Source organism: Corythoichthys intestinalis, chromosome 17 (genome assembly GCF_030265065.1).
Source record: "Corythoichthys intestinalis isolate RoL2023-P3 chromosome 17, ASM3026506v1, whole genome shotgun sequence".
NCBI lineage: Eukaryota > Metazoa > Chordata > Actinopteri > Syngnathiformes > Syngnathidae > Corythoichthys > Corythoichthys intestinalis.
Window position 1 is genome coordinate 32,777,421 of NC_080411.1, and position 1,135,080 is coordinate 33,912,500.

Consider the following 1,135,080-nt stretch of genomic DNA (forward strand, 5'->3'; position numbering starts at 1 on the left):
TGAGTGCAAGTATAATATTTGTGAGGTAAACAAGTCTCCAAAGCATGTACCCCTTTCACCGTCTGTGTATGTAATGAGCACTTCTCAGCCTCTGTGTATCATTGTGTATGCGACCTCCGTTAGAGTTCAAGTGTCTTTTTGCATTTGCCCACACAACCAAAGAGAAAACAATATTATCTCAATGCATAAATCATGGGCATGTGACCCACTGTGAGGTGAGATAACCCGTGACCCAATTTGCAATCATGATGGTGTGAGGTAAAGGCCTCCAAATTGCTGATTTTCTCCATGAACTGTAATAAACACGGTATCTTTGGAAAGTTTAGTCAATGAAAATTATAACGATGACTATTCTGCATGAAGTTATTGGCTAGCTCATGCACATAGTTGAGTTAAATGTGCGTTCGCCCCGACTACACATCAGGTTTATCGGCGCACCCGAGTAATACAGTTGTAATACATGTTTAAACGGCCCCGAAATTGGCCAAAATGAAGAATGGCGATGAAGGAAAGTTTTATGTTTACAGGACTGTATACGGCAGAAAACGCAGACAAGGCTGAAAAAGCAGTTTCTGCTCTTGCACCCCTCTTTAAAATAAACTGCTGCATTTTAAGCCAAAAGAACTGTTGTGTTTGATAGAACAATGTGTATGTGCTGCTATAGCAGATTCATGGCGCAATAAGCCCCGAACTATTTTAATTTGTCCGTTTTACCCTGGAAACCCCTGTTTACAGACGTCGCGCAACCGCTTTTGTTTCAACCTAGCCATAAAAAGAAGGTAAGTAATCGTATTTATTATTTGAAATGTCTGTCATTTTTAGCTTAGAGTCATTAATTGATGTCTAATATTTAGTTTTAAAAGAAAAATTATTCACTGGCATATTTCTAACTTTTAAACAAATTACGTCACAATGAAAAAATTGGCGTCTGTAAAAAAAAGTCACGGATATCTACCTCATAACTATCGCTTAATTGTTTTTTTTTTTTTTTTTTGTTACTGTTGCATTTTTCCCAATACTTTAGATGATAAATAATTGGTCAAAAAAAAAAAAAAAGAAAAAAAACCTTTAAAAGGGTAAATAAATGAAAATCAAAATCTCGATTACTCCTTGTGTGCGATTTCTGCATCACGACTCTTGTTATATTACCATGTTTCACCCATAAAATCCCCCCAAAATTTAGCTGTGACCATTCACAGCTGTGTATTGACACCCGGTGATACATGCTACATGGAGTTTTTGTATCGAAAAGAGGTAAGTATGCAATAATATCTTGTTAAAATCACGGCATCTTTATTTATGCTCTCGCGTGCTCTCGCCTCCAGTTAGGGTTTTGCTGTTTAATTTAAAAAAAAAAAAAATTTTTTTAATGCCCTTCTGTTCAAAATTTTTTCCCCCCCAGGAAATTGAAATTTTACGCTTCCGATGATTCATCACACATGCATATAGGACAATTTTGAAATTTGGCCAAATTGGGGGTCTCAGAGCGGAACTTCAAGTCACCTGAGTGTTTCCGCCATGCACATTTTTATACATTTTGGAGTTTTGTCAAATGAAAATATCGGTAGAATCTTTCTAGGTGTTCTTGGTGATGTCACCTGACTGTCTTTTTAAGCCCACCCCAAAAAATCGTGGCAGGTGAGCAGACATGAAACACTTTCTTGCTATAACTCAGAGATTTAGCCCTCATTTGTCCTCAGCTTATACACGTTTTCAGCACTTATCTTCAAACATATTTCATGCATTTGGAAATAAATCATCAAGATGACAGGATTGTCCTTTTAAAGAAGCCAATTTGGACAAATTCCAGGGCTCCACCTGAATGAGCCCCAAATCAGAAGCAGTAATCCTTGACAGATGAGCGAGGGTACCTTGACAACATTTTTTGCCTACGCCATCTAATGTAGGCAGAGCATATGACAAAAGTCATCCAGTTTAGTTTTATGCCTGGTTAGCTTCCTATGGATCTTATAGTTCAGTTTAAAATACTTTTATGGAACTAATTCATAGTAATTTACATTATTCCCCATGGGAGGAGTTGTGTTCAACTTACCCTGCTTTGTGTGCTATGTCCCGTTTCATATGGACGTCCTTGACAAGTCCACAAAACAAACGGTTAACCTCTCCGTTAAACTGCTCATCTTTATCAGACCCAAAGGGCCAGGCGGACGTTTCCACTGGTGTTTTACGATGTGCTGCGTTGTGGCAGGTAGAGCTTTTGTGCACTACCTTGCGTGGGAATAATAGATCTGTTTAGCGTTAATCAATGTCTTGTGCGGGCTCATTGAGCAGTGCACTCAGCATCCCGCTTTTGTGTCAGAGAGCCTTTTAATCTAATTGGACATTAAACTCCTGTCATTATTCGTCATGCACCCGAGACTTATTTACAGCACAGCCGCTTGCTTGTCTTTACCTTTTCATTACAGCATGACAGTCTACATCAGCAAAGTCATTAAAGGGAATGAATCAAAGAGGCAAACGCTGACGTGGGGCTGAAATGTGTAATTTAATAAAATGCTCGCCGGGCCCACACATCGTTCATGTTGTTTGTGGCGGCAGCCTTGCAGGTGAGCTAGGCTCACTGATACTAAACTACATTTAGTAGATAGAAAAAGGCTAGACACCTAAGGTCAAATTCCATGTTGTTCTAATACAAACAATTAAAAAGGAAAAGACTACTTAAACAGATATTATAACTGGAAATATGGATGCGTTCAGAATCAACCAACTAATGCGGTGATGTCATATGACATTGTTTGTTTCTCTGTTTGACAATTTGTTATGTTGGAAAGTCAAGTAGAATCTACTGCTCTATGTTACCAGTATACTGTATTTATTTTGATTATAGACTATGCAGCACATACATATATACTTAGGGTGTAACGGTACATGTAATAGTATTGAACCGTTTCGGTACTTTGTAGTCGGTTTGGAACGGACGCGTACCGAACGAGTTTCTGACGTAATATAACCCTTACTTTTCGAGGCTGTGAGTCGATCGGGTTACAGTTTCTTTGTGTTGATTATATTTACTCCGTCTTCTCTACTATAATGAGGACCAACACGGTAGGACAGTCCAGAAACGTCAACGGCGCGACAACGTGGCCGCAGAGAGAACGCAGTGAAACGCGGGCGCTAGAGTCAATCAGCCAATGCACACCAGTCGCAGTGCGGTCGCGTGTTAGATACGTCCCAGAAGCGGCTCAACGCAACGCACGTGAAAAGAACGGCAGAGCTTGTTATTTGACGCGAGACAAGTAATGACATGGCCCTCCTGCGTCAATATTACTAGCTAGCAGACCGAAAGTCACTTGTGTAAAAATACGGTGGATCCAGTCGATTTTCTAACTAATATGCAATCGTAACCTACTTTTTGAGTCCATCAGACCTCTTGAGTGGTAGATCGGGCACAGTTGACTTGTCTTTGTTGATTTACGGCTGTCTTCTCTGCTATAATAATAACCAACACGGCCCCATGTTAAATACAAAACACTCCTACCACAACAAAACAAGTAGAAACTAATATTCACATAGGAACTAAAGTTATACAACATAAAATATACAATATGAATGAATACTACATCACATTTATCAATATAAACACATAATAAGATAAACAATAGCCCATTTAAATAAAATAAATTGAAATGAGCTAAAACACCTGTAATTAAATAATAAGAATAATACACACATCCTGCTTACACAATTAAATTTATTAATTTCTGTGTGGCGCTTTAACTTGAGAAAATCCACCAATAAAGCTTTTGAAAACGGTTCATAAGAAAAAAAAAAAGGTTTCATTGAGGCATTTCATTTGTAAAATACATGTTAAAATCTTTGTCATTGGGATTCCTTTATCTTTAGCACAGAACTTTTTTCTTCTTTCCTTCAGGAAGACCAATACGCGTGGTCTGAAAGGCAAACTGTTGTTGGGTAATCTTTAAATACCTGCTACTTTTTGAGCAGAATTCTAGCTCTTTATAGGCTAATGTTCCTATTGTCAAAAGCACAAAAGTGTGTAATAAACAACTAGCACATTTATATTTTGCATTTTGTTTTTTTACTGTACCGAAAATAAACCGAACCGTGACCTCAAAACCGGGGTACCTACCGAACCGAGATTTTTGTGTACTGTTACACCCCTAAAATATACCGTATTTTTCGGACTATAGACAAGTTTCCGAGGTACCTCCGCTTCACTACCGCATGACTGCTCGCACACACACTAAAATGTACCTCGCAGCATTAGCATAGCATTTGCATTCACGTCAGCATTAGGCTAATGCTAACGGCGAACTTTTTTTACATACAGTTCGTGGTGTCCAGGTGGGTATAGACAAGTTTCTGAGGTACTTCCTTATGTCTGCAAGTAACATCTGTTTCTGAATTTCTCCATCCAAAACAACAGTGGAGCTGGAGTAACAATACTCATCAAAATCCCTTTAAAAGACAACTTGGAAATACCGCATCCTATGAGGGGCCGTACAAGACATTTTTCATTCTGGCCCTCTCACACACATACATTCACCTGTCACATACATATATATTCTCCTCTCACATTCATATATATTCTCCTCTTACATTCATATATTTTCACTCTCACATTCATACATTTTCACTCACACTTTCATACATTTTTACTTTCGCATTCATACATTTTCACTCTCACATTCATACATCTTTACTTTCACATTCATACAATTTTACTTTCAGATTCATACATTTTCGCTCTCACATTCATACATTTTTACTTTCATGTTCATTCATTTTCACTCTCATATTCATATATTTTCACTCTCATATTCATACATTTTTACTCTCACATTCATACATTTTCATTCTGTGTGTGTAGGTATATAGAAAGAAAATATATGTAAATGAGAGAAGAATATATCGGTATAAGAGTTAATATACAGTATATCTGTGTGAGGGGAGAATATATGTATGTGTGAGTGTATAGTGGAAGTATAGTGGAAACGGAAGTCAGCTCTGATTGGCTAGATCTGATTGGCTGAGAAGCTGAAGCAATTCCTGTTGAGGCGGGTCAACATGGAAGAAGAGACGTAAGCACTTCGGCAAGCAGTTGGGCTATTATGAAATATTTTGTCGCCCTCTGAAACAGTCACATCTTTGTCATGCTGTCTCAAGCGGCAGAGGACAGGATCAGCTGCACCAAACTTCACTCATAATACTGCAGTTGAAAATGAGATGAGAGAAATTTTCCGACCTAGCAACTCCCAAATCCCTTTAGCAGTCCAAGCGGGAGCTAACGTGACACGTGCCCAAACTGGAGGATCGTCACGGCAGTTATTGCGATATCAGACGTACCATTTTGACAACTGGAACTCCCGGCAATGGAAACACTGCAGTAAACTGAGGCGAGCTTTGTAATTCGAAAATCAGTGTCCTGACATCACGCGGCAGAATAGTCCAGTGGTGAAATTGGTTCTCTGTGGCTTGGACGACGTGGGTTTGAATCCTGCTGGAGACCTGCGTTTACTTGTATTTTTCTCAATAAAAAAATAATGATGGCTGCCTGACTAATTAAGACAATATTTTATATTCAAGCATGCACTTTCCATAATTGTGTCAAGTATTTTGACGAATCATATTCCATTTGTGCTATGATTTACAGCAACAAATAGAAAATGTGTAGCTGTTTTAATGATGAAAATATGTTCCATAAACAGCAAGGAGAGTTCTACAAATGTGCACTGATAAAAAAAACAAAAAAACACACTAGACCAATTTCCTATTCAAGTGAAAATGTAGTAAAAAAATAAATGAATGAATAGAGCTGAATTGGAAAACTAAGAGGTGTGCTCCAACCTAAAAGAAGAGTACTTCTACCCTGCACTGGTTTTGGGTCAAAAGTCAAATGGTCTAGGAGCTATTGAAGTTTGAAGTTACTAAATAAATTTTTATAAATCATAAAAAAAATTATGAATAGATAAATTGGAAAAGTAAGAGGTATGCCTTGATCTCCAAGTAAAGAACTTCAAACCTGCACTGGTTTGGGGTCAAAAGGTCAAAAGACCTCACAGCTACTGAAGTTTGAAACTAGTCAATATGTCATTTATGTGTGTGAAAATTAAAATATATGTCGTGAGAGGAGAGAATATGTGTGCGTGTGAGTGAAAATATGTGTGAATGTGAGAGGAGGATGTACAGTGGGGAGAACAAGTATTTGATACACTGCCAATCGGAAAACCCATTGACAGTGTATCAAATACTTGTTCTCCCCACTGTATGTATATGTATGAGTGAAATTGATATGTATATGAGAGGAGAATGTATGGATGTGAGAGGAGAATATATGTGTGCGTGAGAGAGTGAATATATATGGCGGAAAACACAGACAAGAATGAGGGACCGTACAAGACATTTTTCATTCTGGCCCTCTCACACACATACATACTCCTCTCACATTCATATATATTCACTCTCACACTCGTACATTTTCAGTCTCACATTCATAGATTTTCCTCTCACATACATACATTATCCTCTCACGTACATATATTCCCTCTCACATCCATACATACTCCTCTCACATACACATATATTCACTCTCTCACACACACATATATTCTCCTCTCACATCCATACATTCTCCTCTCACATACATATATATTCACTCTCACACACACATATATTCTCTCACATCCATACATTCTCACTTACATATGGCGGAAAAATCTCAGGTAACTTGAAGTTCCGCTCTTAGACACCCCAATTTAGCCAACTTTCAAAATTGTTTGTATATGTGTGTGAGAGTGAATATATATGTATGTGAAAGGAGAATGTATGTGTATGTGTATGAGAGGGCCAGAATGAAAAATGTCTTGTTCAGCCCCTCATAGTTTATCGGTATTATTCTTTGCTGCTACCGATCTGCAATACAACCATGCCGTCAGTGACGATAGTACACCAGTGTTCTTGAGATAGGAAAAAGAAGGGAGTTGGGAATAATGTGTGCATGTTTGAAAGAATACGGTGCTCATCTCCTTTATTCACTCTGCCTTATTCGAGTGATACAGTACAGTCTAGAATAGAAAAGTGTGCACTGGTGCGGTATCGCTCTTCTGAGAGGGAACAATGTCTACATCTCTTTTTAGTGGGGGCATTGAGCTCCACAATTTCTCCACTCTTGTTTAATCTAACAATTGGACAGCTTGAGGATGTTCGAGGGGCGTCCTCGTTCATTTCCCAGTGTGCACGCTGCGGCTGAAGATCGCCTTTCATGGCTGTTTAAGCAAGCACTTTAAATGGAAATGTACTTGACATATAAAGAGGTATAATTATTGAATGTTTGAACTCCTTTCAGTGTCTCTGAGAGGACTCAACTCATGAATGACTGACCAGCGCTCTTCCCCCTGTGTACTTAACATCCTTTTCTGGTTCCGTATTTCTAATTTGAGTGTTTTTTGCCTTCCACAATCCTCCGTTGCTGTACAACAATTACAGCCAGTGAACATTTCATTAGGCTAATACGTCTTGGCTGAGTCGGTGTGACATTATTGTGCTGAGCGCACTGTTTTCATCACATTGCATGGCAATAAAAAAAAAAAAAAAAAAAAAAAAGGAGGTGGGGGGGGCACACACACAAGCCCCTCAGAAAGCAACACGATTAATTAAGTGTTTCAGTGGAACGCCTTCTTGGCAAATTAATTTGTTGCAGGCAGCTAGTAGAAAGTTGTTTGCTTTGTCTCATCAACCGTTGCTGTTTGCAATTTTACACTGATCTAACTTCGGATGAAATTCCTCTATAATATGGATATTGAGTCAATGTGTTATTATAGCACATCAGACAAGTATATACTGTAGACTGCAAAGACATAACCATAAACCATAAAGTCATCTCCTTAGTCCATGGTTCTTGTTGACTTCTTTCTTACAAAAAATTACGGTAGCCTATCCACAGTATTACACCAAAAAATCATCTGTTAATCATTGGCATCATTTGAATTTGAACGGTTCCGATTCCGATTCTATGTTTAGATTCCGGTTCCAAACAATTCTCGATTCCGATTCTTTTAAAAGGCAGGGTAAAAGAAAAAATTCTTAACTTCTCGATTATTTTATAAATTATATGAACTTTCAATTAACTTTGCTATGAATTTTTCACAGGGCTATTTTTAACTTGTATATAAATATCAGTCTTTGAACTTGAATATGATGAAGTTTCTTTCCACAGGAGTGCACTTTCACAAAGATGTTTATTTTTCAAAAGATCACAGAGAGAACATTTACGCATATTCTTTTGCCTATGTGTTAGAGCAGCGATCGGCAACCTATGACACGTGTGTCAGCACTGGCACGCAAAAGGTTAACCAGTGACACGCGAGCGCATGGCAAAATTAAAACAAATGCGCCTTTTTACCTGAAATTTATGCATTTTCAATTGCACGTACTGTTATTTAGGGGCTTTACGGGAGCACCCCTCCCACCCTCTCTGCCTATGGCGTTATATGTGAGCAATAATGGATTTTGAGCACTTCCTCTATTTCTAGACTCCTGCGCTTGTCTGATTTTTTTCTCTGCGCGCTTAATTCAGTCCACGCTACTAACATGTCACAAAGCCAAACAATCAGAGAGCTAGCGGAAGTACACTGTGTTATCAATCTACACTTTTTGGTAATAGCGGTGCTTTCAACTCCACACCGTAGTGTGGAGTGGACCGGCGATTTACGTGGCTCGTTGTCGTCGATTCGTCTGGTGCTTACTTCGGAGAAGTGGCGATGTGTATAAAAACACAGTGACGCGTTGGATGGCATTTTGCTGGCATATTAACAAAACACAAATTAGCATGGGACACAGCCACTTTTCACGGCGCTCTCCGCGCAACTCTCTCTTAACACCTTGCTTCGCTGCCTCTCTTTTTCCCGCCTAGACGCCCACTTCTTCTTCTACGCTTAACTAGTAAGCCGGTCATATTGTAGGGGACAGCAGCCCCTTGGGGATGCCGGTAATAACTGGTTGGCTGGGTACTTCCGCTAGCTCTGCTAGTGCGTTATGCCTCGAGAGCGTTGTGTGTCGCACAACAAGTGTCAAACGCCACTACGAGAGAAAACATGAAAGTTCATGGAAAACAGGCAAAGTAGGCAACTTTTATATTTGTAATATAAAATCTAAAATTTTGCATAGAATTCACTGTTTAAGTTGCTAGTGAACAAGACAAAATGTAAAAGTCGTCTGTTCTGACTTTGAAGGTTAAAACAGCCCGTTCTGTATTGTGAGAGACCTGCACTGAGAATCACATCTGTTCCCTCTTTCTTGCTGGAGTGTGTGTGTGATATGTTTAGATAAGATGATGCTGCTGTACAGCTATTAATACTGTTGCACTTATTATCAAGTTTTGATATTTTCTACAATATGCATTTATTTTTTTAGTTAATTAATAAAGAAGAATGGTAGTTATAGGATTTCAATGTATGTCCATGTGGTTTTCTGTGGAGTAAAGTTACAGCTCTGTTGGATATAAAAATTCAGATGTGCGTCATTAATCTTGGTGTGGCACACTGATTGACAAGAAAATTTGAAAGTGGCACTCCACACCAAAAGGTTGCTGACCCCTGTTTTAGAGTGTCTTATGCTGGAGGCATTTATTATATTGCATCGTTTGTTTTAGGTGGTATTTCTACATGTTGGTTAAGGAGTGACATCTTGCAAATGTCAGGCAGGAAGTGTTCTGTCCCTTGATCTTAAATTGCCTTTTTACTTTTTAGGTTTGGTTTCTTTCTAAACTGATATATTGTTCATCCGTTCACAAGATGTCACTATTGTAACTCCGGACTCTACAGTTATTCTTTGGTTTTGCTATGTGCGCCTGGTTTCCCCTAGTGGTGACTTACTGGAAGCAGCAGGCAAAAAGAACATTACTTGAAAAAGAATTCTTGAGGTGTACAGATGCGACACATCTCCTCTGCACTACACGTTGTTGGCAACGCTTGATAAAACAAAATCTGTAAGCTTGCACGTTTTAACAGAGGGTCTGATATCATTTTGGCGTGTTTATTCTGTTACTTTGTTGTAGGGCTGCAGCTATCGAATATTTTAGTCATCGAGTAATCGTCTGAAAATTAATTAATTAATCGAATTTTTTTTTTAGGTAAAGAACAATTATGAAAATACATGAGAAAAAAAGACATTTAATTCAATATTGAACCATTTTCAGTCAATCAAGGTCTTTATTTCCAATGTACATTGTTGAAAACAGCCAACAATTGCATCTCAGAAGTGACTAGAAAAAAAATTCACTGCTTTCACTCAAAAAACTTCTAGATCTTATAAAAAAAAAAAACATTTTTTTTTAACCTAAAAATGTAATTACGCTTGATAACACACATCACTCGAAAGCTATGTGTTTTCCCCACGTGTTTCAATTGAATGCCCATTTGTGTCAAGCTTTTTTTAAGCTCTAGTTAAATTTTAATTTAGTCTAAACTGTAAGTACTGATAGGATTTTGAGTTTTTGCAGTGTTCAAAATAAATGTATGATACCTGCTGTATTGAAGCACATTAGGCACCAGTGCTACTTGTCTTTTTATTCAGCAATGACTACTGAGCTAAAACTGACAGTTAGCTTTATTATGATTTAATTTTACACCCTCATCATAAGACACATTAGCCACGCATCGACAGTGGTCATAATCAATAAAAACCCATCCCTTCGAAGGGCTAACATTACGTGAGCGAGTGACAGTAACGTTATATTTATTAGCGCTGAGAAGTCTACTGCCCAAAGATGGCGGCTGTTTACTAACGCTGCTCAGACGTGGCCGAGTCTGTCACTTCGCAGCTAGTCCTAAATACATGCGGTATCTATGAGACGCATCGGACACTACCTGCTACCACACTAGCATCATGCGGGCGTAGTTTTTAGCAACGTCGGCGGAGTTTGTAGCGGCTATCGGCTGCAGTAAGTTTTTAAAATTTTTATTGCTTCTTCCTCTACGCACGTGACATCAGCGCGTTGTCCCGCATTAAAAGTAGTCCGGCAAAACGTGATGCTTAGAGCTGGCCAAATTAAACGATTCCTCGAGGTGAATAAAATTACTCGGATCAGTTTTTAAACTCGAGTTACTCGAGTTGCTCGAGTATTCGTTTCAGCTCTACTTTGTTGTCATTTATGTGAAGCGAAGCAACACGTTTTTGTGCTCAGCTAAATTAGCCACTTCATATGATTTGCTCATAACGGAGCTAGTCTTCACGTGGCTTCTTCGTGGTGTTCGGCAGCAATTTTTTCTGGTTGGCAGTAAGGGCATCGAAACTTGGAATTGAAATAAAAAAATTCGAACGGTTCCGGGAGAACCGGAGTGTTAGTCAGGGATACCATCAATGCTCGATGCCCAACCTTACTTTGGACCTTAACAATGATTCACGCACGATGCCGGTCCCAAGATGGCGTCTTACTGGATGATTCCCCATTCGAAATCTTTGTCAGGAATCAATGGAAATATTTCATGGACCTGAATGATTCTCACCGTGACATAAACAACACAAAATAAACAACCACAATTGGAGTACACCAAACTCCCATGCGGCACACTAAAAATGCCTGGAAAGACGCTCCCATTCACCGTATCTGGGCAGTTGTACTGGACAGGTTAAAAATAAGAAAGGAAAGAAAAAGAAACAATGATCACTTACTAAACATACATACCATTCATAAATAAACACAGAGAATGCAATATATTATAATGAAATATGACTGATGTTAATTGAGAAACTTTGTTTATTGTCAAAATACGCTTACAAAACTTTTATCTGTAGCGTACAATAATAATGTACGTTCAAACAACTCATTTTAAAAGTGGCCCCCGAATTTGTGGAACAACATCCTCTTATAGATACATTTTCTTTCATGAATAACACCCTTACATTTATATTCATTTCAGTGTATAATGATGATTTGAGATATGAACACTGGTCTTGGGATACATCAAACTTTTAAGTCGAGTCACTATTGTCGTAAAATCTACCGAAAACAATAAACAATACAAATGAATGAACACCTAGTAAGCATATAATGATTTCCGTTGCACTTTTCCCATTGATTTCTCTTCATCTCTCTGCGGAGCTCACATACCGCACAGCATGCTGTGACACTCAATCTGATGCACTTTGCACGGGAAATTAATTCTATTATTAAACACGCTGCACTTCAGAAATTTCAATTAGCGACAGCAGCTTGAGGAGGAGAACGGCAAAACTGACGTTACCCCCCTCCGCACCCCGCACTCTCACGCCTAAATTTTGTATGAGGCCCACATCATCACCTGCCACACCTCACGAGTCAAGCATCCGGAGGTGAGGGGGTTCATTTATGGTCATATTTATGCTTCATGATGGGCAGATGGCTTCCACAGACAACAGGTCCACAGATGAAGACTACTTATGCAGCCACAAGAAGTCAAATGTATTCGATTGGTCAGAAGAGTTGCTATGGAGAGCTCTAATACAAAATGGACACTTTAGCTAATGGGCTGACGAGGTGTAATGAATGGCGGGAGTGCTTCTAAGTGGCCATCTGACACACAACTGAATTAATACCAGTGACCTGCGTGCTTACTACTAAAGTTGCACCGATACCGATACCAGTATCGGCAGGGGGCGCCGATCCGGCCCGAATTGGTGGTATCGGTATCGGCGAGTACCAACATTTAGGGCGCCGATACCATCTACTGGCATCACTTTAGCGCAAATGAACTGTCCTTCCCACGTGAGCCAACTTCCCAAATCCCGATGCATGACATCTGTATGTCTTTGTCTCGAAATTACCAAACTAAAATAACACCTTCATCTTCAATATTAAGGATGTTCACTACAACGAATATCCGCGATGTTACGCTGCTTTTTTAACATGGCATTCACAAACGATTAGCATGCTTAAGCTAACGCTAGCTGTAGTACCGCCGATGGGATCAGAAAGGTTAAGACCGTGAGGGACTAAGCAAACTCATGGTTTCATGATGAGCAATGAGTGGCAAATTAAGAGCGCCGTACCTCAAACTCGTCCTGTTTATGAAAATCGATTGTCGTATTATGTTGGTGTTGTGCAGTAATGAGCAGAAGTGACTTCTGTGGCCAGAAAACACTCAAGCGGCGCAGCGCGCATACTAGATATCATCAGATAGCAACCTAGATGTCCTATGTCCGAGCCCATGCCAACTCTCGCGCACACATACTAGATATCATCAAATAGCAACCTAGATGTGCTACATTAGATCCCATGCCATTAGCTGCGTGAGCCCAGAGCGACGTGGAGTTCATATACTACATTGATGAATTAGAAACCGCCATGACTGAATGGAAGTTAAGCAGGCCAAATCAATCCATACCAGTGACTATAGATAATGCTGCAAATACTGTTAATTCAGCACGTTACAGATGGACTCGGACCACAAATAGGATGTTTTGCTTTTATGGTAAATATAGCTGCTAAGAGAGCTGCAGCAATCAACAGTGTGCCCCACTTTACAAACAGTAAAGATTGTTCTCAGCACTTACAGTATATACAAAATTTCTTCAGATCAGTAAGAAGTAAGCACATAAATATTATGCACTAAAATGCTTGTTTATATGATGGCACTGTTATTTTTGCTTGTTAGCAAATAGTGTAGCAAGTAAAAAAAATAAAAAATAAAAATAATAATAATAACAGTTGTATTTTCTGTTTCATAGCATTAAATGTATTGAATTGTATCGCAAATCGTACCGAACTGTGACTTAACTGTATCGTTGCATCCCTTATAAGTACACACATATTTTTTTTTTTTTGCAAACAGAGTGCTATCGGAATGGTATCGGTATCGGCCGATACGGCACAGCCAGGTATCTGTATCGGTATCGGGCCCAAAAAATGGTATCAGTGCAACACTACTTACTACACTACACGGCAGAATTCGATTCAGAAAAAGCTGTGGCCAATCCCTTGCGCTGATGGCTGTCATATTTAATGTTTAAAAGAGACTAATGGGTTACATTAGATCAGTATGTAAAAATGTTACGACCGTAACGGAATTGTGTGGTGGAATGAGGCAGGTTGGACCCAAGCGCAGGGAGGCAATGTTATTCGTAAAAATAAAAAAAGAAAGTGAGAGGTAACAAACTCACCTCTAGAGTATACGGATCAAGCTCTTGGGTGTCGCCTCGTGTCGGTGGGTGTACCGTTTTAATAAAAAGTCTCTTGACCTACGCCATTACGCCATCGTTTGTCACTGAGGAGTGCATAGATACTGATAGAGAAGTGCGTCTGCCACCTGTTGATGCGTTTATCTCTTACTAAATGCTCGTAATTTTGATTTCTTCCCTTCGAACCACTCTAAAATGGAGCCCGAAAACAAAAAGAAACTTAATAAGGAACACCAGGACAGAACACCAGCAGATTCTTTAACAAAACGGTTGCTGTTGTAAAACTACGGCAATGTTGATGCTAGTTTTGTTTGCCATAGGGTTTCCCATTCTGTTAGCACTGAGCTAGTTAACTTCAAGTCGGGCTCCAGACTGCAACCAAATGCTCGCATTTTCGACTAAAATTAGAGCCAGGACGAGTATTTATTTTATTTACTCGCACATGCACAACCAATAACATTGCTTTTTTATTTATTTATTTACAGTGGGGCAAATAAGTATTTACCAATATTATTATACCAATATTTATCAATACCAAAAGTTCATCTCAATACTTTGTTATGTACCTTTTGTTGGCAATAACGGAGGCCAAACGTTTTCTGTTACTCTTCAAAAGCTTTTCACACACTGTTGCTGGTATTTTGGCCCATTCCTCCATGCAGATCTCCTCTAGAGCAGTGATTTTTTGGGGCTGTCGTTGGGCAACACGGACTTTCAACTCCCTCCACAGATTTTCTATGCTAGGCCACTCCAGGACCTCGAAATGCTTCTTACGAAGCCATTCCTTTGTTGCCCTGGCTGAGTGTTTGGGACCATTATCATGCTGAAAGACCCAGCCAAGTCTCATCTTCAATGCCCTTGCTGATGGAAGGAGATTTTCACTCAAAATCTCTCGATACATGGCCCCATTCATTCTTTCGTTTACACAGATCAGTCGTCCTGTTCCCTTTGCAGAAAAACAGCCCCAAAGCATGATGTTTCCACCCCCATGCTTCACAGTGGGTATGGTGTTTTTCGGATGCAATTCAGTATTCTTTCTCCTCCAAACACGAGAACCTGTGTTTCTACCAAAAATTTCTATTTTGGTTTCATCTGACCATAACACATTCTCCCAGTCCTCTTCTGGATCATCCAAATGCTCTCTTGTAAACAGCAACAGATGGGCCTGGACGTGTACTTTCTTCAACAGGGGGACACGTTTCGCAGTGCAGGATCTGAGTCCCTGGAGGCTCTCCGTAGGTCATTCACTAGGTCCCCCCGTGTGGTTCTGGGATTTTTGCTCACCGTTCTTGTTATCATTTTGATGCCACGGGGTGAGATCTTGCATGGAGCCCCAGATCGAGGGAGATTATCAGTGGTCTTGTCTTGTATGTCTTCCATTTTCTAATAATTGCTCCCACAGTTGATTTCTTTACACCAATCGTTTTACCTATTGCAGATTCAGTCTTCCCAGCCTGGTGCAGGTCTACAATTTTGTCTCTGGTGTCTTTCGACAGCTCTTTGATCTTGGCCATAGTGGAGTTTGGAGTGTGACTGACTGAGATTGTGGACAGGTGTCTTTTATACCGATAATGAGTTAAAACAGGTGCCATTAATACAGGTAACGAGTGGAGCCTTGTTAGACCTCATTAGAAGAAGTTAGACCTCTTTGACAGCCAGAAATCTTGCTTGTTTGTAGGTGACCAAATACTTATTTTCCACACTAATTTGGAAATAAATTATTTAAAAATCAAACAATGTGATTTTCTGTTTTCTTTTTTCCACATTCTGTCTCTCATGGTTGAGGTTTACCCATGTTGACAATTACAGGCCTCTCTAATCTTTTCAAGTAAGGGAACTTGCATAATTGGTGGTTGACTAAATACTTATTTGCCCCACTGTATTTTTTGCTGACGAACTCCTTCACGGTTAAATCCACTAGATGGCGGTATTGTAATGAGATGGTTTGCTTAGGGAAAATACAACAGAAGAAAAAGAAGGTGGAGGTGGGCGATGTGTTGAGCGGATTATAATTGGGGTAGCGGAAAAATTTGACAGCACTTGCGAACAATGTCGAAAAGGACAATAGGTTACTACTTTCTTTCCAACAAACCACTGGCACTGTTTCAAAGGAAGGCAACGAGGGGAATAAGTCAGACTCAGGGGCTTGACCATGGGAGGCGATGAGCAATGGCGAAATGCGTAGGTCATCGCCGTTAAGCTGAAAGCCAACAGATGGGGTGCAATGCGACTGCGGCGGTAAGTGATACACACTGCCTTTTGCCTTTGCGTCGTCACTCGTTTCTCATTAGCTATGAATTTGCAGGGCTTTAATATTTCCGGTCTTTTCGGAGCGCCAACAACATCCCATACTGTGTGGCGTGTGGATGTCAATTTCTGGGTTGGCCGGTGTACTCGCAGGTCATTTTTCGATCAATAAATCCGTTGCTGATTGGTTGTAGTTCCAGGTAAGAGCGACAAAAATGAAACAATGTTAACCTAACTTCTAAGCAGTATACAGTGGTACCTCTCCTTACAAACGTCTCCACATACACAATTTCCAGGTTACGACACGTCTCAACTGCCTCTTCTTGCGAAAGAAATTTCAGGATACGAAAGGCTAAAATACAGTATGGCCTGCTACTCACAGGTCCCAGAGTTTATTGACTTAACATTATTATAGCTGCTCTGCCATTGGCGATTGCCAAGTATCTTCCTGGCATCCAGTTGGCTAAGAAGGAACTCTTCTGTATGTGTATGTGTGTATCCCTGTGTCCTCTTCTTTCGCCCCTGGTGTTCCGACTGGATTACATGAATGTACAGTGCCTTGCAAAAGTATTCGGCCCCCTTGAATCTTGCAACCTTTCGCCACATTTCAGGCTTCAAACATAAAGATATGAAATTTAATTTTTTTGTCAAGAATCAACAACAAGTGGGACACAATCGTGAAGTGGAACAACATTTATTGGATAATTTAAACTTTTTTAACAAATAAAAAACTGACAAGTGGGGCGTGCAATATTATTCGGCCCCTTTACTTTCAGTGCAGCAAACTCACTCCAGAAGTTCAGTGAGGATCTCTGAATGATCCAATGTTGTCCTAAATGACCGATGATGATAAATAGAATCCACCTGTGTGTAATCAAGTCTCCGTATAAATGCACCTGCTCTGTGATAGTCTCAGGGTTCTGTTTAAAGTGCAGAGAGCATTATGAAAACCAAGGAACACACCAGGCAGGTCCGAGATACTGTTGTGGAGAAGTTAAAAGCCGGATTTGGATACAAAAAGATTTCCCAAGCTTTAAACATCTCAAGGAGCACTGTGCAAGCCATCATATTGAAATGGAAGGAGCATCAGACCACTGCAAATCTACCAAGACCCGGCCGTCCTTCCAAACTTTCTTCTCAAACAAGGAGAAAACTGATCAGAGATGCAGCCAAGAGGCCCATGATCACTCTGGATGAACTGCAGAGATCTACAGCTGAGGTGGGAGAGTCTGTCCATAGGACAATAATCAGTCGTACACTGCACAAATCTGGCCTTTATGGAAGAGTGGCAAGAAGAAAGCCATTTCTCAAAGATATCCATAAAGTTTGCCACAAGCCACCTGGGAGACACACCAAACATGTGGAAGAAGGTGCTCTGGTCAGATGAAACCAAAATTGAACTTTTTGGCCACAATGCAAAACGATATGTTTGGCACAAAAGCAACACAGCTCATCACCCTGAACACACCATCCCCACTGTCAAACATGGTGGTGGCAGCATCATGGTTTGGGCCTGCTTTTCTTCAGCAGGGACAGGGAAGATGGTTAAAATTGACGGGAAGATGGATGCAGCCAAATACAGGAACATTTTGGAAGAAACCTGTTGGTATCTGCACAAGACCTGAGACTGGGACGGAGATTTATCTTCCAACAGGACAATGATCCAAAACATAAAGCCAAATCTACAATGGAATGGTTCAAAAATAAACGTATCCAGGTGTTAGAATGGCCAAGTCAAAGTCCAGACCTGAATCCAATCGAGAATCTGTGGAAAGAGCTGAAGACTGCTGTTCACAAACACTCTCCATCCAACCTCACTGAGCTCGAGCTGTTTTGCAAGGAAGAATGGGCAAGAATGTCAGTCTCTCGATGTGCAAAACTGATAGAAACAAACCCCAAGCGACTTGCAGCTGTAATTGGAGCAAAAGGTGGCGCTACAAAGTATTAACGCAAGGGAGCCGAATAATATTGCACGCCCCACTTTTCAGTTTTTTATTTGTTAAAAAAGTTTAAATTATCCAATAAATTTTGTTCCACTTCACGATTGTGTCCCACTTGTTGTTGATTCTTGACAAAAAATTTAAATTTTATATCTTTGTGTTTGAAGCCTGAAATGTGGCGAAAGGTTGCAAGGTTCAAGGGGGCCGAATACTTTTGCAAGGCACTGTATTAACTTTTATTCTTAATTCTTTGTCTTTTACACTCTCATTTCTGGTTTATTGTGCAATAATCTAATTGTAACATGTATTTATTACATGTTTTGATGCATTTTTATGATTGATAAAAGATATATGTCTGAACATGGAAAACTTGTATCTACTTATGGAATTTTCAGTTTATGAAACTACTTCCAGCAACAATTACTTTCGTAAGTAGAGGTACTACTGTACTGGTTGATGTCAAAACTGTTAGAAAATAAAATATAGATTTTTAAGTTCGTAGTTTTATGCATTTATTGTGAAAGTATTTGAACAGTTACAGTAAAAAGTTATTAAACAGTAAAAATTAGAGGAAAACTTTGCACATCGATTTACAGTGTGCGCCCTGAATTTTCTGCTTGCGCCCCTAAAATTTTCATTTAGGGGCCACTGTGCTCCTTGGAAAAAATGTTAGTTTGAAGCTACGTAATGTGGCCAGGTTAAATACAGTGCACACAATACAAACAACAACAAATGACTCCTTTTTCTTTCTCTTTGTATGTGTAGTACAGTAATGTAAAATAAACCACACATCACTTTTCGTGAAAGCGTTACTAAATTGTCAACATATGATCATAGGCTGAGTTTGACTTTTGGGGGGGGGGGGGGGGGGGCAAAACATGCTGATTAGCCCGAAACGCAGTGTCAACAATAAAATTAATTTTCAACAATAAAATTAATTTACAAGATATATGCTTGGATAGTAGCTTAGCCCATACTGTGTGTGTGTGTGTGTGTTTGTCTTTGCTACATTGTGGGGACCAACACCTGACAGCCCAGTCATAGTGTGGGGACCAAAAAACTTGTGGGGACCAAAACCCTGGACCCCACAATTTTTATCATTGATATAGTGATAAAATGACTAGATAGACGTTCTGTCAAAATTTCAGCGCTTTACCCACAATACACGAAAACCAACTTTTTTGTGTGAAGTGTGTGTGCTCAGTGCTGCCCCTGTAGACAGAACATGGTACTGCATCTATACACAGTTACGCACACTTTCACACACTTGTCTTGTTTTTATGCCATTGTGTGGACATACACAGAACAAACTTGTCTTGTTTTTATGTCATTGTGGGCACACACAGATCACCCAGTTTTTGATCTGTTGTGGGGACACATTGCGCAACTACAATAATACAAAAATCCCTCTCAGGTAAAAGCTTTAATATATACAACACTTTGAGTTATATAAATTATGTGTATTAAAACTTATACATTCATTCACAAGACACCTTCGCGTTTTTTAACAAACTTTTGCGGATCTTTCCCAACAGATGAAAGCGTAAAATGATCCAATTTTTCAAGCCATGGGTGAAAGGTGTAGGTGGTTCATTACCATTTTATGCTTATGAATACACGAGATGATATCTCGAAAATGTTTCATGCACATCTCAACGTTTATTCAAATAACTAGTCAGTTTTACCATGTTTGGAGTTTACCTTTAATTCTGAATGAAAACTGATCCTTTTTGGAAACTGAAAGCGTAAACAATCGGAAAAACAATGTTTCCTTTATCCTAAATTTGCTAACCATCTAGGATTTTAGAAGTTTTAGGAAGTTTGAAATTCTCAAATTCTGTTCAGTGACGGACTTTAAGCAGAAGCACTTATTTGGATTTTGTTGTTTTTCAATGTCTTAAATTAAAATGTTCAATCTAAACTCACTGAAGCACTTCATTACGACAAGCAATTTCTACAAAGTATGGCATCAAATGCGATGCAATGAAAAATATGGGTCCTAGATTTTGTGCTGGTGCATCCAAAAAAAAAGTTAGGCACACCAATGCAAGCAATGCAAAACGTGTGGAGCCCTGCCTCACAAAACATTCAGATTTTCCAGACTGGCATCTTTTCCTACCACTGGAGCCAACTCATAATGTGATCAGTTGACAGCTCCACCTCTCTCTTCACCCGAGCGTCCATGACATTCAGCCGCAGGCCTAATGACACGACTACAAAGTCATTAATTGAGCTGCGGCCTAAGGTGTCCAGGTGCCAAATGGACATATGGACTTCTTTATGCTTAGACATTGTATAAATATTGATATGCAATGAGCGCAGATTTCCAGGCATTAAAAACCACTCAGGAGCTGATCTGGGGGTGTTTGGGGTTACTCTCAATCATGCCCCTCCGGGTCTTGCTGTCATTCAGGTGAGGTCAGGTGTGGGGACACGTGCAAGGAAGACGCTTCGCTGCGTTCACCCTCGCGCTCCACTCAGCGGCTGATCTCCTAGCGTAGGTCCGGGCGCCTTCCCGGCCCGGTACCCTTACATTCGCAAGATTCTCTTCCAGCTACTACACAGCACCCTCTGTTCCAGAGTACAGAGCCGGGATGAGAACAAGGTGCAGTGGAATGCTGCGGAGCTCCAAAAGTCTCCACAAAGCGTCTCTACTCACTGACTCCAACGCCTTCCTGAAATCGACATAGGCAGCTAATACTTCCTTCTCATATTCAAGAAGTCGCTCTGAAAAAACGCGAAGTGCTAGGATGCGGTCGACAGTGGACTTCTTTGGTGTGAGCCCAGACTATTCAGGACGCTGGTGATCGAGTAGCTGCTGACGTATCCTGTTCAGAAGTACATGTGTGAAGGCTTTGCCGGGCACTGAGAGGCGGGTGACCCTGTGGTGGTTGCGGCACTCTCGAATGTCACCCGAGCTCCAAACGGAGCAGATGAGTGCCTGCAACTCCCGCAGAGCGGCGTCGGCCCAGCTTTAAGCGTCTATCCGTAGACACCGCAGTTGCCTGGTGCACTCCCATCCCCCAACTGGCCAACAGCCTTTCGGACATCCTCAAGGGTTGGCACAACAATGTTGACCAGTGGGTCAGGCGTCAGGGATGCAATGCCCTTGGCGGGGAGCTCTCAGCTGGGAGGCTCGGCCCCACGCAGCTCCTCAAAGTACTAAACCCAGCGCCACGGGGCGTCCTCTTCCGACAGGACTGTGCCATCAGCAGCTAGAACCACCGTGCAGCTTGGACGGGAGGCAGAGGAACGCAGCTCGTGGATGACTTAGAAAACCAGACGAGCGTCGCCGGAATGTGTGTCCTCCTACTCCCCATGAACTGTGCAGATGGGCTTTCTCCTCAGCTGCCTGTAGGGCTCGGAATTGCGGTCAAGTCTTGCCTTGCGGCTCTCGTCGATGATGTTTAACGTCGCTTCCGAAATCCCACTCCGATGGCCCCGGGCAACTTTGGGATGCTGTCACTAGCTGTCGCCCGGACACAGTCCCTGAAGCCAGTCCACATATCCTGCGCCTCCCCCACAACGCCCAGTCGCCCAAGCCATTCTGTCAGGTTTTTGGAGTGCGCGTCTGCCACCCGGGAGTCCCGCAGGCTTCCGACATCCAGCCGAATTTGGCTGGCCGTCGCGCAATGCGGCATGCCCCTAGCTGTAGCTTCAGTGTCGCTACCAGCAACTGATGGTCAGTGCTGAAGAACTGGCCACTCTGGAAGACACGACAGTTCCGTCCACGAGTACATGATCGAGCTCCTTCGCAGTTCGGCCAGTATTAGAATACCAGGTCCGTAAATTCGGCCTCGTGAACCACGACCCTCCAACCCGAAGACCGCGACTTACTGCAAAGTCGAGCAGCCTCTCGGAGTTGTCGTCACAGATTCCCTTGGGGACACGTTCCAGAGCTGTGAGGACCGAGACATGACTCCTAGCCGTCCCATGACGTACGAGTGACAGTGTTGAAGTCGCCAAGCACGATCCCTGTGTCTCTCTTTGGAACAGCATCCATCGCCGATTCAAGCTCAGTGTAGAAGGCTCCCTTCTTTGGAAGCTCACTTTCCCTGGTTGGAGCGTACACTGCAACAAACGACATAACGCCCACCGAGTGAGCGGGTCGCACCCTCATGGTACGCTCTGAGACCAGCATGACCTCCCTGACCTGCGAAGCCCCCCTGTTGGCCACCACAATGGCCAAACCCTCGGTGCGCCGACCTTCGGCTCGACCCGACCAGTCATAGGTGTAACCACCTACCTTGATCTGGCCACTGCCTGGTCGATGAAGGCGACTACAGCGATGCCCAACCTGGCAAGCTCAAAAGACAAGGCAGACACGCTGGCATCATCTTGGAGTGAGAGCTTGTTCCAGGCGTCCATCCAGCGTCCACCCGTACCGAACGCCTCAGAATCAGCCGAGAGCGTCGAGGTCCAGTGGATGACTCCTCAGCGCCACTGCGACGTGAGGCGTGCCCTCACCAACCTGGTTACTGGCCCCCTCATCAGCCGGCGGGGGTCCGAAAGGCTTTGCGGCGAGAATTTAATAGGGTGGGGGTGCAAACCCCACTCCCCGAGGCTCTGGTGGCAGGGCCCGCCACAGCCCTTCCAGCCCGATTGGACTGCCAGTCTAAAACTAGGTCTCCTTTACTAGTGAGAAAACAAAAGATGTGGGTGCGAATTGCAGGTGGATCTACTGTAGCTGGCCTTGGGATGACCGACAAACTAGCAGAGGAAACAGTATGGTATGGGATGCTGAAGCTGCTGTCCCTGTGACCCGACCTCAAAGAAGACCGATGGATGGCTGATATGATTTGTATTTAACACCATGGTGTTATAATGGTGTTATATATATATACATATATATTTGATTAAGTGAGTTAGCAGCCAATGGTTGCCCTGCCTGTCAAAATTGATTGGACATCTGCTGCTGTTAATGGCACAGAAACATGATCGTTTGCTTCTCACCCTTACAGTTAAAAATAATAATTTATTTTTCTTATCAATGGCAGCCACAGAGTTCAGTCCAATTTCTGGGGCTAATTGCCAAATGAGTTGTTGTATTTATTTGAAATACAGTGAAGATGAATGGGAAAGTGGCTGTTTTCCCCCAAAACATTCAGATAAACACTATATGGTTTTCATACCCTCCACAAAAGTCTGCCTACCTTGCCAAGTCAACCAGAATAACCACGTGGAGAAAGAATAGAACTGCTTTTGAAAAAAAATCTTAAAGTAATCTTAATCGGGCAGTATGTTATGTATGTATACTATGTTGACGGGAAAAAACACATCATCTATCTATCTATCTATCTATCTATCTATCTATCTATCTATCTATCTATCTATCTATCTATCTATCTATCTATCTATCTATCTATCTATCTATCTATCTATCTATCTATCTATCTATCTATCTATCTATCTATCTATCTATCGTAGCGGTAAGACGTTGGATGGAGTCTTATTTCCCGTGCTCGGCGGCTCATGTGTTTCTTGTAACTCGCTAGGAACTCTGCTGCTCTCTGTGAACTCTGAACTCAGCCGGAACGCGCGCGGCTCTAAAGTGTCTGTCACGTGACTGTGACGTGGCCGGTAACGCGCTCGGCCAAATGGACACACAAGTACGATGGGTGAATTATGTCAAACAACAAAGGGTCACCCCACAGGTCCCCCCAGAATTCACCCACACAGGACGCCAGGCGCAACCCGAATCAAAAGAACGGAATGCATGAGTTGCGCTGCCGGGGCGTCAGTGGAAAACGACCGAACAGACGGTCAGGCGGCCGTCCAGGACGCCGGATGCGGGAAGTCTGAGCAGAACAGTCTGGAGGACGCCCAGGATGCCAGGCGGCGGGCGACCAAAAGCGACGACCAGGATGCAAGGCGGTGGACGACCGAGCAGGACGATCGGGCGCCCGTCCAGGACGAGGAGCGCGTCGCGCAGCTCCGCCCAGGCGAGGCCGGAGAAGCGGACGCCAAGAGAGGCGGCACGCGTTGCTCAGCTGCGGTCGAGGAAGAGGTCGAGATGTGCGACGTCTCGGCGGAAAGACTATGAAGTGCTGTGCTCTGACCGCCGTCGAGTACCCGAGCGCGGCTACCACGTGGTAGAAGCGGATGGTGTCGTTGGAAATACCACGGAGGACGAACTGCTCCTCCGCGAACGCGAACAACGCGGCCGCAGAAGACTCATTAAACGTCGCCAGCTCGAAAAAGCTAGCTTCCGCCATTGCTTAAAGTGTTCAAAAATGCCTCTGAGACTTCAGCGAGGCTCGTCGGGGTCACCAGGGTAAGCGGTAAGACGTTGGATGGAGTCTTATTTGCCGTGCTCGGCGGCTCATGTGTCTCTTGTAACTCGCTAGGAACTCTGCTGCTTTCTGTGAACTCTGAACTCAGCCAGAACGCGCGCAGCTCTAAAGTATCTGTCCGTGACTGTGACGTAGCCGGTAACGCGCTCGGCCAAATGGACACACCAGTACGATGGGTGAATTATGTCAAACAACAAAGGGTCACCACACTATCTGTCTGTCTGTCACGACTTATTGCAATTAACTCCTAGCATGCGACTGCTATGAGTGATAACCTTGATTTTTGTGCTTTACCCAACATACCCTTTTTTATTCAGTGTTATTACAGGTTTTACCAGAAATTTGAGTAAAAGCAAACAATTTTTTGAATTTATATATATATATATATATATATATATGTGTGTGTATTTTAAGACGTGCTTTTGGAAATGAACTCTTCTTATGTAAATTGTGTTTCCTGAAAAAGGTCACTCAAATATAATTATTAACAACCACACATTAATTAAAGTTACAGTGAGACCCCTTCAGACCCGCAGTTTTACTGATGGGAAAAAAATAATACAATCTGCCCTGATTTTTACTCAAACACCACAACAAAGTGCAATTTTTTGGTTTGGTTATTTAAAGTTTTTATTGGTCATTTTTTATGTTAATGTGTTTTTGATGACAAACGGGCACTTTACGTTATTCGTTTTGAAAGAGCCAAAAATAGCAAAGAGGGCTTCTCACTACTCATGATTTGATTTCAATGGGTAAAGTTTCATACAATCATCTCCCAGAAGTGACAATTGCAACTGAATTCACTGTATTTATTGGTTTAGAGATGCGCACGCATCATGTCCTCCCGCAGCAAGTCTGAAGGGGTTAAAACATATTGACGTTCACAGCTGGCGCGGGAAGACTGATTAAGCACCGCCCAATGCATTGCAGATGAGAACAATTGAATGAGAGGAGGAAGTGCAACTTTTGGAAAGTCACCCTGATTAAAGTACATATACTACCTGTTTTAACGCAGAGGTAAGTGTTATTTTGACCCAATATACACTCTCCTTGATTGGAGTGATGGTATAGTTAAAAATAAAACGTTTAAAATAAGCAGCTTCGTTGTGATGGTAGCATTTAGCACATAATTGGCCTTGCTCTGAGGCGCACGTAATTTAACCAACTAATTTAGCATTGTAGCGATAACGATTTATATAAGCATATAAGACAACTATGCTATGCAGTTAGTGCAGAAATTCAGTGCCGGTATGTATGTGCTGCAAGGACTTACTTTAGTGAGCTAGCTTAGCATAGTAGCCAAAACGTTTTTATTGAAGCACCTCTATGCAAACTAGCAATATGCTATGTAGGACATTAACGTATACCCTCTTGCGTGGACAAATTTAACAAGATAGTTTTTTTTATTATAGTGTAACTCTTTTATAAAAGCGCTAAGAAAGCTATGTAATGCAGCTACATTGTTTAAAGAAAATTACAAATTGGTGTGGCAGCAGGCAGAAATTTAGCCTATAATACCAATAATGTGTAAAATCATTATATTTTATTTTTTAGAATTGGCAATCCCTTCCCTGAGAAGCAGGAAATCACCAAAACAGGATGCCATTGAACATGCTTTAATGGGTCTGGATAAGACTCTCGAGTTGGAGAAGAAGTACATCAGTTCTTTTAAAGGTACTGTATGGTATTAAAATGTTCACTGAGATATACTGTAAGTTATTGTTTTTGTTTTACTGTATCCGAGTTGACTTCTTAACGTTTTAGTTCAAGTCAGACGTGTCTAAATCTCAAAGAGTACTTATTTAGATTTTTTTCAAATTATTTAAATGTGGCCTTGCATTATTTTTTTCGGTGATATATATATTTTTTAATCGCCTTATGTCAGCGGTCGGCAACCCGCGGCTCTAGAGCTGCATGCGGTTCTTTAGCACTGTCCTAGTGGCTCCGTGGAGCTTCTTGAAAAATGTCTGAAAAAGATGGGGGAGGTAAATATATTTTTTGTTTTAATATGGTTTCTGTAGTAGGAAAATCATGACACAAACATTTATTCAATTCATTAATATTGTGATGAAGTTCAAAGTTGAGGTAGCATCGTACAACAGAGTAGTCACGTGGTGCGTCATTCTCAATAGGATGCACTGCAGGAAAAATAAACATTTCATGATGAAGGCTCATGATCTATTTGTAGCCAACTTAGTCATTTTGGTCATTGGCTAACATATCTAATATAGATTCGTACAGCATGTGTTGCCTTCATTATAAGGCTAATATGTAATTTTTTGCGGCTCCAGACATGTTTTTTTTTTTTTTGGTTCAATATGAGTCTTCATGAGTCAACATTTTGGGTTGCCAACCCCTGCCTTATGTCATTTTATGAGGTGCGCAAGGCAATTTTTGTGGAAATTGCTTAAAATTTACCTTTTCAAGCAACTTTATGTAGTAACTTCATGCTCCTGAAAACAGCCAAATTCTCATCGTGGCTGACTGTATTGCTGGCTAACCCTATGCATGTAACAGTGCCAAAAATTGGAAATCCGTATATGGTTAACTTTAAATGACCATTGGGTACAGGCATGGGCCAAAATCAGTTTCTTACCGTATGATAACCTTGAGTACAAATATTACGGTATCAAAATAGAAATCTAAAATGCATTATTTTGATAATTTGTTTACATTATTCATGTTTTCTCAAACAATATGTAGAATATTTTGTACTGAAAAAAAATGCTCAGACCAAGTTTAAATTGTTGAATCGAGAACTAACAATATTGCATCACTGGTGAGCTATTTTTAAAACTGTCGACTACTTATTTGTTTTTTGGGGGGCAGGGCACCTGATGACGACGGGCACCATATTGGTTACCGCTGTTCTACAAACATAAAACTAAAAACCACTATAACAAACGTAACTCTTATTCCCTGCCCGAAACACTGGGATCCCAAGCTTATGCCATTTTAGCAGTGCATATTTGTTAACAATTGACTGTATGCTCGTGTCGATGTATTCACATTATCAACATTCAACAGTATGTTGTGCTAACCGACCCATTTACAGTACGTCATCAATGTCATCGACTACTTGGGACGGCTCTATACGCAATTACATTGAACAACTGTGTTGTGTGCCCAAGATTCGTATTAACAAAACAGCATGTCCTTCGGCTTTGAGAAGCTGATTTGATTCCTGCGAACTGTCAACACCATAAGCTCAGCGAGAACATTTGTTAGGGTTTAAAAGCAGCCAATAATATTGAAATAGCTCATCTAACAATCGGATAATTAGACATTTTAAAACCTTGGTATCCTTTGAAACTAGTTATCAGCCCATGTCTGAATATATGTTTTTTTTTGTTTTTTTTTAATATAAAGGGTAGTAACAATTTTGTCCACATTTATCTCCTATACTGCGATGTATCGTCAAATGTTCAATCTTAATTCTATTTTTTTTTTTTTTTTTTTTTCCCAAACACCAGGCTATTCAGGTAAACAAATTATTTTTTCACTAATTTTCCTAATTTTCCAAACAACGGTTTGCACTAAACAACTTGATAACAAACCAATCCAGTTGTACACAGATATTACAAAAACAAAAGTATATATTTCAACAAATCCAGAAACAGCAGAAGCATATGTACCACAAATAGAATGTTCTGCTGGCTGTTGCAGGACGTTAATGATAAGATCATCATACAAGAGTGATATCTGGAATATGAAATTTTTTTACATTAACTAGTTCTACCTTTTTTTTTTTTTAAATCTTAATTAGGCCTGAACGATATTGGAAGAAACATTGCTGCGATTTTTGGGGGGATTGCAATATATTGTGATATTAAAAATACTTATTTATACCTATTTTTTTAGCATTGGAAAGAGATATTAGACATGTTTTTCACTTTTTTCCCCCAAAGTATGCTTTAAAAAATGTATCTAAATATTTTTAAAAATGGGTTTTAAGCATTTCAAATGAAATAATGATGATCAGTTTTAAATGTAACTGTCCCACCTAATCATTTTTAAACAAGAATAAAGTACTGTAGTAGACAAATGCTTTGCTTTAGTAAATGCTTCTGTTTATCTACCTTGGCTGCAGAATCACTATTGGCGTTCATTTCCAAGACACAACAGGTGTACAAAGAAAACCCCTTAGAAGACCGGCTACCTCGAACGTTTCCACACACACACATTCATTCCAACGCACGCTTCCTTCTTGCAAGAAGTGCTTAACAAGTTAAACAATGACTGAAACATCTGGTGCATTTGAAGTCCGCTTCAGTGGCAAGATCGAACACAACCATCGTTAACTTTAATAAGCAACTGTGCAGAGGAACATAGAGCTGGGAGAGGGATGGAGGGAGCACGAGTGACACTAAAGCGATCAGCTCGGGACCGAGAAAGCATGAACCAACATAAATTTGTGGATTAAAAAAAAATAAAACTATCGCTCATATGCACTTCGCGATGGAGATGTTTAAATGATATATCGTTCAGGCTTAATCTTAATACATTGCCCTGTTATTGTATCGTGACCAGGAATTGTCAAATCCTCAAAATGGGGTGACTCCGATTTAGGTGCAAAAATGTGATCAGGGCATTGTAGAGTAAATGGTGGTACAAATGATGATCTTGCTACTCTTTTTTTTTTTTTTCTTTTCCATAGTAATTGTGTCAAAATTATGAAGATGAAGCTACAAACCTTTGTTTTTGTTCATACAAGGTCGAGGAGTATTTACCAAAGCCCCTTTCAGGAAAGAAGATTTTGTGGTGGAGTACAGAGGAGAATTAATAGATTGGGATGAATCCCAAAAGAGAAAGATGGACTATGGAACAGGAAGAGTCTTTGTCTTTGATTTCCGCTGGCAAGAAAAAACTTGGTGGTGAGGCTAAGATTGCAGTTATCAGATTTTTATTTTTTCATGCATTCAGTGTTTTAACTGTTCAGGTGAAAATCAATGCCATAAGACATAAATTGTCTTGAGAAAAATCACTTGATCTCTGAGGATATATATGTTATTATATATATATTATAATATGACCCAATTGTGCATTTCCCTTCCCCTTTTAAATGTGTATATACTGTATATTCTATATATTTTATATATATATTTTTTTCATATTGTCTTTTAAGCATTGATGCTGCCAAAGAAGATGGCAGTCTCGGAAGACTGGTCAATGATGACCACAAGCACCCAAATTGTAAAATGAAGATGATTGTGACAGAGGGCAAGCCTCACCTGTGTTTATTTGCACAAAGAGACCTTGACATTGGTGAAGAGATAACTTATGACTACGGACCAGCGGACTGGCCTTGGAGGAAAAAGGTTTGTCAAATAAGTATCAGACATAAAAATAACTTGCAACAGAGCTTTGGTCCCTCAAATGTTGGGGTTTCCAGTTTGTTTTCATTTTATGGTAAACAGGTTGACTGTTTGTAGGCTAACCACAAACTAATTTAAAAGTTGTTTTCCTCCATATCGCATGATCACATCAACAGAAATTGTATGTCTCCATTTGCGGATCAGGACAAAGGACAATCGACTGTGACGAAAACTGCTGAGAGTGAAATTTCCAGGACCAGAGAGCAGCCTCCACAATCTAAAGACTCGGATATGGAGGTATGCATAGCATGTGCTTTAAAGCTGCAGTTTGTCTCATATTGGTTAATGGTTTATATTACTTCTCCACTTGTTGATTAGGTTGGAGGAAGCCATTCCACTGTGACTGAATATTCTGAGGTTGGGGTCTCCAGAACCAGAGAGCAACAGTCTCCGAAATCTACACACGCTGCAATGGAGGTATGCATCGCTTGTGCTTTAAAGCTGCAGTTTATCTGACTTCAGCCAATTGTTCGAGACTTGAAATACAGTCCAGCCCAGCCCAGCTTAGTGTGTGTGTCAGGTTTTACAATGTTTGTGGGGACCCCGTAAAGTTATTTATTTTGTTTTTAAAAATACTATTTAATAACCTGTTTCATCATGAGTTTATTGAAATAATAACAGAAGTTGTATATACCCTTAGTCTTAAATAATCTACAACATTACCAGCCACTGCAGCTGTTAATTTGGGAGACGTTTAGGACATGTCGGGCACTGATGTGGTCCCTAACACGTTATTGTTTTCATTAAACCTCAAATGAATAAAATGCTAGTCAAAAAGAGAACAAATGCATCACGATGAAAGTGATTTTGAATCGGCCATAGTGAGTGGATTCAACTGAGTTATGGATTTTTGTTGTTGTATATGGCTAAATCTTAAAATGCATAGAGATATACATTTGATGTTTGTTAATGAATTATATTCTCAACTTGTTGATCAGGATGGAGGAAGCCATTCCACTGTGACTGAATATTCTGAGGTTGGGATCTCCAGAAACAGAGAGCAACAGTCTCCGAAATCTACACACGCTGCAATGGAGGTATGCATCGCTTGTGCTTTAAAGCTGCAGTTTATCTGACTTCAGCCAATTGTTCGAGACTTGAAATACAGTCCAGCCCAGCCCAGCTTAGTGTGTGTGTGTCAGGTTTTACAATGTTTGTGGGGACCCCGTAAAGTTATTTATTTTGTTTTTAAAAATACTATTTAATAACCTGTTTCATCATGAGTTTATTGAAATAATAACAGAAGTTGTATATACCCTTAGTCTGAAATAATCTACAACATTACCAGCCACTGCAGCTGTTAATTTGGGAGACGTTTAGGACATGTCGGGCACTGATGTGGTCCCTAACACGTTATTGTTTTCATTAAACCTCAAATGAATAAAATGCTAGTCAAAAAAAGAACAAATGCATCACGATAAAAGTGATTTTGAATCGGCCATAGTGAGTGGATTCAACTGAGTTATGGAATTTTGTTGTTGTATATGGCTAAATCTTAAAATGCATAGAGATATACATTTGATGTTTGTTAATGAATTATATTCTCAACTTGTTGATCAGGATGGAGGAAGCCATTCCACTGTGACTGAATATTCTGAGGTTGGGATCTCCAGAAACAGAGAGCAACAGTCTCCGAAATCTACACACGCTGCAATGGAGGTATGCATCGCTTGTGCTTTAAAGCTGCAGTTTATCTGACTTCAGCCAATTGTTCGAGACTTGAAATACAGTCCAGCCCAGCCCAGCTTAGTGTGTGTGTGTCAGGTTTTACAATGTTTGTGGGGACCCCGTAAAGTTATTTATTTTGTTTTTAAAAATACTATTTAATAACCTGTTTCATCATGAGTTTATTGAAATAATAACAGAAGTTGTATATACCCTTAGTCTGAAATAATCTACAACATTACCAGCCACTGCAGCTGTTAATTTGGGAGACGTTTAGGACATGTCGGGCACTGATGTGGTCCCTAACACATTATTGTTTTCATTAAACCTCAAATGAATAAAATGCTAGTCAAAAAGAGAACAAATGCATCACGATAAAAGTGATTTTGAATCGGCCATAGTGAGTGGATTCAACTGAGTTATGGATTTTTGTTGTTGTATATGGCTAAATCTTAAAATGCATAGAGATATACATTTGATGTTTGTTAATGAATTATATTCTCAACTTGTTGATCAGGATGGAGGAAGCCATTCCACTGTGACTGAATATTCTGAGGTTGGGATCTCCAGAACCAGAGAGCAACAGTCTCCGAAATCTACAGACGCTGCAATGGAGGTATGCATCGCTTGTGCTTTAAAGCTACAGTTTGTCTGACTTCAGCCAATTGTTCGAGTCTTGAAATATAGTACACCCAAGCCCAGCTTAGTGTGTGTGTGTCAGGTTTTACAATGATTGTGGGGACCCCGTAAAGTTATTTATTTTGTTTTTAAAAATACTATTTAATAACCTGTTTCATCATGAGTTTATTGAAATAATAACAGAAGTTGTATATACCCTTAGTCTTAAATAATCTACAACATTACCAGCCACTGCAGCTGTTAATTTGGGAGACGTTTAGGACATGTCGGGCACTGATGTGGTCCCTAACACGTTATTGTTTTCATTAAACCTCAAATGAATAAAATGCTAGTCAAAAAGAGAACAAATGCATCACGATGAAAGTGATTTTGAATCGGCCATAGTGAGTGGATTCAACTGAGTTATGGATTTTTGTTGTTGTATATGGCTAAATCTTAAAATGCATAGAGATATACATTTGATGTTTGTTAATGAATTATATTCTCAACTTGTTGATCAGGATGGAGGAAGCCATTCCACTGTGACTGAATATTCTGAGGTTGGGATCTCCAGAAACAGAGAGCAACAGTCTCCGAAATCTACACACGTTGCAATGGAGGTATGCATCGCTTGTGCTTTAAAGCTGCAGTTTATCTGACTTCAGCCAATTGTTCGAGACTTGAAATACAGTCCAGCCCAGCCCAGCTTAGTGTGTGTGTGTCAGGTTTTACAATGTTTGTGGGGACCCCGTAAAGTTATTTATTTTGTTTTTAAAAATACTATTTAATAACCTGTTTCATCATGAGTTTATTGAAATAATAACAGAAGTTGTATATACCCTTAGTCTGAAATAATCTACAACATTACCAGCCACTGCAGCTGTTAATTTGGGAGACGTTTAGGACATGTCGGGCACTGATGTGGTCCCTAACACATTATTGTTTTCATTAAACCTCAAATGAATAAAATGCTAGTCAAAAAAAGAACAAATGCATCACGATAAAAGTGATTTTGAATCGGCCATAGTGAGTGGATTCAACTGAGTTATGGAATTTTGTTGTTGTATATGGCTAAATCTTAAAATGCATAGAGATATACACTTGATGTTTGTTAATGAATTATATTCTCAACTTGTTGATCAGGATGGAGGAAGCCATTCCACTGTGACTGAATATTCTGAGGTTGGGATCTCCAGAACCAGAGAGCAACAGTCTCCGAAATCTACAGACGCTGCAATGGAGGTATGCATCGCTTGTGCTTTAAAGCTAAAGTTTGTCTGACTTCAGCCAATTGTTCGAGTCTTGAAATATAGTACACCCAAGCCCAGCTTAGTGGGTGTGTGTCAGGTTTTACAATGATTGTGGGGACCCCGTGAAGTTATTTATTTTGTTTTTAAAAATACTATTTAATAACCTGTTTCATCATGAGTTTATTGAAATAATAACAGAAGTTGTATATACCCTTAGTCTGAAATAATCTTCAACATTACCAGCCACTGCAGCTGTTAATTTGGGAGACGTTTAGGACATGTCGGGCACTGATGTGGTCCCTAACACATTATTGTTTTCATTAAACCTCAAATGAATAAAATGCTAGTCAAAAAGAGAACAAATGCATCACGATAAAAGTGATTTTGAATCGGCCATAGTGAGTGGATTCAACTGAGTTATGGATTTTTGTTGTTGTATATGGCTAAATCTTAAAATGCATAGAGATATACATTTGATGTTTGTTAATGAATTATATTCTAAACTTGTTGATCAGGATGGAGGAAGCCATTCCACTGTGACTGAATATTCTGAGGTTGGGATCTCCAGAACCAGAGAGCAACAGTCTCCGAAATCTACAGACGCTGCAATGGAGGTATGCATCGCTTGTGCTTTAAAGCTAAAGTTTGTCTGACTTCAGCCAATTGTTCGAGTCTTGAAATATAGTACACCCAAGCCCAGCTTAGTGGGTGTGTGTCAGGTTTTACAATGATTGTGGGGACCCCGTGAAGTTATTTATTTTGTTTTTAAAAATACTATTTAATAACCTGTTTCATCATGAGTTTATTGAAATAATAACAGAAGTTGTATATACCCTTAGTCTGAAATAATCTTCAACATTACCAGCCACTGCAGCTGTTAATTTGGGAGACGTTTAGGACATGTCGGGCACTGATGTGGTCCCTAACACATTATTGTTTTCATTAAACCTCAAATGAATAAAATGCTAGTCAAAAAGAGAACAAATGCATCACGATAAAAGTGATTTTGAATCGGCCATAGTGAGTGGATTCAACTGAGTTATGGATTTTTGTTGTTGTATATGGCTAAATCTTAAAATGCATAGAGATATACATTTGATGTTTGTTAATGAATTATATTCTCAACTTGTTGATCAGGATGGAGGAAGCCATTCCACTGTGACTGAATATTCTGAGGTTGGGATCTCCAGAACCAGAGAGCAACAGTCTCCGAAATCTACAGACGCTGCAATGGAGGTATGCATCGCTTGTGCTTTAAAGCTACAGTTTGTCTGACTTCAGCCAATTGTTCGAGTCTTGAAATATAGTACACCCAAGCCCAGCTTAGTGGGTGTGTGTCAGGTTTTACAATGATTGTGGGGACCCCGTAAAGTTATTTATTTTGTTTTTAAAAATACTATTTAATAACCTGTTTCATCATGAGTTTATTGAAATAATAACAGAAGTTGTATATACCCTTAGTCTTAAATAATCTACAACATTACCAGCCACTGCAGCTGTTAATTTGGGAGACGTTTAGGACATGTCGGGCACTGATGTGGTCCCTAACACGTTATTGTTTTCATTAAACCTCAAATGAATAAAATGCTAGTCAAAAAGAGAACAAATGCATCACGATGAAAGTGATTTTGAATCGGCCATAGTGAGTGGATTCAACTGAGTTATGGATTTTTGTTGTTGTATATGGCTAAATCTTAAAATGCATAGAGATATACATTTGATGTTTGTTAATGAATTATATTCTCAACTTGTTGATCAGGATGGAGGAAGCCATTCCACTGTGACTGAATATTCTGAGGTTGGGATCTCCAGAAACAGAGAGCAACAGTCTCCGAAATCTACACACGCTGCAATGGAGGTATGCATCGCTTGTGCTTTAAAGCTGCAGTTTATCTGACTTCAGCCAATTGTTCGAGACTTGAAATACAGTCCAGCCCAGCCCAGCTTAGTGTGTGTGTGTCAGGTTTTACAATGTTTGTGGGGACCCCGTAAAGTTATTTATTTTGTTTTTAAAAATACTATTTAATAACCTGTTTCATCATGAGTTTATTGAAATAATAACAGAAGTTGTATATACCCTTAGTCTGAAATAATCTACAACATTACCAGCCACTGCAGCTGTTAATTTGGGAGACGTTTAGGACATGTCGGGCACTGATGTGGTCCCTAACACATTATTGTTTTCATTAAACCTCAAATGAATAAAATGCTAGTCAAAAAAAGAACAAATGCATCACGATAAAAGTGATTTTGAATCGGCCATAGTGAGTGGATTCAACTGAGTTATGGAATTTTGTTGTTGTATATGGCTAAATCTTAAAATGCATAGAGATATACACTTGATGTTTGTTAATGAATTATATTCTCAACTTGTTGATCAGGATGGAGGAAGCCATTCCACTGTGACTGAATATTCTGAGGTTGGGATCTCCAGAACCAGAGAGCAACAGTCTCCGAAATCTACAGACGCTGCAATGGAGGTATGCATCGCTTGTGCTTTAAAGCTAAAGTTTGTCTGACTTCAGCCAATTGTTCGAGTCTTGAAATATAGTACACCCAAGCCCAGCTTAGTGGGTGTGTGTCAGGTTTTACAATGATTGTGGGGACCCCGTGAAGTTATTTATTTTGTTTTTAAAAATACTATTTAATAACCTGTTTCATCATGAGTTTATTGAAATAATAACAGAAGTTGTATATACCCTTAGTCTGAAATAATCTTCAACATTACCAGCCACTGCAGCTGTTAATTTGGGAGACGTTTAGGACATGTCGGGCACTGATGTGGTCCCTAACACATTATTGTTTTCATTAAACCTCAAATGAATAAAATGCTAGTCAAAAAGAGAACAAATGCATCACGATAAAAGTGATTTTGAATCGGCCATAGTGAGTGGATTCAACTGAGTTATGGATTTTTGTTGTTGTATATGGCTAAATCTTAAAATGCATAGAGATATACATTTGATGTTTGTTAATGAATTATATTCTCAACTTGTTGATCAGGATGGAGGAAGCCATTCCACTGTGACTGAATATTCTGAGGTTGGGATCTCCAGAACCAGAGAGCAACAGTCTCCGAAATCTACAGACGCTGCAATGGAGGTATGCATCGCTTGTGCTTTAAAGCTAAAGTTTGTCTGACTTCAGCCAATTGTTCGAGTCTTGAAATATAGTACACCCAAGCCCAGCTTAGTGGGTGTGTGTCAGGTTTTACAATGATTGTGGGGACCCCGTGAAGTTATTTATTTTGTTTTTAAAAATACTATTTAATAACCTGTTTCATCATGAGTTTATTGAAATAATAACAGAAGTTGTATATACCCTTAGTCTGAAATAATCTTCAACATTACCAGCCACTGCAGCTGTTAATTTGGGAGACGTTTAGGACATGTCCGGCACTGATGTGGTCCCTAACACATTATTGTTTTCATTAAACCTCAAATGAATAAAATGCTAGTCAAAAAAAGAACAAATGCATCACCATAAAAGTGATTTTGAATCGGCCATAGTGAGTGGATTCAACTGAGTTATGGAATTTTGTTGTTGTATATGGCTAAATCTTAAAATGCATAGAGATATACATTTGATGTTTGTTAATGAATTATATTCTCAACTTGTTGATCAGGACGGAGGAAGCCATTCCACTGTGACTGAATATTCTGAGGTTGGGATCTCCAGAACCAGAGAGCAACAGTCTCCGAAATCTACAGACGCTGCAATGGAGGTATACATCGCTTGTGCTTTAAAGCTACAGTTTGTCTGACTTCAGCCAATTGTTCGAGTCTTGAAATATAGTACACCCAAGCCCAGCTTAGTGGGTGTGTGTCAGGTTTTACAATGATTGTGGGGACCCCGTAAAGTTATTTATTTTGTTTTTAAAAATACTATTTAATAACCTGTTTCATCATGAGTTTATTGAAATAATAACAGAAGTTGTATATACCCTTAGTCTGAAATAATCTTCAACATTACCAGCCACTGCAGCTGTTAATTTGGGAGACGTTTAGGACATGTCGGGCACTGATGTGGTCCCTAACACATTATTGTTTTCATTAAACCTCAAATGAATAAAATGCTAGTCAAAAAGAGAACAAATGCATCACGATAAAAGTGATTTTGAATCTGCCATAGTGAGTGGATTCAACTGAGTTATGGAATTTTGTTGTTGTATATGGCTAAATCTTAAAATGCATAGAGATATACATTTGATGTTTGTTAATGAATTATATTCTCAACTTGTTGATCAGGATGGAGGAAGCCATTCCACTGTGACTGAATATTCTGAGGTTGGGATCTCCAGAAACAGAGAGCAACAGTCTCCGAAATCTACACACGCTGCAATGGAGGTATGCATCGCTTGTGCTTTAAAGCTGCAGTTTATCTGACTTCAGCCAATTGTTCGAGACTTGAAATACAGTCCAGCCCAGCCCAGCTTAGTGTGTGTGTGTCAGGTTTTACAATGTTTGTGGGGACCCCGTAAAGTTATTTATTTTGTTTTTAAAAATACTATTTAATAACCTGTTTCATCATGAGTTTATTGAAATAATAACAGAAGTTGTATATACCCTTAGTCTTAAATAATCTACAACATTACCAGCCACTGCAGCTGTTAATTTGGGAGACGTTTAGGACATGTCGGGCACTGATGTGGTCCCTAACACATTATTGTTTTCATTAAACCTCAAATGAATAAAATGCTAGTCAAAAAAAGAGCAAATGCATCACGATAAAAGTGATTTTGAATCGGCCATAGTGAGTGGATTCAACTGAGTTATGGAATTTTGTTGTTGTATATGGCTAAATCTTAAAATGCATAGAGATATACATTTGATGTTTGTTAATGAATTATATTCTCAACTTGTTGATCAGGATGGAGGAAGCCATTCCACTGTGACTGAATATTCTGAGGTTGGGATCTCCAGAACCAGAGAGCAACAGTCTCCGAAATCTACAGACGCTGCAATGGAGGTATGCATCGCTTGTGCTTTAAAGCTACAGTTTGTCTGACTTCAGCCAATTGTTCGAGTCTTGAAATATAGTACACCCAAGCCCAGCTTAGTGGGTGTGTGTCAGGTTTTACAATGATTGTGGGGACCCCGTAAAGTTATTTATTTTGTTTTTAAAAATACTATTTAATAACCTGTTTCATCATGAGTTTATTGAAATAATAACAGAAGTTGTTTATACCCTTAGTCTTAAATAATCTACAACATTACCAGCCACTGCAGCTGTTCATTTGGGAGACGTTTAGGACATGTCGGGCACTGATGTGGTCCCTAACACATTATTGTTTTCATTAATCCTCAAATGAATAAAATGCTAGTCAAAAAAAGAACAAATGCATCACGATAAAAGTGATTTTGAATCGGCCATAGTGAGTGGATTCAACTGAGTTATGGAATTTTGTTTTTGTATATGGCTAAATCTTAAAATGCATAGAGATATACATTTGATGTTTGTTAATGAATTATATTCTCAACTTGTTGATCAGGATGGAGGAAGCCATTCCACTGTGACTGAATATTCTGAGGTTGGGATCTCCAGAAACAGAGAGCAACAGTCTCCGAAATCTACAGACGCTGCAAAGGAGGTATGCATCGCTTGTGCTTTAAAGCTGCAGTTTATCTAACTTCAGCCAATTGTTCGAGACTTGAAATACAGTACAGCCCAGCCCAGCTTAGTGGGTGTGTGTCAGGTTTTACAATGTTTGTGGGGACCCCGTAAAGTTATTTATTTTGTTTTTAAAAATACTATTTAATAACCTTTTTCATCATGAGTTTATTGAAATAATAACAAGTTGTATATACCCTTAGTCTGAAATAGTCTACAACATTACAAGCCACTGCAGCTGTTAATTTGGGAGACGTTTAGGACATGTCGGGCACTGATGTGGTCCCTAACACATTATTGTTTTCATTAAACCTCAAATGAATAAAATGCTAGTCAAAAAAAGAACAAATGCATCACGATAAAAGTGATTTTGAATCGGCCATAGTGAGTGGATTCAACTGAGTTATGGAATTTTGTTGTTGTATATGGCTAAATCTTAAAATGCATAGAGATATACATTTGATGTTTGTTAATGAATTATATTCTCAACTTGTTGATCAGGATGGAGGAAGCCATTCCACTGTGACTGAATATTCTGAAGTTGGGATCTCCAGAACCAGAGAGCAACAGTCTCCGAAATCTACAGACGCTGCAATGGAGGTATGCATCGCTTGTGCTTTAAAGCTAAAGTTTGTCTGACTTCAGCCAATTGTTCGAGTCTTGAAATATAGTACACCCAAGCCCAGCTTAGTGGGTGTGTGTCAGGTTTTACAATGATTGTGGGGACCCCGTAAAGTTATTTATTTTGTTTTTAAAAATAGTATTTAATAACCTGTTTCATCATGAGTTTATTGAAATAATAACAGAAGTTGTATATACCCTTAGTCTTAAATAATCTACAACATTACCAGCCACTGCAGCTGTTAATTTGGGAGACGTTTAGGACATGTCGGGCACTGATGTGGTCCCTAACACATTATTGTAGTGCTGCAACGATTAATCGATTAACTCGAGTATTCGATTAGAAAAAAATATTCGAATTAAATTTTGTTGCCTCGAGTATTCGTTTAATTGAAGTGGCGTTGTAATGGTTTATTTTGAAAGTGTTTGCATTTAGTTTTATTGATTAGGGTGGATACACTGCCCTCTGGTCTGCCTCTTTTCACTTGGCTGAATCCAACTGCTCCCTGTTAAGACCAACGTAAGTTAAGTTTTTGTTTGAGCTAATGTTTTTTAATGCATTCATAATTTAGTTTATAGGTATATTTCGGCGTTTTTTGTGGGAATATGTGTCTGAACCATTTGTTTAGAGCATTGTAAAAAAAACTTTTGTAGCATTTAAGCTAGCGGACTTTTCTATGTAAGTTAGGTAATTATTCTTTTGTTTTTCAATTTCATATTTCAAAATAAATTTATGCCGTTTGAGGCTTAGCTCAGGTATTTTAATTTTTTATGTTCCTTATCCGATTACTCGATTATTCGAACTAACTAGTCCATCGATTAATCGACTACTAAAATCTTCGATAGCTGCAGCCCTACATTATTGTTTTCATTAATCCTCAAATGAATAAAATGCTAGTCAAAAAAAGAACAAATGCATCACGATAAAAGTGATTTTGAATCGGCCATAGTGAGTGGATTCAACTGAGTTATGGAATTTTGTTGTTGTATATGGCTAAATCTTAAAATGCATAGAGATATACATTTGATGTTTGTTAATGAATTCTCAACTTGTTGATCAGGATGGAGGAAGCCATTCCACTGTGACTGAATATTTTGAGGTTGGGATCTCCAGAACCAGAGAGCAACAGTCTCCGAAATCTACAGACGCTGCAATGGAGGTATGCATCGCTTGTGCTTTAAAGCTGCAGTTTATCTGACTTCAGCCAATTGTTCGAGACTTGAAATACAGTACAGCCCAGCCCAGCTTAGTGGGTGTGTGTCAGGTTTCACAATGTTTGTGGGGACCCCGTAAAGTTTTTTTTTTTTTTTTTTTTTTTTAAATACTATTTGATAACCTGTTTCATCATGAGTTTATTGAAATAATAACAGAAGTTGTATAAACTCTTAGTCTGAAATAATCTACAACATTACCATCCACTGCAGCTTTTTATTTGGGGGACTTTCAGTACTTCCTGGCTCTCCTGGGGTCCATTGCACACTATATTGTTAGCAAACAAAATGGATAAAATACATCAAGATAAAGCGACTTGGCATCAGCTATACTGAGACAGTCAAAGTGATAAAATAAATGTTCTCATGGATTGCTAATGCTTAAAAATTGGTAGAAAATCTGTAGCAAGTACAGTGAGGTGCAGAAGTATTTGCACTCCTTGTGAGTTCACCCCTTAAGTAAATAGAGGATTAAAATGTCATTCATAGATGCATTTCCACTTATGGAGATATAGTTTAAAAAAATAAATTTAAAAAACGCAACTGGCATTGTATGATTTTTCTATAATTCAATTATAATTTACTGGGGTTCATAAGTATTTGCCCCCCCCCCCCTCCCCTGAGAAAATCAGTGCTAATGTATAGTGCAGAAGCAATTACAGAGGCTAGATGCTTTCACATATGGAAACGGGGATTTTGGCCCATTCCTCCACACAAATCTTCTTTAGATCTGTTGGGTTTTCAGGCTGTCGTTGAGAAACAGTTTCAGCTCCATCCAAAAATTTTCTATTGGGTTTAGATATGGAGTCTGGCTTGGCCACTCCAGAACCTTGATGTGGTCTTTCCCCAGCCACTCCTCGGTCAGCTTGGCTGTGGGCTTTGGATCATTGTCATGTTGGAAGGTCAGGTGGCGTGTGGGTGGTTTCTCATGGAGTTAACCTGGACTTTTTTTTTTCAAGGTAGACTGACAACTCTTTGAATGTCATTACTAGGGCTGTCCCAAACGACGAGCTGTCCATTTACCTCCATATTCACTTCAAGCCGGTAGATTTTTGTTTCCAGTACTGCTATCTTCTGGAGCAGTTTGTGGCAATCATCCATTGACAGGGGAGGCATGTTGCTGCTACTTAGCTTCCGTTAGCCGAATTCCTCAGTTCCAGTCGCGATAAGGCAGGCTTGTGTTCCAGTAAAGACAAAAAAGCACTCTAAAAAGGCTCAAAAATGCTCAAAAAGCCTTTGTTTAAATATAAACAAGATTAAAAGAAAATTGCAAGACTTGCTGAGTAATTTAGAGGTGATTAAAAATGATTAAAAAGATGATTGAAGCATGAGAAGCAGGAGCAAAGCAGAGAGATGTCTGCAGGGTAGCGAAGCAGCAGGAAGAAACAAACCCAAAAACATAGTAACCTTTGCTATGTTTGGAGGTCATTTAATGTTGTGAATCAACCGTTAAAGTTGATAAAATTGCTCCCGTTTTTGCATTAGTTCTCTTCTGTCTACTTTTGACATGTGAAAATTTTAAGATTGTTTCATCCTTTAAAGACGGACTCAAGTCAAGATTTTGCAGATTAAGGAGTATTTTAGATAAAAAGTTGCTTAGGTTCGCTCGGAAGGTTTACTTCAACAGAGCCTTTCTGAAAAGTTTACTGCTCTAAAATGGCGGCTGTTTACGAACGCTACTGCGTCTGTCATTTCGCATGTAGTTCTATATGCATGGGTTATCTAGGCGTAGATTGTATGCTGTCGGTTACAGTCAGGAAATATTTAACCCGCCTAGCATCGCATTTGCTACAGCGTCTCAACAAAAACTCTTCCCTCTCCGTGTCTGACTTTTCTCGCGTCATTCAACCAACGTATCAACGAACATTCTCGTTGCAGAAACGGTGACCAAATCCGAACGGATGAAAAAAAAAAAAAACGTAATGCACGAAAAATGTGCAGATTTTGAACGTAACGTACGGCTTACACATTTAAAAATCAGTGCTCACTTGTACAAATTACGACGAGACCGTACAACTTGACAGGTATGAAGAATTAAAGTGCACCGTCACAGTTAGGTTGTAGCACTCTGTAGCACGGGACGTCCAACTATCAGTGGTCAGGGCGAAACTATGTGCTTTAGCAAAATCATCTTCGATGGCTTTGCTTGCCATTTCATAAATGTTGGGGATTAGGTTGTTGGAGAAATATGTCCGCGAGGGAACAATATAACGCGGGTCAAGCGTGGCAAATAAATTAACGAAGCCCGCTGTGTGTTTTCACTGGTGTCATCTTTGGGGTTGTCCTGCCCTGAGAAAGTGATATCTGTGTGAGAAAGTGATATCTGTGGGTGATGCCGGCTGAGGTGCCGGAGTCATGTCATAAAAGTGTTGCCATTAGCATGGGGAACAAGCGCTGAACAAAGCTTGCATTTTTTTTCTCTCAATAGTTTGTCTCCCTCCGCATTGTAGTCCACGGGGAAACCAAAATGTTGCCACACCGAAGATTTGAAAGACGCCGGTGCTTCCTCAAAATTCGGTCTCTCCACTCCTCCGCTCCCCATCGCTATTTGTTTTCTTTCTTGTTTCACTTACACTTCTCTCGTAAGCGCTCTCTGCTTCTATTACACAGGTGCTTGACAGCGATCCGACATTTACTTGCGGGGCGGGAATTTCTCCACAGCGGTGCTTCATGTCACACACAGGCACACAGAGGCCGATCAATTCATTCCACAAGCGTTCAGAATACATTAATTGCAAAACCGAAAAGGCGCGGTTCATAAAGGCGTATTGAACCGTACTGGGCGAACCATACAGTTCGGCTTTGAACCGCAAACCGTTGCACCACTAGTGACTGCGCTTCAAGTGTTCGTTCATAGCCGATGTGCTACCATGGTATGTGAGCCCAGCTTAGCAAAGAGTACACACGGTGGCACCCTCCATATTTTCCTTGAAATAATTCCAGGCTCTGGCTATTCTGGTCCGGTTTTTGGGCTTTTTGCCACTTTCAGGTGTTACCAATTCTGCCCTTTTGGTAATTGGCGGTGTTTTTAACTCCTCGCCGTACTGACAAGTGAACCAGTGATTCACTTGGTTCGTTGTCGTCTGTTCGTCTGATTTCCTCCTCCGGAAGGCGGCGGCGTGCATAAAAACACCGAGAGGCGTCGGATAGCTCTTTAGATACTTTTATTGACCAAAACAAAAATGTGGGGGATGCAGCCACTCAACTCCGCGATACCCACAAACTTTTCCAACTCCCTCTCTCTCGCTCCCTCTCTCTCGCTCGTCCACTTTCTTCCTATTTGCTCAATCTGACATTGGCGGTCACATTGAAATAACAGCGGCCCCCTTGGAGGTGCCAGTAACAACCGCTTGCATCGCGAGCGCCCGCCATTCTAAACTTTATCCGCATTAAAAAAATTTTTAACCCGTCATTACCCGTCGACGCAATTACGTCATCGATGACATCGACTAGTCGGGACGGCTCTAGTTATAACTATTGCTGATTCTCAGGGGTACAAATACTTATGAACCTCAATAAATTACAAACAAATGAAAAAAATTACACAATGTGAGTTCCGGATTTTTTTAGATTGTCTGTATAAGTGGAAATGCATCTATGATTGAAATATCAGACCTCTACCTATTTTGTAAGTGGATGCAAATACTTCTGCTCCTCATTGTAAATATTGTCAACCTAAATCTCAACTTGTTGACAGGACGTACAGTTGAATTTAAGTGAATCTCCGGAATTTGAGATGTCAAGCACCACCGAGCATTCCTCTCTAGGACCTACGAAGTCAGAAGTGAAGGTACTTTTTGTTTTTCAATGTTGGATATATACCGTTTTTGATATTTGTGTGTAGACCTCTTTCCTCTGTGACAGTATTCAGCAATTCATGGTTTCTTTGTTCTTTAGAAATTGGATTCAAACCATTCTTTTCCCATGGACAAAAAAAACCTGCACAATATGGGTTTGGTTAACTACACTGATTCTGATGAATCCCAGGAGCTATCCATAAATCTTTACCAAAGTACTATCCCAAAGCTCAGGAGAACTAAATGTATGCAGGTCAACAGCACACTTAGCCGTTATCAGGTATGTATTAGGTAGAAGTGTGCAAAATTTCCGATTCTTAGATTATTCGCGATTCGGCCGTGGAAGATTCGAGAACGATTCACAAACATCCAAATTCCGATTATTGAAATATGCCAAGTAAAGCAGAAGTACGACACACTCAGCGCGCCGCGCGGTCTTCGGTACGCAATTAGGGACGGAGCGAGAGTAGCTAAACATCATGCTTCTCATTACCCGGCCCCTCGGGTAACGCCAATGCTCAACTCACGGCTCTAGCTCAACTCATGCTACGAGATAAAAAAAAAAACCAACAACATACCTGACTGCTGCCGAAAAGCTGCTACAAGCCACATTATGTTACGGTAGATATCATTTATATAGGACTAGATGCATTATAGCTTCGGTATCGTTACCAGCACATCTAAAAAAAAACTAGATGCGGGCGTTAGTAACGGCCGCCATCTTAAAGCAGTACACTTCCCTGCAAGGCTGTTGTTGCGAACCTTCCAAGCGAACCTAATTAACTTTTTATCTAAAATACTCCTAAATCGGTAAAATATTGACTTGAATCTATCTTTAAAATAGTTTTAAAACTTTTACATGTTGAAAGTAGACAAAAGAGAAATTATGGAATAACAGGAGCAATTTTAACAACTTTAACGGTTGATTCACAACATTAAATTAATTGAAAGTAGTTTAAAGCTGCTGATATAGAATGGGGACTGGAGTTTTTTAATTTACTGTTATTTTTGTATATTTGTTTACTGCTATATGTTAACTTGATATTGAAACAGTAGTTTGGTTTAGCCTGAGAGGATTTTTGAACAATTTTGGAACTAATGTACAAAAGTAATTAAAAAAAAAAAAAAAAAAAAAAAAAAAAAAAAAGAGTGGGGTGCATCAATAATCGTTTTATAATCGAATCTGAGCCTCTGAATCGTAATCGAATCGTTAGGTGCCCAAAGATTCCCAGCTCTAGTATTAGGAATTGTGTTGAGTCTTTTCATTGGTCGTCTGCCTTCTTTCCTTTATAAGTTTTTTTTTCTAGGTGGGAAATGAAATTGACGGTAATGGAGAGCTTCTTTACTCCACCTCAGAGGACAGTGGAGATGAATATATTCCAGGCACAAGTGAGGAATCAGATGAGAGTGAAGGTTTGCAATGTGTCGACTCTCTCGTTAAGAAGGATATCATCAAAGATTTGTTTCACCTTACAAATACCTCAAAAGCCTCCTCGATGCCATCTGTTATGCACGTTGATGGACCATCTCCTCAGCATATACCCAAACGTCAGTCCACCAAACGGAAACAAAAGTCACCCAAAAAAGGAAAAGGTAAGTTTCCTGAGATGTTTTTAATGTTGATTTCAATGTTTATTTCTCTAATTAACTTTTCAGATATACTGTATATATATTTTCATTTATTTTGGAAATGATATTGTGATGTGCTAGTACATTTACAGTGCTTGGGCTAGTTGACTGTGCACTACGCAACAGCCATATTTAGAACAGCGTGTCATGGACTAAATGACTTGACTAATTTGAAACAAATTTAATGATGAATGTTTGTTTTTGTAAAGGTCGACAACCGGTTAAAAAGAAGCCATGGAAGAAAGAGGTCTTGGCTGTTGAGAAGCATATGATGTCATTCATCACTACCTGCCGTGTTCCACGGAAGAGCGACTGCGATGACTGCCTTAAAAAGGAACAAGTAGCACTCAAAAACAGGCATTGGTCAGCAGTAAAATTTTACATTAAAAACAAGATCACAGATCTCAAAAGGAGAGTTTAGGGGGATGTAGGGGTTATATATGGTGACCCTTTTTATATTGCTATATGTGCTTTGTGACCATCTCTACAGACCTCCGTGAAGTTGCCCCATCAGATGAAAATTTATATAAAAATGATGGCAATAGTTTGTGCGTTTTTTTTTTTTTTTTTGTGTCCTGCTATTGTTGCAATATTTCTCTTATAGGTTTGAGGTCAATCAACCTCCCATTTTGATTTAAAAAATGGTGTCAATTGTTTGTGCTGTAAAAAATTGTCGTTTGTGCTGCGATCGTTTTATAGATATTGAGATATTAATTTCGAGTGAAGACGTCATAACTCCCATGGCTGACGGAGCTTATCAACTCTCAATAACAGAGGGCTGTCCAAACAACTAGCACGAACGTATCAGGAACGAATGGCACTTCTGGTCCAATTTGCGGTTAATGAGGAGCTGAGGGTGACGTCATCACTCGTAATTCAAATCTCAAGCCCCCCCATTCACTACAAAATGGACCCGAATTCGTTTCTGCTCGTTATTGACACCCTCATTATTGAGACTTGATACGCTCCGTGAGCCATGGGAGTTATGACATCCTCACTGGAAATTAATATCTAAATATATATAAAATGATACCAGCATAAACAACATTTTTTACAGCACAAATGATTGACATTTTCATATAAATTTGCGACTGATGGGGTGGAGGGACTTCACGGAGGTCTGTACAGATGGTCACAAAGCACATATAGCAATACACGAAGTGTCGTCCTTTTTTTTTTTTTAACTTCTGTGTCATCCTTTTGAAGTTGTGCTGTGGCAATTGGGGTTCTTGCTTTTGCCAGTTTGCAATCGCGCTTTAGAAATTGGGGATCGTGTTGTGGCAGGTTGCATTCGTGCTTTTCTTTTGCAAAGTGTTTGGTCTTTTGCATTTTGCCTCACACCTCTCGGCCATGGTAGATATGCCATTGATAGTTAAGTTTGTGTATAACTGTTTGCACTTGTTTCGTCTGTTTTGAAGCGATACAGCAGTTAAGAGAGAATAAAGACGATGACTTACCTTGTGCATGTTGCACTTCACTGTTACTGGCTAAAACTTTTCGAACTATAACCCCCCCCTTCGACTTGCGGTTTACGGTCAAGTGTTGCCTATCTATGGATTTTTAGAACCTAAAGTGCACTCCTGCGGCTAAAAGTCGAGTGCAGCCTATGTAAACAACCAATTATTTGTAAATATTGCTGATTGTTTGAACCCCAAACTTTTGAACCGTAGTGTACAGTCTGAAATTCCAGTAAATTTTTATCCAACATAAGGTAGAATTTAAACTGTAAATGTATCGTAATTAATGCAGTGATATACAATGATCCCTCGTTTTTCGTGGTTAAAGGGGATCCCCCCATTATAATCGAAATCGGCGAAGTAGATGTGTAGCTTATTTACATTAAAAAAAAAAAAAAATCTTTTTTGTGTGTGTTCAATGCTTTTACTCAGATTTAGCATTGGAAAGAGTATAGTTTACTATAACAGTATAATTCTTTAAATTCTTCATTGACTGAGTCCTCTCAAATCAACTTGCTGTTTAGCAAGCAAATATCAGCGATGGACTGAGGGCGCAATGTAGCGAGGGATCACTGTAGTTCTTATATGGCTATGCAGTGATTTATTTGAGCAATGCTAGAACAACCTGTGCAAAGTTACTACAGAAATTGAATATCAGAAGTCCAAGACAAAGAATAACTTAATGCCAAGAGGAAAAAAAAAAAGTTTTAAGGCACATTCCATTAAAATATTATGTGTCAGTTTTGACACATCAATGGTCACTGAAGAAAATGCACATATAAAAAAAACTTAATACTACCTGGTCAATTAGTAGTTTTACGGCATGTTCTTCGGGTGACATAGAGTGGTTCCACAAAGTCACAATGATCTGACATTTGTGTGGGTGGTGTGCATTATTACCGTCCCCAGAAGTAGGCATGATCTGACGTTTTTCTAACTGGTACCCAGAAAGGGAGAAAAACAGATGGTGTGCATAGTTACTGACCCCAGAAGAAGGTATGATCTGACATTTGTGTAAGCGGTACCAAGAAGAGAGGAAAAAACGGTCAGTGTGTAAAGTTACTGACCCCAGAAGTAAGTATGATCTGAGGTTTGTGTAAGCGGTACCCAGGAAGGGATAAAAAACAGGTATTGTGTATCGTTATTGACCCCATAAGTGACGAAAACGAAAAAATGTCCCCATAAGTCGGTCTGTAGTCAGGTCGATGCCTCTATACTTTGTCTAAATGGAAATTTAAAGTGATTTTTGCATTGTACAATTTTCGAGGATGCTCCCTGATTTTTTTCAGCTCTCTACGACATTCAGAAAGGGTGGTCCCCATAATGCACGGTCTTGTCAGGTGTCCCTACAATGACAGAAAAACAAGGCTGTGTGTGTGTGCGTGTGTAAGCGTGCGCATTTTTCTGTCCTACCTAGTGGAGAAGTAGATGCCACATCCTTTTTGACTGAATATTTACAGTTATATGTTGAAAATTAGCGTTTTTTATTGTTTCCCATCATTTTTGTGGGAAATTCTAAATCAGGCTGCTTAGGACAGCTATGCTTTTGACCGTCTCTAAGGTGCTAGTCACATGATCTGTTCAAAAAATAATTTTAACCCATTATAATTTTTTTTTAATGTTCATTTCATTCATTTCTGTTGTTTTATTGCTTTGCAACTTTTATAGACAACATTTTACGAGCAAAGTCTTAATTTTAAATTCATATATAGGAAAGTCAATTACATGCAATGACATTTTTGGCCCCCCCTTAATCTCGTGTCTATGTGTAGGATATTTTTTTTTGGCCCCATATAGGACAATCAGCAGTGTTAATTTCCACATATGCCATTTGCTCATGGTCTTGCAGACTCGAGCATTCTTTCCAGTCGGCTACAGCGTCCCTCGTCACGCTTGCCCCGAGTCGAGGAAGAAAAAAAAAAAAGGTCAAAGCAATTTATATGTGACACATAGACTTTGATCGCTTTGCTATCGCCGCGGGGCCGAACCTGCTCCTCTCGCCGGTACCGCCGCCTTCACTGGCATGAGCTTATTGACACAGACAGATGACACACACGCGTGCGGAAGCACGTCAACTGCGTTTGACATGAGCATGGAAGTAAGTCGTGACATCCAGCTTTTGCTTTGTCTTTTTGTGTATTTGTGTTGAGCATCAAGGTCAATATAATTCTTTTTTTTTTTTTCTAATGCAGGTAATTTGATCTCGACAGTGATCTCGCCAAGTAAACTGAACTAGTAAACTGAAGTATTGCTGTATTTTTAGTGACTGCATTAAAATGTCAAGCGCAGAAAAATGAAGACATGGCAGATTCACGACCGGCACACAGTAATAGAAGATGTGCCCATATATGGCTTTATTTATTGGACACATCTGTGCAGGTTAGGAGTGACATGAAGAAGGCGGTAGATTTGCGGGAAAGACCAGGAGGCACAAGCTGCCTTCATGAATACCCATCATGCCAATTCCACTGTGATTTACAGTGCGCGCTGCCAAATAGAGTGGAGGTGTGCCAAATGACCTTCACACACACATAGGGGAATTGTGCATCTGAAACATGTTCACTGAAGAGGTTAATTATCATCATATGGAATAATGATGGCAGTGGCAATAAACCTACTGGGCATAAAAATTAAATCATTGATGTAGTTTACTCAATAGTTTAAAGATATAGGACATGTGACAAGATGTAGTTGATGAAGTAAAATTTTCTCAGCTATCTTGAAATGCTAGTGAGCTTTTGCAAGGGCAGTGTATGATGTTTGGGCTCAGTCTTTCTGCTTCTGGCTGTTTGTGGACAGCATGCTGTTTGCCTGATGAGCCCAGATGTTGAGTGTCACCACATTTTCAAATGAATGGAGATCGTTTTGCTTTCTTTTCAGATCAATTGAAGCTCCAAATATGTTTGTGTAGAATTTTTCATTGCATTCATGTACAAAAACAAACAAACAAACAAAAAAAAACATGAAGGGAAGTGTAAATTATATATTTGTGGATGACCAACGTTACACTTTGGAACCCACAGTCGAAAGCTTGCGCCTTTCCATTTGGTTTCACCGCCGCCATCAAAACGCCACAGTTGCCAGCTCCTCAGTGAGGAAAGTAGCTATTGGCTGTCCTAAAACTCGCTAGAAGTCATTAAATGACATCATAACCTAACTTATATAATTGGCAGTTTACATGTAATTGTAATGGAAACTCAACGAGAGAGGAAAAACGTCGCGGGAGAAGCAAAAAGTGAGTAAAAAAACACACCAAAAAAGTAGATTTATCATTAGTCACTTTTGACAATAAAAGTCACCAGATTTAGCGAGAAAGTTGCCAATTTGGCAACACTGGTCCTAGCGTCTGAATCACAGCCAACCACATGACATTCCTGGAAGTGGAGCTACACCAAAAATGCAAAGAATCAAAGTGACATCACCCAATCGAAATAGTTTTATACTTACCACACAAAGAAAATATATTGCAAAAAAACTTGCAAAGTAACGATTCTTGCTTATTTTTTGATCATTTTGACAGTGGCATTTTTCAGTAACACTTGTGTGAAATCTTGCAAAGAATCAATGGGATCGCAGCCAAATGGCTCTGAAAAGTCACAGAAGCTTCAAAGGTAGCGTACAGTATATTACATGGTAAACAATATTTGTGGCTGTAGCTGACACTGTAGAGGAGTAATAAGTTTATTTATGTAGCAAGAATTTTATGCGTTTTGTTGCCGTAAGCGACTGTCAAGTTGCGTAAAAAAATAGACCCAGGTGTTGTGTGTGTACATCTATGTATAGTGTATCACAAAAGTGAGTACACCCCTTGCATTTCTGCATTTCCCCTCCCATTTTATCAGACCATAGGACATGGTTCCAGTAATCTATGTGCTTTGTTGACATGTCTTCGGCAAACTGTTTGCAGGCTGTCTTGTGCACCGTCTTCAGAAGAGGCTTCCTCCTGGGGTGACAGCCATGCAAACCAATTTGATGTAGGCTGCGGCGTGTGGTCTGCGCACTAACAGGCTGACACCCCCCACCTCTTCAATCTCTGCAGCAATGCTGACTGTAACGAGTCACATCACATTTTGGAGGGAAAATGACAAGCAGTACTCAATTCGGACATTTAGGGATGTATGTAGTTTCTAAGGGGTGTACTCAGTTTTTTTGCTAGGGGTTTAGATATTTATGGCTATATTTTAAGTTATTTTGAGGGGAAAATAAATTAACTTTATTATTAGGCCTGTCGACAATAACGCGTTAACGACCATGATTAATCTGGAAATATTAATGCATTAAAAAAATAGAACGCAATTTACCGCTCACACTAAGTTTGCCACAACTCCCTCCCTTAGTCCCACACGGTGATGTTTAAATTCTCCCAGCGGCAATGCAGGACAAAATGCAGCCAGCCACGATGAGTGAGGATGATGACCCAGGACTTCTTCATGGCAAATTCCATTTTAAAAAGCTGCCTAATGGAAATCTGGATAAAACAAAGTTGTTTGCACATACTGCTGTGATGAACTGTCCTTCCATCGAAGCACAACCAGCCTAAAGTACCACCTTCGGGCAAAGCATATCTTCGCTAGTGTTAGCAATGACGCTAACACCGCAAAAACAAGCCGCAGTCATCAAGCTACACTGGCAGAGTGCAGACTCGGACTTGTCAACAAATGACTACTGCTATCACTAGATGGATAGCCAGAGACTGTAGACCCATTAACTTAGTTGAAGATAAGGGCCTTGAAAATCTCTTCCAGATAGCATCGGGCGACCCAACATACAGCACACCTTCACGGGCAACTTTTGCCACAAAAATTCATGAACTTTTTGAAAATGAAAAGGCAACGAAGGTGGAGCAACTAGCCAGAGTTACGTTTGTTACACTGACAGGAGACCACTGGACAAAAAAAAAAAAAAAAAAAAAAAAAAAAATGGGTGTGACTGTCTAACTTAAGCAGTGTTTCTAAACACCTTTACATACATTATAGTGTAATGTTTTTCAGTTAAGTGTGTGAAAATTGACAAATTACTATTATTTTTTAAAAATCTCACACAGCTTTCAGGCCATTTAGTGTAAAACTGCAAATGCTGCATTTATTTGTGTGAAATGTTTAATTTAACAGACAAGTTGTTTACACATTTTTTGAAACACTAGCTAATGTTACTGTATTGTGCTTGTCTGCTCTTTAAGTTGGCAGTTAATTTTGGACAATATGCCAAATGGTACTTGAGCCACATTGTTAGTCTGAGGCACGTTAATCTGTTAATCTCTTTTCTGTATAATACTGACAATTTATTTTATTTTATACGAGCTGAGTTGTTAAATAAAATTTAAAAACTCTATTTGGTGAAGTATTAATTAATTCATACATCATACATTTCAACTGAAAACAAATTTTAAGTCAATTATAGTATTTTCCTACATTTTTTTTCCTGAAGAGCAACTTTATTCATCCTGAGGGAAATTTGATTAATCATGATTAATCACACAGTTGACATATGATTAACTAGATTAAATTTTTTAATCATTTGACAGCACTATTTATTATATAGGCTGCACACAGACTACTTTTCATTGTGTCGAAGTGACATTTTGTCAGTATTGTTCCATGAAAAGATATACTTAAATATTTGCAGAAATGTGAGGGATGTACTCACTGTTGTGTTACACTGTATATATACATTTTTTACTTTGGGGAAAGAAAAAGGGTTGGGTTCTGATTCCCCTTAAATGCGAAAAACCAGGGATCACTGTATATTATTTTCAATTAAACCTACCTCGAAGCCACAAACTGTATGTAAGAAAAAAAAGTTGTCTGGGCGTTTAACATCCTCTAGACCCGCTGATCAGAAAAGCCAATTGGCTCTCCTTTAGACTGGCCAGTGTCTTAAGAGGACACTCACCATTCCGAAGCTAATGCTAATCCTTGCGCGAACGCGAATGCTACACTAATGCTAGGAGTTACATTTAGCGTCTGATGATCACTTAGCACAAACCTTTAAAGGCTAAAGCAACATTGCATATTCTCTGTGGCCAAGGTAAGAAAACAAATCTTACCGTGTTTCCAAACAAGCAAAATAGAGCACAGCCTAGCTTGAAACACATCCTATACTCTGGTGAGGAGAGTGAGGAAGTGACATGACATGAGTGACATGACCCAAACACTGCTACGATGCAAGCTGACGTACTCCACGTACAATATGAAAATGTCACGCAATGTGAACATATGACCGACACTATGTTGCATTTTCTTCTCGTTGTTGTCTCGTCAGACGAAAACTGGCATTTGTCTCGTTGTGTTCTAGTCTCCCAAGCCACATTTTTAGCTGATCATCATCATGAAAAAATTGTTCGTTGACATAATATTTTCGTTATCATTGTTGACAAAATCAACACTGTCAGGTACATCATTTCAGATGAATATAACAATGAAATGTAATGAGCATTTGTAGTGGCATTAATGTGGGGCGCCTGACTAGACCACTTTCCCTCGACATGTCCAATCTTCTCTTCTGCTGATCTTTATAAGTGCATTAAGCAGTGCTGGAAATCAGAACGTCTCATTTGCCAGACCTTTAAACTGGAGGCTCTTAACGCTCAAGTCCACAGATCATGAACCCAATCAAGCCAGGCAATTTGCATTCAATTTATTACGTCCGGGCCGTGCTACTATTGGTCCAACGGGCCCCCCGGTGGTGTGTCCCAGTCCTGTGGAAGCACCTCGCTCCTTTTTGTTATTGGTCTTTTGATTTATACGGCCCATCGCATCGAGAGTGGTCAGGGAGCAGACGGAGTGCCTAGTGCCCGCCGAAGGGAGAATAATGTGCTTGGCCATTATGAGCTCCCTCGTCAGCTCACGGCAATATCATGAAGACAGAAGATAGAGTGACTGCAAGAATGTTCTACAAAGTCACCAAACAGAGGAAAAAGATTAATAAATTGGATTCTCTCACATTTAGGGTCCAAAGAGGTGACACGCCATCATAAATCTTAATTGTACATGCGATATTTCAATTGGCAAGTGTGAAATGATTGCAAAAACATTATGTGTCGGGCATGACCGACGTTGCAGATAGTCGTGATGAGTAAGACACCCTGAATAACGCTTGAATTCTGCTGGAAATGCTGGGGTATTTACAATAATGTTGCACCCCGACAAAAATGGGGGAAAAAATGTATATGGCGGAAAACACTGACTTGAAGTTCCGCTCTGAGACCCCCAATTTGGCCAAACTCAAAATGTCCTATATGAATGTGTGACACATCATTGGAAAGCTTAAAATCTAAATTTTATGGGGCAAGAAAAATTTTGAACAGGAGGGCATTTGAATTTTTTTTTTTTTTTTTTAAACAGCAAAACCCTAACTGGAGGTGAGAACACGCGAGAGCATAATTAAAGACGCAACAATTTTAACAACGTCGCGGACTTACCTCTGTTCGATCCAAAAACTCCATGTAACATGTATCACCGAGTGTCAAGACACAGCTGTGTATGGCCACAGCCGGATTTTTGGGGGAATTTATGGGTGAAACGTGGTAATATAACAAGGATCGCGATGCAGAAATCGCAGACGTCAAGGAGTGGTCTAGATTTTCATTTTCATATACTTACCCTTTTAAATGTTTTTTTTTCTATTTTTCTTTGTTTGGATCGATTATTTATCATCTAAGACAGTGTTTTTCAACCTTTTCTGAGTCACGGCATGTTTTTAGATCGGAAAAAATCTCACGGCACACCACAAACCAAAAATGTTCCAAAATTATTTTCAGAACAGTATATTTAATTTTAGAATAATTTGTCAATATTTATACTTACTCAGTGTGAAACCTGAGCCTGTTTAGATGAACACAAAGCCAATATCCTAGCAGGAATAATCGTCAACAGCTCATAGTCTCTCTCTGTTGTTATTTTTTTATTGCAGTTAGGCTTGAAAAGCTCAGAATTATCAAACAGGGACTTTAGCAATGTCTTTAACCGCGTCAGGGACGAGCATCTGGCTGACAATAGCTTTGCAGGCAGGTAGTATTAACGTCTCTGCCACAGCGTGGGACTTTTTTGATTTAGCACAGGGTTACTGGCTTTGAGGGCTTTCTCATTTACCTGTGTAGTTTTTCTCAAAAAAGTTGCCTGTTTCTCTGTGTTTTCATGAAGGTGAACAAAATAGTCCATCGACTAGTTTTGAAATGACGGATGACGTTTAGGATAGCTGCTCATGTCGCGTTCAAGAACTGCTCGGATTTCCAGCCCTCAGCCATTTTGCTGTCCTCGACACTATGTTGAAATAAAACACGGGGAGGATTGACGGTCGTCACTTATGGATAAAAGGAAACGAAACTTTCGTGTATATTGACTCTTGACGAGTCTAATCAAATGATGTACAGTAGACGTGTTGTGGTCCACACTGTCGCTGACAGCAAGGTTGCTGATGGCTAGAAATCCGAGCAATTATTGAACGCGACACGAGCAATACTTTGCTCATCTGGACACGACAGCAACTTTCTATCTGATCCTTCCTTCCTACTGCAACTCGGCCCGTCGAATAAAAATAAATAAATAAATAAATGAATTAATAAACCGATATAGGATAATTTCTCGCGGCACACCTGACGATCTCTCATGGCACGCTGGTTGAAAAACACTGATCTAAGATATCGGGGAAAATGCGACAGTAACGAAAAATAGAAAATAAAACAATTAAGAGATAGTTATGAGATAGATATCCGTGACCTTTTTACAGACACCATTTTTTCCATTGTGACTTAATTTGTTTAAAAGTTTAAAATATGCGAGTGAATAATATTTTAAATCGTTCTTTTTGTTAAGCTAAATATTAGACATATTTTAATGATTCTAAGCTAAAAATGACAGACATTTCGAATAATAAATATAATTGCTGAGCTTCTTTTAATGGCTGGGTTGAAACAAAAGTGGTTGCGCGACGTCTGTAAACTGGGGCTTCCAGGGTAAAACGGACAAATTAAAAATAGTTCGGGGGCTTAATGCGGCATGAATCTGCTATTGCAGCATATAGACATATTGTTTTATAAAACACAACAGTTCTTTTGGCTTAAAATACAGCAGTTTATTTTAAAGAGGGGTGCAAGAGCAGAAACTGCTTTTTCAGACTAGTCTGTGTTTTCTGCCATATACAGATTTGGAGTTTTATTTCCATTCCAGTTCCCTAAAGCTTTATAATAAAAACTCAATTGTTGCTGCCCAACACCAGTGATGTTTTCGTCAACAGTGACGATAACGAAAATATTTCTTCGAAAAACCTTTTTTTTCATGACTATGACGTGACGATGACGGGCTAAAAATGTGGCTTGGGAGACTAGAACATAAAGACAAATGCTAGTTTTCTTCTGATGAGACGACAACGAGACAAAAATGCAACAGTTTCTGTAATATGTTCAAAATGCGTGAGTCATCGTGACATTTTCATATTGTATGTGGAGTGTGTAACCTTGCATTGTAGCAGTGTTTAGGCCGTGTCACTCTTGTGAGATATGCTGCGCCTCTCCCTCACTCTCCTCACCAGAGTATAGGATGTGTTTCAAGCTAGGCTGTGCTTCATCTTGCTTGTTTGGAAACACACGGTGAGATTTGTTTTGCTATCTTGGCAAGAGCGAATCTGGCTGAATAGGCTGATTTATGCTTCTGCGTAGCGGTGACGACGGACCTACGCTGTCAACGCAGACCCGATTTATGAGCCTACACTGTAGCCTGACCTTCAAAAAAATCCCGATTACGCATCATGGGGTGACGTGAACGTCAATAGACTGTGATTGGTCCGCTCAGAACGTTGTTTCCGGTTCAGCGCGAAATCACCGCCATTTACAAACATTCTTGCTACACGCAAAAACGGACCAAGCCGACAAGTATGTTCGTGTTTTGAAGCGAATGTCCACACAAAGTGGTGACCCAGCCGGCCAAAAACTTCCAGCTTTTTATCACTTAACGTCGTATTTTTGGTTAGTGCACTTTACCATTTATTTTGTACATATGCTTTCTGTGACTTATTGACATTTACACTTCAAGTATATGAAGAATAAAGCACAGGTTTGGTGTTAAAAGAGTTGTTTTGATGTTTAATTTTCAACAACAGACAGTTTACAAACTTGATACATCATCAGTGATTGATGCCATTTAATTTTGCCTAGGCACAGTTCCTTGAGGTGAGTGAAAGCCATTGGTTATTTTAAACAGCCAAGCCAGCTGTGGTGGAATGGGCCTTGGACAACTTTGTAGTTGAAGTAATCGCTTCCTGAATGTGACGGTGCTTTTATGGGAACGTGTTTACCATCAAGGCTTCCAATGCAGTTTGGGAAGTTCCAAAGCCACCAGAAATCTGCTGCGATGGCTTTCTACTGGCTTGTTGTAGGACATGGCAAATCGGGCTGGAAGGCTGTCCACAATGCTTTGCAGACCTTGGATGAAACGCTGGACACAGTGCTCGTAACCAGTTTGAAGCTAGCCGCCACAGCTTGCTGGCTTCCACCCGAGGCTAGAATTCGTAATGTGACTGCCAGTCTTTGTGCGGCATCAACAGGCATGCTGTGCGTTGGCTGGTGCAATAGCAAAGGCTGTATATGGCGAAGTAGGTCATCAAACCGGTCTGATGACACGCGAAATTGCATTTCTGCATCGAGATGCAGAGGGCAAACTAGTGTTGTAAATTTACCGGTTCTCAACATCAACCGCAACTGTCTTATGCGTTGCCTACACCTCAACATTTGTATAATCAACATTTGTTGTTCAATGTTGATGAACTGGAGATCCACATTCAAGTGATACAACTCCGTTGGGATTGTTGTCTAACTGGAAAAAAAACTAAAGGAATTAGACAAGAGTCCCCCAAAACCATACAAACACAATGCCACACCCCTCTAGTGCCTTGGCGGTGAATTACAGATCAACGCGTTCCCTTGACGCAGAACTTCGAAGGCTCATTGACGACATTGAGTCTACACCGTCACCACAACGCAGAAGCATAAACTAGGTTAGCCTTTAAAGCATAAGTGGATTTTAAGGGGGGCGTGGCGGGGCAGGCACCCCCCCGGTGGCCTAAAAGTGTCATTGCATGTAATTGACTTTCCTATACTGGACTGTCTCAGGAAATTAGAATACACAATATTCTAATTTTTTGAGACAGTCCTGTGTATATATACAGGACTGTCTCAGGAAATTAGAATACACAATATTCTAATTTCCTGACTGTCTCAGGAAATTCTAATTTTTTGAGACAGTCCTGTGTATATATACAGGACTGTCTCAGGAAATTAGAATACACAATATTCTAATTTCCTGACTGTCTCAGGAAATTAGAATATTGTGTATTCTAATTTCCTGAGACAGTCCTGTATATATACACAGGACTGTCTCAAAAAATTAGAATATTGTGTATTCTAATTTTCTGAGACAGTCCAGTATATCTAAAAGTTGTACAGCAATAAAACTGCAACAAAATGAATGAAACTAACAAAAAAAACACATTTTTGTGATGGGTCAAAATTATTTTTCCAGCACCTTAGACGGTCATTTGCTTTGCATGTAATTAAAACATATATATATATATATATATATATATATATATATATATATATATATATACTGTATGTTAATATACAGTGCCTTGCAAAAGTATTCGGCCCCCTTGAACCTTGCAACCTTTCGCCACATTTCAGGCTTCAAACATAAAGACATAAAATTTTAATTTTTTGTCAAGAATCAACAACAAGTGGGACACAATCGTGAAGTGGAACAAAATTTATTGGATAATTTAAACTTTTTTAACAAATAAAAAACTGAAAAGTGGGGCGTGCAATATTATTCGGCCCCCTTGCGTTAATACTTTGTAGCGCCACCTTTTGCTCCAATTACAGCTGCAAGTCGCTTTGGGTATGTTTCTATCAGTTTTGCACATCGAGAGACTGACATTCTTGCCCATTCTTCCTTGCAAAACAGCTCGAGCTCAGTGAGGTTGGATGGAGAGTGTTTGTGAACAGCAGTCTTCAGCTCTTTCCACAGATTCTCGATTGCATTCAGGTCTGGACTTTGACTTGGCCATTCTAACACCTGGATACGTTTATTTTTGAACCATTCCATTGTAGATTTGGCTTTATGTTTTGGATCATTGTCCTGTTGAAAGATAAATCTCCGTCCCAGTCTCAGGTCTTGTGCAGATACCAACAGGTTTTCTTCCAGAATGTTCCTGTATTTGGCTGCATCCATCTTCCCGTCAATTTTAACCATCTTCCCTGTCCCTGCTGAAGAAAAGCAGGCCCAAACCATGATGCTGCCACCACCATGTTTGACAGTGGGGATGGTGTGTTTAGGGTGATGAGCTGTGTTGCTTTTACGCCAAACATATCGTTTTGCATTGTGGCCAAAAAGTTCAATTTTGGTTTCATCTGACCAGAGCACCTTCTTCCACATGTTTGGTGTGTCTCCCAGGTGGCTTGTGGCAAACTTTAAATGAGACTTTTTATGGATATCTTTGAGAAATGGCTTTCTTCTTGCCACTCTTCCATAAAGGCCAGATTTGTGCAGTGTACGACTGATTGTTGTCCTATGGACAGACTCTCCCACCTCAGCTGTAGATCTCTGCAGTTCATCCAGAGTGATCATGGGCCTCTTGGCTGTATATATATATATATATATATATATATATATATATATATATATATATATACATTTTTCTTTGATTGAAAATTTATATATTTTTTTGACTGAAGCAACTTTTTTGGGGGGATTGAATGATTGACACAAATGTCCTAATCATAATACGGCCCAAACACAAAAAAGGGTGTATCATATTCAACGGATGACGATCTTGGCGAAAAGTATAGCTGTCCTGAGCAGCCTGATTTAGAATTTTCCTCAAGAATGATGAGTAACAAAAAACACTCTTTGTCAACTATTATTATAAATATTCTTGTAAGTTAATTTTATTGCTGACACTGCGTTTCGGGGTCATCAACATGTTGTGCTCCCCCTGCCCCAAAAATCAAACTCCGCCTATGCTTTAAAGGTCTGTGCTGAGTGATCATCACGCACTAAATGTAACTCGTCACGGTAGCGTAGCATTCGCGTTAGCATTACCATCAACTTTAGCATGGCGAGCATCCTCTTAAACACTCGACAACTTTTTTTTTATACATACAGTTCGTGGCTTCTAGGTGGGTTTAAATGAAAATAATGTTTCCTTTCCTGCCGTGTGTGTATTATACTCACAAAATTGGCGTTGTCCTTGGAGATGCTACAATATGTGCTCGTCTGTCTATACTAATTTGAAATTGTTGTAAATCTTTATTTATTTTTGGACTAACACTTTTGAATTTTACAAACGAAAATATTTTGAGTATCTGTCGACTAAAACTAGACAAAATTTGTTTGAGATTTTGTCGACTAAAACTAGACGAAGGCGAACACTTTTTGAAATGACTAAAATTTGACAAAAACTAATAAGTATTTTAGTCCAAAACACTAAGAATAAGAAAAAATTAAAAGGACATCAAGAGCAACGCTGCCCAACACCCACTTTGCTATGACACGAACCAAGTTGTCTGTGGTTGGTGGAGGTGGGGTGCCAGCATGTGGCTGATGATAACTGGCTGTTAATGTGACCGCCCCAAATGAGAAATGGGCTGCAGCTTTTTAAAAAGCAGACATCAGGTTACTTTGATAAATGCTATCTCTCCTTATCCTCAAAGTGATTTTCCTGTCTCTCGTCGACAAACAGGTTCCCGTTTTCCCCTGACATCATCTTTATAATGCTTCCAACCTGCAGTGGGCCCTATTTGCATGGTATCTTCACATATGCGTGATGTGCTGTGAGGTATTAACCAGCAAGCCGGTGTCAGTCTTGTCTTCCACGTCTTCAAAAAGAGATAAACAGTTTGGTGACATGAAATGACTTGTCTACCACATGCAAGGGCTATATAGACAATTTTCAAGGATGAAAGTGCATGGCTTAAAATCCTTGCACCTGAACCTGTAAATTGAATAAGCTTGACAAATGGATTAGCTGCACACAAAGAAGGTCTACTAATCGTCTTTTGTTGCGTTCCAATTCGTGAGGCCTACCTGAAGCTGGCGCGAGAAAACAGTGAGGATTCCGACGTATGAAACGCATCTGCGTTGTAATTCTTCTCCTTCAAATCATAAATACAAGCAAAGAGAAAGTGAGGAACGATGTGAGGCCCCTAAGTCATCCGTCAGACTGACAGCCTTGAAATGGAACAATAGTGGCGTCTCCTCCCCACCTGGGCCTCATGCTGCTTTACTTAAATAACGCTTGTATTCATGAGATTGCTTCCCAACACTGAAGACGCCGTATGGCAATCGAACGGAACGCCAAGAAAAGGGGTAAATCTGACAGCTACATAAATGTTAGCTTGATTAATGCCTACTTGTTCAACAAGGTTGAGAAATAAGTTCAAAAAGATGCTTTTATCAGTAAAATTTTTAACAGTTCACTGATAGAAGAGAACAGAATTTGACCAGAATTACAGAGTAACAATCGTCATAAAGTTATACTTTAGTTGGAATGCAGTATATTACCACACTTAAGCCTGAGTTATGGTCCTGCGTTGCGGTGACAGCGAAGTGACTACGGCGTCAATGAGCATTTGATAGTTCTGCAGTGAGGGAACGCGTTGCTCTGTAATTAACCTCCAAGCCACTAAAAGGTTGTGGCGTTATGTTTGTACGGTTCTGGGGCATGCGTGTTGACTTCCTCTAATCTAGTTTAACGGAGAAACAAATAAAAAATGCAAGATGGAATGCTTGAATGTGGATCTTCAGCTCATCAACATTGAAATGTTGATCATACAAGTGTTGAGGCACAGACGACGCAGAAGACGGTTCCGAGGTGGTCTGTCCGACTTTTGCTGCCGCACAGAGACTTCTAGCCTCGGGGGGAAACCAGCAACCTGTGGCGGCTAGCTTCAAACTGGCGTCGAGCACTGCGTCCAGCATTTTGTTCGAGGTCTGCAAAGCCCTCCAGCCCGATTTGTTTGCCGTGTCCTACAACCAGCCAATGGGAAGCCATAGCAGATTTCTGGCGGCTATGGAACTTCCCAAACTGCGTTGGAAGCCTTGATGTTTACGTTGTCAAAAAAGCACCGAGGCACTCTCAATGAGAGATGATGTATCGAGTGTGAACTGTCTGTTGTTGAAAATTAAACATCAAAACAACTCTTTTGACACCAAACCTGTGCTTTATTCTTTATATACTTGAAGTGTGACACGTAAATAAGTCACAGACTCACAGCAAACATATGTACACAATAAACGATGAAGTGCACCAACCAAAAATACGACATAAAGTGATAAAAAGCTGGCAGAGTTTGGCCGACTGCGTCACCGCTTCATGTGGCCATTCGATTCCAAACACATACATACTTGTCTCGCTGGTTGTTCCTTTTTTTAAATTTAATCGCTGGCTGACCTCCTGCCCTGTATTTCCAGCAATCTCCTCCCACGAATTGCTTGCCATTAGGCAATCTTCATAATGTCTTGACAAGACATTGTAGAAGTTGTCGTACTTCCTCTTCGTTGATACTCTTGTCGGCTTGGTCCATTGATGCGTGTTGCAAAATCATGTTTGACAATGGCGGTGATTTCGCGCTGAACTGGAAACAACAGTCTGAGCGGACCAATCACAGTCCATTTCCACCACGTCATATGCTTCGACGTGACGCTAGGTTAGAAAATTCAATAGGAGCACGTCAGGCTACGGCGCAGGGTCGTAAATCGGGTCTTCCTTGACGGCGCAGGTCTGACACGGAAGCATAACTCGGCCTCTACTGTTAATCGGGAAAAATGGTTCGCACAGAGCGGGCAGGCAGGTTCTCCTTCCTGATCCGCACTAAAACCGTCAGGGCCGCCACTCGTAAACATCAAACAGGAGACAAACATACATAATACAGAATACGTACATATGAAAAAATGGCCAAATGTGAGCCTTTCCCCCGTCATTAAGATCAAAGTCTGGCTTCTCGACCTGTGAAAGTTGCTGTATCGGTTTTGGGATTATTCCAGTGACATACCGTCCCAAATTTGAGTCAATGACAGAAAATGACAAGGGAGTCTTATATTTTAAAACTTTCCAGGTTTTATTTATTTATTTATGTATTCATTTATTTATTTATTAGGGGGGTGTTCAGTGCCCTAAATTTTGTGAACAAGCTGGTGAAGAAGAAAAAGTTGATTGTCTCTTTTTACAGGTTCTTTTATTCTTTTGATGAACAGGAAATGACAACACACAATTCAGGAACAAAAAGAAACCAATGATCATATTTGATAAACACATTTGTTAATGAAGTAATAAGCAAAAGCTGGCCGGCCAGGACAAAGGTCCCTCGAGAGCCAAATAATATTACTCAAGTAAAAGTAGTCATCCAAAAATGTACTTAAGTACAGGTATAAAAAGTGTTCGTTAAAAAGAATACTCAGGTAATTAGTAACATTGTGAGTTGCTGCTTACAATGTTTGATTATTATTTTATTTATTTTTTAAAATCATGATATATATTTTTTCTCAGCACAACTTCCTTGATATGAGCTGTTATTATAATACTGTATTATATTACGTATTACGTGACCATACTAAGCCAAAATGATGACACAAAATCTTCGAATTCAGACCAGAACAACAATATGAAGCATCACCCGTCCAAAGAGCATGAGTTACCTCTAGTGGAGAAAAAACATTGTTAACTCTGATTGGTATAATTGAGTTATTGTTTCACCGTCTAATTGGTGAAATTGGGACGGCCACTGTCGGCATCTCTGGCAATAATATAGTCATTATTTAGAATAAAGACGAAAAATATAACGACTCTCGTGTAGCCCAAAGTAGTGGAATAAGAGTAATGTTTCTTCACAAAAAGTAAAAAGTATTGCATGGTAAAACTACTCTAAGTAGAACTTTTTTTCTCAAAAAGTTACTCAGGTAAATGTAACTGAGTAAATGTTCTGCATTACTACTCCCCTCTGCCCGAGAGCCCCATGCAGGTGCAGTCGATCTGTCCTGAACCCTCGAGATCATACAGTTGATATTTGTCATTATAAAAACAGTGGAAAAACACTAGAAACACATCAGAAAAGGGGAAGAGAACAGAAACTCGCTGCCCATATCTATCAATAACCTTGAAAAAAGGAAGACTCCTTGTAAGGAAACAGTACTTCTCCACGGTGTCCACAAAGTAGACAAAACACAGTGCTTTGGGACAATAAATATTTATGTGTGACAATGTGAAATGAACAAATACCGTATAGGCCCGAATATAAGACGGTGTTTTTTGCATTGAAATTAGACTGAAAAAGGGGGTCGTCTTATATTTGCGGTCTAGACATACCCATTCACGACGCTAGATGGCGCCAGATATCATTGAAGCGAAGTTCTGTCATGACAAGTCTCGGCTACTCTCAAGTTTAACCAGTTTGCATTATTTTATTGCAATGTTTTTCCTTATTCAGATTTGTTTCAGGACTACAGTTACAGTTAGACTTCACTTTGATGGTTAATGCAGTTATTGCAATTTTGTTGTTTTATCACAATAGATTGGTTTATTTACATTTCAAAAACAAGAAGCAATTCATTTACGAATGTGATTGCGCTTTAGTTTACGTATTTAAATGTTCAGATATTAAAATTTGAATGAGGCAAAATAACATGCTTTTTCTCTCAAATATATTGTTATAATCTAATATAATTAGTTTCGGATGTACTGTAATTATTTTCTGTATAAAAATTAATTTGGCACTCAGAAAGTCTTTTTTCAAACTTCAGTCTTGAAAAAGAGGTGGTCGTCTTATAATCAGGGCTGTCTTATATTCGGGCCAATATGGTATATGATTATATGAATATAAGGAAATATACTAGTATATGTACACTGGTAACTCTACAGTGTCTACTCGTATATCAAATAATCAAATAAAGTTCCCCATTGAAATTAATTGAAATACCTTCAACTCAGTCACTGCCATTGACGGCGATAGATGTCAAATGTATCTTAACTGGCGGGCCTGAAGTGAATGAGTCAATCCATTCTCTGCCATTAATGGAGACATGTGGGCTGTGCAGTGATCATACTCAATAAGTGATTATTCCCTTCCAGTGTTAAACCTTCCCCAATGCAATTTAGAAATACGATTTAAAAATACCAAATGTACTTGATTGTACATTACCGAATGAAAGCAAGAATAAGTTATGAATGTTTAGTCTATTACCAACACTAATCACTGGTCAGTGGTAGGGGCGGAAGTTAAGAGGGTCCTGGGGGCGACCGAGCCTGGGCCTGCAAGGGGCCTGGTTTGCGGGCGCAAAGTAGGCATGATTGAGTGAGAGGAGGTAAGACAATGCACGGAGCTGTAATATAGTGTTTAAGTGTTAAAATATCTCAGAGAGGCCCCACACACGTCGTGTTGAGGGGCCCCGTAAAAATAATTGTCCACTAGAAAGGTCGGACGGTCCACTGGGGGGGTTTGTTCCGCCATTGGTTAGTAGAGTGTAGTCGCTTGCTTCATCCCGTCTAAAGTAATATTGCTCGTACATTACCATGCTTGTTAATTCATCCCCTGACTGCATTAATGGAATGTGACGCTCCATCAGGTTCTTGTCCTTCTAATTGTCACCCCTACGGCTCCATCGTTTGTCAGATCCCACAACCGTCTGTCGTTTCTTTTGTTGAAACAAAAAGGGTCGGGGCTGGTGTGGAGAAGTTCGTTAGAGGCAGGGCGCATAAGAAAGTTTTGGATGAAATTACTCATCCATCGACTTCCTATTATACTTTTCCATTTTACACTCCCAGATGAGATTGATGCTAGTGATTTCATTAGGTTAATATGTGGGTTATAACTAAAGATGATATTAGCTGATATACTGGACTGTCTCAGAAAATTAGAATACACAATATTCTAATTTTCTGAGACAGTCCTGTACATTAATCCACCATTTAAAGCAGGGGTGTCCAAACTTTTTGCAAAGGGGACCAGATTTGGCGTGGTAAAAATGTGGGGGGCCGACCTTGGCTGACGTCCTTTACATAGAACAATATACAGGACTGTCTCAGAAAATTAGAATATTGTGTATTCTAATTTTCTGAGACAGTCCAGTATATGATAATTTCCTGGTGCAAACTCTTTATACATTAGGATCAAAATGAACAGTGAGACATCTTGCCCCGTAAATGCTGTTTTTGTAAGCTACACAAGCTCATCGCTTCTCTCATACAGGATCATTGACGTATTCCTCCCTCAGTGAAAATCAAACTGGTGTCTCAATAACGTGAGAATGGCTCATAAACGCTGAATGTGCTTTCAACTTTGGGAAACATTACTCCTTGGAACCGTTTCACTAAATTGACTATATGCCCACTACTTGTTAAACTGTATGTGTACAATATAAGAAATCTATTCATACTGTGGTGCAGTCTATGTGTGGTGCAAACTGTATGCATACTTAGTGTTAGTTTGAATGACTATACATTATTTGGAAGTGCTAGAGACCTCACCAAGCAAGCGCAACAAGAACAACTGACAATCTAACGTCATATAAACAGAGGTGGGTAGAGTAGCCAAAACTTTTACTCAAGTAAGAGCAGCATTACTTCTAAATGATATTACTTAAGTAAAAGTAAAAGTAGTCATCCAAAAATTGACTCAAGTACAGGTAAAAATGTATTAGTTGAAAAGAATACTCAGGTAATTAATAACATTGTGAGTAACTACTTACAATGTCAGATTGAAAAAGAAAAGATATATTTTTTTTCTCAGCACAACTTCATCGATATGACCTGTTATCATTATACCGTACTAGCCCAGTAATCCCCAACCTTTTTTCCACCACAGACCAGTGTGATATGGGCCTTTTTTCACAGAATGGCAATGTGTTGCAGAAAATTACAGTAAATGTAAAATAATACGATGGGCTAAAAACGAACATTAAGTGCAGGGAAAATGCAATGCATCATACCCTGAATCAACCTTTCTAAACAGCGGCCTCCCCTAAAACTTGACGGCAAATATCCTTGGTCGCAGGCATAGTGAGTTCTTCTTCAATCGTAAAAGGTTTCTTGGGTTAAGCAATACAATTTGCCATGAGGTATGATGCTCTCAGTGTATTAGCTTTTGTTGCCTCTTTAAACCACATATTATGGAGAATGGACTTGGTTGTTGGGTCTTCTTCTGGCTCAGCAGGTGGCCTTTTTCACATAAAAATGCAGTCCAAAGTCGTCGTCGCCAGCAGCACAGAGCCCACAGCAGCTAATGTTACTGTTTACACTGACTAACGCTGGGCTGCTATAGGTGTACAAACACCCCAGTAATGGCAGCCAACCACTAGAGAGTGATGTACGCAAATCTCTGCTTGGATCGGTCAAGAGACACAGACCAGATTGCAGTCTTTAATAAATTATTTATTATTTCTCTGCGGCCCGGTAGCAAATGCGCCACGGATTACCCTGCCCGATGGTTGTGCATCCCTGCTGAGTTTCTGAGCCTATTACATGACCGTACTATGCCCAAGGGATCACAAAAATCATCAAATTTAGACCAGAACATGATGACCCATTACCCGTCCAAAGAGCATGAGTGCCCTCTAGTGGGAAAAAAAAAAAACATTGCTACCTCTGAATGCAAGGGCATATGTTTACATAGGGACGGTAGGGACATAACACTAGCAACTTTTTAGGATGGCCAAATTGTCCCCACTAACAATAAGCAACCTTATTTGCATTTTATATGTATGTATATATATATATATATATATATATATATATATATATATATATATATATATATATATATATATACAGTCATATATGTTAGGGGTGTCAAAATTATCGTGTTAACGCGCGGTAATTAATTTTTAAAATTAATCACGTTAAAATATTTGACGCAATTAATGCACATGTCCCGCTCAGACAGTATTCTGCCTTTTGGTAAGTTTTACAGCAAGGTTTTTTGTGCTGTCTAACAGCGAACTCTTGTGGTTGCTTTGCGACATGGTTTATTGCTTTCTTGCCAGTTCAATATGGCTGCACGACGTCTCGGGCTAACGCCTAAGTTGTAATGTTGTGCTTATATGATCCTTGGACAAGATTTGTCCGTAAGTATGGTTGTTGTAAAGAATGTACATATTATGTTAGTAAGCGAAATGTTATATTTTTTGTATGAGACGCTTTTTGTTTATGTTTAGTGAACCTGTATAGCGTGCTAAGCTAACGTTGTTGCTAATGCAATGCTTGTGTACTTTTTTTTGTAGTTTCACTACGGTCTAAAAAGGACAGTGGTTTGAGGCCATTTTATTAATAAATCAGATGAAAAAGGAAGAAGTCTGATTATTAAGGCGTCGTTCACTAGCTGTCTAGCTTTGGAAAAAGTAGACGCTTCGGAGTGAGGACAGCATAGACAGATTTAAATGACAGTAGAGTGAAATGCCCACATTCCTTATGTACTGTATGTTGAATGTATATATCCATCTTGTGTCTTATCTTTCCATTCCAACAAATTATTCTACAGAATATATATATAATTTACAGAAAAATATGGCATATTTTATAGATGGTTTGAATTGCGATTAATTGCGATTAATTACGATTAATTAATTTTTAAGCTGTAATTAACTCGATTAAAAATTTTAATCATTTGACTCTCCTAATATATATATATAGGTTGCGAAAGGGGGTACATGCAGAAAACGTGGGAAGAATGGTTACTTCGAAATCCCACATCCACACTAACCAAGAAACAACTACTGGCTCAGTGTTCTAATATCCGCATGAAGAACTTGCTATCACAGTTAGAGATGGATGAGGTACAATGTGTCTCATCCAAGGTACAAATATGCTACGGCAAGGGGGAGCCAGGACGCCAGGTCAAGTGGGGGTTGATTTCATCATCACCCCCCAACATCCAGATTGGGTACCAAGCAAGAGCAGCGGAAGAGAATGAGAGAGCAGCAGACCTTAGAGAGAAGACCATGAAGTCCTGGGGGAACTCAACAACCTCCTACCTGCCAAGACTAACAAACAAAGTCCCATCAGAATCTCTGCTGGAGGATGTAAACACAGCACTGCTGAACATCCCCACCGTAAACATCACGGAGACCAATCAGCTGATATATGCAGCAGCATCAGTCATCCTAGAGTCACTTGGCTACAAGATAAGCAGCGCCAGTCGCCAGAAGGAGCCTCCATGGAAACGAAGGCTAGAGGCAAAAATCGGAACAACACGGAGAGAAGTTAGCCTCCTAACAGAGCTGAGCAAAGGGGTGAAACCTAAGAAACGACTGGCCAAGAAATACAGCGAGCTGTCCACAGCTGAGGCACTGGAGACTGCTAAGCAAAGGCTCACAGCCCTAGCTAGCCACCTAAAGAGGTACACAGGAGAAGTAGAGGCCAGGAGAATAAACACTATGTGCTCCAATAATCCAGCTAAGGTCTACTCCCAGTGGCAGGGAACCAAGACCAAAGCAGACCCACCCAGGGCTGAGACTGAACAATACTGGAAGAGTATCTGGGAAAAAGAGGCGTCTAACACTAACGCCCAATGGCTGGCAGACCTGCAGTCAGAACATCGCAACATCCCAGAACAAGACCCAGTACTCATCACAACAGCAGACATCCAGACAAAACTGCCCAAGATGAAGAACTGGACAGCTCCAGGGCCCGACAAGATACATGCCTACTGGCTTAAGAAGCTAACTGCACTCCATGAACGCCTAGCAGCACAAATGAACCAGCTGCTGAGGTCGGGGACCCACCCAGAGTGGCTAACCCAAGGTCGGACAGTCCTCATCATGAAGGACCGCCAGAAGAGGACAGTACCATCCAACTACCGGCCTATCACCTGCCTCAGCACCACATGGAAGCTCCTATCAGGCATCATAGCGGCTAAAATGAGCAGGCACATGGAGCAATACATGCACAGGGCACAGAAAGGGATTGGGAATAACACCAGGGGAGCCAAGCATCAACTACTGGTGGAAAGGGCAGTCACCAGGGACGGCAAAGCTAGGAGCACCAACCTGTGCACTGCCTGGATTGACTACAAGAAAGCCCGTGACTCAATGCCACACACATGGATACTGGAATGCTTGAAGCTGTATAACATCAACAGGACACTAAGGACCTTCCTCCAGAACTCCAAAACATACCAGTGGCTGGAAAAGTCGGGACTGAAAGACAACACGGAGGCACTGATCATGGTAGCACAAGAACAGGCCATTACCACAAGAGCAATAGAGGTTGGGGTCTATCACACCAAACAGGACCGCAGGTGCAGGCTATGCAAAGAGGCCCCTGAGATAGTCCAGCATATCACAGCAAGGTGTAAGATGCTAGCAGGCAAGGCATACATGGAACGACATAACCAGGTAGCAGGCATAGTGTACAGGAACATCTGTGCCGAGTATGGGCTGGAGACCCCGGAGTCAAGGTGGGCGACACCTCCGAAGGTGGTCGAGAACAACCGAGCCAAGATCCTGCGGGACATCCAGATCCAGACAGACAAACTGGTGATGGCCAACCAGCCTGACATAGTGGTGGTGGATAAACATCAGAAGACAGCAGTAGTGATAGATGTAGCAATCCCGAGCGATAGCAACATCAGGAAAAAGGAACATGAAAAGCTGGAGAAATATCAAGGGTTGACGGAAGAGTTGGAGAAAATGTGGCCAGTGAAGGTAAGAGTGCTGCCAGTAGTGATCGGGACACTAGGGGCAGTAATCCCCAAGATGGGTGCATGGCTCCAACAGATAACAGGAACAATGTTTGACGTCTCCATTCAGAAGAGCGCAATCCTAGGGACAGCTAAGATCCTGCGCAGGACCCTCAAGCTCACAGGCCTCTGGTAGAGGACCTGAGCTTGAAAGGAGAGACCATACCGCCCGGGTGGGCGAGACGACGATTTTTAAAGATTTATTTTTTTTTTTATACATATACATATAGTTTTAGTTTTATAGTTATAGATTCTATAGTATAACTTGTAGTTCTTAAAAGATAAATGTTAGTACAAGTCTTTCATGTGGATCCCTTTAACAGAAAGAATGTTAATAATGTTAATGCCATCTTGAGGATTTATTGTTATAATAAACAAATATAGTACTTATGTACAGTATGTTGAATGTATACATACGTCTTATGTCTTATCTTTCCATTCCAACAATAATTTACGGAAAAAAATGGCATATTTTAGACATTGGTTGAATCTGATTAATTACGATTAGTTAATTTTTAAAGGGTATGACAACACTCCGGGAAATGCTAATATTCCATCATTTATCCATAAACGCATGCCTTTTGGATTCATATCATGCCACTTCGTGTAATTACACACATCACAACACCAAGAAAATTATAGAAATTTGGATCGATTGTCAAGCTAAAAGGACCCGCCCCCGAGATCCCGGAAATCCAGCATATTGTGTGCGTGACGTCACGACAAGGAAACAGTGCTTAGTACCGAATGGCGGCGATGATGGCGGACAATTTTGTTTCTAGTTGCAGCGACGAATCCGACGTAGCGAATATTCTTCTAATGGTGACGAGGAGAGTTATGAACCTTTCTTTGGTGTTTTGGGTTATCAATTTGAGCCCAAACGAAAGCCATTGCAGCCTAATGAAAGGATCATTGAGGGGAGCAATCACACTGATGAAACACCGGCCGGCAGCAGATCGTGTGGGAAACACCGAATGGTTTGTTTTGCATTTCTTTTTGTGAAGCTGATACACCGTGACCGCAAAATAATGTAATGTATAGGATTATTATCATTTATTGTGCTATCATAGGTTTTTGCTCTGCCAACAGACACAAATATGAATGGGATTGGAGGATTTGTTCTATATATTTTACGAGCGATAATTTATACATGTGTCCAGTCCTATATCCAATGCGTGATATGTTTTTATTATAAGAGAATACTCACTCTGGCTATTTCGAGCTTGGCTGCTCCGCTCCTTTGGTTAGCCCGGGGTGGTCTCATCAGAACCAGTCATCGTCCTCTTTCTTTCTTGATATCTCGGGACATTTAGATGACTGCGCGTGTATGGTGGGCACCACATCTGCTTTCATCAGCAACTTCTTAGCAAAACCTGATTTCATTTGTCCATAGTTCGAATAGCCTTCAGGTGTAAAATGCGCACCACACAAAACCTTGCCGGAGGCCGGGTCTGCAAAATTAGCCCTCTTAGCACGGACGAATTTTACTCATTGTCTGCGTAGTCCAGCTCTTTTTCTCGCGTTCGGGAACTCATGGGTACTACATTGCGACAAATGGCAATTTGTAGACCACATAGCATGACAGGTTTGAACCATTTTAGCGATTTTTTGATAAAACACGAACGCAACTCTCTCGTTGATAAACAACGATGGCACCTGCCTCGACCTTTCGTTTCCTTGTTATGACGTCTCCGCCCCATTCGGCTGTTTAAGGAATACTTTCGGAAATGTTCGTAATTTTCGATCTATTTTCTTTAATTGCTCATGAATGTGATTTATTTTTTTCGTTAACTTTATTAATATTTGTTATCTTGCCACATAACAGTTCTATTGATATCTCACAGCCCCTTTTAATACCCTTTAATCTGTGATTAACGCGATTAAAAATTTTAATCATTTGACAGCCCTAATACATATGTATATATATACACAGGGGTGCACATAAGTGGTCCGCATGCGTGCATGCATTCTGGACGTATACAAACGCGCTGGCCCTCAACGGCTTCCATATGCTTTTGCGTACCGATGGCTGACCATTGTATTTGCGGCGGACACGAGATAATCACTTCTCAAAATGTCGGAGGCAGGCCCCACTGAGTAATTATTGCCGTGTTCCCCCACCCCCGTCAAAGGACAGACAGACGACAGAGACGTCACCGGAGCTACCGAAAAAAGGACTTTTGCTGAAAAGTGGCTGCAGGAGGTACCATGGCTAGAAGCAAATGAGGCTCGCACTGATATGTGGTACAAAATTTGCCGTGATAATCTCAATGTCGCTGATAAGAGCAGCGCATTTTATGTAGGGTCAAAGAATTTCAGCCATGCAAACTTTGAAAAGCACGAAAAAACAGAGCATGTGGCATTTAAGCAAACTATCGATGTCAGGCAGCACCCCACTCGCCCAATGGACAAGTGGCGGAATAAAGTTAATGAAGAGCAGCGCCATGCACTGACAAACGTGTTTTTGCTCGCATTTCACAAAGCTAAACATGCACGCTCAATGAGCTCTTACGAGGAGGAGGACATCCCACTTTTACAAAGGCTTGGAGTTAATGTGGGAGCCGCATAATGCCCTTTATTTTGAATTAGTACTGCTTTTATGTTATTTTCTTTACATTTCACTTCAAAGTAATGGCAATTTTGTTGTGCCAGTTGTTGTTAATCAGGCATTAATTGTTAATATAATTAATTAAAGGTATTTGGCTCTAACTAAAGCTTGTCATAATTTTATCGCATCAGGCGGGTCGGCTCTCAAGCTCAATGAGGACCAAGTCACATCTCCAGGTCCTCCTCTGAGAACCTGGGCAAAAAAAATATGTGCACCCTTGTATATATATAAAGAGATTATTAACAAATATGTATGTTAATATAATTATTGCTCAAATATTGACGTTTAAAATTGCTCATAAAATCCAGATATTTATCCTGGAACTTTTCCAAAAAAATTTTTTTTCGTACTTTTTCATAACAAAGGTTTGAACCGAATGTTGTTTCATTATTGAACCAATACATACAGTATGAAAGTTAGTACGAGTCTATAAAGATTTATTTTGCATTGATAATTTAGCTATCAATTATCAATTAAGTGGGTTCATATTCGTGAGAAATGTAGCCCTGCACCTAATCTGTTTGGTCTTCTTCATGTCCCATCCCTAGCAAAAAGTGTTCATGCAGGTTGTGCTGTCCCTACCAATGTTGAGACCAAACCTACGCCCTTGTCTGAATTGTATAATGGAGTCAGGTGTTTATTGTTGCGACATCTCATTGGTGAAACAGGTAGAGCTACTGTCGGCATCTCTGGCAAAAACAAAGTCAATATGTTGAATAAATAGGAAAAATGCAACCACTCTAGTGTCGCCCAAAGTACCGGAGTAAGAGTAGTGTTTCTTTTTCAAAAATCTACTCAAGTAAAAGTAAAAAGTATTGAGTGGTAAAACTCCTCTAAGAAGTACATTTTTCTCAAAAAGTTACTCAAGTAAATGTAACGGAGTAAATGTAACGTGTTACTACCCAACTCTGCACATACTGTATATTCAACATGACGATCAATCAAGATAACGTATACCATTTCGGAATGTTGCAGGAACACAGAGAAAGTCCTCTCAAGCACAAAAACACGCATAGTATATACAGGAAGGTACCCTTTTTGCACCCTTGGTTTCACAATTATGAGTGAGACATACAGTACTAAACACTCGTCCAACAAGCGTCCCGCAATTAATCATAAGGGATAATAATTACAAACACATGGATTTGATCACCGAGCAGATTGAAGCACGCAGCATACACACAGTTGTCAAAAGAAAGAGGTCACACCCAAATATTTGTGTTCATTTTGTCATCAGAAAAATAAATGCAGGTTAGGTCAATTTCGACACCCGCACATTTGCATCGAAGCTTGTGTGCAACCAGGCGTAGTAGCACTACATTGCATCGAGAGAAAAAAGCTACAGTAGACCCATCTGGTAACATTGCAAGTATAGCACTCAGCGGACTCTGATTTCATTATTTCAGCGTGTTCTCGGTGACCTGCTGAAAAAAAATGACATCTGATTTACCCCAAGATCAATTTGTATGTAAATCAGCCTGGGTACTGGAGGGTAATAGAGGTGTGGCACAACAAAAGCTGTTATTTATTATATATATATTTATATTTTCAGCAGGTTGAAGACGTTAGCGATCTTGCCCACTGAGAGGCTCTAATGGAGCCCATTTTCAAGTGATGGGACCCTTCGGTGCATTGGACCCATGTGCACCATATGTTCTACTCTGGTTCTACTCGAGCATGTTTTTGAAAATTACACTTACCAAGGAAATTGCTCTTGGATTGAAAATTACTTTAAATGTTTATCAGAGGCCTGTTCAGTTGAATTTTGTATGATTTTTCAGGTTCTATGATTTTGTTTATAGCTTCATATTTCCGCTTCCTTGCACATGAATTCGCAAGGACGCCTTGAGATGGGAGTCCTTTGACTTCAGAATTTTCTTAAGTAAAGTCTGGTTCTGCGCAGGACACGAAAGTAAAACCTTTATTCAACAGTCTTCTCTTGGGATGGAACAAACTTTGGAGGAAAGATGTCGGGAGACTGACCCTATTGTCACAAAAAAATAGTAGTTAAATAGTAATTGTTGTCATAATGCATCTCTCATTAGAGGCATGTTTTGTATGTTAGAGACATTAAAGACAACAAAAATTTTATTCGATTGACATTGCTTCAAAATAATATTACTTAAGTAAAGCAGAAATGTGAAGTAATTTCATAACATGCCAAATAGGGTCACAATTAAAGTAATTAAAGATTGTCAACAAATAAAGCATGACAAAATAATTTCTATGTTGTATATTTGACAAAATAATCGCATTTCCGAAGTTCGAGCCTGAAAGGGGACGAACCCAGAAGTGATACGTCACACCGAGAACAGCGATGGCAGCGTTCCATACATACGGCCGCCATACAAAGCCCTTCAAATGATGATTCAAAAACGATATAAGCGATAGATCGAGCGCAAGAGAGGAGATCCAAGTTTTTGAAGAGTTGGAGGAAGAAGAGGAGGTTGGAATTTCATGTTGGACCTAACATGTATTAGCCAGACGCTAATCAGGATGCAAACAATGTGCTTAGACTATCTGACATAGAATAGAGACAAGACCCATCGAGATTACAAGATTGGTAAGATATAGGCTGTTATTATTTTCATGATTTGCAGATGCAGGCATTTGCACATAATTTTATGTTTTTTGTCTATCTGATGACATTGTTTAAAAAAATAATAATCAGACTTCATGTTCATTTTGGCAGATCCGTCAGCTCTCGTGCATATAAAATAATAATATAAAAACGTTGGGGGGAAAGAAGGAGATGAGTCGTTGATGGCTTTCTCCACTTTATTGTGGCAACGATAAGAAAATAAAATAATAGCGGACTGCCGCCACATTCGACTGCGAAGTTTTGCTTCTCGCTCATCTTCCCCTCGTCTCCTACTACTCACAGCTCTCCAGTCCCAGCGTCTCTTAAACGGATCGTGCATAGTGTCTTGTTATGAGCTTTTTGTTGACAAAAGGTATGGAACACACGACGTGCTGACAACTTTGTTTCTTTATTAACATATGGAGCTAACAGTACGAACACAGCTTGGGGCTCTCGGCAGGAAGTGGTGTCTAATGGCGTGAGGAAATGTAGTTTTTTCACACAAGCGAACAGATTACAAAGCACCACTTCAGAGTTGTTCCAAGACTACATTTCCCATTATTCACTGCCTTACCTGCGCGCTCGCTGATTCGCTGCGAGACATTAAAACCAACACGCTTGTTGTCAACTGTCACCTGTCAGTGCCTCTCGTAAAACACAAACCGGAAGGCTATCAAGCGATCACCGTGAAAGAAACGCCGAACCGTACAAATGCAATGCAATGCTTGAAGCATGAAGGTGGAAATACATAATACAAATACAAATCAATGTGCACAAACTCACCGGCGGTGTGTGTCTCTTACAGCAACGTGACCGTGAATTACCGCGACGCCGACCCGCTTATATGCACATCCACACCCCTTTCCCGATCGACAGTGGATTAACCCTTTCGGACAAGATCGTAGATGACGCACAATTTAAACACGCTTAACCTAGCGAACACAAGAACAACTATGCCACGACTATTGCCACGAGTTGGCTTTCGGCTAACGCCGCTAGCTTCTACTGTACATTCCACAACAGTTGGCAGCTCTGCTTTGACAAGCTATCCAAAAATCACACTTACTTTTTGGCAAATCCTTGATCATAAGCAGACCGGTTAAGGAAGCAGGCATCTTCAAAGTGTTTGTAGCAGAGAACACTACTCGATGATGGCGTGAAATTAATTCACTTCGTGAGAACGAAAGATGTCCATTTCTGCTATCCTTTGGCCACTCAAACAACTTTTCGTTAAAGTGAGAACAAAACATCGCCACACACCGCCGTGGCATCTTACCGAGAAACAATGCAACAAACAATACTGTTCTATGGCAGACTTCCCTCGCACTTCTAGGTGTGACGTCATTTCCGAAAATTTCTGAAGATCGTTGTCAAGGGCATTGCTATGGGTTAAACAAAGAAGGGTTGCGTTAAAAAAAATAATGAAAATATGCTCATAATTGTTTAGCCATTGATATTATATTATTATATATATATATATTATATATAATATATTATTATATATTATTCAAAAACATGGTTGGCCAACCTTACTTCACATTTCCACTTTAAAGACGCCACGTGATTGAACAGGCTGGCGTGATCATAGAATGCAAGCTTGCATCAGATTGGTGTCAGGGAGTCATGTGATTATTGTTGCGACGTCTCATTGGGGAAATTGGTTGAGCTACTCTTGGCATCACTGGCAAAACAATAATAAACCTAATATGTAGAATAAAGAGGAAAAATTTAATGACTCTATAGTAGCCCAAAGTAGCGGAGTAAGAGTAGCGTTTTTTCTTCATAAATCTACTCAAGTAAAAAGTATGGCTTGGTAAAACTACTTTTCGAAGTACATTTTTCTCAAAAAGTTACTCAAGTAAATGTAATGGCGTACATGTAACGTGTTACTACCCACCTCTGGTTAGAGAGTAACCAAGTTTAATGATTTCTAGTGCAAGAGTCAGCAAACTAGTCGAAGATCAGTTTGAATTAAAATAAACAGTTTTGGACGACAGCTTGTGGCTTTAGTCATGTATTTTCACTATGTACAATGTTTTTGGAAAAAAAAGCCTCACATTTTGTCCTTATATTTGATCAAAGAAAATGTGATCAATCAGCTTCCATACTCATTTCAATTAGGGTGCTTTCACACTAGCACTGTTTAGCATTTTAAACGGACCAGAGTTCTTTTTCTCAGATAGCCCGCTTTGTTTGTAAATGTGAACGCACATCCAAACTGTAGTTCAGACCAAACAAACAAACAAATTCTGGTCAGCTCAAAAATCATGGGTCTTGGTCTAATGTGAAAGTGCCCTTAGCTTGTGTTGCTGTAGAGAATAAGGAGCTTTTATTTTATCTTTTAAAGTCTAATATTTGGTTCTTACATTCGCAAATTCCATTTTAGCTGATCATTTATCTTCATTCATTAATGATCACTGTTGGAGTCTTAATGATGGTTATATATGAAAGTGTACAATTTAGTGGCGATCTGCATCAAGATGAGTGGACTGCCTTTGATGTGTTTGTCTTTATTACTCTGACTGGATGGTCGCACATACTTCTGGACAATCTACTTAAAGCCTGCGGTAATGTAAACAAATGTTTGTTGATGTGATTTGTTATGGGTAATGTGTCTTTTTGGGTAGTTGTTAGGCCACTTATTTGCACCGCTAATGGATGGTCCAGCTCAACTCAGAACACTTGAAAAGTCCACAGCTCAAACCAAGTACGATGTACCAACACAAATCAAATGTAAAATTAAACGACCATATTTTTGGACTATAAGGGGCTACTTTTTCTCTCCGTTTGTACTCTGCAGCTTTTATAACAAAGCGGCTTATTCGTGCATTTTTTGGGAGGGGGTAAAGAAATTTCATAACAGGAAGTGACTTGGAATTGACTCAAGTTCAACAGGAAGTGACCCAATATCAACAGAGAGTGACTTACGGGAGTTAAGTGACCAGCATGAAAGCATTCACATAATTATTAATATTACTGTAGGTGCCTAAATAACATTAGGATAATTATTTATGTTGATTGTAAATAATTTATTTGGTTCTATCGAACAAGTTGTTAGTTGCTATTTGGTTATATAAGATATAATTTTTTTTTTTTTTTTTTTTTTAATTCGGATTTAGTGGGATTGGCTTGTGACGTCATGTCGTACTACAGAGGTGTCGCGTCCCATTAGGCAAACCAGGCAATTGCCTGGGGCCCCCAGCCAACAGGGGCCCCCAGAGGGCCAACAGAGTTATGACACGCAGTTTAACTGCCCTGTCGCAGTGGCAAGTGTAGGAAGTGTTTCAATACCATGGAATCACTTGGCAGATTATGTAGTGATTCTTTTATCAATCCCAATCAGCACTGACCATGTCATGTAGACTATACATGTTCAAGAAAGTCCAATCAGCTATTAATACCACATGATTGTTTAAAGAGTGATTCACTAAGTATTCTCTGGAAAGACCTTCCCGAGTTGTTTTACATAGATTTTCACAGGCCACCTCATTATTCATTTGACTACTTAAAGAAATGGTGATTTTTCCCAAAAAGTCTATTAATGGGTCTATCGTATTGCTCGTCGATTACTCTATAACTGTAACACCATTTACCATTTACCATAAGAAAAATATAACATACATGCATCTAAAATAATCTTATACGATTTTATTAGCAATTTTAATACTCCTTTTAGCAAGGTTCCTTGGGTATGCATACGTTCCCATAGCAACCAGTCCTGCTATTGTCCTACATCACAAGCGCTGCGAATTCTGGGATCGAGAATAGGGGTAAAGTGCGCATTTCGAGCAGAGGACGGCCACCTGTTAGAGGATTAATCTGTGCGTCCTTGAACGAATGTAAGTATTCCCTCTTCATGCCATAAAGTTCTTATGACAAGTTAGAGTCGTTATCAGCGCGACCATTTTGTGTTTTTCCTGTTACGTCAGCTGGTTGCTCCCGCTCGTTCTCGCTGCGTCAAGGAGAGCGTTCTTTATATTATATTCGTGTTGCACCTTTGTGTTAAGAGGGAATGTGTTACTTTAGCATCTTAAAATGTTGTTGTACATGCATATGAATGTAAAGTGTTTAGTTTTTGCAACTTTTATGGCCAAGATGACTGACGTGCACGCTGTGCGCACTCGCACCCCCCCACCTTGGTGTTCATTAGACTGCGCGAGTATGTATGTGTGTCACATGACTCAGAGTGAGAGTGGGCCGTGATCTGGCCTTTTTTTAATTGGCAAAATGAAGAGAAGTTATCCTTCTAGCGGCGAAAAAAGAAAGAAAAAAAAAAGCAGAAGAGGAGAAAAGGAAGCAAGACAGCGGTGAGTGTACTATGTTACTGTAGTTTTATGTCCTAATGTAGTAGAAACACTGCGGACTTGTAGTAGAAGTAGTATTTTTATATCCTAAACCAATTAACTGCCTTGACTTGTTGTAACTAGCTTGTTAGCGTTTGCTGCTCTCCCCCAGGGCAGCTGTAGTTACAATAGAAGCTTACAGCCTGGGGCCCCCGTGGAACCTTGCTACGCCTCTGGTACTATATAACGCTGGGCGAGTGCTGATTTGGACGAGTAAGTCGGCGTGACGGCAGGAAGTATTGAGGATAGAGCTCAGATAATTTTTTGACCTACCTATGTTCTCCGCGGTCAGCGGGGAAGAAAAACCCTTATAAGTCTTTATAAGTTAAGGGGACACTGATTATTATTATTATTATTATTATAACATTGCCCCAAAAATCGCCAGCTTCGTCAGGTTTTTAATAATTTATATCAGAACCTGTCCAACACAATATGCCTACTGTCTGCCGAAGCTGAACATGAAAAGTGAAGGTAAAAAGTCTTTTCTCTCTCTGTCACGTCAGCCACGTGGTGTGTTCAGGTACACCACGCAGAACACATCCCCCACATTAGAGCCCAATTCGATACATTATTCTAGGTATTATTATTACCACCGTTGTTAATAACGGCGTTAGACTATAACGGCTTTACTAACGGCGTTATTTTTTTCAGTAGTTAGTAATCTAATTAATTACTTTTCTCATCTTGGCCGTTACTGTTTCTGAAGCGGGAAAGGCGGGCGTTACTATGCGTTAGTATGTTGGTTGAATGACGCGAGAAAAGAGAGACAGACTCACGGAGACGAGAGAGCAGAGCAGGAGTGGGGAGTTGGCAAGGGAGTTGTGACGCCGTTGCAAACGCGATGCTAGGTAGTTCCAATAATACCTGACTTTAGCCGATAGCCTACAAACTACGCCCACATGATGCTACGGTGGATATCACATATAATACGAACTACATGCAAATGACAGACACGGCGGCATTAGCTACATGTGTAAAGAACTAGACGCGTTAGCAAACAGCCGCCATCTTAAAAATTTAGACTTCTCAGGAAGGCTCTGTTGTAGAGAACCTTCCTAGCGTACCTAAGTAACTTTTTATCTATTTTTCTCATCTTGGCCGTTACTGTTTCTGAAGCGGGAAAGGCGGGCGTTACTATGCGTTAATATGTTGGTTGAATGACGCGAGAAAAGAGAGACGGACTCATGGAGATGAGAGAGCAGAGCAGGAGTGGGGGGTAGGCAAGCGAGTTGTGACACCGTTGCAAACGCGATGCTGGTAGCTCCAATAATACCTGACTTCAGCCAATAGCCTGCAAACTACGCCCACATGATGCTCCAGTGGATATCACATATAATACGAACTAGATGCAAATGACAGACACGGTGGCATTAGCAACATGTATAAAGAACTAGACGCGTTAGTAAACAGCCGCCATCTTAAAGCAGTAGACTTCTCAGGAAAGCTCTGTTGTAGAGAACCTTCCTAGCGAACCTCAGTAACTTTGTATCTAAAATGCTCCTAAATCGGCAAAATCTTGACTTAAATCTATCTTTAAATGATGAAGCAGTTTTAAAACTTACACATGTCGAAAGTAGACAGAAGGGAACTAATGCAATACCAGGAGCAATTTTAACAACTTTAATGGCTGATTCACAACATTAAATGACTTCCACACATAGCAAAGGTTATTATCTAGTTATCGCAATATCCGCAATACCCCTGTGTCTAGTTAAGTTTAGGCTAAAGAATTGGTCTAGGGCCAACTGTCCCAAAAACCCTTTAAACTTCACATTGTGTGACTGTTTTGTTTTGTTTTGTTTTTTTTTTCTGAGAAAAAAACATGAAAATTATCACCAGTTACTTTGCCAAGTAACTAATTACTATTACATTCAGGTAACTGAGCTACTAACGCGATTACATTTTGGGAGAAGTAATTTGTAACTCTAATTAATTACTTTTTTAAAGTAAGATTAACAACACTGATTATTACTAATATTATATTTTTATTCCAATTTTATTCATAATTTATTTGTTTTGCTCTGTGTAATTGCTATTTGCAATAGTACCAGCAATATTTATCAAGGATTTAGCATAGGTTTTCGGGCTGTGGAATGAATTGATGGATTTATAATGTATTCTTATGGGAAAATCCTGTTTGACATACGACCGTTTCGACTTACAAACAAGGTACTGGAACGAATTAACTTCACATGTCTAGGTACCACTCTACCCATTATAGTTTACAAAATTTGCTCAGTCATCCAACCAGTCAATCGCAATTTCCCATTCCCAGGGCCGCGTCCATGTAATAAAGGTTGGTTCTATTATTAAATGGTTCCATCATCTCGGGCTGACACTCATGGCTGATGCTGCCTATGTCTCACAAATCAAACAAGGTAGAGGTTCATTCGGTGTAACTTCTTGAGGACAGAATGGCTCCATTTGTGATTTGATGGGATCTAATGTATGTAGAAAAGACTGAATTTGGTTTATGTTCTTTCGGTGTAGTACAACTACATGTTGTTTGTCTGTTTGGAAGATTCAACAGTTCCACGCCAAGCCTCTCGACGTCAGCGCTGAAGTCATAAATGAAGCACGGCAGGGCGTCATGTCCCCCTTAGGCCATTTAACTCCTCACGTAGCGGGTCGACGCCAGGGATAACTGCACACTTTCTAACACACTCCACCATAGAGCTGAGAGCTGATGATGACCTATTTAACTTTATAGCCTCATAAATTACACCATTAAAACCCCCTTAAAGACAGAGAGGATTCAACATCTGCTCCTGAAGGCTGGCAGAGCGCACCTTCTTCGGCCCATCAGACAACAACGACTGCATATACAGTATGCGTACGCGTGTGTGCTCATGTGTGGGAGGTTTTATTATCTGCTTCCTGCACAGGAGAATGGACGCCTTGAGCTGTATGGCGTGTGATGGACTGGTAAAAGTTCCCTGGGAAAAGAAATGAAATAGATGGACACTATTAAAACGAAGCAACTCATTTCAGCCATGAGGGAAGGGAGATCTGCTATGAAACATAAAAGTCCCACAGTGGAACGTTACCTATTGAAAGCCACTCAGACATAAAAAGAAAATATGATATTCGCTACTGAAAAGATATAAAAGAAGGTTGAGAGTTGTTTCTTGTCCATGTGTGGCCACTCACATAAACAAGTTGCAGTGTGTGTTGGCTGTTGTCTTGGTGAATCCACTCAAGTACGATAGGTGCTAGTTTCCTGATTCTATGCATTCCTATTCAATAATTGTTACGAGTGTCTTGCAAATTTACACTATCTCATGTAGATAAATATATGCATACATATTCATTCATTGCTAGTATCTTACTGACTTCTGTGAACTATATGACTGTTTTTCTTGTTGAGAGGCAAGAAGTCTAGGAGCCTTCGTTCCTCACCAGTGTTATCCAGATAAGGGTGACTCTAGTGATCTTCCACTGTTTTTGGCCAGCTAGTGTGCTGGCACAAACTTGCCGATTTGCATAGCCATATTTTAAAGTGTATCATTAGCCCCTTTCACTCACTCTGAAACACCAGGAATATCGCAGGGTTTAACCGTGCAGCGTTGTATGTGAAAAGATGCTCCGGGTTGACTGACACGGAGATTACGCGGACATTTCATGGGTCGCGCCTCAGTATAATGTCCGGGAATCTCCCAGGAAGTGGTGTGCCTGAAAGCAGGCGTTAAATACCTGGGTCACAACACGACAGCTGATGACGTAAAAATCATGTCGGGCCGATCGTCATTTCCTCTCTCATCGCATTAAGACGAAAAGCGGTAAACAAACATTAACATAGCAAGCTTGAAATATCTAAATTAAACTGAAACTATAACGAAATAAATTGCTAGAAGAGAGTCCATCGTCGGAAATGTGTGGTTTATTTTGTTGCCGATGTTAGGGTCTGCTACTACGGAAAAAAGGTCGTACTTCAAATCAGAAAACAAAAGAGGGATGCGTTCAAGGGTTTATTGAATACATATTTGCTACTACCATCAAGAACTGCCTTCCTACTCGGTGGAGCCTGAGGCGGGGGTAAAGAAGGAGCCTCTCCCCGCCGCTGCCCCGCAAACAAAAATACAAGCAATCGCGGAAAAGGGGGAATAACACAATTGGTCCGTGATATCTCGACACCCTTCTACGACGTCGGGAATGCTCACTCTGGATCAAAACACGATTTTACCAACATTGTGACAGCCGATGACGATTAAAAATGACGTAATATCTGGGTTGTAAAATCGTGCCAGTAGCCTTCCCCGCACAGAGAGCACCAGTTGGCAACGCGGGACAAGTCTGTCAAAGTGTCCAACCCGCGTCATTCTTGGGACATCTCTACATGCTTGAAAGCAATGACGCGAGTAAATCCCGTGTCACCTGGCATGGGAATTTCACTGGATATTTGTGTGAAAAGGGCTATTCAGAAGGTTGGAAACGGAATCTTCTCAAAGGCACCTGGGGCAGTCTCTGGCAGGGATCCCCAATCACCGGGTCGGGGACCAGTACCGGTCCGTGGGGGGTTGGTACTCCCGGTCGTTTTGTTCGGATTAGCTGTGTATGTGCGCTTTTCCTCGATAATGACGTAGCTGCATCAGACTTGTTCCCGGGTATAATAAGCCCACATGTTAGTGAAGACAACTGAAAAACAAACGTCTTTGGACAGTTTTTTAACAGGGAAAAGGCTACCTGCTCGCCAGAAGAGGAGCCTACAACCCAGTCCATTCCACATAAGATGCAGCTAAAAGGTAGGAAATGGGTCAACAAAAGCGAATGCACTGAGAACATCATACCTCATGGCGAATGTATTGCTAATGCTAAGAAACCCTTCATGATCAGAAAAGAACTCATTATGCCTCCGACCAAGACTAAGTATTAGCCGTCAAGTTTTAGGAGAGGCTGCTGTTAAAATAAGGTTGATTCAGCATAGGGTGAGTTACAGTTTCCCTGCACTTAACTCATTTGCTCCCAAAAACGTATAATTACGTTCTATTTTTAATTGTTTCAGTGTCCCAAAGACGTATTTATACGTCTTTAACGTTTTTTTTTTTTTCACAAGAGACATCTCTCGGTTCTGATTCAACTTAGCTTCAAAGCACAATGCTGAAAATCCATTTTAAAGCAATAAAACTGGCCACAGGAGGGCAGTCGCGCATTTGGTAAAACCCGCAACCCGATTCAATGGAACGAATGGCCGGTCCTCACGGCCAGGACGCCAGCGGAAGACGACCGAATGGATGTCCAGGATGCCAGGCGGCGGATGACCGAGCAGAACAACTGGGAGGATGCCCGGGATGCCAAGCGTTGGACGACCGAGCAGAACGACCGGGACCACAAGTGCAGCGGACGATGGCATTGAGTCCGTGCTGCTCACCGAGCAGAGCCCGCGCCACCGTGCTCGGCCGCTCACGTACCATGTGCCCTCCAGTGTCCCGCGACTCAGCTGAAAACGCGCACGGCCAAATCAGTTCACCCCCAGGAACACAAGTTCCCCAGGCGAACTCCGCCACGAGGTAGTGGTCTCCACAAATGAAAGACTAAAAAAAATCCATCTTTATGACACAGGCGGCGATGTAGGAAAAGTTTACCCCGGCTGTCGCAGCCACAACAGCGTCATCTCTCAGTAAGTTATGTGTAAATAAATTGTTACTTTGCTATCAAAAACTCTATTTGTCTTGTTGTTTATGTTATTTTGTAAAAGGAAAACATTCAAATGTTTGGGATTTAACTAAAGCAAAAAATAGCTGTGTTAAATTCAAAGTTATGTGTGAAATGTATGCGTTTACAAAAAGCTCAATATCTCAATTTTTTCACCAGAAATTGGAAAATTGCTCAAACTAAGCTATTGTCTAATGCTGATTTCTAAAGAAATGAAAAAGATATGAATTAACTTTTTTTCCTGCTAAAGAAGAGTTTAATCTTTCTTTTGGTGGGTTCCATGCCTATATAGCAATAGAACAGAATTTTCTGTGGGCCTTGCAAAATCAGTCTAAATCCAGTAAAACAGCCGGGAGCGAAGGGGGTTGCACCGGTGAAAATGGCTGGGAGTGAATGAGTTAATGTTCGTTTTTAGTCTCGTCGTGTTATTTTGTATTTACTGCCATTTTCAGCCACGCATTACCGGTCCGTGAAAAAAAGGTTGGGGATCACTGCTCTATGGGATTCAGTCCTGGCTGGCCAGCCAGCTCTTAATCATTCATTTCTTTATAAATGTAGCTTAGGTTATTTTTGGTGTCTTTTTGTTCCTGAATTATGTGTCGTCATCTCCTGTTAATTAAGAGAATTTTATTTTCAATTTTTTGTTCACTCTCATCTCAAGTGTGATCCACTGACGGACAAAACATAACTGTTAATTGTAAATAGTTCATTCGAAATAATTGAACATTTTTCATCTTCCCTGCAATTCTTCTCATTTTGTTTTTATTGAAATGAAAAATCACAAATGGCGTTGTACTGTTTTGAATTTGACGTCACTCCTAAATTTGCTGTATTATCCTCTTAACACCATTTGTGTTAAGTGTTTTCAAAATAAGCCAAACAAATAAGAGCTGTGAGTCAAACCTTTGAAGCTCACACAACTGAAGTTTGGTCTCTGTGTCGGGATATTTCATAACAAGTGTGACAAAGAACCCAAAGAAAAGCCTTAAACATTCATCTCTGACAAGTGCCACCGCGAGTGTGTGTGGCTCTCAAGGCACTTCTCATCTTTTTTTTTTTTGTGTGTGGAGGGGATGTCAAATTATTGCATGTTAAATGAGCATCTGGTAAATGGTGCATATAATGCACTTGCGCTGAATTAAGTGGCCGCCTGTCCTGCTGCTAGTGCTGCTGCTGGGGGGCTAATGCGTAAATTGGGCTCCTTGTGTTCTCCTCTACGTTCATCCCTCATGTATTTTGGGGAGGGCGGCGCGTGCTAACAGAGAGTTACGCCTCAGGTTTTGTCTAGATTCATGGCAGTGGCTGAGTAGAGCTTTAGTTTATAGCCCTTGTCAATGCCGAAGAAGAGGAGGGGTGTTTTAAAAATATTAACATATATATTAATTAGGACTGTCAAATTTATCGCATTATCGGGCTGTAATTAATTTTTTAAATTAATCACGTTAACACATTTGTCGCAATTAACGCATGCACGGTATGACCTGATCATACGTTGCCTCTAACAGTTTACAATGACGCCGTTTTAGCACATTGAGAGCGAAAAGGTAGAGACATGCGAGTGGACACAGGCGTTCATTGGACTGCATCTTTTATTGGTTTAAGCTTTGGCAGCCACTTCTAACAGTTATGGTTGCCCAACTTCCCATCATGCATTTGGGCAGAGCAAGAGATGATGTTTTTCTTAACACGCTTAATTGAACACAACGCAGAACATATTGTATATCATTTGCAGCCATCTTTGACAGTCATGGTTACCCAACTTCCCATCACGCATTTGGGTGGAACAGGAGACGATCTTTCTCTCAACCCGCCTAATTGAACAAAATGCAGAACATATTGTATATCATTTGCAGCCATCTTTGACAGTCATGGTTGCCCAACTTCCTATCATGCATTTAGGCAGAGCAGGAGAAGTTCTTTTCTCAACCCGCCTAATTGAACTCAACGCAGAACGTACTGTATAACATTTGTAGCCATCACTGACAGTCTTGGTTGCCCAATTTCCCATCATGCATTTGGACATTTGGGTTTCCTATCGCTCCAAAAAAATAATGTTCACAAAAAGAAAAGCGCTCCAAGCAAAGAGAACTGGCATTCCAAATCAAAATAGCTATGCAAAATACACATGAAACTTACTCAGACTTTGCCTTGGCTAGATCTCTAATTAATTTAAAACTCGCCATTGACACCTTGTGGTGTATTCCACCTTACGTAGTTAAAAACTGTGGAAGAATGGCAGGGAGCCTGATGTGACGTCACCGCTTGGCGACGTCAACAATGGCGAGCTATTAGTTTATTTTTTTAATTGAAAATTTTACAAATTTTATTAAAACGAAAACATTGAGAGGGGTTTTAATATAAAATTACTATAACTTGTAATCAAATGTATCTTTTAAGAACTACAAGCCTTTCTATCCGTGGATCCCTTTAACAGACAGAATGTTAATAATGTTAATGTCATCTTGTGTATTTATTGTTATTATAAACAAATACAGCACTTATGTACAGTATGTTGAATGTTTATGTCCGTCTTGTGTCTTTCCATTCCAACAATAATTTACAGAAAAATATGGCATATTTTAGAGATGGTTTGAATTGCGATTAATTACGATTATTTTTAAGCTGTGATTAACTCGATTAAAAATTTTAATCGTTGACAGCCCTTATATTATCACATATCATTTTTAGCCATTATTATTAAATTTATCATTTACGTGACTTGACGTCACAGTGTGTAAATATTTCGCACAATTCCTTGCATTTCTCAGATTAAGGAGTTTGCATGTTCTGCCCATGCCTGTGTGGGTTTTTGTACAGGCACTTTGGTTTCCTCCCACACCACATCCCAAAAAACATGCACATACTGTATGTACATACATGTAAGTAGAGCTGAAACGAATACTAGAGCAACTCGAGTAACTCGAGTTTAAAGACTGATCCAAGTAATTTTATTCACCTCGAGGAATTGTTTAATTTTGCCAGCTCTAAGAGTCACGTTTTGCCCGGACTACTTTTAATGCGGGACAACGCGCTGACGTCACGTGCGTAGAGGAAGAAGCAATAAATAAAGAAAAAACCTTATTGCAGCCGACAGCCGCTATAAACTACGCCGACGTTGCTAAAAACTATGCCCGCATGATGCTAGTGTGGTAGCAGGTAGTGTCCGATGCGTCTCATAGATATCGCATTTAGAACTAGATCCAAAAGGACAGACTCAGCCGCGTCTGGGCAGCGTTAGTAAACAGCCGCCATCTTTAAGCAGTAGACTTCTCAGCACCAATAAATATAATGTTACTGTCACTCTCTCACGTAACATTAGCCCTTCGGAGGGCTAGGTTTCTATTGATTATGACCACTGTCAATGCGTGGCTAACGTGTCTTACATACAGGATTTATTTAATCAGAAAAAAAAAACGCTGAAGAGTGATGAGGGTGTAAAATTAAAACATAATAAAGCTAACTGTCAGTTTTAGCTCAGTAGTCATTGCTGAATAAAACACCAAGTAGTACTGGTCCCTAATGTACTCCAATACAGCAGGTATTATACATTTATTTTGAACACTGCAAAAACTCAAAATCCTATCAGTACTTACAGTTTAGACTTAAAACTTAACTAGAACTTAAAAATAGCTTGACACAAATGGAAATTCAATTGAAACACGTGGGAAAAACACATAGCTTTCAAGTGATGTGTGTTATCAAGCGTAATTACATTTTTAGATAAGAAATACGTTTTTTAAAAATAAGATTTTAAGTTTTTTGAGTGAAAGCAGTGAACTTTTTTTTCTTGTCACATCTGAGATGCAATTGTTGGCTGTTTTCAACAATGTACTGTACCTCGGAAATAAAGACATTGACTGAAAAGTGTCTTTTTTTTCTCATGTATATTTATAATTGCTTTTACCGAAAAAAAAAAACCCTAAAAGTTTTATCTGATTACTCGATTAATCGATAGAATTTTCAGTCGATTACTCGATTACTAAAATATTCGATAGCTGCAGCCCTACATGTAAGTAAAAATGGGTACATTTATGGAAAGGTCAGCACTAGAAACATGCTCGTCTATAACTGGTGCTGCCAAGATTAGTAACTACACATTTAATTTTAAGATGTCATTAACTAATTCTTACACTGTCATATTGGTTCGTAGGTGTTGTCCCTCTCCACATAGTCCCCACTGTATAAACTTGCTGTGATAAGTTTGCATGGCTACTCATAGCTAGGTATCTATGGCTGGGTACCAAAACCGAGCATCAATTTAAGTTTTGAGACAAATTCTTAACTTTCCGAAGAGTTAAGTGTCTCAAAACCTTCCACAGCAGGTGTAGGAAAGAAGCCCCGTTGCCAGCTCGACACCACCAAATGCGACATGTTTAATACAGTGGCGATTGCTCTAAAACTGCAAGGGAAGCTCTGCCTCCCCTAAAATGTCAAAAAAATAAGTATACTGTTGTGTGCACATGTCATTAACTAAATATGTTATAAATGGGCTTAACTTTTGCTCAGAATTAGCGTGTTATTATTATTTATGATGCGATCCACCTTTCATTCAGTTGCGCAGCTTCACGGTCCTTTAAATCGTGTGGATGCTGTGCATCTCCAGAGTTGAGAGTCTTTTGTTCCACTACAGCGAAACGAGACGAGTCATTGGCTAAAGCAGGGGTCGGGAACCTACACTCTAAAAAATGATTCATGAGGCTAGTTGGTATGACTTGAAAACATGAGCTTTTTCAACATAAAAATGGCTTTTTTTTACTATTCATTGTTTTATTAAGTTGGTAACTTCTTTTATGGAGTTAATCAAAATTAAATATTAAGAAAGACGTATTAACTTAAAAGTATATTGTTTTTGAATAAGCTTTTCTGCCTTCACGTAACAAAGGGAAAGATTAAGTGAGTGAAATTTAATTTCTATTCCATTATTAAGTTGGTGCAACTTCCTAAATTTCCATCACATGTGCATATTACCACGGGAAAAGAATTGGCCATTTTCTGCCTTACAATATTTGCAGTCAGAAAGAAAATGAAAACAGATTTCATTACCATACATCAAGCAGCATACTCGAAAAAATCACAAAAATGTTTACAACATTTAAATAAATTATCTTAAAACAGGAGTTACTTTTCAATCACCCTATATTGTTTGTACATTTGCAAACATTTTGTTGTACACTTGTTTTGCACTGTGTGTTGTTGTGCCATATCTGTGAATCAAAGTACTGAAAGTACACTTTTCGTTTATACCTGCACCTGAAGTGAACTGTTGACAATGTTTAGGATGTTTATATTGGTTTTGCTCTGCACTTTCATTTTGTCCATTCTTTTGAGTTTTGAAATATTTTTTTTTTCCAAATAAAACTGGAGTTGCCATGTCCAATTTATTTTAGAAAAACAATGTACTCTTAGGCGGCACGGTGGCTGAGTGGTTAGCACGTCCGCCTCACAGTTCAGAGATCAAGGGTTCAATCCCAGGCTTTGGCCTTCCTGTGTGGAGTTTGCATGTTCTCCCCGTGCCTGCGTCGGTTTCATCTCAAAAACATGCACGATAGGCTGATTGAGCACTCTAAATTGTCCGTAGGTATGAGTGTACCTGAATGGTTGTATGTCTCCTTGTGCCCTGCGATTGGCTGGCAACCAGTTCAGGGTGTCCCCTGCCTTACTGCCCATAGTTAGCTGAGATAGTCTCCAGCACCTCCGCAACCCTCGTGAGGAAAAAGCGGCATGGAAAATGAATGAGTTGCTCTTACTCAATAAATTAAAGTACCATTTTGCATCAACTTTTGAGTTGAGAAATTAAAATGAAGGAGTTATAACAACCTAAATGAAGTAGTTTTATTTCTTATTAATGCTATAAAAATTGAGTTGGTTCTACACAATAAAGCTTGTGGAGGACAATATATAATGATGGTTCAACTAGAATAATTGAGTTAGTCCAGTTAGAAAATTTATAAGGGAAGTACTTAATCATTGCTTAGTTGAATTTACTCAAAAAATTAAATGCAAATTGTTACAACAATTTTTTTAAGTAGAGCCAGTGGATTTTTTTTTTTAGAGTGTATGTCTCACGAGCCATATATGGATCTTTTGATGAGCGCATATGACTCTCTGCCAACCCATCATCTTAAATGTGGAACCCGCCGGCTCGCTTGACATGAAGCAGCTATGATGGGCTGATGGCACATTCGCACATGAATCTGTGTGATCGCTTTCATGACTTTTTGGACTGTCAAATTGAGCGAGACTCACGAAACGGCCACCCAGAGAGGCTCCGCCTGTCTCGGCCACTGTTACGCACACGTCCCCCTGATCGTCCCCGATTGTGTTTTCCGCTTCCAGGAAAGATATGCGGCACCACACTATGTTTCTATTTGTTATTTTCCTTGTGGTGAGTGCACAACAATTGTAACAACCCAAGTAACAACGTTAGACTTTCTTTGTTGTTTTCTCAAGATTTGTTTCAATCGCAACTCGGCGACTGCTCGTAAAAGCAGAGCATGACCACCCTCTGCGTCCGGTATATGCATTCAAATGCGTTCACGAAACAGAAACAGTGCTTACAAAACGGACTCAGACAAGCTGGCAAGAGAACTTAGAATATGTAGTGTGTGTTTTTATACATACATACACATAGGCACACACTGTATGGCTCTTGTGGAATCACATTTTAAAATATGTTGAATTTTGGCTGAGTGTCTATGGGGTTAGGCTTAGGTGATGATTGGATGATCCGTCTGAGGCTGAATCTCTTTTAGATTGACAGCAAAATGAACGAATCAGTGACCATGTCGTATTAATTCATTCATTCCGTTGTTCTGAGTTGAACCTGAGACTTTCATAATCATCCTAGCAACACTTGCTTTGTTAAAAAAAAAAAAAAAAAAAAAAAAAAAACGACTAGCAAAAATGGAGCTATTTCTGGTGTTATTTTAACCCTATATTGCCAAATGTATCACATTTGATACACCTAAAATTTCACAATTTTGAGACTAATTCAGAATTTTGACATTTCTTTTCGGAAAAAAAATGATGGATGCAAGTCAACACATGCATCTGCAGGTTCCATGAGAAAACCAAACAGGATTTAGCAAGGGTTATAGATATCTGAGCGCTTATTACACATATTCATTTTGACTTTTCTTTTTACAAATTTGAAAAACAGGTTTCATTAGGACTTTATTTTTCAAACTTCTCTGATAATTGCTTCATATTGCTGGCATTAAAGGGATAAATTGTAGCTGAGTCTATTGTAGGAGACTTCACTTCTGGCACTCTAGTTTCTAGTGGAGTCCCTCCACCATCATAAAGCACTCAAAGGCTGACACACTTTGAGCTGCCCCTGATTGAAAATCCATCATCCAACTGGTTTAATGTGACACTGAGTATACTCGCATGGCCATCGACACGTGGATGTCACTGTGACAATGCCTCTTGGAGTTTGCCTAAGTTAAGGACCCATACTGACCAGCCGATGCAGGGAGCGGCGGTGTGCGAAAGTCTGGTCGAGGCCGACAAGGGCACACCCGGGAACTGGGTGGGGAACCACCAGCAATGACATAACATGGTGTGTGGTGGAGGAGCAAGGGGCAAAGCAGGGGCTCGTGCACGCAGCAGATCTGGTCTGGGCAAAATTCTCAGGAGGACTCAAATAAATATTGATGAATGAAGAAAAGGCTCCAGCAGAACAGGCACTTATCTCATCCAGGGCAAAAGGGCATGCGCTTACTAGCACTAGGGGTTTATCTGTGCATGTGTCTGCCTACCACGTGTCCACACTACTTTACAGTCAGTGATCTTCAGATGACGTCATCAACACAAAATGTAATCCTCTGCGTCCGTCTATCTCCACTCTTGTAGGTCACTTAATCTTTCTACCTCTGCTGGAATGTGTTCACTATAGCCATTACCATCCTTTTTGGAAAGTCTACCAGCATCTGCCCCTTCAGGGTTATTTGCTGGATGTCAGACTTACCTTATGACTTTTTCATTTCCTTGACTTTCTTCCCCAACAGAATTTCTCTACCTATATATCAGTAAGTGTAACCTCTGATCAGTTTATGATCACGTCCTCAAATTCAAGTTTTATCGTTATCCCTCGATCTGACACTCTTTTCACCTCAAACACATTCTTAACTCTTCTTTTAAATACCTCCCACTCAATTTCCTTTGCTAGCAACAAGACTTACTGCCTTTCCATCTGCTTTCCTGAGCACACAGTACATCTCTTTCTCTCCTGATCATCTTTTTGACTAACTCCCTTGGTTTTCCTCACATAGTCCCCACATTCAAAGTCTCAATTTTCAGATTTCGGGCTGACTGTTCCTCTTTTCTTTCCGGCTGACAATAAGCTGTACATCTCTACTTTGTCTTCAACCCACTGCAGCTGAATTTTCATTGATGTCCTGTAAAGGTCGAAGGCGCCGGTAGCAGATGTCCATGTCCGATCCCGTATGGAATTTGTTGGATGCTCGCTCATATTTGTTTGGCAAAGTTTTATGTCAGATGCCCTTCCTGCCACAACCCCCTGAATTTATCTCCATTGATATAAAAAAGTATCTGAACCTTTTGGAATTTCTCACGTTTCTGCATAAAATCACTATCAAATGTGATCAGATCTTTGTCAAAAACACACAGATGAAAAAACAGGTTCTGCTTTAACTAAAACCACCCAAACATTTATAGGTTTTCATATTATAGTGAGAATAGCATGCAAACAATGACAGAAGGGGGAAAAATAAGTAAGTGAACGCTCTGCCCTAGAACAGGGGTCCCCAACCTTTTTTGCACCACGGACCAGTGTTATTTGGGTCTTTTTTTTCACGGACCGGTGTTCTGACAAATTTTGCAACCCATCAAAAATTGCAACGGTGCGGTTCTGCACATGCGCGTAACGTTAAACATAGCCGCAAAATGCGCAAATGCAGCGATTCCAAAGTAAACACTACAAACTTTCTTGAAAGAAAGGAATATTAACTTACGTTTGATCATGGAATGACTTGTAGAAAAGTTCTCCTCAGATACATCCTGCCATGTTAGCTGCACACAACAACTGCACACCGCTCTCACCATTAACGACTTCGCCTCGTCGTTAAACATGAATTAAGAAGCCCGCGTCACAAAGATACGATGTTGGAAATTGTAGCAAGGTTTTCAAAGCTCTTGTAGTGATGTCAGGATATTCCAGAATGACTTTAATCCAGAACCTTGGTAGAGTTTTTGTCTCAAATGTACGTTTAATAAGGTCGCCGTCATTTGCGATCTCTACAAGTTGATCCTTCTGTTGCACAGACATGCTCGAATCACTCGGTTTATTCACAAACGGGTCACGAATCCACTCCTTCGCAGTTCGTGGGTCTTCGAGGTTGTAGGCTTGTCAGGTGCCCTTTTTGCCATAAAAATATCTCCAAAGACGTCTGTTTTCCTGTCATCTTCGCTGGCGTGGGGGCGAATTATTTCCGGGAACAAATGTGCTGCGCCTGTGGCCTGGCAATACGTTATTATCGAGGACAAGCGCACATAGCTATATTATATACACAAACAAGATGTACTGCTAGCAGTCCAATCGATGGATTTCTATGACGACATTGTAATCTATCCTGTAGTATTATATCTAGAGTAGACAGGGATATTGGTGTGTTAAGCAGGGGCACAGGGTTAATTCAGCCAGAATGCGGTCGTTATTAAATTATTATTTATATGCGGCCTGGTAGCAAATGCGCCGCGGACCGGTACCGGCAGATGCCGACCCCTGCCCTAGAAGACTTAAAGAGCAATTAAAACCAATTTTTACCAAACAATTTAAGTCAGGTATATGCGCAATCACTGATGAGTGGTTCAAAGCTGCCCTACCCACTATAAAACACACACCTGGTAAGAATTGTCTTGATGAGAAGCATTGTCTGATGTGCATCATGGCTCGGTCAAAAGAGCTGTCTGAAGACCTGCAATCAAGGATCTTTGATTTGTATAAATCTGGGAAATTATACAAAACCATCTCTAAAAATCTGGATTTTCATCAATCGACAGTCAGAGAAGTTGTCTACAAATGGAGAGAGTTTGGCATTGTTGCTTCTCTCCCAAGAAGTGACCATCCACCAAAGATAATGCCAAGAGTTCAGCGCAGAATACTCAGAGAGGTAAAAAAGAACCCTAGAGAATCTGCTAAAGACTTACAGAAATCACTGGCACAGTCCAGTATCTCTGTGCACACATCAACCATATGTAAAACTATAGTCAAGAATTGTGTACATAAGAGGACTCCGCGGAGGAAGCCACTGCTGTCTAAAAAAATCATTGTTGCTCGTTCAATGTTCACAAAAAGGCACTTGGACACTCCACAGAAGTTTTGGCAAACTATTTTGTGGACTGATGAAGTTGAATTGTTTGGGAGTAACACACAACGTCATGTGTGGAGGAAAAATGGTACAGCTGACCATCATCAACACATCATCCCCAACGTGAAGCATGGTGGAGGGAGCATCATGATTTGGGGCTGGTTTGCTGCCTCAGGCTCTGAACAACTTGCAATCATTAATGGAAGAGGTGCTGTTTTGCTGCCTCATGCCCTGGACAACTTGCAATCATTAATTGAAGAATGAATTCAAAAGTTTATCAGGATGTTTTGCGGGAAACCCTGAGGCCGTCTGTCAGACAGTTGAAGCTAAAAAGAGGATGGATGCTGCAACAAGACAATGATCCAAAACGCAGAAGTAAATCAGCTTGGTTGGAATGGTTTCAGAAGAAAAAAATACACGTTCTGGAATGGCCAAGTCAAAATCCAAACCCCATTGAGATGCTGTGACATCCCAGACATCCCAGGAATCTGACTTAACTACAGCAGTTTTGTAGAGAAGAATAGGCCAATATTAGTCCTGATTGATGTGCCAGACTGATCTACAGCTACAGGAAGCATCTGGTTGAAGTTATTGCTGCCAAAGGGAGGACCAAAAATATTAAATGTGATGGTTCACTTACTTATTCTTCCCCCTTCTGTCATTGTTTGCATACTATCCTCATTAAAATATGAAAACCTACAAATGTCTGGGTGGTTTAAGTTAAAGCAGACAGTTTTTTCATCTGTGTGATTTTGACAAAGATCAGATCACATTTGTTGGTATTTTTATGCTGAAATGTGAGAAATTCCCAAAAGGTTCAGATTCTTTTTCATACAATTTTTGGCTTGGCCCTATCGTTGACTCATATAGTATATCCCTCATCGTGCTGCATTAAATTGAATAGAAAACAATTAAAACAATTTAAAAAATGAACAAACAACACATATATTTATATATTTCTTTAAATAAACATATTTTTTGCAACCTCTTAATCTTTTGCCCAAATAATCCATGTTTGTTTAATAATACAAAAAGTTTGATGTTTAAAGAAAACAACAACATAATTTTCACCCACCCACCCACTCAAAAACAAAACAAAACAAAAAACAATTATAAAACATATATGTATTTTCTGTTTAGGGGGCAAATGAAATGTTGAAAACAAAAAAAAAAACAAAACAAAAACAAACTGCAAACGGGTCGGTAACGACCCCAACACAAGACAAAGGTCAATAGGCATAACTACCTTGCTGAGCTGTGACCAGCCCTTGTACAAAGGAAGAAAGCTTCCACATTCACTTTAAAGGCAACATGCACATTGGCCAAAAACCGATAATGAATAACCAATATTGTTAATATCCGATATCATTTTAAAATGTAAGTTTCTTTTGAATTTGTGTAATATATTTGATGCAAAAGAGAACTTTTGTGTTTAAAAAACACAAATTGCAAATGAATGCTTTGGATCAGAGAGATGTCCTTACAATTCATTTTAATCACAACTTTAAATCTATTTCAGCATTGTGACTATTGTTGACATCAGAAGCAAAGCACATGACCTTGGCTTTTATGATTAATGACTAACACAGACGAGGATATTACATGTGCTTATCGTCTCATTAATGGATGTGTCCATGAATCATAAAACACATGCTTGAATTAGACTCCATTAATTATTCCAAGATTAGAGGAGAAAGTCGTTTTTTTCCCCACTTGTGATTAATAAGATCATCTGCAGCATATTCTTTTTTTGTGCATGAATATGTCAACAACATACATTCATGTCATTTTGTTTTAACGGTTCATATAAATGGAAATTCAATCCATTTTTATCAACTACAAACTCACGTAAAACAATTTCAAGAGTATTAATACACATTGGAAACACATACTGTAAAGAAGGTTGACTATAAAACCCGCCATAAAATATTAAGCATACGATAAACATTTCACAGTCGTGATTCTCAACTGCATAAATGTGATGGAGCAAAAGAATTTGTAGGAATGTGCGCAATGGCAAAACTAATTTCTGTGCAGAGCTTTTTTGAAGAGCAGAGGTTGGAAATTTCACATTTTAAAAAAAAACACAACAGCAACTTTCTCCTAAATCATGTGTTTTTTAAAATCCTGCTTAATATTTGCAGCAGAAGGTTCTACGACAAAATGAAGTAAGCAAATATTTCATGAGAATTTGCTTCTAAGCAAACTAAGACTTATGTCCTTGCGAAACAATCAAGCAAACGTAAAAAGAGGTCCAGCTCTTGAATAAAAACGATCACAGGGTAACTAGCTCATCCACCCCGTCTGGCTTTCTGGCGAGCGTTCCCGGGAGCGACTGGGAAGCCAGAGGCACCATGGAAGCGGCAGACTGGAGCTGCACACTCGAGTGCCTCCGCCTGCTGAGGACAGCTGACACCGACCGCCGCGAAGACGAGACGGACAACGTTTGTACCGTTACGGTGAGATGAGGCCCCCCTCAGAAAAGCCGCCTGTCCTGGCGACGCATCTCACCTGTCCCTCAAACGCATACGCTTTCCTGGTCTCCTGGCAACAGCGACCAGCGAACACGCTCGGTTGCACAAAGACAAAAGGATTGGACCCCTTAAAGAAACTCACAAGTGGGCATCAAAGGCCACAGTGTTAGGAAGTAACAAAGCACTACAAAACTAATACTGCAGCCTGTACTTAAGTAGATTTTCCAGGTGTCTCGACTTGAGTATTCGTTTATTTGACAACAGATTTGTGTACAGTACTGTCCATTCCTTCCAACTACCGGTAGTCAAAATTGCTACAGTAGGGCAAATAAGTATTTAGGCAACCACCAATTGTGCAAGTTCTCCTACTTGAAAAGATTAGAGAGGCCTGTAATTGTCAACATGGGTAAACCTCAACCATGAGAGAGAATGTGGGAAAAAAAACCCCAGAAAATCACATTGTTTGATTTTTAAAGAAATCATTTCCAAATTAGAGTGGAAAATAAGTATTTGGTCACCTACAAACAAGCAAGATTTCTGGCTGTCAAAGAGGTCTAACTTCTTCTAACGAGGCCTAATGAGGCTCCACTCGTTACCTGTATTAATGGCACCTGTTTTAACTCATTATCGGTATAAAAGACACCTGCCCACAACCTCAGTCAGTCACACTCCAAACTCCACTGTAGCCAAGACTAAAGAGCTGTCGAAGGACACCAGAGACAAAATTGTAGACCTGCACCAGGCTGGGAAGACTGAATCTGCAATAGGTAAAACGCTTGGTGTAAAGAAATCAACTGTGGGAACAATTATTAGAAAATAGAAGACATACAAGACCACTGATAATCTCCCTCGATCTGGGGCTCCATGCAAGATCTCACCCGTGGCATCAAAATGATAACAAGAACCAGTGACGTGCGGTGAGGTTCATGGTTGGTGAGGCACTGACTCCTTTAGTGTCAGATTTCCAAATATATAAACCAAAAAGGGTAGCTTATTCAATTGGCTACTGGTTATTTCATATCTCATCAGCATTCTTCACAAAACAGGCACACACGGTACATATTATCGATACGTAAAAGTAAGAAAATAACATGCATTTGCTCTACACCCTCAATGTGTTGGCCGTCACCATTCCATAATTAATGCAACATAAATGAGAGTAAAGAGTGGTGTACAAAACCACAGAATTCAATTCTGACCTTTAGTGAAATATTCAGTTGTTTTTAAAACTTTTAATTCTGAAACTTTAATCAATTTATTACAGATTGCTAAACAAAAAGTGTGAAAAGAAAAAGAATATTTTATTTAAGGCCAAAATTTAGTTTTTAAATATTCTATTGTATTTTTCTTGGTCCAAGCTCTTTTTTTTTTTTTTTTTTTTAATAAGATTGAAATGAAAACTGTTTGTGGTCTTGCGCCTGTCCTTCACCACAAAAATCGGCGTTACTTTGGAAGGGCATAGGTTTTGTCTCAACATTCGTAGGGACGATATAACAGCATAACCTGCATGTAGGTACACTTTTTGCTGGGGACGGGACATTAATTTGACCAAACAGATTGGATGAAGGGGGCAAAGGGCCACATTTCTAATGTATATGAACCTAATTAATTAATTGGCAAAATGATCAATGCAAAATAAATCCTTATCTACTGATAATAACTTTTACGTGCATTGGTTTAGATGATACACTGTTCAATTCAAACCTTTGTTTTCAAAAAATACTAAAGAAACATTTTGAAAACTTCCTGAATAAATGTCTGGTTTTTATTAGCAAACATAAACATAGTGAAAATAATTCACTTAATAATGGTAGGGTCAATTCTATCCTTACAACATATGGAACTATTGAAAGATCTAAATTCTCTATATAACTGAACATTATATCATGCAAAAAAGGTAAGGTTGCTTAAAAGTTGGTGGGGACAATTTTAACATGCTGAAAAGTTGGTAGTGTTATGTCCCTGCCGTCCATATGCAAACCTACGCCCTTTTAGTAAAAGTCCTCCTTATTTTCCTTTACTTTAAAAAAAAAAAAAATCTCTCCGCCTCAATGGAGAGGATTGCTTCAATTAGATCGTTCTGTGTTCTATTTGACAAGCCAGAAAACACAGTGGATGTGTCCAAGATGTCTAGCTAACCTTTCATCTTTCTCAGCAAAACCATGTAATCGTTCTACATATATGCCACTTTTAGAAGAGCTACACGCTCATCGTTACCACGAAATGTTAACTCCTGTTTAGCTAGGATGCAGGTTGCATTAATGAGGTCTTTCAAACTCTTTTCTTTACCTTAGCTTTTGAGGATGCTACCGTTGAGCTTCCGCTGTTCGTCAAAGCCAAATCGATCCTTGAGCTTCCAAAAGTTTTTAAAGCAAACAGGCTTTGGATGTGAGTGGTCGAGCTCTCATGTTTGCTGAGGCTTCGTGGTAGTTTTTTAATGTCACAATATCTCGTGTTAGTCCAGACATTGGCACAAGTTGAGAAGAAAAGGCAGGGAAAGCAGCAAAGGCGATTTTTCGAAGGACAGCAACATAGACAGTCTTTTCGGGTGTACCAGTCCGTTTGAAAAGCGCGAGTTATCCTCTGTCCCGTAGTTTGAAGCAAACCTTTTAGCTCCGGACAACACCGGCGTTGTGTTAACCGCGTCCACTTTTAACGGAAAGTCCAGTTTCACGTACGCCCCCTTGCAGTGCGGCAGAGTACTATCTGCCGCAGCCTGTGTCTTATCACTGCGGTTTTATTTCCCATCAGCAAAACTAAATATGTCGCTAACAAACATTAAACTTTAAGGGTTAAAGACATTAGCCAGACTGAGGAAAATCAGGTCAAATAAACGTATCTGGAAACATTATAATGGCGACATGCAGATGTACGGCAACTAGCACGCTCCAATTCCATGTATCAACCCAGTTTGTTAAGGATTGCGCAATCAGAGGTGAGGCTTTACTCGTTGCTGACGCACCTCTCGTTTCATTTCTTTATTTGAACAGGAAATAGGCAAATTCAGCGATTTTGACTATAAAAAATGTTTGAAATGAGTCATAAATAAAGAGCAATGGACAAATATTAATATAAATTTGATGCTATAATTATTTTTTTGTCATGATGACAGGTGAGGCTCTGCCTCACCTGCCTCCCCTGACCGCACGTCACTGACAAGAACGGTCAGCAAAAATCCCAGAACCACACGGGGGGATCTAGTGAATGACCTACGGAGAGCTGGGACCACAGTAACAAAGGCTACTATCAGTAACACAATGCGCCGCCTGGGACTAAAATCCTGCACTGCCAGTCGTAACCCCCTGCTGAAGAAAGTACACCTCCAGGCCCGTCTGCGGTTCGCTATAGAGCATTTGGATGATCCAGAAGAGGACTGGGAGAATGTGTTATGGTCAGATGAAACCAAAATAGAACTTTTTGGTAGAAACACAGGTTCTCGTGTTTGGAGGAGAAAGAATACTGAATTGCATCCGAAGAACACCATACCAACTGTAAAGCATGGGGGTGAAAACATCATGCTTTGGGGCTGTTTTTCTGCAAAGGGACCAGGACGACTGATCTGTGTAAAGGAAAGAATGAATGGGGCCATGCATCGAGAGATTTTGAGTGAAAATCGCCTTCCATCAGCAAGGGCATTGAAGATGAGACGTGGCTGGGTCTTTCAGCATGACAATGATCCCAAACACACAGCCAGGGCAACAAAGCTTTTCAAGGTCCTGGAGTGACCTAGCCAGTCTCCAGATCTCAACCCCATAGAAAATCTGTGGAGGGAGGTGAAAGTCCGTGTTGCCCAATGACAGCCCTAAAACATAACTGCTCTAGAGGAGATCTGCATGGAGGAATGGGTCAAAATACCAGCAACAGTGTGTGAAAAGCTTGTGAAGAGTTACAGAAAACGTTTGGCCTCCGTTATTGCCAACAAAGGGTACATAACAAAGTATGGAGATGAACTTTTGGTATTGACCAAATACTTATTTTCCACAATGATTTGCAAATAAATTCTTTAAAAATCAGCAATATGATTTTCTGTTTTTTTTTTTTTCCATATTCTGTCTCTCATGGTTGAGGTTTACCCATGTTGACAATTACAGGCCTCTCTAATATTTTCAAGTGGGAGAACTTGGACACTTAGTGGTTGACTAAATACTTATTTGCCACACTCTATGTGTCTTTGTTGTCCATTAATTTTTGGATTTTTATTGACTTTACTTCTGCTATCTACTAGACATGTGCCGATTACTGGTTTCAAGGTATACCGTGGTATGAAAACGTCACGGTTTAAAAACCGCAAATTTTTCAGTCATACCGTCCATAAGGTATTAGCTATTTTTGATGTCCCAAAAATGCAGGGAGAAATCTCTCGCTCGCAGCTGCAAGGCTCAACCCTCCTCGGCCGGTTGTTGCTCAGTGTCAGTGAGTCAGCCGTGTTACACGATGGCTGGAGGAGGTGAAACTCCTGAACTTTTTCCGCCGTCGAAGAAAAAAAAGAATCAGTTAAAAAAGCAAGAATCTAATCTTAAAGAACCGGAACCGTTTAAAAAAGTACAGTGTCATAACTTGTATCCAATGGCATTTCCTATGGATAATTTTACTTCTCACTTCAACCACTATGCACATTTTTATCACAGGGAAAGTGTTTTTATTAGGGATGTACAGAAAGCAAAATTCTAGGCCAAAACCGAATTTCGGAAACACTTGGCCGAAAACTGAAAGGCCAAAAAATAGACATGCATATGATTCCTTATTTCCTGATTAATGCACTCTGCCTTGGCATTGGTTCTACAAGCCCGGACGCTCGAGAAATTTAGTTTGAAAGGTGCCGATTCTGAAACCCCTTGAGAGGGCACGTTCCCGGCGGCAGTGAGCGCTGGCGTCGTTCTGTTCGGTGGATGTCGACACACACGTCACGGCCAATGATACCTCGCCTATAATTGCTATGCTAAATGAGACCTCGATGTACGATTGTGTGGCAATGCAGTTCACAACAACAACAACAACAAAAAAACGTATATTCCGTTCTCGCCGAAACTTCTAAAATTCGTTACAAAGCTATTACAATCTCTCCTACTCTTTAAAATAAGACTCAATGTTTTCTTGTGCAACAAGTGGAATCGATCAACAGCCAGGCAGAAAAAATGTGAGTTTTTTTAGACGGCAAAACCCTATCTGGATGTGAGAGCACGCAAGAGCAGAATTACAGACGCCATGACTTTAACAAGATATTATTGCGTACTTACCTTGTTTCGATCCAAAAACTCCATGTCGCATGTATCACTGAGTTTCAAGACACAGCTGTGAATTGCCACAGCTGGATTTTTGGGGGATTTTATGGCACAGTAATATAACAAGGGTCGCAAAGCAGAAATCGCAGACATGAAGGAGTGGTCGAGATTTTCTTTTCATATACTTACCCTTTTAAACGTTTTTAAAAAATATATTTTTTTCTTTGTCTGGATCGATTATTTATCATCTAACATATTGGAGAAAATGCGACTGCAACAAAAAAAAAAATACAATTAAGCCAGAGTTACGAGGTAGATATCCGTGAGTTTTTTTACAGACACCATTTTTTTCATTGTGACATAATTTGTTTAAAAGTTTAAAATATGTGAGTGAATAATTTTTAAAAGTCGTTTGGTTTTTTTTTTCTTTTAAACGAAATATGAGACATCAATTAATGATTATAAGCTAAAAACGACAGACATTTTGAATAATAAATATAAGTAATTACCTTCGTTTTATGGCTGGGTTGAAACAAAAGCTGTTGCGTGACGTCTCTGTCTGTAAATGGGGATTTTCAGGGTAAAACGGAAAAATTAAAAATAGTTCGAGGGCTTAATGCGCCATGAATCTGCGATGCCAGCATATAGACATATTGTCCTATCAAACACAACAGTTGTTTTGGCTTAAAATACAGCAGTTTCTTTTAAAGAGGAGTGCAAGAGCAGAAACTGCTTTTTCAGTCTTGCCTGTGTTTTCTGCCATATGTCTTTGATACCTCAAAATACTTCCAAACCATGGACATGTTAGCTGTGAGCCAGTAGTGTTGCTTCTTGCCCTGTTTTGATTATGTCATCACAAGAGGACTACGGTTCTTCACACTATTCGGTGTCGGCCAAAAGTTTTCAGCGCCAGATTTTCAGTCACATTTCTATGAAGAATGGATATTGTAGCCCAGACATGTCCAAAGTCCGGCCCGGGGGCCAAATGCGGCCCGTGGTCAAGTTTCATCCGGCCCCCAGCCTCTGTCATAAATTCAGTAACGTCTGGCTCGCACACAGACTTAATTAATTGGTCAGCAGCACTGCTACCAGCATATGAAGTAGCTTATACACTAAATGCTGCTCCTCATTTACCTACTAAAAGGCATTAGTACTCTAAGAAACATTACCTTGTGTGACCCTTTACTTCCAAATTTCTAAAATGGCGATAATCAACAAAAAAAAGAAAGTTAACTGCATCGGCCGACGCTTCAAGCATAGGTGGAAATTGGACTATTTCATCACTAAAATACGCAACAACTGTGTCTGCCTCATTTGCAAAGAGACAGTCGCTGTTTTTAAAGAGTTCAATGTGAGGCGATATTACCAAACAAGACACGCTGACATGTACGACATGATTACAGGGAAATTTAAGCAACTTGAAGCTAGTTTAATTTCACAGCTAGCAGTATTTCACGAGAGCCTGAGAGTCAAAAGAGAACGCCATAAAGGCTAGTTGCAAGATTGTTGAAATTATTAAAACAAAAAAAAAATTAAAGCAAATGTGACACACAGAATGGCTTGCTAAAATTTGCTTAAATATATTGTTTTACGTAAAGGACGTCAGCCGAGGTCGGCCCCCCACATTTTTGCCACACCAAATCTGGCCCCATTTGCAAAAGGTTTGTACACCCCTGTTGTAGCCTGTATGGACTTTAGCTTTTCCACAGAACTACTGTATATTTCACACTCTGGACTTTTTTCATAACAGAGTTAAATGAGTAGTTCTACTTTTAACCCTTTTTAAAGACACCAGTATCAATACTTCCATTTCCACCATGTGTGTACTGTACCTTGCTAGCTCTGCAGAAACCAACTACAATGAAGGCAGGTGGCCAATGCCTGTGACCGAGCACATGTTCCGAGCGCGTGTATTTGTCATATCCTTTGACCCAGCGTGACTTCCGCAGAGCCTTGTAACTGCGCCGCCCCTCTGGAATGGATTACGGGACAGCAGGCCTGACAGCTTGGGCCGGCACTACCCTGCGCGGCTGCCATCCTGCCTTCAGCGCTGCAGATGACACCTCACTGGCGGGTGCTAGGGCTCATACTTCGTCGCTTGGTGCTCACATGGCCTGAGGTCAAAAACAGCGCTGCTTGTTGTTATTGCTACATTGTTGGAAATTTCACGGAAGTCATTCAAGTTTGATCCGTTTAAGTTTGGCAAGACAGAGAAGAGTGTACACGGAATATAGTTAACCCAGTTAACTACTGCTTCTTGTCTGTCTTCCCCTTTTCTTTCATGATTAAGGGCCAAAGGCGTAAACTGCTTAAGCCGCACAAACCGAACCATGGCAAGGTAATGCGAAATGGACTTACTAGGGATAGGAATCGAGAACCGGTTCCAATAGAGAACCGGTTTCATGCGTTTCAGTTCCATTGAATCGTTTGGCAGTTTATCTAACAATTCTCTTATAGATTCCCAAGCAGCACGAATTCCGTCACGTAATTTATGCATGTTACACACGCTCGATTCAGCAAGTAAACTACATGCATATCCAAAGTGTGACCACTCACCAAGTATTATCTGGAGAGCCGTCGCCGAGGGATTGTACATTGATTTTCACAGGCCCAGTCATTATTCATGAGACTACTTAAAGAAATTGTGATTTTTCCAAAAAAGTCTATTAATGGTTCTATCGTATTCTTGGTTGAATACACTATAAGAAATATATAACATATATGCATATAAGATCATCCTAAACAATTTTATAAGCAATTTTAATACTCCTTTTGGTCGGTAGTCCACCAATCAGTGTTTTTCTTCGGAATAATTTCAATTTGGTGGGTCGTAGGGCCAATCTGACTACTGATTTCAGACAAAAGTACAGTATATACTGTACCTCCACATCTGATAGTGGTATTTTTGTGTTGCTACGACTAACAGAAGTAAATGTTCTAAATTACTTCCCGAAATGCACCTGATGACTACAGCTAATCAGTGTATTTTCGCCCGTAATTTGAGAAAGGATGGTCCCAAACCACTTTTATTCTACTCAGTAACAAAAGGCCTTTCCATAGAGTACCCCAACTATGTCTAGGAAGTTACCAAACCCAAGTTAACGAAGGATTATGCTTAAATTCCTCTTATATTGTATGAGATCCAACCGTCCTTATGTAATTACGCCAACTGAATTACAAACTTGTTAATATTTGGGACAACAAAAGAGATACTTTGTCCCTGCTGTCTGGACGAGCTGAACATTTTCTGTGTGTGCAGGCTTTCTCCACCCCATCTGAGAGGGTTTTGTCCACTGCTAGAGACACTATAAGTCCAGAAAGATCACGTATCCTGCCTGAAAAAGCAGACATGCTTATTTTTCTGCAAAAGAACTGTTAATATTGCACATTTGCACTACGCACTGTTCTATTGTATTTGACAGTATTTATCTTTTTTTTTAATTATTATTTTTGAGTGCTATCAGCTCATATGCCCTTTTCTAAAAGAGGATTCTTTATTTCTATTCGAAAAATGTTTCAGTAAAATGTTACACATTCTTGTCTGTTTGCCACAGTTACATATTGCCACGGTTAACATCGAGCCTTTGAGCCTCTTTTGACCTCGTTGTGAGTTTGTAAGGTTGCAACTTCTGATTAAACAAACTAGATGACAATCAAAATGTTTGTTCTGTCCAAATTACAATCGATAAGAGAATCGATAAAGAATCGAATCGTTAAGCAATATCGATAATGGAATCAGAATCGTAAAAATTCTATGAATTCCCATCCCTACAATATGTATCAACTTCTCCTCACGAGATCATCTCAAGGATGAGTTTGTAGCTCAAGGTTGTGTCGGGTAATACACGACAACAAGCAGCATAAAGAAAACAAGTCGGACACCCTACCTCTGATACTTTTCTGCAGGAGTCTGCTAAAGATGCCTGCCTTTGCAGGGAAGGTCACCTTGAGTTTTTTTTTTTTTTTTGTACTTCTTTTACCTGCGCTACTGGAGCCAGCATGAAATCCATCACCTGGCAGCACCATGGTAATGGACTCATTTTTTTCCTCCCTGGTTGTCGGTGAGGCTCACAAGGGACAGTGGTGTGGTTCTGGTACTGTGAATTATTGACCCTGTGCCAGAGGGGAAAGAAGGTCAGGGCCAACAATGACAAAGAGAATACCCCCAAGCCACAAACTGGAGACACCAAGGTCTTGGGGGCACGGAGCAATCAAAGGTTCCTGAGGTGATCATTAAACCATTAACTACCCTGTTCAACCAATCAGTGGAGCACATTTGCCTGGATCAGGTATTTGGTAGAACATGTTTTTAGAGAGATCATTTTTGTTATTGTAGAAGTTGAAATAATTTACTGTAGGTTCCAAGTTGGTGGACAAGATCATCTCAGTGGGTGAGATTAACAGTGATATTTGAAGTGATCCTTAAATTGCCTGTGACAGCATTAAAAAAAAAAAAAATCTTAAATAGCATTATTATGTGAATTAGAATTATATTTTGAGATGATTCGACTATATCCAACGATTTGGCAAAGTGAAGATGATGAGAAATTAGTATTTTAACTCATTTGCTCCCAAAAATGTATAAATAAGTTCTATTTTTATTTGTTTCAGTGTCCCGAAGATGTATTTATAGGTCTTTTACGTTTTTTTTTTTTCATAAAAGACATCTCTTGGTCCTGATTCAACTGAGCTCCAAAGCACAAAGCTGAAAATCCATTTTAAAGCAATAAAACTGGCCACTGGAGGGCGGTAGCGCATTTGGTAAGACCCGCAACCCAACTCAACGGCAACGAACGGCCGGGCTGCACGGTCGGGGCGCCGGCGGAATGATGGCAGGCGGCGGAAGACCGAGCAGAACAACCGAGCGGACGCCCGGGATGCCAAGCCTTGGACGACCAAGCAGAATGACCGGGACCACCAGCGCAGCGGAAGATGCCATTGAGTCCGTGCTGCTCGCCGAGCAGACCCCGCAGAGACTCAAAAAAATCCATCTTTATGAGACAGGCAGCGATGAGGGAAAAGTTTTCCCGGCTGTCACGGCAACAACAGCGTCATCTCGGCGTCAACAGCGTCATCTCTCAGTTAGTTATGTGTAAATACTGTAAATTGTTACTTTGTTATCAAAAGGTCTATTTGTCTTGTTCTTTATATTTTGTAAAAGGAAAACATTATTCAGATGTTTGGGATGTAACTAAAGCAAAAAATAGCTGTGTTAAAGTCAAAGTTATTTTTTAAACCTATGCTTTCACAAAAAGATCAATTTCTCTGTTTTTTCATCAGAAATTGGAAAATTGCTCAAACTAAGCTATTTTCTAATGCTCATTTCTAAAGAACTGAAAAAGATATGAACTGACTTTTTTTCCTGCTGAAAGAAGAGAGTCTAATCGTTCTTTTGGTGGGTTCCATGTTTATTTAGCAATAGAACAGAATTTTCTGTGGGCCTTGCAAAATCAGTCAAAATCCAGAAATGGCCGGGAGTGAAGGACCTTGCTCTGGTAAAAATGGCTCATGGAGTGAATGAGTTAATCTGCTGTATAGCCCCACCTCTCATTATAGCGCTCTAGCATCCCCAGATGGATGATGACGTTGGCAGGGTAACAATTTCATCTGATTTAGAATTCAGCCCATTGAGGGGGAAGATTCAGAACGAGGAAAATGCCACAGAGAGCATCAAAATGTCATGATTGTTTCAATCTCTCTGTTCTCATATTTTTACAGGATATTATTTTTATCTAAGTACTTTTCCCCAATCGCTAAAAATATGGTATGGGCATGACAAATACCCATTTGTGCTAAATGCAATATGAAATAATAAAAATGCATTTATTCAGTGAGACAGGGCAAAAATCCTGCATAATGGTCAAAACTGCCGACACCTTCCTCTCCCGAACGGTATTTGATGCCACCAGAGTTAGTCCGGCTTTTGTCATTTCTCTGCCCCGGCTTCGGAGTAGGAGGAAAGAGCAGTAAACAAAACAGGGGGCGTGACAACTAGCCGACATGCTAACCTGAAACGAGCAGCTTTTCCAAGCCTTATTCGCGCCTTTCAAAAACAAAAATCACACAAAACTACCCCGACTCATGTCACACACAGCGGCGGGATTGATTGACTTTAATGATCAGCCAGCCCCCCGGTGGCGAACAAGTTACAGCTCGTCATTCTGCTGCGGCTCCGCAGGCAAGCAGAGAGGGGAATGAACGCCGAAAATGACGCATTCTCGGTGGACAAACTGGCCGATGTCGGAGCGTGGGGCTGCCCGAGCCCAAGCCAAGGATAGTGGTCTATTGGCAGCAACACGAAGAGGACCGAGGGGATGGAAGTGACCATGGTGTGTGACAAGCCGCCGGTCATTGGCCGAGTGGCTGAAGATGGGTCGTCACTGGGTCTTTCAGCAAGACAATGACCCTAAAAATATGTCCAAATCTACACAGAAATGGTTTACCAGACACAATATCAAGCTCCTCCCATGGCCATCTCAGTCCCCAGACCTTGTTTTGTTGGCAAAAGGGGATTGTACAAAGTATTAACACCAGGGGTGCTAATAATTGTGACACACATTATTTGATGTCAAATAATTTTTTCTTTATGTGGGATTTTTTCCCCACTGAATGAATGCACTTGTATTGAAGGTTGGATTTTTCTCCTTTCTTCCATTAAGGTCCCATATTATTTGAATTAAAAAATATATATATTAGAAGCTAAAAACACATCTTTTTCAGGGGTGCCAATAATTATGGAGGGCACTGTATAGTATTTTCATGGCGTAAAAGGGCACAAATGTTTTTATTCATGTTTTTATTTATTTATTTTATTTTATTTATTTATTCATTTTTTAATTAATAATTAATCTATGCAGTTCACGCAGTCTGTAGGTTTATTATACTTCTTCATACAAGTGCCAGTCAACTTTCCACTGAGCAAACCGATCTCTCCTCCCATTAGATCAGTGGTTCTTAACCTTGTTAAAGGTACGGAACCTCACGACTTTCACAGCTGCATTCACTGAACCTTTCGGAATATAATAATAAAGCCATTTTTAACGAATTCAAAACTTAGCAAAGTATAATCTAAGTGAATTCATGTTCAAATTTCTTCCAGATTTCAAATTTAATACGAATAATTCTGCCTTTTGCTGTTGATTTTTGCATTGGAAAATGAAATGAAACTCATTTAAACTCACACTGTTCCTTTTTTTTGTTTTGTGTTTATGTCAATGATCTCATTTTATTGTTTTATCCTTGCATCATACACTATTTTCATTGCGCAAAATGACGCAAATGCTTTTTTAAAAATTGTATTTATATATTCATTTATTTATTAATTTTTTAAAATTATCTACGCAGTTCACGCTGTCTGTAGGTTTGTTATACTTCCTCATACTAAGTGCCAGCCAACCTTCCACTGAGCAAACCGATCTCTCCTCCCATTAGATAGAGACCTAGCAGTTGAAAGAAAGAAATGGAATAAAGCCTGTAAATTGAGGGGAAACCATTCCAAATCCTGTTGTAAAACGTCACTTTGCCTAGATTTAGTCAGCGTACAAAATAGGGCTCTTTGTGTCTTAAACTTCACCGAACCTCTGAGGCTTACTCACCGAACCCCTAAAGTTCGATTGATGTTCTGAACAGGACAAGTCGCATAGAAGTGGAACATTTCAAATCCGATCGCTGTCTCTTTTGTATGTGGTTTAAAATCCGACTTGGGCCGCATTTTTCAAAATGTGGCGGTGGTCTGAACTCTCAAGTCTCCCAAATCAGAATTCATGCAGCAAATACATCAGCATAGACCGGGAGATGCAGGTGATGGAGCTGTGCATTACCGTTAGTGCTTAGCTTAAACTCGGCTTTTAGGTAGGAGGTGGGCTTGACTAGTCAGTAAAATAAAATGGAAAAAAAAAAAAGCCCGGGAATGCTTTTTTTTTTTTTGTTTTTTTTAATCTGTGAGCCAAATGAGCAATATTTAAATGTTGCTCTCATGGCAAAGGGTCAGGGCAAACTGATCATACAGTATGTGTGTGCGTCATGCACGCACTCTGCATGCATGCGTTCTATCAATACATAAAAACTAACTAAATACTAAATATAAGCGTATACGGTATTATTTATGTCTGGTATTTGTGTCCTCTTTTTGGAAATCAAAATACGGTCGTCCTAGAAAAATGTAAAGCCAGCATGTGTAGTCATTTTTTTGGATACTTTTGCGCATGCGGATGAGTTTGCTCAGCGCATGTTGGATGCGAGTTACTGTGCATGCGTAATACTTACAGGTTCAATAGACATAGGCAGTCGGAAAAAGGCACACTTAAAAAACAGATATGACCAAAAAAAATGGAATTGATTGTCTTTTTTGCTAATCAAGTGAGCTAATCAAAATTTAGTTTAAATATGTCACAAATCTCCTTGAATAGTGTACGTAGGGATTTGTTCTCTGTCATCTCCCACCATTTTTCGCTGCCATTTCCTCTCACCAAACAGCATCGCTTCACTTTTTTTTTTCTAAACAGATTATGCAACATTTTGGCAAACCTGTAAAATAACCTTTTTTCCCCTGCTTTTTTTCTTTTAATGCTGTGCTCTTGTAGCTAATCTGATAAACACTGACGAAACCAAAAAACGAACTTGGCAGCCAATGCAGGGGTTACATTTTCACATCAGATCTGGGAAACATTATTCTGTTGTGTGCACTGTATTATCATGCAGCTGCAATATTCGGTGTGCTGTATTCGCCCAGCGGGTGTATCAAGTCTTGGCATTTGAGCTTCAGGGCAGGAAAAAGCAAGAAATGACAACCCAAAGCCAAATATTTCCAGAGAAACAAGGTTTTCCTCTGGTGGAAGTGCTTTTCGATTTCTAATTTTCTTCTATTTCTCACTTCCCTGCTGAAGACAGGTCTCGAGAAAAGAACACAATGCGTCTTTATTTCACATCTATTCATTACCCCTTATCAAAGTCTGGCATTGCCTCGTGGTCCATTCTCCAATCAGTTTTCCCTGCGCAACTACAGAGCAATCTTTCCAAATGCCCTTCAATGTTTCATTAAAGGTTCTAGCCATCCGTCCACACTTTGGTGCTGTGTGCGAAATATGGGGCATAACTGCATGGGTTTCCATGGCAACAACAGCCTCGAATGCCCACAAGTAAGTGACAAATGCATCCAATATGCTTTGCCATCTCAAAAATGTGAACAGAGTTCACTCTCTGTTTATCTGATGAAATTGATGATCAATATTTATACTTGTATATTTTGTGAGAAAATCAGGATACAGCCTGGACTATCAGCCAAGTTGACATGTATGTTTTTGGACTGTGGGAGGAAGCCTGAGATTCAACCCCCAGAACCTGAAAAGTGTGAAGCAAACTGGCTCACCACTATGTCACAATGCTCATTCAAAAATAACAATCCTCTGTCTACTCTATGATCAGTGACTATATTTCCCAGATGATTTTTTTGTTTGCCCACCAAGCGTTTTCAAATCAGACCACCAGTGTCTTTCTAATCCTGCCGAATAGATATGATTATATTGGAGTTACATTTCAATTGTTTTGGGTGGACAAATCGCCTTATCCCTTTCAAAGCAGCCACCTTCTGACATTTCCTATCGGCGGCTTGAGTGTCAACCCAATAGCTCCTCTTGAGGGAAACGATGAGGCTAATGATTTCACACTTGTGGTGAGTTATTTACGGCTTCTCTCAACACAATCTATGATTCATTCGCTGAATTAAATCCTGTCTGGAGATTGTTTTTTTTGGCAGCCACGCAGGTGTTAATCAGCCCGAGAGCCCAATAATGAGCCGCTCCTCCTCGTTGATCTCTATTCCATGCCTTCTGCTTCAGCTGCTGTGATGCTATGGAGATGCACTCCTCAAAAAAGTCCTACCAGAGAAGTGATTTCTTATAGTAGCAACTATGGGTGTGACAAAATATCGAAACGGTGACGTATCGTGATACTTTGTATCTCAAAAGGTTATCGATATGCTCCTGCCAAGAATCGAGATATCGTTTTAAAAAGGTGTAAATGTTTTGAAAAAAAAAAAAAAAAAAAAAAAAAAAAGGAACCAACAAGTTGCTACCAAAATCTACCACCATAATAGTGTCTCAGGTAACTCTAAGGCTGCCAGGGTTGGTGCTCGAAGCCCAATCCATTTAGACTGGGAACGTTCGTTCATTCAAAATAGGGCTGCAGCAGTGACGTGCAGTGAGGTTCATGGTTGGTGAGGCACTGACTCCTTTAGTGTCAGATTTCCAAATATATAAACCAAAAAGGGTAGCTTATTCAATTGGCGACTGGTTATTTCATTTCTCATCAGCATTCTTCACAAAACACGCACACATGGTACATATTATCAATACGTAAAAGTAAGAAAATAACATGCATTTGCTCTACACACTCAATGTGTTGGCCGTCGCAATTCTATAATTCATGCAACATAAATGAGAGTAAAGAGTGGTGTACAAAACCACAGAATTCACTTCTGACCTTTAGTGAAATATTCTGTTGTTTTTAAAACTTTTAATTCTGATACTTTAATCAATATATTACAGATTGCTAAACAAAAAGTGTGAAAAGAAAAACAAAGAATATTTTATTTAAGGCCAAAATTTAGTTTTTAAATATTCTATTGTATTTTTCTTAGTCTAAGCTCTTTTTTTTTTTTTTTTTTTTTTTTTTAATTTTTTTATAAGATTGAAATTTAAACTGTTTGTGGTCTTGCGCCTGTCCTACACCACAAAAACCGGCGTTACTTTGGAAGGGCATAGGTTTGGTCTCAACATTCGTAGGGACGATATAACAGCATAACCTGCCTATAGGTACACTTTTTGCTGGCGACGGGACATTAATAAGACCAAACAGATTGGATGAAGGGGGCAAAGGGCCACATTTCTCATGTATATGAACCTAATTAATTAATAGGCAAAATGATCAATGCAAAATAAATCCTTATCTACTGATAATAACTTTTACGTGCATTGGTCCAGATGATACACTGTTCGATTCAAACCTTTGTTTTCAAAAAATACTAAAGAAACATTTTGAAAACTTTATGAATAAATGTCTGGTTTTTATTAGGAAACATAAACATAATGAAAATAATTCACTTAATAATGGTAGAGTTAATTCTATCCTTACAACATATGGAACTATTGAAAGATCTAAATTCTCTATATAACTGAACATTATATCATGCAAAAAAAGGTAAGGTTGCTTAAAAGTTGGTGGGGACAATTTTAGCATCCTGAAAAGTTGGTTGTGTTATGTCCCTACCGTCCCTATGCAAACCTACGCCCTTTTTGTAAAAGTCCTCCTTATTTTCCTTTACTTTAAAAAATCTCTCCGCCTCAATGGAGAGGATTGCTTCAATTAGATCGTTCTGTGTTCTATTTGACAAGCCAGAAAACACAGTGGATGTGTCCAAATGTCTAGCTAACCTTTCATCTTTCTCAGCAAAACCATGTAAGCGTTCTAAATATATGCCACGTTTCGAAGAGCTTACACGCTCATCGTTACCACGAAATGTTAACTCCTGTTTAGCTAGGATACAGGTTGCATTAATGAGGTCTTTCAAACTCTTTCGGTTTTCCTTTACCTTAGCTTCGTGGATGCTACCGTTGAGCTTCCGCTGTTCGAGAAGCCAAATCGATCCTTGAGCTTCCAAAAGTTTTTAAAGCAATCAGGCTTTGAATGTGAGTGGTGGAGCTCTCATGTTTGCTGAGGCTTCGTGGTAGTTTTTTAATGTCACAATATCTCGTGTTAGTCCAGACATTGGCACAAGTTGAAAAGAAAAGGCAGGGAAAGCAGCAAAGGCGATTTTTCGAAGGACAGCCACATAGCCAGTCTTTTCGGGTGTACAAGTCCGTTTGAAAAGCGCGAGTTATCTTCTGTCCCGCAGTTTGAAGCAAACCTTTTAGCTCCGGTGTGGTGTTGATCGCGTCCACTTTTGACGGAAAGTCCAGTTTCACGTACGCCCCCTTTCAGTGCGGCAGAGTACTATCTGCCGCAACCTGTGCCTTTTCACTGTGGTTTTATTTCCCATCAGCAAAACTAAATATGTCGCTAACAAACATTAAACTTTAAGGGTTAAAGACATTAGCCAGACTGTGGAAAATCAGGTCAAATAAACGTATCTGGAAACATTATAATGGCGACATGCAGATGTACGGCAACCAGCACGCTCCAATTCCCAGTGGCGGTCCTGGCTACTTTCGCGCCCTGGGTGAACCACCCCATCAGCGCCCCCCCCTCCCCCCGACATCAAACACAAGAATGTGTTACGTTTTTTTACGTTATTTTCTGATTCTGATCCTATTGACACACTACAAAAAAAAGCTATATCACATAAAGCTTACAAAACATCATGTCAATGTATATGACATGAATGTTATTTAAGTTAGCATAGACCCACGCATAGCATTAAAAATTCCACAGTCACGGCGTACTATTGTTTACCAAATTCCCAGACTAATAAGCCTGTGTGAACTTGCACTTGTTGTGTTGTAAACACAAACTAGCCTACAGGAGAAATGGTAGCTGCTAGTTCAGCAAAGCTAACAATACAGTCGTCTTCTGTGGCTAAGTAGCAACATATTAGCAAGAGGATAATAACACAGCGTATACGGTAGGCTACTGTTTCATTACATGCACAATAAACGTCACTCATAGAGACCTGCATACCTTTATCTTTTGAACGTTTCTCCTCTTCTTCTTTCCTTCTCTTCCTGAACTGGGCACCTGAGGGTTTTTTTGGTCGTTTGTCCATGATGCAGCACCCTTGACTCGACTCGACATCATCACCTGTTCCGTCCGTCAACCACCGGAGTCAAGATTGACGTGATGTAAACAAATACACATTGATGCAGGCACAGATTCGTTGTTCTTTTTTTTATTTATTTTTTTAACATTTTACAAAGACATTTATTGGGTTATGTCATAACCCGATACATTTAATAATATCTATGTTAATTTCATGAATTAAATACAATTTATTTGGAAGCAGGAGTTTGTGTTGTGTGGCCTGGGATCATGAGAGGTCAGTCTATCCCCCGCCCCCCTCCTTGCTTTTCCTCTGAGAGTGAGTGAGACTCGTCCTGCTCACTCAGTCTACAGTTGCGAGCAGCTGATCCCCCTCCCGTCTCCCCCTGCCTTTTCTTCTGACACACACGACTCTCAGCAGCAGTTGACATGATAGTAAGGGGCGCCCTAGCGCCCACTCTACGAACTTGACGTGAAAATGAGCGGTATTAGTCTAGAAAACTAGCGGATTTTTTTCCCCTTTTTTTTCCTCGAGGGCGCTTGTACGCCCCCAAATAGATTGCGCCCTGGGCGGTCGCCCACATTGCCCATAGCAAAAACCGCTTGTGCCAATTCCATGTATCAACCCAGTTTGTTATGGATTGCACATTCAGAGGTGAGGCTTTACTCGTTGCTGCCGCACCTCTTGTTTCATTTCTTTATTTGAACAGGAACTTGGCAAATTCAGCGATTTTGACTATATAAAATGTTTGAAATGAGTCATACATAAAGAGCAATGGACAAATATTGATATAAATGTGATGCTATAATTATTTTTTTGTCATGATGACAGGTGAGGCTCTGCCTCACCTGCCTCCCCTGACCGCACGTCACTGGGCTGCACTATCGATTATTTTAGTCGTCGATTAATCGCTGAATTATTTAGTTTGAATAATCGTGTAATCGGATAAGGAACATAAAAAAAATAAAATACCTGAGCTGAGCCTTACACGGTATAGAACAAAAAAAGAGGATCTATGTACAGCAAAAGAACATTTGGCTAACTTACATAGCAAAAGTCCGCTGGCATAAATGCTATAAAATGCTAACGCTTTTTTTCAGACACATACTCCGACAAAAAATGGCTAAATATACCTTTAAACTGAATTAGGAATGCATTCAAAAAGATCATTAGCTCAAACAAACGCTTATGTTGGTCTTAACAGGGAGCAGATGGATTCAGCCAATGTGAAATGAAGTGGACTAGAGGGCTGTGTATCCACCCAAATCAATAAATGCAAACACTTTCAAAACAAACCATTACAACGCCACTTTAATTAAACGAATACTCGAAGCTGCAAAATTTAATTTGAATCTTTTTTTCTCATCAAATACTCGACTTAATCGATTAATTGTTGCAGCACTAATTCGAAACCAGAGCATTTGCAGTCATTCTGTCCGATTTTCGGGGCATTTACAGGTCACTTGCTGTTCATTTACAGGTCATTTCCTGTTGAGTTTGAGTCACTGCCTATTCATTTGGGTGATTCCCAGGTCACTTCCTGTTCTGTAACTCAAAATAAACAGAGAGTGACCCATAAAATACCCCCAAATCAACAGGAAGTAACTGAAAATCAACAGGTAAATGACCTTAAATGGCCCAAAATTAACTCATTGCCTGGCATTGGCTACTACTGACGGCCATAGACGTTCAATCCGTTTGAAGTGGGAGGGATGGCAGCAAGTTCATTCGCTGCCATCCCTCCCACTTCAAACGTATTGAACGTCTACTAGTGATAAACTCATTCCAATTCACAGCAGAAGCTTGTTTTTCTGTTTATTAGTTGTTTGTAGAATATCCTAGAATGATTTTCTGACCAATGTATCGATAAGCGTTGTATCGCCATATTGTCAGATCATCGTTATCGTGAGCTTTGTATCGAAAATCGTATCGTATCATGATGTAACAAGAGGTTCCCACTCCTAGTAGCAACTCTAGGCCCAACAATGTGTCCCAATATTGTGGTCTTCATTATGTAGACAAGTTTCCTGAGCGAAATGTGGGTGGCGCCATCTTTGACATTTTCTGCCACGGACTTCCGGTTTAGACAGAACACCACGAATTGAAGTAGACTAGTTTTAAACTGCCAAATCAAACCAGAGGAACGCACAGATTCTCCAAAAATTGATTCAGCACGACGTAGATGACACTCCAGGACTTTCTGTGCTATGCTTGGTTGTGTGAACTCCTGGAAGCGCCCATATACTGTATATGCTTGGAAGAGTAATGTTTTAAACAGTGTCTAGGTTCAAAGCGCCAGTGTGGATCTATCTCACCATACACTCTAAATCGAAACCAGCAGCAGATTAAGGATTGGGCTCGCAGTTTTCACCCTAAAAGATCCACCTAAAGATTGCATGTTTGTTCTTATCACTTCGTTGATTGTTCGTGGACCAAATTCTAACAATCTGTGCAGCCTGCGTTTACATGGTGTGTAGATTGATACGCAGCCCACTTGAGTGACCAAAATGAGGCAAAATAACGAATTTTGCAGTTGCCGAATGCAGAAGGGCTGACACGGATTTTGTTGTTACAAGGTAATTTTCATCTAGTTAGGAAACAAACAAACAAAAAACGTGTAACACTTGAATTTATGCATTTAGGGTAAAAAGCCCATGTATGACTTGTAGTAGATGAGTGTTTGTTTTCCGTTCTTTGTCGTTGAAGCTAATGCAAAGCTAATGATGTCGCAGCTGTGACATAACTCAGAATTGTATTCAAAGTGAACATAACTGTACCTGTACCACATCTGCCTTCATGAACACAAAATTCCCATATTCATGTATTAGAACACATTCAACTGCATGCTTCGGAGCTTTTTAGGCCCCTGATTGTGTTTCCATCCACTGCCATTAGATCAATAACATACAAAACTATTTTGGTTGTGGCAACTCTTAGCAATTTCTTCATGTGGTCCTCCCATGTCGTGATGATGGCAGATGGATGTGGCATTTCCAAATTGTCTTTTTTTGAGGGATTTGATGAGCAATGCCACTCCAGCTCCACTGTTGTTATGGTTAGAAAAAGTGTCAAATGGCAAGCAAATGCAGAAGTAAAGCGGAAGTTTCTCGGAAACTTGTCTATACAGCTGCACGCAATGAAGCTTGTGAATCCTTTGGAATTACCTGAATTTATGTGATCTTATCTGGATTTATCAAGCTTTTACATCAAGTCTTACCTAATATAAATAAAATAGAAAAAATATGGATATACAAACACAACGATCAGTGGCGGATGCTGGTATTTCAAGGAGGGGGAGCTCAAAGTGTGTCCGCCTGTGAGTGCTTTGTGACGGTGGAGGGGCTCAGCAGCACCTGCTGCTTGGTAGGGAAAGAAACTAGAGTGACAAAAATCAGTCTACAAACACAAGCAGCTACAAAAGAAAAAAACACCAAAAAAGTAGCTTGATTTTTCACTAGTCTTTTTTAACAAGGAAAATATCGCTAGGATTATTAGGAAAGTCTCCGGTTCAACTCAGAACAACGTAAAGAAAATAGAAAGATTCTTCCCACGGATGTAAAACAACAAGATAACTGATTTGCTCATTTCGCTATCAATCAAAAAGGGATTCACCCTTAGACAGATCATCCAATTATCATGCAGAGAAGCAGAGCGTCCGGGCCAACCAAACCCCGCCCACTGTCAATAGACCTCAAGAGACACAAAGCGTCCGATGGGTGGGAATAACCCAGTTTTTAGCCAATGGCTCATCTTGTTTCACAGTAGTGGAACAATGCACTTTCAACTTTCGAGATGCACAACGTCCACACTGTTTAAAGGGCTGTGAAGTCTGTGACATTCATTCATTTTCCAAGACGCAACGATGCGGAATAAGTCATCATCAAGAAAGATAGTTATTTGTGAAAAGAATTTCAAATATTATTGCAACTCTCTGTAATATTATGCACATTAACACTGCAACATATTTATGTCACACTGCTGTTGCCAGTTTTTAAAAATTATTAAACTTCATAATTACAATCATCATCGTAATATCAATAGGAAAGGCAACAAGTCGTTTCGTATTTTTGGAGCACATCCCTTCCAAATTCTCCTTTGTTACCAGCACCCATGCTTTGTGGTATGGAGCACTGAGGCACTGGCTTGGGTCTACATCTGCCTTAATGAAGACAAATTTCCTGAGTTCGTGTATGAGGACACATCCAACTTTGTGGCTGTACAGGTACTGGAATGCCTCGGAGCTTTTCAGGTTCCTGACGGTGTTTCCATCCACTGCCAAAAGTCAATAAAATAAGATAATATTTTATTTGTGGTCACCCTCGACCTTTCTTTAATGTTGTCTTCCCACCTCAAGATTGCAGATGGCGCCATTGAAGTCAATGGTAAAAAAACTAGAAAAAACGGAAGTTGCTTGCAGAAATGCGGAAGTAAAGTGGAAGTACAGTACGTACCTCGGAAACTTGGCTCTAGTACGTGACTTGGTAAGATGCTGCGACGTTAATCATTTTTTGTAAATCATTCGGAATAAGTTTATTTTAAAATATCTGTCGTTTTAAAGAAAACACCTGTCAATGCTAACATTAGCATTTTATAGACCAATTTGTCCGCATCAAGCTAGGAAGCCATTCTTGGGGCAACGTAGTTTGGTTTTAGTTGACAAATTTCGATGAGCGTGACAATTTAACGCCAATATATGGAAGAGTAAAAGTGCAAAGTGAAACACAGTTTTTAGGCTCTGTACACTTATGGGCACACCATGATGATGTGATCTCTATATGCATTTTCATGTTTTTTCTGCAATTATTTTCAGAAAACAAACACAATATACACAGAAGTGCATCGTTTTTGTGTCTGCAATTTCCTGCTAAGTCGCATTAGCGTACTATGGACCGCACACTGAGACATCTCAGAGGTTCACTGCCACATTGGGCCCCTAACGTCCTGATAACGTTGAAGCATGAGACACTGAGCCGTTACAGAAAAAGCTGGCACACTGTAAAATTGGCCTGATCGGGGGATGCGGCTTTATCATTAAATTGGCAGCCTCCCCGACCAAAAATCCGATTAGTGGGATTTTGACCCCACTGCTGTCTTAGTCGAGCACTCAGATGAGGTTTGTGAAGCCATCCAAAGGTCCAAGGCCCAATGAAAGGAATGCGAAGTGTGAGTATGTCAGAGAATGAGAGGACAGAAGACTTCCAAGTGGATGGGAGTGCTTGAAAGTTCAACCAAAAACTAATTTAAAACAACAGAAATGCGACACAACTTGCATTTGAGATTAGTATGAGTCCTTCTGTTTATTTCTAATACACAAAAAATGCCAGCCATCAGGAATAACTGGCAAGTAAAGCTGCCATCTTAATTATCTGGGAGTGAACTTGCGCCTGTTTTCTACACGTTTATGTTTGCACATTTTCAGGTGCCCTGAGATATGAGTGACTGGACTTTCAGAGTGTTCGAGATGGGAGCTGTCTATGGGCCTGTTGTTGTCAATAGTCTGTGTATAGACCCTACTCACCAACGTCACAGAATGACGTGTCGCTGTATCCGGCCGCCATATTGTCCGTCAGAGTTTATCCGTATTCTCAATGGTTTCAATTTGTCGTGCAATTTATAGTGCAATTCATGGTGCTTTCAGACGCTGTAAACTCATTGGATGCGTTGCATAAAAGGCGTTATGTGGAAAAGCTTCAGTCTATCCATTCGCCAGATCCATATTTGATGCCTAAATCGATATTTTTCGATTTTCGAATTGTGGTTGTCAGCCAAAAACCCTCTAAATATATATTAAATGCATCTTACTAGATATAAAATGACTACTACATAATCTGTAGTGATCGTTTGGTGCCCTGTTTTCTCGTCAAATTGCAGCAGTCTATCTCGCTCTCCTCTCCGGGTCTCACGGAATACGATAGAACTTCAAGTCTCTTCGTCTATCTTCTCTGTTATTGCAACCAACCGCCACACACGCCTTCACCATTTTGATTATTAATGTTAACGAGCAGAAAAACACGACATAATAGGAGGAATTTACGTAGCTGTAATGCTTAAACCCGACGAGCTGACGGACAATATGGCGCGGAGGCGTGGTTGTGACGTCATGTGAGTAGGGTGTATTGAGAACAATTCATCATAAAAAACTTTGTTATTTACTGTCAATCTGAACAGAAATCCAACATAATTACAGAGGTACCTCGACATACGATCACATCAACATTCGGTCTTTTCGACATCCGATGTAAAATTTGACTCGTCATTGTCACGTGGGGGCGGCATGGAGGACCCAAATGCAGGGTTAACAAAAGGCGGCAAAAACACCAAGGCAGCAAGGCAGGAAGGTGATCAACTCAAAAATGTTTTAATTTAGGTGACAAAAGAAAGTACAGTGGTACCTCGACAGACGATCGCTTCGACATACGATCCTTTCATCATCCGATGTAAAATTTGACTCGCCATTTGTTTCTACATCCGACGACATACTCGAAATAAGATGATTTATGACGGCGCCGCAGTTTCTTTGTTTTGCCGTACGTAATTTTCTTGTGAGAGAAATTAACACGGTTCTAAGAAGGTAAGAACAGGTGGTGAGAAAAGGGAAAAAGTTACACTTACCATTGAAATGACTATGCAAATGATAGAAAAATGAGAGCGCGGGGTGCACATCCGTGATATGGCGCAACAATACGACCGTAGAGGGTCTATCATGTCGGCGGCCAGTCGTTATAAGTTAAGGTGACATGTGGTAACATCGCCAAGAAATCGCCAGCTTCGTCAGGTTTGTAATCAATTATTCCATCAAATTGTGCAACACAACATGCCTATTGTCCACAACAGCAAATAAACAAAAACAAAGTAAAAAGCTCACTCTGTCAAGTCAGCCATTCGATGCGTTCAGGTACACCATGCAAAAACATTCACCCTCATTAGTACCCGATTTGTTACATTATTACAGGCATTATTATTTCCATTACTATTACTATTATTACTCCAATTTTTATTCATAATTTATTTTTTTGTTTGTGTAATAGCTATTTGCAATAGTACCAGCAGTATTCATTAAGGATTTAGTGTAGGTTTTTGGGCTGTGGAACAAATGAATGGAATTATAATGTATTCTTATGGGAAAATCCTGCTTGACATACGACCATTTCGACTTACAAACAAGGTCCTGGAACGAATGAACTTCATATGTACTGTACAAACGAAACCCCCAAAAAAGCAATGTACCAACCAAATTCAAACAAAAGATTGTGTATGAAACTTACTGTGGGACACAGATATGAATGGAGAACAAATGCTTAGAAAGACACTTGGATAGACAGGGCCACCGTAGACAATGACCGAACAAGACAGACAGCATATGGGGAACTTAAATACAGACATGGGGTAAAGAGACAATGAGACACAGGTGCTTGATATAAGAGGTAGTGGATTGGTCAAGACAGACAGAGCAGGCCACAACAGGTGAAATCAATGAGTAATCACATGGACAAGAAACACAGGGCCAAATCCTAACAAAACCCAATTCAAGGCATGACAATCATTTGTCTCGACATATGAGGACATGCTCAAAATGTGACGATTTATGACAGCGTCGCAAGTTCATCATTTTCCCGCTAGATGGAAGCACGTCTGATTTCTTGTGAGAGAAATCAACATGGGTCGGAAGAAGGTTAGTGCAGGTGGTGAACATAGGAACAAAATTATGCTTACCATTGAAATTAAGAAGGAAATGATAGAAAGATATGTGTGTGGTGTGTGTGTGAGTGAACTGGCTAGACACCACGGCTAAACAGTCTCCCGCCTCCTCCCTCCGACCCTGTTCGCCAGTAAGTTAAGGTGACAATAAAAACACTTTTGTTATGTCTTATTTTTACTAACTTATTTGTTTCACATGCGTCTTATTGAATGCATTTTTTAAGTTAGACAGAACATGGCTCACCGTATCCTCATGTACCTGCCGTCTCCTCTCACCCCTGTTCGCCAGTCTCAATAGACGTTTCCTGAGCGAAAATTGGGCGGCACCATCTTTAACATTTTTTGCTACGGACTTCCTGTTTAGACAGAACACCATGAATGCGGTTGAAGTAGACAAAGTTTTAAACTGCCAAATCAAACCAGACGAACCCACAGAATCTCTAAAAATGGATTTAGTACGACGTAGATTAGACTCCGGGACTTTCTGTGCTGTGCTTGGTTGTGTGAACTCCTGGAAGTCGCTATATCAAGGGTCGCCAACTCCCGTCCTCGAGGGCCCCTATCCAGCTTGTTTTCCATGTCTCCCTCCTTTAAAACACCTGAATCAAATTATCAGCTCATCAGTAAGCTCTGAAAGAGCCTGATAACGATCCTGATTATTTGAGTCAGGTGTTGGAGGAGGGAGACATGGAAAACAAGCTAGACAGGGCCCCCTCGAGGACTGGAGTTGGCTACCCCTGCCCTATATATATGTTTGGAAGTGGAATGTTTTGAACAGCGTCCAGCTTCAAAGCGCCACTGTGGGTCTACCTCGCCATACGCCTTAAATCGAAACCAGCAGCAGACAACAAGTTAGTTATGTGCTCTAACTCTAAAGCAGGGGTCCTCAAATACAAATCTTGAAGGTCCACAATTATTTTTTTTCATACAAGCACGGGTCCATTTATTAATGTCGGTCAAGTGCAAGGCAGGTCGAAGTTGGTAGGGGTGGTTTTCTTTTGACCAAACAAAAATGTACATAAATTAAAAAAATAAAAAATAAAAAATAATTAATAAAACATTTTTTGACTTAAAATAAATATACCAAAAAAACAAAAACAAAAAAAAAAAAAACACATGCAAGTACAATGTTTACACATGTACACTAAATAATTGGCAATATCTGTCATTAAGGTCCAAACAATAACTGTTGACAGTACATTTTGTAACTGTAAAACATTGAGAGTGCCGGGCTAACACGTGGAAATAAATACATCACGTTTGCCCACAATATGACTGACGTTCTTGAATGAAAAAGTACACGACAGCATGTACAAACAGATTGCTCTCTCAGTCAATCAGTGCATCCACGCAGGCTCTCTCAGCCAATCAGCGCATCGTTGTCATAGAGATGACAACGGAAGTGAGAACATGGTTGAGTAGACTTTGTGAGAACATGACACAAGATATTTGACTAAAAATGAAACAGAATTTAGCAAAGGAATAGTAGCGCATAGTGAAAGATGGGCGATTCATACAAATGATATACCGTATTGGCCTGAATATAAGACGGCCCTGATTATAAGACGACCCCCTCTTTTTCAAGACTCAAGTTTGAAAAAAGACTTTTTGAACACCAAATTAATTTTTATACAGAAAATAATTACAGTACATCTGAAACAAATGATTATAACAATATATTTGGGAGAAAAAGCATGTTATTTTGCCTCATTTATATCTTAATATCTGAACATTTTAAATATGTAAACTAAAGTGCAATCACATTCGTAAATGAATGGCTTCTGGTTTTTGAAATGTAAATAATTGTGATAAAACAACAAAATTGCAATAACTGCATTTACCATCAAAGTGAAGTCTAACTGTAACTGTAATCTTGAAACAAATCTGAATAAGGAAAAACATTGCAATAAAATAATGCAAACTGGTTAAACTTGAGAGATCTGAAACTGAGATCTGTCATGACAGAACATCCCTTCAATGATATGTGCTGCCATCTAGCGTAGTGAATGGGTATAACGTCTAGACCGCGAATATAAGACGACCTCCACTTTTTCAGTCTTATTTCAATGCAAAAAACACCGTCTTATATTCGGGCCAATACGGTATGTTGAAAAAAAAAATCTCGTTTTTTCGTTCGTCCATGGGTCTGCATAGAGTTGTGCCGTGGTCCGGTCGTGGACCGCGGTCCGCTAATTGAGGACCCCGGTTCTAAATGATGCATCTAAAACATTGCGTGTTTGTTCTTATCACTTCTTTGATCGTTCGTGGACAAAATTCTAACAATCTTTGCAGCCTGTGTTAACATGAGGTGTGGATTGATACGCCGGACACTTGAGTAACCAAAATGAGGCGAAATTACAAATAATATTACAGCTGCCGAATGCAGAAGGGCTGACATGGATTTTGTTGTTACAATGAAATACTATAAGGTAATTTTCATCTAGTTAGGTTATAGTAATGGTATTATGAGCTCATCGCACATGTACATGTTACACAAATAGCATGTCATTCTTTTTTAAAACAATTGGTGCATGTGCTGTTCAAAACGCGTCAATAAATCACCATTTATAAAATTATTAGAAAAATATTAACGAAGGTGAATCATAAATCGAGCCTTCCATCATCAAAGTAGAATGCACATAGTCTTGATATGTCCATCAATGTAAGTGTTGTTGTGAGGCACATCAAGTTTTCTTCCCTTGCCTAACAGCGTTTTCCACCTGTAAACAAACACACACAAATATGTGACACTTGAATTTATGCATTGAGGGTAAAAAGCCTGTGTATGACTTGTTATAGATGAGTGTTTGTTTTCCATTTCTTTGTCGTTAAAGCTAATGAAAATCTAATGATGTTTCAGCTGTGACACAACACACACAGAATTGTTGTCAAATTGAACATAATTGTACCTGTTATTGCTTTGTGGTGGCACTGTCTTGGTTCCACATCTGCCCTCATGAACACAAAATTCCCATATTCATGTATTAGAACACATTCGGCTGGATGGTTCGGAGCTTTCAGGCCCTGATTGTGTTTCCATCCACTGCCATTAAATCAATAAAATACAAAACTATTATGATTGTGGTGACTTTTAGCCATTTCTTCCTTCCATGTCGCGATGATGGCAGATGGATGTGGCATTTCCAAATTGTCTTATTTGAGGGTGAGTGTTGTTTTGGTTAGAGAAAATATAAAATGGAAGTTTTATACTCATATTTAGTTAAGGTGACGATAAAAGCACTTTTCATAATTTTCATTTATTGTTATCATTATTCCGATTTGTATTTATAATTAATTTGTTTTGCTATGTTTAATTGCTATTAGTAATTGTACTAGCGGTATTTATTAAGGATTTAGCGTAGGTTTTTGGGCTGTGGAACAAAGTAATCAAATTATAATGTATTGTTACATTCTATTCCACTCGACATAACCATTTCGACTTACAAACCAGGTCTTGGAATGAATTAAATTCGTATGTAGAGGTATCACTGTACATGTGAGTTTGAAACAATCGCATAACTTTACCTTAATCTGTTTTTTTTTTTTCTGGCGCATGTTAGGGTTCCTTGAAAACTCTCCGGCCAGTCCCCAAGGCGGAGTGATGCGGAAATGAAAGCGTACACGATAAGGCTGGTTGAACAAGTGAAAGCTTTATTCGCACAGATATTGGGTCTCCTAATAGTACAGCTGTACTTCTCGAGGGAGTAGGAAACCTCTTGGCTTTTACAAGTGTCTAATACACTAATTTGTGTTATAGTTGTACTATGGCAAATCTCCACTCTAAATAATTCCAAGTTCATGCATGCACACTTTTTTTTAGTCAATCAATCACACAGATCGTATTTGCTTTCATGTAGCAACATTAACAGTTGTCCTAGGGGCCGTTTACATGATGACTCTCTGAAAATACAAAAAAATTCAAATTTTGCATTTGCGTCTCCATTTGAACCATGTTGCAATTCCGCATGAAAACGTTGTAGTATTCATGCCAGGCCCTAGGGGGCAGTGCAGATTTACAGGGCGACAGAGAATGATGCACTTTGACCCCACCAAGCTCCCTCAGCCCGGAAAAAAATATGCCTGCCCACTTGAAGCACTGGCATGTTTCAATTGTTCAAAAAGGCACAAAAATTGAAACATTCAACATATTTAAAAAAAAAAAAAAAAAATTAAAACAGTAAATTAAAGCCGACATTTCGCCAAATTTGCTGTTTTTAATGTTTATTATCACCGCTGCGCACGCCCAATGTGACGTGTACGAGTGCTGACGTTAACGGCGCGGTCTCGCGCCGCGGGAGCCTTTGATATGCATGCCGAGGAAGCCCCCCTCAATCCCAGGATTCACAGGATTCAGAATTTTTCGTCTTCGCTGACACCATATGCACGCGAGGCGAGTCCGCTACTCAGTCATTGCGTCTTTGTGTCGCAGAGTCGCCATGTAAACTGCCCCCTAGTTTTTCAATGTAGCCGAGAACAGCCATTGATTAGCGCATACACAGTTTCAGTATTTCTAACAGCATAGTTTACCAGTCATTATGCTTTATAAAGGACAACATAATTTATTAGCTGTAGTACAAGTTCCCAAAATGTGAGAAAAACAGTTTTAAATCCTGACCACATTTTATTTTTACATTTATCTTTCAAAGTTACAAAGTGTTACCAAGCTTTTAAAGCATTTATGTATTATGTTAATGTATATTTGTATCCAAGCATAATTTAAGTGAGCTATGGATGAGGAGTTCCGTGTGTGTGGCTATATGTGTGTATGTGCATGTCACCAATTTGTATTTGTTTTAAGTATTTCCACACCCACTTTTTCATCTATTAAAGAGATTTACAGAGCGGTTAATGATTTTATAGAGCTTTGGTGGGCAGCATGGAGCAATGCATCACCGGACGGCTGTTAAGCACTTTGCATGAAATCATACACTGTACGCCCGGTCCGGGTGAATTATTCTAAATAGTTGTGCGTGGAGAAGTCGTGGCGCTGATGATGGAGTGTCTTAGTACCTGACGTGTCCTTGAGCACGACATGATTTGTAGCGTGCTCTTCCGGCCTTATATCATATTATATCGACTTTTTTTGACAATGGCACAGTTAAACAGTATCACGCTTTACACATCACAGATCAGTCAAGGACTCTCACATGAAAAAGTTTAGTCATAGATTGCTTGCTGTTGTTTGTTTGGGTTTTCATTTGTGAATAACGAGCATGTTACAATACAGTGGCTATAAAAATTCTCCATATCACTGTGTAGGTTGAACATTTTAGCCATAACTCCCCAAACTTAGTTTCTTTAAGATATCAACATCTTTACCTGGCCCTAATAAAAATTCGAGGGAGTCGAAACATCGAGAGACTGAACTCATTTCCTCACCGGCGTTGATGCTTCCTGTAATGTCACCTTCACGAAACCATTTCATCATACCTCCACCCATCTGAATGTGTGTGTGAGTTTGATAAAGTTCCCCACCACTGATGTGAAGAGAGATAAGACTCCATCAAATTGTCATTATTTTTACTTCTCTGTCAATTTTCTTGGGAATATTCCAATATTCTGTCGTCTTGAAAGCCACCCCATCCCTTTAGGCTTGTGAGCCTTAGATTGATGCCGTCCTGTGCTGCGCTTGGGTCAGGACAATGATTGTCATCGCGCTGAGGGGAAGTGGTGCCGCTACTTTGTTGCTGCTTCAGCTGATCTAAAAGATAGCACGAAACATCATAAGTGTCTTCTTCTTAAAGAAATGTTGTCCTAAAGTGACTGAATGTCTCTTTTTTTTTTGTTCAGGGCCTCTTTGAATAGCTAGCTTGCATTTAGATTCAAAGCAAACAAAGCATTCCCATGGGTATTGTTACAACTGATATTTTACCAGATTTAATTGTAACAGTTCCCGTGGCATACAAAAGTTTGGACACCCTGGGGATTCCCAAACTTTTCCAGCCACTATAGAGACTAATCTACTGATATACAGTGGTATGGAAAAGTATCTGAACCTTTTGGAATTTCTCACATTTCTGCATAAAAGCGCCATCAAATGTGAGCTGATCTTTGTCGAAATCACACAGATGAAAAAACAGTGTCTGCTTTAACAACCCACCCAAGCATTTATAGGTTTTCATTAGGGCTGTCAAAATTATCGCGTTAACGGGCGTTAATTAATTTTTTAAATTAATCACGTTAAAATATTTGACGCAATTAACGCACTAGGCCCGCTCAGACAGATTTAAATGTCAGTACAGTGAAAGGCCAACTTGTTAATTGTTTTATGGAGTTTTTCCGCCCTCTGCTGGCGCTTGGGTGTGACTTGCATATGTTATGTGGCGTAATGTCGCCCTCTGCTGGCGATTCAGTGCAGCTGATTATTTGGGTTTCGGCGCGCTTTTCTGACGTGATTATATGTCGACGCGAACTCACACTAATAGACAGTGCTATTCAGACCAGCTAAAGTCCGGATCCAGTATTCATTGGCAGTTCTCATAGCCACATCACACTGTTTGTGTCTAATACATGCATCGCTTGTGAGTTGTATTCCTCCTTTGTTTATATTAATGAGCATTAGATAGTTATTGATGATGTGTATTTGAATTTGTTCACATATATGGTGAAATGCAGTTACATTGTTAGATGCTTGTGAGCTAATTGGCTAGTGCTACTGCTCAAATGGACACGTGTGTGTACATTTTATGTTATTTTATGATTTAAGCAAGTTATTGACACATTGCCTTGTTATTTTCAGTTTTACAAAAATACAAGAAACGTGCTCCTGTCAAAAAGAGATGACTTCAGGAAAGCCCATGCAACTTTGCCACACCGTCTGATTTCTTTTTGGAACTTATGTTCGCTATCTGTCAATTTGTATACTCACACACATTGAGGACAGAATAGGGCTACTAGTTTATTTTTTGATTGAAAATTTTATTAAAACGAAAACATTAAGAGGCGTTTTAATATAACATTTCTATAATTTGTACTAATATTCATCTTTTAAAAACTACAAGTCTTTCTATCCATGGATCACTTTAACAGAATGTTAATAATGTTAATGCCATCTTGTTGATTTATTGTTATAATAAACAAATACAGTCCTTATGTACCGTATGTTGAATGTATATATCCATCTTGTCTTATCTTTCCATTCCAACAATAATTTACAGAAAAATATGGCATATTTTATAGATGGTTTGAATTGCGATTAATTGCGATTAATTACGATTAATTAATTTTTAAGCTGTAATTAACTCGATTAAAATTTTTAATCGTTTGACAACCCTAGTTTTCATATTTTAATGATGATAGTATGCAAACAATGACAGAAAGGTGAAAAATAAGTAAGTGAACCATCACATTTGATATTTAGCCCCCCCTTTGGCAGCAATAACAACCAGACGCTTCCTGTAGCTGCAGATCAGTCTGGCACATCGATCAGGATTAATCTTGGCCCATTCTTCTTAACAAAACTGTAGTTCAGTCTGATTCCTGAGATGTCTGGCATAAATCGCTGTCTTTAGGTCATGCCACAGCATCTCAAAGTCGTAGTCTGGACTTTGACTTGGCCTCTCCAGAACGTGTATTCTGAAGTTGATTTACTTCTGTGTTTTGGATCATTGTCTTGCTGCAGCATCCATCCTCTTTTTAGCTTCAACTGTCTGACAGACGGCCTTGGGTTTTCCTGTAAAATATCCTGATAAACTTTTGAATTCATTCTTCCATTAATGATTGCAAGTTGTCCAGGCCCCGATGCAGCAAAACAGCCCCAAATCATGATGCTCCCTCCACCATGCTTTACAGTGCGGATGAGGTGTTGATGTTGGTGAGCTGTTCCATTTTTTCTCCACACATGACATTGTGTGTTACTCCCAAACAATTCAACTTTGGTTTCATCAATCCAAAAAATATTTTGCTAAAATTTCTGTGGCGTTTCCAAGTGATTTTTCACGAACATTAAACGAACGAGAATGTTTTGTTTTTTTGTTTTTTTACACAGCAGTGCCTTCCTCCGTGGAGTCCTCCCATGAACATATTCTTGGCCATAGTTTTACATATAGCAGATGTGTGCACAGAGATATTTGAACATGGCCGTGATTTCTTAAGTCTTTAGTAGACACTCTAGGGTTCTTTTTCACCCCTCTGAGTATTCTGTGCTGAACTCTTGGCGTCATCTCCTTGTGAGAGAAGCAACAGTGCCAAACTCTCTCCATTTGTAGACAACTTCTCTCACTGTCGAATGATGAACATCCAGACTTTTAGAGATGGTTTTGTATCCTTTCCCAGATTTATACAAATCAATTCTTGATCGCAGGTCTTACAGACAGCTCTTTTGACCGAGTCACGATGCACATCAGACAACGCTTCTCATCAAGACAATTCTTATCGGATGTGTGTTTTATAGTGGACAGGGCAGCTTTAAACCACTCATCAGTGATTGAGCACACACCTGACTTAAATTATTTGGTAAAAAATGGTTTCAATTGCTCTTTAAGTCTCCTTAGGCAGAGGGTTCACTTACTTATTTTTCCCCCTTCTGTCATTGTTTGCATGCTATCATCATTAAAATATGAAAACCTATAAATGTTTGGATTGTTTTAGTTAAAGCAGACACTGTTTTTACATCTGTGTGATTTTGACAAAGATCAGATCACATTTGATGCTGATTTTAGGAAGAAATGTGAGAAATTCCAAAAGGTTCAGATACTTTTTCATACCACTGTAATGTACTAGCAAAAAGATCTGTGGCATACTGATAAATTAAAAAAGTATAAAGGTATATATATCAAATAATGAAGAGAAAATGTGAGTCGTGATCCTTTCATAAGTGATACTCTTGTGCAAGAGTAATTGTGCAAGGAGCTGAAAGAACCTATTTCAAATTAACTTCACGTAAAAATCTGTTGTATTTAAGTATTTTAGAATGCAATTTCCTAGACCTCCGATAATGGGGGAAACAGTAGTTGAACCCAAACAGGATGACCACTGATAAGACCAGCCATTGCTGTGACTTTGACGTTAGTTAGACTCATGCACTTTGTTGTGGAGGTCAATTATTGGCTTGCAGACAAAACAAAATGGCGAAAGGAGTTCCTAAAGCAAATAGTTTGAGCCACTGGGTCTCTCACAAATTATGTGTTAGAAAACCACAGTGGGCTGCAGGCTTATCAGTTCAACGCAAGATGAACATACAGCCAAAATCATTGTGGCATACCTTCTCCCAACCTTCAAATGCATTTTTTTTTTTTTAGCAAAATCAGTATATGAATGACTGTTAAAGTGAACACTCGCCTATAAACAGTGTTATTTCCCTTTATCAGCATTAAAAAAACAAACACACAAACAAAAAAAACAGCACAAAAGTTGTCCATCTACAACTCTTGGTGCCTAGGAAGGGCAAGGAGCATCATAAAGACTATACTCACCCCAGCTTCCTTCCACCTCTTCAACCTGTTACCCTCTGGCAGGCAATAGTGGGGTGAGTAGCCAAAATGTTTACTTAAGTAAGAGTAGCGTTACTTCAAAATAATCAAGTAAAAGTAAAAGTAGTCGTCCAAAAAATGTACTCAAGTACAAGAAAAAAAGTATTTGGTGAAAAGAATGCTCAAGTAATGAGTAACATTGTGAGTAACTCAGTGCAAAGTTATCTAAATGGACTATTGTTATAATGATTCTGTATAAAAACCCATTACATAACCACATTAAGCCAAAGAAATACAAAAAATAAAAAATCATTGAATTCTGACGAGTGAAAAATAAACTAAATAAATGAAGCATTATTCGTCCCAAGAGCATGAGTGCCCTCGAGTGGAGAAAATAGTCCAGAGTTTGAATAGTTAGGTGTTTATTCATAATTGCTATTTTGAAATTAAAAGGATCATATGTCTGGTTTTCCGTGGTCAGTCGGTGCCAAATAAAAACTGTTAGAGAGGTTAAAATCCGCGCTTTCGAGTAAGGTGAGTCCGTAAAAAAATGAAGTATTTGATATAGAGCGTTGCCCTCAACACTCTATAATAATAATAATAATAATAATAATAATAATAATAATAATAATAATACATCAAACTTGTATAGCGCTTTTTTTGGACACTCAAAGACGCTTTACATAACATAACACATAGACAGAATTAAGAGGTGGGAAAAGCTAGTTTGAACAGGCAGGTTTTTAGGAGTGATTTGAAGTTTTGTAATGAGTCCGAGTTCCTGATGGGTTTTGGGAGTGAGTTCCAGAATTAGGGAGCAGCAGCGGCGAAGGCTCGGTCCTCCAAGGTTCGGAGCTTAGTGCGAGTGATGGGTGTGAGGAGATTGTAGTCGGCAGAACGTAGGCGGCGGGAGGGACAGTGCTGTTGTAGAAGGTCATTGAGGTAGGAAGGGGCCAGGTTATGGAGGGACTTGTAGGTGAGGAGGAGGAGGAGTTTGTACTGAATCCGGTATGAGATTGGAAGCCAGTGAAGCTGTTGGAGGATGGGGGTGATGTGCTCTCTGGAGCGGGTGTGGGTGAGGAGGCGGGCGGCAGAGTTCTGGACGCATTGCAGCTTTTGGAGATGGGAAGATGGAAGACCATAGAGGAGGCTATTGCAGTAGTCGAGTCTGGATGTGATGAAGTGAATGAGTATTTCAGCTGTGGCTTGGGAGCGGGAGGGACGGATGCGGGCGATGTTGCGGAGATAAAAGAAGGAGACTTTAGTGAGGTGGCTGATGTGTGATTGGTATGACAGTGTTGAGTCCATTATGATGTCAAGATTGCGTACAGAGGTGGAGGGGGTGACAGGGTGACCATCAATGAGGAGAGTGAGGTTCTGTATAGAGGGTAGGAGAGCTTTGGGTCCGGTGATGAGAAGTTCTGTTTTGTTACTGTTGAGTTTGAGAAAGTTATTGTCCATCCAGGTTTTTATGTCGGACAGGCAGTTTGAGATTTTAGAGAGAATGACAGGGGTGATGGATTTTGCTGAAATGTACAGTTGAGTGTCGTCTGCATAACAGTGGAAATTGAGTCCATGGTGGCGAATGATTTGACCGAGGGGAAGCATATAGATTATGAAGAGGAGGGGGCCGAGGACCGAACCTTGGGGGACACCATGGGTGACTGGAGAGGTGTGGGATTTATGGTTATTGATGGAGACGAAGTGGTGACGATCGGAGAGATAGAAGGTGAACCAGAGGAGTGCAGTGCCAGATATCCCTATTGAGTGAAGACGGTGGAGGAGGATGTTGTGGTCAATGGTGTCAAATGCGGCAGTAAGGTCGAGGAGGAGGAGGATGGAGATGGAACCAGAGTCAGCGGCAAGGAGAAGGTCATTGGTTACTTTGATGAAAGCTGTTTCAGTACTATAGTGTGCATGGAATCCAGATTGAAATGTTTCAAACATATGGGAGGAGTGGAGATGGTGCTGAAGTTGGGTCATGACGGATCGTTCCAGAATTTTTGAGAGAAGTGGGAGATTGGAAATGGGTCTGAAATTGTCCAGGTTGTCGGGGTTAAGGCCAGGTTTTTTCAGGAGGGGTGTGATGGTGGCGAGTTTGAGTGGGGAGGGGACTGAGCCAGTGGTGAGAGAGGTGTTCATTATGCTGATGATAAGAGGAATGAGAGTGGGAATACAGATTTTAAGAAGAGAAAATGGTATGGGGTCGAGATTGCAGCAGGAGAAATTCATGGTTGAGATGAGTTTGAAGATGTCAGAGGGAGTGAGAGGAGAAAAGGAGGGAAATCGGGAGGGAGTGATTTCAGATTACGGAAGATTATTGTTCGTGCGTGTTTGTTAGTGGGGGTAGGGATACAAATGTCCAGGGTTATGGCCAGATGATCTGAAATGGTGAGGACAGTCAATGACAGGTTATGGATGGTGAGGGAGGGTGTGGAGCAAACCAGGTCCAGCATGTGGCCATGTTTATGTGTGGGTGAAGTGATGTGTTGGGTGAGATTGAGGCAGTTTAAAATGTCCAAAAAGTCAGATGCAAATTTGTGTTTATCAAATACTTCATTTTTTACGGTGCTTTTAAGACTCCACATGATTGAACAGGCTGATGTGAAGATAGGACGGCAAGCTTGTGTCTGATCGGTACAATGGAGTCATGTGATTATTGTTGCGACGTCTCATTGGTGAAATCGGTAGATCTACCTCAGTACTCTTAGCATCGCTGGCCCAAAAAAATATAAAATCTAATATGTAGAATAAATAGGGAAAATGTAACGACTCTTGTGTAGCCCAAAGTAGTGGAGTAAGAGTAAGAGTAATCTACTCAAATAAAAGTATATCTTAGTAAAACTACTCTTAGAAGTACATTTTTCTCAAAAAGTTACTCAGCTAAATGTAACAAAGTGCATATAACGCTTTACTACCCACCTCTGCTACCAGGCCATGCCAACTAAAATAAACAGATTGGGAGACAGTTTCTTTCCAAGAGCCGTCACCAGACTCAACTCGTTTGCACTGAAATGTGACTGTCATTGCTCTTCTAATGCCACAACATTGTCACATGCATCATTCAAAGTAATACGTTCTCAGACAACTGTATCAATCTGGGTACTGCATAAAGTAATACGTTCTCAGACAACTGTATCAATCTGGGTACTGCATAATATGGGTCTTGCATATGCAATATATGCAAAGTTATATTAAAGTGTTTATATATTAAAACTTTATATCATTTACATATGGTAGCATCAAGTCAGCCATCTGCCTCCTTGTCTGAGTACTGTAGTACAGGCTCTGTTAAAGTTTGTTTCTGGTTATGCCATCAGAGCCAACCGACGACGGACCGAGCCTGTGCGATCGGTAGTTGATTCCTCCACTGGCGAAGAGGAGATTGAACCATTGCCCTCAGAGGATGAGGCCATGGACTCTGATTAGTAGCCCTCGGTGGGCTCAATCCTTGGGACTTCTGGAGCCGTCCCTTGAGAGGGGGGTTCTGTCACGTATTAATGTTTCAGCCATTAATGTATTAATGTTTCTGCCATTAATGTCTCATCTTCTTGCATGTGTAATATTTCAGCTAGTAATGTTTCATCATATTGTTTCACACTCATATATCACAAGACCCTTTATTATGCTCCATACTCATGCATCACAAAGTCCTTTATTATGTCATAAAGAATAACTGAGAAAACTATAAAAGCCTCGAGCAGACAACATCCAGTGTCAGATCGTTAGCGATTAAACATAGGCCTGCATGTCAACTTGCCATTATCACTTGACCTGATAGTTTTCCCTTGCCTGTCAACATTAATAAAATCCTGTGTCTGCGATACGCAACTGGGTCCTCCGTCTCGTACATGACAATAATATTACGACATCACCATTTGCTGCTAGTCATTCACTTTATTTTCATACTTTTGTTCTATGTGTTGCACTAGCTATACTCTACACAGTGACAATAAAGGCTTTCTATTCTATTCTATTCTATTCTATTCTATTCTATTCTATTCTATTCTATTCTATTCTAAACAATGGGAATTACACATCAAAATATTACATTCTGTGAATTCAATTATTAAACAGATTTCCATCCACTCGTATGCTATACATTGGTGTAAATAAGTATTTGACCCCCTGCTGGTTTGGAAAGTTTTCATACAAAAACAATGAACAATCCTAAATTTTTATGGCAGCTTTTTTTTAAAAAAAAAACAGTAATAGAATTTTTTTTAAATCGAGAAAATAACATGTAATTAAATATATAAATTAATTAACCATTTCATTGAGGGAATTTGAACCCTGAACAAAGCATGATTTAACATTTTGTGGCACGACCATTGCTGGCAAGCACAGCAGTCAGACATTTCTTCTATTCGCTCACTAGATTAGCACACACCAGGGGTAATTCTAGCCCACTTCTCTCTGCAGTTCATCTTAAAATCCTAGAAGGTTTGGAGGTTGTCCTGTGGAAACTCGAAGCTTCAGCTCACTGCATAGATTTTCAATAGGATTAAGGTTATGACCTTGATGTACCACTTCCTTGCTATTTTTTACTATTTGGTGTATTTGGTCTGGAAAGAATTTATATAATTTCCATTTATTTCAATCAGGTAATGAGTAGATTTATTAGATAGTGCTTTGCAAAGGTGTGTCGTAACGCGTTACATGTACTCCGTTACATTTACTCCGTTACATTTACTTAATAATCTTTTTAATTTATTATTATTTTTAAAAATAATAATAATACATTTCATTCATAGAGCACTTTTACCGATGCTTAAAGATGCTTTGCAGTTGAAAACAAAGAAAAAAGCTCACACAACGTGAGCAGTATAAAACTGTAGGGAAAAGAATTATAAATTAAAAGCCAGTTAAAAAAGATGAGTTTTCAACAATTTTTTGAACGTAGGAAGGTCTGAACAGGTGCGGATCGGTTTAGGGAGCGAAAGGGAGGGGGCAGCAACGGATGAGGAGTAACTTTTTCAGAAAAATGTACTTCTAAGAGTAGTTTTACAAAGCAATACTTTTTACTTTTACTTGAGTAGATTTGTGAAGAAAAAACGCTACTCTTACTCTGCTACTTTGGGCTACACAAGAGTCATTACATTTTACCTCTTTATTCTATATATTATATTCATTACTTTTTTTTTTGCCACCGATGCCAAGAGTACAGCGCTGGCCAAAAGTATTGCCACCCCTGCAATTTTGTCAGATAATGCTTAATTTCTCCCAGAAAATGATTGCAATTACAAATGCTTTGGTAGTAATATCTTCATTTATTTTGCTTGCTATGAAAAAACACAAAAGAGAATGAAAAAAAAATTAAATCATTATCATTTTACACAAAACTCTAAAAATGGGCCTGACAAAACGATTGGCAACCTTTTAAAAATCATGTGATGCTTCTGTAATTTGTGTAATTAACGGCACCTGTTACTTACCGGTGGCACATGACAGGTGGTAGCAATAACTAAATCAAACTTGTAGCCACTTAAAATGGATTAAAGTTGACTCAACCTCTCCTGTATCCTCGTGTGTACCACATTTTTGTGGAACAGTTTTGTTTTGTCAGTTTTTGTAAAATGAAAATTATTAATTTTTTTCCATTCTCTTTGGTGTTTTTTCATTGCAAGCAAAATAAATAAAGATATTAATACCAAAGCATTTGTAATTGCAATCATTTTTTGGGAGAAATTGAGCATTATCTGGTAGAATTGCAGGGGTGCCAATACTTTTGGCCAGCACTGTAGCGCTACCAATTTCACAGGTGAGACACAAGCTTGCTGTTCTATGATCACGGCAGCCTGTTCAATCACATGGCTTCTTAAAGCACCGCAAAAAAAATGAAGTATTTGACATAAAGCGCTGCCCTCAAAATGACTCGAAAGCATGGATTTTAACCTTTCTCCCAGTTTTTATTTGGCACCGACTGACCACAGAAAACCAGATCTATCATCCTTTTAATTTCATAATAGTAACTCTGAAGGAACTATTCACTATTCAAACTAGGAACTATTTTCTCCACTAGAGGGCATTCATGCTCTTTGGACGAATAATGCTTCATTTCTGTCTTTTTTTCTCCTCTCGCCGGAATTCAATGATTTATTTTATTTCTTTGGCTTAAAGTGGTTATGTAATGGGTTATTGTACAGTATCATTATTACAAGAATTCATATAGATAGGTTTGTGCTGAGAGAAAAATAAAATCTATTGTTTAAAAAAAAAAAAAAACAGTTACAATGTTACTAATTACTTGAGTATTCTTATTACTGGATACTTTTCTACTTGTACTTGAGTAGAGTTTTTGGTTGACTACTTTTACTTTTACTTGCGTAATACTATTTTGAAGTAACTCTACTCTTACTTGAGTAAAATTTTTGGCTACTCTACCCACCTCTGCTGCTTTATTGTTCTGTTAAATAATCTAAGGCATATGCAGCTGAGCAATGGGCTCAAAATCTGTATTCAGCTAAGGCAACTTGTGTACTATTTTAAGCTTGTTGTGACATTCATTTTCCGAGCATTACCTCCAAACACATCCTCAAACGTTTGTTGCTCGTGAGGTATTTCCCCTCTCATAACGTGTAATGCGCAGCCCTGCCAGCAGTACATAAATTAGCATGGCAAAGCACTGTTCACTTTAGGATATTATGCAGAGGTCTCAGCAACATTTGTGTGATTAATGCCATGTTTGGAAGAAAAGTCCCCAAACTGCTGCTTGTCCTTCCACTAATGCAGAAGACACATTGACCTAAATGCGATTTGCCTAAGTAACTCTCATTCATTTCAGTTTCAGAGCATTTTGTGTTTAATGTGTCTGGATTGACTTTGATACAGGGCAAAATTGTGAAGCCTTGGTAGAGGTCACCAATAACTCATTGGTGGTGATAGCTGACCAATCGATTATATTCCTGTCTGTCACCGTCAGTGTCAGAGTTAATTGTTACATATAGAGTGAATGAAAACAACTTTCTATGTAAAAACATAAGAATATTTAATGAAATGAGAAAAATGTGATTCAGTGACTGCAAACTCCTGTTGACCAATTAGCTGTGCAACATAATCCGTCCCCTCATGTGCTCTAAATACACCAGGCGACAAATACGGGCAACACAAATTTGAAAATAAATAAAACAAGCTGCTCCTCTCTCATCACAATATCCCGTCGGGTCGGACTGCCAAGAAGTGAGAACACACAATGTGCCATCTGCTCCAGTCTACTCGCTTCAAGATGGCCTCACTCATAAAGGAACCTATAATAAGATTAGTAAAAGAAAATGCAGAAAAACTAAGCATTTTGTATGAGAACAATCTAATTAAGGAGTGAGGACACCATTGAACTTTACAAAGGTGAACACACCACAATTTTAAATTTATTATTGTATTTTTCAGACTATAAGGCACACCAGATTATAAAACGCACCAACAATGAATGAGTTTTCATGCATAAGGCACATTGACGTAAATTAGTCATTTATTCTTTATCTATTTACACTGTAATAATTGTTTTATTTAATAGTTTACCTTTTATAAGTTTTATCTAGTTTTATAGTTAAATTTATGGGTTTCATGAATGTCTTGAGCACTTGAGAAGTATAATATAATTATGCTGCAACAAAATAGGTTCCAGATCATTAAATACAACCAGAATTCATACATAAGGTGCACTTTTAATTTGGGGGTGGGGGACTAAATGATTATATGTACGCCTTATAATCCCATAAAATATGGTAGACACCGTGTTATGAAAAAGTTTAAGAATCCTTCACAATAAACTAAAGAATTCTAATTCAGGGTGAAAGTGGCGAGAATTTCTTGCCGGAACTCCATGACATAAAAATGGCTACAGAGCCAGAATATTTTTTTCCAAACTTCCTAAAAGCCACAGAAATTCAAAGAAAACTGCTTTTGGCAGTCAGACCTATAACACAAAATAAAACACAACAGGTTTTATACATGCATTGGGCTGCTGCATTATACTTACTATAACAAGGCATACATGAGAAACTGATTTTCATTATTTTTTTCAATTATGTGCAAAAAAATGTAACATACATTAATAAAAATAAATACATGATGCACAGTGAAATGAATATATTTAGAAGAAAACGCAAACATTGACATTTTTATTAATAAGGAAATAAATAAGTAGCCTAACACAGATACAGTGGGGAAAATAAGTATTTAGTCAACCACCAATTGTAATTGTCAACATGGGTAAACCTCAAGCATGAGAGACAGAATATGGGGAAAAAAAAAAAAAAATCACATTGTTTGATTATTTAAGAATTTATTTCCAAATTAGAGTGGAAAATAAGTATTCGGTCACCTACAAACAAGCAAGATTTCTTGCTGTCAAAGCAATCTAACTTCTTCAAACGAGGTCTAAAGGGCTCCACTCGTTACCTGTATTAATGGCACCTGTTTTAACTCATTATCGGTATAAAAGACACCTGTCCACAATCTCACTCAGTCACACTCCAAACTCCACTATGGCCAAGACAAAAGAGCTGTCGAAGGACACCAGAGACAAAATTGTAGACCTGCACCAGGCTGGGAAGACTGAATCTGCAACAGGTAAAACGCTTGGTGTAAAGAAATTAACTGTGGGAGTAATTATTAGAAAACGGAAGACATACAAGACCACTGATAATCTCCCTCGATCTGGGTCTCCATGCAAGATCTCACCCCGTGGCGTCAAAATGATAACAAGAACGGTGAGCAAAAATCCAAAAACCACACGGGGGGACCTATTGAATGACCTACGGAGAGCTGGGACCACAGTAACAAAGGCTACTATCAGTAACACAATGCGCCGCCAGGGACTCAAATCCTGCACTGCCAGACATGTCCCCCTGGCTGAAGCCAGTACACGTCCAGGCCTGTCTCCGGTTCGCTAGAGAGCATTTGAATGATCCAGAAGAGGACTAGGAGAATGTGTTATGGTCAGATGAAACCAAAATAGAACTTTTTGGTAGAAACACATGTTCTACTGTTTGGAGGAGAAAGAATACTGAATCGCAGCCGAAGAACACCATACCCACTGTGAAGCATGGTGGTGGAAACCTCATGCTTTGGGGCTGTTTTTCTGCAAAGGGACCAGGACGACTGATCTGTAAAGGAAAGAATGAATGGGGCCATGTATCGAGAGATTTTGAGTGAAAATCTCCTTCCATCAGCAAGGGCATTGAAGATGAGACATGGCTGGGTCTTTCAGCATGACAATGATCCCAAACACACAGCCAGGGCAACAAAGGAGCGGCTTCGTAAGAAGCATTTTAAGGTCCTGGAGTGGCCTAGCCAGTCTCCAGATCTCAACCCCATAGAAAATCTCTGGAGGGAGTTGAAAGTCCGTGTTGCCCAACGACAGCCCCAAAACATCACATCTCTAGAGGTGATCTGCATGGAGGAATGGGCCAAAATACCAGCAACAGTGTATGAAAAGCTTGTGAAGAGTTACAGAAAACATTTGGCCTCTGTTATTGCCAATAAAGGGTACATAACAAATTACTGAGATTAACTTAACTTTTGGTATTGACCAAATACTTATTATCCACCATGATTTGCAAATAAATTCTTTAAAAATCAAACGATGTGATTTTCTGGGTTTTTTTCCACATTCTGTCTCTCATGGTTGAGGTTTACCCATGTTGATAAGTACAGACCTCTCTAATCTTTTCAAGTGGGATAACTTGCACAATTAGCGGTTGACTAAATGCTTATTTACCCCACTGTAAATGAATAAAAAATGTCCAAAGTGCACAGTACCAATATTGCCAAATGTGAGGCATTTCTGGACCTCGCTGCAGTAAAAAAAAATGTTTAAAACCTTATTATGTTTAATTTCACTTTAGTTATACTGTATTTGTTTTACCACGAGAACTGCGTGTAATGTTTAATGTATCATTTATGATACAAATTAGAGAACACATATGTGAGAGAATTTTATTCATGCTCAAAACACAACCATTATACATCATATTTCGTATGCTTTTTTTATGCTTGCATGAGAACATTGTAGCATAGAGCATCATTGATATATTAATCTGTTGAGTGTGCCTTCTCATGGCCTTGACTACTGTAGACTGTATCACAATATGCCTAAATATGGACTGTTACGTTCCTGTTTTCCAATATGCCCTGAATGAATGCAATGAGCGACTGTGGCTTATCAGACTAAGTTTATCTTCGTTCTAGCTGTGACCAGTGCTCAAGGTCTCTGCTCAAAGATGTTCTTGTACGGAAAAATACCCATGTTTGTGAGATGATGAGTTTCGTTTCTTAGTAAGTTTCGTTTCACGGTGGGCTTCGGCACCGCCCTTTCAACAATATACAGTAAATGTCCAGCCTCTATTGTACTTCTTTGTACTTCTGGGTTATTACAGCTCCTAGCTGGGTCACACCATTTCGTACCCGAGAGCTCTTGTTCATAAAGCCTTCGAAGCAAAGCAATCCATGGTTGGGGTCGTATTCATTTCTCTAATCGAGCTATCGAGGTAACACTTGTCTTGGAGTTCAAAGTTGAATTTCCCTGACAATATATATACAATTAATATTTTTTTTTTTAATTTCAAAATGTTTTATGTTTAACGACCACATAAAGCTTTCAAATCGAAAAAAAATCTGAATTTTCTGTTCATTATTTCTTGGGTCAGACCATGTCCATGGTCAGGCATTATAGGGTTAACCTGTTCTGATCAGGGAAAATAAGTCTCCTCAACTCTTTCCTTTCTCTTAAAGATATGATCGATTTTCCTTTGAATTGCCCTTTTTTATCGCATGAATTCAACAAGCTTGTTCTTTTTTGTCTTTTTATTGTCCCAGAAAACTATCCATGCTGATCACATGTCACCAATGAACAGACAACTGGAGTACAGACCAGGGAGGGTGGTTAGCTGAGGGCATGCACACATCGAGTCATCGACGCGACTCACACACTGTCAGACACACACTGCTCTCCGTGGAATAAATAAATAATAAATATCGGTAGAAACGGATGACGCCACACAAGCAATAAATTAGGCTTGTTGTTAACACTTGTGTATGTAAATCTGACGTTAGTAAATTGTTTTCCTCTTGGAGATGTGTGTGTGGCATCATTGAAGTTTTTTCTTTTTTTTTTAACATGGAGGTTTGACAGTTGCCATCATATTTTCAGGATCAAAGCACCGTTCCGCCCTCAAATTTTTCACCCCTGCATATTTCATAAAATGTTATGGACTATAGATAGCAGTGATGTGTTATTTTTTTACTTTATTTCATTAATATAACTTGCTCTGCCCTCACTAAATGTGAAGTTGTTCAGCTTTACTCACAGCTAACAAGGCAATTGTGCTTTTGAAGCTTTTTACTTCACTTTTGACAATTTGGCTACGTTCATACTACAGGTCTTAATGCACGAATCCGATTTTTTGTCATATCCGTTTTTTTGGCGTGCCCGTTCAGACTGCCTTTATCCATTGAGACCGTTCAAGTATTACGCATGCGCACTAATTCGCAGTCCGACACGCGCTAAGCAAGAAGACCCGCATGCGCAGAACCATCAAAACAAATGACAGACGTCATCCGTCATTCCAGGGATATCATATTTTGCTTTTCAAAAGGTGGACACAAATAACAGACATAAATAATCCCCGTTTAGGTTTATATTCAAAGTTTATATGGATCGATAGCATGCACGCACTGTCCGTGCACGTCACACACACATACGGGCAGTTTGTCCCGACTCTCGGCCGTGGAGGCAATGTTGAAATATTGCTCACTTGGAACAGAGAGAAAACTGAGCATTCTCAGGCTTATCCTCAACCCATTTTTATTTTTTATGACTTTTGTCAAGCTCAGCCCTTCCTCAAAAGCCGTGTTCACTGCAAGCTAGGCGCTAATAACGCACAGGTGCATCGCTACGGTAACGACTCTCTCGCTATTTGACGACGTAATTGCTGCATTAAATCCAATTTGCGGGACTGGACAGTACAGACCGCCGCAACAGTCTGGAAAAATGTGGCCCAGATCGGATTTAGACCACATACGAAAGTGACCCAGATCGGATTTGAAATGGTCCCGTTCTATGCGACTTGTCACGTTCAGACCGTCAAGTTAATGCCTCACTCGAGTCGGAAAAACACGAAAAAATCGGATTCGTGCATTAAGACCTGTAGTATGAACGTAGCCTTTGTAAAGCTGTAACACGCATGTACACTTATGTTCAAAACGACACGCATTTTAACGATAAAACACTTGACACAAAACAATTGGTGTTCAAACGTCCATATTTTCTGATAAATATGTAAATTTAGTAGATTAAATTAGCCTAATTTGCCTAACAAAAGCCCTCTATCGTAAATGCTACGAAGGCTAATGTATTTGCAATTCTCATTGCAAATCGCTCACACATAACTCCACAAACTGTGGCTCTGAACGTAATTACATATATACACAAACAAATACTACCTGAAACAACTTACACCCATATGTGGGTCAAACCAGAGTGCAGCTGTCCTTTATCCATGTCAGACGAGTCGGCCTTCTCAGTCATACAAGGCGACAGTCCAGCCAGACCCAACGCTGCCATCAGAGGGCAGTGTATCCTCCACCATTGAACAAATTACAATACTTTTGGACTTTTTGGATACTTACTTTGAGATTCAGGGGTACGTAAAGAACAGGGCTTTAGAAAGAGGGTTACGACACTCCCATTATAAGATTTTACTTCCGAGTACTTCCAGGTTATGGAGCCTCAGGTAGTTCCAAACATGGCTTCGACGAGGGCGGACCGCATTCATACGAATCACTGGCTCTAAAGTATATTCGGAGGTAAATTGATGAAAAAAACGATCCCTTTTGAATTTTCAACAGGCTGTATTCTATCAGAGGCGCTTTATGATGTATATGTTGAGCTTCATTTGTAGGTGCGTGGCGCAATTATACATATATATTATCTTGGTTGACCAGCGATTTTCTCCTACTTTTTAAGCAGAGTCTGCTGACCAGGAATGTATCATCGGGGATAAATTCATTGTCCCAACCTCTTTTAAATTGTTAACTCTTTCAGAGGCCCTTGGTGACGTCCACACTCATCTGTATTTGTGAGTATTGGTAGACGACCGGCTTTCACATACCTTATTAGCTCGATTTTGTAAGCTTTGAAGTAAAATACAGTATCCCCCTCATGAAAGAGTACCTAGTCAATGCATGACAACCTATATTCGTTACACCAAAATGTTTGACATTATTATATTTTAGAGATGTGTATAGATTGAAAAGTGATGTCAACAAATAATAGACAGAATTTTATAATAAAAAACTAATTTAATGTATATACATTTATTTAGGTTACATTTTCATGATCCACATCATGCTGCTGTCGATCTACGTTCCTACCATCACCTATGGTCACAAGCTCTGGTTCGTGACCGAAAGAACAAGATCCCGGATACAAGCGGCCAAATGAGTTTCCTCCGCAGGGTTTCTGGGCTCTGCCTTAGAGAGGGTGAGAAGCTCGGTCATCCGGGAGGGACTCAGCGTTGAGCCGCTACTCCTCTGCATTGAGAGGAGCCAGCTGAGGTGGCTCGGGCATCTGGTTCGGCTGCCTCCTGGACACCATGCTGCACAACCAACCATCACAGGCCACTGATCTATAAAATGTTAGGTGTAAACAATGAACCATGACACCAATTTCACCAATTGTTCAATAAATATTGTGATTTTCTTTATCAAAGGTAATAAGTTGTTATTGTTACACATTAAACCATGTTGAGGAAAATCATAATATGTTGTTCCTGTCATGTAATCATTTTGTGTTGCTTGGGTCAAAAATGAAAGAGGTACAGGTTTGCCCTGTGCGTCGTGTCATATCCCTGCTATGTTGTATGATATATGTGTATACTCTAACTTCTGTAACTGCGCTATAATTCCCAGAGAGAGAAGTTGGTGGTGCGGAAAGTCTGCAGCGGACTGATGCTCACTCATCGAACGCAATTTTGTTGTCATCTGTGAAAGCTGGTGTCATTGACTAATAAAGCTATCCTGATCCTAATGGAAACATGATACGTTCACTCCACAACATGGGAAAGTTCCCCTCTGCGTTAGTTTACATAGTTTTCAGTCGTCGCCTGACCACTCCAAATGTAAAACTAGCACTTACATATACGTATTTCATAATGCAATGACATAATCAAACAAATACTTAGATACGTGATTTTATCCATTTTTCCATAAATGTCGCAAATACCGCTGTCAGGTTCATTGCAAACCACAACAGCGCTGCTTGTGCTTGGAACTACTCATGCCCTATATGAACCACGTGACCACCCGGGGTGACAACAAAGAGTGTCGCAACTCTATACGGCTCTGGTAAAGGGTAATTCCGATTCACGTGGAAATTCGGCTAACATCGCTAGCGTAGGAACAGAAATCATTCGTAACCCAGGGACTACCAGTATATGGGTTGTTGTGAAGCAAAGCCAAGTAGAGTCTTTCAAAGTGCGATCAAGGCTACGTCTACACGAGGACGGATAATTTTTTTTGCCTTGTGATTCGGACAACATTTTATACCTGTTTTGTCTGCACAACGTTTAAGGTGTGTTTATAAATGTTGCGCTCCTGCAATGGACGCCTGCATTTGCGCAGACTACGCCTACACAAGGAGCAGCCTCGTGAGTGAAGTCATCGTCGGCGCAGGTCACCTCTGAACCGAAAGCTTATAATTTTTCTGCGTTGTTTGATGTCTTCTCCAGACATATTCAAGCGTAAAATTTACAAGCTCTTTCAGTTGTAAAAAGAGGAGCAGGAAAGCTGCATCTGTACTAGGTGTGTGCCATCTTGGGCCCCCCATTATTGGATTCAATTCGATTACGATTCAGGGTGCAACGATTCAATGATTGAACGATGATCACAGTATTGACAATGATCATGATTATCACGATTATCAATGCATCATGTATTATTAATTAATAAAGTAGCCAAACAAATTTATGTCCATTATTTATTTAAAATGCCCTAATGATTCAACAGGAACGATCGAACATGCCCACACAACAAAAAGCTGCCCTTAAGCTTTTTTTTTTTTTTTTTGCAAGAAAGTGCAAAAACATTAACCATTTCAAAGGCAGTTCTTATTTCTCAGCATGCCTATACAACACAGCTGACCTTAAGCTGCTCTTTTCACAAGAACGTGCGAAAACATTAGCTGTTTGAAAGGCAGTTATTTCTCTCAACAATAAAATAAAATGTACACTGGTGGAATGTATTCCACATTTTCTGGAAACAAACAAAGTGCCTTTAGAAATAAGAATATATTTCACCAATATATTTCGTTTTCACAGATTTCTATACGATTTAGCATGGTTGTAGTGTTACTGCTGTACTTAATCCTGGTTTTACATGTTCTGCATCTGGAGTAACTTTTGTACACCACCAAACAACGCACAAATCCACACGTTACTGAATTCGCTAATTAGCATAGCGCTCGGTGCTAACTAGTCACATCTCATAAACAACAACAATGAAGGCTAAACAGTACAAGAGGGTTTGTGTACTCACTTATTATACGTCACCTTGTCAAGAGACAAGAATCTGCATTTGACAAGGTGTCAAGAATCTGCATTGGGCAAGGTGATGATGCTGGAACTTTGGTTTGGTGCTGTTCCAGTGAGATTTACAAAGATGACTGCCTGAAGAAAACATCAAAATTCCCTAAGTCCTTGATGATATGAGGCTGCATGTCAGGCAAAGGCACTGGTGAGATGGCTGTGATAGGCAGCTTTCTTATCCCTTCAATTGAAAATATGTTTGTCATTTTCCAAGATGACAATGCATCATGTCACAACTGTTAAAGCATTCCATGGAGAAAGACTCATCCAGTCAATGTCATGGCCCGCAAATAGCCCAGATCTCAACCCTATTGAAAACTTGTGGTGGAAATGGTCCACAGCAAGGCTGTGACCTGCAAGTATGATCTGGCAACTGCAATCAAAGAGAGTTGGAACCAAATTGATGAAGAATACTCATCAAGTCCATGCCTCAGAGACTTCAAGCTGTCATAAAAGCCAGAGGTGGTGCTACTAAATACTAGAGATGTGCTTTGATTGTTATTTCTTTGTTTGTTTCTCATGATTCCATATTTTTGTTCCTCTCTGGAGTGATTCCATACTGTACAGTGCCTTGCAAAAGTATTCGGCCCCCTTGAATCTTGCAACCTTTTGCCACATTTCAGGCTTCAAACATAAAGATATGAAATTTAATTTTTTTGTCAATAATCAACAACAAGTGGGACACAATCGTGAAGTGGAACAACATTTATTGGATAGTTTAAACTTTTTTAACAAATAAAAAACTGAAAAGTGGGGCGTGCAATATTATTCGGCCCCTTTACTTTCAGTGCAGCAAACTCACTCCAGAAGTTCAGTGAGGATCTCTGAATGATCCAATGTTGTCCTAAATGACCGATGATGATAAATAGAATCCACCTGTGTGTAATCAAGTCTCCGTATAAATGCACCTGCTCCGTGATAGTCTCAGGGTTCTGTTTAAAGTGCAGAGAGCATTATGAAAACCAAGGAACACACCAGGCAGGTCCGAGATACTGTTGTGGAGAAGTTTAAAGCCGGATTTGGATACAAAAAGATTTCCCAAGCTTTAAACATCTCAAGGAGCACTGTGCAAGCCATCATATTGAAATGGAAGGAGCATCAGACCACTGCAAATCTACCAAGACCCGGCCGTCCTTCCAAACTTTCTTCTCAAACAAGGAGAAAACTGATCAGAGATGCAGCCAAGAGGCCCATGATCACTCTGGATGAACTGCAGAGATCTACAGCTGAGGTGGGAGAGTCTGTCCATAGGACAACAATCAGTCGTACACTGCACAAATCTGGCCTTTATGGAAGAGTGGCAAGAAGAAAGCCATTTCTCAAAGATATCCATAAAAAGTCTCGTTTAAAGTTTGCCACAAGCCACCTGGGAGACACACCAAACATGTGGAAGAAGGTGCTCTGGTCAGATGAAACCAAAATTGAACTTTTTGGCCACAATGCAAAACGATATGTTTGGCGTAAAAGCAACACAGCTCATCACCCTGAACACACCATCCCCACTGTCAAACATGGTGGTGGCAGCATCATGGCTTGGGCCTGCTTTTCTTGAGCAGGGACAGGGAAGATGGTTAAAATTGACGGGAAGATGGATGCAGCCAAATGCAGGAACATTCTGGAAGAAAACCTGTTGGTATCTGCACAAGACCTGAGACTGGGACGGAGATTTATCTTCCAACAGGACAATGACCCAAAACATAAAGCCAAATCTACAATGGAATGGTTCAAAAATAAACGTATCCAGGTGTTAGAATGGCCAAGTCAAAGTCCAGACCTGAATCCAATCGAGAATCTGTGGAAAGAGCTGAAGACTGCTGTTCACAAACACTCTCCATCCAACCTCACTGAGCTCGAGCTGTTTTGCAAGGAAGAATGGGCAAAAATGTCAGTCTCTGGATGTGCAAAACTGATAGAAACATACCCCAAGCAACTTGCAGCTGTAATTGGAGCAAAAGGTGGCGCTACAAAGTATTAACGCAAGGGGGCCAAATAATATTGCACGCCCCACTTTTCAGTTTTTTATTTGTTAAAAAAGTTTAAATTATCCAATCAATTTTGTTCCACTTCACGATTGTGTCCCACTTGTTGTTGATTCTTGACAAAAAATTAAAATTTTATATCTTTATGTTTGAAGCCTGAAATGTGGCGAAAGGTTGCAAGGTTCAAGGGGGCCGAATACTTTTGCAAGGCACTGTATATATTTCCCTGCAATTACCCTATCAAAGTAACATTTACTGACCACCACAACGTTTTTTATACATTTCCTTTTGTGTTTCTGAATGCTAAAGAGTTGCACTTTTGAACAATTTGTTATTTTTTCAAGTTTTTTATCTGTGTTTGTTCTACATGATAAAATGTCTGAGTGAGTGCTCGTCCGAGACTGGTGATTCCATACTTTTTGCTAGGGGTTGTAGATACACACAGGACTTAGCAACACACGAGGGACATTTTCCAATCAACACGACTTAAACGACTGCTAGACAACTTCAAGGCAAAGAGCAACGAACTATCTCTCTTACCCTCTCGCTCTAAAAAATTACTTGCGCACAGAAGAGGACCCAAAGCGAGACCCAGTGCTTTCCTGTCTCATTTACAAATGTATTTTTGAGTCTTTTGAAAAGGAGTAAATTTTTCACTCAGTAACTTCCGCTGCAGCCATCATAACCTTGTGCATCCTTTTAAGTGTACGGGCGGCAGACGTGTCTTGAATTTCGTTCCGCTAGCAGCAGGCTGTCATTAGGTTATTAGGGAAAATCATTGTTTTTGAACATTGATGAATCGTAATCGAATTGTCACGTGTCGAGTCTCGATGAATCTAATAATTGATTTTTTTGGCACACCCTTAATCTGCACCATTTGCCTCCATTGTTTACATTGTTGTAATGCCTAATGGCATGGGGCGCTACGTGAGGTCACTTCCTTTGTATCCAATTATTATACGGATAGCCATGCTATACTTGGAGGTTTAGGCACCGTTCATGAAATTATGTTCCCTTCTAGTCTGTGTAATAACAGGGTATCCGTGGGCAGTGTTGTTAATAACGGTGTTAGAATATATCAGCACTACTAACAGCGTTATTTTTTTCAGTAATGAGTAATCTAATTAATTACTTTTCTCATTTTGGCAATGCCGTTACCGTTACTGAGGCGGGAAAGGCGTGCGTTACTATGCTTTACTATGCTGGTTAAATGACGCGAGAAAAGTCTGAGAGACTGACTCACGGAGACGAGAGAGCAGAGCAGGAGTGGGGAGGAGCCAAGGGAGTTGTGACGCCGTTGCAAACGCGATGCTAAATGGCTCTAATAATACCTGACTGTAGCCGATAGCCTACAAACTACGCCCACATGATGCTACGGTAGATATCACTTATTATAGAACTACAGTAGATGCAAATAACAGACACAACGGCATTAGCAACATGTATAAAGAACTAGATGCGTTAATAAACAGCCGCCATTTTATAGCAGTAGACTTCTCAGGAAGGCTCTGCTGTAGAGAACCTTCCTTAGCGAACGTAAGTAACTTTTTATCTAAAGTGCTCCTAAATTGGCACAATCTTGACTTAAATCTATCTTTAAATGATGAAAACTTACACATGTCAAAAGTAGACAGAAGGGAACTAATGCAATAACGAGAGCAATTTTAACAACTTTAACGGTTGATTCACAACATTAAATGACTTCCACACATAGCAAAGGTTACTATCTAGTTATTGCAATATCCGCAATACCCCTGTGTCAAGTTAAGTTTAAGGTAAAGAATTGGGCTAGGGCCAATCGTCCCCAAAAACATTTAAACTTCACATTGTGTGACCTGTTTTTTGTTGTTGTTTTTTTTTTGTGAAAAAAAAAACATGAAAATTATCACCAGTTACTTTGCCAAGTAACTAATTACTCTTATATTCAAGCAGGGGTCGCGTTAACCGAATATTTTCCGTCGTTGACCAGTTTTTTAAAACGGTGACGGAAAAAACTGAAGTCCGTATGTCATTTTGACAGGTTGCAATCCACACCCCAGACCACAGGGTGGCGAGTGAGCATATTAATTAGCCATTGTCTCTCTTGATGCATGACGTCATTGGCCTAACTCGGAAACATGTCAAGGCAACTGAGTGTCCGAAGTTTCTTCAGAAAGCCCCAAAACGACGATGGTGTTGATAAAACAGGTGAAAAAAGAGGGACTGATGCAGTGGAGGATGAAGGACAGCCTCTGCAGCAATCCCAGACTGCGTTCAGGCCACAGCAGGTAAACTGTTAATTTCATTGTTCCATATGTACAGTGCCTTGCAAAAGTATTCGGCCCCCTTGAACCTTGCAACCTTTCGCCACATTTCAGGCTTCAAACATAAAGATATAAAATTTTAATTTTTTGTCAAGAACCAACAACAAGTGGGACACAATCGTGAAGTGGAACAACATTTATTGGATAATTTAAACTTTTTTAACAAAAAACTGAAAAGTGGGGCGTGCAATATTATTAGGACCCCTTGCGTTAATACTTTGTAGCGCCACCTTTTGCTCCAATTACAGCTGCAAGTCGCTTGGGGTATGTTTCTATCAGTTTTGCACATCAAGAGACTGACATTCTTGCCCATTCTTCCTTGCAAAACAGCTCGAGCTCAGTGAGGTTGGATGGAGAGTGTTTGTGAACAGCAGTCTTCAGCTCTTTCCACAGATTCTCGATTGGATTCAGGTCTGGACTTTGACTTGGCCATTCTAACACTTGGATACGTTTATTTTTGAACCATTCCATTGTAGATTTGGCTTTATGTTTTGGATCATTGTCCTGTTGGAAGATAAATCTCCGTCCCAGTCTCAGGTCTTGTGCAGATACCAACAGGTTTTCTTCCAGAATGTTCCTGTATTTGGCTGCATCCATCTTCCCGTCAATTTCAACCATCTTCCCTGTCCCTGCTGAAGAAAAGCAGGCCCAAACCATGATGCTGCCACCACCATGTTTGACAGTGGGGATGGTGTGTTCAGGGTGATGAGCTGTGTTGCTTTTACGCCAAACATATCGTTTTGCATTGTGGCCAAAAAGTTCAATTTTGGTTTCATCTGACCAGAGCACCTTCTTCCACATGTTTGGTGTGTCTCCCAGGTGGCTTGTGGCAAACTTTAAACGAGACTTTTTATGGATATCTTTGAGAAATGGCTTTCTTCTTGCCACTCTTCCATAAAGGCCAGATTTGTGCAGTGTACGACTGATTGTTGTCCTATGGACAGACTCTCCCACCTCAGCTGTAGATCTCTGCAGTTCATCCAGAGTGATCATGGGCCTCTTGGCTGCATCTCTGATCAGTTTTCTTCTTGTTTGAGAAGAAAGTTTGGAAGGACGGCCGGGTCTTGGTAGATTTGCAGTGGTCTGATGCTCCTTCCATTTCATTATGATGGCTTGCACAGTGCTCCTTGAGATGTTTAAAGCTTGGGAAATCTTTTTGTAAAAAACAGAACCGATTACATGGGTAAGTGCAAATTTAATGATTTTTGGCTTGAGAAAGTACAGTTCAGCACATGGTTGAAGCCGGTGGAGGGAAAATCGTATGAAGCAGACTGCACTTTGTGCAAAAATTTTTTAGAACTTGAAACATTGAGTGTCAAAGCATTAGAATCCCATTGCAAATCTGAAAAACTCAAAGCAGTCATTAAATGCCAACAGCAAACGCCGTTTGTGGTTCAAATATTAGTTCACAAAAGAGAAAGTCCTAGTGTTTTTGGTGAGGTTAAGCATTTTTTTAATCACAGTGTGAAAGAGCTGGGAATAATTTCATATACTTTGCAAGTAATTTTGGGCCTCAAAATTTACTTCAAATCTTTTGTACGTTTTTGGCCGGTGTGAAATGGGTCTTAAATTGTATTCATTATGGTCTCAAAAAAAGTCTTTAAAAGTCTTAAATTTGGTTCGTTGAACCCTGCAGAGACCCTGAATAAAATCTCTGGACAAGAGGTAGATTGTGTAGCCAGTATGCCGTATAGTCTAACTAATTACACTTTTAAGGTTATTATCCTTCCTAGTGTAGACTAGTGGTGCAACGGTTTGCGGTTCAAAGGCGAACCATACGGTTCGCCCTGTACGGTTCAATAAGCCTTTATGAATCGCGCCTTTTCGTTTTTGCAATTACTTTATTCCGTACGCTTGTGGAACGAATTGGTCGAGCTCTGTGTGCCTGTGTGTGACGGGAAGCACCGCTGTGGAGAAATTCCCGCACCGCAAGTAAATGTTGGATCGCTGTCAAGCACCTGTGTAATTGAAGCCGATTAACGCTCTCTCTCGCTTATGAGCGAAGTGAAAGTGAAACAAGAAAGAAAACAAATAGCTATGGCGAGCAGAGGAGTGGAGAGACCGAATTTTGAGGAAGCACTGGCTTCTTTCAAATCTGCGGTGAGGCAACATTTTGGTTTCCCCGTTGACTACAATGCGGAGGGAGAGAAGATATTGAAAAAAAAAAAATTGCAAGCAATGCTCAGCGCTTGTTCCCCATGCTTTTATAACATGACTCCGGCACCTCAGCCGGCATCACCCACAGATATTACTTTCTCAGGGCAGGACAACCCCGAAGATGACACCAGTGAAAACACACGGCGGGCTTCGTTAATTTATTTGCAACGCTTGGCCTGCGTTACATTGTTCCCTCGCGGACATATTTCTCCAACAACGTAATACCCGACATTTATGAAATGGCACGCAAAGCCATCAAAGAGATTTCGCTAAAGCACATAGTTTCGCCCTGACCACTGATAGTTGGACGTCCTGTGCTACAGAGTGCTACTACCTAACTGTGATGGCCCACTATAATTCATACCTGTCAAGTTGTACGGTCTCGTCGTAATTTGTACAAGTGAGCACTGATTTTTAAATGTGTACGTGTACGTTACGTTAAAAATTACTTTTTTTTTTTTCATCCGTTCAGATTTGGTCACCGTTTCTGCAACGAGACAATGTTCGTTAATACATTGGTTGAGTGACGCGAGAAAAATCAGACACGGAGAGGGAAGAGTGTTGAGACGTTGTAGCAAATGCGATGCTAGGCTAGGTGGCTCCAATATTTCCTGATAATATGCCGACAGCATACAATCAGTGTTGTTAATCTTACTGAAAAAAAGTAATTAATGATAGTTACCAATTTCTTCTCCCAAAAAGTAATTGCGTTAGTAACTCAATTACCTGAATGTAAGAGTAATTAGTTACTTGGCAAAGTAATTGGTGATAATTACTTTTTTTTTTTCCCCCTTAAAAAAAATAAAATAAATAAAAAAACATTGGCCACACGATGTGAAGTTTTTTGTGAAGGTTTTTGGTACAATTGGCCCGAGCCCGATTCTTTACCCCAATTTACCCTTTACCCTGAATCAACTGTTAAAAGTTGTTAAAATTGCTCCCATTATTGCATTAGTTCCCTTCTCTCTACTTTCGACATATGAAAGTTTTAAAACTGTTTCATCATTTAAAGATAGATTCAAGTCAAGATTTTGCCGATTTAGAAGTATTTTAGATAAAAAGTTACTTAGGTTCGCTAGGAAGGTTCTCTACAACAGAGCCGTCCTAAAAAGTCTACTGCTTTAAGATGGCGGCTGTATACTAACTCATTTAGTGCCATGTCTGTCATTTTGCATCTAGTTATCTCTATGTACAGTACATGTGATATCTACCATGTCTACCATATCTACCATAACATGCGGGCGTAGTTTGTAGGCTATCGGCAACAACATGTATTATTGGAGCTACCTAGCATCGCGTTTGCTCGGCGTCACAACTTTCTTGCCTCCTCCCTACTCCTGCTCTGCTCTGTCGTCTCGGTGAGTCCGTCTCCCTCAGACTTTTCGACCAATATAGTAACACATAGTAACGCATGCCTTTCCGTCCTCAGTAACGGTAACGGCGTTGCCAAGATGAGAAAAGTAATTAATTAGATTACCCACTACTGAAAAAAATAACGCCGTTAGTAACGCCGTTATATTGTAACGCCGTTATTAACAACACTGCATACAATCTACGCCGAGATATCTCATGCATATAGAACTACATGCGACCTGACAGACTCAGTAGCGTTAGTAAACAGCCGCCATTTTAGAGCAGTAAACTTCTCAGAAAGGCTCAGTTGTAGTAAACCTTCCGAGCGAACCTAAGCAACTTTTTATCTAAAATACTCCTAAATCGGCAAAATCTTGACTCTATCTTTAAAGGATGAAACAGTTTTAAAATTTTCACATGTCGACAGAAGGGAACTAATGAAAAAACGGGAGCAATTTTATCAACTTTAACGGTTGATTCACAACATTAAATGACCTCCAAACATAGCAAAGGTTACCATGTTTTTGGGTTTGTTTGTTATTTTTAATGAAAAAAAAAAAAAAAAAAAAAAAAAAAAAAAACGAACGGTATCACCAGTTACTTTGTCAAGTAACTTTTTTACTACTGTGTGTGTATTTCAGTAGTCAGTCACTACACTAGCCAAAGAGCTGAGAGGCATTTTAACAGTTGAAAATGTTTACATTTTAAGTGTTTATTTCATTTTTTAAAAGAAAATAAAGGCAGTTTTTAAAAAAAAAAATGCAAAACGCAAACCGAAACCGTGATCCCAAAACCGAGGTTCAAACCGAACCGTGGGCTAACTGAACCGTTGCACCCCTAGTGTAGACATAGCCCAAGTCCTGAAATCAGCGACATAAGTCAATAGATGTGGCCCAAGTCCCTCACTTCTGCATGCCATGATGGAATACAGCAGAGGAAGGGAATAATTGACAGTAACGGCTTACACCCTAAGGATTTAACATCAAAGCTACAGGAAACATGGCTAATCTTCCTCGTCTTCCTCTCCAGTGGGCTATTTACAACACAATGAGGGTGAATGTGAGTGCCTAGTGAAGTGATAACCATGTGGTATGCACACAACGCACAAATTTGGATTTTCACACTTGCATTTGCAATAGCTTTGCACCTTTTTGACAACAATGGACTAAAACAAGACAAAAGTACTTTGGGAGAAGGGAAGAGTAAAACTAGCTGAGTTAAGTAGCAGTATGGTTGGTAATGACTGCAACAGAAAAGGATGGGGCCATCGACTGATGCGCCAATACAGTCATAGGTAGGAAGACCACTTCCATAAGGTCAAAATGGAGGACATATTTAAGACAAACAAACAAAAAAAAAAACATCAGACTTTCGGTGTATTTTAATCAACAATAAAGTTTTGCATGGTTTATAGATCATGTTTATGTAACTAAATAGTAAAAAATAAAAAAATTAAAGGTCAAACTTTTTTTCACAATTTATTCAGTTTAGTGTACCGTGTTTTCAAATTGCAATATGCCCAAGAGCAAATCTTATTTTGGCGCAGTGTTCTGGCAAAATATCCTACACGGCGAAACAACAACCAATGCCCAGTGCGCTTGCGAAAATTCGTTTTCCTCTGATAGCTTTTAGGCATTGTGTTTGTTTATCTGTTGACCACATTAGTCACGTAAGGTATTTAAAACATGCTTATTTGATAATATTATGTTTAGGTATTTTTTAAGGCAATTTTTTGTACATTCTTCATGTGTGCGTCTAAACAAAACAAGCTGAAAGCGCACAGTAGTACTTAGGGTGTCAAATTCGCCTCTCGTAGCACGTTTCGCCGGTGTAGCACATTTTGGCTGCACACTGTTTCTTTTTTTTTTTTTTTTTCTACTCTCATCTCATCCCGTCATTCCTGTTCATTTTGCTTTTGCTGGTCGTTTTGTGAAATATCGACAGTGTGCTGTCATGCTCATTAATGTTCCGTTCGGGTTCAAATTGAAGGGGTTGAACATATGATTTTTATGTCATACTCTGGAAGCCCAGCAGCTTAACCATGTGACGTCACCGCCTTCAACGTCAACAAAAATGGTGACCTACCAGTTAACCTAATTTTGCAAATTGTATCAAAACAAAAACATCAAAAGAATCCCTGTAAAAGCCGGGCAAATAGCACCCGGCTAATGGGTTGTACCGGGTGTCGGAAACATCACTGAAAAGTCTGACTGTTTGACCTAAAGCCGGACAGGTGGTTAACCATAGTCACAGGCCCACAGTCCTGAGTTTGACATACAACAGGTAAACTATTGCATAAAAATAATAGTAACAATTATAATAGATGCATCATATACATTTTTGTTGCTCAACCACCTCAATACAATTGCTTAAATTTTCATGATTAAAATAGAGTAAAAATATATGTTGGAAGCTCTTTGTCCAACTTTTTCTTCCCAGGTTTCCAAAAATGCAATGTGGTGTAGCCTGCGGCTAACTTTTGTCACATTGACTATATTGCTGCGCTGACTGTAATAAAAGAAGTTATTTAGTCTTTCCTCTTGCCACACATAAGCACACTAAGGCCTAACAGGGCTTAACAGCCTTCCTCCTCTGACACAAACCTATAATTAAACGTAAGTGGCAGAAGCAAAAAAAAAAAGCATTTTGGGCGATAATGAGTGTTTTGAATTCACCATACCCGCAGGGGTGTATAAGGGAATTTTATCTAAATACGATTGATGAAAAATTAATATAAATATTAACTAAATGACCCTAAGGCACTTTGACAGTACTGCGCTATAATGCTGTAAAATGCCTTCCTTGGTAACGCCTTCCTCCCCTCCCAGCCTGCTGGCAAAGTTTAGAACCCCGTCTGTTTCAGAGGGGCAATGGAGGAGGGAGAGGGGGATTAGGTTACCGCCAAGTGTTGTGCTAATGTCAATGATTTGAAAGGCATGCTGTTTAAGTTGTAGCAACAAGACGGCAACAGGAAGAGGCGTGCGAACTGAAGGCAGCCTTGAAGGATGACTTTGCGGATTTGTCTGGAACAATTTGAAAGGAAAAAAACTGTCACTTGAGAAATTTCACTCACAGGATTTACTTGCGTGACTTGAGGTATGAGTTTGTGCTTTGTGTGATTAAAGTTTGCCATAGGCTAAATACGATTATCGAGTATCCTTTCCTTTTAATTTTAACAATCTCATGCTACCAAATTAACTTAAAAATAATGAGGTTCATCTTAATGTGAGCGTCTTCATCATGGTGGGAAGAAGAAGGGCCTCCTCTCTCTTACTGTAGCTTGTGTAACCTGCAGCAAAATCCAAGCAGGGGTCCGGGGACATCAGCCGCCCCCTTGTCACTCTCTGCTCGGTTTTTGAGCCCAGGGTATTGTCTGTGCCCCCCGACCACAGCCTGTCGCAGCGGGGTCTGGCTGGAAAACTCTTCAGGGCTCCAATCTGCTGCCAAAAAGTGGCCTTAATGCAATCAAACACTGCTTTGTTGTTTTCTTCATCAAGCCACAATTGAATGGATGTCTACTCCAAGCCCTTACACTTGTATGATTAACACATGCAGCGCTCAGAGGTGCCAAACGTTCTTAGACGTCTAGAAAAATATACTCCTGTAAATGTGGGCGTAATGATTCAACTCTTAAGATTAAAAAAGAACTAGCTGAATAACAATGGTGCCTTGAGATAACAAGTTTTTTACTTTATCTCGTATTGTACTCGTATCGTATATCACAACTCTCGTATTTATTACTCGTAATTTATGTAAATATAATCTGATATAACATTGTGGGAACTTTCAGCAAATACAAACTGTAATTAAATAGAATTATACATTTTTTTGTCATATATAACTATGCTCTTCCTTGTGTGCCTATCTTGGCAGGCAGACAAGTGATATGTAGGTATGTATTTACAGTACACATACTCACACCTGCACGCATACCTACGCACCCCCCACACACACACATAGATATATTAAATTTTACAATACAGTTAGTCCCCTGGTTACGAACGAGTTCCGTTCCTATGCTGGCGACATAACCCGAATTTCCGGAAGTTGAAATTAACCCTTTAAGTACCCCTAAATACTCCCTAAATCTCAAAATTACTATTCAAAAAACACCTATTGCACAGGGTGTCCATAAAGTGTCTTTACCATTTCAAAAATGTATTGAAAATGCAATTGATTACCGTAATTTCCCGAATATAACGCACACTTTTTTTCCCCAAAATCAACTTGTAAAATCATGGTGCGCATTATAAACGGGTACATGGATGGAGACAGAAATATATATAATATATATATATGTATATATATACACTAAAGATGCACCGATACCGATACTAGTATTGGCAGGGGCCGCCGATCCGGCCCGAAATGGTGGTATCGGTATCGGCGAGTACCAACAAAGACGCCGCCGATACCATTTACCGGTCAATTATTATAACATTTGACCACAGCTTTTTTTTTCTCCTGGCGCTCACTACACTCTGTCTCTGTGTTGTGTGATGACACGTGAACACCAAGCAGCTATCGCTATTGGCCTGCTCCAGACCAATGAGAACGGGCCAGTAGGCACTCCTGACCAATGACAAGGCCACTTTTTCATATGAAGGAAAAATAAACCAGGAGAAACGGCGGCGGTCGGGAAATATTTCAAAATACAAATCCCGTCGATTAAAATCAATGGCTGCATGCTAGATTTGTGGCCTGAAAGTTTCAAGATGTGGAGTTAAATCGGCCAGTTTCAATACCTCGAACCTGATAAAACATTTGAAGACGAAACGTGAACAAACACAACAAGTTTGAGCCTGCAAGAGCAGGACTGCTATCCAGAGGAAGGGCGCTGGACCGGTGCAACAATCTCTGGTCAGTTCACTACGTCAACTTTACTTTGTCTTTTACTTAAAGAAATGCAGTAATTTGGGAACTGTTTCCAAAGTAGGGTTGCCACCTTTCAGAAATAGAAATAAGGGACTCCCCCCCTCCGGAAAAAAGGAGGCTAATAGAGAGACGGGATGTTGTGGTCAATTATTATTACTTATAATTGTTAGCGTCCGCAAATGCGGAAACAAGGTTGGACCTCGAAGCGGACAGCAAGCGGGGGATACGTACAAGGGTTTAATGATTGCAAACAAAAAAATAACACGCGATCGCGGGATAGTAGAAATAACAAAAGGAGTCCGTGACAGCAGGTCGACGGAGCTCAATACTACAAACTCGAAGGTTAACTAAGACGATAGGCAGCGAGCCAAAAAGCCAAAATAAAAACACTCAAATACCTGCACAGGGTAGAGGTTACAAACGGGTGCAGCACGCTAACAGAAAAAACCCAATGCAGGGGCGTAACAAGCAAATGTAGCGAGACTATAGTGCAAGATGTCAAATAGCGATCATCAAGGCAAATATCTCGGCAGCCTTCTCTCAGATCACCCGTGCTTAAATGCTGCGTTGATGAGCCTGCATTGGATTCAGGTGCGACGTCAGGAACGCCCCCACTAACAGCCCAGCAACAAAACACAATATAACCAGTAGCAGAATGTGACAATAATTTCATGAAAGTTGCACTGTTTGGCCTTTGAGAGGTTTAAAAAAGTTTACTCAGTTCATTCAGAGTTTATTATTATGAATGTATTTTTACTTTCTTACTGTTGGGCTAGTACAGACATGTCCAAAGTCCGGCCCGGGGGACAAATGCGGCCCGTGGTCAAACTTCATCTGGCCCCCAGCCTCTGTCATAAAATCAATAACGTCTGGCCCGCACACAGACTCAATAAATTGGTCAGCAGTACTGCTACAAGCATATGAAGTAGCTTAACTAAAAACTAAGAACTAGCTTAACACTAAATGCTGCTCCTCATTTACCCACTAAAAGGCAGCAGCACTCTAAGCAACATTACCACATGTGACCCTTTACTCCCAATTTTGTAAAATGACGACAATCAACAACAAAAAAAGTTGACTGCAACGGCCGGCGCTTCAAGGATAGGTGGAAATTGGACTATTTCTTCACTAAAATACGCAAAAACTGTGTCTGCTTCATTTGCAAAGAGACAGTTGCTGTTTTTAAAGATTTCGATATGAGGCGATATTACCAAACAAGACAAGATTACAGGGAAGATACATAGCGAGAAATTGAAGCAACTTGAAACAAGTTTAATTTCTCAGCAGCAGTATTTCGCAAGAACCCGAGAGTCTAAAGAGAACCCCACAAAGGCTAGTTGCGAAATTGTTGAAATTATTTATTAAAAACAAAAAATAAAGCAAATGTGACACACAGAATGGCTTGCTAAAATTTGCTTAAATAAATTGGTTTACGTAAAGGACGTCAGCCAAGGTCGGCCCCCCACATTTTTACCACACCAAATCTGGCCCCCTTAGCAAAAAGTTTGGACACCCCTGGGCTAGTATTATACTTTTTACTAGTCTTTTTCCTATTTTGCAAAGGTAAGCAACAGCCTGACAAAGCCTTGATAGCAATGATTTCACATCCAATGATGTAGCTCTTTGGGGGGAAAAAATAAATAAATAAAAAAAAAATATATATATATAAACGGGGTGGTATTGGTATGGTATCAGTATTGACCGATACTGCACAGCCAGGTATCGGTGTATATTATACACTGTATATATGTATATTTATATATATATAAACCGATTATTTTTTATTGACACGGCCACCTTGTGTTGAAGAAACGTATGCGGCGATCTGTTGCCGACCATTACGGTATGTGACGTCACCATTTTGTTTTGGTAATACTTCACTCTGATCGGCCGAATGATTTTGTCTGTGTTAAATTCTGCTATTTTTCACTCTTCATAAAGCACAGAATTTAGTTTCTTGAACTCATTTGAGTCAAAGTTTATTGCAGCTCCGCAACTCGGACCATAACAAATGTGACAACGCAGATTCCCTGTGTGTGTCCGTCAACTATATCTGTCCCTCGGGAAACTCAAACCCAAATAACAATAGTTCCTATTGTTACTGTTGTGTCGACAGCGAGGAGCTCTGTCGGATTTCCGACTTACGTTCTCACTGTCATTTTACCGTATCAAATCCATGGAAGAAACATTTATTCTTCATGATGAAACGAGCAAGTTATACAGCAGCCTTTAAAAGAAAAGTCACATCTGTTTTGTTTTCTCCTAGATTCTGGTAAGTTGGAGAATTTGTCATATCATTTTATTACCGTAAATATTGTCAGTTTATGGTAATGTTTTGAACTACCAATATGCTATGCTTGTGCTGTGTTTCACCATTCAGTAAAATGACATTTCTGTATCTGTACACGAGCTCTGTTTTCTCGTATTCTTCTATTTATTGGTGCTAAAACTAGGGTGCGCGCTATAGACAGGTAAAATAATTTCCCCTAGATTTAACAAGTAAATTTGGGGTGTGCATTATACACGGGTGCGCCTTATATTCGGGAAATTACGGTAGATATTTTATTCAGATTTGTTCTATTGTATTCAGTGTTTATTAAAGTTTTTTATTACACTGCATTTGTGTGTTTTTCTTCCTCGAGACATCAATTTCTGCAAATGTTTACCTTGACCTTTTAATTGAATATGTGGCACCACAACTGAATGACCTTCAACCAACCATCACTTTTCAGCAAGATGGTGCACAACCACATTGGGGACTGCATGTTCGTGGGTTCCTTAATGAAACATTTCCAGACCGATGGATTGAAAGGGATGGTCCAATTCCTTGGCCGCCACGTTCACCAGATATCACTCCCCTGGATTTCTTTCTATGGGGCTATGTTAAAGATATCATGTATTGATAAGATAAGGGACATTACTGACCTTAAGTGAGGGATTACTGATGCCATTGCCACAATTGATGAGGCTATGCTAAAGCAAACATGGCAAGAAATTAAGTACCGTCTAGATGTGCTTCGTGCAACTAATGGTGCCCATGTGGAAGTGTATTAAAAGAGGTAGAAAAACTTCAATAAACGCTGAATACAATAGAACAAATCTGAATAAAATATCTAAACAATTGCATTTTGAATAAATTTTTTAAACTGTAAAGAGACTTTATGGACACCCTGTACATCATTGTACGGTTCTCAACTTCTCACTAAGACATTGGAGCTTATTCCTACCTCGACAGTGTGCTAAGCTCTAATGAGATTTCAGACATCCGTGTGGTTTGCTGACTTTATTCAGCTGCTCATGACATATACCCTTGCAGGATGAAAGTAAAATAAAAATGAAATTAAATCCGTTTCATCTTCAATAACAGCATTTCAAATTTGCGTTTATAACTCGCTGCTGATACAGTAATGACAATTCACACAAACGATTAGCATGAATCAGTTAGCGTCCACACATCATTAAAAACAATCACATAAACTCGCCCCAAGTATTTGACCACAATTGAAAACACACAATAAACAGTACAAAAGGTGTTATATACAGGTGTCGCCTCTGTGGATGCTTCACAAGCAACAAATGTGCGCACAGGCGTGCAGCTGTCATCTTTCCCTCCTCTCTTGCTCTTTCTCTCCCTCTTGGGTGTGAGACTTTTTTGTGGGCGCAAATGCGCTCTTCTTCGTGTGCACAAATATGTTTTTCTTCGTGTGTACATGTGCTCTTACTCACATGTGGAAGTACTACCTGCTCTATGCTTCCTGCGCCAAAATAAAAAAACATGTATCATAAAACAAAAGTCAATATTATCGTTGGAAAGTCAAATCATGTACTGTATGTCAGGTACGTCGTAACAACGAGACTACCTTTACGTACACCTTTACGCAGGGGTGAAAGTGGTTAGAATTTCTTGCCGAACTCTCCAACGTGAAGGTTGCCACGGGGCCAGAAATGTTATTTATTTGTGTTTGGGTTTTTTTAGAGGGGGGGGTGAAAACTACTGAAACGCAAAGAAAACGGTTTTGGTCAGTTATTTCCATAACACATACAAAAACGGATTTTCATTCAAAATTTTATTTTTTTCGATGATTTGCAAGATAAAAGTAAACAAAACAGCTATAACCTCAACCTCCATCTCCTAATTTTTATTTTCCCTCATTTCCTCACATACTAAATCCCAATTTTTAACTACTTAAGAACATAGGATGTATATTAAAAATTGAAGATAATGTAAACATTTACTTGTTGTTGTGTTTTTTAATAATAAAAAATAAAAGTAACATACATTCAGAAAAATAACTACAAATGACTTATATTATGCAGGGTGAAATGGAATATATTTTGAAGATCGCGCAAACATTGACTTTTTTAAATCATGAGGAAATGAATAAGTAGCCTAATATAAATGAACAAATATACAGTAGGTCCAAAGTGTACATTGACAGCTAAGATGTTCTGAACCTCCCCATCAGAGCAAATAAAACTAAATATGATAAATAAGCCACCTGAACTCTTTCCTTGCTCTTAAAGCTTTGATCCATTTTCTGTTGCATTTTTTTTTTTTTTTTTTTTTTTTTTTTTTTTTTGCTGTTTCGGAAAACATGCACATTTGAACCAATCAGAGCTATCTCTGGTGATCACATGTCAGTATGTCAGCCAATTGAACGGATAAATAAGTCCAGGCATTTTGCTTTGTTGCGTGCATTCGCACATTGACGTGACTCGTCGTCGTCACTCAGATAACTGCAGCAGCTGGTGAAACCTCCATGCCGTCCGTGGAAAAAAAGAAATAATAAATATCGGTGGAAACGGATTACGCTACACAAGCACTTTATTATGCTTGTTGTTAACACCTGTGTATGTAAATCTGATGTTGGTAGATTGTTTTCTCCTTGGAGATGAAATGCATGTGTGGCAGCTTTGTATTTTTTTTGTTTTTTACATAGCTTTTTGAAAGTTGCCGTCATATTTTCGGAATCAAAGCACCGTATACCGGAACAACGTTCCGGCACTGAATCTTATACCGGAACTACGTTCCGGTCCTGAATCTTATACCGGAACTGCGTTCCTGACCATTCCCGCCCACTTTCATCCCTGCCTTTTGGCTGTTTGTATTACTCTCCCACACCCAATATAAAATAAATAGCATTTGAATTATAGTTTAAGAAAACAAGCAGCATATATTTGAAGTATGACTAGTTGGAGTTGTAGTGATTGGAAATTTGCAGTGCCAAGGCAACAGGCCGATAACTAAGGGAGGATGCCTGCTGACTATGGGAGCCGACCCTGAATCGTGCTGACTAGGAGACCCATCGTGCGCGTCATACAGCTGACGGAGCAAGATTGACGCTAACGGACCTAGACAAGCAGCGGATGGCCAAGACATCTCAAAAGCCACGTCTGGACCACCAAATCCCATCAGCTCTTCTGGTAACCAGCAATGGACAGTCCAGAACAATGGAAGGCCTTCCTCTCCCGCCACAAGGAACATTTAATAACGGAGGAACCCGTTGGACACTCAGCACTCACGTAGCACTGAGGCTGAAAAATCCTCAACTCTCGTTGCCCTAAGACAGTGCTTCTCAATTATTTTCTGTCACGCCCCCCCAAGGAAGACGTAAATGTTTCGCGCCCCCCCCAAACTCTGCCGCCACTGTAAATAGTATCATTTGTCTATAAAATTACTATTATAAATACGCATCTGCCTAACATTGTGTCCTTTTTTTCCTAATAAAGAAAAAAAGTAACATAGATCAACTTATAATAAAGTATAACTTTATTAACATTGTTTTGTTTGTAACAGAGAAGACTTGACGTGCATCAATTTGCCTGAATTTAAAAAAAAAAAATCACATCCAAACTAAAAAATACACTCAAGGTACATTTTTGACCATTTGATACAGAAAAAATGTAATAAAATCAGTAAATAATAAGATTAATTAATTAATTAATTAATTAATTAGAAACATTCACTCATGAGGACAATATGCCAAAAAATTTGACCGAAAAAACAAATCTGAATAAAAGAAGAAAAAAAAAAAGTGTCCTTGGACAGGACAGTTTTTATTTTTGCTGCTCACAGTATTTACCTCCTTTGCAATGGTGTGGAGTTATTTTGCAATGAGCATGCTAACAATGCTCACTGGTTTACTGATATAACACTGACAAAGCAGGAAGATTGTTGGCAATATTCGGCACGTTTTCACTGAAAAAAACAAGCGGCTTAACAATGAAATTGGGGTCTAATGTCTTTAAGTGGCGTCTTAATTGATTTGGCTTCTGGCTGTCTGCTATAATTATTTTTAGACACAGTAAACAGTGGTCTTTCATCATCACACACTGTATTAAAAGTCAAAGCTAAAAGGCAAACGGCACGAAAAAAGCGCATTCACGGCGGCCGAGGTAGAACCGTAGGTGAGGGCGGTCGTCGTGACGATCCCAAGCCGAAAATGGCACTTCTCGGGTGGCGACGTGAGAACTGGACAAGACAGTGGGTCGCTGCGTGAGTGAGTCCGGTCGGAAAATGGCTTTCGAAAACGGTGGTGGCACACTGCTGTTCATATCTGTTGTCTGTGTGTGCTGAGTGCTCTTCCTTAGTTCAAAAATACTGCGCGCACTCTGAAAATGAGAGCGCCACTGCCACCTACTGAGTGGATGTGCAAGTACACTTTATTCCAGTACGGCAAAAAAAAAAAAAAAAAAAAAACATGTTCCCCGAGGTCACATGCGCCCCCCCTGGCATCGCTCTGCGCCCCCCCAGGGGGGCGCGCCCTACTATTTGAGAAGTACTGCCCTAAGAACAGTAACGCACAAACTCTCTTGCCCAATCCGCAACGCACAAATACCCTAAACAATATGCAAAGACAAGGCGGTTCAGCTGCCGTGATTCCAGCAGTCTTGTCAAAAGGTAAAATTCCAACAACCTGTATACTGTATTAATTTATTACTGTTATATTATCAATCTACATGAGTTGCTGCCGTGTTATTATCTAATCGGCTGCCAATGACGGCGACATTGATTGGTAAATTGACTTTGCTGTCGTTATCTAAATGTTTTACATATTTACTTCGCAACCATAAAGATTCCATAGAAAACATTAAACGATAAATCATGCCTTACAGAAGAGTCGTTAACGTCAACCCTAAACACAGCTGACTTTGTAGAGCAGATTATTCCCTCTTTTGTTGTTATATATACACAACCATATCATATATTACAGAGCAGCCAGAACAAATGCGTTGTGTATTGTTCCATTCCATTTGATGGCCAGCCACACATTTTCTGTCATCGTTGGTATGTGGAGGCTGTTACAGTTATTATTAGTGGTAAAGTCAAAATATGAATTTGTGATGAAATACTGGAGGACCTTTAATGCTTTCTGAGTGATGAATGTGTGCATGTAGTGTCGACATGTGTGTCGACTTTCGTTTTTGCTTTGCTTGGTTTGCATATCGTGTCCTTCCAGCAGCTCCCTTTTTAATGAGACAAGCTGGTCATTCCCAGAAAAGGATGCTTGCCATGTTTCTGGCAGCACATGAGCAGACTTACAGTTCATTGTTTTTTTAGCTCTTTTTGGCACACACACAGTGGCTCTGGACATAAAAAGTTTCTTGATTCTGATTCTTTGAAACGTAACTCAGAAGACGAGTGATTACTGTGTTGGAATTATTTGCGTGTTTTTTTTATTTAGTTTCATGTTATTTGAAAAGCAACCTTTCATGTGATTTGAAATCTGATATCGTAGGGTCACCATATTTTGATTTCCAAAAAACAGGACACTCGGTCAGCCGTGAGATACTTAAATTTTACTTGAAGTTCACTCAAAGATTTTTCAAGTTTGTCTCCTCCGTTGGGTAGAAAAATATGGTTTTATAAAGTAAAATAAAAAAGATATATAACAAAAGACACAAATTCAAATTCGCAGAGGTTATCTAAGAGGCTTTGTTATTCCTAAAATTAAGTAAAAAAAAAAAAAAAAAAACACTGCCTCTTCTGTACTGGCGAATCCTTGACCAAAAAAATAGCTCTCTTTTCAATTCTTATGTAGGTTATCTAAGAGGCTTTGTTATTCCTAAAATAAAGCAAAAAAAACCCAAAACCCTGCCTCTTCTGTATTGGCGAATCCTTGACCAAAAAAATAGCTCTCTTTTCAATTCTTATGTACAAATAAATAATCTGAAACAATGTTCTAAATAATACCTCTTCTGTAGAAAATCCAGTTTTACCAACAATCTCATTCCCCTTTCCAGTGAAAAAATGTAAATTAAACTGTATCCTCTAGACTATCACAATTATCGTTGAAAAATTGTTATTCCCACTCAATTATTATTCTCATTCAGTTTTCTAGATTGAACACAAAGAATAACTGAAATAACCTGACAAACAATTCAACCAGCGTGTTTCCAAACGTAGCAGTTCAAACTACATATCCCATAATGCCTAGAGCAGCTTAGCTCACTGACAGCTAGCACCGGTAGCTGAGGCAAAAATCAAATATTGCCATAAAACTTGACAATCATCGGCAACATAACGATGCGACACCAAAAGGGATTTTACAGATAGCACCAGTACAAAGCTCTGACAGAAGTCAACAGGTGTACATGACCATTTGATTATACACGTATTGAACACAATTCTTAACAACTTGGCAGGCTCTCTGGGAACACGTCACAGGCAGCACAGTCCCGTAGTATTCTGTGCAAATCGTCAGTCAAAAAACAAGCGGACATTTTCATGAATTTATAAAACCCAGCCGGACACCGCGGATAGGATGTAAAAGGTGGACATGTCCTGGCAAAAGAAGACGTTTGGTCATCCTGTGATATCGGCATCAAAACAGAGTTAGGCACTTGGACAGCGTGTAAACCATGCAACTCTCCACACGACACACCTGAGAGAGTAACACGTTTGTGTTGACCCGTGCTGAGTAATGGCAACAGATTGTAAACATGCTGCAACCCCGTCCTAATCAACAGAAAACCCACGGGATGCTCACTAGGAAATGTCTTTACTGCTTATTGGAATTTGTTTGATGAGCTCGGGTTACGCGTTACAGGAGAAGAAGATCCCTTGGCGTCTTCCGCTCAGACGGGATGAGGTGAAGCCGTCTTGTCAGTTGCAGGAAAGGAAGTTTCATTTCTCTTTTCGTAATCCAATAATGCATATTTTAGCCTGGAAGAGAAAAAGGCGTGGGATGTAAAAAAAAAAAAAAAAAATAATAATAATCTTGTACCTTCATTACATTAGGTTTACAGTTGCTTTTTGCCTCGGGTGTTCATAAATCTCTGTTGACTTGGACATTACCGCCAGTCATCCCAAAAACAATCCAGGCTGTCATGTCACACACACCTGGACAAAGAACCGTTGGTTTGATGCTGCCATGCAAAAGATAAAAGGGTTTAAAAGTTGCCGCTTTTTGTCATGCTTTAATCTACAAGGAATTTGCACTTTTTGTCCAAACCTGCCAGAGGATCCCTGAGTGAAAGGCAATTAGAGGAGAACACCTTTATCATGTGCATACCAACGGAAATAATCATTTGTAATGGATTGAAAAAAAAACACGGGTGACATGGGGGTAGAGTGGTTAGCATGTCTGCCAATCCTAAAGCTGAGTTATGCTTCTGGTTTGCGGTGACGGCGTAGCAACGATGTAGACCCTGTGGCGTCAATAAGCATTTGATAGTTCTGCGGCAAGGGAACGCGTTGCTCTGTAATTCACCGCCAAGCCACTAGAGGTGTGTGGCGTTGTGTTTGTACGATTTGGAGGGACTCCTGTCAACCTTCTCTAGATTTCTTCTGGTTACATAACAATGGCAACGGAGGTGGAACGCTTAAATGTGGATTTTCAACTCATCAACATTGAACAACTAATGTTGATCATACAAATGTTGAGGCGCAGACGAAGCAGAAGACGGTTGCGGAGGTGGTCTGTCCTTCTGTTGATGCCGCACAGAGACTGGCAGTTTACGAATTCTAGCATCGGGTGGAAGCCAGCGAGCTGCTTTGTCCAGCGTTTTGTCCGAATTCTTTGCTGTGTCCTACAACCAGCCAGTGGGAAGCCATAGCAGATTTCTGGCAGCTATAGTAGGGTGACCAAACGTCCTCTTTTGCCCGGGCAAGGCCTACTTTCACGTAGTGTCTTCGTGGTCCGGGCGGGTTTTATAAAATCATAAAAATGTCCGGTTTTTATGATTTTTTTAAATGATTTTTCACGGGACCAATTTGAAGAGAATCCCTCCGACCGCTGGGTGGCAGCAGTTGACATGGCTCCTACGAGAATGGAGGGAAGTAGTAGTTCTTCTTGTTGTTTTTGGCAGTTTACCCCTATCATGAGGCATTACCGCCATCTACTGGGTTGACGATTTGGCCACAATGCCTGAAGTTTTTTATTTTATTTTATTTTTTTATGATAAGTACGTATATAATAGCAACTGTTGACTACTGTCGGAGCTTTGACTGTAAAATCCCGTTTGGTGTCGCATCGGCGCGCTGCCGATGATTGTAAACTTTTATAGCAAAGTTTGATTCTTGCCTCAGCTAGCTATCAGTAAGCTAAACCGCGCTAGGCATTATGGGAAACGTAATTTTGAACTGCTACGTTTGGAAACATGCTGATTGAATAGTTTGTCAGTTTATTTCAGTTTTTGTTTGTGTGCAATCTAGAACATTGAATGAGAACATCAATTGAATTGGAATAACAATTTGTCAAGGACAATTGTAGTGATAGTAATTTATAAAAATGTTTAGTTGGCACATAGCCTACTGTGTGTATGTGTATTGACTGGACTACATCTCTATGGGTCTGCATTTTATATATATGTATATATATATATATATATATATATATATATATATATATATATATATATATATATATATATATATATATTTTTTTTTTTTTAAAAGTCATTATTTATTTTTTTTTCAAACTGCATTTTTCCATCCAGAGTGAGGGGGCACACTTTAAATATATTAAAGTGATATAGGCATCTTTGAGTGAACTTCGAGTAAAATTCAAGTATCTTGAGGCCGGCTGAGGCTGGGCTGAGTGTCCTCTTCTTTAGAAATCAAAATATGGTCACCCTAAGCTATAGACCTTCCCAAACTCTGATGGAAGCCTTGATGGTAAACAGGTTATCATAAAAGCACCGAGGCACTCTCAATCAGTGATGATGTATCAAGTGTGTGAAATGTCTTTTGTTGAAAATTAAATATCAATACAACTGTTTTGACACCAAACCTGTGCTTTATTCTTCTTATACTTGAAGTGTAAAATGTAAATAAGTCACAGACTCACAGCAAACATATGTACATAATAAATGATAAAGTGCACCAACCAAAAATACGACGTAAAGTGATAATAAGCTGGCAGTTTTTTGCCGACTGTGTCACCGCTTCGTGTGGCCATTTGCTTCCGAACACACACATATTTGTCTCGGAGTTTCTCCTATTTGTTATGCAATCCCTGACCTCCAGCCACGTATTTTCAGCAACATCTTTCCACGAATTGCTTGCCATTTGCCAAATGGCATTTGGCAATCTTTATAATGTCTTGACGAGATATTGTAGAGCTTGTCATACTTGCGGACCTCTTCGATGATACTCTCGTCGGCTTGATCCATTTTTGCGTGTAGCTAAGGCCTGTGGCACAACGTTTGAAAATGGCAGTGATTTCGCACTGAACCAGAAACAACAGTTTGAGCGGACCAATAACAGTCCATTTGCGTCACGTCACCACGCGTTGACGCGACACCCAGTTAGAATTCTGATGAGGTGCATGTCAGGCTACGGCGGAGGAGCGTAAATCAGGTCTGCCTTGACGCCTTAGCTATGCCACAGAAGCATAATTCGGCCTTAATACAGTATTGGCCCGAATATAAGACGGTGTTTTTTGCATTGAAATAAGATTGAAAAAGAGGGGGTCGTCTTATAGTCGCGGTCTAGACATTATACCCATTCACGACGCTAGACGACGCCAGATATCATTGAAGCGATGTTCTGATATGACAGATCTCAGCTACTCTCCCCATTCACGACGCTAGGTGGCGCCAGATATAATTGAAGAGATGTTCTGTCATGACAGATCTCAGCTACTAGGTTAACCATTTGGATTATTTTATTGCAATGTTTTTCCTTATTCAGATTTGTTTCAAGACTACAGTTACACTTAGACTTCACTTTGATGGTTAATGCAGTTATTGCAATTTTGTTGTTTTATCACAATAGATGGGTTTATTTACATTTAAAAAATTTACGAATGTGATTGCACTTTAGTTTACATATTTAAATGTTCAGATATTAAGATTTGAATGAGGCAAAATAACAAGCTTTTTCTCTCAAATATGTTGTAATAATCATTTGTTTCGGATGTACTGTAATTATTTTCTGTCTAAAAATTAATTTGGTGTTCAAAAAGTCTTTTTTCAAACTTGAGTCTTGAAAAAGGGGGTCGTCTAATAATCAGGGCCATCTTATATTCGGGCCAATACGGTACTTAATACTAGTCTACATTATTTACATCTATTTTAACATCACAACCGCAATAAAATGTAACACTCAACTTGCGGTGGGTGGCCTCTACAGTATCACAGAAATCTTGTGATTGATCTCGCCTCTTAAAAGCATCAATACGTTTGAAAGCACCATTTAAGGCTGAGAGAAGAATACTCATAACGAGCACGGCCTTTAATGGATCCTAGACGTGGCGCGGTATAAAAAGTTCATAAAAGTTAACAAACTGAAACTTAATGATGGTAAATCTGTGAAAGGAAGACATTCTTCCTTTGGTGAATAATTTTGTCAGTTAGTTGAAAAGCAAATTACAAGTTCAGCACAAAGAAGGGCATTGTTTATAAACACACAGATGAGTTTTAATTAAAAAGCACATGTTGGTTATGAACAACAAGACTTTTGTGCTCTGCGCTCATAAAACATGTCATAAGGATACTTTGTGTAATTAGTTTGTGTTTGAAATTCGGCAGACGCTTGACTTGAACGACCCAAACCACATGTTAATTTATGATGATGCAAATCCCAAATTAGGTAATTAAGATTAGGTAATCAATCAAACGATATCCAATACAACATCTTTATTAAATACACTGGAAAAAAAGATACTGTGGACAACTATAGGAAGTGACCTGGATCGTGGGGTTGGAAATGCCTTTAATATTTGTGTTAATTAGGGATGTGCGGGACTAGTCGTTTAATCGTTTCACCGCCTACTCATAATTAAACGTTCCATCTTTTACTAGTCGGTTAAAGGCAGCGTCATGAGCCCCTTTCAGATATACGCTGAACTCAGGTAGCTCTTATATCTGAAAGCAATTTTCCGGGTCGACTGATATGGAGATAACATGGACATTAACCGGGTCGCGTCCTAGTATAATGTCTGGGACTTCACAAGGGACGCGGCATGCATGAAAGCAAACGGTAAATTCCCCGGTCAAGGCTGATGACGTAAATGTCATGGCGGGCCGATCGCCATTTCCTATTTCTTCGCAGTAAGATGAAAAGTGCTAAAAAAACATTGCAATTATCAACATGGCAAACTAAAAACATAGCAAAATTAAACTGGAAACATGACGAAATTAATTTGCCACTGAATCTTACAACTGAGGAAGAGACAGCCCATCGTCCATCTTTGGAAATGTGTGGTTTATTTTGTTGCTGATGCCAACCAAAAATGACATCATGTCTGGGTTATGAAATACCGTCCCTCGCCCTCCACATGTCCACTCCCTGCACAGTCGTCAACACGGGACAAGTCTGAAAAAAAATCCCCCCCCCCCCCCCCCCCCCCCCACACACACACACACAGGATGGGTCAGTGAAACAAAGTTTGGGGAAGTTTTACCGAATGTATCAGGAATGTGTCTTTCAATTGTTTACCTTTAGTCATTTTTCGTTACATCAATAGAATTTAAATAAACAACTTGTCCTGAATGGTTGGGCTATAATAGCTCGTCAATACACAAAAGCTTTGCATTTTCGACTTTTTAATTTAATATGAGTATTAAATTGCAAGTTTTCTTGCTTATAGACTAGTCGACTAGTCGCAAATAAAATCTGAGACTAGTCAGAAGGGGAAATAAGTCGAAATTCCCAACCCTTGTGTTACTTACACCAAAGCCAATGTGCAGATTTTCATAATTAGGCATTCGGGCATAAGGCTATTAGGATGTTATCCACATGGGATGCTAGGAAGTCATGTAATCCGCAATTGACAGAGAATAGGACAGGGAACTCCACAGTTAGTTGTCTTTATAACAGAATCCCAACTGTCACAGGCAACTGGAAAATTATAGGTACCGAAACAGACCACGCAGTCAGAGCACAAGGCTGGGGGAATCAGACGCAACAGGCAAATGTAGTCTTGCTACTGTGGTTGGGGAAGAAAAAAGAGAGGGGGATTCAAAGTAGAGTTGTTTTTTTATTGATATCAAACCGATACCGATATATGTGGTCGTGGACTTAACATATTATGGCTAATTGTATTGTGATGCCCCCTGGATACTTTAATAATAATGCTCACATAGTTTGGAGACATCTAATGGTCAATAAGCATAACTGCTGTGCTGAGCTGTGACCAGCCCTTGTACAAAGGCAGATGGCGTCTACATTCAGTTTGAAGGCAACATATACTATCCGATATCATTTTTAAATGCTTTTATTGTCAACTCTAATTCAAGGCATAGTGTTGTAGCATCTTTCATGCATTAAATCTAACAATCTCATTACATAATTGACAAAGCCTTAAAACAGTGTGGTGTAACTGACTGTGACTAGCAGAATGGTTTGGCTTGAAGCTTGACTGGACATCATGGCAGACTGTGATAGGTTAGTGAGCAGTGAGAAGTTTAAAACAAATGCTCTACATTAGAGGCAGACCCCCCCACCCCCTCCCCGAAGCCAAAGTTGTGTGTCCTCCATTTGTCCGTCCTTGACACACTTAAGCAAGGTGGCCACGCTGACCCCGTCAGCTGGTGCTGTGCACATCCCAGAAGAACCCTCCAAACATCTATCTCCTGCTCCCCCATGCCTCTCCGTGGCCCCATTCAAATGCTTTCAGCCACTCCTTAGGCAATTCCCTCACACAGAGTGATTAATGCCTGTTTACTTCGGAGAGACGGAACCTGGTCATGGGGACTGAAGTGAGGACACTTTCTGAAACATGCATGGATACATTGACCATGCAGTAATTATGTGATAACATTCAATTATATGTGAAACAAAGCATTAGATATTGTATTAAAGACCAAATCATGTGAGAGCACAATAATTTCTCGCTTTTTGAAAGCAACAAGTCAAGTCAAATTTATTTACAGCCTTAAATCATCAAAAAAGATCCCGGAGGCCATTCCAGACAAACAATCAATAAACAGTGAACGTTAAAATATGGAAGAAATAATGAACAGTAAATCAAATATGTAAGTAAAAAAAGCAATTTAAGCAATCAATCATGACATCCCTTGGTTTAAATTCAAAACCCTCCCCTTCCCAATAGGAAAGATAAAATGAAATTAAAAACAGTAAAATAAAATAAAACATATCCTGACATGGTGTAGAGTAAGAGGACTCACCAATAATGCTCTCTCTCTCTCTCTCTCTCTCTCTCTCTCTCTCTCTCTCTCTCTCTCTCTCTCTCTCTCTCTCTCTCTCTCTCTCTCTCTCTCTCACAAATTCCAATAATTCCCCTCACTCACTTGATTAGTCCATGTTTTTTAATGCAAAAACAGGATCAGGATATATGTATATTAATATATATATATATATATGTAATCATATAACCATATATATATATATATATATATATATATATATAACCATATATATAACCATATAAGTACAGAGCAACAAATATACCCACTATAAGGATTGCAATCATGCAGACATTTTCTACGTCCTTGACGGACAAATTGGACAGGCACACAAATCTCCTTTTTCTCCAGGAGTCAATTGTAGACCAGGCTGCAAAAGTACAAAAAACTATGAACGCCCACACCCCTCTACTGTCTAACTCAGAACCTACAGGCAACAATAAGTCAGTAACTTATTAATCAGCCCTGAGACAAACATTTCAAAACAAGGCTCTGAACATTGATGCATATGTACCTTGAATGTGCCTACAAAATTTCATTGTCAGAACTTCCACAAATAATGTAAAAGTACCAATTTTATGTCTGTGATTAATTAATTAAATTAATACGCCCTGAGGATTGATGTCTATACATCTCTAGGCTATAACAGATAAATCTTATTCTGATCTGTCCATGAATAATGGAGGAGCAGCAATTTTAATTGCTCCTTTAATTAATGTAATCAATCAGCCTTGAGACAAAAAAATAAATAATCATACTCCGAGGATCTTTGCGTATACATCTCCAGAATATACCTAGCAAATTTCATTGTGAACTGTCCACGAATAATTGAGGCGTAGCAATTTTAATTCAGCAAATAATTTGTGTAATTAATCAGTTATAAGAAAAACAATCAAATATCTGGCTTAGAGGATCCATGCATATACTGTAGATGCCAATTATGTACCAAACAAATTTTATTCTGATCTGTTCACAAATAACAAAGGACGAGTAATTTTGGTTAGTGTCGTCCTCCTAAATAACAAGAGTGTGCTACAGCTAGTGTTGTTAATAACGGCTTTAGAGTATAACGGTGTTACGAGCGGCGTTATTTTTGTCAGTAGTGAGTAATCTAATTAATTACTTTTCCAGCATTTGCAACGGCATTACTGTTACTGGGGACGTGAAGGCGTGTGTTACTACAATTTGATTGAGTGACGAGAGACGTTTGAGAGACACGGAAAGAGCAGAGCGGGAGAGGGGAGGAAGGAAAGGGGGTTGTGATGCCGTTGCAAACACGATGTTAGGTGGCTCGGAGCGTTAGCAAATCATTCTCACTCTTGCTAGCATTAGCATTTAGTAAAGATGCACCTATACCAATACCAGTATCGGCGGATGGGCCGATCCCGCACTGAAATGGAGGTATCGGTATCGGCAAGTACCAACAAAGATGGCGCTGATAGCGTTTACCGGTCCAGTATTATAACATTTGACCGCAGCCTTTTTTCCTAATGACGCTCACTTAGACTCTGTCTCTGGGTTGTGTGATGACACGTGATCACTTTGCATGGCAAGCAGCTATCGCTTTTGGCCTGATCCAGACCAATGAGAGCGGGCCAATAGCCGCTCTTAACCAATGCCGGGCCAACTTTTTTTAATGGAGGAAAAACAAACCAGGAGAAATTGCACCGGTCTGGAGATATTTCAGCATAGAAATTCCATTAAGCACAATCAATGGCTGCATGCAGGATTTGCGGCCTTTCATACCTATAATATGATAAAACATTTGAAGACGAAACATGTGAACGAACACAAAGAGTTTGACGCTGCAACAGCAGGACTACTGTCCAGAGGAAGGGAGCTGGACCGGAGCAACAATCCCTGGTCAGTTCACTTTGTCCTCTTTACTTTTATTGCCTTTTACTGAAAGAAATGCCGTAGTAATTTGAGACCTGTTTCCAAAGTAGGGTTGCCACCTTTCAGAAATAGAAATAAGGGACGCCCCCTCCCGCCCAAAACCGTACAGGTGACGAAAAAAAGGGACATCTCCAAACTCCTAAAATACATAGAAATGTGATCTACACTCACCGGCCACTTTATTAGGTACACCATGCTAGTAATGGGTTGGACCCCCTTTTGTCTTCAGAACAGCCTCAGTTCTTCGTGGCATAGATTCAACAAGGTGCTGGAAGCATTCCTTAGAGAGTTTGTTCCATATTGACATGATGGCATCACACGGTGCAGAATTGTCACATCCATGATGCGAATCTCCCTTTCCACCACATCCCAAAGATGCTCTATTGGATTGAGATCTGGTGACTGTGGAGGTCATTTGAGTACAGTGAACTCATTGTCTTGTTCAAGAAACCAGTCTGAGATTATTCCAGCTTTATGACATGGCGCATTATCCTGCTCAAAGTAGCCATCAGAAGTTGGGTACATTGTGGTCATAAAGGGATGGACATGATCAGCAACAATACTCAGGTAGGCTGTGGCATTCCAATGATGCTCAATTGGTACCCAGGGGCCCAAAGAGTGCCAAGAAAATATTCCCCACACCATTACACCACCACCACCAGCCTGAACTGTTGATACAAGGCAGGATGGATCCATTCTTTCATGTTGTTGACGCCAAATTCTGACCCTACCATCCGAACGTCGCAGCAGAAATCTAGACTCATCAGACCAGGCAACGTTTTTCCAATCTTCTCTTGTCCAATTTCGATGAGCTTGTGCAAATTGTAGCCTCAGTTTCCTGTTCTTAGCTGAAAGGAGTGGCACCCGGCTTGGTCTTCTGCTGCTGTAGCCCATCTGCCTCAAAGTTTGACGTACTGTGCATTCAGAGATGCTCTTCTGGCTACTTTGGTTGTAACGGTGGTTATTTGAGTCACTGTTGCCTTTCTATCAGCTCGAACCAGTCTCGCCATTCTCCTCTGACCTCTGGCATCAACAAGGCATTTCCGCCCACAGAACTGCCGCTCACTGGGTATTTTGTCTTTTTCGGACCATTCTCTGTAAACCCTACAGATGGTTTTGCGTGAAAATCCCAGTAGATCAGCCGTTTCTGATATACTCAGACCAGCTCTTCTGGTACCAACAACCATGCCACGTTCAAAGTCACTCAAATCACCTTTCTTCCCCATACTGATGCTCGGTTTGAACTGCAGGATATTGTCTTAAACCATGTCTACATGCCTAAATGCACTGAGTAGCCGCCATGTGATTGGCTGATTAGAAATTAAGTGCGAATGAGCAGTTGGACAGGTGTACCTAATAAAGTGGCCAGTGAGTGTATGTATATATATTCCGTATTGGTTCAATACGGAACGCAACTTTTAACTCCCACTTCGGAATTCCTTATTTCAAAGGACGGATGGCAAGCCAATTCAAAAGTGCTGTAGAAGTAAGCTAAGCTAAGTGGCTAAGTGTTTGTTGCTGCTTGTGCACAGAGAGGGAGGCTAATATCGTGACAGGATGCTGTGGTCAATCATTATTACTGATTATTTCATGAAAGTTGCAGTGTTTGGCCTTTGAGAGCAGAAACTCTGGGTTTGCAAATGTTTATTCAGTTCATTCATTGTATTTTTACTTTCCTACTATTGGGCTATTATTATACATTCTTTAATATCACGAATTTAGCACTATTTAGGCCTTTGAGAGTCAAAGTTTTATTTGATCATTGTCAGCCATACCAAGTATGCAATAAAAAAGTTCTACTGGATTCACTTTATATTAGTCTTTTTCCTGTTCCACAATGGTAAGCAGCAGTCTGACAAAGCCATGACAGCAGTGATTTCACATCCAAGTATGTAGGTCTTCATTTATATACAGTTAGGCTCGATAATATTTGGACACAAGTTTTGTTATTTTAGCTGTTTGCGAAAACCCATTATGAAATACAATAATATAATCATTATGGGTTTAAAGTGCACAATCTCAGCTGCAACTTAAGACTTTCCGTATCCAAATCGGAATAATGGTTTAGGAATTATAGCCCTTTACACTCTTTATACCCCTTTTTCAAGGGACCAAAAGTAATTGGACGATTGACTCTGAGGCTGTAATTGACTCAGAAGGCTTCTCCCTCGTTAACCTGTCATCAGTTAAGTATTGAAAAGGTCTGGAGTTGATTCCAGGTGTGTCGTTTTGCATTTGGAAGCTGTTGTTGTGACTACACATCATGCGTTCAAAGGAGCTCACAATGGAAGTGAAGCAGAAGATCCTGAGATGTAAAAAACAGAACAAATCCATAAGAGTGATAGCTGAAATGCTTGGAGAAGCCAAATCAACTGTTTGGTTCATTCTAAGATAAAAGGAATGCACTGGTGAGGTTGACAATTCAAAAAGGCCTGGACGTCCACGGAAGACAACAGTGACGGATGATCACCGAATACTCTCCATGGTAAAGAAATATCCCATTTACAACATCTACAGAAGTGAAGAACACTCTCCAGGGAGTAGGTGTATCTGTCTTTAAGTCTATAATAAAGAGAAGACTGAATGAAAGTAAATACAGAGGGTTTACAACAAGGTGCAAGCCATTCATCAGTCCCAAGAATAGACAGGCCAGACTTGACTTTGCTAAAAAACATCTCACCAAGCCAGCCCACTTCTGGCAAAGTGCTCTATGGACAGATGAAACAAAGATAAACCTGTACCAGAATGATGGGCAGAAGGTTTGGAGAAGGTTTGCCATGCATGGCTTCCAAGGGCACTGGGTCACTTGTGTTCATTGATGAAATTACAACAGATAAAAGCAGCCGGCTGAATTCTTAAGTATACAGGGATATACTTTCTGCTCAGATTCCGCCAAATGCTGCAGATTTAATTGGATGCGCTACACAGTGCAGATGGACAATGACCCAAAGCATACAGCAAAAGCAACCCAGGAATTTATTAGGGCAAAGAAGTGGAAAATTCTGCAATGGCCAATTCAATCTCCAGATCTCAACCCAATGGAGCATGCATTTCACCTGCTCAAGACTACGCTTAAGGCGGAAAGACCCACAAACAAGAAGCAACTCAAGGCGGCTGTTGTAAAGCCCTGGCAAAGCATCAAAGAGGAGGAAACCCAGCGTTTGGTGATGTCCATGGGTTCCAGACTTCAGGCAGCGATTGCCTCCAAAAGATTTGCAACAGTATATTGACAACAAACTTTTTTGTTTGGATTATGCTTTATTGTCCAATTACTTTTAAGCCCCTGAAATGTGATGTTTTTCCAAGAAAATGTATACAATTCCTTAATTTTCAGTCAGATGTTGTTGTTTGACCACTTGAATTAAGCATTACAGTCTGCACTTCAATTCCGGTCTAGACATTTTATTTCAAGTCCAATGTGTTTGAATATAGAGCCCAACTTATGAGAATTGTGTGTCTGTCCAAATATTATCGGGCCTATATATATATATATATATATATATATATATATATATATATTTTAGGGCGGTAATTAATTTTTTAAATTAATAGCGTAAAAATATTTGACGCAATTAACGCACATGCCCCGCTCAAACAGATTAAAATGACAGAACAGGGTCATGTGCATTTGTTACTTGTGTTTTTTTTTGGAGTTTTGTCGCCCTCTGCTGGCGCTTGGGTACGACTGATTATATGACCATGAGAATTGTCCAATTATTGACATCAACAATGGCGACCTTCTACTTTATTTTTTTGATTGAAAATTTTACAAATTTTATTAAAACGAAAACATTAAGAGGGGTTTTAATATAAAATTTCTATAACTTGTACTAACATTTATCTTTTAAGAACTACAAGTCTTTCTATCCATGGATCGCTTTAACAGAATGTTAATGCCATCTTGTTGATTTATTGTTATAATAGACAAATACACTACTTATGTACAGTATGCTGAATGTATATATCCGTCTTGTGTCTTACCGTTCCTGTTAGGTTTTGTGTTGGGTTTTTCCTAGTGTGACTTGTCTCTGTGATTACCCATTGATGTCACCTGTGTGTGTTCTCCCAGCGTATCCTGCAAACTGCATCCACCTGTGTTACCCAGCTGTTCCTCGTCTCGTTACCCCTTGTCTGCGTGTGTATATAATGACCCAGTTCCTTGTCACCCCTTGTTGCGTCATTGTCTATGTCCGTCTTTGCAAACTTCAAGTCCGTTCCAAGCCCTCGTGTACCAGTCCCTCTGATTGAAGTAAGTTTTGTTTGAATCTTGCCCTTTGATCCCCAGTGGTTTTGTTTGTACTTTGTGCTTTTGTTAGTTATAATTAAAACCATTTTTTGAGTTCTCTGCCACCTGCCTTGCGTTTTTGTTTCTCTGCATTTGGGTCCACACCACCTGCCTGCCCGCGCATTCCCTGACAGAATGACGCAACCAATCCTGGACCCAGCGGGAAAGATTCATTTTCGGCCACCACGCCGACACCCTCAATCCACCCACAGACCACAACACATTTTTTTGGATTCTGATTTTTCAGACTTTGAGGAGGATCACAATTTATATGACCTCCTCTATTCTGATTCTGACTCCGACCCAGATTTTTTTCCCATGCCCTTTTCTTCACCCTCTCGGTTTTTTTCAGGCCTCCCTCATTCCATACCACCCAGTCTGTCCAAGAACCCTGTCCAAAAACCTCGGCGATCTCGTCCACGCCGACGTCGTGGGCACGTCTTGACGGCTCGGCTTCCCGAGGCTCCCCGCAGTCAAGTTCCTCCCGCGCCGGCTCCCCGCAGTCAAGTTCCTCCCGCGCCGGCTCCCCGCAGTCAAGTTCCTCCCGCGCCGGCTCCCCGCAGTCAAGTGCCTCCCGCGCCGGCTCCCCGCAGTCAAGTGGCTCCCGCGCCGGCTCCCCGCAGTCAAGTGGCTCCCGCGCCGGCTCCCCGCAGTCAAGTGCCTCCCGCGCCGGCTCCCCGCAGTCAAGTGCCTCCCGCGCCGGCTCCCCGCAGTCAAGTGCCTCCCGCGCCGGCTCCCCGCAGTCAAGTGCCTCCCGCGCCGGCTCCCCGCAGTCAAGTGCCCGCGCCGGCTCCCCGCAGTCAAGTGCCCGCGCCGGCTCCCCGCAGTCAAGTGCCTCCCGCGCCGGCTCCCCGCAGTCAAGTGCCTCCCGCGCCGGCTCCCCGCAGTCTTGTGCCCACGCCGGCTCCCCGCAGTCAAGTGGCTCCCGCGCCGGCTCCCCGCAGTCAAGTGGCTCCCGCGCCGACTCCCCGCAGTCAAGTGGCTCCCGCGCCGACTCCCCGCAGTCAAGTGGCTCCCGCGCCGACTCCCCGCAGTCTTGTTCTCCCGCCAGCAGTCTCCTGCGACTCCGCGGCCGTTCCGCCAGCAGTCTCCTGCGACCCCGCTGCCGTCCCGCCAGCAGTCTCCTGCGACCCCGCTGCCGTCCCGCCAGCAGTCTCCTGCGACCCCGCTGCCGTCCCGCCAGCAGTCTCCTGCGACCCCGCTGCCGTCCCGCCAGCAGTCTCCTGCGACCCCGCTGCCGTCCCGCCAGCAGTCTCCTGCGACCCCGCTGCCGTCCCGCCAGCAGTCTCCTGCGACCCCGCTGCCGTCCCGCCAGCAGTCTCCTGCGACCCCGCTGCCGTCCCGCCAGCTGTCTCCTGCGACCCCGCTGCCGTCCCGCCAGCTGTCTCCTGTGACCCCGCTGCCGTCCCGCCAGCAGTCTCCTGCGACTCCGCTGCCGTCCCGCCAGCAGACTCCTGCGACTACGCTGCCGTCCCGCCAGCAGACTCCTGCGACTACGCTGCCGTCCCGCCAGCAGACTCCTGCGACTCCGCTGCCGTCCCGCCAGCAGACTCCTGCGACTCCGCTGCCGTCCCGCCAGCAGACGACTCCGCTGCCGTCCCGCCAGCAGACGACTCCGCTGCCGTCCCGCCAGCAGACGACTCCGCTGCTGTCCCGCCAGCAGACGACTCCGCTGCTGTCCCCCCAGCAGACTCCTGCGACTCCGCTGCTGTCCCGCCAGCAGACGACTCCGCTGCTGTCCCGCCAGCAGACGACACCGCTGCTGTCCCGCCAGCAGACGACACCGCTGCTGTCCCGCCAGCAGACGACACCGCTGCTGTCCCGCCGGCAGACGCCGAAGTTCCTGGCCCTCGCCCCGACGATGCTGCTCCCCGCTTCTTGCCACGGCTTGGCGGCATGAAAGACCGAGCACTGCCTCGTCTGGGACGCCCACCTGATCGGCCCGTGCGGTCGCCCAACGTCTGGCGCCCTGGACGCCCTCCAGATCGACCCTTGCGGTCAACCCATGTCTGGCGTCCTGGACGCCCGCCTGACTGGCCCTGACGGGCTGGTGTTGCTCCCTCCCCCGAGCAACCTTCTGACTTTTTGTTTCTTCAGGACGTCTGGGATCCGTCCTTTGAGGGGGGGGTACTGTTAGGTTTTGTGTTGGGTTTTTCCTAGTGTGACTTGTCTCTGTGATTACCCATTGATTTCACCTGTGTGTGTTCTCCCAGCGTATCCTGCAATCTGCATCCACCTGTGTTACCCAGTTGTTCCTCGTCTCGTTACCCCTTGTCTGCGTGTGTATATAATGACCCAGTTCCTTGTCACCCCTTGTTGCGTCATTGTCTATGTCCGTCTTTGCAAACTTCAAGTCCGTTCCAAGCCCTCGTGTACCAGTCCCTCTGATTTAAGTAAGTTTTGTTTGAATCTTGCCCTTTGATCCCCAGTGGTTTTGTTTGTACTTTGTGCTTTTGTTAGTTATAATTAAAACCATTTTTTGAGTTCTCTGCCACCTGCCTTGCGTTTTTGTTTCTCTGCATTTGGGTCCACACCACCTGCCTGCCCGCGCATTCCCTGACAGTTCCATTCCAACAATAATTTACAGAAAAATATGGCATATTTTATAGATGGTTTGAATTGCGATTAATGACGATTAATTAATTTTTAAACTGTGATTAACTCGATTAAAAATTTTAATTGTTTGACAGCCATACATATATATGTGTGTGTGTGTGTATATATGTATATATTATCATCGCCAAGTAGGCATTGTCCTTGCTACAATATGATAATGGTTTTTGTTTTTTATTACCAAAAATAGTCACTTATCCCAAACTTTTATTGAATAACGTATCCATAAACCGTGCGTGATTTTTTTTTTCATTTTATTATTATTTTTTTTTTATCAAAACAACTAAAGCAAAGATAGAAGAGGGAAGAGATTCAAGCCTCACCTGCATATTGAAAAACGTATCTATATATATTAGGAGTATGACGGTACACACAAGTGACGGTTCAGTACAACAGCATTTGAAAGTTAAAGTTTATATACCATTACACACTTATATAGGTGAAATTTTAAAAAATGTAAAAAGGGTGACCTATGTTTTTATGGGGAATGAAAAAACAGTTCAATTCAATCGGTTAATATAAACATATTTGATGTGAAAGACGTTATAATGGATCATGTAATAACGTGTGGAACATGAAAAGTAATGTCAGTTACTTTGCCGAGTAAATAATTACTCTTATGTTTTTAAAAAAAAAAATTTTTAATTTCATTTCAGGCAGTTACATTCATCTTCACAAATACAGATCTTTGCTTTCAAGAAACAACAGAGAGACAAAAAAAGACACAAAACAAAACAAAATGCCTGAAAGGGAGTGGGACGAAGAAAACTTATTAAATCCCACCCCGATTTCTCAATTATCATCAAAATAAATAAACTATTTTCCTGCAACCTGTTTCTGTTTAGTTACATAGAATACATCCTTCCCCGAGGTAATTGAGTTCTTAACTCAATTACTTTTTGAGAGAGAGAATTTGTAACTGTAAATAATAACTTTTTTTAGGGTAAGATTAACAACACTACAGCACACTACAGGCTGGAAGCTTTGCACATACAGGACTGTCTCAAAAAATTAGAATATTGTGTATTCTAATTTTCTGAGACAGTCCAGTATATTAACATACTGACTGTCTCAGGAAATTAGAATATTGTGTATTCTAATTTCCTGAGACAGTCCTGTATGTCCTTACTGGTTAACTCGTAACCTAACTGGTACAAAGGCACCAATAAGTCCGCAATCAATGAATCAGCTCTGATACAAAAAAAAAAAAAAAAAACTGAGCTCCAAGAATCATTAGATTCTCGCTCATGCTACATACTGCAGTTACCAAGTTTCAAGACGATCAGTTCACAAATAATGGACGAGCAGGACTACAAAGTTAGTTTCCACAAGAAGGAGAAGAAGAACAACAACTACTTGAGTGGTGACTTGACAGGCCTTCAGCCTGTTACAAAGAAAACAAGAACAAAGTATGTGAGATTTTGAGACCTCCTTCTGAGCTATCTAAAAAAAAAAAAAAAAAACTGACCCAAAAGGGAAAAAAAACAAGTTATGCTGAAAACTGTCTTTGACTCCGAATACGTTAGTGTGCGTGTGCATGTGTGTGTGCCTTGACGGACAAACCAATCGATATTTTGACTTTGGCCACTGTTTTCCCCCCCTTTCTCCTCCTCTTCCTCCTGCAGGCGTAGTGGCGGTAATGGAAGAGGACTGTAAATAAGTGGAAGGTTCTTGACAAATGAATCCATTAACATTTGCCTGTGTCGCCTGGCGAGCAGATTTGCTGTTTTATGGAGCAGTGGGGGGAAGAAAAAAAAAGAGCCAGTAAATCTAAGGGTGCTGTAAGGGCGAAGCGCTGAGAGCACGCCGGGGAACACATCTCCCATGATGCAGCACTTTATCTCCCTGCCAAATGGCATCTTTATCTGCCTAAATTAAGTTTTGATTCCTTGCCACATACGGCGCCGCAAATCACTTTTAATACTGATATCAAGAGCGGCAGTAAAGTGTGCCCACAGCTGACGGTGAGCAGCTTTACTGTGTGAGACAAACACGAGAGTCCGTGGCTTTTTGTGCTTGGATTGACTTCATCTGTCCACCTATAAACTAGCGGTAGTAGTAAGTCACATATTATCGTTGTTGGACGGAATCCTCACCTTGATGGCTGACTGCAGTGATCCATGCTTGACAAAACAGGTTTACTTAAATATATTAAAAAATATATTAAACTTATTTCATCCAGACTTTCAAGGGGACACAATGCTGCACGGCTCCCGCCAAGTGGGAAAGAGGCATTGTTTTACAACTTTAGCGTCCAAGAGTGTTTAATACATATTTTATCAAGCTATTTTTGATGTTTTAAATTGGTGTAGATTGGTTTTGGCATAGAAACAACAATAGTATAATTTGTTAATTTTTTTTTATCTTAACAATATTTGGACGTACATTGTTACTCCGGTGAGGATATGTGTCGGTCATATGTCAGAAGGAGTCAAGTCTTACCTTTCAGATTTCATGTGTTTTATTTTTAGGAGTTTACAATAGAAGCTTCACAACTTGCAGAGGAAAGATACTAGGGGTGTAACGGGACACAAAAATCTCAGTTCGGTACGTACCTTGGTTTTGAGGTCACGGTTCGGTTCATTTTCGGTACAGTAAGAAAACAAAATGCAAAATATAAATGTGCTAGTTGTTTATGACACACTTTTGTGCTTTCAACAATAGGAACATTAGCCTATACAAAGCTAGAATTCTGCTCAAAAAGTAGCGGGTATTCAAAGATAATAATCCAACAACAATTTGTCTTTCAGACCCCACGTATTGGTCAGCTTTTTTTCTGAAAGAAAGTAGAAAAAAGAAGTCTTGTGCTAAAGAGAAAAGCAATCCCAATGACAAAGATTTTAACGTGTATTTTACAAATGAAATGCCTCAATGAATCATTTTCCCCCTTATGAACGGTTTTCAAAAGCTTTATTGGTGGATTTTCTCAAGTTAAGCGCCACACAGAAATTAATAAATTTATTTGTGTAAGCAGGATCTGTGTATTATTGTTATTTAATTACAGGTGTTTTAGCTCATTTCAATTTATTTTATTTAAATGGGCTATTATTTATTTTATTATGTGTTTATATTTTACAAATGCGATGTAGTATTCATTAATATTGTATATTTTATGTTGTATAACTTTAGTTCCTATGTGAATATTAGTTCCTACTTGTTTTGTTGTGATAGGAGGGTTTTGTATTGAACACGGGGCCGTGTTGCTTATCATTATAACAGAGAAGACAGCAGTAAATCAACAAAACAAGTCAACTGTTCCCCGATCTACCACTCAAGAGATCTGATGGACTCAAAAAGTGGGTTACGATTGCAAATTAGTTTGAAAATCGACCGGATCCACCGCATTTTTAGATGAGTGACTTCCGGTCTGCCCGATCCTAGATACCGGTAGCGGTATTGCCACTGGAGGGTCGCGTCTCGTGTCAAATAATAAACTCTGCCGTTCTTTTCGCGTGCGTCGTGTTGAGCCTCAGCCGCTTCTGGGACGCGTCTAACACGCGGCCGCACTGCGACTGGTGTGCATTGGCTGATTGACTTTAATGCCTGCGTTTCACTGCGTTGTTGCGGCGGCCACGTTGTTGCGCCGTTGACGTTTCTGGGTTATAATATCCTACCCTGTTGGTCCTCATTATAGTAGAGAAGATAGAATAAATAAAATCTACACAAAGAAACTGTACCCCAATAAAGTAAGGGTTTCATTACGTCAGAAACTCGTTTGGTACGCCTCCGTTCCGAACCGAGCACCACGTACCGAAACGGTTCAATACAAATACATGTACCGTTACACCCTTAATAGATACTAAACTCTGACATAAATTGTAGAAATCTGCGCAACTGACCCCCCCCCCCCCACACACACAAAGAATGTATTTGAAATTGCATAAAGATGCCACAAGGTGGCGAAACCTTAACCAATTAATAAAAGAGAGAAGCATCACGCATTAACACCACTCCAGGCCTTACATTTTCACAATCATGAATTAACCCTGTATTTACTATAATATCAAACAGACACTCTGACTTCTCCTCCCCACTACCTATATGTATGTATACAGGAAGTCCCCGGTTTACAAACGAGTTCAGTTCCTGCGCTGGCGATCTAACCCGGACTTCCACGTAAGTTGGAATTAACCCTTTAAATACCTCAAACACCCTCTATATAATTATTTTTTAAAACTATCCAAAAACATGGGTTATACGTCATTGTGCTGTCCTCGTCAAGACATTGGAGCTAAGTCCTAGCTAGACAGTGAGCTTCAAAATGACGATGTCAGACATCTGTGTGGTTTGCTGACTTTATTCAGCAGCTCATGACGTCAACCCTTGCAGAATGAAACTAAAATAAAATGAAATTAAATCATTCTCATCTTCAATAACAGCAATTCAAATCTGCGTTTACGAGTAGCTGCTGATACAACAATAACAAACGATTAGCATGTATCAGTTAGCGTCCGCACATCATCAAAAACAATCACAAAAAACTCGTCCCAAGTATTCGGCCATGATTAAAAACGTACAATGAACAGTACAAAAGGGGTCATATACAGCCATTGCCTCTGTATGCTTCACAAGCAGCAAATGTGCACGCAGGCTGTCACCTCTGCCACTCAGCTGCTCTACGTGTGTGTGTGTGGGGTGGGCGGGCGCTTCTCTGCATCACTTCCTATTCTACGCTTGGGTGGGTGAACTTGCAAAATCACAAGGGTTGCAAATACTTACTCTCCTCACTGTATATTCAGTATACACATAGAAATATTATTCAGTATATATTCACATAGAAGTACAGCAGTGGCAGATACTGGTCTTTCAGTGAGGGGAAGCTCAAAGAGTGTCCACCTGTGATTGCTTTGTGACACTGGAGGGTTTCTGTGGCACCCACTGCTCAGGAGGGAAAGAAACTTGAGTGCCAGATGACAAATCTTTAAACACAAGTAGCTACAATAGAAAAAAAACACAATAGAAGCTCGATTTTTCACTAGTTAATTTTAACAAAGCAAGTGTCGTTAGGACAATCATCAAAGTCACCGGTTCAACTCAGAACAACGGCATGAAAATTGAAAAATGCCTCCTGCAGATGTTAATACAACAAGATCACTGAATCGCTCATTTTGCTGTCATTCAAAAATCTATTCAGTCTCAGATTGATCATGTAATCATCGTGCAGAGAAGCAGAGCGTCCGGGCCGGCCGAGCCCCTCCGACAGCTCATAGACACCCAGAGATGCACAGCGTCCAATGGGCAGGATAAACCCAGTCTTTAGCCAATGACTCGTCTCATTTCGCTGTAGTAAAACAATTCACTCTGGAGACGCACAGCGTCCACACTGTATAACGGACTGTGAAGATTCACAAATAAATAAAAAGCAACCCGCATCGTAACCAGTGATAAGAAGCTAATTCTCAACAAAGTTAGTCATTGACATGTACACACAACATTATACATTTCATCACATATTTTTGAGACATATAAGGGAAAGCCAAGCTTCCCTTGGAATCGTAGGGCAATCGCCTCTGATATACAGCTTTTTTATTAGGAGACACAAGATTTCTGTTTGAATACACCAGACCGATCCTGTACTTTTTTCTTTTCTACATCATCACTCCCCTCCAATTGGGACTGGCTGGAGCAGGGGTCGCGTTAACCGAATATTTTCCGTCGTTGATCGGTTTTTTAAAACGGTGACGGAAAAAACTGAAGTCCATCCGTCATTTTGACAGGTTGCAATTCACACCCCAGACCACAGGGTGGCGAGTGAGCATATTAATTAGCTATTGTCTCTCTTGATGCATGATGTCGTTGGCCTTACTCGGAAAAGTGTCAAGGCAACTGAGCGTCCGAACTAAGGCTACGTTCATACTACAGGTCTTAATGCACGAATCCGATTTTTTCGTGTTTTTCCAACTCGAGTGAGGCATTAACTTGACGGTCTGAACGTGACAAATCGCATAGAACGGGACCATTTCAAATCCGATCTGGGTCAGTTTCGTATGTGGTCTATATCCGATCTGGGCCACATTTTTCCAGACTGTCGCGGCGGTCTGTACTGTCCAGTCCCGCAAATCGGATTTAATGCAGCAATTACGTCATCAAAAAGCAAGAGACGGTACGGTAGCTACGGTAGCGATGCAGCAGTGCGTTATTAGCGCCTAGCTTGCCTTGAACACGGCTTTTTAGGAAGGGTCGGACTTGACAACAGTCATAAAAAAATAAAAATAGGTTTGAGGATAAGCCTGAGAATGATCGGTGTTCTCTCTGCTCCATATAAGCAATATTTCAACATTGCTTACACGGCCGAGAGTCGGGGCACACTGCCCGTATGTGTGTGTGACATGCACGAACAGTGCGTGCATGCTATCGATCCATATACTTTGAATATAAACCTAAACAGGGATTATATAGGCCTGTTATTTGTGTCCTCTTTTTAACAGCAACAAGCCTATGGCTACGTTCATACTACAGGTCTTAACGCACGAATCTGATTTTTTGTCATATCTGCGCACTAATTCGCAGTCCGACATGCGTTGAGCAAGACGACCCGCATACGCAGAAGCATCAAAACAAATGACCATACAATCACACATGCTGGCTGTCATCTGTCATTCCAGGGATATCATATTATGCTTATTAAAAAGAGGACACAGATAACAGGCATAAATACTCCCTGTACAGGTTTATATTCAAAGTATATGGATCGATAGCATGCACGCACTGTTCGTGCATGTCACACACACATACGAGCAGTTTGCCCCGACTCTCGGCCGTGTAAGCATGTTGAAATATTGCTCATATGGAGCAGAGAGAAAACCGATCATTCTCAGGCTTATCCTCAAACCTTTTTTTTTTTTTTTTTTTTTTTTAAGGACTTGTCAAGTCGGACCCTTCCTAAAAAGCCATGTTCAAGGCAAGCTAGGTGCTAATAACGCACAGTTGCTTGATGTGTGATGGCGCGGTGTGGATTCTCTGTTAAGCTTGTTCGGACTGAATATTAATTAAAGATGAATGAAAACTAAATACTATTGAATATGTCATTATTAACATTTTTAAAATTTAAGTGACGGGTAAAAGTAGATTATGACCGGATTTTTATGACCCTGTCAGTCAAAATGACAGACAACGAAAAAGTCAAGCGCAACCTCTGGGCTGGAGAGTATCAAATAAACCCCGAATTGCTCCAGAAAAACAACAAGATTTTCACTGTCACATGGGGGCGTTTCATATTTACCTTAATCATTATATCATCCTGCCACATGGTGGAAGAGTAGTTACTGTGTCTGCTTTAGTTTCAAACCTCATCCTCCTTTCTAACACTTCACTAAATTTTATTTTGTGAACCATTTGTTTCTTCTAAGTTCCACAATTTTGTGCTTATGATATCATAATTCCCTAAGAGATGGCAGCCGAGGCACACTCCAATGTTAATGGGCCATATACCATAAAACTTTGAGTACATCTTTCACCACAGTTTCATAATGTGCCACTAATAGGTTTTGGTCATTATATGCTTTTAAGAAAAGGTCGGGACGGCAGAATTTGAGAATGTAAAGAGCTCTGAGTAAGGGTGGTGAATGCAATTGGAATTCCACCTAATAGTTTTTTCTGCTTTCCTGAGTAAAGTGCTAATTTATAAGCCAAATGGTTTCATTAGAAGTCAACCCTTCAGACCTTGAACTACTGTGTTCTGATTACTCATGATTGGCCTTTTCATTAAGGACACATAATGACTTTGTCTTGATATATGTTGTGTTGACCAGACATTGGGATGTGTCATCATAAATATTGAACAGTCCTGCTTCGAAAAATAATCAAATAAATAAATAGAATAGAAATAAAAACACAATATAAATGCACACAGACACTTCAGATATATCACCTAAAATGATTACAGCATTCAACCCACTACTTCAGTTATTTTCTCCGTACATACACTTGTCACCAGGCTCAGACCGTCCAACTACAACAACACACTACACCCCTACTCCTCTCCAATTCCAAGCCATCATGCATTATAGTGTCAAGTTTCCTTTGAGACTAGCGCATCCATCAAGCGGTGCTACCGAACACAACGCTCCTGACAGACGTGGACATGTAACGTGGGGGGTGGAGGTGTTACCAACCCTGGTGCCATTCGCACTTCTCACACCGCTCGCCTTTTCTGTTATATTGTGCTTTTTAACACCGACTGTAAACACCATATTGCTTCAGTTTTCCCACAGTTGAGTGGTTGTCTTCTCAGCGTAGACGATGGCTGCCACCATGGAGGGGCCAAATTGGCTTGCACATCTATAGTAGAACATAATCACTCAATATCAGCCTTCTTAGGTAAAAGGGATTTGATGTCTTAACTGTCAATTACAGTGAATGAGAAAAGGGCTATAAGAAGCGAAATACTCCAGGGGTATGAGGATATTGCAAAAAAATATATAAGTTTACATTACACTTTGCAGAACAAAGAGAAAATGTCCAGCAACAGGTAAAAAAAAGGTCAAGAAAATCCCAATCAAGATAGGTTAATTCATCACATGTGATTGTTTTGCATATAATTTTATATATAAGTAAAACAAAATACAGTGGTAGATCTGCTTATGAAATTAATTGGTTTTGAAAGTAGTTTCTTAACTTGAAAATTCTGTCAGTTGATAAGCGTTTTCCATGTAAATGCCCTAATCTGTTCCAAGCCCCCCCAAATTCAGACATAAATCTTATAATGCATAAAAAATCATAAAAACATTCAACAAATATATGTTACAATTAGATTATTGCACAGTAAACATAAAATCTGAGTTGTGCATAATCTAAAAGAACAAAAAAGAGTAAAGAATCAAAGTTAATACACGTATGTAAAGCTGTCGGAACACCAGGGGCAAATGAAGATGATGTTGGGATACTCTCATACACATACAGTAGAGGTCCCTTTTAGCCAATTGGATGCCAAGAATACTAGGCAATACCCAATGGCAGAGCAGTATGTTATGTTCAGTCAACTCTGGGATCTGCGAGTGCCAGCCATACTGTATTTTTGCCTTATCCTGAAATTTATTTCTTAACGAGAGGCATTTTTTTCCCATTAAGGCATGTCTTAAAGGGAAAAGGGAACCTTGGATTTAAAGACTTGTAAGCTCTTATAAGCCACAATTGTTCAAAAATATGTTATTAGAAACATGTAAAATATTGCCATTGATTAAAAAATCTATAATATTTAGTACAGTGGATATTTTGAGCTACGGAGGGCGCCATGTTTCATGCGCGCAATGGAGGGTCGGGGTGATGACATAGTTGGGCTGGACTGGGAGAATAGCTGTGCTAGCAAGCAAGCGAAGCTAGTATGACGACTGGCATGATTTTGACACATTCTGCTGCTGGTCAGATTGTTTTGTTACATAGCTGTGGGATGAGTTCCCAACGTCGTACCTGCATCAAATTCAAGCTCATCAGCAGTGTCTTTAAACTGATCCTAGGCAGGTTGCCGAAATATTGACTCGCTGCCATTTCACAATTTGCATAGCCCTTAGTTGCTAGTTGCATCCCTGCATCATTGCTTTGTTTTTTTGTTTGTCTCTCGCTGCGTTTTTTTTTTTTTTTTCCCAATCATTGATCCCGACCTACTGTCACGGACCCTTCATTGCTTACCTTGGTTTTTTACGCAGCGAGACGTCCAACACATGTGCACATTGGTTAAAAGCAGTGAGTACTTCATATTTGTGTTTTTATTGAGGCTTTTCTTACCTTTTCATTGCCTCAAAATACTATTTGCATGTGTTTCCCTTTCATACTTTTAAGCATTGTTTTTTTCTTATTGTTAACTTCAAAGCAGATTGTTGATCTGTTGACCACATTAGTCACGTAGCCTATTCAAACCACCCTTATTTGATATCACTACGTTTATGTATTTTCTTAAGGCATCTTTAGTATGTTCTGCCTGTATGCATCTAAACAAAAGAAGCTGAAAGCGCATGGTAGTACCTTAGGTGTATAATTTGCTTCTTGTAGACGTTTCGCCAGTGTAGCACATTTTGGCAGAACAGTTTTCTTTCCTACTCTTTTCTCGTCCCATAACTTCTTTCCTGTTCATTTTGCTTTTGCTGATGGGTTTTTTAACTATTGACAGTGGTGTCCTTCTCATTGTTCCTCTCTGGTTTAAATTGAAAGGGCTGAACAGATGACATGTATATGTCGCTAGTCATACTCTGGAATCCCGGCAGCATTGTCCAGTGACATCACCGCCCTGCAACATCAACAACAATGGCAACCTACTAGTTAAACTAATTTTGCAAATTTTATAACAACGAAAACATTAAGGAGGGTTTTAATATCGAATTATTTAAACTCATATTAACGTTTATCTTTTAAAGTGATCCTCTAACTTAAATACATGTAGGCTCTAATAAACCACAATTGTTCTCTTGTACTAAGATATGTTGTTAGAAACACATAAAATGTTAAATCAATGGCAATATTTTATAATATTTAGTCCATATTTAGACCGTTAGTTGGCGCCATGGTTTGCGGGCTCGCAGTGATGACGTCATTGGCATCTTTCCAAATGTGTAGCATGTTCAACAATTGCTTATTGCTGCCTAAACTCGCGACGTAAAATGCCACGATGCGCTGCTTTTGGATGTAATTTCCAGTCAAATGGAAACAAGGGGTGTGAAGTGAGTGGTCAAGGTGGAATTATTATTTTTAGTGAATAAATGTGCATAAGTGGAAGCTTCTTCCCCTTTTTGGTCTCTGTATGCACGTATCCTACCCACCACGCGTTACAACTGGCGCCTGAACATTTATCCTGCATCCTCAGCCAAGTAAGGGATACGTCTATTTTCTGTATCCGACGGTCCCACCGCGTCTGCAATATTGGTTTCGGATCTGTCCATTTTTTTGATTCGTCAGTCCCACAGCGGTTTTCGGATCAGTCTATTTTGTGGAATCGACGGCCTGATCGCAGCTACGACATTGCCATGGGATCGGTCTAATTCCTGGATCTTCGAGTGAGTAAAAAACCGAGCTTGAGAACGATAAACCGATACGACCGGATATCCGGTTTTACAGGTGAGAGATACAGCTGTTTCGATAGTAAAGTTACCATTCGACAGTAGTTAGCCATTAAATATTCAATGAACCGATAGTAGAGATAGAATTCGGCTATCACGAGCACATGAATCGGCTTCTACTGCCTAGTTCAATGCATTGTTTAATATGATAATAATTTAGCTTTTACCTCACATGCTGCGCTTGAGTCATTCACCACACAGCGCACTTAGATGGTATCCGGCGACCACCGTCGTGGTTGCCTTAACTTCCCATTCATTTAGGCAGAACCGCTGGTAGTCGTCGTCATTACTCGATCGTCACGGGCGTGTCATAACAACGCGAGAGCTAACAAAACCTCTGTTACGCCCACTCTGTAGCGTTTTCTTCACAGCCCAAACGAAACTAGTAGTGGCAACGAAGCAACATGCTAAAACAATGGACAGTTTGCGCACCACGCCAGCGACGTGCAGCGATTGATTTTCAACGCATCCAGGAAAACTAAAGTCGGACTTTGAAGTGACGAAGGCAGCCAGATCTGTTCGAATGGGACAGAGCTAGTGTGAAGTACTAGCTAGTGTGTGTACAGACATCGTGAGTTATTAACCCTGAAAAATAACCCACTACAATGGTGGAAAGGGAGGCATATTGTTTCCACGAAACGCAGTCTACTTAAACATGACCTTGTGGATCAGTTGGAAAAATCTGCCCTTCAAAAAAGATATAGACAGTCATGAGGAATAAAAAAATGTGGAAGCACAGGCATAAGTGAATGACTTTGTTGTGTATAAAGTTAAAGTAATGATTATATACCAGTCCGTCTAAAATGCCATGTTTTTATTCCCCCAGTTATACCAGTGGTAAAGCATAATTTATTATTTATTTATGATAACACTAGCAGGTTTCTTTTTCTTCTAGAGCTGCTGCATATAAGTTACTAATATTCTGGTTCAAATAGGAAGGGTAGAACTGACGACATGTTGGGAAAGCTAACGAGTGACACGCTGGAATTTCGTCAACGGGACCAGTGACGTCACGCACTGTGACGTAACAAGAATGGCGACCTATCACTTCAAATAATTTTATAAACTTTATTCAAACAAAAACATTAAGAGGGGTTTTAATATAAAATTATTATAACTCATACTAACAGTTATCTTTTAAGAATTACTTGTCTTAAAAATAGAGGATCCCTTTAAGAACTACAAGTCTTTCTATCCATGGTTCCCTTTAACCTTAAAATGTTGTATGTAGAGACGTTCCTAAGTAGAGGTATCACTGTATTCTAGTTGCCTTAATTGATTGGAAATAATAGAGAGGGTTCGCTCCATCTAGTGTTAAAAATGAGAAGTTCAACAGAATGTAGGCAAAATTGAAGCTTCTTGTGCAGTCCATATTTAATAATTTTATAATTTGCTGCCGGCCGATAAAAACTGGGCAGAGGGCCGTAGTTTGGACGTTCTTTTTGACCGTTCCCCACCGCCGGTGTCTTCCACACCAGGTTTTGTAAACGCGCCACCACTTCCCAATCCAGGAGCTTGTGGATTGGCTGGAGGAGCAAAGGTAGCCCGCGGAGACCTCTCCCTTCGCTTGCATCCTGTTTCATTCCATACTCAGTGGAGTGAGCGCACTCACAGATTACATACACGGAGCTCACTCACATACCCACAACGTGGAATTCGGGGGAAGCGACGAATCATCAGCGCAGGGGATTTACAAGCGGAGTATGCGTGCGGCACGGGAGCGTCGAACCACGCTCAAGTGCTCAGAAAACGGACACAGATTTGAACACCACCCGGTCCTCTACGGTGGAGTTCCACAAATTTATCTTGGATTGATTAATTAGCCACCACACTTTTCAGGGCGGTGTACTGTTTCTTTTGAACTCATCAGTCTTTCTGCGCTATAAAACACATAACCCCAACACCCAGACCCACGGGAGCGTAGTGTTGGCTCCTCCGACATGGACCGCGACGCTCAGAGAGGCGCCCGGAGAGAAGCGAAGAGGTCCCCGCCAGAGATGCTCACCTTGCCGGGGTTGTTGCCGCTCCTTCTCGTGACAATGGTCCGCACCGGGCTGGCTCAAGGTAAAGTCAGCATGATATCCTCCATACCTCTTGTTGGGCTTGCACTTTTGGGAGAAAAGTTAGACAAAAAGTCTTCCTTGGGGTTCGCGAAATAATAAATAAACGCACGTTTACACATCTCAGATAATTAGAAATATGAGGAAAGTGTTTTTTAGGGGCTTGATTTCGATAAATCAAATGTGACAGTTGTGCATCCCTTTCTATACTTCAATTATTATTTGGTGTTTACTATACATGAAAATTCTGTCAAAAAGTACTGTACAGTAAGAAAAATCGGTAATTTGCGGGAAATTGGTGACCAAAAAAAAACTTAAATTACATAACAGCAAAAATATGATTTTTCAAAGCTGAACATTCCAAAAATCAACAGCAGCTTTTTAAAAGTTATATGCCAAATGCACAAAGCACAGGACAATTATGTATAATTGAATGGATAAACATGAATTATTCTTGTCTACACTGTGTGGCCAAACTGGAGCCATTTCAATATTGTTACACAGAAGATGAATTATAAAGTTAAATCAGAAAAACGTGTCACTGACAAACAAAACAAAATAATGAGCCATTTAAATTGTGCTCAATTTAACTGAATTATTATGTTCATCTCAAGAAGGGAAAACAGATGGAAAACAAATGTCATTACTATAGTACAAGAGTGACGTTACTATTGGCAGACCATTTCCAGGCGAGTCTTTAATCTCTCTTTTTTTTTAACCCCCCCATAGCTGTCTGCTCAGTGTTAAGATAACGTCGTGCGCCACCCTGAGCCATTTACTTTAATGCTGCCTTCTTAAGTCAGATAGGGTGTCAAACAAAGGGGGACAAGGCGGCGCGCTTATTTTATGCGGGTGCTCGGTATGCATATCAGAAGTTTCTCTCTTGAAATGCCTTAGGTGGTCGGATCCTTTTGGAAAAGGCAGTAAAAAAAAAAGAAGGTATGTGGACTTGGTGTTTGGTGAGTCTTGAGAAGGTTTAGTGAAACCTGCAACACAATCAGTGGTGTATTTTTCCATTATAAGAATTTAAAAAAATATATATTTTTATTTTTAATTGCAATTTTATACACACACACACACACACACACACACACACACACACACACACATATATATATATATATATATATATATATATATATATATATATAAATCACAATTATTAAAAAAAAAACTATCACAAACTGTTAATAAAATATTCACCTTTGTAGTTTTGAGGTGAGGGTTTTGGCTTTGGTTTTAGGGCTAAACATTGAAGTTGAGCTAATGGGGGTTAAGGGTTATAAAAGCAACAGCAGCAGCTTAATTCAAAACTGTGTTCACCATGTCTGGTTTTAAACATTCCCTGCCTGCTATGGCATTGAAATAAGGCACTGGCCAGTTTGCTTAATTGATGCACATCAATCAGACAAAGCAAAGCAAACAGGCCCAATTTTAGATTAGAGATCAGCCTAAACTAGCACACATTCTCCCATTGATTATTGATGAAGGGTTAAATGTGGAATATCTCTTCTTGTTCATTCAAAAAGGAAGTCAATTCTGTAATTTGGTCTATTTATTTTTATTTTATTTTATTTTTATTTTTTTTTATAAAGTTTAATCACTAGTTCTCTTCTCTGCTCGGGTGAATTAATGGAAGACAGTTGTAGAAATGATTGAACTATCGATACTGGAACGTATATACGTATATGATTTGATTGCAAAAGTATATCGATACTCAGCCTATCTGGTCTCTGCTGTGCATAAACTCTAACCTCTCCTCACCCTTCATTACTTATTTTTAGGGCCCGAGCAGTAAGGTGCGAGAGCCCTATTGTAATGCAAAGGATTCTTCTTCCTTTTTCAGGGCAAATGAAAATGGCCAATTTGGAGGCCTGATCATGCTCGAAAACTCACCAAAACTTGACCATACATGCGGGTTTGCGTAAATTTAGCAAATTTTGCAATGTTGCGGAAATATGTAACAAATTGGCTCAGTGGCTCCCCCTTAAAATTTTCAAAAAGGCCTCTCCTATTAGGTTTTTTCAACGTAGAGCGATGAAATTTGGAGAGTCGATACCTCATGCAAAAGTGCTCTTGTACCCATATTCCAAATCCAACAGGAAATCGGGTATTTTGGATTCAATGTAAATTTTTTACAGGGTGCACATTTCAGACTGTGTTGCCTAGGGAGTTAATTGGATCATCTTCAAAATTGGTGAGACTGTTCAGGAGCCTTATGAGATCTTAAGTTATAAAAATGGTGAGTTTTCATTCATAGGCCTGACCTGGCCCAGGTGCCAAAGTCGGCCATTTTTTCGAAAAACACCAAATTGAATTGAAAATGACTAACAACTCCCTGATACAACGTTCAATCTTTTTCATATCTTGTGTGTATGGGAGGTATACCAGTCTGAACACGACTGCATTGAAATATTACCAATTAGGCCTTGCGCCCCCTAGTGGGAGAAGGAAATGCCCTTTTTTATGAGACGGGCTCCTTCTCCAAGGGAAAAAAAATAAATTGAGCTCAAACCTACATCAGAGGAGCCTTGAGACATGTGTTCAGGTGCCTGATGAAAAATATAGAGGTTTGGTTCAAGCAGAGGGGTCCAAACAGGAAATTGAAAAGACTTGTCATTTTGTCTCAACACAAATTTTGAACAGTAATAACATGGCAGATATACAACATACCTGCGTCAAACTTAGCGTGCTTGGTGAGTGAAATTCGTACCCTAAAGGGTCCTGTAGGGGTCCTTTGCTTCAACCCTGCAGCGCCAACTAATGGCAACATTAAGTCACTTCTTTTACTTATACATGTCCAGTTCTTTTCATGTTGGTCACTGTAGTTATCAGACCTTTTGTAAAACTACATTTTAAGGCCCATGTCCACATGTCTCTGTCTGTGCCATTGCAACCCATTGTTCGACATTAAAAGAAAGATTTTTTTCCTTGGACTTAGATACTTTACAGTGTCACGAAATTTGGCACACTTGGTCGAACTGGCCCAATTAGAAGATTAGTTTTGAATACGGGCGTGGCTGCACAGCTCAGTAGCGCCTCCTGTTTGTAGGACCCTCTTCAATAGTGTTTTTTCTCCTAGGTGTGTGAATGCATTTTTGATTCCCCCCCAAAACATGCGAGTTTCCAGGAAGTTAGGTGGTCATGAGATGATGAGAGGGGACCATCTGCCACCACCCTGACCTGCGTGCAGGCCTAGTTTTTGTTAGTTTTTGCAATACCACAAGACATTTGTTGTCATAAGGAAAAATTTGCACTACTCTTGATAGTCATGGTAATGGAGGATGTCTTTGCTTATTCCTTTAATTTTTTTTTTTTTTCAATGTATGCAATATGGAAGATTGTATCTAGTATTATGTATTTTTTGAGTCAATAATGAGTCGAACATTTTGGAATTGTGACAACAGTAATGTTAGAGCAGAAACAAACTAATGTTAGCCATGCTAGTTATCAGGCACTCTATAGTATTAAACTGGCGACATATTACAGACACTAGTAAAGTGTTAATGTATTTTTAAATTGTAACTTCTAAAAACTGTAGTACTTCTTGAAACCAGTAACAGACCCATACCAATTGAAATAATGAAAATACTGACTTACTTTGCTAGTCTCCCTCACGTACTGTAACAGCTGCAGTTATTGGAAAGTGTAATTCGTCAACTTTGTCTTGCCTCAATAAATAGATGTATACAGTAGTCCCTACCAGCACAAACATCAGTAATCGGCATATCGGCCTAATTTTTTTTTTGGCATATTATAGAAGTTGATGGTTTGCAAAGGCAGAGTGAGCTTAAATTTGGTAACCAACAATCTTATCTTGGTGCTCCAGACTGCGATCTTGCTCCTGCATAATTAATGAGCTAAAAAAAAAAGGAAAGCAGTTATGGATAACAGGTCCGGTTTCTTTGACGGGCATAGCGGAATGACATAATACCCACCCAAGAGCCCCAGAGAGTCCCTCAACCCTTTGCCATTGACATGATGGGAATAAAGCCCTTCTTCTGGCCATTAAGAGGTCGATATAGCAGGAGGACAATGTCTTGCACCAGTGTAATTAACAGGCTAATTTAGGCGCATTGATGAGATGGACTCGTTTTTCAAATCGCTGGAGATTTACATCTTTAGTGTAAAACAACTGCACAGTCAAGTGACTCATTGGGGCATCTCTGCTGCTGAAGTGGGGTACACACATGGTGTACCGATAATTGCGTCAAATTGTTGTCCACTTTCTTCTAGTCATAGTTAGGAAGGGCGAAATTTTTAGGTTTACTTGATTATATTGTCATTAAAGGTGTGTTAAGAGTGATTTTTCACCATTTACAATGGCCTAGTCATATATTTGGTTGAGCACCATGTTAGGTTGTGGTAGGAGACTGTAAAACATGATAACATGTTCTGTTTTTGAAATGATATGTTTCCTATACATGAAAAGATCCCTTGGCACACAGTTGGTGTTTTAAGGAATAAGAACCCACAATTTTAGTACAGATCAGGATGAAGGCCTTGTCACACTAACGTTAGCCCAGAGTGAAGAGTAGTCCACGGCAAGTGCAAAATGGGAGGAGCCACGTAGTCTGACGTGGACGCTGTCAGGAAGTAAAAGCAGCAAGCATATTTACTTTAGTCCTAAGCACCAATGAGTTTGTTCTCCTTTTTTGCACAAGAAAACAGTGGCTTTTCCTATTTCAAGGAGTAGGAGGCATTATAATAGCCGTGTAAAGAGTTTTACTAATTTCGGTGAGAAGGGAAATAGTTTATGTTGTTGTTCGTGAATTAACATTTCCAGACAAACGTTGCCTGGTATACCAGACTCACCGCTGTTCCAGCGATTGAGTCTGGCGACCGTCCGGCGGATCAAATTCCAAGGGCGGAGCAAGCCACAGCAAACAGACAGCAGAGTGAACCAATCAGCGATGGGCAGACGTGACGTTGTTAAAGCGACAAGTGAGTAGCTCGAGCAAAGAATGGAGAAGTTTATTCAACATGGCTTGCGCGAGCCTTGTTGACTGTTGTCAATGACCTGTTTCGATGTGTTTTTGGTAATTTAAAACTGGTTTTACTGCGGATTGGAACATATTCTCGGCTCTCCCGTTCGCCATCTGTGTTGTTGTAGACACGACTTTCGGCGCGCAAAAGTGACGTTACTCGTTAAGAACACCTCACACAAATAAACGAATCTGAGTGGACGATTGATTTTCTACCTTGCTCGAGAGGCCGTTAATGGGCTGGGTCCCAGACTATTTCTCACAGTGTTTGAAAAACACAGGGAGAATAGTCTGGCTGTGCCAGGCAAACACAAACGCACACTGAGATACCATTTAGCTTAGCAAGGAGAGGTATGAGAGTAATTTTTCGAGTGTCCCAGAGCACGCGAAACTTTTAAAAAGTACATTTATCAAGGTTTCGTCGGCCATGGTCTGCCGAAAGAGCCTGATAGCACCAATATAATTACGCCTGCCCCTCTGCTATCAAATGCTCTGTTGACGTCAGCGCGGCGACGCTCTGAAAATAGAGCAAGGTTATATTTTGGGCCCCGCCTCTCGGCGCAATTTCATTCAAACTGGCTGCCCACTACTCACTTTCGCCGAGAAGTCCCCTCCCGCATCCACAATGAATGAGTTGCCGCAGAACCCCTCACATCGCTAGTTTGAAACTGCCTTGAGAGTTTTTTTCTTAATTTGTTGGAAATAATGTTAATGACAACATCCTAGTGTATGCAGGGATGCGCCACAATCTAAATCAGGAATGTTGGGCCTTCGAGATGGTCTACTGGGAGAGCCATTCAAGTTGTTCAGTTTGTCCAGAGGTACGTTTAATTTCATTTTAACTTGTATGGACCAGCTCACCCCTCCAATACCTCCCACGCTTCCTCCACCCCCTCAACTCCTTTAGTTGAGAGTGAGTTCTGGGAAATAAGCGTTCTCATTAACCTTCTGAACCAGTGACAAAGAAGACAGGTTGAGGCAGATAGAAGCTGCCTGAGCAGTTGCTGGGCGCTCCGTGACAGCATCTTGATTGGAAAGCCTTTGTGCAAGAACAGATGTACTTCAGGTGTCTTCAGCGAGGCCCCTCGACAGGCAGAGTGTGTACATGTGAGGTTTAGCGTAATAATCCACTTGGACACTGAGTGAATACTGAATAAATACAGTACCTTAAAACATTTGCGGGGGTTGAGATTTAATTAGCCATGACGCACATAGAGAGCTATAGTTACATCTCAAATTTTATGCACAATGTTTCATATTGTATTGAAAGAGCATTTGCAGCCAAAGCAACAGGTGGCACCATAACCTCCCCAGGTCTGAGCGATTTAAAGATTGTAGTTGAAAAAAAGATTGCAGTCATATTCAATGTGACACATTTAACTGATCTAACGTGGTGAAATTATAATCTACTATAGTTTGACAAATAGTTAACAGTCCAATGTTAACACTTCTCAAACATTTGATTACACTATTGTTGAGGGAAACTCTAAAACTAGACAAATATGACGAGAGAAATACACATACCGTGCATTAAAATTTGCGTCCTTTTGTTCCCTAAATCCCATCAGCTCAACAGCAAGATAAAATTTAAGATGTCATGATTCATGCACTAATGAAATTTATGACACTCAAAACAATAAATAGTCACTAACAAACACATTTGGAACATTCATAGAAAAAAATATATAACAACACTCGCAGGCATATGCTCTCTGTATGCTCCAATAAAACAGTTAGCATTAGCAATTCGGCATAGCGGCGCACAAGTGGCAGTGGAGGTTTTAAGCTACCAGTTATCCATGTGATCGATTTTTGAAATAAAATAAAGCCATTACTTTGGACTTCTTCACATGATATTGTTCTTCTCAGTCAATGTGGATGACGAAAAAATGATTTTGGACATTCAAAGGGGGGTTGGGGGGGTTATAAACACTGCTTAAATAGCTGTTCGGCCAGGTATACTGCAGGGTTATTTTTGGCAGCCCTTTTCATTTTCGTCTTAGTCTTTGGACGATAATACTTATTAATTTTAGTCATATTTTAGTTATCTCAAAATGTGTTTGTGATTGTCTAGTTTTTTGATGATGAAAACTCAAAACTAATTTTGTCTGTTAAAAAAAAAAAAAAAAAAAAAAAAAACCTCCCAAAATAAATAAACAATAAGATTTCCAACTATTTCGAATAAACATTGACAAAGGAGCACATGTTGTAGCGTCTATAAGGGCAACACCAACTTGGTGATAATACACACTCATCAGGAAAACAGTACATTATTTTCAATTAATTATACCCATGTGGATGCCACGAACTGTATGTAAAAAAACATTGTCTGAGAATATAAGAGGATGTTCGCCGTTAGCATTAGCCTAATGCTAACGTGAACACAACTGCTATTCTAACGTTACGAGTTATATTTAGTGTGTGATGATCACTCAGCACATACCTTTAAAGGTTGAAACAAGGTTGTATATTCTCTCTGGCAAAGAAAACAAATCTTACCGTGTGTGCAAGCCTGCATGAGGACTGGCGACGACACACTGGTGAGTCGGGAAGTGGGTGGGGCACAGCAGGTCACAAGTGGTCACATTTTCGTCTCGATCTCGTCTCGTCAGGCGAAAACTGGTATTGGACTTGTTATGTTTTAGTCTCCCAAAACACAATATTAGTTCGTTAACGTCTCGTCATCGCCATAAAAAGTGTTTGTTGACGAAATAGTTTCGTTATCGTCATCGTTGACGAAAACAACACTATAATGTTAGGTGTGAGGTACCCTGTGTAACTTCATCCATCCCAGTGTAGATGTACATTAGCTTTAGAATTAAATAATCCAAATACAATGTTATTTATTAATTTATTCATCTTTCATACTTTTTCAAGGGTCGCAAGGTTGACTGAAGCCGTCCAAGTGAACAATGGCCAATATATTGGCACAATATATTTTAAGTAATACATGGTTAAATATTTTTCCCTTTCATAAGGGATTGCTCTTGTGTGGAATCGGAATGACCCCATAGCAAAAAAGTATTAAGGTAAGCAATCATATAATTGTATTCTTTGTGTAAAAAACAACAACAACGTGTCGATATAGACTTATTGTACGAGTTGAGTTGAGATGATGTGCGCCTGTAGGGCAATGATGACTAGCTCAGCCAGGCATTAAATCTAGCTCAGGGTGCTGGTGCGCCTCTCCGGGATAAGTCTTTTTTTTTTTTTTCTCTCACAACAATGGCGTTCTTATGCTTCACTCTTGTAATGTGTCCTCTGGGAGGGTTTTATGGGCAGTAAAGTTAAAGAATCCTTAATATACAGTCTATAGTGTCTACAACGCTGTGACTCAGTGCACTTGGAGACTATGATCAGTGGAGCAGTGCTCGTGGTTTGACTGAACTGGGAGCTGCAAAGAACAACAATGTTAAAAGCGACTGTTATTTCTATCATTATTATTCTTGCAAGCTTCCCTCAGTTTGACAACTTGCTCCTTGGGGGGGTGCTAACGTTACAACCGTAGCGGTCACTCTCCAAGCTAGGCCCAACGTGCACAATGAGCACATTGTGCATAGGGAGCAGCACTAAAGAATTACCTCACACGATAGCCCTTGGCCGACCTCGGAGGGCTTCAAGCATGACGGAATTAAAGCAGGCAACAGGATGTAATTGAGGGGATATTAAGACGTTGCATCGTACGGCTCAGGTGAAGTCAGAGGGCACTGAGTAAACATTTAAACTAAATTTACAGCGCCACTGAAGGTGGACTTCCTTTTCAACTCATGATTACTACAGTCATTCTATCGTTTCCATAACTCGTCCTGAGCTTTGTCATATGGAAAGAGTGAGTACCAAATGTAGCTTGTCTGAATGCGATTCGCTGCGACTGGAATGAATGAGCCCCTCTCTTATAGGGTGACTTTCATTTGAAACCTCCCTTGGCTCCTCCACGCTCAAATCATGATGTCATGTCACTCTAAATGCCTGTTATATTTTCCAGCCAAAATCTGTCAAATTTCAAGCTTTGGAAAACCACATTGCATTTAATTTGCAAACATGATGATGCAAGGGCAAGCCTCAATTTAGGTTTTGATGAGGTGCTAAATTAAATATGACTGCACCCAGTGGTGGGAACTTGCCTACCCATGCCATTCCCCCCATTTGTTGCTCTATGTTTCGTTGTTATGCAGCCACACAAGGGTCTGAATTTGATGTTCTCTATTAGTTGCACTTCTTAAGAAATGCCCAAGGATTATGGCGCGACAACGCCATGGTGCAGCACTATGTTAATGATTACGAGGACACAAAGGAGCAAATGTAATGGACACGAAGAGGAAGGAAAGAAGGAGGAGTTCGACGGAAAAAGGTATGGCACGATGGACAAGTGTGGGGCAGGAGTGGGAGGTTGCGTGTGTCATTAATCACGCCGGTGTGACACGTTCCACTACAGGGGAGCCACATTCACTTCTATTAGCAGTCCATTAGCACAGATTGCCACAAGTACTTGACAGCCCGAGTGGAGTAGCTGACCTATGTCCCCTGTATAATATACACTTTCAGCTGGTACTGCACGGGAAGCATTAATTCGATTAGATATGGAAACTTTTTAAAATTAACATTATCATAAAACATGAGTTGCTTTTGTGGAACAATTTTCGACTTGTTAAAAAAATGCATTTGATCTGTTCAAGGGTCACATTGTCACTCTCCTTGGTAAACCATTGACACAATAAGATATTCCATTTGATTTAAAAATGAATAATTAAGTTAGGGTTCTACGTTAATGTGCTGTTGTTTAATTTAAAACGTTGTAAAAAAAGAAAGAAATAGAACAGAACCAGACTGAATCCTGTGCTAAGGGTGTCGATGTTCCACAGTTACGTGTGTGAGTCAGTAAGTATGACACTTCATGGCACATTTAGCTTATTTTCTGAAATGGAAATAATTGTATAATATGCCCCGGTCGCAATCAGCCTTTGGGAAATGGGGAGTAACGACCGTGGGGCAGAGGGACAATGACCTCATTTCGTACCTGCGACCACAAAATGGCCCTTCAATGTGGAAAAGGCCAACACATTTACCATAGTCATCCCTCATTGAAAGGCCTGCTTGGCCTCTTTACTCACCAAAGAGCTCAATCATTACGGGATGCTTGCCAAGGGGGGAATGTGCGTGTATGGACCACTGTCCCTGCTCTTGATCTACACTTCATTTATGATTGGAGATCAGAGGAGGAATCTGAAGGGAGGAGTAGAATGGGTAGAGTGGAGGACACAGCCAGGGGGGGAGATGATTACTCGTTAAGTGGCCCTCCTCGTGCCATTATAAACAGTGGGGGATGACAGAGCACGTCGTGAGCCAGTATAAGTGCACACTCAACTCTTCCCCTGTAATTTGGCATCCTGACGTGCAACCCCCCCACCATCGGCAACCCCTGGCGCTCAACCACTAATGTCCTCCTGACAGGAAGTCGCTGGCCAGTATGTCGTTTGAAATGGAAGTGACTAACTTTGAATAGTGTGAGTCCGGAAGAATAATAGAATTAACTTTTGTTGGATGATGTAAGTGAAAATTGTTTTTGTAATGATTGTGTTATTGTAAACGCCTTGTTGCATTTTTGTGTAGTCATGTGGTTAGCAGGGTTAATGCGAGTCATTACAAAGCATTCAAAGTCTTTAAATGGGTTTTGTTCAAAATTCAGGCGTTAAACTAAATGTTCGAGGCATTAAAGATTATGTAAAATACATGTTTTTTATTTTTTTTTATTTTTTTTACATAATTCATTAATATCGGCTGATAAAAGCATTTTAAAATTATATGGAATAAAATCGACATCGGTTTTTCATTATCGGTTTTGGGCCAATATGCATGTTGCCTTCAAAGAAAATGTAGAAGCCTCCTGCCTTTGTACAAGGGCTGGTCACAGCTTATCACAGCAGTTATGCAGAGTGACCATTAGATGTCTCCAAACTAAAGCCCCTTTCACAAATACCTGAACACCGTTAAAATTCCGGGATTTTAACGGGTAGCCCTTGTGTGTGAAACTAATTTCCCGGGTTGACTGACACGGAGATTACGTGGACATTTAACAGGTCGCGTCTTCGTATTATGTCCGGGAGTTTCCCGGGATGAGGCATGCGTGAAAGCACACATTTGATTCCCGGATCACAGCACGATGGCCGATGACGTAAATATCATGGCCAGCCGATCGTCATTTCCTATTTCTTCGCTGTAAGACGAAAAGCAGTAAACAAACATCACAATTATCAACAATGCAAACTGGAAATGGCAAAATTAAAATGAAAACATAACGAAATTAAATTGCTACTGGATCGTAGAGCCGAGGAAGACAGTCCATCGTCTTTGGAAATGAGTGGTTTATTTGCTTGCCAAAGTAGGGTCCACAACTGTGGGAACAAGGTTGTACCTCAAAGCGGAAAACAAGGAAGGGATGCGTTCAAGGCTTTATGAAATACAAACAAAATTACACGCGATTGCGGAATAGGGGAATAACACAAAAGATCCGTGACAGTAAGTCGACGGGATTAATAATACTAACCTAAGCAGTAGGCAGAGAGCCAGTAAGACAACAAAACAAATACACTCAAATACCAGCACAACGTAGGGGATTTCAAAACAAGGGCGGCAGACAAACAAGCTAGCAAATGCTCGAAATTTGAGAGTACAAGGTGTCGAATGGCGCCTAGCACGTAATGTCCGGGTTATAAAATCGTGCCAACAGCCCTCACCGCACAGAGAGCGGCGTGTCGCAACATGGGACAAGCCTGTGAAAGTGTCCAACCTGCGTCATTCCCGAGATATCGCTTCATGTGTGAAAGCAATATGCAAGTAAATCCCACGTCACATTAAACTGGAATTTACCGGGATATGTGTTTGAAAGGGGCTTAAGATGCTTGGGATTTGTTATGTGAGCAGACCATTTGCATTCATGGTGCAAAAATTAATTGAAAAATAAATGATTGGAAAATAATGAATTATACATTTTGAGCCAGAAACACTGTGTGAGGCATGTGTGATATGGCAGTGCCTTATTTTGATTTCAACAATAAATATAGAGGTGCAAAATAGGTACTTTTTCCCATAACTTCAGTTGAAGTTGTTTTCTTATTCCTTACAGAATGTTTAATAGGAAACCTTAAAGTTGTTACATTTATCATTGTTAAAGTATCCAGTGGGGCATCACAATACAATGAGCAATAATATGTTAAATTCACAACTGCTGTTCAGTTTGATAACATTCGCGGATTTTTGGAGTTGGACAGTATCGGGATATCGGTTATTGGACAACTCTACTGACAATTTGTGTGTGTTATACTATCTGCAATTGGGCATGGGCATGAGATTAGTTTAAAATGGCATTAAAAAGCATTAAATGAGATTTGCTGGTACGTGCAGAAACCCGGGTTAAGTTAACTGTCCATTCATGCCATGGTTCAATCTGACTCAAGTGTCTAAAACAATTTTCAAAATGCTTACTATTATTGTTGAGTAAAACAAATGAGAGTGAATGAAATGAAATTGCTTTTGCAACATTTTTGCTATATTTTTGTGTAGGCACAAACCCACTCAATGTTCTTTTAGCCTGTGTAATGGCAAGGACAGAGAAAATGAATGTGTTGTACCACTGCCATACATGCTATTCTACCTAGCAAAGAGGATTAGGGATTTGCAATGCTGTTGCAATGCTGGTACTTTTAAATATGAACATGGATATTAAAAAAAAAATCGCTTAAACTACAGATGAACACAAAAACCTTTGGTCTTCTGGTTTGTTGTTGTATAAGGTGAGCACCTACTTTAGAACATGAATATAAGAGCAACAGGATGTACGTAGATGTACACCATGTGCTAAATGTTGTCTTGTCTTTGATGATTGCTTCTAATTTGGCAGCATTTCCATAGTAGTTCACCCAAAATGGCAGTTTCCAACTGAAATGGCAAGCCTGCTGTTTAATTCCGAGGCATGGTAATATTCGTGCGTGTTAAATTTTCTGCGGATGGAAAGTGCTATATTCTATAATTAAAGGTTTTTAACAACAATAATATGCTGTGTTTGGCACGAAACCAGTTCAGGGTATACTTTGCCTACTGCCTATAGTTAGCTGGGATAGGGTCCTCCCACTTGACCCTTGTGAGGATAAGCAGTACAGAAAAAAATTGTTATTACAAAACAAATTTGGCAAAGTGAACAAAAAAGATTACTTTGTCACTCACATCATTAGCTGTTTTTTCATTAGCAGTGAGACTCTCACACTCCATTTCAAATACTACTACTAACCTAAATGATAACATTTAGTGTTCTAATTTCAAGCATTTCCTGAGAAAAAACTGGCCCTTCTATCATTACACAAACACAGAAACTTTTCTTTTGCAGGGGGTTCCTGTTTCTAGTGAGAGCAATTCCAGGTTCAACTGGTTCTTGAAGAATATTCCTTGTGAAGTCGCAACAATTTCTCACTGTTCAAAAGACACGCTTATAAAAACACACCTCCTTTCATATTCAGTAAAGGACAGATTTCTGAAGAGAACCATTCTAGTTTCAACAGTCTTCTTCATTTATCCTCTTTCTTCAAGACATCCAATATTTGCATTTTCAAATCCGGCATGCTCCTGTTTTTCTTAGCTTTCCTCTTTGAGGACGCAGTCTTGTTTGTTTGCATATGGTGGCACTGTGCCTGTGTGTGTGTATGGGGGGGGGGGGGGGGGGGGCAACCTCGAGTGTTTATTCACTAAAATCAGAGTCTGAGAAAGTCTGTTTCAGATAAATCTTTGTGAACACCAGACCATTCATCTTCAGGAAATCAATCTCTCATAATTTCCCTCATTTTTCTTCCATCTGTTATCTACGTAGTTGCCAAAAGGCCTTTTTTTTTTTTTTTTTTTTTAAGAAGAGAAGACTATTAAGGAGGAGGAGAACAGTGTTAAGGAAGGAAGGGAGGGTAGAAATAGACCTATGTCCGAATGCTAGCATGTACATTTATTATTCTTATTATTTTTTTTACCAAGTGAAATAAGGTGTTAAATTAAAAGTTGTATCATTTGTATGCACTGTGTCTGTGATTAATCTGCTCCCACAGACCTTCATGTATTCTAGGCCACAGTAATGTGTGTTAAGGGGTGAGGCAGGGCATTCGATAAATGTGATGAATGGACAGTTTTGTTTATTTGCACGACCCCATTTGCGTGTGTAATTACGCTGTACGGACAAGTCTCGACAATCCATCAGTGGCTCCTAAAAAGTTCCCCCTCCGGATATGGCACTGTGCAAAATAACATATTTCAAATGTAACAATAGAAGTGGTAGTAAAAACACTGTTCCTAAATATGAAATTTAATCTGCTCAAGTCTAAATCAGGCTAGATTTACTCTCTGTTTCGTGGTCCTCTAAAGCGTTTGGACTCTGCTGTAAATCTACAAATGCACAAAGGAAGTTAGCGAAAAACCCCTGTGCTTGCCAACACAATACAAATAAGCATGTTAGAAAACATCCACTCAACCCCGGACATTTATGTACATAAAATAATGTGATGACCCAGAAGTAATTGCGGACTTATTGTTACTTGTAGGTTCCAACTTAGCCCGTAGAAGGCAGGCCTGTTGCGATAACAAATTTTAGTGGGCAATAAATTGTCTCATAAATTATTGCGATATGCGTTATTATTGCCCCCCACCCCCATTTTTATATATAGTAGTATATATTAATAGATCAAGTACACCCATTTAACTAAGATTACGCTTAAATTGAAAAATATTCTTTAAGAAATTCCAACTAGTGTTGCACCGATACCATTTTTTGGCCCCGATACCGATACCTGGCTGTGCAGTATCGGCCGATACCATACCGATACCACCCCGTTTATATATATATATATATATATTTTTTTTTTCTTAATTCTTTTTTTTTTTTTTTTTTTTTTCCAAAGAGCTACATAATTGGATGTGAAATCATTGCTATCAAGGCTTTGTCAGGCTGTTGCTTACCTTTGCAAAATAGGAAAAAGTACATAAACCCTAGTAGACAATAGTTGAATAAACCTTTGGCTCTCAAAGGCCAAAATAGTGCTAAATTTGTGAAATTAATAAAACATGTATAATACTATCCCAACAGTAAGAAAGTAAAAATAAATTCATAATAATAAACTCTGAATGAACTGAATAAACTTTTTTAAACCTCTCAAAGTCCAAACAGTGCAACTTTCATGAAATTATTGTCACATTCTGCTGCTGGTTAGATTGTGTTTTGTTGCTGGGCGTGGGGGCGTGGCACTTGAATCCAATGCAGGCTCATCAATGAAGCATTTAAGCACGGGTGATCTCAGAGAAGGCTGCCGAGATATTTGCCTTGCTGATCGCTATTTGACGTCTGGCACAATAATGTCGCTACATTTGCTTTTTATGCCCCTGCATTGGGTTTTTCTGTTAGTGTGCTGCTCTCGTTTGTAACCGCTGCCTGTCGTCCTATTTGTCCGTCGACCTGCTGTCACGGACTCCTTTTGTTATTTCTACTATCCCGCGATCGCGTGTTATTTTCTGTTTGCAGTCATTAAACCCTTTTATGTATCCCCCGCTTGTTGTCTGCTTCGAGGTTCACCCTTGTTTCCGCATTTGCGGACGCTAACAATTATAAGTAATAATAATTGACCACAGCATCCCGTCTCTCCTTTTTTTCGGGAGGTGGGAGTCCCTTATTTCTATTTCTGAAAGGTGGCAACAATACTTTGGAAACACTTCCCAAATTACTGCGGCATTTCTTTCAGTAAAAGACAATAAAAGTAAAGTAGACGAAGTGAACTGACCAGAGATTGTTGCTCCGGTCCAGCGGCCTTCTTCCTCTGGATAGCAGTCCTGCTCTTGCAGGCTCAAACTCATTGTGTTCGTTCACGTTTCGTCTTCAAATGTTTTATCAAGTTCGAGGTATTGAAACTGGCCGATTTAACCCCACATCTCCAAACTTTCAGGCCGCAAATCTTGCATGCAGCCATTGATTTTAATCGACGGGATTTCTATTTGGAAATATTTCCCGACCGCCGCCATATTTCCTGGTTTGTTTTTCGTCCATATGAAAAAGCCCCCTTTTGATTGGTCAGGAGTGGCTATTGGCCCGCTCTCATTGGTCTGGAGCAGGCCAATAGCGATAGCTGCTTGGTGTTCACGTGTCATCACACAACACAGAGACAGCGTGTCGTGAGCGCCAGGAGGAGAAAAAGGCTGCGGTCAAATGTTATAATAATGGACCGGTAAATGGTATCAGCGCCGTCTTTGTTGGTACTCGCCGATACCGATACCACCATTTCGGGCCGGATCGGTGCCCCCTGCCGATACTAGTATCGGTATCGGTGCATCTTTAATTACAACCAAAAACAATAGACTACAAGAGACCACAAATTTTGCAGACTCGTTCATTAGAGATGGGCGATACCAGTGATTTTGGATTCGATCCGATGCCAAGTAATACCAAGGCCAAATATTGCGATCCCGATCCGATATCGATACCGGAAGTTCATATTCTATACATATATATATATATAACAACCCTGCAGTGTTCTCAGCCATTCTGATGATATCTAATGTACAACTACATCAAGCACTCAAAAACTATTAAGTCTCTTTGTGTCAAATATGCTTTGCAATGGAAAACTGCTGCTTTTAATAACGAGCAAAGCAGTCTCCCTCAAACTCACAGACCAATCCATCAACAACAAACTCTGATTAGTCAGTCTCACTCTTTAACCATGACCCTTAAATTCATATGCACAGAACATTTCCCTGCTACACGTTGTATTTAATCAAATTTTAATCGACCTAAATTAAATATTTTTGATCTAATTAAAGAACGAATTAATAGTAGCATGTTACCACCCTCAAATGGTAGATCAGTAAAAACAAATCCAATAATCAATAGTCACTTGCCGTTTTTGAATTTTATTTTACTAAAACAATATTCAAAAAGATTTTTAAAAATAAATAAATAAAATAAATTAATTAATTATAAATAAATTAATTAATTTAAAAAAAACAGATCTTGAAATAATTGAAACATACCTTTAACAAAATAAAAATAAGTAGCAACAGAACATGAGAAATCAAGCATTTAATTGTTTGTAACAAAAAATATGGAAAAACATTTCATGAAAAAATAAAAATATGAAACAAATTCACAAGAAATAATAATAAATGAGTAAGAAATAATAATAAGGTTAAGTAAGAAATTACGCGTGAGAGGGGCGGAGGAAAATCATGCTGTTCGACTCAGGATAGGGACGTGAATGGGGGCGGGAGCACACGCCGGTGCACTGCTTATGTGTGTGCACTGCTTACTGTACGTGCGTGTAGAATGCGAAAGGGAAAAGTAGTACAAAAAGTGAGCACAAAAATATACCCAAAAATTGACAAAGAAAATATAATATACTAATTCCAGCTATCGATACTTTTGCTTGGGGATCAATACCTAAAATTTAACACGCTGGATCGAAATATCGATATTTTGGTATCGATCCGCCCATCCCTATCGTTCATCCCTTTTGGTTGCCTCGCCATTTTCATTTGGTTTAAAATCAAAATATTCTCACACCGCAGCTGTGGTGTTTGGCTTGGAAATCAGGGTTTTCCATCCCTTTTCGTCTTCACTACTCTAGTCGCTCATTGCTGTGCGCCGACTGTGCACTCAGCCCCGCCTCCCTCCGTTGAATGATGGTCACCCAAATGTATAAAACGAAAATACTCAGAAGTCAATAAAACAGAGTGAGTCGTCATCACAGCATATTGCATAGCTGGTAACAAGGAAGCCATACTTTTAACACGCACGCACGATAAATCGCATTGAGGAAAATTACCACCTTCATTTTTATTTACCGTACGATAAATGGATTTATTGGATATCGCGACAGGCTTAGTAGAGGGACTTTGCTCGCCGTTGAAGCAAAAAAATTGAATTACAAGTAAGCTTCGTTACTTGAGTGAAGTAAAAATAAAATGGCACTATAATGCCTCTCAGGGATGTTTTCAACGTATGCATAGTCAGCCATTTAGTGAATGGAAGAAACAGTCACTGCTACTGAATCTTAGAACCGAGGAAGAGACAGTCTATTGTCCGTCTTTGGAAATGTGAGGTTTATTTTGTTGCCAATGTTGACGATATATAACATAATGTTCGGGTTATAAAATCCCATCCGTCACCCTCCACACACAGAGAGTGCTGAGTCACCAACATGGGACATCTGAAAGCCCCCAAACCCTGGTGATTCCCGGTACATCTCCCCATGACTGAAAAGGCATGACACGGGTAAATCCTGTGTCACATTACATGGGAATTCAGCAGGATATAAGTCTGAAAGAGGCTTCTTCATGCCTCTGCCTATTTGTAAACGGGCTGAGCAGCCAGGGATATAAATGCCCCCTCCACACACACACACATAGAAGTTTTCTCTTTTAATTGTTTACCTTTATTCAGTCTGTTTTTGTTTATTTATTTATTTATTGTTTATTGTCATCATCATCGGTGTCATTGGCTGTTACAAGATAGCATTGTGATAAGATTAATTAACCTGAATAAAAAACAAGGGCTGACGGGAGAAGCCTGGGCACACTAACATCAATAGAATTTAAATAAACAACTTGTCGTTTTGGTCTAGGTTTTTGGTCTAAAATAGCTCGTAAATACACAAAACCTTTGCATTTTAAACTTTTTATATGATATGTGTATCAAATTGCGAGTTTTCTTGCTTATAGACTAGTCCAGTGTTTTTCAATCGGTGTGGCGCGGGATACTAGTGTGCCATGACCGATCAAAAGGTGTGCCGTGAGAAATTATCCAATATCGCATTTTTTTACGTCGTCGGGCAGGTTTGCAGTAAGAAGAAAGGAGTAGGTAGAAGATTGCGGTCGTGTGCAGATGAGCGAGGTATTGCTAGTGTGGCGTTCAAGAACTGCTTGGATTTCTAGCCATCAGCCACCTTGCTGTCAGCGACAATGTGAACCCCAGTACGTCTACTGTACATCATTTCATTAGACTCGTCAAGTGTCGATATATATAAAAGTGTCTTTTCTATTTTATCCATATGTGAAGACCGTCAATACTCTCCCTGTGCTTTATTCCAACACATTGTTGACGACAGCACGGTGGCTGATGGCTAGAAATCCAAGCAGTTCTTGAACGCGACACGAACGAGCTTAAACATCATCTACAAATAAAACATCCATCGCTTCAAAACAAGTCAATGGACTATTTTGTTAGCCTTCGTGAAAACACAGAGAAACAGGCAACTTCTTTGAGGAAAAACTACAAAGGTCAATGAGAAAGCCCTCAAAGCTAGTTACCTTGTTGCTGAACTTATTGTTATATCCAAAAAGTTACATACAATGGCAGAGACTGCTACCTGCCTGCAAAACCATTGTCAGCGAGATGTCCGGCCCTGATGCGGTTAAAGACATTGCTCAAGTCCCGCTGTCTGATCATTCTGAGCTTTTTCAAGCCTAACTGCTACAAAGTATAAAAATAGAGAGTGACTGAAAGCTGTTGAAAAACATTCCTGCCAGGATATCGGCTTTGTGTTCATCTAAACAGGCTCAAGTTTCACACTGAGTAAGTATAAATCTTGCGAAATTATTTGATAATTAAATATACTGTACAGAAAGTAATTTTGGGACATTTTTTATTTATAGTGTGCCGCGAGAATTTTTCCCATGTAAAAACTGGACTAGTCAACTAGTCGCAAATAAAATCTGAGACTAGTCGGCAGGGAAATTAGCCGACATTCCCATCCCTAGCATTCACATAAAAATTACACATGGTATACAACAAAAAAAATCAAGTATTCATAATTAAAAAATCTAATGTGTAACAAGAAATATTGCCTTCTGACGGGTCCTGAAGCATGCTAATGGAAGTTTCAGTCGACAAAATTGATTTGAAATACATGTAAACTGATTTACAAGCTCAGTCACAGTACAAATTAAATTGAGTGGCAAGTCATACTATCACTGTGCATATACAGTACATGAAATAGGATAATATACAGGTGTTAAATCAAAACATAGCACTTGAACCTGACGTTTAAATCCAACCACACACAAATTTCATTCATTGATTCGTTCTTCGGTTCATGAGGTTCGCTTAAGATTAAATAATATTGGGAATGGTTAGTAGTAATGTCATTGATTTGATGTAAAAAAGAAGATCACAGGAGAGTTAAAAGGGCGACCTTCTTAACTGATAACCGAACCCCCCTCCCAGCACTTCCTGACCTCTTTCTCTTTTAGTATGAGTTTTTGTTTCTTCCAGTAACGGCTCGCAGCTCGAGATTGCCGTTGGGTGTCAGCGCTTTTATTTCTGTGTTTGAAGATCGCGTTTGCGTGCTCATGTGGGTGTGTGAGAATCATATCTCCACAATCAGTCCCCAGTGGGCCGAGCACTGGCAGACACTGTTTAACTGGGCCAAGCTCAGTGGCTCTCATTTAAATGCGGTGCCCAAGAAGAAGCCCTATGGTGAAGAGAGTTGTTTTATGACTTCTTACATGTAGAAAGTACACCAACTACACTGTATGGCTGCACAATCCCCTCTGGGAGGAGGTCAGGATCGGAATCAAGGGAATTGTGCTTTTTACACTAGTATAGTTAAGTATTGTCATTCAAAGTAACCTACCTATTTATTGTACCTAATGATTTTTATTTATTTATTTATTTATTTTACACAGGGTGGCTAGCCGTCTAAATTTAGAATCTGCATACCCTCCGTCTGGTGTGGAAAAGTTTGCCACATACAAAGCTCTTATGGAAAAGAAATGACGTAAAAAACGCTCCGCACAGTGATACAGTGTAAACAAGGAAATGGGTCCAATGGTGCATGTGCAGACGCTTTTACAAGATTACATACAGGGTAATGTAATAATCAGTGATTGTGTTTTGCCAAAGGACTGGCGAGAAAACTGTTGAATGACCAAGTCAGGAAAAATATTTGTGGAAGGAGACCTGATAACATGAGGTACTGTGAATGTTCCATCAAAATGCCCAATTAAAATATTATTTGAAAAATGTGGCTGTCTAAAGACTTCTATGTGGAAACTAAGGGCACTTTCACATTAGACCAAGAGGACCAGGGTCATCTTGGAAACCTACCTCGCAACAACACTTGCAAATCACATGTTGACAAGGTTCAGTATTCACATTGAGCCAACCGAACTTTCCGAGTAGCATCACATGGACAAAAGGCGCAATCATTGATCGGACAAATTTAGAAGAGAAAATACCTCCCTCCTGGGAGAGGAGGGCACGTGGAGCGTCAGCATGGTGCTGTGATGGTGCACGTTATGTACAGTGATGTCACTAACGCGTTACTAGGTAACGCGTTACTGTAATCTGATTATTTTCTTTCAGTAATGAGCAATGTAACGCGTTCATTTTTCCAAACCAGTGATCTGATTAAAGTTAATTTCCTTAGTGTCTGTGCGTTACTATTTTGTTGTTGCCTCATAATGTACTGTATGTAGAATGAAGAATGTTGTAGTCATGTACGAAGAGCAGTTTGAAGAGAAAATGTTCGTTTCCATGGTAACCGCTCATAGTCACTTCCTGTTTTGGCCTTGAGTCACACACGTTTTGGGACTGAGAAAGGCATGAGGAAGTTGGAACGGGGGTGCACATTCGAGCCGAGTGCAGCCACCTGTTGAAGGGAAAGATGATTTGTGTGCATCCATGAATGAATGTGAGTATTTTTCCTTCATTCTGGAGGGTTTCAGCGATAGATTGGAGCTGCCATATGCACGGTCGTTTCGTAGCTTTGCCGTTGCAACGGCTGGTAGTCATCGCTCCAAGTCAGCAGCATTGTTTACATCCGATTCATGTTGCACTTTAATGCTGTGAGGTGATGTGTTCGTTTAGCATCTTTGGGATGTGTTGTAAGTCAGAGTGTAAAGTGCTTTGTTGCCACCACCTTTGTGGCCAAATTCGCACCTGCCCCCACTTTTGTGTTTATTGCACTGTTTATTGCTTAATTCATTTGTGTGTTGTTGATTATTGTGCAGTCAATTTGCATTGTTTTACATTGGCACTGATATGCTGTTAACCTTAACCCGAAGTTCAGAATTTTTTACATTAGGCTTAATCTTCGCATTAGCGGGGGTTTAATTAGTCGGTGGAGTTGATTTTAACAAATTTCATGCAGTTTGTCAGTTATTTGTTAGTTTCAGGGCTCCGGAGTGGCTAAGCTAGTGCGAGTCAACGGTGGTTGAAATCAATTCCATCGACTACTGAAACCCGAAGATTAAACCGTATGTGAAAAATTCAGATCTTCCCCTTTAAATTCAATAATCGGAAAGTCAATTACATGCGATGACATTTTTCTGTTGTCATTCTTATGTTGAGGCAGCAAATGGAGAAAAAAATGGGAAAAAGTGACCAATAAATTAGTTTTAAAGTAACTGAGTTATTTTGATAATAAAGTAATCAGTAAAGTAACTAGATTACTTTTGTGAGGCATAATCAGTAATCAGTAATGAAATTACTTTTTCAAGTAATGTGTGACAACACTGGTTGTGTAGCATAACACACCCTGCTCTGCTTGCATTCACAAGCAAAGCAGGGCGCGCTTAAAGCAGACCGAGACCCACGATTTTTGAGCGGACCGGAGTTCGTTTGTTTGGTCCGAACTAGAGTTCGGATGCGCGTTCACATTTACAAAACGAAGCGGACTATCTGGGAAAAAGAAGTCTGGTCTGTTTAAAAATGACCAAACAGTTCTTGTGTGAAAGCGCCATAATAGACATTGGTGCCTTGTAATTTGTATGTATTGTTGCAGTAATGAACGACATTCAAATGAATTTGTAAATGACAGGAAGGCTTCTTAGATCACCTCATTAAATGTCAGTGTTATTACTCAGCTGTCCTCGTCACTCCTTCCCTGTACAACATGATGACACAACACCAAAGGCAACGTCTGCCTGGCATGCAGAATTCTACCGGAAGAAAATGCTGGCTCCCGTCGATAAATTAAGGATGATCAATGCAAATTTGCCTTGGAAAAACACAAAAAGGATGGCCTCTTTTGTTAGGAGAAAAGCAAACAGTTGGCGACGGGTGAATAATGGATGTTGTTTCTCTAGAATACAACAAGCAAGGCAACACTGATGTTCAACTCACACACACACACACACACGCACAGTAAACCAGGTCACACATTTGAAATTAACTGTATAGTTGGGTTATTTTATATACAAATTAGCAATCTTGCTTGAAGTTTCAACAGTAAATACAACTCTTGTTTGCTATTTAACCTCCATGGGCTCCCAATCTGCTCAGGCGTGGAAGGCAAAATATTGGTACATCTGTGTGTGTTTACCCATGTGTTAGAAAAAAAGTTATACTCAACAAGATGAGCGACTGTCGTGAAGAATCTTTGACCATCTTTAGTTAAAGGTCACATTTTGCACATTTTCTCACAATTTAAAACAGTTTCTAGATGTCTTAAACTCTTCCTGTGTAGTACCCTGGCAACATAGCAATATCTTAATAATGCCACAAGACATGAATTTTGCTTGAGCAAATTTGTGAATAATGGAGAATAAGCCCGAACTCCCCAAAACCAGCGACTGGGCAAGTTGCAAATCCCAAAGCGCAAATGTTTGGGGGATTCACATTACAGCATTTTAACTCATAGAGGCATTAGTTCATACAATCGTATGAATATTATACTCAGCTCATCTGATTGCCACTGCGCAGGAACTGTTGTCAGTGTTGTTTTCGTTAACAATGATGATAACGAAAATAATTCGTCAGGAACATTTTTTTTCATAATGATGATGTCACGATGACGAGCTAAAAACGTGTCTTGGGAGCTTAAAACATAACTGGATGGATGCCATTAGTCGTCTGACAAGACGAGAACGAGATGAAAATTCGTCATAGTTTCCGTCATAAGTTCACAATGTGTGATATTTTCTTATCGTATGTGTAGTTAGCTCGCATTTGATCTGTTTGGAAGTGTCAATCATGTGACGTTCCGGCTTCTCACCGGCCGGTGAGTAAGTGTGTGCCCATTCCAGGCTCCTTATGTGAACATGTGTCAGGTGCTGCTTGGTAAGTTTTGTTTTCTCATTTTGGCAATGCCATGTTGCTTTAGCCTTTCTAGGTCTGTGCTGAGTGGTCATCACACACCAAACTAACTTGTAGCGCTAGCATAGCGTTCACGTTAGCATAGTGTTCGCGTGAGCATGATCATTTAGCGTGGTAACCCTTCTTAAACGCTTGGAAAACTTTTACATACAGTTCGTGGCGTCCAGGGGAGTTTCATTAACTGCAAATAATGTGCTGTTTTCCTCCTGAGTGGGTATTATCATCGTGAGGTGTTGATGTCCTTGTAGACAGTTATGTGCTCTTCTGTCAATGTTCATTTGAAATTGTTGGAAAAACGTTTATTTATTTATTTATTTATTCATAGACCACAACTTTTGTTTATGGACGAAAACATTTTGAGAATTGTCGACTAAAACTAGATGAGGACGAACACATTTTGAAATAACTGAAATATGACTAATAAGTATTTTTGTCCAAAAGACTAAGACGAAAATTAAAAGGGCTGCCAAAAACAACACAGGACTGTTGTGTTATTTTGATTTTTCATTTCCCTTCATTGTTAATTTAAAAAAAACATTTTTTTTTGTTTATGTAGTATCAAAATTGGTATCGAGTATTTTTGTGTGTATCGATATTGAGTTGAAAATTTCAGTATTGTGGCAAGCAATGTTCCCTCTAAGCTGCGCGCGTGCGCAATCGCGCACTGCTTGCACATGCTCACCACATAAATTCTATGCAGCGTACAAAATCAACAGAAACTTACTAATTAATATTTCATTTTAGAACTGATATAATCTAGTTCATTATAGGGCTGGGCGATATGGCCTTAAACATGTATCACGATAAATTGAGCAGATTTATCTCGATAACGATAAATGACGATAAATTCGCCCAAGCGGACTGTTATATAATTTGAAAATCTGAATCAATGCATGAAATACAGATTAACTATTTCTTGTTGATTTATTTACCAGCATTCAATTTGATATACTGTATTTAACAATTGTACATGCAGTCTAAACATTAAGTTTATAAAAATGTATTGTAAGCAATAAGAATTCAAGTATGAACATTTATAACAGCGTGTATGACTTGAACAATGTACATTGTCAAAATCAATATGCCTGTGCAAACATGTAATTGTAACACAAATGACTTGCAGCTTGAACAGTACACTTCAAAAAGACAACTTATTGTTAATGGCTGCTGTGACATAATTATTAAATACAAGTGTTTACTTTCTGGTTTAAGGGTTTTTTTCCCCCCAGTGCATTTTTTAATAAATGCACGCGCAATAAAAATAGCTGGGGCCATTTCTCGGTCATTATAAGTTTTGCCGTTGGATTGTACTTTATGCTGAATGCTTTACCATCACAAAAGCTATCAGAGGAATCACACACAGACAGAGATACAAAATAACGCCACATAGTAATTGCTAGATGCAGTCCGTGCCCAATCCACTCATTAAGTTCAGCCGTTTCGACAAGGTTAGAGCCGCTATCCGACTCCATAACGTTCATTTGTAGCGTTAGCCGCTAGCTAGCGTTAGCCTGGCTACCAGTAGAAAGCACTGAAAGCACCATCTCCGGAAATCGTGAGAACAAAGGAGGACAGCGGGTGAAAGCACGTCTGGATGCCACCAAGAGTCTACTAAATGTCGGTTGAAAGTTTGGTGAACCTCCCTTAAGCCACACTCCATCACGTTTTGCTTGTAGCGTTAGCTGCTAGCGTTAGCTTACCGGGCTTTTGTTTGATTGGCTTCCTGATGATCACGTGACTCCCTACGTAAGCACATTCACTGCTTTCTTAAAGGGGAATGAACATAGACGAACAACACAGAATCAAAGCGGGATGAAAAGACTATATTTTCTTGTTTTATTAATTTACCGAATTTACCGACATGGTCAAAATTACGTCGGTCATCGTTAAGAATTTCGGTGACGGTAAATTTTCGGTTTACCGCCCTGCTCTAGTTCATTAGATCAATAATATTGTTTTCTGTACCATTTTGCAACGTATCTCAATGAGTGACATGTGTCTAGCCAATAATACGATACAGTTTACTTACGCCACGCAGCCAATCATATCATTGACAGTGTTTGCATTTGTGCTCTGCCCATACACGCCAATCAGGTTAGCTAGCTAACAACAGTGCAGCGGGGTTAAGAGACGCAAATCTTAATCCCTTATTATGGCGGTGGGGGGGGCTTTAATTATTGTTGCTCAGTGGCATGTACAAGCAGCAGTGTTGTTCATCTTACTTTAAAAAAGTAATTAATTACAGTTACAAATTACTTCTCCGAAAAAGTAATTGCGTTAGTAACTCAGTTACCTAGATGTAAGAGTAATTAGTTACTTGGCAAAGTAACTAGTGATAATTTTCATGTTTTTTTTTTTTTTTTCCCTCAAAAAACAAACAAACAAACAAATAAAACAGGTCACACAATGTGAAGTTTAAATGTTTTTTTGGGGGGGACAATTGGCCCTAGCCCAATACCTCTAAATTTAACTAGACACAGGGGTATTGCGGATATTGTTGGATATAGTTATTGCGATAACTAGATAGTAACCTTTGCTATGTGTGGAAGTCATGTAATGTTGTGAATCAACCGTTAAAGTTGTTAAAATTGCTCATTTCATCATTTAAAGATAGATTTAAGTCAAGATTTTGCCGGTTTAGGAGCATTTCAGATAAACAGTTACTTCGGTTCGCTAGGAAGTTTCTCTACAACATATCCTTCCTGAGAGGTCTACTGCTTTAAGATGGCGGCTGTTTACTAACGCATCTTGTTCTTTGTTATACATTTTGCTAATGCAACCGTGTCTGTTATCTGCATCTAGTTCTGTATATATGTGATATCTACCGACGCATCATGTGGGCGTAGTTTGTAGGCTATCGGCTACAGTCAGGTATTACTGGAGCCACCTTGCATAGTAGCATCGCGTTTGCAACGGCGTCTCCCTCCCTTGCCTCCTCCCCACTCCTGCTCTGCTCTCTCGTCTCCGTGAGTCCGTCTTTCTCAGACTTTTCTCGCGTCAGAAAAACATAATAACGCACGCCTTTCCCGCCTCAGTAACGGTGACGAAACGATGAGAAAAGTAATTAATTAGATTACTCACTACTGAAGAAAATAACGCCGTTATATTCTAACGCCGTTATTAACAACACTGACAAGCAGTTACATCTATGTCCAATAATTAACCCCACAGAGTACATTATTATGGATTGTACCATTGCGGACAGAAATGGACTCTTTAACTGTGCATCCATTTTTGCCACATAAAGAGATATGCGAGATGACAATATGTCTAGCTATTTTCCAATATCTGTTCTCGAAATGAAAATGCACATGATGGAAACAGAAATATGATAGTAATGGAGGTCATGATGATGAAGCATGCTGTTTACCCTTATGGGAGTACTGTAGCCTCACAGTTGTTGCATTTCTTTTTCTTAAAAACTAAATTGTTAAGATTCAATTCTGTATGAAATGAAGATAAAGATGCAAATTATTTGGCTGCTTAAATATGTATGAAGCTGGAATGGCATGATGTTATTGCACTATAAATCGCAAGGAAAACTTTTGATGTAGAGTAACTGTAAAGACTCTAAGGATGTTAAACCAAAACACTGGTTTTTCAGCCACCACCGCAGATGGCTTCGAAGTGCACTGAGAACTTTAGAGAGGACATATTATGAATAACAATTGACTTGTGTTTACAGATAGTTGGGTCATTCCAATGCCTTCACATTCAACACTCAAGTTAATCCGTTATCTGCACTTCCGTGGTTGTACTTAAGTCCCCAGAAATCTGTTTTATTTCTCCTTAATACATTGACGAGGTATCGGATTGGGATTCGATATTGGCAGATACCTCAAAATCAGGTGACTCATACTCTTGTCCAAAAATATATGATCGGGAAGTCCCTAGAAACAAATGTCCTAGATACTAGTCTGACTATTGCCAAGTTATTTAGACGCAGGAAGTAAAAAGTGCAACATTCCACTCTGATTATGCAAAATTTCAAGGTAAACAAGTTTCAAATGTTTGTTATGGGAAGTTAAGAAATATCTCAAATATTATTCCCACATGTGCGTGCAGAAATGTTTTTCAGTTTACAGTTAGGCCTGCACAATATATCGTTTCAACATCGGTATTGCAATATGCGCATGCGCAATAGTCCCATCGCAGGATAAGCAATTTTTTTTATTTTAAATATAAACTTTTGTTTTTCTTCATGAAAGACATGGCTTCCTGGATCCCTATTATATACACCAATCTTCATCATTCATAGATAAACCCTCTTAGCCTGGATTAAATGGTATTATATCAATACTAGGGATGTCCCGATCGCATTTTTTTGCATCCAAGTCCGATGACCTGATTTTGAGAATCTGCCGATACCGAGTCCCGTTTAGATACCGAAACTTTTTTTTTTTTTTTTGCTTTGATGCTCATGCTGCCGAGAACAGCCTCTCCCTTACACAATGTATGAGTTACCACAGCACACTCCAGACTGTGTACCATGCACAACCATAGATTTCACAATAATTGACATGACACGGGGCGCAGGGCTGATCCGTAGGGAGCCTATTTTCCACAACTTCAAATTCAAATATTTTCAAAACCAAAGCTGTTACCGACTTAAAACCAAAACAGGCAACTACCTTAGCCATATGTGAGTCTCCATGAGCAGCGGCATAAAAAAATTCAAAGTCGTTCCCTTATAAAATCCAGATTAATTATCTCATATATATTTATAACAAAACTTAAAATGGCTATAAAATTCTCAGATTTTAACACTGGATGCACAAAAATCACCAAAATCAGAGATAATCGCCTATATTTTCAGTATCAATAACAATATTTAACATATCATGTACCAAAAACCTTTTTCCCAACATAGCAACTTAGATTTTTGTTTTTGTTTTCAGCAGCTAATAAATCACTTAATTTTCACATCAGAAACTTAATACTTGCGGAAAACATGGGGAATCAATTATAAATAATATATAAATATATTATTAAGAAATTCTATATAGAATCACAACTTATTATAGAAGAGAATAGCCCTTTATTGTCATTATATGGTTGTACAATGAAATTGTGGAGCATCTCCCTTTACAGTGCAGGATAAGATAAAATCTCAAAAGTGACTTGCAAGAAGTTAAAATCTCAAAAGTGACTTGCAAGTATAAAGTATGAAATATAAATAAACATAAATATAAAATGCGTATGAGATATTCCTATAATTCAGGCAGTGCAAGTAGTTGATGTGGTGTTATCAGTATGTGAGCCTCGTCTTTCAACGATCACATAGCCTCTTTCTATGCCTGGCGTTTTCTGGTCATCTTCCTCGACTTGTACAAGTTCTTGTTCCTCGCCGTCTCCTTTCTGCCCTCCTCAACTCTGCTCCTTTTCCTGCCGATCGGCCACTCCAAGGCCTTGTTCTTCCTCGCTTCTGAAGTTACATCCTTGGAGAAGTTTGCACCAAAACAGCTGAAGAGCTGGAGCTCTTGTGCTTCCTGCACATCAGGGAGTCCCATAGCGACATTCCGAAGGACGCCATGTGGGCCATGGCGAGAGATGGCCGCTTGAGAACCGCCCGGCCCTTCTCCAGCTTTTCCTTGTCCTCTGGAATATCTCCAGGATGTTGGCCGTGTCCCTGTGTTCCTCCTTTCCCATGGTCGTGGTGAGGAGCCTCAGCTCGGCGACCATGTTGGCGTTGACGACCGCCATGATGAGCCCGACGCTCTGCTTCTCGATCAAAGAGCGCGCCAGCACCTTCTGGGTCACCTTGTAGCTGGCCTTGACAGACTTGTAGTTCTTCCACCTAGCCAGCACCTTCAGGCTCGAGAATCAGGCCGTCCTCATCCTCTCAGGCTCCTAAAAAACATGTTTGTTTTAGAAAGATAGGTGTTTTGATTCTTTATAATTTTTTATGAAGTGAATAATGCTGGTGACCCACTTCAGTCCCAGGACACATGGACAGCACCATACAGCCGATGTTGTGGAAGCTGCTATAGATGTTCTCCCAAAGGTGCACGGGGTCAAAGTAGACGAAGCTCTGCTTGTTGCCGTCGTCGTATGGGTTGTTGTAGGATCAGGTGCCCACGGGGAGCTCAAGGCTGGCGTAGTAGCCAGCATTATTGACGTGGCCGTTAAAGCTGACCGAGTGGAAACACAGACAAAGAGTTTTTTCCACTGAAAATTCTTGTGAATAAATACTTAATTTATACTTAAATTTATACTTAAATTCTTTGTAGATATGGAAGTAAAACAGTCTCAATTCTTGGTTAAAAGCACAAAAACAAAAAGAGGCAGTTAGTATTTATTTTACATAAATATTGCAAATATGAGGCCGGTCAGTTACGAAAATTAGCCCCCGCCATGTGCAAACAAAGAGCTTTTTTCGTATAAAATTCTGTGACTAAATGCTTAAATCACTGAATTCTTTATAAACATGAACGTAAAACAGTCTGTATTCATGGTTAAAAGCAAAAAATCGTGCTGGTAGCATTTATTTTGCGTAAATATTGTGAACTATGCGGCTCATCAGTTATGAAAATTAGCTCCCGCCATGTGTAAACAAAGCGCTTTTTCCGTTGAAAATTCTTGTGAATAAATGCTTAAATCACTGAATTCTTTTTAGATAGGGATGTAAAACCGTCTCGATTCCTGGTTTAAGGCAAAAACCGGGCAGTTGGCAGTTATTTTACGTGAATAATGCGAGGTGTAATGCCAATGCTGTGGCGGCTAAATTCTCCCATTGATTATTTTCACAACGTTTCAAAATGCACGCATATTGCAATGTCAGTTTTTTTCCAATATCGTTCAGCCCTATTTACAATTTCTTGCTTTATCAATAGGGTTGGAACCACCACTTGAGTTGCGTTGAACAAGGTGTGTCTAAACCTTTGGCTTGTATTGTATACTGTATGTATTTTATGTACATATACTACATGCTGTATTTTAGATTCTGGAATTATCACTGTACCAGTGTTGTTTTTGGCAGCCCTTTTAATTTTTTTCTTAGGCTTAGTCTTTTGGACGAAAATACTTATTAGTCTAAGTAATTTACAAAATGTGTTTATCTTTGTCTAGTTTTAGTCAATGAAATCTCATACAAATTTCGTCTAGTTTTAGTCAACAGTTACTCAGAATGTTTTCGTCTGTAAAATTCAAAAGTTTTAGTCCAAAAATAAATGAAGACATAGACAAGCACATATTGTAGTGTCTGCAAGGACAGCACAAATTGGCAAATTGATAATAATACACACTCACTAGGAAAAGCAGGACATTATTTTCAAATGAACCCACCTACAAGCCACGAACTGTCTGTAAAAAAAAAAGTCCCAGCGTTTAAGTTGATGTTAATGCTAATGTGAATGCTATGCTAACGGAAAGAGTTACATTTAGTGTGTGATGATCACTCAGTAAACCTTTAATGGCTAAAGCAATATTGCTTATTCTCTCTTGCCAAGATAAGCAAACAAATCTTACCATGCGTTTCCAAACAGGCAAGATGGCGTGCAGCCTAGCTTGTTTATATGAAAATGTCACGTGGTGTGAACATATGACAGAAACTGTTGCATTTTAGTCTTGTTGTCGTCTTTTCAAATGAAAACTGACTTTGGTCTCGTTATGTTCTAGTCTCCCAAACCACGTTGTTAACTCGTCATCGTCACGTCATCGTCATGTAGGGTTGCCGCCTTTCAGAAATAGAAATAAGGGACGCCCCCCTCGCGCCCAAAGCCTTACGAGCGAAAAAAAGGGGCATCCCCAAAACTCCTAAAATGCATAGAAATGTATCTATTTTTAGATGAGAAAACTGTATTGTGCACTATGTGGGCATGGCAGTTTCCTTGCAGCAGATTGTTTTGTTTTTTTCTGCAAGTTAGTGAAAACGAAGTTGTGAATATCGTGATTAACATTTGTGTTGTCGACACTGAATCCGGTCACGTGCTCCATTGACAAGCCAAATTTCTTAAGGGAATGTTCCAGGAGAGCTACAATTCCAGCAGCTGACTCGTCTGCATTATCTGCATTATCAGTCCAGAGCCCAGACTCTGGACTGAAGTACTGGACAGCAAGGGGAAGCATCTTCCTGCTCAATTTATTCGAGGCATCGGTCTGTATGGAGAATGGGATGGGTGACGTTAAGATCTTGAGCACATCACCCACTGCCTTTGGACCCAGGACTTCTTTCAACAGTGCCTCTTGCTTTGTTCTCCCCAAAGTCATTTTCTTCACCATTTTGGAGTCACATAAAAATCTTCTGATTGAGCCTGTGTCCACAGTCAGCACTATTGTAGCTCTGGCTGGCTACGTTTTATTGTGTGGTGTACCTGTGTCACCTCACCTGTGCAATTTAGAGGGTAGGAGTGGGATGATGTCAAATTCACTATCAACCAATCAATAGATACAGTAGTATATATCCGCAGTAGGACTATTTATTCAGTGTTTATTTGCTGTTAATCTGTTAGGAATGATTCCAAATGAGGAGCATTAGTTAGCGTAACAAAATATGATGTTCTTTATGGGTATATAAATTCATTCCATATTGATTGATAATAAATCCATCTTTCAAAAAAAAAAAAAAAAAATCAACACTCCTGAAAATAATCAACCATAGTAGCAACTGAAATAGCCTAGCTATGCTCCTATCAATGCAAGATGTATGAAGGTAAATATGTTATCCATATACAAGAGCATAATAACATACCAAATGAAGCTCAGGGGATGTTTCAGGTACAAATAATTGTGATGAAGGCTCTTCTGGGATCTTATATTCTGTTTGTGGAGGTCCCCTGCAGCATGCTGTTTTACACTTCCGTGAGACGCTGCAAAAACTTTCCAGCCTGCCTTGCAGTTCGCTTTATAATCATCATCAGTGACTCTATCGAGCCACGGGTTCCCCTTTTCCCACTCCACTGTATTTTTTGGAGACGTTTCCCCTTTGGAGGATGAGGTGGGGTGTCCTGAGCTTCTGCTGCTGAAGAAGACATTTTTGTTTTGAAAACGCGCAGGGCGGTGCGCTGAACAGAGCGAGCAAGGTAACTAGGCAATGAACCCGGAAGTGGAGCGCAGTGCAGGGCAGACAGCAGCGGGCAGGCAGATAACTATCTTGCTGTCTTTAATATCACCTGCCCTTTTTGTTCATTATTGTTGGCTCAGCGCAGGAGGTGTTTGTTTGTGTGTGACAGACGTGCATGGGCTGGGCGCACCGCCGCAGCCACTCCCCGCCGCCGGAACCGCGGGTCGCGTGGGGTCGCCCCATGGGTCAATTGTGAAATACGGAATAAACTGCGTTCCATATTGGTTCAATATGGAACACAACTTTTAATTCCCAATTACGGAACGATTCCAAATTTCAAGGGACGGGTGGCAAGCAAAAAAAATGTTAGACGACGAAATATTTTTGATATCGTCATTGCTGATTGAAACTTCACTGCACTGTACTATTGGCATCTGGAATTGTTATTTTCTCCAACCTAGTTTTTTTCCCATATTTTCTCACTGTTTAGGATCAGTTTTTGGGAAAAACTCTCAATTATCCTTCTTTGAATTACGTCTTTCCCTCATTCGAGGCATGTATGTATTGCATACTGTAACTTCATGGAGAGTCCAGCAGCTGCGCTGGAATACATCTCTATAAAGTAATATGCAATAATGGTTTGTTGCAGATGTTCTAAAACATTTGCAAAGAAACCAATAATTCATTAGTGTTAGGGGCCCCTGTGTTTTTCCTTTTTACAGAGGGGCTAATGTAGGTTAAGCCAATCTTTCAGGTTCGTCTGCTGTGTGAAGGAAGGAGCCTTGCAGGGGTAAACCATACTTCCTGATAGACGTCTTTCAGTGGCCACTTATTATGGCACAAGTCCCTCTGAGCCGTCACATTTACGCTGCACGTTTGTTTTTATAACACGGCTAAAATGAGGCACCAGTTTATTGTTGTAGCCACACTCTCTCGCACTATCGCCCGGCTTTTTCCACAGCAAATGTTTTATTTAGCGGGCGCGTGCTCTACGCAATGAGAACCCGCCAACAAAAGCAACAATGTTGTCCAGGGGAAGAGCAAAAACAATCGGGGAAAAAATGGAGGTTGAAGGGTGTGGAATAAAAGGAGATGGGAATTGCAGAGCCGCTCCCAAAGCATGTGGCTTTAACCCACGGGTTATACAGTCTGAGAGAATGCAGGATTAAGGTGCATTGATGGAAAGCTATCTATGTTTGCTTTGTATGTTTTTTGTTTGTGGAAAAGAGGGAAAAAAGGTGAACACAAGCAGTGTTTCAGTAGAATAGGAAGTCATGCATATTTATACCTTCCTGAAACTCCTTTAAATCTGGTGCAGTAATCCTAGCCCTATTGTGCGTTGTCTCGCTGCGCAACAGCAGATATGCATGCAACCTGGTTTTGGTTTTGCCTGCCATTTATCCTTTTGGCAGTTGTTTCCGCCATGAATTTATTTGAGCACCAAGGCACGGGAAACCCGAGATGGAGCATTTACAGCTGCAGTCTTTATTTTCTTTCCTTACGCGAGTTTGGTTTGGTAAGAATAGGCTTCGTTGAAATAGAACAGCAGGTGTGTCACCCAGGTGTGGCGACGCAAAAGCCAGGTACACAAAAATGGATTCCTAACAGATTTAAGAGAGACTTCACACATGACCAGGAACAAATCTGATACTGAAACTGATACAAATCTGATACTGCTCTTGTAGTAGATAGTTAATGTAGTGAGACTGTACTGTAATGTATGATAATCGAACCTTTTTTAGACTTTATCAAAAGAAAGGGAATATGATGAAATCATAGGCGGAGTTTGACTTTTGAGGCAGGGGGGCACAACCTGTTGATGATCCCGAAACGCAGTTTTAGCAATAAAAATAACTTACAAGAATATTTCTAATAATAAGTTGACAATGAGCGTTTTTTGTTTCCCCATCATTCTTGAGGGGAATTCTAAATCAGGCTGCTTAGGCAATACTTTTCGCCAAGATGGTCATCCATTGAATATGGTACGCCCGCCGGTGTCGTGCCAATGTAGTTACTCCAGTCAAAAATTGTTTCCCCTGGGTGGAGCCATATGGAGGCATATTTGTGTCTTTATTATTCAATCAAGAAAAAGTTGCTTCAATAAAAAAAAAAGTTGCTTCAATCAAAATATATATTTTCAATCAAAAACAGTAATTTCAAATTAAAAAATGTATTTGAATGCAAAAATAAATTTGAAACTCAAAAAAAGATACATGTGAAACTTTTTTTTTTTTTTTTTCCTTACTGAAGCAACTTTATAGATTGAAGTAATGTTGATATGTGTTTGGACCACATTTGGCTAGGACGATTTTGTCTTTATTATTCAATCAAAAAATAAGTTGCTACAAAAAAATATATATTTTCAAAACAAAAAATCAATCAAAAAAATTGAAACATTTGCATTTGAACACTTAATTTTTCTTTGAAAAAGTTTGATTGAAGCAATCCTTTTTGTGTTTGGGCAATATTATTCAATATAATTCAATCCCCAAAAAAAGTTGCTTCAATCAAAATAAATATTTTCAACCAAAGAAAAAAATCATTTGAAAAATAAAATTGCCCTCTCCTAATTTTTTTTTCTTTGAAAATTATATGCAAAGCAAATGACCATCTAAGGTACTAGTCACATGATCTGTTCGGAAAAATATTTTTGACACATTATAAAAATATATTTTTTTGTTCATGTAATTAATTTTGTTGCAGTTTTATTGCTTTGCAACTTTTATATATATATATATATATATATATATAGGAAAGTCAGTTTCATGAAATGACACTTTTCGGCCACCAGGGAGGGCTGGCCCCCCTTAAACTCCGCTTATGGATGAAATTCACCCAATCATCAATGTGTCTGTTACCCACACACCAGTTTTAATGAGCAGCGTCACTAATGCGTTACTAAGTAACGCAGTACTGTAATCTGATGACTTTTTTCTGTAACGCGTAATCTAACGCGTTAATTTTCCAAACCAGTAATCTGATTAGTTTCCTTCGTATCTGTGCGTTACTATTTTCCACTACGTGTTCGTTTTCATGGTAACTGCCCACAGTGACTTCCCGTTTTGGGAAATGTTTTGCAACTGAGAAAGGCATCTGCCAACGCGGGTGCGCATTGGAGCCGAGTGCAGCCACCTATTGAGATGTGCAAGAGAATGTTGATGTATGTACGTCCATGAATAAACGTGAGCATTTTTACTTCATTCCGGAGGGTTCCAGCGATTGGTTGGACTCCCTACATGCGTGGCCATTTCATCGTCAAAGTTGGCAAGCATTGTTTACAACAATTTCTTGTTGCACCTTTAAGCCGTGAGGTGACGTGTTTGTTTAGCATCTTTGGGATGTGTTGTAAGTCTGATTAAGTGTAAAGTGCTTAGTTGCCGCCTCGTTTTGTTGCCAAATTGATCGTGTTGGTGTACGGCATACTTCCGGGTTGTGCGCGCCCGGCCCCACCTTTGTGTTTATTGCACTGTGCAATTCATTTGTGTGTTGTTGATTATCGTGCAGTCAATTTGCATTGTTTTACATAGGCACTGATATGATGTTAACCCCTAAACCCTAACCCGAAGTTCAGGATTTTTTACATTAGGCTTAATCTTCGATTTAGCGGGGGTTTAATTAGTCGGTGGAGTTGATTTCAACAAATTCCATGAAGTTTGTCAGTTATTTGTTAGTTTCAGGGTTCCGGAGTGGCTCAGCTAGCGCAAATGAACTTCATCCACTAAATAAACCTCCGCTAACTCAAAGATTAAGCCTTATATGAAAAATTCTGATCTTCCCCTTTAAATTTAGTTATCGGAAAGTCAGTTACATGCGATGACATTTTCCTGTTGTCATTCTTATGTTGAGGTGGCAAAGGGAGAAAAAGTGGTAAAAAGTAACTGATAAATTACATTGAAAGTAGCTTAGTTCCTTTGATAATAAAGAAATCAGTAAAGTAACTACATTTCCTTTTTGAGGCGTAATCAGTAAATAAATTACTTTTTCAAGTAATCCGTAACAACACAGGTTAAAGACACATTATTTTTTTCTAATGAACAGTTTTAAAATTTACCATTGTATGTCCTAACAGATTTCCAAGCAGACTGGGGAGGCAACATCAATAATAAGGCACCACACAAGAAAGGATAATCCCTCAAAAGAATATTCCCAACTATCATGCCTTTCATAACTATCATCACAACAGAAGAAAAATGCTCAGATTTGGCCGATTTGTCAGTCAGGATGTAGCGATCATACATTGATGGATGTGTCACATGGCTACGGCACAGCAGTCTAGTAATATCCATCAGCGGTTACAGCGTTAAAAGTTTTCGTAACATCACTCTTCATTCTTTTCTTCCTTCGGTAGGCTGTGGGGGGAGCAGGGTGTCAGTCCCACAATCCATGCCGGCTGTCTCTAGAGAGTCAACACAGCGCATGCAGTAAAATCAGCGACAATGTTCTCAGTCCCTGCTAAAACTCACTTGTCTCATTTTACTGCTTGGCTTAATATAATTACGAGCTGCACGTCGGTTCCCATCTTGTTGTGATTAGACGAGTTTACTGTTTACTGTGGAAAGTACATCCATAGCTAACCACCCATCACCCCCATTTTACCTGCAACTCTTTTAGAAAGGCAAGGGAATAGCCGTTGCCGTTGACTTATTTCTCATTTAAAATAAATAGATAAATAAATAAAAAGGAGTTATGTTGATGATCATAATGATGATGAGGGTTCTCCTGCTCCCATTACTACTGGGAGTCACTATGCCCTAGGACAGTGCTTCTCAATTATTTTCTGTTACACCCCCCCCAACCCCCCCGGAAGACGTACATTTTTCATACATACCATACTCTTTTCCGCCACTGTAAATAGTATCATTTCAATTTGTCTATAAAATTATTGTTATTATGAGTACACCAATGCACAACATTGTGTCCTTTTTATGTCAAAGGAAAAAAAACTAATATAGATTCATTTACAATAAAGAATTACTTAATTAACATTGTTTTGTTTGTAACAGAAAAGACTTAGAGCTCATCAATTTGCCTGAATTAAAAAAAAGTCACATCCAAACCGTAATATATTATATAATATAATATATAATACACTTAAGGTACATTTTTGACTATTTGATAATGAAAAATATTTTTTTTTAAAAATCAATAAATAATTATACATTCAAATTGATTAGCAACATTAACTCATGAGGACAATATGCCAAACAATTTGACCGAAAAAGCAAAAAGCAATAGAACAAAAACAACAGTGTCATTGGACAGAGGGACAGTTTTTATTTTGGCTGGATTATTTTGCACTGATCAACTTGGTATGTCAGTTTATATGATACTAACAGTGCTCACTGGTTTACTAATATAAATCTGCGGAACAAAGCGGGACGATTGTTGGCAATATTCGGCACGTTTTCGCTGAGAAAAAAATTAAGTGTCGTATCAATGTGATTGGGGTCTCATGTCTTAAAGTGACGACTGGCCGTTTATCAGCATCGATATTTGCAAATTTGACGTATATCAGCATCGATCATTTTTAGAATCCGACCGGCCGATAGGAAAAAATCCATTTAAAAGAAGCGCCTCTATCACCTGCCTGCTGTCAACCCGTCCTCTGATTGGTTAAATAATAATAGTAGATGGAGTTACACTTGTATTGTGCCTTTCCACCTTTTAAGGGGTCTTATTGTTTGTCTTTTTTCTTTATATTTCCAATGCTCTTCGCTTTGTGCTCTTATTTGGCTCAAAAATACTGCGCACGCTGAGCACCACTGCCACCCAGTGAGTGCATGTTGAATTACACTGTATTCTCATACGGCAATAATGTTTGTACCCCGATGTCACATGCTCCATCGCTCTGCGCCCCCATGGGGGGGGGGGGGGGGGGGGCACTGTTTCAGAAGTACTGCTCTAGGGGATGCAGAGCTCCAGTTTTTTTACTTTCAAATACTAATAAGTAAGTGAACCCTCTTCCTAAGGAGACTTGAAGAGCAATTGAAACCAATTTTTACCAAACAATTTAAGTCGGTGTGTGCCCAATCATTGATGAGTGGTTTAAAGCTGCCCTGCCACTATGAAAAACACATCTGGTAAGAAATGTCTTGATGAGAAGCATTCTGATGTGCATAATGACTCGGTCAAAAGAGCTGTCTGAAGACCTGCGATAAAGGATTGTTGATTTGTATAAAGCTGGGGGAAAAGCGCTATATAAGTATAACACCATTTACCATTTACCATAGGATTAAAAAAAAAAAAAAACATCTCTAAAAGTCTGGATGTTCATCAATAGACAGTCAGAGAAGTTGTATAAAAATGGAGAGGGTTTGGCACTGTTGCTTCTTTCCCAAGGAGTGGCCGTCCACCAAAGATGATGCCAAGAGTTCAGCGCAGAATAATCTGAGACTTAAAAAAAGAACCCCAGAGTGTCTACCGAAGACTTACAGAAATCACTGGCACAGTCCAATATCTCTGTGCACACATCAACTATATGTAATACTACGGCCAAGAATTGTGTTCATAAGAGGACTCAACGGAGGAAGCCACTGTTGTCTAAAAAAACATTGTTGCATGTTCAATGTTCACAAAAAGGCACTTGGACACTCCACAGAAGTTGTGGCAAAATATTTTGTGGACTGATGAAACCAAAGTTTAATTATTTGGGAGAAACGCACAACGTCATGTGTGGAGGAAAAATGGAACAGCTCACCAACATCAGCACCTCATCCCCACAGTGAAGCATGGCAGAGGGAGCATCATTATTTGGGGCTGTTTTGCTGCCTCAGGGCCTGGAAAACTTGCAATCATTGATGGATGAATGAATTCAAAAGTATCAGGATGTTTTGCAGGAAAACCTGAGGCCGTCTGTCAGACAGTTGAAGCTAAAAAAAGAATGGATGCTGCAACGATCCAAAACACAGAAGTAAATCTACTTGTTTCAGGAGATCAAAATACACGTTCTGGAGTGGGCAAGTCAAAGCCCAGACTTGAACCCCATTGAGATACTGTGGCTTGACCTAAAGGCAGCAATTCATGCCAGACATCCCAGGAATCTGACTGAACTACAGCAGTTTTGTAGAGAAGAATGGGCGACGAAATCCTGATTGATGTGCCAGACTGATCTGCAGCTACAGGAAGCATCTTGCTGAAGTTTTTGCTGCCAAAGGGGAGGCCACAAAATATTAAATGTGATGGTTCACTTACTTATTTTTCCCCCTTCCATCATTATTTGCGTACTATCCTCAATAATACATGAAAACCTATAAATTTTTGGGTGGTTTTAGTTAAAGCAGAGACTGTTTTGTCATCTGTGTTATTTTGACAAAGATCAGCTCACATTTGATGGTGGTTTTATGCAGAAATGTGGGAAATTCCAAAATGTTCAGATACTTCTTCATACCACTGTAGCTTCGTTTGAGTATTGCGAAAAGAAGTCAAAAAAGGATCCCACGTCCCATGAAACCTCCTCCTTGACCCAATCATAGAGATGCGCAGCATCTCTAGTTTGAGACAAGGTATTATATCCAGGCGCCACTTGTCAAGCGTGGGCAGGCCAGCACCCTTCCATCGTAGCAAAATTGTGTGTCTAGCCAAGAGCAAGGCAAAAGTGACCTTACACATAAAATGACCTTAAATAAATTGCAAAATAAGTCAGTACAACAGTAGTAGTACTAGTACAACAGTAAAAGTAAAGTTGGCTGCTTCTTTTTGTTTTCGGAAAAACATGGAATGGACGGTTCAACTGCCTGAGGTGTCCAACATGGCATACTGTACATACTGTATCATCGTATGCATCTTTGTTTGGACCTAGCCAATGAACGTATTCATGTCTCCTCTTTAGTGTCCCACTTGTTCTACTTTTTTCCTGAAATTTCCACCAGCAAATCTCCTCCCATTTCCTACTAGAATAAATTCAGCCCAAACCACAGAAGTCCAGACTAACTTCCCATGTGCAGTGGGGCAAATAAGTGTTTAATCAACAACTAATTGTGCAAGTTCTCCCACTTGAAAATATTAGAGAGGTCTGTAATTGTCAACAAGGGTAAATCTCAACCATGAGAGACAGAATGTGGAAAAATAACCAGAAAATCACATAGTTTGAATTTTAAAGAAGTTATTTGCAAATCATGGTGGAAAAAAAGTATTTGATCAATACCAAAAGTTCATCTCAATATTTTGTTATGTACCCTCTGTTGGCAACAACAGAGGCCAAACGTTTTCTATAACTCTGCACAAGCTTTTCACACACTGTTGCTGGTATTTTGGCCCATTCCTGCATGCAGATCTCCTCAAGAGCAGTGATGTTTTGGGGCTGTCGTTGGGCAACACAGACTTTCAACTCCCTCCACAGATTTTCTATAGAGTTGAGATCTGGAGACTGGCTTGGCCACTCCAGGACCTTGAAATGCTTCTTACGAAGCCACTCCTTTGTTGCCCTGGCTGTTTGTTTGGGATCATTGTCATGCTGAAAGACCCAGTCACGTCTCATCTTCAATGCCCTTGCTGATGGAAGGAGATTTTCACTCAAAATCTCTCAATACATGGCCCCATTCATTTTTTCCTTTACACAGATCAGTCGTCCTGGTCCCTTTGCAGGATAACAGCCCCAAAGCACGATGTTTCCACACCCATGCTTCACAGTGGGTATGGTGTTCTTCGGATGCAATTCAGTATTCTTTCTCCTTTAAACACGAGAACCTGTGTTTCTACCAAAAAGTTCTATTTTGCTTTCATCTGACCATAACACATTCTCCCAGTCCTTTTCTGGATCATCCTAATGCTCTCTAGCAAACCGCAGACGGTCCTGGATGTGTACTTTCTTCAGCAGGGGGACACGTCTGGCAGTGCAGGATTTGAGTCCCTGGCGGCGCATTGTGTTACTGATAGTAGCCTTTGTTACTGTGGTCCCAGCTTTCTGTAGGTCATTCACTAGGTCCCCCCGTGTGGTTCTGGGATTTTTGCTCACCGTTCTTATTATCATTTTGACGCCATGGGGTGAGATCTTGCATGGAGCCCCAGATCGAGGGAGATTATCAGTGGTCTTGCATGTCTTCCATTTTCTAATAATTGCTCCCACAGTTGATTTCTTTACACCAAGCGTTTTACCTATTGCAGATTCAGTCTTTACAGCCTGGTGCAGGTCTACAATTTTGTCTCTGGTGTCCTTCGACAGCTGTTTGGTCTTGACCATAGTGGAGTTTGACTGAGGTTGTGGACAGTTGTCTTTTATACCGATAATAAGTTAAAACAGGTGCCATTAATACAGGTAACGAGTGGAGCTTCGCTAGACTTCGTTAGAAGATGTTAGACCTCTTTGACAGCCAGAAATCTTGCTTGTTTGTAGGTGACCAAATACTTATTTTCCACTCTAATATGGAAATAAATTCTTTAAAAATCAAACAATCTGATTCTCATCCCCCCCCCCCCCCACATTCTGTCTGTCATGGTTGAGGTTTACCCATGTTGACAATTACAGGCCTCTCTAATCTTTTCAAGTGGGAGAAGTTGCACAATTGGTGGTTGACTAAATACTTATTTGCCCCACTGTATCTTGTTCTTGATGAAAGCTTGCCAGGCTGCTGGAGAAGGGGTTACCCTCAGTAGCAGATGAAACATTTGAGGAGATACATATGTTGAGAAATCTAATCTGAAGGCATCTCGAACTGCAATTTTACACAAATATATCTAGCAAAAGTTTTATTTTTCTCCAGAACAACAATATCTTGCTTTATTGGCCATAGATTCTCATTGTAGTGAAATATTGTCCTGTTGCTTTTTAAGATACTAATTTCTTTTATGCTCTGTGAAGTAGTGTCGGCATGCCTGTTGAGTTGGCTACGGCTATGTCGCTCAATGCGCCACGGCCTTAAGCATGGTGGCCATCCTTAAAATTGATCTGCAAGTCTTACGGAAAAACTGAGATAAGGCTAGTATTTTTCAGGATTATTGGATTATTACCTCTCAAACAAAACCCTCATTTAAAAACCATTACAATATGTCTGTGTTTCACAATGGGTGTTCTTCAGAAATTGCGCCCACAATCAGTCTCTTGAATTGCATGTGACTGCTGCACACAGCAAATCAAATCACTCGTTTTCCATTTCATATTTGTAAGGAGCCGCCCACCGCAGGTCTAACCTTGTCCGAGTGATAACGTTGGCCCACTAATCTCCCCCGATGCCCACGTTGGCTTTTCAAACCGCAGCACTCTGCCTTATTGGTGCGACGGCGTCCGCATGTTTTGAGCCATTGTTTACTCGGCGGCATTGACAAAGACTGTGTCTTTACCAATCTTGTCCTGCTTTTGTCTCCTTTTTCTCTCCTATGCCTTCTTCCTCGGGAGGAAAAGCCATTTAGTGCCAGGGTCTGGGTTAAAATTGACAGCCACCACTAAACAAATCTGTCTGTCCTGGCGATGTATTGGTTCCCCCGCCCCTGTGCTTCTCTAATCTAACTAATGCACCCGCGAGTGTACTGGAAAGTGAATTAAGCATTGAAAAGTCAATACCTGATCCATCTGACGGAGCTGCCTGCGTGCACATTAGCAGTTTTTCTGCAGCCTCTGTAATTGTATTACACAAGTTGGCCGCTCTAACGATCAGGCCTTACACACACTTATACACACTCTTCGCCGCCGTCATTAACTGCTTCCTCCGGAGGCGTGCCGAGCGCGGGGTTGACGAGGCGAGGAGTTCAGCACAGCCTGCGAGGCCAACGTGAAGTGAAATCAGAGGTTTTTCGAGCGGCCTTGTCTTTCCATCTGCTGCCTCGCCGACAAATAAGCGCCTTTCTGGCGTCTCCCGCTGTGTGGCCGGGGCTCTGGGTTTCTGCTTCTATATCTCCCACTGCCTGTTTTATGTGTGCTGTCAGCAGGCCTGGCTCTCTTCTGGAACAAGGCTGCATGATAAGATGAGCTCACACTCCTCCTCTTCTTCCAGCTAATCTCAATTGACTCATGCAACCATAGATGAGGCTTGAAATCTTTTGCTAAGCATACTTGAGTACTATACACTTATTTTCACTGAGACAAGTTAGTAGTCTACCAGGTACAGTTTGGAGTGATGTATTGTGTTTGTCCTCCTGTTAAAAAAATTAATTGAGAGGAAACTAGAGATAAAAATGAGTGGTTCGATTAAAATTCATCTCATCAACTTTGGAGAAAATGCATTGATTTTAGCTAACTTTTTGCCATCTGGAACCTGCATACGCATAATTAATGGTTTAACATGAATTTTTTGAATTAATAGAGAGTAAAAGTCAAGAATTAATGCATTAACTATTGATCGATGTGCTTCGTGATGGTGTTCACCATAAAGTATAATTCATGTTTATTGGATTTGTCTTCAGTTCTTGACATTTCTGTTAAACGCCGTTAGGAAAATATCTATCTTGTTGAAACCATGCCAGAAAAATTGTGGAGAAAAAAATGTTGTGCTTAGAGGGCAAAAAAAAAGAAACAACTGTTGGTTTCATTCTGAATAACAATAGTTTGTGGCGGAAAACACTAGGGTGGCTTGACGTTTCGATCTGAGACCCCCAATTTGGCCAAATTTCAAAATTGTCCCTATATGCATGTGATGCTCAGAAGCTTAAAATCGCTATAACACGAGGGAAGAACAATTTTGAACAGGAGGGCATATTTTGTCACCTTAGAACAGACATATCCAAAGTCCGGCCCGGGGGCCAAACGCGGCCGGTGGTCAAATTTCATCCGGCCCCCAGCCTCTGTCATGAAATCAATAACATCTGGCCCCCACACAGACTTAATCAATTGGTCAGCAGTACTGCAACCAGCATATGAAGTAGCTTACACACGAAATGCTGCTCCTCATTTACCCACTAAAAGGCAGCAGCACTTTAACCCTTTATTGCCAAATGTATCACATTTGATACACCTAAAATTTCATGATTTTCAGATTAATTTAGAATTTTGACATTTCTTTTTGGAAAAAAAAAAATGCTGGATGCAAGTTGACACATGCATTTGCAGGTTCCATGAGAAAAAAACATGATTTAGCATGGGTTATAGATATTAGAGCGCTTAGTACACGTATTCATTTTGACTTTTCTTTTCACAAATTTGAAAAAAAAGTTTCATTAGGACCTTATTTTTCAAATTTTGGAATTCTCTGATAATTGCTTCATGTTGCAGGTATTTAAGGGCTAAGCTACATTACTCCGTGTGACCCTCAACTTCCAATTTTCTAAAATGGCGACAATCAACAAAAAAAAGTTGACTGTGACGGCCGATGCTTCAAGGATAGGTGGAAATTGGACTATTTCTTCGCTAAAATATGCAACAACTGTGTCTTGCCTCATTTGCAAAGAGACAGCTGCTGTTTTTAAAGATTTCAATGACAAGACACGCTGACATGTACGACAAGATTACAGGGAAGATACGCAGCGAGAAATTGAAACAAGTTGAAGCTAGTTTAATTTCACAGCAGTAGTATTTCGCAAGAGCCCGAAAGTCGAAAGAGAACGCCGCAAAGGCTAGTTGCGAGATTGTTGAAATTATTCATTAAAAAAATAATAAAGCAAATGTGACACACTGAATGGCTTGCTAGATTTTGCTTAAATATATTGTTCTACGTAAAGGACGTCAGCCAAGGTCGGCCCCCCACATTTATACCACGCCAAATCTGGCCCCCTTTGCAAAAAGTTTGGACACCCGTGCCTTAGAAGTAGGTCTAATCAGAGTTAAAAATAGACATTTTTGAGACTTTTAAAAATTTCTTTAAGTTTAAGTCAGTTGCACAAGCAGAAACTACTTTTCCAGCCTTGTGTTTTCTGCCATATGCATAGTTGATGGTTAAAGATGCATTTTTTAATTCATGTTGAGTGAAAGTCAGAGTTAATGAATTATTTATTGATTGATGTGCTTAGTGGTGGGGTTAATCATAAAGTATAATTCATGTTTATTGGATTTGTTTTCAGTACTTGACACTTCTGTTAAACACAGTCGGAAAAATATATATCTTATTGAAAGCACACAGTGGTACCTCGACACACGATTGCTTCGACACACAATATTTTCGATATCCGACGTTAAATTTGACTCGCCATTTATTTCTAAATCTGATGACATGCTCAGAATACGACGGTTTATGACATCGCCACAGTTTCTTTGCTTTGCCGGAAGACGACCGCACGGCGGATTTTCTTGGGAGAGAAAACACAGGTAACAAGGTTGGTGCAGTTGGTGAAAAAAGGGAAAAGGTGATTCTTATCATTGAAATGAAATTGGAAATGATAAAAAAATATGAGCGTGTTTTGTGCATCCGTGAAATGGCTCGACAATACGGCCAGAGAATGTCTACGATATCAACGGTCCTCCTCCGACCTCCGTTCGCCAGTGACAATTAAGGTGACAATTCTTATTGTGGTAACATCGCCAAAGAAATCGCCAGTTTTGTCAGTTCTCTAATCATTTATTCCATTAACTTGTGCAGCACAAGACACCTACTGTCCACCCCAGTTGACGCCAGCAAGTAAGCATTAAAAGAGAAAGTAATATCTCTACCGCACTCTCTATCCACTGGCACGTCAGGCACGTGGTGCGTTCAGGTACAGCACGCAGAAAACGGCCGCCTGATTAGAACCCGATTCATTACATTATTACAGGAATTATTATTATTATTACATTATTCCGATTTTTATTTATAATTTATTTTTTTTGCTATGTGTAATTGCCATTTGTAATAGTACCAGTTAAGCCTGTCGCAATATGCAATAATTCCATTTATCGCACGGTAAATAAAAATGAAGGCTGTAATTTTTCCGCTGCGAATTATCGCGCACACGTGCTTGCCCTCGTGCGTCAGACGTGCTGTTAAAAGTTCGGCTTCCTGGTTACCAACTACGCAAAATGCATCTTCGGAGCAAAAAATAGCGCCTGAGCCAATCCGTTCCCATTATATCCCATTGTTCAACGTATACCGGCCGCGTCAGGGGGCCAGATTTGGTATGGTAAAAATGTGGGGGGCCGACCTTGGCTGAGGTTCTTTACGTAAAACAACTATGTATTTAAACAAATTTTAGCAAGCCATTCTGCTTCACATTTGCTTTTTTATTATAATTTCAACAGTCTTAAGCATGTTCATTTGAAACATGCATATCACATGCAGTTGAATATTCACCTAACTTTTTTTGTTAAACAAACTAGCTTCAAGTTGCTTCAATTTCTCATAGCGTTCCTTCTCTGCAATCTTGTCGTACATGTCAGCGTGTCTCGTTTGGTAATGTCGCTTGACATTGAACTCTTTAAAAACAGCCACTGTCTCCTGGCAAATGAGGCAGACATGCGTATTTTAGTGAAGAAATAGTCCAATTTATACCTACCCTTGAAGCAACGGCCCTCACAGTCAACTTTCCTTTTTTTGTTTATTGTCGCCATTTTAGAAAATTGGAGGTAAAGCGTCACACGCAGTGATGTCACTCAGAGTGCTGCTGCTAAATGAGGAACAGCAATTAGTGTAAGATACTTAATATGCTGCTCAATTTATTAAGTCTATGTGCAGGCCAGACGTTATGGGTTTTATGACAGAGGCTGCGGGCCTGATGAAATTTGACCACGGGCCGCGTTTGGCCCCCGGGCCGGACTTTGTACATGTCTAGTTTAGGCTATTTTCTATTTTTGCCGGAGACGCATCCATCAAAATGGGCGGAGCCGTGCCTGGAGTCAACAGCCCAGTTGCTTATTCACGGTTTAACCAGCGAAAATGGCAAAGAGCGCTCCATCATGGAGGTGGAAAGTGACAAAGTGATTTATGATACAGCACATCATCATTATAAGTACAACATTAAAAAGGAAGCTTTAAGGTGTCCTATTATGTGTGTTTTTCTGGCAATGATATCAAACACACGACGTGCTGACAACTTTGTTTTTTATTAACACACGGCGCTAACAACACTTCCTCAACCTGAGGCTCTCGGTAGGCTGTGTCTCTCTCTCCACTGCTGCGTCACATGAACAAAACAACGTCATTGTCGCGTGCGCTTCAGGGTGCCTCGGAAACATCCAATCAGAATATTACACATGGAGCGCCATTGCAGAAGCAATGATTAAGTGCAATTTTTTTTTTTCTTGAAAAATACATTTTATTTATTCTGTGTTTCTGTGGGGTATTAATATTGTTGTCTTTTATTTAAAAGAGGCATGGTGTATTGTTTTTAGTTGGGATTTCTTAAAAAGTATTTTTGAATTTAAGAGTAAACATTTATCGAGTTAAAATGGGTGTACTTGATCTATTAATATATACTGTACTGTATTCTCACTGTTATTGTAAATTAGTTTTTAAAAAATTGGGGGGGGCGCAATAATAATAATATATAATAATTATATATATATATATATATATATATATATATATATATATATATATATATATATATATATATATATATATATATATATATATAATATAATGGGTTTTCGGGCTGTGGAACAAATTAATGGAATTATAATGTATTCTTAAGGGAAAATCCTGCTCGACATACGACCATTTCGTCTTACAAACAAGGTCCTGGAATTAATTAACTTCGTATGTAGAGGTAACCACTGTACTATAGAAAAATTGTGAAAAAAATCTGTTTTGCTAAAAGGGCAATAAACAAAAACAAAAACAGTATGTTGTATCAATTGGGGACGCATATGCCAATAATCACAATTTAAGCTGAACAGGCCCAGATCTGATTTGGACACTTGCTAAAAAAAATGTGAACATTCAGCCTTAAAAATCTGATTTGAGGAGTAATCTGATTGGAATCAGAAACGCCTGTAGTCTGAACGCAGCCTTAGAAAAAATTTGAAAACTAAACTGTGTTCTATTGCTGCTTACTAAAGAAAGGAAAAAATGAAATTAAAACTGTTTTTGATTGGTGAAATAAGACTCAATTATTTTATTTAGTACGTTTACTGTATATACAGAATAATAATACAACTACATTATTTGGGCCGTGTAAGATCAAACTCATCTAAAAAAGCTGGTAATGATGGGTTTATCCTTGAAAATGTCTCGTATTGAATTAGTTCATTTTGATTAGTTCTGACCTTAAACCCATCAAACGCCGTTGGGGTGAATGACACTATCATCACTCACATCAGACACATTATATTTACAAATGTTCTTTTGGCCCCGTCAAAGTCACCCTCCAAAATCTTGAAGGAAGTTTTCCCGGAAGACTTGACACTTTTATGACTATTTAATTGACATTTTTATCACAGGCAGATGAGAGCAATGGACTTGGGAGATGCAGATGTAATGAAGAAATACTTTAGGTTGCATGGACATTACAGGACCTCGGCCTGTGTAAAACTTTACTAGAGCGACGTGTGTTCGCTTTATCGCCGGGAGCTCTGCACGGAAGGGTATGGGAACAAAAGGAGCTAGTGGGTGATTAAAAGCGTTGTTGTGTTGATTTGCTGTGTGTGTTGCCATGCAAGCAACCATTTGGCTTGGCCTCGCTAATGGAGACCTCGGCTCTGGGAAAACTGAGGCGAAGCTATTTAAAATTTTATTCCCTCCTAACAGGCTGATTTATAATGATGAGTCGCCGACTACTCATGGCCCCAGAACGGGATAGTGACAAAGAATCCCAGAAGGGGGAACGATGGTGAGGTGAAACTAAATATAGCAAAGACCGTGAGCGGAAGCGGCCAAAGGCATGGGAGAGACCAGGAGATAGATGCTGAAAGATGACCTCTGTGCTTTGGCCTGCTCGAGGCTAACAACGTATAGATGCACTGAGCTGTCCATCGGATCCTCCCTGACCTCCACGTAATCATTGACCACCCCGCACCCCCACCGCCTCTGTATCTGCAACTCCCATTCTGGGCACCGTGACACCTGAGATGACACTCCTTGATCGTCCAATGAGAAGATCAGTCTGTGTGCGTGTATTAAATAATTCCCTCAGGGTAAACTTGTCATAGAGTGGGTCATCTGATAGCCCTTGTGTGCCAATGCACATTGGTGTGTATGTATTCGTGTGTGTTTGAGGGAGAAGTGAGAGCGACAGTAAAGAGATGGAATGGGCCGCTTTATCATGATGACCTGAGAGGTGGATCTGGATTGTTTGACGCCTCTTCACGACGTGTGTTATTAGTTGGCCGGAGTTTTTCTAGTTTGAGGGGACTTCTCAACCACATGAATGTCTATTTCTCCTCACCTCTTATGTTTTTTGTTTTAGAGACAGTGGAACCACGAAATACAAAGGGACCATTTAGACTATTTTATGCTTTGACTTTGAAAATCAAATATTTCCATCCCTCTTCACAGCAATTCATTCATTCATTGTATCCCACGCATGAGGAATAGTCTGTTTACAGATTTGTCTATGCTTCGACTTGGCTACGCCCTCACAACAGTTAATGTATGATCAGAGTGGTTAGAGTACCAAAAAATGTTACTCAAGCAAGAGTAGCGTTACTTCAAAATTGTATTACTAAAGTACAAGTAAAAGTACCGTATTTTTCGGACTATAAGTCGCAGTTTTTTTCATAGTTTCGCTGGGGGTGCAACTTATACTCTGGAGCGACTTATATGTGAAATTATTTACACATTATGATATAATTTCACATGTTATTTTGGTGTTTTGGAGTGACACTGATGGTTTGGTAAACTTGTTAGCATGTTCTTTATGCTATAGTTATCGGAATAACTCTAAATAGCTATGTTACATTAACATTCTGCCCACATTCGCATTTTGTTGTTCACGCATCATGTAAGATTATCATACTGTACACTTATTCAGAATGTTGTTCTCTAATGTATTTTTATTTTAAATTGCCTTTCAAGATGACATACCTGTACCATGTGTTGGATTTCATCAAGTAAATTTCCCTAAAAAATGCGACTTATACTCCGCTGTGACTTATATATGTTTTTTTCCCCTCTTCGTTGGGCATTTTATGGCTGGTGCGACTTATACTCAGGTGCGACTTATAGTCCGAAAAATACGGTAGTCATCCAAAAAATTGTACTCAAGTACAAATGAAAAAGGTATTTGGTGAAAAGAATACTCAAGTAATGAGTAACATTGTGAGTAATTGCTTACATTTACAACAATAATATTATTTTTCCAAGCAGAAAGTTATCTTGATGGACTGTTGTTATAATACTACTGTACAATAACCCATAGCATAACCACATTAAGCCAAAGAAATACCCCAAAAATCATTGAATTTCGCCAAGGGAGAAAAAGAGGAAAGTAATGAAGCATTATTCATCCATTCTGAAGTTAAAAGGATCATATATCCGGTTTTCGGTGGTCAATCGGCACCCCAAAAACCTGGGAGGGAGGTTTAAATCTGCGGTTTCGAGTCATGTTGAGGGCAGTGCTCTATGTCAAATGCTTCATTTTTTTACGGTGCTTTAAAGATGCCACTTGATTGAACAGGTTCGCGTCAGTGGCGTGATTATAGAACGGCAAGCTTGCATTTGATTTGTATAATGGAATCATGTGATTATTGTTGCGACGTCATCTTCCAAAAAAATAAATCTAACATGTAGAACAAAGAGGAAAAATGTAACAACTCTTGTGTAGCCCAAGGTAGCGGAGTAAGAGTAGCATTTTTTTTCTTCACAAATCTACTCCAGTAAAAGTGAAAAGTATGGCTTAGCAAAACTACTCTGAGAAGTAGAGATGTCCCGATCGGGTCCGATCACGTCATTTTCAAAGTATCGGAATCGGCAAAAAAATATCGGACATGCCTTTTTTTAATATATATATATTTTAATTAAATCGTTTTCTATTTACAAAATTTAACGCAATTAACACATGCGCTGCACGACCCAATCACGCATTGTCGCGTTCAATCTATAATGGCGCTGTTTTACCCATACAGTATATAGAGCTAAAAGGCAGCGTAAAATGAGTAGAGTGAATTTTGGCAGCCTTTGGAGCCTTTTTTTAAATGGCTAAAGCCTTATAATCCCTCTCCCAACGATTAGAAGCAATATGGGGAAGAAAGGTAGTAGTAGACCTTTTTCTTAACATCCTATGTAATTTCCCAACGCAGAGAAGATATATCAATTGGTACCACGACGCACAGTCATGGTTGCACTTCCCATCATGCATTTGGGCATAAGTTAATTGGCTACAGTATCATTTACTGAAAGTTCAACAAATACACTAGATGGCAATATTTAGTCACAACATACAAAGTCACATTTATCCTTTAAGAATTACAAGTCTTTCTATCCGTGGATCCCTCTCACAGAAAGAATGTTAACAATGTAAATGCCATCTTGAGGGTTTATTGTCATAATAAACAAACACAGTACTTATGTACTGTATGTTGAATATATATATTTGTCCGAGTTTTATTAATTTTTTTTTTAAATGCATTGCGAAAATGTATATGATCGGGAAGAACTATCGGGAATGATTGGAATTGAATCGGGAGCAAAAAAAAAAAAAAAGCAATCGGATCGGGAAATATCGGGATCGGCAGACACTCAAACTAAAACGATCGGGATCGGATCGGGAGCAAAAAAACATGATCGGAACAACCCTACTTAGAAGTACATTTTTATCAAAACGCTACTCAAGTAAATGTAACAGAGTACATGTAACGCGTTACTACCCACATCTGTGCCTGATGTAGATTACCGTAATTTTCGGACTATCAGCCGCTACTTTATTGTGTCATTTTGAATCCTGTGGTTTATAGTCCAGTGCGGTTTATTTGTTGATTTATTTGGGTTAACAGGTAACACTTTATTTGACAGCGGCGCCATAAGACAGTCATAATTATGACATGACATTATCATGGGCATTAATGAATGCTGCAGCTGTCATTAAGTGTCATCCAGAAAATTGTTTCTAACACCATTTATGTCTACCTTGGATGTTTTACATCCATTCAAAAGTGAGATTACTTGTCAAATGACACAAAATGACATCTGTCATAAGCATTCATTAACGCTCATGGCAGTATCATGTCATAATTATGATGGCCTTATGACAGTCATATGGTGCCACTGTAAAAAAAAGTGTTACCGAGTACTATAACTAGCAATTAATGAAACAACTAAAACAGTAACTGAAGATAATATTAGCACAGAACATGAATTTTGATTGTTATTTACATATGTAGCGCTGCAATGCATGCCAGGAGGCATGTTGGACGACAACAGTTTTGACAGCAGTGGCATAGGAGGTTGACTGTCTCTCCCAAGAGAACAGTGATGGCCAAATGAAGCTTTTGAAGCAATGAAGCTATGCAGCTAATTGTATCAAAGCTTCATGGTGGTATATTTGGTCTTATGACAGTCTTATGATGCCGCTGTTGAATAAAGTGTTACCGGTTAATATCTTTTGGTGTAAATATCCCATAATACAGTAAGGACATCTGCGGCTTATTGCTTACTCCGGGTGAAGTCCGGGTTGTCTAACAACAAATGCCGTTTTCATGCTAAATTTGTTGGGTGGCGGCTTATAGTCAGGTGCGCCTTATAGTGTGAAAATTATGGTAATTGCCATTCACGTGCTTTTGTACAAACAACATGGATGCAACATGTCCAACGTGTGGAAGTATTCTAGAACAAAATGAGACTGTTAGTGCATTAATTTGCAAATTATGCAATAAACACTTATTCATCAACACTCTTTCATCTATCCTGTAATTACAATAGAATCATCAACACTTTGTGTTAAAGAATCTGAGTTGGTTGGCTTGTGTACTTTCAAGAGGTTTGAGAGTAGTTAAACTAAGCTTCCAAACTGGAGTCGAGTCAGATGACCTGGTGGAATCCGGCTCTACTGTGGACTGTATTGTTTGTTTCCTGTATAAACATTTTTTAGCTGAGCTCGTTAAGTAAAAGAGGCCGCACAGAGTCATCAGAGTGCTTCTATTCTATTCTATTCTATTCTATTCTATTCTATTCTATTCTATTCTATTCCTCTAAACAACAGGCCAAAGAATGGGGTTTAACTGAGCTACAGTTTGGACACATTTTCATTACCTTTCAAACACATTTTTGATAATGGGTTTTAAAATTGCTCTGTTGCTTGCTAAAGGTTTGTCTCTGGCATCCATACCATGCTTGGCTATTCCAACTACTTTTTCTTTCTTTTCCAAGAGCTAGCGTCTATTGGCACATCCGTGGGGATCAACAGGATTCCTAATTAAGCATTAAATATTGTTATTGGAGCTTGTTAAATCTCACTTTGACACTGGCATGGCTTTTAGTGTAACTTAACTAATTCATACGCACACACATATGTGCACGCACTTTAACAAACATGCACAAGTCACCCGCATTAAGTACTTTCCTGGGTGTAATTAAAGTGCTCAATAAAGCCCGCGGTTCTCTTTTCAGAGGTAAAAATGGAGAGCATGGCTTTTTCAAACAACACAAAGCAATATTTTTTTCTCATGCAGATTTGTTAGAATGGAGGGGTTGTTTAAAAGACATTCGTAATTTGGTGTCTTTCATACTTTATGCCCCCTAACCACATTCCCAAAGGACACATCTGTTCCAAAATCCAAATATTGTTTTTTGGCTGTCAACAGGAACAGTACTATACCATCATGATCCCGTCATGATTTGAGGATTTCCAGGGGCTCTGCTCCCAATCTAAATCAGTATTTTGACGCCAAGTGAACCATTCAATAAAGATAACATTAGTGCTGCAACGATTGATCGATTAACTCGAGTAATTGGATGAGAAAAAAAAGTTCAAATTTTGCTGCTTCGAGGATTAGTTTAATTAGAGTGCTGTTTTAAATATTTGTTTTGAAAGTGTTGCATTTAGTTTTATTGATTTGGGTGGATACACTGCCTTCTAGTGGCAATAGCGAATATGCAATAACTCGTCTAACATGGCGGAATCTAGCTGCTCCCTGTTAAGACCAATATAAGGTAAGTTTTTTTTTTTTTTGAGCTGATATGTTTGTTCATGCATTCGTTATTTAGTTTAGAAGTATATTTAGCAATTTCTTGTGGGAATATATGCTTGAACCAATTGTTAAGAGCTTTGTCGAAAAAGAAAAAAAAACTTAAGCATTTTATAGCATTTAGGCTAGTGGACTTTTGCTATTAAATTTAGCCATTTGTTCTTTTGTTGTACTTAGATCTTCATTTATTAGTTTTTTTTTTAATACTGTTTGAGGCTAAAGCTTTAATTTAGTTTAAATAATTTTAATAATTATAATACATTTTATTTCTAGAGCGCTTTACAAGCCACACAAAGACGCTTCACAAGAGATATGGAATCACAGAACCAACAAAACAATCATAAAATAAAGATTAAAAGCACGATAAAGAGATGTAGAGATATAGCAGAGCTAGGGATCATGGTGGGTAAGAAAGAGTGACAGGTTTGTTGTTGGTCTGGATTTGAAAAGTGAAAGGGTAGATCTACTGCGAAGATCAGGGCGTGGGGAGTTCCAGAGCTTGGGGGCACACTAACCTGACTAAAAGCTCTGGAACCAAATATAGAGAGACGGAGACGGGGGACGGAAAGATGGAGGACAGTGAAAGAGATAGTGGACGGGGTGGATTGTTTAAACAGAGTAGATTGCAAAGGTAGGGAGGGGCCAAGCCATGGAGTGCTTTGAAGGTAATTATGAGGATCTTGTAATTGATTCTTTGTTTGACTGGAAGCCAGTGAAGTTGACGGAGGTTGGGGGTGATGTGGTGTGCATTTATTGCTCTTTTGAATCGAAAGTGCAATTCTGCATAGTTTCAAGAAATACTCAGGAATTTTATTTCTTATTCGCAATTAATGCTCTCTTGAAAGTCTAAGCAAGCCGAATTAAATGTTATTGCAGGCATAAACACTTGTTTCTTTGTTTTACATCTCCTAAAATTTATTTTCCAACGCATTAAATATTTGTAATCCCATGACTCGATTAATTGATTACTTAAATAATCGATAGTTGCAGCCCTACATACTAGAGGCGTGTGAAATTTCCGATTCTTAGATTATTCGCGATTCGGCCGCGGAAGATTCGAGAACGATCTACAAACATCCAAATTCCGATTATTGAATCATACCAGGTAAAGCGGAACTAAAACATAGTTAGAGCGGACTTTGGGACGCAATAAGGAACGAACAGAGAGAAAATATCATGTTCAACTTATGCCGCTAGATAGAAAATCAAAAATACCTGATTGCGGCCGATAGCCGCTACAAGCAACTCCCAGTTGCTAGTTGCTACAAACGTACGGCCACGTAACGCTACGGTAGATATCACATATATTTAGAACTAGATGCGAAATGACAGATAATGGTGGCGTTAGAACATGTATAGAGAACTAGATGCGAAATGACAGACTTGCCGGCGTTAGTAAAAAGCCACCTTCTTAAAGCAGCAGACTTACCTGGAATGCTTTGTTGTAGCAAGCCTAATTAACTTTTTATCTAAAATACTCTTAAATCGGCAACATCTTGACTTCAATCTATCTTTTAATGATGAATCACTTTTAAAACTTTCACATGTCGAAAGTAGACAGAAGGGAAATTATGGAAGAACAGGAGCAATTTTAACAACTTTAACGGTTAAATTAATTGAATGTAGTTTAAAGCTGCTGATACACAATGGGGACTTGAGTATTTTATTTACTGTTTTTAATTGTTAACTTGATACTGAAATAGTATTTTGGTTTAGCCTGAGAGGATTTTTGAGCAATTTTGGAACAAATGTGCGAATCGTTAAAAGGAGGGGGGGTGCATCATTAATCAATTTATAATCGAATCATAGCCTCTGAAACGTAGTCCTAATCGAATCATTAGATGCCCAAAGATTCCCACTTCTACTACATACCATGACAGTCAACAGTGTACAAATAGGTATAGATTTCTCAATTTTTAACCGATTTTCAAATAAGAGCAGTAATTTAACGCCAAATTTAAGAATACTTATTACATTTTTCAAAAATCGAATTGTATGGGCATTTATACATTAATATATACAGTGATACCTCAGCTCACGAACATAATTGGTTCCCAGAAAGTGTGTGTAAGGCGAAAAGTTTGTCTTCCGAACATTTATTTCCCATAACAAACCATTAAAATGAGAATAATCCGTTCCCAGGTCCCCATAAAACATAATTTTCTACTAAATAAGCCTTAAAACTACACAAAAATATACCTTATTTTCTTTAATGTCTTCTTAGGCTTAACACTAGCCTGTGGTGGGGTCTTTTTCGGTCCCATAATAGCAAAAGTACACTCAATATGGTCCAAAATGTCTATCAAACACAAACCACGTCCGCACTCAACGAAAGGGAGGGGACGAACTGGGACGCCGTGAGCGTGTGTCAGCTTCTCGTGGCGCTGTTCGACCGCGTGGTTTGGTTCGTCCGCCGAAAACTAGTTCGTCAGCAGAGACTATATGCTCGCGAATTTAATGTTCTTGAGGCGAAAAGTTCGTGAGCTTAAGCGTTCGTGAGCTGAGGTATCACTGTATATATATTTTTTTAAATAAACCAATATGCCTACAAATATAAAACGGCAAACACGCGTTAATCAAAATGTGAGCATAGTGGTGACTTTCAGAGTGCTTCAGGAAAAATGTTTTAAAACCGGGGGTACATCGAATCTAGACAGATAATTATAATAATTACAGGCATTTATTCTTTATTCCTTGCATTGAATGACTAGCATTATTTGATATTATTCAAATTATGGCTCTACACATTTTACGTATGTCTGAATGTGAAAAAAAATGATGAATTGATACCAAGAACATTTAATCAAAGCATTATTTGTGGTCAAAAAACAGACTTTTCACCACCGGCCATCTGGTGACATAAACTATAGTTGTATAACGGAACCACAGAATACATGCAACCATCCCGTCAATGACTATCATAAATCTGCTGTTTTAATGGGATGTCATCATCATGTAATGCTATCTTCCAACTTGGCAGCTTACATACAAATAACAGCTTTAAGTCTGGCTATAGTGAAGTATCAATGCCATCGTTGCTGTCTGTCATCTTTTCACTGCACTTTTTAAAGTGCTACAGTCAGTTTGAAAAGCGGACTGTAGAATGCATCTACGCGAGGCCTCCTCATTTGTCAGCGCATTTGACAGATAATCATTGGCAGCATATATGTTCAATGCGTCATTCTGATGAAATCACAATCAGTCAAAGTTGTGATTAAAAAGCAAAAAGTTGCCATTTAAGGGCTTTTGAATCCTTTGAATCTTTTTTTCTCTCCACTGAAGCGCCTCAGTCTGCATTGGGAAGTGAATTTCTCAAGTGTCGTGTTTTTCCCCTGTTACATAGTTCCTCCTTTGCCTCCTCCACACTTTTCATCATTTCTCTGCCATGAAGTTTATTTCATCCCAGTCAGTCAGAACACTCGGTACTTCATCAAAAATAAAAAAAATGCCATCATGCTGTAATTACCAAAAACTACATTTCATAGGTTGGAATGCTCATGCTGACACCGAGACCAGACAATATATGACCATATAATAAAAATGACCATGTTTGGACATCCAAGCTTTCCACCGACTGTTTAAAAGTATCCTGTGGGGATAAAAACTGTGGCTAAATACAAAGCCAGCCTCAAACAGAGTCCCTTGCAGACTAATGTTTAGACCCCCCACCACTGAGTTCTTGCTTGCCTCTGGGCATCCATCACTTACATCACAGCCAATGTGAGTGACACACTAGTCAAAACAGGCTCAGCTGTATCTCTGTGTGTGTGTGTGAAAGAAATAAGAACTCATTGCTTCCACGTTTTGCTACGAGTTGTGTGAACCTGGCCGCCATCACGAGCTCCAGATGTGTTTGGAATATCAGTGAGCTTAATTTCTATTTACTCTGGCTGGCCTGCGACAGTTCTATTAGCCTTAATTAGCATTAGGCCCACCGTGATTCCGGCCGCAGCATTTTACTGAGGCTGACGAAGCTCAACAGAGGTGAAGCTTTGCCCCAGGGATTGTGACCTTTCTGCTATAATGAGATCACATGAGACTGCAATGGTCCTCCACTGTGCACGGCCAACTAAAAATGAGATATCAAGATGTAGATGCGTGTTGAAAATCCAAACGTCTGAGCTTTTCACAGTCAGGCTAAAGAACACACAGTCCTGATCTTAGGAGCATTTGTCACCATTTACATTAGGAGGTATTGATCAGGCACTGGAAAATAATACGGCACCTGTTAAACCAAAACCACAAAAGGCCAAAATAAAGGCTCTTATTTGCTAAAAGGAGCTAAATCCAGCACAACCGGAATCAAAAACAGGCGCCCTTGAGGTTTGCTGATAGGCTAAAGAGGCTCCGATGCTGGTTCCTCCGTCAAAGCTCGATATCATTTGAAGTTTTAGACAACTCGGCTGTAAGAGCTTCTTGGACCCCAAACAGTTTTAGAACCTCAGCTCAAGGTTCCACTCAATTGACTTTCACATAAAAACTGACAATTAACCAGGGATGTATCGAGAGCAAAATTCTAGGCCCAACACTAAATATTGGAAACATTTGGCCGAAAAACCGAAAGACTGAAAAGTACACATGCATATAATTCATTTTTTTATTTCATTATTTTCCGATAAGTACCCTTTGCCTTGGCATTGGATTTACAACTCCGGAGGCTCGAGACATTTAGTTTGAAAGGTCCCGATTCTGAAACCCAAAAAGGTTCGTTCCAGGTGTTCTGTCAGATCTTGCAGCCCATCAGAAATTGCAACTCACGATAAGTTAGGGACACTATAAAAAAGGGTCTCACGCCTCCAATTGCTAAGCTAAATGAGATCTCAGCATACGTTTATGTGGCAATGTAGTTCACAACAACAAGAAGAAAAAGCTATTCCGTTTTCTCTGAAACCAGTAAAGCCTTTCACAAGGCAATTACAATCTCTCCTACGCCTTAAAATAAAACTCAGCGTTTTCTTGTTCAACAAGTGGAATCGATCGAGAGCCAGGCGATGAAACTGAGTGAAGTCGCGGAAAAAAGTGACGAAAAGAGGAAGTGGTTGTGCTATAAATGTATTGTACTAAACATGAAGATTAAAAGGATCAGTGATAGCAGTGGAAATGACCTGGCGCTTGCGGGGTTACCATTTCCACGCGTGTACAACTGTTATCACACTAGACTGGATGGGAAGTGACTTGAAGGAATGCCGTTGACTACTCTGATGGTGTGCACACCTTAATCACAGAGGCCATATGGTGTAAAAATAAATAGGTTACGGCTAAGGATGTCCCCGATCCGATCATGTGATCAGAAATCAACAGCAAATGCACTTGTATTCATTTAAATACTACTTTAATACTACTTTAATCAAGTGAACAGTATACAAATACAGTGTATCACAAAAGTGAGTACACCCCTCGCATTTTTGCAGATATTTAAGTATATATTTTCATGGGACAAAATGACACTTTGACACAATGAAAAGTAGTCTGTGTGCAGCTTATATACAGTAATAGATTTAATTTATTTTCCACTCAAAATAACTCAAAATGTAGCCATTAATAGCTAAACCCCTGGCAACAAAAGTGAGTACACCCCTTAAAAACTATGTACATCCCTAAATGTCCAAAATGAGTACTGCTTGTCATTTTCCCTCCAAAATGTCATGTGACTCGACAGGAGCGCTGTCAGCATTGCTGCAGAGATTGAAGAGGTAGGGGGGTCAGCCTGTGAGTGCCCAGACCATACGCCACACTCTACATCAAATTGGTGTGCATGGCTCTCACCCCAGGAGATCTCTTCAGAAGACGGTGCACAAGAAAGCCCGCAAATAGTTTGCTGAAGACATGTCAACAAACCACATGGATTACTGTAACCATGTCCTATGCCCCCCCCCCCCCCCCCCCCCCCCACCTCTTCAATCTCTGCAGCAATGCTGCCAGCACTCCTGCAACATGTAACATGACATTTTGGAGGAAAAATGACAAGCAGTACTCAATTTGGACATTTAGGGATGTACGTAGTTTCTAACGGGGTGTACTCACTTTTGTTGCCAGGGGTTTAGATATTAATGGTTATATTTTGAGTTATTTCGAGGGGAAAATAAATTAACTCTGTTATATAAGCTGCACACAGACTACTTTTCATTGTGTCAAGGTGTCATTTTTTTTCAGTGTTGTCCCATGAAAAGATACACTTAAATATCTGCAGAACTGCGAGAGGTGTACTCACTTTTGTGATACACTGTAAACTCCAAACTACTCACTTATGGGTTCAAATGCACTGTAACTTCAGAATGAGCGTGTAGCAGCGATGAAGCAAATTTATGTTATTTTCCTTTATTCAATAATTGATATATTTCTTTGATAGCTAAAAATATTTCCAAAATGCGGAGATGCTGGTTGTGCGCCAGGAGTGTTAGCCCGCCCTGTTTTGATTATGTCATCACAAGAGGACTAATGTTCTTCACACTTTTTGGTGGTAAACTTTCGGGCTTTTAACCGAAAAACGAAAATGCAATATATTTTCGGCCGAAGGTTTTCGGTCACATCTCTACGATTAACTGTCCAGTCATTTTGATTATTGTTTCCTTGGCGGATATAAGTCAACAACTTTGGCTGGTGGCACAGAAACAGCGCTGGGGCCTCCTGTGACACATTGCCTTGTGGTCGGTCAGCTATTACAAATGATTGTTGTTGTTGACCTCATTAGGGGTATTTTCTTATAATTGCTGCTTCTCAGCTCCTTAGACACCCAGCTGCTCAGTGGCCCTGTTGCAACACCTTATCTCGATAGTCAAGATCAATCGACTGCCAAGAGTCCTTTTTATTCTCATTTTGGGGGGGAAGAACTGCTGGAAAAGACTGACACAACCTATATTTTCCATCTCGTTCTTTTGATATATTGCAAGACACTTCACAGAGAGGTCACTGCTGAGTCAACTCTTTTTGTGTGAGAGGGGGAAGGATAATAAAGAGTAATAGTAATGTTCTAGACAGACTGGCTCATCAAATGTTCATTTGTAGAATGCTAAATGTCAAGTTCTTGTGCAGAAAACAGATGGCTGCCAATGGCCTACGGCAGTGACTCTGCAACAATTTGACTCCGAAAAAGGGCTCAGCGTTCCTGCTTGGAGTTTACATGTTCTCCCCTTACCTACGTGAGTGGTCTCCAGGTACTCTGGTGTCCTCCCACATCCCAGAAACATGCATGGTAGGCTGGTTGACTTGTCCAAATCATCCATAGGTATAAGTGTGTGCGTGAATGGTTCTTCGAGCCTTGCGATTGGCTGGAAACCAAATCAGGGTGCACCATGCTTACTGCCCATAGTTAGCTAGGATAGTTCATAGCATCCTTGCTTTTTAGGCTAAGCAGCATGGAAGATGAATGAATGAATATATACATCCAAGATGGTTCTTGATTAGTGACGGTAACAACAGAACACAATGACCATAATGACAGATCCGCAATGAGCATAGTTATGAAGCAGCAAATCATCTGTACCACTCTGCTAGACTTTTAAAGCTGTTGACTTGTTGTTAGTCATGTGTTTTAGCATTTTGTCTTCCAACAGAAATTTTGTGATTTTAAGATTGGGATAATAGAAACATTTTAGGTTGATGTCGGTGATCAGCCATACCTAGGGATGTCCAGCTTGCATATTTTAACACCCGAAACCGAGTCTGTGTCACCTGATTTTGAGAATCTGCAGATACTGAGTACCGATCTGATTCCGAGAAAAAAAAACAAAAAAAACGTACATTAATTTTTTAAAATTAAAAACACGATCCTTTAATCCCCATGCCAATCCTCTGAAAAATGGCCTAATTGGCTTGATTTCTGATCACATGATCGGATCGGGGACATCCTTAGCCGTAACCTATTTATTTTTACACCATATGGCCTCTGTGGTTAAGGTGTGCACACAATTAGAGTAGTCAACGGCATTCCTTCAAGTCACTTTCCATCCGGTCTAGTGTGATAACAGTTGTACATGCGTGGAAATGGTAACCCTGCAAGCACCAGGTCATTTCCACTGCTATCACTGATCCTTTGAATCTTCGCAGTGCATACTGAGCTCCAACGGTCCGAAGCTCATATTGCAGTCCCTCTGACTGCTCTTTTGCCTTTGATAGCCAGGCCTGTTTCCATCTTACAGTCCTAGGGGCTCAGCTATGCTGTGCTCAGCCCCCCAACTGCACCACCACCACTGGAAACAAGTGAGGGAAGATTCTCAACATGCGAGATAAATGCCTCAAACACTTTACATGGTGTCGGTCTCCTTCAGAGAGCTTCTTCACATTCATAAAAAATGTTTTCTTGGATACTAAAATAAGGGCAGAAGCCAAGCCCCTTCTGACAACATGGCTGGCTGGAGATAAAAAGATTAGTTTTGAACAGGTAGCAAGGCAGCTAACCCAGATGGTGGAAAGGCGTGTAGCAAATAAATCAAAGCTCTAGTGGTCACACCATTCTTGGGTGAATCCACCCTGCTTCTCACTGATAGCTCAGATCAAGAAAAATTGAGTTGTGGATGTTATTCATGTGCGCAAACACACTCACACTCACCCCCACTACCATATGTCTTGATGTGTAATCCCAGCCGAATACCTTTTTGCTCTTCTGCCGTCTGTGTGATGTGTTTCCCTCGCTGTGTTGACACCCCTCGCTTTGACTATAGCGACTCTGGCAGCCGCTGGTCGAGTGGTGCGGAGAGACTGCTGTGTAATGAATAGGCCACGGCTCACTATTTGGCAGCGTAGGGGTGAAGGGAGGCGCGTTTGTTGTCAACATTGGAAAGAAGCGAGAATGATGACACACTAGTGCAGCAGAGGCTTTGACCAGCCCATAATCAACACTCATTCAGGAATGAAAATCTCTCACCTTTCGGCGAAATTCGCCGTTTTGAAGTCAAAAAGGGCGACCTACGTGAATTGCGTAGATCCGAGGAGAAATTCTTTTTGGGAGGAGGGGGGAGGGTGTCGGGAGGTTTTATTTAATTATTATAATTATTATCATCATGTGATTAACTTAGTACGTAAACTGAGCACTTAAGAACACAGTCAGCAAATCCTTCTAGATGCTTCGCTGACGAGAACCAATCATCGGCCCAAGCTGCGTTCCATTATTCCAAACGCGCGCACTCCTTACTGTACATGGAGTGCTCGGAGAGCCTTTGGTTGCATTGCAAAGCTGCGAAAACAAAAAGCAGGCCTTATCCACACCGGGGCAGACCAGAGCGCAGCATACACACTTGCCTGTATTTGCCAGCAGATTGAATTTGGTGAGTAATGGTTTCAATCGTTTTCACATTTTGCGATATAAAAAAGTTACTGCCATTCGTTGCAGCTTGCGTTGAACACTGCCAGAGCTAGCCAAATCTCCCAGGAAAAAAAATAGCTCCCGTTAAATTGGCGTCAAGCTTGTGTATTTAGCGGTAATATAAACGAAGAAACACACTGTTGAGTCAGATTAAGCGGCATGCTCTTGGATGGAGGGGGCGCCTCACATCGCTCCCACCGTCCGCCGGAGACGCGTTATTTTCGGCTTAGATTTGAGCTGATGGCCGGTGTCGGCACAACACCGGCCCGACGAGTGGTGGGAATGAGTCCTGCTTCTTAAAGCTTTTCAGAAATACAGGGATCCCTCGTTTTTCGCGGTTAATGGGGACCAGAACCCGCCGCAATAACTGAAAACCGCAAAGTAGCCCCCCCCCCCCCCATTTTTTTGTGCGTGTTCAATGCATTTATTCAGATTTTACATTGGAAAAAAGATACATATATATAAGACATGTTTTTTCACTTTTTTCACCAAAGTATCATTTATAAATGGTTTTCAAGCACTTCAAAATGTAAGAATTATGATAAGTTTTAAACATGTTACTGCCCCACCGAATTATTTTTAAACAAGAATAAAGTAGTAAGAAAATGCTTGGCTTTATTAAATGCTTCATAGTGAGTCTACTCAAACCCTCTCAGGCTTTGGTAAACGGTGAAGTGACTTTTTTGGGATTAAAAGTATATACTGTATTTTGATTGAAGCAACTTTGTTTTTGATAGAAGTAACTTAGTTTTTTGATTGAATAATAAAAACACAAATCTACCTCCATCGTTATTGAGAGAGAGAGAAATTAAGAAAGCTTTAAACTAAAAGCCACCGGGGAGTCTGTTTTTTTTTATTTTATTTTTTTAATATTTATATTTCATTACATAGACATGCCTCGTAGGGAAAGGAGATTGAGGGATAAAAAAAGGAGTTGGATGAGGCTGCTAAAGGCAGTGGATACCTCATCAGCTGGGTGAATAGCAGACCTGGTAAGAACAAGTTTGCAAGGATAGTCGGGTATTAAATACAATTATAAACACAATTACAATGCTATTTTTCTATAAGATTTTATGTCATTGCTTTATTAATCATTAGGTGTTAGAGTTGTTAAGTATGGATCATAATGAAATAATACTTTTGAGAAAACTGTGCTGTTGGTGGCTCAGTGACCATCTGATGTGGTTTGTTCTCAGATGAACAAGTTGAGGAAGGAAGTTTTGATGCAGAGGTTGAAAGAAGAAAAGAGGCAGACTGACTGAGTCACAGCCAGAAAGTGTTGATGACAGTTTTGATTTCTATTCACTGTTGCCCCCTCCCAATTAAAGTATGTCACAGTCGCAGCCAATTATTATCTAAAGCTGGTTAAAATTGAAGTTATGTTGTTTTAAGGTGCATTAAATACTTGTTCATGTGCCCCTTTTGATCTACGAGCACCCGCCCCTCCACCGGTCTCTGCACGGCCCTGCTGAAACACAGTGTGGGTCGACAGAGCTCAATATTTTGTTGGGGTGTACAGTGTACTGGAACATATTTCCTCCACACCCTTCTCACCTTTTTAACCCCTGACCCATTTTCATGCCTGCTCATTATATTTATGGAATAGTCCTGTAAAGGCAGCGACTTACATTGATGTGTAGGTGTGTGTGTGCGTATGCACACTGTATGACCATCACGCTGTAATTATCAGTGATATTCGTAATTAATGAGCGTGGCCATATGCACCCAGTGTTTGTCTAATTATAGCTTCACTAGGACTTTGCTAACAAGCTCTTGCCACATACACTCTTATACTGCATCTGAAGTAGGAGTACAAAAACACTGTTTATTACTTCTGTTGGTTTCAAATCGGCAAAATTATGAGTATCGGGTGTCTCTAAAAGTTGGTCCCAAGCAATTAATCTGGATCTGACTGGAAAAAAGTGAGGTTCAGCAATAAACAAGTCAAATATTCATGATGGCTCAACTGTAACTTTGACGAGAGTAGGAAAGGGAGAATGGAGAATGACAATATGCTCTTCCTCATAATTAGCTAATAATTCTAAATGTAAACTGTTCATTATTTGCCATGAGAAAACATTGAGTTTGGTTGTTGGATGGATTTGGAGAACTAGACTTACTGAGAATGGAAAATTTTGCCCAATTTTTACATTTTCCCGCCTGATTATTGCCTGTCCCAAATGGTTTAGTTTGATGCATTTCGTCGATTCCAACCAACTCTCTCTTTGATCTGTTTTGGAAAAAGATTGACAAGATAAATGTTTAACCTGTTCAATATACACTATGTGAGTGCCCGATACCAAGTTTAGCCCAACGACTGGCTTCGTGAAGAAAGGCAAATAGTTAATTCGCTCAAGATGGTGATATTGGCGGACAAAAACCGGTTGTGTTGAGTGTGCGTATGATATATCTCACATACTGTGCTATTCACCACATTACACTTTTTTTTTTTTAAACGTGTGATGCTAATAATAAATCTATGGCTACGTTCATACTTCAGGTCTTAATGCATGAATCCGATTTTTTCGTGTTTTTCCGACTCGAATGAGGCATTAACTTGACAGTCTGCACTTGACAAGTCGCATAGAACTGGACCATTTCAAATCCGATCTGGGTCACTTTCGTATGTGGTTCAAATCCGATCTGGGCCACATTTTCCCAGAATGTCGCGGCGGTCTGTACTGTCAAGTCTCCCAAATCGGAATTCATGCAGCAATTACGTCATCAAAGAGCGAGAGAGACGCTACGGTAGCGGTGCAGCTGTGCGTTATTAGCGCTTAGCTTGCATTGGGGAAGGGCTGGGCTTGACAACAGTCATTAAAAAAATTAAAATGGGTTGAGGATAAGCCTGAGAATGATTGGTTTTCTCTCTGCTCTATATGAGCAATATTTTAACATTGCTTACACGGCAGAGAGTCGGGGCAAACTGCCCTTATGTGTGTGCGACATGCACGGACAGTGTGTGCATGCTATCGATCCATATGAACTTTGAATATAAGCCTAAAGGGGATTATTTATGTCTGTTATTTGTGTCCTCGTTTTGAAAAGCAAAATATGATATCCCTGGAATGACGGACGACAGCCAGCATGTGTTTCATTTGTTTTGATGCTTCTGTGTATGCGGGTCTTCTTGCTCAGCGCCTGTCGGATTGCGAATTAGTGCGCATGCGTAATACTTGAATGGTCTCAATGGAAAAAGGCAGTGTGAACGGGCACGCAAAAAAAAAACAGATATGACAAAAAATCGGACTTGTGCATTAAGACCTATGAACCTAGCCGAAGAGTCTCTAATGTGACATTTTCTTAAAACATAATAGCCATTGATATCAGTGTCACCAGTCAGCATGCACTTCTGTCGATGTGTACATTTGAACAGGAAGCAAAAAGTCTCTCAAGGACCCAACCCTGAAAACAAACACCCAAATGAGCCCTAATTAGCAGAAGGTATCCTAGACAGATGGATCACTCTAAATTGCTTAGCTTGTTTGCGTACACCATATAAAGTTGATGGAGCATTGCGTCAAAGTATGATGAATATTGTAATTCAAGGAATCACCATGGGAAGATTGAGTAGCAGGGCCAGTACATCGCTGCATGCAAGTTTGTAATTTGCTATGGTGTACAACTGAAGTGCATCATAGTGTTAAATACTAAACTAAAACTATAAATATAGAACCTATATGATGTGTTACACTTCTCCAACACTGAAATCAAAGCCCACGTAATTATCCTCATTAAAATATTAGCATGATTTTCCTTTGAGCAGAGCTATCATTTGCAAACAGCAGAGGGAATGAAAAAAAAAATGTTTCTGCGGTGCCCACTGTGTTGTTGGCACCCTGTATACATCCTGCCCCCTCATGCCATGCCATATTTTTACTTTGCCACGGCGTGAATCCCCGGCATGACAGGGCGGCCCTGCCACGACACTACGCTCCACTTCCTCCTCCCTCTAGCTCCATGGCCTGGCTGCATGGCGAGAGCAGCCTGCTCACCCCCATTGGCAGCTGGCATGCCCAATGGCTCAATTCATCAGACCTGAAGGCTAAGGGTTGCCTGATGGAGTGTTTGGGAGTCTTGCATTGCGGGGTGTTGTTGTTGACTACATTGGGATAGTTATTAAATAAGCCATTATGACAGGCGGAGCAGCTCTTTCAACGAGTCCCCTTTGCAGCAGACAGAATGGATGTTGGCAAGTGTGGGAGCGAGACAAATAAAGGCCGTCCTCGGTTAATGGTAGCCTTGACATATGAGGTCACAAACCGCAATCGTTTGCACAGAGGTGTCACAATATTTCATGATGTGACACATAAAGTCGTCAAGTCACTGCTTACAGGTTTTTCAAAATGAAGAAACAACACACACTTTTAGAAGCCCAGATTGACGGCTTCAAACACGATTTTAGATAGAAACCTAGATCCCATTTTGTCTCACACTGAAGACAGGTGACTTGCCTTGGGCAAAGGCCCACAAGGGTGATAATGATTGAGTGACAGATTTACCTCCGAGGTCGGCCTTGAACACAAACACAACCTCACCAAAAGCCATTTAGGGATACAGTATGTTCGCATGGCAGTCTGAAGAGACCTAATTTTGATGTTTTTGCCTTTACACGACTCGGGTGAGACACTTTCTAGACGGTCTGAACTGGACAAATCGCAGGGAAGTGAGATATTTCATATCTGATCCATGACACTTTTATGTGTGGTTGTATATCAAATCTGGGCCAAATTATTTTTAAAAATGTGGCTGTTGTCTGATCTATAAAGTCTCCCACATCAGAATTTATGCAGCAATTACGTCAGCAATAGAGTGAGCGATTAACTCATTTGCTCCCAAAAACATAAATAAATTCTATTTTCAACTGTTTCAGTGTCCCAAAAACATACAATGGGGAGAACAAGTATTTGATACACTGCCAATGGGTTTTCCCATTGACTGTGTATCAGATACTTGTTCTACCCACTGTATTTATACGTATTTGAGCTTTTTTTCTTTTTTCTTTTTTACATGAGGCATCTCTAGGTTCTGTTGCACCTAAATTGCAATGCACAATGCTCAAAACTCATTTTAAAGCAATAAAAATGGCCACTGGAGGGCAGTAGCGCATTTTGTTAGAACTCATCTCGGGCCAGGAAAGGAAGTGAAGAAAAATATTCAGGAAACGGAAGTTGGAGGGATCTTGTGAAGACGCGTGAGAATTTGAGAAAAATGCGGAGAACGATCGGGGGAAAAAAGGCAAACGGCACTGGAGGAGTGCTTTGAAAAGAAAACGAAACCATCGTCAAAGAAGGATTAAAAAATTTTTTATCTTGATGAGACAGACGGTGACGGCCCCAACAGCGTCAGGTTGCACACGTGTTCTGAGGAGCTCACGTTGTGTTACTCCTGTTGTGTTGTGTTACCAACGATGAAGATGATGAAAAAAGTGAGACCAATCTTGATCCAGACTCATCAGATTACTGGGAGCCACCTCATTCAACCGGGAGCAGCTGAGAGCCTTCCCCGTTGTTATGTGCGCAAATAGTTCAACAGTTCAATAGTTTAGTTATGTGTAAATAAATTGTTACTTTGCGATCAAAAGCTCTATTTGTCTTGTTGTTTATGTTATTTTGTAGAACAATAACATTATTCAGATGTTTGGAATGTCACAAAAGTGAAAAAATAGCTATGTTAAAGTCAAAGTTATGTTTGAAATGTATGCTTTTTCGAAAAGCTCAATTTCTCAGTTTTTTTTCATCAGAAATTGAAAAATTGCTCAAACTAAGCTATTTTCTAATGCTAATTTCTAAAAAATGGGAAAAGATATTAATTTAAAAAATTTTCTGCTGAAAGAAGAGGGTCTAATCTTTTTTCTTGGTGGTTTCCATGTTTAAATAGCAATGGAACAGAATTTTCTGTGGGCCTTGCAAAATCAGTCAAAATGCAATAAAACGGCCGGGAGTGAAGGGCCTTGCTCTGGTGAAAATGGCTGGGAGTGAATTAGTTAAATGACAGAAGGACAGCAGATATGTAGGCGTGCAATGGAGGGACAGCCAATAGTGGCTAATTATCTTTAGCGGATGGCTGGACATCGTCGTTCAGGCTGGAGGCTGGCTAGACCACAGTTGTAAAAAATAATCATCATAATACAAAATAAGAAAAGAGCTTTAAATGAGCTTGAGACTGGCTGGTTTTCCTTCTGTTTGTCCTATCTGAACTGTCACACAAAAAGACCAGCTATTACAAATAAATCACAATAGTGCATTAGGACTTGTGGTCTGAAACTAGCCTTAGTTTCCCAGCAGGGGGTGAAGACAGGGGACTGTGTGATGGGGCAGGTGTCCACAGGCCGCCAAAACTACAAAGAAGGTTGAGAAGGCAAGATTCTGGTTTACACCTTTGCATGCCGTGCTGCATTTAAGTCTTACAGTTGCCTATGTGTGTGACTCTTTGTGTCTGCATTTCTGTGGGATAGAGAGATTCTCTTGACCTTCATCCTGTTCCGCAGCGGTTGAACTGTGAACTGTGAACAAAGCAGTAGGCGAAAGAAGGAGAATGCAATGAAAAATTGTTGAATGCAGTCCCCTGGAGCGCAGCCAACGACTCTCTGACATCTTCTTACTGAAAGCACTGAGAACAATTCTGAAACAATTTAAGGCCCCAATTTCAATTTGGTTGATTTCAGTGAAATCTTTATGCTAAATTCTCTGATGAGGTTTTATTATGTAGCATTGGTTTTACAGTAGGTTTGCCAACAGTCCCGGATCACACGGGACATTTTGGAATTTAGGAAGATCTGATTGGTATCACCGGCCGGCGGCGGTACCAGTCAGAACTTCCTAAATTCCGGGTCGTCCCGCCCAACCCGGGACTGTTGGCAACTCTACAGAACTCTCACTCTGCCTGATTCTCTATTAGCTATTCATGGAACGAAACCATTAGACCGCGAACTACGGATGTGGGAAGGGCCATAATTAATCGGGTCAAGGAAATTTGCATTCTTTGATTTTTCTGATAGCGACCCTAAGGGAAAGGTTTGGACACTTCTGCTTTAAAATAACAAAAACAAGACTGAGAACGTTAAAGTAAATGACCGAATTCCAGTCGGCGAATATACATTTCCACAGCATTACTTAAGCAACAACTTAAGCATTGCCATTTAAGCTCAATTTTCTTTATAATCTTGATTTTCTTTCTCATTCTGGTTCACATTTGCAGAGGCTCAGCACTGATGGCCAGGTAAATGATTGAGGCTGTTGTGTGTATTGTGGGAAGGCCACCGTGCTCATCTGTGCATAGTTTTGCTAGGATTCAAATGATTTTTCTTGGCTTCTTTTGAATGACAAGGTTCATATTGGAATGCTAAAAATAGTTCACAAGAAATGAAAAAGTGAGCTAGCGTATTCATTTTTAACATGATGGTAAATTGGAATGGTAAACCATGGGGAGAAGGAAAAAAAATGAACAAAAGCAGGAATGGAATTTTGAATGATGAATGCCTCAATATATCTACCTGTGTTCAGCACGGTCATGAAAATGGCACTGCTGGATATCTTTTACGGGCACCCTCAAGACCTCCTGTACACAGTAGACCACAAACTTGGTTGCATCTATTATTGTGCTTCACAACGCATGCTTGGAGATGCGGCCGACTGTCTCTTAGAGACTCCTTCAAATAGAAATGAACAAAGATGCACTGAGGCAGAGTGGAGGCACATAGTCGATCGGCGAGGATACACTTGGCAGTTTGCTGTTTTCTCAGAATAACAGACTCATTAGTGTATGGTTTCGCATCAGGTATGTGCCGTCACATCCTGCTTGCCAAGATATCTTGTACAGGTAGTCCCTGGGTTACAATGTACCAGACTTACTTGGTTTCGACCTTACGACGCCAGAGTCTCGTCCACCATTTTAGCCAAGGTCAACTGACAGAGAGATACATATACATTATTTATAGAGTGCTTTTACAGATGCTCAACGACGCTTTACAATTAAAAACCACAGCAAACAACATGAGCAAAACAATAGACACAAATGAATTATCATTTAGGTACAGTGGCCGAGTGGTTACCACGTCAGCTTCACAGTTCTGAGATCAGGGGTTCAATCTGTGCGGAGTTCGCATATCACCCCCCCGCCTGCGTGGGATTTCTCCGACTACTCAGATTTCCTCTCACATCCCAAAAACATCCATGGTAGGCTGATTGAACACTCTAAAATTGTCCCTAGATATAAGTGTGGGCGTGAATGGTTGTTTGTCTCCTTGTGTCCTGCGATTGGCTGGTAACCGATTCAGGGTGTACTACTGCCCACAGTTAGCTGGGTTGGCTCCAGCACCCCCTGCAACCCTCGTGAGGATAAACGGCTTGGAAAATAAATGAATGAATTAAAATCTAAAAGCCAGGTCAAAAAAGTGAGTTTTTAGCAATTTTTTGAAGGAATGGTGTGGGTGTTAAACTTATATAGCGCTTTTCCACCTTTCAAGGCGCTCAAAGCACTTTACACTATCCCGCCATCTACCTACTGGTGACGCAGCACCAGGAGCAACATGGGGTTCAGTATCTTGCTCAAGGACACTTAGACGAGTTCATCAGGGCGGAGAATCGAACCCACAACCTCTGGTTTTGGGGGAAGGAAGGAAGGTCTGAAGAGGTGCGGCAGTGAGTTCCAAAGAGAGGGGGCAGCAACAGAGAAGGCTCTGTCCCCACTAAGTTATGATTGCTTTGTATGTGAGAGGGATGACATGGGAATTAACAGGGTCACCTCCTAATATAATATCCCGGACTTAACCGGGATTTTTGAAATCCGGCATGTTTGAAAGCAGTCGTTTAATACCGGGTCACAGCGCGAAGGCTGATAACCTAAATATTAGAGTTGTCCGATGCTATCTGGTAGCCAATAATTTCAGCTGATTTAAGTGATAATGATATCGGATAATATTGACATCAGTTTTTCATGATCAGTTTTATGGTACAATTTACAACATACAATTTAATAAGGACAATTAAGGGTGTAACGGTACATGTATTTGTATTGAACCGTTTTGTACGTGATGCTCGGTTCGGAACAAAGGCGTACGACGAGTTTCTGACATAATGTAACCTTTACTTTTCGAGGCTGTGAGTCGATCGGGTTACAGTTTCTTTGTGTAGATTATATTTACTCCGTCTTCTCTACTATAATGAGGACCAACACGTTAGGACAGTATAACCCAGAAACGTCAACGGCGCGACAACGTGGCTGCCGCGAGAACGCAGTGAAACACGGACGTTAAAGTCAATCAGCCAATGCACACCAGTCGCAGTGCGGCTGCGTGTTAGACGCGTCCCAGAAGCGGATCAACACGACGCACGCAAAAAGAACAGCAGAGTTTATTATTTGATGCGAGACGCGACCCTCCTGCCTCAATACTACTACCGGTAGCTAGGATCGGGCAGACCCGAAGTCACTCGTGTAAAAATACGGTGGATCCGGTCGATTTTCAAACTAATATGCAATCGTAACCCACTTTTTGAGTCCGTCAGATCTCTTGAGTGGTAGATTAGGGCAAAGTTGACTTGTCTTTGTTGATTTACTGCTGTCTTCTCTACTATAATAATAACCAACACGGCCCCGTGTTCAATACAAAACCCTCCTACCACAACAAAAGAAGTAGGAACTAATATTCACATAGGAACTAAAGTTATACAACATAAAATATACAATATTACTGAATACTACATCACATTTGTAAAATAAATACACATAATAAAATAAATAATAGCCCATTTAAATAAAATAAATTGAAATGAGCTAAAACACCTGTAATTAAATAATAATTATACACAGATCCTGCTTACACAATTAAATTGATTAATTTCTGTGTGGCTCTTTAACTTGAGAAAATCCACCAATAAAGCTTTTGAAAACCGTTCATAAGAAAAAAAAATGATTCATTGAGGCATTTCATTTGTAAAATACATGTTAATTGCTTTTCTCTTTGGCACAGGACTTCTTTTTTCTTCTTTCTTTCAGAAAGAAAGCTGACCAATACGTGGGGTCTGAAAGGCAAATTGTTGTTGGATTATCTTTAAAAACCCGCTACTTTTTGAGCAGAGTTCTAGCTTTGTATAGGCTAATGTTCCGATTGTTGAAAGCACAAAGGTGTGTTATAAACAACTCGCACATTTTTATTTTGCATTTTGTTTTCTTACTGTAGCGAAAATGAACCGAACCGTGACCTCAAAACTGAGGTACGTACCAAACCGAGATTTTTGTGTACCGTTACACCCCTACATACAATACATGACAATACAATTATCCATAATATGTTAAGTCCACAACCGCAAATGTCGGTATTGGTTTGATATCAGTATCGGATTTTTGGAGTTGGACAATATCGGTTTTCGGTTAAAAAGTCATTATCAGGCAACTGTAGTAAAAATCATGGCGGGCCAATCGTCATTTCCTCTTTCTTGGCAGTAAGATGAAAAGCAGTACACAAACATCGCAATTGTTAACATGGAAAACTAGGAAGATAGCAAAATTAAACTGAAAACACAATGAAATTTAATTGCTTCTGGATCTTAGAGACGAGGGAGAGACAATCCATTATCCATCTTTGGAAATGGGTGGTTTATTTTGTTGCCGATGCTGGCCAAAAATGACGTAATGTCCAGGTTATAATATCTCATCCCCTGCCCTCCCTGCACAGAGAGCACCGAGTTGCCAACACGGGACAAGTCTGAAAGTGTCCAACCTGGGTAATTCCCGGCACATCTCCCCATGTCTGAAAGTCATGACACGGGTAAATCCTGTGTCACATCACATGGGAATTTAGCGGGATATAAGTCTGAAAGGGGCTTTAGTCTCCAGTCATTTTTTGTTTTCTTTTGTCACTTAACTGTAACACCTCTCAGCATTGATGGTAAGTACGGTATCTTATTTCTTTTTAGATTAATTTTAATAATATGATGTACATAATAGTACATGTTTTTGGATAGTTATTTTGAGATTTGGGGGGGGGGCTTAAAGGGTTAATTCCGATTTATGCGGAAATTCAGTTTATGTCGCTAGTGTAGGAACGGAACTCGTTATAAGAAATTAACAACAATTAGGAGTGGGAAACTCTTGGTACCATACGACACGGTTTGCGATACAAAGTTCACGATAACGATGATCTGGCGATACAACGGTTATCGATACACTGATCAGGAAATCATTGTAGGATATTCTAAAAACAACTAATAAAGAGAAAAACAAGCTTCTGCTGTGAATTGGAATGAGTTTATCACTAGTAGACGGCCAATCCATTTGAACTCCCACTTCAAACGGAACGTCTATGGCCGTCAGTATCAGCCAATGCCAGGCAATGAGGTAGTTTTGGGACATTAAGGTCATTTACCTGTTGATTTTCAGTTACTTCCTGTTGATTTTGGGGTATTTTATGGGTCCCTTCCTGTTCATTTTTTGTTACTGACCTGGGAATCACCCAAATTAATAGGCAGTGAATCAAACTCAACAGGAATTGACCCTGGAAATTCTCTAAAATGAACAGGAAGTGATCTATAAATGCTCTGAAAATCTGACAGAATGACTGTGAATGCTCTGGTTTCGAATGAACAAACATTCCCAGTTTAAATGGATTGGGTGTCGAGCACCGTCAAGGCAGCCTTAGAGTTAACTGAGACACTATTATGGTGGAAGATTATGGTAGCAACTTGTTGGTTGCTACCAAATACTATCTCGAGTCTTGCAGGAGCATATCGATAAGGCGGAAAACACAGACAAGACTGAAAAAGCAGTTTCTTCTCTAGCACCCGTCTGTAAAAGAAACTCCTGTATTTTAAGCCAAAACAACTGTTGCTTTTGATAAAACAATATGTCTATAGGCTGCAATAGCAGATTCATGGCGCATTAAGCCCGCGAACTATTTTTAATTTGTCCGTTTTACCCTGAAAACCCCCGTTTACAGACGTCACACAACCGCGTTTGTTTCAACCCAGCCATAAAACCAAGGTAATTAATTATATTTATTATTCAAAATGTCTGTCATTTTTAGCTTAGAATCATTAATTGCTTTCTTTTATTTCGTTTAAAAAAAAAAAAAAAAACACAAAAATTATTTACTCGCGTATTTTAAACTTTTAAACAAATTACGTCACAATGAATAAAATGGCGTCTGTAAAAAAGTCACGGATATCTACCTCATAACGATCGCTTAATTGTATTTTTTTGTTACTGTCACATTTTCTCCGATATGTGATATAATAAATAGGGCTGTCAAAATTATCGCATTAACGGGCGGTAATTAATTTTTTTAATTAATCACGTTAAAATATTTGACACAATTAACGCACATGCCCTGCTCAAAGATTAAAATGACAGTACAGCGTCATGTGCACTTGTTACTTGTGTTTTTGGAGTTATGTCGCCCTCTGCTGGCGCTTGGGTGCGACTGATTTTATGGTTTTCAGCACCATGAGAATTGGTGGTGCTGAACAATGGCGAGCTACTCGTTTATTTTTTGTTTGAAAATTTTACAAATTTTATTAAAACGAAAACATTTAGGGGTTTTAATATAAAATTTCTATAACTAACATTTATCTTTTAAGAACTACAAGTCTTTCTATCCATGGATCGCTTTAACAGAATGTTAATAATGTTAATGCCATCTGGTTGACTTATTGTTATAATAAACAAATGTAGTACTTATGTACAGTACGTTGAATATATATGTCCGTCTTGTGTCTTATCTTTCCATTCCAACAATAATTTAGAGAAAAATATATGGCATATTTTATAGGTGGTCTGAATTGCGATTAATTGCGATTAATTACGATTAATTAATTTTTAAGCTGTGATTAACTCGATTAAAAATGTTAATTGTTTGACAGCCCTAATAATAATCGATCCAAACACAGAAAGAAAAAAAAAAATTTTTTTTTAAACGTTTAAAAGGTTAAATATATGAAAAAGAAAATCTCGACTAATCCTTGATGTCTGCGATTTCTGCGTCGCGACCCTTGTTATATTCCCATGTTTCACCCATAAAATCCCCCAAAAATCCAGCTGTGGCCATTCACAGCTGTGTCTTGACACTCGGTGATACATGCGAGTTTTTGTATCAAAACAAGGTAAGTACGCCATAATATCTCGTTAAAGGCATGGCGTCTGTAATTCTGCTCTCGCGTGCTCACCTCCAGATAGGGTTTTGCTGTTTAATTTTTTTTTTTTTTTTTTTTTTAATGCCCTCCTGTTCAAAAATTTTCTTCCCCAGATAAGTGAGATTTTTAATTTTCCAATGATGTATCACACATGCATATTGGACAATTTTTAAATTTGGCCAAATTGGTGGTCTCAGAGTGGAACCTCAAGTCACCTGAGTGTTTTCCACCATAACCTTTTGAGATACAAAGTATCACGATAAATCACCATTTCGATATTTTGTCACACCCCTAAACACAATGCTTAAAGCTTTGGCTGTACCACTTTAAAAATACTTAAACACCGTTTCCACCGAGTCGTCCAGGTCAGTTTGGTAGTGGGGGTCGGATATAACCTTTTGCAAATTTCCTGAATCAACATCACTGCCTTTGGTTGATCGGCAATTTACCTTCACCCAGTCTTATTAATGTTAATTTTGTTACACATGGAATTGTTCCTTTAGAATGAAGTGTTAAGAAGAAATCCACAATGAATAGAGCACCAACTCCAAGGTCTATGCACGTCTGACCCAAAGTAAACTGGTTTAGACTCTAGCTCAACTGTGCTATATTGGATGTGTTAGTTTTGTATTTATTTTCTGTTCCTTGTAGTCTTTTTCAAAGCTTTCCATCTTGTGGGCTGATGCACACGATTGCACCTTCTAATTGACATCCCAACACCTTTGTAATTGCCATACTGACACATTATGAGTGGAAATATCAACACCTGGGACCTTGGCAACAGCGCACACGGTAAACTGCAGCCGTGCAGATGCGCCACATGCCGACGGCGTGAAAAACAAAGACTTAAGACGGTTGTAGCGGGGTTGCGTCTGTCCGTTCTCACTGAGCTTTCAATCCGTATTTTTTTGTCAGTGTGTCAAGGTGCGTGTCTTAATGTGTGTTGCAGAGTTATCCATGTAGAATAACACCAGCTCTCATTCTCTGCGTCTACATTGAACTCTCCTCTACCACCCTTTGAGGTCTTGCCACTTGGTGCTCCGAGTGCAGCTTCCGTGAGCTGTGGCCTTTAATTTTTCAGCAGCTTGTATGCATGTTAACTTAACCTCAGTGTGACCTCGATGATGTCAGTCTCACTGGGCCCTCCCGAGTTTTGCTGTTTTATTCTCCGTCTGCTTTTTTTTGCTATGTCTTCTCGAACAGTAGTACAAATTTCTTCGTTGGTGATTGGTGATCCAGTGATGGAGAATTAATTGCAAAAGCAGCCATGAAATGCTGCTGTCTGTGAATTACTCCATTCCAGCAGAGGAGATTAATGGAATAAAGCTCTTCTGGTTGGAAGGATAGGTTGGAAGGGTTCCATCTCCAGACTGCATTTTAAATAGAATTTATAAATCAGAGCTCTTCAGAATAGTTAATCGTTTGTTCTTCGGTGTATTTAGTTGTGTGTTTTGGATTTATTACTCGGTTGATGGCTCATGATCTGCAGCTGAGACCAAGCTTTTTGACACTCTGCAGCATATTTCACTTCCAATTGCCTTGATAGTCTTAAGGCATCATTCTATCTTGAACAGATTTCAGACGTATGTCTAATATGGAACAGCATACCTGGAACATGGCCGAGTCTTCACCATATTTCGAAGTAGGTATAGTGGGGCAAATAAGTATTTAGTTAACCACTAATTGTGCAAGTTCTCCCACTTGAAAATATTAGAGAGGCCTGTAATTGTCAACATGGGTAAACCTCAACCATAAGAGAATGTGGAAAAAAAGACACAAAATCACATTGTTTGATTTTTAAATAATTTATTTGCAAATCATGGTGGAAAATACGCATTTGGTCAATACCAAAAGTTCATCTCAATACTTTGTAATGTACCCTTTGTTGGCAATAACTGAGGCCAAACGTTTTCTGTAACTCTTCACAAGCTTTTCACACAATGTTGCTGGTATTTTGGCCCATTCCTCCATGCAGATCTCCTCTAGAGCAGTGAGGTTCTGGAGCTGTCGTTGGGCAAAACGGACTTTCAATTCCTTCCACAGATTTTCTATGGGGTTGAGATCTGGAGACTGGCTAGGCCAATCCAGAACCTTAAAATTCTTCTTACGAAGCCACTCCTTTGTTGCCCTGGCTGTGTGTTTGGGATCAATGTCATGCTGAAAGACCCAGCCACGTCTCATCTTCAATGCCCTTGCTGATGGAATGAGATTTTCACTAAAAATCTCTTGATACATGGCCCCATTTATTCTTTCCTTTACACAGATCAGTCGTCCTGGTCCCTTTGCAGAAAAACAGCCCCAAAGCACGATGTTTCCATGGTGTTCAGTATTCTTTCTCCTCCAAACACGAGAACCTGTGTTTCTACCAAAAGTTCTATTTTGGTTTCATCTGACCATAACATTCTCCCAGTCCTCTTCTGGATCATCCAAATGCTGTCTCGCGAACCGCAGACGGGCCGGACGTGTACTTTCTTCAGCAGCGGGACACGTCTGGCAGTGCAGGATTTGAGTCCCTGGGAGCGCATTGTGTTACTGATAGTAGCCTTTGCTACTGTGGTCCCAGCTCTCTAGGTCATTCACTAGGTCCCCCGTGTGGTTCTGGAATTTTTGCTCACCGTTCTTGTTATCATTTTGACGCCACGGGGTGAGATCTTGCATGGAGCCCCAGATTGAGGGAGATTATCAGTGGTCTTGTATGTCATCCATTTTCTAATAATTGCTCCCACAGTTGATTTCTTTACACCAAGCGTTTTACCTATTGCAGATTCAGTCTTCCCAGCTTGGTGCAGGTCTATGATTTTTGTCTCTGGTGTCCTTCGACAGCTCTTTGGTCTTGGCCATAGTGGAGTTTGGAGTGTGACTGACTGAGATTGTGGACAGGTGTCTTACATACCAATAATGAGTTAAAACAGATGCCATTAATACAGGTAACGAGGGGAGCCTCGTTAGACCTCGTTAGAAGAAGTTAGACCTCTTTGACAGCCAGAAATCTTGCTTGTTTGTAGGTGACCCAATACTTATTTTTCACCATGATTTGCAAATACATTCTTTAAAATCAAACAATGTGGTTTTCTGGGCATTATGTCTCTCCTGGTTGAGGTTTACCCATGTTGACAATTACAGCCCTCTGTAATCTTTTCAAGTATGAGAACTTGCACAATCAGTGGTTGACTAAATACTTATTTGCCTCACTGTATGTTATACCTTTGATTACAATCCAAAGATCTACAGCCCAACTATGGGCCACAAGTGCCATTTAATTAGCCAGAAAATAATTTAAAGTTCTGTAAATGTGGTTCACGACCGGTTATGGCTTTTTGCCGACTGAACTTGGGGGTTTGACAGCTGTTTTTGTAAATACACAAATGCTTTGCAATTGGTTTGGCTTTCATTCAAAATTTGAGCCACATGTACAGCGAATGTGCAGGTATATTGTTTTATACGTGTTACCAAAAAACCCTAAATACATTTATAATTTCATATGTACCTGTGAATTAAATACCCAAGGATATGACAAAATTGGACACGAGTCCAACGCACCATGGCACCATCTACTTTTCAGCTAAGGGCACCCAAACGGGTTGCAGTTGCCTGCTTAGCAATAATCACAGTTTGATTCCGCTGATCAGTTCATCAGTCCCATTTAAAGCAACACTAGGTAACTTTTGAGTTTGTGGTCGATTTTACTGACGCGGTGGACAAAAGCGGTAGTGTTTTGCCTTAAGGAAGATTGCGTTTCCCATGAGGACCAACGCACAGTGTGGTAAAATCCTGATCTACCGGTCGGCTGCAGATCGATTAAACGACATATCTTTTTCCAGCGGCTGTGTGAAGGATGATTAGTAATAAGGTAATGAATCCAGTTGTGGCTAAACAATAGGGTATGACAATGTTGAAAATAGAAACGTTTGATTTTGTACCCTATTCCCCTAACGTCCCTCCGAACCCCAACCCGAACTCAGGGCTGACAAGTTCGGTTGGGGGGTGGGGCGTCACGCCAGGGTGTGAAAGACGGGTCAATGTTTATTCTTGAGTATCATTTTATCCTGGTAGCCTTCCTTTTTGTCTGTTTTGTTGCTTGCCATCTTTAAGTATGGGGGTGGGTCAGTTATGCTCTGGGGCTCTTTCGCTTCCAAAGGCCCTGGGAACCTTGTTGGGGTGCATGGCATCATGAATGCTTTGAAATACCGGACATTTTCAATCAAAATCTGTTGCCCTCTGCCCGATAGCTGAAGATGGCTCGTCACTGGGTCTTTCAACAAGACAATGACCCTAAACATATGGCCAAATCTACACAGAAATGGTTCACCAGACACAAAATCAAGCTCCTCCCATGGCCATCTCAGTCCCCAGGCCTTGTTTTGTTGGCAAAAGGGGGTTGTACAAAGTATTAACACCAGGGGTGCTAATAATTGTGACACACATTATTTGATGTCAATTTTTTTTTTTCTTTATGTGGGATTTTCCCCACTGAATGAATGCACTTGTATTGAAGGTTGGATTTTTCTCTTTTTTACCATTAAGGTCCCATATTATTTGAATATAAAAAAAATATTAGAAGCTAAAAAACACATCTTTTTCAGGGGTGCCAATAATTATGGAGGGCACTGTAAATAAATAAATAGATACAAATGAGCTGTCCCGAGCTGCCGTAGTCTCACCCTCCCTACCTCCCTCCCTCTCCCTGCTCTTTGTTGGTCAGACAGTGCACTGGAGTTGCTTATTAAAGTAAACGATGATTGACAGATGTTTGGGTGTGATCTTGCCAGAGATGTGAACTTCAAAGCGCTGCATACGTCAATCATCGTTTAAATTGTTAAACAGTTGCTGTGGCAAATCACTGAGTGCAAGTGAGCAGCTTGAGCAGATTTGAGTGGACTCACTTAATGAAGCATTTAATAAAGCCAAAAATATTTCTATTTTATTCTTGTTTAAAAATAATTTGGTGGGACAGTAACTAAAACTTATCATAATTATAACATTTGAAGTTATTAAAAAACATTTATTAAAAATATATGTAAGTTTTTTTTTGTTTTTTTTTTAATTACACTTTGGGAAAAAAGTGAAAAACTTGTCTAATATGTATCTCTTTCCAATGCTAAATCTGAATAAATACATTGAGCACTTTTTTTTTTTTTTGATGGCGGGGTGCTACTTAAACGAGGGATAACTGTAGCTATTGAATGTAAATAAAATAAAATAAGACAACACCAAACATTATATGGACGCCATATTAACATTATGGCTAAGAGATTTTTAAACATCTTTCAAAAAACAGAGAAAAATGAACCAAACGTTGAATATATGATATTTAATTCTTACTGTAGCTGACTGGTTAGCACGACGCCTCACAGTGCTGAGATCAAGGGTTCGATTCAAGATCCGATTTTCCTGTTTGCATGTTCACCTTGTGCCTGCGTGGGTTTTCTCCAGGTATTTCGGTTTCCTCCCACATACCAAACAATAAGTATGCACACTAAAAAATGTCTGTAGATATGAGAGTGTCTCGTTTTTCTTGTGTTGCCTTCCGAATGGCTGGCAACCAATTCAGGGTATACCCTGCCAACTGTCCACTTATAGCTGCGATAGGTTGCAGGTTGCAGCTCCCCTGTGATCCTTAATGATTAATTATTATGACCTTGTAAAAGGATCATGTGTTCACCCTGAACAGAAAACACATGCTAGTACAGTACTGTGGTCCTGTTGTTCTCGTCCCCTCCTCACCCCCACCAAAAATGTCTCTTGTCGTAGATGATCAGTGTGAGACGGCAAGAAAGCAGAGCGAGCGCAAATGAAGGTATGAAGGAATTGAATTTGACATTCAGACCCCGCTACCATGCCTTGCCCCCCCTTTCTCCTCCTTCATCCTCCCCCTTCACCCTTTCATGCCCCCAGTCATCCATTTAACCCCGCCATGGCAGCTGGTGCAATATTAATGCCCTTAAACGCAGATGAGGTGAAAATGTCTGAAGGAGCAGGTCCCTGTAGGGAGGGCACAGGCTCAGATATTCTAACACATGCACAAGTCATACTGATTTTTTACAGTGCGTTTCAACTCAGACTTTATACGTGATGTTTAACAGCCACCCAGCCAGACAGACAGCCGGCGAGTGTTTGTTCAGTCCCGCTGTTTGAAACTGAAACAGACTTAGGGGAGATTTAAGGCTCAAGGTGTGTTTACATGAAACCCGAAACCCACCCCAACTAGAGGACTCCTGATATTCCCCTTGAAAATGAGGGCCAGGGCGTTGCTCGCTCGGTGTGGAATGTTGATCTGAGAGGAATAAGAAGGGAGGCAGGTGAGAGGTGAGGTGAGCGGACAAGTAGGGTCGGGTAGGAAGGCTCCGGGGCAGGAAATCGATTCAGCCCCCATGTTACCTGAATAATGAATAAGGCGCTGTGTCCAGAGATTGCCAGCCGTAGCTGTAAGGCGCAATTTTGGATGGCTGTAGTGTGAAGCAAAAAGTACCCTAGCTTGATCTCGGCATTCCATTTTTAATTTATATATTGATTCCAAACACCAGGAAATGAAAACTCTTCACCGTGTCAGTGGGTTTCCAGCACCACACCAATGTTACAAATAAAACAAAATGAACCCACTTTTGAATTTTGTTGTTTTGGTAGAATATAAAAGACAACTGTTTAATACCAGAAGTTATCGGCCCTGTGCCAATATGCAAAAAAATGTTAAATGGGATAGAGGACCTTAACACTTTAAGATCTGACGTTGCGGGACTGTTTGTGGTTTAAAACTTAAGAAAATAAGAAAAACATCTTTTAAACATACAATTACTCAACCTTAGTTACAGCAGGGTTCAATCTTTGCAGTCTCACTGCCTCGCATATTTAAAAAATGATCAATTTAAAACAATAGCACCAAGCTCGAGCCAAAACTTAGGCTCTTTTAAAGATAGATAATGGCCAAACTTTCAGACCATTTCACTCTTAAAGACTGAATCCAAAAATCCCTCTACAGGTGGTCAAGAATAGACAAAGACAGTAGTGCTGCAATGATTAATAGATTAACCCGATTATTCGATTAGAAAAAAAGATTCGAGTTAAATTTTGCTGCCTCAAGTATTCGTTAATTTAAAGTGGCGTTGTAATGATTTGTTTTGAAAGTGTTTGCATTTAGTTTTATTAATTTGGGTGGATACACGGCCCTCTAGTTTACCTACTTTCACATGGCTGGCAGTATGCAGAACCACTGCGGATTCCATTGATTTTGTGGATTAATTCTTTTATTTTTCGTATCACGCTAGCCGAATGTGCTGGAGAAAAATTTTGCTGCACCAGGAAGAGGCGTATGAGCCTTTTTGGGTTTCATTAAGTTCAAGTTCACCCCGAGATTGGCGTAAACAATGCTGACAGCTGTGGGACTATTGGACTACTATTTTGTAATCTGTCAAATACTGGGATCATGGCACACGTTTTTAATTAGGAAGTGGCTTGCATTTTGTTGCCGGAGATCCGTGGCTTGTCGACCCCACCCCCCGGGCCTCTTTGCGTGCCCACCGAGAATGCGCTTTCCTCGGCTTGGCCACGAGCAGCTCCGTGCTCCGATGTCGGCCGAGAATGGGCTATTTTCGGCATTCATTACCGGCGACGAGCACTGTCAGCCCGCCGTGGCCCCAGTAGAATGGCGAGCATTATTTTACTGGCCCGGTCCTCTTCGCGTGCCTGCCTAGAATGCGCTTTCCTCAACTTGATGACGAGCCCTGGCAGCCCGCCGTGGCCCTAGTACAACGACGGCTTGGCTGACCCAGGCTGATCGGTTCTCCTCGCTTGCCCGCCGAGAATGCGCTTTCCTCGGCTTGGCCACGCACAGCTCTGTGCTCCAATGTCAGCCGTTTTTTTCCCACCGAGATTGGGCTATTTTCAGCGTTTATTCCCGGCGACGAGCACTGCCAGTTCGCCGTTGTTTACGCTCTTTCCTCCATCTTGGAAGCTGGGGTGGGCAGCGACATGACAAAAGCCGGTGGCATAAAATATAGTTCAGGATGTGCAAGAAATGGACAGTATTGACCATTATGGAGTAATTTTGCCATGTCATACTAAATAAATGTATTTTTTAATATTTCATATTCCATCTAGAACAAGACTCTTATTTGTCATGACCATACACTTTATTTAGCAATTGGGGAAAAACACTTCAATAAAGAATATACTGTAAATATATTGGAGTAGAGACATTGAAGAATAACATTTTGCTGCTCTCTTCGTCGCATTTTCCTCATTATGAATAATTCTCCCTCAATGGGCTGAAGTCTAAATCGTCATCGTCCTGTTGGGGACGCTAGTGCCCTTTAATGGTAGGCGTGGCTAAACCGCAGATTAAAAAACTAATTTCTCGTCATCTGCGTTTTGCCAATTTGTTGTATATAGTCGAATCGTCTCAAAATATGATTCTAATTCACATGATAATGCTATTTAAGACTTTTTTATCCTGTCATACACACTTTAAAGACTTTATTTTGTAGATAGCCTTTTTACACAAAAAATCTTTAGCAATTGATCGTGCTGGCTTTCACTGTCCTGGAAGAAAATGGATTGAGATGATTTGCTGTATTGTTAATTAATTTTGGGGCACATTTTTGCATGATCGCATTGATTCATCAATATTTTTACCCACCCCTATTTGTTTCTGCTTGTTACGTCACAAAGCAGATAAGTAGCTACTCATTTTCTGAGGGGCAAATACTTTTAACTGTTGTACAAAATATTGATTTTAATTGGGAAAAAAATATATGTTTTATTTTACCGAAACTGTAAAGCGCACCACATTATAAAGCACACCGTCAATAAACAAGTTTATTTTTATAAATTAAACCCTCTGGATTATAAAGCCCTTTTAGTGCATCAATGTACTGCATTTGTCATTTGTTCTTTGGCTTTTAACAGTGTAATTATTTTATATACAATATATGAATTTATTAATCATTTGTTTTACCTAATAGTTTGACAAATGATGAATGTGTTTTGAGTGCTTGGAGTTGTAATAAAACAGTTATGCTCCAACAAAAGCGATTCGAGGTCATTAAGCACAACTAGTCTGAAAAATGAAATGTTTACCCAGCACAGTCAATGAAAAAAATGTTTTGTTTTTTTTTAACCTAAACAACATTTTTTATCAGAAATTTCAATACCGTGATTTAGGTAAACAGCAGTATTATTGCCTACTATTAAAGGGATCCACAGACAGAAAGACTTGTAGTTCTTAAAAGATAACCGTTACTATGAGTTAAAATAATTTGGTATTGAAACTCCTCTTGATGTTTTCATTTTTATACAATTTGTAAAATTAATTTCTCTAGTAGGTCGCCATTGTTGTTGACGTCGCAGGGCGGTTACGCTGCCAGGCTTCCAGAATATGACTAGCGACATAAACATGTCATCTGTTCAACCCTTTCAGTTTGAACCCGAGAGGAACATTAATGAGCATGACAGCACCATCGCTATATCACAAACGAGGAGCAAAAGCAAAATGAACAGCAAATACGAGATGAAACGAGACGAGAGTAGGGGAAAAAATGTTCTGCCAAAATATGCTACACTGGCGAAACGTACTACAGGATGCGAATTTGACACCCAAAGTACTACTGTGCGCTTTCAGCTTGTTTTGTTTAGATGCATACAGACAGAACATACTAAAGATGCCTTAGGAAAATACTTAAATGTAGTTATATCAAATAAGGGTGGTTTATATATGAAAAGTATCAGAGGGAGACACATGCAAAAAGTATTTTGAGGCAATGAAAAGGGAAAAAGACTCAATAAAAGCACAAATAGTAAGTACTCGCCGCTTTTAACCGATAAGCACATGTGTTAGGCGTCTCGCCGCTTAGAAGGAATTGCAGTAACCCGGTAGTATTTGTCGAGTAGCAGTGACAATCTATGTCATCACCCCGAGCGTCCATAACACATGGCCTCCTCCGTAGGTCAAAACATGTACAAAATACTGTATTATAGATTTTTAAATCAATGGCAATATTTTATGGTTCTAATAACATATTTTAGTAAAGGCGAACAATTGTGGCTTATTGGTGCCTACAAGTCTTTAAGTCAGATTCTTTTTAAGAATTTGTGGCTAGCTCATGCCTAGTATACAGTATATTGTGAGGTGATCATGCATTAGGATTTTCTTAATTATAGCAATCCGCCAAAAGACATATTAACTAAGAAGTGGCGGTAACACTTTATAATAACTGTCCGTTTTACTAGTTAATAGATCATTAGTAAACTGTTGATAAATAATTCATTATTGATTTGTGAAGTATTTGTTAACAGTTTGTTAAGCATTTACAGGGTGTTCCAATATGGTTGACCCCATTCTAAATGCCCATGCTAGTTGTGGGATTTTAATAAAACTATCCCGATCGATGGGGTCCGATCACGTCATTTTCAAAGTATCGGAATCGGCAAAAAAATATCGGCCTTTTTTTCTATATATATATATATATATATATATATATATATATATATATATATATATTAGGGCTGTCAAACGATTAAAATTTTTAATCGAGTTAATTACAGCTTAAAAATTAATTAATCGTAATTAATCGCAATTAATCGCAATTCAAACCATCTATAAAATATGCCATATTTTTCTGTAAATTATATATATATATTCTGTAAAATAAATTGTTGGAATGGAAAGATAAGACACAAGATGGATATATATATTCAACATACGGTACACAAGGACTGTAGTGGGCATTTCACTCTACAGTCGTTTAAATCTGTCTATGCTGTCCTCACTCCGAAGCGTCTGTTTTTTCCAAAGCTAGACAGCTAGTGAACGACGCCTTAATAATCAGACTTCTTCCTTTTTCATCTGATTTATTAATAAAATGGCCTCAAACCATTGTCCTCTTTAGACTGTCGTAAAACTACAAAAAAAAGTACACAAGCATTGCATTAGCAACAACTTAGCTTAGCATGCTATACAGGTTCACTAAACATAAATAAAAAGCGTCTCATACAAAAATATAACAATTCGCTTACTAACATAATATGTACATTCTTTACAACAACCATACTTACGGATAAATCTTGTCCAAGGATCATATAAGCACAACATTACAACGTAGGCGTCAGCCCGAGATGTCGTGCAGCCATATTGAACTGGCAAGAAAACAATAAACCATGTCGCAAAGCGACCACAAGAGTTCGCTGTTAGACAGCACAAAAAGCCTTGCTGTAAAACTTACCAAAAGGCAGAATACTGTCTGAGCGGGACATGTGCATTAATTGCGTCAAATATTTTAACGTGATTAATTTAAAACATTAATTACCGCCCATTAACGCGATAATTTTGACAGCCCTATATTTTTTTTAATAAATCGTTTTCTAATTGTATTTAACGTTACAGACATAATATGTTACACTCATCCAGAGTCTTTAGTTTAGGCTTAAGGTAGGGTTATCAAATTTATCCCGATAACAGCGGTAATTTTTTTTTTTTTTTTTAATATATCACGTTAAAATATTTAACGCAATTAATGCATGCACTGCACAACCCACTCACGCATTGTGGCGCTCAATCTGTAATGGCGCCGTTTTACCTATATAGACAGATAAAAGGCAGCGTAAAATGAGTAGAGTGAATTTTGGCTGCCTTTGGAGCCTTTTTTTAATTGGATAAAGCCTTACAATCCCTCTCTCTACGATTAGAAATATCATGGGAAGCAATGTGGGGAAGCAAGGTAGCAATTGATCTTTTTCTTAACACCTTATGTTATTTCCCAACGCAGAGAAGATATATCAATTGGTAGCACTACGCACAGTCATGGTTCCACTTCCCATCATGCATTTGGGCAAGGCTACGGTATCATTTACTGAAAGCTCAACAAATACACTAGATGGCAATATTTAGTCACAATATACAAAGTCACAAGTTTTTCTATCCGTGGATCCCTCTCACAGAAAGAATGTTAATAATGTAAATGCCATCTTGAGGATTTATTGTCATAATAAACAAATACAGTACTTATTTACTGTATGTTGAATGTATATATTATTCCGAGTTTTATTCATTTTTTTCTTAATGCATTGCCAAAATGTATATGATCGGGAAAAATTAACGGGAATGATTGGAATTGAATCGGGAGCAAAAAAAAAAGCAATCGGATCGGGAAATATCGGGATCGGCAGATACTCAAACTAAAACGATCGGATCGGGAGCAAAAAACATGATCGGAACAACCCTACTATATACACTTTATGTTGAAGGTCATAAGTTTTAGTGGTTAAATATACAAGGAAAAGTACAAATATTTTTTGGTTCTATGGCAGATTTTCATAAATGTGCAAAATGAGCGCTGCCTGCAAAATGCCTTATCAAAATGCCTTTTCTTTTGAAGTGAACAGCATTTCTTAACCTGAAAAGATAGAAATGCCAAACGTTAAACACAAAAACTTTAAACGTTTCTACACAAACTGTTTCCGGTTAAGAACACCCTGTAAATGCTTAACAAACTGTTAAAAATTCTTCACAAATCAACAATAAATCATTTATCAACAGTTTACTAATGATCTATTAACTAGTAAAACGGATAGTTATTATAAAGTGTTACCGAAGTGGCTTGCAATAAAAATGTAACAGACACCCCTACCTGAAATAATTTGTTCTGGCCTAAACTGTGTACTTTAGTTATCTTTATCAAGGCTGAATAGTCCCCCTGGTATTTTAGTTTACTATTTGATCATAATCATCCTGTTATCAAGATGCAGGATCAGGATTCTGTCCCTGTCTCTTTCTTTCTCTCTGTGTGTCTCTCCCTCTGTGTTGATCGTGTTGGTGAAAATAAAGAGGTAATTTCAAAGAAATAGACGCTGCCGTGTAATCTACTTATGCCATTGATTTATATCTTTATCCAATTGTGCCGCTTCGTGTACCCTGGCTCCAGGCTGTATTGCATCATGATGGAAGCCCTCTCTCTGAGTATTCAATTGACAGTCAGGAGGTGTTTTATGGTATTTTTACAAGCTGAAGGCCCGTCAAGTCGCCACTCAGGTTGTTAGAGGCCGAAGTCCTATCAAGTTACCACTCAGGTTGTTGTTGTTCTTGTTGACAGTAGCTTTGAAGTCCGGCTTCTCTGTCATTCGTGAACTGATAGTCTTGAAACTTGGTAGTAGTGTAGCAAAGCCAGTGTCTATTAATCCTTGGAGCCCTTTTTCCCCGTTGTTTTCTTTAAATATCACGGCTGATTAATTAATTGTGAAATTATAGTTAGGGATTAACCCGTAGAGCAGTGTTTTTCTACCTTTTCTGAGTTTTTACATTGGAAAAAATGTTGCGGCACACCACAAACAAAAATGTTCCAAAATTGCTTTCTGTGCAGTATGTGTAATTATAGAAAAAAAAAAAAAAATCCATATTTATACTTAGTGTGAAACTTGAGCCTCTTTAGATGAACCCAAACCTGATATCCTGACAGGAATCTTTGTCAACAACTCTGTCTCTGTTTTTATTTTTTTTATAGCAGTTAGGCTTGAAAAGCTATGAATTATCAGACAGGGGGACTTTAAAAATGTCTTGAACCGCATCAGGGCCAAGCATCTCACTGACAATGCAGGCAGGAAGGTAGTATTAATGTCCCTACCACAATGTGGGACTTTTTACATTTAGCAACAAGTTCAGCAACAAGGTAACTGCCTTTAAGGGCTTTCTCATTTACCTTTGTAGTTTTTCCCAAAAATGGTACCTGTTTCTCTATGTTTTCATGAAGGCGAACAAAATAGTCCATCGTCTTGTTTTGAAGCGATCGGTGTTTCGTTTGGAGATACCGTTTAGGCTCACTTAGCACCATGGCACTGTTGGATAGCTGCTCGTGCCGTGTTCAAGAACTACTCGGATTTCTAGACATCAGCAACCTTGCTTTCCTTGTCAATGTGTTGGAATAAAACACGGGGGAGTTTGACGGTCGTCACATATGGATGAAATGGAAAGGGCACTTTCATGTATATCGACACTTGACGAGTCTAATCAAATGATGTACAATAGACATGGATCCACCTTGTCGCGGACAGCAAGGTGGCTAATGGCTAGAAATCTGAGCAGTTCTTGAACGCGACACGAGCAATACCTCGCTCATTTGCACACAAACGAAAACTTCTACCTACTCCGTCCTTCCTCCTGGAACGCCCGACGACGTGAAAAAAAAAGCAATATTGGATCATTTCTCGTGGCACCTAGTGTGCCGTGGCACACTGGTTGAAAAACACTGCCGTAGAGGATAGCCATTTGTAGATGAAGAATTTGCCATCAGAGGCCATTGTAGAATTATTGTTGCCTAGTTTATGAGTTGCCTGTAGGTGGTGAGTGAGCCAGTAGAGGGCAGCTTTCAGCCTGAAAAAGCACATCTGTGCTTGTTTATTCATGTAATCTGACTTTTCTTTCTACTGCAGAATGTTGTCAGGGATCCAGACATGTTTCTCTTTGTTCTTTCCCAATAGACGAGGTATTTGGTGTCTCTGTTTTCTTGAGGTGAGGAGGAGAAAGAAGTCTGTACTCAAAATAATTGGTGCAGGATTCCCACCAGGGGAAGGTAAAGTGAAAGTGACACCAAGGCAGACAGCGTGGCGGGACTTTTTCCTTCTCTCGCTACCCGGGTAAAAAAATAGGACCCTTGTGGCAGTTTCCTCGGAAGAACTAAGAGGAAGTAAGGACCCTAATGGTGACCCACCCCCTGCCTCAATTACCACAGCCATCTTTTTCTGGCATTCATTATTTATATTCCAGGCTCCGTAGCAGCTGATTTGATGTGATGCCACGTTGAGGGCAGACTGAGTAAGAGGAGGCCTTGTTGAGGTTAAGTGCTCTGATGTCTGAGACTCTTGGGACGTGAAGGTAAGAAGTTAAAGAAAGGGAGAGAAATGGAGGGAGACTGAGGGCGGGACAGGGACTATGGTATATTACCAGAAGAAAAGATCTCAGTGTATCGTCATAGATTTTGTTTCATAAGCTTAGCCACAAGTTTACCAAGACTTTATTTATGATTTAGTCTTTAATAATCCACAAGAGCCCCTCAATGGTAACCAGGAATAATATCAGTGGGGAATCCTCTAGTCCTCCTAAGTCTATAGAGAAGGAAAAATATAGGATCAGGACCTATGAAAAAGGTGTGATACATTAAGTGAATACGGTAATTTTTGCACTATAAGGCACACCTGACTATAAGCCGCCACCCAACAAATTTGACACGAAAACAGCATTTGTTCATAGATATGCCGTAGCTGTCCTCACTGTATTATGGGATATTTACACTAAAAGATATTAACTGGTAACACTTTATTTGACAGTGGCATTATACGACTGTCATAAGAACAAATTAACCACCATGATTGCTTCAAGAAGCTTCGTTTGGCCATCACTGCTGCTTAGTGGGGATACAGTCAACCTCTGCTGCCACCTGCTGTCAACACTGTTTTTGTCCAACATGCCTCCTAGCATGCATTGTAGCGCTACAGTTGTAAATAACAATCAAAATTCACGTTCTGTGCTAATTATTTCTACAGTTACTGTTTCATTTGTTTCATTAATTGCTAGCCATGGTATTTGATAACACGTGATTTGACAGTGGCGCCATAAGATAATCGTAATTATGACATGACGCTGTCATGAGCATTAATGAATGCTTATAACAGATTTAGTGTTATCCAACAAATTAAGAGTTAGAGCATGACATAATTTGTCAGGTGACACTTTATGACATCTTTCATAAGCATTCTATAATGCCCATGATGGTGTAAATGGTAATGGTAAATGGTGTTATACTTATATAGCGCTTTTCCACCTTATCAAGGCGCTCAAAGCGCTTTACACTATCTCGCCATTCACCTACTGGTGACACAGCACCAGGAGCAACGTGGGGTTCAGTATCTTGCTCAAGGATACTTAGGTGAGTTCATCAGGGTGAAGAATCGAACCCACAACCTCTGGGTTGGGGGACAACTACTCTACCACTGAGCCACGCCACCCCCATGTCATGTCATTATTATGACGGTCTTATTACGCCGCTGTAAAATAAAGTGTTACCTATTAACACAAATAAATCAACAAATAAGCCGCGCTGGACAATAAGCCGCAGGATTCGAAATGGAGAAAAAAAGTGGGGGCTTATAGTCCATAAAGTACGGTAATATATTTAAAATGTTATTAATTAAAATTTTACATTTCATTTACTTAAACAAGTGAATTAACACATTTCCTCTTATATGCGATCAATGCATGTTTATTTCCAAGTTTGCATCAGCAACGAAAGGGTTACTATGCTGAAGGTATATTATGCAATCAGAATTGTCAACCTCTATGACAAGCTGGCTTATTTATTGGTTAGGACTTCACGAATCTAAGGGAATATTTTTGTATTCTCTCAATTTCGTTTGCATTTCCACATTGTATTTGGAGTAGACATGTGCTGATTACCGGTTTCAAGGTATACCGTGGTATGTCACGGTTTCAAAACCGCAAAAATTTTCCGTCATACCATCCCTAAAGTATTAGCTACAGTATGTTTTATGTCCCAAAAATGCAGGCAGAAATCCCTCACTTGCAGCTGCAAGGCTCAACATTCTCCCACCGGTTGTTGATCAGTGTCAGTGAGTCAGCTGTGCTACACGACGGCTGGAGGAGGTGAAACTCTTCAACTTTTTCCCCCATTGAAGAAAACAAAATTACTGGTATGGGAATACTTCAGAAAAGTTACAGACGGCCGCGGCTTAGATGAGGAGGGCCAACCAACATGTAAAACTTGTTTGCGGAGGGTGGCTGCCGAAGAGGCATACGTGCAATATGATTTCGCATTTATACAAAATTAAATGTCAGTCAACACTGTCATGAAGGTTTCCCACCAGCTACGAAACTTAACTCCAGAGTGTTTAGTGTGTCTAGTGGTGGTAAAACGTTCATGACATTATACTTATGTTCCAATTTGCTAATATGTTTTGAAAAATAAACATCCTGTTCAATAGAAAAAAGTTTTTTTTCAACCCAGATATCTCATAATAACACATTTTAGAGCTGTAAATGCAGTACAGTGATACCATGAAACCATGATATTTTGGCTTGAGGATATCATACCGTCAGAATCTTATACCAGCACATGCCTAATTTTGAGTGATGTTTTGCAAAACTGTTGTTGAGATGACAAAAAAAAAGTTTAATTCAGAGTTAATGTTTGCATGTTTTAAAAAAGTATTTAAAAAATAAAAAACACCTCTCCCCCACACACAAAAAAGGCTCAGGACCTTTTAATGGTTAAATTATTCGTTTTAAATCTAGCATGACAGATGTTAATTTTATTCTTGTGTTTTTTTGTATTAAAAATACATTGCTGATCATTATTGTTGTTAATCTTCTTACATCACTCAATTATGTACCAAATTAATTCAGCTTTAAGTAATTATGATTATTATATGATATAATTATTCATAAAAATACTATATATATGTGTATATGATAAAAAAATCACTTTCACAAAATCACATATCACAAAAAAAAAAAATAAATAAAGAGTGACTTTTATCGGGCTGGCTGGCTCTGCCAATGAGGAGTTGGCAACCCTAGCTCTTGCCTCACCTTACTTTTTCTGTCGTTGTGTGTGCACTTCGGCACGCACAGAAAATTAAAAACCCCTGCTGCGATACCAAATACATTGTTAGATTCAATTTTGTGCCTGAGTATGCTCATATGTATGTCTGTGTGAAATATAACCCTGATCATCATATTGTAGGGGGAAAAAAACAACGTCATTCCCCGCCAAGCTCCATTAACAATATTCATAATTAGGTTCATTTTCCAGCAGCTTTATTAAATAACACAGAAAATGCCTGGTGCCCCCATTAGCATAATGCTACTTAACATCAATCTCAGTCATTAAAGAAGACTGTTACGCAGTCTCTCACCACTCGGGTCTGTGTGATGTACTGTATCCAGAGAAGTGCTTATAGCGTTATTGCAGCCTACATAAGATGCCACAAGATGACTCCAAAACTCTGGCTAATGATAAAGTAGTAATTGGTTTCAAAGAAGTACTTGATTGACAAGTTTAATTCATTCCATGAATGAAGTCCCAACTGAAGTACTAATTGAAAAACTAAGAGTTGACTTGGTAAAAAAATATATATAATGTTGACCTTTGTTTCTACGCAATTGTAATCTTAGTAATTTAAAGTGCCTGTAACAGCATGGGAAAAAAATCTTAAATAGCATTATTATGTGAATTAGAATCATATTTTAAGACGATTCGACTATAATATACAACAACTTGGCAAAGCGCAGATAACAAGAAATTAGTCTTTTAATCTGCTGTTTAGCCCCTGCCTGTCATTATAGCGCTCTAGCGTCCCCACCTGGGGAATAAAGTCGGCAGGGTCACGATTTCATCTGATTTAGAACTCAGCCCACTGAGGGGGAACTATTTAGAACGAGGAAAATGCGATGAAGAGAGCAGCAAAATGTCATTGTTTCAATCTCTCTACGCCAATATTTTTACAGGATATTCTTTTTATCAAAATTTTTTCCGAAATTGATAAATAAATGGTATGGTCATGACAAACAACAATCTTGTGCTAAATGGAATATGAAATATTAAAAAGGCATTTATTCAGTAGGACATGGCAAAATTACTCCATAACTGTCAAAACTGTTGACTCCTTGCACCTCCCGAACGATATTGTATGCCAACGGAGTTAGTCCAGCTTTTGTCATTTCCCTGCCCCGGCTTCGGAGACCATAAACAAAGTAGGAGGCGTGACAGCAGTCGACATGCCAACCCGAACTGAGCAGCGTTTCCAAGTCCTATTCTCGCCTTTCGAAGCGAAAAATCACACAAATCTACTCGGGACCATGTCATACGGCGGCGTAGTTGTGGATTGTCGAGCAAGTTACAGTTCATTATTCCCCTGCTGCGGAAGGAGAGCTCATTTGCCGGGAAGGCGGCTGGAGAATGACCGCCGGACAAACCGGCCGACGTCGGAGGCGCGCGTAGCTGCCCTAGCCCAACCCTAATATAGTTGTCTATTGCCAGGCTTTCGAAGAGGGCAGAGGGGGCTGGTAGTCTGGACGATATGGAGAACCGCACGAGCATAAGCCGAGTATAGCGCTCTCCCGGCGGGCACGCGAAGAGGACCGAGGGGGCTGTGTGACAAGCCGCAGGTCGTCAGCCGAGTGGCATTCTCGTTGTACAAGGAGCACTGTCAGCCACAAAACGCAAGCCACCTCCGTATTAAAATGTGTGCCATGATACCAGTATCTGACATAATACAAAACACGATGTTTACTCACTTCCTCGAAAGTCCAATGGTCCAACAGTTGTCAGACTTGTTTAGGCCAATATCGGGTGAACGGGAACATTTTGAAACCCAAAAAGGCTCACATAGGCTCCCTGGTGCAGCAACAAAGCCCTGCATCAAATTTGGCTGGCATGATGCGAAAAATAAACAAATTAATCCGCAAAATCAGCTGAATCCGAAGTCCATCTGCATACTATAAACTAATGCTGTATTGTGAGATGCTGACCCAGGTGACGTCACATTTGCATTCTTCCTCATCCCGAGACTGGAGCCAGAAGTCTCTCATTTCAATGGCGCGGGATTCAAAAAACTGAATAAATAAAACGATCGCTTCCACACACATCCATGCAGTCCATTTCATTCAGGAGCATAAAATACCGCGCGAAATATGAAATAAACATGCTTTTTGCTGTTATAGGCACTTTAGGTCTATTATCGTTATCACAATAATAATATCACGGTAGGGTCATTTTTCCAGGAAAATAACTGAGTTTTATCTGAGTGGCTTTCCAAACATATTCCATGGCATTTGAAAATCTTGACACGAGCCATTTTGGTGTGACGTAAACAGTTCATTAGTAGGGGAGTTGTGGTGTGCCTCTCTACATGCCAGTATTTTCCATGGGGGGCTCTGGTATGACACTGCTGCTTCTCAAGATACCCGGGGTGCACAGTTATAATGGTAAATGGTAAATTGAGTTATACTTATATAGTACCTTTCCACCATTAAGGCTCTCAAGTGCTTCACACTACATCCCCACCCACCAGGAGCAACACAGGATTCAGTATCTTGCTCAAGAATACTGAGACGAGTTAATCAAGGCTGAGAATCAAACCCACAACCTCTGGATTGGGGAACGACTACTCTACCACTCAGCCACGCCACCCCAATATGTCAAATAAGCCTTGCACATCCTTTGTACTCAAGAGTGAACCCCTCTCTCCTCTCCTAGTAGCACTTCCCTGGCCTCTGTTGTTTCATACCAACCTTCTTGCCTATACCTTTTGCCTACTACCCCTCGCCAGGCTGTCTCCCAACACCCCTGCCTCCTCCTTACTCTCTTAATCAATAACCCCCCCGTCCCCATCAACACTCACACTTGACATCTCCTTCCCGGCAAACCGCATTGCAATTGCACTCGCTTTGAAGAAGGATGTCAAATGCTCTCATTTCATGCAGCTCTATCACTCCAGAGACACAACCTCAAGTCACACCTCTTTTTCCAAATCTCCTTTATCTCTTCATTGCTTCCGATTCTCCATTCGAGACGGATCCACATCTCCCATCCGCTACGTTAAAACAAATACCTTGCACGCTTGAAAAGCGTAAAAAATTGCTGAAGAAATGTTTTCTATAAAACTGCTGACAAAAAGTAAGCTTTTCCTCACCTTGTGCAAGACATGTTGCTTGAAACCTAGCCCAGTAATAGTGCATTATTTATTGTACACTTTCCTACTTATACTCTAAAAAATTTTTCCATAACATACTGGATAGTCAGTACAGTAATATTGTGTCTAAATACGGTTATGCAAAATCTTTATTGTGTCGCTAATTGTTGGTTGTGAAGTCTGAGGCATCATCCCTTTAGCAGACAAATTGCCGGATACTTTAATGGCACAGTATTAGTAACCAATCATCATTGCGATGACTAGAGCTCTAAAAATTGACTTCAAACTCACTGCTCCTTTTGTCAACATGTTTAGTCAATCTGTTCCACGCTGGTCTGTTGAGATGAGTTTAGTGTGTCTTTTTGTCTCTCGTGAGTGGGAATGTGATCTGCGACATACTCTGGAGAGTCACCGGCCTCCCATCAGATGAAGCACCACTAATTTACTTCTTTAAACAAACTGGGGAGCAAGAGTCAAGAGAAAAGCTTTCAGTCTGGTTTGAAAAACCCATTAAAAGCCAGTTGAATTTGATGACACAAGCCGGGGCTCTGTTTGGTTTTGTCGACGACCTCAAAATTTTGTGTATCGTGCGCGTTTATGTGGCAGGGGTGGGAAGAATATGGCACTCTGTGTTTACTCTGCATGCCAGTCAGGAATGAGAGGCTTTTCTGAAGCCAACCAGATGTAAGAGTTTAGTTTAATCTTAGAAAACGTCTCTCTAAGCACAGCGATGTGATCAAACCCCACCTGAAGGAAACGTTCTGCCCACAGAAATCTACATTCCTGAGAGGACTTTATTACTTTATAAACTTAGACAAATAGGTAAAACAACTACCAGTACTAAAAAAAGCGGGCTCAAGTTTTTTCTTGCTCTACACATCCCATCTTTTTAACGTAACTCAGACGAAACAACTATGATTAAGCTTTAAATGAAATAACAGTTCAATAATCCTGAGCAAAAAGGGTGAAACAGTTAGAAAACTGTGAATTTGACAAAAAAATGAGACCCATATGAAAAAGAAATAGAAAAAAAACATAAAAATTTACATCAACTCCAGAAGTAAATCTTTACGTCTCATACTATCATTTACTCTTGAAAGTGGCCACTTTTGCATTCTAGTCATACAAAATAGTTAAAGGATTTGAGTAGTGCTGCAACGATTAATTGATTAACTCGAATATTTGATTAGAAAAAAAATATTCGAATTAAATTGTATTGCTTCGGGTATTCGTTTAATTAAAGTGGTGTAATGGTTTATTTTGAAAGTGTTTGCATTTAGTTTTAATTGATCAGGGTGGATACTAGAGGTGGGAATCTTTGGGCACCTAACGATTCGATTATGATTACGATTCAGAGACTCCGATTCGATTATAAATCGATTATTGATGCCCCCCTCTCCCCATTTTTTTTTTTTGTATGTTTTGTATATTTGTTCCAAAATTGTTAAAAAATCCTCTCAGGCTAAATAAACCAAACTACTATTTTAGTATCAAGTTACCAGTTAAAAACAGTAAATAAAATACTCAAGTCCCCATTCTGTATCAGCAGCTTTAAACTACATTCAATTAATTTAATGTTTTGAATCAACCGTTAAAGTTGTTAAAATTGCGACCGTTATTCCATAATTTCCCTCATGTCTACTTTCGACATGTGAAAGTTTTAAAACTGTTTCATTATTTAAAGATGATTCAAGTCAAGATTTTGCCAATTTAGGGGTATTTTAGATAAAAAGTAATTAGGTTCTCTACAACAGAGCCTTCTAGAAAAGTCTACTGCTTTAATATGGCACCTGTTTACAAGTGCGGGAAAGTCTGTCATTTCACATCTAGTCTAGATATATGTGATATCTACCATAGCCGTATGTTGCCGTATGTTTGTAGCAACTAGCAATTGGATGCTGTTTGTAGCGGCTGACGGCCGCAGTCAGGTATTATTGTTTTTTTTTTACCTAGCGGCATTAGCTGCACATGATATTTACTCTCGGTCCGTTCCTCATTGCGTCCTGAAGACTGCGCTGACTGCGTTTTATTTCCGCTTTACCTGGTATAATTCAATAATCGGAATTTGGATGTTTGTGAATCGTTCTCGAATCTTCCACGGCCGAATCGCGAATAATCTATAAATCGGAAATTTTGCACGCCTCTAGTGGATACACTGCCCTCTGGTCTGCCTCATTTCACATGGATGAATCCAACTGCTCCCTGTTAAGACCAATGTAAGCTAAGTTTTTGATAGAGCTGATGTTTTTTATGCATTCATAATTTAGTTTATTGGCATATTTAGCCGTTTTTTTGTGTGAATAAGTCTCTGAACCATTTGTTAAGAGCATTTAAAAAAAAAAAGCATTTTTGGATTTTGCTATGTAAGTTAGCCAATTGTTCTTTTGTTGTACATAGACCCTCATTTTTTTAAATCTTGCTTGAGGCTCAGCTCAGGTATTTTAATTTTTCATGTTAGTTATCCGATTATTCAAACTAACTAGTTCATCGATAATTCGACTACTAAAATAATCGATAGCTGCAGCTCTAGATTTCAGTATGAAACAAGTAAAAATTAAGTATGTGGTATAAAAGGAAAATATATGGCAAATTATATTTTCCATTGACGTTTCATATATGTTTGAATGTAAAGTGGATATATTTTGCAGGGAGATGATGCTTTCTGTGTACGCTTCATATAGGTTCAATATATGCCATGTGATTAAAATGAGGTAGATAGGTAGTGGCGCTGAGATGGATTCGAACCCGGGCCCACCGGGTGATATGTATGTGTATATATAAAGGACATATAAAAGGAGAGAGAGAATAAAGATAAGAACAAACAACAACAATAAATACATTCAACGCCTACGCTAACTATGAATATAGTAGTGCTATTGTAAGCTTATTTTATTTCCCGTTGACACCATGTGGATGGCCTGATTACCAAGGAGAAAAAGGAGAAGGAGAGAGTTAGAAAGTGATGTGATTAGGTGGGGTGGAGAGTACACAGATCAGCAATGTGAGGTGTAGAACACAGTATTATGTGAATCACTTTTAAGTGTGGATATGATGACATCCAATTCGATGCTGCCTTATCGCTAATCCTAGCACCGACAGTTTCTCTACTTGATCATGTCCAATTGCACCCAGTCATACGTGAATCCCATCAGATTTGATAGTCCTGCAACAAGTGGAAATGCTGCGCAGGGGCCGCCCCAGGGCCCCGTCCCCTTCCCAGCCAATTGGGGGAGTGCGCAAGCGTAGCCCATCCCTCCTCCCGCAGCTTCAGCAAGGGGGCCGCCGTCATCCCACCGGGTCCCAGGGTGGTCCCCATGACCATCCGCGTCCACATTAACCGGCCTTCAGGGAAGGTATTTGGGGACGTGCCGCCGCCCCCTTCGCCCGCTTCTGCCACCTACCGCTCACCCAGCCCACCAGCCACCGCCACAACCCCACAACCGACACTGCACACCACTAGAACGCCATGGCCCACTAGGCGCAGGGCAGAACAAGGTCTCCACCCGGAGTGGGCGACACTCCACAGACCCACCGGCACTCTGTCATATATTGTTCTTTAAGTTCCCAAAATATATATATGTTTCATTTTGTAAAAATTTACGAAGGATCATATATGTGGTTTAGTGTCACATGCTTTACATACGATTTCCTTATAAAACATAAGTATATGAAGTTTATAAATTTTATATATATCTTTTCCATATGGGGATCAAAAACAAAAAAAATCAAGGCAAATTGCTGAACAAAAACTAGGATACATTACTAACGACACAATTTCTATGATCTTCAGGTCTAAAACCATTGGGTCTTGGGATTATCACCATTCAGGAGCTGACTATGAATTTGACCAAAATTCTGAGTGATCAAAAAAGTCCCACAGTCAAAAGAAAACTTTTTTTTCTTTTCATGACCCTAATTCTGCGCTACTGTTCTTTTTTTCATGTTTAAATTATTTTTTTTAACCTGTCATTCTCAGGTGCTTGGACACAGAATGGTAAATCTGTGTATAGATACACAGATACAACTTTACAGATCTGTTAAGACTGAAACTGTTTTAATATGCCGTTATCTAAGTTTGGTATACTTCTATTGCGTTCCTTTATATTGTGTTGTTTAGTTAGAAAATGCAGCTGGACGTATGGTCTTACCTCAAGAATATTTTGGTGGCCGTTTAAAGACGGAAGCATTCAAGTTGAATCAAAGCGCCACTGATGCTAATATGCAGTGCACACACAATATACACTGAATATCCACCAGCATAATAGCATTGGAAGTTCTGCTGAAATCTTCATGTGAAATCATTCTTCCTAAATGTTATTCTAATGCCATAGTCTATATTCTTCAAGTAAGCCTTTAAGTAAGCGTGTCTACATGTACCTGAGCAGAGCAGAAGCTGTGTCAGACTCACTGGGGTGCCTCAGCGTGATGTATGGTCTTCATTTCCCCCCTGCGGCACGTCTCCCTCTCCCCGCTTCCACCTTCGAGACAGACGGCGGAAATTAATGGTGTGGAACCAGTCTCCCATTTTAGCATTGTCTCTGCCCACCGCGGTCAGAATTAACACATTTATTAAAGTGCCTGGTTGCGACCTCTACTTACTGCGCTGCCAAGCATCACGGGTCAGGGGTTGTACGTCATGGGACAATTGATTTAAAAACTTTGGATTAATTGGTTGTTTGATTGAAATTGGGAAAAACTAGCATCACCCTGGGAGTTAAATGTTTTCCATTATAATTCTTGTATTTTAAAACACTTATTTGACTAGTGAAATTAATGAGAATGACAACCTGTTCTTAACCCCCCTAAAACAAAAATGTGCTTGTCCTTAATGGGGAAAATGTAATTAATCAATTTTTAGCAGTGTGGTGACTCAAATAGCAGTTTCACATTCAACAACACATTCCTTAATCCGTCAGTAAACTACGAATCTTTGATATGATGGAATTTTTCAATGATGCCATTTTCATTTGTGTTGTTTTGGGGTTTTACTGCCAACCTTTTCCCTGTTAAAAAGGATGGTCCACTCTATAGGGTTCAAGTCTGGAAAACCCTAACCAAACAAAACACCGCATCCTGTTTTAGCTGTTTTTATTGGGGTCAGTTACATCTTTCAGTCTTTTCTTTAGAAGTTAAAGGTCTTTGTCCGTAACCTCAACATCATTGTGGACTCCCTTATAATTTTGCAAAGTGACCCAGAAAAACCCACGACGTGAATTTGGAGGATACCAAACGCAACAGCAAAGGCTGTTTTGAGTTACCGAGATATTAAGTTTGACGGTCTGGAATCAACTCCTGACAGGTCCATTAGCACAGCTATGCATTAAAATCTGCTCCCTGGCACATTTAAGCCTTCCACCAATATGGCCAGTCACAGCCAGCTGTCAGGAATTTTTTTTTTTTTTTTTTTTTTTTTGCTCAGGGATGTCGTACTTGGACATGAATGCTAAAAAACCTTGATTCGTAATTGGATCAGCTAGTGAGTCCAACAGCATTTCCTGTGTTTTATGATAAGTCCCAGCAGACTGTGTAGCCACTGTGAATCGGAGCCTTCGTGCACTCTTATTTCCTGCCACATGTCCCCGGGCTGGGAGTTAATAGCAAGCGCTCTCATTCTGAGGCAGAGCCGCTCTAGTCACATCGCCCTTTGGCTTCATTTTCGCCGACACCACCCTGGTGTCATGTCTCAGGGGCACCTCATCTCCTGTCCTTTTTGCACTTTACCTTCATCAGCCTCCTCAAAGCCCTTGGGCTGTAAGTTTCTAAGGGTGAGCACTTAAATCTTGTTTTAAATCTTAACACTGCTGTTTAATCCCTTATTGAAGAGTCAAGACGCACCCCTCTTGAACAGTGGCTCGCTTGATCATTTGTTCGTGTAGAGACCCAAGTAAAGGCAGATCCATTCTGTGGACATAAGAAAAATAATTACATACAATATATCGATCAAAAACTAAACAGTGGCACTTTGTTTCTCTTTCAATGCCTGTCATAGGTCACCTGGCTGGCCATTTATTTGTGTTGCTGCTTTAAATGCTTAACGCGACCATGTAGGATCCGAGTAAAACGTTTGCTTTTCAGTTTTAGGGTTATGGTTTGTAAATCAAGGAACATTTTGGGTTTCTTGCTGGAAACCCCTGACATGAAGGTCACCACGGAGTCAGAATTCTTATTTATTATTATGTATTCATTTAGTTTTTCATACCTGTCAACCAGAGGCCGTTGGCAATCTTACAAATAGTGACGTATGCCCTTACAAATTGGTGAGTAATCTTACGTTTTATATAGCGTGCAATATGAAACAAAAATAAAACTCAATTTTTAAAATAATATGAATTCATTGGTAATATTGTCACATATAACCTGGTGCAATCAAAGAACAATCGATATCTTCAGCACCATCATGATTACTAAAATTTAACAGTGACTTTTGTTATAATTGTATGTAGCACTTTTGGCCATTTCTATCAAGTCTTTTGATGACTGCACTTCATGGCACTTCAGCTCGCAATTCAGCTTGATTTGAAGGTAGTTTGTTAGTGTGTCCAATTATAAATTAAAAAGGTCAGTTGATAAAATTAACTTAGCGATGCAATCTTTGAGTCAGGGAATATTTCTTTTGCTAATTCGTCACAGCATAGCTTTTCATTCTGCAGACTGCATCTTTATGACCAGTGTAGTTAATCTTACTTTACAAAAAGTAATTGATTACAGTTACAAATTACTTCTCCAAAAAAATCTATAACAAAGTTTTAAAACTGTTTCATCAATTAAAGATAGATTCAAGTCAAGATTTGCCGATTTAGGAGTATTTTAGATAAAAAGTTACTTAGGTTCGCTAGGAAGGATACTACAACAGAGCCTTTTTGAGAAGTCTACTGCTTTAAGATGGTGTCTGTTTACCAACGCCGGCAAGTGTATCATTTCGCATCTAGTTCATATACAGTACATGTGATATATAGCGTGGCATCATGTGGGCGTAGTTTGTAGGCTGTCGGCTCCGGTCAGGTATTATTGGAGTCACCTAGCCTAGCATCGCGTTTGCAACGGCGTCACAACTCCCTCTTTCCCACTCCCGCTCTTCTCTCTCCGTCTCTGACTTTTCTCATGTCATTCAACCAACATAGTAACGCATAATAATGCGCATTGTCTCGTTGCCGAAAAGGTGACAAAATCCGAATGGAGAAAAAAAACGTAATGCACGAAAAACGATTTTGAATGTACGGCATACACATTTAAAAATCAGTGCTCACTTGTACAAATTACGCCGAAACCGTACAACTTGACCGGTATGAGTTTTTTTCCCTCCTAAATCCACTGAAATATTAAGAAAACTGCTTCAATGATTTGCAAAAAAAAAAACAATAACCCCGACCTCCATCTCGTATTTTTTATTTTCCCTCATTCCCTCACATCTAAATGCAAAATCTCAATTTCAACTACTTAAGAACATAGGATGTCCAATAAAATTGAAGTTTATGTAAACATTTACTTTTTGTTATAAGTAACATACATTCACAAAAATAAGTAAAAATGACATATTGTGCACAGTGAAATGGAATACTGTATATTTTGAAGATCGCGCAAACATTTACTTTTTTTAATTATAAGGAAATGAATAAGAAGCCTAACATGAATGAACAAAAATAAGTCCAAAGTGCACATTGAAAGGTAAGATGTTCTGAACCTCCCCATCAGAGCAAATAAAATACAATATCATAGATAAGCCTCCTCAACTCTTTCCTTGCTCTTTAAGATTTGGTCCATTTTCTGTTGCATTGGCCTTTTTTATGGCATCAATTCAACAAACTTGTTCTTTTTTTTTTTTTTTTTTTTTTGGCTGTTCCATAAAACATGTACATTTAAACCAATCAGAGCTTACTATGTTTGCTGATCACATGCCAGTATGTCAGCCAACCGAACGGACAACTGAGTCCAGGGCGGCTAGATTGTTTTCTTCTTGGAGATGAGATGCGTGTGTGGCAACCTTGCAGTTTTTTTTTTTTTTTTACATAGCGTTCTGACAGTTGCCGTCATATTTTCAGGATCAAAGCACTATATACCGGAAGGGCATTCCAGCCCCGAATCTTATACCGGAACGGCTTTCCGGACCCTTCCGGCCAACTTTCACCCAAGCTCTTATCATATTTCTTGCACTGTCATTGAATATGGCGTGCACCTTTTATCCGACGATACCACAAATGTCCAACATTTTTTTCAAATGCGTCAGAAATTGTTACTACTTTATGTAACCCTTTGAACCACTGTGAATTTAGCAAAATATGTTGCAAATTGAAATCTGTGCCGATCCACTGTGGCATTAGATTAAGCATACTGGTGTGGCTTTTAGGCATGTGCCAGTATAATTTTCTGACGGTATGATAACCTTAAGCCAAAAATATCACGGTTTCACGGTATGACGGTATTGCAATTACAGCTTTAAAATGTGTTACTTTGAGATATCCAGGTTAAAAATTAAAAAAAATAAAATAAAAAACTTTTTTCCAATTTAACAGGATTTTTATTTTTCAAAATACATATTGTATTAGCAAATTGGAACATAAGTATAATGTTAAGTAAAAATAATTTTTAAAAAATAACAATATATTCTAAATAAAATTAAAATAAATGATGTCCTTTATGTGAGCCACAGCCACAGCTAAACATTATTACCATCAGAAGAAAAATAATTGAATTATTTTCCATAAAAAGCACGTGTGTATGACTCGTATCATGTTTACATGATATGCACTCTTTCTCAACATAGACAGTTGCCAGAGAGAAAAAAACACCACATGTTTTACCACCGCTAGACACACTAAACACACAGGAGTTAACTCTCGTGCTGGTGGGAATCGTTCATGACAGTGTTGACTAACCTTTAATTTTGTATAAATGCGAAATCATTTTGGAGGTATTTCCTCCTCGGCAGCCACCCTCCACAAACATGTACACGTCTGTAACTTTTCTGTAGCCGAAGTATTCCCATACCAGGGATTTCGTTTTCTTCGATGGGGGTAAAAATTAAGGCTCCTCCAGCCAATCGTGTAGCACAGCTGACTCTCACTGACACTGAAAAACAACCGGTTGGGGAGGATTGGGCCTTACAGCTGCAAGCGAGGGATTTTTCAATGCATTTTTGGGACGTAATACCTTAGGGATGGTATGATGTAAAATATTTTGTGGTTTTGAAACCTTGATGCTTTCATACCACGGTATACCTTGAAACCGGTAATCAACACATGTCTAGTATGAGGTCCGAATGAGGGTCGTGAATGATGGCTGAAATATATGCCGTTAAAAGTCAATTGAACGTGATTTGCAACAATATTAAACAGCTCTGGTAAACACACGTCTGTTAAACTGGGTCTGCTTGGGTGGAGGGGGGCTATGTGCTCGACTAGCTGACGAAATCCCACGTCCTCCACGATTAAGAACATTCGGTCACCCAAAGCAATAAATTCCAGAATTTTTCATGTAATGCCTTTTGTCTTGGGAAATGTTTTTGCCTTTTCAAAAACATCCTGCAGAGACAGCGCAGACGTGCTTGTGGAGAATTTCCTTGTCTGAGCCATGTTGCTTTCATATTCTGAATGGAGACCTGGGTGCTTCGATTTCAGATGTTGGATTAAACCTGATGTGGAAAAGTTCTTTGTAAATACACACCCTCTTGAAATTTGCACTTGATACATTTAGCAAATTGCCATCCTGGGTTCTTTCTCAGACATTGAAATGCAGCCAGACAGGGGACATATTGCCTTAAAAGAAGTGCACATTCCAGCTTATTTTGCCTGCATTACCACAAATTCAGGTCTTTATGGCGTAATTCAAAAAAACATACGACATATTAATGCATCTTTAGTTCTGAGTGAGTTTAGGACCAAATCGATGGCCTATATTTGTTTTAATACATTAGTATATCGCCACACACTTTTTTTTAAATGATACAATATATTTTAGGCTCCTAAAATGTGGTTCATGGACTGTCTACTCCCCAGTTTAAGAATCAGATTATCCAAATGATTGATTTTTCTTCATCAGACGTGATGCTGGCCATACAAACATTTGTATTACAGAACCTGAAAACCATCTAGCCACTCTCTCCCCCTCAGGCAAAGACAGCTTTATGTAGTCCAAAAACGCTTGTCCAAATATCTAATAAGCCATCTTTAGGTCTTAAGGCCACATCCTACTTTCATCTCCCCCATACCTCTCACTCCCCCGAGGCTTTTGCATCAAAGGAAATGTGTTTACACAAAGGATCATACGCCAGGGCGCACGCAATATTCCTACTCAAGCGTATCCGTTGGTATTCCTGGTGAATATCCACTCGCCAGGTGGCCTCCACTCCGCTCCAATAAGACTCACGAGCTCACTTCGGTCCTTTCAAGGGCTGGACGTACGTATCCATTTACCCCAAGCAACGTTGGTCTCCCTGGTCTGGGACATGTTAGCAAGCTGCCAAATGAAAGGGGATAAATCACGCAAATGAAAACAAATAGAGCCATGGCTAATTAAAAACGTTTGGCCCGCTCTGAAAACATATTTGATGGTGCTCCCGGAAACATATGTTCCTCCCAAGGTACTCTGAAAGGAAGCAGGGTTTGTCCCCTGTTTTTCCTAGACTTGTTTGAAAAGAGTGTGCAAAAAAAATACTGTTATGCTTTCCTGTTTGTGCAATGTGAATGATTTCTACCTACTTGCTAATGTGTGTTTTCTTCTTTTGCCTCTCTCCCACACGCTTCTAATTTTCCTGTTGATTCTTCGCAAACAAAGGTAAGCGTATTTAATCACAGCATTTTTTTTTTTTTTTAAATCCACAATCTGCACAGTAAGAACATTGTTCAACACGATGAATTATACATGCATGGATTAAAAGCCATTGTGGTGAAGGGTAAGCCAGTGCTTCTATGTGGGCACTCCCTTCCTCGCATCATTGTTTTTTTGTTAACGCATTCACTGCCATTAACATTTTATTAAATTCTTTTTTTAAAAAGTAAAATAAAAACCCCACAAAAAACAGCTAGAATCATAGCCATGTTAATATGTTTATAAACTATGTTATAAACCAATCTCTTTCCAAATCTGTCAATAATTTGGTTAGTTAAATGTATTTTAGTGGAGAAAATCACCCACTTTACGTTTGCTACATTCGAGCCTGCCAGAGAAGTCCCCTGACGCAAGATGGCCAACAGTTACTTACTCTGTCGACCAGTGTTGTTTTTGGCAACCATTTTCCTTTGTGTCTTAGTCTTAATGTTTTGGACGAAAATATTTACTTAGTCATATTTTAGTCATTTCAAAATGTATTCACCTTCGTCTAGTTTTACTCAACGAAAACTAATTTCGTGTAGTTTTAGTCGATAATTCTCAAAATGTTTTCATCTATAAACTTCAAAGGTTTTAGTCCTTGAATAAATAATTAAAGGTTCCCAACAATTTCGAATGAACGAGACAGACGAGCACATAACTGTAGTCTACAACGACATCACTATTTTCATGAAGGTAATACACACTTAGCAGGAAAACAGCACATTATTTGCAATTAATTACCATAATTTCCCGAAAATAAGGCGCACCCGTGTATAACGCGCACCCCAAATTTACTCGTAAAATCTAAGAAAAATTATTGTACCCTTGTATAACGCGCACCCTAATTTTAGCACCAAAAAATAGAAGAATACAAGAAAACAGAGCTCGTGTACAGATACAGAAATGTCATTTTACTGACTGGTGAAACACGGCACAAGCATAGCACATTGGTAGTTCAAAACATTACCGTAAACTGACAATATGTACGGTAATAATATGATTTGACAACTTCTCCAACTTAACAGAATCCAGGAGAAAACAAAACAGATATGACTTCTCTTTAAAAGGCTGCTGTACAACTTGCTCATTTCATCATGATGAATAAATGTTTCTTCCATGGATTGATACGGTAAAATAAAAGTGTGTACTGAAGTCGGAAATCGGAAAGAGCGCATCGCTGTAGACTGTAACAATAGGTACTATTGTTATTTGGGTTTGAGTTTCCGGGGGACAGATATAGTTGACGGACACAGGAAGTCTGTGTTGTGTTACGCTTGTTATGGTCCGAGTGGCCAAGTTGCAATAAACGTTGACTCATATCAGTTCAAGAAATTAAATTCTGTGCTTTATGAAGAGTGAAAAAAGCACACTTTAACACAGACGAAATCATTCAACCAATCAGAGTGAAGTATTACCGAAACAAAATGGTGACATCATGTACCATAATAGTCGGCAACGGATCGCCGCATACATTTTCTTCATCACAACATGGCCGTGTCAAAAAAAAAAAAATCTGTCTTTATATACAGTATATATGTGTATATATATATATATATATATATATATATATATATATATATATATATATATATATATATATATATATTAGGGCTGTCAAACGATTAAAATTTTTAATCGAGTTAATTACAGCTTAAAAATTAATTAATCGTAATTAATCGCAATTAATCGCAATTCAAACCATCTATAAAATATGCCATATTTTTCTGTAAATTTTATATATATTCTGTAAAATAAATTGTTGGAATGGAAAGATAAGACACAAGATGGATATACACATTCAACATACGATAGATAAAGACTGTAGTGGGCATTTCACTCTACTGTCATTTAAATCTGTCTATGCTGTCCTCACTCCGAAGCGTCTACTTTTTCCAAAGCTAGACAGCTAGTGAACGACGCCTTATTAGACTTCTTCCTTTTTCATCTGATTTATTAATAAAATGGCCTCAAACCATTGTCCTCTTTAGACCGTCGTAAAACTACAAAAAGTACACAAGCATTGCATTAGCAACAACGTTAGCTTAGCACACTATACAGGTTCACTAAACATAAACAAAAAGCGTCTCATACAAAAAATATAACATTTCGCTTACTAACATAATATGTACATTCCTTACAACAACCATACTAACGGACAAATCTTGTCCAAGGATCATATAAGCACAACATTATCAGCCCGAGACGTCGTGCAGCCATAATGAACTTGCAAGAAAACAATAAACAATGTCGCAAAGCGACCACAAGAGTTCGCTGTTGGACAGCACAAAAAGCCTTGCTGTAAAACTTACCAAAAGGCAGAATACTTTCTGAGCGGGACATGTGCGTTAATTGCGTCAAATATTTTAACGTGATTAATCTAAAAAATTAATTACCGCGCGTTAACGCGATAATTATGACAGCCCTAGTATATATACTGGACTGTCTCAGGAAATTAGAATACACAATATTCTAATTTTTTGAGACAGTCCTGTGTATATATACAGGACTGTCTCAGGAAATTAGAATACACAATATTCTAATTTCCTGACTGTCTCAGGAAATTAGAATATTGTGTATTCTAATTTCCTGAGACAGTCCTGTATATATACACAGGACTGTCTCAAAAAATTAGAATATTGTGTATTCTAATTTTCTGAGACAGTCCAGTATATATATATATTTTTTTTTTTTTTTTTGTTTTTTTGTTTGCTTTCTCCATCCCTGTACCTCTGTATAATGTGCACCCATGATTTTACAAGTTGATTTTGTTGAAAAAAGTGCACGTTATATTCGGGAAATTACGGTACGGTAAACTCACCTGGACGCCACAAACTGTATGTAAAATTCTTTCCGAGAGTTTAAGAAGACACCGAGTCACCGCGCTAAATGCTAACGCGACGGCTATGCTAACACTACAAGTTAGTTTAGTGTGTGATGATCATTCAGCACAGACCTTTAAAGGCTCCAAGCAGCACCTGACACGTTTCACAAAAGAAGCCTGAAATGGGCAAACGCTTAATCCTGTGTGTGTGACAAGGGGTGGGTGCAGCACGTCACATGACTGACACGACCAAACACTGCTAAATGCGTTCCAACTCCACATACAATAAGAAAATATGTGAATTTATGACGGAAGCTAAGGCGAATTTTCATCTCGTTCTCGTGTCGTCAGACGACAACTGGCATCCATCTCGTTATGTTTTAGACTTCAAAGACACGTCTTCAGCGCATCATCGTGACATCATCGTCATGAAAAAACTGTTCGTTGACGAAATATTTTCGCTATCGTCATCGTTGATCGTTATCGTCATCGTTGCTGCCGACTCTGTCTTTTGACAGTTAGCTTTATACATGTTCACATATATGAGGCAGACCACTAATGCTGCAACAACTAGTTGATTTATTCGATTAAAATTGATTAATAAATTAGTTGCCAACGAATTTGATAATTGTTTTTTGCCGGTAGCTATGATCAGTACCTGTTTGCGTCCTTGTTTGTGTGTAATGTGAGGCTGGACGTGCACGCCACTGATTAGAACAAGAGGGAGAGAGAGTTCACTGCTACGCTCAGGTTGGGTTGCTGAATCAATAATATTTTAAAGTGTCAAGAGTTAGATTGTCTTTTGTGTTGTTAGACCCAGTGTGCCTCCCTCAGAGGTGAGTAAGTGAACCCAATTGTATTGTTTGTATTCTTCTTCTTGCTTGAGACGTTACTACTTAGCATGGAGCGCTAAGCTACTTAACGTTTATGCTAATCAGTGTCTTAATTGTCCGTTTGAATTGTGTTTAAAGAAGCATATTGGCACTTGAGTTATTATTAGATAGTAACGTTGTCTCATTTCTTTTCATAAAGAAACCACACACATAAATAAACCCAGTCATATAACATCTTAAAGTCTCGGAAGTCTTGTTAATATTTTGTGTTTGTTCAAGCCAGATCCTTTTATTTTGGTAGTGGTTTGCCTCCTTGAGCAAACTTTACTTCCTGCTCTTGCCAATCAGGCTGATCATGTCCACCTGTGACCTTCTGTATATATAGCCTGCAGTTAACCATGCCCAGTGTCGGTTTGTCTTGTATCCTGCCATGTTCCATGTCACCAGCTCATGTAAGCCTTTTCTTGACTAAGATTTATGTTGAGTTCAAATGCCCACTTTTGTTACTTTGTTGACTTCGCTCAGAATATTGGTATCCAGCAAGTGCTGTGACTTTTTGTTGACTTTGCTCAGAATTTTGGTATCCGGCAAGTGCTGTGAATTTTTGTTCTCTTTTTGAACTCCTATGAACTGAAAATAAATATTTTTGTTCAAACGGAACATTCGTGCATTTGGGTCCTTAGTGAATCCTTGTCACTCCCCTTCAAACTGTAAATTGTCAAACAATAGAGTGTGCTTTGAAATTCGATTTGGATTGTATTTAAGAACAACTGTTTGATAAAGAAAACTGTTTCATTACATCCTGACTTGTCCTTATTCGATTTTGTTGTTTAGTTTATTTAAAGAAAATAAATGAGTCATTGACACAATTTATATCAGCGCTTATCCCACAAGAAAAAATGTCAATCAGCAGCTTTTTTTTTTAATTTGAATGAACAAAACTTTTGTCTGATTTGTGGACTGAGAAATTCTTTTAATGTTTTATATTCAGAACCTGCATTAAAAACTTAAAGTTTATGTACTTAAAACAGTATAGTTGCAGACAGCAGTTAGTTCAGGAAGCTGTAATAAAATATTTTTTTGAAGGAAAGAGTCATCCATTTTGTCTTCTTTGTTAATTATAACATGCCTAAATCAACATTAAGTTCAATTGTAAAGGTAATCGTTTGTTTAATTAATTAATTAATCGATTATAAAAATAGCCATTAGTTGCAGCCTTACAGACCACATTGTACTGACAGCGCATAGTATGACGATTGCACATCAATTTATGTACATGGAATGGTTTTAAAATGCAGGGACTTAATTTTATTTCTAAAATATGACAGTGGTCAAGTTATACTTTCTTTTGCGAAAGAAATGTAACGTGTGACGTGGGGTGTGGGAGTTGAGAACCCTGGATGAATCACAACAACATGATAATGCCATGGTTAACAAAGCTTGTTGCAAAACTATTTATGTTTGGTGAAAAACAACTATCGATACAAACCAGTTTTATTTTCATGGTCTTTGTGGAATTTTAGCTGATTTTGAGACCGATTATATGTTACATATTATGATTTTTGCTTCAAGCTTAAGTGATCAAGGTCACTTTGTTGTCATGCTTTCAACTAATCAGTGACAAATAGGAAGCGACGTTAAACGCCACCGGTAGCACTTTGTTTCTTCTCACTGTCATGCAGATACCTTTCATGTTATGGGATTATTGGTGACCTAATTTAATGATCCAGGGCACATGTTTCAAAGGTGATTAAAATGACATATCCAAAACACATGTACCCACTCCCTCAGTAAAATAAAAATAAATTCAGATAAACAGAAGTGCACTGTATAAATATGTACCATATCCATAAGAACAATATTACAACAATAATAAGAAACTTTAAAAACAAAAATTCCCCAAAAAGAACAATGAACCATTATGTAAACATAACATTAACAACTGTAATAGTAATAAAGATACAGTAACTTTAATTCAAATGAACAAAATACTCGTGAACTAACCAATAAAAAAATAAAATAAAAAATTGCCATTTTATTCTTGGAGGGAAATTCTGGGGAAAACTCCGTAATGTACAATAGGTGGCCCTACAGAGCCATTTTTGTGAAATTATGTGTGGCAACTTAAAATATAAAAGTTTCCGGTTTTGGAGCATGTCCTTCAATTGCATAGTTTACGGCAGATATAATTATAATTATTATTATTATATTTATTATATTTACATATAAGAATTTCTAGAGATGCAATAGGGACCTCAGCGTGATCACTGCTTCAACCCTGATAATAGTGCCTTTCCACCAAATGAACTCTAAAGGAATTCTTGTTCATAGCTAGTGCTGTTTTTTAATAACGCTCTTCCCTAGAATCAGTTTGGATTTCCACCAGGAAGGAGCCACACCATGAGTCAATGAAACACATCACTACGTCATTGTATAAGCAATGAATAGCGGTGTTGTATGTTTCGCTCGTCATAGTTGGTTCAGCTTGAGAAGTGTAGTATATGTGTGTACGGGATAGGCTCCAGCACCTCCGCGACCCTCGTGAGGAATAAGCGGCATGGAAAATGCCTGAGACACGACAATAAAGGTTATTGCTGAGCCCAGTCTTTTTATTAAGTGTACCTGACCCAACGTTAGAAGACACGACATGGGGGAAAAAGGGCAAATGTTTTCCTCTCCAGCTCAAAAACTAATCCAAATGCTCAGCATGGCCATGGGGGTCTCTTTGTTTGCTCAGGCCCGAATAATACTTCTTAGAAATACAGTAGGGACCTCACAGCTGTCACTGCTCTGTCCCTAATAACGGCAACACAAAAGAATAGCCAGAACAAAAACAACAATAAAAAAATGACAGTAATAATAAGGCAAAGAAAAAAAAAACAACACTACATTCATTCAAAAATTGACTATGATAACACGTGCTACTAAAGAACATTTATTCATTTTTGTTTTACATGCCTTTACTTTTTGTTTAAAAATTGATGGAAAAAATTGCAAAATATGGCATTTAAATAAAAAAGAATCATTCCATTTATCATAGAAATACAGGGAAAAAAACTTAATCAAATAGACAAGTTTCCTGAGCAAAACATAGGCGGCGCCATCTTGGAACATTTTTGCTTCGAACTTACAGTTTAGACAGAACAACATAAAGTGTGACTGAAGTAAGCAGTATGTTGACAAAGTTAAAACTGCAAAATCAAACTAGAGGAACCCACGCCCTCTCCAAAAATGGATTTAATGCCACGTAGCTGAGACTCCGAGACTTTCTGTTCTGTGTGTGAACTCCTGGAAGCGCCTATATATATAGGTGGAAGAGGAACGTTTTGTACAGCGTCCAGCTCCAAACCGCCAGTGTTGATCTACCTCGCCGTACGCCTTAAATCGAAACCAGCTGGAGATAATAAGTTAAGGATGTGATTTAAACCTAAGGATCTACCTAAACGATTGTATGTTTGTCATTATCACTTCGTTGATCATTCGAGGACAAAATTATAACCTGTGCAGGCTGTTTTGACGTGAGGTGTAGAATGATCCTTCGGCCACTTAAGTGACCAAAATGAGGTCAAAGGCCGAATGCAGAAGTGCTGACATGGATTTTGTTGTTACAAGGAAATACTACAAGGCATTTACTGTACATATAAACACAAATAGTGTGTCATTCTTTTTTATTGCAGATATTGATCGCAATAAAACTTTAGGACAACATGATTCCATTTCTTGTTTTAATTAAAACAATTGGTGCTTGTGCAAAACAGGTCAAACACAAATTATAAAATTATTAGAAAAATATTAACGGAGAATGTGATATCAGACAGCAGTGCTCCGGAGCGGCTTAAGGGAGTCTCGCCTAATTTTCATCTGACATCACGGAGAACCCTGGCAGCCTCCAGACGGGCTCTCTCCCGCCGTCCTCTGTATTTCCAGCTCCAATAGCGTATCTTGACCGTCAGTCGACCGTCGATCGAGCTGACGGTCCACCGCAAGGCGAGCCACTGTCTGTTCCAGCCCCTGCCACTCGGCCGCCCCCAGTAGTCGAGCCTTCCATCATCAAAGTAGAACGCATGAAGTCTCGATATATGTCCATCAACGTTAGAGGCGTGCAAAATTTCCGATTCTTAGACTATTCGCGATTCGGCCCGTGGAAGATTCGAGAATGATTCACAAACATCCAAATTTAGATTGTTGAATTATACCAAGTAAAGCAGTCAAAACACAGCGCGGTCTTCGGGATGCAATGAGGAACAGACCGAGAGTAAATATCATGTTCAACTCATGCAGCTAGATCAAAAAACAATAACACCTGACTGCGCTCGACAGCCGCTACAAACAACTCCCAGTTGCTAGTTGCTACAAACGTACAGCCACGTAACGCTATGGTAGATATCGCATATATGTAGAACTAGATGTGAAATGACAGACTTGCCGGCGTTAGTAAATAGCCGCCATCTTAAAGCAGTAGACTTCACTGGAAGGCTCTGTTGTAGCGAGCCCAATTAACTCTTCCTAAATCAGCAAAATCTTGACTTGAATCTAAAACTTTGACGTGTTGAAAGTAGACAGAAGGAAAATTATGGAATAACGGGAGCAATTTTAACAACTTTAATGGTTGATTCTAGAGCTGAAACGAATACTCAAGCAACTCGAGTAACTGAAGTTTAAAAACTGATCCGAGTAATTTTATTCACCTTGAGGAATTGTTTACTTTTGCCAGCTCTAAGCATCTCGTTTTGCCCGGACTACTTTTAATGCGGGACAACACGCTGACGTCACGTGTGTAGCGGAAGAAGCAATAAAAAAAAAAAAAAAAACCTTACTGCAGCCGACAGCCGCTACAAACTATGCCGACATTGCTAAAAACTACGCCCGCATGATGCTAGGGTGGTAGCAGGTAGTGTCCGATGCATCTCATAGATATCGCATGCATTTAGGACTAGATGCGAAATGACAGACTCGGCCGTGTCTGGGCAGTGTTAGTAAACAGCCGCCATCTTTAAGCAGTAGACTTCTCGGCGCTAATAAATATAACGTTACTCTCAGTCGCTCACATAATGTTAGCCCTTCTGAGGGCTAGGTTTCTACTGATTATGAGCACTGTCGATGTGTGGCTAACGTGTCTTACATACAGGCTTTATTTAATCTGTAAAAACACAGCGGTGTAGAGTGATGAGGGTGTAAAATTAAAACATTATAAAGCTAACTGTCAGTTATAGCTCAGTAGTCATTGCTGAATAAAACACCAAGTAGCACTGGTCCCTAATGTGCTCCAATACAGCAGGTATCATACACTTATTTTGAACACTGCAAAAACTCAAAATCCTATCAGTATTTACAGTTTAGACTAACTTAAAACTTAACTCAAACTTAAAAATAGCTTGACACAAATGGAAATTCAACTGAAACACGTGGGAAAAACACGTAGCTTTCAAGTGATGTGTGTTATCAAGCGTAATTACATTTTTAGGTAAGAAATATGTTTTTTTAATAAGATCTAGAAGTTTTTTGAGTGAAAGCAGTGAAAAAAAATTTCTAGTCACATCTGAGATGCAATTGTTGGCTGTTTTCAACAATGTACATCGAAAATAAAGACATTGATTGACTGAAAATGGTTCAATATTGGATTAAATGTCATTTTTTCCTCATTTATAGTTATAATTTCTCTTTACCTAAAATAAATGTTTTATCCGATTACTCGATTAATCAATAGAATTTTCAGTCGATTACTAAAATATTCGATAGCTGCAGCCCTAGTTGATTCACAACAATAAATTAATTAAATGTAGTTTAAAGCTGCTGATACAGAATGGAGACTTGAGTATTTTATTTACTGTTTTTAACTATTAAATTGATACTGAAATATTAGTTTGGTTTAGCCTGAGAGGATTTTGAAACAATTTTGGAACTAATGTACAAAACATTAAAAGCGCGCGGGGGAGGGGGCAAATTGGAGTCTCTGAATCGTAATCGTAATTTAACCGTTAAGTGCCCGAAGATTCCCACCTCTAATCAATCTGCAGTAAGTGTTGTTGTGAGGCACTTCCCTTGCCTAACAGCGTTTACCACCTTAAACGAAAAAAAAAACTTGCAACACTTGCATTTCTGCGTTGACATAATTGTGTCATCCTACACATGCTGATTAGCAGCAGATAGCATGTGTTGTAGGCACAACAGTACAGTAATTGTAGTAAATTATAGCTCATCATAATTAAAATCATCATCTTAATAACAATATCAAAGACAAGTCGTTTCACGCGCAAGATTTCAGCTTTAGTATTTTTTGAGCACGGGACACAGAAAATATAGGGATAGGAAGAACATACTTTCCATAACACCAGCGGCAACACCATAAACACCTGGTCTTTGTGGTGGCACGGTCTTAGTTCCACATCTGCCCTCATGAGCATGTTGTCCTCCCATGTCGTGATGATGGCAGATAGATGCGCTATTTCCAAATTGTCTTTTTTGAGGGATTTTAATGAGTATTGTTACTCCAGCTCTACAGTTGTTTTGGATTGAGAAAGTGTAAAATGGAAGTCGCGAGCAGAAATGTGGAAGTAAAGCGGACGTACCTCGGAAACTTGTCTATACCAATTTTTAATATCCCCAATATATTTAATAATTTTAGGAACAGCTCTCATTTTTTACAAGTTTTCCTTTTTTTGAAAAGTAGTTTTCATGCACATCTTCAACAACCCTTTAATTAAATTATCTCCCATCCTGTTTGTTGGTCATTTAGTTGTAGAGATAATTGGGTAATAGGAAATGATCCTTTAAACATTCTTAGCTGTGCTTGCGAGTCTTTGATCTGTCATCCCAATTTGCCGTGACTTTTCCATTGTTAGGAAAAACACATCTAAGACTCGCTATCACCCTGAAGCGCAATGAAGTCGTATCAGCATTATTTGATGTATTGTAAATGTCACAATAACGTAATCCTCCAGCTGCATAATGTTGTCGTGGCTCGGTTCTGAAGAGGTGGTTTGTTTTTAGTCTTAAGAATTCAAACAAGTGAGCCTGTCCCTCTATTTGATTTTGTCTTTGGATTACTCGCCGGCTCGTTTTGTTTTCAGCACCTGGTTTTGAAACAGAGTTCAGTAGTGCGGAAAAGCCCTACAGAAGCCTTCGAAGGTGGCAGATCACAGGCAAAGTCAGATGCTTGGGAATGGAGCGACTGACAGGCGCAGAGGTCTTATCATCCCCCTAAGACAGGAATTTATGTGTATGTCAGAATGGAAGGTTTTGAAGGAATAAGACGATAAACAAAAGAACAACAAAACTAAAGCTGCACCAGAAAGCAATATTTTCATAAAGGTACAATATTGATTCTTTGAAAAATGATTCAATATTTTCCGATCTCACAAAGTCTGTCACGATTCAATACAAGAGACTTTGATTTAATAGAATATTATTTACACATTAAACAAGATCAGTTCCATATCATGTAATATCAAGTAATAATCAAGTAGTAATCAAGTAATAAAAAATACAAACCAATTTTTTTTTGTGTGTGACAATTTTGTTGCTGAAATATTTCAGACATTTTAATGAAAACCATTCTTTTTCAACAAAATGGCTTATCTAAAAATGTCGATATTAATCAATGTTTTGCATTTGGAACCATTTTTATTAATTGTGTTTAAGCTTAAAAAACCGATATATTGATCCAGATTAATTAAATGTTACAGCCCTACTGGCATGTAGTGGTATTGTCACATTTTGGGCGTTACACTTTATTTTAATGCTTCTTACGACTACAGTCATAATAATGATTTGACAACTTTCTTAAACATAAATGTTAATGAATGCTTATGAGAGATGTCATCAATTTTCATTAAGTAAATTCTGTTGCTTTTTTTGGTAAACTTTCACTTAACAGAAAAAAAGTGGGTCGAATGACAACTTGCGTATTGAGTCACTCGTATCCAATAATTAAACAAAGATACAAAGAAAACATTTCTTGACTGGTCTTGATCTTGCTCCACTCCAGGGAACCTACTCTGTACAAGCTGGCCTATCATACTCCGCTCAAGCATGGCTCTGAAAATGATTGTTGTGGCTGCGAGGTGGACATGTTGTGGCTGCTTCCACTGCATTCACCGTGGGGAGGAGTGAGGGAGGGAGTATAGTAGAGGTGGTGGTGGAGGGGGTGCCATACTTGCTTGTCATTGCCCCGCCATTATATGTGGTTGACCTATTTCACTGACTTGGAGGGACCCGGGCGAAATCACAGGCTGACAGTGGTCCCCTGGTGAGTGAAGTTGAGTGTGTGATTCCCTAATGCAGTCACGCCCTTGCACACGCAGCCTACGCACACACACAGACACAGTTCCAAACTACTCAAGTGGCTCTAACACATGCATTAACAGGTGTGATGTATTTTCACTCCTATATCAAGGATATACAGTGTTATGAGAACAGTCACTCTAGCGATACTGTGGCACTGTTATGGTTCACCTTTGGCCAACATTGCGACCTGAAATACTGATGAAGTACAGTTCAGATTATTTTAATTTAATTTATTACATGTATTGCATTTGATATTTAATAACTGTTAGTTTATAAGAATATATGTAAAGTATTTGTCTGTGTTTAGCGTGTATAGGTAGTCCCCGGGTTACGATGTACTCGACCTACGCGATTTCGACTTTACAACGCCGGAGTCTCATCCTCCATTTTGTCTCCAGTCATTTTTTGTTTTTTAGTCGCATAAACAGTACCTTATTGTACCTAACAGTATCTTATTTTTTACTTTACTCTATTAATATGAGGTGTTCTGTCCACACTAAACGTGAAGCTGTTCAGCTTTACAAACAGCTAACAAGGCAATTGTGCTGTTTGAAGTGTTTTACTTCCTTCACTTTTGACAATTTGTAAAACTGTAACACACATATGTACACTTATTTTCAAAACAGCACACATTTTAACAATAAAACACTTGACACAAAACAATTGGTGTTCACACGTCCATCTAGTCTGATCAATATGTAAATTTAGTAGATTAAATTTGTCAAGACATGGCATAAACATAGAGGACCCAAATGCAGGGAAAACAACTGGGAGGCAAAGCAGGGTGGTGATCAACTCAAAAAATGTTTTAATCTCAGTGACAAAACTCAAAAGTACAAACAAAAGCCCCAAAAAGCAAAGTACAAACCAAATTAAAAAAAGAAAAAGACTGGGTATGAAACTTGCTGGGATACAGGCACGATGGGAGCATAGACACGTTGCCTGGTATACCAGATTCACCGCTGTTCGAGAGATTGAGTCTGGCGACCGTCCGGCAGATCAAATTCCGAGGGCGGAGCAAGCCACAGCAAACAGAGAGCGGAGTGGACCAATCAGCGACGGGCAGACGTGATGTTGTTAAAGCGACAAGTAATTAGCGTGAGCGGAGAATGGAAAAGATTATTCAACATGGCTATGGCGAGCCATGTTGACTATTGTCACTGACTTGTTTCGATGTGTTTTTGGTCATTTAAAACTGGTTATACCATGGATTGGAACATATTCTCGGCTCTCCCGTTTGCCATCTGTGTTGTTGTAGACACGTATTTCGGCGCGCAAGAGTAACGTTACTCGTTAAGAACACATCACGCGAATAAACGAATCTGATTGGACGATTGATTTTGTACCTTGCTCGAGAGGCCGTTAATGGGTTGGGTCCCAGACTATTTCTCACAGTGTTTGAAAAATACAGGGAGAATAGTCGGAGAAGCATGAAAGCGACAATGACGCAACAAAGACTGACAGCACATGGGGTAACAAGACAATGAGACACAGATGGTTGATACAAAAGGCAGCAGATTGGTCAAGACACAAGGAAGAGGCCACAACAGGTAAAATCAATGGGAAATCACATGACAAGGCACACTAGGGCACAAACCCAACAACTAAAGGCATGACAAAAGTAGCTTAATTTGCCTAACAAAAGTCCGCAATCTTGAATGCTACGAATGCTAATGTATTTAAAATTCTCATAGCACATCGCTCACATATAACTCCACAAACTGTAGCTGTCAACTTAACCAGAGGACAGTGTATCCTCCATCATTAAACAAAATACAATAATTTTGGACTTCTTGGATAGTTATTTTGTAGGGGTACCAAAAGGGTTAAATCCGATTCACGCGAAAATTCAGGGTACTTCGCCAATGTAGGAACAGAACTCATTCTTAACCCAGGGACTACCCTAATCTGCAACAGGCTCATAATGCTACTTTTGTGTTGTTGTTTTTTTTAACCTGTCCTTTTTCAGTTGCTTTGACATGAAGAATGGTAAATCTGAGGGTCTTTAAAAGCTAAAACAGCTTTGCCACATGATCATTTGGTGTACTCCTCTTGTGGTGTTGTGGTGTTGTGGTGTTTATTTGGAAATATACCTGAACAGAAGAGCGTTGAGTGGAACAGACAAAGAACAAAAAAACGAGGAAATAGCTACAAAGAAATATGAATTTGAATATTTATGCTACCTAATTCTAAGTAACCTTGCAAGTTCAATAGTACTATTCTTACCAATCGGACACGCAATCTTAGAAATGATGTGTCGTGGAGAACCCAGTATTTGGATTGCTTACCTGTGAGCATTGATAAATTGACATACTAGTCGTACCTCTTTAATCTCTATTTTTGGCACCAGTACCAGTATGTGTCTAGTGATAACCTAATCATGCGTTTAGCCACTCTAACGTATGTGGTAGTCATGCGTAAAATAGAACAGCTGCATAGGAGCCGTCAGGCAAAACCAGGCTGGCACGCACTTTCAACGGCAGCCATATACAGACGAGGGGATGCCGTCAATGCCCTGTGACCCAGGGCAGTCCATCCAAGAGATGAGGGAGTGCACGACCCCCCCCCCCCCCCCCCCACCCAGCCTACAAACACCACCACTCGCGACAGTAGACATGTGCCGATTACTGGTTTCAAGGTATACCGTGGTATGAAAACGTCAAGGTTTCAAAACTGCAAAAATTTTCCGTCATACCGTCCCTTAGGTATGCTAGAGAAAACAAATGGGCGGATGTATTTTCTTTACACGACTGGACATGACAGTCGTTTGCATCAGTGGTGGATGTTATTGAATAATGTCTTGATGTGAATTTAAGTGTGAATGTGCCATGAGTGTACAATAAAGTAAAATCAATAGCCAATGGCTGGAGGCTTCTTCATTTGGTTGTCCTCAGCTAGTCTCTTTGGTAAAAGGACAGTACTTATATAGCGCATTTATCTACATGGTTACCATGCCCAAAGCGCTTTACATTAGCACACATTCACACACACCAATGGTGCGGCTGCCATGCAAGGTGCTGCCAACCCAGTGGGGGCAAATTAGGGTTCAGTGCCAAGGGCACTTCGACAGTGGGCAGTTGTAGCCGGGAATCGAACCGTTGACCCTTCAGTCCAAGGACAACTCCAGCTACCAACTGCGCCTCCATCTGCTTTCTGTCATTCAGAATTGCATCGACATGTTTTTGTAATTAAGATTTTTATGTGCATAATCACAGGCATACTGTTTGTGCATTTTGTGTGTGAAGAATGACGGTACAGTATTTGTGATTCTATGATAGCTCTTAATAGGGTCACAATGAGATCTGGTGGCTATTGTACTGAGAAGAATTGCCGCGTATTTGTCAGTAAAAGTGCCAACTTTATGCTGCCTTCCAATGATGCGTGTTGGTATCAGCCCACAGCTGCTTAATAGAAAAGACTTGGCTTTGCAGGAAGTGCCATCGATCTGACAGTTTGCTGTATGAAAGCACCAATGAGAACATGATAGCCTGTTTAATGTGATTCAGGTGCTCTATGCTCCTCTGGAAGCAGATTTTTGTAATTTGGTCTCAAAACAAAACAAAACAAAAAACATGTACAGTATCGGGAATATAGACCCTACTCACATGACATCACAACCACGCCCCCGTGCCATATTGTCCGTCAACTCGTCGTTGTTGATGCATTACCGCTACGTAAATTCATCCTATTATGGCGTGTTTTTCTGCTCATTAACATTAATAATCAAAATGGTGAAGGCGTGTGTGGCGGTCGGTTGCAATAACAGAGAAGATAGACGGAGAGACTTGAGGTTCTACCGTTTTCCGAGAGACCCGGAGAGGAGAGCGAGATGGACTGCTGCAATTCGACGAGAAAACTGGGCTCCAAACGATTACCACAGATTATGTAGTAGTCATTTTATATCTGGTAAGATGCATTTAATATATATTTAGATGGTTTTGGGCTGACAACCACAATTAAGATCATTGCTAGGCTAATCACCGACAACATACCGTTTCAAATTCAAGATGCTTATTTCTTCCACCATCTTTATTTTTTGAATAATATTTAGCTGGTAACAAGTGAAAGAAGCTGGCCTCGTCTACGGATCATCGGTTAAACAGGGGTGTCCAAACTTTTTGCAAAGGGGGCCAGATTTGGTGTGGTAAAAATGTGGGGGGCTACCTGGGCTGATTTACGTAGAACAATACATTTAAAGAAATTTTAGCAAGCCCTTCTGTGTGTCACATTTGCTTTTTTTTTTTTTTTTTTTTAATTCCTAATTTCAACAATCTCGCCTTTGTGGCGTTCTCTTTCGACCCTCGGGCTCTAGCGAAATACTGCTGCTGTGAAATTAAATTAGCTTCAAGTTGCTATAATTTCTCGCTGCGTATATTCCCTGTAATGTTGTCGTACATGTTAGCGTGTCTTGTTCGGTAATATTATCGCGTCACATCGAACTCTTTAAAAACAGCGACTGTCTCGTTGCAAATGAGGCAGACACAGTCGTTGCGTGTTTTATTGAAGAAATAGTCCAATATCCACTTATCCTTGAAGCGTCGGCCATCGCAGTCAACTTTTTTTTTTTTATTGATTGTCGCCATTTAAAAAAATTGGGTCACACGGGGTAATGTTGCTTAGAGTGCTGCTCTTAAAGTTTTTCAAACTTTCGTGAGAATAGGCTGATTTTGTGTGGACAAGTTAGTTGTAGATATCAGGGTAACAGATGTCAGGCAGAGAGGGCGAAGACAGTGGGTCGAAAAATATCGATTTAGGCATCAAATATGGATCTGGCGAATGGATAGACTGAAGCTTTTCCACATAACGCCTTTTATGCAACGCATCCAATGAGTTTACAGCGTCTGAAAGCACCGGGGCTTCCATGAACGGCTCTATAAACTGAACGACTAATTGAAACCATTGAGAATAGGGCTAAACAGAGATGGACAATATGGCGGCCGGATACAGCGACACGTCATTCTGTGACGTTGGTGAGTAGGGTCTATAGGCTAGAATCAAAATAATTCAAGCACAATACTGCAGACTACTACCGTACCTTTGTATTTCCATTCATTTTTATGGTAATGATGATTTGGATTACTAGTGTTTTGCGTGATGAGCATAATCCCCTAAATACAATTCATAAGCAAAGGCATCACTGTGCTCCTTTATATTTAAACCGCCATAAGGGAGGGCTCTAAAACCCGCTCCCATTGTTCATCGTCATCTTATTATTATTTGTAAAGACACTAACTGAAATTTCTAGTCCTCCGTTAACTGTTGACTGATCAGAATGAAATTTTGTAGGAATAATCTAGGGATTTCTACAGAGCCAGATTTTAATTTTTTTTTTCACAGGGCTGATTAATTATCTACGGACATATTGTTGCCTTTTACGGATATATTGGTGCCTTTTACATACCAGTAAAGGGCATGCAAGATCTTCGGTTGTTTTTGCGTGTGCATAAGTGGGGGTGCGTTAGGGCTGAAAGACTTATATTGCGACTTTTTGGGGGTTTGCGATATATATTGCAGTATCAAAACTAGAAGAATTTACACCAGATGACTTGAAAAGCTCTGTTTGGGAAGAATTGTTGACTCACCATGTTTTTGTATTAGTGTATTACATTCAGTATTTTATTAGATTGTTTTTCCTGAGTCCCCTCTTGTTTTTCTCATTTATCCTTGCATTGTTAATTTTTTCTTTATTTTATATTCTTGAACAGTTTATCATATTCTTCATTCTAAAAATCTTATCTTAGTTTTTTTTTATTGTTGAATTATGGGAATGTTGAAGATTGCTGTATATACAGTAAATACAGGAAGCAATGTCTCGGCAAACTTCCTGCTTTTATGAAGCAAACCAAAAGTTTACGTGTTCAAAAATAATAATCACACATCCTGCGATAGGAATATTGCGCATGCGCACATCGCGATGGCGATATTCAAACGATATATTGTGCAGGCCTAGTGTGCGTGGGGGTGTTTATGTGTGTGTAACAGCACCATATGCGTGTATGTGTACAGTATGTGTGAAGCCTAAAGGGCCGGATATACAGTCATGCTTATTAGGCACTATTGTGGCTGCAGTCTTGTTTTTATTATCAGTGCCATTAGGGCTCTATATATGTGTGCGGGTGCGTGTGTGCGCCTTTTCATATATCACCTCTTGCTTCCCATCTACTGATCCCGAGGCTAAGATTCATGAATCTGCATTACATCTGCCTTGTCACATGAATTCAGCCATCACACAGGCCCAGCTATATGCACAGTAATGTACACGCAAACACACGCATCCATGCACTTGTGCCACATGATTTTCACACCTAGGGTAATGTTAAATGTCCCTAAAACAATACTGAATGATATAACAATTTCTTAGTTATGTATTTTAGTATATATTTTAGTTATGTAATGTACTAGAGGTCCATTTCAGATTTTCTATTTTGAAGCCTTGAGATGTACATAACTTTAATTATGTCATTGGGTGAGTCGAGTTCACTGCAACAGCTAAAGAATTCAGCCCGATGACCGACCATATCTTGAAAAACCTGAAAGTGTCTAGTCTATTGATGCATTTGAAGTCTGCATTATGTGCTGATTTGGCAGTATCAGATTGGTACATTTTCAAAAGGTCCCACTCTAATCTAAGGGTATCCATGGCATGTATCTCGATGGTGCTACTTGGGATAAAAGAAAATGTAAAACCAACCCTAGGAGCATGCCTGCTGCAACCTTTTTGGGTGCCCTGTGCTGAAAATCAGCTCATGCTCGTTAGGTAAAACATGCAATGTTACTTATTTGAACAAAAAATTGTTTACAGCAACAACAAAGGTATTTTGTACATTTCCCAGTAGCAGTGACAAATATTGACAGATTAAATCCTCTTCCATTGTTGTTTTAAGTGGCTAGTGCTTTCCCATTTTAGTGGTAGGGGTTATGTTGTGTGTTTACCAATTCATAACGTATTAATTTTCACTATTACTCACGATAACTAGGGATGTCCTGATCAGATCACATGATCGGATATCAGGCCGATCGCGCTTTTTCAGAAAATCAGGTGAAAAGGATTGGGTTTTTAAATTAAGAAATATGTTTATATTTTTTTGCTTAATGCTCGCACAGTCACTCACTCTCCCTCCTGCTGCTTTTCTTGGTCAGCAGGCAGCTAGAGTTTGCTACTTGAAGTTAACGATGATTTACAGGTATGCAACTTTGATCCGGCAAGTGAAGGCTTTGTAGCGCTACAATCAAAGGCATAGATTAATAAATCTTCGTTGTACAGAGGCTGTTCTCGGCTGCGAGAGTGTCAAAGCGTGAGTGAATTTGAGTGGACTCACTCATATGAATTATATGATTGCAATGGAGAGTGATTAAAAGTATGGCGGTCAAGGTGATGCAATGAAAAATGCAGGCGCACCTACATTTTGTGCTGGCGCCCCAAGTGGAGCCTTGGCAATATATTACAATGGTATTTTTTTCCAATATCATTCACGCCAATTTTTTTTTTTTTTTTTTTACTTTTTAAGGGCTCTTTAGGGCTAAAAAGTCGAATTACACTCCTTGAAAAAAAGCGGAAGATGAAGTACTGTAAAAAGTACAGTACTGTAACATGTTTGGAACTTTTGTTTGATAAAAAAAAAAAAAAAAACTCTAAAAAATCAGGTGACTTGCAAAAATATGCGATTAGGACATCCCTATCGATAACTGTATTGTTGGGACATGCAGTGGCATGTGTTGCCAGATTGGGTGGGTTTCTACGTATGAGGGGATCCATACCTCTGGAACGACCACATCATAGTTAGGCCTGTCGTGATAACAAAGTTTAGTGTGCGATAATTTATCTCATAAATTATTGCGATATGCGATATTATTACCCCCCCCCCCCCCCCATTTTTTAAAAACCAATTTACAATAACACAGTGAGAATACAGTATATATTAATAGATCAAGTACACCCATTTAAACGCGATAAATATTTACTCTTAAATTCATAACTACTTTTTAAGAAATCACAACTAAAAACAATAGACCATGCCTCTTAAGTAAAAGACAACAATATTGATATCGCACAGAAACACAGAAAAATTTAAATGTGTTTGTCAAGAAAAAAAAATTAAATTGCACTCAATAACTTAAGCATTCAGGCAAATGAAAACTTTCCCCGTCATAGCTTCTAAAAGGTGTTCCATAGGGATGCAACGATACAGTTAAGTCACGGTTCAGTACGATTTTCGATACGGGGGACACCATTTTCGATGAAAAACATTTAATGCTCTGAAAAAAAAAAAAAAAACAATTATATAATTTTTTTTCCGTTTTTTTTTTTTTTTTTTTTTTTGCTAACGAGCAAAAATTAAATTGCCATTATATAAACATGCATTTTAGTACATAATATTTATGTGCTTACGTCTTACTGATCTAAAAAAAAATTGTTTAAAAGTGCTGAGAACAATCTTTACTGTTTGTAAAGTGAGGCGGGGCACACTGTTGATTGCTACAGCTCTCTTAGCAGCTAGGTTTACTACATGAGCAAGACATCCTATTTGTGGTCCGAATCCATCTGTGTCACGTACTGAATTAACAATATTTGCCACATTATCTATAGTCACTGGTATGGATTGGTTTGGCCTTCATAACTTCCATTCAGTCATGATAGTTTAGAATTCATCGATGTACAGTAGTATATGGACTACGTGTCCCATAATCACTCTGGGCTCACGTAGCCAATGGCATGGGACGTAGCACATCTAGTTTGCTATTTCATTATATCCAGCGTGAGCGCACATTAAAAAAAAGTTGGCAAACGCCGCTGAAGTCACGTCTGCTCATTACTACACAACACCAGCATATGAGAATCAACTTTAATAAACAGGACGAGTTTGAAGCACAGCGCTCTTAATTTGCCACTCAATGTTCAATGTCAAAGCGAGGTTGTAAGTAGCAGCCAAGTCGGTAACAATGTTTTGGCGGACTGCGTTGTAAATATCCGGTGTTGCACCGCCCCGCGTGAAATGTCACCCCTGACGGGAGCGCCCACACGTCAACAACACCAGCACGCCGGAGATGGTCCGCAGTCAATCCAGAACACTGACGCTGGTATACGTTGAACAATAGGATATAATGGGAACGATTGGCTCCGGCGCTATTTTTTGCCAGACCTGGAACGAAGATGCATTTTGCGCAGTTGGTAACAAGGAATCCGAACTTTTAACAGCACGTCTGCCGCACGCTCGCACACATGTGCACGCGAGGCGATAAATCGCAGCGGAAAAATTACAGCCTTCATTTTTATTTATCGTGCGATAAATGGAATTATTGAATATTGCGACAGGTTTAATCATAGTGTTTGCCAAGTGGGCAACATTTATTAAATTGACTAATGCTCGAAATCAGGAGTCTGCAAACCTGGTCCTCAAGAGCCGCTCTCAAGCTTGTTTTCTATTTCTCCCTCTTTTAACACACCTGAATCAAATGATCAGCTCATCAGCAAGCTCTGCAGGAGCCTGATAACGATCCTGATTATTTGATTCAGGTGTGTTAAAGGAGTGAGATATGGAAAACAAGCCGGATAGCGGCTCTCGAAGACTGGGGTTGCAGACCCCTGCTCTAAATCATTTCAAAACATGGGATCCCATACGGTGAAGAAGCGCTACAGTTCTAAAGAGTGCAGCCTTTCAGATGACCTAATGCTGAACTCCCCTAGCATTGCCTCAGGGGAAGACGCCCACTTCCGAACCAGGCTTGGTCGGTTGATGCAGAGCAGCTTTGGTCGTTGCCACCTAGGCACCACCATTAGATCCATGTTCACCTTGCTAGTGACAGAGCTGTTATTCTCCTTAGTAGCAGAAAGTTTATCAAAATATTGGTGCTTTAAATTTGGGTGTTTTTTTAGTCGCCCACCTCCTAGCCAGATAACAAAAGTGCAGTCATTGCCTCAAAGTACAAGCTGGATTAGAGAGTGTGACTCCCTCCTATCACCCCCAAAATCTCTCTTCTCCGTGGTCCACCAGTCAGCGTCAGGTTAAGGTTTATGTGTGACATAGAAGGGCACAGTAATGACACCGAGTAAACTCAACAGGCTTCTCATTGGAGATTTTGGGGGCTCTGTGGTGACACGTATCACATATTTGTATCGACACATGCCACGGAGGCCCTGGAGCTTAAAGGTAGTACACACCAAAACCCTGCATGGATTTAATTGGAAATTCTATTGTGTTTGAGTGCCTTCTGTGAAAGGTGTGATAAAACCCCCGCCCCTTTACCTACATCTTTTCCCCTGCTCTCCTAAAGACTCCACCCGGAAAGTACCGTAAATTAGTCCCGGGTGGTGACATGGTGCTTGCTAGGTAATTTGGACAATGGGCCGTTTGACAGCTCACCCATCACAGCTATGCCTCAGGGAGTAGCTACTCCTCCCGAGCTTTTTCCTCTTCTTCCCGTATGATTTCCTCTGAATCTTTTTCATACTGGCCTCCATTCACTATTCACTCTGAAAGAGCAGCTCGCTAAGTACCAGAATCATTCTCCAATAACCTACTGAAACAGCTTTTCATCCGGGAGGGAACAAGGGGAGTTTTAGAAGACGTCAGGATGAAAGCTCCAAATTGCTGGAGAGTGAGCAGAAAATATGATGGAAAGAAATGGATTTAAAAAAAAAAAAAAAAAGTGGGAGTTCAGATTTAGAACTACAGTACATTCATTTAAAAGGACCAGTACAATAGAGTCACTCTATTTTATACAAAAAACATTATGCGACATTGATGAAAAACTAAAGTGTTATTTACGTTTACATAAATACAGTCTTGTTTAACATTTACAACCATAGAAATTGTCAGTTCTGATAGGATAAGTCTCTTTGTTTATTATTGAAAACATATTCAGGTCGATAACCAAATTGCCGTTGATACTATAGATAACGGGTTAAATAAAGAATTTTCACTTTCATGAAAACATTTTCAAGAAAGCTTAAGCTTTTTAGAAAATGCGCATTACCTTCAATTAGGCCTGAAAGATATTAGAAAAAAACTATTATTGAGATTTTTTGGGGGGTTTGTGATATATTGCGCTATTAAAACTATAAGAATTTTCACCAGATAACTTGAATATCTCTGTTTTGGATAGGCCTGAACGTAATTACAGAAAATTAACATTGCGATATACCGTAATTCCCCGAATATAACGCACTTTTTTTCCCCAAAATCAAGTTGTAAAATCCTGGTGCGCATTATAAACGGATACATGGATGGAGACAGAAATATATATATATTATATATATAAACCGATTTTTTTTTTTTTTAATTGCCACGGCCACGTTGTGTTGAAGAAACGTATGCGGTGATCCGTTGCCGACCATTATGGTACGTGACATCACCATTTTGTTTCGGTAGTACTTCACTCTGATCGGCCGAATGATTTCGTCTGTGTTCAGTTCTGCTTTTTTTCACTCTTCATAAAGCACAAAATTTAGTTTCTTGAACTCATTTGAGTCAACGTTTATTGCTGTTCCGCAACTCGGACCATAACAAACGTAACAATAGACTTCCTGTGTGTGTCCGTCAACTATATCTGTCCCTCGGGAAACTCAAACTGAAATAATAATAGTTCCTATTGTTACTGTCGTGTCGACAGCGATTAGCACTCTCGGATTTCCGACTTACGTTCTCACTTTCATTTTACCGTATCAATCAATGGAAGAAACGTTTATTCATCATGATGAAACGAGCAAGTTATACACCAGCCTTTACAAGAAAAGTCACATCTGTTTTGTTTTTGCCTAGATTCTGGTAAGTTGGAGAAGTTGTCAAATCATATTATTACCGTAAATATTGTCAGTTTATGGTAATGTTTTGAACTACCAATATGCTATGCTTGCGCTGTGTTTCACCATTCAGTAAAATGACATTTCTGTATCTGTACACTAGCTCTGTTTTCTTGTATTCTTATTTATTTTTGCTAAGATTAGGGTGCGCGTTATAAACGGGTACAACAATTTCCCCTAGATTTTACAAGTAAATTTGGGGTGCGCATTATACACGGGTGCGCCTTATATATTACGGTATATTGCCAAGGCTCCGCGCTTACTTTTTGCATTGGTTGCACTGGTTGCACCTTTTTTCTTAAGGTGCACCAGCACAAAATGTAGGCGCACCCACATTTTTCATTGCATCACCTTAAACCAGGGGTCCCCAAACTATGGCCCGCGGGCCGGCTACAGCCTGCCTCCACATTTAGTCCGGCCCCCTTAACAAATTTTTGGGGGAAAAAAAAATATATATATATTTTTTTTTTCTTCAATAGTGTTATTTATTTCCTGGCTTTTTTCCTGTGAAGAACCAGGAGAGGGTTATTTGGTTATTATGTATTTAATTAATTAGGGCTGCAGCTATCGAATATTTTAGTAATCGAGTAATCGACTGAAAATTCTATCGATTAATCGAGTAATTGGATAAAACAAATATATTTTTAGGTGAAGAGCAATTATAAATATACATGAGAAAACAAGACTTTTCATCTAATCTTGAACCATTTTCAGTCAAGCAATGTCTTTATTTTTTATGTATATTGTTGAAAACAGCCAACAATTGCATCTCAGATGTAACTAGAATTAAAAAAAAAAAAGACTAATTCACTGCTTTCACTTAAAAAACTTTAAGATCTTATTAAAAAAAAAAGTATATATATATATATATATATATATATTACCTAAAAATGCCATTACGCTTGATAACACACATCACTTAAAAGTTAGGATTTTTTCCCACGTGTTTCAATTGAATTTCTCTTTGTGTCAAGCCATTTTTAAGTTCTAGTTAAGTTTTAAGTTAGTCTAAACTGTAAGTCCTGATAGGATTTTGAGTTTTTGCAGTGTTCAAAATAAATGTATGATACAAGCTGTATTGGAGCACATTAGGGACCAGTGCTACTTGGTGTTTTATCCAGCAATGGCTACTGAGCTAAAATTGATAGTTAGCATGATTAAGTTTTTATTTTAAACCCTCATCACTCCACAATGCTATGTTATGTTAAAGCCTGTATGTAAGATACGTTAGCCACACATCGACAGTGGTCATAATTAATTGAAACCTAGCCCTCCGCAGGGCTAACGTTACATGAGCTAGTAGCGACAGTAACGTTAATCTTATTTATTAGCGCTTAGCGCTCTTTATTAGCGCTTAGCGCTCTACTGCTTTAAGATGGCGGCTGTTTACTAACGCTGCCCAGAGTCTGTCATTTTGCATCTAGTTCAACATACATGTGATCTCTATGAGACGCATCAGACGGTACCTGTTACCAATGTAGCATCGTGCGGGCTAGTATTTAGCAACGTCGGCGTCGTTTGTGGCGGCTGTCGGCTGCAGTAAGTTTTTTTTTCCTTCTTTCTCACCGCACGTGACAGCGCGTTGTCCCGCATTGAAAGTAGTCCGAGCAAAACGTGATGCTTAGAACTGTCAAAATAAACGATTACTCGAGGTGAATAAAATTACTCGGATCAGTTTTTAAACTCGAGTCACTCGAGTTGCTCGAGTACTCGTTTCAGCTGTATAATTAATACTAGAGATGTCCCGATCGATCGGGTCTGATCACGTCATTTTCAAAGTATCGGAATCGGCAAAAAAATATCGGACATACCTTTTTTTAATATATATATATTTTTCAATTAAATCGTTTTCTAATTGTAATCAACGTTACAGACATAATATGTTACACTCATCCAGAGTCTTTAGTTTTGGCTTAAGGTAGGGTTATCAAATTTATCCCGATAATTGCGGTAATTAATTTTTTAAAAAATGTATCACATTAAAATATTTAACACAATTAATGCATGCGCTGCACGACCCACTCACGCATTGTCGCCCTCAATCTGTAATGGCGCCGTTTTACCCATATAGAGAGCTAAAAGGCAGCGTAAAATAAGTAGAGTGAATTTAGGAAGCCTTTGGAGCCTTTTTTTAATTGGCTAAAGCCTTACAATCCCTCTCCCTACGATTAGAAATATCGTGGGCAGCAATGTGGGGAAGCAAGGTAGTAATTGATCTTTTTCTTAACACCCGATGTTATTTCCCAATGCAGAGAAGATATATCATTTGGTAGCACTACGCATAGTCATGGTTGCACTTCCCATCGTGCATTTGGGCATGGCAACAGTATCATTTACTGAAAGCTCAACAAATACAGTAGATGGCAATATTTAGTCACAATATACAAAGTCACATTTGTCCTTTAAGAATTACAAGTCTTTCTATCCGTGGATCCCTCTCACAGAAAGAATGTTAATAATGTAAATGCCATCTTGAGGGTACTTATGCACTGTATGTTGAATGTATATATTTGTCCGAGTTTTATTCATTTTTTTCTTAATGCATTGCCAAAATGTATATGATCGGGAAAAATGATCAGGAATGATTAGAATTGAATCGGGAGCAAAAAAAAAAGCAGTGGGATCGGGAAATATCGGGATCGGCAGATACTCAAACTAAAATGATCGAGATCGGATCGGGAGCAAAAAAAACATGATCAGAACAACCCTAATTAATACTGTTATTATTATTTTATTTTATTTTTTTTTTACTTTTGTTTCGTGAAGAATCCAGAAAGGGTTATTTGATTGTGGCTTTCTGAAAAACAATAAATCTTTACATTTTGGCACTCCTGCAATTGTCACACCTTTTCTGTTACAAACTGACCCCGGCCCCTCATCAGAGAAGGGAAAAGTTATGTGGCCCTCACAGGAAAAAGTTTGGGGACCCCTGCGGCTTAAACATTTATTCACTTTCTAAAATATTCATGTAATTTTTTCATTCATTCATCTTCTGAACCACTTATCCTCACGAGGGTCGCAGGGGTTCTGTAGCTTATCACAGCTAATGGCAAGCAGAAGGCGGGGTACTCCCTAAAGAGGTTGCCAGCTAGTCGCGGGGCACAACTATTCACGCACACACTCACACCTACGGCCAATTTGGAGTGTTCAATCAGCATACCATGCACAGTTTTCTGGGATGTTACAGGAACCCGGCGAAAACCCAGGCAGGCATGGGAAGAACATGCAAAACTCCACACAGGAACGCCGGAGCCGGAATTGCACCCACGATCCCAGAACTGTAAGGTGGACGTGCTAACCACTGTCCCACCTTCATAATGTGGATTATTTTTAAACGTGAATAAAGTAAAAAAAGGCTTGTCTGTATTAAGTGAGTCTACTCAAATTCACTCACACTTTGATGCTCACGATGCCGGAAACAGCCTCTCACTTACACAATGTATGAGTTGGCACAGCACACTTCAGACTGGGCTACAAGTTTAACAATTATTAACTTATCTATGCCTTTTGTCGTAGTGCTACTGAGGCTTCGCTTACCAGATCAAAGCTACAAACCTATCAATCATAGTTAACGTTAGGTACCAAACGCCAGATGCACTGGTGACCAAGAAAAACAGTTTGGTTGCACTGCTTCGCAGGAGGGAGGGTGAGAGGCTGTGGCGCTGTATGAGCATGAAGCAGAAAAACATTAATATATTTTTTAAATCAAAAATCCAATCTTCTGAAAAATGGTGCAATCGGATTGGGGACATCCCTAATTCATATAATGCCATGTACAGTGGTACCTCTACATATGAAGTTAATTCGTTCCAGGACCTTGTTTGTAAGTCGAAATGGTCGTATGTCGAGCAGGATTTCTCCATAAGAATACATTATAATTCCATTAATTTGTTCCACAGCCCAAAAACCTCCACGAAATCCTTAATAAATACTGCTGGTACTATTACAAATGGCAGTTACACATAGCAACACAAATAAATTATAAATAAAAATCTGAATAATAACATAATAATAATTCCTGTAATAATGTAACGAATCGGGTTCTAATGTGGCAGAGGTTTTTTGCTGTACCTGAACGCACCGCACAGCTGACGTGACTAACTTTCGATGTTTTCTTGAGAACACCGTAAACTCCGTAGGTGTTGCACAAGTTGATTGAATAAATGATTAGAAACCTGATGAAGCTGGCAATTTCTTTGGTGATGTTACCTCAATAAAAATCACCTTAACTTATAAAGACTGGCGAACGGTGGTCGGAGGAGGACCGTGGAAATGTATTGTTGAGCCTGTTCACGGATGCGCACTCCACGCTCTTATATTTCTATAATTTGCGTCATCATTTTAATGGTAAGTGTCACCTTTTTCCTTGTTTCACCACCTGTACCAACCTTTTTTGAAACCTGTGTTGATTTATCTCACAAGAAAATCCGACACGGTGGTGTCATGTCGTCGTATTTCGAGCATGTCGTCGGATGTAGAAACAAATGGCGAGTCAAATTTTACGTCGGATGTCGAAAAGATCGTGGGTCGAAGCGATCGTATGTCGAGGTACCACTGTACAGTATATAAAAAGGATCCAGGATCTGCACAATTGCTGCTTTATGAAGTAAAACAAAAGTTTAAATGTTAAAAAAAAAAAAAAAACAATTGCACGTCCTGCGATGTGACTATTGCGCATTCACACATTGTGATGGTGATGTTCAAACGAGAAACAGTGGTAGCTCTACATACAAAGTTAATTTGTTCCAGGACCATTTTCGTAAGTCGAAATGGTCATTTGTCAAGCAAGATTTTCCCATAAGAATACATGGTTATCTAATTAATTTGTTCCACAGCCTGAAAACCTACACTAAATCCTTAATAAATGCTGCTGGTACTATTGCAAATAGCAATTACACAAAGCAAAACAAGTAAAGTATAAATAAAAATCAGAATAATAATATAATAATAGTAATAATAATAATACCTGTAATAATGTAACGAATGGGGTTTTAAATGTTGCAGATGTGGTTTGCGTGGTGTACCTGAATGCACCATGTGGTTGACTTGACAGAGTGAGGGAGAGAGGACAAAAGACATGTTGTGTTGTTCTGAATTAAATGATTAAAAACCTGACGAAGCTGGCGAATTTTTGGAGATGTTACCACAATAATAATTGTCACCTTAACTTATAAAGACTGGCGAACGGAGGTCAGAAGAGGACCGTTGAGATTCCAGACATTCTACGGCCATATTTTCAAGTCAGTTCATTGACGCGCCCACCATGTTCATATTTTTGTATCATTTCCATCACCATTTCAATGGTATGCCTTTTTTTGTCACCTGCACTAACATTCTTGGAACCAGTGTTGATTCTCTCACAAGAAAATGCATCAGCCTTGCGGGAAAACAAAGTAACTGGGGTGCTGTCATAAATCGTCATATTTGGAGCATGTCGTTGGATGTAGAAACAAATGGCGAGTCAAATTTTACATCGGATGTCGAAAAGATCGTGGGTCGAAGCGATTGTATGTCGAGGTACCACTGTATTGTGCAGACCTACTTTCAAAGTAAATTCAATTAATTAATGAATTAATCCTCTTTTGTTTACCTAATACTTTTCTTTGTTCAATATAAAGAAAACATCTTTGATTTTTACCATTGCGCACGCTCGTCAGAGGAGATTAAATAATTCAGTATCTTAATATTTAGAAATACAATTACTAAAAAGAGAAAAAGGTGATGTTTGCTTCAGGATAGATTAAACGGCATGTGTTGTGAATATTCATTCATCTTCAGAACCGCTTATCCTCACGAGGGTCGCGGGGGTGCTGGAGCCTATCCCAGCTAACAACTGCTAGGAGGCAGGGAACACCCTGAACTGGCTGCCAGTCATTCGCAGGTGTTGTTCATAAGACATGCATATTTGTTCTATGAAGATTGGATGACCTTCGATGTTTCCAAAAGCAAGTTTAGTTCAATGAATACTTGAAGACATTTCAAGACAAAATGTTGTTTTGTTTTGTTTTTTTCTTGCAGTTTAAAGATAAAATAAGATATGCCTTCTCACAAGAAAGAGTTTATGGAATGCTAACAAAAAGCTCAGGATGTATTTGCGTTGAAGCACACGAGAACTGAAGTTTCTAGTGAAACTTTAGCAAAATTTGGCTCCTTTTTGGGTCATCGCTTCTTGACCCCTTGTGCCACATCTGTGAAAGAACTGGCATGTTCATGCCACAAGCATCTGACAGCTACTCCAAAGAGCGTCCTGTTGTTTGGTCCCCCCCGGAGAGGAAATATGGGCAAGTGAAAAGATGACAGGCGGGGTGGTTCTGATGCGGTCACCGCCCCCTAACAGAAACCGATAAATTGCCCCACTGCAGCCAATCGTTAGCCGCGGTCCAGCAAATATTGTGCGTACACGTTGGTGGAGATGAAGCACTCAACCGCAGAAAGACAGAATGGAAATAAACCGCTGCTTATTTACCTTCTTCCTGTGGAGCTCGGCGTTAAAGACAATTGCGGCGCTTATTGATCGGTGCTCGTAGAGGATGAACAGGTCTTTACTTAATCCAATACTAACAAGCATCGACCCACAGGAAGTCGTTAGCATTGATTTATGTTCACTCAATATAATGGGGAGGTGTGCTCCTGGCCAATTTATTGTCAGAGTTGATTGGCAGTCTTATTTATGCTAGACATGACAGGTGAGTGGTTTATTATTCTGCTTGACCACTCAGCTGTAAAGCACCTCGCACTCTTTTATATCGCAATCGATCAAAACATTGCCAAGTAAAGCCCCCCTTGTTGTTGGTTTAACCGCTTAGCCGGACACTCTGTTGGGGTTTTCAATTTATGAAAATTATTTACAGTAGGACTGTGTGTGTGGATGCTTCTTGATGTGTGTACAGTGTTTAAATAAATAAATAAATAAATTTTTTGAATGTATTCCTGCTGAAGCTGCCGTGACTCATGACGCGCCCTCGTATAAACTGTAGAAAATGAATGGGTGGATTTTTAAATGTATTAATTTCATGAATACACATACAAATATAAATATGATAAATATAAATATTACTATAAAAGAATATACTGTATATCATTTTATTATAATGTCTTTCAATTAATTTAATAATTTATTCACGATTTGTGAGAGACATGCTCAAGACATAAGAGTTGAGAACCCTGTTCTGTTATCTTTTTCAGTAAACCACCAGTACTCATGACCCTGCTGCGCCGAATTGTCAATAAATGACACCATCCCTGAAACAATTGAAACATGAAACCTCGAGATATGAAATTAATCTGTTCCAGCCCAGTTAAAACACATATTTCAGTACAGTGGTACCTCTAATTACGAACGGCTCTCAAAACAGAATTTTCAGGTTCAGACTCACCTCAGCGGGAAAATATTGCCTCTTGTTGTGAAAGAAATTTCAGGATATCAAAGGCAAAAGTACAGTACTGCTGGTACTCGCAGCTCCCAGAGTTTACTGAAGGTAACATACTTATAGCTGCTCTGCCATTGGCTATTCCCTGGCATTCCTGGCATCTAATTGGCTAAGAGGGACCTCTTCTGTATGTTTATGTGTGTATCCCAATGTCCTCTTCATTTGCCCCTCATGTTCCGACAGCTCTACGTGAGTGTATTCACTTTTATTCTTTATTCTTGGTTTTTTTACATTATGTGCAACTCTGATTTTGTTTATTTTGCAATAATAATTGTAACTAGACATGTGCCGATTACCAGTTTCAAAGTATACCATGGTACGAAAATCTCAAATGTTTCAAAACCGCAACAAAATTTCCGTCATACAGTCTCTAAGGCAGGGGTTTTCAACCCAGTCCTCAAGGCACACTGTGGGTCCTGGTTTTTGTTCCAGCCGATCCAGCAGAGACAGTTGAACCAATGAGGCTTCTGCTAAAACAAGCCACACCTGACTGCAATCAACTGATTGCACTTGTAAAACACCAGATTGGGGAAAAAGTGTTGTCATCTTGTTTGGTAAGAATGAAATCCTGCACCCACAGTGTGCCTTAGTGGAATAGGTTGGGAACCCCTGCTCTAAGGTATTAGCTTTTTTTTTTTTTATGTCCCAAAAATGCATGGAGAAATCCCTCGCTTGCTGCTGCAACCCTCCCCCACCGGTTGTTGCTCAGTGTCAGTGAGTAGACTGTGCTACAAGATGACTAGGGGAGGTAAAACTCCTGAACTTTTTTTTCTCCCATCAAAGAAAACGAAATCGCTTGTATGGGAATACTCCGGCTACAGAAAAGTTACAGACAGCCGCGGCTTAGAGGAGGAGGGACTACTGACATGTAAAACATGTTTGCGGAGGGTGGCTGCCAAGGAGGCGATACCTCCAATAGGATTTCGCATTTATACAAAATTAAAGGTTAGTGACACTGTCATGAATGTTTCCCACCAGCTACGAGTGCTAACTCCAGTGTGTTTAGTGTGTCTAGCGGTGATAGAATGTGTTTTTTTTTTTTTTAATCTCTCTGACAACTGTCTGTGTTGAGAAAGAGAGTGTGTATATAATGTAAACAAGATACGAGTCATACACACATGCTTTTTATGGAAAATAATTACTATAATGAATAAATTATAAATAATTATTTTTGTTCTGATGGTAATAATGTTGTTTAAAGGATTAATGTTGTTCAAAGGATTTTTTTTTTTTGTTATTTTTTAAACCCAGATATCTCAAATTAACACATTTTGAGCTGTAATTGCAATACTGTGATACCGTGGTATTTTGGCTTAAGGTTATCATACTGTCAGAATATCATACCTGCACATGCCTATTTGTAACATGTATTTGGTACATGTTTTGATGCATTTTTATGCATTATAAACGATTTATGCCTGAATTTGGGGGGGCTTGGAACATATTCTGGCATTTACATGGAAAACGCATCCGTACTTACAGAATTTTAAAGTAACGAAGTAAGTAGAGGTACAACTGTATTTTGTGTGTTTGTAATAATGAAAATTCATACTCAATTGTATAAATGTCAAATTGCAGTTTCACATGTCACTTTAACAATAATTACTAACAACAAATATTCATTTTCATATATTTGGGCTAGACTAGTAGAGCACTGGGTTGATATCGTTTCATAGTTGTCTTCCAATTTTTTAAAATACCGGTAATATTATTATTATTATGAACCTGTCTTTAACCTTTTTTCATGTGACACTCATTCTTACATTTAGCACCCTTTTAGCACAATTTTTTATGAATTTTTTACATCATGACATTTAAATCTATCACAGTTACAACTTAGATTGCCCCTTTAAACAAATATTCCACTTTCCTCCTAAATTATTCCCTAATTTGACTTCCAGTGGGAATTAGCAAAACTCTCCCTAATTACGCAACATAATACAATTGGAATTAAAAAAAAAGCGCTGCAAGGGCATGTTTCATTAAAATTTCAAAGCCTCAATATAAAGACAATTTAGCAGCGCAGAGAATAAAATCAAGACACACAATACTTAATTCAAGAATCCATATTGCATTTTAATCAGACAGAACAAGGCAAATAGGAGGAAATGACTTTGAAATGCCTTATTGATTTCTGCTGTAGAGGAAATTTCCGCAAGAACAAAATGAATTGTTAACTTTAATTAAGACACAACAGCAGTATATGTTTTACACTTTGATGAGATTCACAAAGTAATGAAATTTGGACCAAGTTGAACAACCCAAAGTTTGCATTTCCAAGTAAACTCTGGCACAGTTGGGTTGTGATGAGAAAGCATTCCAAACACTTCCCAGTCTCTATTGCAAATGTAACAATCAGGTACTCAAACAGTGTCATGGTTCATCTGTGGTAAGTAAAGTGTACTTTATAGCACATCTTTTAATTAGTATGTACAGGGCACTTGCTTTATGCCAGATATCTGTAGCACTTTAATTGTGACTGTCTCTATATACATTTGTATATGTCATATTTTGCCTCACTTGCCCAAGGTATGTAAACCAGAAAAAACAGCACAATGTCCACTGAACTGTACAAAATACGTGGCAAAAAGTGTTGTATTATTTACATTCTGTTAGTTAGGATGTTAGTGTACATTTTTCCAAATTAAAATGTTACGAAGAATCGATTTTGTTGATGCTGGTACATACTAATGGCATTTCTTTTATTTTATATCGTATAGGAGTGTTTTGAGTTAAGGCTGTGATAATGAGACAAATTCAACTTGTATCTCAAGTCACCACTGTATGCGCATTAGCTTTCGTTCAACACTGCCGCACACAGTTCTGCTATGGAGAAACGTAACGATTTCTGATAGCGGTTGAAAAAGATCCGTTTTTTTTTTTTCTTTTCATATTTTCAAGTGCCCATTCCATTCATTGTCCAATATAAAAATGTTGCCAGTGTGAAGATTGATTAATTGGAATTAGGGCTGTTGGATTTTGCCTAACAGGAAAAATCTTGTTTCTTTTCTCTCAAACTCAAACTCAAACTCATACAACAGACTCCAGCTCTGTTCTTAATTAAAGCGATAATGAAAGAAAAAAGTGCATATACCATTTGAAACAAAATAAAACATGAGAAAAGGTAGTCAGTCAGTCTGTAAACCAAATAGTCTGTCAGCAAGTCAGTCTGCCAACCAGCTAGCCAGGCAGTCAATTAAGTCAGCCAAATTAAGTAGATAGGCAGCCAGACACGTGATGTGCTGTCACATTTCTCACTGTTTTTACTCACATAAATTAATTATTAGAGCAAAACTGTCACTCAATAACAATATGCAAAGTGGCAATCACCTTGTCTAAACGAAACACAAATAAATGAATGAATGAAATTTATTGTCATTGTCATCATCATCGGTATCATTGACAGTTACAGAAAGTGGGATAGTTTGGCCAAGAAAGAGAATCATTGACAGTCACAGAATATGGAATAATTTGCCCGAAAAGACGATGACAGACAAACGAAGACGGGAAAAAGCATATGCTTATCAATACCCGTCCCTCAGCAGCCCGGGACGCACAGTCTAGCATGTTAGAGTTGCATAGTCCTTTTTTTTACTCATATGTCTTCCCAAAAGTCATTGATTGCCATGGCATTACGCAATATTGTCAATTTGAGTAGGTTCATTGGATAGGTTGATTTTCAAGTTGGTGTAGAGGGGGATGGCCGGGGGTGTCATGGATGCCCACGTCTGCTGTATCCGACCCGGAAGATTAGTCATCATCCGCCCTTGCTTGGTTTCCGCGAGCGAGCCTTTCATGATTCCGGATCTCCATGATGATTTTCGTGACCATTTGAGCCGTGGCTTCACTTAACGTTGCTTGCTCCTTCCTCACCTGGGACAGTTCGCCGCCGTTGTTATTAGCAATCTCCATTGCCTCGTTGAGTTGACGTTTCATTCTCATCGAGAATCGGTGTACCCACCAAGAAGCAGCGGGAGGGCGAGCGCCATCAGTGAGACGAAGATAGAGGTCTTCGACGTCCTCAATCTGGAGAGACATTAAGCATATGGGCCTCCATTTTCCCCAGGCATCCTCCGCATATCCAGACGTGAAGGTGTTGGCCGGACATGGCCGTTGGTTTGGTGTAGGTCGCATTGTAGAAAATATTTTGTCTAATGAGCTAAGTGTTTAGTCAAGCAACTCCATTTCACAGAATATGCACAACAGTGAACAATAAGGATATAGATTAAATTTTCAAATGTAGACCTATGCATTTTGCCAAAATATGTTATTGTATTAAAAAAACAACAACAACAAAAAAACATGACATGCTTTTAGTTACTGTAATCTAGTAGCAGCAATCTTAAGAGGTAAACAAGTATGGGGGATGGACAGACACACACACACAACAAGACAGACAGACAGACACAAACATACGCACAAACTTTCATACTTGTGCGCATATACTTTCATACTTGTGCAATATACACTTAGCCAGAAGTGGCGCTATATTACTGTCTGTCGTTGTGTTGTACAGGAACGTGTGCTGTGCAGACGAAGTAAATGAGGAAGTGTGGAATGTTTCAAGGCTGCATGTTTTATTTGACTATCCACTGCAATCTTTCTACATATACAACAATACTTTAAGTACATCCTGAGATAAAACACTCACTCATGGCGTTATGCAATTTGTGTCCAAAGTTGGCTGGGCAAACGTTGCTGTTCTTGTTGTTTAAAGCAATACAAGGTAACTTTTCAACCTTTATAAAGTATTTTCATAATTTTTGTGATAATATGTCAACTGACAACTAGTTGGATGACACCTTTTTTATATCTTGAAGGGGTCTGTATCGCTTTCACCGTCACTAATTAACTTTGAGGAGGGTGGCAGGAACCTTGTCACACAAAAAATCTACAAATGTCCTGACTGCTTTACGGCATACGTCACTTCCCCTTTTTCCCATACATTATAAAGACGGAAGGCAATGCGAACGCTTTCGTGCGAAATCTGCAAGGATGGACAAAAGAGACAAAAAGTTTTGTCTGAGGAGGAAAAAAAAAATAAAAGGACACTCAAGAATAAACATTGGCCCGGCTTTCATTCGCAGGCATGACGCCCGTCCCCCTCGGGTGGGGAGGGAGTTAGCCACATGAAGTCACACGATTGCTAGCCATCATATGGTATTGTTTAGCCACGACTGGATTCTTTACCTAATTACTATTCATTCTTCACACAGCCGTGGGAAACACAAATGTTGTTTAATCCATCTGCAGGCGACCAGTAGCTCAGGATTTTACGACACTATGCGCTTATGCATTAATCCTCATTGAAAACGCGGTCTTCCTTAAGGCAAAACAGTACTGCTTAGTCAGTAGTCAGACAGTACGTCGCTAAAATTGACCAAAACTGAAGTTACATAGTGTTGCTTTAAGAGGGCGCGCTCTCGTGGGAAAAAGCGGAAATGCAGAGGAAACTACAGCGGCTTCGAAAAACCAAAATGGTGAGGTTTTTAAAATCGAACGTACCGATTTGAACGTTTTGAACATCTTTTTAAACAGAAGGGTCTGTTTTGGTGCAAACCTGATTAATCAAACCACCTTAATTAGAATATATGTGGGCAAGGTTGGCACATTCCTATTTGCAAGCATTTTGGGCCATTTGTTTAATTTTTTAAAGAGAAAAAAAAAAGTTCACCCTAAAAAAGTTTTTGGGGGGGAGGGGGGGATTGTAATTGTAGTTCCCTTCAATGGGGAACATTTTTGGGTTTTAAGGGGTCAGAGTAAATTGAGTAATTGTCTTATTCAGAATATGGAGTGCTGAATAATTTCACCATGATAAAGTTCTGCCTTCACAAATGAAAATACAGTCCATGATTTTCTTGTCTTCTATCCATGGAAAGGATGAAATAAGCAGAGTCTCATTTGCATCAGAAGTGGCTGCCCCCTTAAAACACAGAGCAGTGCTTGAAAGAACAACAAATATGATGCTATGTTCATAGGTCACTTGGGGGGTGGGGGTCGTGGAAAGTATGGAGGCAGAGATAACATTAGAAAGACATCACAGGGCGATATCTATCTGAGAGAGAGATTATTCTGTGCCGCAAAGGCAACCAGGAGGCAACCTCTGTCAGACATCAAGGCTCCAGCGTGTCCGCACAGGACAGGGGAGGTGGGGGACACAAGGGCACAGATGAATTACTGATGCATTGATAAACTGTTTTTTTTTTCTTTGTTTTTGTCCTCTTCAACACCCTTTTGAATCCTTTGGCGGTTGATAAAACAAGCAAGAAAAAATGGAAAATTATTAGCGTTCAGTAACCATTGGAACTATCCAAGCTCATGTAGACATGCAAAGTGCCACACACCGATTTGAGAGAATGGTTAAATAAAATAAAGATTTTAGGCATAGTACAGTATTAACAGAAGTGTGTAGTTTGAGCTGTGCTCTAAAGGCACAATTCCATTGGTATCAGGCAGCTATTCTTCAGGTCACAAGAGCTGCCCTGTATGGAATGTTTTATGATCTGATGAAAACAAAACTACCGTGTCAACCTAGTTCGTGGAAACCTTTTGTTCTATCCCAACTACCAGCCAGTCTCCTACCTGGTGAATTATTGATGCCTTACCGGATCAACGGTAAGAATAGAACCGTTCTGGAGGTGGCAAACGGAGGGGGGGCGGGGTGACAAATAGGCCTCCTCCTTCTCCTCTTCTTCAAAGCAAAAGTTCCCATGCACGCCTGCTCGCAGATTTTGGTGTTTGCTGCTGCTGTGAGCGTTCATTCTTGTTTGTAGCGGCGTCTGCGCAATTCATGACATGGAGATGAAAGGAAGTTGTAATTACAAGGAAGCGTATCTATCGACTGCAGAAGTATTGGAGGAATGGCACAAAGTGGGCCAAGAGCCTCAGGTCATTAGATCTTCTGTGTGTGTGCAAGTGCATGTGTATGTGGGTGGGAGTCAGCGAGACAAAAAGCATAGCAAGGGAGAGCGAAACCAAAACTGGGCGACATACTCAGATCGGTTTGTAACTCCAGTTCGTTAGACTTCATCTGTAAACCCAGAATCCACTCAACTTTGCTCACTTTTCTGCCTGTTCAAAATTAGGCATACATGCACAAACGGGGTGAGTGTATCTCCACTTGTCGTTTTCAGTGTTGTCGGACGACTTAGGTCAGCTGCAGGGCACATGTTGTGACAGACAACCATTCAGAATCTCAATCAGTCCATGACCGAGTGGAGACTGATCGATGTCAAAATGTGAACAGTAAGATAAATAGGATTGTTTGCAGACCAGTGTTGTTTTTGGCAGCCCCTTTTTTAGTCAACAGTTACCCAAAAAGGTTTCATCTTTAAAATTCAAAAGTTGTAGTCCGAAAATGAATAAAGGTTTCCAACAATTTTGAATGAACATAGACAAACGAGCACATGTTGGAACGTCTATAAAGACTACGCCAACTTCGTAATGATATACACACTCAGCAGGAAAAGCAGTATATTGTTTTCAATACCCACCTATAAGCTCGAACTGTACGTAAAAAAAAAAAAAAAAAAGTTGTCCAAGAGTTACAGCGGATGCTCGCTATGCTACAGCTGATGCCAACTCGAGGAGTTACATTTAGTGTGTGATGTTCACTCGGCACAAACCTTTAATGGCTAAAGTAACATTGCGTATTCTCTCTTGTCAAGATAAGAAAACAAATCTTACCATCAGTTTCCAAATGAGCAAGCTGGGGGGCAGCCTAGCCTGACACACATCCTAAAATCCTAAAAACACAGATCTTCTCTAGATCAGTCAGATTTCTAGGCTGTCGCTGAGAAACACAGAGCTTGAGCTCCCTCCAAAGGTTTTCTATTGGGTTTAGGTCTGGAGACTGGCTAGGCCATGCTAGAACAATGATATGCTTCTTACGGAGCTACCTCTTGGTTTTCCTGATGGTGCGCTTCAGGTCATTGTCATGTTGGAAGACCCAGGCGCGACCCATCTTCAATGCTCTGACTGAAGGAGGGAGGTTGTTCCCCAAATCTTGCAATACAAGGCCCCAGTCATCCTATCTTTAATACAGTGGACTCGTCCTGTCCCATGCCCAAAACAACACCCCCAAAGCATAATGCTACCATGCTTCACAGTAGGGATGGTGTTCTTGGGATTACAGCCATCATTTGTCTTCCTCCAAACACGGTTAGAGGAATTATGACCAAAAAATTTTGTTTTACTCTCATCTGACCACAAAACTTGCTCCCATGACTCCTCTGCATCATCCAAATGGCCATAGGAAAACTTAAGATGGGCCATGTGCTGATTTAAGCAGAAGCTTGAACAAACCATGACGTTTGAGTGTATTACCAACAGTAACCTTGGAAACGGTGGTCGCAGCTCTTTTAAGGTCATTGACCAACTCCTGTCGTGTAGTTCTGGGCTGATTCCTCACATTTCTTAGGATCATTAAGACCCCACAAGGTGATATCTTACATGGGTCTCCACTCCGATTGAGATTGACTATCATGTTCATCTTCTTCCATTTTTTATTGATTGCTCCAACAGTGGACTTTTTGTCACCAAGCTGCTTGGCAATTGCACCGTAGCCATTAGCCTTTTTTTATAGCATTTTTCTCACAGTGGACATGCACCTACGATGAAAATTTCAGACTCCTCCATGATTTCTAAATGGGAGAACTTGCAAAATAGCAGGGTGTTCAAATACTTATTTTCATCACTGTAAGTCGCATTTTCATCTTGTCAGACAAAAACTGGCGTTCGTCTTGTTATATTCTAGTCTTCCAAGCCACGTTTTTAGCTTGTCATCGTCATGAAAAAATTGTTCGTCGATTAAATATTTTTGGTATCGTCATTGTTGACAAAAATAACTACAGTTAGTCCCCGGTTTATGAACGAGTTCCTTTCCTGCGCTGGCGATGTAACTCGGATTCCCGCGTAAATCAGAATTGTGGCTTTAAATACCTCAAAACACCCTCTAAATTAACACACACAAAAAATCTATCCAAAAACATGTATTATAGGTCATTGTACTGTCCTCCCCAAGACATTGGAGCTAAGCTGCTAATGACATTAACACTTGCAGAATGAAACTAATAATAAAAGGAAATCAGTCTCATCTTCAATAACGGCAATTCAAATCTGTGTTTACAAGTAGCTGCTGATACAGCAATACAAACGATTAGCATGTATAAGTTAGCATCCGCGTATCATCAAAAACAATCACATAAACTCGACCGCAGTAGAAGACACACAATAAACAGCACAAAAGGGATTATATACTGCCGTTGCCTCTGGATGCTTACAAGCAACAAATGTACGCGCAGGCTGTCACCTCTTCACTCGGCTGTTTCCTTATGTGTGGGTGTGCCGTCACTGCCGTTTGTGGGGTGGGCGGGTTTGTAAATGCTCTCGCGTGCAATAGTACAACCTGCCCTATGCTTCCTTTGTGCCTGCTCCTTGTGTATCCACCTATCAGCCTCCTCTTGTGTCACCCACCTGTGCCCCATTGTCTCATTACCCCATTTCTGTATTTAAGTTCCCCATGTGCTGTCTGTTCATGTTGCGTCATTTTTATGTCATGTCTATTGTGTTGAGTTCATGTCTTTCCGTAGCCATCGTGTTGATATTCTTGAGTTCCAAAGTAAGTTTTTGATTCCTGTTTTTTTCTCTGTTCCCTGCTGGTTTTGTTTACACTTTGATTGGCCTTTGATTATTAAAGCATTTTTGAGTTCCCATACACCTTTTGTTTGTCCTTCATTTTGGTCCTCCTTGCCGCCATAGGCCCTGACACAGGCGTCATGAAGTCGAAACCGCGTAAATTGGGTCCATCGTAACCCGGGTACTACCTGTATGTTCAAGACACTGTATAGCAAAATCAGGAATTTGTTGTCTACATTCATTATGTGTTTGCCAAAAACACATCTAACGACATAGTAATGCTCAGTTTGTCTAAATTGTGTGGCGCGTCAATCCGCTACACTACAACTACACTGTCAATAAAATGCATTTGCGCAGCCAATCAGCTCTTTAATCTCACCCTCTTGTAACATTTTTCCCTTAGTGGATGACGACTTCATAGGTCTCAGCGAGCTGCCCGAAACATTCCCGTCTGACCCGCCTGAGCCACTGCCCGTGTTCCTGATGGAACCAGAGGAGGCCTACATTGTCAAGAACAAGCCCGTTAACCTGTACTGCAAGGCCACGCCTGCCACGCAGATCTACTTCAAGTGCAACAGCGAGTGGGTGCACCAGAAGGAGCACACGGTGGAGGAGCGTGTGGACGAGAACTCTGGTGAGAAAACGCAAACAAAGACTCCGACATCTCCTCTCACAAAGAGTCAATCGAATCTGAATGCTGTTAGAATATTTGAGTCACTGCTTGTATTGAGTACAAAAATCTCCAGCTGTTTGCGGGGAACTAAGGTTTGCTTCATTGAAGACTTAAGCTTCTTAGTCGCAACACCTGTCTATCACATCTCGTATTAGAAGCAGCAGGGAATCTTCAGCTGTCTAATATTTTTTCCCACTGAATTCAATGCAATTACAGCTAACATTGCAGTTACCATGATGATTTCCATTCAGCCTCTCAATTGGAAATTGAGTTGTTTTTCTTTTCCCCACAGGTACAAATCTTTTCACGTTTAGATCATTTTTATCAGTCTGTTTACTCCTACTGCATTGTGGATGTATGATTTACAGTTTGAATCTGTAACACACACCTGGGACATCAGATTTCAAATATATTGCAGTCAGCACGAAAAGAAGGGGTGTATTTGAGACTTGCCCTTTTGGCTCGATATCTTACTTTCACTTTTTGGTTCTTACTGTTATTGCAAAGAGGGGGTTTGAATGATTTCTTGTTTTTTTGGCCTTTTTGTTCCAAAGTGTTCTGCTATAAAAACAAAAACATAGAAATAAAGCCCGCATCTCACCAGAAAGACATCCCACTACACAGCAGCCTAGGCCCATGTGCTACTTTCTGTCAAGAAATTCATCTTTTTTTCTTTATTTTTTCTTTTATCCACTCCTCCCTCCCCCAAGAAAACACATAAAAACACGCCCAAATACAGTATCACCACTTGCCTCACTTTATAAAGTAGGCAGAGACATTACAAAGATGAGTAAGTATGACTTACGGGTGAAATTGCCTCTGGTTTTACTACAAAGTGGACATTTTTCCCAACAAATGAGTATGGTACCTCTCATTTAAGCAAAGTAAGATGAGGAAGGTAGAGCAGTAGTTGTTTGCGTTCCACTGCACTTCTTTAGTAAACAATATTTGGTCCATTCCAATAAATCAGGGCCATTTGCGCCTCAATGAAATAAAAAAAAGTATAAATGCACAATTTAAATGAACTTCAATCAATTTTCTTTGTTCATTTAATTTATAAAAAAAAAAATGTACAGTATATATGGTGGAAAACATTCAGGTTGGCCAACTTTCAAAATTGTCCGATATGCATGTGTGATACATCATTGGAAAGCTAAAATCTAAATTTTCTTGGGGAAGAAAAATTTAAATTTCAATTTTCTGGGGGAAGGAAAATTTTGAGCTAGAGGGCATTTAAAAAAAAAAAAAAATTAAACAGCGAAACCCTATCTGGATGTGGGAGCACGCGAGAGCAGAATTAAAGACGCCATGACTTTAACGAGATATTATCATGTACTTACCTTGTTTCGATCCAAAAACTCTATGTAGCATATATCACTGAGTGTCAAGACGCAGCTTTGAATGGCCACAGTTAGATTTTTGGGGGGATTTTATGGGTGAAACATGATAATATAACAAGGGTCGCGATTCAGAAATCGCAGACATCAAGGAGTGGTCGAGATGTTCTTTTTCATATATTTACCCTTTTAAACATTCTTTTTCTATTTTTCTTAATTTGGATCGAATATTTATCATCTGACATATCGGAGAAAATGCGGCAGTAACAAAAAAAATACAATTAAGCGATTGTTATGAGGTAGATATCCGTGACTTTTTTTATAGACACAATTTTTTTCATTGTGACGTAATTTGTTTAAGTTTAAAATATGCGAGTCAGCAATTTTGTAATGTCGTTTATTTATTTTTTTAAATGAAATATTAGACATCAATTAAGGATTGTAAGCTAAAAATTACAGACATTTTGAATAATAAATATAATTAATTACCTTCGTTTTATGGCTGGGTTGAAACAAAAGTGGTTGCGCGACATTTGTAAAAGGGGGTTTCCAGAGTAAAACGGACAAATTAAAAATAGTTCGGGGGCTAAATGCGCCATTAATCTGCTATGGCAGCATATAAACATATTGTTCTATCAAGCAGAACAGTTGTTTTGGCTTAATATACAGCAGTTTCTTTTAAAGAGGAGTGCAAGAGCAGAAACTGCTTTTTCAGTCTTGTCTGTGTTTTCCGCCATATACTTTCTACTGATTTGCGTACATTACTTTCAATCCTACTGAATCTCTAAAGTAAAGTAATAAGTATCCAGCAAAGTCATCCAACACGTCTGTGTTGTTATACACCCCGCCACCTTCCTGAAGGAAGCACCGGACGAACCGACGACGAACGAGCCAAGTAAATCGCCGGTCCACTCCCGACCACGGTCTGGAGTTGAAAGCACCGCAACTTACCAAAACTGCAGATTGGCAACAATTTATACAAAATTTATCGCCTTATACGTTCTCTTTAAGAGAACATGGCATGTCAATAAGCTTGCATGTTGCGATAACAAGATAAGAAAAATAAATAGTAAATAATAGACGAACAGTACAACAAAAGCATTTTAATTTTACTGGATATGAAAAATATAATCATGAAAACAATTATTTACAACATGAAAGTTGATTGTTACAGTATATCACTGTCGTTCGGATCAGGTAATATTGTGCTGGTCCATGCTGACACTGGAACATGAATCATGATGAATCTTTCTCCATCCCTGTACCTGTGTATAACGCGCACCAATGATTTTACAAGTCCAATTTGGGAGGAAAAGTGCGCATTTTATTTGGGGAATTACTGTAATTTAATTACTGATTAATGATTACAGCTCAAAAAAGTAACTTTAAAAGTCATTTATCAGTTACCCTTTACCAGTTTTTCTCCCTTTGCCGCCTCAACATAAGGATGACAACAGAAACATTCCGATAATTGAATTTAAAGGTGAAGATCAGAATTTTTACATAAGGCTTAATCTTTGAGTTAGCTGAGGTTTAATTAGTCGATGGAGTTGATTTCAACCACCATTGACTCCCGCTAGCTTAGCCACTCCTGAGCCCTGAAACTAACAAATAACTGACAAACTGCATGGAATTTGTTGAAATCAACTCCACCAACTAATTAATCCCCGCTAACCCGAAGATTAAGCGTACTGTCAAAAAATTCGGGTTAAGGTTAACAGCATATAAGTGCGAATGTAAAACAATGCAAATTGACGGCACAATAATCAACAACACACAAATGAATTGCACAGTGCAATAAACACGAAGGTAGGGGCGGGCGCGGATGCGCGCACAACCGGAAGTACACCATACACACACGCGGTCAATTTGGCCATAAGCACTTTACACTCCAATTGGACTTACAACACATCCCAAAGATGCTAACAAACACGTCACCTCACGGCATAAATGTGCAACACAATATGATGTAAACGATGCTTGCCAACTTGGAGCGATGACTGCCCGTCGTTGCAACGAAAGCTACGAAACGGCTGCGCATGTAGGGGTCCAAACTATCACTGATACATTCCAGAATGAAGGAAAAATACTCACGTTCATTCATGGATGTACACAGGTAAACATTCCCTCGCACATCTCTACACTCGGCTCAAATGTGCACCCGTGCTGGCTGCCTGGCATACGCCTTTCTCAGTCCCAAAACACTAAGCGCGTGTGACTCGAGACCAAAACAGGAAGTAGCTGTGAGCAGTTACTATGGAAACACGTACTGTGAACCTTTTTCTAGCATTTTATAATTAAAAATGCTCTTCGTACATGACTACAATCATCTTGATTCTACATACATTATGATGCAATAACAAAATAGTAACGAACAGACACTAAGGAAACTAACTTTAATCAGATTACTTGTTTAATAAATGAACGCATTAGATTACTCGTCACTGAAATAAAGTAATCAGATTACAGTAAAGCGTTACTGACAACACTGGCAGTACGCGTTACATTTACTCCGTTACATTTACTTGAGTAACTTTTGGAGAAAAATGTACTTGTAAGAGTAGTTTCATTAAGCCATACTTTTTACTTTTAATTGGGTAGAATTGTGAAGAAGTAACACTACTCATACTCAGCTACTATGGGGTTCACTATTCGTTACATTTTTCCTTTTTATTCTGCATAGTAATGTTCACTTTTTTTTTTTTTTCATTTCAATTCAATTCCAGTTTTATTTGTATAGCCCTATATCACAACAAGGTTGACTCAGAGGGCTTTAAAGAGTCAATTTGATACACACTCAGATACAGTAGATGATTGAGATGAGTTCATGTCCTGGTCATCCCCCATCCTTAGACCCTCCATGGTGGCAAGGAAAATCTCCAAAAACCCAGTGGGAAAAGAGAAACCTTGGGGATAACCACAGTTAGTAGAGATCCACTCCCAGGACGGACAGACTATAGATGCACCAGGACTGATGATGGATATTAGCAGAAGGAGTTCCAGTTTGTAGAGAGGCTATGGAGTGAGGGAACATGAGGGTGTCCATCTAGCCAGATGAGACGGGGGGCAATGAGGACGTCCATCCAGCCAGGGGTCAGGATAGTCAACAGTGGTTATACCAGTTTCACCAATGAGATGTCGCAACAATAATCACATGACTCCATTACACCAATTAGACTCAAGCTTGCCGTTCCATGATCATGTCGGCCTTCTCAATCACGTGGCGTCTTTAAAGCATTTGACAGAGCGATTGCCTTCACCGTGACTCAAAAGGACAGAAATTAGGCGCTCTCCCAGTATTTATTTGGTACCGATTGACCACGGGAAACCGGAGAAATGATCGTTTTAATTTCATAATAGCAAATATGTTTTCTCACCAAAATGGCAAAAAAAAAATCCAAGCAGTTACTCACAATGTTACTCATTACTTGAGTATTCTTTTCAACAAATACTTTTTTACCTGAACCTGAGTACATTTTTTGGATGCTTACTTTTACTTAATATTATTTTGAAGTATCGCTACTCTTACTTGAGTAAAATTTTTGGCTATTCTACCCACCTCGGCTAAAATGTTCAACTCGACATCAATTCTAAAAAAAAATTTCAATGCTCGAAACCATTTCCGATGCTACATATAGTATATAAATAAAAAACACAAAATAACTTATTTTTTATGTGGCAAAGCATAACTAAGAGTGCTTTCAAACAGGCCTATTTCGAGCATTTTTGCCAGCATAAAGGGTCAGGAATTTTGGACATGTGCAAACACAGAAACCACATTCGAATGTGTAACAAACTTAACTGCCTGAATGAGGTGGTCTCAGCTTGCTTCCATTCCTGCAGCGGTTGGTTTATAGTGAGAATAAAACCAAAGCAACAACTGACACAACTCATTCGGTTCAACCTCAAAGAGAGTTTAACTCTTGCGCGCTTCACAGGTACTTAAACACCTGAAAAATACCATCACAATTGTAGTATGTGGAGCACAAATATGGGAACTGTTCATCAAAACACTGCGGCTGTATTTCGTTATCGCCACAAATTTATATGTATATCAGTCCCTAACACCAATTTCAAAAGAAACAGCATCTACTGCTTTTTTTTTTTTTTTGTATATGGCGGAAAACACTCGGGTGACTTGAAGTTACGCTCTGAGACCCTCAATTTGGCCGAATTTCAAAATTGTCCGATATGCACGTGTAATACATAATTGGGAAGCTTAAAATCTCAATTTTCTGGGTGAAGAAAAATTTTGAACAGGAGGGCATTTAAAAAATTTTTTTTAAATTAAACAGCAAAACCCTAACTGGAGGTGAGAGCAAGCGAGAGCATAATTAAAGACGCCATGATTTTATCGAGATATTATCGCGTACTTCCTCTTTTCGATCCAAAAACTCCATGTAGCACCGAGTGTCAAGACATAGCTGTGAATGGCCACAGCTGGATTTTTGGGGGGATTTTATGGGTGAAACATGGTAATATAACAAGGGTCACGATGCAGAATTCGCAGACATCAAGAAGTAATTGAGATTTTCATTTTCATATAGTTACCATTTTAAATGTTTTTTTTTTTTTCAAATTTTCTTTGTTTGGATCGATTATTTGTCATCTAAAATATTGGGGAAAATGCGACAGTAACGAAAAAAATACAATTAAGTGATAGTTATGAGGTAGATATTCTTGACTTTTTTACAGATTCCAATTTTTTCATTGTGACATAATTATTTTTTAAAAGTTTAAAATATGCGAGTGAATAATTTTTTTTTAAGTCGTCTTTTTTTTAAAACTAAATATTAGACATCAGTTAATGATTCTAAGCCAAAAATGACAGACATTTCGAATAATAAATACGATTACTTACCTTCTTTTTATGGCTAGGTTGAAACAAAAGCGGTTGTGCGATGTCTGTAAACAGGGGTTTCCAGGGTAAAACGGACAAATTAAAAATAGTTCCGGGGTTTATTGCGCCATGAATCTGCTATGGCAGCATATAGACGTATTGTTCTATCAAACACAACAGTTGTTTTGGCTTAAAATACAGCAGTTTATTTTAAAGAGGGGTGCAAGAGCAGAAACTGCTTTTTCAGCCTTGTCTGTGTTTTCCGCCATGTACATTCATAGAGAGGGACAACAAATGGCATTTTCGGAGGTACTCCAGGACTGACCTAGTATTTAGAATATGTATGTATATATATTTTCAAGCATTGTTTTTTTCTCAATTTTAATGTTTTGTATATGTATTATTGAAGGCTGTGAGATAAAATGGCCTTCAATTCCGGAATGACCCAATTAGCACAGCATCATGACAGAGAGTGGATTTTTTTTTTTTTTGTAACAGTGAGACAAATGTGTCTTGAAATGAACTAGCGTTCTTGGCACAGCCTCATGGGGCACTGCCCTACATCAAAGATGCCCAAAAAAATACAGCCGCCGCCAAACGTATCTTTGGAGACCAAATGACCAAACAGAATGTGCTGAACTTGGTGGACACCACTGGGAAAAGTCACCATACATCATGTCTTCTAGCTAGCAATTTGTTTTTTTTTTCTGCCTGTCAACGGCTCTCAACAGTACAGTAATAACTTTGCCTGTGATTTAAAATGCAATTACACAGCAGAGAGTGTACAAGTAACCCCCGTTTGAGAGGGTTACCATGGTGTCGAGTGACTTTTTTTTTTTTTTTTTTTTTAAGAGTCCAGGGATTTGGTGTGTCATGACTTGCCTGTTGTTGGTGAAGTAATTAGTGTCGAGACTGTCGTCCTTATTTTTTATTTGTATTTTTTTATCTTTACGAGTGAATAAAGAGGCCGAGGGGAGCCTTTGAAAACACTATGAGCATGCCAGGATTGCACTGTTGACAAATGTGAGGAGGTTAATTACGGTGGTGCCTTGAGATCATCGTCACCATCTTCAAATGAAATGGAATTACAGTAATCCCTCACTATCTTGGACTTCAGTTTCTGTGGTTTCAATGCATTGCAGATTCTTCAAAAATACAGTGCCTTGAAAAAGTATTCGGCCCCCTTGAACCTTGCAACCTTTCGCCACATTTCAGGCTTCAAACATAAAGATATAAAATTTTAATTTTTTTGTCAAGAATCAACAACAAGTGGGACACAATCGTGAAGTGGATCAAAATTTATTGGATAATTTAAACTTTTTTAACAAATAAAAAACTGAAAAGTGGGGCGTGCAATATTATTCGGCCCCCTTGCGTTAATACTTTGTAGCGCCACCTTTTGCTCCAATTACACAATTACAGCTGCAAGTCGCTTGGGGTATGTTTCTATCAGTTTTGCACATCGAGAGACTGACATTCTTGCCCATTCTTCCTTGCAAAACAGCTCAAGCTCAGTGAGGTTGGATGGAGAGTGTTTGTGAACAGCAGTCTTCAGCTCTTTCCACAGATTCTCGATTGGATTCAGGTCTGGACTTTGACTTGGCCATTCTAACATCTGGATAAGTTTATTTTTGAACCATTCCATTGTAGATTTGGCTTTATGTTTTGGATCATTGTCCTGTTGGAAGATAAATCTCCGTCCCAGTCTCAGGTCTTGTGCAGATACCAACAGGTTTTCTTCCAGAATGTTCCTGTATTTGGCTGCATCCATCTTCCCGTCAATTTTAACCATCTTCCCTGTCCCTGCTGAAGAAAAGCAGGCCCAAACCATGATGCTGCCACCACCATGTTTGACAGTGGGGATGGTGTGTTCAGGGTGATGAGCTGTGTTGCTTTTACGCCAAACATATCGTTTTGCATTGTGGCCGAAAAGTTCAATTTTGGTTTCATCTGACCAGAGCACCTTCTTCCACATGTTTGGTGTGTCTCCCAGGTGGCTTGTGGCAAACTTTAAACAAGACTTTTTATGGATATCTTTGAGAAATGACTTTCTTCTTGCCACTCTTCCATAAAGGCCAGATTTGTGCAGTGTACGACTGATTGTTGTCCTATGGACAGACTCTCCCACCTCAGCTGTAGATCTCTGCAGTTCATCCAGAGTATTAATGGGCCTCTTGGCTGCATCTCTGATCAGTTTTCTCCTTGTTTGAGAAGAAAGTTTGGAAGGACGGCCGGGTCTTGGTAGATTTGCAGTTGTCTGATGCTCCTTCCATTTCAATATGATGGCTTGCACAGTGCTCCTTGAGATGTTTAAAGCTTGGGAAATCTTTTTGTATCCAAATCCAGCTTTAAACTTCTCCACAACAGTATCTCGGACCTGCCTGGTGTGTTCCTCGGTTTTCATAATGCTCTCTGCACTTTAAACAGAACCCTGAGACTATCACAGAGCAGGTGCATTTATACGGAGACTTGATTACACACAGGTGGATTCTATTTATCATCATCGGTCATTTAGGACAACTTTGGATCATTCAGAGATCCTCACTGAACTTCTGGAGTGAGTTTCCTGCACTGAAAGTAAAGGGGCCGAATAATATTGCACGCCCCACTTTTTAGTTTTTTATTTGTTAAAAAAGTTTAAATTATCCAATAAATGTTGTTCCACTTCACCATTGTGTCCCACTTGTTGTTGATTCTTGACAAAAAAATTAAACTTCATATCTTTATGTTTGAAGCCTGAAATGTGGCGAAAGGTTGCAAGATTCAAGGGGGCCGAATACTTTTGCAAGGCACTGTATATATGGCCAATACAAAAGCTGAGCTGCCAAGTACCTACCTCCATAAGATTTTATATATACAGTACAGAGCAAAAGTTTAGAGACACCATTTGCATTTTCGGTATTTTCATGACTATGCATTGACATTATAAATTCTCACTGAAGGTTATAAAACTATGAATGAACACGTGTGGAATTTTGTACTTAGCAAAAAAAAAAGGTGAAATAACTAAAAGTATAAAATTCTAGTACCTTCAAAGTAGCCACCCTTTGCGCTGATTATTTTTTTTGCACATTCTTGACATTCTCTCGATGAGCTTCAAGAGGGAGTCACCTATAATGATTCATGACTTCACAGGTATGCCTTTTCAGGGTTGTTAACTTTTGACCTATACTGTACTATATTAGCAGAGGGAACCTCTGGGTAGCTCACGATATGATAGTTGATACTCGGCTCACGATAACGATGATCTCAAGATATGGTAATTTGTAGTGGGACCTCTTGGTACCTCACGATACGATATGGTTTGTGCCATATCAATTTGGGCCATTTCAGGTTCATTTCATTGCCTGTTGATTTTCAGTCACTTCCTGTTGATTTTGAGGCATTTTATGGGTCACTACCTATTGACTTTGGGTTACAGAACAAACACACAGACTCAAAATCAACAGTAGGTGACCTGTAAATGTCCAGAAAAATCGGAAAGAGTGAGTGTAAATGCTCTCGTTTCAAACAAACGAAAGTTCATTCGTTCATTCTTACCGGTCTTAAGGATTGGCAGCCATAGAGTTAACTGAGACACTATTATGGTGGAAGTTGTTGGGGTTTTTTTTGTTTTGTTTTTTAAAAAAAACATTGACACCTTTTTAAAACGGTATCTCCATTCTTGGCATGAGCATATCGATAACTTTTTGGAATGCAAAATATCACGATATATCACCATTTTGATTTTTTGTCACACCCCTGGTGTATATATACTAGTACATAATATATTAAAAATACATATGGAAACACAGCACTTTTATTGTGTATATAATATAGTAGTATACTATAAAATTAATACTATGTATTTAATTTTTGGTACTTTGACTATGTGTGCCTTTCATTCAAAATAATTGTGGTAATATTTCAGTGTGCCCTCTGCTTTATCTATTTTCAAGTTAAAACAAACAAAAGTTGAACAGAAAAAGCATTGGAACTCACACAAAGTATTCTGAAAATGATTGTCCGGGACATTGCAATTCATTTTAACATTTAGAACAATATAGACTTACCACAAAAAGAGTAAGAATTGTTTTGACTCCTGTTAAAAAGGTGAAGTCACAGTTTTTCCCGTTTAAATTTTTTGCACTAGTTAATGCCAGCAGCATTTGACTTCATTGTTTGTGATTTATTATTGATATTTATGTTTTTTTTTTTTTTTGTATGTTAATAAAGAATTTAGGTGTTCCGAAAGTTTTTTAGTGAATTAATGAGCTTCAACAAAAATGTCATTATTAAATTAGTAAAAAAAGAAAAAACAACCTACAAGCAAGACACAAACGAAAACGTCCGTGGTCGGGGATCGCGGCAACGCCGTGGAATGCCTCTCTATTCCTTACCCTCCTCGGGGTAGCTCGCGACTCGTCTCATGATCTCTCTCTTTTTTTATTTTTGGGAAAGCACGATGATTGGTGACGAGTCACCAGGTGTTTCCTAGTGATGCAATTGGCGGCAGGTGTGGTGGTCACCGTCCATGGTGCTGAACCCCTGTGCTGAGCCTGTGGAACTGGGGCGCCACAATATACTAGCAAACGTACATATTATATAATTTGTGAAACTACCGTGAAGAACTTATGTCCCAAGTCTATGCACGCGAGCCAACATGAAAAATAAGATTCAGATGGACAATGGCTCGTAAAGAAAACAATTACAACTCATTAAGGTCTGTCATTCTTATCTAATGGCATTACTGTATTCAGTTAGGTACCAGCCAATATTCAATCAATTACAACAGTTTATATTTGTAAACTGTAAAGTGAATATATTCACATATATTCAATGGGTTTGTTCAGTTTTACGTGGCGAGACTTTTACAGTGGCACCTCGACATATGATCGCTTCGACACATGATCTTTTCGCCATCCAACGTAAAATTTATCTTGCCATTTGTTTCTACATCCGACGACATGCTCGAAATACGACGATTTATGACAGCGCCGCAATTTCTTTGCTTTCCTGCAAAAAGGAGGCACGGCGGATTTTCTTGTGAGACAAATCAACATGGGTTCCAACAGCGTTAGTGCAGGCGGTGGAAAGAGGAAAAAGCTGAGGCTTACTATTGAAATGAAAATGGAAAGTATGAGCGTGGTGTCCGCATCCGTGAACTGGCTAGTAGAATGTCTACAATCTCGGCGGTGCTCCACCGTTCGCCAGTCTTTATAAGTTAAGGTGACAATTATTATTATTTGTAACATCACCAAAGAAATAGCCAGCTTCGTCAGGTTTTTAATCATTTATTTTAGAACTTGTGCAACACAACATGCCTACTGTCCCCCGCAGTTGATGCCAAAGAACAGAACACGAAAAGTGAAAGTAAAAACTCTAATGCACTCTCCGTCACTCTGTCGTGAGCCACGCGGTGAGTTCATATACACCAAGCAAAATACACACGCCACATTAGAACCCGATTCATTACATTATTACGGGTGTTATTATTATTATTATTTAAAAAAAAAAAAAAGGATTAATTATTATCAAAAAAGTTCACAGACACTCGAAGACGAAGGACGCATTTAATGGACTATTGGGAAAATGAACAATCAGAGGGGATGGTTAAAAAAAAAAAAAAAAACTTGTGATCACTACGAAATCTGAGTGTCAAAAATTGTTATTCGATATTTTCTGCGTCCTATATGGTATACTGGGGGCGGGTTTCAATAAGCTTCGGCTTCTCCCATCTGCCCTTTTCTTTTCGGGTTGAATTAATTGTAAACACATATAAATGCTGTATGTCAGATTTGTCATGCCGGAAGGGAAAATAAATAAATAAATAAATTACAATTATTATCTTATTATTCCGATTTTATTCATAATTGATTTGTTTTGCTCTTTGTAATTGATATATGCAACAATAACAGCAGTATTTATTCAAGATTGAGTGTACGTTTTCTGGTTGTGGAACGAATTAATGAAATTACAATGTTTTCTTATGGGAAAATCCTGCTCGAAATACGACCATTTAGACCATGGGTGTCCAAACCTGTCCGCAAGGGCCACTGTGGGTCCTGGTTTTTGTTCCTACCAATCGAGCACAGACAGTTTAACCAATGAAGTTTGTGGTAAAACAAGCAGCATCTGACTGCAATCAACTGATTACACTTGTGAGACACCAGATTGGTGAAAAGATGTCATCTTGTGTTGTAGGAATGAAATCCAGCACCCACTGCGGCCCAATGTGGAATAGTTTGGACACCACTGATTTAGACTTACAAAGAAGGTCCTGGAACGAATTAACTTTGTATGTAGAGGTCCCACTGTACGTGCTTTTATTTTTCAGAACATTGAACACTTAGGATGACGCTCCTGTATCGCTCAGTAATACAAAAATATTTTTTTTCTACATTTAGTGGCAGAAAATGGGTCAGTTTAAGGCAATACATTCAAACACATATCCACAATTCTGTGACTGCATTCTAGGAGAAGGAATGTTTGTGCATGTTGATTAGCAGGCAGGTAACACAAGAAAACAGAGCACAACATACATTAGCATTTTTGACAGAATGAATACATTCACGGATGGTAAAGTGCTGTTTTGTTGTGTAACTTGGGAATAACAAGAGAGGCCTTTTTTTTAAACATCGAGCATACGTCACTCAAAAGTGAAGCATGATGTCTGTCATGGGGGCACTAAAAGGAATCTAGAAGCGCTGTATGTTGCTCTTGAAGTCACTTTAATTGCCACATGATAGACAATTGACTTTATCATTGTTTGTATAGTGGTATCTTGACTTACTTGTGTAATTTGTTTGGCGACTACACTCAAATTACTGATATAATAATTTTAAAAAAGTATTCATAGGTCTGCTCTTTAAAAACACTTTTTTATTTAATACAAACAAAATTTTGAAATAATATATTGAGAGACGGGTGGCACAGTGGAAGAGTGGTTAGAACATCCAGCTCAAGGTTCTCAGATCAAGTGTTCAATCTTTGGGTTCAGGCTTTCCTGTGTGGAGTTTGCATGTTCTCCCTGTGCCTGCATAGGTATTCTCCAGGTGCTCCACTTTCCCCGACATCCAAAAAACATGCATTGTACGCTATTTGAACACTCTAAATTATCCCATGGTATGACTGTGTCCGTGAATGGTTGTTCGTCTCCTTGTGTCCTGCAATTTGTTGGCAACCGATTCCAGGTGTACCCCGCCTACTGCCCATCGTTGGCTGGTATGGGCTCCAGCATCCCCATGACCCTCAGAGGATTTGCGGCTCGGAATATGAATGAACTAAGAGACACCAAGAAAAATAATATATTTGGGGGGGGGGGGGGGGGGGGCAGTTCTGCTTATGGAAACAAAATTAGGTAGATGCTTCTATCATAATTGACTATGAGAAAAAGTCTTAATGCCCCTGCACAAATTTGAATAATCGACCATTTTTATTAAGAGCAACCATTTCGGTCTAATTAAATGGTCAAGTATTCATTTTTTAAAAATTACCCAAATGAACCCATATTGGTTAGAAAAGCTATCTAATTTGGATGCGAAATGATGTCAAAGTAGGCTTGTTTCAGACTTCATTTTACCATTTATGCCAGGCACTTTGCTCAGCTTGCTCACTGCCCAAATTCAGCCTTCTTGCATGGTTCTCAAATGACTTTTTCCCCCCTTCTATTATGGGTGCACGATATCCATTTTTTGAAACTGATACCGATATTGATAGCTTCCTGCTCCTCAAGGCCGATACCGATACGATAACCGATAATATATGTAGAATTTTTAATTACCCTGAGTTTTTGAACACCTGTAGGTCAAAAATACTACTATAATACTACAAATTTATGCTGGTGGGTTAAGCATAGATTTGCCTTTGACCTCACTAGAATTTTCATGTTGACATGAACATTATTGTAATGAGCAAAACAAAGACGAGTTTTGACTTCAAATAAAGTGCCCATACTTATTTTTTCGAATAAATATAATTTGAGTCAATCACAAACAATCAGTCAATATCATTGACAATGCGTTCCCCTGAAAAATGAGCACTGAACTAAAACATAAACCCAACAGGTATTGTTATTTGTGAGGAGATAAAACATTTGGTGTAACAGGAGAGAAGGCTTTTGCGGTCTTGGTCAATGAAACAACTTTCTTAATTTTGCAATTAACCAAAAGGCCTATCAAGAACTTGTAAACATAACATTGTAAAATGCAAACATTTGCTAATTGCCATAGTAAGGTTTTTCACTCAGTGATGGAAAAATACGGCCTTTAGAACTGTAACAAAACTTTGCATACTGGCAAAACAGGAGTGGACACAAACGCACACATCCCAATCCACTGACACTGTCCCAAAAAAAGGCCTCTCAAGAACTTGTAAACATAACACTGTAAAATGCAAACATTTCTTAATTGCCATAGTAAGGTTTTTCACTCAGTAATGGAAAAATACGGCCTTTAAAATTGTAAAAAAAACTTTACATACTGGCAAAACAGGAGTGGACACATCCCAATCCACCGACACCGTCCCAAAAATTATTATATATTATCGGGCCGATAAATAATGTTATTAGACTTATTGGGATGACGTCATAATTCCTTTTATCGGACTCACAATTATCGGAGCGATAATTATGGTACACATCTACCTTCTATACCCCTTGTCTTGTGTTAGAAATCAGCCCTATATTTTTGCCAGTGAAAAAAATTTTATCACTAAATTAACTTGAAAACCTGAAAATACTAAACCATTGCAGTATCTTGTTTTTGTGTCAAAATGGACCCGTTTTTAGGTTTGGGTATGTCAAAAGTACCACTGATTTTTGCATACAAAATTTTGAAAACGGGTCCATTCTGACCCCAACACAATGTGGGGGTTAACCTGTGCTTCGTGCCTGGACATCTGCAATACGACCTTCAGTCTTGACGCACTGTGTGAGTTTGCTAGTGTAAAGTGAATAAATGTTTTGTTTGAATAGAAATAAGGAATATCTAAGCATTTTAGAACCAGGTCGTCTGAGCAAAAGCTTGCCTCTTGACATAAATACACCCCTCTGCAGGCACGCGTGCACAGAACCCCGCTGAAGCGGGACTGTCAAGTGAGTGAATATTTTATTTTTGTATAATTGTGAAATAGCTAAGCTTCGTCTCATTGAAGAACGATTGTAGTCCATGTCTCCCTGATGTGTCAAAGTCACCACATGCATTGCCAACATCCATGAGCATCCCATGGACACACCTACTTCATCGTTGGCCAGTCAGAACAAAAAGGTGAAATTCAAATATTGAATATTCAAATTTATCCAGTCAGTCAGTTACATTAGTGAAATATCATATAGTATTTAACAAAAATAGCGTTAAAAAGTATAAGGCCTTTAAGTAGTTTCAGATTTTTTTTTCCCAGCTCTGGTATTCTCCCAGGCTGGCTTACAGATCCAAAACACTGTGAGCACTCACGTCTGCTCCTCTGTAATACCACGTCCTTGTCGTAAATTTTACATGAGCACTAAGCTGCCTGGGATGTGACTGCAAGAACAAGTCATATGTGTGAAAGCGCTGAACCTGAACTAAAATGGCATGTTCATTTTGAAAAGTGGCCTCTTTATTTTTTTACTTTCAGCCAGAAACGTGACACACCAGAAATGCAAGTGTAGAGATGGGATATAAAATAGTCTCTCAAATGGTCGTAATTATTCTTAAACCCACTGCACCACACTTGGCATCTCGCAGTTCCCACAGATTTCTTTGTCCCTGATGATGTGTTCGGAATGAGATTTACAGCACAGATTAGTGTTCTTATTGAGTTAACCGTGAGTCACAACTGCACAATGTGATGTCATGCTGACACAGGGTCCCTTAAGTGTGCTAAACATGATGGAGACGGGGAACAAGTATCTTACTTGCATCCAATCTTATTTATGGAAATTGAAATGAGCGCAATCAATTTAGCTGAACTCCTTCAGGATTTCCTGTTGTTGTTCTTCAAATTCGGTCACCATCATGTTGCATATGATTCCAAAGATGAGTGCAAATACAGCTGTTGTAAAAGAGACTTACTGCCATGTGACGCACAAAGGACCGTTTTGTGTGGCATGTACGTTCGCTTAAACACAGTATTATTGCTCTGCATGTCATCTTTCCTGATTATTAGCAATACACTGGCCCACTCGGGCCCCCTAGAGATACAGCCGCACCGCCAGCACCCCCCAAGGTCTGCCCCTGTATCAAAGGTGTTATTCATGTAAAATTATTCATGAAATTTGACAGATTACCGTAATTTCCCAAATATAAGGCGCACCCGTGTATAATGCGCACCCCAAATTTACTTGTAAAACCTAGGGGAAATTATTGTACCCGTTTATAACGCGCACCCTAATTTTAGAAGAAAACTGAGCTTGTGTACAGATACAGAGATGTTATTTTACTGACTGGTGAAACACCGCACAAGCATAGCACATTGGTAGTTCAAAACATTACCGTAAACTGACAATATTTACGGTAATAATATGATTTGACAACTTCTCCAATTTACCAGAATCTAGGAGAAAACAAAACAGATGTGACTTTTCTTTTAAAGGCTGCTGTATAACTTGCTCGTTTCCTCATGATGAATAAATGTTTCTTCCATGGATTGATACGGTAAAATGAAAGTGAGAACGTAAGTCGGAAATCCGTGAGAGCTCATAGCTGTCAACACGACAGTAACAAAAGGAACTATTGTTATTTGGGTTTGAGTTTCCCGAGGGACCGATATAGTTGACGGACACAGGAAGTGTGTGTCCTTAGATTTGTTATGGTCCGAATTGCGGAGCTGCAATAAACGTCGACTCAAATGAGTTCAAGAAATTAAATTCTGTGCTTTATGAAGAGTGAAAAAAGCAGAATTTAACACAGACGAAATCATTCGGCCGATTAGAGTGAAGTATTACCGAAACAAAACGGTGACGTCACGTATCGTAATGGTTGGCAACGGGTCGCCGCATACGTTTCTTCAACACAACGTGGCCGTGTCAATGAAAAAAAATCGGTTTGTATATATATGTAATACATAAATATTTCTGTCTCCATCCATGTACCCGTTTGTAATGCGCACCATGAGTTTACAAGTTGATTTTGGGGGGGAAAAGTGCGCGTTATATTCGGGAAATTACGGTATGTTTAAAATATTTAATAAAACTATGCAGGTCAACTCAGGAAACTGGCTGGCTCTATTAAGAGTCAGCCATGGGATCAGACGGGGAAATTCTTTCCCCAGTTTTATTTAGTCTGTACCTTGTACCTCTGTACCTAAACTGGTGGTGCCAGTGTAAATATTGTTTTCAATCATTTAATGTACACAATGACTTGGTGGTTTTTAGTCCTAGCATACAGTAGCTGGTTTACAACGATTACTTAAAGGGATCCACAGACGGAAAGACTTGTAGTTCTTAAAAGATAAATGTGAGTATGAGTTATGATAATTTTATATTCATACCCCTTTTTATGTTTTCGTTTTTATAAAATTTGACAAATTTGTTAACTAGTAGGTCGCCATTGTTGTTGACGATGAATGCACTCTGGGCGGTGACGTCACTTGGCCATACTCCCACAGTGTCACTCGTTAGCTACATAAACATGTCGTCGGGTCTGCCCTTCCAATTTGAACACGTGCGGGACTGGACTACCCTTCCACGTGCGTTTGAGTCATGAATTTCCTTATAAAGCAATCGCAACCCACATGTGTTGTCTGTCTCTGCGGCAAAACCTGAAAGGGAAACACAACTGAAAAGATAGTGTGGCTGGCTTGACCACGGCATTAAAAACGTGGCTCACTTCAGACAGCAAGCAGACAACAATAACAAAGGGATTGTGTAAAAGAGTTAATTGAACACACACACAAAAAAAGCACTCGATCGCAAAAAAGGAAACACAAAAAGGGGCCGTTACAGTAGGTCAGTATCATTTAACTTATTCACTCCCAGCCATTTTCACCGGAGCAACCTCCTTCGCTCCCGGCCGTTTTAGTGGATTTTGACTGATTTTGCAAGGCCCCCAGAAAATTCTGTTCTATTGCTATATAAACATGGAACCCACCAAAAGTAAGATTAGACTCCCTTCTTTCAGCAGGAAAAAAAGTAAGTTCATATCGTTTCCATTCTTTAGATATCAGCATTAGAAAATAGCTTAGTTTGAGCAATTTTCTGATGAAAAAACAGAGAAATCGAGCTTTTTGCTAAAGCATACATTTCAAACCTAACTTTTGACTTTAACACAGCTATTTTTTACTTTTGTGACATCCCAAACATCTGAATAATGTTTTCCTTCTACAAAATAACATAAACAAGACAACTAGCGCTTTTGATAGCAAAGTAACAATTTATTTCCACATAATTAAATTATTGAACTGAGAGATGACGCTGTTGTGGCCGCGGCTGTTTCGGCAGACTGGGTAAATTTTTCCCTCATCACCGCCTGTCTGTCTCATCAAGATAGATTTTTTTATCTTTCTTTTGTAGTGACCATTACCTCATAACAGAATACACCTAGGGAACTTGTGTGGGGAATGTGCCTTGTGTTTACATCGTTCTCCACATTTTTCTCACGCTTCTTACTTCTTCCAACTTCCGTTTCCTGACTATTTCTCTTCATTTATTTCATTCCATGGTCCGATATGAGTTCTTACCAAATGCGCTATGCTAAGCGTTGCGCCTTGGAGCAAACTTCATCAGAGGTTCTGCATCAGAACGCAGAGATGTCTCTTGTGAAAAAAAAAGTAAAAGACGTGTAAATATGTTTTTGGGACACTGAAACAATTAAAAATAGGATGTATTTATACGTTTTTGGGAGCAAATGAGTTAAAAAAAAAAAGAAACGAGGGAAACCGCGTTGAGAGGCAGACAAATGAAAAAAACAGGGCAACGAAGGGAAATACAAACTGTTACATGGCAGCAAATCAATATCTTGGCAAACCGCCTAGGATCGGTTTAAAGACACTGCTGATGAGCTGGAGTTGGATGCAGGTACGACAGTGGAAACTCATCCCACATCTCTGTAACAAAACAACGTGACCAGCAGCAAAATGTGAAAAAATCATGCCAGTCGTCATACTAGCTTCACTTGTGGCGTAAAGCATGGCACCCTCCATAGGTCAAAACATGTACTAAATATTATAGATTTTTAAATCAATTGCAGTAATATATGTGTTTCTAATAAAATATTTTAGCAAAAGAGAGCAATTGTGGCTTATTAGAGCCTACAAGTCTTTAAGTGCGAGGTTCCCTTTAACGTACTCTATGTTCAGTTTACGGTTTGACAATGACAAGGATAATGCACCTTAGATTGATGGTGATCTGTCCGTCAGGAGAGGACAGAAACATGAGATATCCTGAATATTGTCTGTCAAATGTTGCGCTGTATGTGACATGTAAATTGAATATTTAAGCAGACAGATCATGCAAAATGTTGTTTTCAGGCAAATACACTCATGCGAAAGGTTAAAAGCACCAGCTCACACTTGTTAAGTCTTGTTTGCGAGCAGCTGATCGTATTGCAGGCTGCAATATGTATTCCAAAAATAGCTCATTACCTTTATTTGATACCTTGATTTTTTTTAAAAACATGGTAGACCTTCAAACCTGTAATTGTAAAACTGTAACATGCCTAGATTGAGTCCTGGTACCAAGATGAGCTCTATACAGATGGTTAGCAAACAGGATTTTCTTCGGCGTATTGCTCCCAATCTGGCCTCATGGGCCCCTCAAGCTAAACTTCGCTGTTTCAGGGCCAGATGCAGGTACACATACCCATGCACACAAATAAGAAGTCCGTTTTGAAAACAAGAAATCTAGGTAGGCTATTACATTAGCGTCCCATACAGAAAGACATTTGTTGATTTTCTCCAGTATTTGTTTAGACAGTGGGCTTCCTTCCTTTTTCGCAGGCCTGGTGGTGAGAGAAGCCAGCATCGAGATTACTCGGCAGCAAGTGGAGGAACTCTTTGGGCCTGAGGACTTCTGGTGCCAGTGTGTGGCCTGGAGCTCAGCGGGGACTACCAAAAGTCGCAAAGCCCATGTCCGCATCGCCTGTGAGTACTTTCACAGCCTACTATTTAGCGTCTCCTATTTAAACCTTACCTCCGGGGGGGAATCCACTGCACCCAAATTTGTAGATTGACATCAACAATGTCGAACTCAAATACCCTTTTGAAAATATGTATTTAGTTTCCACGTAAACAGTACAGCAGAAACAGGAATCTGCAATTGCGCATAAACAGAAAAGAGGCCAAGATGTGTCTTTGCACTCGTATTTTTCCCATTGTTGATCTTGATTTGTTCTCTCCACCCACTCTGAAGAATCGTAGAAGAGTTTATAAATGACGAGCCATTCTGCCGCCTCCAAAGTTTGCACCTTTATGGGCATTTTCTTTTTTATTCTTTCAAAAACAACATGTCAATCAAAGGCTGACGAAAGCCCACAAGAGTTGACAGTTTTAGTTCTAGTTGCAGCATCAAGGCAATCTTCTTGCACCATAAAGTATGATACGTAACGCGACAGCAAGCGTGTTTTTGTCAAAATTGCACTTGAAGGGACGTGATGGTGTACTTTCCGCCTTTACTCTTTATGCTGCATAACTGACCTGAATGCCGTCATTTTCACCCACATAGTAGCATGATTTCATATTTCAGAAAGTAAATAATCCCAAAATACGAATGCATTTATTTATTTTCGTTATTTTAGTTGACATAATTTTTGACCGCTTGATGCAGAATTTTTAGAAGATTCACACACTTTTTTTCTTCCGGTGTACTTGCACTGAACGTAAAGGCTAGATTTATACTCGGTCGCTGACGTGTGAACGTCACTGCAACAATGCGGTGTGCAGTTTGCCGATCATACTTTTTAACAGGGAAGCCAAAAAGTGTTCCACCACGCTGACAGCGGCCCGTGACCACTGATGAGGGGTTGCGGGGCCACAAGCAGGTGTACAGGACACTATATGAAGTAGGGATGTCCCGATCCAGGTTTTTGCACTTCCGATCCGATACCAATATTGTTTTGCACTTCCAATCCGATACCGATACTGGCCGATACCGATACCGGCCTATCCGAGCATGTGTTAAAGTTTAAAGTTATTTAGCCTCCTTACTTAGTTGTCAGACTCATATTGAAAAGGGTTTTAGTACTGTTGATAACAACTAGCCAGCTGAATTAGGTGAGTTTCAATAACACACAACGGTTGGTAACAAGAAACTGACCTGTTTATTCAGTGACAAACACAAAACATTATAAATAACAAACAGAAATGGCATAGTCAGTCAGTAAAACATGCAAATAATATTGTGAACTGTCTTAAAAAAGCAAAACACACAAACAACCTCAGTGGAAAATCCCACAAACCCCCCAAGCTATTAGATGCTTTTAATATTTCATGCATTAGTTACAATGATTGTATAAAAAGCCTCTCAGGTTTAAATAAACGACTATTTCAGTATCAAGTTAACATTTTAAAACAGTAAATAAAATACTCAAGTCCCCATTCTGTATCAGCAACTTTAAACTACATTCAATTCATTTAATTTTGCGAATCAACTGTTAAAGTAGTTAAAATTGCTCCCGTTATTCCATAATTTCCCGTCTGTCTACTTTCGACATGTGAAAGTTTTAAAACTGTTTTGAAGATAGATTCAAGTCAAGATTTTGCCAATTTAGGAGTATTTTAGATAAAAAGTTAATTAGGTTCGCTTGGAAGGTTCACAACAGCCTACTAGGAAAGTCTCCTGCTTTAAGATGGCGGCTGTTTACTAACACATCTAGTTGTCCATACTTCAATGTTGCGAACGCCGTCGAGTCTGTCATTTGGCATCTAGTTCTATATACATATGATATCTATTATCTACAGTAAAACGATGTTGACGTAGTTTATAGCGGCTGTCAGCAGCAGTCAGGTATTCTTGTGTTTTTTTATCCAACGGCATGAGTTGAGCTAAAGCCGTGAGTCGAGCATTGGCATTACCCAGGTCTATGACAAGCATGCTCTCATCATACTCTCGGGACGCAATGCGGTCCGTTTCTCATTGCGTCCCGAAGACCGCGCTGTGTATTAGTTCCGCTTTACTTGACTTATTTCAATAATTGGAATTTGGATGTTTGTGAATCGTTCTCGAATCTTCCATGGCCGAATCGCTCAAGGATGTAATGACGGCTGGGCATGTTGCACCGTGGTTCTAAGTGTTGGATGGTGCGTCTTTACTCACGAGAGAGAATGGCTCGTCATCCAGAATGAATTCTTCGGTAATGACTCTTGTTATTCCCTGGGCTTTGGGACTGTCGAGTGCCAGTTTGTTACGCATAGCAAAAGTTTCTGCCAGTGTTAGTTGCGTAGGCCCTTTCTTTTTGTCTTCGGTTTTCTTAACATCCTCCTCATATTGTTTGTGGTGGTATTTCACTAAATGCTTGATTAGGTTGGTTGTATTAAAACTTCTTTCAGCTTTACCACCACGCTTGACTTTATTGTGGCATATGTTGCACTCTGCCTCTTCGTCTTTGTCGTCCTTTAAGGTGAAATGATCCCACACAGCTGACATTTTTTCCGATAAAGTCTCTCGGTAAATTGGGAGACGGTAATGTAGTGTGTTGGAAGGTGTGCCGTAAAATGCGGACTGGATTTTAAAGAAACCGAAGCAAAAACTGGAATGGATTGTGTAAATTGGTGCGCTGGAAAACCGGACCGGACTTTCAAAAAAACTGGATCGGAATTTTTCCGTGTCGGCTGATCCGATACCGATGCGCATTTTTTTGCCCATATTGGCGTCCGATCCAATCCAAATATTGGATCGGGACATCTCTAATATGAAGTAAGAGGGTCTTCTAGCTCATGTTTCTGACTTGCATTTGTCATGATGCCACTTGTGACCTATACTCGCTACTTGCGCACAATTGTGTCCGACACTTAAGGTGCCCGTGCAGAATCTCTCCCAGGACTTTTGTTCCGCACAGAGCTCATGCTAGTAATACCTTTTTATGAGGAAAAATATTGTAAAACATACCAAAAATCATTTTTTCCAGCACGACCTGGCACCTGCTCACAGTGCCAAAACCACTGGTAAATGGTTTACTGACCATGGCATTACTGTGCTCAACTGGCCTGCCAACTCTCCTGACCTGAACCCAATAGAGAATATGTGTCACCTGACACTGTGGATGAACTTAAGGCCACTATCGAAGCATCCTGGGCCTCCATAACACCTCAGCAGTGCCACAGGCTGATTGCCTCCATGCCACGCCGCAGTGCAGCAGTCATTTCTGCAAAAGGATCCCCAACCAAGTATTGAGTGCATAGCTGATATAATGAATTGAAGGTTGACTTTTTTTGTATTAAAAAACACTTTTTTGTATTGGTCGGATGAAATATGAAAATTTTTTGAGAGAGGGATTTTTTTTTTTTTTTTTTTTTTACTTTTTTGCCAAAATCATCAATATTAAAAAAGATAAAAGGCTTGAACTACTTCAGTTGTGTTTAATGAATCTAAAATATATGAAAGTCTAATGTTTATCAGTACATTACAGAAAATAATTAACTTCATCACAATATGCAAATTTTTTGAGGAGAAGGACTAGTACACGTATATACAGCGCTGTCACAGAACCGACGAATTGACGCTGGTTCTACACATGCGCAGTTGCAGTTGGGTAGCCCGTCGCAATCAGGTTGTGACAGGGTTTATAAAGACCATCTCTGCACTCAAGTTTTCCATCTTAACTTGTGTCACTACTAAAGGAGGTCACATGGGCTCATTTGTCTGGAATATGGCTATCAGTTGGACCTAGCACAGATTGGCTGCAGTTCTGCCACTCTTTCCCTCTGTTTTGTCCGCTGTTATTCCAACACAGCGAGTCAGATCCATGCCTGCCGGTCCCCCACTGAGCCGTCATCCGCTGCTCCGCCTCCTATTATCAGCAATGATGAGCAGCCTGCCAGCACTAACCTATCCCCCAAATCACAATGGACTCCCTCTTCCCCTCCCATTAGCTCCCTCTGAATGGATTAGCGCCTTGACTGGGCTCACTCCCCATATGTGGATCTTTTTACAGCCAGCCAACGTTAGTATAATGGGAAAAATTAGCTTGTTTTCCTCTCCTTCTCCCATCATCTGAACGTATAAAGTACACTTATATCAGATTGTAAGTCACAGACTTACAGTCTTTGCTGGCGAGTTCGAGCTTGTTGTGTTGCTTTCCAGACACACAATGGAGGAAGGGGTTTTTAAAGTGGTTGTTTCTGCTGGACGACAAACAAATGCATGAATTCCTTCTGATATCCTGCCCACCCATTCAGTAGATAATTTGCAAGGGAGTTGCAAAAAGTGTGTTTTCATATGAGCAGATTCAAAAAATGATCAAATCAATGCCTTTCAAAGGATGAAAAGAAAGAAAATTGATTGGATTGAGTTGTTTTGTATTTTATGAACAAAACACTTAAACAGAAACCGTTCCCAATTCTATTGCCAAATGGCTTAAAGAGGATGAAAAGCATTACAAACATAAAAAAAAAAAAAAAAATGCTCCCTAAGGAATTATATAGTGTATTGACTTGAGCGTGTCTAACAGCTTTTTTGCAGCATACAGTCAATTCGAGTGCTATCAGAACAAATAAAGAAACATTTAAATCCAACTTTTCTCTTTCGCATAATCAAGACTATGGTAAAACTCTCCCAGCATCTTTTTGATGGTGTCTTGTGGAAATTATCGTTTCCAATTGGGGCTCTTTTAGGCAAATTCTCGAGAACAACTTTGTTTGAGCCCTGGAGTCCAGCAAACAAAAAGATCACTCCAACTTGGAGTGAAACAACAGCACATTTACAAAACAACGCAGGACGTAGACTCCAGTGTTGTCTGGTCTGGAAAGTTCCACTCAAAAAGAACAAATATTTTGGTGGAACGAGAGCTAACGTATCACCATATGCAGTGATTCGTTCTTAAGGAAGTTGGGACTTGGGTGGGAGGGCGTTGACTAGAACTGAAACTATTACTCAAATAATTCGAATAACTCGATTCTAAAAATTGACTGAGGACTTTTCTCTGCCTCGAGGAATCATTTAATTTTGCTCTTAATGCGGCACAACATGCTGATGTGTACAGAAAGAAGACATAGGTGGTGGATATGTTTGATTTCAACCATGCATGAATATAGAGGTAACGACAAAGATGCCGATGAAAACGAAGAGAAAGGCTGAAGAAAACCAGAAAATATCAAAAGTGTGGGAGAATTTCAAGCTGGAGACCAAGGCGAACACTGTTTCATGTACAGTGGGACCAGAGGTTGCGCTAGACATTTTCATTGTCTGTCATTTTGACTGACAGGGTCATAAAAATCCGGTCATAATCTATTTTTACCCGTCACTTAAATTTTTAAAATGATAATGATGACATATTCAATAGTATTTAGTTTTCATTCATTTTTAATTAATATTGTAACGCTTGCTTGGCGGCGAAAAATTAGACACGGAAGTTGTGGTATTTTTCTCCCTTTTTACTCTGCTTACCGCCAACAACACCAACAAAACAACAACTCCACCCCCAAAGAAAAAGAGGCAACTATATAGACCCCAATCACCAACGTCACACAATGATCTTAATTGTGGTTGTCAGCCCAAAATCTTCTAACTATATATTAAATGCATCTTACCAGATATAAAATGACTACTACATAGTCTGTGGTGATCGTTTGGTGCCCAGATTTCTTGTCGAATTACAGCAGTCCTTCTCGCTCTCCACTTCGGGTCTCTCAGAATACGGTAGAACTTCAAGTCTCTCAGTCTATCTTCTCTGTTACTGCAAACCAACCGCCACACACGCCTTCACCATTTTGATTTTTAATGTTAACAAGCAGAAAAACACGCCGTAATAGGAGGCATGTACGTAGCGGTAATGTGTAAACACGACGAGCTGACGGATAATATGGCAGCTCCAGTCAGGGGGGCGGAGTTTTGACGTCATGTGATTGGGGTCTATACACAGGCGGCAATCTAGTCCACCAACTGGATGACGCGCTGGCACACCGGGTGCACCAATAAGAACCTCGCGTTGATGTGTCAATAACGGGGCCGCCGCCAGACCCCGGTGACGCTACAATATTCTGACAGAATAGCCAACGACGTCATGCATTAAGAGAGACAATAGCTAATTAATATGCTCACTTGCCACCCTGTGGTCTGGGGTGTGAATTGCAACCTGTCAAAATGATGGACAGACTTCAGTTTTTTTCCGTCACCGTTTTAAAAAACCGGTCAACGACGGAAAATATTCGGTTAATGCGACCCCTGAGTGGGACAAATAGTAAGTATTTAGTCAACCACTAATTGTGCAAGTTCTCCCACTTGAAAATCTTAGAGAGGCCTGTAATTGTCAACATCCTCAACCATGAAGGACAGAATGTGGGGAAAAAAACCAGAAAATCACATTGTTTGATTTTTAAAGAATTTATTTGTAAATCATGGTGGGAAATAAGTATTTGGTCAATACCAAAAGTTTATCTCAATACTTTATTATGTACCCTTTGTTGGCAATATTGGAGGCCAAACGTTTTCTGGAACTCTTCACAAGCTTTTGACACACCGTTGGGATTTTGGCCCATTCCTCCATGCAGATCTCCTCTAGAGCAGTGATGTTTTGGGGCTGTCGTTGGGTAACACAGACTTTCAACTCCCTCCACAGATTTTCTATTGGGTTGAGATCTGGAGACTGGCTAGGCCACTCCAGGAACTTAAAGTGATCCTCTAACTTAAATACATGTAGGCTCTAATAAACCACAGTTGTTCTCTTGTACTAAAATATGTTGTTAAAAACACATAAAATGTAAAATCAATGGCAATATTTTATAATATTTAGTCCATATTTTGACCGTTAGTTGGCGCCATGGTTTGCGGGCTCGCAGTGATGACGTCACTGGTATCTTTCGTGTTCAACAATTGCTTATTGCTGCCTAAACTCGCGAAGTAAAATGCCACGATGTGCTGCTTTTGGATGCAATTTCCAGTCAAATGGAAACAAGGGGAGTGAAGTGAGTGGTCAAGGTGGAATTATTATTTTTAATGAATAAATGTGCATAAGTGGAAGCTTCTCCCCCTTTTTGGTCCCTGTATGCACGTATCCTACCCACCACGCGTTACAACAAGCACCCGAACATTTTTCCTTCATACTCAATCAAATAAGGGATCCGTCTATTTTCTGGATCCGACGGTCCCACCGCGTCTGCAATATTGGTTTCGGATCTGTCCATTTTTTTGATTCGTCGGTCCCACAGCGGCTTTTAGGATCAGTCTATTTTTTGGAATCGACGGCTGCGACATTGCCATGGGATCGGTCTAATTCCTGGATCTTCGAGTCAGTAAAAAAACGCAGATTTTTATTACTATTGCGGTCTTTTTTCTTGACTATTCTTCGTGGGAGTTTTCCCCAAATCATACTAACTAATTAAAGCACTATGGCACGCTACAGTGACGACAGTGACTCTGACGTGGACCTTAAAACAATGTTGGGAGTTCGTCAGGGAACGCGTGTTTGCGTACTGCTGAGCTCCTGAGTGAAGAGTGGTCAAGGTGGAAATATTATTTTTTCTGAATAAATGTGCATAAGTGGAAGCTTCTCCCCTTTTTGGTACTTTTATACACGTATCCTAGCTACCACGCGTTACAATGTACAAGACATGGATTACACAAGGTGTGCTCTTTGGCCTGTACTGTAAGCACACGACAGCTCTGGATGCTAACAATCTACATAATTATATTGGGATAAGTTTGAAAACGCAATATGCTTACCTTGAATACCTGCTAATAAAAAAGACAGCATACACTCTCGCTCCCAACCGGACTTCCCAACAGGACTCTCTCGCATTACCAGTTTTGCCCAACTTTTGTCTTATCAGGTATTTGCTGCACGCATTTTTCCCTGAAGCTCGTCTTGTGAACAACCGACAGTGCTGTCCTGCTCTTCACTTTTCAGATCTGGTTCAAATAGGAAGGGGAGAACTGACGACATTTTGGGAAAGCTAACGAGTGACACGCTGGAATTTCGGAAACGGGGCCAGTGACGTCACGCACTGCGACGTAACAAGAATGGCGACCTATCACTTAAAATAATTTTACAAACTTTATTAAAACAAAAACATTAAGAGGGCTTTTAATATCAAATTATTATAACTCATACTAACATGTATCTTTTAAGAATTACTTGTCTTAAAAACAGAGGATCCCTTTAAAATGCTTCTTACGAAGCCACTCCTTTGTTGCCCTGGTTGTGTGTTTGGGATTACTGTCATGCTGAAAGACCAATCCACGTCTCATCTTCAATGCCCTTGCTGATGGAAGGAGATTTTCACTCAAAATCTCTTGATACATGGCCCCATTCATTCTTTCCTTTACACAGATCAGTCGTCCTGGTCCCTTTGCAGAAAAACAGCCCCAAAGCATGATGTTTCCATCCCCATGTTTCACAGTGGGTATGTGTTCTTCGGATGCAATTCAGTATTCTTTCTCCTCCAAACACGAGAACCTGTGTTTCTACCAAAAAGTTCTATTTTGGTTTCATCTGACCATAACACATTCTCCCAGTCCTCTTCTGGTTCATCCAAATGCTCTCTAGCAAACCGCAGACGGGCCTGGACGTGTACTTTCTTCAGCAGGGGGACACGTCTGGCAGTGCAGGATTTGAGTCCCTGGTGGCGCATTGTGTTACTGTGGTCCCAGCTCTCTGTAGGTCATTCACTAGGTCCCCTCGTGTGGTTCTGGGATTTTTGCTCACCATTCTTGTTATCATTTTGATGCCACGGGGTGAGATCTTGCATGGAGCCCCAGCTCAAGGAAGATTATCAGTGGTCTTGTATGTCTTCCATTTAATTGCTCCCACAGTTGATTTCTTTACACCAAGCGTTTTACCTATTGCAGATTCAGTCTTCCCAGCCTGGTGCAGGTCTACTGTTTTGTGTCTGGTGTCCTGCGACAGCTCTCTGGTCTTGACCATAGTGGAGTATGGAGTGTGACTGACTGAGGTTGTGGACAGGTGTCTTTTATACCGATAATGAGTTAAAACAGGTGCCATTAATACAGGTAACGATTGGAGCCTCGTTAGACCTCGTTAGAAGAAGTTAGACCTCTTTGACAGCCAGAAATCTTGCCTATTTGTTGGTGACCAGATACTTATTTTCCACTCTAATTTGGAAATAAATTCTTTAAAAATCATACAATAGGATTTTCTGGGGGGGGATTGTCCACATTCTGTCTCTCATGGTTGAGGTTTACCCATGTTGACAACACACAGGGCTCTCTAATCTTTTCAAGTCGGAGAACTTGCACAATTGGTGGTTGACTAAATACTTATTTGCCCCACTGTATTCACTGTTAGAAAGCGCTTGCATAACACTACAGCACGTCTTCAGTCTTGCAGCTCCACCGAAGGCACCCCGTTTACGCCAAGAGCGGGGGAGCAATACTCGGGACAAGGTAAAATTAAGTTAAGGTAGCGCTAATAAATAAGATAATTTCTGTACCTTGCTAACATAGTGTTAGCCCTGCGGAGCGATAGGTTTCTATTAATTATGAATACTGTCGATGCGTGGCTAACGTGTCTTTCATGCAGGTTATAATTAATCTGTAAAAACACAGCGCTGTAGAGTGATGAGGATGTAAAACTAAAACATTAAAGCTAACTGTCCATTTTAGCTCAGAAGTCATTGATGGATAGAACACCAAGCAGCGCTGGTGGCTAATGTGCTCCAATACAGCAGGTATCATACATTTATTTTGAACTAGGGCTTTCAAACGACTAAAATTTATAATCGAGTTAACAACTGCTTCAAAATTAATTAATCATAATTATTTGCTATTCAAACCATCTCTAAAATATGCCATATTTTTCTGTAAATTATTGTTAGAATGGAAAGATAAGACACAAGACTAGTGATGCACGATAATACATTTTTCAACCGATACCGATAACCGATAATTTCCTCCTCATTCCTACCGATAACCGATAATGTCAAGCCAATAATTCTATTAAAAGATTTATGTAAAATTTTAAACAAAAGAAAATATTACTGTGCAAAAATAATTTATTGCTCTTTTTTTTTCAACATAAAATATGAACAAGTCGTCAATTCCAACATCTAAATAATGACATTGTCTGACATTGTGTAATGGTAAACTTTTGGCAACAATTACTTACAGAGTAAATACCTAAGTTGCACAAAAATGCCTTTAAAAGTAACCCATTCCTAACATAACATTAATACACTGCAAAACACACTTCCTTAAAACTAGTCAGTTTTAAGTGTAAATCTATTGGAAATAAGTTAAATTATCTGCCAGCGCTTCAGGTGTATTTCTCTCAGATTTCTTGGAAGAAAAATAGCTATCTGAAAATAATCTTAACAGCCTTATTTTAAGCAATACATTATTATACTTAATCCTAAAAAAAACTTGGATGAAGAAAAGATTTTGAATATTTGTGGCTACAGATTATTATTGTTATTTCATTACAACAGGAATGTGCATATTTAAATTAATAAGTGTTAATAAGTGCCAATAAGTTTAGATTATCTACTGTGACTGTAATTGAGAAGACAAATAAGTTAAATTAATTTGAAAAGTGATTGCTAATGTTATATGCTTTGTTGCACACTGTGAAAATGATTAACTCAAAACAGCGAGATGTCGTGTACCCATTCTGCAGCGCTTTGTTTACATTTGCGGCACTCACGAGTCGTGACATTCGCTTTACAGCAGCTAAACTGATAAACGGCAGTACTATTTGGATGCAGTTGGAGCTCGCATCTCCGTGCGTGTTGTTTTGTGCCTGAGTTTTGTTAAGCCGAAAATAAAGGCAGCATTACAAAGTCATCTGACCGCTCGTCATTTTACATACTGAATGCATTATTGACGGGCTGACTTCGTTTTCTCCATGTTTAAATTATCATCTAACCACTGTGCCGTCATGATAAGCTTGCTTACTGGACATCACTTTTCCAAATGTAGTGGTGAAAATGTGATTGGCATGTTTTTCATGAAGAATGGTGGTCGTATAAACTGCATTATTTTTTTATCCAGGGCTTTGGCTCTCGGGTCATTTTGGTAAAAAAAAAAAAATCGTTTCTCGTCTCGGCGGCGGCTACGTTCGTACCGGAAAATCCGTCCGGTTTGCCGCGGCGTATTCGGGGCCTGGCTCTGCTCACACGCCATGAGGGAACGCTCGAGAAACCGGGGTGTTCGCCGGAGGTCCTGAAGCCGGGGAACCGGGCTCTGCCCGCCCCGCCGACGGCGAGGCGGCGGCGACCTGCCGCACTGACCAGAGCGGCGGGCTCCGTCGGAAGACGGCTACTTGCCGACTATCGGTCTCCAGTCGTGCCGGTGTTTAGCCTTAGATGCGAGTTTACCACCCGCCTTGGGCTGCTTTCCCAAACAACCCGACTCTGTATCGTCACAAGCCCCTAGTTTAACTTAGTGTTTACAATAGCTTTAGCATTCCCGCTAGCAGCAGCGGCCTGGTATTCGTTCCAAAAATCTTTGTGATGCAGTTTTAAATGGATGCTGGGTTAGTGGTTTTGAATGAGGACGCTTTCTTTCGGCCTCCTGGAAGTTCTGCGGTATATGTTTCGCAAATGGCGAGAGCGTCGTTTTTTTTAGTAACAGCCGCCATAATATTCAACAATTTCTTGTCGTGTAACTCCGCCTCCTCAACCGCTCCTCCCTCAGGGGTTGAGGAGGCGGCGTGCTGAATTCTTCGGTTGTGCACATTTGGAGGCTAAATCAAGTATATAATTATCGGATTGCATTATCGGTTGAATTTTTTATTATCTGGATTATCTGTGTGACGTCATAATTGCCATTATCGGCCGATAATTATCGGCGACCGATATTATCGTGTATCTTTACACAAGACGGATATATACATTCAACATACTGTACATAAGTACTATATTTGTTTATTATAACAATAAATTGGTTGCTTCTTGGTGCCCTCTGGGTTTGCCAATGCTCGATGAGGATGAAGAATCAACTCAACGAGATATTGGAGGTTGCACGTCACAACGGCGACAAATTGTCACAGGTGACGAAGGAACAAGCAGCGCTAAGTGATGCCGCCGCTCAAATGGTCACAAAAATCAACACGGAGCTCCGTGATCACGAGAGGCTCGCTCGAGCAAACCGGGCAAGGGAGGATGATGACTAATCTTCTGAAGCGGATACAACAGACACGAGCCTCCATAGCACTCCCGACCTTCCCTCCCTACACCTACTTGGACATCAACTGATAAAATGAACCCACTCGAATTGACAATATGTGAAAATCCATGGCAATCAATGACTTTTGAACGAAATGTGAAGATTATGACTGGACTGATACACAATATGCCGTTTGTGCGTCCCGGGCTGATGGGGGACGGGTTTCGATAAGCATCTGCTTTTCCTGTCTTTCCTTGTCTGTCTTCGACTTTCCTTCGGGTAAAATTCCACACTCTGAAACTGTCAATGATTTTTTGATGATGATGACAATGACAATAAATTCATTCATTCATTCATTCAAATTCACAAGATGGCATTAACATTATTAACATTTTTTCTGTTAAAGGGATCCACGGTTAGAAAGACTTGTAGTTCTTAAAAGATAAATGTTAGGACAAGTTATAGAAATTTCATATTAAAACCGCTCTTAATGTTTTAATTTTAATAAAATTTGTTAGATTTTCAATCAAAAAATAAACTTGTAGCCGATCCATTGTTGACGTCGCCGAGCGGTGACGTCCAGCTTATGCCAATAAACGGCGTGGCCCAATGAATGCCTGTGTCTACCCGTCTTTCTCTGCCTCTTAGCTCTCTATGTGCAAAAAAACGCGTGATTGTAATCGGTGTGAGGCAACGTACGAGCGGGTCATTCCGCACATGCGTTAAATGCGTCAAATGTTTTAACGTGATTAATTTAAAAAATTAATTACCGCCCGTTAATGCAATAAATTTGACAGCTCTATTTTGAACACTGCAAAAAGTCAAAATCCTATCAGGACTAGACTAATTTAAAACTTAACTAGAACTTAAAAATAGCTTGACACAAATGGAAATTCAAATGAAATGTGTGAGGGGAAAATAACTTTTGAGTGATGTGTGCTGTCAAGCGTAATTACATTTTTAGGTAAGAAATAAGATTTTATTTTTTTGAGTGAAAGCAGTGCATTTGTTGTTTTTTTTCTAGTCGCATCTGAAATGCAATTGTTGGCTGTTTTCAACAATGTACATAAAAAATAAAGGCATTGATTGTATAAAAATGGTTCAATAATAGGTGAAATGTCTTGTTGTCTTATGCGTATTTATAAATGCTCTTTATCTAGAAAAAATATGTTTTATCCGATTACTCGACTAATAAAATGGAATTTTTGGTAGAATACTCAATTACTAAAATATTCGATAGCTAAAGCCATAGCGTTGACTTTTGGCAGATTTTTTTTTGATTGGTATGTTTTGTATTTGCAAAACAAAATGTATTTGTTTTTACATTGCAAACCCTTTTTTTTTCATTTTTGAATGATGCGCTTCATTTTTTAAAATTTTTTTATTTCATTTTATTTTTTAGTTTTGGCATGATTCTGCTGCCATACGCTTCTCTATGACTTAAGTTACGAATCAGTCTGTGGTGATTCGTTCAGCAAGGTCACTTGCCATTCAAAAGGCATATAAACTATATTGTACTAAAACATACAAATGAACTGAAAAATGAGAGTAGTTATTTCACATACTACATGAACGAGTGTACCAGTAATGGTCTTGTGGTAAACGCAACGGACAAAAACTCCACAATTTATACCCAATGCTTAAAAACAGAATGGTGTAGTCCCAATATTAATTTGAAATGACTTTTTTTCTGTATTGCAGACTTGAGGAAGACTTTTGACCAAGAACCGCTCGGGAAGGAAGTGTTACTTGAACAGGAAGTGTTACTTCAGTGCCGGCCACCAGAAGGCATCCCAATGGCTGAGGTGAGTTTTGAGCGAAAAAGTTGAAAAGAAAATAAGAATCCAGGGGTGCCAGTAAGGGAAATCAGAAGTAGTAGAAGAAATTATTATAAGACGAAATTGAAGTTCACTGGCCCCACGATTAAAACCAATGGCCCAAGTCAACGTGTTAGTTATTTATCCCAATAATCACGAAAAAGAACAATTTGCTTGAATAACATGAATAATATTAATTTTTTTAGGTAGATTTAATAAAAAGTGCAGCACAACGGTGCAAAAACATGAATCTAGTGCAAATAATTATTTTGCAATTCCATAATCACATCCATAATAACTCCAGTATAGCCATCATTTTTTTCCTGGGAGCTCAAGGGGGAGGCAAGTCCACAGGAGAGCCCCATGCTTGGGCAAAGCTTTCCTGTCTTCCCTTTACCGCTCTCTGAAAGTCTCCCTGGTTGTGATGGCAACAATTTAGAAGTCAAAGAGATGACTAAGGCAATTATGGCTAACGATTTTCAAGCTAGAGTGTCGTTATGACGACATTATTTTCTCCTTAGTCACGGGGATGAATTATTATGTTTCTTCATACCATAGGTTTCATACTCTTTAACCTTTCTCTAACTTACTTGTCTGCATATGTGGGCATTGATCTGCACACCTCACAGTAAACCTCATTTCTTGTCTCAGCGTAGCCGAGCCAATTCCAGCGGTCTCGCCGTTGGGGCCGAAACGGTCTCTCCCTTTCTTTTCATATTGGATTTCGCTTTCCCTCAACTCCTCCTGTGGCTTTCTCTTTTTTGAATGGTCTTTTTCCCCCGGTGCTTGGCTTGGCTGGGTGCTTAGAGGTTCAGAAACATGTCGTCTTGTAGTATAACATTAGGTAGGTACTGAGATACTGACAATCAATCAGCAGAAGTAATCTGATTGTGTGCGTTCATGCAGGAGTGAGTGAGTGAACAAGGTGTGTTTACTGGCTGCATAGACTGTAAGGTTGTCTTTGATCGGGATAGCGTAATGTGATCAAAACACGGAACCACTTGGAATTGATGTGAAAGCAGGTTTTTTTTTTTTTTTTTTTTTTGATCGACGCATTATTTTTATGTTGGAGCATTTCAGTGGCCCTGAGAGTTTTAAAAGTATGTCCGGGCCATTCATATTGTCGAACCCTGGAATCCAACCAGCTGCATCCTTGTGTCACTTCCACCCAATTTACAGTAGAACATTATAGAAGTGCATTTGAAAAGGATCACTTGAGGTTGCAGAAAGATAAAGGATGGAAGACTAGATTAATGTAGGACGGTTGAAGGGCCAGCCTGACGTGCATGTACTGTATGTGTGTTTTTGTTGTTTGAGTGTGTGGGAGGTAGGTATTGTTAAGAACCCTGTCAAGGCTTGTGATTGACCTGGAAACAGTGAGTTAACCAAGCGAAACTGCACAACATTTATCTGTGGTCAAAGTGTTGACAGGCTAAATGGCCTAAAGTTTAAGATCCTGCTTGTGTGTCCTTAACCCTTTAATGTTCACACCAAGGAAAAAAACAATGGGAAAAATATTTTGTTTTTTTTTTTAAGTTATTGGAGCACAAATAACATTAATTAAATGATTTAGAAAATGTATATAAACGACCTTGGTTGTCCCCAGCAGCAAGTAAACAAAGAGAAAGTGAAATTAAAAAGGCTCACTCAAGTCAGCCACGCGATGCGTTCAGGTACACCACGCAAACACATTCGAAACATTGGATCCCGGTTTGTTACATTATTGCAGGTATTATTATTATCTTTATTGCTATTATTATATCATTATTCCGATGTATATAATATAGTTATTTTATATATAGAATATAATTGTTTTCCTCTTTGTAATAGATGTTTGCTACAGTAACATAAATATTTATCGAGAATTTAGTGTAGGTTTTTGGGCTGTGGAACAAATTAGTGGAATTATAATTAATTCTTATGGGAAAATCCTACTCAAAGTAGGACCATTTCGACTTATAAACAAGGTCCTGGAACGAATTAACTTCGCATGTAGAGGTACTACTGTATATTATAATTGTACTGCCAAAAATAGGTGGAGTCTTTTTGTATTTCCAAAAATTACCACACACCAAAGCATACAAACAATTCAATCCAGTGTGAGGCCATGTGCAGTATATTACTGCTGAGGACAAATCATCAATCTGGAACCTGAAGGTAAAGGTTCTGGCATATTTCAAAATAGAGGTTCATCATGCATAAAATGTATTTTTGGAGCCCCTGACATGAAGGTAGATGTGTGTCTTTATTATTCAATCAATTCTTCAATCAATGAAATGTATTTTATTTTGGGGGGAGGGAGCTATATTTGCATATGAGTTCTTTCTTTGAAAATTATGTTTTTGGATTGAAGCAACTTTTGGGGGGGATTGAATAATTTAGAGACAAATGTCCTACCCAAACACCAAAAAATATTGCTTCAATCAAAGAAAACATTTTCAATTAAAAATGAAGTGTTGAAATGTAAATTTTTGAGTCTCTCTCTATATATATTGCATTCAATAACCTTTTTTCTATGAATGAAAAAAATTTGGGATTGAATTGATTTCAGTTTTTTTTTTTTCAACTTTTTTGTTTGTTTGTTTGTTTGTTTGTTTGTTTGAAGCACCTTATTCATTCATTTATTTATTTATTGAAATGTAAAGACACAAATGTCCTGCCCCAAATATTGCCCAAACACCACACAAAATTAGTTGTAATGAGTTCATTTTTTCTACACTTATAGATTAGTTGATTTTTTTCTTTTATCTATTATCTTTTTACAATTGTCTGGGATAAAAGAAAAATTCAACTAACCAAGCAATATGACTTCAATCCAAAAAAAAAAAAATCAATTAAAAAAAAAAAAAGTTCAATTTAAAAATAAAAAATCAATGAAAGCAACTTTTTGGAGATTGAATGATTTAGACACAAAATATCCTACCCATAATATGACCCAAACATTTTTTTTTTTTTTTGATTGATGTGAGTTTTTTTGCTTGAAAATACATATTTTGATTGAATCAACATTTTTTGGGATTGAATAATAAAGACACATATCTACCTCTATAGACAAGTTTCTTGAGCAAAAATCGCCATCTTTGACATTTTCTGCTACGGACTTCCGGTTTAGACAGAACACCATGAATTGAAATTCTCACATTCATGTATTAGCAGACTTTCAACTTTGTTGCTGTGCCTCAGAGATTTTCAGGTTCTTGATTGCGTTTCATTCCACTGACATTAAATCAATAAAATACAAATATATTTTGCCTGTGGTGACTCTTAGCCATTTCTTCATGTTGTTCTCCCATGTCGTGATAATGGTAGATGGATGCGGTATTTCAAAATTGTCTTTTTTGATTGATTTTGATGGGTGTTTCTTTGTTGTTTTGGTTAGAGAACGTGTAAAGCGAAGTGGCGAGCAGAAATGCGGAAGCATAACGGAAATACCTCGGAAACTTGTCTATACCCTGAATGTATACTGGATCTTTTCTAAATATACACAAATCAAAAGAGTTTTTATCCAAGGTGTGTAAGAGCACGCGGTCGGAGATTTCCATGCAAAAGTTATCAGTTGCCTTTTTAACAGTGTAATGAAAGCAATTGTATCCGGATTCATCTTGGAAAAAATTAAGCACTGATGAGTGATGAAACAATGCTGAGGAAGTAACTGTTAAATGCAGACATAACCTTCACTGTGGCTTTAATGCTTGACAGAGGGCCGGGGTTGCACACATGTCCAACCATTTTGTGCCTCACAGCCTTCTGGATTGCAGAGATTGGTCACCTTGCTGGGACTAAGTGACAACTTCACCTCAAAGAATCAAAACACACAGCCATATGATATATGCGGCTTCAGGAGTTTGTACAAGTGACGTGTGTTCATTAAAGTGACCCCCGGTGTCAGGAGGCCTCTGCGGCAGCCGAGTAAAAATTGGCCTCCAGGCGCTCACTTGTCACTCACATCAAGCCTCCTTGGCAAAATGCTTTAGTTGACGCTCATTACCTTGAGGAACTTGTTTGGAACAGAAGGAGGCATCGATGCTACTAAAACCAAGTGTTCCTTTGTTTACTTTTTCAAATAAATGGAGAAAAAAAAAGCCTCTCTTTCTACCGGCAATCTGGAGCTGTGGGGAAGGTGAATTGCTTTGTGCCAGGTGGTTCTTTTTTTCCCTCTCTCAATTTAACATGGAAATGAAGTTTTAATGAGCGACTTTTCGTTTTATAAGCCAAACACTTTCCTAATCACCCCAAAATGTGTTGGAGAGTGTTTGCGCTTTTGAACTTGTGAGTCAATTTGCTTATTTATATCCTTTCTGCTAATCCAATGACATCCACTCTTTTTACAGTGGTATGAAAAAGTATCTGAACCTTTTGGAATTTCTCACATTTCTGCATAAAATCACCATCAAATGTGATCTGATCTTTGTCAAAATCACACAGAAGTAAAAACAGCTTCTGCTTTAACCAAAATCAGCCAAATATTTATAGGTTTTTATATTTTGAATGAGGATAGTATGCAAACAATGACTAAAGGGGGAAAATAAGGAAGTGAACCATTACATTTAATATTTTGTGCCCCCCTCTTTGGCAGCAATAACTTCAACCAGACGCTTCCTGTAGCTGCAGATCAGTCTGGCACATCGATCAGGACTAATCTTGGCCTATTGTTCTGTACAAAACTGCTGTAGTTCAGTCAGATTCCTGGGATGTCTGGCATGAATTGCTGTCTTTAGCATCTCAATGGGGTTCAACTCTTGACTTTGCAACTCCAGAAAGTGTATTTTGTTCTTCCGTATCCATTCTGAAGTTGGTTTACTTCTGCGTTTCAAATTATTGTCTTGTTTCAGCATCCATCCTCTTTTTAGCTTCAACTGTCTGACAGACGGCCTAAGGTTTTCCTGCAAAACATCCTGATAAACTTTTGAATTCATTCTTCCATCAATGATTGCAAGTTGTCCAGGCCCTGAGGCAGCAAACAGCCCCAAATCATGATGCTCCCTCCACCATGCTTCACGGTGGGGATGAGGTGTTGATGTTGGTGAGCTGTTCCCTTTTTCCTTCACACATGATGTTGTGTGTTACTCCCAAACAATTCAACTTTGGTTTCATCAGCCCACAAAATATTTTGCCAAAACCTCTGTGGAGGGTCGAAGTGCAACAATATTTTTTTAGACAGCAGTGGCTTTCTCTGTGGAGTCCTCCTATGAACACCATTCTTGGCCATAGTTTTACATATAGTTGATGTGTGCTCAGAGATATTGGACTGTGCCAGTGATTTCTGTAACTCTTTAGCAGACACTCTAGTGTTCTTTTTTACCTTTATGAGTATTCTGCGCTGAACTCTTGGCGTCAGCTTTGGTGGACGACCCCTCCTTTGGAGAGAAGAAACAGCCTCGAATCTCTCCATTTGTAGACAATTTCTCTGACTGTTGATTGATGAACAGACTTTTAGAGGTGGTTTTGTATCCTTTCCCAGCTTTATACAAATCAACAATCGATCACAGGTCTTAAGACAGCTCTTTTGACTGAGCCATGATGCACATCAGACAATGCTTCTCATCAAGACAATTCTTACCAGGTGTTTGTTTTATAGTGGGCAGGGCAGCTTTAAACCACTCATCAGTGATTGGGCACACGCCTGACTTAAATTGTTTGGTTTCAATTACTCTTTACGTCTCAATAAGCAGAGGGTTCACTTAATTATTTTTTTCCCTCTACTGTCATTTTTTGCATGCTATCCTCGTTAAAATAATGAACACCTTATAAATGTTTGGGTGGTTTTATTTAAAGCAGATACTGTTTTTAACATCTGTGTGATTTTGACAAAGATCAGATCACATTTGATGGTGATTTTATGCAGAAATGTGAGAAATTCTAAAAGGTTCAGATACTTTTTCATACCACTGTATGGCTCCACAGAAAAATAACAACTGCATTTGTTATGCACATTAGCATGGATTGCATACTTCTCACAAAGAGTTAACACAAAGTAATACCAGATTTAATGTTCTTCATGCCAAACGTGTCTAGAATTTTTTTTTTTAAATTCCATATTTGTTGGGCGCAACTTAAAATTCCCACTAACAGTATACTATATGTCAAGTTTTTTACGAAATACTTTGCTATTGAACATTGGCTCAACGTTATTGCTGTACAGCAAGCTTCAGTCTGTGACAAACAGCCTTGATCTCAGTCATAACCACTGACCTTCTACTAGATGTATTTTCTCGAGGACTTGGTACATTTCTTTGTGCTTGCTATATAGCACGCAATCAACACATAATTCTTGTCACCTTCTTCCTCCTCCACATTGCTTTTTAACATTCCCTTAAACTCGACATTTTATGATACATTTTTTTTTCTAGTCTCGCTGTCTTTGTGACTTGCAATAGCCGATGTGCGGCAGTTTTCTCCAGTTTAATGATGAGAAATGTGCCAATTACATCTTATGGAAGTTCCATTTCCCAATCAGAAGCTAATGAGAGTGTTTGTGGGGCGTGGGGGAAAGTTGCATGATTTGCAAAGAAATGTGATATGGAGGTGAGCATACCTGCTCAACTCTGCTTTTATTAATGAGTCCTAATTTTAGTCGGGTATGGAAGAAATGTGAGGACAGCACCATTGCTCACGTTCTCTTGCTCTACCACTGCCTGTGCCTCTCCCCCCTGCACAAACAGCATATCTATGTACAATAAAAACCTTTTGTTCAATTTTTAATTGCCCGCCCCATATCAAAGTGCTCTTGACATCGGAATGTGTCGTTTCTGCAGAGCCCGTTAATATGAATGGCGCAGAAGAAAAATGGACTAAACACTATTTTTTCTTCCTTTTTTTCCATGTGCTGTCAGCCTCATTTCTGAAAACATGTCTTCACATCGTCCTGTCTTTGTTCCATTGGTTGCACCAGTAGCAATCCTCACATTTTTGTTAGTAATCTAACTTGCATGAGGGACTCAAATGAGTAATGACTGAACATTACTGTGCAGTGGGGCCTTGACATACAAGTGACTTGTGTTGTACTTGAAAGAGTTCAATGAAGTTCATAAACTAGTTCATATTTTGAGTGAGAGATGAACTGAAATTTTGGCTTAATGGACATTTTTGTACATGAGTTCATTCTGGTGCTAATGAGCTCTTTTTGAATGGCAGTTCATTTTCATTCCACAGGGTCAGGTTTCGTTAAAAAAGTCAATTCTCCATTCAACAGCAGAAAACAGCAATTTGCTGATGACAAACGTTTAGGTTTTTAGGCCTTGACGGCAGTGGTTTTTTCTTCAGCGATAACAAGTATTTCGTCGAAGAACACTTTTTTCGTAATGATGATGAGGCAATAACAAGCTAAAAACGTGTCTTGGGAAATTAAAACATTACGAGACGAATGCCAGTTTTTGTCTTACGAGACAAATAGATGAAAATGTGCGATAGCTTCCACAGTGTTCACAATGTGTGACATTATTATGTGTGGTTAGCCTGCATCATAGCTGTGTCTGTTTGTGTCACTCATGTGATGTGCTGCACCCTGCCCCAATCACTTGTATCCTCTCCAGGCTTGCTTGATATCCCATAGCAAAGCAAAATTGAAGATGATTTTCTCATTTACACCTCTGAGAAGTGAATCAGCAATAATTGAGACCAGAGTGGTTTTCTCAGCTTTCTCAAATTTGTCTCATGAGAAGTAAGTCTCATAGTGAGCATTACATGAGAAGGGCACCATTTTTCAATAAAGTCTCACAGTTGTCTCCTTTCAAGATCTCATCAAGAGACAACTATGAGTACTTGTGTCGATCTCAAATGCGTCTCAATTTTATCTCCTTACTTGGAGTCACGATCTCAGTAATGTCTCAGTAAAACATATGGATGAGCAAAGTATTTCACTTCTTAAAATTGCCTCAAAGTTGCCTCTTTTACTGATCTCACCAAGCAACCCTATATTGTGCCAGTCACAAATATTTCTCAATTTGATCTCCTTCCAGTCTGTAATTACTCATTTTGTGTTTTCAAGAATCTTTCATTGTAAGAGTAGTGTCTGCTCTGACATGTCCAGTCACATCTGAATTCATCTCATGCCAAAATCCAAGAAAATATTATAATTGATCAAATAATTAAAGAACATCTGGTTCATTTGGTTCATCTTGTTCAATGTAAAAATTAGAGATGTGACCGAAAATTCCGCGCCGAAAACTATATGCCGCTACAAATGCATTATCGGTTTGGGTTTCGAAGACCAAAAGATTACCACAAAATAGTGTGAAGAACCTTAGTCCTCTTGTTTGATGACGTAATCAAAACAGGCAACACACTGCCTTACGATGTCTCGCTAAAACTACTGGTTCACAGGCAACATGTCTGCTATTTGGAATTTTTTTGTCAAAGTATCAAAGAAATATACACATTGTTAAATGAACCAAAATAAAATTAATTTGCTTCAACGCTGCTACTCGCTTTCTGAAGTTGATTTCCATTAATGTTCCGCGTCACATCGAGTACAGTGCGTGGTTCAGTGGTAGAAGTCGTTCCCCAACCCAGAGGTTGTGAGTTCAACTCTCTGTCCTGATGAATTAATCTAAGTAACTTTCAGCAAGACACTGAACCCCACAGTGCTGCAGCAGGTGGATGAGGATATAGTGTCAAGGTGCTTTACAAGTATAACTCCATTTTTAATTAAGAGAATTTCTCTTCTCAAATATTGCTCAAATCTGGTTTTCTCAAATCAATCTCCTTTGTCTCAATGATGTCTTTGCTCATTTTGACTCATCACTTGCTCCTAAGGGTACCATTAGGGCAGTACTTCTCAAATAGTGTGGCGCGCCCCCCTCGGGGGGCGCAGAGCAATGCCAGGGGGGGCGCATGTGACCTCGGAGAACATGTTTTATGTGTTTTTTTTGTTTTTGTTTTTTTTTTTGCCGTACTGGAATAAAGTGTACTTGCACATCCACTCAGTAGGTGGCAGTGGCGCTCTCATTTTCAGAGTGCGCGCAGTATTTTTGAACTAAGGAAGAGCACTCAGCACACACAGACAACAGATATGAAGAGCAGTGTGCCACCGCCGTTTTCGAAAGCCGTTTTCCGACCGGACTCACTCACGCAGCGACCCACTGTCTTGTCCGGTTCTCACGTCGCCGCCCGAGAAGTGCCATTTTCGGCTTGGGATCGTCACGACGACTGCCCTCACCTACGGTTCTACCTCGGCCGCCGTGAATGCGCTTTTTTCGTGCCGTTTGCCTTTTAGTTTTGACTTTTAATACAGTGGGTGATGATGAAAGACCACTGTTTACTGTGTCTAAAAATAATTATAGCAGACAGCAAGAAGCCAAATCAATTAAGACGCCACTTAAAGACATTAGACCCCAATCTCATTGTTAAGCCGCTTGATTTTTTCAGTGAAAACGTGCCAAATATTGCCAACAATCGTCCTGCTTTGTCAGTGTTATATCAGTAAGCCAGTGAGCATTGTTAGCATGCTAATTGAAAAATAACTCCACATCATTGCAAAGGAGGTAAATACTGTGAGCAGCAAAAATAAAAACTGTCCTGTCCAAGGACACCCCCCCCCCCCCTTTTTTTTATTCAGATTTGTTTTTTCGGTCAAATTTTTTGGCACATTGTCCTCATGAGTGAATGTTTCTAATCAATTTTAATTTGGTATTATTTACTGATTTTATTACATTTTATTTTCTTGTATCAAATGGTCAAAAATGTACCTTGAGTGTATTTTTTAGTTTGGATGTGATTTTTTTTTTTTTAATTCAGGCAAATTGATGCACATCAAGTCTTCTCTGTTACAAACAAAACAATGTTTATAATAAAGGTATACTTTATTATAAGTTGATCTATGTTACTTTTTTTCTTTATTAGAAAAAAGGACACAATGTTAGGCAGATGCGTATTTATAATAGTAATTTTATAGACAAATGATACTATTTACAGTGGCGGCAGAGAGTTTGGGGGGGCGTGAAACATTTAAGTCTTCCTTGGGGGGGGCGTGACAGAAAATAATTGAGAAGCACTGCATTAGGGGCACAAACTCAGAAACAAATAAGCAGAGAATGAGATAAATTTGAGATGATAAAATTCATCTCATGAGACGAGATTAAGCAACAGATGAGTAGAAAATTTTTGCTATGGGATGAAACAGTGATCTGTTTTCTTAGCTTGACAATAGAGAATATGCAAAGTTGCGTTAGCCTTTAAAAGTCTGTGCTGAGTAATCATCACACACTCACTGGTAGCGTTAGCATAGCATTCGCGATAGCATTAGGCTAGTGCTAGCGGCAAGCATCCTCTTAAACTCTTGGACAACTGACAACTTACACACCAGTGTTCTTTTTGGCAGCCATTTTAATTTCCGTCTTAGTCTTTTGGACGAAAATGCTTATTAGTCTTATTTTATTCATTTCAAAGTCTTCGTCTAGTTTTAGTCGACAATTCTCAAAATGTTTTCGTCTATAAACTTGAAAAGTTTCAGTCCATGAATAAATAAATAAATGGTTTCCAACAGTTTCAAATGAACATGACAGACGAGCACAAAACTGTAGAGTCTCCAAGGACATCACCATTTTCATGATGATAATATACACTCAGCAGGGAAACAGCACATTATTTGCAATTAATAAACTCACCTGGACGCCACAAACTGTATGTAAACTGTTTTCCAAGAGTTTAGGACGACACCGAGTTACCGCGCTAAATGCTAATGCTAACGTGAACGCTATGCTAGCGCTACAGGATAGTTTAGTGTGTGATGATCATCATTCAGCACAGACCTTTAAAGGCTAAAGCAACAAGGCATATCAAGTCAAGATCAAGCAGCACCTGACACATATGTTTCACAAAATGAGCCTGGAATGGGTACAGGTTTATTCACCGGCCGGTTTCTTGACGAAATATTTTCATTATTGTCATCATTGACGAAAACAACACTGTACGTGGCGTGCAGGTAGGTATAATTAATTGAAAATAATGCAGGCTACTGTTTTGCTGCTGAGAGTGTATTATCATCATGAAGCTGGTGTTTTCCTTGTAGACGCTGCAATATGTGCTCATCTGTCAATGTTCATTTGAAATTGTTGAAAACCTTTATTTTTGGACAATTTTTTTTAAATTTACAGACGAAAATGCCGACTAAAACTAGACTAACACAAACACATTTTGAAATGACTACAATATGACTAAGACTAATAATTATTTTTGTCCAAAAGACTAAGATGAGAATTAAAATGGTTGCCAAAAACAACACGGAAGGTCTGCGCTCCATTAAGCAAACATTATTCTTTTTCGGACTTAGGTGGAGTGGCTGAAGAATGAGGAGGTGATAGACCCTGCAGATGACAGGAACTTCTACATCACCATCGATCATAATCTGATCATTAAGCAAGCACGCCTCTCGGACACAGCCAACTACACATGCGTGGCCAAGAACATTGTGGCTAAGCGGCGCAGCACAACTGCCACTGTCATCGTCTACGGTAAGCCACTCTTATCTGTACACTCCCTGTAATGTTCTCCTTGCGAGTAGTATAATATTTTCTTAGCAAAATGATTGTGCGTTCAAGTTGTAGTAAGCCACAGACTTGAATACTATAATGTCCAGGGGTGAAAGTCGATAGAATTTCTTGCCGGAATTCCCCAACGTAAAGGTTGCCACGGAGCCAAACCTCTTCAACTACTGAAATGCAAAGGAAACTGTTTTAGCACAGTTATTTCTATAACACATACAAAAACTGATTTTCATTAAAAATGATATTTTTTTAATGATTTGTAAAAGAAAAGTTAACAAAAACAATAACCCCAACCTCCATCACCTATTTTTTATTTTCTCTCATTTCTAGGGATGGGAATTGATAGGATTTTTACGATTCCGATTCCATTATCGATATTGCTTAACGATTCGATTCTTTATCGATTCTCTTATCGATTCTAATTTGGGGGAAAAGAACAAACGTTTTGATTGGCATCGAGTTTGTTTAATCAGAAGTCACAACCTTACAAACTCACAACGAGATCAAAAGAGGCCCAAAGCCTCAATGTTAACTATGGCAATAAGTGGCAAATACACAAGAATGTGTAACATTTTACTGAAACATTTATCTAATAGAAATAAAAAATATTGGTATATATTGGCAGATAGGTCTTTGTTCTGCCTTTGGCAATATGTGTTAAAGCAGGGGTCCCCAAACTTTTTCCTGTGAGGGCCACATAACTTTTCCCTTCTCTGATGAGGGGCCGGGGTCAGTTTGTTACAGAAAAAGTGTGACGATTGCAGAAGTGCATAAATGTAAAAAAATATTGTTTTTCAGAAAGCCACAATCAAATAACCCTTTCTGGATTCTTTATAATAATAATAATAATTAATAATAAAAACACTATTAATTAAATAGATAATAACCAAATAACCCTCTCTGAATTCTTCAAGGAAAAGGCCAGAAAATAAATAACATGATTGAGAAAGAAAAAAAAAAATTCAAAATGGCCGGACCAAATGTGGAGGCGGGCCGTATTTGGGCCGCGGGCCACAGTTTGAGGACTCCTGGAGCGCGCATACACCCAAAGAAGAAATGCCGCATCCAAGTGAGTGAGAGAGGGAAACACTTCTACGAGCCTACGTTCTTTGTTAATGTTAATATCTACAGAGGCAACGCCTGTATGTATCATCTTTTGTGTTGTTGTTGTTGTTGTGTTTCCACTCGCGATCGGACACTTAAATCCAGTTGTGTAGTGGTTTGAACGATGTGCTAATGCTAGCGAACGAATGCTAACCATACTGTTATTAGCAGCTAATCATCGCTGATTTACGTTGATGCAAACCTGTTTGTTATTGGGGACGAAATTGATTTGTTTCATTTCTATTCTTAGTTTCACTCTTCAAGTGATGGTTGAATAAAGTCAGCAAATTATACCAACGTCTTCTGCATCGTCATTTGGGAGTTTAGCTAGCTGTATATCCGGGACTTTTATTTTATTTTTTATAGCCAGGACTGACCCTTAGCTTCTCTGTGAGGACAGCGCAATCGTATTCCCTCCCGATGCAGTTATCTCCACCTTGCAATGACTGCAAGTCGCTTTGTTGTAATTTTTCCTCGTGAAGTGAAGACACACTTTCGAGCGTTTGAACCTACATGCTGTCATTGTTATGTTTATGGCTGCAATGCTCGTGCTTACCCGTCGTAACCTTTCATTTTCACACTCTTTCCTGGTGAAGTTGAGTCAAACTTTGGAGCGAGTGGTTCTTGGCGCCGTGCGAGTTTGATGCGTCTGGACAACAACACACGTCACGACGCAATACGCGTCTTTAGGAATCGTTAAAGGCTTTTTCATTGTGATGTCGAGGCCTCGAAACACTCGGAACCGGTTCCGAATTGGAATCGGATTTCGATTCCCATCCCTACTCATTTCCTAACTTAATAAATGCCAAATCTCAATTTTAACTAATAAAGAACATAGGATGTATATTAAAATTGAAGTTAATGTAAAAATGTCCTTTTTTTTATTATTATTATTATTATTATTTTTTTAAATAACACAGATATAAGCAATAAACATTCAGAAAAATAAGTACAAATGACTTATATTATGCAGAGTGAAATGGAATATATTTTGATGATCGTGCAAACATTGAATTTTTTTTTTTTTTTTTTTTTTTAAATCATAAGGAAATGAATAAGTAACCTAACATAAATGAACAAATATAAGTCCAATTGACAGCTAAGATGTTCTGAACCTCCCCATCAGAGTAAATAAATCTAAATATGATAAATAAGCCTCCTCAACTCTTTCGTTGCTTTTAAAGATTTGATCCATTTTGTGTTGCATTGCCCATTTTTCGTCGCATCTGTCGCATTTTTTGCTGTTATAGAGAACATGCACATTTGAACCAATCAGAGCTAACTATCTCTGCTGATCACATGTCAGTATGTCAGCCAATTGAACGGATAAATGAGTCCACGCGTTTTGCTTTGCGGCATGCATTCGCACATTGACGTAACTCATCATCATCAGACTCAGATAACTGCAGCAGCTGGGGAAACCTCCATGCCGTCCGTGGAATAAAATAAAAAATAAATATTGGTGGAAATGAATTACGCTTGTGCGATTATGTTAACAATTGTATATGTAAATCTGATGTTGGTAGATGAAATGCATGTGTGGTAGCTCAGCATTTTTTTTTTTTTTTTACATAGTTTTGACAGTTGCCGTCAAATTTTCAGAATCAAAGCACTGTGTACCGAAACAGCATTCCGGCCCTGAATATTATACCGGAACAGCATTCCGGCCCTGAATCTTATACCGGAACTGCGTTCTGGCCCTGAATCTTATACCGGAACTGCGTTCCTGACCGTTCTGGCCCACTTTCACCCCTGGTAATGTCACTTTATAAAAATGCTTTTTAGTTTTACTGTTTTTGTTCAAAATGCCAAGACTGACTTAATTTTTTTTTCGATGTAATATTAAGAGCAACTATGAGAGTGAGCTGTCCACGTTCGTAATTTTAAAATTACATGTCAGAATATCTGAAACTTTTCCAAATATATTCCATGATGACAACAGATTTTTGTTCTTGAGTAACTGAATTGCAATTTTGCAAACTACTTCAGCGCACAACCTTAAAACATCATAGGTCAGCAGTGTCATAAACTATAGAGAAGTATTCGCCCATTTGGCTGATTGTTACATTGGCATAGGATGACATTAAATACCTTATTTTTCGGACTATAAGTCACAGTTTTTTTCATAGTTTGGCTGGGGGTGTGACTTATACTCAGGAGCGACTTATGTGTGAAATTATTAACACATTATGTTGTCATTTCACATGTTATTTTGGTGTTTTGGAGTGACACTGATGGTTTGGTAAAATTGTTAGCATGTTCTTTATGCTATAGTTATCTGAATAACTCTTAATATTTACAGTATGGCCACATTCGCGTTCTGCCTTTGGCAATTTGTGTTCAATTGTATTATTGACTTTTTTATATAGAAATGCATGTTTTAAGTGGTGGCGCTTTCACGCCCACATGGGGGCGCACTCGCACTTGTTTACGCGAAAAAGAGCGCTCACACGCCAGAAGAAGAGGGACAGCTACGCAGCATCTCTGAGCGAGTGGGCGAGAGGGAGAGAGACACGGCTGCGAACCTACGTTCATTGTTTATGCTTGTAAAATATCTCTACAGAAGCAACGCCTTTGTGTATCATCTTTTCTGTTGTTAGTATAGTATTTACAATTACAATAGTAATAATTGTCACCTTAACTTATAAAGACTGGCGAACGGAGGTCGGAGGAGGACCGTCAAGATCATCGACATATTACAGCCGTATTGTCGAGCCAGTTCACTGACGCGCACACCACAATCAGATTTTTCTATCATTTCCTTCTTTATTTCAATAATAAGCGTCACCTTTTTCCTTTTTTTCCAATGAAATTGCGATGCTGTTGTAAATCGTCGTATTTTGAGCCTGTCATATGTCGAGACAAATGAAGAGTCAAATTTTACGTCGGATGTCGAAAGGATCGTATGTCGATGCGTTTGTATGTTGAGGTAACAATGTATTTTATAAATGCCATATTAATATTTTGAACAATACCATCAACCAGAAACCAAATTACTTCACTTGAAATTAATATAATTTCAAACTTATGTCAATATATTATGCGTAGAAATAAATTAATTGATAATTGTGCTTTTTACTGGCAACTCATAATTTTAAAAAAATATATACACTTGACGGAGAATCTGTAACAACACAGACTAAATTAAAAAAAAGATGTCAATTGCAACGTATCACTTCAACTTACATTCTTGACAGGTATTTCAAACTTATTTTAAATAATTCTGGACACATTCAGCTGGAGAGATTGTCACGCCCAACCTGGTTTTTGACGTTGCGGACCTCCTTTGTGACGTTAAACTCCAATGGCTGCTCGGAGCTAACAGAGACGACACAAGTGACATACAAAGCGTCTGCTTTTGACAGCAGGAAATATTTTTTCATCAAGTGCTTTCATCCTGTGTCTGATCAGATGACACACATTATTTCTTGATGGAGCGCTCATGTTTAGCATTTAGAGGGAAATACATTCTTTTTTTTTTGTTTTTGTTTTTTTTCTTAGCAAACACAAAAAAATCACAATAATGTGATCGCAAGGCACTAATGGTGTAAAAACAATGCGTGGACCCATACTGTGAATTAGAGCAAGCACGTTTCATGTGCTTGACATTTTGGCAAGGATCCTCTTTCACCAACGCGGGGAAAATGTCTTTAATGTCAGCTTATCTGTGATAGGTGAAGTACTCTGGTGTCAGCACAGCTCCTTGTTTACAAAATTTCAGGCAGTACACATGTATTCCTAATTCTGAAAGCAACGCAAAGAGAGAAGAAGCTGAAGAAAGCTGTGTATGCTGTACAGTAAAATGCAAATATGTCAAAACAAAAGATAATTCACAACATTTTGGGGATACAAGGATTCCAATAGTCACTACAAAGGAGTATGCAAGTAATGCAAGAACAAAAAACACAAGAATTACTTTCTACTATAGCAAAAAGAAGAAAGAGGTAAAGATGATGCTGAAGTAAAGAAAAAACAAAGTGAGTACAGAGATTTTTTTTGGTTTTTTGTTTCTTTACTAAAAAAAATATTTTCTACTTCTTATTTAAGCCTACTTTAATTCAATGAGCATTTATTCATATCAATGGAAAAATGTCCCACAATTGTATTAAACATAGAACATAGTTGCAAAATGCTGTATGTACAGTATGTACCTGGAAAAAAAGGTAATCGTAAATCATAGTATAGGTTGTCCCCGGATTACGAACGAGTTCCGTTCCTACACTGGCGACGTAACCTGAATTTCCCCGTAAATCAGAATTAACCCTTTTAGTACCCTTAGATACCCCATCAATTGCAAAATAACTGTCCACAAACATGCATTGTATTTCATATTAATAAAATAACGTAAAAATAAGATACTGTACTTTCCATCAATACTGGTGGATGGTGAAAAAGGTACACTGAGTATGCAGGCTTGTACACAAGTGGGGACACCAGAGTTCTTGTTTCATTGATTTTTGCTGTAGTTTTACTTTTAAACCACAGACACACCGTAGAACCCTTTGGCCTGCTAGTGAACAAACAGGTAGGTCGATGTGACTTCTGAAGCTTATTTAGAGCCTTATTTCAGCAACTTAGACGATGTCAAGCTTCTTATGCTACACTGTTGCTTGCTGCATCGGACACTACTTCCTTAGTAGAAAACAGGAAGCGACCTCATTGGTTGCGCGCCCACTGTAATTAAACTTATACATTTCACAATTTTAATTTAACTTGTATACAATTATTATTAACTATATAGTCCTAAGAATTGTACAATGACGACAGGACAACAAAACTTGCACGCAAAAAACAAACGTTGTACATCATGTAAATCAGTGTTTTTCCTTGGAAAAAATCTCGCGCACACCACAAACCAAAAATGTTCCAAATATACTTTATTTACAGTATATTTATTTATATATATAGTATCTCAATATTTATACTTACTCAGTGTGAAACTTGAGCCTGTTAAGATGAACCCAAAGCTGATATCCTGGCAGGAATCTTCATTAACAGCTCTGTCTGATTTTGTTTTGTTTTGTTGTTGTTATAGCAGTTAGGCTTGAAAAGCTCAGAATTATCAGACAGGGGGACTTTAGCAATGTCTTTAACCGCATCAGAGCTGAGCAGCTCGCTGACAATAGCTTTGCAGGCAGGTAGTATTAAGGTCTCTGCCACAGTGTGGGACTTTGGATTTAGCAACAAGTTCAGCAACAAGTTAAATGGCTTTGGGGGCTTTCTCATTTACCTTTGTAGCTTTTCTCAAAAAAAGTTGCCTGTTTCTCTATGTTTTCACAAAGGCAAACAAAATAGTCCATCAACTTGTTTTGAAGCGACGGGTGTTTCGTTTGGGAATGACGTTTAGGATAGCTGCTCGTGTCACGTTCAAGAACTGCTCAGATTTCTAGCCACCCCACTGCCCTTGACAATGTGTTGGAATAGAATATATGTGAGGATTGACTCTCGTCACATATGGATAAAATGGAAAGGACACTTTCGTGAATATTGACTTTTGACGAGTCTAATCAAATGACATACAGTAGACGTGCTAGGGTCCACATTGTCTCAGACAGTAAGGTTGCTGATGGCTAAAAATCCGAGCAGTTATTGAACGCGACAAGAGCAATACCTCGCTTTTCTGCACATGACCGCAACTTTCTACCTCCTCCTTCCTTTCTACTGCAACTCCACCGACTTTAAGAAAATAAATAAATAAAAATGCGATATTGGATCATTTCTCGCGGCACACCTGACGATCTTTAACGGCACACTAATGTGGCGCAGCTCACCTGTTGAAAAACGCTGATGTAAATTTTCAATTAACCTTCGTGAGAGAACAGCTCCCCTTTATGAAGAAACAAATATTTGCAGAGAAACTTGACAGCTGTTATACTGAGAAAATACAGAGCTCAAACACACTCTTACGTGACTTAAAAAAAACAACAACAACTGGAGCCAAAATGTCGGACGAGACTCCGGCGTCGTAAAGTCAAAATCGTACAAATCAGGTACGTCGTAACCCAGGGACTACCTGTATAACTACAAAAAAAGGATAAATCCATCCATCCACCCACTTTGGGTTGCAGAGGCAGCGCCTTGAGCTGAGAAACCAGAAATTCTCTCACCCTGCGACTTCACCCAGCTCCTCCAGTGCCTCCCAAGGCATTCCCAGGTCAGCCCGGAGACATACTGTATTCTCCTCAGCGTGTCCTAGGTCGACCCCGGGGCTTCCTCCCAGGGAATGTGCTCGAAGCCACCCACCAGGGAGGCATCCTTGGGGCATCCTAATCAGATGCCCAGCCACCTCATCTGGCTCCTCTCGATAGAGCGGAATCACAGCTCAACTCTGATATAATATTCTCGAATACTTAAAAAAATCTTCAAGGAAAAAGTGTGATTTTTTTATTATTTCCGAGTGTGTTAGAAAATTTCAGGTTTGGATGTTAAGGTCTCAAAGCTTTGTGAAAATGTCAGCGGGTGCTTGGGAGCACCGGTCGCATGGTGTTTTGTTGCTGTGCACTGGATTTTCATGGCTGACAAAGACGGATGAGAGAGGAAAGAGATGCATTAAGGGGAATCAGCGACTGGAAAGCGGCTGCTCTCTGACCGCTGTACACTGTCCGGCAGCATGAAAAAGTCAAAGCATGAAAGTCGAGATGGTCAGGAAAAAAAAGTTTAACACCATGTTAAGACGTAAATATCTATGTAAAGTACACCTTAAGATAAGCCGTTTGCCTACCGTGATACTTCCAGTCTCTCTTTGCCAACTTGTTTGAAGTCTAACAATGTTTTATATTGCTACATATATATGTGCTACCACCAGTGTTGTCAGTAATGCGTTACTAATTAACGTGTTACTGTAATCTGATTACTTTCTTTCAGTAACGACTAATCTTACGCTTTCATTTTTCCAAGCCTGTAATCTGATTAAAGTAGTTTGCTTAGTGTCAGTGCATTACTAATTCGTTATTGCCTCATAATGTATGTAGAATGGAGAATATTGTAGTCATGTAAGAAGAGCATTTTGAATAGAAAATGCTAGAAAGGTTCCCGCTGCGTGTTCGTTTCCATGGTAACCGCTAGAGGTGGGAATCTTGAGGCACCTAACGATTCGATTATGCTTATTCAGAGGCTCTGATACGATTATAAATTGATTATTGATGTACCGCCCCCCCCCCATCCGCTTTTAATGTTTTGTAAAAGCGCTATATAAGTATAACACCATTTAACACCATTTAAATTTGTTCTAGAATTTCCCTTCTATCTACTTTTGACATGTCAAAGTATTAAAACTGTTTCATCATTTAAAAATAGATTAAATTCAACATTTTGCCGATTTAGGAGTATTTTAGATAAAAATTTAATTAGGTTCGCTACAACAGAGCCTTTTAGAGAAGTCTACTGCTTTAAGATGGCGGCTTTTTACTAACACCGGCAAGTCTGTCATTTCGCATCTAGTTCTGTATACATGTTCTGACACTGCCGTCATCTGTCATTTCGCATCTAGTTCTACATATATGTGATATCTACTGTACCCGTATGTGGCTGTATGTTTGTAGGAACTAGCAACTTGGTGTTGTTTGTAGCTGTCAGGTGTTATTGTTTTTTTTATCTAGCGGCATGAATTGAACATGATATTTACTCTAGGTCTGTTCCTCATTGTGTCCCGAAAACCGCGCTAACTGTGTTTTAGCTCCGCTTACCTGGTATAATTTAATAATCGGAATTTGGATGTTTGTGATCGTTCTCCAATTTTCCACAGCCGAATCGCAAATAATGTAAGCATCGGAAAACAGTTACTTCTTGTTTTGGCCTCGAGTCACACGCGCTAAGTGTTTTGGGACAGAGAAAGGAATGTGCCAGGCTGCCAGCGTGGGGGTACATTCTAACCGACTGCAGCCACATGTTGAGATGTGCAAGCGAATGTTGGTCTGTGTACATCCATGAAAGAACGTGGGTATCTTTCCTTCATTCTGGAAGGTTCCGGTGATAGGTTGGACCCCCTACATGCGCGGCCGTTTCGTAGCTTTACCGTTGCAACGACGGGTAGTCATCGCTCCAGGTTGGCAAGCATTGTTTATATCATATTCGTGTTGCACATTTATGCTGTAATGTGACGTGTTCGTTTAGTATCTTTGGGATGTGTTTTAAGTCCGACTGAGTAAAAAGTGCTTTTTTTGTGGCCAGATGTGGCGTTTTGTGGCCAAATTGACCGCGTGTGTGTACGGCGTACTTCCGGGTTATGCGCTTTGCAGTAATGTGCAGTCCGCGCCCGCCCCCGCTTTTGTGTTTATAGCACTGTGCAATTCATTTTTCTGTTGTTGATTATTGTGTAGTCAATTTGCATTGGCACTGATATGCTGGTAACAAGGTCCCTAACCCCTAAACGCTAACCGAAAATTCAGAATTTTTGACATTAGCCTTAATCTACGATTTAGCAGGGTTTAATTAGTCGGGGTGTTTTTTAGGGTTTAATTTCAACAAATTCCATGCAGTTTGTCAGTTATTTGTTAGTTTCAGGGCTGCGGAGTGGCTAAGCTAGCGCAAGTTATTAGTGCTTAAAATTTCATCGACTAATTAAACCTCCGCTAACTCGAACTGAAGCCTTATGTGAAAAATTCTGATCTTCCCCTTTAAATTAAATTATAGGAAAGTCAATTACATGCGATTACAATTTTCTGTAGTCATTCTTATATTGAGGCGGCAAAGTGAGAAAAAATTGTAAAATGTAAATGATTAATTAGTTTTAAAGTAACTTAGTAACTTTGATGAAAAATGTAATCAGTAAAGTAACTAGATTACTTTTTTGAGGCGTAATCAGTAATCAGCAATTGAATTACTTTTTCAAGTAACCTGTGACAACTTCGGGTACCACTAGGGGCCTAATGGTACATCGATCTAGATCAATATACCGATTGGTTAAGAACAATTGAATCAATAAAAACGCAAAACGTCAATCAACATCTTCATCTTTAACATTTGTCATATTGTTAAAAAAGTGTCTGAAATGTTTTAGCAACAAAATTGTCAATTGTTGTCTTTTATTGCTTTACATGAAATGTAACTGATTGTTTTAGATGTGTACATACTGTAAAATTGTAATGAGTTGATTGAAGACCTTTGATTTCACTTGAATCGAAGTTTGGCAGACTTTGTAATAGTTTAAAATATTGTTATTGTCCAAAGACTAGAAATGACATTGCCATGAAGTCGGTCATATACACTCCTACCACTAGCTACCACTATTTTAATTGTGTGTCTTTTCCTAAACCCCAGTAAATGGCGGCTGGTCTACGTGGACGGAGTGGTCGGTGTGCAACAGCCGCTGTGGCAGAGGCTACCAGAAACGCACACGCAGCTGCACCAACCCAACACCCCTCAATGGCGGCGCCATCTGCGACGGACAAGGCATCCAGAAGTTGCCGTGCAATCCCCTCTGTCCAGGTAAGGCTTATATGAAATGACGACATGTGATATACAGTGGATGTAGTTAGGTTGCCAAGGGGTTGAATATTGTCGATTGTCGATTTCTGGACAAATTCAGGGTATATTTCAATGTGAAGAAAAGCACAGAGAGTCTGGACTACAATCATAGTAGTCAAGAATACACTTGTGTTCAAAATTACTCCAACCCCACTGCAGTATAATGTTTTAGTATGACATTTACAGGATTAAAAAAAAAAAAAAAAAAAAAAAACTTTTTTATATTCATACATTCATTCATCTTCATACCGCTACGACACAAAAGCTGCACGGTATTCCTGCTACACTGTATATCATAATATTGTGATACGACGTTACACAATATGTATATCATAATACGATTTTCAGTTTCCAACATATTGCATACGTAAATATTTTTGAGAAAAACATGCATCATTTTCTTTTCAGGCAAGCTGCAACCATACAAAATGGATAGTCGAGGTCTAATTGAATTAGTATACATATTTGAGTCAATGTCCAAGACGGAACCATCTTTCATAGGTCTCCCATGCATACTGTATTTTTCGGACTATAAGTTGCAGTTTTTTTCATAGTTTGGCCGAGGGTGCAAGTTATACTCTAGAGTTACTTATATGTGAAATAATTGCCACATTATTATATCATTTCATGTCATTTTCAGTGACACTGATGGTTTAGTAAACTTGTTAACATGTTCTTTATGCTATAGTTATTTGAATAACTGTTAATAGCTATGTTATTTGAGCATACCGGGCATGTTTGTTGTTTGTACTTCGTACTTATTCAGTTTGTTGTTCTCTATTCTATTTTTATTTTAAATTGCCTTTCGAGATGACATGTGTGTTCTTGGTGTTGGATTTTATCAAATAAATTTCCCCAAAAATGCGACATATACTCAAGTGCGACTTATAGTCAGAAAAATAAGGTACATTTGATGCACTGTAGACACAACAACAGTTGTCATAAGCTCACGTTTTTTTGATATATGCTGTAAGTATATATGTATATATGCTGTATATATGATTAATTTCTTTAAAATGAGGCCAATTGTAATAGATTCATGGAGTATAAGGCCAAATATATATAATTTGAGGTGAATTGATTTAAGAAAATAACTTTACTTGGTATAACTTTACTTATGTTCTCAAATAGAGAAATTCCAAATTTTTCTTTATTCACATAAATTCCCATTAAAATGGGATTAGTCCTAGATTTACTGTACAGTGTATCACAAAAGTGAGTACACCCCTCACATTTCTGCAGATATATAAGTATATCTTTTCATGGGACAACACTGACAAAATGGCACTTTGACAAAATGAAAAGTAGTCTGTGTGCAGCTTGTATAATAGAGTTCATTATATTCTTCTCAAAATAACTCAAAATATAGCCATTAATATCTAAACCCCTTGCAACAAAAGTGAGTACACCGCATGGGAACTACCTACATCCTGAAATGTCCAAATTGAATACTGCTTGTCATTTTCCCTCCAAAATGTCATGTGACTTTAAAGTGGCGTTGTAATGGTTTATTTTGAAAGTGTTTGCATTTAGTTTTATTGATTTGAGTAGATACACTGCCTTCTAGTCTGCCTCATTTCCCATGGCTGAATCCAGGTGCTCCCTGTGAAGACTAACATAAGCTACGTTTTTGTTTGAGCTAATGTTTATTTGCATTTGTATTGCATTTGTAATTTAGTTTATAGATATATTTAGCCTGGGAATATGTGTCTGAACCATTTGTTAAGATCATTGTTAAAAAGTTTGCATTTTATAGCATTTGAACTATTGGACTTTTGCTATCGAAGTTAGCCAATTGTTCTTTTGTTGTACATAGATCCTCCTTTATTTATCTTTTTATACCGTTTGAGGCTCAGCTCAGGTAATTTATTTTTTTCATGTTCCTCGATTATTCGAACTAATGGTTCATCGATTAATCGACTATTAAAAAGATTGATAGCTACAGCCCTAATGCACACCAATTTGATTTAGAGTACGGCGTATGGTCTGAGCACAAACAGGCTGACCCCCCACCTTCTTCAATCTCTGCAGCAACGCTGACAGCACTCCTGTAATGAGTCACATGACATTTTGGAGGGAAAATGACAAGCAGTACTCAATTTGGACATTTAGGGATGTATGTTGTTTCTAAGGGGTGTACTCACTTTTGTTGCCAGGAGTTTAGACATTAATGGCTATATTTTTAGTTATTTTGAGGGGAAAATAGATAACTTATATAAGTTGCACACAGACTACTTTTCATTTTGTCAGTGTTGTCCCATGAAAAGATATACTTAAATATCTGCAGAAATGTGAGGGGTGTACTCACTTTTGTGATACACTGTACACTACTACTTATATACTTAAATAATACTTATATATATATATATATATATATATATATATATATATATATATATATATATATATATATATATATATATATATATATATATATATATATATATATATATATATATATATATATATATATATATAGAAATGTAAGGGGTGTACTCACGTTTGTGATCAGTGGCGCCTCCAGAAATTTTTCATAGGGTGGCCAGATGGGGCCATTTAAAATCTTGGGGTGGCACACCAAAACTAAAAGCCATCATTTCAGGTTTTCATTATATTATTGCAGTAAAAAGGTCAGGGGAAAACTATCAGAAAGATTTAAGGACACGGTTACTGATATACTTTGGTGTGTTGTGTAATATTTGATGTTACTAATGATTTAATGTGCATAGTCCATAATCCATAGTCCATAGTTGTTCAGTTTATTCCGTTTTTCACAGCCGTCTGAATAGGGTTCGTCACTCAGCACAAAATGGATTACTCGCTATGCACACTTTTCGTACTTTATTGGGCACAGCAGCACACAGCAGGTAACAACCCAAAGTAAAACTTGAGTACAATAAACAAAATGTATCTGTATATAAGGTACAAAATAAATTAAATGGAACAAATAAGCATAACTTCACTTATTCTTACTAAATAACTGATATAAACTACAATATATTAATAACTTAGTATGATTTTAAAACTACAACACATTGATTTTAGGATTACTTATTACTATTGTCACCAGTAACCATTACCAGTTATTTCTCATGTTAAATATATGATATGTAAACATGGATGTATAGTATAAATACATGATGATAACCATGTTAAATAGATCATATAACATCATCAAACATATTTACATATATAATTTACGTTTTACGATTTACGATTTATGTAGTTCGCTTGTCACAAGAAAATTCATCTACCATTCATAATGAACTCCGTAGTCAAAATAATGGGAAATACAAGCAAACACCGTCCAATAGCACAGACTGGTGGCTGTCAGCGGAACAACACATACTATAGTGAAATAGCGTGAATGGAAGAGAACGCCCACAACCAAAGCAGGGAGTTGAGAGCCAGTGTTGAACAAGCATTAATGCATTTCTCCAGCATAATCAGACACACACACACAACGTGACAATTGGAAATAGAGCCCCCCTTCTGACACCCGAGTTAAATCCAACAATAGTCCTGGCTGTGCATTTGGGATGAAATGCATAACTGATGCTACAACAATCTAATGATATACTGGCAAGCGGGGTGGCCACTGGGGTGGCCAACAAATTTATAGGGGTGGCCGTGGCCACCCCTGGCCACCCCCTGGTGGCGCCACTGTTTGTGATACACTGTATTTCCATGTGGGCATAATTCACTTCATTCCCATCATCACCCACGTGTGTGCTGTTTGTTGTGTGGTAGTGGATGGCCTATGGACAGAGTGGAGTAAGTGGTCCACTTGTGGGACAGAGTGCACCCATTGGAGAAGGAGGGAATGCGGCGCACCAGCACCCAAATATGGAGGCAAGGACTGTGAGGGCATGGTGCTACTATCCAAGAACTGCACAGATGGCCTGTGCATGCAGGGTGAGTATCCCAATCCACAGTGTCAGTGTCCGCTCATTCATTCGTCGCCATCCTTCACTTAAACCACTTTATTTTATTTCTTTAAATCCGAAACACTAACTGAAATGTTTGTCCAGCTTCTGCTTTTGATCTCACTTTGTGTGGCACATGACTGTTTTGTTTGGCCAATTTCCAAACATGCCAATTATTTCAAAGACCAAAAATATAGCTTCCTTCTTTCATCACTGGTAATCAGTTCCTTTGTGGCACGTTATTTTACCAGAAGTGTAACTGTATTGTATGTTTAAAAATGGCACATAAAGATAACATGTTATTTAATGATTGAGTCATTATCTTGGAATTGATGTATTTTTTAACAGAAGCAATTATAGTGCAATCACACAAAAACCAGTCTGCTCTGAGTGCTACCTTTTATTTTTAAAACATCTGCTCGCATGCAGTCCAACAGGAGAAAACCCATGGCCACAAAGTGACATGAGTTTGGTCTGACAGTTTCACAGCTCTGAAAGGGAGCAATTATTGCTAGTAATGACTCTCTCTTGCGCTCACAATCATTTCAAAGTTCACAAACAGCTTCAGGAGTTGAAAGCCTTTTCATAAATGGCATTTTCTCTATTGGTTTTGCAGTTGTTGGAATGGTGGGTGTAAAAAAGGAAGAAAAAGACAGTTTGTTTTGATGCACTTGGAACGCTGTTTCCTGAGGCGATGACCTGTTTGTTGTTTTTCTGTCTTTTATTTGAACAAAAGCCAAGCGGTTAAAACAGTTGCCAAGCATGCTGCCATCTCTTCTATGAAATGCAATGCTTTACACTTGTTTGCATTCATATATCAAAACATACATCTCATGTCTCCTAATGCGTATGCAGACTTTATAACCTTGCAAAGGAATTTCCATAGTTCCTCAGATAGTGGCCTCCCCTTGAACTCATTCAATATGCGTGACGAGAAAACTCGTCGACTACGATCCAAACGTAGAGGGCAAATCACGGGATTTCTAGTCAAGTATTTATTTATTTATTTATTTTAATTTAATTTAATGAATGGGGCATGAGGCTAGTTGTGCTGTTGATTTGAAGCTCGGGGAGCACCTAATTTAACGGCTCTGGAGAGACCAATGGAGGGGCAGCTGCTGATAGATCAAAAGGGGTACATGAACAACAATTTAACACATCTTACAACAACATAACTTACAATTTAACCAGCTTTACAGTGTAATCATATTAGGGGCCCTCCCAATTAAGGTCTGTCACAGTCATCATTTTTGCTCAACCTCATCTCCTTACTCGGCATGTCTACATAACGAAATAAAAACCTTGGATTAAAAAAATCTGATTACGAGGTGGCTTTTATTTTGAAAGCTTTAATTTCTTTCTCTCGCAATAGAATTGTGAAGAGAAAGAGAAGACAGAACACTTGCGGGAACAATACAAAAATTGTAATTTTACCACGAAATACATAAAAACAGAATTTCCAAATGATCACATTAAGATTCGTACTACCATCGGAATAACAGAATATGAAATAAAGGGATGGATTGCAAATATTACATTTAGATTAAAATGAGAACTTAAAGATGTGGACCTTTCTAGATAATGTGGTAAAGAGAACAGACAAATATGGTTGCCTATAGAGAGTAGAGACACACGGATCGAAGTAACCACGGGGGGGGGGGGGGGGGGCGTGATTAATTATAACAGAAATTACGTTTTTGTTTTTGTTTTTTTTAAATCCCCACATTAAACCTGATGTAAGAATTTTCACTATTTGCTCAAACATGGTTTATAAGGGTAACACCATTTGTTTCCAGCCACTAGATATCCTCGGACTCTTCACCACACAACCAGGTCAAAGAGGAAGAACATGTGGGGGCAGATAATGCAGGGGTTTAGAGGCACACAAACGGCTTTTTTATTTTTATTTTTTTTAAGGTGTTTTCGATATCCAAGTAAAGTACTCGGTGGCGTGCCTGCACAGTCGGCCAGTACACACATACGCACCAAAAAAAAAAAAAGCCCAGTCAAAAGGGCACTTTGGGTATGTAGAGGCAAAGGGGCAGGTCCCCCACCCCCCCGCCTCTGACAAGATACAGTGAAACATTCACAATGGTTTATCAGAGTTCCCCTAATCATTTTTGTACTTTGAATCATTTCTTTGTAATTTTTTTTTTTTAAACGAGTCAAATAATGGAGATTTTCCCTAACATTTGTGGACATGCAGTACCTTCCTGGTTAGCGAATGCCACCGCCTTCGCTCGTGCCAATCAGTGTTGTTTTTGGCAGCTGTTTTCAGCTTTCGTTTTAGTCTTATTCTTTTGGACGAAAATACTTATTAGTCGTAGTCATATTTTAGTCAATTCAAAATGTTTTCGTCTTTGTCTGGTTTTAGTCAACAAAAACCCAGACAAATTTCATCAAGTTTTAGTCGAAAATTCTCAAAATGTTAAACTTCAAAAGTTTTAGTCCATAAATAAATATATAAATAAAAGGTTTTCAACAATTTCAAATGAACAAGACAGACGAGCATATAACTGTGGAGTCCACAAGGACATCACCATTTTCATTATGATAATACACACTCAGCAGGAAAACAGTAGCAGGGTAACGAGCTGTAACTTGCTCTCCACCGGGCGGGTTGCCGATCGGTGAAGACAATCAACCACCCCGCCGCAGTGTGACATTATCCGGGCTAGTTTTGTGTGATTTTTCGTTTAGAAAAGCGGAAATAAGACTTTGAGACGTCACTCGTTTCGGCTGGCTGTCACGACTCTTGGTTTGTTTACATTCTCCGAAGCTGGGGGGCAGGGAAATGACAAAAGCCTGACTAACTATGGTGGCATAAAATATCGTTCGGGAGGTGCAACAGTAAAGGTGAAGTCGACAGTTTTGACCATTATGGAGTAATTTTGCCATGTCGTACTGAATAAATGCATTTTTATTATTTCATATTCCATTTAGCACAAGAATGTTATTTGTCATGACCCTACCATTTATTTAGCAATTGGGAAAAATAGTTCGATAAAAAAAATATACTTAAAAAATATTGCAGTAGAGAGACTGAAACAATGACATTTTGCGGCTCTCTTCGTCGCATTTTCCTCGTTCTGAATAATTCCCCCTCATTGGGCTGCATACTAAATCAGATTAAACCATTCTCCTGCCGACGTCATACACCTATTGGGGACGCTAGAGCCCTATAATGGTAGGTGTGGCTAAACGGCAGATTAAAACACTAATTTCTCATCATCTGCATTTTGCCAAATTGTTGTATATAGTCGAATCGTCTAAAAATATGATTGTAATTCACATTATAATGCTATTTAAGACTTTTTTTTAATCCTGTCGTACGCACTTTAAAGGCTAAAGCAACATTGCATATCTAGCCAAGATAGAGCAAAATTTACCAAGCAGCACCTGACACATTTGTATCACAAACGGAGTCTGGAATGGGCACAGGCTTACTCACTGCCCGTTGAGTAAGCGTGTGGGTGAGGCAGGGGTGTCGGGGGAGGCGCAGAAAGTCACATGAGTGACACGACCAAACACTGCTAAATTCATGTTAATTACACGTACAATAAGACAATATTACACATTGTGAATTTATATGACGGAAACTATGGCAAATTTTCCTCTCGTTCTTGTGTCGTCATACGACAACTGGCATCCGTCTCGTTATGTTTTAGTCTCCCAAGACAAGTTTTTAGCGCGTTATCGTGATGTCATCGTCATGAAAAAATTGTTCATTGACGAGATATTTTCGTTCTCGTCATCGTTGACACAACACTGCTGCCAATGCATGGAAATATACATATATTTAGATAATGGAAGTTTGAATTGATAAACCAATATAATTACAGTACCTCTACTTTTGAACGTCTCTACATACAGAATTTTCAGGTTAAGACACGCCTCAACGGAAGATATTACCTCTTGTTAGGAAAGAAATTTTAGATAAGAAAGGCAAAAATACAGTATGGCTGGTACTCACAGCTCCCACAATTAACTAAACGTAACTTACTTACAGCTGATCTGCCAATGGCTATTGCCTAGGATTCCTGGCATCCAATTGGGTAAGAGGGACCTCTACTGTATGTGTATGTGTGTATCACAGCGTTATCTTCATTCGCCCCTCATGTTTCGACAGCTTTACATGAGTGTATTAAATTTTATTTGTTACTCTATTCTTGTTTTTTACATGATGCCCAACTCTCATTTTATGTTTATTGTGCAATAATCTAATTTTAACATGTACTGTATTTGTTACATGTTTCGATGCATTTTTATTAGGGCTGTCAAAAGATTAAAAATTTTAATTGAGTTAATCACACCTAAAAAGTCATTAATCGTAATTAATCGCAATTCAAACCATCTATAAAATATGCCATATTTTTCTGTAAATTATTGTTGAAATGGAAAGATAAGACACAAGACGGATATATGCATTCAACATACTGTACATACAGTAAGTACTGTATTTGTTTATTATAACAATAAAGCGATCCATGGAAAGAAAGACTTGTAGTTCATAAAAGATAAATTTTAGTACAAGTTCTAGAAATTTTGTATTAAAACCCTTCTTAATGTTTTCGTTTTAATAAAATTTGTAAAATTTTCAATCAAAAAATAAACTAGTAGCTCGCCATTGTTGATGTCAATAATTACACAATGCTCATGGTGCTGAAACCCATAAAATTAGTCGCACCCAAGCACCAGCAGAAAAAACACCAAAAAACACAAGTAACAAGTGGACATGACACTGTGCTGTCATTTTAATCTGTTTAGCGGGGCATGTGCATTAAATGCGTCAATTATTTTAACGTGATTAATTTAAAAAAATAATTACCACTCGTTAATGTGATAATTTTGACAGCCCTAATTTGTATGCATTATAAAAGATTTATGTCTGAATTTTGGGCTTTTACGTGAAAAACGTGTTGCTACGTACAGAATTTTCAGGTTACGAAACTACTTTCAGAACCAGTTTCATAAGTAGTATTAACTTTTATTCTTTGTTTTTTTTACATTATGCCCAACTCTCATTTTATGGTTATTGTGCAATAATCTAATAGTAACATACATTTGTTACATGTTTTGATGCATTTTTATGCTTTATAAAAGATTTATGTGTGAATTTTGGAGGCGTTGGAACTGATTAGGGAATTTATATGGAAAATGTGTCTCTACTCATGGACTTTTCAGTTTACGAAACTACTTCCAGAACCAATTGATTTTGTAAGTAGAGGTACCACTGTAATTGCTTTTAGCTAGGAGTAATAAAGTAATCAACGGTATTACCAGCATTCATGACATTGAATGAAAACGTCAATATAAAGTAAAAACTAAAATAGAAAGTATTATTAATGTAGTAATAAAGTAGCAAGTGGTGCATTCGTCGCATGACCCGTTTTACGTCACTACCTCATTTAATAAAAGAGGGTTGAAGAGGGCAACGGACATGAAAATGATGGTATGGGACGAAAAAAACATTTTTTTCAACATATTCAATGCTGGACTATGCACAATGACTTTCAAAACAATGTCCCTTTCTTTTCTCTTTTAAAATTCTTTAACATAAATTAATGATAGACCATTTGTTGAGACTGGCTAACTCAGCTCCAATTAACATATACATTCCTTTTTGTTTCAATGGCTTGCCTGGAGATATGGAATTGTTTACAAGTGTCCGGCAGTCGAGGGGTTAATACTTAATGCTACTACTCATCTTTAAGCATGAGTGCACAATGGCAAGGATGGATTGACAGAAAGATATAATACTATATATTGCAGATAATTTCAAGGAACTTTTTTTACGGGAAGCTAAGAGGGTAGAAGCCACTTATATCAATGCTAATGTCCATTTCCACTCACATTAAGAGGCCATTACGTGAAAGTTGACATTTAGGCAATGGAAGTCGTTGGACGAAATCTAAACTCACCCAGGAGTGCTTATTCACTCCCTACATTGATGCATGCCGGGAGGTTTTGGACACCACTAAATGCTTCTGATCCTATTTTCTGTTGTTCAATCTCCTGCCAATGCTTTTATGGGAATCTAGAGCTGAAACACGGTAAATAATTTGATCGGGAATGGGCAATGTCTGTTAGGATGTGTGAGGCTAAGAGTCAAAAATGTTAACACATTCATTGGATTTTTTTTTTCATAGTCATGTAAAAAAAATAGGGCACCCCATTAAATATTCAGTTCTTTAATAAGAAATGTTCACATATACAGGACTGTCTCAAAAAATTAGAATATTGTGTATTCTAATTTTCTGAGACAGTCCTGTATATATACACAGGACTGTCTCAAAAAATTAGAATATTGTGTATTCTAATTTTCTGAGACAGTCCAGTATGTATGCCTGATCTTGTTTTTCTTTATCTCTGGAATAGAAAGTGATTTTATTGCAGGTAAACAACAAGAATTAATTATTTAACTCATTAAACCAAATATCTCAACAAAAATGCATATTCTAACTAACTGAGGAAAAAGTTAGGACACCCTACCACGTAATAACTAGTGTTACCCTCTTTGGCTGAAATAACTTCAGTGAGACACTTTTTGTAGCCATCTACCAGTCTTTGACATCGGTCTGAAGAATGTTTGCCCCATTCCTCAATGCAGAATACTTTCAATAGTGACTGACTGTTGAAGTGAGAAAAAACACCACGGTGAGCTCAAAAGAGCTGTCTGAGGCCTTCAGAAAGAAGATTGGAGATGCTTATGTGTTTGGTAAGGGATTTAAAAAAAATTTCAAAAGAATGTAAAATCAGCCATTCCACTGTCCGGAAAATAGTCTACAAGTGGAGGACATTCAAAACAACTGCCAACATGCCCAGGTCTGGTCGTCTAAGCAAGTTCACCCCTAGAACAGTCCGCAAGATGCTAAAAAAAAGTCTCCAAAAACCCTAAAATGTCATCACGGGACCTACAGCAGGCTCTCACTACTGTTGATGTGAAAGTGCATGTCTCTACAATCAGAAAGAGACCTCAGTTTAACCTTCATGGGAGGTGTGCAAGGAGGAAACATTTGCTCTCCAAGAAGAACATGAAGGCCAGACTGAAGTTTGCCAGAGTGAATGTAGACAAAGACCAGGACTTCTGGAATAATGTTCTTTGGACAGATGAATCCAAAATTGAATTATTTGGACACCAGAATATAGGACATGTTTGGCTTAAACCCAATACGGCATTCCAGGAAAAGAACCTCATACCAACTATGAAGCATTTTGGGGATCCTTCGCTACTGCAGGACCTGGCCAGCTCACCATCATAGAATCCGCCATGAATTCTATCGTGTATCAGAGAGTGCTTGAGGAACATGTGAGATCATCTGTGAAAAAATTAAAGCTGAAGGGAAACTGGAGCCAGCAAAATGACAATGACCCAAAACATACCAGTAAATCCACCAAGGACTGGCTGAAAAGGAGGAAAGTCCTGGAATGGCGAGTCAAAGCCCAGATCTTCATCCCAATGAGATGGTGTGGGGTAACTTGAAACGGGGTGTACATGCAAGAAACTAGGTGTGTGACAAAATATCGAAATGGTGATAAATCGTTAAAGTTACCCATAACATACCCCAAAATAAACAGGAAGTAACTGAAAATCAAGAGGTAAATCACCTTAAATGGCCCAAAATTACCGTAATTTCCCGAATATAACGCGCACTGTTTTCCCCCAAAATCAACTTGTAAAATCCTGGTGCGCATTATAAACGGGTACATGGATTGAGACAGAAATACGCGATAATTTTGACAGCCCCAATATATTAATATGTATATATATGTATATATATATATATGATTTTATAGGCTTCAGCACCCATGAGCATTGTGTAAGTAATTATTGACATCAACAATGGCGGGCTACTAGTTTATTTTTTGATTGAAAATTTTACAAATTTTATTAAAACGAAAACATTAAGAGGGGTTTTAGTATAAAATGTCTATAACTTGTACTAACATTTTTCTTTTAAGAACTACAAGTCTTTCTATCCATGGATTGCTTTAACAGAATGTTAATAATGTTAATGCCATCTTGTTGATTTATTGTTATAATAAACAAATACAGTCCTTATGTACCGTATGTTGAATGTATATATCCATCTTGTGTCTTATCTTTCCATTCCAACAATAATTTACAGAAAAATATGGCATATTTTATAGATGGTTTGAATTGTGATTAATTGCGATTAATGACGATTAATTAATTTTTAAGCTGTAATTAACTCGATTAAAAATTTTAATAGTTTGACAGCCCATATATATATATATATATATATATATATATATATATATATATTAACCATTTTTTTTTTTTTTTTTATTGCCACGGCCACATTGTGTTGAAGAAACGTATGCGGCGATCCGTTGCCGACCATTACGGTACGTGACGTCACCATTTTGTTTCGGTAATACTTCACTCTGATCGGCCGAATGATTTCGTCTGTGTTAAATTCTGCTTTTTTCACTCTTCATAAAGCACAGAATTTAGTTTCTTGAACTCATTTGAGGCAACGTTTATTACAGCTCCGCAACTCGGACCATAACAAAAGTAACAACACAGACTTCCTGTGTGTGTCCGTCAACTATATCTGTCCCTCGGGAAACTCAAACCCAAATAACAATAGTTCCTATTACTGTCGTGTCGACAGCAATGAGCTCTCTCGGATTTCCGACTTACGTTCTCACTTTCATTTTACCGTATCAATCCATGGAAGAAACATTAATTCATCATGATGAAACGAGCAAGTTATACAGCAGCCTTTAAAAGAAAAGTCACATCTGTTTTGTTTTCTCCTAGATCATGGTAAGTTAGCGAGTTGTCAAATCATATTATTACCGTAAATATTGTCAGTTTATGGTAACGTTTTGAACTACCAATATGCTATGCTTGTGCTGTGTTTCACCATTCAGCAAAGTGACATTTCTGTATCTGTACACGAGCTCTGTTTTCTTGTATTCTTCTATTTATTGGACTTTTTATTTTATTTAACTTTTTCCCGCAGTTAGAATATGTATTTTTGTTGATATACTTGGTTTAATGAGTAAAACAATTAATTTTTGTTGTTTACCTGCAATTAAATCACTTTCTTTTCCAGATATAAAGGAAAACCAGATCAGACATTGACATGTGAACAATTCTTTATAAAGAACTGAGTATTTAACGGGATGTCCTAATTTTTTCTTATGACTGTATATATATTGGATAATTTAAAACCTTTGTAGCTTTTGTACAACCATCCCATTTGATGATGTTTGTATATAAAGTACTAATCTAGCATATTTACATCCAATTTAGTTTTCAATAATTGCTGTAGGTTGAATTAACAGTGGGTCTTAATGAAGTTGTGTGCTCTAATAGGACAATATGTAACAAACACCACAGTGGAAATAAGACTGCCACCTTTATTGTGTATTCTCGTTGATGTCACTTTATATCAGGTTGTGCTAATAAACTCTTTTCTATACTGTCGTCAAATGAATTCAATTAAAAATTAATTTAAAAAAGAAACATTTTCTACGATATTCTCATTTATTGCAATGCATCAATCAGCGTATCAAATATAAAATTGTGCCACTTGAACCATGCAATGTAATCCAGCCTGAGACGCAATTTTCGACACCTAACTTTCACAGATCAACGAGTCAGACCGTCTCACATATCTTGCACTTCTTGTGTTCTCCGCCCTGGCTTGTTCCAATGTTGTTTTCCCTTGCGCGCTCATTTTTAGACATGACATTTTCCTGACATTGACTTGGAGAGCGAACGCAGGCAAGGTCGACCATGACCGCTATCAAATATCAGAGAGCAGGCAGTCTTTGAAAACTGCTCTCTGTGACATTATTACTCATAATTTATAATATCTTCAGATTTCTTTATTAGCTACACAAAAATAAGTACCACATTCAACACCATTTGGATAGCGTATCACTGTGAAAATAATTTCGTTTCCTCTCCTATGCGTCGTGAAAATTGAGTAGTTTGAACATCTTGTTATATTTGCGTGTCAGTTCAAATGTTTTTTTTCCTCTTTTTGTTCCCCACGATTGGTTAGCGACCAGTTCAGGTTGTGTCCTGCTTCTCATGCCAAATGTCATTTTAGATAGGCTCCGGCTCTCCCTTTGGGCTGGACTCCACATTTGGTGATTATGCCAACAAGTGGTTCTCATCTATCACATCATTGATTTTTCCGCTAGCCACTTGTCTGCCTGTGGCTCTTTGTCTCCCCGATAGAGAGGGCATTGTTTGTGTAGTTGTTTATGGAAGGTCCCTGAGAGACTGAATAATATGTATGTCTCATGGTCCAATATGATTGGCGAGAGGACCTACTTTTACATCTTCAAACTATTCTGTGAATCTTAAAAGCAGACAAGGATCTCTATTTTGCAAGATTTACCTCCTTTGTTCTACCTTCCTCATCGTGACTTCTTTCTCAAGTTGACTAAAATCATTGCTTATCAGACTCACTCAGCTTGGATTTAAACTGCAGGTCTGGGGTGACACAATTCCAATAACTGACTGTCAAGTGGCACAATGGGGATTATCCCTCATGGTATTGTCAAGAGAAGAAAAAAAAAACAATTCATGAAACCTGATATCTTTAGATTGGAATCGGTATTAAATATCCATTTTAATTATCTTCAGATGTGGTTTCGTTTACTTTATTTTTCCTGACTTTTCCTGCCATTCTACCAGGTTTGGGTGACAATTTAATTTTAAAAAAGCTCTGAATATCCTTTCTTTAAGTTGGTACTTTAGTTGACGTTTTTTCTGTTTTCCTCTTCAAAACAGTCAGATTCTTATTCATACAGTATGTGGCTGACTGCTTCCAATTTAAATGCCCATCAGTTTTCTCCCGCTTATCCGAGGTCAGATGTCTGTGGCAGCAGCTTCAGCAGGGAAGCCCACACTTCCCTCTCCCCAGCCACTTCATCCAGCTTTTTTTTTTGGGGAGGGGGGGGGGGGGGGGCATAGGCTAGGTTCATACTGCACGTCTTAATGCACAGTTCCGATTTTTCTCTTATCTGTTTTTTTCTGGGGGGGCGTGCCCATTCAGACTGCCTTTGTCCATTGAGCCAGATAAAGTATTACGCATGCGCACTAAAGGCCGAGTTATACTTCCGCATCAGACCTGCGCCGTCAAGGAAGACCCGAGTTACGACCCTGTGCCGTAGCCTGACTCTCAAATTTTCTAACCTTCGCGTCGCGTAAACGCGTATGACGTGGCAGAAACGGACTGTGATTGGTCCGCTCAGACTGTTGTTTCCAGTTTAGCGCGAAATCACCGCCATTGTAGAATAGAATCAAACATTATTTTCTACACGCAAAAATGGACCAAGCCGACGGGAGTATCATCGAAGAGCAAGTCTCGTCAAGACATTATTGTGATTGCCAAATGGCAAAGTCAGCGATTGGGAAAAAAAAAAAAAAAAAATGGAAGAACCACCATGACGTGTGTGTTCGGAATCGAGTGGCCACACGAAGCGGTGACCCAGTCGGCCAAAACCTGCCAACTTTTTATCACTTTATGTCGTATTTTTGGTTGGTGCACTTTTTACTGTTTACTGTGAGTCTGTGACTTATTTACGTGTCACACTTCAAGTATATGAAGAATAAAGCACCGATTTGGTGTCAAAAGAGTTGTTTTGATCTTTAATTTTCAATAACAGACAGTTCACACACGATACATCATCACTGATTGAGAGTGCCTCAGTGCTTTTTATGATAACGTTAAAATCAAGGCTCCCAACGCAGTTTGGGAAGTTCCACAGACGCCAGAAATCTGCTATGGCTTCCCACTGGCTGGTTGTAGGACACGGCAAACAAATCGGGCTGAAGGGCTTTGCAGACCTTGAACGCAGTGCTCGACGCCGCCACAGCTAGCTCTCTCCACCCGAGTCTAAAACTCTCTGTGCGGGATCAAAAGTAGGCCAGACCGCCGCGAAACCGTCTTCTGCGTCGCCTGCCCCTCAACATTTGTATGTTCAATATTTATTCAGTGTTTATGAGCAGATTATTTACTTTCAAGAGTTCCATCTTGCATTGTTTATTTTTTTCTCCGACTAGCAGAAGTCAACAAGCATGCCAAAACCGTACAAACATAACGCCACACCCCTCTCGTGGCTTGGCGGTGAATTACAGAGCAACGCGTTCCCTCACCACAGAACTATCGAAAGTCGAATGACGCCATAGTCGCTGCGCCGTCACCGCAACACGGGAGTATAACTCAGGCTTAATTCGCAGTCCGTCACACGCTAAGCAAACTGACCCGCATGCGCAGAAGCATCAAAACAAATAACTACTCGCTGTGCGGGCAGTTTGCCCTGACTCGGTAATGTACACAATACTGAAATATTGCTTTTTTAGCGCACAGTAAGACACTGAGCGTTATCAGGCTTATCGTTTTCATCATTTTATTTTTTTATGACTGGGGTCAAGCCTGCCTCTTACGTAGTAAAAGTCGAGTCCAAGCTAGGCGCTAACACTAATGAATTGCTACATCGCTGCCATCTTGCGTGCTGCTCTCGCTCTTTCCTGACGTAATTGCTGCATGAATTTCGATTTGGGAGACACGACAGTTCACACCGCCACCACCTTCTGGAAAAATGTGGCCCAGATCTGATTTAAGCCACATACGAAAGTGACCCAGATCGGATTTGAAATGGTCCACTTCTATGCGACTTGTCCCATTTAAACTGTCAAGTTAATGCCTCACTCGAGTCCGAAGTGTCCTCGGTCGGCCCCTCTGCCTCTTCCCAGTGTGACGTGCCCGGAACACCTCACCAGGGAGGCGGCGCAGAGACATCCTAATCGAATGCCCGAGCCACCTCATCTGGCTCCTCTCGATGCGGAGGAACAGCGGCTCTACTGCGAGCCCCTCCCGGATGACCGAGCTTCTCACCTTATCTCTAAGGGAAAGCCCGGGCACCATACAGAGGAAACTAATTTCGGCCGCTTGTATCCAGGATCTTGTTCAGCCACGACCCACAGCTCGTGAGCATAGATGAGGGTAGGAACTTAGATTGACCTATAAATAGAGAGCTTTGCCTTTCGGCTCAGCTCCCTCCTCACCACAACGGACCGATGCAGAGTCCGCATCACTGAAGACGCTGCACAAATCTGCCTGTCGATCTCCCATTCTATTTTTCCGTCACTCGTGAACAAGACCCCGAGATACTTTAACTCCTCCGCTTGGGGAAGGACCTGATCCCTGAGCCGAAAAGGGCATTCCACCTTTTCCCAACTGAGGACCATGGTCTCAGATTTGAAGGAGCTGATTCTCATCCCGATCGCTTCACACTCAGCTACGAACCGTTCCAGTGAGAGTTGAGGGTCACGGCTTGATGAAGCCAACAACACTACTTCATCTGCAAAAAGCAGAGAGGCAATACTGAGGCCGCCAAACCAGACCCCCTCAAGGCCTTGGCTGCGCCTAGATATTCTGTCCATCAAAGATATGAACAGAACCGGTGACATAGGGCGGCCTTGGCGGAGTTTAATATATAAATTTCAATTCCTCGCTCTGATTGGCCATAGGTGGAATGGGTGTGTCGATGCGCAAGTGTCGTCAAGGCACACCCGATTTATGACCCTACACCGTAGCCTGATATGCACCTCCACAAAATCCTGACCACGCGTCACGTCAACGCGTGGTAACATAACTTCAATGGACTGTGATAGCCATTTACAAACATTCTTGCGCTACACTCAAAAATGGACTAAGCCAACGAGAGGATCATCCAAGAGGTCCGCATGTACGACCACCTGTACAATGTTTCGTCAAGGCGTTATAAAGATTGCCAAATGGCAAGCAATTCGTGGAAGGAGAATGCTGAAACTACGGTGCTGGAGGTCAGCGAATGCATTAAAAAATGGAAGAACCTCTGAGAGAAGTACTGTGTATATATACAGGACTGTCTCAGGAAATTAGAATATTGTGTATTCTAATTTCCTGAGACAGTCCTGTATATATACACAGGACTGTCTCAGGAAATTAGAATATTGTGTATTCTAATTTCCTGAGACAGTCCAGTATGTGGGTGTTCGGAAGCGAATGGCCACACGAAGCGGTGACCCAGCCGGCCAAAAACTTCCAGCTTTTTATCACTATATGTCGTACTGTACTTTTGGTTGGTGCACTTAACCTTTTATTTTGTACATGGTTTCTGTGAGTCTGTGACTTATTTATATTTACATCTACATTTAAAGTAAATGAATAATTATAAATTAAAAAATAATAAATAATAAAAAAAATAAAAAATATAAATAATAAAAAACAGACAGTTTGCACACTTGATACATCATCACTGATTGAGAGTGCCTTAGTGCTTTTATTATACTGGTTTACCATCAAGACTTCCAACGCCGTTTGGGAAGTTCCATATTCGCCAGAAATCTGTTATGGCTTCCCGCTGGCTGGTTGTAGGATACGCCAAAAAAAAACGCTGGACACAGTGTTTGATGCCAGTTTGAAGCTAGCCGCCAAAGCTTTCTTGCTTCCACCCGAGGGTAGAATTCGTAATGTGACTGCCAGTTTCTATGCGGCATCAACAGAAGTGCTGTTATAGCAAAGGCTGTTTAAGGCGCAGTAGGTCATCAAACCGGTCCTTTGACATGCGAAAGTTCATTTCCGAATCGAGACGCAGTGGGCAAGCCAGTGCTGTAAATTCGCCGGTTCTCAACCTCGACTGGTTTAGTGGTCAGACAGACCATCTCCGCAACCGTCTTCTGCGTCGCCTATGCCTCAACATATTTATGATCAACATTTTTTGTTCAATGTTGATAACCTGAAGATCCACATTCAAGCGGTCCATATCCATTGCCATTGTTGTGTAACCGGAAGAAAACTAATGAAATTCGACAAACGTCCCCCCAAACCGTACAAACACAACGCCACACCTCTCTAGTGGCTTGGCAGTGAATTACAGAGAAACGCTTTCCCTTGACGCAGAACTTCGAATGCTCATGACGACGAAGGGTCTACGACGTTGCTACGTCGTCACCGCAACGCAGAAGCATAAATTAGGCTTAAGTCTGGCGTTTTCAATGACCACAAGCTTTGCCATGCATCGTATATATATAAAATGTATTTTTCAGACTTTAAGTTGCAGTGCGATTTATACTCTGGAGCGACTTAATGTGTGAAATATTAACTCATTATAATATCATTTCACATGTTATTTTCACACTAAACTGCAAGAGTGTTGTTTATAAGTGACAGCGAGGATGAAGATTTCATTGGATTTAGTGATTCGAGGTGACACTGATGTTTTGGTAAGCTCGTTAGGATGTTCTTTATGCTATAGTTATCTGAATAATTCTTACATTAACATACCGGGCACGTCATCATCAGTGCGTTGTTTATGCGTCATGGAAAGGTAGATACCTTGCACTTATTCAGGATGTTTTCTATTCTATTTTTATATTTTAAATTGCCTTTCAAGATGACGTCTGTTCTTGGTGTTGGATTTTATCAAATAAATTTCCCCAAAAATGAGATTTATACATGAACATGGTAAATAAGAACTAACAAGCTGTATCTGATTTTATATTTTTTGATGAACGTTTGTTCCTCAGACTGCAAATAATTTACGATAGAAGTATTTTTTTTAAGGCATCGTCATTTTGCAACACGTTCATCTCCACTCCCCTTTAGATTACCTGAAATCGTGTAAGTTTTCTGCCTTGGAGGACTTGTTTTGAGATTGATGGTGGAGCAGAATCTTTTGCATGTTGTTCTGTCTTGAGCTTATCAGAGCAAACCACACACAGTACAACCAAGACTCTGACATGCCTGTTTTTTTTTGTTTATTTGTTTTCATGTGTGGGTTTTGTAACAGATAAACAGTCTTTTAAGATTTGAAAAATGTGTGCTCGTGCAAGTGTGTGTACACGCACGCGTGTGCGTCAGTATGAAATCTAAGCCTGTTAAGTTGAACACAAAGCAAATACAATGTGTGTGTGATAGGGAAAAAGCCCTGCCAGAAATGGTGAAAATGTAAGAGAAGTGACACCTCCCTGAAAATGTTTTGGTCTGGCTAAAAGAATGTCCTCCCCACAGTTCAGCCTACACACTCGGTCTTTTGAGACATTTCACCATTTAGTAGTATTAAAAATTTAGTAGTTTTAGAAATTATCTCAAAACCTTTAACCGGAGGTGTAGACGCTTAGCAAAAATATCTAATCAGTCACCAGTGTAGGTGGTGTATTGTATACGGTGGTAGACCATAGAAACTTACGAATTGGTAAATTGTATGGCTTTCCCATCACCTAGCTGTCCAGTCTGCTGCTTCAGTACTAACGTGGCCGCTCTCGTTGAGCTTCTTAGATGGATGATAGATGGCGTCACTACCTCGCCGTATTCCCTTAGCTTCTCTTCATCTGTTTCCATGGAGGAGCCAAATTAAGAAGGATGGCTTTTACTGCGTCATTACTTCTACTCACGACTTTGTTGCTGTCTCATTTGTTGCGTTTGTTTTTCTGTTGGCTTAAATTAGATTTTCATCATCCCTCTCTCCTGCCATGTTCCACCTCCCCCCAACCCATCCCTTAACTCCCCCGCCCAATTCCTTCCCTTTCTTCCTCAAGGTTCCTTATATCAGAAGTCCACTGAGGCTAAAGGCACGCTTGAATTGGGAAGTACATGTGAGTTATTTAATTCCTTTTTTTATTTATCATTTTCTTTGCCATGTCTTGTCTTTTCATATACTTTCACACCATACTCCTCAGAAACACAAGCCATTTACTCTGTTGTCTATTGAACGGGGATGCCTTGAGTTGTGTCTGTTTGAGAGAGGTGTTTACCAGCATCTATTAGGAGCAAAACTTTCCACCAGCGGCGGATGCTGGTATTTAAAGGAGGGGAAGCTCAAAGTGTGTCCGCCTGTAAGTTATGACGGTGGGGAGTTCAGCGACACCCGCTGCTCGGTAGAGAAAGAAACTAGAGTGACAGAAGTCTGTCTCCAAGCACAAGCAGCTACCAAAAAAAAAAAAAAAAAAAACAGTAGTAGAAGTTTGATAGTTGTTTTTAACTCATTTGCTCCCAAAAACGTATAAATACGTTCTGTTTTTAATTGTTTCAGTGTCCCAAAGACGTATATAATATAATATAATATAATATAATATAATATAATATAATATAATATAATATAATATAATTAGGGGTGTCAAACGATTACAATTTTTAATCGAGTTAATTACAGCTTAAATTAATTAATCGTAATTAATCACAATTAATCGCAATTCAAACCATCTATAAAATATGCCATATTTTTCTGTAAATTATTGCTGGAATGAAAAGATAAGACACAAGGCTTAGGCATCTTAGGCAGGTGTCCTGCCTAAAACTTTTGCACAGTACTGTATATATATATATGTGTGTATATATATATATATATATATATATATATATATATATATACACTATATACAGGTGTCCTGCCTAAAACTTTTGCACAGTACTGTATACATTCAACATACGGTACATAAGTACTGTATTTCTTTATTATAACAATAAATCAACAAGATGGCATTACCATTATTAACATTCTGTTAAAGTGATCCATGGATAGAAAGACTTTTAGTTCTTAAAAGATAAACGTTAGTACAAGTTATAGAAATTTTATATTAAAACCCCTCTTCATGTTTTTGTTTTAATAAAATGTGTAAAATTTTCAATCAAAAAATAAACTAGTAGCCCGCCATTGTTGATGCCAATAATTGCTTACACAATGCTCATGGGTGCTGAAGCCTATAAAATCAGTCGCACCCAAGCGCCAGCAGAGGGCGGCAAAACAAGTACACCTTTCACTGTGCTGTCATTTTAATCTGTTTCAGCGGGGCATTTGTGCGTTAATTGCGTCAAATATTTTAACGGGATTAATTTAAAAAATTAATTACCGCTCGTTAACGCGATAATTTTGACAGCCCTAAATATAATATTAATATAATATAATATAATATAATATAATATAATATAATATAATATAATATAATATAATATAATATAAAAGACGGCCCTGATTATAAGACGACCCCCTCTTTTTCAAGATTCCCGTTTGAAAAGACTTTTTGAACACCAAATTAATTTTTATACAGAAAATAATTACAATACATCCGAAACGAATGATTATAACAATATATTTGAGAGAAAAAGCATCTTATTTTGCCTCATTCAAATCTTAACATCTGAACATTTAAATATGTAAACTAAAGTGCAATCACATTTGTAAATGAATGGCTTCTGGTTTTTGAAATGTAAATAAACCAATCTATTGTGATAAAACAACAAAATTGCAAGAACTGAATTAACCATCAAAGTGAAGTCTAACTGTAACTGTAGTCTTGAAACAAATCTGAATCAGGAAAAACGTGCAATAAAATAATGCAAACTGGTTAAACCTGAAAAAGTAGCTGAGATCTGTCATGACAAAACATCGCTTCAATGATATCTGGCGCCATCTAGCGTCGTGAATGGAGAGAGTAGCTGAGATGTGTCGTGACAGAAAATCGCTTCAATTATATCTGGCGCGATCTAGCGTCGTGAATGGGTATAATGTTTAGACAGCAAATATAAGACGACCCCTCTTTTTCAGTGTTATTTCAATGCAAAAAACATCATTTTATATTCGGGCCAATACGATATTTATATCTTTTACGTTTTTTTTTTTTTTTTTTAAACAAATTTTTTTCAATTCAAAAGAGACATCTCTGAGTTCTGAGTAAATTTAGCTCCAAAGCACAAAGCTAAAAAAAAATTATTTTTTATTTTATTTAATCTTTATTTTATTAGGCAGTCTCATTGAGGTTAACATGTCTTTTACAAGAGAGGCCTGAGCACAAAGAAACATTCACAAATATCGGATTGCACAAAATACACTAATGGAAACAGTTACAATGATCAGTAAAAACATCAGACAAAAGAGATTTAAAATCACCAAGATGAATGGTTGACTGTAGTCTAAGAGTAGATTGCAATTCGTTCCACTTAAGAGGAACATAATAGCTAAAGCAAGTTCTGCCAACATTTGTTTGCGTGAGTGGAATGTTTAGGGTTAAGTAGTTAGTTGATCGTGTTTTGTAGTTACTGGATTTGAATGACAGAAGAGGTATGAGGTAGCCAGGAAGTTTGCCCAGTAAAGCCTTATAGATGAATAATATGAGGTGGATATTTCTTCTTGACTGTAGTGCAGACCATCCAACGTTTTGATAAGGGGTACAATGATGAGTGCAGAAATTGTCATTGGTGATAGTGATAGACCGGGTTTATCTGATGAAGAGTTGATGGAGCTGCATGACAATACAGGATGTCCCCATAATCAAGAACAGAAACAAAAGAAGATAACACAATGGTTTTTCGGTTAGAAGTTGACAGACAGCCTTTGATTCTATACATGAAGCTAAATTTTCATTTAAATTTACGGATTAGTTGATGAATATGGGTTTTGAATGATAAATTACTGTCAATCCAAATTCCTAAGTACCGGTATTTGTATGAGTCAGTGAGAGTAATTTGGTTACCAGTTAGGGATTTGATTCCGGATAAGTTATTTTCAGTAATGGTGGAAGTGGAGAAAACCATGTACTTCGTTTTTTCAGCATTTAAAACTAACCTGTGGTTATAAAGAGATATTTGTAAAGAATCGAAAGCAGTCTGTAAATGAGTCAGAGCTAGAGCTGGGGAAGAATCGGGAGCATATAGAATACAATCATCAGCAAAAAAGTGGACAATAAAATATTGATTAGGAAGAATAATATTGTTAATGTATGTATAAAATGCATTTTAAAGCAATACAACTTGCCACTGGAGGGCAGTAGCACATTTGATAAGACCCGCAACCCTATTCAACGGCAACGAATGGCCAAGCCGCAAAGCCAGTGGGCCGGCGGAAGAGCGGAAGACGACCGAATGGATGCCAGGCGGTGGACGACGGAGCAAAACAACCGGTAAGACGCCCGGGATGCCAGACGCTGGACGATCGAGCAGAACGATCAGGACCACTAGATGCTGTTGAGTTCGTGCTGCTCACGAGCGAAGCCCGCAGAGACTCAAAAAATTCATTTTTTTGAGACAGGCAACGATGAGGGAAAAGTTTAACCGGCGTTCGCGGCCACAATAGCATCATCCTTCAGTTAGTTATGTGTAAATAAATTGTTACTTTGCTATCAAAAGCTCTATTTGTCTTATTGTTTCTGTTATTTTGTAAAAGGAAAACATTATTCAGTTGTTTGGGATGTAACTAAAGGAAAAAAATAGGGTTATGTTTGAAATGTATGCTTTCACAAAAAGCTCAATTTCTCTATTTTTTTCATCAGAAATTGGAAAATTGCTCAAACTAAGCTATTTTCTAATGCTGATTTCTAAAGAATGGAAAAAGATATGAACTTACTTTATTTCTGTTGAAAGAAGAGAGTCTAATCTTTCTTTTGTTGGGTTCCATGTTTATATAGCAATAGAACAGAATTTTCTGTGGGCTTTGCAAAATCACTCAAAATCCAGTAAAATGGCCGGGAGCAAAGGGCCTTGCTCCGGTGAAAATGGCTGGGAGTGAATAAGTTAACAAAGAAAGTGTCGCTAGGATGATAGGTAACGTCTCCGGTTCAACTCAGAACAACAGAATGAAAATTGGAAAATACTTCCAGCGGATGTTAAACAACAAGATTGCTGATTTTCCTCATTTCGCTGTCAATCAAAAAGGGATTCAGCTTCAGATATTCATGCAGAGAAACAGAGTGTCCAGGCCAGCAATGCTCCGCCCACTACCCATGGACCTCCTGAGACGCACAGCGTCCGATGAGCGGTACAATCCCAGCCTTCAGCCAATGACTTGTCTCGTTTCGCAGTGGAACAATGCATTCTCAACTCCGGAGATGCACAGCGTCCACATTTTTTAAAGGACTGTGACTGAGTGATAAGAAGCTGATGCTGAACCAAAGTTGAGTGTGTTGCGTATTTCGTCAATGACATGTACATACAACAGAATGCATTTGATCACTTTTTTCCATTTGACATTTTAGGAGAAGCTGAGCTTCCCTTACAGTCTTACAGCAATCACCCCTGCTTTCCAACCGTTCCTGTTTTATTTGAGTAGTGTGGCACCACTGCAGCAATTACAATATGAATTAAATCGCCAAAATGATGTTCCCGTGCGTTGATCAATAAAAACGATTACAGCCTTTTTACGCTGACAATCGGCGATGCAATAAAATCCCACCCGGGTGTCAACCCTACATATGGCGATGTCTGCAGTTTTATTATGTTCTTTCAAATCTTGTTGTTTATGTAGAGAAAAGTCAATATAGGAAAGCACTTAACAGAACATTCATGCTCACATTCATCCAGCTATGATTTGTTTAAATGAGGCTTACTATGGGGAATAATCTTAAACAGCAATCATACAAATAGTTTGTTCAATGCAATGCTTGCACACCCATAAAGTGAAATTAAATCTTTTGTGATCTGTCTTGTTCTAAAAACTATGGCTTGACAGCTCGGCTGGACAAAAGGGACGACACCAAAAAGAAAAAATGTTTGAGCCAAAAGCTATTAGCATACATCTTTACATACAAGATGACTGTGTAGCAATCTTAACTTCTAAACAGAATGGTAACCCATACCCTACTTGAAGAAGAGGATCAAGAAACTTTTTCATAGTCCAAAAAGATAGGCTTGCTTATTTGACCTAAAATATAAAAGCGTCAGTGAGTCACTAAAACATAACACTAAATTAGTGCACAACAAAGTAATCAGTGACGTGCAGTGAGGTTCAGGGTTGGTGAGGAACTGACTCATTTAGTGTCAGATTTCCAAATATATAAACCAAAAAAGGTAGCTTATTCAATTGGCTACTGGTTATTTGACATCTCATCAGCATTCTTCACAAAACACGCACACACGGTACATATTATCGAAACGTAAAAGTAAGAAAATAACATGCATTTGCTCTACACCCTCAATGTGTTGGCCGTCGCAATTCCATAATTCATGCAACTTAAATGAGAGTAAAGAGTGGTGTACAAAACCACAGAATTCAATTCTGACCTTTAGTGAAATATTCAGTTGTTTTTAAAACTTTTAATTCTGATACTTTAATCAATTTATTACAGATTGCTAAACAAAAAGTGTGAAAAGAAAAACAAAGAATATTTTATTTAAGGCCAAAATGTAGTTTTTAAATATTCTGTTGTATTTTTCTTAGTCTAAGCTCTTCTTTTTTTTTTTTTTTTATAAGATTGAAATGAAAACTGTTTGTGGTCTTGCGCCTGTCCTTCACCACGAAAACTGGCGTTACTTTGGAAGGGCATAGGTTTGGTCTCCCCGGTAAAGTCTATTCAGGGGTGCTGGAGAGGAGGGTCCGTCGGGAAGTCGAATCTCGGATTCAGGAGGAGCAGTATGGTTTTCGTCCCGGCCGTGGAACAGTGGACCAGCTCTACACCCTCGGCAGGGTCCTTGAGGGTGCATGGGAGTTTGCCCAACCAGTCTACATGTGTTTTGTGGATTTGGAGAAGGCGTTCGACCATGTGCCTAGGGGAGTCCTGTGGAGGGTGCTCCGGGAGTACGGGGTACCGAGCCCCTTGGTAAGGGCTGTTCGGTCGCTGTACGACCGGTGTCAGAGTCTGGTCCGCATTGCCGGCAGTAAGTCGAATTCGTTCCCAGTGAGGATTGGACTCCGCCAAGGCTGCCCTTTGTCACCGATTCTGTTCATAATTTTTATGGACAGAAATTCTAGGCGCAGCCGAAGCGTTGAGGGTGTCCGGTTTGGTGGCCTCAGCATTTCATCTCTGCTTTTTGCAGATGATGTGGTGCTGTTGGCTTCATCAAGCCGTGACCTCCAACTCTCATTGGGGCGGTTCGCAGCCGAGTGTGAAGCGGTTGGGATGAAGATCAGCACCTCCAAATCCGAGACCATGGTCCTCAGCCGGAAAAGGGTGGCATGCCCTCTCCGGGTCGGGGAGGAGATCCTGCCCCAAGTGGAGGAGTTCAAGTATCTTGGGGTCTTGTTCACGAGTGAGGGTAGGAGGGAGCGGGAGATTGACAGGCGGATCGGTGCAGCCTCTGCAGTGATGCGGACTCTGCACCGGTCCGTTGTGGTGAAGAAGGAGCTGAGCCAAAAGGCAAAGCTCTCGATTTACCGGTCGATCTACGTTCCTACCCTCACCTATGGTCACGAGCTGTGGGTCGTGACCGAAAGAACAAGATCCCGGATACAAGCGGCCGAAATGAGTTTCCTCCGCAGGGTGTCCGGGCTCTCCCTTAGAGATAGGGTGAGAAGCTCGGTCATCCGGGAGGGGCTTGGCGTCGAGCCGCTACTCCTCCGCGTTGAGAGGAGCCAGTTGAGGTGGCTCGGGCATCTGGTTCGAATGCCTCCTGGACGCCTCCCTGGAGAGGTGTTCCGGGCATGTCCCACCGGCGGGAGGCCCAGGACACGCTGGAGAGACTATGCCGCTCGGCTGGCCTGGGAACGCCTTGGAATCCCGCCGGAGGAGCTGGCTGAAGTGGCTGGGGAGAGGGAAGTCTGGGCTTCCCTGCTAAAGCTGCTGCCCCCGCGACCCGACCCCGGAATAAGCGGAAGATAATGGATGGATGGATGGATGGATGGATGGATGGAGGTTTGGTCTCAACATTCGTAGGGACGATATAGCAGCATAACCTGCATGTAGGTACACTTTATGCTGGGGACGGGACATTAATAAGACCAAACAGATTGGATGAAGGGGGCAAAGGGCCACATTTCTCATGTATATGAACCTAATTAATTAATAGGCAAAATGATCAATGCAAAATAAATCCTTATCTACTGATAATAACTTTTACCAAATCGATCCTTGAGCTTCCAAAAGTTTTTAAAGCAATCAGGCTTTGAATGTGAGTGGTCGAGCTCTCATGTTTGCTGAGGCTTCGTGGTAGTTTTTTAATGTCACAATCGGAGGTTGCGCTAGACATTTTCGTTGTCTGTCATTTTGACTGACAGGGTGATAAAAATCCGGTCATAGTCTATTTTTACCCGTCACCTAAATTTTTAAAATGATAATGATGACATATTCAATAGTATTTAGTATTCATTCATTTTTAATTAATATTGTAACGCTTGCTTGGCGGCGAAAAATTAGACATGGAAGTCGTGGTATTTTTCTCCCTTTTTACTCTGCTTACCGCCAACAACTCCGCCCCCAAAGAAAAAGAGGCAACGATATAGACCCCAATCACCAACGTCACACAATGATCTTAATTGTGGTTGTCAGCCCAAAATCTTCTAAATATATATTAAATGCATCTTACCAGATATAAAAAGACGACTACATAGTCTGTGGTGATCGTTTGGTGCCCAGATTTCTTGTCGAATTACAGCAGTCCATCTCGCTCTCATCTTCGGGTCTCTCAGAATACGGTAGAACTTCAAGTCTCTCCGTCCATCTTCTCTGTTACAGCAACCAACCGCCACACACGCCTTCACCATTTTGATTATTAATATTAACGAGCAGAAAAACACGCCGTAATAGGAGGCATGTACGTAGCGGTAATTTGTAAACATGACGAGCTGACACACAATATGGCGGCTCCGGTCAGGGGGGCGGAGTTGTGACGTCATGTGATTGGGGTCTATACACAGGCGGCAATCTTGTCCATCAATTGGATGACGCGCTGGCACACCGGGTGCACCAATAAGAACCTCGCGTTGATGTGTCAATCACGGTGCCGCCGCCAGACCCCGGTGACGCTACAATATTCTGACAGAAGAGCCAACGACATCATGCATTCAGAGAGACAATAGCAAATAATATGCTAACTGTGGTCTGGGGTGTGAATTGCAACCTGTCAAAATGACGGACGGACTTCAGTTTTTTCCGTCACCGTTTTAAAAAAACGGTCAACGACGGAAAATATCCGGTTAACGCGACCCCTGGTCACAATATCTCGTGTTAGTCCAGACACTGGCACAAGTTGAGAAGAAAAGGCAGGGAAAGCAGCAAAGGCGATTTTTCGAAGGACAGCCACATAGCCAGTCTTTTCGGGTGTACCAGTCCGTTTGAAAAAGCGCGAGTTTTCTTCTGTCCAGTAGTTTGAAGCAAACCTTTTAGCTCCGGTGTTGTGTTAATCGCGTCCACTTTTAACGGAAAGTCCAGATTCACGTACGCCCCCTTTCAGTGCGGCAGATAGTACTCTGCCGCACTGAAAGGGGGCGTACCTGTGCCTTTTCACTGCGGTTTTATTTCCCATCAGCAAAACTAAATATGTCGCTAACAAACATTAAACTTTAAGGGTTAAAGACATTAGCCAGACTGTGGAAAATCAGGTCAAATAAACGTATCTGGAAGCATTATAATGGCGACATGCAGATGTACGGCAACCAGCACGCTCCAATTCCATGTATCAACGCAGTTTGTTATGGATTGCGCATTCAGAGGCGAGGCTTTACTCGTTGCTGCCGCACCTCTCGTTTCATTTCTTTATTTGAACAGGAAATAGGCAAATTCAGCGATTTTGACTATAAAAAAATGTTTGAAATGAGTCATACATAAAGAGCAATGGACAAATATTAATATAAATTTGATGCTATAATTATTTTATTGTCATGATGACAGGTGAGGCTCTGCCTCCCCTGACCGCACGTCACTGAAAGTAATACACGAGTGGAACTCGCATACAACTAATACAACTACAGAGATACACTAACAACAATTAACATTAAGAGTAAAACACATACTGTAAATAGATGTGTTTTTAATTGCTGCCAGAAGTGCTAGGATGCCCAACGCCAACTTCCTCTAGGGCAGTCCTTCTGAAATTGTGGGGCGACCCCCCACCAGGATGGCGCAAAGCGATGCCGGGGGGCGGCATTTGACCTTGGGGAACATACTTTTTTGACGTACTGGAATAAAGTGAAATTGCACATCCACTCAGTGGATGGCAGTGGCACTTTAATTTTCAGAGTGTGCGCAGTATTTCTGAACCAGACAAGAGCACACAGCAAATAGCAGGAGCTAATATGAAGAGCTAAGACGAGAAAATATGATGAAGCGTATGTGGCGTTTGGCTTCACTTTTAATACAGTGGGAGTTGAGTAAAGAGCAATATGTTGTTGACCAACAGAGTCTTAAAAATGTTGGCAGCGGACAGCATGAAGCCAAATCTGTTAAGACCTCACTTAATTAAAAGACATTAGACCCTAATCACATTGATATATCGCTTGATTTTTTCAGCAAAAATGTGCCTAATATTGCTAACAGTCGCTTTGTGAGTGTTGCATCAGTAAACCAGCGAGCACTGTTAGCATCATATAAGGTGGCATAGCAAGCTGCTCAGTGCAAAATAACCCCACACCATCGCAAAGCAGCTGATACCGCCTGCAGCCAAAATAATTCCCTCTGTTGTTTTTGTTCTATTTATTTTTGGGTTTTTTTTTTTTTTTTTTTTTTTTGGTCAAATTGTTTGGCACGTTGTACTCTTGAGTTATTGTTGCCAATCAATGTGACTTAATTATTATTTATTGATTTTATTGGGATTTGTTTTTCAGTATCAAATGGTCAAAAATGTACCTTGAGTGTGAATAGTTTGTGACTTTTTTTTTTTTTTAATTCAGGTAAAGATGCACTATATTTTCTGTTACAAACGAAAATGTTAAAGTATAAATTTACTGTAAGTCAGACATGTCCAAAGTGCGGCCCGGGGGCCAAATGCGGCCCGTGGTCAAATTTCATCCGGCCCCCAGCTTCTGTCATAAGATCAATAACGTCTGGCCTGCACACAGACTTAATAAATTGGTAAGCAGTGCTGCTACCAGCATATGAAGTAGCTTACACACCAAATGCTGCTCCTCATTTACCCACTAAAAGGCAGCAGCACGCTAAGCCAACATTACCCCGTGTGATCCTTGACTTCCAATTCTCTAAAATGGCGACAATCAACAACAAAAAAGTTGACTGCGACTGCTGACTCTTCAAGGATAGGTGGAAATTGGACTATTTCTTCAATAAAATACGCAACAACTGTGTCTGCCTCATTTGCAAAGAGACAGTCGCTGTTTTTAAAGAATTCAATGTGAGGCGATATTACCAAAAAAGACACGCTGACATGTACGACAAGATTATGGGGAAGATACGCAGCAAGAAATTGAAGCAACTTTTACAGCTAGTTTAATTTCACAGCAGCAGTATTTCGCAAGAGCCCAAGAGTCTAGTTGTGAGATTGTTGAAATTATTAATTTGAAAAAAATAATAAAGCAAATGTGACCCACAGAATGGCTTGCTAAAATTTGCTTAACTATATTGTTCTGCGTAAAGGACGTCAGCCAAGGTTGGCCCCCCACATTTTTACCACACCAAATCTAGCCCCCTTTGCAAAAAGTCTGGACACCCCTGCTGTAAGTTGATCGATATTTTCTAACGTGAACAAGGACAATGCTATGCAGAGGTGAACTTACAATGTTATTATTATGATTATTATTATTTTACTTTTAATATTTTTTGGGGACAAATACACACTGCTGGTCAAAAGTATTGGCACCCCTGAAATTCTGTCAGATAATGCTCAATTTCTCCCAGAAAATGAATGCATAACAAATGTTTTGGTAGTAATATCTTCATTTATTTTGCTTGCAATGAAAGAACACAAAAGAGAATGGGGAAAATGGGCTGGACAAAAATATTGGCACCCTCAGCTGAACACTTGGTAGCACAACCTTTAGACAAAATAACTGCGAACAACCGCTTCCGGTATCCATCAATGAGTTTTTTACAATGTTCTGCTGGAATTTTAGACCATTCTTCTTTGGCCAACTGCTCCAGGTCTCTGAGATTTGATGGATGCCTTCTCCAAACTGCCATTTTCAGATCTCTCCACAGGTGTTCTATGGGATTCAATTCTGGACTCATTGCTGGCAACTTTAGAAGTCACCAGTGCTTTCTCTCAAACCATTTTCTAGTGCTTTTTGAAGTGTGTTTTGGGTCATTGTCCTGTTGGAAGACCCATGACCTCTGAGGGAGACCCAGCTTTCTCACACTCACTGGGCCCTACATGATCCTGCAAAATTTGTTGGTAGTCTTCAGACTTCATAATGCCATAATGCCATGCACACGGTCAAGCAGTCCAGTGCCAGAGGCAGTAAAGCAACCCCAAAACATCAGGGAACCTCCACCATGTTAGACTGTGGGGACCGTGTTTTTTCTTTTCTTTGAAAGCCTCATTTTTTTCCCTGAAAACTCTATGTTGATCCCTTTTCCCAAAAAGCTCTACATTTGTCTCATCTGACCAGAGAACATTCTTCCAAAACGTTTTTGGCTTTCTCAGGTAAGTTTTGGCAAACTCCAGCCTGGCTTTTTTATGTCTCTGGGTCAGAAGTAGGTCTTCTTGGGTAGCCTACCACAGAGTCCCTTTTCATTCAGACGCTGACGGATAGTACGGGTTGACACTGTTGTAGCCTCGGACTGCAGGACAGCTTGAACTTGTTTGGATGTTAGTCGAGGTTCTTTATCCACCATCCGCACAATCTTTTGTTGAAATCTCTTGTCTTTTCCATCCACATGTTAGCACAGGTTAGCCACAGTGCCATGGGCTTTACACTTATTGATGACACTGCGCATGGAAGACATAGGAACATTCAGGTCTTTGGAGATGGACTTGTAGCCTTGAGATTGCCCGTGCTTCCTCACAATTTTGCTTCTCAAGTTATCAGGCAGTTCTTTGGTCTTCTTTCTTTTTTCCATGCTCAATGTGGTACACACAAGGACACAGGGCAGAGGTTGAGTCAACTTTAATCCATTTTAACTGGCCGCAAGTGTGATTTAGTTATTGCCACCACCTGTTATGTGCCATGGATAACTAACAGGTGCTGTTAATTACACGTATTAAAGAATTTCACATGATTTTTCAAAGGGTGCCAATACTTTTGTCTGGTCAATTTTTGAAGTTTTGTGTAAAATGATAATGATTTAATTTCTTTTTCGTTGTCTTTTGTGTTTTTTCATTGCAAGCAAAACAAATGAAGATATTATTACCAAAGCATTTGTAATTGCAATCATTTTCTGGGAGAAATTGAGCGTTATCTGACAGAATTGCAGGGCTGCCGGTGTGTGTATATATATATATGTAGCCTTTTTACAGTGGCGGCAGACAGTTGGGGGGGTGAAACGTTTGTGTCTTCCTGAGGGGAGCGTAACAGAAAGTAATTGAGAAGCACTGCTCTAGTGAGTTAAGCTGCGTAATGTTTTTCTCTAAAATGGTGGTAGTATTTATGTGAGTGGTTGCTCACTGGTATAAAACTCCTTGTAGAAAGCTAATATCATCTACACTTAGAAAAAATTAATTGGAGCTGGTTTAAAAAGTGTAAATTCATCCTTCTGAATGTCTTCTTTTAAGGTGTGGAAAGCAAGTAGAAGCAAAGTCACCATTCTGTCATTTTATTTTTCCCATCGCGGGATAATTGCTTTTTTAAAAACTTGTATTTCAGCGTTTTATCCCTCATTGTGTCACAGGCCTGTCTAGCTCTGCAGTCTGGTAGTTCATCCGGAAGTTAATTCTCATGTCTTTGGTCGTAATAATAATAATAATAATCCCCTTTCATTTCCACTTCTTATTTTTTTTTGCGCACAGACATTGGTTCATGTTCAAAGGGATGTATTCATCTAAGTGATACATTTTAATGCGTATACTTAGCAGGTTTCTAAGTTATCATCAATGCATGGGTTGCACGTTAAATCACCACAGGGAAGCTCGGGAAGTCAAATTACATTTCTAGCTTTCATCACTCGGCTCCCTGCTTGGCTGTCGGTTCCATCTGTCGAGGCGGAAGAATTATAGAGACCCAACGTGGAGGAGGAGGATGATGTTGTTATACTGACACTTCAGAGTTCCTGGTCTATCATGTAAAGAAAAAAAAGGGGGTGGGCAGAGGAAATCCTATACTTTCCCACCTGCCTTCTGGATTTTAGTCATTATTGTGTTGGTTCTGCTATGGTCATGCTGGATTTCCAAATCACTGACTTGGTGTACTAGAATTATACTGCTGTTTTACACCAATACTCTCTTATAAAGCCATACAAAGTGTCGTTCCATTTGCAGGTCCTAGTTAGGCACACTTACTGAGCTTTTAGGTCTATGGTATTTGCTGCCATCTAACGGCCAAGTTGTGTGCACCATAACCGACATTACAGTATATTCTATGGAGCTGTACAATAGTATTGGGATATGCTTTTAGAACAGATGTTTTTTCTTCGTTTCTTTCTTTCTTTCTTTATTTTTTTCTTTATTTCATTCATTATTTCTTTCTTTCTGTTTGTCTGTCTGACAGTCAGCAACGTCAAAGTGCATGAAACCAACAAAATTTGTTGGACCTTCTTACTTTCTTGGCACGAGTTGGACATTTCAGTCCACCTTAAATCAAGTCGTGTCACATTATTATGACATTTAGCAGGTACCCACCGATCAAACTTCACATGAAGTAGTTAATAGAATTTAGCATTTTAAAGTCCACAGGACCGCAGTAGAGGGCCATGAAGACTATATTATTATTTACCTGTTTTGCATGTTGATTAATTCCCTTCAATAGAAAGTACTTAAATTAATCAATAAAAGATTCAAGAAACGACTCACACATTTGATGCCATAATTTTCTCCGAGTATATTGATTCCAGAGATATTGCAAATACAGATACAGAATTCTGGCAGATAGTACCTTTACCCTGACCGATTACACGATAGCAGAAGTATCAGTACTGTCACTCAGCCAGTGCACAACCTACAGTGGTATAAAAAAGTATCTGAACCTATTGGAATTCCTCACATTTCTGCATGAAATCAACATCAAATATGATCTGAACTTTCAAAATCACACAGATGAAAATACAGTGTCTGCTTTAACTAATACCACCCAAACATTTATAGATTTTCATATTTTAATGAGGATAGCATGCAAACAATGACAGAAGGGGGAAAAATAAGTAAGTGAGCCCTCTGCCTAAGGAGACTTAAAGAGCAATCGAAACCACTTTTTACCAAACAATTTAAGTCAGGTGTTTTCCCAATGACTGATGAATGGTTTAAAGGTGCCTTGCCCAATATAAAGCACACACCTGGTAAGAAATGTCTTGATGAGAAGCATTGTCTGATGTGCATCATGGCTCGGTCAAAAGAGCTGTCTGAAGACTCGGATCGTTGATTTGTATAAAGCTGGGAAAGGATACAAAACCATCTCTAAAAGTCTGGATGTTCATCAATCAACAGTCAGAGAAGTTGTCTACAAATGGAAAAAGTTTGCCAATGTTGCTTCTCTCCCAAGGAGTGGCTGTCCACCAAAGATGACTACAAGAGTTCAGAGCAGAATATTCAAAGAAAAAGAACCCTAGACTGTCTGCTAAAGACTTATAAAAATCACTAGCACAGTCCAATATCTCTGTGCTCACATCAACCATATGTAAAACTATGACCAAGGATGGTGTTCATGGGAGGACTCCACGGAGGAAGCCACTGCTGTATTAAAAAAAAAAAAAAACTTTGTTGCTCATTTAATGTTCGCGAAAATGCACTTGGACACTCCAAAGACGTTTTGGTAAAATATCTTGTGGACTAATGAAACCAAAGTTGAATTGTTTTGGAGTAACACACGTCATGTGTGGAGGAAAAATGGAACAGCTTACCAAAATCCACACCTCATCCCCGCCGTGAAGCATGGTGGAGGGAGCATCATGATTTGGGGTTGTTTTGCTACCTCAGTGCCTGGACAACTTGCAATCATTAATGGAAGAATGAATTCAAAAGTTTATCAGGATGTTTTGCTGGAACAAGACAATGATCCAAAACACAAAGTAAATCAACTTCAGAATGGTTTCAGAAGAACAAAATACACGTTCTGGAGTGGCCAAGTCAAAGTCCAGACTCGAACCCCATTGAGATCCTGTGGCATGACCTAAAGACAGCAATTCATGCCAGACATCCCAGGAATCAGACTGAACTACAGCAATTTTGTAGAGAAGAATGGGAAGATTAGTCCTGATCGATGTGCCAGACTAATCTGCAGCTACAGGAAGTGTCTGGTTGAAGTTATTGCTGCCGGGGGGGTAGAGAAGGTTGGAGGTGTGCACAAATTATTGAATGTGATGCTTCACTTACTTATTTTTCCCCCTTCTGTCATTGTTTTCATACTTTCCTCATTAAAATATGAAAACCTATAAATGTTTGGATGGTTTTAGTTCGACACTGTTTTTTCATCTGCGTGATTTTGACAAAGTTCAGATCACATTTGATGGTGATTTTATGCAAAAATGTGAGGAAATTCCAAAAGGTTCAGCTACTTTTTCATACCACTGTACTGTATATACTCCAAGGGCATGGTTATTTAACATCTAATCACATGATAACAGTAAGGTGATGTCTGCGGCTGGTGCCGTTGACATCAGTTCTTTCTTTATTCTTCTGCCTCAGGAGTCATGGCCGTTGACCATTTTGTGCTGCTGTCATTAGCAATTTAGAGGTATTAGGGATTTAGTTGACATTTGTATACAGAAACCCAGACATTATTTTAACTGACGAGGGTTATTTACATATTTTACGCAAGAATTGTGAAGAGAAAGGAAGCAGGTCTACATTCACTTCCCCAAGATGTTCAGACTTTAGGCCTGTGACTAACTGTCGACTTATATGAATAGATTTAAAATCAAATGTGATCAAACTATTAATAATAATTATTAGATTATCAAGTAATGTAAAGTCAAAGTGTTAACATAGTACGTTTAGAGTTACATATATGCATATAGCGTAAGGTTAAACACTTAATTTTATTTTTTGTGTGACAATTAAACAATCCAAAGCTGGAGTGTAAAATATAAGAAGCTAATTTTGTGGGGAAAAAAATTACTGCTGATGCCAGTTTTACCGATCCTCATAAAATTACCGTAGGTCCTACTGACCCATGCCCAAAATTGAAAGGTAGTCAGACATTTGGATTTGGTGAAGCACTTTCTGGCAAATTATACTGCTCATACTTTTCAAATTCCAAAGAAGGAATTTGGATAAATGAGACCCCTTTAGTGTAAGATATCCAAGACCAACGTCTATTCGTGAAGCTTTTTAAAATCTTATTTCCATAGTGATGTAATATGGGAAAGTAAAAGACATCAATAGTTGATATTTTGCTACTCACAGTATAATGACACTTTTTGTTTTTTTCTTGTTGTCTCCAGTTGCCCCCAGCACAGACGACGTGGCCCTCTACGTGGGCATCGTCATTGCCGTGATAATGTGCCTGGTCATCTCTGTGGTGGTGGCGCTCTTCATATATCGGAAGAACCACCGTGACTTTGACTCAGGCATCATGGACTCATCCGCCCTCAACGGAGGCTTTCAGCCCGTCAGCATCAAGACAGCACGTAAAGGTGCTTCCTTAAATTTTTCATTTGCATTTTCATTCCAGTGTGTCTGGCAATGCCTGCACCAGCCCAATGGTGTACGAATACTTTGCATGGGTGTGAAAACATATGTAAATTACTTTGTGACACTTGACTCTGAGAGGCACTATATACCGTATTTTTCGGACTAGCAAAGGGTGCGTTTCATACTCTAGAGCAACTTATGTGGGATTATTTACGGTCGGGTCGGGCCGACTTCTCTCTCGCTAACTTTTTTTTTTTTTAATTAAAACGATGTAAGAAGGTTAAATAAAATAACTAATTTGGATAAAACAGAGAAGGCGCTGTGCATGCCTGCACACGTGAAGGCAGTGGCCCGCTCTCTTTTCAATCTTCCCATCCGCGAGCATCCTGGTATTTCCTTTTCGATATGGAGCAGCTATAGGAGTGAAAAACAAACTAAAGACGGGGAATTGAAAAGCAAACAATTGCGGTTGGAGTCAGATATGGAAAGGATTCAAATTGATTGTTGAAAATGCTATACGGAAACCTGTGTCGGCTTCGCTGAATGTAAACGAATGTGGCGCTTTGGTCTCATACGAGTAATATAGTTAATAAACTTTTCCCGCATTATTTCATTGTGTAAATGCATTTATAAAGATCATAAAAATATGAAGACTATACATTGAGAAAGCATTTTTTTTCTGCCAACTCGAGATTAAAATAAATGTCAAATCCACTATCCGCCTGTTAGAACAGACACGCAAATATAAAAGATAGAAATGTTTATTGAATATTCCTCCTACAGTCTTGTTTAACTGGGAGAATTCGTTACAAAAGACGGGCTTCATTTTGTTATCATTATGCACATATGCACCTGCATAGTCACAAACATAATCACACAAAACGCAACCACGCATCACATCCCCGCATTTCCTCCTTCTCCTGAGTCCTCACAAATAAAACATTTTTTTTTTTTTTTTCGGGCTCGTGCCTACAAATAAAACATAAAATTTTGGGGGGGGGGTTCGGGTTCGGGCAAGCAAATCAAGTTAATTGATCGGGCTTGGGCCGCGTCAGGCTTTAATACCCGCGGGGTCGAGCTGGAGTTTTTAGGCCCAATCTAACTTCTAGTGTCATGTAATGTTAGCATACTGTACACCTATTCAGCCCGTTGTTCTCTATTGTATTTTAAATTGCCTTTCCAGATGACATGTCTGTTCTTGGGGCTGGATTCTATCAAATAAATTTCCCCCAAAAAATGCAACTTATACTCCGGTGCGACTTATACATGTTTTTTTCCTTTTCATTGCACATTTTTTGGCTGGTGCGACTTATATTCAGGTGCGACGTATAGTCCGATAAATACGGTAAGTAAAGTTGCTTTGCTTGGCAGGTGTACCCCTCTTGGTCAATAGTCTCCAACTTAAGGCTTCCATGCAGAAACTGCCCCAAGAATTTGGTTCTGCATAGAGCATTTAGCTTGCGCTGGTAATAAATATGAGGACAAAAAAGAATAAAACATAACCGTAATGGAACACAAGTTAACTGAACCAAACATGCAAAACCCAAACTGTTCAATACATTCATGTAAACGTTAAACCCCTACTATACACACATACATTTGCATGACTAAATACTCTAAATCCTACCCAATTTTATATCCAGACATCCATTCATACATGCATCTGCCCCGTGCACCTATCAATATATCCAACCACTCATATGTGTAACCAACCATACACCTGCCAATTTATTCAACATACTGGTGCAGCCTGTCATTCATACATTACAAACATGTGAATGCAAAATGTAACTGTTAAAATGTAGCATTAGCTAAAAGGATATCATCGGCGAGTCATCTGTTCATTTGCACACATTTCAAAGAAAACAAGGCCGAGTGACAGAGCTGCATCTCTTCAGCCCATACGGGGAACATTCATCCCTGTACCTGGTGGCTAAACGGAGCCTTAGCGCTGCCATCTGGTGCTCATGAATCCCAGCTGGCCTTTAGTGCCTCAGACTGAGTAATGTTGTGTTGTGGCAAAATTGATTTCCCTAATGAGTAAAAAGCGAGCGAGCAAAAGCAGGTGGGTGGCAGTCCTGCCGACTGAGGCCACCATTTCATATTCTCCAGGTCGTTTTAATTTTTGTCACCGGAACAAATTTTCTCTTTCCTTCTCTCTTCCATTCTCATTATAGCCGATCTCCTCACTGCACCGCCTGACCTGACCTCGGCGGCCGCTATGTACCGAGGCCCTGTATACGCCTTGCATGACACGGCCGACAAAATCCCCATGACCAATTCCCCCCTGCTGGACCCTCTGCCCAACCTCAAGATCAAGGTGTACAACTCCTCTGGCCTGATAACGCCACAGGACGACCTGGGAGGCGAATTCTCTTCAAAGCTCTCCCCCAAATTGCAGCACTGCCTTTCGGAAAACTGTGACAGCACAATTGGTCGCCGTACGCAGACATTGCTGCGCTCCAGGGACCCTTCATGCACTGCTGTCGGCTCCTTCAACTCGCAAGGTGGTCACCTCATTGTCCCCAACTCAGGTATAGTAAACAGTAAGAAGGAGTTCACACTTTCAGTTGTTTTGATCTTTAATTACTGTGAGTACATCAGATCTATACTTAGAGGAAAAGACAGAGATGTACATCCAACATTTAACACACCCATTTTGGATCCAACCATATGCTAAATACTGGTACAGCCATCTATAGGCCTTCCAACTTTGCCCAACATGCAGCCATTTCAGTCACCTAACCAGCCATCCACTAACCAAGGGGTCCCCAACCTTTTTTGCACCATGGACCGGTGTGATTTGGGTCTTTTTTTTCTGTCAAATTTTGCACCCGTATCAAATTTTGCTCCCCAAGCTTTTGTGGCGGTGAAAAAAGCCCTGTTTTATATTCTGTTGGACTCTCAATGTTATCCAACAGTGCTAAAAAATGATTTACGACATAAACATACATGTGCAACACGAAAATGGCGTAAATTATTGCTTAACGACGCGGCGAAGTCGTTAAGTGAGAGAGCAGCGTGCAGTTGTTGGGTGCAGCTATCATGGCAAACGTAAGTTAATACTTCTTTCTTTAAAGAAAGTTTCTAGTGTGTACTTTGGAATCGCTGCATTCGCTGTCATTTTTAACGTTACGCACATGCCAGATTTGTCAGAACACCGGCAATGTGCGGCAAAAAAATACAGCAAATATAAAATAACATTTGTTTTTAGCCCCGTCGTGTTAAGTGCAGGGAAAATACAGCTCACCCGCTGAATCAGTGGGAGGCCTGAGCTTGTTTCTTGCGACGAGATGGTCCCGAAGTGGGAGAGTGAGAGAAGCCCGCTTCACAAAGATACGATGTTTGAAATTGTAGCACAGTTTACATTTACATTAATACATTATTCCGAAATGACTTTAATCCAGAACCTCGGTAGATTTGTTGTCTAAAATGTACGTTTAAGGTCGCCATAATTTGGGATCTCTACAAGCTGATATTCCTGTTGCACAGACATGCTCGAATCACTAGGTTTATTCACATACGGGTCACGAATCCACTCCTTCGCAGTTCGTGGGTCTTTAGTCATTGGGAAGTAGCATAGATTTTGTGTTCTTCTGGCTCGTCAGGTTCCCTTTTCCCCGTAAAAAACCTGTCCAAAGACATCTGTTTTTCAGTCATTCTAGTGTGGGGGCTAATTATTTCCAGGAACAAATGTGATGGGCGACGACCTACGTCATACGTTAATATCGAGGCCAAGCGCACATAGATATACAAAACAAGATGTACTGCTAACAGTCCAATCAAAGCATTTCTATGACCACCTCCTATTCTGCAGTTGGATATCTAGAGTAGACAGGGATATTGGTGTGTTAAGCGGCACAGGCCAAAGTCAATCAGCCAGAATGCAGTCGTTAATAAATTATTTATTATTTCCGCACGGCCCGGTACCAAATGCGCCACGGACCGGTACCGGTCCGCGGCACGGTCGTGGGGACCTCTGCTCACCCACACCTACCGACCACCAACCTGTATGTTTCAACACCCAACTACATTCATCAACAGTTGGATCCAACCATCTTCCACAAAAAAATGCATCCATTGGCAGTCCCTTTGTGTTCAACCAGGCCAGCTACTCACTTGTGAATTTAATTTTACCCACCAGTTTGTTCAAACTATCATCCATCAATCCAGGCCACTAACCATCTGCCCACCATCCAACCAACAGAGGTGGGTAGGAAGTGGGTAGAGTAGCCATAAATTTTACTCAAGTAAGAGAAGCATCCCAAAATAATGTTATTCAAGCAAGAGTAAAAGTAGGCAAGACATTTAAAAGCAGGAAGTACATATTAGAGCTGTCCCGACTAGTCGACGTTATTGGTGACGATGTCTACGAGCACAATGTCCCGTCAACGGTTAATGAAGGGTTAAAAAAATATGTGCGTGGAAAGTTGAGAATGACGCTCAGTATGCAAGCGGGAAAAGTGGCACAGAGCCAAAAAAGCGCACCAGAGTGGGCAATATATTGACTTATTTTAACGAAATAAAGGAGGGTACACTGGTTTGTCCTGTCTCTTCAATACCAAGCTTGCATACCAGGCTGTATGTGGGTTCTGAATGAACACGTAAAGCGCCGTCACCCAGTTGTAATTTTAGAAGACGACAGGAGACAACAAGCTGGCAGATCGTAAGTCCATGTAACTAACTAACGACATGTTTTATTGAAGTTGCTAAGCCTGATATGCAACGAGTCCATTTATCGCACCGTAAATAAAAATGAGGGTGGTAATTTTGTACGGCTGCGTTTTATCACTGCGTGCGTGCATGCATGCCTGCGTGCATACATTTTTGCATTCGTGTTGATGGCATATCAGACTCCAGTTCCTTTCACAGATGTTTATTGGTCATCAACATGCCGTAGAATTAAAGTTTAGACCTACAAAATAAGGAAACACATCTATATTAAACTCTGTAACGTTAGCATTGCTACATTGAGGCTAATGAGAAAAAAGACAACCTACTTTAGTCTACAATAAAACATTGGCAGTCTTCTCCAAAACGCAAACTTGCGGTTAAAAAGTTTTTTCCCGGAGTGTAAAGACCAGGAAATACTGTATGTAGTAAGTATGTAGAGTTGGCTGGCTCTTCATGTTGGCGAATTTTGTACAATTATGTATGTATCTTTTTTACAACATTTTATTCCAGCAAGTCCTGGTTTTGGTGTAGATTATGATTTATCTTGCACTATATTGACATTATTTTCAAACAATGTTTTTCTCTAGAACAAATACACTGAATTTTGTTCACATCACATTTAAACATTTGTTTCTTCAAAAAATGCTACAAAGATTGAAGAGGTGGGTGGGTCAGCCTGTTAGTGCTCAGACCATACGTCGCACTCTAGATCAAATTGGTGTGCATGGCTATCACCCCAGATGGAAGCCTCTTCTGAAGACAGAACACAGGAAAGCTCACAAACAGTTTGCTGAAGACATGTCAACAAAGCACATTACTGGAAGCATGTCCTTTTGTAGATGAGACGGGCGGGCTTTCTTGTGTACCGTCTTCAGAAGAGGCTTCCACTTGGGGTGACAGCCATGCACACCAATTTGATGTAAAGTGCGGCGTATGGTCTAAGCACTAACAGGCTGACCCCCCACCGCTTCAATCTCTGCAGCAATGCTGACAGCACTCCTGTAACGAGTCAAATGACATTTTGGAGGGAAAATGACAAGCAGTACTCAGTTTGGACATTTAGGGATGTACGTAGTTTCTATGGGGTGTACTCACTTTTGTTGCCAGGGGTTTAGATATCAATGGCGCTATTATGACTTATTTTGAGGGGAAAATAAATTAACTCTATTGTATAAGCTGCACACAGACTACTTTTCATTGTGTCATTCATTCAAAGTGTCATTTTGACAGTGTTGTCCCATGAAAATATATACAGTACTTAAATATCTGCAGAAATGCGAGGGGTGTACTCACTTTTGTGGTACACTGTATGTATACAGTGGGGAGAACAAGTATTTGATACACTGCCAATGGGTTTTTGGCAGTGTATCAAATACTTGTTCTCCCCACTGTACATAGAGAGACAGAGAGAGTGAGAGAGAGAGAGAGAGAGACAGAGACAGAGACAGAGAGAAAGAGAGAGGGTAGAAATATTATTAAAGAAGTCGAAGGACAATAACAATAAGCAAAAAAAATAGTTTGGTTCAATGAGGTAGCCGAGTTATGATTAGTATGCGAGCTGGAGTAAGAAGTTGTTTTGTCACTTTTCTCCTATTTATTTACTTGTTGTTGAAAAGTTCACTTCAAAGACATGGTGGAATCAATGTTGTATCCAACAAACGCAGTGTGTGTTTGTACGCACGAGAAAATCTTTCAAAGACCCTTTTTGACAAGACATCATATGAAATCAATATGGGATGGAAAAATGTAAATCACTTTGCGCCCAGCAATATGAGAATCCTACGACATGGGGAGAGAGTATTGATTTTCGAATAAAATGTCACATTCCTACCACAAGAATATATGGCAAAAGCAGCTGTACGTTATATCTACATTTGCATCAAAAACTGAGTTTTCATTTCTTTTTACTTGATTATTTTTAGTTTGTTCCTGCATCATTTTTTACATTTGGTAATGAACAATATTTTGTTGGATGTGTATTTTAGGTGTGAGTCTGCTTATCCCGGCAGGAGCGATCCCACAGGGCCGTGTCTATGAAATGTACGTGACCGTGCAGAGGAAGGAAAGCTTGAGGTAGGTAACCTGAGCCTCAGAAGTCAAACACATCCACCAACCAGAGGTTTTGGGTGTGAAGTTTTTATGAGAATATCATTCTCTTGCCTAAGGCTCCCCAAATGAATTTCCCAACTTTAGGTTGTCGAGCTTCGTAATCTTCCGCTTGACGTAATCTTCCGCTTGAAGCCTTTGAACAACCCGAATCCCATACATATAAAGCTGCATCATCACTCACCAAAGCATCCACACAACTGCACTTTTAAATTGATGCTGAGTTGCAGGGCAGCCATCAGAACAGACGTTCCCTGGCTTTGCGTGACAGGCTGCTTTAAAGTTGTTTTTATTAGTCATGGTATTAGCAGGCTTACAGTTCTACGGTTTGTGTTGTGTTCAGCTACTTACACTCATGGTCAAAGGTTTTGATTCTTTTTCTTGTTGATCTGAATCGTGATAAGTCTCAAAACTCGGAACTCGGAAATCAGTAAATCTTAGTGTTTTTAAAGGTTTTAATGTGCCACATGGGAGTTTGGTGTATTCCGGTTGTGGTTGCTTATATTGTGTCGCTTATTTAGTGAATGCATCTGCACAGAATACATCAGTACCATATTATCAATATATTTATCTTAGAGCAAGTACTTTACCTATCTATTGTTTACATTTCACAATTTCCCATGAAAATTTGTAAAGATAAGATCCTACTGCAATTAAGGAACTTGCTATGCTTACTATAAAGACGGTTATTGTTTAACATGATTTTTTAATCACTTTGTGCCCACCACCTGACCTCCAGGCCTTCAGTGGAAGACGGACAAGCAGTTTTGAGCCCCGTGGTGACCTGCGGCCCCCCGGGCGCCCTGCTTACACGGCCCCTGGTCCTTACCATGCACCACTGTGCCGTTTCTGACGGCCAACAGGATTGGCTGATCCAGCTCAAGAGCCAGTCACCACAAAATGTCTGGGAGGTAAGAGAGAAATACGCAGTATGAAGTACAGCAAACTTGAAATGAGTTGTAAGGTGGTGGCGAGCACTTTTCTGAGATCACAGCTCTTCTGAGAATACAAAAACATAAGTAAAGATAGTATCAGCCTGATGAGATTCTGAAAACTGCATTACAACATAGCTTTAGTCTTGTGTATGTAACCCAATTTATAACACAATTTGGCAAAAAGTGTTGCAGTTATTTCTGATGTACATTATTTTTCAAATTATCTGATTGGACAAGTGCGGACAAGCGTGATCTGTAGGTGTGGACTAGGCATGTGCCGGTATGAGATTATCACGGATATATCAGAAATTTTCACGGTATTACGGTATTGCAATTACAGCTCAGTGTTACTTTGAGATATCTGGGTTAAAAAAAAGTTTTTTACATTGAACAGGATTTTAAATTTCCAAAACATATTAGCAAATTGTAACATAAGTACAATGTTAAAATTTAAAAAATATTTAAAATAACTGAAATATTTTAATCATTTTCCATAAAAAGCACATGTGTATGACTCGTATCATGTTGACATTATACATGCACTCTCTTTCTCAACACAGACAGTTGCCAGAGAGAAAAAAAACATGTTTTACCACTGCTAGACACACTAAACACGCTGGAGTTAACTCTCGTAGCTGGTGAAAACGTTAATGATAGTATAAATGTGAAATCATATTGGCGGTATTGCCTTCTCAGCAGCCAAACTCATGGTTGGTCAAACATGTTTTACATGTCGGCTGGCCCTCCTCCTCTAAGCCGCAACCGTGTGTAACTTTTCTGTAGTCTTCTCTTCTGAAGACGGTACACAAGAAAGCCCGCCCATCTCATCAAACCGTCGGACATGGTTCCAGTAATCCATGTGCTTTGTTGACATGTCATCAGCAAAATGTTTGCGAGCTTTCTTGTGTACCGTCTTCAGAAGAGGCTTTCTCCTGGGGTGACAGCCATGCACACCAATTTGATGTAGAGTGCGGCGTATGAGCACTAACAGGCTGACCACCCACCTCTTCAATCTCTGCAGAAATGCTGGCAGCACTCCTGTAACGAGTCACATGACATTTTGGAGGGAAAATGACAAGCAGTAATCAATTTGGACATTTAGGGATGTACGTAGTTCCCATGCGCTGTACTCACTTTTGTTGCCAGGGGTTTAGATATTAATGGCTATATTTTGAGTTATTTTGAGGGGAAAATAAATTAACTCTATTATATAAACTGCACACAGACTACTTTTCATTGTGTCAAAGTGTCATTTTGTCAGTGTTGTCCCATGAAAAGATATACTTAAATATCTACAGAAATGTGAAGGGTGTACTCACTTTTATGATACACTGTACCTTGAAACCGGTAATCAGCACATGTCTAGTGTGGACCTACGAGACGGCAAAATAGGTGATAACCAAGACAACTACAAGTACAGTATCTTGGTATCTCACAGGATAATGGAAAATCTAAGCTCACAAGGAAGTCAGCCAAAAAAACCTCAAGAGAGTAGGGTAAGTCCTGAAGAGTCAGCTGAATAACTTTTCATTCAGCTTAAGAGTCTGTGTGGCTGATACAGTATATATATATTTTTTTGTTGTTGTTTTTTTTGTTTGTTTGTTTGCGTGGTCCCATTTAAAGTTCGTTCTGCCCCTAACGCAGAAATCACAGCATTTTGAAATCACTTCTAGCATGAATTAATGATAAAAATGGTGTTGTCATCATCCAACCATCCTATTTCTATAAACCTGCCCTTAATTTACTATTCTTCTGTAGGACATGGTAGTGGTGGGTGAGGAGAATTTCACCACGCCATGCTACATCCAGATGGACGACGAGGCATGCCACATCCTGACTGAGACTCTGGGCACATACTGCCTGGTGGGCCAGTCGCTCAGCGCCGCCACCACCAAGCGCCTCAAGCTGGCCATCTTTGGCCCACTCACGTGCCCCGCCACTGAGTATCACATCCGGGTCTACTGCCTGGACGACACGCAAGATGCACTCAAGGTGTGTTCGCCCACACTCCTGTGTGTTGCGTGGTCCTTATAATATCTGTGGAAATTGTCTTTCCTTTCACTAGAATGAATCACATTTTCGAGGGCCTAAAAATGTGATATTTTAAAGTGTGTATGACAACAAAAAGCATCTGTATTTCATATTTCACACAGTGTTTTATGCTCCTGAATGAAATTGACCGCTTGGATGTGTGTGCAAGCAATCGTTTTATATATTCAATTTTTTAATCCCGCACCATGAAAATGAGTCACTTCCGGCTTCAGTTTCGGGTTTAGGACGAATGCGAATGTGAAGTCATCCGGGTCAGCATCTCACAATACAGTACAATGCTTTATAGCATGCAGATGGACTGCAAATTCAGCTGATTTTTCGGATTAATTCGTTTATTTTTCGCATCACGCCAGCCAAACGGCAGCAGAAAATTGTTGCTGCACCAGGGAGAGGCGTGTGAGCCTTTTTGGGGTTGCAAAAGGTTCCCATTCACCGGCGGATATTGGCCAAAACAAGCCCAACTACTGTGGGACCATTGGGTTTACGAGGAAGTGATTTTGTATTATGTCAAATACTGGGATCATGGCAGAATTTTAATACTGGTGGGTGGCTTGCATTTTGGTGTCGACATGCTCCTTGTCTACCGAGAATGCTACTCTGCCGACGACCGGCAGCTTGTCGCACATCCCCCCGCCGGGCGAGCTATACTCGGTTTATTGCCCTGTTTTGTCAAATTTTCCACCCGATCAGAAATTGCAACTTTGTGTTAAAAATGGCCGCGAATACATCGATTACAAAGTAAACACGACAAACTTTCATCAAATAAAGGACTATTTACTTTTGTTTGATCATGGACGAACATGTAGAAAAGTTCTCATCAGGCACATTCTGCCATGTTAGCTGCACAACAACTGCACGCCTTGTTTTAGCCTTGTAGTTAAGCATTAGTTTACGGAATATTCGTGTTGACCATGTGGCAGCTACACGCTCCTCTGACTTCGGCCAGATTCTCAGGCGGTAATTCTCCAGCTGCTTCCCTGGAAAACATGCTCTCCTGCTGCATAGAAGGAGCTGTAACTTGCTCGCCGCCGGGTGGGTTGCCGATCGGCGAAGACAATCGACAACCCCGCCGTCGTGTGACATGATCTCAGGTAGTTTTGAGTGATTTTTCGCTTGGAAAGCCGAGAACAGACTTTGAAACACCACTCTGTTCGGGTTAGCATGTCGGCTAGCTGTCACGCCTCCTGGTTTGTTTACGCTTTCCAACGCCGGGGGCAGGGAAATGACCAAAGCCAGACTAACTACTGTGGCATAAAATATAGTTTGGGAGGTGCAAGAAGTGGACCGGTTTGACCATTATGGAGTAATTTTGCCATGTCTTACTGAATAAATGATTTTTTAATATTTCATATTACCAACAAGCACAGGACTGTTATTTGTCATGACTATATAATTTATTTAGCAATTGGGGGAAAATACTTCGATAAAAAGAATATCCTGTAGAAATATTGGAGTAGACAGACTGAAACAATGACATTTAGCGGCTCTCTTTGTCGCATTTTCCTCATGTATAATTCCCCCTCAATGAGCTGAATACTAAATCAGATGAAACCATGACGCCGACGTCATCCTCCTGTTGGGGACGCTAGAGCCCTATAATGGTAGGCGTGGCTAAACGACGTATTAAAAGACTAATTTCTCTTCATCTCAATTGTTGTATATAGTCGAATCGGCGCAAAATATTATTCTAATTCACATAATTATGCTATTTAAGACTTTTTTTATCCTGTCATACGCACTTTAAAGTCACCATACAACATGAAGCACCCCAAGGCTTACAAATACAGTAATCAGAAATGATTTCACATAATGGAGGAGCCAAGAGAATTATAAAACGCCAAAACAGTCCATCTATCATTTACGCAATCATAAAGCAGCAGTACATAAAGTGATTCGGTAGCTGTATTACATAACAAGAACAAACCTAAAATTGACACATTGTACATTTGCCAACGTTTTATATACTGTATCATATATGTGTATATGAAATGTTGTTGTTTTTTTCTTTTTCTTTAAGTGTTGTAGGATGACGAAGGCCAATTGTCATTTCTGATTGTGCATGTGTTAAAATGTAGGAAGTCCTCCAAATGGAGAAGCAGATGGGAGGCAAGTTGTTGGATGAACCAAAGATGCTCCTCTTCAGTGACAGCACCCACAATCTGAGACTTTCCATTCATGACGTTCCCCAAACGCTGTGGAAGAGCAAACTTCTGGCTAAATATCAGGTAAAAAAAAAAAATATATATATATATATATATATATATATATATATATATATATATGTGTATATATATATGTATATATATATGTATACATTAGAGATGTCCCGATCGATCGGGTCCGATCACGTCATTTTCAAAGTATCGGAATTGGCAAAAAAATATCGGACATGCCTTTTTTTAATATACATATATATATATATATATATATTTTTTTTTTTAATCAAATCGTTTTCTAATTGTATTTAACGTTACAGACATAATATGTTACACTTATCCAGAGTCTTTAGTTTAGGCTTAAGGTAGGGTTATCAAATTTATCCCGATACCGGCGGTAATTCATTTTTTTAAAAATGTATCTCGTTAAAATATTTAACGCAATTAATGCATGCGCTGCACGACCTACTCACGCATTGTCGCGCTCAACCCGTAATGGCGCCGTTTTACCTATATAGAGAGCTAAAAGGCAGTGTGAAATGAGTAAAGTGAATTTTGGCAGCCTTTGGAGCCTTTTTTTAATTGGCTAAAGCCTTACAATCCCTCTCCCTACGTTTAGAAGCGGGGAAGCAAGGTAGCAATTGATCTTTTTCTTAACACCCTATATTATTTCCCAACGCAGAGAAGATATATCAATTGGTAGCACTAGGCACAGTCATGGTTCCACTTCCCATCATGCATTTGGGCATGGCTACAGTATCATTTACTGAAAGCTCAACAAATACACTAGATGGCAATATTTGGTCACAATATACAAAGTCACAAGTCTTTCTATCTGTGGATCCCTCTCACAGAAAGAATGTTAATAATGTAAATGCCATCTTGAGGATTTATTGTTATAATAAACAAATACAGTACTTATGTACTATGTTGAATGTATATATTAGTCCGAGTTTTATTCATTTTTTTCTTAATGCTTTGCCAAAATGTATATGATCGGGAAGAATTATCGGGAAATGATTGGAATTGAATCGGGAGCAAAAAAAAGCAATCGGATCGGGAAATATCGGGATCGGCAGATACTCAAACTAAAACGATCGGGATCGGATCGGGAGCAAAAAAACATGATCGGAACAATCATATATATATATATATATATATATATATATATATGTGTGTGTGTGTGTATTTACACTGTATAATAAGTATATTTTTTGTTAGGGCTTGAGCACAATTACTCTCAAACTCATTCATTATTATTTTTGCTTAAATTCTACGCATTTTGGGGGCCACAACACATTGATGGGTGGTGTTTTGATGAGCCATTCCAGCAATTTTTAAATCCTGTATTATTGCAAACTCCTTCCAGGGAATTTGTCCAAATGAGTGATTTAACTTGCTGTTACATAAATTAATTTGGAACAAAAACAGTTGCATATAAATTCTGAAGCCGTCAGTATTGCTTTTTTTGCAGGAGCTGTGTTTTCAACAAGTGTGGGACGGCTCCCAGAGGAACCTCCACTGCTGCTTCACACTAGAGCGCTTCTCTACCGCCACCGTAGACCTGACATGCAAGATTTGCGTGCGCCAAGTGGAGGGGGAGGGTCAAATCTTTCAGCTTGACACTACGCTTTCAGAGGTACAGAGTGTCAATTGGGGAAAATATTCTACATTGGAGATCTAACTCAACTACTCAACTATTGGCCCGAATATACAGTAAGACGGCCCTGATTATAAGACGACCCCATTTTTTTCAAGACTCAAGTTTGAAAAAAGACTTTTTGAACACCAAATTAATTTTTATACAGAAAATAATCACAGTACACATGAAACATGATTATAACAATATATTTGAGCAAAAAAGCATGTTATTTTGCCTCATTCAAATCTTAATATCTGAACATTTAAATATGTAAACTAAAGTGCAATCACATTCGTAAATGAATGGCTTCTGGTTTTTGAAATGTAAATAAACCAATCTATTGTGATAAACAAAATTGCAATAACTGCATTAACCATCAAAGTGAAGTCTAACTGTAACTGTAGTATTGAAACAAACCTGAATAAGGAAAAACATTGCAATAAAATAATGCAAAGTGGTTAAACCTGAGTGTAGCTGAGATCTGTCATGACAGAACATCGCTTCAATGATATCTGGCGCCATCTAGCATCGTGAATGGATATAATGTCTAGACCGCGAATATATGACGACCCCCACTTTTTCTGTCTTATTTCAATGCAAAAAACACTGTCTTATGTTCGGGCCAATACGGTATTTCAATGGTTCAATCAATGCAAACACAGTCAATTCCAAAATAATACAAAAGAACATGCATATAAATACTACAGTATATGGGGACTAAGAGCTGCAGGATAAAATCCATTCTATGTTGTGACCGGCAGAATTCCCAGAGCATCGACACCTCCTTGCTGGACCCGGCCAGTAACATCACCACGCTGGTGGGGCCCAACGCCTTCCGCATCCCCGTCTCGGTCCGTCAGAAACTATGCGGCAGCCTGGATGCACCGCAGACTCGCGGCAACGACTGGAGAATGTTGGCCCACAAGCTCAACCTTGACAGGTGACATTCAGTGTACTGAGCAGATTGTTTAGTTCGTTTACAGTTCTGTGGTTATCTTGGCTGTATTCCGGTTGCCATTTAATTTTTTTTTTTTTTTTTAGTGTGCAGTGAACTCCCAATATTTGTGAGCAATACAAATAACGCCCAACACTGTGATTAATTCCCGGTATATATTATGAATATTACCAGTATTTTTAGAACCCCCAAAACTCTTCAACACTTCAGGGCTCCAGACTATCATTTGTTACTAGGAGCACAGTGGCCACAATTTAAAATAAAAAAAAAAAACACAAGACTCAGGGGCGCACACTGTAAATCAACATGCAATATTTTCCTCTAATTTTCACTATTCAACTGATAAATACCTTCACAATAAATGCATCTACAGTGGGGCAGATAAGTATTTAGTCAACCACTATTGTGCAAGTTCTCCCACTTGAAAATATTAGAAAGGCTTGTAATTGTCAACATGGGTAAACCTCAACCATGAGAGACAGAATGTGGAGAAAAAAAACAAAATCACATTGTTTGATTTTTAAAGAATTAATTTGCAAATCATGGTGGAAAACAAGTATTTGGTCAATAACAAAAGTTCATCTCAATACTTTGTTGTGTACCCTTTGTTGTCAATAACGGAGACCAAACGTTTTTTGTAACTCTTCACAAGCTTTTCACACACTGTTGCTGGTATTTTGGTCCATTCCTCCATGCAGATCTCCTCTAGAACAACAATGTTTTGGGGCTGTCGTTGGGCAACACGGACTTTCAATTCCCTCCACAGATATTCTATGGGTTTGTGATCTGGAGACTGGCTAGGCCACTCCAGAACCTTGAAATACTTCTTTGTTGCCCTGGCTGTGTGTTTGAGATCATTGTCATGCTGAAAGACCCAGCCACGTCTCATCTTCAATGCCCTTGCTGATGGAAAGAGATATTCACCCAAAATCTCTCGATACATGGCCCCATTCATTCTTTCCTTTACACAGATCAGTCGTCCTGGTCCCTTTACAGAAAAACAACCCTAAACCATGATGTTTCCACCTCCATGCTTCACAGTGGGTATGGTTTTCTTCAGATGCAATTCAGTGTTCTTTCTCCAAATACGAGAACCTGTGTTTCTACCAAAAAGTTCTATTTTGGTTTCATCTGACCATAACGCATTCTCCCAGTCCTCCTCTGGATCATCCAAATGCTCTCTAGTGAACCGCAGACGGGACTGGACGTGTGCTGGCTTCAGCAGGGGGACACGTCTCGCAGTGCAGGATCTGAGTCCCTGGCGGCGCATTGTGTTACTGATAGTAGCCTTTGTTACTGTGGTCCCAGCTCTCTGTAGGTCATTCACTAGGTCCCCCCGTGTGGTTCTAGGATTTTTGCTCACTGTTCTTGTTATCATTTTGACGCCACAGGGTGAGATCTTGCATAGAGTCCCAGATCGAGGGAGATTATCAGTGGTTTTATATGTCTTCCATTTTCTAATAATTGCTCCCACAGTTGATTTCTTTACACCAAGCGTTTTACCTATTGCAGATTCAGTCTTCCCGGCCTGGTGCAGATCTACAATTTTGTCTCTGGTGTCCTTCAACCACTCTTTGGTCTTGGCCAAAGTCTTGAGTGTGACTGACTGAGGTTGTTGACAGGTGTCTTTTATACCGATAATGAGTTAAAACAGTTGCCATTAATACAGGTAACGAGTGGAGCCTCGTTGGACCTCATTAGAACTCGTTAGAAGAAGTTAGACCTCTTTGACAGCCAGAAATCTTGCTTGTTTGTAGGTGACCAAATACTTATTTTCCACTCTATTTGGAAATAAATTCTTTAAAAATCAAACAATGTGATTTTCTGTTTTTTTTCCACATTCTGTCTCTCATGGTTGAGGTTTACCCATGTTGACAATTACAGGCCTCTCTAATTTTTGCAAGTAGGAGAACTTGCACAATTGGTGGTTGACTAAATATTTATTTTCCCCACTGTATATTTTATATCAATTTTGACATCAACCAGAATACTGCTTAAAATTTGCAACCATGGGAATTTTGTTCCATTTCTTTCATTGTCACCTGGCACTACAACAAATCAGCAACGGATTTATTGATCGACAAATGACCTGCGGGGACACTGGCCAACCCAGGAATTTACATCCACACAGTATGGGTAGTTCTCGGCACTCCAACAAGACGGGAAATTTTAAAATGCCCTCCAAATTCATAGCTAATTAGAGACGAATGACAGGCAGACAGCGGTGCGTGTCGCTGTCGCTTGCCGCTGCAGTATTATCACACCCCGTATGTTGGTTTTCAGCTTAATGGCGATGACGTTCACGTTTCGCCATCGCTTATGCCTCCTGTGTGTCGAGCCCCTGAGTTGGACTTACTCCCCCCGTGGGCCTCCGTTGAAACATTGCCAGCGGGGTTGTTGGAAAGAAAGTAGTCACTTAGGCTAGGTTCATACCGCAGGTCTTAATGCACAATTCCTATTTTTTGTCATATCTGTTTGTTTGTTTTTTTGCGTACCCGTTCAGACTGCCTTTTTCTATTCAGCCTGTTCAAGTATCACGCATGCACACTAATTCGCGAACCGAGTTGACGCACACACACACACATCATAATAAGAGTTTGCCCTGACTCCCAGCCGTGTAAGCAATCTTGAAATATTGCTCATTTGGAGCAGAGAGAAAACCGAGCATTGTCAGGCTTATACTCAATCCATTTTATTTTATTTTTTTATACTGTTGTCAAGCCCGCTCCTTCCCCAAAAGCCTCGTTCAAGCTAGCGCTAGCACTAATGCACAGCTGCACCACTACCGTAGCGCCCTGTGTCTCTTGCTCTTTGCTGACGTAAATGCTGCATGAATTACTATTTGGGGGACTTGACAGGTCAGGCCGCAGCCACATTCTGGAAAAATGTGGCCCAGATCCGATTTTAACCACGTACGAAAGTGACCTAGATGGGATTTGAAATGGTCCACTTTTATGCGACTTATCCCGTTTAGACCGTCACATTAATGCCTCACTGAAGTCGGGAAAAAAACGAAAAAATTGGATTCGTGCATTAAGATCTGCAGCATTAACCTAGCCTTATTGTCCTTTTTGTCATTGTTCGCAGGGGCTGTCAAGTTTTCCCGCTACCCTAATTATAACTCGCTCCACATATCGCCCACATTCACTTTGTTTGTCTTCGGTTATATTTTCCCTTGGCAAACGAGCTTGTTACATTACAGCCAAATTGTGAATATAACCATGAAGGAGTTACAATGTTACTGGCCGTGCATGTTCGTACTGTACTGTACCAGTACGCATACATACAATACTCTTACTGGCTCTAATTTTAGTTCCGTAAAATGTGACCATTTGGTCAGTTTGTAGCCCTACAACTTATGACGCAACTACCCACCTAATTTGTGCCCCATCGTTACATAGTGTATCACAAAAGTGAGTACACCCCTCGCATTTCTGCAGATATTTAAGTATATCTTTTCATGGGACAACACTGACTAAATGACACTTTGACACAATGAAAAGTAGTCTGTGTGCAGCTTATATAATAGAGTTGATATATTTTCCCCTCAAAATAACTCAAAATATAGCCATTAATATCTAAACCCCGTTAACAAAAGTACACCCCTTAGAAACTACATCCCTAAATGTCCAAATTGAGTACTGCTTGTCATTTTCCCTCCAAAATGTCATGTGACTTGTTAGTGTTACTAGGTCCAGGTGTGCATAAGGAGCAGGTGTGTTCAAATTTGTAGTGCAGCTCTCACACTCTCATACTGGTCTCTGAAACTTCCAACATGGCACCACATGGCAAACAACTCTCTGAGGATCTTAAAAGACGTATTATTCCGCTACATGAAGATGGCCAAGGCTACAAGAAGATTGCCAACACCCTGAAACTGAGCTGCAGCACAGTGGCTAAGATCATCCAGCGTTTTAAAAGAGCAAGAGCCACTCAGAACAGGCCTCGGGTTGGACGTCCAAAGAAGTTGAGCGCACGTGCTGAGCGTCACATCCAAATGCTTTCCTTGAAAAATCGTTGCAGGAGTGCTGTCAGCATTGCTGCAGAGATTGAAGAGGTGGGGGGTCAGCTTGTTAGTGCTCAGACCATACGCCGCACTCTACATCAAATTGGTGTGCATGGCTGTCACCCCAGGAGGAAGCCTCTTCTGAAGACAGTACACAAGAAAGCCCGCAAACAGTTTGCTGAAGACATGTCAATAAAGCACATGGATTACTGGAACCATCCTATTGTCTGATGAGACGAAGATTAATTTGTGTGTTTCCGATGGTCTCAAGCAGGGGTCGCGTTAACCGAATATTTTCCGTCGTTGACCGTTTTTTTAAAACGATGACGGAAAAAATTGAAGTCCATCTGTCATTTTGACAGGTTGCAATTCACACCCCAGACCACAGGGTGGTGAGTGAGCATATTAATTAGCTATTGTCTCTCTTGATGCATGACGTCGTTGGCCTTACTCGGAAAAATGTCAAGGCAACTGAGTGTTTGCCTGGCACGGCCAGACTGTTCTCCCTGTATTTTTCAAACACTGAGAGAAAAGTCTGGGACCCAGCACATTAACGGCCTCTCGAGTAGGTACAAAATATATCGACAAATCAGATTTGTTTATTTGCTTGACGTGTTCTTCACGAGCAACGTCACTCCTGCGCACCAAAAGTCGTCTCTACAAGAACACGGATGGCGAACGGGAGAGCCGAGAATATGTTCCAATCCGCAGTAAATTCAGTTTTAAATGAGCTAAAACACATCGACACGAGTCATTGACAACAGTCTGTCTCGCGCTAGCCATGTTGAATAAACTCCGCTCTCCTCGTATGTTTACTTCCGCGCGCAAGTCCCACGTCCTGCCGTCGTCGCTTTGCTAACGGCACGTCTGCCCGTCGTTGATTGGTGCACTCCGCTGTCTGTTTGCCTCTTGTTAAGCTTGTTCGGACAGAATATTAATTAAAAATTAATGAAAACTAAATACTATTGAATATGTCATTATTATCATTTTAAAAATGTAAGTGACGGGTAAAAGTAGATTATGACCGGATTTTTATGACACTGTCAGTCAAAATGACGGACAACGAAAAAGTCTAGCACAACCTCTGGTCTCAAGCATGTGTGGCGGCGACCAGGTGAGGAGTACAAAGATAAGTGTGTCATGCCTACAGTCAAGAATGGTGGTGGGAATGTCATGGTCTGGGGCTGCATGAGTGCTGCAGGTGTTGGAGAGTTACATTCTATTGAGGGAAACATGAACTCCAACATGTACTGTGAAATACTGCAGTAGAGCATGATCCCCTCCCTCCAGAAACTGGGTCGCAGGGCAGTGTTCCAGCATGACAATGACTCCAAACACACCTCCAAAATGACCACTGCTTTACTGAAGAGGCTGAGGGCAAAGGTGATGGACTGGCCAAGCATGTCTCCAGACTTGACCCCAATAGAACATCTTTGGGGGATCCTAAAGCGGAAGGTAGAAGTGTGCAAAGTTTCAAATATCTGGCAGCTCCGCAACGTCGTCATGGAGGAGTGGAAAAGCATTCCAGTGGCAACCTGTGAAGCTCTGGTCAACTCCATGCCCAGGAGAGTAAAGGCAGTTCTGGATAATAGTAGCGGCCACACAAAATATTGACAGTTGACATGTTGTATGTTAATATTTACAACTTTCACGGCAGGGTGTACTCACTTTTGTTGCCAGGGGTTTAGACATTAATGGCTAATTTTTGAGTTGTTTTGAGGGGAAAATAAATTAACTACTACTTTTCATTGTGTCAAAGTGTTATTTTGTCAGTGTTGTCCCATGAACAGATATACTTAAATATCTGCAGAAATGCGAGGGGTGAACTCACTTTTTTGATACACCGTAAACAAAGCCAATCAAACTGTAGGACCTGACCTAATTTTTGAATCGTCAGTTGAAGTGTGTTTCAACTCAAGACAGATATGCCTTCTTTTCAATCAAAAATTGTCTTTGATGGATGTGTATGTATATTGAAGGCTTCCCAGCAGAGGTGGTGGGGGGGGGGGGGGGGGTTTATCACTAGCAGCACAGAAATCATAAAGCACAAAGATGAGACCCCTGACTGAATGGACGGCAAACAGCCAGCTTTTTTTCATCTTTTCTTCAACAATTTACCTCAGTTACTCGAGTAATGCATAAAAACAAATGGCACTAAGGTCCACCTGACACAATTTTGAATGACTCTTCCATCAGAAATGTTGTCTAAATTCCATATTTTTTTTTCGGGTTTTTGCTCCATTTTCAGGTATTTGAACTACTTCGCCACCAAGTCCAGCCCAACGGGGGTCATCTTAGACCTGTGGGAGGCGCAGCACTTCCCTGACGGCAACCTGAGTCACCTGGCCCAAGTCCTGGAGGAAATGGGACGCCACGACGGTCTCCTGCCCGCTACCAAAGACCACTGATAACCATATCGAAAGAGCGGCAGGGGTCGACAACAACACCGTCACTGTGGAAACAGGCCTCAGCTCATTCGCCAGAATTAATCCCCTAGCGGAAGAATCTCTGCGTTTGATCTCCATGGCAACCCTGCAAATGGACTCATCCTGTGATAACATAGTATTTAATACGCAGAATAATAATCCCTTTTATGCTTTACTCCTTTGTTTGTTTTGTATGATTATTGCTCATTGGTTGCAGACTTTCATATAAGCATTTGGCTTAAATGAAGGTTTATGGTGTAGATTTTTCTTAAGATTATTCGTACGTTGTGATAAAGGAGACTTGAAGGGAAAGGTGGATGTATTCGTACATAAAATATATCTATTTTTCTAGGACCAAATGTAAAGAGTACAGTTGCTTTTTGCCAAATATTTGAAATGGAACATGAGGTTCAGTTGAGAAGGTGGGATGAAAACTAAAAGGAACGATAATGATATCATTATTAGTAATATTTGCAAGTGATTTTTAAAAAGTATTTTTGGGTCCGAAGCTGTCTATGCAAAAGTGGCATTTTTTTTTTTTTTTTTATGTACTATATGCCCTTATTGGAATGGCCTGTTTTGGTTACTTTGACACACGGCTTCATGATGCCAACTTGTACAAACGAAACCCCTCACCGGGTGCTCCAATTTCATCCGGCAACGCAATTGTATAAAGTGTAAGAAAATATGATTTATAAAACTAATAATAAATTATATTTATATGCAACACTGACAAAAAGTTTGTTTTTTGCTAATTCACAACTTGACATGAAATAGTATTATGGATAGGTTTATAATGGAAATGCTTTTCCATATTCTATTTTTTAGAAATTATTTATTTGGAAATGGTCTGTTTTTTTGCAAAAGTACATGCATGCAGTGTTCTTTGGCTGATTGCTGGCTGTACAAACATCTGTATTACAGGTATATTTTTGGCCTGTTTTCCTGGTACAATTCACTCGTACTTATTATGTATAGATAAATACACTGACCAAAAATAATTCAATTTTTTTTTTAGGTACAAATGCAGCACTCACAAAAAAGCGAGCAATTGTTTTAATTAATTTAATTCAACTAATAATAATCCATGAACAAATGATCAAAACTCAATGGCTGCCACTGAGAGAGCGACACGTCCAATTTATTTTAACTGGGAGTGGGTGACAGCGAATAATTATAATAACACTGAATAATTGCTGTCAACTTTTCCCAGTCAAAATGGGTTGGACGTGTCGCGCTGTCAATGGCACTGAAATATGAGCATTTACAGCCAGTCCTCCCAGTTTAAATTAAATTTGACATCTATCATTGTCAATGGCAGGCAATGAGTTAATGAGGTCACTGAGGATTGTGTTCTCTGGCCAGACAAAATCAACAGTACAAAAGACTGCACATACAAATACTGCTCTACACATTTAGAGGATGTGGTTAGTGCACCTCCCAGCTCCACTCGAGAGCCACTCAGCTTTCACAGAAAGCACAGTCGGACCGACCCAAAGGTAAGGTCGACTCCTGCCTTTTTCCAGTGTGTTTTAGTAGTGTGGTTCTTTCTTATGCAAGTCACGGCTTGATGTCCTGAGACTCCAACATCCTGGCGAGGGTCTTCTTCACCCTCAAGGCGGTGAGGCGGGCAGCGGGTTTGTGCACCCAACATTCCGACATCAGTTTTGCTACCTGATGTAAACACTGAAGAAGTAAAAATTATGTTCATGAGTTGAAAACACACAACAATCTTTATCCCTGTCATGTTGGTTTTTTACATAACATATGCTTTGTATTTAGCATGACTGTATTGCTAACATTTGCTGCCATTGACAGCGTAGACGTCCGATCCATAACACTAAGCATTTAAAAAAAAAAGCTGAAAACAAACAAACCTGTTCTAATAGCTTAATTCCAGCTAGGCATGTACCGGTATAATATTCTGACGGTATAATAACCTCAAGCCAAAATATGAAGGTTTCACGGTGTCACGGTATTGCTATTACTTCGAGATAGCTGGGTTAAAAAAATAAATAAAAGCACATGTGTATGACTCTTATCATGTTTACATTATACACACACTATTTCTCAACACAGACAGTTGCCAGAGAGAAAAAAAAACATGTTTTACCACCGCTAGACACACTAAACACACTGGAGTTCACTCTCATAGCTGGTGGGAAACTTTCATGACAGTGTTTACTAACCTTTGATTTTGTATAAATGTGAAATTATATTGGAGCTATTGCCTCCTTGGCAGCCACCTTCAGCAAACATGTTTTACATGACAGTTGCCCCCCCCCCCCCATCTAAGCCATGGCCGTCTAACTTTTCTGTAGCTGAAGTATTCACATAAAAGCGATTTTCTTCGATGGGGGGCAAAGTTCAGGAGTTTCACCTCTTCCAGCCATCGTATAGCAAAGCTGACTCACTGCCACTAACCAACAACATGTGGGTAAGGGTTGAGCCTTGCAGCTGCAAGCGAGGGATTTATCCATGCATTTTTGGGACATTAAAACGAGCTAATACCTTTGGGACGATATGACGGAAAATGTTTGTGGTTTTGAAACCTTGACGTTTTCATACCACTATATACAGTGGGGCAAATAAGTATTTAGTCAACCACCAATTGTGCAAGTTCTCCTACTTGAAAAGATTAGAGAGGCCTGTAATTGTCAACATGGGTAAAACTCAACCATGAGAGACAGAATGTGGGAAAAAAAACAGAATATCACATTGTTTGAAGAATTTATTTCCAAATTAGAGTGGAAAATAAGTATTTGGTCACCTACAAACAAGCAAGATTTCTGGCTGTCAAAGAGGTCTAACTTCTTCTAACGAGGTCTAACGAGGCTCCACTCGTTACCTGTATTAATGGCACCTGTTTTAACTCATTATCGGTATAAAAGACACCTGTCCACAACCTCAGTCAGTCACACTCCAAACTCCACGACAGCCAAGACCAAAGAGCGGTCGAAGGACACCAGAGACAAAATTGTAGACCTGCACCAGTCTGTGGAGACTGAATCTGCAATAGGTAAAACACTTGGTGTAAAGAAATCAACTCACCCCTTGGCGTCAAAATGATAACAAGAACGGTGAGCAAAAATCCCAGAACCACACGGGGGGATCTAGTGAATGACCTACACAGAGCTGGGACCACAGTAAGGCTACTATCAGTAGCACAATGCGCCACCAGGGACTCAAATCCTGCACTGCCAGACGTGTCCCGCTGCTGAAGAAAGTACACGTCCAGCCCCGTCTGCGGTTCGCTAGAGAGCATTTGGATGATCCAGAAGAGGACTGGGAGAATGTGTTATGGTCAGATGAAACCAAAATAGAACTTTTTGGTAGAAACACAGGTTCTCGTGTTTGGAGGAGAAAGAATACTAAATTGCATCCGAAGAACACCATATCCACTGTGAAGCATGGGGGTGGAAACATCATGCTTTGGGGCTGTTTTTCTGCAAAGGGACCAAGACGACTGATCTGTGTAAAGGAAAGAATGAATGGGGCCATGTATCAAGAGATTTTGAGTGAAAATCTCCTTCCATCAGCAAGGGCATTGAAGATAAGACGTGGCTGGGTCTTTCAGCATGACAATGATCCCAAACACACAGCCAGGGCAACAAAAGAGTGGCTTTGTAAGAAGCATTTCAAGGTCCTGGAGTGGCCTAGCCAGTCTCCAGATCTCAACCCCATAGAAAATCATCTGTGGAGGGAGTTGAAATTCCGTGTTGCCCAATGACAGCCCCAAAACATCACTGCTCTAGAGGAGATCTGCATTGAGGAATGGGCCAAAATACCAGCAACTGTGTGTGAAAAGCTTGTGAAGAGTAACAGAAAACGTTTGGCCTCCGTTATTGCCAACAAAGGGTACTTAACAAAGTATTGAGATGAACTTTTGGTATTGACCAAGTACTTATTTTCCACCATGATTTGCAAATATAAAATCAAACAATATGATTTTCTGAGTTTTTTTTTTTTTCCACATTCTGTCTCTCATGGTTGAGGTTCACCCATGTTGACAATTACAAGCCTCTCTAATCTTTTCAAGTAGGAGAACTTGCACAATTGGTGGTTGACTAAATACTTATTTGCCCCACTGTACCTTGAAACTGGTAATCGGCACATCTCTAATTCCAACTAACTAAATTTGAAAAGCAAAAGTCAAAATCAAATAAAAATTAACTGGAGTAGAAACCAAATGAAAGGAAAACAGAGACCGTCCAAACACCTAAGATGAAAACAAGGAAATTTTAATGACTCCCAGTAGATAACAATATTTTTGGTGGTTTTACTCTATCATGAGCAAAGGTGGGTAGTAACACGTAATATTTACTCCGTTACATTTACTTGAGTAACTTTTTGAGAAAAATGTACTTCTTAGAGTAGTTTTACTAAGCCATACTTTTTACTTAAGTAGATTTGTGGAGAAGAAACTTAGTTACTATAAATACATAGTTACTTTATTTTTGCCAGAGATGGCGACATTGGTCTCAGTTTGACCAATGGGATGTCGCAACAACAACCATATGACTATTATAATTATTAGAGGTAACAATGTTTTTTCTCCACTAGAGTGCACTCATGCTCTTTGAACTGGGGAATTTTTCATAGTTTTGTTCTAGTCAGAATTTTATTATTTTTGTGTCATAGTTTTGGCTTAAAATGGTCATGTAATAGGTTATAGTACAGTATAATAATAACAGTTCTTATAGATGAAGTTGTACTGAGAAAAAAAATGCCATTATTCTAAAAAATCAGACATTGTAAGTAGTTACGATTTCAGTCATTACTTGAGTATTCTTTTCAACAAATACTTCTTTATTTGTACTTGAGTACATTTTTGGATAGCTACTTTCATATTTATTGGAGTAATATTATTTAGAAGCAACGCTACTCTTACTTGAGTCATATTTTTGGCTACTCTACGCACATCTGATGATGGGTCATCATAGTGTGCAAGTACCTCATCACTGGCCCAACGGTTGGCGAATGCCGGCCTTTGCTGCTGGACACAGACCACCTTTCTCATGTCATCATAGGTGGGGTCCGAGACTACCAGGTCATAATATGGGAGCTGGTGCTCCTCCACAATGCCTTCACACATGGAGCACACAGAAATTCACTACGATGCAAACCGAGATCTTTAAGGCGATTAATACTAGTTTGTACCTCCGGTGATGCAGCGTAGTGCCATCTCCCACATAATGAGGCCAAAGCTGTACATGTCAGCCATCATGAAGGAGTGGAAGTAAGACCTGTTCAAAGTCTCATCCAGGACCTCAGGGGGCATGTAGCGCTTGGTGCCCACTCGCAGATTGGGCGGCACATCCACCTCATTGGTGTCACTGGCAGTTATTGATGGAAACGTATTTGATAGCAGCAGAAGCATTTCACGTTCAAAAGTGAAACGAGGCGGCAAACCTGTTCATCTTGACAGCCAGGCCGAGATCTGCAATGCAGCACGTGCCATTCCTCTTGACCAAGACATTCTTGCTCTTGAGGTCTCGGTGGGCAATGGCTGGCTTGCCCTGCGTGCCGTAGATCTCGGTGTGAAGGTGGCACAGGCCCGATACAGAAGTGTATGCCAGCTTGATCAGAGCGCCAGCATCCAGCGTATTGCATCTGAGGTAGTCGTAAAGCGAGCCGTTCTCATGGTAGTCTGTGATGAGGTACAACTGCGTCCACGAGCCCGTGCCCTTAATGTCAGCTGCTATGAAGCCTGATGGGAAGAAGGTTAAAAGAAAAAAAATCAGCTTTACACTCACATATTTTAATTGAATTTTGAGGGTTTTGTTTAATATACAGTATATAATGTTTAAAGTTCACATAAGTCAAAATTCTACATTTACAACATTGTGAAATTTGAATACTTTGATACGTTGTGTCACTAGTAGGTGTCGCAATAACCAACAAAGTAGAAGTGGCATCAATGCATCTGACATCGTCTCACCCAGAATGTTGTCATGTCGCATGAGGAAGGTCTGGTAGATTTCAGTCTCTCTAAACCAGCTGTCTTCTTCGGTGGTGAAGAACACTTTGACGGCCACTCGCTCGCCTCGCCATTTGCCCATCCACACTTCCCCGTAGCGCCCTTTACCAATCTGCTTCACCATCTGAATTTGCTTGGCGATTGTGCGCTGAACCTGATCACACCACACATACAAAAAATACATAAATACTGTGTCAACCAGCAAAAAAAAGCAGATATGTTTATTACTGTATATTTCCATACAGAAGATGCAGTGATTTCATCCTACCAGTAGGGGGAGCCCTGAGCCCGAGCCAGAGCCAATGCTGTGTGAATGTTCGATGAGGTCCTTGAGTGACTCCCCAGGAGGAATGTAGGAGTAGTCCTGGTCTAGGTTGATGCTATAACGCGGCTCAGAATCCTGACGCCTGTATCTAAACACATTGAAGAAGTCAAAGTACACATACATAAGCGTTCAAAAGCATGGGGTAGGTCACCCGACAATTTTGTGTTTTCTGTGAAAAGCACACTTTTATTTATCAAATGAGTTGCAAAATGAATCGAAAATAAAGTCAAGACCTTGACAAGGTTAGGAATAATGATTTTTGTTTGAAATGTTGGTGAAAACCAAATCGTGCGTAGCTTGGTTTGCAAAGTGGAAAGCCATTTAAATGCTCAAACATATCAATGCTAAATTTGATATACTCGCAAGGCCATTTTCAAGAAGGACATTTCAAAAGAATCTCACTCCTGTTAGCTCCTGCGGAGCTAGCTAGCTAGCTTGTAGAAGAAAGGAGAGGGTTTATCTGCCATTTCCAGGCAAATAACAATGGAAGTTCACAAACTCTGCTCCACTCACCTAGCAGCCAGAGACAGAATACAGTGGGGCAACTAAGTATTTAGTCAACCATTAATTGTGTAAGTTCTCCCACTTGAAAATATTGGAGAGGCTTGTAATTGTCAACATGGGTAAACCTCAACCATGAGAGACAGAATGTGGGGGGAAAAAAACAGAAAATCATATTGTTTGATTTTTAAAGAATTTATTTGCAAATCATGGTGGAGAATAAGTATTTGGTCAATACCAAAAGTTCATCTCAATACTTTGTTAAGCACCCTTTGTTGGCAATAACAGAGGCCAAAAGTTTTCTGTAACGCTTCACAAGCTTTTCACACACTGTTGCTGGTATTTTGGCCCATTCCTCCATGCAGATTTCCTCTAGAGCAGTGATGTTTTGGGGCTGTTGTTGGGCAACACGGACTTTTAACTCCCACCACAGATTTTCTATGAGGTTGAGATCTGGAGACTGGCGAGGCCACTCCAGGACCTTGAAATGCTTCTTAGGAAGCCACTCCTTTGTTGCCCTGGCTGTGTGTTTGGGATCATTGTCATGCTGAAAGACACACCCACGTCTCATCTTCAATGCCCTTGCTGATGGAAGGAACATGGCCCCATTCATTCTTTCCTTTACACAGATCAGTCGTCCTTGTCCCTTTGCAGAAAACCAGCCCCAAAGCATGATGTTTCAACCCCCATGCTTCACAGTGGGTATGATGTTCTTCGGATGCAATTCAGTATTCTTTCTCCTCCAAACACGAGAACCTGTGTTTCTACCAAAAAGTTCTATTTTGGTTTCATCTGACCATAACACACTCTCCCAGTCCTCTTCTGGATCATCCAAATGCTCTCTAGTGAACCGCAGACGGGCCTGGACGTGTACTGGCTTGCGAACCGCAGACAGGCCTGAACATGTACTGGCTTCAGCAGGGGGACACATCTGGCAGTGCAGGATTTGAGTCCCTGGCGGCGCATTGTGTTACTGATAGTAGCCTTTGTTACTGTGATCCCAGCTCTCCGTAGGTCATTCACTAGGTCCCCCCGTGTGGTTCTGGGATTTTTGCTCACCATTCTTGTTATCATTTTGACGCCAAGGGGTGAGTTGATTTCTACACACCAAGTGTTTTACCTATTGCAGATTCAGTCTTCCCAGCCTGGTGCAGGTCTACAATTTTGTCTCTAGTGTCCTTCGACAGCTCTTTGGTCTTGGCCGTCGTGGAGTTTGGAGTGTGACTGACTGAGCTTGTGGACAGGTGTCTTTTATACCGATAATGAGTTAAATCAGGTGCCATTAATACAGGTAACGAGTGGAGCCTCGTTAGACCTTGTTAAAAGTTAGACCTCTTTGACAGCCAGAAATCTTGCTTGTTTGTAGGTGACCAAATACTTATTTTCCACTCTTATTTGGAAATAAATTCTTTAAAAATCAAACAGTGTGATTTTCTGTTTTTTTCCACATTCTGTCTCTCATGGTTGAGGTTTACCCATGTTGACAATTACAGGCCTCTCTAATCTTTTCAAGTAGAAGAACTTGCACAATTGGTGGTTGACTAAATACTTACTTGCCCCACTGTATTTTTGGCTAATTTCAGGTGGCGAGTCGGTGTTTAATCCTGGTTGTCAGGCGAATCTTCATTTTGGGCCTGGCCATTTTTTGATAGAAATACACCTCCGGACGTCAAGGCACCAAGATGTACTGTCTCAGCCCTGTTCATGAGGAGGATGAGTGTCCCGGTTCTCTAGTGAACTAACTTTGGGCTTTTAGCCCAAAATGGGACACATTGAGTGAGGGAAACAAACAAGAACCCACCTGGCCGCAGTGAGCTACCCATTATGGTCATTTTGGGCATCTCTTTATTGAAAACACTACACCAGACATTCAGGCACTGTGCGTTTCTCTCGTGGCCCCCCGAGATGCACCATCTTGGCAAGACTTACGTAAAGGATTGGTGTCAAATCCTAGTTCTCCAGCGAAACACAACTTTGGGCTTTTAGCTCGAAATGGGCCACTTTGAAGCGGATTAGTTCATGTGGATTAGCTCATCACAGCTAAAAACTGCATCACTACATAGCTCTGGTGTCATTCTTTTTGCTCTTCTAGCTCTGGTCTATATCGTAGCTGTTACAATGTTTTTTGTTTTTTAACTTTTTTTTTTTTTTACACTTATCCCTAAGGTGAAAGCCCAGTTGTAGTGTTCACGGTTCACCACTAATGAAGTAGTTACCGTAATTTTCGCACTATAAGGCGCACCTGACTATAAGCCGCCACCCACCAAATTAGGCACGAAAATGGCATTTGTTCATAGATAAGCCGCAATGGAATATAAGCCGCAGCTGTCCTTACTGTATTATTGGATATTTACACCAAAAGATATTAACCGGCAGCGGCATCATACTACTGTAATAAGTCCAAATGGACCACCCTGAAGCTTTGAACCAATTGGCTGCAAAGAAGCTTCATTTGGCCATCACTGCTCCCTTGGGAGAGACAGTCAACCTCTGCTGCCACCTGCTGTCAACACTGTTGTTGTCCAACATGCCTCTTAGCATGCATTGCAGCTGAACAGATGTAAATAAAAATCAAAATTCATGTTCTGTGCTAATTATTTCTTCATTTACTGTTCCAGTTGTTTCATTCATTGCAAGTTATGGTATTTGGTAACACTTTATTTGACAGTGGCACCATAAGTCTGTCATTAGACAATCATAATTATGATACGACACTGTCATGAGCATAAATGAATGCTTATAACAGATGTCATTTAGTGTTATCCAGCTAATTATCTCACTTTTGAATTAATGTAAAAGATCCAAGCTGGACATGAATGGAGTTAGTGACATAATTTCCCAGATGACACTTAATGACATAAGCATTCAGTAATGCCCATGATAGTGGCATGTCATAACTATGAAGGTCTTATGAGAGTCTTATGACAGTCTTATGACAGTCTTATGACCCCTCTGTCAAATAAAGTGTTACCTATTAACCCAAATAAATCAACAAATAAGCTGCTCTGGACTATATGCCACAGGATTCAAAATGAATTTTTAAAAAAGTAGCAGTTTATAGTCCGACAATTACAATACATACCTGAATGTGTGACAAAATGGAGTTGAGGATTACCTGATGCAGCAGATGATGAGAACAATGATGAGAAATATGGTGCAAACTGTGATAGAGATCAGGAGGACCAAGTAATGGACACTGCTGTTCGTGTAATCTACAAAAAAACATCACATGATTTTTTTTTTTAAGTGATGGTGATTGATAACTCTGTAATCTGTTGGTGATGATTGTAGTGATGGGAGAATTAAGCCTTCTGAAGCACTGAGGCATCTTTCTTTTTGTATCAAAAACTATTCGAAACGTTGACAAAGGCACTCGCACAAAACATTGTTTCAAACCAGAACATATGCAATTAAACTATTTCTATTCTCTTTAGAGCCGAAAATATGCTAGATGAGAAGGCTCTCCAAACTCTCTACAGTGCACTTATCTTGCCGCTTCTTAGTTATTGTTCAGAAATTTGGGGACACACACATAAGGTTTACCTCCATCCTCTTCTGATCCTTCAAAAGAAAGCGATTCGGATCATTCACAATGCACCGTTCATAGCACACACAAATGAGCTCTAGATCAAATCCAAGCTATTAAAATTTTATGACTTGATAAACTTCAAAACTGTTCAAATGATGTACAAGGCCCACTCAAACTGTCTCCCGTCTAACCTGCAAATTCGATTCCAACTGAGGGAATCAAATTACGACCTGAGAGGAACCAGATTGTTTTCTTATCGGAAAGTCAGAACAACATTAAAATCATTTTCGGTTACAAACATTGGCGCACGCCTATTGAATACCTGTGACCCAGCACTTACGAGCATAGAATTATTTGGATCCTTCAAAAGTACCTATAAAGAAGCCATTTTGAGTCACTACTTGAACACCAGTTATAATAACACATAACACTACTGCCACACACACAGCCACAACATAATGCTCCCACAACAAATGGATGAGGAACGTCAGGGACAGAGACAAAGTTATGGGAGTGTGAGAGGAGTGTCAATAAGCGAGCGAATTGTTCGTAAATAGCCATAACATTGCACGCCCTGAAAATATGCCCTGTAGCAAACACATATCATTAACTGCTCGTGTATGTGCCTGCTGCCTGAACTGTAACAACCATACACGATGGAGCTGCTTGACTTGACGCTGAGTTCACTGGACAGAATTTTCTCAACAATGCGACCTACACCAAACCAACTCCCATGTCCGGCCAACACCTTCACATCCGGAAAATCTGACAATCACCTTAATCAATGAATTCTTGTGTGGCAGGATTCCTGCCACCCTTCTCAGAGTTAATTAGTGCCGGTGAAAGCATTACAGACCCCCACAAGATATAAAAGAGGTGTCATTCAACTAGTTGTCATTCGACATATCATCGCAAATGTTATAATAGTATTTTATAAAGGTTGTAAAGTAGTGCTGCAACGATTAATCTATCAACTCGAGTATTCGATTAGAAAAAAAGATTCGGATTAAATGTTGCTGCTTTGAGTATTCGTTTAATTAAAGATGGGTTGTAATGGTTTGTTTTGAAAGTGTTTGCATTTAGTTTTATTGATTTGGGTGGATACACTGCCCTCTAGTCTGCCTCATTTCATGTGGTTGAATCGAGCTGCTCCCTGTTAAGACCAAAATAAGCTAAGTCTTTTTGATTTTTTTTAATGCATTCATAATTTAGTTTATAGGTATATCCAGCCATTTTTTGTGGGAATATGTGTCCGAACCATTTGTTAAGAGCATTGTAAAAAAGAAAAAAGAAAAAAAAAGTTAGCATTTTATAGCATTTTAGCTAGCGAACTTTTGCTATGTAAGATGGCCAGTTGTTGTACATAGATCCTCAATTATTTATTTTTTATACCATTTGAGGCTCAGCTCAGGTATTTACATTTTTTATGTTTTTTATCCGATTACTCGATTATTCGAACTAACTAGTTCATCGATTAATCGACTACTAAAATAATCGATAGCTGCAGCCCTATTGTAAAGTTACTTAGTGTTGCTTTAATGTTAGTTTTGAAGCACTGTCGTGTTATTTTATTTTTAATGTAATTTTCTGCCACACATTGCCGGTCCGTTTGTTCATTTGGTAGCTTTAGTAAACACATGCTCACCCTTTTGTTTGAGTTTGTCAATGTACAGATGACAAAATGACATCTTTGCGCCATCCAAGGGTTGCGTCATCTGTTCACTCTGTTAATATGATTAACTATTGTACACATTTCTTTTGGTTTAGAAGTGTATTATTCTAAAAGTTATATTCTCAGAAAAACTTGGGTTGAGGTCAGAGAATATCATATAAAAAAGATGTTTTTGTTGTAATTGATGTCAAAATACTATAAACATTCAATACAAAGGAGTGAAGATGAAACATGTGAGCCTTCTCGCATGTCTTTATACTCCTTTTTATAGGTATATCTCTAGAATATTGGAATAATTTTCTCTCCTTCCTTTCTCTGGGAGAAAGTTTGACCCTCTGCACAGGCAAGCAAGGATCGATTGCAAGCCCTTCCTGAATCGCAAAGATCACATGTTAGATTGACATGCCTCCAGAAGCTGCTCGGGGGCTCTAAATTTTCAGTTGGTAGTGATCCTGTCACTCACCCCTCCACCCACACCTACCACTGCCAACCACACCCCCCCACACACACACCAACTTGCACAATAAGAGAGGATCACTACATTAGGCTAAAAAAATTGCCATCAACCATAACCAATTTACCACACAGAAAACCTCTACCCACACACATGAAAATTTAGCCTGAAAAGGGATCATTTTGAAGTTTCATTTCAAGTTATTTCATTTCCATAGTCCTAAATCATGAAAGTACACCTCCAGGCTAAGTGGTCAAGTCCAGTGTACTAGTCGAAACTTCAACTCTTTTATTACCTGAAACATACTAGCAACCAATGGTCCCAGGCCATTCAGTATTTTTGTTGTCAGTAGTCCCCATCAAAAGCATGCCTGCCTCACTGAGCAACAAGACACTTTGGGCCCGGAGTGTAACATCAAACGAGGTGTTGACACTTCCACAACACTGGTACTGGTCTTGCTAATGTAGAAACCAGCATTTGCTGAATTGCTTAGTAGCTGAAGTTCAACCAGTTGATGAAGCTGTTCGTGGAGTTTATGTTGTCTTTTTGGATGCTTCTGGTGATCGGTGAGGTCCTATTCACAGTATTTCAAACCTCAATATTGTCTATTTACTACAGCCTATTGTCCAAGAATGTTTTTTTTTTTTTCTCTTATCGTATTTCTCTTCTCTTATCCTTATGGGTTTTTTTTTTTTTTTTTTTGTAATCAGTTTCAGTATCTTCCGCTAATGCCAATCCTGGTGGCTGCCCATGTTATTCATGTCTTAAATTGATCCAACCCTAATTTTTACATTTACCTAATTGTGTATCTAAACACCTGACCAACAAATGTAAACCACTGCATCTCTACCCTGCCTTTAACCTTTATTCCTACCCAACCATAACACTAACTGCCCATCCAAGACACCACTAACATAAAAAATACTGATGTGAAAAAGTTTCCCTTTGTTTTTTGCCATTATATAACATACGTATATACGTACAGTACAACATTAAATAACATAAAACCAACCAAACATTTATAGGTTTTCATATTTTAATGAGGATGCCATGCAAACCATGACAAAAGAGGGAGAAATAAGTAAGAAATCGAAACCAACTTCTACCAAACAATTTAAGTCAGGTGTGTGCTCAATTTCTGATGAGTAGTTTAAAGCTGCCCTACCCACTATAAAACACACACCTGGTAAGAATTGTCTTGATGAGAAGCATTGTCTGATGTGCATCATGGCTCAGTCATAAGAGCTGTTTGAAGACCTGCGATCAAGGATTGTTCATTTGTATAAAGCTGGGAAAAGATACAAAACCCTACAAAACCAAGAGTCTAGATGTTCATCAATCGACAGTCAGAGAAGTTGTCTACAAATAGAGAGTTTGGCAATGTTGCTTCTTTCCCAAGGAGTGGCCGTCCAGCAAAGAGCCGAGCCAAGTTCAGCGCAGAATACTGAGAGAGGTAAAAAAGAACCCTAAAGTGTCTGCTAAAGACTTACAGAAATCACTGGCACAGTCCAATATCTCTGTGCACACATCAACTATATGTAAAACTATGGCCAAGATGGCACGGAGGAAGCCACTGCTGTCTAAAAAACATTACTACTTGTTTAATGTTCGCAAAAAGGCACTTAGACACTCCACAGAAGTTTGGCAAAATATTTTGTGGACTGATGAAACCAAAGTTGAATTGTTTGGAAGTAACACACAACATCATGTGTGGAGGAAAAATGGAACAGCTCACCAACATCAACACCTCATCCCCACCGTGGAACATGTTGGAGGGAGCATCATGATTTGGGGCTGTTTTGCTGCCTCGGGGCCTGGACAACTTGCAATCTTTAATGGAAGAATGAATTCAACAGTTTATCAGGATGTTTTGCAGGAAAACCTGAGGCCGTCTGTTAGACAGTTAAAGCTGAAAAGAGGATGGATGCTGCAAGAAGACAATGATCCAAAGCACAGAAGTAAATCAACTTCAGAATGATTTCAGAAGAACAAAATACACATTCTGGAGTGGCCAAGTCAAAGCCCAGACTTGAACCCCATTGAGATGCTGTGGCATGACCTAAAGACAGAGGTTCATGCCAGACATCTCAGGAATCTGACTGAACTACAGCAGTTTTGTAGAGAGGAATGGGCCACGATTAATCCTGATCGATGTGCCAGACTGATCTTGTTAGGTTTTGTGTTTGGTTTCTCCTAGTGTGACTTGTCCATGTGATTGTCCATTGATTTAACCTGTTGTGCCTGCTCCTAGTGTATCCTCCAGCCTGCATCCTCCTGTGCTCACCTGTTCCTCGTTGTCTCGTTACCCCTTGTCTGCGTGTGTGTATATCAAGCTCCCATTTTCTTTTCACTCCTTGTTGCATCACCGTCAAAGTCTGTCAATGTCAATGTGCACGTCCGAACCAGTTCTCGCCAGTTTTCTCCAAGCCCTCGTGTTCCCCTCAGTAAGTTTTTGATGCCCAGACTTTTGTTAGTAACCTGAGGTTTTTTTTTTTTTTTTTTTGCTGCAGTGTTTTTTGGGATTTCCACATTATTTGTTGGTACTTTGTTTTTTGCTTGCTTTAATTAAATCATTTTTGCACCGTCAATCTGCCTCACCTCTTTTCCCCCAAATGGGTCCACACAACACCTGCCCGCCCACGTTGCCTGACAGATCTACAGCTACAGGAAGCGTCTGGTTGTTATTGCTGCCATAGTGGGGGCCACAAAATGTTAAATGTGATGGTTCACTTACTTATTTTTCCCCCTCCGGTCATTGTTTGCATACCATCCTCATTAAAATATGAAAACCTATAAATGAAATGTATGGGTGGTTTTAGTTAAAGCAGACACTTTTTTTTCATCTGTGTGATTTTTTTCAAAGATCAGATCACATTTGATGGTGATTTCATGCAGAAATGTAAGAGATTCCAAAAGGTTCAGATACTTTTTCATTCCACTGTAACTCGGTTAAATCTGCCACCAGAAACAGGAGCAAAGAGAAAAAAAACAATCCACATTCCTGCAAAACAACTTAAGAAATCTGTTGTCCCTTCCTTCTATTACCTTAGGTCAGAACAAAACGTTTGTTGTAGAAAAAAAGGGAAACAAAAGTTGCATCGCAAGAAACAAGTGTCTGTGAGCATGTGCATGCGTAGGTGGGTGAGAGCAGGCACAAAACTGATGAACTGACAGACATCTCACATCCGCCTGGAGTCAGAAATTCAAGCAGGCCCTGGGGAGAAGCTGTCCTTTTCATGAGAGGGTGAGAGAACAAGCCTGGTCAGAAGATTATATTTCACCTGCAAAGCCCCCCAACCCCACCCTTCTAACCACACCAACGTTCCATTTCTTGCAGTTCCTCAAACAGTGGGGGGCGTTTATTTGCTGAACTGCAGACCGTTACAGAAGTTCGTTTGAGAGAGGCGTCAATTTGAGAAAAGTCATGTTACATCAAATGTGGTATTGAGTATCGTGTCGGAAATGTGCGAAAACAAGCCTGGGTATCGGGGTTGATATTGATGAAAATTGAACCAATTCCATCAATTATCAATACTGCTCATCAATCTGATTCCTTATCAATTCTTATTTGTTGATTAATTTAAACAATACAGGGGAAAAGTCGGTTACTTCTTAAAGAGAGCCTGTTTTATTTTTTTGCGTCCAAGATAGAATGCCTTTGGACTCCCTATTTCACTGGTCCAGCGAAAATGATTTTTTTTTTTTTTTTTAAAGAGAAACTGCAAAAACTTTAAACTTTCAGAATGAAAAATATAAAAGGGGAGATTTTAACGTTCATTATTACTGCCAGGATATTTTAACATTATTTATTACTGCCAGGATATAAGCTTTCTTTCAATCCACCAGATACAGATACATGATGATACTTTGGTGACTAATATTTGGGAAATTTTACATTATTTCTTTTGCTTATACTAAAAATAAAACAGACACAAAAACTAGTCTTGAGAAAAGAACATTAAGTTGACCATCATCACCTGAGAAATATATCTAGACATCAACTTTTAAAACAAGTTCCAAAGAGAACTGTTAGGTTAGGCCTCCTTTAGACATAAGACTGAATCTACAGCCTCCTTAATGATTCATATTAGCATAACAAGAATAAGGCAACGGGTCCGATTCTCTCAGAATCAACCGGTTTTGGATTGCCTGTTAGCTCTTTTCTGTCAATCATTTATTCAGTATGCACTTTCTGCACAGCGGGAAAAAGATTGAGCCTCACCTGTAGTACGCAAGGGAGGAAGAGTAGGGTGAAGGTTGCGGTTGCAGTAGTCATGATCTGTGCAGCACTCCAGAGATCTCCTGAAGCGATTTTTCCACATGTCCTATAAGCAATAACACACGAGACAGTAAAACCTGAGTGTTGCAACCATAGCAGTAACAACAGATGAAGAAGCCAGATGCATTACGGGGGCCTGAGATAATGCCGGGCTCCCTCCTAAAGACTTTGTTACACTTAAAGACAGGAAATCAGAGGGAAAATTTAGAAACTTAAGACAGTCCTAGTCTTAGCCTTAAGACAATATCAAATGTGTGGGATATTATCGCAAGTCTTTAAGTCGTTGCATGACGTTACACAATATATAACCATAGATGAGCGGTATCAAAGCCGGAAACAGCTTACCGTATATGCCTCAAGTTTTGTGCAAGATGGCCGTACCCACTGCTCAGCACCCAAATGTAAATAGTTAAAACGTGATTTTAATCAAATCACTCGGATAGGACACACCGTGTAATTTATGGTAACGTGAACTTCGAATATAGTGATGTCACATCAGAGTCCTACAGGGATTGGTTTTTGACCCTCTAATATTTAGTATTTATATGCCGCCACTTGGCAGGTCCCTACAGGACATCCTGAGCGACATGGTCGAACACGTTCTTCACCTCCAAAAAAGAAATACTTATGATATTTAATACTATATTTAAAATGTGTAAGCAAATGTGTAAAATCTTTTTACATTATATTTTACATTATTATATATGTCATAATTTGCATACTATAAAATGCTACTTTTTCCTCCACTTTGCTCCCTGTTAGATGTAGTCCAGCGCACCTTAAATATGTATTTTTACAAGGTAATGTATGTCTTTTTTTGCAAATATAACAATACAATGTGGACACCTGTGACTTATACAGTAGTCCAGTGCATCTTATTTGTACTTATCTATATTTATTCATATGAACAAATACAGATTTCATTTGATATTATGGTAGATACATCTTATAATTAGATGCCCCTCATAGTACAAAAACGACAGCGTATATCAATTAATGAAATATGTGACCCGTCACAGCAAAATGAATTACATTGACCCATTTTTCAAAATCAATGTTTTGACAGAATGGAAGTACAATCTCCGCTTTCCAAAGACAAGCCAAAAATTTTGCTATGACATTTGATCGCATAAAATTGTGATTTGAATTGGGGTGCAAATCTTGGATTCACAAAATCATGAGAAAACAGACTCAGAATATTTCACTCTTCATGTGTCCTTAACAACCAGCAAGTAAATTGGGCTGCGCCCTGGCACCTTCTATTTACGAGTCACCATTGGACAGTAGAATGTATGCATGTGTGTGTGTGTAATTAGTGACCCTACACAGTTCACAGTTTTTGTAAATCTTGCGTCGGAGACTAGAGTGAGACTTCAGACGCTTAAAATTAGTCTTTAGATGTGAGCTGTGTATTATGTCAGTCTTTCGGTGTATGCACAGCATATAACGTAACCATGGTAAGACTTTAAATTAGCTACACAAGAAAACATGGAGATAACACAACTGACTCTGCACTGGAACTCCGATCCGTCCAGGCCCAAGCAGCCCAATGTGAATATGAGCAGACCTCCCTCCTCTTCCTCCTCCACCATTGTGAAGCAGTAACCATTCGTCCTGAACATAAGTTCACCATCAACAAATGTTAAAGCCTAAAAATAACCATGTGTAATGCAGTTACTGTGTCGTACATGCAACTGTTGTTAGCAGAGTCTTCAGGGCAGTGCTGGTTGCAGTGACACCACAGCATGTTTTGGACCTTGACAGTGACTGCGTTACCGCTGTCGTTGTTCTTGTCGGCCCTTCGCTGCGACTCCCTCTTCCAGGCATTCCTCAACAGCATGCTGTCCAACAAGTTGCCTGCACACAAAGAGAAAGAGAAAGAAAAGGTTCAAAGCAAAGGTATACAAATATGTGGATCGAGGATCTATTTTATGAATGATACATAAATTAAGCCATTTTACCATACTGCCCAAGCTGTTGTTAATTTTTATTAAAGACTTTGAATGGTTTATATAAGTAAGTGACAATTGTATAGATATGGGAAACAATATGTATAAATGGTCAAACAAACCAGGGGGTCCAATCCGGCTCGTATGGTTGTTCTCCCTGATAGGCATGTTTTACTTCATTCATACAAAACATACAGAATCACATGCTTTTATTTTGACACAGGATCTTGTTTTAAGTTGTCTGTGGTGCACTAAATAAAATGATTCATAAAGTCGATCTCTTCAGAAGGCGTAGTTTGACAGCCCAAAATGCGTAGTTGTTATGGTTACAGACTCTATTCCACTGTGTTTCGCACAGTTTTTGCATCTGCGTGACGAAAACGGTTCAGGTTAGGCCTCTGTATATTTCTAAGTCCGGTTAGCTGATCTACTGCATGAGCCCGCTGTGTAATGCTTTTGGGTGTCTGAATGCGCTACGCTGATTGGCTGAGAGGAGTTGATGGCTTTTTCATAGAAACATCTGTGGCGTCTGTCGGTGTCTGTCACAAAACAAAAACGAGAGGAGTTGACTGCTTTTTCCTAGAAACACCTGTGGCCCATACACAGAGATTAAGGGGGCATACCCCCACCCCCCGGTGGCCGAAAATGTCATTGCATGTCATTGCACTTTCCAATATATGAATTTTAATTTAAGACTTTGCCGGTAAAATGTTGTCTATAAAAGTTGTAAAGCAATAAAACAAAACACAAAAATGAATGAAACGAACAAAAAAAATATTTTTATAATGGGCCAAAATTATTTTTCAAAAAGATCATGTGACTAGCACCTTAGAGACGGTCATTTGCTGTGCTTAGGGGGAAAAAAACACCTGAGGACGGAAGATGGGGGAAAAAAATTAATGCTCAGTTTCAATGTATTATTATAAATGTTCCTGGATGGAATAATCAGACAAAAAGGATGCGGCGTCCACTTCTCCACTAGGTAAGACAGAAAAATGTGCGCGCGCACACACACGCACGCACACCCCGATACACACAGCTGAGATACCTGTGTGTACGATCATGGGCTAAGCAACTATCCGAGCGTATATCTTGTTAATTTTATTGCTGACACTGCGTTTCAGGGTCATCAACATTTTTGGTCCCCCTGACACAAACGTCAACCTCTGCTGGCTTCTGTCACAAAAGAAGAACTTTGACATGGATTTTATTCAGGGTATCGAGAGTAGAACAAGAGTAGATTTTGGCACTTAAAACAGTCTAAAGCAAAGAGTAAATTGCAATTAAAAAAACACATATGTAAGTATTTATAGGATTTTATTCACATCTCAGTTATTACAAGAAATGTTTTACAATTTCAACCTTTGGTTTTATACAATGCTTGCTGGACTCATGCCATGAAACTGAGGGGCCATTTACATGGTGAAGCTCCAAGAATACAACAAATTTCATGTTTGCATTTACATGGTTCCGTAATTTTAGTCTTGGTTCTGTCTCCATTCGAACGATGTCACAATTCCACGTGAAAACGATTCATGCCAGGCTCTCAGGGGCAGTGCAGTTTTACAAGGCCAATGATGAACTTCCATGACAACAAGAGCCTCAGCCTGGAAGACAACATACCTGCCCATTCGAAGCAATGGAATACACACAATTTTTTTCTTTTGCTTCAAAAGGCACAAAAATCCCAACATAAAATATATTTGAAAAAGTATTATGAAAACAGTAAATTAAAGACGACTTTCCAGCATGTTTGCTGTTTTGAATGTTTACTAGCAGCGACTAAGCATGCCTGATATATGGCATATGTGTGAGTGCTGACGTTATCGGAGTGAGAGCGATCCATTCATATAGTTGTGGAGCAATCCCCGCAATCGAGTGGTTCCGCTTTGGAGGCCGGAATCACAACTTGGCATCGTTGCCTCCCGTTTTAGCCATCACAATGTAAGGGCGAGGCCATTCCGCAACACAATCGTTGAGTTTTGGTGTCAAAGCATCACCATGTAAATGACCCATTATGTTGATCTGTTTTCACTGTTCCAGCAGCTACCCATTTGCCAGCCGTGACCGTGCAACCTTGAGGAAGAAAAAGTGACTGCCTGATAAGATGATTCCGGATCGCCCACCCTCTGACCCTGTGCATCCTTTGAATAAACTCCTGTCAAATTTGTACTTGCTGGCATTGTGACAAGCAGGTGGCAGTTTTGCAAAGAGGTGCTATATTCACTAAGACAACACACAAACACAGACAGGCACACAAACTGAGACGCCGATTATGGACTGGCTCAATCACCAACAAAAATCTCCACATCTTCAAATACATAAGAAACCTTGTAAATTAAACTAAATGCTAGAAGAAAAAAAGTCAATGAATTCCCCCACTGGCAGTGACAGTGACACACTTATTCTGTTGCTAAAACTGCAGACGGATCTCACTTTTGAAAGGCTACAGTCCAGCTAATGTATTGGTCTGTAGAGAAAGCACTAATTGTTCTCAAAATATGACTTAACACAAACCAGACAAAACGGATGGTACCCTGTTCCTTACATTGTAGTACCTCTTCAGTAGATGGCACTTATATTGAGAAAGTTTCTGATTATAAATATCAGGTAAATATCAAGTAAGACTTCTGAACATAACCATTAAAGGGAGCATGCTGCTCCCTCTAATTGAAGCTCCTTGACACACTTGATCATTCGGCATTTAGATTTTATGAGATGTGTTTCCAACCCATTATTGTGTTCTTTACAATAAGGTTTATTGCCCATCCTTAAAGAGCATACGACAGGAGAAAAAAAGTCTTAAATAGCATTATTATTTGAATTAGAATCATATTTTGAGACGATTTGACTATATACAACAATTTAGCAAAGCGCAGATGACGAGAAATTAGTCTATTAATCTGCCGGTTAGCCACGCCTACCATTACAGGGCTCAAGCATCCCAAACAGATGGATGACGTCAGCAGGAGACTGGGCTCATCGGTTTTACTATTCAGCCCATTGAGGGGGAATTATTGAGAACGAGGAAAACGCGACGAAGAGAGCCGCAAAATGTCATTGTTTGAGTCTCTCTACTCCTATATTTTTAAAGGATATTCTTTTTATCCAAGTATTTTTCTCCAATAGCTAAATAAATGGCTTGAGAAGGACCAGTCAGCCCGTCGAGGGGGAACTATTCACAACGAGGAAAACGCGACGAAGAGATCTGCAAAATGTCCTTGTTTCTGTCTCTTTACTTCAATATTTTTACAGGATATTCTTTTTATCCAAGTATTTTCCCCAACTGCTAAATAAATGGCATGGTCATGACAAATAACAGTCTTGTGCTAAATGGAATATGAAATAATAAAAATGCACTTATTCAGGACAACATGGCAAAATTACTCCATAATGGTCAAAACTGTCGACTTCACCTTTACTGTCGCACCTCCCGAACGATATTTTATGACACCTAAATCGGACATATGTCATTTCCCTTCCCTGGCTTCGGAGAATATAGAAATACCAAGAGGCGTGACAGCTAGCCGACATGTTAACCCGAACCGAGTGATGTTTCAAAGTCTTCGAAGCGGAAAATCACACATAACAAGCCAGGATTATTTGACATGACGACTGGTTTGTCGATTGTCTTCGCGGATCGGCAAACCGCCCGGCGGAGAGCAATTTACAGCTCGTTCCCCGGAGGAGGGCGGCTGCAGTTGTTGTGCAGCTAATGTGCATGAGGAGAGCTTTTTACATGCCTATCAATGATCAAACGTAAGTAGTCCTTTATTTAAAGAAAGTTTGTAGTGTTTACTTTGTAATCGCTGTATTCGTATTTGACATAATACAAAACAAGATGTTTACTCACTTCCTCGTAAGTCCAATGGTTCCACAGTAGTAGGGCTTGTTTTGGCCAATATCCACGGTGAATGGGAACCTTTTGAAACTCCAAAAAGGTGCACACGCCTCTCCCTCATACAGCAAGATTTTTCTGCAGCCGTTTGGCTGGCGTGATGCGGAAAAATAAACATATTAATCCGAAAAATCAGCTGAATCCTTAGTCGTCATACACAACAGTACGGCTGTATAGTGAAGGGGACGCCTTCATCCGTACACGTCACAGCGCCCTCCTCCTCAATGCAAGACCGAAGCCGGGAGTCACTCATTTTCATGGCGCGGGATTAAAAAAAACTAAATAAATATAGCAATCGCTTCCACACACATCCAAGCTGTCCATATCATTCAGGAGCATAAAATACAGCTTGTATTATGAAATAAACATGCTTTTTCGTGTCACATGCACTTTTTTAAGTGTAATGGATGACTGTATTTATAGGGTTTTGTCTCTGGTGTCCTTCAACAGCTCTTTGGTCTTGGCCATAGTGGAGATTGGAGTGTGATTGACTGAGCTTGTGGACAGGTGTCTTTTATACCGATAACGAGTTAAAACAGGTGCCATTAATACAGGTAACGAATGGAGCCTCATTAGACCTCATTAGAAGAAGTTAGACCTCTTTGACAGTCAGAAATCTTGCTTGTTTGTAGGTGAACAAATACTTATTTTCCACTCTAATTTGGAAATAAATTCTTTAAAAATCAAACAATATGAGTTTCAGGTTTTTTTCCACATTCTGTCTCTCATGGTTGAGGTTTACCCATGTTGACAATTACAGGCCTCTCTAATCTTTTCAAGTAGGAGAACTTGCACAATTGGTGGTTGACTAAATACTTATTTGCCCCACTGTAAATTCAAAATGCAGATTATTGTTCGAAAATACCCATACAGCCAAAAAATTGTCACACCGAACTTCCGTAATTCAATGGCTAAGCTAGCGCGAGTCAATGGTACAATCTTAGCATGCCAATATAAAGCGATGTTAACAGATCTAAAATAGTCAAATAAATTCAAAATGCAGATTATTGTTCGAAAATGCCCATACAGCCAAAAAATAGTTACACCAAACTTCCGTAATTCATTTCATTCTGCAGGACTATTTTATTAATGTGTAACGGGACCACAATAGAAAGAAGTGCTTCGGCCACTCATGCTCATGCTGCATTTGAGGAAGGTGGGAAGTTGGACTTATCCCGCTTGGATGGTATCAGTTGCAACCTCATGGAGTTCCAAGTGAATGTAAACAGGAAAGATTACTGATCGTTTTTTATTTTGGCCATCAAAAGACATTTTGACCTGCAACAAACCAGCCTTCTCGTAATAGCGGAGGACAAACAACAGCTAAGGTAAATTGCATACACTGTAAACTGCCTTCTTGAGTCTTACTATTGACGGCCCACTTTTCGACGGGCAGTGCCATTTTGTTGAGCGATGTCAGATTGAAGAAACTCCTGATGTGTGGGTACTTTTTTTGACTTCACAACTAGGACTTTCCAGGTCAGAGGTTGGAAAACTCCGACTTCCCACATTCCTCGAATGCAGCATCAATCTACTGAGTCATGACTGAAGAACGGCAACATGGTGAAATGTGCATTTAGAGGCTGTGGAAACAGACAGAAGAAATGGGCAAAGGAAAGTTTCCACAAATTCCCTATGAAAAACGAAGAACAATAAAAACTGTGATTACTTACTGCTGGCAACGACATTAAAAAATCAGCGGTGAAAAAAAACTTTGTGATATCACTTCGCCCTGCTCCACGCAGAGCTACTTGATTACAAATGCTGCTGTTCATACTACAATAATTGACATGCAATGGAAAGTTTTTAATATTTTCATCCTGAACACATAGCTAACACTATTGATTGCATGAGTCATCTGTGATTTTCATGCATGTATATGTTGTTTTATATTTGCATGCTAGGATTGTACCATTGACTCGCGCTAGCGTAGTCAGTCCGGAGCCCTGAAACTAACAAACTGCACGGACTTTGTTAAAATCAACTCCACCGACTAATTAAACCCCCGCTAACTTGAAAATTAAGCCTCATGTTAAAAATTCTGAACTTCCTCTTTATGGGCAGCAGTAATCATTGATGCACAGAAATAAAAAATTCTTGGCCAAAGCCTAAAAGCCGAACTCAATTACATAAAATATAATTTTTAAACATTTATAATAAAAATAAAAATAATAAATAAATAAAACTACCTACTATTCAATTCTTTTTTGGGTTATTTATTTGTGTATTGTTTATTTTTTTTAAATACCGTAAGAATTTTCAATGCTTAGATTTACAAAAATATTTAGTTGATAACATTTATTAGGTACAGACATTACTGGGCGTCGTCAAACATATTTCACTGGGGGACGTGCCTCAGTATTGATCTGCAGTGCCCCAGTATAAATGTCACAAGCATTTTATTTGTTACTGTACTCCCTGTAATCTGTAACAAGATGTAATATTTTTTTATTTTTTTGACTCAATCAGCATTACTCTTGCAAATAATGTTATAAAGTTGCTTGCATCAATTATAAATCAGCAAGGAGGAATGAGAGAGGTAAGCTAGGTAACCCACCTAGGCAACATAAACCACTTTTAGGTCACAACCTACCAGTTGATAAACACTGATTAATTGCATAACACTTACAGTGATGTATCCCCATTTCTGTCCAGACAAAGTAGAGCAACATAGTGTAGGATGAAGGAGAAATGGAAGTTGATGAGCATGAGCAGAGGTGAATTGACTATCAATAAGGGATGTCCCAATTTTGACTTTGAATACTGATGGCTGAAAAACAAAACTTTTTTTTACAGAAAGTTGTATCTTGGTTTGATTAAATATAGTTTAAAGTGCTATTTCTGACTTTTTATGATAGATAAGTGCTAAAAAAAAATTTGCTCGCTCGCCAGTGCCCCACTATTGTATTACGGTCTAGCGGCGCCCCTGCCGACATTTCAACAACACAGTTTAACATCCGAGTGGCTCACAGGTCTAATCTCTTGAGCAAATAAAAAGAAACATGCACTCAAATGCCTTCTAAAATGAGTATTTAAAAATTTACTTTTTATGGTGTGCTGTATTGTACATTGTAAAGCATATGCAATGACTTTAATTTTCAATCATTTTCAAATTTCATTGAAAAAAAATATGCACTGTAATCAGTAAAACAAATAAATAAATTAACAAACATGCTTAAAACACATTCGTAATGGTGTTGCACTTTTGTATAATTTCTATCATAAATCCCACAGGAACACACAAGTAGGGTCTAATGTGCCAATCAATTGTTTTCAATACAAATCTTCCCGGCTGTCAATCATTCTTGACAAGAAAGAGAACAAATGCTGAGGTGCCCCACTTGAGAGGCTAGAGGGGGGCTTGGAATGGTAAAGGGGAGTTTGGGTAACAGACCCTCCCTCCTGTCACAACCTTACAGGCCAGCAGGAGACTGTTCACAATGATATCAAGAAAAAAAAAAAGAAAGAAATGCTGTCCATTCAAGCTATTCAAAACATGAGCATGCAGTGGTCCTTCTTTTTTAATGTTAGCATAATTTCCTTAATTTAGTTTGAGTTTAATCTGTGACCATGTTCCAAATTGCAATCGCTTGTTTTTCAAATCATCCTATATGTAATAAAAAATAAAATGCAATTAGTCTGTTATTTCTCCTGTTTGTCTTTATTTTTTTATTTTTTTTTTTATTAATCTGGCATTTTCCGGGAAAACCAGCCCAAGGCTGATGACTGAAGCATTGAAAAAGCTAGAAACAAACTGATGAAACAAGAGTTTCATCCGTCCTGTCATAGTTTTGGCGATTATATTGTCACAGAATACAATAGTCTGTGAGCCGTGAAAGATCACAGCAAATGCTTTGAAACAGCTGGCAAAATTCAGAGCCCTACATTGAAAACAGTTGGCAAAGAATGAGTTAGGTAACAGGTGTTACTGCCAAAGCTGAGATCTTGAGGTTGATGAGACCCAACTACCCATAGCTTGAGTGTGAAGCATCAAAGTCCCCCTGATTCAAGTCGTGAATTAAATCTTAGCGGTCATGGATCTTGTTCGCTGAAACTAAACTTATCATTTTGTGCAGCGTAGTTAGGCATATACCATATTCCATTATGCTAGCTCTTGTTGGGAGTCGTAGATAAATCATACCTTGACGAATGAGTTTCACAGAAAAACTTCTTAATTTAGTTTACTTATACAGCGAATAAAAATCCCTCTTTGAGAGGAATAGGAATACCATTTATCCATTTCAGCCCCGCTGAAACTCATTTCTGTGAGAAACTCACATTTTCTGTAACATATTTTTAATGAAGACAAATAGCACTGTTTGGTATACAAATATACTGTAAATACATGTTATGGATTTACCTAGTTTGCTCTCTGAAATAGTATAAAGAAGAATGAGTAAATTATTGTACAATAAAAGTCATAATACTATGTAAATTACATGTCTTTATTAGAAGACAAAATTGTAATTAAATTTTTAAAGATTTTAGTCATAATCTAAATAGAATAAATATTAATAAAGAAAAAGTCAAGATGGTGTTACAGTCTTTTAAAAATTAAAAACTCGATTTAGTAATTGCATTCTCATTAACTATTCCAGCACCCTACGGACACTACAAGTAAAATTAAATCTAAAAACTACATGTAGAAAAATTGTAATCCAAATAGAACAATTTTGCTGATTTTTTTTTTTTTTTTTTCATCATGAAGTCATAAACCAGCATATTATGAGATCGAATCAAATTGGAGTAGTTGTATTTTTTAAAATATCTCATAATCTTAAAAAATGAATGTTGTGAATTTGCAAGAATAAAAAACAAAAATATTTTTTTTATTTAAAGAAAAAACATCTTAAATCACTTAGTAATGACCAGCAGATGTTTTGCAAATGGAGAAAAAGCTAAAGAAACACAACAAAAAATAGACTGGCTGAGAAAGCTAATACTAATAATAAATAAGCACATTTGTCATACGGAAGACGACATTCATAGCAATTCATTACTCGATGTTAGGACACTCATCTATAAAGGCAGCATTGTAACTCCTTCGGAGAAAGAACGGCCATTGAAATTAGTATTAAGAAGCATTCTCTTGTCTCGACTCACCTTGCGCTCCTGGCCTCAGAAACTCTATCAGCAGCAAAGCAAGCCAGGCCAGCATTGCGTCACAACTGCTGCCACCGCCGCCACCTTCACCAGCACTTCCCAAATGGTCCCGCTGAAAGTCCAATACGGCCTCCAGTTCCTTAACGGTACTCAACCTCACGCGCCACTTCAACACTGACAGCCTAGGAGTGAAAGACAAAAGGGGCAGGGGGTTATGAAGGAGGGGGTGTTACTTTTCTTTCAGTGTCCGGCCCTTTGGGCAACAGCTGAGGGCATGTGGACCTTACAACTAGCAGCCAAGAGTGGGGCAACATGGATCAGCAGGTTGAAATGCAATTAACACAAAGGAAGATAAGATCTATTTACATACATACACTTTTTAATTCTACAAATTCTACAAAACTGCAAATCAAAGATAATGGTTAGAAGATGCGACTCTCTACACAACTTTTACACAAGTGAGAACACATCACATAAACTATTTTCAGTCTTACAGAAAATGACAACTGGGCCATTTATATTTGGATTAAGTGTTTCTTTTGGGGTATTTTGTCTTCTTTCCAGTTCAAGGTTGATAAGAGATCCCATTTTTGATTCTGCAGGAGGGGGAATTTGTTTACTATGGCTAAATAGCAAACATGACAAGTACACAAAAAAATTTAAATCTCACAAAAGTGAAAATTTTAATTGTTTTATATTTCCTCTGGAATGGAATTAATTGTCATTTACATAGTGATGAAAACAGCGAACTGAGCCGGAGCATACAACAGACACACGCAAATAGGGCTGCAACTGACCATTATTTTCGTACTCGATTAATTGGACGATTAATAAAACGATTAATCGGATAAATGTCAATGTTTTCAATTACCTTCACATTTTACCTTGAAGTTGTTTTTGGCATGTTGTAAGTAACAATGAAGACAAAATGGATGACTATTTCCTTAAAAAATAATATTTTATTACAGTTTCCTGACTTAAATGGAGTCTACAACTTTATCGTTTAGCAAATTCGTTGGCAACTAATTTAATAATCAATTTAAATCAATTTAATTGAGTAGTTGTTGCAGCCTTATTAAGAAGCTAGTTTAGACAGTAAGATTGGCAAAAACGTAAATTGTTGTTTTCCAAAGTAAAAGCAGATTTTTGTCATGTCCTACTTTGACTTAAAAAAAATATAATGAAGAAATCTGATAATATTTACAAGTGGAAGTTATATGTATGTTAAAATTTCATGAAATTAGACAAGTTTAAGGTGAAAAACGTCCTAAACGATTAATTGGTTATCAAAATAGTTGTCGATTAATCGGTTAATTGTTTTACCTCTACACGCAAAGCTTCTTTGCATTTTTGGTCTCAGAAAATCAATTCCTATGCTCCACCAACACGCGTACTTCTTCAGAACCAGCGAGTCTGTGAGCCCTGCTTAAAGCCTATTACTGCTCAGCTTCGTCATGTTACCAGCGCTTGCTCATGGGACAATTTATTTTCCAGTTTCTGTTTAATTAACACGTTATGTAATGCAGAACTCAGATAGTCTACGAAAGTAAGAACCTAAGATGATTTTGGCCAAGAGAACCAGGGTTCACCCAGCACTGATTACCAGCGGTTTTGTTTTCGTCAACGATGATAATGAAAGTTTTTCGTCGGCAAAGCAAAGTTAATGAGGAATTAGTCTGCCGTTTAGACCCGCCTGTCATTATAGCACTGTAGCGTCCCCAGCTAAATGATGACGTTCGGAAGGGTCACGATTTCATCTGATTTAGAATTCAGCTCATTGAGGGGGGAGGATTAAGAAAGAGGAAAATTCGAAAGAAAGAAGCAAAATGTCATGAATGTTTCAATCTCCCTACTCCAATATTTTTACAGGACATTCTTTTATCTTAAGTATTTTTGCCCAATTGCTAAAAAAATGGTATGGTCATGACAAATAAAAGTCTTGTAGTAAATGGAATATGAAATATTAAAAATGCATTTATTCAGAACAATAGGGCAAAATTACTGCATAATGGTCAAAACTGGCAACTTCTTCCCCTCCTGAACGGTATTTTATGCCACCAGAGTTAGTCCGACTTTTGTCTTCGGAAACGGAGCAAAGAGCATCGTTCTGCTGCGGCCTAGGCAGTGCTCGTCGCCAGGAATGAACGCCGAAAATAGCCCATTCTCGGTTGGAGCGGGGTGCTGCTCGTGGCCAAGCAAAGGAACGCACATTCTCGGCGGGCACGCAAATATGACCGAGCAGGCTGGATAGGCCAGCCAAAACGGCTGACGTCGAAGGGGGTTGCTGCTCGTGGCCAAGCCGAGAAAAGTACATTCTCGGTGGGCACGCCTTTGCCGGCCGGCAACCCCAGTGTGGGACAAGCTGCCGGTCGTCGGCCGTGTGGCCTTCTCGGTGGACAGGGAGTATTTTCAGTTCACCCAAAACGCAAGCCACCTCCTTATCAAAACATTTGCCATGAATTTGACATAATAAGAAACGGGTAGCTTACTCACCTCAAAATGGTCCCACAGTTGTCGGACTCATTTTGGCCTTTATCCGCGGTCAAGGGAACTTTTTGAAACTCAAAAAGGCTCACATGCCTCTCCCTGGTGCAGCAGCAAAAGCCTGCAGCACACTGGGCTAGTGTGATGCGAAAAATAAACGAAATAGTCCGCAAAATCAGTTATCAGTTATTATCAATCCGCAGTCGTTCTGCATACTGTAGTATTGGCTGTATACTGAAGATGTTTATCCCACTGACGTCACATTCGCATTCTCCGTAAATCCAGAAGGTCACTCATTTTTATGGCGTGGGATTAAAAAATTTGAATAAATATATCGATCGCTTCCACACACACCCAGGCAGTCTATTTCATTCAGGAGCATAAAATACCGCATGAAATATGAAATAAACGTGCTTTTTGCTGTCATATGCACTTTTAAGTCATATGTTCACAATGCATGACATTTTCATTTTGAACATAGAGTACGTCAGCTTGCATCTTAGCAGTGTTTGGGTAGTGTCACTCATGTGAGATGTACTGCGCCTCTCCCTCCTCACCGGAGTCCATCTTGCTTGTTTGGAGACAAGATTAAGTTTGTTTTCTTATCTTGGCAAGAGAGAATATGCTGCTTTATCCTTTAAAGGTCTGTGCTGAGTGAGTATCAGATGCTAAATGTAACTCCTAGCGTTCGCGTAGCATTCAGGTTAGTATTAGTTTAAGAATGGCAAGCGTCCTCTTAACACTGGCAGTCTGAAGCAGAGCCGTTTGACTTTTCTGGTGTGTAAATCTAGAGGAGGGACAAAATGGTATTTAGCTACAAGCACAATTCAGTTGTTTTGTTTGGTAAATGAGCAATTACTGGGAAAAACTGGTTGCTTGCAACCAAGGGCGTAGGTTTTGTCTTTATATTGGTGGGGACGATATAACAGCAAAACCTCCATGTACACTTTTTGCTGGGGACGGGACATTAATAAGACCAAACATATTTGGTGAATGAGGGTCAGGGCTACATTTCTCACCAACATGAACCTAATTAATTGATAGGCTAAATGATGAATGCAAAATACATTCGTATTTACCTATACTTGCTTTCACACTGCAAATTTATAACGTCTTAATCTGATCATTTTTAAAAAATCAAGTCAAATAATTTTCTCCATCTTTTTTTGAGTGTTAAAAGCTAGTTCACAGATTAATGTGTCAGATTCTTCCACTTACTTAAAGTAAATATCACTATTTGTTCGGATTGAGACCATACATCTAAAAGTTGGTGATTTTTCACATAAGTCAAGAAAAAAAATCTTTCAAATAATGTTTTGAACATTATTCTTGGATTAAGAACATTTCTGACAAACAAGTTTTTCTTTTAAGATTAAATATACAAACTTTTTGCTTATAATAAATCTGTTAAGCATATTTTCAAATAGCTGTTCTTCTTATTTCAAGAAATCTCAGTAAAATCGACTTGAAGCACTGTAGCAAATTAGTGGAGTGTTCCCCACCTCCACAACATTGACGTCTTTTTACATTACTTACAGTGGCTGCTGCTGGTGGGAAAAAAACTTCTAATATCCCTCCCCTTTGAAGGGGGCAGGGGAGGCGGCATGCTGTATTTCTGTCGGGCTATGAATGGGTGTGTGTGTGTGGGGGGGGGGGGGGGGGGTTCAAGTAATCAGCCAATCAAACGTGCGTTTGAGGGGAAAAATGGATTGGCACGTTCAGCGAGTGAAAAGGGTTCAGTGTAAGTGTGAAGATAATGAAAGCACTGTAATTCACTTAATAATGGGGAGTCATTTACAACATATGGATAGACAATCTAAATGACCTATATAACTGAAGTCATTATATAATGTAAATAAGGTTGGTTAAAAGTTGGTGGGGATAATTTGAGCATCCTGAAAAGTTGGTAGTGTTATGTCGCTACCGTCCCTATGCAAACCTACGCCCTTGCTTGCAACTTCTGGCTAGAATCTACAAATAGCAAATGAAATCCCGGACTTCCGAGTGTTAAACGCTCAAGACATTTGTTTACATACAGTTCGTTGTTTCCAGGTGGATTTAATTGAAAACAATGTGCTGCTTTTCATGCAGAGTGTGTACTGTATTAGCAAGTTGGCTTTTGTGTCCTTGTAGACGCTATAATATGCGCTCGTCTGTTTTTGTTCAAAATGATTTACCTTTATAAGTTTTTGGACTAAAACTTTTGAATTTTACAGACGAAAACATTATGAGTAACGGCTAAAACTAGACAAAATTTGGATGACATTTGATCGACTAAAACTAGACGAAGACATTTTGAAATGACTAAAATATGACTAAGAGTTATAAGTATTTTCGTCCAAAAGACTAAAACTGCCAATAACAACATTGATCACCCGTCAACCCCAAATCTCAAATTGAGACAGAGAACCTTTCACACCCGATTTGATACCATATGGACATTTTACAATCTGTAGCGAACAGGAAATGAAAGTTTTTGCTGGAGTAACTAGGTAAAATCACAACCCTCTTAAGGATCAGAGCACAGATTTGTCTCTTGAAATGTGAGGCAGACTACAACCCCAGAGAGCTGCTGCATCATCAGTCATTTCGTTGAATGTGTCCGTCCCTAGAGACAGAGTGGCATTAGATACAAAGCAATCTGCACCATTGTTTTGTCCTCCTTAAATGAAAACAGGAAGTAGCACATGGAACAACAAGGCCCCAGATCGATGCCTCGCTCTGAGACAGCCATGTGTTTTAACATCTTGCCGTCCGCACTTTGGAAGACACTCTTTTCTTCGGGAAGATTGTCAAGTTTCCTTCCACCATCGGCTAATGTATCTCGACACTGTACCAAGCCCGGCCGCTGCCGACCAGTCGATATGTGCTGGAAATGCTATCCATCTATGAAACATCACTCCTTCACTTAACGGGAAACAAGCAGGAGTGTCTGCGTGGTTAGAGTGTGGAAAACTGAAAGTGGGCCCGCTCGAGCAGCAGAGAGAAGTCACTTAACTATGCTTCAAAAATAGCAAAGAAGGCAAGCAGCATCTTAATGGCTCATCAGATTCAAAACCTATAAAAGCACTCTGATAAATGCCTTCGCAAGCTCTGGTATTACAAGGCATCGCCTAGACTATGATTTACTAGACATGTCATATTATTGTATATTACCTGATACATTATTTAGCATTACAATCATAGCACTTACAATCTGAAGTACCACTTCTAAAATGATTTCATAAAGGGACCGGACGCCAGATTTGCCCAAACAGTAGGCTATTTTGTTGTTTCTCCCAGAAACCTCTCGAAGTGGACTAATGTTATACTGTATATGAAATGGTGCCTCACACTACCACGTGTTAAACTGCGGTGAGTTGTGCCAGAGTGGAGGTAGATGTAGTGCCTGCCTTGTTATTCAGAAAACTATAGGAAAACTGAAATTGATTTTGCAAGGAAGGGAGAGACATGGATTTAGAGGTAAACACGTTTAAAAAAATTTCAAAATAACATATTTATGACAATGGTTTTTTGATGCTATGTTTGAGCGATTAATGCCAAGTTTTACAGTTTTATTTTTTTCCCTCATTTATATATTGACACAAATGACTCAATGAATCAAACTGGCCATCCCAAATATTTCTGATACATTGTGCAAATGTAACGAAGGAGTAAGTGGTTGTGTGTGAACATTTGCTGGTTATACTAGTCAAAATATTATGAAAACTAAAATATTTTACTATAAACCCCTTTTTGACTAAATATATAGAGTACATACATGATTGTATTGTCGCTACAGTATTTACCATATCATCACCATCCACCAACTCACCTGTCCACTGTCTCCTACGAACAAGATGCGCGTCCAGTTACATTATAATAACAAACATTCCAAACGGGTCTTCTTACCTTCTTATTTTTGCTTCCAAAAGGTGGAGTGTGGTCCTGTCAACATACACGAGTCGCTTCTGAGGAGAGTTGAGGAGAGGAATCAAGGTGCTGCGTTCGTCCCCTACAGCCTGTTAACTGGTTTAGTTTTCCTGCTGCAACAGCGACAACCTATGACGACTTGGAGAAGTGCAAGTCATTTGGACAGTGGCCTCATTTGGTACAGAGCTGTAATAATAAATAAATAATAAATGAACCGCTATGCCTGACCGCAGATAATGCTTCGCACCTTTAAGAAGTAAACATGAACAAACAAACATAAAAAACGCATCTGATCAAATGAAACTTTTGTTTGATAGCATCAAAATCAGAAGTGGCTAGTAACGTGTTACATTTACTCCTTTACATTTACTTGAACAGTGGCGCCTGCAGAAAGTTTTCATAGGGGTGGCCAGATGGGGCCACTTAAAATCTTGGGGTGGCACACCAAAACTAAAAGCCATAATTTCAGGTTTTAATTATATTATTGCAGTAAAAAGGTCAGGGCAGGGCCGGCCCAGCCTATACGCAGACCATGCAGCTGCTTAGGGCCCCTGACAACTAGGGGCCCCCCAATCTGGCAATTGTTTAATTTATATTCTATTTTGTTTACTGTAGTTTTATTTGACTTTTGTGAGTTTTGATACTTGATTACAAGCTTTAAAAAATAAAAGTTCTTCCTTAACTTCTTTCTTTCTTTCCTCTTTTAAAAAAAGGTTTGGCGCTATCTACTGTAAGTACTGACAATCATTTGGGGTGAGAAGTTTAAAGTATGCAGTGCAATAATCTGATTAATATACAAAATATGGACGTATGGGTTGGATTGCATGTATGTGTTTCACAGTACACTGTGACGAAATGGTGGGCCAAAAATATGGGCACCTTTGCATTATTTTGCTTAGGGCCCCCAATTGGCCTGGGCCGGCCCTAGGTCAGGGGGAAACTATCAGAAAGACTTATGGACAAGGCTACTGATATACTTTGGTGTATTGTGTAATATTTGATGTTACTATTGATTTAATGTGCATAGTCCATAACTGTCCAGTCAACATTTTGAGTTCCACAACAATTCTGTTTTATTGTGTTATGTATATATTAGGCATAAGGTGTACATTTAACAAAACAAAAATAATTACTGGGGAAAAGCAAGTGCTGGCAGATAGAAATAAAAGCAAGTACAGAGGCAATCATATCTTAACTGGATATTTCCCAAAACAATGTTAATGTGACACAAAAATAATTATTACTGTATGAACAAAACATAAAAAGTACTTCCCAACAGGGATCAACGGATTACCAGGCTATAACAATCTAACGATATAATGGCAGGCGGGGTGACCAGTGGGGTGGCCAACAAATCTATAGGGGTGGCCGCGGCCACCCCTGGCCACCCCCGGCCACCCCCTGGTGGCGCCACTGCTTGAGTAACTTTTTGAGAAAAATGTACTTTTAAGAGTAGTTTTACTAAGACACACTTTTTACTTTTACTTGGGTAGATTTGTGAAGAAGAAACGCTACTTTGGGCTAAACTAGTCGTAACAATTTTCATCTTTATTTTACATATTAGATATTGACTTTTTTTGCCAGTTTCACCAATGAGACATCACAACTGGGCATGTGCCGGTATGAGATTCTGACTGTATGATAAACTTAAGCCAAAATATCACGGTTTCACGGTATTGCAATGGCGTACCGTAAGCATGCTATTTTTAGACTGTGACGTCGCATCGTAAAGCGGAAGTGAAGCAGCAGTGGGACATTATAGACCACCTCTAGCATACAAACAATGTTAATTCTGCTACTTTTCTCCAGTAATCTTTCAAAAGCGAACATGCCGATCGCACATTGCTTTTTTGGAACTTGTAGAAACGACTCTAGACATTACGACATATGAAGGATGTTTTCTTCATACATTTCCCGAAAATGTGAAGATTGAATCAACTTGCGCGGACTTTTAACGACAGCTCGGTGAATCCATTCACATTTCATATGCAGTAAACATTTTGTTGGGTTGGCGTGGTCTTTCAGAGTACAAAGAGGTAAGCCATTTGATATTTTTAACTTATTTTTTAGAGTGACGTGTGCCGTGCTGCTTCTGTCTGACAATGAATGACCTGAAAAGAATTAAAATGGTATCTGACTGCCACTGTTGTTATCTTTTCTGTTATAAAAATGATAATAATAAATAAATAAACTTTAGGAAGGGGGAAGTGTATATAAATTGTAGAATTAATATTTGTTATCAATGAAAAAATTAAAAGTGTTTGTTGGCTGTCACTGAGTAGCATTTGCGATCGGTACACAAAACTAACAATATGAATTACCCCCAAGAACGGTCAGAGACGTAGGACAACTAAAGGATATAATATATGAAAAAGACAGGGCTGATGGTAAAGGATAGCTTGTTAAAACATGAGAATGTCAATTTCAGTCGCGTAAGAAACAGGTGTCGATAAAAAAGCTAAGGCTATGCTAAGGTCGGCTCCTTTTTTTCGTCTTTTTTAGCCCTCGACACTCAAGCCATCTCTTTAACTGAACATTTTTATGTTCTTCCACATCTTTGCAAGTGAATTTGGCAGCAAAGACATCATCTTGGGAGAGAATTGGTAGGTTTAGCTCTGTAAACACCTCCTTCGTACAGGATTTCCATTCATTTCCTATTGGGGACAAACGGTCGCATGTCCTCCCTTAGCAACAGTAGCTAACATCATGAATATTAATGAGCAGGAGTGACGTGTTGCTTGCGGTACGCCATTACAGCTCTAAAATGTGTTACTTTGAGATATCTGGGTTTTAAAAAAAATCATTGAACAGGATTTTTATTTTTCGGAACATTAGAAAGTTGGAACATAAGTATAATGTTAAAATAAATTTTAAAGAAAAATAACTGAAATATTCTAAGTAAAATTCAAATAAAAGCAGTCCTTTAGGTGAGCCTGAACCCATAGCCACAGCTTAACATTATTACCAACAGAACAAAAATAATTATTTTCCATTAAAAGCCTGAGCGTATGATTCACATCATGTTTACATTATAAACACACTCTCTTTCTCAACAAATACAGTTGCTAGAGAGAAAAAAAACACGTTTTACTACTGATACACACACTAAATACGCTGGAGTTAACTCGTAGGAGTTGGGAAACGTTCATGACAGTGTTTACTAACCTTTAATTATGTATAATTGTGAAATCATACTGGAGGGATTGCCTCCTCGGCAGCCACACTCCACAAATATATGTCTATATGTATATATATGTCGGTTGGCCCTTCTCCTCCAAGCCGCGGCCGTCCGTAACTTTTCTGTATCCGAAGTAGTACTGGCGATTTCGTTTTCTTCGATGGGGGAAAAAGTTCAGGAGTTTCACTTCCTCCAGCCATCGTGTAGCACAGCTGGGTCACTAACACTGAGCAACAACCGGTGGCGGAGGGTGGAGCCTTGGAGCTGCAAGCGAGGGATTTCTCCCTGCATTTTTTTGACATAAAAAATAGCTAATAACGTAGGGTCGTTTCTTTGCGATTTTGAAAGTGACGTTTTCATACCACGGTATACTGTACCTTCAAACTGGTAATCGGTACATGTCTAGTCGTAACAATAATCACGACTTCATTATATCAGTCAGACTCAAACTTGCCATTCTATGATCTCGTTGCCCTGTTCAATTACGTGGCGTCTTTACAACAGTGTAAAATATTAAGTATTTGACTTGCGGTTATTTAGCTGCGGTCAACATGACTTGAAAGCGGGGATTTTAACCTCTCTCCTAGTTTTTATTTGGCACCGATTGACCACGCAAAACCAGATATGATCCTTTTAATTACATTTTGGAAATGTTTTCTCCACTCGAGGGCACTCATGGTCTTTGGACGAATGAAGGTGCATTTCTGTAGATGTTTTTCTCTCAGCAGAATTTAATGTTTTGGGGGGGTTTTGGGGGGGTTTTTTGTATTTCTTTGGCTTAATGTGGTTGTGTAAAAGGCAAGGCAAGGCAAATTTATTTATATAGAACAATTCAACACAAGGCAATTCAAAGTGCTTTACATCACATGAAGATCATAAAAATCACATTTAAGACAATCAAAATTGGAAATTATACATAAAAATCGCATTTAATAACAAATAAAATAAAAATAAATGAATAAAAATAAAACAAAAACTACTAATAATAATAATAATTGAAATCAGCAATGGAGATAAGCACAAGAGGAATAGAAAACAAGTAGATTGAGATATATAGACAGTTATGGATATGCAGTGCTAAACAAAAGCGTTTTTAGCCCTGATTTAAAAGAGCTAACAGTTTGAGCATACTTCAGACGTTCAGGTAACTTGTTCCAAAGGTGAGGAGCATAATAACTAAATGCTGCCTCACCCTGCTTGGTTCTTGTTCTTGGAACATGCAGAAGACCGGTTCCAGACGACCTTAGGGGTCTAGATGTCTCATAGGAATCTAACAAATCAAGCATGTATTTTGGTCCAAGGCCATTAAGTGTTTTGTAGATGAGCAGTAGTATTTTATAGTCTATCCTTTGACTCACTGGAAGCCAGTGTAGCGATTTCAAAACCGGTGTAATGTGGTCCAGCTTCCTTGTATTTGTGAGGACTCTGGCTGTAGCATTCTGTACTAGCTGCAGCTTCCTGACTGATTTTTTATCAAGACCTGTAAATATACCGTTGCAATAGTCCAATCTGCTGAAAATGAATGCATGCATAAGTTTTTCCATGTCTTGTTGAGTCAGAAGCCCCTTAATTCAGGTTATATTTTTTAGGTGGTAATAAGCGGATTTAGTGACGGACTTTAGATGGCTATCAAATTTTAGGTCTGAGTCAATAATTACGCCAAGGTTTCTGACTTGATTTGTAGCTGTAAGTGACATTGAGCTAAGTTGCCTGCTTATCTTTGACCTTTCCTTTTTTGGCCCAAAAATGATTACCTCTGTGTTCTCCACATTTAACTGGAGAAAATGCTGGCACATCCATTCATTGATTTGATGAATGCATTTAGTCAGGGAGACTAAGAGACTATAATCATGTGGGGACACAGAAATGTACAGTTGTGTGTCATCTGCATAGGCGTGATAGGAGATGTCATTCTGTTCCATTATCTGAGCTAAGGGAAGCATATAGATGTTAAATAAGAGTGGTCCAAGAATTGACCCTTGCGGGACTCCACACGTGAATTTGGTTCGTTCTGACTGATGGTTTCCGATTGACACAAAGAAATCCCTATCATGTAAATAGGATGTGAACCACTGAAGTATAGTGTCAGTAAACCCTACCCACTGTTCCAATCTGCTGAGTAGTATGCTGTGATCAGGGGTCGCGTTAACCGAATATTTTCCGTCGTCGACCGATTTTTTAAAACGGTGACGGAAAAAACTTAAGTCCATCCGTCATTTTGACCGGTTGCAATTCACACCCCAGACCACAGGGTGGCGAGTGAGCATATTAATTAGCTATTGTCTCTCTTGATGCATGACGTCGTTGGCCTTACTCTGAAAAATGTCAAGGCAACTGAGTGTCCGAAGTTTCTTCAAAAAGCCCCAAAACGACGATGGTGTTGATAAAAGAGGTGAAAAAACAGGGACTGCACAAGCGGGCACGCAATTCAAGTCCATGCGCACCAGGAGGAAAGTGTGAGACTACGTTCAGGCCACAGCAGGTGAACTGTTAATTTCATTGTTCCATATGCTACATATGGTAGGCTACCTAACTACTGGGGCCACAGTCAGCTGTTTTTGTCACTGCGGAGAAAAAGTTACATATTCATCTGCTTGATGTGTGATGGCACGGTGTGGATTCTCTGTTAAGCTTGTTCGGACAGAATATTAATTTAAAATGAATGAAAACTAAATACTACTGAATATGTTGAAGCGGTATGCAATGTTGAGAGTCTTGTTAGCTGTAGGCGCACTATCCTAGACCCCTCACTATCCACTCGCGGGGGCCTGCGCTTGTCAGTGACGTTCCTTATTCTCGCTATATGATTATACAACTTTAACATTTGTTAATAATACGCTCTGTGTGTAGTATCATCCATCACTTTTCCTTTTTAAATGGGCACTTATAAGCGAACGCAAGAAGTAACAACGGGAACATTTTTAAACAGGCATTTCACGGGAGAGCATTTCGACTCTTCGGCCAATCATATAGCGAGAGCGAGTGGATAGTGAGGGGACCGCGCGTGGCTCTTAAGTGTCTCTGTCACGTGACTGTCGTAGCCGGTAACGCGCTCGGCCAAATGGACACACAAGTACGGAAGGTGAATTATGCCAAACAAAGGGTCACCACAATGTCATTATCATCATTTTAAAAATTTAAGTGACGGGTAAAAATAGATTATGACCGGATTTTTATGACCCTGTCAGTCAAAATGACAGACAACGAATAAGTCTAGCGCAACCTCTGGTTGTGATCAACCGTGTCGAATGTGGCGCTGAGATCCAATAGTAACAGAACTGACGATTTGCCTGCATCGGTATTCCGACGAATATCATTTAGGACTTTGATAAGCACGGTCTCGGTGCTGTGATGTGGCCGAAATCCAGACTGAAATGAGTTTAAAAGATTGTTTTGCATCATAAAAGTCTGGATCTGTTCGAACACAACCCTTTCGATAATTTTCTCCAGGAATGTCAGATTTGATATTGGCCTGTAATTACTAATGGTTGAGGCATCCAGATTAGATTTTTTTAGGAGAGGTTTTATTACTGCAGTTTTTAAAGTCTGTGGAAACTCTCCTTTTTGGAGAGAAGTATTTATAATCTGAAGTATGTCTGGGGCTATGCAATGAAAAACAGTTTTGAAAAAGTTTGAAGGAAGGATTTCAAGGCAGCATGTTGTGGGCTTTAATTTTGACACAATTTCTGTTAAAGTGGCATAGTCCAAGAGGCTAAACTGTCTAAGATTGACGTGGGGGACATTTTGGGAGGCATTTAGTGTAACAGTTGTTAATCTGGAGGTGCACACAGTCTGTCTAATCTTTAGTACTTTGTGTGTAAAGAATGCTGCGAAATCATTACAGGACACCTCAGATGCCAATTCCTGAGGTATTGATGCTAGTGGGTTTGTCAGTTTGTCAACAGCAGAAAATAGTGTGCGAATATTGTTGGTGTTTCTACTAATGATCTCTGAAAAATATGACTGTCTAGCTAATTTTTCAGTTCCTGGTTGTATTTGCGAAGACTCTCTTTGTAGATATCATAAAAAACTAGGAGTTTGTTTTTTCGCCATCTGCGTTCTGCTCGTCTACAATCTTGCTTTTGTTTTAAAGCTAGTGTGGCATTTCTCCAAGGGGGTTATAGTACAGGTAAAGGTTATAGGTTTGTAAAAGGTTATAGTACAGTATATTAATAAAAAATCGTATAGATAACTGGAAAAAAAAATAAAAAATCTTTACATTGTAAGTGGTTTCACACAATGTTACTCATTACTTGAGTATTCTTTTCACCAAATACTTTTTTAGTTGTACTTGTCTATATTTTTTGGATGACTACTTTTACTTGAGCAATATTATTATTTTTTTAAGTAAAGCTACTCTTACTTGAGTAAAATATTTGACTACTTTACCCTCCTCTAGTCAAAATATGTTTCAACAGTGCTGAGACATGCTTCTAATATCTTGTAAACAAAATGTTAGAAACTGCTCGAGAGTTTCCCCATTGATTTTCCCCATTACTGCATAACGATTTTGGAACTTGACTTCTTTTCATTCAATGACCGAGCTTGTAATTTGGTGAATGTGTCACAATGTTGAATGGGGCATTCGCAGACAGGACAAGAAACCACACCACAATCATACTAGACAAAACACAGACCATGACAGTTTATGTGTTTGGCCATGATTTCAGTCATCACCGCAATAGCTGCACTCATAAGAAATGTTTTGTGTGTGTTTTAAGGTTATATTATCCATTTTAAGAGGTATAAGACATTTGTGACTATTTCTTTGATCAACTTTCACATTGTTATTTTCATATACAGTAAGTACTTGGTGTTGTCCTTTTAAACCAGGGGTCCCCATCTGCCGGGCCGCGGACCGGTACCGGTCCGTGGCGTATTTGCTACCGGGCCGCACAGAAATAATAATTTAATAACGACCGCATTCTGGCCGAATCAACCCTGTGCCCCTGCTTAACACACCAATATCCCTGTCTACTCTAGATATAATACTACGGGATAGATTAGAATGTCATCATAGAAATCCATTGGTTGGACTGCTAGCAGTACATCTTGTTTGTGTATATATCTATGTGCGCTTGTCCTCGATAATAACATATTGCTAGGCCGCGGGCGCAGCACATTTATTCCCAGAAATAATAAGCCCCCACACGAGCGAAGATGACAGGCGTGTTTGGAGATATTTTTAGGGCGAAAAGGGCACCTGACGAGCCTACAACCTCGAAGACCCACGAACTGCGAAGGAGTGGGTTTGTGACCCATTTGTGAATAAACCGAGTGATTCGAGCATGTCTGTGCAACAGGAAGATCAACTTGTAGAGATCGCAAATGACGGCGACCTTATTAAACGTACATTTGAGACAACAACTCTACCGAGGTTCTGTATTAAAGTCATTCTGGAATATCCTGACATCGCTACAAGAGCATTGAAAACCTTGCTACAATTTCCAACATAGATTCTTTGTGAAGCGGGCTTCTGTATAACGACAAGGCAAAGTCGTTAATGGTGAGAGCGGTGTGCAGTTGTGTGCAGCTTACATGGCAGGATGTATCTGAGAAGAACTTTTCTAAAAGTCCTTCCATGATCAAACGTAAGTTAATATTCCTTTCTTTCAAGAAAAGTTTGTAGTGTTTTCTTTGGAATCGCTGCGTTTGCGCATTTTGCGGCTGTTTAACGTTACGCGCGTGCGCAGAACCGCATCATTGCAATTTTTGATAGGTTGCAAAATTTGTCCGAACACCGGTCCGTGAAAAAAAGACCCAAATAACACTGGTCTGTGGTGCAAAAAAGGTTGGGGACCCCTGTTTTAAACTCTTCATTTTGACTACAGCTCAACCCCTCTTCAAGCTGTTCCCCGTGTACAGATGATAGAAAATATTAACATAATGACAGTTTTCTTCCTTTGGTTGCACAGTGCCAGATGTGCGGAAAAAATCAAAAGCATACACACAGTATTACATAAAAATGATTTTATTCCGCACTTAAGAATGTGCCGGGCAAATGAATAAAGGCAGCATTGGGTAATAATATATTAGAATTTCTTTTAAGTTAATACAACAAAATGCAGCAGCACAAATTGGTCATCATTTAGGGCATATTCTTATGTGGATATGTTATATTGTTCTAATAGTGAAATTAGCAATGGGGCAGGTAAAAAAAAAGGGGTGTGGGAACTCGTTTATTGATAAAATAATATCTAAAATGAATATTATAAAATTGTATTACAACATTTTCAAATAAATGAGGCTTGTATGCTTCGTCTTTTGCCAGTTGTGCTGACAGTTATACTTAATACGTCATATACTGCATAAAAGCAAATTAGTCCCATTTTTGCGACTCCTGAGGAGGTGGACCCATAATCACAGTCATATACTTCCTGCTCTATGGGAACCCAAAATGTTATTGATAACTAGAGAACCATGAACGAAAATGAACAGACTCCTGAAACACATTTAAATCGGGAAGAAATAGGAAAACAATGAACCCGTAATCCAATTCAAACAGTATACAAGCATGTAAAGTAACTTTAAATACGTATCATTTGACGGTCAGCTGAATAAAGATATTGCTGGAAAATGTCACAGGAGAGAGTCAGATATTGACACTGTGGGCATGTTTCTTGCACAAAGGCTTGTCCTTCTTGGAGAAGAAGGGTTGACCTTCCAAATTGGCAGTGCACACCTGAGGAAAGAGTAGGGTAAAGGTTAAGGGTTGTTGGTTATTTAAGACAATGAATGGGACTTGTTTAGATACGTTTCCACCAAGCAATGCACATCCTGTATAATGCAGTCAACTTTTCTGCTGCTTGTATAGAATTACTAGTTTATATACAAATACAGTTAATATAGAAAGTTTGCACATCCCTGTTCAAATGACACTTGTCTTTCCATGAAACATAAAACCAATATAAACTTTCATGGATAGCTGTTGTGACCCTTGTGAGGATAAGTGGTCCCAAACAGAAGATGAATACTGCATATCACATAGCAGACAAACACAGTAATATTTCAGAAGAGAAAAAAAGTTTATATGAGCTAAAGAGAGTGTGCAATATATGCATATTTTAAAGAAGTGCATACATTTTTAAGTATAGTGCTAAAAGTATTCAAATCAATAAATAACAAGTGTACCCAAATTAATGCACCTAGCCTATTATGTTTGAATAATTATTGCACACAACTCCTATAAACCTTTTTTCACTTCTCAAATATAACTATTTGTCTGCTTTATGATATACAGTGGTACCTCTACATACAAATTTTATTTGTTCCAGGACCTGGTTTGTAAGTTGAAATGGTCATATGTAGAGCAGGTTTTTCCCATAGGAATACATTATAACTTGAACCGGAACCGGGAACCGGTAAGCTGCATTGTCTAGCCAGTTCACTCACACCACGCTCTTATTTTTCTATCATTTCCTTCTTAATTTCAATGCTGAGCGTCACATTTTTCCTCTTTTCACCACCTGCACTAAACGTCTTGGGACCCATGTTGATTTCTCCAACAAGAAAATACGCCTTGCGTAAAAACAATGATCTTGCGACCATGTCATAAACGGTTGTTTTTCGAGCATTTCGTCATATGTCAAGACAAATAACAAGACCAAATTTATGTCGGGTGTCGATGAAATCGTATGTTGAGCTACCACTGTACTAACAGAATGGCCTGGCGTTGCCCGATAAAAAAATGGAAAATTGGCATTTTTTTTGCTAATTTTTTGAGTTTCAAATTCATTTTCCGCACTAAATGGAGGCCTACAAGATCAAACCCATCCAAGAATACTCCCGAAAACAAAGTACAACTGTGTAACATTTCATTAAAATCCACCTTGCCATTTCAGAGTCCATAGGGAACGAACCCACACAAAGTTCCATTTACAGTATATATATATATGTATAGATTTAACTGAAATTGCTGTCCTTACAAATGATGATTTAGAAAGGAAAATCTTGAAAATTATTAGGGGTGGCCTAACCTTTTCATACCACTGTATGAGTGCGCAGTCATAATGGCCCTCTGAAGGAAACCAAAACTGTAATATGGCCAGGGACAAAGAGTTTGACACACCTGGTTTATGCAAAATAGAAAATATGGAGTCATAAAATTGAGATGACAAACAGAGCGCATACATTACGTATCACAAAAAATTGTGCTTTTGCTTGGTGGAAATGGGGACATGTGCGTGAAGGTGTGTCTGAAGGGACTAATTCCGAAGTGTGTGGAACCTACGGCGCACACAAAGCAAGTATCATGCCAGGTGAATCCTAAAGCCTCCAAAAACTTGTCTCCTGCCTCGATGGGGAAGTCACAGCCATGGCAGTTTGTGCCAAACAGTTTGTAGTAGTCTGTAAATAGTAAAACACATTAAAAAACAACAGTTATAAGAGCACACACACTATGTCAGTGTTTTTCAACCGGTGTGCCACGAGAGATCGTCAGGTGTGCCGCGAGAAATTATCTAATATCGCAATTTTTTTTACGTCGTCGGGCGGAGTTACAGTAGTAAGTAAGGTAGAAGGTTTCAGTTTCTGTCGTGTGCAGATGAGCAAGGTATTGCACACGTTCAAGAACTGCTCGGATTTCCAGGCATCAGCCACCTTGCTGTCCGCGACAATGTGGACCCCAGCACGTCTACTGTACATCATTTGATTTGACTGGTCAAGTGTCGATATACACGAAAGTGTCCTTTCCATTTTATCCATATGTGACGACCGTCAATCCTCCCTGTGTTTTATTCCAAGACATTGTCGAGGACCGCAAGGTGGCTGATTGCTAGAAATCCGAGCAGTTCCCGAACCCAACATGAGAAGCTATCCAACAGCACCATGTTGCCAAGCAAGCTTAAACGTCATCTCCAACGAAACACCCGTTGCTTCATAAGTCGATGGAGTATTTTGTTCGCCTTCATGAAAATACAAAGAAACAGGCAACTTTTTGTAGAAAAACTACAAAGGTCAATGAGAAAGCCCTTCAAAGCCAGTTACTTTGTTGCTGAACTTGTTGCTAAATCCATGAAGTCCCACACTGTGGCAGAGACATTAATACTACCTGCCTGCAAAGTCATTGTCAGCGAGATGCTCGGCCCTGTTGCAGTTAAAGACATTGCTTAAGTCCCACTTGTCTGATAATTCTGAACTTTTCAAGCCTAACTGCTATAAAAAAAATTAATAAAAACAGACTGAGAGATGTTGAAGAGCTTCATGTGTCTTTCTTCAATTCCTGCCAGGATATCAGCTTTGTGTTCATCTAAACAGGTTCAAGTTTCACACTGAGTAAGTATAAATATTGATAAAGTGTTTTATAATTAAATATACTGTACAGAAAGTAATTTTGGAACATTTTTGGTTTTTGGTGTGCCGCGAGATTTTTTTTCCAATGTAGAAATGTGCCATGACTCAGAAAAGGTTGAAAAACACTGCACTATGTCATATGTGGCGGTGGCCTTTATGCACCCATTTCACAGTATGGCTGTCCATCCTCCATGTGGAACATGTTGCCTCGGATTGGCTGCTGACAGGCTGAGCAGACAAAACAGGAAACGTGCCAGGTTTGCTTCAAGGCGTTCATGATCTCCTACAAACAAAGACAGAGGGAATTACAAATTGATCAAAACGCAAAGTAATGATCAACATCATCAACTTTTAAAATTATTATTATTTAATTTAAAAACATTATTCTTATACATACGTAGCTGGCATATTACAGTGAACCTGAAGGGTAAAACTGCATTGTCTGCAATGAATATGAAGTCACCTTCAGAAGCTCAACACACTACTAAGGTCAGTCTTTGTAAAAAGCTTCCCGCATATAAAAAGGCACTAATGAAAACATTCTAAATCTGAAACAGACATGGCTTTACTCCCTAATTTATTTCACACACCTTGAAGACAAGTTCTCGCTCCCTGGTATTTTTTGTATTTTGTTAGTTAAAATGTTATTTCAAGACTACTATCTTTTTGAAAGACTGCATTTATTCTAATAATTTACTTATAATAACACATATCAGTGAAATTCCTGTCAAATTAACATTTTTTATTTACAGTTGTGTTCAAAATGATTTAGGGCTGTCAAACGATTGAATTTTTTAATTAATCACAGCTTAAAAATTAATTAATTGTTATTAATTGCAATTCAAACCATCTCTAAAACAGGCCATATTTTTCTGTAAATTATTTGTTGTTGGAATGGAAAGATAAGACACAAGACGGATATATACGTTCAACATACTCTACATAAGTACTGTATTTGTTTGTTATAACAATAAATCCACAAGATGGCATTAACATTATTAACATTCTTTCTGTTGAAGGGATCCACGGATAGAACGACTTGGAGTTCTTAAAAGATAAATGTTAGTACAATTTATACTAATTTTATATCAAAACCTCTCTTAATGTTTTCGTTTTAATCAAATTTGTTAAATCTCTGGTGGTACTTGAAGGCAGTTGGAGCACGCAAGCCAAAAAATGTTAATGAACTGGAGGCCTTAGCCCATGAGGAAATATACCTGTGGATCACTGCAAGAAACAAGCTATGCTTCCCATCTAAAGGATGTTATTGTTGCAAAGGATGTTGTACAAAGTACTAAAGTTATACATACCTAAGGGGTTGAATAATTTTATCAATAAAGTAATCACAGAAAGAACATAAATTGGAAAATTCCCCTCAAAAATCTGTTATTTCAGTTGTATTTGTCTATTTGATATGTCATTATTTAATGTGATTATAAATAAAATGAAAAATAAATGTCAAACTTGCAAAAACACTTATCAACTGTGGGGGTTGAATAATTTTGAAAACAACTGTGTGTATGTATTTTTTAAATGGTGGGCAGCCAGTGGGCCACCCAACCAAAAGGCTTTGCAGGTTTTCTGTTAACCTGAAACCACACATTTTCCTTAATCTATCCGTGAGATTACAAACATTCCTGATGTTATGTTGGTCCATCTCATACATTATCTTAGCCACTCACCCCTAGAATCTTCTGCTGACAACGGGCACAGGTGGGAGCGAAGAACTGCTCGTAGCAGTGCTCGCAATACACCTGTCCATTCTCCTCCACAAACCCTCCGTCTGCCAGGGAGGAGTGGCAGTGGGCACAGTTGAATTCCTCAGGGTGCCAGGACATGCCCATGGCCACGAGAAAGGGTCCCCTGTTGAGGAAACCGAGGAAAGTTAGCTCCAGATATGTTACGATACGTGTCAGAAAAACTAAAGATGAATTTCAAATTCAAACTATACGGGTTTTCTCCTTTAATGTCACTACTGCGGATCATGGTAGAATCTTTCGAAGCGTGCATCAAGTCACAAGGCTGCACCCTATGATTATTTTATTGACTGGCCTATCAGTCAACTCTTTTTTTTTTTTTTTTATTAATACATTAATCTGATTTCTAAATAATTATTTGCTTCCTCTTTTCAAAAACAGGACCTTACTGTAAATTGACAATGCAGAAAATACACAATTATACATTGATTACGGGTTAAAATGACTTTTCGTTACATGTTAGAAAATATGAAAAATACTTAATTGACTAAACATCAAACTAATCTGCTTTCATCACTACGCTGCGGTGTTGTTTTCGTCAACAATGACAATAATGAACATATTTCGTCGAAGAACAATTTTTTCATGACGATGACAAGACAAGCTAAAAATGTGGCTTGGGAGACTAGAACATAACGAGACAAATGCCAGTTCTCGTCTGAAGAGACGACAAGAGACGCAAAATGCGACAGTTTCTGTCATATGTTCATAATGCGTGACATTTTCATATTGTACATGGAGTATGTCAGCTTGCTAGCAGTGTTTGGGTCGTGTCACTCATGTGAGATGGGCTATGCCTCTCCCCCACTCTCTTTACTGGAGTTTAGGATGTGTCTAAAGCTAAGTTGCGCTCCATCTTGCTTGTTTGGAAACACAGTAAGATTTGGTTTCTTATCTTTGCAAGAAAGAACATGCAATGCTGCTTTAGCCTTTAAAGTCTGTGCTGAGGGATCATCAGACGCTTAATGTACAGAGGTATGAAAAAGCATCTGAACCTTTTGAAATTTCTTACATTTCTGCATAAAATCACCATCAAATGTGATCTGATCTTTGTCAAAACCACACAGATGAAAAAACAGTGTTTGCTTTCACTAAAACCACCCAAACATTTATAGGTTTTCATATTTTAATGAGGATAGTATGGATAGTATGCAAACAATGACAGGGGGGGGGGGGGGGGGGGTAAGTGAACCATCACATTTAATCTCTTTATTTATCTCTTAATTTAAGCTCTTTTGACCGAGCCATAATGCACACCAGACAATGCTTCTCATCAAGACATTTCTTACCAGGTGTGTGTTTTATAGTGGGTAGGGCAGCTTTAAACCACTCATCAATGATTGGGCACATACCTACTTAAATTGTTTGGTAAAAATTAGTTTCAATTGCTCTTTAAGTCTCCTTAGGCAGAAGGTTCACTTACTTATCGTTCACCTTTATGTCATAGTTTGCATGTTATCCTCATTAAAATATGAAAACCTATAAATGTTTGGTTGGTTTTCATTAAAGCAGACATTGTATTTTCATCTGCGTGATTTTGATAAAGCTAGATCACATTTGATGGTGATTTTATGCAGAAATGTGAGAAATTCCAAAAGGTTCAGATACTTTTTCATACCCCAGCGTCAGTGTAGCATTCGTGTTATCATTATCTTCAGAATGGCGATCGTTCTCTTAAAACAATGGCCAGTCTAAAACAGAACTACTTGACTTTTCTGATCAGTAGGTCTAGAGGAGAACCAGTTGGCGAAATGGATTTAGCTAGTAGCCCACTTCAGCTGTTTTGTTTGGGAAGTCAGAAATTAAGGCTAGGAAAATGCTTACTTTGAAGAATAAAATTTAGAGTGGGGATATGAAATGATCATTTTCAAAGGCAGTCCAATAACTTTTCCAAAGCGCTGTCTACATACCTGATAACATTATTGCACTTGCTGCACATTGGGGTGCGGGTTCCAGCAGGTATGTGCTCGGCTCTCTGTACCACTGAGTTGAGGTCCTGGGGGTGCGGCTGTGGCATGGGCCGCTCAGGGGCTTTGGGAGTGGGGGTGGTAACCTTGCCGAACGAAGGGGCTGCGCCAACCTTGGGGAAACCTAAAATAAGGAGTAGGATGGATGGATGAATATAAATAAATAGCTGGGAAAGTAATCCTTTGTGGAGGTATGGGTATTGTTGAAGTGGCTACTGGTATTAGGTTTGTGATGTGAGAAATTAAATGGGTTTATCATAGACAGATTAACCAATTGAATAACATCAAACAAATGTGTCAAATGATACAGCAACCTAATGGCACAATCTTAAGACACTTCTTACTATGAAAGAAAGTACAGCATGTGTTAAAATGGCAAAATGGCCTGTCTCAAGTACCTTTCATCAGTCACTGTTCAAAAAGCCACTCTGTACTAAGCATGTTGCTCACTTCATGTTGCTGACTAATGTTTGCTGAGAAGGTTCTGCCAAAATGACAGCATTCTCATTTTCACAATGTATTTAAATAAAGGCAATCTGGAGAAAATCTAATTATCTAAGCGCATTAACGGAACACCACAAAATTTTTATAGAAGCCAATAGTTCGCTAATAGTTAATAGTTTATTGCAAGAAATTAAACCTGCTGGAAAATTTCCAGTTGAGCTGTTTGGAAGAACTCCAGTGCTCTCTGTGGGAGGGAAAAGTACTAACTACAATTGCTAACTACACACTGCTAGAGCATTAGTTCTCAAAGTTTTTTCTCCTTAAAATAATATTTGTACTTGCAAACAAGGATAACATGATCATTTTGCTTTCATAAAAAGTAAAAACTGTAATTATTGATTAAAGTGAACCTCTGTTGATCAGCTGGAAATATACTGGACTGTCTCAGAAAATTAGAATACACAATATTCTAATTTTTTGAGACAGTCCTGTGTATATATACAGGACTGTCTCAGGAAATTAGAATACACAATATTGTGCATTCCTGACTGTCTCAGGAAATTAGAATATTGTGTATTCTAATTTCCTGAGACAGTCCTGTATATATACACAGGACTGTCTCAAAAAATTAGAATATTGTGTATTCTAATTTCCTGAGACAGTCCAGTATATTCAGTATATGGAGCAATATTGTACAGTTTGACAAACATCTGGTGTTCCCATCTTTGTGTCTAGTTTTGTATTTTCAAAAGAGAACCCCTAGGTTAATAGTACTATATGGGCCTTAAGGCCCATATAATTAAGGCAAGGCGCCATATTATGAAAGGATGTGAAGTCACGTTGTTGACTGGGCCATCAACCTGTAAAAATACAATACTCCGTTTAGCAAGTACCAGCATCATGGCCAACAATAAACAGTAGCGTAAAAGGTTGAAATATCTAATGTAAAAAAAAAAAATATATATATATATATATATATATATTATATATATATATATATATATATATAACTATCCATCTTTCTCCGCCATATCCGAGGTCGGGTCGCGTGGGAAAAAATATGGCAGTTTGAAGATTTAATTCAATAATTCTTTAATGTAGCACTAGAGGGAGCCAACGTACCATACTTCAAGAATCAGTGTTCCAATGTAAATGACATGTGTCTTGAACAAATAAAGGTTAGTAAAAAATGGTAGAAAGTACCTGACGAACCACCGGGCTGGTAGGAGGGTTTGTTTTGTGCTGCAGGGCTCTCAAACTTGGAGGGAGCTCCCATGACGTTGCTGTTTCTAGGAGGTGTAGCTTTGGAGTATGTTTTGGAGGCAGGCAAGGTGTGCACAACTTGACTGCTTTTGTCCGTGACATCACTAAGAAATAAACACATACTTTTGAATTAATCATGCTCACGCAACATGCAAGGCGACCTGAGCTTTGATGAGAACTAATTTCTCTACAAGAAAAATCATTTAAAAACCCTTTTTAACATCACTACTCAACAAAACAACACACACACACAAATGAAATGAGGTTGCGCAAATGTACACACCCTCCTGAAACTGGGATGTGGTTGTGTTCAGATCCAGCCAATCACAGTCAAACATACATATTATGAATTATGGCCAAAAATTCAACCTCAACTTTATGGGGGACCATAATACACTTTATTCCACATGATTGACTTGAGACATTACTCCACCCCAACAAGAACCCTTCCACCAATTTGGATCTCCAACAGCGTGTTTGTCAATCCAACTTGAATTGACAGGAAACCAAATGGAAATAAACGTGTTATCAGAAACAACTATTACAGTAAAAGGCTCCATCAGGAGCAGTACGATGGTTGGACGGATCCATATTTTTTGTCTTAAAATATTTCTTAAGGACATGCCAAATTCGGATTAGCTCTACATTTCAATTACATTTTAAATACAAATTGTCAAAACAAAGTCACATCATGTTAAAAACATTTATCCGATCGTGGCCAGATTCGAATTTAGACAATCACACACGCACGCACACACCCACATCCAGTATATTTAGGTAAGCATGTCTGCCTCACAGTTCTGAGATCAAGTGCTAAATCCCAGAAATTGAAAAATGGTTGGAACAGCAACCATTTAGGGCCAACAACATGCAAGTCCAACCATCAATAGCCTTAATTTTTGTGAAGGAATGAGTAAAGACACCTAAGCCTGGCACAACGATCAGGATTTCTTTCTGTACCCTGAATGGCGCCTCTGAGAGAGTTGAGCTTGGACCTGAAAAGAAAACCTGTCTTCTCATAATTAATTTCAAGGACCAAAAACAAAAACATCATGCTTTTGGAACTCTACCGTGGAAAGATTGGCCACATCCCACCAACTAAAAAAAAAACGAGATCTGCTCGATGAAGCTGTGTCAAAGGGATGTATTGTGGCTAGCTATCCCATCAAAGATGGCTGTCGTAGGTTCCTAGCAAAATCAGTGAGCTACTTCCTGCAGAGGGTGGGGCTAGATCCCAGAGAGCAAAAGACAACTACTAGGAACAGTGCACGTGCTCAGTTTGAACCCTTCCGCAGGTGAAGGCTAGTTAGGTTTTGCTGCCCCACTCAGGCGAAGTGTTCAGGCCAAGGGGCGAAACACCTGAGACCCTGAGATAACTGTTAATGCAGAAGAGTTTCGACAAAGTGGAGCGTAAGGAATTCCATCTTAGAAGATCTCAATTTTAGATAGAGTAGGTCCTAGTTGTATAGCAGTTGCTTGTCACTAGTATCATCTGATTTTTATTTCGCCATGTCTATCGTACAGTAGTAAAGAAGGAATAAAGGATGAAACAAAGGCAACAAGAATGAATAAGGGTGTTTATTGACATGTGTTCAATAGTTGCTAGATGGTGGTTATTGCAAACCAGAGTAGAATAAAAATCAAACAAGAGATTGTAGAAAGTGTGAAAGGGAGAACAGGGCCTTACAGCCTTTACTTAATCGGCTGTATATTGTCACAAAAAGGGAGCATGTTGCACTGTGAAAGCTTCTGAAGGTTGCCACGTAATAGTAACTTGGCCTTTCTGTGGGTCGTTAGGATGCTTCTGTGAACTCCAACACCGCTTCCTATGCCTATGTTCATTTTTCTTTTCAACACATTTCTCATGCAAAATAACACACCTAACATTCTTCCCGCCAGAAAATGCTCTATGCCAAAATGTAAACACTTTGACCCCCAGAAGGCTGCACAATGCAAAATGCTCTTTCTATGAAGTCATTATATTACCTGTCAATTGCCTAACAAGCTGCCAAAATGTGCAGATATACCTAGACTAAAATACATTGGAGAAGCATTTCTCATGCATAAAAATAAATTGGGTCTTTCGGGAAATTTTGTGAAAGGTTGAGAATAAATCATATCAATTGTATGGTGTCTATATGCAAAAATATATAAATGAAAATAAAGAAACATTCCAAATGTGGATGGCTACACATTTAGCACCTTTGCAGAGACGCCGTGATGCCAATCCCTCAGCTTGTTGTACTTATGCTCAGCAACTTCTGGGTCCAATTTGTTGGCCCTGATTCACACCATTACACAGAAAGAAAAGACAAGAAAAGACGAGAGAAGCCTATGATTGGGAAGTGAAGCAAGTGAAATCAAAACAGAGGCAAGACATGGACAGGAAAGTGATTATGTCATCAGAGTCACTATTTCTTGTATTGTTGGTGTTGGATATGTAGAAAAATGACCTTTGCTGATTTTTTTCAGTTCCACTTCCTATAGTTACTGACATTTTCAGTGAGTGACACGTTTATTGGGTTTGGCAGTCAGCTACAATAAACATTCTAAATCCTCACATTTTTTAAATTAATTTCAAAACTAGAAAAGCATGTAAACAATCGCACCTCTCTTTCAAAAAAAATTAAAATGTGTGTAATGTTCTTGTAAGAGCTTCTTCAACATTCTAAACTCTACACTAACCAACATTACTTGCCTTTTGTGGATTTAGCAGAGTAGACTTTAAATTGAGTCTAAGGGTGCTTTTGCACCTGTCCCGTTTGGAGTGTTAGATGCGGAACAAAACAAGTGCACCGAGAACGATTAAGCACTACACGACTGGAGCACAGCTGCCAAGCAGCAGACTGGGAGCAGCCGATAGCCACACTAAATGAAAGTATAAGTAGGACAAATCCACAACATTCTCCTTTTCATATACCAATTTTGTTAAAGCAAAGTCAGTGTATATGCATCTATAGAAGTATATAATGACTTAAATGTAAACAACATTGCTATTGCAATATGTGTATCTGATATCACGAGCGACGGCGGACTATCTGACGCATTCAATTTACAGTAATTGGCTAGAACACTTCTGGCATTTAAAATGGCGGCTCACAGCAATTTTGCCGACTTCCTGGAAATATTGGCCTGATATTAGCCGTTTTCTCCACCCCAGCAGAAAAAATAAAATTATGCTACCTTTCAAATTAGAAAAATAAGATTCTCTCTGCTAGGATGCATCTGATAAAAAAAGATTACAATTCATTTACGCTACACAACATCCCCCATCCAGAGGGATTTGTCCATAGCCAAGTTAATTTCAGCAAAATGCACTTGTATTGATCATTAATTTGTGAAAAAACAAATAATGATATACTTACTTTTTCCCATTGTTCTCTGGAGATTCCTCTGCAAAGAAAATAAATGACGTTATTTTATCATGCAGTATAACACACACTATAACAGATTATTTATAATTAAATTGATAGTTTTTTAAACAAATATTGTATGGAGTGTAATCATTCTTTGATTAATGCACACAATAGTTTAGGTTAGTGACAGAATGGAACACATTCCAATATATGTACAAATTTATACACGCAACATGCCATTGTAAATTGATAAAAATAAAAAAATTCAACCAGTTAATTTTTAAAAATAACAAGCATGGAGTAGAAATGTAATGGTACATTTAACATATGTAATGGACTTTGCAAAAAAGAAATATTAAACACATACAATATGTATAAGAAAAGTTGTGTGACCATATTCTATGTAATTGTGATAGTTAATTTAATAACAAATGCTGAGAACCGCTGCCATAGAGCACATTTCTAAACTCCAGTCAAAAATGCTTCATCCACTAACCATTTTCAGTGCCTGTCAATTGGGCCAGGATCCGGAAGGAACGGGATTGGGAGGTTCCGGTTTTCGGGTGCCAGTCGTCCGTGCCCTCAATAAGTCGCTTCTTGCTAGCTTCACTCAGTGCAGTTGCGTGATTCAAGTCTGGCTGATTCCTGTGAATTTATTACAATTTATTATCAGGTCAGTGGCTGATTTTAGTTTTTTTTTTTTTTTTTTTTTTTTACTGTTTATTTGACGTGGTAAACATGCTGCAATAAGTGCTCACGCTACGAAATGCACCGTCATTACACACAGTGCTATCTATTAACAACAGTGATGTGGCATTCCATTTACAGCCTATCTACAGGTTATAAAAAGCCAAAAGTTAAGTTTCTGGTCCATTTAAGTGTCTGTAAATGCCATGCATTTAAAATAGTGCCAGTGGCAGTAAGTCAACTCACAAAAACACACACACACACACAAGATGGGGAAAATGTGTTTTCGCACGCAACACCCCACTTCAATTCTTTAGCAAATTGTACATTGCACAATGTCATGAGATGTAAGACAAGAATAGAGTCATAACAGTAAATCTATAATGCTCATTTTTAAAATGCATTTTCAACATGTCTTTCTTCTCCTAAAACATGCATGGTAGCCTATTGCGTTTTACACGCACACACATTTATTAAAAGATCTCATCGTCAGGTCTGGGTCTGATTCCCCAAAACAATGTCTGGCTGCTTTTCCGTCAATAAACATGACTATAAACAAAGAATGAAACAGACTCATTAGTGTTTTTGCTGTTGTTTGCTTCACTGTAATGACTAGGGTTGTTCCGATCATGTTTTTTTGCTCCCGACCCGATCTCGATCGTTTTAGTTTGAGTATCTGCCGATCCCGATATTTCCCGATCAGATTGCTTTTTTTCCAATTTTTCCCCGATAATTCTTCCCGATCATATACATTTTGGCAATGAATTAAGAAAAAAAATGAATAAAACTCGGACTAATATATACATTCAACATACAGTACATAAGTACTGTATTTGTTTATTATGACAATAAATCCTCAAGATTACATTCTTTCTGTGAGAGGGATCCACGGATAAAAAGACTTGTGACTTTGTATATTGTGACTAAATATTGCCATCTAGTGTATTTGTTGAGCTTTCTATAAATGATACTGTAGCCAGGCCCAAATGCATGATGGGAAGTGGAACCATGACTGTGCGTCGTGCTACCAATTGATATATCTTCTCTGCGTTGGGAAATAACATAAGGGGTTAAGAAAATTATCAATTGCTACCTTGCTTCCCCATATTGCTTCCCATGATATCTAATCGTAGGGAGAGGGACTGTATGGCTTTAGCCAATTAAAACAAGGCTCCAAAGGCTGCCAAAATTCACTCTACTCATTTAACGCTGCCTTTTATCTCTCTATATAGGTAAAACGGCGCCATTACAGATTGACCACGACAGTGCGTGAGTGGGTCGTGCAGCGCATGCATTTATTGCGTTAAATATTTTAACGTGATACATTTTTTTTTAAATTAATTACTGTCGTTATCGGGATAAATTTGATAACCGTACTTTAAGCCTAAACTAAAGACTCTGGATGAGTGTAACATATTATGTCTGTAACGTTAAATACAATTAGAAAACGATTTAATTAAAAAATATATATATATTTTAAAAAAGCATGGCCGATATTTTTTTGCCGATTCCGATACTTTGAAAATGACATGATCGGACCCGATCGATTGGGATGCCGATCGATCGGGACATCTCTAGTAATGACAATTAATTATTACTTATTTTCTCAAGTCTAATGTGCTCCCATGGAGCATATGGCCACCAAAAACAACTCTTTAGAAAAATATTTTCCCCTGTACCTATGTGTTATTTAATTTAATTTAATTTAATTTAACTTAATTGTATCCATGTTAAGAAAATGATTTAGCACATTAATTTCTTCATAATAACTTGTATTTTACCAAGTCTGATATTAAATTAGCTGGGTAATATTTCATGTGTGTGCTGCGATTTCGGAGCGAATGGACATGATGCTCAGGATATGGGAAAGTCTTACACATTCCTAAAATCCCATCGTCGTGATATTTTCAGAGGTTTAAGTAGGTATGAGTAAAAATGTGCGCATAAATCTGGGGTCGAAATGACAATTTCAGCAGAGAATCAACAGAGAATAATAGCGTACGAGTAACACAATCGAACGCTGCTACCCTCTGATGAGTGAATATTCAATTATCACAAAACAGATATTAGACTTTGACTTCAGGATGTGCAGTCTGACCATATGGGCAACGTTTTAAGTGAGAGCACACAAAATAGTGCAGACATGCTGGTGTTAATCATTAATCATTGCAATATAAAGTTACTGTTGGCGATAATAGACCATTCACTGGACTAACTTTTCTGAATCTCCTCCCACCTGTGGGCAAAGAAAGGACAGATTTGGGAAGGACTGAAAGCAGTTTGAGATACAAATTTGGGAATAGAAAAAGACCCTTCTGAGAAAATGTGTGTACAAAACAAATTCCAAAACAAGCATGCACACATGCATCAACAAATGGTATTGATCTTAAAAATAAATGATACTGTTGTGTGAGTGTTAAGTGAAGGGGAGCAACCCGTTTCTTTAATTTGGATATATACTGTATAAACATGTGTTAGTCTTTGTGCATATGCTTATGAGTGTGATGTAAAAATTGTGGCTCCAAGTGCTTTCTTTTCATTGGGAGGTGTTCCCAAACGGCCCCTTGACTACAAAAGTTTCTCGACCTCTGAGGAATGGAACGTCTCAATTTCTCCAGTATCTTAATATGCAGCCTCTGTAAACCACAGGTTTCTGATACCCCTGGCTCAGGTAAATTTAAGCAGCACCATTAACCATTTTTAAGCTCTTATCCCAATTTCGAGAGCCATTTCCTGCCAGGTCTCATTGCTTTTTAAGTTTATCATGCACTGGACATGACCATATCACACCAGAGAGCATCCAGAACTTTGGAAAATGAACTATTGTAGTTAATAACTTGTTAAACTGAATTTGTTTTGAGTAGTTTTTGAGTAGGGTTGGTCATCGATCATCGATGGGATGGGATGGAATAGTACGAGAGTAAGTCGTATTATTACGTCGGGCTACAGTAGATATCACATATATATATAGAGCTGGATGCGAAATGACAGACTCGGCGTCGTTAGCACATGTATAGAGAACTAGATGCGAAATGACAAATTCGTTGGCGTTAGTAAACAGCCGCCATCTTAAAGCAGTAGACTTCACAGTCTACAAAGCCTATATAAGAAGCTACATACTTTACGTAGCACATTGCCGCCTCCGTTAAAATAAACAGTATTAAAAGATCATCGAATTATAATCAATAAAATAATTTATACTAATGCTTCGTCGTAGCTCCCAGCTAAGGTACATGTATAGCAAAAGAATATGTGTAAATGTTTTCTCCGTGACCTTTTGAAATTATCTTTGTGACAGTGCACTCCTATGGAAAGAAACTTCATTACATTCAAAGTTTAAAGACTGATATTTATATACAAGTTAAAATAGCTCTGTGAGAAGTTCATATAATTCTAAAAATCATTGAGAAGTTAAGACATTAATATAAACTATGCAATTTTTTTGACTCTTCCTTTTTTTTGGACCCTCTCCTCTTAAAAGAATCCGAATCTAGAATCGTTCGGCACTGGAATCGAAACCGGAATCATTCCATTTCAAACGATGCCCAACCCGAGTTTTGAGACTTGTCAACATTCAGTTGAATGAGAAATTCTCAAAACCTTTGACCAAGAGCTTATACAGGTAGTGCTTTACACTAGTACAGCGGTAGATTTGATTTTTTTTTTTTTTTTTTTTTTAAACCACAAACAGGATCACACTGACGACAGTTTGTCTGAAAATACTTACCCGTTGAACTGTTCCAATAACCCCTGGCTCTCCATGAGGCCACGCCTTTGTCCGATTGCCACCTCGCAGGCATTGTTGTTAGAGTACAGATTGATGGGGGAGTTATAGACTGATGGCTGCGGCACCGACGGTTGGGAGGAGGGGGCCGTCACTCTAGCTGGAGAGGATGAGTTGGACGAGGAGGAGGAGGGGGAGCTAATGGTAGAGCTAGACAGACTAGCTTGGGGAGCCCGAGACTCTGGGGAGGTGAGGTCTGACTTGAGTGGGAACGGAGGGTGCGATGGTTGACACAAAGGTTGAGCTGGCGTGAAAGCCGATGATTCAGAGGGGATGAAGACCATTTTGGGAGCCGCCGGAGCGGAGGAAAGTGCTGGTAAACCTCTGTCACCTCCAAATGGCCGGGCTGTTTTGTTGTAGGCAAGGCCGGGCTGGCTTGTCGGTTTAGTGTATGTGCTGCTCGGAGGTGTATGGGTGATTGGGACGGGCTTAATGATTTCTTGAGGTTCAACCTGCATGGAGGTGGAAGGAGAAAGCATGCAGCATACTCAAACCCACACAACAAAAATGCTGTAATGCATGTAAGGCAGCATTCAAAGGGTTCCATCATTTTAAACAATGTATGACCATAATTCAAGGGGACATATTATGATAATGTAACTTTCGTTATAGTAAAGAAATAGTTTGGTTTCTGCCCTTCCTGGTGTCTGAAATTAACCAAATATTTTATCTGTCTGGTTCTGTAAATGTGGCTGTGAGTTCCTCTGCCGAAGACATAATCAGTATCCAGAACCACTTTTAAGTAATTACTAGGGCTGTCAAACGATTAAATTTTTTTATCGAGTTAATTACAGCTTAAAAATTAATTAATCATAATTAATCATAATTAATCGCAATTCAAACCATCTATAAAATATGCCATATTTTTCTGTAAATTATTGTTGGAATGGAAAGATAAGACACAAGATGGATATATACATTCAACATACGGTACATAAGTACTGATTTTGTTTATTATAACAATAAACCAACAAGATGGCATTAACATTATTAACATTCTGTTAGAGCGATCCATGGATAGAAAGACTTGTAGTTCTTAAAAGATAAATGTCAGTAGAAGTTATAGAAATTTTATATTACAACCCCTCTTAATGTTTTCGTTTTAATAAAATTTGTGAATTGTAATTGTAATTGATTGAAAATTGTAAATTTCAATTAAAAAATAAAATAGTAGCCCGCCATTGTTGATGTCAGTAATTACACATAAGCACATATACCCACATAAACCCATAAAATCAGTCGCACCCAAACGCCAGCAGAGGGCGACAAAACTCCAAAAAACACAAGTAACAAGTTGGCATTGCACTGTGCTGTCATTTTAATCTGTTTGAGCGGGGCATGTGAGTTAATTACGTCAAATATTTTAACGTTATTAATTTTAAAAATTAATTACCGCCCATTAATGCGATAATTTTGACAGCCCTAGTAATTACTAAACTGGGAAAAAAAAAATTGTCCCATTTGAGGGGAAAAAAGATATCCTTGTGGCATAACGTAATATGGCCCCTCGGGGTCAGTTGAGCATGCGAAGAACACAAACATTTACTCAGAAGAGCCCGTTTACATGCCAAGAAGTTCAAGTCAAGCTAATATTTGACTCCATACCTTAGGACCTCCTTTGCCATCACCCGAAGCTCTGAGAAGACAGAAACAAAAAACACATGAAAACAGGCTCCTTCCTCTCAGTTTCAAAATCTAAAGGACAAAATACACCAGTTGGAACAATTGTTACAGTGCTGTTTATTTGTTGAAGAAAAAAAACAAAACAAAGTATTGGTGTTTTTTTGGGGGGGGGTTGGTTTTGTTGTTGTTTTGGGGGCAGCTATGACATAATGCAAGTTCTGAGTCACAAGCATGGTCACAAAATGAATTAAACATGTATCTGAAGAGGTCATTGGAGTGATTTTAATTGCAGGTCAGTCACTAATGAAATGTTATTTGTCTTTGTGTTGATGTTACATTGTTAAGTTTGACACATACAAAAGACTAGCAAATTCCATATAACGAATTTAAAAAAGTGTGTTTCTTTTTAGGGATGCCCCGATCGCATATTTTTGCATCAGTCACCTGATTTTGAGAATCTGCCGATACAGACTCCCGATCAAAGACTGAAAAACCTTTTTTAACCTTTTTTTATTTTAAACAAAAGTTCTGAACTTTTCCAAAATTTCAAAAACTGCGTGGTAGCGCCTCCCATCCCCATTTTTTTTTGTGTAATCAATGTATTTATTAAGATTTCACTGAGTGAGTCCACTCAAATCCGCTCACGCTGCTCACTTACGCACAATAAGTTTACTCAGAAAGTGTTTAACAAGCTAAAGTATGATTGACACATGCGGCACTTTACAGTTTCGACTTCAAAGCATCTCTGGCAAGATCAAACCTTAAGGTCTCTCAATCATCGTTAACTTTAATAAGCAACTCCAGGTCCTGCCCCAAGAAAAGCAGCAGGAGGAGGAGTGAGACTACGTGATCCGATTGGGACAGCTCATCTGTAATACTTAATCTATTTATTTATTTATTTTTTGTTGGAAAAAAAGTCCGCGATAGACTGAGGGCACAAGTTTAAAGCGCGAAGTAGCGAGGGATCACTGTAGTTAGAGGGGCCGATAACCAATTTTTGGACCTGATATTCATTTGCAAGAAAAGTGTAAAAATTGGCGTAAAAATTTTGAAAAATGCAAACACTGAACTTCATTGAAATGCCTAATGCATGCTTATTGAATCACACGAAGAGAAAATAATAGTTCCAGAAGTGCCTGAATTTCCTATACTCACAACCCAGAGGTTGTAGGTTTGCTTCTCCATCCTGATGGCATTGTCCAAGTATCCTTGAGCAAGATACTAAACCCCACATTGCTCCTGGTGCTGCCTGACCAGTAGGTGTATGAGAATGTAGTGTAAAGTGCATTGAGGGCCTTAAAAAGGTGGAAAGGCGCAATACAAATGTAACTCCATTTACCATTACCATTTCACTGATCAGAAGACAAAGTGAATACTAGTGCAGGAAACAGCAGGTATGAGAGAGAGGCGTGGCTACATCTGAGCTGAAATACCCCGGTTTTAAATGGATTTTTTCATATTGGCCAGTCTGATTTTAAAAAAGGATGATACCAATATACGTCAAATTTCCAGATATTGGCGCCAATAATCGGTCTATCTCTAAAACATACTTATGTTTCTTCTGGCAAAGCCATCATATTTCTGGATTAGTTTGTTACTCTTTAGCCCTTAAAAAAATCAAACATAAAAACACCTTTTTTTAATTAAAAAGCCAATTTCACCGGATTCCGATCCTCTGAAAAATGGCCCAATCGGCCCGTTTTCCGATTACGTAATCGGATCGGGGACATCCCTTCTTAGTTGTGTGTCAATTATACCATAAAGCCAAATAAGAAATGTTTTGGATAACGAAAGTCACAACATACTGAATAAGCAAGACAAATTCATTAGACCTACAGTAAGATCCACCTCCCATGCTACTATACTGAAGAAACAATCAGCAATCTCACGCCTTTCCAATGCAAAGCTGGCTTATCAAAAAGATACCAGATGTTCATATCTTTTTGTGTGCGCACCTACACTTACTGTTTCCACTTAGCAATTGATATTGACAAAGCTCAGTTTCCATTGTGTCTACGGAGTAACACCACTCTGGGCCCAAGAAAACAGCAAAGGCCGTCAAGATCGAATAGCACATTCCACTAAGAAGATGATGTGTATGTGACATTAGCAGCTCAGTGTGATACGTCCACATGCATTCACTCTAGACATTGACCTTGACATGCCTCAATGTAAGTGTATCAGTGTAAGTGATTGCAAAGTAAACTGCCAGGTTGACGAGCAGGGCACGTTGAGACGTGGGAGTGTTCCATTATTGGACATGCTCCCATCCGCTCATTCTTGTCTTCCGACCGCTACGCCACATGTAGCAGAGGCAGCCAGGAGTCAGTAGGGGCTTCAGGCATCATTAGACTGTCATCTTCTCCCCCGGTCGTAATTGTGGCCAAGCCATTGCAGTCATGCTGTATGAATATGTCTGCATGTTGAACCCGCAGCTGCATGCCTTGATTAAAGTTTAAATAAGTGGCCCATAGCCTCAAGCAAATCAACCAGTGTTTAGATACAGCACTACTTGCAGGACAGCATATTATAGATCAAAGTTCAAGCACAGAGAGGCAGTTCATATCAATTTCAAGCGAGAAGTGGTTGTGTCACCACATCAAAAGTTTGAGTTCTAGGTCAAATGTCGGTGGCGCCTTATTCTATGTCTGAAATCAGTCATTTTTTTAACTGAATGTACTGGTAAATGATTATGAAACCCTTGAAGGGCTTTGACTTACAGTGGTATGAAATGGTATGTGAACCTTTTGGTAGTCCTCATTTTTGCATAAAATCACCATCAAATGTGATCTGATATTTGTCAAAATCACACAGATGAGAGTACAGTGTTTGCTTTAACTAAAACCACCCAAACATTTATCGGTTTTCATATTTTAATGAGGATAGCATGCATACAATGACAGAAGGGGGAAAAATAAGTGAACCATCTGCCTGAGGAGACTTAAAGAGCAATTGAAACCAATATTTACCAAACATTTTAAGTCAGGTGTGTGCCCAATCACTGATGAGTAGTTTAAAGCTGCCCTGCCCACTATAAAACACACACCTGGTAACAATTGTCTTGATGAGAAGCCTTGTCTGATGAGGATAGCATGCAAACAATGACACAAGGGGGAAAAATAAGTAAGTGAACCCTCTGCCTGAGAAGACTTAAAGAGCAATTGAAACCAATATTTACCAAACATTTCAAGTCAGCTGTGTGCCCAATCACTGATGAGTAGTTTAAAGCTGTCCTGCCCACTACAAAACACACACCTGGTAACAATTATCTCGATGAGAAGCATTGTCTGATGTGCATCATGGCTCGGTCAAAAGAGCTGTCTGAAGACCTGCGATCAAGGATTGTTGATTTGTACAAAGCTGGGAAAGGATACAAAACCATCTATCTCTAAAAGTCTGGATGTTCATCAATCGACAGTCAGAGAAGTTGTCTACAAATGGAGAGTTTGGCACTGTTGCGTCTCTCCCAAGGAGTGGCCGTCCACCAACGATGACGACAGGAGTTCAGTGCAGAATACTCAAAGCGGTAAAAAAGAACCCTAGTGTGTCTGCTAAAGACTTACAGTCCACACATCATCTATATCTAAAACTATGGCCAAGAATGTGTTCATTGGAGGACACCACGGAGGAAGCCACTGCTGTCTAAAAAAAAAAAAAAAAAAAAAAAAACATAGTTGCTTGTTTAATGTTCGCAAAAAAGGCACTTGGACACTGCACAGAAGTTTTGGCAAAATATCTTGTGGACTGATGAAACCAAAGTTGAATTTTTTGGGATTAACACACAATGTCATGTGTGGACGAAAAATGGAACAGCTCACCAACATCAACAACTCATCCCCACTGTGAAGCATGGTGAAGGAAGCATCATGATTTGGGGCTGTTTGCTGCCTCAGGGCCTGGACAACTTGCAATTATTTATGGAAGAATGAATTCAAAAGTTTATCAGGATGTTTTGCAGGAAAACCTGAGCCCGTCTGTCAGACAGTTGAAGCTAAAAAGAGGATGGATGCTGCAACAAGACAATGATCCTAAACACAGAAGTAAATCATCTTCAGAATGGCTTCAGAAGAACAAAATACACGTTCTGGAGTGGCCAAGACAAAGTCCAGACTTGAACCCCATTGAGATGCTGTGGCATGACCTAGTTCATGCCAGACATCCCTGGAATCTGACTGAACTACAGAAGTTTTGTTGAGAAGAATGCGCCAAGATTAGTCCTGATCGATGTGCCAGACTGATCTGCAGCTATAGGAAGCGTCTGGTTGAAGTTATTGCTGCCAAAGGGGGGGGGGGGGGGGCACAAAATATTAAATGTGATGATTCACTTACCTATTTTTCCCCCTTGTCATTGTTTGCATACTATCCTCATTAAAATATCGGTGTGATTTTGATAAAGATCAGGTCACATATGATGGTGATTTTATGCAGAAATGTGAGAAATTCCAACAGGTTCACTTACTTTTTCCATATCACTGTAGCATCTGCCGCACAGGTTTTTATTCAATCAGGTTATGTGTGCTTTAGCAATCCCCATTTTTTAACTCGAGATAATATGGTAAAATGTATACTCCGGGTCCTCAGTTTATGACTAAGTTCCACTGGTAAGGTATTAAAGTAAAGTTGAACCTGGGAAAAATGGTGTAATTGTAATCCCCCATGTGGGTAGTGTCGCTTCGTGTATTGTTTATATGCACTGAGCGATTTGATTCGTGTTAAGACCCTTGACCTACAATTCCATACAAAAAAAACGATTTATTTAAATAGCTAAGCTAACATTTAACTCAATATAATAAATCACCAGAATGTTGAACCCTAATAAAACTGATTTCAAATAGAATTCTTTTTCACCTTTTTAACAACATTAATGAACAAAAGTCACTGCTTTCTAAGAAAATGAAACAAAAAGCTTAAAGGTCATTGTTGACATATTTGCCTGTCTCGTTGTGGGTTACCAGCAGATGCTAATTTATTTAGTTTTAACTCTGCTTGAATGTGTGCCATGATACTCTTGTCTCACACCACGAGAGAGAATCATGACTGAGTTTTACGCTTTCGGTACGCTGTCGTTACGGGTTTACTGAGCATGCATGCTGCAAATGAAACAGAGCGGGAGATAACAAGTGCAGTGAACAAACCGTCAAGGGACTAGAAAAAGTGATCAATTTGCTTGCGTAATCAAGATTGTGATGTTTTTGAGCACTCACATCTTTCGTACTTTAAATTTGGCCCATACTGTTTCAAATTTGATCGTACACGGCCATTGAGGATTCTAAACATCTTGATTATAGCATTTTTTGGTTCTTTCTTTTGGATCATAGGCTTGTCTTGATATACTGGGACTCAACCCATCTGTTTCTTTCACACATTTTGTAAAGGTCTGATAGCCAGAGAGAGGCTGAATAACAGTTCTTCCAAATTCCAAGTCTTTCCTTTCAAGTCGGTTGTTATTTTAGAGAAAGGGGTATTTTAGGTTTAAAAATGAACCCTAAAAGGTGGTTACTTGATACGTGTGGAAAGGAAAAGAAGGTAAACACCTCGAGGCAAAAATGAGAGTTATGGCCTCAGACTAAACTTTACTCACATAAATCATCTTTTGGCACTAGAATATTTTTTTACAAACCCCAAGTTTTTTCTTTGATCCTAAAGATGGTAAATCACATCTGACAACAGTTGGAGAAATATGAGCATGACAAAATCGGATTTTTTTTTTTTAGAAGAACTTAAAGACATTCAATTTCGATGCTAGAAACCATGCAAAAAATTTCAAAAGAGTGTGCATATATTTTGTGATCTTCGGCAACATAATGTGTACATGTTACATTGTGTAGTGGGTGCTAATGATTACCCACAGTTGCAGCCCTGGGCTAACCACAAGCAACAAGACTCCTTTCCATTTCCATGTGCTGATGTAACAAAAAGCCTTTCAAACCTACCTCTTCTTTTTATTTTTTATTTCCACCACCTTTTACAGTGTACTCCCATTGTTGGAATGTGTAATTTTAAGGGATGGTGGAAAACCAATTAATCAACTACTGCATCCTCGGAGGCTAACAAAATTAATGTTAGTGAGGTTGGAAAATATATATATATGACGGAAAACACAGACAAGGCTGAAAAAGCAGTTTTTGCTCTTGCACACCTCTTTAAAATAAACTGCTGTATTTTAAGCCAAAAGAACTGTTGTGTTTGATAGAACAATATTTCTATATTTTGCCATAGCAATTTTATGGCGCATTACGCCCCCCGAACTATTTTTCATTTGTCTGTTTTACCCTGGAGACACAGTGCAACCACTTTTGTTTCAACCCAGCCATAAAAAGAAGATAAGGAATTATATTTATTATTCGAAATGTCTGTCATTTTTAGCTTAGAATCATTAATTGATGTCTAATATTTAGTTCAATTTTTTTTTTTTTTTAAATTATTCATTCGCATATTTTAAACTTTTAAACAAATTAGCTCAACTCATGCCACGAGATAAAAAAAAAAAAAAAACATACCTGACTGCTGCCGAAAAGCTGCTACAAAGTACATCCACATAATGTTACGGTAGATATCATTTATAGACCCTACTCACTTACGTCACAAAATGGGCGTGTCGCTGTTTCCGGCCGCCATATTGTACCTATTTTTTAGACCTATTCTCACTGTTTTCAATTAGTCGAGCAAGTTATAGAGCAATTCATGGAAGCCCCGGTGTTATCTGACGCTGTAAACTCATTGGATGCGTTGCATAAACGGCGTTACGTGGAAAAGCTTCAGTTTATCCATTCGCCAGATCCGTATTTGATGCCTAAATCGATGTTTTTTGACCGGCTGCCTTCGCCGTCTCTGCCTGACCCTGATATTTACAACTATCTTGTCCACACAAAATCAGCCTATTCTCACGAAAGTTTGAAAAACTTTAAGAGCTTGGAGGCTTATAAATGCTACGTTGCTGGTTGGGTGAAACAGGTCCTCGTACACGAAAATCCGGCAGGAATCTTGTGCTCGGAAGGTGAGTTACGAAATTTTCAATTCAAAATCTTTTGTTCTTGCTAACATCCACTGTCAAGTCTAATGTATTTCATGTTATTTGTCAATGGAGCTAGGGCTTTTAATGTTTATATGGTTTAGCGATAGCACTCTCACTACATACAAATATAATATGTAATAAATATGAAGTGCGATAGCACTACTCCAGATTGTCCCTAGTTGAATTTATTTTTTGGCTTTTGACCTCAATAGTGAAATTGTAAATTAATTGTATATTATTATTATATATAACTGTCTGATTATCCCCTTATAATTATATATTTTCAGGTAGTTCATTCACAACGTCTGAGTGTATGTTGTCGGCGATTAGCCTAGCAATGATCTTAATTGTGGTTGTCAGCCCAAAACCCTCTAAATATATATTAAATGCATCTTACCAGATATAAAATGACTACTACATAATCTGTGGTAGTCGTTTGGAGCCTAGTTTTCTCGTCGAATTGCAGCAGTCAATCTCGGTCTCCTCTTCGGGTCTCTCGGAATACGGTAAAACTTCCAAGTCTCTCCGTCTATCTTCTCTGTTTTTGCAACCGACCGCCACACACGACTTCACCATTTTTATTATTAATGTTAACGAGCAGAAAAACACGCCATAATAGGAGGAATTTACGAAGCGCTAATGCATTAACATGAAGAGTATATGGACAACGTTGCGCGGGGGCGTGGCTGTGACGTCACATGAGTAGGGTCTATATAAGACTAGATGCATATACAGTAGATTCGGTAGCGTTAGCAGCACATCTACAAAAAACTAGATGCGGGCGTTAGTAAACGGCCGCCATCTTAAAGCAGTACACTTCCCTGCAAGGCTGTTGCAGCGAACCTTCCAAGCAAACCTAATCAACTTTTTATCTAAAATATTGGTAAATTGGTATATAATTATATACCATAATATATAATATATAATTGGTAAAATATTGACTTGGATCTATCTTTAAAATAGTTTTAAAACTTTCACATGTCGAAAGTAGACAAAAGGGAAATTATGGATAACGGGAGCAATTTTAACAACTTTAACGGTTGATTCACAACATTATATTAATTGAATGAAGATTCGGCCGTGGTAGATTCGAGAACGATTCACAAACATCCAAATTCCGATTATTGAAATATGCCAAGTAAAGCGGAAGTACAACACACTCAGCGCGCCGCGCGGTCTTCGGGACGGAACGGAGCGGGAGTAGCTAAACATTATGCTTCTCATTAACCGGCCCCTCGGGTAATGCCAACGCTCAACTCACGGCTCTAGTTCAACTCATGCCACGAGATAAAAAAAACAACATACCTGACTGCTGCCGAAAAGCTGCTACAAGTACAGCTAAGCTACATAATGTTACGGTAGATATCATTTATATACGACTAGATGGATTATAGACTCGGTAGCGGTAGCAGTACATCTGCAAAAAGCGAGATGCGGGCGTTAGTAAACGGCCGCCATCTTAAAGCAGTAAACTTCCCTGCAATGCTGTTGTAGCGAACCTTCCAAACAAGCCTAATTAACTTTTTATCTAAAATACTCCTAAATCGGTAAAATATTGACTTGAATCTATCTTTAAAATAGTTTTAAAACTTTCATATGTCAAAAGTAGACAAAAGGGAAATTATGGAATAACGGGAGCAATTTTAACAACTTTAACGGTTGATTCACAACATTAAATTAATTGAATGTAGTTTAAAGCTGCTGATACAGAATGGGGACTGGAGTTTTTTATTTACTGTTATTTTTGTATATTTGTTTACTGCTATATGTTAACTTGATACTGAAATAGTAGTTTGGTTTAGCCTGAGAGTATTTTTGAACAATTTTGGAACTAATGTACAAAACATAGAAAAAAAAAAAGGGAGGGGGGTGCATCAATAATCGTTTTATAATCGAATCGGAGCCTCTGAATCGTAATCGAATCGTTAGGTGCCCAAAGATTCCCAGCTCTCTCTCATATAATATATATATATATATATATATATATATATATACATATATAGTGGGGAGAACAAGTATTTGATACGCTGCCAATGGTCAAATTCTTGTTCTCTCCAAAGTATATAATAAAGTGGCCGGTGAGTGTATATATATATATATATATATATATATATATATATATATATATATATATATATATATATATATATATATATATATTATTGTATTCAATTACTCCAATGGACCTATCACAAAAGGCCTGCCCCCTGTAAAACTCAAGGCTCTGTCACATTCTGTCAGTGACAATGAGTGAACAAACGATTTATGGATGATGGCAGGAGTTCAAATTTCTGAATTTGCACTACTATAGTAGGCAATAGACCGTTTTTTTTTTTGTTTGTTTGTTTTTTTAAGAATTCTGTCTAAAGCAGACAAAGAGGGTTGCTGTATGCCGTGGATCGGTCGGTCCATGGTCATAAACTTTACAGAGAAGACACCATTATTATAATCGAGGCAAAATGCTACCATTCGCAACTTAAAAACGAGAAGAAACCCCACAGGCCTAGCTACTTAGTACTACTTAGTAACGTTATGTCATGTGTTCTGTCTAATTTTTCTCCCTAAGCTTTTGTGGCGATGAATAAACAATATTTTACATTCAGTCGGAATATCGATAGTGTGCAGAGTTGCTAAATAAACAACTTAAATCATAAACATACGACGTAAACAAATCCTCAACGTTGGGAAAGCGTTGACCGCAGCAAAATGCTAGGTGTGTGCGTGAGAACATTCCTTCATGTGCGTCCGTGACCAAACGTAAGTTCTTTTTTATCGAAAGTTTGTTGTGTTTACTTTGGAGTTTCAGTGCTTTGTTAGTTAGCTTAATTTTATTTAATTCGATTTGTGTGGTGACAGGCTAGTAAACAAGTAGACTAACGTTAATAACGTTAAAGTGTTCGGTCGGAGCGCCGCCTGGCATCATGCTGCCAGCGCTCTGACCGTGCTGCCCGGTCGTTCATTGCTGTTGAAACTGGTTGCGGGTCTTACAAAATGAGCTACTGCCCTCCAGTGGCCAGTTTTATTGCTTTAAAATGGGTTTGGAGCCTTGTTTTTTGTTTCTCAGATAGATCGTAAGCTTCTTCTTGTAAAAAAAATAATAAATAAATAAAAAACGCAAAAGACGTATAAATACATTTTTGGGAGCAAATGAGTTAAGGAAAAGAACATCTGGCATCAATGACCTTCATGTGAAAAATGATATCTTAAAGAATCTAGTCACAAATCACAAATTTCTAAAAATTATAATAATGGACAGAATAATGTTGAGGCGGCATGGTGGTCGAGTGGTTAGCATCAAGGGTCAAGGGTATGAAGTAGCTAAGAAAATAACCAAACGTAATTTATAGTTTCTATACCTGTGCAATCTATCTCTGGCTTTCTCCTTTTTATGAGAGATTGCACTTCCTGGCCCCTTGTTTTCAATATTCGTGCATACAACAGTGGGTAGCCAATGCATGACGAATAGATAAGACAATCTGAAATACTCACGCTTGATCGGCTAAAATAGTACCCGTATTAAAAATTGTGTGACAATTGCTATTTTACCTAATTCCTGGAAATATTAGCTTTTATTTTCATTTTTCTACAGTATTACACATCATAAAAAGTCTTTAGGTGGCGTAGGTTAAATTGAAAGTGGTTGTTTCTGTCGTGCATCACAGTGAGTAATGTTTTAGTAAAGGCCAAGGTAAAGGTGAAAGGTTCATTTTTTTTCTAATGGACAGAGCAGATGAATGCTCGATGTGCTGAGCATATTTTGACAAACCTAAACTGAAGTCCGATCTGATGACTTCAACAGATTTGCAGCCATACATAAAGTGCAGCTAAGAGCCTGTCTACATTGCAAATTACGAGTTTTACAGTTTTTCCCCAATCGCTAAAACATAAAAGCCAACTCACTAAAACAAAGGAATAGTTGTCTAAACACATTTAATAAAACTAGCTCCCATTTGCCACAAATACATTTCACATTAACTCACAAATCACAATCCTTGTCTCATGAAACCCAAGTAGCAAAGGAATTTTGCTCAAATTCTCAAATTAAAGCTCATGGGATGTCACGTTACCAACACTTGAACACAATGAAAACACCTGGCTTTATTCAATAAACACAACCACTCAAAATTGAAAATGATGTCATCACACCTATAAAGCCAGTTCAGAGTGCAGTTCGCTGAAGTTTCCAAATGAACACAATGGATGGTGACAGAGTCAGAGTTGGATTTTATAGCACTGTATGTGTGTGCGTGCACATGTACGTGTTTATAGTCGTGTGCATGTTTGTGCAACCACATGGGACATTGGGTTTTCAGTTGTTTTGTTGTAGTGTGTGATGATGTATATTGTTTAAACACTTATAGATTTATAGAGTGCCTGTAAGTGGTTTTGTTCATACAGTATAGCAGGGTTCACTAAATCCAGACCTCGGTGCCACTTTTCCTGTTGTGTTTTCCACGTCCATCTCCCCTAACACACCTGAATCAAATGATTATGTCATCAGCAACCTCTACAGAACCCTGATAATGATCCTGATTATTTTGATTCAGGTGTGTTGGAGTAGGGAGACATGACACGACAGGAAAAGTGGCACCGGGGTCCGGATTTAGTGAACCCTGCAGTATAGTATAACTTTAAGTATGTTGTGTTTGGAGTTTGGGGAAACTGAAGGGAGGTTTTGTGAAAGGAGTTTAAGCAAATGAGAAGAAAAATATTTTAAAAAACAGGCTTTTTTCCAGTGCTGTACAGCAAAACATAAGTCTCTTTCTTTTGACATAACTTAATACTATAAACGGCAGGCCTGTCTCAAGTAGAGCATAAGAATTCCAATACATGTAACCACAAAAAGTTCACATCCGCTATACTAAAACTGTGTTGATTACCTCAGTAGAGTCAAGCTGAGATTGTTCATACAGGTTTTAATCTTGTTCTGGGCTTCGAGGTGGTTCATGCTCTCAGAGGAGATGCCATTTATGGAGAGGATGATGTCTCCAACACTCATCTTGGCTTTGGCTGCTTTGCCTCCATCTGCCAGCTGTGAGGATACATGCAGAAATATGAGAGAACAGCTCTTATTTGCGTTATCATATAACATATACAGTATACGTGCAAATGCAAGTGTGAATAGATATTTTTCTGGTCCCAGGGAATGACAGTGTGTTGTCCAGGGTGTTGTCTACCTTTTGCCCAATTCACCAGGCAATGTATGTGGTAGAAGAAGCAAGGGCAACAACTTGTGTCTGCAGTTGTGAAAACAAGGCATGTTAGGGTTCCTGATTTTCCAGAGTAAGGAAAAAAAAAAAACTCCTGGGAAAATGGCTCTTACGTAACACATGCCCAGTCGGGCAAGCGAATTAAAAAATGTATATTCCGAGCTGCGCACGAATCAGCAGTGGTTGGGGTCAAGCTTTGCACAAATTGGCTGTGACTCAATTTGTCATTTGAAAGGGTGTGGAGAGGCGATTGGTTCAAAAATGAGATTATTGTACATCTATTTTGGCACTGTGTAAACCAGAATACATAGCACAAGACAACTATAGAAGTACAAACTATTTAAAATATTGATCTAGTATACATTTCATTTCTCGCCCTGGCAATGTGTAAAGAGTAAACTTTTAGAACTCCTTCAAAATTCACTGAAAACTCTCACAAGAATAGTCTGCTCATAAATACTTTTTTGTTTGACTCATGAATGAACTTGTAATCAAAATAAATCATTTTATTTGTGGCATTTTTAAGACTGATTTAATAATTAAGGGTAATTTGTAAGAATAATTAGGAAATCCTTTTTGGGAGAAGTTTTTCTTAGGCTTGGGCTGTTGTTCTTTCCTAAATTATCGTGAATTGTGTTATTCATTTCTTCACCAACAAATTCAGACCTTTTCTCTCTCTCGGCATTCATCTTGGCGTACCTGTTATTTCTAGTGTAAAATTAGAAAACAATTGGGGGGGGGGGGGGGCATTCATCTAAGCTAGCGTAATTGTTACCAGCAGTGTAAAGTAAGACAATTACGTGTGTGTGTTTGAGTGAAGGGGGCTGGGGGGCAACGTGCCTTTGGGTTGTAATTCACAATAGCCTAAAATAGCCCAAGTAGGGGAAAACAAAATGGAAGGAATGAGGAAGTCACAAAGGTGGAGGCCAAAACTCAGTGACTCACTTCATTGGAGTCATACTTCCTGAGATCACTTGGTTGCCTGAAACGGGTAACATAGGGTTATGCAACTCTTGAAAACCTTCAATGCAGCAACCATAAGTGCTTGTAGGAAGGTGGTGTGTAATCATGTCACTAGCAACAAGAATGCTTAAGATGACTCAGGTCAGCCTCTCTTACCAGCGTTTACACTAACTGTACTGACTCACTTGACGTGCAATAATACAGCTCTTTGCGCTATGGTGCACTGTGAAAAATCACCTCCAAAAAACTGGCAGCAGCTCCCTCTTACTAAAACAGGAAATTTAATGGTATGAAGGCTGAGAAAAGCTGCTGAAAGATTGCTGAATGCTTAGATGTTTGTAGGACTGGATTCTTTGTCTGAACTCCCAGCATTAGTTTGTGGGTTGCTAACCTAATGGGAGTGACAAAGAATTCTCCCCTAGTAGGGGCCCAAGAAGAAAAAAAATAATATGAAGAGCCATATATGGTAAATCCACAAACGAACTATTTGCAGGCACATGTTAAGAAAATGACTGTAATGAACCATGAATGTGAAGTGCCTTATATGTGGTTATCTTTAATAGTCTACCCAGGCTGTGATGAACTGGGTCTATCCAGCATCTTACAGTCAGTCTTCGCCACAAATATACAGTCCAAAACAAATGAATGTTACTGGCAGCTGAAAACTGTCATAACTTTAAACAAAAAGGAGAACATAAATAAACTGGAAATGTGGTTGTAATGAACCCACTCTAGAGGGTGAAAGATGTTTAAACAATCTTGGTTTGATTGATATTAATTGATTTAAACTGTTCCAGTTTGAAGAGGAATATGAGTAATGAAAGTGACCTCACATTTCAGTAAACAACCCCCCCCACCCACCCAACCCCCCCCCCCAAAAAAAAAAAAAAAAAAAAAAAAAACGGCAAAATTTTTTGGGAGGATTTGGTTAAGGAAATACATTAGCATTGCCATTACTTTGAAGTGAAATGTAAAGAAATAAAAAGCACCAATTCAAAATAAAGGGCATTATGCGGCTCCCACATGAACTCCAAGCCTTTTTAAAAGTGGGATGTCCTCCTCATAAGACCTCATTGAACGTGCATGTTTAGCTTTGTAAAATGCGACCAAAAACACGTTTGTCAGTGCATGTCGCTGTTCATTACCTTTATTCCGCCACTTGTCCATAGGGCGAGTGGGGTCCTGTTTGACATCGATAGTTTGCTTAATTGCCACATGCGCTGTTTTTTTCGTGCTTTTCAAAGTTTGGATGGCTGAAATTCTTTGACCCTACATAAAATGCGCTGCTCTTATCGGCGACATTGGGATTCTAACGGCACATTTTGTACCGCATTTCCGTGCGAGCCTCATTTGCTTCTAGCCATGGTACCACCTGTAGCCACTTTTCAGCAAAAGTCCTTTTTTTCGGCAGCTCAGGTGACGTTTCTGTCGTCTGTCTGTCTTTTGACGGGGGTGGGGGAACACGGAAGTAATTACTCAGTGTGGCCTGCCTCTTCGACATTTCGAGAAGTTATTTTCTCGTGTCCGCCGCAGCCATCGGTACGCAAAAGCGTATGGAAGCCGTTGAGGGCCAGCGCGTTTGTCTACGTCCAGTACGCATGCGCGCATGCGGACCACTTATGTGCACCCCTGCTTATAAGGGTTGGGGCTTGTTATTCACTTACCATTCAACCACAATGTGTGTATGTAACTGCATATTTTCAAATTCCAACAGAAACAGGTATGTGGCTTATCTCTGCTGGACAATCTCAATTTACTGGCATAGCACCCATTATTTGGTACTCCTAGACCATTACTTTCCTGCACAGACTGTTAATTACATTAATGAAGAGGATGAAAACAACAATAGTGGTGGCGCCAAATACTCCAGCATTCAAACATCCCAATTAAGAGCTTAAAAAGAGGGTTAACACACGGTTGTCATGGTTCGACGACAGCCTCTTATTACTTCAATAGGGCCCTTGGGAAGCTTTGGTGCCTACCAGGCCTTAACAGGAGCGCTTAGTCAAATTGCCATGACAACACAAACAAAACAACACAAAGGCAGTGTCATCACTTAACGCTTGAACACTGAACGCTCTGTAATTCTGTCAGAAGCAACCCAGAGGATATAAAGGGCTTAAGTGGAGTTCCATTGCAAGACAAACCAATTTGGATCTTTTTTTGGTACGTGTTGCAGCCATAAAAGTTGAACTTCAAGGTGTCCTCAACTTAAATCTTTAACATTATTTTTCATAACCTCAATTGCCATTTTAAAAGGTTCACATGTCAACTGCTCAGAATGTCATTTTTAAAGCCATTTTAGTTGGTCTTTATTTGGGCCTTCAACAGAATTGCCATACCACAAGATAGTAAAATTCCTCCACTTGGGGAAGGACTTCACCCCTGACCTGGAGAGCACGTTTCACATCGCGAGTGACATGACCAAACATGGCTAGGATGCAGGCTGACCAACTACTTGTAAAATATGCAAATGTTACCCAATGTGAACATACGACAGAAATTATGTAGCATTTTCATCTCGTCTCCCCAGACGAAAACTGGCAATCATCTTGTTACGTTACAGTGAGTCATCCATGTAATTAACAGTCTGTGCAGGAAAGTAATGTTAAAAAGCTAGTCGTCGTTGCGTCATCGTAATGAAAAAATGTTCATCAATGAACTTTTTGTTACTGTTATCTTTAAAGAAAACAACAGTGGTTATATGATTAGCTTACTTGCAATGATATAACTACGTGCAGAAAAAAGTTGGAAGTGGTATAGCACAGTAGCTTTATTCAGGCTCCAATTTCCCTGGTTATACCCAGTGCCCATGTTTGCTACTTTGAAAATTGGCCAGTAATGGATTGTTACAAGACTCACTTGGACTTTAAGGTTAAGTGAAAACAATTTATACTACCATAGCATATCATCTTCTACAGCTTTATCTGAGCTTCGGGAGCTGTTTGGCTTTTTATTAGGGCTGTCAAACGATTAAAATTTTTAATCGAGTTAATATACAGCTTAAAAATTAATTAATCGCAATTAATCGCAATTCAAACCATCTATAAAATATGCCTTATTTTTCTGTAAATTATATATATATTCTGTAAAATAATTTGTTGGAATGGAAAGATAAGACACAAGATGGATATATACATTCAACATACGGTACATAAGGACTGTAGTGGGCATTTCACTCTACTGTCATTTAAATCTGTCTATGCTGTCCTCACTCCGAAGCGTCTACTTTTTCCAAAGCTAGACAGCTAGTGAACGACGCCTTAATAATCAGACTTCTTCCTTTTTCATCTGATTTATTAATAAAATGGCCTCAAACCATTGTCCTCTTTAGACCGTAGTGAAACTACAAAAAAAAAGTACACAAGCATTGCATTAGCAACAACGTTAGCTTAGCACACTATACAGGTTCACTAAACATAAACAAAAAGCGTCTCATACAAAAAATATAACATTTCGCTTACTAACATAATATGTACATTCTTTACAACAACCATACTTACGGACAAATCTTGTCCAAGGATCATATAAGCACAACATTACAACGTAGGCGTCAGCCCGAGACGTCGTGCAGCCATATTGAACTGGCAAGAAAGCAATAAACCATGTCGCAAAGCGACCACAAGAGTTCGCTGTTAGACAGCACAAAAAACCTTGCTGTAAAACTTACCAAAAGGCAGAATACTGTATGAGCGGGACATGTGCGTTAATTGCGTCAAATATTTTAACTTGATTAATTTAAAAAATTAATTACCGCGCGTTACCGTGATAATTTTGACAGCCCTACTTTTTATCTAATGCTTACCTGAAATGAAGTGAATCTGCACTTCATATCAGGTCAGCTTTATTGCATTCTTTATCATTTTCATGTTCCAGTTCTTTTTATAGCTTGCAACCACATACGTCTTATCTTAGCCCCAAAATGTCAATTGTATGTGGTAAAATTTCAGTTTTACTGTTGTTTTTGTCGTAACAGCTCATCCTACTGCTACACCACATGTGCAGTAGAGGAAGTAGTGCTGTAGGCTGACAATCCCTCTATAGCAAGCTAGCAACATGAATCGATTTTCAGATGACATATAAAACAAATCTTGTGTTTTCATCCTTTGTGCAATGGAAACAATATTTCATTTGGTGAAAGACGTAATGGCATTGTTGAATTGCTCACTTCCTTGAATATTCTGTCCATTCCACTCAAACATTCATTATTTGTATGTTACAGCTGTATGTCCTTTGTAGTTGTATAAACACAGCAATAGGAATAACAGCAGCAGCAATTGGACTAAGCAGAAGGTTTTGTACAAAGAAACCTAGCTCAACGTGCCAAGCATGCGTACTCACTGCACAGAGCAGTAAACAAACTCTCAAGAGGCTACATGACAAAATATTTAACAGTAAGAGAGGAAGGAAGAGGGAGGAAAAAAAGATAGACAGACGGAGCGAGGCGGAGATAATGACACAAAGGTAAAATTCCCCCGAAAAGAAAAACAAAGGAATACCAAGGAATATGACAAAGCATATGTAGTGTGTGGCTTCCTGGGACTATGATGGGAGATGAGGAAAGCAGCAGCAGACAACATGAAGCCTGATTAATTAAAGCATCGCTTTCCAGACATTAGAAGTAGAGGTGGCAATCTTGGGGCACCTCACGCTTCGATTACGATTCAGAGGCTACGATTACAAACACCCCCCAGCTATTAGCTGTTTTTAATGTTTCCTACATTAGTTACAAAAATAGTACAAAAATCATCTCAGGCTTAAATAAACTACTATTTCAGTATTACGTTAACAGTTCAAAACAGTAAATAAAATACTCAAGTTCCCCGACACATTAAATATTGTGGCGCACCGCCACACCAAAACAAAAGCCGCCACACCGTGCAAAAGAGTTTTTTTTTTTTTTTTTTTTTTCATTTTATTTATTTTTTAAAGGCCGTTTCAAACTAGCGCCAGCCTAGTGTGAAGGGTTCAGCGGCAACCTATTCATTGTGTATTATAATGTCTGCAAGTATACGAGGCCCCCTTAAGAGACGATCGGATGGGGAGCTGTGACATATAGGGAAGCGAGAAGGAGATAACGGTCGCATGTAGCAGAAGCCCGCTCTCACCAATATGAACCTAATAATTAATAGGCTAAGTGATCCATGTAAAATAAATCTGTATTGACTTGTACTTAACTTTCACACTGCAAATTTATAACGTTTTAATCTAATGATTTTTCTTATATCTATTCGAATAATTTTTTCCATCTGGTTTTGACCAACAGATTAATGGGTCAGATTATTCAATTTACTTTAGGTAAATATTACCATTTGTTCTTATTAAGCCCATACAGTTAAAGGTTGGTCATTTTTCACCAAAACCTAGGGGGGAAATGATTTCAAATAATGTTTTCAACAATATCACTTCTTGAACTAAGAACATTTCTGACGAAAAAACTTTTTTTTAAGATTAAATATACTCACTTTTTGCTTAAAATAAGAGTGTTAAGATTATTTTCAGATAGCTATTTTTCTTATTTCAAGAAATCTGAGTAAAATTTACTTGAAGTACTGGCAGATCATTTCACTTATTTCTAGTAGATTTACACTGAAAACAAGGGAATTTAACTAGTCATCAGCAAACCAAACGTGCGTTTGAGGGGGAAAATGGTGTCATTGTAAATCTGAACATAATGAAAGTAATTCACTTAATAATGGTAGGGTCAGTTATATCCTTACAAAATATGTGAAGAAAATCTAAATGACCTCTATAACTGAACTCATTATATAATGCAAATAAGGTTGCCTAAAAGTTGGTGGGGACAATTTGAGCATCATGAAAAGTTCCAAGTGTTATAGCCCTAACGTCCAAATGCAAACCTACGCCATTGGTCCATTAACAGAAGGACTAGTATTGTTGTATTAATGTAGTACATATTAGGGCCAAATAAAAGGAAAAAGAAGGACTACGAGATGTACAGTGGGGAGAACAAGTATTTGATTACTGCAGTGTATCAAATACTTGTTCTCCCCACTGTAAGTAGTACTATTGCTACAAGGGGAAAAAAGTTGTAGCATTACGTAGGGTAATAAAGCTGTAATCAGCTACGCACTTTACGTACATGTACCGTGGCTGAGAGCTACGAAATTAGCCTGGCTAATGAAATATTTCAAATTTGATGCCAAAATTAATGCTCTTCTGCCTACCTTGGTTGTAACGGGTGGTTATTTGAGTCACTGCTGCCTTTCTATCAGCTCGAACCAGTCTGGCCATTCTCCTCTGACCTCTGACATCAACAAGGCAATTCCGCCCACAGAACTGCCGCTCACTGCATATTTTTTCTTTTTCGGACTATTCTCTGTAAACCCTAGAGATGGTTGTGCGTGAAAATCCCAGTAGATCAGCAGTTTCTGAAATACTCAGACCAGCCCTTCTGGCACCAACAACCACGCCACGTTCAAAGTCACTCAAATCACCTTTCTTCCCCATACTGATGCTCGGTTTTAACTGCAGGAGATTGTCTTAAACCATGTCTACATGCCTAAATGAACTAAGTTGCCGCCATGTGATGGGCTAGTTAGAAATTAAGTATTAACGAGCAGTTGGACAGGTGTACCTAATAAAGTGGCCACTGAGTGTAGACCCTAGGGGAAACCCTGATCTACCATAGCATTATGTAGGTGTAGTTTGTAGCAACGTGGGCAAAGTTTGTAGCAACTGGTCTTTGTTTGTAGCGGATGTCGGTGGTTTTTTAATCTAGCCTAGCGGCATGAGTTGTGGATGTTTACTCTTAGTCCGTTCCTCATTGCGTCCCGAAGACCATGCTGACTGTGTTTTAGTTCCGCTTTACTTAGCATATTTAAATAATCGGTATATGGAACTTTGTGAATCGCTCTCGAATCTTCAGCGGCCGAATCACGAATAATCTAAGACTTTCACACACCTTTAATTAGAAGTGAGGTTTTTTTTTTCCTGCAGAAACAATGTTACTGCATGTAAAAAAAATATATAGACTGAAGATCATTAGTCACAAAGGAGACTGGCGAGTGTGAAATATTTTCCTCTACGTTTGGGTGACGTAATGGAAAATAATTGATAAGCTCTGCACGACACCATCAAAGACACGCCTTCAATGTAAAGCCTAAAATTAAAATGCCCCTTGGAAACAACAGACGTCAGGATCAAAAAATCCTCCTTTCCTTTAGAAAAATGGCTCTTAAAATTGGGTTGCATTCTTTTCTTAATGTCTCATGTCTATTTCAGATCAGAAAAACAAACAAGAGGAGGTGTCTTTCCTGGAAAAATGATGACTGAAAATCCTAACTATTGACATTAACCAGAATCGGGTAAAATGACTGAGTATAAATAGTGAAAATGTTCAACATTTAACAACTTAATTACAAAAAAAGTGAAATGTTCAGCATAATAGACACCAGCTTCATGCCCTTGCCAACTCAGCTGACTGATACTACTTTCAGCCTCCTGGTCAAACATGACGTCGCAATTCCCAGTAAATATCACAGTCCGGTGTCGAACTCTTGACAAGTCATAAAACTTTTATGAGTCCTGTACGTGCCATTTATATATACTGCACAGTACCTCACAATTAGAAACTCATGGTCAAACCAATACTCCAATAAGCAACATGTCTTCATGTGTTTATTTATAGTCATGTATTGATGACAACAATCCTAGTACACAGACATGCATACCAGCATGACAACCTAATGTCACGCATTCCAACTTCATCATAGTGGAAGCAGTGTATAAAGCGGCTAAGCTGAGGAGCCAGCATGCACTACTCATGTCAGCAACTTTGCACTTGAGCAGATGGCATGAATTTCTCAAAAGAAGAACCATCTTGAACTTGTAACCAATCCTACCAGTGACAAATAAACAGTCAGTCGCTGATATCAAATAATGTGACCGGGGTGCATATTATTTTCCCGGCTGCATAGGCGCATCCACTCGAAAAAAGAACATAGAAGGAGAGTAAAACAAAAACAGTACAAAATATCGTCATTTCAAACGCTGTCAATATTTTCACCACTACTTTAGTTATGAATAGAGATATTTGTTTGGAAATTTGACGTAAATTGGTATCGGCCTTTTTTTTTTCTTTTTAAATCTGACCCGCCCGATATAAAAAAAAAAAACTCAATTTAAAACTAGGGATAGGGACTAGGTATCGCGTCATTTTCAGAGGATCGGAATCGGGTGTGAAAGATCAGGTTTTTAATTTAAAAAATTAGAGGTGCACGATAATTATCGGTCCGATAATTATCGGTCCGATAATAGGAATTATGATGTCATCCCAATAAATCCAATAACAATATATGTTTTCGGGCCTATTAATAATATTTTTGGTGTCGGATTGGGATTTGGATGTGCATTTGTTTCCACTCCTGTTTTGCCAGTATGCAAAGGCTTGTTACTGTTCTAGAGGCCGTATTTTTCCTTCACTGAGTTATAAACCTTGCTAGGCAATTAGTAATTGTTTGTATTTTACAGAGTTACGTTTAGTTTAGCTGAAGTTATTAAGAGGCCTTTTGGTTATTGATAGGCTTGCTGTTCTGTAATTGCCAGGTTAAGAAAGTTGTTTCATAGACCAAGACGACAAAAGTCTCCTCTCCTGTTGCACCAAATGTTTTATCTGCTAACAAAGCACAATACCTGCTGGGTTGCTGTTTGTTTTAGATCAGTGCTCATTGTTCAGGGGAGGCATCGTCAATGATATTGACTGATTGATATACATTAAAAAATTATATATATTAGGCCTGAACGATATATCGTTTAAACATCGCCATCGCGATGTACGCATGCGCAATAGTCCCATCGCAAGGACGTGCGATAGTTTTTTCATTTCATTTTTTTAAATCCACAAACGTTTGTTTTGAGGAAGGAGCGCGAAGGAGAGCGCACAGCCTTTCATCTCATTCCCTCCAACTCGCAGTCATCGGCTCCTCCCCCTCCCCTGCTACAGCGGAGTGGAGGGAGGAGGGGCCGAACAGCAGAGCGGAGGGAGGAGGGGCCGTTTTCAAAGTGAAAGCAAGCAACACGTTGAATAGGGAAGACTGTCTCCAAAAGGAGTTTTGGAAGTATTTTGGCTATCGACAAGAATATAAGGAACAAAAAACAGCCCTGTTGACAGTGCCTCGCCATGGTTGCCTCAACAAGAAGTAATCCGTCGAACATGTGGGACCATTTAAAACGCAGGTATCTATGCATTCCTGCTACGAGCTTCCCATCAGAGGCTTTTTAGTACAGGTGGGAACATTGTTACGTGCCAACGTTGTTGTCTCAAGCCTGCAATGGTGGATAAACTAGTAGTCTTGGCCAAAAACCTATGAGACCCAGTTGAGAATTGCTGAGCAAGGAAGGTGGACGATATGCAGACAAATACATAACACAGCTGCAGGAATGTCTTTTCTTCTTTTTATTCATGTGACAGCTAACAGGAAGGCAGGAAATTTGGGAGTTAAAATGGTTCTGTTATTCATCAGTTATTTGTTGTTATTCAGTTCAATTATTTACAAGTTCAATTGAGTTTCTGTTTCTTTTATATTTAAATTAATTGTAAATCGTATTTTTCAAATAACTATAGTACAGCTGCACATAAAGTTTTGATACTTAATATTTTTTAAATATTTTCACAACTTTGTTGCAGTTTTGCAGTTTTATATTGTTATATTTTGTGTAAACAACTCAGGGGACTAATGCACTTGCACTTTTATTTGACAGATTTAATATTTAAGTTCAAATATGTTGACAACTTTATTGTTTTACTGAGGTTTTTATTTATTGTTATAGTTTGTGAACAACTCTTATTTGTCATATTTAATATTTTTGTTCAACTATGTTTACAACTTTGTTGTTATTTTACAGAAGTTTTTATTTATTGTTATATTTTGTCAAAAACTTAGGGGACGAATGCACCTGCTCTTTTATTTGTCATTTAATGTATTTGCTGCTGTTGAAGTGTCAAATATTGTGTTCAATAAATTATCTATTTTGTGCAGACATTGCTTCCTGGATCCCTTCATAATAATACAGCAATCTTAATCATTCACAAATGAAACGGTATTATATGAATACACTGTGGTCACGGTGTGTCATGCAAAGTATTTCCAAACAGCTATTCAAGTCATCTAGTGAAAATTTCTTTAAAAAAAAAAAAAAAATTATATATATATATATATATATATTTTTTTTTTTTTTTTTTTTTTTTTACTATCGCAATATAATATCGCAATATATTGCACACCTCAAAAAAATCGCAACAATAGTTTTTTCCAATATCGTTCAGGCCTAATATATATATTATCGGTTATCGTATCGGTATCGGCCTTGAGGAGCAGGAAGTTATTGATATCGGTATCAAAAAATGGATATCGTGCACCCCTAAAAAAATATATATGTTTTTTTACTTCATGCTCATACAGCCTCACTCTCCCTCCCGCTGCTTTTCTTGGTCAGCAGTGCACTGAGTTTTTTGTTGTTAAATTTAACGATGATTGACAAGCGTTGAAGCTTTCATCTTGCCAGAGAAGCTTGGCAGCGCGAACTTCAAAGACGCCGAATGTGTCAATCATCGTTTAGCTTGTTTAACACTATAGTGCTGTGGCAACTCATTGTGTGTGTGCGCGCGGCTGTAATGCAGTAATATGTTTAAAACTTATATAATATTTTTTCGGAGAGCTATTTATTTAACCTTTTATTCAACTTTATGAGACATATTTCTGAGTCTAGGAAATTCAGGCACTACTGGAGCTGTTATTTTTTATTTGTGTGAATCAATAAACATGCTTTAGGCCCCTCTAACTAATAATAATCAGTATCATTACTGAAAAACTCATATCGGTCGATCTCTAGTTATGAAACTCATAACCTCACAGACATGCTCACAATCATAGAGCACAAATAGGCAGGATCACATCTACATTTGTTATGAGCAGCTCTTTTGCCATTGATGTGGATCCAAAAGCAAACCTGAAGACCAATAATGATATTTGCAAGCTTTAATAATAGATAATGGAGAACAAAAATCCACTTTTAAAAACTGTGAGAATAATGAACAACAAAAGTTGACAAGTCAGTGTTAAGTCAACAAAAAGTTCAATTTAGCACTAAATAGTGCAACTGTCACTTATACTTTGCCACCAACAAAGAGCTGCAGTCCCTTCAGCACTCTACTAGATAGTTTATAGTCACTGATGAATCAAGGTACAACTTTAAGTGTTGATTAATTTAGGACTAATTTTCGGGGTAGCATGGTTGCCAAGGAGGTTATAGAGGAGGCTTACTCGCCACTCACCCGCGAAATAGTGAGTGGAACACCAAAGTCCTTCCCTCCTTGTAGCCTGAAGCCCCATGGAGCCGAACCAGCCAGGGTGACACTGTAGCTGCTGCTCATGATTCACCTAAAAGAATCAGAAGACAAAATAAATAAAAATCAACCTGTTACATTAGGTAGTGAAGTCAATTGTGTTGCAAGTAAGTGGAACATTTGTTTCTTGTAGTTTAATGCAATGGGTTATGTCTTACACAAACTAAAGTTAAGTTTAGAACATCTCAGTTCACAAATCCATCCAATTCATGAACCTGCTTTCTGATTAACAGACCACAGGCTTTTCATATTTGATACCATCATCACCGACACAGGAACCCCTGTATCCACACTCCCTTCCTCTACACCCTCTACACTAATGACTGTACAAGCCTCACACATACACTGAACAAAAACATAAAAACAACACTTGATATATTGCATATGGCTGAAAGCACAGGCAAGGCTGAAAAAGCAGTTTCTGCTATTGCACCTCTCTTTAAAATACACTGCTCTATTTTAAACCAAAAGAACTGTTGTGTTTGATAGAACAATATGTCTATATGCTGCCATAGCAGTTTCATGGCGCATTAAGCCCCTGAAATATTTTTAATTTGTCCGTTTTACCCTGGAGACCCCCATTTACAGACACCGCGCCACCGCTTTTGTTTCAACCCAGCAATAAAAAGAAAGTAAGTAATTATATTTATCAAATGTCTATCATTTTTAGCTTATAATCATTAATGGATGTATAGTATTTAGTTGGGGAAAAAAAAAAAAACTTTACAAAATTATTCACTCGCATAGTTTGTACTTTTCGAAAAATTACATCACAACGGAAAAAATAGTGTCTGTAAATACGTCACGGATATCTACCTCATAACTAGAGGTGTGCAAAATTTCCAATTCTTAGATTATTCGCGATTCGGCCGTGGAAGATTTGAGAACGATTCACAAACATCCAAATTCCGATTATTGAAATATGCCAAGTAAAGCGGAAGTACAACACACTCAGCGCGCCGCGCGGTCTTCGGGACGGAACGGAGCGGGAGTAGCTAAACATCATGCTTCTCATTAACCGGCCCCTCGGGTAATGCCAACGCTCAACTCACGGCTCTAGCTCAACTCATGCCACGAGATAAAAAAACACAACAACATACCTGACTGCTGCCGAAAAGCTGCTACAAGTACAGCTAAGCTACATAATGTTACGGTAGATATCATTTATATAGGACTAGATGGATTATAGACTCGGTAGCGGTAGCAGCACATCTGCAAAAAGCTAGATGTGGGCGTTAGTAAACGGCCGCCATCTTAAAGCAGTAAACTTCCCTGCAATGCTGTTGTAGCAAACCTTCCAAGCAAACCTAATTAACTTTTTATCTAAAATACTCCTAAATCGGTAAAATATTGACTTGAATCTATCTTTAAAATAGTTTTAAAACTTTCACATGTCAAAAGCAGACAAAAGGGAAATTATGGAATAACGGGAGCAATTTTAACAACTTTAACGGTTGATTCACAACATTAAATTAATTGAATGTAGTTTAAAGCTGCTGATACAGAATGGGGACTGGAGTTTTTTTATTTAATGTTATTTTTGTATATTTGTTTACTGCTATATGTTAACTTGATACTGAAATAGTAGTTTGGTTTAGCCTGAGAGTATTTTTGAACAATTTTGGAACTAATGTACAAAACTTTAAAAAAAAAAAAAAAAAAAAAATTTTTTTTAAAAAGGAGGGGGGTGCATCAATAATCGTTTTATAATCGAATCGGAGCCTCTGAATCGTAATCGTAATTGAATTGTTAGGTGCCCAAAGATTCCCAGCTCTACTCATAACTATCACTTAATCGTATTTTTTTGCTACTGTCGCATTTTCCCCGATATTTTAGATGATAAATAACCGATCCAAACAACAACAAATTGAAAAAAAATGTTTAAAAGGGTAAAATTTGAAAAAGAAAATCTCGACCACTCCTTAATGTCTGCAATTTCTGCATTGGAACCCTTGTTATATGTCTGGACACTCGGCGAAATATGCTACATGGAGTTTTTGGATTTAAACAAGGTAAGTACGCGATAAAATCGCATTAAAATCATGGTGTCTTTAATTATGCTCACTCATGCTCTCACCTTAAGTTAGGGTTTAAGGATTTTTAAAATCCTCCTGTTCAAAATTTTTCTTTCCCCAGAGAATTGAGATTTTAAGCTTTCCATTGATGTATCACACATGCATATAGGACAATTTTGAAATTTGGCCAAATTTGGGGTCTTAGAGCGGAACTTGTCACCTGAGTGTTTTCCGCCATATGTAGAGTATTGTATCTTATGCGTGACTCAATTCAAAATATTGGGGGGAAAAATGCTTTAAGGGCCTCTTTAAATATGCAAAAACAAACAGAAATCCCTGTATATGTTATATATGATGTTCAAAACACAACAGACAAATGACCACAATGTTGATGTTGACAAGAACGACTAGCATGAAAAAGGATGGTCACAAACGACTGTGAGTTATTTGCCAATAGAATCCAGCAGTATCACATTTCATAGCCCAATGGGACAAGCGGCACTTCAAATCTTGATAAGAAGTAAATTGCAGAATATCAGAGGAGATTTTAGATTGCACCAAGCCCATGTCTCATTCCACATACTCCCTAATATGGAGAATATAAAAAATACACTGACGTCACTACTTGTTGTGCAACCAACGACAATATCATGCGTAGACATGAGCAGACACACCTTTTTATTGTTGATGAAAGAGTACAGCGTTAAGTGTGACGGGTATATTCAACAAACTTCTGTGCCGGGAGAGTTTCAGTTCATTTTCTTGGCTGCGCTCCACTTCAACCTTATCTTGTAAAATGACACTGTACTGCACTTTGTATTTCAACTCTTTCACACACCAAAAAAACAGATTAAAACAATTCCTTCTATTTATCATAGAAAAATGCCACACATCGTACAACACTACAGGTTCTTTTCTAGAAAGACTCTGCGTTCCTCTGGCTGTACTACTCTGAACATTCCAAAGTCCAAATACAAGTCGTTCAGTTACCGCTCAATTGCCGTTCTAAATCCCTGGTTGTGGAACTCCTCTCCTTCTCACTCAAAAGTCCATCACTGAGCTAACTATTATTACGTCACAGCTTAAATATTATTTTTCAAACAAGCACACTTTGTGCTTTCTGTTATATTTATGGTCTTTTTATTGTTTTTTTGTCTCTGTGAAACTCCCCGTCTACCATTAGGCTGTTGAAATGTGCTATATAAAAGGGTCTTAATTTGCCTACCGTAATTTCCCGAATATAAGGCGCACCCGTGTATAATGCGCACCCCAAATTTACTTGTAAAATCTAGGGGAAATTATTGTACGCGTTTATAACGCGCACCCTAATATTAGCACCAATAAATAGAAGAATACAAGAAAACAGAGCTCGTGTACGTATACAGAAATGTCATTTTACTGACTGGTGAAACACAGCACAAGCATAGCACATTGGTAGTTCAAAACATCATCATAAACTGACAATATTTACGGTAATAATATGATTTGATAACCTCTCCAACTTACCAGAATCTAGGAGAAAACAAAACAGATGTGACTTTTCTTTTAAAGGCTGCTGTATAACTTGCTCGTTTCATCATGATGAATAAATGTTTCTTCCATTGAATGATACAGTAAAATGAAAGTGAGAACGTAAGTCGGAAACCCGAGAGAGCTCATCGCTGTCGACACGACAGTAACAATAGGAACTATTGTTATTTGGGTTTGAGTTTCCCGAGGGACAGATATAGTTGACGGACACAGGAAGTCTGTGTTGTCACGTTTGTTATGGTCCGAGTTGCGGAGCTGCAATAAACGTTGAGTCAAATGAGTTCAAGAAACTAAATTCTGTGCTTTATGAAAAGTGAAAAAGCAGAATTTAACACAGACAAAATCATTCGGCCGATCAGAGTGAAGTATTACCGAAACAAAATGGTGACGTCAAGTACCGTAATGGTCGGCAACGGATCGCCGCATACGTTTCTTCAACACAACGTGGCCGTGTCAATAAAAAAAAAAAAAATCGGTTCATATATACATATATTAGGGCTGTCAAACGATTAAAATTTTTAATCGAGTTAATTACAGCTTAAAAATTAATTAATCGTAATTAATCGCAATTAATCGCAATTCAAACCGTCTATAAAATATGCCATATTTTTCTGTAAATTATATATATATTCTGTAAAATAAATTGTTGGAATGGAAAGATAAGACACAAGATGGATAAATACATTCAACATATGGTACATAAGGACTGTAGTGGGCATTTCACTCTACTGTCATTTAAATCTGTCTATGCTGTCCTCACTCCGAAGCGTCTACTTTTTCCAAAGCTAGACAGCTAGTGAACGACGCCTTAATAATTCTTCTTCCTTTTTCATCTGATTTATTAATAAAATGGCCTCAAACCATTGTCCTCTTTAGACCGTCGTAAAACTACAAAATAACAGTACACAAGCATTGCATGAGCAACAACGTTAGCTTAGCACGCTATACAGGTTCACTAAACATAAACAAAAAGCGTCTCATACAAAAAATATAACATTTCGCTTACTAACATAATATGTACTACATTCTTTGCAACAACCATACTTACGGACAAATCTTGTCCAAGGATCATATAAGCATAACATTATCAGCCCGAGACGTCGTGCAGCCATAATGAACTGGTAAGAAAACAATAAACCATGTCGCAAAGCGACCACAAGAGTTCGCTGTTGGACAGCATAAAAAGCCTTGCTGTAAAACTTACCAAAAGGCAGAATACTTTCTGAGCGGGACATGTGCGTTAATTGCGTCAAATATTTTAACGTGATTAATTAAAAAAATTAATTACCGCGCGTTAACGCGATAATTTTGACAGCCCTAATATATATATATATATATATATATATATATACACATACATACATACATATATTTCTGTCTCCATCCATGTACCTGTTTATAATGAGCACCATGATATTACAAGTTGATTTTGGGGGGGAAAAAGTACGCGTTATATTCGGGAAATTACGGTATATTGAAATATAATGAGAAAACTGGACATTTTGTGGTAATATTTTTGTTAAATTATTGAACATTTTGGGTTATAGTAATAATTTCACCATGCAGACAATTGATTTGTGACCATCTTGTGGAACGGTTTGATTATGTCACCATTAGTCCTTATTATGTCACATGTCCTCGTAGAGGAAGCACTGTCCCATTTCTAAAAGCATATGAACCCCCTCCCGCATAACTCCTCTGTCGATATCCTCTTCTCCTCAATGGAGTTTGTGGTGTGAGGGGCTATCATGTAAACAGAGGAGCGAGGACCCCGGAAACTGCAATTGGAGACATGAGATGAACTCAGTCTCTCTCGAGCATGTTCTGGGTCATCCATGGGGCCTCCTCCTAGTGGGACATGCCTGGAACACATTTCACCATGGAGGTCTCCATGAAGCCATCCTAATCAAAACCCCAAGTCCGTTTATCTGGTTCTTCTCGATTTAGAGGACCAGGCTCCAAGCAGCAGGCCTCCTTTGAGCCATAGGTGTCTAATTTTTTCTTGTACTTTGCTTGAAACTCAGAAGAACTGAACTGCATGTCAAATCATCTTTTCCTATTGAAATGGATGGAAATGCATTTTTTGCTACCTTTGATGTTATTTTTCACGTTTAGCACCTATGATGATATTTAATAAACCCAGAGTTCCACAATACCCAAAGATGGCTAGAGTAACAAAAACTTTTAATCATATAAGAGTAGTCTTACTTCTAAATATTATTCCTCAAGTAGTCATTTAAAATTTTACTCAAGTAAAAAAGTATTTGTTGTGAGTAACGGCTTACAATGTCTGATTTTTAAAAATTTATATTTTTTTTCTCAGCCCAAATCCATATGACCCCTTGTTATCATACTGTACTATAGCCTCCAACCTTTTTTGCATCACAGACTGGCAATGTGTGGCAGAAAATTGCAGTAAATATAAAATAACACATCGGGGCTAAAAACGAACATTAAGTGCAGGGAAAATGCAGGGAAAATTTAAGTCCTCATATGCTCAATCAACTTTTTTAACAGCAGCCTCTCCTAAAATTTATCCGCAAATATCCTTGTTCGCCGGCATAGTGAGTTCTTCTCCAATCGTGAAAGGTTTCTTGGCTTTAGCAATGTGGTTTGGCAAGAGAGATTATGCACACAGTGCATTCGCTTTTGTTGCCTCTTTTGATAGCTTTTAGCCACATACTATGCAGAATGGTCTTGGTTGGAGGCTCCTCTTCTGGCTTAGCAGGTGGTTTTCGCCTTAAAAACGCTGTCCAAAGACGTCGCCACCCACAGCACACAGCCAACAGTAGCTAACATTACTGTTTATATTGACTGCTGTTGGGCTGCTATAGGTGTGCAAACACCCCATTCATGGCGGCCAAAAACTAGAGGGCGACATATGCAAATCTGTACTCTGATTAGTCAAGAGGCACAGGCCAGACTACGGTTGTAAACGACTTATTATTTCTAAAAATGTAACCATAAGAGTAGTGTTTGTTCTTCACAAATCTACTCAAGTAAAAGTATTGTGCGGTAAAACTACATTTTTCTCAAAATGTAACGGAGTAAATGTAACGAGTTACTTCGCACCTCTGACAATACCTGTCAATTTACCAACGACAAGAATCTCGCACGCAGCTCAAACAGACCGACCGATGTGCTATTGCATTAAAAAAGTTTTATCAAATAGTTAATGTGCGCTAGCTGTTCAGATTATGCATTACAGTGTTGAATGTATATACCATTCACAGCTCTGACCTCAAAGCCCAACTCCAACAATGTGTCAAATTCACAGCTGTGTTTAAACATCTACCGTTCCTAAGTATTGACATCTTTGTGAGTTTCATTGGCTCATGGCACACCTCATGCGCATTCCACAACATGTCTGATGCCAATGCAGCTTTGTTAATCATGTCCTTAGGAGCAGAGTTCTGCTCACATTCCATTTACACACTGTGAATGAATAAGTATTACATTACGTTTCATTTCACTGATCAACACCCCAAACTGAGCTTGATAGACTACACACAGACCACTGAACGTTTTTGGCAGTAATACATGTTGCCTAATAACCCCAGGTTGCCCGTTGTTGGTAGGACAATGTGTCTTAACCGGAAATTTATGAGACAGCTTTGTCAGATATTTATTCAAGACAGATTTTCAAATTCAAGATAAAACAAAACTGAGTCCAATTTTAGCTTTATCATTATGTATTAAAGAGAAGAGTTGAGTGACTCCCTTCAAATCTCAGAGAACTGGAGCAGTTGGCCAAAGAACAATGGTCTAACATTCCAGCAGAGCATTGTAAGAAACTCATTGATAGATACCGGAAGCGGTTGTTCGCAGTTATTTTGTCTAAAGGTTGTGCTACCAAGTATGAGGCTGAGGGTGCCAATACTTTTGTCCGGCCCATTTTTGGAGTTTTGTGTAAAATGATCATGTTTTTTTTTTTCATTCTCTTTTGTGTTTTTTCATTTGCAAGCAAAATAAATGAAGATATTACTACCAAAGCATTTGTAATTGCAATCATTTTCTGGGAGAAATTGAGCATTATCTGACAGAATTGCAGGGACTGCTAATACTTTTGGCCAGTAGTGTACATATAGTGGATACAGGATGAGAATAAAATGTTACTTTTTAATCATACACTGTAGTGACCACTACCTTTTCACAGAATTCACCTATGGAACTTATGAGAGCATGTTGTGTTCCGGGGGAAAAACTTTGTTGTCGCGCACGTTTCCGGCAGAGACATTCGAGAGTCAACAGACACTCCAGAGTTACAAGAAAGTGACGAGCGGCCGAACACGGCAACACGTCTACTCAACAAGCTATCGAGACTCAGTGACATCATCTGCTACAACACCAGTTTTTGTAATGGGAATTTACAGATTTGTAACAGAAACATCAAATTAACATTTGATACCAAAGGTGTCCCACTTTATCTTGTTTTCTACACAGTTCACTACTTAACGACAGGCTGTTGTCTCCTTGTGCCCCGTCATTGGCTAGCAACCGATTCAAGGTGTACTGCCCATAGTTCGCTTGGATATGCTCCAGCACCCCGCGACCCTCGTGAGGTTAAGTGGCTCGGGAGATGAATGAATGAATCTTCAATCAACACTCCTCTTCTGTGGATTACAGCTGCAACACGCTCAATCAACTTTGTGATGAAATTGTCACACAATTCATGCGGGACTGTCCAAATTTCCTGACAGAGAGTCAAGGTTTTTTTTGTAGTAATGTCTCCTTCATGTATCTTCACAGGAAGTAGTCTGCAGGAGAAAGATCAGCAGAGTGGGCAGGCCTATGCGTGTGACGTAAAATGAGCCTATCTTCAGGAAAGTACCCGTTGAGGAAATCCAGTGAAACATTTGAGGAATGTAGATGCACCATCCTCCTTGTAAATGATGGTATTCATGTTGACTCCCTGCTTTCTCCAAAGAGCTAGAATGAATTTCCTCATCACAATTTCCACATAGCACTCAGACCCATGACCTCCCCACTCTCCTAATCATGCTTCCGCAGACTACTTCCTGTGGGGATACCTGAAAGAGTGTACTGCAACAACCCACAGACCATTGAGGCCTTGAAGACCAACATCCATCAGGAAATTCGGAGAATCTCTCGAGATGTGTGGTGATTTCATCACAAACTTTAATGTGTGTGTTGCAGCTGCAATCCCCAGAAGAGACGCATGGATTGAATTTCTCATTAATTGTTAAACTGAACATTTCAAGCAACACTAACTTTTCAACCTTAATAAGATATTTTCACATTTCACATTCATGATGATATGTCGACTGACCACTACTGCATGACATGTCTTTTATACCATGAGGGGGTCTGTATCTGTGTCTGTATTTTACCGGCACTAATTAACTTTGAGGAGGGTGGCAAGAACCCTGCCACACATAAAAACTACAAATGTGCTGACTGCTTTACGGCATACTTCACTTCTCCCTTTCCCCATTCATTATAAAGACGGAAGTCAATGTGGACGCTTTCACGCGAATACTGCAAAGATGGCAGAGCAACAAAAGAGACAAAAAGTTTTGTCTGAGTAGGAAAAAACTGAGGCTGCCAGGATACTCAAGAATAAATATTGGCCCCGGCTTTCACTCGCTGGCGTGACAACTCCCCCTCCTCCAACCGAACTCGTCAAACTAAGCCGCACGGTTGCTAACAGTCATATGCTATTGTTTAGACAGAACTGGATTCATTACTTTATTACTGTCCATCCTTCACACAACTGCTGGAAACAGAAATGTTGTTTAATCCATCTGCAGGCGACCAGGATATTGATTTGATATTGATTTTTAATTGACTGAGGATTTTACGACACTATGCGGGTCTGCGCTGGTCCTCATGGGAAGCGCAGACTTCCTTGAGGCAAAACACTACCGCTTTTGTCCAATGGCGTCGCTAAAATAAACTAAAACCGAAAAGTTACATAGTGTTGCTTTAATTGAATTGAACCTTTAGTATCAAATGAATAATATACTACTTGTTATAATAACATTTTTAAATAAGTTCTCATTTCAATAGCTTTTGTATGATTAAAAAGTGGTAAAAATTTATCTGTCAACCCTGTGTGTGTACATACAGACACACTGTATGGGTCTTGCGGAATTACATTTTAAAATATATGGGGGTTTTCTCTCCCGTTCAAAAAGTTTCCTGATCCCTAATTTAAATCAATGAAGGAGGCCAACAACGCTAAGTAAACTAACTACACATACATAGACAGACAGATAACTTGAATATTTACATACTTTGGTCCTGTGTGCAAGTGTCTGTTCAGATGTACTGTACATAAAAGACCCAAAAAAAATTTTTTTTTAAATACTGGCTTCAAATTAGATTAGAGCACCTGGACCTGCAGTCTAAATACAGCCAAATTATGATCCAGGGGTCCCCCAGACGTCCTAAACTCGCACATTTGCATTCAATTATAACTAAGCTATATTCTTCTAAACATAATAAAATTAAAAACTCAATACTCAGAGGCCCAGGCAAATGTAGCCACACCCCACTTAAAAAAGTCATGAGACAAAAGTTTTCTGTTTGTTTGGACAATAATTTTGTATCATTTAACAAGCCTTTGAAAGTACACACATAACAGAACAAACACCTTGACTCTCCTTGATCTTCCCTTGCGAGTTGAACAGTCGCTTAAAACTCCATTAACGAGATTAATGTGTCGTATTCTTGTCCATAAAAGTCATTCAAAGTCATCGCGATGAAATTTAAAGCGTCTGGAACGAAGTGCCACACAATCAAGGAATTCTCACCGATTATGATGCGCTGTGCCGGGATTGTTTTCCCTCGCGAAGCCGCTCTCGGTGCTCGACAGTGGAAGCGAGATTCGTTGTGTCGGTTGGTTCTCAATTTGGAGGACAACTGAGTGGAAATGGAACTTCCGCATGTACGCCTACTGGTAGGAGGTCGGAGTGGCAGCGAGTGAGGGGAGTCTGGCTGCAGGCAGTTGGTGAGGGAGGGAAAAAGATCAAAGATATAATTTATATTACGTCACCTTAAAATATAGTTTTTTACAACGTTTAGTTTTACAACTAACTAAAACTGTAAGCGAATATTAAAAATCCACAAATGGTTTTGTTTTTGTGTGTCCTTTAAATTTTGCAAAATAGGCGATTAAGAGAGAAGATTATGACGGCGTCTGTACCTCTCCCCCTTCTCGCTATCTCTCGCTCTGTCTGTCTCTTTTTCGCGTCGTCACTTGTCGGCCATTTTGCGTCAGAGTACAGTGATCCCTCGTTTTTTGCAGCTAATGGGGGCCAGAACCTGCCGCGATAAGTAAAAAACCCTGATTTATATAAGACGTTTTTCACATTGTTAATTTAAAAAAATGTATGTATGTGTGTATACATATATATGTATACACACATACTTACATTTTTTTAAATTAACAATGTGAAAAATGTGTGTGTATATATATATATATATATATATATACACACATACTTACATTTTTTTACTTTTTTAAATTAACAATGTGAAAAATGTATGTGTATATATATATATATTTATATATATATATATATATATATATATATATATATACACTTACAGGGGTGCACATATGTGGTCCGCATGCGCGCATGCGTACTGGACGTAGACAAACGCGCTGGCCCTCAACGGCTTCCATACGCTTTTGCGTACCGATGGCTGACCACTGTATTTGCGGCGGACACGAGAAAATCACTTCTCAAAATGTCAAAGAGGCAGGCCCCACAGAGTAATTATTTCCGTGTTCCCCCACCCCCGTCAAAAGACAGACAGACGACACAGACGTCACCGGAGCTACCGGAAGAAAGGACTTTTGCTGAAAAGTGGCTGCTGGAGGTACCATGGCTAGAAGCAAATGATGCTCGCACGAAAATGTGGTGCAACATTTGCCGTGAGAATCCCAATGTCGTTAATAAGAGCAGCGCATTTTATGTAGGGTCAAAGAATTTTAGCCATCCAAACTTTGAAAAGCACGAAAAAAGCAGAGCATGTGGCAATTAAGCAAACTATCGATGCCAGACAGGACCCCACTCGCCCTATGGATAAGTGGCGGAAAAAAGTTATTGAGGAACAGCGCCATGCACTGACAAACGTGTTTTTGCCCGCATTTCACAAAGCTAAACATGCACGTTCAATGAGCTCTTATGAGGAGAACATCCCACTTTTACAAAGGCTTGGAGTTAATGTGGGAGCCGCATATGAATGCCCTTTATTTTGAATTAGTGCTTTTATGTTTATTTCTTTACATTTCACTTCAAAGTAATGGCAATTTTGTTGTGCCACTTGATAATCAAGCATTAATTGTTAATATAATTAATTAAAGGTAAGTGGCTCTAAGTAAAGCTTGTCATAATTTTATCGCATCAGGCGGGTCGGCTCTGAAGCTAAATGAGGACCAAGTCACATCTCCAGGTCCTCCTCTGAGAACCTGGGCAAAAAAAAATATGTGCACCCCTAGATATATATGCGGGCGGTATGATTTCTCCTTTCAAGCTCGGGTCCTCTACCAGAGGCCTGGGAGCTTAAGGGTGCTGCGCAGGATCTTAGCTGTCCCTAGGATTGCGCTCCTCTGAATGGAGACGTCGGACGTTGTTCCTGGTATCTGTTGGAGCCATGCACTCAGCTTGGTTACTGCCCCTAGTGTCCCGATCACAACTGGCACCACTCTTGCCTTCACTCCCCACATTTTCTCCAACTCTTCCTTCAATCCTCGATATTTCTCCAGCTTTTTGTGTTCTTTTTTTCTGATGTTGCTATCGCTCGGGATTGCTACATCTATCACCATTGCTGTCTTCTGATGTTTATCCACCACCACTATGTCAGGCTGGTTGGCCATCACCAGTTTGTCTGTCTGGATCTGGAAGTCCCACAGGATCTTGGCTCGGTTGTTCTCGACCACCTTCGGAGGTGTCGCCCACCTTGACTCCGGGGTCTCCAGTCCGTACTCGGCACAGATGTTCCTGTCCACTATGCCTGCTATCTGGTTATGTCGTTCCATGTATGCCTTGCCTGCCAGCATCTTACACCCTGCTGTGATGTGCTGGACTGTCTCAGGGCCCTCTTTGCATAGCTTACACCTGGGGTCCTGTCTGTTGTGATAGACCCCAGCCTCTATCGATCTTGTGTTTAGGGCCTGTTCTTGTGCTGCCATGATCAGTGCCTCCGTGCTGTCTTTCAGTCCGGCCCTTTCCAGCCACTGGTATGTTTTTCCCATGTCAGCTACTTCCTCAATTTGTCGGTGGTACATACCATGCTGGGGCTTGTCATTCCATGATAGCTCCTCAGGGTCCTTCTCCTTACTGGGCTTCTGTTGCCTGAGGCATTCACCAAGCAGGTCATCACTGGGGGCCATTTTCATGATGTACTCTTGGAAGGATGTATTTTCCTCCTGAATAGTGGCTCTGATACTCACTAGTCCTCGGCCTCCCTCTATCCGCTTTGTGTAGAGCCTCAGGATGCTGGACTTAGGGTGAAACCCTCCGTGCATTGTAAGGCGCTTCCTTGTCTTGATGTCAGTAGCCTGCATCTCTTCCAGTGGCCAGGATACGATGCCAGCAGGGTATCTGATTACTGGTGGGGCATAGCTGTTAATGGCCTGGATCTTATTCATCCCATTCAGCTGACTCTTGAGGACCTGCCTCACCCTCTGTAAGTATTTGGTTGTGCCAAACCCTTCTAGTTGCTTCCTCATGGTTTCCATTCGCCTGTGGGATCCCCAGGTATTTGTAGCTGTCCTGCACATCTGTTATGTTGCCTTCAGGTAGTTAAGCCCCTTCAGTTGAGATCACCTTCCCTCTTCTGGATACCATTTGCCCACACTTACCTAGTCGGAATGACACCCCAATGTCATTGGTGTATACAGTATTCTCGTGAGGTGAATCAGGGAATCGATGTCACGCTCATTTTTGGCATACAGCTTGATATCATCCATGTAGAGGAGGTGACTGATGGCCATTCCACTTCGGAACTGGTACCCGAAACCACTCTTGGTGATGATCTGGCTGAGGGGGTTTAGGCCTATGCAGAACAGCAGGGGTGACAGAGCATCTCCTTGGTAGATACCGCATTTGATGATCACATGTGCAACTGGCTTTGAGTTGGCTTTTAGAGTTGTCTTCCACAGCTCCATTGAGTTCTGCAGGAAGTTCCTTAGTGTCCTGTTGATGTTACACAGCTTCAACCATTCCAGTATCCATGTGTGTGGCATTGAGTCATAGGCTTTCTTGTAGTCAATCCAGGCAGTGCACAGGTTGGTGCTCCTAGCCTTGCAGTCTCTGGCTACTGCCCTGTCCACCAGTAGTTGATGCTTGGCTCCCCTGGTGTTATTGCCAATCCCTTTCTGTGCCCTGTGCATGTATTGCTCCATGTGCCTGCTCATTTTAGCCGCCATGATGCCTGATAGGAGCTTCCATGTGATACTGAAGTAGGTGATAGGCCAGTAGTTGGATGGTACTGTTCCTTTCTGGGGGTCCTTCATGATGAGGACTGTCCGACCTTGGGTTAGCCACTCTGGGAGGGCCCCCGACTTCAGCAGCTGGTTCATTTGTGCTGCTAGGCATTCATGGAGTGCAGTTAGCTTCTTAAGCCAGTAGACACGAATCTTGTCGGGCCCTGGAGCTGTCCAGTTCTTCATTTTGGACAGTCTTTTCTGGATGTCTGTAGTTGTGATGACTACTGGGTCCTGATGATTGACGCATGTGGCACTTTGAAGTTCGCGTCTCTGGCCAGATCAAACCCAAACGTCTGTCAATTGTCGTTAACTTTAATAAGCAACACCAGTGCACTGCCTGACCAAAAAAGAGCAGGGAGGGAGAGGGAGACTACGGCCGCTCGGGACAGCTCATCTGTATTTATTAATTTATTTTAAAATTGAAAAAAATCTGCGATGGACTGAGGGTGCGAAGTTTGAAGCACGAATTAGTGAGGGATTAATGTAATTCGTCAAAAATTCGATTATGGTCAAAGGCGCCTGTACTTTAAAATAGTTATGAATTGCTCCATTTTCGAAACAGCTTGGTCTTTCATAAATGTGGGAGATGCAGTAACTATACTCAACACTTAAGCTAATTTTAATATTCTCCCCCCATTATTCATTCTTAATAATTGCCATGGTAATGTGGTTTGTTATAAACCAAACCGTTGGTAAATCTGTCAAGAATTCAGCAAGTTATGAGCATTTCAATGGGGAAAATATCTCACATTAGGTTCTTTCCAATAGCAGCTCTCTCTCACTGTCTCACTCGCTCTCATTATATATAGTATACATACACATGGATGAGTGAGGCATACCTCTTATTTTTTCAAATGTATCCCTTCATATATTGCTCGTGAATTTATTGCAATATTTACCATCTTCCCGTTTTAATAGCTTCTAGGTCATTCGACCTTTTGACCCCAAGTCACTGCAGGGTCGAAGCACTCTTCTTGGTGATTGAGTCACACCTGTTACTTTTCATCATTATTTACCTGCTTACCAAGTAAATACGTCAAGGTTATTTGATCTGTTGACCCCAAAACAGTTCAAGGTCATAGAACTACCCTTGGCCTACTATTTTTGTTGTTGTCTTGGTTCATTATTCTTCATGTTTGGGTTTATAATTGAGGGCCAGGTAGCGTATGCTGTTTTTGTTGTTCTCTGGGTTTATTATCTTTCATGTCCACATGTCAATATGATGGACTTCAAAATTACATACTTGCTTTCGGTGGTGCTGCAGCTTGTAAGCCCAGCTGTTGCAAGCATGTGTATATTGTGAAAAGATGTGATGATAATCTTTATTATTTGGATTTACAGTTTAGTCATATCCCTCGCTCCGGGCCTAGCTCTGATTTGTTCCACTGCTGCCAACAGGTATGTTTTTTTTTTTTTCTTAAAAATTCATTGTTTTTATGTTACTTGTCTAAAGACTGTGTAAAATTGAATGCAATTGGGCACACACATCGTTTTTGAGGGAGTGACAGCGGGTTTGGTGAAACAATTTGCTTTAGTTCGACCACTAGAGTGCGGTGTTGCGCAATAGGTTTTAAGTGACAGTGTTGCAATTAATATGAATGAGGACAAAGCTGCAGTTTTGATGAACGTTCTCTAGCAAGACAGTTCAAGTCTACATGCTAGGTTTGTTAATTTAACCAATTTATCCCTCCCAACGCCAGGCATCATTTCTTGATTTTTTTTCCGAATAAATGGAGACTGGAGCTAAAACTAGCTTATTTTTAAAATGATGTATGATGATACTAAATTTTAGTGATATTTTTTTCTTCTTTTGAATAAGTTATGGAAAAACAAGAGACAAAAACACCGCAAATCAACAAACTTTTAAATTCCTTAGCTGCCTTATTTTTCAATGGAATCGAATGATCTCGTTATCATTTTGAAGATTCGGATCAGCTCTTTCAACCTGTTGAAATATTTCTCTCAGAAGAAAAAGACAAGATAAAACTAGTCAAGTATGACAAGCTGTTTACTGAATCATAGCTCAACCACAAAGATAATGAACACTTTCTAACCTTTTTTTCCCCGTTCATATTTTTTGTATTACATTATACATGATTTAAATATTTCTGTTCACTGAATGTTTTAACAAATAATTTAAAATATTTAAAAAAAAAAATCATATTAAAAATAAATATAAAGGTTGTATTATATTTATATACATAACATTAATATATTTTACATTGTTTCAATTTTTTACTTCTCCCCCTGCCGCTGAAAAAAATTATAGAAGAAACACTACATACAACTCATACACAAATCACACAAGCAAACACAGTCTCACTCTCAACAATTTTCATGAGTTGAGAACCCTGCAGTATTACAAGAGCAATGTGAAGCCTCAAACAATCAATTCCTAGCCTCGCAATACCAATGCACAGCTCGACAATTAATGTATCCCTGGATTACTGGCTGACTCGGTATCGGTTGAGTAGTTTGCTATTGATATCCTGGCATTTCTTGTCATAACAAACACCTATCGGTCGAATCATACACAATACATCTCTAATGTAGCGTATTTTACATCATATTTCATGTTCTAGGTGTCTCACATACAGGCCCGGATCTAGGATTACCCACCAGAGTGGGCACTAAGAAATCTTGAGGGGGCACCCCAATGCAGGCTTTTTTTTACCCTCTGTATTTCTCCGGGCTTGGGACTGGCACAAGTAGGACACTGGCTTGTGTCACATTGAGGCTGCATTAATTTTGGGGGGTTTATTTGTTTTTTTTCATTCATCTATCTACTTATTCTCGCGGTCAGCTTAATGTCACGATGACGTCATCTCGCATAGCAAAGTGTCGCCGTTTTGAGATGGGGGCACGCACAGGTAAACATCCGTAGACAAACGTCTGAAATTCATATATTTCAACTGTGTTTTGCGTCTTTTTTTCATAAAGACGTCTTAAACATGACTTATTATTATCACGAGTCACTGCCGACAGACGCGAGGAGGCGATGCAACTTAAAATAAGCGTGTATTGGCCTGCAAATCTGCCCGTACAAAGTCGCAGCTGATAGCTGGATAAACAATCCAAAGGAATTGCCTGTAGTGGAGTTCGGAAACATCTACAACTACCTCATAAAGTCACCCAGTAAGTTGACCTTCATCAATTACGTGGAATATGTACTGTGTGGAACTAAGAAAACTGGTAGTATATACGGAGTGATTATTTCTGCCGTAACCGGTAATTCGCCTCCAAGCATTACTGTATTTATGCAAAATAACCAATTCCCACCAGGCCAATAATATACCGATTGACCGATCAGAGCAGCAGTCGGCTGCAAATGTAATTGTGCCTGGATTTAGGTTCCCACTAGCGAGAATGGTCCACGGAACAGTCTTCTTTTACTGTTCCTCGATTAATTGCTTTCATCCATTTGCTTGTCCTTTTTTTCTCACGAGGAAGAATGAAGAATTTCAAATGCGGCTCCAAACTCTTCCTTGTGTTACAACCCGCAACACGGCAACTTTTAGTCATTCCGACGGGAAAAAAAAGACCGCAAATAAGACAAAAGTTCAACGCGTTTGTACTACAATGCACGACAGAGCAACTGCTTGTGACTCGTGTTTTTGCCCCCATATCAATATGGCGACGCTTTGTTGTGGCTGGTGACGTCATTAATGCCCGGATGTCCGACTGCGAGAATGTGTCTGGAGGAGTGAGAGGAAGCGCGCGGATAACAAACGAGGTTGGAAAAACAGCTTGTTTTGGTGAATGCTTGTTCGATGTGTGTGAGGATTTGGGGGTCGGTGAAAACATTGCCGGCTGAATATAATTGACCTAATCCTCCGGTCAGAGAAGATGCAGCAACTTCAGTTGGTTTGATGAAATTAAATTACAGTTTTTTCATTCCTTTGAGCCGTTTAAATGCATTTGGACATTAATTTGAAAGTGTGTGGTTTGTGTATCAAAAAGAAATAAAGAAAAACATCAATAAACATATTATAGTGAAATAACATGTACAATTCACAATAAAATGAATTGAATGAATTCCAGCCTAAACCGAACTAGGCGTTATCCAAAAAATGACCACTAGATGTCCACATTGGACAAGCAATTAACCATCAATAATAAATGGCAATTCCCACAAGCAAGAGGGCTGCTATAGCTGCAAGCTAAGCACTAGGTAGCTAAATGAATCAGAAAACTACCATCACAATGGACAGCGATCTCAAATCTGAACACTGAATGGGATTAATTTCGGGATGTACCCTTAGCGATCCAATACAGTGCAACTTGTACATATATTATCACGCTCTAGGCGCTACATTAGCAATAGAATGCTACGAGCGGAGCTAACGTGCTACGAACTACAAACAATAATAAAGAGTACTGATATAAGCACAAGCATCACATATATGATTGCAGTATATATGGAGAACATTATAACTTACTTATCGGCCGAGGACGAACTTTTTTTCCTCAACCGCAGTCTTTTTAGAATACTCTGCGCATGTGCAACAACGCAGTTGTCCCAAAGCGAGGAAGTTCGCTGTCCAGCCCTCACAGCAGGGAATTCACAACAGCATGGTTGTGGCCAACAGTAACCGTTAACTGTGCAATATAAAAGTAGGTGAGACCAACTCTCCGTGCGTTCTCTATATCCAATGTGACGCTACAATAGATATTCCCGACATTTTTATTGGGTGGGCACGACTCACGTCTAGGTGGGCCGTGCCCACCCTGGCACACCCATACATCCGGCCCCGCTCACATATGGCATAATTGTCTACACTTTCAATGTAGTTTTGAGTTACAGCAGGTATTTTTATTTCAAGTGTTTTAACAAATGAATTCAGAACATCACTAGTTGGTTTGTTTTTACGCCATCAAACTGGATATTTACAGGAATATTCCATCTGTAATTACATTTGCAGATATCCAATATGCATCTGGATTCTTTATTTTGGATGAGAATTGTTTGTTCATTGCAAAAAAAAAACAAAAAAAACTGAATTGTATTTCTTTAACCATGCTGTGAAAATCAATTACAAAGAGTGTTACCTCTACTTATGAATTTAAATAGTTCTGGAAGTAGTTTCTTAACTTGAAAATTCTGTAAGTAGAGAAACATTTTCCATGTATATGCCCTAATCCGTTCGAAGCCCCGCAAAATTCAGACATACAGTAGATCTTTTATAATGTATAAAATGCATCAAAACATGTAACAAATATACGTTACAATTATATTATTGCACAATAAACATAAAATCTGAGTTGTGCATAATGTAAAAAACAAAAATAAGAGTAAAGAATCAAAGTTAATACACTCATGTAAAGCTGTCAGAACATGAGATCCACACATACACATACAGTAGAGGTCCCTCTTAGCCAATTGGATGCCAGGACTGCTGGGCAATAGCCAATTGCAAAGCGGCTATAAGTATGTTACGTTCAGTAAACTCTGGGATTTGCGGGTACCAGCCGTACTGTATTTTTGCCTTTGTTATCCTTTAATTTCTTTCGTAACAAGAGGCAATATTTTCCCATAGAGGCAAAAATTCTTTATGTAGAGACGTTCTTAAGTAGAGGAACCACTATAGCTTAATAACATGACCTAAAACTAAAGTTATTTCAAATGGCAACTTATTGGTTTTAGGAAACACTAAAAGAAATCAAGAAAAATACAATTGTGGTAGTCATCATCCAACATTTACTTTTTCCAGCCAAGCAGGGGGGAGGAATGATGGAATCATTCAATTCTGAAGAAAAAAAAATTGCCAGGGTTGTAGTATTCAACATTTACTTGATGAGGAAAAGAAACTTGCTCCCGACTCCAAGAGTTTACTTTAGCAACCCAGACACTATAAATCAAGTACGGATCCAGTCTTTGTTTTTTCACATCGTCCAGCGGGGGAGTGGATGTTGATTGTTGTCCAGAAAGTCTGGCTGGAGCCCGTGTGACTTTTTCATCACCTTCCTTCTGGGTTTGCCACGGCTGTGTTCTTCATGTATACCCACTTTCTTCGAGAAGACCTAGTCTTCAGGCTCCTTCTCGTCCCCTTTCCTTCAATGACCCTATAGCGCGACCGCGACTCAGGTCACATGTTCGGAGTGCACTTCTCTCTGGGATTGGTGTCTAAAATGTTCGTGATATTTTCATTTAAAATCTGATGTTTGACATGACAGTTGTTTTAACAGTTAAAGAAGTGCTTTACCTGCACGGTCATTGTGGTCTTTTGTCTTGGCTTTGATCCTTTTTCTTTAGTGCTCCAAGGGAATAGCTGGATCTCAGACATGGGCTATGGTCCATTGGATCCAGTTCCACATCACTCCAAACCTGCTGCATTGGCATGGCGATAGACATTTTTTTAAACATGTAAGTTAGACACTCTGTCATATCGTGCTGAGAATAAATAGAATATGTAATACCATGAATAAATAAAATGCTAAAATATTTTTTCTGCAACATGATTTGGTGGAGTCAATATGCTGAGAAACGTGTCTCTTAATCAAGATGTATCACGAGTATATAGTAGAATGAAAAAGTATCTGAACCTTTTGGAATTACACATTTCTGCATAAAAACACCATCAAATGTGAACTGATCAAAATCACACGGATGAAAAAAGTGTCTGCTTTAACTAAAACCACCCCAAAATTTAAAGGTTTTTATATCTTAATGAGTATAGTATGCAAACAATGACAAAAGAGGGAAAAATGAGTAAGTGAACCATCGCTTTTAAAATTTTGTGCTCCCTCTTTGGCAGCAATAACTTCAACCAGACGCTTCCTGTAGCTGCAGATCAGTGTGGCACATCGATCAGGACTAATCTTGGCCCAGGATCCAGGGATGTCTGGCATGAATCCCTGTCTTTAGGTCATGCCACAGTCTAAATGGGGTTCAAGCCAGGACTTTGACTTGGCCACTCCAGAGCGTGTATTTTGTTCTTCTGAAACCATTCCGATGTAGATGTACTTCTGTGTTTTGGATCATTGTCTTGTTGCAGCATCCATCCTCTTTTTTAGCTTCAATTGTCTGACAGACGGGCTCAGGTTTTCCTGCAAAACATCCTGATAAACTTTTGAATTCATTGTTCCATTAATGATTGCAAGTTGTCCAGGCGCTGAGGCAGTGGATGAGGTGTTGATGTTGGTGAGCTGTTCCATTTTTCCTCCACACATGACGTTGTGTGTTACTCCCAAACAATTCAACTTTGGTTTCATCAGTCCACAAAATATTTTGCCAAAACTTATGTGGAGTGTCCAAGTGCCTTTTTTCGAACATTAAACGAGTAACAATGTTTTTTTTAGACAGCTGTGGCTTCCTTTGTAGAGTCCTCCCATGAACACCATTCTTGGCCATAGTTTTACATATAGCTGATGTGTGCACAGAGATATTGGACTGTGTCAGTGATTTCTGTGAGTCTTTAGCAGACACTCTAGGCTTCTTTTTTACCTCTCTGAGTATTCTGCGCTGAACTGTTGGTGTGTCATCTTTGGTTGACGGCCAGAGAAGCAACAGTGCCAAACTCTCTCCATTTGTAGACAACTTCTCTGACTTTCGATTAATGAACATCCAGACTTTTAAAGATGGTTTTGTATTCTTTCCCAGCTTTATACAAATCAACAATCCTCCATCGCAGGTCTTCAGACAGCTCTTTTGACCGAGCCATGATGGACATCAGACAGTGCTTCTCATCAAGACATTTCTTACCAGCTGTGTTTTATAGTGGGCAAGGCAGCTTTAAACTACTCATCAGTGACTGGGCACACATCTGACTTAAAATGTTTGGTAAAAATTGGTTTTAGTTGCTCTTTAAGTCTCCTTAGGTAGAGGGTTCACTTACTTATTTTTTCCCCCTTCTGTCATTGTTGTCATGCTATCTTCATTAAAATATGAAAACCTATAAATGTTTTGGTGGTTTTAGTTAAAGCAGACACTGTATTTTCATCTGTGTGATTTTGACAAAGATCAGATCACATTTGATGGGGATTTTATGCAGAAATATGAGAAATTCCAAAAGGTTCAAAAACTTTTTCATACCACTGTACTTTCTCGATCACTGTGCTACTTTCCTGTTCAGGCAGGACTTTGGCAGCATCATGTGGCGTAAAATGTTTAAGGAAGTCCACAAAACCTATGACTAGTGAACCATGAATAGACTACTGTACTTAGAACAGAGCCAAACTCACAGTGTTCATTGTGGAAACAAATGACTGTCTGCTCATCAGTGAATCCCTGAAGGATGACTGGCAATGCGACACTGACATGGCCTCCCTCCGGGGAACCTTGGCTAGGAAGTGTAGACAGGGTACGTTTTCAGCTAGAGTGTCCCTGTTGAAGCACAATTATAATTCAGACAAAGGTCTTGTATCAGTTTCAAGCTCACATTACTCGATTTGCTGAATATGGCGGTCTCACCTGTATTTAGAGTGAATGATAGCATAGATGAAAGGGTTGTAGATGGCCGAAGCTTTGGCAATAACTGCAGGAACAGCTTTGGAGTAGGGGTTAAGGATGCTTGCATATCTGAAATGTGTTTTTTTGTCAGTCAGAACCCCTACATCACAGGCAGGGATGGGCAGTATTTCCAGTATATATATACTGTTCAAAAATTTGGGGTCACCCAGACAATTTTGTGTTTTCCATGAAAAGTCACACTTTTATCCATCAAGTAGATAGAAAATATAAAATGACTGGGCTAGACATCATGATTTTTATGAGTTCATCAGTTCCAGTAGAGCGGTTATTTGCATTTGATGCACTTGTAGTCCCCATAAATGTTGATGAAATAGCAGCCTGTTTGAAAAAATAGTTGTCCTGAAAGGTATAAACTAAATGCACAGCAGATCATTTCATAGGCAGCATCGTCTTTAGGTATCATTGAATTTTAATCTCGTGTTTATTAATACTTCTGGTATAGATTGTTGAAATATGACTTCCAAGGTTTATTTTTTGTTAGAAAAAATTGTTTGCCTTTTATCTAAGTTTTTGTCCGCTGTTACACATCAGAAAAAGGTTCTTTGACCCCCCCCCCCCCCATTAAACGTGATTCCCACCGAAGAGATGCACACGTTAAAGGTGTTGCCTTTCTCTTTAACTGTGTGTAAAACACAGACAGAAAATAGCAATAGCCAATTAGTCCCAAAGGCAGATTGACGATTTATTTTATTTGGGAAATACAAAATAAAGCAAATTGTATATTGATACAGATACATGCTGTTTATTTACTTTGCTTTGACACACGTACAAACTAAGTGTTTTTTATTGTATTTAGAAAAACATGTAATGCACTTTTTTTTTTGTTGTTGTTGTTGTTTTTTTTGGTTTTTTGCCCATCCCTGATCACAGGATATTATAGTTGTTCTTTCATATTTACCCTGCCCAGGCGATGAGAGTGACACAAGCGTAGGGTGACCAGGAGAGCACAAAGACGATGATCACTACAAAGGCGATCTTGGCTAATTTCCACTCAGTCTTGATGGTCTGCTGCTGAATCAGCATCGTCTTCCTCACCTGAGAGCCCAACTTCTCCACTTCCCTGGCAGAAGAAAGTTATTGTTTACAGTGACGCCTTGAGATAAAAGTGATCGATGTGATTCACAAAGCTTTCAAGATGCAAGCTTTCGTTCAGATGACGTTTTTCAATTTTTCCTTTGACTTGCAAACAAAAATTAAAGATATGAGCATTATTGACCACTTCCGTGTCAACTCACCTAACTTCACCTCAAGTAACTGTTTCTTCTTCAAAAAAAGATGCTTCAAGCTTTTTCTTGCCACTATCAGTTTAAGTCAGTACTTCTCAAATAGTGGGGCGCGCCCCCCCCAGGGGGGTGCATAGCGTTGCCAGGGGTGGCGCATGTGACCTCGGGAACATTCTGCCAGGGGTGACGCATGTGACCTCGGGAACATTCTTTTTTTTTTTTTTTTCCCCGTACTAGAATAAAGTGTACTTGCAGATCCACTCAGTGGGTGGCAGTGGCGCCCTCATTTTCAGAGTGCGCGCAGTATTTTTGACTGCCACCCACATTTTCAGAGTGCGCGCAGTATTTTTGAACTAAGAAAGAGCACACAGAAAAGAGATATGAAGAGCTGTGCGCCATTTTCGAAAGCCGTTTTCCAGCCGGACTCACGCAGTGACTCACTGTCTTCTCAGGTTCTCACGTGTCTGCCCGAGAAGTGACATTTTCGGCTTGGAATCGTCACGACGACCGCCCTCACCTACGGTTCTCACTTGGCCCCTGAGAATGCGATTTTTTTCGGGCCGTTTGCCTTTTGGTTTTGACTTTTAATACAGTGGGAGATGAGCAAAGACCACTGTTTACTGTGTCTAAAAATGATTATAGAGGACAGCTGGAAGCCAAATCAATTAAGACGACATTTAAAACGTTAGACCCCAATCTCATTAAAAAGCCGCTAGACTGTTTTTCAGCGAAAACGTGCTGAATATTGCCAACAATCGTCCCACTTTGTCAGTGTTATATCAGTAAACCAGCACTGTTAGCATGCTCAGTGCAAAATAAACCCACACCATTGCAAAGGAGGTGATGATGTGAGCAACGAAAATAAAAACTCTCCTTCTGTCCAAAGACACTTTTTTTTTTTCCTTCTATTTGTTTTTTCGGTCAAATTTTTGGGCATATTGTCCTCATGAGTTAATGTTTCTAATAAATTTGAATTTGTTAGTATTTACTGAGTTTATTCCATTTTATTTTTCAGTATCAAATGGTCAAAAATGTACCTTGAGTGTATTTTTACAGTTTGGATGAGACTATTTTTTAATTTAGGCAAACTGATGCTCGTTAAGTCTTTTGTGTTACAAACAAAACAATGTTAATAAAGTTATGCTTTATTATAAGTTGATCTATGTTACTTTTTTTCTTTAATAGAAAAAAAAGGACACAATGTTAGGCAGAGGCGTATTTATAATAGTAATATTATAGACAAATGATACTATTTACAGTGGCGGCAGAGAGTTTGGGGGGGCGCGAAACATTTACGTCTTCCTTGGGGGGGGGGGCGTAACAGAAAGTAATTGAGAAGCACTGGTTTAAGTTAACTGTAAAGCGAAATATACACCTAAGAGAATATCAACAGTGTTGTCACAGATTACTTGAAAAAGTAATTTAATAACTGATTACTCCTCCAAAAAGTAATTTAGTTACTTTACTGATTACTTTATTATCAAAGTAACTAAGTTACTTTAAAAGTAATTTATTGGTTACTTTTCACCAATTTTTCTCCCCTTGCCGCCTCAACATAAAAATAACAACAGAAAAATGTCATCTCATGTTACTGACTTTCCGATAATTGAATTCAAAGAGGAAAATCTGAATTTTTCATATACAGTAAGGCTCAATCTTCAAGTTAGCGCAGGTTTGATTAGTCGATGGCGTTGATTTCAACCACTATTGACTCGTGCTAGCTTAGCCACTCCGTAGCACTTAAACTAACAAAGAACTGACAAACAGCACAGAATTTGTTGAAATCAACCCCACCGACTAATTAAGCCCCGCTAACTCGATTAATCCTAATGTCAAAAATTCTGAATTTCAGGTTAGGGTCTAGGGGTCAGGGTTAACAGCGTATCAGTGCCAATATAAAACAATGCAAATTGACTGCACGATAATCAACAACACACAAATGAATTGCACAGTGCAATAAACACTATCGTGCGGTTGCGTGTGCACAACCTGGATGTACGACGTACACACACACGGTCAATTTCGCCATAAAACATGGAGGCAACTAAGCACTTCACACTCAATCGGACTTGCAACACATCCCAAAGATGCCAAACGAACACGTCACCTCACGGCATAAATGTGCAACACGAATATGATGTAAACAATGGTCGCCGACTACCAGCCGTTGCAACAGCAAAGCTACGAAACGGCCACGTATGTAGTGGCTCCAACCTATCGCTGGAACCCTCCAGAATGAAGGAAAAACACTCACGTTCATTTATGGACGCGCACAGATCAACATTCTCTCGCACATCTCAACAGGTGGCTGATCTCGGCTCGAATGTGCACCCACACTGGCACAAAACAGTCCAAAAACACTTAGCGTGTGCGACTCGAGACCAAAACAGGAGGAACTATGAGCGGTTACCATGGAAACGAACACGTAGCGGGAACCTTTCTAACATTTTCTATTCAAAATGCTCTTCGGACATGACTACGATATTCTTCATCGTACGTACAGTATATTATGAGGCAATAACAAAATAGTAACGCACAGACACTATGAAAACTAACTTTAATCAGATTACTGGTTTGGAAAAATGAACACGTCAGATTACTCGTTACTGAAAGAAAGTAATCAAATTACAGTAGGGTTAGTGACAACACTAAATATCAATAACAAAACATACAAAATAAAGAGAATTAAATAACATCATAACTCGCCTTAAACGGAAATAAAACACCTAGCAAAAATGACCCTCATGTGGAAGACGGATGCGCAACGTGTTTAAGCCACTTTTGAATACAGCTATGGCTTGGATGTCTGTTACAACCACATTATAGCTATAAAAATATACATAGATACAAACTTGTTAGTGTACCTGTTAAATCTGGCACTGCTTTCTTTTACTTTTGTGGTTTTTCTAGCTAATTCAGTGTATTAAAAAACTATTTATGTAATAATTTGCATGTAAAAAGTGTTAAGATTGCCACTATAGGAATTTCACATTCTCTTGAATTACAAAACGCACAATTTCACTATTAAAAAAAAACGGATTAAAACCTGGTATAAACTTTGATTTTGGACTGTGTGGCCACACCATTGCTTCATGACAATTGCAGATGGTGTGCATTTGTTTTGTAACGCAATCGTCAAAATGTCACTTTCAGGGCCACAACCTCCACTATCATGTTTTTTTTTTTGTGTTTGTTTTGTTTTGGTTTTTTTTTAACGCAAGCTTTGACTCACTTTGTGCATCATCTTGAGAACATCAACTAAAATGGGCACTCCTCTGTTGTTCGTGAACGGATCCGAATGAAATTTGGTATGCACGTTCTAGGAATGTATACGCATAGATCCTGATGGCTGATTAATTAATTGCAGACTTATTTTTGCCAGTATGTTTCGTATTTGCCAGGGCATGTGTGCTCTTTGGGTGTGCTCATCATCTGTCTAAGGTGACGATTTGTTTAGGGTGCCTTGATGTTGAATTCATTATATATTTAATAACGTTTTTAATTTCTTGGAGACAATAGGAAATGCCAAACACTATGGGCGACGTGACCAACAGATTGCTAAGTTTTTTTTCCTGAACAGTCAATCAGAACAACTCATATTTACCTGCTGGTATGGCGAGTAGTCAGGAACATGCACAGATAGCAGTAGGATATGATGCCCAGTGGGATGAAGAAGACAAAGCAACATAACATCAAGGTATAGCTTTTATTGGCCGGGGTCGATGTCACGTAGTCCCATGTGCATGAGGTCATCAGTCCCTCTGGTATGTAAGAACCTCAAAGACAAATGTGGAAAAGAAATAAAATTTATAGTCAAGTCTTTCACAGGACAACGTGAGTAAATCAGTTACGTACTCCACCCCAGAAGCGGTGCGAGGCTCCAGAATAGAGAGTACAGCCAAACCAGACAAATAATGAAGCAAGTGCGTCGCTTGGAGGTCCACTGTAAGGCCTGTAGTGGCTTAGTGATGACGATGTAGCGATCAATAGAGATGGCCAGAAGGTTGATCATTGATGTGATTCCGAATAAGGCACCGCAGAAGGCATAGATTTTACAACCTGGGAAGACAGCAGTCTAAGATTAATGAACAGTGATTCTTTGCACCCTGAGTCCATCCTGGATTTTTTTTCAGTTTAAAAAAATTAATAAATACATATTTTATTTAAAAGATGTAGGATACATGCATGTATACATGTACAAATCTTTTTTTTATATGTATATACACATTTATTTGCAGTGCTTAAGAACAATTTATTAAGATATACATAGAAGGTTTTTTTTTTTTTTTTTTTTTTTTTTTATTGTTCTTTAGGTGGGGCATGTCTTATATGTATCTCTTTCTAATGCTGTTAAATCTGAATAAATACATTGAACACACGTAATGTAAATAAGAGCTGCCTTTACTTTACGGATTTTCGATTTTCGCGCTTTGGGGGCGGGTACTGTGAAACACGAGGGTTTGCTGTAATTAATGTTTAGAATAATATATTGCAACTCTCCAATTCTTAAAACGAAAGACAACACCTGGCAGACGGCTGCTCAAAGCATTAAAAATATGCAAATCAGGCATTTCTTAGACCACTGACAAAGGAGAAAATGTTTAAAGGCAAAAAAAGGACACCAATTGCAACCGCAGCCATTGTATGACTAACGTGACGTCAGTCACGCAACGCTCTTACAGCACATGAATACTTAAAACAGATCAAAATTGTACAAAGGAATCCTAGCCATACATATTATCATTTTCCTCCACAGGTGACCTAATCAATTTGCCAGTGAGTGTATGAGTTGACATACTTAACACATATTACGAGTTTTAAGTATATACGGTACATTTATATCAGTCAAGCTGCTTGCCTGGAGAGAGCTTTACTGGGACTCCAATCTGTTCAATATTTCATATGGAGGAAAACACTCAGGTGACTTCAAGTTCCGCTCTGAGACCCCAATTTGGCCAAATTTCAAAATTGTCCGATATGCATGTGTGATACATCATTGAAAAGCTTAAAATCTCAATTTTCTGGGGGAAGAAAAATTTTGGACAGGGGGGCTTTTTTTTTTTTTAAATGTTTTTTAAACAGCAAAACCCTATATGGAGGTGAGAGCACGCGAGAGCAGAATTACAGATGCCATGACTTTAACGAGATATTATGGCGTACTTAACTTGTTTCGATGCAAAAACTCCATGTCGCATTTATCACTGAGTGTCAAGACACAGCTGTGAATGGCCACAGCTGGATTTTTGGGGGATTTTATGGGTGAAACATGGTAATATAACAAGGGTCGCGATGCAGAAATCGCAGACATCAAGGAGTGGTCGAAAAAATTTTTTTTTTTTTGGATCGATTATTTATCATTTAACATATCGGGGAAAATGCGACAGTAACAAAAAAATACAATTTAGCGATAGTTATGAGGTAGATATCCGTGACTTTTTTTACAGACGCCATTTTTTTCATTGTGACGTAATTTGTTTAAAAGTTTAAAATATGCGAGTGAATAATTTTTCAAAGTCGTTTTTTTTTTTTTTTTTTCTTAAACAAAATATTAGACATCAATTAATGATTCTAAGCTATAAATGACCGACATTTTGAATAATAAATATAATTACTTCCCTTGTTTTCATGGCTGGGTTGAAACAAAAACGGTTGTGGGACGTCTGTAAACGGGGGTTTCCAGGGTAAAACGGACACATTCAAAATAGTTTGGGGGCTTAATGCGCCATGAATCTGCTATGGCAGCATATAGACATATTGTTCTATCAAACACAACAGTTTTTTTGGGCTCAAAATAAAGCAGTTTCTTTTAAAGAGGAGAGCAAGAGCAAAAACTGCTTTTTCAGCCTTGTTTGTGTTTTCTGCCAAATACAAGTTTCAGTATTGTGTGTGGGAGCATTCCACATGCCCGTGAAAGTGTTTCAGTAATGTGTGAATGACCGTTTGATTAATACTTGTGAGCAACATTTCAGTATTGTGTGTGCAAGCGATGACTAGTATTTAAAAGCAACAAACATCTCAGTACTGTATGCGAACGTTTTACGAGTATGTTTAACAGTATTTGACATCATTTAGGCACAACAAACATTTCAGTACTGATTGTGTGAGATTGTATTAGATTTGTGTATGGTATGTGAAAGCATTTCAGTCAAGTGTGTGGGAGTGTTTGACGAGTATGATCAAGAGCATTGAACCAGTATTTATAGCACAGTATACACTAAGCCTGAACGATATATCGTTTAAACATCGCCATCGCGATGTGCGTGTGCGCGATAGTCCCATCGCAAGCACGTGCGATAGTTTTTCTTTTTTTTGATCCACATACGCCTCACTTTCTGGTCTGCGCACAGCCTCCTACCCTCCCTCTCCCAGCCTTTTGATCCTCTCAGTCACTGCGCACAACGATGGCTTTGATCTGGCCAAAAAAGCAGACTTCAGACAGGCATCTGTCAATCATCGTTTAACTTGTTAAACAGTTGCAAGGAAGCCGCGCTGGAATAAATGTGTGTACTGTGGGGACGTTGGAGACATTTAAATGCCAGAAGTGATCATGAGGAGTTTGAAATTTCTACATGTCACTTCAACGGTCACAGCTAAAGTAGATCAACAGAAGCATTTAATAAAGCCAAGCATTTATCTGCTACAGTACTTTATTCTTGTTCAAAAATGATTTGGTTGGACAGTTATGTTTAAAACTTATCATAATTATGACATTTGAAGTGCTTAAAAACCATTTATTTATATACATTTTTAAAATCACTTTGGGGGGGAAAAGTGAGAAAAAAACATGTCTTATATGTATCTCTTTCCAATGCTAAATCTGAATAAATACATTGGGCACAAAAAACACACATACACACACACACAAAAAATGGGGGGGTGCGCTACTTCACGGTTTTTCACTTATCGCGGCGGGTTCTGGTCCCCATTAACCGCGAAAAACAAGGGATGACTGTACACTGTGGTGATGGTGAGTCATCTAAAGTCTTTCCAAACAGCTATTTAAGTCATCTTGTGAAAATTTCTTGAAAAAACATTAGATATACATTTTTTTTAAACATCGCAATATAATATCGCAATATATCGCAAACCCAAAAAAATCGCAACAATAGTTTTTTCCAATATCGTTCAGGCCTAGTATACACACAAAAAAATTGAGTATTGTGTGTGTGTGAGAATAGAACTTAGTGCGTATGAGCGCATGAGCGTATGACGTGTGTGTGTGTGTAAAGGGTAATGTTGAATTATGTCTTGAATGGACACAGGTTTTACTGCAGAGGATAAATTTGAACTAAGAGCAAAGTACTTTTTAGTTTTTAGTTAAAAAGAAATACTGTAATAATTAGGGCTGTCAAAATTAACGCGTTAACGCGCGGTAATTAATTTTTTAAATTAATCACGTTAAAATATTTGACGCAATTAACGCACATGTCCCGCTCAGACAGTATTCTGCCTTTTGGTAAGTTTTACAGCAAGGCTTTTTTTGCTGTCTAACAGCGAACTCTTGTGGTCGCTTTGCAAAATGGTTTATTGTTTTCTGGCCAGTTCAATATGGCTGCACGACGTCTCTGTTGTGCTTATATGATCCTTGGACAAGATTTGTCCGTAAGTACGGTTGTTGTAAAGAATGTACATATTATGTTAATAAGCGAAATGTTATATTTTTTGTATGAGACGCTTTTTGTTTATGTTTAGTTAACCTGTATAGCGTGCTAAGCTAACGTTGTTGCTAATGCAATGCTTTTGTACTTTTTTTTTTTGTAGTTTTACGACGGTCTAAAGAGGACAATGGTTTGAGGCCATTTTATTAATAAATCAGATGAAAAAGGAAGAAGTCTGATTATTAAGGCGTCGTTCACTAACTGTCTAGCTTTGGAAAAAGTAGACGTTTCGGAGTGAGGACAGCATAGACAGATTTAAATGACAGTAGAGTGAAATGCCCACTACAGTCCTTATGTACCGTATGTTGAATGTATATATCCATCTTGTGTCTTATCTTTCCATTCCAACAATTTATTTTACAGAATACATATATAATTCACAGAAAAATATGGCATATTTTATAGATGGTTTGAATTGTGATTAATTGCGATTAATTGCGATTAATTAATTTTTAAGCTGTAATTAACTCGATTAAAATTTTTAATCGTTTGACAGCCCTAGTAATAATAAATAGCTAATGAGTAATGATGGAATGTGAGGCTTGTTAGAATAAACAGTAGACAAGTAATTTTGTTGAACACATACATACCTGTTTCACCAAAAATCCAGCCTTTGTAGAGGGAGTTGACAAAGAAAATGGGCGACTGTGTGATGGCCATAAGAAAGTCGCTGACTGCCAGGTTCATGATAAAGAAGTTTGGAGGAGTGCGTAGCTTCTTGTTACTGTAACACAATATCATCCAGTTTTTAAAGGTATCCATGGATAGAATGACTTGTGGTTCTTAAAAGATAAACGTTATTATGAGTTAAAATAATTTGATATTGAAACCCCTCTTGATGTTTTCATTTTTATACAATTTGTAAAATCAGTTTAACCAGTAGGTCGCCGTTGTTGTTGACGTCGCACAGTGGTGACGGCACATGGTTACGCTGCAGGGCTTCCAGAGTATGACTCTAGTGACATAAACATGTCGTCTGTTCAACCCTTTCAACTTGAACCCGAGAGGAACATTAATGAGCATGACAGCACTGACGAAGGCGGAAGTATTCGCCGAAACGTTTCAGGTAATTAAATCACCTATTGTTGTCTGGGATAAAAGAAAATTTTGACTAATCTCTAAATGTAAGCAAAATGAACTCAATACAACTAGCACTGTCGATATTTCACAAAACGAGCAGCAAAAGCAAAATGAACAGGAAAGACGAGATGAGACGAGACCAGATTAAGGGAAAAAAACGGTGTTCTGCCAAAATGTGCTACACCGGCAAAACGTCGTACAAGAGGCGAATTTGACACCCAAACTACTACCGTGCGCTTTCTGCTTGTTTTGTTAAGATGCATACAGACAGCGCATACTAAAGATGCCTTAAGAAGAAACTTAAGTCAGTAAAATTAAATAAGGGTTGTTTAAATATGCTGTGTGGCTAATGTCGTCAGCAGATCAACTTTCAGCTTTAAAGCTGCCACAAGAAAACACAATTCTTTAAAGTATGAGAGGGAAACATATGCAAAAAGTATTTTCAGGCAATGAAAAGGTAATAAAAGACTCAATAAAAACACAAATAGTAAGTAATCGTCGCTTTTGACCGATGAGCACATGCGCTGGACGTCTCGCCGCGTAGAAGGAATTGCAGTAACCCGGTAGTATTCGTCGAGTGACAGTGACAATCTATGCCAACACCTGAAGCGTCCATTGCAGGTATAAAAACATGGCGCCCTCCGTAGGTCAAAACATGTACTAAATATGATATTTTTTTAAAATTTTAAGTGTTTCTAATAACATATTTCAGTAAAAGAGAACAATTGTGGCTAATTAGAGCCTACAAGCCTTCAAGTCCAAGGTTCCCTTTAAGATGACAGGCAGTAAACTCCCATGTGATACATTAAAACTGTTCAGGCAGACTATAAGGACACTCAGATTCCTATTCTCCGCATCGAAGCAGTTGAACAGGACAGGTTAAAAAAAAAAAAAAAAAAAAAAAAAATTAAATAAGAAAAAATAAGATGACAGGCAATACATTATTAAAAAAATAATAACAATAATCCCCTTCTTGGTTGCTTTCAAAAGCAGAATGTGCACTGACTCAATTTTCCACCGAGCTGGTGCTCATGCTAGTTCCGGGTAAGCTGTCCTCGGACCTAAGCTGTATTCTAAACGAATGTTCTGAACACGTGCATGTAGACCTTGTTGGACCCCTCGCTTCTTCGCGAGGTTTTACGTACATGGATCAGACCATCAGGTACGACCTTGTTGGATGAAGCACGTACATTGCTGTCATCCTGGGTCGCACATTTTGGCATGCCATCATATATAACCTCTGACAGTGGACCCCAGATCGTTTTGGAGCTCTGGTCTAGCTTAGGGGAGAGGTACACCGCAAGACTGCCTACCACCCCAAGACCAACAGTTTTTGCGAACAGTTTCACTAGTCGCTCAAAGTTGATATTGCTCGGGTTACGTGCAGCTCCAAAAGAGAGACTTTAATGCTGCTCCAGCAGCATTGGTGCTTGCTCAATCGCTCTGCGTTAAGGATGAATTTCTACCCAAGAGTTGCGCTTTTCCCTCGTTTTCCCTTATCGTTAGTGGGCCATGGAAAAATGTGAATGTGTCTTTTCCATAGTGAAAAGAGATTTGTGTGTACTTGTATGTATAGATGTATTTTTGGGTGAAATTGTATTAAATTTGGGCAGTGCGATTTATAGTTGGGGAAATTACACTTCATTTTTTTTCTTGATGGTTTTTCCTCACACAAAGTCCTTGCCTTAATACAGCAATATTCATATAAATTTTTAAGCATAATAGCTTTGACTATTTACAACACAGAACGTTGGTGATGGACAACAAGTAAAGCATAAAATTCTTACCAAAAAAATGCATACATGACCAAGGCATTTCCAGTTATGCCCACTGTTCCGATCACCAAGACAAAAAAGGCAACAATGTAGTGAACGTGGTCCTGGACATCCACATGACGATAGAAGCTATGCTGCCGGTCCATTTCTGTAGCAAGCACACATTAGGTTGATCACAAACTGAGTTTAAATGGGCTCAAACATTTTGAAGACTTGGCCTTAGAACATTCATATGTCTTCCGTCATCTTGAAATGAATCTCATTTGGGAGTAGTATAGTACAAATATATACAGTGAGGAAATTAAGTATTTGGACACCCTGCGATTTTGCAAGCTCTCCCAATTAGAAATGATGGGGGGAGGTGGACTTTCTGAGTCTGACTTTTTGACCTGTTTGAGGCAGTTAGCTATATATAAACCCCTGTCCACCCCATACAATTAGGAAGACTCCAATTCCTGAGATGGTAAAGACGAGAGAGCTGTCCAAAGACACTAGCGACAGAATTGTAGACCTCTGCAAGGCTGGACAGGGTTACGGGGCAATTGCCAAGCAGCTTGGTTCTATAAGATCTGCCGTTGGACCAATTATTAAAAAATAGAAGAAGCTAAACATGACTGTCAATCTCACTCGGACTGGGGCTCCATGCAAGAACTACCTCGTAGGGTCTCAATGATGCTAAGAATGGTGAGGAATCAGCCAAGAACTACACAGGTGGAACTGGCCAATGACCTGAAAGGAGCTGGGACCACGATTTCTAAGGTTACTGTTGGTAATACACTAAGACGTCATGGTTTAAATCATGCGTAGCACGGAAGGTTCCCCTGCTTAAACCAGCACATGTCCAGGCCCGTTTTAAATTTGCCAATGACCATTTTGATGATCCAGAGGAGTCATGGGAGAAGGTCATGTGGTCATATGAGATCAAAATGGAATTTTTTAGTCTTAATTCCACTCATAGTGTTTGGAGAAGGAACAATGATGATTACCATCCCAAGTTAGTAGCATCGTGCTTTGGGTGTGTTTTTCTGCATATGGGAATATAAGACTGCACTGTATTAACGAGAGGATGACCAGGGCCATGAATTGTAAGATTTTGGGGAATAACCTTCCCTCAGTTAGAGCATTGAAAATGGGTCCCGACTGGTTCTTCGAACATTACAATGACCACGCAGACAGCCAGAATAACCAAGGAATGGCTTCGTAAAAAGCATATCAAGATTCTGGAGGGGCCTAGCCAGTCTCCAGACCTAAACCCAATAGAAAATCTTTGAAGTGAGCTCAAACTCCTTTGTTATCAGTGACAGTCCAGACACCTGATGGATTTAGAGAAAATCTGTGTGGAGCAGTGTTATAAAATCCCTGCTACAGTCTGTGCAAACCTGGTGAAAAACTACAGAAAACGTTTGACCTCTGTAACTGTAATCAAAGGCTACTGTATCAAATACTTATTTGCAGCAGTATAATATAAATTGTTTTTAAAAAATCATATACTGTGATTTCTGGATTTTTTTTAGCTTGTGTCTCACAGTGGACACGCAGCAAGTAGGAGAACTTGCGAAATCGCAGGGTGTTCAAATGCTTATTTTCCTCACTGTAGATACTTTATCACATTTTTTAGTCTTTCATGAATTTTTTCTCATCAATACATCTGAGAATAATCATTGATGTATAACAGGGAAGCTCAATTCCTTGACTTGGATGCCAGTCATTTTACGTCTTTATAGTGATGTATCATCATCCAAAGACAGGCTGACACTTTGTGACAACCATAGGGATGGTTAGTTGTCACTTTTAATTGAAATGGGATATTCTTTAAAAATTATGACAACTTCCAAATGAAATTTAAGTGTGTTTTATTTTTGTTGCACACATTTATGAAAGATATTTTTCCGTTACTCTGGCCCCTAGGTGATTTACTGTGACAAGTAAAGTAAGTCATAGTACACTCGCTTACTTCCACCAAATTTTATAATGATATCCTGTTATTTTAAGGTCATGTTCATTTCGTACAAGGAACTTCGGCAATGTTTTATGTTAAACTACACTGATGACAACATATGTGTGACTGCCTTCTCTTCACACATTCCTATTCAGTCACGCTGCCTCCCACACATACTGTATACCAAAGAGGTGATTAAGAGGAGACTTTTGTGATTATTAAAACAGCAGTCACTTTTCCGTGTGGACAATCCGCAGCTGGAGGTCTGATTATAAAAGGATTTCCATGTTTTGTTAATGTGATGTACTGCGGCTTGCACACGCCGGTTTGCACAATATTATCAGCACTCTAAACATGCTTCCCGTTACGTTATTGGACAACATCAAACAAAATCTGGTCAAATGCTTCCTCCTCCATGTTTCTCAAAATTCTTTCAGTTTCCAGTCTACATTCATGCAGAGTTAGTAAAAGTACTCACACTGTCGTAAAGTATAAATGTTTCTGTGGAAAAACTATTCTGGTAACAGTATAAGTACTGATTAAACAAATTTCCTTCAATTAAAATCAGAAATAGACATTCTGAAATGCACTTTCTGGAGGTATATAAGAGTATAAATGTAATTTTTACCATCAACTATATTGTTAATTTAGCACGTTTGAAAAGTTTTCACATGCATCAATTCATCTACATGAATTTAAATACCGTAAGTAACAATCCTGTTTTGACATTCATAGTTATCAGTTTCCAAATGTAGGGCAAAATGTCCTCAGAAAAATAAATGCAGTGGTGCCTTCACTTCACTCACCCCACTCATACTGTACATACATCAAAATTCATCTCATCATCTCATCAAAAAGAGAATTATATAATTAATCTTATCCCCATACACAAAAACCCAATCTGAACTGCATACATTTTAATCTTTTTTTTTCTAAATGAATTCATCATAATTTACATTACTTAACCAGAATCGCTCCAGTTTTATGAGGAAACTATTAATTGCATGGTCATCAAACTTGTTGGGAGGGTGCTTCGTAGGCAGAGGAAGAAAAACCTATAATTTTTGAAGCGATTGGTCAAAAAGTGTCCTCAATTTAAAAAAAAAAAAAAAAAAACTATGTTCCGATATACAGTGCCTTGCAAAAGTATTCGGCCCCCTTGAACCTTGCAACCTTTCGCCACATTTCAGGCTTCAAACATAAAGATATAAAATTTTAATTTTTTGTCAAGAATCAACAACAAGTGGGACACAATCGTGAAGTGGAACAAAATTTATTGGATAATTTAAACTTTTTTTAACAAATAAAAAACTGAAAAGTGGGGCGTGCAATATTATTCGGCCCCTTGCGTTAATACTTTGTAGCGCCACCTTTTGCTCCAATTACAGCTGCAAGTCGCTTGGGGTATGTTTCTATCAGTTTTGCACATCGAGAGACTGACATTCTTGCCCATTCTTCCTTGCAAAACAGCTCGAGCTCAGTGAGGTTGGATGGAGAGTGTTTGTGAACAGCAGTCTTCAGCTCTTTCCACAGATTCTCGATTGGATTCAGGTCTGGACTTTGACTTGGCCATTCTAACACCTGGATACTTTTATTTTTGAACCATTCCATTGTAGATTTGGCTTTATGTTTTGGATCATTGTCCTGTTGGAAGATAAATCTCCGTCCCAGTCTCAGGTCTTGTGCAGATACCAACAGGTTTTCTTCCAGAATGTTCCTGTATTTGGCTGCATCCATCTTCCCGTCAATTTTAACCATCTTCCCTGTCCCTGCTGAAGAAAAGCAGGCCCAAACCATGATGCTGCCACCACCATGTTTGACAGTGGGGATGGTGTGTTCAGGGTGATGAGCTGTGTTGCTTTTACGCCAAACATATCGTTTTGCATTGTGGCCAAAAAGTTCAATTTTGGTTTCATCTGATCAGAGCACCTTCTTCCACATGTTTGGTGTGTCTCCCAGGTGGCTTGTGGCAAACTTTAAACGAGACTTTTTATGGATATCTTTGAGAAATGGCTTTCTTCTTGCCACTCTTCCATAAAGGCCAGATTTGTGCAGTGTACGACTGATTGTTGTCCTATGGACAGACTCTCCCACCTCAGTTGTAGATCTCTGCAGTTCATCCAGAGTGATCATGGGCCTCTTGGCTGCATCTCTGATCAGTTTTCTCCTTGTTTGAGAAGAAAGTTTGGAAGGACGGCCGGGTCTTGGTAGATTTGCAGTGGTCTGATGCTCCTTCCATTTCAATATGATGGCTTGCACAGTGCTCCTTGAGATGTTTAAAGCTTGGGAAATCTTTTTGTATCCAAATCCGGCTTTAAACTTCTCCACAACAGTATCTCGGACCGGCCTGGTGTGTTCCTTGGTTTTCATAATGCTCTCTGCACTTTAAACAGAACCCTGAGACTATCACAGAGCAGGTGCATTTATACGGAGACTTGATTACACACAGGTGGATTCTATTTATCATCATCGGTCATTTAGGACAACACTGGATCATTCAGAGATCCTCACTGAACTTCTGGAGTGAGTTTGCTGCACTGAAAGTAAAGGGGCCGAATAATATTGCACGCCCCACTTTTCAGTTTTTTATTTGTTAAAAAACTTCAAATTATCCAATAAATGTTGTTCCACTTCATGATTGTGTCCCACTTGTTGTTGATTCTTGACAAAAAAATTAAATTTCATATCTTTATGTTTGAAGCCTGAAATGTGGCGAAAGGTTGCAAGATTCAAGGGGGCCGAATACTTTTGCAAGGCACTGTAATTGTTTTCACCACCAGGATCCTAAAAGACTTTTGGCCATAATACCTAATCTTAAAACTCTAAACTGGCTTCGAAAGAACTGTCACCATTAATGTCAAAGTCAAGAGTGTCATTCCTAACTACAGTGGTATGAAAAACTATCTGAACATTTTGGAATTTCTCACATTTCTGCCTAAAATTACCATCAAATGTGATCTGATCTTCAAAATCAAAAGTCAAAATCACACACATGAAAAAACAGTGTCTGCTTTAACTAAGACCACCCAAACAGTTACAGGTTTTCATATTGTAATGAGGATAGTATGCAAACAATGACAGAAGGGGGAAAAAAGTGAACCATCGCAATTAATATTTTGTGGCCCCTCCTTTGGTAGCAATAACTTCAACCAGACACTTCCTGTAGCTGCAGATCAGTCTGACACACCGATCAGGACGAATATTGGCCCATTGTTCTCTACAAAACTGCTATAGTTCAGTTAGATTCCTGGGATGTCTGGCATGAATCACTGTCTTTGGGTCATGCCACAGCATGTCAGTGGGGTTCAAGACTGACTTGGCCACTCCAGAATGTGTATTTTGTTCTTCTGAAACCATTCTGAAGTTGATTTACTTCTGTGTTTTGGATCATTGTCTTGTTGCAGCATCCATCCTCTTTTTAGCTTCAACTGTCTGACAGACGGCCTCTGGTTTTCCTGCAAAACATCCTGATAGACTTTTAAATTCATTCTTCGATTATTGATTGCAAGTTGTCCAGGCCATGGGGCAGCAAAAACAGCCCCAAATCATGATGCTCCCTCCACCATGCTTCACAGTGGGAATGAGGTGTTGATGTTGGGGAGATGTTCCATTTTTCTTCCACACATGACATTGTGCGGTACTCCCAAACAATTCAACTTTGGTTTCATTAGTCCACAAAATATTTTGCTAAAACTTCTTTGGAGTGTCCAAGTGCCTTTTTTACGAGCAACAATGTTTTTTTAGACAGCAGTGGCTTTCTCTATGGAGCCCTCCCATAAACACCATTCTTGGCCATAGTTTCACATATAGTTGATGTGTGCACAGAGATATTGCACTGTGCCAGTGATTTATGTAAGTCTTTAGCAGACACTCTAGGTTTTTTTTTTTTTTTTTTACCTCTCTGAGTATTCTGCTCTGAAATTTCTGTGTCATCTTTGGTGGACGGCCACTCCTTGGGAGAGAAGCAACAGTGCCAAACTCTCTCCATTTGTCGACAACTTCTCTGACTGTCGATTGATGAACATCCAGACTTTTAGAGATGGTTTTGTATACTTTCCCAGGTTCATACAAATCAACAATCCTTGATCGCAGGTCTTCAGACAGCTCTTTTGACTGAGCCATGATGCACATCAGACAGTGCTTCTCATCAAGACATTTCTTACCAGGTGTGTTTTATAGTGGGCAGGGCAGCTTTAAACCACTCGTCAGGGATTGGGCACACACCTGACTTAAATTGTTTGGGAAATTTTGGTTTCAATTGCCCTTTAAGTCTCCTTAGGCAGAGGGTTCACTTACTTATTTTTCCCCTTTCTGCCATTGTTTGCATGCTATGCACATTAAAATCTTAAAAAATACTTATAAATGTTTGGGTGATTTTAGTCAAAGCAGACACTGATTTTTCATCTGTGTGATTTTGACAAAGATCAGATCACATTGATGGTGATTTTATGCAGGAATGTGACAAATTCCAAAAGGTTAACATACTTTTTCATATCACTGTATTACATAATATCAATGTGTTGCATTTGGGTCCATCAACTTTTGGGTACCATCTGTCCATTTAACCTTCCCACGAATAGTATCTCGCGGACCTTCCAGCTCAGCTCTATGCAGCATATCCAGACACTTGTGGTTATTTTCTGACAAATTTCAATTGATTGTTCGATCTGCACCATCACACAATTGTCTCACAGGAAGCTATGATAACAAGTAAGACCTGCCACGTATGGAATACCAAACCCTAAAAGATATACACTCAATTCCTCAATCTTCAGACTCTCACACTTTCTGCACTTTATACTGGGTTTTATAGCAATTTAAAGACATTTTTAATGCTGGAACGTTTAATTGATTAACTCGAGTAATTCGATTAGAAAAAAGCTTAGAATCAAATTTTGCTGCTTCGAGGTTCATTTAATTAGAGTGACGTTGTAATGGTTGTAATGGTTTGTCTTGAAAGTGTTACATTTAGTTTTATTATTTTTGGGTGGATACACTGCCCTCTAGTGGCAACAGTGAATATGCCATAACTCATCTGACATAGGCGAATCTAGCTGCTCCTTGTTCAGACCAACATAAGGTATGTTTTTGTTTGAGCTAATATGTTTGTTTATGCCTTCATAGTTTAGTTTAGTATATTTAGCAGTTTTTTGTGGCAATATGTGTTTGAACGATTTGTTAAAAAAAAAAAAAAAAAAAGCATTTTATAGCATTGAAGCTAGCGTACTTCATATATACATTTAATATGGCCAATTGCTCTTTTTTTGTACTTAGATCCTTGTTTATTTATTTTTCCATATCGTTTGAGGCTAAGATCAGGTATTTTGATTTAGTTTTAAATGAATTTATTGCTTTTCTGAAATGAAAGTACAATTCTGCATAGTTTGAAAAAACACTAAGGAATTTTATTTTGTATTCGCATTTAATGCGCTTTAGAAAATGTAATCTTAGCGAGCCAAAATGAATGTTATCGGAGGCATAAAAACCTGTTTCTTTGTTTTACATCTCATAAAATTCATCCTGCAACGCATTAAATGTTCATGATCTGATTACTCGATTATTTGAAATAAGTAATCGATAGATTAATCGATTACCTAATAAATCGATAGCTGCAGCAACATTTTTAACTGTTACACAAGATCAGTGTGTTGCCTTTGAGTCCATCAACACCCACACTTCGTATTACGGCTGAGGATGCAGGACTGAGCACACAACCGAGGGTAAATGCACAAGTCATGATAATTCAATGTAAATTGCACTGCTCCTTCTAGTGCACTAACCTGAAGCAGTAAAATATGAAAAACTTTTTAGTCCAGTTGCAACCGAACTCAAAAACAAATACCCGAAAAAGCCACTTAATTTCCAAGAATTTATTCTTGAAAAACAGCTGTTCTTTGTTACTTCTCACCACTGCGTGCATGTGTACGTACAGCATCCCGTGGTCACACATAGTCTCCTGCTGTGCTAAGTGAAGGCTTGTGCGTCAGACAGAACCCCAGTAACATATTACTTCCACTTATTAGACATCAAGTCTTTGTCTTTCATGAGAGATACATAAAACAAGCATATGTCTGACTCGGACATATTCACTGTGACAATCCAAAGAAGCATTAGGCAAGGGTAAATATATTATACCAACATATGGAATAGGAGCACCACCTACTTGAGTTATCTAATTTTGTTCTATACCAGATAAAGTGTTACAGTCTGCAATAACTTGCACGCTCTGGCCAGCAAAGCAATACTGTATATTTGCCCCGAATACTTAAAACAAAATCATATTTAATGTTGGTAGGCTTGCTCGACTAATATTGACAAAGAGCCTAGGACAAATACAGTATTTCATGAAGACATGCTTTGATGAAAAAAGTGATATTACCTTTTCTCGAGTGGACAAAGATCCTTTCTTTTCTATTAACTGTACGTGTGTCTCCCTAATCCTCAAGTTGGAGATTCAAGTCATACACTGAGGCATCAGTAGTCTCCTGCACACTGAAAGAATATGAAAATACACTGTCAGAAAACAAGCAGCAGGACTTTGACCATCCCCCTGCTGGCAACCCATCACACACAGCTCGCATTTGTCACAATGCATTGATCAGCAGTGTGCGTTTTCTTGCCCGTGCATGACCACACACACATCCTTTGGCTTGTAAAGGTGGAAGAAGACTGCTATGGGAGCAAGTGGAGGTTATTATATCTCAAAGCTAAATAAAGAAGTGCAAAAACGTCATTAATTAGTCGGTCCATAAAATATCAACAGAGTTCAAAAAGTGACAAAAAGTCTGCTGAGTGACTTGTGGGGCCATTATGTCCTATTACAAACAACCATAACATTTTGTGTCTAAATGGAACGAGTGGTCAGCGGTTGTTAAATGCTCACCTTGCAGCAACTACCAAAACAAGCAAAGAGCACTTCTTCATCAATAAATAAATAAACGGTTCACATTTAGTTGTAACTGGAGAAAACCTGTCATGGTTTCAAAAAGTGCCAAATTCTTGCCTTTGAAGAAGTTAACCAGGAAATGCAATTTGATTCCATCATGATGGTGTCACGGTCGTGCGCTGTGGACCCTAAAGCAGGTGAGGATTTGGCGTCAAATCATGTTATTTAAGCCACAAGACAGGTAGCCAGGTGTGGGGGCTTCGGAGGCCTTAGAATCCGTAGCATGGAGGACCAGGGCGTGAGAGACAAAACCAAAGTCCTGAAACGAAGCGAGAGGTCGCTGATCAGGTAAGCAAAAGGCAGTTATAAAAGAGTGCGAGAAGGCACTAACAGTGAACTAACTGAGAGGGACAATCCAGTGACGTAGCAGTGCTCCGGCTGGCCTAAGTAGTTAGGTGACGATTATTGATGAAACCTGCCATCACTCCACCCGTCTGGTGCTGGCCCTGTGACAGGGAGACACACACACAAGCACGCACGCCTGGATGGATTCAATTAAATGTTAGTGTGTATTATGTCTACCTACATATGTTCTTCCGCCATTTGTATCCAAATATGTATTGCATGGAGAGTATATAAACTATGCTAATAGTATATACAGTGTATATTCTAAATGCTGCGTATATAGGTTTTAAACTCTTAAACAGACCTGTTTTGTTTGTTTTACATTTATTTTTACACTAAACTTAAGCTGAGAGTTGAATTTAAAAGCCTTTTTGGGAGAAGTTTTTTTTTGTTAGTTTTATCCTCACATTATTAAAGTAAACAATACATGGTGTAGACAGGTTTCCGAGGTACTTCCGCTTTACTTCCGCATTTCTGCTCGCGACTTCCGTTTTACACTTTCTCTAACCAAAACAACAGCGGCATCACTTGTCAAAATCCCTCAAAAAAGACAATTTGGAAATGTCGCATCAATCTGCCATCTTCACGACACGAGAGGACAACATGAAGAAATGGCTAAGAGTCGCCACAACCAAAATAGTTTTGTATTTTATTGATTTAATGGCAGTGGATGGAAACCCAATCAGGGACCTGAAAAGCTCCGAAGCATTCAGTTGAATGTGTCCTAATACATGAATATGGGAATTTCCTGGTTATGAAGACAGATGTGGACGAAGACAGCGCCACCACAAAGCAATAAAAGGTACAATTATGTTCAATTTGACTACAATTCTGTGTGTTGCGTCATTTTGAATCTTGTGGCTTATAGTCCAGTGCGGCTTATTTGTTGATTTATTTGGGTTTATAGGTGGCACTTTAATTGACAGTGGTGTCAGAAAACTGCCTTAGGACCGTCATAACTATGACATAACATTGTCATGGCATTAATAAATGCTCATGACAGATGTCATTAAGTGTCATTCGGCACATTATGTCACTAACTCCATTTATGTACAGCTTGGATCATTTACATCCATTCAAAAGAAGGATAATTTTCTGGATGACGCAAAATGACATCTGCCATAAGCATTCATTAATGCTCATGGTAGTGTCATGTCATAATTATGATAGTCTTTTGACAGCCTTATGGTGCCACTGTCAAATAAAGAGTTACCAAATTCCATAACTAACAATTAATGAAACAACTAGAACAGTAACTGAAGAAATGATTAGCACTAAAAATGAATTTTAATTTGTTATTTACATCTGTAGCGCTTCAATTCCCGCTAGGATTCATGTTGGACGACAACAGTGTTGACAGGAGGTGGCAGCAAAGGTTGACAATCTCCCCCAAATTGAAGTTTCTTGAAGCAATGAAGCTTTACAACCATTTGGTTCAAAGCTTCACGGTGGTTCATTTGATCATATTACAGTCTTATGATGCCGCTGTAAATAAAGTGTTACCGGTTGATATCTTTTGGTGTAAATATCTCATAATACAGTGAGGACAGCTGCGGCTTATATTCCAGTGTGGCTTATCTATGAACAAATGCCGTTCTCGTGTCAAGTTTGGTGGATGGCGGCTTACAATCAGTTGCACCTTATAGTTCGAAAATTACGGTACGTGAATTCTACCTTGATAATGGAAGGCTCGATTCAGACTCCACCTTCGTTAATATTTTCTAATAATTTCATAAATTGTGATTTATTGGCCTGTTTTGCACATGCACCAATTGTTTTAAATAAAACAAAAAATGGAATCATGTTGTCTAAAAGTTTTATTGTGATCAATATCTGCAATAAAAAGAATGACATACTATTTGTGTTTATGTGTACATGTGCGATGAGCTCAAAATACCATAACTATAACCTAACTAGATGGAAATTACCTTATAGTATTTCCTTGTAACGACAAAATCCGTGTCAGCCCTTCTGCATTCAGCAACTGTAATATTTGTAATTTCGCCTCATTTTGGTCACTCAAGTGGCCGGCCTACCTTAGAGTATTTCCTTGTAACAACAAAATCCGTGTGAGCCCTTCTGCATTCGGCAACTGTAATATTTGTAATTGCGCCTCATTTTGGTCACTCAAGCGGTCATTGTATCAATCCACACCCCATGTTAACACAGGCTGCACTGACTGTTTTTTGTCCACGAACGATCAACGAAGTGATAAGAACAAACATGCAATCTTTTGGTTGGATCCCTGAGGGTTGAAGCACATCCTTAATTTATTGTCTGCTGCTGGTTTCGATTTAAGGCGCATGGCGTGGAAGATCAACAGTGGGGCTTTGAAGATGGACGCTGTTCAAAACATTCCACTTCCAAGCATATATATAGGCGCTTCCAGGAGTTCACACAACCAAGCACAGCACAGAAAGTCCCAGAGTCTTATCTACGTCGTGCTGAATCCATTTTTTGGAGATTCAGTGGGTTCCTCTGGTTTAATTTGGCAGTTTAAAACTTTTTCTACTTCAACAGCAATTCATGGTGTTGTGTCTAAACTGGAAATCCGTAGCAGAAAATGTCAAAGATGGCGCTATTTTGCCAATTTTCACTCAGGAAACGTGTCTATACATAAATTTATACAATATATGTATTAAATGTGCAAAAAGGACACTCCAAGGAAGCTATTTAAAAGCGAAAAATTATCATTTTCAAAATCTACTGCTTTATGTAGACAATGGAATTAAGTGTACTGCTTCCATAAAACATTCATATCTCAAGTTTAAATTCGCAAGTCAAAGCAAAAACCAGTAAATTTGACACCATTTGATTTTATATGAGTGACAATACCATTCTAAAAATAAAGTGCGTCTCATTATTTGATCATGTAAATCTTAAATTAAATGTGAGTTTTGTCATTAAACAGATATATATCTATTGGTGATCTTTTTTTGTGGAGAAAGACGTTGCGTCACCTAGTTGGGTGCTTTGAGAATTGCTGAATCTCTGGTGGGAAGGGGTAAAACCTGTCTATAGCATTAGATTTGTTCACTCGTTCATCCATGTGTGAGAAGAATCCTGAGAAAAGCACTCAGATAAAAGCACCCCAATCCTAATCGGTTCACGCACAACTGAACAGACAGCTGATGAAAAACCTCATGGTCTTACACGTTTCATTTTTTTATGTCTACTCTGCCAATATAGTACTTTATTATTAAACAATCTTGAAATTGTTTGACTGGAATTTCGTCAGTCTCCAGTGGGGTACAATCATTAAACAGTCATTATAATCCACACTGGATTTCAGCATTTTCCCTCCCCTTCCATCTAATAAAATCCAATTAAAAATACACATCACCAGATGTCTCTAAAAAATGATTATTAAACTGTTATTCTGAATAGTGGTGTCTGTTAACTCATTTGCTGCCATTGACAGTGACAGATCTTGTTTTTGGCTTTTCCCTTCAGGGGTCGTCACAGTAAATCAGTTGTCTCCATCGAACCCTGTCCTCTGTATCCTCTGTTCTCATACCAACTGCCAGTGTTGTTTTGGTCAACGATGACGATAACGAAAATATTTCCTCAACAAACACTTTTTTCATGATGAGTGAGAGATGATAACACGCTAAAAACGTGTTTTGGGAGACTAAAGCATAACAAGACGAATGCCAGTTTTGTCTGACGAGACGAGAATGAGAGTTTTCGTCACATGTTTACAATGTGTGACATTCTGTGTGTGGTTAGCCGGCATCGTAGCAGTGACTGCTTGTGTCACTTGTGACATGCTGCGCCCCCCCCCCTTGCCAACTCTGTCTCCAGCCTCCATGTAGGCTTGCACACACGGTAATATTTGTTTTCTTGGTCAGAAAGAATATACAATGATGCTTTAGCCTTCAAGGTCTGTGCTGAGCAGAGATTGCGCTAGACTTTTTCGTTGTCTGTCATTTTGACTGAGAGGGTCATAAAAATCCGGTCATAATCTATTTTTACCCATCACTTAAATTTTTAAAATGATGATAATGACATTGTGGTGACTCTTTGTTTGGCATAATTCACCTTCCATACTTGTGTGTCCATTTGGCCGAGCGCATTACCGGTGAAGGTTCAAGCGCCTACACCGGCTACGACAGTCACGTGACAGAGACACTTAAGAGCCGCGCGCGATCCCCTCACTATCCACTCGCTCTCGCTATATGATTGGCCGAAGAGTCGAAATGCTCTCCCGTGAAATGCCTGTTTAAAAATGTTCCCGTTGTTACTTCTTGCATTCGCGTATAAGTGCCCATTTAAAAAGGAAAAGCAATGGATGATACTACACACAGAGCGTATTATTAACAAATGTTAAAGTTGTATAATCATATAGCGAGAATAAGAAACGTCACTGAGGCCCCAGTAGGTAGGTAGCCTACCATATGTAGCATATGGAACAATGAAATTAACAGTCCACCTGCTGTGGCCTGAACGTAGTCTCACACTTTCCTCCTGGTGCGCATGGACTTGAATTGCGTGCCCGCTTGTGCAGTCCCTGTTTTTTCACCTCTTTTATCAACACCATCGTCGTTTTGGGGCTTTTTGAAGAAACTTTGGACACTCAGTTGCCTTGACATTTTTTCAGAGTAAGGCCAACGACGTCGTGCATCAAGAGAGACAATGGTAAATGGTAAATGGTATTATAATTAATATGCTCACTCGCCATTGCAACCGGTCAAAATGACGGATGGACTTCAGTTTTTTCCGTCACCGTTTTAAAAAATCGGTCAACGACGGAAAATATTCGGTTAACGCGACCCCTGGTGCTGAGTGATCATCACACATTAAATGTAACTCGTAGTGATAGCATAGCATTCGTGTGCGTGTTTTGTATATTTTTAAGCTTCCTTTTTAACTTATTACCTTTGCTCTGTAAAGGAGTAGCTCCCTCCAATCTCGTTTAACATTTGTATGATGACAATAAAGCTATTCTGAATTCTGAATAACATTAGGCTAATGCTAACGGCAAGCGTCCTCTGTACTCTCAGAAAACTTTTTTTTACATATACAGTCCCTGACAAAAGTCTTGTCGCTTATCCATTTTATAGAAACAATTGCTAATAACCTGACTTTTAATTATTCAATTGGTTTCAGAAATGCCTCATATGAAAGCTAAGACCCTCACAAATGATGTTGAATGATCAAAAATATATTTGTTTCACTGAAAAAAGATTTATCATTTAATGAAGACATAAAGGTCAAATTTTGGCAAGACAAAAATTTTGTCGCCTACAGAAAGTAGTGTGAAAATTGAACAAAATGTACTTCAAACACAAAAATATGTTACATAACATAAGCGAATTAAGTAGTGGTGCTGTGAGACCCAAATTTGATATTTTGTATGACTTCCATGGGCTTCGGCAAGGATTCATACAATTTATTGATGAAGTCATCAGGAACATCAAAGAAAGCAGTCTTGCATGCCTCCCAGAGTTCATCAATATTATTGGGTTTCGTCTTCCATGCTTCCTCTTTCATCCTACCCCATCCTAGGAACTTTGAGGTAGAGATTGAAGTATGCGATGGAGCACCATCCTGCTGCAGAATTTGTCTCTTTTTATGGTTAGGAATGTAAGAGGCAGCTAAGATTTGTTGATTTTTCAGACTATTTATCTCTCAGGGTGCAGAACCGTTAAAAAAACCGTGTGGCATTTGCCAAGGCTCACAGCCTGTCAAAAGGATGGACGCTGGAAAAGTGGCAAAGGTGGATTTTTCAGATAAATCTTCCACTGAATTACACCAGAGTCGCCACAAATATTGAAGGAGACCTACTGGAGCCCGCATGGATCCGAGATTCACTCAGAAAACAGTGAAGTTTGGTAGTTATATCATTACCAAAATCATGGTCTGGGGTTACATCCAGTATGAGTGTGTGTGAGAGATCTGCAGGGTGGAAGGCAACATAAATAGTCTGAAAACTTCTGTCTTTCCAAAATTTGACCTTTATGTATTCATTAAATGATAAATCTTTTTTCAGTGAAACAAATTTATTTTTGTACATTCAACATCATTTGAGAAGGTCTTAGCTTTCATATGAGCCATTTCTGAAACCAATTGAATAATTAAAAGTCAGGTTATTAACAATTGTTTCTACAAAATGGATAAGCGACAAGACTTTTGTCAGGGACTGTAGTTCGTGGCGTCCAGGTGGCTATAATTAATTGAAAATAATGTACTGTTTTCTTGCTGAGTGTGTATAAGCTCCTGTTGTCCTTGTACATGCAACAATATGTGCTGTCAATGTTCATTTGAAATAGTCGGAAATCTTAATTCATCTAGTTATATTTACAGTCAATTATTTTAATTTTACAGATGAAAACATTTTAGGTAAACAACTAAAACTAGATGAAATTAGTCTTGAGTTTTTGTCAACAAAAACTAAACGAAGACATACACATTTTGAAATGACTAAAATATGACTAAGACTAATAAGTATTATCATCCAAAAGAATAAAACTAAGACGAAAATTAAAGCAGCTGCCAAAAACAACGCTACCAAATACCTTTATGTCCTCATTAACTACATCTATAAACATCCTCTTTGGTCGTCCTCTAGACCAGGGGTTTTCAACCCAGTCCTCAAGGCACACTGTGGGTCCTGGTTTTTGTTCCAGCCGATCCAGCAGAGACAGTTGAACCAATGAGGCTTCTGCTAAAACAAGCCACACCTGACTGCAATCAACTGATTGCACTTGTAAAACACCAGATTGGGGAAAAAGTGTTGTCATCTTGTTTGGTAAGAATGAAATCCTGCACCCACAGTGTGCCTTAGTGGAATAGGTTGGGAACCCCTGCTCTAGACCTTCTCAAATCCATTTTGGCTTTCGTGGGTTAGCAGTGACCTTTCACTTCAGGTAAGCAGTACAGTCATGGCCAGCAACTGTAAGTGTAAATTCCGTGCGATATTCTCTCTTGAAAATCCTGATCCGTGCAGGCGGCGCTATGTTTGGTTGTGCCAAGTACTGCGCGATAGTTATGTGAAAACCAAAAGTTACCAATCAGCAAGAAAATTGAAGTAAATGCTGGTAACTGGGAATTGCAATGATTTTGTTGAGTGCCTTACTAAAGCACAGAATATACTTAATCATAGACTTCACCAACAGATGATGATAGCGAAGTCTATGACTTAATCCCAACTGAATTCTAAACAATTAAAATCCTTCACATCCATTTAAAGCATTTTTGTATTTGCCTTCCATTACCAGAATCGACACACACAACTGGGTCAATCATCAACATAATGTTGACCGATTTAAACCTATTCTTACGCACACAATAATAACACTCAGTTGTTGATGAACACAATGAGAACAGCAACTAGTTGTGTGGAGGGTTTATACAAAAGGTGTCACAATGGGAATGCAGCAGAGAGATATTTGCAGTTGCAATGTCATTGCCATATAAGCTTTACTTCTATTTCTTCTTTTATTGGGTTGGGTTTATTGGGTAGGGATACGGTTTTGTATAGCTATAAGGTGTCACAATGGGAATGCAGAAGAGAGATGTTTGCAGTTGGAATGCCATTGCCGTACAAGCTTAATTTCTCTTTTTGTTGTGGGTAGGGATATGGTTTTGTATAGCTAAAGCCCGGTGCACACCAGGCGTCATCGGCAGAAACACTCTTCATACTCTGGGGTCACCATCTTGAATGGTTAGGCGATTCCAAACACTTGATCAAGGCTCGTTTGTTTACACAACAGTGACAACGGCGCTTGATGAGCAGGGAACAGCGCCATCGGCTCTCGAGAGCCATCAACACACTGCGTAGATGATGCAGCGCAAATGGCGCCTCGTGTGCACTGGGCTTATAGCTGTAATGATACAGTATCGAAATTGAAAATAACAATACTTTGTGTTGCCCATTTAAGTCAGCAGTTTGGAAGCATTTCGACAAGCCTGTTGGGCTCAGAGATTGAAATTGCATGGTCGACTATTTTCTGTGATTTCTTTAAAAAAAAAAAAAAAAAAAAAAAACAGTTAGTACATCATGCTCAATAAATTCAAAAGGAAGACGTTTTCTGATTTTTCCTCCATCACGTGTGAGCTTCCTTGTGTTTTAAATTCAGTTAGACATGATAAAAATCTCTATTTGTATACTAAGTTCAGTTGAGAAATATCAAGATTTCTTTGTTGGAAATCAAGCTTTTAGTATCATCTTTGAACATATAAACCAGAAGATGAAATTGATAATTTCCTAATCATTGATTAGGTACGGTTCTTAGAATGCCCAGCTCCACTTCCAAGAAGGCCTAAGAGATGCAATGAATTAGAAAATGGGCTTTCTTTTCACATGGGTCGATACACTTGCACACGTTAAAACCACATGACTACACTATATTATGTCACACCAAATTATGAGCTTTTTCATCAATGAGCTTTTTGTTTAGATTTTTTGACTGCCTTTCATTGGTTTCGGTGTCAAGAGATACAGTTGTGATGATCACCTGATATTTGTGTGCACAAAGCCAATCTGTAGTTTGGAAGAAATGTTGACAAAGAATGCTTCATCAGCTTTGAGGACATTTTAAAAAGGGAATTTTGTGTCTGGCATTAAGGTACTACGCTAGATCAATCGGGAAAATGTAATCTCAACCCAAGGATTCTTTTAATGTACTAAAAAACTAAAGAAAATCAACTAAAACAAATAATTAAAAAAAAAAATAAACGCAGAACATAAAAACCACTAAGCGGTTTTGTTTAGTAAACATAGACCAATGTGTGTGTGGGGAGGGCTATTGCTCAAATCCATTGGTCTATTAGGATTTCTCAATCTTTGTAAAAATAAACAAATCTAAGGCTCAACAAATTTCACTGATGCTTTATTATTATTATTTATTTTATTACTTATTTTAATAAACTTTTTCAACTTGATTTAGCATCTACTTGAAAGCAAAGGCAGAAATAAATGATTCTTAAATCTTTTTTTTTTTTTTATCAATATACATATATACAGTCCCTGACAAAAGTCTTGTCGCTTATCCATTTTGTAGAAACAATTGCTAATAACCGGACTTTTAATTTTTCAATTGGTTTCAAAAATAGCTCATATAAAAGCTAAGACCCTCCCAAATTATGTTGAATGTACAAAAATAAAGATTTATCATTTGATGAATATATAAAGGTCCAATTTTGGCAAGACAAAAGTTTTGTCGCCTACAGAAAGTAGTGTGAAAATTGAACAAAAAATGTACTTCAAATACAAAAATATGTTACATAACATAAGCGAATTAAGTAGTGATGCTGTGAGATCTAAATTTAATATTTTGTACGACTTCCATGGACTTGAAGGACTGCATCCATGGGGTTCGGCAAGGATTCATACAATTTATTGATTAGGTCATCAGGAACATCAAAGAAAGCAGTCTTGCATGCCTCCCAGAGTTCATCAACATTCTTGGGTTTCGTCTTCCATGCTTCCTCTTTCATCCTACCCCAGACATGCTCAATGATGTTCATGTCTGATGACTGGGCTGGCCAGTCCTGGAGGATCTTGATCTTCTTTGACTTGAGGAACTTTGAGGTAGAGATTGAAGTATGCGATGGAGAACCATCCTGCTGCAGAATTTGTCCGTTTTTATGGTTAGGAATGCAAGAGGCAGCTAAGATTTGTTGATATTTCAGACTATTTATGTTGCCTTCCACCCTGCAGATCTCTCAGGGAGCAGACAATTAAAAACCGTCTGGCATTTGCCAGGACCCACAGCCTGTCAAAAGGATGGACGCTGGAATTTTTTTTCAGATGAATCTTTCATTGAATTACAACACAGTCGCCACAAATATTACAGGAGACCTACTGGAGCCCGCATGGATCCGAGATTCACTCAGAAAACAGTGAAGTTTGGTGGTGGCAAAATCATGGTCTGGGGTTACATCCAGTATGGGGGTGTGCGAGAGATCTGCAGGGCCGAAGACTCGGACTTCTGGAATAATGTTCATTGGACAGATGAATCTAAAATTCAATTATTTGGAAACCAGAACAGAGGACATGTTTGGCATACACCCAGTACAGCATTACAGGAAAAGAACCTCATACCAACTGTGAAGTATGGTTTGGGGATGCTTCGCTGCAGCAGGACCTGGCCAGCTCACCATCATAGAATCCACCATGAATTCTATTGTGTATCAGATGGTGCTTGAGGAACATGTGGGATCATCTGTGAAAAAATTAAAGCTGAAGCGAAACTGGAACATGCAACCTGAAAATGACCCAAAACATACCAGCAAATCCACCAAGGACTGGCTGAAAATGAAGAAATGGAGAGTCCTGGAATGGCCAAGTCAAAGCCCAGACCTTAATCCCAGTGAGATGCTGTGGGGTAACTTGAAATGCGCTGTACATGCAAGAAACACCTCAAACATCTAACAGCTGAAAGTATTCTGCGTTGAGGAGTGGGGAAAACTTTCTTCAGACCGGTGTCAAAGACTTTTAGATGGCTCCACAAAGCATTTCACCTTGCAGTACAGATTGTTAGAAATGAGGCAAAGTAAAGCAAAACCACAAGTTTAGGCTGCTTAGGTAACACAATAATTCATTTACCGGAATTCACTCCTACCATGATAAGTGCCCAGCATTATGGAAACACATTACATTTCAAAATCAGAGAATGTTTGTTTGTTTAAAAGACCCGTCTGTTTTTTCCTTGGTCACACTTCCTCCACCTTGCAAGTCGACGTCGTTAAGCACGTTTGATATACTGATCGGCTACAAGTTGCGGCCCAAGGTGGTAAGCGTGGAACCACTGAATCGGTGGCGAAAATTTATGTGGAAGCCCTGATTTCGATGTTTCTTGCGTGTCAATTTAACAAACCTTGGACCCCACAACCCAGGACAAATAGTATGCTCGGTAATGCTTGTGCTAATATAGAGAACTTAAAATGGAGAATGCATTTATCTACACGCTTTCACCATGCCCAAAGCCCTTGACATTAAGTCACATTCACCCCTTCACGAACACACCCCTACACCAATGGTGCTGCTGCCATGCAATGCGCTGCCAACCCGCTAGATCAGTCCAGCTCCTGTGCCAAAATCATCCAATTTTTTTCTCATCCATTAAATACATTGGGTATTTGTATGGACCCTACCTGACCCTGATTGCACCAGGATAATTGGGTTGGTTGACAAGTTCTCCGGAAATCAAGAACACTGTGTTCACTTCAGTAAATTACTCGTGTGTGCAACTCATGACAAATCCAGTTTATCTGGCTTACGTTTCCATAGTGGGATTGGAAGTGTGTGAAACTCTCATACAGTATCATCAAGTACTTTCACAGATCAAGCAAGCGGGATGGTGATGCAAGCAGCGGAGGAAGTTGGTGAACAGGAATCTATGCAAGCTTGCATTTGGTTTGTCTGCCCGAGGTTACCTCAACACACGGCTGGCAACCGACCAGTTAATGCCAAAGTATTCTGTCACCTTTGTCATCTCCTCGGGGGTGTGAAAAAAGGAAAAATTAAATAATTATGGGATTTCTTTAGAGGCACGTTAAAAATATGGATACTGCATACAGTGGGGCAAATAAGTATTTAGTCAACCACTAATTGTGCAAGTTCTCCCACTTGAAAATACAGTATTAGAGAGGCCTGTAATTGTCAACATGGGTAAACCTCAACCATGAGAGACAGAATATGGGAAAAAAACAGAAAATCACATTGTTTGATTTTTAAAGAATTTATTTGCAAATCATGGTGGAAAATAAGTATTTGGTCAATATCAAAAGTTCATGTCAATACTTTGTTATGTACCCTTCATTGGCAATAACAGAGGCCAAACGTTTTCTGTAACTCTTCACAAGCTTTTCATACACTGTTGCTGGTATTTTGGCCCATTCCTCCATGCATATCTCCTCTAGAGCAGTGATGTTTGGAGGTTGTCGTTGGGCAACACGGATTTTCAACTCCCTCCTCACCCCGTGGAGTCAAAATGATAACAAAAACAGTGAGTAAAAATCCCAGAACCACATGAGGGGACCTAGTGAATCACCTACAGAGAGCTGGGACCACAGTAACAAAGGCTACTCTCAGTAACACAATGCGCCGCCAGGGACTCAAATCCTGCACTGCCGGGAAAAGCTTGTGAAGAGTTACAGAAAACGTTTGGCCTCCGTTATTGCTAACAAAGGCTACATAACAAAGTATTGAGATGAACTTTTGGTCTTGACCAAATACAGATTTTCCACCATGATTTGCAAATAAATTCTTTAAAAATCAAACAATGTGATATTCTGGGCTTTTTTTCCACATTCTGTCTCTCATGGTTGAGGTTTACCCATGTTGACAATTACAGGCCTCTCTAATATTTTCAAGTGGGAGAACTTGCACAATTAGTGGTTGACTAAATACTTATTTGCCCCACTGTATGTATTTTTACAAGCACCTATGACTTCGCAGCATCATTCTGCATACAATCACCTGATATCAAAAGAAAGCTATCAAATGAGCTGCAAGAAATAAATACCTAAGTTTGAATGTTGCAGACAGCACAAAAAAATGAATGATAATAGATTAATTCCCATGTTATGTCTCCTCAGCTCAATTGTGGTGATTGTTGCCATAGCGCTTTCCTAACATTGTTGCATTGATTACTTTTAATAGAATTAATGTGTACAGTAATTACATTAGTCTCGGCATGGACCAAGGTGCAATGTGGAATTGCCGTCTGCCATTAGGAGAAGTGTATCATCTAATGGCATGGACGATCAGCTATCCTGTTATTAAATCAAGCCAGCTGCCTCGTGTGCATACAATATAGAGCTGGCATAAGTTTAGTTAAACTCAAATCATGCGTGTTAGTTCAACTCAGTGGTAAAATGAACATTTTTTTTCATAGTTTATTTTATTCGCATTCATTCATTCATCTTCTGATTTAGAAGATGAATTTGACTGGAAGTCAGTGCCTCACTCATCACTGCTTCTGAGAATTGGTGAACCTCACGAGGGTCACCAATTCTAAATTAAAGTTACACCTAGGAAAATTCTAATAATTCTTGGTGTTAGTTATTTAATAGCACTAAATATCTGACACTGTTAGTATTGTTTAATAATACATGACAGTGTCCTATCAACACTCCTTTTTACTATGAGCGTTATTTTTGTTTTTTTCCAATTATTTATTAATTTTCACTTACTTTCACTACGCCAGCACTTGGTTTCAGGCTATTTTTATTATGTTTCCTGCTCTGAAATAGAACAAGATGGACAACAAGATAGTCGGTGATGACATTACAGAATGCAGCAACTTCATTTCATTGATATTTATTTGCAGCTGTTCCCAAAAACTGCACTTCAAAGTATGCTTCTATATGATAGTGTGGTTTGTGTTATCTAGAGCAGATAAATAACAATAAAATATTAATTGTAAATGAACTAGAGTGAAATTAACAATGCAATGACACGAATTACCGCTATATGTGAATTTGGTAAAATACCAAAAATGGCCAGTAGACGTCAGCATATAACAGGCAATAAATGAACAGCTCTGTGAACAGTCAGGCAGATATGCCCAAATGGACTGATGATAGACAGCTCTGTCGGCTGGATTTCTTAGCTGGGCTAACATGTCAGATCATATTTCCCATAATAGAACGTTGTTGGATTTGTTGTGTTTTGTCTTGCCAAGAAACCAAGACACAAAAAAATCCAGCATGGTTCTGCTGGGATGGTTGTGTTTGGGTGCATGACTGGTACAGGAAACCTGGTTAGAGACAATGCCGCTAAAAGCTGCAGATCATGATCTGGTTTTCTGTATGAGTGACAAGGTCAGATAGGATTAAACTATGTTGGAAGATATGAGGGCAGTTGATGGTAGAGAGCAGGGGCGCTGGAAGTCACTCACAAAAGGGGGTGCTGAGGATCTTTTGTAGTTTTCCCATCCAAAAACAGCCTTTTCGGTCCAAATTTGTCATGCTCGCGCGGTTTCTCCATCCAAGCCGTGCACAATGGCAGTACACACACATGCTGGATAGTTTACGTACTACTTTTATGCTACCACATAGACAGCGTTCTATTTCACCCACAGTGTGTGTTGGAGTTTTTGTATTGGAAATAAAAGTGTCCGTGCAGGGGCGCTGCCAGGGATTTTGGGCCCCACCACCAGTGCCGGTGGACACACACAGTTTTAGAGTATCAACTATGCAATTTCCTGCATTCTGGTGAAGGTTTAAACTAGGGGTGCACGATATCCATTTTTTGAAACCGATAACGATATCGATAACTTCCTGCTCCTCATGACCGATACCGATACGATAACCGATAATATATATATAATTTTTCAATGTATATTCACCTGAGTTTTTGAACACCTGTAGGTCAAAAGTACTAGTGGTTGATTCAGCATAGATTTGCCTTTGACTGAACCAGAATTTTCATGATGACATGAACATTGTTATAATGTACAGAACAAAGACAAGAACAGTTTTGACTTCAAATAAAGTGGCCATATTAATTTTTTCAAATAAATATAATTTGAGTCAATCACAATCAGTCAATATCATTGACGAGGTGTTCCCCTGAACAATGAGCACTGATCTAAAGCAAACATAAACCAAACAGGTTTTGTGCTTTGTCAGCAGATAAAACTTGATTGATTTGAAGAAGTGAGGAGAGGAGAGGAGACTTTTGTCATGTTGGTCTATGAAACAACTTTCTTAACCTGGCAATTATAGAACAGCTAGCCTATCAATAACCAAAACGTAACACTCTAAAATGCAAACATTTGCTAATTGCCATACTAAGGTTTATAACTCCCTGAAGGAAAAATATGTCCTCTAGAACAGTAACAAATCTTTGCATACTGGCAAAAAAGGAGTGGAAACAAATGCACACACATCCCAATCCGACACTGTGCCAAAAATATTATTAATATGCCCCGTTAACATATATTGTTATCGGATTTATTGGGATGACGTCATAATTCCTATTATCGGACCAATAATTATCGGTCGCACCTCTACTTTAAACACTAATTTGTGCATTTCCTGCATTAATTTAAGATGAAAATATATTTATGTAAACTTTCAGCATATAGAGCGATAATGAATAGACTAATATCATCTATAAGAAATGTACAAAAGCCATCTTTTACAATCTAAATATATTTTTATTAGAAACATTCTCAAAGCAAATACCATAATGAATGACTTAGAATAAATGTTTTGTTTTAACTTAACTATACTACAGCATACATTACAGTATACAGTATACAACTGTTTTAGTATGAAGAGCTTGGTAAGGGTTTGCCTGCTGTACTGATTAAATGGAAGCTAAAAGTGGAGCAAACACTAGCTAGCAAACAATTACAGTATTTCATTATGGAGCAGGCTTAGCCTCATCTGGAAACTCGCGATCTCCACTCTGGCTACAGCTCCGAAGTGAGGTCCCTTGTTAACAAACTAAATTCAACTGATGACAAACTAAATTCAATAAATTCTTGACAAACTGGATTCAAGCAGGTTTTTCTTTCCTCTTTTGATAACCCTATTTTTGTTTTGAAAACATTTCTGCAGTACCGCGCACTCCGAGTCATTGACTGGTGTAAGTGCACACCGCTGCTTCTGGTCTGATCGAAGGAATGGCGGACCAAACCATTTAACGAAAATACAGGGTTTGGGGGGGGGGGGGGGGGGTTGGCTGGCAATACATATGCTCTCTGGGTGTTTACTTTTTGCCAAAAACAAAACAACAAAAAGAAACCCTTCGTTTTATTCCTATTAAAATTATAATTATTGATATTTAAATTTGCAAACGATTACCTAATGTTCTAATTTTCTTTGTGGGCCCCATCAGGGCATGGGCCCTTAGAATCAATATCACTTTTCACCCCTATACAGCACCCCTGCGTCCGTGTATTATTATGCAAAACCCCGCAGTGACACATGAACACATTTGAAAATAAAAAGGGGTAATAAGCCCCGGTTTAACACCCTCTTTTCACAACACTAAAAAAAATTGTACATAAATATCCAACAGCGCTCTGCAAGGCGACAGTTTAACAGCAAAATGCAACAATGCAAGCATGTCTTACCTATCTAAAGATAGTAAAGGACAATTTTCTTTATTTTTTATCTAGAATTGAATTTTAGAAATTTTGCTGTTTTTGAAAAGAAAAAGTCGCTAATTCATTATTGTGCCATGTTGTTAACGCATCCTCTTTCAAAAGTTTACTTTTGCGTTCCAATAGCATCTTATTCAACGTGACCTGGTTGCATGCAAGGTGTCAGGGGGTGTTATTCACAACAACATCAAAAAACGTTTTCAACATATACAGTATATTTAATCCTCAAAGTTAAATACGCTATTGTTTCAATATGTTTTATGTATTTATTTATTTGTAACACCCTCACCCCCCTCAAAAAAAAAAAAGAAATCTACCAAAACACTTTTTTCCCCCCCAATACTATCCAGGGGCTGCTGTAGCACCCAAGCAACCCACTTCCCTGGCTACTGGTAGAGAGAAAGATGCAGGAGATTGAAGGAAAATGATTAACTTTATTCATCTTGCATATTGCTTGTCCTCACAAGAGGTGCTGGGTGCTTGAGCCTATCCTGGTTGACACCCTGAACTGGTTGTCAGACAATCCCCGGGCAGAGAGAGATAACCAACGATTAATAATCACATTCACACCGACGGACAATTTGGACTTGACCTACCAATCATCTTTTGGAGTGTGGCAGGAAACCGGAGTAGCCGGAGAAAACGTACGCTGGTACGGGTTACCATGCCAACTCCACCCAGTAAGGCAATTTCTTGATCTCAGAAATATAAGGCAATTGGTAACTAGTCAGCCGTCATGTTGCCCAAGTATTTCAATACATATAAATGAAATAGAGTTGTAATAAATCATTATTAATAGTATTAAATAATTAGAATAATTATATTAATTCTACAAGTATTGTGAATAACAATTTGATAAACCACTTTCACAAGCATGAAATCCATGTTGAATTTAATAATCGGAACCGGATAATGAACTAACATGAGGCCATTTAATGATGTGTTTCTTTGACTCACACAGTGACTGTATGTTATCAGTGATCATTCACTGTCAGCCCTCTTAGTTCAAATAGGTTTAATGTCTGTGGCCATGAATGGCAGCAAATAAACTAAAAGTTTTGAAGGAGAAAAAACATTTCTATTAAAAAAAATTTAAAAAGGCCATCTACCAAGCTATTTTTTGCCATTCCCAACTGAAGTTTAGCAATAAAAAATAACATTTGGAAAATAAGCTTAATCGAACATGCAAGGCTAAAAATACCAACATCAATGTTATTGTTTTAATCATTTAATCAAATTTATTTGGTGCCAAATGAAGACTGACAATACAATTCTCATGTTGCATGAGACCAAACACTATTGAAGCAATTTACTTGGTAAAACTTGTGTGCACCGCCCTCTGACGGCCAAGTAATGTAGTGCTAGAATGCCACTTTTCATTTCAGTGCAGAAAAATATGGGGCTAGGACAGTCATGATGAACACACACACATGCTCGATGCACAGACACATCTATCATGAAACACACACATGTTCGATGCACATATACATCTACAGTGCTGGCCAAAAGTATTGGCACCCCTGCAATTCTGTCAGATAATGCTCAATTCCTCCCAGAAAATGATTGCAATTCCAAATGCAATTCCAAAAAACACAAAAGAGAATGAAAAAATAAATTAAATCATTATTATTTTTACTCAAAACTCCAAAAATGGGCCGGACAAAAGTATTGGCACCCTCAGCCTAATACTTGGTAGCACAATCTTTAGACAAAATAACTGCAAACAACCGCTTCCGGTACCCATCAATGAGTTTCTTACAATGCACTGCTGGAATTTTAGACCATTCGTCTTTGGCCAACTGTTCCAGGTGTCTGAGATTTGAAGATTGTCTTCTCCAAACTGCCACAGGTGTTGTGTGTGATTCAGGTCTGGACTCATTGCTGGCAACTTTAGAAGTCTCCAGGGCCTCTTCTCAAACCATTTTGTAGTGCTTTTATTTATGTTATATGTTTATGTTATATTTATATAGCACTTTTCAACCCTTTCAAGGCGCTCAAAGCGCTTTACACTATCTCGCCATGACGCAGCACCAGGAGCAACGTGGGGTTAAGTATCTTGCTCAAGGACACTTAGACGAGTTCATCAGGGTGGAGAATCGAACCCACAACCTCTGGGTTGGGGGACAACTACTCTACCACTGAGCCACGCCACCGCGCTTTTTGAAGTGTGTTTTGGGTTATTATCCTGCTGGAAGCCTGCTCATGACCTCTGAGGGAGACGCAGCTTTCTCACGTTGGGCCCTACATTATGCTGCAAAATTTGTCGTTAGTCTTCAGACTTCATAATGCCATGCACACAGTCAAGCAGTCCAGTGCCAGAGGTAGCAAAGCAACCCCAAAACATCAGGGAACCTCCTCCATGTTTGACTGTGGGGACCGTGTTCTTTTCTTTGAAGGCCTCGTTTTTTTTCCCCTGTAAACTCTATGTTGATGCCGTTTCCCAAAAAGCTCTACTTTTGTCTCATCTGAACAGAGAACATTCTTCCAAAACATTTTTGGCTTTCTCAGGTAAGTTTTGGCAAACTACAGCTTGGCTTTTTTAAGTCTCTGGGACAGAAGTGGGGGTTTTCTGGGTATTCTACCATAGAGTCCCTTTTCATTCAGACGCCGACGGATAGTACGGGTTGACACTGTTGTATCGGACTGCAGGACAGCTTGAACTTGTTTGGATGTTAGTCGAGGTTCTTTATCCACCATCCGCACAATCTTTCGTTGAAATCTCTTGTCAATTTTTCTTTTCCGTCCACATCTACAGGGTGACCCAAAAAAGTTTACACTGCCATAATACAACTTAAATGCCATGTTTATTCATCTTAGAATTAGAATTTAATCACAAATTATACATTATTGTAAAGAACATGTACAGTACACTCTATTTTTCAATGTGTCCTCCCTTATGTGTCACAACAGCCTCCAGGCGCCTGCGGAACGCTTGACAGGTCTTCTTTATGTAGGATGCTGTCATCTTTTCCCAAGATCTAACAATGGACCTCTCCAAGGCTGCCACAGAAGTTTGTGGCTTCTTACAGGCACTGTCCTCCACAGTTGCCCATATGCTATAATCCAGGGGATTGAGATCTGGACTCTGGGTTGACCACATATCACCTTGTCAATCAACTTTTTGGTCCGCACAGATCGGGTTTTCCAGACCCAGGTTTTCGTGAGGCTGTTCCAGTATCTTTCAGCTTCTTTTTAACTTTGTAGACTGCACATCTGGATATTCTCAGATTTGCTGCAATCTCAGTAGGTGTCAGACCGGCACGCAGCAATTCAGCTACAGCTAAAGTTTTCTTCATTTTCAGCAGAAGCACAGGAATTGTAGAGACGAGAGATTACCAGCTGCATTGAGTGACCTTAATGAATCACTTAAAGGGCAACTGAAGAGCTTTTCAGATTTCGCTCTTAAGTGTTTTACTCAGTTGAATTGTATTAAATGCGTCATTCGCTCTCTCAAAAAGTCACATAAAAAAAAAATAATAATAACTGACCGCGTAGTTTTTGAGTTATGGCCATAGCAACACCATAGCAACGAGGGACGTGCCGTCCTGCCGACCCCTACCTCATGACGTAACTTCCAGGAAGCCTCGCCACCACTCTGAACGCGGAAATATAGCACCACGCTATCCTCGCCATATATTGCATACATTTTCTGGGTTTTACTCGCGGGATTCGTCATGCCATCTCGATGTGTAGCAATGAATTACTCACAGGAAGATTCGAGACTCTAGGAGTGGTCCCAAAAAAACTTCTCCTGCAAAGGTTTGGACCGTTTTTGTTAGCATGCTTACAGGTCCCCAATCGGCTCATTGTTTTCATCATTTCAGCCACGACAGCTTTGAAAACCTACAACAATGCAACCTTGGTTTTGCAAAGACGTAAGTAGAACATTAATGGCTTTTTTTTTATAAACGAGGGGGACTCCTACTGCCAGTTTGTTGAAGTGCGACTTTTTTTTTGCTGTTGGCCTGTCATAAGTAGATAGGTTGGCTGACATGTCGTCTACTCATGTGATTTTATTACTATATCAATAGGTGTTATGTAAATTCAAATGTCCCCAGCACCAAATAGGTCCTTGGCTCGTTTTTTATACTTTAACATCAAGGTCTGCCTATTTGAAGAGGGAACAATAGCATCAAATAGATGCTGCTATGACTGGGGCATTATTATTTGATCACCAAGAAATTATTATTAAATTAAAATTAGGATTCATCCAATATTTTCATGCTGCTGTGATTTTTTTTTCCTCCAGGAAGCCAAACATAAAAAATTAAGTGGCGGAAACCCTCAACACGATGAAAAAAGCGTTGCAAGTCAGTTGCCACCCAGTTTCCCAAAATCAAGAGAGAGTGGGTCGAGTCATATGATGACCGAAGTGATGCGGTGTCCAGCGATGACGACTGAAGAGATCCTATGAGGCCTGCCAGATGCTGAATTTCTTCCGTCTGCGACATCAGATGACGATGATTTAGGAGAAATAAATGTAGCAAATTTTGATGACATGAAATCATAAACTAGTCATATATACAGTACACACTTTTTAAAAGAAAAATCAAGTTACCTTCATATTTTAATGATAATGCATTATCTTTGTATAGAGAACACTTCATGCTACAGAAAAGAGTAAATACATATACATAAATCTGGTATCATTTATTATTGTGGCCTATTAAATATTTTTTCAGAATGTAATATAATTACAATATATTATATACCAATAGAATACATTAAACAGTCAACAAAATGTGTCAGTGTTGTTAACAATTTATGGTTTTATTTTTTTAATGTAATTCATGCCCCTGTCAGTGCTTCAGCCTCCTCAAGTTTGGCTCTCACGTCTGGGATCTCCTGATGACACAGGCATACTCTTGGAAGGGTAATTACTTGACGGTTTACAGCAACACCTGGAAAATAAAATGGTTTTGTCATTTATTTTGAAATATCAATAACATATCATTCATTTAGCCACATTTGGGCTAGCTTTATCATATTTAGATCGGTAGGAGCTGTCCCATTACCTAATATCCAGTTTTAGCTATGTGTAGAGCATTCATTTAGCCACATTTGGGCTAGCTTTATCATATTTAGATCGGTAGGAGCTGTCCCATTACCTAATATCCAGTTTTAGCTATGTGTAGCGCATTCATTTAGCCACATTTGGGCTAGCTTTATCATATTTAGATCGGTAGGAGCTGTCCCATTACCTAATATCCAGTTTTAGCTATGTGTAGAGCATGGAAAAAATATACAACCATGTAATCGCATTCTGATAAAAAAAATCACGATGCTGGATTTACCACTCACTCTTCCGTTCGTGAAGTGTCGAGCTTTCAATTGGCGTCATGACGCCATCTGCTGTGTCAAGTAAATCGCCGTCATCTGACGCCTCAGGTTCAAACATGTAGGGATTAATTGTAGTTCATCTTTCCTGGGAGCCTTTGCCATCGGTAGCGTCACGAAAGAGCGATCCTGAATGGTTACCTTTGGTGGAAATATCACTGACATCGTTGTTGCTGCTATACTAGCTGTGGGTAGTCTTCTGTTGCCTACGTCACACTTCCGGGTTTGCGAAGGGACCATTAACGGAGTGCAAAAAAACTAAAAAAACGCAAATTATCCTTACAATTACGTGTTGATAATGTCATGGTTGTTTTGATGAACTTGTCCCAAGTTTATATTCATAAAATTACACCAAAATCCGGAAAGGTCTTCAGTTGCCCTTTAAGCATGACAACCTATTTAGATATGTTTCAATGGCTTTTAAACAAGCAGTCAACTGAGTGTAAACTTTTTTTTAGGTCACCCTGTAGGGAGGTTAGCCGCAGTGCCGCGGGCTTTACACTTATTGATAACACTGCGCACAGTAGACACAGCAACATTCAGGTCTTTAGAGATGGACTTGTAGCCTTGAGATTGCCTATGCTCCCGCACAATTTTGGTTCTCAAGTCCTCGGACAGTTCTTTGGTGTTCTTTCTTTTCTCAATGCTCAATGTGGTACACACAAGGACACAGGACAGAGTTTGAGTCAACTTTAATACATTTTAACAGGCTGCAAGTGTGATTTAGTTATTGCCGCCGCCTATTATGTGCCACAGGTAAGTAATAGGTGCAGTTAATTACACAAATTAGAGAAGCATGACATGAAATCACATGATTTTTCAAAGGGTGCCAATATCTTTGTCCAGCCCATTTTTTGGAGTTTTATGTAAAATGATCATGTTTTTTTTCCATTCTCTTAGATATTAATACCTACAGTAAGCATTTGTAATTGCAATTATTTTCTGGGAGAAATTGAGCATTATCTGACAGAAATGCAGGGCTGCCAGTACTTTTGGCCACCACTGTAACACGAAACACACACACATTGTGGGATTTATAAACACATCTGACACGAAGCACACACGCATTTTCAATACAACACATACTTGACACGAAACACAAGCACCCATTTTGGGATTTATAAATTTTGGACTTCATGAAAGTGGGAGGGATATCCTTTTTTTTTCTCAGATCAGGGTTGCACTTTTCAAATTGTTGAAAGTGTACTGTATGTCACGTTGCCTCGATTAATGTCCTAGTTTGAGCCAAATTGATCTGATGGCGTAACCATATGGTCACAGTTCCAAATGAAGTATTATGCTTGGGTCTATGTGGTCAGGGACGCAAACCCTTTTCAGCGCTTGCACACTTACAGTACATGTAAACCCTCCATCCCAATCCTTCCCTTTCTCTCACTGTGAAAAACCCAACAAAAGTTTTCTAACTAAAACCAGGCAAAGTGTAGCTAGGCCTTTAAAGCAGGCGATCTGAATAAGACAGATGGTGACAGACCCCGGATGCAATTCTTGAACACAGCAGCACAGGTGCGGCATTCAGGTAGAGGTCTTTAGTTGCGTCTTTTCAAAGTCAACATGATGTAGTGCGCATCTGTGGTTTCGGCACCCTTTGTTACGTACTGTCATCACTCAATTTAACCGCCTTGATAAAAAGACTGCCATCAATAGGCCTCGAATTGTGGCGGACTACCATCACCTGGTACCCTACTCTCATGATCTTTGTCTGCACACGTGGGTGTCGCTGAAGTAGTAATTTTCTACTACACATAACCCCATATATCCAAGTTGGGACAAAAATGTTTTAGGGAACTTACTTACACATTTCTGCATATTAAAGCTAAGGCAATAAATCGGATATTTTGCATTGAATGTTGAAAAACATGCCATTTTTCTCAAAAAAAAGCGTCCATGTTTGAGACCATTGCGCCAAGGCAGTTAGTTGGATCCTCTTCAAAATTGGTGATACTTTTCATGAGACATATGAGATGTTAAGTTATAAAAATGGTGAGTTTTCATTCACGGGCCAACCTTGGCGGGGTACCAAAGTCGGGCGTTATTTGGGGTTTAGGGTTAGGGTTTAGGGTTAGCGTTTCTTCAGGGCAAATGAAAATGGTCCTCCTCAAAATTGGTGAGTGTCTTCCAGAGACATATCAGATGTTATGTTATCAAAATGGTGAGTTTTCATTCACGGTCCTGACCTGTGCGGGGTACCAAAGTCGGGCGTTATTTTGTGTTTAGGGTTAGGGCTTAGGGTTCACACTCTGCTACTTCTTCTGTAGGAGAAAAAAACTCTTTGTACTTTTCAATGAAATATATTAGGGATAAATTGGTTCATCTGATGACAGCAGTGAAGAACTGCTTTGACTCATTAGGGCTGTTGCTTCACACTCTGCTACTTCATCTGTAGGAGAAAAAACACTGTATTTTAACACGAGGTATTTTTCATGCAAAACAAAATTTTAAAAATAACGATAAGATACATAGATCTTCAAACATCCAAATGTAAAGATAGACAAAATACTACAAATACAAATACTACATATTTAACAGACATTTAGCATATACATCTAATGTATTATTTTCTTGCTTTTTTGATATTACATCGAAGAGTACGCAAAATGTATGTAGCATAAAAAAAAAAAAAAAAATCACCGAAAAGAAATTGGAGGAATTGACACGTTGCTCGAGGGCCCCTTCAGTCCTGCTTGCAGAACTAGTTTTAATTTTTGTCTTAAAGACCAGGTGCATTTGGGAACACTTTTGTTCTCCTCTTATTTGGCCATTAACTGTTTTCATACCACATGATCTTCTACAGGACTTGAGAAGTCCCGAGTGAGACAAATCCTGAGCGAAACAAGTTGTTAGACAAAAGTTGCCACAATTGGGCTTTTAAAGCAGCACTGGCTAAGAAATGGTAGGCACGCTTCGTGGGCTTTACTGGATGTCATGCTGTTGCATTTGTCTGTACAAACCCTGCAGAGTAACCCATTAAACATCTTTTATTGTTCAGTCGTTCCTTGTTCCTGGAGTCTGGTTTCTATCCAGTGGATTAATCAATCAAGAAATAATTCCACGACTGCAGGCCCGGAACAATGGTGTGCAGAGAGACTGGGCGGTGGCCACTGCAAGCTGGTAACATGAGGATACTCCAAAGGCCAGGTGAGTGAAAGCCTCCACTGCCTCGTGGGACGTGTTTCACGGTCCGACCGCGTCTGCTGGCTTTTTTGTGGTCGCGTTCTACGGCTTTCAGTCTCCACGCGTCCCCGCGGTCAAAATCAAAAAGCTCCCATCTGTTGTGAGGGGTAAGGGGTGTCAGCGCTGGGGGCTTTACAGACCTTTTCTCTGCCCGAACCAATGGCTCAGAGCGGTTTTGTCACACAGGCCGATCTTGTTTCAATTTTGACACCTCTTTGTTGTACACTTGCAGCATTTACAAAGATTATGAAATGTGTTGGAAATACGATCCAACAATCTTTCTCTAAAGCTTTGCCCTCGGCAACCCTGGATATTTTTTTTAACAGCAAAAAATACATCTCGGCAAAGAATCAAGTTGACATGTCGCTCACTTATCAAACAGGGTACACACCTGCTTGAACAGGGGGCCAAATTTGAGTATTTTGCCTGCATTCACACCAAAGTCAACTCATGATCAACAGTTATATTGATCTGTGGGGTGTGGTAAGAGTGACTTTGCACCTGTCATTTAATCAGAAATCTGTCTGGGCCAACATTCACAAATTTTAAAGCTACCGGTATTCAATATTTCTGACGGAAAATCCTTGAGTGTGGGCAACACTGAATTGGAGGGGAGATTATAAGATTATATGACCAGAGGTGGGTAATAACGGGTTACATTTACTCCGTTACAGCTACTTAAGTAACCTTTTGAGAAAAATGTACTTCTTAGAGTAGTTTTACCATGCAATACTTGTTACTTTTACTTGAGTAGATTTGTGAAGAAGACACAATACTCTTATTCCGCTACTTTGGGGTACACTAGAGTCGTTACATTTTTCCCTTTTTCTACATAGTGACTTTTTGCCAGCGATACCGACAATTTCCGTTTCAATGAGACGTTGCAACCATAACCACATGACTCAACTATAACAATCAGAGGTAACAATGTTTTTTCTCTACTAGAAGAAACTAATGCTCTTTCGACAGGTGATTTTTCATAATTTTGTTCTGGTCTGAATTCGATGATTTTTATGTCAACTTTTTGTCCTAATATGGTCATGTAATAGGTTATAGTACAGTACAATAATAACAATTCATACAGATGAAGTGCTAAGAGAAAAATATATACTTTTATTTCTGAAAAAAAAAATTGACATAGTAAGCAGTTACAATTTTACTCATCACTTGAGTATTCTTTTTAACAAATACTTTTTTAGTTGTACTTGAGTTCATTTTCGAACGACTACTTTTACTTTTACATGAGTAATATTATTTAGAAGTAACGCTACTCTTACTTGAGTAAATTTTTTGGCTACTCTACCCACCTCTGTATTTGACTACACCAGATATTACACGGCTCGACGGCGCCACAGGAACTGCTAAAAAAAAAAAAGAAGCACAAATTAGTCTGAAAACGCACGAGACCCCTGAGCCACTCATGAAATTTGAGCGATTACAATTGTGATACAACTACTGTAAAAAGGCCTTTAAATAGCATCCCTGATATGCTCAGGGTTAGTGCTGCAACGATTAATCGATTAACTCGAGTAATTCGATGAGAAAAGAGCTTCAAATCAATTTTTCCTGCTTTGAGGATTTGTTTAATTAGAGTGGTGTAATGGCTTGTTTTGAAAGTGTTTGCGTTTTGTTTTATTGATTTTGGGTGGATATACTGCCCACTACTGGCAACAGTGAATATGACATACTGTAACTCATCTAACATGGCTGAATCCAGCTGCTCCCTGTTAAAACCAACATAAGGTCAATTTTTGTTTGAGCTAATATATTTGTTCATGCATTGGTTATTTAGTTTAGAAGTATATTTAGCGGCTTCTTGTGGAAATATGTATGTGTTTGAACGATTTGTTAAGAAGAAAAATAACGTTAGCATTTTAGAGTATTTAAGCTAGCGTACTTTTGCAATGCAAGTTCGCCAATTATTCTTTTGTTGTACTTATATCTGCATTTGTTTTGTTTTTTTATATCGTTTGAGGCTAAGCTCAGATATATTAATTTATTTTAAATGCCTTTATTGCTTGTCAAATGAAAGTGAAATTGAAAGTGCAATTCTACATTGTTTGATGAAGTATTTTATTTTTTATTCGCATTTAATGCTGTTTTGACAGTGCCATCTTGGCAAGTCAAAATAAATGAGAGCATAAGCACTTTTTCCTTTTCTCCTCAAATGTATTCTGCAACTCATTAAATGTTTGATTACACGGCTATCCAATTGATAGATTAATCAATTACCTAAATAATTGATAGAGCAGCCCAAGTCAGGGTCACCACTTTGTGAATAGTTGCATGAGCAAAAGAAATCAAATGGTCCAAAATATTTCTTATAATACAATTGCAAGGAATTTAGTGATTTCATCATTTACACATATTTAAAATAGGGCTGTCAAAATTAACGCGTTAACGGGCGGTAATTAATTTTTTAAATTAATCACGTTAAAATATTTAACGCAATTAACGCATGCGCGAAAACGACTCACTCAAGCATTGCCACGAACAGACTACAATGGCACCTTTTGAAGTATATTGAGAGCTAAGGGCAGAGACAAGCAAGTGGAGTGGACGCAGGTGTTACCGGCACCCGCCAAGGGGGCCACTGTTATTTTCAATGTGACCGGCATTGTCAGATTGAGCAGTGAGGAAGAAAGTGGTCGAGCGAGAGAGTAGAGAAAGTGCGCAGTTAGCACAGGCTCAAATGCTGCGTCCCCCACATGCTTTTGTTTTGATAATAAAAGTACCTATAAAAAGCCATCCAATGCCTCTCGGTGTTTATATGTACGCCGCCGTCTTCCTCAGGAGGAAATCGTACGAACCGGGCCAACCGACGACAATGTCCGACATGAATCGCCGCCAGTTATCAAGAAGGGCAAATTGTTAACGCAGGCATTTATTAGAGCCGCGCTATTTAGTGGTTTCGGCGGTGGCATCTGTTCCACAACTGTTATAACTATTGTGGCAAGCGACATGGGGAAGAATAACTGGAGATAATCTTTTTCTTACCACCATGTCTTGTACTCAACGCAGAGAAGGTATACCATTTGCAGCAACCACTGTGACTCATGGTTGCTCAAATTCCCATAATGCATTTGGGCAGTTAAGAACATTTAGGTCGCTACAGTATCATTTAGTGAAAGCACAACAAAAATAATATTCCTATCTCTCAAAAATAAAATAATGTTCACAAAAAGAAAAGCGCTTAATGCAAAGAGATCTGGCATTCCCAATCAAAATAGCTATGCAAAATAATACTCTATTCAAACAATCAGTTTAGCTCAACAAATACACTAGATGGCAATATTTAGTCACAATATACAAACTATCAAAATTACTATAACTTGTACTCACATTTAAAAGAATTACATGTCTTTCTATCCGTGGATCCCTTTCACAGAAAGAATGTTAATGTTAATGCCGTCTTGTGGATTTATTGTTAGAATAAACAAATACAGTACTTATGTTCAGTATGTTGAATGTATATATCCGTCTTATCTTTCCATTCCAACAATAATTTACAGAAAAATATGGCATATTTTAGAGATGGTTTGAATTGCGATTAATTACGATTAATTAATTTTTAAGCTGTGATTAACTCGATTAAAAATTTTAATCGTTTGACAGCCCTAATTTAAAACAACCAAGCTGATACTCTTTTAGCCCCTTATCGTCATTTCAAATGAGAGTTGGCTCAAAATTACCTTCTCTGGGTTTAAACAAATAAATAAAAAGATATTTTCTGGCAGCTACATATTGTATCTACTGTCTGCTCTAACCATCCACAAGGCGGGGTGTTGTTTGTCGACAGCTGTTTCAGCATGTCAAAAAGGCCGCTCCACACACAAACCGGCGCATGTCAACGGTCAGTAACCTGAATCTGCAGCATCCTAACCTGCAGCCAACTCACAAAGACAGCTGTACTTCAGGTTTGAAAACTTCAAAAGCCGACAAAACGTCTTGGATCTTGTTACAATGGAGAAAAATTGTACTTTTGCTCAAACAGTCGACCTTTCAAATTTGTTTCAGCAACATTTTCCAAAGACAGAGCGGGATGACAATCCGCCTGCAGCCATTCAACATCTGACACCCTTAAGCAGGACCTACGACCTCAATGCATGTATCCAGGTTCTTCAATTATCATGTGGACACATAACAGCTAGTGAAAGGCACAAACTGTATCCCCGCCTCGAGTGACTCATGACAATGTCAGCCTAACCCGTAGGGCCCAACGCCTTGGTGATACACAAACACCAACCACGTCTATGTTCTCATTTGACGATAACGCGCGATTAGGAAAACACCCTTTTACACAGGACGGTATTGCCCTCGCTTTTATTCTCACGCCCACATTTTCTAATTTTAGCACCTGCTAGGAAGTTATTTGTATTAACACAGAACATCACACAAAGGTTATGATGTTTAATTGGCTCCTATCTGATCAACAACAGTGCAGCTGTTTAAGGATTAACACTTAATCCCTGGATGCATTTATACAACCGGTAGCTATAATTGATTTCTCTGACCTTGGAAGTGGTATTTCCCATGACCTCTGATCTTGAGCCAACTGATTAGATTATTTTAACATTAAGTCCAATCATCTTGGCTCTTTCTGTTCATGGAAGTGGTACTTGTTGTAAAACAGTGCTCAGGTAGCAAAGTTCAAGGCTGCCACTGAGGATATTTGTCTCACCTTTATTTTCATTCGGAGAGACTCCGCACTGTTTTTTCTTTGTTTGTTTGTTTTGCGCCTCCATCCATTATTTCAACACAAGTGTGTCATATGAAATTTTAATTGCGATGATTAATTCATGTCATCATAGTAAGTGCATTAATTTTTTTTTTAGATGGCATTATTCATTTTTATTCTCCAAACTACTTAATGACACCATTAGTGTTTGCTTTGCTGGAAAATAGCGCCTGTAAGAAAAATGACAAAGAAAATAAATTGATAATTATGTAGTATTTTTCAAAAAGATATTTACCGTAATTTTCGGACTATAAACTGCGACTAATTTCCCTCATTTGAATCCTGCGGTTTATAGTCCAGCGTGGCTTATTTGTTGATTTATTTGGGTTAATATGTAAATGTTTATTTGACAGTGGCGTCATAAGACTGCTATAAGACCATCATAATTATGACATGACATATGGATAATCGGGCTAAATTTAATCTTTTTCTCCCTTTCTAATCAAACGTTATTGGATGTCTAAAGAATATCGGGAATAATTATCCAATGGTGTGGTATGTGTACTGCTTAAATAATTTTTTTCCACCTGATTTTGACTTGTTCAGCATTTGCGATCGATCATAAATCCTTAGTGTTGTCAAAATTGAGCTGAGCATCACCCTCTGAGATTGTGACGTGATACAGAGTGATAAGTTTTTGTTGTGGTTTTCACCTTCCTAAAAAATTTGATTTTTTTTTTCAGAGAACTACCCCCACATATTTTAAGTCTCGTTTTCTTCAGCTACCACTACTATTCCTTCCTCTTTGCATTTTGGCAGCAGTCTAGATCAGGGGTCCCCAACCTTTTTTGCACGATGGACCGGTTTGATTTGGGTCTTGGGTCTCATGGACCGGTGTTCAGTCAAATTTTGCACCCTTACACAATTTTGCTCCCAAAGCTTTTGTAGCAGTGAAAAACCCCTATTTCATATTCAGTTGGACTCTCAATGTTATCCAACGGTGCTAAAAAACTATTTACATCATAAACATACATGTGCAACACGAAAATGGCGTAAATTAATGCTTAACGACACACCGAAGTCGTTAAGTGAGAGAGTTGCGTGCAGTTGCTGTGTGCAGCTAACATGGCAAACGTAAGTTGGAATCGTTGCATTCGCGGCCATTTTTAACGTTAAGCGCATGGAAAATATGTCAGAACACCAGCAATGTGTGGCAGAAAAATACAGCAAATACAAAATAACATTTGTTTTTAGCACCGTTGTGTTAAGTGCAGGGAAAAAATAACTCACTCGCTGAATCAGTGGGAGGCCTGAGCTTGTTTTGTTGAGACAAGATGGTCCCATCAAAGTGTGATGGGAGTGAGAGAAGCCCGCTCCAATGTTGGAAATTGTAGCACGGTTTTCAATGCTCTCCTAGCGATGTCAGGATATTCCGGAATGACTTGAATCCAGAACCTCGATAGAGTTGTTGTCTCAAATGTACGTTTAAGGTCCCCGTCATTTGTGATCTCTACAAATTGATCCTCCTGTTGCACAGACATGCTCGAATCACTCGGTTTATTCACAAACCGGTCACGAATCCACTCCTCTGTAGTTCGTGGGTCTTTAGTGATTGGGAAGTAGCATAGATTTTGTTTTCTTCGAGGTTGTAGGCTCATCTTCTTGTCCCACATTTTTTCCATACAAGGCGTGCACAATGGCAGTACACACGCATGCTGGATCGTTTACATACTTCTACTAAGCTACTTCAAAGACAGCGTTCTATTTCACCTACATTGTGTGCTGGACTTTTTGTATTGAAAATAAAAGCGCCCGTGTATTCTATTGCAAATCCCCGCAGCTAGACGGCGCAATGACACACGAACACAATTGAAAACTAAAAGAGCCAATAAGCCTCGGTTTTACCACCCCTTTTCACAACACTAAAATATATTACACATAAATATCCAACAGCACTCTGCATGGCGGCAGCTCAACAGCAACAACAAACAATAATATGGCTACAATGCAAGCACGTCTTACATATTTGAAGACGCCAAAGGACAATCATCTTAATTTTCAACCTCGAATTGAATTTAACAAAATGTCATTGGCACTGCTTTTGTAAAGAACAAAAATTGTTTTTGCACCATTTTAATGTCTCCCCTGTCAAGTTTCCAATAGCGCCTTATTCAAAGTGACCCTGTAGAAAGCACGGTGTCAGGTGGTGAAAACACTTTTTTCAACCTATATATTAATCTCCAAAATCAAATCAATATTGTTTCAATATTTTATTGATTGATTGATTTATTGATTTTTAACCGAAAAAAAGAATCTATACGAAAATAAAAACATTTCCCCAAAACCAGGAGGTGCTGCAGCACCCTCAGCATCTCACTTCGTGCCACTGATCGTTCTGTCCATCAATCCTTGAGTCCACCTTTTGAGTTGATCTAATAATATTGTGAAATTATCAACCATGAACCCTGTCAAATAACCCATGAAACAAAGGGTGACCAAAGCGTCCCATCTCATACACACACACACACATACAGGGTGCTCCAAAATGTTTGCCCCCATTTCGTAGGCCAATAATTTTGACAATTTTCGTTGCAGTGACCTCAAATTTTCACAGCTTGTGTAGCCGTTCTCTTCAAAAGAAAAAGCATTTTGCGTGTTAGAGTATGTGCGGACTTAGTCACAGAAAACAGTGCAGCGTGCCTTCATCACAAGTTTTGCAAAGAAGTCACCAACTACAAAACAAATTAGGACTTGGCACCAATAATTTCAAGAAATTTCAGCAAGTTTAGCACGAGCTCGAATACCGACTCGTCGTGTGCAGAGTAACAGGCGGCGCTCATATTGAACATTTATGAAAATCCGTCATAGAACCAACAAATATTTGTACTTTTCTTTGTAAATTTAACCAATAAAATTTATGACGTTCAACATAAAGTGTATTTAGTTTCATTAGGATCCATCAAGTAGTTTCCGAGATATGGTCATTTAGAATGGGGTCAACCATTTTGGAACACCCTGTATAATACACACATATATACGGTATATAGTATGTGAATGTTGAAAATCACTCAAGAGTTTAAAGATCAGGATGTATGCACCCAGCTTAAAAGTGCAATGCACAGTGGAGCTACTTGTGAACGGGCACACAGGTTCTACACTCTTTTAAATCCTCCCCTCAACGCTTTTAGTATCGGCGTGTGAACATTACTTCCTCTCTACTATTTTTAACCATGCCATAGTCCTGCCTGAACTTTGATAGCACCAAGTGATCTCATTTACACACTCACACACACACATGCAAGTGTGTATTTTTGCGAGCGTGAGAGGCTGTGGCTGAAAGGTCTGAGCTATGATTGAAACAGATGGAAGCGCGGCGCCGACCGAAGTTCCACAATGGCTCAGGCATCTGGCGCAGTGCCATGTCTCAACTATGACATGTCCTAATACTGGAACAGCTGACTGGACTTCCTGCGCGTCTTCTGTGCACGCCTGGTGACACAACTTGCCATGCAAAGCCACACTTCCTGCATCCAGTTAAGACTAAACAAAAAACTAGGGATGAGCCAATCGCATATTTTTGCACCCGAGTACGAGTCACCTGATTTTGAGAATGTGCCGATACAGAGTTTTGGTCCGATACTGGAAAAAAAGTGTTGTACCAAAAAAAAGTTTTAAACATTTTACTGTCCCACCGTGCCGAGAACAGCCTCTCACTTACACAATCAGTTGCCACAGCACACTACCGCTAGTGTTTAACAAGCTAAACGATGATTGACACATTTGCCCCTTTGATGGTAGCACTGCCAAGCTTCTCTGGCAAGATCTAACCTACATCCCTGTCAATCATCGTTAACTTTAAATTAAGCTTGAGAACGATAAACTGATACGACTGGATATCCGGTTTTACAGGTGAGAGATACAGCTGTATCGATAGGAAACATTCAACCATTCAACTAACATATAATAACACATAATACACATAATACACATAATAACAACTAACCATTCAACAGTAATTATCCATTAAATATTCAATGAACCGATAGTAGATATAGAATTCGGCTATCGCGAGCACAAAAATCAGCTTCTAATGCCTAGTTCAGTGCATTGCTTAATATGATAATAATTTAGCTTTTACTTCACATGCTACGCTTGTGTCATTCACCACACAGCGCACTTAGATTGAGACCGCACGCATATAATATGGACAAGCACCACTCACAGTCGTGGTTGCCTCAACTTCCCATGCATTTCGGCAGAACCGCTACTAGTCGCCGTCATTACCGATCGTCACGGGCTTGTCATAACAACGCGAGAGCCAACAAAACCACTGTAACGCACGCCCGTAGCGTTTTCTTCACGCCCAAAACGCAACTAGTAGTGGCAGCGAAGCAATATGCTAAAACAATGGACAGTTTGAGCAACGACTCCAGCGACGTGCAGCGATTGATTTTCAACGCACCTAGGAAAACAAAAGTGGGACTTTGAAGTGATGAAGGGAGCCAGATCTGTTCGCATGGGACAGAGCTAGTGTGAAGTGTGGAGTGGTACAGAGATCGTGAGTTTTTAACCCTGAAAAATAACCCACTACAATGGTGGAAAGGGCGGCACATTGTTTCCACAAAACGCAGTCTACTTAAACATGAACATGTGGATTAGTTGATCTTCCTCAAGAAAAATCTGCACTTCAATAAAGATTTGGACAGTGATGAGGAATAAAATATCTGGAAGCACAGGCATAAGTGAATGACTTTGCTGTGTATAAGGTTAAAGCAGTACTTCTCAAATAGTGGGGCGCGCCCCCCTGGGGAGGCGCAGAGCGATGCCAGGGGGGGCGCATGTGACCTCGGGGAACATGCTTTTTTTTTTTTTGGCCGTACTGGAATAAAGTGTACTTGCACATCCACTCAGTGGGTGGCAGTGGCGCTCTCATTTTCAGAATGCGCGCAGTATTTTTGAACTAAGGAAGAGCACTCAGCACACACAGAAAACAGATATGAAGAGCAGTGTGCCGCCGCTGTTTTTGAAAGCCGTTTTCCGACCGGACTCACTCACGCAGCGACCCACTGTCTTGTCCGGTTCTCACGTCGCCGCCCGAGAAGTGCCATTTTCGGCTTGGGATCGTCACGACGACCGCCCTCATCTACGGTTCTACCTCGGCCGCCGGGAATGCGCTTTTTTCGTGCCGTTTGCCTTTTAGATTTGACTTTTAATACAGTGGGTGATGAGGAAAGACCACTGCTTACTCTGTCTAAAAATAACTATAGCGGACAGCCAGAAGCCAAATCAATTAAGACGCCACTTAAAGACATTAGACCCCAATCTCATTGATAAGCCACTTGATTGTTTTTCAGTGAAAACCTGCCAAATATTGCCAACAGTCGTCCAGCTTTGTCAGTGTTATATCAGTAAACCAGTGAGCATTGTTAGCATGCTCATTGCAAAATAACTCCACACCATTGCAAAGGAGGTAAATACTGTGAGCAGCAAAAATAAAAACTGTCCTTCTGTCCAAGGACACTCTTTTTTTCTTTTATTCAGTTTTGTTTTTTTGGTCAAATTTTTTGGCATATTGTCCTCATGAGTGAATGTTTCTAATAAATTTTAATTTGTTATTATTTACTGATTTTATTACATTTTATTTTTCTGTATCAAATGGTCAAAAATGTACCTTGAGTGTATTTTTTACAGTTTGGATGTGACTTTTTTTTAAATTCAGGCAAATTGATGCGCGTCAAGTCTTGTCTGTTACAAACAAAACAATGTTAATAAAGTTATACTTTATTATAAGTTGATCTATGTTACTTTTTTTCTTTATTAGAAAAAAAAGGACACAATGTTAGGCAGATGCGTATTTATAATAGTAATTTTCTAGACAAATGATACTATTTACAGTGGCGGCAGAGAGTTTGGGGGGGCGTGAAACATTTACGTCTACCTTGGGGGGGCGTAACAGAAAATAATTGAGAAGCACTGGGTTAAAGTAATGATTATTGACCTGTCTGTCTAAAATGCCATGTTTTTATTCCCCCAATTATACCAGTGGTAAAGCATAATTTATTATTTATTTGTGATAACACTAGCAGGTTTAATTCTTTTTTTACAAGAGCTCCTGCATATAATTAATATGTTTTGTTTGTAAGACGTTTACGTTGAAAGTTTGCACTTAAATTACTTATCTCTTTTGTTCAAAACATCAGGAAATACAATAATTGAATTACTGCACTTTATTGTTGTCTGTCACTGGAGTTTTATTTTATTATAAATCCCATCCAACAATATGACGGTCATATAGTAAGCCTTTTTTTTTTTTTCAGGAAAAATAAAACATAACATTGGTATGAAATTTTGTTGTTTAATTTTGCTATTAGAAATGTGTTTTTTTTTTAATATGTTTAAAATACTGTACGAACACACACAACAAATCTTTACTATCGTATCGTTTTCACTCTGTATCGAACCGTATCGTTCTTAAACTGTATCAAATCGTATCGAATCGCTCGGCCTTGAAAATTTATCGTTTTTTAATCGAATCGTAACCTGTGTATCTAGATACATATCGAATCGGCTTCATGCCATACATTCCCAACCGTACTTTAAATAGCTACCTCCAGGGCACGGCTGACCAAGAAAAGCAGCAGCAGGGAGAGTGAGAGGCTGTACGAGCCTGAAGCAGAAAAACATAAATACATTTTTTAAATTAAAAACACAATCCTTTTCACCGGATTCCGATCCTCTGAAAAATGGCTCGATCGGCCCGATTTCCGATCATGTGATGGGATCGGGGCATCCCTTTAAAAAAAACTCATACTTTCAATAGGACCCTGTTAGAAGAGGCATCTTTAGATCATTTTGACTTGAGTGTATTCATTCATTCATTCATCTTCTGAACCGCTTATACTCACAAGGGTCGCAGGGGAGCTGGAGTGACACTTTATTAGGTACACCTTGCTAGTGCCTGGTTGGACCCCCTTTTGCCTTCGGAACTGCTTTAATCCTCCGTGACATCGATTCAACAAGGAACTGGCATAGACTTCACTATCAGTTGACGGGACACGGGGCTCGGGGCAGATCCGTAGGGGGCCTTTTTTCAAAAACTTAAAATTCAAGTATTTTCAAAACCAAAGCAGCTAGCGACCTAAAACCAAAACAGGCATCTCTTTTATGCATATATGAGTCTCCATGAGCAGCGACATAAAAAAATTCAAAGTCGTCCCCTAATACAATTTCAAATAACTATTTTATATACTGTACAAGCATAACAAAACTTGGCTATAAATTTCTCAAATTTTACACTAGATGCACAAAAATCACCAGATGCAGAGATAATCATCTATATTTTCAGGATCAATATCAATATTTAACATTATCATATACATTTTTGCCCAAAATAGCAACTTAATTTTTTTATTTATTTATTTTTCAACAGCTAATAAATTACTTAATGTTCATATCAGAAACTTAAAACTTGAGGAAAGCATGCAGTATAATCTTAGTTTTACTCAACAAAAGTAAAATTTGCATTTTTCTATATACAATCACAATTTATTTAGGTTGAATTCCAATGGATACAAAATCCAACCTAGCGGCCATCACAAAACAAAGCGCTTGTGAAGTTGAAAATTCTTGTAAATAAATGTTTAAACTGTAGAATTTCTATAGATATGAACGTAAAAGTCTAGATTCACTGTTAAAAGTAAAAAACGGGCAGTTATTGCGCATTTTACGTAAATATTTCAAGCAAAAATTATGGTATTATGTAATCCAACATGGCAGCCATCACGAAACAAAGAGCTTTTTAAGTTGAAATATCTTGTAAATAAATGCTTCAATTACATCATTTCTATGGATATGAACGTAAAACAGTCTAAATTCTTGGTTAAAAGCAAAAAACTGGCAGTTATCGTTCATTTTACTTAAATATTTCCAGCCAAAGTTACACTAATTTTATTCATGAATTTTTTTAACGTTTCAAAGTGCATGCATGGTGCTATTTAATACATTACCATGAATCTTCGCTCAAATCACTTGGGACACGGCTGCCTGTTTGTATGCAGTAAAACCTTCGTCTTATTTCCACCTAAATCTGCTGTTAGAACGCAGCGTGTGTTTGAGTTTATCACAGTGAAAGCCAACTCAGCGTTCTGCCTGGGTTGGCCCCCAATGGGAAGGCGTGGCGCAATGTCTGTGGGAGCTGTCTTGTCAACTAATGGTGGAGTCTATGGTACTGGAAACATTCCTCAGAGTTTGGTCCATATTGAAACAATCGCATCAACCAGTTGCTGCGGATTTGTCGGCCGCACATCCGTGATGCGAATCTCCCGTTCCGCCACATCCCAAATGAGCTTGATTAGATTGAGAGCTGGTGACTGTGGAGGCCATTTGAAGACAGTGAACTCATTGTCATGTTCAAGAAACCAGTCTGAGATGAATCGAGCTTTATGACATGGCGTATTATCCTGCTGGAATATGATGGTCAGAAAGGGATGGGCATGGTCAGCAATAATACTGAGTACTGTGATTGACAAGGTCGGAGTCCGCTCCAAAGAAAATGAATGGGTGAAAAAATGTAGTCTGTGGCAGTTGAACACGAAAAAGCATTTCGGATAACATTCATGGACGCGATGATGCCTCTGACTTCGGCTACTTTTATGAGGTACACAAAGAGGCTCTCTTTATAGTAGAGTCATCAAGAAGTTCCCCTTGGTTTGTGACTCACCCATTTGTCATACAAGACCCTCTGGTGCACATAAGAGCCACAGAAAACTAGACCCTTTTGACACATTCATCTGAGAGGCAGTCGTTGTGTGACTAAAACCAAAAGCATGACTGACTCTGTGACATAATCTGCAAAAAAAAGGTCCGTCTACGTATTCTCGTTAGCATAGGGAGGAAAATAGAAGAAGCCCTGCAAGGTGAATCACATGCACATAAGACAAAAAAATTGAGCACAGTTATCCAGCTAAAAGCGGCCATGTGAGAACTTGACATTGAGGAATTCATACAATGAGCACTTGGCACGGCACCTGCAGACCTTTATGAAGAGGGCATGGCATGTCAGGATCCCGTAAGTAAAAACATGTATTGACAGGAAGGCTCAACCCGGCGGCAGGGTAGCTATTTTAGCTAGTGAACCTTTTGTTGATTTGTGGTGTCGACATTGGATTCACACAATCAGCAAAGCAAGATGACTTTGGTGCAATTCAGTGGAATCAGAGGACTTGCTGGAAAGGAACACGCATGATGGGCTTATTTGTGCAGTGTGATGATTCAAGTGACTTCACAACCCCCCCACCCAAAAAAAAACATATTTATCCTTTAATTTTATTTTTATTTTCATTTAGCCTCATGAGTGAGAAACTGGCACGTCTTCTTTTGTGAGTGTGAACGTTTTTTTTTGTCAATGTGTGCCCTGTGATTAACTGGCAACAAGTTCAGAGTGTACCCCATCTTCTGCCCCATAATTAGCTGGGTTAGGCTACCATGCCTTTTGACCAGTGTTGTTAATCTTACTTTGAAAAAGTAATTAGTTACAGTTAAAAATTCAAATCCAAAAAGTAATTGAGTTAGTAACTCAGTTACCTCAACGTTAGAGTAATTAGTTACTCGGCAAAGTAACTGACGTTGCTTTTCATGTTCTACACGTTATTACATGATCCATGCTATCATGTCTTTCACATCAAATATGTTTAGTATATTCGTTCGTTCGTTCGTTCGTCGTCTCCCGCTTATCCGAATCCGGGTCGCGGGGGCAGCAGCCTCAGCAAAGAGGCCCAGACAGCCCTCTCCCCAGCCACTTCCACCAGCTCATCTGGGAGAATCCCAAGGCGTTCCCAGGCAAGCCGAGCGATATAATCCTTCCAGCGTGTCCTGGGTCGGCCCCGGGGTCTCCTCCCAGTTGGACATGCCTGAAACACCTCCCGAGGGAGGCGTCCAGGGGGCATCCTAACCAGATGTCCAAACCACCTCAACTGGCTCCTCTCGACATGAAGGAGCAGCGGCTCTACTCCGAGTCCCTCCCGGATGACCGAGCTCCTAACCCTATCTCGAAGGCTGAGCCCGGCCACTCTCCGAAGGAAACTCATTTCAGCTGCTTGTATCCGCAATCTTGTTCTTTCGGTCATTACCCAAATTTCATGGCCATAGGTGAGGGTAGGAATGTAGATTGACCGGTAAATCGAGAGCTTCGCCTTCCGGCTCAGCTCCCTCTTCACCACGAGAGACTGGTTAAGCGCCCGCAACACTGCTGATGCTGCCCCAATTCGCCTGTCAATCTCACGTTCCGACCTACCCTCACTCGTGAACAAGATCCCGAGATACTTAAACTCCTCCACCTGGGGCAGGAACTCACCCCCGACCTGGAGCGAGCAATCCACCCTTCTCCGGCTGAGAACCATGGCCTCAGACTTGGAGGTTCTGATTCTCATCCCAGCCGCTTCACACTCGGCTGCGAACTGTTCCAGCGAGAGCTGGAGGTCGCTGTTTGATGGAGCCAGAAGGACCACATCATCCGCAAAAAGCAGAGATGAGATCCTCCCACCATCGAACTCGACCCCCTCCACCACCCGGCTGCGCCTAGAAATTCTGTCCATGAAAGTCACGAACAGAACCGGTGACAAAGGGCAGCCCTGGCGGAGTCCAACTCTCACCGGGAACTGGTCCGATTTATTGCCGGCCACACGGACCAGACTCATACTCCTGTGGTAGAGGGACTGGATGGCCCCTAGCAGAGGGCCATCCACCCCATACTCCCGGAGTACCCCTCACAGGGTGCCCCTGGGGACACGGTCATAAGCCTTCTCCAAATCCACAAAACACATGTGGACTGAATTGGCGAACTCCCATGCCCCCTCAAGCACCCTCGCGAGGGTAAAGAGCTGGTCCGTGGTTCCACGGCCAGGACGAAAACCACATTGTTCCTCCTCGATCTGAGGTTCAACTATCGACCGGACCCTCCTTTCCAGTACCCTGGCGTAGACTTTCCCGGGGAGGCTGAGGAGTGTGATCCCCCGATAGTTGGAACACACCCTCTGGTCGCCTTTCTTAAAGATAGGGACCACCACCCCGGTTTGCCATTCCAAAGGCACTGCCCCCGATGACCACGCAATGTTGCACAGGCGCGTCAACCAAGACAGCCCTGCAACATCCAAAGCCTTGAGATACCCAGGGCGGACTTCATCAATCCCTGGAGCTCCGCCGCCGTGTAGTAATTGCACTACCTTGGCAACTTCTGCCCCAGTGATTGACCCGACCAACCCTAGGTCCCTCGGCTCCGTTTCCTCCATGGAATGCGTGTTAGTGGGATTAAGGAGGTCCTCAAAGTATTCCTTCCACCGCCCGACTATGTCCTCAGTTGAAGTTAGTAAGTCCCCGCCCCCACTGTAAACAGTGTGGGCAAGATGCCGCCTTCCCCCCCTGAGGCGTCGGACGGTTTGCCAGAACCTTTTTGGAGCCGATCGATAGTCTTCCTCCATAGCCTCACCGAACTCCTCCCACGTCCGAGTTTTTGCCTCGGCGACTGCCAAAGCTGCACTCCGCTTGGCCCGCCGGTACCAGTCAGCTGTCTCAGGAGACCCACAGGCCAACCATGCCCTGTATGCCTCCTTCTTCAGCTTAATGGCCCCCCTCACCTCCGGTGTCCACCATCTGGTTCGAGGGTTACCACCACGACTGGTCCCAGCTACCTTGCGGCCACAGCTCTCAGCAGTCGCCTTGACAATGGCAGAGCGAAACAAAGCCCATTCAGACTCAATGTCCCCCACTGCCCCCGAAACGTGGTCAAAGCTCTGCCGGAGGTGCGAGTTGAAAATCAGTCTGACAGGTTCCTCCGCCAAGCGTTCCCAGCAGACCCTCACTATTCGTTTAGGCCTACCAGGTCTGCGTGGCTTCTTCCCCTGCCATCTGATCCAACTCACCACCAGGTGGTGGTCAGTTGACAGCTCTGCTCCTCTCTTCACCCGAGTGTCCAGAACATAAGGCCGCAGGTCTGATGATACGACTACAAAATCGATCATCGACCGGCGGCCTAAGGTGTCCTGGTGCCATGTGCACCGATGAACATCCTTATGTTCGAACATGGTGTTCGTTATGGCCAAACTGTGGGTAGCACAGAAGTCCAACAACTGAACACCACTCGGGTTCAGATCAGGCAGGCCGTTCCTCCCAACCACTCCTCTCCAGGTCACACTGTCATTGCCCACGTGGGCGTTGAAGTCCCCTAGTAGGACAATGGAGTCCCCTCTCGGGGCACTTTCCAGTACCCTTCCAAGAGACTCCAAAAAGGCGGGTAATCTGCACTACCATTCGGTGCATATGCACTGATAATAGTGAGAACCCGTTCCCCAACCCTAAGGCGCAGGGAAGCGACCCTTTCGTCCACTGGGGTAAACTCCAATACAGAGGCAGAGAGCCATGGGGCTATCAAAAGGCCCACCCCAGCCTTCCGCCTCCCCCCCGGAGCAACTCCAGAAAAGGAGAGTGTCCAACCCCTCTCAAGGACCTGGGTTCCAGAGCCAGAGCTATGTGTTGAGGTGAGGCCGACTATATCTAGCCGGAATCGCTCAACCTCTTCAATAAGCTCCCGCTCCTTCCCCGCCAGAGAGGTGACGTTCCATGTTCCAAATGCCAGTTTCCACAACCGGGGATCAGACCGCCAAGGTCCCTGCCTTGGTCTGCTACCCGATCCACATAGCACCGGACCCTGTGGATTCAACCTGTGGGTGGTGGGTCCACGGGACGACGAGCCCATGTATCCGGTTCGGGCTGTGCCCGGCCGGGCCCCATGGGCGAAGGCCCGACCACCAGGCGCTCGCACACGGGCCCCAACCCCAGGCCTGGCTCCAGGGCGGAGCCCCGGTACTCCCCCGGGCCGGGTACACGTACTCCTGTTTTTACCGTCCATCAGGGTCTTTTGAACCGTTCTTTGTCTGACCCTTCGCCTAGGACCAATCTGTCATGTGAAACACTAGCAGGGGCAAAAGCCCCCGACAGCATAGCTCCTAGGGTCATTAGGGCACTCAAACTTCCCCACCACGATAAGGTGACGGCTCACGGAGAAGTGTTTAGTATATTAACTGATTGAATTGAACTGTTTTCATTCCCAAAAAACATAAGTCACACTTTTTACATTTTTAAAAAAAAAATATTCACCTATATAAAACTGTAATGGTATACAAATTTTAACTTTCAAATGCTGTGAGAAAAAAGCCTTTTCGTTTTTCCTGTTGTACTAAACCCGCACCAAACCGTGACCCCAGTACCGAGGTGCGCACTGAACCGTGACTTGTGTGTACCGTCACACCCTTAATATATATATATATATATATATATATATATATATATTAAGGGTGTGACGGTACAAAATATATATATATATATATATATATATATTTTTTTTTTTTTCTTTTCAATATATGTACAGGTGAGGCTCTGAATCTCTTCCTGCCTCTGTCTGTACTGTAGTTGTTTTGACTTTTAATTAAAAAAAAAAAAAGTTTAGGGCAAGCGACTATTTTTGGTAATAAAAAACAAATCAAATAGCGTACCGCACAAATGCTATTTTTAGACCGTGACGTCGCCATCATAACGCAATAGTGGGACATTATACACCCACCCTCGCACACAATCCATTATATTTCTGCTTGTTTTCTCCAGTAATCGTTCAAAAATAAACATACTGATCAAACACTGCTGCTATGGAACTTGTAGAAACGACTCTAGACATTACGACATATGAAGGATGTTTTCTTCATACGTTTCTCGAAACCAAAAACTCAGAGGAAAAAAATGAAGAATGGATCAACTTGTGTGAAAGTCCAAAAGACCAGTTTAACGACAGCAAGGTGAAGCCATTCATATTTCATGTGCAGTAAATCATATGGTCCTTCAAAGCATGAAGAGGTAAGCCATTTTGTTATTTTTTACTTATTTTTTTAGTGTGGTGTTTTGCCGTGCTGCTTCTGTCTGACATTTTATTACCTGGGAAAAAAATTAAAATGGTATACAACTGCCACTGTTACTTTTTCTGTTGCAAAAAAAACAACTTTAGGAAGGGGGAAGTGTAAATAAATTATAGCATGAAGATTTTTCATTAATAGGGCTGTCAAAATTATCGCGTTAACGGGCGGTAATTAATTTTTTTAATGAATCACGTTAAAATATTTGACGCAATTAACGCACATGCCCTGCTCAAACAGAATAAAATGACAGCAGTGTAATGTCCGCTTGCTACTTGTTTTTTTGTGTTTGACGCCCTCTGCTGGCGTTTGGGTCCAAATGATTTTATGGGTTTGGGGAGTGAGCATGGTGTAATTATTGACATCAACAATGGCGAGCTACTAGTTTATTTTTTGATTGAAAATTTTACAAATTTAAATAAAACGAAACATTAAGAGGGGTTTTAGTATAAAATGTCTATAACTTGTCTTTCTATCCATGGATCGCTTTAACAGAATGTTAATAATGTTAATGCTATCTTGTTGATTTATTGTTATAATAAACAAATACAGTACTTATGTACCGTATGTTGAATGTATATATCAGTCTTGTGTCTTATCTTTCCATTCCAACAATAATTTACAGAAAAATATGGCATATTTTATAGATGGTTTGAATTACGATTAATTACGATTAATTAATTTTTAAGCTGTAATTAACTTGATTAAACATTTTAATCGTTTGACAGCCCTAGTTATTAATGTAAAAATCAAAAGCGTTCGTTGGCTGTCACCAAGTAGCCTTTGCGACCGCTACACAAAAAGAGCAATGTAAATTGACCCCAAGAACAGTCAGAGACGTAAGACCACCAGAGGATATAACAGATAAGAAAGACAGGGCATATGGTGGTAAAGGATAGATTGTTGAAACAGGAGAATGTCATTGTCATTGGCGTAAGAAAAAGGTGCCGATAAAAAAGCTAAGGCTAAGCTTAGGTCAGCTCGGCTCTTTTTCCTGTCTTTTTCAGCCCTCGACGCTCTTTAACTGAACATTTGTATGTTCTTCCACATCTTTACCAGTGAATTTGGCACCAGGGACGTCATTTTCGGACAGATTGGTAGGTTTAGCTCAGTAAAAATGTTGTTCGTACACTATTTACATGCATTTACCATTAGGGACAAACGGGAGCTTGACCCATCTAGCCACAACTGTGAGCGTCATGAATATTAATGGGCAAAAGTGACGTGTTGCTTGTGGTATGCCATTATTATTATTATATTGTAGCATCTACAAGGACAACGCCCATTAGGTGATAAAAATGCATACTGAACAGGAAAACAGTCCATCATTTTTAATTAATTGTACGTAATTTGTATCCACTTGAACGCCACAAACTGTATGTAAAAAAAAAAAAAAAAGTTGCCATGCTAAATGCTAATGCTAGCGAGAAGGCGAATGCTATGCTAACACTCCGAGCCACCTAGCATCGCATTTTCAATGGCGTCACAACCCTCCTCCCTTCTGCTGCTCTGTTCTCTCCATGCCTCCCGCGTCATTCACCTAAATTGTAGTAACGCGCGGCTTCACATCCTTAGTAACTGTAACGGCGTTGCAAAGATGGGAAAAGTAATTAATTAGATTACTCACTACACACACAAAAAAAAAAAAACGCTGTTAGTAATCCCGTTGTACTCAAACGCCGTTATGAACAACACTGCTCCTGACCCTTATCAGGAAAAGCGGTACAGCAAATAAATGAATGAATGACTCACTAGACCTCACAGGTGCTTAGTTTGGACAATATGCACTGATGGCAAACTCACCATATTTTATTCAGTTCCATTCCTTTACCCTTCCTATACCCCCCTCCTCAAGTCCTGTAGGGTTGTATTTATGTTTATTATTTTTAAATGTACTAATTTAAGTATATGGGCAAGGGGGAAGTGATGAAAAACAGGGGCTCCAGGGCTGACCCCTGTGGTAGACCTGTAGTGAACAGTAAAGGTTCTGACGTTAATGGTTGAAGCTTATTGATGAGAAGGACACATAATATTTATTGGGATTTTTCTTTCCAGGTTCTGACACTTTTGAGTAATTGACTTTACCATGTCAAAAAACAAAACGGGAGCGAAACAAGATTGAAAAAAAAATATCAATGTTTAATGTCTCAATAGAAGCCATCAGATTGTTGTATTTTTTTTTTTTTTTTCTTCAATTTTATTGGCATCGTCTCCCCCTGAAAAAATTTTAGATGTGATGTAACAATTATATTAAACCTTTTAATTAGGCAAAAGCTAAGGTAGGGTAGCTAAGTTGAAGCTAAGTTAAGTAGCTTTATTGGTGTGCTTGTCAGACCCCAAGCTACAACTCCCTGAAATTTGAGAACCGCTGCCCTGACGTTTTGGTGTCCAGTTGGCAAGCATATTATTTTTGAAGCTGCATATTTACATAACCTTAAACATTACATTTAGTCAACAGTGAGAAGCTAAGCAGAACGGGAACTTGATGCCAATGATGAGGTTCCAATCATGCCCAGATCACATTCCACATGCTGACATCCAAATCCAAGGACATAGGGATGTGTGCCATAATCTCCCACATATCCCACAACTCCAAAAGGGGGGCTCCGGTGGGGCTGGGGGGGCCAGGGGCATAGCCATTATTCATCAATTTGTGTGTGTGTGTGTGTGGGGGGGGGGGGGGTGCATGCGTGCGTGTGTGAGGCAGGGGTTGATTTTTTAATGGGAAATAAACACATTCTTAAGGCGTAGGTATTCATTTTTCTACATTCAACTGCCACCACTGGAGAATAATACAGAAATAGAGACACAAATACAAAGAAGAGTTTCACAACTGAATCACTAAACTTACTTAAACCAGACGCTTGGATCAAAAATTGAAAAATGAGATTCTGACTATCTGTCTGCAAAGATATTTAAAAACTTGAAAACTAGTAATCGTTTCGTTTCTCTCTACTTCAAATTTTGGGAAATTCAAGACTGAAAAACCTCTGTGCACACAAACAAAATTTTAGGATGGATAACTTGAAGTGAAAGTTCCTAAAGTAAAGTTGGAGTAAATTTACCAGTCACTTACAAAGTATTAAACACTGTGAGAAGAATCAACTCATATTTGTTACAAAGGATGAAGAATATTATGCTTGTGAGTATAGTTATACTGTCTGTTTAAATGTATTGCCTAGCTGTTTTTGTTCAAGTAGCTGTTCTGAAAGTGTAATATATTTGTAATCCGTCCATTATGTTTTACTTGTTTTTAAACCGAATAGACTTGTTAGCCTACGTAAGTTAGAGTGGTACGAAAAAGTATCTGAACCTTTTGGAATTTCTCACATTTCTGCATAAAATCACCATCAAATGTGATCTGATCAAAATCACACAGATGAAAAATCAGTGTCTGCTTTAACTAAAACCACCCAAACATTGATAGGTTTTCATATTTTAATGAGGATAGCATGCAAACGATGACAGGAGTAAGTGAACCCTCTGCCTACGCAGACTTAAAGAGCAATTGAAACCAATTTTTACCAAACATTTTAAGTCAGGTGTGTGCCCAATCACTGATGGGTAGTTTGAAGTTGTCCTGCCCACTATAAAACACACACCTGGTAAGAAATGTCTTGATTAGACGCATTGACTGATGTGCATCATGGCTCGGTCAAAAGAGCTGTCTGAAGACCTGCAATCAAGGATTGTTGATTTGTATAAAGCTGGGAAAGGATACAAAACCATCTCCAAAAGTCTGGATGTTCATCAACTGACAGTCAGAGAAGTTGTCTACAAATGGAGAGAGTTTGGCACTGTAGCTTCTCTTCCAAGGAGTGGCCATCCACCAAAGATGACACAAAGAGTTCAGCGCAGAATACTCAGAGAGGTAACAAAAAAAAACAAAAACAAAAAACAGCATGAAGCATGGTGGAGGGAGCATCATGATTTGGGGCTGTTTTGCTACCTCAGGGCCTGGACAACTTGCAATCATTAATGGCAGAATGAATTTAAAAGTTTAACAGGATGTTTGCAGGAAAACCTGAGGCCGTCTGTCAGACAGCTGAAGCTAAAAAGAGGATAGATGCTGCAACAAGACAATGATCCAAAACACTGAAGTAAATCAACTTCAGAATGGTTTCAGAAGAACAAAATACACGTTCTGGAGTGGCCATGTCATAGTCCAGACTTGAACCCCATTGAGATGCTGTGGCATGACCTAAAGACAGCGATTCATGCCAGACATCCCAGGAATCTCACTTAACTACAGCAGTTATGTAGAGAAGAATGGGCCAAGATTAGTCCTGATCGATGTGTCAGACTGATCTGAAGCTACAGGAAGCGTCTGGTTGAAGTTATTGCTGCCAAAGGGGGGGCCACAAAATATTATATGTGATGGTTCACTTACTTATTTTCCCCCTTCTGTCATTGTTTGCATACCATCCTCATTAAAATATGAAAACCCAAAAATGTTTGGGTGGTTTTAGGGAAAGCAGACAGTTTTTTCATCTGTGTGATTTGGACAAAGATCAGATCACATTTGATGGTGATTTTATGCAGACATGTGAGAAATTCCAAAAAGGTTCAGATACTTTTTCATACCACTGTATATGTTTGTTTTGGATACACAATTTTTCATAGTTTTTATTTTTTTTATCTTTCCTTTGAAATGCATGGATGTAACTTGGACCTTGAGTCTGTAAAATAAAATCTATCTATTTATAGTGAACAAAAAAAAAGTTTGGGTCACTTGCACGAGCAAATGAGGGCCTGTTATTTGATTATGTTATTACTAAGGGTGGGACCATAAAATAATTACAATGTTACATTATAACATTAACGAGTTTAAAAAGAAAACAATTTAATTGCAGTTTACACCTAATGGAGACCTAATGTTTTGACTTGTTTGCTAGCTAAAGTAGGAATGAAAGGATGGCAAGTACATCAAATGTGCATAGACACGCCACTAGAATAATACAGGGGTACCTCTACTTACGAAATTAATTGGTCCTGGAAGTAGTTTCTTAACTTGAACATTCTGTAAGTAGAGATGTGCTTTCCATGTAAATTCCGTAGTCCGTTCCAAGCCCCCCAAAATTCAGATATAAATATTTTATAATGCATAAAAATGCATGAAAATATCTAAAAATTAAATGTTACAATTAGATTATTGCACAATAAACATTAAATCTGGGTTGTGCATAATGTAAAAAACCAAGAATATGGGAGCTGCGAGTGTCAGCCATACTGTATTTTTGCCTTTTGTATCCTGAAATTTCTTTCTTAACAAGAGGCAATATTTTCCCATTGAGGCGTGTCTTAACCTGAAAATTCTGTATGTAGAGACATTCTCAAGTAGAGGTACCACTGTACTAAGAAAAGAACAAGATTGATTAATTATTATTCATGGATACAAATGAAAAACATTTTGACACTTTTTTGTTTTAATGTGTTGGTCAAAACATGTTTAGTCATTTGGTCTGTCAGCATTCAAACTGACAACACAGATGAATTATTGAGGTGACGTCCGTTTCCACTTCATTGCTATGTTATAGCCCCTTTCACAAACATATCCCGGTAAATTCCCATGTAAGGTGGCGCGGGGTTTACTCGCGTCATTGCTTTCACACGTGTAGAGATCTCTCGGGATATCCTGAGAATGATGCGGGTTGGACACTTTCACACTTGTCCCGTGTTGTCCACTGGCGTTTCTTCTATGTTTCTTTTTGCTGTTGTAGGCCTAGATGGTTGAGCTACTTTTGCTATTTTATATATTATTGGCTAGTTTAATCTTTTCATTGCTCTGGGCCAATAGTACTTTTTTTTGTAAAATTGTGCTTAAATGTGTCAAACTTGTGTCAAACAAAAATGTGTAATTATCTCACTAATTAATCATATTACTTGTAATTTAGTCAACTGGTTATTATTGTCATCACCTAAAATCAGACATTGGAAACTTTAAACCATTTTATGTCAATACAATATGTACATGTATATTTACCGAACCGCTCGCAATCGAATGTTAGGTTCAATACAGTGCTGTATCGAACGCTGGCCTGCAGTCAGTTTACATAGGCCATGATTGCATACTGCCACTACATTTGGTAAATGGTGTTATACTTACAGTATATAGCGCTTTTCCACCTTTCAAGGTGCTCAAAGCGCTTTACACTATCTTGCCATCCACCTACTGGTGAAGCAGCACCAGGAGCAACGTGGGGTACAGTGTCTTGCTCAAGGACACTTAGACAAGTTCATCAGGGCGGAGAATTGAAACCACAACCTCTGGGTTGGGGGACAACTACTCTACCACTGAGCAACGCCAATGGCTCTTTCATATTCAAAAGATTCATTCATGATCGGGGTAATTCGGAAAGGATTTTAATTATTCATGAGGAAACTTGTCCATGATTTGTGCTACTGTGATCATGTGTTTTGGTTTAATAAACAATGTGCTGAGCAAGCAAATGATTTAACATGTTTTTCCTATACTGTACCGAAACGAATTGTGACCCCAAAACCGAGGTAATCGTGATTTTTGTGTATCGTTACACCCAGGGGCGCTGCCAGGGATTTTGGGCCCCATGAAAAGATATCACTTTGGGCCCCACCACCAGTGCCGGTGGACATACACACATTTAGAGTACTATGTAATTTCCTGCATTCTGGTGAATCTTTACACACTAATTTGTGCTTTTTCTGCATTAATTTAAAATGAAAATATATTTATGTAAACATTCAGCGTATAGAGCAATAATGACTAAACTGATATCATCTATAAGAAATGTACTGAAGGCCATCTTTTAACAATCTAAATATATTTTTATTTGAAATATTCTCAAAGCAAATACCATAATGAATGACTTACAATAAATGTTTTGTTTGACTACAGTCAAGGGCGTAGGTTTGCATAGGGACGGCTAGGACAAAATACTACCAACTTTTCAGGATGCTTAAATTGTCCCCACCAACTTTTAAGCAACCTTATTTGCGTTATGTAATGACTTCAGTTATAAAGGTTATTTATATTGTCTTCCCATATGTGTTAATTGTTGTAATTGACCCCACCATTATTAAGTGAATTATTTTTATTATGTTTAGATTTACATGTACATCTTTTCACTTGCTGAATGTGCAGGTCAATTTTTTCCTCTTAAACGCACTTTTGATTGACTGATGATTTAACCCTCACACACACCCACATTAGATACTAGAAATACTATATGAGAAGTTTTTTTTCAGCCAGCAGCAGCCACTGTTAGAAATGTAAAAAGACATTGCTTTGGAAGTGGGGAACACACCATTCATTTTGCTACTGTAGGTCCAACTTGCATCAGTGTTAGCATAACATTAAACTGTGTGAACTTGCCAACCAGCAAAACTCAAGTAGAAAGCTGCTTCGAGAGTAGTGTCCTTCTGTTTGTGTTTTCTACTGTTAACATTAAATAAACTGTGAGAAATGTAGTAACCTCTGCTGGTAACTATGGAACTAGAAAAACTTTAGCAACAAGCTGCTTAGAGAGAGAGGGGTGCTGCATAACCTCGTACGTAGCTCACACAACATAACATACACACAACAATCATAGTTAATTATGTCCTTTTTTTTTTTTTTTTTTTTTTTTTGGGGAGGGTTGCCGCGAGCTACCCACACTAGCTTTGTGATTGACTGGTCGATTGTGATCAACGTCATGAGCACCCCTGTTTTAGTATATCAATTAATTAGGTTCATATTCGTGAGAAATGTAGCCCTGACCCCCGTTCACCCAATCTGTTTGGTATTATTAATGTCCCATCCTGAGCAAAAAGTGTACATGCAGGTTATGCTGTAATATCATCCCTACCAATGTTGAGACCAAACCTACCCCCTTGACTACAGTATACATTACAGTATACAGTATACAACCGTTTTAGTATGAAGCGATTGCTAAGGATTTGCCAGCTGTACTGATTAAAGGTAATCTAAAAGTGAAGCAAACACTAGCTAGCAAACAATTACAGTATTTCATTATGGAGTAGGCTTAGCCTCATCTGGAAACTAGTGATCTCCACTATAGAGTCTACCCACGCACCACGTGTTCGCTGTAGGGTTCCGCCCACTTGTCCGTCATTTTGACTCTGTATTTGCATTGCTTTCAATTGATGGCGCAATTTAAAATGCATTTCATGGAAGACCCGGTGCTTTCTGATGCCGCAAACTCACTGGATCTGTTGCATAAAAGGCGTTATGAGGAAAAGCTTCGTTCTATACAGTCGCCAGATCCATATTTGATGCCCAAATCGATGTTTTTCGACCCACTGTCTTCGCCCTGTCTGCCTGACATCTGCTACGCTGATATTTAAAATGATCTTGTCCACACAAAATCGGCCTATTCTCACGAAAAACTTCAAGAGCTTGGACGCTTATAAATACTTCGTTGCTGGTTGGGTGAAACAGGTCCTCGTTTGGCAGGAATCTATCTTGTGCTTGGAAAGGTGAGTTACGAAATTTTCAATTCGAATTCTTTTGTTATTGCTAACATCCACTGTCAAGTCTAATGTATTTCATGTCGTTTGTCAATGGAGTTAAGGCTTTTAATGTTTATATGGTTTAGCGATAGCACGCACTACATAAAGGCTTTTAATGTTTATATGGTTTAGCGATAGCACGCACTACATACATACGTGTATGTTGTCGGCGATTAGCCTAGCAATGATCTTAATTGTGGTTATTTGTCAGCCCCGTAGACGAGGCCAGTTTCCCTCACTTGGTACCAGCTAAATATTATTCGAAAAATAACGATGGTGGAAGAAAGGGAAGTCACAAACATCTTGAATTTGAAACTATGTCGTACTACGTCGTATGTTGTCGGCGATTAGCCTAGCAATGATCTTAATTGTGGTTATTTGTCAGCCCCGTAGACGAGGCCAGTTTCTTTTACTTGGTACCAGCTAAATATTATTCAAAAAATAATGATGGTGGAAGATAGGGAAGTCACAAACATCTTGAATTTGAAACTATGTCGTACTACGTCGTATGTTGTCGGCGATTAGCCTAGCAATGATCTTAATTGTGGTTGTCAGGCCAAAACCCTCTAAATATATATTAAATGCATCTTACCGGATATAAAATGACTACTACATAGTCTCTGGTGATTTTTTGGTGTCCAATTTTCACGTCGAATTGCAGCCGTCCATTTCGCTCTTCTATTTGGATCCCTCGGAATACGGTAAAATTTCAAGTCTCTCCTTCCATCTTCTCTGTTAGTGCAACCAACAGCCACACACGCCTTCACCATTTTGATTATTAATGTTAAGGAGCAGAAAAACACGCCGTAAATAGGAGGAATGTATGTAGCCTCAATGGGGAAAAACGATGTGTTGCCGGCCAACATGGTGCGGGGGCGTGGTTTAGGGCTGTGTGTGACGTCACGTGGGTAGGGTCTATAGGCTACAGCTCCGAAGCGAGGTCCCTGGTTAACAAACTAAATTCAATTGATGACAAACTACATTCAATTAATTCTTGACAAACTCAATTCAAGCCGATTTTAAAAAAGACAATTTCCACACCAACTTTCAACATCTGTAGGATACCAAAAAATGCCGTCATGATTTGGAATTCATGTTTTTGAATAGGTGCATGTCGCTCATTGAGGCTGGGAAAATCCCGTAATTCTTACAGAGTGAGCTGGGATCTCGCTTCGGAGCTAAGATAACAGGTTATTTTTCAGCACTACGCTGACACAAGGCACCAACCTTCCTTTGTGAAGTACTTTGTCACATCCTGTTGGCCTTTTCTACCCATCTCCTGTTTTGCTTTCTTTTCTCTTTTGAAAACCCGATTTTTGTTTTGAAAACATTTCTGCATTACCGCGCTCTGCGCGCTTCGAGTCATTGACTGGTGTAAGTGCGCATCGCTGCTCCCGTTCTGATCCAAGGAAGGGCGGACCAAGCCATTTAATGAAAATACGGGGGTTTGAGGGGTGTGGCTGGCAATACATATGCTCTCTAGGTGTTTACTTTTTGCCAAAAACAAAACATGAAAACAAAACCCTTCGTTTTATTCCTAATAACATTATAATGATTCATATTTAAATTTACAAACAATTACCTAATGTTCTAATTTTCTTTGTGGGCCCCCATCAGGGCATGGGCCCTTAGAATCATTCTCACTTATACTGGCGCCCCTGGACACCCTTACAGTAAAATATGCCACCCCTCTACAGATTGTGACCCTATCTGCCTCCCCCCAAGAAAAAAAATCCTAGACACGCCCCTGGGTACAGATTACCTATGAAAAGTATTTTCCCTACCCTGGCAACAGGGGGCCACGTCCTTTTGAACGCGATCACAAAATGAATTGATTTCCGCAATTTGCAAAGGGTGTTTACAGCCATGTCAGCAGCACGTGTTATGTGTGTTTGTGCGCGAGCGTGTCGTGTACTTGTAGCACCGTACACGCACAATCTACATCACTGCAGGCCTCCCCCATGAAAGAGGGGCGGTCACCTCGCGCGCGCCGGCCTATAAAACCCTCTGGAGTGCCCGCGGAGGTCGGCTCGGCGCTCGGCTGCGCAATGAGGACGAGAACCCCACGCGTGGGAAGCAATTAGCAGGGGGGCATGGAGAGCGCTCGAGCCTCGCGGCTCTTCTCCATACGCGGGAAGTGACGGCGTGCCGAGGCAGACGTTTCCGACGCGGGGGAGAAAGCAACTATTTGCGCGTCTTTTTCATCAAGGAGGAGGGGATTGTCTTTTGGATTCGCAACGGAGAGCAGGTTGTGCTTCGTTGATCCGCGCCGAAGTCCAAAGTGCGCACGGGTTCTGGATGTGCGGGACTTGATTTCGGCTTGTTTTCCACCAATCTGACAAACTGTTGCGCGTTCCAAGTGGGAAATGTTCCTTTTTCTGTGTGACTTCACTTGAGGACGACACATGACGTTTGGATTTTAACCGCAGCGAGTTGCAGGTCTTCATGGGCCATCTTTTAGGTGAGAACACACGTCACTTAACCAGGAGTGTCAAAAACAGCGTATTTGGATGTTTAGGGGGCAGTTCAATCTTAACATCATTACATGATCGCTCTCTCTATCTAACAGGGGTGGCACTTGAAGTTTGCGATTAATATCGATTGATCATACAATAGATTTGTCCTAGAAATATATGATTAAAAAAAAAAAAGATCTTAGTGAATGACTGAAACAAGTATACGCATGGTTAAATATTGTTGACATTTAACAAATAGATTTTAAAAAAATATATATAACCAGGTAATACCCCTCACCAAATTTTAAAAGACAGTTACAGGACATAAAGTGCCATTGAAGGACCTATATATATATATATATATATATATATATATATATATATATATATATATATATATATATATATATATATGTATGTATATATATATATTTGAGTATATTTGAAAATGACATTATTACAGTATTTTCAAGGCCATTAATTGTTGAGCATTGTTTCAATATGACACTCTAAGAAAAAAAAATCTCACCTTTTAGTATATTGACAACAAAAAGACTTGCAGCTGGGTTAAAATACATATGGCGGAAAACACTCAGGTGACTTGAAGTTCCGCTCTGAGACCCCCAATTTCGCCAAATTTCAAAATTGTCCCATATGCATGTGTGATACATTATTGGAAAGCTTAAAATCTAAATTTTCTGGGGGAAGAAAATTTTTGAACAGGAGGGCATTTAAAAAAAAATTTTCTTTAAACAGTAAAACCCTAACTGGAGGCGAGAGTACGCGAGAGCAGAATTAAAGACGCCACGATTTTAACGAGATTATTGTGTACCTATCATGTTTCGATCCAAAAACTCCATGTAGCATGTATCACCGAGTGTCAAGACATCGCTGTGATAGGCCACAACCAGATTTTTGGGGGATTTTATGGGTGAAACATGGTGATATAACAAGGGTCGCGATGCAGAAAACGCAGACAACAAGGAGTGGTTGAGATTTTCTTTTTCATATAGTTACCATTTTAAACGTAATTTTTCAATTTATCTTTGTTTGGATCGATTATTTATTATCTAATATATCGGGGAAAATGCGACAGTAACAAAAAAAAAAAACAATTAAGCAATAGTTATGAGGTAGATATCCGTGACTTTTTTACAGACGCCAAATTTTTCATTGTGATGTAATTTGTTTAAAAGTTTAAAATATGCGAGTGAATAATTTTTTAAAGTCGTTTTGTTTTTTTAAACTAAATATTAGACATCAATTAATGATTCTAAGCTAAAAATGACAGACATTTTGAATAAAAAATATTATTACTTACCTTCTTTTTATGGCTAGGTTGAAAAAAAAAGCGGTAGCGCGACATCTGTAAACGGGGGTTTTCAGGGTAAAAAGGACAAATTAAAAATAGTTCGGGAGCTTAATACGCCATGAATCTGCTATGACAGCATACAGACACATTATTCTATCAAACACAACAGTTGTTTTGGCTTAAAATCCTGCAGTTTCTTTTAAAGAGGGGTGCAAGAGCAGAAACTGTTTTTTCAGCCTTTTCTGTGTTTTCCGCCATATGTAAAATATACCTATTAAACTTAAAGTAAAACTGTCTAGTCACACGACAGGTAAGCCTTTGCTTATTATATCAATTACAAACGTGCAACATTTCAGCCAAGTGCTTTGAATACAAAAGTCAGGGGAAAAGTGCAACATTTCTCACTAAGTACAAAATTACTTAGGCAGAAAAAAAGCTCCGACTTGCAATGTTAGGGCCAGGCAATAAGCTTATCGAGCAGCGCAGTTGTCACAGGCAACGTTTTGCACCAAGGAACGCTTTTAGGGGAGTGCAGGGTTCATTGTCTCGTGTTGGTTGTCACACTTACTATAATTGACCACCGGAGGGGGATGTTGCATAATATCAGCATTAAAATAATCATAATTTTGCCAAGAAAAAAATCCACATAGTTTTTACTGTAAAATCACACGTCTAATCACACTAAAGGCAGTACTTCTCAAATTGTGGGGCGTACATGTGACCTCAGGGAACATACTTTTTTTTTTGCCGTACTAGAATAAAGTGTACTTGCACATCCACTCAGTGGGTGGCAGTGGCGCTCTCATTTTCAGAGTGCGCGCAGTATTTTTGAAGTATTTTGAGCACACAGCAAAGCGATATGGAGAGCTGTGCACCCTTTTCCGGCCGGGCACACGCAGCGACTCACTGTCTTCTCTGGTTCGCACGTATCAACCCGAGAAGTGCCATTTTCGGCTTGGGAACGTCACGGCAACAGCCCTCACCTCCGGTTCTCGCCCGGCCGCTGAGAATGCGCTGTTTTCGGGCCGTCTGGCTTTTGGCTTTGACTTTTAATACAGTGGGAGACGAGGAAAGACCACTCTGTTTACTGTGTCTAAAAATGATTGTAGCGGACAGCAGGAAGCCAAATCAATTAGGACGTCACTTAAAGACATTAGATCCCAATCTCATTGATAAGCCGCTTGATTGTTGTTCAGCGAAAACGTGCCAAATATTGCCAACAGACATCCTGCTTTGTCAGTGTTACATCAGTAAACCAGTGAGCACTGTTAGCATGCTCAGTGCAAAATAACCCCACACCATTGCAAACATTGCAAAGGAGGTGATATTGCGGGCAGCAAAAATAAAAACTGTCCCCCTGTCCAATGACTGTCATTTTTCTTCTATTCAGCTTTGGTTTTTCGGTCAAATTTTTTGGCATAATGTCCTCATGAGTTAATGTTGCTAATCAATTTGAATTTATTAATCTGTATTAATTTTATTACACTTTATTTTTCAGTATCAAATGGTCAAAAATGTACCTTGAGTATTTATACAGTTTGAGACTTTTTTTTAATACAGGCAAATTGGTGCTTTGTCTTTTCTGTTACAAAACAATGTTAATAAAGTTATTCTTGATTGTAAGTTGATCTATGTTACTTTTTTTTCATTCACTTATAGTAATTTCATAAACAAATGATACTATTTACAGTGGCGGGAGAGTTTGGGGGGGCACAACAAAAAAATAATTGAGAGGCACTGCTTTAAGGTAAGAGGCAATGACTTCTAAGGATCAATTTTTAAAAAATCAGGTCTATACTTGCCAACTTCAGCATGTGACATGCATCTATTCGTACAAATACTTTGTAAAAGTTTAAAGTGGTGATTTTATCTTACCCAAGTAGAACTCAAGTTGGTCTTTGAGCTCTTCATGAATGAGGTTCTTTGCAGTTGATTGTGCCAAATTACTTCTCACTCTAGTCTTTGCCCTCTTTTCCGGTGCCTTGGCATTCATTATTTCTCGCTCCAATATTTGAATTATTTCTAAAACTCCGGTGAGTCTGGCTTTTAAAGTATTTGAGGAGGAAGGCAATTCATAGCTCTGGTCCTAGGATAAGGGGATATGAACATTGTTTAAATTACCGTATGCATTACTAGCTGTATCAATTCACACATGACATCACTCGGCTCACATTATTTCTAAAAGCTGTTAACTGTCAAATAGGCAAGCAAGAAGGCATAGATACTGTGATACACCAACACTGTGGAGGTTACCTGGGAATTTAAAAACGAAGGGAATAACTGCACCTTTCAGGCGGACATCCTGTCCTGTCACAGTCCGCCTGCTTTTTGTTTTAACTTTACTTCTGCCTGTCACAATATTTCACTACCATTGATAGATTAACAAGATTTTCTGTATTTGTACTGGCGTTGTCATGATAACAAAATTCTCACTTGGGTTCGGTACCTGTATTAAATACCTTGATACCAGCACTATGAAAATACAAAGGCAAAATATAGCTATAATAATTCAAAATATAGACAAAGACAAAATATTTTAAATACATTTTTCTCTATATTAATTCCAAATATTAGGATACTCTTGATAAGAAATTAGTCTGGTTTTTAAAAACATTTGTACACATTAAATTCAACTTAACCCACACTAATATTTATATACACAGTAGAAGTATTTGCATATTACGCATGGACTGAACTGTTGTCTTGTAATTACAATAATTTCTTCCATTGTAAAGAATGCATTTGAGATGTTATGTCCAGCAAATGTCCTCACATAATTGCTAGTGCCTAAGTGTTGTAATGGGCTGTGTGTTGTGCTCAAACTTCACTATAAATAGCAAATACCTTCTCATATATTATCAGTTCGGAACAAAAATTACTAAATGATTCATATCCGACTTCCGTTTGAAGGGAGGTCTTTAAATTGTGTCACCGGTCTACATGTGGCAGGTGTCCTGTAACAGGTGTTGTTGAACCCAGTCGCAGCAGTCGAGAGACAGAGCACAGTTTTTTCCAAGATCTTTATTGCAGACAGTTCAGCCAAGGTATGGAGAAGAGGGGGAGTCAGATGCAGGCGTGGCGCTTGAAGCCAGATGCACAGTCTGCAGGACAGATGCACAGAAGAGGAGCGTGCAGGAGGATAGTCAAAGCCAGTCAAAAAGGTTGTTACTAGCAGAGCAATCGATCATCAGAAACGTAGGGCAACGAGCATGATCAAGGACGGTAGGCAGGCGAGTTTTTCCAAGAGAATGGTGAGGAAGACAGGTCAAAAACGAGCAGAGTCGATAACCGGGTGATCAGGCTGATAAAGAACTGAACCTTCATGCAAGTAGCAAAGGAATGATCTGACAAGGAATGTGAGTGCTGGAGAGACATTGCCGAATAAAATTAGTTGCAGGTGCCTCGTCAGGTGCGCTGAGTTGGGCTGATGAGGTGGGCGTGCCTGGATGGCAGAGTGAAGCAGAGAGTGTAAAAATATTGGCTGTGTCATGAGATGAGGATGTGAGACTGATCTGTAACACTATGAAATTTTTCGCTTGTATGAAGCGAATGATCCAGGTGGTTTAAACATTTATGTACCTTGGGGTCCATCTCGACAGAAAGTTGGATTGGTCTGTAAAGACCAGAGCTCTGAGGAGGCTTTTGATGTGAGCAGGGACCTGTTGTACATGAATTTTTTCTGTCAGTAGTAGCCAGCGCAGTGACTTATGGTGTAGTCTGTTGGGGAGGGGGCAGTAGGACCCACAGAGACACCAACCGGCTGAAAAGGCTAATCAGGAGGTGTGTTTCTTTGATGGGGAAGAGGTTGTACTTTGTGGTAGTGGTTCTGGAGGGAAGGATGAGGAATCTCATGTGAACAACCCCAAGCACCCCCTCAACAGAGGAGCAATCGCAGTGACAGGTTCCTCTCTCTGCAGTGCAGCACAGACCTATTCCGGAAACTGTTCATTCCTGCTGCTATAAGACTGTACAACAGCTCAGTCTTAACATGTTTATCTTGAATTTATTAACTTTCCTTACGATTGTTAGTTGCTTTTCCTTAACCCGGACATAATGTGTATTTGTGTAATTGTATGACTATGGAATTTCTCCTATAGGGGATTATTTATTACCTGTGACATTATTTTGATCCAATATGGTAGCGATCGGCAGACAAGATCAGTTATATTTTTAAGGATCGGTCAATCACCGATCCCCAAAATGTATGAAATCAGCCTGATCGATCAGTGCATGTTTAATTGATGCCACAATATAGATACAGCACACAAATTGAATGTTAATTGAAAGTTTTGAACACAAAAGTCTGCTGCTACTATCTATTACTAACTATAACCCTGTGGTTTATAGTCCTGTCTGGTATATTTGCTATATATGGGTTTTTGCAAGCTAATGATCTGAATGTCTTTTGGTACAAATTTCCCATACTACAATGTGGACACCTGCGCTTTATAGTTAAGTATGGCTTATGTATCAACAAATCCAGTTTTTTGTTTTGTGTAAATTTGCGCTATATAGTCCAGAAATTACAGTTACACATTATATATAATGTGCACTGAATACAAGTTTTATATCACGCAAATTATTGAACAATTAAGTTAAAATATATCTTAACCTAGTCCTAGTTGCTAATCGGATGAATAATAAACCCACAATTTAGAATTTCTTTCTGATGTTAGACCTATTAAATGGCCACATTTTAGTATTTCGTTTGCAAGTTATATCAACAGCACTTGATAGGCACAAATACGTATTTGGCGACCTCAAATTAAGTACTTTGAGTACCCATCATATCTGTTTTGTGATCATAAATTAGTATTTAGTCCACACTTTACACCTTCTTCCTGGGCACAGTTTTCCAAGTCCTGACACTGTATTACTAGTATGTGCAGGGCTCTCTCGGTTGTTGAGTCATTTTACATATGTTCTATCGCTTTCCTATATTCCAGCTCTCTTAGGAACTGAGTCTAAGATGAAGTTATGGGATGTCGTGGCCATGTGTTTGTTGCTCCTGAGCTCCGTCGCCACCCGGCCTCTCTACCAAAGTATGCAGCCAGCCAAGAGGAGCTTCTCCTCTTCCAGATACTCTGATTCTGCACACCAGTCCACACAGGGCCAGGAGGCCAATTTGTTGATGCAAAGTGCCGAGACCAACCTACAGGGAATCGCCGCGGAGAATCAATGTAAGCTTTTCACCAGAATTCGTACCACTCTACTGGCACAAACGTCTGTGAACCACAAAGCAGCGTGCTGACTAACAAATCGAGAACCTTTAGCAGAGATCCTGTTGCATAATCCTACTACATACAAAGCCACCAAACTTGAGGGGACTGCCAACACCTAGTATAAATGACATTCATGTGAAAGATTGTAGCTCAAAGTATTTAGGTATGACAGGGGTGAAAGTGAGCCAGAACGAGGCGGAACGAGGCGGAACGGCGTACCGGGATGAACTTTTCAGGCGGAACGACATACCGGCATTCGTTGCTTTGATCCCGAAAATATGACGGCAACTGTCAAAACCCCATGTTTAAAAAAAGAAAAAAAACTGCCACGCTGCCACACAGGCATCTCCAATAAGAACACTCTATTAACGTCAGATTGACATTCACAAGTATTAACAAGAAGTATAATAACGTCCTCGTGTAGCGTCATCCATTTCCACCGATATAATTTATTCATTTATTTAGTCTCCATAGTTCTTCCCAGCGTCCCTCTGTATCTGACAAGTAGGGGTTAGATCGGGCCTAAAAAATCCAGCCTGACCTGACCCAGTCCAGCCTGCGAGTGTTAAAGCCCAACCCAGCCGGCTCAATTAACTTGATTTGCAGGCTCGAACCCAAAAAAAAAAAAAAAAAACGTTATTTTGTGTATTATTTGTGATGACTCAGGAGAAGGAGCAAATGCGGGGATGCGATGCGTGGTTGCGTTTTGTATGATAACATTTGTGACGATGCCTGTCCATAAAGATAACAAATTAAAGCCTGTCTTTGTAACGAATTCTCCTAGTTAAACAATTAACATTTACCGTATTGGCCCGAATATAAGACTGTGTTTTTTGCATTGAAATAAGTTTGAAAAAGAGGGGATCGTCTAATATTCGCGGTCTAGACATTATACCCATTCACGACGCTAGATGACGCCAGATATCATTGAAGAGATGTTCTGTTATGACACATCTCAGCTACTCTCCCCATTCACGACACTAGATGGCACCAGATATCATTGAAGCGATGTTCTGTCATGACAGATCTCAGCTACTAGTTTAACCAGTTTGCATTATTTTATTGCAATGTTTTTCCTTATTCAGATTTGTTTCAAAACTACAGTTACAGTTAGACTTCACTTTGATGGTTCAAGCAGTTATTTCAATGTTGTTGTTTTATCACAATAGATTGGTTTATTTACATTTCAAAAAACAGAAGCCATTCATTTACGAATGTAATTGCACTTTAATTCACATATTTAAATGTTCAGATATTAAGATTTGAATGAGGCAAAATAACAGGCTTTTTCTCTCAAATGTATTGTTATAATCATTTGTTTCAGATGTACTGTAATTATTTTCTGTATAAAATTAATTTGGTGCTCAAAAAGTCTTTTTTTCAATCTTGAGTCTTGAAAAAGAGGGGGTCGTCTTATAATCAGGGCCGTCTTATATTCGGGTAGATACGGTATATCTATTTGTGTGTCTATTCTATCAGGCGGATAGTGGATTTGACATTTATTTTAATCTATTCGAGTTTTGTCAATGTTTAAATAGTCTAGATATTTTTATGATCATTACACATGCATTTACACAACAAAATAACGCTGGAAAAGTTTAAAAAATATATTTCTCGTATGAGAGCAGAGCGTCACATTCGTTTACGTTCAGCGAAGCCGACACAGGTTTCTGCATCTTCATCAATCAATTTGAAGCCTTTCCATGCCCCACTCTCCTTTTTTATATTTCTTAGTTCCATACATCGTTTTAGTATACATATATAAATAAATATTTATTTAAACAAAAAAAAAAAGTTAGCGAGAGAGAAGTCCGACCCGACCCGAACGAAAATAATTGACATTTTGGGCCTGACCAGGCCCGAAATTCGGGTCGGATCGGGTTGGGTTCGGGCTTAAGATTTATCCTCTACAAAAAAAAAAACAAAAAAACAAACAAACAAACAAAAAAGCTTGTTGAATTATAGCAATGCAACGGAAAATTGATCAGATATTTAAGAGAAAGGAAATAGTTGATTAAGTTTGTTATGTATTTTATTTTATATGGGTGGTTCAGAACACCTTCCATGTTAATTTCATTTCATTTATGTAAGGCTACTTATTCATTTCCTTATGATTAAAAAAAAAAAGTCTGTTTGCTTTGTATTCAAAATATATTCCATTTCACTGTGCATAATATAAGTCATTTGCACTTTAAAAAAAAAAAAGTGTTGTACTTATATCTATATTATTAAAAAAAAAAAAAAGCCAGTGTTTACAGTATATTTTCTTCAATTTTCAAGAATATCCTATGTTCTTGAATAGTTAAAATTGTGGTTTTGCTTTTAAATTTGAGAAAATATTAAAATTAGATGGCGTTTTAGATGGATATTTGTAAATCAGTGGAAAAATAATATTTTGAATGGAAATCAGTTTCTCATTTATGCCTTGTTCCTGTGTAATGTAGCAGCCTAATGCATGTATGAAACCTATTAATTCATTCATTCATCTTCTGAGCCGCGTAAGGTCACGAAGGTCAAGGGGGCGCTGGAGCCAAGAGAGTTCCGTCAAGAAATTCTAGCCACGTTCACCCCTGGGTATGCAAAATGCGTAGGTTGAATTGAAGTTTGCAGAAACGTTTCATTAAACATACAACTTCACATACAGTACTCACTTCTAACTGCACATGAAATTGCCTAACAAACATGATGATGATAGATGATGATAGGGTTCTGCAGGAGCACATTCACTTTGTTAATACTCAACACGTCCATGACTTTGTCAACCACGCCTCCTCACTCTACATTTGCATGAGCCAAACTTTCTGTACAGAGTACTCGCTGAAATTTTTAAAACACGCAGACATTTCTGCACAGAGAAACATGCTGGATGGGTTCATTTGAAGTTGATCAGAATAAGAGATGGTTTGGCCCTGTGTTGCTCCTTGTTTAACTTGTTGATGTAATAAAATCCCAGAATTTCAAAAGGATCTGTTTTGGGTAGGCAACATATACAGACTGCAGTTAGTCCCAAGGCCAAGGGGTTAGGATTTCCCTCCATTATCAGTGTGCTAGTGAGCAGTACACGGATAAGGCTGTCAGACGGGAAGCTTATCGGGCGGCAGGTATGTCATTTTGTGTTTATTACACGTTACATCACCTTCATGTCAAAACAGGCTCGTCTCATGAACCAAACCAGGAGCATGGAGGGAGCCTGCCAAACACTCAGTCGCTCTTCCGCTGTTTACATTTGCCACTGCCTCTGCCTCTGCAGAGTCCGGCTGGGAGTGGAAAGTTTGAAGCGTTTTGATTACATGTGTGTTTAACAGCCACTGTGGGCAGGAATTGTCATTTGTTTGTAACAGCGTGACACTGGATCCTCTCCACCAAGGAGGCGGGATAGGGTCCAGAAAGTGCACATGGAATGGAACATTTGGAACTGGGCTTTAACCTGGCACTTCATCTTCTGTTTTTGTCGGGCTTACTTCACTCAAGCGAAGTGGAAGACGTCATTAATGCTGCTCTCGTTGCGTAAACCCGTGTGCAATCGTTACTGAGCCACTGAATAAAAATTGCTGCGATACATCGACTTGAGTTTTTGGAGCAGACGCTACGTTATATTTTTCTTGTAAAATCCAGTAAAGAGTATGCGAGCTCCAGATGTGCACTCTTGCATGTGGGCAAGGAGCGCTAGTCGCTAATATTGAACGGGGAAGAACTGTCAATAGCACGCATACACAATGAGAACATTCGCAATAAGCTGCTGTAAAGCACAACTGCCAAGCAATAACACACGTACTACTAACAAAGCAACCTTTTCACAGTGGTCAATCTCAATTTGTGTCCATAGCATAGCGTGCTGTATGACTATTTATGAGTGTTACTATTGTATTTAGGGATACAGATGTACTGTATCGTGTTAATATTCCTTAGACGTGTAGTCTTTAATCTAGGACTGCAGCTATCGATTATTTTAGTAGTCGATTAATCGATGAACTACTTAGTTCGAATAATCGAGTAATCGGATAAGGAACATGAAAAATTAAAACACCTGAGCTGAGCCTCAAACGGTATAAAAAAAATAGAAAAAAAAAAAAAATCTATGTACAACAATAGAACAATTGGTTAACTTACGTAGCAAAAGTCCGCTAGCTTAAATGCTACAAAACGCTAACTTTTTTTTGTTTTTACAATGTTCTTAACAAATGGTTCAGACACATATTCCCACAATAAATTGCTAAATATACCTATAAACTAAATTACGAAATGCATTAAAACAAACATTACCTCAAACAAAAACTTAGCTTATGTTGGTCTTAACATGGAGCAGCTGGATTCAGCCATGTGAAATGAGGCAGACTAGAGGGCAGTGTACCCACCCAAATCAATAAAAATAAATGCAAACACTTTCAAAATAAACCAATGCAACTCCACTTTAATTAAACGAATACTCGAAGCAGCATAATTTAATTTGATCCTTTTTTTCTAATCGAATACTCAAGTTAATCGATTAATCGTTGCAGTAATCGTTACTTTACTCCCTAGCAAAAATTATGGAATCTGTGTGTTGATTAACCTACTCTACCCTTTTTTCAATTTGTCATTACATTTCTTCACAATCAACAGCAAGTTTTGTCCCAATGGCTAAGTTAACATGTTAGTGGAAATTCTACAATGAAAGGAGCAAATGGAAGAAATCAGTTTTACAAGAATATGTCATTCAGCATCCGATTTTTGTTCACAATTTGCTTGAGAGTGTTTTTAACAGTATATTTCAAATCTGAAGTCGGTGGGTCGCAAAGACTAAGGACTTTTCATTGTCCTTTTCAGCTGCTTAGAGATAGACAATGATAAATCCGAGTGTCTTTAAAGGCTGGAGCAGTTTGTGCTGTGTTTGGTTATATTGTGTTGTTCATTCAGAGAATGCATCCGGACAGAAAAGGGTTAGAGGTGACAGAGAGAAGGAAAGAACAGAGGAAAGAGTGATACATAAACATGATTGAATAAATATCCTACCTAAAGTACACTGTTGGCCAAAAGTATTGGCATGTCTGCAATTCTGTCAGATAATGCTCGATTTCTCCCAGAAAATGATATCAATTACAAATGCTTTGGTAATAATGTCTTCATTTATTTTGCTTGCAATGAAAAAACAAAAGCAAATTATTATTATTTTTTTAATCAATATCATTTTACACAAAACTAAAAGTTGGCCGTACAAAAGTATTGGCACCCTCAGCCTTATACTTGGTAGCATAACCTTTAGACAAAATAACTGCAAACAACTGCTTCTGGTATTCATCAATGAGTTTCTTACAATGCTCTGCTGGAATTTTAGACCATTCTTCTTTGGCCAACTGCTCCAGGTCTCTGAGATTTGAAGGGTGCCTTCTCCAAACTGCCATTTTCAGATCTCTCCATAGATGTTCTATGGGATTCAGGTCTGGACTCATTGCTGGCCACTTTAGAAGTCTCTAGTGCTCTCTCAAACCATTTTCTAGTGCTTTTTGAAGTGTGTTTTGGGTCAGTGTCCTGCTGGAAGACCCATGACCTCTGAAGGAGACCCAGCTTTCTCACACTGGGCCCTACATTATGCTGCAAAATTTGTTTGTAGTCTTCAGACTTCATAATGCAATGCACATGGTCAAGCAGTCCAGTACCAGAGGAAGCAAAGCAATCCCAAAACATCAGGGAACCTCTGCCATGTTTGACTGTGGGGACCTTGTTCTTTTCTTTGAAGGCCTCGTTTCTTTTCCTGTAATCTCTATGTGGTTGTTTTCCCAAAAGGCTCTACTTTTGTCTCATCTGACCAGAGAAAATTATTGCAAAAGGTTTTGGCTTTCTCAGGTAAGTTTTGGCAAACTCCAACCTGGATTTTTTATGTCTCTGGGTCAGAAGCGGGGTCTTCATGGGTATCCTACCATCGAGTCCCTTTTCATTAAGATGCCGACGGATAGTACACTGTTGTACACTTGAACTGCAGGACAGCTTGAACTTGTTTGGATGTTAGTCGAGGTTCTTTATCCACCATCTGCACAATCTTTCGTTGAAATCTCTCGTCAACTTTTCTTTTCCGTCCACATCTAGGGAGGTTAGCCACAGTGTCGTGGAACATTCAGGTCTTTGGAGATAGACTTGTAGCCTTGAGATTGCACATGCCTCCTAACAATTTTGCTTCTCAAGTCCTCAGACTTTTCTTTGGTCTTTTTTCTTTTCTCCATGCTCAATGTGGTACACACAAGGACACAGGACAGAGGTTGAGTCAACTTTAATCCATTTTAACTGGCTGCACGTGTGATTTAGTTATTGCCGCCACCTGTTACGCGCCACAGGTGCTGTTAATTACACAAATTAGAGAAGCATCACATGGTTTTTCAAAGGGTGCAAATACTTTTGTCCAGCCCATTTTTGGAGTTTTGTGTAAAATGATAATGATTGAATTCTCTCTCTCTCTCTTTTTTTTTTTTTTTTCATTGCAAGCAAAATAAATGAAGATATTACTAGGGTTAAAGCATTTGTGATTGCTATCATTTTCTGGGAGAAATTGAGCATTATCTGACAGAATTGCAGGGGTGCCTATACTTTTGGCCAACAGTGTAAGTATCGTTGTTGTCTCGATATCACTACTCTTACCAAGAGAACACCATTGGGGGAGGGCACATCAAAGGATAAAGGGAAGATAGATTTGTTAGGTGTGTGACAGGGTAAGGTCAGTGTCCAAGCATTGTTAGTTATGACATCCTTCTTTTAGGTATGTGATCGCTAATCCTGGCACCAACAGTTGTATATACCGGTATGTGTCTAGTGGCACTTAGTGATACGTGTACCCACTCTAACGTGTGTGTCAGTCATGCGCAGAATGAAACTGCTGCGAGGGAGCTGTCTGACCTGGCACCACCTCCACCATCCCCACCCCCTCTGCCCGTGGCCATAGCCGATGGAACACCATCCCAGGGTGGTCCCCCAGCCCATCCGAGTCTCCCCCATCCAGCCTACGGGAATAGGACGAGGGAGCGAATGATTCAAGACTGAAGACTTGACTTCTTTTGCAGCCAGCATCCGGTTGTGTTGAACTGCTGCTCCCTAAAGGTTCAGCACCACACTACAAATTTTCTCCAGCGTCACAGACGTTGAAATGCGATAGACTTCTAGACGTCATCTAAAGTTATCCCTAAAATGATTATAAAGACATTAAAATAGTTTTAGTCGAACATGTAGTGATCAGTCATACAGCGTTCAATCAAAATTCAAATGAATAACTTAAATATTTGGGTTAAATTCTATTGTCAGATTCAGTATATCTATACATTGAAATTAAGGAGAACTTTAGATGTCTACATCAATACTACCCCGTATATTGCTCAACGACTATCATCATTGTTTTGGTTAAAGTACTTGGAGATCAGTTATGAACCTCACAGTTGTTTTATCATAATAAATAAACGGTTACCAATAATGTATTATAGTGCAATGTCTAAACCTTGTCTGAAAGTATACCAAATCTAGACGGTTGAAATTGGGTATAAAAATAGGCGTCATTTAAATATCTATTGCTCAGTGGAATATCTTGCAAGTGACCGTGCGACCAGTCTAATTTTTTCTCCAAATTTCCGCATGAGTAGCAATTAGCACAAAGTTGTACACACAAACTATTTTGGAAGTAAGGAGACAACTGGACTTTTGTCGTTGCCACTGGTATAATTTAAAAGTAAATTTTGCTGAGTGGCCAAAGAAGATGCAAAATTAAACAGGAAACTGAAAAACGCTCCACAACAACTTTTTCTGAACACCCTTGTAACTCATACCCCAGGATTCCACGTCGTGCCTATCCTTTCCTCTGCGGAATGGCAGGCAGATAAAAAATGCAACCGTACAGTGCCCAATGGATATTTCTGAGGTTTCTCCTGAAACTTGATGAGATTTCATGAGTTCTTGGCACCTCCCATTATCACATGAAGAGCAGATCAACATATTGACTTTGTTTTATTTTGAAAATCACTTACTGGAGCCCCATATATTTTCCGCTGCTGCTCATGTAGTTCTGCACTGAACTGCTGTGGCCTTGTCAAAAATGGAAGCCTTGAGTATATGGTCCGAATGCTGGACCAGATTTCCAGTGATGCTGTATGGTGAATGCATTGTGTGGAATTCCACAAATTGATTATAATGCTTGTGTATTTGATACAGTTGCCGTTCCAGAGCGGGGCGCAGCTGTTCTGGATCCTGCAGAATTTAGCCTTTACTTTCATGGGCAAATTATGTCAAGCCAAGCAAATCTAGTGGTAAAGCATTTAATTTTCGACAGGTGGGTACAGTACCGGTATATGTCACTGGTAAAGAAAGCACAAATGTACATTAAAAAGGTGAAAACGGGAAGTGGTTGGGATTCACTGTTGGAAAACACTAGCTGGAAGCAGCAGTGTTACAAAAGCAATGTCCAAAGGAAGCACAACTTGCGCAATTGGCTGCAGTGTGCTGGCTGTGGCAGGTGCACGCTGCCTGTCAGTATATTGGCTGCATTAACACCACAAGTGACCCACTTCAGTTTTCACTCCAGTAAGTCCCACTTGGTGTATGTGTCAGGGTAGTTCGAGCAGAAAGACAGATCCCTGTCAGACTTTCAAAATAGGCAGATAAATGCGGGATGAGTTTTTGAAGGGCATTTGTGCCTTAACTTACAAGTGTAATTTGTTCCATTATCAAGTTAGTGACTATATACTCAAATATCATTTTGGAATGAATTAAAAATGCCAATCCGCTCCGTTGGGATGAGTCAAAGTCCTAGCAACAACTCGTTTGTGTGCATTGAAGGACCAAGTAGAGTTGGGCAGGCTGGTTGGTGTCAGCGTCTGGTTGGTGAGTTGAGGATGACAGCAGCTTCTTGCAAGGGTTCTTATTTTATTAATATTTTATTTGTGTGTGAGGTTTGTCCTGTTCAATGAAATTGCATCAGCAACTGTGGCACTGCTTAGCAGCTTAACTCTACAGTATCGGTATTACAGTATCCTACAGTATTTGTTTTTCCCCCCTTCTCATTGGATTCGAGGTAGGCATGTGCCGGTTACCGGTTTCACGGTTTACCGTGGTGTGAAAACGTCGCGGTTTCAAAACCACTAAAATTTTCCGTCAGACGGTAGTTCGGTATTCGCTATTTTTCTTGTGTCAAAAATGCAGCCAGAAGCGGCTTGGCGCAGCAGCGCTCACCCCCTCCCGTTTGTTGCTGAGTGTGAAAGTGACGCTATCGGCTAGCCAGCCAGCTAACCCAAAAACAATTACTCCAAACATAAGGCGTACTGTTCTTCAATTTATTGAGCTCTCAAATCGTGGTAAGTGTAATATACAAAATGAATACATTTAAAATGTTGGACAATTAGATTTTTCCATGTGAGTAGCTTCAACAGATTAGCACCATGGAAAAAGTTCGCCAAAAACAAAACACACATTTTCCTTTTATATTCAATATAAAAACTAACTAAAAGCTTACAAAGATGATTGTTAGCCTAGGCTTACCTGGGAGAGCAACTTTGTTGAGTGTGACAGCCGCAGAGTGAGAAAACAAGCTTGATTCGATTGAATGAAGGGGAAAAAGTGAAAGCATCAAAGATCGCTAATTGCGAAAGATGATCTTGCCCTAAGCACAAATCCACGTTCGCTGGATCAAGAGGTGGTCTCACTCCCAATGTTTATTTTATTTTATTTTTTAGATGAAACCTTTCCACAACAATATTGACATTTTAACTAACTTATACATTTTTAATTAACTTATGAATTCTTTATGTTCTTTTTAACACAAAGGCATGACAGCATGTAGACTAGAGTTGACACAGTGGCTGAAAATGGCAAAACTTCACTTAAGGTTTTCCACATTAAAAAAAAAAAAAAAGTCATGCAGTATAAATAAAAATTTTTAAAAAATATTCAGAAGTGTTTTTACTTTTTTATAGAAATTATTTTGTTCTTGCTCTAATCTTGAGCAACTTCAGCTGTGGCTGTGAGTATAGTCTATAAGTCATATTTAGTTTAGTTTTATTAAAATATATATATATATATTGATAATTTATTTATTTTAACAATATATTCATGTTCCAATTTGCAACTATGGTCTGAAAAAAAAATCCTGTTAAATGGAAAAAAAAAAAAATTTAACCCATGCATCTCAAAATTTTTTGGAGCTATAATCGCAATACCGTGATACCGTGAAACCGCGGTATTTTTGCTCACGGTTATTGTACCGTCAAAATATCATACCGGCATATGCCTAATTCGAGGCGCCACTGCGTTTCATGTAAACAACAGTTGACCAGAGGTCTTCAATCAGGGTAGCAAAAAGATCTCCATTTCAAAGCAACTCTTGGTAACTTTTCAACCTTTATAAAATATTTTCATAACACATTTGTGATGATACAGTATGTCGACTGACAACTAGTTGAATGACACCTCTAATATATTTTGAGGGGGGCTGTATTGCTTTCACCTGCACTAATTAACTTTGAGGAGTGTGGCAGAAACCCTGCCACACAAAATAAATACTACAAATGTGCTGACTGCTTTACGGCATACGTCAATTCCCCCTATCCCCATTCATTATAATGTCGATGCGAACGCTTTCGCACGAACTCTGCAAAGATGGCAGAGCAACAAAAGAGACAAAAAAAATTGTCTGAGGAAGAAAATAAGGAAGGCTACCAGTATATACAGAATAAACATTGGCCCGGCTTTCACTCGCTTGTGCCAGCGCTGATGAATTCGGGTGGGTTGGAGGGGTTAGCCACACTAAGCCACACGGTTGCTAACAGTCATATGCTATTGTTTAGCCACAACAGGAGTCATTACCTTGTTACTATTCATACTTCACACAGCAGAAATAACAGAAATGTTGTTTAATCCATCTGCTGGTGACCGGGAGATTAATTTTTGATGGATTGATGATTTTATGACACTGTGCAGGTGTGCGCTGGTCTTTAGGGAAACACAGTCTTCCTCAATTAACCCTTTAACACCTAGGCCTATTTTCGCCGAAATTGCATGCCTTTGATGTTGCCTTTATATTTCAAAGAAAAAAATTGTTCACATTGGCCAGGTTGGGTCCCTTTTATCAGGACACCACAACCTTCATGTCCAAACTGTTGTTTTCTTCACTGACGAATTATAATCAACATTTTGGACCCAAAAAGACAAAAAATTCCCCAAATCCAATTGACAACGAAACATGCTTGATGAACTGTTTTGAAGCTTGATAACATTTAACTTGTAAACATTCAAAAGAAAAAAATAAGACTGAATAGTTTTATATTTGACAATTCAACACAAATAGTAGGTATGATAATAGGCTTTTTTTTTTTTGCCTTTACACATACTACGGTCAAAACAGGTTATATACAGTAGACTTTCAGTGCTAAATACTGAATATGTATATAAATTAGGGCTGCCAAACGATTAAAATTTTTAATCGAGTTAATTACAGCTTAAAAAATAATTAATCGTAATTAATCACAATTCAAACCATCTATAAAATATGCCATATTTTTCTGTAAATTATTGTTGGAATGGAAAGATAAGACAAGATGGATATATACTTTCAACATACGGTACATAAGGACTGTATTTGTTTATTATAACAATAAATCAACAAGATGGCATTAACATTATTAACATTCTGTTAAAGTGATCCATGGATAGAAAGACTTGTAGTTCTTAAAAGATGAATATTAGTACAAGTTATAGAAATGTTATATTAAAACGCCTCTTAATGTTTTCGTTTTAATAAAATTTGTAAAATTTTCAATCAAAAAATAAACTAGTAGCCCTATTCTGTCCTCAATGTGTGTGAGTACACAAATTGACATAGCGAACATAAGTTCCAAAAAGAAATCAAACGGTGTGGCAAAGTTGCATGGGCTTTACTGAAGTCATCTCTTTTTGACAGGAGCACGTTTCTTGTATTTTTGTAAAACTGAAAATAACAAGGCAATGTGTCAATAACTTGCATAAATCACAAAATAACATAAAATGTACACACACGTGTCCATTTGAGCAGCAGCACTAGCCAATTAGCTCACAAGCATCTAACAATGTAACTGCATTTCAGCATATATGTGAACAAATTCAAATACACATCATCAATAACTATCTAATGCTCATGACTATAAACAAAGGAGGAATATAACTCACAAGCGATGCATGTATTAGACACAAACAGTGTAATGGGGCTATGAGAACTGCCACTGAATACTGGATGCGGACGTTAGCTGGTCTGAATAGCACTGTCTATTAGTGTGAGTTCGCGTCGACATATAATCACGTCAGAAAAGCGCGCCGAAACCCAAATAATCAGCTGCACTGAATCGCCAGCAGAGGGCGACATAACACCACATAACATATGCAAGTCACACCCAAGCGCCAGCAGAGGGTGGAAAAACTCCATAAAACAAAATTAACAAGTTGGCCTTTCACTGTACTGACATTTAAATCTGTCTGAGCGTGCCTAGTGCGTTAATTGCGTCAAATATTTTAACGTGATTAATTTAAAAAATTAATTAACGCCCGTTAACGCGATAATTTTGACAGCCCTAATATAAATACATATCATCTAACACAAAAAAGGGTGTAGGATATCTCTTAGTAAGGTTAGGTATTGTACCCATCACCTTATCAAACGTCTATGCATGCAATCAAGCTTCTCAAACACACACATCTATATACAAATTGAAAAGATAGTGAAAAAATAAATAAATAAATAAATAAATGTATTTTCAAAAATATTGACAACAAACTAGTTAAGTTCTTTTTTTTTTTCAGGCATGCCACTCAGTTTCTCCTTGAACAGGACACAGAGCTTACATCACACACTAGTCACGCAGCCAACTCTTCCGCCGTTTGCGCACCGACTCATCCGAAGAAAACGACAAATCTGGGTCATCCTCTTCGAGTTGATGAAATAATGCATTAGCTTGCGCCAAATTTAGTTTTCGATTCATTCCGCACGTTTGAAAGTCGCTCGCTCAATCCAAACGGCCGTCGCTCACTACCTTGCCTCCTTCTCCTTAGATGGCGCCTCGCTTGGCAATTTATTAAAAATGTTCACATTACTTCCATCCTTCTTGACCTCACAATGGCTCCTGGAATATGTAGTCTTTCATGGTACTTTCAGTTTTGAAAAAGGACAAATGATGGAAATATGAAGATTAACACATGATCCATGCAGCATTTTAATGCTTATTTGTGAGGGCAATAATACTGTAAAACTCAAATGACATCATCTCCCATTTTACTTGGTGGATTGACTTCAATTAAAAACGGGCTTGAACCTCAACTCCGCACTTTCAAATGAGCTCAACCAGCAGCTCGTGGGTGACGTAATTACAGCGTGGCGAGGTTTCAAAGATAACATGCGTAATTTTGTCACCGTCGACACGTTCGGTGTTAAAGGGTTAAGGCAAATCACTGCCGCTTTTGGCCACCGGCGTCGCTAAAATCGACGAAAACTGAAAAGTTACCTGGTGTTCCTTTAACACAGCTATTTCCAGGTGGTAGTCCTTAGTTTAGCACAGGGGTGGCCAACCCTGGTCCTCGAGAACCGCAATCCAGCTTGTTTTCCATGTCTCCCTCTTTTAACACACCTGAATCAAATGATCAGCTCATCAGCAAGCTCAGCAGTTGCCTGATAACAATCCTGATAATTTGATTCAGGTGTGTTGGAGGAGTGAGACATGGAAAACAAGCTGGATTGCAGCTCTCGAGGACCAGGGTTTGCCACCCCTGGTTTAGCAGTATAATTTCAATTGAAAAAAAAAACATCCCTCTCCACTTAGGTCCATCCAAACAGCTGTGGAACACAGGGATATCAGATGGCGCATAACATGTCGCAGGTAGAGTCTATGACGCCTCCTAACCACAACGCCACCTGCCCGACACCTACACCTGTCATCATAGGATTACCGTTGTTGATATGGTTGGTGTTGTGTCCATTGTTCTGTTGTCCTTCTACCATTTCACCCTCGAGGCAGACGATCATGCAGAAGAGCTTTGTGCTGTTATTGGGATTTTTATCCTTCCCTCTATTGCCAAGTTTGTGCACATGTGGGTGAAACTGGTTTTCTTTCATGTATGACGAATATGGTTCTTGACCTGATCCATGTGCCTTGACATGGTTGTGAATTCGCGCTATATAAATAAAACTGACTTGATGAGACACGGCAGGAATGTAACAAGAGTTGGACTATACGTTTTGATGGAGAATGCCTCTATATACTGTACAATCGAGAGGAGTAAGTGCAGATGCTCCTGGTATTGGAGTGTAATGGAATCTTGTGGTGTGGAAGGCGCCAAAAAGCTGTTTGGATCCACTCCACGTCAACAGATGGTTGATCGTCATCTTTCCTCTAAATAATTCAAGTAAAAATACATCAGTTCTTGGTGTCGGGGCCTTTGAAGAGGGCAGCAAATAAAACAACGGCAGCTGTCCTGCGGTGGTGTTACGGCGCGAGCTAATACGCGTGCTCAGTTTCACGTTGTGTTAGGAGATAGGAAGCAGCTGGAGCACAAATGAACATTCACTCTTCTTCAGAGTAGGAGTTATTCAAATTTTTAATCCAGCGACCTGAGATCTTTTTCCATGAAACGCCCACTCCATATCCTAACACCATTAACACTCCTTCACTCATCCCATCGTCTTCATCTTTACTGGCGTATGAGCCGGACTAACAAAAAACATTTTTCGCATCGACATGCTCCAAACATCCTGACAGATTTTTGGACAGGGGCCGGCTGAGTGAGAACATTTTCAGTCAACACATTCGTTCATCAGATTTCTCGCTGATGATGCTGTTTGGTACGACATAGTATGAAAGTTACACAAGATCCTTGGTTTTCTCAGGTGGATTTCGAATGCAGTTTTTCTGTTATACAAATATTGGTAGGAAAATACCATTGTTGTGTATGGGAACAAGCAAAAAGGCCCAATTTTAGTTGGAAATGATACCACTTTAAAGTGACTGGTTTATTTACAGTAAGGAACAAGTAGTATTGAAGTATTTGCACCCCTTGTGATTGAGTTCACTCACTTAGAAAATAGGTAGAGGTCTTAAATTTCAATAATTGATGCATTAACACTGATAGACATATTAAAAAAATAAATAAATCCAGAAATCACATTCTGCCTTCATCAGATCGGAAGTGTTCGCCAAAACACGTCAGGTAATTAAACCACCCACAACTATTGTCTGGGATAAAAGAAAAAAAATCGACTAATCTACAAGTGTAGACAAAATGAACTCAATACATCAGAAATCACATTGTATGATTTTTAAAATATTTTATTGGTGATTTACTCGGCTTCATAAGTATTTGTACCCCTGAGAATAAGCAATAATTATGACACTCAAAGAGCTGTCAGTCTACCTTAAAAAAAAGTCTACCTTTACCCCATGAGTAACCACCCACCCACCACCCGTTTGAGCTTATTATTGTCACCTGTGCACCCCACAGTCAGTCATAATGCAACTACTGCCATGGGCAAGGCCAGAGAGCTTTCGAAGGACACCAGAGAGAAAAAAAAAGTTGAGCTCCACAAAGCTGGAAAAAGCTATGGGACAATTGGAAAGCAGCTTGGTGAGAACAAATCAACAGTTGCAGCAATTGTTAGAAAATGGAAAACTAAACATGCTAAACATAACTGATACTCTACCTCGGACTGCGGCTCCATGTAAAATGTCCCCTAGCGGGGCATCACTCATGATGAGAAAAGTGAGAGCTCAGCCTAGTACTACACAACAGGAGCTGGTCAATGACCTAAAGAGAGCTGGATGCACAGTTTCAAAGGTTGCTGTCAGTAGAACACTACAGCGCAATGGTTTAAAATCATGCATTGCTCAGAAGGTTCCCCTGTTGCAGCCAGTACATGTGAAGGCCTGTCTGAAGTTTGCCAGGGACCATCTGAATGACGCAGAGGGGTCATGGGAGAAAGTCATGGGGTCAAATGAAATCAAAGTAGAACTTTTTGGTGCCAACTTTACTCATCGTGTGTTGTGGAAAAAAGAACACCATCCCCGCTGTTAAGTATGGGGGTGGAAACCTCATGGGGACAGGACGACTGTATGAATGGTGAAATATATCGTCAGATTTTGAGCCACAACCTCCTTCCTTCAGTCAAAGACCTAAAGATGAGTCGTGGCTGGATCTTCCAACATGACAGTGATACGAAGCACACAGCCAAACTGTCCAAGGAGTGTCTGTGTAAAAAACATCAAGGTTCTGAAATAGCCTAACTAATTTCCAGACCTCAATCCAATAGAAAAATCTTTGGATGGAGCTGAAACTTCGTGTTTCTGAACGACAGCCCTGAAACCTGACAGATCTAGAGAAGATTTGTGTGGAGGAATGGGCCAAAATCCCTGTTTCCATACGTGAAAACCTAAAGAACCTAAAGAAAGCGTCTGACTCTGAAATTGCAAACAAAGGCTTCTCAGGAGTACAAATATTTATGAACCCCAGTAAATTACAAGTTATTGAAAAACCATACAATAAGAGATCCTGATTCTTATATTTTGTTAGATTATGTCTCTAAGTGGAAATACATCTATGATTGAAATTTCAGACCTCTACTTATTTTCTAAGTGGGTGAACTTGAAAAATCACAAGGGGTACAAATACTTCTGCGCCTCACTGTATATGTGTTTGAATTCTTGACACCAACCATTTTTAAAGTACAGCTACAGTCCAAATTACTATATGAGCCTATCACTAACCTACACAAATTTAATGTGAATGGAACTTTTCAATCTTTTTAGAACCATCTTTATAAACAACAAGTACAATTTCAATTTATTGTTTAAGTGCAATTCACAAACGTCAGTATTTTTTTTTCTATTATTTTAGAGTACTGTGCATATTGTTACTGAGGCTTACACAAGCATAATGTAAATGAAAATCTAAGGACCATTTGCTGTATCTACTGTATGCTGTTGAAAGTCAGCGTACGCGTTCTTTGCTTTTTGCAGATGACGTGACGGGTACGCGTTCTTTGCTTTTTGCAGATGACATGACGGGTCAATATTCAGACCAGTTTGACGACATCATGGACTTCATCGAGGCAACCATCAGCAGACTGCGACGGTCCTCGGAATCACACGGCCCGAGGGAGCAACGACAGAGGGGTGTGGCAAATGCACGAGACGAGGGCAGGCCGCATGGGAGTGACAGGACACGAGGCCGTAGAAGAGGTGGCGGGAATCGAGGAGGCAGGAAAGCGGGACGGGGCGAACGGAGCCGGGGGAGGACATCGGCCCGCCCTAGTCGAGGCTGCCTCCTGAAGGAGGTCCACCTAAACGTGACGGACTTGGGTCTGGGCTACCAGACCAAGGAGGAGCTAATCTTCCGCTACTGTAGCGGTCCGTGTGCTGAGGCCGAGACCAACTATGACAAGATCCTAAGCAACCTCAGCCACGGTAATAAGCTAGACAGAGACGTGCCCTCTCGCACCTGTTGCCGACCGGTTGCTTTTGACGACGACCTGTCCTTCTTGGACGACAACGTGGTTTACCACACGCTTAAGAAACACTCTGCCAAGAAGTGCGCGTGCGTGTGAAGTGTTGAAAAAAAAAACTCCAAAACAACAGTGCTGAAAATATATCGTTGCGTTTCCTCATTTTTCTTAGTACGTTTTGTACAAAAAAAAAGGAAAGAGAAGACCAAAAAAAAAACTTTCTTCTGGAAACCTCCAAGGAATTTTTTCTCCTATTATTTGGTGACGACTCACCAGGATTCAGTAGGTTTGACATATTTAGACATTCTGCATATAAATATTCGTCATTCATATTATATATATATACATGTGTGTGTGTGTGTGTATATATATATATATATATATATATATATATACATATAGCTATGTGTGCGTGAATGTATGTATGTATACGCTGTGTAAGAGGTATATTTATTAAGATGGAATTAACTTATTGTTATTTATTTCATTTATGAGACAAGTTGTTGTTCTTTCTTATTTATTGAGAGGCTTGGTTTATCCTGGACACTGTCAACATGTATAGAGGCATTCCGGAAGCTTCCACAGTCCAAACTCCCCTTAAGAAAACAAGTTACATGTTGATCAGTGTAGACAAGAGGCTCCTTTCACTACAAAGGCAGGAATTTACCACCTTTTGATCTAGCATGTCACTGTTTCTGGTCAAAATCGACCTGTAAATTTAGCAGCTTTTAGAGCGGGCAGTATCCGTGACGAATCGGAGGATGTGTGAAAGTTGAGTGAGGCTTAACACCTGAATGTCTTGCTAGCTGGGTAGTGTGGAAAAATTGAGGTGGCTTAACCGTTGCTATCTGTGTATCATTCGTTCATTCCATATCGGTTTTAGAATCCAAAACCGGATAATGACTTATTTCATTTCTCGTTTTACAATCCAAAATCGTAAAACGGATAATGACCCATTTAATTTCTCGTCAAATAAAAAATATCAGTGTGTATGTTCATTACATACGTATCTGTTGACGTTTTCGATGTGGTTGTTGATGCACTGATACGAGTTCGCTGTGCGAAAACATTGTTTCCCCCTCTTTAAAAAGCATGTACACGTCCGCCATCCTTGACAAAAACGTTACGTAGCAATTAATTTTAAAATGCTAGCGATCATGCTGTTCGATTGACCCATCAGTGGAATTACCTGACTGACTGACATTCCAGAAAAAAAAAATAGTAAACTCCTGGGACAAATCAAAAATCATACAAACCAAAATGAATAGAACAAAAATACCATGATATTTCCAGTCCCTCATATTCTGTTTTTTTATTTCAAAACAAAATTAAAATAGCGAAAAAAAGCTGTGATTTGTTTTCTGAGTTTTGATTTGAAAACAGGAAATGAAATAAGTCGTTTTCCGATTTTGGATTCTAAAACAGATATGGAATGAACGAATGATACACGAATACGTTACATCTCTGATGTGCACATTTTGTGAATCTGTAGAGACTCAGGACCAAAAGACAAGCTTGCCATTTTTGCAGGACTGTATGAAAGGGGCTTAAGACTCAAGAGGCCTATTTTTTATCTTAATTTTGAACATTAGTCTGACGGTCTGTCACGTGACCAGGCAAAAACATCAAGAACTTAAGAGTTAAAAGCCTTATTCACACTTCAAAATACTTTTCCCCTCATGTCTTTGTTCTACCTATATGAACGGCAATTGACAGTGAGTGCAAGGTGAATATTAATTTGTGTTTTCGGGGCATTATTCAATTTTCTCCTATGTGTCGGATGCACAGATTTTGTGAAAGGGGCTAGAAGACTCAGGAATAAAATAAGTTAAAAACGAAAGTAAAAGTGGGGGGTGGGGGGGGGGGGGAACGGTGCAGTTTTGTCCATCTCTACTTTGGAGGTTTTCCTAACAGTGGCTTTTGACTCCACAGTTCCAGATGTTTCCGTCTGTCACGTGCCAGACTATCACAGAAAGTCTGTCGTTCCACGCTGTCTCTGTTCTGTTTATACGGTAGTTGAAGATGGGTAGAAGTTAATGGCTAATTTCCCGTTTTATCTGGCCGTTATTCCATCCCTCTCACATCTCTCTCTGACAACAATTTTGAGGGGACTATGATAAAGAGGCTACAAACATAAGACAGAGGTCAGAAACAGTCATTCAGTTGCTTGGTGGCTTTTTGTGTTGATATCACTTGAACAGACAGACACAACTGGGAATTGCACTCTGTCTACCACTGGCATGTTTACAAGGAGAGGGGAGAAAAAAACATATTAAAATGTAGTGGCTGTCTTTGGTGTTCAAGGAGCTACCCGCCAATTAGTGACTCAGATGCTAGGGCTTTGTCTCGTGCCCAAAGGGGTCTTACCCCCATTCCTCCACCCCGAAAAAGGATTTGAAAGTGATCCCCCAGGAGACTTAAGCAAATATCCCTCGCTGACTAAGGCAGTTTAAGGAAGACGCTTGCTACTGTATGGCTGTCAATGTCAAAGTAATGCTCCTACAAAAGCTAAACCCTTTGAATACGTTGGAATGAGGGGAGGGGTCCCTGCATGCTTTCTACACGCGACAACAAGTTTCGATTGAGGGAATATCAACATCCCAGATCAGAGTGAAGAGGTAAGCACTTCAAGTAGAACAAAGAGTATTCTGGGAAGGCCTTGACGTCTCCAGAGATTAGGGACCAAGGTATCTGGGTGTACCCAACAAAAACCAAGGCAGCTTTACAACATGTAATCCTCCCCTCAACACACACAAAGCTACAGCATGGATGACTTTAGGCCAAACACAAGAAGAGGGGGAAAAGCTCACTTTTATCACAGTATACCTCATCAACTGGATCATCTTGCTTGTTTTGTCCTCAAGTTTTTTCCAGATGACAACTTGGGAGACTTTCCAGACCCCCCTCCCCATATGCATCCCACTTCCTAAAACCAGGGGTTCTCAAACTATTTGGGTCTATGGTAAATTTTTGCCGCTAAATCATAATCTTAATGCCGATGAAACCTACCGTAACAATCATGTGTACCACTGAATCATACAAGTATGTATTAGTAATAGTATTATAGTAGTAGTAATATTACATTGTCATAGTATATTACCCATGACAAAGTTTAGCAGTAAGTAACACTATTCTATTGAAGTCAGTTTTAACAAGAAAGTCACACTGTAAAAAGTGAATTTAAAAAATACAACTTTAACCTAGTAATTTAACAAGTTTTATTTTGGAAAAAACGACTGCTTAGTTTAAAAACTATGAGTATAAATTCTTGAAAAAATTGTGCCACTGTTTAAAAAGCAAAAAAAGGAAGAAAATGGTACATTATCGCAGCATGTTCAAGACCAGACTATCTGAGACAGACTTGCCTGAGACCAGATCTATCTGAGAACACAACTAATAGGAGTTGCGACTGAGTCAAAGTTTCACTCGCATTCATTAGTCCGTATGACAAACTGCCATTAGACACATACTGGTATATAAAACTGTTTGTGCCAGGATTAGTGATTGCATTGCTAAAAATAAGATGTCGACTCATTAAAACTCAAAGGTGATTGGTCCTAATACTGTACTGGGTTCCCCACTACACATCCCTAATATTTCTTGAACAGTCACCATCACACTCCTTTCTGACCCATCTTCCCTCTTCGTATCCTTCCGATTCCTATACATCCCCTCCCGCATGGTGTCACCTTGGTACAAGTACTCATATCGAGCTACCACAGGTATATATTTAATTTGGTTAGCAATCAAAATTAAAATGATCAATTTGATACTGGTTCAAAAACAATCAATGGTAACCGGACTCAATGACAACAAATATTTCGGTTCCTCATTCTTCTGTATTAATTTATTTCATTTATCCCGCCTGCTTGTTCCGTAAACAGGCATGACATACAGTATATGTATCTACACACACAGACACACAGACACACATATATTATATATATATGATTTAAATATCATTCTTTATTGATTTCTTTATGAAAACCATGGTACTTGTATTTATGACAATTCTCGCCTTGCTACTTCCACACTGTAGCGAGATAGACAAATCCTCCAATGATGTCACCAATTGATGATTCTTGTCACTTTAATCACTCAAAAGTAGTGTAAAACTAACAATAAACATGTGAAACCACTTAGCATGTAGTTTTCAAATAAAATACCCAAAATGCTGGGAAAATTTGGTGATTGATTTAACATTAAGAGTCAGCATGCTAAATGTTAGCAAGCTAACGCTTTGATCGCTACTGAAACGCTGACTGTAAGCTGGTAATGCTAGTCACACTTGCTAGCGCGAATACTAAGCGAAAATAAGTCTGACCAGAGCCAGAACAATATTTGGAAAGAATTACCCGAATATGTATTCGATTTGGCAGAGTAAATAAGTTTTGTGCAAAAGTTAAATTAAAAAAAAAAAAAAAAAAGTCCCAGACAAATTGTTTGAAATACTTTCGGACATGGCTTATGAAAGATGAACGAACATTTCAATTCAACTTTGGTGGACATTCCTGCAGTCAGTGTGCCAATTGCACACTCCCTCAAAACCTGCGACAATGGCAAACACGTTTCAGAGTGGACTTTTAGTGTGGCCAGCCTGAGCACACCCGAACAATAATCATGATTTCTCATCAATATCTAGATGGGATGCAATTTCTCCACAAAGGATAAATACTCACTAAAGCAGATTTGGAAACAATATATGAGGAAAATGGCCTAAGTTTTAGATCTTTGAGTCCAGCAACTAAAAATGAAAGCAATACCAAAATGTTATGTTTATGTTTGTTCTGTGTAAATTCTTGCAAAAAATCCTTTTTGTACATAAAAAAAGAATGAAAGATGCACTTAGTTTAATATAATAGACATGAGACTGCAGCTATGTGAAGTAAACATGCTCGGTGTAGTCTCAAAATAATGCCTGCATTACAAAACATCCTCTGTCACAACACTGAGAAGGTTGCAGTCATTACAGAGTGTTTATAACAAATGAATAGAAGGAGTTTCCTGTTCTATTAAGTACTTATCTTCTTTGTGAAATTAATGAAATCAGCAGATCACTGCTGGTCTGGCCAATCCGAGACAGGAACGAGACCAACACTTTTGAGAGTCGACACCGAGACAAGGCCTAGATCTTCAAAATCTGGTCTCAAGGTGTTCAGTGTTACAACACTGAAGATATAACACGTTGAAATATCACTGCAACTGAATGGCCCAGAGCTAAGGAAGGGTGGCATAATAATAGTTCGTTATATAATGAAATTATAGTTCATCATGTAGATGTAGCATTATGTTTAGACATGCTATTTCTTTAAAAAAAAAAAAAAAAAAAAAAAAAAAAAACGACAATTGATTGCAAATTATTGTTTGGGTCCCGCATAGTTTGAGAACCCGTGCTTTAGCTAAAACAAGCTCAAGTGTGACATACGTTTCCTTGCTGAATAGTCGTAGTGAAGGCTTTGTAATCCTAGTTGGATTGTCACTTGTCAGAGTTGATGTAAATTATTATGTCTGTGTTGTGGAAAACATCGTATTTTGTATGTATTTTAAGGCTCTGGAGAAGTACTGAATTTGGAAATCCAATGCAAATGGGGGAGAAAATCAGCAGAAAAGAGGCCAGCAAAGAGAAACTTATCATGTGAAGAAGTCCTCAACGTTAAGGATTCGCTTTCTGTCATTTTGTGTACCAGAACCAAAGCTCTCTGCAAACTTTATTTTTGTACAACATTCATTTTATAAAACTTTTTTTTTTACATAATAAAAAAAGTCTTTCTAGTTGTATGTCTCTGCCTTCCAGCCCTGATGTGACACATGGTGCTAATTTGCCTCGCCGTGTGTTTATAGGATCCCAAACATGCTCAATAGTTGACATTTCCGATGAATATGCTGGCCATGCAAAAACTGTGATGTTTTCAGCTTCTGGGGATTGTGTACAGATCCTTGCAACATGAAGCTGTACGTTATCATACTGCAACATGAGGTGATGGTTGTGGATGACTGGCACAACATTGGGCCTCAGCATCTTGTCATGGTATATTTCACAGTTACACGAAATAAAATAATCCCACTCCTGTTTCAGTGGGGTAAAGTGTGTGAATAAGTGGAGAGAAGCTTATTTTAGCCAGCAGGCATGTTTTGACTAGGAATTCCTGGTTTCAAAATGCTTGAATATTCCTTATTTCTACTGAAATTAAACATTAACTCACGTGACTCCAACACACTCACAAAGCACATGTCAGGGCTGGAAGTCATCCTCAAGAAGCAGTCATCCAGAAGTGGCCGACAACCAGGTGAGAAGTTCGGTTCCTGCCAGCAAACAGTGGCGCGAGTGGAGGTCGCGTGAAGAAAAAAAAAAAAGACAAGAACTGGTCGTGCGACAGAAGTAATTCACAACAAAGACACATGTATACATTTGAATAATGCTTTATTTATGTACTGTACATTTAATGTGGGACAGTTTAGAACCAGGAAGTGGCAACGTCCAGACAGCTTTTCTCAGTGTTACTATTAGGAAGAACGAAAAGGGCAGGTACTTGTATAGACCCTACTCACATGATGTCACAACCCCGTCTCCGCGCCATATTGTCCGTCAGCTCATCGTGTTTACGCATTACCGCTACGTAAATTCCTCCTATTATGCGTGTTTTTCTGCTCGTTAACATTAATAATCAAAATGGTGAAGGCGTGTGTGGCGGTTGGTTGCAGTAACAGAGAGGATAGACGAAGAGACTTGAAGTTCTACCGTATTCCGAGAGACCCGGAGAGGAGAGCGAGATGGACTGCTGCAATTCGACGAGAAAACTGAGCACCAAACGATCACCACATACTATGTAGTGGTCATTTTATACCTGGTAAGATGCATTTAATATATATTTAGAAGGTTTTGGGCTGACAACCACAATTAAGATCATTGCGAGGCTAATCGCCGGTAAAAATGTGGGGGGCTACCTTGGCTGATTTACGTAGAACAATATATTTAAACAATTTTTAGCAAGCCCTTCTGTGTGTCACATTTGCTTTATTATTATTTTTTTAAATTCATAATTTCAACAATCTCGCCTTTGTGGCGTTCTCTTTTGACACTCGGGCTCTTGCGAAATACTGCTGCTGTGAAATTAAACTAGCTTCAAGTTGCTATAATTTCTCGCTGCGTATCTTCCTTGTAATGTTGTCGTACATGTCAGCGTTTCTTTTTTGGTAAAATTGCGTCACATCGAACTCTTTGAAAACAGCCACTGTCTCTTTGCAAATGAGGCAGACACAGTTGTTGCGTATTGTCATGAAGAAATAGTCCAATATCCACCTATGCTTGAAGCGTCGGCCATCGCAGTCAACTTTTTTTTTTTATTAATTGTCGCCATTTTAGAAAATTGAAAGTAAAGGGTCACACGGGGTAATGTTGCTGAGAGTGCTGCTCTTAAAGTTTTTCAAAGTTTCGTGAGAATAGGCTGAGTTTCTGTGGACAAGATAGCTGTAGATATCAGGGTAGCAGATGTCAGGCAGAGACGGCGAAGACAGCGGGTCAAAAATATCGATTTAGGCATCAAATATGGATCTGGCGAATGGATAGACTGAAGCTTTTCCACATAATGCCTTTTATGCAACGCATCCAATGAGTTTACAGCGTCTGAAAGCACCATGAATTGCACTATAAATTGCACGACAAATTGAAACCATTGAGAATACGGATAAACAATGACGGACAATATGGTGGTATATGGTATATAATATGGTAATATACGGCGACACGTCATTGTGTGACGTTGGTGAGTGGGATCTATAATAAGACGGCGTCCGGTGTTGTTATCAGGATGCCAGGTGTGGGTGGGCATTAATCTTACCTGGGGGGGCAAAAAAAAAAAAAAAAATCTACAATGCTCAAGTAGGTCGAAATCCAGCGTAGGGCTACTGCACCTTAAAACATGTTTTGTTTTCTCCTTCAGATAACTTGTTGTGATTTGGTAAAAAAAAATTAAAAGTTGGATTTTATTTGACTTAGAACACATCCATAACTGAACAGTATGGACATGCAGGTGACTGTTTTTTTAGGTAACCTATCGTGGTTCCTCGGTTTTATTATTATTATAGTTATTCTTTGTTCCGCAGCCCCTTTAAGCTGAATTTGACCCCCTTAGAATGCTTCAAAATGCACAAAAATTGGCAGGCAGGTCAAGACAGGTGCAATCTTTGATACCGTGTAAAGAAAAATTCCGAATACACTATGTAGCGCCCCCTAGCAGTCATTCTTTGTCCCGCCGACACTTTGAGCCCTACTTTGACCCCCTCAGGATGCTTCAAAACTCACCAAACCAGTGTTCACCTGGCTGTTGAGCCAGGTGAACACTGGTGAAAACTTTGATAAAATGTAACAAAAAAATATACATATTTATATATATATATATATATATAAATATGCGTAAATGTGTGTAGCGCCCCCTAGGAACAAAACCAACATTTTTTTTTTTTTTTTGGTGAAAGAGGAGGTAACAACAACGCAAAGGTTAAAACTTAGAACACATCAGTACTATATGAATGGGATACCTTACACGGTGCCCAGACTGCCGTTAGTACTACATCCAGTTTTCTTTACGTGGGCAGAGCGTGTCTGTGGGTGGGCACTGCCCACCCCTGCCCCCTCCTGGTAATGCCCCTGATGGCATCACATGGTGACCAGTTTCAAATCTGGTAGTTTGTTGATACACTTTAACCTGGGCAACCTCCCATTTTGACCGATGTTATCTATGAACCAGTGACAAATATTGAAAAATGACTGGTGTGTCTCTTTAACTTAACTTAAGATACAGTGGATGAACGGAATTCAATTATTGGCCCTGCATTACAAAACTAATTCAAAATAAAGTAATATGTACCTACTGACTACTTAGCGTAGGTACTTACAGAACGAGGTTTAACTTTTCTCACATGACCAAATAGCAGTAGATTAAGTCAATAAAAAGTGACCAATCTTGCATGCATTGCACAACATACGCAAGCCTGGTACATATTTTGATACATGGTGGGGAAAAAACAGCTCGTAAATAAATGATTTACTGACGCCAGCTTTAACTCGAATTGCATGTGGTGGAATCACGAGACTCCAACTTGCAAGTCTACTTTGATTTATATAGTACAGTAAAACTCCATTCTTATTTGACCAAGCTTTCTCATTTGTTTATTGAAAATCTAAAGGATGAAAGTCATAATGGATAAATGATGGCAAAAACAACAAAAGTGAGAGGTTTTTTTCCATCCCTGAAAGTATTTTGCTTTGATAGGACAAATTAAAAATGACAACAGCGGACAGTACCTCTTTTCTGGGTCTGTCAGCTATTGAAAAGGAGTGACCGGGAGTCCAAAAAAGGATAGAAGAAACTGACGTCCCAGGTGTCAGATCTTACGCTTCTTCCACTCTGGCTCCTTATTGGTCTCCTCATCCTCTTCGGAGTCCTCAGCAAAGACAGGATTGGGTTGCGTCCTATTCGATAACACCATGAAAAAAGGCAATCAAACGCTCAGAATTAAGCAATTTAGAACTCACAGCTGAACTTCTTCACATTTAAATATAGAAAATACTGTTAATTCCAGCCTAAATATTCTTCATTGGAAATACAAGCTTTGCAAGTTTGAAGGCAAATTTGCTGTGCTGACTTTTCTAGGCTCGGGAGCCTCCAATTACTTCTACTGTATCTCTCATATTTGTTTATACAGTAAATTCAAATATTAAAAAAAGCATGAAAGGGCCAGCATCACCTGAAGCTACAAGCTTAAAATTTGACATTTAAATCCATCAGATGCCTTAAAGGCTATGTTATGCCGAATGCATCACAACTCCAATCCGACAATGAACGGCAGCCGGACCGAATTCACAACCAGTATAATCAATGTGTCAAGATTCGCTAGGCTTCTATTTTTGCTAGATGCTGTAAGCCGACACACCAATCTGGTGTGGCATAGAACGAGCAGCAGTAGGAGCTCTACTGGCTACAGAATAAAATATCCAGTTGATTTTCTACATAAACTCAATACAGTGGTACCTCTACATACGAAGTTAATTCGTTCCAGGACCTTGCTTGTAAGTCGAAATGTTCGTATGTCAAGCAGGATTTTCCCATTAGAATACATTATAATTCCATTAATTCATTCCACAGCCTGAAAACCTACACAAAATTCTTAAAAAATAGTGCTGGTACTATCACAAATGGCAATTACACATAACAAAACAAATAAATTATAAATACAAATCGGAATATTATAATAATAATAATTCCTGTAATAATGTAACGAATGGGGTTCTAACGTGGCGGACGTCTTTTGCATGCTGTACCTGAACGCACCGCGTAGCTGACATGTCAGCGAGATAGGGAGTGCGGTAGAGATTTTACTTTCTCTTTTAATGTTTTGTTGCTGGCGTCAACTGTGGCGGACAGTAGGCGTGTTGTGTTGCACAAGTTGGTGAAATAAATGATTAGAACCCTGACGAAGCGGGCGATTTCTTTGGCGATGATACCACAATAATAATTGTCACCTTAACTTATAAAGACTGGCGAACTGAGATCGGAGGAGGACCGTCGAGATCGTAGATATTCTATGGCCCACGACTCACGGATGCCTACACGACGCTCATATTTTCCTATCATTTCCATCTTCATTTCAACGGTAAGTGTCACCTTTTTCCTCTTTACGACCTGCACATACCTTGGAACCCACGTTTTCTCTCACAAGAAAATCCGACATGCATCAGTCTTGGGGCAAAACAAAGAAACTGCGGCGCTATCATAAATTGTCAAATTTTGAGCATGTCATCAGATGTATAAAAAAACATGTTGAGTCAAATTTTACTTCGGATGTCGAAAAGATGTGTCGAGGCGATCGTATGTCGATGTACCACTGTACATTGAACTGTTCTTCACCTAATAATGAGGCCATGGTTCAACTCCAGATATACACTCACCGGCCACTTTATTAGGTACACCAAGCTAGTAATGGGTTGGACCCCCTTTTGCCTTCAGAACTGCCTCAATTCTTCGTGGCATAGATTCAACAAGGTGCTGGAAGCATTCCTCAAAGAGTTTGGTCCATATTGACATGATGGCATCACACAGTTGGTGATTCGAGTGACTTTGAACGTGGCATGGTTGTTGGTGCCAGAAGGGCTGGTCATGTGGTCTGAGTATTTCAGAAACTGCTGATCTACTGGGATTTTCACGCACAATCATCTCTAGGGTTTACAGAGAATAGCCCGAAAAAGAAAAAATATCCAGTGAGCGGAATATCTGTGGGCGGAAATGCCTTGTTGATGCCAGAGGTCAGAGGAGAATGGCCAGACTGGTTTGAGCTGATAGAAAGGCAACAGTGACTCAAATAACCACCCGTTACAACCAAGGTAGGCAGAAGAGCATCTCTGAACGCACAGTACGTCGAACTTTGAGGCAGATGGGCTACAGCAGCAGAACACCACGCCAGGTGCCACTCCTTTCAGCTAAGAACGGGAAACTGAGGCTACAATTTGCACAAGCTCCTCAAAATTGGACAATAAAAGATTGGAAAAACATTGCCTGGTCTGATGAGTCTCGATTTCTGCTTCAGCATTCGGATGGTAGGGTCAGAATTTGGCGTCAACAACATGAAACCATGGATCCATCCTGCCTTGTATCAACGGTTCAGGCTGGTGGTGGTGGTGTAATGGTGTGGGGAATATTTTCTTGGCACTCTTTGGGCCCCTTGGTACCAATTGAGCATCGTTGGAATGCCGCAGCCTACCTGAGTCTTGTTGCTGACCATGCCCATCCCTGTATGACCACAATGTACCCAACTTCTGATGGCTACTTTCAGCAGGATAATGCGCCATGTCATAAAGCTGGAATCATCTCAGACTGGTTTCTTGAACATGACAATGAGTTCACTGTACTCAAATGGCCTCCACAGTCACCAGATCTCAATCCAATAGAGCATCTTTGGGATGTGGTGGAACGGGATATTAGCATCATGGATGTGGAGCCGACAAATCTGCACCAACTGTGTGATGCCATCATGTCAATATGGACCAAACTCTCTGAGGAATGCTTCCAGCACCTTGTTGAATCTATGCCACAAAGAATTGAGGCAGTTCTGAAGGCAAAAGGGGATCAAACCCGTTACTAGCATGGTGTACCTAATAAAGTGGCCGGTGAGTGTAAAAGGTAACAGTCACAAGTAGGTCAGTATGGATGATGAAAAAGTGATTTTGGATGTCCAAAGCCATATCATTATTTCTGACTACACACATATTTTTTTTATATGAATTATAAGAATAACGTAAGAAAAGAGAGCCACTGTAGCTGTAACACTGGGAGTGGGTGGCATAATGACTCTTTAAGTGTTCATTATTGAATTAAATCCGCCTAAATGGTTGTGCTGTTTGGATGTATGCCTGCAAGAAAGTATGCCTTGAAAGAGAAAGAGTGTGTGAGAGAAGGAGGAGAACATGCAAACTCCACAGGGGAAGGCTGGAGCATGGGATTGTACCCTGGATCTTGAAACTGTGAGGCATCGTTCTAACCAGTCATCCACCACCTCGCCTCCTCACATTTAAATACTGCTAAAATAATTAAGTCATTGCACTGGTAGCAAAGTGACAGATATACTGCTGTGCAAACTATGTCTTGTCTCTAGATTTTGATGGATATACCGTATCTTTAACAATAAATTGTTAATCAACAACTATATTAAACCGAAAAACAATGGCAGCACTACTTGAGGTTCAGGGCTAGGCAACTTCAAGTTCAGACAAAAGTCCAGTCAACTGTTTGCTGATGAGCAATCCGAGCAATGTCATCGCAAAGCAGCACACGTTTTTGCTGTACGAACTTCGCTGGGTTTGGGATTAAAGCGCTTCACCCATTTCAACTTCATAAAAAAAAAATAAAAAAGAATTTTTTTTTTTTTAAAAAAAAGCAGCTTAGGCCTTACATTTATTGACGAAATATATGAAAATTAAATGTAGCAAAGCAACAGATATATTGCTGCTTTAACTTTGCTGGGGAACTTTATCGAATTCCTATTGAATTGATATAGGTAAATTTAAGAGCAATATTTGAAATAAAAAGCAAATCAAAATTTAAAATCGAAAGCTTGCCATAAAAAAATAATTTGCAGTAGTGATAACGAAGCTGTGTATAGTGAAGAGCCACATTTTCTGATAGGGAACCTAATTTCATTCTACATTCATTCTACTTGGAAGGGAATGATCCAAATGGTTCTACTCTGAGCTCACCTGCTTCTGTTGGGCCATGCAAACAAGAGGACGTGCAAGCTGGCAGCTTTATTCCACCCCCGGCACGCGATAGCCATCTACCGCCGTGCTTCCTGCTCTAACCATTTAAAGCTGTCCATCACGTTTGAATGTGTATCCGCACACCCATCGTGACTCTTTAAACATTTACACGACACGCAGATGCAAAGGCAACCCGAGCCTGCGTGTTGACATGGCACGCCTTTTGTTGGTCTTACTTCTTGTAGGCCGGGGCCACCCAGTACGGGTTCTCCGATGCTTCTTTGGCGTGCCGCAAGATGGCCTCCCGAGCATTGCTGTCGTCCGTTTTATCCAAGGCAATGTTCTTCACGATAAACGAAGACAGGGTGCCGCCGTGAGCTGCCACTCTGCCGCCTCGACCTATGATCAAACATTCGTGGAGTAACCAATCAGCAGAGGTTTAACACTATGAACATTTCAGTACAGTAACACAAATATTAATATTAGTGCTGCAGCGATTAATCGATTAACTGGAGTAAGTCGATAAGAAAGAAAGCTTTGAATCAAATTTCGATGCTCCGTTTAATTAGAGTGCCGTTGTAATGGTTTGTTTTGAAAGTGTTTGTATTTCGTTTTATTGGTTTGGGTGGGTACACTGCCTTCTAGAGGCAACAGTGAATGTGACATAACTCATTCAACATGGCCTGAATCCAGCTGCTCATGTTAAGAACAACATAAGTTTTTGTTTGAGCCAATATGTTTTTTAATGCATTCGTAATTTAGTTAATAGGTATATTTAGCTGTTTTTTGTGGGAATATGTTTTTGAACAATTTGTTAAGAGCATTGTTAAAAAAAACACGTTAGCATTTTATAGCAATAAAGAAAGCTGACTTTTGCTATACAAGTTAGCCAATTTTTGTTAGATCTTTATTGATGGTTTTTTTTTTTTTTTAATATCTTTTGGCGCTAAATTCAGGGATTATAATTTATTTTAAATGAAAGTGCAATTCTGCATAGTTTGAAAAAACGCTCGGGAATTTTATTTTGTATTCACATTTAATGCTCTTTTGAAAGTGCAATCTTAGCAAGTCTTTGTTTTACATCTCCTAAAATTTATTCTACAATGCACTGAATGTTCCTAATCCCTTTACTTAATTATTCAAACCAACTAATTGATAGATTAATCGAGTACTAAAAACATCGATAGCTGCAGCCCTGATTAATATTGTGTGCAAAGTAGTATATATATAATATAATTTCTTGTGACTGAGCAAGATGATTTGACACACACACTTACCATATTTTTCGGACAATAAGGTGCACTTAAAATCCTTTATTTTTACCAAAAGCGGACTCATAAAAAAATTGATAAATAAAACAAAAATTTCAAAGCCGTATCAGTTAGCACACCGTACACCTTTTTCATGGCCAAATTCAAGCAGTTTTATTGACTTTCGAGACCAATTTTCAAGTTGTTCCTGTATCATTACATGTTATCCCAACAGTTTTTTGTTTTTTAGATGAGGCAGAAGTCAATATGCATACAGACATATATGTAAATGTGTTCCGAAATGTTCGACAACCTGAAATCCTTTGCTAACTTGTGACATTACTACAGAAAGGAGGCAAATTAAAAATGGCAAAATGGCAATAACAAAGCATACGCGTCAAGCTAGCCAGGAACAGCAATAACCCCCCACCACCACCACCACCACCACCACCACCAATGCAATCAATCCATAGCCCTGTTGTTCGAGGTCAAAATAAGCTTTCTGTAAGACAAAGAACCGTAATATTGAACCAGCAAATATCATTAACTGAAAGGGGCATATTAAGTGAAAATGAGTTTCCGTGCCTCTTTTCAGTGGTGTTCGCTATTTATTCATAAATTTGTTCGATATTAACAGAATGATAACGAAAAAAGATTTTTTCACAATCAGCAAATCAAATTGAGCATAAACTTGGCTGTTAACTATGGCTAATGATAATGACAATGTTGCCATTTTAATGCAATTAAACAAAAACACAAAATGGTTTAGATTTTGGCAAGACTCTTGGCATCTTGGTGTAATGCTCTCCCTCATTGACTGGAGTTGGTCTGCATGGAACCTAGCGTGTTCCAAGCTAACTATCTACAACTTGGCAGTGGATAAATCCAAAATGGTATACTATCCTGCTTAACCTGCACCGGACCGCTTGGGGAAAACACGGCTAAAGTGAGCTCACCTGGTCCTGACACGGGAGGTTCGGGTTTGTGGGACTTCTTGGGGTCCAGTCGGTCCTTCTCCAGTTGCTTGCGAGTGCTTCTCTGCCGGGCCTCTCTGAACATGGGCAAGGCATGAGCTGCCGTGGACAAAAAGGCGGGACAAGTGACTTTAACAAAGCTGCACATTAAAGGGACAGACAAATGGTCAAAGTATGTCAATTCCTTGTTGCAAGTTCCTTAGAACCCTGTAAATGGAGAAAATAATGTTTAAACAACAATTTAGACCGCTTATTAGTACAGCTATTGCTGTGACAACTGCCGTCAATTAGATCTACCAACACACAGAAACACTAATAGACACAATAGATATTACTGACGTCACGAGGTAGGGCACACAATATGAAATATTTCTATTTGATTGGCTAAAATAATACTTACATTGATAAAATGTCAGCCCGTACTAAGTTCTTTGAAGTACTGAAATTTATTTACATTCTTCTCCACTAGTAACAACAGAAAAATGAAATTGTCCATTTTCTGTTCATTAAACAAGGTTCTTTCTGTTGGGATGGACATGACAAAGGTGTTCTGTCCTTTTAACCTTAAACTCCATCAAACTGCAGCAGTTGAATAAACACCTAGCCCTGTGTTTTTATTGGGAGTTACCTATATTATATCATTGAACCACAAACAATTTGGTGCCATTGCCAATGTAGATGGTGAATGAGTTTAATTCTGTTACCAAGCTCAACACTTAATTTACTCATACAGTACATCATATACTAGTACAATTTCCCCATTTAGTGTTATTAATTCAATGCCTCATGTTTTAAACACAGAACTTGAGATCATTTTAGAGCAGAGGCGGCTAATGCATTGATCGTGAGTGAGTGGTAGATCTCCAAGATAGTGCCAGTTGTTCGCATCCATGTTTGAAAAAGAGACCAATTACATTATATATTATAAAATGATTAACATTCATTTTCTTCTGAATTCTGCTTAGTTCCTATGTTTGGGTTCTGAGGGGCACCATAACACCATGGTTAGGTTCTTTTTTCACACCTTAGTGAGCGTTATCACAATAAAAGCTTGGACAGCACTTAACGCCAAGAGTGTGCGAGTGTGCGTGAGTAACGGAACGACTTGTGTGTTTGTAGTCGGAGGCTCAGATGAAGTGATTTTCCATGGGCGTTAATTCATCGCCACGCCACATTTAGCAAAAAGGTTAGCGTTAACAGATTACCCTGCTTTTCTCCTCAATGGGCCGTCTAATTTTCCAGCAGCGGGCATCGAGTGCGTCAGTAAGGGCTCCACCACACTTCACATCATGATCACACGACCCATCAAAATAGATAATTCTTCACAAATTGCCCTGACAGCTTGGTGTGAGAGAGACATGGCAGGTGAGCGATACATTGATGAAGGGGGTTTTGTGCAAGGACTAGCGGCCGATCACGCCAGAGGAGGTAGGGGATGCATTTGCTCTTGGTGTGATCGGAGTGCTAGAGGGCCACGTGGCTGTAGTGTGGCGAGCTACTCAAGCGCAAGTGGACGCTCAATCAGCTAATGCAAGGATGTGGATGGCGCGTGATTTTCTCCTGGTCGCAGACTCAGGCTTTTAAGGACAACTCCAAAGTTGATAGCGGAGCCATATTAGGGTATTTATTCAACATTTTAGGGACACCATTTGTAGAACTTGTTACCTAAAGCAGGAATCGAATAGCAATCTTACTAGATCACTTTGAGAACATCTTACAAGTGATGAAAAATGACCACGAATCAAACAGATTAGGGATTTTGGAGACAACTGAGATATACAACACCGAGAATAGAGCTAATTACTACTAGAAACTAATTACAACTAAGAGCAGTTGCGACTACTCCTCTACTATTTCAACGCTACTCTGCTTCTGCAGTAATGAAATGATATAAAGCAACAACAACAAAAAATGATATCCCATCCAAAACGATATTTTCTCAGAATTATTAATGGCCTCATTTCCATATGAAAACTGCGAGTCACAAAATGGATTAAAAGATGTCACACTTGCTTTTTCATGAAGATTTTGAAATAATTTTTTCAACAGGCAAAGGCATAAGTGATTCGATACAACAGTTGTGCTTAAGGGTGTAGTGGAAATTGTGACATTAAATACCTTTAATACGCTCATGAAATCGCTCGAACAAAGGTGTGAAAATGTCAGAAAAAGCCTATTAGAATAGTGTGACATTGTTGGGGTTAATCAGAGGTACTTCAAATAGTAGCAGGTGTGTGATGACTTCTACGAGTTTGAATATGATACTGTAGGTTAACTTCTGAACAGTTTATCACATGCATAGAAGAGTGTGTCCACATTTCTGAAACCACATTACTTTAATCTTCATAAAAATGGAGTTGTAATGTAGTAGTACTGTAAATCACATCAGTAGTAAAAATATAATGTAAATGATTATCGTTATTTTTGGAGCCGCACCTCACAAATTTTACAAGAGAACTATTTGTATTTAGGTACAGTGCCTTGCGAAAGTATTCGGCCCCCTTGAATCTTGCAACCTTTCACCACATTTCAGGCTTCAAACATAAAGATATGAAATTTAATTTTTTTGTCAAGAATCAACAACAAGTGGGACACAATGGTGAAGTGGAACAACATTTATTGGATAATTTAAACTTTTTTAACAAATAAAAAACTGAAAAGTGTGGCGTGCAATATTATTCGGCCCCTTTACTTTCAGTGCAGCAAACTCACTCCAGAAGTTCAGTGAGGATCTCTGAATGATCCAATGTTGTCCTAAATGACCGATGATGATCAATAGAATCCACCTGTGTGTAATCAAGTCTCCGTATAAATGCACCTGCTCTGTGATAGTCTCAGGGTTCTGTTTAAAGTGCAGAGAGCATTATGAAAACCAAGGAACACACCAGGCAGGTCCGAGATATTGTTCTGGAGAAGTTTAAAGCCGGATTTGGATACAAAAAGATTTCCCAAGCTTCAAACATCTCAAGGAGCACTGTGCAAGCCATCATATTGAAATGGAAGGAGCATCAGACCACTGCAAATCTACCAAGACCCGGCCGTCCTTCCAAACTTTCTTCTCAAACAAGGAGAAAACTGATCAGAGATGCAGCCAAGAGGCCCATGATCACTCTGGATGAACTGCAGAGATCTACAGCTGAGGTGGGAGAGTCTGTCCATAGGACAACAATCAGTCGTACACTGCACAAATCTGGACTTTATGGAAGAGTGGCAAGAAGAAAGCCATTTCTCAAAGATATCCATAAAAAGTCTCGTTTAAAGTTTGCCACAAGCCACCTGGGAGACACACCAAACATGTGGAAGAAGGTGCTCTGGTCAGATGAAACCAAAATTGAACTTTTTGGCCACAATGCAAAACGATATGTTTGGCGTAAAAGCAACACAGCTCATCACCCTGAACACACCATCCCCACTGTCAAACATGGTGGTGGCAGCATCATGGTTTGGGCCTGCTTTTCTTCAGCAGGGACAGGGAAGATGGTTAAAATTGACGGGAAGATGGATGCAGCCAAATACAGGAACATTCTGGAAGAAAACCTGTTGGTATCTGCACAAGACCTGAGACTGGGACGGAGATTTATCTTCCAACAGGACAATGATCCAAAACATAAAGTCAAATCTACAATGGAATGGTTCAAAAATAAACGTATCCAGGTGATACAATGGCCAAGTCAAAGTCCAGACCTGAATCCAATCGAGAATCTGTGGAAAGAGCTGAAGACTGCTGTTCACAAGCACTCTCCATCCAACCTCACTGAGCTCGAGCTGTTTTGCAAGGAAGAATGGGCAAGAATGTCAGTCTCTCGATGTGCAAAACTGATAGAAACGTACCCCAAGCGACTTGCAGCTGTAATTGGAGCAAAAGGTGGCGCTACAAAGTATTAACGCAAGGGGGCCGAATAATATTGCACGCCCCACTTTTCAGTTTTTTATTTGTTAAAAAAGTTTAAATTATCCAATAAATTTTGTTCCACTTCACGATTGTGTCCCACTTGTTGTTGATTCTTGACAAAGAATTAAAATGTTATATCTTTATGTTTGAAGCCTGAAATGTGGCGAAAGGTTGCAAGGTTCAAGGGGGCCGAATACTTTTGCAAGGCACTGTATATAGATACATAAACCTGGCATTTCATCAGGGGTTTGTGAACTTTCTGTATCCACTCTGTTGTCAAATGTGCACCTTTTTTGAAAGATCTTAAAATAAAAGTAGCTTTGTTTGAACTTACGTGTAATAACATACTCCTGGGTTAGCGCTTCAGCGTGCTTCTCTTTGATTTTGCTCTTCACCACGCACAGCTTTGCCCCCCTGGATGGCCAAAACATATTTATCATATAGTACATGCAGAAAAAGATGAAGTCATTAGCTCATTGGGTGGCATTGACGGTGATAGTTGCCCAATCAATTTCAACTGGGAGGGTCAGCAGCAAATGAACAAACCCCTCCCTGTTCAAATTGATTGCACATCTACTAGAGACAAAATAATTCAACATTCACAGCAGAAGTATGAAAACAACCACATGATTGAACGACTATCATCATCAATGGCACAGAAAGAGTTAAAAGGTATTGTTTGTGTGGGTGTGGGTGTGGGGGGGGGGGGGGGGGTATGTGAAAATACCTGTGGCTCTTAATGGGGTCGTAGTAGACCTTGGCTAGCCCGTTACCGGTTCCCACCATGATCTGGTTGAGCTTGGGGTGCCACAGACAGCGCACCACACTCTGCCATGACAAAACACACACACGCCCAGAGAATAAACGCTTCCTCGTCTGCTGCATGGTGCACATACTTTCTCCACTTCTGCGGTGAATGCTGTCATCATACCTTTCCCGTGTGTCATTGTGTGTAAGAGCAGTTGGTTGTTATTGGTGGTACAAGTGAGGATGAGCCCCAGAGTGCTTGCTTCTCCACTTGACTATATTTGGCGGTCGAGAATGAAGATCCCTCGGCCTGTGTGCGTGTGTGTGTGTGTGTGTGTGTGTGTGTGTGTGTGTGTGTGTGTGTGTGTGTGTGTGCGTGCGCACGCGCCCACGACATGTGGCCCAGGGCCAAAAGGCAAATGTGACCACATTCATTCAGGGAGGTGTGTGTAATTTGCATGAAAGGCTATAGTATCATGCACATTACACACTGTACACTTTAGCCCCTGTGTGTATAGCTGCAACACACAGGGGCTAAAGTGTACAGTACCCCCACAGACCGCAAGTGAACAGTACTGCGAACCAGCAAAGAATGGCAACGTGGGGGCCTCAAAATAGCTCTCATGTGACCTGAATGATTGTTCAACATCATGATTCAAGTAAAGCCTACAAGAATCTCTGACATTTCAGATGTCTGTTTCCACTGTGAGGAACATAAGAAATTTCTGGGGATGTCCCGATCTCATATTTTTGCACCCGAGTCCGAGTCAACTGATTTTGAGAATCTGCCGAAACAGAGCCCTGGTCCGATATAGTTTTTTTTTTTTTTTTTTTTTTCCCTCTTCTCCAATTTGAACAGAAGTTCTAAACATATTAAAGTACTGTACTTTTTACAGTACTTCCACTTCTGCTTTTTCCGGGAGTTTTGTGGGGAATAAAACGTATGTAGTGGATGATGTTAGTGAGTCTCGTAGCTCGTGAGTTGAGTTTGCGTTGCCGTGTTCGGCCGCTCGTGTCTCTTTTATCTCTCGTGTCCTTGCCGAAAACGCGCGCGACAAAGAGTTCCCGCCCAGAACACAACATGCTTCACATAAGTTTCATAAGTGAATTCTGTTATAAGGTAGTGGTCACTACACAGGTCGCCCCAGAATTCATCAGAATTCAGAATCACGTGTAGAGGAAAATGTTAGTGAGTCTCATAGTGAGGCTCGTGAGTTGAGTTTGCGTTGTCGTGTTTGGCTATTCGTTTCTCTTGTAACTTTCTCGTGTCTCTGCCGAAAACACACGCGACAAAGAGGCCCCCCCCCTTTCCCCGGAACACAACATACCCCTTATTAGTTCCACAGGTGAATTATGAACATATAATGAAGGGTCACCACACGTATGTTTTTGTCTTTTGGCAAACCCATTGTATTTCTGGATTATTTTATTATTTTTTTAGCCCTTAAAAAGTAAAAAATATATAAATTGGGCTTGAACAATAGTGACAATTTAAGATTGTGATATACAGTATATTGACAAGGCTCCACACTTACTTTTTGCTTTGGTTGCATTGGTGCGCCTAACTTTTTGCACAAAATAGGCACACACATTTTTCATTGAATCACCTTTAACGCCATCCTATTCATCACTCTCCATGCTGTAGCATTCATGTAATTCATTCATTCATTTATCTTCTGAAAAGCTTATCCTCACGAGGGTTGCAAGGGTGCTGGAGCTTATCACAGATAACTTCAGGCAGAAGGCGCGTTACACCCTAATATGGTTGCTAGCCAGTCACAGGACACATATACTAGTCCTTCTCAAAAAAATAGCATATTGTGATAAAGTTCATTTATTTTCTGTAATGTACAGATAAACATTAGACTTTCATATATTTTAGATTGATTGCACACAACTGAAGTAGTTCAAGCCTTTTTTTGTTTTAATATTGATGATTTTGGCAAAAAAGTCAAGAAAAAAAAATCCCTATCTAAAAAAATTAGCATATCATGAAAAGGTACTCTAAAGAAGCTACTAACCTAATCATCAGAATCAACGAATTAACTCAAAACCCCTGCGAAAGATTCCTGAGGCTTTTAAAAACTCCCAGCCTGGTTCATTACTCAAAACCGCAATCATGGGCAAGACTGCCGACTTGACTGCTGTCCAGAAGGCCATCATTGACACACTCAACAAGAGGCTAAGACACAGGAAAACATTTCTGAGCGAATAGGCTGTTCCCAGAGTGCTGTATCAAGGGACCTCAGTGGGAAGTCTGCGAGAAGGAAAAAATGTGGCAGGAAACGCTGCACAATCATAAGAGGGGACCGCACCCTGAGAAAGACTGTGGAGAAGGGCCGATTCCAGACCTTGGGGGACCTGCAGAAACAGTCGACTGAGTCTGGAGTAGAAACATCCAGAGCCACCGTGCACAAGGGTGTGCTGGAAATGGCAGAAGTGCCTGACCTGGGCTACAGAGAAGCAGCACTGGACTGTTGATCAGTGGTCCAAAGTACTTTTTTTCAGATAAAAGCAAATTTTGCATGTCATTCGGAAATCAAGGTGCCAGAGTTTGGAGGAAGACTGGGGAGAAGGAAATGCCAACATGCCTGAAGTCCAGTGTCAAGTACCCACAGTCAGTGATGGTCTGGGGTGCCATGTCAGCTGCTGGTGTTGGTCTACTGTGTTTTATCAAGGGCAGGATCAATGCAGATAGCTATCAGGAGATTTTGGAGCACTTCATGCTTCCATCTGCTGAAAAGCTTTATGGAGATAAAGATTTCATTTTTCAGCACGACCTGGCACCTGCTCACAGTGCCAAAACCACTGGTAAATGGTTTACTGACCATGGCATTACTCTGCTCAATTGCCCTGCCAACTCTCCTGACCTGAACCCCGTAGAGAATCTGTAGGATATTGTGAAGAGGAAGTTGAGAGACACCAGACCCAACACTGTAGATGAGCTTAAGGCCGCTATCGAAGCATCCTTGGCCTCCATAACATCTCAGCAGTGCCACAGGCTGATTGCTCATTTCTCAAAAGGATTCCCGACCAAGTATTGAGTGCATAGCTGATATAAGTAATTGAAGGTTGACTTTTTTTGTTTTAAAAAACACTTTTTGGTATTTGTCGGATGAAATATGCTTTTTTTTTTTTAGATAGGGATTTTATGTTTTTCTTGACTTTTTGCCAAAATCATCAATATTAAAATAATAAAAGGCTTGAACTACTTCAGTTGTGTGTAATGAATCTAAAATATATGAAAGTCTAATGTTTATCAGTAGATTACAGAAAATAATGAACTTTATCACAATATGCTAATTTTTTGAGAAGGACTAGTAGAAATACAACCATTCACGCACCCACTCACACCTACGGACAATTTGGAGTGTTCAATCAGCATACCATGCAGTTTTTTGGAATGTGGAAGGAACCTGGAGAAAAAAAACCCTGCTTATGTTAAGACAAGAATAACGTAGAAAAGTTTTTGTCTTCATTGAGTGAGTCCACTCAAATTCACTCACGCTTTGACGCTCAGGCTGCCGAGAACTTGCCTGGTACACCAGACTCACCGCTGTTCCAGCTATTGAGTTTGGCTACCATTCAGCGGATACAATTTCCAGGGCGGAGCAAGCCACAGCAAACAGACAGCGGAGTGGACCAATCAGCGACGGGCAGACGTGACGTTAGTAGAACGACGAGGGCAGGACGAGGGACTTGCGCGCGGAAGTAAACATACGAGGAGAGCGGAGTTTATTCAACATGGCTAGCGCGAGACGGACTGTTGTCAACGACTCGTGTCGATGTGTTTTTGGTCATTTAAAACTGATTTTACCGTGGATTGGAACATATTCTCGGCTCTCCTGTTCACCATCTGTGTTGTTGAGGAGACGACTTCCGGCGTGCAAGAGTGACGTTGCTCGTTAAGAACACGTCACGCAAATAAACAAATCTGATTTGTTGATTGATTTTGTATCTGCTCGAGAGGCCGTTAATGGGATGGTTCCCAGACTATTTCTCCCAGTGTTTGAAAAATACAGGGAGAACAGTCTGGCCGTGCCGGGCAAGCCGAGAACAGCCTTTTGACAACAAAGATTGACTAAACGATGACTAAAACATTTGTGCCTATGACCGTAGAGCTACCGAGCCTTTTTCTCGCCAGAGCAAAGCTACAAATCTGTCAGTCATTGTTAACTTTAAAGAGCATACGACACCAGAAAAAAAGTCTTAAATGGCATTATTATGTGAATTAGAATCATATTTTGAGACGATTCGACCTTATACAACAATTTAGCAAAGCGCAGATGACGAGAAATTAGTCTTTTAATCTGCCGGTTAGCCACGCCTACAATTATAGGGCTTTAGCGTCCCCAACAGGTGGATGACGTCAGCGGTAGACTAGGCTCATCGGTTTTACTATTCAGCCCATTGAGGGGGAATTGTTCAGAACGAGGAAAACGAGACGAAGAGAGCTGCAAAATGTCATTGTTTCAGTCTCTCTACTCCCAATATTTTTACAGGATATTCTTTTTATCCAAGTATTTTCCCCAATAGCTATATAAATGGCTTGAGAAGGACCAGTCAGCCCGTCGAGGGGGAACTATTCACAATGAGGAAAACGCGACGAAGAGAGCGGCAAAATGTCATTGTTTCTGTCTCTTTACTTCAATATTTTTACAGGATATTCTTTTTATCCAAGTATTTTTCCCCAATAGCTATATAAATGGCTTGAGAAGGACCAGTCAGCCCGTCGAGGGGGAACTATTCACAATGAGGAAAACGCGACGAAGAGAGCGGCAAAATGTCATTGTTTCTGTCTCTTTACTTCAATATTTTTACAGGATATTCTTTTTACCCAAGTACTTTCCCCAATTGCTAAATAAATGGCATGGTCATGACAAATAACTTGTGCTAAATGGAATATAAAATAATAAAAATCCATTTATTCAAGACGACATGGCAAAATTACTCCATAATGGTCAAAACAGTCGACTTTACCTTTACTGTCACACCTGCCGAACGATATTTTATGACACCTAAATCGGACATATGTCATTTCCCTTCCCCGGCTTCGGAGAATGTAAACAGACCAGAAGGAGTGACAGCTAGCCGACATGCTAACCCGAACCGAGGGATGTTTCAAAGTCTTCGAAGTGGAAAATCACACATAACTAGCCTGGATTATTTGACATGACGACCCGGTTGTCGAGTTTCTTTGCGGATCGGCAAACCGCCCGGCGGAGAGCAATTTACAGTTCGTTCCCTGGAGGAGGGTGGCTGGAATTGTTGTGTAGCTAACGTGCTAACAGCTAACTGCTAATGAGCGTGAGGATAGCTTTTTACATGCCTATCAATGATCAAACGTAAGTAGTCCTGTATTTAAAGGAATTTTATAGTGTTTACTTTGTAATCACTGTATTCGTATTTGACATAATACAAAACAAGATGTTTACTCACTTCCTTGTAAGTCCAATGGTCCCACAGTAAATATCCATGGTGAATGGGAACCTTTTGAAACTCCAAAAAGGCGCATACGCCTCTCCCGCATACAGAATGATTTTTCTGCAGCCGTTTGGCTGGCGTGATGCAAAAAATAAAAGTATTAATCCGCAAAATCAGCTGAATCCTTCGTCCTCATACACAACAGTACACTGTAGCGTGAAGAGGACGTCTTCTACCGTACACGTCACAGCGCCCTCCTCCTCAATGCGAGACCGAAGCCGGAAGTCACTCATTTTCCTGGCGCGGGATTAAAAAAACTAAATAAATATAGCGATCGCTTCCACACACATCCAAGCGGTCCATATCATTCAGGAGCATAAAATACCGCGTGTATTATGAAATAAACATGCTTTTTCGTGTCACAAGCACTTTAAGTACCAAGCCAGCTGCACTGGTGAGCAAGAAAAGCAGCAGGAGGGAGGATGAGAGGCTGTACAAGCGTGAAGCAGAAAAACATTTTTTAAAATTAAAAACCTGATCGTTTTCACCCAATACTGATCCTCTGAAAAATGGCTTGATCGGCCCGATTTCCGATCACGTGACCTAGAAATTTCTATTGTTTGTTTAATTTGAGGCCAAGAAATTAGAAAATACCAGTGATGCCAAGGCAACGGATGGTGTGAATGCTCAAAGACAACCCATAGACCACCACCATAGAACTACAACGTAATTTTGCTGCAGATGATGTGACTGTAAATCGTTCAACAAATCAGCACACTTTGCACAAGGAGAAGCTGGACAAGAGAGTGACACGTAAGAATCATTTTCTGCACACATGCCACAAAGTCGCCTGAGGTATGCAAAAGCACATTTAGATAAGCCGGCTTCGTTTTGAAATGAGGTACTGTGGGGTTTGCACAAACTGTAAATAAAGTCAGATCCTAGTACATTTGACTCTTAGCCTGTACTAGTACGTCTGAATTGTTTATAAATGATGCATTTTAAATTCAAGGTGATACTCCGGCTCGACATTCTCGTTGAGATTTGAAGGTGCTCAGGACTAAGTGCGTTTATACGTACAAGCAGAGGCAAGGGTGGGGGGTGGTCTAGGACAGTCATGTGCAGGATGGGGGTGGTTATTCCAGATACTGTGAGGGTTGAAAGCTGCTTAGCGTCCAGCTGTTCAGCTTCCCACCAGAACACAAGCTGAAGGAGTGTCAATCTTACACGCACACTCATTCATACTAACTCATCCATTTCAGATCGCCACAATGGAGAATCTGAATGTCAAGAACTGATGTAACACTTTTAATGTTACCAGAAGTGTTTCGATGTACGCTTGTAGTTGTTTATAATAAAGTGTGTATTTCAACTCCCCCACCCCTGCTCGGCCAATTAGTCTCGACAAGCAAAATAAAAATGTGACTTTTCATGGAAAATACCAACTTATCAAACTTTTGAACAGTAACTTGCAACCAGCTAGAAATGACGACAAGAGCAGCTCTTACCGCATTAGTAACTTCAATCTCGTAAACCTGCTCAAAGGTCTTTCGGTCAAAGAAGACCAACTTCCCACTGCCCTCATCTTTTTTCACAGAGGTCCCCGTTACAACAAGCTGATCGTCTGGGCTAAAACAGCAGTCGGTCCTGCCCGGGTTCAAACGAAACAAATTAAGTTGTTGCATTCAATGGCACTTTTAAAAGTTTACATCGGAACCGATTTAGGATGACTCACATAGCAAAGTAGTTTGTCAGTCCACCAGCCATGTGTAATGGCTTCCTGAAGTTGCGTATATCCCAAATCTTCAACGTGTCATCACCTAGAATTAAAAACACAACAGGTTAACTAAAAAACAAACAAACAAGCATTTTACAAAAGGTTGGTGTTCCAATTAATTCAAGCTGAACATTTTAAATCTGAAAAACTAAAGGCTCTGGTGACAAACTTATCCCCTCACCTCCACGTGAAGCGAGTACAGTGCCATCATAGGAAAAGGAAAGGCGAGAGACATCGGATCCTGGAGTGTGGGCTTGCCGACAGTGGAACTTTGTGTGCACCTACAATAAGAAAAAAAACATTCAATTAACCCATAGAGCAGAACATTTCTGTCTGTGCTATAGTTAATGTTTCAAGAACAATTAGTAGCTCTTTGGTTTTTGTGTTGTTTACAACAGTAACAATATTTGTTGTCTCATGTTTATTGTTTGTTGTTTTATTAAAAAAGAAAAACAGGGCATCGTTTCAAACTGACAGTGCAGATAATGTACACAAAAACAATATGATAAAATTTATTGGTTTGATGTCTAACATGGCAGAAAATTAGGGAAAAAATGTTTTGTAAAATAAAAGCATTCTCTCATCATTTTTAAAACTTATTTTATGCTTTCATCAAAATATTCATTCGTCAGAGCAGTTTAGAGAAATATACGATAATCTGGTGAAAACCCTCTTATACTCCAGAAACAGATTCGAAACTCTAATCTCAGGACAATTTCGCAGAGGTGCTGACCACTAGATCACGATGGCTGCTAATGTTTTAAGGTATGAAAAAAAAAAAAAACGAAATGGGAGTAATTGTTCATCCATCCATCCATCCATCCATCCTCTTCCGCTAGCTCCGGGGTCAGCAGCTTTAACAGGCAAGCCCAGACTTCCTTCTCCCCAGCCACTTCAACCAGCTCCTCCGGTGGGATCCCAAGGCATTCCCAGGCCAGCAGAGAGACAGTCTCTCCAGTGTGTCCTGGGTCGTCCCCGGGCCTCCCGCTGGTGGGACATGACCAGAACTCCTCTCCGGGGAGGCGTCCAGGCGGCATCCGAACCAGATGCCCGAACCACTTCAACTGGCTCATCTCAACGCGGAAGAGTAGCGACTCGACGCCGAGTCCCTCCCTGATGACTGAGCTTCTCACCCCATCTCTAAAGGAGAACCCGGACACCCTGCGAAGGAAATTCATTTAGGCCGCTTGTATCCGGGATTTTGTTCTTTCGGTCACGACCCACATCTCATGACCATAAGTGAGGGTAGGAACGTAGATCGACTGGTAGATCGAGAGCTTTGCCTTTCGGCTCAGCTCCTTCTTCACCACCACAGACTGGTGCAGAGTCCGCATTACTGCAGACGTTGTACCGATCCGCCTGTCGATCTCCCACTCCGTCCTACCCTCACTCGTGAACAAGACCCAAGATACTTGAACTCCTCCACTTGGGGCAGGATCTCATCCCCGACCCGGAAAGGGCACGCCACCCTTTTCCGACTGAGGACCATGGTCTCGGATTTGGAGGTGCTGATCTTCATCCCAACCACTTCACACTCTGCTACGAACCGCTCCAGTGAGAGTTGCAGGTCACGGCTTAATGAAGCCAACAGCACCACAACATATGCAAAAAGCAGAGATTCAATGCTGAGGTCACCATACCGGACCCCCGAATGCTTCGTCTGCGCCTAGAAATTCTGTCCATAAAAATTATGAACAGAATCGGTGACAAAGGGCAGCCTTGGCAGAGTCCAACCCTCACTGGGAACAAATTCGACTTACTATCGGCAATGCGGACCAAACTCTTGACACCGGTCGTACAGGGACCGAACAGCCCTTACCAAGGAGATCGGTACCCCGTATTCCCAGAGCACCCCCCACAGGCCTCCCCGAGGCACACGGCCGAACGCCTTCTCAGGAACCAGAAAATACATGTAGACTGGTTGGGCGAACTCCGATGCACCCTCGAGGACGCTGCCGAGGGTGTAGAGCTGGTCCACTGTTCCATGGCCAGGACGAAAACCACACTGCTCTTTCGGAATCTGAGATTCGACTTCCTGACGGACCCTCCTCTCCAGCAACCCTGAATAGACTTCACCGGGGAGGCTCAGGAGTGTGATCCCTCTATAATTGGAACACACTCCTAATGTTGTAGAGGCGTGTCAGCCACGACAGCCCCAAAACATCCAGAGCCTTTAGGAACTCCGGACGGATCTCATTGACCCCTGGCGCCTTGCCACCGAGGAGCTTTCCAACCACCTCAGTGACTTCAACCCCAGAGATCAGAGAGCCCACCTCAGAGTCCCTAGACTCTGCTTCCTCAAAGGAAGGCCTGTCGGTGGAATTAAGGAGAGCTTCGAAGTATTCTCCCCACCGACTTACGACGTCCCGAGTTGAGGTCAGCAGTACTCCACCTTCACTATACATAGTGTTAATGGTGCACTGCTTTCCTCTCCTCAGACGCCGGATGGTGGACCAGAATTTCCTCGAAGACGTCCGGAAGTCGTTTTCCATGGCCTCGCTGAACTCCTCCTTTTTCAATCATATCAATCAATTAATCACATAATTGGCGAAGTTTCTCTAAATTAAGAAATTCAATAATTACTTTGATCATTTTAATAATTCTGGATCCTTGGGAATCTTTAAAATTTATTGTTGAATACCTTTTAACCAGATTAAATTGTTTAATTATTGTGGAGGAAAAAAATTATGACAGTGGTTAAAGTACATGTTCCATCAGAATTCCCAAGTAATCCTATTGGGACAGTGGCACGACACATGGAATTTAAAGCCAATGGATGAACTGTACTGTACTCAGCGCAAACATTACTCAGGGCATGTTCGCACCCTCCCTTGCGTGGGCAGCAAAGCTTGGATGCCTTGTTAAAATACTTTACAACAAAACTGTGGATTCAAGCAGCATAAAAGCCAAAAATTTGAACTGGAGAAGGGTTTTGATACTTCCGGCATCTGACAGTAATACTTATTTAATAAAAATGTATGCTTGGTTGCCACTCCATGGATGCCGTGCTAATCTTCACAGACTAAGTGAGATTTTTAAGAAAACAAGTGGAAAATACCCTACAAGCACACTATTTGATGAGTCATCCTGATTAATACGAATACATACTATCTGCAACACTTACCTTTGCAGACACATGCATGTCAAACAACACCCGCCTCTGTAGCTCAGTGTGCCAATATCTGCAGTTGCAGACTGAAAGTAACCAAAAACAGTCACTAATCTGCCCCTTTTCACCACATACAGTAGACATAATGCGAGAGTAAAATTAACTTAAGTCCTTAGCTGTGCCTCCTCTGGCAGAGGATGCTGTCTGTGACTTATTTGAATCTGAGGCAGATAACCACAATCGATCATTACAAGACATCGGTGAAGCAACGGCCTAGAGAAGTTGGCTCGCTAATACTCAGACAAACATAACCTCAGTTTATACCGATACAATTTCAATAATTCTAAACGCAAAGCAAATAAATGAGTGAAAAGAGAATGGGGCAACATGGCCTTTTTTGTTTCAAAAATACGGATAAGGAATTTTAAGTGCGCCAAGTGCCCACAACAGATAAGATAGAGCAGCATAAAGAAACGCTAGTGTGGAAAGTGTGAGGTGAAAGAGTGATGTGCCCTCATGATACTAAAGGGAATTGAGGTCATAGCTGACTTGCAAAGTAAATGGAGAGAGGTTAATAAGTGAGACAAAATAGATAACCGTGTCACCTTGAACTGTAGATAACAAGGATTCCACTTTTTAGAAGCTTGGCCTTGGACACTTTGTCTCGACTCTCCAGGCATAATTTTATTCTCCCAGTCATCATTTTCCTGTTATTACTGCAAATTCAAACTCATTTGACTTTCATTTTTTTAATCATTCATTATCGACTGCCTTTTTGTATAGCACAGTTTAAAAGATAGGGGGTCAGTTTAATATAATGAAACACCATTTTCTCCTATTATGACAGGTGCTTGGGCAGCAAAAGTAAACTTGTTTTAAATTTCATGCATAAGATAGGACGAAATGGGAGTATGCCTTGATTGAAGTCTGTTATCTGTAGAGTTTTTTTTTATTTGATTGAAACCATGTTTGCAAGTTAAATCATTCTGCAGACGATATGTTTTGAATTTGGCACTTTGTGATGTCACACCGTGCCTTACTATGTAAGTACTTGCGGTCCTTGTTCTTCCTCCAAACCCACTAATATCGGGAGCGCTGAGCAATGAAAAAAGCCGTCATGGTTTTGCCGGTTCCTGGTTCTAAAAAGTGCTGCATTTCAGCTGAAATTGTGTCTCTTTTTAGTAGTCTAATACCCCTTTCCCACTGGCCAAAAAACCAGTGTCAACCCACTAACAATCGGCTTTTGGTGGCAGTGGGAAAGGTGCAGCGCCCCGCCTCGACCCGTGTCAATCAGCCCGCCAAGCAACCCGCGTTAAAATCACCTCGGCTCTGATCGTCATGCAGTGTGAAAGCAAAACCCCGGATCAACAGTAAACACCCTAATGTACGTGGTGACGTAGGCTCTTACGTGTTGCGTCATAACAACGTGCCAGTCGCCTCCCATTTAACACGCCCCACAACCGTAGTTACGTCGATGCTCATAACAAAGCTAGTAGAAGAAGAAGAATTCATGTCGCCTACGTTGCCTCAGCACAAGCAGAGTGTTGATCCTTTGCTGCATTTCGATCATTTTGAGGGCAGTAGAGAGCATGAAAATGGAGAACACTAAAGGAAAAGAAGCTTCCATGTTGCTCTGCATTGTTTACTTCCTTGATCTGAATGAATTGTCGACGCGCATTTTAGCGTGGTGACATCACGTAACCTTACGGACGGCTGAGGAGGGGTGGGGGGTTAGACGGGTGAAAAAAAAAAAAAAAAAGACACGTTTTTTTTTTTTTTTGGTCAATGGGAAAGGTGCCAAATGCCAATTGCTAGTGGGTTGCATCGGCTTGGAAAAAAAGTGCGATGACCCACTAGTTTCAGTGGGAAAGGGGCATAACAAAGGGATCCCTGATCCCCAAGCACCGGGCCGGGGACCGGTACTGGTCCGTGGCGCATTTGCTACCGGATGGCAGAGAAACAATAAATCATTTGTTAACGACCGCAATCTGACCTGCGCCTCTTGACTAATCAGAGTAAAAATTTGCATACGTCACCCTCTAGTGGTTGGCCGCTATTACTGCGGTGTTTGCTAACCTATAGGGTCAGTCAATGTAAACAGTAATGTGAGCTGCTGTTGGCGTGTGCGCTGCAGGCGGCAACATCTTTGGACACCTTTTTTCGGGGAAAAGCCAACAAACTAGTGCATTCTGCCTAATATGTGGCTATAAGCTAGCAAACCTGGCCACAAAAGCGAATGCACTGAGAGCATCATTCCTCGTGGTGAACCGTATTGATAAAGTCAAGAAATCTTTCACAACTGGAGAAGAACTCATTATGCCTGCGACTAAAGATATTTGCCGTCAAGTTTTAGGATAGGCCGCTGTTAAAAAAGGTTGATTCAGCATATGTGGAGTTATATTTTCCCTGCACTTATTGTTCATTTTTAGCCCCGTCGTGTTATTTAATATTTACTGTAACTTTCTGACACGCATTGAAACAGGTTAGTTTTACCCTACTGATGATGTGTCGTCGCCATAGTAGTTTTGCTTAGTACGAGCGGAACCACAAGTACAGACATTTGGTGAATGTGCTTGGCTGAGGAGCCAATGGTGCGAGTCTAACATCAGACCAAGCCGAGGGAGCTGGGCCGAGGAGTCTGGAAAAAAAGACCCAGATCACACCGGTCCGTGGTGCAAAAAAAGTTGGATACCACTGGTTATAAGCAAGGCTAAAGCATAATGTGGATTTTGCATGTGTGGCAGAAAAATTCAAAATCTTGTCTTTAAATTGCAGCAATCTGAACAATTACAACTGCAATGGCTCACAGCAGAAATATTCCTTGTTTTGATTCCGATGATTGAAAAGTTATTCTGGGTCGCAGTAAGGGTGATTAAAGCAAGGTAAAGTGTGTGTCAATTTCAATGCTATTTTAATATGAAGAAAATATCATCATGAACGTTAGTGTGAACGCTTATCTAGTTATACATGCCATGTAACTGACTGGTGACCAGTCTATGATGTACGCTGCTTGCTCGCTAAAATTCCGCTTGGGCAAAACTATAAATCTCCCATTGATGTGAACATGAGTGTGAATGGTTGTTTGCAATAGTCTGGTGATCATTCCAGGGTGTACACTACCTCTCAGTAAATTGGGATAGATCCATCTCACCCATCCCTCATGGGGACAAGCGTAAGAGGTGGTGCCAGTAACCGGCAGTTAGATACAACCTATTTTTCGACTACTGTTAGTCTTTCGAATACTTGAACACTCTTGTTGTGAAAAGGCTGAGCGTTAATTTACGATCATGATGGTCGCCGGCATAGCTGGATGCCAGGGAGTTTGCTTCCTGTGATAAGCAATATAGTCGCCTCATGAAACCGGACCCTCGTGTAAGCCGTTTGGCACTGTGTGACAACCTCCGAGAACCGCGTCCTTCTCTCACTAGCCCGACTTAGCTGAGGAGGAACCAATGTGTCATTGACATGCTGCAACTAGAAACTTTTGCACGGCTGGTGGTTGAAAGTAGTAAAGTACAAACACTGTGACTGTACTTAAGATTGTTTTTTTCTCAATTTTCTATGGATTATTTTGTCAAAATAGGCCTATTACTTCTTGCAATTGTGATGATGTGACATAAAAGACCAGTACACTGATATGTGACCATGTGGGCATGAGTTGGGGCTACTGGAGTATGGAGGTAGATTTGTGTCTTCATTATTCAATTTAAAAAAAGTTGCTTCAATCAAATAAAAAGTTGCTTCAATCAAAATATATATTTTCAATCGAAGAAAATGTCACTTCAATCAAAAAAAATGTGTTTAAATCCAAAAATAAATTTGAAACTCAAAAAAATGTATTTGAAAACTATTTTTCTTTGATTGAAAATTGTTTTTTTGATTTAGGTCAAGTTTTTTTTTGATTGAAACACCATTTTTGATTGAAGTCATGTAATTTTGCGTTTGGACCACATTTTGGCTAGGACATTTGTGTCTTTATTATTCAATCAAAAATTACGTTGCTTCAAACAAAAAAATATATATATTTTCAAAAGAAAAATCACTTCAATCAAAAATTTTTTAAATATTCAATCGTAGAAAAAAAGGTTTGAATGTGAAAAAATATTTGAGACTCAGAAATTCGCATTTGAACACTTTATTTTTCATTCAAACTGTTTTCTTTGATTGAAGCAGTCCTTTTTGTGTTTGGGCCATATTAGGGGTAGGACATTTGTGTCAAAATCATTCAATCGCAATAAAAGTTGCTTTAATCAAAACATTATTTTTAAAGAAAAAAAATATTTGCAAATATATTTTTTTAATTGAAAATATATATTTTTTATTTGAAATATATTTTTTATTGAAGTGTCACTTTTTTTTTTTCAAAGTGGAAAATGTTTTGAACACACTTTTTTTTTTTTGAAGTGGAAAAAGTTTTGAAGGCACTGTTTTTTCAATTGAATCATTTTGACACAAAGATTCAACTTCAACGCTAGTTCCGGTGTGTTTGAGTGGCAGGTGGCTACGCCAATGACATAAGAGTATGAAGCAAGCATAATTGCCACCAGGGCTCCATCCAGCCATCGGAGTCTGCTGGAGTCTAAGCTGAATATAGGGCACCGGTACGGGAGTGGTCGGCGAGTGGCCCGACACTAGCCTGCCCAGTAAGCGAGTGGACTACCGGCGAGTCGCCGGCGTCCACGCCAGCAGCCCCATGGCTTCAGCTTTGAATGAGTGCCGTGTCATTCGCGGGCCGTCCACTCGACAGCCGGCCTCCGCGCCTGGGGGGTGATATCGGGGTCCGACCAGTGTGCCGCGACAGGGCAACTTACCGTTGCGGGTACTCCGGTGAAATGCCGATGTCACACCCCCGTACCGGTGCCCTATATTCGGCTTAGACTCCAGCAGACTCCGATGGCTGGATGGAGCCCTGGTGGCCATTATGCTTGCTTCATACTTTTATATCATTGGCGTAGCCAGCTGCCACTCAAACACACCGGAACTAGCGTTGAAGTTGAATCTTTGTGTCAAAATGATTCAATCGAAAAAAACTGCCTTCAAAACTTTTTCCACTTCAAAAAAAAAAGTGTGTTCAAAACTTTTTCCACTTTGAAAAAAAAATTTTAAACTTTTGGATTTTCAAAAAAAGTGACACTTCAATAAAAAATACAGTGGTACCTCTACATACGAATTTAATTCGTTCCAGGACCTTGTTTGTAAGTCGAAATGGTCGTATGTCGAGCAGGATTTTCCCATAGGAATACATTATAATTCCATTAATTCGTTCCAAAGCCTAAAAACATACACTAAATTCTTAATAAATACTGCTGGCACTGTTACAAATGGCAATTAAACATAGAAAAACAAATAAGTTATAAATAAATAATTCAGAATAATATAATAATAAGAAGAATAATTAATAATTATTCCTGTAAATAATGTAACGAATCGGATTCTAATATGGCGGACACTTTTTACTGTCCCTGAACGCACCGCGAAGGTGACGTCTCAGTGAGATAGGTCGGTGCGGTAGAGATAATACTTTCGTTTTCTTGAGAGCGGTCAACTGCTTAAGACAATGGGCGTTTTGTGTTGGATAAGTTCTTAAATAAATGATAAAAACGTGACGAAGCTGGCGATTTCCTTGGCAATGTTACCACAATAATAATTGTCACCTTAACTTATAAATAGTGGCGAACGGTGGTCGGAAGAGGACCATGGAGCTGTATTGTTGAGCCAGTTCAGGGACGCGCACCCCAAGCTCATATTTTTCTATAACTTGCATCTTCATTTCAAAGGTAAGCATCACTTTTTTCCTTGTTTCTCCAACTGTATCAACTTTTTTTGAAAACTGTGTTGATTTCTCACACAAGAAAATCCACCGTGCGTTCGTTTGCAGTGCTGTCATGTCGTCGTATTTCGAGCAACTCGTCGGATGTAGAAACAAATGGCGGCTCAAATTTTACGTCGGATGTCGAAAAGATCGTGTGTCGAAGTGATCGTATGTAGAGGTACCACTGTATATATATTTCAAATTAAAAAAAAATATTTTCAAAAAATATATATTTGTGCAAATGATTTTTTTCTTTGATTAAAAATAGTTTTTTGATTAAATCAACTTTTATTGCGATTGAATGATTTAGACACAAATGTCCTACCACTAATATGGCTCAAACACAAAAAGGATTGCTTCAATCAAAGAAAACAGTTTGAATGAAAAATAAAGCGTTCAAATGCGAATTTCTGAGTCTCAAATATTTTTTCACATTCAAACCTTTTTTTCTACGATTGATTTTTTTTAAAAATTTGATTGAAGTGATTTTTCTTTTGAAAACATATATTTTTTTGTTTGAAGCAATTTATTTTTTGATTGAATAATAAAGACACAAATGCCCTAGCCAAAATGTGGTCCAAACGCAAAATTACATGACTTCAATCAAAAATGGTGTTTCAATAAAAAAAAACTTGACTTTAATCAAAAAAATAATAAAATTCAATCAAAGAAAAATAGTTTTCAAATATATTTTTTGAGTTTCAAATTTATTTTTGCATTCAAACATTTTTTTTGATTGAAGTGACGTTTTCTTCAATTGAAAATATATATTTTGATTGAAGCAACTTTTTATTTGATTGAAGCAACTTTTTTTTGGATTGAATAATAAAGACACAAATCTACCTCCATACTGGAGCAGCTTTTGAGTGCTTTTATCTTATAGAGTGTTACCTCACATACGAAGTTAATTCGTTCCAGGATCTTGTTTATAAGTCGAAATGGTTGTATGTCGAGCAGGATTTTCCCATAAGAATATATTATAATTCCATTAATTTGCTCCAAAGCCCAAAAACCTACACTTAATCTTTAATAAATACTGGTCGTAATATTGCAAATAGTAATTACACAGAGCAAAACAATTTTTGAATAAAAATTGGAATAATAATAGTAATAATAATAATAATACCTGTAATAATGTAATGAATCGGGTTGTAATGTGGCGGATGTGTTTTGCGTGGTGTACCTGAACGTACCGCCTGGCTGACATGACAGAGTGAGGGAGGACTTTTAACTTTCACTTTTCATGTTCAGCTGTGGCAGACAGTAAACTTGTTGTGTTGTACAGGTTATGAAATAAATGATTAAAAACCTGACGAAGCTGGCGATCTTTTGGCGATGTAACAATCATAATTATTGTCACCTTAATAATTGTCACCTTAACTTATAAAGACTGGCGAACGGAGGTAGGAGGAAGACCGTCGAGATCTACGGCCGTATTGTCAAGCAGTTCGCGGATGCGCATGCCATGCTTATATTTTTCGATCATTTCCATCTTCATTTCAATAGTAAGTCTCACCTTTTTCCTTTTTCACCACCTGCTTTAACATATTTGGAACCCATGTTGATTTCTCTCACAAGGAAATCCGCCGTGCGTCCGTCTTGCAGGAAAACAATGAAATTGCGGCGCTGTCATAAATTGTCGTATTTCGAGTATTTCGTCGGATGTAGAAACAAATGGCGAGTCGAATTTATGTCGGATGTCAAAAAGATAGTTGTGTTTTATTTGTCCCATTCAATAAACAATAGAACGTGTACTGGTGACCGACATGCAACGGCTTTACGGTGTTACCTTGTGAAACAAGTGACCCGAATTGAGTTTTTTTTTCAAGATATGAGTTGTTCCTTGACCAGGCTTAACAGCCATTATCAAATCACATGAGTTTCCTTCCAGTTGACGGACAATATCAGATGGTGACAATTAAAGTTGCACCGATACCGATACCAGTATCGGCAGAGGGCGCCGATCCAGCCCGAATTGGTGGTATCGGTATCGACGAGTACCAACATTTAGGGCGCCGATACCATCTACTGGCATCACTTGAACGCAAATGTACTGTCCTCCCCACGTGAGCTAACTTCCTAATTCCCGATGCATAACATCTGTATGTCTTTGTCTCGAACTTACCAAACGAAATTAACACCTTCGTCATCAATATTAATGATGTTCACTACAACGTATATGCGCTGCTTTTCTAACATGACATTCACAAACGATTAGCATGCGTAAGCTAACGCCTGCTGTGGTAGCACCGATTGGATCAGAAAGGTTAAGACCGTGGGAGACTACGCAAACTCATGGTTTCATGATGAACAATGAGTGGCAAATTAAGAGCGCCATACTTCAAACTTGTCCTATTTATGAAAGTCGATTGTCATATGCTGGTATTGTGCAGTAATGAGCAGAAGTGACTTCTGTGGCCAGAAAACACTCAAGCGGCGCAGCACGCACACTAGATATCATCAAATAGCAGCCTAGATGTCCTATGTTAGATCCCATGTTAACTCTCGCGCGCACACATTAGATATCATCAAATAGCAACCTAGATGTGCTACATTAGATCCCATGCCATTAGCTGCGTGAGCCCAGAGTGACGCGTAGTCCATATACTACATTGATGAATTAGAAACCGCCATGACTGAATGGAAGTTAAGCAGACCAAATCAATCCATACCAGTGATTATAGATAATGCTGCAAATACTGTTAATTAAGCACATGTTACAGATGGACTCGGACCACAAATAGGATGTTTTGCTTATATGGTAAATATAGCTGCTAAGAGAGCTGCAGCAATCAACAGTGTGCCCCACTTTACAAACAGTAAAGATTGTTCTCAGCACTTATATACAAAATCTCTTCAGATCAGTAAGAAGCAAGCACATAAATATTATGCACTAAAATGCTTGTTTATATGATAGCACTGTTATTTTTCCTTGTTAGCAAAAAATAAATAAATAAATAAATAAAAAATAATAATAACTGTTGTATTTTCTGTTTCAGAGCATTAAATGTATTGAATTGTATCGAAAATCGTACCGAATCGTGACTTAACTGTATCGTTGCATCCCTTATACCAGGGGTTCCCAACCTATTCCACTAAGGCACACTGTGGGTGCAGGATTTCATTCTTACCAAACAAGATGACAACACTTTTTCCCCAATCTGGTGTTTTACAAGTGCAATCAGTTGATTGCAGTCAGGTGTGGCTTGTTTTAGCAGAAGCCTCATTGGTTCAACTGTCTCTGCTGGATCGGCTGGAACAAAAACCAGGACCCACAGTGTGCCTTGAGGACTGGGTTGAAAACCCCTGCCTTATACGTACATATATGTTTTTGTTTTGTTTTTCCAAACAGAGTGGTATCGGAATGGTATCAGTATCGGCCGATACTGCACAGCCAGGTATCTGTATCAGTATCGGGCCCAAAAAATGGTATCTGTGCAACACTAGTGACAATAATGCGCCATTAAATTGGTTTGTCAACTGATAATAAATCCCACACATGAATAAAAAGGTATACATAATACAAAAGGTCAAATTTGTTTAATAGAGAACTAAACTTGAATCTCAAGTCAAGAGTACACATACATTGCTCCATTTTTTTTACTTCACTATCTGAAATTCACTTATAACTGAAAATTTACCTTGAAATAAGCACAAAAACTTTTTTTTTAAATCAATCAAGCAACTATTTATAACTCTTAAAGTAAGAAGTGGAAGTGTGCAAGTACTTTTGCCACGTCTTAACACCTTTAAGTAGAACGTTGATAAATCAAGGAGGGAGCACCGAGTCGGGTTTCATCAGTGATACCAGTCAATCGCAGGGACCAGCTGTTCTCGCCAAGTTATTAGGGTATCATTATATGAATACCTCACCCGACCCCATCAGTACCACCCTCTCACCACCCACAACAAAACTTTTACAAGCCCACACCTAAGAGGCATTCAAAGATGACCACTGTGCAGCCCATAATGACATCTCACGCTGACCTTTGTTACTTTGTGGGGATCAAGTGGCCAAACCATGGCTTGGAACAGCTGCTCAGATCTTTCATGCAAGTCAACAAGTGGTGATAGTGAGGCAGTATACAGTGTTTAAGTATCACACTGCCCACATAATCTGACAGTGTGTCTGTCACTCTTACTGCAACAGTGACACGCCTACCCCAAAAAAATTCCTAATAAATTTTCTGCACTGGAAAACATGAGGTGCCTTCCAAGCGCAGCAATTTGGTTGCTACTAGGGTTCGGGTACTTTCCAAGTTAAAAGTTCAATGGTAGGTGCCAAGTGTTAATGTATCTGCTGCAAGCCAGACGACTTTTTTTACTTGCTTCCCCTCCAAAAATTAATAAAACCAAGACGATTGAAGTACGTTAAAGCTTACAACACACATGTTCATGATCAAGCGGTCTTAAGTTAATGGTTTTATTGAGTGTTTTTACACATTTTTGTTCGTGTTTAGTGTGTGCTTTTCCTTAGATGTTATAGGAAGGGGGGGGGGGCTATATGGATCCAATGTCATTTTTCACACCCCACTGTGGTCTTCTTACCAATCATTGGTAAGAAAACATTTAAAAACACCCCCATTCCTGCATGGCTAAAACTGAATGAGTTTTCTTTAATGCTGAAATCGTTGGATAAGATGTAAATATCTGTTATTTTGTGGAATACAAATATGACATACACACAAACATGTTAAAAGCCTAAACATCAGATATTGTCATCTTGGGTAGCGCTTTCAGCAGGTTGAATTAATTACACTGTAGATGGTTAATGTTCCTGGACAGCTTTCTTTTTCTGGAGGGTTTAGCCATTTAATCGAGCCAGAAAGATGCACATTCACCTTTTTGCCCAATGTGGGGGTTAGTTGTATAGATACTGTTTTTTGCTAATCTGTGGCATCCAAAAGTTGTCCTCTGGTGAGATGTATCACTACATAGAGCTTCTTCGACACCAATGAACCAGTTTCCTACTAGCCACACCAGAAATGATACGCCCTCTTGTAAGAGCAAAAACACTCTTGAAATACAGGTTTTCCAGCAAACAGAGGGGGGAAAATGTAAAGATATGATGTTGTAAAGAGAAACTGCAATTTCAAAGTTGATTTTTCTGTGAAAACATAGATTGCACCATTATGTCATCCAAACGAGCTCTTTCGGTGTGCTTCTCAGGCCAACAATGACCTCATAACATTCCACCGATCTCCGGGGTAATGTTTCGGACACAAGGCCTACTTGTACCCTCCATGCACCAAACATCATAACGGCTTTCTCTCTGATTCTGGCTGACCGGATCAGGGGCGAGCAATCACTTGTTGTAAGAGTTCACCAGGAGGACTGACTAGACTGGCTGATGTAGGATTAATCAAATGCATGTCATTCCCAATATCGCAGGTCCAGATCAAGATGGTTTACATGATAATCGTGATTGATCTGCCCCACATAGTCTGAACATGAGTAATACAGGAGACAGACAGATGGGGGAGTGCAGCAGTAGTAAAAATACAAGGTCTCCTCCTTTTTAGGCTTGTAACGGAATTTAAGTCAGGTTGCTGATTAGGGCAGAGGGCACAGGCAAAAATTCTTAAGCCATTCAGACAGGGGCAGGCTCCATTGGTCATGGAACAGACATGACTATTGTGAGCTGCTATGGGACGGACGTTAAATATTTATTTTAGACAAGGAGCAGTCGTAAATTTTGAGTGGCTTTAATCCAATCTCTCAGGAGTGTGCAGCTACAAGCAGTACGGGAGAGGAAGAGGAGTCACCACAATGGTGACTAAAGAAAGCACAGCCACTACTGACAAAAAAATAGTACAAATTGCCTATGTTGTTATCGGATTATAAATTTAACTATTGAATAATTAGTTATGCAACCTACTTCCCATTTGACTAATCTGTATAAGACCGTCACGCGAACCAAGCCGTTATGACTCGCTAGTTGCAGTTTAACAGTCATCGTTCTAGAAATAACAGAATGGGGCCCACTTCATCCATTCAGGGGCCAAGAGGCATAAAGGAAGGCATAGCAAATGTTCTCTATCTCAAGGAACTGAATGCAAATGCACTTTGTTTAGTACATTTTTTTTACTACAAATGGCAACCTCTAGGACAGACATGCCCAAAGTGCGGCCCGGGGGCCAAATGCGGCCCATGGTCAAATTTCATCCGGCCCCCAGCCTCTGTCATGAGATCAATAACGTCTGGCCCGCACACAGACTTAATAAATCTGTCAGCAGTACTGCTACCAGAAAATGAAGTAGCTTACACACTAAATGCTGCTCCTCATTTACCCACTAAAAGGCAGCAGTACTCTAAGCAACATTACCCCGTGTGAGCCTTGACTTCCAATTTTCTAAAATGGCGACAATCAACAACAAAAAAAAGAAAGTTGACTGCAACGGCCAACACTTCAAGGATAGGTGGAAATTGGACTATTTTTTCACTAAAATACGTCTGCCTCATTTGCAAAGAGACAGTTGCTGTTTTTAGAGAGTTCAATGTGAGGCGATATTACCAAAAAAGACACACTGACATGTATGACAAGATTACAGGGAAGATACGCAGCGAGAAATTGAAGCAACTTGAAGCTAGTTTAATTTCACAGCAGCAGTATTTTGCAAGAGCCCCGAGAGTCGAAAGAGAACGGCACAAAGGCTAGTTGCGAGATTGTTGAAATTATTAGTTTAAAAAAATTATAAAGCAAATGTGACACACAGAATGGCTTGCTAAAATTTGCTTAAATATATTGGTCTAGGTAAGGACGTCAGCCAAGGTCGGCCCCCCACATTTTTACAACACCAAATCTGGCCCCCTTTGCAAAAAGTTTGGACATCCCTGCTTAAATATATTGGTCTAGGTAAAAGACGTCAGCCAAGGTCGGCCCCCCACATTTTTACAACACCAAATCTGGCCCCCTTTGCAAAATGTTTGGACACCCCTGCTCTAGGATATGAAAATAATCCCCAGATTTTTTTTTAGAAATCCTGTAGTACCAGACATTGCCACTGGAGGCTACCTTCAGAACAGAGCAATCTCCCATAGACTATCATTAGTCCCAGGAGTGTGAACAAGATTCGGCGTCGCTCCCTCTATGACGTCACACAAATTTCCACCTGCGTGCTTTGATTTGTTCATTGATACTGGACCGGAGTGGAAATCCGATTGAAACCACATAAGAACAGACTGACGTGCCATGTATCTTGTAGATGGCCAAAGTCAGGCTCTTTCCAGGCTACCTGATAGATAAGATTGACCTACCGTAATTTCCCGAATATAACGCGCTTTTTTTCCCCCCAAAATCAACTTGTAAAATCATGGTGCGCATTATAAACGGGTACATGGATGGAGACAGAAATATATATATATACACACACACACCGATTTTTTTTTATTGACACAGCCACGTTGTGTTGAAGAAACGTATGCGGCGACCCGTTGCCGACCATTACAGTACGTAACGTCACCATTTTGTTTCGGTAATACTTCACTCTGATCAGGGGTCGCGTTAACCGAATATTTTCCGCCGTTGACCGTTTTTTTACAACGGTGACGGAAAAAACTGAAGTCCGTCATTTTGACAGGTTGCAATTAACACCCCAGACCACAGGGGTGGCGAGTGAGCATATTAATTAGCTATTGTCTCTCTTGATGCATGACGTCGTTGGCCTTACTCAGAAAAATGTCAAGGCAACTGAGTGTCCGAAGTTTCTTCAAAAAGCCCCAAAACGACGATGGTGTTGATAAAAGAGGTGAAAAAAGAGGGACTGATGCAGTGAAGGATGACAACGAATCAAGTGAATCGCCGGTTCACTCCTCACTGCAGCGAGCAGTTGAAAACGCCGCCAATTACCAAGAAGGGCAGAATTGGTAACACGGTGAAAGCGGCATAAAGCCAAAAAAGCGGACCAGACTAGCCAGAGCCTGAAATTATTTCAAGGAAAATATGGAGGGTGCCACCACTGTGTGTACTCTTTTTGCTAAGCTGAGCTCGCATGCCACGGTAGCACGTCGGCTATGAACGAACACTTGACGCGCCGTCACCCAGGTGTATTTCGGAAGACAACAGGAAACAACAAGCTAGCGGATTGTAAGTCCATACAACTTTCTAACGATTTAAAAAAAAATTGGAAGTTGCCTTTATGTGCGTCGTATCAACGTGCATTTTTATTTAAAAATAATAAGAAATTAAAAAAAAATATATATATATATATATATATATATATATATATAATGGAATTATATAATATTTTATTATTATTAAATGTATTAGGATCATGGGAGGTCCCACTTGTGGGGAAAAAAAAAAATATATATATATACAGTGCCTTGCAAAAGTATTCGGCCCCCTTGAATCTTGCAACCTTTCGCCACATTTCAGGCTTCAAACATAAAGATATGAAATTTAATTTTTTTGTCAAGAATCAACAACAAGTGGGACACAATCGTGAAGTGGAACAACATTTATTGGATAATTTAAACTTTTTTAACAAATAAAAAACTGAAAAGTGGGGTGTGCAATATTATTCGGCCCCTTTACTTTCAGTGCAGCAAACTCACTCCAGAAGTTCAGTGAGGATCTCTGAATGATCCAATGTTGTCCTAAATGACTGATGATGATAAATAGAATCCACCTGTGTGTAATCAAGTCTCCGTATAAATGCACCTGCTCTGTGATAGTCTCAGGGTTCTGTTTAAAGTGCAGAGAGCATTATGAAAACCAAGGAACACACCAGGCCGGTCCGAGATACTGTTGTGGAGAAGTTTAAAGCCGGATTTGGATGCAAAAAGATTTCCCAAGCTTTAAACATCTCAAGGAGCACTGTGCAAGCCATCATATTGAAATGGAAGGAGCATCAGACCACTGCAAATCTACCAAGACCCGGCCGTCCTTCCAAACTTTCTTCTCAAACAAGGAGAAAACTGATCAGAGATGCAGCCAAGAGGCCCATGATCACTCTGGATGAACTGCAGAGATCTACAGCTGAGGTGGGAGAGTCTGTCCATAGGACAACAATCAGTCGTACACTCCACAAATCTGGCCTTTATGGAAGAGTGGCAAGAAGAAAGCCATTTCTCAAAGATACCCATAAAAAGTCTCGTTTAAAGTTTGCCACAAGCCACCTGGGAGAAACACCAAACATGTGGAAGAAGGTGCTCTGGTCAGATGAAACCAAAATTGAACTTTTTGGCCACAATGCAAAACGATATGTTTGGCGTAAAAGCAACACAGCTCATCACCCTGAACACACCATCCCCACTGTCAAACATGGTGGTGGCAGCATCATGGTTTGGGCCTGCTTTTCTTCAGCAGAGACAGGGAAGATGGTTAAAATTGACGGGAAGATGGATGCAGCCAATACAGGAACATTCTGGAAGAAAACCTGTTGGTATCTGCACAAGACCTGAGACTGGGACGGAGATTTATCTTCCAACAGGACAATGATCCAAAACATAAAGCCAAATCTACAATGGAATGGTTCAAAAATAAACATATCCAGGTGTTAGAATGGCCAAGTCAAAGTCCAGACCTGAATCCAATCGAGAATCTGTGGAAAGAGCTGAAGACTGCTGTTCACAAACACTCTCCATCCACCCTCACTGAGCTCGAGCCGTTTTGCAAGGAAGAATGGGCAAGAATGTCAGTCTCTCGATGTTCAAAATTGATAGAAACATACCCCAAGCGACTTGCAGCTGTAATTGGAGCAAAAGGTGGCGCTACAAAGTATTAACGCAAGGGGGCCGAATAATATTGCACGCCCCACTTTTCAGTTTTTTATTTGTTAAAAAAGTTTAAATGATCCAATAAATTTTGTTCCACTTCATGATTGTGTCCCACTTGTTGTTGATTCTTGACAAAAAATTAAAATTTTATATCTTTATGTTTGAAGCCTGAAATGTGGCGAAAGGTTGCAAGGTTCAAGGGGGCCGATTACTTTTGCAAGGCACTGTATATCCTGTATATACATAGTATAATAAAAATATATATGGAAACACAGTACTGGCCTGCTTAATGTAATCCATGACTGCACTAATGTTAGTTATTTTATTTTATAAAGTATTATTGTATTATTGTGTATATACATATAGTGACTACATAAAGATATAGGCATTTTAAAAATTTAAGTGACGGGTAAAAATAGATTATGACCGGATTTTTATGACCCTGTCAGTCAAAATGACAGACAACGAAAATGTCTAGCGCAACCTCTGACTCTGATCGGCCGAATGATTTCGTCTGTGTTAAATTCTGCTTTTTTCACTCTTCATAAAGCACAGAATTTAGTTTCTTGAACTCATTTGCGTCAACGTTTATTGCAGCTCTGCAACTCGGACCATAACAAACGTAAGCACACAGACTTCCTGTGTCCGTCAACTATATCTGTCCCTCGGGAAACTCAAACCCAAATAACAATAGTTCCTATTGTTACTGTCGTGTTGACAGCGATGAGCTCTCACGGATTTCCGACTTACGTTCTCACTTTCATTTTACTGTATCGATCCATGGAAGAAACATTTATTCATCATGATGAAACGAGCAAGTTATACAGCAGCCTTTAAAAGAAAAGTCACATCTGTTTTGTTTTCTCCTAGATTCTGGTAAGTTGGAGAAGTTGTCAAATCATATTATTACCGTAAATATTGTCAGTTTATGGTAATGTTTTGAAGTACCAATGTGCTATGCTTGTGCTGTGTTTCACCAGTCAGTAAAAACACATTTCTGTATCTGTACACGAGCTCTGTTTTCTTGTGTTCTTCTATTTATTGGTGCTAAAATTAGGCTGCGCGTTACAAACGGGTACAATAATTTCCCCTAGATTTTACAAGTAAATTTGGGGTGCGCATTATACATGGGTGCGCCTTATATTCGGGAAATTACGGTAAATCTAATTTCAATCTTTGATCTCCATCTTAAAATCAATTGCCCAACCATAGTGAAAATTATAAATAAATTTGACTTGACTCTTGTCTTGAAATCTGAGCTACTTTCAACTCATTTTGCAATGCCAGGTCATAATACTGTATGTTTACAAGCCGATGCATAGGAGTTAACTGATATGTTATAAGACTTACACTCAGGTTTCTGTCCCAGATTTGGATAGTCCCGTCCTGACAGCCAGCCGCTATGAGCTTCCCGTCACGACTGTAAGTACAGCATGTGGGTGTGACCTTCTTTCCTTGGACAGAACGAGGCTTGAAGACAGACTTGTGATTCTTTTCTGACTTTACGTCCCACGTCCGCACAGTTCTGCAGAAAGGTAACAGGAATTTCAATGACCTTCAAGATACTTTAATCAAGTCGTAATGATGTCAATTTTGGGGAAATACGAAGGATTTTAAGTGCACATCATAGTCCCAAAAATACGGTACTGCGGCACTATGCTAATTACTGTGGAGTGTAAATGCAGTCTTTTTATTTTATTTTTTAACTAGAGGATAAATTAATAAATTGAAAAACCACTTGAAGTATAGGAACTATATTCAGGATGCATTTCTACCATGTTTGATCGATTTAGTATATCACGGATGATTAAATTGATTCCTTCTCGATCTACGATCGCAAATATTTCTAAGGAAATTTAAAAAGTAGAGGACCGCATATCCTCATGCCTTGAATATTTTTAACGGCCAACTAAGAGTAATTTAATGGTAACTTAATAAATAGCACAGGTCTACATTTTGACTTTACAAATACTGAACAAGGAGCGGGACTCCAAATGTGTTTGCAACCTCCTGCATGCTCTAGTGAACACAGAGATGTTTTGGGTCATGGGGTCGGGCCAAGGTGTGTAAATAACAGAATTCCTCCTCTACTGCTGCCTACAACATCGCAGATGCGCACTCTCAAAGCTGTGTTTGGACTAAGTCTAACAATGTGACACAAATGCCAAGCTCAAGACTTATTGCGTGAGTAAGATCTGGCAAGGGTCAAAGAAAACTGTTTGATCTGTTGTCGTGTTTGAATCAATCCAAAGTAAAAGGAATTAACAAGGCAACTAGAACAGCACTCAGACTTCCACCAAGGTGGAACAATCCTAAACATGACTCTCTTGAGTTCAATAAAAAAATTCAGACATTGGCCATAATGTTCCACTCCAGCCGTGTGTGGCACTAATGAATAATATAAGGAACACAATGTATACCTGCAAGACATTCAGTGCATTTTCTTGGGTTGCCTGTGTGTGATAATAAAATTGGTTTGATGAACTGTGTTATAAAAAAAAAAAAAAAAAAAAAAAAAAAAAAAAAAAACACAGAAATCAAGAAGGTCCAAATAATTTTTCACAGCATTGCGCACACAATATGTGATTCCAACTTTTTGCCGGCTGTGAGTCCATGTACAGTATCTTTTTTGTGGATTCACATCGTAATGGATATGAAGAGCGCTATTCATACACTCATTCACCGATTTGAGGGCTTTCAAAATTTCCGAAGATCACACCTCAAAGGTCTATACGTTTATGCATCTACTATAAAAGCACTCAGTGACAGAACTGGACAAAATGACAAGACTGCCTTTGGTTTTATATTGACTACAGAAATTATATTTACTAGACTTGATATGATTGTCAGTATAAAGATTTACATTCACATTATACAATTTACATTCCGAAGGACAATTTCCTCTATGTACACTTGCTTTCATATGGTGAGAAGTCATTAACAAGATCAGTGTCTTCATATTCTTCAGTCTCTAGATGCATGGAGCTTTGGGGATTTTGCACAATATGCTTTTCTACAGCAGGGCTCTACATGACAAAATTCAAAACAAGTGTTTGGATTGGAAAAAGGACAGCCACTACTATGCCTCTAGGTGACTCTTTCAGTCTTTCTGTATCTCTATTGCAATCTGCTCAGTAGCCTATTTTCTCTAAGCATATGTCAAAAGTGAGGCCTCTTTTCACTCCAAGAATGTGGCTTGTTATGGAAAAGTAACACCAACTCATATGTAGTACAGAAGCCAGCAAAAACATTTTGGTCCCGCTCTTCATCCTTACACCCATGTTTTCCGTTCAGTCAGCACTCCCCTTTTCCCTTAACACAAAGGCTTTAGTGAAAGTAATAAAATGAGGACTATACATCTCCAGTCATGCATAGCCACTTAATGAGGTAGCCAGCAGTTCACACGTCAGACAACATCCCCATTGGTCTCGCAGCTTTTATCTGTCCATCAGGTTACAGGCATCAGCTGAAAAATAAAAACTGGAAAAAAACCCTGGTGATGGTACTCATTGCGTTCGCTGGCTCCCATTTGCTCCTCGCTTCACTGTTGAGCGTGCTACCATGACAGCCACCATGTTTTTCTCAGTGTTCGTGAAACTCATTTATGGGGAATTTGAGCGGTACATGTTCTCGACAGTCCTTTGGAAGAACCCATATTAAGAAACTTGGAGCGGATTCATTATGGCTCATGCGATGATGAAATGTTAGAGTTCCAGCAATGCCCATGGCCTGAAATAAATATTTTGGATCTTATTTTCCGACTATCATGTATAGATTTTTGGGGGACAACGACCTAATATTTGACAATATTATATATAATATAATCGATTCAAGGGTCTTTGTTCGATTTAATAAAATAGGTACTCCTCATTCAATAAAAGTTATATTTCACCTAAATCAAAAGCAAAGCCTTTCTGACAATTTTGTTGCGGAACATTTCACACATTTGAATGAAAAACAATTTTATTAAAATGGAGGACAATGTTTAATGCTGCGTTGCGTTTTGATAGGATCCTTGCTTAACTAATTGCAGGCATGAAAATGGGTCAGGGGTTAAAAAGGTGAGAAGGGTGTGGAGGAAATATGTTCCGGTGTTCTGCCAAAATGTCCTCCGTCGGCGAAACATGAGACGAATTTGACAATTTTAATTTTTCACATAAGGCTTAATATTCAAATTAGCAGGGGTTTAATTAGTTGAAGGAGTTGATTTCAACCACCATTGACTCGCGCTCTCACTCCGAAGCCCTGAAACTATCAAATAACTGGCGAACTGCACAGAATTTGTTCAAATCAACTCCAGCGACTAATTGAACCCAGGCTAACTCAAAGATTAAGCCTAATGTAAAAAATTCTGAACTTCCCCTTTAAAGTATAGACCATTGAAAATGACCATTAAAATGTTGTCTATAAAAGTTTTAGAGCAATAAAACAACAAAAATGAATGAAATGAATAAGAATCCTTCAAAGTATTTCATAATGGGTCCAAATTATTTTTCGAACAGATCCTGTGACTATAGCACCTGAGAGACAGCCGTTTGCTTTGCTTAGCCAAAACTACAGCTGAGGAGGCAAGATGGATATTTAGAATTTCTTTAAACCTAAGCTTTCAAAACCCTCAACAACAACTGAGCTTGAACAGAGGATTGAGCACGAGCAGTATCAAAAAGTCCTGGCTGTCTTGTTACCTGTTGTGCTGTAATTCCAGGTGGTGCTTGAATTGGATGCTTTAGCGGTCAACAGTCTTTTAGAGCCAGCGCAAGGAGATATTTTTGTCATCTTTACTGGACAAAAATGTGAAGTAATGGCTGTGTTTCCAGTGTGCAAATGCAGCCGTTTGTAGTATATCTCCTGCCTATTTAATTGCATCCTGGCGAGATAGCAAGGCTATGTTGTTTTGACCGCAAATTCCCAGCGCTCACGGCTCACGCATCATGGTAAAACACGTCACCTGTTTTTTTTCCATCCCCGATTAGAAAATGTGACACGTGATGTCACTCCCATGACTACAGTATTCCTCATTATACATACATTATGGGGCAATAACAAAATAGTAACGCACAGGCATCAAGGAAAGTAACTTTAATCAGATTAAGGATTTAGAAACATGAACGCGTTAGATTGCTCTTTACTGAAAGAAAGTAATCAGATTACTGTTACGCATTACTCACATAACGCGTTACTGACAACACTGCTTTTATATTACCATTAAATACACAAGCTTGATGCTAACTTAACGGGAGCTATTTTTTTCACCAGAGATTTGGCTAGCTCTGGCAGTGTTCAATGCAAGCTGGAACGAACGGCAGTAACTTGTCATAACGCAAAATATGAAAACGATTGAAACCATTACTCACCAAATTCAATATGCTGGCAAATGCATCCCTCTAAAAAAAAATTGGGAGTGAGACCTCTCCTCTTCCAGCGAACGTGAATTTGTGCTTTGAACAAGATCATCTGTCGTAATTAACGATCTTTGACGCTCTTTTCTCCCCCTGCATTCAAACTTGTTTCTCTCTCAGCGGCTGTGATTGACCTCAATGAAGTTGCTCTCCTTGCTAAGCCTTGCCTATCATTCTGCTTTGTAAGTTTTTAGTAACTTTGTGTATTGAATTTGAAAGGAAAATGTGTGGGGGTTTTTTTTGGCGAACTTTTTCATGAAGCTAAACTGTTGAAGCTACTCACACTTGGAAAAATACGATTGTACAACGTTTTAAATGTATTCATTTGGTATATTTCAGTTGCCACGATGTGAGAGATCAATAAATTGCAGAAAAGTACGCCTTGCGTTTGGAGTGCTTGTTTTTCGGTTTGCTGGAATAGCGTCAATGGCACACGCAGCATCAAACAGGGGAAAGGGTAAGCGCTGCCGCGCCAAGCCACTTCTGGCTGCATTTTTGACACATGAAAAATAACGATTACGTACTACTGTATGACGGAAAATTTTAGTGGTTTTGTAACCGCGACGTTTTAATAGCATGGTAAACCATGAAGGTAACCGGCACATGCCTACACCCGACCCCCGCCCCCTTTAAAAAATTTCTCCTCGGATCTACACGATTCACGTAGGTCATCCTTTTTTACTTCAAAACGGCGAATTTCGCCGAAAGGTGAGAGATTTTCATGCCTGTAATTGAGATATCGTATTAGATTTATATATTTATATACCCTAAAAGCGACCCATAATTCAGCAGCCTACGTACACTTTGAGCTTTTTCATGCTGATTCTAAAAATTGAAGAAAGCCTGGACAGCAGCCACCTTTGTTCATCTACTTAAATACCACACACATTCAAAAACTACCATGTAAGCCTGTCGCAATATGCAATAATTCCATTTATCACACGGTAAATAAAAACGAAGGCGGTAAATTTTCCGCTGCGATTTATCGCCTCGCGTGCATGTTCGTGCGGCTGACGCACTGTTAAAAGTTCGGCTTCCTTGTTACCAACTACGCAACATGCCTTTTCGTTCTGGGTCCGGCAAAAAATAGCGCCGGAGCCAATTTGTTCCCACTATGTCCTTATTGTTCAACGTATACCGCCCGCATCAGTGCTCCTGATTGACTGCGGACCATCTCCGGCGTGCCGGAGCCTGCCTGATGGTTTAGGCTATTTTTTATTTTTGCCGGAGACGAATCCGTCAAAATGGGCAGAGCCGGGCCTGGAGTCAACAGCCCAGCTGCTTATTCATGGTTTAACCAGCGACATGGACGAAGAACGCATCATCATGGAGGTGGAAAGTCACAAAGTGATTTATGATGTAGCAGATCATCATTATAAGGACAACATTAAAAAGGAAGCTGTATGGTGTCCTATTACAGTGGGGCAAATAAGTATTTAGTCAACCACTAATTGTGCAAGTTCTCCCACTTGAAAATATTAGAGAGGCCTGTAGTTGTCAACAAGGGTAAACCTCAACCATGAGAGACTGAATGTGGAAAAAAAACAGAAAATCATATTGTTTGATTTTTAAAGAATTTATTTGCAAATCATGGTGGAAAATAAGTATTTGGTTAATACCAAAAGTTTATATCAATATTTTGTTATGTACCCTTTGCTGGCAATAACAGAGGCCAAACGTTTTCTGTAACTCTTCGCAAGCACACTGTTGCTGGCATTTTGGTCCACTCCTCCATGCAGATCTCCTCTAGAGAAGTGATGTTTTGGGGCTGTCGTTGGGCAACACGGACTTTCAACTCCCTCCAAAGATTTTCTATGGGGTTGAGATCTGGAGACTGGCTAGGCCACTCCAGGACCTTGAAATGCCACTCCTTTGTTGCCCTGGCTGTGTGTTTGGGATCATTGTCATGCTGACAAAACCCAGCCACGTCTCATCTTCAATGCCCTTGCTGATGGAAGGAGATTTTCACTCAAAATCTCTCGATACATGGCCCCATTCATTCTTTCCTTTACACAGATCAGTCGTCCTGGTCCCTTTGCAGAAAAACAGCCCCAAAGCATGATGTTTCCACCCCCATGCTTCACAGTGGGTATGGTGTTCTTCGGATGCAAGTCAGTATTCTTTCTTCTCCAAACACGAGAACCTGTGATTCTACCAAAAAGTTCTATTTTGGTTTCATCTGACCATAACACATTCTCCCAGTCCTCTTCTGGATCATCAAATGCTCTCTAGCGAACCGCAGACGGGCCTGGACGTTGTACTGGCTTCAGCAGGGGGACACATCTGGCAGTGCAGGATTTGAGTCCCTGGCGGGGCATTGTGTTACTGATAGTAGCCTTTGTTACTGTGGTCCCAGCTCTCTGTGGGTCATTCACTCAGTCCCCCCGTGTGGTTGTGGGATTTTTGCTCACCGTTCTTGTTATCATTTTGACGCCACAGGGTGAGATCTTGCATGGAACCCCAGCTCGAGGGAGATTATCAGTGGTCTTGTATGTCTTCCATTTTCTAATAATTGCTCCCACAGTTGATTTCTTTACACCAAGCATTTTACCTATTGCAGATTCGGTCTTCCCAGCCTGGTGCAGGTGTACAATTTTGTTTCTGGTGTCCTTCGACAGCTCTTTGGTCTTGGCCATAGTGGAGTTTGGAGTGTGACTGAGATTTTGGACAGGTGTCTTTTATACCGATAATGAGTTAAAACAGGTGCCATTAATACAGGTAACGAGTGGAACCTCGTTAGACCTCATTAGAAGAAGTTAGACCTCTTTGACACCCAGAAGTCTAACTTGTTTGTAGGTGACCAAATACTTATTTTCCACTCTAATTTGGAAATAAATTCTTTAAAAATCAAACAATGTGATTTTCTGTTTTTTTTTTCCCACATTCTGTCTCTAATGGTTGAGCTTTACCCATGTTGACAATTAAAGGCCTCGCTAATATTTTCAAGTAGGAGAACTTACACAATTGGTGGTTGACTAAATACTTATTTGCCCCACACGACATGCTGCCAACTTTGTTTTTTATTAACTCAAAGGGTTTACAACACTTCAACCTGTGGCTTTCGGCAGGCTGTGTAGTGACACTGCCTCTCTCACTGCCATGTCACATGAACAAAACAACAACACCGTTGCGTGCGCTTCATGTTGCCTCGGAAAACATCCAATCACAATATTACACATGGAACGCCATAGCAGAAGCTATGAGGGGGAAAGTTTTCATTTGCCAAGATGCTTAAGTTATTAAAAGCAATTTAATTTTTTTCTTGAAAAAGACATTTTATTTATTCTGTGTTTCTGTGCGGTATTAATATTGTTGTCTTTTACTTAAAAGAGACATGCTCTATTTATTGTTTTTAGTTGTGATTTCTTAAAAAATATTTTTGAATGTAAGAGTAAACATTTATTGCGTTTAAATGGGTGTACTTCAACTATTAACTCATTCACTCCCAGCCATTTTCACCGGAGCAAGGCCCTTCACTCCCGGCCATTTTACTCAATTTTGACTGATTTTGCAAGGCCAACAGAAAATTCTGGTCTATTGCTATATAAACATGGAACCAAACAAAAGAAAGATTAGACTCTCTTCTTTCAGCAGGAAAAAAATTGTTCATATCTTTTTTCATTCTTTAGAAATCAGCATTAGAAAATAGCTTAGTTTGAGCAATTTTCCAATTTCTGATGAAAAAACAAAGAAATTGAGCTTTTTGTGAAAGCATACATTTCAAACATAACTTTGACTTTAACACAGCTATATTTCGCTTTTGTGACATACCAAACATCTGAATAATGTTTTCTTTCTACAAAATAACATAAACAACAAGACAAATAGAACTTTTGATTGCAAAGCAACAATTTATTTACACAAAGCTAAAATATTGAACTGTTGAACTGTTTGCGCACATAACAACAGGGAAGGCTCTCTGCTGCTCACAGTTGAATGAGGTGGCTCCCAGTAATCTGACGAGTCCAGATCAAGATCGGTCTCACTTTTTTCATCATCTTCATCGTTGGTTTTAACCTCGGGCTCAGGAGTAACGCAACGAGAGCTCCGCAGAACGTGTGTGGAACCTGACGCTGTAGTGGCCGTCACCGTCTGTCTCATCAAGATAAGATTTTTTTTTAATCCTTCTTTGACGATGGTTTCGTTTTCTTTTCAAAACACTCCTCCAGTGTCGTTTGCCTTTTTTTCCCGATTGTTCTCCACATTTTTCTCACGCATTTTTACAAGATCCCTCCAACTTCCGTTTTCTGACTTTTTCTTCACTTCCTTTCTTGGCCCGAGATGAGTTCTTACAAAATGCGCTACTGCCCTCCAGTGGCCAGTTTTATTGCTTTAGAATGAGTTTTGAGCATTGTGCATTGCAGTTTAGGTGCAACAGAACCTAGAGATGCCTCTTGTCAAAAAAAAAAAAACGTAAAAGACATATAAATACGTTTTTGGGACACTGAAACAATTAAAAAGTTTTGGGGAGCAAATGAGTTAATATTAGAGCTGGGAATCTTTGGGCACCTAACGATTCGATTACGATTACGATTCAGAGGCTCCGATTCGATTATAAAACGATTATTGATGCACCCCCCTCCTTTTTAAATTTTTTTTTTTTTTTTTTTTTAATAAAGTTTTGTACATTAGTTCCAAAATTGTTCAAAAATACTCTCAGGCTAAACCAAACTACTATTTCAGTATCAAGTTAACATATAGCAGTAAACAAATATACAAAAATAACATTAAATAAAAAAACTCCAGTCCCCATTCTGTATCAGCAGCTTTAAACTACATTCAATTAATTTAATGGTGTGAATCAACCGTTAAAGTTGTTAAAATTGCTCCCGTTATTCCATAATTTTCCTTTTGTCTACTTTTGACATGTGAAAGTTTTAAAACTATTTTAAAGATAGATTCAAGTCAATATTTTACCGATTTAGGAGTATTTTAGATGAAAAGTTAATTAGGTTTGCCTGGAAGGTTCGCTACAACAGCATTGCAGGGAAGTTTACTGCTTTAAGATGGCGGCCGTTTACTAACGCCCGCATCTAGCTTTTTGCAGATGTGCTGCTACCGCTACCGAGTCTATAATCCATCTAGTCCTATATAAATGATATCTACTGTAACATTATGTAGCTTAGCTGTACTTGTAGCAGCTTTTCGGCAGCAGTCAGGTATGTTGTTGTGTTTTTTTATCTCGTGGCATGAGTTGAGCTAGAGCCGTGAGTTGAGCATTGGCATTACCCGAGGGGCCGGTTAATGAGAAGCATAATGTTTAGCTACTCCCGCTCCGTTCCGTCCCGAAGACCGCGCGGCGCGCTGAGTGTGTTGTACTTCCGCTTTACTTGGCATATTTCAATAATCGGAATTTGGATGTTTGTGAATCGTTCTCGAATCTTCCACGGCCGAATCGCAAATAATCTAAGAATAAGAAATTTTGCACACCTCTAGTTAATATATACTGTATTCTCACAGTGTTATTGTAAATTTGTTTTTTTTGTTGTTGTTTTAAATGGGGGCACAATAATATCGCATATCGCAATAATTTATTAAATATATTATCGCACACAAAAATTTGTTATCGTGACTACCATGTAAATTTTTTACATACAGCTGTCATAAATCGTCGTATTTCGAGCATGTCGTCATATGTCAAGACAAATAACGAGTCAAATTTTATGTCGGATGTCGAAAGGATCGTATGTCGATCCGATAGTATGTCAAGGTAACCTTGTACAGGTACATTGTACGTTCCACAGCCCAAAAACCTACACTAAATCCTTATTAAATACTGCTGGCACAATTACAAATCGCAATTACACATAGCAAAACAAACAAATTATAAATCAAAGTCTGAATAATATAATAATAATTTATAGTAATTATAATTGTTATTATGTAACGAATCAGGTTCTAATGAGAAAATTAAAAATACTGTGTACCTGTACAGTGGTACCTTGATCTACAATCGCATAGACATACAATCCTTTCGACATCCGACGTAAAATTTGACTCGTCATTTGTCTCGACATATGACGACATGCTCGAAATCCGACGATTTATGACAGCGTCGCGACTTCATTGTTCATAATTTATTTGTTTTGCTCTGTGTAATTGCTATTAGTAATTGTACATGCAGTATTTGTGAAAGATTTAGCGTAGGTTTTTGGGCTGTGGAACAAATTAATCGAATTATAATGTATTCTTGTGGGAAAATCCCACTCAACATACGACCATTTCAACTTACAAACCAGATCTGGAACAAATTAAATTTGTATGTAGATGTACCACTGTAATACCAAAACCAGACAGTCAAAAATCAATCCATGGTTTAGGACAAATCCTCGCATTGATGGTGCGACATGTGTCTCTTGTTGGGCGGGACATGGAAGACTAGTAGCGGATAAAGGGCCATCATCTGAGACAATCTGGACTGTTGATGTAAAAGACGTGTTGAACTGAATCACCCCGACATATTGTTATGCATTTTTGCTGTCTAACCTCAAATCTGAAAACCTTGGTCACAAAAATAAATTTAAAAGAACAAAAGAAAGTAAAAACTCAACCACTAATTGAATAATACATTATTTCAAAAATGTTTTTTAGAAAAGGAACTTTACATGTCACTGTGAATCCCAGCCATTTGTTCAAATCCAGCTGTGTCCTCGTAAGCGGGCCAGAATGACGGGAATCCTAGGGAACATTCTTCAAATTGTATGTGTTTGTGGTTGTGAATGTGTGTGCGTGGCATGTGGATTCAATTAGCCGAGGTGCTGGTCATTTGTCCTCACTTACTCCCGACAGGGAGTAAGTGTGTGTATGTTTAACTAGGGACCAAGAAATAACACACTAAAGCCCTATTCGCACGGGATTACCCGAGTTACAGTACATAGCATCCGTCACACATCAGATCTGCCTGTTTGCCGTCAGACACATGCAAGCATCGCCCAAAGTCTATCGCTAATGGTTTAATCATTTAAATATCAATATTTCACGTGAGATCACCGCGAGATGTTGAATAAGAGACTGCAGTGTATAGAAACGTTCACATTGCATACAAACCATCGGCGGTGTATCAATTTGCATGCAAACTATTGGTCCCTAAATGCCATTCCTGGTGCAAAAATAAAGGTTGTCGGCAATGCTCTTTCTTTTTTTTTAATGACTTTCAATAATCAAACAAACACATTTATAAAAGTTCCTGTCTGCCTCCATCTCACCAGCTCTGTTATTTGTGTTTTTGTGTGTCTTTGCGTTTGTTAATGTGTATTAAGAGGCTTTGTGTGTGTCTTTGTGTGTGTGTCTCTCCCTCTTGAATGTGTGCATCCATATTTACAGGCTTGCATTCAAACAATCGTTTAGGCTGATTTAATTCAATAATGAACAATGAAATCAATCAATATGCCACTTCAGTTATGGTGGCTCTCTTTTCTTGTTTTATTCTTATAATTCACATAAAAAGGATGTGTGCAGTCATAAATAATTGTATGGTTTTGGACATCCAAAAATCACTTTTTCAACATCCATATTGACCGACTCATGAATGTAAAAGGCCTTTTCAATCTTGAGTTGAAACCTGGCCCCACGTGAAAGACAGTTCAACATATTGACTTGAAAGACAATCACTGCCACCCGCGATCACAAATCCGTTCCAGAGGAAAATGGTACATGCTGGTGAATTTGGAGTGCAGCTGCTATGAATGAGAGTCGGCACAACTTGAAGTTTAATTAAAAGCATTTGGGCAGTCCAGTGATCAGGCTAAAAAAGCTGTTCACATAATCAACAAAAGAGGCTCCAACACAGGGAAGAAAGACAGAATAGCATCAGGAGAAATGTTTAAAGTGTATAGAAGGGTTTTGCAAACACCCACTGTTACAGTTGGCCAACTGGGGTGCATTGAAAAAGGCCTATTGATGATGACCATTGGCAAGATCTTCATGCATTCTTTTGTCATTGTACTTTGTCATAAAAGGAATAATTTACCATGGAATTGCAGCATCACATGTGTATTCCAGGCAGATATAAAGCAAGCTTCAATTTTACTTTGTTTAAAGGACACCCGCCCACACACACACACAAAGTCTTCAGGTGTCTTTGACACTCCACTCATGGAGGCAGTATATCACTATATATAAATACTCTCTGTCGGACTTCTCCCTGGAACTACAGGGATCAAATTACAGCAGCACCTTGACTTACAAGTTAGAAGAACTAGTTATAGTTGCAGCTCGTGAATTTCAGTGCGAAGAGCACTTTGGGTGATAGTAGAATATTCTTTTCATTTTATAACAAAAAATATAATAGACAATTCCCCATCGTGTGTAGACATGTGCCGATTACCGGTTTCAAGGTATACCGTGGTATGAAAGCAAAAATATTCCGCCATACAGTCCGAAAGGTATTAGCTAAGGGTGTAACGGTACATGTATTTGTATTGAACCGTTTCGGTACGTGGTGCTCGGTTTGGAACTGAGGCGTACCGAACGAGTTTCTGACGTAATGTAACCCTTACTTTTCGAGGCTGTGAGTCGATCGGGTTACAGTTTCTTTGTGTAGATTATATTTACTCCGTCTTCTCTACTATAATGAGGACCAACACGGTAGGACAGTATAACCCAGGAACGTCAACGCCGCGACAACGTGGCCGCCGCGAGAACGCAGTGAAAAGCGGGCATTAAAGTCAATCATCCAATGCACACCAGTCGCAGTGCAGCCGCGTCCAACACGACGCATGTGAGAAGAACGGCAGAGTTTATTTGACGCGAGACGCGACCCTCCTGCGTCAATACTACTACCGGTAGCTAGGATCGGGCAGACCGGAAGTCACTCGTGTAAAAATACGGTGGATCCGGTCGATTTTCAAACTGGTATGCAATCAAACTTTTTGAGTCCATCAGATCTCTTGAGTGGTAGATCGGGGCACAGTTTACTTGTCTTTGTTGATTTACTGCCGTCTTCTCTGCTATAATAATAACCAACACGGCCCCGTGTTCAATACAAAACCCTCCTACCACAACAAAACAAGTAGGAACTAATATTCACATAGGAACTAAAGTTATACAACAAAATATACAATATAAATGAATACTACATCACATTTGTAAAATATAAACACATAATAAAATAAATAATAGCCCATTTAAATAAAATACCGTATATTTCGGACTATAAGTCGCGTTTTCTTTTCATATTTTGGCCGGGGGTGCGACTTATACTCAGGAGCGACTTATGTGAGAAATTATTAACACATTATATCATTTCACATATTATTTGGTGTTTTGGAGTGACACTGATGGTTTGGTAAACTTGTTAGCATGTTCTTTATGCTATAGTTATCTGAATAACTCTTAATAGCTATGGCCACGTTTGCGTTCTGCCTTTGGCAATGTGTGTTCAAATGTATTATTGACTTTATTTTATATTGAAATGCATGCTTTTAGTTTGTGGCGCTTTCACGCCCACGTGGGGGCGCACTCGCACTTGTTTACGTGAAGAGTGCTCACACGCCTGAAGAAGATGGACAGCTACGTAGCTCTGAGTGAGTGGGTGAGTTAGCAAGAGAGAAACCCGGCTGAGAACCTACGTTCATTGTTTATGCTTTTAAAATATCTGTACAGAGGCAACGCCTGTGTGTATCATCTTTTCTGTTATTATTGTGTGTTTTCCACCCATGATCGGACACTTAGAGCCAGTTGTGTGGGTGTTTGAACGATTGCTAATGCTAGCGAACGCATGCTAACCGTTTATGTCATTGCTGTAAATCATCCTAATCATCATTTATTTACGTTGATGCGAACCTGTTTGGTATCGAGGACCACATTGATTCAGCAAATTATACGGACGTCCAGCATCGTCATTTGGGAGTTCGCTGTATAGCCAGGACCGAGCCGGAGCGTCCTGGTGAGGACAGTATTTTCACATTTCGTTGTTCATGCACTGTACACTGTACATTTATTCAACATGTTGTTCTCTATTGTATTTTTATATTAAATTGCCTTTCAAGATGACATATCTGTTCTATGTGTTGGATTTTATCCCCCAAAAATGCGACTTATGTATAAGTCGCACCGGAGTATGTTTTTTTTTTCTCTTCGTTGGGCATTTTATGGCTGGTGCGACTTATTCTCAGGTGCGACTTGTAGTCCGTAAAATACCGTCAATTGAAATGAGCTAAAACACCTGTAATTAAATAATAAGAATAATACATAGATCCTGCTTACACAATCATATTTCTTAATTTCTGTGTGGCGCTTTAACTTGAGAAAATCCACCAATAAAGCTTTTGAAAACCGTTCATAAGAAAAAAAAATCATTCATTGAGGCCTTTCATTTGTAAAATACATGTTAAAATTTTTGTCATTGGGATTGCTTTTCTCTTTAGCACAGTAGTTCTCAAATAGTGGGGCGCGCCCCCCTGGGGGGGCGCAGAGCGATGCCAGGGGGGGCGCATGTGTCCTCGGGGAACATGCTTTTTTCTTTTTTTTTTTTGCCGGACTGGAATAAAGTGTACTTGTACATCCACTCAGTGGGTGGCAGTGGCGCTCTCATTTTCAGAGTGCGTGCAGTATTTTTGAACTAAGGAAGAGCACTCAGCACACAGAAAACAGATATGAAGAGCAGTGCGCCGCCGCCGTTTTCGAAAGCCGTTTTCCGACCGGACTCACTCACGCAGCAACCCACTGTCTTGTCCGATTCTCACGTCGCCGCCCGAGAAGTGCCATTTTACGGTTCTACCTCAGCCGCCGAGAATGCGCTTTTTTCGTGCCGTTTGCCTTTTAGCTTTGACTTTTAATACTGTGGGGTGATAAGGAAAGACTACTGTTTACTGTGTCTGAAAATAATTATAGCGGACTGCCAGAAGCCAAATCAATTAAGACACCACTTAAAGACATTCGACCCCAATCTCATTGATAAGCCGCTTGATTGTTTTTCAGCGAAAACGTGCCGAATATTGCCAACAATAGTCCTGCTTTGTCAGTGTTATATCAGTAAACCAGTGAGCATTGTTAGCATGCTCATTGCAAAATGACTCCACACCATTGCAAAGGAGGTAATACTGAGTGTGAGCAGCAAAAATAAAAACTGTCCTTCTGTCCAAGGACACTCTTTTTTTTCCCTTTATTCATTGTTTTTTCGGTTAAATTTTTTGGCATATTGTCCTCATGAGTAAATGTTTCTAATCAATTTGAATTTGTATTTATTTACGGATTTTATTACATTTTATTTTTCTGTATCAAATGGTCAAAAATGTACCTTGAGTGTATTTTTACAGTTTGAATGTGACTTTTTTTTTTTTTTTTTAATTCAGGCAAATTGATGCACGTCAAGTCTACTCTGTTACAAACAAAACAATGTTAATAAAGTTATACTTTATTATAAGTTGATCTGTTACTTTTTTTCTTTATTAGAAAAAAAAGGACACAATGTTAGGCAGATGCGTATTTATAATAGTAATTTTATAGACAAATAATACTATTTACAGTGGCGGCAGAGAGTTTGGGGGGGCGCGAAACATTTACGTCTTGCTTGGGGGGGGGCGTAACAGAAAATAATTGAGAAGCTCTGCTTTAGCACAAGACTTCTTTTTTCTTCTTTCTTTCTGAAAGAAAGCTGACCAATACGCGGGGTCTGAGAGGCAAATTGTTGTTGGATTATCTTTAAATACCCGTTACTTTTTGAGCAGAATTCTAGCTTTGTATAGGCTAATGTTCCTATTGTTGAAAGCACAAAGGTGTGTAATAAACAACTAGCACATTTATATTATGCATTTTGTTTTCTTACTGTACCGAAAATGAACCGAACAGTGACCTCAGAACCGAGGTCCGTACCGAACCGAGATTTTTGTGTACCGTTACACCCCTAGTATTATCTATTTTTTTATGTCCCAAAAATGCGAGGAGAAATCCTTCGCTTGCAGCTGCAAGGCTCAACCCTCCCCCCACCGGCTTTTGTTCAGTGTCAGTCAGCTGTGCTACATGATGGCTGGAGGAAGTGAAACTCTTGAACTTTTTCCCCCCATCAAAGAAAACGAAATCGCTGGTATGGCAATGCTTGCGCTACAGAAAAGTTACAGATGGCCGCGGCTTGGAGGAGGAGGGCCAACCAACATGTAAAACATGTTTGCGGAGGGTGGCTGGCGAGGAGGCAATACCTCCAATATGATTTCACATTTATACCGAATTTAGGGGTGCTTAGTGTGTCTAGCGGTGGTAAAACATGTTTTTTTTTCTCTCTCTGGAAACTGTCTGTGTTGAGAGAGAGTATGTGTGTATAATGTAAACATGATACAAGTCATACACACGCGCATTTTATGTAAAATAATTCAATTATTGTTTATAATAAATAATTATAAATTTAAATTTAATTTAAAAATTAAATAAAAATATAAATAATTCAATTATTATTGTTCTGATGGTAATTATGTTGAGCTGTGGCTTAAGGCTTACCTAAAGGACTGAATTTATTTTAATTTTATTTAGAATATTTTGTTATTATGTATTTTAACTTAACATTACACAATGTTCCAACTAGCTAATTTGTTTTGAAAAGTTCAATGGGAAAAAAAGTTGTTTTTTTTAATCCAGATATATCAAAGTAACACATTTTTGAGCTGTAACAGCAATACCGTGATATCGTGAAACCGATACATATTTTGGCTTAAGGTTATCATGCCGTCGCAATCTCATACCGGCATATGCCTAATTGTGTGTTTAACTAAATTTGAACAAAAACAATAGCGCTAGCATAGTATCGTCATCGTATTAACGCTGAATCTAGTGTTGGCAGATTTTGATACTATGCACCTGCAGTTGTTCCTCTGCATGGAAGCTCCTGTTATGTTGGACCGGTGCTAATGTGCCAGGGGAGGATTTCCATTGCCTCTGCTAGAACTAAACAAGCGAAGGCACATCTGGGACGGTTCTCCCGCTGCTAAAACATTGGGCTGCGGTTGCCTGTCCTGTTTCTAATTAATAACCACCGCGGTGGGATTCTACACTGCTGGTCACTCTCACTCATTGCTGTGCCTTTGCAAAAAGTCACATGGGAAACTTTATGGAAGATTGAGTTTTTTTCTTTCTTATGCTTACATACAAATACCATGAACTCCTGCACATTCACATTTTGGCCTTCACAAATTTGAGGAAGCTGTCCACAGTTTGCATGGCACTGAAATATTATAGAAACACCTGGAAATTGCTCTAATATGTCAAAAAAAGATATTTTGCCGGAGCTGGAGAAGTGTTCACTTTCTATATGCACCGCATGAGTCTTTCTTTCAAGAGACATATTCTGGATAAGAGGACTCCCTGCTGGTGGCAAAGAAAAGTGTCCCTCATGCTTGCACTGTGCAAAGGGCCAGTTAAACTTGCCTTGAAAAAAACTGGGACCAAAGGAGCACTTTAAATGAAAATACAGCACCAAGTACAAAGGGCTTTCATCTGAAAAACGGCTGCTCAAAGCATCAAAGTATTCAAACCACAAAATTCTTAGAGCTCTGATAACAGAAAACGAGAGTTACTTCTGTAACTAGGGTTCTATGAATTCCGGATGACCGCCAGAGTGCGGTGCTTAGCACCTGGATATCTATGTGTGCGCAGCACAAAGGTCGAGAATAAAATGACAACAAAGTCACGCCAGTGGGCGTGACCTGGGTGACGTCACAGACCAGTATAAGGCACACGCTCACCCAGCAATAGTTCCTTTTCGGAATGTACTCGCAGGGAGTCTGAGTGACAGGAAACTCTGGCGGTCATCCGGAATTCATAGAACCCTAGTTACAGAAGTAACTCTCGTTCTATTGCTGCGCACACGTAGATATCCAGGTGCTAAGCATCGCCCTCTGGCGGTCAGGAGGAATGAAATAGAAAGATAATGTTTAAACACAGAAAATAAATAAATAAACAAACACAGAAAATGGCAGCACTTACAAGTGCAGCCATTTTGAGCGGTGGCGTCAGTTATACCCAAGTTACGATACCTGTTCAATCTGTCGCCATCTTTTTTCTTTCTCCCTCAGCGACACAGAAAAAGCCAGTTTCATGTTTTAGGTTTGAAGATGAACAAACTCTGTTTGCACGTGATCATTATTCAACAACAGTCTTTTTTCCTGTTGCCAGATTTTTCGTACACATCCATTATGAAACCATTAGGCTGAATTGTCTTTTGGAATACTGCAATTACAGTTCATAGTTTTCATACAGCCGAACACTATGGAAGACTGAATTTGTCTTCTATTTTTCTTTATGTTGTTTTATTTCAAGCAAAATGACTATTACATTAATGATTTGCCTGTAAATGGTATCTCCGCATGGAACACACACAAGACCGTTCTATGTTCCATCCATACATCTTCAACCACTTATTGTCCGGCAATAATATGTCAACAGTGCTGTGTCGGATGTACCAATACAAGTAGGACAAAACACACATTATTCTTTTCATTTTGAGTAAAACCAGTGCATAAAACAGCTATTCAAGGGATGACTCGTGTAAACAATAGCTTCGTGTAACCTGCAGATGGGTATAACCGACGTCAGGAGCAATGGCAGACTAGCTAAGAAACTCACATTTGATTGGCTAACACATTTCTGGCATGTTAAAAATGGCGGAAATTTCACCCACTTCATGGGAAATATTGGCTATCATTTACCTTTTTTCTCCATTATTAAACATCAGAAAAATGCAATTATTATGTTATTTCAATTCGTTAAACAAGATTCTTTCCGCTGGGATGCACATAATAAAGATGTTGTCTTTCCCTTTAATGGGTTACATAGATGGAAAAGTGGGCATTGGGTCGAGGTCACTCACCCGTCATTAGAGCATGTCATGAACTCCTCTTTCAGTTTAGGATGCCAGCACCCGTCGTTGAGCATCGCAGTGTGGCCCTGAAAAGAAGAGGGCAATTAGAAGGGACTAAACGAAACATGCTGCACAGGACTACAGATGCTCATGTGCGGTAATGTTTCAGTATATACAATCCCTAGCAAAAAGTATGGATTCACCAGTCTCGGAGAGAGCACTCACTCAGACATTTTATTATGTAGAACAACCTCAGATAAAAAAGTGCAACTCCTTGGCATTCAGAAACACTAAAAGAAATGAATAAAAACCATTGTGGTGGTCAGTAAATGTTACTTTTATAGATCAAGCGCAGGGAGATAATACAGAATCCCTCCATTCTGAGGAAAAATATATGGAATCGTGAGAAACAAACAAAGAAATAACAATCAAAACACATCTCGTTGTTCGTATTTCGTTGCATCACCTCTGGCTTTTATGACAGCTTGCAGTCTCTGAGGCATGGACTTAATGAGTATTCTTCATCAATTTGGTGCCAACTCTCTTTGATTGCAGTTGCCAGATCATCCTTGCAGCATCCTTGCTGTGGACCATTTTTTCCCCAATTTCCACCACAGGTTTTCAATAGGGTTGAGATCTGGGCTATTTGCAGGCCATGACATTGACTGGATGAGTCTTTCTCCAAGGAATTCTTTAACGGTTTTAGCTCTGTGGCATGGAGCATTGTCATCTTGGAAAATGACATATTTTCAATTGTGGGGATAAGAAATCTGTCTAAAATTTCAATGTAAACGTGTGCATTTATTGAAGCTTTAACCACAGCCATCTCCCCAGTGCCTTTGCCTGACATGCAGCCCTATATCATCAAGGACTGGGGGAATTTTGATGTTTTCTTCAGGCAGTCATCTTTGTAAATCTCACTGGAACGGCACCAAACAAAACTTCCACCATCATCACGTTGTCCAATGCAGATTCTTGACTCATCACTAAAAATAACCTTCATCCAATCATCATTCACAGTCCATGATTGATTCTCCTTAGCCCATTGCAGTCTTGTTCATTTCTGTTTAAGTGTCAATTTAGGTTTGCTTTTAGCTTTCCTGTATGAAAATAGATTTCCTTTAGGCGATTTTGCACAGTTCTGTCACATACCTTGACTCCAGCTTCCTCCCATTTCTTCTTCATTTGTTTTGTTGTACATCTTCTGTTTTCAAGACATATGGCCTTTAGTTGTTTGTCATGACGTTTAGATGTCTTCCTCGGTCTACCAGTATGCTTAACTTTACCAACCTTGCCATGCTGTTTGTACTTGGTCCAGATTTTTGATACAGCTGACTGTGAACAGCCCACATCTTTGGCAGCGATACATGTAGCCTTACCTTCTTCAAGAAGTTTGATAATCCTCTCCTTGGTCTCAAGAGACATCAATCTTGTTGGAGCTATGATTCTTGTGAATCCACTTGGTCCAGCAGCCCTCCAAGGTGTGATAACTGCACTGTTTTTAACTGCTGACTAACGAGCAGATCTAATCTAAGGCAGGGGCCCAATTAAGGAAAGGAAATTGACTGGGTGTGTCTGTATTCACTACTCAAAATGGAGTGATTCCATATTTTTTTCTTCAGAATGGAGTGATTCTATAGTTCCCTGCACCAGCTCTATAAAAGTAATATTTATTGAACACCACAATGTTTTTTATTCATTTCTTTAGGTGTTTCTGAATGCCAAGGAGTTGCACTTTTGAACTAATTCATTATTTTTACAAAGTTTTTAACTGAGTTTGTTCTACATAATAAAATATCTGACTAGTGCTCATCTGAGACTGGTGATTCCATACTTTTTGCTAGGGCTTGTATCCGTGTCGCACTCATGCTGAAAGGAATTACCCTTGTCGGCTGACACAGACATTACCAGGAAATTTACCATCTCACAACACAGTGAAATGTGCATAACTTTCCTGAGGCGCATTATGTCTTGGGATGCAGCAGGTTCTGTTCCGCGTCAGATCTCAGAGGCTGATGATGAAGCCATCACGTTTATACTGCATTTCCTTATTTTTCTTCACTTTAGGATTACATTTGACAAGCAATAAACAAATAATTTATTTACAACCTAGATCTGACAACTGTTCACCAATCATAGGGCTAAGGAAAGTACTGTTAAGTGTTGAATGGGACGGCACAAGACTCTGTGGCTGAGCGAAGGCAGTACGACTGTTCATCGCATATTTTCTTCGTATTATTATTATTTTTTAATAATCATTGTTATTGAGGACGTGTTGCTGTTCAGTGTGGTCTCTTACAAATGCATGTGTCAGATCAGTACAGTAAAAAATTAACTATTTTTTCGGGAGGAATCTAAAAAAAAAAAAACCTAGTGTTGCACAGATACCATGTTTTGGCCCTGATACCACTCTGTTTGAAATATATATAATACCGTTTATATGAATTGCGACATACTTGGATGTGAAATCATTGCTATCATGGCCTTGTCAGGCTCCTGCTTACCTTTGTGAAACAGGAAAACGACTAATACAAAGTGAATCCACTAGAACTTTTTATTGCATACCTGGTATGGGTTACAAATAATAATGATTTAATAATAATTAATCACAGCATCCTGTCTCTCTATCAGCCTCCCTCTATATGCACCAGCAGATACATAACAACTCCATCTTTATAGCAACACACACAACTTAGCCACTTAGCTTATTTTAGGAGTTTTGGGGATGTCCCTTTATTTCGTTGCCTGTCGGGCGTCCCTTATTTCTATTTCTGAAAGGTGGCAACCCTACTTTTGAAACAGGTCTCAAATTTCTGCAGCATTTCTTTCAGTAAAGGAAAATAAAAGTAAAGTAGACGAAGTGAACTGACCAGGGTTTGTTGCTCCAGTCCAGCCCCCTTTCTTTTGGTAGCAGTTGCTGCTGTTGCAGCCTCAAAGTCTGTGTTCGTTCACATGTTTCGTCTTCAAATGTTTCATCAGGTTCGAGGTATTGAAACGATTAATGATTTAAATCCATCTCACAAAACCTTCATGCTGCTAATCTTGCATGCAGCCATTGTACTCGACACAGTTTCCTATGCTGAAATATTCCAAGACAGCCCATTTTCTTCTTCTAGTTTTTTTTCCCTCCATATGAAAAAGTTGCCTTGGTTAAGAGCGGCTATTGGCCCGCTCTCATTGGTCTGGAGCAGCCCAATAGCGATAGCTTATTGGCATGCAAAGTGATCACATGTCATCACTGTTATCCGCGCCCTATTTGTTGGTACTCGCCGATGCCGATACCACCATTTTAATGCCGTATCGGCCCACCAGCCAATACTGGTATCGGTGCAACGTTTAAAAAAACTAAACAAGAATGATGAGCTTACAAACAGCTATACTTCGGTAGGAGGCTGTGGAAGTTTAGAATGTCTCCAAATGTCCTCAGTAATTTCGATAGAGGTACAATTATAGTTTGGTAAAGTCAAGTCATTCCAGCTCGTTTTAAAACTGAAAAAAAAAAAAAAAATCTTTAGTTGCTTTCTTGTTGCTGCGGGACAAGATCAGGGTCAAGAGGTGGGCTCATAACACCATAAAAGATAAAACACATCCACAGCACACTCTTCCAGCTCCTGCCTTCTGAGAAAAGCTTCACTAGTGTGATATCACATAACACCCCTGACAGTTTCTTTCCTCAGGCTATTCGTCTCATAGCCTCCATAACAAGTGTTGAGTTTTTATACGACTGTTTTTACATGTGAGCTTTTAATGACTTGTCACTTTTACCCAGGCACTGTGCACTTTCATTATTCATTATCTGACTTACTACTTCCCGCTTACCACTGTTTCATTATGCATAGTCATGTTGAAGCTGTCACGCATACAATAACTGACAGATTATTGTTGTATGGAAAAATTAAATTAAAGCAATACTGAAAAGAATCTTACTTGGACAAAATTGGGGTGGGTGGAATTGTGAAGCTCTGTCACACTATGTCGTGCATGGTGTGTATTAAGAAAAAAAATGACACACCCACCTAAAAATATGGGTTTACCATACAGGTTTAGTTCAATATGACTGTCGTTCGTTAGATGACGTAAAAAAAAAAATGCGTACGCCAAAATTCCGCCACTACACTGTAGTACTCTAAGCAATGATAGAATCTACAATTTTTTTTTTGCTTGGTTAATATAAAGTCGTACCTTGGTGTTGACCATATCAACGATGTACTGATCTCCCTTGATGCACTCCATTACGTTAAAGCCGTCGCGGTCCAAAACTTTGGCCTGGGCATTTCCCGACACGACCAAGATGCGGTCCCCAGTGATACTGTACTGCAACGCTCGGATCTGATGGCTTCAAGGGACAATAGAAGCTGATCAGCACCTCATTAGACATCCTGTAGTTTCAGCCAGCATCAAATGGTTAGCATACCTTGGGTAGGCAGCTAAAAAAAATAGATATGGTTCCCGGCGCAACGTTGTACAGTTTGATAAATAAACAATATATAAACAGTATATGTTATTGTCATTAGTTTTTATAAGAATGTAAAAAATTATTAATTGTGAAAAAAAAATCTGAGCTTTTATTTCAAAGCCTTTATCGCCAGTCCCTAAATTGCACGGATGAGCGCAGCAGTGCATGCGAGCTGAGTGCGCACCACTTAACCCGGGTGAGATTAGCAATTTAGGTCACTATGAAATAGCATTAACACAGCAGGACGTGAAGGGAGCATCAACATAGTGGCCATACAGCGTCAAAAAAGTTCAAAGTGGAAATTAAATTGAGGCTCAGAATACTAAATCTTTCAGTCTGAAACATCTGCGGAGTAGCAAGCACGGAAGCTCCCGGAGAGAGATGTAATCAACCTAAATGCTGCGTAGGGGTAAAAATGAGGAGGTCTGCTCCGGCTCTGGAAGAAACAAATACCATTGGACCTTTGATTTTTTTTTTTTTTTCCAGTGAATCACGGCGTAAACACGCAAACAAATAGCCACAACCATCTGCTTGTAGGATAAACAAATGTGTGCGCGTGGACCTTGGGGATGGGCAATGGCAGATGCATTTAGTCAGGGCTTCTCAGCGGTGGCGAGAATTAGCAAAGTCCAAGTTAGATAGTACCATGAATCATTTTATCACTCAATTTAATTTGTAATGTGATCTAGCTCATATCTTAACTCACTGGCTGACATTTACTATGATAGACTTTCAATCCATTTGAACTGAGAGGTGCTGGTTGTGATCATTTTAGATCTCTAAAGATTTTCCAAAATTGTATAGAAGTACAGAGCCGCGAAAAAGTATTTGCCCGCTTTTTGATTTATGTGTGTTTGTTGTCTTATGAAAGGAAAAGTATCATAAAACCTAAATAAAATGAAATTCCTGCTGTTTGGGAACTGTAAAAGGAACACTCAACCACTAATGCAGGTAGATGGCATTTACAATGTCAGGGTTCATGAAAAGAATTTATGGGTGTAATTGTGGATGAAAAGAATAACAGAAATCTCATACATAAAGGTAAGTAATAAGCCAGGGAAAGCACTTTCTGGACCACAAATCACTTCACATTTTTTACAGTTCAATGATACAACAATACTTAAATTAATGTGCAGGTATCTGAGGCAATACTTATGAATGTATATTACAACCACTTTCAATAATGCAAAAAACAGCCATAAGGATAATTCATAACACTGGTTGCAGATAACAGAAATTCCCGTACAGAGTAAGTAATAACCCATTCCCAGGAAATATTTAAAAACTGTTTCATCAAAGAGAGTGGCAATTGAGAAGGGAAATGAATTTGAGGCTTCGTTATGCTCGCACAACTTTTAATATATTTCGTGTTTCTGTATGTGAATCGATACTGTGGAACAGGGGAGCAATGTTCAAGTATAGGCATGCTTCAACAGCGGTATAAACGTATGGTATTCATGTGGTACAGGGAAGAAGGGTATGGTGAACACTAGGGTTCTCGTATATTTACGTGTATTCATTTCATGTATTTTCTACTGCTGGTACATTTATGTGGACTGGTGTTTTATTTTGTTAAAGGTTAAATAGGAAGTAAATCATGTAGTTCTTAGGTGGAGATGGTGTAGGATTAAATAAGCAAATGCTTCTTCCTACTCCTTTTCGAACATGTTCCAATTTTTTTTATTGATTTAAGTGTTTTCATTTGTTCTTATGGTTTTTTAACTTTTCCTCTTATTCTAACATCTTGAAATAAATAATCATTCATGCAAATAATATTATCAAATAGATCTTGTTATTTATTTAAAAAAATAAATAATAATATAAAATGAATAACTTTTAACTTTGACCCCCGTATTATTTTTTGGGGCCACAGCAGTAACGTGGACTCACCAGTCGCACGGCTGGAGGGAGCGGAAAGCCTGGAGAGCTCTGTCCATCCCGGCAAAATCCCAGAAGCGTACGTCAAAGTCATAGCCGCCCGTCACCAGACGGGCACCTGATGGATCCAAGGCCATAGCAGACACCTGAGCATAGGGAGTTCAAATTTAGTTTCAAAAAATGAGGCCATGGGAAGAAAGTGGCTTGAAGAAGGCAGCAGATACCGTTTTGGTGCCGTGTTGCAGGGTGATCTCGTGAGTGTCTGGAATCCTCTTGACAGGAGTCTAAGGTGGGAGAACATAAACATGGATTACCTATTTTCCCACACTATATGACACACTTAAAAGCCTTGAAATTTCACAAGCTGACAAAGCGCCTTATTTTCTGATGTGCCTTATACAGTGCCCTCCATAATTATTGGCACCCCTGAAAAAGATGTGTTTTTTAGCTTCTAATTTTTTTTTTTAATTCAAATAATATGGGACCTTAATGGGAAAAAAAAGAGAAAAATCCAACCTTCAAAACAAGTGGATTCATTCAGTGGGGGAAAAATCCCACATAAAGAAAAAATTATTTGACATCAAATAATGTGTGTCACAATTATTAGCACCCCTGGTGTTAATACTTTGTACAACGCCCTTTTGCCAACAAAACAAGGTCTGGGGACTGAGATGGCCATGGGAGGAGCTTGATTTTGTGTCTGGTGAACCATTTCTGTGTAGATTTGGCCATATGTTTAGGGTCAATGTCTTGCTGAAAGACCCAATGACGACCCATCTTCGGCTTTCGGGCAGAGGGCAACAGAGTTTGATTTAAAATGTCCTGGTATTTCAAAGCATTTATTATGCCATGCACCCTAACAAGGTTCCCAGGGCCTTTGGAAGGGAAACAGCCCACAGCATCACTGACCCACCCCCATACCTCACAGTGGGTATGAGGTGCTTTTCAGCATGCACATCTTTCGTGGCACGCCAGACCCACTTAGAGTGTTTGTTGCCAAAAAGCTCAATCTTGGTCTCATTTGACCAAAGCACACTGTCCCAGTTGAAGCCTGGAACCGTGTGTATTTTTGTGTGAGATTCCATTAAGGTCCCATATTATATGAATTTTTAAAAAGTATTAAAAGCTAAAAAACACATCTTTTTCAGGGGTGCCAATAATTTTGGAGGGCACTGTATATGGATCACTGTCGGTTAATCATGGCATGACACTGCCTTTAGCATAGCCTCGTCTAGTGGATGCATAGTTCAACCCCAACCACTACTACTACTGCGCTCTATATATGAAAAGTTTTAAAATAGGCTGTTCATTGACGGTGCGTCTAATACGACGATGTGCCTTATAGTGCGGAAAATACAGTATTTACTTACAATTACTTTTTTTTTTTTTTTTTTGCAGGTTCAAGAACTTTTGATGGAATTAAAAAAAAAAAGTACTTCGGTACTAACATATTGGCTGCCATTGACAGCGTTAGACACCCAATCCATGTTGACTGGGAGGTCTAGTAGCGATCAGTGTTATCGCTGTCGATCGGAGCGATTGAAATGGATTTGACGTCCATAACTGTCAATGGCAGTGAATGAGTAAAGGGTACAAGCAACAAAATCATCTAGTTGTATAAGGTTAGACTGAAACAAACTTTGCAGAACAAAGAGAAAATGTTTTTAGCTCGTCATCACCATTGCAAAATTGCTCATCGACAAAATATTTTCGTTATCATCATCGTTGATGAAAACAACAGTGGATCCATCCTTACATTTCGACATAGGCCCACGTGAAGGTGTGTGCATTTTAGTCATATGCAGATAGGATATTTTGACGGTATGATAACCTTTAGCCAAAATATCACGGTTTCATGATATTGCAATTACAGCTCTAAAATGTGCTACTTTGAGATATCCAGGTTTTTTAAAAAAATAAAATAGAAAAAATAAACTTTTTCCCATTGAAGAGGATCATTATTTTTCAAAATCTGTGTGTATGACTCGTATGATGTTTACATTACACACATACTCTCTTTCTCAACACAGACAGCTGCCAGAGAGAAAAAAAACACATGTTTTGCCACCGCTAGAGACACTTAACACACTGGAGTTAACTCTCGTAGCTGATGGGAAACGTTTATGACAGTGTTTACGAACCTTTAATTTTGTGTATTGCCTCATAGGAAGCCACCCTACGCAAACATGTTTTACATGTCGGTTGGCCCTCCTCCTCAAAGCTGCGGCAGTCTAATTTTTCTGTAGCCGGTTTTGAAACCCTGACGTTTTCATACTACGGTATACCTTGAAACAGGTAATCGGCACATGTCTAGTGCATATATGACATACATCTTCGTCAATTTCCTCCTCTTCATCATCTTCGCTGTCACTCTGCGTTGTGCCGCCTTCGTCACCAAAAGGAAACGGGGGGCCGACCAGATCATCCTCCTCCACTTGGTTTGAGTCTCTTTGTTGCGGTAGAGGGCCAACAAGTTTGAAATCTGAACTGCTGCTGTTTATGTCCTCTTTTCTGAAAAGGAATTGTCACAATTAAACCCCAGGATTTTCCCCACTGCTTTATCGGTATGAAGGCTCAGAGTGACATCCTACTTTTTTTAGCGATGTGATTGGTCACTAATCATGGCACCAACATACACCGTTAGGTGTCTCATGGCACATAGTCATGCGTATACACACTTTAAATTGTCTGTTAGTTGTGCGGAGAAGGACACTGTTGCACAAGATTCGTCAGAAAAGAATGGCACTGCTCCCACCAGCTCCTCTGCTCGCAGCCACAGCCGATGAAACACCGTCCACGCCCTAGGACAGTCCCCCACCCCATCCGAGTCACCCCAATCAGAGTTCAGAAATAGACCCCAATCACGTGACGTCACAACTCCGCCCCCGACTGGTGCCGCCATAGTAGCCACGTTTACATGGAGCCAAATATTCCAATTGCGATCGGTTTAGATGTTCAAACCGAATAAATGTGTTCCATATTAACACCTCATTCGGAATGAACAGGCCCAAACCGAATGGAATTTCATTCCGTTTCAAAGGGGTGGAATATTCCTTTTCCCAAACCGATTAGAAGTAAAATTATATCATGTAAACAGGGAAGCGGAATGGTGTCTGGTTGCGTTCTTTCTGCACATGCTCCGTACTGACATGGTGACGTCACTTGGTGACGTAAGTAACGTCACTTGCAACATGGCTTCCAAGCACACGCACAGCGCACCTAATTGGAGTCCGGCGGAAAGTTTATATCCATGAATCCCTCCACCAGCCCACACAACTTTTTAAATGAACGGCGTGTCATTCTGAAGTTTTGTTTCCACTCGAAAAGTTAAAACAGCAGCTGATCTGACGATCGATCTCCATGTTTTGCAATGTGACGCTTTGTTTTGATTAATCTGCGCATGTCAGACGGCAGTTGTCAAACGGCCTTTCGGAATAAAGGCAGACACATGTAAACGCTGGATCGGAATAGATGAAGTGACATGTAAACATGAAATTTCCATTCGGAATTATTTGAATCGGTATGAATAAAAGTCAGCATGTAAACGTGGCTAATGTCCGTCAGCTCATCGTGTTTACATATTAACGCTACGCACATTCCTCCTATTAATGCGTGTTTTTCTGCTTGTCTAAGGAATCACCGCCTAGTAAACGAACCCAAAAACCTTCCTGACAATCGTTAACATTGATTAATCACAATGGTGAAGGCATGTGTGGCGGTTGGTTGCAGTAACAGACAAGATAAACTGTCATTTTAGTAGTTGCTGTGTGCCCATTGTTAAAAGGGCATATCTCTAAAGCAGCACGGTTTGTTTATCTCGGTCCATGATGAGTTTGTGTCGACAGCCGTCAGACAGCGGCGAAAACATCAATATGATGCCAACACGATCACAGACATCATCAGGCAGAGACTACGAAGCTCGTCGCCACGGTCGCACAGCAAGAAGGTGAGCGCAACAACAGGTGTTGTGCCGAAAAATAGCCGCCCTGCGTGAAATGTCCCCCCTGATGGGAGCGCCCACACGGAAACAACTTTCTTATATCGTGAAAATGTATTATTTTACTCTGCTTGAATTCATAAATGTCATACCTGTGTGATTGTCATTGGGATATAGTCGTGAAAACCTATGACTAATACATTTCTGTTCAAAGATGGTTATGTGGCCCAGTCCACGATTTGTTACTAAAATACAGTACTAATATTTTGTGTAATTTAATTATTTAAAACTGATCTTACAGTCGTAAATCCATTACTGTAATGCGTCCCTGAAAACATTTAATGTTTTCACGTCAATAAAGCGTTATAAATAAGCGCTCCCGTCTGGGGGGACATTTCACACGGAGCAGCTATTTTTCGGCACACACCGTCCCGTTGTCGATCAAGTTTCATTGTACAATCGTGACAACGGTGACGCTCAGCTGACCAAATGTCGGTTTATATTCGGGCCGGTGCCGATTTTGGGTACCCGACTCCTCATCGTGACAACTGGAGTACGATTGGAAATTTTGTGGTCTCAGGACGAGCTCTGATGCACGGGACGGGCCCGGACGGGAGGAAACATCGGTTTGGGCATCAAATATGGATCTAGCGACTGGATCAACCGAAGCTTTTCCAAATAACGGCTTTTATGCAACTCATCCAATGAGTTTACAGCGTCTGAAAGCACCGGGGTTTCCATAATTTGCAAGGGAATCCACCTTTAGAAACTACGATCATTGACAATACGGACACACAATGACGGAAAATATGTCAGCACAATACAGCGATCACGTGATTGTGTGACGTTGGTGATTGGGGTCTATAGGATGAAGACACGAACAAGCCCCCCCGAATTCGCAGCAACAGTTCGTATTTTGAAAAACTCCTAAGTTCAGTCTCTTTAAAAACAAAGTACAATATTATGAAAATTTCATTTTGTTTCTTGTCTACATGTAAACTTGCAGGAATGTCTGTGAAACAATAGAAAATAGTTACCTGGAGGCTTTTTCTGTGTCTTTTTGTATGGGGACATATGTTGAGCATTCCCCTGGCGCCTCCATTTCTTTCTGTCTGTCATCTGAGCAAAAACAATGTTAACAACAGACAAACAAGAGAAAAAGTGTGTTCGGGTTCATTATTCACCTAACACTTGTCGACTCCTTTCGATGGCTGTACGCCGGGTCTGTTCAAAAATGGCGTCCAGGTCGAACGTGCGGGCTTTCTTTCCTGGTGGCGACAAATTTAAAAGTTTCAAGGGAACGCAAATGATTATTATGCACTTTTTGTTAAGCTGTTATACATACCAAAGCCAGAGAATCCCATAACTGAAGTGATGTCTCCATCATTATCCAGTCTGCCTGAAAATGACCAAAGCACAAATGCATTTATTTTTCATTGTTTATCAAGGAAGTCGGTCTTGTACTATTTGGGGTTGGGGTGCGGTCAAAGAGCAACACGACAGCAAACGAAACGAAGTCACAAGCACAAAGGTTTGTGAGGCACTTTTCGAGCGTCCCAAACCTCAGGAAACCTCAAGAAAGTGGTTTTATGGAACGGTCCAACCAACATACGGAATGAATGGGTCTCTGTGCGCAAAACTTTGCATGCTATCAATGGCTCCTGATCTCCATGCTTGTCCGTTAATGGCGCCTGATGTTCTTTGGGTTTCAAACTGAAACATTATTTATATCTCTCGCGGATCGGTATCAAGTGGCTCGCAGACCGGTGGTTTGGGACTACTGGTGTAGTACTGTAGTTGCTGCAATAGGCAATTAAAGGGTTGCACATGCACCGGATAGGTAGTGCGGGCACGCCAGGTACCATACTGACGATACCTGTATGAAAACCACCAATATGAACAATACACCCTGCGTGTTTTCTTGACTGTGATTGGCTCTCAACCAATTCAGGGTTTACCCCGTCTCCTACCCATAAAATTAGCTCGGAGATGCTCCAGCACCCCCGCAACCCACGTGAGGATAAGCAGTACAGAAGATGAATGTCTTCTTAAATGCATGTAACAAGGCTTGCGGCAAAGCCAACTTTAGCGTCATTATACAGTCTATACTTTTAAACTTTCAGTGTTGCTTCGCTTTGGTTTTTACTTAGTTGGTTTGACCACGACTAGACGCAGCTCTTTCCATATTACAGTATTCCATCAATGTTCAAGTTATGGATCAAACATAAACAAAACAAGGGCTAAGATATCACAACACGAGCTGCAATCTAACAAAAGCGCAATTTTCCTCGCAGATATTAGCGAAGCCGGAGGAAGTCATACACGAACTTACAATTACAATTTATATTCAACTATGTGCCCAAACAAACAATAAAATTCAGATTCGAGTACCTCCAGTGCTGCTTGTATCCATGTTGGACAACGGATTGACGGAAGTAATTCTTCTTCTTCTTCTTCTACGGAGTTCTTCTTCTTTGGGGTTATGGCAAATAGATATTATATATATAGGGCTAGATGTCTACTGCGTGCTCTGATACAACAGGGTCTGACGTCGTTGTGTTGTATGTGCATGTTTTTGGGATGTTGGAGGAATGGAACACGAAAATATGGCATACACGGAAAATGACATAAAATTATACTGCACAACGGAATAAGTGCCGAAATAAAAGGAAAATATGTAGAAATAAACTAATGAAATATACAGGGTGATACAAAAAGAATGTGCCAAAACCATTGTGGTATATTATCAAAAAATATAATAAAATCATAACTAGCTGGATACAAGTATTGTATATAACTCCAAGTTCTTATTTCATGCTTTACAAGTGCTCAGTGTGACCACCACCAGCTGCACGGACAACATCAAGCCGATATGACTTTTAATTTGTTAAAATTACTTACTTGTCAAAAAGACATATTTGAATTCTTATAAAATTATTAATTAATAATTCATTCTATTTCAATGATTTTGAAATTAATTAATGCGTGATGATTTTGGCACATTCTTTTTGAATCACCCTGTATAATGAAAACATGTTTAAAAAACAAAATAAAAATAATTGCAGAAGGGTCACTCAATCGCAGGTCCAATTTTAGAAATAGGCAGATAACAAAAAAATACACTGTTGCATGAGGTATTAATTGTTTATTGTCAAAATAAATTGTACAATATGCCCTCTCAGAACAGAAGACATCTTGTTGAAGATTAAAGTGACATTTCTGACACTCAATACCCAAGTGAAAACGTATAAAATTCAAGCAGAAAAGTGGCAAAAAAATAAAAATCCAAAACAGTGGACATACAGTGCATTTGGAGTATTCACTGCACTTCTTTTCCCAGGTTTCATAATACAGTATTGCCATACTCACACATAATGGTACACATGCTTTTATTTTTGAGGGGAGTGGGGTGCAAAATAACTTTTGAACAGTACTCTATAAATGTGTAAATCTGTAAATGTGATGAAAACCAGACGGGTCTGGTGTCTGAAAAGACATTTTACAGGACTAATAAAGGTTTTCCAGGTTTGACCTTTGGGGTTAGGCTTTTGTTTTTGCATTGAAACCCTTTAATTATTGTATTGAAAAGTGCAACAATGTGCTGACTTTGTCAGATGCAAAATAATAATAATAATAAAAATAATAAAAGTCATGGCTTGTAACTCGAAGACTCCAGTTACAGAACAACTGTGTTGAAATGTGAGGTAAGTATGTGAACTGCTGTGGGCTGAAGTTCATTGACCATATCTTATGGTAACAAGTCTGAAGCTCACGTATTAGTCAATTTTTCAAGTCTTTCCTGTCTACAGCTTGCAAGACGGGGTGTCACTGGCCAGACGGGGGCGAGGCTGAGGTTAGTGCAGAAGGGTAATACTGTTGATATGATGTTTGGTCTTCAAGCATCTGAAAATTGCACCGAAAGCTGAGCCAGACTTCTGGGGCGCCACGATTTCCCTCTGATTTTCTGGCCAACTTATTTTAATTTTCCCATGATTTCAAACAATGAAGCAGTGTTTCAGGTGTGGTCTTAATACATTGCCGTCAATTAACTCACCGGTTGTCATTTCACCTATCAGGCACTTCTAGAGCCAGGACCTCATCATCTGGACTTCATCATCCATGTTCTTTAAAGACATAGTACTTTTTGTGTATGTAAACTTTTGACATTGGAGAAAATATGATATTATATAAGAAATGCTCTCATTATTGTGACATTTAAAAAATAATTTCAGTAATTTTGACTGACCTGAAATGGGAGAGGTTTAGTCCGATTTGACTTCAGACAGCAAAAAAAAAACATCTGTTTTTGCATACATACATACATACACACCCCCCCCACACACACAACACAAAGACCTGACTGTATGGCTCTTATGGAATCACATTTTAAAGTGTTTTTTTAGAGGGGGGTTAGGGTAACGAATAGGATTAGCTATAGACCACACTATGCCCCCAATTCCAGTCTCTTTTACTCTGCAGACAGACCCTTCTCCCCAGTTTTTGCTCACAGCACAAAGACCCAAAAAATTAAATAAATAAAAACAACCACCAAGTGATGGCTCGTAACTCAAAAACTTCAGGTACTCATAAGGAGGGGGACCACAGTGACAGATAGAAAAGCTACGAAAAAAATGTCCCTTTACGATGTCTCCTCCGCGGTTGCCATCCTCTCGATGGCCGCCCAGTCGACCTCGCTGAGGTTGCCTCCGCTCTCCGACAGTCTGTCCAGCCAGTCCATAGCTGCCACAGATCCTCTGGTGCCGCTGTCCCGCTGGTCAATTAGTTCTCCTGGGTGTGTTAAAAGCTGGTCTTCACGGGCCCTGGCGGAGGTGATTGGATGCACTCTTGAAAGAGAGGTCCCTGAAGAGAGCGAGAGAGCACCTAATTGATGTAATATGTCTGTAAATCATTTGCATAGCTTGACCTTTTCCACAACCGGTCAACTGTGACATAGGCAGGTGTGTGCAACCCTCCAAGATAATGTCCAAATGACTGAAATCACAAGATTGATTAACTAATTATTTTGTACTGTTTTTAAAAGCTGCTGTAACAATTTTGTTGCTCTGTAACTCAATTTCAAATTCAGAGTTAAGACTACAAAAATAAATCAGTTTTAATAGGATGTGCCTGAATTCAGTTTTGAGCTCGATGAATACATAGGTTTTGTTAATGTGAATTCTTAGTTTTTGATTTTAATATTATAGATTACATTATACGAGGGTCATTCAATAAATAATGTGAATTTTGGGGTATAAGGACTTCTAATCTAATACAGATAGAGGTTTTCCAACCAAGAAGAATTCTCCAAGATTGAAGAGTGTTCAGTTAGTTTCTGGTTTCTGAAGGGTGCAAACTAGTTGAAATTTATAGGAGAATGTTTCAGCTGAAAAAATGGCTAGAAGTTTGAAAGTAAGGATAAAGTCATAAGTGTTGTGAGCGAATGGCTGAGACATCAGTCCAAGAATTTTTACGCTGAGGTGAGACAATGTGGACGCCTGTGCACAGTTGAGAAAAGTGTATGTAAGTGCTGGGAGACTACGTTGGGAAAAAAAAGTGAGTATCTACTGTATCTTTATTAGAAGTCCTTATGCCGAATAATTCACACTATTTACTGAATGACCTTCGTATAAATACAGCGTTACCTCAACATACGGTCACATTGACATACAATCCTTTCGACATCCGACCTAAAATTTGACTCATCATTTGTCTCGACATATGACGACATGCTCGGAATACGACGATTTAAGACACCTGCATCCATTTTTATCAGCTTGTTACATCTGCGGTTGCGGTTCCAACACGAGACATGTCAATTGAAACAAAGGAGGACATTATCAAGTTTCTTAAAGGCGCCCTGAACCTTAGTTTTTGACATTATTTTTCATAATTTTGGATGCCATTTTACCAGGTTTGCATGACAATTTGCTGTGAAAGTGCCCAGAATGAAATTTTTAAACAAATTTAGTTGAACATCATCATCAACAACAACCAAACTGTTGATTCCACAATTTTTGCTGGGAGTTGTATGATACTGTTAATGACCTGTTTGTGAATCCTACCTGGTCTTTGCTGTAGCTCTGTACTCCCGCTGTCCTCAGACGGTCTTCTAGGTGCTTCGGCAGTCCAAGGACGCCGCTGGGCTTGCGTTTGGCCCGAGTGACGCTTCAGACTTTCGTCTCTGCTGTAAAATCCACAGAGAATATTTGTAATCCACCAAATTTACGGAATTCAAAATAGCATGAAAAAAATACATTAAAGGGGAAATAGTATCTTTCTTAAATTTTAATTTATTCAGAATTTAAACAGTGAAAGCATTTTAACGCTATAGACAGTACTTGATCAAAACTGTGTGATGCTTGATAAACATTAAAGGTAGCGTTTGTTGCCATGGAAGGGTTAGGGTAGGCACCTGTGATTTCCAGCAGCAGGGGGAGCAGACGTGGACCTTGGAATGGGAACATCAAGGACTAAAATATTAGAGCTGGTAAAGGGCTTGGTTTGAAGTTTCTCTGCCAATGAGGTAGCGTCGCGGAGCCTCTGGTTGAATTGTTTCAAAATAATTGCCCTGACAAGCCAAACAAAAACAGAGCCATGTTTTAAAAGTACATATAAACATAAGCATCCTTAGAGCCCATCCCTGCTGACCTTGGGTGACTCGTCACCAGCCAAAGAAAAAGAAGCATTCAGACTTACAACAGTGGGCAATTTGAAGTACTCATTTACCTAACATACATGTTTTTGGAATGTAAGCTTAAGAACCTAGAATGAAATGAAGAACCTGAGAATTATAAGGTGGCTATGATAACCGTTAGTGCACCATTCTCTGTTGAGATTAAATGAATCTCGTCTTTTCTACACCGTTCATGTCCAGATTATATTAAATATACTACTCCAGTCTGGCGATAAATATCGGTAATATCGCAAGCGGCTCTCCTCTGAATGCTGCAGCAGAACGGATCTTTTTTTTTTTAATACGCTTGCCATTCCACATTTGAGTGCATCTGCATGCGGTAGAATCCACGGAAAACTTTTAAAAAGTTCTTCTTACTTTTGCTTTTCCTGTGTGATTTTCTTGCCGGTCACTTGGCTGGTGGATTTCTATAAAAAAAAGAATATACATGAGTAACTACATGGATGTAACGTGGTGGAATATTCTTGATAGCAAGTAAAGATCTGACTGATGTCCTGGAGAAAGGTTTGAGCTCCCTCTCACGCAGGCTGGCTCTCTGTTTTTGATACACAGAATGTCTCTCCCTCTGCTTGCATTTCATCCACATTCTCAGTTCCCGTCTTTCATCATCCTCGTTTGGATCCACGCGCCTCGGAGAAATCTGCCGACTGGGATCCTGTTGCTCATTCCTGCTTTGTGTGTCAAATTGTCTGTCAGTTCTCTGATCCTCACAAGTCACTCATGAATGAGTGGGAACTGTACCTGCTGTCAAGTGAGTATAAAGACGCTTCCAGATCAGACTGGGATATATAACCTTCTCGAACCAATCCTTCCAGGATCTCTGCTGTATCGGACAATCCCGTTTGGTCCAGACTGTCATTACCTGTCCTGAAAACGTAACACACGGAAGACAGAGCAGTTAAAATATCGATTAACTAAAAGTTGTTTAAAAAACAACAACAGAGGCTCAAAAACACGTGGGAAAAATGTGGTTTTGTTTTTTAAGGACACCTCAAATGTCCAAATGTTTAAAACCACAACAATTATTTATACATAAATTAATGCAAAATAATAGGGATGTCCCAATCCGATCAAGTGATCAGAAATCGGGTGGATCGCGCCATTTTTCAGAGGATCGGAATCGGGTGAAAAGGATTGGGTTTATAATTAAAAAGATATATTTATGTTTTTCTGCTTCATGCTCTTCCAGTGCCACAGCCTTTCACCCTTCCTCCTGCTAAGCAGTGCAGCCAAACTGTCCAGCTTGCGTTTGGTACTTAGTAAACGATGATTGACAAGTTTGTAGCTTTAATCTTGCCAGAGTAGCTTGGTAGCTCTACGATGAAACGTACACATGTGTCAATCATCGTTAAACTTGCTAAGTGTGCTGTGGCAACTCAATGTGTAAGTGAGAGGCTGTTCTCTGCAGCGGGTGTGTCAAAGCATGAGTGGACTCACTCAATGCAGCATTGAGTAAAAACAATCATTTTTCTACATTTTTCTTGTTTGGAAATAATTCACATTATGAAGGCGGGATGGTGGGACAGCTACATATTTGGAACTTTTGTGAAAGAAAAAAACAACAACTTGTTTTCAGTATCAGATCGGGACTTGGTATCAGCAGATTCTCAAAATCAGGTGACTGACTCGGGTGCAAAAATATGCAATCGGGACATCCCTACAAAAAGACACTAACGAGACTTTGAAGCCACATACTCATCAAATGTGTCTACTGTTCCAGTTGGCGTTTGATCTGTAAGAAGAGAAAAATATTACAACACGACAACAAGAATTGTAATGAATGGTAAATAATGGACAAAACATTTAATGACACATTAACCATACTTAACTCATTAGCTGGCATTGAGAGAGAGCTACTGTATGTCTACAATATTTGAAATGGGAGAGCTTGTCCATTCTGACTGGGAGATTCAAAATGGATTAGACATTTAACATAGTCAATGGCAGCTAATGAGTGACACATTAAATGACTACAAGAACAGCTGCCAGCAGCCACACATTGGTGAGAAAGGGTTATAATAAAGAGTGTTTTTACTCAAAAGGTTCTGCATGTGACGAAGCTGAGAGGAAGATGGATGTGAAGCTTGGGGCTTTCTTTCAAGGTTGTGGTAGACATTGCGGAACACATCATCTTCCTTGTCCTCCTCTTCCTCCTTGCAGATGTCGGGTTCTGATGCAGCGTGAGGTTGAGGCTGTGGGGCTCCTTTGTAGCAATCAAAATGCAAATATTGAATCAACATCACACGCATATGTAATCTGTTAAAAACACGTCACATGCCATCTTGTGACACCTCTGACAAAGACAGGGGACTCGGATGAACCATTTCAGGTAAAGAATTAAAAAATAGAATATTGTGTAAATTTATCTAAAAGACAAACAATACACTTCAATGGATTATAGACGTCCAATCTATTTTAACTGGCTGGTGTGGCAGTGATAACACCATGCAACACATATTTTGTTCCCAGGTTCTAAGAAGTATTTCCTAGTTTGTCCCGTCGCATTGACATATAAAAACACTTTTGTTTCCCAAAAAGTCTGGGTTTGTGGTCACGACTTTGAAATTCTATTTTGCACTTTTTTTTTTTTTTACTGTTGCGCTTTGGAATGGTAACATAAAGTATATATTTACATATATGAAGGACAGGCCAAACGTTTGGACACACCTCATTTAATGCAACACCAATAAAGGTCCCAACCCCATTGATAAAGCAATAAATTCCACTAATTAACCTTGAAAAGGCATACCTGTGAAAAAAACATTCTAGTTGTCTCCCTCTTAAAGCTCATCGAGAGAATGGCAAGAGTGCAAAAAAAGTAATCAGAGCAAAGGGTGGCTACTTTGAAGACTACAAGATTATACACTTTTAGTTATATCACCTTTTTGTTGCTAAGTACATAATTCCATACATGTTCATTCATAGTATTATTACCTTCAGTGAGAATTTACGATGTAAATAGTATTGAAAGTAAAGAAAATGCACAAACTTTTGGCCTCTATTTGATTTGAGATATCTCAAATCAAATTTATTTCTATAGCATTTAACAAAAACCTGAGAGGTCCTCAAAGTGCTTTACAACAACGATATAGTTCATGATGAATAAAAGGCAGGGAAGTATTATACAATGACATTAAGAAGAAAAAAAAATGCGATAAAAGTCAAAACAGCAAATAAAAAAATAAAACAGATAAAATCTTAAAACATTACAACCCTTAAGAAATAAAGCCACTAGTCCTACCCTAGTCAGGGAAAAAAAAAAAAAAGTCTAAAAAAGTGGGTCTTTAACCGTGATTTAAAAAGGCCTAGATTCGTAATGACGTGGATTTCAGGGGACAGGCTATTCCACAACATGGGGGCAGCAACTGTAAAATTTCGGTCACCCCACTGTTTAAGTCTCGACCTTGGAAATTGCAGAAGAAGCTGGCCTGTAGAATGAAGAGCCCTGCCAGAGTTACGGAGGGTTAAAATCTCTGACAAATAAAAGTGAGCCTGGCCATTAATAGAATTAAAAACAAACAGTGAAAGTTTTAAATCAATTCAGGGTGTCCAAAAAGTCTCTTTATCATTTCAAAAATTAATTAAAAATGCAATTGATTAGATAATTTTATTTAGATTTCTTCTATTGTATTCAGCGTTTATTGAAGTTTTTTTTTTTTTTTTTTTAACCTCTTTTAATACACTTCTACATGGGCACCATTGGTTGCACGAAGCACATCGAGACGGTACTCGATTTCTTGCCATGTTCGCTGTAGCATAGCCTCATCAATGGTGGCAATGGCATCAGTAATCCTTCGCTTAAGGTCAGTAATGTCCCTTATCTTTGTTGGATACACGATATCTTTAACATAGCCCCATAGAAAGAAGTCATTTCCAGTCCGATGGATTGGAAGGGATGGGCCAATTCCTTGGCCGCCACGTTCACCAGATATCAACCCCCTGGACTTCTTCAATAAACGCTGAATACAAAAGAACAAATCTGAATAAAATATCTAATCAATTGCATTTTTAATACATTTTTGAAATGGTAAAGAGACTTTATGGACACCCTGTAAAATGAACTGGAAGCCAGTGGAGCAATGATAGCACGGGGGTAAAATGTTCACGTCTTGGTGTACTGGTTAAAAATCGACCAACAGTATTTTGAACAAGTTGCAGACGAGAAATAGAAGAGTTGAGAAGAGAAGACCAACATAAAGTGCATTGCAGTAGTCCAGCCTTGAGCTTATAAAGACATACATATGTGTACATGTACATTTTCCTACTTTCCTACTTACTTTGACCTGAAACACAAAGAAATAACTTTTATCAAATATGTTCAGCATAATTAGGACATTAAATCGGAAATTTTGAATACAGCCTCTAATTTTAGCAAAACCAAACTTTTACCTTTTTAGTGGCACTCGTTTGGACCGAAGCAGCACAAATAAAATGATTAAAAGAAAGAAACAAAATTTTATTTTTTTTCTGTTACATGGTGTAATTCATTCCCAGCCACGCAATTCAAATGTTTATCGCCATCAATGGCCCTGAAAGATTACTGCAATCCCTCAAGAGTTCAAAATGATTGGATGTTTATTACCATAACATTGGTAGCCAATGAGTTAAAAGAAAATGTTTAAAATGAAACACAAAAAGCTTACTGATTTCAAGAGGGTTCTTTCTCACACTGATGTGAGTGTATTTTGGCTGTGATTTGGGCTTTTCTGCTGGAAGAGACAGTCTCACTGTTTTTCTTATTGCAGGCTTCACATTCGGCGGTGAGACTGGGGAGTCTTTTTTTGGCTTGTGGTACTACACGAAAACAAAAACATGCTTTAGTTATTTAATTCAATTGCATAAATAAGCAGAACAAACAAACTGTACCTCCTTTGCCATTTTGGACATGGGCAAGTCCTTTTCCAAACAGTCGGCAATGTTCTGCAGCAGAGCCAGCTGTGAATCCAGCTTGGACAAGTGGGATGAGAACCAGACTGCGGAACTTTCAGATGGAAGATTGTGAGGCACGTCTATTCTCGAGGTCTTGGTGCTTTTAGAAAGCTCAGAGTCTGTTGAATCTTCACTGTCATGCAGACAGATTTGTTCCAGTTCTCTATTGTGATGTTTATCGCTCCTTGGCATCTTCGTACATGTACTGAGCTCAAACTCTGGTAGTTCCTCGTATGAGTCTCTCTCTGGTTCCCTGTTGAGCTCAGTGATACCCATTTGAATTTCTACAACCAAATAACAAAAGTCCAGTAGTGCCTTCAGTTACATTTTCATGACCAAACTGATATAGTATTTCACAACTAGGGATGTCCCGATCACATATTTTTGCGCCCGAGTCAGAGTCACCTGATTTTGAGAATCTGTCAATACAGAGTCCCAATTTGATACAGAAAGTTTTTGTAAAAAAAAAAAAAAAAAAAAAAAGAAAGTTACTGTCCCACCATGCCGCCTTCATAATGTGAATTATTTTTTAACAAGAATGACATAGAAAATGTTTGTCTTTATTAAATGCTTCACTGAGTGAGTTCACTCAAATCCACTCGCACTTTGACGCTCACGATGCTGAGAAGAGCCTCTCACTTACACAATGAGATGCCACTGCACCCCTATGCAAGTTTAATGATGATTGACATGTGTGCCTTTGATCATAGTGCTACCAAGCTTCTCTGGCAAGATCAAAGCTACAAACCTGTCGATCATCATTAACTTTAAGTATCAAACGCAAGCTGGACAGTTTGGCTGCACTGCTTAGCAAGAGGGAGGGTGAGAGGCTGTGGCACTGTACAAGAATGAAGCCGAAAAACATAAAAATACTTTTTAAATTAAAAACCCGATCCTCTTCACCAGATTCAGATCTTCTGAAAAATCGGGACATCCCTATTCACAAAACTTTTATTTCAAATCATTTTTTCCTCAAATGAAAAGAGATGCGAATAATCAGTTTAGTCTTTTTTTATATAATTTATTTGAATAATAGCTGATTGAAAATCTACCTCTTCATGTATTTCTGGCAGAAACAGAGGGACCTCTACTTACGAACGTTTCTACCTACAGAATTTTCAGGTTAAGGGACGCCTCAAAGGGAAAATATTGCCTCTTGTTAGGAAAGAAATTTCAGGATACGAGGCAAAAATACAGTATGGCTGGTACTCGCCGCTCCCAGAGTTTACTGAGGGTAACATACTGGACTGTCTCAGAAAATTAGAATACACAATATTCTAATTTTTTGAGACAGTCCTGTGTATATATACAGGACTGTCTCAGGAAATTAGAATACACAATATTCTAATTTCCTGAGACAGTCAGTATTGTGTATTCTAATTTTCTGAGACAGTCCAGTACATATAGTTGCTGCCATTGGCTACTGCCTAGCATTCCTGGCATCCAATTGGCTTAGCGGGACCTCGACTGTATATGTATGTGTATCTGATTGTCCTCTTCATTCGCTCCTCGTGTTCCGACAGCTTTACATGAGTTTATTAACTTTATTCTTTATTCTTCTTTTTTATATTATGCACAACTCAGTGATTTTATGTTTTGTGTGCAGTTATCTTTAATTGTAACATGTATTTGTTACATGTTTTTATGCATTTTTATGCATTATAAAAGATTTTTGTCTGAATTTTGGGAGGCTTGGAACTGATTAGGTAATTTAGGTTATCTTTACTTTCAAGTTGCAAACTACTTCCAAAACTAATCAATTTTTTAAGTAGGGGCACCACTGTATGTACCGTTTTCCACTAAAACAACCCAATAACAGCAGTTTTAATGAGAGAGTATTACTTTTGTCACTTTGACATTGAGTAAAAGAAATAAAAATTGGTCAAGTATGTTATACCATTGAATTAATGCATTTCTAACTTGCGCCCTTACAAGGCTGGGAAAAATTGTTGGGTTGTTCCACTGAATTGGTATAGACAGATTAACTAAGATTATGTTATTCATAATAAACACATTGCCAGAAAAGTACGGTAAATAAAATTGGATTATTGCACATTCATGCATGCAATGATGACATGCAAAATCCAGACCTGTTTGATAGACGGTTTTAGGATTTTTGTCATTGGCAGGGTGAGCACTCTTTATGAGGGAGGTGGCAAGCACGTGAAGCTGAGCAGGTGTGAGTACAGGAGGGATTGGGGAAGCTTCTTTGTTTCCAGAACTGGCAGGAGGCGAATCCCAATGCGACATCCCTTCCTCGATGTCCAGGACACTCAAGAAGTTGCGGCCACGCTTATCCTGGCACAAATGATAAGATTAGTATTAGTAGATTAGTAAACCTGCTTGCTTACAAATGCACATTTTGTTTATTTTAATGTGATTAAGAAAGTGAAATTTTCCTTCTCTTTTCCAGGACTCAAACTTAAAAAATATAACATTGCCATTGCCAGAGTTGATGTGGTTGTGGATTGTGTTCCCCCTCCAAAAATTAGAGTGTGTGTACAGTATATTCTGTGTTTTTTTACTAATATACTGCATATATTTTGTTCAAATTTTGTTTCTGGTCTAGTATCTTACCAAATTCATTTTTTCTTGTGATGGAGTGATATCTGCATATGGAGAAGGACTGTACATTTTCTCAGTTGGGCGTTCTTCCATTTTGTCTGGAGAAGTAGTGGGTGACTCTGACTGTGTGGCAGTCATTGCTTTGTCCACAAGAATGGGAGAACATTCTGAAAGAAAAAAAACAATGATTGTTTCTCATGCACCATCTGAGAATCTATTTACTGTAATTTGGGGAATTTACGACACACTTGGCGATGAGCCGCATCCACCATATTTTACAAGAAAATTATAAGACACACCGGAATATACAGGTATGTGCCCTGTTACTGACTGGCTATCTGTTGAGGGTGCAGTCTGCCTTTCAACCCAAGTCAGCTGGTATATGCTCCAGCACGCCTCAAACATGAACAGGGTAACCGGTGTTATAAACGAATGAATAACTAATTGTGAATTGTGTGAGGAAACCAACATGCAACATACAGTATGGGGACAAGAAGGACTGAGCAGAGATTCAGACGCAAAACTCAGAATTGTGAGTCGACCATTAGCTCACCAAACTGCCAACGTATCAATGTTTGCCTTAAATCCAAGAAAAGGCTTACCTTGCTCCGTGTTGGTGAAAGCATCGTAGCACTCCGGAGGTCTTTTAAACGTGGCAGCGAAGGCATGGAGCTCAGCTGAAGTCGTTCTCACCTTGTCTAGTAACGCGTGACCAGTCAACACAGGGGGACTAGATCCAGAGGATCTTGGAATGGTTTCTGAAAACAGCAGAGGCACAATGACAACATTATAGTAAATTTTATCATAGAGGGATATTCTACAGTTTTTATTACAAACCACGTTGAATGTCAGATTCTTTTGTGGGGATGATTTCCTCGGAGTCCTCTTGTGGCTAATCAAATACATGAATATTATTAAGAATGTTGTTGGTAAAACAAATAAAATAAACACTACCTTTTTTATTGTGTCGATGGACTCATTTGGCAGCTTTGCACTCAGTTTCCCTTCTCTCCTCTTCTGCCTGTAATCAGACAGTCAGTCAAACTGCTATCCTGTGGAAAGTATTCATCAATATTGCACTTCAGGTTACTGTGCCTCTTGCTGGAGGAAAACGTAGTGCCTCGGTGTGTTTCTGCAGAGTCGTTGACTCTGAGCAGTTGTAGCCGAGCTTCCTCGTTGTTACGCCTCACTGCCACCAAACCTGCCAACTCCTCAAGGGAGATGAGGCGAGCCTTTTGGGATGCTTGATGTGCTGGGATGGACATCTAGGGAAAACAGATTTGAATAGCAGTGGGAAATAACTGTTATTGGACTTAAAGGAGGAGTTTCCAATTAAAAACAAAATCACATCAACTTTTTCAAAAAACATCAGTATACACTAACAACAGCAAATTAGTAAAGTGATCTATTAAAAAAAAAAGAAAGAAAGAAAAAAAAAATCACGATTTCCACGATACATTTCATAATTTTATTGCTGACACTGCGCTCCGTGGTCATCAACATGTTTTGAACCCCCCTGCCACAAATGTCAAATTCTGCCTATGGTTTTGAGAGTGGATACAAAGATTTGATTTTTTTGTAATTTTGAAGCTTCATTTTACATATTTGCTCATATTTTAATGCTTAATCTCCGTGGATCATCTAATTCAGAAGACAATTATTTTATCCAGCGGTAATGTCAAGTTTAAGTACATTTCATAGTACTTGAAGCCAGTGTTGTCAGTAACGCGTTAGTAAATTACTGTAATCTGATTACTTTTTTCAGTAACGAGTAATCTAACGCGTTTATTTTTCTACACCAGTAATCTGATTAAAAGTTAGTTTCCTTAGTGTCTCTGCGTTACTATTTTTTCATTGCCTCATAACGTATGTAAAATGAAGATTGTAGTCATGTACGAAGAGCATTTTGAATAGAAAATGCTAAAGTAAAAGGTTCCCGGTACGTGTTTCCATGACAGCCTCTTAGCGATTTCCTGTTTTGGTCTCGTGTCACATGTGTTGTGGAACTGAAGGCGTGGGCCAGGCGGGTGGACATTGGAGCCGAGTGTTGACACGTTGCGAGGGAATGTTGATCTGTGGATATCCATGAATGAAGGTGAGTATTTTTCCTTCATTCTGGAGGGTATCAGCAAAAGGTTGGACTTCCTACATGCGCGGCCGTTTCGTAGCTTTGCTGTAGCAACGATGGGCAGTCATCACTCTAAGTTGGCAAGCTTTGTTTACATCATATGCGTGTTGCACATTTATGCCGTGAGGTGATGTGTTCATTTAGCATCTGTGGAATGTGTTGTAAGTCCGATTGTGTGTAAAGTGCTTAGTTGCCGCCACGTTTTGTGGCCAAATTGACCGCGTGTGTGTTGAGAGGAGTACTTCCGGGTTGTGGACGCGCATCCGCGCCCGCCACCACCTTTGCAATTTTGTGCAGTCAGTTTGCATTGTTTTACATTGGCACTGATATGCTGTTAACCATAAGCCGAAATTCAGAAGTTTTGACATTAGGTTAAATCTTAGAGTTAGCTGGGTTTAACTGGTCGGTGGAGTTGATTTCAACAAATTCCAAGCAGTTTGTCAGATATTTGTTAGTTTCAGGGCTCCGGAGTGGCTAAACTAGCGCAAAATTCTGATATTCCCCTTTAAATTCAATCATCGGAAAGTCAATTACATGTGATGACATTTTTCTGTTGTCATTCTTATGTTGAGGCAGCAAAATGAAAAAAAAATGCGTAAAAAGTAACTGGCAGATTACTTTTAAAGTAACTTACTTTGATAATGAAGTAATCAGTAAAGTAACTAGATTACTTTTTTTTAGGCGTAATCAGTAATTAAATTACTTTTTCAATTAATCTGTGACAACACTGCTTGAACCACAACGTACTATTATCGGGAAGGGGGGGGGTTATCTTCACCTTTTGCGATAATTGCCCACTAGGAATACATAATCCTCACCTTTTTCAGTTTGGAGTTTAAACATAAAAGCTGGAGTTTAGGTTGTTCGTTCGGTGGCACTGAGGGGACAAGGAAAGGCTTGGAAGGAGGAATTGGTGAAGGTAGTTTGGGGAGGTTGATATATTGTTGTATGCCAGGATGAACATGTAGCAGACGAAGGTCACGTGTCGCCCCGGAAGTGGGATTATTGTGACGAGAACTCCTTGTAGAGGACTCAGTGGGAGTTCCGTGGCCAAACCTAAGGTGTCTTTTCTGTGCCAAAGGCACGCCTCTCGTCCTTTGCTTGTTTCTCTTTCTAATGCTATCCAGCTGGAGTAACTTGAGGCCCGAGGCTTGAGAGGATGTGTTTATATTAATATTACCATGAGAGGGCGCTGTCCTATTAGTATTGGCGGTGATCAGAAGCCCTTCACCGGATGGCGTTAAACTCGTATGCTCCGGCAAATAAACGTCTGATGGTCCCGCTTGAACAGAGAGGGGTCGAAATTGCTGAAAAGGAGAAAGAAAAAGCGTGATTAGCATGAGTGTGTATTCAGGAATGAAAGGAAGATGATAAGATATAATTGGGAATAAACGAATGGGTGTTTTTACAGGTTAAATTAATCGTGCAAATATGAAATTAAACAGATCGTCACCTCGCGTCATCTTTTAACAAACTGCGGCATTGAAAGACGTCGTCATCGCACAATGCAAACAAGCCTTTTCTGACATTTTACCAAAAAACGTTACACCGCATAGTTTTTAACTGAACTAATTGGGATAAATCTCGCTATGGGTAAATGCGCACGTAGCCAACAATCTCATACTTTCAAGATCGATTTTTCAAACTCAACCAACGCGTTGCTTGTTTGATCACACAAAGCACACGGAACGTTTTAGTGAGTGGACCAACAGCCTCGTTGGGAACAACACCAGGGTTCTCCATTTATGAAAATTCAGTATATGTGTGTTCAGTGTTTTTTTTTTTTTTTTTTTCTTTTCAAAAGTCAACTATTTAAATTGTAATGATTTAAAGATAATCAACGCAAATAAAAAGTAAGTTATAAATAAATCCGTGTAAATTTTAAAAAAGAAAAACATTTTTAAAAATACTTAAAATAATTCGTAATAAATTGGGAAAATAAAGAATGAAGACAAATTTTAATCTGTGAATGTGTGTATTTTTCTATAGGAATTTTATTGATTTATTTATTTTGGTTTTGTTGTATCAAACTTTTGTGACCTGCACATAGCTTAACCAGGGGTGAAAGTGGGCGGGAACGGTCAGGAACGCAGTTCCGGTATAAGATTTACGGCTGGAACGCAGTTCCGGTAAAAGATTCAGTGCCGGAACGCTGGACGCTGCTTTGATTCCGAAAATATGACGGCAACTGTCAAAACGCTATGTAAAAAAAATAAATAAATACAAAGCTGCCACACATGCATTTCATTGCAAGGAGAAAACAATCTACCAACATCAGATTTACTTACACAAGTGTTAACAACAAGCATAATTCCACCGATATTTATTATTTCTTTTATTCCACAGACGGCATGGAGGTTTCACCAGCTGCTGCAGTTATCTGAGTCTGACGATGATGAGTCACGTCAATGTGCAAATGAACACAGCAAAGCAAAATGCCTGGACACATTTATCTGTTCAATTGGCTGACATACTGACTTGTGATCACCAGCGATACCTCTGATTGGTTCAAATGTGCATGTTTTCTGAAACAGCAAAAAAAAAAAAAAAAAAAAAAAAAAAAAAAAAAAAAAAAGGGGCAATGCAATAGAAATTGGATCAATGCTTCAAGAACAAGGAAAGAGTTAAGGTGGCTTATTTATCATATTTAGTTTTATTTTCTCTGATGGGGAGGTTCAGAACATCTTAGCTGTCAATGTACACTTTGGACCTATATTTGTTCATTTATGTTAGGCTACTTATTCATTTCCTTATGATTTAAAAAGTCAATGTTTGCACGATCTTAAAAATATATTCCATTTCACTCTGCATAAGATAAGTCATTTGTACTTATTTTTCTAAATGTATGTTTAAAAAATGTATGTATGTTAAAAAAAAAAAAAAAAAAAGTATGTAAGGAAAATGAGGGGAAAATAAAAATTAGGAGATGGAGGTTGGGGTTATAGATGTTTTTGTTAACTTTTATTTTGCAAATCATTGAAAAAAATACAATTTTGAATATAAATAAGTTTTTGTATGTGTTATAGAAATAACTGACCAAAACAGTTTTCTTTGCATTTCAGTAGTTTTGTGTGTGTGTACTTTTTGAAACCAAAGGTTTGAATCGAACGGTGTATCACCTGACCAATACACATGTAGTATAAGTCAATACAGATTTATTTTCCATTGATCATTTAGCCTAGGTTAATTAAGGTAGGTTAATTAATTAGGTTCATGTTACTGAGAAATTTAGCTTTGACCCCTCTTCACCCAATCTGTTTGATCTTGTTAATGTCCCGCCCAAAGCAAAAACTACATGCAGGCTATGCTGTTATACCATCCCTACCAATGTTGAGACCAAACCTACACCCTTGAATATACTGTAAATATTATAAATATGATTTGGGGTGGCATTGTAGTATTGTTGACTTTGATCACTTGTGAGAATTTCTTCATAAAGTTTCAGGCTTCTTGGAGTGATGAATTAGGTTCTTATAAATATAGAAGTATATCATCAGCATATAAATTGATTTTATGTTCTGATGTTGATGAGCTGATGCCTTTAATCCTATCATTTTATTTTATACATTGTACTGCAATGGCGTACCGCAAGCAACTTCCGCTCATTAATATTCATGACATTAGCTACTGTTGCTAAGTAGGGACAAGCCACCGTTCGTCTCTAATAGGAAATGAATGGAAATCGTGTACGAAAGAGATGTTTACAGAACTAAATATACCAATTCTCTCTGAAAATGATGTGCCTGGTGCCAAATTCACTGGCAAATATGTGGAAGAACATAAAAATGTTCAGTTAAAGAGATGGCTTGAGTGTCGAAGGCTGAAAAAGACAAAAAAAAACGAGCCGACTTAAGCATAGCCTTAGCTTTTTTATCGACGCGACTGACAATGACATTCTCCTGTTTCAACAAGCTATCCTTTACCATCAGCCCTGTCTTTCTCAAGTATGTGTATTTGAAGTGTAGTATGAAGAGTATGTGTAAATACAAGTATTTGATACACTGCCAATGGGAAAACCCATTGGCAGTGTATCAAATACTTGTTCTCCCCACTGTATTTCCTCTGGTTGTCCTACGTCTCTGACCGTTCTTGGGGGTAATTTAGTTAGCTTTGAGTAGCGGTCGCAAATGCTACTCAGTGACAGCCAACGAACACTTTAATTTTTTCATTGATAACAAATCTTAATTCTATAATTTATGTACACTTCCCCCTTACCGAAGTAGTTTATTTATATATATATATATATATATATATATATATATATATATATATATATATATATATATATATATATATATATATATATATATATATATATATATAAACAGAAACGGTAACGGTGGCAGTCAGATACCATTGTAATTCTTTTCAGGTCATTCATTGTCAGACAGAAGCAGTACAGCACAACGTTATGCTAAAAGAACAAGTTAAAAATATAAAAATGGCTCACAGCTTAGTCCTCTGAAAGACCATGCCAACCCAACAAAATGTTTACTGCATATGAAGTGTGAATGGATTCACCGAGCTGGTGTTAAAGTCCGCGCAAGTTGATTCGGTCTTCACATTTTTTCCTCCATAGTTTCTGGTTTCCGGAAACGTATGAAGAAAACATCTTTCATGTGTCGTAATGTCTTGAGTCGTTTCTACAAGTTCCAAAAAAGCATGCGTGATCGGCATGTTCGTTTTTGAAATATTACCGGCGAAACGTAGCAGAAATTACGTTTCTATGCGAGGGCGGGTCTATAATGTCCCACTTCCGCTTTACTTCCGCTTTACGATGCGACGTCACGGTCTAAAAATAGCATGCGTGCGGTACGCCATTGCCAGTGGTTCAAAATAATCTGGTGAGAGTGGGCAACCTAGTACCTCTTGGAGATAAAAACTTAGTGACATGATCCCATTATTAATGACTGTTGCCTTTGGTACAACGTTGTAATCCAGTGAACAAACGGTTCCCCCCCCAAAAATTTCTTCTACATAATAAAATATCCCATTGATTTAAAAAAAAAAAAAAAAAAAAAATGAATTCAATATGTTGAACTGTTCTTCACTTGAGTAATGGGGCTAAGTCAACACAAGATTCAAAAGGTCTGGTCATTACCAAATGAGGACTGGTTTATAATATCTCAATCGCTAAGAGTGTCAAGGTGACATATCGCAACCAGACCCGGTGGGTAATGTATGCATGCATTGTTGATGCATCAAGAGAAACTGCCAAAGTGCCACTACACCCAAGCCATCCAGACTTGGTGTAACCTTGAGTAACAATTTACAAAGCTCAAACAGAAAGGTCAATTCAACACAAACTTCCAAAATACATGTGTTAACCACTAGTGCATGGTGCCTGTTGGTGAAAACATACCTGATATATTCCTTCTGCGTCATGAGTAACAAAGGGAAAATTGCTGACATGATCTTGTTCGTGCGGGCTGTGTCTGGGATTCTGGCAGGCATACGCGGGTGCAGATGCTGGTATAGATTGCGTGTTGTTCGGTTGTGGGTCTGGCACATGTATTTGTAATTGAGATACTGCAGGGCCGTGTACAGGTTGAGGATTATGTGGAGGTGGCACGCTTGACATATAAGATGGTGGCACAGGAGGATGTGAGGGGTTCACATTGGCTTGAGATAAATACGAATTCTGCTGGGCAAGTTGCAGGTTGGAAAATGAAACTCCCAAAACATCCATCAGGCTCATGTAGTTTATGTTCTGCAACACAAGACCAATATTTAAATCCGCAGGTAAGCGTCAATGGATGTATGGAAGAAAATCGCGAGCGTTTTTACCTGGACCAGTCTGTATAAATCTTCACCCAGACGCTGTCTCATTGGCGGAGCCTGAAGGGAGGATGATTGGCCTAGGCCAAAGGGGTCTGGGGCAGGTGCGCTTGCTGTAGATGTTTGAGGCTGAAAACCTGTATGGTCTAATGATGTGTTGGAGTACGGCCATGCTCTAGTATGGGGCCCCGCTGTGTTAACCGACTCCTCAGGCTGGACAGAAGGTGCAGTTTGAGGGATTGAACCACTCTGTGCCACGGTCACTGGATGGCTTCTGGCGCGACTGAAACAAGAAGAAAGGTGAAAGAAACAATGATTGTCGTGTTATTCGAATGTTACAGCACCATTGGCAATTTTAAAATTTCAGCTGGAAAATTCAGACAGTGGATGCTCGGCTACGGTAATCTGTTGATTACTTTTCCTTAAATATAGTAATACAGTGGTACCTCTACATACGAAGTTAATCCGTTCCAGGACCTTGTTTGTAAGTCGAAATGGTCGTATGTCGAGCAGGATTTTCCCATAGGAATACATTATAATTCCATTAATTCGTTCCACAGCCCAAAAACCTGCACTAAATCCTTAAAAAATACTGCTGGTGCTATTACAAATGGCAATTACACGTAGCAAAACAAATAAATTATAAATCAAAATTGGAATAATGTAATAAAAAGAATAATAATAATTCCTGTAATAGTGTAACGAATCGGGTTCTAATAAGGCGGACGTTTTTTTGTGTACCTGAACGCACCGCGGGGCTCACGTGCCAGAGACAGACCGGTGAGCTTAAGTTTCACTTTCACTTTGAATGTTCTCTTGAGAACACCATCAATTGCGGCAGACAGCAGGCGTTTTGTGTTGAATAAGTTGTAAAAGAAATGATGAAAACGTGGCGAAGCTGGCGATTTCTTTGGAGACAATAAGAATTGTCAGCTTAATTTATAAAGACTGGCGAACGATGGTCGGAGGAGGACCGTGGAGATGTATTGTTGGGCCATTTCACGGATGCCCACCCCACGCTCATATTTTTCTGTCATTTGCATCTTCATTTCGAAGGTAAGCATCAACTTTTTCCTTGTTTCACCACCTGCACCAACCTTTTCTGAAACCTGTGTTGATTTGTCACACAAGAAAATCCGCCGTGCATTCGTCTGCGGTGCTGCCATTGTCGTCGTATTTCGATCATGTCGTCGGATGTAGAAACAAATGGCGAGTCAAATTTTACGTCGGATGTCGAAAAGTTCGTGTGTCGAAGCGATCGTATGTAGAGGTACCACTGTATATTAATTTTCAAGATTTTCCTTTATATATCATTGGTTGTATTTATCAGCAATTTAAGTTAAATATATCATATAGCAGACAAATAGTAATATTCGAGAAGTGAAAAAAAGCCTGGCGGCTATAGAGGCATTATTTTTTAAAAAGGAGAATCCATTCAATATTGATGTAATTTTTGGGCCACCCAAATTTATGCACTTGCCTTCTTTTGTTTAAAATAGAAATCCTACACTTTCAATAACGCAGCAAATGCCTACAAAAAAAAAAATGTTTTCCTCCCACTCCTCAAATATTACTTTTTGTCTGCTATACGGTATGTTTAACTGAAATTGCTAATCAATACAAAACGAAAATTATCAGAGGTGCCCAAACTTTTTCAAACCACTGTACTTTTTAACTACAGTAAATGCCCAAATAACTTACAGGGATGTGGAGCTGGACATGTCTATCAGCTCTTCAAGCTTTAAACTCTGGGTGGGGGGAGAAGACAAGACAATTGATTACATGGGGAAATTCCATGCCAAATCACCAAAAGGCTCCAGACTCAGATTCGGTTCAAATTTTTTTTTATGCTCTTGTAACTAATACTTACTGTGCAAAATATTATGCCGATGTGTTATCTAGTTATAGAAATAGGAGAGCCTAATCGGCGTACTATCTCTCGAGTTAAAGTCACTGAGGTGGTTGAAATCCTGAGGAGTGTGGATGAGATCTGCCTGGAGTTCTTAATCTAGGTGTCTAAGTTAATGAATATTGGCGAAAAACAACAACGCTTATTAGTTTGAACATTAAATATCATGACTTTATAGCATATTTAATTAAAAATAGGTTGAACATGATTTGCAAATCATTGCATTCTGTTTTTATTCATGCTTAACACAACGTCCCAACTTCGTTGGAAAAGGGGTTGTAAAAGTAATATGACGGAAATCTAAGATGGTGAGTCGTGAACTTTCTCTCAAATTTGGTGATTTGGCACAGAATTACCCATACTGTACATAAAAACTGTACTGATTGAGAATAGCCACAATGAAGGCTTGATATTGACCGCTTGAGGGGAGCAAAGGTTTTCTGACAGAATCCCGTTGGAAAGAGAGGACAACTGCTCTGTGTGCTCATCGCTGCTTTTGCCTATGAAAAAAAAAAACATTGATAACACTGGTCTACAAGAAAAAATGGTTCCTGGATAAAAGTAGCGATACTTTACTCAATATGGGTCACTGAAAAGGTCACTATTAAAATAGGCACATTTCATAAGCTGTGGACACACTGATCTATGGCGGAAAACACAGACAAGACTGAAAAAGCAGTTTCTGCTCTTGCACTCCTCTTTAATAGAAACTGCAGTATTTCAAGCCAAAACTGTTGTGTTTGATAAAACAATATGTCTATATGCTGCCATAGCAGATTCATGGCACATTAAGCCCCCAAACTATTTTTAGTTTGTCTGTTTTAGCCTGGAAACACCCTTTAACAGATGTCCCGCAACCGCTTTTGTTTCAACCAAGCCATAAAAAGAAGTCATTATATTTATTATTCAAAATGTCTGTCTTTTTAGCTTAGAATCATTAATTGATGTCTAATATTTAGTTTAAAAAGGAAAACGACTTTAAAAAATTATTCACTCACATATTTTAAACTTTTAAACAAATGACGTCACAATGAAAAATGTGGCGTCTGTAAAAAAGTCACGGATATCTACCTCATAACTATCGCTTAATTGTATTTTTTTTTGTATATTTTTATGTTAGATGATAAATAATTGATCCAAACAAAGAAAAATTGAAAAACAACGTTTAAAAAGGTAACTATATGAAAAAGAAAATCTCAACCACTCCTTGTTGTCTGCGATTTCTGCATCGCGACCTTTGTTATATCACCGTGTTTCACCCATAAAATAAAATAAAAAAATCTGGCTATGGCCATTCACAGCTGCGTCTTGACACTCGGTAATACATGCTACATGGAGTTTTTGGATCGGAAAGAGGTAAGTACACGATAATGTGTCATTATCATCGTGGCGTCTTTAATTAATTCTGCTCTCGCGTGCTTTCGCCTCCAGTTAGGGTTTTGCTGTTTAATTTTTTATTTTATTTTTTTTTTAATGCCCTCCTGTTCAAAATTTTCTTCCCCCAGAAAATTGAGATTTTAAGCTTTCCAATGATGTATCAAACATGCATGTCGGACAATTTTGAATTTTGGCCAAATTGGGGGTCTCAGAGCGGAACTTCAAGTCACCTGAGTGTTTTCCGCCATATCCATCTCATGTCAAACGTAGCAACTTGTAAAACTGATATTACATAATTACACCAATCTATGTCACCACAGCAAGTATGATTTAGCAATTTACAGTTGTGGTCAAAAGTTTACATACACTTGTGAAGAACATAATGTCATGGCTCTCTTGAGTTTCCAGTTATTTCTACAACTCTGATTTTTCTCCGATAGAGTGATTGGAACAGATACTTCTTTGTTACAAAAAACATTCATGAAGTTTTGTTCTTTTATGACTTTATTATGGTTTAACAGAAAAAGTGATCAAATCTGCTGGGTCAAAAATATACAGGACTGTCTCAGATAATTAGAATATTGTGATAAAGTTCTTTACTTTCTGTAATGCAATTAAAAAAACAAAAATGTCATACATTCTGGATTCATTACACATCAACTGAACTATTTCAAGCCTTTTATTATTTTAATATTGCTGAATTTGGCTTACAGCTTAAGAAAACTCAAAAATCCTATCTCAAAATATTAGAATATCATGAAAAAGTATACAAGTAGGCTATTCAACTAATCACCTGAATCATCTAATTAACTCGAAACACCTGCGAGGGTTTCCTGAGCCTTAAAAACACTCAGCTTGGTTCAGTAAACTAAATCACAAGTATGGGGAAGACTGCTGATCTGATTGCTGTCCAGAGGACCATCATTGATACCCTCCATCAGGAGGGTAAGACACAAAAAGAAATTTCTCAAAGAGCAGGCTGTTCACAGAGTGCAGTTTCAAAGCATATCCACAAAAAGTCTGTTGGAAGGGAAAAATGTGGCCGGAAACGCTGCACAACCAAGAGAGATGACCGCAGCCTTAACAAAATTGTGAAGAAGAGCCGCTTCATGAATTTGGGGGAGGTTCAAAGACAGTGGGCTGAAGCTAGAGTCCAGGTATCAAAAGCCACAGTTCACAGACGTGTCCGGGAAATGGGCTACAATAGCCGTATTCCCATGGTCAAGCCACTTCTGAACTCAAGACAACGGAAGAAGCGTCTGACTTGGGCTATGGAGAAGAAGCACTGGACAGTTGCAGAGTGGTCCAAAGTCCTCTTTTCAGACGAAAGCAAGTTTTGCATTTCATTTGGAAGTCAAGGCGTCAGAGTCTGGAGAAAGGCTGGAGAGGAGCAAAATCCAAGTTGCTTGAAATCCAGTGTGAAGTTCCCACAGTCAGCAATGGTTTGGGGAGCCATGTCAGCTGCTGGTGTTGGTCCACTGTGTTTCATCAAGTCCAGAGTAAATGCAACTGTGTACCAAGAGATTTTAGAGCACTACATGCTTCCATCTGCTGAAAAGCTCTATGGAGATGAGGATTTCATTTTCCAGCATGATCTGGCACCTGCCCACAGTGCCAAAACCACCAGTAACTGGTGCACTGACCATGGCATTACTGTCCTTGATTGGCCTGCTAATTCCCCTGACCTGAACCCCATCGAGAATTTGTGGGGTATAGTTAAGAAGAAGATGAAAGACACCAGACCTACAAATGCAAATGAGCTGAAGGCCGCTATCGAAGCATCCTGGGCATCAATAACACCTCAGCAATGCCACAGGCTGATTGCCTCCATGCCACGCCGGATTGATGCAGTAATCCGTGCAAAAGTATTCCCAACCAAGTACTGAGTGCATCAATGGACATTTTCAAATGTTTGATTTAGTTTTGCTGTTATAAAATTATTTTTTTACTTGGTCTGAGGAAGTATTCTAATTTTTTGATATAGGATTTTTGAGGTTTCTTAAGCTGTAAGCCAAAATCAGCAATATTAAAATAATAAAAGGCTTGAAATAGTTCAGTTGATGTGTAATGAATCCAGAATGTATGACATTTTTGTTTTTTTAATTGCATTACAGAGAGTAAAGAACTTTATCACAATATTCTAATTATCTGAGACAGTCCTGTACATACAGCAACACGAATTAGCAATTTCTTGTGAGTGATTATTGACTTGAACAATCATTGACTTGAACAAGTCAGGAAAGTCACTTGGAGCCATTTCAAAGCAGCTGCAGGTCCCAAGAGCAACAGTGCAAACAATTGTTTGTAAGTATAAAGTGCATGGCACTGTTTTGTCACTGCCACGATCAGGAAGAAAACGCAAGCTATCACCTGCTGCTGAAAGAAAATTGGTCAGGAGGGTGAAGATTCAACCGAGAATCACCAAAAAGCAGATCTGCCAAGAATTAGAAGCTGCTGGAACACAGGTGTCAGTATCCACAGTCAAGCGTGTTTTGCATCTCCATGGACTGAGAGGCTGCCGTGCAAGAATGAAGCCCTTGCTCCAAAAGCGGCACCTTAAGGCTCGACTGAAGTTTGCTGCTGATCACATGGACAAAGATAAGACCTTCTGGAGGAAAGTTCTGTGGTCAGACGAAACAAAAATCGAGCTGTTTGGCCACAATGCCCAGCAATATGTTTGGAGGAGAAAAGGTGAGGCCTTTAACCCCAAGTACACCATGCCTACCGTCAAGCACGGTGGTGGTAGTATTATGCTGTGGGGCTGTTTTGCTGCCAATGGAACTGGTGCTTTACAGAGAGTAAATGGGATAATGAAGAAGGAGAATTACCTTCAAATTCTTCAAGATAACCTAATGTCATCAGCCCGAAGATTGGGTCTTGGGCGCAGTTGGGTGTTCCAACAGGACAATGACCCCAAACACACATCAAAAGTGGTAATGGAAAGGCTAAATCAGGCTAGAATTAAGGTTTTCGAATGGCCTTCCCAAAACCCCATTGAGAACTTGCGGACAATGCTGAAGAAACAAGTCCATGTCAGAAAGCCATCAAATTTAACTGAACTGCACCAATTCTGTCAAGAGGAGTGGTCAAAGATTCAACCAGAAGCTTGCCAAAAGCTTGTGGATGGCTACCAAAAGCGCCTAACTGAAGTGAAAATGGCCAAGGGACATGTTACCAAATATTAGCGCTGCTGTATGTATATTTTTGACCCAGCAGATTTGATCACTTTTTTCTGTTCACCCATAATAAAGTCATAAAAGAACCAAACTTCATGAATTTTTTTTGTGACAAAGACGTATCTGTTCCAATCACTCTATCAGAGAAAAATCAGAGTTGTAGAAATAACTGGAAACTCAAGAGAGCCATGACATTATGTTCTTCACAAGTGTATGTAAACTTTAGACCACAACTGTATATCTCTGATGTAGATATTTTCAAAGAAAATTGTAGACTAGTGTAATTATTTAGCATGTTTTAATACAGCTTACAATCAACTTGAACTTGTGCTGTACCTTCTTTTTCTGGAGTGATATCCAAATCATCAAAACATGGTCGCTGTGAAGTAGCACTTGGTATCGAAGCGCTTAAAGGGAGTTCTTTTTGGTTGTCAGGGAGAGGAGTCCTTTGAGACTTAAGTTCCTCTGGTTCATCTGTGTGAGGACAACTAAAAGAAAATACACATAAAAACATACAAAACAGTACATCTGTGCGTATTCTCAGTCATCTAACATCTTATCATGAGCTGGTCGCCAGAAAATCACATAACACATACAAAAAACCCATGCACACCAAAAGATACTTTAAAGCAGAGGTCAGGAACATTTTTAGTAGAGAGCCCCCCCCCCAAAAAAACACATTTTATATCTCTATCTACTTATAGTGTGCGAGTCTTCTGTTCTAAATCTGTTTTGGGAGCACTGTTTTAAAACAGTGTCATAGCAAATAGAAATATCGTGTGGCATTGCACAAATGTACTGAAAGTGGAAATCACAACCAGGGGACATGTGTGTGTAACTGTTGCCGAGAAATGCAAAGTTTCCGAGTAGCCAGAGGTGTAGCGTCCCATTAGGCAAACCACGCAATTGCCTAGGGCCCCCAGCCAGCAGGGGCCCCCAGAGGGCCAACAGATTTAGCACACACAGCTATACTGCACTGTCGCAGCGACAAGTGCAGAGGGTGTTTCATACCATAGAATCATTTGTCAGATTTTTCTAACAAATCTGTTATCAATCCCAATCAGCGCTAACCTTGTCACATAGATTATACATGTTTAAGAAAGTCCAATCAGCTATTAATACCACATGATTGATTAAAGAGTGATTCACTAAGTACTCTCTGGAAAGTCTTTGCAGAGTTGTTCTGCGTTGAATTTCACAGGCCACCTCATTATTCATGTGACTACTTAAAGAAATTGTGATTTTTCCAAAAAAGTCTATTAATGGGTCTATCGTATTCCTCGCCGAATACTCAATAAGAAAAATATAAAATATGCATCTAAAATAATCCTAAACAATTTTATTAACAAATTCTATACTCATTTCGGTCGGTAGTCCACCAATCAGTCGTTTTTACGGAATAATTTGAATTTGGTGGGTCGTAGGGCCAATCTGACTACTGATTTCACACAAAGGTATATACCTCCGCATCCGATGGTGGCATTTTTGTGTTGCTACTCTTTCTTCTCCGTGAGTCATCACCTTATCGTGGTGGAGGGGTTTGCGTGTCCCAATGATCCTAGGAGCTATGTTGTCTGGGGCTTTAAGCCCCTGGCAGGGTCACCCATGGCAAACAGGTCCTAGGTGAGGGGCCAGACTAAGCATGGCTCAAACTGACCCCTTATGATGAGAAAAAGAAATGAACTCCAGTTTCCCTTGCCCGGACGCGGGTTACCGGGGCCCCCCTCTGGAGCCAGGCCTGGAGGTGGGGCTCGAAGGCAAGCGTCTGGTGGCCGGGCCTGTCCCCATGGGGCCCGGCCAGGCACAGCCCGAAAAGGCAACATGGGTTCCCCTTCCCATGGGCTCACCACCTGTGGGAGGGGCCAAAGGGGTCGGGTGCGTAGAGAGTTGGGCGGCAGCCAAAGGCGGGGGCCTTGGCGGTCCAACCCCCAGCTGCAGAAGCTAACTCTTGGGACATGGAATGTCACCTCTCTGGCAGGGAAGGAGCCTGAGCTGGTGGGTGAGGCAGAGAAGTTCCGACTAGATATAGTCGGACTCTCCTCCACACACAGCTTGGGTTCTGTACCAATCCTCTCGAGAGGGGTTGGACTCTCTTCCATTCTGGAGTTGCCCACGGTGAGAGGCGCCGAGCAGGTGTGGGCATACTTATTGCCCCCCGGCTTGGTGCCTGTACGTTGGGGTTTACCCCCGTAGACGAGAGGGTAGCCTCCCTCCGCCTTCGGGTGGGGGGACGGGTTCTGACTGTTGTTTGCGCTTATGCACCGAACAGCAGCTCAGAATACCCACCCTTTTTGGAGTCCTTGGAGGGTGTGCTGGAGAGCGCCCCCTATAGGGACTCCCTCGTTCTACTGGGGGACTTCAACGCTCACGTGGGCAATGACAGTGAGACCTGGAGGGGCGTGATTGGGAGGTACGGCCCCCCCGATCAGAGCCCGAGTGGTGTTCTATTATTGGACTTCTGTGCTTGTCACGGTTTGTCCATAACGAACACCATGTTCAAACATAGGGGTGTCCACATGTGCACTTGGCACCAGGACACCCTAGGCCGCAGTTCAATGATCGACTTTGTAATCGTGTCATCGGACTTGCGGCCACATGTTTTGGACACTCGGGTGAAGAGAGGGGCGGAGCTGTCAACTGATCACCACCTGGTGGTGTGTTGGCTCCGATGGCGGGGGAAGTTGCTGGCCAGACCTGGCAGGCCCAAACGTATTGTGAGGGTCTGCTGGGAACGTCTGGCAGAATCCCCTGTCAGAAAGAGTTTCAACACCCACCTCCGGCAGAACTTCTCCCTTGTCCCGGGGGAGGTGAGGGACATTGAGTAAGGGATGCCGTCAAGCTGAAGAAGGAGGCCTATCAGGCCTTTTTGGCCTGTGGGACTCCGGAGGCAGCTGACAGGTACCGGCTGGCCAAGCGGACTGCGGCTTCGGCGGTCGCCGAGGCAAACACTCTGACATGGGAGGAGTTCGGCGAGGCCATGGAAAACGACTTCCGGACAGCTTCAAGGAAATTCTGGTCCACCAGCCGGCGTCTGAGGAGAGGAAAGCAGTGCACCATTAACACTGTGTATAGTGAAGATGGTGTACTGCTGACCTCGACTCGGGACGTCGTGAGTAGGTGGGGAGAATACTTCGAAGCCCTCCTCAATTCCACCGACACGCCTTCCTTTGAGGGAGCAGAGTCTGGGGACTCTGAGGTGGGCTCTTCGATCTCTGGGGTTGAAGTCACTGAGGCGGTTGGTAAGCTCCTCGGTGGCAAGGCCCCAGGGGTAGATGAGATCCGCCCGGAGTTCCTAAAGGCTCTGGATGTTGTGGGGCTGTCATGGCTGACACTTCTCTACAACATTGCGTGGACATCGGGGACAGTGCCTCTGGATTGGCAGACCGGGGTGGTGGTCCCCCTTTTTAAAAAGGGGGACAGGAGGGTGTGTTCCAATTATAGAGGGATCACACTCCTCAGCCTCCCCGGTAAAGTCTATTCAGGGGTGCTGGAGAGGAGGGTCCGTCGGGAAGTCGAATCTCGGATTCAGGAGGAGCAGTGTGGTTTTCGTCCCGGCCGTGGAACAGTGGACCAGCTCTACACCCTCGGCAGGGTCCTCGAGGGTGCATGGGAGTTCGCCCAACCAGTCCACATGTGTTTTGCGGATTTGGAGAAGGCGTTCGACCGTGTGCCTAGGGGAGTCCTGTGGAGGGTGCTCCAGGAGTACGGGGTACCGAGCCCCCTGGTAAGGGCTGTTCGGTCCCTGTACGACCGGTGTCAGAGTCTGGTCCGCATTGCCGGCAGTAAGTCGAATTTGTTCCCAGTGAGGATTGGACTCCGCCAAGGCTGCCCTTTGTCACCGATTCTGTTCATAATTTTTATGGACAGAATTTCTAGGCGCAGCCGAAGCGTTGAGGGTGTCCGGTTTGGTGGCCTCAGCATTGCATCTCTGCTTTTTGCAGATGATGTGGTGCTGTTGGCTTCATCAAGCCGTGACCTCCAACTCTCACTGGGGCGGTTCGCGGCCGAGTGTGAAGCGGTTGGGATGAAGATCAGCACCTCCAAATCCGAGACCATGGTCCTCAGCCGGAAAAGGGTGGCGTGCCCTCTCCGGGTCGGGGATGAGATCCTGCCCCAAGTGGAGGAGTTCAAGTATCTTGGGGTCTTGTTCACGAGTGAGGGTAGGAGGGAGCGGGAGATTGACAGGCGGATCGGTGCAGCGTCTGCAGTGATGCGGACTCTGCACCGGTCCGTTGTGGTGAAGAAGGAGCTGAGCCAAAAGGCGAAGCTCTCGATTTACCGGTCGATCTACGTTCCTACCCTCACCTATGGTCACGAGCTGTGGGTCGTGACCGAAAGAACAAGATCCCGGATACAAGCGGCCGAAATGAGTTTCCTCCGCAGGGTGTCCGGGCTCTCCCTTAGAGATAGGGTGAGAAGCTCGGTCATCCGGGAGGGGCTTGGCGTCGAGCCGCTACTCCTCCGCGTTGAGAGGAGCCAGTTGAGGTGGCTCGGGCATTTGGTTCGGATGTCTCCTGGACGCCTCCCTGGAGAAGTGTTCCGGGCATGTCCCACCTTCAGGAGGCCCCGGGGTCGACCCAGGACACGCTGGAGAGACTATGTCGCTCGGCTGGCCTGGGAACGCCTTGGAATCCCGCCGGAGGAGCTGGCTGAAGTGGCTGGGGAGAGGGAAGTCTGGGCTTCCCTGCTAAAGCTGCTGCCCACGCGACCCGACCCCGGACAAAGCGGAAGATAATGGATGGATGGATACTCTTTCTTCTATTGCTCAAAGTCCAACTGTCCCCCTTACTTGCACACGCTCGAAGGGCCCCATGTTGCTTGTTGCCTGGGGCCCCCGGGGACACTTGCTACGCCTCTGCGAGTAGCCATTTCGTGAGTGTCGCTCTTTTAGAAGTGGCGCCAATTTGACAGCCCAAAAAATCATGACCGATGAAAGTTAAACTGATCCTGCACATTCTGGGTAATATAACTTGGTGTAACACCCAGTTCATAGCTTAGCCGAGCCAGCGGGCTCCACATTAAAGATGTCAGTGATGTCACTAGACAGCCGGACGCGCTCATCAAAATAGCCATGTATGGCTCACCAGCCATACATTCCTGACCCCAGCTTTATAGGAAATGAGGAAGAAAAGATGTAGATTGGCACTTAGTACCAATCTGACACCACAAAAAACACTCACATGGACTCTTTTCCTTGCTGTATTACATCATCATAACTAGCCATGAGATTGTTAGTTGATACAGGGTAGCCGGTATCAACACTGCTCTCTTTTTCCAGCTTCTTCTCCGCCTCATATTGCAGCATTGGGGCATCAGTCTGTTGTGCTTTCAAGGAGCCTGGCTGAAGATGCATAAACCTGCTCTCCAGCAGGCTCAGCGAAGTGAGCAGCGCTGGCGCAGAGGTTTTGACGCGAATGACAATCCCGTCCTGGCATGATTCTTCCATCTTTGGCTTTTTCTTCTTGCCAGTATGTCCAAAGAGCACCCTCTTGTCGGCCCAGCGCAACATCCACTCCAGCAGCCGGCCGAGCACTGGGAAGTGCGCCTCTAATTTAGGATCCAGGACCTGTTGAAGTTCTACAATGCCTTCCGTGATGGTCGATGAGCCAAACGCCAAGGCACTTTGATTACTGTATGAACCAGAGCCTGCTTTTTTATGTCGGAGGCTAAATAAACCCGTTTCCCTCCCTGTCATAATGTCCGTCAGACCGAACCCAGAAAGGTTGCTTCTAGACTCACAAGCATCATTCCAGACCGCTGAAGTTTGCGACTCGGGGGTCATACCGCGCTTCACGAGCCGGCGGCAGCATCCGGCTCGAAAAACGGGGAGCTCGTCGGTGCAGTGTTTCCTTGCTGGTTGGTGACCATCTTTTTGGCGACGGTGCATCGTGGTGAGCACGTCGAAAGTGAGTGAGTGCAGCTCCCTCTCGCGCAGAGTAGAGCAAAAGGACTTTAGCAGGGGAGGCTCGCTCACTTCACTGATATCCTTTTCCAGCATGTAGCTTAGGAATAACTCGAGGAAGGCGAGATACTCGTCATCCTCCAGCTCAAACTCCCAGGTGCCAATGATTGGAAGGGAGGGAAGCGTTACATTGTCAGTTGCCTTCTTATTCAGAATTGCAGTTCTTGTTGCATTAGTGTTCACTTCTCTGTAGAAGACAACAAAGGCACACCATTTAAAACTATTGCCCAATATTACTTTTAGAAATACCAAATTTTCTTTGAGGGAACCCATACCCACAATGAGTTAGATATCCCTACAATAATTGCATACAGTCTACCTGGGTATGGATGGGATGTGAGGGTCAGGTGAGACGGACACAGATGTCAGATTCTCTGTACTTTTTCCATCAGAGCAGTCAGTTAAATTGAAGGCGCTCACACTCGCATCCGCCCCGTGTTTGTCATCCTCATCATCATGTTTCTCCCAAATACGGAGCTCCGTGGGGGCCAAGTGCCTTAACAATCGTCCCAGGTGCTTTCTCCTGTGCCTAAGTTTCTCCTGGATCAGACACTTCATGGTCTTCCCGACTGGCTCTTTGTCATCCTCCTCTAGAAGACACAAATAAAAAAGTGCCTTTTTGTGATAAATACTGTTATGCGAATAAACTGGATTAATCAATATTAATTAAAAAAGTTCTAACTGATTAGATTTTTTTTTAATTTATTAGACACATAACAATCATAATACAGAGGTATGAAAAACTATCTGAACCTTTTGGAATTTCTCACATTCCTGCATAAAATCATCAAATGTGATCTGATCTTTGTCAAAATCACACAGATGAAAAAGCAGTGTCTGCTTTAACTACAACCACCCAAACATTTATAGGTTTTCATATTTAAATGAGGATAGTATGCAAACAATGACAGAAGGTGGAAAAATAAGTATGTGAACCATCACATTTAATATTTTGCCCCCCCCCCCCCCCCCCCCCCCCCCCGGCAGCAATTACTTCAACCAGACGCTTCCTGTAGCAGCAGATCAGACTGGCACATCGATTAGGACTAAACTTGGCCCATTCTTCTCTACAAAACTGCTGTAGTTCAGTCAGATTCCTTGCATATCTGGCATGAATCGCTGTCTTTATGTCATGCCAGAGCATCTCAATGGGGTTCAAGACTGGACTTTGACTTGGCCACTCCAGAACGTGTATTTTGTTCTTCTGAAACCATTCTGAAGTTTTGGATCATTCTCTTGTTACATCAACCATCCTCTTTTTAGCTTCAACTGTCTACAGACAGCCTCAGATTTTCCTGCAAAATATCCTGATAAACTTCTGAATTCATTCTTCCATTAATAATTGCAAATTGTCCTGGCTCTGAGGCCCCAAAACAGCCCCAAATCATGATGCTCCCTCCGCCATGCTGCACTATGTGGATGAGGTGTTGATGTTGGTGAGCTCTTCCTTTTTTCTTCCTCACATGACGTTGTGTGTTACTCTCAAACAATTCAACTTTGGTTTCATCAGTCCACAAAATATTTTGCCAAAACTTCTGTGTAGTGTCTAAGTGCCTTTTTGTGAACACTAAACGAGCCACGATGTGCTTTTTTAGACAGCAGTGGCTTCCTCCGTGGAGTTGTCCCATGAACACCATTCTTGGCCATAGTTTGACATATCATTGATGTGTGCACAGAGATATTGGACTGTGCCAGTGATTTCAATAGGTCTTTAGCAGACACTTTTACCTCTCTGGGTATTCTGCACCGAACTCTTGGCATCATCTTTGGTGGACGGCCACTCCTTGAGAGAGAAGCAACAGTCCCAAACTCTTTCCATTTGTAGATAACTTCTCTGATTGTCAATTGATGAACATCCAGACCTTTAAAGATGTTTTGTATCCTTTCCCAGCTTTATACAAACCAACAATCCTTGATCTCAGGTCTGTTGACAGCAATTTCTACCGAGCCATAATGCACATCAGTAAATGCTTCTCATCAAGACAATTCTTACCAGGTGTGTGTTTTATAGTGGGCAGGGCAGCTTTAAACCACTCATCAGTGATTGGGCACACACCTGACTTAAACTGTTTGTTAAAAATTGGTTTAAATTGCTCTTTAAGTCTCCTTAGGCAGAGGGTTCACTTACTTATTTTTCCCTCTTCTGTCATTGTTTGCATGCTATCCTCATTAAAATATGAAAACCTATAAATGTTTGGGGTGTTTTAGTTAAAACAGGCACTGTTTTTACATCTGTGTGATTTTGACAAAGATCAGATCACATTTGATGGTGATTTTATGCAGAAATGTGAGAAATTGTAAAAGGTTCAGATACTTTTTCCTACCACTGTAATAATATAAGCAGAATTTTACACTGCTCATGTTCAACCCAGTGCCCTCCATTTTAACTTGGAGAGTTGGCAGTTCATGAATGTCTTTTGGTGCCACTGATGGTGATAGATGTCCAATCCATTTGAGCTGGGAAGGATTAGCCAACTCTTCCCGGCAATCAAATAATATACCTAAAAAACTACAGAGATGTAATTTGCCAATAGACTAGTACAATGTCAAATAATATGAATAAATCTGTACCGACAACGCTCAATTGCCTCAGGTTCTGCAGTAGTGAGTTATATTTCTCCCTGAGGGAGACTCTGACAGACTTCTCCTCCTCAGGGAAGGCAAGTACTAGCGTGTCTGCCACCTAGGAGCAAGAGCAATTATTGTTTTTTTTACAAATAGTGAGGGAAAGAAAATCATTTTAAAAATTCACCAAAGCAGACGGTGGCATTTCGGCCAACAGGCTGAGTAGGAGGTCCTGCACAATTTCCTCGGCATTCAGGAAGTGAGAGAAAGGCAAATAGCGGCGCGCCCAGAGAAGAGCATCAATGCAAGTTGAATGTACTTGTGAATTATCACGAACCTTTAAGGACAAAAATATGAACATGCGTGTTCAGGCCATGCACAGTTAAATGATAAAAAAATGTCACGCTCAGTCCAGCATGGATGTGATACCTTTTGAATTCTGGCAGCCTGATATTTCCTGCAGGCAATAGAAAACTGATCCCTGACATGAAGCATCCAGCATAAACCACACAGCTCTCTAAAACAGACTTGAGGATGAAAATAATGTGAGGAACAGAAATTAGACGAAGTGTTCTCAAACTCTTTCAGTTGACTCCTTACAAATGAAGAAATGTTTCCAGAAAGTGACTTTTGAAAATATAGCGTTGCCACGCTTCTACATCAAAACACATGTATTTTATATATTTCACTATTATTATTAATAAAATACATGAATTAATAACTTCCAGCATGCTAAAACAACATGTAATACTAATACAGTGAAGAAAATAAGTATTTGAACACCCTGCTATTTTGCAAGTTCTTCCACCTAGAAATCATGGAAGGGTCTGAAATTTTCCTCGAAGGTGCATGTCCATTGCGAGAGAGATCATCTAAAAAAAAATCCAGAAATCACAATATATGATTTATTAACAAGTTATTTGTGTGATACAGCTGCAAATTAATATTTGAACACCTGTCTATCAGCTAGAATTCTGACCCTGACAGACTCATTAGTCCGCCTATTAAAAGTTCACCTCTACTACTTGTTTTATCCTGAATCAGATGTACTTGTTTGAGGTCGATAGCTGCATAAAGACACCTGTCCACCCCATACAATCAGTAACACTCAAACTTGTAACATGGCCAAGACCAAAAAACTGTCTAAAGACACCACATGCAAAATTGTACACCTCCACAAGGCTGGAAAGGGCTACGGAGGAATTACCAAGCAGCTTGGTGAAAAAAAGTCCATTGTTGGAGCAATCATTAGAAATTGGAAGAAGCTAAACATGACGGTCGATCTAAATTGGAGCGGAGCCTCATGTAAGATATCACCTCGTGGGGTCTCAATGATCCTAAAAAAGGTAAAGAATCAGCCCAGAATTACACGACAGGAGTTTGTCAATGACCTGAAAAATCTGGGTCCAATACACAAAGACATCATGGTTTGAAATAATGCATGGCACGGAAGGTTCCCCTGCTTAAACCAGCACATGTCAAGGCCTGTCTTAAGTTTGCCTATGACGATTTGGATGATGCAGAGGTGTAGAGTCATGGGAGCAAGTTTTTTGGTCAAATGAGAGCAAAATATAACTTTTTGGTCCTAATTCCACTAACAGTGCTTGGAGGAAGAAGAATGATAAGTACTATCCCAAAAACACCATCCCTACTGGGAAGAATGGGGTGGTAGCATCATGCTTTCGGGGTGTTTTTATGTGCATATATTGAAGAGAGGATGACTGGGAGCCTGTATTATGAGATTTTGGGGAACAACCTCCTTCCCTCAGTTAGAGCATTGAAGATGGGTTGTGGCTGGTTCTTCTAACATGACAATGACCCAAAGCACACAGCCAGGAAAACCAAGGAATGGCGCCGTAAGAAGCATATCAAGGTCCTAGCAATGCCTAGCCAGTATCAAGACCTAAACCCAATAGAGAATCTTTGGAGAAAGCTCAGACTCTGTGTTTCTCAGTGACAGCCCAGAAACCTGACTGATCCAGAGCACATCTGTGTGGCGGAGTGGACCAAGATCCTTCCTGCGGTGTGTGCAAACCTGTTGAAAAACTGCGGGGAAGTCTTAAACTCTGTAATTGCAAACAAAAGCTACTGTACCAAATATTAACATTCATTTTCCCAGGTATTCAAATACTTATTTGCAACTGCTTCACACAGATAAATCGTTAAAAAACATACATTATGATTTCTGGATGTTTCTCTTTAGGTCATCTCTCTCACAGTGGACATGCACCTACGATGAAAATTTCTGACCCCTCCATGATTTCTAAGTGGGAGAACTTCCCAAATAGCAGGGTATTCAAATACTTATTTTCTTCACTGTATTAAAGTTAGGTCATACAGATACACATGGATCTGTTACAATGGCTTTGCAAAGAAAAAAATAGTCTTTCTTGACAGATAAGTATTTTATATGGGGGAAAAAAAGATTTAAAAATTCCTGTCATCCTGCAAAAAGAATCCTCAAAATTCCAAAACCATCAAAATTTAGGGTGCCAAAAGATTTTTTTTTAGCTTTTAACATTGCTAATTACAATGAAATAAAGCTATTTTCATCACTTCAGCTTGGTCAATAACGTGTAAAAGGTTATGCCTCTGAGTTTTGTGATTTTACTTAATACCTACAAGTGTTGCTCCATCAAGGCTAAAACAGTGATACTAACTATATCCAAGAGCCTGTCATCAGCATTTTTCATTGTCCGTATTCAGTTGAGTTGGACTGAACTGTATTAAACACACGACGAACAACTTTTTGCCCAATGTTAATAATGTAAACTTCAAGTAGGATTGGCATTAAGCAGCTTGAAGCCTCTTTTTAAAAGTATCCATATTTAAGAACTACACTTCAATTATTCATTAAATGGCCCTAATATTTCAATTGACATTAAATAAACTTTCTTTTTTGAAATACTGCACGCTGATTTTGATGCATTCTGTTTGGATCACAGTGTACATCATTATTTCATGTTGTCAGATTTAAGTGGTGATCATTGGTGTCTTACTAATTGTTTGAATGCAATCAGTCTCCAGATTTTTGTTATGGCCTTGTCTGAAGAATCCACCACGGCTGACAAACTTCATCAGGTTCTCTGGGAGACCCTTTTCCTTTTTGTGGAATGATGGGTAGGGGTATCTTGTCTTGATCTAAAAAAAAAAAAAAAAAACAAGAATGATAATAAAAATACAACAACAACAAAAAACAATTTAAGATGTCACAAAATTATACAACAGGACTTTTAACCAAAGCTTTGTCTAACGCAAAAGAGAAAAGACTCTACCTTGTGTAGTAGGTGGCGGGCCCGCCGCAGGTTGCTGACGTACCACTGAGCAGAAGAGTAGCAACAACGAGCAGACTTGAGTAGGAGAAGAATCCTCTGGAGTACCCTTGACACTTTGCTGCGTATTGTCACTTCTGCAAGCTGTCCTTCTGTGCCCACAGGATCCTGAAAGACAAACCGCATATTCTCTTCAGATGAATGAACAGATATATGTTGTACATTGGATATAAAAAGTCAATAGACTATACTTTGAATGACGGGTTTTAAAAAGATTTTTAAATGTTTTCCACCAATGATGCTACGTAAACAAAAAAATGTGTAGATTTACTGGAAAGAAAATTGTGCTTATTAGAAACATGGTGTGTGGATACTACGTATATACAGTATATCATGTTGTGTTGAGTACCTGCGTGTTAGGGGAGGGTTGAGGACAATACAGAGGCGGGGATGGCAAATAAAGTCCACTGTGCACCAAAGCAGAGAGTCCAGAGCACAGGTCTTTGGCTGAATCCAATAAGGAAGTCAAAGGTGAAGTTAAAATGTCCACACCTGCTATTACAGATGCTTTTAGGATCTCTTGAGCAGAACCATGCCATGTATCCAAGTCTTGGCCTTCCACAGGGTCTAATCAAACAATTAGACAGGAGCATTAAGGGATTAAAGCAGGAATGACTGAAGAATGGTTTGAAAAATTAAATTGTGGCCCTTAAAAACTAAACTTTTCCCATCATTAGATATAGGGCTGCTCTATTTTACTGTGTGTAGGTGTCTTATAATGTTCATAAACCTGTAAATCTTTTATCATTGGCATCTTTGTACTCGTCCTTGTCATTATCCAGAAGACTCTGCAACTCCGCCTGAAAAATGCTTTTTGGGAATAAAGCCCTCGGAAGGTGAAACTCTTTTCTTTTGATCCTATTTTTTTAAAGAGGTAAAAATGCATCTCAATGATAGTGATGAGAAAGTTAAAAGAACTAAAAAAACATTGCACACTGACTGAGTGAAGTCCAAGTGGTCGTCGCAGTAGTACAAGTAAGCGAGGCTGACGGATGCTGCAGTCTTCCAGTCCCCAAGTTTGGACGCCAGGTATACTGTCTCAGGGAGCAGACCTCCGAGCAGGAGCAGGTCCACGGTGTAATTCACGGTCCACTTCTCCGACATGTTCTGCTGTCGAATCGCCCGAGCTGCTGCCTTCTGGCACAATGGGACCAGGCGTCCCACATTTGAGGCTGTACAAAAGAGGAAAATCGTTTTAGATTAAGCTACTGGAAATCATTCCTCTTTTCCATCCAACAACCCATCAAAGTTTTATGTCAGATGCCCTGCCTGACACAACCTAATAGCAGAAATGAAACCCGGGCCACCACAAATGGTAGCAGGGCATTCAGACCACTGAGCTAAAACCTGGGTGAATCATCATTTTCTTTAATTCTGGAAAATATCCCTCTAAAACATTGCACTTTATAAAAGACCTGAAGTATACATACAGTATGGTTACTGAAAGGTACGATACCTTTATATAGAGTACCTTTAACTTTAAAGATTAAAGACACGTGTTATCCAATTGGTTTTATATTTAGTTTGACAGTAAACTTTAACTTAGGGGTGGCATTAAACACCTTGAAGTCTTTAATCACCCGTATTGTTTACTATTTGCCTAAGTGCTGATTATTGTAAGAACAGTTGAGTTAGTTCACTGCAAATATACAGCGCTCATATCTCAAGTTTGTGTTTACAAGTCAAAGAAAAGATGCAAGTGTGTGTCATTGTCAACACAGACCGTGAGGTAGATGTAATGGAGGTAGGACGGCCACGTGGTGTGCAGGCAGGATGTTGAGAGGTTGATTGGTGAAATAGGAAGCCATGAACCTCGCCAGAGTCTGAATGACAGCGATAACTGCGTCGCTGTGAAGGTTTGTCGGCAGAAGAGGGTCAGCTGCAGGGAACAAAGTTCGATCTTCAGCACATTAGACCAACTGCTGCATTTTTACTGGTTGAAGGCCTGTCAAGCCATCACCCAGGTTGCTTTGTTCTTGTGGACACTAACTTTGAAGTAGTGCTGCAACGATTAATCGATTAACTTGAGTATTCGATTAGAAAAAAAGATTCGAATTAAATTTAGCAGCTTCGAGTATTCGTTTAATGAAAGTGGCATTGTTATGGTGTGTTTTTGAAAGTGTTTGCATTTAGTTTCATTGATTTAGGTGGATACACACCCCTCTAGTCTGCCTCATTTTACGTGGCCAAATCCGGCTGCTCCCTGTTAAGACAACATAAGCTAGGTTTTTCTTTGAGCTAATGTTTTTTAATGCATTTGTAATTTAGTTTAAAGTTATATTTAGCCAATTTTTGTGGGAATATGTGTCTGAACCATTTGTTGAGAGCATTGTTAAAAAAATTTTTTTTAAAAACTTATTATTTTATAGCATTTAAGCTAGTGGACTTTTGCTATGTAAGTTAGCCAATTGTTCTTATGTTGTACATATGTAGATCCTTATTTTTATTATTGTTTTTTTTTTTAATACCATTTGAGGCCCAGCTCAGGTATTCTATTTTCTTCATGTTTATCTGATTACTCGATTATTCGAACTAGTTCATCGAATAATCGACTACCAAAATAATCGATAGCTGCAGCCCTAGTGTGTTATCAAGCGTAATGAAAATTTTAGGTAAGAAATATATATATTTTTTTTTTATAAGATCTAGAAGTTTTTGAGTGAAAGCAGTAAATTATTTTTTTTTTCTAGTCACTTCTGAGATGCAATTGTTGGCTGTTTTCAATAATGTACATCGAGAATAAAGACATTGATTGACTGAAAATGGTTCAATATTAGATTAAATGTCTTGTTTTCTCGTGTATATTTATAATTGCTCCTTACCTAAAAAAATGTTTTATCCGATTACTCGATTAATCGATAGAATTTTCAGTCGAATACTCGATTGCTAAGATATTCGTTAGTTGCAGCCCTACTTTGAAGTCCAACTCCTCGGTCATTCGTGAACTGATCGTCTTGAAACTTAGCTTAATAGCAAGGGCCAGTATCTATCGATCCGTGCAACCGGATTTTTAAAAAAAAAAAATTTGTATCAGGGCGGATTAATTAATTGCGGAATTATTAGCCAGTAGAATGCAGCCCGTCGTAGATTAAAAATTTGCCAGTAGAGGACACTGCAGGATTATTTTTCATAACTCGTGCTCACTTAATTTAATGGCAGAACAAGGCATAGGTTTACAATTAACAATTTACATAATAAACATAATTTTAAAGAATGTATTTAGTCGGGAAAAAAATTTCCTGTGTAAAACTGGACAGCATAGTGAGAGGTGGTTTACTTGTCTTATTCATAGTTTTGAAGTTGAAGCTTCAAATCTCTTCCTGCGTGGTTTTCCCTGCTCGGAGCCCAATTTTTGTACTGTGTTTCAGGGCTCATTGATTGATTGTGCACTTATTGTGCCTGTAGGTTCCGAGTTAGCCAGTTGAGAGTAGCGCACATAGACGGCTGGCCAAAAGTATTGGCACCCCTGCAGTTCAGTCAGATAATGCTCAATTTCTCCCAGAAAATGATTGCAATTACAAATGCTTTGGTAGTAATATCTTCATTTATTTTGCTTGCAATGAAAAAAACGCAAAAGAGAATGGGAAAAAAAATAAATCATGATCATTTTACACAAAACTTTGGAGATGGACTTGTAGCCTTGAGATTGCCCATGCTTCCTCACAATTTTGCTTCTCAAGTCCTCAGACAGTTCTTTGGTCTTCTTTCTTTTCTCAATGCTCAATGAGGTTCACACAAGGACAAAGGACAGAATTTGAGTCAACTTTAATCCAATTTAACTGACTGCAAGTATGATATAGTTATTGCCACCACCTGTTATGTGCCACAGGTAAGTAACAGTTGCTGTTAATTACACAAATTAAAGAAGCATTGCATGATTTTTCAAAGGGTACCAATACTTTTTTCTGGCCAATTTTTGGAGTTTTGCGTAAAATTATAGTGATTTACATTTTCATTCTGTTTTGTGTTTTTTCATTGCAAGGAAAATAAATGAAGATATTACTACCAAAGCATTTGTAATTGCAATCGTTTTCTGGGAGAAATTGAGTATTATCTGACAGAATTGCAGGGGTGCCAATACTTTTGGCCAGCATTGTAGCCTTTACCTTGTTAGTGTGCCAGGGCACACTTGTGATTATTCCAGTCGTATTTACTCACCTAGCGTGCAAATCATGGGATTATTATGATGTTCAGCATTGTGTAGAACCAAGTGGGTCATGTGTTCTCCTAGTTCCACTGCTTCTCTCAGATGGTACTGGGACAAAAGGCCGTAAAGGAGAGCCAGACAAAGTCTCGTCTCCTGGAAGACATTACGATGACAACCTAAACGGGATACACACATTTGTACTATTTTAGGGTACTGTATGTCGATTCATTAATAAAAATAAACATACTTTTTTTACACTCTTCCCAAATTTGGGTTCGCCATGTCTCAGTGCTGTCTTGGTACATGCCGCAAAGGAAACGTTCTTCACCTGAGAAGACCAAGCATATTAGAATGGATTAAGGCTTCATGGTTCAAGTAAAACAATTACATTTTTACTTCTATCAATTGGCACAACGCGGATAATCTGGAATCCGGCCTCTTCCAAATGTGGCAAAAGTGAATCCTTAAATGAATCGAATATCAGTCAGCACAAATGCAATGTAAACGCTTAGATGAGATGTACACAATCAGTGTCAGCAACATGAAGTCGTTTGCGCTCAACTTACCTTCTGATTTTAAGGTCATTTAGTTCAACCTTTCAAGAGAACATAAAATCTCCATAACACATGTGAATAAATGTGTTATGTTCTGCTTAAATTGGATCTAACTTGAAATATACAAGTAGAACTACAACCATTATACTGAAATTGGGCTTTGGAACCTCCAGTGTTAACACAGCCTTAGTTACAAAAAAGTGGCACCTAGGACAGCTTTGGGTTCTTTCTTACCCTTGTGACTAAGTAGTGTCGGACCATCCCCGAGTTTCTCTCCTGACGCCTGTAGAGCTGATTGAATGTCTGAGATTCTGACTGACAAACGCTCCTCATCTCCTTCCTTCAAGTCATCGTTCTCCTTTAAGCCTTTATTATTTTCCTTGTATTGCAGGCTGACCTTATAGACCCACTGCCACACTCCAAATAGTCTGGAACCAAAATAAAAGTGAAATTTGAAATATAAAATGTTTCACATGCAAGAAAAGAGTACGCATTACTTCCGCCAAACAGATGGATTTAATTATCTGCATTGAGCAAAACAATTAAAGCATTTCAAGTTATCAATTAATTACAGCAATTGAGCAATTAAGTCTCACAAGTGATACCAACTGACTTGAGTGAAAGAAGTTGTGCATACCCGGGAACTGTTGAAGTTGGCCAAAAGTCACATACAGGCAAACAAGCATTTATATTCAAACCAATGGATACAGTGGGGCAAAAAGGTATTTAGTCAACCACTAATTGTGCAAGTTCTCCCACTTGAAAATATTAGAGAGGCCTGTAATTGTCAACCTGGATAAACCTCAACCATGAGAGACAGATTGTGGGGGAAAAAAAAAAACAGAAAATCATATTGTTTGATTTTTAAAGAATTTATTTGCCAATCATGGTGGAAAATAAGTATTTGGTCAATACCAAAAGTTCAAAGGAGTGGCTTCTTTGTTGCCCTGGTTGTGTGTTTGGGATCATTGTCATGCTGAAAGACCCAGCCACGTCTCATCTTCAATGCCCTTGCTGATGGAAGGAGATTTTCACTCAAAATCTCTCGATAAATGGCCCCATTCATTCTTTCCTTTACACAGATCAGTCGTCCTGGTCCCTTTGCTGAAAAACAGCCCCAAAGCATGATGTTTCCACCCCCATGCTTCACAGTGGGTGTGGTGTTCTTCGGATGCAATTCAGTATTCTTTCTCCTCCAAATAAGAGAACCTGTGTTTCTACCAAAAAGTTCTATTTTGGTTTCATCTGACCATAACACATTCTCCCAGTCCTCTTCTGGACCATCCAAATGCTCTCTAGCGAACCGCAGACAGGCCTGGGCGTGTACTGCCTTCAGCAGGGGGACACGTCTGGCAGTGCAGGATTTGAGTCCCTGGCGGGGCATTGTGTTACTGATAGTAGCCTTTGTTACTGTGGTCCCAGCTCTCTGTAGGTCATTCACTAGGTCCCCCCATGTGGTTGTGGGATTTTTGCTCACCGTTCTTGTAATCATTTTGACGCCGCGGGGTGAGATCTTGTATGGAGCCCCAGATCGAGGGAGATTATCAGTCGTGTTGTATGTCTTCCATTTTCTAATAATTGCTCCCACAGTTGATTTCTTTACACCAAGCGTTTTACCTATTGCAGATTCAGTCTTAGCCTGGTGCAAGTTTACAATTTTGTCTCTGGTGTCCTTCGACAGCTCTTTGGTCTTGGCAATAGTGGAATTTGGAGTGTGACTGACTGAATTTGTGGACAGGTCTCGTTTATACCGATGAGTTAAAACAGGTGCCATTAATACGAGTGGAGCCTCGTTAGACCTCATTAGACCTCGTTAGAAGAAGTTAGACCTCTTTGACAGCCAGAAATCATGCTTGTTTGTAGGTGACCAAATATGTATTTTCCACTCTAATTTAGAAATAAATTCTTTAAAAATCAAACAATGTGATTTTCTGTTTTTTTTTCCACATTCTGTCTCTCATGGTTGAGGTTTACCCATGTTGACAATTACAGGCCTCTCTAATCTTTTCAATTAGGAGAACTTGCACAATTGGTGGTGGACTAAATACTTATTTGCCCCACTGCAATTTTGAGTCGTCAGTAAACCTAAGCGGTAGGCCTGCATAATATATCGTTTGAACATCGCCTTCACAATGTGCTCATGTGCAATAGTCACGTCACTGGACTTGCATTTTTTTTATTTTTTATCTTTTTAAACATGTAAACTTTTGTTTTACTTCATAAAAGCAACAAGTGTGCAGATCCTGGATCCTTTTATGTTCAGCAAGCCTGAATTAAACAGCATTATATAAATTAGGGATGTCCCAATCCGATCACGTGATCGGAAATTGGGCCAATCGTGCCATTTTTTAGATGATCGGAATCAGTTGAAAAGGATCAGGTTTTTAATCTAAAAAAATATATTCATGCTTTTCTGCTTAATGCTCGTACAGCCTCTCACCCTCTCTTCTGCTAAGCAGTGCGACCCAACTGTTTTTCTTGGTCACCAGTGCAGCTGGCAATTGGTACTTAACGTTAATGATGATTGACAGGTTTGTAGCTTTGATCTGGTCACTTTTCTCCGTGTTCCTGCCAAAATCCCAAGAAACGTGCATGGTATGCTGATTGAGTATCATCATTGAGTGATTATCTGCATGAATGGCTGTGTGTCTATATGTGCCCTGCGACTGGCTGGCAATCTGTTCAGGGTGTACCAGTGCAACCAAAAAGTAAGTGTATATATTGTATATATATAAAAGTATATATTGCCTTGGCAATATATATATGGTATAGTTAATTTTTTCTAATATTGTTGAGGCCTATCCTAAACAGAGCTATTAGTTATCTGGTGAAAAATCTTCTACAGTGGGGAGAACAAGTATTTAATACACTGCAGATTTTGCTGGTTTTCCCACTTGCAAAGCAAGTAGAAGTCTGTAATTTGTATCATAAGTTCTCTTCAACTGTGAGGGACGGAATCTAATACAAAAAAACTGAAAATCACGTTGAATGATTTTTAAATAATAAATTTGCACTTAATTGCATGAAATAAGTATTTGATACATCACAAAAATCTAACTTAATATTTGGTACTTTGTTTGCTATTACAGATACCAAACGTTTCCTATAGTCCTTCTTACGGAGCCACTCTTTAGTTGCCTTGGCTGTGTGCTTTGGGTCGTTGTCATGCTGGAAGACCCAGCCACGACCCATCTTCAGGGCTCTCACTGAAGGAAGGAGGTTGTCAGCCAAGATCTAGCGATACATAGCTCCATCCATCCTCCCCTCAATACGGTGCAGTCGTCCTGTACCCTTGGCAGAGAAGCAGCCCCAAAAAGTGATGTTTCCTCCTCCATGTTTCCCGGTTGGGATGGTGTTCTTGGGGTTGTACTCATCCTTCTTTTTCCTCCAAACATGACGAGCCGAGTTTAGACCAAAATGTTCAATTTTGGTCTCATCCGACCACATGACCTTCTCCTATTGCTCCTCTGGATTATCCAGATGGTCAGTGGCAAACTTTAGACGTGTCTGGACATGTACTGGCTTCAGCAGCGGGACCTTGCGTGCGATGTAGAATTTTAATCCACGACGGCGTAATGTGTTTCCGATGGTTTTCTTCGAGACTGTGGTTCCATCTCTCCTCAGGTCATTGACCAGGTCCTGCCGTGTAGTTCTGGGCTGATCCCTCACCTTCCTCATGATCAGTGATGCCCCACGAGGTGATATCTTGCATGGAGCCCCAGAACGAGGCAGATTGACCGTCAACTTGAACTTCTTCCATTTTCTAATTATCGCTCCAACAGTTCTTACCTTCTCACCAAGCTGCTTGCTTAGTTTCCTGTAGCCCATCCCAGACTTGAGCAGGTCTATTATTTTATCCCTGAGGTCCTTACACAGCTCTTTGGTCTTGGCCATTGTGGAGAGGTTGGAGTTTGTTTGTTTGAGCATGTTAACAGGTGTCTTTTATACAGGTAACAAGTTCAAACAGGTGCAGTTACTTCCGGTAATGAGTGGAGAACAGGAGGGGTTCTTAAAAAAGAACTGAGAGCCGAAATATTTACTAGTTGGTAATGTATCAAATACTTATTGCAGTTGCAGTATTGCAGTTAAATACAAATTTATTATTTAAAAATTATACAATGTGATTTTCTGGATTTTTGTATTAGATTCCGTCCCTCACAGTTGAAGAGAACTTATGATACAAATTACAGACCTCTACATGGCTTGCAAGTGGGAAAACCAGCAAAATCGGCAGTGTATCAAATACTTGTTCTCCCCACTGTAGTTTTAATATCGCAATATATCGCACACCCACCAAAAATCGCAATGTTAGTTTTTTCCACAATATTGTTCAGCCCTACTAAGCGCAGAGCCTTCTGGACTCATCCCTAATCAGTCATGGCACACAGAGACAAACAAGCATTTCCACAGACATCTATGAACAATTTGTTGTATTCAGTGAACCTAACATAACATGCTTGTTTTTTGAAATGGACTGTATGAATAAAACACAGCACCCGGAGAAAACCAACTCTAAAATAAAGAAAATTAAATTTTCTTTAATTATTGCTGTAGCTTTTATCCGTATTCACACAGTTAGTTATAAATGATCTCTTTTTGCCTAATTTTCATCTACATCATTTGACTCATTCACTGCCATTGACTAATAGATTTACAATCCTTCACTGCCATCCCTCCCAGTTCAATGCGTTAGCATGACTATCCCCATCAATGGCACTGAAACAAGATAATTCACTGTCAGCCCTCCCAGTTAAAATGGAATGTTTTTCTATTGCTGCCTATGGCAGTCAATGAGACTGATGTTGTTTCCAAATTGAGTTTTTGTTTGAAGCAAGGGCGTCGGTTCGGTCTCAATATTGGTAGGGACGATATAACAGCATAACCTGCATGTGACATATTGACTTATACAAACTTTCATATGTATTGGTTCAGATAATACACAGTTCCATTCAAACCTATTGTTTTCAAAAACTACGAAAGAAACATTTTGAAAATTAAGAATACGAATAAATGTCTGGATTTCATTAGCAAACTTAAATTGCAATATTTGAACATAAGTTAATATACACAATAAATACAAACTTGGTATCCCTCCACTGTCCAGGACTGCAAAAATTAAACATTTGTCTCAAGACTAAACATTGTCTAAATAAAGAAATTAAATATAACTGATAAAAATTCTTGGTCATGGAAAACAAAAAGGGGAAAAAAATGGAGCCTTCCTTCAGGTAAAAACACTACTGCTTTTGTCCACAAGCTCAGCCAAAATCAGCAAAAAAAAAAAAAAGAAAGCTCCTTTGGGCTGCTTTAAAACCACATATATAAAAAAAAAATGAACATTGGGGAGTAGGGGGTAAACCTCGGTTCACTACATTTTTCACAGTTTAATTAACGTTAACCGTAGAAAACACATACAGGAGGACACTTCTCTCTAAGCAGCTTCGTACTTGAGTTTTGCAGTTAGCAAATTCACACAGTTTAATGTTATGCTAACTCTTATGCATGTCGGACTTTCAGTAGCAAAATAAGTGGTGTGTTCCTCACCTCTACAACATTGATTTCTTTTTACATTACTTACAGTGGCTGCTGCTGGCCCAAAAATAATGTCCCTACTCTTCGAAGGGGGCAGAGGAGGCATCATGTTGTGGACATGTATTTCTGTCGGAGCTGTGAGTGCGTGTGTGTGTGTGTGCGTGCGGGAGGGTGGGGGTTCAAGTCATCAGCCAATCAAACAAGCGTTTGAGAAAAAAAACTGGACTGGCACAGAGGTAAATGTCAGTAGTCTGAAGATCATAAAAATTTTTCATTTAATTATGGTTGGGTCAATTCTATCCTTACAACATATGGGAAGGCAATCTAAAATACCTATATAACAGTATATATCATATATATCATATCATATCATTATATCATACGAGTACAGTTGCTTAAAAGTTGGTGGGGACAATTTGAGCATCCTAAAAAGTTGGTAGGGTTATGTCGCTAACGTCCCTATGCAAGCCTACGCCCTTGGTTTGAAGAGGCATGATTTTCACTTGACAGGAAGTTTTGACATACAAAAAGTGAGTATCAACAATGGTGTGCAATGTCGCCTTGGTAGAGGTCTATTATCAATTATAAAAGGTCAAACCTGGTAGATGGTCGCTGGGGTAGGAGAGGACCCTGATGAAACAAAACTGATTGGTTTTCCCCATAATCCTGGAGTAGTGGCACATGGTATTCATCTGAGGTCAAAAGCTGAGGGTCCTTCTCTGCTGAGGACCAGACGGTTTTCCGTTGTAGGCTGTAGGTGCAATCAAGGATTTCGGAGGCCAGCTGAAGGATGAGCACAGCTCCGGATAGTCTGTCCAGACAAGCTGATGGATAGGACTCTGGTGAAGGAGCTAGCAGCTGGTGGACCAGACGCTTACTGAGGTCCATTGCCAGCCCTAGGCCAGTAGGACCACCCGAGTGAGCGTTGACCCATGGGAGGAATGAAAATAGTCTTTTGAGAAACTCCATAATGCAATGAGAATTGGCGGAGATGCTTTTTCCAGACTGGGCAGCACGGCTTGACATCATGTGGAACAAAGCAGCCAGCTGCACCACACGGAAAACGGTGTTCTGGAGCAGGTGAGCTCGGTTTTCCACTGCGGCTCCCAGGGACATGCAAAGAGCCCATACGGTCAAAAGCCTGTTCTGGATCTTCCCAAGTTCCTGACGAAAACGATGCTCGGCCCTCTCAAATTCATATTCGTAGTCTCGGTTGAAGTTGGTCTCTGTGTCCAAAGTATGGAGAGTGTCGAACAAAGAGGCAAACTCCAAGCGTTCACTGTCTGACAGCTGTGAACCAGGATGTGGGCAGTCTATATTGGACTCATCTTCAAGAAAGGACTGCAAAAATTATATATCGCGTCAGAACATGCATAAGATAAGTACAGTGGTATGAAAAAGTATCTGAACCTTTTCGAATTTCTCGCACTTGTGCATAAAATCATTAAATGTGATCTGATTTTTGTCAAAATCACACAGATGAAAAACATTGTCTGCTTTAACTAAAACCACCCAAACATTTAAGGTTTTCATATTTTCATGAGGATAGTATACAAACAATGACAGAAGGGGGGGAAATAAGTAAGTGAACCGTCACATTTGATATTTTGTGGCCCCCTCTTTGGCAGCAATAACTTCAACCAGACATTTCCTGTAGATCAGTCTGGCACATCGATCAGGACTAATCTTGGCCCATTCTTCTCTACAAAACTGCTGTAGTTCAGTCAGATTCCTGGGATGTCTGGCATGAATCGCTGTCTTTAGGTCTTGCCACAGCATCTCAATGGGGTTTAAGTCTGGACTTTAACTTGGCCACTCCAGAATGTGTATTTTGTTCTTCTGAAACCATTCTGAAGTTGATTTACTTCTGTCTTTTGTATCATTGAGCCATGATGCACATCAGACAATGCTTCTTATCAAGACATTTTTACCTGGTGTGTGTTTTATAGAACAGCTTTAAACCACTCATCAGAGATTGGGCACACACCTGACTTAAAATATTTAGTAAAAAATGGTTTCAATTGCTCATTATGTTTTAGGGTTCACTAACTTATTTTCCCCCCTTCTGTCATTGTTTGCATGCGATCCTCATTGAAATATGAAAACAGGCAGAGGGTTCACGTACTTATTTTTCCCCCTTCTGTCATTATTTCCGTGCTATCCTCATTAAAATGTGAAAACCTATAAATGTTTGGGTGGTTTTAGTTAAAGCAGACACTATTTTCATCTGTGTGATTTTGACAAAGATCAGATCACATTTGATGGTGATTTTATGCAGAAATGTGAGAAATTCCAAAAGGTTGAGATACTTTTTATACCACTGTATATGAACCCTTCCTCTGGGGGGTATAAAAATAACTTCTGAAATTAGGTGGGATAGTTCGTAATGCTAAAACGTTTCAAAGTTGTGCTGAATGAGATGAACACTTTGAAATTGAAACGGATTTGAAATGATTGAATTTGAAAGTAAAAATTGCTGTGTTATCATTATAATGCAACTACTTATATTACTAAAATTAAAATAGCGCCATGTGTAAAGTTGCTTCACTACCTGTGACGTATCTAGAAGCTGGCAGGCCTTCTGAAGGTCTTTGCCGGTTTTATTCAGAAGAGCTTTCACCAGCATGGCAGGAGAAGGCCTGTTGAGGACCCTCAGTACAGTGGCCATGTAGCCGTCAGATACAATGCAGTGCAACAGACGCGGGTGCCACGTGACCGAATAGCGCTGTCTCATCTCATCCCTTGCTGACAGGCTGGAGCTGGACAACTGACTCTCTGTTGTCCCTGTTGGAGGTCTGCATGAGAAAAATACCAAGCAAGACACACGAACATAAATACTATAGCAAGATGTTCCGACCTCATCAACACTGTCCACAAACCTATCGAATACCGGGTTTTATTGAGGTACATAATCTGCATAAGAGTGATAATTGATCTCATGCAGGTATGACAGTACTTCTCAAATAGTGGGGCGCGCCCCAGAGCGATGCCAGGGGGGGCGCATGTGACCTCGGGGAACATGCTTTTTTTTTTTTTGCAGTATTTTTGAACTAAGGAAGAGCACTCAGCACAGAAAACAGATATGAAGAGCAGTGTGCCGCCGCCGTTTTCGAAAGCCGTTTTCCGACCGGACTCACTCACGCAGCGACCCACTGTCTTGTCCGGTTCTCATGTCGCCGCCCGTGAAGTGCCATTTTCGGCTTGGGATCGTCACGACGACCGCCCTCACCTACGCTTCTACCTCGGCCGCCGAGAATGCGCTTTTTTCGTGCCGTTTGCCTTTTAGCTTTGACTTTTAATACAGTGGGTGATGAGGAAAGAACACTGTTTACTGTGTCTAAAAATAATTATAGCGGACAGCCAGAAGCCAAATCAATTAAGACGCCACTTAAAGACATTAGACCCCAATCTCATTGATAAACCGCTTATTTTTCAGCAAAAACGAGCCGAATATTGCCAACAAACATCCTGCTTTGTCAGTGTTAGATCAGTAAACCAGTGAGCATTGTTAGCATGCTCATTGCAAAATAACTCCACACCATACTGTGAGCAGCAAAAATAAAAACTGTCCTTCTGTCCAAGGACACTCTTTTTTTCTTTTATTCAGTTTAGTTTTTCCGATCAAATTTTTTGGCATATTGTCCTCATGAGTGAATGTTTCTAATCAATTTTAATTTGTTATTATTTACTGATTTTATTACATTTTATTTTTCTGTATCAAATGGTCAAAAACGTAGAGTGAGTGTATTTTTTACAGTTTGGATGTAACTTTTTTTGAAATTCAGGCAAATTGATGCGCGTCATGTCTTCTCTGTTACAAACAAAACAATGTTAATAAAGTTATACTTTATTATAAGTTGATCTATGTTACATTTTTCTTTATTAGAAAAAAAAGGACACAATGTTAGACAGATGCGTATTTATAATAGTAATTTTATAGACAAATGATACTATTTACTGTGGCGGCAGAGAGTTTGGGGGGGCGCGAAACATTTACGTCTTCCTTGGGGCGGCGTAACAGAAAATAACTGAGAAGCACTGAGGTATGATGATTTCTTCAATGAAATCGTCACGGAGGATTCAAACCCTTTGTTTTCTGGATTTAAATATTTTTGGAGCGTGGAAAGTCTTTACCATCATTACTGATACAAACTATAAAAAACTACGCAGTTTTTTCGTATGCATCACTCTATGCCACATGCCAATAAATAAATCTTATAGAGCGAAAAATTTCAGTCCATGACATCCATTTTCCCAGATTTTCTCATTAATAGTGTCATTCGCATATGAAAACTGTTAGTCATGAACTGGAATCATACATTCTCAGTAACAAAAGGTATCCTAGATCAAGATTTTTTGCCAATACTGCAAAGTGCCACTGTAATAAAGACTAACCGGTAAGTGACAAGTGGGTGAAGGGGGAGGAAGTTTGTGGGTCCAAAGTCGGTTTGGCAACCAGAGCTGGTCAGCGTGAGGAGCCCTCCGACACGAGCCAGGATAAGAAGAGCGCCTCTCTTCAGAACACAGGCTAGGAAAAGCCCATCGTGTGACCAGCTTATGCTGCCTACCCAAAATGACCTGAAGAAAAAAAAATTAAAGAACCTTTTAAGATACGTGTCAATTACTCAAAATCCATTATAGTTAGTCCACCTTGTGTGTTTAGAAGGAATGTCTTTCGTTTTACACCCGCATCTTTCAAGACCAGTCGGTACAGTGACAAAATTCTGTGTGCTCACATAGAGAACCTGTGTAGCCTGTGTTCAAAACAAACATTTTACATTACAGAGCCATTTCACATAAGAGGCTGAGAATACATACAGTGGGGCAAATAACTATTTAGTCAACCACCAATTGTGCAAGTTCTCCTACTTGAAAAGATTAGTGAGGCCTGTAATTGTCAACATGTGTAAACCTCAACCATGAGAGACAGCATGTGGAAAAAAAAAAAAAAAAAAAAAACAGAAAATCACATTGTTTGATTTTTAAAGCATTTATTTCCAAATTAGAGTGGAAAATAAGTATTTGGTCATCTACAAACAAGCAAGATTTGTGGCTGTCAAAGAGGTCTAACTTCTTCTAACGAGGTCTAACGAGGCTAAACTCGTTACCTGTATTAATGAGAGACAGAATGTGGAAAAAAAACAGAAAATCACATTGTTTGATTTTTAAAGAATTTATTTCCAAATTAGAGTGGTAAATAAGTATAAACGACAATAAACGACACCTGTCCACAACCTCAGTCAGTCACACTCCAAAATTGTAGACTTGCACCAGGCTGGGAAGACTGAATCTGCAATAGGTAAAACGCTTGGTGTAAAGAAATCAACTGTGGGAGCAATTATTAGAAAATGGAAGACATACAAGACCACTGATAATCTCCCTCGATCTGGGGCTCCATGCAAGATCTCACCCCGTGGCGTCAAAATGATAACAAGAACGGTGAGCAAAAATCCCAGAACCACACGGGTGGGACGTAGTGAATGACCTACAGGGAGCTGGGACCACAGTAACAAAGGCTACTATCAGTAACACAATGCGCCGCAAGGGACTTAAATCCTGCACTGCCAGACGTGTCCCCACGGTGAAGCCAGAACACGTCCAGGCTCGTCTACGGTTCGCTAGAGAGCATTTGGATGATCCAGAAGAGGACTGGGAGAATGTGTTATGGTCAGATGAAACCAAAATAGAACTTTTTGGTAGAAACACAGGTTCTCGTGTTTGGAGGAGAAAGAATACTGAATTGTATCCGAAGAACACCATACCCACTGTGAAGCATGGGGGTGGAGACATCATGCTTTGGGGCTGTTTTTCTGCAAAGGGACCAGGACGACTGATCTGTGTAAAGGAAAGAGTGAATGGGGCCATGTATCAAGACATTTTGAGTGAAAATCTCCTTCCATCAGTAAGGGCATTGAAGATGAGACGTGGCTGGGTCTTTCAGCATGACAATGATCCCAAACACACAGCCAGGGCTACAAAGGCGTGGCTTCGTACGAAGCATTTCAAGGTCATGGAGTGGCCTAGCCAGTCTCCAGATCTCAACCTCATAGAAAATCTGTGGAGGGAGTTGAAAGTCTGTGTTACCCAACGACAGCCCCAAAACATTACTGCTCTAGAGGAGATCTGCATGGAGGAATGGGCCAAAATACCAGCAACAGTGTGTGAAAAGCTTGTGAAGAGTTACAGAAAACGTTTGGCCTCCGTTATTGCCAACGAAGGGTACATAACAAAATATTGAGATGAACTTTTGGTATTGACCAAATACTTATTTTCCACCATGATTTGCAAATTCTTTAAAAATCAAGCAATGTGATTTTCTGGGTTTATTTTCCACATTCTGTCTCTCATGGATGAGGTTTACCCATGTTGACAATTACAGGCCTCTCCAATATTTTCAAGTACACAATTAGTGGTTGACTAAATACTTATTTGCCCCACTGTATATGCTAACCTTGGGCTGCCGCTGGTTCAGGACGACAGCTAGCAGTTGTCCGTCAGGAGAGAAGTCGACTACCAGCGCCCCTCTGGACTTGACCGCTTGGCAGGGTGGAGTGAGACGTGATAAGGGGTACGTTTTGGTGGCCCATTGTATGCTGTATCCCAAAGAGCTGACCCAAGAAATGTAGGCACATTTCATTTTGATATTTATGTGAAGCTGAACATGCTATCTATCATGAACAACGCACGACTTTTAACGCACAATTCAATTTAACCGTTAGATTAGATCCTTGCCAGATTTTTCTCCTGTTGCTTTGTTTCTGATGGACACGTCTAACAATTTTTGCCTTAAGGAATCGTAATATTTTTGATCAAGTGCATCCCAGCAGAAAGAGTCTTATTTAAGAATTTGAAAAAAATAATATTCTAATCTCTTATTCATATACAGTGGTATGAAAAAGTATCTGAACCTTTTGGAATTTCTCACATTTCTGCATAAAGTCACCATCAAATGTGATCTGATCTTTGTGCAGTTTTAGTTAAAGCAGACAGTTCTTTCATCTGTGTGGTTTTGACAAACATTTATAGGTTTTCTATTTTAATGAGGATAGTATGCAAACAATGAAAGAAGGGGGGGGGAATAAGTAAGTGAACCATCACATTTAATATTTTGTGCCCCCCCCCCCCCCCCCTTCGGCAGCAATAGCTTCAACCAGACGCTTCCTGTAGCTGCACATCAGTCTGGCACATCGTCCATCCATCCATCCATTATCTTCCGCTTAGCCCGGGGTCGGGTCGCAGGGGCAGCAGCTTTAGCAGGGAAGCCCAGACTTCCCTCTCCCCAGCCACTTCAGCCAGCTCCTCCGGCGTGATTCCAAGGCGTTCCCAGGCCAGCTGAGCGACATAGTCTCTCCAGCGTGTCCTGGGTCGACCCCGGGGCCTCCTGCCGGTGGGACATGCCCGGAACACCTCCCCAGGGAGGCGTCCAGGAGGCATCCGAACCAGATGCCCAAGCCACCTCAACTGGCTCCTCTCAACGCGGAGGAGTAGCGGCTCGACACCAAGCCCCTCCCGGATGACCGTGCTTCTCACCCTATCTCTAAGGGAGAGCCCGGACACCCTGCGGAGGAAACTCATTTCGGCCGCTTGTATCCGGGATCTTGTTCTTTCGGTCACGACCCACAGCTCGTGACCATAGGTAAGGGGAAGGAACGTAGATCGACCGGTAAATCGAGAGCTTCGCCTTTTGGCTCAGCTCCTTCTTCACCACAAGTAGAGTGTAGTGTAGTAGTGTAGAGTCCGCATCACTGCAGACGCTGCACCGATCCGCCTGTCAATCTCCCGCTCCCTCCTACCCTCACTCGTGAACAAGACCCCCAAGATACTTGAACTCCTCCACTTGGGGCAGGATCTCATCCCCGACCCGGAGAGGGCACTCCATCCTTTTCCGGCTGAGGACCATGGTCTCGGATTTGGAGGTGCTGATCCCAACCGCTTCACACTCGGCCGTGAACCGCCCCAGTGAGAGTTGGAGGTCACGGCTTGATGAAGCCAACAGCACCACATCATCTGCAAAAAGCAGAGATGCAATGCTGAGGCCACCAAACCGGACACCCTCAACGCTTCGGCTGCGCCTAGAAATTCTGTCCATAAAAATTATGAACAGAATCGGTGACAAAGGGCAGCCTTGGCGGAGTCCAATCCTCACTGGGAACAAATTCGACTTACTGCCGGCAATGCGGACCAGACTCTGACACCGGTCGTACAGGGACCGAACAGCCCTTACCAGGGGGCTCGGTACCCCGTACTCCTGGAGCACCCTCCACAGGACTCCCCTAGGCACACGGTCGAACGCCTTCTCCAAATCCGCAAAACACATGTGGACTGGTTGGGCGAACTCCCATGCACCCTCGAGGACCCTGCCGAGGGTGTAGAGCTGGTCCACTGCTCCACGGCCGGGACGAAAACCGCACTGCTCCTCCTGAATCCGAGATTCGACTTCCCGACGGACCCTCCTCTCCAGCACCCCTGAATAGACTTTATCGGGGAGGCTGAGGAGTGTTATTGGAACACACCCTCCGGTCCCCCTTTTTAAAAAGGGGGACCACCACCCCGGTCTGCCAATCCAGAGGCACTGTCCCTGATGTCCACGCTATGTCTTAGAGGCGTGTCAGCTATGACAGCCCTACAACATCCAGAGCCTTTAGGAACTCCGGGCGGATCTCATCTACCCCTGGGGCCTTGCCACCGAGGAGCTTACCAACCGCCTCAGTGACTTCAACCCCAGAGATCGAAGAGCCCACCTCAGAGTCCCCAGACTCTGCTCCCTCAAAGGAAGGCGTGTCGGTGGAATTGAGGAGGGCTTCGAAGTATTCTCCCCACCTATTCACGACGTCCCGAGTCGAGGTCAGCAGTACACCATCTTCACTATACAGAGTGTTAATGGTGCACTGCTTTCCTCTCATCAGACGCCGGATGGTGGACCAGAATTTCCTCGAAGCCGTCCGGAAGTCGTTTTCCATGGCCTCGCCGAACTCCTCCCATGTCCGAGTTTTTGCCTCGGCGACCGCCGAAGCCGCAGTCCGCTTGGCCAGCCGGTACCTGTCAGCTGCCTCCGGAGTCCCACAGGCCAAAAAGGCCTGACCGGCCTCCTTCTTCAGCTTGACGGCATCCCTTACCGCACCAGCGGGTTCGGGGATTGCTGCCACGACAGGCACCAACCACCTTACGGCCACAGCTCCGATCGGCCGCCTCAACAATGGAGGTGCGGAACATGGCCCACTCGGACTCAATGTCCCTCACCTCCCCCGGGACAAGGGAGAAGTTCTGCCGGAGGTGGGTGTTGAAACACTTTCTGACAGGGGATTCTGCCAGACGTTCCCAGCAGACCCTTACAATACGTTTGGGCCTGCCAGGTCTGGCCAGCAACTTCCCCCGCCATCGGAGCCAACACACCACCAGGTGGTGATCAGTTGACAGCTCCGCCCCTCTCTTCCAAAACATGTGGCCGCAAGTCCGATGACACGATTACTAAGTCGATCATTGAACTGCGGCCTAGGGTGTCCTGGTGCCAAGTGCACATGTGGACACCCCTATGTTTGAACATGGTGTTCGTTATGGACAAACGGTGACGAGCACAGAAGTCCAATAACAGAACACCACTCGGGTTCTGATCGGGGGGGCCGTTCCTCCCAATCACGCCCCTCCAGGTCTCACTGTCATTGCCCACGTGAGCGTTGAAGTCCCCCAGTAGAACAAGGGAGTCCCCAGAGGGGGCGCTCTCCAGCACACCCTCCAAGGACTCCAAAAAGGGTGGGTATTCTGAGCTGCTGTTCGGTGCATAAGCACAAACAACAGTCAGAACCCGTCCCCCCACCCGAAGGCGGAGGGAGGCTACCCTCTCGTCTACGGGGGCAATAAGTATGCCCACACCTGCTCGGCGCCTCTCACCGTGGGCAACTCCAGAATGGAAGAGAGTCCAACCCCTCTCGAGAGGATTGGTACCAGAACCCAAGCTGTGTGTGGAGGAGAGTCCGACTATATCTAGTCGGAACTTCTCTGCCTCACCCACCAGCTCAGGCTCCTTCCCTGCCAGAGAGGTGACATTCCATGTCCCAAGAGTTAGCTTCTGCAGCTGGGGTTTGGACCGCCAAGGCCCCCGCCTTTGGCTGCCGCCCAACTCTCTACACACCCGACCCCTTTGGCCCCTCCCACAGGTGGTGAGCCCATGGGAAGGGGAACCCATGTTGCCTTTTCGGGCTGTGCCCGGCCGGGCCCCATGGGGACAGGCCCGGCCACCAGACGCTTGCCTTCGAGCCCCACCTCCAGGCCTGGCTCCAGAGGGGGGCCCCGGTAACCCGCGTCCGGGCAAGGGAAACTGGAGTTCATTTCTTTTTCTTATCATAAGGGGTCAGTTTGAGCCATGCTTAGTCTGGCCCCTCACCTCTGGCACATCGATCAGGACTAATCTGGGCCCATACTTCTCTACAAAACTGCTGTAGTTAAGTCAGGTTTCTGGGATGTCTGGCATGAATCGCTGTCTTTAGGTGATGCCACAGCATCTCAATGGGGTTTAAGTCTGGACTTTGACTTGGCCACTCCAGAATGTGTATTTTGCTCTTCTGAAACCATTCTGAAATTGATTTACTGCTGTGTTTTGGATTATTGTCTTGCTGCAACATCCATCCTCTTTTTTGCTTCAACTGTCTGACAGACGGCCTAAGGTTTTCCTGCAAAACATCATGATAAACTTTTGAATTCATTCTTCCATTAATGATTGCAAGTTGTCCAGGCCCTGACAGCAAAAACAGCGCCAAATCATGATGCTCCCTCCACCATGCTTCACGTTCACGGTGGGGATCAGATGTTGATGTTGGTGAGCTGTTCCATTTTTCCTCCACACATGACGTTGCGTGTTAGTCCCAAGCAATTCAACTTTGGTTTCATCAGTCCACAAAATATTTTGCCAAAACTTCTGTGGAGTGTCCAAGTGCCTTTTTGCGAACATTAAATGAGCAACAATGTTGTTTTTTGGACAGCAGTGGTTTCCTCCGTAGAGTCCTCCCATGAACACCATTCTTGGCCATTGTTTTACATGTAGTTGATGTGTACACAGAGATATTGGACTGTGCCAGTGTTTTCTGTAAGTCTTTAGCAGACACTCGAGGGTTCTTTTTTTACCTCTCTGAGTATTCTGCCCTGAACTTTTGGCTTCATCTTTGGTGGACGGCCACTCTTTGGGAGAGAAGCAACAATGCCAAACTCTCTTCATTTTTAGACAACTTCTCTGATTGTCGATTGATGAACATCCAGACTTTTAGAGATGGTTTTGTATCCTTTCCCAGCTTTATACAAATTAACAATCCTTGATCGCAGGTCTTCAGACAGCTCTTTTGCCCGAGCAATGATGCACATCTGGCAATGCTTCTCATCAAGACAATTCTTACCAGGTGTGTGTTTTATAGTGAGCAGGGCAGCTTTAAACCACTCATTAGTGATTGGGCACAGACCTGACTTAAATTGTTTGGTAAAAATTGTTTTCAATTGCTCTTTAAGTCTCCTTAGGCAGAAGGTTGACGTTCTTACTTTTCCCCCTTCTGTCATTGTTTGCATGCTATTCTCATTAAAATATAAAAACCTATAAATGTTAGAGTAGTTTTAGTTAAAACAGACAGTTTTTACATCTGTGTGGTTTTGACAAAGATCAGATCACATTTGATGGTGTTTTTCTGCAGAAATGTGAGAAATTCAAAAAGGTTCGGATACTGTACTTTTTCATACCACTGTAGCTTGAGAAAACTAGATTACTTTAATGTGATTTCTTTGTGGGAAAAATCTTGGTGGAATACTTGATGTAGCCCACACTCACCCAAACTATCTTCAGCAGCCTGCGGATAAATTGAGTTTGAGGCCACTGCCTTAAGTGAAGCTAACATCGATGTTTTTAGAATGTGGGAAAACCATGGAAGCGAACCCCATCGAAATCCAAAGTAAAGACCTCTCAACTGTCAAGCAGAAGCGCTACCCGCTCCTCCATCATGCACCCATAAGAGTGCATGTTGGAAATAGGTTGCCGACCCCTTGTTGATAAGATTCATGCACACTCACCCAAACCTAACATGGTCATCGAGCCACTGAATTTTGAGGCAGGTGATGATTAGCTTCTTCCCAGATGTGAATACAAATGCCGATAAGCAGATATCACCTGTAACCTGTGATTAAAGCACAGCATTTACAACATTAGCTACACAATCAAACACTCAACCTCAGGGAACCAAGGGTGTAGGTTTGGTCTCAACATTGGTAGGGACGATATAACAGCATAACCTGCATGTTAACTTTTTGCTGGGGAAGGGACATTAATAAGACCAAACAGATTATTGAACAGGGGTCACCGCCACATTTCTCATGAATATAAACATAGATAGCTCATGAATATTAATTGATAGGCGAAATGATCAAACCAAAATAAATCTGTATTGACTTCTCCTTTTATGTGAATTGGTTCACGTGATCCAACGTTCGATTCAAACCATTGTTTTAAAAAATTATTAAAGAAACATTTTGAAGTGCAAGTCCCCTTATTAAAAAACTGGAGCGCTATCCAAGAATGGGTCCACCTCTGGAGGACACTGGAGCACTCCCAGACGCAAACTAAATTATTGAAATATAAAAGTTATTTGGAAAAAAAAAATCATGAAAAAAAAAATCAGATATCACAGGACTGATCTTAATCTGAGCGATCCTAAACTACCCCAAGAGTCAAACCAAAGTACTCTCATGAAATTCTGATGTGTGATTTCATTTAACAGATTTTTTTTTCATGTCAGTTCAATTTTATGTCAGTGTCCCTCTGAAGCAGACCCATTCTCAGGAGTTGCACTCTGAAGCCACCGCGTTGCATTACGGTAATACACATTATGCAAACAGTGATGCAAATGAGGGACGGCTAGCTTGACTTTGTTGTTCCTTGTGGAAGCTGGCCTGACCGCAGTAGTTTTGCAAGTCAGCAAGTTCACACAGATTAATGCTATGCTAACTCTGATGCAAGTCGGACTTTTAGTAGCAAAATTAGTGGTGTTTGCCCCACCTCCACAACATTGACGTCTTTTTACATTACTTACAGTGGCTAGTGCTGACCGAAAAAAAAATTCTAATATCCCTCCTCTTCGAAGGTGGCGGAGGAGGCGGCATGTTATATTTCTGTCGGGGACTGGGCTGTGTGTGTGCGTCTGTGTCTGTGTGACGGGAGGAGGTTGAGGGGGGTCAAGTCATAAGCCAATAAAACGTGTTTGAGGGGGAAAAAGTGGACTGGAAAATTCAGCAGGTGAAAAGGGGTAAATGTAAGACTGAACACAATGAAAATAATTCACTTAATTATGGTAGGGTCTATTCCAGGGGTCAGCAACCCGCGGCTCTAGAGCTGCATGTGGCTCTTTAGCGGTGCCCTAGTGGCTCCCTGGAGCTTTTTCAAAAATGTTTGAAAATGGAAAAAGATGGGGGAGGAAAATATATTTTTTGTTTTAAATGATTTCTGTAGGAGTAAAACATTCTTCTTATTCATTAATATTGTAATGAAGTTAAACTTGAGGCAGCATCGTACAACAAAGTAGTCATGTGGTGCGTCATCACTATAGGATGCACTGCAGGGAAAATAAACATTTAATAATGAAGGCTCATTACGTATTTGTAGCCAACTTAGTCAATTGTTAGTAGGCTAATATAGCTAATATAGATGCAAAGAGCATGTGTTGCCCTCACTATAAGGCTTTTAATTTTTTGCGGCTCCAGACATATATGTTTTTTTGGTCCAATATTTTTCAACATTTTGGGATGCCGACCCCCTTTTGTCTATTCTATCCTTACAACGTATGGGAAGACAATCTAAATTACCCAAATAACTGAACTCATTATACAATGCAAATAAGGCAATTTGAGCATCCTGAAAAGTTGGTAGCGTTATGTCCCTACCGTCCCTATGCAAACCTACGCCCTTGCAGGGAACACAAATCTCACTGATAAACACAAACCTGGCTCTCCACAAAGACATTGCACTGGGTTGCTTCTTTGTCCTTCAAAGTGGGCAGAGGATTGTCTTGTGGCGGCTGTATTTGCGACCATCGTCCATTTACTATGCCGTCACGTGCTAAAATCAAATCCTCGATGTCTATACATTCCCACAGGAACGCTTGCCCGAATGTGTTGACCAAAAGGATGCGCGTCCCTTCACCTGACACGTGGACGGACAGCCGTGCAGCTTTTCCTGAATAAAAAAAATATATATAAATTGCTGTAGGAAATTCTACAGAATAAATTTAGAAGGCTATTATGTTTAATACCAAACAACAAAAAACATCACACAATTAGGAATACCCACACAGTACAGTGGTACTTCTACTTACGAACATCTCTATGTAAGGAAGATATGCCTTAACGGGAAAATATTGCCTCGTTTGGAAAGAAATTTCAGGAGACGACAGGCAAAAATACAGTATGGGCTGCTATTCGCAGCTCCCAGGATTTATTGAACATAACATACTTATAGCTGCTCTGCCATTGGCTATTGCCTAGCATCTTCCTGGCATCCAATTGGCTGAGAGGGACTTCTACTGTATGTGTGTATCCCAGTGTCTTCTTCATTCACCCCTCATGTTCCAACAGCTTCACGTGAGTGTATTAACTTTTATTATCTATTCTTTGTTTGTTTGTTTACATGATGCACAGCTCTCATTTTATTGTTATTGTGTAATAGTCTAATAGCAGCATGTATTTGTAACATGTTTTGATGCATTTTTGTGCTAAAACATTTGTCTGAATTTTGGGGGGCATGGAACGAATTAGGGCATCTACATGGAAAACGTGTCTCTACTAATGGATTTTTCAGTTTACGAAACTACTTCCCGAACCAATTAATTTCGTAAGTAGAGGTAACACTGTGCAAGATTATTAGTCTTCCCTAAAATGACTTTTTCAAAATACAAACTTTGGAATTTGCAAAGAAGGCTTCTTCAAATCAAAATGGCTGAGGAACTGGTCATTTTCAGGCATGGCTCTTTGAGACATTTTTGTGTGTCCGTTTATGACTTATACTGCAAATTTATAACGTCTTATTCAGATAATTTTTCTTAAATCCAGTCAAATCATTTTCTCCATCGTGTTTTGAGTGTTAAAGACTAGTTAACAGATTAATGCGTCAGATTATTCCACTTACTTTAAGTAAATATTACTATTGGTTCTTATCAAACCATAAATCTAAAAATTGGTAATTTTTTCACCTAAATCAAGAAAAATTTGCATTCAAATAATGTTTTGAACGATATCTATTCTTGAATTAAGAGCATTTCCGACAAACAAGCTTTTTTTTAAATTAAATATACTAGTTTATTGATTAAAATAAGTGGTAAGCTTATTTTCAGCTAGCTATTTTTCCTCATTATTTCACTTATTTCTTGTAGATTTACACTGAAAACAAGCGAATTTAACTAGTTTTAAGGAGGTATGTTTTTGCAGTGTACATATCCATCTGATTTTGGTGAGTGAAACTGGTGAAGGTTTTTTTTTTTTTTAATTCTTCTAGCCTTCATCGGAGCCAGAAGTTTCCTCCTGAGGTCTCCCACCCCTCACTTTCCCCGTTCCTATCCCGCTATCTATCTGAGGGTCTTACTGCTTTCTGTTCAATAAGGTAATCATGGATTTGTTCAACTGGTCCATCAATGCATTTGATCAAACTGCACTACTAATAAGTACCGACCTACCTTTAGTACTAGTAATCATCTGAATGACTTCAGGGACTGCTGCAGCGGTCCGCAACAAGTCTTTGTCCGTGTTCCATAAAAATAGCTCACCCGAGGTTAGAAGTCCACAGAACCACATACCTTAAAATCACACAAACAGCCAAGATATTGATTTTTATTTTCCCACATAATAAAGTAGAAACTTTTGACTCCTGAGATTTAAACTTACCGTTGCGGGACGGAGCCATCGTCACCACTTTATTGAGCAAAGGATGGAGTTCAGGGGTCTTTTTCTTGGTGCGACCCGACACAATGTTGATCTTGCTAATCCGTTTGTCATCGAAGAGGAATACAGACTCCTTCTCCTGTAGCATAGGAGAGAATTTAGACTTCGTCTTTGGGTTACAAAATCCCAGGAATTATCTAAATTGGAAACGCCATGAAAGCTTACACGTCACTAAGTAGATTTTTTTTTTTTTTTTACTTTCTGCTACAAACAAAATTTGATGTATAAGCAAGATAAAAATAATTGAGCTACTAAGGTCCTGTACAGTCCTCACATGCTGTCAAAGAAAGCTATCTTTTTTTACATAATGCATTCATACATAATATTGAAGATTTAATGCTCTGGACGCAATGGTGATTTTGTACCTGTCCAAGCCAGCAGAATCGTGGCCATGGCTTCTTTCGTTTGATGCTGGACGACAAGACAACGTCTAGCTTTAGCTCCATGTTTGTGGTCACACACACCATTAGTGTTTAACGATTCTATCGGGAAACCATTCTTTAAATATTCACCAGAAAGCCGCTGCAAAGAAAGAAATTAAGATTTTCTCAAAATAATAGAATGACAGGACATATAATTCAAATGGTTATGTGTGAAGAACTGCAGATAATACAACCCAAATTCCAATGCAGTTGGGACATTGCATTAAACATAAATAAAAACAGAGCACATTGAGTTGCAAACCATATTCAAGTTATATTAAGTTTAATACACCAAAAAGACAAGATATTTAATATTTAAATGGATAAACCTTTTTATTTTTAGCAGATAATTAGAGCATTTTAAAATGATATCGGATAATATTGACATCGGTTTTTCATAATCGGTTTTATGCAAAACATACATCCAATTTCCAACATACAACTTAATTCATACATACATTTAGCCATAATATGTTAAAACAACACCAGGTAACTTTTCAACCTTCATAAAATATTTTCATAACATATGTGATAATATGTCGACTGACAACCAATTAATGGCACCTCTTTTATATCTTGCGGGAGTCTGTTGAAAAAAAAAAAACAAAAACAAATGTGCTAACTGCTTTATGGTATAGACCCTACCCACCGACGTCACAAAATCACGTGATCGCTGTATTGTTCCGCCCCCTTGTCCGTCATTTTGTGTCCATATTATCAATGGTCTCAATTGATCGAGCAATTTATAATGCATTTCATGGAAGACCCGCTGCTTTCGGATGCCGTAAACTCACTTGATGCGTTGCATAAAAGGCGTTATGTGGAAAAGCTTCAGTTTATCCATTCGCCAGATCCATTTTTGATGCCTAAATCGATGTTTTTCGACCCGCTGTGTTCACCGTATTTGCCTGACATCTGCTAGCTACCCTGATATGTACAACTATCTTGTCCACACAAAATCAGCCTATTCTCACGAAAGTTTGAAAAACTTTAAGAGCTTGGAGGCTTATAAATACTTCGTTGCTGGTTGGGTGAAACAGGTCCTCGCCCACGAAAATTCGGCAGGAATCTATCTTGTGCTTGGAAAGGTGAGTTACGAAATTTTCGATTCAAAATCTTTTGTTCTTGCTAACATCCACTGTCAAGTCTAATGTATTTCATGTCATTTGTCAATGGAGCTAGGGCTTTTTATGTTTATATGATTTAGCGATAGCACTCTCACTACATACATACGTGTATGTTGGCGGCGATTAGCCTAGCAATGATCTTAATTGTGGTTGTCAGCCCAAAACCCTCTAAATATATATTAAATGCATCTTACCAGATATAAAATGACTACTACATAATCTGTGGTAATCGTTTGGAGCCCAGTTTTCTCGTCGAATTGCAGCAGCCCATCTCGCTCCCTCCTCTCCGGGTCTCTCGGAATCCGGTAGAACTTCAAGTCTCTCCGTATATCTTCTCTGTTATTGCAACCGACCGCCACACACGCCGTCACCATTTTGATTATTAATGTTAACGAGCAGAAAAACACGCCGTAAATAGGAGGAATGTACGTAGCCGTAACAGGTAAACACGATGTGTTGACGGACAATTGGGCGGCACCAGTCAGGAGGGCGGAGTTGTGACGTCACGTGGGTAGGGTCTATATGTCACTTCCCTTTTCCCCATTCATTATAAAGACAGAAGTTGAGGTGAACGTTTTCGCGCGAATGCAGCAAAAAGCAACAAAAGAGACAGTTTTGTCTGAGGAGGAAAAAAAGAGGCTACCAGGATATACAGAATAAACATTGGCCCGCTTTTCACTCGTTTGCGTGACACCCCCTCCGCCCTTCAATTGAAGTCGTCAGCGCTGACGAGTTCGGTTGGGATGGGGGGGTTGCCACACGGTTGCTAATCGTCATATGCTATTGTTTAGCCACAACTGGAATCATTACCCCGTTACTATTCGTCCTTCATACATATATATCATATATTATATATATAGGAAAGTCAATTACATGCAATGACACTTTTCGGCCACCGGGGGGGGCTGGCCCCCCTGAAAATCCGCTTATGCCAAAAACCAACAATGAATGCTCGTGACCTTTGATCCCTGAAGCAGCACTGCATCACTGACATCAATGTGTAAATAATATCATCACATGGGCTCAGGAACACTTCAGAAAATCAATGTCAGGCACTATATCCATAAGTGCTAATAAAAACTCTATTACGCAAGGAAAAAGCTATTTATCAACAACCCACAGAAACACAGTCGGCTTCCCTGGGCCCCAAACAATTCAACAGCTGAAGTTGTAAATCAAACAAGAATGGGAAAGAATTCCACCGACAAATTTTGCCAATCGGATTTTCGCGAATGGGTGTCATTTTACAGATAGTGTACAGTGTGAAATAAAAGAGAAACTCAACACCATTTTATTCTGGTGACAGTTTGTTGATTTGTCCCATAGTGACTACAGTGAGCCAGTTCACTGCAAACCACTGCCACTCGTAGGCATTTTATCCCATTTACAGGCTTTAAAAGTGGAATGGAGAGATAAATACAGTACACAGGAACGCGATGGAGCTACGTGGGGCTAACTTCAGCGTCGTGGATAAAACGCTCTTTTTTTCTTCTTCGTGGTCACCGACCTAGTCTCTGCGTCATTCTGGAAGCGTTGGTCCAATTTACACCTCTTTCACCCCCAAAACGCTCGTCTAAGGTCTTTTTTCTCTCATTTTGTCGCCCCTTACGAATCCACGGTTCGGCTGATAACATTAGCCACCGAGCTAATTCTACGGAGAATAGAAAGCCTGTTTCGTTGATATTTGCGGTACTTACACGTTTTTGCTGAAACGGCGCGTTGCTTGAATGGCATCTTTTTTTAACCTAATCGAGAATGATTCTGTTTTACGAGAGTTAATGTAACAAATGATTCGAAACTCCCTCCGTTTCACAAGCAACACATTTCCCATGATCCACTCGGGGAAAGCCGTTGCCGTAGCAACGCGTGATGGTGCGACGTCAATGTTGACGCAACGTGTGAGCCTTATTTAAATATTTTACATAAGATATCGTACATCAAAACAACTTTTCTCTTGCTAGATTTCTTGATATTAATGATGTGTGCTATTTATGCGGAAACCAAATGGAAACAATTATGCATTTATTTTTTGAACGTGTGAAAATAAAAATAAAAATTGGTCTGTTTTTTCATGAATGGTCCCTATTACTTGAATTTAAAAGACATTATTTGTTACTACACTTACTCCATAACTAATAGTTTTTAATATTTAATACATTTTATAATTCCTTATGCTAGGTTTTTTTATTCACAAACAAAAGTTCTCACCATCTATATTTGCATCATTTTAATCAGAAATGGATTTTACACTGAAATCAATCAGACTAATTAGCCATTTAAAAAAAAAAAAAGTAGTTAACTGATGATAACATGATGTTTTGTTCCAATTATTTACATATTTACATGTTCAACTGTGTATATTTTCTTTTTGATCACTGTCTATTATTTTGTAATGATGATGTAACTAGTATTGTATACATCTGTTTACAGCTGTCAATTTTTGTCAATTTTTTTTAAGCAGATGGTTGTAAATATGTAAGTTTGAATTTAAAATAACAATAATAATGATAATTCTATTCGTTAATACATAAGTACTAAAATGTGTTAAAATGAAGACACCTGATTCAATAGTTCATTAATTCCTCTGTAGTAGATCATAAAACGGTAAAGGCTAATATTATATTTTTATTTATACGTAGGGTATTAATTTTCTATATTTGCTCATTGTGTCCAACATCAATATCATCATTTTGGGGGGGATTAATCAATAAATGTCGTTAATGGCACTGAAGCACGATCAGAGGCTGTGAATTATTTAATGATTGTAGCATGATTTCCTAACTGTCCAATCCATTTAAACTGTCCGTGCAACTGACCATCGCTGTCAGCCCCTAAATTCAAATGGGTTGGACGTCTCTCGCCGTCATTGGCAATTGGTTGCAATCCCACTTGACGTCACGTCACATGTATGAATACAGTATTTTCATTTTTCATATGTTGAACAAGTTCACGTGTTGTTTATTGCTAGTAAAAAAAAAAAGTGTTTTTCAGCTGACTTTGGGCTTAAAGTCCACTTCGAACACTGTGTTCTTACCGCCCACAAGTGACCACGTGACCCAATTCATTTCCTCAACTGCAGCCTGAAGGACTTCTTCTTTCTCCGCTTCAGGCTACTTAAGTTCGTGTCGTGGCTGTGGTGTCGGTTGGGGTTAGTTCTGTCGTGTTAAGGTTGATCACTCTTTTGGGCCATGATGCTCGTGCGCGTACTCGCGCTGGCCGCACTGTTCACCTGTAGCGTCCGGCGCGTGCGCGGCGGCGGTGGTGGCGGGGAGGTGACCAGCAACATCCTCCTCATCGTCACTGACGACCAGGACCAAAATCTGGGGGGCATGGTGAGTAACGGACACGCTAACTGGATCTTTGGACCCCTCAGATTTACCACGCCCCCTTCCCTACTCTGTGTATTTTTTGCTCATTTTGCAAATTCATCCAAAACTGTTGCTTGGTTGGGTCCAGAGGTTCCCTTCTTTTCTGTCTCTGCTACGGTTTTATGTCAAATTAGTCATGTGACTTTTGTGAACGTGTTTCTGATTGTTGTTGTTGTTGTTGTTGATGATCCCTTAAAATTTGTTCTTACCTGCATGTAGTTCACATCATTTTCTAAAATTTCGAATGTCCTGTGTATTCTGGATTAAATGATGCATTCTGATGGATTAATCCAATAATTGTTTGTAATCGTGTTTACTAAATCTAAGTAACTACTAAAATCCTAAATCCATACCAAATTGTAGAAGTTTCATTTATTGTAGTAGCTTTTTTCTAGTGCTTTCAGTGGCTCTGAAACGGGGCTGTCAAATCAGGGGCCTGGGGACAAGAGACCATTATAGGCCCCCCCTACCCCACCTCTGCCACCAGCTTGTCACGACAACATACGCAGTACTTTTAACGCTTTGCAAGCAATGACAGTGAAAATTTTCAAATTATTTAATTTGAGATGGACGGTTAAATTTAACAGACCAAAATGTGATGTGACACAATATAAAGAAGCAATTTCCATATATTGTCCCATGTAGACTACAATACAATACAACTGAGAGTGCCATGCCTGCCTGCTAAGCAACAAAACAGTATAACTAAACATCCTGTGCCTGCCCCCTACACATCCCTTGGGCTATCAAGCCCTCAAACAGTGATGTGCCTAGATTTTTTGAAAGCAAAGTCATTTATAATATCAGTGAAATCCAGTTTTTGAACAAGCTCACGCTCAATGAAGAGCATGCCGAGGATGTTAAGCCTGCCCTGTGATATATTGGAGCGTAGGTAGGTTTTTATTATTTTCATTTTACTGAAGGCTCGCTCTCCTCCAGCTCCAGTCACTGGCAAAGACAAGAAAATACGTAGCACTGCTACGCATTTTCTTGTCTGTTCAGCCTCGCGCACCTGCTCCCCACAGACTAACATATATCCCTGATCTCCCATCACCTTCTCTCTCCTCGTCTCAACGCGAGCGTCTTGTCATACCGCAGCTCAATAGGCTGCAAGCGGCCGGTGACAGACTCGAATCAGGCTTTGGTCACGGTGATCGCGAATGTAAACGTTCAGTGTTAGCGACTATTGTTCACTTACCGACATCAGCGTCCACAGCCAACTGTAGCCCTAATTCTCCGGCTTCTTGTCCCCCTTTTAAAAACTTCATCCTTTTTTCTCGTTCACCTCTAGGATCTTCATCTCTTTTTCTTTTTTGTTTTCTTCTCTGCACCCGATTTATGACGACTTGCCATGTTTAGAGTTTATAACAGTGACAGGTTTCCCGCTTCAGGGCACGTATGTAGTGTAGCCTTGAGTGCGCCAGAGCAGGGTCAAACCATTCTTTGCTAAGACAGAGGGGGTGGGGGGGGCGTTGTGTGAAAAAAGTAAAAAATATATATTTGAAATATTTAATATGTTAAAGTGTTTAAGTATATATCGAGTTGAACATAATATTTAATCAAGCAATGCTTTAAATAAAAAAGAAATATGTGAATGTAAAGTCAAATAAATTAAGGGTCATTCAGGGGCCCCTATGGTCCTGAGGCCCAGGACAACATACCCGGTTGCCCCCCCTTGTCGACGGGCTTGCTCTAAAACATTAACATCGGTAGTGAGTGAGTTTGCGTTTAAGTAATTTTGTAATTAATTTGATGAATCTGTCAACTAATTTTGTGATTATTTTATTCTTCTGATTAGATTGACAATTAATCTAGTTTATTTATTCCCTAGCCATTTATGCCAATGAATCATAACCATCCACTCTTCGCCCCTCCCATTTCTTGACTTTGAATTCTTGTCGTTCAGACGCCAATGAAGAAGACCAAATCTTTAATCGGGGACGCAGGAGTGACCTTCGTCAATTCGGTGAGTCTTTTCCGCTTCGCCGATCATTAGCGCTCCTTGACGGTGGGCTGCATGTACTTCCCGTCAGTTCACAGTGACGCCACTTTGCTGCCCGAGCCGCTGTAGCATCCTGACAGGTCGCTACCCACACAATCACATGGTTCGAAACAACTCTGTCGCCGGCAACTGCTCCAGCGCAGCATGGCAGAGCACCGGCGAGTCAGAAGCCTTCCCTGTCTATCTCAGCAAGCGCGGCTACCAAACATTCTTCGCCGGGAAGTACCTCAACCAGGTCAAGATCTCACCCACTCATTTCGTATAATCAGTGCTGGGCGAAATGAAATGAAATACATCGCCAAAACAAAAGTAAATTATGTATCGGTGTAAGTTCATTCGATCGTCAGTTTTAATCATATGTGAAGAATAGCTATTAGATGTCCCGATTAGGGGTGGGAACCTGTAGGTACCTCCCAAAACGATTGGAGACACAACTCACGATAATGATTATCTCACAATACGTCGATACAGCTATTATCTACACATGGGTCAACAAATCAATCTACGATATTCTACGATACAACTATTCCGGACTGTTGAAACCTGAGTCCTTAGTTCCTAAAGCTATAGGCCTCTCCAGTAGTTCTAGCCCAGGAACTATCCTTCGCCAGGCAGTCGTGTTCTCAGATGGGTACTGTGCCTAATGCCAACTGCTGTGACATTGTAGTCTCTGTCCACGCCACAACTACCTCTGGCAAAATAAAACCACGAAAACTAACTGAAAAAAAACTAAATGGAGACAGTCGAGGACACTGCAGCAATTCTCGCATGTTTGAAGGGAATAGTTTCGATTGGCGAGCAAATCAGCATCTAAAGACGAGACTGAAAGAGCATACAGATTTAACACAGGGTAGTTTTTTAAAATATGGCGGCTCCTTGAGACACACAAGTATGGAAGTGGCGTAGCTACGATTTCAGCGAAACACCAAACACCTACGTAATCAAGTTCTTATGGCCCCACTGAAAGTCCCTACGTCAGAGTAGGAACTAAAATACTCAGAGCTCAAGTTCCTGGTCCCTTGTTCCTACATGTGTGAACATGCAAAATTATGTTATCGTCCCCCAAAAGGTCTAGGAACTGCAGATAGTTCCTACATTCCGAAAGCGGCTTATTAGCGAGATAAACAAGCTATTTGGAAATGGAAAAAAATAAACATTGCAACATTCTCGTAAACAGATGAGTGTCTCAACTCATTGCCTGCCATTAACAACGATAGACATCCAATTCATTTAAGGCCTGGCTTCGAATAATCAGTGCTAGAATGCTAGATTTCCAATTCATTTTTACTGGGAGAGGCAAATGAATGAATGTTGAATGTCCTCTTCAAATGGAATGGACGTCTATCCCCGTCAATGGCGACCAATGAGATAAACTCTTGGTCTTGACTCCCTGTCTGACAGTACGGCAAGAAAGAAGTTGGTGGTGTGTCACATGTTCCGCCAGGTTGGGACCAGTGGCATGTGCTAGTGGGCAACTCTCGCTACTACAACTACACTCTGTCTCGAAACGGCGTGGAGGAGAAGCACGGCGACAGCTACGCCGACGACTACCTGACCGACCTCATCGTAAGTTTCTTACGGCCTTTTACGACATCCTCAGAGACCCACACCACGGCTGGCTTCCCGCCCACAGGCCAACCGCTCACTTCAATTCCTGGAAAACCGCAGTCCACAGCGCCCGTTCTTTTTGATGCTGGCGCCACCCGCGCCCCACTCGCCCTGGACTGCCGCCCCGCAGTATAGTAAAAGCTTCAGCGATGTCAAAGCACCTCGGGACGGTAGCTTTGACAAAGCGGCCAAGGTGAGGCACACGCGGGCCAGAGGGACCGCTGCCGCCATAGAAGCGCACCGGTATGTATTGACACTCCCTCTTTTTGTCTTTTCAGGACAAACATTGGCTGCTGCGCCAAGCAGTTAACCCCATGACCAACGGTACACTGGCGTTTTTGGACGATGCCTACCGTAAGAGGTGATGAAGTTTATTGTTATGTGTTGTAGTAGTTGGTAAAAAATGAAAAATCTAAATGAAAACCACACATTGGACGTCCAATTTATTTTGACGGTCCCAGTCAAAATTGGACGTCTATCCCCGTCAGTCGCAGCCAAAGAGCCAATTGGCTACCATTGACGGCCCTCCTATTTAAATGGATTGGAAATCTAACGCCGTCAGTGGCACTGACAGTTTAAATGGATTGGATTTGTAGAAAATCTAACAACAGAATAATCATTATATTGAACGAATTCATGAGAAATCATAGATTAATTGCTGAAAATGGATTAATCACAAAATGAGTCAACCGATTTATTAAGATAATTGCATAGTTATTTGACATATTAATCTATCATGAACTCATTCACAGCCGATGATCATGTTTCATTGACCACAATAGCGGCTATTGACAGTGTTTGAATTCATACAGTAGATTAAGTGAACAAAACAGATTCATCAATCAAATTTATAGACAGAGTTAATAACTGATCATGTTTCTATGCCATTGTCTGCATTGGAATGCATTAATTAATTCATTTTCCGAGCTGCTTATCTTCACGAGGTTTGCTGGCAGAGGTGTGCAGTAAGGCTTTACATGTACTCCGTTACATATACTTGAGTAACTTTTTGAGAAAAATGTACTTCTAAGAGTAGTTTTACTAAGCCATACTTTTTACTTTTACTTGATTAAATTTGTGAAGAAAAAACACTACTCTTACTCCGCTACTTTGGTCTACACAAGAGTCGTTACATGTCTTATTCTTCATACTAGATTTATTTTTTTTGTCAGCAATGCCAAGAGTAGTTCTATCAATTTCACCAATGAGACGTTTCAACAACTCACATGACTCCATTATACCAATCAGACGCAAGCTTGCCATTCTATTATCACGCCAGCCTGTTCAATCACGTAGCGTCTTTACAGCACCGTCGCAAATGAAGTGTTTAACATAGAGCGCTGCCCTCAAAATGACTCAAAAGCGCAGATTTTAACCTTTCTCTCCCAGTCGATAATTGGCAACGATTGACCACGGAAAACTGGAAAACTGATTCTTTTAATTTCATTATAGTAACTATCAAGGAACTATTCACTATCAAACTAGGAACTATTTTCTTACAAGGGGGCACTCATGCTTTTTTTGACAAATAATACTTAATTTCTGCCATTTTTTCCACTAAAAAAAATTAGATGATTTTTTTTTTCTTTAGCTTAATGTGGTTATGTAAGGGGTTATTGTACAGTGTTATTGGAAGAACAGTTCATATAGATAACTTTGTGGTGCGAAAAAAAAAATCTAACATTTGTAAGCAGTTACTCACAATATTAGTCATTACTTCAGGATTCTTTCACCAAATACTTTTTTACTTGTACTTTAGTGCATTTTTTGGATGAGTACTTTTACTTGAGTCGTACTATTTTGAAGTAACGCTACTCTTACTTGAGTACAATCTTTGGCTACTCTACCCACCTCTGGTTGCGGGGGTGCTGGAGCCTATCCCAGCAAACTATGGGAAGTAGCCAGGGTACACCTTGAATCAGTTGGAGACAAACAACCGTTCCTGCACAACCTCAGACATAGGGACAATTTTAGATTGTCCAATCACTAGAGGTGTGCATCGTCACTGCCCTCACGATTCAATTTGATTACAATTCGGAGGGCCATGATTCGATTCGATTCGATTCAGAGGGTCACGATCCGATTCGGTTTGATTCGGCACTGCATTGCGATGCATTAAAGCCTGGGATGCATTAAAATTCTAAAGCAAAGCATATTTTTCGTGAATCATGAGGCAACACAAGCGGTCAGACATTAAACAACTTTTTATTGGCTCTTGTGTCACTCCTGGTTGAAGTCAAATGAAAATACTTTCAGATATATATATATTATATAAAAAAAAACAGATCACAGCATTTCATTAGTGCTTTGACTGAGACCAGGGCTTTCTCTTTTTTTTTTACACACAGTAGCAGCCTTTCACACAGTCCAACATCTGAACTCCTGTGCAAAATCAGTAATAACAGTCACTGTATTTTAGTCACAACGATCCATCAATAAAAATATTCAAGTAAATATTATAAAGAAAACGACAAAGAAAATATTGTAGTGCAGCAGCATCTTTATCGCAGTATCAATCCTGGGATCAGTTCAGTTGCAAACAAAACATCAACTAAATTGCAATGTAGAACAAAAGCAAAATGTAGGCCTCGCCCACTATATATGTGCAATCAACTTAGAAATGCAATCAGTTACTACCACATAACAATAAAAAAATAATGATTTAAAATGAAGTGCAGCCGCATTTTAGCAGCCATACCAATCTGTTTCAACATGAGGAAATATCATTTTTTTGCAATCGAGAGAGCAGAGAGATAGTAGAGGTTAGATCGGGCCTAAAACATCCAGCCCGACACTACACGGCCCGCTGGTATTGAAGCCCGACCCGGCCCAGCCCGAAAAACCCGATTTAAAAAAAAAATGTATTTGTTGGAGTGACGCGGGGAAAAAAAACGCAGCAGCAGCAATTTATTTTCATTTCTTCGAGTTGGCAGAAAAAAACGCAAGTTTTCTTAATGTTTAAATAGTCTACCATTATAAAAGCATTTACACAATGAAATAACGCTGCGAAAGTTTAATATAAAAAAAAAAAAACATGCGATTTTGCAGACACATAGAGGAGAAGATTCAAAAGGATCACATTTGTGTTGCCTTTGTGTGCATAAATAAAAGTGTCTTTCGTAACGAATCGCAAGCGCCACAGCGGGAGGAGAAGAAGAAAAAGCGGGCGGCGCCACTGCTGTTCATGTGCTTGCACAAGCAAATGCACAATACAGAGAGCCTGCTCTCGGTTTTATCCCTTTTTTTTTTTTTTTTTTTTTACTTTATTTGTCCGGCGTGGCGGCCAGACCCGACCCGACCCGAACGTGAATGCTTAACATTTTGGGCCCGACCCGTTCGGGTTCGGGTACAAGATCTAACCTCTAAGAGATAGGACATAACATAACAATGGCTGAAGCGGAGAAAGAGGGAGCGAGAAAGATTATTGATGCACCTAAGACATTGAAAGCAGACATCTGGAGACATTTTGGCTTCTATGAGGTTGGTGGGAAAGTTGACCAGAGTTATACAGTGTGTAAAAAATGAAACATGAGAATAATAATACAAATGGGGACACCAAATCCGTTGCATCACCAGAATTGTGCAGGGAAGATTTTTTAACGTACTTATATATTTTAAAATGCGCTGAATCGATTCGGCTTGTTGCCCGCATCGAATCGAATCGTCCATGCCCCGCATCGGGATGCATTGCTGCATCGATTATTGTTGACACCACTACCAATCACCCTACCATGCATGTTTTTGGGATGTGGAAGGTAATCGGAGTACCTGGAAAAAGCTACGCAGGCATGGGGAGAACATGCAAACTCCACACAGGAAAGCCGGAGCCCGAAAATGAACCCTTGATCTCAGAACCATTAGGGGGACATGCTAACCACTCGTCCACCTCCCCGCTACATTACAATTCATTTATGGTATAATATCGGCCTGAACGATATTGGAAAAAATATCATCACGATTTTTCGGGGGGTTTGCGATATATTGCGATATTATATTGCGATATTAAAACTAGAAGAATTTTCACCAGATAACTTGAATAGCTGTTTGGGATAGGCCTGAACGAAATTAGAAAAAATTAACATTGTGATTTATGTTGCCAAGGCTCCCCACTTACTTTTTGCATTGGTTGCACCCAACTTTTTTTCTTAAAATGCACCAAAACAGCTCACAGTGCAGAGAACAGCCTCTCACTTACACAATGAGTGACTGGCACAGCGCACTTCAGACTGGGCTGCAAGTTTAACGATGATTAACACATTAATGCCTTTGATCACAGAGTTACCGAGGCTTTTCAGGCAAAATCAAAGTTACAAACCTGTTAATCTCGTTAACCTTAAGTAGCAAACGCCAGCTGCACTGGTGACCAAGAAAATAAAAAAACAATTGCACGTCCTGCGATGTGACTAATGCGCATGCCCACATTGCGATGGCGATGTTCAAACTTCAAACGCTATACAGTACTGTCCAGGCCTAAATATGCTGAAAAAAAATACAACGTCGGTGTATTTATTTTTTCTCAACACTTCCAAAGCTTCAAGTTTCTGTCTGAGGTCAGTTTATTTCGAAAAATGTACCCTAAAAAATAGATCAAACTTTGCATGTCGAGGACTTGACGTGAAATGACGAGGCCCAGCCTGCACAAGAGGCATCACCTCGACAGTTCTGACACTAGTCATGTGACTAATGCCTCCAGGTGGCAGACACTGCTTTCCGTGGACGACATGGTGGAGAAGCTGGTGAGAAAGCTGGACGACCTACAAGAGCTCAACCACACATACGTCTTCTTCACGTCAGACAATGGCTACCACACAGGTGGGTCCATTTCCGGAAGCGGCTCCCCATCCGCTTGCGTGTGGGTCTGAACGCTGCCTGTGTCGTTTCTCCAACAGGTCAATTTTCTCTCCCCATTGACAAGCGTCAGCTGTATGAGTTTGATATCAGGACACCGTTGCTGGTCCGCGGTCCCGGTGTCAAACCCAACATCACGTTGAAGGTCTGGAAAGGCGCGTGAGCCTTGTCGCTTGTCCGTGCTTCTTTCCATTTCCATTATGTTGTCATCCTTCAGGCTCCCGTGCTGAACATCGACTTGGCACCGACCATTCTGGACATCGCTGGAGTGGACGCTGCCGATGTGGACGGACAGTCCTTCCTGCCTCTGATGGTGGGAAGACCTCTACAATTCTTTGGCTTCCAATACAGATTATGACATTCAATTATGTGTGGTACTGGCTGATACTGTACTGATACAGTTTTTGTTATATATACTGTATGTATATATTGCGCAGCATCAGTTCGTTATTTTGCAGTTCATTTTCAGTTCTGTCCAACACAAGCAATGACGCAGACTTTCCCAAGATCCGAGCAGCTAACACTTTTCTTCCCGCAATCAGGCGCCGTCCTTGCGCAACGGCTCGGCGCGGCCCTTCTTCCTGGTTGAGCACATGGGCGAGGGGCTTTCCAGCGGGGACCCTGCCTGCCCCGAGATGGGCCCCGGCTTGTCGGTGAGTAGACGGCCGCGCGTGTTACGACGAATACGCTTTGGACCGTGCCCGCTTGTCGTCGCCAGCAATGTTTCCCCGACTGCGTGTGCGAGGACTCTTTCAACAACACCTACGCTTGCGTCAGGACGCTGGACGGACGCGACGACATGCAGTACTGTGAATTCGCCGACAACGAGGTAAGAAAACGGCTCCAGTCTCATGACGCACTGGGAGCTGTCACTTCTTGTAGATGCCACGAGATGGGGGCAAGGAACTTGCTTTTGTGGTAAATAAGCTCCTCACTCATTTTACATTTAAGAATGTATGGGGATAAATGTTAAAATGCTTTCAAGGGGTAACTTGTAATTTTTTGTTGTTGTTGTTGTAGAAAACATTTTCATTTTGCCCCCCCCCCCAAAAAAAAACAATAAGAGAAAAAAGCTAAAAATTGATTTAAAAAAATGTTTTTTTCATTTTCAAACTACGAGCTAAAAATTCAAATTTTTCAGAAAAAGTCTGTAATTCTCGTATTGTCATTTCCTGTAGATGCCACAATATAGTGGCAGGAAGCTGCTTTTGTCTACATAAAGATTTAAATTTACATTGAATTGATGAAAAAAAAATGTTGTTAGGCAAAAAGATTAAAAAATTTTTGTTTTTGTTTTTATTTTGCCGAAAAAAAGTAACCATGTTCAAAACAAACAAAAAAAAGCTAAAAGTTTGCTTTTTAAAAAATGGTTAAATTGACTTCTCAGAGAGGCATGTTTTTGTTTCTTGTATTTTTGGGTCGTAACACAGTCACTTCTTGTAGATGCCACGAGATGAGGGCAAGGAACTTGCTTTTGTGGTAAAGAAGCTCCTCGTGTCACTCATTTTACATTTAAGAATGTATGGGGATAAATGTTAAAATGCTTTCAAAGGGATAACTTGTAATTTTTTTGTTGTTGTTGTTGTAGAAAACGTTTTCATTTTGCCCCCACCCTCCGAAAAAAACAATAAGAGAAAAAAGCTAAAAAATGATTAAAAAATTTTTTTTTTTTTAATTTCAAAGTTTAAAACTACGAGCTAAAAATTCAAACTTTTCAGAAAAAGTCTAATTCTCGGATTGTCATTTCCTGTAGATGCCACAATATAGTGGCAGGGAGCTGCTTTTGTCTACATTAAGATTTAAATTTACATTGAATTGATGAAAAAAAAATGTTGAAAGGCAAAAAGATTTAAAATGTTTTGTTTTTATTTTGCCGAAGAAAAGTAACCATGTTCAAACAAACAAACAAACAAACAAAAAAAAGTTAAATTGACTTCTCAGAGAGGCATGTTTTTTTTCTTGTATTTTTGGGTCGTAGCACATGTTAATATTAAAATTTCCAGAAGAGAGGTAATGTCATATTTCAACAGTACATTTGAACAAAATGCTCCCATACGGCAGCGCTTAGACTTCATAATATATTGACGGGACACGATGCGCGGGGCCGATTTATAAGGGGCCTAGCTCCATCAAAGCTGACCAAATGGAAACACAAAGAGCTTTTTACGTTGAAAATTCTTGTGAATAAATGCTTAAATCCCTGAATTCTTAACCGATATGGACCTAAAACAGTCTCGATTCTTGGTTAAAAGCTAAAAAAAAAAAAAAAAAAAAAGAAAAAAGGGGCAGTTAGCATTTCTTTTACGTAAATATGTCGAATGTGCTGCTAGTCTTTAAGCCACTGTGGCACCGCCTTATCACCACAAAGAGCTTTTTACGTTGAAATTTCTTGTGAATAAATGCTTAAATCCCTAATTCTTTATAGATATGAATGTAAAATAGTCTCGATTCTTGGTTAAAAGCAAAAGAAATGGGCAATTAGCATTTATTTTACGTAAATATTGCGAATTATGATGCCAATGCCGTAGCGGTTAATTTCTCCCATTGATTTTTTTCCACAATGTTTCAAAATACATGCATGGTACAAAAAATATAATAATTACCTTGAATCCTGGAACAAATCACTCCTGAGACAATCCTTGCTGTTTATATGCGGGATAGCTTTTTCAGACTAAATCCTGCGTTGGATTGCTGCATGTGTTTGAGAATAACTGCAACTAACTTCGACCAATTGAAGCAGAGTGTGGGACGGCCTCCTACTTAAAGGCGTGGCGCACTGTCTGGGGAATGTGTCCCGTCACTATCATTATAAAGTCTATGGGCTAGGCAAGTTAACTCCCAAATTATTTAAGAGTTAATTATTTGCATCTGTAAATTCTACTTGACTGGCATTAGAGTGGCCCAAATTGGCTGCAAAGTACAACTTTTTGCATGAACAAAGCTCCTCAAATGACTTTAACGCCGTTCCTTGGTGTACCCTCCACCCAATTAGTCCTTCGTGGAGGTGTATAACTTGACCTCAGACCCCCACCAGCTGGAAAACATTGTGAAGAAGGTGGACCCGACCATACTGCAGACCATGAACCAGCGCCTTATCAAGCTGCAGTCATGCCAGGGCGCCGGATGCCGCACCATCTCCACGTGAGCGTCGGAGAACGGGCCGTCGAGACGGTGACGAGTGTTGTTTTCTGCCTGGAAAAAAAAAACTGGACCAAAGCCACCATTTTGATTAGCACCTGCGTTGACTCCATTTTGAGGAACAGACCTTGTGTGCATTCCCCTTAATCACTCCTTTTGTATTGAATAAAATTAAGCCATGTTGTTAAACCATTGGCTGCCATCGACGGTGATAGAAGTCTAATCTGTTTTGACTGGGAGGGTTGGCAGTGATCACCGTCCAATGGCAGTGAAACATGATTGATGGTGATCCCTTTTATGATTAATGTTGAATAATTTTGCGATCGATCGCTTAACTCATTTGGCTGCCATTGACGGCGCTAGGTGTCCAATCCATTTAGACTGGAAGGGGCGAACGAACTAGCTTAGCCTGTTGACAGTCATCTGTAGGAAATTGAGTTTTTCTTATCGCTGTGCCTTTTGTCACTTTTTAAAAATCGGACTTACGTCATTTACAAAGCCATGAAATTGAATCATTTTTAATTGTTTTGTTATTTGTTGTGATTGTTTGCACTGCTGAGGCCTTCAATGTCAATGTTTGCACTGTACCAATGAAATTAAATTGAAAGATGCTTTCTTATGTTACTCATGTTTTTATTGCATGTCAATACTGTGAATCAATCAGGAATGTCCCAAAAATTGGAGGTTGTTTGAGAATGTCCGTCACAGATACTTGTAAACTTGCTTCTCCCGCAGCGTCTGCACCTCCAGCTTGACGGGGCATTTGTAAAAGTGTGCCAGGAGCGACTCTGTGTACCCGATGAGGAAGTAGAACCTGTTCGGAGGCAGCTTTTGCAGCAGCAGGACACACACCGTCAACACGTTGCCGCGCCGCTTGATCACCACTTCGTTGGCCAGGCAGCCGTGGAAAGTCCCGAATATCAGGCGCCGGATGAACGTGTCCTCCACAGCGCGCTCCGCCGCGCCCTCTTCGCCTTTTAGGTTACCTGCAAGAAAATTCAACTTTAAGTCCACATTTTACAGGGGAATTTTATTCAAAACCAAGTCTAAAATTTTCCCTTGAAAGTGATACCTAAGGAGAGAACGCTTGAGACTACAAATTCCCACTGATCTTCATCACAGTCAATGACCGCAATGGATGTCAAAGAAACAAAGATGACCCAAGGAATTATAAAATTGTTGACTGCACAATGAAAATATGAATATATAAAATATTTTTTAAATTAAAAAGATTAAAGAATAAAAATAATTATTTTCCCTTTTTGAAAAAAAGCAATATTTAACCAAACATTATTTACAAGGAGAATATTTGCCATGTTTTCCCCTTCCAGTTGTTAAAGAGAGAAAAACAAAAAAGTACTAGTATTATAAATTTCTTTGGCTACCATTGACGGTGATGGAGAGTTGATTTTAAGGCGTATATGACACCAAAAAGCAGGTTTATTTCATATTAAACACGATATTTTATGCTCCTGAATGAATTGGACTGCTAGGATGTGTGTGGAAGCAATTGATAATATATATATTCAAATTTTTGAAATCCCACGCCATGAAAATGAGTGACTTCCGGCCAAAGTCTCGAATTGAGTAAGAAGACGGATGTGACGTCAGTGGATGAGATCATCTTCACTATACAGTAAGGGTGTAACGGTACATGTATTTGTATTGAACCGTTTCGGTACGGGGTGCTCGTTTCGGAACGGAGGCGTACCGAACTAGTTTCTGACGTAATGTAAACCTTACTTTTCGAGGCTGTGAGTCGATCAGTTTACAGTTTCTTTGTGTACATTATATCTACTCAGTCTCCTCTACTATAATGAGGACCAACACGGTAGGACAGTTAAGAAACGTCAACCGCGCGACAACATGGCCGCTGCGAGAACGCAATGAAAAGCGGGCGTTAAAGTCAATCAGCCAATGCACACCAGTCGCAGTGCGGCCACGTGTTAGACCTGTCCCAGAAGTGGCTCAACGCGACGCACGCGAAAAGAACGGCAGAGTTGATTATTTGACGCGAGACGCGGCCCTCCTGCGTCAATACTACTAGCTAGGATCGGGCAGACCTGAGGTCACTCGTGTAAAAATACGGTAGATCCGGTCGATTTTCAAACTAATATGCAATCGTAACCCACTTTTTGAGTCGATCAGATCTCTTGAGTGGTAGATCGGGGCACAGTTGACTTGTCTTTGTTGATTTACTGCGGTCTTCGCTGCTATAATAATAACCAACACGGCCCCGTGTTCGATACAAAACCATCCTACCACAACAAAACAAGTAGGAACTAATATTCACATAGGAACGAAAGTTATACAACATAAAATATACAATATAAATGAATACTGCATCACATTTGTAAAATATAAACACATATCAAAATAAATAATAGCCCATTTCAATAAAACAAATTGAAATGAGCTAAAACACCTGTAATTAAATAATAAGAATAATGCACAGATCTTGCTTACACAATTAAATTTATTAATTTTTGTGTGGCGCTTTTACTTGAGAAAATCCACCAATAAAGCTTTTGAGAACCGTTCATGAGAAAAAAATGATTCATTGAGGCATTTCATTTGTAAAATACATGTTAAAATCTTTGTCATTGGGATTGCTTTTCTCTTTAGCACAGGACTTCTTTTAAGAAAGCTGACCAATACGCGGAGTCTGAAAGGCAAATTGTTGTTGGATTATTATCTTTAAATACCCGCTACTTTTTGAGCAGAATTCTAGCTTTGTATAGGCTAATGTTCCTATTGTTGAAAGCACAAAAGTGTGTAATAAACAACTAGTACATTTATATTTTGCATTTTGTTTTCTTACTGTACTGAAAATGAACTGACCCGTGACCTCAAAACCGAGGTACGTACCGAACCGAGATTTTTGTGTACCGTTACACCCCTACTATACAGCCATACTATTGTATGCAGAAGGACTGCTGATTATCATATGCACTTTAAAGGGAACCTCAGACATAAACTATGTTCATACGACAGGTCTTAATGCACGAATCCAATTTTTTTTCGTTTTTCCGACTCAAGTAAGGCATTAACTTGACGGTCTGAACGTGACAAGTCGTATAGAACTGGACCATTTCAAATCCGATCTGGGTCACTTTCGTATGTGGTTCAAATCCGATCTGGGCCACATTTTTCCAGAATGTCGCGGCGGTCTGTACTGTCAAGTCTCCCAAATCGGAATTCATGCAGCAATTACGTCATCAAAGAGCGAGGGAGACGCTACGGTAGTAGTGCAGCTGTGCGTTATTAGCTCCTAGCTTGCATAGAACAAAAAAATGACAATATGATATGACAAAAAAAATCGGATTTGTGCATTAAGACCAGTAGTATGAACCTAGCCTTAAAGACTTGTCCAATAAACCGCAATTGTTCTTACTAAAATATGTTATTAGAAACACAAAATATTGACTTTGATTAAAAAACTATATTTAGTACATCTTTTAACCTACGGAGGGCGCTATGTTTTAAGCGTGCAATGGACACTCGGGGTGATGACGTAGATTGTCACTGTCACTCGACGAATACTATCGGCTTCTGCAATTCCTTCTATGCAGCGAGACATCCAACACATGCGCACATCGGTTAAAACCGACGAGAAATTACTATTTTTGTTTTTATTACCTTTTCATTATCTCAGAATACTTTCTGCATGTGCTTCACTCTCATGCTTTTAAGCATTGTGTTTTCTTGTAGTAGCTTTAAAAAAGATTGTTGATCTGTTGACCACAATAATCACGCAGCATATTAAAACCATTTGATATCACTACCTTTAAGTATTTTCTTAAGGCATCTTTGGTATGTTCTGTATGTATGCATCTAAACAAAACATGCTGAAAGCGCACGGTAGATCTTTGGGTGTCAAATTCGCCTGTGTAGCACATTTTGGCAGAAAAGTTTTTTTCCCCTACTCTCGTCTCATCCCGTCTTTCCCGTTCATTTTGCTTTTGCTGCTCGTTTTTACCTTGATTGAAATAAAATAAGAATCCTAAAACTCACTAGTATGCTGCGAGAGCCATCCTTTTTGATGGCCGATGTGGTGAGGTTTCAGGGCCTGCTCGTAGGTAACAGGACGGTCGCCTTTGCCCACTCGGATGCGAGCGGCTCGGTTCTGTCAAGGGAAAGGCCATCAAAATACGCCTTGTCTGAGGCTGTTGGTTGTCTTACTTTGCAGCACAATGAAGTGACGTGAAGAGCTCTGTTTAGGGGAGGTCGTGACCTGCTCAGCGGAGCCTGCACACAAGACGCCATTTAGTCAAGAAAAAAAAAACATTTAATACCTTATTCTTAAACACATCTGTACTAAGACTATTATCCTATGCGTCACCAGTGACAGCCAGTGGTTAACACGACTAAGAGCTTCGAGATATGAATTAGCACAACCTTGTTAAATAAAGTTCCAGTCTTGACTTGAGTTCGAAAAATGTAATTTACATACTATAAAGAGAAGTAAAAGCTCCACAAAAAATGTTTAAATCGCCTTAATTACCAGGAAGCTCCGGCAAACCGTACTGGTCAAGGACGCCGCCATCTTCCTTTACACAGATATAATATTACTTGAGAGCTAAATGTGAAAAGTCAGCGTCTGCGACGTTGTTAACTGGCGGCCATCTTAGAACAGTATTTGTCACTGGCGAACTGACGCCATTTTCTCCTCTGAAATGCTTGGCAAAATATGGACGGATTTCCAAATGGTTTGGTTTGAACGTCACTGTGATTCAGTGTGAAAGTAGCGGAAAGAATAAATTTATTTTCCACAAATTATGATACAAAATGGCCGATAAGTGATTACCTCCACCCCTAATTGGCTGAAAGAGTGCGTTACGCGTCTAGCTCTTTATTATATGACATTTAAAAGAGATGCTTACATGGGTTACGTTTATGTTCCATTGTCTTTTTTTATTTGATCAATTTTAATTTTGTTAATGTATTTTTTAGGCATCAAGAAACGAGGAGATTAAACTACTGTACATTTAAAACCTGATGCAGAACTATTTATTGGCCCTCGGTTCCTTACGGATGACTACAGCTGTAGGAACCAAATGTTAAAAGAATAAAACCTTTTAGATTACTTAAAGATACGTTAACAAACTAGCTACATATATAAGTGTCGTTAAAGTATTTTAAAATAATGAATTGCTATTTAAAGTGCATAATCGTGTACCTGCGAGTCTTTTGGTGTTACATGTAACGGGAGGTCAAATAATTTTGAAAGTGCCAAACCGGACGCGTGAAATTGTTCTGGAAGGAGCCGCAGCAGACGTGAAGAAATGCGCCGCTGCTGCTGTAAACATTGACTGTTGTCTTTAAAAAAGTGTAGTTTTTCGCTTTCTCCGCGTTTACGCGTACGGGCGGCTGTCTTGGACAGAGCAACGAGTCAAACATAGCACTGCACTGCCATGTCGTCGCCTCCCGAGATGACAGAAATGTACGACAACGCGCTGCTGGGCATTCTTCAGCATGTAGGAAACATTCAGGACTTTCTTCAAATCTACTTTGGCTTCTTGTACCGCAAAACCGATTTTTACCGACTCCTTTCCGGTCCCGGTGACAAAATGGGATTCCCGCCAGGTGTTGCCGAGAAGATGGTCCTCAAGGTGCACTCGCCTAAGTTGATTCTTTCAAAGCCTTCAAATACATTCGAATTGTTGGAGAGGTGTGCAATTAATTCAGCATCGAAGTCCGTTCGACCAAGGAGACTCTGTTTCCCATCTTCTTATAAAGGTTTGAACTCATTGGCTGCCCTTGACGGCGATAAATGAATCTGAGTTGGGTTAAGAATGAGTTGTTTTTACAATAATCACACAATAACAACAAATAACAAGTACACAATCTTCCTACTGTTGTCACGACTTTATCGTTTCTTATCAATGGACTCACTGGCGGCGATAGACGTCCGATCCATTTGAACTTGGATCGATCTAACTATTGAGAGGGATTTGTATGTGGTATTAATACGGCAGAGTACAGTATCAGTCATGGAATCTCGGCAATGAAGTCAGTGCAAGTTGGGCGCCATCTGATTGCAAATAGGCTTTGCAGGAACGGGTCTAAGGTAAAAATGATGGCTATGTAAAATTTTAATCGTTCTATATCGTTTTGGTGATGTACAGGCCAAAAGTTTGGACACACCTCATTCAATGCAATACAAATGAAGGTCCCAGACCGATTGATAAAGCAATAAATTCCACTAATTAACCCTAAAAAAAGCATACCTGTGAAGTCAAAAACCATTTTAGGTGACTCCCTCTTGAATGTCAACAAGAGAATGGCAAGAGAGTGCAAAAAAGTAATCACAGTAAAGGAGGGCTACTTTGAAGATACTAGAATATTATACGTTTTTAGTTTTTTCACCTATTTTTGCAAAGTACATAATCCCACACGTGTTAATTCAGTTTTATTACCTTCAGTGAGACTTTACATTGTAAATAGTCATGAAAATAAAACACACGCATTATAAGGTGTCCAAACTTTTAGCCTGTACTGTATGTCATATCGTACAGCACTACATTTGATAATTGATCAAATGTTGACTAGTCCATTGATCGCGGCAGCCCTAATAGAGACTAACCTTGTAGACACTTCAGCTACACAAGTTCAAATATATTGGACTTTTGTATATCACCATCAATGGCAGCAAATGAGTTAAATGAAAAATACATACCATACCGATGAGTATTATGAAGTAAATACCTAAAGAATTCAGTCGGGAATTTTACTACATTTTCGTACCATAAACATGTCAATTATTGAATCCTTATAAATCCAGGCTGATTTCTGAAAAAAAAAAAAAAAAAAAACTCAAATATGTTAATGTCTCCCGCTCCGCAGACGTTCAAGATGTTTGAGAAGTTTTCTGAGCAGAACCGCGAGCTGCAGAAGCGACGGGCTGAGTCTGTGCCGGTTCCCGTGGCTGTCCAGGAGCTGGAAATCTCTTCAGAATCAATGAGCGCCTCTTCCTCCGATCCCATCCCAGAGTCCCAACCCACTCCCAACACCGCTGGCGGCGACCAGGCAGCCACGTCGTCCAGCTCGGAAAAGTCAGTGTTCGACTGTACTGCATTGCTTAAGATACATTTACCCTACTGTAGGGCATTCACTGTCATCGATGTCGCTGGACCGCAAATCCATTTTGACTGGAGCATAGACTTTACTATCAGTTGACGGGGTTCGGGGCCAATCCGTAGGGCAGTGGCTGTCTTGGCAATTTTGGGGCCTAAGGCGAACATATCCAGGGGCCCTCTTCATGGGTCAGGGGTTAAAAAGGTGAGAAGGGTGTGGAGGAAATATGTTCCGGTACACTAGGACTGTCCTAAACGACAAATTTTCTCCTGATTAGTCAGCCGACTAGTTTTACGATTAGTCGACTAATCTAATTCTTTATTAGAGTACAAATAATCATGTAAATAAAAATAATTAATCACAAATAAACAATGAGGTTAAATACTGATAGCATTTACTAGTGCAAAAGAATGGAAAGTAAACAGATTCAGAACACTGACTTTGCCTTTCCCACATTATTCAAAGCAAGTCTTAGGAAAAAAAATGCTAGCATTATTATTATAGTATACTACTATATATAATAGTAGTATAATAATTATAATAATTATTCCATGCCAATCATTCGTCATAACGAGTGTCATTTGAAAGCTATTCTTGTGTAAAATATGTATTTTGTAGTATTTACTCTTCATATTATAATATTAATTCTGAAGTATGTGGGATTAACTCCAGAAATCGTTATTTATATGACGAACATGACGTGCTTTTATTTTGAAATGTTCACCGGAGGTACGTTCGCTAAACCGCTAACCGAAAGCTTTACACTCCGTTAAACAAAACATTCTTCGTCATTGCTTGTGGTGTCACTAATAGATTTTTTTTTTTTCCTTAGCAAATGCTGTTAACCAGCCGTTGAGTGTTATTGTAGGACTGATTGGAACTGTACTGCATTGTTTCGCCACAGGATGTGCTGTCTTGTATTTTATGTTCGGTGTGAAGAAGAAAAAAGTTAAACGAGGCATTAGCGGCCTGTTCTCAACTTCTCCCTCACTGCACTTTGGCTCTCATGGAGAGCACATTCGCGCATGTGTTCGAAATAAACGATAGCCTACGTGCAAAGTAACAAGTGAGCTGTAAAAATAGTGAGCTTAGTGGCGTAAAAAACGCGGGAGAGCTAAGTGAAGCTAACGAACAGCTAAGCACAGCTAAGTGATGCTGAACGGAGCTAAACGAAGCTAAACGGCGCTAAATGAAGCTAAGCGACAGATACTCAGTCCGTCGTCGTGGAACAGTCCATTATATTGTGTGGGGAAGAGATAATATAAATGCAGCATTCAAATGGCTTTCTTTTTTGTTTTGTTATTTGTTTGTTTGGGATGCTGACATAATTATACATGACGAATTGTTGGGGATGCTGCTGGCTCCGGTGGCCCAAACCCTTGCTCGCAGGGGCAGCTGGTTGGGGGCCTAAGGCGATCACCTACTTCGCCTGAATTGTAGATCCGCCTATGCCGTTGGGGGCCTATTTTCAAAAGATTAAAATTCAAATATTTTCAAAACCCAACCCGCTAGCGACCTAAAACATAAACAGACGCCTCCATTAGGCATATATGAGTCTCTATGACCAGCGACATAAAAAAATTAAAATTCGTTCCCTAATAAAAATCCAATCAATAACATTTTTTATTCAAGTATAACAAAACAAAATGGCTATAAAATTCTGAAATTTTACGCTAGATGCACATAAATCACCAAATGCAGAGATAATCACCTATATTTTCAGGATCAATAGCAATATTTAACATATCATATAAGTCTCTGCCCAAAATAGCTTATAGTTTAAACTTTTTTTTTTTTTTTTTAATTCAGTGTTTTTAATTTAAGTTTTCAGCAGCTAATAAATCACTTAATTTTCACATCAGAAACTTAATACTTGAGGAAAGCATGCAGAAACATCTTAATTTTACCTTTTCTATATACAATCACAACTTATTTAGGTTGAATTCTGCTATTGTGTAGATATACAAAATCCAACAAGGCGGCCGTCACAAAACAAAGAGCTTTTTAAGTTGAAAATTATTGTAAATAAATGCTCAAATCGCCTAATTTCTATAGATATGAACGTAAAACGGTCTACATTATTAGTTAAAAGTAAAAAAACGGGCAGTTGTCGTTCATTTTACGTAAATATTTCAAGCAAAAGTTACTTTTATTGTGTAATCCAACATGGCGGCCGTCACGAAACAAAGAGCTTTTTAAGTTGAAAATTCTTATAAATAAATGCTTAAATCGTGAAATTTCTATAGATCTGAACGTAAAACAGTCTAGATTCTTGGTTAAAAGCAAAAAATGAGCAGTTTTCATTCATTTTACGCAAATATTTCAAGCAAAAGTTATGGTATTGTGTAATCCAACGTGGTGGCTGTCACAAAACCAAGAGCTTTTTAAGTTGAATTTTTTTGTAAATAAATGCATAAATTGCGAAATTTATAGATCTGAATGTAAAACAATCTAGATCCTTGGTTAAAAGCAAAAACGGGCAGTTATCATTCATTTTACATCAATATTTCAAGCCAAAGTTACACAAATTTTATCCATAGATTTTTTTCACGTTTAAACTTCAAAGTTTATGCATGGTGCTATTTAATATCATAATTACCTTGAATCCTCAACCATATCACTCTCCAGACACTCCTGCCTGCTTGTATGCAGTAACACCTTCGTCCTATTTCCACCTAAATCCGGCGTTAGAACGCTGCGTATGTTTCAGTTTATCACAGTGAAAGCCAACTCAACGTTCTGCCTGGGTCGGGGCTGTCTTGTCAACTGATGGTGGAGTCTATGACTGGGGGGAGGGCAAATGTGTAAATGTTCATTTACTCGTCCTGGTCAAAAAGGATTGGAAAGTCTAGCACCATTCATGGCACTGAAATATGATAATTGAATGCCAGACATCCCTTTTAAAATGAATATGATTTCTATTGCCATTAGAGATGTGCGAAATTTCTCATTCTTAGATTATTCGCGATTCGGCCGTGGAAGATTTGAGAACGATTCACAAACATCCAAATTCCTATTATTGAAATATGCCAAGTAAAGTGGAACTAAAAAACAGTCAGTGCTGTCTTCGGGACGCAATGAGGAACGGACCGAGAGTAAACAACATGCTCAACTTATGCCACTAAATAAAAAAAAAAACAATAATACCTGACTGCGGCCGACAACCGCTACAAACTACGCCCACATAATGCTACGGTAGAGATCACATTTATATTGCACTAGATGCGAAATGACAGACTCAGCGGCGTACATGTATAGAAAACTAGATGTGAAATGACAGACTTGCTGGCGTTAGTAAACAGCCGCCATCTTAAAGCAGAAGACTTTTCTGGAAGGCTGTTGTAGCGAACCCAATTAACTTTTCATCTAAAATCCTCCTAAATTAGCAAAATCTTGACTTGAATCTATCTTTAAATGATGAAACAGTTTTAAAACTTTCGCATGTCGAAAGTAGGCAGAAGGGAAATTATAGAATAACAGGCGCAATTTTAACAACTTTAATGGTTGATTCAAAACATTAAATTAACTGAATAATTTAAAGCTGCTGATACAGAATGGGGACTTGAGTATTTTATCTACTGTTTTGAACTGGTTACTTGATACTGAAATAGTAGTTTATTTATGCCTGAGAGGATTTTTGTAATATTTTTGTAACTAATGTACGAAACATTAAAAGCAGCTAATAGCTAGGGGGGGTTTGTCAATAATCGATTTATAATCGAATTGTAGCCTCTGAATCCTAATCCTAAACGAATCGTTAGGTGTCCCAAGATTCCCACCTCTAATTGCCATCAGTAGGAGTGAATGAATTAATTTTAATATCTCTGCTTAACCATTAAAAGCAAGGTCACCTCTACCAACATGGTCGCCACAGCATGCTTGGGTGTCTTGCATCTCCTCGTGCACTTTGAGGACTTAGGACTTAGTGGACTTTGAGGATTGCGGTGCGAACGCAGCGCGTTTGACGCTGGGGCTTATGTCTGCAGGCCCAGCATGAAGACATCCGCGTCCGACTCGGAGAGCTACAATGGAGCCGTGCGTGACAAGTACAAGTGGTCCCAAGACTACAATGACGTGGAGGTGCGCGTCTTCGTGCCCGAGGAGGTGGTCAAAGGCAAACAGGTAAGCTAACGAAGCCGGCGCCAAGGCTGCTGGCGTCGCACTAAATCGTACGCTGCGCTTTTTCAGGTGAGCGTGAACCTGAGCAATGGCAGCGTGCGTGTCTGCGTGCGCGTGGGCGCCGAAGAGCGCACTCTGCTGGACGGGAACTTTGCACACAAGATCAACACGGAAAATTCTCTGTGGAGCCTGGACCCTGGAAAATGCGTAGTGGTAAAGGACGTTTCTCACACGCTTGAAAGTAGTGTTGCACCGTTACCATTTTTTGTCTCCCGATACCGATTATTACACCTGGCTTTGTTGGATCAACCAATGCAGATCCTGTACTTAAACTATGCATTTTGGAAAAGTTTTTTCTTTTAATAGTAAATTACCAAATACTGAGTTGAATGTAAAGTAATTGCTATCATTGCTTAACTTATTGTCTGCCATTGACTGCTCGAGACATCCAGTCTATTTGACGTGGGAGGGCTAGCAGCAAAGGAACAAACGTTCATGATCTGGGCCATTTAATGTCACGATATCAGTATGCCAGAAAATATTTTTTATTTATTTGGTGAAAATTGATACAACAATTATGACAGCTTCTCCCCCACTCACTTTTATTTGTGAAATGATATTAAACTGACTTGCCACAAATTGATTTATAAGTAGAAGAACTTAAAAGAAATTGGGACGGTGCAAATCTGGGAGATGTTTAAGAAAATGTAACAACCTACAGGTATGTGCATTATCATTGCCGCTTTGTTTTGATGTGTTATAGGAGCATCGTTAGCGCTTTGTTGTGACTAATTGCCAGACGCGCCCCCGTCTTGCAAGCCACAGACAGATACAATTACAAAATGTAGCAAGTCAATGTGTAATGGTTGCCACCTGCTGGCCAAAATGTGCATTGCAGGAACAGGTCTATTTATGGGAATATTGATGGTGGGCACATAAAATGTGAAGAGAAACTTTTATACATATCGTCATATCGTACAGCACTATGATTGCCCCGACATTTGTATTTTTCTTTTTGATTCCCTCTTATCTGCTTTCTTTCCTGAATCCTTTAATGCTCTCTATCGCGTTCACACACTAATCTTTTCTGCTCGCCTCCTTTATTTCTCCCCGTTTTCCATTTTCTTGCACTTACCCGTGTTCTCCTTTTACTTGTCTGTAAGTTTTTCGTCTACCTCCTTTCTCCCCTCGCTCCCATTTATCTCGCGGGTCGTCGCACGTAGCTGTCGCTGAACAAGTCGTCAGAGGTGTGGTGGAAGTGCGTGCTGGAGGGCGAGGAGGAGATCGACGTGGATAAACTGAACCGTGAGCGCTCCATGGCCACCGTGGACGAGGAGGAGCACGCCGTCCTCGACCGCCTGACCTTTGACTACCACCAGAAGCTGCAAGGAAAGCCGCAGAGCCATGAAATGGTCAGGGTGCTTTCGCACACAACTCCGACACCAGGGGGTGCTAGACTACAACAAGTGTTTTTTGCGTGTGCGCAGAAAGTGCACGAAATGCTGAAAAAGGGCTGGGATGCAGAGGGCTCGCCTTTCAAGGGTCAGCAGTTCGAGCCATCCATGTTCGACATCCCGCCCGGCGCCGTACAGTTCTGAGGCCCCATCCATCTAAACAAGCGAGTAGACAAAATGGAGGACGTCAACATTGTCTGTCGGCCCAGCAACAAATTGCACCGTGTCTAGCTCCGCGCCTTCTTTTTAGGTAACCTGACACTGCACCCAGATGCTGATGAACTGAGCTTTCGTAAATAAAAAAAATTCAACTGCACAAATATGTTGTCCTTTTTTGTATTTACTGCATTTAAACTGAGCAAACTAATGCTTCTAGACCAAGGGTGCTCACTATTTTTTTTTTGTTGCTGCATGATTTACTTTTCAGGAGACGACAACCTGCGATCTACCTTAATGGGCAATGATAGCGGGGGCATGGGGTGCAGGCTAGAAAGCTCAGCAGCAATGTATGTTGCGAGCTACCAATGAAGTGACCAAGTCAAAATGATCTGGATCCTTACAACTTATTTTTTTTAGTTAATTTTTTTCTTTTAAATAGATTATTTAAGGTTTTTTTTTGCCTCCCAGTTGTTGGCAACAGAGTGCATGATGCAAGCTCATATATACATTTTTGCCTCTTTTTATAGTTTGAAAATACAGGAAAAAAATCTATACGATTTCCTTATCTAGAAAATAAATACAATATTTGTCTTAAATTAGAGAATATTTTCAATTTTCCCCTGATTTTTGTTTTTCATACTCAGTTCCATTGACCATGATAGATGTACAGTGGCAAAACAAATCTGAACAGTGCGATGATCATAAGCTGGAAGCGGGGATGCTAGTTGACTAACCCTTCAGGACAACCTGCCATGCAGCAAGCAGAGATATTTTAACACTTAAACAGTATTATAGCTCTGCGTATCCTTTTACCTTTCTATTTGACCTTCCCTTCGCCCAACCACCTCCACTTTACACTTGCAAACCGGGCCCCTTATAGTAGGCCTGGGTGCGGTTGCACCAGTGGCGTCATTCGGCCACATTAAGGGGGCTTCAGCTTCTTAAACCCCTCCTTAAATAATTTGTTGTTTTATAAAAAAATAAAAAATGAAAATACAAACAATGCTGACATATTCACTATGAAGTTGCCAAAATATTAGTTTAAATCAATAATCATGTAACCTGTCATTATTAACAAATTATCACAAATCTGTCAGTTTCCCCTTAATTTATAGAGTAAGGTTGGTCAGTGTGTCGCTATCCAATCCATTCCACTTATTCATATAAAGAACGCTCACATCTCTGAAAATCCAGTCCGCGTTTTCCCTGTGACATTGTTAGGAGTTGGTACTACCTTTTTTTTTTTTTCCGCAGTCGGCCTCTGACCACGTCTTACCTTTGTTGTTTTGTGGTGAAAAGTTACATCCCAGCTCTAAAATAACGCTGCTACTTAACTGCTGCTAGCTAGTTAGTCTGAAATGCATTGTAAAGGTCCTAGTAGAGTTACGGGTACACTCTTGTTGCCACTATCTTTGGGGTTACTTCGTTCTGGAGCATCAGCTGCATTTGTCACTTTACGCATAGATGAGTACAGGAGCTGAGCTCATTCACTTATGATTATCATTGGATGGATTGTCATAATAATACACTAATAATAATAACCCCACCACCTTTATTGACCTGTATGAGTCAGAGCAGAGGAGCAAAGAGGGTGACAGGGGACAGACCTCTCCTTAAAAGGGTAGTAGGAGATTAATGATTAGAAAGTGGAACAAGCCAAGAAGATGATTATATATACCATATCGATACATAAATTATCAGTCTTTGTAGCTGTTTGTGAAGTTTCACAAACGTTCACTTACATCATGTGTAACTCCTGGGGGCTAAGACCCCCCTGTTCTTAAAACCTAATGACACCCGTGGGTCGCAGCTCCATTAAGTTCCGCCCCTATAGACGTCCAATTATCCTTCTGCGAATTGAAATGTGTTTGTCATCTGTAGACTTCCAATCCATTTGAAGTGTGTTGGGCTGCTCCCACTTCAAAGGGATGTCTGGTGCCATCAATAGCAGCCAATGAGGTCAATAGGTGCCCTATAGAAGGTCAAACTTGTTTTGAGCTTTTTGTCTTTTATTATTGTTTCCTTAAAAAAGAAGGGGGCGGGGTACAATTTTTCGAAGGATCGCTGCCAGTCCCTTCCAATCCAAACTGACTGGCATCCAACGCCGTCAGTTGGCAGCAAATTCTAAAGATATTAAGGTTGTTGGTTTTTAAATTACAGTAATTCACTTTTATTAACAGGTATAGACATTAACTTCATTCTAATTGGGGTGGCTGGCGTTGAATGATCATGTTTCAGTGCCATTGAAGGCAGGGCCGGCCCAGGCCATTTGGGGGCCCTAAGCAGAAAAAATGCAAAGGGGCCCATATTTTTGGCCCATCATTTCATCACCGTGTACCGTGAAACCCATATATGCAATCCAACCCATACGTCCATATTTTGTATATTAATCAGATTTTGTTGCACTGCATACTTCAAACTTCTCACCCCAAATGATTGTCAGTACTTCCAGTAGATAGCGCCAAACCTTTTTCTAAAAGAGGAAAGAAAGAAGTTAAGGAAGAACTTTTATTTTTTTTAAGCTTGTAATCAAGTATCAAAACTCACAAAATTCAAATAAAGCAAACTGCAGTAAACAAAATAGAATATAAATTAAACAATTGCCAGATTGGTGGCCCCCTAGTGGTCAGGGGGCCGTAAGCAGCTGCATAGTCTGCGTATAGGCTGGGCCGGCCCTGATTGACGGTGATAGACGTCCAATCCGTTGTGAGTCACGTCCTTGGACGTGTATCAACGTCAGTAACAGCCAATGTTCCTTTATGATTAAAGCCGATCTGACAGGAGGAAGGTTTTTGGCGTGTTAGTTTGAGTGTAGTAAGTAGTAAAATGCCAGTTAGTGGGTCGCCAATGTAAAAACTGATTTTTTTTTCTCATGCAACTCTGGTTTGTCTATGACCGTCAATGGCAGCAAATGTAAATTACCAAAAAAAAATATTCACTTGCCTTATAAAGGGTTAAAAAAAAAACATGACGTGTGTGGTCTTCCCTCATCAGCAGGGGGAAAGCCCGCAAGCCCCCTCGCGTGTTCGTGCGCGTTCCGGGGCTCGCTCGCTCGCTCGGTGGGCGGAGTTTGGGCGTCCTCAAGTCTCGGGTTCGCTCCACCGCACACCGGACTTGGAACTAAGCAAAGCCGCGAGCCTTCATCTGCGCCATGGCCGCCGCCACGTGCACGCGCTTCACCGACGAGTATCAGCTGTACGAGGAACTCGGCAAGTACGTGCACGCGCGTTTGCTTGAGAGTGGCCATGTCTCTGCGCGTGGGTGTTTGTGTGCGTGTATTTATAGGGTTTTGCCTGTTGTGTGTCTTTGTCGATGCAAATATGAATGTCTTCGTTGATCAATGAGCACTTCAATATCTAAGGGTTGTCAAACTGGTGGTCTGGAGGGGCCAGATCCGGCCCGCATCATCATTTTGTGTGGCCCGTGAAAGTAAATCATGTGCATGGCCCGCATGCTTCAAGCTCAAATAAAATTAATGTAAAATTTCAGTAGTCAGTCCTGAAATTGGAGAATATTTTCCAGGTACTTACTGTTAGTTCATCTTCTGTCCCCCCTCCCACTTCAAATGGATTGGACGGCTATCTGCGTCAATAGCAGCCAACGAGTTAAAAAGCTGAAAAAGATTGACACGCATTTTTGATCACCAACGTCTCTCTCCACAATTCATCGATGCTTGAGATGGATGTCAATTCATCTGTTTATCGATTATCGTTGAATAATCTGGCACGTCCAAGTCCCATTGGATTGGATGTTCTTATTAATATACTTCATTTTGTTAGTGTTTCTATCAACCCTTCCCAATTGATATGGATTGGACGTCCAAAGCCGTCAATGGCACTGAAACCTGATCATCTGTCCATCCATCCATTCATCCAACCCACATTTTCTTTTTTTCCCTATTTGTTGAGGTCCTTAACTGAACCCAGAGGGAGTGCTACCTCCTCGCTGCGTCTCATGTGACGTGTTTGAGGACCGTCGAGAGGTTTTGGTTGCGTAACGTCGCTTTGAGGACACCGATTCAGCATTATTGCTTTTAACTTGGTGTATTTCAATAATCGGCCACACCCTAACGATATATCGATATAGCTGTCACCCGCAATTGCATCTGTCTGCGCCGCGGGACGCGTTTGGAATTGGGGGCATGTCTGGCCATATGTCACAACAAGTATGGGCAGCCATTTTGTACAGCCGAACGAGCTGACCTTGCTGTGGGGTGGAACGGCTCAGCGCTAGAGTATAGTCGTTCCCCAACACAGAGGTTGTGGGTTTGAATCCTGCAACCTGGCAACCACAACGAAGTATCCTTGAGCAAGATACTGAACCCCACGTTGCTCCTTATGCCACGCCATCAGTAAGAGAACAATGAAATTCTGTCAAAGCACTGAGTACCTTGAAGGTAGAAAAGTGCTTAAAGCGCTAACGATTACACTCCATAAATGTCGTATCAACACACACATAGGTTTTACATAAATGTTTCCTTTTCTGCTAATTTCTTTTGCTTAGAAATCATTAGCTAAGGACCACATACCAGTGACGCATTACCAGTGAAGCCCTCAGTTCCAGATGTTTCAACGGGCCGCCATTTTGAAAGGCCGAACGAACTGACCTTTCTTTTTGTCTGGCCCGCAGGGGAGCCTTTTCAGTGGTCCACTAAGTTCTTGTGCTTAAAGATCATTGGCCAACTATCTTAGATCTGCTAGCTTTCGCTACCTGCCGCTAGTTGCCATTAGCTGCCGCGAGGGGCCTCGCTGACAGGGCATAGTTGAGGTTAGGGTTACAAATAGGGTTAGGTATAGACCACGTTCCAGTGAAGCCCTCATTTCCAGACATGCCTCCGTCTTGCATGCCGCAGACAGATCTTTCTTGACTTCCGGGCGGCCCTGTTGATGGGTGCCACACCGAGCAGCCGTGGTGATGGGCGCCACCCGTTTTAAATGGGACCTGACCTTTCTATTTGTTTGGCCCACAGGGGAGCCTTTTCAGTGGTGCGTCGCTGCGTCAAAGTGTGCTCGGGCCAAGAGTACGCCGCCAAGATCATCAACACCAAGAAACTCTCGGCCAGAGGTAAGAGAAGAACTCCTGCTGAGAATTACGGGCGCTAGCCTTTCAGGTTGAAGTATATAAAGTTTGTATTTCAAGCAAGGGAATTAAACTAGACTGTCAAAATTAGCATTGGGGTTTGAACCAAGCATTGAGGCCTCTAAACATTAACAATTTGTCTTTTTGAAATTTTTATATTTCTCTTGAAAAGAAATAAGTCATGGAAGTAAATGTCTGTGAAACAGTAAATATTTTAAATTTATTCCCCCCCCCCCCAATTTTTTTTTTAAATTAAAAAAGGGAAGAACATGGATATTCTCTTTTTATTTTAGTTATGCATGTATGTTATGTCATTAGTTATTCATTTACTGTTCCTTTAGATATTTTAACTTAAAATTGTGAATAAACAAAACATGTTAAAAATCAGCTTTCCGTTTTTTTCAGTTTTGGATAGGGAAAGGGAAAAACTGTCAATGTTTTTCTTCTTTATTAAAAAAAATCGTTAAAGGAAAACAACATAAATACACTCCAAATTTTGGACTTTTTGAATTTTACATGAATTCTATTTTAATAAAACCATGAAGTCGATGCACATGATTGACTTTTGCAGGCTACACAAAATGATATGGAGCGCTGGTTCTGGACCCCAGGCCACCAGTTTGACGCCACTGGGTAAATAGATACCCAACAGTTTGATTAAGGGTTTTGAAGTAGGAGGATTTAGTTATCAAAAAAGGGTTAGGGTTTTTTAAGTAGTATTTGAATTTCAAGCACGGGTTAGTTTCTCAGGTTTCCTCATCGATTGCCATTGACGGCGGTAGACGTCCAATCCATTTGAAGTGGGAAGGTGGCAGCTGATGAAAGCTTGTTCATTTGCTGCTAAACCTCCCACTTGAAATGGTTTGGACTTCTATTTGTGATAAACTCATTGAAAGAGTTTGAATTTACTTTTTAAGAGCTGCATGATTGGATGTTTATTACTGTGAATGGCGCTGAAAGAGTTAACATCAACACGGTCATCAATCAAAAATATTTGTGCGCAGATCACCAGAAGCTGGAACGAGAGGCTCGCATCTGCCGCCTGCTCAAACACTCCAACATTGGTCAGGAGTCGCCGGTGCCGACTGATTGGACGTCCACGGCTGACAATGGCAGATGACGATTTAATTGCATTGTGTGTGTTTGTGGCGCAGTCCGTCTCCATGACAGCATCTCGGAGGAGGGCTTCCACTACCTCCTTTTTGATCTGTGAGTTGCCCCCCCCCCTTTCCGCAGTTATATAAGGACCCCCCCCCCCCCCCCCCCCCCTTGCCGCTTTAGCGCGGACTCCCCCGCAGCGCTGGAGTCGGTCACCATAGCAACACGGCCCCAGTCAGCGCTGCGCTCGCTCGGGGTTTCCCCCGAAACAGGACATCCCTCTTCAAATTGTGTTTGTGTGTGTGTGCTTTTGCGATTTGCAGATGATGTATGTTTTGGTTCATGTGCACATTTGAATTTTTGGGTTTGTATATAGGTTTTTTTTTCTGTTTGCATATGTGTGTGTGAGTCTATGTGTCTGTGCTGTGGTTTGTGAGGTTTTATTTGCAAATGATGTGTGTTTTTTGTGTCTGTGTGTATGTGTTTTTATATTGTTAGATGGAGTTGTGTGTCTGATCTGTGTCCGTGTTTGTGTGTTTGCATTTTTTGTGTGAGTGTTTGTGTTTTTTTTTTTTTTTTTTTTTTTTGAATATGTGTGCATATGCGTGTGTCTGTTTTTCGAGTTGTGTGTTTTTGTTTGCTTGCCATGTTTGTGTGTGTTTACATTTGTGTGTGTTCCGGCATTTGCTTCTGTCCGTGACATTTTTTGGTTGATCTTTCTTTGTCCATTTGTTTTTATATGTGTTTTTATATATATATTGCTACATGGATTTGTGTGCTTGTTTGTGTGTTTGCATTATTTTGTGTTTTAATGAATTTTTTGTTTTCTTGTGTGTGCGTGTTTGTCAGGCTTTTTGTGCAGTTTTGTGTCTGTTTTATGTTAATGCTATGTTTAGTCTTTGTTGTGTGCAAGTGTTGTTTTTTTTTTTTTATCTGTGTATAGGTTTTACCTTGTGTGTGTTGTGTTTTTCACGTTTTTTTTTTGTTTTTTTTTAAATATTTTTGTTTTTTTAAAGCTCTAATTTTAAGTATTTCAGTCTGTGCGTTTGTGTGTTCGTGTATATGTCTGCCTGTGCTTTGGTCAGGGTCTTTTTTGTGTGCTGTGTTTTTTTTTTTTTTTGTGCCTATTTTCTGTTTGTGTGTTTTTTCTCTGTGAATTTTCCTCTGTGTGGAAGGATGATTGGACGTCTACCATTGTCAATGACAGCCAATGAAGTAATGATATGTTTGTGTTGTCAGTGTGACAGGAGGCGAGCTCTTTGAGGACATCGTGGCAAGGGAGTACTACAGCGAGGCAGACGCCAGGTAACGCTGCTACACGTGTAGACACGCTCACGCGCGCGCCCGGTTGCGCCTCTGCAGTCGTCCAGACGGACGGCCCACACTGTCCGCCGCCTCCGCAAGAGGGGCACTTCAATCAATTGGACCGCCTTTGCGGAGGCCAGGCAGCCTGCCAGCAACGGAAAAAAAGGATGCAGAAAACAAATCGACAGCTGCCGGAGTGCATTTAACTCATTGGCCGCCAATGACGAAGATAGATGTCCAATCTGTTTGAAGTGGGAGGGGTGACAGTGATTGAGTGATCGTTCATTTGCTGACACCTTCCCACTTCAAATGCATAGGACTTCTAATAGTGATAAACTAATTAAAAGAGTTCTAATTTAATTTTTAAGAGACACATGATTGGACGTGTATCATCGTCAATGGCCGTGAAAGAGTTAACCAATTGTAGGGCTTCCACAATGAATCGACAACAATCGATGATCCAATTAGTCGAGTTATTTTATTGTTAATGAATTTAGAGACATTTTTGACCTCAGAATTAAAAAACATTTTTCTACTTATTTTTTTTTCTAAATATTTTTTATTGAAAAATTAAAAAAACAAGAATATAATATTTTCTTGCTCGTTTTTCATTTAATTTTTTTTCTTTTTTCTTTAAAAAAAAAGATTTCAAACATACAAATAAAAAGGGGGAAAATGGTCAATGTTTTTTTTTAAACTTATTTTTTTAAATGTAATAAAAAAGTAAAATGAGAAAAACATGTAAAAAGTGTTTGCAAATTTTCAAATTAAAAAAGGAAAAACAGTAAATTTTTATTTCTTATTTTAAAGTGTTATTGAAAATATATAGTTTTGATAAAAAGTAGGGAAACGGTTGTTATTCTCTTTAACTATAAAGAGCACAACAAAAACAATGTATACTGTATATTCCCTGATTTACATATAAACTGATTAATCAGCTAATCTAAAAAAATAATCGGTGATTAGTTGACTATCACATATTCACTGCATCCCCTCCCAGTCCAAATTGATTGGACGTCTATTGCCGTGAATGGCAGGGGCGCGGGATCATTCACTGCCAGTCGAAATGTCCCAAATGTCGGGAGCATTTTCTCCCTCTCTCCTTTGCGTCTGCGCATAAATTAGACGTGCGTATGTGCGCGTTTGTCACTTGCGCGCCTCTCTCGTGAGGCCATCTGTACCCTCGAGTTGCACTGCATTTTTCACACTCAAAAAACACGTTGGCACATTAGCGTGAACTCACTCGGTAGCGCCTCCTGGAATATTTGGAACAACCCAACACTTTTAGCCACCACCATCAAATTGGGTCTGTGTGTCTTTTATAACCGGATGTGGCAAAATGTATCCGTGATCCGTACCTGAAATTGAATAGAACATTGGACATTTTGTTTTGAAGCAGCCTTGTCTAAGGCCACCACAAACCATGATTTTGATCGTTGATTAACCACCAAATGTTTTTGCTGCAGTCGACTCATTGGCTTACAGTGTAAACAGTAGAAACTTTGTGTTATTCATTTCAACGGAGGGGGAACTTTGCTGTGCTTGTCGGTAATTCTTTGCCAATTCCCATTGAAATTGTAGAATATATTTGTAGTATAACTGCTAGCAAGCTTACATACTTGGAGTACAAGTAGTAAGTAGTAGTACACACATTTATATTCGGGTACTAATACTACCCTCTCGTACACGTACTTGTAGTCAAAGTACATGCAATTACACGTACTGTACCTGTAGCACAAGTGTGCGTACATGTAATACAAGTACACGTATACTTGTAGTGCAAGTACACTCATTTTCTGTACAAGTATACGCAAGTTCATGTTCTTATAGTGCAAGTATATGCATTTGTAGTAAAATTACATGCAAATAAGTGTAATTTTAGTGCAAGTACACGCAAGAAAACGTACTTGCAGGTCCAAGCAAATATATGTGCATATGGTAAAAGTACACGTGTACTTGTATTGCAAATACACACAAGTACTTATTTTCAGGACAAGTAACCCCTTAAATACCTCCATAATTATCCCAAAACATGTATTATAAATCATATTGATAAAATAAATTAAGAAAATAATAAGAAAAGGTGGACAAGACACTGCTACGCGACAAAAACAAAAATTGACTGGAGACAAAATGGAGGATGAGAGCCAGCATCGTGTAGTCGAAATCAAGTAAGTCGGGTACGTCCTAACCCAGGGACTACCTGTATGCACAAGTTCATGTTCTTATAGAGCAGTGCTTCTCAATTATTTTCTGTTACGCCCCCCCAAGGTAGACGTAAATGTTTCACGCCCCCCCAAACTCTGCCGCCACTGTAAATAGTATCATTTATCTATAAAATTACTATTATGAATGCGCATCTGCCTAACATTGTGTCCTTTTTTTTCTAATAAAGAAAAAAAGTAACATAGGTCAACTTATGATAAAGTATAACTTTATTAACATTGTTTTGTTTGTAACAGACAAGACTTGACGCGCATCAATTTGCCTGAATTTCAAAAAAAGTCACATCCAAACTGTAAAAAATACACTCAAGGTACATTTTTGACCATTTGATACAGAAAAATCAGTAAATTAAATAAAATCAGTAAATAATAACAAATTAAAATTTATTAGAAACATTCACTCATGAGGACAATATGCCAAAAAATTTGACCAAAAAAACTAAACTGAATAAAAGAAAAAAAGAGTGTCCTTGGACAGAAGGACAGTTTTTATTTTTGCTGCTCACAGTATTTACCTCCTTTGCAATGGTGTGGAGTTATTTTGCAATGAGCATGCTAGCAATGCTCACTGGTTTACTGATATAACACTGACAAAGCTGGACGATTGTTGGCAATATTCGGCACGTTTTCACTGAAAAACAATCAAGCGGCTTATCAATGAGATTGAGGTCTAATGTCTTTAAGTGGCGTCTTAATTGATTTGGCTTCTGGCTGTCCGCTATAATTATTTTTAGACACAGTAAACAGTGGTTTTTCCTCATCACCCACTTTATTAAAAGTCAAATCTAAAAGGCAAACGGCACGAAAAAAGCGCATTCCCGGCGGCCGAGGTAGAACCGTAGATGAGGGCGGTCGTCGTGACGATCCCAAGCCGAAAATGGCACTTCTCGGGCGGCGACGTGAGAACCGGGACAAGAAAGTGGGTCGCTGCGTGAGTGAGTCCGGTCGAAAAACGGCTTTCAAAAACAGCGGCGGCACACTGCTCTTCATATCTGTTTTCTGTGTGTGCTGAGTGCTCTTCCTTAGTTCAAAAATACTGCGCGCATTCTGAAAATGAGAGCGCCACTGCCACCCACTGAGTGGATGTGCAAGTACACTTTATTCCAGTACGGCAAAAAAAAAAAAAAAAAACATGTTCCCCGAGGTCACATGCCCCCTCTGGCATCGCTCTGCGCCCCCCCCCCAGGGGGGCGCGCCCCACTATTTGAGAAGTACTGTTATAGAGCAAGTGTAACCACTTGCAGTAAAATTACACACAAATACATATCTTTTTAGTATAAGTACATGCAAGAAAACGTGCTTGCAGGTCCATGCAAATACATGTTCAAGCATGTACAAGTCCACATAAGTACAATCACTTTTGTTGCAAGTACACGCTAGTCCGTGTTCTTATAGCATAAATATGTGAAAGTTTACCTACTTGAAGTACAAGGACACGTGCTTGTAGCCCACACTAAGGTATCGACAGCCTTTAACTCACTCAGAACAAACAAACAAACAAAAATAGAAAAAGAATTTGAATTTTATGTAAATTCGAATCATATTTACACTAGAAACTGAAATTTCTGGAGAAATTACTAGGGGGCTTTGCTGTGGGGAGATACAGATCTTAGCCATCCCCAGGTTGATTTGGGAACAATATCAGGTCGCTTCCTGTTGATTTGGGGGACATGTCCTGGTCATATCAGGTCATTTGGGGGATGAGTCTTGGTCATATCAGGTCATTTGGGGACGTGTCTTGGTCATATCAGGTCATCTGGGGACATTTGGGAGGCGTGTCTTGGTCATATCAGGTCATTTGGGGACTTTTGGGGGGCGTGTCCTGGTCATAGCCGGTCATTTGGGGACATTTGGTGTGCATGTCCTGGTCATATCAGGTCATCTGGGGACATGCCCTAGTCATATTTGCTCATTTGGGGACATTTGGGGGACGTGTTCTGATCATATTAGGTCATTTGGGGGACGTGTCCTGGTCATATCAGGTCATTTGGGGACATTTGAGGAGCGTGTCCTAGTCATATCAGGTCGTTTTGGGACATTTGCGGAGCGTGTCCTGGTCATATCAGGTCATTTGGAGACATTTGGGGGGCGTGTCCTGGTCATGTCAGGTCATTTGGGGGGCGTGTCCTAGTCATTGCAGGTCATTTGGGGACATTTGGGGGACGTGTCTCCTGGTCATATCAGGCTATTTGGGGTGCGTGTCATGGTCATGTCAGGTCATTTGAGGAGCGTGTCCAAGTCATATCAGGTCATTTTGGGACATTTGGGGGGCGTGTCCTGGTCATATCAGGTTATTTGGAGACATTTGGGGGGCGTGTCCTGGTCATGTCAGGTCATTTGGGGGGCGTGTCCTAGTCATTGCAGGTCATTTGGGGACATTTGGGGGACGTGTCTCCTGGTCATATCAGGCTATTTGGGGTGCGTGTCATGGTCATGTCAGGTCATTTGGGGGGGTGTTCTGGTCATATCAGGTCATTTTACATGATACATCAAGGGAAAAGAATACATTACTCAAAATTTATTTATATAAAATAATATGTATGTCCACACAGGGTTAAAAGACCATTTTGAGTTCAACCGTCTCTAAATAATGACAACGCAATTAAAATAGTTGATTAATTTGATCATCAATAAGTAGTTGATTAATCAACTAGTTGTTGATTAACTCATCGGCTGCCACTGACAGCGCTAGACGTCCGATCCATTTGAAGTGGGAAGGTTGGAAGCGAATGAAAGAACGCTCATTCGCTGCCACCTTCCCAGTTCAAATCTATTGGACGTCTGCCAGTGATATTTGCAGAGGGATGATTGGACGTCACAAGATTGGACGCCTATCATTGTCAATGGCGCCGAAAGAGTTAAGATGCTTCTCGTCTTGACTTGAGGCGAACTACAGTATGTCTGGCTTTTTGTTGCGGAGTGTGTGAATGTGTACGTGGTAGCCCTTACTGTGCGGTCTTGTCTCCTTCCTTTCCTCCCTCCTGTCTTCCTTCCCTCCCTCCAGCCATTGTATCCATCAGATCCTAGACAGCGTGTCACACACTCACCAACACGACATAGTGCACAGGGACCTCAAGGTGTGTTGGCGTCATTCATCTCCATCTTCATCATATGTATGTATATGTACTGTGTGCGTCAGCGTACGTTTGGAGGTCCTCCATCACGCTCCTTCATGTTTGTGCCTGCTCTTGGCTGTCTGTTTCTTTCTTTGGAATCTCCATGCACTTAAAACAAGAGAAGGAGAAGATGGTGCATGACATGTAAATGATAAGTGGACAGTTAATGGGGATAACATACTTTAAACACAAGTACACTCTTGGTTAAACGTTTTGAGACACTTCACCATTCAGTCGGATGAGAAAGTGTCTCAAGACTTGACCACAAGTGTAGACACAAAGAAAAAAAAAACAGTGAAAATGTGTATTCCCACTTCTCTAATTCTCACCTTTTTACATGACTTTATAACTTTTAAAAAAATACAAAATAAAGAAAATTTTAATAATTAAAAAAAGGAAATATAGAAAATTAAAAAATAATTTTGCAGTTATTTTTTTCTATTTTATCTTTTTGATTGAAAATTTATAAAATATAATGGTGGAATGTATTGATAAATACCTTTTTAATTTTTACGTTTATTTACTTGAATTTATTTTTAATTTTTTAACTAAATTTCCCAAATTTTTATTCTATTTTTATTCATTTTTTTAAATATTACTATCTTTCCACTTCAGTAGTATTTTTCAATTGAATTTATATATTCAGTAAAAAAAAAACTATTTTGTAATTGTGTAGTCACCTAATACTTCTGGATGTATGGAGATTAAAAGTAAATTCAAGCATTAAGGGGTTCATGTTGAAATACATCCAACAAATGTGCATTTTAATAAAAAATAACTCATGAATATGTAAAATGCCGTTTTAAAAACGGTCGTATTTAAGTGCTAATGAATCTTTCATATCACCAAGACCACCAAAATTTAATTTAATTAATCAGTAAATGGGTCAATAACTCTTTCAGTGCCATTGACGATCAAAGACCTCCAATTACATGGCGTCCACTCATCAGCATTAGGATGCTTGGGTCCCATGTAATTGGACGTCTCATCGTCAATGGCACTAAAAGAGTTAATGCAAAGATAAACCCCGCACGTGCATGACTAACCCGCTGCTCCCCCTGCTGTGTGCATGCAGCCATTGCATCCAGCAGATCCTGGAGGCGGTGCTTCACTGCCATCAGATGGGTGTGGTCCACCGAGACCTCAAGGTGAGCCTTCACTCAGCACTTTACGCACTCATGCAGACCGCACGCAGGTGAGTGATGGATTGGTCTTCCGCTGCGTGCTGCGCATGGCCTTGCATTTTACACCGCTCGGGTTTGGTGTTTTTTTCAAATGATTTGAACGGAGGTCACCGTCAACGGCAGCCAATTGGTTGATGGAGAGTTTAATTCAACGGTGCTTCTTGTTTCCGGGTGACGCTAATTACCATCTAGCATAGTGTAGTATTTACGTACCCGTTTGTACTTACAGTATAGCAGATTCCAATAGCATGTGTTTGTGCGCTTCAGCCAGAGAACCTGCTCTTGGCCAGCAAGTGCAAGAACGCAGCGGTGAAGCTGGCAGACTTCGGACTGGCAATCGAGGTCCAAGGAGACCAGCAGGCCTGGTTCGGTATGTGGTGTCCCTCCTCTTCTGGCCGTTGGGCGTAGTGGCATATAGTTTGTGTCCTTAGGCTTTGCGGGAACCCCCGGGTATTTGTCTCCTGAGGTCCTGAGGAAGGAAGCCTACGGGAAGCCAGTGGACATCTGGGCTTGCGGTGAGAGCGGTGATGCCAGCGTGGGCGTAGACTCTGGAGCCTTGACTTGACTTGCGTGCGCAGGTGTGATCCTGTACATCCTCCTGGTGGGCTACCCTCCCTTCTGGGATGAAGACCAGCACAAACTCTACCAACAGATCAAAGCGGGAGCCTATGACGTGAGCCTCAGCCGCAGTCTTCGTTGTCTAGCCGTTTTCGCCCCTTCTTCACCTTTAATGTTTGCGCGAGCAGTTCCCGTCTCCAGAGTGGGACACAGTGACACCTGAAGCCAAAAACCTCATCAACCAGATGCTGACCATCCACCCGGCCAAGAGGATCACGGCCCAGGAGGCCCTCAAGCACCCGTGGGTCTGCGTACGTATGCCGCTCTCCCAGGACGAATCGTTCGTTCAGTGCATTAGGAGTTAACATGTGACGCCGGTATTGACGCCTCACGTGTGTGCGGACAGCAACGTTCCACAGTGGCGTCCATGATGCACAGGCAGGAGACGGTGGAGTGCTTGAAGAAGTTCAACGCCCGCAGGAAGCTAAAGGTGACCCATCGACAAAGACGACCAGAAAAGGCCTCTCACGCACATATGACAAACGCTAACCGCTTCCATGTCCGCAGGGCGCCATCTTGACCACCATGCTGGTGTCCAGGAACTTCTCTGGTGAGAAAACATTGTACTGTACTTCCTTCACGATTTTTTCATTTCTTTTCTTAACTTTCAAATCACTGGTCAACAATTTGAAAAAAAAAATCTGTTGTTCAAGGTCTGACAGCTGTTTTTAACTTATTTTTGGGTACGGAATCAACATAAGTTAGTTCATTAACAGCGATACACGTCAAATCCATTTAAACTGGGATAGCAGACATTTAGACTGATTGCTGCCGAACCCTCCCGCTACAAATTAACTGGACATCAATGGCAGCCAATGAGTTATTTTATGGAAACATATTCAAAGCGCTAGAACAGTAGGAATGTTGTTGATGTTTTTCGAGTTTCAAAGTTTGTTCATTTGCCCTTCACAGTCAAAATGTATTGGACGTTTAGAGCCGTCATTGGCAGCCAATGAGTTCAATGTGTACCCTATAAAGGGTTAATATGACAACACTACTGCACGGTCAATATATTGTTATGTATTTGTGTTGGAAACATTGCAAACTATCCTGCCATGATTAGTTTTGGAAGGCAGTGTTAGTTGTACTTGCTCATATTTCCAGCAGAGGGAGACAGAAGACATTGAATCATGGAAGTTGATTTTTATCACTATACCTGCACATGTTCATGACAACACGGCATATTTTGTGATGCTTAGTCATCTCATTGAAAAGTTTAGCAGGTAAAAGACTACACAAGCATATCCCAGAAAAACATTGGCAAGTTGAATTGTTCCAAAAGTAAGCAATGAGAGCTTCTTTTTCTTCTGTGGTTTTCTTCCTTCAGGCCCAGCAAGTAGAACACCAGATTCTATTTTCAGAGCACGTTCTAGATACTTAGTTAGCATGGAGAAGCATTTTAATGAGGGCGCCCTGCCCTCCTTCCGTGAGCGCCTTTTTAGCATAGCTAGCATGTAAGCATTTGATAATGTGTTTTAAACTTTGAGGTGGATGGAAAGTATAAAAACAAGCACTTTTTTTATTGTAAAGCAGGGGTGTAAAACTAATTTTCTTGTGGACTGTTATGTTGGCCAACCCATACAATTATTTAACTTATTTGGCTACCGTTGACGTGCTAGATGTCCAATCAACTTTGACTGGCCCATTCATTCCATGTTTTTAATAAGGGAAATCGAATCAACATTTTTAATTTCAGTGGGTCGTCAGACGACGGCACCGGCGTCTGTCAGCGGTGTGACGGGAAGCGGAGGTGGCATCGCAGAACAAGGTGTGTGCATGACTCAAAAGTGGTAAATGATCGCATTTCTGTGCCATTGACGGCGATGGACGTCAAATCACTTGGCTCTTAGAAACTAAATTAAAACTCTTTAAATAGTCCACAAGAGATGTCTACAAGTTTATCACTTGTAGACATCCACCGTCAATGGCAGCCTGTTACTTATTAAGAGTCGCCGTATGGAGCGATAGTCAGTTGAGCAAGTATTAGGATGTGTGTGGTGATGCCAGGCGGATTATGTGTGCTGTGGCACGCACTTTGATGTGTTTGAAAAGTTTAGAGGATTAACGGCTCCTTTTTACAGCTTTCGTGGCACTGAAAAAATTCTGTTGACAAAGTGTCTTTCCGTTTAAACAAACAACAGAATCCCTTTCCTTGTAACAAACTCACACAAACTAAGAGAGCAAAATTAAACAAATGCATACCTGAATAGTAATAAAAATGGCAATAACTGTATATAAAAATGTGAGTAAATACAGATTGAAAAATATTTAGTAGTTGAAATATAAACATATTAAAAAAGGTTGAAATATACACATGAAAAATTAAATAAAGGTTAAAATGAATAAATATTATTGCAATGACTATAATTACTTGCAGAAACAGTGAAATAAATATATAAATTTAATTTTCTTTATAGTATTTTTTTTTTTCTATTAACACTTTTTTGCTCTGCTTCGTCTGTGTTCCTCCAATGTTTTATGTAAATTTGTAAAATGTAAATTCAGGCATCAAGGGGTTAATGCTGGCAGCCGTGGCCCTCCCTAGATTTTGGCGGCGTCTGTTTGGAAAGGCCCATGATATAATCTGAATGTGCGGCCGGCGCCACTTTTGGGGATTACGCTGCAAATGACTTGCCTCTGATCCTGGCGCTGATCTGACATGTGATGCCACCATCTTTCCTGTGCGTGCTTAATGGGAGGGACAATATCTGGGGGGAGGGAGGTTTTCCTTTTTTATTTTTTTTATCATACAAAAGGGCGGGCTGACGTTTTGTGCTTAAGAGTGCCGCCGATGTGGCGGGACTGACACTTGAGGTGTGACTAGGGTGCGCCATGTGCACACTCCCTGCTGAGGGCGTGTCCTTCTGCCTCTCCACAGCGGCCAAGAGCCTCCTCAGCAAGAAGGTCGACGTCAAGGTAGGACACTTTCTGTGCTTCTGTCTGCCTGCGTGGGCGGGAATTTGAATGAGTTTACCAAGAGTAGACGTTCGATCCATTTGAACTGGGAAGGTGGCAGCAGATGAATGTTCAGTCATTCACTGCCAACCCTCCCACTTCAAATTGATTGGACATTAAGTCTCGTCAATGGCAGTCAAGTGCTGTGTGAAAAAATCTGTTACGATATGGGCTATTTTATGACACGATAATATCCATTTTTAAATATTTAGCTGAAAATTATACAACAATTAAGACAGCTTTGCCATCAGTCATTTTATTTTTGAACTGACATCAAAGTGACCTGCCACAAATGTTAAACGTATAAAGCAGTGCTGCAACCTAAATCTTTGTAGTTTAAACAGGAGCAGCACAGTAGCATAAATATTTTTGTTCAAATGTAAAGATTATCTACTAATACTTGTGACTAGTGGTTTAGGCTTTTAAGATTGTTGTTTATTAAGTTAGCATAACTGCATTAAAAATGAATTAATATTGATATTGGAACAAACTGTTTTTTCTGTGTTATGTGTGATTGCGTGTTGCTATTTTCATTTGTCTTGCATGCAATATTCACGTACGGTTGGCAGGGGGAGCTAATTTTCTAACTGGCGATTAGTGGTTTGACTGGCATATGGAAATCCATCAATGTAGCAAGTCGGTGTAAATTGGGCGCCTTCTTCCGGCCACAATATGCATTGCAGGAACAGGTCTATTTGTGGCGATACAGACATGTCAATAGAAAGTTTGATATCGTTTTGGTTTTCTTCCAGGAAGCAAATGAGGTGAAATAATATGTTAAATAAACAGACACAAATCTAAATCTCTGTCCCGTAACGAACTTCAAAGGACACTCATCTTACTCATTGGCTGCCATAGACATAATGGCACTGAAATATGAGCCTTCACAGCCAGTCCTCCCTGTTTAACTCATTGGCTGCCATTGAGGGCACTAGATGTCCATTTAGTTTGGACTGGGAGGGTCAAATGAACAAATGTTTATTATTTGCTAGTGGGAATTTATCTCTGAAGCCTTCATTTTATGTTTTACAACGCGCATTCGCTCCTACCAGTCTAAATGGAATGGTTTGATAGGGCCATCAATGGCACCCAATGAGTTAAACGAGTGCACTATAAAGGGTTAAACTTGTTTTGTGCTTATTGTCTCATTAAAAAGTAGGGGGGAGGGGTTGAAAAAACAATAATGAATCAAATTTTTGGTCTAAAAAGTCGTCAATTTTATTTTTAGGCCATATCTCTTAGTCCTAAATGATGTGATTCCATGTTGAATTTGGTTTCCGTTTCGCGTGACACACTTTTCTCACCCCACTTGGGAATTACAATTCCCCTCCTTTCATTAATAACCTTCTTCAGCTCCTTTTTTTGTCATGATTCCTCCTTTCATGTCCTTCTCCCAAAAAATATAACCTCCCACCCTGCCTCGCCCACCAGCCATCCTTGGGAGAGTGGTGCTAATCTCAGATTATTTGCGTCCAGATGATTAATCTAATGTTACGTCACCAGTGCGCGCATACACAAACGCACACACACACGCAGGAATGCCATGCTTTAATGGATTCTATGCAAGTCACATGACTTAAACGCAGTGTGTGGATTCTTTACTTGTGAAGACATGTCGCCAGTCTTTGGCTATTTTGACTTCCATGTATGTCACATGATGCTATAATGGATGGTAAATGGTGTTATACAGCGCTTTTCCATGATCATTTTCGGTAAATCTTTTCAGAAAATTATTATTTTCCACAATAGTTATAATTAGGAGTCCCCCGGTCCCCACAAATTAGAAATGTCCCGTAACTGTTAAGTCATTGCCTGCTATTGACGGCGATAGATGTCCAATCCATTTGGACAAATGGAAACGAAAATGACGGTTAGAACGAGAAGTTTGTTTACTGAATGAAGGAGGGGTGTCTAACTGGTGGCCTTTGGGTCAGAGCTGGCCTGCTGAAGTAAATCATCCAGTCGAAATGGATTGGACGTCTCGCATCATCAGTGGCAGCTAACTTATTGAAACTATTTACTGTATATGGAATGGTCACCATAACGCCTTGTTCAGCATGAGTTGTGATTTCGGTGTGTGTGTGGCACGTTGGTGGTGTGATTGCCAATGGGCATGTCTACACAAAGGGCGGCGCCATTATGGACCGTAGAAGCACTGTCCCGATCTTTTGTGTTTCCTGCAGAGCAACAGCAGCAGCAGGAACAACAACAACACAAACACCAAAGTCAACAACTCGGTGACGTCTGCTGCACTGGTATGACCAAAAAGCCATTGACAGCGATAGACGTCCAAATTGATTGGACGTCTCTTGCCGTCAATGGGTGTTTTCAGTAGAAATTTTATTCTTCTTTTACAAACTACCACAACACATAGTCTCTGAGTACTACACATTTACCAGGAGTTATTACTGTATGCGTTTTGGGGAAATTCGCCGCATTTCCAAGATGCCGTCTTGAAATTTTTTTTTGACATCTTTTCCGATTTTATCAGACGTTGCCATTTCTTCCTGACTCATTCCGACATGCCGCGTTCCTCCTCATCTTCATTTTCTTCTCCCTCTTCCACGTCATTGTTCCCCCAGGAGCCTCAGACTACCGTAATCCATAATCCGGTAGACGGGATCAAGGTACCACTTCGTCCCGCCGCGCCGTTTGTTTTAAAACTTATTTCCGGATTTTGTGGCATCGCTCGCTCGTCGTGTGGTGTTCCGGAGAAACGTCTTTCCCATTGTTGTTGTACGTCATCGTGCGTGTGAAGTTGGCGTTGCGTAAGTGCCGGTAACATGCGTGTCACTTGCAGGAATCGTCAGACAGCAGCAACGCGACCATCGAGGATGAAGATGTAAAAGGTGAGAGGTCAAATAAACCAAAAGCCAAAAACGAATAATATGTAGGTGTCCTTTGAGTCAATAGAGGGGTGCTGTGCTCCTTTTTGCTATTTGACCTTGTCAGCAAATTTCTACTCAAGCTTGAAAAAATGTTTCTATTATTATCTGCAGTGGGCTGATGTTGCCTTCACGTAGTGTCTTAATTATGGTAAATAACATTTGTCAAGTTGAAAAAGTTTTTTTATTTATCATCAAGCTAGTTGTTTTGACGCCTGCATAATATTGTGACGTAGATAGTCATAAACATTTCTTGACCAATTAATTGCGATAATTTTTTGTTTTACTAAGCGAAATTGACACAGGTTTGCACTTGTTTGCCAGTCTGAGTAGAATACTCATGTAAATGTACTTGTCTGCAGTACAGTATATGGCATTGACAGCATGGTTTACGGAGTCTGTATCTGCCATATTTTTTACCACGACAACAAAAGCACATGAACGGAACGCGCTCATAATACCTAAATAGCAAGTGGTAAGGATCATCCTTCCTAGAGCATGTGAAGATGGCATGAGTCCATTTCTGCCATTTGAAGTGAAAAAGATATATAAATATATATATAGAAGAGCAAGAGTGCTAAAATTAAATTAAACGCCATTTCTAGAGAAATTGCTTGGGGATGCTTTGCTTTCCAATGGGTCACCTCCGGTAGATTTTCAGTCACTTTCTCTTATTTTGGGGCATTTTACGGGTCACTTCCTTGTTAACTCATTGGCTCCATTTCAAATTTCACAAAACTGACAGTTTTTGGCTAATTCACATAAGTCATAGGTCAAAAAATTACAAAATCAAGGCACAAATAGGTTACTAGCTAATTTTTGGCAAAAATTTACAATATCGGCCAAATGAGACAACTTCCCCATATGATTTCAATGGCCCCATTCATTTTCAATGGCACATTCAACTCCCACGAATGTTCATTTGCCCCTCCCAGTCAAAAGGGATTGGATGTCTCGGCACTCAATGGCAGCCAATGACTTCACAAGGAAGTGACCTGAAAATGCCCCAAATTAAAGAGATTAGAAATCTAAAAATAGTGACCCAAAATTCATTGTTTCATTTGATAAATGGTCAGGTGTTAAGTCATCATGACATCGTGAATGTACAGTGAGTTGTATTTCACTTTTAACTCATTGGCTGCAATTGACAGCAATGGGCTCGCTGCCAGCCCCTCTCAGTTAAAATGGATTGGACATCTATTGCTGTAAACAGCACCCGATGATCTGAGTATAACACTGAGTATGACACTTGCAAAAAATATTTTCTTGTGGTTTTGTAGCTCGCAAGCAGGAGATCATCAAGATCACGGAGCAGCTGATTGAAGCCGTCAATAATGGCGACTTTGAGGCCTACGCGTAAGTTGTCGGGGAGGGGTCAAGCTCCGAGGGATTGGAGCGCCATTAGCGCATTAATGTGATGGACGTGCAAATGTATTTGTCCTCACAAGATTAAAGAGGAAATGCAGACTGGCTTTTGGAAAGTTTTTTTTTTTTTTTTTTACTTTTTTTGGTGTTGTATTTGCAGCCGATTCAATCCCATTCTTTGTGTGCTCACAGGAAGATTTGTGACCCGGGCCTGACATCCTTCGAACCCGAGGGTTTGGGGAATCTGGTGGAGGGGATGGACTTTCATCGCTTCTACTTTGACAACTGTAAGAATTGAACGTCGCTTCTGCAGCAATCATGCATAAACGAAAAAACCCTTTTTTATTACTTGAACACCCTATTGACAAATGATATGTTGATATGATAGATTAATCTGTTGAATGCTTTTACGATCAGTCGATGAATTTGAAACTTTAATCTGTTGAATGATTTTGAGATTAATGTGATTTTGTGATTAATCTAATTTTGCAAATCTATACTTTCTACCGCTGTCGTGGTTAAAGTTTTATATAAAGGATTAGATGTCTATTGCCGTAAATGGCACTGAAACATGATCATTGGCAGCAAAGTGGGTCATGACAATCCGTCAAATGATTTTGTGCTCAATCTCATTTTGCGATTAATTTTTTCGATGAATCTATGCAGCAAGGGTGTAGTTTTGCATAGGGATGATAGGGACATAACACTACCAACTTTTCAGGATGCTTAAATTGTCCCCACCAACTTTTACGCAACCTTATTTGCATTATATAATGACTTCAATTACTGTATATTGGTAGTTTAAATTGTCTTCCCATGTTGTAAGGACAGAATTAACTCTACCATTATTAAGTGAATTACTATACTTTCAATATGTTCAGATTTACACTGACCCCTCTTCACTTGTTGAATGTGTTAGTGACTAGTCCATTTTTCCCCCCTCTAACGCAAATTTGATTGGCTGACGACTTGACCCCCACCCCTACATTCGCACACGTGTTCACAGCCGGTGTTCTGTAAAAATGTTCACCCTGGTACTATTTTGCTCCCGAAGCTTTTGTGGTGGTGAATAAGCACTCTTTTACATTCAGTTGGACCCTCAAAGTTATCCAAAGGTGCTAAATAAACAAGAGATTATTAGATTAATAAGATTTTTGGTTTTGCCAGCGATTCCGAGAAGCTGTAACAGCTGTAGTAGTAGCAAGTTGCTCTACCCATTTCACCAATGAGACGTCGCAAAAACAATCACATGACTTCGTTATACTAATCAGACGCAAGCTTGCCGTTCTAGCTTCACGCCAGCCTGCTCAATCATGTGGTATTTAGCACTTTTGATATTGAGCGTTGCTCTCAACATTACTCGAAAGTGCGGATTTCAACCTCTATCTCAGTTTTTATTTGGCACTGATTGACCAAGGAAAACCAGATATATGCTCGTTTCGATTTACAAATAGTAATAATGAAGGAACGCTTCACTATTAAAACTAGGAACTGTTTTCTCCACCAGAGCGCACTCGTGCTCTTTGGACGAATAATGCCTCATTTATGTTTTTTCTCTCTCATTGGAATTCAATGATTTTTTTTTTTTTCTCTCTCTCTTTGGCTTAATGTGGTTATGTAATGTGTTATTGTCCAGTATCATTATAACAACAATTCATATACCATTGTTTAAAAAAAATCTAACAAAAATAAGCAGTTACTCAAAACGTTACTCTTACTTGAGTATTCTTTTCACTGTATACTTTTTTACTTGAACTTCAGTACATTTTTTGGATGATTACTTTTACTCGAGTAATACTATTTTGAAGTAACGGTACTCTTACTTGAGTAAAGGTTTTGGCTACTCTACCCACCTCTGCGTTTAAATATTGCAATTTAAATTTGCTTATAAAATCCAGACACTTATTCTGGAAGTTTTCAAAATGTTTCTTTAGAAGTTTAGAATTTTTTTTTTTTTTTTTTTTTATGAAACGGTGTACCACCAAAACCAATACATATGCACTGCAAACCCCCCCCCCCCCCCCCCCCCGAAAAAAAATTCCCTTGTTTTCAGTGTAAATCTACTAGAAATAAGTGGAATTATCTGCTAGTGCTTCAAGTAAGTTTTACTCAGATTTCTTGAAATGAGAAAAATACCTAGCTGAAAAAAAGCTTTAAAATACTTGTAGGAAATGTTATTTCAAGAATAGATATTGTTCAAAACATTATTTGAAAGCATTTTTTTCTTGATTTAGGTGAAAAATGACTAACTTGTAGTTGTATGGCCTTGATAAGAACAAATACTGTAGTAATAGTAATATTTATTTTAAGTGGAAGAATCTGATACATTAATCTGTTAACCAGCCTTTAACACTCAGAACATGATGGAGAAAATTATTCGACTAGATTTAAGAAAAATGATCAGATTAAGACGTTATAAATTTGAAGTGTCGAAGTTAAATAAATTTGTATTGCTTTATTTTGCATTAATAATTTAGCCTATCAATTAATTTGGTTCGCACTGGTGAGAAGTGTAGCCCTGACCACTGTTCACCCAATCTGCTTGGTCTTATCAATGTCCCTTCTCAAGCAAAAAGTGTACATGGAGGTTATGCTGTTATATCTTCCCTACCAATATTGTGACCAAACCTACGCCTTTGCTATGCAGTGTAAATACCTGTCAACCCGAGGCCGTTGGCAATCTTACAAATAGTGACATATGACCTTACAAATTGGTGACTAATCTTATAACTTTGTATATGGCGTGCAATATGGAACAAAAATAAAACTCAATTTTTAAAATAATATGAATTTATTGGTGATATTGTAATATATAACCTGGTGCAATCAAAAAACAATCAATATCTGCAGCTACATCATGATTACTAAAATTTAACAGTGACTTTTGTTATAATTGTATGTAGCACTTTTGGCAATTTCTATCATGTCTTTTGATGGCTGCACTTCATGGCACTTCGGCTCGCAATTCAGTTTGACTTGAAGGTAGTTTGTTAGTGTTTCCAGTTATAAATTAAAAAGGTCAATTTATAAAATTAACTTACCGATGCAATCTTTGCGTCAGGGAACATTTCTTTTGCTAATTCTGAGAAGTGATCAGCAATAGTTGCAGGCAAATTGTGTTCGGCAACAAATTAGCAGAATAAAATATCCGCTTTTGTCGCTTTTCATTCTGCAGACTTCATCTTTATGATCAATGTTGTTAATCATACTTTAAAAAATTACTTATCCCAAAAGTAATTGAGTCAGTAACTCAGTTACCTGAATGTAAGAGTAATTAGTTACTTGGCAAAGTAACTGGTGTTACCTTTCATGTTTTGTTTTTTTTTCTGTTTACTTTCAACATGTGAAAGTTTTAAACTGTTTCATCATTTAAAGATAGATTCAGGTCAATATTTTGCCGATTTAGGAGTGTTTTAGATAAAAAGTTACTTAAGTTCGCTTGGAAGGTTCACTACAACAGAGCCTTTCTGAGAAGTCTACTGCTTTAAAATAGTGGCTGTTTACTAAAGCCGCAGAGTCTGTCGTTTTGCATGTAGTTCTATATGCATGTGATTAGAGCTGAAACGAATACTCGATCAACTCGAGTAACTCGAGTTTAAAAACTGATCCGAGTAATTTTATTCACCTCGAGTAATCGTTTATTTTGACAGCTCTAAGCATCATGTTTTTCTTGGATTACTTTTAATGCAGGACAACGCGCTGATGTCACGTGAGTAGAGGAAGAAGCAAAAAAAAAAAAAAAAAAACTTACTGCAGCCGACAGCCGCTACAAACGACGCCGACGTTGCTAAATACTAGCCCGCACGATGCTACGTTGGTAGCAGGTAGTGTCTGATGAGTCTCATAGAGATCACATGTATGTTGAACTAGATGCGAAATGACAGACTCAGGCCGTGTCTGGGCAGCGTTAGTAAACAGCTGCTGTCTTAAAGGAGTAGAGCGCTAAGCGCTAATAAAGAGCGCTAAGCGCTAATAAATAAGATTAACGTTACTGTCACTAGCTCACGTAACGTTAGCCCTGCGGAGGGCTAGGTTTCTATTAATTATGACCACTTTCGATGCGTGGCTAACGTGTCTTACATCCAGGCTTTAACATAACATAGCGTTGTGGAGTGATGAGGGTGTAAAATTAAAACTCAATAACTATCAATTTTAGCTCAGTAGTCATTGCTGGATAAAACACCAAGTAGCACTGGTCCCTAATGTGCTCCAATACAGCCTGTATCATACATTTATTTTGAACACTGCAAAAACTCAAAGTCCTATCAGGACTTACAGTTTAGACTAACTTAAAACTTAACTAGAACTTTAAAATGGCTTGAAAGTTGACACAAATAGAAATTAAATTGAAACACCTGGGAAAAAATCTTAACTTTTAAGTGATGTGTGTTATCAAACGTAACGGCTTTATATATATATATATATATATATATTTAATAAGATCTAAAGGTTTTTTGAGTGAAAGCAGTGAATTAGTCTTTTTTTTAATTCTAGTTACATCTGAGATGCAATTGTTGGCTGTTTTCAACAATATACATCGAAAATAAAGACATTGATTGACTGACAATGGTTCAAGATTAGATGAAATGTCTTGTTTTCTCATGTATATTTATAATTGCTCTTCACCTAAAAATATATTTGTTTTATCCGATTACTCAATTAATCGATAGAATTTTCAGTCGATTACTCGATTACTAAAATATTCGATAGCTGCAGCCCTCCATGTGATATCTAGGTGTAGATTGCAAGCTGTCGGCTACAGTCAGGAAATATTGGAGCCACCTAGCCCAGCATCACGTTTGCTACAGCGTCACAACACTTTTCCCTCCTTCCCTTTCCGTGTCTCTGACTTTTTTCGCGTCATTTACCAACGTAGTAACTCATACTAACGCACATTTGCCACGTTTACATGGAGCCAAATATTCCAATTACAATCGGAATATTTGTTCAAACCGAATATATGTGTTCCATATAAACACCTCATTCGGAATGAACAGGCCCAAACCGAATGGAATTTCATTCCGATTCACAGGGGTGGAATATTCCTTTTCCCAAACCGATTAGAAGTAAAATTATATCATGTAAACAGGGAAGCGGAATGGTGTCTGGTTGCGTTCTTTCTGCACATGCTCCGTACTGACGTTGTGACGTCACTTTGTGACGTAAGTAACGTCACTTGCAACATGGCTTCCAAGCACAGCGCACCTAATTGGAGTCCGGCGGAAAGATTGTATTTAATTCAACCTTTAAAAGAATTGAATATAATTGCTCGCTTAGACGGGCGTAAAACGAGGAACAGTGAACTATTTTAAAAAGTTCACGAGAGGTTACACGAAGCCGTAATAGACCGGAGCGTTGACCAGATTAGAAACCGGTGGAAAACCGGCTACTACAAGGCAAAAGAGCAAAACAGCAGAAGCGGATACGACCCCTACAAACACAACAAGTGGGTTAAAGTTAAAACAGCAGCACTCCGACGATCGATCTCCATGTTTTGCAACGTGACGCTTTGTTTTGATTAATCTGCGCATGTCAGACGGCAGTTGTCAAACGTCCTTTCGGAATAAAGGCAGTCACATGTAAACGCTGGATCGGAATAGATGAAGTGACATGTAAACAGCTGATCTGAAATTTCCATTCGGAATGATTTGAATCGGTATGAATAAAAGTCAGCATGTAAACGTGGCTAATGTCTCATTGCCGAAACGGTGACAAAAGAGGAAAAAAAGGGAGGGAAAAAAAAACTTATTCCACGAAAAACGTACAGATTTTGAACGTACGCCGTACACATTTAAAAATCAGTGCTCACTTGTACAAATTACGCCCAAACCGTACAACTTGACAGGTATGAGGGTATTACTGTCAAAAGTCAGAATAGTTCTGGAGGTCAATGGCAGCCAATAAGTTAATTCATGAAATAATATAAAAGCAGTTAGAACTGATAACAATCAGTAGATGTTATTGTAATAACGCGCCGGTGTTTTGCGTTCAGTGTTGTCGAAGAACACCAAGCCCATCCACACCACCATCCTCAACCCACACGTCCACATGATGGGTGATGATGCGGCGTGCATGGCCTACATCCGCCTGACGCAGTTCGTGGACGCCGGCGGTCGTCCACGCTCAAGCCAATCGGAGGAGACCAGGGTGTGGCAGCGTCGCGATGGACGCTGGCAGAATATTCACTTTCACTGCTCAGGAGCTCAAGCCGCACCGCTGCGGGCCTGAGGTACGATACCAACATTGGGGTGACTGGCTGCTAAAGTGCCCGACATTAAGTCCCTTCTGTTTTTTGCGCTTCTCTAGCCACACGTTTGGACAGCTGGGCAGGATGCTACAGAGCAGAGTTTGACGTCCCGCTTTGTCCCACCTCTCCCGCTTATGTGTGGTGCCCCCACCGTTCCCTAGCGGACTTGATGTTGACGCTTCTTGGTGGTGCTCTTGTGCTTTAACCAGACATACCTTACATATGTAAATGCCGTATTGGATGTGGCAAAGTGAAGTCAGGGGTGTCAAACTGGAGGCCCTGGGGGGCAGATCCAGCCCAATGCATCATTTTGTGTGGGCCCGCTTATGTTTTCGCACACACAAAAAAAAAAAAAAAAAAGGATTTAAAATTTCTGTAGTATAAAAATCGGACAATATTTCAATTTTTTCCCCGGTCTTTAGCAAAATTAGAAAAACTAAAACCCAAAGAAAAAAAATATTTAGATCTTTATTCCTTTATTTTTAAATTAAATCAAAAAATAAAAGGTCACCGATTTCTCCAATTTTGTTCTTTGCAATTAAAATAAAAATGTATATGAAAATGTATGAATAAATGTATAAAATAAATTAAAAATATAAAAAGAGAATATTTAATTGTGTTCCCTTGTTTCAGATTAAAATAAAATAAAATAAATCACCCTCCACCCAGTCAATGGCAGCCAGTGAGTTAACCGCAACGTTGCCACATTCAATATGACTGCAACTCTGGATAGTATGTACTGTATGTCTCTGGTGTTTCCGACCGACCTCTCCTACTTCCTGCTCGTCGCATGACTCTTCGTCCTCCTCCTGCACGGCATCATTCGCCCCTTTGCGCATGTCGCGCGGCGTCGTTACGACGATGGCGAGACACACGTGCGAGAGTTTCAAGTGCATGAAGTTGTCATGTTCGTCATCTTTTCAGACAGTTACTGAACTTTTTGCTTCTCGGTGGACTTTGTAGCCGTTTGTGTGCATGAAGAACATGAAAAAGTCAAGAACCGCTTAAAAGTACTACGTTGGCAACAATACTTTGTTTTTTTTTAAGAACTCTTTGACTGTCATTGATAGTGATGGACAACAATGGCGGCCAAAGAGTTAATGTATGTTTTAATATATGTTTCTTTTACCAACTACCACAACGCATATTCTCTGTGAATACTATATTCATACTGGCAGAGTATGAGTTACCCATACATTTGTCTCGTTGTTGTCATTTTTACAATTTGAAGCTGTAACATCAAATTACTACAAATTTTAAACAATCTCAAAATTTAAAATTTCAGTTTTACATACGTGAGGTTTTGTTGGTAATGATCTTTAATGAAGTGTTTTGTTGCCCTAAATGAATAAGATAATATTGTGAAAACTTGCATATTGTAAAATAAATTAATATACAGAGTGATTCAAAAAGAACGTGCCAAGATCATCATTTATTCATTTTAAAATCATTGAAATAGACTGAATTATTACTTATAAATTAATTAAATTAGTTTAAATTAATCAACTATTTGATAATTTAATTTTTAAAAATTTGCCAAGTAATTTTAACAAATTAAAAGTCATATCGACTTGATGTTGTCCATGCCATTGGTGGTGGTCACATTGAACACTTGAGCATGAAATAAAAACTTGAAGGTATATACAATACTTGTATCCAGGTAGTTGTTGGTTTTTTTTGGTTTGTTTGTTTTTTTAAATATACCCCAATGGTTTTGGCACATTCTTTTTGAATCACCCTGTATAGTAATTGTGCCTTGACAAGGATAGTGATAACCTCTCGGTTTTTTTTAGACAAATTGTTAGGTGAATCAGTAAAACAAATGGCATGTGTTATTTACCTAGTACTGTATTAGGGCAGGGGCGTCAAGATTTATGCAAAAGAGAAAAATAGGGCATGCTGGGGGTCGTAATGTTGCTGCAACTTTGCTCTTATCCTAAAGAGGACGCCCAAGTACCAATTGTCAGTCACATTCTTCTGCTCTGCTCATTTAGGTTGACAAAATTCTTTTAGCTAAGCGTTCTATACTGGCAGCGAATGAGTTAACCATACATTTTTTTCAATTTTGGATCAAAATTTTTTTGAAATATAATTGGGGGGGGGGGGGTCCCAAATATCCCAGTTTAAAAAATATTTATTTGAAAGATTATCTCTACCTATGAGTGTTTTTTGTGTAACGATCGTGAATCGATCGTTTTTTCGTCTGATAAAGGGCGTCTAAATTAATAAGAGGGGGTGGGGGGGTTTCGGGGCTCATAATGTTGATGCAATTTTGCTCTTATCCTAAAGAGAGCGCTAATGTAAGGTGCCGATTGAATTAGAAGTACAACGTCCACTTTTTTTCCTTTTTTACTGTCAGACTCAAAATTTCCCTTTTTTTGCTCCATTACGATGAACAAAATTGTTTCTGTTTGCTAAATTCTCTTATGATTATTCCCTGACACAATTTTTCATAGCTTTTATGAGTGTTTAGTAGCTTTTTCTAAATAGTGTATTTGGTTTCAACTGTGTATGCATACATGGTACTATGTACGTTTATATACATATAAATGAACTAAAGCAGCTATTATGTTTGCCACGCGTTTTGTAACTGATGATGAAAATGAGTGACATGTAAAATAATATGACATATATATATCTGTGCAATGATTCAATCAATAAAGTGTCAATGCAGTTACGTCACGACTGGGGAGTTTGAAGAGGGACGGACATGACGTCTGGTTTTGCAAAAAAGACCAAGAGCTTGAAGCTCAATGGCATGGTCAACTTTTCAATGAAAACTTTGAGCCGCTAAACAGCTGAACAGACTTGGATGAACTCATCAGCTGCTATTGATGGTGATAGACGTCCAATTATATGTGGCGTATCACTAATAGACGTCCAATCTATTTGAAGTGAGAGGAGGATGGCAGCGTGCCAACCCGCCCGCTACAGAAAAAATGTAATTTTCAATGATTTGTTTAGCCGACTTTTTAATTTAATTAGCTATATAATTGTTATTTATTTTATTTTTTTCAATTAATACTATGCTTACCTTGCCACCAGTGCTTTGTGTATCTTTGTTGAATTTAAATTCAGGAAACATCTGGTTAACCAAAAAGTGAAGCGTGCAAAAGTCATATAGATGTTCGAATTAATGTAATGGATTGACGACATAATGCGTGACTATCGACTGCTAAAAAAAAAGCTCGTATCTTGACCCGTGACGTCACAGCCAATGTGACGTGAGGCGAGCGCCCGCCCGCACTCACACACGCACAGGACGCCGCGGGACTCGTACAAACACTCACAGGTAAGTAAGTACACGAACGTCTTTTCGTGCTCGTAATTCAAAGTTAGCTTCAGGCTACACTGCCAAAATGAATCATGACGTCATTGCCCGCTTTGCTCCAACTTTGGAACGCGTTTCTACTTCAAGCACATTTCAGGACGTCCGCTTGATTTTTACGGCGTGTGCGCGCGTTTAATTATGTATTTATTTATTTTGAATGGGTGTTTTGTCAGCGACTGAAAACAAAAATTGAAAGGTTGATTTTTACGCCTCCAGTCGTCGGGAGCCGTTTTGCAGGCGTTGTGTCCGTTTATTAACTGTATGTATGCAGTTTTGACATTAATATGGGAACGAGTTGGCCGACATTACGTCACGGATTGGGCGGAGTCACGAAGAAGCAAAACCTTACATACTGTACTGTATATGTATTTTTTTTTATTTTTTTTTATTTTTTAACATTTGCTAATTTACTCACTGAGTTAATTCGTTCCATTATGTTGGCCAACCCATATGAGGTTTTAACTCATTTGGCTACCATTGATGGCTAATTTTATTTTAGCAAAAAAACATGAAGTCGAAGCACGTAATTTACTTTCGCGGGCCACACAAAATGATACGGCGGGCTGGTTCTGGCCCCAGGTCACCAGTTTAACACCCCTGCATTAACTCATGCACTACCATTGATGTCAAACCCGTTTTAACTGGTATGGCAAGCATTGAATGATCATGCTTTACTGCCATTGGCGGCTATAGACTATGATAGTAGACTGCTGGATCGCTGCCAGGCCTCCTAGTCAAAATGGATCAGACATCTATCGCTGCCAATGGCAACCAATGTACAAACCTCTCAAACCATTAGCTGCCATTGAGTTAAGATGAAAATAAAAAACTTCAAGGGGGCGTGGCATATTGAGTGGCATCAGCAGATGCTGGAGAATTGCCACATTGAAATTGCTCCTTTTTCCCCCCACCTACCCCAAATTTTAGGTATGAGCAAAATTCACATACACTGATAAGGTCGCCCATAACTCTCAACCTTTGCTCGGAAGGAACACAAACCAAGTGTTGGTTCGCAACTCCAAAAATACGCACTCGTAACAGTAGTCAAGCTCCCACTATACTTAACTGATAGGCATTGATGCCGATCTTTCTGGATACAAACTCATTTAAGGAGGAGAAAAAGTACAAAAAAAGTAGCTCTTGAGCCGCAGGTTGAAAGTCTCTGATTGGGCGTCTGTTGTTGTCAAAGGCACTGAACACGTGAATGTACTATGTTTATTACTACTAAAACGTATTATTATTAATAATTTTAAATATTATTTTATTTCTAAATTAAGTTTGATCATTTTCAAATGATCACATTCAAAATGCCACCTTTTTACAATTATTGGGGGAAACTTTGAGTGTTCTGTGTGTTTTGCTTTGGCTTGCAGCATGGCGAATACGAGCCCTGAGTAGTCGCCTGAAAGACGCCTGTTTTTTCCGATGCATCGCCTCATGAGCTCGGCTGTGGCTGGGCTGCGACCCCTGACGTCGGTTCCCTGGACGTCCACTCACAGGCCGGTCCGGAGAGCCTTTCTCAACGGCGCCAACAGAACCTACGTGGAGGAGATGTACCTGGCTTGGCTGGAGGAGCCCGCCAGCGTACACCAGGTACAAACTTCTCCAAAGGCACTCTTTTAACTTATTGTTTGCAATTGATGGCTCTAGACATCCAGTTTATTTTGACTGAGGCTCCCAATCGAAATGGATGGGTCATCTAGGGTTAGGGCCAGTGAAAATGTATGGGGAAGTTTTTGTCAAATTTTGACGGAACCGTATGCCCAAAATTGCCTGATAACTTGTACACCTTGATTTTGTGAATTTTTGGATGTGTGAATCATGTGACAAAAAGTGTAGGACAAGTAGCATTTTGAAATTTTTAAATGTTTTGGAAATGGATGAGGCTGTTTTTTTGTCAAACAAAACAAAACAAAAAGATATGTTTTTGGCACAACTGTGAACATTAAGGGCAAAATCCGAAAACAGCCTGTGTCGCATGAATTTTTGGAATGTTTCAAGGTTGGAACTGTGTGAATCCATTAAAGAGTGTGGGTCCAAGGTTGTCTTTTCTCTGGTGCAGTCATGGGACATGGTATTCCGTAAGACCCACGCGGCCCACCGTAGCCCGATGCCTCTTCGGGGGCCGAGCACCGAGACTGACATGGAGAAGTTGGTGGGAGACCATCTGGCGGTCCACACGCTTATACGCACTTACCAGGTACGATGCATCATAGTATTGACGACAAGATTTATGGGAGTCATCGTTAGCTTTGCTAGCTCTTGGTACAACGTAAAGTGTCGTTACAGGTGCGAGGTCATCACATCGCCAAGTTGGACCCTCTGGAAATCAGCTGCGTGGACTTGGATGACGCTCCGTGTAGCATCGGGTCGCAAAAAGTTGGTGAGGGATCTTTTTTTTGTTTTTGGATTACAGTTCACCACTTAGGGCGGGGCAATGATTACAAATGTAAATCGCCTGGCGATAAATCGTGTCGTTATATGCAAAATTAAATCGTAGTTATTATTACTATGGGTATTGATACAGAACTAATATTACGTCATTGTTTTCATGGAGTACCTGATACCTAAATAATGTGCCAATGCTGTGCAATATTTACTTTTTAAGACCTAGTTTCCAAACTATGGTTGCCCTACCCAGGATGCCCGCCAGCTAGTGCTGTCAATGGCAGCCAATCAAGTTAAACAATTCAATTTGTTCATCCTCTAGCCAATATGGCTAGTTAATCACTAGTAGACATCCAATCCACCTGAAGCTGGCCGGTGTTTGCGCTATTAGCCCTCTCACTTCAAATGGATGGAACCATCTAGCGTTGTCAATGGCAGACAAGTTAAGCAGTGTCTTACCAAGCCTTGATAGCAATTACTTTACAGTCAAGTGAGTATGCAGGAATTTAGTATTTAAAGATGAAAAAAAAAAAAGTATATTTAAAAAATGGTATCAGTACAGTATCAGAATTTGTCGATACCACACAGCTGTTATCAGAATCTGCATCGGGAACCAAAAAAAAATGGTCTCGGTGCAACAGTAATTATCATATGTTTCCTATTACTGTTCTTACATCCTATCTTATGAAATTCTTATTAAATTGAATGGTATAATTGACTAGCACGATAATCAAAAGTCAATGTGCGGTATATGCGGAAGTTGGCATGACCGAACCCGTAAAACTGGTTGGCGAACTTCAGGTATGTGCTATATGGATAACACGATGTTGTAAAAATCGTGCTCCAAAGGTTTAATGCAACAAATTATCAAGTCATATCAAATACCACCGGAAAAAAATGCTTTAGACTGTATATGTATATTTTTTAAACGGCATGGTATTGGACACTGCGCAGCAGGGTATGCGAATCTTTATTGGGTGCCAAAAAGTAGCAAAGCAGTAAAATGTTTCTAATCTCCTTTCAGAACTTTGTGGTATCGGTACAGTATTGGCATCGGCATATATTGGTTGCCCAAAGAAATGATCGCGGAAAAACACTGGTTAAAGCAAAAAAAAAAAAAAAAAAACAGTTTAGATAGTGGCAAATTCGGTAGCTTCGAAAGACGTATTTGTTCCGAGTTAGTCACGGCTTTGATCTGTTTTGCTCAATCCAGAGATTGGTGGGGCAACACACCAACAACCTCATTAACTAGTTAGCTTTTAAACATTTTTTACTAATCAGAATCATTCATAACCCTTTCACAGCAGGTAAATACTGTATTAGCTAAACGTTAGTGTAATGAGCTCATTTACTGTGACATAGTAATCATTTTTGTGCGTGTATGTGCTACGTTTACATTTGTGCGTCGCCGTAGACACAAAGAACTTAGGCCCCCCGTTTTCCACGTTAACAATAACAACAACACAATTAGACGATTAGCACGGAATGTTTCTATGGTGTCTCTTGGTTTCATTAACAATTGAGATTCAACACCAGGTTTAAAAAGTAGTACAGGCTTACTGTGTCTTTTAGCATTACCGTGGTAGCCAGTCTTTAGTTTATTGGGGAGATAGGAACAAGGGTTAAGACTTGAAATATACAGTACTCAGGCCTTGCATGTGCATGAGGTCCCACCTTGATTTTAATCATGAGCCAGTCCTAACTTTTCACGCATGTATAACTGTATGTGTAAGGGGACTGTAGTCCATGTTGCTTAGTCAGCATCGGGTTCAAAGGTTTCTTATCAGCACCTCCTTGGATGAAGTACATTTGCGTTGCTTGTGTGATGACAGGGATGGGTGGAGCGTAAGGAACAGGGGTGAAAGTCTAACGACGTTTTAAATAACACGAGTTGACTGACATATCACTCAGCCTCGCCTCCTCCTCCCCTGGACTCTCTTCCTGCTGGCAGTGCAAGTTTCTTATCTCAGTGCACATGCACCGTTGTGTTAAACACAAGCTGGCCTCCAGCCAGCAGACAGACAAACAGAAGCATTCCTGCTTCATACTAGTGTTGCACCGATACCGATACGACACTAAAGTGACGTAATCGGTAGTAGGGAACGATGCTGTGCAATATGTTACCTTAAGATCTAGTTTCCAACTGTTGGTCACCCTACCCAAGATGGCCGCCAGTTACGCACGCCGCTGTAAAAAAAAAATTACGAATTAAAAAAATAAAATAAAAAAAATAAAAAAGGAAGTGCCTGTCGTCCTTCCCAAGATGATGCTAGACGTCCAATCGTGTGGCGTCCAGTCATTCTTCTGCTGTGATTTTCAATTCGTTCATCACAAGTAGATGTCCAATCCATTTGAAATAGAGGGTGGCAGCGAATAAACGTTCCTCAATGGCAGCTACTGAGTAAGCTCTTCTATATTGATGTCTAGGTAAGGTATATATAGTCAGATGTTTCAGAGAGAAAAGAGACATTTGCTATCCTGGAATCACCTGGTGAACAGGAAATTGTGAGCTTCCCTACCTTACGTAATATCTTCTGAGATCCGTACATTAATGGATGCCATCTTCATTGGTCTCAGTGGACAATTCTATATTGTGATGACCCTGGGCATGGCCTACAGGTTCTCATGGTCTAGATCATTCGGACTTGGACAAGATTTTCCGCCTTCCGAAAACCACATTCATTGGTGGCAACGAGGACGCTTTGACACTCAGGGAGATCATTCGACGTCTGGAGGTAAAAACACCAGCCGAAGGCTCCTCTACTGTAATGCCGCGTTACTGACCTTCCTCTTGTGTAGGAGGCATACTGCCAACACATCGGAGTGGAGTATATGTTCATCAACGACGTACAGCAGTGTCAGTGGATCCGACAGAAGTTCGAAACCCCAGGAATCCTGCAGTTTAGCGCGGAGGAGAAGCGAATCATGCTGGCCAGGATGATCCAATCCACAAGGTATATTAAGATGCTCGCAGGCACAAGAAGAGCTTGATGCAAGGCTGTTTGTGGGGGTCCTTTATATCAACAATCGTGAAGCGCTTTGAGACTGTTGTGATTAAGGGCTATGTGACTTCTGCACCTCTCGACAGGTTTGAAGAGTTTCTTCAGAGAAAGTGGTCATCAGAGAAACGTTTTGGCTTGGAAGGATGCGAATCACTCATCCCAGCCCTCAAGGCCATCATTGACAAATCGAGCGCGATTGGAGTGGAGAGCATCATTATGGGAATGCCGCACAGGTTCTGAAAGAAGTCAAAGTTCTTCATCAGTTTTTCATGTGCTGTTTGACACACGTCTGTGTCCAGAGGGAGGCTAAACGTTCTTGCCAACGTCATCCGCAAGGAATTGGACCAGATCTTCTGCCAGTTTGATCCAAAACTAGAGGCTACAGATGAGGTCCGAGACCAAAGTGTTGTCAAGTGTGCCCGCAAGGACAGTGTCGCCAAACTAGCAAAATTTGCTTTGTGCGCACAGGGTTCCGGAGACGTCAAGTACCACCTGGGAATGTTCCACAAGAGGTTAAACCGAATCAGCGACAAGATGGTCACATTGTCGCTCATGGCCAACCCGTCTCACCTAGAGGCCGTGGACCCTGTGGTCCAGGGTAAGACCAAAGCTGAACAGTTTTACAGCGGTGACACGGAGGGAAAGAAGGTAGGTTTGGTCTTGCATGTGATAGCCGCCATCCAGTCAGACGTGTATGCTATGTTTTTATGTTTTCTCAGGTGATGTCCATCCTTATTCACGGCGACGCCGCATTCGCCGGTCAGGGTATTGTTTACGAAACCTTCCACCTGTCAGACCTGCCATCCTACACCACGCACGGTACCGTGCATGTGGTGGTCAACAACCAGGTGCTAGATTCCCGCCTGGCTGCCGAAGGTTCACGTTTATTGAAAGCCCAGGGAAGCCCATAGCTGATTAGTGTGTTTGAGTACAGATCGGCTTTACCACGGATCCCAGGATGGCTCGCTCGTCTGCATATCCCACAGACGTGGCTCGTGTGGTCAACGCGCCCATCTTCCATGTCAATGCTGATGATCCCGAGGCAGTCATGTATGTGTGCAACGTGGCGGCGGAATGGAGGAACACATTCCACAAAGACGTGGTGGTGGACCTGGTAGGTGATAGGTTTGTCTGCGTATTGTTTACCTTCGCATGGGTTTCAAAATGGAAGCGTTCCTTCAGGTATGCTACCGGCGGAACGGTCATAACGAGATGGACGAACCCATGTTTACCCAGCCGCTGATGTACAAGCAGATCAAAAAGCAAAAGAGCGTCCTGCAGAAGTTTGCGCAAAGGCTTATCGGAGAGAAAGTGGTCACCACTCAGGAGTACCAGGTAAACGTCTGACTTCCATGTGGATGTTTCAGCTTACAGGTTTAACCATTCATGAACAGCAGCCATTGACGGCATTAGAATGCTTGGATAACTGTAATCGCAAATTTAGATTAATAGAAAAATCATCATGTCTGATACACTGATTGATCGCAAAATCTCTCAACCGATTAATCTATTTTGAACTAATTTTCTGCCATGATCATGTTTCACTGCCATTGATGTTGATAGACATCTAATCCCTACTGCGTCGGCAGCCATTGATGACATTAGACAGCATAGATTGAAAAATTAAATTTGTACTTAGTAAAAGAGGAATTGACTCTTAAAAACAGTTATTTAAAAAAAACACCCACTGACGGTGATAGATGAATTTCTGGTGACCTGTAGTAGTGCAAAATAATCAATTGAGCATTGATTAAATTTGCAATCAAATATCATGTCCGGATACAACATTCAGTATGCATCCCTGGATACGTTTTTATTCTTTGTTGTTTGTACTTTTATTCTCTGTTGTCACTTTAACACAACCCAGAGGGCTTATTTCTGTCTCTCAGGAGGAAGTGGCCAAGTACGACAACATGTGCGAAAAAGCCTATGCTCGCTCAAAAGATGAGAAGATCTTGCACATCAAACACTGGCTGGACTCTCCCTGGCCTGGTAGAAGACCAACTTTCCACTTACACATGCAACATCCAAGAGACGATTATGTTTTTCATTTTTAAAGGTATTCAATATGTCGCTAGATTTCTTCACAGCGGATGGACGTCCCAAAACTATGAGCTGTCCATCCACCGGCCTCTCGGAGGATGAGCTTTGCCATATTGGAAAGGTGGCCGCCTCCGTCCCCATGAAAGACTTTACCATCCACTCAGGTAACGCTTCCGCTCTTGATTTTTCATGTTTCATTAAAGTGATCCTCTAACTTAAATACATGTAGGCTCTAATAAACCACATTTGTTCTCTTGTACTAAAATATGTTGTTAGAAACACATAAAATGTTAAATCAGTGGCAATATTTTATAATATTTAGTCCATATTTTGACCGTTAGTTGGCGCCATGGTTTGCGGGCTCGCAGTGATGACATAATTGGTATCTTTCCAAATGTGTAGCGTGTTAAACAATTGCTTATTGCTGCCTAAACTCGCGAAGTAAAATGCCACGATGTGCTGCTTTTGAATGCAATTTCCAGTCAAATGGAAACAAGGGGAGTGAAGTGAGTGGTCAAGGTGGAATTATTATTTTTAGTGAATAAATGTGCATTGGTGGAAGCTTCTCCCCCTTTTTGGTCCCTGTATGCATGTACCCTACCCACCACGCATTACAACTGGCGTCCGAACATTTTTCCTGGATCCTCAGTCAAGTAAGGGATCAGTCTATTTTCTGGATCCGACGGTCCCACCACGTCTGCAATATCGGTTTCGGATCTGTCCATTTTTTTGATTCGTCGGTCCCACAGCGGCTTTTCGGATCAGTCTATTTTGTGGAATCGACGGCTGCGACATTGCCATGGGATCGGTCTAATTCCTGGATCTTTGATTGAGTAAAAAACACTGATTTGGATTACTATTGCTATCTTTTATGTTGACTATTCTTCGTGGGAGTTTTCCCCAAATCATACTAAATAATTAAAGCACTATGGCACGCTACAGTGACGACAGAGACTCTGACATGGACCTCACAACAATGTTGGAGTTCGTCAGGGAAAGCGTGTTTGCTTACTGCTGAGCTCCCGAGTGAAGAGTGGTCAAGGTGGAAATATTATTTTTTTGAGAATAAATGTGCATAGTGGAAGCTTCTCCCCTTTTCGCTACTTTTATACACGTATCCTAGCTACCACGCGTTACAATGTACAAGACATGGATTACACAAGGTGTGCTCTTTGGCCTATACTGTATGTAAAGCACACGACAGCTCTGGATGCTAACAATCTACATAATTATATTGGGATAAGTTTGAAAACGCAATATGCTTACCTTGAATATCTGCTAATAAAACCGGAGTTCCAAACAGTATACACTCTCGCTCCCAACCGGAGTTCCAAACAGCATACACTCTTGCATCACCAATTTTGCCCAACTTTTGTCTTATCAGGTATTTGCTAACACGCATTTTTCCCTGAAGCTCGTCTTGTGAACGACCGACAGTGCTGTCCTGCTCTTCACTTTTCAGATTTGGTTCAAATAGGAAGGGTAGAACCGACGACATGTTGGGAAAGCTAACGAGTGACACGCTGGAATTTCGGCAACGGGACCAGTGACGTCACGCACTGCGACGTAACAAGAATGGCGACTTATCACTTAAAATAATTTTAAAAACTTTCTTAAAACAAAAACATTAAGAGGGGTTTTAATATCAAATTATTATAACTCATACTAACATTTGTCTTAAAAATAGAGGATCCCTTTAAAAAAAAATTTTTTAAACCTGACCCCATTAAGACTTCAAGGCACCCAAATACATTCTTGTCAGTACTGAGTCATGCTCCAGATTTGGTTTGTTTAGCCAGTCATGTGGCGTTTTAGGTCTGAGTCGCATTCTGAAGGGTCGTGCAGACATGGTCAACCAGCGAGTGTGCGACTGGTCGCTGGGCGAATACATGGCTTTGGGCTCTCTACTCAATCAAGGCATCCACGTTCGTCTGAGTGGTCAGGATGTAGAGAGGGGGACTTTCAGGTCAATGCACACACAAGCAGCGAGAAAATTCTTCCAAATTTTCCTGCCGTCAACTTATCATTGCTTTGTTTCTTTGACGTGACAGCCATCGCCATCACGTCCTTCACGACCAAAACGTGGACAAAAAGACTTGCATCCCTATGAACCACATCTCCAGCGAACAGGCAACATACACCGTCTGCAACAGCTCGCTGTCGGAATATGGAGTCCTCGGTGAGTGAGAGGGTGCGCAAGCATTGCCGTAAACCCCTTCGTTCCAACCTCCAATTCCAAACCCTGATCTGCTAAATTCTCTAGAGTTGGGTATCGTTTAGGTTTTATCCGATAGCCTTGACTATGTCGGTACTATTTAAAATGGTTCCGGTGCTTAAATGGTTGTTGAACCGAGGACTAGTAGCGAATGCAGCCCTCCTAGTTCAAATGTATTGGATGTCTATCGCTGTCGATTGTAGCCAATGAGTTAATGTGAAGAGCAGAGCAGAACTTGCAATGTAAAAATGTAGTTAAGTTTGACTGCAATCTTACTGCAACTTAACTGCAAATGTAAACAAACAAAATATTATTTCACAATAGTGCTACATCACTTATGTTATTGTAAATGTAAAGAAACGAAATATCATGCCTCAAATGTGCATCACACATATGTTATTGAAAACAAAGTCAGAATATACTATAACTCACAAATTATGTTTTTCCGGGGCAGAAACGGGCAATGAAAGAAACTGCAGTTATACAACACATGTTGAAGCTAGCTCATCTTATTAGCAATAGCTGAGTACACTGAACTCAAGACATCATGTGACTACATCTACAGAACTGGTATTAGCTCCTACAAAGCATTATGAATACAAGCAAGCAATCAGAGGATACGTATGGTCAGGCAGCCAAATGTTCACTATTATTCGGTCTGGTTGCCACCGGTTGCTTTGGAACCGGTACCAATTTGATACCTCGTTTCAGTACCCAACCCTACTCGTAAACCTCAACCCCCGATATTGTTTTCCATCCTGTGTGCGCTCAGGTTTCGAATTAGGCTTCGCCATGGCCAGCCCCGACGCGCTGGTTCTGTGGGAGGCTCAGTTCGGAGACTTTCATAACACGGCTCAGTGCATCATCGACCAGTTCGTCAGCTCAGGTCAGGCCAAGTGGGTACGACAAAACGGCATCGTGTTGCTGCTCCCTCATGGCATGGAAGGAATGGTACGTTGGAATTCAACGCTTTGAGTGGATCGTCAAAAAAAAAATATATATATTTTTAAACTATATAAAAGATTTTTAAAATCCTTTACGTTTCAAAAATGTAAACCTATTAAACTTATTAAGTATTTTTAACAATTTTTAAAATCTTTTATTTCTTATTTCTTCTTTACTTTTTATTTCTTCTTAATTTATTTTTATCTTTTTAGGATTTTTTTCAATTTTAATTTCTCATTTTTAAGTATATTTTCCAGTTTAAATTTCTATGTTTAGTGCTTTTGTGTTATTACAATTTTTCTGTAGTTATGTATTCCTCCAATGCTTTATGTATATTTTTTAACTGTAAATTCAGGCTTTAAGGGGTTAAATAATCTATCCACCACATTTGCGTTGTGTGGTGATTTATCACACCCCTAGTTTGCTAGTACAGGCACATCTAGGGACCATTCTGCATTACTGATTTAACCCATTCCCTGCCATTGACAGTGAAAGACGTCAATGGCAGCTTCTGGAGTTTTTCATTTTTAAAATTTATTATTTTTTAATTTATTATTATTTTAATTTATTTCAGACAAGAAATAGCTACAAGCTAATTAGGTACAAGTTGAGTACATATTATTAAAACCACCCACATTAAATGTAGTCCCAAATACGTTTCGTAACAATGATAAGTAACGGTGGTCCTCAGGGTCCCGAGCACTCGTCGGCCCGACCCGAAAGATTTCTCCAGATGTGCAACGACGACCCCGATGTGCTCCCGGTGAGTTTGTATTCATTTTTGGCATCGCCTTGCCAGCTTCGCTGAGTCTCAACTATCACTTCACTTCCGCAGAGGCAGCACGACGACTTTGCTGTTCGGCAGTTGTATGAGTGTAACTGGATTGTTGTCAACTGCTCCACCCCTGCCAACTATTTCCACGTTCTCCGCCGACAGATCCTATTACCCTTCAGAAAACCGGTCAGTGGCTGCAAATGTGTTCGATTGACCTCACTCATTCTTGAAATCCAAATATCCTTCGAATCTTAACAACAAATGACTATTATGGTAATATAAAAAAATACATATATAATATTATCAACTCATTGGTTCCCAATGAAGGCGATAGACGTCCAACCCATTTGAACATTTTCATTTGCTGACAACCCTCCTAGTAACATAACATAAACACTATGTTGCAGCTATGCACATCATCTTACATTGGTTTTAGCCCCTCCCCTTGCCCAAACAAGCCCCCTTTACACACGCATCCTGGCCATACACCCCCAAGCTCCGCCCCTGGGTGTGATATCTATGTAAATATCACGCTAAAACTCATCTTCTTTCACAACAGCTGATTGTGTTCACGCCAAAATCCCTTCTGCGCCACCCGGAGGCTCGATCCAATTTTGACCTCATGTTGACAGGTAAGTACAAGTGGCAGAATACAGTGATCCCTCGCTACTTGGCACTTCAAACTTTGCGCCCTCAGTCCATCGCGGATTTTTTTTTCAGTTAAAAAAAAAAATACAGATGAGCTGTCCCGATCGCATAGTCTCACGCTCGCTCCCTCCTTATTACAGTAAATGATGATTGACAGACGGTTAACCTTTGCCCTTGCCAGAGACTTGATCTTCAAAGGGCCGCATGCGTCAGTTGTCGTTTAACTTGTTGAACAGGTACTGTGGCAACTCATTGTGTGTAGGTGAGCAGCTGGAGCGGATTTGAGTGGACACTCAATGAAGCATTTAATAAAAAGCTTTTTTTTTTTTCTTTTTCTTTTTTTCTTTACTTTTTTTAAATGGATTGGGTGTCTGCTTTTTTTCTTGTTTAAAAATAATTCTATGGGACAGTAACATGTTTAAAACTTATAATTATTACATTTAAAGTGCTTAAACACTAGAGGTGTGCATCGGTACTGCCCTCACGATTCGATTCGATTACGATTCGGAGGGCCACGATTCGATTCGATTCGATTCGATTAAGAGGGTCACGATTCGATTCGGTTCGATTCGGCAATGCATTGCGATGCCTTAAAGCCTGGGATGCATTAAAATTCTAAAGCAAAGCATATTTTTCATGAATCATGAGGCAACACAAGCGGTCAGACATTAAACAACTTTTTATTGGCTCTTGTGTCACTCCTGGTTGAAGTCAAATGAAAATACTTTTAGATATATATTTCTTTTAAAAAAAAACAAACAACAGATCAGAGCATTTAATTGGTGATTTGAATGAGACCAGGGCTTTCTCTTTTTTTTTACACACAGTAGCAGCCTTTCACACAATGCAACATCTGAACTCCTGTGCAAAATCAGTAATAGCAGTCACTGTATTTTAGTCACAACAACCCATCGATAAAAATATTCAAGTAAATATTAAAGAAAGCGACAAAGAAGATATTATAGTGCAGCAGCATCTTTATTGCAATATCAATCCAGGGATCAGTTCAGTTGCAAACAAAACATCCAACTAAATTGCAATGTACAACAAAAGTAAAATGTAGGCCTAGCCCACTATATATGTGCAATCAACTTAGAAATGCAATTAGTAAGTACCACATAACAATATAAAATAATGAATTAAAATGAAGTGCAGCAGCATTTTAGCAGCCATAACAATCTGTTTCAACATGAGGAAATATCATTTTTTTGCAATTGAGAGAGCAGAGAGATAGTAGAGGTTAGATGGGGCCTAAAAAATCCAGCCCGACCCGACACGGCCCGCTGGTATTGAAGCCCGACCCGGCTTGGAGTGACGCGAAAAAAAAACAAAAACGCAGCAGCAGCAATTTATTTTCATTTCTTCGAGATGGCAGAAAAAACGCATGTTTCTTATTGTTTAAATAGTCTACATATTTTTGTGATCGTTATAGAAGCAACGCGTTAACGAAATAACGCTGGGAAAGAGTAATATTTAAAAAAAAAACATCCGATTTTGCAAACACACAGAGGAGAGGATTCAAAAGGATCACATTTGTGTTGCCTTTGTGTGCATAAAAAAGTGTCTTTCGTAACGAATTCTCAGTTGGCAGAAAAAAAACGCAAGTTTTCTTAATGTTTAAATAGTCTACATATTTTTGTGATAATTATAAAATCATTTACACAACGAAATAACGTTGGGAAAGTTTAATATTAAAAAAAAAAAAAAAAAACGAGTTTGCAGACACACAGAGGAGAGGATTCAAAAGGATCACATTTGTGATGCCTTTGTGTGCATAAATAAAAGTCTTTCGTAACGAATTCTCAGTTGGCAGAAAAAAAACGCAAGTTTTCTTAATGTTTAAATAGTCTACATATTTTTGTGATAATTATACAATCATTTTCACAACGAAATAACGTTGGGAAAGTTTAATAAAAAAAAATTTTAAAAAAAGAGTTTGCAGACACACAGAGGAGAGGATTTAAAAGGGTAACATTTGTGTTGCCTTTGTGTGCATAAATAAAAGTGTCTTTCGTACCGAATCACAAGCACCACAGCGGAGGAGAAGAAGAAAAAGCGGGCGGCGCCACTGCTTCATGTGAGTGCACAAGCAAATGAACAATACAGAGAGCCTGCTCTCGGTTTTATCCCATTTAAAAAAAATTTTTTTTATAATTAGTCCAGCGCGGGGCGGGCCGACCCGACCCGAACGTGAATGCTTGACATTTTGGGCCCGACCCATTCGGGTTCGGGCACAAGATCTAACCTCTAAGAGATAGGACATAACATAACAATGGCTGAAGCGGAGAAAGAGGGAGCAAGAAAGATTCTTGATGCACCTAAGACATTGAAAGCTGACATCTGGAGACATTTTGGCTTCTATGAGGTTGGTGGGAAACTTGACCAGAGTTATGCAGTGTGTAAAAAATGAAACATGACAATAATAATACAAATGGGGAAACCAAATCCATTGCATCACCGGAATTGCGCAGGGAAGATTTTTGAACGTACTTATATATTTTAAAATGCGCTGAATCGATTCGGCTTGTTGCCCACATCGAATCGAATCGTCCATGCCCCGCATTGGGATGCATCGCCACATCGATTATTGTTGACACCACTATTAAACACCATTTATTAATATATACAGTATATACACATAAAGGTTTTTTTAAATTATACTTTGGGGAAAAAGGTAAAAAACATGTCTTATATGTATCTCTTTCCAATGATAGATCTGAATAAGTATATTGAACTTTTTTTTTGGGGTGGGGGGGGCGCTACTTTGCAGTTTTTCCACTTATCGCGGTGGGTTCTGGTCCCCATTAACCGCTAGAAACGAGGGATCGCTATACTTCCTATGTGATGTTTATCTACGATACACTACGATGAGTTCAAAAATGTTAATGGGTGTCAAAGTCCTCTTTTTCACGGACCACATCGCAACTCCGGTTTCCTCCAGAGAGCCACTACGTCAGTCAGCCCATATAAATATTTAACTCGTCGACTTCCATTGACAGCAATAGACGTCCAACCCTTTTGAAGTGAGAGGACTGAAGGAGCAGTGAATGAACAAACGTTCATTTGCCGTCAGACCTTCCAGTTCAAATGGATTGGATGTCTACTAGGGACAAACTCATTTAAATTCACAGCAGAAGGATGAAAACCAACGTGATTGGATGTCTACCATACTGTAGTCAATGGCACTGAAACAGCTTGGAGCAAATATTTCATTTTTTAATGTAAAAAAAAAAATCCTCCTACAGGAACCCAATTTCAGCGCGTGATCCTTGACGAGGGTCCAGCATCCGCCGAGCCCAGCAGCGTGAAGCGTCTCGTATTCTGCACTGGAAAGATTTACTACGACCTGCGCCGTGAGCGCGCCAAGCGGGAACTGGACGCTGCGGTGGCGATAGTCCGTGTGGAGCAGGTACATATTTCTACGTTTGAACTAGTACGTCAGCTTAGGCCAGAGAGATATATCAATTTCATGAATTTGAGTTTTTTATTGGGAATGATTACAAAAAAATATTTTTTTTTTTTCTCCAAAGAGGAACTTTATTTACGTTACTTTTGTTCCACATTTATTCCTTTAATCTCAAACATGATTATTTTTTAAAAATAAATCATTATTTATTGTCTTTTTTATATAAATAAAATAAATATATACATTTTAATATGAATAAAATAAATAAATAAAATTATATATTAGCAAAAATGTTAATTTAAAAAATAACTACATTAAAATGAATACAAACAGAAATATGCAATACTCTGTTCAATAACATACAACACACAAGTTAATTTTTTGGGTTAAATTTCATAGTATTCACCTCATAGCCTGCCGTTGACAGTCAGTCAATTAATTTAAACTGAAAGGATTGTCATGTTTCAGCACCACTGATAGTGCAACACATCCAATCCATTCATTCACCCTCCACAATCAAAATGGATTGGAAATCTAGCGCCATCAATGGCAGTCAATGGATTGAATGAGTGCCCTAAAAAGACTTAAACTTGTTTTGAGGCTTATCCGTCCCTTGTCGTGGTTGCGTTCTAAACATATGACTGGTCCCCGCAGCTGTCACCCTTCCCGTTTGATCTGGTACGAACTGAAATGGAACGCTACGCCCAGGCGACCGTGGTCTGGTGTCAGGAAGAGCACAAGAATCAGGGATACTACGAATACATCAAGCCCCGAATGCAGACCACAGTTGGCCACGCACGACCGATTTGGTAAGGCATCAACATCATCTAACACTTTACTCAAGTACCTAATCCTAGTCTTGACCCAAACCCTTAGTCTATTCTTTGACTCACTGGACGCCATTGCAATGATTTCTTGACCAGTGTAATATGGTTTGTATTTACAGTGGTGTTACCAGGATGCCAGGTGTGGGTGGGCATTAGTCTTACCCGGGGGAGGGGGGAGGGGCAAACATAAATAAATAAATAAAAAAGCTACAATACTCAAGTAGGTCGAAATCCAGCGTAGGGCTACTGCACTGTAAAACATGTTTTGTTTTCTCCTTGAGATAATTGTTTTTGTGATTTGGTCTAAATAAATAAAAGTTGGTTTGATTATATTTGACTTAGAACACATCCATAACTGAACAGTATGGACATTAGTGACGGGATCTGTCGTTCACTTGAGTAAACGAATCCATTCCGGCTCGTTCAGTAAAAAGATTCGTTCAAACGAATCGTTCAACGAATCGTTCGCCCCCCTCATCTCCCTCCCCGCCCAAATGAATCGTTCGGTTACTGAACGGGAAGTGACGTTGCCGAACGAATCACCAAAGACCGCTTCGCAGTATAACTGAACGGGAAGTGACATTCTTGGTCCCTCCCTCTCTCTTGCAGACAGGCTCCTCATTGACCGCTCGTCGTAGTTTCAGTAATGAGTGACAGGCAATATCATTCTGCTTTCACAGACAGCCTCGTCTCCCTCCCTCCCGCTGCTGCAAAAGCGAGGGAGAACTTCCGCGTTGTCTGTCCTAGTTCTATGGGTTCAAAGTCATGGCTCGTGCTTGCATTTCGATTTAGGACACGGTTAAACATTTTCCTTTTGTGGGAGGAGTGGGGGTTTGGGGTCGGGGGCGCACGGACTTTCTTTAGCATGTTCTTGATCACATATACAATGCTGCTGCTAGCCTGCTACCAGCCAACGCAGCATGCTTGCTGTCACGAAAATAAAAATAAATCGAAAGTTTAATTTCTAAATATGGAACGACCAACACATCATATTTACCTCTCGCTCTGTTGTATTTTTGTTTTTATGCTCATCACTATTATTTTTAGTCACTATTGTTAAAACTATAAGTGTAAATAGCTAGTTGTCGAATGTGCTGCTCTGAAATAAAGACAATACTGCATTTTGATATTTGACAGTTTAATTGCAAATCAGTATCAAGATGATCGTATTGGATTTTTGCACTGGCATTAATAAATAAAATAATCCGGTCAGCTCCCCTGTCGTCCCCGCATCTCAGATCGTCAAATGTTGACGAGAAATGATTGTTTGCTCTTTACGATGTCACCTTTCTACCCTCATTAGTCTGTTAAGAAAAATGTAGACATATTGCGACATCTCCCGTGTCCGCGTGCCTTGTTTTGGGGCGCTTGAGTAGCGCATGATGGACGGATTGACATAATTTGTCAAACCAACCAACACCTGACACAGAAAAAAAAATAAAACACTCGGAAAAAATTGACATGTATATACAGTTTCATTGCAAATCAGTATTATGGTGATCGTACTGAATTTTTGCACTGGTATTAATAAATAAAATAATCCGGTCAGCTCCCCTGTCGTCCCCGCATCTCAGATCGTCAAATGCTGACGAGAAATAATTGTTTGCTCTTTACGATATCGCCTTTCTACTCTCATTAGTCTGTTAAGAAAAATGTAAACATATTGCGACATCTCCCGTGTCCATGTGCGTTGTTGTGGGGCGCTTGAGTAGCACATGATGGACGGATTGACATAATTTGTCAAACCAACCAACACCTGACACGGAAAAAAAATAATAAAACACTTGGAAAAAATGGACATGTATATACCGTTTCATTGCAAATCAGTATTATGGTGATCATACTAAATATTCTTTTTTTCTGTGCATATATGAGGTAAATATCGCTGCCATGAAGCCTCCATATAGTGACAGTTCTTTGCCCCCTTCATTGCCGTCACGCGACCGCAGCTCAGCTTTTGCTTGCCTCGTAGCTACCCGTGTTTTAAATTACTGTAAATTTGATAGTATGTCGTAATAGGTAGTCCCGAGTCTGTTGAGAAAAGTAGTACACTAAACCATGCTCGCTAGATTTGTGTGGTGTTTTGGTCTTTTTGAGCTGCATTTGATAGGCTCCACGTTAACAAATATGTGACAAAGTCCTTTCCTTTCATTTTTTGATTCGTTCACCGCAGTCATTACTGGAAAGTCACGTTAGCAGCAAGCTAGGTCAGGAACCGGAGGACCGAGTCACTGAACGGGAAGTGACAAAACTCAGTCTTGCCCCCTTGCCTGCACGCTAGCTGCTTATTGGCCACACGTGGAAGTGAGTGACATACGCCCTGATTCTGTTTCCGGTCCCTCCCCTGCCCGCGATGAGGCTGGCGTCTGATTGGTCGTGTGCGATGTCAGAAGACGCTGCCGCTTGCTCAACGCCCTCCCACGCAGTGAACAAGCACCAACTTCATAGAACGAATCAGTGCAGATGGTGATTAGTTCGGTCTCGTTCACCCAAACAATTCGTTCAAAAAGAACGAATCGTTCGCGACCGATACAACACTAATGGACATGCAGGTGACAATGTTTTTTTAGGTAACCTATTGTGGTTCCTCGGTTTTATTATTATCATTATAGTTATTATTTGTTCCGCAGCCCCTTTGAGCTCAATTTGACCCCTTTAGAATGCTTCAAAATGCACCAAAATCGGCAGGCAGGTCAAGACAGATGCAATCTTTGATACGTGTAAAGACAAATTCCAAATACACTATGTAGCGCCAAGCAACCCCTAGCAGTCATTCTTTGTCCCGCCGACGCTTTGAACCCTACTTTGATCCCCTCAGAATGCTTCAAAACTCACCAAACTCAACAGCCAGGTGAACACTGGTGAAAACTTTGATTAAAATGTAAAAAAAAAAAAAATTTAAAAAATAAAAATATGCGTAAATGTGTGTAGCGCCCCCTATGAACGAAACCAACATTTCATTTTTTTTTTTTTTTTTTTTTTTTTATGGTGAAAGAGGAGGTAACAATGCAAAGGTAACACATCAGTACTATATGAATGGGATACCATACGCGGTGCCCAGACCGCCGTTAGTACTACATCCAGTTTTCTTTGGGCGGGCAGAGCGTGTCTGTGGGTGCCCCCCCGGTAATGCCCCTGGTTTGTAAGGACTCTGGCTGCAGCGTTCTGTAAAGATTTAAATATTTCAATAATCCAGCCCATTAATAAATTCAGGTTATGGCTCCCCAACTAGTCTTTTTTTTCATAGTATTTAACTCATTGCCTCTCATTGACAACAATAGATCTATAAATTTGAACCCCCACCCCTGTGCAATGTTTTAGGTACGCTGGGCGCGATCCCGCAGCTGCCCCGGCAACGGGAAACAAACACACTCACCTGACGGAGCTGCAACGCCTCCTCAACACCACCTTTGACCTAGACGGCTTCTCAGAAAATCAATGTTGACCTCTTCCATGGACGTTCAAGCACTCAGGGGATGCCGTTGCATTGCTGTAAATGTGAAAAAGTGTAAAAACACAGGTGTCTCATAAAGGGCAAGCTTTGTGCGAACATACATTATAATGTGATCTGCTATGGGAAAGCCAAAAGAAATTAGCATATATTTGCCAATGTTTTGTTTCCGAGATAAAAAGTAAATTAATTTTGACCGTTTTAACTGAATTTCTCAGGGATTTTATTGCTTCCTTTACTAGGGATGTCCCGATCTGATCACGTGATCGGAAATCGGGCCGATCGCACCATTTTTCATAGGATCGAAATAAGGTGAAAACAATCAGCTTTTTAATTTAAAAAATATATTTCTTTTTCTGAAAATCGGGTTGATCGCGCCATTTTTCAGAGGATCAGAATCAAGTCAAAACAATCAGGTTTTCAATTAAAAAATATGTTTTTCTGCTTCATGCTCGTACAGCGCCACGCCTTCTCTCCTGCTAAGCAGTGCAGCCAAATTGTCCAGTGCAGCTTGCGTTTGGTACTTAAAGTTAATGATAATTGACAGGTTTGTAGCTCTTATCTTGCCAGAGAAGCTTGGTAGCTCTACCATTAAAGGCACAAATGTATCAATCATCGTTAAATTTGCAGCCCAGTCATAAGTGTGCTGTGGCAACTCATTGTGTAAGTGAGGGGCTGTTCTGAGCAGCCTGAGTGGGTTTGAGTGGACTCACTCAATGAAGCATTTAATAAAGACAAACATTTTTCTACCTTATTCTTGTGAAATACAGCATCAAGGCGGCACAGTGGGATAGTAACATGTTTGGAACTTGTGTTTAAAAATAAAGAAATAAAATGTCGGCTTCGGATCGGGACTCTGTATTGTTAGATTCTCAAAATCAGGTGATTTGGACTCGGGTGCAAAAGTATACGATCGGGACATCCCTATTCTTTACCAACTATATTACCTCATGGATAGGACATTTTGCTCTGTCAGCTAAACAACGAAAAAATATTTTTTGATGTGAAGACAAGTGAATGTCAGCTACAGTGCCTTGCAAAAGTATTAGGCCCCCTTGAACCTTGCAACCTTTCGCCACATTTCAGGCTTCAAACATAAAGATATAAAATTGTAATTTTTTGTCAAGAATCAACAACAAGTGGGACACAATCGTGAAGTGGAACAAAATTTATTGGATAATTTAAACTTTTTTAACAAATAAAAAACTGAAAAGTGGGGCGTGCAATATTATTCGGCCCCCTTGCGTTAATACTTTGTAGCGCCACCTTTTGCTCCAATTACAGCTGCAAGTCGCTTGGGGTATGTTTCTATCAGTTTTGCACATCGAGAGACTGACATTCTTGCCCGTTCTTCCTTGCAAAACAGCTCGAGCTCAGTGAGGTTGGATGGAGAGTGTTTGTGAACAGCAGTGTTCAGCTCTTTCCACAGATTCTCGATTGGATTCCGGTCTGGACTTTGACTTGGCCATTCTAACACCTGGATACGTTTATTTTTGAACCATTCCATTGTAGATTTGGCTTTATGTTTTGGATCATTGTCCTGTTGGAAGATAAATCTCCGTCCCAGTCTCAGGTCTTGTGCAGATACCAACAGGTTTTCTTCCAGAATGTTCCTGTATTTGGCTGCATCCATCTTCCCGTCAATTTTAACCATCTTCCCTGTCCCTGCTGAAGAAAAGCAGGCCCAAACCATGATGCTGCCACCACCATGTTTGACAGTGGGGATGGTGTGTTCAGGGTGATGAGCTGTGTTGCTTTTACGCCAAACATATCGTTTTGCATTGTGGCCAAAAAGTTCAATTTTGGTTTCATCTGACCAGAGCACCTTCTTCCACATGTTTGGTGTGTGTCCCAGGTGGCTTGTGGCAAACTTTCAACGAGACTTTTTATGGATATCTTTGAGAAATGGCTTTCTTCTTGCCACTCTTCCATAAAGGCCAGATTTGTGCAGTGTACGACTGATTGTTGTCCTATGGACAGACTCTCCCACCTCAGCTGTAGATCTCTGCAGTTCATCCAGAGTGATCATGGGCCTCTTGGCTGCATCTCTGATCAGTTTTCTCCTTGTTTGAGAAGAAAGTTTGGAAGGACGGCCAGGTCTTGCTAGATTTGCAGTGGTCTGATGCTCCTTCCATTTCAATATGATGGCTTGCACAGTGCTCCTTGAGATGTTTAAAGCTTGGGAAATCTTTTTGTATCCAAATCCGGCTTTAAACTTCTCCACAACAGTATCTCGGACCTGCCTGGTGTGTTCCTTGGTTTTCATCATGCTCTCTGCACTTTAAACAGAACCCTGAGACTATCACAGAGCAGGTGCATTTATACGGAGACTTGATTACACACAGGTGGATTCTATTTATCATCATCGGTCATTTAGGACAACATTGGATCATTCAGAGATCCTCACTGAACTTCTAGAGTGAGTTTGCTGCACTGAAAGTAAAGGGGCCGAATAATATTGCACGCCCCACTTTTCAGTTTTTTATTTGTTAAAAAAGTTTAAATTATCCAATAAATGTTGTTCCACTTCACGATTGTGTCCCACTTGTTGTTGATTCTTGACAAAAAAATTACATTTCATATCTTTATGTTTGAAGCCTGAAATGTGGCGAAAGGTTGCAAGATTCAAGGGGGCCGAATACTTTTGCAAGGCACTGTATTTATTTTGTATGTTGTACTATTGGCTTCACCCAATTAAAGATTGTTATTGATGAATGTCACGTGACCAGACTTTTGTCAGCGTGATGCTATTTGTTTTGTAGGCACCAGAGGGCAGCATACGGCAAGTTGAGGCTCTTTGAGCAAGAACTGTACTGTAGCAGCAAAACGACAAGACAAAAAGAAAAAAAGGTTACAATGCATAACTCATTGGCTGCCACTGATTGGCTTTCCAATGATTTCTGCATTGTAGAAAATAATATAATATCAAATATGGGGGAAAATACAAATAGAGAAATAATGTGAGAAAATCATGAAGAAAATAAGAATGAAAATATTGAACATGATCAAAGATGATTATTTTTTTATAATCCTCCCCTAAATTGTAAAAAAATGATTAAAAAAAAAAAAAAAAAAAAAGACAATGCTGTAAAATAAATACTGGAAAAAAAAAGGTGAAAATATTGAACACGATCAAAGATGATTATTTTTTAAAATCCTCCCCTAAATTGTAAAAAATGATTTAAAAAAAACAAACAAAAAAAGACAATGCTGTAAAATAAATACTGGAAAAAAAACAACAAAAAAACAGGGACGGCCAATTAATTACAGAGGGCACAATTTAAATTTTGAATGTATTTTGGTAAACTTGATCACTGCCACTGACGATGATAGACGTCCAATCAAAATATTAAAAAAGAAAATGTAAAAATAAATAATAAAATAGAAAAAAATAGAGTAAAATAATGAGGTAAAATGCAAAACGGTGGCAGCCAATGAATTACACAGCATACTATTTAGATCTTTTAATTCATTTTGATTAACTCTTTCAGCGCCATTGACAGACATCCAATCATGTGGTGTCCAAAAATTCTTCTGCTGTGAATTTCAATTAGTTTAACACTAGAAGACAGCCAATCCATTTGAACATGGGTTAGCAGCGAATGAAACCCCTCCAGTAAAGCAACGGATTTGCAACAAAGCCCTTTGATAGTAATGTGACAGAACGGATGAAATTTGAAAGGTCTGATTGTCTTTCTCATGTCCGCTCATCGTCGTTGTGACTTCACTGGAGGTCATTTGAGGTCATTGTTGTGTTGACTCCCCACATGCTCACTTTTTGCTTCCCTACCATCTTCCCTGGCCTCCTTGTAACCTTTCCTCCTATTCTGTGGCTCACTTCCTCCCCTCCCCCCTCGCAGTCAGTCATGTTGTGTGTTATTCTAGGTCACGAGCAGAAGCCATTTCCCTGGAATGTGCCGCCGCTTGCCAAAACCTCCCCGGTGGAATGCAGGCACGCACACCAACACAAAGAAAAGCAGGAAGCAGGCGTGTGCAGCGGTCGCCTTGGCAACCGGCTGCTTCAAGCGTGTGCGCAGATGTCAAGCGTGCGGTTCCACGGCAAGAATTTGCAACAATCCTCCCCGAATCGTCCTCCCTTTCCCTGGTGGAGGTTTAGTCCAATAAGTGGACCCTCCCGACTCCCCCCTCCTCACGCCGTGTTGAAAGTGACATTGTGTAATGACTGCAGTAGGTCGCCACTATGCGGCAGGTCGTAAGGGGGGAGGGGGCTGATATGATAGCGTGGAGAAGAAAATGAAGAAATGGGAAATCTCTGCACCTGTTTCCACGGCAACCCAGCTCTGAAAAACACCAATGGGTTGCGACATCGGACACGCACTGACACTCACACATCCCTCCAAAAACACGTTTTGGGAGGACAAATGCAGAAAAATCCTCAACTCATTGGTGGCGATAGATATCAAATCCATTTGAACTGGGACAGCTGGCATTGAATAATCAAGTTTCGTTGCCACGGACGGCAATAGAAGTCCAATACGTTTGGAGAGACTGACTCCCAGTCCAAATAGATTACACATCTATCGCTGACAATGGCAGGCAGTCTTAATTTATTAAATAAAACTAAAGCTGTTACAGCATTAGAAAGGTTTCTGATCAATGTCCTGGCAAAGTTACCAATACTGAGTACTCAATATAAAACCAAATCTTTAACACAAACCACACACAAACGACAATGACAGACATCCAATTATGTGGCCTCCAATTATCCTTCTGCTGTGAATTTAATTGAGTTTATCACTAGTTCATTCACTGCTAACCCTCCTACTTCCAATGGATTGAACGTCTAGCACCGTCAAAGGCAGCCAGTGAGTAAATGCAGGTGCTTTGACATTGATAAAATAATCTTTTAAGAATCAGTCGTGAAATTAGCTAATTATGGCTCAATTTTTTCATGTCAATGCCTTATGTTTGATGTGAACATTGCCTCTACCAACATGACTGTTTTGATGCCATGTTGGTAGGGGCGATGAAAGGTCTTTTCATGCTTCTGCCATTGAATGAAATAATTTTATCACTAGTAGACATCTGTTCAATTTGAACTAGCAGGGTGGCAGCGAATTAACATTTTTTAATTTGCTGCCAGCCACTCCCACTTCAAGAGGATTGGACATCTAGTGCAGTCAATGAGTTCAGCAGTGTCGGACTAAGCCATGAAAGCAATGACTTTACATTCAAGTGAGTGTGAAATAACTTAGTATTAAAAGTTTTTTTAAAACATGGTATCGGTACAGTATCGGTGACAGCCGAACTCACACAGCCAGGTATCGGGTTTGGCAATGTGAGAAAAAATGGTATTAGCTTAACACTAGCATCGGGAATTTTCATTTTCTGCTAACCCTCCCGATACAAATGGATTAGATGTCTATCACCGTCAATGGCAGCCAATGAGTTTAAAAGGGACTTGTAAGGACTGCAGCACACAAATGTGCAATTCTACATGAAGCACACTTGTAACCTGTTGTATACACAATACAAGTACTGTACAACGCATTTGTATGGACAACGAACAAACAGTTTTGGTGGAATAGCTGGTGCGAATCCTTTTTTTTTTTTTTATGTGTTTGAACGTGAGCAGTACCTTTCCAAGATGGCGGAGGGAGAAACGCACGGCGAGAGGCTAAACATTTCCCGGTGACGTCATTCTCCCCAAGAGGAGGAGGAGCGGGCTGTGAGGCTCTCGGAAGGGCGGTGACGTCACGGACCTTTCCAGCTTGTCATTGTGCAACGCTCTGTTTTTTACCAAGCGAGCTCAGTGTCCTCGAGAAGCTAGCTGTAATTGATTCGCCGAGTTAGCGTAATTAAACGTGACGCCGACCGGAAGTGTTAAGCTGCCCTGATTTAAAACACTGGGACGGCGCCGCCTCGTTGTTCCTCGTGGACACAATGAGCGTCGAAAAGAGGGATTTGGCGAACAAACTTGACGGCTAGTCCACTAGCCTCCTGCGACGCCACACGAGCTAGCTAGCCTCCTGCGCTAAGCTAGGCAAAGCTAAGCTAGCTCGCCGAGGCGTCTGGATTCGGGACGTGGACGCGCACGTACAGACAGGTAAGCTTCGTGGGAATATCACGGCGCGAGTACGCTATCTTTGCTCCTCCGCTCTGTTACGCGAACACGCGCTCTGAAGTACGCGCCGCTACCGGGGTCGCGAGCACGAACGAACGCACGCTCACACCAGGCAGGTAGGCGGAACCGAACCGAACGGAAGGCGCCGCGTGCACGCCGCTTTGTTCCGTTGTGCCGCTGTGTTCGCCCGTGGCGGGAAAGCCAGAAGAAGCGGTGCGCGTGCATGTTGGGCACCTAGACGGTGAGCGCCGGCGTCACGCGCACGCGCAGGTAATAGGTTCCCTAGCGTGCGCGTGCACAGGAGTTCATTGTGTGGCGGATCCTTGTTGTCTGGCCTGGACGTGCGCGTGCACAGCAAGCGTAAGGTTGTGTTTATACGTGTCTGTCGTTTGAATTCTTTGTTGTAGTGCGGTTGGCCATGCGGCACCTGTAGCGACATTTTATTACGCTCCTACATTCCCGAATGCTCTTTTGTGGCCTTTACTTTTGTGTGTTTGTCATTTTCTCATTTGTTTCCCATTGACAGTGACAGACGTCCAATCCATTTGAACTGGGAGGGCTGCCAGACCCTCCCAGTCTAAAACTGACAGTGAAATGCTGACATTGGAACTCCATTTTTTTGTGTTTGGCACTAAAATGGTATAACGCACATTTAAACCACATACAATATTATAAAAGTTTCTACCTCTTCTTCTTGAATTGCTTGCTTCTTCGATGGAGGTCAGTGCTGCCGAGGATGTAGTGGCTCGACATGGTACTACACCGCTACCCTCATAAAAATCGCGCGGGGTTCTGTTTAGTCATGTGACCCAGGGACCTTACTATCATGACTTGGTCAGAGTCTGCTTAATTGATTGACTGCCATTGCTGGCACTAGACATCCAATGCATTTGTCGTAGGAGGGCTGGTGGCGAATGAACGAAAGCTCATTCACTGCCAACCTCCCATGGATTGGATGTCTACAAGTGGTAAGCTAATTGGTGGGAGGGTGCATTTTGGTCTTAGGTAGAAGAAAAGTTGTTATCGGATGTATGCTTGTGGAAAACTCATTGACATTTACAGCCGAAGCATGATTGGAGGCGACACAATTGGACGCCTGTCATCATTTAGGATGGGCGGCATGCACTTCTTTTATTACAGCAGCGTGCGTAGGGAGACATCTTTGGTAGGTTGACCGGTGTAGGTGCATTGTCCGCTCGGGATGCAAAATCTGCTCGGGGGGCCTGAACCTGGTGATGAAGTCACATTTCCAACCTCCGACCAGAAAAAATATAATTGGAACGCCACTCGAACTGGGAGATCCTAGTCGCAAAGTACCACTTCACGAGTCGCTTTAATCTGACGTCACTCGACAAAATGGCGCTCAAGACAACGTATTGATGACAGAATCATGAAATTAAATTAAGTTTGTTTGAGGCGCCATGTATTTTTTCTCATACAGTAAATTAGCGTAATGAATTGATATTTTTATATTGCCTTTCAGCAAGGATGTAACTAAAGAAGGCGGTTACAGTGTGTGCAGTTTATCTCAACTGAAAATTTTCCCTCCACTTTTCGATTACTTATGAAAAGGCAGGTTTGCTGTCGGTCAAAATGTCTTTAAATTGCCAAAATAAAAAACAACTAATTGTCGCTATCAACCATCTTTGTTGTTTACATTCGCTTGGAACGCTTTGCGGTCACAACTGGGACGACCCGAGTGTAATGCGACTTTCCACCTTCCTCAAATGCAGCAAAAGTGTTCGGGTTGGTTTTTCTATTGTGTCAATATTAAATGATTTATATGAAAAAAATGTTATTAAAGAAAGAAACATACAACATCAGTACTAATGTCAAAAGCAAGCATAAAAAAAAGACAAAATAAATGGCCATTAAAAGGGTTGAGTGTGATGCAGGTTTAATAGCCAGTGAATAAAACTGTTTGTTTGTTTATTTATTTATTTTTTAAACTAGTTTTAGTGATGGACAGTGATGGGCCCTGATATTTAATGTCTGAGAGACAGGTGTGCACACACGTTTGCTCTTTTTTTAACTTTCCCAGTTAAATGTTAATAATCATCTCTATGTGTGATATCATCAATCGCTTTACATTAATGCTGCAACGATTAATCGATTAACGCAAGTAATTCGATTAGAAAAAAGATTCAAATTTTGCTGCTTCGAGTATTTGTTTAATTAAAGTGACGTTGTAATGGTTTGTTTTGAAAGTGTTTGCATTTAGTTTTATTGATTTGTGTGGATGCACTGCCCTATAGTGGCAACAGTGAATATGACATAACTCATTTCACATGGCTGAATCCAACTGCTCCCTGTTAAGACCTACATAAGTTGAGTTTTTGTTTGAGCTAATGTTTTTTAATGCATTCGTAGTTTAGTTCATAGGTATATTTAGCCATTTTTTGTTGGAATGTGTGTTTGAACCATTTGTAAAGGGGATTGTACAAAAAAAACGTTAGCATTTTATAGCATTTAAGCTAGCTGAATTTTGGGGCCGTTTACATGACGACTCTGCGACACAAAGACGCAATGACTGAGTAGTGGACTTGCCTGGCGTGTATATGGTGTCGGCGAAGACGAAAAATTCTAAATCCTGCCTCCAAAGTGGAAGAATCTGATTGCGGGGGGTTGAGGGGGGCTTCCTCGATATGCATATCAAAGGCTCCTGCGGCGCGAGACCGCGCCGTTAAAGTCAGCACTCGTACACGTCACAATGGCCGTGCACAGCGGTGCTACTAAACATTAAAAACAGCAAATATGGCGGAATGTCAGCTTTAATTTACTGTTTTAATAATATTTCTTAATTCAAATATGTTGAACGTTTCAATTTTTGTGCCTTTTTGAACAAAAGAAAAATGACATTGCTTCGAGTGGGCGGGCATATTTTTTTCCGGGCTGAGGGAGCTTGGTGGGGTCAAAGTGCATCATTCTCTGTCGCCCTGTAAATCTGCACTGCCCCCTAGGGCCTGGCATGAATACTACATCATTTTCATGGGGAATTGCGACATTGTTCAAATGGAGACGCAAATGCAAATTTGAAATTTTTCGTTTTCTCGGAGAGTCACCATGTAAACTGCCCCTAAGTCAGCCAATTTTTCTTTTGTTGTACTTAGATCCACATTTATTTTATTTTATTATAGCGTTTGAGGTTCAGTTAAGGTATTTTAATTTTTCATGTTCCTTATCCGACTACTGAATTATTCGGACTAACTGGTTCATCGATTAATCGACTACTAAAATAACCGATAGCTGCAGCCCTACTTTACATACCCAAGTTTAAACTGGCGCTTTTGATCTAACGCATTACAACGACTCTCAAAAACAACTGTCAAACCTTTAAACAGGCATTTTACAGGAGATCACAGCTCTGGAAGTGCATTTCGACTCTTCGGCCAATCATATCACGAGAATAACCGAATGTCACTGTCAAGCGCAGGCCCCCCGTGCAGATTTTGCACCCCGTGCGGATCGTGCTCCTACACCGGCAGTTGGAATCTAGATCTCAAAGTGTACATATTGCGCATCATCGGCACGTTATTTCTTTGTACTTAGGTACTTAGCCCAGCAACCTAACTACCACAACAACGCACACTGTACAAATACTATACACAATGTTCAGCAGCATAATAGATATCGATGCACCTGAACTCACTTCACAGGAAGTGATCTGGTGGTTCAATCGGAAAGTAAAACCTCTTGTTGAGTGAGCGCCTCCTCATCTCATCTCACTTGTGTTCCACTCCTTTTGAAATCAACAATCTAAATATAGCTAAAAGCCCCCCCCCGGTACTCGCCGTGAGGCTTTGAGCACTTGTGGTGTCGACGTACAACGGAATATGAAATGCTGCGCCAGGGCGCCAAACGTTCCATGCTGCCGTTTGTACTGACCGTGATGCTTCTTCCTCTTTTGTGTTTGGCTCCTTTTAGGCGGGCTCCCCAGTCAGCCCTATGTTTCTCCGATGAAACACCTCAACTCCATGAAACGAGCCCCGCATCCCACTCCTCAAAGGTACACGTGTACACGCATGCTCTACGCTAGATTAGAACTGTCACGCCTAATGCATAATGACGTTTATGGGCGGCTATTTCGATAGCTGATTCATGGTTTTGACATTTTATAACTTTGTCAAACTATAATGTATAACTCTCTAAGGCTAGGTTCATACCGCAGGTTTTAATGCACAAATTCGATTTTTTGTCATATCTGTTTTTTTGGCGTGCCCGTTAGACGGCCTTTTTCCATTGAGCCCGTTCAAGTATTATGCATGCGCACTAATTTGCAGTCCGACACGCGCTGGGCAAGAAGACCCGCATGCGCAGAAGCATCAAAACAAATGACTACTCATGCTGGCTGTCATCCATCATTCCGGGGAGATCATATTTTGATTTCCAAAAAAAGGACACAAATAACAGACATAAATAATCGCCGTTTAGGCTAGGGGTGCACGATATCCATTTTTTTGAAACCGATATCGTTAACTTCTTGTTCCTTAAGGCCGATGCCGATACGATAACCGATAATATATATATATAATTTTTAAATGTATGTTAACCTGAATTTTTGAACACCTGTAGGTCAAAAATACGAGTGGTGGATTCAGCACAGATTTGCCTTTGACCTAACCAGAATTTTCATGATGACATGAACATTATTATAATGAACAAAACAAAGACAAGAACAATTTTGACTTCAAATAAAGTGCCCATATTAAATTTTTCAAATAAATATAGTTTGAGTCAATCACAATCAATCAGTCAATATCATTGACGATGTGTTCCCCTGAACAATAAGAACAGAACTAAAACAAACATAAACCCTTGTGCTTTGTCGGCAGATAAAACATTTGGTGCAACAGGAGAGGAGACTTTTGTCGTCTTGGTCCATGAAACAACTTGACCTGGCATTTATAGGACAGCAAGCCTATCAATAACAAAAAGGCCTCTCAATAACTTGTAAACATAACACTGTAAAATGCAAACATTTGCTAATTGCCATAGTAAGGTTCATCACTCAGTGATGGAAAAATAAGGCCTCTAGAACAGTAACAGAACTTTGCATACTGGCAAAACAGGAATGGAAACAAACACACACATCCCAATCTACCGACTCCATGCCAAAATTAATATTAATAGGCCAGATAATATATATTGTTATTGGATTTATTGGGACGACGTCATAATTCCTATTATCGGACCGGTAATTATTGGACCGATAATTATCGTGCACCTCTAGTTTAGGCTTATATTAAAAGTTTATATGGATCGATAGCATGCACGCACTGTCCGTGCATGTCACACACACATACTGACAGTTTGCCCCGACTGTCGGCCGTGTAAGCAATCTAGAAATATTGCTAATATAGAGCAGTGAGAAAACCGACCATTCTCAAGGCTTATCTTCAACCTCATTTTTATTTTTTATGACTGTTGTCAACCCGACCCTTCCCCAAAAGTCATGTTCAAGCCAAGCTAGGCGCTAACAGCTGCACCGCTACGGTAGGACCCTGACTCTCTCGCTTTTTGATGACATAATTGCTGCATGAATTTCGAGTTAAGAGACTTGGCAGTTCAGACCGCCGTGACATTCTGGAAAGGTTTGGCCCAGATCGGATTTAAACCACATACGAAAGTGACAGATCGGATTTGAAATGGTCCACGTCTGTGTGATTTTTCCCATTCAGACAGTCAAGTTAATGCCTCACTCGAGTCGGGGGGAAAAACACGACATTAAGACCTGTAGTATGAACTTAGCCCAACTGATCAACAACATTACTAATGTCAGATCAACTTTAATGTTATTCCATAAATCAACATTGGCAGCCATTGTCGGCAATGGATGTCCATTTGGACATCTGTTGCCGTCAATGGCGCTGAAACAAGATTATTCAATATTAAATAAGTAAATGTTCTGTGGTAAATATTCTGTTTTAACACTTTTATTTAAGGGTTATTTTTTAAAATTTTCTTTATTTCAATTTGAAAAAAGTAAACCCCTTGACGCCCAAATTCTTTTTTGAAAAGTATTAAGATTTAGAACTTTTTCACTGAGTGATTTAAAAAAATATATATATATATATATATATATATATATATATATATATATAGTGTAATCAGTTAGAAATTAATCATCCTAATTTACATATATATATATAGAGAGGTTTTTTTTTAATTTATTTTTTTTTTACGAAAATTAGTGGCATTTGGCTTCTATATCAAACAAGGATTTGGAATGTCACTAATTGACTAACATAGACATCAAGGGGTTTAAAATACCTGTAAAAAATTCCCATTTTTATCTTTTTTTTCTTTTTAACTTAAAAAAAATTGTAATAAAAAACAATCATATAGTTCCATAATCAGTCAAAACTGTTACAATTTTATAAGGAGAAACATTACATGTTATTTCTATACGAGTCGACTCGTTGAAAAAAAATACTCAACGATCCAAATAAATTGTTTGTGGCAGCCCTGATTTTCAAATGGGTTGTAACTGGCGTTTGATTAATAATGTGGTCATTTGTAATTGAACTTTAGCGGTACTAGCAGGGTGATTGTGAGGTGGCAGTGTGAATAAGCGCTAACGCCCGGTGTCGCTGCCATCCTGGCCTTTATTCCATTTTTTCCTCTCCCTCCGCAGCGGTGACGGCGCCTTCTTCCATGAGCCAGTCTCCTGGCAACCAGCAGCCAATCAGCACCCGGGCTCTCTCTCTGTTGTAACCACTGTGTGGGGCGTGACCAATCCCACGCATAGCCAGGTAACATGTGACGAAGCCTGCTTCATCAGAAAGGAAGGATGTTAGGAACTCAATTGGCTGCCATTGACGGCAAGATTTTCTTTTCTTTATTTTTTTTACTTTTTATTTTTTGGGGAAATAAAATTAAAACATTTAAAAAATAACATGGTCTATTTAAAACATTTTGTTATTTTTATTCCTTGTATTTATTTAAAGTTTTTTGACATTTTATATCATTATTAATCATATTACTTTTAATGAAATATAGCCTGCCAAATGTGGTTTCATATTATATATTTTTTATTCATAGGTGATCGGCGCGCCGCCCATGGGTCCTGGCGACAGCGCGGGTGGCCACATGATGCCCGGTGGGGGTGGAGGCGGCGGGCCTGGCATGACTGGGGGCATGGGCCCGCAGTTCATGGGCCAGCAGGCCTACGGCGACGCAGTGTCCAAAGGTTACGGCCAACCGCTCATGTATGGACGCCCCAACGCGACGTACAACCCCGCGGCGGCCTATGGCGGCAGGTCAGGCTCCTTTTTGACGCGGGTTCGCTATATCGCAAACCCACTATTGACTATTACTCCATGTCCCCAGTTACCCCGGTAATAGCGGCGGCATGGGTGCGCGCCCCCCCTCGGACTTCACCACGGCCACGGCCGCTGCCGTGGCCGCAGCCACCGCTACGGCCACAGCCACTGCCACCGTGGCGGCGATCCAGGAGAAGCAGAACCAGGACATCAACTACGCTCAGGTAACAGAGCAACCCTCATTTTGAACTTTTATTCTTATAAATAACACTGAGTGAAGACTTATCTACTTTGAAGCCCTAATTTCAAGCCCTTATGAACAAGTGCAAATCCATGTTTACAATCCTATAGCATTCACACACTACACTACATGCGGTGGTAGTTGTTATAATTGATGTTAAAAACACCCATTGACGCCAATAGACGTCCATTCCATTTTTACCGAGTATGATCCTTGCTTACCCCTCCCAGTCAAAATGGTTTGAACATCTAACATCGTCAATGACAGCCACAGAGCATTAAAAAAATATACTGTCGGTTTGACTATTTATTTTTTCACCAAACAAAACAAAAAATGTTTTTTCTTTATATTGAAACAATATATTTTATTTTGTTTATACTTATACCGTATTTAAAATAGAATTACTGAAAATAAAATCTGAATAATAAAGAGCTAAATTGTCCTTTTTATAACTATTTATTGAACCTTTTATTACTTTTTAAGCATATAAAAAAATATTAGGCAAAGCAAATTTATTGGTATAGCACAATTCAACACAGTAGTTCACGGTGCTAAATATCACATGAAAATCAAGACATAATTAAGAAATAAAAATACAAATTAAATGATACATAAAAGTCCCATTAAATCCATAAGACAGTTAAAAATTTCCATTATTTTTCTTGGCAGCCAAAAGAGTTGTGCTCCAATTCAAAATTTTCACGCTAGTCACTAGCCACGTTTACATGCTGACTTTTATTCATACCGATTCAAATCATTCTGAATGGAAATTTCACATCAGCTGTTTACATGTCACTTCATCTATTCCGATCCAGCGTTTACATGTGACTGCCTTTATTCCGAAAGGACGTTTGACAACTGCCGTCTGACATGCGCAGATTAATCAAAACAAAGCGTCACGTTGCAAAACATGGAGATCGATCATCAGATCAGCTGCTGTTTTAACTTTTCGAGTGGAAACAAAACTTCAGAATGATACGCCGTTCATTTAAAAAGTTGTGTGGGTGCGCTGTGCGTGTGCTTGGAAGCCATGTTGCAAGTGACGTTACTTACGTCACCAAGTGACGTCACCACGTCAGTACGGAGCATGTGCAGAAAGAACGCAACCAGACACCATTCCGCTTCCCTGTTTACATGATATAATTTTACTTCTAATCGGTTTGGGAAAAGGAATATTCCACCCCTGTGAATCGGAATGAAATTCCATTCGGTTTGGGCCTGTTCATTCCAAATGAGGTGTTTATATGGAACACATTCATTCGGTTTGAACAAATATTCCGATTGTAATTGGAATATTTGGCTCCATGTAAACGTGGCAACTGTTTCCAATCGCTAAAGCACAGATGATGGAACGTCCAGCAGGGGATGTTGTAGCCTGACGGCTAACTAACTTGCTCTTTTTACATAGATGGGCGGAGCCTCCTCATACAGCCCCCAGTTTATGTCTCACGTGGGAGCTCGCGGTCCCACGGCCATGAACCAAGGAGCGATGGTGTCCGGCAGGCCCGGGGCCGCACCGCCTTCCGGCGGGGGCTTGTACCCACCACACCCCGGAGCCTCGCAGAAGATGCACGGGGGTGGAAGTGCGGGATACCCCGCCGCAACACAGGGACTCAAACGCACCTTCCACTCAGAGGTAAAAACTCATTTCAAACCTAATCATTTCTATTGAATTCCTTTTTATGGGAAGGACGAATGAAGCCAATGAGTTAAGAGCTTGAGTTCATAGCCGACACGGATTTAAATGTGAAATTCTCATTTTGAAGCTAAATCCAGTTTTTGCAAGCCCAACTCCCGTTTCTGTGTAAATTCAAGTTTGTGTTGCTTTGTGCCGGGCAGTTCGGGGGCGGTGGCGGGATGTCGTCCATGTCTGGATACCCTCAGCAACCACTGCAGTATCCCCCCGGAGCGCAGCAACGGTGCGCCCCCTCCCCTTCGTACCCGGGTGGCCGTATGCCCCCCATGAGCCAGTACGCTTCTGGATCGCACAACAACCCGCTGTCATTCCCACCGGGCGGCGGACAGCCCAACCCGCCCCAATACTATAAGGTAGTTCCTCTATTCGCCGTCAAAAATCCCTGACGTGTTATCATACATGAGTTTGTGTTAATGAAGAAAGTTGGTCATGTATTTACTGTTTTGTGGTATCTAAGTTTGGGGGAAATTTGACCTCTGAGGTGCTTCGTTCAGTATAGGTGCACGATAATTATCGGTCCGATAATTATCGGTCCGATAATGGGAATTATGACATCATCCCAATAAATCCGATAACAATATGTTATCGGCCCTATTAATCATATTTTTGGCATGGTGTCGGATTGGGATGTGTGCATTTGTTTCCACTCCTGTTTTGCCAGTGTTCAAAGTTTTGTTTTGTTCTAGAGGCCATATTTTACCTTCACTGAGTTACAAACCTTACTATGACAATAAGCAAATATTTGCATTTTACAGTGTTATGTTTACAAGCTCTTGAGAGGCCTTTTGATTATTGACAGGCTTGCTGTTCTACAGTATAATTGCCAGGTTAAGAAAGTTGTTTCATGGCCCAACGACAAAAGTCTCCTTTCTTGTTGCACCGAATGTTTTATCTGCTGAGGAAGCACAATACCTGTTTGGTTTATGTTTGTTTTAGATCAGTGCTCATTGTTCAGGGGAACACATCGTCAATGATACTGACTGATTGATTGTGATTGACTCAAATTATATTTATTTGAAAAAAATAATATGGGCACTTTATTTGAAGTCAAAACTTTTCTTGTCTTTGTTTTGTTCATTATAATAATGTTCATGACATCATGAAAATTCTGGTTCGGTCAAAGGCAAATGTATGCTGAATCAACCACTAGTATTTTTGACCTACAGGTGTTCAAAAACTAAGGCGAATATACATTGAAAAATTATATATATATATTGTCGGTTATCGTATTGGTATCGGCCTTAAGGAGCAGGAAGTTATCGATATCGGTTTGAAAAAATGGATATCGTGCACCCCTGTCGTTAAGATAATGTTGTTGGAATGTCATGGGACACGTTTGCAATCTCATTGTCAAGATTACACACAGATTAATCGATAACAATCTCAATGACTGGCGATTTTTTTCGGTGAGAGACATTGCTGGATAAATTGGATAAATCCTTAATTTAAAAAAAAAAGTGAATATTGGGGGGGTCTGACCATATTCTCTTGTATTTATTTAGAGTTCATTTAAATATTGTTGTTCAAAAAAATATTTAAATAGAAAAAAAACACTATTCTCCCCCAGTAAATATGATCTGAGTAAATATTCTAAATTATTGAAAGATATTGTTGACAAAAAAATGTGTCCAAATTATCTTTTTCAACTTCTTAACAGTAACTTCTCTTATACAGCATATTGCCCATTTTTCCAATTATTTTTATACATCTATTAATTCAAAATTGAACGGAAAACACTAGTCTTATTTTTAAACAATTTAAAACAAAATTCATTTTTTAATGTTTTATTTTTTATTTATCTAAAAAAAAAAAAAGGATAGAAAATATTCTTTCTGTAGTCCTGGACGAAAGCTGATGATTATTTTTGTAAGGAATCTAAATGAAATATTTGAAATTTGGCTTTTATTTTGGGAAAACAAAACAAAATTACATAATTCGAATGGTGCTACTTTGTTCAGCACATAGTTTTTGATTCTAATGCACATTTTCAGCTAAAATGTCAAGCCCCGAGTAATTTTACAGTAAATTACATGTGACAAAGATAAAAATAATAGGTCATTAAACCTCCATCAAAAATAATCCTTTGTGACAACCCTAACGCCATTACAATGTGACCAATATTCTACATTTTGCATGATATCTGATAAGCACCCTTGATATTTTTAGTGCTTAAAATTGTTTTGTAAATGTTTTTATTTGAAATTCATCATATAAAATTCATTAACTTCAAACATTTTTCGTCTGTTCTATAGTCTGACGTGTTTAACGGGCAGAGTAGTCTGCCCCCTGCAGGCCCAGGAGGATATAATGCCTTCACGCAGGCAGCAGCCAGCGGGGTAAGTCATGCTAAAACTAATCATAACTCATTCAGTACCATTGACATGATAGAACATTTGCTGCACTGGAAGTTTAACGCCATCAGTGGCAGCCAATGAGTTAAAAAAAAAAATTGTTCTTCCTCCGGCCAAGATCCACCCTCCTACCGTTGATTTTATGACTAGTAGACATCCAATCCATTTGAAGTGGGGGAATGGCAGTGGTTCGTTTATGCGAACCCTCCCCCTTCAAATGAATTGGACATCTACTGCTGCCAATGGCAGACAATGACATCTGACTAAGACATGATAGCAATTAATTTAAATGTAAGTGAGTATGCTGTAGTTTACTATTAAAAGAAAAAATATATATTTAAAAACCTAGCGATACAGCATCGGCATCAGTCAATATCACACAACCGAGTATCAGAATCGGTTTTTGGAGCCAAAAAATGTAATACAACACTACTGTACAGGGGTTGGACAATATAATAGTTTTAATATAATAATAAATATTTTTTTTAAAAAAACTAATATTTTGGCATCGTAATAATGTTAAAGACTGGCAAGAGGAACATTGTAATGAAGTTGAGCATCTCGTATGGCCGGCCACAATCCCCAGACCTCAACATTATTGAGCATTTGTTGTCAGTTTTAGAGATTCAATTAAGACGTCGATTTCCACTGCCATCGTCTCTAAAAGCGTTGGAGGGTATTCTAACTGAAGAATGGCTTAAAATTCCTTTGGAAACAATTCGCAAGTTGTATGAATCAATACCTCTGGGAATCGAGGCTGTTATTGGCGCAAAAGGCAGAGCTTCACCATATTAAATTAGTTTTTGTCCATTTTTTTAAGGTGTTTCCATTGTTTTGTCCAACCCCTGTATATGCTACGTTTGAATTTATTATGGCTTTGTGTGTAATAAACGCAGTTAATTGCAAGTATTTCATGCTATTAGTCCTGATTACATTTTTGAATCGTTGCCTGGCTTGAATATTTATTTTAATTTCAATTTTTTTACAACACGTTTCGTTTTTTATTGAATTTATTTTGGAACTGCTGGTCCTCCCTAAAATATGCCCCTTGAATCCAAACAAATGTTGATGAAAACTGCAAATGTTACTTACTCCTCTTTTGTGTTGCAGCCGGGCCGAGGAGGCGGCGGCGGCGGGGGGATGCCTGGATACCCCGGCTCCCCCATGGGCGGGAACCCGACCCCTCCCATGACTCCCGGCACCTCTGTGCCACCTTACCTCTCGCCGAGCCAGGACACCAAACCCCCTTACATGCCCCCCGATGTAAAAAACAACATGGGTGGCCCGCAGCCCGGCGCAGGTGAGACACGCTAATGGCTACGCGCTTTAATGCTGGGATTTGACCTTTTATGTAAAACTCAAGGTAACCCTAGCGATGACCTTCGCCTTACCTTCCCGGTGCGGGATGGAGTGGTGTTGGAGCCTTTCAGGCTGGAGCACAACTTGGCTGTCAGTAACCACGCCTTCCAGCTTCGAGACTCTGTCTACAAAACGCTGATGATGAGGTGAGTTTGTTTAGGCTTGTTAACTACTAGAGAGCAATGAACATCCAGTCTATTCTAACTCTGTGGCTGCTATTGACGTCGATAGATGTCCAATCCATTTGAAGCGGGAGGGTTTGCAACAAAAAACAGATGTGGTCATTCGATCGCTGCCAACTCCTCCCAGTGCAAATGGATTGGACAGCCATCAAGTGAGAGGCTCAAAGAAGAAAATTTGGACAACTTGGCAGCAACTTCGCAAAAACGGGAATAACCGCATGGGCTATTTTGTGCGCGGATAGGCCCGATCTGGAACTGCAGTTCAAATGCTACCACCACGAGGACCGTCAGATGAACACCAACTGGCCCGCCTCGGTGCAGGTGAGCGTCAACGCCACGCCTTTGTCCATCGAGCGCGGCGACAACAAGACCTCGCACAAGGCCTTGTACCTCAAGCAAGTGTGCCAGCCCGGACGCAATACGGTCCAGATCACCGTCACTGCCTGCTGCTGCGTGAGTGAATGCAAGTTTTGCTTTGGTGACCGGATGAGTTTTCTTTGTTATTTTTGCCAACTAATCAGTTAATATACAAATCACGTTATTTACTGTTTGTATGACAGAAATCAGGGAATATTTACTGTACTCTTTAGAAATTTTAAATTATGAATACTTACTGGTTTGTTTTTTATACAGAATATATATTTAAGAAAAATAGATTTAGTAAAAAAGAACATATTTGCAATTCTTTTTATCCAATTAATAAAAAAAAAATTAAATAACAAATTTACTGTTTTTCCTTTTTACTCTTTATGAATATAATATTAAACATTTGAATAAGAATATTGACTGGTTTCCTTTGTTTCGTAATCCATTAAAAAAAAAATTCAAAAATTCTAAAACAGAAAATTGACTTTTTTTCCTTTATCAATTAAAAAACATTTAAAAAAATATAAAATAAGAATATTAACCTTTTTTTATTTTGTTCATTGCATAAATAAAAAGCATTATAAAAATTAACTGAATAAAATGTTTTTTTTCTTAACGAGATCATTTGCTGTTTTTCTCCATTGTGAAAATTAAAAAAAGAAGAAAAAAAAAGACAATAGGTTAAGAAGCTGTATTTGGACAACTGAGGTTTCCAAACGATGAATCGACTTTCCAGATAGTTAATTAATTTGATGATGGATTAGTGGATTCCTCATGGCAACCCGAGTCTGTAGTAGTGTGTCCCATTTGCGTATTTATTTAACGCCGGCTGCCTCCGTTTTTCTCCTCAGTCCCACCTGTTCGTGCTTCAGTTGGTCCATCGGCCGTCTGTCAGGTCCGTGTTACAAGGACTGATGAAGAAACGGCTCCTGCCCGCGGAGCACTGCATCACCAAAAGTGAGAGTCATTTTCACACTCGTGTATTTTCTCAAGCGAGGCGGCCGGCGTTGACGGCGGTCCGGTCTTTCAGTTAAGAGAAACTTCAGCAGCGGCACCATCCCCGGGACCCCTGGGCTGAACGGAGAGGACGGCGTGGAGCAAACGGCCATCAAAGTGTCGCTCAAATGTCCCATCACCTTCCGACGCATCCAGCTGCCGGCGCGAGGACACGACTGCCGCCACATACAGGTGAATACGACTCATGTCTATTTTGCTGGACTCAGAATTTCAGAGTCAGTCATAATTTTGCTAAACTGAGATAATGTTACCCTCTGACCAACTCCGCGTCAGCCTGCCTTACTACCTCTAGACGTCCAATGAATGAATGAGCGTTCATTCATTCACCCCTCCCAGTCAAAATAAATTGGACGTCTAGCGCCGTCAATAGCAGCCAATGACTGTAAAAAACACTTTTCATTACAGTGCTTTGACCTGGAGTCGTACCTGCAGCTCAACTGCGAGAGAGGAACATGGAGGTGTCCCGTCTGCAAGTAGGTCTCATTGGCTGCCATTGACGGAGATAGACAACCCTTCCATTTGACCAAGGAGGTCTATCGCCGTCTTCAATATTGTTTGAAAAATACGTTGTTTCTTGGAAAATAATATGAAAATACATGACTTTGATCACATTTAAAAAAAGGTCTGGTTAATCTAGAAATAGAAATGAAGATTGAGTAATTTTAAAATTCCAAATTATCTCAAACTTTCAGTAGAAATACACTTTTTTTTTTAATAGTTTCATTAACTGCTTCACTGCCAATGATGAGGAGCTGTCCAATCCAAACGTACAGTGCTACAGATGAGTTTTCTCGTCAGCTGCCTTTTTTTTTTTTTTTTTAATATATATGAATGGGTGGGTGAGACTCTTGGCCATTGTTGCTGCTGATTTTAAGCCTGTCATAGCACTTAAATTGATAACTGTGGCCACTTAATGGCGGCAATTCAAATAAGACAAAAGGATTAAAAAAAAAAAAGGAAATATCGAAATGATGAATTACTAATGAAATGGTTTTAAATAAAACACTGAAGACAAATACAAATAATTTTGGGGAAAAAATACAATTAAAGGACTTTTCGGAAAAATTTTAAATCTAATTAAAAAAAAAAAACTTAGTCCAGTGTTTATCCTCAATGAGTTAAAATCTGTTTTCTTGAAACAGTGTTTCAAGTTTTCTGAGAAGCAGATTGGATAGATTGAAAAATTAAAATGTTATGCAGGACAAATTTAATCTACTGATGTTTTGTTTTTTATTTTGGACAAAAAATGCTGTTAAAAGTGTTTGGGAGCTTTTAGCATGAGCATGTGCTACCTTAGCTCTCAAGCAAAAGTTGGGAGACATAGGCGTCTTACGCTCTGACCACCGATACACCTGTGGTTACAGTAAGACTGCTCTACTGGAGGGTCTGGAGGTGGACCAGTACATGTTGGGGATCCTGGTGTACATCCAGAAGTAAGTTCCCTTCCCTGTCCACTTGGCTGGCCAACTTTTGTTGATTTTTTTACGGCTAGTTTATTTGCTACATGTTTGGCTCCTGCAGCTCTGACTACGAGGAGATCACCATTGATCCACTATGCGGCTGGCGGCCGGTGCCCGTCAAGCCCGACCTGCACGTGAAGGAGGAGCCCGATGGGCCAGCACTCAAGCGCTGTCGCACTGTCAGTCCCAGTCACATGGTTCTGCCCAACGTCATGGAGATGATAGCCTCGCTGGGACCCGCCTCCTCCCCCTACACCGGGGGCGGCAGCAGGGGCAGCCCTGACTTCAATAGGCCAGGTGGGTGACGCACAGAACAGAACAGCGAGTTAGGGTTGGGTGATAAAATTTTAAAAAAGGTGTTCGTGAAGAAGTGATTTACTATAAGCTAGTTAAATATTGTTTGAAAAAAATCACTTCCATGTGGAAAATAAAAACAACTAACATGCTCCTACAGGGTGTCAAGCTGACGGCTCTGCAGTCAAGCACGGCCTGCCACATCATTTTGTGTGGTTCGCGAAAGTAAATCACTTGCGTCACTAAAATGAAATTAATGTAAAATTTCCATAGTCCGAAAATCTGACAATAGTGTATTTTTCCTTTTAAGAATATCAAATAAAATGTTTACTGTTTTTTCCTTTGTTTGTTTTTTTGTATTAAAAATGTTTTCCCCTTTTTTAGTTATTAAAAATTTTAAACAAATAGGAAAAAATGAAACGTAAATGAATAAATATATAGAAAGGTTTTCGCTTTTCCTTTTTACATAAATAAATCCCAAACTTTAAAAAGGGAATAATAATGTTTTCCCACACTTCTTTTGGAGAAAAAAAATAGAAATAAAAATTGGGGGTAGGGTATGGACAATTGTCAGGCAAACAATGTCTCTAAACGGCTTGCTGACAATCAAAATTTAGTCAATTGATCATGGCATCTCTAGTATATCTGCAAACAGAAATGGATCGGACGTCTAGTGCCGTCAATGGCAGCCAAATGCTCATAAAGTATATTATATTCTTTCCAGCATTTTTTGAAAAAACTAGAGTAATCCTATTAGGGTTTTTATCATTTTCCATCTATTCACGCCATTGAAAAATCAGGGCTGAAAAAATGTGTGCAAGTATTAAGAATGTAGATAAGTGAGTTGACGTATAAAAGAAGCTTTCAAGTTGGGTTGAGCCTCTTTTGATGGGATGTGACCTGGAAATCTTGTGTTAATACTGTTGCCCCCCCCCCCCCCCCACGCCCCGCCCCCCTACCAGGGAGTCGAGGCTTCGCTGGTCAATCGGCTTTCCCAGAGTTCCCCAACACTCCTGGCACGCCAACCCTGGGAGAGTACCCTTCCTCCGGACCGCCGCTCTCATACCCGCCCGAGCAGGTGAGATGCAACAGGCCATCTTGCGTCCAAGAGCGGATGCCGCTTTCCGTGAAATCGCCAAAGTTCGCAACCGCCGAGTTCTTGCATGCTGCTACGCTGGCGTGTGGCGACCAGGCTTACCGAAATTCAAATAAGTTTGTTTTTAAAACTTTCTGAATATATTTACATTTTTCAAAATATTTTCAATCTTTTTCCTCATTCATTAAAAAAATAGTATATTTTGATTTATTTAAACATTTTAAGTTATAATATTTTTCTCAATTTTTATTTTAAAATGTAATGTTTTCAATATTTAGATAAATTTTCATCTTTTGATTAAAGGTTATTCAATGTATTTGAAATTCATTTTCAACACTTATTGATATTCATTGTTATTTTGAGGTTGAAATTCTTTTTTTATGCATTTTTTTAATTTAAGGTTATTTTATTCATTTTTGGGTGATGATGAATTTGAGTGTCATCAATGATGGTGATGATTAGTGCTTTAAGACATGGCGATATAAATGGTGCAAAACAATGTAAAACTTGAATTGACATTTTATTTATCATTATCGCCATGGACCTGTTCTTGCAATGCATAATTTGGCCAGCAGATATGCAGATGTTCTGATATCCATTCAATAGTTAGCCCATTAGCTCCTCCCGCCAACCCCCGTGAGTAATGCATGCAGGATAATTGAAAATAGCAACACATAGAATGCACTCAGAAAAGAGAAAACACAATTTGTTCCAAATCCAATAGACCCTACTCACCTACGTCACAAAATGACGTGTCGCTGTATCCGGCCGCCATATTGTCCGTATTTTTTAGACCTATTCTCATTGTTTTCAATTAGTCGTGCAAGTTATAGAGCAATTCATGGAAGCCCCCGGTGTTATCTGACGCTGTAAACTCATTGGATGCGTTGTATAAAAGGCGTTATGTGGAAAAGCTTCAGTTTATCCATTCGCCAGATCCATATTTGATGCCTAAATCAATGTTTTTTGACCCGCTGTCTTCGCCGTCTTTGCCTGACATCTGCTACCCTGATATTTACAACTATCTTGTCAACACAAAATCAGCCTATTCTCACGAAAGTTTGAAAAACTTTAAGAGCTTGAAGGCTTATAAATACTTTGTTGCTGGTTGGGTGAAACAGGTCCTCGTCCACGAAAATTCGGCAGGAATCTATCTTGTGCTCGGGAAGGTGAGTTACGAAATTTTCAATTCAAAATCTTTTGTTCTTGCTAACATCCACTGTCAAGTCTAATGTATTTCATGTCATTTGTCAATGGAGCTAGGGCTTTTAATGTTTATATGGTTTAGCGATAGCACTCTCACTACATACATATATAATATGTAATAAATATGAAGTGCGATAGCACTACTCCAGATTGTCCCTAGTTGAATTTATTTTTTGGCTTTTGACCTCAATAGTGAAATTGTAAATTAATTGTATGACAACTGTCTGATTATCCCCTTATAATTATATATTTTCAGGTAGTTCATTCACAACGTCTGAGTGTATGTTATCGGCGATTAGCCTAGCAATGATCTTAATTGTGGTTGTCAGCCCAAAACCCTCTAAATATATATCAAATGCATTTTACCAGATATAAAATGACTACTAAATAATCTGTGGTAATCGTTTGGAGCCCAGTTTTCTCGTCGAATTGCAGCAGCCCATCTCGCTCTCCTCTCCGGGTCTCTCGGAATCCGGTAGAACTTCAAGTCTCTCCGTCTATCTTCTCTGTTATTGCAACCGACCGCCACACACGCCTTCACCATTTTGATTATTAATGTTAACGAGCAGAAAAACACGCCATAATAGGAGGAATTTACGTAGCGGTAATGCATCAACAGTGACGAGTTGACGGACAATATGGCGTGGGGGCGTGGTTGTGACGTCATGTGAGTAGGGTCTATACTAAATAATTTGTTAATGATATTATGCTAACTTAACATATAGCAGTCTTAAATGTCAAAACCGCTAGTCACAAGTATTGTTAGGTAATCAGATATCTTTGCATTTGAGCCAAAAAATCCAGTTCCTTCCTGTTCAAACTGGACAGTTTGAGGTTGCAGCACTATTCGATGCATTTAAAATTTGTAGCAGGTCAGTTTAATGTCAATTCATAAATAAAGTGAGTGAGGCAAAAGCTGTCATGATTGTTGTTAATTCACCAAATAATGAAATATGTATTATATTGATATCGGGAAATAGCTCATATGGAGACAGTTTTTTTTTTTCCATTTCACACAGCACTAATGATGATACTTTGAGTATTTGACTGTCTCTTCCCGCTGGCAGGCCTGGAGTGCAATCAATTAAGATGGAGTGGAGCGGGGTTGTCACACGCAGCTGCCGGCCGAACGTTATTGACGGCCGCGTGCATTTGTCTCCTTGCAGGCGCCGCACCCGTCCCATAATGCGTCGCTTCAGCAGCAGCACGGCAACCAGAGCCTGAGTGAGGACAGGAGCGCCGCCGCTGCTTCCCACAATGCTCGGCTGCACGCCGAGGGCTCCTTTGGCCTTGGAGGACCCCCAGCAGGAGAAGCGCCCGATCACTCGCTAGATGTGAGCCCTTGGATTATCTTTCATTCCATCAAAGGCTTCTTTCCATTTAGGGTTGGCCCAACCCTTCTGTCCTGCCCTCAAACGTGGACAAGGAGAACCAAACACTTAAAGGGAAAGACAACACATAGAACAAATCACCCATTCACCCTCATGTGAAAGACTGTTGCTCAAAGTGATTGAATATGTAAACTGCAAATTTCTGATAATGGATAAAATAATGCTGAACCCCGAGATGCCTGAATTTACATTGATCAGATATATGTCAAAAAGCATCGAAGGAATGCATAAGTACATGAAAATAATAGTCGTTCTGCTGGTATTAACATGATAAAAGTGTTGTCCTTCCTTTTAGCCTTTTATATGGCACTCATTATATGCCATTGACAGCACAAGTTGTCCATTCCATTTTCATTGGGAGGGGCTTGATTGAGATTTTTTTTTTCTTTCTGCTAGCTTTTACCGGAGCTGACCAACCCGGATGAGCTGCTGTCCTACTTGGGTCCCCCCGACTTGCCCAGCAACAGCAGCGACGACCTTCTCTCGCTCTTTGAGAACAACTGAGCGCCTCTTTTTCCAACTCCTCCTCAATACGTCACTCCATTTTATGGAACACAAGAAGACTGCGGCGCTCGCTGGCAAACGGCGTCCAAATAGCTGTCATTCGTCCTTACTAGCATGGCAATTTAGGGCAATGGTAGAATGACTGTTTGTCTTATAAGTTTGATCCGCTTCTAGTGCCACTATTGGCTTTCGAGGATGCAATTCAACCTACCTTTGCATCACTAGTACTTTCTCGTTTTCTTTCATCGTTTCCTCACTTGAATATTCAAATTCGCCAAACCTAAAATGCACTTTTTAAATAGTCATTTTACTTATGAACTAATTGGCTGCCTTTGACAGGGATGAATTGGATGCGTATCGTTGTCAATGGCAGCGAATAAAGCCTAAAATAATGCTATGAACCAAAAAAACAACAAAAAAACAATCCCATAAAGACCTGGTGTCCACATACGTGGAAATCACATTTGGGTGCTATTAACTGCGCTAGACGTCCAATCCAATCCATTTTTAATAGATTGGATTATTGCCATGGTGAATTTGGAAGTTTTAAGAAAAATAAAAATCAATCTGGAAGTTTCAGCTAATCCAGAATGCTGCTGTCAGATAATTTACAAATACAAGGAAACGGGACCATATTATATTGGTCATGAAGTATAAATGTTTTGAGTATTTTTCTTAAAATTGGAATCTATCTCTACTTGGGTTATCTTTGTGCAATTTTTCCAATTGTTTGCCAATCTTTAAATTCGAAAGGACAACAGTTGTTCTACCAGTTACCTGAATTGTGGAAAGGCCTCACTTGCATTCAAAAATTTGAAGTGAACGTTTTCAACCACTGTGACCACGCCCACATTCCATTATTCCGCTTTTGGGGGGGGGGGGGGATCACCCTGATGTTGATGTGAATATTTCGTTGTACAATTCTTCATCTTCCTCGCTTCATTTTTCATCTGTGTCGGATCTGAGGTCCCCCCAAAAAAATTACAAAATCTTGGTAAATGTTGGCATTTATGATGAGGTGGGGCGAAAAAGTGACTATCGAACTGCAAATTTACTAGAAAACACGTTTTTAAGATGTAAACTATTGCACATATTTTATAACACGCATTTTAATTGCCATTGTTTTCTATTTATTTTGTAATCATTGTTCTTGTCGATTGTAGCCTCGGTTGCTTGTTCATTTGCTGGAGCTCCAAAATGAGGAATAAAACCACTATTATTTCAACAAGCGTTTTATTTTGAGTAGGTTTCCAACCACCGATCGGTTATGGAGGACCACAAGTTTCAAAATGTTATCAATAATTCAATGTGTGATTAGAAAGGCATTTATTTGAATATATTTCTATATATGATTTGAATATGGTGGAAAACGCTCAGGTGACTTGGAAGTTCCGGCCAAATTTCAAAATTGTCCTATCTGCATGTGTGATACATCATTGGAAAGCTTAAAATCTCAATTTTCTGGGGAAAGAAAATGTTTGAACAGGATGGCATGATAAAAATGTAAACCCCTAAACCCTAACTCGAGGTGAGAGCATGAGCGAGCATTATTAAAGACACCATGATTTTGTCGAGATATTGCGTACTTGTTTCGATCCAAAAATTCCCTGTAGCATGTCTCACCGAGTGTCAAGACACAGTTGTGAATGGCCACAGCCGGACTTTTTGGGGATTTTATGGGTGAAACGCGATAATATAACAAGGGTCGCAATGCAGAAATCGCAGACATCAAGGAGTGGTCGAGATTTTCTATTTCAAATATTTACCATTTTAGACTTTTTTTTTCAAATTTTCTTTGGATCGATTGTCATCTAAAATATCGGAGGAAATGCGACACTAACAAAAAAAAATAATAATAATCGATAGTTATGAGGTAGATATCTGTGACCTATTTACAGACACAATATTTTTCATTGTGATGTAATTTGTTTAAAAGTTTAAAATATGCGCGTGAATAATTTTATAAAGGCATTTTTTGAAATATTAAATATATTCATAATATTAATATTTTTAAAATATTAAAAACTAAATATTAGACATCAATTAATGATTCTAGGCTAAAAATAGACATTTCAAAAAATATAACTACCTTTTTATGGCTGGGTTAAAACAAGCGGTTGCACGGTGTCTGTAAACGGGGGTCTCCAGGCTAAAGCGGACAAATCAAAAATGCTTCGGGGGCTTTATGCGCTATGAAACTGCTATGGCAGCACATAGACATATTGTTCTATCAAACACATGAGTTCTTTTGGTTTAAAATACAACGGTTTATTTTAAAGAGTGCAAAAGCAGAAAGTGCTTTTTCAGCATTGTCTTTGTTTTCCGCCATATATATATATATATATGTGTATATATATATATATATATATATTTTTTTTTTTTTTTTATTATTCCACCATTATTTCAGTTTTGAGCTAATAAATACATATACAGTACATATATACATATATATTTTTTAGTTCAGCATTCTAATTTTAATCTATTTTCTACATTTCGACTTATATACACTCTGACCATTGGTATTTAATTTTTATATAGCCATTTCATTTCAATCGTTTCAACATAATTTAGATTTGTATGTTTTGATCTCAAAATTTTTTGGGGCATATAGCTCGGCACTTGTTTATTTAAATTATTATCAACTTTGATTTTTTTTTTAATTGAAGTGTTTCTGTTTTTATTGATTCATTTCATTCTGGCGCAGCCAACACGCATAGTCATTCACCCATCCAGGCAAGTCCTTGACCCCGCCCACCTTTGACTGTTATTGGCTCATGATTTCCAGGGACCCGCCTGAGATTGGCTCCTACAAGCGATGACGTCATGTCAGAGCAGTTAAAAATAGTCTGGAGCAGCATCCGTTGTCAAAAGCTCGTCGACATCACTTTACCATAGGGTTATCGCGAAAAAAGAACAAGAAATATGGCAAGGCCCGTCGTTTTCTTTGACATCACCATTGACGGCGTAAGCGCGGGCAGGATCACCATGGAGGTAAGTGAAATTCTTCCATGGACTCGAGCTTTGCCTTTCATCACAGCAAGAAGAGAATTGACGTCATGTCTCGTCAAATAAAGAGTCGTTCCTTCTCCCAATAAATGTATTTTGTGGGTTCCAGCTTCGAGCGGACGTCGTGCCAAAGACTGCCGGTAGGTAATGGCGACTAGCTGCTATGCTTATTGCAGCTAAAGAAATGTGTTGCTAAATTGATTCCACTTCCGCTTGGATTGACAGAGAATTTCCGAGCCCTGTGCACTGGCGAGAAGGGGTTCGGCTTCAAGAATTCCACTTTTCACCGCATCATTCCGAAGTTCATGTGCCAGGTAAGGTGAAAACCTGGCCGTTATGGCAATAGACGTTCAATCCATTTGAAGTGGAAGGGTTGGCACCGAACGAACGTTCATTCGCTCCTTCTTCCAATGGATTGGACATCTACTAGTGCTACTCATTGTTGGGCGGGTGCATCTTGGCCAGAGAAAGAACAAATATACTAGTATATGGCGGAAAACACTCAGGTGACTTGGAAGTTCTGCTCTGAGACCCCCAATTTGGCTAGATTTCAAAATTGTCCCATATGCATGTGTGATACATCATTAGAAAGCTTAAAATTTCAATTTTCTGGGGGAAGAAAAAATTTGAACTGGAGAGCATTTAATTTTTATACAATTTTTTTAAAACAGCAAAACCCTAACTGAAGGTGAGAGCACGCGAGACCAAATTAGAGACGCCATGATTTTAACGAGATATTATCGCGTACTTACCTCTTTTAGATCCAAAAACTCCATGTAGCATGTATCAGCATGTCTCAAGAGACAGCTGTGAATGGCCACAGCTGGATTTTAGGGGGATTTTATGAGTGAAACATGGTACTATAACAAGGGTCGCGATGCAGAAATCGCAGACATCAAGGAGTGGTCGAGATTTTCATTTTCATATATTTACCCTTTTTGACTTTTTTTGTTTTTGTTTGTTTGGATCAATTATTTACCATCTAAAATATTGGGGAAAATGCGACAGTAAAGAAAAAAATACAATTAAGCGATAGTTATGAGGTAGATATATGTGACTTTTTTTAGACGCTAATTTTTTCATTGTGATGTAATTTGTTTAAATAAAATATGCAAGTGAATAATTTTAACTTTTTTAAAAACTAAATATTAGACATCAATTAATGATTCTAAGCTAAAAAATAGACATTTCGAATTGTATAATTACCTTTTTATGGCTGGGTTGAAACAAAAGCGGTTGTGTGGTGTCTGTAAACGGGGGTCTCCAGGGTCAAACGGGCAAATTAAAAATAGTTCGGGGGCTTAATGCACCATGAATCTGCAATGGCAGCATATGGAAATATTGTTCTATCAAACACAACAGTTCTTTTGACTTAAAGTACAGCAGTTTATTTTAAAGAGGGGTGCAAGAGCAGAAACTGCTTTTTCAGGCTTGTCTGTGTTTTCCGCCATATATACAGTGGGGAGAACAAGTATTTGATACACTGCCAATGGGTTTTCCCATTGACTGTGTATCAAATACTTGTTCTCCCCACTGTATATATTTTAAACTCCTTGGCTGCCTTTAACAGCAATAGACTTCCATTCCATTTGGATCAAAATCAATATGTGTAATAAGCCCTGTAATATCAATATCCCTTGCTAAATCCTGTTTTTTTTTCTCATGGAACCTGCAGATGCATGAGTTGACTTGCACCTATTATTATTATTATTTTTTTTTTTTTTTGAGGAAAGATATTTCAAAATTCTGAATAAGTCTCAAAATCATGAAATTCTAAGCGTATAAAATGTGATACATTTGGCAAGAAGGGGTTAATGCGACATGAATCTGCTCTGGCAGCATATAGACATATTGTTCTATCAAACACAACAGTTCTTTTGGCTTAAAGTACAGCAGTTTATTTTAAAGAGGGGTGCAAGAGCAGAAACTGCTTTTTCAGCCTTGTCTGTGTTTTCAACCATATATATATTTTTTAAACTCCTTGTCTGCCATTAACAGCAATCGACTTCCATTCCCATCTGTAGCGGGAGGGTAGCAGAGAATAAACGTTTGACCCTCCCACTTCAAATGGATTGGACGTCTTCTAGTGATAATCATTGGTGGAAGGGTGCATCTTGGTCAGAGGAAGAACAAATTTTATTTTTAACTCATTGGCTGACATTAATAGCAATAGACGTTCTATTAATTTAAAGTGGGAGCTTGTCGCTAGCCAGCTAACGTTTTTACCCGACACAGGGTGGCGACTTCACCAATGGCGACGGGACTGGAGGAAAGTCCATCTACGGCGAGACCTTCAATGACGAGAACTTCCAGCTCAAGCACGAAGGCTTTGGAACACTTTCCATGGCCAATGCCGGACCCAACACCAACGGCTCGCAGTTTTTCCTCTGCACCGATAAAACAGACTGGTGAGACATTGGCTGAAAATTGTATCCAAAAATCTCATCCAATAAAATACTTTCCATTGTTTTTGCACAGCGATCGACATCCAATCCCTATGGATAAATCAACCTGTCGTATAATTTTGTAGTTGATCGTTGAAATTGATAGAATAAAATGTCTAATCCAATTTCGTGATGGCATATATTGCTGTCAATGGTAGCTAATGAGTTAAAATTTTCTGGGCTACACTTGTAATGCGAATTTTTGCAGGCACCATTAACTCATTGGCTGGCACTGACTGTAATAGACGACCAGTCCATTTTGCCTGGGAGGGCTGAAAGCGAATGGATTACTAGCTCTCCCAGTCAAAATGGATTAAACATCTATCGCTGTCAATGTGATTTTTCAAGAAAACTAACACATTTTCTTCTACTTTTACAAACTTCCACAACACATAGTCTGTGAATACTATACATATACCTGGTCTGGCAGTGAATGAGTCTAGAAAAAAAATAAAGGCAGATCATTTTTTTTTTTTTTTTTTTTTTTAACCCTCATGACTTTTTTAAGGAAAGTTTTATTCTGCCTATTTTTAGGGTGGGCTGAGTGAAATTTTGGACCAATGATTTAAATACTTAAAAAATTGGGCAGATGTAAGAAAATAAAATATTGATGCATTGTTATAATAGAAAAGCATTTTTTTTGTAAACTAAGACCACCTCACTCTTCATGATCATTTTTTGTTGAAAATGCCTTGCTGGTGCCAATACTAACACAGGCAGTATTGCGTGCAGGCTTGACGGGAAGCACGTGGTGTTCGGCAAAGTTTTAGAGGGGACGGCTGTGCTGAAGAGCATGGAAAAGCAAGGTTCCTCCAGTGGGAAAACCAAAGCCAAAGTGGTCATCGCTGACTGCGGCGAGCTCAAGTAGACACACCTACCGTGATGGTAGTAGACACACCTACCCTTTTCAGAGGCTTTTCACTGTCAACTAAAAATGTGGTCCCTTTCTTCTGCAAACAAATAAATGGGACTTTGCTTGCTTTTGAAATAAAATACTTTTATTTTCATATTGATCTTTTTTTGTGTGTGGATGGAAATTAATTGGACGTTTTGTGCTGGAACTTGCACCCAAAATGGCCACTATGACTCATAGGAAGCTGGTGCAATTATTTCATGATCTGTGTAATATGGTCCAGTTTCAATGTAGCAGCATTTTGCATTAGCTGCAGCTAACCTGCAAATAAACTATTGCAAAAATTCATAATACACTCTGGTAATGGCCCCCCAGTCAAATTGGATTTGATGGCTATATCACTGGCAATGACAGTGAATAAGTTCAAATGCAGATAACAAGAGTATTTTCAAGTGAAAAGGTAAACTTTTCCCATTAACACTGAATGAGCCTTGCTATACATGCATGGTCACTAGTATGTCAACACAGAATGAAGGTTGTCCTCTCCTGGCCAACTCTGAACTGGCAGGCAAAAATAAATCAGCAATGAATCAGCCCTGGCACATACACAGACAAATCAGAAATTGGGCTCCTTGGTCTTTTTTCGGGTGGGTGGGTATAAAAATAAATGCCTTACCATAGATGGCCTTTGGGGGGGCTGGATGCAAAATCAAGAAAATAGTTTGTGACTAACAAGAAAAGTTTATTGAAAGCGGGCAGTTTGAAATAGAAATTTTTCCACCATAAAAACATACAAAGAAAAGTGTAAAAATCAAATATTAAGGCATTAAAAATGATTTCCCAAACAACTGTGTGCTTCTTCAAAAAAAGACTTGAGTGACAACAAATCACAACACAGAACCACAAATATATTGACCTTGGCACATTTTGTTACTGAACAAAATTTGAGGAAAGTGTGACAAAGGGAAGCTTTTCTTTTGTTACTTGACAAATATGACAATTATGTTGGTCCCCAAAAGGCCAGCTGACATAAACATGATTTGACACCAAACGCCATCTCGGAACAGATCATTGGCTACCGTTGGAGCCGACTCGTGCGGCGGCGGCACGCCGGCTCTCGCGCAGGACGCCGTCCAACCCATTGAGCTGGCGCAGGAATCCTCGGTTGGGCGTGACCCCGCGGTGGTCCTTCACTGTCTTGATGGCCTCCACCAGAGTTAAATTCTGCCGGATCATCAGGTAGGCCAGGACCAGCGTGGCGGAGCGGCTCAGGCCCACGGCGCAGTGGACCAGAACCTTGCCTGTACAAGTGTCGCTATATTAGCTCGGAAAATGCGTTCACACATTCTCTGCTTCATCAGTTCACTAACCGACAACTATTTTAAAACAATCACGTGCATTGCCGATGATAGATGTCCAATCACGTCGCTGTTAACAACTAAATTAAAACTGTAAATTAGTTTATCACTAGTAGATGTTCAATCCATTTGAACTTTAAGGATGGCAGTGAATGCCAACATGGCCGCCCTAGGGGTGAAGTTCCCATCACAATCAATGCATTGATAATAAAATTAAGTCATAAGTAGCTTATTTGTCAACCGATTTTTAAAATATTTTATCAAGTGGGAAGGCTAGTAGTGAATGAACAGCATTTTTTTAATCTGTCCTATTCAGCTGCTTCTCACAGAATGGAAATCTGAGTGTCTGATTGGTCTGAACAGTTTAAATGTATCACATGGGAGTATGACATACTCCCATTGTGATCATTCAACGTGCCTCGTTTATTAGTAGAAAGCAGCTAACAGGAAGGGGTTATGGGGGGACAGAAAAAACAGAAGAGAGAGAAGAAGCACAAACAACAAGAAATACATTGAACGCCTACACTATGAATATGTTGGTGCTATCGTTAGCTAGTTGTTTTTCCGGTTGACACCATGTGGGGGGCCTGATGACCAAGGAGAAAGGGGGTGGGGGGAGTCAGATAAGTGATTGGGAAAGGTGAAGTGTACACAAATCAGCCATGTGAAAAGTTGAACCAAGTATTTGTGTGAAACGCTTGTGAGTGTGGATATGTTGGCATCCTATTCTATGCTGCCTGACTGCTAATCATAACACCGAGTTTCTCCAATTGAGTGTGTCTAATTGTACCTTATCATGCATGAATCCCATCAGAATGAACATCATTTTCAACGGATTATCATGGTTTTGCGACAGCACTAACACAGACGGACAGCCACGCGCACATATATGTACAAAAAATACACACCTCCTTTAGTGAGCGCTTTGTGTATGAAGTCAGCAGCAGGATAAAAGTTTTTGCTCATATCGAAGGCAGGAGAGTCATGCGCCTCGATGCCCAAGTACGTCACGTTCATGCCTGCGTACGAGTCGGCAGCGCCGCTGCGCCACCTGCTCTGCGCGCAGTTGACGATGTGAGTGATGCCCACGCGTGCCAACTCGCGCCGGTCCGACGCCATGTTTCTAAATGATGAAAAAGACATTTTACAGCAAAGAAGAACAGAATCATGTTTCACAGAAGGGACAGTGTACTTTTCTCTCGTTTGATGTGACGAAAAAAATCTGTGCCGTTTACGATAACAGACGTCCAATCGTGTGCGCTGTTTATTTTTGTAGTGTGAATTTATTAAACAAGTTTGTCACTAGTAGACGTCAAATCCATTTGAAGTGGGAAGAGCGAATGAACAAATGTGATTTATTCATACTGTTGATTTTAGTCACTTCCTGTTTCTGAATTTACGGGTCAGTTTCTGTTGATTTTGGATTATTGTCTAATAATTTGGAGCATTTCTCTCCCTCTCTTAACACACTCCCGTAACCTAGGTATCATTTTCAACAATAAACTAAGATTCGACCAGCACATCAACCACATCACCAGAACTGCCTTCTTCCACCTCAAGAACATAGGCCGCCTCCGCCCCTCCCTCACCTACTCTGCTGCAGAAACCCTCATACATGCATTCGTCACCCCCAGACTCGATTATTGTAACAGCATTCTTTTCGGATCTCCAGCCAAACTCCTCAATAAACTACAATATATCCAGAACTTCGCTGCACGCCTTCTCATCCGTACCCCCTATATTACTACATTACCCCCGTCCTTCACAAACTGCACTGGCTTCCCATCTCACACAGGATACATTTCAAAATCATCCTTCTCACATACAAAGCACTCAGTAACTTGGCTCCTTCTTACCTCACGGACCTTCTCTGTCCCCACATCCCCTCCCGTCACCTCCGCTCATCTAATGGAAACGTTCTCGCACTGCCCCCACAAATAACACACCGTTCTTGGGGGGACAGAGCCTCTTCCGTTGCTGCCCCCTCACTTTGGAACGCACTCCCTAAAACCATCCGCACCTGTTCCGATCTTCCCACATTCAAAAAATTGTTAAAAACTCACCTTTTTAAACTGGGTTTTAATTTCTAATTCTTTTCGCTATTGTTTTGTACTTCCCACGTTGTGTGAGCTTTATTTATTAATTTTTTTCCTCAACTGTAAAGCGCCTTTGAGCACCGGTAAAAGCGCTCTATAAATAAAATGTATTATTATTATTATTATTATGTTTATTGTTATTATTTTTGGGTCACTTCCTTTCCACTGGACACTAGCTATTATTAATTTTGTGGCATTTCCAGGTAGTACTGCATGTTGATTTTGCAGAACTTAAAGTTCACTTTCTGTTTATTTTGGGTGAACCTTCTGATCATTTTGAGTCATTTCATGTTCATTGGTCAATTCCTATCGATTTTAGGGCATTTCCAGTTCACTTCCCACACATTTTGAGTCACTTGCTGTCAATTTTAATATTGATTTTAATTTGGTTATATTACTGTAATTAATTCAGTTCGGTTTTTGTTGCACTATTAACTCACTGGCTGCCATTGACGGAGATCGACGTCCAATTAATTTCGACTGGAAGAAGCTATTAACTGTTCGTTCATTTCCCCCTCCCAGTCAAAATGGATTGGAAATTTTTAGTCAGTGGCACTGAAACAGATTAGTGGCAGCTAATGCAAATTAATGTAGATTAATCGCCCGTAAGGGCGTATTTGCATAGGGACGGTAGGGATATAACTTTTTCCAACTTTTCGGCATGCTCAAATTGTCGCCAGCAACTTTTAAGCAACCTTATTTGCATTATTTAATAAGTTCCGTGATATAGGCCATTTAGATTGTCTTCCTATTTGATGTAAGGATAGAATTGACCCTTAATTATAAAGTGAATTATTTTCATTTTATTCTGATTTACAGTATATTATTTACCTTACTTTTCACTTGCTGAATGTGACAGTCCACTTCCACCCCCCCAAACGCACGTTTGATTGACTGATGACTTGCATTTATTTGAAATGTATTAATTCATTTTTGACATTATTTATTTTAAAATATCTTTATTTGCATCCTACACAGACATTTCTGCAGATATTGATATACATGAATCATAATCAAGGTAAAAAAAAAAAAAAAAAACATTTTTTGTTGGATTTGGCTGGGCTTGTGGACAAAAGCATGTGTTTTACCTGAAGGAAGGCTCCATTTTTGTTTATTTTTGTTTATGTTTGTTGTTTATTTTTTAAACTCCGACTAAGAAGTTTTTTCAGTTATATTTAATTTATTTAGACAGACAATGTTGAGTGGTCTTAAGACAAATGTTTATTTTTTGCATTCCGGGACAGTTAAGATAATTTTTTTTACAAGTGTGTATTTTGTTGTGTATGTTAATATAATTTAGGTTACTGTATGTTAAAATCTTGCGATTTAAAGTTGCTGATCAAATCCTGACATTTATTCTGGAAGTTCTCAAAATCTTTTTTAGTAGTTTTCTGAAAACAAAGTTTATAATCAAACGGTGTATCACCTGAAACAATACACGTGAAAGTATGAATCAATACAGATTTATCTTGCATTGATCATTTAGCCCAGGGGTCCCCAAACTACGGCCCGCGGGCTGGATACGGCCCGTTTCCACAATTGGTCCGGTCCCCTGAACAATTTTTTTCTTCTTCTTTTTTTTCAATAGTGTTATTTATTTCCTCGCTTTTTTCTGTGAAGAACCCAGTGAGGGTTATTTGGTTATTATCTATTTAATTAATATTATATTATATTATATTATATTATATTATATTATATTATATTATATTATATTATATTATAATTAATATTTTTATTTTATTTACTTTTGTTCCGTGAAGAATCCAGAAAGGGTTATTTGATTGTGGCTTTCTGAAAAACAATACATTTTTACATTTAGGCACTCCTGCAATCGTCACACTTTTTCTGTTACAAACTGACCCGGCCCCTCATCAGAGAAGGGAAAAGTTATGTGGCCCTCACAGGAAAAAGTTTGGGGACCCCTGATTTAGCCTATCAATTAATTAGGTTGATATTCATTATAAATGTAGCCCTGACCCTCATTCATTCAATTTCTTTGGTCTTATTGATGTCCCATGCATTCCCAGCAAAAAGTGTACATGTATGTTACGCTGTTATATCGTCCCTACCAATGTTGAGACCAAACCTCCGCCCGAATAACTCAATAACTCTACGATTAATCCAAGCCTTGAAAATAATCACTTCTTGCAAAATTTTGCGATTGATATACACAGAAACATGTAGAGTTAATTGTTGGAAATTTATGAATTTATATCCAAATTGATCGGACGTCTATGGCCGTCACTAATTCCATCATGGTGTATACTGTTTTTCCTCTTTTGTGTGCATGTGACTGAATACTGACTGGTCACCGATGTAGAGTCCGGGCCAGACTTGATCGGCGTGGTTGCAGGCTGTTTTGCCGCTGCTCAAAAGTCTTTGGAGCTCCGACACGCTGACAGGTGGCGGTGGTGGCGAATCGTGGCGGGCAGGCGAGCGGGAAGTGCTGCGCGAGCGTGAGAAGCGAGACGCCAACGCCATCCGGCCTGAAACACACAAACGTCACGATGACGTTGTCGCACCAGTACAGCTCCTTGTGTGTGTGTCAACTTACCTGCGTGTGTTGGTTGGGCTTCACTCATAAAAGCGAGAGGATCAAATCTTCATCGCCTCCATCTTATCTTCATCGTCATCATCATCATCATCATCGGCTTGTGGTCAACGAGTCCTCCGACATCCCAACATGGCTTCTGGTCGTGGAGCTTCAGCATCAGGAGCCTGGAATGACGCCGAGTGACGACAACGGCTGCTGCGCTCTGCTGCTACCTGCTGGACAGTCAGGGGATAATCTATGCAATTGCAAAATGCACAAAAACCAAAGGGGGAAAAAACACACGACCAACTCAACAATATTTAACTCATTAGCTGCCATTGACGGCGTAGGACTGGGAAGAGAGAATGAACAACGTTCAACTTTTGAGTGATACTTCGGGGCTGTAACCAAAGTGTATTTTAGTTTTTTTCATTTTATTTTTATTAAATTAGCCGTTCTTAACATTTACCAATTTACAAATGTATTTGTAATTATATCAAAAATACAGCAATGATTAATAAATAATAACAAATGTAAATATATATATATATTTTTTAAGTCTTAAGTGCCGCTCCCCATTTTTTAAAATGACAATAAAGAGTCACTTGTGAAAACAGGTGAAAAAAATAGGCACTTTATCTATAAAGTGTTAAAATGTAAAACTTAACTGTACTGGCCACTGACTAAAAGGGTTACATTAAACAACTGAAAAATACAAATTACAGAACAAAAAATACAAACATAACACAACGATGTCAGATATGATAAAATCTATGCAAAATTAAAGATTAAATACAGAAAAACTAAAAGGGAGAAAAACAGACATTTAACTGCCATCGAGAACAATACTGCGTCATCGTCAAATTGTGTAAAAGTAAGCGTCAGAATTCAATTTTAATCAAGTTCGTCACTATGTGGTCGTGACTTTTCCGATCACTAGATGGCGTTATGGCACCGTCATCGTCACTTATAATGTGTGAGTTGTCTGTCTGAACAGCGCTTTATGGCTTGCCTGGCACCGCCAGACTGTTCTCCCTGTATTTTTCAAAGACTAAGAAGAACAGCGGTGAGTCTGGTGTACCAGGCAACTTTATGTCAGCTGAAGTTGTTCTTTAGGTATAATGTATAACAACGCGTTTATCATGTTGTTAATAAAAAAAAAAAGGATAACAATGTTTTGAGATTTTACTAGAAAGGATGGTGAGAAGACTGTCCAAAAACAATATGTACCTTAGCTGCTGTAGTTTGCATTTCATGACGGCCGAAGGGTCGCGCATGCGCAAGACATGTAATGCGCGGAGTCAGGGTTCTAACATATATCCACAAATTCCGATACTAGATTTAGAATCAATATTGTATTGTTGTTTTCTGACTGTGTTCTTTGTGTTTTCATTAAAAGAAAAAGGCACTCCGGGAGAATCGGACACGACGGCGAGTAATGATGACGTAGGGTGTTGTGTGCCGTAAAGGATCGTGCCATCGTTGGTTGTTTGCTCACGTCTACCGTGTCTTGTGGCTGCAAGATGGTGTTGCGGCTCCTTTGCCAAGCGTTTTGACCATTTCAAAGTACTTGTTGTTCATCTGGCTCGAGCGAGGGACGTTCCCGAGACGGAAGGTCAATCCCAACTGGGTTTGCTTGAAAGTTTGGCGTTCTACTTAGCTTAACCCAGTTTGCAAACAAAGACAACACCGAGTGCGGAAAATGAGCACAAAGACGACTGCGGCGGCCAATTTCCATCTTTTGCAGGCTCCACTTGGAGGTTTGCTCACGTCTTTCTCTCAGATATATTTGGACTTGAACCCTTCCATGTTTTCTAGGGTGGATGAGAGACTTTCTTGTTCGGCACTTGACCAAGAAAGTCTTTTCCCACTAATTTTGTTGTCATTGATGTGCCTTTTTATGTCTTTCAAAAATTCCAAAGAGAAATTAAGTTGTGGAAAGTGTGATATATTATTCGGCTCATCATATGGCAAAATCATAGAAACTTAATGTCTACTATTAATTCACGTTAATTGTATTTTAGAATTTGGGATATCTGTTAACTCATTTGCTGTTGGTGACGATAGACATCCAGTTCATTTAAACTGGGAGTGCTGGGTGTGAATCAGGCCCGGAGTGACTAATCGGGAGCTTCTGGACGATTCCAGAAGGGCCGGCCGGCCAGATGGGCCGGTCCGCGTTTTATTTAAAAAAAAAAAAAAAAAATTACACTGTTATCATTTTTTGTTTGGTATTTATTTATGACAGTGTCACTGAGTATAACTTACATTCTGTTACCGCTGTCCCTGTGGGCCGTCTTAAAAAAAAAAAAAAACAGTATTTTTTTTTTTTCCAGACTCATCCTCACGTGTGCAGACGAAAAATACAGCATGCAGCTCCGCCCCCTAATTGTAGTCTGTATTGAGCCAAATTAGCTGCTATCTCGGTGCTCGGATGGATAAAAAGAGCAAGGGTGGCGCTGAAAAATAAGAATTAAAAAGAGAAAAGCACTCGTGAAAGAATCGGCAAAATGCGCGAAAATAGCTAATTTTTTTCATGCAACGACCTTGCTGCCTCAAACTACAGAGGATTACAACGAAAGTGGTAAGGCCAGATGGCTAATAAAATGCAACTTGCACCGTGTGATACGACAATATGTAATTGTGGAAACTTTGGCTTCTTGTAGCACCTCACAAGGGATATGTAGCAGCAAGCATTAGCCATAATGAACACACCACAGGTGCAGAGCTGGAAGGTAGGATTGCCATGTCGTTCAGCGAGTGAACATTAGAATTAATATAATCAATTACGTGGCGTTTTTAAAGTGGAAATGGAAAATGGATAATAGTATCATTAGAAGTTGTTACAATGTGCAATACGTATTCTTTATTTTTCATATTGTTATGTTGCTATGTTTTATCTGTAAGCACTCATTTTGTTAATATTTGATGTTGCAGAAAAGGTCTTATTTATTCATTTATTTTGGGGCTGCCAAAATTATCGCGTTAACGGGCGGTAATTAATTTTTTTAATGAATCACGTTAAAATATTTGACGCAATTAACGCACATGCCCTGCTCAGACAGATTTAAATGACAGTACAATGACATGCCCACTTGTTAATTGTGCTTTATGGAGTTTTGCCGCCCTCCGCTGGCGTTTGGGTGCGACTGATTTTATAGGCTTCAGCACCCATGAGCATTGTGTAAGTAATTATTGACATCAACAATGGCGGGCTACTAGTTTATTTTTTGATTGAAAATTTTACAAATTTTATTAAAACGAAAACATTAAGAGGGGTTTTAATATAAAATTTCTATAACTTGTACTAACATTTATCTTTTAAGAACTACAAGTCTTTCTATCCATGGATCGCTTTAACAGAATGTTAATAATGTTAATGCCATCTTGTTGATTTATTGTTATAATAAACAAATACAGTCCTTATGTACCTTATGTTGAATGTATATATCCATCTTGTGTCTCATCTTTCCATTCCAACAATAATTTACAGAAAAATATGGCATATTTTATAGATGGTTTGAATTGCGATTAATTACAATTAATTTTTAAGCTGTAATTAACTCGATCAAAAATTTTAATCATTTGACAGGCCTAATTTATTTTTCAAATGTATCATTTAATATAGTTTTTTTAAAAATCCATTTTTAAATTTGTTCAAAATATGTTGTGTTGCACTTGTTAAAATAAAGCCACCTTGTTAAACAACCATGACCTGCACTGAATTGGAATACACAGAATTACAGTACACGGCTTTAGAGAACACTGAACTTAACACGTGTATGCATAATGACATAATTTTAAATGAGTGGGCCGGTCTGAGGCATGAAATTCCAGGGCCGAAAATGAGTCCCACTCCGGCCCTGGTGTGAATGCTCATGTTTCAATGTCGTTGAGAGCGGTAGACGTCCAATCCATTTTGACTGGGAGGAACCAAATGGACATTTACTCATTCGCTCCTCCCAATCAAAATGGATTGGACGTCAAATGGACATTTATTCATTCGCTCCTCCCAATCAAAATGGATTGGACGTCTATCACCGTCAATGGCAATCAATGAGTTATACAATTGAACACGGGTGATTGTCTTGTGTCTTCCAGAAATCAGTGAGCGGCAGGAATACCCGCTAATTGAAGAGGAAGCAGATGATGAACAAATCAAGGAGAGCGAGGAAAATCTCTCGGCTTATGTCAAACAAGAGGATGCTGACCAGCCCGTGTATATCAAAGAGGAAGAAGAAGATATCAACAAGTTCTTCATAACCGATGGCGAGGATGAAGGTCCGAGCGAGGCCGGCGGAGGGTCGGCGCCTCCCGACGGCAGTGACGACTCCATGGAGGGATCCCAGGAGAACGGCCTCATCGCCCCGCTATCAGATAGCGATGAAGACTTTGAAGGTCACACAACAGGTGAAAGCAACAAAACGCATTTTATTCAAATATCATCAATCAAGTGATGGTTTTTGTTTGATACCAATAGTTCTGCGACCCTGACAAGAATGAGCGGGGTTGAAAATGAGTGAATGAACTAATGCATTTTCTTCGTCTCTAGAACTATATATAGCTATATATAACTAACCTCTAAATATGCGCACAATATCATTGAAGCGAGTCTTTAAAAACATTCTGGATGGCAGGATTTTTTTCAACGTTCAAAAGCTGTTTTTATAGTGCCTTGAACTACATTTTAGGAATGCAAATACAGGGTGGGGCAGAGAAACTTGCTTATTTAAATTTGGCGCCCTGAAGCGATGATTGCTCTGAGGATGGTTAGGGTGGACTTATTTGAGAGGGTGGGGCTTAAAGTTTGATTCTTAACATGCATTATTTATTTTGTGTTTATTTTTCAGGAACCCCAGGAAGCATCATGGAGTGGCCGAAATTGCAACGTGCTTTCGCTGTTGAGGCATTTTTTTCAAGCGGTCGCTCAATCGTCGCAACGCAACGTGCATTCCGTAGACATTTCAACATTGCCCCCCGTGGTCGTGTTCCTGGCCGGCAGTCGATTGTTTCATGGGTAAACAACTTCAGGGAAACGGGTGATGTAAAGAAAAAGAAACCTGGCCTCCCACGAACAGCAAGGACACCCCAAAACATTGACGCGGTGAGACAATCTGTTTTGAGATCTCCCCAACGGTCTGCCCGCAAACACGCATCTGCTCTTGGGTTGTCTGCTCGTTCTGTGAGACGAATCCTCCATGAAGATTTGAAATTTCATCCCTACAAATTAGCTATGGTGCAGGAACTTAATCCACGTGATTTTATTGCTCGTGAAAATGCATGTGAGGTGCTTTTGGGCTTGCCTGACGACACACTTATTTTCTTCAGTGGTGAGGCTCACTTCCATCTCTCGGGATCTGTAAATAAGCCAAACATGCGCTATTGGTGTCCTGAAAACCCAAGAGAACTTCATCAACGTCCTCTACATGCACTACATGTAACTGTTTGGTGTGCACTATCGCGAGTTGGCATAATTGGCCCATGGTTTTTTGAAGAAAACGAAGAGGTAGTATCGGTGACACCTGACCGTTATGTCAACATGATCAATGAGTGTTTCCTGCCAACACTGAACTCAATGGGTGTGGAAAATGTGTGGTTCCAGCAGGACTGTGCCATGGCACACACAGCGCGCGCATCAATGATTGTTTTGCGGCAGAACTTCCCAGGACACCTCATCTCCTTGAGGGGAGATCTGCATTGGCCAGCACGATCCCCTGATTTATCACCATGTGACTATTTTTTATGGGGATATCTGAAATCAATTGTTTACAACGATCGTCCTAGCACCCTGAGTCATCTCAAAAACAACATTCGCCGAGCTGTCGCCAACATACCCATTGATATGCTGGAAAGGGTTGACCAAGACTTCAGAGTTCGATTAACTCAGTGTATAGAGAAGAATGGACGTCATCTTACTGATATCATCTTTAAAACTGGTAAAAAATAAAATGTAAATGTTGTACTAGTTGCAGTACAAATAACTAATGTTTATCTGCATTACTTGTGTTTTAATTGATATTCCAAATAAGCAAGTTGCTCTGCCCCACCCTGTATTTTTCGTCTCTAGAACTATATATATGGTTATCTATAACAAACCTCTAAATATACGCACGAAATCACTGAAGCGAGTCTCCAAAAACATTCTAGATGGCAGGATTTTTTACAAGGTTGAAAAGCCGTTTTCTTGGCGCCTTGAACTACATTTTACGAATACAGAGAGAAATGCTAAATATGTAAGTGCTATAACAAAATACATGCTCAATCACTTTGCCACATTTTTCCTCTCTAGGTGAGATTTGGTGATGGTGACAACGGGTGTGTGTTTTCTAAATGTTTGTGAGGTCAGAAGATACATGTATGATAGGGCAGGTATATTTATATTACTGCGGGAGTGTAATGTGGGCAAGTAGTTAAAAGTGAGGAATAACTCCTCTAATGCATAGCACCATAATGCGGGGAAGTTCATTATGAATAGAACTGGGAAGTCAGCTCAGCACTCATTCTTTCGCTCGGTTGCCAACCCCCTCGATTAAAAAGCTGTAAATATGCACAGAATCAGGAACTAGGAGCAGTGGAGCAATTTGTTGAACAGAGCACATACATTGAAACCAGCAGCCATCCACTAATTCCTTAGGCCATGTTTACACGTAGCAGTTTTTTTAAACTGATGACCCTGCCCTAATAAGTCTGGAAAAAATAATTATGTCCACACCAGCATGTTTGTAGGGGGAAAAAAAGCTTCCACAGCAAACCGCATTCATTAAGTACATTCATAACAATGGGCGAAAAATAAGTCCGTAATTCCCCCATCCTTCGCATGTGTTCTTCAGTATGAAACACTGCAAGAGTTTGTAAATTAATGGAAGCAAAAAAGCACCTGTCTAATTTACTCCCATTATAAACATTGGTCTCGTGTGACATAGGGACAAAGTTTGTTGCAGTCAGTGACGTTTCCACAGTTAAACCTTAGGGTATCAGTGTCCATGAGATGGCCCCACAAACGCAGAATTCACAAATTTCACTTCTGAAGGAGTTTTTAAGAACCCTCGTTTAAACGTGCGTGTGGATGATGGGCCAAATCGTAGAAAAAGTGTTTTTTTGCCAAATACCCTCCTACGTGCAGACACAGCCTTAGATTGGACAATTCATTAAACAAAGGAGGCCAGTTGTCACCAGCAGTCGTCACCTTTGAATCCTATTGACAAAAGGCTCCAGCTGGCCATGAAAATACCTGCGTACTACCATTGACATATAAAATGTTTGCTGTGGGTGGAGGGTGTGTAGACCTGATTGTTAGAATCATTGAGGATAAATATGACGTCTCCTTTTCAAAAGATCACATTGTTCCAGACTATTCCAAGATGAAACCTCAAGAGAGATGTTACACGGTAGAAGAGGAGCTGGAGCTCATCACAAACATTGACGAACATGAATCGGGAGATGAGGACTGCGATGAGGATGAATATGAAGATGATGAACCTTGTGTAATCTTGGATGACTGTCCAGGTGAACTATTTTTCTCTTTGGGGCTATATGAAACAGGGGTCAATTGTAATGTCATGTTTTTATACTGAGGCAATTTTATTTGTAGTGATGCAGTGTTTGGATCAAAGACAAATTTCCTGTGAAAGACGATAAGTAGATTGTATCATATCTCGTATCATAGATTCTGATGATGATCAACCTGAGGAAGACACTGAATACGTCCCAACATCATTGAATGAGGATCAGTTCCGGAGCTCAAGCTTACCCTCAGAAGAGCATGCTAAGGATGGAACAGTATGGAGACACGTTCCACACAATGGCACCAAAAGAGGCAGAGTCCATGCAGGAAATTTGATGCATAGTTCTGAAGGACCTACTGCTCAAGCAAAAAAAGCTATCACATCTCCTCTCACAGCATTCCTGTGTCTACTAGACCCAACGATACTGCAGAAGATTCTTGAATACACGGAGGCAGAGGCTCTGAGATCAAGCAGTAGCCCTATGAACTTCACTATGGACGAACTGAAAGCTTTCATTGGACTACTTTTCATGCGAGGCATCACAGGCGGCAATTCTATGGTCCTAGATGACTACTGGACCGAAGATTTTGGCTATACAATATTCAGAAAGACAATGAGCCGAGAAAGATTCAGAGCTCTCATGAGGTATCTACGTTTTGATGACAGAACGACAAGAAAGGCGAGACAGGAAGAGGACAAATTTGCCTTGATCTCTGAAATATTTGGACAGTTTGTGAAGAATTGCACCAACTTCTACATACCAGGAGCCAACATCACAGTAGACAAACAGCTTTTCCTAACGAAGGCTCGTTGTCCTTTTACCCAGCACATTGCCACGAAGTCTAATAAGTTTGGAATAAAATTTTGGGTGGCAGTGGATGTTGATTCACATTACATGATCAATATGTTCCCTTACTTGGGAAAAGATGAATCTCCCCCTGCAGGCCATAGACTGCCAGACAATGTGGTGCTCCAACTCATGGAACCATTTCTGGATAAAGGAAGGAATGTAACAACTGATAACTTTTTTACATCAATGCAACTTGCAAAAAGTCTACTGCAGCGTAAAACCACAATTGTTGGCACAATGAAAAAAACAAGACGCGAAATACCCCCTTCGGCAAAGCAACAGTGGGCTTCCACCAGGGTGATGCACTCTAACAATGCTACACTTACAGTCTATCAAACAAAGGCAAAGAAAAATATGTGCGTTCTTAGCACGATGCACCGGGAGGTTGAGTTTGATGAAGTCACAAAAAAGCCCAGCACCATCAACCACTTCAACATAACAAAATGTGGTGTGGACATCATGGATCGATTATGTGTAGGCTGTACTCAGTGAAGGTAGGCACAAGAAGATGGCCTGTTGCTTGTTTCTATAATATGCTGGACATTTGTGGACTAAATGCACACGTACTGTACAAACAATGTAAGAACACACACATCCCCAGAAAACGTTTTCTCCTTCAGCTTGTGAAGGAGCTCTGTGCGCCCCAGATAGTAGCAAGGCAAATAGTAGCCTGCCAATCAAAAGTGATACCACAAACACTTTTTTCTGCAACACCAAGTCCACCAGCGAAAAGGAGGCGTTGCCAAATAAAGAGGTGTGGAGGAAACAAAACATCAGATGTCTGTCAGAACTGTAGCCGGCTGACTTGCGGCTCATGCTGTACTCCTGTATTAGTGATCTGCCAGGATTGCAGTTAGTGATTAACCAATGTACAGAGTTTGTGTTTTGTCCAAATCTTTCAGATGTTGAATTGTTTTTTGTTTTGTTTTTGTTATTCTCTTAGGTCTTACAGCAGGGGTGCCCAAATCGGTCCTCAAGGGCCGCTGTAGGTCCAGCGTTTTGTTCCTACCGATCGAGCAAAGACTGTTAAACCAATGAGAATTTTGGTAAAACAGGCAGCACCTGACAACAACAAACTGATTACATTCGTAAGACACCAGATTGGTTCAAAGGTGTCGTACCACTACGGCCCAAAGTGGAATAATTTGGGGACCCCTGCCTTAGAGTCAATATTATCTGCCAACAGAAAATGGTTTTAGGACGGTTGAAATGAAATGTACTGGTCAGAATTTGCCTCACGTCGGTTTCAGCCATTTTACTCTGGACTATGGGCAAGAGCTCTACTTAGTGCGGCTATTGACAAATACCAATAAAAAATATAAAGTTATGGGTGTAGTCTGCCTTTCGCCCGAAGTCAATTGGGATCGGTTCCAGCACCCTGCGACCCTGACAAGGATGAGAAGTGTTGAAAATGAAGTCTGGGAATAATATACAATAGCAAAATACAGAAAAACCAAAAGGGGGAAAAAAAATCTCACACACACAATTTCACCACATTTAACTCATTGGCTGCCATTGAAGGCGCAAGATGTCCAATCCATTTTGACTGGATGGTGAGAATGAAGGTTTTTTAGTGTTACTCGGGATTAACCAGAATTTATTTCTAGTTTTATTCATTTTAATTTTGATTGAATGATCTTTTATTAACATTGTATCAACTTACAAATGTATAATTATTTAAAAATAAAAAAAATACAAGAATGATTAATAAATAATATTAGCAAATATATATATATTTTTTTATGTCTTAAGTGTCTCCCCCCTACATTCTATAGTAGGTGACTCCCTCTTGAAGCTCATCAAGATAATGGCAAGAGTGTGCAAAAAAAGTAATCCGAGCAAATGGTGGCTACTTTGAGGATACTAAAATTATATACATGGTTTTAGTTATTTCACCTTTTTTTGCTAAGTACATAATTCCACACATGTTCATTCAGTTTTATTACTTTCAGTGAGCACTTACAATGTAACAGTCATGAAAATAAAACGCACGAATGAGAAGGTGTGTCCAAACTTTTGCCCTGTATTGTAAATGGTCACCCTCTTTGCTCCTCTGCTCTGACTCCAGCAGTTCAATAAAGGTGGTGGAGTGATTATTAAGTGTGTATTATATTATGACAATCCACTGGTGATAATCATACGTGAATGAGCTCAGCTCCTCTACTCATCTATGCATAAAGTGAGAAACACAGCTGATGCTCCAGAAGGAAGTCACCCCGAAGATAGTGGTAACAGGAGTACGCACTTAACTGTACTAAGATCTTCACAATGCATTTCAGACTAACTAGCTAGCAACAGCTATGTAGCAGTGTTATTTTAGAGCTGGAAACTTTAGAGCAAGGAAAACTTACGCTGAGACCGACTGTGAAAAAAAAAGGTAGTACCAACTGCTAGCAATGTCACAACGCAGACTGGATTGTCAGAGATGTGGGTGTTGTCTATATGAACAAGTGGAATGGATTGTATAGCGACACACTGAAGGGGCGCTCTACATTACTTTATGACACAGGTGTCAAACCGATTCCAGAAAGGTCCAAGTGGGTGCTGGATTTTGTTCCAAGCGATAACGCGCAGAGAGTTTAACCAATGAACTTCCTGCTGAAACAAGCAGCACCTGACAAAGTTTAACTGATTACACATGTAAAAGATCTAACTGGTGAAAAGGTGTCCTCTTCATTGGTTGGAAAGCAAACCTGCACCCAGTTGGCCCTTTCTGGAATCGGTTTGACACCTGTGCTCTATGAAGTAAGGGGAAACTGACAGATTTGTGGTCATATTTCAGGTATTAATGACAGGTTATATGATTATTGATTTAAACTAATATTCTGGGAACTTTCTAGTGAATAAGTCAGCAGTTTTTGTAATGATTTAAAAAAAATAATAAACCCGCCAAATTATTTTGGGGGGTTTAAGAATATTTTATAAAATAGGCCTAACGACGCCACTGCGATAGAACGTATATTGCCGTTAATGGAAGCCAAAGCGGTAAAGAAAATTCAAATAATGCTTTTGTATGACTAGAAACATAGGTTTGACCTAGAAAATAGTATGATTTGTCACATCGTGTAAAAGTAAGCTTCAAAATTCTATTTGAATGTTCGTCACTATATGTAGTGACTTTTCTGATCACTAGATGGCGTTATTACACCGCTATCGTCACTTATGTGGGAGTTGGCTGTATGAACGGCGCTTTATATCAGCTGCAGTTGCTATTAAGGTAAAAATTAATGTATAACAATGTTTTGAAATTATATTAGAAAGGATGGTGAGAAGACTCTTAAAACAATACGTACTGTAACTGCTGTAGTTTGCATTTCAAGACGGCCGACGGCTTGCATGGAGTCAGGGTTCTGACATATATATACACACAAATTCCGATACTAGATTTAGAATCAATATTGTATTATTGTTTGTGTTTTCAATTTTTTTAAAAAAGCCGCTCCGGAAGAATCGGATGCGACGGCGAGTAGTGATGACGTAGTGTCCAGTAGGCAGTAAAGGATTGTGGGTTGTTTCCTCTAGTGTACCTTGTCTTGTGGCTGCAAGGTTGTGTTGTGGCTCCTTTGCTAAGCATTTTTAACCATTTCAAAGTACTTGTGGTTCATCTGTCTTGAGCAACGGACATTCCTGAGACAAAAGGTCAATCTCAAGAAGATTCGCTTTAAAGTTGACGTTTTGCCTTCCATTTAGTTTAGCCGCGCTTGCTAACAAAGAGTGCGGAAATGTGCACAAGGAGGACTGCGGCGGCCAATTTCCATCTTCTGCAGGCTCCACTTGGAGGTTTGCTCACGTCTTCCTCTCACAGATATATTTGGACTTGAACCCTTCCATTTTTGCTAAGGTGGATGAGAAACTTTCCAGTTCGGCACTTGGCCAAGAAAGTCTTTTCCTACCAATTTTGTTTGACTTCTACAAGGCTAACAGAGCAATTGATGGGACTTTTTGTTTATTTAAACAATTCCAAAGAGAGGTTATAGTGGTGTAGTGTGAGTTATTATTTGATCCATCATATGACATAATCATAGCAACTTCAAGTGTTCTATTATTTCACATTAAGTGGGATTAAGAGGGAATTTGGGATACCCGTTAACTCATTGTGTGACAGTGACAATAGACATCAAATTCATTTATACTGGGTTTGCTGGCTGTGAGTGCTTATGTTTCAATGTCTTTGACAGCGGTAGACGGTCAATCTATTTTGACCGGTGTTCTGCCAAAATCTCCTACGTTGGCGAAACGTCTACAGTAGTCGAATTTGACACCCAAAGAACTACCGTACTACGATGCATACAGGACTAACGTACTAAAAAAATGCCTGCAGAAAATACCTAAATATAGTTATATCAAATAAGGATGGTTTGAATACGCTTCGTGACTAATGTGGTCAACTGCTTCAAAGCTAACACAAAAAAACACAATGGTTAAAAGTATGAGAGGGTAATACATGCAAAAAGTATCTTTGAGGCAGTGAAAAGGTTCTAAATAACTAAATAAAAACAAAAATAGTGAGTACTGGCCGCTTCTAACCGATGTGCGCATGCATGTGGATGCATGCGCAAGCGGGCTGAGCATTGTGTAGCACGTTTCGCCGCGTAGTAAGGAATGGCCGAACACAGGGAGGGATCAAATGGACATTCGTTCATTCGCTCCTCTCAATCATAATACATTGGAAGTTTCTCACGGTCAGTGGCAATCAGTGAATTATAAAATTTAACACAGGTGATTGTCTTCTTGTGTTTTGCAGGAATCCGTGAGCGGCAGGAGTACTCACTAATCAAAGAAGAAGCAGATGATGAACAAATCGAAGAGAAAGAGGACTTGCTCTCAGCTTATGTCAAACAAGAGGATGACGACCAGCCCACGTACATCAAAGAGGAAGAGGAGGAACAAGATATCAACAAATTATTCATGACGGACGGCGAGGATGATGGTCCGAGCGAGGCCGGTGGAGGGTCTGAGCCTCCCGACGGCAGTGACGGCTCCACAGAGGGATCCCAAGAGAACGGCCTAATCGCCCCGCTAACAGATAGTGACGATGCCATAGACGACGACGAAGACTTTGAAGGTCACTTGGCAGGTCAAAGCAAAAAAAAACTCTGGAAATGTTCTCAGTGTGAGAAAACTTTTGCTTTCGAGTGGAGTTTGAAACGACACGTGAGATTGCACAAGAGACAGAAACTTTTTGTGTGCACAATTTGCGATAAAACCTTTATAATAAGTAGTTTGAAAGATCTTGCGAGGATGCACTCTGGAGAAAAACCTTTTGTCTGCTCGGTTTGTATCCGACGTTTCTCTTTAAACAGCAGCTTAAGTCAGCACACATTAACTTACAGTACCAAGAAACCTTATTCCTGCGCTCTTTGTGATGAAAAATTCACTCATACAAGTAATTTGATAGCTCACACAAGAACGCACAATGGTGACAAACCTCTTCCCTCCTCCGTTTCAGGTCAGTGTTTCTCTCTAAATAGTTGTTCAAGTCAACAAACGCTCACGCAGAGTGTTGAGAAACCTTATTCCTGCTCTTTTTGCGGTCAAAAATTCACGCAAAAAAGTAATTTGAAAGCACACACGAGAACGCACACTGGCGACAAACCTTTCGCCTGCTCAGTTTGCGGTCAAAAATTCACTCAAAAGAGTAACTTGGTGACGCACACGAGAACGCACACTGGCGACAAACCTTTCGCCTGCTCCGTTTGCAGTCAAAAATTTAGCCAAAAAAGTCATTTGAAAGCACACACAAGAACACACACCGGCGACAAACCTTTCGCCTGCTCATTTTGTGGTTTGCGTTTCTCTCTCAGTAGTAATTTGTCAGCCCACACGAGGACGCACACCGGCGAGAAACCTTATGCCTGCTTAGTTTGCGGCCAACGATTCACAGATGGTAGAAACTTAAAAACTCATGAGAGACGACACACTGGCGAGAAACCTTATTTATGTTCGGTTTGCGGCCAGCGATTTGCTCAAAAGGGAAGTTTAAATACTCACGCCAGAAAGCACACAGGTGAGAAACCATTCGCCTGCTCAGAGTGCGATCAAAGATTCTCTTGGAGGGGGAGTTTAAAAATACACGCGAGGACCCACATTCGGGGGCGTAGAACCAAATTCACAGCTAATGAGATGGGTGAGCAGAAAAAAAAGAAGAAGAAAAAAGGTAAACGTAGAAATTACATACTTAACCTCCGGAAAGGAAAACTCAACAGCCCGCCAGCTGTACAATTGCAAAACTGCACATCCAGTACAGGTCAAAAAAAGCTGCGAACAGTAGCAATAAATGGTAGCAATAAATGATAATAATTAAAAGTTGAACTTAGTTACTTGTTGTAGTATTATAGAAGCAGGAGCAACAGATTTCCAGAATTGCTCCATTCTGCAGCACACAGAGCGCTTAAATGTCGGCAGTATTGTTATTATTAATATTATATTTTTATACGGTCACTTCCTTTTCATTGTCCACTTCTTAGTGATTTTGGAGCATTCCCTGTACATTTTGGGGCATTTCCTTGCCCCAGTTACCAAATGCCCCAATTTTGGGACAATTTGAGGAAGTTTTTGGGTCAAAAGTATTGACCACCAATTATTTATTTTTTTGCACCATTAACTCATTGCCTGCCATTGATTTTGCTTGACGTCGTCCAAACTATGTGTTCATTTACCCCTCCAAGTCTAAATGGATTGGACATTTAATGCCGTCAATGGCAGCCAATTAGTCAAGGAACACGAATGTGATGGTCATGATTGACATGATCATGGACCTAAGCACAAAATCAGTTAGCACTAAGGTGAACTACAGTTCCTCAATGAAATAAATAATTCTTGAAATAAATAAAAAATGAAATCAATAGAATGTTAAATAAGCATTGATTTAAATAAATACATAAGTATATATTTATAAATATCGAAACATAAGCATTTAATTACACATTTCATTATATATATGCAATAAAGTTTTAATGTGTGAGTGATGATTGGTAAAGTAAACAAGTTAATAAAATGACAACTTTTCAGCGAATCACTTCATTGACTGTGAAGCAAATGCATACATATACACATATTAAAACAGTATTTGACGCAAACCGATCAATCAGGCAAACTAATGTTTTTGTTTTCTCCTATTTCGTCTGCCATACAATATAAGTTAACCAAAATGGCCGAAACGTAGCACACGCGCAGAACGGATAGAGCAAAAACTACTACTTGCTCATGGATATCCGATATATAATGCTAGATGTCTAAACGTGGTGTCGGTGGCGTAAGTCATTGGCGGCCATTTTGCGTCAAGGGGCTGCGTTGTAGGCTGATTGTAAAAAAAAAAAAAAAAAAACGTCGTTAAATCATTGCATTTTTACATGTATGACAAACCATGCCGATTGAAAAGAATTCAAAATTGAGTGATATATAATTATTGTGAAGTACACGCTTCTTTGACAATAATGTACAGTAGTTATCAAATGACAAGTGACAACGCTCGTCATGTGCTGACAGCGTGCATTGTTACATCTAGTTTCATACAGCTATGATATCTGTAGTCCTTACTTAGCTTAGCATGGCATAGCTCGCTACAGAGAATAAACAACACGTCGCCAATCAAGGTGCAAAATGTCCGCCGGATGGAATACAGCAGCTGTGAAGATTGAAAAGGAACTTGGTGGAGCCAAAGACGAGTCACGACGTCAAATACTTCGGACACCTTGCGAAAAGAGGCTTCTGCTTGCAGGTTTGCTCGCTTCTGTCTTGCTTGGAAAAACACACCAGATTCGGTTCTTTGAATTCAAATTTATATCTCATTACTTTTATCCTTAAAAAGTCGGGCGAATAAACTTATTCGCTGCCAATGACAGCGATAGACGTCAAACCAGTGTGATTCAATTAGGGGTGTGACGATATGGTGATACATAACAATACTTTGTATCACAAGAGATAGTCGAAATGCCCTGGCCAAGAATCGATAAAATACCGTCTAATTTAACCCACTGGCTGCCATTGATGGTGCTGGAGGTTGTATGCATATGGCGGAAAACAGACAAGGCTGAAAAAGCAGTTTCTGCTCTTGCACCCCTCTTTGAAATAAACTGTATTTTAAGCCAAAAGAACTGTAGTTTTTGGTAGAACAATATGTCTATATGCTGCCATAGCAGATTCATGGCGCATTAAGTTCCCGAACTATTTTTAATTTGTCCGTTTTACACTGGAAATCCCTGTTTACAGACGTCGCGCAACCGCTTTTTTCAACCTAGCCATAAAAAGAAGGTAAATAATTGTATTTATTATTTGAAATGTCAGTCATTTTTAGCTTAGAATCATTAATTGATGTCTAGTATTTTAAAAAAATGGCTTTAAGAAACTATTCACTAGCATATTTTAAAATTTTAAACAAATTATGTCACAATGAAAAAATTAGCGTCTGTAAAAAAAAGTCACGGATGTGTACCTCATAACTATCGCTTAATTTTATTTTTTTCATTATTGTCGCATTTTCCCCAATATTTTAGATGATAAATAACCGATCCAAACAAAGAAAAATTGAAAAAAAGTTTAAAAGGGTAAATATATGAAAAAGAACATCTTGACCACTCCTTGTTGTCTGCGATTTCTGCATCGCGACCCTTTTTATATTACCATGTTACACCCATAAAATCCCCCAAAAATCCTGCTGTGGCCATTCACAGCTGTGTCTTGACACTCGGTGATACATGCTACATGGAGTTTTTAGATCAAAATAAGGTAAGTATACGATAATATCTCGTTAAAGTCGTGGCGTCTTCAATTCTGCTCTCGCGTGATCTCACCTCCAGTTAGGGTTTTGCTGTTTAATTATATTTTTTAAAATGCCCACCTGTTCAAAATTTTTCTTCCCCCAGAAAATTGAGATTTTAAGCTTTCCAATGATGTATCGCACGTGCATGTCGGACAATTTTGAAATTTGGCCAAATTGGGGGTCTCAGAGCGGAACTTCAAGTCACCTGAGTGTTTTCCGCCATATATTTTCATTTGTTCATTTCATATAATCATACATATTCATTAATTGCCAGTATACTACTGCATTGGGCTTATATGCAGGACATATGTGACCTATGACTTTTTTTTTCTTATTTAGAGGCAAGAAGTGGGAGCCTTTCTCCCAACCAACATCATTGCAACAGATAAAAGTTGTTTTTCAGTTGTGTAGTGTCTCACAGATGTCCTAGGAATTTCTACGCTAATGATTTTCCACTGTTTTTCATGCCATCACTATCTTATGGGCTGCCACCAACCTGCCGATTTGCATAACCGTAATATTAAGTGTAACATTGTCTGAGGTCCAGACCGAATCTTTACAAAGGCACCTTGGAGCACTCGAGAACTTGGGTCCTAGCTGGCCTGCATTTGATTTTTCTTTTCTTATTAAATGTATTTAGCTTAGGCGTTTATCATTTTCCTCATTACTCCGGAATGGTGTATTGTCATCTTTTTTCAATTTCAGAGAATAAAAGAACCTGTCAAGAAAAAGTTGTCCCTGGCTGTTTTTGCCATGACCTTTTCTCTTCAACGTCTAAAACCATTTTGACTGGGACGTTCATTAATTCGCACTTGCTAGTCCAAGTAATTGGACTTATAGCCCAATGAGTTAAGAAATACACTTATTTGTTTACAAGAATGTTGTAATAATATAGTTTCACTGTATTTATTTCCAGAAATGTTGCATTGAAATATTCTCACAGCGTATTGAACACAAAAGTAGCTATAAGCACATGAAATTCCACAATTTTTTTTTCGTATTTCTAATAAATCTTTTAATTTATATTTTCTTGTAGACGTCAGTGAACCTCTTCTACTGTTCTCTTCTGTTAAAGAAGAACATGGCCCCCAAATGGAAGCGATAAAGGCAGAGGAGTGCACTTATTTAAAAAAAGAAGAGCATTCGGACCCTCCTGTGGACATTAAACTGGACATTAAAACGGAAGACGAGCCGACACGCATCAAAGAGGACGAAGAGGAGGAGGAAATCAACAAGTTGACTTCTAAGAGGAATGATGAATGTCCTATTAAAGCCAGCAGAGGGACACAGCCTCCGAGCGGCGACAGCCTACTGGCTCCGCTATCAGATAGCAATGACGCCGCCGCACGCTCGTCTCGCGTTGCTGATGATGAACAATCTGAAGGCTATAAGACAGCTCAGAGTGCCAACATACTTTGTAAAAATTCTTGCAACGGGCCTAATTTTGCTTTGAAGTGGGATTTGACGCAACGCATGACAATCTACACTGGCGAGAAATCGTTTGCATGCTCCGTTTGCGGTCAAATATTTGTTCTGAAGCAGAGTTTGAAAAGACACACAAGAACACACACCGGTGACAAACCTTTCTCCTGTTCAGTTTGCGGTCAAACATTTGGTCAAAAGTCCTCTTTGGTGTGTCACACAAGAATACACACAGGTGAGAAACCTTTTTCCTGCTCAGTTTGTGTTTTAAGCTTCTCCAGAAAGTCAAGTTTAACAACTCACACAAGAAAGCACACAGGTGAGAAACCCTTTGTCTGCTCAGTTTGTGGTCAAAGCTTCTCTGAAAACGGAAGCCTGAGAAAACACGCAAGGAGACACTCGGGGGAGAAACATTTTGCCTGCTCACTTTGTGATAAGAGATTTTCCGATCAGGGACATTTGAGAAGACATGCAAGAACGCACACTGGCGACAAACCATATGCCTGTTCAATTTGTGATCAAAAATTCACCGAAAATGCATCTTTGACAAAGCACGCGACAACCCACACCGGCGAGAAACCTTTTGCTTGCTTAATTTGTGGCCAAAGATTTTCTCAGAAAGGAAACTTGATAAGACACACAAGAACACACACTGGTGAGAAACCTTTCAACTGCTTAGTTTGTGCTCAGAGTTTCTCCGACAAGGGAAATTTACGAATTCATGCAAGAACACATACTGGTGAGAAACCTTTTACCTGCTCAGGTTGTGGACAAAAATTCTCTTGGAAACATCAGGTGAAGCGACACAAATGTGCTGGCAATACAAGAGTGATCATTGAAGCTTTAAGTGAACAGAACGCACCTTTTTTGTCCGCGACAAGCAAATCATTAGATATTAGATGACAGTGATGAACTGAAAAAGTGTATATGTGAATAAAATACGAACAGCAGTGAGTTATATCATTGATTGTCCAAAAGCCACCATTGCGGATTGGAGTCAGTATTCGATCGACAATGTACGTTGACCAATTTACATGTTCACATTTACAGTATAAGAAAAAAACAGTTGAAGACTGTAATTTACTTATTTACACCTCATATGTACCATGATTCATGACAGCATAAATGTTCCATAAATCTGCTTTTTAATACAGAAAAAGATGATGGACACAACTTTATCAAATGCAGTCCAGTGTCCACTGCATGTGGTGAGTTCACTATTATAACAAGAATTATAAAGTGTTTAAGCAACATTTGTCAAGACTTATACCTCCTACCTCTTAGTATTCTTTGTTTCTTCAACAACAGTTTTCCAAGAATTCTACTTGGTTATTTGGCTTTCTTCCATTTGTATTTGTCACTTTTCCTGACCTGCCAGGGACTGCAGATGAAAAGAAGCATTTGGTCAATTCTGGCATATTTACATCTGGATGTTCATTAATATTCACTGTCCCTTTTAAAAAAAATTTAATCTATTTAATGTTTGTAAAAGCGGTATTTTAGCATTCAGATGTGCTCATTTATAGAGAGCTAGAAACGAGAAGTCGGCGGTGTTAGCGTCCGATAGTCATCTTAATTCTTAACCCCTTCAGACCGGCATTTTTTCTGCTGGGCAAAAAAAAAACCAAAAAAAAAACTGCTGATTTTTACTCTACTCAAACACCAGAACAAATTGCAGTTTTTTGGTAGGGGATATTTCCTGCTTTTATTGGTTATTTTCAATATTAATGTGTTTTTGATAAGAAATGAGCATTTAGGTTTGCCTTTTTGATATTGTGTTTTGTCTCAGCCATTTTAAAGAGCCAAAAATAGCAAAGAGGGCGTGCTAAACATCATGATTTCATGTCGATGGAGAAAAGTTCATCTCCCAGAAGTGTCATAGCAACTAAATTCAGTTTATTTATTGGTTTAGAAACGCAAACGCGTCATGTCCTTCAGCAGCATGCTCAGATCTGAAAGGGTTAAAGCAGTTGACTTGACAGGTGGGTTCTGTTTTAGAGAACCTAAGGAGAGTGACTTTCTCCACTAAAATACTTGGTGAAATCTTGAGGGACGTTCAAATGGTTTGGTTTATAGTAAACCATAGTAACGTGGCTACGATTCAAATTGGATGTTGAAAAAAAATTATAAAATAATTGCTAAGTATGTAGTTAATTTACTGCATCTCTGACGTTTGTGATAAAACAAGCTGGTTGAAAATTGAGCAATTTATGGCGATTTAGGCTATAACGTTATGTTCATGGAATGTCACTGACACCAGACGGCCAAAATTAAATAACTGCCGCCCTTTTTTGAATGGCATATAGCTCTCTCTCTCTACATAGATAGATATCTATAAGTATGTGACTTTTTTTTCACACAATATAATACGTTCAGGACAAAAATGTGGACAAAATTTTTTCAAACGCCACACTTAAAAAGTCACACAAGGAGGCACACTGGCGAAAAAACCTTTATCTTGCGCAGTTTGCGGTCAAAGATTCAGTCAAGAAATGAATTTCATATTGCGTATCAGAACGCACACTGGTGAGAAACCCTTCCTCTGCTCAAATTGTGGTCAAAGAACTTGAAATGATACATGAGAAGTCACACTGGAGAGAAACTTTTCTCCTGCTTCCTTTGTGTTAAAAGGTTCTCTCACAAGAACTTCATTAAAGAAACACACTGCAAGCCACATTGGTGAGAAACCTTTCCCTGTCCAGTTTGTGGTGAAAAGTTCTTTCGAGTGTATCAGGTAAAGAGACACGTTTTTAATCTTCACAGGCACTTGTGGACAAATGTTGGGAACCAGGACTATTGATAAAAGTTGGCTAAACGTAAAAATGGTGTCCACCGAGTTTGTGTACTAATGAGGAAATTACTCAATTTTTTATATATATATGTATACATAATTGTGTAAGGAGGACCCTGAGGAGATATCATGGAAGAAACAAGCCCTTGTATGGTGTGTACCACCGACAAATTGATGGGGTAGCTGACATGGGGAAAACATACCAATGGCTGGAAAAGGCCGGACTGAAAGACTGCACGGAGGCACTGATCATGGCAGCACAAGAGCAGGCCCTAAACACAAGATCAATAGGGGTCTATCACACCAGACAGGACCCTGGTGCAGGCTATTCAAAGACAGTCAGCCTGAGACAGTCCAGCACATCACAGCAGGGTGTAAGATGCAAGGCAAGGCATACAGTACATGGAACGACATAACCAGGTAGCATTGTACAACATAGTGCACAGGAACATCTGTGCTAAGTACGGACTGGAGACCCCGGAGTCAAAGTGGGCGACACCTCCAAAGGTGGTCGAGAACAACCGAGCCAAGATGGCCAACCAGCCTGACATAGTGGTGGTGGATAAACATCAGAAGACAGCAGTAGTGAAAGATGTAGCAATCCCGAGCGATAGCAACATCAGCAAAAAGGAACACGAAATGCTGGAGAAATATCAAGGGTTGAAGGAAGAGTTGGAGAAAATGTGGGGAGTGAAGGCAACAGTGGTGCCAGTAGTGATCGGGACACTATAGGGGCAGTAACCCCCAAGCTGGGTGCATGGCTCCAACAGATACCAGGAACGACGACCGACATCTCCGTTCAAAAGAGCGCAATCCTAGGGACAGCGAAGATCCTGTGCAGAACCCTCAAGCTTCCAGGCCTCTGGTAGAGGACCCGAGCTTGAGAGGAGAGACCATACAGCCCGGGTGGGTGAGACAACGATTTTTTTTTTTTAATGAGAGTGCAATCCTAGGGACAGCTAAGATCCTGCGCAGAACCCTCAAGCTCCCAGGCCTCTGGTAGAGAACCCGAGCTTGAGAGGAGAGACCATACCGCCCGGGTGGACGAGACAACGATTTTTATAATTTGTCCGATATGCATGTGTGATACATCATTGGAAAGCTTAAAATCTCTATTTTCTGGGGGAAGAAAAATTTTGAACAGGATGGCATTTTTGAAAAAAAAAACATTTGTTTTTAAACAGCAAAAACCTATCTAGAGGTGAGAGCATGCGAAAGCAGAATTACAGACGCCATGACTTTAACGAGATACTATCGCAGACTTACCTTGTTTCGATACAAAAACTCCATGAAGCATGTACGTATCACCGAGTGTGATACATAAAAGGCTAAAAGTCTCCCGACATCCCAATCAAAGTCATTGAGGCATCCGTCACATGTCGTCGTCTTCGTCTGCGTCCTAAGAGGAACCGGCCTGTTGAGCGGCGGCGGAGCTGGCCGCCGCCATCTGTGTGAATGGCCACAGCCGGATTTTTGGGGGATTTTATGGGTGAAACATGGTAATATAATAAGGGTCACGATGCAGAAATCGCAGACATCAAGGACTGGTCGAGATTTTCTTTTTCATATATTTACCCTTATAAACGTTTTTTTCCCCAATTTTCCTTTGTTGGATCGATTATTTATCATCTAACATATCGGAGAAAATGCGACAGTAACAAAAAAAAAAAAAAAAAAAAACATTTAAGCGATCGTTATGAGGTAGATATCCGTGACTTTTTTACAGACTTTTACAGGCACCATTTTTTTCATTGTGACGTAATTTTGTTTAAAAGTTTAAAACATGCGAGTGAATAATTTTTTAAAGTCATTTTGGTTTTTTTTATAAGAAATATTAGACATCATTTAATGATTCTAAGCTAAAATTGACATACATTTTAATTAATAATATCAATTAATTCCTTCATTTTATGGCTGGGTTGAAACAAAAGCGGTTGCGCGACGTCTGTAAGTGGGTGTTTCCAGGGTAAAACAGACAAATTAAAAATAGTTCAGGGGCTTAATGTGCCATGAATCTGCTTTGGCAGCATATAGACATATTGTTCTGTAAAACACAACAGTTGGTTTGGCCTAAAATACAGCATTTTATTTTAAAGAGGGGTGCAAGAGCAGAAACTGCTTTTTCAGGCTTGTTTGTGTTTTCCGCCATATGTATATGTTATGTTTGATAATGTATCATTTTTTTGTGTGTCAATAAAAGTTTTGCTTGTGATATATTTTTGAGGGGGGGTTGTTGACTGTATCTTTGGATCACAATATTTTTGCCTTTGTTTAGTTTTTACCACTTGTTTGCTGTTTTTAATGCACTTGTAAATGATAGGGTTATCAATAGTATAAGAAGTATGCATTCTGAAATGTTGTATCCGAATACAATATTTGATTGAAAAAGTGTCGATAATCAGTTTTTTTTTGGGGGGGGGGGGGTCCCCGAAATTTATTGTCTTGGGGTTCATTTGATTTTGCACTACTGTTGATAGTATTGAGGGATATTTTTGCATTTTCTTTGTTAACTACCTGGCTGCGATTGACACTGCTAAATGTCCAATCCATTTGAAGTGGGAATGTTCAAATGGACTGGACGGCTACTAGAGATTAACTAATCGGTGCGAGGGTGTATCTTGTCTAGAGAAAGAACAAATTTTATTTTTTTAACTCATTGGCAGCTTTTGATAGCGCTATGTTTCCAATCGATTTGAAGTGGGAGGGCTTGCAGCGAATGAACGTTTGTTAATGTAGTGTTATTTGGGGCCGTAACTAGTCTTTATTTCTGTTTCTATTTTACTTTAATTTAATTTAATACTAATATTGTAGTAATTTATTAATATTCATTCATTCGTTTTCCATGCTGCTTTTTCCTCACGAGGGTCGCGGAGGTGCCGGAGCCTATCCCAGCTGACTACGGGCAGTAGGCAGGGGACACCCTGAACTGGTTACCAGCCAATCGCAGGGCACAAGGAGACATACAACATTCACGCACACACTCATACCTACGGACAATTTAGAGTGTTCAATCAGCCTACCATGCATGTTTTTGGGATGTGGGAGGAAACCGGAGTTCCCGGAGGAAACCCAAGCAGGCACGGGGAGAACATGCAAACTCCACACAGGAAGGCCGAAGCCCGGGATTGAACCCTTGATCTTAGAACTCTGAGGCAGATGTGCTAACCACTCAGCCACCGTGCCGCCATTTATTAACATTCATAATTATAAACAAAACGACAAAGTAATTATTAGTAATTAAAAATATAATAACTGCGAACATTTAGGTTTTTTCTTTAAACTGCCAATAATAGTCACTTACTCTCTCAAGGGTTAATGGTCTAGTGTCAACTTTTGAACAGCTGTCCACTGCAGTGACTGCTGTCCTTGAAAGGGTTAAAAAAAAAAACAAAAAAAAAACATACCCATAACCATCATGAGGACAGCCTTTCACCAATCTGGTTTCTTACAAGTGCAATCAGTTGATTGCAGTCAGGTGCTTCTTGTTTCCACTGAAACCTCATTGGTTAAACTGTCTGTGCTGAATCAGTTGGAACAAAGACCAGGACCCACTGCGGCCCTCGAGGACCGATTTGCCCACTCCTGGTATAGCATAATTTTGCAAAGGCATAAGGCACAATGAGTCACGATCCCATTTATAAAACTAGAAACTGCAATTTCTGGAGAAATTACTTCTGGTCTTTGCCGTTTGGATATACAGATCTTACCCCCGCCCAGGGCTATCAATAGAATGGACAAACATGCCCGTCAATGGCATTAAACAAAGTAAAATCCATTAGAAATGAATGGGAAATTTGGACGTCTATGGCCGTCAATGGCAGCACCCTTCAAAAGCGTCATTGGAATCGGGGAAGTTTGGGAGACACGTCCTATTGATATCTGGTCATTTCCTGTTTATTTGGGGAATTTTTTTGTTTTACCAATTGAAAATGAATGGGAAAAAATTTGGACGTCCATGGGCGTCAATGGCATTGAGTTACATAGGCGTCGATAGAATTCAAGTCCATTAGCATCAATAGATTTGACATACATGGCCGTCAATGGCAACAGTGCAATGTAGATTCTATTGGAAATCCCATTGAAAGTGAACGGGACATTACCCATTAAAAATGAATGGGAAAGTTTTTGGCAAATTCCTTGGGAACCGTAATTTTTTTTCCAAATTCTGTACATAATCTTTATGCCCCTCACCATCCCGGAATTTTTGATGTCCAAATTAAGTGATTTGGTCAAAAATTGTAGGACAAGTAGCGTTTTAATTTTTTTTTTAAAAATCGGAAAATCGGCGTTTACGTGAAAACGGAAAAAAATTCTGGGCCGTTTGACAAAAAGCCACAGTCACACGAAAATTCCGGACGTGTCGATACCTGAACGGTGCCGATCGATGCAGCGGTACGGGCTGTGCGGCGCGCCGAAAAAACGCGGAGAATAAGTTGATTAATAAATGATAATAAAGTCGCAGAATAACATGCCAAAAAGGCAAAGACCAGATAAAAACAAAAAAAAACAGGGACAAAACAGGATCAGAAAATGGAGCAAGAAGCCACGAAGGACGTCGCGTTCTTGATGGCGTCATCATTTACCGTCACTTCAGTTTGTCTATTTTTTTAAACAGCGCATGTGTCCGTTCCTTTCGTAACCCACTCGGGACTTTTTTTCTCTTTCGTGAAGTCATCTACCAAAAGGTGGTCAACACTTAGGACGTCACAAAAGATGATCCAATTTCGGCCCCGCTTTGAATCATTTTGGTGCATTATGAAGCTTCGCGGCTTACCTAGCTTAGCCTAGCCTAGCTTAGCCGTTAACAAAGTAAACAAACAAGGTGTTTTTGGATCAACACGTCGCCGAGCAAGCAACGTGCCAAAATGTCAGGTGGGTTAACTTTTTAGTTACTTGTTGAGCAAATACATCCCTATTTTATTTTTCACAGATTCTTTTTTAACTTTATCACTGTGGATGACGACGCAACGTTCAAAATGTATAGACTAGTCTGTATTATCATTATGTCAAGAAACACAACTCAACCGGTGTTGTCAAAATTTGCTCCCTTATAAAATTTTGCTCCCAAAGCTTTTGTGGCGCTGAAAAAGCTCTCTTTTACATTCAGTTGGACTGTCAATGTTATCCAAAGGTGCTAACTAAACTAGATACATCATAAACATACATGTGCAACACGAAAATGGCGTAAATTAATACTTAACGACACGGCGAAGTCATTAACAGTGAGAGCGCGGGGTGCAGTTGCTGTGTGCAGCTAACATGGTAGGATGTGTCTGAGAACTTTTGTACACGTCTTTACATGATCAAAGTTAAATATTCCTTTCTTTAAAGAAAGTTTGTAGTGTTTACTTTGGAATCGTGGCATTCGCGGCCATTTTTAACGTTACGCGCATGCGCAAAACCGCAAGGTAGCAATTTTTGATGGGTTGCAAAATTTGTTAGAAAACCTGTTAAACCGGCTCAAATACGACAGCTGCAACATTAAAATAGTTGCAGGAGGTGTTTAAAAACACGCTTTAAAGTAGCGGTGTGACAATATCTCAACGTGGTGACAGATTGCGATACATTGCATTAAAAGTACGGCTCTCCTCTATCTGATCATGTGATTGCAAATCTGACCTGGTCATGTTTTTCCAGAGGATTGGAATCGGGTAGACAATATTGGGTTTTTAAAATGTATTCATTTAATTTTAAGTATTAACTCATTGGCTGCCATCGGCGGCGGTAGATGTCCAATCAAATTTGACTGGGCATTCCATAAATGCCTCCCAGTCAAAATGTTTTGGATGTCTATCGCCATCAATAGCATTAATGCCATCTGTCATAGGCATTCATTCATATTCAAAACAGCTGTCGTTTCATGATTATGACACTATGACACTCTCATAAGAGGCATTAAAAAAAAAAGTTTAACCCACATGTGTTTGTCTTCTTGTGTTTTGCAGATGTCAGCGAAGCGTATCATCCTGAATGGCAAGAAGTCAAACAGGAGGAGGGGGAAGAGTTCTTGCATATCAAAAAGGAGGAGCAGGAAGAGGCCATCACCCGGTCAACTGGTGTCCCCTTAAAGAGCGAAGATGTCAGCCAAGTGCACTGTCCTGAGCAGCAGCAACCCCCTCTCATCAAAGAGGAACATGAGGAGGATCTCATCAATGTTGGGAGCTCTCACATCGATGCACAGAAGCAACCTTCTTTCCTCAAAAAGGAGAAAGAAGAGCTTTCGTACATTACAAAGAAGAAAGACATCAACGAGTCGAGCGGTGAGCCCTTGAAGAGAGAATATGAAGCTCTTAGTGAGGCTAGCAGACGTGCGGAGCCTCCCAGCGGCATCTCAACCGAAGGCTCGCATGCCAACGGCCTCAGAGCGCCATTGTCAGATTGCGACAACGCCGAATCCCATCTGTTTTACACTGATGATGATGATGATGAACAGTTTGTAGGTCATGAGACAGATCACAGTGGCATCAAACGCTGGAGATGCTCCCAGTGTGGGAAAACCTATGGTAGCAAATCTGGTTTGAAAAGGCATCTGAGGAGCCACACTGGTGAGAAACCTTTTGCCTGCACGGTTTGTGATAAACATTTCTCTCAGAGCGGAGGCTTAATACGTCACATGAGAACACACACTGGTGAGAAACCTTACCCTTGCTCAGTTTGTGGTCAAAGGTTCACTCAGAAGGGAAGCTTAAAAAGTCACGGGAGAACACACACTGGAGAGAAACCTTTTTCCTGTTCGGTTTGCGGCGAAAGATTCACTCATCAACACACCTTGAAGAGTCATTCGAGAACACACACTGGTGAGAAACCTTTCTCTTGTTCAGTTTGCGGCCAAAGATTCACTTGGAGGCAAAACTTAAAAAATCACACAAGAACTCACGCCGGTGAGAAACCGTTTGTCTGCTCATATTGCGGTCAAACATTCACTCGCAAGGAATTCTTAAAATGTCACACACGAATTCACACTGGAGAGAAGCCTTTCTCCTGCATAGATTGTGGTGCAACATTCACTCAGAAGTCAAACTTAAAAAAACACAGGCGAATGCACACTGGCGAAAAACCTCTTTCTTGCTCAATTTGTCATCAAAGATTCACTCTGAAGTGGCAATTAAGAAGACACACCAAAACACATACCGGTGAGAAACCCTTTTCCTGCTCAGTTTGTGGTCGAACATTCTCTGAAAAGGTCAATTTAGCAACACACATGAGAAGACACAGTGGCGAGCAACCTTTCTTTTGCTCAGTTTGTGATCAAAGCTTTTCCTGGAAGTATCAGGTTGAGAGACACGAGTGCGCTGCTGTGAAAAACGCTGACCAGTGATGCTTTTTTCCAGTCCTCCTTCATCAGTTTGTGCTTGCAGGACCATTTTGTGGACTTTCTTCAATTCCTACTAGGGGTGTGACAATATATCAATTATTGGTAAAGAATTAAAATGACATCATCTGGGAGTAAATAACGTGCCGATGCTACGCAATATGTACTTTTCAACATCTAGTTTTCAACCACTGGTGACCCTGGCCAAGATGCCTGCTAGCTAGGCACACAGCCGTTAGAAAAGAAGCACTTGTCGGCCATTCTAAGAGGATGATGGATGTCCACTTGTTTGTTCATTCGCCCCTCCCAGTCGAAATTGATTGGACGTCACTGTCATTGGCCGCCATCGAGTTAATGTAAAATTTAGACTTTTTTTTCTTATATTGGGAATTTTTGGGTGGAATTTTATGACTTTATCGCCATTTTTCCCGATTTCCTTGTCAAAATATATACAAAATTTTCAGGTTAAATTGAAAAAAAAAAGTAAATCAACTTTTAGCATTTAAAAAAATAAAAATAACTTAATAATTAAACATTTTTCTTCCAAAACATCTAGCTTTTTTAATGTTAAATTGAAGGTTTTTTTCCCTAATCATGAAAATATTTTGGTGGACTCTTATGACATTAGTGAGTTTTCTTTTTTGTAAAGATGGCCAAAATTTTCAAGTTAGAATAAATATATAAAAGAAGATATATATAATAGAATATACAGTGGGGAGAACAAGCCACGTGATTGGCACCGAAATAGTTCATCAAAAATAAAAAATGTTTTAAATTTATTTTGTATTGATAATGGTATCAAGTATTTTTTAGGGTATTGATATCGAGATGAAAAAGTTAGTATTGTGACAACAGTAGTAAATTAACAAATTGTTATAAAAAAATTCATGTGAACATGAAAACAGCAAGATTATCAGTACTACACAGTGATGTGAAAAAATTAGGACACCCCATTGAATATTCAGTTCATTATTAAGAAATGTCCACACATCAATGTCTGATCTTGTTTTTCTTTATTTCTTGAAAAGAAAGTGATTTAATTGCAGGTGAACAACAAAAAATAACATAATGTGAGTCATCAAACCAAATATATCAACAAAAATGCATTTTCTAACTGGGCAAAAAGTTAGGACACCTTAAAACCCAATAGCTAGTGTTACCTGCTTTGGCTAAAATAACTTCAGTGAGACGCTTTTTGTAGCCATCTACCAGTCTTTGACATCGGTCTGAAGAAAGTTTGCCCCACTCCTCAACACAGAATATTTTCAGCTGTGAGATGTTTGAGGGGTTTCTTGCATGTACAGCCCGTTTCAAGTACCTCCACAGCATCTCAATTGGATTAAGATCTGGGCTTTGACTCGGCCATTCCGGGACTCTCCATTTATTCCTTTTCAGCCAGTCCTTGGTGGACTTACTGGTATGTTTTGGGTCATTGTCATGTTGCAGGGTCCAGTTTTGCTTCAGCTTGAATTTTTTCACAGATGATCTCACGTTCCTCAAGCACCCTCTGATACATGATAGAATTCTTGGTGGATTCTATGATGGTGAGCTGGCCAGGTCCTGCTGCAATGAAGCATCCCCAAACCATAACACTTCCACCTCCATGCTTCACAGTTTATATGAGGTTCTTTTCCTGGAATGCTGTATTGAGTTTACGCCAAACATGTCCTCTGTTCTGGTATCCAAATAATTCAATTTTAGATTCATCTGTCCAAGGAACATTATTCCACAAGTCCTGGTCTTTGTCTACATTCACTCTGGCAAACTTCAGTCTGGCCTTCATGTTCTTGCAGAGCAAAGGTTACCTCCTTGCACACCTCCCATGAAGGTTAAACTTGTAAAGTCTCTTTCTGATTGTAGAAGCATGTCTTTCAAATCAACAGTAGCAAGAGCCTGCTGTAGGTCCCGTGATGACATTTTAGGGTTTTTGGACACTTCTTTTAGGATCTTGCAGTCTGCTCTTGGGGTGAACTTGCTTGGACGGCCAGACCTAAGCATGTTGGCAGTTGTTTTGAATGTCCTCCACTTGTAGACTATTTTTCGGACAGTGGAATGGCGGATTTTATATTTATTTTGAGATCTTTTGAAATCCAGACTCATAAGCGTCTACAATCTTCTTTCTGAAGGCCTCAGGCAGCTCCTTTGATCTCACCATGGTGTTTTCTCTCACTTCAATAGTCAGGGGCCCATCAAACCAAATGTGAAGTTTAACTAAGGCAAGCCTCTTTCAAAACACTGGGTAATGATGTTCTAATCATGTGCACCTAATGTGATAACCCTGTGTGTGATTTCAGCCATTTTTAATTGGGATTGAATGTGGGGGTGTCCTAATTTATTCCTCAACAGATATTTGAATTTATTTAAAATTACATTTTCCAGAAAGTTATAAAAATCTTTTTTCAGTTTTGATTGTTTAGTTCAATTACTTAAATCTTTCAAGATTGTTAAAATTGATATTAAATATCCATATGACCCAATATGTTAGAAAACATATGCTTCCATAGGGTGTCCTATGTTTTTCACATGATTGTACAAGAAAAATGGTATGAAAACCTAGGTGGGAATATTTTTCAACTGAACAATTGTACAAAAACTACAGATCAACCAGTTTACAAGACAAACACCAAAAATCTATAACTAAATATAAATATATTAAATCAAATATTTACAATGTGACATTACAGTACTGAAACAAAGTGGGTGAATAGAAATATCCTTATTTATGGAAAAAGTTCTGAATGAGCATCAAGTACAGACTTGCATTTGTTTTTATTATATGAAGAGACTTAAAATACATTGCAACTCCAATTTTGGAGTTGAAATTAATGTTTGTGAATATGAAATTGTCCCTTTGATACAGAAAGTTTAATGATTGCAAATATATTTAAAAAATTTTTGGATTACGAAAACCCAAGGGGATTTTTTTATTATTATTTTTTTACACAAACATACAATTACAAAAACAAGATGAAATACATTGAAATAGAATAAAAATTTTGGGGGGTACATATGCACTAAAGCATAATTACAAAAGAGGAGGAAAAAATCAGTACACAGACAACATTTAAGTCTCAAAATGTTTTTTTTTTAAATCGCTTTTCTTTAACAGATTTATTTAACAGGCTTGCGTAAGAGTATCCTTTTGAAAACGTGAAAAAGAGGGTAAATTTGTGAAGTTAGAATTTAGACAACAATATAAGCAGGTTGACGCTAAATTAAGCAATAAAATGTTTTATTATCATATAAAATAATTTTCCCAAATGAACGTTCAAGATCCTGATGCCGCCTGGTGTAAGGAGTACAACTACATTACCCAGCATGCAATGTGATGACACGCAGAGTGACGTCATGTTTTGTTGACAGAAGTTCAGTCTACAGCGCGACTGGCAAGTGAGAAACCGAAAGAGTTCATTAAAAGTCAGCGTGATTACAACGCTTCGTCTTCTTATTAGAATAATATGATAGACAACACAATGCCCAGGGATGACGCGTTCCATGTGACGTTATCAACAATCGCCGTTGCACCTGGACCAGTCCTTTGTTGGAGGCAATTTGGTACTTTCAAAAATCTCTCACATGACGTCATCCATCAAAGGTGGTGTAAACTTAGCACATGGCAAAAGTTCTTCAATTTTGGGTGTGCTGAGAGTCGTTTCGGTGGTCGTTGCAGCTTCGCGACCGATTTATCTTAGCCTAGCCTCTTTTAACCCCAAACGAAGAGAACAAACAAGGCGCCAGGGATCAATACATCGCCGAGCAAGCAGACATTTCAGGTGAGTTTATTTTGGACTCACTTGTCGAGCAAATACAATTTGTCTTTTCCCTGTTTTTTAATCAATCTCCGTGGATGAATTTCCACAACAACAAAAAGGACAGCAGGATTGCAGTGTGCCAAGGCAATCTCAAGCTCGATTACATCCAGAATAAAGGTCAAACGACAACCTCCAGATCAGGATAAGATGTTTCCCTTTAACAACTGAATCTATATTTTGATACGAAACCAGAAAAAAAAAATCAACAGTGGGAGACATATTGCAGTGGAGTCGCTGCCGTTTTGCTGATCAGCATCGTGGGAGATGTAGTGCTTACAAAAGGTGAAAACTATTTCATTTCAATAAACACAGTAATACATAATTAGCTCGATAATTATTCGTGATTAAATGTAAAAAATACATGTTTACCATAAAGAATCGCTGTCAAAGTACATCTGACGACATTTTCCAGAATTAATGTTCATTCACCCCACCCAGTCTAAATGGTCTGGGCGTCTAGCACCGGTGTTCTGACAAAATTTGCAACCCATCAAAAATTGCTACCTTGCGGGTTTTGCGCATGCGCGTAACGTTAAAAATGGCGGCGAATGCGGCGATTCCAAAGTAAACACAACAAACTTTCTTTAAAGAAAGGAATATTTATTTAAGTTTGATCATGTAAAGACATGTACAAAAGTTCTCAGACACATCCTACCATGTTAGCTGCACACAGTAACTGCACTCCGCGCTCTCACTGTTAACAACTTTGCCGCGTCGTTAAGTATTAATTTACGCCATTTTCGTGTTGCACATGTATGTTTATGATGTATCTAGTTTAGTTAGCACTTTGGATAACATTGAGAGTCCAATTGAATGTAAAAGAGGGGTTTTTCAGCGCCACGAAAGCTTTGGGAGCAAAATTTTATAAAGGGAGAAAATTTTGACAGAACACCGTTAATGGCAGTCAATGAGTTAACAAGAAAGTGACCTGAAATGCCCCCTCCCCACTCTTCAAAAATAGCATCCCCTTGCAATTTCTCCTGAAGTAGCATTTTCAAGTTGTTGTCGAGCACAATTCTTTTTTTTTTTTTTGGGGGGGGGGGGGCAGATGAGCTGTTAAATATGTAATATCTACAACAGTAAATGACGTCAACGTCAAGGTTGCAAATTAACAAATGAGATTTGGCTCAAGTTTTGTTGTGGTCTTGTGTCTTGCAGACAACAGCCAAGCGCATCATCCTGAGTGGCACGAGTCCCCTCTCATCAAAATGGAGGGAGAGGAGTCGCCATATGTCACAAAGGAGGAGGAGGTGATGGTACACATGAAAGAGGAAGAACGTTTCATCAAAGTTTGGAAGTCTGACACCGAGGAGCATCTGCAAATCTTATGCATCAAAAAGGAAGAAGAGGATATCACTGAGTCCATTGGTGAGCCCGTGAGTGAAGATGAAGGTCCGAGTGAGTGCAGTGGAGGGCCGGAGCCTCCCAGCGGTAGCTTGACTGAAGGATCGTACGCAGATGGCCTCATAGCACCGCTGTCAGATAGCGACGACGCTACACCACACTTGCCTTCCACAGATGATGATGGAGGTAATAAGATGGGTCAGAGTGAAAACAAACGCTGGAAATGCTGTCAGTGTGGGAAAGATTTTGTCCAAAAGGGTCATTTGAAAAGGCATCTGCAGCTCCACACTGGTGAGAAACCATACTCCTGCCCAGTGTGTGGGAAAAGTTTCACTCAAAAGGGAGATGTGACGAAACACATGAGAGTACACAATGGAAAAAAACCTTTCTCCTGCTCAGAATGTGGCCAAGGATTCACTCAGAGAGGAAATTTAAACACTCACACAAGAATCCACACTGGTGAGAAACCTTTCTCCTGTATCGTTTGTGGCCAGAAGTTCTCTGTAAAGCAGAATTTGAGGATGCACCTGAGAATCCACACTGGCGACAAACCTTTCTCCTGCTCAGTTTGCGGTCAAACGTTCACTCAGAAGGCACAGTTAATGAGTCACATGAAAAGCCACACTGGTGAGAAACCTTTCATCTGTTCAGATTGTGGCCAAAGATTCACTCAGAAGGTGGGCTTAGATGGTCACATGAGAACCCACACTGGTGAGAGACCTTTCTCCTGCTCAGTTTGTAGTCAAAGCTTCGTTTGGAAGTATCAGGTCAAGAGACACGTGTGTCTTGGTATGGAAAGCACTGAACACTGAAGATTTTGGAAAGGGATCCTATTTTTTTTTTTTTAATATATTGTCTGACAGTTTTTCTCAGGAATTTTGGTACAGTTCTCAAATCATCTCAATTTGCATAACAATTTGTGCATTTCTCAAAACAATTAGTATATGTAGCAAAACACCATGGATTACCTGCAAAATCCAGTTCTTGGCTCAAAATCCTTAATCCATCTCTCAAAATTAAATTTCTGTGTCAGTGAACATGTCGGGGCTATCAGAATGATAGTCCTTGTGTCATTGGTTCGAACAAGGCAGTCAAATTGCTTAGTCTTGTTGTCAATATAACTGTAGAGAGATGCTCTGATGCAAAAGATGGCTCAAGTTTTGATGACAATTATTGCCAATTACAAGGTACGCCTTACTGTGTGTGGGGTCGTAGATTGATTGCAACAGAATGGACAAGATTTATTTATCATTTTTACTGTTTATAGCATCTGTTGACAGATCACGTTTTTGAGATACAGAAATGAAAATGACAGCACTATGCAACACGAAGAAACAATAAAAAAATAGAATTGTGATTGGAATTGTTCTCCTTACATTTGGCTGCACTCTTCTACCAGCTTGAGCCATTATAAGGCCATGATTTAAAATATGGTCTACAAGTGTTGCTCTTATCTCATCAGGAATATGCATACTGTATGTCATCTTCCTCCTCTGCCGCACCTCCTAAGTCCTCCGCCTTGTACCTTATTTTCTCTTTGGCTGTTGACACTGTCCAAATTTTTGTCCTTCCATTGTCAAACATTGTAAGGTTGTGTTGTGCCATACACTTCAGGACAGACTTTGAAAATAGTAATGAAAATTTCAAGAACAATGCTTGAGATATTATGACAACATGTTCAGCCATTTTGCATATAAAGACTTATGCAGTGAACTAAAGCCTAAATGTCGTGGGTGAGACTGTTCAGTAAAGACCCGTGATAATACATTTTGAGCAATTTGACATAAGCGACAGACAGGCGCTGCCAGGGATTTTGGGCCCCATGAAAAGATATCACTTTGGGCCCCACCACCAGTGCCGGGACACACACACATTTAGAGTATCAACTATGTAATTTCCTGCATTCTGGTGAATCTTTACACACTAATTTGTGCATTTTATTCATTAAATGAAGATGAAAATATGTATGTAAACATACAACGTATAGAGCAATAATGAATAGACTGATTTCATCTATAAGAAATGTATTGAAGGCCATCTTTTACAATCTAAATATATTTTTATTAGAAATATTCTCAAAGCAAATACCAAAATGAATGACTTAGAATGAATGTTTTGTTTTAACTATACTACAGTATACATTAACCACAATTAAAATAACATCATCTTTAGAAAGATATAACAAACAAAGCGAGCAGCAGATTTTTTGACCTTGTATACAAACTGTACCAAGTGTATTGATCTAATGTAGCCATACATTTAACAGCTGTCACTGCATGATCCATGGTCCCGTGCTTAGCCTTACTTACCAAGAGCCCAGCGCCGAGCTTTCTTGCTTGGAAAGTCACTGATCAAATCGTTAAAGTCTAGCTTCCCTAGCCAACTGACTTTCACTGGACAACATGGCAAGACTAGAATGCCTGTCCTGACACAAAGTGGACCTCAAACAGTTCTTTATGAGTTTTAGCTTACTGAAAGCTCTCTCGCCACCTGCAACCGTTAGAGGGAGTGTGCAAAATATACGTTAAGTCGATGCACACTTCTCCAAAAAAAACTTTGCAACTGCATCTTACAAACTGCATTCAGGAGACCAAAAGAGGACAATTGTTTTAGTATGAAGAGCTTGCTAAGGGTTTGCCTGCTGTACTGATTAAATGTAAGCTAAAAGTGGAGCAAAACACTAGCTAGCAAACAATTACAGTATTTCATTATGGAGTAGGCTTGGCCCCATCTGGAAACTCGCGATCTCCATTATAGGCTACAGCTCCGAAGCGAGGTCCATTGTTAACAAACTAAATTCAATTGATGACAAACTAAATTCAATGAATTTTTGACAAACTGGATTCAAGCCGATTTTAAAAAAAGAAAATTTCCACACCAACTTTCAACATCTGGAGGATACCAAAAAAGCCGTCATTATTTGGAATTCATGTTTTTGAATAGGTGAATGTTTCTCATTGAGGCCAGGAAAATCCCGTATTTCTTACGGAGTGAGCTGGGACTTTGCTTCGGAGCTTTGTAATAGACATCGCTAGGTGCCAGATGGGGCTGGAGTGGGCTAAGATAACAGGTTAATTTTCTGGACTACACTGACACAAGACACCAACCTTCCTTTGTGAAGTACTTTGTTACATCCTGTTGGACTTTTCTACCCCCTCCTGTTTTGCTTTCTTTTCTTTCCTCTTTTGATAACACAATTTTTGTTTTGAAAACATTTCTGAAGTACCGCACACTCCGAGTCATTGACTGGTGTAAATGTGGACCGCTGCTCCCAGTCTGATCGAAGGAAGGGCGAACCAAACCATTTAATGAAAATACAGGGGTTTTGGCTGGCAATACATACAGTGCCCTCTATAATTATTGGCGCCCCTGGTTAAGATGTGTTTTTTAGCTTATAATATATTTTTATTATTATTCAAATAATATGGGACCTTAATGGAAAAAAAGAGAAAAATCCAACCTTCAATACAAGTGCATTTATTCAGTGGGGAAAAATCCCACATAAAGAAATAATTTTTTGACATCAAATAATGTGTGTCACAATTATTAGCACCCCTGGTGTTAATACTTTATACAACCCCCTTTTGCCAACAAAACAAGGTCTGGGGACTGAGATGGCCAAGAGAGGAGCTTGATTTTGTGTCCGGTGAACCAGTTCTGTGTAGATTTGGCCATATGTTTAGGGTCATTGTCTTGCTGAAAGACCCAGTAACGACACAGCTTCAGCTTTCGGGCAGAGGGCAACAGATTTTGATTTAAAATGTCCTGGTATTTCAAAGCATTCATGATGCCATGCACCCTAACAAGGTTCCCAGGGCCTTTGGAAGCGAAACAGCCCCACAGCATCACTGACCAACCCCCATACTTCACAGTGGGTATGAGGTGCTTTTCAGCATGCGCATCTTTCGTGGCACACCAGACCCACTTAGAGTGTTTGATTCCAAAAAGCTCAATCTTGGTCTCATCTGACCAAAGCACACGGTCCCAGTTGAAGCCTGGAACCGTATGCACTTGTATTGAAGGGTGGATTTTTCTCTTTTTTTTCCATTAAGGTCCCATATTATTTGAATAAAAAAAAATATTAGAAGCTAAAAAACACATCTTAACCAGGGGTGCTAATAATTATGGAGGGCACTGTATGCTCTCTGGGTGTTTACTTTTTGTCAAAAACAAAACAAGAAAAAGAAACCCATCGTTTTATTCCTATTAAAATTATGATGACTAATATTTAATTTTGCAAACGAAAACCTAATGTTCAAATTTTCTTTGTGGGCCCCATCAGGGCATGTGACTTTAGAAATCATATTTTTCACCCCTATACGGCATCCCTGGAGACAGATAATGTAGGAAACATCAGAGAATTGTACAGACTCTTTGCATGGCTGTACCTACGAATTTACAAGTTGTTCAAAGAAGCCGGAAATTGCTTTTTTGATGTACACAAGTGACACAATGTTATGAACATTGAGGGAATTTGAATTCTGATGTGAGAAATATACCAAAGTTTCTGAGAAAAACTGTAATATCGTATCATAATAATGTGTGTCAATCTCACAAGTGCATTTCGATTTTTGGGTGGTCAACTCCTCAACATGCTCTTAGGTGGTGGAGAACTGACACTCACACAAGGTTCGTCTGTTGGTCACTTTTTGGAGTACGTTTGCCAGCAAGGGGTGTTCAAAGTTTTCCCGCGGGCTGCTATCAAAAAAAAAAAAGAAAACAAATCAAAGGATACAAGAGACACCAACTTGAAATCCCTCAACTTTCATTTGTTTAACAATGATATTGTCATATCATACAGCAAACAAATCTCAACTTCCTTTTTCTTACGTTTTGTATCCTTCCAGCAATTGGTAGCTTTTTGAAAATTGAATAAAGATTATTAAAGTTAGCATTGGTTGAAAACCTTTTCAACAAAACATATCACCATATACTGTATATACAGCGCCTTGCAAAAGTATTCATGTTTTAATACCTCAAAGGCTGGAATTAAAAAATATTGTTTGAGTATTTGCATCATGTGTACAGAACACTCCAACAAATTTGAAGATGTTAAATATATTTTTTTTTATGCAGCAATTGCAGCGCTATGTCTCTTCTGATTATCTTGCCAGTGGGATTTTTTCGAATTCCTCATGACAAACCTCTCCAGTTCTGCCAAGTTGGATGATTTCCACTTATGAACGGTGGTCTTCAAGTCAAACCAGAGATCTTTTTATTTTATTTTTTTATTTGTTTATTGTTCCCATCTGATCCAAAGAAGTGAGGTAATACCATTTGAAGATTTTTTAAATAAACCAGAGATTTTCAATTGGATTGAGGTCGGAGCTTTGACTAGGCCATTATAACACCACCATGTTTTACAGTGGGGTAGCCTTGGGGTGATGGAATGTGTTGGCTTTTCACCACACATGGCATTTCACATCACCTTCCGCCATACATTTAGTGGGTCAGCTACATAAATGGCAAACTCAAAACGTATCATCTTAATTTTTACACTAAGTAAAGTTTTTTTCTGGCCACTCTTTCATAAAGCCCAGCTTTGTGGAGTGTACAGCTTCGTGTGGCTCTGTGGAGAGACACCCGGTTTGCTGTAAAACTTCAGGGTTCCTTCAGGATAGCCTTTGGTCTGTGGGTTCTGGTGGTCGACCATGTCTTGGCAGGTTTGTTGTGGTCCCTTGTTGTTTATATTTGACTATTATGGATTTGGTGGTGCTCCGGGGGATCATCAAAGATCTGGATATATAATTTTTTTAATAATCCAGTCCTGACTTGTGTTTCTCTATAGCTATGTACTTGTTTTAAGAGCTCCTGGTTCTCCAAATGTGATGCTTCTTGCCACGTTCCGTTTTAACCCATTGAGGCCTCAGAAAAGTGGTGTTTGTCATGTGACACCTAATTGAACACTGGTGGACTTCATTTAACTAAACATATGACTTGTGAGGGTAATGGATTGCATTAGCACTTTTTGATTGGTTTCACAGCAAAAGGGGTGAATACATATCCATAGTCTTCATAACCTATTGACATGACACGGGAAACGGGGCTGATTCATTGGGGGCCTATTTTCAAAAACTTCCAAAGCTGCTACTAACCTTAAACCAGAACGGGCACCTACCTTAACCATGCATGAGTCTCCATGAGAAGCGGCATCAAAAAATTCAAAGTCGTTCCCTTAAAAAAATCCCGATTATTTTTTATATAATACAACCTAAAATGGCTACAAAAGTCTCAGATTTTACACTAGATGCACGAAACTCACCAAAAGCAGAGATAATCCCCTACAGTATATTTTCAGGATCAATAGCAATAATTAACATATCATATACGTTTTTGACCAAAATAGCAACTTTTTTTTTTAATTACTGCAAGTTTTCAACAGCTAATAAATCATTTTTAACATCAGAAACTTAATACTTGAGGAAAACATGCAGAAACAATTATAAATAATATGTAAATAGATTATTAATAAATTCTATATACAATCACAAGTTATTATAGAAAAGAATAGCCCTTTATTAGCATTATACACTATATAATGTTAGCGAATGAGGCTAACGGCCGCCTAATGTAAACAGTGCTTTTCTGGCAAAATTCTTGTGAATAATTGCTTAAATCCCCGAATTCTTCATAGATAGGGACATAAAACATTCTCGATTCGTGGTTAAAAGCAAATAAACCGTGCAGTTAGCTTTTATTTTACGAATATATGTCGAAGTACAATGCTACTCTGTTAGCGAACGAGGCTAGTGGCCGCCTAACGTAAAAGTTTTTCTGGCAAAAATTCTTGTGAATAAATGCTTAAATCTCTGAATTCTTTATAGATGTGGACGTAAAACAGCCTCGATTCTTGATTAAAAGCAACAAAAAAAAGAAAAAAAGCAGGTGACATTTATTTCGCGTAAATATTGCCAACTATGAGGCTAGTCAGTTACGAAAATTAGCCGTCTCCATGTGTAAACAAAGAAGAAAACTCCTGCGAATAAATACCTCAATCACTGAATTCTCTTCTAGATATGGATGTAAAACTGTCTTGATTCTTTGTTAAAAGAGCAAAAAACTGGGCAGTTACGCATCTATTTTACGTATATAGGTCAAAGAATGACGCCAATGCCGTAGCGGTTCCCATTCTCCCATTGATTTTTTTTCACAACGTATCAAAATGCATGCATGCTACGAAAAATATAATATTTACTTTGAATCATCGAACAAATTATTCCTGAGACAATCCTTCCTGTTTGTATGTGGTACAGCTTTCGTAGTTCTTCAAAAATCCAAGCTTGAATCCACCTTAGACATGAGCGTGTGCCATCTTCGCCTGACTATACTAAATGAAGCGTGGCCCCCTCTGATAAGACTTGACGCAAAGAATGACAAAGTGTCACGTCAATAGGCAATGAAGTCTATGACATATCTGTATTCATGTGGATATGTATTCATGTGCATATATGCACATGCCAATTTTCAACTTTTTATTTCATTAAAATATTGTTTTACATATTTTTTTCCCCTCGTCTTATTTCACCAACTAGATTATTTTACGCAGATCCCCAACCGGAAATACAGTATTTAGATAGAAAATATTGAACACTATTGCAGGACGCTGTAAGTTTTATAAATCAATAATGGATGGGTGAGTTCAAAGAACATTTAATATGAATATTTCCTGGGTCTCTGAACACATCAAACTCACAAACCACGAAATATAGGCTGGAAATCTGAGCTGTGTGTCATATTCATCATTATCTGTTTATAAATCATTATGTATATCTTCTGTCTGTCGCGACAGCGAAAAAGTCAAATCGCAACCAGGATGGCTGACATTGGAATATTCATTAAAAATATAAATGTAGAATGTAGGCTGAAGTCAAGCTTCTTTTGCAGGCCATATTCTATTCATTATTAGCAGGGTTTTTATTGTTTGATTGTTTTTTAGGAAGAATAAAGCCTGTTGAGTAACCTGTAACCTGTTGATAAAAAATGATTGCCATATAGTATAAAATATATACTATATGGCAATACTTTTTTCACATAAAACTGAATTTTTCTATCCAGATGGAGGAGGCACAATTTAAATATATTAAAGTGATATAGGCACTTTTGAGTGAACTTCGGGTAAATTTTAAATTATCCAGAGGCCGGGCCGAGTGTCCTCTTTTTATGGGACGATACAAGATGAGATGGTCTCTCCGCATAAAAGGCCTGGAGGGAAAAGAAGGTGAAGTTAGTGGTGGCAGGTTGTTGAACTCCTCCAGGAAATTGCACCAGACTTGGAGATGAAGATGGAGGATGCGGTGGACATTGTCCACAGAGTGGGAAAGAAGATGGAAAATAATGTCAGACATATTATTGTGCTGTCTGCCAAAAGATGGATAAAAGAGAAGATCTGGCGTCAGACCAAGAATTAGCAGGTGTGTAAGGCAAAGAAGATCCGGTTTGCTGAGCTCTTACCGCGAGAGGATTGGGAGGAAAGGAGACTTCTCTGGCCACAAATCAAACAGGCGAGGATATCGGGAAAGGGGGCCTTCTTCCGGGCACCACACTGATTCATCGAAAAACGGCGGATTGAATACAAATGAAGAAAATAGAAACAAAATTATATCTCAAGGGTACAGTGGAAACTTTTAAAGGGTATTACAACACCTGGGGAAATGCTAATGTTCCATCATTTATCTATAAACGCATGCCTTTTGGATTCATATCATGCCGCTTTGTGTAATTACACACATCGCAACACCAAGAAAATGATAGAAATTTGGGTTGATTGTCAAGCTAAAACAACCGGCGCCCGAGATCCCGGAAATCTAGCATATTGTGTGCGTGACGTCACAACAAATTCAGTGCTTAGTACTGAATGGCGGCGATGATGGCGGACAATTTTGTTTCTAGTTGCAGCGACGAATCCGACGTAACGAACGTTCTTCTAATGTTGACGAGGAGAGTTATGAACCTTTCTTTGGTGTTTTGGGTTATCAATTTGAGGCCAAATGAAAGCCAATGCAGCCTAATGAAAGGATCATTGAGGGGAGCAATCACACTGATGAAACGCTGGCAACAGATCGTGTGGGAAACATTGAATGGTTTGTTTTGCATTTCGTTTTGTGAAGCTGATACACCGTGACCGCAAAATAAAGTAATGTATAGAATAATTATCATTTATTGTGCTATCATAGGTTTTCACTCTGCCAACAGATACAAATATGAATGGGATTAGAGGATTTGTTGTATATATTTTACGAGCGATAATTTATACATGTGTCCAGTCCTATATCCAATGCGTGATATGTTTTTTATTATAAAAGAGTACTCACTCTGGCCATTTCTCTCCTTTGCTTAGCCTGGGGTGGTCTCATCAGAGCCAGTCATCGTCCTCTTTCTTGATATCTCGGGACATTTCGGTGGCTGCGCGTGTATGGTGGGCACTGCATCTGCTTTCAGCAGCAATTTCTTAGCAAAACCTGATTTCATTTGTCCATAGTTCGAATAGCTTTCAGGTGTAAAATGAGAACCACACAAAACAGTGCTAGAGGCTGGGTCTGCAGAATTAGCCCTCTTAGCATGGACGAACTTTACTCATTGTCTGCGTAGTCCAGCTCTTTTTCTCGCGTTTGGGAACTCATGGGTACTACATTGCGACAAATGGCTACTTGTACACCACATCCCATGACAGGTTTGAACCATTTTAGCGATTTTTTGATAAAACAGGAACACAACTCTCTCGTCGATGAACAACGATGGCACCTGCCTCGACCTTTTGTTTCCTTGCTGTGACGTCAAAGCCCCATTCGGTTGTTTCCGGAATACTTTCGGAAATGTTCGTAATTTTCGATCTATTTTCGATAATTGCTCATGAATGTGATTTATTTTTTTGTTAACTTTATTAATATTTGTTATATTGCCACATAACGGTTCTATTGATATCTCACAGCCCCTTAGTATTATAATACCTTTTAAGAAGGGACGGTAAACACTAAGTGAGGTACAAGCCTTATCTGAGGAGGCGACACACAAAAGCGTTGCAGTTTGTATTTATTTAAAAAAAAATTAAAAAAATTTCCAATTCAATTTCAATTCAATTTATTCACACACACATTCATATTTACAAAGTGTACATCATATCTCTGCTGAGCCAAGATTATGTGTGAGTCAGGTCTCCTTAAGAAGCTACTAAAAGCTTATAGTCAGGAGCCTGCGTACATCAAGACAATCACAAGAAACATTATCAGATAAGCAGAAGGGTGAGTTGCAGTATTTTACAGTGTTCTCATACAAAACATTAATGTACAATAACTCTCTATACACACACACACACACACACACACACACACACACACACAGAGAAAAAAAATAAAAGAAATACTTCCCAAGAAGACGATTTATAACCTAAGTATGTTGGCATTGCTATATTTACTGATCAGAATGCTTTTTAGCATTGTTTTAAAGGTGGAGACGAATTTCAACACTTTTAGATTTTCGTTGAGCTCATTCCAAATCTGAGGGCCTCTAGTTGCAATGCTAAGGGTGGTGCTAATAAGTCTTCTCTTTTTTCCACTGATGAGGTCTTGCTTCTGGTGTTATAAGTATGGAGAGGAGTCCAGACTGGAATGAGCTCAGACAATCTACTATTCATATTATTTACAATTTGGAACATTATGCATGCGTTATGAAATGTGTTCAACTCAGTGAGTTTTGTTGGTTCATCTATTTTATTTACTGTTTTATTAACTGTTCATGGAAAATGTGAACATTTAATTTGGTTCATTGAATGTGAGGGGACTCAAGGACATTGTGAAGAGGAAAACTCTATTTTTGTTTCGCAAAGGGCGAAAAGTCAATTGTTTATTTTTACAGGAGACATTCTACAGAAGAGGACAGACCCTTTGGGAAAAATCACTGGGGAGATGTTTTTCAGCCATGGCTCTAACAGGTCAGGTGGTGTGGCCATTTGTTTTACTGGACTTCCTAGGGAAATTGTTACACAAAGAGCAGATGAAGAAGGTCATTGGTTAACATTGGTGTTGGAAAGTGGAAAGTTTGTTTTTTTTATCTTGACAAGTGTTTATGTATATTGTAATGACTCTCAGAATAGGAAATTTTTGAAAACGATAACTGTGATAATCTCTGATTTGAAGGTTTAATACCCTACTGACTGTTTTAGTGGAAGCAGATTGGAACATTACTCCAAATGAGTGGGATGGTAGGATGCCTCCAAGGTAGGAGAAGAATCAGCAAAATGACATTATTCACAATTTCATGGCAGATAACAATTTAACTGATATATGGCGGAGTCTCAACCCAGGGATTAAGAGCTACTTTTGGTTCAAACATAATGGAGAGTGCAAATCCAGGATTAATTATTGGTTCGGGAGTAATAATGTTTTAAATAGTATTTCTCAATCCGAGATCGCTAAAGCGTCCCTGTCAGATCATTGTTTTGTCGAGTTAATATTGGAATCCAAAAATAAGGAACACAGGAATAAGGAGTATTAGAAATGTCATTCCAAATTGTGGCAAAATGATGAATATTCTATTAAGATTAGGGAAATAATTAAGGAAATTGTTGATAATAGCTCATTGGAAAGTAACGCAGGCCAACGGAAATTCATTAAGTTTAAGATAAGACAGTTCTCTATTCAATTTAGCAAAGAACTTAACAAGAAGAAAGGGGACTGGGAAAATCAGTTGTTAGGGGATATTAGTCTGGTTTGTAATAAACTAAACTGGAGTCTGGAGGAAAAGAATAAATCAGAGAAGTTGCGGACTAAATTGGATGATCTTTATCTTGACAGAGCTCACGGGGCATTTATTAGATCTGAAACAAAATGGATCGAGGCAGGAGAAAAGAATTCATCCTATTTTAGTAGTTTGGGAAAAAAATAGACAACAGAAAATCTATTTGAAGTTTGATTATTGATGGTGTTAACAACGATTTTAAGTGCATAAAAAAAGGTCTTCTCTTTTTACTCCAATTTATATACCTCACATTTTTGCGAAATGGATACCGATGTCCTTTTCATTAAGATTAGGAATTCAATTCCTGATGTGGAAGAATCATTTAAAGAGGTATGTGAATCAGACTTAAAAAATGAAGAGTTAGATATCGCTGTTCTTAGGATGGCTTAAAATAAATCCCCAACGCCAGATGGACTGACATCAAATTTCTTTCGCTACTTTTGGAATGATATTAAAATTCTGTTGTTTTGAAGCAAAAAAAGGAATGTGTGGAGAGAAAGGAATTGATGTCTACCATGAAACAGGGTTTGATCACCTTGATTCCCAAACATGTTTAGGATAAGAGAATACTATACTGAAAATAAAATAAGGTTGTCTGAAATAATTGGCGAATCACAATGTTTTTTTTTTTTTTTAAAGGTCGATCAATTCATAATAATATCATCCATCCTCTTTTTAGCTTCAACTGTCTTACAGACGGCCTCAGGTTTTCATGCAAAACATCCTGATAAACTTTTGAATCCATTCTTCCATTAATGATTGCAAATTGTCCAGGCCATGAGGCAGCAAAACGGCCCCAAATCATGATGCTGCCTCCACCATGCATCACTGTGGGGATGAGGTGTTCCATTTTTCCTCCACACATGACGTAGTGTGTTACTCCCAAAGAATTCAACTTTGGTTTAATCAGTCCACAAAATATTTTGCCAAAACCTCTGTCAAGGTTCCAAGTGCCTTTTTGCAAACATTAAACAAGCAACAATGTTTTTTTAGACAGCAGTGGCTTCCTCCGTGGAGTCCTGTCGTGAACATCATTCTGGCCTTAGTTTTACATATAGTTGATGTGTGCACATAGATATTGGATTGTGCCAGTTATTTCTGTAAGTCTTTAGCAGACACTCTAGGGTTCTTTTTTACCTCTCTGAGTATTGTGCGCTGAACTCTTGGCGTCATCTTTGGTGGACGGCCACTCCTTGGGAGAGAAGCAACAGTGCCAAACTCTCTCAATTTGTCGACAACTTCTCTGACTGTTGATTGATGAACATCCAGACCTTTAGAGATATTTTTGTATCCTTTCCCAGCTTTATACAAATCAACAATCCTTGATTGCAGGTCTTTAGATAGCTCTTTTGACCGAGCTATGATGCGCATCAAACAATGCCTCTCATCAAGGCAATTCTTACCAGGTGTGTGTTTTATAGTGGGCAGGGCAGCTTTAAACCATTCATCGGTGATTGGGCACACACCTGACTTAAAATGTTTGGTAAAAATTGGTTTCAATTGCTCTTTAAGTCTCCTTAGGCAGAAGGTTCACTTATTTTCCCCCCTTTTGTCATTATTTGCATGCTATCCTTATTAAAATATTAAAACCTATAAATGTTTGGGTGGTTTTAGTTAAAGCAGACAACTGTTTTTACATCTGTCCGATTTTGACAAAGATCAGATCACATTAGATGGTGAGTTTATGCAAAAATGTTAGAAATGCCAGAAGGTTCAGATACTTTTTTATACCAATGTGGTCAAATGGTCCAAGGAAGTGGATTTATGTTGTTGTTGGGCTTTTATAAAGCCTTTGATTCGGTAGAACACACCTTTATTGTAAAAACTTTAAGTCATTTTGGTTTTGGGGAAAGGTTTATAGATATTATTGGAATGCTTTATAAAGGGATTAATAGTTCAGTAGCCTTGGGTCAAGGTACTTCCCCCAGGTTCTATATTAAGAGAGATTCTACAGATTCTACAGGGTTATGGAAGCTCACCGGTACCGTTTATAATGGTGTCTGAAATATTATCTATTTTAATCAAAACCAGTAGGATTAAGGGGGCTGAAGGTATTGGATAAAAACATTGTGATAAGTCAATTAGCAGATAATGCAACTTTATTTCTTAAGAACGCAGATCAAATTTCACTGGTTCCACATACTTTTGTTTGTTTCTCAAAGGCCTCGGGTTTACAACTTGAAAAAATGTGAGATTTTGACATTACATGATTGGCAGTTACAGCCTGTAAGCAACATTGAGATCAAAAAGAAAGTCAAATACTTGGGGGTTGTTATCTCTGAAGACAAAATGTTAACAGAAAAAAATGAATACCGGTGACACTGTCGACAAATGTAAATCTACATTATCCAGGTGGTTACAAAGGGATATTTCCATTTTTGGAAGAGTTTTGTTATCAAAATTGGAGAGCCTATCAAGAGTAATTTATCCTGCCTTTTCCTTACCAATATCAAGAAAAATTATTAAGATGATAAATAGAATTATTTAAATTTTTACGGCAAAATAGATGTCAGTATATAAGAAAAAATGACATGGTTAAAGAGTATGACGAAGGAGCTTTAAACGTCTCAGATTTAGAGGTCATGAATGGAGTCTTAAAATAAAAATGGCTGAAATCTTTTCATACATATCAGAAGTCATTTTGTCGAATTATTTCTAACGTAGTTTTTCAAAAGGTGGGGGGAATAGAATTTTTGTTGATACGTGACTTTGAATGTAAATCATTACTGGTGAAACTTTACGATTTTCATCAACAAGCACTCCTTTATTGGAACCTGGTATACTGCAAGAATTTTATGCCACATAATACACCGATATGGAATATTACATACATATTAATAAATAGGAAATCCTTAATAAATAGGAAATCCGTTTTTAAGGCAGAATGGCATTCAAAAGGTATTTGGGCTGTTGGTCACTTGTTGAATGAAAATGGGAAATTGTTGCTTAATTAAGAATTTTGTGATAAATTCCAAACACAATGTAGTTGTACCAAATGCAATTCCTATGGCATTAAAAGCAATGGTGAAGGAGGATATTCAAAATTCTTGAGTCTCTCAAAATTTGAGGAAATTATGCATTGGGGCCAGGATTTCCGGGATAACAAATGTAAGAACATAGTTGTCAGGAAATTGTTGATAAATGAATATTATCCAAAGCGAATTAAAAGAATAGATATTTGAAACAAATGATTAAAAATATACGAAAGAATTGTGTGTCATTTCCGGTGCGTCCTAACGCTAAAGAGGTTCAATTAGAAATTTTTAGCGAAATTTACCCAACAAAGGAATTTTTAAGATTAAAATTTGGTTTTGAAGCAAATAATTGTGCTTTTTGTGATGTAGACGTGGAAAATTTAAATCTTATGTTTTTTCACTGCAAGGTAGTTAATTCCTTTTGGAGTCAATTAAAGAATTGTTTGCATTAAAAACATTTTGATATGCCTCTGACAGAAGAAACTATTTTGTTTGGTGTTTATCAAAAAGACAAGAACTTTGAATTCGGGATAATGCGTATGGGGATTTTTTTTATTCATAAGTGTAGATTTTTTAAAACTAAACAATGTATGGCTCACATTTTCCCCCTCTTTCTATTTTACGCTTGTTTTATTATTCATACACTGTGAAATAAAATTTGTTTTTAATATATAAACGGATTTAATAAAATCTGTTTGTTTTTCATATATATATATATAAATTCAGCCCGCGAAGTTGAGAATCAACGATAGTTAAACCGCAAATTAGTGAGGGATTACTGTAATTAATAAAATATTACATATTACAATTGTCATACTTTTAAAGTGATCCTCTAACTTAAATACATGTAATTGTTCTCTTGTACTAAAAAATGTTGTTAGAAACACATAAAATGTTAAATCAATGGCAATATTTTATAATATTTAGTCCATATTTTGACCGTTAGTTGGCGCCATGGTTTGCGGGCTCGCAGTGATGACGTCATTGGTATCTTTCGTGTTCAACAATTGCTTATTGCTGCCTAAACTCGCGAAGTAAAATGCCACGATGTGCTGCTTTTGGATGCAATTTCCAGTCAAATGGAAACAAGGGGAGTGAAGTGAGTGGTCAAGGTGGAATTATTATTTTTACTGAATAAATGTGCATAAGTGGAAGCTTCTCCCCCTTTTTGGTCCCTGTATGCAAGCATCCTACCCACCACGCGTTACAACTAGCGCCCGAACATTTTTCCTGGATCCTCAATCAAGTAAGGGATCCATCTATTTTCTGGATCCGACGGTCCCACCGCGTCTGCAATATTGGTTTTGGATCTGTCCATTTTTTTTATTCGTCGGTCCCACAGCGGCTTTTCGGATCAGTCTATTTTGTGGATTTGACGGCCTAATCGCGGCTGCGACATTGCCATGGTATCGGTCTAATTCCTGGATGTTCGAGTGAGTAAAAAAACACAGATTTGGATTACTATTGCTATCTTTTTTGGTGACTATTCTTCGTGGGAGTTTTCCCCAAATCATACTAAATAATTAAAGCACTATGGCACGCTACAGTGACGACAGTGACTGACGTGGACCTTACAACAATGTTGGGAGTTCGTCAGGGAACGCGTGTTTGCGTACTGCTGAGCTCCCGAGTGAAGAGTGGTCAAGGTGGAAATATTATTTTTTGTGAATAAATGTGCATAAGTGAAAACTTCTCCCCTTTTTGGTACTTTTATACACGTATCCTAGCTACCACGCATTACAATGTACAAGACATGGATTACACAAGGTGTGCTCTTTGGCCTGTACTGTAAGCACACGACAGCTCTGGATGCTAACAAGCTACATAATTATATTGGGATAAGTTTGAAAACGCAATATGCTTACCTTGAATATCTGCTAATAAAACCGGAAGGCATACACTCTCGCTCCCAACCGGACTTCCCCACAGCATACACTCTCGCATCACCATTTTTGCCCAACTTTTGTCTTATCAGGTATTTGCTGCACGCATTTTTCCCTGAAGCTCGTCTTGTGAACGACCGACAGTGCTGTCCTGCTCTTCACTTTTCAGATCTGGTTCAAATAGGAAGGGTAGAACTGACGATATGTTGGGAAAGCTAACAAGTGACAAGCTGGAATTTCCGCAAAGGGGCAGTGACATCACGCACTACGACGTAACAAGAATGGCAACCTATCACTTAAAATAATTTTACAAACTTTATTAAAGCAAAAACATTAAGAGGGGTTTAATATCAAATTGTCTTAAAAACAGAGGATCCCTTTAAGAAAATCAATCGGTCGAGAGAGAATGAGCTTCCAGGATTGGAGAAAATGCAATCTTCTAACATTTGTGTAACTACATGTCATGCCAAAAAATATTTTCAGTAAACCGTGAATATATTTCCATGTGATTTTGTCTAAGATGTACCATGTTTTCCGCACTATAAGGCGCATGTAAAGGCCTTCAATTTTCTCAAAAGCAGACAGTTTGTCTTATATTTGGATCAATATTGGTTAATCATGGCATGACATTCCCTTTAGCGCAGCACCATCTAGGTGATGTATAACGCAACAACTACTACTGCTAATACTACTACTACTACTGCGCCTTATAATACGGTGCGTCCTATGTATGAAAACAGTTTTAAAATGGGCCATTCATTGAAGGTAGGCCTTATACTGCGATGCACCTTATCGTGCGAAAAATACGGTATGTTTTTTTATTTCGATGTATTATTTATGGGCCACTGCACCTATGTTTTCTATGATTCTTGCAAGATTTTAGTTTAACCGAGTTTTCTAACGCATATAAGTTTTATTCTACGCATACAGTATCTACTAAGGATATTGTATGGGCAATTCCTGCCGTATATTTTAAGTTTCCAAAATAAGTTTCATAATGTACATATTTACTAAGGATCGTATCTGTAGTTTGTGTGTCACGTGCTTTAAATACAAGTTCCAGATGAAACATATATGAACTTTATGAATGTTATATCTTATAGTCTTTTCCATTTGGGTTTAGTTCCCAAATTATACAAGTTTCATATTGTACACATTTACTAAGGATCATATATGTGGTTTGAGAGTCATATACTTTACATACAAGTTCCATATAAAAGACATATGAACTTTATAAAATGTATCTATCTTTTCCATATGGGTTTTCATCTTTTTTCTTTATTTAAACAATTTGATTTAGAAAGTCCTCTCTCATAAGAAAATTCGTTGATTTAAATTTTTTTTTTTATTTTGTGTTTGTTGTTGTCTTTGCTATTGTCTGCTTGCTTATGATCACTGTACTGTATAATATTGTATTGGATATGATCATGTTGATACTTGAATGTTTGTTTTGTGTGTGTATATGGTTTAAAAAAAAAAAAAAAAAGCTACAGGGTACGTCGCGCTCTTGATGACGTCATCATTCCCGGTCACTTCTGATTTTTTTTTTTTTTTTTTTTTTAAACAGTGCAAGTGTCCGTTCCTTTAACCTACTAGGCACTTTTTTCTCTCTCAGGACCTCATCTAACAAAAGGTGGTCAACACTTAGGACGTCACAAAATTTGATCCAATTTCGCCCCCGCTTTGAGTTGTTTTGGTGCACTTTGAAGCTTCGCGGCTTACTTAGTTTAGTCTAGCTTAAACAAAGGGGGCGTTTTTGGATCAACACGTCGCCGAGCAAGCAACGAATTTTGCCAAAATGTCAGGTGAGTTAACTTTTGACTCATTTGTTGAGCAAATTTATTTTTTACGGATGTTTTGTTGTTGAATTAACCAGTGGATGACGACGCAACGTTCAAAATGTATTAGGCTCGAGCGTATGACGTGGCACTCGCGAGGTCTCCGCCGCTATCGCCATTGTGGAAGCGAGAAACATAAACTGAGGCATTTCAACACAGGTCGCTCTTTAAAAATGGTTGGAAATTATTGTGCGGTACAGAATTGCAACAACCGATCGAATAGAAAGGAGAATGTACAGCTCGACGGAACACCATTGAGTTTCTTCCGGATCCCTACATGGAGAAAAGGCGAGGGAAAGGTCATATCTGAACTTACCAAACGTCGAAGAATGGCATGGGTGGCCGCGATCAGAAGGAAGAGCATAACGTTTGATTTAACGTTTGAGTTTGTTCTATGCACTTCCACTCCGGTAAGTTAATTTCGTTTGTTTACGCAAATTTCAGTAACTTTACGCCCTAAGTCGGCCTGTTGTTAGCTATAGCAACAGCTAAACAACTAGCATGCATATATGTGCATTGTCTTCATAAGACATAATTCCTGTCGTTGCTAAATGAAAAAGCTGTAATATTTTGACGTGAGAGAGTGGCAAAGAATTTGTACACAGGCTACATTTTATGCAACAAAAAAATTGTACATCCGTGGTCACAGACTAATGTAAACACACATTGCCTACCTTTGCTAGAAAGATGGTGTTGCCGTTTGCTATGGTCATAATGTGAAGATCCTGCACCCATCCGCAGCAAAACTGTTCGTAGCTTTGTAGGGATTTGTAGTTTCGGAATTGCTGATGAGTGTAGTAACATACACCAAACGCTAAATACAGCATGATGTCCATTTCGCGTAGTGGTGGAAGCTTGTCGACATCTTTATTCCATTTGTGTTCGGCTTGCTCGTGAGGGTCAACATTGTTCACATCCTTAAAATTGCTCACATATCTGTCCTTCGCCGTGGTAACAAGTTTGTCTCTGTATCGAACTGGCAAGTTTTCCCTACATTTTTCCATCTTTGGCACTCGTAGTTCAATTATATTTGCCGTTAAGTTTAAATGTCCCGTGATGCAGACGTGCTTCCGCAATGGCTGCGTTGTCGCAAATCTCGCAAGATCCCGTGCTGCTGTGACGTAAACGCTCGAGCCTAATAGAATAGTCTGTATAATCTGTATGTCGAGAAACACAACTCAACCGGATCAAATAAGACAGCGGCCGCATTGAAATAGTAGCAACAGGTGTTTAAAAACCTGCATTAAAGTAGCGTTGTGACTATATATCAACGTGGTGGCAGATCGCGACACATTGCATTAAAAGTATGCCTGTCCTCTATAGACCCTACTCACATGACGTCACAACCACGCCTCTGAGCCATATTGTCCGTCAGCTCGTCGGGCTTAAGTATTACCGCTACGTAAATTCCTCCGATTTTGGCGTGTTTTTCTGCTCGTTAACATAAATAATCAAAATGGTGAAGGCGTGTGTGGCGGTTGGTTGCAATAACAGAGAAGATAGACGGAGAGACTTGAAGTTCTGCCGTATTCCGAGAGACCCGGAGAGGAGAGCAAGATGGACTGCTGCAATTCGACGAGAAAACTGGGCACCAAACAATCACTACAGATTATGTAGTAGTCATTTTATATCTGGTAAGATGCATTTAAGATAGATTTAGAGGGTTTTGGGCTGACAACCACAATTAAGATCATTGCGAGGCTAATCGCCGACAACATACAGTTTCAAATTCAAGATGCTTATTTCTTCCACCATCATTATTTTTTGAATAATATTTAGCTGGTACCAAGTGAAAGAAGTTAAACAGGTGTGTCCAAACCTTTTGTAAAGGGGGCCAGATTTGGTGTGGTAAAAATGTGGGGGGCTACCTTGGCTGATTTACATAGAACACAGTGTTTCCCACCAATGAACGAGACTGTGGCGGCCCGCCACAGTCTCGTCTGGGCCCGCCACAGTCTCGCTTGCCACCCCCCCCCCAAAAAAAAAAAAAAAAGATAATAATCAGATGCGTCAGTCAGACGATTACACAGCTGTAGCCCACTCCACTCTACTACCCGCGCGCGTGCGTGCGTGCACACACACAGACACACGCGCCAACAGGTCGCGCTCATAGACGGGACTACTATTTTGGTACACCAGACTCATAGCTGTGCTATGCAGGCATGAAAATCTCTCACCTTTCGGCGAAATTTGCCATTTTGAAGTCAAAAAGGGCGACCTACGTGAATTGCGTAGATCCGAGGAGAAATTCTTTTTGGGAGGATGGGGGGGGGTCGGGAGGTTTTATTTAATTATTATTATAATTATGTGATTAACTTAGTACGTAAACTGAGCACTTAAGAAATCTGTTCTTTAAAAAAGTGACATTTGGACAGTCAGCAAATCCTTCTAGATGCTTCGCTGACGAGAACCAATCATCGGCCAAAGCTGCGTTCCATTATTCCAAACGCGCGCACTCCTTACGTGTACGTGGAGTGCTTGGAGAGCCTTTTGTTGCTTTGCAAAGCTGCGAAAACAAAAAGCAGGCCTTATCCACACCGGGGCAGACCAGAGCGCAGCATACACACTTGCCTGTAATTGCCAGCAGATTGAATTTGGTGAGTAATGGTTTCAATCGTTTTCACATTTTGCGATATAAAAAAGTTACTGCCATTCGTTGCAGCTTGCGTTGAACACTGCCAGAGCTAGCCAAATCTCCCATGAAAAAAAATAGCTCCCGTTAAATTGGCGTCAAGCTTGTGTATTTAGCGGTAATATAAACGCAGAAACACACTGTTGAGTCAAATTAAGCGGCATGCTCTCGGATGGAGGGGGCGCCTCGCCTCGCATCGCATCGCTCCCGTCGTCCGCCTGAGACGCGTTATTTTCGGCTGGAACTTGAGCTGACGGCCGGTGTCGGCACAACACCGGCCCGACGAGTGGTGGGAATGACTCTTGCTTCTTAAAGCTTTTCAGAAATACAGGGATCCCTCGTTTTTCGCGGTTAATGGGGACCAGAACCCGCCGCAATAAGTGAAAACCGTGAAGTAGCCCCCCCCACCCCCCCCATTTTTTTGTGCGTGTTCAATGTATATATATTCAGATTTTACATTGGAAAAAAGATACATATATAAATATGACATGTTTTTTCACTTTTTTCACCAAAGTATCATTTATAAATGGTTCTCAAGCACTTCAAAATGTAAGAATTATGATAAGTTTTAAACATGTTACTGCCCCACCGAATTATTTTTAAACAAGAATAAAGTAGTAAGAAAATGCTTGGCTTTATTAAATGCTTCATAGTGAGTCTACTCAAACCCTCTCGGGCTTTGTTAAACAGTGATGGACACATGTGCAAAGTTTTTCTTTTTATATAGATTTTTTGTTTGAAGCAACTTATTTGATTGAATAATAAAGACACAAATGTCCTAGCCAAAATGTGGCTCAAACGCAAAACAACATTACTTCAATGGGAAAATTTGTTTCAATCAAGAAAAAAAGTTTTCAAATGCTTTTTTTGTCTCAAATTTATTCTTGCAATCAAAAACAATTTTTTTTATTGAAGTGACTTTTTTGGGATTAAAAATATATACTGTATTTTGATTGAAGCAACTTTGTTTTTGATAGAAGTAACTTTGTTTTTTGATTGAATAATAAAAACACAAATCTACCTCCATCGTTATTGAGAGAGAAAGAAATTAAGAAAGCTTTAAAACTAAAAGCCATCAGGGAGTCAGTTTTTTTTTTTTTTTTTTTTTTTTTTAAATTTTTATATTTCATTACATAGACATGCCTCGTAGGGAAAGGAGATTGAGGGATAAAAAAAGGAGTTGGATGAGGCTGCTAAAGGCAGTGGATACCTCATCAGCTGGGTGAATAGCAGACCTGGTAAGAGCAAGTTTGCAAGGATAGTCGGGTATTAAATACAATTATAAACACAATTACAGTGTTATTTTTCTATAAGAATTTATATCATATCTTTATTAATCATTAGGTGCTAGAGTTGTTAAGTATGGATAATAATGAAATAATAGTTTTGAGAAAACTGTGCTGTTGGTGGCTCAGTGACCATCTGAAGTGGTTTGTTCTCAGATGAACAAGTTGTGGAAGGAAGTTTTGATGCAGAGGTTGAAGGAAGAAAAGAGGCAGACTGACTGAGTCACAGCCAGAAAGTGTTGATGACAGTTTTGATTTCTATTCACTGTTGCCCCCTCCCAATTAAAGTATGTCACAGTCACAGCCAATTATTATCTAAAGCTGGTTGAAATTGAAGTTATGTTGTTTTAAAGTGTATTAAATACTTGTTCATGTGCCCCTTTTGATCTACGAGCACCCGCCCCTCCACCGGTCTCTGCACGGCCCTGCTGAAACACAGTGTGGGTCGACAGAGCTCAATATTTTGTTGGAGTGTACAGTAGAGCTGGGAATCTTTGGGCACGTAACGATTCGATTACGATTCAGAGGCTCCTATTCGATTATAAAACGATTATTGATGCACCCCCCCTCCCTTTTTTTTTTTTTTTTTTTTTTTTTTTTTTTTTTTAAATGTTTTGTACATTAGTTCCAAAATTGTTCAAAAATACTCTCAGGCTAAACCAAACTATTTCAGTATCAAGTTAACATATAGCAGTAAACAAATATACAAAAATAACATTAAATAAAAAACTGCAGTCCCCATTCTGTATCAGCAGCTTTAAACTACATTCAAATAATTTAATGTTGTGAATCAACCGTTAAAGTTGTTAAAATTGCTCCCGTTATTCCATAATTTCCCTTTTGTCTACTTTCGACATGTGAAAGTTTTAAAACTATTTTAAAGCTAGATTCAAGTCAATATTTTACCGATTTAGGAGTATTTTCTAGTCCTATATAAATGATATCTACCGTAACATTATGTGGATGTACTTTGTAGCAGCTTTTCGGCAGCAGTCAGGTATGTTGTTGTGTTTTTTTTATCTCGTGGCATGAGTTGAGCTAGAGCCGTGATTTGAGCATTGGCGTTACCCGAGGGGCCAGGTAATGAGAAGCATGATGTTTAGCTACTCTCGCTCCGTTCCATCCCGAAGACCGCGCGGCGCGCTGAATGTGTTGTACTTCCGCTTTACTTGGCATATTTCAATAATCGGAATTTGGATGTTTGTGAATCGTTCTCGAATCTTCCACGGCCGAATCGCGAATAATCTAAGAATCGGAAATTTTGCACACCTCTAGTGTACAGTGTACTGGAACATATTTCCTCCACACCCTTCTCACCTTTTTAACCCCTAACCCATTTTCATGCCTGGCTATGAGAGTATGAGTCTGGCCACCATTCAGCAGAAAAAAAATTCCAGGGCGGAGCCAGCCACAGCAAATAGACAGCGGAGCGGACCAATCAGCAACGGGCTGACGCGACGTCGGTAAAGCGACAAGAAACTAGCGAGAGGCATTTCAACATATTCAACATGGCTAGCGCGAGACAGACTGTTGGATTTAGCGACTCGATGTGTTTTTGGTCATGTAAAACCGAATTTACCGCGGATTGGAACATATTGCCGCTGAGTCTGGTGTACCAGGCTACGGGACTACTGTCTGCTGCATTCTGCTGCATTTGGCGCGATCCGGCGACACCGCATACAGCAATTTACATTACATTCAGTGGTCTCAAAATGCCCTAAAGAGATACACCAGGCTTGAAAATGTACACACACACCCTACCCCGAGGGTCAGAGACCCTCCCACCACAGTCTCCTAAAATTCTGTGGGAAACACTGGAACAATATATTTAAACAAATTTTAGCAAGCCCTTCTGTGTGTCACATTTGCTTTATAATTTTTTTAATTCATAATTTCAACAATCTCGTCTTTGTGGCGTTCTCTTTCGACACTCGGACTCTTGCGAAATACTGCTGCTGTGAAATTAAACTAGCTTCAAGTTGCTATAATTTCTCACTGCGTATCTTCCCTGTAATGTTGTCATACATGTCAGTGTGTTTTGTTCGGTAATATCATTATCGCGTCACATCGAACTCTTTGAAAACAGCGACTGTCTCTTTGCAAATTAGGCAGACACAGTTGTTGCGTCTTTTATTGAAGAAATAGTCCAATATCCACCTATCCTTGAAGCGTCGGCCATCGCAGTCAACTTTATTTTTATTGATTGCCGCCATTTTAGAAAATTGGAAGGGTCACACGGGGTAATCTTGCTTAGAGTGGTGCTCTTAAAGTTTTTCAAACTTTCGTGAGAATAGGCTGATTTTGTGTGGACAAGATAGTTGTAGATATCAGGGTAGCAGAGAGGGCGAAGACAGCGGGTCGAAAAATATCGATTTAGGCATCAAATATGGATCTGGCGAATGGATAGACTGAAGCTTTTCCACATAACGCCTTTTATGCAACGCATCCAATGAGTTTACAGCATCTGAAAGCACCGGGGCTTCCATGAATTGCACTATAAACTGCACAATAAATTGAAACCATTGAGAATACGGATAAACACTGACGGACAATATGGCGGCTGGATACAGCGACACGTCATTCTGTGACGTTGGTGAGTAGGGTCTATAGACCCCAGTCACGTGACGTCACAACTCCGCCCCCCTGACTGGTGCCGCCATATTGTCCGTCAGCTCATCGTGTTTACATATTACCGCTACGTACATTCATCCTATTACTGCGTGTTTTTCTGCTTGTCTAAGTAATCACCGCCTAGTAAACGAACCCAAAAACCTTCCTGACAATCATTAACATTGATTAATCAAAATGGTGAAGGCATGTGCGGCGGTTGGTTGCAGTAACAGAGAAGATAAACGGTCATTTTAGTAGTTGCTGTGTGCTCATTGCTAAAAGGGCAAATCTCGAAAGCAGCACAGTTTGTTTATCTCGGTCCATGATGCGTTTGTGTCGACAGCCGTTAGACAGCGGCGAAAATATTAATATGATGCCAACACGATCGCAGACCTCATCAAACGGAGACTACGAAGCTCGTCATCACGGTTGCGCAGCAAGGTGAGCGCAACAACAGGTGTTGTGCCGAAAAATAGCCGCCCTGCTGTGAAATGTCCCCCCTGACGGGAGCGCCCAAACGAGTGAATATGTATGTTTTTACTCTGCTTGGAACTAATAAATGTCATACCTGTGTGATTGTCATTGGGATATGGTCGTGAAAACCTGTAGACTAATACATTTCTGTTCAAAGATGGTTATGTGGACCAGCCCACAATTTATTACTAAAATACAGTACTAATATTTTGTGTAATTTAATTATTTAAAACTGATCTTACAGTCGTAAATCCATTCCTGTAATGCGTCCATGAAAAAATTTGTTTTCACGTCAATAAAGCGTTATAAATAAGCGCTCCCGTCAGGGGGGACATTTCACGCGGGGCAGCTATTTTTCGGCACACGCAGGCCCGTTGTCGATCAAGTTTTATTTTACAGTCGTGACAACGGTGACGCTCAGCTGACCAAATGTCTGTTTATATTCGGGCCAGTGCCAATTTTGGGTACCCGACTCCTCATCGTGACATAAACTGAAGTATGATTGGAAATTTTGTGGTCTCAGGACGAGCTCTGACGCATGGGACGGGACCGGACGGGAGGAAACATCGGTTTGGGCATCAAATATGGATCTGGCGACTGGATCGACCGAAGCTTTTTCAAATAACGGCTTTTAGAGTTTACAGCGTCCGAAAGCACCAGGGCTTCCAGAATTTGCAAGTGAATCCACCTTTAGAAACTACGATCATTGACAATACGGACACGCAATGATGGACAATATGGCGGCACAATACAGCGATCACGTGATTGTGTGACGTTGGTGATTGGGGTCTATATTATCTGACCTGGTCATGTAATTTCCAGAGGATTAGAATTAGGTAGAAAATATTGTGTTTTTAAAATGTATTCATTTACTTTTAAGTATGAACTCATTGGCTGCTATCGGCGACGATAAATGTCCAAACAAATTTGACTGGGCAATCCATCAATGTCAGCCCTCCCACTCAAAATGTACTGGACGTTTATCACTGTAAATAGCAATGATGACATCTGTCATAGGCATTTATTCATATTCAAAACAGCTGTCATGTCATGATTATGACACTACGACAGTCATAAGAAGCATTAAAAAAAAAAAAAAGTTAAACCCACATGGGTTTGTTTTCATGTGTCTTGCAGACGTCTGCCAAGCGCATCATCCTGAATGGCGAGAAATTAAAAAGGAGGAGTTCTTGCATATCAAAAAGGAGGAGCAGGAAGAGGCCATCACCCGGTCAACTGGTGCCCCCTTCAAGAGCAAAGATGTCAGCCAAGCGGACTGTCCTGAGCAGCAGCAACCCCCTCTCATCAAAGAGGAACATGAGGAGGATCTCATCAATGTTCGGAGCTCTCACATTGGGGAGCAGAAGCAACCTTCTCTCCTCAAAAAGGAGAAAGAAGAGCCTTTGTACATTACAGAGAAGAAAGACATCAACGAGTTGAGCGGTGAGCCCTTGAAGAGTGAAGATGAAGGTCTAAGTGAGGCCAGCAGAAGTTCGGCACCTCCCAGCGGCATCTCAACTGAAGGCTCGCACGCAGACGGCCTCATAGCGCATTTTGCCTGCACGATTTGTGATAAAAATTTCTCTCAACGCAGATACTTAACACGTCATATGATAACACACACTGCTGTGAAGCTTTACTCTTGCTCAGTTTGTGGTCAAAGGTTCTCTCAGAAGGGATACTTAAAAAGTCACACCAGAACACACACTGGAGAAAAACCTTTCTCCTGCACAGTTTGTGGCAAAAGTTTTGCCAGACAACAGTACGTAACAAGACACACAATAATCCACTCTCGAGAGAAACACCATTCTTGCTCAGATTGTGGCCAAAGGCTCACTTCGAAGAGTGACTTAGAAAACCACATAAGAACCCACAATGGTGGGAAACTATTCTCCTGCACAGATTGTAGCAAAGGTTTTAACCGAAAAGATCACTTAAAAAAACACACAGCAATCCATTCTGGTGAGAAACACAAAAGATTAAAGAGTCATTCAAGAACACACACAGGCGAGAGCCCTTTCTGTTGCTCAGTTTGCGGCAAAAGATTCACTCTTCAACGCAGCTTGAACGATCATTCGAGAACACACACGGGCGAAAAACCTTTCTCTTGCTCAGTTTGCGGCCAAAGATTCACTTGGAAGAAATGCTTAAAAAGTCATTTGAGAACACACACTGGAGAGAAGCCTTTCTCCTGCACAGATTGTGGGAAATGTTTTGCCCAAAAAGAGCTCTTAAAAAGACACACAATAATCCACTCTGGTGAGAAACCCTATTCTTGCTCAGATTGTGTCCAAAAATTCAATTCGAAGAGAGCATTAAAAAGCCACATAAGAACCCACACTGGTGAGAAACCATTCTCCTGCACAGTTTGTGGCAAAAGTTTTGCCAGAAAACAGTACGTAACAAGACACACAATAATCCACTCTCGAGAGAAACACCATTCTTGCTCAGATTGTGGTCAAAGATTCATGCGGAAGAGAGCATTACAAAACCACATAAGAACCCACACTGGTGAGAAACCTTTCTCCTGCATAGATTGTGGCAAAAGTTTTGCCCGAAAAGATCTCTTAATAACACACACAAGAATCCACTCTGGTGAGAAACACAAAAGATTAAAGAGTCATTCAAGAACACACACAGGCGAGAACCCTTTCTGTTGCTCAGTTTGCGACAAAAGATTCACTTTTCAATGCAGCTTGAACAGTCATTTGAGAACACACACGGGCGAAAAACCTTTCTCTTGCTCAGTTTGTGGCCAAAGATTCACTCGGAAGCCAGGCTTAAAAAGTCATTCGAGAATACACACTGGAGAGAAGCCTTTCTCCTGCACAGATTGTGGCAAACGTTTTGCCCAAAAAAAGGTCTTAAAAAGAGACACGATAATCCACACTGGTGAGAAACCATTCTCCTGCACAGATTGTGCCAAAGGTTTTAACAAAAAACATAACTTAAAAACCCACACAGGAATCCACTCTGGTGAGAAACCTTATTCCTGCTCAGATTGTGGCCAAAGATTCAATTCGAAGAGAGCGTTACAAGACCACATAAGAACCCACACTGGTGAGAAACCTTTCTCTTGCATAGATTGTGGCAAAAGTTTTGCCCGAAAAGATCTCTTAATAACACACACAAGAATCCACTCTGGTGAGAAACCCTTTAAACCCCTTTCTTGCTCAGATTGTGGCTATAGATTGGCTGATAAGAGTTCCTTAGAATTACACGCAAAAACCCACAGTGGTGAGGAAACTTTCTCCTCCAAAATAGTAGATAAAAATATATTCACTAGGTGAATTTGGATAGTCACATGAGAATCCACATTGGGGATAAGCCTTTTGTCCTGCTCAGCTTGAAGCCAAAGCTTCTCCTTCAAGACCCAGGTTGTGAGACGTGTGTTGTTGCAAAAAGCAGTGACCAATAGAGGTGTGGCAATATATCAATATTCTGTATTCCATTAGGTTATCAATATATTCTCAACAACAGGGGTGCCCAAACCCGGTCCTCGAGAGCCCCAATCCAGCTTGTTTTCCGTGTCTCCCTCCTTTAACAAACCTGAATGAAATGATCAGCTCATCGGCAAGCTCTGCAGCAGCCTGATAACGATCCTGTTTAGTTGATTCAGGTGTGTTAGAGGAGGGAGACATGGAAAACAAGCTGGATGGGGGCTCTTGGCCACCCATGCTCAACAAGAATCGAATTATCGCCCCCCCCCCCCCCCCCCCAAAAAAGCTCACTGTTTAATACAGGAACCAACAGGTTGCCACTAAAATTTTCCACTAGTGTCTGTAAATTAGTGATGGCCAAATGAAGCTTTGCGAACCCATGAATCTTTATAGCAAATTGGTTAGGCATAAGATTCATTATTGGAGGCTTCGTGTGCACAAAACGCCCTCTGCTGGCCCAAACTTTCATTATCATTTCAACTGACGACTTCTTGGATTTTGTGGCAACACCCAACATGGGAAATAATCAGTGTTATTAATAATCAGTTTTTTTTGTTTTTTGTTTTTACTAATGTGGGAGCAATGCCCACTAAAGTCTATTCATGAAGGGGGAGGGGGGTGCAATTTGAGTCAGTGTTAAAATAAATCCAATGGGAGACGAAATGATTGTTAAAGTTAATGCAATCTTTTCAAATCTGCTTGTGAATGGCGTAAAAATGGTGTACTGATAATGGAAGGTTGTGACATGTATTTTGATTGAGGAAAATGATATTTTTCAACAGTGATGGGACCCAGCCTTTCTGCTTCTGGACACCATTTCACAAGCTTTGCAAAACCACTCTGACATTGAACTGAGGAGGGGTGCACAAGCACCTTAAAGCAATGGTAATTGTGTACACTAAGACTTCAAGTAATACAAATACTTTTTTGGGACGCACCAGATAAAAGTGTTGCTATATACAACTTTCTGTGAATCCATCATGCTTATATACAACGGCAGTCAAAACTTTTGAGACTGTTTCTCTTTCTACTGAATGGTGAAGTAGCTCATAACTTTTGACCGGGAGTATATTTGTTCCAAAAGCCCACGCAAAACTCTAAGCGCTTCCAGAATCATGAAGTCATTCAAATCAAAGTTCTGAATGAGAAAACTTTCCAGCAACTCTGTGAGAGTTTGGAGGCTAAATCATGGGCAACTGTTTACAATGCTTGCGATCCTGACACTGCGTATAACTGCTTGATCCATGAACTAACTGACTCTATACACAACTCCATTCCTGAGAAGACTGTCACACACAGCAATAATAATTGTAACCCTTGGCTTACCAAAGGGATACTGAACTCTATAAAACAGAAAAATAAACTTTACAAGGCTTATTTAAAAAATCCTACTGATGAAAACAAAAACAAATATCATCGATACAGAAATAAACTCACACATATTTTAAGGAAAAGCAAATGTAGCTATTATACAGAACATATTAGTGCAGCCCAAGGTGACTCTAAAAAAACTTGGGCAATTTTAAATAAAGTCATAAACAAAAGCCAGAAGTCACCAGTCCTACCCGATTCTTTGGATGGCAACATTTCTCTATTGGCTAACAACTTAAATGACCACTTCATTTCCATAGGTGAGGAACTTGCAAACAAAATCAGACCCCCTGTAGGTTTATTTTACAAACACTATCTTTCTGGCAATTATTTAAACCCATTTTTTTTTAGACCTACAGATGTTACTGAACTCCGTACAATTATTAAAAACCTGAGAAGTTCTCATACAGCAGCAGTAGATGAAATAAGCAGTAAGATCATGATTCCCATTGCCCATATAATTGCAAAACCACTTGCGCATTGCATTAATTTGTCCCTACTTCATGGTGTAGTGCCAAAACAGACCAAAATTGCCAGAATCACTCCAGTGTACAAATCTGGAGATAAAAATAACATGAACAACTATCGCCCAATTGCCGTTCTACCAACTCTCTCCAAGGTACTAGAAAGAGTCGTATACAATAGACTAAGCGAATACCTAGACAAGTTTCACATTCTAAACAGTTCACAATATGGCTTCAGAAAGAAGAATTCAACGTGCATGGCCATTCTAGATCTTGTTGAAAAAATTAATGATGCCTTTGAGCAAGGCAACTTTGGAGTTGGCATTTTTTTGGATTTATCTAAGGCTTTTGACACCATTGACCATAATATTTTACTGGATAAGATACATCACTATGGTGTTAGAGGAATAGCATACAACTGGTTCAAAAGTTACTTACTCAGTCGACAGCAATATGTAAGTATTAACAATCACGTTTCACAAAAAAAGGAAATAAAATATGGAGTCCCCCAGGGATCAATTTTAGGCCCACTACTTTTTCTTATTTACATTAATGACCTTGTTAATTCTTCTGACATACTACACATGATTTTGTTTGCTGATGATACCAACTTGTTTCTTTCACATAAAAACCCGTTAGACCTACAGCATATTTTAAACGCAGAGTTAATAAAGATAGATAGCTGGCTCAGGTGCAACAAACTTTCCCTCAACATCAACAAAACCAATTACATAGTATTTAGATCAAACAAGAAAGCAGTTGACACAAACAGGATTTGTCTGAAAGTAAACGATGACAATTTATTACAAGTTGATTCCACCAAGTTCCTGGGAGTCTTCATTGATAAGTCTCTCAACTTCAAATGCCATATAGAACACCTTATATCTACACTATCTAAATACGTTGGACTATTCTTCAAAATAAGACACCATCTCCCTTTAACCACACTTCTTACCTTGTACAAAACCTTGTTTGAGCCCCATATCAACTACTGTAACATCATATGGTGCAACACGTTCTCCAGTCACCTAAAGAAATTAGAAACTCTACAAAAGAAGATAGTACGGGCCATGTCCTGGGCTAGTTTCAATGCTCCCACCCACTCCTTATTTTATAGTTTACGCATTCTCCGACTCACTGATTTGAACACATTTCATAACGCATGTACAATGTTCCAAATTGTAAATAATATGAATAGCAGACTGTCTGAGCTCATTCCAGTCTGGACTCCTCTCCATACTCATAACACCAGAAACAAAGACCTCATCAGTGGAAAAAAGAGAAGACTTGTTAGCACCAGCCTGAGCATTACAACTAGAGGCCCCCAGATTTGGAATGAGCTCGACGAAAATCTAAAAGTGTTGAAATCCATCTCCATCTTTAAAAATAGGCTAAAAAGTATTCTGATCAGTAAATATAACAATTCCAACATACCTAAGTTATAAACTGTCTTCTAGGGAAGTATTTCTTTTTTTTTTTTTTTCTTTTTTTTTTTCTTTCTCTGTGTGTGTGTGGGCGTGTATGTGTGTGTGTGTATATATATATATATATCGAGTTATTGTACATTATTATGTTTTTGTATGTGAACAGTGTAAAAAAACTGCAACTCACCCTTCTGCTCATCTGATAATGACCTGATAATGTTTCTTGTGATTGTCTTAATGTATGCAGGCTCCTGACTATAAGCTTTTAGTAGCTTCTTAAGGAGACCTGACTCACACATAATCTTGGCTCAACACTGAGATATTATGTACACTTTGTAAATATGAATGTGTGTGTGAATAAATTGAAATTGAAATTGAAATTGAAATTCGTGACGTCACTTACCTTTAAAATACGTGCATCAAATAGCAATCCATGAAAGACTGCCTGGATTTCTTGGCACATTCTCCGGAGTTTCAGCGCAGTATGTCCCATCACTACTATTAACTCATTGGCTGCCATTGATGGCGCTGGACTAGGAGCTGCTCCTTCCAATCAAACCTAATTGGACATCTAGCGATGACAGCAACTCAAAAAACCTCCCAGTTTAAATGACTTGGACGTCTGTCGTTGTCAATGGCAGGCAATGAGTTTAGAAAGACGTTTACCAGAATGGTGCAATTATAGCGTTGCTGTGTTTACTCACAGAAACGTTGCGCTGAAATATCCCCATAGTTTTTGAGGAAGGCACAAGTTTTGGAAAGATTGTCTGTGACTGCAAAAAATAGCAGTTTTTTTTGTCTTAAGTGGTATCATAGAATATAATAGATGATGAGCCTTGTATCACAAATGGTATCATACCAGGATGGGAGGTACCAAGAAGTTCTGACCCCTAGGTGAGGAGGATTTTTTTTTTAGTACTGTAACAATAGTGTACTAATTACTAATTTTTACTTTTTCTTTTTTTTTTTTTCTTTTTATTTACTCTGTTATCTAGATGGTTATATATAAGTTGTCTCAGAATAGAAATAGCAAATAGAAGTAGTGTACACCTGTGTTTTAGAGCAAAGTTGAGGACTTTCCCCCCCCTTGATTTTATACAATCTTGATGTACAATATGTCAATAAAGGTCACATGTGAATCTTGATTTTGTTTTTTGGTGTCAGATGACTGTCAAAAAGAAGTATGCGTGACCAGGCGTTTGTACCATAAATACTTGAATCTCAACATTTTTGGAGTTAGTTTTTCCTGTTTGTATGAGGAATTTATAATGTTGCACTTATACTAGTATTGGTATCGATATAGCAATGAAATGTAATCGGTACCGTATTGGGCGTATTGGGAAACAATGTGTTGGTGCTGCGCAGTATTTACTTTTTGATATGTAGTTTCGAATCGCTGGTTACCCTACCTAAGGTGGCTGAAAGCACAGACAATAGGGATATAAAATTTAATTTGTTCTTCCTGTGGCCAAGATGCACCCTCCCAACCAATACTGTCTCGCGTGTAGCTGTCCAATCCCTTTGAAGCAGGAGGGTTGCCCATCCTCATGATTGGACGTGTAGCACTGTCAATGGCAGACAATGAATTAAGCAGTGCCTGACCAAGCCATGATAGCAACTACTTTATATTCAATTTAATTTAGTATTTAAAATTTGTATATGGTGGAAAACACTCAGGTGGCTTGAAGATACGCTCTGAGAGCCCAATTTGGCCAACCAAGCATGATACATCATTGGACAGCTTAAAATCTCAATTTTCTGGGGGGAGAAACATTTTGAACAGATGGGCATTTAAAACAAAACAAAAAAAAAAACATTTTTTAACAGCGAAACCCTATCTTGAGGTGAGCGCATGAAACTTTGCAGGGCCGGCCCAGCCTATACGCAGACTATGCAGCTGCTTAGGGCACGTGACCACTAGGGGGCCCCAATTTGGCAATTGTTTAATTTATATTCTATTTTGTTTACTACAGTTTGCTTTATTTGACTTTTGTGAGTTTTGATACTTGATTACAAGCTTGAAAAAAATAAAAGTTATTCCTTAACTTCTTTGGAGTTCTTCTTTGAAGTTTGCAGTGCAACAAAATCTGATTAATATACAAAATATGGACGTATGGGTTGGATTGCATGTATGGGTTTGACAGTACACTGTGACGAAATGGTGGGCCAAAAATATGGGCACCTTTGCATTATTTTGATTAGGGTCACCAAATGGCCCTGATGAAAGTGCGTAATTAAAGACGGCATGACTTTAATGAGATATTATCGTGTATTTACCTTGTTTCGATCCCAAAACTCCATGCAGCATGTATCACTGAGTGTCAAGACACAGCTGTGAATGGCCACAGCTGGATATTTTGGGGATTTGGTGCATAAGCGGATTTTTGTGTGTGTGTGTGGGGGGGGGGGGGGGCTTGGTGACAGAAAAGTGTCATTGCATGTAATTGACTTTCCTATATATTTTTCGGTAAAATGTTGTCTATAAAAGTTGTAAAGCAATAAAACAAACAGCAAAAATGAATGAAATGAACAAAATAAAAATCATAACTAGTCAAAATTATTTTTCAAACAGATCATGTGACGATTGTAATGATATGAGCAAATCGTATCTGCATGTTCGATTAGTAATGTCTGCTCGTCACAGCACACGGAGGTCAGAGATACGCAGCGAGCTCGAGACAGCTGATAAACAGCCCGCCAGTGGACAGTTAATGTTGATGATGCCTCTCTTCTGTTCTCTAACTAAAGGTCTGTCAGTCAAACCTATCAGTAAGTTGTCTTATACAAGAAACCCAAAAAGTGAGAAAACTAGCACCTTAGACGGGCATTTGCTTTGCTTAGCTAAAACCACCTGAGGAATGGAGAGGCAAGATGGCTATAGCCTACGTAATTTTTTCAAACCTAAGCTTTCAAAAGTGACAACAACTACTGAGCAAGAACCAAGGATTGAAAATGTGGACCATGAAAAGCCAGAGCACCGCCAAAATGGTGAGCGGAATTTCAATTTACCCCACTAAAAATGCTAAATGTAATTCAATTTTCTAATTCAATTTTATTTGTATAGCCATGTATCACAACAAGGTTGCCTCAAAGGGCTTAGCAGGGGCAATATGATACACAATCAGAAAAAGCAAATGAAGCAACAAAGATGAATAAATAAAGTTCAAGTCCTGGGTATCCCCCATCCAAGCAAACTCCAGAGTCTTTGGGAGAAAGACTCTGTACAACATGTACATGTACAACAAATTTTGCACCCTTATAATAATTCAGGCATGAAAATGTCTCACCTTTCGGCGAAATTCGCCGTTTTGAAGTAAAAAAGGGTGACCTATGTGAATTGTGTAGATCCGAGGAGAAAATCGTTTTGGGGGGAGGGAAGCGGGGATTCGGTAGATTTTATTTAATCATCATTATCATGTGATTAACTTAGTACGTAAACTGAGCACTTCAGAAATCGGTCCTTTTAAATAGTGACACTTGGACAGTCAGCAAATACTTCTGGCTGCTTCGCTGACGAGAACCAAACTGCGTTTCATTATTCCAATCGCGCGCAGTTTTCACGTGTACATGGGAGTGCTTGGAGAGCCTTTGGTTGCATTGCAAAGCTGCGAAAACAAAAAGCAGGCCTTATCCAAGCCGGGGGCAGACCAGAGCACAGTGTTGAGTAATGGTTTCAACCGTTTTCATATTTTGCGATATAACAAAGTTACTGCCATTCGTTTCAGCTTGCGTTGAACACTGACAGAGCTAGCCAAATCTCCCGAGAAAAAAATTGCTCCCGTTAAGTTAGCGTCAAGCTTGTGTATTTAGCGGTAATGTAAACGAAGAAACACTCTGATTAGTCAAATTAAGCGGTATGCTCTTGGATGGAGGGGGGCGCCTCGCATCGATCCCGTCGTCCGCCTGAGACGCTTTATTTTCAGCTGGGACTGGAGCAGACGGCCGGTGTTGTACCGAAATCTGCGATCCGTCAGAATCTGTGACGAAGGAGGGCGATGTTGCCAACAGCAAGGCCGGCAGCAACGATGAAGAGGAATTGAAGAAGACCACTTATGCTAACGGCGTGAACTGCCATTTGCTAGTAAACGAGGCTCGCTACAAGTTGCGGAGGCTTATTTTCCCTTTCACGGTATTAACGTCGTGACATTCGATCATGACATGGTTATTAAAAATATGCTTTAAAAAAAAATTGCATGTTTCATGTGAATTTTTGACATTTTGAAATAGTCACCTGTAATAAATTGCTATTATTCTTCATCATGATGAGGTTATTATGTAAATATCCCATTTAATAAATTACATAAAATGTATGGCTTTTGATGTTGTGAAAATGTGCGCTTATCTAAATTAGGTACTGTATTGTATTTGTGATATTATGGAATTGTCCGCTCTTATACATTAGTTTCATTCTTTTGACTTATGACTCTTCCTCAAATGCACTCACAATTTTAAATGTATTAGGACAATGATATAAATATATGCCGTAGTCAGTGATTGATCTTGCTGTATTTTCCTTATACTCTTGCCCAGCCCATCAAAGACAAATCCTTACTCATCTAACATTCTTTTACCGTCATCTGAATACATATTTCCTCAAAATGACCTCCAGAAACTACATTTTTATTGTCACATTCTCTGGTAGGCGCAGACGTGGCTGTTAACAATTGTGATCCTCCTCTATTGTGTCTAAAATCAATCAAGTCACCCCAAGGCTCTTTGCAGATTTTCTGACCCCACCCCATACTACATCTCCTCTCAGCCCCAGAGTCTGTACATTTTGTCATCACTGGACATCACAATCATTAGATCAGCAAAGAGCCTTTATTTGCAAATCATGGTGGAAAATAAGTATTTGGTCAATACCAAAAGTACTCAATACTTTGTTATGTAACTTTGTTGGCAATAACGGCGGCCAAACGTTTTCTGTTGGCCGTTTTCTGTAACTCTTCACAAGCTTTTCACACACTGTTGCTGGTATTTTGGCCCATTCCTCCATGCAGATCACCTCTAGAGCAGTGATGTTTTGGGGCTGTCGTTGGGCAACACGGACTTTCAACTCACTCCAGAGAGTTTCTATGGGGTTGAGATCTGGAGACTGGCTAGGCCACTCCAGGACCTTGAAATGCTTCTTATGAAGCCAGTCCTTTGTTGCCCTGGCTGTGTGTTTGGGATCATTGTCATGCTGAAAGACCCAGCCACGTCTCATCTTCAATGCCCTTGCTAATGGAAGGAGATTTTCACTCGAAATCTCTTGATACATGGCCCCATTCATTCTTTCCTTTACACAGATCAGTCGTCCTGGTCCCTTTGCAGAAAAACAGCCCCAAAGCATGATGTTTCCACCCCTATGCTTCACAGTGGGTATGGTGATCTTCGGATCCATTCCATTTTCTAATAATTGCTCCCACAGTTGATTTCTTTACACCAGGCGTTTAACCTATTGCAGATTCAGTCTTCCCAGCCTGGTGAGGGTCTACAATTTTGTCTCTGGTGTCCTTCGACAGCTCTTTGGTCTTGGCCATAGTGGAGTTTCGAGTGTGACTGACTGTCATTGTGGACAGGTGCCTTTTATACCGATAATGAGTTAAAACAGGTGCCGTAAATACATGTAACGAGTGGATCCTCGTTAGACCTCCTTAGAAGAAGTTAGACCTTTGGAAATAAATTCTTTAAAAATCAAACAATGTGATTTTCTGTCCCCCCCCCCCCACATTATGTCTCTCATGGTTGAGGTTTACCCATGTTGACAATTACAGGCCTCTCTAATCTTTTCAAGTAGAACAACTTGCACAATTGGTGGTTGACTAAATACTTATTTGCCCCACTGTATTTACAATTCTTTTATAGGTAAATTTGAGGTCAGCTCGCCCCCCCATTTCGATTAAGAATTGTGTCAATCGTTTGTGCTGCAACGGTTTTGTAGAGCAGTATTATGCATTTATTGAGATATTAATTTCGAGTAGTACCCCGCTTGCCAGTATATCGTTAGATTGTTGTAGCATCAGTTATGCATTTCATCCCAAATGAATGCATTTATTTTGTTTTGTTAAATGTAGGGCTGTCAAATTAATCATGTTACATGCGGTGATTAATTTTTTAAAATTAATGACGTGAAAATATTTATCGCAATTAACGTATTCGCTGTACGACTCATTCACGCATTGCAGCAAACAGCTTACAATGGCGCCGTTTTACTTATATACAGAGATAAGAGGCAGAGTGGAGTAGATACAAGCATTCATTTGGGCCGTGCTTTTAATTGGCAAAAGCTTTTTAATCTCTCCCACAGCACCTATAAATACTGTGGGAAGCGACGTGGGGAAAAATGATAGGAGTTGATCTTTTTCTTAACACCCTGAAGTGTACCCAACTCAGAGAAGATATAGCATTTGCAGCCACCACACACAGTCATGGTTGCACCACTTCCCATTATGCATTTGGGCAGAACAGATAAGTCGCTACATTATCACTTACTGAAAGTTCAACAAATACATTAGATGGCAATATTTAGTCACAATTTACAAACTCACATTTATCCTTTAAGAATTACAAGTCTTTCTATCCGTGGATCCCTTTCACAGAAAGAATGTTAATAAAGTTAATGCCATTTTGTGGATTTATTGTTGCAATAAACAAATACAGTACTTATGTACAAGATGTTGAATGTATATATCCGTCTTGTGTCTTATCTTTCCATTCCAACAATAATTTACAGAAAAATATGGCATATTTTAGAGATGGTTTGAATTGCGATTAATTACGATTAATTAATTTTTAAGCTGTGATTAACTCGATTAAAAATTTTAATCATTTGACAGCCCTAGTTAAATGTACACCTTATGCCTAATATATACATAACACAATAAAACAGAATTGTTGTGGAACTCAAAATGTTGACTGGACAGTAATGGACTAGGCACATTAAATCATTAGTGACATCAAATATTACACTATACACCAAAGTATATCAGTAGCTGTGTCCTTAAGTCTTTTCCCCTGACCTTTTTACTGCGACAATATAATGAAAACCTGAAATTATTGCTTTTAGTTTTGGCCACCCCAAGATTTTAAGTGGCCCCACCTGGCCACCCCTATGAAAAATTTCTGGAGGCGCCACTGCTTGTAAGGTAAGTATGCGATAATATCTCGTTAAAATCGTGGCATCTTTAATTCTGCTCTCGTGTGCTTTCGCCTCCAGTTAGGGTTTTGCAGTTACATTTTTTTTTAAATTTAAAAATGCCCTCCTTATAGTATTGTTTTTGATGGTGTGAATTATTTTGTTGGAAAATCAATAAAACATACAGTGGGAAAAAAATGCCCTCCTTTTCAAAATCCCCCCCCCCCCCCCCATAAAATTGAGATTTTAAGCTTTCCAATGATGTATCACACATGCATATAGGACAGTTTTGAAATATGGCCAAATTGGGGGTCTCAGAGCGGAACTTCAAGTCACCTGAGTGTTTTCCGCCGTATACATTTTTTTCTTGATGACTATGAGTTAGTTTATCTGAGCAGGCGAATAAAGTAGGGGGTGGGGTGGGCCTATACATTCATAAATCTATTCAATTTACTGTCCTAGCAAATATGACGTTAGCAATTGATGGAATAATAGAATGCTTATCAATGATAAAAAAAGAACATCATTATATCATGTATATATCGGAAGCCAGGTTCAAATATAGCAACTTTTAATGGATGGATGAATACATTGTTTTCTACTCTGAATCAAAAATCATTTATTTGTGGTGATTTTTACATTGATTTGATAAATCACATGAAACAAAAAGGCATTGATGACTTTCTTGACACAATGTAAAGTTTGAGTTTATACCCAACCTACCAGATTAACATCACATAGTGCCACAATAATTGATCCTATTTTTACAAACATTATGGAAAATCAAATTACCGGTGGCCTATTTATTTGTGACATTACTGACTGTCTGCTTGTCTTTACCCTATATGTTTGTAGTCTTAAAAAACAAACAAAGATCCTCTAAAAACTGTGATTAAAATAACAACGGAAGACACTACTATTCCTTGAATACTAGTTTAGCAGGTCAAAACTGGAGCACAGGATATAACAAACCATAGGTGAACATTGCCTACAACCCTTTTTTAGATATTTTCACTTATTTGCAAAACAAGCATTGTCCATTATCATCATAATTATGACATGACTGCCATGAGCATGAAAGAATGCTTACAACAAATGTCCTTTAGTGTTATCCGGCAAATTATCTCACTTTTGAATGGATGTAAAAGCTCCGAGTTGGACATAAATGGAGGTAGTGACATAATTTGCAGGATTATTCTTAATGACATATGTCATAAGCATTCAGTAATGCCCAGTGTCATGCCATAATTATGACGGTCATTTGACAGTCCTATGATGCCACCGTCAAATAAAGTGTTACCTATTAATCCAAATAAATCAAGAAATAAGCCACACTGGACTGTAAGCCGCAGGATTCAAAATGAAGGAAAAAAAGTAGCAGCTTATAGTCCGAAAATTACGGTATATGAAATATACCTAAAATTATTTAGGGTCATTGGATGCCTCAGGTCAAACCTCTTCTGTTGTATCCATTGACACCTCAGCCAAGTTGTCTGAACACAAACAAAATTCTTAGTTTTCTTACACAACAATCGTAAAAACATGTATACATTCATTTGAATAAATTTATATTTGTTCATAGACATAAAAATCTATTGACTGGACGCTTCATCATTGTCGGAGACTCGCAGATGGAGCGTTATGCGAGCCCAATCCGGATTTCAGCTGGATTTGTAAAAAAGTACAAAACCTGTACCTCATACAGACAGGAAGCATTGTCTCAGGAGTGATTTGTTCGAGGATTCAAGGTAATTATTATATTTTTCGTACCATGCATGCATTTGAAAAAGTGAAAAAAAATCAATGGGCTATGCTATGTTATGCCACTGCATTGGTATTGTAGTTCGCCATATTTACATAAAATAAACGCTAACTGCATGGTTTCATTGCTTTTAACAGAGAATCGAGACTCTTTTACATCCATATCTATGAAGAATTTGGGGATTTAAGCATTTGTTCGCAATAATTTTCGCCAGAAAAGCTCTGTTTACGTCAGGCGGCCGCTAGCCTCATTCGCTAATAAGTAGCATTGTACTTACATATTTACTTACTTAATTATTATATATTTACATAAAATCAAAGCTAACTAATATTATGAAGTCTATGACTGCAACTTTATTGCGTTTATGTATTTGTTGTTCTTTCCAATATAGTCTCCGCGGTTTTTTTCAGCGCACCGCGCAGCCCGAACCATTTGACGGATCGGCACCGTTCAAGTATCGAAACGATCGGAATTTTCGCGCAACGCAGGCAATTTTTCAAACAGCCCCGGAAAATTTCCTGTTCTCCCGTTACCGCCGATTTTCCAAACCCCCCCCCCCTAAAGTTTCAAAACGTATCTAGTCTTACAATTTTTGACCAAATCACATAATTTGAATTTCAAAAATTCCAGGACGGTGTGGGGCATAAAAGTTGTATACAGACAGAAATTAGAAAAAATTTACGGTTCCCTGGAAATTTTCCCATAATGTTCCCATTCATTTTTAATTGGATGCAACCTTCAAATTTCCCATTCACTCCCAATAGAATTTACATTGCATTGATGCCATTGACGGCCATGTATGTTGAATCTATTGATGCCAATGTACTTGGATTCCATTGACAGCCATGGACGTAAAAATTTCCCATTCATTTTCAATCACATTTACTTTGTTTAATGCCATTGACGGTCATGTATGCCAATTCTATTGATGCCAATGTACTTGGATTCCATTGTTGCATATGTAAGTCGATGCCATTGAGGGCTACCGACGTCCAAATTTCCCATTCATTTTCAATGGCAAAAAACAAAAGTCCCCAAATCAAAAGGGAAATGACCAGATATCAATAGGGCGTGTCCGCCAAATGTCCCTATATGACCTGATATGACTAGGACACGCACCCCCCAATGTCCCCAAATGACTTGATATCACGAGGACACGCCACCCAAATGACCTGTTATGACTAGGACACACCACCCAAATGTCCCCAAATGACATGAAATGACGAGGACCCCCCCCCCAATGTCCAATGACATGATCTGACCAGGAAACGCCCCCCCAATGTCCCTAAATGACCTGATATGACCAGGGCACGCCCCCAAATGACCTGATATGACTAGGACACGCTCCACAAATGTCCCCAAATCAACAGGAAGTGACCTAATATGACCAGAACATGCCCCAGAAATGTTCCCAAAGCAGCAGGAACTGGCCTGCTTTGGTCCCCGAAATGTCCACAAACCAACCTGGGCGGGGTTAAGATCTGTATCTCCACACAGCAAAGCCCAGAGTAATTTCTCCAGAAATTGCTGTTTCTAGTTACATAGTATAACTTGAATACTTCTTGAATAAAATACTTATAATTCTTCTTTAACAAAGAGGCAGTAAAGGCACTATAGAAAATGAATGCATATGCACAATAAAACAATTGTAAACATTTTTTTTTTCTGTGCTCTAAACAGTGTAGTCATGGCCAATAGTGACCAACAATTACACACTTTGTGTGGAAGGCCATACTGTCATTCTACTAGCATTTAAGAGGAACATTACAGTCCATCAAAAAAATTCACTTACCAAATACATTGTGAGCCTTTGAAGCAGCTCCATATTTTCAGGGTCCTTATTGCTTGGTCCTTTATTCAGAGACGCTTTTTCTGAAACACACAAATTACATGTTACTGCATAGTCTCTTCCCATAGAGTTTCCATATAACTTGAGTTAAAATTAAGAGAATATCAAAGTGAACTATTTGTGCTGTTTTTTCACCTATTAATGGCATTTTCAATGTTAAAAATGAAATAAAAGACAAAGGCTGCAACTAACCTACAACTAGGGCTGGGAGATTTGGCCTTTAGTACGTATCGCGGTAAATTGAGCAGATTTACCTCAATAACGATAAATGACGATAAATTCGCCTAAGCGGACTGTTAAATGATTCGAAAATCTGAATCACTGCATGAAATACAAATTAACCATTTCTCGTTGATTTTTTTTACCAGCTTTCAATATAACATATTTAACAGTTGTACATGCAGTCTAAACATTTAAGTATGTAAAAATTTCTTGTAAACAACAAGAATTCAAGTATGAACATTTGTAACAGCTTGCATGACTTGAACAATGTGCAACATTATAAAAATCAATGCGACGACTGTGCAAACATGTCATTGTAACACAAATGACTTACATCTTGAACAATACACTTCAAACAGACAACTTATTGTTAATGGCTGCTGTGACAATTATTCAACGCAAGTGTTTACTTCAAGGTTTCAGTTTTTTTTTTTCCAGAGCATTTTTAAATGCATGCACGCACACATGCATCAAAGCTATATTGTTCTTATGCCAACGAAACATTTAAGATTTTATGATGGCAGTAATGGCACAGAATAAAGTAAGGCACATACAGAAAAATAGCCGTCGCCATTCAACGGTCATATTGTAGGTTTCAGTATTGGATTGTACTTTATGCTGAATGCTTTACCATCATAAAAGCTGTCAGAGAAATCTCATCCGCCGCCCCACACACACACAGACATACACACACACAGATACAAAATAACGCTACATACTAATTGTTAGATGCAGTCTGTGCTCAATCCACTCATTAAGTTCAGCCATTTCGACAATGTTAGAGCTGCTATCCGATTCCATCACGTTCAATTGTGTCGTTAGCCGCTAGCATGAGCCTCTGGCCCGGCTACCAGTGGAAAGCACTAAAAGCACCCTCTTCTAAAATCGTGAGAACCAGGGAGGACAGCGAGTGAAAGCCTGTCTGGATGCCAAGAGTTGTGTTTGTTTGATTTCCTGAAACCATGTGACTTCATACATAAGCACACTCTCGGTTTCATAAAGAGAAATGAACATAGCTGAACAACAAAGTGGGATGAAAGGACTATATTTTCTTGTTTTATTAAACTACCGAATTTACCAACATGGTCAAAATTATGGGTTGGGAATCTTTGGCATGAAGCCGATTCGATATATATCTAGATACACAGGTTATAATTCGATTTAAAAAAATGATACATTTTTAAGGCAGAGCGATTCGATACGATTCGATAGTTTAATAACGATACGGTTCGATACAGTGTGAAAACAATATGATAGTAAGCATTTGTTGTGTTTGTTCTTACAGTATTTTAATAGCGTAAACCACACGAGCTTGAATGTGTAAATTTTGCTTCACTAATTTGCGCGAAAGCTAAACTATTTCTTGTGAGTGTAATGTTGTTAGCAAGTTTATCCGTGTCCTGCCTTGCCTCCCTTTTCTGAGACCCATGCGAGGTATTAGCTGACGGAAAATGATATAGATTCAACATACCTTAACTGGACTTAAGTAAAAAGTTTAAAAACACACAACCAAATTACCAATTGAATACGTACCGTGTCCTCATCCAACCGATTGCCAGCTTCCCGTAGCCGCTCGGACGCAGACTCCCTTTACTAAGTAAGCAACAGACAGGCAGGTCGGCACTCGGCAGGCACAGTCGATCGACGACCAATGGGTGAATAGACCCCAATCACCAACGTCACACAATAACGTGATCGCTGCATTGTGCCGCCATATTGTCCGTCATTGTGTGTCCGTATTGTCAATCATCTTAGTTTCTTAAGGTGGATTCACTTGCAAATTATGGAAGCCCCGGTGCTTTCAGACGCTGTAAACTCATTGGATGAGTTGCATAAAAGCCGTTATTTGGAAAAGCTTCGGTCGATCCAATCGCCAGATCCATATTTGATGCCCAAATCGATGTTTCCTCCCGTCCGGTCCCGTCCCGTGCGTCAGAGCTCGTCCTGAGACCACAAAATTTCCAATCAAACTCCAATTTATGTCACGATGAGGAGTCAGGTACCCAAAATCGGCACCGGCCCGAATATAAACCTACATTTGGTCAGCTGAGCGTCACCGTTGTCGCGATTGTAAAATGAAACTTGATCGGCTGTTCGACAACGGGCCGGTGTGTGCTGAAAAATAGCCCCGCTTGAAATGTCCCCCCTGACGGGAGCGCCTATTTGTAACGCTTTATTTAAGTGAAAACATCAAATGTTTTCATGGACGCATTACAGTAATGGATTTACGACTGTAAGATCAGTTTTAAATAATTAAATTACACAAAATATTAGTAATGTATTTTAGTAACAAATCGTGGACTGGGCCACATAACCATCTTTCAACAGAAATGTATTAGTCTACAGGTTTTCACGACCATATCCCAATGACAATCACACAGGTATGACATTTATTAGTTCAAGCAGAGTAAAATAATACATATTCACGGTACAAGAAAGTCATTTCCGTGTGGGCGCTCCCGTCAGGGGGGACATTTCACGCGGGGCGGCTATTTTTCGGCACAACAGCTGTTGTTGCGCTCACCTTCTTGATGCGTGACCGTGGCGACGAGCTTCGTAGTCTCCGCCTGAAGACGTCTGCGATCGTGTTGGCATCACGTCTATTCGTCTATTGATGTTTTCGCCGCTGTCTGACGGCTGGCAACACAAACGCATCATGGACCGAGATAAACAAACCCTGCTGCTTTAGAGATTTGCCCTTTTAACAAATGGGCACACAGGAACTACTAAAATGACCGTTTATCTTCTCTGTTACTGCAACCAACTGCCACACATGCCTTCACCATTTTGATTAATCAATGTTAACGATTGTCAGGAAGGTTTTTGGGTTCGTTTACTAGGCAGTGATTCCTTAGACAAGCAGAAAAACACGCAGTAATAGGAGGAATGTACGTAGCGGTAATATGTAAACACGATGAGCTGACGGACAATATGGCGGCACAAGTCAGGGGGGCGGAGTTGTGACGTCACGACATTGGGGTCTATAGGTCAACACATGTATGACCGCCCCCTCATTTGAATAACATTTCCACTTGCATGTTGGTGCTGACAATGAAATAAGTAAATATTAGGCAAAGCGCTTTTATTTATTGATTGACATTTATTTAAATCAATATATTTATTTTTGGATTTTATTTTGTATTTATTCTTAATTTTTTAATGTAATTTCTTATTTTTGTATATATATATTCGTTATTATTTCTACTTTCATTTAATTAGCTATTTATTTCCATATTTATGTTTGTATTTATATTTAATTTTTGCATCTTATTTCTTATTTTTGTACTTATATTCGTTTTTATTTGGCCTTTTATTGATTGAGTTATTTTCATTTTTAATTTTGGCAGTTTTGGTCCTAATTTAGAAACCCACTGACAAAATTTGAAATTACAGGAAACTGTATTAGCTGTTAACACTAACTCCAGAGGGAGCGCTAATCTAATAACTGAGAAGCAAATGCTGCCATTAACAGCAAAGAAGAGGAAAAGGGTCAAACAGTCAGACAGGGCCTGTTTACAGAAAAGCTCAACTATCGCTAACCTTAATCTTTTCGAATAATGTAATGTTAAAACGGGACGATGCCTCTAAACAGTGCGTTTGTCTTAAATTTAGTTGAGAAAAATATGATTCCAACTTCTTTTTCATCTAAATTCGTCTCGGCGTAGATTGTAGCATCTTCGGCCTGGTTTAGCCTAGCTAGCTTAGCTTTGTAGCCGCTAACAAAAAGATTTCGAGTTCGGGATCTAACACATCGCCAAGTTGCCAGAGATCAACTGGAGGCCGAAAGAAAGTGTGTGAACCATTCTGGTAAACAACCCAAAAGTACGAGGAGGGATTTTGTGGAACAAAAGAGGAGAACTAGCGAAAAGGTCGACAAAGCGACGCAGTTTGTTTGCAAAATCAAAATGCAGTCGAGAGTTGGATTCGGCACAGCAGGTTTGTTGACACTCACTTGGTTATTGTTTTTAACTCTGTATCAATACCATTTTCTTGACGACATAAATATATAACTGATTTTTCCCCAAAATCAATTCCTTCAGTGCAGTTGACAATGAAAAGCATCCAATCATGTGATTCTTAAAATTAAATGTGTTAAATGGGTTTATCATAAGACGTCCAATACATTTACAGTGAGAGGGTGGCAGCGAGCGAACGAAGTCACCGCTCCCTCTTCATATAGATTGGACGTCTGGGGCAGTTAATTGGAGCAGAGTAGTAAAAGGAAAATTCAAAAATATCCTCCTGAGAATATTGAAATCAAATTTACTCTATGAAAACAAAGGTCATACAAAAATACTAATAACAGAATATCATCACTTTGCAGTCAAATACTATATATGGATCCAACATTTCAGTATCAATATTTTTTTCAACCCTAATATAATATTAACATTGTTTACATAGCATCATATTGACGATACACTATATCTGGTGGTGAACCCGTACTATGGAAAAGAAAAGGTTGTTCCTTTAGGTTAGATTCAGGATTGCTAGATCAGAAAGGCAGTTTCCAACCCAATCACACTGTAAAAACCAGCCCAAATGACAGCGTCCCATTGTAGATGTTTCCCTTTTACAATTCTGTGTATATTCTTATATAATAATTATTTTTAAAAGTCAACAGTAAGTGGGCATTGTGGTGGTATCATTGCTGTTTCGCCGATTAGCATCATGGGAGGTGTAGTTAAAACTATTGTATTACTTTTGAACTTCAATAGCTTTTGAAATTCAATAATTGATCATTCACTGTATATTTATTCATTATTAATTGTCAAAATGACATTTTTGGCAGTAGAAATCACTGTCAAATTACAACTTTGACAATATTCTCTTGAGCCGATTCCGACACACCAGAATATGCAAAAAAAAAAAAAAAAAAACCTCCCTAAAACTACAGTGTATCTAATGCATTTCAATGCGAAATCATTTGGGGAATTATTTTGTTGAATTTTACTGTGTACCTTAGTGATGGTGAGATGAAGCTTCTTCATTCGAGAATTCTAATGCAACAAAACTGCCTAAAACTACAGTGCATCTAATGCATTTACTGCTATGTCATTTTGGGAATTATTTTGTTGAATTTGACTATGTACCTTAGTGGCGTTGATGAAGCTTCTTCAATCAATGAGCCTTTCCATGCAATTGGTTCAAATCATGTTTCAAACCTTCAGAAAGTAGTTCGACCTTCTCGGGCATCACCAAGTGAACATTTGGTGTATCAGCATGCAAGGATGATCATTTTTTTGTGTAAAGTTTGATTAGGCTTAAGCTCATCATTAGAGGAGGAGGAAGGATGGAGGAAAATGGGAGGATGCAGTAATTGTGCCTGTATTGGTGTAGATAAAAAAAAAAAAAAAGGTTGACCCTATTCATTGACCCTACATTTCTGTGTCCCCACATAATTATAGCCCATTAGTCTCCCCAAGTAAATGCATTTATCATATCAATGAATTGATGTGCCAGAGTTTTCTCCAGCTAAATGTGACAGAAGTGATCATTTTGGGCCAAAAAAGAAAAGTTTATAGATAAGCACACATCATAGCACAATGTCACTTACAGCTACAAATCAAGTCAGAAATCTTGGCGTAATTATTGACTCAGACCTAAAATTTGATAGCCATTTAAAGTGTGTCACTAAATCTGCTTATTACCACCTAAAAATATAGCCAGGATAAAGGGGCTTCTGACTCAACAAGACATGGAAAAACATATTAATGCACTAATTTTCAGTAGATGTGACTATTGCAACAGTATATTTACAGGTCTTGATTAAAAAATCAATCAGGAAGATGCAGCTAGTACAGAATGCTGCTGCAAGAGTCCTTACAAATACAAGGAAATTGGACCACATTACACCGGTTTTGAAGTCGTTATACTGGCTTCCAGTGAGTCAAAGGATAGACTATAAAAAACTACTGCTCGTCTACAAACACTTAATGGCTTTGGACCAAAATACATGCTTGGTTTGTTGGATCTCTCTGAAACATCTAGACCCCTAAGGTCGTCTGGAACCAATCTATTGTATTTTCCAAGAACAAGAACCAAGCAGGGTGAGGCAGCATTTAGTTATTATGCTACTCACCTCGGATATTTTTTTGACCTTCATGTGATGTAAAGCACTTTGAATTGCCGTGTGTTGATTTGTGCTATACAAATACATTTATTTGCCTTGCCTTCTTTAATAATAAAAAACAGAGCTGTCGGGGATTTTGTCTACTGGTATGGTTAAATTAAAGCAATAAATTGATAAGATAACGTCAATAATGTCCATCGTCATCAGTGGTGCTGAAAAATAAGACATAATATGACAGCGGTGATGCATCTATAGGAAATTATAGCACTCTGACTTACCACCGGGTCCCATTTAAAATCTGTCTTTCAGACATCAGTGAAGCCATCAGTCCTGAGTGGAAGGAGCCAGAGCCCCCAACCATGAAACTAGAAGCTGAGGACGGTGAAGTCCTCCACATGCAAGAAGAAGGGGAAATGGCGTTCCTTCATATTAAAGAGGAGGATGAGGGGCTTTGGCTCAACATCAAAGAGGAAGAGGAAGATCCAACTTACAGTGAATGGGAGAGCAACCTCAGCAAATTGCAATGGGATAGTGTGCCTTTGAAGACAGAAGATGATGAAGGTCCAAGCGAGGCATGCAGCAGCAGCTCAAGTCAACACATGACAACAGAAGCGGATGGAGAGCACCGCGAAGGATCACGAGGCGACGGACTCTTAGCCCCGCTGTCGGATAGCGACGACGCAATGTCACGCCTTGCTCACGACGATAATTGCGACGAGTCCGAGGGCACAGGTGACAAACGCTGGAGTTGTTCCCAGTGTGAGAAAACCTTTGTATCTAAGTGGGATTTGAAGCAACATGTGAGAATACACACGGGAGAGAAACCTTATGCTTGCTCGGTGTGCGGTCAGAGTTTCTCTCAAAGGGGATATTTAAAAGTACACTCTCGAACGCACACCGGTGAAAAACCATTTTCCTGCTCTGTTTGTGGACAAACGTTCTCTGTGAAGGGGAATTTGTTAAGACACTCAAGAACACACACAGGAGAGAAACCTTTCGCCTGCTCAGTTTGTGATCAAAAATTCTCAAATAAGGGAAATTTGTTAAGACATGCAAGAACACACACTGGCGAGAGACCTTTTTTCTGCCTATTTTGCGGTCAAAGGTTCTCTCACAATCAACACTTAACCATACATACGCGAATCCACACTGGAGAGAAACCATTCGAGTGTTCGGATTGCGGTCAAAGATTCACCCAGAAGGGAGACTTAAAAATGCACACTAGAATCCACACTGGGGAAAAACCTTTTCCCTGCTCTGTCTGCGGTCAAAGATTCTCTCACAAGGGGAATTTGATCCGGCACACGAGAACGCATGTCGGAGAGAAACCTTTTTCCTGTGCAGTTTGCAGTCAAAAGTTCTCTCATAAAGGAAACTTGATGAGACATGAGAGAACGCACGTTGAGAAGAAACAGTTTTCCTGTTCGGATTGCGGTCAAACATTCGCTGTTGAGAGAAACTTGACAAAACACAAAAGAGTACATACAGGAGAAAAACCTTTTTCCTGCACGGTTTGCGGTCAAACGTTCCCTCACAAGGGAAGCTTGCTAAGACACACAAGAACGCATAGAGTGGAGAGAAAACTTTTGCCTGCTCCGATTGCAGTCAAAGAATCACTCTGAAGGAAGGGCTTGGGCAAAGACACAAACATGCTGATGAAAAAAGCCTAGCATCATTTAACCTATTGGCCGTCATAGGCAAACCAGAGTTGCTTGAAAAAGATGTTTTTACATCAACCGCTCATAACTTGAGCATATTACCATTGAAAATACTCAAACTAAGTTTAACACATCACCTTACCCATCCCCAGATTAGCTTGAATGTTTTAATAAAATAAATTATTTGCTGCAATTGACAGTGATAGATGAACCAGAGTTGCTTCAAAATTAGCTGTTTTTACAACAAGCATACATAACTAGCATATTCACACTTACAACTCTCAAATTAAAGAAATACATAAATACCTTTATTACTCCCAAATCTATGCAACCCCAAAAGGGTCCAAATTAAATAAAACATCATTTTGAAATAAATACCATTTTGATGAAGAACAAATTTTGTAATATGCAATATTTGATCATTTTACAAAAAAGCATTTTTCAGTTTTTTTTTTTTTTTTTTCAATTTCATGCCTTTTCATTTCATAATGTCGTTTTTCAGCACAATGAGATTTTACAAGATAAAAGCATTTTTACATTTTTTTTCCATAATGCCTTTTTTCACAATGACATTTTTACTTCAATGTCATTTTTCAGCCAAATAAATTGTCTTCTGTCAATCAAATACATTAAGGGCGGAGTCAGTTAAGCAATAGCGTACCACACGTAACATGGCACCTTTGCTCTTTAATATTCATGACGTTAGCAACTGTTTCGGGGGGGTCCAAACTCACGTTTGTCCCTCATGCTAGATGCATGTAAATAGCGTACAAATCAGATGCTTAATAAGCTAAACCTACCAATTATGTCCGAAAATGATGTCCCTGGTGCCAAATTCACTAGTAAAGATGTGGAAGAACATAGACATGTTTAGTTAAAGAGATGGCTTGAGTGCCAGGGCTGAAAAAGATAGGAAAAAGTGCCGACCTGAACCAGATGTAGCTTTTTTTATCGATATCTTTTTCTTGTGTTCATTACCTTACACTACTGCCAATGACATTCTCCTATTTCAACAAGCTATCCTTTACCACCATGTGCCTTGTCGTTCTTATATTTTGTATCCTCTGGTTGTCTTACATCTCTACGACCGTTCTTGGGGGTAATTTATATGGCTATTTTTGTGAAGCTATCGCAAATGCTACTCAGTGACAGCCAACGAACAGTTTTATTTTTTTTTCCATTAATAACAAATTTTAATTCTATTAATTTATTTTATTTACACTTCCCCCTTACTAAGATTGTTTCTTTACAACAGAAAAGGTAAAGCTGTCAAATCTAGAGCCTACCTGTGGGCATGAACAGGCTTACTACAAAAAGACAAAGGCCAAACTTGGCTAATTTATTTAAATATCCGTATTTTAGAAAAATGGGCCAACATGACTTGTGATATATAAATAAAACAAATTTTACGTCATACATTGTCAGACAGAAGCAGCACGGCCAAACGCCACGCTAAAAAATAAGTAAAATTATTAAAATGGCTTACCTCTTCGTGGCAGGCAATGGATCAGGGTTCTCATCTGTAGGACCATGGCCTCCAACAAATGTTGACTGCATATGAAGGTGAATGGCTTCACTTATATGGCGTTAAACTGGTCTATTGGACGTCCGCACAAGTTGACCCATTGTTCACATTTTTTTCCTCCGAGTTTTTGGCTTCCGGAAACGTATGAAGAAAACATCCTTCATATGTGAACGGTCGTAATGTCGAGATTCGTTTCTACAAGTTCCATAGCAGCAGTGTTTACTCAGTGTTTACTTCTTTTTTAAAAAAGAATGGCGGCAGAAAACAAGCAGTACTAGCATGGGTTGTATGTGAGTGTGCTTGTATGTTGACCCCCTTCTGGTTTACGATGGGACGTCACGCTGCCTTGCGACCTAAAAATAGCATTCATATGGTATGCTATTGGCTGGATTGTAGAGTCTGGTCGTTAGTATTTGGTAATGTTGATGAACTGTTAGGAAAACTTCCAGAAAGCATCTTATCAAAAACAGACTGCTGCTGAAATCGTTGCCCAGGCTGAGGTAAAAGCCTAAAGTACTATCCAACTGGACCGCAACTTTTCTGAGTGACTGAGAGTGATGCTATGGAATGCCTGCGCAGATAGCCAGACTATCCAGCCAATTCCTTAACTGACTATGACTCCGCCTTATGTATTAGATTGACCAAAGAATATTAATTGGGTTCAAAAACGACATTATGAAATAAGGCTATTGTGGAAAAAAGCATTGTGAAATTAAAAAAAAAAACTTTGAAAAAGGCTTTTTTCTTGTAAAATCTTTTTCATAATATTACACAATTAGTTTGTTGTCAAGATCGTATTTCAAAATGTTTTAAATTGATTTGTACTGTTTTGGAGTTTCAAATCAGCTGGAATGTTTTTATAAAATAAGTCATTGGCTGACATTGACGGCAATAGACGTCCAATCCATTTGGACTATTGCTGTAAATGCCAATGAATGATTACACCTGCACACACACAATTTTTTTAAAATAGCAAAATGTTTTTAAAAGTGGAAAAAATCAAGGAAGAAAAATGGTAAGAAATCAGTTCCTTGCACGGGCCACAAGCAATGATGTAACAGGCCTTGGTTTTGACACCCATGCTTTCAATGACAATGTAAATGTTTAATAACTTTGATTTTTTTAAATGTCTCCATTGTTGTATATTATCTAGCATTTTAAAATGTTTTTATTGTATCTTCCGTAGACCAGTACTGATTTAACACTAGCGTTAGAAAAAGTAAAGCAATAATTATGTTGTACTAATATCTAACAAGTGAACCATTTAAATTGACTGAATATTCACTCTTAAAAAATATTGCCGTTTCTGAATAAAATAAGGTTCTTGAATCATGTGTCTTGTTTCATTAATGACAACAGGGTTAACGCAGTTTTTACAGTGACCACACTTCTTATAACACTAATGCCAAATGAATTTAGTACAAGTCTATAAACATGCGCACTATTTCGCCCGCACAGTTTCATACGCAGGAGCTCAATTTCCCCCCTCCATGTTATGTCTGTGGCTCCGCAGTAATTTAATTTCTGAACATAAAAGTTTACCAAAGACTGTAATGAGAAAATTTAAATTTGATTCAACTAATTTCGAAGATATTCCAATATAAAGCATTGGTTTTGTATGAATTGCATGTATCTGATAACGTTATAGTTATCCAAGAAAAGTACTCTTTGAGATAAAGTGTGTGGCTCTTAAAAGAGCCGTTGGGTCGCGATGCTAACGAAGCACTTTACTTCGAGCTGGTGTACTTGGTGACGGCTTTTGTGCCCTCAGACACGGCGTGCTTAGCCAGTTCTCCGGGCAGCAGAAGACGCACAGCGGTCTGGATCTCCCTGGAGCTGATGGTGGAACGCTTATTGTAGTGAGCCAGGCGGGAGGCCTCAGATGCGATCCGCTCGAAGATGTCGTTGACGAACGAATTCATGATGCTCATGGCCTTGGAGGAGATACCAGTATCGGGGTGGACTTGCTTCAACACCTTGTACACGTAGATGGCATAACTCTCCTTCCTGGTCCTTCTCCTTTTCTTGCCGGACTTGCTGACGCTCTTGGCGACGGCTTTCTTGGAGCCCTTCTTGGGCGCGGTTTTGGCTGGCTCAGGCATGGTCACAAAGTTGAGACGAAGTGTGGTTTCTGACATGAAGCACGTGAGTTTATATGCGTCTCAGAAATGAGCGCTGCGTCAGCGCCGTTTTCTGATTGGTTAGGATATAGATCACATGTACATAGAACTAGATGCGTACAGCGCGCTGTGAGTGAATCGCGATGGCCATTATCACTGTGGCGGCCATTTTGCGACTTTGAAATAGCTACAAATGTCTCCATTTTCAACCAATTTTCAAATCGCTTGTTTTTTCGTAAACGTAAAGATACAGTAAACAGCAGATTTATAAATACAATTACAGTTATTGTCAAGATTCAGCCTGAATAATAGTTACGTCAATGTGGTTTTTAATAATCAAAGCCCTTTGAAAATCTGTCAAGATTTCGTCGAATAAAGCGTATTTTGGGCGAGAAAAGTGCTCACCTTAGGTTCACTGCAAAAGACTCCGCCTGAGAAGACTTCTGCTTTTAGATGGCCGCCAGTTACTAACGCCGCCGACTCTACTCAACGCATCTAGTGCTGTATAAACGTGATATCCATGACTTCTGACCTAATTATCCGCATTTGTGGGGCAGCTTGACGACCTGAAAGAGGACAGTTGGTCCAATTTGGCGGCTGGACCTCGACTTCGCAGCCCTCCCCAATCAACGACCGACGCAGAACCTTCTTTTGTTCTAAATTTATTCTAATTCTTTCCTTTATCACAGTAGAGGATCCAATCCCGTTATTTTAGCGCCACAAAATGTATCAGTATATTTAATTTCACTGTATGCCTCCCTAATAAGTAAAAGCCGCTTTTTTTTTACATTTTCAATCTGGTACTTTTGATTCAATGAAAGATACCCGGATTTTATCATTTGATCACCATGTGTACATATATCTAGTCTTTAAATAAAGGCTGCTTTATCCCAGCAGTACACCCAGCCAAAGAAGAGTGATGAACATAAATTAATACAACTAGATTTACGCAGTTAACACAGTAATTCAGTTGTTCACTGCCAATGATAGTATTCCCCCCCCCCAAATACCAATAACGTCAAATGTAAGGCAGATAATTGCAGAATTTTAGAAAATTGGATGCACGATCTCATTAGTTGACGCAGATTTTGAAAAGTAGTCGTGTGAAGAGCTGCCAAAGACGACTTCTATTTCTCAGATGCTGTCCACTTCTAAAATTGACTACACCCTGAGTTAAATGGAGAACTTAATTCTGCCCCTGATATGAAGTTATTCAACCATATAATGTAATTAGAATTTCGTTCAGTATTTCATGTTTTCTACTTATAATATATATTATATATATATATATATATATATAGAAAAAAGTAACATTTTTATTTTCAGAGGACAAAATGGCACATCAAAATCAGATTTCCTATGTGCGTCAAGCTTGAAACTCCGAAGGAAAGACGCGTTGAGAGCCTCTGCAGTTTTAATTTTTACTAGTAGAGGTCACTGATAATGAAGCTTCATGTACTAATTTTCAAAGCGATTTGCCTAAATTGTTTGAAGCTTCTTAATAAGCTTCATTGCCCATCACCCATAATATTATGTAATTAAATATAAATCAGGTTTTAGAACAAACCTAAATGAAGAGTTTTCAAAGAACCATAAATCCCACAATAGAATAAAAGCTCCAAAACCAGAATTTGTGTGGTCCTTAAAAGGACCTTTGTTGTTGCTGACACACAGACGAGGGCTTTAACCTCCGAAACCGTAGAGAGTACGTCCTTGTCTCTTCAGAGCGTAAACCACATCCATGGCAGTTACGGTCTTTCTCTTGGCGTGCTCGGTGTAAGTGACGGCATCACGGATGACGTTCTCCAAGAACACCTTCAGCACACCACGGGTCTCCTCGTAGATGAGACCAGAGATGCGCTTGACGCCACCGCGACGAGCGAGACGGCGGATGGCAGGCTTGGTGATTCCCTGGATGTTATCGCGGAGAACTTTGCGGTGACGCTTAGCGCCTCCTTTCCCCAGACCTTTACCACCTTTTCCTCGGCCAGACATCGTTATGCAATTACAGCTGAACGTCGAATGGCTTGAATGGCCGAGGACTGAGCTTCTTATAATAAGTAAGCGGACCTGAATGAGAGCAGTTGACGCAGTTGCTTTGGGGGCGTCACTTATAGCTGCCCTTCCCCCAAGAACGCTCTTTTGTCTTTACAAATTAAACCTTTATATATTAATGGTGAGATTTTTACGCGTTGATTGCGATTAATTACAAAAGATTTAACCAGTAAAAATCCGATATAAAATATGAACGCATTTTAATCATGGATTACGCTCCAATCACAGAGCCTTTAAACAACTGAACTTTTGTCAGAGCACAATTTTCCTAAATCAGCTAACTACAAGATGTATATTTGTATAATTTTAAATTTGTTTTTGCCAATTTATATAATGTGCTGGTCTTTACATAATTTACCCACAAAACACGCATTTAAAAAGTACATCAAAATATATCATCAAATGAACTCGATCTAATGAAAAAGATTGAGAGTACAAAGAAAAGTATAAAAAATATTTTTTTTTTTGCTTCGGTAACTGGTAGTTTAAGGTCAATCAAATAACTGCTTAAAGAAATTTATATACTTTATGCCATTTTTTTTTTAAACCATTTAAATGTTTTAAAACAGCATTTGAGATCTGTCAAGTTTTTGCCAAATGAGTTTTTCTCGTTTTGTAGAATCATATTCGTATATCAAATAAACCTTATTCGATCTAATTAAAATGGATTCAAATATAGACAATTGCAATTGTTGATTTTACAATTCATTAGATTTTTATTTACACTTAACGTCCAAATAACAACATAACACAACAATTGAACAGATGATTAAAAAAAAAAAAAAAAAAAAAAAAAAAAAACTAAAACGCTATCCTACAGTGGAGTTGAATAATTCTGAATACAACAGATGGTACAATATTCAATAAGGAGTCCTAAACTTATATAATACTGCACTAGACCGGCATTATTAAATACTACTGTTCTATATACCTTCAAAATAAATAAAGCATAAAACATGTAAAACTAAATTGATTAACCTATATTTTGTGCTACCAAAATAGCTGTTAGTTTTAGTTGTATTGTTGCACATATTATGTATTACTTGATGTGTTTTGATGGAGTTATACATTTGAAATAATTTCTCCTTTAGTTGCAAATGTAGTGGCTCTTAAAAGAGCCGTTGTGATTTGGAAGAGAAAGCTTATGCTCTCTCCCCGCGGATACGTCTGGCAAGCTGGATGTCTTTGGGCATGATGGTGACTCTCTTGGCATGGATAGCGCACAAATTGGTGTCTTCGAACAAGCCGACCAGATAGGCCTCACTGGACTCCTGCAAAGCCATAACGGCAGAGCTTTGGAAGCGCAGGTCGGTCTTGAAATCCTGTGCAATCTCCCTCACAAGACGCTGAAAGGGCAGCTTGCGGATGAGCAGCTCAGTGGACTTCTGGTAGCGGCGAATCTCACGGAGAGCCACGGTACCGGGCCTGTAGCGATGAGGTTTCTTGACGCCGCCGGTGGCCGGGGCGCTTTTACGGGCCGCTTTAGTGGCCAGCTGCTTTCTGGGGGCTTTCCCGCCGGTGGATTTACGAGCTGTCTGCTTGGTTCTTGCCATCTTCGAGCTTTTTTTCTCGCTGAGGGAACGAAATGACTGAAGAACGCGATCCCGCTCGCTTTTAAACGCTTTGTCGAGCGGCAAATGAGTGACGCTGCCTTAGACCGGTGCATCCTGATTGGTGAACGAGATCATAGATATCACATGTATATGGAAGTAGATGCATGATGCGCGCTTTGAGCAAAACGTGACCCTATTGTTGGCGGTTTTGTTTCCGTGTTAGTTCAATAAACGCATTGGAATGCCTCTAAAAATTGCTCATGAGTTTTTAACCGACTTGGGTTTTTTTTTTTTTTTTTGTAAACGTCAGATATGCAGTATACTTAAGCCTTTCAGGGACTTGATTGCAACAGTGGACAGATAGTCTAAAGGTGATACTTAAGCCCTTTTACCCGTTTTGGTCACAAAAAAACATTAGCAACTTTATTATCTTTAATATTTAATAATTACTGCATTGGTAATATATTTATATATAGCCTATATTTTTAACAAAATACTAAATACATTAATAATTAGCAAAATGTTGAAAAAAGCTTAACTATCCAAATTGAAATGGATGAAGAAAAAAAACCACTCTGGTTTCAGCCCCAAATGAAACCCTTTGCCGTCAACGGCAGCCTATGAGTTAACCAAATGGCCTGAAAGGGTAAAATATATATATATTTGAGCATGAAAGGATTCTAAATAAATATATTTTCAAAATCCAGCCTGGATCATAGCTATGTTATTACTGTTTGTTATAAACCAAATTGTTAGAAAATCAGTAAGGATTTAGCCGATTTAAGAGTACAACTGAGAAAATACTGTAACCATTTTGACAAACCTTTCGGAAAACTCCAGATTTTAAAATGGCCGCCATTCGCTGAACTCACCGACTCCCATTTTACACATCTAGCTCGCTATAATGAGATATCTAAGCACGAGACGGAGACGTCCTGATTGGTGGGCGAGATCAGTGCACCCTCATTGGTGGACGGTTTAGCCCCGCCTAGACTAGACCCGTCCCGCCACAAGGCTCGATGCCAATTGGGGAATTTTTTTTTCAAATTGTCCGCGAAAATGCAACCCCCCTCTCCCCAATGAAGGCTTCTCTTCTGGTTGGTTAGACTCCCAACATCCCGCGTATTTTGCAGCTATTAAAGCAGAACTTTAACCGGCGAGAGGCACATTTTGTCCCAAGTTTTACTTCGGAAAGAAATCTTCAAGATGAGCGGAAGAGGCAAAACCGGCGGCAAGGCCCGAGCAAAGGCCAAGACTCGTTCATCCCGTGCCGGACTGCAGTTCCCTGTCGGTCGTGTCCACAGACTCCTCCGCAAAGGCAACTATGCCCAGCGCGTCGGTGCCGGGGCTCCCGTCTACTTGGCGGCGGTGCTCGAATACTTGACCGCTGAGATCTTAGAGTTGGCCGGCAACGCCGCACGCGACAACAAGAAGACAAGGATCATCCCACGTCATTTGCAGCTGGCCGTCCGCAACGACGAAGAGCTCAACAAACTCTTGGGTGGAGTGACCATCGCTCAGGGCGGCGTGCTGCCCAACATCCAGGCCGTGCTTCTGCCAAAGAAGACGGAAAAGGCTGCAAAGGCCAAGTAAATGACCGACACCCAAACGACCACGTCCCCAAAACGGCTCTTTTAAGAGCCACCCATATTCCTTTATAAGAGCTTTAATCCTTTATTGTCACACATATGATGTACATAATTTTGCAAAATTAGACCGGTGAGTATTCTATTTTCAAGAACTGACATACATTTGGCGAGTTAAATTTTTAGGCCTTTGACGAAATTTGATGGTTCGCGCAGAAGGGAACCACGCGGTGAGACGTCATTTTTTTAAATTACCGTTGTTCGGCCATTCCTTACTACGCTGCGAAACGTCTACACAATGCTCAGGGCGCTTGCGCATGCATTCACACGCATGCGCGCATCTGTTAGAGGCGGCGATTACTATTTTTGTTTTTATTTCATTATTTAGAACCTTTTCACAGCCTCAAAGATACTTTTTGCATGTATTACCCTCTCATACTTTTAACCATTGTGTTTTTTTGTTAGCTTTGAAGCAGTTGACCACATTAGTCACGTAGCGTGTTTAAACCGTCCTTATTTGATATAACTACAATTAAGTATTTTCTGCAGGCAGTTTTTTTAGTACCTTATTCCTGTATGCATCTAAACAAAACAAGTTTAGCGCGCACGGTAGTACTTTAGGTGTCAAATTCGACTAATGTAGACGTTTCGCCGATGTAGGATATTTTGGCAGAACACAGTTTCATTGCCTCAATACTTTTTAGCAAGCGATTCTCGCTCATACTTTTAGGCGCTCATACTTTTAAGCAGTGTTTCCTTGTGGTAGCTTTAAAGCAGTCTTGACCACATTAGTCACGTTGCGTATTTAAACCAACCTTAATTCATATTACTACGTTTTTGTTTTTTTGTTTTTTTTAAAGACATTTTAGTATGTTCTGCCTGTATGCATCTAAACAAAACAATCCGCCTCTTGTAGTTGTTTCGACTGTGTGGGACATTTTAGCAGAACACCATAATTACCCGATTTGAATTGTATGCGTACATGTTGAAAGTTCGGTTACGTTGCTACTGAACTGGCATGTTAGCGTCTCGCCACGTGTGAGATGTGAACTGTATGTCTTCGCTAAACCAAATCCAACAAAATAATTCAAAAAATAAAAATACGCTAGATTCACTATTTTCTGTTGCATATCCAGATTTTTGTTGAATCACCTCGTGACAAGTAGATTTGCCTGCTTTTGACACAAATTTCTAGATTTTTCTCAGAAATTGCTATGAATCGGCTCTTGAAAAATTTGTCTAAAAAGGTACTTCGACAGTGATTCCTATTAAAAATATTTTTTACCTGTATTAATATACACTATTAAATAGTAACAAATTAGAACATTTTCAAAGAACTACAGTAAATCTCCCATCACGCTTATCAGTGAAACAAGATGCCACTAAAATGTCTTCCAGGCTTTTTAAAAATTTATTTTTAATATGAAAATACTGAGTTGGAAAGGGAAACATTACCTTCAGCAGGATATTGTATTTTTTAAAATTGAAATAGGGGAGTTTTAAGGTGTGATTGGGCTAGTACTGTCCTTCCAATCTGGCAATCCTGGATGACTATGGCATATTTGTGCCACAATTTTTAGTAAGCAATGATAGATTTTGAGCACAAAAAATATTTTGAGGAATCAATGGGTAGATTTTCTAAAAATCAGAATTGAGCTGGTAAAACTTGCATGCAGTTATGGCGCACAGTGATTTTTTTTGCTCAATATTTTCTGTGCTCAAAATCTATGATTGCTTGCTCCCATCTTTAATGCTCGCTCGAAATATTTTTCTGTGCTCAAAATCTATCACTGCTTGCTCAGAATAGTGATAAAAACATAACACCATGTATAACTAGTACTGTACTTTATGATGAATAAGAATAATGAGACAAAAACTGCAATGTTAATGGATTAGCTGCCATTGATGGCGATAGACATCCAATCCATTTGAAGTGGGAGGGTGGCAGCAAAAGAGCGTACATTCATTCTCTGCCACCCTCCCACTTCAAATGGATAGGACGTCTATTAGTGATAAACTAATTGGTCGTAGGGTGCATCCCGGCCAGAGGGAGAACAATTTTTTAACATGTAGTAGCACTGTTTTTGTTTGTTTTGGAACCAATAAAAACACATGGAATAACAATCTGCTTTTATAATTCACTTTCCATTCCACACTTTCACAGGTTTCTTTTTACGACCTTTCCTGTTGTTTTTGAATTTCTTCTGAGAGCCGCCACCACCCTGGACCTAGAAGACAAAAAAAATGTTAAAATTGAAGCATAATGTTTAAGTAGACTTTGATGAACCTTTTTAAGTTACTTTAAATATCACCAATATATATGTATTTGAGATTTTTTGCAATTTTTTTATATTGGGGAAAAACAACAGTTTTTGGGTATCAATACAATAATAATTGATTGAAAAGCAATAAATTGTTATTCTTAAATAAAACACAAACTATATGAACATTTATAAATATTAAAACACACAATACATAATGAGTCATTTTAAAGCTAGTAAGGTGAAGAATATGAAATAGGTAAGAAACCCAGTGTCATTTTAGTTGTGTACCTATTAAAACCCATTAAAAGTGTTAATTTGATCCAAAATGACTGTCATCTTGTCCTGAAAAGTGTGCATGCAACAAACTTGAATCCAAATGATCATTCATTACATCATATTATCATTGACAATCAGATTTTTCATAATGGGTGTCATTTTAAATGTATTCTTAGTGTAGAATCTGAAGTGCATATGCAATTGCCTCCAGAAATCTGAACATGACATGCTTTGATTTTGATATGTCCACCGGAAGTACGTTTGCTAAGCCACTAACCGTAAGCTTTACACTTAGTAAAAAACAAAAACAAAGTGCACTTCGCTTTCGTCATGCATGTGGTATCAGTAACAGATTTTTTCCCCTTTTGTTCGCATCGGTTGTAAATTCTTTAATCCAGCAAGTTTTCATGTTTGAAGTGTCACCACAATTCTGCGTTATGGAGAAGACTGCCAATGTTTTATAGCAGGTAAAGTGGTTAGTACATTGCCTTTTTTCCATTTGCCTCAATTTAGCAATGCTAACGTTTTACAATGTTTAATATAGAAGTGTTTCCTTATTTTGTATGTCTGAACTTTAATCCTGCAGCGTGTCCATGGCCAATAAACATCTGTGAAAGCTATTGGAGTCTCATATGCAATCAACATGCACGTGTGCCGAGTGCATGCAGCGAACGCGCGCGGCGATAAATCGCAGCCGGGAAAATTACCGCCCTCATTTTTATTTACCGTGCGATAGTTTGAATTATTGCATATAGTGACAGGCTGAGTCATTGGTATCGGTGAGTAAATAATGTGACAAGGTTAAAAATAACGTGTCAATGCTTCACAATATACTTTTCGAGATCTAGTTACAAACTGCTGATCACCCCACCCAAGATGGTTGTCAGTGACGCGCATATGTTCTTCTTCTGGCTAAGATGCACTCACCCGCCAATTAATTTATCACTAGTAAACGTCCAGTCCATTTGAAGTGGGAAGGTGGCAGCGAATGAACGTTCATTGGATGTCTAGTGATCTCAATGGCAACCAGTGAGTTAAAAATTTAAATGTATTCTTCCTCTTGCAAAGATACAGCTTCACACCAAGTAGTTTACCACTAGTGGACATCAAATCCATTGGAAGTCCAATTGGATTGGACATCTAGTGCCGTCAATGGCAGACAATGAGTTAAGCAGTGTCTTACCATGCAAAGCTAGCAATGATTTTACAGTCAAGTGACTATGCAGTATTTTTTTCTAAAAAGAGGGTATAAGTATGTCAGTACAGTATCAACATCACACAACCGGGTGTCAAAATCTAGCCTGGTACACCAGACTCACCGCTGTTCCAGCTATTGAGTCTGGCCACCATTCCCGAGGATACAATTTCCAGGGCGGAGCAAGCCACAGCAAACAGACAGCGGAGTGGACCAATCAGCGACGGGCAGGGCAGATGTCACGTTATTAAAGCGACGAGGGCAGGACCAGGGACTTGCGCGCGGAAGTAAACGTACGAGGAGAGCGGAGTTTATTCAACATGGCTAGCGCGGGACAGACTTGTCAATGACTCGTGTCGATGTGTTTTTGGTAATTTAAAACTGATTTTACCTTGGATTGGAACATATTCTCGGCTCTCCTGTTCAGCTTTGTTGTGGAGACGACTTCCGACGCGCAAGAGTGACGTTGCTCGTTAAAAACACGTCACGCAAATAAACGAATCTGATTTGTCGATTGATTTTGTACCTGCTCGAAAAGGCTGTTAATGGGATGGTTCCCAGACTATTTCTCTCAGTGTTTGAAAAATACTGGGAGAAAAGTCTGGCAGAGCCAGGCAAGTCAAAATCAGTATCCCCCAAAAAATGGTATAGGTGCAATACTTAGAAAAATGCAGACCTTTTTACGTTTCTGCACTGCTTGCATGTCCACTTCCATCTCATTGTCCTCATCTGTTTGGAAGTCATCCTCATCCTGACACACGTCCATGTCCGGGTTTTTAAAGGTGAACATAGATGCTGTGACAGAAAACAGTATTAATAAATGAAAATATATAAATTAAATAGTCGTGGTGTACGGGGGCTGACGGGGGTAGAGGTCGCTCATGCTGTCCTCCGAGTCGCTGCGGCCTTCGTCGTCGCTGGAGGACGGCTCCCATGTGCCATTGCCCTGTTTGGACTTCCTTCCCTTTTGGACTTCTGTGCTCGTGTCCTTCGGCCTTTTATTCTGTAGTCGGATTGGGATGAATTCAATGCCCTGCTTCACGCATTCGTCATCTGGGGCAGCAAAAATATCAAGTCAGTGGCTGAAAATAAATCGAATTTTAATAAAAACAAAATACAGGAATAGATGGGAGCAAATCACATTTAGCGAGGGCCTTCTTGAAGCGTTTCCCATTGACATGTTTTAATACATGGTGAGGCTGTTTGTTGAGGTGTCTGAGGGTCAGTTTACAGAAGAGCTGTTTGCTGCAAGAGAAAACATGAGCAATTCTGTCATTTCCATGGTAATAAATTTGATAAGTATTTGATTGTAAGTGCGTGAGTGAGTTCTCACGGTTGTTTTGAGCTCGGCACAATATGTGGTTCATACTGGGTGTAGTTGAACTCTGCTTGGCAGCACAGCTTCTCATACTTTTTCCCTTTGGTGAAGTTCTGCAGCGTCTCGAGGGAGCACGGAAACTCGTGGCCGTTCAATGTGCACTTTATCTGGCCGGTCATTTTAATTTCATACAGTCAATAATCACAATACGATCCAAATGGGTTGCATGCGACTACACTAGCAACGCGGCAGCTGATCGCTAGCATCACACGATTTGTTTCCGTTACGTGTTTCCTCACCTTTTTGCTGTCAGTCAGTTGGAAAAAAGGTTGGCCGAGTAGGAAAGCCTTCACGTCCGCGGGTAAGTCATCCATGACTATTGAATTGAAAGATATTTTGATTTCGGAGAGGATGATCGCAGGAAAGCGCTCTCTACACGTGCTGGGCTACATTACATGATCTTACGTCATCAAAGAGCGACATTGAGATCACAACATATTGAAATGATTGGATTTTTTTTTGTTGTTGTACTCAATCAATATTGTATCCGTTTAACACAATTTAAAATGAGGAAACGATTCTTTATTAATGCGCTATGTTAAAGAAATAAATTATTGTCAAACCATTTCCGCCATTTCAGTCAGGTGACCGATTTTACTAAAGAGTGACAGTGAGCGATATTCCACTTTGTTCTCATTTCCATACAAAAATTACCGTATCAACTTGTTTGAGATAATGCATTTCCAATATGATAACACAATAGCCACACAAACAATACAAATTTGGACCACAAAAATAAAAAATAAAAATACATTCATTAGTTTTATGTGGGGTGTGAGTGCTCTTCTTCCCGCACAATCTTTGGGAGTTGAGCTTCACATAAACCCTCTCGTTACATAAACAGTGCAGTTCTGTATTTCAAGTCAGATTTTCTGCTACGCGTAGATAAAAGTCACTTGTAGTTTTGTTGATTTCAAATATACGCCCGTGTACAAGTTAGCGAATGGTCGTACGGTACCTACTTTGTACAACGCACTTAAAATCACGGTGTTTTATCCAACCTTATCTGTAATATTACATTAATAATCTGCAATGTCTGGACCAAATGGAGATCCTGACATCTCCACTGATGATGGTTTCATCGAAGAAGGTGACGAATTTAGCGACGAGGGTAAAAACACTTTACATACTTATGTTTTGTCACGTGATTGCTACATTCATGGGTAGAGGGTGTTTCATTAGGTACTGCAGTCTGACGTTCCAATTCATCCCACAGAGTTTTCAACAATCAACTCTATGCTGGACCAAATCAACTCATACCTAGACGGCCTGGAGGAGAGAAACGACGCCCTCAACAGTAAAATGCACGAACTCTTGGAGTCCAATCGGCAGGCCCGGCTGGAGTTCAGAGCCCAGCTGGACGAGCAGCAGCCAGAAGACGATCCTTCCGCTTCACCGGGCGTTGAAGACCACCATGAAGACCAAAGAGAGGCTTGCAACTAAAAATATGAACTGAATTGAATTTGCTCTGTAAACTCCCTAATCTACAGTATGTCAACTGTGTGATTCGTGATTCCTACTGCTAACATAGAACAGATGTTTTCCCTGCATTAACTGTCATGTATGTATATATCAAAATATTATTTTCTTTTAATGATACCTGGAAAGTAAAGAAGGAGTTCACATGACTGGGGAATTGTTAGGACATTTTAATATAAATTAAAAGAATCTGAAAGAGAGGAGAGAGAAAAAAAAAAACTTCCAGCATTTGAGACATGAGCAATACAATGTGGCCCTAAATAACTACAAATGAGGATGGAATATTTCTGGAACCGTTCATAACAAGGAAGTGATAACAAGGAAGTGATGCATTTGTGGAAAAATAAACTCTTTCTGGCTTTAAAAAGAACTGTTAAGCATTTTTATCGATCAAATACAGACACATCACCCATTAAAATGGCACAAACAAATGGTCTGACATAAACTATAAAATATGAGCGGTCTTGTGAACAGCATCTCAGTGTTTTTGAATAATGGATTGGACATTGATTTCTGTCACTGGCATTCAAGTAAAAAAAAAAAAAAATGTCCTGGACAAGATGCACCCTCTCACTAATGAATTTATCACTAGTAGACATCCAATCCATTTGAACAGGGAGGGTGGAATGTTCATTCATTCGCTGCCAACCCTCCCAGTTCGAATGGATTGGACGTCTATTGCTGCTGACAATGAGATATTTGGGAGGGGGTTTATGTCATCTGTCCTTTGTCTTTTTATGACCCTACAAAACGTGCCTGGTTTTGGCTAGGGTCGATTTTTCATGGTCTCTTCTTCATTCGTGTTGTCAGTACAGACTGGCAGATGTGCAATATCAAAAGGTAGTTGGTTTTTAGTCCCTTGTGTACCGCTGAGCTTTGACGTTGATTCTGTGGTGCTGGAGAGGAAATCTCTTTCCAGAGAGTCTGTGATGGCTCCTGTTAAAGAGCTGCCGTCGATGTCAGTGTTGTTGCGTTGTTCGCTGACTGATTCTTTATGTCTCTGAGTACAGAAAGCAGAAAACTATGTTAAAACCTTTTTTAAAATGAGAAGACAAAATACTTATATTATGTCCCATTTTCTTTCTACCTTCACTGAATTAACCCTTCAAGAAATAAGTGGGTTGATAATGACCCAGTAACGTTTTCTTGAAATATCTTTGTAATAAAAAATTGTGATTTCGTATTCCATGAATTCCTCAAAATCACGTTTTTGTTATCATTCCATTTATATTTCTTAACTTGTCAGTTATACATTTTAAGAAATTCGGGTAGTAATACTAAATCTACAAATTGTCGGAAATGGGTCAAAAATGCCTTTTCATGCCTTCTCTATGGAATCCAATGTGAAACTGATTTTTATCAACTGTGGCTCTCAAAAATAAATAATGTGTCTGGGGACCACACAGATAATATCAGAAGTGTCTTTAATTTTTTTGTAGGCCTTGATCTCATCTTTACATCAGGTGTGTCTTAAGTCCGTCTCGCGAGCCATTTGCAGCACAGTGTCCGTATTTTTTCCCTGCGGTTCTTCAGTTTTTTGCATCGTATACAGTAATATTTTGTTGTTGTTGTTGTTGCCGTTTTCACAGATTTTGAATTTTTTTTTTTGTTTTGGTGGAAGGGGTTTTTTTGGTTTCTCACCGCTTTCACATTTTCCCCGCAGTTTTTGAGTTTTTGGGCTTTTCCATTTTTCGTAGCTTTTAATATTTTTGTGGTTTATGAGTTTTACTTTCTTTTTTGATTTTTTTGCTGATCTCTGACTTTTTTGGCATATTTTTTAATTCAAGTTTTTTGGGAGCGGTTTGCGTGGTTTTCACAAGTTTTTATTTTTGGGGATTGAGCCACAAAAATATGGATTCTGGGCCACAAATGGCTCATGGGAAAGACTTCGGACACACATGATAAAAAGGACCAAAAAAAAACATCAAAATACTGTAAACACACACATATCTTCAATTTGTGCTATTTTACTCAGAGTAGGATTCTACACAGAGCTCATTATATCAAAGCTAGGCTGGCTAAATTATTTGATACAGTTTCCTCCACTTGCTTGATCGATGTAAGCAGGCTCCGGCCGATTATGCTCACATGTTCTGATCATGCACTTAACTAACTTAACATTGGTCCGAAATTTTTGCCGTTTTATCAAAGATCACAGATATTGTTCCAAATGCCTTAACTGCTCTGTTTAGTGTGGCTCCAGCTGCATGTTTTCTACCTCCTCAGAAAGGGGACCCTCAAAGCATTCTTAACCTTGTTGGCTAGGAGACCAATTCTTTTGAGATGGAAGTCTTCAGTCCCACCTACGCAAACCTATTGGATCAAAGAGATGCAGTATTTTCTCGAATTGGAGAAAATTAGATTGACGTTATGTGAATCAGTTGGGTCCTTTGAGAACGCTTGGAATCCTTTTTTGTCGTATTTTAGAAGCACATATTGTCATCTCTGAGTGGATTTTTGAACTATGCCAGGAAAACTACATATGAGGGTTTTATTTATTCATTTACTTTTTCTCAGTTTGGTTGTTTTGATATGTAAAAAAAGAAAAAAGCGCAAATTGTGCTACCACATTTGCCTGTACTGCAAGGGATCATTAAACAAAGTTAAATAATAATAATAATAATACTGTAAAAATACACTTTTTATGAAGTCTGTTTGGCCCTTATTCAGGTCAGTTATTCCTGAAAGCCACAGTTGATAACAATTTGTTTCCCACTGAATTCAATAGAAAATGCATGCAGGTCATTTTTGACCCACTCTGTCAAGTCCAGTCACTCATGCTTCTAGGGGTTAAGCCTGTTTAAAGGTTGTAGTCCTACTCCCATTCCTCGTGCAACAAAATGTTCTCGTAGCTTACTTTGAGATTTTCAAAGTGCTTGAGGGACTTGCAGTGTGTGTGTAAGGCTGACGAGTCAAAGTGGTAGAACTTGTTGCAGAGTCGGCAGATGAAACCGGCCACCGGCATGAAGAAACTGGACCCTGTGGAAAAAATGGCTTTTAAGGAGACATTGTGCATTTTTTTCACAATAAAAAAAAAATCCCAAAATATTTTGGTTACATGCTTGTGATATGTTGGTCAAAATACAAAAAAATGTATAAATAAATTAAAACATCACACTTTTCTGATCATGACAGCAACATCTAAAATTCATAATATTCATTATACATGGCAGTGAGTCAAATTAGGCTCACCGTAGATTGTGCCGGGGTCGTGCTGCTCATCTCTTGCCATGTCCTTCAGAGTCACTTCTTTACCTAAGCTCCATCCATCCTATCAGGAAATCAATGGTTAGAAGATTTGATTGGTGATTAAAAAGCGATTAATAAAAAGTACCTGGTTCTCAGGATCAAGATCTTCTTCATTCGGGTCGAGCCTGTCATCTTCCTTCTCTTCCTCAATCTCAACGCCGTCAACTCTGCCTGGTAGTTTCAATGAAAGGCCCCAGCTCTCTATTTCCTGGCGACAAGCAAGACGGTTCAAATATATGGGATGCTTACTAGTAGTAAACTAAATTAAATGACTATTACCAAAATATATTTGAAGATATAAATTAGTTTATCACTAGTAGACATCAAATCCATTTGAACTGGGAGTGTGGAAGCGAATGAACATTTGTTGGAAATGTATGGGGAGGAACCAACGCTTCTGCTGAAAAACTGGCTGATAACTTGATTTTGAATTTTTTTTTCGTGAACTAGGCGAATCAGACCATAACTGTAGGACAATTAGCATTTAAAATTTAGGTTTTGACCATTGCAAATGCAGTTTTTAAAAATAAATAAAATTAAAAAAAACTTATTTTGGGCACAATCAGAATTTTTGTAACGTTTAGTTAACCGTGTGGGCTGTGCAGCGTGCTGAAAAAGTGGACGGAAAAAATATGAATATTATAATGTATGTGTGGAGGTTTGCAAAACTAGCTTGGCCCTTGTTTACATTATGCGTGAAGATACCTTCTCTATTCTCTGCTGATGCTCCTGTGTCTGTAAGTGTGCCACAAATAGCTTTGAACTCCTGAAGTGCTTCTTGCAGACGCTGCAGGACAACACGGCAGCTTGACTTGCAAGCTGAAGACAGAAGGACATTGGATATTTTGTAGCTTTTTTCTTTATATGTTTAAAGGAATTTGGTCAATCACTTGTAAAATTCCTATAGAAAATATTAGGTTGTGCACTGTTATAAAACAACCAGCAGTATGTTAATTAGTGTTGAACCGATACGAACACTGGTATCGGTATAGATACGGCACTAGAATGACATCATCAGTATCCGGGACTACTAATAAATAATGTAAAACCAATAGTCAGCTTACTCTGTGCTCCTCTGTACGCCGATGATCCAATATGCTGATGGAGTAGTGAGCGCAACAGGTAGCACACCAACGCTGCGTGTCTTTTTTCTCGCTTTTGTAAAATAACAAAGACCGTAATAATATTACAGCAGACTCAAGACACAAACGAGGTTATAATAAAACATACCCATCTTTACTGGCCCCCTGGAGAGTCTCGTGCAGTCGTGGCAGAAGTGTGACCAAGCAGGCATTGCTCATGTGCTGAATCTCCATCATCCTCTGCTGGTGGGAAACGCTATTCATATGACTGCGAAAGTTCTTCAAGGGAAGAAAAATATGCACATATGCACAGATAATTTAGTAAAAGTTTATATTTGGCTGATGATTATCTGGTATTTGCCGTACTTCCTGACTGTGACAGGTGATGGTGCAGAGGTAGCAGTAGAACTTGTTGGCACCTTCTGCAGCACTCCCCTCTACATCCTGTTTGTGTGAGGGATCAGTCTCACCCATCACGGTAGCATGGCTGTCCTCGACTCTGTCAGCAGCCCTTGAACCCGGCGTACCACCGTCTTCCTCGAGAATGACGCAGTCTGGAAAACAGATGCAATACTGGAACTCGATCCACCAATAGATGTGACATTTCAACAAATTCTTAATTTACCATTAAGAAGAGGATCCTGTTGAGGGTCTTCAGAACTGATTGAGCACAAACAAACAGATAACATAAAAAGAAGACAACTGTATTACATTTCTACAACTAGGGTGGCAAAATACATTAGATGTCTAAAAAAATTGGATAAAATATTTTTTTGTTTTAGAGTATGAAACTATTTTTACTCTCCAAATGTCTCCATAGGTCTTTAGAAAGTCTTGCCTTTAGCTAGTGTGTGCTTTAGCACAAGACAGTCACAGGAGTTACTGTCAAAATATTCCAGTGCAGACCCTGGACCAGAAATTTACAGTTAAATGAATATTTTTACCCCACCCTTCCATCTTCTTTCTTTTGAGGGCAGGTTCTTCATTCTGTTCCTCAAAACTACGTGGGGATTCATCCACCCATTTCACAACACCATCTGTAGGTTACAACCAAACACATAAACACCAAATTTGTTGTCAAAAACAGGTATTCATTTCACGTTTATTCCCATTCTTCTCTTTGTGCATCAACCTAGCATGGTCAACAAGGATATGCCCCCCCCCCCCCTAAAAATTACCGTATTTTTCGGACTACAAGTCGCACCTGAGTATAAGTCGCACCAGCCATAAAATGCCCAACGAAGAGAAAAAAAAACATAAGTCGCACCGGAGTTTTGGGGGAAATTTACTTGATAAAATCCAACACATAGAACCGATGTCATCTTGAAAGGCAATTTAATATAAAAATACAATAGAGAACAACATGCTGAATAAGTGTACAGTATGATTTTACATGATGCATGAACAACGAAATGCGAACATACTGTCCTCACCAGGACGCTACCACTCGGTCCTGGCTATACAGCGAGCTAAACTTCCAAATGACGATGCTGGACGTCCGTGTAATTTGCTGAATCAATTTCGTCCACGATACCAAACAGGTTTGCATCAACTTAAATAAATGATAATTAGGTGCTATTACAGCAATGACACAAACGGTTAGCATGCGTTCGCTAGCATTAGCACATCGTTCAAACAACCACACAACTGGCTCTAAGTGTCCGATCGCGGGTGGAAAACACACAACAACAACAGAAAAGATGATCCACACAGGCGTTGCCTCTGTAGAGATATTTTACAAGCATAAACAATGAACGTAGGTTCACAGCCGTGTCTCTCTCTCGCTCTCTCTCTCTTGCCCACTCGCTCAGAGACGCTGCGTAGGTGTCCATTTTCTTCTGGCGTGTGAGCGCTCTTCTTCTTGTAAACAAGTGCGAGTGTGCCCCCACGTGGGTCAAAGCGCCACAAACTAAAAGCATGCATTTCAATATAAAAAAGTCAATGATATAATTGAACACACAGTGCCAAAGGCAGAACGCAAACGTAGCAATAGCTATTAAGAGTTATTCAGATAACTATAGCATAAAGAACATGCTAACAAGTTTACCAAACTATCAGTGTCATTCCAAAACACCAAAAAAAAAAGGGAAATGATATCGTGTGTTAATAATTTCACACAGAAGCCGCTCCTGGGTATAAGTCGCACCCCCAGCAAAACTATGAAAAAAAACTGCGACTTATATTGCGAAAAATACGGTAGTTATTTTCTAGAGTTAAACATCTACCTGTTTCAGTTTCCTTGGCCTTGTTATCTGCTGCGATGTCATCTGTGCACCCATCAACCATCTGCTTGCTGTCACACTTCTTCTCCGGCTGGGGAGTGACGGCATCCTACACAGAGAGACATGTGGATTCAGAGTTCGTCAAAGAGCCCATTCATTTCATAAGGCAAAAACATTTCAATTTTTCAAAATGCTACTTGCCCTACAGGTTTTGTCAAATTCACATAATTCACACATTAAAACATTCACAAAATCAAGACGGACAAAAGTTGCCAGACAGTTTTGGCAAACAAAAAAAATACAATTCTACAGAAAATTTAACAAGGAAGTAAGTCAAGTAACCTGAAAATTCCCCATAATTAACAGGAAGTGATCACTCCACGGAATTTCTCCAGAAATCGCATTTTCTTGTTTATAAAGCTCCTGCGATTACCGTGCTGGTGTCGGTAACAGAAGAGGTGCTGGCTATGCTGGTAGCGGTTGTGGTGAGGACAGCATTATTGTAGTAGCAGCGATGGGAAGGTTGGAAGGGCCGAGCGGCAGCGGGGAAACCCACAAGGGGAGACTTCATTGCAATGCCCATGGGAACCGGCCCCAGGAGAGACCTGTTTGCTGATGTGAAAAACTGACAAAACTGCTGTCCAGCAATCCCAAAACCCCGCATGTTACCTACAAGACAACATGAGATATGATAAATACACCATTAACTGTAGGTGAGTTAGTTTATCTTCGAGGTTCACCCTGCATCTGCTGCATCATTAAGGCTCCCTGCAGCATGGGATTGGGGCTAATAACGGTACTTTGAGTTGCTTGGCACAGGTTGACCATTCTGGGAGGAGGCGTCGCCGTATGTGGAGGTACTGTGATGGCTCTGGCGAAAATGACAACAGCAGAATTGGCATGAAATTTTCTGAGTAGAAACAGATTCAAACTACCAAAAATGTAATTAAGGCAACATTAGGAGAAATTGTAATATTGAGCGAAGAAAGGCAAGAAGTGAAAAATTCACTGGCCTTATGAAAAAAAATATTTTTGCAAAACTACAGCTATAAGACTTTCTTAACATTAATTGATTGGCTGCCACTGATGAAACTGGATGTCCAATCCATTCGTAGTGGGAGGGTTGACAGTGAATGAACGAATTTTGGTAATGGTTTTTTAGTATTTTTTCCGAATATGGAGTTGAAAATTTCCGTACTGTTTTAAGTTTATGTTATGGCCAATTTCAACAAAGTTATGAATACCAGGAAATAAAAATGGGGTTTGGCCCATTTAAAATCACAGCAGAAGGACTATTGGACGCACACAATTGGACATCTAGCATCATCTTGAGAAGGTGACAAGTGCTTCTTTCTTTAATGTGGTATGCGCAGCTGCTAACCATTTTGGTTAGGGTGACCAGCTGTTGGAAACGAGAACTTAAAAAGTACATACAGTATTGCACAGCATGGGCACGATATTTCTTATTACTTTCCGACACCGGTGATCATTTTAGTGCCGTGTCGGTATCAATACCGGTACTACATTAGTTGTAAGTGGTAATTTCACAAAAGTTACGGTTTGGCCAATGTAAAACCCAGGCCCGTGCGGTCCATAAGGCGAGCTAGGCAAATGCTAGGAGCGTTGCAGCGTCCAACAGGGCGTCAAGAAAAACGTTCAAATAATATTTGAGAATAGCATTATTCAAAAAATTATACAAGACAATAAAACAAAAGAATAATACATATAGTAATAAGTCTTTAAATAATAATGAAATAATTTTTCTAATGCGCCTTCTGCCTGTTTCACTGTTTCCTGTGATGCGGTAATTTCACCACGGTCTGTATTCTCACCCATTTGTTGTTGTGATGAAAAAAACTTTTTCAAAGAGTTTAGATGACTTACTGCTAAAGCTAAATTATACTGTATCATTAGCCAGGCCTGTTGTTTTAGAAATATTTTCAGTGTTCAGCCAGCTGTGGATTAGTGTCAGTTTAATTTACTCCCCCTCCCATTTTAGAGAAAGTTGGACAAAGTGTATGGGGTAGTAAAATTGTGTCTTACTGATTTTCATGTGATGTGAAGCACTTTTACCTTGTGTTAAACTGTACTATTTGAATAAATGTGCCTTACCTAAATGTGCCAAGGTTTATTAAATAAACACACCATTAAATATGCAATTAATAATTTCACAGTTCTGCGGTATCCATCCATCCATCCATCCATTATCTTCTGCTTATTTCGGGGTCGGGTCGCGGGGGCAGCAGCTTTAGCAGGGAAGCCCAGACTTCCCTCTCCCCAGCCACTTCAGCCAGCTCCTCCGGCGGGATTCCAAGGCGTTCCCAGGCCAGCCGAGCGACATAGTCTCTCCAGCGTGTCCTGGGTCGACCCCGGTGCCTCCCGCCGGTGGGACATGCCCGGAACACCTCTCCAGGGAGGCGTCCAGGAGGCATTCGAACCAGATGCCCGAGCCACCTCAACTGGCTCCTCTCAACGCGGAGGAGTAGCGGCTCGACACCAAGCCCCTCCCGGATGACCGAGCTTCTCACTCTATCTCTAAGGGAGAGCCCGGACACCCTGCGGAGGAAACCCATTTCGGCCGCTTGTATCCGGGATCTTGTTCTTTCGGTCACGACCCACAGCTCATGACCATAGGTGAGGGTAGGAACGTAGATCGACCGGTAAATCGAGAGCTTCGCCTTTTGGCTCAGCTCCTTCTTCACCACAACGGACCGGTGCAGAGTCCGCATCACTGCAGACGCTGCACCGATCCGCCTGTCAATCTCCCGCTCCCTCCTACCCTCACTCGTGAACAAGACCCCAAGATACTTGAAATCCTCCACTTGGGGCAGGATCTCCTCCCCGACCCGGAGAGGGCATGCCACCCTTTTCCGGCTGAGGACCATGGTCTCGGATTTGGAGGTGCTGATCTTCATCCCAGCCGCTTCACACTCGGCTGCGAACCGCCCCAATGAGAGTTGGAGGTCACGGCTTGATGAAGCCAACAGCACCACATCATCTGCAAAAAGCAGAGATGAAATGCTGAGGCCACCAAACCGGACACCCTCAACGCTTCGGCTGCGCCTAGAAATTCTGTCCATAAAAATTATGAACAGAATCGGTGACAAAGGGCAGCCTTGGCGGAGTCCAATCCTCACTGGGAACGAATTCGACTTACTGCCGGCAATGCGGACCAGACTCTGACACCGGTCGTACAGGGACCGAACAGCCCTTACCAAGGGGCTCGGTACCCCGTACTCCCGGAGCACCCTCCACAGGACTCCCCTAGGCACACGGTCGAACGCCTTCTCCAAATCCACAAAACACATGTAGACTGGTTGGGCGAACTCCCATGCACCCTCAAGGACCCTGCCGACGGTGTAGAGCGGGTCCACTGTTCCACGGCCGGGACGAAAACCACACTGCTCCTCCTGAATCCGAGATTCGACTTCCCGACGGACCCTCCTCTCCAGCACCCCTGAATAGACTTTACCGGGGAGGCTGAGGAGTGTGATCCCTCTATAATTGGAACACACCCTCCGGTCCCCCTTTTTGAAAAGAGGGACCACCACCCCGGTCTGCCAATCCAGAGGCACTGTCCCCGATGTCCACGCGATGTTGTAGAGGCGTGTCAGCCATGACAGCCCTAACACATCCAGAGCCTTTAAGAACTCCGGGCGGATCTCATCTACCCCCGGGGCCTTGTCACCGAGGAGCTCACCAACCGCCTCAGTGACTTCAACCCCAGAGATCGAAGAGCCCACCTCAGAGTCCCCAGACCCTGCTTCCTCAAAGGAAGGCGTGTCGGTGGAATTGAGGAGGGCTTCGAAGTATTCTCCCCACCGACTCACGACGTCCCGAGTCGAGGTCAGCAGTACAGCATCTTCACAATACACAGTGTTAATGGTGCACTGCTTTCCTCTCCTCAGACGCCGGATGGTGGACCAGAATTTCCTCGAAGCCGTCCGGAAGTCGTTTTCCATGGCCTCGCCGAACTCCTCCCATGTCCGAGTTTTTGCCTCAGCGACCGCCGAAGCCGCAGTCCGCTTGGCCAGCCGGTACCTGTCAGCTGCCTCCGGAGTCCCACAGGCCAAAAAGGCCCGATAGACCTCCTTCTTCATCTTGACGGCATCCCTTACCACTGGTGTCCACCAGCGGGTTCGGGGATTGCCGCCACGACAGGCACCAACCACCTTACGGCCACAGCTCTGATCGGCCGCCTCAACAATGGAGGTGCGGAACATGGCCCACTCGGACTCAATGTCCCCCACCTCCCCCGGGACAAGGGAGAAGTTCTGCCGGAGGTGGGTGTTGAAACTCTTTCTGGCAGGGGATTCCGCCAGACGTTCTGCGGTATGGAGTACTAAAAGTGCCATGGATTTAAATGCAAACATTTGTTATTAAATGTGTTATTAATCCATTAAAATGGAAAAACCGTTCATGTAAAAAAAAAAAAAAAGTCAATTATTTTTTTTATTATTAGCATATATTATTGAATTCATTATTAATGGATGGTGCTTTGTAGTTGCAGTGCTTCATGAATTTATTTTCTTTTTCAACCTCGCTCATCAAAATTAGTGCCCGGGATCCGAATACCTGATTGAGCCAGATACAGTAGGCTGCTCAAGTTAGAATAGAATAGAACATAATAGCCCTTTATTGTCATCATACGGTTGTACAATAAAAATTGTGGAGCATCTCCCTTTATAGTGCAGGACAAGTAAGAAATCTTGAAAGTGGCTTGCAGGAATAAAAGTATAAAATCTAAATAAATATAAAATATGTATGAGGTAGTCCTATGGCAGGCAGTGCAAATAATTGAGGGGAAGTAGCAGCAGTTGACAGTGAAGGCATTGAATATTGCACGTCAATAAGTACTGCACATAGTATATGTGTGAATCAGAGGTTGCGCTAGACTTTTTCGTTGTCTGTCATTTTGACTGACAGTGTCATAAAAATCCGGTCATAATCTATTTTTACCCGTCACTTACATTTTTAAAATGATAATAATGACATATTCAATAGTATTTAGTTTTCATTCATTTTTAATTAATATTCTGTCCGAACAAGCTTAACAAGAGGCAAACAGACAGCGGAGTGCACCAATCAGCGACGGGCAGACGTGCCATTAGCAAAGCGACGAGGGCAGGACGAGGGACTTGCGCGCGGAAGTAAACATACGAGGAGAACAGAGTTTATTCAACATGGCTAGCGCGAGACAGACTGTTGTCAATGACTCGTGTCGATGTGTTTTAGCTCATTTAAAACTGAATTTACCGCGGATTGGAACATATTCTCGGCTCTCCCGTTCGCCATCCGTGTTGTTATAGAGACGACTTTCGGCGCGCAAGAGTGACGTTGCTCGTGAAGAACACGTCACGCAAATAAACAAATTTGATTTGTCGATTGATTTTGTACCTACTCGAGAGGCTGTGTCCCAGACTTTTCTGTCAGTGTTTCAAAAATACAGGGAGAACAGTCTGGCCGTGCCAGGTAAACACTCAGTTGCCTTGACATTTTTCCGAGTAAGGCCAACGACGTCATGCATCAAGAGAGACAATAGCTAATTAATATGCTTGCCACCCTGTGGTCTGGGGTGTGAATTGCAACCTGTCAAAATGACAGATGGACTTCAGTTTTTTCCGTCACCGTTTTAAAAAACCGGTCAACGACGGAAAATATTCGGTTAACGCGACCCCTGGTGTGAATAGAAGTTAAGTTGCAGAAGTTGACAGTGAGGCATTGAATATTGCACTTAGTAAGTATTGCACATAGTCTATTGTGATCATCAGAGATCATTAGTAGAACCACCAACAATAGTCGCACACTATTTTCTGTTGCTGACAAACTGACTAACCCACAAGCCTTGATACCTCAGGAATTGGCATCTGAGGTGTCCTGTAATGATTTCGCGGCAGTCTTTACAAACAAAGTACTAAAGATTAGACAGACTGTGTGCAACTCCAGATTAAAAATTGTTACACTAAATGCCTCCCAAAATGTCCCCACGTCAATCTTAGACAGTTTAGCCTCTTGGACTATGCCACTTTAACAGAAATTGTGTCAAAATTAAAGCCCACAACATGCTGCCTTGACATCCTTCCTTCAAACTTTTTCAAAACTCTTTTTCATTGCAAAGCTCCATACATACTTCAGATTATAAATACTTCTCTCCAAACAGGAGAGTTTCCACAGACTTTAAAAACTGCAGTAATAAAACCTCTCCTAAAAAACCTAATCTGGATGCCTCAACCATTAGTTGACAGGCCAATATCAAATCAGACATTCCTGGGGAAAATTATCGAAAGGGTTGTGTTCGAACAGATCCAGACTTTTATGATGCAAAACAATCTTTGTAACTCATTTCAGTCTGGATTTAGGCCACAACACAGCACCGAGACCGTGCTTATCAAAGTCCTAAATGATATTCGTCGGAATACTGATGCAGGCAAATCATCTGTTCTGTTACTATTGGATCTCAGCGCCGCATTCGACACGGTTGATCACGACATACTACTCAACAGATTGGAACAGTGGGTAGGGCTTACTGACACTATTCTTCAGTGGTTCACATCCTATTTACATGATAGGGATTTCTTTGTTTAAATCGGAAACCATCAGTCAGAACGAACCAAATTCACGTGTGGAGTCCCTCAAGGGTCAATTCTTGGACTACTCTTATTTAACATCTATATGCTTCCCTTAGCTCAGATAATGGAACAGTATGACAACTCCTATCACGCCTATGCAGATGACACACAACTGTACATTTCTGTGTCCCCACATGATTATAGTCCCTTAGTCTCCCTGAGTAAATGCATTCATCAAATCAATGAATGGATATGCCAGAATTTTCTCCGGTTAAATGTGGAGAAGACAGAGGTGATCATTTTTGGGCCAAAAAAGGAAAGGTCAGGAAATTAGAATACACAATATTCTAATTTCCTGACTGTCTCAGGAAATTAGGATATTGTGTATTCTAATTTCCTGAGACAGTCCTGTATATATACACGGGACTGTCTCAAAAAATTAGAATATTGTGTATTCTAATTTCCTGAGACAGTCCAGTATGTATTACATGTATATATAAACAGATTTTTTTTCATTGACACGGCCACATTGTGTTGAAGAAACGTATGCGGCGACCCGTTGCCGACCATTACGGTACGTGACGTCACCATTTTGTTTCGGTAATACTTCACTTTAATCGGCCGAATGATTTCGTCTGTGTTAAATTCTGCTTTTTTCACTCTTCATAAAGCACAGAATTTAGTTTCTTGAACTCATTTGAGTCGACGTTTATTGCAGCTCCGCAATTCGGACCATAAATAATGTAAGGACACACACTTCCTGTGTCCGTCAACTATATCGGTCCCTCGTGAAACTCAAACCCAAATTACAATAGTTCCTTTGGTTACTGTCGTGTTGACAGTGATGAGCTCTCACGGATTTCCGACTTACGTTCTGACTTTAATTTTACCGTATCAATCCATGGAATAAACATTTATTCATCATGAGGAAACGAGCAAGTTATACACCAGCCTTTAAAAGAAAAGTCACATCTGTTTTGTTTTCTCCTAGATTCTGGTAAGTTGGAGAAATTGTCAAATCATATTATTACCGTAAATATAGTCAGTTTACGGTAATGTTTTGAACTACCAATGTGCTATGCTTGTGCTGTGTTTCACCAGTCAGTAAAATGACATCTCTGTATCTGTACACGAGCTCTGTTTTCTTGTATTCTTCTATTTATTGGTGCTAAAATTAGGGTGCGCGTTATAAACGGGTACAATAATTTTCCCAAGATTTTACAAGTAAATTTGGGGTGCGTATTATACACGGGTGCGCCTTATATTCGGGAAATTACGGTACTTGTTTTCTATTCCTCTTGTGCTTATCTCCATTGCTGATTTCAATTATTATTAGTAGTAGTAGTTTTTGTTTTATTTATTTATTTTTATTCTATTTGTGATTAAATGCGATTTTTATGTATAATTTTATTTCCGATTTTGATTGTCTTGGTTTTTACGTTGTATTGATTATAATGTGATTTTTTATGGTCTTCATGTGATGTAAAGCACTTTGAATTGCCTTGTGTTGAACTGTGCTATATAAATAAATTTGCCTTGCCTATTGCATGTAAATGAATATTGGACATTGGGTGACGTGGTGTTACATATGGCTGTCCTCAGGCTGTTTGTTCTTTCTTTTAAACACCTATAGCGTCTCCCAGAGGGGAGCAGTTCAAACAGCTGAGAACCAGGATGTGAGCTGTCCTTGGGGATGTTTAGGTGCTATTATTGTTATGTCATGCTTGTTTCCCAATCAACAGCTATTTGACTAATATAATGTAAGCAGTTCAAACAGCTGAGAACCAGGATGTGAGCTGTCCTTGCGGATGTTTAGGTGCTATTATTGTTATGTCATGCTTGTTTCCCAATCAACAGCTATTTGACTAATATAATGTAACATCCCACTTTCTTCTCTTTGTAGATGCTCTTCTGAAATATTTTCCTTCCACCTCTTTACATCCCGGGCCATATTTTACAGTCACCTTATCCACATCAGCACAAAGTCCAAGAACGCCAAGTCCAGTACCTTCCCACACAAAAACTGCCATTGGAGAAAGAATTACAGTGTGATTTTTAAAAATATTTGTAGTGAAAATAGCTATTGTTTGGGGGGGGGGGGTGTTGGGGGGGTGACTAGCAAATATGTTGCCAAATTGGTCGGGAACGGCCCTGGTAAAACCAGCTGAATTTTGAAGCAACTCTGGTGTGTCTTAAATGAAATACCTTGAATACAACAAATAAAATCTTATATGCATGAAAGCCCAGACACCTAGTTTTCCCGAAGGCGTGTAGCAAAGCCCCAGGGTCTCGTTAAAAGTCTTACCGTGTTGCCTGGTGATGATGATGGCCGACATGGTGAGCTGGAGTGGGCTGTGGCGGTGCAGAAGGCGGCCGAGGAGGAGGCGGTGGAGGCGGTTGGTGGAAAAGATGTTGTATCTGCCGCAGGTGCTGGTGGTACTGCTGCTGCTGCTGCTGTTGGTGGTGTTGGGTGCGAGGGTTGAACATATCGAGCTCTTGTTGCCCTAAAAATTGCCAGAGCTTCTAAAAGGGAACAATAAGCAAACTTTCAATGACAGTCGCCTCGGGGTCACAACAACAGGTCGCTTTCATAGGTCGCGATGACAACTAGCTAATGTTAGCACGCGAGCTAATTCCAAAGTAAGTTGGCTTTCAGTTCCGTTGCTGTCTCGGCAACGAAACCAAGCGACTCACAGCAAAACGAAGAGCCGTATTGTCACTCTAACTAGGCACAGGATAAATTAGAATAACGTCGCCATATTACAATTAAACAAAGCTAAACATCGGACTCAGTAGCCGCAGCCAGTCCTTTAGCCTAGCCAAATGAAAATGGACTACGCGCACAGTTCCAATGCTTCATGTCAAAACTCCATGGATACGCCGTCGCTGCTTACCTCCCAAAATCGAGAAGATTGTTGTTTATTTTATCCTTTAAAAGACAACAGCAGCATAATTGACATTTACTAAGTCCTTTTGAACGCAGCTGCTACATTCTGGACTACAACAGTCTTCTGCGTTTTTGCACTTTTGTGCTCTCTAGCGGTCGCCTCCAAAACAGTGTTGTCTACATTTTATGACTAGTTTATCATAAGACTTCACTTGATAAAAGATTTCACGTTGCTAGTTTACCGCCTCAAATGAACAATAAAATTTTGTTATCCCTCAAGCTTTAATATTCTTAAATTAATTAATTCATCTTAAAATGACAATACGCAAAATATCATGCCCATGCCACTTGTAAATACAGTTCAGCACCATGGACAGATCTGTACAGAAAGGCAAGGCAAATTTATTTGTGTAGTACAATTCAACACAAGGTAATTCAACGTGTTTCACGTCACATTAATATTCGTACGAAGCAATTAAAACAAACACACACAAAAAATCAATTAATGAATAAAAATAAAAAGCCAATTCAATTGGCAAACGACAGCTTCCAGACGTTCTAGATAGAAGGTACCAAAAATGTATGTACTGTACTTATAACTATGGCTGTCAAACGATTAACATTTTTAATCGAATTAAATACAGCTTAAAAATTAATTAATCCTAATTAATCGCAATTCAAACCATGTATAAAATATGCCATAATTTTCTGTAAATTATTGTTGGAATGGAAAGAAGACACAAGACGGATATATACATTCAACATACTGTACATAAGTACTGTATTTGTTTATTATAACGATAAATCAACAAGATGGCATTAACATTATTAACATTCTGTTAAAACGATCCATGGATAGAAAGACGTGTAGTTCTTAAAAGATAAATGTCAGTAAAAGTTATAGAAATTTTATATTAAAACCCCTCATAATGTTTTCGTTTTAATAAAATTTGTAAAATTTTCAATCAAAAAACAAACTAGTAGCCACGCCAATGTTGATGTCAATAATTACACAATGGTCATAGTGCTGAAACCCATACAATCAGTCGCATCCAAGCGCCAGCAGAGGGTGACAAAACACCAAAAAACACAAGTAACAAGTGGACATGACCCTGTGCTGTCATTTTAATCTGTTTGAGCGGGGCATGTGTGTTAAATGCATCAAATATTTTAAAGTGATTAATTAACCATATGCCCTGTCGTTTTTATATAATTTATCCTCTGGTTGTCTTATTTCTCTGACCGTTCTTGGAGGTAATTAATATTGCTATTTTTGTGTAGCGATTGCAAATGCTACTCAGTGACAGCCAACGAACACTTTAATTTTTTTCATTATTAACAAATTTTAATTTTACTAATTTATTTACACTTCCCGAATGACTTACTAAAGTTGTTTCTTTACAATATAAAAGGTAACAACAGTGGCAGTCAGATACCAATTAATTTTTTTTCCAGGTCATTCATTGTCAGACAGAAGCAGCACGGCAAAACGCCACGCTAAAAAATAAGTAGAAATATCAAAATGGCTTATCTCTTCGGTGCAAGCTGTGGCAAGCAATGGATCAGCATTGTCATCTGTAGGACCATGGCCCCCAACAAAATGTTTACTGCATATGAAGGTGAATGGCTTCACCTTGTTGGCGTTAAACTGGTCTTTTGGACGACCACACAAATTGATCCATTGTTCATATTTTTTCCTCTGAGTTTTTGGCTTCGGGAAACGTATGAAGAAAACATCCTTCATATGTTGTAATGTCTAGAGTCGTTTCTACAAGTTCCATAGCAGCAGTGTTTACTCAGCATGTTCTTTTTTGAAAGATTACCGGCAGAAAACAAGCAGTACTAACATAAGTTGTATGCGAGGGCGCGTCTATGTTGACCCCCTTCCGGTTTATGATGGTGACGTCACGCAGCCTTGCTGTCTAAAAATAGCATTCGTGCATTACCTATTCAAATGCATTGGACGTCTAGCGCCCTCAATGGCAGCTAATGAGTTAAAAATAAAATATGTTCTTCCTCTGGCCAAGATGCAACCACCCAACAATTAGTTTATCACTAACAATCGTAATTCATGCATGAAAGGATTAAAACGGCTTTTCTGCCGCACATTTTTGTTGTTAACTTTAATTATTAACCACTATTCATATAACCTATCTAAATTTTCCATGTCAAAGTACAGAGTTAACCCTGTACTGTAAAAGACGAATATTAAATGTTGCTGTTGAATTCAGGCGATGCAGTATTACACATGAAGGACGAGCTCGTGACTCATCACGCAAAGCTGACAGCAGAGCTTTGTGTCCACCTAGCGGCGAGTGTTGAAAACTGCATGCAAGGAATTTTCCATGCAAAATACAGCACTGGGCAAGGAGAGCTCATCCTCCCCCTCCTCCTCCCCCTCCCTTCTTCCGTGCTTGCTGGAGGAGAAGCGCTGAGGCGATTCAAGCGCACCACGGACGTGAACGCGGTTCGGCTGACGCTCCGAATAGAATTAAAAGGGAAAATTGCACTGAATACATTCGTTGAGGACTGCCAGCTCGTCCGCAATGGGGAACCGGGGTATGGAGGATCTGATCCCCCTGGTGAACCGCATGCAGGATGCCTTCTCGGCCATCGGTCAGAACGCCAACCTGGACCTGCCTCAGATCGCCGTAGTGGGCGGACAGAGTGCGGGGAAGAGCTCGGTTCTGGAGAACTTCGTGGGCAAGTAAGTGGATTTAAATTATATATTCCATTTAATGCCGCATTCATTGTCCCCACCCGCCCTCTTCCTCCTCCTCCTACACCTCCTCTCGCCTCCATGTAAAGTATAATCGTGATAATCGTGCATACATATAGAGAGGGTTATTTTTTTGTGACTTTTTACAAATAAATTCTTATGAAGGCCATTTATTAAGGCGTACGGGCCAATCACAGAACATTGTCAAGGCCCTCGCAAGACCTGTGGTGGGAAACCCTTGGCAGGTGGGCTGTACATGGCCCATCTGTGGATTCCCTCAGATCACAGTTAAACACTGCTCGCACTGTTTTTGCTGGTCAAAGTAACATTTGCATAGAATTAAGAAATGGGTCACTTCCTATTAATTGGCTGCCATTGACGGCACTAGATGTCCAACCTATTTTGACTGGGAGGGGCAAATGACATGAACATTCATAGCCAGTCCTCACAGTTTAAATCAAATGGATGTCTGTTTATAAATTATTCCGTTAATTTGGGTCACTTCCTTGCTAATTGTTATGGATCATTTCCTGATGATTTTGTTTTTTTTCCTGATCAGTTCCAGTTGATATCAGCTCATTTTTCCAATAGGAAATGAATGGGGCTGTTGGAAGTAAATAGGATTGTTTTTGACTAATTTTGGTGCACCCGTTCATTTTTGGCAAAAACTGTATACAACTTGATTTCCAGATTTTTAAAAATATATACATTATGTGAATTGGCTAAAAATGTTGGACGAGTTACATTTTGAAATTTTTCCATTGGGGCTTTTTTTCTCATTGAAAAACAAGCAATTTCTGTGACACCCGTTGCATGAATTTTTTTGCGTTATGCTGCATGATGAGCTTTGAGCCGTTCTGGCTCAACCCCTCCATCTGGTCTGTTGGCCAGCAAAGCTTAACTGGAAGTGCTTGAAAAACAGCAACACTGCACCTTTATTTAAGAACATGTGAGTTCAGCTCATTGGCTGCAATTGACGTCTATACAGTACCAGTGATACACCCATTTGAAAGATTTCAAAATTTAGTTCTTAGAAGCCACATGATTGGACATCTATCATTGTCAATGGTTCCAAAAGATTTAATGTGCATAAGTGATTGCATTTCCTGCTCTGTGCATAATAAGGCTTTAATGTAGCTTCAAGCTAGCGTAGTAGCACGCTATTCCAAATTAATCCAGTTTAACAGACATAACTCCAACCCCCTCAAGCAGATTATTTGATATTCTAATTGATTTAAAGCTGGCTTTTATGTCTTATTAGGCATGAAAAATGTCCACTATGTCGACGCCTCTCGCATTTGTTTGGCAACAGATGCCTACTGTGCAAAACCACGTGGCCACAAGTGCTAATCCTCAATTTAGCAGGTGAAAGAGGTAATACTGTTTACATGTTATTATGCTGCCTTGTGAAAGGGTTGTTGTTTAATATGTAAAAGTGAAATAATTAAGAAGAAGTATTGGACATAAAATCAAGATTTGTCAGTCACTTCCTCATTCCTTCATTGTGTGGTCGTGCTGGATGTAACAAGAACTAGATGCTAGGACTGCATCCTCCTTATTGTAAAGCACTCTCATATGCAGTCAAATTAGTGCCAAAGTCAATTTGTGTTTCCCCCCCCCAAAATATTTGTAAAAATAATTTGCACTCGTGAAAACATTTTGTGCACTAGCTCAAAAAACTATGCGTTCGCAAATACTTCAATACAAATACTTTCGTTCTGGCAAAAATAATTTTGGGTGTGGAAATGTTTTTATGCTTGCGAAGTTGTTTAGTGAGTGAATTTTTTGCGAACAGCGTTTTTTCCCGACTATACAGAAAAATGGATTTTTTTTGGAAAGTGCACAATTTTTTTGCGCCTGTAAAAATTTGTTTTTTTTTTTTTTTTTTTGTGAAAATGTTTTTTGAATTATTTATTTTAAACTGCCGCGACCCGTGTGCGGATTAGAGGAATGGAAGATGAATGATTTTTTTTTTTTTTTTTGCTAGTCCTCAAAATTTTTGCCACTCCCCCCCCCCCCCCCCCCCCCCCCATGTCAAAACAGAGCCACAAACAGCCAATCAGAACATGACTTATTGGTTACCAAGTCAGCCAGTGAGGTGTGTTGGGTGGTTCCTGTTCACCCTCATCCTGCCCCCGGCCTCATTGTCATCGGACTGCGGTGAAGTCTCTGTCGCTAATTTGACTCCATACTCTCTTAGTCGTCATGGCAACAGCTTCTGCCTAATTACTGTGCTGTTACCCGAGGGAGCCACGATCACGCTGAGAATTGAAGAGGAAAAATGTGAAACGTTATGACATGAGCATTCTAAAATTTCAAGCCTGCATTGAGCTACGAGGCAAATGCTAGCATCTTGCTAAGCATGTGTGACTGCGTGCGTCCTACAGTGACATTGGGTGTCCTCTCATCCTTCCAGTTTGACACACCACCCTTCCTCCCCCATGGCTTTTATGGTGCACGTTATCAGCCAAAAACACAGTTGTTGCCACAGTTCCGGCCTTTTTAGTCTTCACAATTGCATTGTGGAACATTTTGGCAGTAACGGGACACCCCGCATGTTTGTTTTATTTTGGCCCCGGTGCGGAAAAAGGCTGTGCCCTCTATACTGCAGCTTCCAGTCAGCAAAATCAATAAGGAAAGCATAGGGGATAATGCGCATAATGGCAGGGAGACAACTCTATTCACGAGTAGACAAAACATTAGCTGCACCTGCACTTCACTGTTAACCAATGCAAGAGATGTATCATGAAAATCTGCCTTTTTAGAGGCTGAAAGCCTGCCAAATCGCCTCTCAGGTTGTTTTTGTTGTTCTCGTAGACACTAACTTTGAAGTCCTATTTCACCGTCATTCGTCAACCGATCGTTTCGAAACATGGTAGCTATGCAGGATGGGCCAGTATCTATCAATCCTTGGAGCCTTATTTTTATATTCATGTGACAGTTCAGATTTATTAATTCTGGAATTAATAGCCAGTAGAAGGCACTGCAGACAAGTTTTATTTAAGGACGCCACGACTAATTTCATTTAAGGACAGAACGAGACACAAAAGAACTAAATAAAACACAGTGAACCTGGAATACATTGCTATAATTGGAGTATATCGTGGATTTAAAAAAAAAAGACGTGTTGGAGCACCGCTTCCGGGTTCTTGGTTCAGACAACAACTACAAAGCCCTCCCATTTCAGTTTGATCTGATGTCTACCAGTGATAAACTCATTTAAATGATTGGTTAAACAAAATATAAGAAAAACTTCATACTTTATTCAGGGTGCATGTATTATATCTATACTGATGCTGAGCATGTTGACATTTCAAAAACATCTCTTGTATAGGATCTCATCATAAACCATTATTACAAATTGTTTCTGGAGCCAGCAGATACTAAACCAATTAATGCAACGGAGGACCAAGGTTTTTATTTCTAATGGCTTCTGTATCCTGTTATTTATGCTCGCAAGAGAGCTCACATACTGCATCGTAACTCACATTAATGACTTATCCCGCCATCACTATTCCATCCCCCCTCGACAAGATTACGTCCATGCAACGTAGCCTTAGCGTTCACATATTACATAATGTAGCCAGTGACAGCCTAAGGCATTATGACGAATTATAGCAGCTTCACTCAGTCTTCACTCATTTTTTCCCACTCAAATAAAACATCAGGAAAAGAGAATGACATTGCACAAAGAATTGAGTTCATGAAAGTCAAATCTTTCATTTGTGGTAGTTTTATATATGTGTGGCTGTTTCCTTGTCTCAAATGGTAAACTATAAAAACAGGAATAAAGTATGCGCAGGAGTGTGTGAGACAGAGGAGGAGAGCTACAGGGGATTAACTCTAATCTCGCTTTCTATCTTCCTGCATTGGCTCAGCGTTAATCTGCGCATCCACTGCGGCGTAATTTGCCTTTTCATTGGCTCCACGTGCAGTTATTTGAACTTTGAAAGTGCTTGTGATGTGAAAGTTTCATCCATGTCAAAGCTTCATGTTCATTTTGGGGAAATTTCAGGAAATTATTTGTCAAAAGTAATGACCACCAATGAAGATTTTTTTGCAGGTCCGAGATGCAAATCAATAAGCGTGAATGCCATCGGAAATTAATGGGCTATTTAAAATATATGGGGAGGTATTTGTCAGATTTTGACAGTACTTGGATTTTTTTGTGAAGAACTGGCTAATAGCATTTGTGGGCCTTGTTTTTGGGAATGTTTTGATGGATGGATTATGTCTATCACCATCAATGGCAGCCAATGAGTTAGAAAGCATGAAAAAGTTTATCTGCAGTTCATTGAGAAGGGTGAGGAGGAAGATCTGTTATTGAGATCATATGTCCTGTCCGAAGCCCTTCAAGTAGGAGCATTGCTAGCAAAATGTATTGTGTTTGTTTAAAGGTCTTAAGAATTGGTGACCATAACAACATTGAAAACTACTGCAATTATGTAGTTTCCCATGTAGAAAATGAACTTGGCACTCAAATTATGCTTTCTTTTCCCATCCGATGGTTATTCCACCCAAAACGTGCATCAGGGAAAGGCCACTTTTTTACCCCAGCAATTCTAGCTGTGACATCAATACCATAATTGGTTATCATGTCTAGCTTTGTAGTGCTGCGCTTGCTAGAAACATGTTAAAAGAATGAAAGAACAGTCACATTGCAACAACAGAATAGAAAGCCTATGGATAGCATGCTAGCAGACCGCAACAATCTGCAGCTCATTCTGGGTGTGTCAACATCTTCTGTTTGGAGATTTTTTTAGTTGAGCTGAGAAAGTAATACTAATTAGTTTAATTAATTAACTAATTAATTACATTACTAAGCCTTTTCTGTCACTTTTTTCTTTCTTCGATTTCTGTCATATATGTTCATTTTTCTAATTTAAACACAATCTACAATTTGATACAATGCTTGATGTAAATTGCCATTTTAGAAAAAAAAAATCCACCACACATCAGTGAATTTAAATTGTCGTGTCAGCTGGTGGAGGGACACACGCAGACATATGCACACACAAGGAGTTTTTGTTGTTGTTGTTACATAATAGATGAAACCCTGCAAAAACAGCACAGCCAGAATACAGTTTGGCACTAAAATCATGTTTACCAGAACCACTACAGAACCACAAGTTTAAATTGTTTTCCCCACCTTGACATCGAATTAATTGATTGAATTATTACAAGGTAGGGTGTGAAAATACTAGTCCTTCTAAAAAAATTAGCATATTGTGATAAAGTTAATTATTTTATGTACTGATAAACATTAGAATTTCATAAATTTTAGATCCATTACACACAACTGAAGTAGTTCAATCCTTTTATTGTTTTATTATTGATGATTTTGGCAAAAAAAGTCAAGAAAAAACAAAAATCCCTATCTCAGAAAATTAGCATATCATGAAAAGGTACTCTAATGAAGCTACTAACCTAATCATCTGAATCATCAAATTAACTCAAAACAACCTGAGGCTTTTAAAAACTCCCAGCCTGGTTCATTACTCAAAACCGCAATCATGGGCAAGACTGCCGACCTGACTGCTGTCCAGAAGGCCATCATTGACACCTTTAAGCAAGCGGCTAAGACACAGAAAGAAATTTCTGAGCGAATAGGCTGTTCCCAGAGTGCTGTATCAAGGCACCTCAGTGGGAAGTCTGTGGGAAGGAAAACGTGTGGCAGGAAACGCTGCACAACCAGAAGAGGTGACCGTACCCTGAGAAAGATTATGGAGAAGGGCCGATTTCAGACCATGGGGGACCTGCAGAAACAGTGGACTGAGTCTGGAGTAGAAACATCCAGAGCCACCGTGCACAGGCGTGTGCTGGAAATGGGCTACAGGTGCTGCATGCAGGTCAAGCCACTTTTAAACCTGAAACAGCGAGAGAAGCGCCTGACCTGGGCTACAGAGAAGCAGCACTGGACTGTTGCTCAGTGGTCCAAAGTACTTTTTTCAGATGAAAGCAAATTTTGCATGTCATTCGGAAATCAAGGTGCCAGAGTTTGGAGGAAGACTTGGGAGAAGGAAATGCCAAAATGCCTGAAGTCCAGTGTCAAGTACCCACAGTCAGTGATGGTCTGGGGTGCCATGTCAACTGCTGGTGTTGGTCTACTGTGTTTTATCAAGGGCAGGGTCAATGCAGCTAGCTATCAGGAGATTTTGGAGCACTTAATGCACTCCATCTGCTGAAAAGCTTAATGGAAATGAAGATGTCATTTTTCAGCACGTCCTGGCACCTGCTCACAGTGCCACAACCACTGGTAAATGGTTTACTGACCATGGCATTACTGTGCTCAATTGGCCTGCCAACTCTCCTGACCTGAACCCCATAGAGAATCTGTGGGATATTGTGAAAAGGAAGTTGAGAGACACCAGACCCAACACTGTGGATGAGCTTAAGGCCGCGATCGACGCATCCTGGGCCTCCATAACACCTCAGCAAGGTTCAAGGCTGATTGCCTCCATGCCATGCCGCATTGAAGCAGTCATTTCTGCAAAATGATTTTTTAGCCAATTCACCATGATTGAGTGCATAGCTGATATAATTAATTGAAGGTTGACTTTTTCTGTATTAAAAAACACTTCTTTGTATTGGTCGGATGTAATATGCTAATTTTTTGATATAGGGATTTTTGTTTTTTCTTGACTTTTTTTTTGCCAAAATCATCAATACCACTACTTCAGTTGTGTGCAATGAATCTAAAATATATGAAAGTCAAATGCTTATAGCTACATTACAGAAAAGGATGAACTTTATCACAATATGCAAATTTTTTGAGAAGGACTAGTATACTGAAAAGGTTATATATCACGATACTTTATTGTTCAAAAGGTTATTGATATGCTCGTATCGTTTTAAAAAACTGTCACTGTTTGAAAAAACGGGAACCAACAGGTTGCTACCAAAATCTTCCATTAGAATACATTAGCTCACAGGCTGCCATTGACAGCACTAGACATCCAATTGATTTTGACAAGATTGGACGTTTAATGCCATCAATGGCACTGAAACCAGAGTATGCCTACCTTGTGGGCATTTACAGGTCACTTCCAGTTCATTTTAGGGCATTTACAGGTTACTTCCTGTTTATTTTGAGTCATTTCCTATTAACTTTGGGACATTCTTGAGCCACCTTCTGTTCAGTAACCCAAAATCAACAGGAAATGCCCCAAAAGGAAAAGGAAGTGATGGAAAATCAACAGGAAATGATGTAAAATCCTCCAAATAGAATTCATTGCCAGGCATTGGCTGCCACTAATGGCTATAGACGTGCAATCCATTTGAAGTGGGAGCGATGGCAGTGAGCTCATTCTGAAAAAGACTTCTTTTTCTGTTTTATTGTACAGTATCATTGAATTATTTCCTGACCAATGTATCGATAATTGTTTTATCACCATATTGTGAGATCATCGTTATCGTGAGACTCGTATCACAAATTGTATCGTATTGTGTGGTACCCAGAGGTTCCCACCCCTATTGCAAGGTACATTTAAAATGTCAGTATGGCAATGGAACTACGGTATGTACATATATTAAGAGCTAAAATTGTTAATTGGTTGTATGCAACTATTTCTTGATGGCACTTTTAAAAATGGTAATTACTAGATTAAATCTAATCAATCCAGTCAGGTTAAAGGTGCTATATGGAGTACCACCCTCTGGCCCACAGCGTAACTGCAGCCTGTGTTAAGTTCGAGCATGACGTGCATGCTTGTATGAGCATGAACAAAAATCAACTTGCGTTTGGCCCATCAAATCAGCACCTGAAACGTAAAAACAGCAAACATTATTGTTTACTGTTAGTAGATAGTCTTAAGTGGGTTAGAAAGGTGTTTAGGCGCAGGCTCGGTGAAACATCTCTGCTGCCGCGGGGACATGCATGAACGTGCGCAGGCGTGTGTTCGCCCAGAACTATTTCTGTTGAAGGGAAGAAAAAGGGCTTTTCAGGGCAGTCTTGTTAGGATTCGGGGAAGGTTGAGGATCCTTGAGCAGACTCAAGACTCAGGCACGGTGTAGTGATGAACAAAATAATTTATTTGCATCCAAAACAAGGTAGTGGAGCTTTCTGATTGGGGTAGTTGAGCTGGCATGAGGCGATGAAGCTCGGGAAGGTGGCAGGCGTAAAATCCGACGAGAGGCACGCAAAAACAGGACCTGGGGCGAGAGCAAATAAGTCGCGAGCTGGTGATCAGAGAATTCAATAAGGAATGCAAGATACAACTGATACGTAGGAAACAGAGACGATGATCGGGCGACAGGGTGGCGGTGTCCACTGGCTTTTAAAGACTGCTGATTGTCATTGCCAGCACTCGTGGCCGCTCCACCCAATCTGACATCCAACCTGCAATCATATTAAAAACACGTACACCTGCCCAAGGTGGGCCAGATCTCAGGAGGGAGGGGTAGATGCCCTAACAAGTCTCAGGCCATGTCTACATGTAGTAGGGTATTTGGCAAAAAAATAGCTTTTTCTACGGTTTGGCCTATCATCCACATGCACATTTAAACAAAAGTTCTTAAAAACTGCATCCAAAGTAAAGACTTGTGAATTCTGCATTTGTGACGCCATCATGTGGACACTGATAACTGAAGATTTAACTGTGGAAACTTCACTGATTGCGACAAACTTTGTCCCTACGTCACAGATGAGACCAATGTTTACATTTGGAGTAAATTAGACAGGTGCTTTTTTTTTGTTCCATTTATTTACAAACTCTTACAGTGCTCCATATTGAAAAACACATGCGAAGGATGGGGGTATTATGGACAATTATTTTTCGCGCATTGTTATTAATGTACTTGAAAATGAATGAATGCGGTTGGGAATGGAAGCTTTTTTTTCTATAAACGTGATGGTGTGGACGGAATCCTTTTAGGGCAGGATCCTCAGTTTTAAAAAACCCTGCAAGGTGTAGACATGGCCTCAGTTAAAATGTCAAGGCTCTGTGTACTCATCAGTACATTGGTGGAACATGTATGGAGTAAAAAAGTATTTTAGATTAACACTAACAATTGTGTATTGTAGGCTACCTTTATAGGCAGCAAAATTAATAATCTGTTGATATTTTGAATTGATTTCATGATTAAGTATTGCAAAAGAAATCAATTGCATATGTTGGATGACATCACCATCTCACATATGGTTCTGTTGTAGGGATTTTCTTCCACGTGGCTCTGGCATCGTGACCCGTCGTCCTTTGGTCCTGCAGTTGATGAACTGTCCCACAGGTGAGTTTAAACCTGACGATCAACATGTTCTGCTAAAGTAAATTGGCATATTAACTAATTGGAAGCCATTGACACTGTGATAGATGTAGCCCTTCCAGTTGAAATGGTTTGGATGTCAACACTTGACAAACTCATTTAAATTCACAGCAGGAGCATGAAAAGAGTCGCAGGGACATCTATCAATGTATGGTGGATTTTTTTGTGCTTTTTTTTTGTCACTTTTTGACCTTTGATCTTTCATGTGTCTTTCAGAGTATGCTGAGTTCCTACACTGCAAGGGAAAAAAGTTTACAGACTTTGACGAGGTTCGTCAGGAGATTGAGGCTGAGACTGACCGCATGACTGGTGCCAACAAGGGAATCTCTCCTGTTCCTATTAATCTGAGAGTGTACTCCCCACACGGTGAGGCTTTTCTTTTTTTCCTTGTGTATTGACAAACACTGATAGAACTAGAAGATGCAATTTATGGAGAAATTGTGTGGGGATGCTTTGCTCTGCTTGTCAGTTACTTTTTCCCAATTCCCATTGGAATTCATTGACTTGACTCATGTATGAATCTTTACCATTAACAGTTATTGACGTCTCTAACACTGACGGACATATAGGCGTCTTTTTGCCTGGCACGGCCAGACTGTTCTCCCTGTATTTTTGAAACACCGGGAGAACAGTCCCAGCTCCTCATTGGCCTTTCGAGCCCGAACGAAAGTAACCGTGCAACAGATTTGTTTATTTGCGAGGCGTGTTCTTAATGAGCAACATCACTCTTGCGCGTCGGAAGTCGTCTCCACAACAACACAGATGGCGAACGGGAAAGCCGAGAATATGTTCCAATCCTCGGTAAATTCAGTTTTAAATGACCAAAAACATATCGAGTTGCTAAAACCAACAGTCTGTCTCGTGCTAGCCATGTTGAATAAACTTCTCCGTTCTCCACTCTCCTCGTATGTTTATTTCCTCGCGCCAAAGTTTCTTGTCGCTTTACCAACGTCACGCCCTCCCGTCACTGATTGGTCCATTCCGCTGTCCGTTTGCTGTGGCTTGCTCTGCCCTGGAAATTTGATCCGCGGAACGGTCGCCAGACTCTATCGCTGGAACAGTGGTGAGTCTGGAGTTCCAGGCAAGCCGTCTTTAACATTGATTGTTAAACCGCAAAGCGTCATGAAAAAGATGTTAATCCTTTTTTATGAAAGCTTTCACAAAAAAACCTTGAAAAAAAAACATAGATTGCACACAAAAAAACCCAGGGCTGTCAAACTTATCGCATCAATGGGCGGTAGTTAACTTTTGAAATTAATTACGTTAAAATATTTGCCGCAATTAACGCACATGCCCTGCCCAAACAGATTAAAATGACCGCACAGTGTCATGTCCACTTGTTACTTGTTTTTTGTCTCCCTCTGTTGGCGCTTTGGTGTGACTGATTTTATGGGTTTAAGCACCATGATCATTGTGTAATTATTGACATCAACAATGGCGAGCTTCTAGTTTATTTTTTGATTGAAATTTTTACAAATTTTATTAAAACGAAAACATTGAGAGGGGTTTTAATATGAAATTTCTATAACTTGTACTAACATTTATCTTTTAAGAACTAAAAGTCTTTCTATCCATGGATCGCTTTAACAGAATGTTAATGTTAATGCCATCTCGTTGCTTTATTGTTATAATAAACAAATACAGTACTTATGTACAGTATGTTGAATGTATATATCCGTCGTGTGTCTTATCTTTCCATTCCAACAATAATTTACAGAAAAATATGGCATATTTTAGAGACGGTTTGAATTGCGATTAATTACGATTAATTAATTTTTAAGCTGTGATTAACTCGATTAAAAATTTTAGTTGTTTGACAGCCCTAAAAAAAAACAAAAAATGCTAGCAAAACATGAAATAATCCTGGAAATTCACAAAATATACAATGAAAAAAACTAAAGACTGAGACAACAATGAAAGAAAAGAAAACTCAAAAAAATTGAAAAACTGATCAACCGAAAACCTGAGAAAAAAATGAAGAATGGGGAAGATTTTTGTCAAATTTTGGCCATTAGCAAAGAATGCCATGTTTTTTTTTCTTTCCAAAGTTGCCCATAATTGTATGTTTTTGCTAAAAAAAGAATAATACGGTTACCTGGTTTGCCTTTATTACCTGATTGGCACCCGTGGCACAGTTGGTTGCTGGAGTTGTCCTTGGACCAAAGGGTCAGTGGTTCGATTCCCGGCTACGACTGGTTGTATTGGTGTGTGAATGTGTGCTAATGTAAGGCACTTTGGGCATGGTCACCATGCAGATAAACGTGCTTTATAAGTACTGTCCATTTACCATTTTTTTCTTTTACATATGAGTGAGGTGAACTGCGGACTAAATACATTTTGGAATTTGGCTTTTTAACTGTCTTTGTAAATGGAAATGAATGGGGTTTTAAAAAATATATATTATTGCCTTTACCGTTAACGTTAGGGGTGAAGTCCAAGTCAATTTTTGGAGTCTGTCACACTTGAAAAGTGCACGGGAAAAAATTACAGTAGATTTGTAAAGCGTCCCCACAATTATTGAAATGATATGACCTTTTCTTCTGGCAGTGCTCAACCTGACGCTGGTGGACCTGCCTGGCATGACCAAGGTGCCCGTGGGCGACCAGCCTGCTGATATTGAGACTCAGATTCGGGACATGCTGCTGCAGTTTGTCACCAAGGACAACTGCCTGATGCTTGCCGTTTCGCCAGCCAACTCAGATCTGGCCAACTCAGACGCTTTAAAGATTGCCAAAGAGGTCGACCCACAGGGTGAGTGCGTGCATACATGCACATCTGCTTTCATCTCTGTATTCGTCCATTCGTTTTTGTGGATCTACTGTATCTTAACGTATTTTGGGTGCATGCGTAGTTGGTTGGGTGACAGATACAGGCAGTTCCCTAGTTATGAAGAACCCGACTTACGTGATTTCGACTTTACGATGCCGCAGTCTCGTGTTCATGTTAGGATGCCCTCCTCCTCCAAGTGCGTCGCCGCCGTCCTGTACTTCCTTTCGGCCGGGAGAGCTACCGCTTCCTTGTTTTCACGCTGCTGCTTCTCTCCTGGCGCTGACTCCTCTCACGAGTCCTGATCTGGCTTTTTGAGTTTGGACGGCTGGCTCACATTGCGAGAGGCGACGCTGGCGACCTGAGTGGCCATGATACCACCCCCCTCTCGTCTCCCTACTCTTTCTACAGCGCCTTTTTCTCTCGGCAAGGCGACTTACTCTTGATTAAAGCCCCAATAGTCATTGAATATAATGGCATTTAACGCAGCGTACCTCACAGTATCTTATTTTTTTTCTTTATTTTATTAATATGACATAGAATACATGTTTTTGGATAGTTATTTTTGAGATTTAGTTTTTTTTAGGGATACTTAAAGGGTTAATTCCAATTTACATTGAAATTTGGGTTACGTCACTAGCGTAGGAATGGAATTCGTTTGTAACCTGGGGACGGCCTGTAGTCACAAACATTTTTGCAGGCAGGGAACACCCCATGAACAGTTAGCAGGCGAAATCTAATCACCTTAATGTCTGAGAGCCGGAAAAAGTTTCGAGAGTAGCTTAAAATACTGTATTTTGGTGACAAAATTGAAGTAATTCTAATACCTATGAATATTTTGTTTCAAGAAAAATTTGGTCAAAGTCATGATTGTGCTGAAAGTGGATTGTATGCAATAAAATTTAATGTCTTCTCTAAATAAAAATAAATAGACAAAGTTACCAAGAACAAAGTGAGACTCAAAAACCCTATCAGTATCAACAGAAATCCAGGCTTTCTTCAGGGCGTACTGTGTTCTGTCAGATTAGAATACAGTACTTCGTCAGAGTAGCGCTTTTCCACCTGATAAAAATTGCCCAAAGCGCTTTATAATACTTGGAGTATAATACTCGTGAAATATAGATGTAGTATTGCACTAACGCCGTTTGGCGTACAATGAACTGCATTTGATGAAGTTGCATAACTGCCATCTTTTTCAATTTTGTTGTCATTGTGCAACACTGTCGCAGTTGCATATTTTTACTTCTCAAAAACAGCCATTAAAAAAGGTTGTGTAGTTTTTTTCATGACTGTACACGCTTGTTTGTTGTACAACCGCATGCCCCCAAAAAATTAGTGATGCATGATAATGCATTTTTCAACCGATACCGATAACCAATAATTTCCTCCTCTTTCCAGCCGATAACCGATAATGTTAAGTCGATAATTCTATTAAAAGATAAGCTTATACTATATAAAATTTTAAATTACACAAGAGCAAATGTTACTGTGCAGAAATAGAATTTATGCCTACTTTTTCCACACCAAATGTGAACAAGTAGCAAATTCCAAAATCTAAACAATGTGTATTGATGAATTAATACTAATACTTACAAAGTACATGCTTAATTGCACCCAAATGCCATTAGGAGGTGTTGAGGCGCTGGCGCAAATTTGGAAAAAACATTGTCGACTCCGCACATCTGGAGGCTAAATCGAGTACAGCGTACATTATATGGGATTGCATTCTCGGTTTAATTTTTTAAAAATCTGTATTATCTGCGTGACGTCATAATTTCCATTATCGGCCGAGAATTATCGGTAACCGACATTATCGTGCATCTTTTAAAAAAAAATTCATTGGTTATGCCTACCTTATAGCTCTGAACTAATTCAAAGCTCAATTGATACGACATATATATCATTAATCTAACTAGCCTGCATAAGTAGTTGTTTTCTGGGTTTTTTATCATGATTCGTACTTAATACAAAGACAGTCATCGAATAGGTAAAAAAAAAAAATAAAAAAATAAAAAAAACTTTTTTAGTTTTTAGTTTAGTGTGGCACTGATACAATTTTTTGGCTCATAATACCGATTCCGACATTCAGCTGATGCCAGTACTGTAACCATACCACGTAGTTTAAAAAAAAAAAAAAGCATAATATTTTAATTATATTTTTAATACTAAATTATTTCATACTCACTTGACTGTGAAGTACTGTCTACCATCGCCATTGCGTGTTAGCAGAAGGATGACTGGAGGCCACATGTACGTATGATAACTGTCTTGTACTGTGCAGTAAAAAAAAATAATCCACCATGCACTGAAGCTGCAATAAGTCATCGCTGTGTTTAGGAATGAGGACAATTGGTGTGATAACCAAACTGGACCTTATGGACGAAGGGACAGACGCCAAGGACATCTTGGAGAATAAGCTGCTTCCACTTAGAAGAGGTAAGTAACAGACACACACATATTCTGACACAGATTTGTCAAGATTTGTTACCCACTGCTTCCCCCTTGTGGCGGTTAGGCAGCTCAGCACAAACCATCCTACATCTTTAGCAACTAGCAACTAGGTCTGGATGCATACCTGTCAACCCGAGGCCGTTGGCAGTCTTACAAATATTGACGTATGCCCTTACAAATTGGTGACTAATCTTACAATATCGTATATAGCGTGCAATATGAAACAAAAATAAGACTAAATTTTTTTTAAATAAATGAATTTATTGGTAATAATGTAACATATAACCTGGTGCAATCAAAGAACTATCAATATCTTCAGCTACATTATGATTACTAAAATTTAACTGTGACTTTTGTTATAATCAGGGGTGCACATATTTTTTTTGCCCAGGTTCACAGAGGAGGACCCGGAGATGTGACTTGGTCCTCATTGAGCTTGAGAGCCGACCCGCCTGATGCGATAAAATTATGACAAGCTTTAGTTAGAGCCAAATACCTTTAATTAATTATATTAACAATTAATGCCTGATTAACATCAACTGGCACAACAAAACTGCCATTATTTTTAAAGTGAAATGTAAAGAAATAAACATAAAAGCAGTACTAATTCAAAATAAAGGGCATTATGCGGCTCCCACATTAACTCCAAGCCTTTGTAAAAGTGGGATGTCCTCCTCCTCATAAGAGCTCATTGAACGTGCATGTTTAGCTTTGTGAAATGCGAGCAAAAACACGTTTGTCAGTGCGTGGCGCTGCTCTTCATTAACTTTATTCCGCCACTTGTCCATAGGGCGAGTGGGGTGCTGCCTGACATCGATAGTTTGCTTAATTGCCACATGCTCTGTTTTTTAGTGCTTTTCAAAGTTTGGATGGCTGAAATTCTTTGACCCTACATAAAATGCGCTGCTCTTATCAGCGACACTGGGATTCTCACGGCAAATTTTGTACCACATATCCGTGCGAGCTTCATTTGCTTCTAGCCATGGTACCTCCTGCAGCCACTTTTCAGCAAAAGTCCTTTTTTCGGTAGCTCCGGTGACGTCTCTCGTCTGTCTGTCCTTTGACGGGGGTGGGGGAACACGGAAATAATTACTCAGTGGGGCCTGCCTCAGACATTTTGAGAAGTGATTATCTCGTGTCCGCCGCAAATACAGTGGTCAGCCATCGGTACGCAAAAGCGTATGGAAGCTGTTGAGGGCCAGCACGTTTGTATACGTCCAGTACGCATGCGCACATGCGGACCACTTATGTGCACCCCTGGTTATAATTGTATGTAGCACTTTTGGCACTTTCTATCAGGTCTTTTGATGGCTGCACTTCATGGCCCTTCAGCTCGCAATTCAGTTTGACTTGAAGGTAGTTCGTTAGTGTATCTGTGTATGCAATTATAAATTGAAAAGGTCAGTTGATAAGATTAACTTACTGATGCAATCTTTGAGTCAGGGAACATTTCTTTTGCTAATTCTGAGAAGTGATCAGCAATAGTTGCGGGCAAATTGTGTTCGGCAACAAATTGTCAGAATAAAATCTCCGTTTTCGTCACTTTTCATTCTGCAGACTTCATCTTTTTGACCAGTGTTGTTAATCTTACTTTTAAAAAGTAATTAATTACAGTTACAAATTACTTCTCCCAAAAAGTTATTGAGTTAGTAACTCAGTTAGCTGAATGTAAGAGTAATTAGTTACTTGGGAAAGTAACTGGTGTTACCTTTCATGTCCCCCCCCATTAAAAAAACAAAAAACAAAACCCTTAACATTTAATGTTGTGAATCAACCGTTAAAGTTGTTAAAATTGCTCCTTTTTGCATTAGTTTCCTTCTGTCTACTTTCGAAATGTGAAACTTTTAAAACGATTTCATCATTTAAAGATAGATTCAAGTCAAGAATTTGCCGATTTAGGAGTATTTTAGATCAAAAGTTTCTTAGGTTAGCTAGGAAGGTTCACTACAACAGAGCCTTTCTGATAAGTCTACTGCTTTAAAATGGTGGCTGTTTACCAACGCTGCCGAGTCTATCATTTTGCATGTAGTTCTATATGCATGTGATATCTAGGTGTAGATTGTAGGGTGTCGGCTACAGTCAGGAAATATTGGAGCCACCTAGCCTAGCATCGCGTTTGCTACAGCGTCACAACGAACACTCTTCTCTCTCCGTGTCTCTGACTTTTCTCGCATCATTCAACCAGCGTAACGCATAGTAACGCACATTGTCATGTTGTCGAAACGGTGACAAAATCCGAAAGGAGAAAAAAAAAGTAATGCACGAAAAACAAACAGATTCTGAATGTATGGCGTACATACTGTATTTGAAAATCAGTGCTCACTTCTAAAAATTATGCCGAAACTGTACAACTTGACAGTATGTTGATGGTATGAATACATTTGAGTTATATATATATATACAGTGAGATGCTGAAGTATTTGCACTCGTTGTGATTTTGGATGTTCACCCACTTAGAAAAGAGGTAGAAGTCTGAAATTTCAATCATAGATGCATTTCCACTCATAGAGACATTGATTAATCATCTCATTGACATTGAGATGATTAAAAAAATGTATTTTAGTTGTTTTTTTTTTGCCAAAAAAGGAATTAAGCAACCAGTTAGTAGACAGATTATTCCAAGAGAAACAATTTGTTTATTTATGAAGTTATTACGATGTATTTGAGGGGTCACAGCAAAAATATGAGGAGAGAATTTTTTTTCATGAATTTTTTATGAATAGTGTTCAGCCACTGTGGCACAGAAAATGGGAATTTGATTGTCTCTATAAGATGAACAGTTTTAATGTGCCACATGGGGGTTTGAGCTACTCTCATTGTGGTTGTTTACATTGTATTGTTTATTTATTCATCTCATTAATAAAATGTACCATATTTTCCTCACCATTAGGCGCACCTAAAAGCCTTATACTTTCTCAATAGCCGACAGTACACCTTATAATCCGATGCTCCTTATACTATATGGATCAACAGTGTTTCCCACAGGATTTTAGGAGACTGTGGTGGGAGGGTCTCTGACCATAGGATTTTTTGAAACTGTGGTGGTGGGCTGCATCGGAGTCGGACAACCACACCATGTCGTGCCACGGCGAATTTTTTTTTTTTTTTTCCATTATTTTTTCCCTCCAAGAAGAACCATAACAAAGATATATTTGAAATCTTTCATTAGCTAAGCTAATGTTATAGCTCGCAGCTACGGTACATGTATGTAAAATGCGTTGCTGATTACAGCTACGTTACCCTATGTAATAATGCGACTTTTTTTCTCGTAGCAATAGTACGACTTACATCTCGTAGTGACTCAGGGTTGGCAACCCCAACTGTTGAAAGAGCCATTTTGACCCCCCCCCCCCTCCAAAAAAAAAAAAAAAAACTGATACAGTATGCCTGGAGCAGCAAAAAATTAAAAGCCTTGTACAAGCCTTATAATTATCAATACTAGCTATATTAGCCTACTATAAAAATGACTAAGTTGGCTAGAAATACATAATTAGCCTTCATGATTAAATGTTTATTTTCCCTGCAGTGGATCCTATAGCGCACCACGTGACTACTCTGTCGTACGATGACACCACAAGTTTTTCATTCCAATATTAATGAATTGAAAGAATGTTTGTATCATGTTTGTCCTCCTAGTAATCCTATTAAAACAAAAAATATATTTCCCTCACCCATCTTTTTCCATTAAAAAAAAAAGCTCAGAAGCGGCACTAAAGAGCCGCATGCGGCCCAAGAGCCGCGGGTTTCAGACCGCCGTCGTAGCCCTCCTTTTTCCTTTTTATGTGACCCTCATAAGTACTACATTACCACAACAATAACAGTCCTTCTGTCAACTGACCCATTTACAGGACTGGGGGAATTCTAATGGCCGTGTAAAGAGTTTTTCTTGATTCGGTGAGAAGGTGAATAGTTTTTTCCCCGTTGTTCGTGAACTAAATTTCCACACAAACGCACATCGAGGTACCATTAACTTAGCAAGGAGAGGTATGAGAGTCATTTTTCGAGTGTCCCAGAGCTCGCGAAATTGGGGGGGGGGGCATTTATCCAAGTTTCATCAGCCGCAAATGTCTGAAGTTGGCGCGTCGGTGTTGTGCCGAAAAATAGCCACTCCACGCGAAATGTCCCCCCGACGGGAGCGGCCACACGTCACTCGTACAGCCTTTTCTTACCAATCGATGGACACGGAAACGACGTTCTTGTACCGTGAATATGTATCATTTTACTCTGCTTGAACTAATAAATACTTTACTGTGACCAACGCTCTGAAAATAGAGCAAGGCTTTATTTTGGGCCCCGCCTCTCCGCACAAGTTCAATCAAAGTTTGCTTTCCGTCCAAGACGGCCGTCCACCGCTCACTTTCGCCGAAAAGTCCGATCCAAACTATTGTAATGCCCCGGATATGGGGAAGAAGGAGAGAAGTCTGTATTTGCTTACCCACTTGATTGTGGTAACAATAATAAAGAAAAACAATAACAAAATAGCAGCGGGCTGCTACGACATGCGACCGCTATCTCTCGCTATCTCGCTCGTTCTCCCATTCTTCCTACTCATTCCCCTCGCGTCTCTTAAATAAATAAATAAATAAAATAGTACTCTAAAATGCTGCTCTCGCTCGCGCGGGTAGTAGAGTGGAGTGGGCTACAGCTGTGTAATCGGCTGACTGACGCATCTGATTAGTATCTTTTTTTTTTTTTTCGGTGGGGGGGGCAAACGAGACTGTGGCGGGCCCAAACGAGACTGTGGCGGGCCGCCACAGTCTCGTTCATTGATGGGAAACACTGGATCAATATTGGTTAATAATATAAAAATTTTCTTTAGCGCAGCTCCATTGAGTAGATGCATAACAAGAGGTGGGTAGTAACACGTTACATGTACTGCGTTACATCTACTTGAGTAACATTTTGAGAAAAATGTACTTCTAAGAGTAGTTTTACTAAGCCATACTTTTTACTTTTACTTGAGTAGTTTTTTAAAGAAAAAAACGCTATTCTTACGCCGCTACTTTGGACTACACAAGAGATGTTACATTTTTCTTCTTTATTCTACATATTAGATTCATTTTTTTCCCCTAGCGATGCTATTGCCAAGAGTAGCGCTGCTAATTTAACCAATGAGACGTCGCAACAATAATCACAGTCCATTACACCAATCAGACGCAAGCTTGTCATTCTATGATCATTCAAGCCAGTTCAATCACGTGTCTTTAAAGCACCGTAACAAATTAAGTATTTTACATAGAGCACTGCCCTCAACATGAATCGAGAGCGCGGATTTAAAACTCTCTCTCAGTTTTCATTTGGCACCGATTGACCACGGTAAACCGGAGATATAATGCTTTTAATTTCATAAGAGTAACTAGAAGGAACTACAGTATTCACTATTCAAACTAGGAACTATTTTCTCCACTAGAGGGCAGTGCACTCATGCTCTTTGGACGAATATGGTTCATTACTGTTTTTTTTTTCTCTCTTTCATGATATATATTATTTATGGCTTAATGTGATTATGTAATGGGTTATTGTACAGTATCAGTATAACAACAGTTCATATAGATATGTTTATGCTGAGAGAAAAAAAAATGTTTAAAAAAATCAAACAAAAATAAGCAGTTACTCAAAATGTAACTCATTACTTCAGTATTCTTTTCACTGGATACTTTTTTACTTGTACTTGAGTACATTTTTTGGATGACTACTTTTACTCTTGAGTAATATTATTTTGAAGTAACGCTACTCTTACTTAAGTAAAATTTTTGGCTACTCTACCCAACTCTGCATAACGCAACCCAACCACAACTTCTACTACTCCTACTACTCCTACTACTTTTACAATAGGCCATTCATTGAAGGTGCACCTTACACGCCGATGCGCCTTTTAGTGCGGAAAATATGATACATCAAAACTAATTAAATATGAATAAAAACTGAAATACACTGTACTTATAGTTATGGCTCCTAAATAAGACTCTAAGTTTGTTGTTTTTTAAATAGCATTCAACTCATTGCCTTCTCTTGACAAGTGTACTGTAGACATCCAATTCCTTTATACTAGGAGGACTGGTTCATGCATTTGCCCATCCCAGTCAACATGAATTGGAGGTCTAGTGCCGTCAATGACAGCTAATGAAGTCAATGAGTGCCTTATAAAGGATAAACTTGTTCTGAGCTACCTCTCTCTCCTTAAAAACGTAAGGGGACAAAAGAAATCAGGGGGAAAAAAACGTAAATTAAATTTTAGCTAAAAAAAAAAAAAAAAAAACTGACATTTTATATCGCCCGAGTAGCAGCAATAAAAAGTAATTCGATTCGATGCATGGTAATAAAATAGCGGTTTTGCAGTATGCTGATGTTGCACTTTTCTTTTCCGTTTGCACTCTGGTTTGAACCCACACATTAAATATTTTCCAAAGCCTGTATTGTTTCGATGTCTACCCCTCCATCCCCCCACCCCTGTTCCCTGCCAACCCTCCCACTTCAATTGGGTTGGATGTCTACTGGTGATAATCTCATTTAAATTCACAGCAGATGGATGAAAAAAGCCACATAATTGAAAGCTATTATCGTCAACAGCCCCCAAAAAGTTAACTCTTTGCCTGTTGTATTAAGGGTACATTGGCGTGGTCAACCGGAGCCAAAAGGACATCGATGGGAAGAAAGACATCACTGCCGCCCTGGCTGCTGAGAGGAAGTTTTTCCTATCTCATCCCGCCTACAGGCACCTGGCTGAACGCATGGGTACAGCGTACCTGCAGAAAATCCTAAACCAGGTAGGTCAGGAAGCTGTTTCTTTGATTCATTTTCAAAGTGCCATCTAATCCCAATTCTTAAACTGTCCAGCAACTCACCAACCACATCAGGGACACGCTGCCAGCTCTGCGGGCTAAGCTACAAAGCCAGCTTCTCTCCATCGAGAAGGAGGTGGAGGAGTACAAGAACTTCAGGCCTGACGATCCGTCTCGCAAGACCAAAGCTCTGCTCCAGTGAGTCATTACTTCTCTGACCTTGGTCAGTCTGTCTAGAATAATATTTAAAGGGATCCTCTATTTTTAAAACAAGTAATTCTTAAAAGATAAATGTTAGTATGAGTTATAATAAATTGATATTAAAACCCCTCTTAATGTTTTTGTTTTAATAAAGTAAGTAAACTATTTTAAGTGATAGGTCGCCATTCTTGTTACGTCACAGTGGGTGACGTCACCGGTCCCGTTGCCGAAATTCCAGCGTGTCACTCGTTAGCTTTCCCAACATGTCGTCAGTTCTACCCTTCCTATTTGAACCAGATCTGAAAAGTGAAGAGCAGGACGGCACTGTCGGTCGTTCACAAGATGAGCTTCAGGGAAAAATGCGTGCAGCAAATACCTGATATGACAAAAGTTGGGCGAAACTGGTGATGCGAGAGTTTATGCTGTTTGGAACTCCGGTTGGGAGCGAGAGTGTATGCTGTTTGGAACTCCGGTTTTATTAGCAGATATTCAAGGTAAGCATATTGCGTTTTCAAACTTATCCCAATATAATTGTAGATTGTTAGCATCCAGAGCTGTCGTGTGCTTTACATACAGTACAGGCCAAAGAGCACACCTTGTGTAATCCATGTCTTGCACATTGTAACGTGTGGTAGCTAGGATACGCGTATAAAAGTACCAAAAAGGGGAGAAGCTTCCACTTATGCACATTTATTCACAAAAAATAATATTTCCACCTTGACCACTCTTCACTCGGGAGCTCAGCAGTACGAAAACACGCGTTCCCTGACGAACTCCAACATTGTTGTAAGGTCCACGTCAGAGTCACTGTCGTCACTGTAGCGTGCCATAGTGCTTTAATTATTTAGTATGATTTGGGGAAAACTCCCACGAAGAATAGTCAACATAAAAGATAGCAATAGTAATCCAAATCCGCGTTTTTTACTCACTTGAAGATCCAGGAATTAGACCAATTCCATGGCAATGTCGCAGCTGCGATCAGGCCGTCGATTCTACAAAATAGACTGATCCGAAAAGCCGCTGTGGGACCGCCGAATAAAAAAAAATGGACAGATCCAAAACCAATATTGCAGACACGGTGGGACCGTCGGATCCAGAAAATAAACGGATCCCTTACTTGATTGAGGATCCAGGAAAAATGTTCGGGCGCCAGTTGTAACACGTGGTGGGTAGCATACGTGCATACAGGGACCAAAAAGGAGGAGAAGCTTCCACTTATGCACATTTATTCACTAAAAATAATAATTCCACCTTGACCACTCACTTCACTCCCCTTGTTTCCATTTGACTGGAAATTGCATCCAAAAGCAGCACATCGTGGCATTTTACTTCGCGAGTTTAGGCAGCAATAAGCAATGGCATACCGCAAGCAACACGTCACTTCCGCTCATTAATATTCATGACATTAGCTACTGTTGCTAAGTAGGGACAAGCCACCATTTGTCCCTAATAGGAAATGAATGGAAATCGTGTACGAAGGAGATGTTTACAGAGCTAAACCTACCAACTCTTTCCGAAAATGATGTGCCTGGTGCCAAATTCACTGGCAAAGATGTGGAAGAACATAAAAATATTCAGTTAAAGAGATGGCTTGAGTGTCGAAGGCTGAAAAAGACGAAAAAAATGAGCCGATCTAAGCATAGCCTTAGCTTTTTTTATCGACGCGACTGACAATGACATTCTCCTGTTTCAACAAGCTATCTTCACCATCAGCCCTGTCTTTCTTATATATCCTCTGGTTGTCCGACGTCTCTGACCGTTCTTGGGGGTAATTTGGTTAGCTTTGTGTAGCGATCGCAAATGCTACTCAGTGACAGCCAACGAACACTTTTAATTTTTTCATTGATAACAAATCTTAATTCTATAAATTATTTACACTTCCCCCTTACTAAAGTTGTTATTTATATATATAACAGAAACGGTAACAGTGGCAGTCAGATATCATTGTAATTCTTTTCAGGTCATTCATTGTCAGACAGAAGCAGTACGGCACAATGTTACGCAAAAAAAATAAGTTAAAAATATAAAAATGGCTTACCTCTTTGTCCTCTGAAAGACCATGCCAACCCAACAAAATGTTTACTGCATATGAAATGTGAATGGATTCACCGAGCTGGTGTTAAAGTCCGCGCAAGTTGATTCGGTCTTCACATTTTTTCCTCCCAAGTTTTTGGTTTCCGGAAACATATGAAGAAAGCCTCCTTCATGTGTCGTAATGTCTAGAGTCGTTTCTACAAGTTCCAAAAAAGCAATGCGTGATCGGCATGTTCGTTTTTGAAAGATAACTGGCGAAAAGTAGCACAAATTCCGTTGTTTCTATGCGAGGGCGGGTCTATAATGTCCCACTTCGGCTTTACTTCCGCTTTACGATGCAACGTCATGGTCTAAAAATAGCATGCGTGCGGTACGCCATTGTTGAACACGCTACACATTTGGAAAGATCCCAATTACACTGCGAGCCCGCAAACCATGGTGCCAACTACTGGTCAAAATATGGACTAAATATTATAAAATATTACCATTGATTTAACATTTTATGTGTTTCTAACAACATATTTTAGTACAAGAGAGCAATTGTGGTTTATTAGAGCCTACATGTACTTAAGTTAGAGGAACACTTTAAGAATAGGAAATGCAATTTCTGGAGAAATTCTGTTGGGACGCTCGCTCTTCCATGGTTCACTCCACACTTAATTTTTGGCATCTACCTATTGCAGGGGTGGGCAAACCGGGCCTCGAGGGCCGCAGTGGGTCCTGGTCTTTGTTCCAACTGATTCAGCATAGACAGTTTTACCAATGAGGTTTCAGTGAAAACAAGAAGCACCTGACTGCAATCAACTGATTGCACTTGTAAGAAACCAGATTGGTGAAAAGTTGTCCTCATGATGAGTATGAACAAATACCTGCACCCACTGCGGCCCTTTGTGGAATAGTTTGCCCACCCCTGACCTATTGGTTTATAGTCATTTCCTCTTAATTTCTGAGAGGTCACTTCCTGTTGATTTTGGGGCTTTAACAGGTTACTTCCTGTATATTTTGGATCACTTCCTGTTCATTTTGAGATATTCCTGGGTCGCCTCTTATAAATTTGGGTAACTTCCTGTTAAATTTGGGTCACTTTGGGACTTTGATTTTGGGACATTTACATGTCAATTCCTGTTGATTATGCAGCAATCTCGGGTCACATCTGGTGATTTTGGGTCACTTCCTATTGATTTTGGGTCATTCTCGGGTCACCTTCTGGTGATATTGGGTAACTTCCTATTGATCTTGGCGTGTTCCTTGGTCTTCTGATTTGACTTCATAATTATATTGATGGGTTACATCTGTCATACACTGCACCACGCCTTCAAGTAGGGGGGCTGCCCACATCAAAAGGAGTTATTCTCAAACACACGCACGCAGCGATCTAATGCCGGATTTTGGTTGAAAAAGTACGAAAGCTGTAGCGCATGCATACAGGAAGGATTGCCTCATGAGTGATTTCATCGAGGATTCAAGGTAATTAGTATATTTTTCATACCATGAATGCATTTTGAAACGTTGTGAAAAAAAAAAATCAATGGGAGAAATTAGCCGCTATGGCATTGGTGTCATAGTTCACAATATTTATGTAAAATAATTGCTTCTAACCAAGAATTGAGACTGTTTTACGTCCATATCTATAAAGAATTCAGGGATTTAAGCATTTATTCACAAGAATTTTCAACGGAAAAAGCTCTTTGTGGTGATAAGGCGGTGCTACTGTGGCTTAATGACTAGCGGCACATTCAACATATTTACGTAAAATAAATGCTAACTGCCCGGTTCTTTGCCCTTTTAACAAAGAATCGAGACTGTTTTACGTCCATATCTATAAAGAATTCAGGGATTTCAGCATTTATTCACAAGAATTTTCAACAGAAACAACTCTTTGTGGTGATAAGGCTTGCAGCACATTTGACATATTTTTGTAAAATAAATGCTAACTGCCCGTTTTTTTTGCATTTAACCATTAATCGAGACTGTTTTACATCCATATCTCTAAAGAATGCAGGTATTTAGGCATTTATTCACAAGAATTTTCAACGTAAAAAGCTCTTTTTCTGTGTTTCCACTTGGTTAGCTTTGACGGAGATAGGCCTCCTATAAATTGGTCCCGCGCCCCGTCAATATCATTATGAAGTCTATGTCCTCTGTTTATTTTGGGTCAATTCCTATTAATTTGGGGTTCACTTCCTATTGATTTTGTGTCTCTTCCTGTTCATTTTGGGGTATTTCCGAGTCACTTCCTGTTGTTTTTTTTTTGTCGATTCCTATTGATTTTGTGACAATTTGAGGATGTTTGTAAAAAAATAATGATAAATAACTTTATGTGGGTGCTGTATGTGCCATTGGATATGAATGGCGGCATTAGAAATATATGGGAAAGTTTTTTGCCAAATTTTGGAGAAACCATGCATTTTTCTTAAAAACTGGCTGATAACTTTTGTGCACCTTGATTTTGTGATTTTTTTTTTGACGTGTGAACAAAAACGTAGGACAAGTCTCATTTGAATCGAGCTTTTTACTGCCCTACTTACCAGTAAACAGAGAGTGACATCAGATTTAGCCCAGATTAATGAAACATTCTAGTCCCTGGCCCATATTTCTATACCATCGGGAAAAATATCTGATGCTATTTTCCTGACAAGACCGGAATGTGCACATACAGGATGGTGCAGCAATTCTCAGTGGACTTTGAGAAATGCATCGAGGGTTCTGGGGACCAGATCGACACAGCCGAATTGTCTGGCGGCGCCAAGATCAATCGCATATTCCACGAGCGCTTCCCTTTTGAGCTCGTCAAGGTATCTCTAAATCCTTTTTATTCACGCCAATTGTAGAATGAAATGAAACCGCGATGACGCAACGTATCCTCCCCCTCAGATGGAGTTTGACGAAAAGGAGCTCCGCAAGGAGATCAGCTACGCCATCAAGAACATCCACGGCATCAGGCACGTTCGTCCTTCCGCTCACCTCTACGTTATGAGCACCTCACTCACCATCTCCATTAGCTCAGTCACCTCTGTTACGTCAATGACACGAACTTAAATGAGTTTTCAACTTGTAGACGTCCAATCCATTTGAAGTGGAAGGTTGGCAGCGAAAGAACATTCATTGCCAACCTCCTACTTCAAATGGATTGGATGTCTACTAGTGATCAGCTCATTGAAACACACACGAATGGACGTCCATCATCATTATTATGATGGCTTGCGTAGCTTGCGGCCATCTTGGGTACAGTATGTCATTAATATTCCCGGATAACGATGTCATTTTAGTGTCGTATCGGTACAACACTGGTTACAACAAATACTCAAAATATCAGATTAATAACGGAAATTTGAAAATTTTGAGTTTTGGTTAATTCAAATCTTAAATTAGCACAACTTTTAGGAAGTTTAATTTTTACAGTGTATTAGCAATGCGCTAACAAGTAGGCATACCGTGCTACCTAAATTGTTATCAAGGAGGTGACTTCTTTTAGCGGCACAACTGTGTGGCCGTGTTTGACTCGCAAACTTGTGTACTTTTGTCTCGTTTGTGTCCTGTGTGTATGATGTGTACTGTCCTTGAACATCATTATCGTAATCACATTTTGTCTCCAGTACATGACAAGAGTGCAGTGAGTCCTCCCTTGTCCTTGTTTATCTTTTGTCCAGGTAAACTTTCTTCCCAATTAATACTTTTCTTTCTCGTCCAACCTTTTGTTTCTTGTCTACTCGGCTGGTTCTGATGAGCAGAACTGGCCTCTTCACCCCGGACATGGCCTTTGAGACCATTGTGAAAAGGCAGATTGGGAAGATTAAAGAGCCTTGCACCAAATGTGTGGATATGGTCATGTCTGAGCTAGTCAGTACAGTTAGACAGTGTACCAAAAAGGTAAAACAAATGTAGTAAATGGTGGCTCGCAACTTTTTATTTTGTGTGTTCTCAAATCCCTCTTCCGCAAAGACCCGCCACTTTCACTCACTCTCCCTCTTCTCCCGTCAACTTGCGGCTCGCTCCGGTCTCTTGTTTGTTTTGGGACAGAGGAGGGACCGGGGCGGGCCGCGGTACACCTGCCTTATCTTATGCGGTTACGTTTTGCTGGGCAGACTGTCCCGTGACAGATTTGTGCTCGTGAAGTTATAAAAAAGTGGAGGCTGAGTTGTTGTGAATGCATGGCTGCCAGGGAAGGGCAAGTGAATTTATAGTTTTTTTGTACAGTCAAACCTCAAAGTCATACACTTTTAAACTTAGATAAAACAATTTAGCAACAAATGTGGTTGGCAATGTCTCTCTGTCCAACTTCTAGCTGTTCATTTACATCATGATTGATGCTAACAAGAGGAACAAAATGTTACAGTCTTTTAAATTTAGACAAATTTACGGTATGCGTGATAAAAGAATAAAAACATTTACATTTATTATTTTATGATACAACAGCTAACTTTACACTATTCTTGACATTTATTATTCATTAAAATTAACCACAAAATTAATAGGGTTCTACCGTAATTTTTGCACTATAAGGCGCACTTGACTATAAGCCGCTTCCCGCCAAATCTGGTACAAAAACAACATTTGTTTAGAGATAAACCCCACTGGACTAAAAGCCGCCGCTGTCTTCACCATATTATGGGATATTTACACCAATAGATATTAACCGGTAACACTTTATTTGAAAGCGGCATCTTACAACTGACATAAGAACAAATGAACCACCATGAAGCTTTGAACCAATTGGCTGCAAAGCTTCATTTGACCATCACTGCTCCTTTGAGATAGACAGTCAATCTCTGCTGCCACCTGCTGTCAACACTGCTGTTGTTCAACATGCCTCCTAACATGCATTGCAGCACTACAGATGTAAATAACAATCAAAATTTATGTTCTGTGCCAATTATTTCTTCAGTTACTGTTCCAGTTGTTTCATTAATTGCTAATTATAGTATTTGGCAACTCTTTATTTGACAGTGGCGCCATAAGATGGTCATTAGACCATTATGAGTTTGACAGCACACTGTCAAGAGCATTAATGAATGCTTATAACAGATGTCATTGAGTGTTATCTGGCAAATAATCTCACTTTTGAATGGATGTAAAGGATCCAAGCTGGACATAAATGGAGTTAGTGACACTTAATGGCATAAGCATTCAGTAATGCCCGTGATGGTGTCGTTTCATAATTTTGACGGTCTTATAATGCTGTTGTCAAATAAAGTGTTACCTATTAACCCAAATAAATCAACAAATAAGCCACACTGGACCAGAGGTTGCGCTAGACTTTTTCGTTGTCTGTCATTTTGACTGACAGGGTCATAAAAATCCGGTCATAATCTATTTTTACCCGTCACTTAAAGTTTTAAAATGATAATAATGACATATTCAATAGTATTTAGTTTTCATTCATTTTTAATTAATATTCTGTCCGAACAAGCTTAACAGAGAATCCACACCGTGCCATCACACATCAGGCAGATGAATATGCAACTTTTTCTCCGCAGTGACAAAAACAGCTGACTGTGGCCCCAGTAGGTAGGCTACAAATGGAACAATGAAATTAACAGTTCACCTGCTGTGGCCTGAACGCAGTCTCACACTTTCCTCCTGGTGCGCATGGACTTGAATTGCGTGCCCGCTTGTGCATAATCAAATGTCTCAAGAAGAAACTTTTTTGAAGAAACTTCGGACACTCAGTTGCCTTGACATTTTTCCGAGTAAGGCCAACGACGTCATGCATCAAAAGAGACAATAGCTAATTAATATGCTCACTCGCCACCCTGTGGTCTGGGGTGTGAATTGCAACCTGTCAAAATGACAGATGGACTTCAGTTTTTTCCGTCACCGTTTTAAAAAAACGGTCAACGACGGAAAATATTCGGTTAACGCGACCCCTGCACTGGACTATAAGCCGCAGGATTCAAAATGAAGGAAAAAAGTAGCAGTTTATAGTTCAAAAATTATGGTATATATTAGATTAAATATTTAAATTCATGCAGTGATATTATGCCAAAGCTTTAAATTATATTTTTCCGAAATGTATATATCTAATATAGATTTTTACATTTGATTTTTTTTCATTCAATGTCAAGGTTATAATGTTTCAATAATAATTATTATTACTTTCTTGAAATTTTTATTTTACGATCAAATTACGATCAAAGTTTTTTTGTTTTTTATTGTCATGTACGTATTACTACGAAATATTAAGGTCACACAAGGGGAAAAAAAAGCTTTCGAGACTAAAGTTGTTATGTACTTCCTCAATCTAAGTACATTTAAGGCCGAGACCTGAGTGGAACAACACTTCTTTATTCAGTGTGCTTCTCACAACTAATCACAGAGGTTCCTTTTTACCGTAATACCACACCCAGAGGGAGCACATACCAGACCCACAGGGCAACAACTATGGCAACAGCAGTGTGACATAAATATGTTACAAAAATCGTATATTACAAGATTTAAGTCATAATATTACGAGATTCAGATCATAACACTTAATTTCCTGAGATTAAAATGGTAATATGAGAATTTAATATTCCTTCAATTATTTTGCAATCATATTATTATTTTGTTCCAAAGCTTGGTCCTGCGATTGCTCGTCCCTGTCCTATATTAATTGACTTGAAAAATAATTTAGAAAAAAAAAAAGAATGAATAAATACATAGAAACCAAAATAAATCTGTACAATGGATAATAATAAAGATAATAAACAAAAAAATAGCCGATATGAGAATCAAGTCGTAATACTCCAACACTTAATTCATGCGTCGTAATATTATGACACTAAAGTTGTAATATTACATAACTTTACGTACTTCACATAATATGTATTGCTGGTATGGCTAAGTCATAAATTCGTAATCGTATGTACTTTACTAGAACCAATGTTCATTCTAATGACACACTTGAAAACTGACACTGTCTGCCTTTGACGTCACTACACGTCCCATCCATCTGAACTGGGAGGGTTGGCAGCGAATGAATGAATTGTTCATTCGCTGCCACCCTCCCAGTTTAAATAGATGGGACGTTTAAATGAGTGATAAAGTCATTTAAAAAGTTTTAATTTCGTTTTTAAGATCTACGTGATTGAACTTACAAAGTAAACTGGCAACCATGTTGAATGACCTCAGCCTTCATATTTGCGTGTCTGTGTGTGTGTGTGTGTGTGTGTGTGTGAGACCACAGCCGTGCACCTGCAATATAAAGGACCCAATTTTATTTATTAATTTTTTTAACATGTGTGACCAAATTCGAACTCGACTGTGACTTCGGCCTTCAAATTCCAAACCGAAGGCCTCTACCGGGATGCCGCATGTTATTTTTGGGATACGGCGCGTGGAAAGGGAGGGGGTTCAGGAAGAGGCGCCTCGCACGGCTGCGGTCTCGCTTTATCTAGCGTCTCGTCCCGCAGAGAAAAAAAAGTCTCACTCGCATTTTCTTCCGTGCTGTTTTATCTTCCCGCTCATCTCTCCTCTTCTTTTTCATCCCAAATAAGTTGCCTTTCTCTCCCAATCTTCTTTTGCTTCTCCATTCCCTATCCCGCCTTTTTAAAAACATTTATTTTCTTTCAACGTTGTCTCCCGTGCCGCCTACCTATCCCTACAGGACGGGTCTGTTCACCCCTGACCTGGCCTTTGAGGCAATAGTGAAAAAGCAGATCCAAAAACTGAAGGAGCCCACACTGAAGTGTGTAGACATGGTTGTAAGCGAGCTCATCTTCACCATTCAAAAGTGTAGTCAAAAGGTAAAGATAAGAGAAAGACATTTTGTTATCTCTTTGTAAAGTGTGCAGGTAGGGGAAGACCGATGGCTGGGCTTTTTAGTTGCTCTGATGATTGACTTTTGCTCACTTTTTGCCATTGACGACCATAGTCGTCAAATGGATTGGACGTCAACTGGTGATAAACTCAATTAAATTCTAAAAAGAGGGATGATAGGACATCTACGAGTGATAAAGTAATTTAAATCCTTAGCAAAATGAGGATTGGGCACCACATGATAGGATGTCTATCATAGGCAACGGCAGTGAAAGAGTTAAGCAGGATAAAGTTAGCATACAGTAAAACATCAAGCACCTCCTTTCTGGTACTAATGCAATTTAAAAAGGAAAATAAATGGTTTTAATGTAAAATTTGGTAATGTAGACATAGAAAAAAAATAAAGCATAGCCATAGACTTGATATTGACGGAAGACGGGGCCGATTAATAGGGTGCCTGCATTGTTGGCGTGGCCGTCAAAGCTGACCGAATGGAATCACAGACAAAGAGCTTTTTTGGTTAAAAATTCTTGTGAATAAATGGTTAAATCCCTGAATTCTTTATAGATATGGATGCAAAACAGTCTCCATTTTTGGTTAAAAGCAAAAAAAAACAAAAAAACAAAAAAAAAAACGTGCAGTTAGCTTTTATTTTCCGTAAATATGTCGAAGTACGATGCTAGTCTGTTAGTCAATGTGGCGGCCGCCTTATGCAAACAGGAAAATTCTGGTGAATAAATGCTTGAATCCCTGAATTCTTTATAGACATGAACGTAAAACAATCTCAATTCTTGATTAAAAGCGGGAAAAAAAAGTGCAGTTAGGTAGTTATTTTACATAAATATGTCGAAGGATGATGCTAGTCTGTTAGACAATGTGGCGGCCGCCTTACAAGCTTTTTACGTTGAAAATTCTTGTGAAAAAAACGAAAAGTTTAATAATTACTTTAAATCCTCGAATAAATCACTCCTGAGACAATCGTTCCTGTTCATATGCAGTACGGCTTTCGTACTTTTTCAACCTAAATCTGGTGTTGGATCGCTGCATGTGTTGCTGCGACCGACTGCGAATAACTGAAGCGGATTGTGGGATGGCCCCCTACTTGAAGGCGTGGAGCAGTGAAGGTGGAATCTGGCTTGTCATTATCATTATGAAGTCTATGGCATAGCATGTTAGCTTTCACCAAAATTTTTAGACTTTTATCGAAAGCTGTTCGTAACAACAACAAAAAATAACAAAAAAATTATATTCTAATTCTATACATTTTATGTTTTGATTTATTGTCTATGCTAGCAAGGCTATTTTAAGTCTAGTGATTTTAATTCACTTTTTTGTGTATTCTATGCTGAAGGACTTTTTTACACTTTGAGTATTCCCAATTGGCTTCAGTTTTACTTAAATGTGCTTTAGCGGCATACATTTGGGCATTCATATATACATAGACATACATACATACATACACACAAAAAAAGCATAAAGATATTTTATTTTTTTTAGAGCTAGCCAATGGTTACTAATTTTAATTGTCAAAGCCATAATTTTTATATATTATATTATATTATATTATATTATATTATATTATATTATATTATATCACAGGAATCCTTTGTTTTTCGCGGTTAATGGGGATCATAACCCGCCGCGATAAGTGAAAAACCGCGAAGTAGTGCACCCAAAAAAAAAAAATTTTTTTTCTTCCAGATTTAGCATTGGAAAGAGATACATATAAGACATGTTTTTTCACTTTTGCCCTATTTTCCCCAAAGTATAATTCCAAAAAAAAAAAAAAAAAAAAAAAAAAAAAAAAAAAAAATATATATATATATATATATATATATATATATATATATATATATATATATATATATATATATATATATTTTTTTTTTAAGCACTTCAAATTTATTAATTATTATAAGTTTTACACGTTACTGTCCCACCAAATCATTTTTAAACAAGAACAAGGTAGGAGTAGAAAAATGCTTGGCTTTATTAAATGCTTAACTGACTTCAGTCTACTCTCATCCGCTCGGACACTTACACACAATGAGTTGCCACAGCAACTGTTTAACAAGTTAAACGATGATTGACCCATGCGGCGCTTCAGAAGTTCATGATCCGGCAAGATCAAAAACACATTCATCTGTCAATCATCGTTAACTTTAATAAACAACTCCAGCGCGCGTGCACTGCCTGACGAACAAGGAGCAGGGAGGGAGCGAGAGGGTGACTGTGCGATCGTTTTTTTGTTGTTGTTTTTTTTTTGAAAAAAAATCCGCGATGGAATGAGGGCGCGAAGTTTGAAGCGCAAAGTAGCGAGGGATCACTGTGTATTATATTATAGTATATTATATTATTCATGCCAGCTGTAATCGGTCTTTCCTTACTCAAGACTTTACCCATGTGACCATTTAATACACCCTTGTTTGACTGACTTTTGTTTTATTCGCAATTGTTGGCCTTCTTTTGATAGCTTAGTACATTTATATCAACCTAATCTGCATGTTAGGCAATTTTATTTCATATCTGACCTCACCCTGCCAACAAATCGCAATATTTGACCCACCTTGTCTTTGTCAATCTTTTTTATGATCTTATTGTGGCGTGACTGATTGTGTAGCGCTACTCATTGACTAACTGATGCCCTTCCACTCTCATGCTTTTTCAGTTTGTTTCTACCTGTTTTCATTTGTTCCACTTCTATCCTATCGTCCTGTCCAACCCAGCGCGTGACCTCCTTTGGATTTCTCCTCTCTCTCTGTCACGCCGTTATCATGATTTTCACTTGCCGAGATTTACTGTGTTTAAAGATAGACTGTATTATTATATACAGTGCTTGGGAAAATCCACAAAGGGGTCAGTTTGAAGTCGTCTTCATTCCCCCCTGCCCTCAGTCTCCTCTTTGCTCCTTATGCATCGCATGTTTTGCATCTCTGCATGCGATCTTGCCTGCAACAAAACATTTATGTCGCAATGCGTCTTCTAGCATTGCTAACGGCAATAACTGGCAATCAAAATTCTTTTGGCTCACCAAGTAATCCTCCCAACTCTATATAAAAAAAAGGCACTCACAATATATTTTCAGTGATCTTGCTTTTGTATTAAATTAATGTTGCATCGATACCATTTTTTGGTGTTTAGCTCATGCCGATACTGGACGAAAAAGCCCCCCACATTTTTTTTTAGAAAAAACAACAACAAAAAAGAACAAATTAAAGTTTTAAATCCTTGTCTGCCATTGATGGCGCTAAACATTTAATATATTTGAAGTGGGAGGGTGATAAATTAATTGGTGGGAAGGTGCATCTTGGCCAATTTTATTTTTTTGACAGTGCTCCGCATCCAACCCATTTTTTCTGGCAGCCATCTTGAATAGGGCGACCAGCGATTTGAAACTAGAGGTCTAAAATGTACATATTCTGCAGCATCGTCACGCTGTTTCCTATTACTCGCAGATAGCGATTATATCATTTTAGTGCCATATCAGTACCGATACGAGTATCGGTATTGGTGCAACACTATTAAATCAACAAAGAAGTCTTAACAATACTATAAATCTGTATTTTCATTTACAAATTGCAAATTTCAGCAAGAAACTGCAATTTCTGGAGAAATTACGATTGGGCTTTGCTGTGGTAGATACAGATCTATCATGTCACTTCCTGTTGATCTGGGGACATTTCAGGGACACGTCCTGCTGATATCAGGTCACTTCCTGTTGATTTGGGGACGTTTCAGGGCATGGACGTGCATGGCTGTCGATGGCATCGATTTACTTGGGTGCCAGTTTAAGGTCAATGGGCTGTCATGTTAGATGGTCAAAAATCACTAAGACCTATGTTTTACTGCCGTTGAAAATGAATGGGAAATTTGAACGTAAATGGCTGTCAATGGCATCCCATTTGAAATGAAGGAGCAAATTGTTGGCAAATATTGGGGGAAGTGTAGGTTTTTGCCAAATTCTGTATACAACTTTTATACCCCTTATCATCCTGGGATTTGTAATGTACTGTATACATTTTGTGATTTGATCAAAAATGGTAGGAGAAGTAGCATTTTGAATTTTTGTTTTTCTTTTCAAATAACCTGCGTTTACGGGCGAACGTAAAATTTTGGGGGGCATTCGAATAATTCTCTGCATCGCGCGAATATTCCGGTCATATAGATATTTGAATGGTGCTGATCAATCAAATGGTTCGGGCTGTGCAACGCGCCGCAGAAAAGCCATTAAAAAAAAAAAAAAAAAAAAAAGAATTTTACTATATGTGAGTTTGCCTTGCAAAGCCCCATCTTACAAAAAAAAAAAAAGAAGGAATTTTACTATATGGGCATTTGCCTTGCAAACCCCTATCTAATTATAAAACAACACAGAGAGAACCATACCTGAAATTGCCTGGCACGGCCAGACTGTTCTCCCTGTATTTTTCAAACACTGAGAGAAATAGTCTGGGAACCATCCCATTAACAGCCTCTAGAGCAGGTACAAAATCAATCGACAAATCAGATTCGTTTATTTGCGTGACGTGTTCTTAACGAGCAACGTCACTCTTGCGCGTCGGAAGTCGTTTCCTCAACAACACAGATGGTGAACAGGAGAGCCGAGAATATGTTCCAATCCATGGTAAAATCAGTTTTAAATTACCAAAAACACATCGACACGAGTCATTGACAACAGTCCGTCTCGCGCTAGCCATGTTGAATAAACTCCGCTCTCCTCGTATGTTTACTTCCGCGCGCAAGTCCCTCGTCCTGCCCTCGTCGTTTTACTAATGTCACGTCTGCTCGTCGCTGATTGGTCCACTCCGCTGTCTGTTTGCTGTGGCTTGCTCCGCCCTGGAAATTGTATCCGCTGAATGGTAGCCAGACTCAATAGCTGGAACAGCGGTGAGTCTGGTGTACCAGGCAATACCTGACAAACTACAGTACTTCTGGTGGAAGTTCATAGCTAAATGCAGGTACAAAAGACACTAAAGTGCACTTCGCTTGATCAAGCACATAACAAATCTATGGTTTTACTGACGTCAAAATTAAAGCCCATGATTCTGTAGGATAGTATGAAAAAACTAAACTGTGCCTGTGAAGCAGAACAACCAACCATACCTTTCAAATTTGGCTTAAACATGACTGTTGGTGCTTGGTAATGGTTAGCTTGACGCTATAAAAATCGTTGCGTCCAGCAGGGTGGTTCCGCCAATGAACCCAGTGTATTTTTTCATAAAATCCGGTATGATCACCAAACGAGGAAGCCACGACTTGGGAGGTGAAAAAGAGCAATGACGAACCTATTCGATCCTCTTTGAAGATGCATTGTGACATGTATTTTAAAAGAGAAAAATGAATTGTCATATTTCCCATTTAATTTAGTGTCTGTGTCCCAGTGGAGGCCTGCCAGTGTGTGTGTAGTTGTGTGCCTATGTCCGTATGTGTGTGCGTGTCATTGTGGCTTTTCAATGAGCTCATGGAAAAAGCCCCTCAGTGTGCTGGGAAAGAGATGCTCCTCTGCCAGGAACATTGTTGATTCTGTATTTGTGTGGCAGTATGAAAGACTTTGCACTATTGGCTTCTGTTTTTGCGATTTGATTTTTTTCTTTTCAAACAAATGAACTCAACCAAAAAGTGCACATGACTTGCAATGAGTCTTGAGTTTCTCAACCCAGAACACTTCTTTTTGTGCGGTGTTTTTTTTTGTGTGCTTTTAGTAAAACTTTATGTTGTGGTTCAGTGAGAAATGTTATGTAGTGGTTGGAGTGTGCTCGCACTGGCACGTGCGTCCGACCCACTGTGCTGTGTGCTTGCAGCTGGCTCAGTACCCGATGCTGAGGGAAGAGATGGAGAGAATCGTCACTCAGCACATCAGAGATCGAGAAAGCCGCACTAAAAATCAGGTAATGTGACAACAAGATGAATTGAAAAATAAAATTTGCTCCTCCTTTGTTGTCCCGCCAATTATTTTATCAGGAGTAGATGTCCAATCTGTTTGACTGATTTCAAATGGACTGGACATTTATTGCCGTCAATGGTCAGCCAACGAGCGATGCTCATTGTCTTCCTCAGGTACTCCTTCTGATCGACATTGAGTTGTCCTATATGAACACCAACCATGAGGACTTTATCGGCTTTGCCAAGTGAGTCAATATTGTCATATTTAGCAAATATTTTTGCTCTTTGGTCATTGTTCTGTTCGCTTTGAAAATGTGTGTGGTCTATGCAGTGCTCAGCAGAGGATCAACCAAATGAACAAGAAGAAGGCAGCTGGAAATCAGGTGATAATTCACACCACATTTTCTAAATGGGTCATGAGCCTGTTAACGCATGGGCTTGTGCATCTCCCTCAAAAAAACAAAAACAAAACAAAACAAAAAATTATAAAAGTGACATGTTTTTGTTGACTTGAGAAAAAAAAAAAAAACAGTATATAAACCATACTGACGTAAACGTTATTCCATCTAAGATGGAAAAAATAAATTGGAGTGGGGCTCGAATCAAAAATGCAGTCGAATTAGAGACTTAATAATTACCATAACTTTTAGACTATAAGGACTATACCTTCCCCCCGCCTTTTTAAAGCCTGCAGTTTATAGTCCAGTATGGCTTATATAGGATACTAGTATCCAATGGCTAATGTTTGTCTTTCAATAAGGGTAATCTCAAAGTGTGTCCACCTGTTAGTGCTTTATGTTGGCGGAGGGGCTCAGAGGAAAGAAAGTAGAGTGCCAGAAGTCAACTTTCCAAACAAAAGCAGCTAAAAAAAATAAAAAAACAAAAAAAAAAACACCAGAAAGAAAAGCCTAATTTTTCGCTAGTCGTTTTTAACAAAGCAAGTGTTGCAAGAATAATTATAAAAGTCTCGGGTTCAACTCAGAACAACGAAATGTTAATACAACAAGATCACTGATTCACTAATTTCGCTGTCAATTAAAAAGGATTCAGCTTCAGACAGATAATCCAATCATCATGCAGAGAAGCAGAGCTTCTGAGCCAGTTAAGCCACGCCCACTGCCCATAGAACCCAGACACGCACAGTGTCCGATGGGCAGGATAAAACTAGCCTTTAGCCAATGACTCGTCTCGTTTCGCTGAAACAATGCACTCTCAACTCTTGAGACCCACAGCGTCCACACTGTTTACAGGACTGTGAAGCTGCACTAATGAATGAAAACCAAGCTACATCGTAACCAGTGATACAACGCTAATTCCGAACAAAAATTGAGCGCGTTGTTGCGCATATTTAGTCAATGACATTTACACAACAGTATACATTCGATCACTTATTTTTTGACATTTTGGGCAAAGCTGAGCTGCACTTGCAGTGTTAGAGCAATCACCACTGCTAGTATCACTATCGGTGCAAGACTTCTTAAAATGCGTCATTTTTAAAACTCATTTAAAGTGCCTATGACAGCAAAAAGCATGTGTATTTCATATTTCACGCGGTATTTTATGCTCCTGAATGAAATGGACCGCTTGGATGTGTGTGGAAGCGATCGATATACTTATTCAATTTTTTGAATCCCGCGCCATGAAAATGAGTGACTTCCTGGATTGATAAAGAATGCAAATGTGAGTGGGATAATCATCTTCAGTATACTGCCAATACAACAGTATGTAGAACGACTGCGGATTCAGCTGATTTTGTGGATTATTTTGTTTATTTTTCGCATCGCGCCAGCCCAATGTGCTGCAGGCTTTTGTTGCTGCACCAGGGAGGGGCATGTGAGCCGTTTTGGGTTTCAAAAAGTTCCCGTTTATTGTGGATAATGGCCGAAACAAGTCCAACAACTGTGGGACCATTGTGAGGTGTGTACGCTATATGTTTTGAATTATGTCAAATACTGGGATCATGGCACACGTTTTAATAAGGAGGTGGCTTGCATTTTGTGGGTGAAAATACTCCCTGTCCACCGAGAAGGGCACACGGCCGACGACCGGCGGCTTGTCGCACATCATGGTTGCCGGCCGATTGAGGTGTGCTCGCCGAGAATGCGCTTTCCTCGGCTTGGCCACAAGCAGCCCCCCGCTCCGACGTCGGCCGGTTTGCCCGCCGGTCATTTTCCAGCTGCGTCCCCGGCAACGAGCACTCCTGCCCGCAGCAGGGGAACGACGAGCCGAAACTTGCTCACCGCCGGGGTCTGGCCGATTGGTGAAGACAATCAACTCTGCCGTGACATGAGTCTGAAAGGCGAGAATAAGAATAGGAAAAAGCTCCTCGATTCGGATTAGCATGTCGGCTAGCCGTCACGCCTCCTGTTTTGTTTATGCTCTTTCCTCCGTCTTTGAAGCCGGGGCAGGGAAATGACAAAAGCCAGACTAATTCTGGTGGCATAAAATACCGTTTGGGAGAGGAAGAAGTCGGCAGTTTTGACCATTATACAGTAATTTTGCCCTGTCGTACTGAATAAATGCATTTTTAATATTTCATATTACATTTAGCACAATACTGTTATTTGTCATGACCATACCATTTATTTGGCAATTGGGGAATAATACTTATAGATAAAAAGAATATCCTGTAAAATTATTGGAGTAGAGAGATTGAAACAATGATGACATATTGCTGCTCTGTGTTGTATTTTACTTGTTCTGAATCTTCCCCCTCAATGGGCTGAATTGTAAATCAGCTGAAATTGTGACCCTGCCGACGTCATCATCCATCTGGGGACGCTAGAGCGCTATAATGAAAGGCGGGTCTAACCAGCAGATTAAAATACTAATTTCTCATCATCTGCGCTTTGCCAAATTGTTGTATACTGGTATAGTCGAATCGTCTCAAAATATGATTCTAATTCACATAATGCTTTTTAAGATTTTTTAAAATGCTTTCACAGGCAATTTAATCTTTTGTAATTAATTAATTGTAATTAATCAGTTGAAGCCCTAGCCCTAAAAAGGTGATAACCTTTATTAGTCCCACAATGGGGATAATTTCAACCCCAATACAACGAAAGTATTGTATAGATAAGTATTATAAGGAATTTTTTGGCTTGAGTCTTACAGGAAAATGTTTCTCATTAATAATAACTAAATAATTAAAAAATAAATAAATACAGTATCATTTATTTTATACGTCTCAGTCCAAAACACATGTAGTCACTCACTTTGCTTCTCTCACTCACTTATTCACATTCTGCTTTTGCATGACTTGAATCCTACTTTGACTTCCTAAAGCATTTTTTGATGACGTAATCTTCATGCCTTTTCTATCTTTTTAGTTCTTCAGCTTTATTGAGCTGCCCGATTTTGTTCTATCTTTTTTCATGTGTTTCCTGCTTGTGTGTTGCCGTTCCACTTCTATTTGTGGCCTGTGTGCTGATTCAGGATGAGATCATGGTGAGTAGTGACTGTGCACGCCTATATCAAAATTAATCAACTGTAAAAGTGCTTCATTCCGGCATTGCGTGCGCAAAATAAGCTCCCTTTACCAGTAGTCGGGCTGGTGGCTGTGGTGGAAAACTCCCGGCTGCTTCCTTTTTCCCTTTGTATTTGAATAATTTGTTTTATGAACTCTTTCACTACCATTGATGACATGCAATCATGCGGCTCTTAAAAACTAAATTCAAGCTCCTTAAATTAGTTTATCACGAGTAGACGTCCAATCCATTTGAACTAAGAGGGTGGCTGAGGATGAATGTTTATTCGCTGCCACCCTCTCAGTTCAAATGGATTGGACGTCTAGCACCGTCAATGGCAGCCAATGATTTAACGCACACATTGAACTACCTCCCTACCTTACCTGAACCCATCCAAAACTGTCCCTCTCACGCTCCCCCCGGTGTATGGCAGTCGTCACAGCAACCGCCCAGGTTGGGGTGGAGGAGGGGCAAAGGTTATGCGTGCAGTAAACAATGCGGTGATCTGTGCTTCCTGTTTACACGTGGATGTAGTTGGCCCTTGAAGACCCCCAAATGCTTCTCTTCGCCATCTTAAGTTGATTTTTGAATAGACTCCTCCCTTCATACCCAGTTTGAATGTTTACTACACAGGAAATCATTTGTCTTATGGCCTCATCAAATGTGCAAATAAACATTTTCAAGTGTTTAGTGGTGGGAAATGTGCATTTAATTTTAAAGTCTCAGTGGAACTGGTATTGACATTTCTTGGTGTATGTTGACCATTTTTCCACGTTGAATGATAACTTATTCCTGCATCCGACTGCATGGTCTGAAAAGGGAATATGGACAAGTATCCCTGCTTATGCTTGCTGTCCCAGCAGCCCGCTATGACATGCAAGCTTTTCCCCAACAATGCAAATTGTATCGCCAATTAATCGATGTACTTGGCGTCTTTGATAAAGAGCCCTCGTTGGCTTTGTGTTGTAACATTCTCTCCACGTTCTCATCCAGCCGGAGAGAGGAGTTAACGATCGGTTCAAGGTAAATCAAGTCGCACGTCATGTACTGTGTGTGTTTTGAATAGAGGCAGCTACTATTGTTGGTAGTGCATTTATATACAGTGGTATGAAAAAGTATCTGAAACTTATGGAATTTCTCACATTTCTACATAAAATCACTATCAAATGTGATCTGATCTTTATCTAAATCACACAGATGTAAAAACAGTGTCTTCCCTAACTAAATGATGACGCCAAGAGTTCAGCGCAGAATACTATAGGTAAAAATAACCCTAGAGTGTCTGCTTAAGAGTTACAGAAATCGTACGACTTATTCAATTGCTCCCTGATGTCAACTCCCATTTACTTATAATGGGTGGAGACTTTAACCTTTGTTTGGATCCTTTGCTCGATAGGTCGTCACATAAGCCTGGCAGGGTTGCATCCAAATCAGCTTCTTACCTTCAATCTTGTTTTTTAGAACTTGGCATTTCTGATATATGGCGTTTTTTACATCCAAAAGATAGGGAATATTCTTTTTTTTCACATGTACATCATACATACAGCAGAATAGACTATTTCTTTACAGATAATAGACTAATATCCAATGTTCGCTCCTGTGAATACCAAACTATAGTTATTTCAGATCATGCACCCCTTGTGCTGAAGTTGAATTTACCGGAAGCAGGTGCTACCAGCAGGAATTGGAGGTTTAACTCACTTTTACTAGCAGATGAGGTTTTTGTAAATTTTCTTTCTGATCAGATTACGCTGTTTTTAGATATCAATACCACCCCTGAGGTTTCTTTTTCAGTAATTTGGGAGGCACTCAAGGCCTATTTACGGGGCCAAACCATTTCTTATATGGCTGCCAAAAGGAGAAAAACCAATGCAAAACTTTTAGACTTGGACCGGAGAATAGCAGACCTTGATAATACTTATGCACAATCTCCATCTCCTGCTCTGTATAAAGAGCGACTTCGTCTCAAATCAGAATATGACTGTGTTTCGTCATACTTTGTGGAGAATCTGCTGAATAGGAGTAGAAGTAATTTTTATGAACATGGGGACAAAGTGGGCTCAATTTTGGCTAGGCAACTAAAGGGTGTTAAATCAAAATTCACTATCACCGGCATCACGTTGGATGGTAAAATTATTACGGATCAGCCGGGAATTAATACAGCTTTTAAGGATTATTATAGTGAATTATATACTTCAGAGGCTCCCAGGGACACAGAGGCCATGCTAAGTTTTTTTAAGGATTTGGAATCTCGACAGATATCTCCCGAAATAGTCTCAGAATTGGATAAGCCGGTGACTCAGCAAGAAGTTGGGAATGCCATAGCCGGGCTCCAAATTGGGAAAGCGCCTGGTTTAGATGGTTTCCCCAGTGGGTTTTATTTAAAATTTGCTCGGCAGTTGACTCCCATTCTGACGGCTGTGTATGGCGAGTCCCTTTCCTCAGGTTACCTTCCACCTACTTTAAATCAAGCTTGCATTACATTGTTAGCGAAAAAAGATAAAGATCCATTGGAACTTGGATCTTACAGGCCTATTTCTCTTTTAAATACAGACTACAAAATACTAGCTAAAGTACTTGCGCATCGCTTGGAGTCTGTTTTACCAAATATTATAACCCATGATCAGACGGGCTTTGTTCAACATAGACGTTCCTTTTTCAATATCCGTCGGTTATTTAACATAATTTACACTCCTAGCCAGTCTGCCTCTGAATGTGTTATAGCTATGGATGCCGAAAAGGCTTTTGACAGGGTGGAATGGAACTATATGTTCGAGACGTTAAAACAGTTTGGATTTGGGGCTACATTTATATCTTGGATTAGATTATTATATTCCAGACCTGTGGCTAAGGTTTTAACTAATAATGAGCTTTCAGAGCCATTTAATTTATATCGTGGGACACGTCAAGGTTGCCCTCTAAGCCCTCTGCTTTTTGTTTTGGCCATTGAACCTCTTGCAGTTGCTATTAGATCTAACCGATATATAACAGGAATAAATAGAGGAGGCATAGAACATAAAGTTTCATTATACGCTGACGACTTACTCCTTTACATATCTAACTCACAAAGTTCGATTCCACCTGCTCTTGACCTGCTACAACGATTCGGCAGATTCTCAGGTTACAAGCTCAATCTCCATAAGAGTGAATTGATGCCTTTAGATGTTCACAAATTTGAAATTGGTGATGTCAGCCTGCCTTTTAAAGTGAATACTAGTAGCTTTAATTACTTGGGAATATCGGTAACCAAGCAATATAAGGCACTCCGTGAGCATAATTTTGACAGGCTTTTGGTCAGGACTAAGACTGACCTGGCTAATTGGTCACTGCTGCATACCTCACTAGCAGCACGCGTTAATGCTGTCAAGATGACGGTATTGCCCAGATATTTATACTTGTTTCAATGTTTGCCTATTTTCATTCCTGTTTCATATTTTAAAAAATTGGATTCAATTATTTCTTCTTATATATGGAATAATAAACAGCCACGTTTACGTAAAGAATTCCTGCAAGGGGCTAAAAGCGACGGCGGTTTGGCTCTTCCTAATTTTCAGTTGTATTACTGGGCCGCAAATCTAAATTGTATGGCATATTGGTTATATTACCATCTTAAGGAGAATGGTCCCGCTTGGGTGCAGATGGAAGCTTGTGCATGTCTCCCAAATTCATTAGCCGCCTTGTGTGGTGCGCCACTGCCCTTGAAAGTTGGGGTATCAGGAAATAACCCAGTTTTATCTCACTCCCTTCGGATACTATCTCAATTTAGGAAAAAAAATGGTGTAGTTGGTACTTGTCTTTTTAGCCCAGTGGCATCGAATCATTTTTTGGTCCCCTCAACAGTCGATAAAGCCTTTCATTTGTGGTCCAGCCTGGGTCTTACACGTTTAAATGACCTTTTTGTGGATGATATTTTTGCCTCTTTCGCACAGCTAGTCCAAAGATTTAATATTCCTAACTCTCATCATTTTAGATATCTGCAACTTAGAAGCTTCGTTAAGAGTATTATATCGCTTTTCCCAAATAAACCTCCTACAACAGTTTTAGATGATGTTATGTCTTTAGATCCGACAGAGAAAGGGGGAATTAAGCGCATTTTTAATCTAATTTCTAATAAGGTAGCTCCGTCCTTATCCAGAATCAAAGACCTGTGGGCACGGGATCTTCAAACACCAATCGGAGAGGGACTGTGGTCTAAGGTTTTGGGTAGGGTACATAATTCATCTATGTGCGCTCGTCATGTTCTGATTCAATTTAAGGTAGTACACCGGGTACACTATTCTAAGGTAAGATTGTCCAGAATCTTTCCAGAAATCAGCCCTTTGTGTGATAGGTGCAAGCTGGCGGATGCAACACTGATCCATATGTTTTGGTTATGTCCCAGCTTAGAAATATTTTGGAAGGGTATTTTTGAAGCCCTCTCCCTCGTGTTAGGGGTCGGAATCACTCCTGATCCTATAATATCAATATTTGGAGTTTTACCGGAGGGTCTGTGGCTGCCTACTTGGGGGTGTAGGGTTATTGCTTTTACCACCCTTTTGGCGCGACGTTTAGTTCTTTTGAGGTGGAAGGAGGCTGCCCCACCCACAACTTCGCATTGGATAAGGGATGTGCTGATGAATCTTAGGCTCGAGAAAATCAGATATATTCTTCGCGGTTCTGAAAAGAAATTTTATAATACATGGGGACCTTTTCTTTCATTCTTTGACAACACCACTACACAAGTGCAGGAATGACATATGCACTGTTATATTGCTAATTTAGCCATGGGGGATGGGCAACGGTACGGTCGCTTTCCATGCTGCTCCTATTTGGTGGGACATTTGAATGTATTGCACTGTATTTTTATTCCGTAACCACTATGTATCGAAGTGATGGCACGGAAGAACTTTCTATGACTCTCTGGACATTTACGATTAGACATAGACTTCATGGTTGTTTGTGTTGGATAACTTAGAGTGAAACAATTTTTTTTTTTTTTTTTTTTTTTTTAATTTATTTATTATTATTATTATTTTGTTTAGTTTGGGAGGGGTGTTCTGTATTTTTTTTTAACACCAATAAAAAGAAATTTGAAAGAGTTACAGAAATCACTGGCACAGTCCAATATGTCTGTGCACACATCAACTATATATAAAACTATGGCCAAGAATGGTGTTCATGGGAGGACTCCATGGAGGAAGCCACCGCTGTCTAAAAAAACAAAACAAAACATTGTTGCGTATTTAATTTTCGCAAAAAGGCACTTTAACATTCCACAGAAGTTTGGGCAAAATATTTTGTGGACTGATAAAATCAAAGTTGAATTGTTTGGGAGTAACACATAGCTTCATGTGTGGAGGAATGGCCATCCACCAATGATGACGCCAAGAGTTCTCAGAGGTAAAAAGCACCCAAGTATGTCTGCTAATGACTTATAGAAATCATTGGCACAGTGCAATATCTCTGTGCACGCATCAACTATTTGTAAAACTATCGCCAAGAATGGTGTTCATGGGAGGAGTCCACAGAGGAAGCCACTTGCTGTCGAAAAAAAATGGTCTCTCGCTTAATGTTCGCAAAAAGGCACTTGGACATTCCGCAGACATTTTGGCAAAATATTTTGTGGACTGATGAAACCAAAGTTGAATTGTTTGCGTTTAACACACAACGTCATGTGTGGAGGAAAAATGGAACAGCTCACCAACATCAACACCTCATCCCCACCGTGAAGCATGGTGGAGGGAGCATCATGATGTGGGGCCGTTTTCTGCCTCAGGGCCTGGACAACTTTCAATCATTAATGGAAAAATGAATTAAAAAAATTATCAGGGTGTTTTGCAGGAAAACCTGACGCCGTCTATCAGACAGTTGAAACTAAAAAAGGGATGGATGCTGCAACAAGACAATGATCCAAAACACAGAAGAAAATGAAATTCAGAATGGTTTCAAAAGAACAAAATACACGTTCTGGAGTGGCCAAGTTAAAGTCCAGACTTGAACCCCATTGAGCTGCTATTGCATGACCTAAAGACAGCAATTCATTCTAGATATCCCAGGAATCTGACTGAACTACTGCAGTTTTGTAGAGAAGAGCCAAGATTAGTCCTGATCGATGTGCCAGACTGATTTGCAGCTACGGGAAGCATCTGGTTGAAGTTATTACTGCAAATGGGGTGGCCACAAAATAATAAATGTGATAGTTCACTTACTTATTTTCCACCCTTCTGTCATTTTTTGCATACTATCCTCAATAAAATCTGAAAACCTAGAAATGTTTGGGTGCTGTTAGTTAAAGCAGACACAGTTTTTTTTATATTTTTTTTATCTGTGTGATTTTGACAAAGATCAGATCACATTTGATGGTGATTTTATGCAGGAATGTAAGAAATTCCAAAAGGTTCAGATACTTTTTCATACCACTGTATACACATGTGAGACAGTTTTTTAGGTACAGAAGAGTTGCATTAAAAGTGCTGCATTTACAAAGATAATCATTCTCAGATTTATGATACAGAGATTTCATTTCTGGGTGTCACTATCTTGATAAAGGCAGAATTTTGGATGCAGCTCTTACTGTAATGTTGCAGCTGGTGAGTGGAAAGGTCATGTCACCAGATTAGCCTAATAATCCTGTTCCGTGTCCTGTCTGTGCCTTGCCCAGGTGATCCGAAAGGGCTGGCTGACCATCAACAACATTGGCATCATGAAGGGTGGAGCCAAGGAGTACTGGTTTGTCCTCACCGCGGAGTCGCTGTCCTGGTACAAGGATGATGAGGTGAGATGTTTCATTCTTTCACACAAAAGGACATTTTAAAAAGGTTAAAAAAGAAGAGGGAGCAGGCCCCCACCTTAGCAGAAAAATTCAGCATGGCCATATTTTCATGTCTTTGACCCTTTCTCGTCAGTACATGTTACCTACTCTGCAAATTTGAGTGAAATTCCTTTTCTGATCTCTGACCTTTGACCTCATTCCCTCAAATTTAAAGCGTAAATTCAGAATTTTTGACAGTAAGCTTTAATTAGGTTTAAGGTTAAATTACTTGGTGAAGTTGATTTCAACAAATTCCGTGTAATTTGTAAGTTATTTGTTGGTTTCAGGGCTCCGGAGTGGCTAAGCTAGCGCGAGTCAATGGGATCAATTTAGCACGCCAATAAAATACAATACAGATCTACGAACAGATCCAACATAGTCAAATAAATTTAAAAAAGCAGATTATTGTTCCAAAACAATGTCACAAAAAACTGCCGTAATTCATTTCATTCTGCAGGACAATTTTTTTAGATGCGTAATACGACCACAATAGAGAGGAGTGCTTCTGCCACTCGTGCTCATGCTGCATTTGAGGAAGGTGGGACTTATCCCGCTCAGAGGGTACAAGTTGTGACCTCAAAGCGTTCCAAACGAATATAAACAGTAAAGATGGCTGATCGCGACAAGTTGTTTTTTATTTTGGCCATCAAAAGACATTTTGACCTCCAGCAAACCTGCCTTCTCGTAAGCAATAAAATAGTGGAGGTGTTCCAATCATACTTTTTCAGATCGGAGTTTGGAAACTCTGACTTCCCACCTTCCTCGAATGCAGCATCAGTCTGTTGAGCTAACTTATGGCTCGCAACTTGGCGAAATGTGCATTTGGAGGCTGTAGAAACAGACAGAAGAAATGGGCAAAGGAAAATTTCCACAAATTCCCTATGAAGAACTAGGAACAATATAAACTAGCTGCTGGCTACGACATAAAAATCAGCGGTGACAAAAACGATGTGATATCACTCTGCCCTGCTCCTTTTGCAGAGCTTGTGGATTAAAAATGCTGTTCATACTGCAATAATTGACATGCAAAGGTAAGTTTTAGTAACTTTATCTTAAAAACATAGCCAACAATATTGATTGCATGGGTCATCGATGATTTTCATGTGTGCATATGTTGTTTATTATTGGCATGCTAAGTCGGCCCATTTGGCCCGTGCTAGCTTAGCCACTCCGGAGACCTGAAACTATCAAACTACACGGAATTTGTGGAAATCAACTCCACCAACTAATTAAACCCTCGCAATCTCGAAGATTAAGCCTAATGTGAAAAATTCCGAACTTGCCCCTTAATCGTTTCCTTCAGTTTCGTATAACAACATATCCTGGAGGTTTTACAACAATCCCTTTATTCGTTCCTGAATAATCTTGAACACAAAGATACATACATGCAAACAAACATCTGTGATCCCTGACCTTTGACCTTACTACCCCAGATTTAACCACCTCTTCCTTTTCATATTACAAACACATCCAGCAAGTTTGATTAAAATACTGTACCATAATTTTTGTTGAGTCACGTTGAACACATACAGATAAACAAACCTCTGTGACCTTTGACCTCATTAGCCTAACATTTAATCACCTTTTTTGTTGCTTTTTTTAAAATGTGAATTTAAATTAGATTATCACTAGTAAACGTCCAATCATTTTGAACCTGGGCGGGATGGCAGCGAATTAATGTTCATTCATCTTTGAATTGCAAAACAACAAATCATTTGGTTTTGCACTAGCTTTTTGAATCAGCATTACCTGTTTTCTAGTGAGTCATCAGACTTTGACGATCTGATCCTGATCTACTGCTTCCTTCGGCCTTGAAGCTTATGCTATATGACACCACCGCTAGGTCTCCCTGCACCCTCCACATTCAAATAAATACACAAGAGCGGTAAAAAGTTACGTGTTCGCATCAACTTTTCGCCTCTCCCTCTTCTTACCTATCACATGGTCCTGGTTACACATATGTTAAACGGCTAACAAAAGGCAGAACCTCCCACCCTCACGTCCTGCCCGATCAGTCTGCTTGCGCCGCGCGACTCTTTGAAATGAAGTATGTTTATTGGAAGCAGGGGAGCCGGAGTTGGAAAGGCTCTGGTATGCACATGTGGGTGCCAGCTTTCGATGTCTGACACGTTGGGGGGTCCTGACACACGCACAGTCACACAAACACACGTATGAGCAGAACGGCTGTGGCTACTTCCTGGAGACAGTCAGACTGTTTAGCTAGTTTCTAAGAGTTCCACAAAGCATCATGGGACCTTTCTTTGACCAGTCTGCCTTGTAACAAAATATGTTGGCTCAGACAAAAACCACTGTACTTGACTAAAAAAAAAAAAAAAGCCACTGAGAGGAGCTGGAATGAACTTTTGGAGTCTGAGGTGGAAAAAAATAAGGGCTGATGGAAAAAAATAATGTAAAAGAAATGGTCCTCCTGCATGGGTGAAACTGCTCTTAAGAGTTCACGTTAATTCAACCCATACCACTCTAATGTATTTTCAGGTCGTGCAAAATTTGGAATAACTAAAAAAATGCAATTTCGGCCTAGAGTTGCCATCCCTAAGCTTATACAATCATGAGACATGTAGGGTGGAGAGTTAAAATACTTGTTTTTTTTAGAGATACACATACACACACATAAAACAAAAGCTTTTATTGGTTGGCCTCTTGTCATGGGGAAAACCCTTGGCATGGCAGTGCACACTAACCAAAACATCCTTGGCTTGGATGTTGTTGTTACTGTGTGTGTGCGTGGTGTGATTCAAAACCTCCTGGTCCATATTACCACAGGACATGCCAATTCTTTGAATCAGAAGAATAAAGAATAACTAACTGGAACTAAAAGCGAAATGTGCATAAAAAAACCACATGATTGATTTTATAGACTTCCAGCACGAGTGATATTCATTTGTCAAATGCAGAAGGATGTTTTCTTCTTAGCTTATATGTAAGTTAACTCTTTGGCTGCCATTAACGGCAATGGACGTCCAATCTATTTTAACTGGGAGGGTCTGGAAGCATTTGAACAGATTGGACATCTATTGCTGTTGTTGATGTTTTCAATATGAATTCGCTGCTTTTACTAACTACCACAGCACATACTCAGTAACCTTGGCTGGCAGTGAATGGGTTAAATTCTTTGTGTGTGTGGGGGGGAGGGTGTGTGTGTGTGTGTGTGTGTGTATATGTGAAGGATTTGCGTGTGTGTGTGAGCTTTAAATGGAAACAGGCCTGCTGGTTTGCGGTTTATGTTGCCGCTGCTAGGCGGGATGCTGTGTTTGCATTGTTTGTGAGAGGGAACTCAAAGTCGTCGTGTGAAGGACACCCCCCCCCCCCCCCCCACACACACACAGGGGCAAGGGTGTTGTCAAGTTACATGACATCACATGCAAACTGCTACTATTTTATCTCTTTTAGGTGGGGATTTCTAGTCAAAGAGTAGTAAAAATGAAATAGTAGACGAGACAATGATAGAGTGGGCACTCCAAACATTTTTGTGTGCTCTAATGTGTATAATGTGGTCATTTGAGGTGGAGACATAATTGGTCGCTTTGGGTTTGTCTATTCGTTTTCTGCATGGGTGAGCCTTTACTAGACTCTCTCCTCAGCTAAATTTAAATGTTCTGTTGTTGTTTTTTCATCCTTCTGGAACTAAGTTGGGACTTTTAACTTACTGGTCACCACTGACGGTGGTAGATGTCCAATCCATTTCAATTGAATTATAGTTTCAACGTATTTAATGGTCACACAAGTAGAATTTGTGACAAAATTTGTATATACAGTATATATATATATATACAGTATATATATACAGTATATATATATATATATATATATATATATATATATATATATATATATATATATATATATATATATATATATATATATATATATATATATATATATTAAATCACAAAACTTGCATAGACAGATTTAACATCTTAAATTATTTGAGTAACATTATGTAAGGAAAATAAATGTCAAAATGATTGATATCTCTTAATCCCCCTCCGAAGTTTATGTAACAATTTTGGCAGGCACTAATATTTTAAAATGGTTTAAATGTCATGATTGTACAACAACATTGTATGTTTTGTATATTTAGGTACATTTCACAAGTCAAGTAAAAGTTTAACAAACTTCATTTTACAAATAAATTTTAAAATAAAAATGTAAAAAAGAAAAAGTTTATTTTAAATCTAAATATGACATCAAAGTAAATACACACAGTGCTTAAGATGTAGTACTCTCTCAAGCTGTTTAAAAAAATCAAATCATAACAGTTTTGAATGAGAAGCTTCTTTATTTCAATGCGTTTTCTGGGACAATTTTTACAATATAATCATGCTCTTTATTATACTGAATTTACAAACATCTCTACAGTGTAAAATTGTTAGTAAGTGACATCAACAGCGTTATCTCTGGGTTTGTTTAATAATCCCTTGGTGCGTTAATTTACAAATATGCAAGTAAATAAAAATAGTAAATGAAGAAAATTTTTTAAAAATGAACTAAGTATAGAGAATTATTTTGACAAACACAGTTAAACATGAAAAAAAAAACTGAAATAAAAAAAGTTGAAAAATAAAAATACAAGTAAAAAATTAAGAATAAAAAAGTTATATTTAAAAATATTTTAAAAATTAAAAATATTAACAAATATAAAATTGCAAAAATAAAAATGTCTTATTTTTTATAATTTCCCCAAATTTTATTTCTTTGTATTTCTCTCTTTTTCATTTTATTTTGTATGAATTTTCTATATTTTTTTTCTATTTATTTATTTATTCATTTTTTTTAAGAATAATTATTTTTAATTGTTTCATTTAGGATATTAAGAAACATACATAAAATGTCAGAAGAACAGAAGTAAGAAAAATATATAATTAATTAAAAAAAAAAAAAAAAAACTAAATGGAAAATTCTATTGAAAAATTCAGGTAAAAATGTGAAAATCTTAAAATAAAAATATTATACAAAGATAAAAAAAAAAAAAAGGATTAAAAGTAAATATATATAAGATTAAAATATGTTGAAAATGAAAAAAAAAAGCTTTATTTGAAACCTAAAAAAAACATTCAAATGAAAAATTTTATTTTATCTTTTTTAAATAAATGTTCTATATTAGCTTCAATTTATTTTTATTTATTTCAGTTATTTAATTATTCAAATTATTTTTAACTTTTTGACTGATTGTTTGACTTAATGTTTTCCCATTTTTAGTTTTTTAGTATTTTTGCATTATTGTATGAACCTATGTATTCCCATGCTGTTTGAGTTATACTTGTTCAATGTAAATTCAGGCATAAAAGGGTTTAAGCATTTGCTGATACGTTCCGAACACCTCAGAATGCTTCTTCCGTTTCCTAAGTCAGGCTCAGGTCTGGTTTTGAAGAGACGATTCCGCTCCCGTGCTTCCCCGGGCCAGCCTAACCAATGTGCAGACTACTGTACAACCACTACTTCCTGAACAGGTAGTCTGAACACTGGGCGGGCGGGCCGGGCTTGAAGGACCTCAGATTTTTTTTTAAAACTGATTATTTTGGAAGGGGATGCTCTTTCCTGGAAAAGAAATTGGCGCTCGTTCTGTTACTCACCCGTGAGGTGAGTCTGAGGTGATCGCAGCATCTGTGGAGAGGAAACGCGTTGAAACTTTGTCTATTTCTGTCAGGTTGGCGGGGAAAAAAACTATCAACAGTTAAATTTTCGTGAATGTTATTACCTTTGGCTGGATTCTTAACTCTTTCAGTGCCGTTGATGATGATGGAAGTCCAATCCAGTGAGTTTAATGCTAGTAGACGTTCAATCCATTTGAACGTTCATTCGCTGCCAACCCTCCAGGTTCAAATGAATTGAACGCCTATTGCTATCAGTGAGTTAGAATTAAAAGCACAAACATGAAATGAAAGGATGAAATGAAGAAAATGCAGTCCATTGCGTCCACCTTGCTGGAGGCTTGACGTGGCAAAGGACTAACCACCAACAAGTTTCCCCTCCAGGAGACAGAAGGAGGAAAATGGGCGAGCGAGACAGGGAGAGAAGATAGGGAGAGAGAAAGAGGAGGAGCTCCCCTTCTTTTCCCCCCATTCTGTCGCTTTCTACTTCCTCCGCACCCTCCCTCTGATTTGTCTTAATGGCCCTCCTCCCCCTGCTTTTGGTCCATCGCAACCTCCCTCCCGGCCCTCGCAGGCTTCCAGGGAGAAAGTGGAAGTTCAAAGGTGAACAGGAAGCGAGAGCCATTCATTCTTTTGGAAAGTTTTTTGGAGTGTTGCACCGATACCAATTCCGCCACCCGGCCAAGGGCATAGGTTTGCATAAGGACCGTAGGGACATAAAACTACCAAATTTTCAGGATGCTCGAATTGTCCTCACTAACTTTTAAGCAACTTATAAGTTCCTTTATATAGGTCATTTAGATTGTCTTATCGTATGTTGTATTGCTAGAATTGACCCTACTATTATTAAGTGCTTTATTTTCATTATGTTCAAACTTACATTTACCCCTTTTCTTTTGCTGAATGTGCCAGTCCAATTTTCCCCCCCTCAAATGCACGTTTGATTGGCTGATGACTTGACCCACCCCTGATAGAAATACAGTACATTTGGACAACATGCCGCTTCCTCCACCCCCTTCGAAGAGGAGGGGTATTAGAAGTTTTTTTTCGGCCAGCAGCAGCCACTGTAAGTAATTTAAAAAGATGTTGTGCAGGTATGAAACACACCACTAATTTTGCTACTGAAAGTCTGACATGCATCAGAGTTAGCATAACATTAAGCTGTGTGAACTTGCTAACCTGCAAAACTCGAGTAGGAAGCTGCTTAGAGAGAAGTGTCCTTCTGTTTGGGTTTTCTACTGTTAACGTTAATTAAACTGTGAGAAAGTAGTGAAGTCAGCTGGAAACTATAGAACTAGAAAAAGGTGAGCAAGAAGCTGCTTACAGAGATACTGTATGTTGCTCACACAACAGACGACATAATCATAATCAACTATGTACATAAAAAAATATATATTTTGGGATGCCGCGAGCTACCCACACTAGCTTTGCGACCGACTGGTCGATCGTGATCGAAGTAATGAGCAGCCCTGATTTAGCATATCAATTAATTAGTTTCATATTCTTCACAAATGTAGCCCTGACCCTCGTTCACCCAATCTGTTTTTTCTTATTAATGTCCCATCTCGAGCAAAAAGTATACATGCAGGTTATGCTGTTATATCGTCCCTACCAATGTTGAGACCAAACCTACGCCATTGCACCCGGCTGTGCGGTATGATACTGTACCGATAAATTTTTTTGAAAACATATACGAAATCTTTTTTCTCGTTTTAATACTAAATTATTGAATACTCACTTGAATGTAAGATAATTGCTGCAGAGACTGCTTAACAAACTTCTTCGTATGGGTGACGATAAATGAATGAACTCCTCTGAAACTTAAGATTTAAAATGCTGTCAAAGGCCAAAATGCTTATTATTTTTTCATGTTTTTGCAAATTTGTGTCAAGTCTGATACACGTATTAAGTCCACAGTCAATATCATTATGCCATGTCATTTAGGGTGACCATATTTTGATTTCCCAAAAAAAAGGATACTTGGCCCGTCCTCAAGATACGTAAATTTTACTTGAAGTTCACTCAAAGATGCCTTATCACTTAAATATATTTAAAGTTTGCCTCCTTTGTCTGGATAGAAAAATTCAGTTTTATAAATAATAGCTATATAACCAAAGACACAAATTCAAATTCACAGAGGTTACCAAACAGGCTTTGTTATTCTTAAAATAGTAACACAAAAAAACACTGGCTTAAATAGTGAAACAAATGCCTCTTCTGCATTGGCCCTTGAATTCTTGAATAAAATAATAGCTGTCTTTTCACTTCTTACTGTACAAATAAATAATCTAAAACAATGTTCTCTTCTGTAGAAAATCCAGCTTTAAAAAAGCTCATTTGGTATTTCAGTAAAATAATATGAATTAAACCATAGCCTCAAGACTATCACTAAAATTGTCGTTGACAAATTGTTATTCCCTCTTAATTATTATTCCCATTCAATGTTTTAGATTGCACGCAAACAATAACCGAAATAAACTGACAAACAATTCAACCAGCATGTGTCGAAACGTAGCACTTCAAAACTACATATCCCATAATACCTAGCGCGGCTTACCTCACTGACAGCTAGCATTGATAGCCAGGAAAAAATCAAACATTGCTATAAAAGTTTACAATCATCGGCTGCGTAACGACGCGACAGCAAACAGGATTTTACAGATCACACGAGTACAAAACTCCGACAGAAGTCAGCAGTTGCCGAAAGGCATGTTTAGCAAGTGTACATACTGATAGCCAGTGAGCTCCTGTCGTCACGACTCAAGCGAGTTTGTTTGTGAATGAGAATTGACAGTTGACGCCATGATTAAGCCAGTCTGTGCACACATCGCAAATTTGTACCCAAAGTAGAATAAAGGTATTTTACATACATGAGCATTTGATTATATACTGTAAGTATTGATTATAAACTGTAAGTATTGACATATCCAACTGATAACACGACTGACAAGACTCCAACAGCCCCTTTGATGCTGAGGTGGCAAAATCCAGAACCATCGTTGCCCGGATAACAGTAACTCCCAAATCCTCCTGTCCAATCCACAAACAGACAATAATCCCAACACACCCTTCTTCCTGCCCACGGCCCGCTCCGCGAGAGCCTTCAAAAGACTGAATGTTTAACTAGGCGTTGTCGTTTTTTCTCGGTAACCTTTTGTTGACTTCTGATATGGTGACCTTGGAACGAGTTTGCTTCCTCGCCTGTGTCTGTGCCTGTTTCGCTTTTCTGTTTGATCACTGTTGATCGGAAAAAATTGTCAACTGTTCTCTGTGAGCCTTCTTTAAAGCTTTCAAAATTGAGTCAGCAAAATGGATTAAGACTAAGGTGAACGCGCGGGGTTTGGCCTTCTGGCCGGATTGCCGGCATCCTGCCGGCCTGGGCCGTTGGAGCTGCTCCAGCGTGGGTCCAGCGGTTCGGCTGGCACGATATCTTTAACACAAGTCTTAACAACTGGGCAGGCTCTTTTGGAACATGTCAATGGCCCGACAGTACCGTAGTATTCTGTGCGAATCGTCAGTCAAAAAACCCGACATTTCCATGAATTTATAAAACCCCCGCTAGACGTCCCAGATAGGATGTAAAATGTGGACATGTCCGGGCAAAAGAGGACATTTGGTCACCCTAATGTTAGTACATTAGCATAGCTCAAGTGCTAATCAATTATGCTAGCAGTGGACACAAGTTCATTAGCCTACTTTTGCTAGTTTTCCTTCCTTCTAACAAAGCTAATTTTTAGATAACTTTAGCTAACTTTATAGATGCTCATGCTTCGTGCTCATAAAACGTCAAATTGTTGCTGGTATTACTGTTTGACATGTACATTTATCCACCTTTTAAAGCATTGGTCCATACATTGAAAATATGACCGCTAAGTGAGCACATTCAACAAATTTATGTTGCTATGTTTAATAAAAACACTCTTCAGCTATAAAAAAAACAACAACTTATTCTTCTTCTTTTTTTTTTTCTTCAGTTTTTTTTGGGTGACTTTCGTAATCGGTGGTAATCAAGCTTGAGAAGGGCGACAAGTGCTGCTTCTTTTAAAGCGACGTTTGTAGCGAGCATCCATCTTCCGAAGGGCGACCAACTGTTGGAAACTAGATTTCCGAAGAATACATTTTGCGTAGAATCTGCACGTTATTTCTAACGACTAACCGATTCTGATGCCTGCATTTTAATGCTGTATCGGGCCCCCTTCCGATACTAGTATCGGTATCGGTCCAACACGAGTTTAAAAAAAAAAAATTGTATCATCTCCCGGCATCTCTATCTGCATGTGATCGATGATAATTTGCGTGCTGGAGGGAGGAGGTGTGGATGAGAGCAGAGGCCCGGGCAGGAATGTCTGCGTTTTGTTGGCGAGCGGGAGGAGGAGGAGGCCTTGTAACAACTCCAGATGTGCGGCCCTGTGGTCTCCATCGTGCTCTCGTTCCCTCTGTTTTTGCTTCTAAAGCTGATTTCCTCTCGCTGTCAGGGCTGAATAAAGAAGCCTTTATGCAGACCCTCGCTACACACATGTGCACCGAGAAGGGGGTGCAAGGAGAGGTTGGGGGAGGGGGTAACATATAGGGGCTAAATCAGAACCAGAAAAAATGAATGTGCGCATACAATCCTGTGCTCAAGTCTTTGATTTGTTGTTTTCAATTGGATAATGATCGCGTACAGTTCGGTCCAGACATGCCTTTGCTTGCAAGAATAATGGATTTCATTAAATAAAATGACTTTTGTAGGAATGCCTATCATAAGTAGATCCATGAAAACGTCTTTTCATTTCTATCCAGTTTAATATTGTGTGCCCATCTAAATTGTTCAATGTTAACTCAATGGCTGCCACTGACAGCGATAGACGTTCAATCCATTCGAAGTGGGAGGGTGGCAGCGAATGAACGGACGTTCATTCGCTGCCACCCTCCCACTTCAAATGGATTGGACGTTTACTAGTGATAAACCCATTGGTAATGTTTCCAGGTGTGAGCGTCATTGATGCCGAGTGTGCACGTGCGAGTGTTCAAAAATGGCGGCCAAGTTCGTGTGTTTGTTTTAACTTGGGTTTTTGAGCTTGGACCTGAGCTTCAAATCAAAGCAGGCACGCTCCCGGGAGAGGCGAGTCAGCAGTCAAGCCAGAGAAGGAGGGATGTGGAATGAGAGAAAGGAAAAGAAAAGGCCGACAAATGGCTGGACAGAATGTACGGGGGGAAAAATTGAGGTTGAAGTGAATTCAAGCTCACAGCGTGGACCAAAATAAAACTGGTGCTTCGACAAACCAGATAGAATGTTACTCCGATGTGTCATTGCGTCCACAAGTAGTAATTAGTGGGTGCTTTCTTAGCGTGTAGAACTCTTGAAGTTCAGTTTTACGTTTTATTTTTATATACAGTTGCATGTAAAGTTGGAAGTTAGCAACAGTAGAAGGCACATCATTAGATTAATAGAATTGTTCTGAGTTTTTTTTCTTGGTTCCAACTTGGCTATACAGCCACTTGTTGCTAGGCAGACTTACGAGGCTTATACTTACAGTGGTATGAAAAAGTATCTGAACTTTTTGGAATTTCCCACATTTCTGGATAAAATCACCATCAAATGTGATCTTATCGTTGTCAAAATCACACAGATATAAAAACAGTGTCTGCTTTAACTAAAACCACCCAAACATTTATAGGTTTTCATATTTTGATGAGGATAGCTTGCAAACAATGACAAAAGGGGGAAAAATAAGTATGTGAACCCTCCTTAAAGCCTTAAAGAGCAATTTAAACCAATTTTTACCATACATTTTAAGTCAGGTGTGTGCCCAATCACTGATGAGTGGTATAAAGCTGCCCTTCCCAGTATAAAACACACACCTGGTAAGAATTGTCTTGATGCGAAGCATTGTCTGATGTGCATCATGGCTCGGTCAAAAGAGCTGTCTGAAGACCTGCGATCAAGGATTGTTGCTTTTTTTTTTTTTTTAAAATAAAGCTGGGAAAGGATACAAAACCATCTCTAAAAGTCTGGATGTTCATCAATCGACAGTCGGAGAAGTTGTTTCGAAATGGAGAGAGTTTGGCAGTGTTGCTTCTCTTCCAAGGAGTGGCCGTCCACCAAAGATGATGCCAAGAGTTCAACGCAGAATACTCAGAGGTAAATAGCACCCAAGACTGTCGGCTAAAGACTTACAGAAATCATTGGCACAGTCCAATATCTCTGTGCACGCATCAACTATTTATAAAACTATGGCCAAGAATGGTGTTCATGGCAGGACTCCACAGAGGAAGCCACTTGCTGTCTAAAAAAAATTGTTTCTTGCTTAATGTTCGCAGAAAGGCACTTGGACATTCCACAGACATTTTGGCAAAATATTTTGTGGACTGATGAAACCAAAGTTGAATTGTTTGCGTTTAACACACAACGTCATGGGTGGAGGAAAAATGGAACAGCTCACCAACATCAACACCTCAACTCAGGGAGCATCATACTTTGTGGCTGTTTTGCTGTTTCAGGGCCTGGACAACTTGCAATCATCAATGGGAGAATGAATTAAAAGGTTTATCAGGATGTTTTGCAGGAAAACCTGAGGCCGTCTGTCAGACAGTTGAAGCAAAAAAAGAGAATGGATGCTGCAACAAGACAATGATCCAAAACACATAAGTAAATCAACTTCAGAATGGTTTCACAAGAATAAAATACACATTCTAAAGTGGCCAAGTCAAAAAGTCCAGACTTGAACCCCTTTGAGATGCTGTGGAATGATCTAAAGACAGCGATTCATGCCAGACATCCCAGGAATCTGACTGAACTAGAGCACTTTTGTTGAGAAGAATGGGCCAAGATTAGTCCTGATCGATGTGCCAGACTGATCTGCAGCCACAGGAAGCGTCTGGTTGAAGTTATTGCTGCCAAGGGGGGAGGCACAATATATTAAATGTTATGGTTCACTTACTTATTTCTGTCATTGTTTGCATACTATCCTCATTATTAAAATATGAAAACCTATAAATGTTTGGGTGGTTTTAGTCAAAGCGGACACTGTTTTTTCATTTGTGTGATTTTGACAAAGATCGGATCACATTTGATGGTGATTTTACGCAGAAATTTGAGAAATTCCAAAAGGTTCAGACACTTTTTCATACCACTGTATCAATATAAGAGATATTTTAAAATTTGTTTTTTCGAAGTATAATTTAAAATCGATACGTGAATAAAATCAATAAATGGTTTTTAAGCATTTCAAATGTAATAAGTATGATAAATTTTAAACATTTTACTGTCCCAATTATTTTGAAACAAGAATAAAGCAGAAAAATGCTTGACTTTGTTAAATGCTTTATTGAGTGAGTCTACTCAAATCCGCGTGTGTCTACTCAAATCCGTTCACTTACACACAATGAGTTGTCACAGCACAAACACAGCACACAAATTAAATGATTACTGACGCATGTGGCACTTTGATCTTGCCAGAGGAGCGAACTTTAAACGTCTGTCAATCATCATTTACCTTAATAAGCAACTCCAGTGCACTCAATGCCTGACCAACAAAGAGCAGGGAGAGGGAGGAAGAGTGAGACTACGTGGTTGGCTTGGGACAGCTCATGTTTTTTTTTTTTGCTTTTATTTTTTTAATTGAAAAAAAATCAGAAATGGATTGATTGGCGCAAAGTTTGAAGCACGAAGTAGCGATGGATCACCGTATATTAATCTGTATTTAGTTTGACTGGATGTCAAAGGCATAGCAATTGTGTCTGATCATCTATTAACCATTTATCGCCTAAGTGACTATTTTTGGTAGTTGAAAGACTTAAAAATTCTCATTATGACATTGTTACATTTAATTTCCGGGTCACTGTCTATTGATTTTGGGTCATTTCTGGGTGACACCATGTTTGTTTTGTACCTTCCTGTAGATTTTGGGGCTTTTCTTGGTCACGTCCTTGCTTCTAGTTCATTCTTGGGTTACTTTCTTATTTTTGCTCACTTTCTGTTGATTTTGGAGCATTTCCATGAGAAATAAACTCTGGTTACAGCCCCAAATAACACTTGAAAGTAGATGTTTTTTGAATTCGTAGTATTCATTTAAATGAGTTGCCTATAAGTGGTTAAAGTTAGGGTGGAGAGTGTGGTTTTGTCAGGCTGATGAGTCACATAACTATTCAATATTTTTCCTTGTGTAAGTTGTGAAACCAATCCAGAGCATTTTTGGTGGTACAAAAGCTTCATCGAAACAAAGACTGGCAGACTTGAATGCAAACAGAGCCAACAAAAAAGGAGAGGAAACCACGGAATTCTATTCTACTCTTAATTATGTCCATTATGGGGAGACTAAATTTACTTTAGTTCCTGTTAACACTCGTTCTGAGTTGTGGAGTGCAAAGGGCGCATGATGTTAACTGACTTGCTATGAAAAATACCTCGGGAAGATCATTCGCTACAGGTTCGGGCGTGTGAGGAAAAAAAAAAAAAAAAACAGGCCAAGATGCACCCTCCCATCAATTAGTTTATCACAAGTAGGTGTCCATTCCATTTGAAGTGTGAGGGTGGCAGCAAATAAAAATTTGTTCATTTGCTGCCCTCCTGTTCAAATGAAAATTGAAAAAAAAAAAAAACACAATTTGTGTCTCAATCTTATGGCGATCTAAATATATTACAATTCAGCATCAGCTTTATTTTCTACAATTGACTCTCCAAAAGATTACAAGAATTGCTCCCAAATGTACAAATAGTTCTCAAATAACTAATTAGATATTATTAAGTACCATTTTCTGTGTTCTTAATCCCGATGTCATTTATGCAGAAACACAAGCACACATCTGAAGTGTGAGGGTGGCAGCAAATGAAAATTTGTTCATTTGCTGCCCTCCTGTTCAAATGAAAATTTGTCCATTTGCTGCCATCCCTCACACTCCAAATAGATTGGATGTCTAGTGCCGTACAATGGCAGCCAATGAGTGAAGCAGTCTCTGGCCAAGCCATGATAGCAATTGCTTTACAGTCAAGGGAGTGCAGTAATTTAGTATAAAAAGAACAAAAAAATAAATAAAATTTTCAAAAACTGTGTTATCAGTACAGTATCCAAAACGGGAGCCAAAAAATGGTATATGTGGAAGACAAAAAGTAAAGACCACATCCGTTGTCCATATGTGTCGCTTTTTGACTGACCCTAGCCCCCCCTTTCCCAAATAAAAGTAGCCCCAAGGTTGCTGCGCTGACCTTCTGCAGAAGTAAACGCAGCACACGTTATTAAGTGATTAGCAATTAACTACTAAACAGGAAGTCGACACCTAGTTGACCCGAATCCAATGAATGAATTTGTCATTGTCATTACACCATTTGTGTGTCTGTGTTTTATAACATAAAATAAAAATATTGAGCTCCATATAATGATGCACCAATACCATTGATTGGCTCCTGATCCCAACTCATGTGTGGTAATTGCCGATTGTGACATTGATGTTTTCAAAAACATTGTACTAAATTACTGAATACCCACTTCAATGAAAAGTAATTGCTATAATGGCTAGGTTAGACACTGCTTAACTCATAGTTTGCCACTGATGGTGGCCATGTTGGTAGGGGCGACAATCCCATCCAAGTCAATGTACAGTTGTTTTTCTTTTTGTGGGTTGAATGTATTTATTCAGGTTTAATAGTATCAGAAAGAGATACATATAAAACTTGTTTTTTCCTTTTCCCCCCGAAGTATAATTAAAAGAAAACAACAACCAAAAAAAATACTCTTATACTGTATGTGTATTTTAATAAAAGTTTTTTTTAATCGCTGCAAATGAAATAATTATGATATAAATTATATACAGTGGGGCAAATAAGTATTTAGTCAACCACTAATTGTGCAAGTTCTCCCACTTGAAAATATTAGAGAGACCTGTAATTGTCAACATGGGTAAACCTCAACCATGAGAGACAGAATGTGGAAAAAAAAGAAAAAAAAACAGAAAATCACATTGTTTGATTTTTAAAGAATTTATTTGCAAATCATGGTGGAAAATAAGTATTTGGTCAATACCAAAAGTTCATCTCAATACTTTGTTATGTACTCTTTGTTGGCAATAACGGAGGCCAAATGTTTTCTGTAAAGCTTCGCAAGCTTTTCTTACACTGTTGCTGGTATTTTGGCCCTTTCCTCCATGCAAATCTCATCTAGAGCAGTGATGTTTTGGGGCTGTCGTTGGGCAACACGGACTTTCAACTCCCTCCACAGATTTTCTATGGAGTTGAGATCTGGAGACTGGCTAGGCCACTCCAGGACCTTGAAATGCTTCTTAAGAAGCCACTCCTTTGTTGCCCTGGCTGTGTGTTTGGGATCATTGTCATGCTAAAAGACCCAGCCACGTCTCATCTTCAATGCCCTTGCTAAAGAAAGGAGATTTCACTCAAAATCTCTCGATACATGGCCTCATTCATTCTTTCCTTTACACAGATCAGTCGTCCTGGTCCCTTTGCAGAAAAACAGCCCCAAAGCATGTTTCCACCCCCATGCTTCACAGTGGGTATGGTGTTCTTCGGATGCAATTCACTATTCTTTCTCCTCCAAACACGAGAATCTATGTTTCTACCAAAAAGTTCTATTTTGGTTTCATCTGACCATAACACATTCTCGCAGTCCTCTTCTGGATCATCCATATGCTCTCTAGTGAACAGCAGACGGGCCTGGACGTGTACTTTCTTCAGCAGGGGTACACATCTGGCAGTGCAGGGTTTGAGTCACTGGCGGCGCATTGTGTTACTGATAGTAGCCTTTGTTACTGTGGTACCAGTTCTCTGTAGGCTATTCACTTGGTCCCCCCGTGTGGTTCTGGGATTTTTGCTCACCGTTCTTGTTATCATTTTGACGCCACAGGGTGAGATCTTTCATGGAGCCCCAGATCAAGGGAGATTATCACTGGTCTTGTATGTCTTCCATTTTCTAATAATTGCTCCCACAGTTGATTTCTTTACACAAAGTGTTTTACCTATTGCAGTCTTCCCAGCCTGGTGCAGGTCAACAATTTTGTCTCTGGTGTCCTTCGACAGCTCTTTGGTCTTGGCCATAGTGAAGTTTTTGGAGTGTGACTGAGTTTGTGGACAGGTGTCTTTTATACCGATAATGAGTTAAAACAGGTGCCATTAATACAGGTAACGAGTGGAGCCTCGTTAGACCTCGTTAGAAGTTAGACTCTTTGACAGCCAGAAATCTTGCTTGTTTGTAGGTGACCAAATACTTATCTTCCACTCTAATTTGGAAATAAATTCTTTAAAAATCAAACGATGTGATTTTCTGTTTTTTGTTTTTTTCCCCCCACATTTTGTCTCTCATGGTTGAGGTTGACCCATGTTGACAGTTACAGGCCTCTCTAATCTTTTCAAGTAGGAGAACTTGAACATTTGGTGGTTGACTAAATACTTATTTGCCCCACTGTATATGGCAGAAAACACTGAGGTGACTTGAAGATCCGCTCTGAGACCCCAAATTTGGCCAAATTTCAAAATTGTCCTATACAGTATGCATGTGTGATAGCGAAAAATAGACATTTTTGAGACCTTTGAAATTTTCTTTTCTCATTTAAAAAAAAAAGGTTTTGTACACCCATCCTGGTACATCATAAATAACAAAGACTTCAAGATGATCCCCCTTTGTCTACTCAAGTCTCTGATAATATGCATGCACTAAGACATGTGGGTGGATATACAATAATCAAAGAAATTGGTGTGTGAGTAAATGTAGATTTAATTTAGCCCTGTGTTTTCTTTTGTAAATAAACATGGCTAAACGGGGATTTAGCTATATAGTTAATGATAACTTTACTGGATACAGTTTTTGATTTGGCTTTATTTTAATCTGTGCAAAGAAAAAAACATTTCCAGGGGAATTGTGGATGTTAATTTCCAATTCCGTGGTATTTTAATTTTTGCAGTGGGCTTTTAAAATATTTTTTCAATTACGATTAAAGAATGTGAATGCGAGATACTGAGAATAAAAGGTTCAATATGCATAAAGGGAACATATAAATGTGAGTACATAACACTATTTATTGTATTTAGCCTTGAAGCCTAGGACTTAGGCTTTATGATTTGAGCATCTAATGTATTCAATACATTGATATCATCCCATAATAAGCAATCCAAATGACAACAAGAAGTCGAAAAGATAATAAACAGCATGCTATTCAGTTAGCATGCTGTGTCCATAAATCTCGAGCTTGCGTTCGACTGTAATGTACAGTATGTCTTTTTGTGGCTTTCCGGTAACTCAAAGTGAGAGCACGAGAGAGCATAATTAAAGACAACATTATTTTAACGAGATATTATAGTGTACTTACCTTGTTTCGATCCAAAAACTCTGTGTAGCATGTAGCACTGAGTGTCAAGACACAGCCGTGAAGGCCACAGCCAGACTTTGCGGGTATTTTATGGGTGAAACACGGTAATATAACAAGGGTCGCGATGCAGAAGTGACAGCCAACAAGGAGTGGTTGGAGATTTTCTTTTTCAAATATTTACCCTTTTAAACTTTTTTTTAACTTTTCTTTGTTTGGATCGATTATTTATCATCTAAAATATACAAAATATAAAAAAATAACAACAACAAAAAATACATTTTAGCGATAGTTATAAGGTAGATATCTGTGACCTATTTACAGACACTATTTTTTTCATTGTGACCAAATTTGTTTAAAAGTTTAAAACATGCGAGTGAATCATTTTTTTTTAAGTTTTTTTTTTTTTTTTAAACTAAATATTATACATTAATGATTCTAAGCTAAAAAATAATATAATTTTTCGATTAATAAACATAATTACCTTCTTTTTATGGCTAGGTTGAAACAAAAGCGATTACCCAGTGTCTGTAAACGGGGGTCTTCAGGGTAAAACAGACAAATTAAAAATAGTCCAGAGGCATAATGTGCCGTGAAACTGCTATGGCAGCATATAGACATATTGTTCTATCAAACACAACAGTTGTTTGGGCTTAAAATACAGCAGTTCATTTTAAAGAGGGGCACAAGAGCAGAAACTATATTTTCAGCCTTGTCTGTGTTTTCCGCCATACATAAAAGAAAACAATGATTTGTACATGTATACCTGCACATAGCTTAACATTTCTAAATAAAATACTGTATTTGTTTTTTGGTTTTGTTTTTTTTTAATCCACAATGAACTGAGGGTGCGATGTTTGAAACGTGAAGTAGCGATGGATCACTGTATTGATATTAAAATTAAGTCAATTTCTCAACTGATTTTTGAAAGATTATTTTATCAGTGTCACAGAATCTGCTATTTACTCCGTGGCTGCCACTGACAAAACTAGATGTCCAATCTATTTGAAGTGGGAGGGTGGTTTATTCATGTTCATTCGCTGCCACCCTCCCACTTCAAATAGATTGGACATCTACAAGTGACAAAGTAATTGGTGGAAGGGTGTTTTTCTTAGTCCTCCCCGATACAAAAGTCATAGTGCCGTATCGGTACCGATACAAGTATATATGCAACACTAGTTACATATCATCACCATTCAATGGAAAATTCCCACTAAAAAAAGACAGCAATTGTTCACGATAGACACATTCTATGAGGATCTTAAACGAGACGGGCTCCCACTTGTCCGCTTCGTTATCAGATGTGACTCGATTATAAATGATGTGCTCAATAGCTTGCTGCCCTCAATGCCAAGATAACGGCTGTGTATTTTTAACACGGCGCCCCCGTAAAATTGCGGCTCGCCGCTTTACTTAAAATAAAGCCTGAAACGACGACCATGCATGATGTTTCGTCGCGTCGCAGATTATTTTGCAAGTAAAAGAACAAGGCCTCTCTTTGATTTGCTGATCAAAAATGTCAACTTGTCCCACACGGCTTGCACCTTACGTGTCATCGAGCTGCATTTTATTTGAACGGAGGACAGAACTCCATATCGCAATGTCGTAGTAGCGGCGGGAAGGAGGGAGGTGAAGAGGAGGCTTGTGAAAATTGCCCCTGGCCGCCACCCAGGGCCCAGTCTTTTTGCTAATGACGGGTTGGAAGCTGTGTTATTGCTCCCAGATGCCGCGCGGCTTCTCCGTCACCCCTTTGATGCCCGACTCAAGTCAGTAGGACTTCTAGCACCATCTCATGTTCCACAAGATACCACGATCAAGCTTCTAGAAGGCCCCTTCTCATCATACAATGCTGAATTGTAACAATGTGTTTTAGACTGTGCATGTCTAACCTCTGAATACTTTTTTTTAAAAACAATTTTTCAGAGTAGTGAACTTCCTCTGGCGTCTCATAATGAGCCCACTATTACTCACTAACCAAACAAAAGCATGGAAAGTACTTGACACTGGCGCAACAGCTCCAAATACCGCAGGCTGTGTTTTTTTTTTTTTTTTTTACTGTTTTATGTGTGACGGACCGCTTGAGCGTGACTCAAATGAGTGTCACTATGGAAGTCACTGATGCAGTCTTTCAAAGAAGCCTCACTGACGAAGGTCCACATCATTCTACTCGCTTGTGGCTATTATACGGTTTTATTACTGTCTAAACAAAAAGCCAAAATGCACCTCAAAGTTTCAGCAGATTATTGCTCATATTTCAACATTTTGTGAGTTTTTAAAACTGCATTAATCCCTCATTTTTCGCGGTTAATGGGGACCAGAACCCGCCGCGATACGTGAAAAGCCGTGAAGTAGCGGAAAAAAAAAAAAAAAGTGTGTTCAATGTATTTATTCAGATTTGGCATTGGAAAGAGACACATCTAAGACATGTTTGATTTAAAAAAATAATTAAAAAAACAAAAAAACCTATATATACGGTATATTTTAATAATTTTTTAAAGCACTTCAAGTAAACATGTTACTGTCCCACCGAATTATTTTTAAACAAGAATAATGTAGAAAAATGCTTGTCTTTATTAAATGCTTCATTGAGTGAAACAACTCAAATCCGCTCAAGCTGTTCACTTGTACACAATGAGTTGCCACAGGAACTGTTTGACAAATTAAACGATGATTGACGCATGCAGCGCTTTGAAGTTTCGGCCTCCAAGCATCTCTGGCAAGATCAAACCTTAATGTCTGTCAATCATCGTTAACTTTAATTGCACTGCCTGACCAGGAAAAGGAGCAGGAGGGAGATTGAAACTACTTGATCAGATCGGAACAGCTCATCTGTATTTGTCTATTTATTTTTTAATTCAAAACAAAATTAGCGATGGAGTGAGTGTGCGAATTTTGAAGCGCGAAGTATTGAGTGATCACTGTATTTAGCAAAGCCTAACAGAGCATTTGCTAATCTGTAGACAGGAAGCTTTCAAGGTGGCTAAGATGATTACCAGACGCGTCCACCCTTGAGTCCCATCAGTATCATCTTTCGTCTCCTACTCATCCTCCTCCCACCTATGTAGCTCAGGTGTCTCCACGAAAGATGGAAGCTGACCACCGCAAATTGTCTCCAGCGCTCAGCTCCAAAGATTACACAATGTGGCTACGGGACCCAGGCTAGAAACCTCCATTACCACATCGACTCGAGGCTCGTGAGCCTCCAGATGGTTGTCTCAGAAGGAAGCTTGGCTTGAAAAAAAAAACAGATTTTGGATGTTGTGACCTCAAAGCACTCAAATATGAATCGCTCGTTGGCCTTAATTGCTTGAAGGTGGGATTTCGCCATGTCAAATGAGTCACAAGAAAAGGATTTGAGCTCTTTGTCAAACAAATACCGCTGCCGCTGAAAGTTCCCCTGAAACTGCTTGAGTCTTCTTATATGTTAAAGTCTGCACATTCTGGCCGAACTTCATAGGAGCATATGGCCAAACACTCAATTCAAGGCCTCTCAAACAATTTGTTTTGGAGAGGTTTCACAAGTCCTCGCAAAACTTCATGTATCTTTGCTCAACCTCAATCCGTAGACATTCATAATGTTCTGTCAGCACCCACCGAAAAAGATTGTTGGCTTCATTTCTGTGGATTTTAAAACCCAGAAACCATTGCCACTGATTTTCTCTTCTTTTGTCTTTTAATATATTTTATATCAAATGCAAAGTGGTGAGTCTATTGTTAAATTAACTTATTGGGCGCTGTTGACAGCGATAGACGTCCAATCCATTTGTTCTGTTAGGGCTGGCAGTGAATGAACAATTCACAGCGAGAGCCATATTATTGCATATATGAAATTTCGTTTATAGCTCCCCATTTGCTCTCTTTGTTCTAGTTTGACTTATTTAACTTGCATGCAAAGAGACTCCGTTAACCTCCTGTTGCACCGCTGCCATCTGTGTTTAATGGCCACAAGAGAGGAAAATATATGAATCACTCCCAGCGAGACTGAGAAACCAGAGGAAAAAGACGGAGCGAGAAATTCTCAAGTTCACAAGTGATTTAAGTCAGCAATTTGCAGCCCGGGGCCACTTTGTATTTGTTAATTGCAGGAATGCTTCGCTACAATGGTGTATTAGGGCTACAGAAAGAAAAAATAGGTAGTAGTATTACCTATTACATTTTTTTTTCTTTTGGCAGAAACATCCTTGTGCATTTCCAATGGCAAAACCATTTCCAGTTTTTTTTTTTTTTTTTTTTAAATTTTGTCCTAGTTTTTCCCATTAACATAATTCACACATAAAAGAAATTCACAAAATCAAGCCCAGTTTTTAGGAAAAACAGTTCCGTGAAAATGACAAATACGTCCTCATACATTTTCAATCACTCCATTCATTTCGGGTGGCATATCCGACATCTGTAAAAATCTCATTCCTCGAATTGCATCAAAATCAACAGAAATCTACCTGTAATAAATAGATGACAAAGAAATGCCCCAAAATCAACAGCAAGTGACCCAAGAATGCCCTTAAATCAGTGCTTCTCAATTATTTTCCGTTATGCCCCTGCCCAGGAATATGTAAACGATTCATGCCCCAACGCCAACTCTCCGCCGCCACCGTAAATAGTATCCTTTGTCTATAACAGACATGTCCAAAGTCCGGCCCGGGGGCCAAATGCGGCCCGTGGTCAAATTTCATTCGGCCCCCAGGCTCTGTCATAAAAGCAATAACGTCTGGCCCGCACACAGACTTAATAAATTGGTCAGCAGTACTGCTACCAGCATATGAAATAGCTTACACACTAAATGCTGCTCCTCATTTACCCACTAAAAGGCAGCAGCACTCTAAGCAACATTACCCCGTGTGACCCTTTACTTCCAATTTTCTGAAATGGCGACAATCAATAAAAAAAAGAAAGTTGACTGCGATGGCCGACGCTTCAAGGATAGTTTGAAATTAGACTATTTCTTCACTAAAATACACAACAACTGTGTCTGCCTCATTTGCAAAGAGACAGTTGCTGTTTTCAAAGAGTTCGATGTGAGGCGATATTACCAAACAAGACACACTGACATGTACGACAAGATTACAGGGAAGATATGCAGCGAGAAACTGAAGCAACTTAAGCTAGTTTAATTTCACAGCAGCAGTATTTCGCAAGAACCCGAGAGTCGAAAAAGAACGCCACAAAGGCTAGTTGCAAGATTGTTGAAATTATGAATTTAAAAAAATAATAAAGCAAATGTGACACACAGAATGGCTTGCTAAAATTTGTTTAAATATATCGTTGTACGTAAAGGACGTCAGCCAAGGTCGGCCCCCCACATTTTTACCACACAAAATCTGGCCCCCTTTGCAAAAAGTTTGGACACACCTGGTCTATAAACACCTCTGCAAAATATTGTGACCCTTTTAATATTAAAGAAAAAAAGTAATATTGATCAACTTACAATAAAGTATAACTTTATTAACAATTTACCTGAATTAAAAAAAAATAAAATAAAAGAAATCATATCCAAACTGTAAAAATACACTTAAGGTACATGATACTGAAAAATAAAATTTCAAATTGATTAGCGACATTAACGTAGAGTACAATATGCCAAACAATTTGATCGACAAAACAAAAATTAATAGTACAAAAACGACAGTGTCATTGGACAAAGGGACAGTTTTTTTTTTTTTTTTGCTGTAAGCAGTATTGGCTCCTTTCCTATGGTGTGAGGTTATTTTGCACAGAGCAACTTGGTATGCTACCATATATGATGCTCACAGTGCTCGCTGGTTAACTGATGTAACACTGTCATAGGTGAGACGACCGTTGGCACGTTTTCGCTGAAAAAAAAATCAAGCGGCATATCAATGTGATTGGGGTCTGATGTCTTCAAGTGACGACTTAATGGATTTGGCTTCCTGTTGTCTGCTGCAAACATTTTTAGACACTCTAAACTAGTGTTGCACCGATACCATTTTATGTGCCCCGATACCGATACCTGGCTGTGCAGTATCAGCCGATACAGTACTGATACCACTCCGTTGGAAATTTAAATATATACACACACACAAAGTGAATCCAGTAAAACTTTTTACTGCATAGCTGGTATAAGTGATAATAGTAGGCCAAACAGGGCAACTTTCATGAAATTAAAATTAATAATATTGATCACGTTGTCCTGTCTCTCAATCAGCCTCCCTCTCTGTGCACCAGCAGCAACACACACCTAGCCACTTAGCATAGCTTACTTCTACAGCATGTTTGGAAACAGGTCTCAAATTACTGTGGCATTTCTTTTAGTAACAGGCAATAAAAGTAAAGTAGACTAAGTGAACTGACCAGGGATTGTTGCTCTGGTCCAGCCCCCTTCCTCTAGACAGCAGTCCTGCTGTTGCAGTCTTAAACTCTTTGTGTTCGTTCACATGTTTCGTCTTCAAATGTTGTATCAAGTTCGACGTATTAAAACTGGCCGATTTAACTCCTCCTCTCGAAACTTTCAGGCCGCAAATCCTGCAAGCAGCCATTGATTGTGCTCGACGGAATCTGTATGCTGGAATAGTTCCAGACCGCCGACATTTCCCCTGGTTTGGTTTTCCTCCATATGAAAAAGCTGCCTCGGCATTGGTTAAGAGCAGCTATTGGCCCGCTCTCATTGCTCTCGAGCAGGCCAATAGCGATGGCTGCTTGGCATGCAAAGTGATCATGTGTCATCACACAACACAGAAACAGAGTGTAGTGAGCGTCAGGAAGACAAAAGGCTGCAGTCAAGTGTTATAGTACTGGACTGGTAAATGGTATCGGCGCCCTGTTTGTTGGAACTCGCCGATACCGACGCCACCATTTTAGTGCAGGATCGGCCCCTCCGCCAATACTGGTATCAGTATCGGTACATCATTACTGTAAACAGACTGATCTTTCCTTATCTCTCACAGTATTAAAAGTCGAGCCAAAAGCCAAAGGCTACATACTAAGGACTTCCCGATCCGATCACATGATCGGAAATCGGGCCAATCGCGCCATTTTTCAAAGGATCGGAATCGTGTGAAAAGGATCGGGATTTTAATGGGGAAAAAAAAAGTTTTTCTGCTTCATGCTCGTACAGCCTCTCTGTCCCTCCTGCTCTTTTCTTGGTCAGCAGGCAGCTGGTGTCTGCGTTTTGAAATTAACGATGATTGACAAGCGTTGAAGCTTTGATCTTGCCAGAGAAGCTTGGGAGCGCTACCTGCAAAGGCACTTAATGCGCCAATCATCGTTTACCTTGTTAAACACTAGCAGTAGTGTGCTGTGGAAACTCATTGTGTGTGTGTAAGTCAGCTGCTGTTCTCAGCAGAGTCAGTGGATTTGAGTGGACTCACTCACTGAAGCATTTAATAAAGGCAAGCATTTTTCTACGTTATTCTTGTTTAAAAATAACTTACATAATAAAGGTGGCACTGTGGGACAGTAACATGTTTAAAACTTTTTAGTTGTTGTTGTAGAAAAACACTTTTATTTCGGTATTGGATCGGGACTGTGTATCGGCAGATTCTCAAAATCAGGTGACCCGGACTCTGCAAAATTACATGATCAGGACATCCCCTACTACATACGCTTTGCTATATTGCCTCGTCTTAGCTCTTCATATCTTCAGTGCTCTTTGCTGTGTGCTCTTGTTTAGTTTAAAAATACTGCATACACTCTGAAAATGAGAGCGACACTGCCACCCACTTAGGGGATGTGCAATTACACTTTATTCTAGTATGGCAAAAAGTACGTTCCCCGAGGTCACATGCGCCAACCCCAGGGGCACGCCACTATTTGAGAAGTACTGCCTTAAATCATTAAGAAACCACCCAAAATATATAGAAGATTCACTCCAAATGCCACACAATGAACAGGTGACCAGTAAATGCCCCAAAATCAAAAAGAAGTGATCTGTAAATTCCCCAAAAGCAACAGGTCATGTACCAGAAGATGAACCATCCTCATGCAATTTCTCCAGAAATTGCATTTTTTTTTTTTTTTTAGTTTTTATGTCGATTTTTGTACAGACACATGGTGGGTGAGCTGATACTTTCATGTGCGCGTGTGTGCGCGTGTCTGTCTGTGTGTGTGTTACATGCATTTAGAGGTTAGGACCATTTGGCAGCACACATTTCCTTGAAGACGCATACGAGTTTGGGCAGGGCATGCTGCGGTTAGCTGGCCAGATGGCTTTAAGCTTAGTTACAGACTACCAATGTGTGTGTATGTGTTTATAGAAACTCGCTCAACCCAAACTTATTTTTAGATAGGCTTTCTGTTCATTTTATGATACGGACCATGAATAAGTGCATATGTAACAGAGGAAAAGAGAACTTTGACGTTCCTTGATTGGACGCATATAGTATATGGCATGCACATGGAAAAGGATGCAGTCTTCCTCTTGCTCTTTTTGTGTGTACAGTATGTGTTTCTCATTTGTCGCTCACATTCGTTTGACTCCCCTCCACTGTAATCAAAACCACAAACCTGACTGCACAACTTTCCCATCATGCTAGTTTTTTTTCCCCCTCAGTTTTTATGTGCTGTTGAATTCAATATGTAAGATTTTACTCTAGAATCCCCTCTCCTCCAAGGTTATTCATTTTCTTCACGTGCCTATACTATGATTAGACGTCCAATCATCTCCTGGTTGTTTCCATAAGTTTACCACTAGTAGACATCCAATCCATTTGAACTGGGAGTGTGGTGTTCATTTGGGGCCAACCCTCCTACTTCAAATGGACTGGACGTTTGGCAGCTAATGAGTTAATTGCATGGCAGTTTGTATAAAGAGCAAGCTTATCAGATACTGTATAGTTAAAGTGATTAAGTTATCTCTATGTGCCATATTTCATTGTTGTTTTATTTTTGATTTCACTCCAAGCAACTAGAGGCTTTGTGTACGTTGAGTCCAACCTTGTATCTCTGTCTGTCTTCTTATGCAGGAGAAGGAGAAGAAGTATATGCTGCAGGTAGACAACTTGCGGCTTAGGGATGTCGAAAAAGGCTTCATGTCCAGCAAGCACATTTTTGCCCTCTTCAACACAGAGCAAAGGTTTGATAATTACATATTATTATTATCATTAATATACTGTATATATACAATACGGGCCAAAAGTTTGGACACACCTCATTCAATGCAATACAAATAATGGTCCCAAGTGAACCCCATTGAAAAAACAAGAAATTCCACTTATTAACCCTGATAGGCATACAGTTGTGGTCAAAAGTTTACATACACTTGTGAAGAACATCATGTCATGGCTCTCCGTTTTCCAGTTATTTCTACAACTCTGATTTTTCTCCGATAGAGTGATTGGAACAGATACTTCTTTGTCACAAAAAACAGTCATGAAGTTTGGTTCTTTTATGACTTTATTATGGGTTAACAGAAAAAGTGATCAAATCCGCTGGGTCAAAAATATACATACATGGATCTGAAAAAGCGAATCATTGACTTGAACATGTCAGGAAAGTCACTTGGAGCCATTTCAAAGCGGCTGCAGGTCCCAAGAGCAACAGTGCAAACAATTTTTTTAAAGTAGAAAGTGCATAGCACTGTTTTGTCACTGCCACGATCAGGAAGAAAACGCAAGCTATCACCTGCTGCTGAGAGAAAATTGGTCAGGAGGGTGAAGATTCAACCGAGAATCACCAAAAAGCAGATCTGCCAAGAATTAGAAGCTGCTGGAACACAGGTGTCAGTGTCCACAGTCAAGCGTGTTTTGCATCTCCATGGACTGAGAGGCTGCCGTGTAAGAATGAAGCCCTTGCTCCAAAAGCGGCACCTTAAGGCTCGACTGAAGTTTGCTGCTGATCACATGGACAAAGATAAGACCTTCTGGAGGAAAGTTCTGTGGTCAGACGAAACAAAAATCGAGCTGTTTGGCCACAATGCCCAGCAATATGTTTGGAGGAGAAAAGGTGAGGCCTTTAACCCCAAGTACACCATGCCTACCGTCAAGCATGGTGGTGGTAGTATTATGCTGTGGGGCTGTTTTGCTGCCAATGGAACTGGTGCTTTACAGAGAGTAAATGGGATAATGAAGAAGGAGGATTACCTTCAAATTCTTCAAAATAACCTAACGTCATCAGCCCGAAGATTGGGTCTTGGGCGCAGTTGGGTGTTCCAACAGGACAATGACCCCAAACACACATCAAAAGTGGTAATGGAATGGCTAAATCAGGCTAGAATTAAGGTTTTTGAATGACCTTCCCAAAGTCCTGACTTAAACCCCATTGAGAACTTGTGGACAATGCTGAAGAAACACGTCCATGTCAGAAAGCCATCAAATTTAACTGAACTGCACCAATTCTGTCAAGAGGAGTGGTCAAAGATTCAACCAGAAGCTTGCCAGAAGCTTGTGGATGGCTACCAAAAGCGCCTAATTGAAGTGAAAATGGCCAAGGGACATGTTACCAAATATTAGCGCTGCTGTATGTATATTTTTGACCCAGCAGATTTGATCACTTTTTTCTGTTCACCCATAATAAAGTCATAAAAGAACCAAACTTCATGAATGTTTTTTGTGACAAAGACGTATCTGTTCCAATCACTCTATCAGAGAAAAATCAGAGTTGTAGAAATAACTGGAAACTCAAGAGAGCCATGACATTATGTTCTTCACAAGTGTATGTAAACTTTTGACCACAACTGTACCTGTGAAGTGAAAACCTTTTCAGGTGACTGCATCTTGAAGCTCATCTATTCCACAAAGGGCCGCAGTGGGTGCGGGTTTTTGTTGCAACCCAATAAGACGACAAATTTTCACCAATCAGCTGTTTTAGAAGTGCAATCAGTTGATTGCAGTCGGGTGCTTCTCATTTCTGCTGAAACCTCATTGGTTATACTACCTGTGCTGGGTCAGTTGGAACAAAGACCAGGACCCACTGCGGCCCTCGAGGACCGGTTTGCCCACCCCTGATCTAGAGAGTGCCAAAAATGTGCAAAAAAGTAATCAGAGCAAAGGGTGGATACTTTAAAGAAGGTGGAATATGAAACTTGTTTTCAGTTATGTCACTGTTTTTGTCAAGTACATAATCCCACATGTTCATTCATAGTTTTATTACCTTCAATGAGTTACAATGTAAATACAGTAGTAATGAAAATATAGAAAGCACACAAATGATGAGGAGTGTCCAAACTTATACTGTAATTTTCACACTATAAGGCGCACCTGATTATAAACCGCCACCAGACAAATTTGACACGAAAACGACATTTGGTCATAGATATGGCGCACTGGGCTATAGGCCGCAGCTGTCATCACTGTATAATGGGATATTTACACCAAAAGATATTAAGACTTTATTTGACAGCAGAATCATACGACTGTCATAAGACCAATGAACCACCATGAAGCTTTGAACCAATTGACTGCAAAGCTTCATTGCTTCAAGAAGCTTCATTTGGCAATCACAGCTCCCTTAGGGGAGACAGTCAACCTCTGCTGCCACCTGCTGTCAACACTATTGTTGTCCAGCATTTCTCCTAGCATGCATTGCAGCACTACAGATGTAAATAACAATCAAAATTCATGTTCTGCGCTACTTATTTCTTCAATTACTGCTCCAGTTGTTTCATTAATCGCTAGTTATGGTATTTGGTAACACTTAATTTGACAGTGGAGCCATAATACTGTCATTAAACAATCATAATTATGACATGACACCGTCATAAGGAACAAAAAAAAAATCAACTAAATTGTTAGCTATTACCCAAATAAATCAGAAAATAAGCTGCATTGGACTATAAGCCGCAGGATTCAAAATTTAAAAAGTAGCAATTTATGGTCCGAAAATTACAGTGTATATACTAGTTTATTACTGATACTGCCTGAAAAACAGTGTATTTTATATATTGTATTCTATTTTTCCTCTTTGTAATTTGTTGGGATGCCTATAGGAGCCAACGTACTAAGCGTCCGCCATCTTAAAGGGGTCACATCCAATTACCGTCAATGAGCGACAATGACTTAATGCGCAATTAAATAACTTAGATTAAGTGTGATTGATCGCATTCTGTAGAATTAATTCAAAAGTAGTATTTAGCACACTTTTATTTGAAAAGAAATGTCATATTATTGATATATTGATCTATATTAAGTAGGGCTGCAGCTATCGAATATTTTAGTAATCGAGTAATCGACTGAAAATTCTATCGATTAATCGAGTAATCGGATAAAACAAATATATTTTTAGGTGAAGAGCAATTATAAATATACATGAGAAAACAAGACATTTCATCTAATTTTGAACCATTTTCAGTCAATCAATGTCTTTATTTTCGATGTATATTGTTGAAAACAGCCAACAATTGCATCTCAGATGTAACTAGAATTTAAAAAAAAAAAAAAAAAAAAAAAGACTAATTCACTGCTTTCACTCAAAAAACTTTAGATCTTATTACAAAAAAATATATATATATCTTACCTAAAAATGCCGTTACGCTTGATAACACACATCACTTAAAAGTTTGGATTTTTTCCCACGTCTTTCAATTGAATTTCTCTTTGTGTCAAGCCATTTTTAAGTTCTAGTTAAGTTTTAAGTTAGTCTAAACTGTAAGTCCTGATAGGATTTAGAGTTTTTGCAGTGTTCAAAATAAATGTATGATACAGGCTGTATTGGAGCACATTAGCACCAGTGCTACTTGGTGTTTTATCCAGCAATGACTACTGAGCTAAAATTGATAGTTAGCATGATTAAGTTTTTATTTTACACCCTCATCACTCCACAATGCTATGTCATGTTAAAGCCTGTATGTAAGACACGTTAGCCAAGCATCGACAGTGGTCATAATTAATAGAAACCTAGCCCTCCGCAGGGCTAACGTGACTTCAGAACAGGAACGTTAATCTTATTTATTAGCGCTTAGCGCTCTTTATTAGCGCTTAGCGCTCTTTATTAGCGCTTAGCGCTCTACTGCTTTAAGATGGCGGCTGTTTACTAAAGCTGCCCAGACGCGGCCGAGTCTGTCATTTAGCATCTAGTTCAACATACATGTGATCTCTATGAGACGCATGAGACGCCACCTGTACCAACGTAAGGCCGAGTTATACTTCCGCGTCAGACCTACGCCGTCAACGAAGAATCGAGTTACGACCCTACGCCGTAGCCTGACGCGCACCTCTCGATTTTTCTAACCTTCGCGTCGCGTAGACGCGTTGACGTAGCGAAAACGGACTGTGATTGGTCCGTTCAGACTGTTGTTTCCGGGCGAAAACACCGCCATTGTAGAATAGAATCAAACATTATTTTCTACACGCAAAAATGCACCGAGCCGACGGGAGTATCATCGAAGAGCAAGTCTCGTCAAGAAATTATTATTGTGACTGCCAAATGGCAAGGTCGGCGATCGAAAAAATAAATAAATGGAAGAACCACCGAGACGTGGGTGGTCGGAATCGAGTGGCCACACGAAGCGGTGACACAGTCGGCCAAAAACTGCCAACTTTTTATCACTTTATGTCGTATTTTTGGTTGGTGCACTTCATCATTTACTGTGTACATATGTTTCAAGTATATGAAGAATAAAGCACAGATTTGGTGTCAAAAGAGTTGTTTTGATCTTTAATTTTCAATAACAGACAGTTCACACACACAATACATCATCACTGATTGAGAGTGCCTCGGTGCTTTTTATGATAACCTTAAAATCAAGCCTCCCAACGCAGTTTGGGAAGTTCCCTAGACGCCAGAAATCTGCTATGGCTTCCCACTGGCTGGTTGTTGGACACGGCAAACAAATCAGGCTGGAGGGCTTTGCAGACCTTGAACGCAGTGCTCGACGCCAGTTTGAAGCTAGCCGCCACAGCTAGCTCTCTCCACCCGAGTCTAAAGCTCTCTGTGCGGCATCAAAAGTCGGCCAGACCGCCTCGAAACCGTCTACTGCGTCGCCTGCCCGTCAACATTTGTATGTTCAATATTTATTCAGTGTTGATGAGCAGAATATTTACTTTCAAGAGTTCCATCTTGCATTGTTTATTTTTTCTCCGACTAGCGGAAGTAGTCAACAATCATGCCCCAAAACCGTACAAACATAACACCACATCCCTCTAGTGGCTTGGCGGTGAATTACAGAGCAACGCGTTCCCTCACCGCAGAACTATCGAATGTCGAATGACGCCGTAGTCGCTACGCCGTCACCGCAACGCGGGAGTATAACTCAGGCTGTAGCATCGTACGGGCTAGTATTTAGCAACGTCGGCGTTGTTTGTGGCGGCTGTCGGCTGCAGTAAGTTTTTTTTTTCTCCCCTTCTTCCTCTCCGCACGTGACAGCGCGTTGTCCCGCATTAAAAGTAGTCCGAGCAAAACGTGATGCTGAGAGCTGTCAAAATAAACGATTACTCGAGGTGAATAAAATTACTCGGATCAGTTTTTAAACTCGAGTTACTCGAGTTGCTCGAGTACTCGTTTCAGCTCTAATATTAAGTCACAAGAGATAATGAGTGAGTAAATACGCTGCTAAAATAATTAAATGTTTTTTGTTGTGCGTGAACTCGCCCAGTCTTAAAATAAACACATTCAACCAGTGGCCGTACGAATCTGAACAGGGCCCGGGTGCGATGAGTATAAACGAGCCCCCCAAGGTTTACGTCCTAGGTCTAGGTCCTAGTGGATAATTATTCACGGAAACCCCACACTTTCGCAGGCCCTTCAAGACGATCGATATGTGGGAGTTACAAGTGGAAAATTTTCTGCAGGCCCTTTCAGACTTTAAACCGTTCTGGGGTGGGGGGATTAGAGATGTTTTAACACTTACTATATTCAACTCTTTGCATCATCTTACCTTTCTGTTTGACCCTCTTCTCGCCCAACCTTGCCTCTTTGCACTGGCAAACCGGGCCCTCAGAAGCCCGGACGCCACCCCACCCCAGAACCACGCTAAGCTCCGCACCTGCATCCAACAAAGTTGCAAGGAATTGTAATGATCATCCACTTGCATCACGAAAAGTTTAAGAAAACCCAAATGATTGTGGTTTTGTTCAAACATGTCCTCTGTGTTTACATTGCACATCTACAAGTTGAAAGTAGATTGATGGTGTTTACCCTGTGTATAAATGCAGAAACGTGTACAAAGACTACCGTCAGCTGGAGTTGGCCTGCGAGAGTCAGGAAGATGTTGACGCGTGGAAGGCCTCCTTCCTGCGAGCCGGCGTGTACCCAGAACGCGTCACGGTAACGTGCCAAACTACCATTTAGTGAGTTAACTCATTTACTGCCATTGACGGCTCAGTACATCCAATCTTATTGAAGTGGTACAAGCTGCCAGCCTACCAGTTCAAATGGATTGGACGTTTACTAGTGATAAACTCACTCAAATTTAAAGGGAACCATGGCTAGAAAGACTTGTAGTTCTTAAAAGATAAACATTAGTATGAGTTAAAATAATTTGATATTAAAACCCCTTTTAATGTTTTCGTTTTTATATAATTTGTAAAATTAGTTTAACTAGTTGGTCGCCACTGTTGTTGACGTCCTGGTGCGGTTACTTCACTGGACTATGCTGCCGGGGTTCCAGAGTATGACTAGCAACACAAACATGTCATCTGTTCAGCTCTTTCCATTTGAACCCGATAGGAACATTAATGAGCAGGACTGCACTATCGATATTTCACAAACGATCAGCAAAAGCAAAATGAACAGGAAAGACCGGATGAGACGAGACGAGAGAAGGACAAAACCAGTGTTCTGCCAAAATGTTCTACACTGGTGAAACGTTCTACAAGAGACGAATTTGACACCCAAAGTACGACTGTGCGCTTTCAGCTTGTTTTGTTTCGATGCACACAGGCAGAACATATTAAAGAAGCCTTGATGAAAATATTTAAAGGTAGTAATATCAAATAAGGGTGGTGTAAATACGCTATGTGACTAATGTGGTTAACAGATCAACAATCTGCTTTAAAGCTACCACTAGAATACACAATGCTTAAAAGTATGAGAGGGAAACACATGCAAAAAGTATTTTGAGGCAATGAAAAGTGATAAAAGACTCAATAAAAA

The 1,135,080-nt window shown here is 39.8% G+C and overlaps 27 protein-coding genes and 4 long non-coding RNA genes across 75 annotated transcripts in view; 17 read left to right on the top strand and 14 right to left on the bottom strand.

Annotated features, from left to right (window-relative positions):
• The first annotated feature begins 37,843 nt into the window (after positions 1–37,843).
• LOC130905121 (uncharacterized) lies at positions 37,844–49,202 on the top strand. 2 transcript variants are annotated; one of them, XM_057818167.1, is made up of 5 exons: positions 37,844–37,870; positions 44,665–44,757; positions 44,865–45,044; positions 46,072–46,357; positions 46,603–49,202. In XM_057818167.1, the coding sequence occupies exons 1-5, from the start codon at positions 37,865–37,867 to the stop codon at positions 46,812–46,814; spliced, it is 777 nt and encodes a 258-aa protein (XP_057674150.1). In that variant the 5' UTR covers positions 37,844–37,864; the 3' UTR covers positions 46,815–49,202. The 2 variants fall into 2 exon arrangements, with proteins under 2 accessions (XP_057674150.1, XP_057674149.1); XM_057818166.1 differs by lacking the exon at positions 37,844–37,870 and adding an exon at positions 40,838–40,915.
• Positions 49,203–199,910: 150,708 nt separating this feature from the next.
• unc5cb (unc-5 netrin receptor Cb) lies at positions 199,911–465,987 on the top strand. 9 transcript variants are annotated; one of them, XM_057818154.1, is made up of 18 exons: positions 308,732–308,881; positions 309,259–309,376; positions 350,504–350,734; positions 370,844–370,987; positions 384,819–384,922; positions 396,204–396,384; positions 406,780–406,947; positions 410,737–410,901; positions 427,489–427,545; positions 444,073–444,264; positions 446,440–446,796; positions 450,922–451,009; positions 451,782–451,953; positions 453,736–453,969; positions 456,105–456,254; positions 457,660–457,824; positions 458,589–458,767; positions 465,037–465,986. In XM_057818154.1, exons 2-18 carry the CDS (start codon positions 309,346–309,348, stop codon positions 465,194–465,196), a joined length of 2,778 nt encoding a protein of 925 aa, XP_057674137.1. In that variant the 5' UTR covers positions 308,732–308,881; positions 309,259–309,345; the 3' UTR covers positions 465,197–465,986. The 9 variants fall into 9 exon arrangements, with proteins under 9 accessions (XP_057674135.1, XP_057674144.1, XP_057674136.1 ...); XM_057818152.1 differs by lacking the exons at positions 308,732–308,881; positions 309,259–309,376 and adding an exon at positions 199,911–200,387 and having other exon boundaries at positions 465,037–465,985; XM_057818157.1 differs by lacking the exon at positions 309,259–309,376 and having other exon boundaries at positions 308,775–309,064; positions 465,037–465,985.
• LOC130905118 (uncharacterized) lies at positions 229,543–309,369 on the bottom strand. 3 transcript variants are annotated; one of them, XR_009061037.1, is made up of 4 exons: positions 309,183–309,369; positions 302,866–304,389; positions 230,412–230,610; positions 229,543–230,329 (listed from the first exon to the last, which is right to left on the bottom strand). It is a non-coding gene; the product is annotated as an uncharacterized LOC130905118 (long non-coding RNA). The 3 variants fall into 3 exon arrangements; XR_009061036.1 differs by having other exon boundaries at positions 302,866–308,940; XR_009061035.1 differs by having other exon boundaries at positions 302,866–309,369.
• Positions 464,661–499,387, bottom strand: bmpr1bb (bone morphogenetic protein receptor, type IBb). The gene is made up of 12 exons (XM_057818162.1): positions 499,280–499,387; positions 492,905–493,086; positions 483,643–483,811; positions 483,463–483,568; positions 481,898–482,000; positions 475,136–475,232; positions 471,463–471,607; positions 471,156–471,348; positions 470,627–470,924; positions 470,375–470,550; positions 470,169–470,299; positions 464,661–466,900 (listed from the first exon to the last, which is right to left on the bottom strand). The coding sequence occupies exons 2-12, from the start codon at positions 492,957–492,959 to the stop codon at positions 466,775–466,777; spliced, it is 1,599 nt and encodes a 532-aa protein (XP_057674145.1). The 5' UTR covers positions 492,960–493,086; positions 499,280–499,387; the 3' UTR covers positions 464,661–466,774.
• Positions 499,388–508,433: 9,046 nt separating this feature from the next.
• On the bottom strand, positions 508,434–561,936 carry pdlim5b (PDZ and LIM domain 5b). Its single transcript, XM_057819172.1, has 14 exons — positions 561,920–561,936; positions 561,528–561,711; positions 551,135–551,240; positions 538,546–538,697; positions 526,633–526,663; positions 524,971–525,479; positions 521,053–521,201; positions 520,566–520,593; positions 517,141–517,304; positions 515,437–515,617; positions 513,452–513,632; positions 511,932–512,052; positions 510,709–510,824; positions 508,434–509,160 (listed from the first exon to the last, which is right to left on the bottom strand). Exons 3-14 carry the CDS (start codon positions 551,231–551,233, stop codon positions 509,071–509,073), a joined length of 1,821 nt encoding a protein of 606 aa, XP_057675155.1. The 5' UTR covers positions 551,234–551,240; positions 561,528–561,711; positions 561,920–561,936; the 3' UTR covers positions 508,434–509,070.
• Positions 561,937–570,022: 8,086 nt separating this feature from the next.
• opn4xa (opsin 4xa) lies at positions 570,023–681,209 on the bottom strand. 3 transcript variants are annotated; one of them, XM_057819179.1, is made up of 13 exons: positions 679,017–681,209; positions 594,636–594,750; positions 594,362–594,563; positions 593,738–593,850; positions 585,432–585,567; positions 583,155–583,288; positions 578,762–578,965; positions 578,511–578,682; positions 574,582–574,743; positions 573,624–573,731; positions 573,395–573,536; positions 571,417–571,541; positions 570,023–571,337 (listed from the first exon to the last, which is right to left on the bottom strand). In XM_057819179.1, exons 5-12 carry the CDS (start codon positions 585,563–585,565, stop codon positions 571,425–571,427), a joined length of 1,173 nt encoding a protein of 390 aa, XP_057675162.1. In that variant the 5' UTR covers positions 585,566–585,567; positions 593,738–593,850; positions 594,362–594,563; positions 594,636–594,750; positions 679,017–681,209; the 3' UTR covers positions 570,023–571,337; positions 571,417–571,424. The 3 variants fall into 3 exon arrangements, with proteins under 3 accessions (XP_057675162.1, XP_057675163.1, XP_057675161.1); XM_057819180.1 differs by lacking the exon at positions 679,017–681,209 and adding an exon at positions 604,698–604,922 and having other exon boundaries at positions 571,417–571,538; XM_057819178.1 differs by lacking the exon at positions 679,017–681,209 and adding an exon at positions 604,698–604,914.
• LOC130905624 (uncharacterized) lies at positions 614,413–615,976 on the top strand. Its single transcript, XR_009061123.1, has 3 exons — positions 614,413–614,475; positions 614,541–614,591; positions 614,966–615,976. It is a non-coding gene; the product is annotated as an uncharacterized LOC130905624 (long non-coding RNA).
• On the top strand, positions 648,423–674,643 carry gdnfa (glial cell derived neurotrophic factor a). Its single transcript, XM_057819182.1, has 3 exons — positions 648,423–648,826; positions 655,080–655,313; positions 672,365–674,643. The coding sequence occupies exons 1-3, from the start codon at positions 648,811–648,813 to the stop codon at positions 672,913–672,915; spliced, it is 801 nt and encodes a 266-aa protein (XP_057675165.1). The 5' UTR covers positions 648,423–648,810; the 3' UTR covers positions 672,916–674,643.
• A 35-nt stretch (positions 681,210–681,244) lies between the features above and the next one.
• Positions 681,245–751,720, bottom strand: LOC130905619 (WD repeat-containing protein 70). The gene is made up of 18 exons (XM_057819176.1): positions 751,617–751,720; positions 750,571–750,624; positions 750,410–750,493; positions 750,263–750,344; positions 747,619–747,799; positions 745,513–745,572; positions 745,301–745,434; positions 743,137–743,290; positions 738,964–739,040; positions 720,118–720,292; positions 700,308–700,407; positions 700,085–700,169; positions 699,858–699,996; positions 692,906–693,006; positions 692,513–692,592; positions 688,269–688,385; positions 686,299–686,461; positions 681,245–682,285 (listed from the first exon to the last, which is right to left on the bottom strand). Exons 1-18 carry the CDS (start codon positions 751,636–751,638, stop codon positions 682,198–682,200), a joined length of 1,896 nt encoding a protein of 631 aa, XP_057675159.1. The 5' UTR covers positions 751,639–751,720; the 3' UTR covers positions 681,245–682,197.
• Positions 751,721–752,385: 665 nt separating this feature from the next.
• Positions 752,386–819,221, bottom strand: cplane1 (ciliogenesis and planar polarity effector 1). 2 transcript variants are annotated; one of them, XM_057819175.1, is made up of 47 exons: positions 819,077–819,221; positions 816,196–816,352; positions 815,774–815,909; positions 815,566–815,685; positions 813,841–814,073; positions 811,919–812,022; positions 806,325–806,481; positions 804,524–804,627; positions 804,269–804,451; positions 802,425–802,668; positions 800,472–801,214; positions 794,576–794,769; positions 794,035–794,115; positions 793,799–793,963; positions 791,364–791,519; positions 790,581–790,812; positions 790,371–790,498; positions 789,990–790,207; positions 789,584–789,748; positions 789,308–789,449; positions 786,738–786,835; positions 786,496–786,645; positions 786,315–786,426; positions 784,063–784,333; positions 782,962–783,930; positions 778,118–778,269; positions 773,646–773,728; positions 773,021–773,067; positions 771,329–771,602; positions 770,904–771,251; positions 766,360–766,848; positions 764,509–764,678; positions 764,368–764,434; positions 764,251–764,305; positions 764,016–764,171; positions 763,426–763,580; positions 762,939–763,146; positions 760,786–761,132; positions 760,563–760,713; positions 757,955–758,122; positions 757,615–757,651; positions 756,661–756,786; positions 756,407–756,587; positions 756,277–756,326; positions 755,638–755,793; positions 755,288–755,409; positions 752,386–754,085 (listed from the first exon to the last, which is right to left on the bottom strand). In XM_057819175.1, exons 2-47 carry the CDS (start codon positions 816,295–816,297, stop codon positions 753,865–753,867), a joined length of 8,970 nt encoding a protein of 2,989 aa, XP_057675158.1. In that variant the 5' UTR covers positions 816,298–816,352; positions 819,077–819,221; the 3' UTR covers positions 752,386–753,864. The 2 variants fall into 2 exon arrangements, with proteins under 2 accessions (XP_057675158.1, XP_057675157.1); XM_057819174.1 differs by having other exon boundaries at positions 756,407–756,590.
• A 984-nt stretch (positions 819,222–820,205) lies between these two features.
• On the top strand, positions 820,206–835,303 carry gnsb (glucosamine (N-acetyl)-6-sulfatase (Sanfilippo disease IIID), b). Its single transcript, XM_057819177.1, has 13 exons — positions 820,206–820,285; positions 820,371–820,711; positions 822,654–822,713; positions 822,781–822,984; positions 824,151–824,315; positions 824,383–824,550; positions 824,636–824,718; positions 829,051–829,169; positions 829,247–829,350; positions 829,423–829,518; positions 829,748–829,858; positions 829,924–830,034; positions 832,198–835,303. Exons 2-13 carry the CDS (start codon positions 820,568–820,570, stop codon positions 832,348–832,350), a joined length of 1,518 nt encoding a protein of 505 aa, XP_057675160.1. The 5' UTR covers positions 820,206–820,285; positions 820,371–820,567; the 3' UTR covers positions 832,351–835,303.
• mrps24 (mitochondrial ribosomal protein S24) lies at positions 832,941–836,922 on the bottom strand. Its single transcript, XM_057819183.1, has 4 exons — positions 836,848–836,922; positions 836,526–836,591; positions 836,358–836,469; positions 832,941–833,329 (listed from the first exon to the last, which is right to left on the bottom strand). The coding sequence occupies exons 1-4, from the start codon at positions 836,887–836,889 to the stop codon at positions 833,046–833,048; spliced, it is 504 nt and encodes a 167-aa protein (XP_057675166.1). The 5' UTR covers positions 836,890–836,922; the 3' UTR covers positions 832,941–833,045.
• Positions 836,923–837,394: 472 nt separating this feature from the next.
• On the top strand, positions 837,395–845,303 carry nudcd3 (NudC domain containing 3). The gene is made up of 6 exons (XM_057819221.1): positions 837,395–837,955; positions 839,190–839,398; positions 843,407–843,542; positions 843,609–843,752; positions 844,763–844,951; positions 845,027–845,303. The coding sequence occupies exons 1-6, from the start codon at positions 837,758–837,760 to the stop codon at positions 845,135–845,137; spliced, it is 987 nt and encodes a 328-aa protein (XP_057675204.1). The 5' UTR covers positions 837,395–837,757; the 3' UTR covers positions 845,138–845,303.
• Positions 845,304–848,146: 2,843 nt separating this feature from the next.
• Positions 848,147–875,394, top strand: LOC130905168 (calcium/calmodulin-dependent protein kinase type II subunit beta). 2 transcript variants are annotated; one of them, XM_057818293.1, is made up of 21 exons: positions 848,147–848,365; positions 850,122–850,216; positions 851,236–851,295; positions 851,386–851,440; positions 852,569–852,634; positions 859,051–859,123; positions 859,427–859,529; positions 859,591–859,674; positions 859,738–859,832; positions 859,906–860,028; positions 860,124–860,207; positions 860,285–860,327; positions 861,474–861,545; positions 862,656–862,693; positions 864,916–864,987; positions 865,315–865,359; positions 865,533–865,581; positions 866,898–866,973; positions 867,175–867,269; positions 872,975–873,211; positions 873,289–875,393. In XM_057818293.1, the coding sequence occupies exons 1-20, from the start codon at positions 848,304–848,306 to the stop codon at positions 873,208–873,210; spliced, it is 1,626 nt and encodes a 541-aa protein (XP_057674276.1). In that variant the 5' UTR covers positions 848,147–848,303; the 3' UTR covers position 873,211; positions 873,289–875,393. The 2 variants fall into 2 exon arrangements, with proteins under 2 accessions (XP_057674276.1, XP_057674277.1); XM_057818294.1 differs by lacking the exons at positions 864,916–864,987; positions 865,315–865,359 and having other exon boundaries at positions 873,289–875,394.
• A 1,069-nt stretch (positions 875,395–876,463) lies between these two features.
• ogdhb (oxoglutarate dehydrogenase b) lies at positions 876,464–897,340 on the top strand. Of its 2 annotated transcripts, XM_057818290.1 has the most exons (23): positions 876,464–876,521; positions 877,934–878,153; positions 878,623–878,760; positions 878,850–878,943; positions 881,568–881,683; positions 881,748–881,902; positions 882,037–882,183; positions 882,250–882,340; positions 882,419–882,598; positions 882,670–882,798; positions 882,885–883,064; positions 883,133–883,285; positions 883,840–883,942; positions 884,029–884,157; positions 885,809–885,959; positions 886,045–886,172; positions 886,981–887,159; positions 887,845–887,916; positions 887,989–888,114; positions 888,488–888,560; positions 891,822–891,985; positions 892,637–892,791; positions 896,131–897,340. In XM_057818290.1, exons 2-23 carry the CDS (start codon positions 877,986–877,988, stop codon positions 896,252–896,254), a joined length of 2,955 nt encoding a protein of 984 aa, XP_057674273.1. In that variant the 5' UTR covers positions 876,464–876,521; positions 877,934–877,985; the 3' UTR covers positions 896,255–897,340. The 2 variants fall into 2 exon arrangements, with proteins under 2 accessions (XP_057674273.1, XP_057674274.1); XM_057818291.1 differs by lacking the exons at positions 876,464–876,521; positions 877,934–878,153; positions 878,623–878,760; positions 878,850–878,943 and adding an exon at positions 880,146–880,255.
• LOC130905170 (uncharacterized) lies at positions 892,395–902,471 on the bottom strand. The gene is made up of 3 exons (XR_009061061.1): positions 901,860–902,471; positions 896,186–896,299; positions 892,395–895,974 (listed from the first exon to the last, which is right to left on the bottom strand). It is a non-coding gene; the product is annotated as an uncharacterized LOC130905170 (long non-coding RNA).
• Positions 901,945–923,998, top strand: zmiz2 (zinc finger, MIZ-type containing 2). Its single transcript, XM_057818292.1, has 19 exons — positions 901,945–902,327; positions 906,270–906,351; positions 908,980–909,097; positions 909,387–909,604; positions 909,675–909,831; positions 911,257–911,484; positions 911,688–911,897; positions 913,797–913,880; positions 915,006–915,195; positions 915,259–915,400; positions 915,679–915,889; positions 916,654–916,759; positions 916,833–916,990; positions 917,225–917,292; positions 918,184–918,252; positions 918,341–918,576; positions 919,536–919,651; positions 922,042–922,209; positions 922,663–923,998. The coding sequence occupies exons 2-19, from the start codon at positions 906,302–906,304 to the stop codon at positions 922,768–922,770; spliced, it is 2,637 nt and encodes an 878-aa protein (XP_057674275.1). The 5' UTR covers positions 901,945–902,327; positions 906,270–906,301; the 3' UTR covers positions 922,771–923,998.
• Positions 923,999–925,591: 1,593 nt separating this feature from the next.
• Positions 925,592–929,227, top strand: ppiab (peptidylprolyl isomerase Ab (cyclophilin A)). Its single transcript, XM_057819318.1, has 5 exons — positions 925,592–925,761; positions 925,886–925,916; positions 926,002–926,090; positions 928,012–928,184; positions 928,953–929,227. Exons 1-5 carry the CDS (start codon positions 925,693–925,695, stop codon positions 929,086–929,088), a joined length of 498 nt encoding a protein of 165 aa, XP_057675301.1. The 5' UTR covers positions 925,592–925,692; the 3' UTR covers positions 929,089–929,227.
• LOC130905702 (dual specificity protein phosphatase 26) lies at positions 927,335–936,482 on the bottom strand. Of its 2 annotated transcripts, none has more exons than XM_057819316.1 (5): positions 936,291–936,482; positions 935,082–935,293; positions 934,833–935,013; positions 931,340–931,554; positions 927,335–930,374 (listed from the first exon to the last, which is right to left on the bottom strand). In XM_057819316.1, the coding sequence occupies exons 2-5, from the start codon at positions 935,107–935,109 to the stop codon at positions 930,142–930,144; spliced, it is 657 nt and encodes a 218-aa protein (XP_057675299.1). In that variant the 5' UTR covers positions 935,110–935,293; positions 936,291–936,482; the 3' UTR covers positions 927,335–930,141. The 2 variants fall into 2 exon arrangements, with proteins under 2 accessions (XP_057675299.1, XP_057675300.1); XM_057819317.1 differs by having other exon boundaries at positions 935,082–935,296.
• LOC130905701 (uncharacterized) lies at positions 936,270–944,850 on the top strand. 4 transcript variants are annotated; one of them, XM_057819313.1, is made up of 6 exons: positions 936,271–936,820; positions 939,162–939,470; positions 939,911–940,996; positions 942,396–942,566; positions 942,727–943,909; positions 944,359–944,850. In XM_057819313.1, the coding sequence occupies exons 1-5, from the start codon at positions 936,763–936,765 to the stop codon at positions 943,905–943,907; spliced, it is 2,805 nt and encodes a 934-aa protein (XP_057675296.1). In that variant the 5' UTR covers positions 936,271–936,762; the 3' UTR covers positions 943,908–943,909; positions 944,359–944,850. The 4 variants fall into 4 exon arrangements, with proteins under 4 accessions (XP_057675297.1, XP_057675296.1, XP_057675295.1 ...); XM_057819314.1 differs by having other exon boundaries at positions 936,270–936,820; positions 942,411–942,566; positions 942,727–944,850; XM_057819312.1 differs by having other exon boundaries at positions 942,727–944,850.
• A 1,226-nt stretch (positions 944,851–946,076) lies between these two features.
• On the top strand, positions 946,077–958,717 carry LOC130906056 (zinc finger protein OZF-like). Of its 7 annotated transcripts, none has more exons than XR_009061195.1 (4): positions 946,114–946,197; positions 947,106–947,195; positions 948,160–951,135; positions 953,213–958,717. XR_009061195.1 is itself a non-coding variant. In XM_057819968.1 (2 exons), exons 1-2 carry the CDS (start codon positions 947,138–947,140, stop codon positions 949,707–949,709), a joined length of 1,608 nt encoding a protein of 535 aa, XP_057675951.1. In that variant the 5' UTR covers positions 946,937–947,137; the 3' UTR covers positions 949,710–951,767. The 7 variants fall into 7 exon arrangements, 1 of the variants encoding a protein (XP_057675951.1); XR_009061196.1 differs by having other exon boundaries at positions 946,142–946,160; XR_009061198.1 differs by lacking the exon at positions 947,106–947,195 and having other exon boundaries at positions 946,077–946,160.
• A 2,254-nt stretch (positions 958,718–960,971) lies between these two features.
• Positions 960,972–972,955, top strand: LOC130905914 (zinc finger protein ZFP2-like). Of its 2 annotated transcripts, none has more exons than XM_057819703.1 (3): positions 960,972–961,261; positions 962,335–963,186; positions 968,672–972,955. In XM_057819703.1, exons 1-3 carry the CDS (start codon positions 961,255–961,257, stop codon positions 969,667–969,669), a joined length of 1,857 nt encoding a protein of 618 aa, XP_057675686.1. In that variant the 5' UTR covers positions 960,972–961,254; the 3' UTR covers positions 969,670–972,955. The 2 variants fall into 2 exon arrangements, with proteins under 2 accessions (XP_057675686.1, XP_057675687.1); XM_057819704.1 differs by having other exon boundaries at positions 962,335–962,934.
• Positions 972,956–987,023: 14,068 nt separating this feature from the next.
• On the top strand, positions 987,024–1,022,683 carry LOC130905913 (gastrula zinc finger protein XlCGF52.1-like). 4 transcript variants are annotated; one of them, XM_057819700.1, is made up of 2 exons: positions 987,024–987,253; positions 995,426–997,834. In XM_057819700.1, the coding sequence occupies exons 1-2, from the start codon at positions 987,247–987,249 to the stop codon at positions 997,576–997,578; spliced, it is 2,160 nt and encodes a 719-aa protein (XP_057675683.1). In that variant the 5' UTR covers positions 987,024–987,246; the 3' UTR covers positions 997,579–997,834. The 4 variants fall into 4 exon arrangements, with proteins under 4 accessions (XP_057675683.1, XP_057675685.1, XP_057675682.1 ...); XM_057819702.1 differs by lacking the exon at positions 995,426–997,834 and adding an exon at positions 1,018,320–1,022,683 and having other exon boundaries at positions 987,030–987,253; XM_057819699.1 differs by lacking the exon at positions 987,024–987,253 and adding an exon at positions 987,559–987,696.
• On the bottom strand, positions 1,008,654–1,012,891 carry LOC130905916 (uncharacterized). Its single transcript, XR_009061173.1, has 3 exons — positions 1,012,657–1,012,891; positions 1,011,659–1,011,738; positions 1,008,654–1,009,597 (listed from the first exon to the last, which is right to left on the bottom strand). It is a non-coding gene; the product is annotated as an uncharacterized LOC130905916 (long non-coding RNA).
• On the bottom strand, positions 1,022,513–1,023,785 carry LOC130905915 (histone H2B 1/2-like). The gene is made up of 2 exons (XM_057819705.1): positions 1,023,719–1,023,785; positions 1,022,513–1,023,324 (listed from the first exon to the last, which is right to left on the bottom strand). The coding sequence occupies exon 2, from the start codon at positions 1,023,293–1,023,295 to the stop codon at positions 1,022,921–1,022,923; it is 375 nt and encodes a 124-aa protein (XP_057675688.1). The 5' UTR covers positions 1,023,296–1,023,324; positions 1,023,719–1,023,785; the 3' UTR covers positions 1,022,513–1,022,920.
• A 928-nt stretch (positions 1,023,786–1,024,713) lies between these two features.
• Positions 1,024,714–1,027,072, bottom strand: LOC130905921 (histone H3-like). Its single transcript, XM_057819713.1, has 2 exons — positions 1,026,593–1,027,072; positions 1,024,714–1,025,324 (listed from the first exon to the last, which is right to left on the bottom strand). Exons 1-2 carry the CDS (start codon positions 1,026,919–1,026,921, stop codon positions 1,024,997–1,024,999), a joined length of 657 nt encoding a protein of 218 aa, XP_057675696.1. The 5' UTR covers positions 1,026,922–1,027,072; the 3' UTR covers positions 1,024,714–1,024,996.
• An 812-nt stretch (positions 1,027,073–1,027,884) lies between these two features.
• On the top strand, positions 1,027,885–1,028,532 carry LOC130905919 (histone H2A). Its single transcript, XM_057819711.1, has one exon. The coding sequence runs from the start codon at positions 1,028,128–1,028,130 to the stop codon at positions 1,028,512–1,028,514; it is 387 nt and encodes a 128-aa protein (XP_057675694.1). The 5' UTR covers positions 1,027,885–1,028,127; the 3' UTR covers positions 1,028,515–1,028,532.
• Positions 1,028,533–1,030,625: 2,093 nt separating this feature from the next.
• surf2 (surfeit 2) lies at positions 1,030,626–1,034,686 on the bottom strand. 2 transcript variants are annotated; one of them, XM_057819710.1, is made up of 7 exons: positions 1,034,639–1,034,686; positions 1,033,860–1,033,936; positions 1,033,576–1,033,727; positions 1,033,384–1,033,487; positions 1,033,107–1,033,295; positions 1,032,919–1,033,037; positions 1,030,626–1,030,735 (listed from the first exon to the last, which is right to left on the bottom strand). In XM_057819710.1, exons 2-7 carry the CDS (start codon positions 1,033,932–1,033,934, stop codon positions 1,030,646–1,030,648), a joined length of 729 nt encoding a protein of 242 aa, XP_057675693.1. In that variant the 5' UTR covers positions 1,033,935–1,033,936; positions 1,034,639–1,034,686; the 3' UTR covers positions 1,030,626–1,030,645. The 2 variants fall into 2 exon arrangements, with proteins under 2 accessions (XP_057675693.1, XP_057675692.1); XM_057819709.1 differs by lacking the exon at positions 1,034,639–1,034,686 and having other exon boundaries at positions 1,033,860–1,034,053.
• bbln (bublin coiled coil protein) lies at positions 1,034,418–1,036,486 on the top strand. The gene is made up of 2 exons (XM_057819712.1): positions 1,034,418–1,034,731; positions 1,034,837–1,036,486. The coding sequence occupies exons 1-2, from the start codon at positions 1,034,653–1,034,655 to the stop codon at positions 1,035,061–1,035,063; spliced, it is 306 nt and encodes a 101-aa protein (XP_057675695.1). The 5' UTR covers positions 1,034,418–1,034,652; the 3' UTR covers positions 1,035,064–1,036,486.
• ciz1a (cdkn1a interacting zinc finger protein 1a) lies at positions 1,035,239–1,051,278 on the bottom strand. Of its 2 annotated transcripts, none has more exons than XM_057819706.1 (15): positions 1,051,116–1,051,278; positions 1,050,527–1,050,744; positions 1,042,393–1,042,523; positions 1,042,086–1,042,321; positions 1,041,656–1,041,761; positions 1,040,380–1,040,467; positions 1,040,056–1,040,090; positions 1,039,797–1,039,984; positions 1,039,579–1,039,709; positions 1,039,413–1,039,503; positions 1,039,054–1,039,167; positions 1,038,434–1,038,556; positions 1,038,292–1,038,370; positions 1,037,957–1,038,078; positions 1,035,239–1,036,099 (listed from the first exon to the last, which is right to left on the bottom strand). In XM_057819706.1, exons 2-15 carry the CDS (start codon positions 1,050,706–1,050,708, stop codon positions 1,035,866–1,035,868), a joined length of 1,860 nt encoding a protein of 619 aa, XP_057675689.1. In that variant the 5' UTR covers positions 1,050,709–1,050,744; positions 1,051,116–1,051,278; the 3' UTR covers positions 1,035,239–1,035,865. The 2 variants fall into 2 exon arrangements, with proteins under 2 accessions (XP_057675689.1, XP_057675691.1); XM_057819708.1 differs by having other exon boundaries at positions 1,050,527–1,050,741; positions 1,051,116–1,051,256.
• Positions 1,051,279–1,053,505: 2,227 nt separating this feature from the next.
• Positions 1,053,506–1,135,080, top strand: part of dnm1a (dynamin 1a) — a 97,672-nt gene continuing 16,097 nt past the window's right edge. For 7 of the 13 annotated variants that reach the window (XR_009061041.1, XM_057818193.1, XM_057818187.1 and 4 more), the window contains exons 1-18: positions 1,053,506–1,053,815; positions 1,062,979–1,063,052; positions 1,063,305–1,063,454; positions 1,065,636–1,065,839; positions 1,068,192–1,068,290; positions 1,074,912–1,075,072; positions 1,075,143–1,075,285; positions 1,079,982–1,080,117; positions 1,080,197–1,080,264; positions 1,081,054–1,081,192; positions 1,090,858–1,090,944; positions 1,091,114–1,091,184; positions 1,091,271–1,091,322; positions 1,094,375–1,094,386; positions 1,095,400–1,095,429; positions 1,101,047–1,101,160; positions 1,128,018–1,128,127; positions 1,134,141–1,134,252. Coding sequence is in view for 12 of the 13 variants with exons in the window: in XM_057818193.1 (XP_057674176.1) it covers positions 1,053,655–1,053,815; positions 1,062,979–1,063,052; positions 1,063,305–1,063,454; positions 1,065,636–1,065,839; positions 1,068,192–1,068,290; positions 1,074,912–1,075,072; positions 1,075,143–1,075,285; positions 1,079,982–1,080,117; positions 1,080,197–1,080,264; positions 1,081,054–1,081,192; positions 1,090,858–1,090,944; positions 1,091,114–1,091,184; positions 1,091,271–1,091,322; positions 1,094,375–1,094,386; positions 1,095,400–1,095,429; positions 1,101,047–1,101,160; positions 1,128,018–1,128,127; positions 1,134,141–1,134,252 (1,923 nt within the window). In the remaining variant the exon portion in view is untranslated. Of the gene's footprint in view, positions 1,053,816–1,062,978; positions 1,063,053–1,063,304; positions 1,063,455–1,065,635; positions 1,065,840–1,068,191; positions 1,068,291–1,074,911; positions 1,075,073–1,075,142; positions 1,075,286–1,079,981; positions 1,080,118–1,080,196; positions 1,080,265–1,081,053; positions 1,081,193–1,084,907; positions 1,085,047–1,090,857; positions 1,090,945–1,091,113; positions 1,091,185–1,091,270; positions 1,091,323–1,094,374; positions 1,094,387–1,095,399; positions 1,095,430–1,101,046; positions 1,101,161–1,128,017; positions 1,128,128–1,134,140; positions 1,134,253–1,135,080 lie in introns of all 13 variants that reach the window. The other 6 variants (XM_057818188.1, XM_057818199.1, XM_057818197.1 and 3 more) reach the window with 3 other exon arrangements.

What these genes read in the sequence shown, in the direction of transcription:
- LOC130905121 (XM_057818167.1), top strand. An exon ending in CTACGAAGTCAGAAGTGAAG is followed by an intron (nt 44,758 to 44,864) that starts GTACTTTTTGTT and finishes TTTGTTCTTTAG; the next exon opens with AAATTGGATTCAAACCATTC. An exon ending in GTCACCCAAAAAAGGAAAAG is followed by an intron (nt 46,358 to 46,602) that starts GTAAGTTTCCTG and finishes GTTTTTGTAAAG; the next exon opens with GTCGACAACCGGTTAAAAAG.
- unc5cb (XM_057818152.1), top strand. Translation starts at nt 200,264, where the DNA reads ATGGACCGCGACGCTCAGAGAGGCGCCCGGAGAGAAGCGAAGAGGTCC. An exon ending in CAGAGGAAGGAAAGCTTGAG is followed by an intron (nt 451,010 to 451,781) that starts GTAGGTAACCTG and finishes CCTGACCTCCAG; the next exon opens with GCCTTCAGTGGAAGACGGAC. An exon ending in CACAAGCTCAACCTTGACAG is followed by an intron (nt 458,768 to 465,036) that starts GTGACATTCAGT and finishes CTCCATTTTCAG; the next exon opens with GTATTTGAACTACTTCGCCA.
- bmpr1bb (XM_057818162.1), bottom strand. Translation starts at nt 492,959, where the DNA reads ATGCTGGCCTGGCTTGCTTTGCTGCTGATAGAGTTTCTGAGGCCAGGA. An exon ending in CTGGCTGTCAAGATGAACAG is followed by an intron (nt 470,551 to 470,626) that starts GTTTGCCGCCTC and finishes AATAACTGCCAG; the next exon opens with TGACACCAATGAGGTGGATG. An exon ending in ACCGTTGGGCCAGTGATGAG is followed by an intron (nt 466,901 to 470,168) that starts GTACTTGCACAC and finishes TTACTTCTTCAG; the next exon opens with TGTTTACATCAGGTAGCAAA.
- pdlim5b (XM_057819172.1), bottom strand. Translation starts at nt 551,233, where the DNA reads ATGAGCAGCAGCTACAGTGTCACCCTGGCTGGTTCGGCTCCATGGGGC. An exon ending in TTATTGGAACAGTTCAACGG is followed by an intron (nt 521,202 to 524,970) that starts GTAAGTATTTTC and finishes ATAAATTCACAG; the next exon opens with GAATCAGCCAGACTTGAATC. An exon ending in ACAGCCATACTGTGAAATGG is followed by an intron (nt 510,825 to 511,931) that starts GTGCATAAAGGC and finishes TACTATTTACAG; the next exon opens with ACTACTACAAACTGTTTGGC.
- opn4xa (XM_057819179.1), bottom strand. Translation starts at nt 585,565, where the DNA reads ATGGACCGGCAGCATAGCTTCTATCGTCATGTGGATGTCCAGGACCAC. An exon ending in CGCACCGCTTCTGGGGTGGA is followed by an intron (nt 578,683 to 578,761) that starts GTACGTAACTGA and finishes TTTGTCTTTGAG; the next exon opens with GTTCTTACATACCAGAGGGA. An exon ending in ATCATTCACTCTAAATACAG is followed by an intron (nt 573,537 to 573,623) that starts GTGAGACCGCCA and finishes GTGCTTCAACAG; the next exon opens with GGACACTCTAGCTGAAAACG.
- gdnfa (XM_057819182.1), top strand. An exon ending in AATCGCCGCGGAGAATCAAT is followed by an intron (nt 655,314 to 672,364) that starts GTAAGCTTTTCA and finishes TGCTTTTTGCAG; the next exon opens with ATGACATGACGGGTCAATAT.
- LOC130905619 (XM_057819176.1), bottom strand. Translation starts at nt 751,638, where the DNA reads ATGGATACAAGCAGCACTGGAG. An exon ending in TGTACTCGCTTCACGTGGAG is followed by an intron (nt 700,170 to 700,307) that starts GTGAGGGGATAA and finishes TTTTAATTCTAG; the next exon opens with GTGATGACACGTTGAAGATT. An exon ending in GTGGCCCCGGCCTACAAGAA is followed by an intron (nt 682,286 to 686,298) that starts GTAAGACCAACA and finishes GTTATCGAATAG; the next exon opens with GACGCAACCCAATCCTGTCT.
- cplane1 (XM_057819174.1), bottom strand. Translation starts at nt 816,297, where the DNA reads ATGGTGTGTGTGACCACAAACATGGAGCTAAAGCTAGACGTTGTCTTG. An exon ending in GAGGCAATTGAGCGTTGTCG is followed by an intron (nt 784,334 to 786,314) that starts GTACAGATTTAT and finishes TGTGTCTTCTAG; the next exon opens with AGGAGGATGACAAAGAGCCA. An exon ending in TTATACTCACTTGACAGCAG is followed by an intron (nt 756,591 to 756,660) that starts GTACAGTTCCCA and finishes TGACACACAAAG; the next exon opens with CAGGAATGAGCAACAGGATC.
- gnsb (XM_057819177.1), top strand. Translation starts at nt 820,568, where the DNA reads ATGATGCTCGTGCGCGTACTCGCGCTGGCCGCACTGTTCACCTGTAGC. An exon ending in ACCAAAATCTGGGGGGCATG is followed by an intron (nt 820,712 to 822,653) that starts GTGAGTAACGGA and finishes CTTGTCGTTCAG; the next exon opens with ACGCCAATGAAGAAGACCAA. An exon ending in AGACAATGGCTACCACACAG is followed by an intron (nt 829,170 to 829,246) that starts GTGGGTCCATTT and finishes TTTCTCCAACAG; the next exon opens with GTCAATTTTCTCTCCCCATT.
- mrps24 (XM_057819183.1), bottom strand. Translation starts at nt 836,889, where the DNA reads ATGGCGGCGTCCTTGACCAGTACGGTTTGCCGGAGCTTCCTG. An exon ending in CGGTTTGCCGGAGCTTCCTG is followed by an intron (nt 836,592 to 836,847) that starts GTAATTAAGGCG and finishes TCTTGTGTGCAG; the next exon opens with GCTCCGCTGAGCAGGTCACG. An exon ending in ATGGCTCTCGCAGCATACTA is followed by an intron (nt 833,330 to 836,357) that starts GTGAGTTTTAGG and finishes ATTTTCTTGCAG; the next exon opens with GTAACCTAAAAGGCGAAGAG.
- nudcd3 (XM_057819221.1), top strand. Translation starts at nt 837,758, where the DNA reads ATGTCGTCGCCTCCCGAGATGACAGAAATGTACGACAACGCGCTGCTG. An exon ending in ACCCTGGAAAATGCGTAGTG is followed by an intron (nt 843,753 to 844,762) that starts GTAAAGGACGTT and finishes CGTCGCACGTAG; the next exon opens with CTGTCGCTGAACAAGTCGTC. An exon ending in AGCCGCAGAGCCATGAAATG is followed by an intron (nt 844,952 to 845,026) that starts GTCAGGGTGCTT and finishes GCGTGTGCGCAG; the next exon opens with AAAGTGCACGAAATGCTGAA.
- LOC130905168 (XM_057818293.1), top strand. Translation starts at nt 848,304, where the DNA reads ATGGCCGCCGCCACGTGCACGCGCTTCACCGACGAGTATCAGCTGTAC. An exon ending in TCAAGCACCCGTGGGTCTGC is followed by an intron (nt 860,029 to 860,123) that starts GTACGTATGCCG and finishes GTGTGCGGACAG; the next exon opens with CAACGTTCCACAGTGGCGTC. An exon ending in ATCCGGTAGACGGGATCAAG is followed by an intron (nt 865,360 to 865,532) that starts GTACCACTTCGT and finishes TGTCACTTGCAG; the next exon opens with GAATCGTCAGACAGCAGCAA.
- ogdhb (XM_057818290.1), top strand. Translation starts at nt 877,986, where the DNA reads ATGCATCGCCTCATGAGCTCGGCTGTGGCTGGGCTGCGACCCCTGACG. An exon ending in CGCTTATACGCACTTACCAG is followed by an intron (nt 878,761 to 878,849) that starts GTACGATGCATC and finishes GTGTCGTTACAG; the next exon opens with GTGCGAGGTCATCACATCGC. An exon ending in CGATAGTCCGTGTGGAGCAG is followed by an intron (nt 891,986 to 892,636) that starts GTACATATTTCT and finishes TGGTCCCCGCAG; the next exon opens with CTGTCACCCTTCCCGTTTGA.
- zmiz2 (XM_057818292.1), top strand. Translation starts at nt 906,302, where the DNA reads ATGAAACACCTCAACTCCATGAAACGAGCCCCGCATCCCACTCCTCAA. An exon ending in CCCTGACTTCAATAGGCCAG is followed by an intron (nt 918,577 to 919,535) that starts GTGGGTGACGCA and finishes CCCCCCTACCAG; the next exon opens with GGAGTCGAGGCTTCGCTGGT. An exon ending in TCTCATACCCGCCCGAGCAG is followed by an intron (nt 919,652 to 922,041) that starts GTGAGATGCAAC and finishes GTCTCCTTGCAG; the next exon opens with GCGCCGCACCCGTCCCATAA.
- ppiab (XM_057819318.1), top strand. Translation starts at nt 925,693, where the DNA reads ATGGCAAGGCCCGTCGTTTTCTTTGACATCACCATTGACGGCGTAAGC. An exon ending in CGTCGTGCCAAAGACTGCCG is followed by an intron (nt 925,917 to 926,001) that starts GTAGGTAATGGC and finishes TTGGATTGACAG; the next exon opens with AGAATTTCCGAGCCCTGTGC. An exon ending in TGCACCGATAAAACAGACTG is followed by an intron (nt 928,185 to 928,952) that starts GTGAGACATTGG and finishes TATTGCGTGCAG; the next exon opens with GCTTGACGGGAAGCACGTGG.
- LOC130905702 (XM_057819316.1), bottom strand. Translation starts at nt 935,109, where the DNA reads ATGAGTGAAGCCCAACCAACACACGCAG. An exon ending in AGCCCAACCAACACACGCAG is followed by an intron (nt 935,014 to 935,081) that starts GTAAGTTGACAC and finishes TGTGTGTTTCAG; the next exon opens with GCCGGATGGCGTTGGCGTCT. An exon ending in CAAAGCGCTCACTAAAGGAG is followed by an intron (nt 930,375 to 931,339) that starts GTGTGTATTTTT and finishes ACACTTGTACAG; the next exon opens with GCAAGGTTCTGGTCCACTGC.
- LOC130905701 (XM_057819312.1), top strand. Translation starts at nt 936,763, where the DNA reads ATGAGCACAAAGACGACTGCGGCGGCCAATTTCCATCTTTTGCAGGCT. An exon ending in TTTGCAGGCTCCACTTGGAG is followed by an intron (nt 936,821 to 939,161) that starts GTTTGCTCACGT and finishes TGTGTCTTCCAG; the next exon opens with AAATCAGTGAGCGGCAGGAA. An exon ending in CTTTGAAGGTCACACAACAG is followed by an intron (nt 939,471 to 939,910) that starts GTGAAAGCAACA and finishes TTTATTTTTCAG; the next exon opens with GAACCCCAGGAAGCATCATG.
- LOC130906056 (XM_057819968.1), top strand. Translation starts at nt 947,138, where the DNA reads ATGTGCACAAGGAGGACTGCGGCGGCCAATTTCCATCTTCTGCAGGCT. An exon ending in TCTGCAGGCTCCACTTGGAG is followed by an intron (nt 947,196 to 948,159) that starts GTTTGCTCACGT and finishes TGTGTTTTGCAG; the next exon opens with GAATCCGTGAGCGGCAGGAG.
- LOC130905914 (XM_057819703.1), top strand. An exon ending in TCATTCGAGAACACACACTG is followed by an intron (nt 963,187 to 968,671) that starts GTGAGAAACCTT and finishes TGTGTCTTGCAG; the next exon opens with ACAACAGCCAAGCGCATCAT.
- LOC130905915 (XM_057819705.1), bottom strand. Translation starts at nt 1,023,295, where the DNA reads ATGCCTGAGCCAGCCAAAACCGCGCCCAAGAAGGGCTCCAAGAAAGCC.
- LOC130905921 (XM_057819713.1), bottom strand. Translation starts at nt 1,026,921, where the DNA reads ATGGCAAGAACCAAGCAGACAGCTCGTAAATCCACCGGCGGGAAAGCC. An exon ending in TTGTTCGAAGACACCAATTT is followed by an intron (nt 1,025,325 to 1,026,592) that starts GTGCGCTATCCA and finishes TTCGACGTTCAG; the next exon opens with CTGTAATTGCATAACGATGT.
- LOC130905919 (XM_057819711.1), top strand. Translation starts at nt 1,028,128, where the DNA reads ATGAGCGGAAGAGGCAAAACCGGCGGCAAGGCCCGAGCAAAGGCCAAG.
- surf2 (XM_057819710.1), bottom strand. Translation starts at nt 1,033,934, where the DNA reads ATGGATGACTTACCCGCGGACGTGAAGGCTTTCCTACTCGGCCAACCT. An exon ending in CAAGAAGGCCCTCGCTAAAT is followed by an intron (nt 1,033,296 to 1,033,383) that starts GTGATTTGCTCC and finishes TTGCTGCCCCAG; the next exon opens with ATGACGAATGCGTGAAGCAG. An exon ending in CATGAGCGACCTCTACCCCC is followed by an intron (nt 1,033,038 to 1,033,106) that starts GTCAGCCCCCGT and finishes TTTCTGTCACAG; the next exon opens with CATCTATGTTCACCTTTAAA.
- bbln (XM_057819712.1), top strand. Translation starts at nt 1,034,653, where the DNA reads ATGTCTGGACCAAATGGAGATCCTGACATCTCCACTGATGATGGTTTC. An exon ending in TGACGAATTTAGCGACGAGG is followed by an intron (nt 1,034,732 to 1,034,836) that starts GTAAAAACACTT and finishes TTCATCCCACAG; the next exon opens with AGTTTTCAACAATCAACTCT.
- ciz1a (XM_057819706.1), bottom strand. Translation starts at nt 1,050,708, where the DNA reads ATGTTCAACCCTCGCACCCAACACCACCAACAGCAGCAGCAGCAGCAG. An exon ending in ACAGGATCCTCTTCTTAATG is followed by an intron (nt 1,039,985 to 1,040,055) that starts GTAAATTAAGAA and finishes TCTGTTTTCCAG; the next exon opens with ACTGCGTCATTCTCGAGGAA. An exon ending in GGCGTACAGAGGAGCACAGA is followed by an intron (nt 1,039,168 to 1,039,412) that starts GTAAGCTGACTA and finishes TTCTGTCTTCAG; the next exon opens with CTTGCAAGTCAAGCTGCCGT.